A 1,060,620-nucleotide genomic window follows, 5' to 3' on the forward strand; every position below is an offset into this window, starting at 1 on the left:
TTGTACTGAAGCCATGCAGCACCCTCACTGGGAATAATGTACCAATGGTTTTACCACAAATTCATGAAACTGCAAAAGATAATGGCTTACTGCACAACATCCTCTTTCATTAAATCTACCATAAACACTCTCATTACTATTTGTGCTGTGCATCAACATCAAGATGTTTTGTGTGTAGCCTGTAAGTACAACTATCATCTGTTTGGTCTCTGCATGCTATGAAGCCTTCGGTTTTTCCCTCCCCAGAATCCCATTAATTGGAGGAAGAAGAGTGAAGAGTGGAGGAAGTCATTCTAATAATAATTAAAGTGCATCATTGTGTCTGATATAGCACTAAATTCAAAGATCAGTACAGTAAGTGATGAGCAGGATAGTTTAGAAGGACATGTATTACATGGAGATATACCAGCCAATAGCAGGCTGGTCTGACACCAGAGATGGTGCCACCCAGGCCATGTCATCTTCTTGCAGCTACCATTGGGCAGGAGTCCCACACCATCAGGTTCAAGAACAGCTACTTCCCTTCAACCAGTTCTTGAACCAACCTGCACAACCCTAATCACTACAGTTTAGCAACATTATGACCACTTTGCACTAAAATGGACTATTTTTTGTTTTGTGTTCTTTCTTGTAAGAATTGTGTGCAATTTAAGTTTGTTTTTCTTATGAATGCTGCTGCAAGTTTTTCATTGCACCTATGCATAGATGTACTTGTGCATATGACTATAAACTTGGCTTTGATCTGCTGATGGGCTCAAAGAAGAAAGAATCCATGCATACGTTTTGTCCCAGACAACTCAGCTGGGGACTTTGATTGTCACGCTTTCAATAAAGGGATATTGAGTTTGCACAATGAGATGGTGAGCATGTTTTCAGACCTGCTTGGCCTGAAATGAACCCAAAGCTGTCTTTGATTAGCCAGGTTGTGCAATATAAAGCAGACAATAATAAAAATATCCATATTTATTTGGCATCTATTGCAAGATGCTCTAAGACTGAAGAAGACAGCGACATTTAATCAATCTTCAGGAGACCCATGGATTTTCTACCATTTTGGTGGTGCTTGTAACTTCACTCAGCTGCTGCAGTTAGTAAGTGTACGAGTAGCTAGGAAAGTAAAGGGTAGCACTTGTTCACCAAGATCAGTCAGGTTGGGTAGTGCCAGTCACTGAGCATTTCTAGTAGTACAGTTTGTACGTGCTTCTACAAAATGCAGAATTCAGCATGAAGAAGTTATCTTCGTGATTCATAAGACCTCCAATGTTAAGGGTGTGCAAAACTTTCCTGATCATAAAAAAAGGTCCTATGGTATTATAGGGAGCCCTAATGGCCAAATGTGTGATCAATAGCAGTCAGCATCAATGGGAAACCAGCAATGCTGGCAAATCCCAGTGCCAAAATGCAAACCAGTTCTTATTGAAATCAGAGTAGATGAAATCATTTTTTCATGAATACAGTGCCTGGATGACTTATCTGATGTAACAGTGAATAGCAAATTGGGAAGATAACTGAGATCTGCTGTGGCTGCTTAGAAAGATCCTGCGACAAGAAAATTAAGAGTCAACATTACCTTGATTTCAACAGGGAGAAAAGCCCAGGTTTGAGACCACAACTAAAGGTCTTCCAATGGAATGTCACATATCTTGGTGACAACTGCCTTGGAAAACCTATGTATGCAAATAAATTCTTCATCAAAAAGTTCCAGGTAGGATGTGGTGTCTCTGTGGTGACATTGTGGGAGTAATCACTTTGCAAATGAGTATATCTATTCCTCTTGCCCTGACTGGCCAACCATGGCAGTAACAATGCAGCCTGCACCATCACCACTGAGGCATCTGCTGAATGAGTATTTTGGCAGTTAATTGGTACTCTGTGAAATGCAGCATGCTCTGCCAACTTTGGAAGATGTATGAGCAGTCTGCAATCAATTGTGAAGCTGCCCAGTGAGGTCTACTGATATTAGCAATGTGCCTTTTTATACAGTAAGAGTAACAAACAGAACAATGTGCTCTGAGTTTGAGTGAGACTGTTCCATGATGATTGTAATGAGGAGCTTGAGTGGTACAGTTGGTACAGATATTGTTGTACCATTACTGACATCTTTAGATGTGCACTTGGCGCCAGGAAAAGATCAGCTGAATTGATATGGATTATGACCAAATGTGCCCAGTAAAGTAAAAAAATTCAAAATGTAATCTAGTGCAGATAAAATTAAAACTGGATCACACAGCACTGAAAAACCGACACGATATAATCCAATTTTTAGACCTCTGTCCTTACAAGACCATTTGAAAATACATCAGAAAGACACAATTTAACTCATCTAGCATATTTCCAATTATAAGACTCTTACCTCATTTCCTCTGGAATTGGTACAAGAGTGGATTTGAGCAGAAGATTTTCAGCCACATGCTCTGTGTTTCACTATGTTCATGTTTGCTGGGGAGTGGAGGGGTTGGCAAATAAAAATGCATGAATGGACATTGCAGTTGATGAGATCTCAAAATAATTTAGGCAAATGTGGCAAAAATAAACTCCTGAAGTAGTAACAAAAAAAAAAATCAGTTCTTTACAATATTTTGACACACAAACATGAAATGTTGTCAACAGAGTGAAATCAGTACCCTTACATTTAAGTTGTGTTATAATTAAATCACTTACATTAATATTTATTCTAAAGGGTGACAGATTACAGGATCAGCCTTGAAAAACTTTTTCTGGTGATTAACTCTTTTAAAAGGTGGTTCTAACCTGTTAAGATTAAAAAGGTGGCTTATTTGGACAAACTACCTTCAATTAGTGCCAGGATGCATCTGCTGAACAGTGTTTATAGAATCATAGAGATATCCACGCTGACCAAGATACTGATCCAAGCTACTTCCATTTGCCGGTGTTTAGCCCATATCCCCCAAAATCTTTTCTATCCATGTACCTGTCTAAGCATCTTCTAAACATTGTAATTGTATTTGCTTCTACAGCTTTCTCTGGCAGGCCGTTTCATATACCCACTACCCTATCTGTGAAAAAGTTGCCCCTCAGGTCCCCTTTAGATCTTTCCCCTCACCTTAAACTTATGCCCTCTAGTTTTAGGCACCCCTACCCTGTGAAAAAGACTGCGACAATCCACCTTATCTACTCCCCTCATGATTTTATATATCCCTATAAGTTCACCCCAATGCTGCAGGGAAACAAGTCCCAGCTTATCAGGCTCTCTTTATAACTCAAGCCCACCAGTCTGGGTAACATCCTTATGAATCTTTTCTGCACCCATTCCAGTTTAATGACATCCTACCAAAAGCTGGGCGACCAGAACTGCACACAATAATCCAAGTGTGGTCTAACTCATTAATTTAGAATGCCATTAGATAAGTTTGCTTAACATTATTAGTCCTCTTTGCTTTTTTTGGCATTATGGCACTATTTGCCTCTCACCCTTGTTTTATCTGCCTTCCACTTTTGATTTTTTGGGGTCTGTCTTTCTCTCCTTGTTTCCCCTTCCTCCACCTCTGTGCCTTTCTGGCTTAAGCCCTCCTGGACAGCATTAGCAACACTTCCCTGCCCCTCCCTCTGGAGGGCACTGGTTGCAGTCTTGCAGATGTGTAACTTGTTCTGTTTGTACTGGTCTCACCTCCTCCAGAACCGGTTCTAATATAAAACCTCACTTAGGAGAAGAGAGGGCAGCAATTCAAACAAAAGGCAACAAACAAACTGCTGGAGGAACTCAGCGAGCCAGGCAGCATCTTTGGAGGGAAATGGACAGTCAATGTTTTGGGTCAAGAGCCTTCATCTGGAGTGAAAGACAGGGGAGATAGATGGACTCTTGACCTCACAATCAACCTTGTTATGACCTTGCACCTTATTGTCTACCTGCAATGCACTTTCCTGTAGCTGTGACACTTTACTCTGTACTCTGTTATTGTTTTTACCTGTACTACCTCAATGCACTCAGTACTAACTCAATGTATCTGCACTGTGTAATGAATTGATCTGCACGAACATATGCAAGACAAGTTTTTCACTGCACCTCGGCACAAGTGACAACAACAACAAACCAACACCAATAAAGCGATGTGGGGAAGGGGTGGAACAGGAGTTTGCAAACAAAAGGGTGTTTAAAGACCTAAATTTCAAACCTGGCACCAGGCTTATGGTTTACGTTGCAGCAGTGATCCCTGTCCTCCTGCATACTTCAGAACCTACAATGTGCACCTCAAAGCTCTGGAGACATACCACTAGTACTGTCTCCATAAAATCCTCCAAATTGTTTGGGAAGAAAGGTGAACCACTGTCAGTGTCCTCTCCCAGTCCAACAGCCCCAGCATGCAAGCTCTAATTACACTCAATAAGCTCCAGTTGGCAAACTACAACATCTGCATACCTGATATCAGTCTCCTGAAACAAGCACGCAACGCTGAATTACACCACAGAAAGGGGATTCCAGGACAGAGAAAACATGAAGGATGGTCTCAAAATTTCTTGGAAATAAAAGTAATATCCTCACAAATTGTGAGGATCCCTGGCCTGGGACCACCCAAGTTGGAGAAGGAACATCTGAGGCACTGAGCATTTTGAGTCTCAATGAAAAGAGCACACAGAGTCGAGTCCATTTGCAAGCAGTGGAAAGAAGTACAGAAAACCCCAAACTACACACTCACCAGCCTCATCAGGTACCACGTGCACCTGGGCAGCATCTGTTGATCCTGCATGATACTCCTCAACCACCTCAAAATACAGAGAACAAGTCATGGAAACATGCCATCCTCAGCTCCAAGGAACTGTCTAAGGAGTACATGCAAAAGGGGCCTGACAAAATGCCACATTACTGGCTCATCAGCAGGACTGAAGCCCAAATAATAAAAGGGAAAGTGGTTGTGTGGATAAGAAATTAGTTTAGTGACAGAAATCAGAGTCTTGGTGAATGGTTGTTTTTGGACTGTTGTAAGAAAGAGCGGTGCTCCCCAGGGGTAGGTGCTGGCATTACTGTTTTCTCTTTTGCACTTTGGTGCTGGGGCAACAATTTCAATATTTGTGGACCACACTAAACTTGGGAGAAATAATGCACTTTGAGGAGGTTTGTGACACACTTCAAGAGGACATGGATAGGCTTTTAGAATGCGTAGGCCCAAGCCAGATGAAATTTGGAGCACAAAATAAAATGAGTATTTTTTTGTAAGAAGAATTAGAAACAATACAAGATGAAGGGCATAATTCTAAGGCAGGGTGGGATGAGTCACAGGAAGAAGGAGACATGGGTGTATACATGCATTAATATTTAAGGTAACAAAGCATGTTGAAAGAAAAACAGTTATAAAAGCAAATAAGATCTGGATGGTTCATAAAAAGCAAGATCATATTATTTCATACTTTTGTTACAACATAGGTGGTGGCAATTTGGTACATCAAATCTATACTGACTCTCACAGCAATTGCATCGGCCCCATTTCACTTCTTATTTACTGTACCACATTCTCTTTCACATATCTATCATCTGCTCACTTTTTATCCTTCTGCTCACATACACTGGGGATAATTTGCAGTAGCCTACTAACCTACCAAACAGAACATCTTTGGGGTGCAAGAGGGAAACTAAAACACTCAGCAGAAACCCACAGGTACACAGGGAGAACATGCAAATTCCACAGCACCTGGGGAGAGAATCAATCCCAGGTTGCTGGAGCTGTGCAGCAGCAATACTAACTGCCGCACTACTGTGCTGCCCCTCAAATGTGAGCAAGTTATGATGCATTTTTATAAAACCCAGCTAGAATATTACTTCCAATTCTGGTCATTATATTTTAGGAAGAAAGAATGCAAATACATTGGAGAGTCTTTGCAAAGATTTACTGTAATTATTCCAGAGATGTGGAGTTTAAGAGGAAAGAAAGGAGAAGCTCAATTTTTTTCTCAGAACAGAAAATTGTTAGATTTACTCAGTGTACTGGTTATTCAAGTGAAGAACTTTTACAGGATTTACTCCATGTAATTTAGGGATGGGATGAGGTGGAAAGAAAAGTAATAGTTCTTTATTATATATTATAATTTATTATATATTATAATATTATAATAATATATAACTATTATAATAGTTATTTATTATAGTTATTAAAAGTAACATTTCCTGTTAGTCAAGTAAAGGCAAATTTTACTGGACCAATATAGGTGTTCACAGCTGGCACAATGACAAACTGGTATTGCATTTTATTTGTTCATTGAAAAAATACAACATTAATTTGCCATGAATGGTAGTTGTCAGTTGAAATTTGTTCTCCAGAAATTTCAATTTGTCTTTAAATTATCTTAATCATTCTTTAAAATAAGCCCGTTCAGCGATAAATGTTATCCAGTGTGAAAAGTAGTACTTTAAGTAGCTCAAGCAAAGCCAACAGTTTCAAAAATAAAACTCTTAAAAAATAGCAAGAACATCTTTAGCAATGTACCATCTAATTATCTTCACCAAAATATATCTACATTTACATCTTGTATCCAAACTTTCGGATTTACTTCTCTGCTGAAGTGTTTGTCTGGCTCACAAGATAAGCTTCATAAATGACATTCACAAAATTGGGATCATTCTGAAATACAAAATAGCAAAATCACATATGTTAGAGGATATCCAAAATTAAGTATTTAAAGGAAGATTCAAAATTAATTGCAGTAATTTATTTTCGACTAAGAACCACCATACAGCACACAACCAGCGAACAATATAAATAAACTGAAATAGTGAATCCAATTGGTTGATAGGTCTCATGAGAGCCCAAGAAATTAAGATTATTAGTCCTCTTTGCTTTTTTTGGCATTATGGCACCTCAGCTTTAATAGGTTTCCATTAGATCAACGTCAAATAATATTTGTGTTTGCTACTGTAAGGGAGTTTCTCAAATCTACTCCCACAATTAAATGGGTTAATAAATGATTAACAATGATCATTAAGAGTAAAACACTAAATTAATCTAACCATTGGACTTGATCATAATTATCTGGGTTGATAATTTAACAATGAATTAGCTATTACAAAACAAGAAGTAATCAGCTAAGTTCGGTTTTATAAGTGAACTTTTTCTTTCACATATGAAATCAGATTGATGCCTACGTAAAGTTCAAACAAAACTCCTTCTGACTGGACCAATGAAGACACAAATGGGCTGGTAAAATGAGTTTTTAAAAAATTGCTATAGACTTGATATCAAACATACCCAATGACAGAGAAACAATTGCCGCACTGGTCTCTATTTGATTTAACAAATTGGCAAAATGTATTGCCAAGAATTTGGACTGCAACTATGTGAGCTGATTCACTTTGGCTTAATACCCAATCCAGTCTCCAGCAAAAAATAAAGTCACAAAATTAGTTAAAATCCAGTTTGAAACAGGGTTAGGGTGATTGAGACCCAGAGGCAAGCAGGACCTGAGAGACCTTATCCAATTTTGCAAATCTCCACACTGAATTCAGAAAAGGGCACCAGTCCTTACAGGCATTCCGCATAGTAGTCAAACATTAGTAATACACACGTTGGCTGCATGGAGAAGACAGGGATGCGGGGAGATGAATGCACCTCCCATGTTACCTCTAAAGAATATGCACATTCTGATCAAGAACATGAAAAGCAGGAGAAATGTCCTGTACACCAAGGCACTAGAACATCCTACCAAGCACATCGCAAGAAGAACCTGGCTGCCAGATTTCATATCACAAAATGATCTGCCTACCACTGTTCTCACCTGCCTCAAAAGAAAATGTTTTATTATGTAGGAGGTCTGAATTCTTTGATCAAGGGGCCACTCTTTCAAGAATACCATAATGCAGCAACAAGTCATTAATTGCAGTGATTAATTTGTGTGTTATATTCAGGATATGAAGGGATTTTATTCTTCATCTGGGAGCTTCCAGCTGATTTCTAGTGAACTAGCTTACACTGTAAAGACTGTGGTGTGGAGATTCACCAAGTTTGTATTGCAGGTGTTTTCCTGCAGACGCCTCATGAAAATTGTCTATTAAGGAATCCCTTATATCCCCGAGAAATGTTATCACCTGGTAGTCTTCCTCTTCACCCTGCTCCTTTGTAATTGCTGCTTTCTCGGCTCTGCATCAAATGCCCCTCAGGTATTGTCTTCTTGTTGGTCTTCCTCTGGCACCCATTGCCGTTTTTGATTGGCAAGGTTGTGTGGTGTGCAGCAGATATTAATAGGTCTTCATATTTGCTTGGTTTGTGCTGCAGGGCATTTGCAGGGTGATGCAGGCAATTAAATCATCTGTTCAGAAAACCAGACGCTTTTTTCCATTATGATCCTGAGTAACCAGTGAAATAGAGGAGAACCTTTATACCCCAGCATACATCCCTCTGGATGGTGCTGACTGCTTAAAATGCCCAGTGTTGTGGATTCCCTCAGTAAAAAAAAGCTTTGTGTATTTCCTGGCCTGTTTTTATTTTGTTTCTCTTTATATTATCATCAGGTTCTACTTGGTTTCCTTTTCAATTTATTGGTCCTCCATTCTTGAAATCTGAAATTTGCCCAATCCTCAGTAGGGGACATTGTAAGCCTTTTCCAGTGACCTAATATCATCTTTACCTTCCCTTGTTAGACATGGCTGCACTATTTCCCACACTTGCACCAGTTCTCGTTGAAGGGTCTGCGGTGGAAAGGATGAGCAGCTTCAAGTTCCTGGGTGTCAACATCTTGGAGGATCTATCCTGGGCCCAGCACATAGATGTAACCATGAAGAAGTTGCACCAGTGTCTCTACTTTCTTAGAAATTTAAGGATTTTTGGCATGTCATCGAAGACTCTGACAAGCTTCTACAGATGTAATGGAAAGCATTCTGACTGGTTGCATCATGGCCTGGTATGGAAACTCCAATGCAAAGTAATGCAAGAGGCTAGAGAAAGTAATGGACTCTGTCGGTTCCAACACGGGTACAGCTCTCCCCACCTATGAGGATATCTACAAGAGGCAATGTCTCAAGAAGGTGACATCTATCATTAAGGAACCCCACAATCCAGGCTATGCCCGCTTCTTGATGCTGCCATTAGGCAGGAGGTATAGGAGCCTGAAGACCCACATCAAGGTTCAACAACAGCTTCTTTCCCACTGCCATCAGGTTCTTGAACTGACCTGCAAAACCCTAAAGCTACCTCGCACTATATTTCTTCTTTCCTTCTCTCAACTTGCAATAATGTTATGTTTATATTGTCATGCGAATTATGTATAATTTACGTTAATTTAAGTTTATGTTAACTTATGTTTAAAATGTACTGTGCTGCTGCCTCTGCAAAAAGCTAATTTTCACGGCATTTATACACTGGGTATGTATGCTTATGACAATAATAAACTTGAACTTCAACATTTCCTATTGGGATTTTCTGCCTTACTTTTAAACTACATATTAATTCATTAAATATTAGTCATTCCTCATTTATATCTTTTAATATAGCTTTTCAATCCACTATAGCTAATTCACAGCTCATCATAGTTTGTCTTGTTTAAATTTAAGAGCCTGGTCTCAGATTGGACTAAATCACTTTCAATTCCATCACTTTTATGATTACTCTTCCTTAAAGCCCCTTTACTGCCAGACTATTAGTTAGCTCTTTTCTCATTACACAATATTAGGTCTAAAATAGCCCATGGTTCAACATACTCATGTAGTAAACCATCTCTTTTCATAAATTTGTTCTCTACACTATTGCTGCTAATTTGGTTTACTTTTCTATATGTTGATCAAAGGCCCCTGCAAATGTTGTATTACTTGTGATGCTTTTCTAATTTCCTGATTTATGATATGCCCTACTATTTGGAAACCTATTCATAAAAAGGTTTGGATTATTAAGGGGAGCCCTGATGAGTCTATGGATGCAATCAATGACTGCATGCACACATGGGAAGCCAGCAATACTAGCAAATCTCAATGCCCAAGATGCCACCTGGTCTTCAATGAAACTGAAGTAGACGAAATCATTTCTTTGCTACTACAGTGCCTTGGTGATCCAGGAAAATCTTGTGGAAGGAAGTTGAAAATCAACATGACCATGACTTCCACAGAGAAAGAAGTCTAGGTATGAAAGTGTGACCAAATATATTTCTGCATAATTTCATGTATCTTTGTGATGATAACGTTGCAAATTCCAGGATGTGGTCTCCCTGAAAGCTCTCTGGGAGTGGGCTCTTTGATGATGGGCATATTTACCTTCTGCTCCATGATTACTGACCCAGCATGACCATAATGGAGTGCTGCCAGCATTGTCACAACTGAGGCATCCACTAAATGTGCATCTCAGCAGCCAACTACTGGAAAATCACTCACTTTCTGAAAACTTTGAATGGTATGTGAGTAGCCTGCAGTCACTTCTGAAAAAGCCTAGTCAGGTTTCCGGATGTCAATAGCATCCCTTTTAAACAGTGTAAAAAAAACCAAAATCAAATAGCACAATGTGCTCGTAATGCAACTAAGGCTGTTACACAATGTTTGCAATGTGAAGCTTTCTAAATAGAGATGGATGGAAACATGCATTATGCATGTAATGACATAATTTGGAGCACACCCGACATCAGGGAAACATCAGACATGCTAAGCTGAAAATTGTCTGGTTGCTTTCGTGGCTGATGTAATTTCAGGCTTACTTTTTCTGGAAACAATCTCTAGCACAATCTACTCCAGGTGAAGTTGAATATACCTAAAAAGGTACATAGTGCTTAAAAACGTAGATGCTACACAATCCCATTTCTCAGCTATTACTTCTGAATTCATTCACAGGGTCACTATATGCAATGACTAGGGCAATTCTTCCTCCAAAAGTTTAACTTGAAATACTTATACCTGTAACAGGTACAAAAGAGTTTCTTGTAACTGCATCTTGGTAAGCACATTTGGCACTTTACTTGTTTGCTCTGCAATCTGTACAGGTGGATGCAAACAGCTGTGCAGTGGTTTAGGAGCTGGTTTGGTATCACTCTGTGGTAAAGGTATGGCATTTCCATCTATCATTGGCTTTCCCATAGCAGACTGAGAGAACACCATGGGTGACATCAATAGGGATGGCACCACCGTTGCTGGAATGCGTTGCGGTGAAATTACCTAGTCAGAAAAAGTAAGAAAACGCACAGTTAAAAGATACACCGAAGTAAAATAGTAATTAAGTATAATAAATAGATCACTACTACTTAAATTAAGAGTGCGTAATAATTTGGCAAGTTATTTTATAACTGTTTTTCTGAAACATAATTACCATTGACTTCTCCCTGTTAAAGTTTTTTCTCTTTCCAGTTTCTCCTAGTTTTAGTATCCTGTTGATTCCCACTGATTTTCCCAAGTTCTGCGATATGCCAATAGGTCTAGGCATGTGGAAATAAGCTTAAAGAAGTAGAACCACAAGAGAACATAATAAATAGGACCAGGAGTAGATTATAATACCATTCAAGCCAGCTCTGCCATTCAACAAGATCATAGTTATGTTCTACCCCTGCACCATTTTGCTGGCTTGTCTCCATGTCCCTTCATTCTTCTAATATCCTGCAGTCTATCATATAGCAATGGAATAGGCCCTCCTCAGCCCAGCGAGTCCACACTGATCATCAAGCACTCACTTCCACTAATCCCATTTTATTCTCCCCATGGAGCAGCTCTACTAGCTAAGCTATTGTGCTGATTGAATGCAGTCAATCCACAGTGGTATCGCAGGTAGACAGGGTGGCGAAGAAGGCTTTTGGCATGCTGGCCTCCATCAGTTACGGCAATGAGTATAGAAGTTGGGATGTTATATTGCAGTTAAGACGTTGGTGAGGCTGCATTTAGAATATTGTGTTCAGTTTTGGTCACCCCATAGTGTAGAGGAGATTTACAAAGATGTCGCCAGGACCCGAGGGACTGGATGATAGGGTGAGGTTGAACAGGTAGGGACGGTATTCACTGGAGTGTAGGAGAATGAGGGGTGATCTTATAGAGGTGTATAAAATCACGAGAGACATAGGTAGAGTGAATGTGACAGTCTTTTTCCCAGGGTTGGGAAATCAAGATCTAGAGGACAGAGGTTTAGGGTGAGAGGGGAGAGATTTAGGAGGAACGTGACGGGCAACTTCTTCATCCAAAGGGTAGTCAGTGTATGGAATGAGCTGCCAGGGGAAGTGAATGAGGCAGGTACATCAACAACATTTAAAAGGCACTTGGACAGATATGTGGATAGGAAAGGTTTAGAGGGATATGGGCCAAACGTGGGCAAACAGGACTAGCTTAGAAGGGAATCTTGGTCAGCATGGACTAGTTGGGCTAAAGGGCCTGTTTCCATGCTGTATGACTCTATGACTAAGTTTGTTTTAGGCATAAATACCCAGGGTATAAAGGCCATGAAAATTAAAATTTTGCAGCAGCAGCACAGTACGTTACAAACATGACAGGCATAAGTTAACATAAACTTAAATAAACATAAATTATACACAACAAAATAAAAGGTAACAACATGATTGCAAATTGAGAGAGAGAAAAAAGTCCGAGGTAGTGTTAGGGTTTTTCAGGTCGGTTCAAGAACCTGAAGGCAGTGGGGCAGTGGAAAATTTCAAACTTTTACTTCCTATACACACAGTTAGACCACATATATCAATTTGCAAAATAAATGGACATCACTGAACCAAGACATTTTAGAGATCCCCATGCTTTTTGTCGGAATGAATCATACCAGGGGAATGTCAGTTGGCCAAAGCACATCAAAAATACCTCAATCTCCAAAATCACTATGACTGACTAGAGAAATGCTTTAAACTATTTATTGAGGGAACATTTTCAATATCACTCCTCAGCTGATTTCCTGAGTGTTCGCACCATGTTTGCCTGGATGGACTTAAGAATATGCAAATTTACTTCCCAGACATCAATTTCCCAGAGGCTCAACAGGTAAGAATCTTTTTCCACTATTTTGTATGAAATTTAGAGAGTCCTATTAGAGAAAGAGCAGTACTCAATCTCAGCAAATGAAATAGTGCAGGTGGTAAAAGTGTCAACATTTTGGGAACAGTGACCACAATTCTGTTAGTTTCCAAGTAGTTATGTAAAGTTTGGTCCTCAAGTTAACGTCTTGAATTGGTGGAAGATTTCCATTTGTGTAAGAGAGGATCTGGTGAACATAGATTGGGAGCAGATACTTGTGGGTATATTGACAGCTGAGAAGTAGGAGTCTTTCAAAAGAGAGTTAGCAAGAGTTCAGGGCCAACATGTCCCAGTAAGGGTAAAAGGCAAAGATAGCAAGATTAGGGAACCTGAGATGACAAAGGATAATGAAGGCTTAATCAGGAAATAAAAGAACACGTCTAGCAAGTGTTGGCAAATGGCATTGAGGGAGTCTTCTGACTTATATAGAATGTGCAGGAGAGAACATAAGAAAGAAATCAGGAGGTCAAAAAGGGACCATGAAATACTCTTAATAAGATTAAGGAGAATGCCAATAAGTTGTATAAGTATATCAGGAGCAACAGGGTAGCAAGGGAAAGAGTGGGTCCCCTTAGGGACCAAAGGAGTAATTCATGTATGGAGCCAGGAGGTGTGTGCAAGGTCGTAAATGAATACTTCTCAACTGTATTCACCAAAAAGGACATAGAAGATAGTGAGTTCAGGGAGAGGTACATGGATAATCTGGAGCGGGTCAGTATTAGGAAAGAGATGTTAAATGTCATAGGACACATTAGGGTTGATAAATCCCCACAGCCAGGTGAGATCCACCCCAGGTGGCTACGAGTTGTGGGGGGGGGGGGGGGGGGAGGCGGCTAGAGTCATGATGGAGACTTTTGTATCGTTAGCCACAGGTGAGGTACCAGAAAACAGGAGGATACCTAATGTTGTTCTTTTATTTAAGAAAGGTAGCATGGATAAACCAGATAACTAGAGGCTGGCGAGCCTTACATCAGTATGAGGGAAATTATTGGAGAAAATCCTAAGGGATAGGATTCACGGGTATTTTGGAAAGGCAGGCGCTGATCAGGGATAGTCAATACGAGTATGAGTATGTCACCACCGTCATGGGCTTTATCAGGAAGTGTGTAGAGTACTGTGTACCAAAGATATCAATCCCGGTGTTCCCAAACCATGAATGAACTGGGAGATCCACTCCCTACTGACAGAGATAGATAGGCTTTAAAGCAACACTACCTAACTCATGCACATACTGTTACTTACATTTTTCTTCTTCACACTTATTTTTATAGAAGTCATTTGATTAAATTAGGCCTTTGTAGTATCAATGATTCTGGTAAAGCACTTGCTTAATTCTCCACAGCAACATATTTAACTCCCATCCAATTTGCGTTTTCTTACCTGAAAAAGGTTATGATTCTCTGAAATAACAGTTTTGTCTGCCCGAGAATCAAAAGATTTCAAAGAGCAATTGGGCTGGTTGACCATCGGTAGTGGCTGAGCTGAAAATTTAGCTGCTAGAGTCAATTTCCCAGCATGATGTTGCTGTTCCTGTTGGACTATCTGCAGCTTCTGAAGCAACTCGTGAGGAGATATGATATCAGATGCCTGACCACTACAACTATTTAAGACAGATGTTCTCTTGGTCTGTTCCAATGTCAACACTTTAGGATGAATTTGCAGGCTGGAGCTATGATGGGCAGGATGAGGAAGAGGAATAGGCTGTGTCTGAGACCCATTCTGAGATCTGCATAACAGAAGTTCTGACTGCATTGCAGAAGCACAAGATGTAGGAACTTGTGTCTGGGTACTATGTAGCTTTTGAAATAAGTTACAAGTTCCCGTGGAGAAGAAAGGACCAGCTTCATTTGAAGAGTTTTGCTGTGAGAAAACATTTCCTATTGAAGAGTGCACTTGGAACAGTCCTGTTAATGATTCTTCGATACTTTTTTCATTTTGACTTTCACAGAGGCAATTTTCCGGTAACTCAGACACAGGCTGAAGATCAGCCCCGCGACTCATCAGTTTCTGAACAGCAGGACAAAACTGTTTTTTAACAGATTGTGAAATTTCATGTTTTGGCAGTCTCCTAGGCTCCTCATAAGATAGAGAACGCACCACAGCTGGTCGACTGGAAACTTTGTTCTTGGATTCCTGGATGTCATTTGAAATATCTTTTGAAGCAGATTTTTCTTGTGCACCAAACAAAGCCACCAAATTCAACTGTTTTGCTCCCAGTTCTGTGATCTTCAATAAAAGGAAACATGTAATTAATAATATCAATTCAATGGAAATTAATTAAAAAGTAAAATTAGCAAAACTACTTACTGCACTGGTGCTATTTGGAAAGTAAATAGTATTTTAAGTAATAAACAGTACATAGAAATGTTGGTGAAATGCTTCAATATAAGAGAACTAAACCTCTACAGCTTCTGAAAATATTAAGATACAACCTGGTAAATAGTAGAAATTAAAAAGGCTTGAAAATCCTGAAAAACCTCAGGAAGTACAACATCATTAGCTTTGAATGGAGAGCAACTAAAAGATTGTTTAAGCAGCAGACTGTGAAAAAAATCTGTGAAAAATTAATGATGAAAGGCTGTTGTGACTGACACACCAAAATAAAGACAGACAACTGGGGGAAGTAAAAAGAGTGCAGAAAGAAATACTAAATCAGAGCAGACACAAGATATTAAAAGCATCTTGTGAAAGGAGCAAACCATTGAAAATAAGGTCAAGCAACTGAGAGAGAAAAGCATGATTATGATAGAGGCAATGTCATGTGTAGTGCATTTCCTGGAATGAGAAAATTGTAAAAAAACTGAAGGATAAGGAGAAATGGAAAGTGTCTGTTAATCAAACTTAAAGATAAGCTTTACAGAGCATACAGCTGGAACCAATATCAAAAGTGACAGGGCTCAACATGAGTGAATGGTATTAAGTCCATTATAAAAAGTCACCACAGGTCTTTGCAAAGTTCAAGCTATCTTTAAACTCTTAGAGCTAATCATCAAGAATCAGAATTCATGAACACTACAATAGGTTGAATCGCCACATTATAAAAATGGGTTAGAAGTAAAGGAGATAGGAACGGATGGATGGATTAAAGTTGGTAACAAAAGCATGGCAAGTTTACAGCAAGCACAGTTCAATAATATAGAAGGAAATCAATAGATGTTTTGATATTAGGAATATCAAGGGATGCAAGGTTAGGGGTGGTAAGGTAAAAGATCAGCCCTGATCATACTGAATGATGAAGTCGGCAAAAAGGACCTTATGTCCTAGACCTGCTTACATCTCTCTTGTTCTTATATTTTTAAGCAGTCAAAGGATAATGACCAGATAATCAATTTTAATGATGCTGGTTAAGAGATATACATTGGCTAAGATCATGGTGAACTTTCTGCTTTTCTCTGAAATAAATCAATGAAGCGTTTTACCTTCTTCTTGTTGCTCTCTTACATACTTCCACTCTTTGGAAAATGAAGAAAACAGAAGACAAAGTGGGCAGAAGACAAAAAACAAAAACTGCAACAACACATAAAATGCTGGAGGAACTCAGCAGTTCAGGCAGCATCTATGGAGGGAAATAAAGCGTCAATGTTTCAGGTCGAGACCCTTCATCAGGACTGGAAAGGAAGGGGGCAGAAGCCAGAATAAGAAGGTTGGGTGAGAGGGAGGAGCACAGGCTGGCAGGCGATAGGCGAGTCCAGGTGAGAGAGGGAAGGTAGGTGGGTGAGGGAGGGGGAATGATAGGGAGTGATGTAAGAAGCTGAGAGGTGATAGGTAGAAGAGGCAAAGGGCCGAAGGAGGAGGAATCCCGTAGGAGAGGACAGTAGACCATGGAATAAAGGGGAGGTGGTGGGGAATAGATGCAAACTTGTTTAGGCTGAGCACCACATAGTGATCAGAATCAGATCCTCAGCTTTTCATAATTTACATTTAAGACCGATGAAAAGGCCGAGTGTACAAATCTAGGAGGAAATATGAACTGCAAGGAGGACACAGATCCAGTCTGCAAAGAAATATAAACATGTGAAGCAGATATGAAGATGGCAGATGGAGCAGAGAAACTAGTTGAGGTTGTTGTACAAAGGGATTATAGTGTGCTGGTTCATGAGAAAAACAAAGGAAATTTGAATGTACAACAAATAATTGGGAAGGCAACTAATACATTGCTCTTTATTGCAAGGAGATGAGTAAAAAATGTAAGGAAGTTTCTACAATTGCACAGGGTTTTGGCAAGTCATCATTTGGATCTGTGTGCGCAATTTTGGTTCCTTTATCTAAAAGGAGGATATGGATGCTTTGAAATCAGTGCAGTGCAGTGCCGTTAGATTTGATTCTGGGGGGTGAGGTGTAGCAACAGGAGGAGAAATCAGGTAAAGCTGGCTGACATATTGAAATTTAGAAGAATGAGATAAAAGATTCTGAGAGAGACTGCCAAGGTAGATATTTCCATATGACATAGAAGGAGGCTATTTCGACCCAACAAGTCCATGCAGCTTGACATTCCCCACTAATTTTTCCCGAAACTGATTCTCCCCACATTCTTTCTCCCAACTACATACTAAGGGCAATTTACAGTAACCGATTACCCTACCAACTCACAAGTCTTTGAGATGTGGGAGAACCCAGAGGAAACACATATTGTCACAGGCAGATTACACAAACTCCACACAGATAGGACCAGATGTCAGGATTGAATCCAAGTCACTGGAACTGTGAGGCAACAGCTCTACCAGCAGTGCCACTGTGCTGCAATATATAAAGAGCTTCTTCCTTTGACTGGCTAGTCTAGAGCTAGAGAACGAGGAGTCTGCATTAGAAAATTTCTACATATTTAAATGGTGCAAATCTTTGGAATTCTCCACCACAGAGGATTGTAGATAAACCAGTTTTGCATATATTCTTGACTAACGTCAATAGATTTTTGAGCACCAGGGGAATTAGATGGTGTTAGATGGGTAAGGAAAGTGAATGATGTACATTAATGGCCATGATCTTACTGAATGGCAGACCAGGCTTCAGGGTGTTTGGCCTAATCTATGCTTCCATTTTTGATTATTTTAGTTCGTATGCAAACATCTGGCCGCAAATCTGATTTGAAAATAGACGTACTGCCTTCATTAATAACAAATGATGAAGATCAATTTAGGAGAGGCAAGACTGCACCCAAGTCAAGTAAGACAAAAGAGACTTGCGAGGAACACTGAGCAGTTTGAAAATTGCATAATCTAAACAGCTGAGGGCAGCAGTGAGGAAACCAGCATCCTGAGGAGATGGATAACAAGCAAAATGGTACTCAATAGGTAGATACTGTATGAATAAAGTCTTGAAAGACAGACTTTCTTAACTTAAAAGGAGATAGAGATTAGGAACAGGGTCATGTGCAATACATTTTACCTGAACTATTGGAAATTATTGGAAGGTGTTCTGAGAGATAGGACAAATAAGTATTTGGACAGCCAAAGGTTGATTAAGGATAGTCAGCATGGCTTTGTGCATGGTAGATCGTGTTTAGCAAATCTTGTGGAGTTTTTTTGAGGAGGTCACTAAGAAAGTAGATGAAGGTAAGGCTGTGGATGTTGTCTACATGGACTTTAGTAAGGCCTTTGACAAGGTCCCACCTGGGAGATTAGTTCAGAAGGTTCAGTCAATGGGTATCCATGGAAAGGTTGTAAGCTGGATTCGAAATTGGCTGAGTGGGAGATGACAGAGAGTGGTTGTGGATGGTTGTTTCTCAGATTGGAGGCCTGTGACTAGTGGTGTGCCTCAGGGATCTGTGTTGGGGCCATTGTTGTTTGTTGTATATATCAATGATCTAGAAGATAATGTGGTAAATTGGATTAGTAAGTTTGCGGATGACACTAACATTGGAGGTGTAGTGGACAGTGAGGAAGGCTTTCAAAGCTTGCAGAGGGATCTGGACCAAATCGGAAAATGGTCCAGAAAATGGCAGATGGAATTTAATGCAGACCATTGTGAGGTGTTGCATTTTGGAAGGACAAATCAAGGGAGGACATACACAGTAAATGGTAGGGCACTGAGGAGTGCAGAGGAACAAAGGGATCTGGGAGTGCAGATACATAATTCCCTGAAAGTAGAGTCACAGATAGACAGGGTTGTAAAAAAAGGTTTTTGGCATCCTGGTATTTATAAATCAAAGTATTGAGTATAGGAGTTGGAATGTTTTGGTGAGGTTGTATAAGTCATTGGTGAGACTAAATTTAGAATATTGTGTGCAGTTCTGGTCGCTGAACTACAGGAAGGATGTCAGTAAGATTGAAAGAGTGCAGAGGAGATTTACAAGAATGTTGCCGGGTCTTCAGGAATTGAGTTACAGGGAAAGACTGAGCATGTTAGGACTTTATTCCTTGGAGCGGAGAAGAATGAGGGGAGATATGATAGAGGTTTACAAAATGATGAGGGGCATAGACAGAGTTAGTGCAAGTAGGCTCTTTCCACCTAGATTAAGAGAGATAAGTACGAGAGGACATGGATTTAGGGTGAAAGGGGAAAGGTTTAGGGGGAACATTAGAGGGAACTTCTTCACTCAAAGAGTGGTGGGAGTGTGGAATGGGCTGCCATCTGATGTGGTAAATGCGGGTTCGCTCTTAACTCTTAAGAGTAAGTTGGATAGATACATGGACGAGAGAGGTCTGGAGGGGTATGGGCTGGGGGCAGGTAAATGGGACTAACAGAATAATGTTTCGGCACAGACTAGAAGGGCTGAATGGCCTGTTTTCTGTGCTGTAGTTTTCTATGGTTTTCTATGGTAATGTTTAGAAGTATTGGAAATAAGATACTGAAATTGAATGCTAATACAGCAGCAATATCAGGAAAATAGCTAAATCCTAATTTTGGAAAGGAACACAGCATTCTACTTGTTTAACATTAAATATTTTATATTTACAAACTTAACTCCTGTTCAAATGGATCTTTCTATAGTCAGAATTCCTACTATCAGTGTACATTACATAATATCTTGGAACTTAATGGTCAAAAATATTCACTGTTGGTCATAGCCTCCTTGATACATTGAATCAAGAATTAAGAGAATTCAGAAAAGACAAAGTGTAAAAGATGACGATGTATTCTTATACAAGATGGATACTCAGGTGGTTTAATAAAGCTGATCTCTTGGGAAGAGACAACTAAAATTGGACTACTGAAATCAAAGGTCACTAATGCAATTAAAACTCCAAGCCATCACTATGGGTCTACTATCAGCCTGTAAATGAAATTTGCTTTATCAAGAGGTTTAGAAGAAACTTATTAACAAAATCAGTGAACTTTTTAATGGATATCTTCAGTTAACCAAATAGAAACTGTGGACACCACTTAGGGTTTGGAGTTGGGATGCTAAATACAATCCATTCATGTTTCTTGACTCAAAAGAGAATAGGAATATGCCAAAAAATGCAAAACTATGTTAAAAGGATAATTAGAGGAATAAAGAAAGGCCTGGAGGGAAAAGGTACAACTACAGAGGAAGGCAAGGCACAACAATGAAAAAGATTTTCAGTATTACCATAGTAACAGAACAATCAGACAAGTGGTAAGAAACATTAAAGGTGCAAACAAGCACAAAACTAAATTTGAGCACAAATAATACCTATTGTGAATATTCTTCCAGATCTTCTTTAGTGACCATGTTAGTGCCATCTCTCCGCAAACAGAGACAATGAAGACAAAATTAATGAGTTTGATATAAATGAAAATCAGGAGAGTTAAAAGGGGCTCAAAACAAAATAATCCCAGGGATAAATGTCACTTTTCCCTGATTGTTGAAAAAGATGAGGGAGAAGGAAGAGATAACTATTATGAGGAAAGTTATGGCTGGTCATTCAGTAGGTAACTACAGATTGTAAACAGAGTAATGTTATTCCCATATTCAGAAAAGGTGGCACAATAATGAGAGAAAATCACACTTACTTCAATTCTGTGTAAGCTAATGGAATTCTGTGTAAGTTAACGGAATTGATGATCCAGAATACATTTTTGAGTACAACCATGCAAACAGCATTTAACATGGAGTTAGAAGGGAGTGCAACATGATCAACCTTAACCACTTCTCAACACACAGGATAAACTTCCAGAGAGTGGAAACAAAAACCTAGTCCCTTTAAAAAAAAGTTTCTTATATATTCAGTATTTATCTATCCCTTTTTAATATAGTGTGGGAATTTGGAAGACAGTACAGACTGAAAAGTAGCTGGGGAAAGCTCCTGCACAGATAACTTGAAATAATGTGGTGTGCACATTGGAGGTATATAAATGAGGAAAGGGTTTTAACAAGGAGACTGTTGAGTAAGTGGTATCTGAGGCTTGCCCATGTAAAGCCCTGATAACTTTTGACAGAAGATAAAGACGAAGTTCTACTATCAACTTCTGTCAAAACAGGGAGATGCATTTTAAAATACAGCTTTTGTGTGTATCAGATAATCAACTACTAAAAAAAAATCTTTTCCTCCATCTCCAGGCTGTGAATTCCTAATCGAATGAATAGGACTCCAATCCTACATCATGCCTGGATGCTATAGAATTGGCGAGGCACTCAGCATTGCTCAGCCCAGTGATTATAAAGTTGGATGGCATCTTACAGATAATCTCAATGAAATAAAAATGATGAAAAAAAACCAAACAAGCTGGGATAAGGTACATAGTTACTGAAAGAGATTCAATGAGAGATTTCCTGCAAGCAACCTTAAGAGACATATACAAAATTCATGTCAGTAAAAAATAACATTTTCTAACTTACAAATTTTAAGAGCAGTGCTAAGTGTCACTGGTGAACTTTAAATCAAATACCTTGTCTTGTTGCTGTAATTGTTGATAATGAGTTTCTGTTCCAACATCAGTTAATTTAATAGGAATTGGTTTGATCAGGTTTGAATTGTCATGAACAAGACTGGAACTAGTTATCTGTTTTGGCTCAGTGGATTGTTTGACCTGAAACAAAAATTAAAGATACATAACTTAAATGATCATTATCAGCTATTTTAATTTAGATCATCAAATGAAAATTTGGTGACATGTGTCCTATACTAGGGAGCATAGACTTGATGTAAGTGGCAGAAGTATTATAGGGGAGATGAGGATTTATTTTTTCACCCACAGTGTGGTAGGTCTCTGAAACTCACTGCCTAAAAATATGGTAAAGGCAGAAACCTATTCACACTCGAACAGTGCTTGGAAATCTACTTGAAGAGCAGTGACCTGCAGAAGTACAGACTTAGTACAGCAATATGGAAATACAGTGGCATGCAAAAGTTTGGGCACCCCTGGTCAAAATTTCTGTTACTGTGAATAGCTAAGCGAGTATAAGATGACCTGATTTCCAAAAGGCATAAAGTTAAAGATGACACATTTCTTTAATATTTTAAGCAAGATTACTTTTTTATTTCCATCTTTTACAGTTTCAAAATAACAAAAAAGGAAAAGGGCCTGAAGCAAAAGTTTGGGCACCCTGCATGGTCAGTACTTAGTAACACCCCCTTTGGCAAGTATCACAGCTTGTAAACACTTTCTGTAGATAGCTAAGAGTCTTTCAATTCTTGTTTGGGGGATTTTCATCCATTGTTCCTTGCAAAAGGCTTCTAGTTCTGTGAGATTCTTGGGCCGTCTTGCATGCACTGCTCTTTTGAGGTCCATCCACAGATTTTCGATGATTATGAGGTCGTGGGACTGTGAGGGCCATGGCAAAACCTTCAGCTTGTGCCTCTTGAGGTAGTCCATTGTGGATTTTGAGGTGTGTTTAGGATCGTTATCCTATTGTAGAAGCCATGCTCTTTTCATCTTCAGCTTTTTTTTTACAGATGGTGTGATGTTTGCTTCCAGAATTTGCTGGTATTTAACTGAATTCATTCTTCCCTCTACCAGTGAAATGTTCCCTGTGCTTTGGTACGTGCAGAGGCTTTGGCACGGGGAACATTTCACTGGTAGAGGGAAGAATGAATTCAATTAAATACCAGCAAATTATGGAAGCAAACATCACACAAGCCCAAAGCATGATCGATCCACCCCTGTGCTTAAGAGTTGGAGAGGTGTTCTTTTCATGAAATTCTGCACCCTTTTTTCTCCAAACTTTCCTGGGTCCTCACCACAAAATTCAGCGTCAGAAGTTTGCAAAGGAACATCTAAACAAGCCTGATGCATTTTGGAAACAAGTCCTGTGGACTGATGAAGTTAAAATAGAACTTCTTGGCCGCAATGAGCAAAGGTACTTTTGGAGGCAAACATGAGGCAAATAGCCCCCTTCCATACCATAAATTTTTTATGATTCTATGATATAAAAATAAAGGAGAGGAATTAGGAAAGAGACATAAAGACAATCATGACAGAAATTAAAATATCAAATATAAAATAAATTAATTTATAGGGATAAGTAACAATTTGAACTATGTAAAAACTGATGAAATTTTGCAGATTACATAGCACTGATGGGGTGCAGAGGGTTTGGTGCATCATAATGCAGGAGTAAAACAGACATGAAGGTAAGAAACTGAGTTACAGCACCTAAGAAATCAGGAAATACAGATGAATAAAGATAAGATACAAGATTTCTTTATTTGTCACATGTACATCAAAACACACAGTGAAATGCATCTTTCGCGTAGAATGTTCAGGGGGCAGCCCGCAAGTGTCACCACTCTTGCAGCGCCAACACAGCATGCCCACAACTCCTTAACCCATACGTCTTTAGAATGTGGGAGGAAGCCGGAGCACCCAGAGGAAACCCACACAGTCACAGGGAGAATGTACTAACTCCTTACAGACAGCAGCTGGAATTGAACCTGGGTTGCTGGCACTGTAATAGCATTCACAAGTTCCTGCCATAAAATATTCAAGCAAAATACTAGAGTTCATTTCTGGAATAATAAATAAAAGCACCATTTCATATGCAGCTCTTATCAGAATACTGATACAATTCTGGCCTCCCAAACTACAAAAGGGATATTAAAAGCGAAGGAGAAAGTGGACAAATATTAACAGAAATGTTTCCATAATTGGGAGAACATAACTACAAGAAAGATTAAATGAGCCAAAGATTGCTTCAATGAGAAACAGAAAACCAATGGTGTATTCATTTCTGTTGCAAGAGTATAAGAGTACAAAAGAAAGAAAATCTTCCTTTAATTTTGGTTTCATATATACATTTTTTAAAAAATTTTATTTACAGCATGGTAACAGGCCCTTCCGGCCCAACGAGTCCGCGCCACCCATTTTAAACCCAAATTAACCTACGCGTACGTCTTTGCAATGTGGGAGGAAACCGGAGCACCCGGAAGAAACCCACGCAGACATGGCAGAACGTACAAACTCCTCACAGACAGTGACGGGAATCGAACCCCGATCGCTGGCACTGTAATAGCGTCGCGCTAACCGCTATGCTACCATGCCGCCTAAGTGTATGCTAAGCCTTCCTATAACTTCATGCTTTAACCAGTCCATATTACAACAATCTACACTCAATTACTGAGCATTCATAGACATCAAGGGTAGAATATTCCAAAGGTTCACAGCCCTCTGAGTAATTTGTCCCCATTCCTGAATAACCCACCCCTTATCCTGAGGCAAGCATTCAAAGGCTCCCTTAGAAGGTCCTTGGTTCAGTGTCAGAGGAGATCAAAGATAATTGGAGACCATGCCCTATGGCAGACTTGGCACACAAAAACGTGGACATACATACCCTCTTACAGCTGCCCCTACCCACCACAATCTGACTTCCAGTGCTGCCTCACGCGAGCAGATCGCAGATTCCTAGTGCTCTGTGAGTGGGGTGTGGATACTTGCATGCAATTTTCTGCCCTATGATTGCAGATTTAATGTGCTGGAGCATCTCTGTGAGTTTTTAAAGGGAGCATGACATACAGAGGACCAGTGAGTTGAAAGGCAATGAGAGAGACAGGGGATCTGTGAGTTTAAAGATAATACAGAGGTCTGTGTGTTTAAAAACAGGGTGGAAGAGGGTCCATCGGTTTGGTTTACTGCATATGCAGAATGATGCTGGCAGCCAAATCAGATGCTCCAACTCTTGCAGGATTTATAAACTTAATTGTATCCAGCACATATCTGTTCAGTTTACACTTTTTGTGTGCTTCTACTGTCTTAATATTTCCCATTACAAAGTTATACAACAAAATTTGGTGGAACTTCATCATATGTCAATATTATTCGCACAATTTTTGCACCCATAATCTTTGCAAAGGGATTGATTATCTGTGGTGAAAATGAGGCAAAAGTTGGGCAGAGGAGGGGTTAAGAGTGCAGTGAGGGGAAATAATTTACAAAGCTGGATTCAGAGGAAGAGAGAACTTGGAGATGTTGGGATTCAGATTAGAGATCAATACCTCAATGCACTGTGTAATGAATTGATCAGTATGAACGGTATGCAAGACAAGTTTTTCCACTGTACCTCGGTACAAGTGACAATAATAAACCAATTCCAATTTAGCTGAATACAAACAATGGTAGAGACTATGGAGTAAGAGGGAAGAATACATAATTTGTGACATGGATCAATGGAGGCCACTTTAGGCTCACAACCATCCACCTAGAGGAAACTATACTTCATCCAAGACTAAATGCAAGCCATGCACTCTGCCAGGATTATGCAGTTATGATTTCACCAAGGAGCAGGATTACCTGAGCAGGACAAAGAGGTCTGACAGGAAAAGAAAACACTGCTAGAAGGGCTATGCCTGTGATTGGATATGTATGGGATCAGGAAAGTATTAAACTGTTCTGACATCTACATCAGGTATTATATATTAATTCATGAGCTAGCCACTTATGGTTGGAATATGATAAAAGTTGGGCTTCTAGTGATAACATAGAAGTATGCTGGGCATTCTCCCTACAAATTCAGATCTGGGAAGCTTAACTGTTGCGTTCTGGTGCCAGAAATGGAATACTCTATCATTTGTTAAGCATTATTTGGCTATCATTAACTGTCTAAGTCAGTATTATCCAACTTTGCAAACTGAATCTGCTGCAACGTCAGATCATTAAACACCTAAGTTTAATGCATGGCACACATAGGACTGGTCAACCTGGAATATACTGCCACAGCTTATTGGCTATTTTTGTTTTACTCACTGATCAGGAAAGGTATATGCCTGCAGCTTGAAAAACATAATAAACACTTAATTCCAATTCCATTTACAATCCTTTACAAATAGTCTTGTGCATTCCCTCCCTATTTTACTTGGATCTGATTTACTAGCAATCACACTCACCTTATTATACTCGTGTTCAGCTTTGAACAACATCTGTACAATATCAACAGCTTTGTTGTCACCACAGTTTGGTGATTCAGCTCCCTGCTGGGCTTTCAACTGCTCCAGCCGAGTTAAACTGTTAAAGAGAAAAAGGAAACATAAAGCTTGAGGTAACATTTAAACAAGATTGTGCACATTCATTTTCACAAACTGACATCATATTCTTTGATATTAATTCTGATCCAGGTTCCGTCCTGCAAAAATGAGAAAAGGTTTTAATTTTTTCTTAGTTTTTGCACAAGAATGCACCCAAAAGTAAGTTAGCTGATTTCAAGGAATGTGCCTCTTCAGTCAAGGTTCTCAGACGTGCATAACCTGATTAATTCGACTACAGATTTTCCTTGTCTCTTTTTTCAGCAGAATCTCATCTCCACTCAGTCATTAACATTCAAAATACCAAACCACATGGGTGGCCAGACCACTTGCTACTTATCCAAGCTCCTTGATCTACCTATTATAAGTCTAAAAAGTCACCTTAAAACACTGTTTCACAGGGTCCCGCATTTGTATTGTGCAAGGCCTCCCAACAGCAACATTCTATCGTGCAAAAGGACCAAAAGGTCATGTGCAACAAAATAGTCTTTATACTCTTATTAATGGAAGCATACTTACCAGCATATTAATCAGTGAACAATCAATGAGAGGAACCTGGTATTAAAGACAGTTTTTTATTTAGACCTCTTGCTGAGCAAATTGGAGAAATACTTAAACAGAACCCTATTCATTTTGCAAATAATAGAGATTTGACCCAGATTTTCTTAAAATCTGAAGAATGCATTTTTCAAAATTAGCAAACTTTGTTGTTTTTGAAACCAAAGTGCAATAAAACTCTGATAATGCAGCATGATCAGGACTTTGATGGTATTTGATTGGCACATTTTCTGGACTATCAGATGTTAGTTATGTTAATACCCCAACACATTTGAAAGCACTTCTTCTAGATGTTGCACAGTATTATAATACATCTTCTACTGAACCAACTAAACTTAAAGAGAAGAAAGGAACTAAGGCCCCAGTGAGTGGAAAGGGAGTATAGGAACTGGTGCCTTGATGAGTGAACCAGTGGCCACTGAGTGGAAAGGAATGCAGAAACCGGGCCCCAGGAGAGTTGAAAGGAGGCATGGCAAACATCACCTAGTGAGTCAGATGCCAATCTATTGGGATTTCTGAATTGTCATTTAGTAGATTATTGGAGTTTTACTGTACTCTCCAGGCTTCCACAACAAAATGCTCAGGCTATACGGTGGATTTTTTTAAAAATTGAAAACATTTTTTCTCATATCCCTCTCTGGATTCCACATACCATTTTTGCTAAGTCCAGAAAGCTACATTGCCTGGGTTTGGCATATCTGCTCTGAGTTGGGCGGGAATTTACAGAGTGAGGGTGGAGGATCTCGCAAAGATAAATAACATTAGAGAGATTAATACGTAGCTCAGAGGTTGGTGTGGTTGAAATGCACTTTAGTTCGGGGGCACTGAAGTCATTACTGAGAAAAGAAAACTGTTCTGTTGGGATGATCTACACATTCACTGTCCTGGGATCAGTATTCCAGCAAATCCCATTTTTACAAATGTTAGAGGATTTTAAATTAAGAGTAGGGGAAAGGGATCAAAACGTTAAAATGTGATGAATCAAAGAACTGACGAGACTAGAAAGAAGGCTAAGTGATAGACTATGATAGGAAGGAACAAAGAGTACAATTCTAAGAGTACATCAGTAGATGAGGCTAGAGATTAGAAAAATAATAAAAAGGAGAAAATTAAAGCATCTGTAGCCACTCATCATGGTACACGTGACACCAACAACACAAGCAAGAAAAAGGAAAAGGTTCTAACAGCACGAGGAGCTAGGCATCAAATTAAGCAGAATCTCAAAAGGTAATGATCTCGAAATTCTTACCTGAGCCTCATGGAAATTAATGAAGTATTCAAAAACAAAACAACTAGGTGCACAAGCAGAAACAAACAAGCATAATCTGACAGTTTTGGCTGCAGGATGACATAGATTGGGACCTGAATATCTAGAAAAGCTGGAAAAGGTGGAAAAATAGCCCTGTTAATTAAAGATGGTCTTCACTCAATAAAAAAGGGTTGCCCTAAGTTTGGGAAACCAGAATCTAGAGGCAGGTTGGGTGGAGGCAAGAAATAATAAAGACAAGAAGTCACTTGGGGGAGTGGTATACAGGTCCCCTAACAGTAACCACATGACACCATAAAGTATAAAGGAAGAAATAATCAGAGTTTATCAGAAAGGTACAACAATAATTATGATTGATTTTAATTGACATATAGATTTAGATTGGAAAAACCTAGATGAGTAATTCAGTGAGTACTTTTGAAATTGCTTCTTATTCAGAAGTTAATTAGAGAGCAGGCTGTACCTGATTTGGTATTGTGCAATATAATCTAATCATGAATGTGCCACTAAATAGCAGCAATTGTAACTTTTAAAGCTTTAAAACTTACAGTCCCTTTAAGGGTGAAAAGAAAGGGTCCAAGACCTGTATTTTAAAATTAAGTAAGAAGAATTAAGAGGGTAGGATTAGCTAAAATGAACTGGCAAATTAGGTTACGATATTGGTCAGTAGAGCAGGAGAATGCACAAAATAGCTTCATTCTACCAAGAAAAAAAATTCCAAGGAACATACCCACCACCTATGCTTAAGAAAAAGTTAGAGACTGCAGCAATATTAGAGAAAAGGCATATAATTGCACACAGGCAGATAACAGGTCTGACCGAAAATTTGACAGAATTTATAAAACAGCAAAGAATGATAAAAGGTTTAATAAGGTAATAAAAATTAGAGTACAAGATGAAATTATCCAGAAACATAAAAACAGATAGTAACACTTTCTATTGATATTTTAAAAAGTTAATAAAGTGAGCATTGTACCTTTAGAAAGTCAAGCTTGGCAAATTAATATTAGAGAACATAAAGATGGCAGATGAGTTAAACAGGTATTTTGCATCAGCCTTTACTACAGAGGATACAAGTAACATCTCAGTAATAGCTGTAAATTAGGAATTGGAAGGGAATGACTCAGAAAAATTACAATCACCAGTGAAATGGTACTGAGCAAACTGTTGTTACTGCAGGATGACAAGCCTCTGGGTCCGGATGGTCTTCATTCTAATATCTTAAGAGTGGCTAGTAAGATGGTTGATGCACTGTTTTTAATTTTCTAGAATTCTTTAGATGCAGTAATGGTTCCATCAGACTGAAAAATGAAACTCCTTTGTTCAAAATCGGAGAGAAAAAAAGCAGTTAGCTTAGCATCTGTCACAGAGAACATGTTCAAAACTATTATAGCAGCACACTTCAAAAAAAATTCAAGGTAATCAGACAAAGTCAACATGGTTCTGTGAGATTGAAGTCACTTTTGACTGATTTATTGGAGTTCTTTGAAGAAGCAAGATGTGCTGTGTACATAGGGGAACCAGTGGATGCACCATTTTTTATTCCGAAAAGGCATTTTATAGCTGAGAGTAGGCAATAAGTGGGTCATTTTCTGGTTAGCACAATGTAATGTGAAATGTGCCACAGGGATCGATTCTGGAGCCTCAACTTTTTACAATTTATTTAAATGACTTTGATGAATACATCAAATTATCTTTGCTAAGTTCGCTGATGATGCACAGGTAGGTCAGAAAATTGTGTAAAGGATACAAGGACATTACAATGATATATAGATAGGTTGAGTGGACAAAGACCTGGCAAATGGAGTATAATGGGGGGAAATGTGAAACTGTCCTTTTAACTGAAAAAAAATAGAAAAATCATATCTGAATTGTGATAAAATACTGAGGTCAGAGATATAGGGGGATCTTGATGTCCTAGTCCATGATTTATCAGATCAAAGTTTATTAGGAAAACAAGAGCTCAGGAAGTAGGAGGTAACATTTTGTCTGAGATAGAAAGTTGGCTGGCTAATAGGAGACGGGGGAAATTATTTAAACGATAAGGTTAAAAAAAAAGTTGGCAAGATGTGATGAGTGGTTGAATTGGAATTGGTTTTGAAATTGGTTTATTATTGTCACATGTACCGGGGTACAGTGAAAAACTTGTCTTGCATACCGTTCATACAGATCAATTCATTACACAGTGCATTGAGGTAGTACAGGCAAAACAATAACAGAATGCAAAATAAAGTAACAGCTACATAGAAAGTGCAGCGCAGAAGACAATAAGGTGCAAGGTCATAACGAGGTAGATTATGTTGTCGAGAGTCCACCTTGTCGTACTAGGGAACCGTGACCATTCAACAGTCTTATAACAGTGGGATAGAAGCAGTCCTTGAGCCTGCTGGTACGTGCTTTCAGACTTCTGTATCTTCTGCCTGATGGGAGAGGAGAGTAAAGAGATGTCTGGAGTTGGTGGGGTCTTTGATAATGCCAGCTGCTTTACCAAGGCAGTGAGAAGTATAGACAGAGTCCACGGAGGGGAAGCTGGTTTCCGTGATGTGTTGAGCTATGTCCACAATTCTCCGCAGTTTCTTGCGGTCCCAGACAGAGCAGTTGCCATACCAAGCTGCGGTGCATCCATATAGGATGCTTTCTATGGAGCATCAATAAAAATTGGTAAGGGTCAATGGGGACATGCCAAATTTCCTCAGCCTCCTGAGGAAGCAGAGGCGCTGGTGAGTTTTCTTGGCCGTGGTGTCTACATGGTTGGACCAAGACAGAATGTTGGTGATGTTCACTCCGAGGAACTTGAAGCTCTCAACCCTCTTGACCCAGAAGCATGTGCACTCACCCACTCCTGAAGTCAATGACCAGCTCTTTTGCTGACATTGAGGGAAAAGTGGTTGTCATGACACCATGTAACTAAGCTCCCCATCGCCTTCCCACACTCCGACTTATCATTATTTGAAATACAGCTCACAATGGTGGTGCACCTGCAAACTTGTAGATGGAGTTAGAGCAGAATCTGGCCACGCAGTCACAAGTGTATAGGGAGAAGAGTAGGAGGCTGAGGACACAGCCTTGTGGGGCGCTAGGGTTAAGAATAATCATGGTGGAGGTGTTGCTGCCTGTCCTTACTGATTGCAGTCTGTTGGTCAGGGAGTCAAGGATCCCGTTGTAAAGGGAGGTGGGCCACAAGAATTCAATTTATATAAATGACATGATGAAGGGAGTAAAGATATGGTTGCTAAGTTTCCAATAACACATAGACAGGTAAGCAAGTAAGTTGTGAAGAGGACTTAGGAAAGCTAGGAAGGGAAGTAGATAGGTTAAGCAAATGGGCAAAGATCTGACAAATGGGGTATTATGTGGGAAAATACAAAGTTGTCTATTTTGGAAGGAAAAATAATGATAGATTGCAACAGCTCTAAGATGCACCAGATTCTATGCATTCTAGTGCATTACAGGTACATCAAGTGATTAGGAAAGTGAACAGAATGTTATTGTTTATTTCAAGAGGAACTGAAAAGTAGGGAAGTTATGTTTCAATTATAAAGGGTATTGGTGAGTCCACTTCTGGAGTACTGTGTATATAGTTGAATCCCTTATTTAAAGGATTTTAATGTGTTGGAAGCAGTTTAAAAATGGTTTACTGGACTAATATTTGGACTGGACAGATCTTGCGAGGGAAGGTCAGACAGGCTAGGCTTCCACCTCCTTGAGTTTAGAGAAGTCAGAAGGGACTTGATTTAAATATAAAAGACCCCAAGGAGTCTTCACATGGATGTGGAAATGATGGTTCTTCTTGTGGGAGAACCTGGCGCCAAGGGTCAATGTTTAAAAATAAGAGGTTGCTCATTTAAGACAGAGATTAGGCAAAATTATTTCTCTAAGGGTCATGAATTTTTGGAACTCTTTTTCCAAAGGGAAATGGAAGGAGAGGCTTTGAATATTTTGCAGAAGAGGTGGACACTTCTTAAGCCAATGCATGAAAGATTATTGTGGGTAGATGGGGTAGCAGAATTGATGTGGCAATCAGGTCAGTTATGATCTTATTAAATGCTTGGAAAATAATACCCACTAAAATTGATTACTGAAGAGACTGGAGTACATCACTTCAAAGAATTGAAGATTGGGTCACTGCTGACATCACAATAGACCTGATCTTCTGTGAATTAGTCAAGAAGACAGTGGTGATGATCAAGGAGAGGAAAGGGAGAAATGACGAGCAGTGGCCTATACTTTTTTTAATGTTCAACTATATGTATTAAAAGAAATTGTATTCATACAGCACCTTTTGTAATGACCAAGCATCACAAAATGCCTTACAGCCAACAAAATACCTTACAATTCACATCTATTATCTTGAATGTTGTGCTTTCAATGAGTACACGACAAGCTTGTACAAACAATTGTGAAATGTCCAGAAAGCTGATTGACAGTACACTGACAAAATGGTGCTATGGGTGATTGAACCTCATTTGAAAAATGGAACCTCCAAACGGGTAATACCTCTCAATGATCAAGTCTGTATAATTTAAAATCTTTTGTTGGTTAGGATCTATAGACAATTCCTTTAAGGAATGCTTATTCAGGTACCACACTCATTTTGCTGAGTGCAGGTGCCAGTGTTCCCAGCTGCTTCAGGACAAATCAAATCAATCTTCCAATGGGGCCTTAAAATAACATTAGCCCTTTACTTCTGCACACGAAAGATCCAATCTCTGTTTCCATCAATCTTATTTCCCTTATTTTATACTTTTAACTCTGGAGTTTGGTACACCACTGCTCCGTTTCACCCAATATTGATGGAGTTCTTCAATTGCTTGGCTGCAATGCTCAGAATTGATTTTCTAAATCTCTCCAATTCCAGAAGCCAAGCAGTTCCGATTTCCCCTGGGGGGAAAAAAAGCCTTCTCCAATTAAACTTTACAAAAATGCTAATTATATGCAAACTAGCAGTCATTGGAATTTTAAGAAAGGTGCAGCTACAAAAATGATAGCTGAAGGAAACACAAAGGAACTAGAAACTAAACTGCTCCTTACTAAATTTGTTGGAAACCGGATATGAATCTAGCAAAATGAAATGCAAGTTTTAAAAGGGCATCCAGAGATTTGTCTTTTATCTTTATTTTAACAGCAAGAGATTCATTGAATCACTCTTAAATAGTATCTCTAGTACTTCGTAGTATCTATCAACAATTTATTCAGGTCTTTTACACATAATCAAGTAAAACAGACTTTAAATCAAAGATGACAACACTGCTGGTAACCAAAATTATATGATGGTCCAGCAATGTGGCCAGCTAATATTTGCTCACCACATTTACTCTGCCCAGTCCTCAAAATGGCTAGAAACGAAGATTTCATCTGAAAGGTGGAAAATAAGCAGAAACCCTAACACTAAATACCACCTCAGAATCCTACCCATGAAGGAACACAACAAGGCAACAGCCACATTGTTTGTGTTACAAAATATTGCATGGCATGGAAAGTGCTTGGAACTAGGGTTTAACTGGAGGCAAGTTCAGTAGTTAAAAGCACGCAAAATAAAAACAACCTTGCTTACACTTAAAAAGGTTTTCTGACACTTACTTCTTCATAAGCTCTGTAATCCTTTGACATTCCGCCTTATCATAGAACCAGATCCCATAGATGGAAACTGAAATTAAAAACATGAAGCATCTATTGAATAAGTGCAAGATTAAGTTTATTTTTCATTTTTCCCCTGCATAGTTCAGTGGCAATGCTCAAATGAAAATAATGACTTGAACCCCGAAAAATGAGCATTACAAATTACTAGCAAGGAAATAACATTTTGCCAGTGAGGAGATTGCTGTGACATACTGTTCAACACAACTGTGCAGAAAAGTATGTCAAAGCAGTTTCTTGACTGCAACTCTTGGTTTATGAAAAACAGTGAATAACTTATGGAAAATGGATAATATCATGCATCTATCTCAAAATTTGTTTTGCTTAAAGTACAGGCCTCAAAACTGACACAATTCACCAGTTTGCTTTTGAAATAAAACATCACTAAAGCGGTGACAATGCACTAAGGCATAAAGGTGCAGAAATTTTATTGGGAGTAGTTTATTTTAGGATATAGAAAAGTATAGCGCAGGACAGGCCGATCAGCCCACTATGTTGTGCCGATCTTGATGCCAATTTATACTAAATGTCCTCCTCCTGTGTATCATCCATATCCCTTCATATTCATGTATCTAAACGCCTCTTAAACTCCACCAAACTCCCTGCTTCCACTACTATCCCTTGTACCCTATTCCAGGCACCTACCTTATCGGTGCCTCTCATATTTTTAAAAACCTCTATCAGGTCTCCCCTCAGCCTCCACCACTCTGAGGAGAACAACACGAGTTTGTCCTAGTTCATACCCTCTAATCCACGCAGCATCCTGGTGAACCTCTTCTGCACCCTCTCCACAGCTTTCCTATAATGGGGTGACAAGAACTGCATGTAATACTCCAAGTAAAGGCTGAGTGAAGTTTTATATAGCTACAGAATGACTTTCTTACTCTTATACTCAATACCCCTACCAATGAAGGCAAGCATACCATATGCCCTCTTTACCACCTTATCTACTTGTGTAGCCACTTTCAGTGAACTATGGACCATGACCCCAAGATCCTTCTGTATCTCAATGCTCTAAAGGGGTCTACCATTAACTGTATACTTTCTCCTTTCATTTGACCTCCCAAAGTGCAACAGCTCACATTTTCCCAGATTAAACTCCATCTGTCACTCCTCTGCCCACGTCTGTAACTGATCTATATCCTGCTGCATTTTTTTGATAGTCCTTTACACTGTCCACAACTCCATCAATCTTGATGTCATCTGCAAACTTGCTAATCCACCCATCTACATTTTCATTCAAATCATTGATATATATCACAGAGGTCCCAGCACTGGTCCTTGCTGAACACCACTGGTCACAGACCTCCAGTCAGAATAACAGCCTTCCACCCCTACTCTGTCTTCGATGGGCAAAGCAGTTCTGAATCCAAACTTGCAATTCACCCTGGATCCCATGCATCTTTATCTTCTGAATCAACCTACCATGAGGGACCTTATCAAATGCCTTACTAAAGTCCATCTTCTACAGAAAGAAAACCTGCTCCATGTTTTATAGCTTAACTGTGAAGCAAATTTAGCACAAAGACCACCACAAAATCTTTAATTTCAAGTACCAGAAATGTTGCAGAGAGCACACTGAACAGGTTAAGTTTTTCAATCCCCAGTGTGATCAGCAATTTTAAGATGTACCCCCAATGCATTAAACAAAATTGTTGCATGCTTCCTTTGAAAAATAAATTAATCTGTACTGCATGTAAAATCCTCTAACCAAAGATCTCGCCATCCATTCACCGAAAACACATTTGAACTACTCCCCATGAATGTTATGACAGATATACATGACAGAAATTACAAATACCTGGATGTCAGATGGTATAGATGGTATATACACAAAGTAACAACATTCTTAAAGAGTATTAAAATGCTCTTTTTTGAAATTTTTAAAATAATTAATTTTATTCTTAAATGGCAGAATGGTATCTATTTCCACTTTTTCTAACTTGCTGAACATCATTAGTCCTACAAAAATCTGCACCAACATCAGAATTTATGACTAAACATTTTCATTTCAATATTTATATAAATTGGATATTATAACAGCATAATTGGGATTTGTGTAGAACTGATTTATCACAACTTTTACATCAAATGACAAACAATTTCTACTATTGATCACAACAAACCATGTACCTTGACGTTTTCCCCAACATCCTTCCAAGGAAGGAAAGAGCAATGATGTCATTTTTGTTCCTATAGATTATGTCTCATATTAACTATTTCACTATTTAAAAGAAAAGTGGTGCATAAACTGCAACTAGTTTCTGAATCACCATATTAATACCAGAGAATGTGAGATTCATTTTGCAATGATCATTCTGTATATCAGAATGCACACTTCAGTTCTGTTCCAATTTACAATACCAAGTCTGAATCCAAATTATGAAAAGCAATTGTGCAGTGATTTTTCAAAGGAAATGAGATGGTCCACATCACTGGGTAATTTAAGTATCAGGTCAAGGGTTCATTCCCTTGCCTCCTGCCTACTTATCAAGTAATTCCTTCAGAGGCATCAGTCAAGACATATTGTTCAGATTTGGTGAACAAAATACCTTTGTGGTGGTAATGTGATTGTGGGAGGGGTACAATGCAAGAAAGTGCTACTGACGAAATGAAAATGTTTTTTTCTTGCATTGCAATTACTCACAGCAGCAACACAGAACATAAACTGTTCAAACCTTAGAAAAATAAACCTGACCACACCAATTCTGGTTTGGTATGTATAGAATTCCTGCACAGTACTGTGCTGAGTGATATTTCTCAAAAAGAACACCAATAAATTTTAAAACCACTGCAAAGCCTTCATAGATTCCATCAAGTGCAAGAAAAATGTCACAACATTGGGGCTTCAACATCAGATGTTACAACCTGGTCAAGTTCAAGATATTTCTCAAAAAAATTCCTAGCCTTGACCTTGATAAGTTAATTATAAGATAAGGTTTCTTTATTAGTCACATGTACATTGAAACACAGTGAAATACATCTTTCTTGCATAGTGTTCTGAGGGCAGCCCATAAGTGTCGCCACTCCTCCGGCACCAACATAGCATGCCGCAGCTTCCTAACCTGTACGCCTTTGGAATGTGGGAAGAAACCGGAGCACCCAGAGAAAACCCATGCAGACATGGGGAGACCGTACAAACTCCTCACAGACAGCAGTCGGAATTGAACCCGGGTTGCTGGCACTGTAATAGCATCACACTAACCGCTACACTACTGTGCGTTCTATGCAAGATGTTATATAGACACTTATTAACATTAATTGTGAAATAGTAACATTTCTAAAAAAAAAGTATCACTTATTTTCAACATATTTTATTTTCTGAAGCGTGTACAACAATAAGGAGAAAATTTATATAGTTCAATCACACTTTTGTCAGCATAAGGGAATTAAAACAAATTTGGGTTATAAAGTTAAAAAGCAAAATAAATATGAAAATTATACAGAAATTCAAATCAAAAGAGCCAAAAAATTTAAATGATTTAAGTTTTTTTTAAATCAAAAAGGCATTGGAGCTAAAATTTATTTATATTCTAGGTATTGCAACTGCTTGGAAGTTCAATTTTTTTCTACTCTAAGCAATGGAAAATTTGATTTTTTTGGATTGAAATCGGAAATTAGCATCACTTGGAAAATTCAAATGGACAGTTGTTCCATATCAGGGCATATGATGTCATTTCCTTTTTGAAGCATTGCAGAGGAACTTTGTCCTGAGGAATCAGTTGCTGGTCTTTCCTAGCACAAGGGAGATCTGCAAGTTAAATATATGAACTGCATATATATTTTTTAAATCATCTCCCCACATTAAAGTGACACTACCAACTTCCTCTGATCGCCAGACGCCAACCCCCTTGCTGCCACAGCCCCAATTTGCTGCCCTTCATTCCCGCAAACACTACCTCCCTCCCTGGCTTTTTCCTCTCCTAATTATCCAGTGGCCACTCCACTGCTCGACCTTTCCAGACTCCAACTCCTACCCCATTTCACCTCCAGGCTTCTGATGTGATCTCCAGCTCATTCACAGCAATCTCCCTCCCTCTGATCCCTTCCCCACAACAACATTTCAGAATCTAATTTTCCTCTCATAACAGGTATCCAGGTGCCCACTCAAGATCCCCAACTACTACAGCTCACCCTCCACCATGACCTCTACAATGTTAGCCTTCCAAATGCCACCATCCCAGCCACAAGCCCAAGTGAGTCTATGGCTGATCTCCCTCATGGAAGCATTATGTCATTTAAAGGAGGTGACAATGTCATGCACCAGATGCTCTTATCTTCTACAGCAAAGTTGTTTCATTTTTGCAAAGTGCTTCTGAAGAAACATTGGTGCAGTCTGTACTTAAGACAACATATAATGAACAACGGTATACCAGGTTGTTTTGCTAATGGATAAAGAACAAACTGAACTGCTTTGTCCTGAACAATATCACAGTTCTCCCATTAAAGCAAGTGGCCTACATTTCATCACTGGACTGATTTCCAGCACAGGGTTCATAAAGTCATCCCTCAGCCTCCTACGTTGCAGTAAGCATCACCCCAGCCTATCCAGTTTCTCCTTATAACTACAACCCTCCATCCCAGATAACATTCTGATGAATCTATTCTGCACTCTTTCCACCGTTACCATGTCCTTTCTGTAGTGCGGTGACCAGAACTGTACACAATACCCCCAAGTGTGGTCTAACCAATGTTTTGTATAGTTGCAACATGACATCCCAACTCTTGTACTCAATGCCTCAGTCTACGAAGGCAAGCATGCCAAATGCCTTCTTCACTACTCTACCTGTGTTGCCACTTTCAGCGAAGTATGAACTTGCACCCCAAGGTCCCTCTGTACATCAATGCTCCCAAGGTCCCTGCTGGTTATTGTAATGTCCTACCAAATTTTTACTTCTCAAAGTGCATTACCTGACACTTGTCTGCATTAAATTCCATCTGCCACTGCTCTGCCCAACTTTCCAGCTGATCTATGTCCCACTGTATTCCCAGGCAACTTTCTTTGCTAAGACTCCATGACTTCTGTCATCTGCAAACTTACTAATCAGACATTCTCACCCAAAAAACAACTGCAGGAACTCAGAAGGTCAGGCATCATCTGTCGAGGGAAATGGACAGTTATGTTTCTGGTCGAGACTCTTCAACTGGGCTGGAAGTCCAGAGGAAAGGTCTCAACCAGAAACGTTGACTGTCCACTTCTTTCTACAATGCTGCCTGACCCGCTGAGTTCCTCCAGCAGCTTGCTTTTTGATCCAGGTTCCAGCATGTGCAGTCTCTTGGGTCTAAAATAGCCATCCACTATTATCCTCTGCCTCCTATCACCAAGCCACTTTTGGCTCCAGTTTGCCAACACAGCTCGAATCTCCTGTGCCTTAACCTTCTGGACCAGTCTACCATGCTGGACCATGTCAAAGGCCTTATTGAAGTCTATGTAAACCACATCTACTACTCTGCCTTCATCAATTTTCTTAGTCAGCTCCTCAAAAAACTCAACCTGATTCATGAGGCATGATCTCCCCTGCATAAAACCATGCTGACTCCTCCTAGTCAGTGCCCAACTTTCCAAGCAAATACAATTCCTGTACCTCAGAACCCTCTCCATCAGCCTCCCTAACACTGACGCAAGACTCATCGGCCCGTAGTTACTACCATCACTGAGCCAAGTTAATGCATTAGAAAGCCCAAAGTAGTTCATCACTGATATACTATTGGAGCACTCTCTACAAAAGACTACCTATATGGCAAGAATCTATTTACAACCTTAGTCTTCTGTTCTCATCTTGGTAGACCATTTCTGAAAAGTATTACCAGATTTCACCTATGTACATGCATGAGTCTGTAATTGGAACCTTGGTGCAGAGAGCATCATTCTGTAGGCAGGTTGTTTGGTGTGGTAATTCTATTTCACCTCTTGTGCAACACTCATTCTACCCCAATGCAAAAAAAATCAATTTTAAAGGCTTACTTCATAAAATTACCAAAAACATACACAGAAAAGTTAAATGCACTTGTGCATACTTCCCTCTCGGAAATATGAAAAATGATTCAGAGGTGTTCTAGAATACAAACTTATAATTACTTGCTTTGGTTTATGTGCAGTTCTTTCTTTTCTCTCCTCCTGTCTCTATAGTTAAACTAGAAATGCAAGGAATGCTTTAATAGTTCATTAGAGGATCATGACATAGATGCTTGGAGAATTTTATAATCTTAGTAGGCATGTAATTCAGGCATTACTGAAGTTTTTAATCTTTGCTTCCTCTTAATGGGATGAGGGCCTCATATCAATATGTCAGCAGTGACACAGACATGCATGCCACATTGCAATTCTCTGGTGTGGACGATGACAGCATAAATAGCCACCATCCCCCTTCACTTTATGCTCTTTGGAGGAATGCATCAGAAGCAGCAATTAAAGAGCACTCTCACATGGTATGCTTCTTGCCAGGGTAAGCTCTGAATAAAAAACTCAAACACATACCAATGTCAATACCAATTTTCACTGAATTTCTATAATTTCAATGAAGATAAAATCATTGCCTCGGAAGACAAAATGCTTCAAGCGGTTGTTCATCAAAAAGCTTCCAAACGATTGCCCAGCCAACCAATACAAGAAATCGATGCCAAATATAAAGGTATAACTGTGAAGGAGACCCAGCTGAACTGCTTCTACACCTGTCCAGGAGGTAAGATTTTCTCTTTGTGGAGAGCAAAGTATTAAAATAACATTCTAGAAAAAAATGTTTTAAAAATTGCAACTTAGATTTAAAATTCAAAGACGTTACTTGCAATTTGTCTTTGTCAGTGATTAAATTGAAATCATTATGCTTTAAGTTCTTGAGTGATGATATTCCCATTCTTATGTTCTATTACCAATAACAAAAACATGCTTTGATATAATTATGTAAAAAGAAAATTCATATATTTATATAAAATAATGTAAATTCAATATATAGACTTTGTATCTGAAATTTATAGTATGCTTTGCTGTTTAAATCTACTTAGTTAAGAGTTACACTAAATCCCTACAGGAAGTCATGAGAATGATCAAATTTCTCTCAATTTCCTTAAAACTCAGTAAAGCGTTTTAAAACCTATTATATAATTGTAACGTCGCATAAATGTTTTTACAAAGTTACTCTTCACAGCAGATCACAAAGTTTAATGATGAAAGCAAAAAATAACCTCAGCGCAATGCTTCATCAGATCTTCAGCGGGTCATTTAAAGTACTCTTCAAAATATCTCCACCCTTTTCTTGGTTAATACATCTGGGCAAAACCTGCTTAAGAAATGAAAAAAAACTTGCACCATACACAGTGTATCCCCTTTACTTCAGACAATCTACAACAATTGGAACCAAGAATCAAGAAAGAATGAGCCTGCATTTATATAATGTGCATCACAACCTCAAGATGTTTCAAACAGTTCAATGGCTAATGAAGCAATTTTAATAATTTAGTTATTGTTATGATGCAAGAAATTTAGCAGCTAAACTACATTGAAGTAAATGATAATCTTATCTGTTTTTTGCTGTTGGTTATGGCATAAATATCTGCCAGGATATAAGGAGAATATCTATGCCATAATTTCATCAGTGCAATGGGATCTTCTACAGGCAGGCAGGCCTTGGTTTCATTTTTTACTCAAAAGGGAGAACCCTGATTAGGACAGCTCTTTTTTCAGTACTCTAAATAAGTATTAATAACCCATGCGCTAAATCTTGTCCGAAGCTGAACCAACAACTTTCTGACTCAGTGACAAGAATTCTACCAATCAGATAACATGCTGATTGTTAACCTATTAAAATTCAAAATTCTATGGATTTTTGCAAAATGCTGACCCCTTGATAAACTCTACAGGTTGGCTTGGAGTTAGTTACTGAGTATCACAAGGGACAATGGTGTGTTCCCCAACTATTTAAATATACATTAATGGCTTACATTAAAAGACAGGTTGTAATTATTGAGATTTACCTGAAAAACAAAGCTAGGTGGGAAAGTGAGTTATGAGAAGATGACAAAGAATCAGTAAAAGAACACTAGTTAAGTGATTAGCCAGAAACTTACAGATAATCATATATGACCATTTGAATTGAATTTAAGGAAGGACAGGATGATATCAATGTGATGGTGAACAGGCTGAAAAATGGCAGAAAGAGTTTAGTCATAATAAATGTGAGGCAATTCATTTTGAGAGTACTAATGAGACTGGGACATATACCATAAATGGTGAGGTCCTAGGGAGTACTGTGGAACAGAGGGACCTTGATATTCAAGTCCAAAGATCTTTGAAGATGGCAGCGCAGGTTGATAATGTGGTTAAGAAGACATATGCATTGCTGGTCTTCGTTAGTGGAGGCAATGAATACAAGAGCAAGGAGGTTAAGATCCAACATTATAAAACATGGGGCAGACTTCAGCTGAAGTACTGCTTGCAGTTCTGGTCACTACACTATAGGAAAGATGTGATAGCAGCAGAGAGAGTGCAAAGGAGATTCATCAGACTGTTGCTTGGGATGGAGCCTTTTAGTTATGCACTTGAATCACCTTCGCTTTGAAGGCAAGGGCCAAGTGTAGATGGGTGCCCATTGGTTGGCATGGACATGGTGAGCCAAATGGCCTGCTTCCATGCTGTATGACTCTATGAAAGTCTGTGCTTCTAGACATGGCAAGAAAAACATAGCAAGCTTTCAGAGAGGTTTACTTCATATGCATCTAAGGCACATGAGGAGGAAAGGTCATGTGGCCCCTCAAATCCACATCATCATTTGGTAAAGTCATGTCCAATCCTATACATCAATTTTACTTATCTGTGATAACTTTTGATTCTATTAGCACCTAAAAATCTCAGAGATAATACGTATATGATCAGTATTATGTGGCAGCATGCTTTACTGACTAAAAAGGACATGATAAATGAAACCACTCTCGTCCTCATCTTTCAATCATACATGTGTATCTTCACTCATGCAGCTGAAACCAGAAAATACAGTGCAGATTGATAATTGAATTTGGAACTTATCTAATATATTATTATTAGAAATAACTTCACTTCTGAACCATTGGAAGAAATTATCTCATATACTGAGTTAATTTTAGTAAATATATAGCTGATCAGAATTGCAAATGATTTGCCTTTGGAAAATCTCATCATATTTCAATTGTTCTGGTCAATGGTAACACCCAGATACTGATATTCAAGGATTTGGTGCCAGTAATGCCACTGAATACAAAACATGGTGGTTGGGCTTTTGTTTCATCCCCTCCAAACATCACCAAGTTCCAAAACCTGGGCCTCTATAGCTCCCTTTGCAACTGGATCCTTAACTTCCTCATCAGCAAACCTTGATCAATACAGATCAATAATAACATCTCCTTGACTGATCATCAACATAGGTGCCCTGCAAGGCTACATGCTAGGCCCCTGCTCTGCTCTCTTTACACCCATGGTTGTGTGATTAAGCACAGCTCTAATACCACCTACAAATTTGCCGACAACACCACTGTTGTTAGGCAAATCACAGGTGGTGATGAGACAGCGTAGAGGAGCAAGACAGAACATCTTCTTGGGTGGTGCTACAATAACAACCTCACACTCTCACAATCAATGTCAACAAAACCAAGGAGCTAATTGTTCACTTCGGACAGGAGACATCAGGAGACCACGTGCCAGTTCTCATTGGTGGGTCAAAGGCGGAGAGAGTAAGCAGCTTCAAATTGCCAGTCGTTAACATCTCGGGCCCAGCACACAGATGCAATTACAAAGAAGGTGCACCAGCGCCTCTACTTTCCAGCTTAAGGAGATTTGGCATGTCTAACAAATTTCTATAGATGCGCTGTTGAAAGTATCCTGACTGGTTGCATCATGGCCCGGTCCAGAAATTCCAATGCACGGGAATGCAAGAGGCTGCAGAGAGCAGTAGACACAGCCTGGTCCATCATGGGCACAGCCCTCCCCACCATTGAGAGCATCTACAGGAGGAGCTGCCTCATGGCAGCGGTATCTATCATCAAGAATCCCTACCGTCTGGGTCCTGCTCTCTTCTCGCTGCTACTTCAGGCAGGACATTCAGAAGCCTGAAGTCCCTCACCAGCAGGTTCAGGAACAGTTACTTTCCCATAACCATCAGGTTTTTGAATTAACCCTCACAACCCTAATCCTACCTCTTGCACTAGCACAAACCTGTCTCTGATCATGTCTTTTTTTTTGCACTAATGTCTTGTCTTTTTTATTTCACTTTTCACTGTCTTATATAATGTATAGTTTATATTCTCTATGTTGTCTGTACCTACGTGCCTGTGATGCTGCTGCAAGCAAGTTTTTCCATTGTACCAGTACCTCACTGTACTTGTGCACATGACAATAAACTTGATTTGATTTGACTTGTTTTGTTGAAAAAGATCATTGCCTATACTTTTGCAGCAAGAATGGTACTTGCCTGAATGGTGTTGATACAGGCGGGTACTGACTGCTACTCTAGGTTTTATTCATAACTCCTCAAATGTGATCATCAGCGAGCAATCCCACTTGATTATATGGTGGAAGAAAGATTATAAGATGTTTGAACCATAGAACCATAGAACCACCCTCACACTACCGGGCCTGGGACCTAACATTGTGCTGCCTATAAATATTTATTTCAAGGAATTACATAGTACAGTTTATCTAAGGCTACAGCAGGATATAGATCAGATGGAGAATCAGGCGGAATGTTGGCAGATGAAATTTAATCCTGACAAGTACAAGATGATACATTTTGGGAAGTCAAATAGGGGCAGGACATATAAAGTAAGTGGTAGGGCACTAAGGAATGTCGATGAACAGAGGGACCTTGGGGATCAAGGCCATAGTTCCCTGAAAGTGGCAACATGGGTAAATAGGGTGGTGAAGAAGGTTGAAGTATGGAACATAAAAGTTGGAACATTATGTTACAACTTTACAGAACACTGATTAGACTACATTTGGAGTATTGGGTGCAGTTCTGGTCACCACGCTAAAGGAAGGATATGCTTACTCTGGATAGTATAGAAGAGATTCACCTGGATGTAGCCTGGATTGGAGGACTTTAGTTTTGGAGGGAGATTGGATAGGCTCAGCTTGAGTTCCCTGAAGCAAAGGAGAATGAGGGGTGATCTAATCGAAGTATATAAAATTGTAAGAGGCATGGATAGGACAGATTGTCACAATCCATGGTAGGGTATGGAAAACAAGAGGGCATAGATTTAAGATGAGGAAAAAAAATTTAAAGGGGATTTCAGAAGAATTTTTTAAAAAATTACACAGAGTGGTTGATATCTGCAACTAACGGTCAGAAAAAAGTGGTGCAATTAGATACAATCACTAGTGTTTACAAGTCATTTAGACAGGCACTTAAATAGGCAAGGCATAGGATATGGACCTAATGCGTGCAAATGGGATTGGTATAGATGGGCAAAGAGATCAGCATGGACATTGTGGGCCAAAGGGCCCTTTTCTGTGCTAACAACTCTATGACAATGAAATAACATTGTCAGTATCATAATCTTTCAGGATACTTTTAAGAATTGACATATTTAACAACGAAAACAATGTGAAATCAACTGAACTTTTTTCAGACCAGTTGTACGACATTCTGAGGAGGATGGATGAACACCCAGTTGGTACCAACAACATAGACAGAAAAAGGGATAAGGTTCTGAAATATTCATTTAAAGAATTAGCTAAATTAATAAGTAGAATCTCAAATGTAGACATCTCAGGATTATATCCAGTGCCACATATGAATAAGTATTGGAATAGGAGAATAGATCAAGTGAATGTCTGGCTGGTGAATCGGTGAAGGAGACAGGGATATAGATTCCTGGGATATTGGGAATAGTTCTGGGAAAGGCAAGACCTGTACTAGTGGGATGAGTTAATGCCAGGCAGGACTCTAGATGATTTATTCATGGAGTCATTTGCTAGTAGAATTGCTGAGGATTTAAACAGAATGGCAGGGGAAGGCGAACCTGAGCAAGAAGACAGAGGACAAAAATTGAAGGCATACAGACAAACAGGGCCACAGTGCAAAATATTGCTAAATGGACTAAGAATATTAAAAAGACAAGTCTAAAAGACATTGTGCCTTAATGTATGTAGTATTCACAAAAAGGTGGATGAATTAATCGTGCAAATAGATGTAAACAGAGATGATGTAGTTGTAACTGAAAGACACAGCTGCAGAGTGACTATGGATGGGAACTAGCCATCCAGGACTATTCAATATTTAGATAAGACAGGACAAAAGGGAAAGGGGTAGAGTGGTGTTTTTAACTAAAGAGAAAATCAGTAGAATAGTGAGGAAGAATATTAACTCAGAGAATCCTGCGATGGAATCTGTATGGGTGGAGCCAAAATTCACCTAGGGGCAGGAAATATTGGTGGGTTTGCATATAGACTCTCAGACAACAGTGGTGAAATAGGGGGTGGAATTAAACAGGAAATTAGAGATACATGCGATAATGGCACTACTGTAATTATGGTGACTTCAAATTACATATATAATTGATATACAGAGGAGGATATAGAGGGTGTTATAGAGGATATTATAGAGGAGGAATTCCTGGATGTGTTCATGATGGTTTTTTGGACAATACATTGAGGAATCTTTTAGAAAACAGGCCATCCAAGACTGGGTACTGTTCAATGAGGTATGATCAACTAACAATTCAGAAGATAACGATGCATGGGATCCACAGTGACATTTTGGATTCAGAATTGGCTTGCCCACAGAAGACAAGACGGTAATGGTGGAAAGGCTTTATTCTGGCTGGAAGTCCATGACCAGTGGTGTTCAGCAGGGATTGGTACTGGGACCTCTACTGTTTATGACATATATAAATGACTTGAATGAAAATGTAGATGGGTGGGTTAGTAAGTTTGCAGATGACAAAAAAATTGGAGTTTCGGACAGCATAGCCGGCTATCAAAGGATACAGCAGGACATAGAGAAGCTGTAGATATGGGTGGAAAAATGGCAGATGGAGTTTAATCTGAGCAAGTGAGAGATGTTGCATCTTGGGAGGTCAAGTGCAAGTTGACCTCCCAACTTGCATATATAGTTTATAGCAGGACCCTTAACAGCATTAATGTACAGAGGGATCTTAGGGTCCAAGTTCATAGCTCCCTGAAAGTGGCCACACAAGTAGGGTGGTAAAGTATGTGTATGGCATGCTTGCCTTCGTTGGTTGGAGCATTGAGAATAAGAGTAAAGAAGTCACGTTGGAGCTATATAAAACTTTGCTGAGGCCGCACTTGGAGTTGTGTGCAATTCAGGTTGGCCTATTATAGGAACAATGTGGAGGCTTTGCAAAGGGTACAAAAGAGATTTACCAGGATGCAGCCAGGAATAGAGGGTATCAGCTATAAGGAGAGGTTGGACAAACTTGGGTTTTCTTCTCTGGAGTGTTGGAGGCTGAGGGGAGGCTTGATGGGAGTTTATAAAATTATGAGAGGCATAGATAGGGTAGGCAATCAGAATCTTTCTCCCAAGATAGTCATGTCAAATACTAGAGGGCATGCACTTAAGGTAAGAGGAGGGAGTTTAAAGGAAATGTGTGGGACAAGTTTCTTTTTATACAGTGAGTGTTAGATGCTTGAAATGGGCTGCCAGGGGTAGTGGAGGAAGCAGATACAATAGTGGTATTTCAGAGGCTTTAGACAGACACGCAAGTCTGCAGGGAATGGAGGGATATGGATCACGTGCAGGCAGTAAGAGGTTTAGTTTAATTTGGCGCTGTGTTCAGAGCAGACATTGTGGGCTGAAGGGCCGATTCTTGTGCTGTACTGTTCCACGCGCTATCATACTGAGTGGGGTCCCTTGGGGAAGAGCGAACATGATAGAATTCTGCATTAAGATGCAGAGTAGGAGTTGATTCCCAGAGTAGGGTTGTGAATTTAAATAAAAGAAACTATGAATGTATGAGGGCCAAGTTGACTATGATACATTACTTAAAGAGTTGACAGTGAATGGTCAAGGCTAGCATTGAAAGAATGCATGGATGAATTACAAGAATTGTTCATTCCTGTCCATTGCAAAAATAAAACGGGGCAAGTCATTTAACCATTGCTTACAAAAGAAATTAGATCCAAGTAAGAGAAATAGAAAATTATCAGGAAAAGCAGCAAACTTGAGGCCTAGGAATAGTTTAGAATTCAGAAAAGGAGAACAAAGAGAAAAACAGAATATGAGAATAAACTGACAGGGAACATACAAACCGACTGTAAATAATATCTATTCATATGTGAAGAGAAAAAGATCATCAAAAACAAATGTAGGTACCTTACAGTCAGAAACAGGGGATCAAAGAAATTCAGATCAATTAAATAAGTACTTCTGCTTTGTCTTCACAAAGGACACAAAAAACTCGCAGAAACATAGGATCAATTGAGAGGGAGGAATTCACCGAAAACAGAATTAATAGAGAATTGGTGTTAGAGAAATTGGTGGAATTGAAAAGCTGACGAGTACCCAGGGCTTAATAATCTACAATCCCAATACTCAGAAGTGGCCCTTGAAATAACAGATGCATTATTGGTCATCAATAATGAAAGCTCCGCCTTCAATACTATAATTCCAAGCAAACTCATCACTAAACTCCGAGACCGGGGACTCAACACCTCCGTTTGCAACTGGATCCTTAAATTCCTGACTAACAGACCGCAATCAGCAACACCTCCAGCATGATTATTCTCAACACTGGTGCCCCACAAGGCTGTGCCCTCAGCCCCCAACTCTACTCCCTATAGACTCATGACTGCATGGCCAGATTCTGCTCTAACTCCATCTACAAGTTTGCAGATGATATCACCTGAGTGGGTCGGATCTCAGATAACAATGAGTCAGAGTACAGGAAGGAGATAGAGAGCTTAGTGACATGGCGTCATGATAACAACCTTTCCCTCAATGTCAGCAAAACAAAAGAGCTGGTCATTAACTTCAGGAAGGGGGTGGTGCACATGCTCCCATCTATATCGACGGTGCTGAGGTTGAGAGCTTCAAGTTCCTTGGAGTGAACATCACCAATAACCTGTCCTGGTCCAACCACGTCGATGCCACGGCCAAGAAAGCTCACCAGCGCCTCTACTTCCTCAGGAGGCTAAAGAAATTTGACATTTCTTCTTTAACCCTCTCCAACTTTTATCGAAGCGCCACAGAAAGCATCCTATCTGGATGTTTCACAGCTTGGTATAGCAACTTCCCCCTCCATGGACTCTGTCTATACCTCTCGCTGCCTCAGTAAAGCAGCCAGCATAATCAAAGACCCTACCCACCCTGGATATTCTCTCTTCTCCCCTCTCCCATCATGCAGAAGATACAAAAGCCTGAAAGCACGTACCACCAGGCTCAAGGACAGCTTCTATCCCGCTATTATAAGACTATTGAAGGGTTCCCTAGTACGACAAGGTTGACTCTCGACATCACAATCTACCTCATTATGACCTTGCACCTTATTGTCTACTTGCACTGCACTTCCTCTGTAGCTGTGTCACTTTATTCTGCATTCTGTATTGTTTTACCTTGTACTACCTCAATGCACTATGTAATGAATTGATCTGTATGAATGGTATGCAAGACAAGTTTTTCCACTGTACTTCGGTATAAGTGACGATAATGAACCAATTCCATGTTTTAAAAATGTATAGACTCTGGAACAGTTCCCACAGATTGGCAGGTAGTAATGTAACCCAATTATTTAAAAAAAACAAAGAGGTAGAGACAAAGTAGAAAATTTCAGACCAGTTAGCCTGACATCAGTAGGGAAAATGCTTGTCCAGTATAAGAGGCAATGTAAAACAGTTGGAAAAGAGTGACAGGAATGGAAAACGTCAACATAGATTTGTGAAAGGGAATCATGCTTGACAATTCTAATAGATTTTTTTTAGGATATGATAAAGTAGAATAGATAAGGGATAAGGTGCTGTAATAGATAAAGAACTAGCTAACAGACAGGAAAAAAAGAGAAGGAATAAATGAGTCTTTTAGAGAACTAGCTAACAGACAGGAAAAAAAGAGAAGGAATAAATGAGTCTTTTTCCAAGTGGCAAGCAGTGACCTGTGGTGTACCACATGAATGAGTGCTCTCACCCAGCTATTGACAATAGATATTAATGACTTAGATGAGGGAATTAAATATAATATTTCTGAGTTTGTAGACACATTTGGAACCTTGACGTACAAGTCCAAGGATCCATCAAGGTGACAGGACATCCCCTGTTCTTCGAGATAGAATTCTAAAGATCTACAACCCTCATTTCCAAGAGACTAATCCATCACTTCACCACTAACTCCCACCCAGTTTTTGACTCTTCAACTAGAGAAAACAGCTATTTAGCATCTACCCAACTAGCCTGTCAATCCCTCCCAGAATCTTGTGTGTTTCAATGAGATCCAATCCTGTCTCATCTTTCCACATCTCACCAACCTTGCAGTATTTTATAGAAATTGATTTACAAATAGGGCTATGTTAACACAGTATTTTTCTTGTGCTGTTTCAGTTATTACATGACTGCATCTAAAAAGGGTAGCCTTTGAATCACAGATATAGTTGCTCTCATTCAAATATTTTTGAATCTGATTCAATCAAATGTACCAAAAGTTAATACTAACATTTAGTTTTACATTCTTAAATGTAAAGTCTTGTTGCTCAGTAAAAACAAGTTGCTTAATGTTGAGTACCTGAGTAGAGGAAGAAACAACTAAATATGGAGAGATTATGAAGTAGACCTATACATATTTTGAACATATTTAAAATAAATGCGAACTTACATCCTTTGGAATAGGATACTAGATAATGAGATAACTTCAGTTAATGAGAAATTAGGGTCAGATTTGAACTACACTTTTCAAATTCAAAACCCACCAAATGGATCCAAGGGCTTTGTTATAGTTTTGTTTAAATATGGAGTTTATTCATATTCACATCAAGCTCTCTTTATCTTATCTCAAAGTTTGTTAAAGCACAGAATGTTGGCAGAATATTATGGCAGTCAGTTGCATGGGCTGATCTATATGTATCCCAGGCACAAAGTTTCCTTTGACTATAAAAGGTTACCGGAGACAGAAGACAAGAGACATATCTAATCTAATTCTTGACACTTCTTTTTGAACCTATTTATAATCTGAAAAAGAACAAGCAACCTCCTGATATTGCTGAACCTCCACAGTCAGTTTTAATTAGCGTTTGTATTTTCTATATCACAGACATATCTAAAATGGGCTTTTTAGTACAATTTTACAAATTAACATTTTACAGGAGTTGCCTGCTACACTGGAATCACATTTAAGGAAAGAAAATGAAGAGACAACAGTAAAACAACAGTACCAATGTAAAGCACTGACTGGAAAATGTGTGATATAATCCAACATTTGGTTTTATTATAAGATTTCTAGACCCAAGCAGCTTCTCTTCTTGCTATTTTTTTCACTACACTCTTAAAGGAATATATATGATTCCCAGTTAAACAGTTTAAAAAGTTCCTTCTAAACTGGAGAATGAGTAATACATACTTTGGTTAGGCCACAATTGGAGTATTTTGTGCAGTTCTGGTCACGACACTAAAGGAAGGATGTGGAGAATTCAGAGAGTGCAGAGAGATTTACCAGGACATTGCCTGGGTTGGAGTGTATTACCTACAAGGAGACATTGGACAAACATGGATTGTTTTCTCTGGAACACTGGAGGCTGAGGGACAACCCAATATAAAATTATGAGAAACTGAGATAGGGTGGATAGTCAGACTCTTTTTCCAAGGTGGAAATGTCAAATACTAGAGGACAGAGGTTTAAGGTGAGAGGGGGAAAGTTTAAAGAAGATATGCAAAGCAAGATTTTTTTTTAAAAACACAGTGCGGTAGGTACCTGGAACCCACTGCCTGCGGAGGTGGTAGAAGCAGATACAAGAGCAATGTTTAAAGTAGTATTTAGACAGACACAAGAATAGGCAGAGAACAAAGGGATACAGACCATGTGCAGGCAGATGGGATTAATTAGATTGACATCATATCAGTGCAGACATAGAACCATACAGCACAAAACAGGCCCTTCGGCCCACCGTGTCGTGCCGTCCATCAGACCACCCTCACACTACCTAACCCCTTCCTCCTGCATATCCCTCTATCTCACGTTCCTCCATATGCCTATCCAACAAGCTCTTGAACCTGTTCAATGTATCTGCCTCCACCACCACCCCAGGCAGTGCATTCCATGCACCAACCACTCTTTGGGTGAAAAACCTCCCTCTGACATCTCCCCTGAACCTCCCACCCATAACCTTAAAGCCATGCCCTCTCGTCTTGAGCATTGGTGCCCTGGGAAGGAGGCGCTGACTGTCTACTCTATCTATTCCTCTCAATATTTTATATACCTCTATCATGTCTCCTCTCATCCTCCTCCTTTCCAGTGAATAAAGCCCTAGCACCTTAAGCCTCTCCTCATATTCAATACCCTCCAATCCAGGCAGCATCCTGGTAAATCTCCTCTGCACCCTCTCCAATGCCTCCACATCCTTCCTATAATGAGGCGACCAGAACTGAACACAGTACTCTAAATGTGGCCTAACTAGAGTTTTGTAAAGCTGCATCATGGTGGACCGAAGTGTCTATTTCTGTGTTCTACCTTCTATGTAATAAACCGTGGTTCAAATATTTTCAAGAATGACCTTCACCTTTCTTTCACGTGCCAAATACTACCCAGTTGATGATAAAGGTGAGTTTACTGAAAGCTTAAGAGTTGCTTAGCACAATGAGAGAGAAAAAATGGAAATTCAAGAAAGTATAATATAAAATTATCAAAAAAAAGGTATTTTCCAAGCACTGCTGTGAAACATTTTCACCCATTATTTAGCAATGATGAACAATGTGTATTTTTGACAGATTCCAAAATTTAGTTCATATCAGTTCATTTTTAGAATCACTGTGTCATTTGGTCCGATGTGTCTAAACTAGTTCTTTGCAAGAGCAAAAAGATAATTCTAGTACTTATCCATTCCTCACAGCTTTATACCACCATGGGGATCAGATACATCAGATATGATCGTGTATTGTACATATATTTCTGCTTAAACCATTCCATTTAGAAAAGTATTTCTTCCACAACAACTCACTGCTTTAGAAATTTCTGCTAATCTCCCATTTGATGATGATTTTAAATTGTTGTTGACTACTCAATTTCCTGTTCACTGTACAAAAATCCTTTCTATTTTAAAAAGAAACTTAAAGCTCTTCTCAATTCCAGGGAAACAGTCCAGTATTTTAAGTGTCTGCTTGCAATTATAGTTTCTAATCTTTGGCTACAGCATGGCAAGTCTATGCTCTTAGTAATTCGAGTATTCTTTTAAAGCTGAAATGCATGTGGTGCAGAGCATTCTAAATGTACCTTAAACAATATTTTGTTCCAATTTATCACTGTGCATTTACTTCTGTACTGTATGTCAATATTTATAAAACAAATACAGCTAATCTTTCCATAAGTTTTATTTACCCACACTAGAACTACCAAGAAATCGTGTTTTTTTAATCCTGCTGAGATATCAGCATCTATCAAATGTACATTTCTAGTCCTTGCTGTTCCTCTCAAAACACCAGTTCTGACTAATTGTGTTTAACTATATTCTCAAAGTTGATTATATTTATTTTTTTTTTACAATACTCATCAGATATTTAGATTTTACCCATTATTAACATGCAAAAATTCTGATGCCCCCAATAAGTTACAAATGAAAGTATGGCTTGAAAGCCTTTTTCCACACAACTATTACTAAAACATAATTTAAAGTGCCCCATTATTAATTTGTAATGCGGTTTTCTGTCTTTTACAACAATCTGAAATTCACGTTATCATTTTGCAGTTATATTGTCAGCCTGTAAACTCTGTTGTATATTATGCTGATACATAATCATGCCATACTTTTGGTTCATTTGCAGTACTACATTTAGTCTCCTAATTTAAGAAAGGACATACTTGCCTTGAAGTTAGCACAGAGGGGATTCACCAGATTTGTTCTTTCGATGAGGAGTTATTCTTATGAGGAAAGATCAAGTAAATTGGGCCTTTATCCTCTGGAGCAATGAGGTGATCACATTGAAACATAAAAATTTGGGAGGTTTATATCATGAGGCTGTTTCCCCAAGTGGGAGAATCTCAAGTAGGGGGCATAGTCTCATGATAAGGATTGAAGTGAGGAAGAACTTCTTTCCTCAGTATATTGTGAAATTGAGATTCTCCACCTCAGTTGAGTCATTAAATTTATTCCAGCTAAAAATGGAGAAATAGCAGGGTTTTGGGGATCAGGCAGGGAAGTGAAAATTTAGCAAAAATCAGATCAACTGTGACCTTATACATGGCAGTGAAGGCTTAAGGGGCTGTACAGCCCAATTCTGCTCCTATTTCTTTAAGTTTGCTGCAAAAGTGAATGAAGTAGAGATACAAGATGTGGTGGAAATTGTTAAGGAAGTGTTTTTAAAAATCCTGGCATGTGGTTATGCATCATCCAGTTTGAATGGGATGCATCCTAGGTTAAAGAAAGCAAAGAAAGCTTTGCTTTAAAAGGGAGGTGGGGACAACTGCTGCAATTAGAGGCTAGTCAGTTTAAGGTCAATTGGAAAACAATAAAAAAACAATATGCACGAATAAAGCAAATACTCACTTTGAAAAATAATTATAAACAAAGGTCAACATAGACCTTAAAGGCAAATTTTGTATGACGAATCAGATATTGTATTTTTGATGAGGTAGTGGAGAGGGTTGAGGGGGATAATGCAATAGGTACCATTATAGTGGATTTGCCAATGTTTGATAAAGTCCCATAAAATAAAAGGCTGATTGAAACCTCACTGAATAAAAGGATTAGGAGAAACATGGATAAGTGTTTAACTTGGGGACAAATTATAGAGGCTTGTGGTAAAATGTTGTTTTTCAGATGGGGGAGGTGTCACGAACCAGCAACAAAAGAAACACACAGAGCCTGATTCAGTGTTAAAAACTATTTTATTAATCACTACTTATGATAATACGAAAAATAGAAGTAAAAATGTTAGTATGTTAGAATTCAAAAATGTTAAACCTTGAACATTAACCCCAAAAACTAAACTCTTCGTGTGTGTGCGTGTGGCAAAGTCCCAAACTCCAAGTTTAGGAATGGTTCTTAAAGTTCAGTTCCGCAAGCCATAAGGTGAAACATGAGCAAGGGCTTCTTCAACAACCACCGTTGTCTGAAGATAAGACGTAGACATAGAGAAACATAGAGAGAGTAAATACGAAATCCAAATGTTCCACGATGGAACCCCAGCGACACTTCAGTGTTTACTCGGTAGTGACTTCCTCACCCCGAAAAGCATCCGAATTGTGGTCGTCCACACACACAAATACCTGTTTCCTTCTACAGGTCAGCAACAAAGTGAACTCCACCGGATTACTTCCAACTTCCATACATGGATTTCAGTGGCAGACACAGTTATAGTTTCTCATCCATCGATAGAGAAAACTAGCAGGCTGGTGTCTCTCTCCCTTCTCTCCTTCTTCTTCTTCTAACTTCTACAACGTCATTACGTCCTTTATCTTCTATTGACGTAAGCACACCCCACACACACATACACACACACTCTCTATCTTAAAGGGACATTCACTGAGTCCGTAACAGAGGGAACCATCAGTCACAGAATCCTTTAAGTATGGGGACTGGTTTGTCCTGGAAGCTGGCAAACTGATGCATTATCAAAGCAGTATTTATCCAGGTAGGAGGACAGTATTCCATTTCCCACCTTGTACTTTGAAGATGGAGGAAAAGCTTAGGTGAGTCAGGGGGTGAGTCATGTTTGCTGTTGTGGCAGACAGAGCAAAGGTACTCAACGAAGCAGTCACCCAATCTGTACTGGATCTCACCAATGCAGAGGGGACAGCACCGGATGCAATAAATGACACCTGGAGAGTCACAGGTGAAGTGGTGCCTCACCTGGAAGGATATCTAGTGTGCTAAATGGTGGTGAGGGAGGAGGTGTAGGGGCAGGTATAACACTTTGCATGGTTGCAGGGATAAGTGTCAGGAGGGTGACTGGTGGGGAGGACGAGTGGACAAGGGAGGGAGGGGTGAAGGCAGACATATGGCAAATAGAGAAGCAGGTGAGAGCTGCATTGACAGTGGTGAAAGGGAAACCCCATTTACTGAAAAAAGAGAACATCTCAGATGTCCTGGAATGGAAAGCCTCATCATGATAAAAGATGCAGCAGAGACAGAGGAACTGAGAGAAGGGAATAGCATCTTTAAGTGACAGGGTGGGAAGATGTGCAATCAAGGTAACTATAGAGTCAGTGGGTTTGTAAAAGACGTCAGTGGATAATCTGTCTCGGAGATGGATATATTGTAGCATCAGGTTTTCCTGATCTAATTGCAACCAGATGTTCCCAGGTAATAGGTTCAATTACAAAGCAATTGCTGCTAACCTGCCACCTACGTATGGCAACAGTCCTTTCCTCCTCTTTCTACTTTCCTGTGCATTTGTACATTTCCTTGTTGGGCAAAACCAAACCTTTTTCTGTGCTTATTTACAAAACATTATCCAAAATTATCCTCTCTTATTCCGTGCAACACACAAAGTGCTGGAGGAACTCAACAGGTCAGGCAGCATCTACGGAGGGAAACACCCAGTCCAGATGAAAGGTATTGAGCCAAAATGTCAACTGTCCATTTCCCTCCATGGATGCTACTTAACCTGCTGAGTTCCTCCAGCACTTTGTGCATTGCTCCAGATTCCACCATCTGCAGTCTCATGTCTCCATCTTCCCTTATTCCATTGTCTTTTAACTGCTCCAGTGTACAAATCATGATAGTGGAACAAGGTGGCAATGGTAATAATAGTATTAGTTTTTGCTGCTCCAACTCCTCTGCAATAATCAGGCTACAATATACAGTAGATATGCTGTAACTATATAATGATAGTAGGTGACTGTCTCCAGTGCCTGCATGATCTGGGAACTATACAGCCTTTTATGTTAACATTCACCATTTGACATTTACTCTCCTCCTGAAGATTGCCAAGATTAAGAACAATGGAGGCACTGCAACTCCTAATACCACAGGTCTTCATTTCTCCGATTAATATCAGTATATTTGTAACTGAAGAATGAGTACGGATTTGGCATTCCCATCCTTTATGAGCTTGGGGTGCACAGACTTTGGCATTTGGTGCTTTTCAAGCAGTAGAAGCTAAACTCTTATTAGTAGTTATCCCCAGGTACTGAGAAATACCATATTTGCATGGTGGACATGATAGAGTTTATTACAGACTTGGATTCAGGATCAAATGCATACATTACTTTTCTTCTTTGAGCCTTTGTTGTCATGTTTCTGGATAAGGCTCAGGGTTGTTGGGTAGGAGTGACCTGTTGGTTCCAGCTAGTAGGAAATCAGAGTCATTGAGTTATATAGCATGGAAACAGAACCAAGGTCCCTGCAATTTCTTCCCTAGCTTCCCACAATATCATAGAAGACACTTGATCAAGCCCCAGGAAATTTATCCACTCTAATATGCATTAAGACTGCCAGTATTTCCTCTGTTGTAATGGTATGTTCCAATACATCACCATTCATTTCCCTTAATTCCTTGGCTTCGATGACCGTCTGCACTGTAAATACAGACAAGACATATTCATTTAAGACCTTGCCCATCTCCTGCAGCTCCACATATAGGTGACCACATTGATCCTTAAGGGAACCTATTCTTTCCCCAGTTACCCTTTTGCTCTTAATATACTTGTAGAATCTCTTAGGATTCTCCTTTACTGTATCTGCTGAAGCTACCTCATACCTTCTTTTTGCCCTTCTGAATTCTTTCTTGTGTACTCCTACATCTCTTGTACTCAAGGGATTCACTTGATACCAGCTGCCTATATCTGACATTCATCTTTTTCCTGACCTGTGCCTCAATATCCCTCATCAACTAGAGCTCCCTAATCCTGCCAGCCTTTTCCTTCACTCTCAGGAATATTTTACTTTTAAAAGCCTCCCACTTACCAAATCATGGTCCTCCAGTGTAAAAATCAGAACTTGAAGCACAGAAAGTTATCCTATACCCAATGCCTTGATTGTAGAAATCAAGTTTAATACTATCAAATGCTACAGGGTGTGAATGTCCATGTAATTTCTTTCTTCTCTGCACTACAAGTAGATGAACTTGTTCAGCCTTTCATAGCTTGCAACTACTTACAGAAAACCACCAGGAATTACTGAGGAAGAGTTATTGGAAGAAATTTGAAATTTCAGCCTCAACCCTAACCTCTAAACTGGAGGCACTCTTTTTATGGAATAGAATGGAGTAGAGATAAGACAGGCTGGAGTGGACAATTCACTGTTTCAGTGGGTGATCTAGAAGCACTGAAGTTCAAGAAGCTCTCAGATCAGCTGCTCCAGCATTAAACAATTTTGCTGCTTTCATGGCAGACGAGTTGAAAAGTCTTCTTCAAATGCATGCATGGAGTTCTCAATGAGCTTTTATGGAAGTAGCAGGAAGGTATAAGGGGCATTATATATATTTAAGTCCCACTCACTGGGGCGTAAATATGTTTTCTTGTAGTATTTGTCGATGGCTTTCTCTATTTTCTCATTTTTGTGTGCGTTCTCCGAAACAAGAATCTGGACCTCTTAATTCATTAGCTACTTGGACTTTTATATTACTTAATTTCCACTGCCATAACGCTGGCCCAAATACAAGAGATCTAATGTAACAAAACCCACTTTCCTGATACTAAACAGTTCTAAATGTACAGCCCGTTCCGCCTTTATGCAATACAAATTAGGCTCAAGTCAAATCATGCAATCAACCTGCCTCCAAGTGTTGCCAATAGAAATCCAATTTGGCCAAGCAGAGGCAAGAGGTACTCAGCAAATAAATTACTAAAAAGTTAAAATTTGCTAAACTCTACAGTATTTTCTTTTCCAGTTCAGATCTACATTTTTATTAACTGATTTTTCTAAGCCTCCAACTGCAAACTCAAGCAGTGTACACTTATTATTTTTCAAGATATTTGCTTCATCGTTAGCCAATGGTGAAGTTCCCGAAGACTGGAAGGTGGCCAATGTCGTTCTGTTGTTTAAGAAGGGTAGCAAGGACAAGCCAGGGAACTACAGGCCAGTCAGCTTGACATCAGTGGTGGGGAAGTTACTGGAGGGAATTCTGAGGGAGTGATCTACCAGCATTTGGATAAACAGAGTCTGATTAGGAGGAGTCAGCATGGCTTTGTGCATGGAAAGTCATGTTTGACAAATCTCTTAGCATTTTTTGAAGAGATAACCAAAAGGGTAGGGCAGTGGATATCATCTATTTGGACTTTAGCAAGGCTTTTGACAAGGTCCTGCAAAGCAGGTTGGTCTGGAAGGTTAGGTCCCATGGAATCCAGAGAGAGCTAGTTAGATGGATTCAAAATTGGCTTGGGATAGAAAGCAGAGGATTGTGGTTGAAGGTTGTTTCTCGGAATGGAGGCCAGTGACTAGTGGTGTGCCGCAGAGGTTGGTGTTGGGACCCTTGTTATTCTTTATTTATATAAATGATTTGGATATGAATGCACATGGCTTAATCAGTAAATCTGCGGATGACACAAAATTAAGAGGTGGTGCTGACAGTGAAGGTGGTGATCATAGACTACAGGGGGATCTTAAATCAGTTAGGGAAGTGGGTCAAGGAGTGGCAAATGAGTTTCAATATACACAAGTGTGAGGTGAGGTGATGTTCTCTTCTCTACACAACCCCCCCCCCCCCCCCCAAAATCAGGCAGAAGATACAAAAGCCTGAACCACCAGGCTCAAGGACACTTCCATCCTATTATTACAAGACCATTGAATGGTTCCCCTGGTACGATAAGATAGGCTCGACCTCACAATCTCCCTCGTTATGACTCTGCACCTTCTTGTCTGCCTGCACCGCACTCTCTCTGTAACTTCAACACTTTATTCTGCATTATTATTGTTTTTCCCTTGTACTATTCCAATGCACTGCTGTAAGAAATGATCTGTATGGATGGCATGCAAAATAAAAGTTTTTCCACTGTACTTCAGTACATATAACAATAATAAACCAATTTACCAATTTGGAAAGTCAAACCAGCATAGGACTTGTACTATGAATGATATAGGGCACTAAGGAGTGTAATGGAACAGAGGGACCTAGGAGTACGTGTATAGGTCATTGAAAGCAGTATCACAGGTAGACAGAGTTGTGAAAAAGGTGCTTAGCACGCTGGCCTCCAGCAGTCAGGGCATTAAGTATAGGAGTTGGGACATTATGTTGCAGTTGTACAAGTTATTGGTGAGGCTGCACTTGGAGTACTGTGTACAGTTTTGGTCACCCTGTTATAGGGAAGACATGGTTAAACTGGAAAGAGTGCAGAAAAGATTGACGAGGATGTTGCCAGAATTAGAGAACCTGAGTTATCGGGAGAGGTTGGCCAAGCTAGGTTTCCTTGGAACACTGAGGGGTGACCTTATAAAGGTATTTAAGATTATGAGAGGCATTGATAAGGTGGATGGTAATAATCATTTCCCCAGGGAAGGGGAGACCAAGACTAGGGAGCATAGATTGAAGGTGGGATGGGAAAGATTTAAAAGGGACCTGAGGGGCAACTTTTTCCACACAGAGGGTGGTGAGTATATGGAATGAGCTGCCAGAAGAAGTGGTGGAGGTGGGTAAAATAGTATCATTTAAGAGTCCACATGGATAGATGGGCTAAAAGGGATATTGGCCGAAAGCAGGAAATTGGGACTAGCTGGGTGGATAACATGGTTGGCGTGGACTGGTTGGGCCAAATGGCCTGCATTCATGCTGTATTGCTCTATGACTCTAAGACAAGGCATAATTAGCACATTTACTTCTCCTAATTGCCCTGGAGATGATTCTAGGGAAACAATCTTCTTCATCCTGTTTATGTCCTTCTAGTGCTAGGTAGCGAGATCCAGGATTTAGACCAAGCTCTAATGAAAGGACAACAATACATTCCCAAGTCAGGATAGCAGGCTCTGGAGAACTCCTTCAGTGACGTCCTGTGCCCTGGATGATTGACTTCCAACAACCACAACCATCTTTCTTTGTACGAAGTGTGACCCTAACCTTTTGTACTTCTTCCCCTTGAAGTCCATCACTCAATCAAATGCCTACTTGATGCCCAAGACAGTCAGTTTCACCTCACCTCTGGAATTCAATTCTTAGGTCCCTGTGCTGAGGCCTGGAGACCAGAGGTTCCATATTAGGTGTTAATGAGTTAAGTGTCAGTTGATAGCAATGTTAACAACACCTCCCATAAATTTGTTTATGACAAAGAGTCAACCCGTGGTGGCATAATTCACCAGATTAGAGTTGTTCTGCTTTTTATGGAAATGACATACCCGAGCAATGTTCTACATTGATGCCTGTATGCTGGTGTTGAAATTGTATAGGAACAGCGTGGCTTGCACCATAGCTAGCTCTGGAGAGCAAGTCTTCAGTAGAACAGCAGGGACATCGTTCCATAAGATCTTCCGGGTCCAAGCCGTTTCTTGATATCATGTGGAGTGAATCAAGTTGGTTGAAGCTTCTGTGATAATGTGGATCTTAGGAGGAAGCTGAGATAAATCTATTCATTCACAGCACTTCTATCTGAAAATGATTGCCAATACTTTTGTCTCACGTTTATCATTCAGGCCAGGTCCAGATCATTTTCAAAGGATGTGTTCTTGGAGCCTGCTCCTCCTGTTAGCCATTTCGTTGACATCCATCATTCCCAGTAGATGTGACAGGACTGCCGAGCTTTGTTCTGATCCACCGATTGTGGGATTGTTGCGTCTCCTGCATGCTTTCAGCAACCATGTAATCCCATGTTGTTGCTTCATAAGGTTAACACCTCATTTTTAGGTACACTTGGCTCTGCTGCCAGAATGACTTTCTACATATCACATTGAATCTGGTTTGATTCTCAAGATAATGGGAAAGGACATGCAGATCTAGAATGTTAATGACTTTGGAGCAGTACCTTTTAGCTGCTTCCAATTTTCGCAGCAGCTCATGAATGCTCATTTTGAGCTGCCCAATCTGCTGAGTTTGTCCCAATCAGCGTAATGGTAATCCCACTGACACAACAGAGCATGCCTTGGGTGTGGCCACTCCTACCAGTGCTCTCATTAGGAAGGTCACTATCAGGAGGAGATTTCTTTGCTCATGCCTTGTGACTTCACGGAATTTCAAGTCAATTTTGCAGATTGCCATGTCTATTCCCTTACTAGTATACTACGGTATTACCATGCCTAGCAAGACTGACCTAGAGGTAGGACTCGACATACCCAGAAATCATGGAGGGATCTGATCTCACTAACTGCAGCTTGTAAGGTATGATTCCGCAAGTATGACCATCAGGCCAATGCTTGAAGCTGTCTTCAGTTTAGACATTTGTCCCCAGATGTTCCCAAGGGGGACTTTGCATGATTGACCAGGCTAGGAACAATTTTGCCATGCCAGGGGTCAGGGTGCAAGGCAATGCCAGATGGGCATTTTTTTTTGTTAGTTCTTATTTTGCTGTAACATTGAGATTATGATACAGAATGGCTTGCTAGGGCATTTTAGAGGATAGTTAAGAGTTGTACTGCTGCAGGTCCATATCATACATAGGCCATACCAATGCAAGAACAGCAGATTTTCTCCCCCAAGGAGATTAGTTTATACAATTCGTAGTTTTCTAGTCACCATGCTTGACCAGACTTTTTTTTTTAAATAGTTTTAAATTCCAAAATAATTTTAACTGAACACAAACTCCACAAATGCAGTGGTGGGACCTGAAGTTTCATCTCTGGACTGTCTTCTTTCCTGGGTTACTAGTACCCTGAACTCATACACCAGTGCACCTGTGTTAGGTGCACGTTAGTGCAGTAGAATATAAATGTTAGACATTAAATAATGGCAGCTTGCAATTGAAAAATCAGTAGGAACAGGACTGCTACAGGTTTGATTTACATTATTGAATGATGCATTCTGCAGAGTCTACTTTTTATTGATTCACCATAAACAATTTGCAAAAGCATGCGAGTGGGACCTTTCATGAAGGGTGAAGAACAAAAGACAAATTTAGACACAAATCTACTGAACCTAATAGTGTTATACAGCATGGAAACAGGCCCTTCTGCCTAACTCATCTATGCTGACCAAGGTGCCTTCCTGAACTGGTCCTAGTTGCTTGCATTGGTTCATATCCCTCTAAACTGTCCCCATCTATAAACCTGTCTAAATGTCTTTAAACATTGTAATTGTATCTACCTCCACCACTTCCTCTGGCAGCTTGTTCCATGTACCACAAACCCTTGTGTGAAAAATTTGCCCCTCAAGTCCTCTTTAAATCTTTCCCCTCTCACCTTAAACCAATTGTCTCTAGTTTTAAGCACCCCAAGCCTGGAGAAAAGATTGTGACGATCCACCTTATCTATGCTCACAATTTACTAAACCTCTATAGGGTCACTCTCAGCCTCCTTCGCTCCAGGGAAAATAATCCCAGCCTATCCCAATCTCCTTACAACCAAGCCCTCCAGTCCCAGGAACATCCATGTGAATCTTTTCTGCACCTTCTCTGGCTTAATTACATCTTGCATATGGTGTGGTGACCAGAACGACATGAAATATTTCAGGTGCACTCTCATCAGCATCTTGTACAGTTGTAATATAACATCCCAATAGAAAAAGCATACCATTGTGCCCTGAAAGTGTTTTTTTCCTCTACCTCTTTTCCTTCTTTACTCACCTAATACAAAAGAAAATTACTTTTATTTGGGTTCTTTATTATCAAGTGATGAGTTTTATTTTCTTCAGGATCAGTGAAGCTTTAGTCTTATTGATAGGATTTCATTATTTCATGGACCATTCAATTATCATAAACATCATCACTAAAAACTGTCATCCACATTATGAAATTGGATTTATCACAGATCAATGAACCAAACTTGAAGTATTCTTACTGGTTATCCAACAATAAATGGATCACTTAAGTCATTGCTTGAATTCAAGGCCAGTGGGGAAAGAGAAAAGTTAATTTTGTTCAACTGAAGTCAATTTCATCACTAAAGAGTACTAAGTAAAGCCCATGTCAGAAGTTTAGAAATAGCTGATACCTGCGAAATTTTATCAGATACAATTTTCCAATCTTACATTGTGCATTTCTGTAGAGTAGAAAAGGGTCTTGCAACTGGAAGTCCAAGTCCTTGGTGATTGGTTCGGTCCTGTTTTCCACATTCAATCTGTTCATGATGGTGAAGCCATGCCTGGGAGAAGCAGATCTAGTATCCAAAAAGAAGAAAATGGCACATTAGAATTCAGGGCCTGAATTGTGCTGTAGTTTTTCTATGTTCTATGTTCTTCTCACCACACCCTGTGCCCCCACCACACACACAATGCAGAAGTCTATTCTGCAACATTGCTGTGGCAACTTACAATTAATTGATGAGCAAAAGGGTCACTTTATTCCTCCAAGAATTCATCCTTGAAGCAGACTTAAAAACACTTCATTGCATATTGGTGTCCTTAAAGAAGAAACTGAAGCAGAGGTTGCATTCAGCCCCCAGTAAATTTACAGATGATATTATGGTACACTGCCACCTTCCTGCACTAAACCCCTATCCTTTAATGTCTACAAATTTATTAATTTCTGTCATGAATATATGCAGTAATTGAGCCTTCACTGCCCACTTGGATAATAAATTTCAAAAATTCACCACCTCCTGGGTAAAGAATTTTTTTTAATATATTCATTTAATGGATGTGGGCTTCGCTGGCTGAGCCAGCATTTAATTGCCTATCCCTAATTGCCCTTGAGGAGGTGATCGTGATCTACCTTCTTGAACTGCTGCAGTCATTGAGGAGTGGGTATATCCACAATGCAGTTCCAGGATCCAGGAGTTCCAGGATTTTTACCCAGTGACGGTGAAGGAATAGCGATATATTTCCAAGTCAGGATGGTGCGTGTCTTCTCATCTCTGTCCCGAATAGCAGACCTTTTTTTGTAATCTGACTTGTGGTTCCAGGTATTCTAGCCAGTGGAAACATCAATTCTACATTCACCATGTCAAACCCCATGTAAACTTCAATGAGATTATCTCGCATTCTTCTAAACTCATATCAAAAACCCATTATCCCAAAATCTTCACTGCACTCTTATTGGAAACATATCCCTTTTTAGATAAGGAGGCTAGAGCTGAACCTGTAAATTAACTTTCAGTGATTTTTGTACAAGCTGCACAAGGTTATCCAAACCTCAACACCTTTCAACCTCTTACCATTTAAAAAAATTACTCCATCTTTCTATTTTCTCTATTGGAGAGAATAGATTTTACCAAGCCCTTGCTCATTCATTTATCCTGCCTATATCCCCCTGAAGTCTTTCTGCCTCTCCTCTTCACATCCTATATTGCCACCCAGCTTTGTTTCATCAACAAAATTTGGATAGATTTATAAAAACAGAAGGTATCTATCTGATAAAATTTCACACATATATCAGCCATGGTGTTATAACTGCAACTTTACCATCAAAGGATTTAGAAGTACTGGGAAGGAAACTCAGAACTGGTCAGTTTGAACACATGGAAAAGACCAAATGATTAAGCAGGCATCACATTAATGATTGCTGAAGCATCAGGAGAAATCAAATGCAATTCTGACCAAAGCATGCCCCAATTTTGCCTCCAAAAGCATAACCTCCTGGGAAGATTCATATTGGAATGGTACCTTTTCCCTTTGAGACCTTACGTAAGTTACAGGAAAATTGCTGGTGGTCCTGGGAACTCGAATGTAAATCCTGAGGTCCAGGATTGCCCTGCAAGTGTTCTTTGGAACTTCAGATTGGACATACTGTTACAATTCTGTTATCAGATAGCAAGAAAGAAATAATTTAGAAATTTTATAGCACAATGAAGATATTGAGACTCGGTCATGGGGCCAGACATCACTGGTGAAAAGGATCAGCTGGAAGGTCAGTAATCCACAATACCATAGCTGACTCCAGAGATGGTAATAACAGAAACAAATACTATATCCTATTACATCCATGCCTCTTCTTCCACCCAACGATGTTCAGCTTTATATCCCTTATTGCAATTTCAGTTGTCAATCTGCTTCCCCGCACCCCCCCAAGTTCTTGCCTTACTCGCATTATGGATTGTCATTCTGCTTCTGCATAGGTAGCATTAAAAAAAATCATCATTTCTTGAGCTCAGTCTTGGTGAGATGGCTTAAGGAAATCACAACAGGTAACCCTCCAGAAGTTTCCAGCAAGGTGAATTTGGATTAATTCATTTTAGAATTTGGAAGCTGTCCTATTTCTATACTGCGGTTAAAGATTGCTGAGCCATTACTCCTGGTCTAAGAATGAAGAAGCAATTATGCAAACATCTCAATAACCAGATGAATGACAAAATTCCTCAGCTTTTAATTTTGTCAGAACAATGAATAGTCTTTAAATGTGATTAAGTTGCACTCAAATAAAACAGTACCTTTTCTTCAACTGCAGGACAATAAAATTTAAACAAAAGTAACGACATTTTACAACAGGTTTGGAAGAAAAATTAGTGATCAAGAATTCCAACTATGTTCTCCCCCATCATCCACGTGTCCCCCCCCACCCCAAAATTGGCTTTTCTAGGCATTATAAAAATTATGGAAAATTTACACAGCAGGTAGTCATTCAACCTTTAATATTTGTGCTGGTCAAAAGGGAGCTACACAGCCTAATCCCACCTTCCAGTATTTGACCTATAGCCCTGCAGATCTCAATTTTCCCAAATACATAGTCACATACTTTTAAACGTGATGAGATTTTTTGCCTTTACCATACATTTAGGCAGTTACAGTCCCTACCACTCTCTGGATGTTTTTTTTCTCTTTATCTCCCGAATAATCCTTATACCATTTACTGTAAATTTATGCCCCCTATTCTGCCTAAAATTTACAGAAACAATGGAGAGCTGCATTGTTATTTTGATTATGCACAGGTCTCTTCAAATAATGACAACCTTGTTACTCACAAGTGCTATATTTAATTGCAACACTAAATATCTTAATGCCAAAACATGCTTTTATGGCATGTGCTAAATACTTCCTAAAATGTTTGTTGTGAAAAATGATTCCCAACTACCCTCAGCCACTACACTGGTATTTAATTCACACTGGATATTGAGTAGATAATTCTAATATATCACAGTCCATTAAGAACCAGTTTCAGCATTGCAATTTCAACATATTAGCAGAATAAACAAATGTGGATTGACAAACAGATGCAGCAAGTGTACTTGAGCACATTTTCCCTGGCATTATTAATGTTAAGCATGAACTTTAGTCTACTGTTGGAGTCAAGGAAGCACCAACATCCTGAATGCTAAACATCAAATTATCAATGCCTTGGGAGAAAATACTGCTGCTGGCAAGATGACGATTGAGGAAAAAGCCAAAGCAACTGAGCGGTCAAGGACAAAAACTCAAATTTACATTGTCAATGTCCTCCAATGCTTTGCGACAAAATCAGAATTGTAAATTTTGTGGCCAAGTATGTAATACGTGGAAAGCAAACCATAACAAAGTACAAGGCCAAAAAAAAAACAAATTCATGTTTTACATCAAAGCAAAGCAAAATAAATTTTGATAGTTGTTTTATACAAGTTTTTCTTAAAACATTTATTGCTACTTTGTTAAATTAACTACTGAATAAATTCAAAGTTTTACTAAAACTTAAGAGTAGACCTCAAGAGTAGCTTGTTGAATCATGATAAAAAAAGAACTGGGTAATTTATCGTACTGTTGTAGAGTATGCTGGTCTGTGACACAGAATAATATCTTGGCTCTACATCCCACTGGATTATACCTGATCTGAGCAACTGAAATAAGAATAAATTTTCAACATTGCTCAGCTTGATGGGCAAAAACAATTCTCAACTTTTATTGTATACCAATATGGCTCAGATATTGCTCTGGTCCTATAAATAAGAGATACTGATTTATAACTTCTTTTAACTCTAATACAATAAATTGGTTATACAAATCAGCATTTACTATATTTGTTACAATAGTTTAGGATGCAATTAAGTCAACAATGTGTGAATGACAAGTAAATCAAGTCCAAATGTGTTAGAACTACCATGTTCATTACCAACATTTATTAAAAAAAAGATCTGCACTTAATAAATGCATGTTAATGGAACATTAAGTACCAGAGTTAGCAAAAAATTGGACTGCAAACACAAAATTTCACTCCTTAAAACAAAATACATTGTGCATCTATTTGGTTTGTTATGAGTTGGGCAAAGGCTATTCCAGTTAAGTATATGAACATTGATAATCTTTCCCCAAATGTCTCACAAAACATTGCCTGTTCTAATAGAAAACATACGTTTAACATTCACATATAGTCTCCGTTATATACTTTCTGGGGTTTTAAAGGCAACATATAGCCTTTATCCAGAAAGTCATGAGGATATGGAAGTTATGACCACAGACAATAGTTTAGATGAATAGTAGAGACATTTAAGACACAGATGAACAGCCATGTGAAGGACAGCTCAACCAGAGCATAAATTCTTGAATGGACTGACTGGGCCAAATAATGTGTTATGGTGCTCTATTTATTTAATTGTATGGATTCTTATAACGATTCATCTTAAGGTATATATTAATCTCAAGACACATGGATACACATGCCTCCACATCTCTGCTAATGCTATTTCAAATCTAAGAATTAGGAGAATCCAAAATACTTGACATCTGCGAGAAATAGCCAAACCTACCTTAACAGCTTGAGAGCACAGCCATCAGTAAACTTTGGTATTTTACAGAACAAAGCCATAAGTAAAAATATGCCACAGTTTGCCATAGTATTGCAACATTAAACTGTTCAACTTCCCCCAATTCTTCGATTTCTTACCAACAGTTAGTTTGGTTAAATAGGCCTGTAATGTAGTTCATGATCATAATAACCCAAATATTAGAATTGAATTTGCACTCATTTTGTCACTGTCAATTTACGTTCAAGTTTATTGTCAACTCATTTGACTGTAGCAGAACAACCACAAATTGTTCTTAATTTCAAAGACTGCAGCATGAATCTAGGTTGAAAATAATAAAACTCCAATAATGCACTATTCAATTTTTTGTAAATTCCAATGGATTGGCATCTGGCTCACAAGGTGCCAGTTCTTGTTATCGTAATTTAAATGGTGCATAACATTTAATAGACGCTTGGACAGGTATGTGGATATGAAAGGATTAGCAGGATATGAACCAAACACGGGCAAATTTGGACAAGTGTCTCCGAGCACAAATAAAGAGGGAATCCAAGGCCAGGTAATTTACTGGATTTTTGAATTATAATGGTTACAGTATAAATAAAGCCCAATTATTTCTACTAATTGTCCATACCTTGCATAAACAAATAAGGTCCCTTCAACATCAGTCTTTTCCTGTGAAGAAAAAGAAAATTAATTGTATTTAATGCTCATGGTCATGCACTGTACATGAAATTAGCAGAAACTCAGTGCAAATGAAGTCACTAGTTGCAAAATTCAATTAAAACAAAGGCATTATTTTATGGAAATGTCTTAAGGCTTCTCTGTACCAGTGAACGAACCTCAGTAGGACCATCTGAAGGTCAAATGAAAATACTTAAATAAAAAAAACAAAATTCATATTCCACACTACAATTAAAACAAAGGCATTATTTTATGGAAATATCTTAAGGCTTCTCTGTACCAGTGAACGAACCTCAGTAGGACCATCTGAAGGACAAATGAAAATACTTAAATAAAAAAAACAAAATTCATATTCCACACTACACAAGTATCAACAGCAGAACAGTGCAAAAACAAGAAAGCAAGCATAATGCAAATAGATTTAAAATGCAAGAACAATGGGGGTCTGTAAGTAGGTTCTCTATCTGCCTAGCCAATGGCAAAGAAATAGTGTGATTCATTCAAGTAATATTGTAACCAAATAGGTAAAGCTTTAACTATTTTTTTTGGTTAACTTTTGTTATTACAGGCCATCCCCCGGTTACCAACACCTGACTTACAGACACCTGTGCATACAAACAAGCTCGTACTAAATTCAAAAGCCCGACATATGCACAAGTTCATTCCTATGAACAGCAGCACTAGCTTCCTTTCTCTCTCCATTTTTTGTAATTGTTCTTTCTTAACAATCTTGTGTTTTTTCTGCCATTCATTACAATACTGTGAAGTTGGGTTACCATATTGAGTTAATTTTGTGTATTTTCTGATATGGACAAAATAGACTTCAGGATGTCTGTAAAAACTGAACCCATTTGTTACTGGAGATAGCCTGTTATTTCAGTTTATAATAATGAAGCTCAAATTTAATAAAGGATATATTTATGAAAATTAAAAACTGCAGATTTTGGAAAAATGAAATAAAAACAAACTGCTGGAAACAGCAGATAAGGCAGAATCTGTGGAAAGAAACAGAGTTAACACTGCAGATCAAAGACCCTTTGTCAAAACTGGGGAAGAGAAAAAAATAAGTCATTTTTAAGTTTCAGAGAGGATAGGGAGGGATGGATAAGACAACGGGAATACCTGATGGGATAATATCATGTTTACAATGGAGTTAGGTTTAAGATGGAGTTATCCAGTTGATATTGGCAGTTAGGGAATGGGGACACACACAAAAAGATTGAAAAAGAATTAAAGTGACAAACAACAGGAAGCTCAGGGTCGTCCCTGTGGACTAAACACAGGTGCTTCGTAAAGTCATCACCCAATCTGCATTTGTCCATTGTAGAGGCGACCACACTGTGAGCACTGTATGCAGTACACTAGATTGGAAGAAGTGGAAGTACTGTTTGGGTCCCAGTATGGTCAGAAAGGAAATGGTGAAAGGACAGATGTTGTATCTCCTTTATTTATGCTTTGAGCATTACAATTTATGCATTATTTGATAGAATTGTTACATGAAGGCTAAACAAAATAGAAAGGCATAACAATTTGCCAGCTACTATAATCATTAAAATCCACCAAGGCATACCAATATGACACTACTCAGTTAAGTGGAAGCTGTCATGTTAATCAATAACAAGTTTCATAACAGGGATGTTCTTATGTTTAATAGTACAAAATGGTAAAGCAGCATTAAGTAAATCAAATAAAATCAAAACTCCAGAAACCTGTCAGCAAGTAAGGTAACTTCATCACAGAGGACATACAAATTGACTTTTTAAGGCTGACCTCTTATCAGCACAGCTACAAATCCATCTGGTACAGTTAATACAGACAAATTTCACTTTCAATAGGTTTAGATTTTTTAAAAACATTGATGGACACCAAGGTAGCACTTTCAGTGATGTAGATGAGTGAAGGTTTGATCTCTGAAAAGTAGTGAATTGCTCCCTTGTCAATAGATGGTTGGTATATCTACAGGCTAACAGATGAGAAAACAGGAGATGTTGTAATTCTAAGGAATCCTAGAAAAGAAAAATATCTTTCATGCACTGTCCTGTGCGTGGTAAAAACAAAACAGGTAGATTTTGCAGTCAGCACAGAGCCAACAATAATTACCTCTGAATGCACAAATGTAAGAAAAAATCCCATCCATGTCAACTCTTCTAGCTGGAAATTGTCAAAATCATAAGGGAGGATCCTCCACAGAGAGGCCATGTGCATCATAACATACCAAAAGTAGCATCATTTGGCAGGGTCAGGATGAATCCTGTCACCAAACTACCGAAAAGGAAATTGGCAGCCAGATGACTGATAATTCTAGCTAAATCTGAGAACATTACAGATTTAAATGATTTTAAAAGGTTTCAAGGCTTTATATGCCTCAAACAAAGTTAATACTTTTTGGAGACCCTTAACACTTTAAAAAAAATCTACAATAACAATTCCTGAAAGACTTTTAAAAATACTCTTGGAAAGATTTCAGAATGGTTTAAATTAATAATGGCCCTGAAAGTCTTTTTAAAATTAACCAACTCTAATGTATTGAAGCCATCCCTTTCCATTAAATTAACAGAACAACTGAAAAAAAAGTATTGAGATCATATTGCATGTGTTGGGCAATTAGCCCAAATTCCTGTTCCTTCTGCACTCAAGGTATTCAGAATCCCGTGTGCTGGCTTGAGGAGAAATGCTGTAGCAACTTCCATATTTCTACATTCAAACAAAAACACACAAAATCCCAACTCTGTTGTCAAATATCAACAACCTTGCTGTCATTACTCCACAAAATCCTGACCAAAATGATTTGCAAATGTTTGGGCCTTGGTTTAACTAACAATTATATGTTGTGTGCCCTAAAAAGATAACACATTAATTCTTACTTATTAAAATGTCATCTCAAAAGAAATATTATTCTTCCCCAATAAACTCAAACTTAAATAGAAGTGACAGGAAAAGTAAGGCATTCGACAAGTTCCTTCATGGTAGGCTCATCCAGAAGATTAAGATGCATGGATCCAAGGTGTCTTGGCCGTTTGAATTCAGAATTGGCTTGCCCATAGAAGACAGAGGGTAGCGGTTGATGGGTCTTATTCTGGCTGGAGGTCCATGACTACTGGTGTTCCACAGGGATCTGTACTGGGACATCTGCTGTTTGCGATATACAAATGACTTGGATGAAAACACGGATGGGGGCATTAGTAAGTTTGCAGATGACACAAAGATTGGTGGTGTTGTGGATAGTGTAGAAGATTGCCATAGGACACAATAGGATATAGATCAGTTGCAGATATGGGCAAAGACACGGCAGATGTAACTTTATTCAGGCAAGCATATTACATTTGATCTCCCAAAGTGAAAAGGGAAAGTACACAATTAATGGCAGGACCTTGAACAGCAGTGATGTGCAGAGGGATCCATAGCTCGCTGAAAGTGGCTGCGCAGGTTGATAGGGTGATAAAGGCGGCATATGGCATGCTTGCCTTTATTATTCGAGATAATGTTCAAGAGTCAGGAAATTACGTTGCAGCTTTATAAAACTGTGGTTAGGCTGCATCTGGAGTACTGTATTCAATCCTGGTTGCCCCCATTATAGGAAGGATACGAAGAAGGTGCAGAAAAGGTTTACCAGGATTCTGCCTGGATAAAAGGACAGGTGCTACAAGGAGAGGTTGGGCAAACTAGGATTGTTTTCTTTGAGAAGACCTGATAGAAGTTTATAAAATGATGAGAGACAAAGACAGACAGCTGGTACCTTTCTCCCCAGGGTTGAGAAGTGTAAAACTAGAGGGCACGTGTTTAAGCTGAAAGGGAGGAAAGTTGAAGGAGATGTGCAGGGTAAGTTTTCTTTGCGCAGGGAGTGGTGGCTGCCTGGGATGCACTGCCAGGAGTGGTGGTGGAGGTAGATATGACAAATGCATATGAATATGCAGAGAATGGAGGGATATGGACCATGTGCAGGCAGAAGGGATTAGTTTAATGAAGCATCATGAGATTAATTAGTTCAGCACAACATTGTGGGCCCAAAAGCCTGTTCCTGTGCTGTACTATTCTATGCAAAAAGTAAATACCATAACCCATAGAATCTACGCCTAACCAGTTTACTTGTAGTTCTATACATTCATGCCTGCAGACACTTTATGGATAACATCAAACCACACAAACTGGTTATACCTGCTACAAACCCCTAAATTACTTAACTCAAATTCCAACTAGGATTGCAAAAATAACTTTACATAGTCTACTATTGTCTGGAATTCTGACACCAAGCAGTTTAACATCCAAACTGGGAAAGCTTCACAATACTTTTGACCTCAGATTGATGAATGGAAGTTTGCTGCCTAGGGAGTACAAAATTGGGATTTAAATAGAGCCCTTCCTAAACATTTTTATCAGAGTCATACAACAGAGGAGCAGGCCCAATATGTCCTTGCCAACCATCAAATACCCATTTTTACTGATGCCATTTACCAGCACTTATTAAGTAGTCTTCGGTGCTTTGGCAATTCAAGTGCTTGTCCAGATTTTTTTTTAAACTTAGTAAATGTACCAGCCTCCCCCACCCACTCAAGCAGTGCATTCTAGATTGCAACCACTCTCTGGTGAAAAAAAACATTTTTCCTCAAATCCCTTCCAATCCTCTTACTCCTCAGGTTAAATCTATGCCTTCTTGTTTAGATGTTACCGTTATACATAAAAATTTACCATTATCGACTCTATCTATCCCCCTCATAATTTGTATACCTCTATCAGGAATCCTCTGAGCTTCCTCTGCTGCAAGTAAAACAAAAAAGCCTAGCTATTCTTTTCTCATAAGTGAAGCATACCATTCTAGGGAACAAACTGGTAAATCTCCTCTGCTCCATCTCCAGTGCAATCACACCTTTCCTATAGCATGGCAACCACAACTGCATACAATACTCTATCTGTGGTCTAAATAAAGTTTTGTGAAGTTGTACCAAGACCTCCATCGTCTTGTATTCTATGCCCCAGCGAATGAAGGGAAGCATCCTCTAAGCCTTCTTCAACATCTCATCCACCTGCATTGCCACCTTTAGGTATCTATGGGCTTGTACACCTAAGTCCCACTGTTGCTAAATATTCCCTAGAACATCACCATTCACGTTGAATGTCCTACCCTTTTTAAGACATTTCAAATTATATCAACTTGCATTTATCAAGATTAAATTCTATTTGCCATGCCTCCATCCAATTTACTAACTGATTAATATCATACAGTAACCAAACACAATCCTCCTCAGTATCAACACCAGCAATTTCTATGTCATCTGCAAACCTGTTAATCATACCTACTACATCCACATACAATCATTAATGAATATGACAAACAGCAAGGGTACCAGCAACGAACCTTGTGGGACACCAGTGGTCATGGGCTTCCATTTACAAAACAACTCTCTACCATCACCGATTCCAGCATCTGCAGTCTCTTGCGTCTCCTCTCTGCCATCACCTTCTGCCTCCTATTACCGAGCCAACTTTGGATCCAATTTGTCAAAGTTAGGTTAAGGTTATATTAAGCAGTGTCAATATTGTTTATTAATAAATAATGTATTGAATAATTCCAAAGAAAAGGGGGATAATAATGTGATACCAAGCTAGTTCCATTTAGTCTCAAAGTCATAAATTTCTTATAATATTTCAAACATTCTTTGCACTTTGGAACCACCCCATTATCTTTTTACAAAAGTGAAATACTGAAATCTGAACCAAAAATCAGTAAATGATTCTTATACTCAGCACGTCAGCTTACACCTATGAAGGCCTGTGATAGAGAAAATAAAATTTCAGAAGAAACAATGTTGCAAGGCAAAGAAGGATGACAACTAAAAATTGAACTAGAAGAGTTATAAATGGAATAACAGGACTACCACCAATAGCAGCCATCTAGAAACAAAAACAGGGACAGCAGCTGAAATTGCTGAACTCAAATGCAGAGTCCAGCAAGGCTGTAAAAGCACCCAACATATATATATAAAAAAGGTGTTGTTGTTCCTAGAGATTCCTCTACATTTTTATTAGAACATATTAGGAGGCCAAGAACAAAGTTCAAAGTGGCAAAGATTAAATGACAAATGAGCTTGGTGAATGAACAAGGTGCTCTGCAAAGCTATCATGCTCTATTTGGTCTCCACAATGAGTAAAGAATACAGTACAAATTGAAAACTAGAAGGGTATTCAATGGCACAAAGGGAGGATATTTGCTTTGCTTCATGGGTAGATACCAACGACAGAGGTGTGTGCAAGCAAGGTCAAACCCCCCATATCTAAAAAGTGTTACAGATGCACACACTTTTGTACAATGTCATGCACAAAGGATATTTATAACCCAAAACACACTCCTGCTACAGGAAGGTGATTCAATTACACATCAAAATACTAAAACGGAGGTGTAAAGGAGAAACTATTTGATGGTGGCATCACCTAGCAATGGTAAAAGTCACAGAGGGTAATTCACAGAATATGGCAGCTGCAGAAATGGAATTTGATAAGAAAAAAAATCAATTGTGTGATGGTGTGAAAGCAGGAGGAGAACAGGCAAGAGAACAAATACAGGGAGTGACACACAATCAAGGCCCTGTCAGCTACAGTGAAAGGGAAACTTTGGGTGGGGCAAAAACAGTCATTGCAAGCCATGTAACAACATGGGACCATTGGGACAGAAACAATGATTCTGTTGAAATGGAGAATAGTCCTCCAGGAAGGAGAGCAAGAGGAAGGGTAATTTTACATAGCTTAGTTGATACTAGTCTTGTACATGTACTTTCTCTTTCTCCTGGAGGGTGGGCAAGAAGTTGAGGAGAGGGAAGAATCAGAGTCAGTGATGGACCACATGAAAACAAGGAAAGGGAGGAAACTGCAAGCAAAATTAATGAAATATGGCGCTAGTGGACCTGATGCCTTGCACTAGCAACCGAGTTTTAATCCTGATCTCCAGTGCTGTGTGGAGTTTCATGCGTTCTCCGTGATTTTCCTCCGAATACTCCGATTTATCCATGCATCCCAAAGACATGGCTTCGTTGGTCACTGTAAATTGCTCCTCATGTTTAATACTTGGTAGAATTGGTGGGGGTGGGTGGGGGGAGCAACTGAGGGGAACGTGGGGAGAATAGTGTAAATGGGCAATGGATAGTGAATATAGACTCAGTGGGTCAAAGGGCATGTTTCTGCACTGTATGACAATGAAATTTTCCTACCCAGGACAAGTGGAGGAAATGGCACTGATATAGTCATTCGTGTACTGAAATAGAGAGACAAGGCAGGAAACCAAAGCAGGACTAGATTACAGAATATTACACACGTGATAAACAGGCAGACATAGCTATGATCCATACAGGTTCCCTTTGCAACAAGTCAAAAGAAAAATCTGTTCAGTGCAAAAAAAAACAAATGCACACACTGATAAGAAAGTGCTGTGTACTGGTAGAGCCTCCTTTCAAAGCAGAACAGATAGCCTGAAGACTGTTCTGGTGAGATTTGGAGTTATTGAGAGATTGGCTATCATGAGAGAAGACCACTATTTACGCACAAGAAACTGAAAATTGGTGCTGGATAGTGTCAGAAGAATCACAGACATAAGCAGAAGTAAACAGAAAAAAGAATGGAAGAAATCTGTTTAAATGGGTCAAGAACTGGTAGAAGCAAAGGCAACCCTGTTTATTGTTCTTGGGAAGTATGAAAATAGGCTGTCCAGAACTGGCAGTCAAAGAAGCCGAAGGTCATGGAAGAAAGAACTCAGGAGACAAACTCATGTACAGTCTAGGAAGTATTAATTTATTTAAGATGAGGCACAAAGGTCTACACAGGTTAGACATATTTACTATCTGTTCCATTTCTAATCCATTCCCATGCAGATGAAAGGCCATCATTTGAAACATTAGCTGTTGTTTTTTATTCACAGATTCTCCCTAGCATACAGGTTCTCCCAGCTAGGTCAATTTACATACAGCCTGTACATATGAGCAGGCACTTGGGAGACCACCAGTACAGATTTACTGGCTGCCATGGGGCTGCAGGCATCTGCTGCTGCCCAGGAACTCATTTTGCGGTCATATTTCCAACTTGCAAACTGCTTGGGTTACGAACAGTTCACAGGAACAGAAGCCTGCTGTAACCTGGAGATAACCATATCCAATATTTTTTATTTCACATAATCCTTTCTGACTTTTATGCATTCTAGTCTGTTCTCAAATCTTTTTCAGCAACTGCTGTCCTAATGCTCTAATACATCATCTATTAAGTGTAGCACTGCTAGGATTTCATCAGTTTTCATTCTGGGAAGTTTTTTTTAAATAAAAGTGTAATGCCTGTCAACTTGCAGCTCCAAGTTTTCTAATAGCCATTTCTGCCCCTAAGTCCAGTTTGCCAGCATGATATGCATTTCATTCCCTCAAGAGTGAAAAAAGGCAGCTCACTTCTATCAAGATAACCAAACTCGAAGAGCACCTTCCAGAGATCTCACAGGAAAGTCTTAATTTATGAGATAAAAAATATACATCTATACAGGTAGACATTCATAGAAAAACAGTTCAGAGTGCCTTGCAGTGGCATTATAAAAACATACATATCAGACATGAAAATCTTGATCAAAGAGGTGGATTTTAAGCAGAACCTTAACTGGGAGAAGAATTCTGGAACAAGATCTAGATAGGTAGCAAGTGGCCACCAATTAAGAGATGTGGAATTAGAAGCTGAACACATAACGCAATAGGATGCCAAGGGTGTTGTTGGGAGTGCATTTGGAAAGCAAACCCGAATCTTCGCAAGATACTGATAGATGAGGAAAAAGACACAGCAGGAATCAGTCCAATTACAGATGGCAGGTGAAGACCTTTAGGAGCAATAATTCTTCAAGCATTCAACTTTGGCAAGGAAGAAACACAACCAAACAACTTACTTAAAACTACATTAACTCTTAATTGCTAGCTTTGGTCCATCTATCTGTTAGACAATTCAATAACTCAATTTCTGATGCACGCAATTCCACTCAACCATTGTTAGCTCCATCCCACGCATTTCTTTGGCACTACATCCATTCCTCTTCCCTCACATTAGAGTGACATTAATACAAGTCTGGTGCCAAACTAGCCTAATCATCATCACCAAAAATTATTTGAATACATCAAATTGTGCTTTGTTCTCCACTGTTAAAATTGCCAAGTACTTTGGGATTATTCTTTCAGGTATTTTGTTACAGCCTACTTCCTTTCAGCTTTTTATTCAGCAACCACCTAAACTGAATTTTCCAATTACTCATCACCAAAACAACCAGTTTCCAATGGATTGAAAGTCTCATCTGCCTATTGACTTCTGGGTTCCATATGTAACGAATGGTTGTAAGCATGAACAGTACAAAATTAACCCCTTGGCACAGACTATTTCACAAAACTGTTTAAAAATGGCTAAACCAAACTGCTGGGCCCAGCTAGAAGTTTTCTGATAAAAATGCATGTCTAGTATCATCCTATTCAAATAAGATGATTTGAATAGGATGCTACTAGTCCTGGGTATTTTGTTGTAGAGAATGAAGTTTATACTTATCTACATTCTTTGGCTTGAACATATCTGGATTATTTGCAATTCGAGGATTTATTTTCAGATCACATCTCTTTCTGTAATTAACGAGATTTAACACCAACAGTTTGCCTACATCAACAATAGGGCGTTCAGGAAAAGAAATCTTTCTTATTTCCTTATGATAGAAACGGAAACATTTCAAATCCATCAAGGGTCACCTTTTAAAACGTTTACTTATAATTTTAATAGAAAAACAAACACACGTTAACATGAAAGAAAATCATCAACGGGTTTCAAAGTACCGTCCACCCAATACAGCAGTCCTTCACGCAACTGTAGCGAAGCTACTTACGTACATTACAAAAAAGCCCCTGAGCTGGCCTTTCCTGACATTTCAACTCACCCATTCATTGTCTCTCTGACTGAAGGTATATAGTGCTACCTGGCTGGCCACATCCACAATATGAAAAATATACGGATCCTGCCGCTGCAGCACTGCGAGACTAATATCCAGACCTCTACTTCCCGTCATCGCCGCCATTTTACCCAGAGCAAACAGAGAACCGAGTAGCTGATGGAGATATTGAGGCAGACGGGATCGTCGCCCACAGAGCTATCGAACAGCACAGACGATGAGCTAGGCCACGGATGGGTGTGAAAGTTAACGAACTGGAGGATCATTCAAATGAATCGTCAACTTTAGTCAGGCTCAGCAAAGGACTACGGCTGTGATATATAACTTTTTAAATGCCACTTTTGTTAAAGGATTTTCTGATTCGTGCTTACTCTTATCACAGATGGTTCAAGTTTAGTTAAAATGCTACGATCTACTGGATTAGCTTTCGCCTCGTGTGGATGGCGATGAACTGCATTTCAAGACTTCTTGTGATGTTTATCCACCAAGGGTGCAATGCAATTGTCTGGAGTTGCCCTTGGCAAGATCCCGAACTATAACTAGACCATCCTTGAGCAAAAGGCAGACTAAACGGTATTGCATAGTCTGTCTCTCGTTGCAAGTGGTTTCAAGTGTTGCAACCAAGGCTAATGAGCTACAAGCGCCATTAGAGCCTTGGTCCAAACATGGACAAGCTTTGAATTCAATAGACAGGTTGGAAGTGATTACTGTGGACATCAATGCAATATGGGGCATTGACTCAAGCACAATTGAAACCACTTGAAGCAACAAGTTAGGAATATTCCTGAGTGAGTGGGGCTCCAAAAGCACTCAAAAAGCTCAACACAATCCAGCTAAAAGCAACCAACCAGATTGGCATGCTAATCACCGCCATGCATTCCCAACCTCCACCATTTCTGCACCATGATTGTGATATGTATCTCTTGAAGTTGCACTGCAGCAACTTCTCAAGGCTTCTTTGATGAAAATAATAAACTGTAAATGCTGGAAATCTGAAATAAGAAGACAAAATGCTGAAGATACTCAATACGCTTGAGCCAGAAGTTGCTGCCTGGCCTGCTGAGTGTTACCAATATTTTCTGATTTTATTTGAAGCTTCTTTGAATCCCTTGCCAACTCACTTTCTTCTGAAAGGAAAAGGACACCACCAATATAGGAAGATTCCAAGATTCTTGGCAAGATAAACATCTTTTTGATTTCAAATGTTTTGGTTCATCATTCTCCAACGCTGGAGGTGTGTGCCTTAACGACATCATCTGTAGCTGTTCAAGAAGGTAGCTTGCCACCATCTTTGCAAAGGAAGTTAAGAATGGGAAATAAATACTGGTCTTGTCAGCAATACTCACATCCCATAAATAAAGAAAATAAGGTCCTGAGCAATTTTGAAATTATAGATTTAGTTCATGTGAACTGTTTCAGTTTTTAAACTCTCAATAGCTAAGTAAAAACATTCTTCAGAAATACAACTACAAGTGCCAATGTTCTGCAAAGTGGATTTAGCAAAAGTATCCACCCATCCTTTAAAAAGCACTAATGTGCAGAGCATTGATACAATGTACCAATTCTCCTCAAAGTTTGAGATCTTGCTCTCAAACTCTTAACTTGTTGTGGAATCATTATGTTAAGCAGTGCAAGCTGATACACATCAGGCATTCTTTAAATGCTGTTTTTGAAGTCTGTGTTTATGTCATTTTCAGCAGAGCTCAGAAGTGAGCTCTTATGCCATCCTTTTCATCTGCAGTTGTTCCTGCTCATGTGCTAGGTGAATTGCCCAGATTATTATGATGAGCAGATATGAGAGATTTAAGCACCAAAGCCAAGGTAACAAAGCACTCTACCATACATGGCCTTCAGTTTGACAATCTCTGCCACTGTGTTTTCTTCCAATGAAGGGAGTAAGCATTGAAATGAGTATATCAATGCTTACTCCCTTCATTGGTTTGAGTACTTAAAGAGTGACTTCACATCCTAACTTTATAAAATCCTTCCTGTTGAGCATCATATTTTCCTGTAAGAGAAGTAATTACTATGCAGATTAACAAGGCATTACAAAGGTAGTCCCAAGTATTAAGTAAAAAAAAGTAAGCAGTGCAATAAATAATCCAAGTGCAATTGAAGAGAAAGTTTTGGAAGTAGAAGAGAGAATTGCTAATGCTAGGGCTTTACATAGAGTTAGGACTTAAGTCATAAGTCTGGTGATGTGTTAAATTTCTTCCTGCATCTTCTTGGAACAATGTTTTTATCATTTACTTGCTCTGACACCTCTTCCCAATGTTGCTGTAAAATTTGCCTGGGCATCCAGCACGTGACAAAAGAAGATCTCCTACCAGTTGCTCATTTGCACAAGTAGCATATACACAGAAAAATCTACATTCCCAGGGTTCCTGAATGGAGTCACATTGCCTACAGATTCTCAAAAACTGCATCAATAAAGCAGAAGTATAACTATGTGTATTTCATACCTGGACTTTCTATACTCTTTTTGGAAAAGAAATACATGTAATAGACATAATTTACAACAAAACTGGAACAACCAGTCCAGGATAAGACCTTTCAGGAATAATTTGTACATAATTTAGGTGTTAAAGGTTCAACTTAATTAATGAAATAATAATATTCACAATATTCATTATGTTTGCATTTATGCGTTGGTATCACATATACTGTAGATGACAATCATACATTAGTGTTGAAAGTGGATAAAATTGTGTGAAAAAAGTTTTCCTTTCAAAAACTTACCTGTGTGCTCAGCAGAACCACAGCATCAGTTTCAGTGAAGCAGTAGTAATCCTGAAGTTTCAGTACTGTAAGTGATGTGATGATCGTTGTTATTCTCTGGTAGGTCTGCAGGAATGGAGTAAGGCTGTGATAAAAGCTCTGTAAAAAATGCTCACCTGGCAATAGCCAGCGCTACACACAGCATGTACTGCCACAATATTTGAAGGAAGTGGTACAGGATTCCTATCGTTCACGGTAATGAAACAGGTTTTCAATGGTTTCTATAATGGAGGAATCACATTCAAATAGCAGTGTGAGTAGTTCAGTGGGCTGTACACTGCAACTTTTTAACCAACAGTTCCTGAAATGGCAGGAAAACTTTGCTCACTTCTGTCTGATGTCATTACTTTTGGTGCCAACAACATTGGGAAAACAAAAGATGGCTATTACCTTTCTCATATCAAAAAGCTAGGAGCTTTCAATAAAGATTTAGTGTCCTTTACTTCATATGATGGGTACATGGAGATGTTTTTATTTTAGGGCTAACGGTATCACAGAATTAAATGAAAGTGCAAAAAATGCTGAAGTACTAAAGAAAATTACCATAGAACCATAGAACCATACAGCACAAAACAGGCCCTTCGGCCCACCATGTCGTGCCGTCCATCAGACCACCCTCACACTACCTAACCCCTTCCTCCCACATATCCCTCTATCTCACGTTCCTCCATATGCCTATCCAACAAGCTCTTGAACCTGTTCAATGTATCTGTCTCCACCACCACCCCAGGCAGTGCATTCCATGCACCAACCACTCTCTGGGTGAAAAACCTCCCTCTGACATCTCCCCTGAACCTCCCACCCATAACCTTAAAGCCATGACCTCTCGTCTTGAGCATTGGTGCCCTGGGAAGGAGGCGCTGACTGTCCACTCTATCTATTCCTCTCAATATTTTATATACCTCTATCATGTCTCCTCTCATCCTCCTCCTTTCCAGTGAATAAAGCCCTAGCACCTTAAGCCTCTCCTCATATTCAATACCCTCCAATCCAGGCAGCATCCTGGTAAATCTCCTCTGCACCCTCTCCAACGCCTCCACATCCTTCCTATAATGAGGCGACCAGAACTGAACACAGTACTCTAAATGTGGCCTAACTAGAGTTTTGTAAAGCTGCATCATAACCTCGCGGCTCTTAAACTCAATCCCGCGACTTATGAAAGCCAACATCCCATTGGTCTTCTTAACTGCTCTTTCCACCTGTGAGGCAACTTTCAACGAACTGTGAATATGAACCCCCAGATCCCTCTGCTCCTCCACACTGCCAAGTACCTTGCCGTTTACCCTGTACTCTGCCCTGGAGTTTGTCCTTCCAAAGTGTATCACCTCACACTTCTCCAGATTGAACTCCATCTGCCACTTGTCAGCCCAGCTCTGCATCCTATCAATATCCCTCTGTAAGCTCCGACAGCCCTCCACACTATCCACAACACCGCCTATCTTAGTGTCGTCCGCAAACTTACTAACCCAGCCCTCCACCCCCTCATCTAAGTCATCAATAAATATCACAAAAAGTAGAGGTCCCAGAACCGATCCCTGCGGGACACCACTAGTCACTGCCTTCCAATCCGAGGGCACTCCTTCCACCACAACCCTCTGCTTTCTACGTGCAAGCCAATTCCTAATCCACACAGCCAAGCTTCCTTGGATCCCTCGGCCTCTGACCTTCTGAAGAAGCCTACCATGAGGAACCTTATCAAATGCCTTACTAAAATCCATGTAAACTACATCCACCGCACTGCCCTCATCAATCTTCCTGGTCACCTCCTCAAAGAACTCTATCAGGCTTGTGAGGCAAGATCTTCCCTTCACAAAGCCATGCTGGCTGTCCCTAATCAGTCCATGATTCTCTAGGTGTTCACAAATCCTATCCCTTAGAATCCTTTCTAACAGCTTACCCACCACAGACGTGAGACTCACCGGTCTATAATTCCCTGGCCTATCCCTATTACCTTTTTTGAACAAGGGGACCACATTCGCAACCCTCCAATCCTCCGGCACCACCCCCGTAGACAACGAGGACTCAAAGATCCTTACCAGCGGTTCAGCAATCTCCTCCCTAGCCTCTCGAAGCAGCCTGGGGAAAATCATGTCAGGCCCCGGAGATTTATCTGTCTTAATATTATTTAACAACTTCAACACATCCTCTCTCTTGATATCAACAACCTCGAGAACATTACCCCTACCAGCACTCCCTTCCGCATCATCAAGACCCCTCTCCCTGCTGAATACCGAAGAGAAGTACTCATTCAGAACTTCTCCCACTTCCGCCGCCTCCAGGCAAATTCTCCCACCTTTGTCCTTAATCGGACCTACCTTCACCCTAGCCATCCTCCTACCCTTCACATACTTGAAAAAGGCCTTGGGATTTTCCTTAACCCTACTAGCCAAAGCCTTTTCATGTCCCCTTCTAGCTCTCCTCAGCCCTTTCCTAAGTTCCTTCCTCGCTACCTTATATTCCTCACGGGCCCTGTCTGAACCTTGCTGCTTATACCTCACGTATGTTACCTTCTTCTCCCTAACAAGTCGTTCCACCTCTCTCGTCACCCACGGTTCCTTCACCCCGCCATTCCTTCTCTGCCTCACCAGGACATATTTATCCCTAACATCCTGCATAAGATCCCTGAATATCGACCACATCCCCATGGTACATTTTCCTTCAAAAAGGACATCCCAATTTACACTCCCAAGTTCTCTCCTTATAGCCTCGTAGTTAGCCCTTCCCCAATTGAAAAACCTCTTGTCCTCTCTGCACCTGTCCCTGTCCATGACAATTTTAAAGGTTATGGAGCAATGGTCACTGTCCCCCAAATGCTCACCCACCAATAGATCCTTCACCTGTCCCGGTTCATTTCCTAAAACTAGATCTAACATGGCATTCCCTCTAGTCGGCCTGTCAACATACTGTGTCAGGAATCCCTCCTGGACACACTTAACAAATTCTGTCCCATCTAAACCTTTGGCACTAAGCAGGTTCCAGTCTATATTTGGGAAGTTGAAGTCTCCCATTATAACAACCCTGTTATTTCTGCTTCTCTCCAAACACTGCCTGCCAATCTGCTCCTCTATATCTCTACTGCTACCGGGGGGCCTATAGAATACTCCTAGTAGAGTAACTGCTCCTTTCTTGTTCCTTAACTCCACCCATACGGACTCTAGAGATGATCCTTCTACAACATCCATCTTTTCCACAGCCGTAATAGTGTCCCTGACCAGTATCGCCACCCCTCCACCTCTTTTCCCCCCTTCCCTATCCCTCTTAAAACATCGAAAACCAGGAATATTCAATATCCACTCCTCTCCTGACGTCAACCACGTCTCAGTAATAGCCACGATATCATAGTCCCCCATACTTATCCAAGCCCTCAGTTCATCCCCCTTATTCCTGACACTTCTTGCATTTAAGTAAACACACTTCAGTCCATCTACCTTACTATTTTTACAGCCTGTATTCTGCTTCTCCTTCCCCAAAGCCTCTCTGCCTGTTTGATCTAACTTTTCCCCATTCCCTTCTTCCTCTGACCTACTCCTCCGGTTCCCTTCCCCCTCACAAAATTCAAGAGAAGAAGATAGCACTCCTCTTAATTGAAATTGGACCTAACATAGGTAACATCATGAGTAATTTCACACAGCTCAAAATGCGATGGAATGTGTCTTTTGCAAATACTGTAAACAAAGGAGTAATTCAACACTACAGCTTTAGAGATAACTGAAAGGTACAATCTTGGAATACAAAACTATTCTGAACTATGTTACGGACTCAGTGAAAGTCCCTTTAAGATGGAGAGTGTGTGTGTATGTGTGTGTGGAGCGTGGTTATGTCAATAGAAGATAAAGGACGTAATGACGTTGTTGAAGAAGTTAGAAGAAGAAGGAGAGAGAGAGAGAAGGGAGAGAGACACCAGCCTGCTTGTTTTCTCTATCGATGGATGAGAAACAATAACTGTGTTTGCCACTGAAATCCATGTATGGAAGTTGGAAGTAATCCGGTGGAGTTCACTTTGTTGCTGACCTGTAGAAGGAAACAGGTATTTGTGTGTGGACGACCACGGTTCGGATGCTTTTCGGGGTGAGGAAGTCACTACCGAGTAAACACTGGAGTGTCGTTTGGGGTCCATCGTGGAACATTTGGATTTCGTATGTACTCTCTCTATGTTTTTCTACATCTACATCTTATCTTCAGACAACGATGGTTGTTGAAGAAGCCCTTGCTCATGTTTCACCTTATGGCTTGCGGAACTGAACTTTAAGAACCATTCAGGAACTGAGAGTTTTGGACTTTGTCACACACACACACGAAGAGTTTAGTTTTGGGGTTAACGTTCGAGGTTTAACATTCTTGAATTCTAACATACTAACATTTTTTTTTTACTTTTATTTTACGTATTATCATAAGTAGTGATTAATAAAATAGTTTTTAACACTGAATCATGCTCAGTGTGTTTCTTTTGTTGCTGGTTTGTGACAACTACCAGTAATTATATAATAGTATTGAACAACTTTCCATTATATCACAACTTGAGTGATTATTTAACAGATTTCTAAAATGAGGACTAATTTGTGGACAAAATTCAGTGTTCCTGTGCTTAACTTTAAGAAATCCAGTCAGATAGCAACTTCAATGGAAATGGTGACATTAAATGCAAGAATTCCATCCATCCCAAGTGCCTCATGCTGTATATAGTCATAGAAAAGTACAACACAGGAAAATCCCTCCAGCCCACAATGTTGTGCTGAACTAATTAATCTCATGATGCTTCATTAAACTAATCCCTTCTGCCTGCACATGGTCCATATCCCTCCATTCTCTGCATATTCATGTGCCTATCTAAGAGCCTCTTAAACACCTCTATTGTTTCTGCCTCCACCACCACCCTAGGCAGCTCATTGCAGGCACCCACCACTCCATGTCAAAAATCCTGCCCCACACACTTCCTTTGAAATTTCACCCTCTCACCTTATATGCATGCCATCTAGTATTATACATTTTGACCTTGGGAAAAAGATACCAGCTATCTATTCTATCTATGCCTCTCGAAGTGTGCTTAAATGATCTAATTGTGGGAGATGCAATAACAATCATCCAGAATAGTGATGCAAATTGAAAATAGGTGTCTGATATGGATGCTAACATAAGGATTGTATCACAGCAGCTTGCAGGTTACAGTCCAAATTGAAGCAAGATCAGATGGTCATATTAAATGTTGCTTTGTGGAAGTTGGCAAGAATGATGAAGAAACAAGCATATATTGTGTGTTTACTCTAACTAAGCAAAAAGAAACCAGATGAATCAAGATTTCATGGAACATGTTTTTATCAGGAACAATTACATCATGTTGAAACTGCTACACACATTTTGAGCCAGCACACTTTGGATTTCTAGTAGTATACTTAAAAGAAAGCATTCCATTTTGGGAGAAAATCTCCAAAATTTAAGAGAAATCAAATGCTTGATGAGATATTATGGTCAAGGTATGACACTTCTTATGGTAGTAGCAAAATAAAATTGACTGACTTTCATAGGGAAGGACTGGCCAAAATAACTGAAAATTGAATTGGGAAATGTGTTCAGTTTGGAGGGAGCAATAATGTGTCTGGACATTCTACGTGATAAGTAGGAAGATGTGTTTGATGATTCTCTGATGATATCAAAGTCCAAAAGGTTGCATAAATTCTGGTGTGAACCCTGTTTATGGCCAGGTACAACAGGTTCCTTTGTATTGAAAGCCAGGTTAAGCAGGAAATAGATAAATTGGAGGGTGTTTACAGCATGCTGATTCTGGTGGTTTGAAAAGTAGATAAAACTGTCTGGCTCTGCAGTGATTACAAGGTCACAATAAATGAAGCAGACAACAATGAACAGTATGCACAACCAACATCACAAGGCACTTATGCTGAAATGGCTAGAGCAAAACTGTTTACAAAACCTGATCGGTCTTGTGTAGATGTATAACCAAATGTCAAATAGGATTGTCAACAAAAATTTAACCATAATAAGTACAAGGGATTCTATTCAACTCTCATATGACATTAAACTCTTTGAAGTCACTATGGACAACATTTTATAAGGACTAAAGCACTGCTTGTGTAATCAGGACAATGTTCTGATTATGAAAGGTACTGAAGAAGAACATTTACTAATTCTAGCAGAGGTGCTTAAGTAATTATCAATAATATGACATTAAAGAGAAACAGGTGTGCTTTTACTGGGAGTATTGTAGCTGCATTTGGAGTATTGTATACAGTTTTGGTCATCCTGTTATAGGAATGACATTGTCGAAAGACACCTCTCCAGGGTGCAGAAGATATTTATAAGAATGCTACCAGGACTAGAGGGCCTGAGTCGTAGGAAGAGGTTGGCCATGCTGGATCTTTATTCCTTAGAGCTTTGGTGAATGGGGGGTGACCTCATAGAAGTTTATAAAATCATGAGGGGTATGGATATGGTGGACGGTCATAGTCTTTTCCCCAGGATTGGGGAGTCCAAAACTAGAGGACACAAATGCAAGGTAAGAGAGGAGGGATTTAAAAGAGACCTGAGTAGTAACTTCTTTACCTAGAGGGTAGTGAGTACCTGGAATGAGCTGCCAGAGGAAGTGGTTGAGGCAGGTACAATTGCAACATTTAAGAAGCATTTGGATAGGCATATGGAGGGGAAGGGCTTAGAGGGTTATGGGCCGAATGTGGGCAACTGGGACTAGCAGGGAGGATGCTGTGGTTGGCGTGGACCAGTTGGGCTGAAGGGCATGTTTCTGTGCTGTATTACTCTATGACTCATACAATGTAATGCGGTTTATCTTGGCTAATGAATGGATGCACGCGATTTGTAGCTTATGAAATAAAAAATACAAGCTATTACAAAAGCTCTGGGACTGAGAAAACACCTGAATCAAGGTCATTCTTGGGAATAGTGCATTATTATGCTGTTTTCCACTGAACTTGACAACTGTACCCCTATCTCATCATAATATATTGAAGGAAGATGCAAGTGGACTGAGGGCAAAAATCAACAGCATGCCTATGATATGCAGGATGTGGTTAGGTTGTAAAGCTCTTCTTGTCCAATACAACACCGGCTGTAAATTAATGCTATCATATAATGCTTCAGGCTATGGCCTTTAGGCAGTTATTAGCCATGTGATACTTTGACAAAAGCAAACAAAATTACTCCCAAATAGAAAATGAAGCTTTTTGCAATCATATGTGCTCTCAAAACATTCCATCAGTTTCTTCTCGGATGGAATCAGAATCAGATTTTTTAAAATCACTTATGACGTCTTATGACGTGAAATTTGTTGTTTTGTGGCAACAGTACAGTGCAAAGACATAAAATTATTATAAATTACAAAATAAATAGTGCAGAAAAAGGAATAATGAGGTAATGTTTATGGGTTCATGGACCATTCAGAAATCTGATGGCAGCAGGGAAGAAGCTGTTTCTGAATCGTTAAGTGTGGGTCTTCAGGCTCCTGTACCTCCTCCTCAATGGTAGTAACAAGAAAAGGGCACGTCCTGGATAGTGAGGGTCCCTAGTGATGGATGCAACATTCTTGAGGCACTGCCTCTTGAAGATGTCCTTGACGATGGGGAGGGTTGTGCCCATGACGGAGCTGGCTGATTCTACAACCCTCTGCAGCCTCTTAAGATCCTGTGCATTGGAGGCTCCATACCAGGCTCTGATGCAACCAGTCAGAATGCTCTCCACCGTCCATCTATAGAAATTTGCAAGAGTCTTTGGTGACATACCAAATCTCCTCAAACTCCTAATGAAGTAGAGTCGATGGTGTGCCTTCTTCATGATTGCATCAATGTGTTGGGCCCAGGACAGATCTTCTGAGATCTTGACATCCAAGAACTTAAAGCTGCTCACCCTTTCCACCGCTGACCCCTCGATGAGGACTAGTACATGTTCTCCCGACCCCTTCCAAAAGTCCACAATCAATTCCTTGGTCTTACTGATATTGAGTGCAAGGTTGTTGTTGCAATACCACTCAACCAGACGATCTGTCTCACTTCAGCACACCTCCTCGTTGCCATCTGAGATTTTACCAATGACGGTGGTGTCATCTGCGTACTTATAGATGGCATTTGAGCTGTGCTTAGCCACACAGCCATGAGTGTAGAGCATAGAGCAGTGGGCTAAGCATGCATCCTTGAGGTGCTTCTGAGTTGATTGTCAGCGAGGAGGAGATGTTATCACTGATCTGTACTGACTGCGGTCTCCCGATGAGGAAGTCGAGGATCCAGTTGCAGAAGGAGGTACAGATGCCCAGGTTTAGAAGCTTGGTGATTAATACTGAGGGGATGATAGTGTTGAATGCTGAGCTGTAATTTTTTTAATTCCAAAATAAACTTTATTCTTCATAAAAAACAAACTATATACAACAATAGAACAGTGCAAACCTTTACATTTGTGTACGGATCAATCATTAGTGTTACTTTTTTTAAAAAATAGCACAGCACTGATGCCACTCGTGTGGCTCCCTGGGGTGATACCTCAATCCCATATTCACACCACTTAAGGGGCTTCCTCGCCTGACCCCGCCCCTCCGTCACCAATGGCAGAAGAACCCTAAACTGTAGTCCTTCCCCACTGAGCCCTTGTGTTGGCTGCACACAGCTTCAGTGCCCATCAGGCAGTGGTCAGCATGTACTCCTGCAGCCTGGAATGTGCCAGTCAGCAGCATTCCCCGATGGACATCTCACAGTGCTGGGAGACCAAGTTTTGGGCAGACCAAAGGTCTTTCACCAAGTTGATGACCTTCCAGCAGCAGTTGATGTCAGTCTCCGTGAGCGTCCCTGGGAACAGCCCGTGGATCAGAGAATCCTCTGTTATGCAGCCTATGGGGATGAACCAACAAGGACCCTTGCATCTTTCGTCACACCGTCCTTGCAAACCCACAGCCCGCAAAGAGGTGGGTGACCGTCTCGTCCCCAGTGCAGTCTTCCCGGGGGCAGCGTGCACTGGGAGTGATGTTTCGACCATGCAGGAAGGATCTAACTTGGAGGGCTCCTCTCACCGCCAGCCAAGCAAGTTCTTGGTGCTTGTTGGTGAGTTCTGGTGATGAGACATTCTGCCAGATGGTCTGGACAGTCTGCTCAGGGAACCACCTCACAGTATCTATAGAGTCCTTCTCCTGCAGTGTCTGCAGGATGTTACGTGCTGACCACTGTCTGATGGACTTATGGTCAAAGGTGTTGGTCAGGAAGAACTTTTCCACGAAGGACAGGTAGTGCGGCAATGTCCAGCTGACTGGGACATTGCACGGCAACGGAGCCAGGCCCATCCTCTGCAACACCGGGGACAGGTAGAACCTCGGCACATAGTGATACTTGGTGCCATTGTACTTTGGTTACACGCACAGCCTGATGCAGCCACAGACAAAGGTGGTCATCAGGATGAGGGTGACACTGGGGACACTTTTGCCCCCATTGTTCAGGGACTTGTGCATGGCGACCTGTCGGACCCGCTCCATCTTGGATCCCCAGATGAACCAGAAGGCGGCACGGGTGATTTCCAAGCCGGAGGAGCAGGGGATGGGCCAAACCTGCGCCAAGTACAGCAGCCCTGAGAGCACCTAACACCTGATGACCAAGTTCTTCCCAGTTATTGATAGAGAGTGCCGTTCCCACTTTCTGCTTCACCTTCCCGATCAGCTCCCGCCAATTCTTGCTGCATGCCTTGGGCCCTCTGAACCAGATCCCCAGCACCTTCAGGTAGTCAGACCTGACGGTGAAGGGGACATTGGATCGGTTGGGCCAGTTGCCAAAGAGCATGGCCTCATTCTTTGCGCGGTTAACTCTGGCCCCTGATGCCAACTCAAACTGGTTGCAGATGCTGAGCAATCTGCGAACTGACCTTGGGTCAGAGCAGAAGATGGGGACGTTGTCCATGTACAGGGAGGTTTTCACCTGGGTGCCCGCACTGCCTGGCAACGTCATCCCTCGAATGCTCTCGTCCTCCCTGATGGATTTGGCAAAGGGTTCTATACAGCACACAAACAAGACAGGAGAGAGTGGACAGCCCTGCCTGACTCCAGACTTAATGGGGAAGCTGTCTGTTTCCCACCCATTGATTTGGACTGCACTACGGATGTCTGTGTAGAGCAGTTGGATCCAATTGCTGATTCCCTCCCCAAAGCCCCTTTTAGAGAGTATGTCCAACATGTACGTGTGTGATATCCTGTCGAAGGCCTTCTCCTGGTCCAAGCTGACCAGGTAGGTATCCACCGCTCTGTCCTGCATGTAGGTGATGGTATCCCTGAGCAGCGCAAGGCTGTCAAAGATCTTCCTGCCAGGTACAGCACAGGTTTGATCCGGGTGGATCACCTGTCCCAGAGCAGGCTTGACCCTGTTGGCGATGGCCTTGGACAGGATCTTATAATCCACATTCAACAGTGAGATGGGTCTCCAATTTCCGATGTCCTCCCTCTCCCCCTTCTGCTTGTAGATGAGGGTAATGGTGCCCTTCCTCATGGATTCTGACATGCTGCCAGCCAGAAGCATAGCGTTGTACACTTCCAGCAGGTCCGGGCCCATCCAGTCCCACAGAGATGAGTTCAACTCAGCCAGTAAGCTGTCGCTTCCGGGAGTTTTATTCGAATCAAAGGAATAGATGGAGCCAGTCAGCTCCTCCAGGGTCAGTGGTTGGTCCAGACTCTCCCGCTTGCTGTCATCAAAGACCTTCGTGATAGAGGACAGGAAGTTCTGGGAGTTAATGCTGTCTGTGGCCTTTTTGTCATACAGACTGGCATAGAAGGATCTGCAGATCCTTGATATGTTCGTCTGCAAGGATGTTACTGAGCCGCCTCTTCCTTAAGGCTGTGGATCACAGAGCTCCCCCTGTGCACCTTTTGGAAGAAGAAATGTGAGCACGTCTCATCCTGCTCCACGGAGCGGACCCTGGATCGGAGGATGATCTTGGAGGATTCGGAGGCGTGGAGCTGGCCTTGCCAGCTCTTTGCCTCTCTGAGATCCTCCCTCACATCCACCCCCCCCGAGTGCAGGAGTAGTCTGTTTGGAGTTGGTACAGTTCCCTCTGACTCTGTCTTGCTTTCTGGACCCCCCTGCGGATGAAGAACCTCTTGATGTTCTCCTCTGTCGCTTCCCACCAGTGCACAGGGGAGTCAAAGAGGGGTTTCATGGTTCTCCAACCTGCGTAATCCCTCTTTAGTTCCTCAATGCTCTCTGGCGTCAGCAGCTTGATGTTCAACTTCAACGTCCCCCTGCCTGCCTTCTGGTCCTCCTGTAGGTGACAGGAGGCCCGAAGGAGACGGTGGTCAGAGAAGAACACCGGTGTAGCATCAGTGGATCTGACCGTGACTGGCTCCAACATAAAGAGGAAGTCGAGCCGGGACCGGGCTGAGCCGTCTGATCTTGACCAGGTGGGTTGTCATTTGTATGTGTTAGCACTGTTGTAACTGTGATTAAGCCACACAGAAACTGATGTTGGTAGATGTAAAGGTACTTTTTCAAAGTATTTTTGAGTCAAAGAGCCATACAGTGTGGAAAACAGGCACTTAAGTTTTTATACTCTTTTTCCTTTCTTTTTCAATCTTTTTATTAGTTTTCAAATTAATACAGATTGATATATAGCATCAATATTTATACATGTAATACAAAGAGGTCAGGATAACAATCATAGCATAGATAATCATAAAGAACAATAAAATATTTTTAAAAATCTGTAGATCCAATGATCACTTAGTAAATGAATATAATATAAAAGAAAGGAAAGAAAAAGATTTATTATATAAATAAAACAAAACCCCAAATCAATAAGAAAAATTCTAAACAATATAAACTAAACAAAAAGAAATTTCAAAAAAAAACAAACAACAAAAAAAAAGAAAAAAGAAAACTGGGCTAAAATTTCTCAGTAGAAACACAGCAATATTATGTTGTCAACTCCGTTCCTCCAAGTTGGAAAGTTATTGAAAGGGGATCTATATTGAATAAATGGACTCCAAATATCTTCAAATTTAAGCGAACGATCGACAGTACCACTCCTAATTTCTTCCAAGTTTAAACATGATATAGTTTGAGAAAACCATTGAAAAGTGGTAGGGGGTATTGGATCCTTCCATTTAAGCAAAATGGATCGTTTGGCCATTAATGTAACGAAAGCAATCATACGGTTAGCAGAAGCAGATAGATGGCCAGACTTTATCCTTGGTAATCCAAAAATTGCAGTGATAGGGTGAGGTTGTAAATCAATCTTCAATACATTTGAAATAATGTTAAAAATGTCTTTCCAATATTTTTCCAAAAGAGGACAGGACCAACACATGTGTATCAAAGAAGCCACATTCGATTTACATCTATCACATATAGGATTTATATGGTTATAAAAACGAGCTAACTTATCTTTGGACATATGGGTCCTGTGAACTACCTTAAACTGTATCAACGAGTGTCTGGCACACATTGAAGATGTATTAACTAAATGAAGAATTTTCATCCAAGTCTCTATAAGGTATAGATGTCTGGAGTTTGCTTTCCCATTCATTCTTAATTTTGATTAATGATTCCAGACGTATTTTCATAATTAAATCATAAATTATTGCTATCAAGCCCTTCTGATAAGTATTGAGACCTAAAATTTTTTCCGTAGTTTCAATTTTGTGAGGTGTCGGAAAAGAGGGTATAGTAGTTTTTTAAAAATTTCTAATCTGCAAATATCGAAAAAAGTGTGATCTAGGCAAATTATATTTATTAGACAATTGTTCAAAAGATAAAAAACAGTTATCAATGAATAGATCACAAAAACATACTATTCCCTTCCTTTTCCATATGGAAAAAGCTGAGTCAGCTCTGGATGGATGAAAGAAAAAATTAGATTGAATGGGACTTGACAAATTAAATTTATTCAATCCAAAAAATTTACGAAATTGAAACCATATTCGTATTGTATGTTTAACAATTGGGTTAGTTGTATGTTTACTTAATTTGGTAAGTACAAAAGGGAGTGAAGCTCCTAAAATAGAAACTAATGAAAATTCAAGAACTGATTGGTGCTCAAGGCATACCCATTTGGGGCATTGAATTACATCAAAATCTTGTATCCAAAAAATTAAATATCTGATATTAATTGCCCAATAATATAATCTAAAGTTAGGCAAGGCCATACCACCATCCTTTTTTTAGTTTTTGTAAATATTTCTTACTTAACCTTGGGTTTTTATTCTGCCAAATATATGAAAGAATTTTAGAATCGATAGTGTCAAAAAAAGATTTCGGGACAAAAGTTGGAATCGCTTGAAATAAATATAAAAATTTTGGTAAAATATTCATCTCAATCGCATTAATTCGGCCTACCAATGATAAAGACAGTGGAGACCACTTAGTAAATAACTGTTTAACATGGTCAATTAAAGGCAATAGATTAGCTTTAAATAAGTCCTTATGTTTCTTAGTAATTTTAACACCTAAATACATAAAATAGTCAGTTACCAATCTAAAAGGTAATTGGCTATAAATTGGGGTTTGCATATTCAATGGAAAAAAGTTTGCTCTTATTAAGATTTAATCTATAAAGTTTTTATACTCTTAAGAACAAAGATAATCACAGGTGATTCAATACCATTTCAATAGCTACAATGACATCATTTACGTCAATATCTGAGTCTGACAAGTGGTTTCATTTGTCAGACTCATTTCCATTCCACATATTTACAATGGGAACATACTGCAAGACACAACTGAATGCTGGAACAAAGTAATTCACATGGATGGTCTTAACGCTTTTGAGGATTGAGAACCCAGGCGCCCAAAACTAGTGTTGTGAGGGCTGAATCTCTATTCACACAAATCCCAAGCATTGATTAGCAGATGGTACACAATACAGGTACAGTGTGCCAGTGTTAGAGAATGTTTAGAGTGGTGAATGGGGCATCAATTAAGTGGGTTGCTTTGTCCAGTAATGATGTCAAGCTTCTTGAGAGTTGTTGGAGCTGTACTCGTCCAGGCAAGTGGAGACTGTTCGATCATGCTCATGCTCCTGACTTGTTCTGGAGTTCACCTTAAATCATTGGGAATGTAATTAACAGGAAATATTAGAAATATTCAGCACGTCAGGCAGCATTTATGATGAGAGAAACTGTTAATGTTTCAGGTCAACAACCCTTTTAAGAAAAGTCAATGAAAGATCATCAACCTGAAACATTAACTGTTTGTTGTGCCACAAATGCTGCCTAACTTGCTGAGGACTACAGCGTTTTTGATCTTTAGTTTTCTTCAGATTTCTAGCAGCTGCCATATTTTAGCAAGAAAACAATTAAAATTTTATATTGAAACTGCACAAGATTCCTTTTCACCTGTTAAAACAGTAGTTTGCCCCTCCATTGCTCCCACCCCCATTAATTGACATCCATTAGTTGATATCCATTGTTGATTTCTCCAAAGATTGGTATAAGATGTTAAATTTATAATTGGATTTCCAGCCTCTAGGTTGTCACATTACATTTTGAGCTAGGAATCTTATTTCTGCCCACTGATTAGGTGTATTTGCCATCTTTTGCTGTAACTTTGCTTTTAACCAGGAATGACATTATTCATATATGTGCAAAGACAGCCTTGTGTTTTACCATGTTCCATTGTTCATGAATATGTAAGCTGATAGTGCTGCAGCAAGATATACAGGCCATCAGGAACCTGAACGAATAGAAGAAGCAATGGTGTGTCGATTTAGCCAAACAAGTTGAAAGATTATGAAAGTAACATTAAGACTAAGAAGGAACTGTAAATATTGAGGGTGAATGCAGTGTCAAATTGGGCACAGAAGAAAATTCAAGGGGGAGAAAGATAGGAAACTTGAAACAGAAAGGAAAATTAAGGACTAAAGGTTGGATTGCTTAGCACTGACCTTTTCTGCTATGCACTGGATTACATCATTCTCTTTTTAGAGCATTGTGGGGGGGCCACGTTATACTCGGGACCACATTACATTTGGGAGTGCCTGTCACAGGGCACATCTGGCCAGCAATATGGTCTTGATCTCCCCGTTATGACCTGAGAAACCTGTAGGTAAGTGCAAAACTTGCATAAATTCTTAATCCATTCCCCTCCACCCTGCATTGAACTGCCCACTAACACACTGATCTCCTGGCCACCTTTATGATTCTGTAAACAGCATCCCCACTGATCCTATGCTCCTACATCATTTGACACCACTGTCAATCACATTTCCACCCCACCCACACCCCCATCTGTAGTTTGATGTTGGCCTCTGTCCCTGATCTCCTCCACTTGAACATAATGTCGACTTCCCTGATCTCCCCTCTCCTGACTCTTCCCTGATCCGCTTCCCTGATTGTATCCTCCCTCACATCATTCTGCCCAAAAATTCAAACTGAACTCTCCACCTCAAGTTCTAAGCCAATCTTACGATACTTAACAAAGGAAGATGGTTCCACCAATGCCAGAAAGCCTTTGTCTTAGATTTTATTGTATACAAGGTCCTGAACATCATAGAGTTATACAGCACGGAAACAGGCCCTGCAGCCTAACTCATTCATGCTAGTCCCATTTGGCTGTGTTTGGCCCATAACTCTCTGAACGTTTTCTATCCATGTACCTGTCTAAATGTCTTTCACCTGCCTCTACAGCTTCCTCTAGCAGCTCATTCCATATACCCACCACCCTCTTTGTGGGAAAAGTTTCCCCTCAGGACCTTTCTAAATCTTTCCTCTCTCACCTTTAATCTATGTCCTCTAGTTTTAGATTCCCCTACCCTGGGGAAAAAGACCTTGGCCATCCACCTTATCTATGCCACTCATGATTTTATATCTCTCTATTAGGTCACCCCTCAACCTCCTATGCTCCAAGGAAAGAAGTTTCATCCTATCCAGCCCCTCTTTATAAACTTGAGCCCTCCAGTCCTGGTAATATCCTTGCAAATCTTTTCTGCACACTTCCAGCCTTATGATATCCCTCCTATAGCTGGGTGACCAGAACTATATATAATACTCCAAGTAGTGTGCATAATACTCCTTTAGTTTACCATCAATGACCATTTCTGCAAACCAAGTTCAATGTGAATAAACAATTATCTCCCATTAAATGCATGAAGAGAAACCTAGGATTTAAAAGAGCACCTTTGCTACTCTATTCCAGTTTACTAAAATAGATCGTGTGCAGCCAAGTGATCTTTGTAAACTGAAAAATACACATTGACAACCAGACTACACAGCTCCAAATGATTAAGCATTGGTCCTTGAAATAGATATACTTGCTCTCATTACACGGAATCCAATAATTCATAACTTTGAATAACTTGGTTATTCAAATAAAATTATTCGGTATTAACAGCAAAGTTACAAGATTTTCACCTCTTTGTACCTGCTCAAAGACTTTTACTGAGTGATTGAGAAGACTGCAGTAGCTTGATTCAGTTATCTCTATCAAATAACTAAATTGAGTGAGAAAGCAAATTGTGAAGAGGATAGAGTCATAGAGCAATACAGCACGGATGCAGGCCCTTCAGCCCAACCAGTCCATGCCGACCACAGTGCCCACACAGCTAGTCCCAATTTCCTGCGTTCGGCCCATATCCCTCTAAGCCCCGCCCCACCCCTCCATGTACCTCTCTAAGTGCTTCTTAAATGATACTATTGTACCTGCCTTAACCACTTCCTCTGGCAGCTTGTTCCATATACTCACAAAACTCGGTGTGAAAAAGTTGCCCCTCAGGTCCCTTTTAAATCTTCCCCCCTCAACTAAACCTATGCCCCCCAGTTTTGGACTCCCCTACCCTGAGAAAATGACTGTTACCGTCCACCTTATCTATGCCTCTCATAATTTTAAACACTTCTATAAGGTCACCCCTCATTCTCCTACGTTCTAAGGAGAAAAGACCTAGCCTGGCCAACCTCTCCCTATAACTCAGGCCCTCTAATCCTGGCAATATGTTCAACCTCTTCAACTGACCTTTATTTATTTTCCAATTGCCAATAAGACTTAAAATAGGCAGGATTTATATGGTGCCTTTCGTATAATCAAACATTCCAAAGTGCTTCATAAGAACCTTATCAAACAAAATCAGACACCGAGTTCCATGGGCAGACCTAACAGGTAACCACAGAGGAGGGTTTTAAGCAGCATCTTGGAGGAGCAGTGGGGCAATAGGAAGGAAATTATGGATGAGGCAGTGAATGGTGGGCTGATAAAAATCTGCGTTGTTTAGGAGTGCTGATATCTCAGTGGTTAACGGGATGGGGAGGGGCAATGTGAAGACAAGGGTGGGCAGCTTAAAACTGAGGTGTTGAATTGACAGCCATCTAGGTCGCAATGTCCAATGGTCGAAATATTTAGGACTTTATTCTTTGGAGCAAAGGAGACTGAGGTGATCTTATAGAGGTGTATAAAATCACAGAGGTGAATGCACTTGTCTTTTTCAAAGGGGTGAATCAAGAACTAGAGGGCATAGGTTTTAGGTGAGAAAGATTTAATAGGAACATGAGGGGCAACTTTTCTTTTTACACAAAGGGTGGTGTGTATGTGGAAATGAGCCGCCAGAGGAAGTGGCTGAGGCAGGTACAATAACAACTTTTAAAAGACACATGGACAGGTACATGGATTAGAATGGTTTAGAAGGATATGAGCCAAATGCTGGCAAATGGGACTAGCTTGGATGGGGCATCTTGGTCAGCAGGGACCAGTTGGGCCGACGGGCCTGTTTCTGTGCTGTATGACTATGAACTATCTATTGAACACAGATTCCAGCTATTTATGGAGAAATCATGTCCAAATCAACCACTCCCTGTGTATTGAGCATATTAATAAATGCACAAATGTGGAAGGAGTTGTAGATGACAGAATTTGTGTGTTCCCGACAGGGCAAAGATCACAGGAGTGCAGTTTTAACCACCCCTGCTCATTGCCCCAACATTCAATCCTCACGAAGAGTTTGCTGCCAGGGAGTAACTGATAACCATTAACTATTCTTAAATATTACATTTGTAAGAAATAGAGGGATACAGAGAATTGCAGATCTCCACTGGCATTAATATCAGATCAGTGGCTTTTAACAAGTCAAATAAAACTTGATAAAATGTTTCAACATTCAGACCAAAGTCCATCGCTTCATTAGCAATCCTTATCCCTGGGTCACACATTGTAGAATTAATATAATCACTGTGGAGAATCTTCAGAGAGATATAGATAGGTTTAAGTGAATGTGCAAGAGTCTGGCAGATGGAGTACGATGTTGGTAAATGAGAGGTCATCCACTTTGAAAGGAAAAATAGATCAGATTACTATTTAAATGATGAAAAATTGCAGCATGCTGTTGTGCAGAGTGATTTGGGAATGCTTGTGCATGAATTGTAAAAGGTTGGTTTGCAGGTGTAACAGGTTATCAAGAAGGAAAAAGGAAGGTTGGCCTTTATTGCTAGAAGGATTGAATTTAAGAGCAGGGAGGTTACACTGCAACTATACAGGGTACTGGTGAGGCCGCACCTGGAGTACTGAGTGCAGTTCTGCTCTCCTTACTTGAGAAAATATAAATTGACTTAGGAGACAGTGCAGAGGAGGTTCACCAAGTTGAGGGGGTTAGCCTATGAGGAGAGATTGAGTCACCTGGGACTATACTCAGAATTCAGAAGAATGAAAGGGGATCTTATAGAAACATAAAATTATGAAAGGGATAGATAAGATAGAGGCAGAAAAGTTGTTTCCACTGGTAAGTGAGACAAGAACTAGGGGACATAGCCTCAAGATCTGGGGGAGTAAATTTAGGATGGAGATGAGGAACTGCTTTTTCCCCAGGGATTAGTAAATCTGTGGAATTGCCTGCCCAGGGAAGCAGTAGAGGCAACCTCATTAAATATATCTAAGACATAGTGAGATAGATTTTTGCATAGTAGGGGAATTAAGGGGTATGGGGAAAAGGTAGGTAGGTGGAGCTGAGTACACAGCCAGATCAGCCATGATCTTATTGAATGGTGGAGCAGGCTCAATGGGTCAGATGGCCTCCTCCTGCTCCTATTTCTATTGTTTTTATAAGATGGTTTCCATTTCAAATCACACGGACTAAGACTTTTCTGATTTTGAAAGCAATAACTAAAAAGCTTGCAATATCAACAATGTTGATCTGAGAGAAAAACTATCTAATATTAAATTAAACTTTTGTCAATTTGGTGCATCACAACATGGGAATTGGGAAGGGTTCTGAGATGGGAAGGGTAGGCTGGAGGAGCCTTGTGGCCTCGTCCTGCAATAGCAGAATTTAAATGTGCTGGAAGCAGAGGTCAGGCCTGAGTCCTGATGATAGTGTTGGTCCTCCATTTCTAAGTGGTGGGGCAAAGGGGCAGGGGAATGGTAGTGCTGGTGAGAGAAAGGAGGCATAAAACAAAAAAAAATCAGGATCTGATTGTGAGTCTGGATAAAACAATTTAATAGTCTGGCAGTAAATGGGGAACTGACAAAAGAGTTAAGGTCTCTCACATCCACCCATGCCTGGTCTGATTTCATCCCATAGTGGGTGGATGCCAACTTTCACCCTTTCACTCCACCACCTGCTTTCCACAAGCTGTTCACATAGCACAAGTCAAGTTTGCTCAGAGAAGGACAATTGGAAATCAACATCAAGAACAAACAATAGTTACTTGAAGACCGTGGTTTCGACTTGGCAATTTTTTGGGGGAACCTTGAAGCTTCTAATGTTGAATTATCAAAGCACATTCTGCACAGCTCCATATTGATGGAGGTGGAGGCAGGGTGGGCTGGAACTGAATCTAGGGAAAGGCATGGGGGCCTTGAGATGGGATTGACTGGGTTGATCACAACTGCATTGGAAGTCATGAGGGACAGTGATAAGAAGGGGTAATTTTTTTTAGTTAAAATGGACTAATATGAAGTTGCTTCTTTTCTTTTTCAATCTTTTTATTAGTTTTCAAATTGATACAGATTCATATATAACATCAATGTTTGTACATGTAATACAAAGAGATCAGGAGAACAATTATGACATGGATAATCATAAAAAACAATAAAGTATATTAAAAAAATCTGTAGATCCAACGATCTCTTAGTGAATGAATATGATATAAAGGAAAGAAAAAGATTTATTATAAAAGAAAGAAAAAAAGTCCCCAAAACAATAAGAAAATTTATAAACAGTATATCAAACCAAACTAAGCTAAGGGAAAAAAAAATTCAAAAAAAACAAACAAAAAAAAACTGGACTAAAATTTCTCAGTAGAAACAGAGCAATATTATGTCGTCAACTCCATTCCTCTAAGTTGAAAGGTTATTACAAGGGGATCTATATCATGTGAAAATGTTGAATAAATGGACCCCCTCAAATTTAAGCGAAGGATCAACAGTACCACTCCTAATTTTTTCCAAGTTTAAACATGATATAGTTTGAGAGAACCATTGAAAAGTAGTAGGGGGTATTGGATCCTTCCATTTGAACAAAATGGATCGTTTGGCCATTAAGGTAACAAAGACAATCATACGGTTAGTGGAGGCAGATAGATGGCCAGACTATGCTTGGTAATCCAAAAATTGCAGTGATTTACAACCTCATCCTATCAATCTTCAATACATTTGAAATAATGTTAAAAATATCTTTCCAATATTTTTCCAAAAGAGGACAGGACCAAAACATAAGTGTCAAAGAAGCCACATTCGATTTACATCTGTCACGTATAGGATTTATATGTTGCTAAAAACGAGCTAGCTTATCTTTTGACGTATGGGTCCTGTGAAGTTGCTTCAAAGTGCTGTACACAACAGATGGGGACCTGGTCAGGTACCTAATCAGCATTCTCTCTTCTCCCATTGGGAAGAAGACAAAAGCCTGAAAGCACGTACCACCAGGCTCAAGGACAGCTTCTACCCCGCTGTTATAAAACTATTGAATGATTCCCTAGTATAATATGATAGACTCTTGACCTCACAATCTACCTCATTATGATCTTGCACCTTATCATCTACTTGCACTGCACTTTCTCTGTAGCTGTTACACTTTTTTCTGCATTGTGTTATTGTTTTACCTTGTACTACCTCAATGCACTGTGTAATGAATTTATCTGTATGAACGGTATGCAAGACAAGTTTTTCACTGTACCTCGGTACATGTGACAATAATAAACCAATTCACCAATTCAATTCACCAAGGCAGGCCTCACATGGTTTCTGAAGGCTTGAATTGGCAATGGTGGGTAGGTACCATGTGCATAACGATGAAAATCATGGAAGTGGCAATCAGTTTTCCTAAGAAATCTTATGGTGCAGTGTTCTATGTGAACAGAATTCCTAAGCTCCTATCCATTAGCTTACATTTGCTGACGAATCCTGCAAGAGTGAAGACCGAGAGGTTTTTCGACCTTGGTTTGAATGGAAAGAAATGGTTGCAAGAGATGTAGACAAATGTTGGTTAAACTAAAAAGGCTCAGTACAAGAATACAAATTTTAGTCTTTCTAAAGTATTATTAAATTTTTAATGGTTGATTAATTTGAGTTCAAATGTGTTCAGTTTTGAAAGTTTTAGAATGTGTCAGCTTTTATTAAGTTTCTTTTTATTTTTTAAGTTTTAACTTATTTGACTCTAAGTTTCAAATGCTTTTGAATAATTTCAAATAGCTCCAAAATGGTGCTTACTTAAACTGCAATATTGTGACTCCTGCAGTATCAAGCCTCCACTACAGCAGACTGGATCATCATACCCACATTTCAGATAGTCATCGACAATCCCATTCCTGAATCACTGGTCTTTTTTTGTGGCCACTCCCAAGGTTTCTAGCTCCCCTCTTGACAGCACTTGTGGTTTGTGATCTGGTTATCCAACTTCAGACACTCACTCACCAGTTCCTGCAGCAGATCTCTTGAACTAAACCAGGCACATTCCTGGAAGTTGGAATGATGAACAGTGGTGTACCAAACGATGCACTGGGGAAAAGAAAATGCTATTTAATGCAATTAATTACAAGTAAATATTACTTATGGGCAATTTTGTTTGTCCTGTCTGCAACTGTGCCAAAATTTTTTGCAGTTCATCTCACAATGTAAATAGGGACCTTATCAGAAACATTCTGAACATTTTAAGCTTTGACATTTTCAGTAAGTTGGAGGAGGAATCTTAGCTAGCTGTCAAAGTTTTGGCTGCCCCATGTGATTTCCATGACAGCAAAAAAGGCCCTTACACTTTCCACAGTCTTGCTAACAAGGGTTCCTTTACCATTTACTGGAAGCTTCCTCTGGGAGGATCACAAAAGACATGTTTGAATTTATTTTGGAAGTCGATGCACTTGACAATATTTGCTAATGAGTAAAGAATCTTGATTCTTTCTATTAACTTATTAGAAACCATTTTGGACCACTCTTTTTTGTTGTAAAACAGTTTGGCTACCTCTAATATAAAATTGAGACAATACAATATGGATTTCACATGAAATGCCTAAAATATCTTTGGCACAGACAACAACCATCCAAAATATCAATTGTTTTCTTATTGTTTTCAATTAGTTTCTTCTACAACATGATAAATAATTATGCTGTGAGTTTATTGTTAATTTGAAATAATAGTGATTGAGGATTAACCTTGTTAGAATCCACAATCCACATGAATTAATAATTGTACAATTGTGGGAAAATTTGAACAACTGTTTGAGTATTATCATACTTCATCCATTTAATCAGTGTCTATATTAAAATTTTTATGCACATTGAATTCAGTTTATATATTATGCGGCACTTTTACAGAAATGTTGTGTCCCATAATTGAAATCACTTAAATCTACATCCATATAATCTGTGTTATTCTTTTAACTGGCGTTAATTTTTTTTCAGAAAATCCATTTGCTTGACCTCCTGTATCAAGAATATTGACAAGGGTTTCAATTTAGTATCAGGATGGGAAATAACTACACTTTCCTAGCATGTTGCTGATATATCACTACAGGTTAAAAATAAAGATTAATTAATTAGCTGAAAATGTAAACTGCTGGTGGATGTGCTGAGGGAAGCATTTCAATGGAGTCTTTAATCCTATAACTCTCAGTTAAACTACATGGAGCCAACAGCTTTTATAGTGGCTATGGGCCTCAAATTTTTCTCCAGTCTGATTTAGGAGCATTAAAACAGTATTGTGTAGTGTGATAGTTCTCTTTTCAAAAGTGATGGTCAGATTTTACCTTCTTGTGCATTACTTATGAAGTAGTATTTTCACATTTAGTTCTGTAATGTTGCATTTTATTTGTTTCAATACTCGCTTAAATAATTAGCATGCTGCAATATTGCAAACTGTCAGCCTTGGCTGCATGGTTGCGATGTCAGAAGCGAGCCCTTAAAGGGACACTCATACTATGAGTTACAGCAATGGTACTTAAGTACAAAATGGTGCTATGTAAATAATGGCTGCTGCAGTGCTAGGAGGAGAATGGAGGGACTGTGCTCCCAGTTTCAGTGAAAGGTTAATGCAGCAGCTGATGTACGAGAAAGATGTGTGTGAAGGGGCTACATTTGAGTTACAGCATGGCAGGAGCTTACATGGGATATCTCTAGGTCCTAGGTCTACAGACCAACACTCCAAGAAACATCACGACCTCACCTAATACATGGTGGTCAACCACCAGCAATTAACACTGAATAACATCTACTGTCTTTTGATTCGGCTACACAAACACTTGCTCACACATTGACACTCACTTCCTCATTCAACTGCTCTCTTGTCCACTCAGTCTCACATGCAAACAGCCTATTCTCTCCATGCATTCTTCACTCTCTATCTCTCATATGTGTACACACACATAACCTCCATGTCCCCTCATACTCTGACTTGCAATCAGAAAAAAATCCCCAGTTACTACAGTTTAGCAACACTATGACCACTTTGATCACTTTGCACTGAAATGAACTTCTTTTGTTCTAATTGTGTTCTTTCTTGTAAACATTGTGTATAACTCAATTTATGTTTTCCTTGTGAATTCTGCTTATATGATGCTATGTGGCAGTGATGCTGCTGCAACTAAGTTTTTCATTGCACCTGTGCATACATGTACTTGTACATATGACAATAAACTTGACTTTTGCACATGCACACACACTCCAATCACCCCAGAACTACACTCACACGTTCATTCAGCCACTGACTCAGCAATATACTTTGTACTGCACTCTTTCAATCCTCATGCATTCACACTCTCAAAGCTTTCAAAGAACTGAAGAACTGCACCAAACTGCACTAAAATAAGCAGATACCATTGCAGAGTGAAAAGTTAATATATTTGAACCTTTCATTAATTAATATCTAAGTATGTTGTTCAGAAACATATGGACTATGTCAAACAGACCATAGAATTAGCTATCAGTCTTCTATATACTTGTTTCTTCAGATTCATTTGAATGAAATATGGTTACATGTAACACAGAGAGCATCACAACACAGAGAGCATCACAACACATCCACTCAGTGTCGCATTCAGACATAATTATTGTAACAGAGCAATCAGAAAAGGTGACACTAAACTGTATCCTCAATTCAGATGCTTTTAGGCATGATTATAAATGCTGACATTGACAGTGACCTTCATAACCATATAAAAACTATGAAAAAAAGATGCCATTCCAGAGCATGCAGGACACAGGAAACATAAGGCTCCTTTACTTGAATAAGTCTTGCTAAGGCAGCAGTATGTGCTGAAAGCATGTAATATTGTACATGATCATTCACCTGTCCTGTCATAAGTGATATCAGCTTTCATTTTAAAAAAAGAGTATTGTCACCTACAAAGCTTTGTGCAGTAGTGAGAGGCAATCATGGGTCATTAAATCAGGCCTAAGATCAATTATCTTCAAGGGGTATAAAATGATTCCACTGAAAAAAATACATCAATTCAGTGAAATACCTAAAGTGGCATAGATTAAAAATGTAGTGTTTGGCGTTATGTCTATGTGAATTAACAGTCCCAAAAACTGAAGATCAATAGGTGATAACAGTTGAAAAGTTTTCTGTTAACAAAGAAATTTGCTTAACTACATATTTGCGACTCAACATTATCAGATAATAAATTTTTTAAGCCAATTTTGAGCCTTTCAACACATGTTCCCATGCAGTTTGAGTTTCTTGGCCACATGCAGGGGTAGCAATGTAAAACTGTACATTACCTTGTGCTTTCAGTTTATTCCTCACTGGCATTAAATGTTTTTTTTCTGCTGAGGATTGTCTAGATTGTTTCTAGTTTTTCAAAAACTCTTACAACAGGGCTCATTAGATTAAGCATTTATTACACAGTGCAAATGAAATAGCAGACTTGGCAATCATATCATGAATATTGCAGGTCACTCAATCACCATTGTCCCTCATGTTAACAATACAGAAATCATGAGGACACAATGTGCACTGCATTCCAAACCTCTAGAAATAATGCTTAGAATATTGGTAATAATGCAAGCAAATAACCAAGGTGACACTATTGATAGATATATCACTAATTCTGGAGCATCACCACTCTTAAAATGTCATTCAGGATATTATTTACTAGTCTAAATTGTAATGCTCATTTATCTATTATGTGAAGTTTTCTCAGTACAGACCTGTAGCATTTCATTTCTGGGAGGGGGGTGGGGGGGGGGGCGTGGTTGGGGGAGGTGGTGGAAAGCAAGAATATAAATCTGAATTGCATTTTGTGGACAGTTGCAATTTCCACTTGAGTTGGAATGCCACAGTGTAGAGTTGGCCCATTAAGGGCAGGAGCTCATTGTGGGCATCCTTGGAGGACACATGCAGCTCCCAGACTGGAAGGAGGTCAGATGACAACTGAGGGAGACCACCAAAGTCATACAGGAGAGTCACATGTTTTGTTTGAGTCACTTAAACGGTAGGTTTAATTTACATTATGTCATCTTTTAGTGCAAGATTTTTTATATTCCTGATAATGTTTTTAAGAACTTTGCTAACATTATTGCTGATCAAAGCTATTTATTTTCATTCACTCCACACTGAGAAATACTTTTAATTCCAAAAAAAAGGGCTGCTGGAGGAACTTGGCGGGTCAGACAGCATTTCTAGTGGCAAATGGACAGTTGACGATTTGGATTGAGACCCTTCATCTGGACTCCAATTGAAGGGTCTCAACCCGAAACATCGACTGTCCGTTTCCCTCCAGAGATGCTACCTGACCGCTGAGTTCCTCCAGCAGCTCATACTTGCTCAAGATGCCAGCAACTGTAGTCTCTCATGTCTCCATTATAATGCTTTTTAATTGTTCTGTTCCTTGGGGTTTATTAAAAGAGAACTGCATTTGTCAGGCAACTGCATTGTGGTGCTTCTGCGAGTGTGAATCCAAAGAGTAAAGCCTTTCTATAAGAGAGAAATTGCACATTATAATTGTCAAGTGTCCACCATTTTGTGAGATTTGCACACAATATTTTCCAGCATCAGCATACGAAACTTCACTATAAGAAACTAATCTTCACTGTCACTACATGAAACCACATTGGGTTAGAGAGAATAATTTATGGAGTTCAGTATTGGAAAACATTTTATGTATCCAGCAGCAGCATTCCATTGGTGAGCACTCTTAAATCAATATTGTTGTTTTATCTTGCAAGATGCATGCACAAATGCAGATGTTGTTATAGAGGCAGTATTAGTAAAGTTCTTGTGCTGCCATGGTGTCAACGTGGAAAATTAGATACCATAATAAAGATCACATGGCATTGAATTGAGATGCCTTCAAATAGTTTTCACTGCAAGGTGTATGTCATCCTTGTCTTGTGTAAAATTTATCAGACATGTTATTCATGAGAGAGCACTCACAGAAGGGTAGACATTGACATGTATCCTTGAAACACAACACATCACTCATGGATACCTGCTTAGCCCACTGTTCTACTCTCTCTACATTCGTGACTGTATGGCTAAGCACAGCTCAAACACCATGTATAAATTCACCAATGACATCATGGTTGTTGGTAGAACCTCAGATGGTGACGAAGAGGCATACAGGAGTGAGATAGATCATCTAGTTGAGTGGTGTTGCAACAACAACCTTGCACTCAGCATCAGCAAAACCAAGGAATTGACTGTGGACTTCAGGAAGGGGAAGTCGGGAGAACACACGTCTTCATTGAGCGGTCAGTGGTGGAAAGGGTGAGCAGCTTCAAGTTCCTGGGCGTCAACATCTCAGAGAATCTATCCTGGGCCCAATACATTGATGCAATCATGAAGAAGGCACGCCAGTGGTCCTACTTTGTTAGGAATTTGAGGAGATTTGGTATGTCACCAAACACTCTTACATATTTCTAACATATGGATATATGGTGGAGAACATTCTGACTGGTTGCATCACAGCCTGGTATGGAGGGTCCAATGCACAGGATCGCAAGAGGCTGCAGAGGGTTATGGATTCAGCCAGCTCCACCACAGGCACACCATCCTCCCCACCATCGAGGACATCTTCAAGTGGCGGTGCCTCAAGGCGGCAGCATCCATCACTAAGGACCTTCAACATCTGGGATATGCCCTCTTCTCACTACTAATATCAGGAAGGAGGTACAGGAACCTGAAGATCCATACTCAACGATTCAGGAAAAGGTTCTTCCCCTCTCCCATCAGATTTCTGAACGACCCATGAACCCATAATCACTACCTCGTTATTCCTTTTTTATACACTATTTATTTTTGTAATTTAGAATAACTTTGTCTTTGCACTGTACTGTTGCTGCAAAACAAATTGAGTCATATAAGTCAGTGATAACAATTATGATTCTGATAACTGCAGACTTATAATATCCTGTGTTTCACCATAGCTGTGTCACAGCACCACAGAATATGGTTTATATGTCATGTCTAAGATTTGTTCTGTAAACAGATTTATCAGTGATATGGGCTGAATTGCCACCACATTCAAATGATGGTGTATTGTCAATGTATGTTTTCCATAATTGAACTGATTACTATTAGCACATGATGCCATTACATCTGGATGGGATTCATACCATCCAGTGCTTTTACTTCATACCACATTGTGTAAACCTGCTGTTTTGTCTTGTAGTGAATCCAAATATCCATTGGACTACTTACAGCAAATATCCTTAAGTGGACCATTTGATGAGCACTTGGAAGGTCGTTTAATAGAAAGAATTGCTTGTCATGAGGCTCTTTGCCTTCTGGTGGAGTTAATGATGGAATCAATGGGTAATATGCATGAATAGTGAATCTTAAGATACTGTAATCCTTGAATGATGTGAAAATAAGTGCACTGCAAACTCTGATTCTTAAAAGCCTTAATGAAAATTCTTCTTACATGAAACATATCCTGAAAGCAAGCCCAGAAATGGGCTCTCAATGGACCAGCCTACAAAAGGGCTCCTGAAATAGAGGGTTTTGAATTAGTGGTTCATCCATGTCATCTACCTTCAGCTCTTCATGACTGGCCTTTATCCTGATGTTAATCATGCTGTTCTGCCCGGTGATTCTCCTCCTTGTACTATGTTTTCAGAATGCCTATGCTTGTCTGATAACTAGACTGTGGACTAAGCAGTAGACAACCACAAAGTATGAAATCTTGGCTGATGAGTACTGGATCCTTCTCTAGAGTCAGTGAAACATTTTAAGAAGCCCTGTTGTAGTGTCCATTAAGCTCACAGTAATGCTGTGGCTGTCATTCTAGTAGTGCTCAGCTGGAGCATCTGGAATTTTCAGGGGTATGAGAAGCCATTTCAAGAATTATTTTCTCTATACTCAATATTGATCCTTCAGGGCTATGTGTTCATGGAAAATGATGAGACTGTTTTGGGATAAAGAAGTTTTGAGAACTGCCAATATAACTCAAATTGGCCATAATGAAATTTCTGTTATGGTCTAACTTCAAGCTGTACAGTTAGAGAATGAATTTCCTTGTGATTAATGAATAGTGCAGGATTGTGAGGGGTTGTTTTAATGGGCAAAAGTATGCAGTCTGTCTATCCTCTGAGTAAGAATCTAATGTTAGCAAATATCAATGCCAAATTTGTCTGAACCTTTGGTTTGAAAGAAAAGTAGATGAAATCATCCATCCTTGAGTAAGGTGCATCAGTAATTTCCCCCATGCAGTAGTGAGCAATAAACAGTGAAACGTGGCGTAGGTCAGCATCACTCACTAGCCTAGAATGATCTTCCAATTGGGAAACTGAGTGTGGCTATGACCTTGACTTTTAATGTGAGAACAGTCTAGGCATTTGTGATAATTTGTATTTCATGTTGCTGAAGGTCATGGATCTCAGGGAGAATTAAAACAGGAAATGCTGAAAACATTCAACTGGTAAAGTGTCATCAGTGGAATGAGAAACAGAGTTAATGTTTCAGGTTGAAACCCCTTCATCAATTCTTCCACAATAGAATGGTCTTTGACCTGAAACGTTAACTCTTTACGGAACCATTGGATAACTCTTTCCACTGAAGCCTGATCTGCAATGAGTTCTTGGAATTTTTGGTTTTTAGTTCAGATTTCCAGTATCTGCAGTTTTGTGATTCTCTGGGAGGACTGTCTCATTGAAGTGTAACCTGTGTAGACATGCTTCTTCAACAATTCAAGAAATGAGTATGTGTCTCTGTGAATCATGAATGGATAAAGTCTTCGGAAATGAGCTCTCCTATGCATCATCCCCGTGACCAAAAGTGGGGATGGGGACCTGCTGTGTTGAATTTGTACTTGCATTAGAATCAAACTACTACAACTCTTAATTGAACAACCACTCACAATCTGCACAGTGTATTATCTGTGGTCAGCCTCTGTCAGACTTGTGGCCTCCTTTTTTTCTTCAATTCCCACACCTAGGGTCTCTCCTTGTGAATGTTGGTCTTGTGGTCTCTCTGCAATCCCAGGTTCTCATGTTATTCTTTAGTAAAGAGTTCAATTCTGTTTCCAAAACCCATCTCCCTCTTACTCTTTCCGTGCTCCTCCATTGTTATCACATCAGTAGTTCAATCCAGGTCTGTTCTACTTCAGCCACCTGTGTCTTGTTGTAGCTGGACTACTGGCTACCACACTATCTCCTCAATTTTCTACTTCACCAATTGTCTATACCAGCTATTGGTACTGAGAGAAAATAATCCTAGCTATCGGTACTGAGAGAAAATAAAGTACAGAGGAGCATGGAATTTACTTCTTATAGTTCATGCAAGGACCTCTTTCCCTCTGCAGGTTTCATGATGAAGTCTCAGCACTTAAATATTTCACTGTCTTAACCTAGCCCTCATTATCACAGTAACAGAGACAGCTCTTCTGCCTGCTGTTGGAGAGGTCTTAGAATGAACCCATTGGTTCTTATCTCACTACAATCAGATGGCCACTTCCCAATTAATTAGGAGACTTAATAAAGTAAGCTAACTTCTCAATTCATTACTGCTACTTAGTGAAGCTGAGAGAATACTACATTGGAATATTGTCCCTTATCTCATACTGGTTTGGTTGTTTCTGTAATCAATCAATCATGGAGATTCAATTCTTCAATTAAGTCATTATCAATCTCCTTGCACATATTTTCTTAACATTCTCAGGGAACTTTGCAGACCATTAATCATCCTTGCCTGTATCAACCTCAAAATGTTGGCTTAAACTTAAAACACTGCCATTTCTTCTATTTACTGATGGTCGTCTTAACCCTGTAATTACCACAGTCTCTCCAAAAGCTTTGGTCTAGCATCGATTAAACAATCAGCCTCCAGAGTGTTGAGGACCAACCTGGCAAAGAATGCAGTTTGAGTGTGAATGGGCCTTTAAATAGCTTAATTCCAGGAGAGACAGTATTTGTGGAAGTTGGTTATCTGTGAGTAACCAATGTCCATCTTACTTTGGAACAAATGTGGCTAAAAAATCACATTGGAATGCTGAAAGCGGTATTGCACCATTATTGATGATATGGTGCACTTCCACACTGTAATAAAAATCCTGAAGGAAAATCAAAAGATGAATGAATCCCTGGAATGAAGTATTTTTCAAGTCACAATCTGTGCCAAGAAATAAAGGTAAAGCAAGGGTCCAAGATCGTGCGAGAAATATTAGCTAAATGAGATTATACTTGTAATGCTGATTAGCCGCTCTTAATTCATTCTAAGGAAGTTTCTGAATCTTTAATACTTATGTTCAAGTAACAATCTTTATGAACATAAATGGAGCGAGATTTGAAGCGGGAGCTTTGTAAAGAGATGAGTCACTGTGCTTGTGAGTTCCACCTTGCAGAGTCAGGATGTGGAGTGAGATTTGAAGCAGGAGTTTTGAAAAGAGGTGAATCTCTGTGCTTGTGAGTTTCATTTGCAAGAATTTAAGGGGCAAGTCAGTAATTTGTTAGCTAATAGCTGATTGGCAAATTAGCTAATTATCAGCAGCTAATAAAAAGACATGGTCAAGTGAAGAGGCCATTTTGAGAGGGGCTGCTGTCTAGTCAAAGTTGTCTCAGTGTGGGCTCGGTGAATATCGGGTTTTGGTGAGGAGGGTGAGCAACACTAAGGTAATGTGAGGGTAGGTTCTTATTCTTTGGTCTCTTTATTTTTCCCTCAAAGCTTTTACTCATAGTAGGTGAGCTCAGACCCGTGTCATGCTCCTCCTGGGCAATGTGGGAACTCGGAGGCTGCTAATGTCTCTGATGACTATGTGTGCAGGAAGTGTGTCCAGCTACAGCTCCTGACAGACTGCATGAATGGCACTGGAGCTATGCATGGATTCACTTTGGAGTATCCATGATGCTGAGAATGTTGTGGATAGTATATTTAGTGAGTTGGTCACACTGCGGTCTAAGGGCAGAGGGAAGGATAGACAACAGGCAGACCAGTAGCAGGAAGGTGGTCCAGGAGTCTCCTGCAGTCATCTCCCTCCAAAATAGATATACTATTTTGGATGCTGATGGGGGAGATGGCTCATCAGGGGAAGGCAGCAGTAGCCAGGATCATGGCACAGTGAGTGGCTCTGCTGCACAGCAGGGCAGAAAAAAGAGTGGCAGAGCTATAGTGGTAGGGGATCCTATGGTGAGGGAATAGATAGGAGCTTCTGTGGCTGCAAATGGGACTCCTGGTTGGTGTGTTGCCTCCCAGGTACAAGGGTCAGGGATGTCTTGGAGTGGCTGCAGGGCATTCTGGAAGGGGAGGGTGAACAGCCAGTTGTTGTGGTGCACATAGGTACCAATGATATAGGGAAAAAAAGTGGGATGAGGTCCTATAAGCCGAATTTAGGGAGCTAGAAGCTAGATTAAAAAGTAGGACCTCAAAGGTAATATTAGGGGTATAGACAGAGTAAATGCAAGTAGGCTCTTTTCACTTGGATTAGGAGAGATAAGTACAAGAGGACATGGCTTTAGGGTGAAGGGGGAAAGGTTTAGGGCGAACTTCACTCAGAGTGGTGGGAGTGTGGAATGAGCTGCCATCTGACATGGTAAATGCGAGCTCACTCTTAAGTTTTAAGAATAAATTGGATAGATCCATGGATGGGAGTGGTCTGGAGGGTTATGGACTGGGTGCAGGTCAATGGGACTAGCGGAATAATGTTTTGGCACAGACTAGAAGGGCTGAATGGCCTTTTTTCTGTACTGTAGTGTTCTATGGTTCTAATATCAGGATTGCTGCCTGTGCCACATGCTAGTCAGAGTAGGATTAGCAGCATAGTTAGGATGAATATGTGAATTGAGCAGTGGTGCTGGAGGGAGGTTTCAGATTCCTCACACATTGGAACCAGTTCTGGGGGAGGTGGGACCAGTACAAACCAGATGATCTACACATTGGCAGGACTGGGAACAATGTCCTTGGGGGATTGTTTGCTGGTGCTGTTGGGGTTTAAACTAATATGGCAGGGGGATGGGAATCCATGCAGAAAGACAGGGAAGCAAAGCAGAGACCACAGCAAAAAAGTTAGAAAAAAGTAAAAGTGGAGTACAGAAAAGTCACACAAAGGACACAGGTTACTAGATTCTAAAAAGGACAATGAGTATAAGGGCACTTTATCTGAATGCCTGTAGTATTTTGAAACACGGTCAGTGAACTTGTGGCACAAATCAGTACAAAGGGGTATGATTTAGTAGCCATTACAGAAAGGTGGTTGCAGGGTGGAGATGATTGGGAATTAAACGTCCAAGGGTATCAGGTAATATGGAAAGATAGGCAGGAATGGAAAGGGAGGTGGGGTAGTGCTCTAAATTAAGAATAAGATCAGGGTGATAGTGAGAAATGATGCAAGATCCAAGGAGCAGGATGTTGAGTCCATCTGGGTAGAGATTAGGAATAGTAAAGGGAAAAAGTTACTGGTGGGAGTTGTCTATAGGCCATGAAATAATAACATTACAGTGGCACATGCAATAAACCAAGAAATATTTGATGCATGTAAGAATGGAATGACAGTTGTCATGGGGGACTTCAACTTCCACATATTGGGCAAATCAAGTTGGTCAAGGCAGTGTTGAGGACTTTTTAAAAATTTTTAAAAAAACTTTATTTACAGTGTGGTAACAGGCCCTTCTGGCCCAATGAGTCCACACCACCCATTTTAAACTCCCAAATTAACCTACCCGCACGTCTTTAGAATGTGGGAGGAAACTGGAGCACCCGGAGGAAACCCATGCAGACACGGGAGAACACACAAACTCCTTACAGACAGTGATGGGAATTGAACACTGATCGCTGGCGCTGTAATAGTATTGTGCTAACTGCTACGCTACCGTGCGCGTGACTTGACAGAATGCATCAGTGATAGCTTTCTTGAACAGCATGTAAGTGAATCTACTATGGAAAATGCTATCTTAGATCTGGTCCTGTACAATGTTTTCAGGTAAAATTAATGATTTTGTAGTTAGGGATTCTCTTGAAAAGAGTGATCATAGTATGATTGAATTTCTTGTACTAATGGAGGGTGCAATAGTTCAATCTGAAACCAGTGTATTATGCCTAAACAAGGGAGACAACAATGGGATGAGGGAGGAGTTGGCTGGCGTAGACTGGAAACGCAGGCTATATGGTGGGACAGTTAAGGAACAGTGAAAGAATTTCAAAGATTTTTCACAGTGCTCAACAAAAGTATATTCCAGTCAAAAGTGAGGACAGCAAGGGTGGGAACAGCTGGCCTTGGATAATTAAATAAGAAGGCATCAAGCTAAAGCTCATGCATACAATGTCAGTAATAGTAGTGGGAAACTAGAAGATTAGGAAAACTTTAAAAAGCAACAAAGAACCACTAAGCAAGCACTAAGGAAAGGGAAGATATTTTGTGCTAATTTACTTTCATAATTTAAAAAACAGATAGTAAAAGTTTGTTTTTTAATAATTATATAAAGTGGAATAGGGTGACTAAAGTGAACATGGGTCCCTTGGAAGATGAGAAGGGGGCATTAATATCGGGTAATATGGAAATGGCCAAAGTCTTGAATGACTTTTGTGTCTGTCTTCACGGTGGAGGACGTATCTAACATGCCAAATAGAGATGTTGTGGATGCAATACAATTGCTGTCACTAAAGAGGTGGTGATGAGCAACTAGTGGGCCTAAAGGTAGACAAGTCCCCTGGTCCTGATGGGATGCAAACCAGGGTACTGAAAGAAATGGCAGAGGTTATAGTAGATGCACTTGCAATAATTTACCAAAATTCTCTGGACTCTGGGCAGGTCCCGGCAGATGGGAAGACAGCAAATGTCACGACACTGCTTAAAAAAAGGAGGTAGGTAAAAGGCAGGTAACTATAGACCAAATAGCTTAACCTCTGTAGTTGGGGAAAATGCTTGAAGCTATCATTAAGGAAGAAATAGAGACATCTGGATAGACACAGGCATCAGGCAGACACAGCATGGATTCAGGAAGGGCTGATCCTGTATGACAAACTTATTGCAGTTCTTTGAGGATATAATGAGTGCAGAGGACAGAGGGGAACATGTGGATGTTGTACACTTGGATTTCCAGAAAGCATTTGATAAGGTGTCATATAAAAGACTTATCCATAAGATAAGGATGCATGGAGTTGGGGGTAATGTATTAACATGGTTAGAGGATTGGTTAATCAATAAAGGCAGAGTTGGGATAAATGGGTGTTCCTTAGGTTGATAATCAGTGGTGAGTGGGGTGCCACTGGGGTTGGTACTGGGCTGGCAACTGTTCACGATGTACATTAACGGTTTGGAAGAGGGGACTGAGTAGTGTATCTATGTTTGCTGATGACACTAAATTGAGTGGAAAAGCAAATTATGCAGAAGATGCAGAGAGTCTGCAGAGAGATATTGATGGGTTAAGTGAGTAGGCAAGGGTCTGGCTGATGGAGTACAATGTTGGCAAATGTGAGGTCATCCACTTTGGCAGGAGAAATAGAAGATCAGATTAGTATTTAAATTGTGAAAGACTGCATCATGCTGTTGTGCAGAGGGACTTGAGAGTGCTTGTGCATAAATCGCTAAAGGTTGGTTTGCGGGTGCAACAGGTTATCAGAAAGCAAATGGAATGCTGGCCTTCCTGCTCTTAAATTCAATCCCTCTAGCAATGGAGATTGTGCTGCAACTATACAGGGTACTGGTGAGGCTGCACCTGGAGTACTGCATGCAGTTCTGGACTCCTTACCCGAGGAAAGATGTACTGGCTTTGGAGGCAGTGCAGATGAGGTTCACCAGGTTGATTCTGGAGATGAGGGGGTTAGCCTATGAGGAGAGATTGAGTCACCTGAGACGATACTAGCTAAAATTCAGAAGAATGAGAGGGGATATTATAGAAACAAAAATTATGAAAGAGAGAGATAAGATGGAGGTGGTGGGGGGGGGGAGAGGGAGAGAATGTCTGGGGTGGATGGGGTCTTTGATTTTGCTGGCTGCTTTACCAAGGCAGCAGGAAGTGTAGACGGAGCCCATGAAAAGGAGACTGGTTTCTGTGATGTGCTGAGCTGTGTCCAAAACTATCTGCAGATTCTTGTTACAGGCAGAGCAGTTGCCATACCAAGCTTTGATTAAAAATTGGTGAGGGTCAAAGGGGACATGCCAAATTTCTTTAGTATACTGAGGAAGTAGAGGCGCTGGTGAGCTTTCTTGGCTGTGGGGTCAACGTGGTTGGATCAGGACAGGCTATTGGTGATGTTCACTCCTGGGAACTTGAAGCTCTCAACCCTTGACCTCACCACTGTTGATATAAACAAACGTGCACCACCCCCCTTCCTGAAGTCAATGACCAGCTCTTTTGTTTTGCTGACATTGAGGGAAAAGTTGTCGTCATGACATGTCACTAGGTTCTCTACCTCCTTCCTGTACTCAGACTCATCGTTATTTGAGATACGGCCCACTACGGTGGTATCATCTGCAAACTTGGAGATGGAGCTAGAGCAGAATCTGGCCATGTAGTCATGAGTGTATTGGGTAGAGTAGGGAGCTGAGGACACAGCCTTGTTGGGTGCCAGGTTGAGAATAATCATGGCAGAGGTGTTGCTACCTATCCTTACTGATTGCAGTCTCTTGGTCAGGAAGTCAAGGATCCAGTTACAAAAGGAGGTGTTGAGTCCCAGGACAACTTCTATCCCGCTGTTGTAAGACTATTGAACAGTTCCCTAGTCCGATAAGATGGACTCTTGACCTCAATCCACCTCATTGTGACTTGCACCTTACTGTCTACCTGCATTGCACTCTGTACTGTAACACTTTATTCTGCACTCTTATTATTTTACCTTGTTCTACCTCAATGCACTGTTGTAATGAATTGATCTGTATGGACAGTATCCAAGACAAGTTTTCCACTGTCTCTTAGTACATGTGACAATAATAAGCCAATTTGGGTACTGAGATGATAGTGGTCTTCTTATTGCAGGTGGGGATCTCAGATTGAAGCAGGGAGAGGTTAAAGATATCTGCAAATAGCCCCACCAGCTGATTTGCACAGGATCGAAGAACACAGTCAGGGACACCATCTGGGCCAGATGCTTTCTGCAGGTTCACTCTCTGATCTTGTCTGCCATGGTGACTGTGGGTTCAGGTGCATTGGAGGCTGTCAGGATGGGTGGTGACATTCCAATCTCCTTCTGTTCATAATGTGCATAGAATGAGTTAAGCTCATTGGGAAGGGATGTGCTGCACCTACCATCTGTAATTCTGCCTGGTATTTCAGTGAATACAAGTTCTGCCTTGCCAGACTTGCAATTTTGCATCAGAGATTCTAAAACTTTTGGATTTTATGTAAGTAAACAGCCAAAGTCTGGTTGTTACTTGTAATTTATTTTTCTTTTGGTATTTCCATTCACTATCTTGCTTTCATGCTAAAATAGCAAACTCTATTATATGGGATGAATAGTAGTGAACAACCAAGTCAACTTTGCACAATGTTGCTTAAATGTTAAGGTTGGATTTATTACTCAGGTTATAACTGAAACTCAGTTTATCAAAGAAATGTCTGTGATAATACTCTGTTTCTATCCTAGTTTTATGGGTCAAGCTGCTAATCTCAATATTTATGTAGTCAAAAACCATGACCTCAAACCTGGCACCAAGGTCATGGTCCATCAAGCAATAGTGGTCCCTGCCCTTCTGTATGCATTGAAGACATGGACAACTTAGTTGGCACACCAAAGCACTAGGAAAAGTACCTGCAAAGATCCTCCACAAAATCATTAAATTTCTGGCAGGATAGGCAAACTAATGTCAGGGTCTCTCCCAAATCAGGAAGAGGCTCTGATCATCCAAAACTTGTTCCAACAAATAGGTCACACTGTTCACAGACCTGACCCCACACCTCCAAAACAAACACTTAACTCCAAATTTCATCAAGATATTTCCAGAAGGAGAAAATAATAGATTAAGTATGTCTTCAGAGCATTTTGGGGAGAAGAAATGTAATGTCCTCATTGACAAAAGGGATTCCCTGGCCCAAAATCATTCAATGATAGAGAAGCACCTGAGAAGGCACAAGCACTTCATGTCTTTCTGACAGAAGCACATGGAAGCCAAGTGCACATAATGGAAGGAGCATACAACTTAAGAACCAACCTGCCTGCCTACCCCATCACCTGTTCTATCTGTGGCAGAGATTGTACATTGGATTCATCAGTCAACTGGAACACAAGCATCCTCAACTCCAAACAATTGCCCAAAAGGAAGTTGTCCAACAACTGGAAGAAAATAAGGCAGCATAAAATTGCTGCTTTTTAACACTGTAAAACAATCCAAGGCTGTAACGAGCTACTATCAAACAAAAGTTGCTAATGATATGCAATCAAAAGTGCAGTCAAAAATGTAAGTTAAGGATATTTTTAAATGAGTAAAAACATAGCTGAAAAAGACCAAGGAGGGAATTCCAGAGTTCTGGGCCTAAGCAAATGAAGTCACAGATGCATTTGCCTTGTCATTGTAATTGTTGTTTTCTTTCATTAGGTGGACCATGAAAATAATACATTTACTTCAGTATTGCAACTAAATGCACAGAACTTTCACATGACCCAGAACAAGTCAAACAAGCATATAACAGTAAAACTGTGACTATTAATTCACTAATCTCTCTGGTATAACACTGGGTATGAAACCCAATGAGAATTGAGCAGGAATGAGCGAGAGCCCAAAATTAGAAAAATGGGAGAGAACATAGAACAGTACAGCATAGGAACAGGCTCTTCAACCTACAATGTTGTGCCAAACTAATTAAACTAGTAATTAAATGCTTAACTAAACTAATCATTTCTGCCTACACAACGTCCATATCCCTTCATGCTCTGCACATTCATGTGCCTAAGAGCCTCTTAAAATGCCTCTATCATATTTGCTTCCACTACCACCCCTGGCAGTGCATTCCAGGCACCCACCACCTTTTTTTAAAAAAGGTTTCCCTGGATATCTCCTTTGAACTTGCTCCCTCTCACCTTAAATGCATGCCCTCTAGTATTAGATATTTTGACTCTGAGGAGAGATACTGGCTGTCTATCTATGCCTCTCATAATATAAACTTCTTTCAGGTCTCCCCTCAGCCTCCACCATTCCAGAGAAAACAACCCAAGTTAGTCCAACATCTCCTTGTAGCATATGCCTTCTAATCCAGGCAGCAGTCTGTTAAATCTCTGTTGCACCCTCGCCAAAGCCTCTCATCCTTCCTATAATGGGGCAACCAGAATTGAATGCAATTGCTTGAGAGTTGCACTTTGCAGAAGTCAGGACTTGGAGTGAGAGTGGGAGAGTTTAAAAGAGACAAGTTAGCTGATTGTTAGTTAATAATTGATTGGCTAATTAGCCAATTAACAGCACCCAATAAAAAGAAGGTAGGGTTAAGTGGAGTGGCCATTGTGAGAGTGGGGAAATGAGGCTTTGGCGAGGAGGTACAGGTGAAGAGCAGGTAAGGTTTTTATTTTCCTGTTAATCTGTGCCCTTTGATTTAAAGTAGACAAAATGGCAGTCAGGGCATTGGAATGCTCCTCCTGCAAGATGTGGGATGTCTGGGAATTTCATGGTCTCCCTGATGACTACATCTGTGGGAAGTACACCCATCTGCAGCTCCTGACAGACTGGATCAAGGAAATGGAGGTGCAGTTGGATGTACTCATGATCATCTGGCATGCTGAAGGTATCATAGATGAGAGTTTTAGTGAGGAGGTCACACCTTGGGTGCAGGCTATAGATAGGGATGACCACCAGGAGAAGTAAGGGGAGTAGTCAATCAGTGCAGTGTTCCCCTGTGGCCATTCCTCCCACTGACAGGTATACCCCTTTGGATACTGTTGGGGAGGATGACCTTTCAGAGGCCAGCAGCAATAGCAGGGTCAGTGGCACCATATCAGGCTTTGGGGCAAAGAAAGGTGAATTCAGGCAGAGTGATAGGGGACTCAATAGTAAGTGGTGCAGATGGGCTTTTCTGTGGCTGCAATCAAGACTCCAGGATAGTGTATTGCTTCCCTGGTGCCAGGGTCAAGGATGTCTCACAGCAGATACAGGACATTCTGAGAATGGAGGGTGAGCAGCCAGAGGTTGTGGTCCATATAGGTATCAATGTAATAGGCAGGAGCAGGGATGAGGTCCTGAAAAGTGATTTTAGGGAGCTAGGTGGAAAGTTTAAAAAGCAGGACTTCTAGGGATTTCTACTTGTTGCCACATGTGAGTGAGGTGAGAAATAAATACATAGTGCAGTTCAATATGTGGCTAAGGAGCTGGTGCAGGAAGGAGGGCTTCAGATTTATGGATCATTGAGCTTTATTCCAAGGCAGGTGGAACTTGTACAAACAAGACTGTTTGCATCTGAACTGGAGGGGAACCAATATTCTTACTGGGAGGTTTGCTAGTGTGACTCGGGAGGGTTTATACTAGTTGGCAGGAGGATGGAAACCACAGTAGCAGGGCAACAAGTGGTAGGGTTGAAAGCAAGAAATGTTGTGACAAATAAAATTGAAAGGAATGGCGGCAAGAGACAGGCTAATAAACATGGTGGGACTGATGGGCTGAAATGTGTTTATTTCAATGTAAGAGTATTATGGGTAAGGAGGATGAACTTAGAGCCTGGATCAGTACATGAAATTACAATGTTGTTGCTATTACAGAGACCTGGATATGTGAGGATCAGGACTGATGTTCCTGAGTTCGTTGTTTTAGACGTGATAGAGGGGGGTAAGAGGTGGAGAGGTTGCACGACTGATAACAGATCGTCATAGCAGTACTCACACAGCAGAGAGGACGTACTGGAGGGCTCATCCACAGGCAATTTGGGTGGAGCTCAGAAATAAGATAGGTGCAATTACACTGATGGGATTATATATTAGGCACCCCCCCCCCCCCCCCCCCCCACCTATAGCCACTGAGAGGTGGAGGAACAGATATGTAGACAGATTATGGAAAGGTGCAGAAACAACAGGGTTGTCATAGTGGGGGGCTTTAACTTTCCCAGTATTGATTAGAACTTCCTTAATACTAAAAGCTTAGATGGGGTGGGATTTCTTCAATGCATCCAAGAGGGGTTCTTGGAACAGTATGTTGAGAGTCCAACTAGAGGAGAGAACATACTGGACCTAGTTTTGGGAAATGAGACAGGCCAGGTGACAGACCTGATAGTGGGTGAACATTTTGGGAACAGTGACCACAACTCATTATGTTTTAAGATAGTTATGAGTAAGATTATAAATGGACCTCGTGGGAGGGTACTAAATCAGGGGAGGGCAAATTTCAACAGGATAAGAAAGGAGCTAAGGGGCGTTCATTGGGAGCAGCTGCTGTCAGTCAAGTCCAGTTGATCAGAGTGCAGGATCAGAAAGGAATAAAGACAAGGATGGTAAAGGAACCTTTGACCCAAGAGGCCCTAAATTTAGTTAGGAAAAGGAAGCATATGTTAGGTTTAGGAAGATAAAAATTAGACTGGGCCCTTGTGGAATACAAAGATAGCAGGAAAGTGCTCAAACAGGCAATTAGGAAGGCCAAAAGGGGTCATGAAGTGTCCTTGGCAAGCAGAATCAAAGAAAATCAAGACATTTTATACTCTTATTAAGAAAAAGAGGATAGCCAAGGAGAGGGTAGATCCACTCAAGGATGAAAGAGGGAATTTGTGCTTGGAGTCAGAGCAAGTGGCTGAGGTACTAAATGAGTACTTTGCATTGGTATTTACTGAGGAGGAGGATTGTGAAAGCAGAGCGGGCATGCTAATGTGGTGGGACATTGAGATTGAGGAGGAAGTAGTGCTGGGTCTTCTGAAAAGCATTAAGGTGGATAAATCCCCAGGGTCTGATGGCATATATCCCAGAATATTGAAAGAAGCATGTTAGGAGATTGCTGGTGCTTTGACAAGGATCTTTGTGTCCTGACTAGCAACGGGCAAGGTCCCAGAGAACTGGAGAGTAGCAAATGTTGTGCCTTTGTTCAAGAAGGGAAATAGAGATAATCCAGGTAATTATGGTCCAGTGAGCCTCATGTCAGTGGTATGGAAACTAATGCAGAGGATACCGAGGGATAGGATTTATGCGCATTTGGAAAACTATGGCAAAAGTGCTTGATGAGGGCAAGGCAGTGGATATTATCTACATGGACTTGCAAGCATTTGATAAGGTCCCTCATGATTGGTTGATTCAGAAAACAAACATGCACAGGATCCAGGGTGAATTGCAAGTTTGGATTCAGAAATGCTTTGCCCATAGAAGAGTAGGGGTGGAAAGCTGTTTTCTGGCTGGAGGTCTGTGACCAGTGGTATTCGGCAAGGATTGGTGCTGGGACCTCTGTTTGTGATATATATCAATGATTTGAATGAAAATGTAGATGGGTGGATTAGCAAATTTGCAGATCACACCAAGATTAGTGGAGTTGTGGACAGTTTAAAGGTCTGTCAAAGAATACAGCAGGATATAGATCAGTTACAGATATAGGCAGAGAAGTGGCAGATGGGGTTTAATCTGGGCAATTGTGAGGTGTTACATTTTGGGAGGTCAAATGAAAGGAGAAACTAAACAGTTAATGGTAGTCCCCTTTAATAGCATTGAGGTACAGAGGGATCTTGGGGTCCAGGTTCATAGTTCACAAAGTGACTACGCAAGTGGATAAGGTGGTAAAGGTGGCAGATGGCACACTTGCCTTCATTGGTTAGGGTGTTGAGTATAAGTGTAAGGAAGTCATGCTACAGCTATATAAAACTTTAGTCGGACCGCACTTGGAATATTGCGTGCAGTTCTGGTTGCCCCATCATAGGAAAGGGTACAGAAGAGGTTCACCAGGATACTGCCTGGATTAGAGGGTATGAGCTATAAGGACAGGTTGGACAAACTTAGATTGTTCTCCCTTGAGTGTTGGAGGCTGAGGGGAGACCTAACAGAAGTTTTTAAAATTATGAGAGGCATATATAGGGTAGACAGTCAGAACCTTTTCCCCAGGGTAGAAATGCAAACACCAGAGGACATGCTTTTAAGGCTAGAGGAGTGAAGTTTAAAGGTGACTTGAGGGGCAAGTTTTTTTTTAAACACAGTGGTAGGGGCATGGAATGGGTTACTAGGGTAGTAGTGGAATCAGGTAGTTTGGAGGAGTTTGAGGCTTTTAGATAGACACACGAATATGGAGGGATATGGATGATATCTAAGAGGAGGACATTATAAATTGGCATCAGGATTGGCACAACATCATGGGCCGAATAGCCTGTCTGGTTCTGTACTGTTCTATGCTCTATCCTCCAGATGTGGCCTAACTGGAGTTGCATAAAGCTGCAACATAACTTCCCTACTCTTGAACTCAATGCCTCTACTCAAAAGGCAAGTATACCATGTGCCTTCTTTACCACACTATCAACCCATGCAGCCATTTTCAGGGAGCTATGGACTTGAACCCCAAGATTCCTCTCTATATCAACACTTCAGGGTCTTGCCATTAACAATGTGCTGTCCCTTTACGTGTGATCTCCCAAAGTGCAACACCTCGCATTTGGCCAGATTAAACTCCACCTGCCATTCCTCTGCCCATATCTGCAACTGATCTATATCCCGCTGTATCCTTTGGCAATCTTCTACACCATTCACAACACCACTGATTTTTGTATAGTCTGAACTTACCAACCCACCAATCCACATTTTCATCCAGGTCATATTATATAATGTACAGTATACATCAAACAGCAGAGGTCCCAGATGGAGCCCTGTGGAACACTGCTAGTCATGGACCTCCAGGCAGAGTAAGTCCCATTGATCACTACTCAATCTTCTATGGGCAAGCCAATTCTGAATCCAAATGGCCACATTGCTGTGGATCCCATTCATCTTAATCTTCTGGATGAGCCTCCTGTGAGGGACCTTGTCAAACACCTTACTAAAATCCATCTAGATAACATCCACAGCTCTACTTTAATCAATCACCTTCGTCATCTCCTCAAAAAAAAAAACTCAATCAAATTAGTAAGACACAACTTGCCCAGCACAAAGCCATGCTGACTGTCCCTAATTAGGCCATGGTTTTCCAAATGCTCGTAAATCTTATCCCTCAGAATCCTCTCCAATATTTTCCTCACCTCTGACGTGAGACTCACTGGTTGACATTTCCCAGATTATCCCTATTTCCCTCCTTGAATAATGGAACAACATTAGCTACTCGTCAGTACTCTGGGACCTCACCTGTGGCTCGAGAGGACATGAAGATCCTGGTCAAGGCCCCAGCAATCTTGTCTCTTGCCTCTCAGTAACCTGAGGTACATCTCATCAGGCCCTAGAGACTTACCCACCTTGATGGAGACCCAACACTACCTCTGTCTTTATCTCACTATGTTCTAGCACACACCACACTGATCTCACTATACTTCATGTCCTTCTCCTTGGTAAATACTTATGCAAAGTACTCGTTTAGGACCTCGCCCATATCCTCTGCCTCCAAACACATGTTCCCTCCTTTATCCTCGAGTGATCCTACCCTCTCTCTAGTTATCCTCTTGCTCTTGATGTATGTATAGAATGCCTTGGGATTCTCTGTAATTCTACTTGCCAAGGACTTTTCATGGCCCCTCCTGGCTCTCCTAACTCCCTTCTTGAGTTCTTTTCTAGCTTCTTTATAATCCTCAAGGGCTCTGTTTAATTTTAGCTTTCTAAACCATACATACACTTTTTCTTAGTGTAGCAGTTAGTACGACGCTATTACAGCGCCAGCGATCAGGGTTCTATTCCTGTCACTGTCTGTAAGGAGTTTGTACATTCTCCTGTGTCTGTGTGGATTTCCTCTGGGTGCTCCGGTTTCCTCCCACATTGCAAAAAGACATATGGGTAGGTTAATTTGGGTTTAAAATGGGCGGCGTGGACTCATTGGGCCAGAAGGGCTTGTTACCACGCTGTAAATAAAATTAAAAATTTTAAATTTTAATTTAAAATTTAATTTAAATTCACCACCTCTCCAGACATCTAAGTCTCCCTTACCTTGACAATCTTGTCCTTCCTTTTTACTGGAACATACCTGTCCTGTACTCTGTGCAGTTAGTCTTTAAACACCCTCCACAAATCAGATGTGGACTTGCCCAAAAACAGCTATTTCCAATGAACTCACCCTAGTTCCTGCCTCATACTCTTGTAATATCCCCTGTTCCAATTTAATACTCTCCCAACAAGGTTCAAACTTATCCTTATCTACAGCTATCTTAAAACTTGAGTTGTGATCACTGTTCCCTAAATGTTCTCCCACTGAAAGGTCAGTCTTGGGAAATGAACCTGGCCAGGCTCATTTCCCAACACCAGGTCCACAATGGCCCTTCCTCATTCTACTATCTACATACTGATTTAAGAAACCCTCCTGGATGCACCTAACAAATTCTGCCCTGTCTAAGTGTCTTCCACAAAGGAGTTGTTGGGGAAGTTGAAGTCACCCACAACAATGATCCTGTTTTTTTTTAAAAACACCTTTCCCTAATCTGCCTGTATATGTGTTCCTCAATGTCCTGCTGGCTACTGGGGGAATCGTATAATCCCATCAGAGTTCTACCCATATAGATTTAGTGGCTGAGAGATATGGATTATAAGGGTGGAGATGTAACAAAGGTAGGGAGGAACAAGGCTATGGAGGAGTTTGAAAATAAAGATGAGACTTTTAAAATTGAAGCACTGTACACTGATATCTAATATGGATCAGTCAGCACAGGCTTTGAATAAGTCTCTTATCTCTTGGAGAATAAGACTTGGTGTGATTTACAATTTCAACTGCAGAGCATTGGTTGACCTCAAAGTTCACAATGGGTGCAAAACTGTTCAGAAGAGTCCAGAGATAGAAAAGGTTTTTTTTAAACTGGACTCTTGGTCAGCAGTCTTAGTCAATGTAACAAACCTGAGTTGGTATTCTCACTAATTCTACAAGACCTAATCATGAATGTGTAAGGAAACTAGTATTAAAGTGGTTAAATATTTCAATAGCTATTAAGCACAGTACTGACATTGCAGTTAGTGTAACAGAATTTACACCTAGCAGAGAGAAGAATGACCAAGACAGATCTATATTCTTTGATTTCATGGAGAGCCAACACTTTTCATGGTGCGATACATTATGAGTTTAATATACTCTCAGGTTACTTCTATGCAACCTGATCCATAAATGTTTAGCATAAATCAACAATCATCTGAGTTTAATTACCACTGGCAATGAAGGTCATCATTGCATTAAATTTCAATGTAACAAGATTCTTCAAGCCATTACTGGCATCAGACACAAAGTCATTCTCATGAAGAAAAATATAATGCTGTATTTATATAGTGCATTTTGTGACCTTGGATCGTCCCTTCGTACTTTATAATCAATGAGCAACTTCTTGAAGTGCAGTTATGGAAGTTGACTATAAGAAATGCAGTAGGAAATATGTACAAGGCAAGATGCTGCAAACAGCATGTGAAAATGATCAGAACTTTTTTTTGGTATTTATTCATAGTTAAATGTTGGCCTGGAAACCAGGGAGAATTTTCCTTGACTTTTTTTAAAAATCATACTACTGAATATTTTATGTCAATCTAACAGCTAAGACAGAATCTTAGTTTAATATCTCGCCCAAAAGACAACCTTTCATTTCTGCCCTATTTCAGTGCTACATTCAAGTGTGAATACATTTAGTACTCTTGTCTCCTGTGGAGTTTCTGATTCGGAGGCAATAGTGTGATTTCTGAGCTATGGCTGACATAAACTGAAATCCTGTCTTACTATTAATCTCTATTCATATTCTTCCCAGAGATATCTACCCCAACTGCAACAGTTCCATAACTTTGTCAACTATTGGGCATTATCTACAATATTAAGAGCATTCATGCATGTACCAAAAATTATTTGGCACAGTTAATTGAAATAACTATTATTCTATCAATGGATAAATGTTATCAGAGCACTCCCAGGAAAATATTCATGGTTCAGCAATAATAATTGAGTTATCATCATTCTTTATATATTTAAAAAGCATTTTTTCCTTTTCAGTTCTCAAAGTGCTCCATAGCAAAAGAAGTACATTTGAAATGTAGTGATTTGTAATACTGGAAAATAAATCATACATACGAGGGCCCACATAGGGTATTAATTCTGGATATTTTAGTTGGTTGATGGTGCCTTTAGAATATACTCCAATAAAGATGAGAAATTGCAAGGCATGAATACTTTCCTCAATCTAGATAATAAGCAGTTGAGAAACACTTATAGATCTCCACCCTAACAGATTTCTCTTTGGCTTTTTTCTTCCTTGTAATTCCTCTAATTCAATCAGCATTGCTACTTTTCCATTAGTAAATATCACTAGTACAACCAATGCACAGCGATGACCGTATACTAATTGTTGCAAGATGACATACGGATAATCACCATGACCGAGAAGACAATGACAATTAAAGTGACCAATGACCTGGTTTAATCAAGCCTTGGTTTGTTTATTTGGGACAATACCTAATATGTTTGGACACTTGGTGTTCCATTTTCCAAGTTTCATGTAGAGGACAGAAAAGACAAAGGAATATTGACTGCCTGTTGGGATTGGTCCTGTTAATGTTATGTGGATATGCAAGACTGGGAAATTGGGCTGTTTTGAAAATCAACACTACCTCATAGCGTAAAACAAAGGGATTCCAAGTTGATTCAACAACACAAAAATCAGACTATCTGCAATGTTTTGTGATTTTAGACAAAGATATGGCTACACTGAATCAAATAAATTGCCTCTAAAAGTTCAGGGTTACCAAATGCACAGTGATGACAGTATACTAATTGTTGCAAGTTGACATACAGACAATCAACATGACTGAGAAGACAATGACGATCAAAGTGACCAATGACCTGGCCTGTAATTTCTTCAGTACTACGATGCTGCTACACCTTATCTAAAGATGGACCGAGCAGGTCACTGAGGTTTTGCTCTGTGGAACAAATATCACTTTTGCTGAGGTGTCCCCATGTTTGGGGTGGGGAAGGGGCTAATTGTGATGTGGGGAGCAAAGAAAAAGTACTAGAAATACAGGTACATCAACTTGTTAGTCCAGAAGGGTTGTTCACTTCTCAGCTGAGCATTAATGGCATCCATGGGGCATTCACAGAGTCATGGCAACAAGTTCAAGTGATTGTAAAAGCTAAAAGCTGCAGCAATCAGGGATTGTTTGTTAGTGACACTATTTTAAGAGCCCAATTTATTTGAAGAGCAACACATTTACAGCGATGTTCCAAACAAAATCTAAGGCAACCTCTGCACTACTTCAAACAAAATCCTTGTGTGTAAGCCACAGACAAAAAGTTAATGCACAAACAATGAGGGTCTTTGTTATACTTTTGTATTTTAAATCAGAGGAGTGTCCTCAAGATCAAGGGGCATATCACAATACATCTTCACCATAGTCTTCAAGATCACTTTTTCCCCCCATTGCATGCTACATAGTTCTACCATGCAAAGAGGTTAGCCATGGAGAAAATGGACAATCCATAGTTATGGCCAGATTGGCAATGTCCCAGATATAGCCATAGTACATTTATAGCTGGAAAAATTATAAGCAGACTCTTTGAAAGACAGTTTCAAAAAAATATGGGGTAATACATCTGTTATTTGTAAACCCTGAGACAAACAGGGGTTAAATTCAGAATTAAATTTTGCAGAAAAATAGCTCTCATTTACTTCTTCTGTGATCCTGCTAAAACAAAATCAGAATAGTGGCAGAAATACTAAGAAAATAATGCTCACTGTAAATTCACTGTCTGTACCTCATTTCACCCTTCCAGCTACCCGGTTTCATTTTCCCAATCCCCAGGACCATCTCTTCCTAGACCATTGATTATAGATGCCTGTGGTGAAGGGAACATAACATTTTTTGGCATTTTGCTTCTTAATGCCCCTCACTGCTGCATGCTGCATTGCTGACAGAACTTTCCTTTTGGTGCAAGTTTGAGAGTGGGCATCAGTCCTTCACATGTAGAACTGCAATGTGTAGAAAAGACGTTAACGTATATAAGTGTCTGATGTTCGAACCCTGTTTACATGATCATTTTGTTTACGGTGTTCAGATTGTTGTCCCTGAATATTTTATAAAGGACTATTTCTTCAACAATGTATTATTTTATATGGTAAAAGAATTAGGCAATAGGTGTCCTATTTTAATTCTAATAGTAGGGTGGCTCAGTGGTGCAGCTGATAGAGCTGCTGTCTCACAGCTCGGCTCCAGTGACCCAGGTTAAATTCTGATCTTGGGTGCTGTGTGGAGCTTGTATGTTCTCCTCATGAGCATGTGGGTTTCTTCAAACGTCCAAAAGATGTTTGTGTTGGTAGGTTAATGTGTAAGTGAGTGGTATACTCTAGGGAAAGTTGTTGGGAATATGGGGAGAATCAAATGGGATGAGTGTAGGATTAGCTTGATGGTTGGTGTGGACTCAGTGGGTCAAAGGGCCTGTTTCTGTGCTGTACCGTACAACTCTACAACTCTAATCATGAGTTAGTTATTTGTTTGCAAGTCTTTTGCTGAATAAACAATTTTAAAATTAAAATTTGAACACTCCATTTGATCATCAATAACAAGATGGATCCCATTAAGGCAAGAAATAAATTCACTACCCACAACCATTTAACAGATCAGGTGTAGAAATTTAAAGTGGTCTCCTGATAGAAGTATATAAGATTGTGAGATGCACAAATAAGGTAGGTAGTCTAAATATTTTCCCCATGATAAGGGTATCAAAAACAAGTGGACCTAGGTTTAAATGGAGAAGATGGAGTTTGAAAGGGGATCTGAGGGGCAAGTTTTTTTTTCCAAACTGAGAATGATTGATAGCTGGAACTGCTGCCAGAGGAAGTGATGGAATCAGATAAAATTACTGTTTAAGAGGCATTCAGATGGACACTTGTAGGCAAAGTATTGGATACAGCCCTAATGTGGGCAAATGGGGTTAGCATGAATGGGCAAAAACATCAGAATGGACTACGTGCATGCTAAACGGCAAAACCAACTGACAAAGCAATGCAATGGATCAGATATGCAGCTCTCTCATTCTATTTCTGCAACATAATTTGGAAGTCCTTTAAACAGTTTATTAAAATCCAACCAAACCACAAAATAATATAAATATCAGCATTACAAATGATAATATGTACGAGGTTACATAAAATTACCAAAGGTGTAACATAAAATGTTACAAACTATTGCACTCTAAAAGGACTTCTGTATGTATACCTTACATGCTGTAACCCTTAAATGCAGCTGCTGGCCTCTTTCTCCCTACTGGTGGTCAATTCTGTTTGAGTTATCCTTTTAACTCTAAACATAACTTTTATTCTCTAACACTAGATGACTTTTGATAGAACTCAGCATACTGACCACTCAGGTTATTCTGCCTTTGACTTGCAAGGTGTATCTTACATGCATTAACCCTTAATTGCAGTTGCTTCACTCTCTCTCAGCACCCCTTTACTTCTAATCCTAAAATCACACCTGTGACAACTTGATTAGTACAACCTTCCCTTTGATTGTATACCACCTTGCATCCTCTGTCTGAAACAGGAATGCTTGATGTCCAACAATTTTGCACAACACTATGCTTTGATGGAGAAAAGTTTTTTTTGAGTTTATCACCAGTCTAAAACTTGTTCACAGATATTTCCAGTAATATTCATACCTGCAAATGCCCATTGAGGACAGAACTAAACACACCGCAGTCATTTTGTTATTCATACAATGGCTTGTTATTTTGACATTGTCACATAGCAGGAGTCCAAACAAAAAGCTTGCCTTTTAAATAAACATTTACTTCAGGATTTCCTCTCCAGTGTACAGTCAGCTTGAAAGTTTCAGCTCTGACACTGGACCCAAGCATCTTGATCAATTTTTGGTTCACCAGGAGCTATGCATTCTTACTGCAGGCATCTGGTGACACCAGAAAATGAAGCATCCCATAATTACATGCATCAAAACTTTGCTGGTTTTTAGATAATGGCTAATAAGTGACAAGTAATATTTGAACCATACGAATGCTAATGCATTGACTATCTCCATCAGGAAAGTCTGATCAACTTCCCTTGACATTCAATGCCACTGCAATCATTTAAATCACCAGCATTAAAATACTAAGGGATTTCATTGATCATACACTTAATTGGACAAGGTACATAAATATGGTAGCAACAAGAGCAAACCAGAGGCTGGGTATCCTGTAGTGAGTGACTTACCTCCTAAACTTGTTTTGTGCTGTGTGGTTCTAACCTCTCAAAACATCTGGCCTCCTACAAGGCACAGATTTGGAGTGTTATGGAATACTCTCTACTTGCTTGAACAACTTCAACTCCAACAATACCTAAACCTCAAAATAATCTGTAACAAAGCTGTTTGCTTAATTTGGACCCCAGCTGTCACCATAATCATTTACTACTTCCACCACTAAAAAACTGACTGCTGGTGTTCACAAGGCTTCTTTAACAGCACCTCCCAACCAGAGACCACCTACCAATGAGAGGGATATAGAAATGCAACCACCTGCAAATAACAGTCTTGACTTGGATATATACTGTTTGTTCACCACTGGTGCTTGTAAATCCTGGAACATGATACATAACACTGAGAATATCTACACCAGACAGACTTCAGCACTGTAAGAAGGAAGTACACAATCATCTTCCACAGGGCAATGACAGACTAGCAATAAAATACTGGCCTTGCCAATGACACAAATATCCACCCGGGAGGATTGCAGAAGTGCTCGGATCAGGCTAGTTTTTTCTCCACAGTGACCAGTGTACTTCACAATACATTTGTAAAGTCAGAAATTACTCCAGATAATTTCTAGAAAGGAGGTTTTCTGACTTTGTGGGACAAACTGATATCTAAGTTACAAGGGTTTAGTGTTTGAAAAAAAGGTATGAGCTGACCCTTTGGTTATTAGGTTACCACTGCATACTCTAGTTGCTCCTGCTCATCAAATTGAAACATTCAGTTGGTACTCCATCAAGCTTGTTATTAGGTAAATCATCTGAATTTATCAGTACTGTTGAGATTTTGATGAACTGTAGCAAAAGGAGCTTGATAAGGTTCTTAAGTCATGAGAAGCAAAAGGAACACAAATTAAAACATTGGCTGCATGACAATTCTTGAAATAATATTTACTTAGCAATATGCTGTGATAAAACATGAAATTAAAGTATGGTAGAAATTTGCACCACAAAAGGAAGTTATTCAGTGCTTGGCACTTGTGTTAGTTCATTGAAAGAATTATCTATTTAAATTTCATGCTGCCACCCTGCAATAGTGCTGTCAGGAGCACCACATGAAATACCTGTGCGCTCATTGTGTGTGCGTGAGTAAATGAACGTACATAATGCAGTACAGTGTGACCAAAAAGATGTAGTACAGAAAATTCTTCCAAGGAACCACTGAGACAAAATTTTAATTTCAAATTGTAGGTTGATTTAGTGTCTTCAAAGAACTATATGATTTCAGTGTTTGCATGAACAATAGCCAAGGAAGGGAGAAAATTATCTGGCACTTCACAAATCAGGCGTGCTCCACAAACCAGCACTTCAAGGGACGGTCCGGACCAACAGAAGGAGAGCTCTGACAGGGCACCTAGGCTGAAATTGGGTTAACCGGTTCTTGTTAGGTTTGGCATATGCTGGATAACATAGCCTTTACTGAACAACAGTACAAGGTGACATATGAAAGATATACATTTAGCATATTTATCCCTACCTTGGTAGTTGTATGAGAAAGGCCAAAGTTACTTTACATCAGCTCCTGGGTACTTCGATTGTTTAAGATAATGTTTATCTTTTGCATCAACAACACTAGTATTCCAATCCTAAAGCTGTCGAGAAGTATGAAACAAGGAACCTTACACTTGATCTTCCACTGAGCATCTATACATCCTTCATTCTCCCACAATACTGGTTGCTATAGCATAACAAAGTTAATTTGAAACAATATTAAAAGAATGCTGAGGATTTAAGTATTTGCTGTACAAGCGGTAAAAAAATTCATTTATTGCCAGAAGTATATAATTAATGAAGATGTGCCTTGATGAAGGGCCTCGACCCGAAATGTCAACTGTTTATTTCCCTCCATAGATGCTGCCTGACCTGCTGAGTTCCTCCAATCTTTTCTGTGTATTGCTTTAGATTTGTAAAACAGGCTTTATGAATTTTGATTTAAGATTTTATAAATCTTGTGTATATAAAGCATTTACTATTTTTAACCTCTTTTCTGTCAACTACTGCCCAAAATATTTGTTCATTGATTACAAATAATTTTATTCACAGTTTGCTATACTCCATAACACTAACACTGGATGTGGCCAGCAGAGAGAGGGAAATAAGCAGTAAAGTGTACAAGGAATACATGTATAATGATTACTTGGTCGAAATGCCACATAGTAATAAGATCCCTGCAATCATACTGTAGAAAATTATCTATGCATTAGTACAGAAAGTAGGGAAGGGAGAAGATTAGTGATTTCGGGGAAGAAGGGCTTAAAATAATATGAAAAAAGAATTGACAAATATATATTCAGGTTACTATTTTTAATAGAATTGCTTACATGACCACTTTTAAGAATATTCAACGAAACAAAGGTTATTCCACCAAAATGAAACATCCCTTTATAGCCTATTCAGGTAGTTCAGCAAGATGTCATTCATACTTATTTCTATCCCTTTGTTTTTAAATGGTCACAAGATCTGGTTTTACACTGGTTATCTCTGTAGAAACTAGTCTTGTAGATGGGGAGTTTAAACCTTATTACCTGGAAGTGCAAAACCTACAATATATGTTGCATTTGCAGGTTGTATACCACAACTACTTTCCATTTGGCAGTCGGTGAACCAATGGATCAGTATGTTGGGGACTAAAAGGCCCATCAGCACCCAAAAAATTGCATGAAACAATTTGTAGGCTAAAGTTTATAAAATGAGGTTATCTTGCCCATCATTTCCAGGGCCCCAGCAATCCTCCCTTGCCTCCCTGAGCAGCCTGGGATACATCTCATCAGGGCCTGGGAATCAGAATCAGGTTTATTTTCACTGACTTATGTCATGAAATTTGTTGTTTTGCAGCAGCAGTGCAGTGCAAAGACATGAAATTACTATAAATTACAAAATAAATAAATAGTACAAAAAAAAGGAATAACAAAGTAGTGTTCATGGACCGCTCAAATCTGATGGCTGAGGGGAAGAAGCTGTTCCTAAATCGTTGAGTGTGGGTCTTCAGTCTCCTGTACCTTCTCCACAATAGTAGTAACGTGAAGAGGGCATGTCCTGGATGGTGAGGTTCCTTAGTAATGGATGCTGCCTTCTTGAGGAACCACCTCTTGAAGATGACCCCCATGATGGAGCTGGCTGAGTCTACAACTCTCTGCAGCCTCTTGAGATCCTGTGCATTGGAGCCTCCATACCAGGCTGTGATGCAGCTAGTCAAAATACTCTCTACTATACATCAGAAATTTGCAAGTCTTTGGTGAAATACCAAAGCTCCTCAAACTCCTAACGAAGTAGAGCTGCTAGCGTGCCTTCTTCATTATTGCATCGATGTGTTGGGCCCAGGATAGATCCTCTGAGATGTTGACGCCCAGAAACTTGAAGCTGCTCACCCATTCCACTGCTGGCCCCTCAATGAGGACTGGTGTGTGTTCTCCCGACTTCCCCTTCCTGAAATCCACAATCAATTCCTTGGTCTTCCTGACGCTGAGTGCAATTTATCCACATTCATGCCTGCTAAGACATCTAATATACCCTCCTTTTTAAATGTTAACATAAACTAGAATACCCCTATCCCACTCCCTGAAAATCTGCAACTGTATCACTTTTCTTAATGAATACAGATGAGAAGTAGTCATTCATGATCTCACCCATGTCATCCAGCTCCACACACAGATTGTCCCTTTTGTTCCTAACTGGTCCTACTCATGGTAATAGTGGGGAACAATTATACAACAAACAGGAGGAGGAGGAGACTCCAAGAACATTCCCATTCTCAATGGCAGAACTCAAATGTGTTGAGATTTCTACAAGTGTCTGATTACCAAACGCAAATAACTTTGGCCAGGTATACTGACTAAATATCCCAACTCTGCTTCCATCCGAGGTTCTCATCATTGAAAGCAGTATCCATCAAATTTAGTTCTGTGCATGATGTATCAAGAAGTGGTTGAGTTACAAAACTGGCATCTAACTGACAATATGGAAAATTATCCTGGAAAATCCTGTCCAAGAGTCAGACAAATTCATTCCAGCTAATTATAATGCAGTCAGACTATTCTCAATCACCAGTAAAGCGATGGAAGTTATTGTTGACAATACTCTCAAGTAGTACTTACTCACCAAAACCTGCTCACTGATGCTTAGTTTAGAGTTTACCAAGACAACTTGATTCCAGATCTCAACACAAACTTGGTCCAAACTGGCCCAAAAAGCTGAAGTACACTGGTGAGGTGAGAGTGACTGGCCTTGACATTAAGACAACATGGCATCAAGAATGAACATTGCCACTGATAAAGCTTGTCATCAAGGACCTCTAGTACAATCGAGGTCAATGGGAATGAGGGCTAAACTCTCCACTGCCTGGAGTCAGAGCTTGAACAAAAAAGATTGTGATTTTTTTCTGGAGATTAATAATCCTAAACCCAGGATGTTGCTGCAAGAGATCCTCAAGGCAGAATCTTAGGCTCCGTCACCCTCAGCTGCTTCATCAATGACTCTTCCTTCCTTAAGTTCACTGATGATTGCACTGTGTTCATTTCAATTCACAACTCCTCAGAAAATGAAGCAGTGCAAACCTGTATGCAGCAAGACCTGGACAAGTTAGGCAGTGGTTGAAAAGTGGCAAGTAACATTCACAACACAAATGCCAGACAATGACCATCCCCAGTAAGAAAGAATCTAACCACTTATCCTTGACATTCAGTGAGGTTACCCATTGCTGTGTGCACGACAATCAACTTCCTGGGTGTCAGATTTGACCAGAAATTCATCTGGATCAGTCACATATACACTATTAAAATAAGAGCAGGCTGCAGTGCCCTGCAGCAAACATGTCAACACCAGCATTCACAAGGCACAATTCAAAAGTGTGATGGAATATTCTCCGCTTGTGTGGATGAGTTCAGCTCCAACAACATTCAAGAAGCCTGCCACCATCCAGGATAAAATAGTCTATTTGGTTGGCACCTGACAATTTACTCCCAACACTAACATGGCTACAGTGTTCCCTTACAAAATGCTCATCTGGATTGCATCTATGAAAGCAAGAACTTGGTTCTTGAACCAAACCAATTACTAAGAGGAACAAGAGCAGTAGGTGTGTGGAAACACCATCAGTTCCAAGTTCCTCTCCAAGTCACACATCATCGTGACTTGGAAATATTATAGGCTGTTCCTTCATCATTCTTGGGTCAAGATCCTAGGATTCTCAATGCAACTACACTATGGGAATAATTTCACCCAAAAAGCTAAGGTGGTTCAATGAGGTGGCTTGCCACTACTTTCTCAAGCACAATTAGAGACAAACAATAAATATTGGCTTTGCCAGCAATGTCTGCGTTCCACAAAACAAATAGAATCAATATACTTGTGCATGCTTTTTTGTCTCCTTTCTCTGTTCTCTTTCATTCCCTAATTTCCTCTGATCCTCTCTCAACAATCTTCCTCACTTTGTTTGTTTTCACCCTTGAATGGTTGTTGTTCAAATGTGTGCCATTCACCATTCTTTCTCCATGCCTGCTGATCTGTTTTGTTCTACTCTTGACTGAACAAATTTACAGGCTTGGAACTGCAGCATATTTGCTTGTGTTTATTGGCTTATTGATTGATAATTGTAATATAGAAGTATTTATAAGCAAACCAGTTTAAACTGAGCCTTAATAGTATAGAACATTTGTACTAATAAAATATGAGGAATCGTAACACCAAAGTAAGCTTAAGTTGTCGCAGTTTGTAAATGTTTCTCTTGGAAACTCACAGGAATCTTCAGTTGTAGAAAATACCACACTGCCTTTGCATGTAATAGCCCTACAGTGTCAAAGTTAAATCTAGATCTACCAACACTTCAACATTTGGTAGAGTTGCCTGTGTAAGGTGGTAGCCTCCCTAATTCAAGATTCCAACGTCATACTTGTATTGAGCATATTGTTGATTCCCAGTATTATTGACTTTTTGATTTGTTTTCAGCAAAACAAACCCCAAGGAGGAAGAGAAATGAGGCAATTGAAAACACTAAGCCTGCAAGTTTTGGTGAAGGATTTTAACAAATGGTCTGGATGTTGAGACCATGCCATCCTTAATTAAATTGAAAACACAACAGATAGTAAGTGTGGAAATAATATTTTAACAGCACATTTTTATGAAGGAGACAGAAGAGACCCCAGATGCTGGAATCTGGAGCAACAAACAATCTGCTGGAGGAACTCAGCGGGTCGAGCAGCATCTGTGGTGGGGGGGGAAGGAATTGTTGACATTTCAGTTCGAAACCCTGTGTCAGGACTGAGTAGAGAGGCAAGAAAGTCAGTATAAAGAGGAGTGGTGAGACAGGGGCCAGCAGGGATTGGTGGACTGATGACGGGTGAAGGGTGACGGGCAGATGGAGCCAGGTGGGGAAGGGGAAAAGGTGGAGTTGGGAGACCGAGGCAGCTGGTTGATAGATGGCTGCAGGCAAATAAAAAGCCAGAGAGGAGCTAGGTGGGGGGAAAGGATGGTAAAGGTGGAGACAGCCACTTAAGGATAAGTAGGAACTCAAAGGCTACCAGTGCTGGAATCTTATAAGGAAGATGATAACAGGAGATCTGGTGGGTAAAGTGCTGAAGTAGAAGAGACCGAGCAGCACCGAATGCACTGGACGAGGTGGGACAAGGTGCACGTGAATCGTCGTCTTACCTGGAAGGGCTGTTTAGGTGAGGGAGGAGGTGTAGGAACAAGTATTGCTCCTCCTGCAGTTGCAGGAAAGTGTGTCAGGGATCTGGGAGGGGTAGGTCAGGAGGGATGAGTGGACCAGGGAGTCACAGAGGGAGTGATCACTGGGGAAGGTAGAAAGGAGTGGGGAGGAGAATGTGTGGCTAGTAGTGGGATCTTGTTGCGGCTGGCAGAAATGATGTTGATGATGTGCTGGGTGCGCAGGCTTGTAAGGTGAAAGGTGAGGACTTGGGGAACTCGAGGAGGTGGGGTGAGAGCAGAAGTACAAGAAATGGAGGAATTGCAAGAAAGGGCTTCATCAACCACAGTAGGAGGACATATCAGATATCCTAGAATGAAAGGCTGAAAGGCCTCATCTTGAGAGCAGATGCGGCAGAGAAACTGGAGGAAAGGGATGGTATTCTTACAATAGATGGGGTGAGAAGTGGTGTAGTCTCCACAGCTGTAGGAGTCAGTGGATAATTTGTCTCCTGAGATGGAGACAGAGATCCAGAAAAGGGAGGGAAGTGTCAGAAGTTGTCCAAGTGAATTTGAGAGTTGGGTGGAAGTTAGTAGCAAAGGTGATAAAATTGATGCGTTCTGCACAGGTGCAGGAAGCAGCACCAATGCAGTTGTTAATGTACCAGAGAAGGTTTGGAACAAGGACTGTTCCATGTAGTCAATGGAAAGACAGGTGTAGCTAGAGCAAAAGCGAGTGCCCATGGCTGCACCTTTGATTTGTGGGAAGTGAAAGGAGTCAGAAATTGTTCTGGATAAGAACAAATTCTGATTCCCTGGCCCCCACTGTCTCATCTTGTGGATGTCCACATTTTATACACCTCCATCCCCCATCAGGAACATCATAAAGCCCTCTGCTTCTTTCTGCAACAAAGATCTGGTTCCCCTCCACCAACACTCATCCACCTGGCTGAACTTGTAGGAGTAGGTGGAGGAGTGAAAGAAACTGGGTGATGGGCGCTGGGTTGTTTGGAAAGAAGGGTATGTATGTAATGATCCTGGGAACAAAGGGTTAACGTATGAGAAGCATTTGATGGCTCTGGCCCTGCACTCGCTAGAGTTTAGATGGATGAGGGGGATTGAATGCCTATGAATGGATTGAAGCCTGAAGAAAGGATTAGATGGATTGAAACCTACGAATATTGAAAGGCCTGGATAAAGTGGATGTGGAGAGGATGTTTCCAGTATTGGGAGAGTCTAGGACCAGAGGGCACAGCCTCAGAATAGAAGGACGTCCCTTTAGAACAGAAATGAGGAAGAATTTCTTGAGCCAGAGGGTGGTGAATCTGTGGAATTCATTGCCACAGACAGTTGTGGAGGCCAAGTCATTGGGTATATTTAAAGCAGAGGTTGACAGGTTCTTGATTAGGAAGGGCATCAAAGGTTACAGGGAGAAGGCAGGAGAATGGGGTTGAGAGGGAAAAATAAATCACCCATGATTGAATGGTGGAGTAGACTCGATGGGCCAAATGGCCTAATCCTGCTCCTATGTCTTAAAAGTGCCAGTGTGAAGGAGGAAGAGACAGTATATCTGGGAAAGGGTCATGAATTAGATGAAACATTTTGTAAACTGAAATTGGAATGTTTCCTTAAACTGACTGAAGGAGAGTTAGTGGAAGAAGTGCTTTTCTTTCAGCATTTGATGATATTTGGTCTGTTCAAGACCCAAATATTGCCTAGATTTTCCTTTATCTGCATTATAAGAGAACTGTTTGTTATACCCATTTACCATCTCTATGCAGCTCTTGGCTTACACCTTTTATAGGCATAAATTAAATTTATTTCTTCATTTGGGAATATCACAGCTTTTAGTAACATGTGCCTTTTTTGTTTAAGCTTTTGTTCACTTCTACTAATTTTGTGATTGGTATCCTGAGGTAAAAGGAAAGCAAATTTCGGTACAAAAAGAGGTAGGGGGTTTATTGAGAACTAATGGGCTTTTACTTTTGTATTTATTTAAAGTCAAGAACGTTTTTACAAGTCACTAAAAGCTCTGATGTTCTCATACGGGAAAAACTTCTCAGTTTTGGAGTTACGTGGCAGGTCAGGCAGCATCTGTGAAGAGAAAAAGTATTTCTTCTGTTTTTAATCTCATACCTTATATTTGCCAGCGTTTACATAGTATTAAATGTGATTAACCCTGGTTTTGAATACTTTTGGTGTGAAAGGATACTTTTAGGAAGGAAGCCAGAGGCCAGGTGTTTTCTCTCATTGTACCTGTCAGCATGCCACGAGCAAAGGGCTTTCTCCACAGCGCGCGACCAAACCTCAACGGTCGCATCCGCGAGCGACGGGCCGCTTCCCGCCCAAAGTTGGGCCTTGGCAGCAGGATGCAGTCCTGTAACCAACAAAAACCGGAGCAGTGGCTGCAGCTCAGTGGCTTACATCGCGGTTTTAAAACATGATTTCGCAATGTTGTATGTATATAACGAAGAAGTATGACTTCTTTGGTAGCGGATAAAATCGAATGTGGTAAGCACGTTTGACTCTCACGTTACCGCCTTTGAGGAAACGTGTGGTTCACAGCAGTCCATTGTATTTGGGAAAGAAAGTCGAACTGGAAAATGGACGAACCTCTTTAAAATTGCTTAAGCAAACTAACACGAAACAACGTCCAGTCCGCAAGTAGTCCGTGCGAGGTAATGCAGAGTTTGGGGTCATCGTAACACCGGAAAGGAAAATATGTTTTGTGCAATGTCACGATGGAAATTTGGTCACAAGAGATAAACATGCAATTTCATAGTCAAAATGTCTAAATTTCTGAAGCGGGGTACAATGCACTGTCATGTAGGACTAAATTTTATCCCATAAAATTAAAAAAAATATTTATTTGCATTGAAAATCAAACTGTAGATACTGGAAGTCTGAAAAAACAATTTTTTGAAAAAAACTGAGGTCTGACAGCACTTGTGGAAAGAGAAACAAAGTTAACGTTTCAGGTCGAAGGCTTTAAGAACCGAATAGATTTTTGATCTGGAACGTTAACTCTTATTTCATAAGTGCTGCCTGACCTGCTGAGCACTTTCAGAATTTTCTGTTTACCATTTTACTATCTTAATTGTAAAATATAATCTTTTTGAATGGTATGGCTGCCTGATCTATTTATGACTTTTAATGGGAATCAGTTATAACTCAGTCCAAATATCTGGGCTTTCTTTTGTTGCTATTCTTGGTCAGACTAAAGGCCTGGATTCTCCTGGAACAACTAGCAGTTTCGCTTGAAGTTGATGTAATTTCCTTGCATGGTTTTTTGGCATTTGTCCCTATGTATATGCAAATCCTAAAATCCTAAGCTTTCTGACAGCTGTTTGATTTCTGGTGGTGTAATATATTTTATAATGGCTGTGAACAATAATTGTTGCATTAGGCCTGTGTTTTTAAAGATTACATGGTATGACTAATTGTTGTCATGGCTGCAACAAGTCTATAGAAAGTTCTAGAAGGGCTATTTGTCAGCAGTTCTTGAATAAAGGGAACACACCTTGTTTTGAGCACCTTGTGTCTCATGAATTTCTGCAAATAGACGTTTTTTGTATATAAGGAAAGCACGGGGAACACTTAATCCAAACTGGTGACTAGAATACTTTGGCAAGGACTCTCAACCATCAAAGTGATAAACTTGTTTTGCATTGGTGGAATGAGTCTTGGAAATGCATGATCAATCATAGCAAGTTATGGAGTAGATCCAAGCACAAGGGGAAAAGGGAGGTGCATGCAAAATTGATTTCAATTTACAGATCAGTCTCTTAACTATCAGAGTGGGAGGCAGTATAGAAAGGCAGGCCAGTCTCAGACTGGATATATTGGAAATCTCAGAAGCTATGACGAAGTGCGGAAGCCCTTCATATCATACAATGAAAGGATGGAGATGTTTTTCCAGGCAAACAGCATTACTGAAATAGTGAGGGAAGGTGAAAATGATGAGGCTATATGTTAACCCATGTAAGTGACCTTATTAATAGAAACATGATAGGACATTTATGACATGTTGGCAAATCTACTTGGCCAGCATAGCACATCAGTGCCCCATTTAATAAACTAGGAGAGACATTCCAAAACACTTGCAGGTCAGCAACATCAGAACGTGTGAAGAATTGTAATGCAGGGCTGTTGTGTGAAAAGGTTCTTTTGGAATCTTAAAGATGGAGGGTTCTGGACACAGGCTTTGGATTTTAAAAGTAGTTTAATCACAAAGGCAAACGTGGGGACAGAATGAATGGGAACAGATGCACACTTGCACACACACACGCAGGACACCGCAAACGTGATGGGGAATCACAACAAGGATGAGATATGAGACACACACACACACACACACACACACACACACACAATAAACAAGGTACAGCTTATCAAGGGATAAATACTTCAATGCCTGAATACCTTGACCTAGACAAGCATTGGCTCTAACACTCCCTGGAATCTGAGTAAGATGCTCCCAAACCACATGGTGGTGCAGACTCTTACCACTGCTCTCTGCAGCGTGGTTTCACTACTCCTGGGGCAGTCGAAAAAAAGAGGAAGGGCCAGGGCAGTGCAACACTCTTTTATAGTGCTGGGTGGAGCCTGGCCAGGTGATTTAGACAAGCCAATGGTCAGGCAGGTTCAGGAACAAAGGTGCTCTCCAGGGCCAATCCCTATACCCACACCTGATGGGTGGGGTGGAGCCACACCTTGATTGACAGTGGTGTCACTTCCGCTCCGAGGAGTAATGTTGTCCTCCGACCAGAGGGGTCAGTGTTGTTACTGTCACGTGACAGCCATGTGCTCTCCTACTACATTCCACCCCTTGGAAGTTAGATCACTTGTCCATCAAGGGGAGAGCTACAACTACGGAAAGAAATGTGCGTCAAAATGTGGTACTAATAACTTTCAAGGGTAGCAAAAAAACTATAACAACTAAAACGAGGGCAGTGGCCAGTGGGTGACGCCCAACATCCCCCAGTGACCCAAACGGCCACCTGTTTCCCCATAAGATGTCATGCTGGAGGAGCTGGTCCCTTGGTTCTGAACTTTGGCCACCGAGTCCCTAAAGTGAGCAGCCAGGTTGGAGGGGTTGCTGGATTTATCAGAGATAAGAGTGCAGTACTCCTTAGTAATCACCGCACATGTACCACTATCCGCAGCGAGTGGATCATCCAGGGCCGTCCGATTCTACCGGGCTACCAGCCTGATGGCAGCCAGCTCCGCTGCCGTCATTGTTTCTCATGGGACAGTCTGGCTGTGCAATACGGGGGGCAGGTTATCATCTAGAACCTCTCCGCCTCCGGGATGGCCCTGCTGTCCCTGTACCCGCTTTATGTCGGGTGCTCCCCCTGTTCATCGAGCGTAGGTTTGGGGCACCACAAACACTGGAAAACAGCAACTGTACCAGTCCGTGGGGAGCCACAGATAGGTACTGTAGCCACAAATCCATTCAGAGTTCAGGGAGCCCCAGCTTAGCAGGACCATCGGCAGTGGTCATGGAGGCACCCGGATACCAGTCTCGCTCCCACTCACGATGGCCAACTGAAAAGGTGGAACTGTGCTCATTCTGGAGTCTACACCAGCATTCCCTTGGCATACTTAGCGGCTGTGGGATGCTCTGAGGGTTGGGACTCACGTGGAGGTCAAATTGTATGAAGGGAAATACCAGCTCCCGAAACATTCGGAATCTTTGGAGGGTATGTGCTGCAGTGGTGGGGGAAGTGGTGGGGAACTGCCATCCAGCCCCCCAAAAAACCGATATACTGAATCCGCGCAACAGAGAGAAAAAAAAGAGTCCATGTAAACAGTTCATTTCGACAAGGTATCCAAGGGAATCGTCATCAATGGCAGAGCTTCATGACAGCCATGTGCTCTCCTACTACAAGGGCCTACAGTCAGATAAAGGGAAATGACCTAAAAGATCTTACAACTTTGGTGTGATTTTTGGAGTGCTTGCCGAGAGATAAGTGCATACATTCACCTCTGGATGAACATACTTGATTATTAAATATGTAAGATCTAATATCCAAATGGTTAAGCTGTATAGGCACATTTATGAAAAAACCTCAAGAAATGCACAGAAGTTTCAGCCAGTTCAGCACATTAGTTGAAATGCAATATCATAACAATGGCAAGGAAAATGGCAGGAACTCCCAGATTGTGTCAGGTCCAATGAACACAAGTTGCACAAAAAAATGTCTATGCAGGAAATGCTACTACCATTGCCATAAGAGCACATGAAATATTTCCGGGAATAGACCATTCATCCTGTCGTGCCTGCTTTGCCATTCAATAAGATTATGGCTGATCTTTTACCTCAGTGCCATGTTCCTGCATTAATGCCATATCTCTTGATTCTTTGACATCTAAAAACTATTGATATCTGTCTTGAATTTACCAGCGCTTGAGCCTTCAGAGCCCTTTGGGTAATGAATTCCAAAGATTCACCACACCCTGGGTGAAGAAACTTCTTCCCACCTCGACTGAAGAGAAACTTTAACTTCACATGTATCCCGTCAAACCCTTGAGGTATTTTTAAATGTTTCAATGAGATCACCTCTCTTTCTTCCCAACTCCACACAGGTCAGTCCTAATCTTCTTAATCTGGCCTAATGTGACAAACTCACTATTCCGGGAATCAAACCAGTAAACCTTTGCTGCACTCCCTCTATTACAAGTATATCCTTCTTCAGATAGGGACAGCAGACTTGTATGTGATACTCCAGGTGTGGTCTTTGAAGACCCCTATTTAAAGGAGCAAGATACCTCTACTCTTGCAATAAGCCATCAGGTCACTGAATACTAACATCTTTCAATCAATTGCTCCCTGTTTTTACTTTTTCTACCAAAGTATATGACCTCAATTTTTTTCCATATATTTGATTTGGTATGTTCTTGCCTATTCACTTAGCCTATCAATATCCATCTGAAGCCTCTCTGCATCCTCCTCATAGCCAAACACTGCCACCTTGCATAGATTAAACTCAATACAGATTGTGAACAGCTGGTGCTTCAACACCAATCCCTGTGGAACCCCACTGGTCACCACTACCCAACTTGACAATGACCCATTTTTTCCCTCAACTCTTCCCATTAACCGATACTCACAGTGTTACTGTATTACCCCAAGTACTGCGCACTCTAATTTTGTTTAATAATCTCTTGTGGGGCACCTTCTTTGAAGGTCTTCTGAATGTCCAGATATATCATACCAATAACTTCACCCTTATCTATTCTGATAGTTATAACCTCAAACGATGTTGACTCCACCCAATTCTATTGTTATTTTCTAAGTACCCTGCTACCACATCTTTGAAATAAATTCCAGCAAATTCCCCACTTCTGATGCCAGGCTAACTGGTCTACAGTTCCCTGTTTTTCTCTCTCCTCCCTCTCTTAGGTAGTGATGTTACATTTGTTGCCTTCTAGTCTGTGGGAACTGTTAATGTGCTTTGGGTATTTTGGAAGATGACAACCAGTGCATCTATTCTCTCCATGGGTAGCTTTATCAAAATCCTAAGTTATAGGTTGTCATTTCCTGGGGATTTGTTGCCTTTCAGTTCCATTAATTTCTCCAAACCTACTTTTTAACTAATGCTGATTTCTTTGAGCTCCTTACTTGTGCTAGACCTGTATCCTCCACCATTTCCAAGAGATTTTCCGTGTCTTCTCCTGATATATTGGGTTAGCCGGTCAGACAGAGATGAGAAGAAATTTCTTCACTCAGATTGTGTTGAATCTTTGGATTCATTACCCAATAGGTATGTGGAGACAGAAGATATTTGTTGAATTTGTCTGCATTTTCCTTCTTCCTATAGATAATTTATTCTTTCTCAGTCTGGAAGGGATGTATTAGCTTGAGTAAATTTTTCCCTTTTTCATATCCTTACAATCTATTTTTATGTCTCTCACTAGCCTATTATTTGCTTTCCCTTTCCTTATTTCTCTGCCTAATTCTGAACTTTTCTCAATCCTCAACTATTGTTGAAAAACTGTTTTACTGTTCTGTTGGCAACGTTATAAGCCTTTTCCTTTGATCAAAATACTATCTTTAATTGCTCTTCATAACCAGAGCTGGTCCACTTGTTCTGTTGTTGTTTCATCCTTACAGGAATACTGTTTTACTGTCATACCTTTTAATGTTGCTTCCATTGTACCTTATGTATTTGTAATTTTCTTTATTCAGATTTAAGAACCAGATTTCAAATCACACAAAATCACTTTCAATCTTAATATGAAAACCTATCATATTATGATCACTGTTCTCATTACATAATACTGGCTTGAAAATAGCCTATTTGTATGTTGCTTCCTCAATAAACTGAGCTTAACAAAATCTCTTATATACTCGAGAAATTCGTACTCCATATCTCCATATACTTAATGTTGATTTGCAAACTAATGACCCCCATGATTATTGTGGAACCCCAGTTACATGGACCTTTAATTTCCCGTTTGCTATTATGCAGTACCTTACCTCCACAGTTTGATGTCTACATACGACTACAACTCATGTTTTCTGCCCCTTGCTGTTTCTTAGCTCCACCCAAACTTATTCTATTTGATTTTTTAAAAAATTAAGATCATTCTACTCAACTGCCTTGATATCACTTTAAAATCAGTGTTATCCCACCTTTTCCATTTTGCCTATATATTCTAAAGGATGTATCCTTGAATATTTAATTTCCAATCCTTTGTAACAGTATATATTGGAGGAACATTATCTACCCATTTAAATCTATTTATGCTATTAATTCACCTACCTTGTTATGGATGTTATGTGCATTTAGAAAAAACACTTTTAATTTTGTCTTTTCACCATTTTTCCCTGCTCATCTCTAATTGGTGGTACATTCTCATATCCATATGCATTGTCCCTTCTTGTTAGATTCTAGTTATCATTACCCATTTTACTCTTCGTGGGAACCACTCAGCTCAAATCTGTTAGGTTAGAGCTATAACGCACTTTAATTATCCCAAGTAAGAGCATGTAGCCACAGTATGCAAGGCTAGATTGAACAAAGTCTACTGGAATAATGGCAGTTAAGCAAAGTCCCAATGGAAGGGAAACAATTACAGGAGAAAGCTGCAGAAAGGAGGTTTACAGAGCATTGGGCTGGAGGAGCAAGTTGAGGAGAACAGCTTGAATACCATATATGCCATTAGTAATGATGTAAAGTAAGAACAGTAGTGATTTCAACATTGTAATAAGGATCAATAATCAAGACAGCCATATGAACATTGACAAGTTGTCAACTGTTATGTCATGAGAAGAGCCTTTGATAACCAGATGTTTAGTTAGGTGCCACAGGTGAGGAGCACTTTAAAATTAAGAACTTACTCTGATGAGCCTCTGAGAACATTTAAGACAAATGGAATGTGTGGCTCTTTGTAACAGGCAGAAGGGAAGGATATTGTTTAGGGTGACTAGCTGATTATGCTAATAGACTGACCTCATAAGGAAGAGATTGGTTGAAAGAGCTGCAAATGGATTGGGAAAAACAAATTCAGTGTAAATATGTCAAGATTGATTGAGTAGATTCTGCAATGATATGAAAACATTTTTAAGAATTTATAATGGATATTGAAGTGCAGAAAGCTCATAGATGTATAAAACTGGTTGCCAGAAATGTCTACTGTAAACCCTAACCTGTGCTTAATACAGTGATGCAGACAAAGAATGAATAACATATATTTTTGAAGTAAAAAGGGAGAAGAAGAGCTAAGCAAATTTGAGTGACATAAGGTATTGGTCAATGTGGTGTAAAGTGAATGGGCGAAACCCATTGTTGTGATTCCTGAGGTGGGCAAAACATCTGGCTCTGCAGAAATTGTAAACTGATCTTAATGGATCAATCGGTGATGAGCAAACCCCTCTGCTTACATCCCAATATTTGCACATTGAATTGGCAGAAGCAAATGTTTTTTCTGAAGTTGGGCCCCTCTCATGCCAATGCCCAACTTAATATAAAAAGCCAGCATTTCCTGACAATCCCCATAAAAGGTTGTATTGTATTCCAAACTACTTCATGCAATAAAACTGGTACCAAAATCTTTCCAAGTGCTTATGGATATAATGCTTCAGGGGTCTAACATTAATTGTTCAATTAGAATGATACTCTCACGAAACGGCCACAGAAGCAGTGAAGTTCAAATACCCGAGGAAGACTGCTTCGGCATAATGCCAAGCTTAAAGCAAATGTGCCCTGTTACAGAAAAAAAGTGTGATTTATTTAGGTCTGTGAGTAGATGAAAATGGGCTGCAGCCAGTAAAATAGAAAATTGAGGTCATCATGAAAGCTAGGAAACCCAAAAACCTTTCTGAGCTCAGGTGATTTTTATATCTGATCTAATCCAGCATCAGACTCGTACACAGTCTTTCCATAGTATTCACACCATTTCTTCAAGTTTTAAAGAAAGACAAACAATGGCACCAAGGTAAGGTTCAGTAAAAAGCCTTTGACCTTGGCAAGGAAAAACGTAAAAAGTGATTTGTTTTCAGTACACGATGACACTAATGGTGTGGAGTGCTTTCAACTATTGGATTGGAGCCGTGATTTGTCATGTCATCGATTGTGGACATGAAAGGCCTGCTATATATGCATCCTGTACACTGACCAAGAGTGGAAAAAAGTGCTAATTGAGAATGAGGTATTACGTATGAGGAAGGCCATTCACACTGGTTACAGACCACATACTTCTGCTAGCAATGCTGGATTGATGATGGCTATGTTCGGGATGTAGAGATTGGCCATACAAATGACTCAATATGATTATGACATTAAGAATAGAATGTCAAAATAAAATGCAATGGTGGATGTCTAGTTGAGGTAATCCAGTAAAGAAACCTTAAAGAGAAGAAAATATGATACAAGAGATAGAAGACAATTACTCTGTCACTGGAGTGGAAATAGCTAGACCCACTTTTGAGGCAGGTGAATGAATGCACATGTACTGAATGGATAGATTTAGACACAGCCCAGTCTGAAGATATGGAGTTGTTTAATCACAATGGTATGAGTTGTCCACCAACTAAGATTACACAAAATGGTTACACAGTGGATTCCAAAAGAATGGAAAAAGAAGATTACAGTGAAACTCCATGCACCGTGGCTATAAGGTTGGCCAGGCATCGACAAAGATCTACCATAAGCCAGGACTGTTGAACATCATGTAACATGACCTTCTAAAGTATCAGTTGCGTTGTGAATGCGCAGTCAAGATTGTTCTCGTGGCTTAATATGAAATATTATGAACAAGCGTGGCCCACTTTTTGGTATTAACTGGCAGCAATTCAAGATGGTTTGAAATCAAACAGATAGGATTGTGTGCTACTCTCAACTATGAGGAGTTAATATCAATCTTTGCCAAGCATGGTCATATTAAAGAAGTCAAGTCAGACAATAGTCCACAGTTCAGATCTTATCAGTTTGAACAATTTCAAAAAGTAATGGAGGGAGGCACCATTTTAGTTTTTAACTCTCACCTTCCAGTGGAGAAGCAGAAAGGTCAGTTTGCATGATGGAGGAGGAATTAGAGAAACTTCTCGCAGATTGCCTCTCTGGAACTTCCAAAAAAAATTCCTTGCAGCCCAGAAAACAGTTATTTACATGACACTATCCTTGAAGAAGTGACAGCCTTAAAGCAACAAATATTGTTCACAACCAACATTACATACACTCCATTGCTTCCTTTTTTAAAAATAAAGGAAACATTAAAATTGTATTAATGTATTACAAATGTTATACATCTTCGAGTTTAAAGGAGTCACCAGTTTGTGCACTTTCTTTGATCTTAATGTTGGCAGTTCCACCTGCATTGAGCTTGTTGTTGGAGTAATGTCTAACTCTGGACTCAGTTACAGTATGTTCTTTCTCATAATGGCTCTCATTAGCAGTATCACAGGTTGATTCCCCTTGTGGGATGCACTTCAAAAGCATCTTCCATCTTACAGTTGCTACAGTCCCTGGTCGAGGTCAGCTCGATTATTAAAACCTGACCCTTAACTGGACCACAGCCAATACTAAACTGACCCAAGACCACAAACCTAGAATGTTTTCTATACTCAAGCTGACCCAACCACTGCAGTAAATATTACAATCTTAAACGTGTTAATGGCCTGTAAGGAATTAAACACTAAATAAATAGTCCTGAAACTCGCACATTTCTAGAAGTCACTTTCTTATTAAGCTTCTGACCAAGAAAAATTAAACTGGGCCAGCACAGCGCCACTCAACCTGACCCTAACATTTCATCAGAATATATATTGAACATGACCTGAACCTGACATCGATGTACTCGCATCCCATTGAGGCTAGAATCAGAGAGCCAGACTCTACTTGAGAATATTGTGTACAAGGAGTAGGTGCTCAGTTTAGACTTAAGAAAATCTTTTACCAGTTTCCATGGATAATTCTCTGACCTGTAAATTCCACTATCTGTCCATTATACCATTTCTGCATCTCTTTCTTAACCATCAAGTCCCAGTATGCAACAAGAATACCTTCTCCTTGCAGTTTAAATTACGATGCTTACATGGTTTCCACTTTTCTTCCAAACTGGGCTGCACAAGATTCAGCCTCAAAATGAGCATCCTATTTGTTAATATTTCAAGAGCCTGTTGTGGATTGAGGAGTGGTATGGAATATTGCACGCCATTGTTTTATGGTCATGATCAATCAGTGATCCACCTCTCTATTTCGCTCCAACTTATTCTAGTCCTCTTCCAACTTGAATAAAGAGGACATACTGAGATCTCTTTGTCTTTTGTCTGCGCACCCTGTAAATGGACTTTGTTGGATTTCATGAATCCATGGAGAACGTATACTCCACACTAAGAAATCAGCTTGAACAATCTGTATGAAGTCCAACAATGTTTGCATTCCTTTGCTTGGAGAGGATCAGCTCTAAAGGATTAAGTTTTAGTTTATATAAATGTTTTAATTTTATATTTTTTAAAATAAACACATAGGTGACAAACTCCTTCATTCTAACTTTTAAAAATAGATTTTTGAAGTGAATAGAACTTTTTAGCAAACTTAATGGATGGTGGGGGTGGGGGGAGGCGTGTGGTGTCAGAGGATACGGAATTGGGACTAGCTCAATTCGGCAACTTGGTTAGCATGGACATTGGGCCGAAGGGCCTGTTTTCCACGCTGTATGGCCCTATGACTCAAATTGTTGAGAGTGAGAAGGGTCCAGGGTGAGAATAGTGAGTATATGTTGGGTTTAGGATAAAATTTTAGATATCAGAGGAAGAGGAGAATATTGAGTTGATAGTTCAAAAGGAATAAGGTAAATGATAAATGGAGTGGTTGGAAAATAAATGGTTACTGATAAAGTGAGAGAGTATATGATCGGATGAGAGCAATTGTTTGGGAAAAGCACATGTTATGAGGAGAGGAAATGGAAAGGCAGCCACAGACTACTACTTTCTCCAAGAATCCATATCTCAGATGATTAGAGCCATTTTTTTTCTGCAACCATCTCCCACCTAAGAGTTGATAAGAGAACTAGAAGAGTACAGAGAAAGAAGCAAGAAGAAAATGTGCAAAATAAAAGGAAGATGGAATAGTTCAAACATTGAAGATGGGAGTGAACACCTTCCAATTTTTTCTGATTTATACTGTGCATTATCATGGGAGTAAACTACTGATCTTGGAAAAGTGGACTGAAATGATTGTAAATTCGCTTTAAAGAAATAGAATCAAAATTGAATCCTATGGAGAAAGAAAACAAAACAAATAGCTCTTTAAAATAGATGGACAAATGACAATAACCAAAATGCTATTAACTTTAATTAAGCAAATAATTTCAAGTGGATAAAAACTTAATGAAGCAGAGAAGAAAATCATTATACTGCAGAATATGTGATGCGGTAGGATGCATAAAAGAAGTTTTGCTCAACTTGAAATAAAAGTTGCAATCCAGTCTCTTTTATCATAAATCTTGACATCCCAATGCATTTCTTCCCATTCTGGATTACTGAAGTAAAAACAAAATATATTCAGATACTAAATTAACCTGAGACTCTAAATTGGTATCCACCTGTTTTGACTGCAATTCTCTTCTTAGGGAAAATTCTAGTATGTAAAATTCATGCGTGTAAACTTGTTTAAATCTGCCCAGGTATTTAATTTGCTTCCTATTGGTTTGCAAATCTTAGCTGTATATATTTATAAATGTCTTCTTGGGCTCCCGGTATCGGTCTCTTGCTTTTGATTGCTCAGTATAAGGTCATCTTTGCTTAAATTGAATTCTACACTTAGATGACACACAGTCCTTAATGAGCAGTACTCCCTATTTTAGCCACTGTTTCTGTTGAGCAAAATTCTGTCTTTTCCCTGAGATTTGTACTCCACATTTTTAGTCATTATTTTTCATCTGGTTAATATAGACTAAGAGATAACGGCAACATTGATAGACTCTTTTATCCTCTACGAATATATGCAAAAAATAAATACAGGTAACGCTTATATTCAGAAGCAATCGTCATAGGTAGAAAGCTACCTTAGCGTGTTTTTTCTATATTGAATTATCTTATGTTGGCTATATGCTACCGGACCGCAATGCAAGTATGAAAAAAAATCACGCCAACTAAAGATGTTGGCTTAAGGCAAGAAAGATTGTTTTTTTTCATATTTTCTGGCTTGCGGAGACGTTGTCTGCTTGCTTATTTTACGTCATGGTTCCATAAACTGTTTCCAGGCACATGGGGAAAAAAATTGCGCTAGGTTTATTTTACACGTAACAACATCTGGAAACGGTCAGCAGACAGCTCGCAGAACTCCTTCAGTTATTGCAGGGAATGGCCTGCACGACTTCATTTTTTTCCCTCGCCTCTTTTTCATGCCTTATTTTTTCTTTATCGTTCCTCTCTCATTTAGTGAAAGACGGGATTTAACCCTTGGAGAGCTGCCCTGGATATCAATTCTTTCCCCCGCCCCCCGCCACACACACACACACACAATAATTTCCACAGAACAGAGTGAAAGCGAGCTTGGAATGTGTGTGATGTGCCCTTAGTGAAGCCCCGGATGTAGTCAGGATGTGCTGTGAGAAAGAGGGAGGTAGAGAGGATCAGTTACTTGCGTTTTATAGTAATAATGGGGATCAGGTAATAAATTGCCTTTGTGGAAGAAAAATTTGGCCTATTTAAATGGTGAATGAAAACAAAAGGATGTATATTCCCGAGGAAAATCATCAAGGTAAGAATTGTAAGAGAGGAAAAGAAAAAGGGGAAGAGCATCACAAATCTTATTTCCTCAATCATGACCGGTGTGTGCTTGGGTTTTATAGCAATACTAAACAGGCAGTTTGTTGGAATAGTTTATTTTATGCGATGTCTTGGATTTTTTTCTCCCGCAGATTAACCTGCAGACATGCATGTGAAACATTGGATCGAAGCAGTACCGTTGGACATGTGTTTCGCATGAAATTAATATGCGATTGAGTTGTGTGATCTTTTATTTTAAAAGGAATGCTTTTAATAGTCAAATACTATTTTAAATATGCGAAGAATGCTTCGAGACTATAACGTAAAGGTTATGAAGAATATCTAAATTTGGCATTTTTTGAGCACCACCCCCCCGCCCCCCGCCCAGCCGATGAATCATTATTCCTTTAAACTATGGAAGGAGATTGTTTTTCTTCAGTTTTTTTTGTAATCATTCGCGAAGGAAATGGCTCCACCGTGTGAAGTTATCATTTAAAGTTGCAGTTTTTCTTCTTATGTCAAATCCCGTAATATTGATAAACATTCGAATAATCTTAATAATTATTTCACAAAAAAACTTATTGCTTGGAATTGATTAATATTTTAGATTTCGTTTGATTGAAATCGGATTATTATCAGGAATGTACAGCAATTAATGGGGCGAGGATTACTGCGGGTTGCACTATTTGGTTTATACATTTTGAAAATATTTGCAAGGTATTTTTATTCCAGGCACCAATTATGGTAACAGGCGGGCAGTCCTTACACATGGCCTTCCCAATGCCAATACAGACGGTTTGGCTCCAGAACACATACCAAGTCCGGGGGCTGCCCTGTCGTGGCAGGCAGCAATCGACGCGGCCAGACAAGCCAAAGCCGCTGCAATGATGGGCAACAATATGGTCTCTACGGCCAACTCAACCCAAAGGAAAAGACAACAGTACAGCAAGCAGAAAAAACAAGTTAACGCTGCGACCACACGGCCACCACGGGCTCTCTTCTGTTTGACACTTAAGAACCCTGTAAGGCGAGCATGTATCAATATAGTCGAATGGAAATATCCTTTAAGAAAGGAAATAATTAGTCTCAACTGGCTGAAGCAATATAAAAATTTAACATTTCGAACTATATATAAACACATGCAGATATAGACATAGCCCCAGATTCAAATACAAGTTGCATATTCTGATATGCTGGGTGGTCAGAGGCCTCCAACATCTTACATTTATATAGCAAGTTTAATTTAGTAATACATTACAAGGCATTTCATATCATTAACAAATGAAGGAATGTTCAAACACAATACATTAGGATAACCTGTGCTGCAGAAAAGTAGGTTTTCAGGATCAGGGGAGGAAAAATTGGAGGATCAAATTCTAAAGTAGACCCTAGATACCTGTTGAAACAGCACAAATCAGAGCTGCACAAGGGTCAATTATTAGAGAGTTGCAGAGACTTTATATTGTTGCAGGGCTGCAGGAGTTTGCGGTGATGCAGAGATTCAAAAACAAAGGTGAGACCTTTCAAATTAACATATTATTGGGAACCAATACAGATCAACAAGCACAAGGTGATGGTGAATTAGGATACAGGCAACAGAGTTCTGGATGAGCTCAGAAGCCATTCAGGAATAGATAAGTTTAAAGGTAATAAAGATCACTTGAGATTGGAGTAACATTTCAGAGGTGGGATTTTTGAGGAAGAAGAGGACAAACAGTTTTAAAGCTTAATTTGGGGATGAATAGGATGGCAAGATTAGGAACAATCTGGATCAGTCCCAGATAGTTACCAGGACTGGATGGATAGAAGATGGAGTTTGTGATGTGAATTGGGAACAGTGGTTCCAATAATGGAGAAAATTGCTGCTCTTCTTTCTTTGAACACCCAAGTTAGCAGTTGGAGAAGAAGAGAGAGGCAGTGGTGAGGTAAAGCCAGCTATTATCAGTACATATGTATAATTTGACATGTTTTTGGAGGGGCAACTTGAGAAACAGAAGGCTGATTTGGGGGAGGGTGGACTGGGAAAGCGAAAGCATGTAAATCCTTGGGGGACTCGAGGTAACCATTTGTGAATAGAAATTATAGCAGGTGATTCCCTGCCTACATGCCGGGCATGTCCATGGCAGCATAATATACTTAGAGTATTTTGATCATCAAGGAAGGCGGTGGCAAATGCTTCACCAAACGCACGCATGATTTTTTTCCGAGATAGTTACACGTTTGTGGACTTGCAACATTTACGGATCCTATACTTTTGAATAAAAATTTGCTTTTTAACGCGATATACTCGTCTCGTTCACTCGAGGCGCCCATGGCTAAGTTAAGAGACTTTTTTCGCAATTTCAGACAATGAATGTGATGTAAACTTTTGTTTTCAGATTGTGTTCTACTATTCTGTTTGTAAAGGCCCCTTAACTCCTTATCTCAGGCCATTCGAAATAATTATTCTTCTAACTATTTTCGCCAATTGTGTGGCCTTAGCTGTCTACATACCGTTCCCAGAAGACGACTCGAATGCAACCAATTTCAATCTGGTAAGTTCGAGATGTTTCTAGCATTATTTGAAAGATGTATTTTGTCTATATTGAAATGGGAAAGTATGTGGATTTTTGGAGCTTTATTTGAAAGGTTGGTAGATTTTTGTGCTTCGGGTCGAATGCAGGTTGTTACATTGGATTTGGTTGGTAGTATTGGATTTGACTAACGTCATTGATGACCACGCTGCGTGTTGGTAATGGTTTGACTTTGGTTAAACGTTAGTTTGAGAGTGTCCTCAATTGGCTGATAAATATTTAATTGTCCACCTTTTCTTTGTCCATTGCAACAATGTAATTTTGAGTATGTTGTACTGACGACTTTTTATTATCGCCGTATGTTTTGAAATGCACTTTCCTGTCAGGTAACCATGAACGATGTAACTGGGTGATGTTAACAATTTGACTCTTTTCATTATCCGATTGAAGATGGGGTTCGTGAGCTGGTTATTACTCCGCAAAATGGCGGTCTGTTTAATCGTATTTAATTCCGTTGGGGGTGCGTGCTTTGTAAGGAGTTGTTGAGAGGTTGTGGTGGCTGATTTATTAAAGATTTAGTTGGTAACTAAGGTAAATTACAAGTCTGTTGCCGTTGCTTTGAAAATGAATCAAGAAAGTCTGTAAAAGATCTTGTTGCTACTTTGAGATAATTTAATCATTGCAGGATTCATAGATATATGCACATTAAATAAAGAAGGAGCACTTAGGGTAATTTAATTAAACCAGTGGCTTATTTTATACCAAAAGAAATGTATTAATTTAAAAATATTTGTATGTTTTGATTTTTTTCATTGTTCTATTACAGCATGTTTTATAACGAGAACAATTTGTTGCAAAAGTATGTTGTAATGTAGAGTATCATTTTATATTAAGAATATGCCCCTTAATTCATTTAAAAGTAATTCTCTGCATTCGTGATCTTAGTACCCAGTTAATCATGTACAGAAAATCTTATAATTATAAACATTAATAATGATCCAGTGTCACAGTTAACTAACCAAAAGTCAATTAGTGGTGAGATGCAGCTGTAAAGTCAATTTGTTTATAGCACTTTAAGTATCTCATTGAATGCTTGTAATGTATATCTTGTACAACCATCAGCAAATTATAGATAATTTAGTTTGGGGCTTCAATTGGTGGTAGAGTTCATGTGAACAAAACTTTCAACAGTTTATTCAATGAAGTTGGAATCACTATTTTGTTTTTAGCAAAACCTTCAGCATTCTGAATACTTGTATTTGTGCAGCATTAAAAATTGTGTATTACACATGATCAGAGATGCAATTAATAGATTCTGATATACAGGACAAGTAAATAATAGTTTGAGATAACTGTCATGTGCATCAGACTTGAGCTAAACTATTGAGATATCTTTATATTGTGACACTGAAAAAGTATGTTGCTCATCTCTGTTGCCAGAGAATAGTTTGTGGTATTGATGACCACCAAACAAATGAGCTGACCCCTTCTCTGACGTCAGATACTCTGGTAGGTTCAGCTGCCTCCGCCACCACATCTCTACCAGCAAGTGGTTTTGGAGACTGAGTTATTTCTACTTCACAGTGCTATGAAGGGGAATTTCAGTTGAGCTGTCCTGTTCTTTTGGACGAATTGAGAGACTTTGATTTGGTAACCCATTAGTGGGAGAATCCTTATTGTTTCAATAGATCCTTTGATCTGTGGTTGAGAAACTGGGGATTGGGTGCAATTGTTGAGACAAACCAGAATGTGGGGTTCAGCTTGCATAGTTTCCTTGTGATGGATCCTCATGTTTTGCATTTGAGGTTGTCGGAACCTTTCAGCTCAACAAACACAAAAAAAAGTCTATTTTCTCTTGTTTTAATGCAACTAGGTTGCTGGGTTTTTCACATTCAAGCAGGGACTACACTTCAAAAGTACTTAGGAGGCTCCAAAGTTTCTGAACATCCTGAGAGATATGAAAGGCACTTTGTAAATATACGTAAATGTTGTTATGAGGGGGTGCAGGGAAGGGGTAGGTAAATGTTCTCAGTGGATTTATTGGTGACTGTAACTTTATTATGATCTCATATGGCACATTTTGTATGCATACCCTTTTGTAATCAGAAAGATCTTTATCAATTCACCTTGTCTTGTAAGGAAAAGGCTCTGGATAGTTTTTTTTTAGATCATCTTTCATTTTAAAGGCACTTCATTAAACTTTAACTGTATAATCCTTTTTGATATTTGCTCTTCAGTTTTTCATCAAATACTTCTAAATAATAATCGAATAAAAACTACTGAAAGCTTAAAAGGAACATATTCAGCTGGTTGACACTGGTTTGTGAAATTGGGTTTGTATTGTATGATTCAAGTTCAGTTGACAGCATCAGAGCTCAAGTTCAAGGTTTTGGAAGAAGCTGAAAGCTTTTGAAGGTAAAATTAAATATTCAGTGGATAAGTGTAACCAGGTTAGTGTGAAATCTCTAATTTATCATTTATTTAAAGTTCTTTGGGCAATAGTGATTTAGAGGAAAATATGGTAGCTAAAAATAATTCATGGAGCATTTGAGTGATTTGTGACACATTTGTTTATCTCGTAATTTACCCACCTCTGTTACTCTAATTAGCTTTGTTTCTCACAATGCAATATCTTTAACAATCGTAAATGCTTATTAGATAGCTACACTTAAATTTGCAAAATACTTAATATTTAAACCTGCATGATGGACATGTTAAAAAATATAACTCTCATTTATAGTATAGTTAGAAATAACTTATTAGTGGATAACTGCAGAATTTCCTGTGACTTGGAAAACATGGGTTTATCTTTTATAGTTTTAATTTCAGATTTCCAGCATCTTCAGGTTTTTGATTCCAGCAAAATTATTATCTATGTCTCGGGTAGTTGTAGTTGTCTGCAGGCCGCACATGCACGTTGCAACTTTTTTCTGCTACAGAAAATTCTGTAACTCTTTAATGCAAGTGATTTGTACCATGAGATTAAGATCTGTTAAAATTGTGTAGTACTTTAAAGTCATTATGGATTGTTGAGTACATATTTTGTCTCCTCCTTTAAAGGAGAGATATACTTGGCCTAGTCAGTATATCTCTTGACAGGGTTGATGTTGAAAGGCAATTTCCTCTGGAAAGAGTTTAGAAATGAAGTCCATGGTTTCTCCTTAAAGATTTTCACTCTGTTGTGAATTTTTGGAATTTTCTGTTCAGAAGGCTGTAAATGCTCAGTTGATGAGGATATGCAGGAGTGAGATTGAAAGATCTTGAGCATCAATAGAAATGAAGGACATAGAAATGTTGAACTTCTGTATTTTTGTGTGCTGATTTTCAATAGTTATTGATGAGAGAGAGTGTACACCTATTTCTCATGTTAGCAGCAGATGTTGAGGGTAGCCAAATAGATGATGTATATGTGGAGTATGTAATGGCAGAGATAATTGAGAGTTGAAAGCTTATTTCTATGTCAAGTCAATCAGCAGTTGCAAACCGTCTTATGCAGCCAAGGAAGGGACTGAATTAATGGTAAGGTTGCAGTGTTTTATGTGGGAGTCAAAATGACAGCTGTCCTTTTGTCTATGGATGAATTGGAAGCATAATGACTTAATCTTTAGAAACCCTAGAGCTAGTGGTTCAGCAGTGGGAAGAATGAGTGGAGGACACTTACCTGTACTTGTTTAAATGCACTTATTTGATTCCTTGCCTAGTGTTCTTAATGTTGTTTCTTTCGTTACACTGGATTAGTAATTCAATGATAAAATCACTAAACTATTGCACAAAATTGAAAATTTCCATTAAGCCACAGTTTGTAACTCATTGTTAACTTTGTCTGAATAGGACTTTACAGTAAGGCCCCGTCGCTGCTTTTGACTGCTGCAGTTCCACACTCTGTCAACATGATGGTGCTATGAAGCAGGTTTTGAACTTCCAATATATCAGCCATATTACTTATGTATGAGATAAATTAACCACTATTTTTGGCTTTTGTTAACTCACTCTCCACCAAGCTCACTGATGTCTTCAGGTCATCCATTTTAGCTCATTACTAAGCTTTGTGTGACAATTTAAGTCCTCTAGGATATCTGCCATATGTGCTGCTTCTTTTTGGGCTGTCACAAACCAGCAACAAAAGAAACACACTGAGCATGATTCAGTGTTAAAAACTATTTTATTAATCACTACTTATGATAATACGTAAAATAAAAGTAAAAATGTTAGTATGTTAGAATTCAAAAATGTTAAACCTCGAACGTTAACCCCAAAACTAAACTCTTCGTGTGTGTGTGTGACAAAGTCCAAAACTTCCAGTTCCGGAATGGTTCTTAAAGTTCAGTTCCGCAAGCCATAAGGTGAAACATGAGCAAGGGCTTCTTCAACAACCACCGTTGTCTGAAGATAAGATGTAGATGTAGAAAAACATAGAGAGAGTACATACGAAATCCAAATGTTCCACGATGGAACCCAAACGACACTTCAGTGTTTACTCGGTAGTGACTTCCTCACCCCGAAAAGCATCCGAACCGTGGTCGTCCACATACAAATACCTGTTTCCTTCTACAGGTCAGCAACAAAGTGAACTCCACCGGATTACTTCCAACTTCCATACATGGATTTCAGTGGCAAACACAGTTATTGTTTCTCATCCATCGATAGAGAAAACAAGCAGGCTGGTGTCTCTCTCCCTTCTCTCTCTCTCTTCTTCTTCTTCTTCTTCTTCAACAACGTCATTACGTCCTTTATCTTCTATTGACGTAAGCACGCCCCACACACACATACACACACACTCTCTATCTTAAAGGGACTTTCACTGAGTCCGTAACAGGGCTTCCCATTTATGTTTGCATTTCAGCTTCTTTGGCCCAATATTTTATAGTTAATTCAATTTTTAATGAAAATGTTGCTTTTTTGTTATGCACAAGCCTCTGAATTTATCCACTTTGAGTCTAACCAGACCATGCTTGCCAGCCATACTGCAAACGGTATGATGAGAGAACATACCTGGGAACTTCTGCATTTAACTGACTCTGATAGCTTTCAAACTGCAATATCCATGTACTAAAACAGCAACAACTACCTTTAACAGCTCAGAAGTTCCCAGTTATTCTGTGTCAACACCTCATAAGCAGGACCAGAGAACAAAAGTTCCCAACTTGCATTTGCAATCAGTGAGTCATCAGCAAAGGTGAAGTTGCGTTTGTTAGATAGTTCATTGTTTGTTCAGATATTTGGAAAAAAATAGCTGTCTATACATTTTCTTGTGCTAGACCATTCTTTTGCAGGGAACAGTAACTTTACTTTCCTCTAAGTTTAATATTGAAGCAGCAGTTTTGAATCAGTCATTAGGTAATATTTTCCATTTATTTGTTCTTCACTGTAGATCTTGCGATGTAAATTTAATAATAGTGTAACATTTCTGCAAAGGGTTCGCTGGAAGTGACACAAGTGATCTGGCATTTATTGAATCCATCTTCTATGTGCTGAATGAGATTCCACATTTGACCCATGCATGATCAAAGAGTATCAATCTGAAAAATTAATTTTGTTTTCCCACTCCATGAAAGTTACCTGACCTGCTGAGTATTTTTAGCATTTTCTCTTTTAGCCAGATGCTTATTTGAGGATGAATTGTTTTTCCATAATTAATTAAATGAGGATAAGACCTTCAAAGTTTGTAGAGGTGGCAAAGCAATGAGTTTGTGAAATATTCATGTTGCAGTCTCTGAGTCTTTCTGACTCCAGATCCTATTGATACTGTACACCAAAGGCAGTAAAACTCTGATAATACAGCATGATCTGAAAATGTTCTGAAATCTTGATAGTTCAGCATCTGGCTCACTAATTACTCCAGAGTGTGAAAGTGGTATGCAACCAGAGCTGGGAGTTCAAAGTCTGGCCAGGGTTCGGACTAGGAGTCGGATGTATGCCCAGAGATGGAGTTGGGGTCCAGAACACCAGGAGTTAGGAATGTGGGTAGGTTGTGCCTAAAGCAGAGATCCAGAATGCATTTCCCACTTTTAAACTCGCTGAGTTTGCTGGAACTTTTGTGTAACATGTTTTTTTTTTATAAAAAATGAAATAAGAGTGTTGGAGTGTATAAAGAGTAATATCCATTAGTCCAGAAAATCTGCTAGTCTGGCACCACTGAAGTCCCAGCGTGCCACATTATCAGAGTTTAGCTGTAAACTGATGGTCAGTCATCATCACACCATTCTTTCATGTGACCCAGGTTAAGACCAGTCTTAGCAATCCAAGAAGGATTTTATTAAACAGCTAAATAAGGCAAAACATAGATGGTTATTTTTCAGAAATAAAAAACACGTTTTCAGTATTTCAGTAATACTGGCAGTTTAGTGAGATTCTGCATAGCTTGCATTCTTCTAAGCAGCATCCATTCTTTGGCTGTGGGTACTACATTGTTAGATTTGAGATGTTAAACCAAGGCCCCGTCTTGTAGTTTGGGTGGAAATAAAAGGTCCCATCATTGCTCACAAAAAGTACCACCTAATCAGTTAGTTTTCTCACTTATATATGCAAACTTAACTGTCAAAAGTTGATTCTGCTCATCAATAAATTAACAGTAATTACTCCAGAAATATTTGCAGCAAAATGCTTTTGAAGGCATCAATGCTGAAGTCATTAAGAGATTCTTTTCTTCCCTATTTCCTTCTGTCATGGTTCTCTTGAATCACATGTTTAACACATTATGAAAAAGTATTTCCCATCTCACTAAATTCATCTCTATCTCATAACTCTACCAGTAATGGTAATTCTCATGAGAAGTTTTCAGTATTTTGTGGGACTAAATAGAATTTATCAACAAAAACTCCTGAAATTGTGTATAGGTCATTGTTTGCTTTTAAATTGTCCCTTTGCTGTCATTTATGGCCTCAGTTAATCTACAACTCTTTCACCTTGTTAAATCAATTTACTCATTTGATCCTTTTGCACCTCCAATTTTAACATGCTCATCTTTTGTAATATCTGCCATTGCTCATGTGGGGAAAATCCAGTGATCTTGTTGGCAGAATAGAGAAGAAGAGTTTTAAGAGCTAGGACCATGGAAATGGAATTGGTTTATTATTGTTACATGTACCAAGGTACAGTGAAAAACTTGTCTTGCATACCGTTCGTACAGATCAATTCATTACACAGTGCATTGAGGTAGTACAGGGTAAAAACAATAACAGAATACACAGTAAAGTGTCACAGCTACAGAGAAATGCATTGCAGGTAAACAATAAGGTGCAAGATCAAACAAGGTGGATTGTGAGGTCAAGAGTCCATCTCATCGTGTAAGGGAATGGTTCAATAGTCTTATCACCATGCGATAGAAGCTGTTGTTGAGCCTGGTGGTATGTGCTCTCAGGCTCCTGTATCTTTTGCCTGATGGGAGAAGAGAGAATGTCCCAGGTGGGTGGGGTCTTTGATTATGCTGGCTGCTTCACCAAGGCAGCGAGAGGTAAAGACCAAGGAGGGGAGGCTGGTTTCCGTGATGCGCTGGGCTGTGTCCACAACTCTGCAGTTTCTTGCTGTCCTAGGCAGAGCAGTTGCCATACTAAGCCGTGATGCATCCAGATAGGATGCTTTCTATGGTACATCAATAAAAATTGAGTGTCAAAGGGGACATGCCAAATTTTTTAGCCTCCTGAGGAAGTAGAATGCTGATGTGAACGTTATTTGAAATTTGTTACAAACTTAAATTAACGATTTTAAAATAAATGCAGTCCTGGACATGAATGAGAACTGTCCTTTTTAAAATAGTTTTGTAATCCAATATTATTTATATTTGACATGTCGTAAGGATTCTGTGGACACTTATGGCATCAGAGGCAAGGAGAAAGCAAATTGTCAGGCATAATCATCAAAATGCATTTGAAAGTACAGGGAGCTGTAGTAAGATTGACGGATTTAGGAAGTGAAATCTTGAGTCGTCACCATCACTGTTAAGAGTGGAGGGAGGAAGGAAGTGAAGGGCATCATAGGGTGGCATGGTGGTGCAGCAATTAATGTTCTGCCTTGCAGTGCCAAGGATCTGGGTTTGATCCTGATCTTTAGTACTCTCATATTACATTCTCCCAAAGGAAATTGGAAAAGATGGGTTAGTTGTATCCTTGTATAGATAGATGGTGGCAACTGGATACCTGAATTAATTGGAATTCATTTAGGGGTGAAGCTTGAAAACCTTGTAAGGGCATTGAGTGAATACTAAGTGTTGAATATGCAATTGAATGAAGCAATTGCTGGAGTTTTGTAATGTATATTTAGTAGGGTTTCACTGAAGAGTATGAAAAAGTTAAATAACTTTTATGAGGGATTTGCTGATTGGCTGTCATACAGGTCAGACTAATAAAAGGTGTTAAGAGTATTGAACTCTGGAGCAGTGTTCTTTAAAATATGTTAGTTGTTTCATGATGCAGACTGTTCCCAGGTTCTGAACACCTGACTATTGGACACCCATACATACAAACAAGCTCCCATAATATGATTAAATTCAAAGGTCTGACATACGTACGTATATCCATTCCTATGAAAAGCAGAACTAGTTTCCTCCCTCTTTCCACTTTTAGTAATTGTTCTTTCTTATCAGTCTTAAGTACTTGTAATAAATGGCATTAAAATACTGTGGAGGTAAGGTTACCATACAGAGTGGTTTTTTTTAATGTTCATTTTCTGACTTATGGACAAGATTGACATGGATGTCTGTAAAACGGAACCCGTTTGTTACCTGCGAATGGCCTATATACCTTATGTACACAAGAGAACGATTAGTTTGAAACTCCAGTGCTAAAATAATGGGGCTTTGAGGCAACTGGCTGTTGGATTACATTTTCCTGCAGGTTTTATCTGGATACACCCTTCCATGGTAGTTTCTTGCTTGTGGGTGAGGCCTGGTGCAGCAGAGCATAGTGCCATGTTTCTCCCAGTGCCATTTGCTTGCTGCACTCCCAGAATAATCCAGGTTCATAATCTAAAAGCTGCCTTTGAAATTGAAAGTTTGGTAATTTGTCATTCGTGGACATGCATAACATGGAACTATTTAAAGAAAACAGCACTGAAGATGTATTACATTTAAAAACTAAGTACTGAGAAACACAAAAATAACTAAATACATTTCAGCAGCTGAATTAAACAAAGTAAATTGTCAGTTTATTGCTATCTTGACACCCAGTTGTTCCCATTCAAATCATTGGGGCCATTCTCCTGATACAGGGTTAGGAGGTAGCTTTTCCTGCCTGATGGGGAGAAATTGTAGAAATTTGTACTGCCCCATTGGATTCCATTGCTGATGAAGCAGAGAGGTAATGGTGGCACAGGCAGCACGTCAGAAGATGCTGCTGCCTACCTAATCCCACGCCTGAGCAAGGTGTTGGGACCACTCGTATTTCCTTGCAGTACTGCTCGTGAAAGACCTGCTGTATGACAATTACTAGCTTGAATTACTTGCTTTCAATTCCATCTCTCAGGAAAATTGTCTATCCTTTTTCTTTGAGATTTCAATTATACAATCTTCCTTTGAAAAGTCCCAGATTAAACAAAACAGTAACCACAGGCAAGCAGGTACATAAATAATTGTCTAACTAATAAAACTGTAAATTAGGCAAATTATTGAACAGATCGAGCACTTTTATATTTGTATTAGGTGTCATGGCTCCTCCTTCCTTCATTTGTTAAGTAAACAACACAGTGAAGCAATAATTAAGATAGAGTATGCTTTTTGGTGAAAGCAATTTTACCCCTTATTTCTTTAACTTTCTTGATTCACAAATATTGTATCAAATCTTTCATAATACTACAAAAGGGAACATTAAAGAGTCAGTCTAAAACATGTAGAAGTAGGTTGTGTAAGGTCCTGCAAAGTGATATTAGGAAGCTAGGTAGTAAGTTTAAAGAGCGGGGCTTCCAGGATTGTCATCTCAGGGTTACTACCTGTGCCACATGCTGGTGAGGCAAGAAATAGTGCAATTTAATACCTGGCTAAGGACCTGTTGCAAGAGGGAGGGCTTCAGATATATGGACAATTGGGCTCTCTTCCAGGGTAGGGGGACCTGTACAAGTTGCACCTGAACTGGAGGGGAACCAGTGTCCTCACAGGGAGGTTTGCAAGTGCTACTTGGGAGGGTTTAAACTAGAGTGATGGGGTGAGAACTAGAGCAGCAGGTCAGCAAGTGGATGGATTGAGAGGAAGGTAGATATTATGACCGGTAAGTTTGAAAGGAAGGATAGTTAGGGACAAGTTAATGAACATGGTTGGACTAATGGGCTGAAGTGTGTTTATTTCAATGCAAGGAGTATTATGGATAAGGCAGATGAACTTAAGAGCCTGGATCAGTACATGAAACTATGATGTTTTGGCTATTACGGAGTGTTGGTTGCGAGAAGGACAGGACTGACAGCTCAACATTCCTGGGTTTCAATGTTTTAGAAGTGATAGAGAGGGAGGTAAAAGAGGTGGAGGAGTTGCATTACTAATCAAGAAGAATGCTACAGCTGCACTCAGAGGACGTACTGGAGGGCTCATCTACTGAGGCAATATGGGGAGAACTCAAAAGTAAGAAAGGTTCAATCACTCTGGTGGTATACTGTCAGTTTCCCAATTGCCACTGGGAGATAGAGGAATAGATATGTAAACATCTTGTGGAAGGATGTAAAGCAGCAAGGGTATTTATAGTGGGTGACTTTAACTTCCCCAGTATTGACTGAGACTTCCTTTATGCAGAAGGCTTAGATGGGGCAGAATTTCTTAGGTGCATCCAAGAGGATTTCTTGAAACAGTATGTGAATAGTCCACCTAGAGTAGGGACCGTACTGGACCTTGTTTAGGAAATGTGACTGGCCTTCCAGTGGGAGAGCAGTTTGGGAATGATGATCACAACTCCTTAAGTTTTAAGGTAATTATGAATAAGGAAACTTCCTGACCTTGTGGGGAAAGTACTAAATTGAGGGAGGGCAAATTGTGCATTATCAGATAAGAGTTGGGATGTTAATTGGGAGCAGCTGTTATTGGGCAAATTGACATCTGACATGTGGAAGTTATTTAAAGACCAGCCAATCAGAGTTTAGGACTGGCATGTTCCAGTAAGGAAGAAGGACAGGATGGCAAAGTAAGGGAACTTTGGATGATGAGAGAGGTTGTGAATTTAGTCAGAAAGAAATGGGAAGCATAGGCAAGGCTAGGGAAGCTAAAATCAGACGGGGCCCTTGGGGATTATAAAGAAAGCAGGAAAGAACTCAAGCGAGGGATTAGGAGGACCAAAAGGGGCCATAAAAAGTCTAAGGAAAGTAGGATTAAAGAATTCCAAGGAATTTTGTATTTACATTTTAAAATAACTAGGGAGAGGGTAGGACCACTCAAGGATTAATTAGGGAATTTATGCTTGGAGGCAAAGGATGTGGGTAAAGTTCTAAATGAGTAGTTTACATTGGTATTCACCAAGGAAAAGGACATGGAGGTTAATTAAGCAGTGTGGGGCTAATATACCATGGCATTTTGAGATCAAGAAGGAGGTAGTGCTGGGTCTCTTGAAGAGCATTAAGGTGGATAAGTCCCCAGGGCCTAATGGGATATATCCCATGTTACTGAAAGAGATAAGAATAAATTGCTGGGGCCTTGACTAAGTCCTTTGTATCATCATTAGCAACAGGTAAGGTCCTGGGGGACTGGAGAGAAGCCAATGTTTTTCCTTCATTCAAGAAGGGAAATAGAGAGAATCCAGGAAAATATAGGCCAGTGAGCCTCACATCAGTGGTAGGGAAGGTACTGAAGAAGATTCTTTGGGATAGGATTTGTGCTCATTTGGAAAGGCATGTGCTGATTAGGGACAGTCAGCATAGCTTTGTGCAGGGCAAGGCATTATCTTACAAACTTGATTGAGTTTTTTGAGGAGGTGACAAAGATGGTTGATGAGGGTAGGGCAGTGGATGTTGTCTGCATGGACTAAGACACTTGACAAGGTTCTTCATGATATGCTGATCCAGAAGATTAAGGTGCATGGGATCCATGGTGACTTGGTCATTTGGATTCAGAGTTGGCGTGCCCACAGAAGACAGGGTAGTGATGGAAGGGTGCAATTCTGGTTGGAAGTCTGTGACTAGTGGTGTTCCATAGGGATCGGTGCTGAGACCTCTGCTTGTGATTATATATAAATGACTGAGAGGAAAATGTAAATGGGTGGGCTAGTAATTTTGCAGACAACACAAACATTGGTGGAGTTATGGACAGTGAAGAAGGTTGTCAAAAGATACAGAAGAATATAGATAATTTGCAGGTATGGATGGAGAAATGGCAGATGGAGTTTAATCTGTGCAAGTGTGAGATGTTGCACTTTGGGAGGTCAAATGTAAGGGGAGAGTATACAGTTAATGGCAGGACCTTTTAATAGCATTGATGTATAGAGGGATCTTTGGGTCCAAGTTCACAGCTGTCTGAAAGTGGCCACGCAAATAGATTGGGTGATAAAGAAGGCATATGACATGCTTGCCTTAATTAGTCAAGGCATTGAGAATGAGAGTAAGGATGTTGCAGCTACTATACTCTAAGTGCGGCCTAACCAAACCAAGCTAAAACTTTGGTTAGGCTGCACTTGGAGTATTGTGTGCAATTCTGGCTGCCACATTACAGGAAGGATGTGGAAACTTGATAAAGAGTACAGAAGAGATTTACCAGGATGCTCATATCATTCTTCACAAGTTTTGCCAGCTACAAAGGGATCCTATCACCAGGCACATCTTCCCCTCCCCTCTTGGTTTTCTGCAGGGATCACTCTCTCCTTGATTCCCTTGTTTGCTCATCTCTCCCCAGGCATTCTCCCCTATAACTGTAAAAAGTGTAACACCTGCCCCATACCTCCTCCCTCACCACCATCTAGGGCCGTAAATGACCCTTCCAGGTGATGCAGTCTTTCACGCATGAATCCTGTGGTGTTATTTATTGCATCCAGTGCTCTTGTTGCGGCATCGTCTACATCAGTGAGGCCGGACGCGGATTGGATGACTGCTTCACCAAGCATCTTTGCTCCACCCTCCATACCAGCTGGGATCTCCTGGTGGCCAGCCACTTCAGTTCCATTTCCCATTCTCACACATATTTGTGCTTGGCCTCTTCCACTGGCAAGTTGAGACGAAATGCAAATTAGAGTAACAGCACCTCGTGTTCTGCCTGGGTAACCTCCAAACCGGTGGCATGAACATCGACTTCTCAGAATTCCGGTAACAGCTCCCCCTCTGTCCCTCTTTCTCTTTTCTCTTTCTTTCTCCTCCTGATCCACTTGCGCCATCACCCTATCTCTTACCCCTCCCCCACCCTCTCCATCTGCCCGTCACCCACACACTCCTCCCACTGGTTCCCCTCCCCATTTCCCTCACTTTATTCCATGCTCCAACTTCCTCTCCTGTCAGATTCCATCATTTTCAGCCCTTTGTCACTTCCACCTGTCACCTCCCAGCTTCTGACATACCCATTCTCCCCCCTTCCTCATCTGCCTATCAGTCCTCTCACCTCATCCACCAATCACCTGCCAGCTCTTACTCCACTCCTCTCAACCTTTTTATACTGGCTATGAGCTATAAGGAGAAGTTGGGCAAACTTGGGTTGTTTTATCTGGAGTGCCAGAACTGATAGGTTTATAAAATTGAGAGGCATGATAGGGTAGGCAGTCAGAACCTTTTCCCCAGGGTAGAAATGTCAAATACTCAAAGGCATGCATTTAAGGTGAGAGGGGAATAGTTTAAGGGAGATGTGTGGGGCAAGTTTTTTTTACCCGTAGTTGTAGGTGCCTGGAATGGGTTGCCAGGGGTAGTGGTGGAAGCAGATATGATATTGGCATTTCAGAGGCTTTTAGATAGACACATGAAGGTGCAGGGAATGGAGGGATATGGATCCCACGTAGGCAGCAGAGATTTAGTTTAATTTGGTACAGACATTGTGGGCTGAAGGGCCTGTTCCTGTGTTGTACTGTTATACTATGATCTGTGTATAAAATTTAGTTGTTCAGCAAGTAAAAACAATTTTGGGATAAAAGCTAATCTAATTATGAAGAGTAAAGATATGGCAGATACATTAAATATTTGGTTAGTTTTTACAAACAGTTGTAGAGATGAGGGTGTTGTGGTGGAGGTAGGTTTGGATAAGTGATTGAGTTAACAAAAGGAAAGGAATTGTCTTGGGGGAAAATACTTAATTTACAGATATATAATGCCATGAAATTGGCAGAGTCTTTGGATACAATGTTTCACTCCTGCTGAAGTATGTAAATAGGATGTCGAGTTGGGAGAGCAGCTCGTAACCAGAATACTTGTTTTGAGGTGGTTGTGAAGGATAAATCAGACTATTGACAAGTCTGCCTGTTGTGTTACTCAAGAGCAACGAGGATGGATTTGATTAAAAGTAGTTTTATTTTTCTTTGAATAAATGATCATTAGGATGGATGAAAAGACTATAGTAGACGTAGTGTTGTGAGATTTTCAGTCTTTTAATATGTCCCATGAAATGTAGTAATTGGAATAAAATTAGTTCATGAACAAGATACACAGATGTACTTTGTACCCCAATCTAAATCATGTACATCATCTCCACCTTTACGGAGGCCAAAATAAATGTGACGAGGTGAATAATACTTTTTTTCTGGAAAAGAAATCAGAAGGCAAGCTGGTTAAAGTTATGGACAAACAGATGGGAAATGCAATTTAATGTGAGTAAACATGAAGTAATTTTGGAAATTCCCAAGGAATGGGAACTTTAGTGCTTCCCCAATAAATTTAAGTTGTTAAACAAAGACCCTATATGCATAATTCTTTATTGTTGTAATTATAGATAAAGCTACAAGTTTGGGGGCTGGTTATAGAAGACAAAAAAGGACAAGAGTATCGAGAGAACATTAAAGAAGTACCTTGTAGATTTATCCAGCATAAAAAGCTGTTATTGCAATGAGAGCTCTTTATTTCCACTAGAGTAAACTAGGCTGTGAGGATATTTAACAATAATTTGGATATGTGTATATTATGCATTGGAAGAAAGTTCTGAAGCATACTGTAAACAAACAATAATTGATGCTGAGCCAAATAGGAGATATTGGCGATGATTCAGTAATTCTGCTCTTGGATCAGAGAATTATAAATACTGCACTATTATTCTAAAAAGTGGAGGAAGAGGTGAATTGGATAACTACAAACAATCCAGAGATTAATTTCATTTGTAGGGAAATTACCAGAATTAGCATTAGTCTGTGATCTTTTGGACAAATGAGGCCATTAAATAAGTATAGTAATGAGTTGCCAGTGGTGGATTACTTTGAGGACATTACTGTTGTGGAGTGGTACTCATGTTGTCCATATGGACTTCTATCAGAATGTATCGCAAGTTTTCCAATGAGAGTTTATCAGCAAAATGGTCTGATAAGCTTGTGGCATTGTTTGGGAGATGCAGAAAGAGAGTGAGATTAAGGCTGGGGTGTAGCCCACAGCATCCAGTCCAGAATTTGAATTGTATTTGGTTTGAATCGGTGCACAGTGAATCATGATCTACCAACAATCAATGCTTGCCGACCCTTATCTGGCAATATATGGAGACATAGATTATAAATTGTACTCTATGTCAAGCTCAAGTTCAAGAGCCATAAAGAACATTTTTCTTTCTTTTGTTTCTCACATTGGCCATCCTAGAAACGTCATTAGGTTGGCAGACCTAATGCAGACCGGGCAGGTTAAACTTGTCCTTTTCCTTGCTATCTGTTGAACTTCCATCAAGTAGACTGAGGAACCATTATCTCAATTGGTCTTGATCAGTCTGTTAACTAGCTGCTTTCAATCCAATCTGTCAGTTTCTTTCTATTGGCTTGGCCACACTTGGGATATTGTATGCATTTCAGGTCACCACACAATAGTAGTGCTGGAAAGAGTGCAGAAGAGAATCATTAGGATATTGCCTGGTATGGATGGCCTTATTTACAAGGAGAGATTTGGATAGGCTGGGATTGTTCTTAATGGAGGCTGAGGGGTAAACATATAGGTTTATAAAGTTATGAGGGGCATAGATAGGGTAGATAGTCACAGCCTTTTTCCAAGGGCATAGGTTTAAGGTGAGAGGGGAAATATTTAAAGGAAATCTGAGGTCAACTTTTTCATACAGAGGGTGGTGGGTATATGAAATGATTTTCCTGCGGGGGTGATAGACGCAGGTACAATCGCAGAGCTTAAAAAGCATTTGGACGGGTAGGAAAGGATAGAGGGATACGGGCCAAATACAGGAAAATGGGATTTGTGTAGTTGGGCTAAAGGGTCTGTTTCTGTGCTATACAATTCTGTGATTAGAAGTATGAAGAGGGGCTATGCTGAACAGCATGAGCTGAAGAAGGGGGAGGAAGAGAGAGACGAGGGCTTTCAGCAGGACTTTTATCTACTGGATGTCTCGTGAGATAAATGGTTTTCACCTCCAAAGAGGGTCAATACCTGAGATTACTATGCTTCATGAGAAAGAAGTGACTGAAATCTGGCAAATGCTGCAAATCTTTCAACTGTGCTATTAAGGTGGCTGTCCGTCCAAATATTCATGCATATGGATGCTGCTGGGTGTATGGGCAATAAAGGAGGTCACTGAGGGTCCAGACTAAGAGATTCATAATTTTCTCTTGTGCCACAAAAGCAAGTGGAGTGAGCATGAGGGTTTGTATGCACTACAGGCTTCCTCATGATGCATATGCCATTAACTAAGCACATATTATATTGTGTTCATTTTGCCCAAATTTGACTAGTGTTGGGAACTGAAAGAAATTTCACTGTTTGCTGTGCAGGTGATGTGCTACAATAGGCTTTGTATAATGCATGCTAATGCCCATTAGCCTGTGAGAATGACCATTACTTTTAGCAGCAGTCATCTGTGCCACCTGTTTTTTGATCCACCATAGTAAGCCAAAGTCTGTGCTACCAAGGTTATCTGGTCTTTACCTGGCTGATAAATCTGGCCCAGAACTGGCTCAAATGTACACAGCAGACCTACTGACTAAATAGTACTGTCACAAGGAACACCATTGACACCAGCAAGCAGTGACTTTGCTTCATGAAGGGTTGTATTCCCAGTTCTGCAGTACTCTGCTCAGTAGCTATTGAAATTTGTGGTAGTATGCTACATGACCTGATCTTTATGGAGAATACCCTGCATCCCTTCCCCTCTCACCCAATTTATTTGTTGAGACTCTGAAGAGCATAATGAAGACACAGGAGAAGAACTGGAGGCAGGAAGTGGATGAACAAGAAGGGTTAAGGAATCTATGGGTATCTCTTTTCTTTTGGTCTTCACATGATTTTGTGATGCCAGTAACTTCAAACACACCTTTCCATTCAGTAGCATTTCCATGTTTTCTGCCTTTTGACAAGCACTTTTGTTTTGAACAAAATAAAACCCTCCAGAAAATGCATGTTGTAATCAAGATTTTGAAATTAAATCATGAACACATTGGTTCAGAAATAAACTGGTCACCCCATTCATTCATTTTGACGTTAATCTACCATGTGTATATTGTTTGTTTTGAGGTTCTCTGCCATGTTTCCTCAGTGGTTGCAGCATGGCAAATAGGAGGAAGCTGACCGCTGAGGAGACTGCACAGTTCTGGAGGGTTTTTTTTTAAGCATTGTTGGAAACAAGTGTTTGTGGATAGCTTGAAGCATGAGGAATGACTTCAGATCGTATGATTTTCATTCAGGTTACAGTTATCTGTGCTGGCTTACAGGCTGGCAATGGCACTAACTGTGTTGTTGAAGTTGGCAGGAGCATCCTTTTGTCATCCTAGGAAAAGAAGACAAGTTTTGCCACTACCATTCATCTGACTGGCATCAGAGCATAGGTGCTTTTGAAGAACTGATTGATAAATGTGTTGCGCTGGAAGGTTCTTATTGTAGTGATGTGCAGAGCTATGATGGCAGCAGTCTGATTGTACAAAGCAGCTGTCAGACAATAGTTGAAACCTCTTTGCATCAGTCATCAGATATCACATTGTGGTAAATTCATATGAAAATAACCACCTTTGTTTTTGTGAATTGATGTGCTCCAAGATCTGTGCAAGTGACATTGAACTTCCCCAAGCTGGTTAATGCTGAGTCAAAGTTGTCTAATAGGCTTTCCAGTGCACTGTATTTGGTTCTGTATCTTGGCCTGAGTCCTTGTGACTCCTTCAATATCTGCATCTTCCTCCATTGACTGAGCTGGCTCAAGATGTGGCTCCAGAAATAAGCAAGGTAAATGGTATGGGTTGTGGTAAAGGGAGCAGAAAGGAATGCAGATAACTTTGCAGTTTATTGCTTTGCTCCATATTGCCCACAGCTTCTCAGATGACTCACATGATGAGAGGCTCTCCATTCATTTGGGCTCTATGTAAGCAAGTGCCTTTGTCTTTCTAGTTCTTCACTGCTACTTACTGTTGTACTCTGCTGCAGCAAACACTCATGTTGTTGAGTGTCCTGGTTGGCCTTCTACTCCCCACAGATATAAAGTGTCTTTTCTTTTGTTGTCCATCTTTTCCTCCAGTGCAGTACCTGAGAACCTTGGTGCTGGCAGTTTTGTGTGTTCAATCATTCCTCAAAAATATTGCAGAAGAGAATGACTTCCATCACTTCTTACAGCACTAGTCTCTTGTGATATGTCATTATCACTGCATGTCGCAATGAAGTAAATGGTCAAATTTAATGTAGCTACTGCAGGGCAATGAACAGACGCAGGTCAATTGCATGCTGTGATCCCTGAATCTGTTTTCAGGTATTAGCCTTTCTCTCAGGGAATGGAGGAAAACAGTGGCAGATGGAGTTAAATTTGTGAAAGTGTGAGGTTGCATTGAAAGATGATTGGGTAAGTGCAGAGAAACTATTTCCTTAAAATGCAGAGCATTGGGAGAGTGAACAGAGCAGTGGAATTAGTTTTGGATTGTTAGAGGAAAGAACCAGTCCAGAAGTAATTGTCTGATTGTGCTATGTTTGTGGTGTAAACCTATATTGTTTTTCATTCCATGGGAAGCAGAATGGTGACAAAATGGTCAGGATATCATCAAAATTCATGTGGAAGTTGAAGAAACAGGAGCCCAAAGGAAGGGTGAAGATTAAAACTTTGGGGCACACATGAGATCATGATGTATTCTGGAAAGAGAAGTCATTGTTTAATGTGCTACAACAAAATGTAATGTACAAAATGTATTGCTTTGTAAGCATTACAAGAGGGAATGTATCATGATAGATTATAAATGCAATGTGAAATTTATTGGAAATGGAATGTCAGTAGTATTCATCAATTTTTGGAAAAATAAAGAAAAATGTATGGTTTGAATTGTTTCCAAATGTTTCATCAGAATCCCATGATTTAATAATGTGCATAAACTGAAGGATCATATGTTGCGTTACACATTGACTCATTGAAATGCATAAGTTGAATGGGTTTCCTCATGAGGAGACATTGAGTAAGATTGTCCTATATTCACTGGACATTTAAAAAAAAATGAAATATGATTTCATTGAGACTCGTAAGATTCTGATAAGGATTGATGGGGAAGATATCAAGAGGCCATTTCCCCCTGACTGATGAGTGTGGAATTGAGAGACATGGTCCTGAGATAAAGATGAGGAATGAGAAGAAATTTCTTTATGCAGAGGGCTCCAAATGTTTGGAATTATTTATCCCAAGGGCTATTGGTGTTCAGTCAGGTGATGTTCAGTGTTGAGATTAATAGATTTTTGTACACCGAAGGAACTGGGGGACATGGAAATTTAATGGGAAAGTGGACTTGAGTCACAGGATCAGCTGTGATCTTATTGATAGTGGAGCACATTGTGTGGCTGGTTCCTTTTTTTGCTCACTTTCATTTGATACCAGGTTAATGCAACATGTATGTTTATATTAATTTTATTTGCACATTTCTTGAATTTTAAATACAGATATACAAGGTGATTGTTTGGTATGTTTATATTTTGTCTTTTTTTGTGATTGACACTATACACTTTAATTGGTGATCTATTATTTATAGAAAGAAGTAACAAAACCACCAATCCTGCATGAAACCAGAAATTGGGCCAGTATGGCACCAAAACATGGATGTCTGTTTCTAAAATGTGCATTATTCTGTATATTTAAAGTAACACCAATAAATTTAATGCAACCTGCCCTTCAGGTATCATGCAGTAAAATGTAGAATACATTTACTGCTATATAAGTATGTGAACTTGTAAAACAAAATTCATTGTTAGATGGCTGTCAAGTGACCTTTTTTCCAATGCTCGGTCAGTTTTGGTGACTTTTTTTTAAACAGCAGATAACATTAGTAGAAGAGCATTGGGAGCTTGCACAAATGGAGGAGCAGCACCTCAGATTAATGGTCTCAGATGAACAAAATTGACTTTCTCCATTTCAGTAGTGCCCTAGTCATTACCTCTTAAGTCATAACCTCTTAAGTCATAAGGATCTCTTGTTTTTGTATTATTCAAAAACAATGTGGTGGGGGGGAGGCTAAGCTCAAGTCTTTGAATTAGTTTCTTAATATTTTGTTTTCAAAGGAAATTCTTATGAAGGACTATATAACTAGTTTGAAATGAAGTGTGTGCACATCAGAAAACTATTCAGCCAATTATGTAGTTGATAATTAATCTCCATTTGGAAGAATTTTACAGCAGGTGGGATGACAAATAAAACTTGCCTGAAGCATTCCTCTAGTCTTCTGACTGTTTGCAGTTTAACAACATGGAATGAGGTTGCAATCTTCAAGCTGCCTTTTTGTCTTTTTTTTTTTCAGGTTGTCCCACTTTCTTAATGCTCTAAATTTAACTCAACAGGAAAGGTTAGTCAGGGTGGGGCAAGAGGAATGTATAGCTGGGATAACTGTGATCAATAAAACTATTTCAGATTCTACTCACTTGAAGGCAGGTGAAAGAACGTTTCCTCTTAATTTACGTATAGAAAGTTTTTTCTTTCTAATTAACTTTTAAATTGATTGAAATTTTTGTTCATCAAATTGTGGGATATCATAACGGAAGAATTATTTTATTTCCACTGGGTTTTGTATATTGAAGGTCAGATGGACTAATACCTTTCAGATATTCCCCATAAATATTTCCTTTCCCTCATTAACATACCACCCTTTGTTGATGTCAATAACAAGCAGAGAATTTCTATAGATGAGGTGGCTGATTATGCCAGCTCTACCAATTCTGTGTTTCCAGTTTAGTTGATTGGCATCCAACCCAGAATGAATCATGACTTCAAGCTAAATATTCAGCTCCTGAGGAATATTGTACCCTGCCAATTAACTGCTCCATTTCCCTCTCGGGCTACTGCCTAACTCTGAAACAGTCTGTATTCAAGCTTGTTTTTCCTTAACTCTGAGCTGAGCTTGCAATTTTATATCCTTTCCATCAGAAATATCATCTACTTCTACCTTTTGTAATGTTGCCATCCTACCTCAGCTAATCTCCCACCGGATTACTCATTTATACCTCTTACCAACACCCTGATTAGACAATATCAATTATCTCCTGCCTATGTACCCATTCTCCACTTTCTGAATACATCTGCTTATTAAAGTATCTGTCTTCTGCACTCTTTATCTGTTGATACTACATTGGTTTCCAGCTCCCAGTTCCCTAAATTTAAAATTCTCATCTCTGCTTAAATTCATGAATGATATCAACACATCTGACCTTCAACCTCCTTGAACCATACCTCCCATCTAACGATTTTGATACTAGCCTTATTGGCTATTCTCCCTTTATTCCCTGAGGGTGGCTATTCTTCCTTGTGTCCCAATATACTTGAACTCCTTAATCCTTTCTCATACACCTTTGTTTACCCTCTTTTTGTCCAAGCTTTTAGTCACTTGTTTTAATAACTCATTCAATTTCGATTCAATTTTTATGATGACTCTTTTGGCATTATTATTTTTGCAATACATTTAAGTTGTTGAGTAGATTCAATGGAATTGGAATAAGAGGTTGAGAGATATGTAATAAAGAAAGATTGTGAAGAATAGGCTTCATACAGTGGTGCACGATATGATAAATGGTGTTTTACATTGTGAAACAAAAATTAAGTAGAGCTTGGAGATGGAGTAATAATTGAATATGGGTATTTTCTGCGTGGCGTTAAATGGAAGATAGGTATAGGAGATTAAGAATTATGTAGGAGCATTTAATGTGTGCACATACGATTATCTAATCCTAATCACATCACTATTTGTGAGAGATTGCTGTGCACAAATTAGCTGCAACAGATTGCTATTGGATCCTCAATTTTGATGAAAAGTTGGGAATGATTTTGATTGTCCAAGTTTACCTGTTAAAATGGAAGTTAGGTTTTAGTTTTCCAATTGTTTTAAAAATGTATATAAATGGAGGATTAGATGTAATCCAGTTTAAACTCTCATTTTTACAGAACCTTCAGGTATTTATGCAGTCTTTTGAATTATCTATCATTTTTCTGAATTGAAAATACGTGTAAAATTAGCATTGAGAGGACATATTTTTGTGCCAATGAGCTCTGAAGTCTCAGTACACTGATTTGGTAGATATTCTGTATGACTTCATGACAGTAATTGGGGAGTGGTTTAAAATTTTTCGTACCAACTGTAATTACTTTGGTCCTATAAAAACAGCAAAAGCCTGTTAAAGAAATATAACTTGGACTTTCTATCGATATCCTGATGTATTTCTAAGGATGAATTTTATTTTGATATTCAAAATTATTCATTTTTGTCTGCAGTTTAAGTAGAATTGATAATTTTTGACATTTACATTCGAGGTGATTGGTTGATTATTTCTCACTTTTGAAAATAATAGAACAATCGTCATCCTCCAAAAAAGATCACAAATCAAATTTGCACTCTTTCTAGTTGCCTGGCAACAATGGTTGCCTTAACAACAGTTTTACTAATGGGAACATACAGTGCACTGCTCGTGCATTTTTATCTGGAAATCACCCAATCCAAAGTTAAGTGCTTGTAACGTGACACTGTGCAGAAAGGCACCTTTTCATTACAAACTGTAAAATTAATCTTTTCCATGGGAAGCTCATCTGATGTCTGTTGAAGAACATTTCTTATTGGATTTCAAACATATTGGACAGACCTTCCACTCATCTTGGCTGTCTTCTGCTGGGAGGCAGGCTCCTCCTACATGTGTGGCCTCGCGCAGGTCCTCCCGAACACAAGTGGCCAGCAGCTGCTGGATGGCTTTAATGGTTTGAGACCCTGCCCCAGACTCACCAATTATCAAAACTGGCACTGAACCAAATGTTAAAAATAACTGGTGACTGGGAATTTTTATTTTAATTAAAGCGCTAATAACATCACAGGTATTCAAACAATTTTAAAAACAAACTGAATTAAATCAAATGATTTAAATAGAGACTGCATTTGTACCAAATGTACCCAAGAATGAGGAAGTCTTTGCAAGTCTGAGCTGTCCCATTGGTCTCCATGGGAAGTCCACAGCTTCAATACAGAGGTAGCTGACAGCACTGGCAGCATAGCATATGATGATACTCACAGCCAAATCCCTTGCCAGTGCTGGATTTTTGGAAATCCATGAAAATGCATGGATATGTCTGATAGAAGTGCTGGTGCCTAGGTGGAAGATCTGCCCTAATTTTTTTCAGATATTTCTGTCAATTCGGTGGTTTGTTAATGAGCTTGACTAGCTGCATTTTTGGATACAAATATAACCTCCAGTTTTGTTTATTAATTGCAGATCATCTTAAATCCCTCTTCCCCTCTCTGCTCCATTCTTGGATACAATAATATATTAAAGAAATTAATTCATTACCCTCCCTGAACTCAGTTTGCCGATATTAACCATATTATGTGCTCTTTCAGTCATTCCCACTGAACTATTGAATGTGCTGTTTCCTCTTGTGCCCTCCATTTTAGCTGATAGAGTTCATGTTTCTCTCCTCTGGGGCATAGTCCTCCCCTATAAATCTTCCATCATCAGCCATCTGGTTTTATATGTAATAAAAAGCATTGATTCCTCTATCATTGCAAATTACTAACCCCAACTTCAACCTCTGCTTTCTCAAGTCTTTGAATATGTGAGTCTTTGACTTTGGGAAGCTACAATTGGCTTGAGTGCTAGTCCATCTGACTTGGAGTTGCTTTTTTGAATCTTCCATTCAGGTGTTCAGCTTTGACATCTTATCAAAAACTGCTTTTACCAAGGTCATTAATAACCGTCTGAGTGAGTATGACAAAAGTAACCTAAACCCTGTCACCTTTACCTGTTGCGGCCTTTCATTTGGAAAGAGTGCAGAAAAGATTTACAAGGATGTTGCCAGGACTTGAGGCACTGAGTTATAGAGAAAGGTTAGACAGGCTAGGACTTTATTCCTTAGAGTGTATTTCTTAGAGATTAAGAGGTGATCTTATAGAGGTGTAAAATCATGAGGGGAATAGATAGGGTGAATGTATTGTCTTTTTTTGCAGAGTTGGGGAATCAAGAACTAGAGGGTATAAGTTTAAGGTGAGGGGAAAGATTTAATAGGAACTTTTTTACACAAAGGGTGGTATCTATGTGGAATGAGCTGCTGGAGGAAATGGTTGAGGCAGGTGCAACAACATCTTTGAAAAGACGGTTGGATGGGTACATGAATTGGAAAGGTTTAGAAGGTGATGGACCAAATGCTGGCAAATGGGACTAGCTTGGATGGGACATCTTGGTCGGCATGCCCAGGTGGGCCAAAAGGCTTGTTTCCACGCTGTGTAACACTATGACTCTATAAAGCAAGTTACTGGTTCACCTATTAAGTTGTTGTTTGTGGCTCCCAGTGTTTGAAAAACAAATGTGACTGCACTTGAAAAATGGAGACACAAGAGATTGCAGATGCTGGAATCTGGAGCAAGAAAACACTGCTGGAAGAACTCAAGTGGAACAGGCAGCATCTTTAGAGGGAAATGGACAGTTGATGTTTGGGGTTGAGACTCTTCATCTGGTCCAGGCTTGCATGCCTGATCTCTTTTCAGTGCCTGATGAGCTCCTATTGACATCAATTACAAGAGGTTCACTCCCCTTAACAAAAAATACTTCTTGACCTCAGCAAATATATCTTCACTTGGAAATTCCTTACAATAGGTAATTCTGCTTGATGCATTTTTTGAGTGGGAGTTTCAGGCCAGACTTTGCAGATGCTGTAATCATGGTTGAAAGCGGAGGTACAGAAGTGCTGCCATTCAAAGGTCCTATCCCTATTGTGTCTGCAGGAACGTATGCTCTTACCTCAACCTCTCCAAAGGACAGGATCTCTGTATGATCGGGTTTCCTCAAGAGTCACAAAGAACTGTGAAAATTTGCTACTGGACCTCCAACCATATATATGTGCTGGCTATGCCCTTTGGAGGATGAAGTTAATGAAATACTTCACTTTCTCGCTCCATCTTGATCTAGGCTATATTTCAGTTTTCTGCTCATTGCACCATTAGGGAGGCCACTGCACTACACTCCCCTCTTTTTCCTTTGGTGACTATCATGTGGATTTTCCAGATTGCTGACTATTTTTGGTCCTCTTCTTCAGAATCTGGAGCTATTTGTGAATTTCAAGGTCATCTTTTTAACATTGGCAATGAGGGGAATTTTCTCGTGATCAGTGCCAATTATTTGGGAAGCTCAAATCATTCCTTTATTCTTGGAGGGCCCCCTCTGGGACAGCTTTGCTGTTAGGGCTGGACCTTAATAAATGCTCAATGCATGGCCTCTATGACCTGTACATACTTGCAACAATTCCTTCAGAGCATCAGTACAATGAAAGCAATCAGGACTCGAGTGGAGAATGTCTTTGATCTTGAGATTTCATTGTCCACACCAGCCCAGGGATGCACTGCTGTATACTCCAAGCTGATTCACATGCTTCGTTGAATTTTCATGTATCCTGTACATCATCATCAAGAGGAGAGTTCAGTCCTAGTCAGATGGACCGCAGGATGAAGACCAAGTACTGCAAGTGCAAGACTGCAGATCATCTGGTACAGGGGAGATGGAAAAGCCAAATTTATACATGCAGGCAGGACACCTTAACCGGTGGAAGATTTTCATGAGGATGCCACCAGTCTCTTGCATAACACTTAATGGAACTTCTTCTATTGTGACCATGGCAGGCTAGCACATTTCAGCAAACAATTAGCAGTAGAGAACTTGCAAAGCTTAAATAGTGCTGAAACATTGCCAGTGTTCCCTTCTAACATCCTTCATCTTGATTGAGGAGGAAAATGATAGCAAGTCTTACTCCTAAAAGCCAGATGATGAGGACATCACACATTTGCATGATAATCAGGTTCTAAACCTGCAGTTGAATCAGCAAATGGTCACCAAGCACTGATTATGCAATGCTACAACATCAGAGCTAATGAATTTTTAAGCATATGCTTTTTCAAAAGGCTTTCTCTCCACCCCCAACCAAGTACAGCATGCTGTAGTACATTAAGTTCAATCACAACTTCATGGAATAACCAGGCCCAGCAGTCAACATAGAATTTATGGTTTTGGCTTAGACCCATATATTCATAGTTAATGTAGAGGAACTTGTAAATTTTGCACAAGGAAGTAGTCTGAACTGACTTTTGTTTTCTCCCTGGAAATGCCTCTTTCATAATTACTTATAACTAATCTTTGCAAACAATTCTGATACAGATCACGTAAAGGTCTAGTTATAAGAGAGTTAAAAATGAAAACAGAAAATGCTGGAAATATTCAACAGGTCAGACAGTGGAAAAGAAACGGTTAACGTTTCAAGTTGTTGATCTTGAATTGGAACTGATACATTATTGACCTGAAGTGCTAACTCTGTTCCCCTCTTCACAAATGCTGTTGGATTTGCTTGGTATTTTCTATTTTGGTTTCAGGTTTCCAGAATTTGCTATATTTTGTTTGCAGACGAGTCAAATGTATTTTGTCCGAATGATGTGGTCTTGGAATTTTTCACTTGATCACAACAGTAATACTCAATCTAATGCAACTGCATCAGTGAAGAAGCAGAGTTTCAGCAGGTTGCAGATAAACCTGTAGATTTTCTGTAGTTTATCTTGTGATTGATCTTGTAAATGCCTTTTAATTTCCTTGACCATCTGTTATCAACAAGTGAACATACAATGTACTTTAAGTTTTTTTTCTGAGTTAATTATTTTAAGAATGATCATAACAGTCGATTAACATCCAGCTGCAATGTTGTCTGGTCCCTTAGCCTTTGTTGTATCTAGTTTCCTCAAACATTTCTTGATACAGTTGGCTAGAGACTGGTGGTATCTCAAGAAGAAACTGAAGTGATTCATATATTTGGCACTTCTGGCTGAACATGGATGTGAATGCTTGAGATTCATCTTTAGCACTCAGAAGCTGGGCCTCACTGAGGATGATGATTTTCTTGCAGCTGCCTTATTCCTGTAGTTGTTTAATTAGTCACCACCATTCATGACGAGATGTGAGATTGCAGAGCTTGGAACTGAACTGTTGGTTGTGAGATCACTGAGCTCTGTTTATTGCATGCTGTTCAGCATGCTTGTCCTATGTTGCAGCTTCATTAGGCTGTATCTCATTTATTTTGGGTATGTCTGCTCACAAGATCAGAAGACAAGGGAGCAGAAGCAGGCCATTTGGCCCATTGAGTCTGCTCCAAGGAAAAGGGAAAAAAAGAAATGGGGGGGGGGGGGAGAAAAAACAACCCTATTCTAATCCCAATTTCCGGCCTTATCCCCATATCCCTTGATACCCTGACTATTTAGATATCTATCTATCTATCTCCTCCTTGAACACCCCCACTGATCTGGCCTCCACTGCTGTACCTGGCAAGGAGTTCCACAAATTCACCACCCTCTGGCTAAAGAAATTTCTCCTCATCTGTTTTGAAACTGTGCCCTCTAATTCTAAGATTGTGCCCTCTGATCCTGGACTCACCCACCAAGGGAAACAGCCTAGCCACATCTCCTCTGTCCTTTCCTATCAACATTTTAAATGTCGCTATGAGGTCCCCTCTCATTCTTCTGTACTCCAGTGAGTACAGTCCAAGAGCCGACAAACGCTCATCATACGTAAGCCCTTTCATTCCTGGAATCATCCTGGTAAATCTCCTCTGAACCCTCTCCAACGTCAGCACATCCTTCCTAAGATGTGGGGCCCAAAACTGCGCACAGTGTTCCAAATGAGGCCTCACTAGTGCCCCGTTGAGCCTCATCAACACTTCCTTACTTTTATACACTATACCCCTCGAAATAAATGCCAACATAGCATTCGCTTTCTTTACCACCGATCCGACCTGGTGGTTAACCTTTAAGGTATCCTGCACGAGTACCCCCAAGTCCCTTTGTACTTCTGTACTTTGAATTTTCTCTCCTTCTAGATAATAATCTGTCCATTTATTTCTGTTTCCAAAGTGTACAACTGCACGTTTCTCAACATTGAATCTCATCTGCCATTTCCTTGCCCATTCTCCTAAACTGTCTAGGTCTCTGCGACCTTCCCGTCTCCTCAATACTCCCTACTCCTCCACCTATCTTGGTGTCATCCGCAAACTTAGCCACAAAACTATTTACTCCATCATCCAAATCGTTCATGTACAAGGTAAAAAGGAGCGGCCCCAACACCGACCCTTGCGGCACACCACTAGTAACCGGTAGCCAACCAGAACTAGATCCTTTTATTTCCACCCTTTGCTTCCTGCCAACCAGCCAATGCTCCACCCATTCTGTTATCCTACCTGTAATTCCATGACCTCTCATCTTATTAATCAGTCTCTTGTGAGGCACCTTATCGAAGGCCTTTTGAAAGTCTAAATACACAACATCTACTGCCTCTCCCTTATCCACCCTACCTGTGATTTCTTCAAAAAAACTCCAATAGGTTGGTCAGGCAGGATCTTCCCTTCACAAAACCATGTTGGCTAGGACCTATCTTGCCTTGCGCCTCTAGGTATTCCATAACCCCATCCTTGAGGATAGATTCCAATAACTTTCCCACCACTGATGTCAGACTAATAGTTCTGTAATTTCCTTTATGCTGCCTCCCTCCTTTCTTATACAGCGGAACTACATTTGCGACCCTCCAGTCCTCCGGAGCCATGCCGGAATCTATCGATTCCTTGAAAATTATCACCAATGCCTCCGCTATCTCTAAAGCCACCTCCTTCAGAACCTGGGGATGCACCTCGTACGGTCCGGGAGACTTATCAGTCTTTAGCCCATTTAGTTTTCCTAGCACCTTCTCCCTAGTAATCTTAACTGAACTCAGTTCCATTTCGTGAGACTCCTGACTAACCGGCACATTGCTGATGTCCTCCACGGTGAAGACCGATGCAAAATATTCATTCAATTCCTCTGCCATCTCTCTATCGTCCATTATAATAGCTCCTGCACCGTTATCAATTGGTCCTATATCAACCCCGTGTCTCTCTTTTACTCCTTATATATTTTTAAAAAAACTCTTAGTATCCTTTCGAATGTTATCCGCCAACTTCCTTTCATAATTCATCTTTTCTTTCCTAATGACCTTCTTAGTTTCTCTCTGCAGGTTTTTAAAAGCTTCCCAGTCTTCTGTTTTCCCACTAATTTTTGCTTCTTTGTACGCCGCCCCTTTTGCTTTTATTTTAGCCTTCACTTCTCTCGTTATCCACATTTGTGCCTTTTTTCCATTCAAAACCTTTTTTCTTGGAATATATCTATCCTGTATTTTCCTTATTTCCTGTAGAAATTCCTTCCATTTCTCCTCCGCCGTCCCTCCAGCTAGCTTACTCTTCCAATCAATTAGGGCCAACTCTTCTCTCATACCATTGTAATTTCCTTTGTTCCACTGAAATATCGATACACCAGTTTTCAGCTTCTCCTTCTCAAACTTGAAACTGAACTCAATTATATTGTGATCACTGGTTCCCAGTGGTTCCTTTACCTTTAGTTCCCTAATCACCTCCGGTTCATTACACAGCACCCAATCCAAAACAGCCAATCCCCGGTGGGCTCATCAACAAGTTGCTTCCAGAAAAACGTCCCTTAGACATTCCACAAACTCGCTCTCCTGAGTTCTACCGCCTTGCTGGATTTCCTAGTCCACCTTCATGTTAAAATCCCCCATAATTATCTTCACATTGTCACTCTGGCATGCTTTTTCTATCTCAAACTGCAACTTATCGTCCACTTCCTGACTGCTATTAGGGGGCCTATATATGACTGCTACTATTGTCCTTTTACCCTTGCTATTTCTTAGCTCCACCCACAAGGATTCCACCTCCTCTGATCCAATGTCCTTCCTTTCTATTGATTTTATATCGCTACTAACCATCATGGCCACACCTCCCCCTCTGTCTACCCGCCTGTCCTTCCTATACAGTAGCTGTTGCTACTTGACTCATTGAGCAAGGGTTGATCCCTTAGCTTGGTGGTAATGATAGAGTGAGGAATATACTGTCCTGTATGATTATAGAATGTCATGTTTTGCATTGCTTCTGATTAGTCCACAGTCCTCATAGGTTGTCAGTTTTGAGTTTCTGGATGTTTTGAGTTTATCCCATTTAGCACAAATGTAGAGGCAAACAATAAAGATGGCACTTTTGTCTCTACAACTACTGTGTGCTAGTTATTTTTACTCATATGCATCTGCCACAGGTAGTTTGGTGAGGATGAGGTCAAGTCGATGTATTCCTCATGTCGATGCACTCATTAGCTGCAGCAGACCCAATCTAACAACTGTGCACTTTAGGACTCGGTCATTGATGGTGTTACCGAGCATTCTTGGTAATAAACACTAAAATCCCACACCCAGGTATATTATGTACCCTTGAAACTTTCATTGTTTCTTCCAAGTGTTGATCAACGTGGATAAGCACTGATTCATCAGCTGAAGGAGGACACAGAGTGGTTCCCTTGCCACATTTGACCTGATGCCATGAGACTTCATGGAGTATGGAGTTGATGGTGGGACATCTAAGAGCCACCTTAAGTGGGACAGGATGCACCCAGGGCTTGTGATTGGGGATTCTGACACGATCATAATCACAGAATCATATCTTTATAGACAATGTCAGGTTGTCGCTTGCCTGGTCGGTGAAACAGCTCTGCCAATGTAGACTCCAGTCCCCAGATGTTTGTGAGGAGGACTTTGCACACAACTTCTGGGACACAACTTCTGTGTCCAAATTCAGTGACTATGTCAATGCCAGCTGGTCCATCTGGTTCTTCCTTTCTGATTGAAGATACAACTGTCATTTGCTAGGCCATTTGGAGGATATTTAAATCGTATAGGGTGGACCTTGAGTTGGATTCGGGTAGGCTTGGTAAGGATAGCAGATTTGCTCCCCTGAAGGACGTTAGCGAACTAGATAGGTTTTTATGATAATCTGGCAGTTATTTAAAGATCTGGCTGTGGGATAGTTGAATTTGTTTAGTTAATTTAATAGAATGATCTGATGGCACTTTGTGAAGATGCATTGCAGAGAAAAAGTCTAATGTAATTACAGGATTTTAAGAAGAGCTACTTTACAAGGAACAAAGAGCATCTAATACAGCATTGTTTTTTTAAAAAAGGTATACAGTCATAGATGGTGAAGAATGCTAGTAGATTTCCTAAGTTATCATTCATTCTTTTTGATTTTTTGATGTTAGATTACTGGAAAGTACATCTTTCTTTTGTACAAGAGGTTACAGGTGTAAAATTTTAAGTAGAGTAAAACCAGGGGCAAGGTCCAACATTAATACACTTGGGGTTATGAATACTGCAATTTTTTTCAATTTTTATCACTATGTATGTCGAGTAGTATATGTTTGGCATCTTGCACAGTTTTCAGTTTTTATCACTCTGACCCTGATAATTGTTTCTTTCACTGTCTCTGCTTTGATCTCAGGAATTACCTTAAGTTGCCTTGGCTCTCTATCTTTAAAATGCTCTGATTTTTTGACCAAGCTTTCTGTTTTAACATGTTCCTTTGTTTATATTGTATTTAATAATGTTCTTCTGCCCGACCTCCAAATTATTGTTAAATTGAATCTTCTGTTGTTTAAGTGGTTCTTGTATTAATATAATGAAGTTTATTGATTCAAGCTGAAATTAAATATTTCTTAAACCAAGGATCTTTTAGGACCTATAGAATTAAAAATTCTTCTGATGTGTGAGCAAAATGACATTAATTTCAATTTTTATTTTGGATGCTGGCTGACCTCCCATGGGATTGAGGAGCAGAATCATTTGTTTATGCACTATATCACAGTGTAATGTATTTGAAGTTTTAGTGATACTTTTCAGGCTTGAATGATTGTGCATATTTTCTTGAAAACTGTAAATCCCTGAGAACAAAAGAAAAGCCTGTATTAATGTGATGTCTTTCACAACTTTGGTACCACAGAATAGCTACAGCATGGAATGAGATCATTGCTATCAAGTCTGTACTGGCTCAATATAAGAGCAATCCAGCTGTTCTCACTCCCTTCCTACTCCCCACAGCCCTGTAATTGTTTTTCTTTCAGATACCTTTCCAGCTCCTTTTTGAACAGTATTGCCTCCACTGCTACTCGTGATGCATTCCAGATCCTAATGATGTGCTGTATATTTCTTTAAAAAATTCTCTTGTCCATTTTTGGTCTATTTGTCGATCATCTTCTGCATGTGTACCCTAGTTCTTGCTCCCTCTGCCAATGAATGAGAAGAATGAACTTTATTATCACTGACGTATGTCATGAGATTTGTTGTTTTGCAGCAGCAGTACAGTGCAATACATAAAAAAAAATTACTATAAGTTACAAAAAGAGTGTAAAAGAGGAATAATGAGGTAGTGTTCATGGACCATTCAGAAATCTGATGATGGAGGGGAAAAAGCTGTTCCTGAAACGTTGGGTGTGGATCTTCGGGTTCCTATACCTCCCCAATGGTAGTAACGTGATGAGGGCATGTCCCAGACGGTGAGGGTCCTTAATGATGGATGCCACCTTCTTGAGGCACCACCTCTTGAAGATGTCCTCGATGGTGGGGAGGGTTGTGCCTGTGATGGAGCTGCCTGAGTCTACAACCCTCTGTAGCCTCTTTTGGTCCTGCACATTGGAGCCTCCATACCAGGCAGTGCTGCAACCAGTCAGAATGCTCTCCACCATACATCTATAGAAATTTGCAAGGGTCTTTGAAGTAGCAAATCTCCTCAAACGCCTAATGAAGTAGAGCTGCTGGCGTGCCTTCTTTGTGATTGCACCAATGTTTTGGGCTCAAGATAGATCCTTGAGATGTTGATGCCCAGGAGCTTGAAGCTGCTCAGCCTTTCTACTGCTGTCCCTTCAGTGAAGAGTGGTGTGTGTTCTCCTGACTTCCCCTTCCTGAAGTCTATAATCAGTTCCTTTGTCTTGCTGACATTGAATGCGAAGTTGTTGTTGTGACACCACTCAACCAACCAATCTTTCTCACTCCTGTGCGAATTTATAGATGGCGTTTGAGCTGTGCCTAGTCACAGTCTTTAGAGAGAGTAGAGCAGTAGGCTCAGCACACACCCTTGTGTTGTGTGCGTGTGTTGATTGTCAGCGAGGAGGAGATGTTAATACCAATCCGCACTGACTGTGATCTCCTGATAAGGAAGTTGAGGATCCAGATGCAGAGGGAGGTACAGAGGCCCAGGTTTTGGAGCTTGTTAATTAGTACTGAGGGGTTGATGGTTTTGATTGCCAAGCTGTAATCAATAAATGGGAGTACTTTCTCTCCTCTGTCGATCCCTTCATGATTTTGTTTATTTATATTGGATCCCTGAGCAACCTCCTCTGTGTCTCAAGGAGAACAACCCCAACTTCTGCAGTCTATATGTAACTTAAGTTCCTCTTTCATGGAATTATTTTAGTTTATCTCTGCACTTTCTGTGAAGTGGTCACATCTTTGCACCCAATGCGTATAATAATAGCCTCGTAAGTACTTATTTATAGTCTGTGTGGTAATGTGGGAGACTTGGAAACAGTTTGCAAGGTTCTCCAAGTGTGATAATAGTTAAATAATTTTGATGTTAATTGTAAGATTAATATTGACCAGAATACTTGGGAGAAATATCCAACTCTTCACAACAAAGCCATAGTGTTTTGTTTACTCTTGAGGAAGATAATATTTTTTGGATTGGAAACATTTTGAATATAATTTGGTATTAATAATGTGCTGTTGGAGAGTGGAGAGATTGCAATTACTTGAGTAGCAGGAGAGAATTAGGAATGGGAAAATGATATGATTGAGGATTTTATTTTTTTGATAATGCAGTTTCATTTTGAACAAATACATGGCACAAATTGCCCTTTACTGTTTTGTCGCCCCTTCATAAAACACGAAAGAAAGATGATGTTGCAGAGTTTAAAAACACAAGGCATGGAATTGCAACCAATTACCTTCTGATTTTATTCTGATTTTAAAGTTATGGAAATATGCAAGTTCCTGATAATGCTCAGAAGAGTAGCTTGAGGTTGCGGTTGGGTTGGTAGAAGGGGAAACGGGTGACTGCAGTGATGTGCAAAGAAAGCAGCATCCCATGCCTGCTACTTGCAAATACAAAACAATTATTTTGAACGACAGAAACTATGTAAGACAGAAACTCATTCCTGTTGATCAAATCTATTAGACGTAGTTGAGGATATACCCAGCTGACCAAATACACCTGGATTTTGAAAAGGATTTGATAAAATAATATGCAATAGATTTGTTACATAAAATAAGAGTTAGGGTAGGTGTGGGCAGCACATTAACATGAGTAGAGAATTGGTTGATAGAAGTGTCCAAATAAAAGGAGTTGTTTTCGGTTTGGCAAACTGCTGCCAATGTGGTACTACAGGGATCATTCCTGGGTCCTTGGCTATTCACAACTTGTATTAATAACTGAGACGAAAAAGCAGTGTGTAATGTATCAAAGTTTGGTGACGATACAAATCTTGGTGGAAAAGTGAGCTGTGATGAGTAAACAGAATCTGCAGAACAACATAGATGGGTTACATCCAGATGGAGGATAATATGGGGGGAAATGTGCACTCTTGGTAAGACAAATTGAAAAGCAGTGCTTTTTAAATGGTGAGGAACTAGCAAAAATTAGCATGCAGAAGAATTTTGTTGTGCTTGTTCATGAGGTATAAAGTAAACATGCACTTAGGTGGCAATTACTAAGTTGGAGTACAAGAGTAAGGAACTTTTGAAATTGTGATGGGTTTTGTGTCATCTCTTTTTGAGAAATGTGTGCAGTTTTGCTCTTTACTTAAAAATGGGTGTGCTTACCATGAAACCAAATGCAGTGTGCATTTATTAGTTTAAATTCTGCAGTGAGAGGGACTATCTTATGAGTAAGCTCTTGTATTCCAACCTAGCAATCTCCACCCTAAGTTTGAACAAGCACAACACAATTCTTCTGTGCACCAAGTTTTACTAGCTTCTTACTGTTTTAAAAAGTACTGCTTTTCAATTTGCCTTACCAAGGTTTAAGCTCACTGGAGTTGGAAAGAATGATCTATTGGAGATGTTACAAGATTCTGAGTGTGATTGACAGGAAATTGGTAAATTGTCATATCTACTGAGGTACAGTTGGAAAAACTTGTCTTGCAAACCATCCATACAGATGATTTCATTTACAACAGTGCATTGAGGTAGCATAAGGTTAAACAATAACAGAATGCAGTTTAAAGTGTTACAGTTACAGAGATACAAAGTTACAGAGGATAGATGGCAAAAGGCTGTTCCCTCTAGGAGGGAAATATAGACCCAAGGAACATAATCTCAGGGTTGGTCAGTAACATAGTGTGGAGAAATTTCTCAATACTATTGAGTTAGATTTTTGGAATTATATAGCTAAAGGTTGTTGATGTTCAGTCACAATATATTCAAACCTGAGGTTGATTGGACACTGAGAGAATCTGAACATGATTGTGCAGGAAAGTGGATATGAGGCACAGGATCAGCCATGATCTTATTGATTGGAAGATCAAGCTCAAAGGGTCACAGCCTACACCTTTTATGTTCTTAATTATGAAACTTGATAAATCTGTAAACTATAGATTCAAAGTGAAAGTATGTCATTGGTTGGAAAATGATTGTGTTATGGAGGCAAAACAGCTGCAGGTGCTGGAATCTAGAATAAAAAACAATGCTGGAAGAATTCAACGGGTCAAACAGCATCTGTGGAAGCAGAATGTGTGTCGATGTTTCAGGTCGAGACCCTGCATCAGGACTAAGAAGATTGCCAGTGTGTAGCAGTATTAGGAGGGGTGAGACAGAGGTCTGGTCAGTGATAAAACCAGATTTGGGTGTGGGGATGATGGGCAGATGGAGGCAATTTGGGGAGAGTGTGGGAAAGATGAACAAAGGGAAAAGAAACCTAGGTGGACCACTGAGTGTGTGTGGGCAGAGAACACTGAGGGTGGGGAGATTCCTGAAACTGGAAAATTCCACATTCATACCTTTTGGGTTGTAAGCTATTCAAGTGGAATATGATGTTTCTCTTCCACCGTGTTTGGCCTCTCCATAGCAATGGAGAAGGCAAAGGACAAACAGGTTGGTTTGGGAGTATGAATGAGAGTTAAAATGACATGCAACCAGAAGCTGGGGATGGCCATTGCTGTTTTTTAGCCAGTGTATTTAAGATGGTTATATAGTTGTTGGAGGTCAATTATCCCAGTTCCAGGACATAACTGCAGGAGTCACTCAGGGAAGTGTCCCAGGGCCAATCGTCTTCAGTGCTTCATCAGTGAGTTTATTTCCACCATAATGTTAGAAAGTGGGGATACTGTTAGATAATCGCACAATGTTCAATTGCAACTCCTCGGCAAAAGAAGCAGACCATGCTTGAATGCAGCAAGATCTAGACAATGTTTTGGCAAAGGCTAATAGGTGGCAAGTAATATTTGTACCAAAGGAGTGCCAGACAATAGCCATCTCCAACAAGAGAGTCAAACCAACAAGCCTTGAATCCCCCACTATCAATAACCTTAGGGGTCACCATCGACTTGAACCTGAACTGGAGCACCCACATAAATACAGTGACTACAAGAGCATATCAGAGGCTGGGTATCCAGTGACGGGTGGCTCACCTCCTACCACCATAAGTTCTTTCTACCATCTATAAGGAATAAGAAAGGAGCATGATGGAATAACTCTCAAGCCTCCAACAACTGTCATGAAGCCCAGCGCCATGCAAGTTAAAACGGCCAGCTTGATTGGCACCTGTCAATCACCCTAAACAGACATTTCCGCTGCCACCAATGGTGCATTTTCTATCACCTATAATATTCCTAGGCTATTCCAAGAGCACCACCCAAACTCTCAACCTGTACTGCTGGAAGGTACAAGGACAGCAGACATATGAAAACAGCATACCTCTAGGTTCTCCTACAAGCTTTATGGCATCCTGACATGTAAGTATATCACTGTCCTTCATCATCATTGGATCTAAATTATGAATGTTCCCCCCCCCCCCCCAAAGGCCCCGTGAAAGTACCTTCACCAGAAGGACTTCAGCAGTTCAAGATAATGGCTTGCCATCACCCACTGAAAGGCACTTAAGGCTGGGTAGTAATTGCTGGCCTTACTACTGCCTCCCAGATCCCGAAAATGAATTTAAAAGAAGACAAAACATTGCTTTAGCAAGTAATCATTGGAGAATGTTCTGTTTTTTTTTGAGGGGGAAAAAAAGTAAGCAGTAATACATCCATACAATTCCATTCGATTCTCAGCAAGGAATCGACACATTTACCCTTACTTGTCTATGGTACATTTGTGCTCCTTGTGAGCCACCTCCTGCCTTGCTTTATCCAATAGTATAAATATATTCTTCTCATGTAATTATCCAAATTCCCATGTTACTCAGCTTAGTCGTGTGGAATATGAAATGAGTAATAAAATTATTCTTGTGGTCCATTACAGAATCCCATAACTTTTGTTGAATCTACATCCTCATAATGTATATCATCCATGTAAGATAGCTCTCTGGGCAAAGTTGGTTTTGGTCAAATCTTTGGAGCAGATTGATGTTCATATTTTGGATTTGTTTTTGAACACTTAGCTGTTTCAGCATTCTTAATTGTTTTTCTAAAGTATTCATTTTGTAGAGGAGACCTTCTTGTAGTTTTAAGCATTAAGGAAAAAACATGGGTAAATCAGGAGTAACCAGTATATATTTGTTTAAGGGAAGTCCTGCCTAACGTTGACCAATTGAATAGATGTGGAGAATAAGTAAATATGTGTACAGCTTCCCCCTGACAACTTTTAAGTGCATAACTGAGCAAAACCTTGGAACTCCTGAACGCAACCTGAAGTCCAGCCTTCAGCTACTTTTGAGTCCTGGACCCCAGATACCTGAGCTGCACAATGAGCAGATTTTTGAAGGTTTCCCGGCTCTCATTCTCTCTCCACTGAACTTGCATGAGATTAAATGTAATGCTAGTTCAGTAGCCTCATTGAAATAAATGGGAGCAAATGGCTATGGACAGAAAGATACATAAATCATATATTGAAGTGATTTTAATTGTTTTCAGTGTGAGTGCTTTTTAGCATATAAATTTTAATTCCTGATATTTTCTCTCTAATAGTTCTTAATTCTTTATGAATGTGAATTCTTCTTTCTTCCCACCCACCACACTACACATCTCTACCCCAACTTCTCTAAACTCAGTCAGCCTGACAGATTCCATCATCTGCCTCACTAACCCCTTCAACCACTGATGCACTTAAGATTGAGATGAGGAGTAACTTGTGCTCTTAGTTGTAAGACTCTATGCCATTGGGTTTTGGATGCTAAGTCATCGAATATAAAAGAGAGATCACCAAATTTAAATCTTAAATTCCTTCTCTTTAACCTTCTCCTGCTCCTTGCAGGGAATTTAATATAAAGGGCTTTATTATTTTTGAATGCATCTTGTTTTGCTCTAGTTTGCAATTTCCCTCTTGAAGTTATTAAACCGACATCATGCCTTTTTGAATGAAAATTCATCATCATTTATTAGCATAACGAATCATTTTACAGACCTTGAATACAGGTTTCACAACATTATGGTTCAAGAAAGAGCCAAGCTTGATGATTAAAACCACAATGAATTGGTACTTAAATCTTCTATAGAACCTGCATTTGAACGAGCCCAGATTTCGAAATAAAAGCCAGTCACTGCTGGCTTAATGAGGCACACTAGGAAATCCCTGGGACTTCCAATTGAGACATCTTGAGTATACCAGCAGTTTTCTGCCTTTACAAACTTGTAACTCTTAAGTAACCTGCAAGATAGTTTTTGTAGTTCATACTAACAAATCAAATCTTGTTAAACTTTAAAACTATCTGTAATCTTGTGTTGTGAGAGAGGTTCTTTTGGATCTTAAAGATGGAGATCTGGACACAGTCTTTGTACTTCAAAAAGGAGAATTTTTATTTACAAAGACAGATGCAGGGACAGAATGGAAAGGAACAAATGCACAGTCTCAAGCAGGAGATCGTGAACGTAAAGGGAATCGCAACAGGGGTGAGGTGTGTGCGCGCGTGTGCACACACACACACAGACACACACACAGGTTACAAATGATCAAGGACTAAAGAATACAGTGTTTGAACACGCTGATTCTGGACAAACATTGGCTCTTTGGTCTCGGGAGTCCTTGAATAACCGCCCTGAAGTAGTGCACAGCTTACCTCAACATCCTCGGAGACAGAGAGAACCAAACATGCAGCACTTTTATACTGCTGGGTGGTCCAGCAAGAACAGAGGTGTTTTAAATGGGCCAGTGGTTAGGTGTGCCCAGGACAAAGGTGCTCGCAAAGACCAATCCAAGTGGTCCAGCAAGGACAAAGGTGTTTACCTAATGGGGTGGAGCCAAACTTTGATTGGCGGTGGTGTCACTTTCGGCCATGTGCTCAATGGTGTCATCCCAGCCAGAGGGGTCAGTGTTGTCATGGTCACATGACAGCCATGACCTTTTACACTACATCTTGGTCAAGGAAGTGGTTGATATGGGAAAAGTTACATTGGTGCAGCAGTTTATTGAAATTGAGAGCTAAGACATGTTGCTGAAGCTCTATTTTACATATAACTACATACTGTATGTAATACATTTGTTCTTTTATCCTGAAAGTGTTAGAAGTAAAGTACAAAAGCAAAATATTCAGTTTTTAGTGCTAACACACTGCAACTTGATAAAGAAAAATAATCATATTGTATTGGCTGATTTATTTTAACTTTGCATAAACCGGTGCAAGCAATTAGCTGCATTTTGAAGAGGGCACTTGGTTTTCATTTCCAGTGAAGTCAATGTAAGGTAAAATGAGGCTGATCTGATTTGATCCACAATATAGGTTTAATATGCAGGCAGGATATTGAAAGCTTATTGCAGTAAATCTTGAGCTGGAAGTATTACTCGCAGCCAGAATAGTTTGGAGGGTCCTTTTCTTGGTGTAACTAGCACAGTCCCTTTACCCTACTTCTGAAATTCTAAGAAACAGTTAAAATTACCACTGTCTTTAAAGGATGAAAAGCCAAGTGAATCAAAGAAGAATTCAAACTGGGAGCTAATTAGCCAAAATTAAATGAATTTATTAACTAATCTACTGGAATAAAAGAAATGTGAATCCTCCAAAAGAAAAATGGGAATAGTTAGTAGAGCATAAAAAGAACATCGTCAGTGTATGAACTAAATTCAGCATTTCAATATTCATTGTTGTGTGCATGTCACAGACATATGCTGAGTTATTTGGAAGAACTAATGTGGCAAATATATTGAGTGTTAATCTCCTGATTTGCCTAGTTTAGCAGGGCCAGCTTCACTGTTTGGGAGCCACTGCTTGCAATGGAAGATGTATAATTTTAAAGGAATGCAATGTCTTTGAGATGTGGCCACATCTAGGGGACTAAGTGGCAACCTTCACACAGCCTATTCATTTTAATATAAATTTTCAGCCACTGTTTAGGTAACACAAATATCTGGCACAATTCAGTGGCTGGTACAATAAAAGTGGAAGAAGGAGCCAAGCCCATAGAGAAAGTAATGAAATGGCATCATAACAGTTTCATTGGCTAAGAAATTGCACATAGTGATGTATAACATGGTGATGATGAAGGTTGCTCTACGTTGTTAGCCCATGTAAATGTGCCTGGAAGGAAACAAAATTGAGCCACAGCTGACTACTACCATTGTGGTTCTCTGTTATAATTGGTAGCATGATTTTGCATTTGTCTCTATATATTAAAAAAAATGACTCTCCACCATTTAAAGGGCAATAAAAGCTGACTTTGCCAATGTTACTCACACCTCCCATAATGAACAAAAATTCCCCAGTTAATTTTTGAAATAAATCTAAGTATTTGGGTTTTAAGTTTTATCTTAAGTCTTTTATAACCTATATTTTTTAAATACTAAATGTCCAAGTGATTCTTAAAACAAGCATTAAGACTACAACTACTCCAGTTAAATCTGTGAGAGTTAATTATTTTTTTTCTCATTTTGTTGATGGGGCTGGTTTTCATCACCCAACATGTTTACACCATATGGGGTGGAAAGTTCATGGAGAATTCTTCCAGTGGTTTCTGTGAGTTCTTGCTAGGATTTTATTATGTAAAAAAAAGTACTGAGGTCAGCTAAAAGTTGTCAGCAATTGCCACTGATCACAAAATCCACCCAGTTGTGTGGTTTAAGGTTTTCTTTGATATTTTACAAATAAACAAGTGTTCAGGCTTGGAGATTTGGGGGCAGAACTTGATCAAAAATTTGGTTAGTCACAGCATCCTTGGAAATCTAACAGTTATCAAGGCACAATTAAGCTGTTTGTTACTACAAACACTGGAAAGAAGGTTTGAGGATGAAAATAAAAAGATATTTGGTGGAATTTATCTTTAGGCTTTTACTCAAAATTGGCACCATTATCAAGCACTGGTGGTGCTCTCCTCACAATATTCAATCCCATTGAAATCAGCAGGGGAGTTGAACAATTTGCCAATATTACAACCTCTGTTTAGCACAGATGAACAAAAAAACTAATTTCAGCCCCCGTTATAAGGATAAGATTGTTGGTTGGAATTATCTTAAAAATGTACTGTTTTTTTTCACTCTTCCAAACATACTGGAAAAAGGAAAATATCGTATGCTCAACTGAATGGATCTGGACTCTCTCTGTGATAATGTTCTTAGGATTTGTCTTTGCTGTAAAAGTTTTCATTACAAGCCTAGTCCTTTAAGCTAAAATTAACAATTGTGCAATGCTCAAGTTAATATGATAAATTCAAAAAGGGAAAAATGACTGTAATTTCATCACAATTATAAGTAAAATTCCTATCCCCTTTTCTCCTGCTTTCTTTTTATCTTGAAGATATTGACATCTTGTAATAATACTGTGAAAATTATTTTTCTCTTGTACTTTATTTAAGTAACCAGTTTTTGTGGTTCTTGGTGAATGCCGGCAGGCTATCCAGTTCTATTATGTGATTGCAAAATGTCTTGCTCTCTTCAATATCATCAATATATCAATACATTAACAACGTAACAGATAATCCCCAGGTCAAATAGCTTGAAACATTTATTAAATAAGTTTTAGGGTGCAGTTCTCTGAAATGAATAAGGTCCATTTGAATTTGGTACTCAAGGGGATTGGATCCATGAAGTTTATGCAAGAAAATTTGTGGGTATATGGGGGTTGCAAGAGAGGAGAAGGAATGAGTTTGGGGTGGGATAGAGCATGGCAGAAATTGAAAATGTGACTGGTTATTACTGCTATAATTTTAGTTGTACTTGGACCTTGTACTTTATAAATGTGCTGCTCACGTTTTTAGTGTCCATGTGTACCATATATCTAATATCCATTTAATACCTTGTGAATATCTCCTAACATTGAAATATAGGTGCCAAAGAAATGCGTTGTTGTTCTTGAATGTAACTGAATGTTGGGAATTCTGTACAGGTGACCAAAAGGAGTCCACATCTGCCAGATTCTATGTTATTGCAGCGAAAAACTAATGAATGACCAAATTACTGACTAAGAATAAATACTAGTAGATTGCCCATAGCACATTTCAATAGTCATGCTGTTTGTCCTCCAATCCAAGCAAAATCCTGGTGAATGTCCTCTGTGCTCTCTCAAATGCCATCACATCCTTCTTTATTTCAAGAAGGAAGGATGTTCTTGCATGGAGGGAGTGCAATGAAGGTTTAGTAGACTGATTCCTGGAATGGCATGAGTAATATGTAGCGATTGGGTCAATTAGGCCTATCTTCCCTGTAATTTTTATAGAATGAGACGGAATGTCACAGAAATTTGTAAAATTCTAGCAAGACTAAACAGACTGGATTCAGGGAAGATGTTCCTGAAGACCTGGGAGTCCAGGATATAGGGTATGCCGTTTAGAACTGAGATAAAGAGAAATTTCTTAACCAGAGGGTGGTGAATCACACTCTACCACAGAAGGCAGTGCAGGACACATTTAAATATATTCAAGAACGGGGTAGATACATTTCTTAATGCTTAAAGGATTAAATGATATGCAAAGAAAGTGGGAACTGAAGTTGGGTGTACAGATGGTGTTAAATGGCAGAGTGGTCTGGAAGGGCTGAATGGTATACTCTTGCTCCTATCTGCTATGATCCATCCCAATTTAGATGTCAAACATCTTGTCATCCAGTATCTGCACAGGTATGGTCAGACAATATATGGACTCGCTTGATTTGAGCTTTTAATTTCTATCCAATCGGTTCCTATCATTGCAGTGGCTTCCTATCAAATTATTAATGCTTGAAGCAGGTGCCCCATATTTTTCTGCATTCCTTGATGACCCATAAGTGCATATTGATTGAGCTGTTTCTCAGTATTTCACCTCTATCATTAGTAGTTCCCATCAGTAAATAGCTGAATGGAGCTTTTAGATGACTATAATGTCCAAAGCAGATTCTCTAGTGTTCAATTTACTAACACTATTTGCACTTGCTTTTGAAATGCAAATTACCAGATGAAAATCTGACAATCCAATCAGAGTAGGAGTATCTGAACTAATGTGCAGTATGCATGATTCTAGTGATTGCTTATCTTCCCAAGTATTCACCTCTTGTATCATTGTTAGAAACCTCTGGCATATCTAAAAACACAGATTGACATCAAACTCCTGATTGAGTACAGGTCCTCCCCAGGTTACAAAGGCCCAAATTATAGACAGCCATACATTCAAACATTTAGGAGACCAGCGAAAAGGATTTGCCAGCTGCTGTGGGGAAATCCCATCTCTGACTGTGAGCCGTGTCAGAACTCTGATACTTCTGTCAGTGAAGGTGGCTGGAGGCCCATAAATTTTAAACTTCTGCAACCCCCTTCCACCTCTTTCCCCCCCCCCCCCAACAGTTTTGGGCCTTGTCCTGTAGTGGGGGAGAAAACAGACCATTGAGTAAAGGTATTGGCATGTTTATCTTAATGGATGAAAAGCATTTAGTGAGGGTGACTTTGAAGGAAAGGCATGAACTTGGGTAAGGACAAGGGTGAGTGGAATTGGTGGATGGATGGATCAGGTTGTCAGGAGTTGCATAGAAGGATGGGTTCATCTGTTTTACTGGTTATGAAGAGTGAAATGAAGGAATGGGTTAGAAAAGACAAGTCAAGGGATCGGTGATACAACAACAGGATGTAGGTAAATTTGCTGCTGTACTACCCTTTCTTGCCCTCATTAGGTGATCAAACTGTTGTCAGTATTTCATTCAGGAACATGGCACTAAATTTCTGCTGGTCACCTTTTGGACAACCCCAACCACAGATTTCTTTTAGATTCTTCCTGGAATTTTTTTTAGATCTTGCTAGAATTCTTTCCCCTCATACACACAGACACACACCTCAGTTAGTATTGAGGATTCTGCTTTTAGGTTTCTGAGTTTAGGTCTCTAAATTGACTGACTGTCATTTGATATACAAGTTCTTCTTGTGATGCAGGACCTATTGTGCAATTCTATTTTGGGGAATAAGGGCATCAGCTCTAGACATATGATCAAATCATATAAGCAGTAACCACTGGTGCTCTACCAAGGTTATCCAAGCTAAACACTAAAATGGTAACAATTGTTATCCTACCTATGATGCACTCTTGCTGTTTGCTAACAAATGATATGTTAATATTTTGCAGTGTTCAAATCAACATTATTGTTATTTAAGACAATAGTTGGGGCTGTGGTATGATTGCTTGAACAGAGGAGCTGGCTCATTCTTACTGGCAAAGCTCACTTCTTGAAGACTATGTTCCTCTTCTGGTTTACCTTGTTTTAAACTGGCCATCTTCTGGCCGTTGTCTCTCATTCAGGGTGACAATATCATTGTTAATGTGTATGAGTTCTCATGCTATGATAGCAACTCTGCTAAATATTATAGCCATGGTGAACAAGAGATTAGATGAAATGTAAAATTAAAGAAAAGAGCTTAACTCTAATTTTAATTTTCTTTTGTCCTAAACTTCCCCAGCAGTGGAAGATAGCTTTTTCATCTACCTTGCCTGTTGGTTTCAAAATCTATATTTAAAAAAAAGGTTGTATAAAGAAACATTTAAGAGGACTGAGAATTATGAAGAGTCAGAATAATACAAAGATCTTTGGTAAGATGGTGATGGGAAAAGGGATTTTAAAATAAACTTTTAACATATTGAAATAGCTTTAATAATGAGAAGAAATTGGTAGTTGAGTAAGCCCTTTTCAAAACAAAAGTGTAATATTGCAAAGGAAAATAAGGAAATAATTAGCTTGTTGAATAATTCTGTCACCTCTTCACACTAAAGGTAGAAAATAATATGCTCTAATGTCGAGAGCATAATAACAGGTGAAGAAATGGAGCACACTAACATTAATGTATGAGGGAAATGGTATTAGAGGAAATAATAGGTGGATTGACAGATTTATAGTATCTGTGTTCACCCCCACACCAGGATTTTAAAAGTGGTATGTAAATTGCGGATGTTTTTGCCATGATCTTCCAAAGCGCTCATTCGGGAGTGAGAAATTACAAATCTAATTCAATTACAGTGGGCCACTTTCAAGCCTGCATGGTCATTTAATAAGACAGAGGCTGACTGTAATCTCAACTCTGCATCCCCATCTACCTACAGTAATCTTTCACCCCTTTGCTTATTGAGTATCTATTTACCTCTGTCTTAAAAATATCCAAAGCACAGCTTCCACCATCCTTTGAGGAAAAAAGAGTTTCAAATAATCATTCCTCTGAGAGGAAGAAAATTCACCTCACCTGTCTTCAGTAGGGGGGCCCTGAATTTTAAACAGTGACCCTTAGTTCTAGATTTTCCCATGAAAGAGATCCTCTCCACGTCCACTCCATCAGGAACCCCCTCCAGGATCTTGTATATTTCATTCATTACATTTTGCCCTTTTAAACTCCAATGGATACAAGACCAGCCTGTCCAACCTTTTCACAAGATCACAAGATCACAAGATCACAAGATAAGGGAGCAGAAGCAGGCCATTCGGCCCATCGAGTCTGCTCCAAGGAAAAGGGAAAAAGAAATGGGGTGGGAAAAAAAGAGAGAGAAAAAAAAAAACTATTCTAATCCCATTTGCCAGCCTTATCCCCATATCCCTTGATACCCTGACTATTTAGATATCTGTCTATCTCCTCCTTGAACACCCCCACTGATCTGGCCTCCACTGCTGTGCGTGGCAAGGAGTTCCACAATTTCACCACCCTCTGGGTAAAGAAACTTCTCCTCATCTCTGTCTTGAAACTGTACCCTCTAATTCTAAGATTGTGCCCTCTGGTCCTGGACACGCCCACCAAGGGAAACAGCCTAGCCACATCTACTCTATCCTTACCTGTCAACATTTTAAATGTCGCTACGAGGTCCCCTCTCATCCTTCTGTACTCCAGCGAGTACAGTCCAAGAGCCGACAAACGCTCATCGTACTTAAGCCCTTTCATTCCTGGAATCATTCTCGTAAATCTCCTCTGAACCCTCTCCAACGTCAGCACATCCTTCCTAAGATGCGGGGCCCAAAACTGCGCACAGTATTCCAAATGAGGCCTCACTAGCGCCCCGTAGAGCCTCATCAACACTTCCTTACTTTTATACACTATACCTCTCGAGATGAATGCCAACATAGCATTCGCTTTCTTAACCACCGATCCAACCTGGTGGTTAACTTTTAAGGTATCTTGTATAAGTACCCCCAAGTCCCTTTGTACTACCGCACTATCAATCTTCTCTCCTTCTAGATAATAATCTACCCGCTTATTTCTACTTCCAAAGTGTACAACTGCACATTTCTCAACATTGAATCTCATCTGCCATTTTCTTGCCCATTCTCCTAAACTGTCTAGGTCCCTCTGCATTCTTTCTATTTCCTCTATGCTCCCTACTCCTCCACTTATCTTGGTGTCATCCGCAAACTTAGCCACACAACCATTTATTCCATCATCCAAATCATTGATGTACAAGGTAAAAAGGAGAGGCCCCAACACCGACCCTTGCGGCACACCACTAGTAACCGGTAACCAACCAGAACGAGATCCTTTTATTTCCACCCTTTGCTTCCTGCCAACCAGCCAATTCTCCACCCATTTTGCTACCCTGCCCATAATTCCATGACCTCTCATCTTATTAATCAGTCTCTTGTGAGGCACCTTATCAAAGGCCTTTTGAAAGTCTAAATACACAACATCTACCGCCTCTCCCTTATCCACCCTACCTGTGATTTCTTCAAAAAACTCCAATAGGTTGGTCAGACAGGACCTCCCCTTCACAAAACCATGTTGACTAGGTCCTATCTTGCCTTGCGCCTCTAGGTATTCGGTAACCTCCTCCTTGAGGATAGACTCCAATAATTTTCCCACCACTGACGTCAGACTAATAGGTCTGTAATTGCCTTTGTGCTGCCTCCCACCTTTCTTATATAACGGAACTACATTCGCTACCCTCCAGTCCTCCGGAACCATGCCAGAATCTATCGATTCCTGAAAAATAATCGCCAACGCCTCCGCTATCTCCACAGCCACCTCCTTCAGAACCCGGGGATGCACCTCATCCGGTCCGGGAGACTTATCAGCCTTAAGCCCCTTTAGTTTTCCAAGCACCTTCTCCCTATTAATCTCAATTGAACTCAGCTCCAATTCGTGAGACTCCTGACTAATGGGCACATTGCTTATGTCCTCCACGGTGAAGACCGATGCAAAATATTCATTCAATTCCCTTGCCATCTCACTATCATCCATTATAATACCTCCTGCACCGTTATCAATTGGTCCTATGTCAACCCGTGTCTCTCTTTTATTCCTTATGTATTTAAAAAAACTCTTAGAATCCTTGCGAATGTTGTCCGCCAGCTTCCTTTCGTAACTCATCTTTGCTTTCCTAATGACCTTCTTAGTTTCTCTCTGCAGATTTTTAAAATCGTTCCAATCTTCTGTTTTCCCACTAATTTTTGCTACTTTGTACGCCGCCCCTTTTGCTTTTATTTTATCCTTCACCTCCCTCGTTATCCACATCTGTGCCTTTTTTCCATTCAAAACCTTCTTTTTTCTTGGAATATATCTGTCCTGCATTGTCCTTATTTCCTGTAGAAATTTCTTCCATTTTTCCTCTGCCGTCCCTCCAGCTAACTTACTCCTCCAATCAATTTGGGCCAACTCATCTCTCATACCTTTGTAATTTCCCTTATTCCACTGAAATATCGATACACCAGTTATCAGCTTCTCCTTCTCAAACTTGAAACTAAACTCAATCATATTGTGATCACTTGTTGCCAGTGGTTCCTTTACCTTTAGTTCCCTAATCACCTCGGGTTCACTACACAGCACCCAATCCAAAACAGCCGATCCCCTGGTGGGCTCCTCAATAAGTTGCTCCAGAAAAACATCCCTTAGACATTCCACAAACTCACTCTCCTGAGTACTACCGCCTTGCTGCATTTCCCAGTCCACCTTCATGTTGAAATCCCCCATAATTATCTTCACATTGTCACTCTGACATGCTTTTTCTATCTCAATCTGCAACTTATGGTCCACTTCCTGACTGCTGTTCGGGGGCCTATATATGACTGCTATTATTGTTCTTTTACCCTTGCTATTTCTCAGCTCCACCCATAAGGATTCCACCTCCTCTGACCCAATGTCCTTCCTTTCTATTGATTTTATATCGCTACTAACCATCATGGCCACACCTCCCCCTCTGCCTACCCTCCTATCCTTCCTATATACTGTATACCCCTTGACATTCAGTTCCCAATCACATCCATCATGAAGCCACGACTCAGTGATTGCAACGATGTCATATTTATTAACCTGTAGTTGTGCCACTAGGTCATCTACTTTATTCCTGATGCTACGTGCATTTAAATATAGTATGTTTAGACTGGTATCTGCTATTGATTTTATTGTACCTCTATTGATCAGCAGATTATCCTGACTTTCTACCTGTCCATCCTTCTTACTATCTTCGCTACCTACTATCTTAGACATGTTCGTGTAGACCTCATCCCCTATCCTAACATTCTGTATCCGAACATCCTCATCCCCGATCCTAACATTCTGTATCCTAACATCCGGATTTGTCGTACTTCTATTATTCAGTAAATTATCCTGACTTATCACCTGCCTGTCATTCTTGCCATCCTCAATGGATTCGTTTCTATACACTTTCTCCCTCACCTTAGCATCTTGTAACCTAGCATCCTGGTTACCATCCCCCTGCCAGATCAGTTTAAACCCTCCCCTACAACTAAATTAAACATTCCCGCCAGGATATTGGACCCTTTGGAGTTTAGATGCAACCCATCCTTAGCAAATAGGTCTTGCCTCCCCCAAAAAAGGTCCCAGGTATCCAAGAATCTGAAGCCCTGCCCCTTGCACCAGTCACTCATGAAAATCACCCATTTCGGGTATTAGTCTGTTTTCCAGCACAATAGCTTCCTTAAACATGGAGCCGGACACTGTACAAATAGTGAACATTTGAGAGATAATTTTGACCTTTTTGTTTCATTGCATAAGTGCCCAACCAACTGTTTCTGGAGCCAGGTATGTGTGGCCCTTTCTGCCTTAAGTTGTTTGCTTCTATTGCATCTCCTTTCAGGAAAATACTTCTGGTGCAGAGTACACACCAGAATTATTAACTTGTCTGTTTTTATCTACTTAGGGTCTTTCAATTTTTTATTGTTTAAGACTTATTTGGTGACATGATCAAGGACTGGGGATAATGATCATGAAAGGATTACCAGGAGCCTTTTGATGTTGTATTTCAGATCATTAAGGTGATCCAAGAATTCATTAAATTTAAACTTTGTGCCCATCAGTGAAACAAAATTCGTAGTTCAATATTTACTTCAAGAAAGAAAAAGACTTTCATTTTTAGATCAAATTAAAATATTTCAGCCCTCCCATAGTGTTTCTGATTTTTTTCAAAAAAAAGTATAGTGACAAATTTGTACAGTGCAAACTACCAAAAAAGCAGAATAAATGATGAAATAGCAAGTTTTATTTTAGTACTGTTCATTGTATGGTGTTAACTAAAAGGTAAATATTGGGAAAATTCTTTGCTTTATTGTCTCATCTGAAGAACAGCACAGCAATTCCATGCTATGATTAACCAGCCTGGATTCCTCTGCTCAACTTGAAGTGGGACTTGCATTTAAGATCATAAGCTTCTGAGGAGAGAATGCTATTACTGAATAAAGCCTGACAGCAAAAGGGGAGAAACAAAAAAAAACTGCAGATGTTGGAAATCTGAAATAGCAACAGAATGCAAAAATGCTCAGCAAGTCGGTCAGTATCTGTAGAGAATCAGTATTTCAAGCTGATGACCTTCTATCAGAACTGAGAAAAGCTTAGAAATCAAACATGTTTGTTGAGAAGGGGGAAGAGTGGAAAGAACAAGGTTTTGTGACTGGATGAAGAACAGGAGAGACTGCCACAAGCGGTGATGTTACTGAGAGTGCTGAAGGCATATTAGTCGCATGATCAGTCTGGATATAAATACAAGTAACCTAAAATAAAAACAAATATAAAAACTGGTGGAATCCTCAGGATGAATTTGTCTTTTAATGTGTGATCAAATGATTTTACAATAGAAAGATTATCTTGCTCAAAAATAAATAGAATTCTCAAATTCTAAACCATGACCTAGAATTCAAATGTGCATTAATGAAATTCATACAAATTTTAAAGCCCAGAAATGGGCCATTCAACCCACTGAGTTGGTGTCTGCTTTTTTTTAGAGCAATCTAGTTGGTCTCAGTGTCTGTCCTTTCTCATAATGCTTATTTTATCTCCAGCTATTTATTCATTTTCTTTTTGAAAACTACAATTTAGTCTGTATCCACCATATTTTCGGAGTCTGTTGCAGAATTCCCTGTCCAACAGCGCTGAGTGTACTTGTGCAGAAGAATTGCAGCTTTTGTGAAGGGAGTTCACCATCACCTTCACAAGGGTGATTTGGTTTGGGCAATAAATGCTGACCTTGCCAGTAATGCCTAGATCTGAAACTGAATTTTTGAAAAAAAGACCTTTTTCAAAATTTGTATATGCATGGCTTGGTTTGGATTCTTTGGGGAATACGAGCAGTTCTCCCCAGAACGGCCAGCAATTCCCTGTGTAAAAGGTCAGCAAGGATATGCATACATGGAAACCCTGAACTTGCTGGTAGCTGTTCACTGGCATTTCTAGGTTGGGAGTGGTTCAGCAGTTTGAAGCTGCAGGGATTCCCCAATGCATAGGCATTAATGCAAGGATGTAAGCTAAATGTTTTATTAGATTTTAAGTATTTGACTTTATTTGAATATATTTGTATATTCAAATAATAGTCAAATCAAAGGTCTATTCACATATCCTTTGACTGGAGAAGGTGTGGCAAAAGAGGCACTTGCCTGTGACTGCCAACACAATCAATGCAGTGACATCATGTGCAAACCTTATTGCCCTATGGTATTGAGTGGCTAAAAATAAAATTTGTTGTCCCTTTGGCATTTTGTTTTTTTTTTCACCACAAATTCCATAAGAACAAATTTTATTCCGTATGTTGGGTAGTGATTTGTGAATTCTGTAAGGCAAATTTATGTAACCCAAATGGCAATACCACAGGAGTCACCTGTATTTATAGCCTTATCTTGGTCACATAGTTTCAAATGGAAATTGCCTTCCTGAAAAGTAGACCATACTGGCAAGACTTGCCTGAAATATTTTGCTGTTTCATAGTTTTATTTACAGCAGCAATAACTTTGATAGATCGACATGGATTGCTATTAACCAGATTCTTTAATGCTTTATGGAAATAATTATCAATTTATCTCCTGCATTAGCTATCCCTACCAATCACCCCTACCAACCCCTACCTGACTAGTGTCAGAAGACCTCTTTGCCAAAATTTATTTAAATTTTAAAAAAAATCGTGGTGGTACAGCTGAGCTTTGTTAATTTGCTATAGGTCAGATTGAGGAACTCGGTGTATCATGCTACCAGAGAATCATTGAAAAAAATAATTCTAGGCCTGATATGATGGAAAAAATTTTTTTTGCTTGCAATTCATTTACACTAAGAAAAATGTTCTTATCCAAGTGGTCATTTATTGCTCACGATTATTTTGAATTGAATATTTTTGAACTGCTAGAGATGGGGCAGTACTGAACCTTAGGAAATGAAAAAGGGCAGGTGGTGGAAGTATCGGCAGGGGAACACTTTGCAAACAGTGGCAACAATTCTCTATGCTTGAACATTAGTTACGAAAAGAAATAAATAGGTCCTCAAGTTAAGGTCTTTAAATTGGGGGAAGGCTGATTTTAAAATAGTGTTAGAGAGGACCTGCCATAAGTAGATCGGGAGCAGGTGCTTGTGGGTAAAACAACAGCTGGCAAATGGGAGCCTTTTAAAAGGGGAGAGTTCAGGGCCAGCATGTTCTGGTAAGGGTAAAAGACAAAGGTGGCAAAACTTGGGAACATTGAATGACAAAGTATATTGAAGGCTTGATCAGCAAAAAACAAAAGGAAACACATTCATAGGCAACTGGGATTGTGGGAGTCTCTTGAGGAATATAGTGTGTAGGAGAAACTTCAAAAAGAAATCGAGGGCAATAAGGGACCGTGAAATATTCTTGGCAAGTAAGTATATCAGGAATAAAAGGGTAGCAGAGAAGAAGTTAGTTTATGTGTGGAGCCAAGCAACACTTCTCCTCTGTATTCACTAAGGATAGAGACATGGAAGGTAGTGAGTTCAGGGAGGGTTACATGGATAATCTGGAGCAGGTCAATATTAAGAAGGAGGAGGTCTTGGATGTCATAGGATACATAAAGGTTGCTGAATCCCTGGGGCCAGATGAGATCTATTTTGGGTTGCTATGGGAAGCAAGGGAGTTGCTAATTGGAGGCATGATGGAGATTTCTGCATCTTCATCAGCCATAGAAAGCATCCTATCTGGATGCATCACAGCTTGGTATAGCAGCTGCTCTGCCCATGACTGCAAGAAACTGCAGAGAGTTATGGACACAGCCCAGCGCATCATGGAAAACAGCCTCGCCTCCATGGACTCTGTCTATACCTCTCGCTGCCTTGGTGAAGCAGCCAGCATAATCAAAGACCACACCCACCCGGGCCATTCTCTTTTCTCTCCTCTCCCATCAGGCAGAAGATACAGGAGCCTGAGGGCACATACCACCAGGCTCAAGGACAACTTCTATTCCACAGTGATAAGACTATTGAAAGGTTCCCTTATATGATGAGATGGACTCTTGACCTCACAATCCACCTTGTTTGACCTTGCACCTTTCTGTCTACCTGCAGTGCACTTCCCTGTAGCTGTGACACTTTACTGTGTATTCTGTTATTGTTTTTACCCTATAACTACCTCAATGCACTGTGTAATGAATTGATCTGTACGAACAGTATGCAAGACAAGTTTTTCACTGTACCTCTGGACAAGTGACAGTAATAAACCAATAGCAATACCGTAGATGAGGTGCCAGAAGACTGAAGGACAGCTAACGTTGTTCCTTTTATTTAAGAAGGGCAGCAGAGGTAAGCTATATACCCAAGGCTGGTGAGCCTTGCATCAGTGGTAGGGAAACTATTGGAGAAAATCCTTAGGGATAGGATTTATATAGGTTTGGAAAAGTAGGGGCAAATTGGGGATAGCATGGCTTTCTGTGGGGGAAATACCCCCTCACTAATTTGATTGAGGTTTTTTTAAGAAGGTAATGAAGAAGATTGATGAATGTGCTCTGTGCTAATGATAACATTGCTGTGCCATTGTTAGATGGCAGGATTCTTCAGCAAGAGACTGTTATTGTGACCAATTCACATCAATTAAAGGTAAAGAAAATAAAAATGCTGGAAATACTCAAAGTCAGGCAGGCAGTCTGGAGAGAGGAACTGAGTTAACATTTTAGGACAATGATAAATCATTATACAAGTGCCCTATATTCACAGATCCAGCCATGTGCTCAGAAGGCAGTAGAAATGGGTAGAGGGGTGAATGCCTGTAGTCATTTTCTTGTGGTAGAATAAAAAGCAGCAAGAATTTTGATTTTTGCAAATGATGAACATAGTGAATGTATTGTCAGTTGAGAGATCCTGCAAAATACACCTCTTGTCTCGGGTACTGTTTAGTTCAACACATCCTAGTTACCAAATACTCTAGGTTTTTAACTAAAATTTACTAACATAACTAACAAAAATTAACACTTACGTGCTTCACTAGACCCTTACAGATCTGACGTGGTTGCAGGGCTCCTATGCACATTTTACAGCTTGCACACACTGCTGTTCACTTATGATCAACTCATTGCACTATATTTACTGTTACATTTTCATCCCTTTTGAAATCTTAAGAAAGCATACAAGGAGATAAAGCAGTATTAATAAAAGAAAATGCTGAAACACTCATCTATGGAAAGACAAACAAGTTAGTTTTCTCTCTTTCCCAGTTTAAGTTGTGGAGAGAGTAGGGGAAGGATGAATAGTTTGAAATTGAGTCTGGAAGGCTGCATTGTGTCCAGAAGAAAATTGAGATGCTATTCTCAAGGACATTGCAAGAGACTGCAGACACAGAAGTTGGACTTGGGAGTAGGATGGAGAAAAAAAGATAGGCAACTGGAAGTTCCAAGTCACACCTGCAGACTAAATGCAGATGCTCCGCAAAGCTGTTGTCCAATGTAGCTTGGTTTTCTCCATGTAGAGGAGACCACATCATGAGCTCTGAATGCAGCTCACTCGATTAGGAGGAGTGCAAATGAATCACTACTTCACCTGAAAGGACTGTTTGAATCCTGGGTGGTAGGAAGGGAAGACTTGGGAGAAGTGTTGCATCTTCTGGGATCGTATGGGAATGGACTTCAGTAAGGTGTTTGACAAGGTTCCTCATGGGAGGATGATCAAGGAGATTAAGAAATATGGGATGAATTGTCCGCTTTCATTAATATTTTTAAACCAGTTGTAATGAGAGAAATTTAAAGCAGTTGGATGGAAAATGTGCATATTGAAATTTACAAGTGAGCAACTTGGCTCTAAGATATCACAACAGGAAGCAAGGATTCCAGAAGGAAAAATACACAGTTGTGGCATACTTTCTTTGGTGGCTCTCCCAATTGTAATTTTTTTTCCCTGAGGTAATCATGGATAAAGCATTGGGATTCTTAATATGTAATTTCCAGATTTTCACCCCTTGTATGATGTGGTCATCATATTGTTGAAGAAACTTAAGAGCAGCGTGATCTTTGGAGTTTTTGGCATACGGACTAGCCATTCAGTTCCAGGAAATCCACCACTCCTTGAAGCTAGTGAACTGTTCTGATGGTGAGAACTTGCCAAACACTTTATTCATCAACCATAGATTACAACCCTATCTGCATCAGTCCCCAATGCCTGCATATATACTTTTATATGCTGACGTGAATGAAATCTGCTTCCTTTAATAGAATGCAATTGTTGATTTTTCTGTTCAATTTCACTTTTTGCAGAAATTTATCTGATCACTTTTTGCTGCAAGTTAAACTTGCGTGAATCAGTCAGTTTTAGTGTCAGGCACACACGTAATGACAGTGTTCTGTGTGCAGTGATTGTTTAGAGGATTGCCGGAAGAAATTAGGTCATGTTCTGAAACCCATCTGTTGCTGGGCACTCTCAATCCACCTGTATTTTAATAGCATTGCTTGCTTTGAAGTGGCACAATTTAAGGAGTGAGCCCCCAACCTCAGGCCACTCAATTGTACCTTTCACTTTCCCCAGACTTGCATGATTTTCTTTGTGTATGCTGCACCGGTACCGTATGCACAAGGGCTTTTCCTGTACAAGTCCAGTTATGTAACGCCAATCATTTTGGTCCTTGGTCTCTCCTGAATGTATAAGCTCAAGCCTGAAACCTAAATGGTTAAAGGTGTGTTGTGTAGCATCAATTGTGCCTCTGCCTATGTTGATGATGTGTTGTTTGTCATCTGCAATCATTGCATACAAATGTTCTTTCTCTAATAGTGCTTCACAGTGTGGTGTTTGTAGACCACAACATTTTGCTTGCATAAACTTCTTCATTTCAATTTGCATCAATGTTCCATATATAAGTAAGTCTGGGTCATTTGTTTCCCGTGAATAGTTGAGCAAGCCTCAATGTAATAAAATTCTTTTGAAAACAATACTGAGTTCTAAGTCCAGATGAAGGGTCTCGACCTGAAACGTCGACTGTCCATTTCCCTCCATAGATGCTGCTTGACCCAGAGTTCCTCCAGCACTTTGCATGTTCCTCCAGATTCTAGCATCTGCAGTCTCTTGTGTCTCCTCTCTGAGTTATCAATTATTCAATTCACAAGGTTGGTGTTATTACCTGTCTGTAGTCCCCTGAGAGAAATAACTTTGAAATAATTTTATCTGTTCTCTTGAATTTCATAGTCAAAATAGCTTAAACATGAATTTCATGCAGCAGATCTTTTGGCTGTCAATCCCTAATCCTCCTTCTCAAAAGAACATAATTCTGTTATTATTATTGCTGTTTCAAAGTATTTATTTTCCCCACTTCTCATTTTGATTATTTTACTGGAATTTGAAGGCAATATGAAACAACATTGTAAGCACAAGCCTACTTTAGCTTTCATTTTGTGATTTTTTTTTTTTTCCCTTTGCATTTGCTGACAAACTTTTATCTGATCTGTTTCTTTTATTCCTTCGGCTTGCAGTTTCTCTAACGTTGGTCTTCATTAAGATGTATCACTATTCTCCTGAGCCTGTTCACTCATTGGTTGTTCCATTGTGGCTTCAAAACTCCTCCATGATCTTTCACTGGCTTTAGATTGGTTCCCCTACCATCACCTGCTTTCTTTTGGTTTTACAATCACATAAGCTGTTTCTGGGACCATCTTTCTCAACTGTGCCGTTTTCAATGTCAAACACTGGATGCATTGAACTTACCTGCTGCAGCAGTTAAGGAAGTGTGTCATGTGTCGGGTGTAGGTTTGATGGCAAACTGTTACCAGATTATTGGTACTTTTTATGCCTTATAAATTAGTCCTATTCAATCAGTATGCGATTGTGATCAGTTGAAAAAAGAAATGGAAGTTACTTCCAGATCCTTCCCAATCTCCAGTTTTGTATTCTGATGCTGACTGTTCTGTGCTTTCATTCATTTTGTCCAGATGGCAACCTTTTCATTTAAGATAAATGACTGTAGAATGAAAGGACCTCTGCATGTACAGTTTGGTTCCCTTCTATTTTGTCATGCTACTCATGCAGTGGGAGAAATATATGTCCATAATTTTCAATTTTGTCCAGTTTATTGTGATATACTTGGTGACAGAAAGAAATAAGAGGGATGCCCCAGGATAGGAAAGAGGTGTAAAGATGAATAGCTGCAGTGGACGTGATTGAAAGGATAAAGAAGGTGCAGTGGGGAATATGAAGTTTTATTGTGTAGAAATGAAGATGAAGTTCTGCAAGAATACGAGAATGCCTAAGTTGTGGTTGAGATAATGGAAAATGGTAAGAATAAGTGACCACCCCAATGCAAAAGGATCTATCTGGTCATAGATAATCTCTGCTGTCATTTTCATAGCTAGTGTGGAAGTATTGTGGGCTGCTGAAATTCTCATAAATCCTGCAGTTTCACATTATTGCTTCCTTATCTTGGCCCTCAGTTAATAGAGGTGGCCAAGATTTTGCCAATGCCTTTCTTTAGCTTCTCTGGCCAGCCATTACTGTTACCCTCCTAATCTTCCAAAGATTTTTCTTATTGGGAAAATTTAGCCCAGTATATTCAAATATAATGCTGTGTATTCATAATGGCATTTTACAAACTATATAAATAAATTAATTTACACTGGTGCTTTATCACATCTGCAAGATGCCTTGTAGCTCATCACACCCAATAGATTACTTTTAAATTTGCTGCCTCCCATCAGGCTTTCTTGATCTTTGTGATAGCACAGGAGAAGTAATGTAAAATAAGCAATTATGCTAAGAACATTAGTGTGCAAGTGAAATAGTCAGAGGTTTGCAATCTTCTGAGTGGCATTTAACATTCACTGGCACTAATCACCAGTCTGCCTCACCTCTTCTCACTAACCCCACCACCAATCCAGGGATACATCAGGATATCTTGATACATACTGGCCACCTCTTGTGGTCATTTTCCAATATCTGGTTGTTTTGCTTTCCAGTCCTCCCTTGTTTTCCCTTTTGAAACAGGACTTAATAGTTGAAGGGAAATACTGTCATTGGAGACCACACGAAGGTTGCTTATTTACATGATGTGTGCTCTGAAAGTGAAGTGATAAAGACCCAACACAACTGAAGGTAATGCACACTTGTTGTCTACTATTCCTCTGTTTCTCTGTTAATTTCAGAGCTTTTGTCTTCATTTATCTTCTCATTGATCGCCTTCAATTTCATGGATGTCCCTCATTACAATAATTTTTTCGATGATGATCAGGTGAAAATTTTTTTGTTGTTTTCTCCACCACTGATTTGATTGGAACATTTACCTTTCCTAATTGCGATTGTTAAGGAATAATATATTAGTTCAATTATTATTTACTTCAGGCTTTTCCTTGTTGCAGCCAGTAACACCTTTGAATAATGCTGAAGATGATCCCCTACACACTTTTATCACCCAGGATTGGTGGATAGATCGAGCAAGTCCAACTGAACATAATTTGTTTTCCAAATTTTGTCATTTGATTATTAATTACTTTCAGTAGACCCATGCCCAATTCCAGAGGGACAACTGGCTGCTTAAATTGAGGTCTGGCTGAAAAGCAGAACAGGTAGACATTGTCACCATTTATTGACAAGTCCCCAACATTCATAGCTTATCCATCCTTGCTGTCGACAAGGTAGAGATGAGAAGCTAACTGAACTGTGGCAATCAATTTGGTGAATGTGAAGAGGGCATGTCCCAGGTGGTGAGGGTCCCTAATGATGTTGTCTTCTTCAGATGCCACCTTCTTGAGGCACTGCTTCTTGAAGATGTCCTCAATGGCAGGGAGGGTTGTGTTCGTGATGGAGCTGGCTGAGTCTACAACCCTCTGCAGCCTCTTTCGATCCTGTGCATCGGAGCTTCCATACCAGGTGGTGATGCAACCAGTCAGAATGCTCTCCACTGCACATCTGTAGAAATGTGCAAGTCTTTGGTGACATACCAAATCTCCTCAAACTCCTAATGAAGTGGAGCTGCTGATGTGCCTTCTTGATTGCATCAATGTGTTTGGCCCAAGATAGATCCTCTGAGGTACTGACACCCAGGAACTTGAAGCTCCACACCCTTTCCACTGCTGACCCCTCATTGAGGGCTGGTGTGTGTTCTCCCGACTTCCCCTTCCTGAAGTCCACAATCAGTTCCTTGGTTTTGCTGACGTTGAGGTTGTTGTTGTTGCCACACCACTCAACCAGCTGATTTATCTCACTCTTCTATGCCTTCTCATCGCCATCTGAGATTCTGCCAACAATAGTGGTGTCATCAGTGAAATTTATAGATGGCATTTGAGCTGTGCCTAGCCACACAGTCATGAGTATAGAAACAGTAGAGCAGTAGGCTAAGCACACATTCTTGAGGTTGATTGTCAGTGAGGATTAGATGTTACTACTGATCCACACTGGTCTCCCGATAAGGAAGTTGAGGATCCAGTTGCAGAGGAAGGTACAGAGGCCCAGGTTTTGAAGCTTGTTGATTATTACCGAGGGGGTGATGGTGTTGAACGCTGAGCTGTAATTGATTAAACAGCAGCCTGACAATATACCAATACATATGTTCTTCCTTGTTCTGGGTGTTGGAGGTTATCTGTTTGTGATGATCCCCTTGTTCTAGGTGCTGGAGGTCATCTGTGCATCTGGTAGACAGTCCAGCCATGTGACGGTGCAGTGAGACTGAACATTTAAGTCAATGGACTGAGTGGTAATTAAGTAAGATTGTGCTTTATTTTGGTTTGTGTTAAGTTCCATGAATGACAATAGAATGGTGTTGAGGAATCAAAAGGTGAACTACTAGTTGCAAGGTATAGAATTCTAACCTGTTCTAATATTTAATTGTTTAATCCAGTTTATGTTTAAAGATGAACCAGGGTATTAATAGTTTGACATGCCAATGAATATAGAGGTGATATAGTTATGTTTCTTATTGCTCAATGCTTCCATGATGTGAACATGCCACTTTCAACCCAAACGTGAATATTATTTAGGTGTTTGAGATGATGGATGACTTAATTATCTTAGGAATTATAAATAGTGTTAACGTATTTTTCAAACATCACCAAAGTGTTCCATTACCTTGCAACAGAAGGAATGAACATCATTAGCAGAATACTAACTATGTCTCTTACACGTGCTGGATTTTCTATAAAATTGGATCTTGTGTGTGGGATGGGGGTCAGAGATCAATATGGTTAAGAGTGCAACAAACAAGGTGCTGAAGGAACTCAGCAGGTTTAGCAACATCTGTGGAGGGAAATGAACAGTCAATTTTGGATCAAGACCCTTCACCTGGACAGAAAGACAGAGGGGAGATAACCAGTGGAGGGAATCTGATAGGAGAGAAAAGTGAAGCATGGACTCAATAAATGAGGTGCTCCACCTACTACTCCTACCAGATTCCATCACTTGCAGCCCTTTGTCACCTACCCCTATCATCTCCCAGTCTCTGTCACTATTTCCAGTCTCCCTTCCTCTGCCTATCACCCCTCCTCATCTGGATCCACCTATTGCTTGCTAGGTTGTGCTACACTTCCCCTTTTTATACTAGCTATGTCCCATCATCTTTCAGTCCAGATGAAGTGTCTTGACCCAAAATGCCAACTGTTCTTTTCCCTCTACAGATATTGTTCGACCCACTGAATTCCTCCTGTATCTTGTTTGTTGCTCCATATTCCAGCATCTGCAGTCTCTTGTGTTTCCACTCTGGAGTGCAGTTTGCCCACAAAGTTAATTGTATTGCAGGGTTGATTTTCAACACTTGAAGCAGACTGTACGTCTTGATGTCCATGTCTATGTTGAACAGAAAGCATCCATATCACAGATGCTCATCAGGGTAAAGTTCATGAATGTATTACGGTTGAACTGACTAAAATTAGCCTCTTTTCTTTGAGACTGTAAATTGAGATTGAGCTCCATTCAGCAATGTTCCATTTCAAAGGACTTGTATTACTGTGTGATACCCAACTGCAAAACACTGCATTTCTCCCATTAATTTACACTAAAATTTCACCTGAGATAAAATAATGTGAAATACATGTTTTCCCCCTTGGAATAATTAGATAATTTTGACAACCTCTTTTTCTCAATAACATTCTCATCATTTTTGAAATTTTTTTGCATATTTATTTATTGATAAACACTTAAGTTGTTCAACGAGTAGCATTTCAGCTGTATCAATATTTTAATCTTAACCTCTATTTTGGTCTTTCTTCCCCACATTTGCAAGTTTTGGGTCTAAAATTCTACTTTGTGCATGTATACTTAAATTTAAACATTTATGGACTCTGCACTCCTCTTATCAGCGTCACCTGTAGTTAATTCCAAACTTTAATGCATTTGAAAAGTTGTTTTGTACTTGTTTTTAAAAAAAATCCTTTATCCTCTGTAAGTGCATCACAATTATACATGGATTACTTGTTGTATGTATGTTCTTCAAAACTTCTCAGATCGTCAACAGTTTAATCATCTATCTTGCACTATTAGACTCTGTAATTTTTAAAATTACCTATCCCCCTTGCCCACATTGAAGATGTCATTAAAATGTTTAGACAGAATATTAGCACTCTTTAATACCATGTTAAGCTTGAAGATGGCTCCAGAGGAGCCTCAGCCCTTGCCTTTGTCCAACAAGTACAAGGTTCTGCAGAGAGGAGGTGCAAACTCTCCTTAACACCATGCCACAGGGACCCATTCATTTTGGGGGAAAAAAGAGATGCATAGTCATCATAGGGGATAGCATAGTTAGGGGAACAGACATCTCTCTTCTGGGCTGGAGCAGGACTTGGAGGGGAAAGATCCACTTGTTGTGGTACATACAGGCACTAACAACTAGGTAGAACTAGGAAGGAGGTTCTGCTGAGGGATAATGAGGAGCTTGAGGGGATAATTTAAAAAGCAGAACCACAAGGGTGATCATCTCCGGATTATTAGCTGAGCTATGTGCAAATTGGCCAAGGGTAAATGTGATTACAGAGGTAAATGCATGGCTCAAAGTAAAGTGTGTTAGAAATGGGTTCCAATTCATGGGACACTGGCACCAGTATTGTAGTTGGAGAAAGCTGTTCTCTTGGGATGGGCTGCACCTGAATTATGCTGGGACCAGTGTTCAAGCGAATTGCATAAGTAGGATTGTAGAAAGGGCTTTAAACTAAATAATAGGGAGGATGGCTCCAACAACAGGATGTTTCATAAATCAAGAGGATATGAGAGAGCAATGGCACAGCATGGTGAGGGGCATATTGACAAGCAAGGTGTGACAAGCTGGCACAGAAAATGTGGAAAAAAAGTATGCAGCACAGCAAATCCAGAGTTAGTAAAAACTGTAACAAGGAAATCAAAGCCTTGCGGTCTTTATTTGAATGCATGCAGCACTTGCAATAAGATAGATGAATTGACAGCACAGGTAGCAACATATGAGTATGATATAATAGCTGTCATGGAGATGTGGTTGCAAGGTGACCAGGACTGCGTGCGCAATATTCCAGGTTATGAAAGAACAGGCCATAAGGAAAAAGGGGCAGGATAGCCTTGTTACTCAACAAAGGTATCAGAGTGGTCTTGATTCATGACATGGAGGCAATATATAGTAATGTAGAGTAGGGTTGGTTGAAATCATGAATAGCAGGGGAAAAAGGACATGGGTGGGAATAGTCTATAGGCCCCCAAAATGTGACTTCTTGATAGGATGGATTATAAATAGAGAAATATCTGGAGCACATTTGAAGGGAATTGCAAATGTTATGGGAGATTTTAATCTACATATTGATTGAATGAACCAAAATGGCAAAGATATCATAGTAGAAGAATTTGTGAATTGCAGCAGAGATTGCTCCTTAGAACAGTGTTTTATGGGACCTACCCAGGAACAGGTTATTTTATGTGAGTAATGAGGAAGAATTAAGAGGAGAATGTGATTAAATATCCTGTAGGGGGTAGTGACCACAAACAATATTATAGAATTCCAGATGCAGTTTGAGGGTGAACACCACTGGACCATAATCATTGTCTTCAACTTAAATAAGGGAAATTATAATGGTATGAAGGTGGTGTTGTCTGAGGTAGACTGGGAAAATATGTTAAGAGACAAGTCAGTAGATGAACAGTGGCAGATACTCAAACAGCTGGTCATAACACTCAACATGAATTTATTCCATTTAGAAATCTGTGGTTAACAAAGGAGGCTAAGGATAATGTTTTGTTGAAAATTGGAGCAGACACAGTGGCAAGGGGTAGTGATAGGCCAGAGAACAGGAAAGTTTTTGGGATCCAACAGCAAAAGATTAAAAAGATCATAAGGAGGGAGAAAATGGATTTTGAGAGATAACCTGTGTGTCATTATCAAAACAAACAGCAAGAGTTTCTTTGGATATGTAAATAGGAAGAAGGCAGTGAAGATTGGTGTGAGACTCCAGAGAACAAGCCTGGTGAATTAATAACAGGAATCAAAGAAATGAAAGATATGTTAAATACAAATTTTGCATCAGTCTTCACCATGGGGGACCCTGTAAATATCCCTGAGATGACAGATGGGTTAATTTCAGATAACAGAAGAATTTGTAAATATCCCAATCACTTGGGATAAAGTATGAGAGAAATTAATGGGGCTAATGGCAGAAAAATCTCCAGAACCTGATGGCTTGTACTCAAGGGGTTTAAAGGAAGTTGCTCTATGCTCTTTGGTAAGAGGAATCAAAAGGTGAAGGGAGACTACAAATGAGTGAAGTTCAGAGGGATCTAGGTGTTCCAGTGCATGAATCTCAAAATTTGCAGGCAAGTAAACACATAATTAAGAAGGCAAATGACATGTTGGCCTTTGTTGCAAAGGGGTAAGAGTTTAAGAATTGGAAGGTTTTGTTAGTGTTGTACAGGGTACTAGTGAGGTTGTACCTGGAATACTGAGTACATAAAGGTGAATTATATGTTACACATGCTCTCTTTATTTGTAGTTCAAAGGCCCAGTTGGACACCAAAGTATTGTAAAGTATATATCATAACAAAGAGAAAATGCTGGAAGTACTCAGCAGATCATGTAGCAAATTTGAAGAGAAATGTGTATTTCCAGCATTTCTGTTGTTTCATATTTTAAGTATCTGCAGATTTTTTTGTTTGTCAATGAAGTGCCTAATTTGATACTTGTATAGCCTTTTTGTTCTGCCTCAAAATTGCATCTTGTGGACTTTTGGAATTTGTGATCTCTGAAATCCACACACTTTCCCTCTAAAATACTAACCCTCATCCCACCCACCGAGATTTTTGACTGCAGTCTGGTATATGTCAGGTGTGAAATTGTGACCACCTGCTAAAAATTGTAACCATTATTATTTTTGAACTATTCATGGGATACTTCAAATCTTGAGTACGGAGAAATTTGGAAGGGCAATACATGTTCACAACATAGCACTTTGCAGTGTAATTTTGTATCCTGTATTTCTCCTTCTCACTAACTACTTAACTACACCTCTCCTTAATTCATTTCCCTCCTTTCATGTTTTCCATCTGGTTTTTACTGCTTCCATTTCTTCACACATCTCTTAAATACTCTTGTTGTCTGTACTTTCCATTTGTTAAAATATATTTTTCTTTTACTAACTGCATTTTTATGTAGATGAGTCTCTCACTACCTCCTCTCAAATGCACCTCTTTGCATACGTTTTTCACATATTGCCTTAATGATGCCTTGCCTCCATTTGTGTCTTTTGCTTCCAATACTTAATGCTATCAAATGGATTTTGGATCCCAGTGTAAGCTGTTCTAGCTGTGCACATACAAAGACATAATGAATGGTGTGTAAATCACCTTATCTTGGTTAGCTATCCTTCCTGTTCCAGGGCAACAGAAATGGTGTTCCTGATAAGGATTGGCACAGCTGACAATCATTGCAACACGTGTAACTGTCACAGAAATTCAAATTTGGTTCTAGAGAAAGCTGGAAGACTGTCAGCACCCATAAGGAACATAGCAATGAGTCCAAACCCTGGGACTGGGAGGAATTAAATATGTTAAGGCAAACAAGATATTTCAAAAAAGAGTGATACTTCACTGTAAACCTTATTTTAAAAAAGCTGAATAAACAATTTTGATATAAAATACTGTGCATGTTATAAATTTGAAATAAAAGTAGAAATTGATGGAACCACTCAACAGGTCAGGTAGTATGTGTGGAAAGGATGGTGATCTTCAGCAGTAGTGGGAAAGAGAGAAAGCAAGTTAATGAGAAGTTGCATAATGGGTGGGGGAAAGATGGATAACTGGTTAATCAGGATAGAGAGAGAGAAAACAGTCTTCTATTACCTTACCCTTGGCAAAAGATGATGTAAATGTCTCTGCCAGGGCCCCTGCAATTTCTTTCCTAGCTTCCCACAATGTCCTATGATGCACTTGATCAGGCCCTGGGGATTTATACAGCCTCAGTAAATACAGACAAGAAATATTCATTTTGCACTTCACCAATCTCCTGTGGCTCCACACCATAGATGAACCTTTTGCTCTTTATGTATTTATAGAATCTCTTGGGATTGAATGCTGTTCCATTGTTCAAGAAAAGGATAATCCTGGGAATTGTAGACCAGTGAGTCTTATGTCAGTGGTGGGCAAACTATTGGAGAGGATTCTTAGGGACAGGATTTATGAGCATTTAGAGAAGCATAGTCTTATTGGGGATAGTCAACATGGCTTTGTGAAGGGCAGGTTGTGTCTCACAAGCCTAATAGTTTTTTGAGGAAGTGACAATCCAAATTAATCAAGGTAGTGTGGTGGATGTGGTATATATGGATTTGAGCAAAGTGTTTGATAAGGTTCCCCATGATGGGCTCATCCAGAAAGTCATGAGGTATGGGATCCATGGAGAATTGGCTGTGTGGATTTGAATTGGCTTGCCCACAGAAGGCAGAGTGTGGTTGTAGAAGAGCATTCGACCTGGAGATTGCTGACTAGTGGTGGTCCGCAGGAATCTTCTGGGACCCCTGCTCTTCGTGATTTTTATAAATGACTTGGATGGAGAAGTGGGAGGGTGGGTTGGTAAGTTTGCAGATGACACAAAGGTTGGTGGTGTAATAGTGCAGAAGGTTGTCGTAGGTTGCAAGGGGATGTAGACAGGATGCAGAGCTGGCTGGAGATGTTGCAGATAGAGTTCAATCTGGAGAAGTGTGAAGTGGTTCACTTTGGAAGATCAAACTTGAAGGCAGAGTACAAAGTTAATGGCAGGATTCTTAACAGTGTGGAGGAACAGAGATCTTGGGGTCCAAGTACATAGATCCCTCAAAGTTGCCGTGCAAGTTGATAGGGTGGTTAAGAAGGAGTATTGTGTGCTGGCCTTCATTAGCCGGGGGATTGAGTTCAAGAGCCGAGAGGTAATGCTGCATCTCTAAAAGACTCTGGTTAGACTACATTTGGAATATTGTGTTCAGTTCTGATCGCCATGTTACAGGAAGGATGTGGAAGCTGCGGAGAGGGTGCAGAGGAGATTTACCAGGATGCTGCCTGGATTAGAGAATGTCTTATGAGGAGAGGTTGAGCAAGATAGGGCTTTTCTCTTTGGAACGACACAGGATGAGAGACAATTTGATAGAGGTATATAAGATTATAAGAGGCACAGATGGAGTGAAGAGCCAGCACCTTTTGCCCAGGGTGGTAATGGGCAATACTAGAGATCATCCGTTTAAGGTGCATGGAGGAAAGTTCAGGACAGATGTCAGAGGTAGGATTTTTTGGACAGAGTGTGGTGGGTGCCTGGAATGCACTGCCAGGGGTGGTGGTAGGGGCCAATATGATAGGGTCATTTAAGAGACTCTTAGACATATGGATGAAAGAAAAATAGAGGGTTATGGGAGGTGAAGTAGAGAGGGGGATTAGGTTTATATAGGTCGGCACAACATTGTGGGCTGAAGGGCCCATACTGTGCTGTACTGTTCTATGTTCTTTTTTACCTTATCTGCCAAAGCAAATGACATATCCTCTCTTTGTCCCCCTGATTTCCCTTTAAGTGTACCCCTACTTAAACTCTCTGAAACTCCAGGGATCCACTTGATCCCAGTCTATACTGACATACTCTTTTTTTTCTTCCTCAATATCCCTTGGTGACCAGGTTTCCCAAATCCTGCCAGCCTTGCCCTCCACTTTAACAGGAATATGCTGTCCCTGAACTCTCCCTATCTCGCTTTTAAAAGCCTCTCACTTACCAGACATCCCTTTACCTGCAAACAACTTCTGCCAATCAACCTTTGCATGCTTTCAAAATTTGCCTTGCCCCAACTTAAGATTTTAATTTGTAGATCAGTCCTATTTATTGCATTCTGTTTCTGATGCCTATTACCCTGGGACCAAGGGGAGAGACCATCAAGAGATGTGCACCAGTTTTAGCAGAACTGCCTTTTTGTCCTCTGTCAATTTCCCCAATTACAGCCATGCCTCCATCCTTTGCTGTATATTCAGTACAGTCCTTTGTCAATACCACCAACATTGAATGTCAATTTGAGAATGATATGTTTCTGAGGAATTCCAGTACAGCCAAGTTTTGTTTTTGTTTTTTAATATTGACATACCAAGTTAAATCTTTCCAAGTAATAGTGCTAAGTGATCTTGTGCTTCTGAACAGGCATGGAGGGGCTTGCATTAATATCTAATCTGAAAGGTACCATCTTTTGATAATGTGGTGATTCTTTACAGACTGTTGTCAAATAAGAGCAATTTGTCAAATTGCATAACTAAGTGTATATGTCATAGATTTAAGGAGAACGTTACTTGAACATGGATTTTAAGAAATTGTTAACATAAAATCCAATTCTATGGCTTCTTTTAATTCCTCTGCTGTGATTTTTACTTCATAGTGCATTTTGTGCTGAACCTGGTGAATAATACCTAAAAGTGAGGCGAGAACTCCTCTGCCAGAGATGGCACTGTAACACTTCAATTATGATTCTTCCAACTCAGTTGTGTTCAGAGAAACTCTTAAAATATAATTAATTCCTTTCTGCTTCCTAAATTGCAATGCATTTCTCTAATAATAAATGTTATACAATTAAACATAAAAATAAGGACATTGTATGATACAATTTCAAAATGAGAATTAATTTCCATTGGCATACTCCAGATTATCCCTCAACTCTCTAATTCCAATTCATCTGACAACTTTGGTTGGACTTGACTTCCAATGTGTAACACCAAGGGAGATCAACCATTACTTAGTTATATGCCAGTGGCTTATTTAATCATTCTGTAAGTATGTACAGAATTTTATTTCCTCACTTGAAATTCTGCAGAAGCCACCAAAATGAAAGGGTTAGCTGTCTTTTTCTAATGTTCTGGCTTCATACAAAAATTAATGCTGTAGATTTTCATATCCTTTGCTGTGATTCATAATTGGTTATCCATTTATGTCATATTTGTCAGTACTTTAACCCTATTGGGGCAAAGTAGTCTCCATTCCAATCATTTGTCATGGTGACTTTCATCATGCCATCTTATTGCTTCTGTACCTCCCCAAAAGTTCAGAGACAACATTGAAATGGTGTATTGCCTCCCCTTATATATGAAGCCAGCTGGTCTTTGTTCTTGTATCCTGTCAAATTGCATATTTGGTGCTCATCATTATCAACAGCAGTCAGTGAAATACACTAAACGTGTAAGTGACTGCCATTATCTCTTCTATTTCTCCACTCACTAAGGCTAATTTAACAGGCATGGCTGCTTTTATCATTATTAGGGTTAATAAGGAGTTTAAAAAGTCTCTAATAGCCTTACAGATGATTTTCTTTTCCATAAATCAAGCAGTACTATATTGAGATATTATATAGCCGAAAGCTTGGACCACATCTGAATTGCAGCATTACCAATGGAACTTGGAGAAATTAGCCTTGGCTTTTTATGCAACATATTTTAGTAATATGGATCAAACATGTCAGTTTTAGAGAGTTACTGATGATATTTAAAGAATCATGTGTTCTGGAATTGTCAAATCTTTATACATTTTGGAATTTCTGTCAAAGCTGCCAGATGTAAATTCCCAATTTTGAAAACTAGACTTCCTTGCATTTGGGACTCTATCTATTGCTGTGTCATATTTTGGGAGGTGACTGTAAAAATGTAATCTGTCACTTTCAGGTCATTAATGATTTTGTTTATCCTTGCATTATGTTTTTACACTTAAGACATCAGATACAAGAAGAACCCAAATATTTAACATGCTGGCAGCAGATGAAATCCTCCATGAATATCAGAAAATTATTCCTTTAAAAATTTCAGGAAAGTTCAACAATTTATAAGCAAATCTAGTGCATTTTTGGTTTGGAAGAGTTTTTTTTAATTACCTGTTTAATATATGCAATAAATCATTGAAAGAGTGGATGCATTAGCTCTCATTTTCCAAAATTCTGTTAATTGTGGAATGATTCCTGCAAATTGGAGGGTGGCAAATGTCACCACGCTATTTAAAAGAGGAGAGTAAACGGATCTACAGTCCAATTAGTATAACACCTGGAAACTGCTACAGCCTGTTGCGAAGGAATAACAGTTCACATAGAATATATCAATGGAATTAGACAAAGTCAACATGGATTCATGATAGGGAAATGGTATTTGACAAATGTACTGGAGATTTTGAAGATGTAACTGGTAGAATAGGAAAGTTAATGCATGTGATTACTTGGATTTTTATAAGGCCTTTGAGAAGTCCCACATGAGAAATTAGTGTGCAAAACTGGAACACATGGTTTGGGGGAATATAGTGGCATGGATTGAAAATTGGCCAACAGACAGGAAAAGGAGAGTAGAAATAAATGTCTTTTGCAGGCTGGTAAGGGACTAGTGAGGACCACAGGGAACAGGCTTGGGCACCAGCTATTCACAACATATATCAATGATCTGGAAGAAGGAATTATGTGGATATCTAAGTTTGTCAGTAACAAACTGAATGGGATTGTGAGTTACGACTTGAGGAGGATGCAACGAGGCCTCAAAGCAATTTGGACAAGTTAAATGAGCAAATGAATAGCAGATGCAATGCAACATGGGTAAATGTGAAGTTATCCACTCTGGTTAAAAGAAAACAAAGCAAGGTATTATTTAGAGTGATAGATTGAGAAATGTTGATGTACAAAGGGATTTGGCTTTCCTTTCATTTCCTGATGGGACAAGCAGTTAAGGAGACAAATGGTAGATTAATTGCAAGAGATTTTGTGTACAGGAACAAGGATGTCTTGTTACAATTAAATGGGGACTTGGTGAGACCATTGCTGGAGTATTCTGAACAGTTTTAGCCTGTGTACCCAAGTAATGATGTACCTTTCACAGAGGAAATGCAACAAAGATTTATCAGACATTGTTGGGATGGTTGCAAGAAGAGAGGTTGGATTAACTGGGTTTATATTCATTTGAGTTCAGAAGAACAAGAAGAGCTCTTATTGAAATGGATAAAATCTTGATTGGGCTTGATGGGCTGGATGCAAGGAGGATGTTTGCCTCAAATGGAGATTTAGGACAAGGGGCTTCAGTTCAGGTTATGGGGAATAAATAATATATTGATGAGATATTGCTTCACTCAGAAGGGAGTGAATTTGTGGAAATGTTCACTGCAGAAGGCTGTGGATGTTGTCACTAAATATATTTAGAAACAGATAAATTGATGTCTCTTATGTTTTTAATCTATGGGTATGAGGAGAATGCAGGAAAATGGTATTGAGACAAAGGATCAGCTGTGATCTTATTGAATGATGGAGCAGGTACAATGGACCAAATGGCCTTCTCTTACTCCTATTTTTCAGTGATGTTTGTTTTTTGTTATTAAAGCAAAATAAAAACTTCAGGTTTACAATAATTTTTTCTAAAATATTTTAATTTGTAATGCCTACTAACTGGAAAATATAATCTGAGCAAATTAAATGTTTTCAAAGGGAATCATCCTATTATTTACCCATGGAATCTCTACATTTCTGGCAAATGTAGAATTTAATGTCCATCTGCAGTTGTCCATTTTTTTTTGTATTTCACTGAATATATTAAGTGTTTCTAGGTCACATATCCTCCTCAATTGTTTTTCTCTTGGGTTGGCTGACCCATATTACAAAAGTAGTAAAAGAAAACCTGTAAACTGTTTAGAAACTTTGAGGGGGTGGTGATGTAAGGTCCTTTTTTTTAGTCAACACTGAAGATAAAACTGCCAGTTATGAAAAAGAAAGTTAGATATTGTGTAACGCAATAGCATTTTCCCTTACCAGTGTTAAATATTTCCACAGTAAAACGTATTGAATGTTATGTAGGTCACATCCTGAGTGCTGCTAGCTCTGTTTACAGACTTGCTGCTAATGATATGTGCACAACTACGGTTGAAACATAGATTTTCTTCCTGATCTCTCTCTCTTTGTCCATATTGCTAACCAGTTGAATATCTTTCCTCTAATCTTGTTACTAACGTTTAGTGACTCGTCAAGACCATGAAATATTGGTGTGGGACAACGAAACCCAAAACATTGGTGTGGGAATATAAATATATTAAACTCCAAACACATTAAGAATTTGTAAATAAGACATTTTGAGCCTGCAGATTAGAAACTTGAATTTTGATTGAAAGCAAACTCATCTTGCATCTCTCACTGATTAGTATTGTTTTAGAGCACCAATTTATTGTGTCAGCGGTATTTTTTTGTGGTTTGATTAACTCTGAATTTTCTATTCAAATAATTTGATGTTGATTTATATTGCTGACAGAAATTGCACTTTATACTCAATATATTGCTGCATATTGAGTAGTAATTATCAGAGCACTGCATAAAATATTTTACTTGGTGTCCTGGAGCTTCATTCTCTGTGAGTATACCTCCATCATTCTCTATGCCCTGGCACATAAACTAATCAGTGTGCCCTAATGGTTCCAGTGATACTGCTCCTTGCTCATGGGGCTGCAGCTGCTTTAGGTTCCAACCAACTAACTAGCTCAAACTATTCTTTTTCACATGGATCCCTGTTTATGTTTTCTTTATACCACTGTTAAACTACTTTGACACCACTGTTGTTGGACAAATCACAGGTGCCTCCCCATCATTAGTGGTAACTACTGGAGGTGCTGCTTCAAGAAGGCATCATCCGTCGTCAAAGATCCCCAACATCCAGGCCATGCCATCTTCTTGCGGCTACCATCGGGCAGGAGGTACAGAAGCCTGAAGTCCCACACCACCTGGTTCAAGAACAGCTACTTCCCTTCAACTATTCGGTTCTTGAACCAACCAGTACAACCTAATCACTACAGTTTAGCAACGCTCTCATCACTTTGCACTAGAATGGACTTGGTTTTTGTTCTGTTCTAATTGTGTTATTTCTTGTACAAAAAAAATTGTGTATAATTTAAGTTTTTTTCTTGTGAATGCTGCTTGTATGATGGTATGTGCCTGTGATGCTGCTGCAAGTAAATTTTAATTGCACTTGTGCATGAGAGAATAAACTCGACTTTGACTTTATACTTCACAGTGTACAGGTAGTGTTAGTGCAGGAAAATGCAGACCCAGCCTGTAAACTTCACCTTTCAATTTTCTTGTTCATTTGTGGATGAGGCCTGGAAACTGCTACTTCCTTAGCCATGCCTCCACTAAGTCGAGGTATCATATTCACTTCAAACTAATCTTTCCTGGTTGTTACTTGCCTTGCCTGGTAGAAACCGACTAATATCTTAGCCTCATAATATCAGCAAGAGGCCAGATATGTCATATAGACTCCACTTGGTGAGACAAGGATTACCTGGTGGCAGCCTGTTGCAGTTACTCTGTTTGCCTGTCTTCTAATCAGTCTCCTGCTGATGCATCAGCAGTCTTTGTTGCAAGACTGAACTTTTCATTGAGGTCAGTATCCCAGTGGAATTTCCTGGTACCTGTATCGGGGAACAACTCAGCAACTGGAAATCCAGAGCCAAATTGATGAATGTGGATTGTTGATAATAGGAGGCATCAAGGCTGAGCCATCCTGGGCTCAGACCCAGGCTGTCTTGATTCTTTACTTGACTATTGCTGAAGCAAAGATATCACTATATTCTTATCCATTCCTTAACAGTTTTTCCCACAGAAAATATACAAAATATACTTTGCAACTATAAAATGGTATATATGCCATAATTCACAGAACAAGACGTATCTTGCATGCACATACAATATTTACATTATATCAACGTGACACCAATCTTTATTTCGCAAGTATTTCACAAGGAATAAGGCTGTGGGATTTTACGTGGGTTTCGGCCTGTCATTGTGCAGTTTCCATAAGCCACTATTTTTTCCCTTAGAGCAACTGTACCAGGTTTCACTGTGTCCCTCAGCACACACCCTGGAACAGAACTGAGTCAGAAAATTTCATGCAGACCCAAGGGTGCCTTTTCATGAGTAAATAATCTTACAGCAACAATTGAATTTTTTGTGTGTGTCCTGGGAACAACCTACAGAGCACAAGATCTGTGTTACACAGCCATTCAGGATGAACCTTGAGTAAGACCATTACATCTCTTTCCATATCTTGTTGGTAAATGCACAGTCCAAAATGCAGTGGATGTTTGTCTCATTCTCAAGGACAGCAAGTGATGGCACCGAGACTCTGGTTACACATGAACGATCAGATAGGAAGGATCCTTCTCATCACCTGCCAAGAAAGGTCCTGGTGTTTGGTTGAAAGGTCTGGTAACAACACTCTTCTAATTTGCTCAAGTAATTATCCAACAGGATCTACCATCTTGCTTTCCTTGCAGGACCTTGAGGATATTCCATGCAGGCCATTAAGTGATTGACTCTTTCTACAAGGAACAAATAGTATGGCATAGTGCAACTGAACAGAACATTCAATGACAACCTGGCCAGACCATTCTTTGCCATACGAGGGACAAAGAAAATGATAGAAACCCTTATTTGTGTACCCACGATCCATGCACAACTTGATGTAGCTGCACAAAGGTAACCATTTCACCATGCCTCAAACCAAAATTATAGTAAATGCACTTCTGCCTCGTTTGCTTTTCCATGGAATGTGAAATGAGGAGAGGAGGAGCTTTTTAGTGAAATAGGGAACTCTTTACCATAAAATGCTTCTAGCCAGTCTATACCTTGTGCGTAATTACTATGTGTCATGGCTGGTTAGGTCAGATACAGGTTTTAAAAAAAGCACATTTGTGAGACTATACTCCTGGCATGGAATTCATCTGGCTCAGAGGTCATGCGTGAAGGTGATTATGGGCTGATTTTAGAGGATGGAAAGATTGAGAACAATACCATATTTCAAGTACTAATGTTTGTACCTGGACCTCTAACTTTGACTTTAACATCAATGAGATACCAAGTCAAAAGCAAAGACTTTTATTCCCAGCAAGAGAACAGGTACTCCAGTGCATGACCATGCCATATGCTACACACTGACTACCATTATATACTGTAAATTTAAAGATTTTTCTCCTAAGCCAGATATCATTTGGGGAAAAATATGCTTGATTTGTGAGGAGCATTCAAGTGGCAGAGATTGGAAGGGCCAGTTTATCTAACAACTGGTAAGTTTGGGAGTCAAGACCCTCTGACTGCCAAGTTATTTCAGGGCTGGAAGGACTTGTAGTTGAAAGGGTCTTCAGGGCCTTTTGAATAAGCTGGGGAGGATCTCCTGTTAGAAGAATGCCTCCAGGTGCATGCTGGAGGAAATGGCATAATCTCAAATTTACAAAGTTGGGCATTGGAAGGTCTAAAAAGAATCCCAGCAACATGAGAGCCCTCGGATGCTGGAATCTGGGGCAAAAAGAACAACCCCCCCTTATTCTGCCTGGGTAGTATACAACCCAATGGTATGAACATTGAATTTTCCAATTTCAGGTAACTCTTACTTCCCGTTTTCATTGCTCTCTCTCTCTCTCTGTCTCTCCGTCTCCCCCCTCCCTCCCCCTCTGCCTCTTCCTCCCCCCCCCCCCCCCCCCCCCCCGGTCTTTTCATTTTTGTTCCTTTTCCCTGACCCCCTCTACAGCCCCCCATTGCCCATTTTCATCCCCTCCATTCCTGGTTCTGCCATCTAAACTTCACCCACCAGATCCCCTCCCCCATCTGGTTCCATCTGCCTTTTATTTCTCCCTTAAATGGTTCCCATTATCACCTTCCTTAATTATCAGCTTTCAGTACTTGCAATCTGTGTCCCTGATTATCACCTTCCAGCCTCTGTCTCCACCTTCACCCTCATCTCCCCTCCACCTGACTCCCTGCCCCTTTTTTTTGTTTCTGCTTCCACCTATCACTCACCTGCCTCTGTCTCCCAACTTCATCCCTCTTTCTACCTCACTTTGGTTTCTTCTGCACACCACTCCTCAGTCCCCCATCACCTACCACCACCCCCCCGTCTCACCTACCACCCCCCCCACCCCCCCGCCCCGGTCTTCTTTACATCAGCTATCTTCCCTCTCCACTCTTAGTCCTGATGCATGGACTTGACCTGAAACATTAACAGTTCCTTTTCTTCCTCAGATACTGCTCGACTCACTGAGTCCCTTCAGTTTTTACAAAGGAATCTCACCTGGGCATAGGGTAATGAGAATTAGATTACTGCAAAGATTTACTTTGTTGGGCAAAAGATTTTCTCTCTGACATATTTAATGTTTTGTTTGATGGTAAAGTTTATAGAAGAAATATTACATTGGCAGCAGTTTATCATAAAGCAATTTCTTTCCTCTGGAAGTATGATTGTTAATATTGTGAGTAGTGTTAAACTGGAGAAATCAGATCAGCCTGATTTCTCCATCTGACACTGAAGCCTGAAACTTTCCTGTCTTCTAAAATGTTCTATCTTGTAACTTTAGTTGAATATTAGTAAAACTCAGTACTATACTTAAATAGTGGACGAGGACAGCAAACTAAATCAATCATTCCAGTTGGGAGTTTTGTGCTCCATTGTATTACCCTTTAATACACTGTTTCGTATTGTTAAAGTTGTAGATAAAGATTTCTGATAAAGACACTTAAGATGAAAACTACTTTTGAATTGTTTCCAAGCTAATTGGCCTTCTGTTGTTATTTTATGGAAAACACATGTTCCAGACACAGTGCCATCTGGAATCTTGAAGTGGCACCCAGCCACTCCAAGACGAGACTGACCAAAAGAATTTATCTAACAAAAGATTTGAATTGCCCTCAAATATATTTTCAAAGTTTTAAAACATTGGTAAGTACTTCCATTGGAATCAATTATTTTTGGTCCTGTGAATCTCTGGGGCTTTTACTAGGCCCAAAATACAACTTGTGTCTGCTTTCAGCTTGAGAACCATGGATAACAAGAAGGGTCACTCACGCCAATCTGGAAGCCAGGCTGGCATATCTTTTATTATTCAGTTAAACCAGACTAGACAACCATTAACTAAGAAAATGAGAAATGTCTTGTAAAACAGTAGTTCAATGGCCTCTTTATCCAGCTCCATCATTCAATGTGATCATAGCTTATTCATCTGATCTTTAGTTTTAACTTCCACTTCCTGCCTGTTCCCCATAACCCTTGATTCTTTAATAGGATCGTTACCTCCATCAGGCAATTTTAACAAACTAATCATTCAAATTTAGAGAAACCTATATTTAAAAAAATGTTAGAAATTTATTTTTTAGCTGCTCATTAACACCTGATGCCTCCCTGAATCTTCTTGGTCAGATTTCCACCTCCCCCCAATGATTATCTGACTGTGATGTCTATCATGTTCTAAAAATATTCATCTTTTAAAAGCTACCTCCAAGATTCTGAGATCCCTGCCTTCAACAGCTGGAAGGAGGATTGTCATGTGCCAAAGCCATGCTTCCTGTTCTTACATGAGCAGAATTGCAAAGGTAATGTGTGCTCTGTGGATTCCCCTAGGTTGTGCCTTCCAATTGTTGGCTATCTGTTTAAACTTGGTGGCAGGGGACCTCTGTGCTGCTGCCAGATACTTGGAAATGGTTAAGGATAGGTGTTTGTACTTGCATTTGAAAAGTACACAGAAGATGACAGCTTGCTTCTAGTGAAGTTGAAGGTCTAATGTTTGTTGGAAATTAAACTTTAGCTGTATCTTCATAATGGTGTATTGCAGAGACCAATTACTATCTTGATGTAGCTTGTTGGGAAACCTTGATAAGATTCATCTGGCTCCAGCTGACAGAGGTGATCTAATTCTTCCCTTTTAAGGACTGTCTGCTGACTAGAAAATCTGATTGGAGAGTCGCTGGTGCAGGTTTCCTCAAAATACTGTTTTATTTGACATCAGCCTCCTTAATTATACTGTGCAAGAAACTCAACACGTCTTTTAGTTTGGCACCTTTGGCAATTGCTGGCTACATATTTTATCACTGCAGGGGAGAATATGAATGAGGGGGATTAAACCTGGAATATTTGATTTCCCCTTAACCACTGACCTCTCTGAAGTCAGGTGTGATTGTGTCCAGTACTCCAAAACTAGCTGTGCCTTTAGCCAAGTTGTTCCAGTATAGTTACAACGCTGGCATCGATCTGATAGTGTAGAAAATTGCTGAGGTATCTTTTGCTCACAATAAGCAGGAAAATCCAGTTTGGCTAATCATCAGCAATGTTGGAAGCTATCATCAACAGTGCTACCTTGCCTAGTTTGGATTTTGCCAGGACCACTCAGCTCCAGACCTCCTCACAGCCTTGGTCCAAACATCTGAATGCTAGAGGGGAGGTGAGAGTGACTGACTTGAACATCAAGGCAGCATTTGACTAAAAGTGGCAGTAAGGAGCTCTGTTAAAACTAAAGTTCTCCATTAGTTGCACAAGGGAAGATGGTTGTTGTTATTGAAGAGTAATCATCTCAGCCCCAGGACTTTACTACAGGAATTCTTCAGGGTGGTGTCTAAGCCCAAATATCTTCAGCTGTTTTATCAACAGTCTTCCTTCCATGTCAAAAATGGGAATTGTAGCAGTTGCTACTGCGGAATGAATACAAGACACTAGTCATAGAGTTTCAGAACAGAACTGGTTTATTTTCCCGCCTTGCGCGGGCCTTTTAAGAGAGCCTGTTCCCGCCCACTCAAAACGGCAATGACGTATACGCCATGTCATCAAACGTTTCCCGCGTGCGGGTTCTCCCTGTCGCTCGGGGAAGACGAAGGCCCACCGCCATCTTGGGCCTCGCTGCTTCAACGACGCGCGACCCGACCGCCGAGCCGGTTTGCTTGCTCGGACGGTGAGTCGCTACACAATGTTCATTAATTGCATAATATTCAATACCATATGCAACTCCTCAGTAAATGAAGTAGTTCATCCCTGCTTCCAGCAGGACTATTTAGAGATGGACTGTAAGTGGCAGGACACATTCATGCCACAAAATTGACAGACAATGACCATAATCAACAAGGGAGTCTAACCACCTTCTCTTGACATTCAATGACATTACCATCACCAAGAACCCAAGTATCAACATCGTGGGCGTCACTGTTCACCAGAAACTCAGCTGGATCAACCAAATAAAAACAATAGGTATAAGAGTGGGTCAAAGGCTGCGTGACTTGTGGCAGTAACTCATGTCCCAACAGTGCAAGGCCTTTCTACCATCTACATGACTGTAATTATCATTTTTTTGCTATTAAACTGTATAGCTTGTCAGGCTTATGAAATTTACTTACCTGAAGGATATTCGTGAACTCGATAGGCTTTCACTACAATGTAGTAGCTTCACCATTACTGATGCAATGTTTTTAAAAATTCCGTATTTATTTAATTATAAACTTAAGTGCCCCATTTGCTGTGCTGGGATTTGGATAGTCTTGTAACATATGATCACATCTAAACTAATCTGTTCTTGGTTTGATTCCTCAAGGTATTGTTCAAAGAAAATATTCCTAATAAATTCCAGAAACTTGTACTCAAGATTTCCTTTACAAATTTATTTTGTCCAATCTATATGAAGATTGAAAGCACCCATGATAATTATAGTAACCACATTACAATCCACCATTTTCTCATGATTTGTATTTGTTCACATTGAAGGGACTGGAAATGTGCTGCACGTGTAGTGAGGAAGTGGGGAGAAGGGCCCTCAGCTGTATGCCATATACTGTATACTCAGGGTTTTCAAGAAGCAGTTGATGTATTTCAACATAAGTGAGGTGCAGTGTGTGAGGGCACTCACTGAAAAATGGCAGTTAATCTGACCACAACTGTAACTTCAGAACAGTGCACAAAAAGCATCGCCAGTGGTCATTAAGATCATTATTCCCACAAACTTTCATGTGTTATTTATCTCCCAGATGGAACTGGAGCTATTTGCAACACCTAATAGTTTAATTTCCAATTTGTATGGGGGGCTCTATTCAACACGAGTTGACTTGCCTGTCAGAGGACTGAGCACAGGCCTTCATTAGGACTGCAGTTTCCCTTGGTGTAGATTGTCATTGACTGCATATATGTTTGTTTTCTGTGTATTCATATTAATGCTGTGATGTACTCTTCAGTGGTAAGCTAATGGATGACTACCATGCATTTCAAAGTCTTGTATAATAACAGCAGTCACAATGCAATTCACTGATAATCCATTGTGTCATCTACATCTGATTCACTGATCTACCAACAGGGTAATAGTGGCTTTCTGTTGACAACATGCCTCCTGTGCGTCTTCCATGCATAGGTGGCCATTGTGGATACTGTGAATACTGCACTAATGTGATGGGGCAGATAGGTGACATACACAGGTCTGGAGGAACTCTGTAGTATTTGGTGGAGGTGCATCAAAATCAATGGTGATGCTGTATGTCAGTCACCTTGCTGTGTGAGGAATCGGCTCTTGACACTGACTACATATGAGCAGGTGCTGTATAGTGGGAGAAGGAAGTGGAGGGAGGAAGAGGTCGAGAAAGGTTCTCAGCAATATGCCGTAAGTCAGGGTGTTTAGGAAGCAATTGATGTATTCAGTGAATAATATCTGAGAGCACTCAATGGAATATGCCAGCAACGCTGGCCACAACTGCAGCCTTAGAATATTGTTGCAGAAACATTGCCAGAAAAGGGGGAGTAAAGGCACTACTTAAATTTCCTTTTTCTGATCAGGCTGTCATTGAATAAGTCATCTGAACATGATACCAATAAACGTAACCCTAATCCCTCATCCTCAATGGTTTTGCATATTACATTCGTTAAGTTCCTTTGGTTATAATTCAGAAATAAAAGCCAACGCAAAATAAACATTGTAAACCAATTTGCAAATCAAAAGAATGCCAAATCACATACAAATCAATTAATCACTCGTTTGCATCCATTGAAATCTGTATTTTATGTGCCTTTGCCTGTCCCATATAGTGGTACACCTGTGGCTGCAGCATAGCTAGTTAAAGTCTGCCTCTGTTTCATGGAGGATATTGCAGATAAACTTTAGCAGTTCTGGGCTTAGATGATGAAACACATTTTTGATATAAGCAGCAGCAATCTTGGTAGGCTGCAAAGGTATGTGCATGTTGAAGGGGTATGCAGGCCTGACCCCTCACCTCCAGAGATAATCATCTAAACAATACAACTAACATGTGAAGTCAAAGTCAAGTTTATTGTCTTATGCACAGGTGCAATGAAAAACTTACAGCAGCATCACAGGCACAGCATCAGATAAGCAGCATTCACAAGAAAATCATAAATTAAACATAAATTGCACACAATTTTTACAAGAAAGAACATAAGAAAATTAAAGCAAAAGAAGTGGTATGTAAGGAGCATGAATAAGGATGAGGATAGTGCCTTAGAACAGCACAGTACAGGCCCTTCGGCCCACAATGTTGTGCCGACCTTTAAACCTTGCCTAAGATTATCTAACCCCTTCCTCCCACATATCCCTCTATTTTAAATTCCTCCATATGCTTATTTAGTAATCTCTTGAATTTGACCAATGTACCTGCCTCCACCACTGCCCCAGGAAGCGCATTCCATGCCCCAACCACTCTCTGGGTAAAAAACCTTCATCTGGTATCTCCCTTGAACTTCGCACCCATTACTTTAAAGCCATGCCCTCTTGATTTGAGCATTGGTGCCCTGGGAAAGAGGTGCTGGCTGCCCACTCTATCTATTCCTTTTATTATTTTGTACACCTCTATCATGTCTCCTCTCATCCCCCTCCTCTCCAAAGAGTAAAGCCCTAGCTCCCTTAGTCTCTCCTCATAGTGCATACTCTCTAAACCAGGCAGCATCCTGGTAAATTATCTCTGCATCCTTTCCAATGCTTCCACATCCCTCCTATAATGAGGCGACCAGAACTGGACACAGTACTCCAAGTGTGGTCTAACCAGAGTTTTATAGAGCTGCATCATTACCTCGCAGCTCTTAAACTCGATCCCTCGACTTATGAAAGCTAATACCCCATAAGCTTTCTTAACTACCCTATCCACCTGTGAGGCAACTTTTGGTGATCTGTGGATATGAACCTCCAGATCCCTCTGCTCTTCCACACTCCCCAGAATCCTGCCATTAACCTTGTACTCGACCTTGGAGTTTGTCCTTCCAAAGTGTAGCACCTCACACTTCTCCGGATTGAACTCCATCTGCCACTTCTCAGCCCAGCTCTGCATCCTATCAATGTCCCTCTGCAATCTTTGACAATCCTCTACACTATCCACAACACCACCAACCTTTATGTCATCTGCAAACTTGCCAACCCACCCTTCTACAACCCCCCCCACCCCCCATCCAAGTCATTAATAAAAATCACAGAAAGCATAGGTCCCAGAACTGATCCTTGTGGGGAAATGCTAGTCACAGCCCTCCAATCTGAATCCACATGGCCTCTGACCTTCTGAAGTAGCCTACCATGTGGAACCTTGTCAAATGCCTTACTAAAATCCATGTAGACCACATCAATCTTCCTGGTCACCTCCTCAAAGAACACTATCATACTTGTGAGACATGATCTGTCCTTCACAAAGCCATGCTGGCTGACCCTGATCAGACCATGATTCTCTAAATGCCCATAGATCCTATCTCTAAGAATCCTCTCCAACAGCTTGCCCACCGCAGACATAAGGCTCACTGGTCTATAATTCCCTGGACGATCCCTACTACCTTTTTTGAATAAGTGGACAATATTTGCCACCCTCCAATCCTCCGATACCATTCCTGTGGACAACGAGGACTCAGAGATCCTAGCCAAAGGCTCGGCAATCTCCTCTCTCACCTCGCGGAGCAGCCTGGGGAATATTCCGTCAGGCCCCGGGGACTTAACTGTCCTAATATTTTCTAATAGCTCCAACACATCCACTTTCTTGATATGAACATGCTGTAGAACACTAACCTTACCAACACTGTCCTCAGGGTCATCAAGGCCCCTCTCCTTGGTGAATACTGAAGAGAAGTATTCATTGAGGACCTCACCCACTTCTACAGCTTCTAGGCACATCTTCCCACCTTTATCCCTAATAGGTCCTACCTTTACTCCCATCATCCTTCTGCTCTTCACATGGGTGAAAAAAGCCTTGGGGTTTTCCTTAACCCTAATCGCCAAGGCCTTTTCATGTCCCCTTCTTGCTCTCCTCAGCCCCTTCTTAAGTTCCTTCCTTGCTACCCTATGTTCCTCAAGAGATCTATCTGATCCTTGCTGCCTAAACCTTATGTATGCTGCCTTCTTCCTCCTAACTAGATGTTCCACCTCTCTTGTCAGCCATGGTTCCTTCACCCTGCCATTCTTTCTCTGCCTCACCGGGACACATTTATCCCTAACATCCTGCAAGAGATCCCTGAACAACACCTTATTCAATGAATTCCATGAACTTTGAAATGACTCTCCAATTATGGCTAGTGCAGTGGCAGTCACCTCTGCGAGGGATAAGGTAATGCAGCTGTACCTGTCTCCTAGTTATAGTAAGAAATTTTGTGCCAGCTTGTCCTGCAGGGAAAGGGGAAACTCATCAGTGGGTTCTGAGCATGTGGTTTGGTATGTAAACTGTGAGGTGTGCGAGAGTATGATGGAAAAAAAAAGAAAGTTAGCTGCTGTGTTCTGCATGAACTTGCTTTAAGAAGGATTTCGATATTTGTCTCTGACTTCCTTCACCTCACAGTTGGTGGTTGGGTCTTCAGCCATGTAGGTCCCAATCCTGTATTAGTTATCTTTATAATCCTTGTTGTCTGTCCTCCACTCTCCCCTTTAAAATTCTGATTAAAACCTATCATATTGACCAGATGTGTGGGCTTCACCTGGTTTCAGTTATCTTTCAATGATGCTTTTGTGAAAAGTCTTGGGAGATTTGATCTGAAAGGTACTATACAAATGAAACCTATCACCAGTTCTAGTATGTCTGAAAGGTGATGTCAAAAGATTCAAAATCATGGCTGACTGGTATTGGCACTTTCCTGAACTAAATTACAAATGTCTTTGCAATATATGGTATATATCCATATCTGACTATCTGCTGAGCTGTAATCTCTGGAGATAGCATTAAATGGCAAAAGCCTTGGGGATCTAACGTAGTGTTCCTCAGAGAGAGAATAGTGATGGATGGTTGAGTAAGCTAGAAGCCTAAAATGTATAAACCCATATCCTGCCAGGGTAGCTGCGGAATTTAACTTCAATTAATTAAGGAAACAAGAAAGAGAGCTAGTAATAGTAACATTTGAAATTAATAGATTGTTGTAAAAACTCATTTAATTTACTGATGGCAGAATGGATAAAAATGTTGACAGAAAGCAGAAAGTCGTGGAGCTTTCCAGTAGTCAGAATTGGGGGTCTCTGCTTTTTTTTTGTGTATATTTAATGACAGATATGGGTATGCAGGGTGAAATTTCAATACAGAGCAGCTTGAAGTGAAGCAGTTTGGCAGAAAGTATAAAGATAGACAATATAGACTAAGTGGTGCATTTTCAAACCATGTGCAGGGTGTTCATATCTTTAAATGTTTGAAAGAGGCAGGGTATGCTGTGAGACCAGTTAATAAAGCAAAACGGGACCCTGGACTTCTTAAATAGTGGCTTAGGTGGTTATGTTGAAACGTTTAAAAACACTGGTTCTGGCATGACTGGAGCATTACATCTGTTTCTGGTTACAGCAGTTTCAGAAGTATGTAAATATTCCAGAGAGGATTCGGAGAAGCTTTACTAGAATGGTTCCATGGAAGAGTTACTTTAACTTCAAGGTTGTACTCCATGAAGCAAAATAGATATGTAGGAGATCTGATTGAGTGTAATGATCATAATGCATTAAGATAGAGTGGATTGAGCTGTGCCATTATCATTGATGGATTGTTCAAGGACCTCATGCGTGCTCCTATTTTCCTATGTTCTTATGTTTACATCTCATTGTGAACTGTGGTGGGGAATTAAACAGCTAACTGGTGGAGGAAGTTGTTCTAAGAACAACCCCATCCTCAACTATGACAGGGCTCAGCATGAGAATGCTAGTATGCGAGTGCTGAAGCATTAACATGCACATTCAGACAGAAAAGTGCTGAGTGAATCATTCATTTCAGCTTCCTCCTGAGATCCCCATCATCACAGAAGCCAGTTCAATTCTTCGATGTGCTCTCAAGAAGTAGCTTGACAGCACTTGATACAGCAAAGACTATGGACCAGGTAACATCCTAGCAAGTAATATTCAAAATTTGCACTTTGAAACTAGCTGTGCTTCCAGCTAAGTTGCTTCTTTACAATTACAACTACAACATTGACATCTACACATTGTAGACAATTGCTCAGTTGTGTCTAATCCAACTATCAATCATCAGCAAAATGATGAAAGGTCTATTGACAGTCTATCATGTAGCATTAGTTCAGAGATGCCCAAATTGGTTTTCGTCAGGACCACTCTGTTTCAGACCCCTTCACAGTCTTGATCCAATTGTCGACCAAAGATTTAAATGCCTGAAATGAGGGGAGACTGAATGCCCCTGACATTTGACTGAGTGTGATATTAAGGAGCTGGTAAAACTGAATTGGGTATCAAACAGAGAGCACTTTGTTGGTTGCATCATACCTTACACAAAGGTTGAATGTTTATTCGTGGAAAATTGGATCCCGAATTTGCTCACTGAGGGGACCCAAGAGGTATTTTGTTTGGAGGAAAATACTGCCTGGTCAGCTGGGCAGAAAAGTAGCAAATGGAATTTAATCCAAAAGATGTGCAAGAGAGTGCATTTAGGGAGGTGGTACAAAAGAGCAAACCTGCCTGCTTGAAGAAAACATGCTATAGCTATGGTGGGGTTAGCATGGTGGGTATGTGGTTGGAGATAAATGAAACATGAAGGCAGTAATCCAAGAGTAAGCGTGAAAGACCTGTTGAAAAAGTAAATGGATGAAAGATACACAGCTACTGTATGATGAGTGAATGGTTTCAGGACAGCACCGAATGAAACGTGTTTGGGAGAAATTTAGGTCATGCTGACCAGACTTCTAAAGTTGGATCCAACCTGACCCTAATGGATTAGCTCAACCTGATTGATGGTGAATCTGAAACTGACATAATGGGTGGTAATTTTTTTCTCATAGAAAATAACATTATGCAAATGACCTATGCCAGTTTCTTCTGAGGCCCTGGAGAAAGATTTTGTTTTGCCTATGACATGCAAGGAGCCATCCCAAGCTTTAGTACAGAATTTTAGAAATCATGGCACATAAATTCAACCACAGTGTCATACATTGTGGAATTGCTGCTGTGTGTAATGGGCTGAATCATCTAGTCTTTGAGTGGTAAGGCCACCCCACTTCTCCAGTGCATGATTGTACGCTATAGTGACAGATGTGCACACCCATAGTCAAAAATGGAGCAATCAGCACACTGCTTCCCTAAACTGCTCCACCTTGCCCTTCCCGTCAAAGAAAGTAGAATGTTTTGGCTACATCTGTGTAATGGAGAAGAATTTGTTGCCTATTATGGTTGTTTTCTTAGGAGTGGCTCATAAGGGCTGCCTCTTTAAATATCACTTCAGGCCATCATTTATCAAAGCATGTTTTCCTTGTCAAGATTTGTGTGGTTTCCCATAAGCATTTCTGTATTGCAACAGTATTGTCAAAAGTATATTGCATCCCAGTTGACAACAATGTTGTGCACTCTGTAGCCTCCATGAACAAATGTGCACAATTCAGATGCTCAAAAACATGCTACATAATTGAATTTATATGCATTTCCCATTCCATTCTAGAACTATGTCCTTGGAGTAAGGTAGGTTATAATTTGAACAAGAAAAACAAACTGTTATGAGTCATTGACAGTGTGTTTTTTTTTAAAGCTGGCACTAACAGCTTCCAATTAGCCATTCTTAATTGAGCCTTGTATTGTGCATCTTTGTGCACATTTCCAGAAGCTGTATGGAGCTGTGGGCGGTTAGATTCTTAATGCCACAGCTATATCTTTGTTAGACTTAACATAGCGATTTTTTGGTGGTCCAATTCTTTTTATGGATGACTGAAATGTGTCAGGACTAGAACTGACGTAATCCATTCTATCGCCAGATCCTTTACATTTTTTTGAAGTTCACCAGTTCCATTTCATTGGCTAGGTGCTTAGAGCGGTAATGATGAATAGCTTGGTAAGTTCTTTGCTTTTAAATTACATTGTTTGTCATTATTGGTAAATTTCAGACTACTGCCTAATTATCATTTACATCAAGAGTATAATCTTCCCTGCCGCGAGTAACTTGTTGACCTTGTGACGCATTTAAATTGTGAAAGGTAAAATAAATTTGTCATGTGAATAATATAAAAGATGTAGTAAGGGACATATTACCTTAGAAGTTAATTGATTGCTTGCAATAAAATAAACAAATCACAACACTTAAGAACTAGTGTACCTATTGGACTTAAAGTTTAATTCTTGAATCTCTAATTCCTAAATTTGTCATATTTCTTCTTCAATAAGCTCTGAAAGTAACTAACAAGCCTGAGAGTGCTCCTTAGCTGTTGTTTTAACTAATGAAACATTTCCAAATGAATGAAAAATTCTCTGACTAGTTCAGAAAGATTTGTCCTTCTTTAGATACCAAAAATGACAATGTGATGTCTGATCACCTAACATCATTCAACTGGTATTGTTTATCTTTATTTGAGGTTTTACATAAATGTCTTTTTCTAAATTTATTTATCTATGGGATGTGGGCATTACTGGATAGGCTTGCATTTCTTGCCCAACTCCTGTTTCGTCTGGGCTGAGTCATTGGAGTCAACACTTTGCAGTCTAGAGCCACAGACCAGGCAAAATGGCATGTTTCCTTTTATAATGGAAAACAGAGAATCAGAAAGGTCTTAATGTCAATTGAGTAGTTTCATGATCACCATTAATGATATGAGGGCTTTTATAGGTTCATTTAAATACTGGAATTTAAATTTCCCATCTGCAACATCTTCTTGGTTCTCTGGACCAATAACCAGGTCTCTGGATACCAATTCATTCAGCTGTCATAGGAATTTGTGCAGAAATTACCATACCCAAGAAATAGGGAACCACCTGTGAACCGGTAATTTTTATATTTTTTATACTTTATATTTGTGTAAGTATGTTTGTTTTATTTCATAGTTATAATTGCTCTTATCAATTTACTGTTTTGGTTTTTATTAGGCAAGGGAGTTCCATCGTAATCTCGTGTTGTTGTTGCAACAGTACAATGACAAATAAAGAAATGAATGAATGAAGGAACTGAACATCTATGAATAATCAGAGATATCAAAGTTGGGAGCTCTGAAGAACTTTGATAGAACTAGTAACTTGTAGTAATGCACAATATTTGCACTGACAAAAGAAACAAAACAACTAATAATTTGCATGTAACTGGTGGTACTGTAACCTGGTTATTATATACTTGTACCTGTTTCATTGTAACCCTTCAATCCTTTGCTAGTCAGCTTTTAACTGCAGCCACTCATTGCAAAAGGTCCTGTCCATCCGTGTTACCTGAGGTCTTTAGGGATTCAGGACAGGCACAAGATCACTATTCATTCTTTTCTTTCACTTCTGCTTGCATTCCCAAATACTTTCCGAGTCAGTCTCAGACATCAAAGAAGTATTGGTTTATTTACAAAGGCCAAGTTCTCAAACTTTGTGTGTGGGCTTCTCAATTTCTGAAGAGAGATTGCTCTGGCTTTTTCACATGGGCATACAAGCAAATGTATCATGTGACTCATTCAATCAAATACGTAAATGGAAATATATCCACTTTGGTCTGATCAAGTACTATACAGTTTGTCCACATATGTAATACACTTCATTCTGCTCCTTTAAATTACATTTTGCTTAAAATTTCGTTTTAGGGTTCAGTCCTGATATCCGTTGCTGTCTCTATGGAGTTTGCACATTTTTTCTGTGACTGCATGGGTTTAATCTCGTGTTGTTGTTGCAACAGTACAATGACAAATAAAGAAATGAACAAATTCCAGAAATGTGTGCATTGGTAGGTTAATTGGCAAATCCATATTGTCCTTAGTATCACCAAGAGTGATAGATTGAGGGAAGGGGAGTTGACAGGAATGCAGGGAGAATAAAATAGCGAGGGAGAATTAGTGTAAAATTGGATGCTTGATGGTCCATACTGAATCATTGAGCCAAACAATCATATTAAATCAAAAAGTAGAGCTTGTAAAGTGGCAAGGGCTAGAGGGCTAGTGGTAAACTAGAGGACTAGGAATTACTTAGGAATCAGCAGTGAAAGATTAAAAGGCACATAAGAAGGGAGAAAATTGATTATGAGAGAAAATTTGCTCGTAATATCAATATGAATTATAAGAATTTTGGTGAATATGTAAAAAGGAAGAGGGGACCAAGGTAATTGTGGGTCCTCCAGAAAAGGAGGCTGGTGATTTAATAACAGAAACAAAGATATGTTAAATCAAATTTTTACAACAGTCTTCATGGTAGAGGGCACTGCAGATATTCCCAAAGGTAACAAATAGCCTAATTTCAAATAATACTGAAGAACTTGTTATATGCGATTTTTAACAAAGTATTAGATAAACTCACAGGACTAAAGGCAAGTAAGTTGCAAAGTTCTGATGGGCTCATTTAAGGGTTTTAAAGAAAGTGACTGCGGGAATAGTGGACTTATTTGTTGAAATTATACTATAACATGAAAAAATTCATTATTCTTCTAAGTATGTTCTTTGGTGGTTCAGGTTCCCATGAGCTCAACTTCCAATCACTTGGAATAATTGTCAAAGAGGATTAGAATATTGTCCTTTTTTTTTTACAGAAATCCTCATACACACAATGGAAAGGTTTCTTTGGCCATATTCATACTTGCAATAATATTGTTACAGGTGTTGATCTCCATTATTGATAGCTGCTATGTTGACTGATCAGCTTCTCCAGATCATAATCCAAACCTGCCCAGGATACAAAATTATGTACAACTGCCTTCAAAGCCACTGTTTGTGTTTGTTCTATGTGTAATTCTGTTAAAATCTATGATCCAGGACTGCACATTTAAAAATGGAGAATGTGCACAATTATATAATGATAACTCCTTTCATCAAAATTGTCAGACTCAACATTTGCCACAAATGCTTTGTGATCTGAAACCAAGAAAACTGAATTCCAAGAGGGAACTGTTATAACTACTTGATGACAAATATAATTCCGAGGGCTCCCTTCTTTATTTAGGCATATTCTATTCTCTTTTCACTAGAGTATGGGATGCAAAGGCAATAGGTTTCACCCTGTACATTGCCTGATGACTGGCCCAATACTATAGGCTGAAGCATCGACCTAAATTCATGAGAAATGCTGTGGTGAACAGGGAGATCTTCACGACCTAGCTGTAACTTAAATGAACCATAGGGACGTTGTTGTTCTTTGCTGTGTAGGAGAATGGGATCGATAGTATTGCTCTGAGAACTGGCATAGCCTCTGTGGACCAAAAGGGCTCCTCTGCTGTAAGAAAACATGAAAAATGTAAAATAAAAGTTAGAAATCTTTTTTTCAGTATGTGTAGTTAACAAAAAAATCATTTTAAATATAAACACTGGTTTGTTATTTGTCAAATTTCATCTGTGGTGAGCTGGAAAGTTTTAGGAGATGACTAAACACAAAGAGTGTTAAGGCAGTTTGATGTAAGAATAGAGTCCCTTGTGCATTTTAATAGTTAAGCATTGGTGCCTATTCTAGTCAGTATTGAGTTGCATGTGTGCATGAGACCGATCCAGTTCTTTAATATTTTTGTGTCTCTGAATATAATTCTTGCGATGTTGAAAATGGATATTGCTCATCATCCATTGGTTGACTGAGCACGATGTTGTAAATGCCACAGAGCCTCACCGTTATAACTCATTTTGGTACCATCACAATCTGTGTGGCTTAATAACTTTGAGCCATCTTCATCAAAATTTGGTCCTTTCCTAATTTCTGTTTAATTTGGGCTTTAACTGTATTCACTTAATGTGGTGGTGGCTTGTGATAGGCAGGTTTTGCGTCTGGTTAAATGCAAATGTATGCCTTAATCCCCTTAACACGATCTCATTAACCTTTGAATATGTCTCCATATCTGTTCTGTACGGTGTTCAGATACAATTTTGCAATTCCCCAGTTCACTTTCAGTTAATATATTCAATCTTAACACATCAAAGTTGGTCTGTTATCACGTTTAGCCATTTTAATTGGTAGAATTATGATAATCATTCCATTTATTCTAAAATTTGGAGAATTTTTTCCCCCAAATATATCATTCAGGAACAGCTTCTCCCCCCACCCCCCCATCAGATTTTTGAATGGTCCATGAACCTGTGAACACTACCTTTTTATTATTCCTTTTGTTTGCAGGAGTTATTTATTTTGTAATTTTATGTCTTTGCACTGTACTGCTGCTGCAAAACAACAAATTTCAAGACGTGTAAGACAGTGATAATAAATCTGATTCTGATCTTCAGCTGAATTCTCCCTTAAAAATGCGCTCTTGAGATTCTTGTACATGTATCTTGGCTTACATGAGAGAAGTCTGTGCAGCGACGATCTTCTTCATCTTGATGTACTTGTTGATCTGTAAAAACCTGTCTTAAGAACTTGATTCACCCTTTTCCCCAATGTTCTTGTGTGTCATTTTCTTCATTACCCTCGTCAGCTTCTGCACAGAATTTTAATGTGACCGTCTGGCTTCATCTTGGTTTGTCTTCAACTTGCAAGCTGCTCCATTTGTGACCCTTTATTTGGTATTTAAAATATTTGGCAATTTTGAATTTACATTGCTGGGCATTTGTCATTGCATCGCATTTGTCATTGCATCTTTCATGCGTAAGTCTTGTAAGGAACAGTATGCAAGGTTTCCAAATCTGCCAGTGATATGAAAATAGGTGGAAGGAAATGTTGTGATGAGGATACTATGATTCTGCAATAGGATATAGATAAATTGACTGGGCAAAAGACTGGCAAATGGAGTTTAACATGGGAAAGTATGAGGTTATGCACTTCAGCAAGATAAATATCTAAATGGAGAGGGACTGGAAGTGAATTGTACAAATGGATCTAGGTGTTACAGTGCATGAATCAGAAAAAAGCTGGCTGGCAGGTTTAACAAGCACTTAGGAAGGCAAACAGTCTTTTGTCCATTGCAAATTGGTTGGAGATTAAAAAGAAGTTCTCTGAAATTGTACAGGGTATTGGTGAGACCTCATCCTGAATACTGTGTATAGTTTTTGTCCCCTTACCTAAAAACAAAAATAGTAACATTGGAGGCAGTACGAAGGAGATTCACCAGGCTAATTCCTGGGATGAGAAGGTTGTCCTACCAAGAGAGACTAATTAGTTTGGGCCTGTATTCCTAGGAGTTCAGAAGAATAAGGGGTGACCTTGTTCAAATATATAAGATCCTAAAGGGGCATGACAGGGTGAATATTGGGATGTTTTCACTCAGTGGAGAGTCTCAAACAAGGGATATAACAAAGATAAGTAGCTGGTCATTTAAAACTGACTGTATTAAAACTAACCAGTCATTTAAAACTAAGGTATGTAGAAATTTCTTCTTGCAGATGGTGATGAATCTTTGGAATTCTGTCCTGGTGGGTGGTGGAAGCTGGATCATTCGAAGTATTTAAAGTTGAGGTGGGTAAATATTTAATAAATTAAGGAATAGAGGTGGATGGAGAAATGGTGCAGAAAAGAAGTTGAGGCCAGCATATATCAGCCATGATCATATTAAATGGTGGGGCAGGCCTGAAGGGCCTAATGGCCTACTTCTGCTCATATTTTCATGTGTTCTTGTAAAAGCATATTCCTTTCTGTGTCTCTATTTAACCATATTGGTCTGTAACTATGTACAGCACTCATCATTTGGAATAGGTGAAATTCTTTTGTATTTAATGCTGCAATCTCCATTGAAGTTGCAACCTGACAGGCTAACTCAAAACTTAGCATATATAATCTCTTTAAAAGCTGTCCAAAGTTGTAATGTGTCAAAAGGTTCTTCAGTGTCAACGATATAACCACTAATGGACTCGTGCTTTTTATTTTGTGTTCCAAAATTGGGGCAAGGCTATCTTTGATGGTATTACACAGGAACTTGCAAAGATTGCTGTTTGTAGGTAAAGGGACGTGTGGCAAGTGGGAGGCTTTTAAAAGTGAGAAAGGAAAAGTTCGGAGTCAGCAAGTTCCTATTACAATGAAGGGCAAAGTTGGCAGAATTGGAGAACCCTTGTTGACGCAGGATATTGAGGCTCTGGTCAGGAAAAAGCAGGAAGCATATGTCAGGTACAGGCAGCTAGGATAAAGTGAAACCCTTGAGCAGCACGAGGGATGTCGAAATACACTTAAGTGGAAAATCAGGAGGTTAAAAAGAGCACTTGAGATAGCTTTGGCAGATAAGATAATGGAGAATCCTAAGAGATTCTCTAAGTATATTAAGAGCAAAAGTGTACTAGGGAGAGAATAGGTCTCCTTAAGGATCAATGTGGTTGTCCATATGTGGAGCCACAGGGGATGGGCAATGCCTTAAATGAATATTTCTCACCTGTATTTACTGTGGAGAAGGTCATGGAGGCTCGGGAATTCAGGGAAGAGACAAGTAATGTCTCTGAAACCATATTCACATTTCAAAAGAGGAGGTGCTGGTGGTCTTAAAGCACAGATAGGTGGATAAATCCCCAGGGCTTGACCATTGTGGGAAGCAAGAAGAAATGGTTGGAACCCCGGTAGAGATATTTGTACTATAGTGAGTTGTGGATGAGGTACCAGATGACTGGAGGATAGATAATATTGTGCTTTTATTTAAGAAGGTTAGGCTGCATCTGGAGTATTGCATTCATTTCTGGTCACCCCATTATAGGAAGGATGTGGAGGCTTTGGAGAGGGTACAGAAGTGGTTTACTAGGATGCTGCCTGGATTAGAGTGCATGTGCTATAAGGAAAGGTTGGACAAACTGGAGTTGTTTTCTCTGGAGTGGTGGAGGCTGACAGGAGAGCTGATAGAAGTTTATAAAATTATAAGAGGCATAGACAGAGTCGACAGCCAGTATCTCTTTCCCAAGGTTGAAATGTCTAATATTAGAAGACATTTCAACCTTGGGAAAGAGATACTGGCTGTCGACTCATTTAAGGTGAGGTGGGGAAAGTTTTTTTTACACAGAGAGTACTGGGTGCCTGGAATGCATTGCCAGGGTGGTGGTGGAGGCGGATACAATAGAGGCATTTAAGGGGTTCTTAGGCACATGAATATCCAGACAATGGAGGAATATGGACCATGAGCAGGCAGAAGGGATTAGTTTAATTAGGCATCACTAGCTTAATTAGTTCAACACATATTTTGGGCCAAAGGGCCTGTTCTTGTGCTGTAGTGTTCTATGTTGAATGTTCTAGAAAGGCTGCATGGACATGACAGGGAACTATAGGCTGGTGAGCCTAACATCAGTGGTGGGAAAGTTACTGGATGGTATTGTGAGGAAAAGGATCTACCTGCATTTGGAAAGGCAAGGACTGATTAGGGATAGTCAGCATGGCTTTGTGCATGGGAACTCATGTCTCATGAATTTGACTGAGTTTTTTTTTTGAAGAGGTGACCAAAGAATGGCAGATGGAATTCAAGTGAGACAAGTGCAAGGTGTTGCATTTTGGTAAATTGAACCACGGCAGGACATACATAGTAAATGGCAAGGCCATGGAGAGTATTGTGGAACAGGGAGATCTAGGGATACATAGTTCCTTGAAAGTGGCAACACAGGTAGACAGGGTGCTGAAGAAAGCATTTGGCATGCTTGCCTTCATTGGTCAGGTCACTGAGTACGAGAGTTGTTACGTTGTGTTACAACCGTGTTACAATTGGTGAGACCACCCTTGGAGTATTGTGTGCAGTTCTGGTTACCTTGCTATAGGAAGGATGTCATTAAGCTGCAAAGAGTGCAAAAAAGATTCACAAAGATGTTACCAGGACTGGAGGGCTTCAGTTATAAGGAGAGACTGGGTAGTTGGGGCTTTTTGCCTGGCGTGTAGGAGGCTGAGGGGTATAGAGGTATTTAAAATCATGAGGGGCATAGAAAAGGTGAATAGTCACAGTGTTTTTCCCAGGGTAGGGGAATCTAAAACTATAGGGCATATGTTTAAGTTGTGATGGGAACAGGACCTGAGGGGCAACATTTTAACACAGAGGGTTGGTGGGTATGTGGAACAAGCTGTCAGAGGAAATGGTGGAGACATTTAGACAGGTGTGTGGATAGGAAAGGTTTAGAGGGATCTGGGCCAAATGAAGGCACATGGGACTAGCTCAGATAGACAACTTGGTCAGCATGGACAAGTTAGGCCAAAGAGCCTGTTTCCATGCTGCGTAACTCTGACTCTATAACTCTAACTGCTTTCTTCCTCTCTTGAAATTCCTTATTGTCTATTATTCCATTCTATACAATTGCGTCATCTTCTGAGATATGATTAGCTCTGAATACTATTCCCATGTGTTCAAGATATGAAGCTAATTGAAAACTGATAGACCCCTAATGTAAGATGTGGTCGAGAAGATTTCCCGCCACTGTGGTGCTATACTTTCCAACTTGTGCACTTTGTACTTTCCAATTTGTTTATGCTGCCTTTTCTAGTGCTGCTGAAACTGTCAGGAGCTTTCTTAGTCTGTTGCAGACCTACTTCAATTAGCTGCACTGCCTGCACTTATGTATGCTCTATCCCTTTCTATGGGAATGGGAAGCCATTTTATTCCACGTTTAATACAGAGCTAGGCCACTGTTCTTCCCTGTGCTCATGCTTGCTGGTATTTATTCAGGGTTAACAACTGCTAGCCTCATCAAGGACACTTGAATACTCTCAGTGAGAATGCTTTTGTCAGTATCATACTCCATATGATTGTCCAGCTACCTGCTTGCAATTCTGAGGATGGCTGCTACCTATAGTTAGACGACTAGAGTTCCAAACTGCTGCTACTGTGCTGAAAATGGTGTTGATATTCCTGTTGATGTGCAAGTAAGCACATGAAAGATTTTTCTTGCTTTATGTGGATTAAAAACTCTCAAACTTTCATCCTAGTAGTCAAGTTGTGATATCATAACAAATACATTGGGACTCAATAATTATGAAAGACATAATGGTTTATTGACAAAGACTGAGTTCTCAAAGTTTGTACAGTTTGAGTCCATTTCCTAGGATAGGATGCTCTGGCTAGTCATATTAAGTTGTAATGCATGTATGTCACATGATTGTCACCCAGTCGAATACATTTTGTCCACATGTGGACAGCATTTCCTGTTTTTATTTGATTTCCAGCATCTGTAATATTTTGATCTTTGGGGAAATACAGATTGGGAGGGACAGGTGGAATTAAGTGAGAATATTAAAACGAAGAATTAATTTATAAAGGAGCAAATCTCCACACTTGTTAAAAAAAATCTATTTTCAGTACCATTAATATTATTTCTTAATACACTGTCTAAAACTCACCTACTCTTGAATGCATTGATCCTAATTATTTTTCTGACATGTTTAATTGACAACAAAAGGATAAACAGTGCAACTTCAGGGCATAGTTTGTCTATCAAAGCTACCGTTATATCACTCTGTGCAAGAACAGGTTCAATTCAGTCTTATAGCACAATTGTGTGGTCCAGAAATTAATAACAAATTACTGTACACCACTGGTGAATGCTAACGCCTTACAGTTAGTAATCAAGTTCAGGCTACTGAGTTGAATTTTGAACAAAATATGTGACTTACAGCACAGAAGAAGGTTATTCATTCAATTGTTTCTGCACCAGCCCTTTTTGAAATAAAAGGGGATGAGAAGTGCATGTGGTTGAAATCTGGAATGCATCACCTGCATATATAGCGGAGACTTAACCTTCAACAGGTAGTTGGATAAATATGTTGTGAAGAATAACTTGCAAGGTTACAAAGAAAGGTCTGGGCACAGAAGCTAGTCCTTTACTCTAGTTGAGAGCTGGTACAGATATGCTGGGCCAGGTGTGCTATAACCATCGTGTGGTTCTATGACTCAGTGAGGAATACCTTCTGTTTTTGGACTTGTTTAGCAGGTTCGATCATATAACATTTTATTACAAAATCGATTTGTCATTTTTGCCTGATTGTTTAAAATGGTCATGAACTAGATCATGGGTGCATTATGATTCTGAGCTACCACGTTTATGATAGTGGAGCAGTATAGAACATTAGAACAGTATAGCACAGGAACGAGCCCTTCAGCCCACGATGTTGTGTCGAACTAATTAATTTAGTAATTAAATGCCTAACTATACTGATCCCTTCTGCCTACACAATGTCCGTATCCCTCCATTCCCAGCACATTCAAGTGCCTACCTAAGAGCCTCTGAAACACCTCTATTGTTTTTGATCATACGTCTGAGTGATTTCATTAACTTATTTCCTTTTGATCACAACTACCATTAATCTCTGTATCTGTGAAATTATACTAATGCTTCTACTAATAATTAATTTAAGTGACTTAAGTCTCTGTTAAATAGTGCCCAGAAAAAATTGTCACACATGCAAAAAATTATCAAGGCTTTTAAGAAAGTGCTGCATATCATAACCAAGATGTGCCATCATATTACAGTAAAAATCTGGCACCTGATTGTTGGGAAATCCTTGTGATCTCATTTATTAGTATGGTCTGTGAGCTGGAGGGCCGGAGTGCAAGTGGGGTATGTGGCCAGGACTGGGAGTTCAGATTGTTAGTTGAGTATGCAGCCAGAGCCAGGGTTGGAGTCCAAAACACCAGGAGCGAGAAAGGTTTTGCAATCGGAACTGGGTCTGGAGTACCTGTATATTTCCTCTTTCATTCAGACTCACTGGGTTTACTGTAACATTTATTATACTAGTATGTAACATGAAACAAAATAGTGAAATAAAAGTGTGTTTGATTTTTTTTAATAGGAATTATTTCCAATAGTCCATAAAATCTATTAGTCTAGCTCTACCAAGGTCTCAATGGATTATCAGAGTTTATGGGACATTTAGACTTTCCAATAAATTGGCAGTGCCGTAATACATTATATCAGAGTGTCAACAAATAACACCATTGAATGCAAGAATGTGGGTTCAAATATGTTGTCCTTCTGACGAGAATCTAATTTTAATAATGGAACTATTGCTGTTATACATTACCTGCCAAAGCAAAAACAAGGCAAAGTATGTAATCATACCCATCCACTCTGAAGCATTTAAATCAGGGCTTCAAATTTTACACATCTGTCTGGAACAAACTATTGGTTATTCAGTTTCCTTTACACAGTGTATACAAAAGAGTCAAGTGGGGAAGAAGTAAAAACAAAAGTTGTCAGATAGGACACGGTCTTGGACCTGAAAAGTTCAGTCTGTTTCTCCTTCCACAGATTCTTCCTGATCTGAGGATTTCTGCTTCTATTTCAGAATTCCAGCATCTGCATTTTTGTTTCAGGTGGAGCAGATTGCATGTTCAGACTGGTGCTCACCTGCTTTCTAGTCCATTAGCTAAGTGCGTTTCTTCCCACCCATTTATTTTCTCTAATTATGTCTCAACAATCCTCTAGACAGAGGATGGTATACACAAGAGACTGCAGATGCTGGAATCTGGAGCAATACACAAAACACTGGAGGAACTCAGCTTAAATAAGATGCTGCCTGAACCACTGAGCAGAGGGATAGGACAGTCTTTCTCACGGCATCATCATCACTGTCATCATTTTCTCACGTAATCCTCTGGCTTCTAGGGCAGCTTGCTTCCACTTCTATTCGTAGGTGGCTGATGAGGTCTGTGCAACTTTCGCAAACTATGTTGCAGGAGGAGCATGCAAATGATTGAATTGGTTAAAGTCAATGTTGATTCATGTTTGACAAATGTATTTGAGTTTTTTGTAAGTGGAATAGATAAGGATGAGCCAATTGATGTGGTATTTTTGGAAGGTGCCAGACAGAATTATTAAACAAAATATGAGTGCATGGTGTTGGCGATGACATACTGTCATGGACTGGGAATTGATTAATAGATAAAAACAGAGGAGGAATAAGCAAGTAGTTTTCAGGTGGGGTATTGCAGGGATTGGTGCTGGACCCCAGCTCTGCATGATCAATTTCAATGATTTGGATGAAAGCATCTTATATAATATGTAAAGGTTTGCTGATGGTACAAAACTAGATGGCACCATGGGCTGTGGGAAGAGTGCAGAAAGGCTTTGAGGGGGGGTACAGACAGACTGGTTAAATCAGTAAGGACATGGAAGATGGAATATAATGTGGGATAGTGTGAGGTCATCCACTTTGGTAGGAAGGTGGAATATTTTTTAAATTTGAGAAATTGAAAGGTGTTGCTGTTCTGAATATCCTGCTAATATTAGTATTATATTAATTGAAATCTGTGTGACAAGAATGTGAGAATGGTCCATGAAACTGGCAAGGATATGGTTCTTGTGTCTCAACTTATCGCCTTCCAGCCTCTGTGTCTCTCCCCCCACCCAGATCCATCTACCCATCATCCTCCTCCTTACCTTGTCTCACCTGCCAACCAACCCCTGCCTCACGCCTCCCTCTCTCCTCTTTATATTGGCTATCTCCCCTCTACAGTCTCAGTCCTGATGCAGTTTCTTGACCTAAAATGTTAACTATCCCTCTACTTCCACAGATGCTGCCTGGCCCGCTGAGTTCTTCCAGTAGTTATTTTTTTGTTCCAGAACATAGTGCTGCCACATTCTTGTACTCTTAATTCTACCTCCCTTGGTTATTCCATTACTGTCACGTCAGTATTTCTTTTTGTGCTACTTCAGTTTGCACTTCAATCTTTGCACTAGTCTGATGTTTTTGTGCTTGTCATTGTATTTACTGTTAGATTAATACATGGATCGCCTCTGTGGGGTAGAATTTCATCATGAGTAGGTAGTATTTGATCAGGTCATAATTATAAACCCTACTTGTTATTTACATCTACTAAAGTCATTGAACTTAACTTTGGATGACGTGTCCTGTATGGCTGACTCAATAACATCTGTTTCTACTATTGAACATAGTGAAACTCTGTTCGTAAGCTGACAGTAATTTTCTGTAATTTTCATTCTGCTGCTGTCAGGGCAATAGAACATGAACTATTTGCCAATGTTTCTTCTGAATGTTGTATTCAATAATATTGTGAAAAATGCCTTAATGTATTAATTTTAGTCTGGATATATTAATTTCCTTTATCTATACATGTGTAAATTTTGATAAGTCAATTTTGCTTTCAATATCTACTGAATCATGACTCATCTTTGCTTTTGACCAAGATATTTTTATTTTCCCTTTTCAGTCCAAGAACACAAGTGACGTGACAGGCAGCATTTAATTGTCCTTGGAAGATGATTGAGAGCCTTGATTATTTTTTACAACTGAGGGCCTTATTAGACCTCAACAGTACTTTAATAGTTAATTCCATATTGTAGGACTGGAGTGACAGATCATCTGGAACAGAGGGTAAGAGTGAAAAGTACTCAGCCCTAAGAATATTGGTACCCTATTTTGAAGTGCAAAACCATTTGTTATCTTTCAAGATCTCTGGAATTTTAAAGTATCTAACAAATAGAAATAAACATTAAAAATTTGAGTGCTAACACTGAAGAGAGAAATTTAAAAATTTAGATTGGCACTGGCGAGGTCATATTTAGGGGATTTTTTTGTTTATTTGGGGGCTTTTTTGTTTTTACTGGTGTTCAGCAATATCAGACAATAAGATATATGAACCATTGGTCTCTCAAAAAATCCAACCAAATCAAGATAACAAACAATGCCCATTCAAATTCATACTAACTTCTTAAAATTTACTTAATCCACTGTTAGTGCAAAGCATCTTTTTCTTGCAAGAATACTTTTTTTAAAAAAAGGACATGTATATGATATTTTTAAAATATGCACATTTAAGTATAAATATTAAAGGTGTTAAACTGAAAAGTTGCATATTTAAGGTGGTTCAGAAAATCTATTGTGGTAATTCAAGGCAAACCTTGATAAGATAGAGCTGTGGTGATGAAGGTAGGGCTGTGGATGTTGTCTACATGGATTTTAGTGAGGCATTTGACAAGGTTTCTCATGGTAGACAAATCCAGAAGATTAAGATGCATGGGATCCACAGTGATTTAGCCATTTGGATTCAGAATTGGCTTGCCCATGGAAGACAAAGGGTAGTGGCCAATGGGACTTAGTCTGGCTGGAGGTCCGTGACTAGTGGTGTTCCACAGGGATCTGTACTAGGACCTCTTTGTGATGTACATAAATGACTTGGATGAAAACATGGATGGGTGGGTTAGTAAGTTTGAGTGGCATTGTGGATTATGTAGAAGATTGCCAAAGCATATATCAGGATAGAGATCAGTTGCAGATATGGGTGGAGAAATGGCAGATCCAGTCAAATGTGAGGGTTGCACTTTGGGAGATCAAATATAAAGGGACAGTACACTGTTAATGGCAAGACCCTTAAGTGTTAATATACAGAGGGATCCTGGGGTTCAAGTCCATAGCTACCTGAAAGTGGCTGCAGAGGTTAATAGGGTGATAAAGAAGGCACGTGGCATGCTTGCCTTTTTAGTAGAGGCATTGAGTTCAAGAGTCAGGAAGTTATTTGCAGCTTTATAAAACTCTAGTTCGGCCACATCTGGAGTATTGCATTCAGTTTTGGTTGCCTCATTATAAGAAGGGTGTGGAGGCTTTGGAGAGGGTGCAGAAGAGGTTTACCAGGATGCTGCCGGGATTAGAGGGCATGTGCAATAAGGAGAGGTTAGACAAACTTGGGTTGTTTTCTCTAGAGCGGTGGAGGCTGAGGGGAGACCTGATAGAAGTTTATAAGATTATGAGAGATGTCGATGGAGTAGATGGTTGGAACTTTTCCCAGTGTCGAAATGCCTAATACGAGAGGTCATGCATTTAAGGTGAGAGAGGGTAAGTTCAAAAGAGATGTGCAGGGCAAGTTTTGTTTTATACAGAGTGTGGTAGGTGCCTGGAATGAGCTGCCAGGACTGGTGGTGGAGGCAGATACAATAGAGGCATTTAAGAGGCTCTTAGTTAGGCAGATGAATGTGCAGGGAATGGAGGGATATGGACCATGTGCAGGCAGAAGGGAATAGTTTAGTTAGGCATTTAATTACTAATTTAATTAGTTTGGCATAACATTATGGGCCGAAGGGCCTGTTCCTGTGCTGAGCTGTTCTATGTTTGTTCTAAAACATTTTTTAATGGGCCTGTAAATGCTGAGGCTCTTCTTGCAGGTATTGATGGCACAAATCTGAGAGAAGGAATAATTTGCCTGTACACACTATCAAAAATATTCAAATAAAAAGCTAATTCTGGGCATTTTGCTTGCTGCCCTCTTGAATGTTGTAATATCCAAGTGTGGCAGGGCTAGAGTGTGCATGTGTTCCAGGAGCTGAGACTGCACATCTTTTGATTTTCTTTCTACAGAAAACAGGTAAAGATTAAACCATAATCTTCTAAGGTTCAGAAAAATTGTTTCCTATGTAAGTGGCCATAACTAGCATGTTTACCCAAAATTAAACTTCATTCTGAAATTGCAGTGCCTTGTATAAGTGCCCCTTATGGTAAGTATTGAACATAAAAAAAAGACTTAAAAGATGCTTCAGTCTTAGGCACATGGAATGATTGGGAGTTTAGCTGAGCATAGGTTTAAGATATAATCTCTAAATCCATTTTCAGATTTTCTTAAAGTCCAAGTCCGGAAAAATCTGGTGACTGTGGGTTGTTTCACTTTCTAGTAATTTGCTTGACTCAGTCAAAAAGTTCTCCGTCAGTTGTTAAATTTTTTTAGCAAGGTGACCTTTTTCTTCGTAAGTGTTGTTTAATTGCAGAGGTTGGAGGTCTAATGGAAAATTTGTGAAGTTTTCCGTCTAGCGGTTAAGAGCCTTAGTGGAAGGAAACCAATAATCAATTGTGACTGATGGGATCAATATGGCACTAACCCCATTCCCTGGTAAATTGCAAAGGAGGTTTGCCCTTAGCTTCCATGTATGTTTGAATAAAGGCAGGCACGGTAGTGTAGCGGTTAGTGTAATGCTATTACAGCGCTGTGACCCGGGTTCAATTCTGGCCATTGTCTGTAAGGAGTTTGTCCGTTCTCCCCGTGTCTGCGTGGGTTTCCTCCGGGTGCTTCGGTTTCCTCCCACATTCCAAAGACATACGGGTTAGGAAGTTGTGGGCATGCTATGTTGGCGCCAGAAGCATGGCAACACTTGCGGCTGCCCCAGAACACTCTCTACAAAGATGCATTTCACTGTGTGTTTCGATATACATGTGACTAATAAAGATATCTTATAAAGAACCTGAATGAATGATGAAATCTGCTGCTTCCCTTAAAAGAAGCAGATTTAAGGTGAGCAGTGGTACAAATGTTGGTGAGGCCACATTTGGAATATTGTGTTCAGTTTTGGTCATTCTACTATAGGAAAGATGGCATTAAAGTGGAAAGAGTGCAGAGAAGATATACAAGGATATTGCTGGGACTTGAGGGACTGAGTTATGGAGAGAGGTTGAGTAGGATGAGATTTTTTTCCATTGGAACTTAGGAGAATGACGGGTGATCTTGTAGAAGTGTATAAAATTATGAGGGTGAATGCATTCAGATTTTTTGGGTTGGGAAATCAAGAACTAGAGGGGATAGGTTTAAGGTGAGAGGGGAGAGATTAATAGGAACCTGAGGAGCAACTTTTTCACCCAGAGAGTGGTCAGTATATGGAATGACCTGCTAGAGGAAGTGGTTGAGGCAGGTACAATAACAATATTTGAAAGATACTTGGACAGAGAAATGGAAAGGAAAGGTGTAAAGGGATAAGGGCCAAACACGGCAATTTGGGACTGGCTTAGATGGGAACCTTGGTTGGCATGGACCAGTTGGGCTGAAGGTCCTGTTTCCATGCTGTACGACTCTATGACTCTAACCTTGATCATTGTGAACACAATTAGAACTAAAAAAAGCATTCATTTTAGTGCAGTGTGATCAAAGTAGTCATAGTGTAGCTAAACTGTAGTGATTAGGATTGTGCCGGTTGGTTCAAGAACTGAATAGTTGAAGGGAAGTAGCTGTACTTGAACCTGGTGGTGTGGGACTTCTGGCTTCTGTACCTCATGCCCAATGATAGCTGCGAGAAGATGGCAAGGCCTGAATGGTGGGGATCTTTGATGATGGCTATTACCTTCCCTTGAGGCAGCCTCTCCTGTCGATACTATGGTGGGGAGGAGGTGCCCGTAATGTATTGAGCTGAGTCCACTACTCTCTGCAGCTTCTTGTGTTCCTATGTACTGTATTCGAATTGCCATACCAGACCATGATGCAACCAGCCAGGCTACTTTCAACAGTAGATCTGTCAAAGTTTGTTAGAGTCTTCAGTGACAAGCTGAACCCCCTAAGAAAGTAAAGATGCCGGTGCACCTTCCTTGTAATTGCATCTATGTACTGGGCCCAGGACAGGTCATTTGATATGTTAATGCACAGGAATTTAAAGCTGCTGACTTCACTGCCGATCCCCCAATGTATACTGGCGCATATTTACCTTCCTCTTCCTTCCCAAAGTCAACAATCAGCTCTTTAGTTTTACTGACATTAAGTGAGAGATTGTTGTTCCGGCGCCACTTAACCAGGTGTCCTATCTAGCTCCACTAAGCTGACTTAGCACCACATTGTGACCCATCCAATAACAGTGGTGTCATTGGCAAATTTGCATATGGCATTGGACCTGTGCTTAGCCACATAGTCATGTGTGTATAGAGGGTAGAGCAGGGGGCTAGGCACACAGCCTTGAGTTGCACCTGTGTTGATGGTCAGCGAGGAGGAGATATTGTTACAAATTCTCACTGACTGAAGTCTGCCGATGAGGAATTCGAGAATCCAAGGTAGAGGGAGGTACAGAGGCCCAGGTCTTGAAGCTTGATGATGAGTTTGGATGGGATGATTGTGTTGAACACTGACCTGTAGTCGATGAACAGCAGCCTGATGTATGAGTTCCTGTTGTCCAGATGGCCCAAAGCAGAGTGAAGAGCCAGAAAATTGCATCTGCTGTTGACCTGTTGTGACGATAGGCAAATTGAAGCATATCCAGGTCGTCTCTGAGGCAGGAGTTGATTCGCACTATAACTGACCTCTTGAAGCACTTCATGACAGTTGATTTAAGCATTACCGCATAGTAGTCATTGAGGCAGGTCACCACACTCTTCTTGAGCACTGGTACAATAGACACCTTTTTGAAGTAGGTGGGAACCTCAGACCGCAGAAATGAGAGGTAGAATATGTCCATAAATACTCCAGCTAGTTGGTCTGCACAGATCTTTAGTACTCATCTCAGTATACTGTCGGGAGCAGACGCCTTTCGTGGATTCACCCTCTTGAGGGACGTCCGGAAGTTGGCCTCAGAGACTGAGATTGTAGGTCATCCAGGGATGTGGGGGCTTGTGTGGGTGTATCATAGTTCTTCTTATCAAAGCGTGCATAAAAGGCATTGAGCTCATCTGAGAGTGATGGGTTATTGCCACTTATGTTAACTGATCTTGCCTTGTAGGAAGTCATATTTTGCAAGCCCTACCACAGCTGTCAAGTGTCCTTTTGCAATTCCAGTTTTGTTTGCAATTGCCTCTTTGCACTCGCAATGGCTTTCTGGAGGTGATACCTGGACTTCTTATATGACTCTGGATTGCCAGCCCTAAATGCCACAGATCTAGCCCTCAGCAGATTATAAATCTCCTGGTTCATCCAGGTCTTCTGGTTGGGGAAGACTCAGTTTTTGTGGGTACACACTTGTCAACATATGTCCTTATGAAGTCAGTGATAACTATGGCATATTCATTTAGATCCTCTGACAAATCCTTGAACATGGTCCAGTCAATTGACTCAAAGCAATCCCGAATTCGCTCCTCTGCCTCTGCCATCCAGTTCTTCATAGTCCTCTTCACCAGTGCCGAGTTCTTCAGTCTCCGACCGTACACAGGCTGAAGAAGCACAGCCAGGTGGTCAGATTTATCAAAGTGCGGGTAAGAGATGGAGCGGTAGGCGTTCTTGATGGTGGTACAGCAGTGGTAGAGTGTGTTGAGTCCTCCAGTATTGCAGGTGATGTGTTGATAAAGGCTCTTAACAAGGGTCATGATCATTTTTGAGTACTCAGCATGAATGCAATGCATTGCAAGTTGTTTTCGAAAACAATTTTTGCAAAACCTGCTGTCATCCAGGTATGCATGCATCAGAGTTCTTGCTGCAGGAGCTCTTCTGTGAAAGAATTCACCAAGAGATCTAATTGCTTGATTTGACATGGTCCCCAATTGCACCAATATCCAAATAATTTGATGAGTCATGTCCTCCAGTTCCCCGTGCTTTTCGTTTTTGTTACAGTTTCTGTTTTGACATGTGCTCCAGGAGTTGAGGCTGGATTTCTTAATGTTTTGTAGAACACACTGAAGAAGTGCTGAGGTTCAATGACGATTTTACTGGGCACCACAGAAATGGCAACTATGCTGTACTGAGAGACCAATTCAGGATTTAAATTACTCTTTGTCAATATGCTTATTTATTTTTACTTAATTTCCACCTGACCCATTCATTTCAGCACTATTCCACTGACCAATGTATAGATGGATGAAATTGGTCAGTCGTCTAACAACAAGTCTACTTTGAAAACAATGTGCAGCATTCTGAAAGCAAAATGTAAATTCTGCATGGTTGCCATTTATTGCTGACGTGGATTTTTATTGGTGGGAGAAAGCAAAAGAAAAACAATTTTTGTAGGTCTTTGGGGGGAGTTTTTCATTTTTAATTGAGCTACACCAAGAGAATCAATCTGTAGTCATATGCTTAATGCAGGTTGTCATCTATTCGGAAGTGAAAATTGTGGTCTGGTTCTGTCATGGAGTTCAAAAGGGCAGAGGAAGTTGAAATGTTGACATGGTTAACATTTAGGAGTTAATGAATAATGTTGAAAAATGCTAGCTATTTCTACTTATTTCCTCCTCCTAAGACTGCCATACAATTAATTCAGAATCATTGGGGATTTGGGAGACTAATGATGCTGTCAAGAGTATCCCAGAGTGCTGCAGCTTAAGAGAAACAAAACCACCTTCTGTTCTATTTCTGTACCTTTACATGCACCATTTCAAATAAACTGGCAGAAAAGATTCTGAAGGCTAGAAATGCATGCAGTAAACCAACATACACAAGTTACCTTGGGTGGTGAAAGCTAATAACTAATATGAAATGTATTCTTGTGTTGGTGTTGACAAATGCTTAAAATCAGTCTTGCCTCCATAAAGTTCAGAGCTGTTAATTGTTAGTACAGCAGGGTGATTGATAAATTAAGACCCTTATAACTATCAGAGAGGGAACAACTAAGGACAATTATAATCCAAAGCTAGACATGAATCTTTATTTAAGCATTAAAATCTCTTCATTTCAAAGCTGTTTAAGTGCTTTAAAAGTAAAAACTGTGGATATCTAAGAATGATTTCAGTATTATTATCTATTCAAATACTGCAACTATTTTGATTTTTAAGCAATGGATATCTGGGAATAAACACTTTAAAATATGTAAGATCATTTATTCCAATAATTTATGGAGAACTAATAGATCCTTTAGTGTAATAACATAGCCATTACATTTCATATAATTCTAGATATTAAAAAAGCACATAATTTAAAATCATCATCCCAAAACAAAAATTTGTGCTATATTTTAATGTTAATATTTTGTCTGTATTATAACTTTTCTACCATATGTTTTGGACTGCTGGTTAGTAAACCCAATACCCCTTAGCTGACAATCTTAACATTTTGCTTCAGCTGTCGAATAACAGAAGTGCAAAAAAAAAGAGGTTGAGATCCTCAGTTCATTTTATACTGCCAACTTCATATTGAAGTTGGCAGTATAAAATCTTCATGACAATAGCCAGGAGGAGGAAACGCACAGATTTACAAAGTTGTGGGCTCCCCACAGGTGCATATACCAACCATATGTTTTTGAGCACCCAAAGATCAACCAAGGCTTTACATCAAGGGATGTTATTCCATCAATGCTTAGTGGACAGGCAACTGCAACAAAAGCAGGTCTGTGCAGGCTCACAGAGATACCATAATGCCTTTGTACTGTGCAGTCTAACATCTGTTTTCTTTTTCAATCTTTTTATTAGTTTTCAAATTAATACAGATTAATATATCAATGTTTATACATGTAATACAAAGAGATCAGGAGAACAATCATGACATGGATGATCATAAAGAACAAAGTATTAAAAAAATCTGTAGATCCAACCATCTGTTAGTGAATGAATATAATATAAAAGAAAAAGATTTATTATAAAATATAAAAGAGAGAAAAAAACCCCAAAACAATAAGAAAAATTATAAACAATATATCAAACCAAACTAAGCAAAAAAAAATTTTTTTTAAAAATCCAAAAAAAACTGGACTAAAATTTCTCAATAGAAACAGAGCAATATTATGTTGTCAACTCCGTTCCTCTAAATTGAAAGGTTATTATAAGGGGATCTATATCAAATTTAAGCGAAGGATCAACAGTACCACTCCTAATTTTTTCCAAGTTTAAACATGATATAGTTTGAGAGAACCATTGAAAAGTAGTAGGGGGTATTGGATCCTTCCATTTAAGCAAAATGGATCGTTTAGCCATTAGTGTAACAAAGGCAATCATACGGTTAGTAGAGGCAGATGATGGCCAGATTCTATCCTTGGTAAACCAAAAATTGCAGTGATAGGATGAGGTTGTAAATCAATCATCAATACATTCGAAATAATGTTAAAAATATCTTTCCAATATTTTTCCAAAAGAGGACAGGACCAAAACATATGTGTCAAAGAAGCCACATTCGATTTACATTTGTCACATATAGGATTTATATGTTGATAAAAACGAGCTAGCTTATCTTTTGACATATGGGTCCTGTGAACTACCTTAAACTGTATCAAAGAATGTCTGGCACACGTTGAAGATTTATTAACCAAATGAAGAATTTTCTTCCAAGTCTCTGTAGGTATAGATGTCTGGAGTTCACTTTCCCATTCATTCTTAATTTTGTCCAGTGGTTCTGAATGAATTTTCATAATTAAATCATAAATTATTGCTATCAAACCCTTCTGACAAGGATTAGAACCAAAATTTTTTTCCGTAAGCAGTCTAACATCTCTGATGTAGTCATGTGTTGATCTAGGTATTTAAGAATTCTCTTCAAAACTGGCTGCAGAAGTCACTGAAGGGCCATTTGTCAACTAGTATGTCATTGAGCAGACTCCTTGAATATTTACTAGTGAGTTTCCAGGATAATTATGTTGTCCTCCATGCAGAAAAACAAAGCACAGCAGTCAATGCTAGAAGTGCTGTAGGCATCTGGAATTCTGTCCCTAATCATCTTCACCTGTCTATCTCTTTCTCCCATTTTGAGACTTCTTTTAAAACTGACCTCTTGGTTCAAGTTTGTGTTCATCTGGCTCAATATCTCATTATGTGGCCTGATGTTGATCATATTTTCTGCTAATGTTCCTGTGAAACACCTTGAGATGTTGTGCTACATTACAGTTGCTAAGTAAATACAATTTGTTGTAATACGGAGGAAGATTGTGGGGCACCCAACATCAGATCTGCTAAAGATCATTGGATCACCTAATAATGAAAAGGTTTATTTAGTGAATTCTACTGGGCCAAAGTAACTATAACATATCCCTAACTCTTTACATTTGGCACCAAACAAACAAAAACCCAAACTGGCATTTACCAAATGCAAAAGGGATATCTGATTCTGGCTGTCATTAAAGTATTTTGAGGCTGGTAATCCTGAACAAAACTAGGACTGCAGACCAAAACCAACAGTAAGATTTGTTGATAACTAGCTGGCTATATCATTGGAAACTTTCCGACCGGATGCTCTTCTTTCAATGGCACAGTGTAAGAAGGTATTCCAAAGTGATCAAATATTGGCTATTCTGTCAAAAGTTTTAAAGGCATTACAGTTGGCTTGCTACTTTGAACTGGTAGACCCAGTGGTATTAACAGCTGCTCCATCTCTTGTCTGAAAATTCATTACAACACCATAGATTTACTTTCATTTAAGAACATAAGAAATAGGAACAGGTCATTTAAGCCCTTTGCTATTCGATAAAATCATGCTTGATCTTTTACTCATGAGCACTCTCCTGCACTAGCCTTTTAACTCTCGATTACTGTATATCTAAAAAGCTTCTCAATCTCTTGTAAAAGTACTCAGTGGCTGAGCCTCCACAGTGCTCTGGGTAGATAATACTGAAGGTTCACTGCCCTTGAAGGAATAAATTTCTCCTCGTTATCCTGAATGGCTGCACCCCTATTTTGATTCTCTGATCCCTGTTTCTCATTATCCCAGCCTTGGAAAACATCATCTCCATATCTGCCCTATCAAATTCATTAAGAATTTTATACATTTCAATGATATTACCTCTCATTCTTCTAAACTTAATATCTGCTCATAGGATAAATCTACCATCCTAGGAATCAATCTCATGATTCTTCATGCTGTTTGCACTATTCCAACTATATCCTTCCTCAAGTAGGGACATCAGAGATGTATGAGATATTCCAGATGCTGTCTCACCAGGGCTCCATACAAAGTAAAACTCTGATAAGCGAGCATCAATTTGTTCGAAAACCTTGATGTCCTGGCATCTGGCTCACTTATTAGTTCAGCGGGGAGTGCAGCCAGAGCCCAGGGTCGAGAGTATGGTTGGTGTCAGGGTCTAGACTATGGGTTGAGTGAATGGTAGAGCCAGTTTTGGGGTCTGGAACACCCTGGGCAGGAACATGAGTAGGTTTGTGGCTGGAACAGTGGTCTGGAGTACTTATACATTTCCTACCCCGTTTAAGTTCATTGAATTCACTAGAAAACTTATTATACTATTGTTTAACATGTTTTTTTAAAAAAGTAAAATTAATGTGCATTTGTTGATTAATGAGAGTAATATCCAGAAGTTTGGAAAATCTGATGGTCTGGCCCAAGGGTGCCAGATTATCAGAATTTTATGGTGATTGATGTCTCTCTCTTGTACTTGTGTCCTCTTACAATTTTTGACTCTCATTATCTTTTAAAATTTCCTTTCTAAATGTGGTCAGTGCAGAAAAATGAATGCATTGTTCAGCCTAGGTTGCCCATGGATTAAAGGTCCTCTTTGGAACTGATAGATTAGTTGTGATGGTACTATTTCCCTAATAGAAAGTTGCAGTCTATTTGATCATGTGATAAGGGAACAGTGGAAAATGTTTGAAATAACTTGGAGAGGGACTTGAAATCTTAATATGACATTGCAATTATCATCTTTCCAAATGATAAACGTTGAGGGTAGTTGTTTGATGTTGGATGTGGTGAATTGTGGCACAATATCCTTCATATCACCCATGGTTCAGCCATGAAGTGGTGATGATATAGATAATGGATATAAAGTCCAATCAAGTGAGCTGCTTTCTTATGAATGGTACATAAGAAAATAGGAGCAAGGGTAGGCCATTAGGCCTTTCAAATCTGTTCCACCATTTAATATGATCATGGCTGATCTATGCTGGCAGTTTTCCGGTGAGTAGTAAGTATTACATTAAATTTCTGGTGAACCTTGAGGACAACTCTGTAAGACCCTTGGAATTCTGACTTTTTGAGACTGTAGAATGAATGTCATTTGACACTCATAAGTCCAGACAGGGATGTGATCAAATTCCTCAAGTTCAAGTTACTTTATTGTCATTCATCCATGCTATAAAAACACATGGCAGAACGAAATGTTGTTTCCCTCAGACTCTCACAACAGAGGCCATACATAGAACAGGAAACATACAATAAACACAAACAAAAAACAAAAAAAATTGTGCAAGTACAAATAGTGCAAAAAAAGGTATATATAAAATACAAATTTAGTGCAGAGTTAGTGTAAAACCTCCTATAAACTAATGAATATTTCTTCATTATTGGATGAGTTGTGAATGGAGATGAACGTCAAGGAATCATCATTGATTTTCCTTGACCTTTTGCCAAGGAGCACAAGTCTTTCTTGTGCTTTCTGTCCAGGGCTCATGGAACTTTATATATTTCAATTAAATCTTCCCTCAATATTTAAAGGAAAACAAAGCAAGCCTGGATGCTAAGAAGTTCTGGGATGTTGACCTAACAAATGTAAAGGAATGTCAGATTATGTCCAAGTCAGGGTTGCTTATTATTGTTTCTGTCATATATTATTGATATTTTGTTCTGAGTTACTGACAAGTGAGTAATTCTGGTTAAATTAGTCCAATTTATTGCAAAACAGAAATAGCCTGATTACAAAAGATCCAGCAGACATCACTTGCTCAGTATGATAAGTTTTCCAATTATGCAGTTGATGAAGCAGGACCATAACAAATGCTCATGTCTGGAAAATGTGGATAGGACCCTTGCAACTGCACACCCCACTCTCAGAGCAAATCTGATTTTCCAGAAGGTCTTCTGAATTGGTGTAAGATAAAATGTAGCTATGTTTAAGGCTTGCAATGCATTTAACTGAAATTTAGCCACTATTTTCTATCTACTTAAATGAGCTAGCAGATTATTTTGCTCACTTGGAGTGGGCTTAAAGAATATTGAAGTAATCATGCAGCTCTTAAAAGACCCAAGTATTTATTTGCATTTTTCTATTTAACGTTGTATAAAAATAATCCCATTCAAATTTCTTCAAATTTTTGGGTAAAGACTTTCCTTTTAATTATTTTGCACCTTTATTCCTGGAAAGTTCAATTATGTGCAATAAAATTCAATGAAGTATGTTGCTTATTAATTCTTCAGCTACAGGTCATCTTCAACTGAGTTATAAGGACTGCTTTTGATATGGTCTAGTCACAACATTTAATAACTATAGTGACACAAGAAGATGTGCCAAGATATTTACCAGTTATTATAGGTAGATTGACTAGACAATTTCAAGCTTCTGTCAACTATTTTTGCTGGCCTCGACTTTGCAATGACACACAATAATGCAAGTTTGGGGATTTGCATGGATGGTTTTTGCCATCAGCAGGCTTGCACCAAAGGAATAGCATTATCTGTTGCTAGCCAAATTATTCATTCAGTTGTTCCTGTTCAAAGAGCTTTCTATTCCTTTAAAGCTGTCCTACGTTGCTTAAAGCTAGCCTGCACCTCTTCAAGGGGGATGTGCATTGTTATTGCTAGTAATTCTAACATCATTCTGAATAGTACATTGGAAAAACTAGTCATTCACCATGTGAAAGAGTGTGAATCAAGGATTTTAAAACTGCATTAGAATCTTGGTGGAGGAGGTAAAATGTTTTGTGTTCACTATGGCCTGCCAAAGAAAAGGTGAGAAAATATTTGGAAAAGATGACCATAAAATGTAATGCCAACTTTGCAGGCTAAAGCTGTGTGCAAAATTGTAAGAAATTTAGTGATCTCAGTTGACTAATTGAGTCTTGCTGGAGGGAAACCTTAAGATAATCTTCCCATGTGTCTGTTGCCCTTGTCCTCCTCAGTGATAGAAGTCTAGAAGGTGCTGTCAGACAAGACAGGCAATCAACTGTAGTACATTTTATAGATGACACGAACAGCAGCCACATTGCTTCAGTGGTGGAGGGAATTAATATTTAGGGTAGATATGGTGCTCGTCAAGAAGGATGCTTCATGCTACATCACAGCAAGCTGATTCAGAGTTGTTGAAGTTGCAGTCATCCAGGTAAGCGGAGAATATACCCTCATAGGCCTGAATTGTCCCTTGTAAGTGATGGTAAGGCTTTAGGGTGTGAAGAGTTGAATCACTTGCTGTAGGATATCCAGCCTCTGACCTGCTCTTGTAGCTTCAGTAATGAGGTACTGGATCAGTTGAGGACCTGGTCAGATATTACCTTCCAGATATATTAATGGTATTGTCATTGAATATGAAGCCTTCGTGGTTACGTTCTGCCTTGTTGGACATGGTCACTGATCAGGCCTTTTGTAGCATAACTCGTACTTTGTGCTTATCAAGGCATACCTGAATGTTGTCTAGGTTTTGCTGCAAGCAGGCATGGACTGGTTTATTTGCTGAGGAATTGTGGATGTAATTGAACATTGTGCAATCATCCATCAATGAAGGAATTGAGGATGTTTTGGCTGATGACACTGCCCTGAGGTACTGTTTTAGCTGTATTCTGTGGCTGGGATTATTAACCTCCAATAACCACAATGATCTTCTTTAGTGTAAGGTATGACTCCAACCAATGAAGTATTTTCTCCTTGCTGCCCACTGACTTCAGTTTTACCAGGGCTCCTTTACGTTACAAATAATCAAATGTTGAATTGATATCAGAGTCAACAAACAATGTGCTAGAGGAACTCAGTGGGTCATGCAGCATCTGTGGGATGAAAGAACTTGTCGATGTTTCGGGTCAAAACCTTGCATCAGGACTGAGAATGGGGAGGCAATATGGCCAGCATAAGGAGGAGAAGGGGAGTGGCAAGAAAGGATTCCGCCACTCTCTGATGCTGAGCGGTCAGTCCTCAGCAAAGACCTCACCTTTGTACCCCTGTGCCCACACCTTAACGAGTTCTGGGCCCACCATGACATGGAGCTCTTCTTCCATCGCCTCTGGCTCCATGCCTATTTCTTTGGTCAGGAGTTGTCACCCCCACTGATAATCCCTTCTCACGTCTGCAACACTCCCCTTCCTCTTGGCCACCCCCTTGGGGTATCTTACACTCGCTTGACCTATTCATCTTCTGATTGCCACCATGACATCAACTGCCTTGACTTCTCCACTCCCCTGGCCTGCTCCAACCTCACCTGCTCTGAACACGCAGCCCTCCATTCACTTCACGCTAATTGCAACCTAGTCATCAAACCCACAGACAAAAGCAGTACCGTTGTAGTTGACCTTGCAGAGGACAGCTTCCAGACAAAAGTACATCCTCTTACCAAACCCTGGACAATGACCCCACTGACAAACACCAGGCAATTGTCTCCTGTGCTATCACAGATATCATTGCATTTGGAGATTTTCCCTCCACAGCCTCTAACCTAATAGTGCCTCAACCCCACAGTTCCTGCTTCCATCTCTTACCCAAGATCCACAAACAGGACTGTCCTGGTAGGCCCATTGTTTCTGCCTGCTCTTGCCCCACTGAACTTATCTCCTCATACCTTGACTCCATCCTGTATCCCCTTTTCCAATCCCTTCCCACCTACATCCAGGACACCTCACATGTCCTCCACCATTTGGATAACTTTTGATTCCCCGACCCTCAATGCCTCATCTTCACTATGGATGTCCAGTCTTTATACACCTCCATTCCCTCATCAGGAAGGTGGAAAAGCCCTCCGCTTCTTTGTACAACAAAGATCCAACCATTCCACGCCACTCACCCCCCCCCGCCCAGAAACACTCTCATCCGCCTGGCTGAACTTGTTCTTACCTTAAGCAACTTGTCTTCTGACTCCTCCCACTTTCTACAAATCAAAGGTGTAGCCATGGGCTGCAGCAGTACTTATCTTCTGGTTCCAAACCTCCTCGGGTACCACTCTCCAACTCTTTTTCTGTTACATTGATGACTGCATTGGTGCTGTTGCTTGCACCCATGCAGAACTCATCAATTTTATCACCTTTGCCACCAACTTCCACCCTGCTCTCAAATTCATGTGGACCATTTCTGAAACTTCTCTCCCTTTTCTAGATCTCTCTATCTCCATTTCAGGAGACAAACTATCCACTGATATTTACTACAAACCCACCGACTCCCACAGTTACTCAGACTACACTTCTTCCCACCCTGTCTCTTGAAAGGATACCATTGCTTTCTCCCAGTTTCTCCTTTTCTGCCGCATCTGCTCTCAAGATGAGGCTTTCTGTTCCAGGACATCTGAAATGTCCTCCTTTTTCAGGAAGTGTGGCTTACCTTCTGCTGTGGTCAATGGAGCCTGATCTTGCATCTCCTCTATTTCTCATACTTCTGCTGTCACCCCACCTCCTCCCAGAGGTAGAGTTCCCCTGGTCCTTGCCTTTCACCTTATGAACCTCCATGTCCAGCATATCATCCTTTGTCATTTCCACCAGCCGCACTGAGATCTCCCCACCCCTTTCTGCCCTCCACAGGGACCACTCCCTCCATGACTCCCTGGTCCGCTCATCCCTCCCCTCCCCACCCCTTTCTCCATTATCCTTAGCACTTTTCTCTGCCCTTGTAGAAGATGCAACATCTCCTGCCTCACCACCATCTAGGGACCTAGACAGTCCTTCCAGGTGAATCATAGGTTCACATCCATCTCCTCCAACCTTGTCTATTGCATTCGGTACTCCCAATGTGGCCTCCTTTACATTGGCAAGACCAAACACAGTCTCGGTGACCATTGAACAGAACACCTATGGTCAGTCCGCAATGGCCATCCCAAGCTCCCAGTTTCAGACCATTTCAACTCCCCTTCCCTGTCCCACACTGTCCTGTCCATCCTTGGCCTTCTCTACTGCCAGGATGAAGCCTAATGCAAACTGGAGGAGCAACACCTTGTATTCCACCTGGGTGGTCTACAACCCAATGGCATGAGTTTTGCATTTTCCAATTTTAGGTACCCCCCCGTCTTTCCTTTTTTTTCCTGCCCCTCTCCTCCCCCCCCCCGCCTGATCCTCCAGTCGTCCCATTTTTGACCCCTTTCCCCACCATCCGCCCAGCCCACCTTCACCCATTTTCTTCCCTTTCACTCTCTCCTGGCTCCATCCACCCACTTCACACACAGGTTTCCCCACCACCCCCCATCAAGTTCCAATTGTTCACCTCTCGCCTAATGGTTCCCATTCTCACCTTTACTTATCCAAATCTAGCTCTGGTGGCACTTTGTGTTCCAGTTTATCTCCTTCTAGCAGCTGTCTCCTATCTTCACACTCCCCTCCCCCCACCTTGCTCCATCTGTTTTTTTTAATTTTTCCTCTCTCTCTTTGTCTCCCTCCAACTTTCATTCACCTGCCACGGTCTTCCAACTCCACCCCCGTTCACCTTCCCTACCTGGCACTACCTGCCTGTCACCTTACACCCTTCCTCAGTCCACCAATCGCCTGAGTCCTTTCTTGCCACTGCCCTTCTCTTTATATTGGCCATCTCGCCTCTCCGCTCTCAGTCCTGATGCAGGATTTTGACCTGCAGTGTCGACAATTTCTTTACTCCCACAGGTGCTGCTCGACCTGCTAAGTTCCTCCAGCACATTGTTTGTTGCTCTAGATTCCAGCATCTGCAATCTCTTGTGTCTCCATGATATCGGGATCAGTCACTTTCACCCTACTTTTGAAATTTAGCTATTTGGTCTTATTTGAACCAAAACTATGATGAGGTCGGAACTGAATAGCCCTGACAAAACCTAAAATTGACAATGGAACAGGTGTTGAGATTAATGATATTACAGATAAAGTTTGAGCTTCACGTGCAATCCTGGCAGGATTAGGATTGGATGTGGATTTGGGGTATCTTGGTGGCAGCCACCCAACCTTACTCCTCGTTTGCCGATTCCTCTGCCATATTTTCCTGTTTGTGCTCCTGCTCCTCAGCTTGTTGTCTGGTGGTGGAATGAGCAAGGGTGTGCAACATTCAGTATTTGCATTCCATCTCATATCTTGAGTCTTGCTCAGCCAAATATTGCAGGGCTCACCCAGAATAGCTCAATAGCATAAGTATTGCTTATCTATGTCATTAGTTTGCTATGTAATATTTCTTGTAACACCATGGACTCCTATTATGTGTAAACTTAGTATAGGCTGGATACTAGAGTCTTGAAATGTGGTGTCATTGAATAGCCCTTGCCATGATTTGTCATGTCACTGAAATGCAGTGACCTGCCGTTGGTTAAAGACATCATGACAGCCAAAATGTAAAGATCTGCATGATGGGCTGAATATGGACACCAGCTTGGTGGACAGGGAGGGAATAGATTCACTTTCAATACTGTTATATGGCAGTGCCCACAAAACTGTGTGTTCAATCAGTACCATCCTGCTCTATTGGAGATTTTCTCAAACTCTCATAGATATTCTGCTTGCTTGCCTTGGACAAGAGGGAATGAAATTAAGTTCTTTATCTTTGAAATAGAGAGTTGGTGGCAATAATAAACTGTAAACTGTGAGATTGTTACTAATGTCACCAGCACCAGAAAGAAAGTACAAACATGTTCATTGCCCCTGTCACCTTGATTATGCAGTTCTTGTCCTGCCTTGAATTGGGAGTTGTGGCTGTAGCAATTTGCACATTTTACTGATGACCTTAGTAAAATGCAGATGGTTCATAAATCAACTGTGGCAGAAGGTTTGATAGAATAATTGCTCTTGAATATTCTGGGTGAAAATGGCCTCCTGCTGAAAGTCCCTTTTCTCTTTATTCTCTCTCCTCCAATATTTTATCCCATTCTTTGTGACCTTTGCTCATTCTCTCATTTAGATACAATCAAAAGAAGAAAAGCTTACTAGTCAACCTATGTCTAGGTTTATTTTGAAGTCCTGAAATTGGCAGAAATTAGCTTAGCAATTGCCACATTATTCTTACACACTTTTAAAACATGAAATCTGTCAGCTGGATAATTCCTGTGGATATTAACTGTGCATGCACTTAGCATTCAATATGTTTCATGGGAGAAGTGTGATTGACATTGAGATGCTCTTGTATCTTAATATGCGAAAAAAGGTCCAGTATAGTCAACATGAAGTCTTTTCCATGACTGCTTGGGCCACTCCCAAAGGTGTAAGGGATTAGAAGCAAATTCATTTCTATTTTCTTGAGATTTGGTGCAAAACTGCACTTAGGCCGCCACGGGTACAATCCAGCTGATTCTTTCATCCTTGTAACTCCTGGCTGTGCCTTATGCAGTTGTTTCAGAAGCAATACCCAGCCTTGTGAGGGAATATCAAATCTAACTTCCCACATGGTGCATGCATCTCTTAAATTCAGCTTTAAGTTCCAGGAATGGCAGGACATTAACAGTGGTTCTTTCTCTTTTGGCCACCTTTCCATGAAATACAAACTTGAGATAGTACAGGATATTTTGCTGTCTATTGTCTGTTTTGCACAGCGCTCATAGGCATAGTGTCCAAATGATCAATCACCAGCATGTGGCCCTGTATTCCTTTATCAGCAGCAGTCTCTGGTACTGGAATATGATTGAAAGCATCTATTTCTATGACATTTTCTTGCTTTGAAAACAATAGTGCATTTGTAGTCTCTGAAGGTCAAAGCCCATCTTTGGGTAAACCATTTGACTTAAATTAATGGAACAAAGAAATCAGTATTTGTAATCTGGGTAAGTAGTGAAGTGGTATCCTTATATTTACTAATGGAAATGCTGCACTCCAAACAAGGCAGCTAAACCACCTTTACCCAATGGCGAACACTTTTTCTTTGCAGCTGTCAGCAGTCTGTACATGTACCCTATTGACTTTTTAGATTCATCTTCCAGTCAGTGAGAAAACATCATGTATTGATATGTCACAAGATAAGATTAACTCTCTGTCTGTTGAATAATGAACTAGCACATCAATATACTGGAGCAACTAGGAATAAACCAGAGCTTTTTCTTGAGCTTCAGCCCACCTTCAGTTTGCATCCTTCCACAGCAATTGGTGCAATGGAGCTGTTGAATTTGGCAAAAATTGTGATGATTATTCAACAATCCCAGATATGCCATCAGCTCAGTTGTACTAGTTGGATCAGGAGCAATAATGGCTTTTACCTTCTTTTAAACTGGGTGTGTTGCTGAGAGAGTACATTTTTTGAACATATTTCTGCCTTTTCCAATCTGCTTAACACTTCTTACAGATTCTGCTGGTGCTCATCTTTTGAGGTACCCATAACCAGGTACCATCCTAGTATACAGCAACTCTGAGAATATCCTGAGCAACACCTTTTTCGAAAAATAGCATACACAGACAAAACTGATGGTAGTTGGCTGTGTGTGAATAAATCCTTGTGTATGTTGACAATCAAAAACTTCTTCGGCCATTGCTCCATCTATTGATGTGATGATTCACATACAATGTAGTGAACAGCTGACCTTCAGATAAAACTGCAAATAAATCTTTTATTCTAGGAATAGAATACTGTTGCAGGGACAAACCTCACTTTGTAATCTCCACAAAACCTGATGGAGCCATCATGCTTTTACATTGACCTGATTGGTTCTGCCCATTCAGAGTGCTTAACAGGTTCAGTTATTTTCGGAGAAGCCTGTTGATTTCTGCTCCAGTTTTGGTTTCACTGCAAAAAGCGCTGACCTTGCCTTGAAAAGCCATGGTGAAATATTAAGATCAACACAAATTTTGGCTTGGATACCCTTCAAGGATACCCAACTTATCCTTCAAAAGCCTCTTCATGTCTTCCTAGCACCTACTCTAATGTTCCAACCTCACCCAATTCATCGTGAAGAATACTCCTGCAGTTTAGGAGAGTTACTTTCAGCCAGTCTCTTCTTAATAGGTTTGATTTGGAGCTGCAACAACTACTAGTGGTGAGGTTTTAATCTGTTTTTGGTATTGTCACTTCAGCAACTCCAACTATTTTAATCCTTGGATTTGTATAGATTTTCAGATTTTGTTTTGCCTCTAAGTTGGGGTGTAGTGTTTCCTGGCCACCCAGTTACATTGTCTGGTTCGTCTGTGTAACGCTGCACCCATTGTCAAGTTCAAATTCACATTTTTCTCATTCGCTTTCATAACAACAATCAGTGATCCTACTGATGTTAAATCACCTGTTTTTTATTGAGCATTCTGAACACTTAAGCATTACTTGCTTCATTTATATCACAGTCGTAGAGAGAAACATCACAGAAACTGGCCCTTTGGCCCACCAGGTGCACCCCAACCATCAACAACCCACTTACACTCATCCTACTTTAATCCCATTCTTCCTACATTCTATCAACTCAACCCAGACTCTGCCATTCACCTATACACTCAGCACAATTTGCAGAGACCAATTAACCTACTGACCCACATGTCTTTCGGATGTGCGTGGAAACTGGAATAATTGGAAGCAAGTTCATGCAGCCACAGGGAGAACATACACAGGCAGCACCTGAGGTTGGGATTGAACCCTGGTCTCTGGCGTTGCGAGCCAGCAGCTCTACTAACTGTGCCACTGTGTCACCCTATGCGTCACTGTGCCATCCATTGTGGTGAGGATGGTGGAAAATTAAGAAATAAAACATTGAACAGCACAGCACAGGAACAGGCCCTTCAGCCCACGATGTCTGTGCCAAACACGATAAACTTAATTAAAGTATATCTCTGCTGCCTACACATGATCCATATCCCTCCATTATCTGAATATTAATGTGCCTCTCCAAAAGCCTCTTAAGTGCCACTATCGTATCTGCTTCCACCATCACTCCAGCAGCCCACTCCAGGCATCTACCACTTTGTATAAGAAAAAAGAAATTTGCTCTGCACACCTTTTACAAACTTTCCCCCTCTCACTTTAAGCGCATGTCCTCTAGTATTCGAGTATCCAGTTTTTTTTCTCTTTCCTTTTTTAAACTGTCCCACCCCTTTATAATTCCTGAATTATTTTTGCTGCTTGTTATCATGACAATTCATGTCCACATTCATGAAATAAAGAAAGATGTGATTGCATTGGAGAGCGTGCAGAGGGAATTCACCAGGATCTTGCCTGGATTGGAGGACTCTAGTTATGGGGAAAAGATTGGAGAGGCTGGGCTTATTTTCCTTGGAGCAAAGGAGGCTCAAGAGTGAGCTGATTGAAGCATGGCAAATTATGAAGGGCTGAAAGATGGTAGATGGAATCTTTTTTCCCAAAATCAAGATGGGCCTAGATTCAGACTGAGAGGAAGGAGTTTTAAAGGGGATCTGCAGGGCAACCTATTTGTTTACACAGGAAGTGGTTGATATCCAGAACACACCACCAGGGGTGGCGATGGAATCAGATACAATCACTACATTTAAAGGGCATTTAGAATGATGCTTGAATAGGCAAGGCATAGAGGGTTACAGTCCTAAAGTATATAAATGGAATTAGTGTTGCTGGGCAAAAAGGTTTTTTGAATGACTGCTTTTAATTTCTTTCTTTAACTTTGTTTGCTCAACGTTATGCATATTCCTACAAGCTCTGGAGATATAGCCTCTTAAACCACTTATGTGACCCTTGAACAACATTCAGAGAGTTAATGTTTCCTTCCATAGTGGTAACATCTTTTGTTTCCCTTTTTTGAAATGAAATTCGATTTGCTTCAGAAGTGTGTGTATTGCTGCTTGTCCCACGTACATGGTGATACATGGAACAGCCAGTCTTCAAGTCCTGCATGTTTTAACTTACCAGTTCCACTGCATGCTTAATTTTCAGTGTGTTCTCAAAGGTCATATTCTCCTCTGATAACAATCACCTCTGAATCCGGTCACCATTGATTCTGTATACTAACCTATCCCTTAGCATCTGTGAGAAGGTGTTGCCATTATTACAGTCTTGTGCCAACTTTGTCAATTCAGTGACATACTTAACCCTGTTTTGTTTTAACAGTGAATCAAGCCTAAACCTTTGCCCAATCTCACTTTGGTTTGGGTTAAAGTGATTCTTCAACAAATCCACCAATTCATTAAATTTTCTATTTCCAGGTTTCTCATTAAACTATATGTTGGGCTTTCACCACACTAATTAGGTTAACAATGTTTATTTTCATCATCAATGTCATATGCAGCAAAGAAATCCAGCAGTACCTTGTAATATTCTTCCCACTTCTGGATTTGAAAGTCAAATGTTGCAATTTGACTAACATTGTGGTCGTTTGTTTTTCCTTATTTTTTTAAAGCAGTTGGTTGTTAGAGTTTCCTTCTCTCTCTCTTTTTTTATATTGCAAAAACGTTTCTGTTTGGTCCTACGTGATTTCACAATCAGTTTTCCACATTGTCACTACGTTATTTCTTAACATACAAAAAATAGTCCAAGTCGAGTTTATTGTCATATGCACAAGTACATGTATGCACAGGTGCAATGAAAAACTTATTTGTAGGAGCATCAGAGGCATATAGCATCATAAAAGCAGCATTCACAAAAAACATAGATTAAACACAATTTTTATAAGAAACAACATAATTAGAACAAAAAAAAATCAAAGTCCATTTTAGTGCAGAGTGATCAGAGTGTCCATAGTGTTCCTAAACTGTAGTGATTAGGGTTTTGCCAGTTGGTTCAAGAACCGAATGGTCAAAGGGAAGGAGCTGTTCTTGAACCTGGTGGTGTGGGACTGCAGGCTTCTGTACCTCCTGCCCAATGGTAGCTGTGAAAAGATGGCATGGCCCTGATGGTGGGGATCTTTGATAGATTTTGCCTTTTTGAGGCAACCCCTCCTGTAGATAATACCAATGGTGGAGAGGGATGTGCATGTGATGTATTGGGCAGAGTCCACTACTCTCTGCAGCTTCTTATGTTCCTGTGCATTTGAATTTCTATCCCAGACCATGATGTAACCAGTCAGGATACTTTTAACAGTACATCTGTAGAAGTTTGTTAGAGATGGAGATCTGAAAACAGATGGAGTCTGAGTTTTGTCCTTGAGAAAATTTATTTACTTTCTTCAAACCTGCTGAGAAACATGTCTTTAAACACAGCCTTTGCAGAGATCAACCAAATTGCATCTGCCAATGATCAAAAGAGTGACGCAAGATAAACCCCCAAAAACATCATGATCCTTGCTGCATTAGAGCAGAAAAAACTATTCACTTTATGCATTCCATTAAATAAATTACATAAAAATATATGTTACTAGAGATACAATTTTGGATCCTTAACTGCACTCATTATGCCAAAGGAACAATTGTTGCTGAGCCACATTTCTTATCCTGAATATTTAAGGTTCCAGTAATTTGTTCTCCATGTCTTATGCCAGGGGTAAAATCTATAATACGAAAGATGTTAAAAACACTTCAGTGTAATTTTTCCACAGGATTGATTATGGGGTTCAGAGTTCTGGAAAATCAACCAGTAATTAAAAGTGTACATCATGCTCAACTCACTGTGAAATAACTTCTTCAACCACATGTTCTAGATCCACATACCTTCCATGACAGTGACCAAACTCACCCTGCCTAACACAAAAAAGGCAAAACCTAATTATTGCATTGCAATGTTTCATACATATCACACGTCAGTAGATTGTGTTTCTAATCTTGGGGAGCAGATATTAAGTAGTTATTTAAAAAATGGTGAAAGTATTTAACAAAAAAATCAAAGCTATATTTAACACAGTGGTAAAGATAGACAATACAGAGCGAGGAATAAACAGTGATATTATCTGGGATAAGTTCTTTTTAGAATTGTGATTCCCGAACTACTAGTCTAAGAAAATAATGTTTGATCCCAACTCAGAACCTTCGGTTTAAATTATCAGTTTCCATGATGCGCTATAAGGTTTAGTTTGCATGCTCTCCCATGTGATTTAATATATTTTTAAAATCATTTTCATTTCTGGATGTTGAGTAATTGGCTACCTAGAAACAGAAATAGTTTCAATGTGACACTGAATCTAGTGTATAAATGTCCCTTGAGGCAAATGCATTAATACTTTATACATAATATTGCATAAACAAAATATATGTGAAGAAACACAAACGTACATTCATCTTTTTCAGGAGCACTTTGAAAACTTACATGCAAACTGTGGCTTTTAGAGCAAATTTACAGTTAAATCATTGTTGCTAACATAATGGTTATTTAAAAATACAGCTGCAAATTTAAATACGATTGTACATATGATGAAGGTTGATTGTTCTTTCATATTTCTCCCTATATGGGTATATAATTATACGACTTCACAACAGGAATGAGACTGTTCAGAGTCCTGCTTTTTGAATTAGTCATGCTTCTGTGTTCTTTTCCCATAGCTGTATATTTTTTTTTCCTTTCCAAGTATATAACCAATTTTGTTTAAAAAGATACATAAAAGTCTACTTCAGCCATCTTTTTAACAGTGTGTTGTACATCATACTGGCTTACTGAATGAAAATAAACTTTTCCTCACAAGCTTTAACCAATAATTCAGTGTTTTGAGCTGTGTAAACTGGCAGTTGAAAAAATGTTTAAAACAAAATAATTAATTAGTTTTTGTCTCTAAGTCATTGTGGAACATATTTTCAATAACTGGCTCATTAATATATGAACATATTTTTTGTCTTAAAATCTACTGAAACCAGTCTTGGCTCCCAAGATAAAGGCTTAAAACTTTCTGAACCGTACCTTTTATGGATATGGAAGGAGACAGTCTGCTCTACTGATTCCTTTTAACAACTGCAGGCTGTTGTCTAATTTTACTGACACACACCCCCAACTTCCCTCCCCTACTTGCTTGTCAGTCCTGGTGGTGCCCAAAATGTGTTGATTCTTAACTAGCACTAAGCCTCTCCTCAATGGGATTACCAGATGTAATTTGAAATCTGCACAGTTCTCTGCCATTAATCCAGTGTAACATTTGTTCTCTATTTCCTATTATCCCTGGTTTAATGTTACAGCGTGGATTGTTATGGCTTAAAGGGAAACCAGAAGTCTTTCAATGAAACTCTCCAGAAACTTCAGATAAAGTTGAAGTAACCTCAATTCATAAAACACTGGTCATTGATCACAAATGATTCTTTATTAGGATTCTGTATTTTTTTATTTATTCCTTTTAGGCATGTGAGCATTACTAGCAAGTCAGCATTTATTACCCACCCCTAACTGCCTGTGAAGGTTGTGAGCCACTTTCTTACACCATTGCAACCCTTCTAGTGAAGGTACTTCCACAATATTGTTCGGTAGGGAATTCCAGGATTTAGATCCAGCAGTAATGAAGGAACTGTGATATATTTCCAAGTTAGGATTTTTTGTGACTTGGAGGGGAATCTGTAGGTTCCCATGTTCATGTTGCCATGTCCATTTCTGTGGCTGAGATAGTAGATTTGGGATTTGCTTTTGGCAAGTAACTGCAGTACATTTTTGCTTTTGGCAAGTAACTGCAGTACATTTTGCAGGCATTACAAACTGAAGTCATAGTGTACTTCTGGTGAAAGGAATGAAAAATGTGGTGGTGGATGGGATATCAATTCAGCAAGCTGCTTTGTCCTGGATGATGTTGAAATTCTTTGATGTTTTTGGGACTGCATTCATCTTGGTTCATCTTGGCAACCGCAAAGTTATGCTTCTGACTGGTTCCTTGAAAAGGCTTTGGGATGTCAACAGGACTCGCTCACCACAGGACATCGAGTCTGACCTCCTGATGCAGGACGAGTATTTATGCATTTTGTCCAGTTCCTGGTCAAAGGAAATAAATTGTGATGATAAGAGCTGTCAGTTGCTTACAGAAACCAAGATGTTTCAACAAGATCACCTTCCATGATTTTCAATTCATGAATATAGTCTAATCATACTTGATCTTTTCTCACAAGGCAACACCATCATCCCAGAAATCAATCTTGTTAATTAGCCACCATGAATTGTCTGTACCATGTAGGTGAGTGATAAGATCCGGGGAGAGCTAATGAGACTGTGGAGAGAATAGAAAATAGGATTAATATATGATTTATGTAAATGAGTGGTTGATGTTCAGTGCAGGCTTAGTGAGTGGAAGTGCCTGTTTCTGTGCTGTATCTTTCTCTCACAAACCTGCACTACAACACTTACAAGGGAGGTACATCTTCCTTGGGTATTGAGATCTAAACTTCGTACAGTTCACTGGGCACAGTTTCACCAAAGCCCAGTATCACTGCAGTAAGGCTTCTTTACTCTTGTACTCCAAACTCATTGCAATATAGGGTAACACTCGGGACCAGCTGAGTTCTTCTAGCATTTCTGTTTTTGTCCCTCTGTGCAGCCAGTTTTGATTTTTTTTTGCCAAATAAAAGAGATTCAAGACTAGAATTTCATTCATGTAGTGTTTTTTCACTTCAGCACTATGTGGTATTAAATAGACTTGAGAGTGACATGTGATACCAATCATTTCCAGGTTGTTTCACGTCATTCCAGAAATTAACCAGACAATTCCTGGCATGAGTCATGCTGAATTGTCTGAATAAGTTTCCATACTAGACGTGGGTTGTTTTGGTCACTTCTGAAACAACCATACTTGTGTGGTTCTAGACTGAGATGCAAGTTTGTTAAGTCATTTCTGGCTCACCACATGTGATAAACCTACTGATTTCACCTAGATCCTTCCACCGCTCCCCCCCCCCCCCCCCCCACATCCTATTAACACACAAATACACACAGACAGGCCAGGCAGCATCTGTGGAAAGAGAAACAAAGTTAAAGGCCAAAGACTCTGTTGATGAAGGATGGATTAAGGTAACTGGTGGAAAGATAAAAGCAGAGTATGCATGTAGCTATTGCCAGTGAATAATATTGTAATTCAACATTTTGTTTTCCTATTGCTTTTTTAAATAATTAAAGACATTGTTAAAAAAATTCAAAATATGATAAGGAGGGGCAGGGGAGAATTGCTAAGCATTCTGAAAGATGTTTGAGTGGGAAGCAAAGCCACTGCTAGTATTTCTCTTCTGAGTGTTGGGAAAAGGACAGGAAAATTAGACTGGGGGTTCCTGTATTTGAAGCTGGCATGGTATGTTGAATTGCTGGGAGGCAACATACCATCCGGCTTAAAAAGGAGAGAAAAAAACTTCGGAGGACTTGGGCTTCGGTTCGGAGGACTTTGGAGCAGCTAAGTGTTTTCTCTGTTTATCACTTTTATTAGGGTTTTTGGGTGTAAGGGTTAGTTTTTTGTTAGGGTTTTTAGTGTAAGGTTTAGATTTTTTAGTAAGTTTTTTAAGTAGTCGAGTGGGGGCTGGACTGCGCAGGCGCGGCGCGGGCAGCTTAAAAAGCAAACAGCCTTGAGAATGGGCAGCGTCGGAGCGGGCAGCGGAGTGAGTGAGAGCAGAGTGTTCTGGGCTTTGGCTCAAGGGGCTTCGGCGCGAAGGGGCAAGGAGGGTAAGTAGCTGGTAAGTAGGTAAAGGCAAGGTTTAGCTTTTCGTCATTATAGATTTGTAGGTGGGACTAACTAGGGGAAAAAAAAGGTAGTCAGATGGAGGACATGGTGGTGTGCTGCAGCTGTTTGATGTGGGAACTCGTGGACCTTGCTGCGGTCCAAGATGGCCACATCTGCAGTAAGTGCTTGAGGCTGGACGAACTTCGGCTCAGAGTTGATGAGCTGGAGTCGCAGCTACAAACACTGCGCAGCATAAGGGAGGGAGAGAATTTTGTAGACACGGTGCATCAGGTGACAGTCACCCCCCTTAGGGTAGGTACATCTGAGGTTCAGGAGGCAGATAGAATGGTGACGGTCAGGGGAGGGAAGAGGAAGAAGAAGTCAGGCAGGCAGACAGGACAGAGAGCCCCGGAGGCTGTTCCCCTCAGTAACAAGTTTTCTGCCTTGGAAGCTGTTGAGCGGGATGACCTGCAGGGGCCTAGCTGCAGTTACCAGGTCTCTGGCACTGGGACTGGTACTGCTGCTCAGAAGGGAAGGGTGGGAAAGAGACATGCGGTAGTGATAGGGGACTCGATAGTCAGGGAAACAGACAGGAGGTTCTGTGGCAGTGAGCACTACTTACCTATTTTACCTACTTACCAGCTACTTACTCTCCTTGCCCCTTCGCGCCGAAGCCCCTTGAGCCAAAGCCCAGAACACTCTGCTCCCACTCACTCGCTGCCCGCTCTCAAGGCTGTTTGCTTTTAAGCTGCCCGCGCCGCGCCTGCGCAGTCCAGCCCCCACTCGACTACTTAAAAAACTTACTAAAAAAATCTAAACCTTACACTAAAAACCCTAACAAAAAACCACACTAATAAAAGTGATAAACAGAGAAAACACTTAGCTGCTCCGAAGTCCTCCGAACCGAAGCCCGAGTCCTCCAAAGTTTTTTTTCTCTCCTTTTTAAGCCGGATGGTATGTTGCCTCCCAGGTGCCAGGGTCCGGGATGTCACTGATCGGGTCCACAGAATTCTTGAGTGGGAGGGAGAGCAGCCAGAGGTTGTGGTCCATATTGGCACCAATGACATAGTAGGAAGGGGGATGGAGTCCTGAAGAGTGAGGTTCGTGGATCCTAGGCAGAAAATTGAGGAAACGGACCTCAAGGGTAGCAATCTCGGGATTGCTGCCAGTGCCACGTGTATAGTGAAGGGTAGGAATAGGAGGAGGTGGCAGATAAATGTGTGGCTGAGAAGTGTGGTGCGGAAGGGAGGGTTTTAGATTTCTGGATCATTGGGATCTCTTCTCGGGAAGGTGGGACCTGTACAGAGAGGACGGGTTACACCCGAACCAGAAGGGGGCCAATATCCTTGCGGCGAGATTTGCTAGGGTGGTACAGGAGAGTTTAAACTAGTTTGTGAGGGGGAAGGGAAACGGAGGAGTAGGTCAGAGGAAGAGGGAATGTGGAAAAGTTAGATCAAACAGGTAGAGAGGCTTTGGGGAAGGAGAAGCAGAATACAGGTTGTACAAGTAGTAAGGTAGATGGACTGAAGTGTGTTTACTTAAATGCAAGAAGTGTCAGGAATAAGGGGGATGAACTGAGGGCTTGGATAAGTATGGGGGACTGATATCGTGGCTATTACTGAGACGTGGCTGACTTCAGGAGAGGAGTGGATATTGAATATTCCTGGTTTTCGGTGTTTTAAGAGGGATAGGGAAGGGGGAGAAGAGGTGGAGGGGTGGCGATACTGGTCAGGGACACTGTTTACGGCTGTGGAAAAGATGGATGTTGTAGAAGGATCATCTCTAGAGTCCGTATGGGTGGAGTAAGGAACAAGAAAGGAGCAGTTACTCTACTAGGAGTATTCTATAGGCCCCCGGTAGCATGTAGAGATATAGAGGAGCAGATTGGCAGGCATTGTTTGGAGAGAAGCAGAAATAACAGGGTTGTTATAATGGGAGACTTCAACTTCCCAAATATAGACTGGAAACTGCTTAGTGCCAAAGGTTTAGATGGGACAGAATTTGTTAAGTGTGTCCAGGAGGATTCCTGACGCAGTATGTTGACAGGCCGACTAGAGGGAATGCCATGTTAGATCTAGTTTTAGGAAATGAACCGGGACAGGTGAAGGATCTATTGGTGGGTGAGCATTTGGGGGACAGTGACCATTGCTCCATAACCTTAAAATTGTCATGGACAGGGACAGGTGCAGAGAGGACAAGAGGTTTTTCAATTGGGGAAGGGCTAACTACGAGGCTATAAGGAGAGAACTTGGGAGTGTAAATTGGGATGTCCCTTTTTGAAGGAAAATGTACCATGGGGATGTGGTCGATATTCAGGGATCTTATGCAGGATGTTAGGGATAAATATGTCCCGGTGAGGCAGAGAAGGAATGGCAGGGTGAAGGAACCGTGGGTGACGAGAGAGGTGGAACGACTTGTTAGGGAGAAGAAGGTAACATACGTGAGGTATAAGCAGCAAGGTTCAGACAGGGCCCGTGAGGAATATAGGGTAGCGAGGAAGGAACTTAAGAAAGGGCTGAGGAGAGCTAGAAGGGGACATGAAAAGGCTTTGGCTAGTAGGGTTAAGGAAAATACCAAGGCCTTTTTCAAGTATGTGAAGGGTAGGAGGATGGCAAGGGTGAAGGTAGGTCCGATTAAGGACAAAGGTGGGAGAATTTGCCTGGAGGCGGCGGAATTTGGAGAAGTTCTGAATGAGTACTTCTCATCGGTATTCACCAGGGAGAGGGTTCTTGATGATGCGGAAGGGAGTGCTGGTAGGGGTAATGTTCTCGAGGTTGTTGATATCAAGAGAGAGGATGTGTTGAAGTTGTTAAATAATATTAAGACAGATAAACCTCTGGGGCCTGACGGGATTCTTGCCCAGGCTGCTTCGAGAGGCTAGGGAGGAGATTGCTGAAACGCTGGTAGGGATCTTTGAGTCCTCGTTGTTTACAGGGGTGGTGCCGGACCATTTGAGGGTTGCGAATGTGGTCCCCTTGTTCATAAAAGGTAATAGGGATAGGCCAGGGAATTATAGACCAGTGAGTCTCACGTCTGTGGTGGGTAAGCTGTTAGAAAGGATTCTAAGGGATAGGATTTATGAACACCTTGAGAATCATGGACTGATTAGGGACAGCCAGCATGGCTTTGTGAAGGGAAGATCTTGCCTCACAAGCCTGATAGAGTTCTTTGAGGAGGTGACCAGGAAGATTGATGAGGGCAGTGCGGTGGATGTGGTTTACATGGATTTTAGTAAGGCATTTGATAAGGTTCCTCATGGTAGGCTTCTTCAGAAGGTCAGAGGCCAAGGGATCCAAGGAAGTTTGGCTGTGTGGATTAGGAATTGGCTTGCATGTAGAAAGCAGAGGGTTGTGGTGGAAGGAGTGCCCTCGGATTGGAAGGCAGTGACTAGTGGTGTCCCGCAGGGATCGGTTTCTGGGACCTCTACTTTTGTGATATTTATAGATGACTTAGATGGGGGGGTGGAGGGCTGGGTTAGTAAGTTTGCGGACGACACTAAGATAGGCGGTGTTGTGGATAGTGTGGAGGGCTGTCGGAGCTTACAGAGGGATATTGATAGGATGCAGAGCTGGGCTGACAAGTGGCAGATGGAGTTCAATCCGGAGAAGTGTGAGGTGGTACACTTTGGAAGGACAAACTCCAGGGCAGTGTACAGGGTAAACAGCAAGGTACTTGGCAGTGTGGAGGAGCAGAGGGATCTGGGGGTTCATATTCACAGTTCGTTGAAAGTTGCCTCACAGGTGGAAAGAGCAGTTAAGAAGGCCAATGGGATGTTGGCTTTCATAAGTCGCGGGATTGAGTTTAAGAGCCGCTGAGGTTATGATGCAGCTTTACAAAACTCTAGTTAGGCCACACTTAGAGTACTGTGTTCAGTTCTGGTCGCCTCATTATAGGAAGGATGTGGAGGCATTGGAGAGGGTGCAGAGGAGATTTACCAGGATGCTGCCTGGATTGGAGAGTATTGAATATGAGGAGAGGCTTAAGGTGCTAGGGCTTTATTCACTGGAAAGGAGGAGGATGAGAGGAGACATGATAGAGGTATATAAAATATTGAGAGGAATAGATAGAGTAGACAGTCAGCGCCTCCTTCCCAGGGCACCAATGCTCAAGACGAGAGGTCATGGCTTTAAGGTTATGGGTGGGAGGTTCAGGGCAGATGTCAGAGGGAGGTTTTTCACCCAAAGAGTGGTTGGTGCATGGAATGCACTGCCTGGGGTGGTGGTGGAGGCAGACACATTGAACAGGTTCAAAAGCTTGTTGGATAGGCATATGGAGGAACGTGAGATAGAGGGATATGCGGAGGAAGGGTTAGGTAGTGTGAGGGTGGTCTGATGGACGGCACGACACGGTGGGCCGAAGGGCCTGTTTGTGCTGTATGGTTCTTATGGACTTGATGGACTTGCTTAACAGTCTCATTTGGGCTGCAACAATTCTATGTTTTTCATTCCTCCCTGACTATGGTGATCATTTTTCCATTGACTTAACATGGAACATTGACTTTTGAAAAGCAGTAAGAAGTACCATGATTGAACACCTAACTCCTGTAAAAAATTTGGCCCCAAGCTATTCAAAATCTAATCAACAATTTGGTCAACAGGGTCAAATGGCACATTTCCAAGTGTGCTGATGACACAAAACTAGGTGATATTGTGAGTAGGGAGGAGTATGTAACGAGGATACAAGGGGATATGGACAAGCTAAATGAGTGGGTAAGATGGAATATAATGCAGAAAAATGTGAAGTTATCCACTTTGATGAACAAAACAAAAATGCAGATTTTTTAAGTGGTGCGCAAATGGGTGAAGTTGCTGTTCAAAGAGTCTTGCTTAAGTCATTGAAAGGCAATATGCAGGTGAAGCAAGCCAAGGCAGATGGTATGTTGGCTGTCTGAGTATTCCACTGCATTTCTATCCATCTTCTGAAAACATTGCACCACCTTTTAGAAAATTTCTTTTGCGCATTCCAGTCAGACATCTGTCAGAAAGTTATTGAATTGGCTTTGCATTCATCAAAAAAAACAAATCTATTGAACTTAAAATGATGTTTCATTTTGGCAAGTGATGAGGCTAGTATCTGGTATGCAAATAAATGGAAAAGTTAACAGAATGTTATCATTTATTGCTCTTGAACGTAAAACTACGGAGTTTTCGAAATTATCAGTTCCACTCAATTGACTTGTTGCCTTATAATTCACACCTAACCATTTGTTATCCCAGAAGTGGCTCTTTCATATGAACATTTAAATCATATTCTGTCATCAGGTACTTCACTAAACAACCAATTGAGACAAACAGGTCTTGACAAACATTAATTTGCTTGCATGTTCAGGAAACAAAAAATGATAATGAAAATTTAAAACAACCTTATGTGAGGTATATTTTTCTAAATGCTGATGGAAAAAAAAATAAAAACGTTGGAATTACTATGACCTAGATATATGTGCACATGGCACTGTATTATTCTGTACTGTATATGAAAATTGGGTTATTTCCAGTGTGGAATGCAATTGCAATGATTGAATTACACCACACTTGAAAATGGGGTAGGTACTTATGGTCATAAATTGCATGTGCCATTTCTGTGCCAGTCATGCATGGAATGATGTCATTACCCAAGTATTGTTCCTTCAGACTGTCATTCAGTCTCTCCTATTGTAGGGCATTCTCTGAACAACCATGTTTCCATTGCTCTGTCCCTTGGCTGGGAACCCCACTTGAGTAAGTTTCCTTACTTATCTCCTTTCCTGTGGCTCTCTCCACTTCACTGTACCAAACCACCTCCCACTGATTGACCTCTGACTCCCTCATCAAGTTCTGACTTGTTTTTAGAGAACTTGGCACCCATTTCCTAGCTGTGTCTTTGCTCTGTCCCTCTGGCTGCAGCCCCAGCTTTACCTAAAAGGTGTAAGGCCTGTGGTGCTGCTAAATTTTGCTGCCACGAGAGAACATGACTTAATGTTTTTACTTATGGAGATTCACTGGAACAGAAGGTTATTTAGCCTCTTTTCCCTATACCACCTTTCAGTTTAAGGCTGATCTGTACCTTTTACTTACGTGCCTTGATATCCTCACCTAAAATTAATTCTAATTTCAATTTTAGATCTCAGTATCCATAGCCTTTTAAGGGAGGAAGTGCCATTCTTCCATTATGCTTTGTGTGAGTAAGTGTTTCCTGATTTTTGTCCCCTAAAGACCAGATTCTAACTTTAGGTATGTCATGTTGCCATTGATGTATCCATTAGAAGAAATACTTTCTCTGTCCCTATCCCATCAACATCTAACATTCCTTGATCATATTGCCCCTCAAGTTCTACTTGGGGAAATTCAAGCCATCTATGTACTGTGCATCCTCATAACCTAACCTTTGAAGATCATTTTGATGAATCTGCACTGCAGTCACTATATCTTGCGTGAGGTTTGGTTCCAGATGGGCATTGACTAAAGCTTTATGAAAATAACTTTTGTTCAAAAGGGGTGCAAGGATAAATGCAACAATTGTAGACCAATCAGTTTAACGTTGATGGTGGGGAAACCCCATAGAAACGATCATCAGGGTGAGAATAGTCACTTGAACTAGTAAGAATTGATTAATCAAGGCAAATTGGAGATAAATCATGTTTAATTTGGTAGTTTTTTTGATGAGGTAACAGTGTTAGTGAGAGAAATATGATTGATGTGATGTGTATAGACTTTCAAAAGGCATAAGAAATATAAACAAGATAAGGAACAGGAATAGGCCATATTGCTCCTTAACTCTGCTCCACCATTCAATAATTTTGATTTTGAATTCAACTCTACTTTCTTACCTGTTCCTTATAGTCCCTCACATCCCTATAGTTTGACAATCTCAGCCCTGATTATTGTCAGTGACTTGGCTTCCATCGCTCTTTGGGGTAGAGAATTCCAAAGATTCACAAGCTTTGTTCTGAAACTATGTCCTCTAGTTCTAAGTTCTTCTCATGGAGTTCCCTCAGAATGTTTTATCTTTTAATAAGATGTTCTCTCATTCTTCTAAGCCCCAATCCCCAGTGAGTATAGGTCAAACCTGCTTATTCCTTTCTCTAAAAATTTTTTTTCCCAGGAATCTACCTCATGGACCTTCTCTGACTACTTCCATTGTGAGTATATCCCTCCTCAAATAAAGAGACTGAAACTAAATGTGGTATTCCATATGTGGTCATACCAATGGTGAGTTGCATCAAGACTTCCCTACTTCATCCCCCGTGCAAGAAAAGCCAACTTTGTGTTTCATGTAAGAGAGTACCCAGTGTATAGCAATATTCTATTGTTTCTCTCCATTTAAACCATAAACAATATTTTATTTTTCTGTTCTTCCTACCAAAGTAAATACTGACATTTTCCCATTTAAACACATGCTGCACTTGATGATGCAAATATCTCAGCCAGGGCTCCCACATTTTCTTCTCTAGCCTTCCACAGTGTTCTTGGATATACCTGGTCAGACCCTGGAGATCTGTCTACCTTCATACCTTTTAAGACATCCAGCTATAGCACCTCCTGTACTGTAATGTGGACTATCCCCAAGACCTCCCCATTTAATTTTCCTAGTTCTGAAGTCTTCGTACCTTTCTCCGTGGTAAAAATAGAGGACAAATATTCTCCTTATTGTCATCTTAGGTAGATGGTCAGCATATCAAGGCCTGATTCCTGCCTCAATTCCTTACAATCATCTATGTTAAGTGGAGCAGATAATTTAGTATTACTCTACTCGCTTTGCAGGTTCTTTGTGTCCATCTCACAATCTGCTTTTCCATTTTGGTGAGTCATGCCTGTTGAGAAATCTGTACCCCAGAGAGCTGTGGGAGGTCAGGGAAAGTCATTGAATATATTCAAGATGGAGACTGACAAAAAGGCGTACAGGATCGGCACCTTTATAAATAGAGGTATTACATACAAGAGCAAGGAAGTTATGCTGGATGTTTTAATATTTATCATAAACAATATTTTACTTCAGGAAAGTGCAGAAGAAATTTAATAGCATGATTACATGAATTTAATGGCTGCTTAGTGGTCAGTGCAGGCTCTGTGGACAGATGGGCCTGTTTCATGCTGTATGATTCCAGGTCTCTTTAACATTTGGCAAAGGAATAGAATGATATTATGAAAATACTAAATTATCTGCTCCAATTAATATAGATGATTGTAAGGATTGGAGGCAGGAATCAGCCCTTGATATGCTGACCATCTGCCTAAGATGACGATAAGGAGAATATTTGTCCTCTATTTTTACCATGGAGAAAGGCATGAAGACTTGAGAACTAGGAAAATTAAACGGGGAGGTCTTGGGGATAGTCCGCATTACAGTAGAGGAGGTGCTATAGCTGGATGTCTTAAAAGGTATGAAGGTAGACAGATCTCCAGGGTCTGACCAAGTATATCTAAGAACACTGTGGGAGGCTAGAGAAGAAAATGTGGGAGCGCTGGCTGAGATATTGGCATCATTAATAGCCATGGGTGAGGTGCCGGTAGACTGGAAGGTAGCGAATGTTGTGCCTTTATTCAAGAAGGGTGGCAAAAAAAAACCTGGGAACTATAGACCAGTAAGTCTAACACCTGTGGTAAGTTATTGGAGAGGACTCTAAGGGATAAGATGTACGTACATCTGGAAAGACGGGTTGGTTAGGGGTAGTCAGCATGGCTTTGTGCACGGGAAATCATGTCTTACGAACTTGATTGAGTTTTTTTAATGATGTGACCAAGAAAGTCAATGACGACAGGGAGCTAGGTGTGGTTTATATGGATTGCAGTAAGGCCTTAAAGGTTCCAAGTGGTAAGCTGGTCAGGAAGATTAGATCACCTGGAATCCAGAGAGAGCTGGCTAATTGGATACACAAGTGCCTTGATGGTAGAAAGCAAAGGGTATTAATGGAAGGTTGTTTCCTGGACTGAAGGCTCGTGGCTAGCGGGATCAGTGCTGGGCCCATTGTTGTTTGGATAAAAATATACAAAGCGTGTTTAGTAAGTTTGCAGATGACACTGAAATAGGTAGTATAGTGAACTATAAAGAAGGTTATCAAAAATTACAGGGATCTTGATGAGCTCAGTAAGTGGAGTCACAGGTAGACAGGGTGGTGAAGAAGGCTTTTGGCACACTGGTCTTCATAAGTCAGGACACTGAGAACAACAATTGGGAGGCCATGATGCAGTTGTACAGGATGCTGGTGAGGCTGCACTTGGATTCAGTTTTGGTCACCCTGCTATAGGAAAGATGTTATTAAACTGTAAAGAGTGCAGAAAAGACTTACAAGGCTGTTGCCAGGACTTGAGGGACCAAGTTACAGAGAGAAGTTGGACAGTCTAGGACTTTATTCTTTGGAGCATAGGAGACTGAGAGGTGATCTCATAGAAGTGTATAAAATCATGAGGGGCATAGATAGGCTGAATGCACTCAGTCTTTTTCCCAGGGTTGGGGAATCAAGAACTAGAGGGCATGGGTTTAAGGTGAGAGGGGAAAGATTTAGTTGGAACTTGAGAGGCAACCGTTTTACTCAAAGGGTGGTATGTATGTGGATTGAACTGCCAGAGGAAGTGCTTAAGCCAGGTGCAATAACAACTTTAAAAAGGCAGTTGGACAGGTACATGGATTAGGAAGGTTTAGAAGATTACAGGCCCAACACTGGCAAATGGGACCAGCTTGGATGAGGCAGTTTGGTTGGCATGGACCAGTCAGGCTGAGGGGCCTGTTTCCGTGCTATATAACTCTATGACTTTATGTGTTTACTTAACTTCCAAATCTTATGACAAATGAGGTTTCATCTTGCAACATAGAAAATAACTAGTGTGATATGAATAAGTTGGGCATAATGCCAGGTTGGTATTAGCAAGAGGAAGCTGGTAAGCTGGTCATGATAGCTGGTGAGCTGGTCACGATGACTTTTGATAAGTTGTTTGTTGTGCATTTGTACTCTGGGAAACACATTGAGAGTAAATCTCACCAGGGATTGCTTTCTTTGATTGCCAAAGATAGTGAATTAAGATGATCCTGCTATCTTTCACCGCATTGAATGAAGTATCTTTCGTTTTGTTTAGAACTTGGAGTCTGCCAAAAGGCATACATAAATGAATGTATTTCTAGCAATAAGATTGTTTCTTACATTCTCCTATACCCATAATTTGGCTAAGACACCAATTTACTGTTGATCTGAACATCTCCATCTGTTCTACAGTTTATGAAGGGTACTGAACTTTATGTAGACTCCAGGGATTATAATATTGCTAGACTGAGTCTGCACTGATGTCTTGCATTCCCTTTTCACAGCTGCAAAACCCATCTCAATTTTATACATGAGTTGTTAATTCTGCAGTTCTCAGGTATGAACTCAAATACCATTGCTTTCTGCCTGCATTTTACCATCATGAGCATTGTTGTTAAATGCATGCAACTTTGCATATTTGGGTGCTTCCATTTTTTTTCTGAAACCATCCTCATCACCAGTGTAAGGTTAGGATTTTTATTACTTCTTTAATGTGGTCACTTCCAGAGTGTGCAGAGCAGTGTGTGGGAAATACAGAGAGCTCTGAAAGGTGCATCAAGGTTATTCAAGGGTCTTCTTAGATTGTGCACGATGATACATGTGATCTGAATGTCACAAATGACATTGAACATTTATATATGCTACAAATGTTATAATTATTCCTTCGTGATGGGGATGTAACATGAATGGAAGTATAAATTACGGAATTAATAGAGTCCAGCAGATCATTCTGCGACATACATTACCAGCTGCAGGACCTCACCAAATCTGTAATCACTCGGGTATATCGTGATGCATTAATCCGGAGAGACAACAGCTGAAATGGTGACATAGAGAAAGGATAAATACTTCAATGGGAGGCAGAGTGATTTTTTCCCATCATTTCTGTAAATAAAAAATAACCTTTCTGAAAAGGAGTCATCTGAATGACTATAAAGTGATTTCCACCATGGAACAGCAAGATCAACATCAGGCTGTCTTTGGCATCTGTAACATTATTCCTTATCCAAGGAATAAAAGTAGAAAATGCTATAAACACACAGCAGATCAGGCATCTTCTGTTGATCTCTCTCCACAGAGCTGCTCGGTATGTATGGCATTTTCTGTTTTTATTTCAGATTCCAGCATCTTTTTCTTTCAGTATGTTTCTTTCGGATTCCTGTTCAAAACGTAATTGAAACAAAAACATTCAAAAACAGACCATTTTGATTAATGATTCACCATTACATTGAAGTTGAAATGAAACGTATATAATCACACACCATACATAAAAGCACCTCAATAATGTAATTTGAAGAATTATTTATGTAGGCTCAGAAGGCCCAGAACAATGACACAGTGTGCCTTCCCTTTTGGCTGCTACCAGGCTAGTTGTGGGCTGCTCCCTAATGACAAGCTCTTGCTCTTGTTGGTCTGGCTTGACCTTGTTGGTCAAGCTGGGATAGCTGAATATAGGGCAGGAGTGACTGAGAGACAGTGAAGGGAGGAAAAGTGCTGATCTTATGAGGGTGGATGGCAATATCTGGCACCACAATGCTCGTGGAGTTTTCAGGAGACAAAGAATATAGTGTTCTGAGTTCTTGTGACCCAAACTGCACTCCCATCATTTCAACACCAGGCACATGCCAAATACCATCGAGAATTATCACAACTGTCTGGTCATTGCTTTCTCCAGGTTTGTCCCAGGAGTCAGCGCTGTGCTAACTCTTAACAATACTCTGCTCCTGATGAAAGTGTCTAACCCTGGGGATATCATCTCTGTTCCTTGAAAAGAGAGAAGAGATCACAAGTGCCATTTCTCTGTTCCCTGGGAAGAGCAGTCTGCTCATTGGTAGCATCTCTTTTCCTGGTAAAAACCAGAATGTTTACAGGACGCCCATTCTGTTGTTGGAGAATGGCAATTTGCTAATAATCGGCCTTTCACTATTCTTGTAGATCTACAGTTTGATCCTGAAATCAGCATTCTTCTTGCATTGGCTTCAGACTGCATTGAAACACCAAGGCTTTGTGTGGTTCCACATATGCATCAATGACACATACCAACCTGGCCCAGTAGCTGGAGTATTGGATTATTGCCTGATCCACGTGTGTCACTTCTGCAGTGGAGAATGATGCTCTCCTGGCTCAGCATAACCTCTTATGAAAGTTGGTGGGGGGGGGGGGGGGGGTGGACTTTTCTGCATATCTTGCCATCTCCTGCGAGGTGGACCTCATCCAAGTCCTCCAGGGCTGGGATCTGTGGACTCCAGCTAAACTTTCTATTTTTATTCCTTCAGCCTGACTGCAGCCCACTAGTGCTACATATCTCTTCCAGTGCCTCGTGGGGTAGGGCAAGTAATGTGGCTGCTCAGTGCTGAGATGTGGAATATTATATGCAATCTACCTTGCCCAGCACAGTGAATACAAGCCATTGCTGGAGACTGATAATACTGCAGGGATGACAGTAGGGCACCAATGGCAGGAGTTTCAGGGGGAGTAATTCAGAAGACGCAGGATCATTTCATTCCAAAGAAGAAGCAGCATTCTAGGGGACTAGTGAGGCAACCGTAGCTGACAAGGGAAGTCAAAGACAGCATAAGAGCAAAGGAGAGGGCATACAATATAGCAAAAATTAGGAAGCTGGAGGATTGGGAAACCTTTAAAAGCCAACTAAAAAAGTAATGGAGAAAAGATGAAATACAAAGGTAAGCTAACCAATAATATAAAAGAGGATACCAAAAGTTTTTTTCACATATATAAAGAGTAAGTGAGAAGCAAGAGTGGACATTGGACCACTGGAAAATGACATTGGAAAAGTAGTAATGGGGAACAAGGAAATGGCGGACAAACTGATTAAATATTTTGCGTCAGTCTTCACTCTGGAAGGCACCAGCAACATGCCAGGAATTCAAGAGGGTTAGGGGGCACAAATGAACATAGTCGCTATTATTAAGGAGAAGATGCTTGTGAAGCTGAAAGGTCTGAAGGTGGATAAGTCACCTGGACCGATGGACTACACCCCAGGGTTCTGAAAGAGGCGGCTGAAGAGATTGTGGAGGCATTAGTAGTGATCTTTCAAGAATCACTAGATTCAGGAATGGTTCCAGAGGACTGGAAAATCACTAATGTCACTCCACTCTTTAAGAAGGGAGGGAGGCAAAAGACAGGAAATTAAAGACTGGTTAACCTGATTGCTGTGGTTGGTAAGATGTTAGAGTCCATTATTAAGGATGAGATTTCTGGGTACTTGGAAGCGCATGATAAAATAGGCTGAATTCAGCATGGTTTCCTTAAGGGAGATCTTGCCTGACAAATCTGTTGGAATTCTTTGAGGATGTAACAGGCAAGATAGTCAAAGGAGAGTCAATGGATGTTGTTTACTTGGATTTTCAGAAGGCCCTTGACAAGGTGCCGCACATGAGGCTGCTAAACAAGATAGAAGTCCATGGTACTACAGGAAAGCTACTAGCATGGATAGAAGATTGGCTGACTGGCAGAAAGCAAAGAGTGGGAATAAGGGGGCCTTTTCTGGTTGGCTGCCAGTGACTAGTGGTGTTCCGCAGGGGTTGGTGTTGGGTCCACTACTTTTCACGTTATTTCTAAATGATTTGGATGACAGAATTGAGGGCTTTGTGGCCAGTTTGTGGATAATACAAAGATGGGCAGAGGGGCAGGTAGTGTTGAGGAAGCAGGCAGTCTGCAGAAGAACTTGGACAGGATGGAGAATGGACAAAGAAGTGGCAGATGAAATGCAGCATAGGGAAGTATATGGTCATGCACTTTGGTAGAAGGAATAAAGGCGTAGACTGTTTTCTAAATGGGGAGGGAATTCAGAAATCAGAGGTGCAAAGGGACTTGGGAGTCCTGGTGCAGGATTCCCTAAAGGTTAACTTGCAGGTTGAGTCAGTAGGAAGGAAGGCGCATGCAATGTTAAGCTTCATTTTGAGAGTACCAGAATATAGAAGCAAGGATGTAATGCTGAGATTTTATAAGGCATTGGTCAGACCACATTTGGAGTATTGTGAGCAGTTTTGGGCCCCATATCTAAGGAAGGATATGCTGCCGTTGGAGAAGGTCCAGAGGAAGTTTATGAAAATGATCCTGGGGATGAAACGGTTTAACATATGAGGAGCGTTTGATGGTTCTGGGCCTTTACTTGCTGGAGTTTAGAAGGATGACGGTGAATCTGATTGAAACCTACTAAACATTGAAAAGCCTGGATAGAATGGACGTGGAGAGGATGTTTCCAGTAGGGGGGAGAGTCAAGGACCAGAGGGCACAGCCTCAGAATAAAAGGACGTCCGTTTGAGAACAGAGATGAGGAGTAATTTCTTTAGCCAGAGGGTGGTGAATCTGTGGAATTCATTGCCACAGATGGCTGTGGAGGCCAAGTCATTGGGTATATTTAAAGTGGAGGTTGATAGGTTCTTGATTAGTAAGAGTGTCAAAGGTTATGGGGAGAAGGCAGGATAAGGGGATTGAGAGGGAAAATAAATCAGCCATGATCAAATGGCAGAGCAGACGCGATAGGCCTAATGGTCTAATTCTGCTCCTATGTCTTATGCTCCCTGTATTGACAGACCACCCAGATTCTATCAATTCTCTTACTACTTGTTGGATGTGATGGAAGCTGCTGTATTCCTCTCTCTCTTCATTTAGCTGTAAGCTCTCCTCACCCCAGAGATTTCTCAATAGTAACAAGCTTCATGACCACTTCCATAAGAATGGATCCTTGAATCTTCCTTATTACTGATCTCATGTGAATTGGTCTGTAGGTCCTCCATCTTTTCCTAAATAAGTGGATTACATTTCCAAAATAGGTGGATTACAATCTGTGGAAACTTTTTGGAACCAATGGAATTATTCCCCAATATAATTTCCCCTAACTCAGTCTGTCAGGGACTCCCATTAACTTGAGATAACCTTTTTACATTTCATATTTCCTTCGGACATAGGAGACAATTTGGCCTATCGCGTCTACGCCGGTTCTCTGAGCAATCCCATCACCCCGCTTATTTTTCCTGAAGCCTGTTCCCTCACGCAAGTCCATTAACACTTCTCCACCTCCCTGCCCCTCCCCTCCCCAATACTCTTACCACACACCTACACCAGGGATAATTAATGTAACAGCCAGCACATCTTTGGGATGTGGGAGGAATCTGGAACATTTGGGGGAAGCCCATGTTGTCACATGGAGAACGGGAAAACTCCACATAGACAGCACAGAATGTCAGATTTGAACAGGAGTTGTGAGATAACTGCACCACCTGAAGCAGTACTATGCCTTTTTACTTTCCCTTTGAAGCCTCTACAGTCTGTTTTTATGTTTTTCACTAAATTATTGGTATTGGTTTATTATTGTCACTTGTACTGAGGAACAGTGAAAAACTTGTCTTGCATACCGATCGTACAGGTCAATTTATTACACAGTGCAGTTACATTGGGTTAGTACAGAGTGCATTGATGTAGTACAGGTAAAAACAATAACAATTTTACTGAGTAAACAGAGTAAAGTGTCACAGCTACAGAGAAAATGCAGTGCAGTAAGGTGCAAGGTCACAACAAGGTAGATCGTGAGGTCATAGTCCATCTCATTGTATAAGGGAACTGTTCAATAGTCTTATCACAGTGGGGTAGAAGCTGTCCTTAAGTCTGGTGGTACATGCCCTCAGGCTCCTGTATCTTCTACCCAATGGAAGAGGAGAGAAGAGAGAATGTCCTGGGTGGGTGGGGTCTTTGATTATGCTGGCTGCTTCACCAAGACAGTGAGAGGTATAGACAAGAGTCCAAGGAGGGAAGTCTGGTGTCCATGATGCACTGGGCTGTGTCCACAACTCTCTGCAGTTTCTTGTGGTCCTGGGCAGAACAGTTGCCATACCAAGCTGTGATGCATCCAGATAGGATGCTTTCTATGGTGCATTGATAAAAGTTGGTGAGTGTCAAAGGGGACAAATTACTCTCATATTCTACTCTCCTTTTTCTTATCATTGTCTCAGTCCTCTGCTGAATTCTGAAATTTTCCCAATCCTTATGCTTACTGTTTTTTTTTTGTCTCCTTACTTGAGGAAAGATGTACTGGCTTTGGAGGCAGTGCAGAGGCAGTTCACCAGGTTGATTCCAGAGATGCGGGGCTTAGCCTATGAGGAGAGATTGAGTTGCCTGGGACTATATTCACTGGAATTCAGAAGAATGAGAGGGGATCTTATAGAACCATATACAATTATGAAAGGGATAGATGAGATTGAGGCAGGTAGGTTGTTTCCACTGGTAGGTGAGACTAGAACTAGGGGACATGGCCTCAAGATTTGGGGTAATAGATTTTGGATGGAGATGAGGAGAAGCTGCTTTTCCCAGAAAGTAGTGAATCTGGAATTCTGTGCCCAGGGAAGCAGTAGAGGCTACCTTGTTAAATATATTTAAGACACAGATAGATTTTTGCATAGTAGGGGAATTAAGGGGTATGGGGGAAAAGGCAGGTAGCTGGATCTGAGTCCATGGCCAGATCAGCCATGATCTTATTGAATGGCAGAGCAGGCTTGACGGGCCGGATGGCCTACCCCTACTCCAATTTCTCATGTTCTTATTTCCTGACATGTTCTGATTGTCACTATACATTTTAATACCCTGTCTACTGCCTTATCCTTCTCATTTAACTTTCTAAATTTGCTCTTAACAGAACCCTGCCCCTCTCCACCCCTTCAGTTTAAACCCTTATTTGCAGTCACTTAGGCCGTGATGTCCCTCAAGCCTACTCTGCTATTCAAAATCATGGCTGGTATGATCTTTAGCTTCAGCTTCAGCTCGACTTGGCTGCCCAATTCCCAAAACCCCTGATTCACCTGTAGTCCAAAAACTTGTCTATTTCAGCCTTGAACATATTTCACAATTCAACATCCAAATATCTCTGAGGTAAGGAATTCAAAGATTTACAAAGCTATAAAGATATGGTTACAATATTACCAAGGCTGGGAATTCATTACTTCAGGGTACTTGGTGTATCTGACAAATTGGTAAAAGTGATGGGAGGATGAGTTTTGTGGGAAGGACTAGCTCAGCTAACTGACCCCTCTACCTGTCTTCCACTTCTACCCCTCTTCCAATCTACTATATTTACAAGCCCATTCTGACCCTTTCTTGGCTTAATCCATTTCTCCTCTAATCCTGACCAAACCCCTGTAATCACATTCTTGTTCCTCCCCTTCCTATTCTAATCAGCCAACTTTCCTTCCTTAGGCTGCATTACCTTTGACATAAACTCCTGATTTCCTTTGTGCAAAGTAAAGTTTTGTTTGTTACATGAGATCTCTTCAGCAGCACACAGTAGTTTCGACTTCATTCTTCTGAATTTTCTTGCAATGGGGAATTGAACAAAATATTCATTTCTCTACACACACCAACAGTTTATGTAAAAAGGTACCATTCAATGATGAGACAACTAAATTTTAATTCATTAGAAACTAGAGGGATCTGAGTGTGCTGGTTCACAAAATGCAGAAAGTAAGCTTGCAAATATAGCAAGAAATGAAGAAGCTAAATGGTACATTGGTCTACATTGCAAGATGGTTGGAGTTCAAGAGGAAGTAAGCTGTGATCAGTTCTTGGGGCTTTGGTGAGACCTCAACCAGGAATACATGGTTCTTAACTTTGTACTAGATTGGCTTGGCAGTTCATTCAAAGAAAAAAAATCTCTAAATTCATTTCACGTCATTTGACTTCTCAGTTACGACAGCGTGTTTTGTTGGTAACTTAAATGGTGTTGTTTACTAACATTGGTGCAACTAATGTATTGTTTCTAGTGTTAATATAAGTATTTCCTAAGGGGGGCACGGTGGCATAGTGGTTAGCATGACGCTATTACAGCACCACTGATCGGGCTTCAATTCCCGTCGCTGTCTGTAAGGAGTTTGTACGTCTCCCCGTGTCTGCGTGGGTTTCCTCCGGGTGCTCCAGTTTCCTCCCACATTCCAAAGACATATGGGTAGGTTAACATGGGTTTAAATGGATGGCGTGGACTCGTTGGGCTGGAGGGCCTGTTACCGTTCTGTAAATTAAGTTTGAAGTTCCTGCCTTATTTGATATACTCAGAGCAGAAGTTCCTTTATTAACACAAGAAAATGAAGATGATAATGTGGCAGTAAAACGTTTTGATTTTAATTGGGAATTGAATGGATTATGTTATACTCAGAGCAGAAGTTCCTTTATTAACACAAGAAAATGAAGGCGATAACATGGCAGTAAAATATTTTGATTTTAATTGGAAATTGAATTGAATTATGTTATTCATTTTAAGTTTTAAACTTCAGATAAATCCTCTAGATGTGCAGTGGGCTGAATAAAATGTATATGTAGCTTATGGAACCTGGTGGTGGAGATTGGTTGAGTTGGAAGCTTAAATTTGAAATGCATCACTGAAACATGGAATTCTAAAATGTTTGAATATTTCTTTAGCTGGATTACAGTTATGAATATGCACAAGGATTATATATTCCCATACACATTATCACTTTTGTCAGAGTTGTACTGAATGGACAAAGATTATTAGTGGTTGTTAACACTCCACCAAAAATGTTAGAAATTATATATTATTTGTTTCCACATGATACAGTATAAATATTAATGCTGATATAATGTAACTTGTCAGAGAAGAAAGATGTTTTGAAGGATGTGATCACTAATAATTGTCTTTTTGTTTTGAAGTTTGGCATTCAGTGACATTGTATTTTTATGGTAAATTCTGCAAGGGTAGACTCTTTCTTTGTTGCTCCTGCCAACTGCTGGAAGCAGATAGCACAAATTGTTTCTTTCATACTGATGATTTTTCTCCAGATTATATGCGTTAGCTATAATTAATGCATATAAATTAAAAGTCTTCCATTTCCAGTGAGCATCGCATTTAATTTTTATAACTATTTCCTGTAATTCTTTTTCCAATATGTTTTTCCAGCATATAATTTCTATTATGATTGTATGTCAAGCTCATAGCTATCATTTTACTTTTTTAAATGAGTCCATTCGGCTCCATTTAAAAGGTTAGGGCATGCTGCCTCCCCTGTTCTGTCCTTTGATGTACAGTGCCAGTCTCTAAGTTTGTGCCTATGATTGCAGGATTAAGAAATGGCTCTCCATTAATACTTGCTCCTTCTTCCTCAATCTGAAGGCTTCATTTCTTGGATATCTGAACAGAGAAGGAGATTGTGATGAGTGGAGAGGAGAGAATAAGCAGTGTGTTTTTACACTGTTTGCAGTTTGCAAGTCAGAAAAGATGGTGGGATGGAAAAAAAGGACATTAATGTAATCCTTTTATAATTGTCATTGAAGTACTTGTAAAATTTAGTGCGATTGAAACATAGGAAATGCAATATGTAAATTGTGCGCAGTAAGTTTACACAAACAACAGTGTGATAGTGACCGGATGATCTGTAATTAGTAATATTTTATGGGGAACGTGTTGGTTTGGAAAATAAGACTAGTTCTTTATGTCAGTAACAAATTAGATATCTTGACAAACACAACATGAATAACAAGATGATGTATATGTTATTTTATAACATTTTCTCCCAATTTCCTGAGAAATACTGAATAAATTATGTGAGAAACTGTATTTTCATGCAGATAAAAAAAATTGTTCGAGTTTTACAAACTTTGTAAAATTTGTTCCTGAAACTTGATATTTTATGTATGGACTTGAGGCCATAAGTGATTTTATATAATTTGTTTCTAAAGATATACTTTATTTACTAAATTTGCAAATATATGTGGCAGTTCATTTATATATGTCCATTCTCAGTACAAGTCCTGTCATTCTATTTACAGAACATCAGAATGACATCAATTTTTCCTTTATGAACATTCTACAAGAGAACCATGCATCACAGATAGCCATTCAGCCCATCGACTCTATGCTGACCATCAAGCCCCCTTTTACACCAGTCCTATTTTATTTTACCCACAGTCATTGAATCATTTTTACATCACATACAAGGTATCAATTTACATTTCACTTGAAACACGGAACCTTTGAGAGTGCTGCACACCTCTGTGCAATACTGATACACAAGCCCACAGGTCAAAGATAACAGACCTACTGAACCAAGACCGATTTGTAATTCTGTCCAACCCACACCTGCCTTCCACGCAAACATGTCCATCATTGCCCAGACCCTGGAGCTCACTTAACCTTGCCGGTTAGCAAGTGGATGATCTAAAAGCTGCTGCTTGCCATTATTGTAGCCCTGCATCGTCATGGAGTTGGTCAGACGCTCTACATTGACAACATAATGTGGAAGAGGTACTTGACATACTTCACCTTGACAGCGATGTAATCATGCAGGGAAATGTCTCTTGAACAAATAGTGAAAGAGATATTTAAATGGGTTCTAATCTCTTGGTGTGTAATGGCAGCAGGGCCTTCCCCCATACAGCCTTTAGCTACAGATAATCCTGGATCGTTGGAATGTAGAAGATTGCAATATTCTGTTGTAACATCTTCTTCCAAGTTTCAGGCAGGTCAGAGGGCAACTTTCAATAAGCTGATACCTTTCAGTAGCAATTGTTCTCGTCTCAGTGTGTGTTATTAGGAACAGCCATAAGAACAGAGTCTTGTGTTACACAGCTGTTTGTGATGAGCTTCCACGAAGACCATTACATCTCTTTTCAGACCTTATTGCCAAGTGCACACTCCAGAAGGAGATGGATGATGGTCTTATTCCCAGCTTGGCCTGTCTTGAGGGTGACATGCAGTAGCACTGAAATTTGCCTGTTAATGAGGGATCTGATGGGGAGGGCCCTCCTCACCACCTGCCAAAACAAGGGCCTCTGGTGCTTAAAAATTCCGGGGTGATGAGGCATTTGCCAAATTACTGATGGTTTGCTCAGGGAGCACTTGACAATTCCGTGACTCTCTCTCCAAGGCCTCAATGACAATCCATGCAGACTGCTGCCTGATTCACTTATGGTCATACTTGTTCTTCTAGAGGGACAGTGGATACTGCAGACCAACTGAATAAAATGTTATGCGGTAAAATGGCCAGACTCATTCTTGGCAACGCCAAAGACATACAGTGACAGTCCTGATGGATGGTCTCGACCTGAAACATTGACTATCCCTCTGCTTTCACAGATGATGCCTGACCCACTGAGTTCCTCCAACAATTTGTTTACTGCTCCAGGTTACAGCACCTGTGGTCCCTTGTGTCTATCTATAGTGATACCAAATGATTTCATGCTCAGAGTATATGCCCATCTTGATGGAGCCAAACATAGAGATAACCATCAGAATGAAGGCCACATTAGGTGCATGTCTCCCCTTTTCCCTCTATGTATGCTACATCTCTGTAAATTCAATACATTTTAAATCTCCTGATGAAATAGAAGGCGATTCTGGTGACTGCTGCAGCAATGACTCATAGTATGGACCATACTGAGAATAAATTGCACGTGATGACCAGGTTCTTTCTAGCAGTCGAGAAGGAGCACTGTTCCCGTAATCCCACTTTCTACCTTATTTTGACCAAAGGACACACTCAGTTCATGGTGCATGCCTTGATTTCTCTAACATTATTCCCAGTACATGAAAATCAAATTGAAAACTGCAGATACTGGAAATTTTAAATAGAAAAAGAATATGCTGGAAAATTCAGCAGGTCAGACATCACCTGTGGAAAGAAAAACAATGAACATTTCAGGTCTGGTACCCTTCATGAGAACAATTCTGACAAAGGGTCACAGACCTGAAATGTTGACTGTTTCTACTTTCACAGATATCATTTGACCTGTTGAATTATTCCAGCATTTTCTGTATTTATTTCTTATTCTCAGCACCTTCAGTTAAATGGAACTTGGCACTCATTTATTAGGACAGTACTGCTGATGTATGTATAAAGCAGTTGTATCCAATTGCAGGTTCCTCCCTAAACCCTGTCCATCACATTCTTTTAAAGCCTTCTCTGTGTCTAAGCTGACTAAGGAAGTGTCCACCTCCTCTGCCCTGCATGTAGGTGATAATATCCCTGAATAGTACAAGGCTCTCGGTGGTCTTCCTGCTCGGCATGGAACAACTTTGAACCATGTCAGTCAACAGTTCAGAGCATGCTTGACTCAATTGATAATGATACTGGACAAAATTTTGTAATCCAGATTAAGCACTGAGAAAGGTTGCTAATTTCTGATCTCTTCCTTCTCCCACGTTTACTTACTCATGGATTCTGATGTGCTGCCGGCTGGATGCACTGCATTGTACACTTTCAGCAGGTGTGGCCCAACCAAGTCCCACAGAACTCAGTTGGCAAGCCATTGTTTCCATAATTTTTATTTGCCTCAAAGGAATGGATAGATCTTGCCTGCTCATCCAGAGATAATTGATGGTTCAAACTCTCCTGCTTGTTATCCAAAATCTCTGAAAGAGAAGACAGAGAATTCTGGGTGGCTGTGTTGTCTGTAGCCTTTCAAACATGGCTTAGAAGGATTTGCACATCAGGTTGTGAGGACATTATGGAGGCAACTTCTTTCTTAATGCTACTGATCACAAAATTCCCTCTGTGAAACTTCTAGAAGAAGCATGTGCATGTCTGATCCTGCTCCACAAAACAGACTTTGGGTTGAAGATCTTGTAGGACTCTGACAAAGAGTGAGAATTGCTGGCATTTTCCTTTTGAGCTCCTCCTTGACATCAGCTCCCATGAACTATAGCAGGAACAGATTCTTCTTACTTTTCTGTTGGTGCATTTCCCTTTGGTTTCTCTCACTTTCTGAATGCCTTTGAGGATGAAAAACCTTAGACGATCACCTTGATTACTTCCCATCAGTGCATCAGGGAATCAAAAGGTTTTTTGGGGGGTGGTGGATGTTGTCATGCTTCTCTGACCTGTGTAATCCATCTTAAATTCCACTGGGGTCATGAGTTTTGTATTCAGTGTCCAGTTAGCCTTCTGGTCTCTCTGTAGGTGACAATCAGCTCGTAAGAGGTAGTGGTCAGAGATGAACACCAGCATAACACTGATGTCAAATCTCAGTGTTACTGTTGTGCTTCATTTGCAGGATTACTGAAGACCTCATTTTACCCCGTTCATCAAGAGCTTGGATGTGATATACAGTTTGCTGTTGGCTTGCCCAACTTGATTGGCTGGGACATTGCCAGCAGTGGTTAATAATTTAATATAATTTGAGCTAGATCAATATGGCCACTATTTTAACCTATTTAGGTCTTGCCTTGCTTAGATGGTGCATGTGCTGAACAACATATTCTTGTTGCAGGTTGGCTGCTATTTGCACACATTCAAATGGCTGCTATGGACTCTAGTGTATTTACTGTTATAGTTTTTATTGAACTATTTGCCACTTGTTGCATGGTTTTAAATTTGTAATTGGCTTTAGTTCAGGCAATAGGCCCAATAAGTAAGATAGAAATCATTTATTAAAAGATTCTTACCATTTTGGTATACCAGTGTTTAATTTTCTTAACTTTTTTTCTTTGTCTGAGGTTATTTTAAATATATCAATAAAGATACATTGAACATTTAGTTTTGTCAGTTCTATGTCAGCTCAGTTCTGAGTCTTTTGGGCAATAGTGTTAAAATATGCTTAAGCTGTACACTTAATAAAATGGTTGAGCTGTGAATAAAATTATGCAAGTTCAGCTAAAAGGCATATGTATCTGAATTTTGGGATTTTTACAATTTATGCAAAAGAAATAATTATGTTCAATTCGTATTCAATTCTGTCACTTTAAACAATTAGGAGTTAAAGTTACACACATGGAAGCTGAACAGCTAATACAAAACTTGCAAATGAAATGTGAAGTCTTGTATCAGCTGTTCACTTGAATCAATGCATGGATAGGATTATTATGGATCCTGTCTTGGCATATTAAATAAACACTGTGCAAACATTCCCTGGACTAGCTATCCAGAGGCCTAAACAAATTACCTGGAGACATAATTTTAATTCCCATCATACAGCTGTGAATTTAAACTCAATTAATAAATCTGATGCAAAAAAACAATTTTCAGAAAATACAGCTATGAACTATCTGTTTGTTATTTAGATAAGGAAATCTGCCATCCTCACCCAATTTGCTCTGTAAATTACTTAATCCCAGATAAATATGGTTGGCTTTTGGCTGCACACTGAATTGTTCTAACAAGCCATTTGCTTATACCAAACTATATGGGAAAATATAAATCGAATAAAATTAGATTAATTACTCACTATCACCTCAGAATTCAGATATGACAAAGCAGACTCATTTCAAGTAATGCTGCAAAACCCTTCCCACAGACATACTGTATGTTCCTAAAGTGGAAGAGTTCTCCCACAGACTAGGGAAGTAAACAATCTGATACCTATTTACAAAATTCTATCTTTGTTCAATCTCCAATATTCCTCCATAACAATCCTTGGATATTGTCCTGTGTCACTGTTAAGATGCCAAAATTGATTAGGATGGGAATTCCTTGGAAGCTTTAATACTGACTTTGAATTTTATAAAATCCTCATGCCATCAGCTCACTGATGGGCAAAGATATTACCACTCAAATATCTTTGTCTATGCCCCCTGACCTCCCCCTCTCTGAGGCTGAGCGGTCTGTTCTCAACAAAGGCCTCACCTTTGTACCTCTATGCCCCCACCTCAACGAATTCCAAGCCTGTCATGATGCCGAGCTCTTTTTCCACCACCTCTGCCGCCTTCTTCGGTAAGGAGTCCTCTCCCCTTCCGATGACCTGTTCTCCCACTTCCAGCCGCCTTCTTCCATCTGGGCTCCCCCACCGGGCCTGTTACCATCCCTGGACCTATTCATAGCCAACTGCCGGTGTGACATCGGCTGTCTTGACTTTTCTGCTCCCCTCACCCACTCCAACCTCACCCCTTCTGAACGCTCTGCTCTCCACTCCCTCTGCACCAACCCTAACATAGTCATCAAATCAGCCAACAAAGGTGGTGCCGTGGTAGTTAGGTGTACTGACCTCTACCTCGCAGAGGCCAGATGCCAACTGTCGGACACTTCCTCCTAACTACCCCTGGACTGTGACCACACCGAGGACACCAGGACATTATCTCCCGCACCATCATTGACCTCATCACCTCGGGTGATTGCTCCCCCCCACCAAAGCTGTCAACGTGTGTATCCTGCAACCTAGGACTGTCCACTTCTACCTCCTCCCCAAAATCCACAAGAAGGACTGTCCCAGCAGACCTATTGTCTCCACATGCTCTTGCCCCATTGAGCTCGTATCCTCATACCTGGACGCTATTCTATCCCCCCTGGTCCAGTCCCTTCCCACCCATATCTGTGACACCTCTCACGCTCTCCAACTCTTCCATAAATTTAAGTTCTCTGGCATGCACAACCTCATCTTCACCATGAGCGTCCAGTACCAAAATACCTCCATTCCCCATCATTACGGCCTCACCGCCCTCTGCTTCTTTCTCGACCAGCAACAGAACCAGTCCCCTTCCTCTAATACTTTCCTTCGCCTGACTGAACTGGTCCTCACTCTAAATAACTTCTCTTTCGATTCCTCTCACTTTCTACAGACCAAGGGTGTAGCCATGGGCACTCACATGGGTCCTAGTTATGCCTGTCTTTTCGTTGGCTACGTTGAGCAGTCTCTGTTCCAAGCCTGCTCTGGCCCCATTCCTCAATTCTTTCTCCACTGTATCGACAACTGCATCGATGCCACCTCTTGCACCCATGTGGAACTTGACAGTTTCATAAATTTCGCCACTAATTTTCACCCAGCTCACCAATTCACTTGGACTATCTCTGATACTTCCCTCTCCCTTCTTGGTTTCTCCATCTCCATCTCAGGAGATTGTTTATCCACCGACATCACCTACAGACCCACTGATGCCCACAGCTACCTTGATTACAGCTCCTTTCACCCTGTCTCTTGCAAGGACACTATCCCTTTCTCTCAATTTCTCTGCCTCCACCACATATGCTCCCATGATGAGGCTTTCCACTCCAGGACATCTGAGATGTCAAACTTCTTTACTAACTGTGGCTTTCCCCCTACTGTGCTCGAGAGAGCTCACAACCGCATCTCTGTCATTTCCCGCACCTCTTCTCTCACCTCCACCCCTCCCAAACCCCACAGGGATAGGGTCCCCCTTGTCCTGACATTTCATTCCACCAGCCTACATATCCAACAAATCATTCTCCACCACTTCTGCCATCTCCAATGGGACCCCACCACCAAGCATATCTTCCCCTCCCCACCCCTTTCTGCCTTTCGCAAGGACTGCCTCTCCACGACTCTCGAGTTCACTCCTCCCTCCCCACCTATCCTGCTCCCACCCTGGGGACTTTCCACTGCTCCCGCCATTGGCATAATACCAGCCCCAACACCAGCTCCATCACCTCCATCCAGGGACCCAAAGGGTCCTTTCAGCTGAGGCAGAGTTTTACCTGCACCTCCCTTAATATCATCTACTACTGCATTCAGTGTTCCAAGTGTGGCCTCCTCAACATTGGCGAGACCAAATGCAGTCTAAATGTCCATTTTGTAGAACACCTGCACTCTGTCGTAACGGTGATCTGCATCTTCCCATTGCCAGTCACGTCAACTCCCCCTCCTATTCCATCACAGATATGTCAGTCCTCAGCCTCTTCCACTGCCAGGTGAAGTCCAAGCGCAAATTGGAGGAACAGCACCTCATTTTCTGTCTTGGGACCTTACAGCCTAATGACATGAACATCAAATTCTCCCACTTTAAGTAAACCTATCTGACTTACCAAAATGCATCACCTTGCACTTGTTGGGATTAAGTTCCATCTACCAACACTCTGCCCAACTTTCCATCTGATCTATATCTTGCTGTAGCCTTAGACAACCTTCCTTGTTATCCACAACACAACCAATTTTCATGACATGCACAAACTTACTAGTCATACTTTTTACATTCACATCAAAGTTGATAATGTAAATCACAAACAACAAAGGTCTCAGCACCATTCCCTGCAGTACATCACTGGTCACAGTCTTCCAATCAGAAAACCATCCTTCCACCACCACTTTCTACCTCCTATCACCAAGTCAATTTTGGATCCAGTTCATCAGCTTCCCTTTGATCCCATGTCCCTTAACCTTCTGGACCAGTCTACCATGCAGACCTTGTCAAATGCCTTACTAAAGTCCATATAGACGACATTTATCACCTAGCCTTCATCGATCTTCTTAGTTACCTCCTCTGAAAGCTTAATCAAATTATTTGTGGTTTAGATTCTTTCAAAGTCATCCTTCACAGCCACAACGTTGGTATTTACCTGACATAGGGAAAATTGCCAAGATAAGTCCTGTCTGCAAAAATCAGAACAGATCCAATCTGGAAAACTAACATCCCAACACTTTGTTCTCAAACAGCAGCAAAGTGATGGAAAGTGTCACGAACAGTGCATTCTGCATGCCGGTGCACAATTTTGGTTTTACTCAGCTCCTGCCCTTATTACAGTTTTGTTCAAAAATGGAAAGACAAGGGCAGCAGACACATGGGAATGCTAAACTTGTTCCTTCTCCTTCAAATCACATGTCATCCTGACTTGGAAATGCATCCCAAATCATTCATCTTTGCTGCATCAAAATCTCAGAACTGCTCGCCCAAAGTAAATTGGAAGTATCTGCCCCACAATGATTGCAGTGGTAAAGGATGGTGGATTAGCACTGCCATCTCAAGGGCAAATAGAGATGGGCAATAAATTGTGGATTTGCCATCAACATCAACGCAACACAACCTAATTTTAAAAATGTTGAAAGAAGCTGAGGTGACAGTGGCTGACATTGTCATCAACAGAATTAAATGGACAATGGGATCAAAATGCATAATAAAATTAAAGTCAGTGTGAGTGAAGAGTAAACTTTCCACTGACTGGCATTTTACCTTCTGTAAAGGAATACAGACGTGATTATAGGAGCCAATCAGCTCTAGGATGGGATCTATGGGGAGTGCATCATCACTTGTCTTTTCTCCAACATAAAGCCAGAACTGGGAATATTTTCTCAGTTCTGATCATAAGGCCTTTGATGATCTGTTCATGCTTATACTCAACAAGATCCAGACAATACTGATTCAGGTTGATAAGTGGTAAGTAATTTCTATACCACACATGTGCCGGGTGATGATAACCTCTAATTGTCGAACCAGAGAGAGAGTCTAATCATCACCCCTCAACGTTCATTTATGTTTGCATCATCTGTATCCTTTTGGACTGGAAAATTAACTGGCCAGCAACATAAGTACTGTATCTACAATGTTATTCCTTAGTAAGCAACTTCTTTCTGTTTTCCCTTTGAATAGTTTACAAGGCACATGAGAGAAGTGTGATGTAGTACTCCTTATTTACTTGGTTGTGTGCAGCTCCAATAGCATTTCTTTAATTTGCCTAATCCACCTCTCTGAATGTTTGCCCACTCCGGCATCTGCACACCAGGCTGCAGAGTGTACAACTGCAAATTTTACTGCAGCAACTCACCGAGATTTCTTCAACAGTACTTTCAAAATCCATGACAAGTGCAACCTGAAAAAACAAGAAAAGTAGGCACATAGGAATTCCAATGAGGTGAGGTGTCTGGAATCTAGATGAATAATGGGACTGACAATTAGTTCTTTTGAAAATTGCGATTTAAGGATAATAGAAGAAATGACATTGAAAGAAAGGGTACATTAGTTACATAATGGAAAGAAAGATAAAGTAAAACAGAATAAAGAATCAGCAAGGGACAGTAAAAAAAAATGCAGTTATATTTTAATGGCCTTTAAGTACACTTTAAGCATCACTAAAATGAGATATCACAATTTCAATTGTCTCTGCTTTAAACTGGAAAGATTTAGAAGTACTGCAAGAATATAAAAATTCTTTAACCAAATACCACCAGGCCTAGCTGTTGGATGAATTTTAACAGCAAAAATGCAGCAGCATTTTGAAATTCAGAGAAGATAACAAATTGTCATTTTAATGGAGCAGCATAAATTATCCAGCTGGTTGTGGCTAATTGTACAAATGTTTCACGCCACAAATGTTTGTATTATGTACACATTAATAACAGCAGTACATTAAACTGCTGTTATTTTGCCAGGAAATTCTGGACCAAATCTATAATAGAGCATATTGCCAAGACAGTAATATACTGTAGGCTGGGATTGAAGTAAGTTCCTTTCCATGTATCTCTGTGTTTTACATGGCTTCCTAAAATGTTGAAGAAAAACTCTGAAGGCAAGCTAACAATATTAAAAGTAAATGTAAAAGAAATAAATCGAGGAAATACTATTTTTGGCACGATGTAAAATGTAATTTGTTGTGAAGATCCTGCAAATAGGGTTATTTTATGTTGTTTTGCACAAATTAACATAAATGTGCACCCCAAATGATTTGGGTATGAGTTTGTGCATTTGTAATTATAATAATCTGAAGGTAGAAGTGATAAAGTTGTGAATGCTTGGGCAAAGTAGTAAAGTGGGCATTCTAATTATTAAATACTTTTTAACATATAGTAAAGATTTTTTCCCCATTCCATTACTCACTATAATCACAAAGTTCTTTCTTTGCTTCTTTTCATTAATTCCTTTTCAGAGAACTCATTAAATACCTGTCAATCTACAAACTTCCATCTCAATCTGTAATTAACCTCACTTTTTGTAAATGTGTACAGTTTTACATCTGCAATATGCCAATTCTTTGGGGTCTAAATTGGATAGACCATGAAAACGTACTCTGCGATTCAGATTAATCCATGCCCAATGGCTTTCTGCTATTCTGCAAGACTGCTGTATGCACCTTGCACTAACCATACAGTTAAGTGGCTGCATGCCTCAGAAGAGGAACAAATTAGCCAACTTCTTGCCTACGTTACATACAGCCAGCTTTTTAAAAACAGTAACTGAGATTTTAAATGTGAAAACAGGTTTAAAAATAAGTTTTTTTAAAAAATGTCTTCAATTGTTAAAAATGAAACAAATCCAATGTTTTGCTACCATCATTGCTGTGAGAAATAAGCATGTGAAAAAATAACAGGCAATGATCTAATTTCAAGTTTGGATAACAGTTAATAAACTTTTCTATTCATAGTATTTATGATTTAATTGTACATCTTTCAATTATCTGCCAGTTTATTATCTGGATTTCCTTCTGAATGAGAAATAACAGCTTGAAGTTAAAAAGTAGGGGTATATGAGGGGTAAACTATGTTGTAAAGATGCACACTAATCATGACACATGATTGAAAATCCTATCTATTACATTTACTTTGAATTTAGTAGAAATTCAAACTAGTGAGTACCATGCCATGAGTTGCCTGAAAGTAGCAACAAGTGAACAAGTAGCAACAAAAGATTTTTTCCCTCAGAGAGAGAGAGGTGTTTTGACTTCTGAATTTTCCTTGGGGAGATGTTATTTCTGTCTACCTGAGGTGATGTTGCAGCTCTATAAATACCTGGTTAGACTACACTGAGAATATTGTGTTCAGTTCTGGTCGCCTCACTATTGGAAGGATGTGGAAGCTTGCGAAAGGGTGCAGAGGAAATTTACCACAATGCTACCTGGATGTCTTACAAGGATAGGTTGGGCAAGCTAGGGCTTTTCTCTTTGGAGCAAAGGAGAATGAGAAGTGACCTGATAGAGGTGTACAAGATAATAAGAGGCATAAATCAAGTGGACAGCCAAAGATTTTTTCCCAGGGCAGAAATAGCTAACATGAGGGGGCATAATTTTAAGGTGATTGGAGGAAGGTATTGGGGGGATATCAGAGGTAAGTTTTTTTACACAGAGAGTGGTGAGTGTGTGGAACATGCTGCCAGAGGTGCTGGTAGAGACAGATACATTAGGGACATTTAAGAGACTCTCCGCCACATGGATTATGGAAAATGGAGGGGTATTTAGGAGGGAATGGATAGATTGATCTTAGACTAGGTTAAAAGATGAGCACAACATCGTGGGCCGAAGGGCCTGTACTGTGCTGTAATGTTCTATGTTTGATGTTCTATGAGCTGAGGAAAGACTCTGTAGGAACACTTGTTTTCCCTTTGGTTCATCTTTCAGGTATTAACAACAGCTGAGCTGCTTTCTAGTGTTTGGGGCATTAGGTAATGAATTGAATCGAGTAAGCTGATAGTCAGCATTGACTATCAACTGATTGCATCTCAGGATGTTTCAGACATGGAAGTCCGAGATGTACTATATTCTGATCTATTGCTGGACGCAATATTGAGCCTGACAGTGGGGCCGTAACTTACCAGAGGGATGTATTTCCCATTCAGCCCTCAGCTTTAGAGCTATTCGTATGCTGACCTTCCCTCAAGAAGGGCTATTCGATTCATTTGAATAGATTAGTGATCCTTTGTGAACATGGTGTTTTAATTTTATTTTAATGTTTTTAACTACTTGTAAATGTTTTAATATTCTTTTAATCAATATATTGATTTTCTAAGTTTTAAAAATAATTCTTAAAATTATTTACATCTACTCAAATAGTTTTCAAATGTTTCTATCAGAGACAAAGATAGATTAAAATGCTTTACAGCCACCCCACTGTCAATGGCTGTCAAGATGTTCCAGGGATATGCTGTTGCTCAAATCCCACTCCACCTCAACAGACATCTGTCAAGTGTTGTGGGTCAGCTCATCCGGATCTCCACACCTAGTAAATGGAGGTTGGAATCCAAGAGTAGAGCAATAAAGCCCAATTACGTCAGTGCTGCCATAGGCTAAAAATTAACAGAGTCATTTAAGATTACTTATTAGATATTACAGAATTCTGAAATCAAGTATTTTCCTTTCTCTGGATGTTTGGATAGTTGTCCAATAACTCCATGATTCAAACGGTGTTCCTTTTTGAACTAAGGAAAATATTTACTATTACCTAGTTGTCAAGTTTAGGTATTGGAAGCCCCAGTGATCTAGGTACTTATTTTTTGATTCATTTGTATTTGCTGTCTGCCCCTGGTATCCTTCAGATTTTTAATTATGTTTTTAATAATGTATACAATATATGTACTTAATTCCTCATTTTGGTACAGGAGGCTATCTAACATTTGTGGATGTTACCACTTGTAGTTGAATGCCATGGTAGAGACTAACATTACCTCCCAAGTCAGGATGGTGTGTGACTTCGAGGGGACCCTACAGATGGTGGTATGCCCATCCATCTGCTGCCCTTGGACTCTCCCACAAGTGGAAATTTGCAAGTTCATCACCTTTGCACATCCTTAATTGCCCTTGAGAAGGTGGTGGTGATCCAGCTTCTTTGATTACTGCAATGCTTCTGGTAATAATTCTCCCACAATGCTGTTGGTGAGGGACATCCCACTGACAGTGGAAGAATAAGATTGTAGTGCCAGGTCAGGACAGTTTTTGACTTGGAAAGGAAGCTGCAGTTGGTGGTGGCACAAGAGATCTTACATGCTGTAATCAGGACTGATGCAGGTCCCATTCACCTGTTGCCTATGACTTCCTCAGTGGCTGAGGTTACAAATTTGAGAGGTGATGTATGTGTAACCTAACCAAGTAATGCAATGTATTTTGTAGATGGCACATACTGCTTGCAAAGTGCACCAATGGTGGATGCAGTTGTCAGTCAAAGTGAACTGCTTTGTCCTGGATAATGTCAAGCTTCTCGAGTGTAATGAGAGGTGCACTCAGCAAGACAAATGGGGAATATGATATCACATTTGTAACTTGTGTCTTGTAGATGGTGAAAAGCTTTTAGAGTGAATTACTCACCACAAGATGCCCAGCCTCTGACCTGCAGTTGTAGCCACTGCATTTATATTTCTGTCCAGTTAAGTTTCTGATCAGTGGTGACCCTCAGGACGTTTATAGAGTGAGACTCAATGACAGTAATGCCATTGAAGATCCAGGGTAAGATCTTTCTTGCTTAATGCCAGTCGTCGAGAAAATGCTTGAAGCTATCATTAAGGAAGAAATAGCGAGACATCTGGAAGGAAGTGCTTCAATCAGGCAGACACAGCATGGATTCAAGAAGGACAGGTCCTGATTGACAAACTTACTGGAGTTCTTTGAGGATTTAATGAGCGCAGTAGATAAAGGGGAACAGGTGGATGTTGTATACTTGAATTTCCAGAAGGCATTCAATAAGGTGCTGCATAAAAGACTTAACCATAAGATAAGGATGCATGGAGTTGGGGGTAATGTATTAGCATGGATAGAGGATTGGTTATCTAATAGAAGGCAGGGAGTTGGGATAAATGAGTTTCCTCTTGTTGGGAATCAGTGGTAAGTGGGGTGCTGCGGGATTGGTGCAGGGCCTACAATTGTTCATGATATGCATGAACGATTTGGAAGAGGGGGACCAAGTGTAGCGTATCTAAGTTTTCTGATGACACTAAATTGAGTGGAAAAGCAAATTGCGCAGAGGATGCAGAGAGATATAGATAGGTTAAGTGAGTGGGCAAGGATCTAGCAGATGGAGTACAATATCGGTAAATGCAACGTCATCTACTCTGGAAGGAAAAATGGAAGATCAGATTATTATTTAAATAGTGAAAGATTGCAGCAGAGGGACTTGGAGAGCTTGTGCATGAATCGCAAAAGGTTGGTTTGCAGGTGCGACAGGTTAGCAAGAAGGGAAATGGAATGTTGGCCTTCGTTGCTAGAGGGATTGAATTTTAGAGCAGGGAGGTTAATCTGCAACTGTACAGGGTACTGGTGAGGCTTCACCTGAAATACTGTGTGCAGTTCTGGTCTCCTTACTTGAGGGAAGGATATACTGGCTTTGGAGGTGGTGCAGAGGAGGTTCACCAGGTTGATTCTGGAGATGAGGGGATTAGCCTATGAGGAGAGATTGAGTCACCTGGGACTATACTCGCTGGAATTCAGAAGAATGAGAGGGGATCGGATAGAAGCATATAAAATTATCAAAGGGATAGATAAGATAGAGGCAGGAAGGTTGTTTCGGTGAGATTAGAACTAGGGACATAGCCTTGAGATCCAGGGGAATAGATTTAAGATGAAGATGAGGAGAAACTGCTTTTCCCAGAGAGTTATGAATCTGTGGAATTCTCTGCCCAGGGAAGCAGTAGAGGCTACCTCATTAAATATATTTAAGACACAGTGAGATAGATTTTTGCATAGTAGGGGAATTAAGGGTTATGGGGAAAAGGCAGGTAGCTGGGTCTGAGTCTATGGCCAGATCACCCATGATCTTATTGAATGGTGGAGCAGGTTCAATGGGCCAAATGACCTACCCCTGCTCCTGTTTCTCATGTTCATGGTTAAACTGTCTCTTATTGGAGGTTGATATTGCCTGGCATTTGTGTGGTGTGAATGTTATTTGCCAGTTTCAGCTCATGCCTGAAAATGTCTAGGTTTTTCTTTATGGAGGCATAGACTGAGGAATTGTGAATGAAATTGAGCATTGTGCAATCAACTGCAAACACCCTCACTTGGAATAGTTGTAGTTGTTAGAAAAGGAAAGCTGATTCATAATAGAAGGATGTGTTGGTATACTGAGAAGAAGTGAGGTGGGAAATGGCTTATCTGGCCATCATATTGCCATATTTCCTTGCAATGTAGGAGGTTATTTCGGCTTATTGATTCTATTCTAGCACTCCCTCCCAATTACTACCACTTACCTACATGCTTGGGGCAATTTAGAGTTACCAATTCACCTGCCAACTTGCATGTCTTTGAAATGTGGGAGGAAATCAGAACACCTTGGGGAAGCCCACATGATTTCAGGGAGAACATGCAAACTCCACACAGGTCAGGATTGAATTTAGGTCACTGGAGCTATGAGGCAGTAGTTATACTCACTGGGCTGCTGCGCAAGGTAGCCTGCATGTATGGACCTAATGACCTGTTTCTGATCTGTAAAAATTCTGTGTAATTTCATGCAATATAAACTAGTTTCTGATTTCTCAAAATATTTAAACTTTATTTGTCCCTTAAATGACTTATCAAAAACATTGCACAAAACTTTGAAATATTTTCCTTTGTTGGTGAGCAACTTTTTTTGCACTTTTAATATGCTTCCTTGTATCAAGACAAATAATAAATCAAAAACTAGAGCATATGAAGTGGCAAGGGCTAGAGGTCGACCAGAGAATTGGGAATTTTACAGGAACCAGCAGCAAGAGACTAAAAAGTTAATGAGGAGAAAATTGATCATGAGAGAAAACTGGCAAGTAATATCAAAACAAACATCGAGGGTTTCTTTGGATGTACAAAACGAAAGGATAACTGAAGTAACTATGGGGTCATCAGAAGGTGAGATTAGGGAACTGATAACTGGAAACAAGAATTGGAAGATAAGTTAAATCAATAATTTGCATCAGTTTTCATGGCTGAAGATACTGCAAATATCCCAAAGAGATCTGATGTGATAGTTTCAAGTAATAAAGTCAAAGTGGAATCAAAATTGAGTTTATTGTCAGATATACAAGTACATGTAAACACAGGTGCAATGATAAATTTACTTGCAGCAGCATCACAGGCACACAAACTTCACAAGAAAAACATAAACATAAATTATACATAATTTTTACAAGTAAGAAAACAATCAGAAAAAAAAAAACACAAAGTGTGTTACAGTGCAAGGTGGTCATGGTGTTGCTATATTGAGATAGTGATAAAGGTTTTGCTGGTTGGTTCAAGAGCCAAATGGTTGAAGGGAAGTAGCTGTTCTTGAACCTAGTGGTGTGGGACTTAAAGTTTCTGTACTTCCTGCCTGATGGTAGCTGCGAGAAGATGGCATGGCCAGATGATGGGGATCTTTGATGATAGATGTTGCCTTCTTGAGGCAGTGCCTCATGTAGACACTACTGATGGTGTGGAGGGATGTGCCCATGATGTATTGGGCTGAGTCCACTGCTCTCTGCAGTTTTTTTACATTCCTGTGCTTCCGAATTGCTGTGCCAGACCATGATGCAACCAGACGATATACTTTCAACGATACATCTGTAGAAGTTTGTTAGAGTGTTCAGTGACATGCCGAACCTCCTTAACCTTCTCATAAAGTAAAGATGCTGGCATGCCTCCCTTGTGATTGTATCTATGTGGCCAGGATGGGTCATCTGATATGTTAATGCACAGGAATTTAAAGCTACTGACTCTCTCCACCGCCAATTCCCCAGTATAGACTGGTGCATGTTTTCCCTCCTTCCCCTTCCTGCAGTTGACAATCAGCTCTTTCATTTTACTGACATTGAGTGAGTGGTTGTTGTTGCGGCACCACTCAACCAGGTGTCCTATCTCACTCCTGTACACTGATTCATTATCATTTGTGATTTGTCCAACAACAGTGGTGTCAGCAGTGAATTTGTGTATGGCATTGGAACTTAGCCAGACAGTCGTGTGTATAGAGAGTAGAACAGAGAGCTAAGCACGCAGCCTTGAGGTGCACCTGTGTTGATGGTCAGCGAGGAGGAGATGGTGTTGCCAGTCCTCACTGATGAGGTCTGCTGATGAGGAAGTCGAAGATTCAGATACAGAGGCCCAGGTCCTGAAGCTTGGTGTTGAGTTTGGATGGAATAATTCTGTTGAATGCTGAACTGTAGTCAATGAACAGCTGCCTGACACGTGTACCTGTTATCCAGATGGTCCAGAGCTGAGTGAAGAGCCAGAGAAATTGCATTTGCTGTTGACCTGTTGTGGGAGTAGGCAAACGGAACCAGATCCACGTCATCTCTGATGCAGGTGTTGATTCACACCGTGACCAATCCCTTGAAGCACTTCATTATGATTGATGTAAACGCTACTGGACGGTAGTCGTTTAGGCAGGTCACAATGCTCTTCTTGGGCACTGATACAATAGATGCCTTTTTGAAGCAGATAGGAACCTCAGACCGCAGAAGTGAGAGGTTGAATGTATCCATAAATACTCCTCCCAGTTGGTCCTTACAGATCTTTAGTGCTCGGCCAGGTATGCCATCTGGACCAGACACCTTTCATGGGTTCACCCTCTTGAAGGATACCTGGACATTGGCCTCAGAAGCTGAGATTACAGGGTCATCCGAAGATGTGGGGGCTACTGTAACCATGTCATTGTTCTCCCTATTGAGGTGATCTGGGAGCCACTTATGCTAAGTGATCTGACTTTGGAGGAAGTAATATTTTGCAAGCCCTGCTACAGCTGTTGAGTGTCCATTTGTGGTTCCAGTTTAGTCTGAAATTGTCTCTTTGCACTCGCAGTGGTCTTCCAGAGGTCATATCTGGACTTCTTGTATGCCTCTGGATTGCCAACCCTAAATGCCACAAATTTAGCCCTCAGCAGATTATGAATCCCCTGGTTCCTTCAGGTTTCTGGTTGGGAAAGATTCAGAATGTTTTGGTGGGTACTCACTCATCCACACGTGTTTTTATGAAGTCGGTGATGACTGTGTCATATTCATTTATTTCTGCTGATGAATCCTTGAACAGGTTCAGTCCACCGACTTGAAGCCATCCTGAACTCACTCCTCCGCCTCTGCTGTCCAGTTCTTCATAGTTCTCTTCACCAGTCCTGTGCTCTTCAGCATTTATCTGTACGCAGGCAGAAGAAACATAGCCAGCTGGTCGCATTTACCAAAGTACGGGCAAGGAATGGAGCAGTAGACATTTTTGATGTTATTGATGGTATTGGTATTGATTATATTGTCCTTGATGATGGCAGATATATAAAGTGTAAATGAGAGGCAAGAGTGGACATTGGAACGCTGGAAAATTATGCTGGAGAAGTGGTAATGGGGAGCAAAAAAATGGCAGATGAACTGAAAAATATTTTGCATCAGTCTTCACTGTGGAAGACATTAGCAACATGACAGAAATCCAAGAGAGTCGGTGGGTGGTGGGTGGTGGTGGTAGTGGTGGCAGAAGTGCAAGTAGTCGCTATTGCTTAGGAGAAGGTGCTTGGGAAGCTGAAATGTCTGAAGGTGAATAAGTCACCTGGACTGGATGGATGACACCCCAAGTTCTGAAGAGATTGTGGAGGCATTAATAGTGATCTTTCAAGAATCACCAGAGTCAGGAATGGTTCCAGAGGACTGGAAAATCGCAAATGTCATTCCACTCTTTAAGAAGGGAGGGATGCAAAAGACAGGAAATTATAGGTCAATTAGCCTGATTTCAGTCGTTGGTAAGATTTTATAGTCCATTATTATGGATGAGGTTTCAGGGTACTTGGAAGCACATGATAAAATAGGCCAAAGTCAGCATGGTTTCCTTAAGGGGAGATCTTGCCTGACAAATCTGTTGGAATTCTCTGAGGAAGTAATAAGCAGAATAGACAAAGGAGAGTTGGTGGATGTTGTTCACTTGGATTTTCAGAAGGCCTTTGATAAGGTGCCACCCATGAGGCTGCTAAACAAGATAGGAGCCCATGGCATTACAGGAAAGATATTAGCATGGATAGAAGCTTGGCTGACTGGTAGAAGGCAAAGAGTGGGAATAAAGGGGGCCTTTTCTGGTTGGCTGCTGGAGCCTAGTGGTGTTCCACAGGTCGGTATTGGGCCCACTACTTTTTACATTATTTGTCAATGATCTGGATAACAGAATTAATGGCTTTGTGGCCAAGTTTGAGGATGATGCAAAGATAGGTGGAGGGGCAGGTAGTGTTGAGGAAGCAGGGAGTCTGCAGAAGGACTTGGACAGGTTGGGAGAATGGGCAAAGAAGTGGCACATGGAATACAGTGTAGGGAAGTGTACGGTCATGTACTTTGGTAGAGGGAATAAAGGCATAGACTATTTTCTAAACAAGGAGAGAATTCAGAAATTGGAGACTTGGGAGTCCTTGTGCAGGATTCTTCCTGCACAAGGACTCAACCTAAAGGTTAACTTGCAGGTTGAGTCAGTAGGAAGGAAGGCAAATGCAATGTTAGCGTTCATTTTGAGTGTACTAGAATATAGAAACAAGGATGTAATGCTGAAGCTCTATAAGGTGTTGGTCAGACCACATTTGGAGTATTGTGAGCAATTTTATATTTAATTATATATTGTGAGCAACCATAATCTAAGGAAGGATGTGCTGGCACTGTAGAGGGTCCAGAGGAGGTTTACGAGGATGATGCTGAGGATGAAATGGTTAACGTATGAGGAGCATTTGATGGTTCTGAGCCTGTACTCACTCGAGTTTAGAAGGATGATGGGGAATCTCATTTAAACCAACCGAACATTAAAATGCCTGAATAGAATGGACGTGGAGAAGAGGTTTCCAGTAGTGGGAGAGTCTAGGACCAGAAGGCATAGCCTCAGAATAAAAGGACATCCCTTTAGAATTGAGATGAGGAGGAACTGCTTTAGCCAGAGAGTGGTGAATCTGTAGAAACCATTGCCATAGACGGCTGTGGAGGCCAAGTCATTGGGTATATTTAAAGTGGAGGTTGATTCATAAGGGCATCAAAGGTTATGGGGAGAAGGCAGGAGAATGATGTTGAGAGGGAGTAATAAATCAGCCATGATCGAATGGCAGAGCAGACTCAATGGGCCAAATGATCTAATTCTTCTCTTATGCCTTATGGTTTTATAGCAGTGGCCGAGTGTGTTGGGTCCTTTAGTGTTGCAGGTGATGTGTTGATAGTAGTTAAGCAGAGATGTCTTCAAACTAGCCTGATTAAAATCTCTTGTCATGATGTGACAGGCATCAGGGTACACTGCTTTACTCTTGTTGATTATGGCACTTAGTTCCTCAAGTGATAGTTCGATATTTCCCTGAGGTGAGATGTACACTGCAGTCAGGATGACAGCGGAGAACTCTAACAGTAAGTAGAACAGATGTTCCAGGTTGATGGAGCAGTAATGGGACAGGACTGCCACATCCATGCACCATGACAAGTTTATCATAAAACAAATGCCTCTGCTTGTTCCCTTACCCAACAATGCCATCCAGTTCATGCAGTGGATTGAAAAATCCTTAGGCTGGTGCACCATGTCAGGAGAGTTGAGGGTGAGCCATGTCTCTGTGAAACAGAATACACAGCAGTCTCTCATGTCCTTCTGATAAATCAACCTTGCTCTTAGCTCCTCAGTCATGTTTTCTAATGACTGCAGATTAGCCAGGAGGATGCTAGGGTCGGGATGTCTTTGGACCTTGTGCTTCAGTCTTACCAGAACTTCTCCCCGGCGACCATGTTTTCTAATACAATGGAGGCCTCCCTAATGTTTCCAGCTGCTGTGCTTGCCTTCTGGGTGGTCTGTTCGGCCAAGTCTGCTGGTTCTGTCTAAGGTTCGTTGTATTGCTAATTCATTTAGCTGACTTAAAAGCATTCAGTGGATTTTACAATAATTTTCTCTTTCTACTTTATGCTTGTCCCACTATTTCTCCCTTCATTATGTTCCTGTTGCTCCTCAGGTTTTGTTTCTGTTCCTCTTTCTCCTTCCATTTTCTTTATTATTTTAGGCCTAATCCTTCACCTCAATGGAATGCAAGCTAGAAAACAAAACTGCAGGTGCATGATAAATTTGTCATCTTAATATTCTGTCATTTACAATTTTGCCTGTCACAAAATCAAGAGGTATAGAATTCATCTCCATATCCTTTATAACCCTACTGAATAATTCATGCACAGAATTATGTTTTCAGAAGTGTATTCATACTATGTGGCAACACTCACGATGTTGGACATCTGATAAATTTAAGTGCATTTGGTTCAAAGTAGTTACTGTAATTAGATTCTTTACATAATCCTTTCTCAGGGCTCAGATTTACAAACATTAATGAACCAGTTGACTGAATAAATCCAGTAGCCTGTTTGGATGGAAAAGTACTGAGATAGGAAATGCATAAAAGGTAAGGGCCAAATGCAGGCAAATGGGATTAGCATTGATCGGTACAATGGTTGGCATGGACAAGGTGGGCCAAAAACGCATATTTATGCACTGTATAACTCTATAATTCTGTAATGTTGTTTGGTGATTTTTCATTTGTTTGCAACCAGTGCTGTCAAACATCATTAAATACAGTGAGCAAGCATGTTCTGATTTCAAACATAGTATGCTTCAAGTAATATGTTACAATGTTGCAGTGGATACAAATTATAAGAAATTAATAAAATATAATGGTCACATCTTTCATAAAGAGGATTATAAAACTAGATGTGGTGACATGATTATATTTAAGATCTGGGGCCAAATTTCTTCAAGGAGAGAATAGTTCCATACAGTTACTTGGATAAGAATCAAGCAAAATAAATTATTACAAACATGGTTTGATTCAGATTGTCTGGTAGGTTTGATGTTCTGTAAAAGGTAAAAGTTATTTCTGCTCATTAGTAATGGAGAGTAGCCTGATTCACATGCTCATTTAAAGTTGAGTGGGTCAGTGTGGTGGTGTAGCTTTAGTGATTCTGTCAGTAGATATTTTAAACCATTTTAAATGTAACATACATACAGAATATTATCTTTGCAAATTATATTTGGCCTTTTTTGGTTTCTGTTGCATCCAAAGTCAGCAATTGCTTTTGATCAAAGTAAATCAAGTGAAATCCTCCTTTAGTTTGGCACATTGGAGTTCAAGAATCTTTTTGTCATGAAATCACTGGAGTAGAAATTGCCTGAATGTTTTCAATGTTTTACAGTTCAGGATTAAAGAGAATCATGATTGAGGTTACTGGGGCTGTTATTGGAAAGGTTATTGATTTCAGTTTTCATGGCAGGAAACAGAGCATATCATCTGAAGTATTGAGCAATGAATGCATGCATCCCTTGCAAATCCTGCTGCAAGGTAGTGGTGTTGCTGACCTTTCTCACTTTGGTTCTTCCCCATCCACCCACTCATTACTTTCTCTGCTGCTGTCTCTGATGCAGTCTCTCTGGAATAGTGATATTTTGTGGGATGCCACTGAGCCCCAGTAATACTTTGTACTGATTGATCCAGTAAGATGCTCCTGATTTGGTGACTCCTGTCTATCTGACTGAGGAGTTTTATGTGATAACACGAGCAGGAACTTATTGCAAAGAACCCACAGATGTATTATAAGATCATTATCTGAGGAGCCTGACATGAACCTGATGATCCTTCTTGCAATATTCTGATTACACCTGAACCACTCAGGTACAATGGGTTACAGTGTTATTTTAGAAGTAGGGTAAGCCTTGCACCTGAGCAGACATGGTCCAACGTTGCACATGGATTGGAAAATCGGAGATATTTGTTAGAGATTAGATGAAAGCATCATGAAAACTGTCTGTGTACCAGGCACAGCTATGATCCATTTATTGTGATCGCGTTATCAAATGAAACCATTTTCCAACAAAATTAGGGGAAGGTATTTCGTGATTGCTGATGCAGGCAGATGAATTGGTTACTTACCAATCATAGTAAACAGGATCAAAGTAAATTTATTAACATCTTACTCACTGATTATTGTAGGCTTTGAATTTTTATTTGATGGATTTCAAGTTGTTTTTGCTAACCTAATAAAAATAACCCTCTTAACTTATTTCTATGTTTTGTTTTAAATTTAATTTTTAAGGGCCGTTCATTTTTTGATGAGGTAACAGACTAGGTGAGGATAATGCAGTCACTGTGTTGAAGATGCTATTTACCAGGCTTATCAACAAAGTTGAAGTGCAAAAGAGACGTTGATAGCATGGATATACATTTGGCTAGGTAACAGAAAACAAAGAGTGATGGTGAATGTTTTTTTTGGTCTGGAAGAGGGGAATAGTGACTACACTCGCTGTGATAAGTGTTAGTGCCATTACTTGATCTATATTAATGGGGGTGCAGGGTGTAGGCCACAATTTCTCAATTTTAGATGATGTAAAACTTTATTTGTTCACTGGATTTGGATCTTGCTAATAAGTTGGTATTTACTGCATATCCATAATTGTAAGGCCATTGCTATTGTTAGGTCATTCCAGAGGTAGTTAATAGTTAGTCACATTGGTCGGTCTGAAGTCACATAAAGGTCAGATTTAGGTTGATTGCATATTTTCCCCCTGAAGGATATGTGTAAATCTGATGGATTTTTAATGTTACCATTAACTATCTTAGTTTTTTTTATTCTAAATGTACTTAATCACTTGACTTCAAATTTCCCAACACTGGTGAGATTCAAACTTGTGTCTTTAGGTCAGTGGTAAGTATGTTAATTTACCAAGCTAAACACTCCTTACATTATTGAAAAAAAGAATCATAGGAACTTTACAGAAAGAGACCATTCTGTTTCTGGTAGGCTGAAACTATTTTGAATTATATTTCACCAGTGCCTGGGGATTTGTCCAAATTTAAAGACATGAAGTGATTTAATATGTCCTCTCTCTGTTAATCATTTCGAGAATCCTTCCACGGAAACAAAATATTCCTATAGAACTACACACATCTTCTGTCTTCACATACGGAATATATGGATTACTGTTTTGGTCTCGAGTGTAACTTTCTCTTTCCTTTCTTGTACTTCCATGATTTTATCTGCCAATATATCTTCACAAATCTTTTCTGCCTTCTTGGAATTGTAAAGCTGTACAGCACAGAAATGGGCCCTTTATGCCATCCTTTTTGCCCATCTACACTAATTCCATTTGCCTACTTTAGGTCCATATCCTTCTATGCCTTGTTGATTTAAGTGCGTGTCTAAATGTCTCTTAAACATGGTGATTTTTGTCTGATTCCACCACTTCGTCTGGCAGCATGTTCCAGATATCAACCCCCGTGTTTAATAAAAACTTACCTCTTAAATCTCCAATTTTCTTTTTTTAATTTCACCAATGTCTCTTCTGCATTCTTTTTGGAATTTTCAGCATTGACCATTTGCTAGTTGTCATAAGCTTTCTTTTATTGTTGCTCAGCATCTATGGAGATGATGGTGAAGGAGTGAGGAGTTGTTGGAGTCTGGAATTGGTTGTTGTAGTCTAAGATCCCTCTTTCTTTTGTTGGTAACATATTTGGGTTGAGCCCTCACTGACTTGTTCTTGAATGCTTCTCATTCCTCTGACACTGATATATCTCCAAGTAGCTGTTTCCATTCCACTTTGCTGGATCACTTCTCATGCTTGGTAGAATAGGTCTATGCCCTATTTAAAACTTTCACTCCTGTCTGGTTTTGTCCTTTTCCATTGGTATGCTAAGTCAAACTGAATTATTCTTATTGCCTTAAAAATACTTTCCTATTGCCATCCTTACCACTTGCCCTGGTTCATTCCCTAAAACTAAGCCCATTTCCTTCAATCTGCAGTTATCTTTCACCTTCCTGCTTATTGTGATAACCTCTGCCTTAAAAATATTCCAAAACTCTGCTTCCACCACCCTTTGTGCAAGTATTCCAAAGACTTGTAACCCTAGGAGAGAGAGAATTTCACCTTATCTCTACCTTAAAAGTGCCTCTTATTTTAGATGGAGACCCCCAGTTCTAAATTCTCTCAAAAGACGAAACGTGCTTACCACATCCATCTTGCTAAACCCCACAGGAACTTGTATATTTCAATTAAGTCCTTCCTTACTCCTCTGAACTCCAGTGGGCTAAAGACTGATAAGTCTCCCGGACTGGATGAGGTGCATCCCCAGGTTCTGAAGGAGGTGGCTTTAGAGATAGCGGAGGCATTGGTGATAATTTTCCAGGAATCGATAGACTCCGGCATGGTTCCAGAGGACTGGAGGGTTTCAAATGTAGTTCCGCTGTATAAGAAAGGTGGGAGGCAGCATAAAGGAAATTACAGACCTATTAGTCTGACATCAGTGGTGGGAAAGTTATTGGAATCGATACTCAAGGATGAGGTTATGGAATACCTAGAGGTGTAAGGCAAGATAGGTCCTAGCCAACATGGTTTTGTGAAGGGAAGATCCTGCCTGACCAACCTATTGGAGTTTTTTGAAGAAATTACAGGTAGGGTGGATAAGGGAGAGGCAGTAGATGTTGTGTATTTAGACTTTCAAAAGGCCTTCGACAAGGTGCCGCATAAGAGACTGATTAATAAGATGAGAGGTCATGGAATTACAGGTAGGATAACAGAATGGGTGGATCATTGGCTGGTTGGCAGGAAGCAAAGGGTGGGAATAAAACGATCTTGTTCTGGTTGGCTACCGGTTACTAGTGGTGTTCCTCAGGGGTCGGTGTTGGGGCCGCTTCTTTTTACCTTGCACATTAACGATTTGGATGATAGAGTAAATGGTTTTGTGGCTAAGTTTGTGGATGACACCAAGATAGGTGGAGGAGTAGAGAGTATTGAGGAGACAGGAAGGTTGCAGAGAGACCTAGATAGTTTAGGAGAATGGGCAAGGAAATGGCAGATGAGATTCAATGTTGAGAAATGTGCAGTTGTACACTTTGGAAACAGAAATAAACGGACAGATTATTATCTAGAAGGAGAGAAAATTCAAAGTACAGAAGTACAAAGGGACTTGGGGGTACTCGTGCAGGATACCTTAAAGGTTAACCACCAGGTCGGATCGGTGGTAAAGAAAGCGAATGCTATGTTGGCATTTATTTCGAGGGGTATAGTGTATAAAAGTAAGGAAGTGTTGATGAGGCTCAACGGGGCACTAGTGAGGCCTCATTTGGAATACTGTCCCCAGTTTTGGGCCCCATATCTTAGGAAAGATGTCCTGATGTTGGAGAGGGTTCAGAGGAGATTTACGAGGATGATTCCCGGAATGAAAGGGCTTACGTATGATGAGTGTTTGTCGGCTCTTGGACTGTACCCACTGGAGTACAGAAGAATGAGAGGGGACCTCATAGAGACATTTAAAATGTTGAAAAGACTGGACAGAGTAGATGTGGTCAATCTGTTTCCCTTGGTGGGTGAGTCCAGGACCAGAGGGCACAATCTTAGAATTAGAGGGTACAGGTCTAAAACAGAGATGAGGGGAAATTTCTTTAGCCAGAGGGTGGTGAATTTGTGGAATTCCTTGCCACGTACAGCAATGGAGGCCAGATCTTTGGAGGCGTTTAAGGAAGAGATAGATAGATATCTAATTAGTCGGGGTATCAAGGGATATGGGGATAAGGCCGGAAATTGGGGTTAGAATAGTGTTTTTTTTGCCCCCCCCCCCAATTTCTCATTTCTTTTTCTTTTTTCCCTTTTCTTTGGAGCAGACTCGATGGGCCGAATGGCCTACTTCTGCTCCCTTGTCTTGTGATCCTGTCTCGTCAGTACAACCTTTCTTCATCAGACAATTCATTAATTCAAGTTATTGTTTTAGTAAACCTTTCTTGAACTGAACAGTTAATTGTGCAGTATTGGTCTTCATACATGGGAAGAATTTACCTTGCCTTGAAGGTAATGTAGTGTATATTTCACAGATTGATTCCTGGGTTGAGAGATGAGAATGAGCCAATACTCTGTTGAATTTAAGAGAGGTGACTCATTTAACACACAATTTTGAGAGGTCGATAAGGTAAGATGCAGAGAGGATGTTTGAAGATCTAGGACATGGGGTACAGTCTCAGTATAAGGGATCATTCATTTAGGACTGAAACTAGAATAGGGTGAAATTTCTCTATTCGGAGATTTGCAACTGTTAAATCCTGCATCCATTACAGCTTTTGATGTTAAACTGTTAAGCATGTTCAATATTGTGATGGTGGTAGTGTGGGGGATGGTAATTGTGGTTGTGGTATCCCTATGGCCTATTTCTGCTCCTATTTCTTACTTTATATTTTGAATGTGCTAGGGATCAAATATATTATGGTTCAACAATACATGGAAAAGTTTGCTTGGACTTAATTTAAGATACTGTTAATATAGTGTGCGATGGCTAGTCTAATGTAAAGGCATGTGGTCTGCAATTTCACATGAATTACACTAGTATCAGCACAATAACACTATCTTTCTTTTCTTACAGGAGCGAGTGGAATATCTGTTTCTCATCATTTTTACAGTGGAAGCATTTTTGAAAGTAATAGCCTACGGACTTCTCTTTCACCCCAATGCGTACCTCAGGAATGGCTGGAATTTACTAGATTTCATTATTGTGGTTGTAGGGTGAGTGGACGTCTTTTTCATCAAGGTGGTTTTCCCCTTGATAAACTATTGGAATTAGTTATTATGTATTTAATACAGTTTTCAATTATGTAAACTTTACAAGGATAGGATCTCTTACTTTAGGTCACAAATAACAACAAATAAAACCTTGCTGGTTTCTGAAAGTTGATGCAATGGTATACAATAGATCTGACTGCAATGAAAATTAATTCTTTAATCCATACCTATGACCAAAGTAACATTTCCATTGATATATGAGCAGTATGAGCTTGCCGGTCACCTGCTCTTGAAGCACACTCTCACTTGAACCAAGCTCTCGGGTGCAGTCTTCCATTAGGAAGCTGGCAGCCAGAGGATCAATGAAGCCCAGGCCACAAAGCCTTTGTGAGCATCACTGACATGTTTCACCCACTAGATCTTTGACAATTGGTGAAGCTCCACTCCAGGTTTATTGGCTGTGGAAAGTTATCATTAAGAGCTGGGTGGAGAAGTGGCAGGTGGAGTTCAATCCGGAGAAGTGTGAAGTGATACAATTTGAAAGAACGATCTTGAAGGCAGAGTACATGGTTAATAGCAGGATTCTTAGCAGTGTGGAGGAACAGAGAGATCTTGGGGTCCAAATACATAGATCCCTCAAAGATGGCGCACAAGTTGATAGGGCGATTAAGAAGGTGTATGGTGTGCTGGCCTTAATTAGCTGGGGGATTGAATTCAAGAGCCGAGAGGTAATGTTGCTGCTCTATAAGACTGTTAGACCACACTTGGAATATTGTTTTCAGTTCTGGTCGCCACATTATTGGAAAGACGTGGAAGCTTTGGAGAGGGTGCAGAGGAGATTTACAAGGATGCTACCTGGGTTGGAGAGCATGTCTTGAGAGGTGAGCGTGTTAGGGCTTTTCTCTTTGAAGCGACGAAGGATGAGAGGAGACTTGATAGAGGCATATAAGATTATGAGAGGCATTGACAGAGTGGACAGCCAGCTTCTTTTCCCAAGGGTGGCAATGACCAATACTTGAAGTCACCCATTTAAAGTATGTGGAGGAAAGTTCAGGGGAGATGTCAGAAAGTGGTGGATGCCTGGAATGCACAGCGGGGGAGGTGGTAGGGGCCGATATGTTAGGGTCATTTAAGAGACTATTAGACGAAAGAAAAATAGAGGGTTATGGGAGGTGAAGTAGAGAGGGTGATAGATTAAATGGGGATAAGGTTTATGTAGGTTGGCACAACATTGTGGGCCGAAGGGCTTGTACTGTTCTGTGAATTCAAATGTCCCTGATTTTCATGAAAAATACTGAAAAACTTAAAACATAAAAAGGTTAATTATTAAAAATTAAAACACTTAAAAAAATTAATCACAATTAAATACATTTAAATCAGCCAAATTAAACTAAAAGGAAAGAAAAGGAAATTATCATATATTTACCCATCTACATGCAGCCCTATTTTCTCATTGAAATCAATGAACCTGCGGATCCTGCTAACCTGGCACAGGTGCAGCAAACGGATTTCCCACTCTGAATATTTAAAGAAGTTGCTGTACTATCACGTGGACCTGAATGGTGTCAGTAAAATAATTATCAGGTAGTACTTCACAGGTAGTATAATAACTGATCATCTTTTTCCACATTTGGAATCATGTTCTGCAGGTAACATGAGATCATATTTAATTTTGTGGGGGATTCCTTAAAAAAAGGGATCTTTAGTCAGAAATATAGAATCACCATGCTGTAGATGAGCCTCTCCTACTGAATGTTAGAATGTTGCAATTCTTTACAACTTGCATTGCATTGAGTGATTTTCATAAAGACTATTACCACATCATTTTGTTGGGTAATGTCTCAGTTCCTACTTCTCTGATTGAAGAAGTTACTGCAGAATTTTCTATTACTTCAGTGCTTCAGAATGCTGATCACAGAAGGTTTACTACATAGGCCCTATTCATCTTAACAGATAGTTTACAAAAACATAACTAGGTACCTTGGAAGTTTGTGAAGAAACAGGCAAATGGGAATGTTAGGTACAAGTCTAATCACACTATGTTAATAGCTCACTGATTGCACCAGTGTAAATTGTGCCATTGTATCATTTATTAATGAGAGCATTGATCTTACCACTAAACTGCAAATGGTGAATGAAGAGTATATCTGGGTGCATTTGGAAATAGATAAGCACATACGTTTTACGCAAATGAGGCCAGTATATTATTCATAAGAACACAAGAAAATAGGAGCAGGAGCTTGCCCTGTTGTTCAATACAATCATGGCTGATCTGCCCCAGGCCTCAATTCTTCTTCTATGCCAGTTCCCCTTGGTACTCAATTCCCCAATTTTTCAAAAATATATCTAGCTCCTCTTGAAATACCTCCAGTGATCTAACCTCCACAGCTCTCCGAGGTAGAAAATTCCAGCGATTCATCATTCTCTGCAAGAAGGAGTTCTGATTCATTTCAGTTTTAATTGACTTTCTCCTGGGCTGAGGGTCTGGATTTGGTCACATTTCATAGCTAACACTGCACTGTAGTAAGCAAATAGAGCAAGCTATTTTTTTTAAAAGGTAAATCTCCAACAATTACTGGTTTAAAAAAAAGCTGAAGTAGCGCATGTCTGTCGTTGTAAGTACTTCATCAACTCTGAGCACTTCTTAGCATATTCTTTATTTTTCCATATTATTAATATTACAATTCTGTCTCTTTTGGCTTGATCTGCCTGGCACATTTGTGCAGGTCTCAATCTTGTGCAGTCTCTATCGCTGTCCCTCACTTTTTCTTCCACATCATTGGTTTTATAAAACCAAGAGACTCTTCCTTTTCAAGGCCACCCATATACATCAACAAAGTGCAAGATCAGGACCTGCTGAGATTGTGTCTGTTCCCTTGAACAGTGATTCAAGGGAACAGGATTAGCCAGCAGGATTACAGCAGGATTCTGCCAAAAAGATTCCAGGCCATTTTTTATTGATTGTAGTATTGGATGTTTATAATTACTTTCTCATAGCTCATCCCTTCACACATGGAACAGTCCACAAGCAAAATGCTTCAAAAGATGGAAATATGAAATAATGAGAAAATGCTGGGAATACTCAACAAGTCAGGCATTATCTGTGGCTAGGGAACCAGTGTTGGTCTTTCAAATCAATGATTCTTCATCAGAACAAGTTTTAATTTGCAGAGTAAGTGGGGGAGGGAAAGACAGAACAAAAAGGAAGGTCTGTGATAACATAGAGACTAGGAGAGATTAAATGACACATGGTTGTAATACCAGTTGAAAGAGGATGGTAAAGGATAGTGAATAACGGAAGTTGTCATCCTAGGGAGTTACTGTACTAATAAAAGGAGATGAATGAAATTACCAAAAGAGGAGAGAGAGAAAAAGCAGAATGCTGGAAATGTAACATCCAAGAATGGCTGTTGAATTCAATGTTGAGTACAGAAGGTTGTGATGTGAAAAGTCAGAAGCTGATGCAATGTTCCTTATGTCCACGTTGAACTTTGTTGGAACACTACAGGTGATCAAAAAGAGGTATGTCAAAGTGGGATGGAGGATTAAAGTGACAGACAGCTGGAAGTTCAGGGTCATCCTTTCAGATTTTAGAGGTTTTCTGCACAATGGTTATCCAATCTGTGCTTTGTTTTCCCTGTGTGGAGGAGACCATATCATAAAACTTGATGCAGTATAGTAAATTTAAATAATTACAAGTAATTTGCTGCTTCATGAGGAAGAAAAGAATTATAAGGGTAGGAGATGTACAGTATGTCATAAGGATGCATGGGAAGGAGCTATGAGAAAGGAAATGGTACTGGTGGATGTGGAAGAGTAAGCCAGAGCTTCCTGGGCAGAATGGTCCCTTTGGAATGCTGGAAAGGGAGTGGAGTAGAAGATATGTCTGGTATTGGCACCATGTTGGAGGTGTCAGGAATTACAGTCTGTTGAATATCGAGGCTGGTGGAGTGAAAGGTGAAGGGAAACTCTATCCTTGTTCTGGATAGGAAGAGATGGAATGACATCAGAAGTGCAGAAAATGAAATCGATGCATTTCAGAGCCATCCCAACTACAGTGATGGTTGATGAAAAAGATGTACTGATATGGAAGATGATACATCCGAGAAGATACAATAGGCACAAGGAAGCTACCTTACATACAAATACTCCCACCATGAAGTCCTAACAGGAAACATGGTGGGAGTATTTGTATGTAAGATAGCTGTGGGAATTGATGAGCTTGTAGTGCATACTAGTTGCTAGTCCCTGAAATAGGGAAGCTGAGGAAGAGAAACAAAGCACTGACCACGTAAAAGTGCATGCATGGTGACGAACTTTCAAGTTCTGTACGAGAGCAGGAAATAACATCAATGCAGTCGTCAATGCATTGAAAGAAGTAGTGAGGTAGGTGGCCTGAGGTAAGGAATGTTCCACTATTCCCACAAAGACTGCTCTCATGGCTGCATTGTTTATTTTAAGGAAGTGAGTGGATTTAATGGAGAAGTTGCTCAATATAAGAACCAAGTTCATGCAGATGAAGGAGGGTGGTAGTTGAGGAGGCTGGTTGGACCTCAAGCCAAAGGTTTTCAGGATGTAATGGTGTCAGATGCAGGTGTATCAGGATCCTGGTCGTTCTTGGCCCAAAATTCAATTTGTCTCTTCTGCACTCTTCTTACTCAGGCACAATGCCAATATTGTCATCAAATAATCTTACAAGAGCATTGCAGTTGTCATTTGGTAAACTGACCTATATCTTGGTCAGGATGAATACCAGCTGCTGGACAATGGCCCCACCGTTGAACATTTGACCATTATTTCCAGACTGTCACTGAATTCATTTTCTCTGGGGATTTTCCCTCCATCTCCAGCTTCATAGTTCCCCAATCTCTGTCATTTTATTGGTTTGCAATTTATTGGCCTTAATTGAGTCATTTTCAGCATGGATGTCCAAATTCTGTACACCTCCATTCTACACCAGTATGGCCTGAGGGCCTTTACTTCTTTCTTGAACAGAGTCCTGTTCTTCACTACCCTTGTTCACCTGTTGAATTTATTTTCGCTTCTTTAATTCCGTCGTTCCTCCTCATGTAAAGTGTAGCTATGGAAACCATACAGATTCAAGCTATGCTTGTATCTTTTTGGTTTATGTGGGCCACTCTTTGTTTCAGTTCTACTCGGGCCTCCTTCCCTCACCTCTTTTTCCAGTACATTCATGACTATATTGGTGTTACTTCCTGCTCTCAGACAGAACTCAAATGTTTCATCACCTTTGCTGCCAACTTGCATCATGATCTCACTTTCACACTGTCCTCCCCTGAAGCTTTCCTTCCCTTTCTCTCCATTTCAGGGGACAGGTTAGTGGTGAGTATCCACTGTAAGCCCAAGGATTCGCCCAGCATGATTAAGCTAACTTGTTTTCTCACCCTCCCGGATCTATTGAAAGGTCTTTGACCTGAAATGTTAACTCTGTTTCTCTCAACTGCTGGCTTTCTGAGCATTACGAGCATTTTCTGTTTTTATTTAAGATTCCTGCAGCTACTTTGACTACCTTTCCTCCCACCCTGCTTTCCTGTTAGCAATTCACTGTCCAGTTTCTCTAAATCTGTTGTATCTGGTCTGACAGCACCTACTTTGACACCAGTGCTTCCGATATACTGAAATATAATGACTTCCTCCAGCGTCTTGTGCGTTGCTCCAGATTCCAACATTTGCACTGTAACACCAAACAATTTGCCTTCCTGTTTATAGAATCTACATGTTAGCTCTTAGTGGCTTGTGTAGAAGTGGGTCCCATTGAACATCAACACTGTTTTAAAAAATATTCTGCTTTTCTGATTGTGCATCGAAGTGAATGACCTCACATTTTTCCACATTACATTCCATGTGCAGTGTTATTGCCCACTCACTTAGCTTGTCTAAATCTTCTTTCAGCCTCTTTACATTCTCCTGCTTGCTCACAATCTCATCTGTTTTTGTATATTCAGCAATCTTGGAAATAAGGAATTTGGTCTCCTCAGCAAAATCATTGTTATAGATTGTGAATAGCTGGGATCCAACCACTGATCCCTGAGGTAACCCACTACTCATTGCCTGCCAACCTGAAAAAGTCCTGTTTATTTCTAATCTTTGCTTTCTGTCTAATATATAATTTTCAAACCATGCTAGTGTATCGCCCTCAATTCCATGTGCCCTTACCTTGTTGACCAAACTCTTGTGTAGAACCGTGTGAAAGCCTTCACAAAATCAGAATGCACCGCATCTACTTTAATTCCTCCTTATGCTGGCCCTTCTTTTCTCTCTTCCTCCTTTCTTAAATAACAAATCACATTTGCTCCCTCCAATTTGCAGGAACCATTCCAGCATCAATAGAGTTGTGGAAGATAGTATCAGTACTTTGGACTGTAGGTCATTGGGTCCTTAGTACTATTTAAGTCAGTTCCTCATTCTCACTAGACTCTTGGCTCTCTGATTATAGAGCCACATAGCACAGAAAGGTGCCTTTCAGCCCACCGGGTCCACACTGACTATCAAGCATCCATATACATTAATCCCACACTAATTCCATTGTATTCTCCTCACATTCCTTTAAGCTCTCACTAGATTCTAACACACACTTCCACATTGGGGATAATACACATGGCCAGTATACCTAACAACCTACATGTCATAGGTACATGAGAAGAAACCAGAGGATTCCCAAGCAGTCTCATGGAATATGTGCAAACTCCACAGAGACCAGAGATCAGGATTGAACCCAGGTGGCTGGAGCTATGAGGCAACATTACTACTAGCTGCACCATTGTACTGCCCAAAAAATGGTATTTTAGCAGATCTTCTGTGTCTTCCGTGAAAGCAGAACAAAGTATTTGTCTACATTTTTTCCCCATTTCCTTATACCCCATTATAAATTCTCCCACCTCTCTCTGTAAAGGACCCATGTTTGCTCCCACTAATCTCTTCCTTTTATACACTGATGGAAGCTCTTATAATCCCTTTTATGTTTCTCACTAGTTTACTCTCATATTATATCTTCCCTTTATCTACCAATTTCTTGCTCTCAGTCCTCAGGCCTAATGCTATTTCTGGCAACTTTATAAACCTCTTTCTTGGATTTAATACTCTCTTTAATTTCTCCTGTCAAAAATCATAGCCTTGCTTCTCCACCATCATACATTTTAATGTAGCTTTTTAGACATAAACAAGCCAACCCATCCCTCATACCTTTGTTGTTTGTAATTACTGAGACTTAAAATTAAACACTTGGTTGCCAGTTGAAAAGTGATTCTACTTTTTGATGATCCACAAGTTGTCCTCCTATTGTGGATGATTAAAGCCATTACCTGTTGCTGTGCTCAATTGTAGTGAAAGAAAATCTATGAAAATGTTCAATGTTAAGCACAGCACACCTCACGTTCATCATTGAGGTGAATGTAACCTAACAATAACATTCAACAACATCAGATCTACTGTCCCTTTATTGTAAAATTATGTTGTTTATTCAGCATGTGGCTCATTTGCTCATTTTGCATGATAAAATTTGTTATTTCAAAGAGTTATAGTGTTCTGAAAATGAATCATAGAGTCATGGAGTTATGATGTTCAGTACAGAAACAGACCTTTTGGCCCGACGTCCATGCCAATCTGTGCCAATTCTATTTTCCTGCATTTGGCCCATTTCCTTCTATTCCTTTCTTATCCATGTACCTGTCCAAATACTTTTAAAATGCTGTGATTGTACCTGCCTCTACCACCATCTCTGTAGCTTGTTCTGTATACCCGCTACCCTCTGTGTGAAAAACTTGCCCTGCAGATCTCCTTTTAAATATTTCCCCTCTCACCTTAAACCTTGTCCTCTCATTTTAGACTTCCCTACCCTTGAAGAAAGACTGTGATTATCTACCCTATTGATGCCCCTCATAACTTTATAAACCTCTATGAGGTCACCCCTCAGTTTCCTGCGCTCCAGTGAGAACAATCCCAGCCTATTCAAACTCTTTTTGTAACTAAAGCCCTCCATTTCGGGCAATATCCTGGTGAATCTCTTCTGCACTCTTGCTAGCGCTACTATATCCTGTATGGTGACCAGAACTGCACACAATATTCCAAGTGTGGCATAAGCAATATCTTGTACAGCTGCAGCATGATGTTCCAACTCTTATACTCATACATCTGCCTAAGAAGACAAGCAAGCTAAACATCTTCTTCACTGCCTTATCCACCTGTGTCACAATTTTCTGGGAACTATGAACTTGCACCCAAGATCCCTCTGTACATCAATGTTTCCGAGGTTCCTGCTGTTTACTGTATATGTCCTGCCAGTATTAGACAACCAAAAATCCATTACCTCACACTTGGATTAAATTCCATCTGTTGCTGCTCTACCCAACTTTACAGCTGATCTCTGTCCCTCTGTATCCATAGGCAAACATCCTTATTATCTACAACTCCACCAATCTTTGTATTGTCAGCCAACTTAATTATCAGACCACAATCAATCTTATCCAAGTCTTTTATATATATTATATGATAAGCAACAAAGGTTCAAGCGCTGAACCACTGGTTACAGACTTCCAATAAGAAAACCAACCCTCCACCACTACCCTCTGCCTCCAATTTTGGATGCAGTTTGCCAAAACACCTTGGATCCCATGTACCCTAACTTTCTGGGCCAGCCTACTATGCGGGACCTCGTCAGAAGCCTTGATGAAGAAATAGCAAAACATGTGAATAGTTGAAACCGTTACCTATTGCTATACTCAATTATAGTAAAAGAACATATGAAAACTGAATAGAAAAACATGCTAATGATAAAACCTATCAAGATCCTATAGGTGAATCTTTGTTACTACCAAGTAGTTCACTGAAAGACATATTAAAACTTCTTCATTTCTCACAATTGCACTCATTTCCTGAAAATTTCTTTAGGATCTGTATAAATAATGAAGTTGGAAACATTCCTTCCATCAGCATGAGATTCATTTGCTGTGGTGAAAAGATTGTGATTTACTGTGTCACATAATCCCAGCCTTTTTAAAATACAGTGTGTGCAATTTTTATTCTCCCCTGCCCCACCCAATCCCTTTTCTGTGGCAACAAGACAGTTGCACAATAAAAATAACAGGGAAAAACATTTTATTTTATTCCCAGTGATGTCTCAGTTGTTCCCATATTGGTGGTGTCTTGAAAAGGTGCCTGCCAGAAACAGGGAAGAATCTCATCAGCCAAGAAGAACATGGTTCAATTTAACAACAAGACCCTTATGCAATTAATTAAGTTATCGAACGTTCAATCAATTAGTAGTTGTAGGACAGTTGCAGGCTGCTCAAAAAATCAATTAAAAAGTTCCTAAGAATATTTTTGAATGGGAAAGAAGTACTGAATCTGCCCTCCCTTCTCCATTAAGATACATGAGCCAATTGGGGTTATTGTGCGGCAAACAGACATCACCTTCCAGTCATCAAGTTAATTTGTTTCCAAGGCACAATCAGCTTGCCACTGAAATACTCATATCACAACATGAAACTACTTCAGGGACTCCTGTCCACTTTCATCTGATGGGCAACAGAATTGTTTTATCCACCAACTGCACAACAGAATCAGATATTTTAGAATCAATTCTATAAAATATTCTTTTGGAGGATGATGTTTTTTCCATATATCTACTGTTGTTTTAAGCTGAACACTTCTGAAAATGCAACCAGAATTTAAAATAATAGGTGAAAAATAGATAAGGTAACTTCACATTTGATATTCCAATTGGCACTTCTGTCATCTAGTGCACTGTATCTGGGAAGCCATTTCATAAAGTTTGATCAAAAATACTTTATATCCTCAATGAAAGTAGAAATCAATAAAAGTAACAATAAATGATGTATGTTGTTTTGTTTATCTCTGATCACAAAATGTACAATTTAACTGAATTATGATCATACTCTGCACAAAGTTAGCAATTTCAAAATCAAATGTAATTTGACAAATTATACATTTTCTGTTCTGTTCAGTATCACAGTGTGCAATAAAGTGCACCAAATTATTAGATAGCTAAGATGTCAGTTTTAGTCAGAGTGGAAAAGGATTATGAGTTATTCATTTTTCAAATGGCACTTAACTCAAACTGGACAATTATAAAAATATGATGGTAAACAGCAGTGACAAAAAGCTATTCTAATTATTAAATATAATGTTTTTATCCTGTGGATATTTTCTTCACTACCTTCCTCTACCTAATCCTCGTTACCAAGTTCACCTTCCATTAAAAATACACCCACATATTAGGCCATTTATACAATACAATGATAAAAGTTTCTACATGCTTCATATAGTTAATGCAATTTTAATATGTTTTTCATTTGGGATAAAATAGTGTCCTCTAATTTTTCTGTTCTATTCAAGTTAATTTTGGGGGATGAAATTTATTTAATTGAGCAATATAGGTGTAAATTAGAAAGGTCCCAAATTGAATTCTAAGCAGGACCGTCCACATGTTTTCAATTCATTTATCATCCTAAAAATTAATTTTGTCTTTAGTATGATGATTAATGGGATGATCCATGTGGTATAACTTCAATTACAAGGGAGAAAAAATGTCCTTCCTCTGTTTTAACCAAATACTACATGCTTTAGCTATCTAACAGCATTGTGGGTCACCTCTGTCCATGAAAGTCCCATATAGATCAAGATCTTCAATTGTGACATTCAGAGAATAGGGCTTGATGTGTTTCATTGCACCGTGTCACTTTCTAATAGTCTATTTCAAGTTCTTGTAGTTGCTAACATTTAGCCTGGCAAGTGTGATGTCTGTAGGCAGCTCTTAAAGAGACTTCTAGCCTCAGCAGATTGTTGCTTCTTGATGGATGATGTAGTGAGAGGGTGGGAGAGTTCTCCCAGAGGGTCAAAGGGAGCTTGATAAGCTGGTAAAGAACAGTAGCCCCAGAAGGCATACACTCTGTGCAAGGGATCAGTGGAGACCCTCCAGTGTTCCTGGTGGTAGCTTTCTAGGAAGGTTTCTGTAAGGAGTAAAACAGGTGCAGTCAATGAATGACGGACAGACAAATCACTGAACCCCACTCTGACTGCTCTTGTAAGCTGAAGGAAAAGTAGAAGTGAGGCATGGAGTTTGGGTGACATTCCCAGTGCAAAAGTGAATAGCAGGCTGTTGTGATGTGGCAGAGATCAGCAACAGCAGTATGGAATGATTATAAGGCTTAGAAGCTGAGACTTACCATGATCTCCAATGCAAAAGTAGTCCATATTATATTTGAGATGATACAAGGTCACGGATCTCAGTGAGGACAAAGAATGAAGTTTAATGTAGACCAATTAAATAACACAGTTTCAAAGGTCAAATGGGATTGGTAAAATCTGATTGTCCTTTGAGTAAATAAGAGTCACTACTTTTCAAACTATTGAGATTAATTTTGCATGCTGCTCTATCACTGTTGAAATGTGGGGAATTTTGATGTTAATACCAAAAAGTTCTAGAGCAAATGAAAATCATCTTAAAAGTCAGGAGTTGGTGTTTCTGACAGGCACTAAAGCACCCAGAAATGGACAAAATATTGCTGATAAAGCCAACTTTTAACTGTACACCAGTGTTATTGAAAACAGAAAATGCTGGAAAAACTCAGTAGATCAGGCAGCTTTGTGGAAAGAAAAACACCTAACATTTCAGCTCCAAAACCCTTCATTAGACCAGAGAAAGAGAGAAACAAGTTAATCGAGGTACCACAGAAGATGGGGAGGGTGATGGGTAGAACAAGGGGAATTTCTCTGATAGTTTGAAATAATGGGAGAATTAAAGTGAGATTAAGCTTCTTTGTGTGATGTGTTGCTAATGTTGGTATGGTCTGTTTAATGTAATACAAAAAAGGGAAAGAAAAAGTGATGACAGGCAAATGCAGCCAGTTCTACGACAAGCAGAAAAAAAGGAGGAAATTGCAAGGATTGAAAAGTGCAATTTTTTCAGTTTCTTCGCCTTCACCACATCTGCTCCCAGTGATGAGGCTTTCCGCTCCAGGACATCCAAGGTGTCCAACTTCTTTACTAACCATGGCTTTCCCCCTACTGTGGTTGAAAGAGCTCTCACCCACGTCTCTGCCATTTCCCGCACCTCTGCTTTCACCCCCACCCCTCCCAGACCCAACAGGGATAGGATCCTCACATTTCATCCTACCAGCCTACGTATCCAACACATCATTCTCCACCACTTCAGCCATCTCCAATGGGACCCCACCACCAAGCATGTTTTCCCCTCCCCATCCCTTTCTGCCTTTCGCAGGGACTGCTCTCTCCACATCTCCCTAGTACACACTTCCTTCCCCCCCCATCCCATTCCCACCCTGGGGACTTTCCACTGCCCCCGCCATAGGTGCAACACCTGCCTCTACATTACCTCCATCAAGGGACCCAAACAGTCCTTTCAGGTAAGACAGAGATTTAGCTGCACCTCCCCTAATATCACCTACTGCATTTAGTGTTACAAGTGTGGCCTCCTCTACATTGGCAAGACCAAACACAGACTAGGTGACCATTTTGCAGAACACCTGTGCTCTGTCTGTAACTGCGATCTACATCTCCCCATTGCCAGTCACTTCAACTCCCCCTCCCACTCCATCACAGATATGTCAGTCCTTGACCTCCTCCACTGCCAGGAGGTCCAAGCGCAAAGTGGAGGAACAACCCCTCATTTTCCGTCTTGGGATCTTACAACCTAACGGCATGAACATTGAATTCTCCCACTTTAAGTAATCCCCACAACCCCCTACCCCCCCCAAACCATGCCTTGCCTCTTCTTTTCTTCGCATATGATTATCATGATGCAAGAATTGAAGACCAATAGTCATGGGTCATAAGATGAGCTAGAAGGTGATGCCATAGTAAAACAAAAAGAAGTTAGTTAATCAGCATTCAGAGTAGACACGAGAGAGACTTCAATCACAGTATTACAACTGAGAAGGCCCCAGAGAGTGAAAATATCTGTGGTGCAGCTGAAATTGTAAATTAATAAATATATGAAATATGTCTACCTGTTGTATTCTTTTAAGTTAGTAGTGACTAATGTAGTAGTATTGTTAGAAAAAGTGTATTAATGCTTAAGGCTGCTAACCTAGTTTCAGATAGTACCATTTACTGGATTGCAACATTGTTTGCAGAAGCTTTCAGAGACTGTCTGCAGGAGCCATTTGGGAGTCTCTGCTGGCCATTGATGGAGTAACAGCTATTTGCTGCTACTCACTATATCTAACCCCTTAAACCTGATTTGAAATCCTTCCTTTTCATCCTCGGTAGTAAATTTAAATGTGATTTTATCTTATTATGAATACAAGAGGTGCTAAGGCTATGAAAACCACTAAGGAAGATGTTCCTCCTGCAACTCTGGAAGCTATTTTTGAGCAGCTTCAACAACTTAATGCCAAATTCGATTCTTTTCAAAGAAGCCTGGAAGATCATGAAGGATGAATTGAAGTGAACGAAGCCTCTCTTTCGGTTTTGGATGGGAAAAGTGATGACTTACAGAACCTTGGTAAAAAGCAAACCAAAGACAATGAAAGATTAAAGCTGAAGACTACTGACTTAGAAAACAGGAGCAGAAGATTCAATCTTCGAATTCTAGGATTACCAAAAAAGACTGAAGGTAACCAACCTACCGAATTCTTTGCAAAGTTTTTGGCTCAGTTATTCCCTGGTATTCTGGAATCTTTGTCTAAGATTGATCGTGCACACAGAATACCTTTAAACCTCTGACGCAAGTCAAACCCAGATCAATTCTCATCTCTCTCCGTGACTTTCAAACTAAGGAGCTTCAAATTCGGGAAGCACGTCGTAGAGGAATGATTAACTATCAAGATTGTCAGATCAGAATCATTGAAGATTACCCACCAGAGGTTACGAAGGAACAGGTTAAATTTAAAAAGGTTATGTCGGATCTGTAACAGAAAGGGTATAAGCTGTCACTGCGCTTCCCTGCCAGACTCAGGATCATACTGAAAAATGGCTCACAAAAATGGTTTCGATCGTCCGAAAAAGCCCAGATTTTTCTGGAAACTCCCACTGAATGATTTCATATTCCTCATTATGAACATTCTCTGTTTTCTATTTTTCTTTCGTTTTTTTTCTAGTAATCACTTACTTATACTTGGGATGATTATGTTTTTTGATTCTTTTTTGTTTTGTTCTTTTTTTAATACAGTTTGAAATAAAAATGCAACATGTAAAAGCTGTGTTGAACTAAGAACACGTTTTTTTTACGTTTGTAACTGTGGTTTCTTTGTTTATCTTATCGTTATGTCTGGGTTGGAATTTTACTAACCTTGAAGTTATTGAGCAGAGATTATTGGGGTTATACTGTCTTTAGGTAGGTGCCAGCTGCTTCTTAGCTGGCTTGTTTTCTTTGGGTGTTGGGAGGGGGGTGGGGGGTTTTCCTGGGAACCTGTTCTGGGCTGTCAGGCAAATCTGCTGCTTAGTTACCTTATTTGTACCTCTACTGTAGTACTTTTTGCTGGTACATTCCAATGGTTTGCTCATTATTTTTTTACCTAAATTTAAATAATATTATAATGGATCGAGTTATTAATTTACTTAGTTTCAATGTGAAAGGCTTAAATCATCCTTTGAAGCGAAATAAGATTTTTGCCTATATTAAAAAACTCAAAGCCTCTATTATCCTTTTACAAGAAACTCACATTCGTAACTGTGATATTTCACATTTTTTTTATCAATGGAATGGACTCCAATTTCATTCTTCTTTTCAAGCTAAGTCTAGAGGGGTTTCAATTCTTATAGATAAGACAGTTTCATTTGATCAACATAAGGTAATAACTGATACTAATGGTCGTTTCATTATAATATCAGGGAAAATAAATAATAGACCAATGGTACTGGCTAATATTTATGCTCCAAATACGGATGACCCAGGATTTTTTGAACGATTTTTGTCACTCCTACCAGATTTGAATTTTTACTCTTTGGTGTTAGGAGGAGATTTTACTTGCTGGTTAGATCCTAAATTAGATAGGTCATCCACTAAATTAGCTGCTCCTAATAAATCAGCTTTATTTCTTCAATCGTTTTTAATGAAAACTGGTGTCATTGACGCCTGGCATTTTTTGCACCCAGAAGATAAGGAATATTGCTTTTTCTCTCATGTTCACCATACATATTCCAGGATTGACTACTTTTTTATTGATAATCAAATGATTTCATCAGTTTGATCCTGTGACTATAAAGAGATTGTTCTTTCAGATCATGCTCCTATGCTTCTATCTTTAAATCTCCCTGGGCTCCCACAGACAAACAGATTTTGGCGTTTTAACCTAACCTTGTTATCTGATAAAAAACTTTTTAAAATTTATGGAGAAACAAATTACTCTTTTTAAAGAGAATTCGTCGGAAGAGATTTCTAGTCTTATCGTTTGGGATACTTTCAAAGCCTTTAGTAGAGGTCAAATTATTTCTTACATGGCAAGCATTAGGAAAAATACTAAGAGCTAGTCTAGTTGATCAGCTGAAACTATTAGATCAAAAATACACTTTGGATCCAGATCCAGCTTTATATAAAAGGCAAGTTGAAATTAAAACTAAATATGATCTTCTTTTAACATATCCAATTGAAAGCCAACTTTTAAAAGATAAAAGTCAATTTTATATTCATGGTGATAAAACAGGTAAATTACTGGCTAACCAATTATAAATCTCCAGAGCTGGACGGCAAATTAAAGAAATTTCGAAAGCCAATGGCGAGAGGACAACTGATCTTTTAGAAATAAATGATACTTTTAGAGAATTCTATTATAAACTTTACAATTCTAATTTTCCTAAAAATAATACTGTTATGAATAGTTTCTTTGACCAATTAAACATTCCTATACTTTCTACTGAAAACCGAGAACAGTTGGATCAATCTATTACATACGAGGAAATTGCCATGGTTGTGCGATCTTTACATTCTGGAAAGATTCTGGTTCCTGATAGATTTCCTGGAGAATTCTATAAGGCCTTCTCCTCTTTGCTTATACCTCATTTATGTGCTGTTTTTTCGGATTCTTTTAAATTGGATGGACTACCACAATCTTTTTATGAAGCCTCTATTTCACTTATTCTTAAGAAAAATAAGAACCCAATAGAACGTGCTTCGTACAGACCAATTTTGCTACTTAATGTGGATGTTAAAATTTTATCTAAAGTTCTAGCTTATAGATTGGAAAATATTTTACCTTCAATTATACCCAATGATCAGACTGGTTTTATTAAAAATCCATATTCTCATTTTAATATTCATCATTTACTGAATATTATCTATTCTCCCTCTAAGGGAACATCAGAATGTGTGATATCTCTAGATGCTGAGAAGGCCTTTGATCGGATTGAATGGAATTACTTGTTTAAAACTTTAGAGCAATTTAATTTTGGGCCTGATTTTATCCAATGGATTAAATTACTTTATTTATCCCCTTCTGCTCGAGTTCTTACTAATTTTCAAAATTCTAAATTTTTTAAACTTCAACGTGGAACCAGACAGGGATGTCCTTTGAGCCCTTTGCTCTTTGATTAGGCCTTAGAACCTTTGGCTATTTCTCTCCGAGAATCTAGAGATATCCTTGGTATCTCCAGAAGAGGTATTAACCACAAAGTTTCTTTATATGCTGATGATCTATTACTTTCTATATCTAATGTTGAAGCCTCGTCACCTCCTATGCTTTCTTTACTTTCTCGCTTTAGTCATTTTTCAGGCTACAAATTGAACTTACACAAGAGTGAACTTTTTCCTCTGAATAACCTGGTACCATTTGATGTTAACATTCCTTTTAAAATTGTAAGAAATCATTTTACCTATCTGGGGGTGTCAATTACTAAAAATTATAAACATTTATTTAAAGAAATTTTTTTCACCTCACTGCATTATGTGAAAAGGGTTTTATCAAGTTGGTCTCCCCTTTCTCTATCATTGATTGGCCAAATTAATGCTATTAAAATGAATATTTTACCTAAATTTATATGTCTATTTCAGGCTTTACCTGTTTTTATTCCTAAGCCTTTCTTTGACTCTCTTGAGTCAATTATGTCTTCCTATATATGGAATAATAAACATCCTAGACTAAATAAAGTTCACCTTCAGAAGGTTAAAAGGAACAGAGGTCTAGCCTTACCTAATTTTAGATTTTATTACTGGGCAGTCAATATACGAAATCTTACATTTTGGTTACATTGCATTAATCAAGAGGCTTGTCCAGTATGGGTTTCTTCGGAAGTTAACTCTGTTAAAAAATTTTCTAATATTTCTCTGCTTGGTTCTTCACTTCCAATATCATTAAATAAACTAACATAATTTAGTAGTTAAACATGCTTTGAGAATTTGGTTACAATTTAGAAAATATTTTGGTTTATTGAGTTTTTCTTTGTCCAGTCCCATTTTCTCTAATTATTTTTTAAACCTTCTATGACCGATGTAGTTTTTAAAGAGTGGGACAAATTAGGCATTACTTGTTTTCAGGATCTGTTTGTTGGAGGAAACCTTTCTTCGTTTGAACAATTGTCTACCAAGTATAATTTACCAAAAACTCATTTTTTCTGATATTTACAAATTAGAGATTTTCTTCGATCTCAATTACACTCTTTTCCTTTGAATCCTGATAAAAAAAATTTTAGATGTAATTTTTAATTTGGAACCCTTTCATGATGGCTCAATATCTAATATTTATGACAGATTACTAGGAATGAGTAAGGTGTCATTAGATAAAATTAAAAACACTTGGGAACAAGATTTGCAGATGTCAATTTCTGAGGAAACTTGGAATGAAATTTTCAAATTGGTTAATACTTTGTCATTACGTGCCCGTCATTCTCTCCTTCAATTTAAAGTGGTCCATAGAGCTCACTTGTCTAAAGATAAACTGTCCTGTTTTTATTCCGATATATCTTCTTACTGTGACAAATGTAATAACGAAGTGGCTTCTCTAATTCACATGTTCTGGACGTGTGAGAGTCTTAAAAAAATATTGGTCAGAGGTCTTTCAAACTTTTTCTGTACTTTTCAAAATAAATTTTAAATTTAATCCTTTGACTGCATTATTTGGCATCCTTGGAGAAAAAGATATAACTTTGAAGGCTTCTGATTTACACATTCTGGCTTTTATTTCTCTTATAGCCAGGAGAGCTGTATTGCTTAAATGGAAGGAAGTTACTCCGCCTACTCATGCTCAATGGTTATGGGATGTTATGTCATACCTGAATCTAGAGAAGATTCGTTGTTCAGTTTTTTTAATCTAACTTAGACTTTCAAACCTTGTGGGGACCTTTTTTCAATTATTTTCAAAATCTCTGATTTGGAGACTAAAATGCAGATATTGGCTGGCATTGTTACGTTTTAAGGGTTTTTCCTTGTTTTTTCCATCAAACAGCTTCGGTTTTTGGTAGTGGGAGTAGATTTTTTTTATAATAAAATATTTCAATTTTTTTTCCTTTATTAACTAACTATTACATGTGATTATTAATTTAGAGTATTGTGATCTTAAGTATGATTTAACACAATGTATTCAGTAGTATTTTTACTCTTTCTTGATGCATGTAATCTGTATTTTTTTCATGGATTTAATAAAAATATTGTAAAAGAAAAGAAAAAGGAGCCATTTGATTAAATAATCATGATTTTGGATCTCTGAAGTCTTGGTGAATTTGTTCAGCATTTCACACAAAAGTTAACCGGACAAACCAGATTTTATAACTCCCAGAATGACCAGCTTCACTAACCTATTTCCCCTGAAATAGTGCTTTCTTAATCTCCATTCTTTATCCTCAGAGATCTGTATCCTGTGAACTCAGATACAGTGCCAGATGTGTGCTTATCCTGCTTTGCCTATGGAAGTCAGGTTCACAATCACTTTCAGCTTCTTAGCTTCAGGATCATTCCAGGCTTCAGTTGTTGATCTTTGCTACATCTTACAGTTTGTTGCTAACGGTTGTATTGGTAAAGTCAACCAAGTTGCATAGTTAAGTAGACTTTTGCTTCACAGGGCAAGAAGAGTGTCCACAGAGACTTGCCTGTTTTGAAGGCTTTCCCAAAGACTAGGCATTCATGGACCATACCAATGCAACTCATTTCTTACAGGGACTTCCCTGGAAAATTTTTGTCAGAAATGACTGACTAGTAGCACTGGACAGTCTGCATAGCGCTCTAACAAATAAAACATACCCCTTTGGGGCCACAATTCTTCACCAGCTTGTCTGGGTTCCTCTGACTTTTGGGAACACTCTTCCAGTGACACCATCATTACATTTCATTAATTAGCATCCCTCTCCAATAGCTGGAAGAGAACTGTTTGTATTATAATATCTCCTGTTAAGGATTACTGCCAAGGTCATACTACTTGGCTAAATGCCGTATCTGAGAACTTGCATTAAATCAAGATAGTGGAACTTGTTGAAATAGTTGAAATTGACACAGCTGCAGCATCTCACAGGTAAACCCAACTGCACTGTTTATGGTACTTCTAAAAAGTATTTTGGTGACAGACCTGTTTTAACATCATTAAAATGTAGTGAAGCAACTTCTTAACTACAGTCTCTCAGCTAGAAGATTATGATTTAAAATCATATTTCAGAAACTTGAGTATAAAATCAAGTTGACTATCTTGTCCTGTGTGAATACTGCACAGTTGGAAATACTATCTTTTGGATGAGACATTAACTAATGTCCTGTTTGTTGTTAGGAGACTGCAAGAAGTCCCATAGCACTATACAAAGAAGCGCAAGAGTGTTCTCTGGAATACTCCAGCTAATCATTACCTCACAATCAACATAATTAACATGTTTTCTCCAGTTATAATCTGATTGTTCTTTAAAGGGCCTTGTTGAACACAAATTGGATGTCATGGACCTGTGTTACTCCAGTGAAGTGCTATAGACACTTCAAAAAAGCACATTTTTCCTTCTGACCACAATTGATTAAATTATATGAACAAATCAAAACAAAACAAAGCAAAAGCAAAATGGATTGGTCATTTGTGTAACAATGTTCTTGATAAAGGATGCCTTCTTTTTTTTCTTATAGGCTTTTTAGTGCTATTTTAGAACAAGCAGAGGGATTTAACCCAATTGGAGGTAAATCTGCTGGATTTGATGTCAAGGCTCTAAGAGCATTCAGAGTCCTACGACCATTACGCCTAGTGTCTGGGGTTCCTAGTAAGTATTTCAATAATGTAGAGTTACAAAATATAGGATTCGAGTCTGTGTAATTTGAATTTCATTGTGTTTTGATATATTTGTAAAGTAAATCTACAACCTCAAATAAAAGCAAACATTGGAGAATTTAACTGGGTGTAAGTTTCAGGATACACGTCAATCTTGTTAAGTTAATAGTTTGAGAACCAATGCTTCACTTACATCAGATTGGCAAACTGCTAAGTAAATGAGTCAGTCCACCTACTTTTCAGCTGGTAGTGCAGTAAAAGTTCAGAGATCTATTTAAAATGTGTTTGCATTAAACAATTGGCAGAATAATTTGTGAACTCAGAAATGGGTCACAAGGCTAGTCCAAGTTTTGATAGAAAAACTGTGGATAAGGAAAGGTAAATCTGTTTCCCACAAATAAGAAAGTTCCCAATACATTACCACTGTAGGGAGGAAGCAAAAAATGGTTATTTTGACAAGCAGCACACCCAAGATCTGGATTCAATATAAGAATCACTTTAATGACCAGAAGAGAGCAACTTTGGTGAGCACAACTGTTTGTTTTGCTGTATCATAATCGTTACATTCCTTAGCATAATGTACAGTTTCTTTTGTTGAATCATGATCTTCACAAGGGCATACCTTCCCTATTTCTTTTTTTCATTTGAAGTATAAATGGGACATAGGAATAGGAGCATTCAGCTCCTTGAGCCTGTTTTGCCATTCAGTGAGATCAAGGCTAATCACACTTTTAACCATTTCCACACATCTTGCTTCCACATCCCTTAATATCCTTGGATATCAATAATCTATAGGTTTCAGATTTAAAATTATTAATTAAGCTAGCATCAGTTGCTTTTTATTTGCCCTTTGTGTGAAGAGATGTCCTATCCTCTCCTGAATGGACTTCTCTGAAATCAATGTACCTTTGTCCAAAACACCTCAATCAGCAGTAAAATTGTCACTTTGTACAACTGCAGCAAAAGTTCCTTCATTCTGGCTCTCTAGATGTAAACGTCAATATCCCAATAACCTTTCAATTGGTGCAGAATAACCAGTCTTTGGCAAAATAACAGAACTCCGGTTTCCTCCCACATTCTAAAGACGTACGGGTAGGTTAATTTGGGGTTTAAGATGGGCGGCGCAAACTCGTTGGGCCAGAATGGCCTGTTACCACGCTGTAAGTAAAAACAAAACTCATTGCTGACTCAGAAGAAAGTCTCTGTGGTGGGACTTCATCTTTATCAACTTTTGATACTCTGGGATCACTCAAATCACATTAAAGAATTCTCACTGACACAAGCCAGAAAAGGAACAGCACAATTTTTAACCAATTTTTTAAATGCTAAATAAAAATTAGAACCTTTGCATGTCATTTAGATAGAAGCTTGAACTATCATAAATACACGCCTTTAAATTTTTGTTTATTTTAATGTTCCTCATATTTTGAAATATTTGTGTGAGGGAATTACAATGTAAATGTGTACATTTAGCTTGTTTGAGCCATTCTGGGGAGGCCAGAAAGCTTGCTACATAATAATTAGAGTTCAGTATGCCATTAAAAATGTATATAGACCTTGTAATAAAGTGCAACATTTTTAGGGGATTGAACAGTGAGTCTAGTTTGTAAATAACAGAAATTTCTTGCAGTCAAATAATTTCCTTTGAAGTGATTGGAGAAGGTTGCAAATAGCCCAAGTTGCAGAGGAGACTTTATTCACTGATAAGACGTTAGGGATATGCATACATCCAAACCGTGAGGCCTCTGCCAATCAAATCGAGTATTGCTGGCAAACACCAGTGGTGTTGATGTCATTATTGCTGCAAGAACCAGGCTATTTTTTTTTACACTGACTAATATATTTCATCTTAGTTTACACTGTTCCTATCTTTTCCCCCTTTAGGTAATGCTCAAGCCAATTCTTTTGTGTCTTTGGGTAATGATATGTGTTTAATTTTTTTACCAGTTACAATAAGGTTCTCCCTTCCTATACTCCTGGGCTTATAGGTTTTCTAATCATTCTTGTTTGTCCATTATTCTTCACTTGGCATCATTTGTGCCACTATTTCCTCTATCCATCCTAGTTCTAATACAATTTTATGTTAAAGGCAGCACTAAAGCACCTTGTAAATATCTTTAAATGAAAACACAGTGATTCTGTGAATACTCCTTTCAACTGACCCAGAGGTATTCTGCCTCAATAAATGAAGTCTGCTTCACTATCTGTGATCAATATTCTCATTAGTGAAGAGTTAGGAACAATGGCCTCTTATATTTTAGTGAGTAAATTATGAGTAATGAGTTAAAGAGACATCTCTCCTAAATGAGGAAAAGGCAAATAAGTGAAACCACAAGATTGTCCATTTCCAAGTGTAAAGGAAATTTATTCAATGTACTCAATTACTCTGAATTGGTATCTAGTCACCCAATTCCAATGATTAAATTGGGATAAGTTGCCATTACCCATGACCCACCCAGATTTAAATAAAATGCCCACAGAAGAGGACAGCTAAATGGACACAAATTAATAGCTTGCTTGTGTATCTCAGTACATTACAGTAATTGGTCCTCAAAATCATCACTGCTTGAGATTTGTCTAATAGCCTTCATTATTTTCTGTACATTGTGGTAACTTTTTTTTATATTCAGAAATCTTATGGAGAACTTATCTCTGAATGACAAATGTAAAGGTGGTTTGATTGCTTATCTTTACATTTCAGCCAATCCGGTTCTGTATTTGACAATTTATTCATTTGTGTCAGGTTATCTCATAGGATGATTGCCCCTTCAGTTTTTACATTCATGTTTTTATCATCTTTCAGTGTTGATTTGGTTGACAAGCCTCAGTAAAAGAGACCATGAACATAAAATGGTATTTACTGTTGCGTGTTATTGACTGTGGTAGCTACATTGTGGTTTCCATTCTTCTTCATCTCTCCACAGTTGGGATTTTCTTTAAATCAGTATATTATGACTGTTATCATTGCTGCATTTTCAGAAGAAACAAGAAGGGAAAGGGGACTTAATGCAATTAAGAATTAAATTATTTAATTGAAGCAAGGTTCTAGATCGAGTTTTAAACATTACAGTCATAGAGTTGTACAGCACAGAAATGGCCCTTTGGCCCACCACTATCATACAGACCATTTTGGCCATCTACGCTCATCTCACTTGCCTGTTAGGTATCTGATTACATACAAATGATATAATGTAAATTGTTTAAACATTTTTCCTATTTACATGAACAATTTAGGGTCTTTTTTTTCTGAACTTTAGATAAAGCACATACAGGTTTATGTAGTTAAGTCTGCATTAATGATTTGTGTGTATTTCATAATATGCAGTGTAAGTAGGTGTAACTTGCCTAAAGACAAACTCTTCTGAAGTGAACACAAAATTGGCAAAGGGCTTGTGTTTAAATTGTGCCTTTTACAGAGCAAAAATGTCCAAGAATACATCATAGGTCATTAATAAACAGAAGAATTAGTGCTGAGCCATGTAATGGCCAGAAGAAGAAAGAGGGAGAATGATTGAGGTGTTTCCAGAGCATAGGGTTTAGACAGTAGGTGAATTTCAAAACTGGGATAATAATTGTTAAAAGCAAGGACAATGACAAAAGTGTTAAAAGTCAAAACAAAGGAGGAACTTTTAAACAACACTTGACTAAACATTGCGTCATTGGATTCTTAGTTTCTGTGAATTTGGTGGTCTCTTTAGAGGGAGTATAACATCAGAATTTTGACAGAAAAACAAGTGACCCACCAACATTTGCTTCTATTCAATGAAGCATGAATACTGGTGCTATGCCAGCTAAAGGGACTTTACAAATGGGCTGTGGGCTGGAAATTCTACTGAGCAGTGCAGTTTTATGAGGTATTTGAGAATTTTACCTAAAATGTAATCCTGTTTGCAGAAAATATAACTTTAAGTCGACCATATGTAAGGTGCCAGATTTCCACTTCTAATGTTTACAAAGCTCTGATACCTCAGTCTAAACTTGCTTGGATCCCCAGTGCACTGCCACTTTAAAGTATCTTTACATACAGTATAGTAAAGTATTTCTAGGCCAATGTCTTCAAAGATCCAATTATAGATAACCATCTATTCTTGTAACCAGACTTGCAGGTGTTTGTGATAGCCTTTCAAAACAGAGGCTTTACCAGAAACGTTTCCTGTAAATCAATTTAATTACTATGTTTTGTCCATGATGCTCCTACCAAGAATGTTGCATTTTGTTCTGCTTGTGAGGACCTACATCTTTGGCATTACCTTTCCTATTTAAGCTGTCAGAAACAGTTTGAAATGGGTACCACTTTGCATAACTGTGTTGTACGTTATTGGAAACTGAGTCTTGATAATAGTCACCAATTTCCATGAGCAGAAGCTAGTACATTGCATGTTATTGATTCTCTCTCACAGTAGTCTTAACTAGCTAACAAGGATGAAAAAATTGGCATTGGTCATTTTGTTCATTTTTGGACACATTGACGTTCCTGAGAGAATCTTCAAAAGCATTTTTTGTTTGTCTAATTGTGGTATCCATTGCAGATGTGAGTGTCATGCCGTAGTGACTCATAAGATTTTTCAGACTTAAGACATCTTGCTGTGAACAGAAGTTAACTGCTGGTGGTTGTAGTAAGACACTAAAAATATTTAAGTGAGCTAACATTACCTGTTGTAAGTTAATGAAGATCTTCCTTTTCAATAAAGGCACCATGAGGTTAAAATTGCAAGGGCATAAAATCCCATGCAGTGGGTCTGGGGTCACATATCCAATCCAGATAAAGAGCACATACATCAGTGAAATGTGTTTTTACAATGTTAGCAATACTAGCTTTTAATTCTTGAATTCATATAACTGGATGATTTGAGATTTATATGGTTAGAATATGCATATTTTTTCTTAGGCATAGTAGAACAAAATACCTTGCTGAGTGAAATCCAGAAAAGACACGTGATTTTATTAAATCTGTTTTTGCAGATAATTGTTTTAAACACCCACAACTGTTATGTTTTATAGTTGAATACAGCTCTCTTTCATTATATACTCAGTATACATCTTGTATCTGATAAACTTAGTTATGTAATAAAGATGTTCATTTAATCCACTTGGACAAACGTAAAGAAATCCTGAGAGGTCTTTGGATAGAAATTCCAGAACTGCACATGAGTACAAAGTCATTAATAGCATATACAGTAAATGTATTGACATTCATGGCCATCTCTTTCCTCAACGTTCTAAATCCAAATAGAGAGGATCTTCCTTATGTACTGTTATGTGGAGAGTATGATATTAACCTTCTGATATTCCCTCCTTTATCTTCTGTGCCTTTTGGTCATTTGGTTTTAGAGGTAGATGTTCCTTTACATTCCTCACAATGGTCCAATCAACATCATTTATGAAGTGTGTCTTACTTCGTCCCTTCCACAAACACACATGCACACAGTGCAAAGCTGAATTGATATGTTACTTCTGATGTATATACAAACCAAATATTTTGAAAAGGTCAACTCTTCTGCATCAGTACTTGTATTCGGCAGCTTGTAGAGTACATAAATTTAAGCTAATCATTCATGGATGTGTGCCAAAATAGTTAGAAATAATTCCCAAATGATGATCAATTAGCACATGAATGTGGAATTAAACTTATTTTTGTCATTCACTTATGTGGGCATTATTACCAATGAAATTAATATTTGAAACACATACTTATGTCAATACTAATTGGACTCTGTACAATGAATCTCCATGCTTCCATTATATGTGTTCTCAATTAATTCTGCAGGCATCTGGAGACCAGAGAGCTTCATGCTAGCAACATATTTTTTGTTTTACAAATTTCAGACAAATAATTTCACAATGTTACTCCACTTGTCAAGATTTGTAACTTCAGACACTGAGTCTGGTGTTGATCAAAAATAGTTAACTGACAGTGCTACTCCAATAGGTTTCCTATTCGGAGGAATGTATTGAAGACAAAATTTGTGAGGTCCTTGAAAATTACACTGTAATCATAGGATCATTGAATAACACAGCACAGGAGGTCCTTTGGCTCATGTCGTTGTTCCAGTTCTATAATACAAAGATATTTTGCCTTCTTAGGTTTTTTATCCTTTCATTAATTATCCAGTTCTCTTTTGAATGTTAATATTCTACCTTCCTTTAAGGCAGTGTATTCCAGCTCACAACAATTCAATGTGTGAAAAGAAATGTTTCCTTTTGTCACTTGTAGTTCTTTTACCAACTATTTTAAATCTGCATCCTTGTATCATTGTCATACTGCCACTGTGGGTACTTTCTCTTTATTTACACCCTGAGAGCCTTTCATGATTTAGAAGAAACAATGGGCTTGTAACAGATGTTTATTGGCAGCCTATTTCCTGAAATGGAAACAGAGAAATTCCAAAAGGGCTAGGAAGAATCGCAGATAGGCTATGTGTATGTGAGAGCTGGTTGGAAATTAGCAACAAAAATAATGAAATTCTCAAGTTCTGTATGAGTGCAGGAAGCAGCACCAATACAGTAATTGATCTACTGGAAGAAGAGCTTAGGGACAAGGCCCCAACTAGTTTGAAACAAAGACTGTTCCCTGTTTTCCACAAAAAAGGCAGGTATTGCCTGGTACCATATGAGTTCCCATCTTACATTTCTGTTCTGGAGAAAGTGAGTGGAGTTGAAAAAGTTGTGAGAACAAGTTCAGCCGGGTATTGGTAGAAGGGAATTCACTGGATCTCTGTTCAAGGAATTTTTTGAAGCTCCTCATTTACTTTGGACTTATGGCCCTTCACTAGTTCTATGAAGATTTCTGAATCTTCTTCCATGAAGACAGACTCTAAGTAAATGTTTAATTTCTTTGCATTTTCCTTTTACCCCAATATAACTTCTTCCTGTCCCATCCTGTAAGAGACCCATGTTAACTGTATTTTATCTTTCCAATACCCATAGAACTCTTTACCTTCTGTTTTTAAGTTTCTCACTAGATTACTCTGGTATTCTACTTTTCTATCAATACCTTAGTCCTCTTTTGCTAAATTCTGAAAGTTTCGCCAATCCTCAGGCTATTTTTTGGCAAAGTAATAAGCTTTTTCCATTATCTATATAGTAAAACTCCAATAAACTATGATTTGATTATTCAGAAATCTTGGCTTGGCATCCGTCTCACTCCTTACCGCTAAGGTGGGCCCTGGTTTCCAAGCACCCTTTCCACTCACCAGGGCCCCAGTTTCTATGCTCCATGTGCACTCACCAGAGCCCAGGCCCCAGCACTCTATGTCCTCTCACTGGGTACCGAGTTCCTGCGTTCCATTTAAACTGACCTGGTAACGCATTTTTATTATAATACTGCACAACATATATAAAAAAGTAATTTTAAAATGTGCTGGGGTATGAATAAAAATGAAATCCAATAGACCAGAAAATCTACTATCCAGCTCCACCAATTTGCTGGATTATCAGTGTTTATCTCTACCATCTATAACATCTCCTAATAGTCAAGGCTGGAGCACCATTCCTGTTGTTGCCTAATGGGGGTTTATATTTGTAAATTATCTAATTATTCTTTAAGTGTTAACTATTGCTTATTTACTATTATTCATTTTTAACATGCTTCTTAATGTAGATTCTCAGTTCACTACAGTGAATTTATGCCTTATGTCTTTGTAATTTGCTTTATTCAGATTTAAAAACCTAGTTTCTGATTCAACTATATCACTTCCATCATTTTTAATCTATCTTGTTAAGATCCCTAAAGGCCCCTTTACTATCAGAAGTTTTTCCCAGCACAATACTGGATTTAAAATATCCTGTTCTCTTGTTGGTTCCTCAACATACTGATCTATAAAGCCATCATGTATCCAGTCCATGAATTTGTCTTCTACTCTAATACTGCTCATTTGGTATGTTCAGTCTATTTATAGATTAAAATTCTTCATAATTAAAGTATTACAACTGTTTGGGTGCCTACTGGCAAACACACCATTTTCTTTTTTGCTGCTTTCTATTTCACACATCCACTCAAACTGATTTTTTTGAGCTGAGGTCCTTCCTCTTGGCTCCCTTCAAACCCATTTGTATTACCATAGCTTCCCCACCTTTTACATTTTGCCTTTTTACACTAGCTGTTGAGGCATCCTGAAAGGACTGCTCTGTTTTGCTTGATTCAGTTGCAGTTTACCTTGTTGTGAAGGGGACTTGCATTGCCTAATTATTATTTTCTCTTATTCTTGTGGTAACATTTTATTAATCTCCTTCTCCCTGATGGTCTCCCCAATTCATTCTACAAAAAAAATTACTGTTGCGGTTCTGCAAACCAAAATATTTGGGGTAATGTGAGACCTCAGGAGACAAAAATGTGATTAAATATTTTGCATGTCACTTGGTTATATTTTTTCTAGTGTTCATGAATTATAAAATGATTCTACACATTCAGAAATTATTCTGTTGCATTGACATTAATTCTCAAAGAATCAAATATATCTTTAGAGAAGCTGTGTACTTGATTGCTATATGCATTAGAATAATTTTTATATAGTTCAAAGTAAATATGAAAAATTAAGTTCAAAATAAATATTTTATGTATTTCATTAAAATGATGAATAATCGGAAAGTTCTGATCCTGAAATCACAAGGATTCTGTATTATCTGCCTTATTCACAGACTAGAGAACCCAACCCAGATGCAAAGAGGGTTACCTGAAAGCAGTAAATGTTTGGGGCCTTGCAGAAATTTTGAAAGGGGTTTATAACATCATTAAGCAGCCTGAATCCTGAGGAAGTGTTTCAGTGGCTGAAATAATGAAATTTTCCAGTGAAGCCTGAAATCATACTGTGAAAAATGCACTCTACCAAAATTTGAGGAGCTTTTAAAAGGGGTAGAATGACAACATGCTTAATTTCATTTTTTTTGTATTTCAGGTGTTCAGTATTTTCTAATGTGTATTTTAGCACTTTGTCACAAATACTTTTAGTCAAAATTTATATAATCTGTATAATAATGCTTCTTCAAACCAGCCATTTTTTATCCATGAAGCAGCACAAGTATAAATATTAAGATACTTGAGTTTTCAGTTCGGAATATTGAGTTTGGACAAGTCCGATACTGAATTGAGAGCAACAAATAATCTTCTGGATGAACTCTCCATCCTAATGCAGGATTTCGACCCAAAATAGCGGCTGTTTCTTTCCCCCACAGGTGCTGCTCGACTCGCTGAGTTCCTCAAGTAGATTGTTTATTGATCCAGATTCAAGAATCTGCAGTCTCTCATGTCTTAGATATTGAATTAATTAAATAAGTTAATTTCAGAAATAACCTTTAGGTTTTTATTAATTGTTCATCATTAATATTGCAGTTTTGAAATGAACATCATATTCTCTAAAAAAAAACAAACCTTTTTTTGTGTTTTCAGGCCTCCAGGTGGTATTAAACTCAATCATCAAGGCTATGGTCCCATTGCTACACATTGCTTTGTTGGTGCTGTTTGTAATTATCATCTATGCCATTATAGGATTAGAACTCTTCATGGGCAAAATGCACAAAACCTGCTTAACGAATGGAACAGGTAAGAAATGTAACTATTATACAACATGTACTATTTAAACTATATGCATGTCCTGGAGCAAATGGCCATTTTATATTTCTTTGGAAATATTGATCATTTCCATATATCACTGGCTTTACAGAGAGTGGATGCACTGGTTGTTATCCAAATTCCATAGCTCTAGAGTACTTCCCACAGTTTGGAAGGTAGCAAGTGTACTTAGACTGTTTAGGAAAGAAGGAAGAGAAAAAAAGGGCAATTAGAGATGATAGCCTGACATCAATAGTGGGGAAATACTAGAATCTGTTGAGGAAGTGGAAACAGGATACATGGAAAATAATAATAGAATTGGCAGGGAAATTTGGATTTATGATAATGAAATCACGCTTGACAAATCTGTTACAGCTTTTGAAGTTTTAATGAGTAGAATAGGTGTGGTGTTTTTGGACTTTCAAATAGTCTTCATATCAAATGCCACATGAGATAATTAAACAAAAGTAGACTCCACTATATTCACTGAATTGAAGTTGGGTGGGGTGGGTGAGCAACACTGGAGCATAGGTTGAGAATGGGTAATAAAAGGAAAACAAAGTAAGAACAAGCAGTCATTTTTGGCTTGGGAGGCTGTGACTAGTAGAATGCTACGGAGATAGATAGTGGGGTCCCAACTGTTCACAATCATTGTCAATGATTTCGATGAGGGGAACCATATGTAAAATGTGTAGGTTTGTTGATGTTACAGAACTGAATGTTAATTTGGGTTGTGAGGAGGATGCAGACAGTTTCCTGGAGGTATGGAGGTGAGCACATGGCAGAGAGAGAAACTTAGGTGTTATTTTACGTGGATCACTGAAAATTGACAGTCGAGTACAGCAAGTAATTAGGAAGGCATAAAATGTTGGCCTTAATTGCAAGTGTACTTTAGTACAAATGTAGAGATATCTTATCCCAATTACATAGGGACTCAGTGAGGCCACACCTGCAATATTCTGTGCAATCAGTGTTTCCCTATCCAAGGAGAGAGATACTTGTGGCAGAGGGAATGCAGCAAATGTTCATTAGATTGTTTCTAGGAATGAGAGGGGAAAGTTTGTAGTACGAGAAGAGAATAAACAGACTGGACCCATAATTCTCAGAGATTAGAAGGAGAGGTTACTCATTAAAATGTCCAAATTCTTCAGTGGCTTGACACGATAGATGCAGAGCTGATGTTTCCTCAGTTAGATTGTCTGAAACCAGTGGTTCATTCTCAAAGCAGGGGTTCGACTATTCAAAACAGAGTTGAAAAATAATTTCTTGCAGGAAAGTGGCACTGAACTAAAACAAAATGTGCCGCGATCTTATTGAATGGTAGAGCACCTTCTCCTGCTTCCACTTAATCAATGCTGGCCATCAAGCACCCATTTACAAAAATCCTCCACTCATCCCATTTTATTTTCCTTATATTTCTATATTCCACCACTCATCTGCATATTAGGGGCAACTTACAGTGGCCAATTAACTTACCAACTAGGACATTTTTTCAATGTGGGAGAAAACTGGAGCACCCAGGGGAAATCCATACAGTCACATGGGAGACGACACCAGAAGCAGGATCTAATCTGGGTCACTGGAGCTTGAGGCAGTAACTCTACAAGCTGTGCCACTGTGCTGCCCCAGAGGATTGAGAGGGTTGTGTTTTGAGAGCAGTTGTAGCCCTTTCCCTTCTCTTCATTTGGCAACAAGGTATTTATCTGGTTTATGACACTGGTCTCTGAGCCTTTATTTGAGATCTTGTATGATTTTGGAATTCCTACCATTTCTTTGGATGCTGGTACTTTGCACTGCAAAGTTCTCTTTTGGCAGTGAAAAATCCCACCTGGAGCCTGATGTCTAATCAGGATACATCCCAGCTCAAGGAAATGCATTGGATTTGAGGCAGATCTGAAGGGCAGAAATCCTAAATTGCAGCCGCTTACCTCAGAAGCGTGGTAGGAGGGCTGGGCTGCAGGTGAGGTTGGAACAGCAAGAACCCCCTACCTAGCATACTTATAGCTAACGTCCAGTCCATTGAGAACAAAGTTGATGAACTAAGGGCAAGACTGACCTATCAAAGAGAACTGAGGGACTGCTGTGTGCTATGTCTCACCGAAACATGGCTTACACCTGCGTCACATGACTGTGCCATTCAACCTGAGGGCTTCTCAATCCACCGAATGGACCATACAGTGTTCTCAGGCAAAGTTGGGGGCAGAGGGGAGTGCTTCTTAATCAATAACTTGTGGTGCTTGGACATGAGGGTCCTGGCGAGCTCCTGCTTACCCAGTCTGGAATATCTAATGGTGAAGTGTCGACCATACTACCTGCCACGGGAGTTCACTTCAGCTATTCTGATGGCATTCTACATTCCACCCCAAACGGACATGAAGCCTGCACTCAGTGAACTATATTCCGTGGTCAACAACCTTGAGACAGGATACCCTGAGGCCCTCTTCATTATTGCAGGTGACTTAAACCAGTCCAACCTCAAGATTGTGATACCAAAGTACTACCAGTGTGTCTCCTGTCCCACCAGCGGCCCTAACACCCTTGACCATTGCTATACAACCATCAAAGATGCCTTCTGAGCCACCCCTTGCCCTCACTTTGGTAAATCTGACCACCAGGCTGTGCTCCTCCTCCCTGCATAAAAACAGAAACTGAAACGGGAGGATCCAGTACAGAGAGTTGTGCAGTGCTGGTCTGAGGCAATAGGCAAGCTTCTATGCAACTGCTTTGGTCCATGTTCAAAGACTCAGCTGCCAGCCTTGATGAGTATGTCACCACCATCACAGACTTATCAGCAAGTGCGTTGAGGACTGTGTACCAAAGAGGACAACACAACTGTTCCCAAACCGGAAACCATGGATGAACCGGGAGATCCACTCCTTACTGAAGTCAAGGACTGCTGCACACAAATCTGGTGACCTTGACCTTTACAAGAAATCGAGATATGATCTCTGGAAAGCTATCAGGAATGCCAAGAGACAATAACAGTTCAAAATAGAGTTCCAGACCAGCCGTCAGTTGTGGCAAGGCTTACACGCTATAACTGGCTACAAAACAAAGTCGGGCAGCATAGTTAACAACAGCGCATCCCTTCCTGATGAGCTTAACGCATTCTATGTGTGTTTTGAAGAAAAGGGAAATGGATTGTCACCACCCACCCTGACAGCCTCAGATGCAAACTTCCGGAGAGTGAACCCGAGGAAAGCATCTGGCCCAGATGGTGTCCCTGGCTGTGTGCTCAGATCTTGTATTGATCAGCTGGCAGGGGTATTTGAAGACATTTTTAACCTCTCCCTGCTTCAATCTGAGGTTCCCACCTGTTTTAAGAATACTACTATCATCCCGGTACTGAAGAAAAACAAGGTAACATGCCTTAATGACTACCGACCAGTGGCTCTGACATCCACCGTCATGAAGTGCTTTAAGAGGCTGGTCACGGCACTTATTAACTCCAGCCTCCCAGACAACCTTGACCCACTGCAATTCGCCTACCGCCGTAACAGCTCTACAGTGGACACCATCTTCCTGGCCCTACACTCATCTCTGGAGTATCTGGACAGTAAAGACACCTACATTAGGCTGTTGTTTATCGACTACAGCTCTGCCTTCAATACCATAATTCCAAGCAAACTCATCACCAAACTCCTAGACCTGGGATAGATTATTGACTTTCTGACCAACAGACTGCAATCAGTGAGGATAGGCAGCAGCACCTCCAGCACGATTATTTTCAACACTGGTCCCCCACAAGGCTGCGTCCTCTGCCCTCTACTCTACTCCACTCCCTATATACTCATGACTGCATGGCCAGATTCTGCTCTAATTCCATCTATAAGTTTGCAGATGATATCACTGTAGTAGGCTGTATCTCAAATAACGATGACTCCGAGTACAGGAAGGAGATCGAAAGCTTAGTGACGTGGTGTCATGATAACAACCTTTCCCTTAATGTCAGCAAAACTAAAGAGCTGGTCATTGACTTCAGGAAAGGGGGTAGTGTACATGCACCTGTCTACATCAATTGTGCTGAGGTCAAGAGGATTGAGAGTTTCAAGTTCCTGGGAGTGAATATCACCAATAGGCTGTCCTGGTCCAACCACGTAGAAGCCATAGCCAAGAAAGCTCACCAGCACCTCTACTTCCTCAGGAAGCTAAAGAAATTTGGCATTTCCCCTTTGACACTCACCAGTTTTTATTGATGCACCACAGAAAGCATCCTATCTGGATGCATCATGGCTTGGTATGGCAACTGCTCTGCCCAGGACTGCAAGAAACTGCAGAGAGTTGTGGACACAGCCCAGCTCATCACGGAAACCAGCCTCCCCTCCATGGAGTCTGTCCTCTTGCTGCCTTGGTGAAGCAGGCAGCATAATCAGACCACTCCCACCCAGGTCATTCTCTCTTCTCTCCTCGCCCATCAGGCAGAAGATACAGGAGCCTGAGGGCAAATACTACCAGGCTGAAGGACAGCTTCTATCCCACGTGATAAGACTATTGAACTTGTACAATGAGATGGACTCCTGACCTCACAATCTACCTTGTTTGACCTTGCACCTTATTGTCTACCTGCAATGCAGTTCCCTATAGCTGTGACACATTACTCCGTACTCTGTTTTTCTTTTTACCCTGTACTACCTCAATGCACTGTGTAATGAATTGATCTGTACGAACTGTATGCAAGGCAAGTTTTTCACTGTACCTTGGTACAAGTGACAATAATAAACCAATACAAATAACCCATCATAGTGTTCCCCTGTCATCTGCTCCTTCCAACTTGCCTATCCTGTCAGTGTTTCATCCATTGTGGAATGTGATGATAAGGTTTTTTTTCTCATACTCCAAAGTTATTTATTTAGAGATCATAAATTTGCCTGTGCTTTCCTCTTTTTGTCTTTTTACTTGTTCTGCAGACATGGGGGATCTTAAGACCAAGGGTTTGGATTAATTTGATTCTGCTCTAATAGTTCAGTAGCAGCTTGCTAAAGGTGTTGAAGTTCAAATGAGGGTGGACCCCTCTAAAGACATAACAAAGCAGTGAAGTGCCTGGAGTACTATTCACAACCTGCTGATTTAAGGATTTTAATAAATCTATTGTGTACAATGTCTGCCTGGCTACAAGTCAACACTTGGCTGCTCTGCTATGAATGTACCCAATGACCTACTCCTCAATCCCCTTGCTTCTTCCCACTCAACAGCCAAGGCCCAGACTGAGTCAGAAGTCCCATTCCTTTCTGAGGCAGAGGACTCCCAACCTTGAGCCATTCAAATGCACCAACTCACATTGGCATCATCTGCAGATCATTCACCAATGCAATCATCAAACGATTCTGAGCTTGGCACTGCGGTGAACATTTGGATGTCTGGGGGAGTCAGAGTGTTGGTAGTTCAGCATTCAATGTGTCCCTCTGCTGAACCACCAACCTTCCATCATAATAATCTGTGGCATATCTTGAGTTTATTGCAGTATTAGGATGGGGAATTGCTTCTCAGATTTAACCTGGTGCACTATCAGTGGTCTATTTGATTACATTGGGGATTGTAGGACTTCAGGTATGGAGGCAAAGGTAAAGGTAAGTTTTTTTTGCAATAACAATATTTTAGTTATTTATCCTTTTAGGTGATTGTACTTTATTTATTTGCTTTGAACATCATTATCTTTAATTAATTATTTATTTCAATTGTTATATATTTTTAAATTTTCTAGCCAGCTGGTCTCCCAAGTTTTTAAGGGTGTTTAGAAGGTGGTGTGAGGGATTCTGCTACCGCTGAGTCACGCACGTAGTGTCCTAGTGCTATGGACCAGCACAATTGATCATCTGAATCCAGACAGAGTACATAAGGGCAGGGTTGGAATAGTTGGGGTGGCAAAGATGGTGATTCCAGGAAGGACGACCAATAAGATCTAGCCTGGTGATTTATCACAATGCTGGTAAACGATTCTGGTGCAACAGATATTTACGATGCTGATAAGCTAACATTGATTTATTTTTTGCATTTACTCTTACCTGTTTGATTATTTCAGTTGATTGATAGGTAAATGCCTTACATGCATTGTATTTGGCCTTACAGTTTCTGGATGTTCAGCAGTAGGTGCAGCAGGCAAACCTCTAATGCCTGAAAACTGTAAAGAAGTATGACACATAGATAGGGAATCATTTAGTAAACCTATTGCTGGAAAACAGTGGGCAGTAAAAGGCTGTGTGAGAAGCTTGCAGTATGCAAACGTTAGAAATTCATTTGTTAAAGTTGTGAAGTGGCCCAGTAATGTGTGAACCTATTATGCTCTTTTACATTTGCACAGTATAATTATGTCAGTTATTAGGTATTAAATTTGTGTATTTGATCAGAACTGTTTCCCTGAGCATTCATTCATTGTGAAACCAGATAGCTTAATAATTTGTATTGTTTCATTGCATAAAATTTTGCTCATTTGCCTTCATAGAAATTGAAGCAGCAAACACAAACAGCTTGAACATACTTTTTGGATTAAATGGCATATTATTGTTACACCAACAGATTACAAAATTGTATTTGTTGGAGAAATTCTCATAAAGGTGAGAGGCTTAGGCTGCTTTTTTAAAATGTATTTTTTACTTTAATATTCATTTTCTGCTTATGGGCAAAATGAAAGATGATATCAATGTGGAAATAGCACAGATCTGCAGAGTGTGTGTGGTAGTCACTCCTACCAACACTGCCATATAAAAATGGACAGGTAAATAGGCAAGGCTAATGTTAAATATTTTCTTTTATTTTCCCCTTCCAGAGTGCACTCCATGACCTTGTTCTCAGTGTTTCCAACTAGGGTTTAACATAGCAAAGTCACACAGTTTATCAGCTGAGGGAGAGGTCAGTAGTTAGGTGGAAGAGATTTTCTGCCCATTTTTGACCAGCTGCCATGAGATTGGACCCTCTGGAGTCTGGTGTTGATGCCCAGGGCCACACCCTGCTGACCAAGTGACATTGTGTAGCTTTCTTTGGTTGGTGAGTCCTGTTATTTGAACAAGATATACCAAAGAAAGCTGATAAAGACCATAAGACATAGGAGCAGAATTAGGCCATTTGGCCCATCGAGTCTGCTCTGCCATTTGATCATGGCTGATTTATTTTTCTCTCTCAACCCCATTCTCCTGTCTTCTTCCCATAACCTTTGATGCCCTTACTAGTCAAGAACCTATCAACCTCTGCTTGAAATATACCCAATGACTTAGCCTCCACAGCCTTCTTTAGCAATGAATTCCACAGATTCACCACCTTCTGGCTAAAGAAATTCCTCCTCATCTCTGTTCTAAAGGGATGTCCTTCTATTCTGAGGCTGTGCCCTCTGGTCCTCGACTCTCCCACTACTGAAAACATCCTCTCCACGTCCACTCTATCCAGGCCTTTCAATATTCTGTAGGTTTCAGTGAGATCCCTCTCATTCTTCTAAACTCCAGTGAGTACAGGCCCAGAACCATCAAACAATCCTCGTATGTTAACCGCTTCATTCCTGGGATCATTCTTGTAAATCTCCTCTGGACCCTCTCCAATGCTAGCACATCCTTCCTTAGATTATGGGGCCCAAAATTGCTCACAATACCCCAAAATGTGGTCTGACCAACACTTTATAAAGCCTCAGCATTACATCCTTGCATTTATATTCTAGTCCTTGTGAAATGAATGCTAACGTTGCATTTGCTTTCCTTACTACTGACTCAACCTGCAAGTTAACCTTTAAGGAATCCTGCACTAAGACTCCCAAGTCCCTTTGCACCTCTGATTTCTGAATTTGCTCCCCATTTAGAAAATAGTCTACGCCTTTATTCCTTCTACCAAAGTGCATGACCATATACTTCCCAATGCTGCATTTCATCTGCAACTTCTTTGCCCATTCTCCCAACCTGTCCAAGTCCTTCTGTAGATCCCCTGCTTCCTCAACACTACCTGCCCCTCCATCTATCTTTGTATCATCTGCAGACTTGGCCACAAAACCCTCAATTCTGTCATCCAGATCACTTATATATAATATGAAAAGTAGCGGACCCAACACCGACCCCTGCAGAACACCACTAGTCTCTGGCAGCCAACCAGAAAAGGCCCCCTTTATTCCCACTCTTTGCCTTCTGCCAGTCAGCCAATCTTCTATCCATGCTAGTACCTTTCCTGTAATACCATGGGCTCCTATCTTGTTTAGCAGCCTCGTGTGGCACCTTGTCAAAGACCTTCTGAAAATCCAAGTGAACAACATCCACCAACTCTCCTTTGTCTATTCTGCTTGTTACTTCCTCAAAGAATTCCAACAGATTTGTCAGGCAAGATCTTCCCTTAAGGAAACCATGCTGACTTCGGCCTATTTTATCATGAGCTTCCAAGTACCCCGAAACCCCATCCTTAATAATGGACTCTAACATCTTACCAACCACTGAAATCAGGCTAACTGGCCTATAACTTACTGTCTTTTGCTTCCCTCCCTTCTTAAAGAGTGGAATGACATTAGCAATTTTCCAGTCCTCTGGAACCATTCCTAACTCTAGTGATTCTTGAAAGATCACTACTAATGCCTCCAAAGAATCTTCAGTTACTTCCTTCAGAATCATGGGGTGTAGTCCATCCAGTCCAGGTGACTTATCTACTTTCAGACCTTTCAGCTTCCCAAGCACCTTCTCCTTAGTAATAGCGACTAAACTCACTTCTGCCCCCAACTCTCTCGAATTTCTGGCACGTTGCTGGTGTCTTCCACAGTGAAGACTGACGCAAAATACTTATTCAGTTTGTCTGCCATTTTTTTGTTGCCTATTACTATCTCTCCAGCATCATTTTCCAGCAGTCCGATGTCCACTCTTGCCTCTCATTTACTCTTTGTATATCTGAAAAAGCTTTTGTATCCTCTTTTATATTATTGGCTAGCTTACCTTCATATTTCATCTTTTCTCCCTTATTGCTTTTTTTGTTGCCTTCTGATGGCTTTTAAAAACTTCCTAATCCTCTAGCTTCCCACTAATTTTTGCAATATTGTATGCCCTCTCTTTTGCTTTTATGCTGTCTTTGACTTCCCTTGTCAGCCATGGTTGCCTCATTCTCCCTTTAGAATGCTGCTTCTTTGGGATGAAATGATCCCGCATCTTCTGAATTGCTCCTAGAAACTCCTGCCATTGCTGCTCTACTGTCATCCCTGCTTAGGGTCCCCTTCTAATCAACTTTGGCCAGCTCCTCTCTCATGCCTCTGTAGTTACCTTTTCTCAAGTGTAATACCGATACATCCAATTTTAGCTTCTCCCTCTCAAACTGCAGGGTGAATTCTATCATGTTATGATCACTGCCTCCTAATGGTTCCTTTACCTTAAGCTTCTTAATCAAATCTGGTTCATTGCACAACACCAAATCCATAATTGCCTTTTCCCTAGTGGGCTCAACTACAAGCTGTTCTAAAAAGCCATCTCGTAGGCATTCTACAAATTCCTTCTTTTGGAATCCAGTACCAAACTGATTTTCCCAATCTACCCTGCGTATTGAAATCCCCCATGACCACCGTAACATTACCCTTTTTACATGCCTTCTATCTCCTGTTGTAATTTGTACCCCACATCCTGGCTACTGTTTGGAGGCCTGTATATAACTCCCATCAGGGTTTTTTTACCCTTGCAGTTTCTTAACTCTACCCACAAGGATTCCAGAGTTCTTCTCTACTTCAAATTTTTTAGGGAATGGGTCATGTAATGTTGTATCAGAGACCCTGTAAAATAATTCTGGAAGGGAACGGAAGAAAATAAAAGAGGAGAATGTCTATTAAAAGAGCAGAAATGGTATGAGGCCAGAGTTATGCCTACCATTCTCCCTGGTTAGATGAACTTCAGTATCAAATTCTGGGCACCGGGTAATTTATGTATGGTTGAATATAGTGACAGTGATACAAGCAGCCAGTGTGGAGATAGTTGAGTAGTTTCCCTGTCACTTCAAGTTTGGTGACTACACTGCTATAATGACTGAGGTTGATTTTGTGCACACATTTCATATATGGCTGTCCCCCATTCAGTGCATTTTCTGGAGAAATTGCCCTGCTTTTATTGGGTGAAATTGTTGCAAGTTTTGGTCCTAAGCTCTTTACTCAACAAATAGAGTCTACTTAAATAGGTTTCATCTGTGCAACTGTTTGCTGTGGGTCACATGCCCCATCTCAAACTCACTGGATGATACAGCGTTGTTAATAACATTTATGAGAATTTTACATTATTTTAACCAAAATGATAAGGTATGACTATCTAATATTGACAGCCTTCTGGGTGTATCAGAAAGCCCTTGTAGATTCAAATTACATCTATTATTCTCCTTAACCTCACAAATGCCTTCAACTCTGACAACCGAGATGGGTTATAAAGAATCAAATTCAGCTTCTGTACTATGCCCACGACATAATGATATGCAAGCTGTGATACTAACCATGGGTTCACAACAGACCCAATCCCAATGTAGACAGGCTCAAACAAGGCTATATCTTTAGTCTAACTCTCTTTTCAATCATCCTAATCATAATACTATATCTCTCCTCCATTAAGCTTTCTTAATCTACAGGACAAATAGGAGACTGTTCAATGTTAACCTCCTCTCGTCCAAACTCAAGGCCACTCCAATCTCGTTCATTGAACTGCAGCACGCAGATGACTTTTAGCATGTATTAACGCATTGAGACTGAGCTCCAAGTTGTCATTGATTTATTCATTGAAGCATAAGAGGATGGCCCTTATACTAATTGTTCACAAAACAAAGATCCTCCAACAACCTGTCCCTGCAGCATAACACCATCACATGATGATAAAAATCCATGACAAGACGCTGAAAAATGTAGATTGCTTTCCATATCTTGAGCGCCACCTCTCCAGTGAAAGACAAAGATGACAAAATTCACCATTGCCTCCAGAGCACCAGCATAGATTTTGGCCATCTGAGGGAAAAAGTGTTCTGAAAAGGATCTCACACATGGTACAAAACTCATGGTCTACTGGTGAGCATAACCCTGTATGTTCCATGGACAGCCTAGAACAGGCACCTCAAAGCATTGGAGAGGTGCCACTAATCCTGATCCTGCAAAATCCTTCAAATATATTGAGTCTCTAATTATGCTGAGCTAGCTCTGATGGACAAGCAACATCACCTACCTGCCTGACACCAGCCTCTCAAAACCAATTTTAAGCTCTACTATGGCATGAGATTTCCAGAAATCTAGAGAAAGCTGTTCAATGATGTTCCCAGTCCTATAGTAAAAGATTTATAACATCTTCACTGATTCTTCAGAATCACAAGCCCACAACCTCAAAAAATGGAGGAGCATCCAGGAAAGCTCCAAGTACCTTGAGTCCATTCGAGTACATGTACAAGCCAAACAAACAGCCCTCAAATAACCCATCTCTCCACCCCCTTAAGCAGCTCCAGATTTACCAGGTTGGCAAAGATGACTCCCATGTAGGAATCACAGGGGTGATTCCTACATGGGACTTATCTATGCCAACCCAGTTGTCTAACTGAGTTAATCCCATTTGCCAGCACTTGATCCATATTCCTCTAAACCTTTTCTATCATGTACCTATCCAAATGTCTTTCAAATGCCCTAATTGTGCCCATCCCTACCACTTCCTCTGGGAGCTCGTTCTGTATATGCACTACCCTCTGTATGAAAAAATTGTCCCTCAGGTCCTTTTTAAATCTTTCCCCTCTCAATTTAAACCTATGACCTCTAGTTTTGGACTCCACTACCCTGGGGAAAAGACTATGGTTATTTACCTTATCTATGTCCCTCATGATTTTATAAGGCCCTATAAGGCCACTGCTCAAGCTCCTACACTAGAGGGAAGAAAGTCCTAGCCTTTCCAGCCTTTCCATATAACTCAAACCCTCTAATCCTGGTAACATCTTTTCTGCACCCTTTCCAGTTTCATGACATTGTTCCTATCACAGGGTGAACAGAACTGTATGCAGTATTCCAAATATGGCCTTACCAACATCTTGTAGAGCTATAGCATGATACCCCAACTCCTGTACTCAGTACCCTGACTGATGAAGGCAAGTGTGCCCTATCTACCTGTGTCACCACTTTCAAGGAACTATCTACCTGCACCTCTAGGTCCCTCTGTTCTACAACACTCCCCAGGGCCCTGCGATTTACTGTACAAGTCATGCCTGATTTGTCTTACCAAAATACAATACCTCCCATTTATCTGAATTAAACTCCATCCGCCATTCCTTAGCCCATTGGCTGAGTTGATCAAGATCCTGTTGTAATCTTAGATAACCTTACTCACTGTTCACTTTCCTTCCAATTTTAGTGTCATCTGCACAGTCACTAACCTTGCCACCTACATTCTCATCCAAATCGTTAATATAAATGATGAACAACAGTGCACCCAGCACTGATCCCTATGGCACGTTACTGTTCACAGGCCTCCAGTCTGAAAAACAACCCTCTGCTCCACCCTGTCTCCTATCATTAAGCCAATTTTGTATCCAGTTGGCCAGCTCACCCTGGATCCTGTGTGATCTAACTTTCCAGACCAGCTTACCATGTGATAGCTTGTTAAAGGCCTTGCTAAAGTCCATGTGGTCAGCATCTAAAGTCCCAAGGGTGTGAGATTATGGAATTTTGCTGTGCTTGTTGGAGTTTACAAATCAAGACCACCCTGTTTTTAAGAAGGGCATATAGTTCTATCTCCCTGAGGGGTGGTAGACAAGAAAGATGTTTGGTGGGGGTGCTTGTCTCAACCTGGGAAACAAAGCAAGAACATAATGCAATCATTTTAATTACTGTTAAAACTGATGGAAATACTGTAATGTAGTGGCTGCTACCGCGATGCGAAAGTAAGACACTAGTCGGTGAGTTGCAGAACAAAACTGATTTATTTTCCCGCCTTGCATGGGCCTTTTAAGAGGAATGGTTCCCGCCCATCAAAAATGGAAATGACATATGCACTACGTCATCAAACTTTTCCCATGCGTGGGTTCTCCTCGTCGCTCGGGGAAGACGAAGGCCCAGTGCCATCTTGGGCCTCGCCGCTCCGACGATGTGTGACCCAACTGCCGAGCGGTTCGCTTGCTCAGATGGTGAGTCACTACACAACCCCCCCCCCCCCCCCAGAACCGGCGACACGGTCCGTAAGGTTCACAGGCTGTGCTAGCTGTTACTTAGGAGGTCGGCCTCTGCGTCGTGGTGTTGGGACCTCGACCGGTTGTTGTAGATCTAAATGGGCCGGTTTGAGGCGGTCCGTCGTGAAGACTTCTTCCTTGCCCCCAATGTCCAAAATAAAGGTGGACCCATTATTCCTGATGACCTGGAACGGCCCCTCGTATGGTCGTTGCAACGGTGCCCGGGGTGTGCCCCTGTGAACAAAAACAAACTTACAGTCTCGTAGTTCCTTGGGCTCACAGGATGGGGCTTGACCATGCCGCGAAGTGGGAATCAGTGGCAAGCTGCCGAGCCTCTCGCGCAGTCTTTCCAGGACTGCCACGGGTTGTTTGTCTTGGCCCTGAAGGGCGGGTATGAACTCCCCTGGGACAACCAGGGGCGCACCGTACACGAATTCAGCTGATGCAGCGTGGAGATCTTCTTTGGGGGCAGTGCGTATGCCGAGCAGGACCCAAGGCAGTTCGTCAATCCAGTTAGGACCTTTCAGGCAGGCCATCAGGGCTGATTTCAGATGGCGGTGGACACGTTCTACCAACCTGTTTGATTGAGAGTGGTAGGCTGTGGTGGTGTGCAGCTGCATCCCTAGCATGTTCACTAATGCAGACCATTGGCTGGAGGTAAACTGGGTGTCCCTGTCTGAAGTGATGTAGGCCGGAACATCAAAACGTGAGATCCAAGTTGTGAGCAGCGCCCGGGTGCAGGAATCAGTCGTGATGTCGGATAGAAGGGTTGCCTCTGGCCACCTCGTGAACCGGTCCACGATGGTAAGGAGGTACCAGGCTCCTCTTGAAACTGGCAGGGGACCAACGAGGTCGACGTGGATGTGGTCGAACCTTCTACGGGTAGGCTCGAACTGCTGTGGTGGGACCTTGGTGCGTCGTTGGATTTTTGATGTCTGGCAGTGCGGACAAGTTCTGGCCCACTCACTAACCTGTTTGCGCAGGCCGTGCCAGACGAACTTGCTGGCGACCAGTCGGACAGTTGATCTGATGGACGGGTGCGCCAACCTGTGTACCAAGTCGAAAACGTGTTTCTGCCAGGCTGCAGGAACTATAGGGTGGGGCTGACCTGTTGCAATGTCGCAAAGGAGGGTCTGCTGACCTGGACCGACTAAGAAATCTTGGAGCTGCAGGCCTGAGACTGCAGTTCTGTAGTTAGGCAGCTCGTTGTCGGCTTGCTGTGCGTCAGCCAGGGCTGCATAATCTACACCCAGGAACAGGCTGTGGATGGTCAGTCTGGAAAGCACGTCAGCAACGACATTGTCCTTTCCGGAGACATTGGATATCCGTTGTGAATTGGGAAATGTAGGACAAATGTCACTGCTGACGAGCTGACCAGGGATCGGAGACCTTGGAGAAGGCGAAAGACAAAGGCTTATGGTCAGTGAAAGCGGTGAAAGGCCTGCCTTCTAAAAAGTACCGGAAATGCCAGACTGCCAGGTACAGCGCTAGAAGTTCCCTATCAAAAGCGCTGTATTTCAGTTCAGGTGGTCTAAGGTGCCTGCTGAAAATCGCCAAGGGTTGCCAATGGCCTTTGATTAGTTGTTCCAGTACCCCACCAACCGCAGTGTTGGATGTGTCCACCATGAGGACGGTTGGGACGTTTGTTCTAGGGTGTACCAGCATCGCGGCGTCTGCCAGGGTGTCCTTGGCCTTAACGAAGGCAGCCGCGGCCTCGTCATTCCAGGCGATGTCCTTGTCCTTGCCCTTGTCAGACATCAGCGAGAACAAAGGGCGCATGATACAGGCTGCTGCAGGGATGAACCGATGGTAAAAGGTGCCTTGGCAGGTAGGGGTGTTGCTCCTTCGCTGGCGATTCTGTGGCCAAGGAAATCGATAGAGTCGAGTCCGAATTGGCACTTGGCTGGGTTGATAGTGAGGCCGAAATCACTGAGATGGGAGTACAGTTGGTGGAGGTGGGAAAGGTGTTCTTGGTGGTCACGGCTGGCGATTAGTATGTCATCTAAATACATGAACACGAAGTCCAGGTCACGGCCTACTGCGTCCATCAGCCGCTGGAAGGTCTGCGCAGCGTTCTTAAGGCCAAACGGCATTCGAAGAGGCCGAATGGAGTGATGAGCGCAGTTTTGGGGACGTCGTCAGGGTGGACCGGGATTTGGTGGTATCCCCGGACGAGGTCCACCTTGGAGAAGATGTGGGCCCCGTGTAGGTTCGCCGTGAAGTCCCGGATGTGAGGGACGGGGTAGCGGTCTGTGGTGGTGGCGTCATTCAGCTTGCGGTAGTCGCCGCAGGGCCTCCACTTGCCGGTAGCTTTGGGGATCATGTGCAGGGGGGAGGTCCGGGGCTGTCTGACCTGCGAACGATCCCCAGCTCCTTCATGTGGCGGAACTCTTCCTTTGCCAGGCGGAGCTTGTCTGGAGGTAGTCGTCGTGCTCAGGCATGAAGGGGTGGCCCTGTGGTAATGATGTGATGCCGCACCCTGTGTTTGGGCATCGAATTTGTAAACTGAGTTGCCAAAACCAATGGGAACTCGGCTAGGAGCTTGGTGAACTCGTTGCCGGACAGGGAAACAGAGTCCAGGCGTGGGGCTGGTAGGCTGGCTTCTCCCAGGGAGTAGGTTTGGAAAGTTCTGGAGTGCACTAGGCACGTCCCTCGCAGGTCTACTAACAGGCTGCGGGCGAACGAAATCGGCTCCCAGGAGTGGCTGGGCGATGGCGGCAAGGGTAAAGTTCCAGGTAAAACGGCTGTCGCTGAATTGTAATTGAACTGTACGGGTACCGAAAGTCCATATCGTTGTGCTGTTTGCGGCTTTGAGTGCGGGACCCTGTTGCCTGCTAAGAGCGTCGCAGCCGGTCAGGGGCAAAACACTGACCTCTGCTCCAGTATCGACAAGGAAACGACACCTGGACTGCTTGTCCCAAACGAATTGAAGGCTTGTGTTGGTGGCCAGCCTCCGTAGCCATCAGCGGCAGCTGGCCCTGGCGTTTCCCTGAAACTTGCAGGGTGGGCGGCATCGACGGACCTCCGCGCCCCACCTCTGATGGTAGAAACACAGCTGGTCACCAGTGTCGTCGTCTGTGTTTCTGGGGTGTGGTCGCTCGGTTGCTGGGACTGGTTTAGGTAGGCTTTGGGCCCTCTGTCTGGCGATTTGGCCGACGGACGACCCGCTCTCGCGTTTGGCCTTCCACAGGACATCTGCCCAGGTGGCTGCCTCACGTGGGTTGCTGAAATCGGCGTCGGCCAACAGCAGGTGAATGTCGTTGGGTAGTTGTTCAAGGAAGGCCTGTTCGAACATCAGGCAGGGCTTGTGTCCCTCAGCCAAGGCCAACATCTCGTTCATCAGGGCCGATGGGGATCTGTCCCCCAGGCCATCGAGATGAAGCAGGCAGGCGGCGCACTCGCAACAGGAGGGGCCGAAGGTCCGAATAAGAAGGTCTTTGAAAGCCGGGTACTGGCCTTCCTCCAGAGGAGACTGGATGAAGTCTCCGACCTGGGCGGCTGTCTCCTGGTCCAGGGAGCTGACCACGTGGTAGTACCGTGTGGAGTCGGAGGTGACCTGCTGAAGTTGGAATTGTGCTTCAGCCTGGTTGAACCAGACGCAGGGTCAAGGCGTCCAAAAGGTGGGCAGCTTGAGTGCCACTGCATTGGCTGCTGCGTTGTCGTCCATTGTGTGGGTCCAAAATCCGTTTGGACCGTCGGGGTCACCAATGTAGTGGCTGCTGCCGCGATGCGAAAGTAAGGCACTAGTCGATGAGTTGCAGAACAAAACTGATTTATTTTCTCGCCTTGCGTGGGCCTTTTAAGAGGAACAGTTCCCGCCCACCGAAAACAGAAATGACGTATGCGCTACGTCGTCAAACTTCTCCCGCGCGCGGATTCTCCCCGTTGCTCGGGGAAGACCAAGGCCCAGCGCCATTTTGGGCCTCACCACTTGCTTGCCAGTTCGCTTGCTCGGACGGTGAGTCGCTACAGTAATACTTAATTCGGTACTCACAGCCAAATGGGAATGATTTTTTTACACAAGTGATGGAGTTCATGGAGGCACCAAGTCTGGCACAGGGTTTACAGGCAAAGGCTGAATTTCCCTGATATATCTGAATAACAGTGCTTCAGGAAGGTCAAGTTGTTATTTCAGTTGGTGGCAGACATCTGCAGCCTTGATGACTGGTGAATGCCCATTACCAGTGGCTGTTCTTTTGATTGTAGATATGTGGCTCTGGATGACTTTGTTGATAGGTATCACTAACTTGGAAATGAGATGTTTCATGTACACATTACTTGCATTGCTAACAAACTACAGGAACTTTCACTTTGCTTACCTAGTGTGCAACCACAAAGAGATAGTTCTGAAAATATGCGTGGTTCCTACTGAACTGCCATAGTTCTTTCTAAACATCCTGACTGCCTTGAACCTCCAAGCATGTTTAAGGGTTAGCTACAATGAGATAAGATAACAACTTCAAACAGCTGTTGAAATCCACCAGAATCCCACTTTATAAAGTCTGACTGTGCTTCTGTAAGTGTCATATGATGACTAGTTGTACAATTGAACAAACTGGTTGCATGCTGAATATGCTGTTTGTTGTCTGGACTTATCTGAAGGACTCCCATCAGTAACCCCATCCAGGGTTTCCAGAATGACCAAGGTATCCTGTACTCTGTACAAATTTCCACAACTATGAAGTTTGGAGTTACAAGAGAACCCAGGTGAACACAGCAGAAAATCTACAGATGATTTGGAGATGGAAAAAGATAAGGAATTATAGGGCAATGAAGGTTTTGCAGGACAGGCTGCTCTCTGGGAAAGCTTCAGTTGGGTTACACCAGTGGACCATTGTCAAATCCCTTTTTAATGGGCACTGTTCTCACAATTATCCACGTGCCACCACAAACCACTAACACAAGGTGTTAGTGTCCTTTCTGTCATTTTAACTCTTCTGACTTAGCATAAGATCTTGTTATCCAGCAAACAATAATGAGCAAGAAGACAATGTAATGCAAAATAATTACAGTTTGAGTGATCCTACCAAAGAATAGCAACTTCATATAACATTTTCTCATATGTTTGCAAGTATACTCTTGTGGAACTGCAAAGCATACCTTTTCCTTTTCCTCTTCCTCCAGTGTGATAAAGCCTCTGTAGCTTCAGCAGGCGTAGAGCTCAGCTGCCTCCTCTAATTGCACAGTTTCTTTAACAATCATATCTGCCTTTTGGACTTCACAGGAATGCCAACATTGACTGCTCAACGAAGGGTAGACTATGTCTTCAAGTTATAAATTGGGTTCTGATTTGAGATTGAGGAGGAAGCAATGTGGTTATGAAGGAAGTGCTTTGAATAAAGCCCCCCTTTTGCCATCATCCAACTATGGGTCAGCTATTAATTTGTTCAGGAGGACTCGGAGATTAGTACAGCACTGTACAGATAAGGCTAAGGTATCTGCATGGACTCATTTCATTGTCTCATTTGGTACCTTGGATTTGGCTATGTTTTCCCCCTCCTCCTAATGTTCTATGCTGCACTGCTGCAATTGGATAAACCTCTAAATATATGACACCCAGTAATTGCATGTGTTTACTTAACATTTGGTGGGGTTAGCCATCAAAGAAAAGCGTGAAATTGCTGAAGGTAATTAGCTGTGATTGAAGGATAAATGCAGATTTTGAAGAAGTACATGGAAGCTAAAAGATAGGTGTGCTTCCAAGATAAGTGGATATGCTATGCAATGTGATAAAATAAACTTGAGGATAGGATGATTTACATAACATGATATAAGGGAAAGGAAAGCTTTCGGTCATTACACCCAATATGCTTCTGTTGCAAACCACCCAAGGCAACTCCAGGCATGCCATATTTGTGAAAGCACCAGGCTTCTCTCTTCACTGTAGTGGAAAAAATATATCTGATCTATTCTTTATAAACCCCCACAGTAAATAAATGGAGGCATGTTTGAAGTATACATCTTATACACATTCGAAATCCATTGTCCACCTTATTTTCTCCTTTTTTCCAACTCCAAATACATTTTAATTTTCAGATTGAGCTTTTGAGTGCTGAAGTTGAGATTGCTTCAATCCTGCTGCTGTACAGTGCTCATTAAACCCATCAGTAAAATTCTGGAAGTTGGGGTGTTAAAATATCATTGAAAAGTGTGCTGAACTTCCAGTCTTCTTGCATAATTTTAATCCACATTTCCTGGTTTAAATGTACCACTGAGTTTACTTTGGAGTTGCCTTGTAAATCACTGATTAAGATTGACGTAAATGCTTAACTTCTTTTGACTAGGATGATGTTGGACATAAGAAGTTAAGCATTTATGTCAATTCTCATCAGTGTGACATAATTATCAGTGTGATGTGATTAATGTCATAAGCCTGGAATTTCCTTACATTTGCTCCCAAACTTGAATTGGAAGGGTGATAAAAACTTTGTTTCTCGTGGTAAACAGAGTTATCATATCATCAGAGTGATATGCAATGGGAGCAGTAACATAAGGAAATTTACAACATTGATTTCTTCAAAGACAGTAGAAAATGTATTTTGTTCTTGTTGTTCCAATGGCTACAAGGATAGATCTACAGTAATTTTCAAGCAACTCTGAATTGCTGCTTTGTGAGCCAAACAAAACAATGACTATGGACATGTTTTAAAGGAAACTTCTTTAATCATGTTATAATTAAGTAACCATTTAATATAGTTATTAGTGTACAGTCAGCATTTTTAGAAATATCTTTCCTAACCAAGAATCTTCACCTCATCTTCTCCAACTCCACTGCTTTTGCTGGTGAAGTCCTGAGGAAATTTTCAACAGTGGCCTCCTGATGTCAACAATACATAGCATAAGAGGTAAAAATATATGTCACGAGGAAACTTATGTGACTAACATGTACATTACAGTCTTAAGGTATGTTTATGCCATGTCTGCTTAGTCTATCCTTCTCACAGTTCCCTACACCTCCAAGTTTTCCATCATACGCAGATTGGAAATTATGCCTTGAACACCAAATTATGAACGTGATACTTTTAATTTTCTGTTGACTTTTTTTTTAACACGCTGAATATCAAAGGAATAGCATTCCCAATTTCCTGGGGGTGTTTTTGCAGCTGTATTTTTTGCCAGTTCATCAGCTCTTAATGCCTTTGCAGTTTGAACCAGGATAAAGAGAAATGAAACTTAATTTTGGGCAAGGATCAAATGTTCCCAACATAGTGTAAGGAAACCACGTTTGTAGTTCTGTTTAAAATGCTCTCCAATTGTTTCCCCTCCAGTATGCAAAGAATCTTGTGTGATGTACTGGTTTGCAGTACTTCCAAGTCATTTATCACACTGCTCAGGGTAATTTGGTTAGTAACAATAAGCAACACATTCTAATATTATTGTCTTAGTACTACATGAACCTCAACAGAGTCTCTGCATTCAACCAGCTTGTTTCTCAAAACAGCCTTCTATCATTGTTCGGAAAATACATGATATGCAATCATTGTTAACAAATGTCATTTATCATGGAAGGAGATCAATGAATGGAATTTCATGGATGGCTAAACACTCATTTCCTCTGTCTGAAACATAAAAAAAATCTTGATTGCATATAAATTTCCCACAATTATTCTGCAAGCTGATTGTGTTGGTCATTGTTGGTACATTTTCCCCCATCCTAACTACCTGAGATAACATTAAATATTAACATTTAACATTAAATTAATACTCATTGAGGTAATATTATGAGATTGGATTGAAAGTTATAAGGGACATATTTCTATATATAGTTGTTAATCAATTTCTGAGCTCATCATATCTTGCTCCAAACCCTTGTGATGTTTTTAAAGAAAATTATAAGTTAAATCTTCCTGTTTTTTGCATTTTGACCTACTTTACTAAATTCTGATGTGAAACACCTGTATATCAAAATTATTTTAATTTCTTTTTATATATTGAAGCAGACAGATTAAGGGTTTCTGGTTTTCATAATTTTATTTAAAAATAGCAATAAATGTACCTACATGTAAGTTGACATAAAATCCATTATAAATTTGATTAAACCATTGTTTTATACAAAGTGTAAGTAGTGATGAATATACGTACATACTACATTTAACAAGTTGTGTTTTTGGAATTTTGTGAAGTTAAGTATTTGAATGCTCTTCTTCAGCTTACCAAATGTAGTTAGATGGTGTTCAAGAAGGTAAATGTAAAACATGACAATAATAATATGCCATATTGAGCCAGCTTCTAGGAAGTTCAGAGTCCTGGAAGGTCAGAGTCATCGAATATAACAATGTGGAAACAGACCCTTTGGCCCGATTTGTTCATGCTGACCAAGCAGTCTTCCTGAGCTAGTTCCATTTGCCTGCATTTGGCCCATATCCCTCTAAATGTTTCCTATCCCTGTACCTGTTTAAATGCCTTTTAAACATTGTAATTGTATCCACTTCCTCTTGCAGCTCTTTCCACATACCCACCACCCACTGATTGTTAAACTTGCCCCTCAAGTCCCCCTTTAAATTTTTCCCCTCTCACCTTAAACCTACGTCCTCTTGTTTTAGACTCCACTATCCTGGGAAAAAGACTGTGACCATTCATTCACCTTGTCTATGCCCCTCATAATTTTAAATATCTCACTAATGTCACCCCTCAGCCTCCTTCGCTCCAGGGAAAACAGCCCTAGTCTATCCAGTCTCTCCTTATATCTCAAGCCATCCGTGCTTGTAAATCTCTTCTGCACCCTCTCCAGCTTAATGGCATCCTTCATATAGCTAGGTGACCAGAACTGCACACAATACTCCAAGGGTGGTCTAACCGATGTCTTGTACATCTGTAACATGACATCCCAAATCTTGTACTTGATGCACTGACCAATGAAGGTAAGCATGCTAGACACCACCTTCACCATTCCGTTTACCTATGTTGTCATTATCTGGGAACTATGTAGGTCACTCTGTTCTACAACACCCTCCAGGTCCCTGCCATTTACTATTTAAGTCCTACCCTGGTTTAACTTTCCAAAATGCAACATGTTGCACCTTTGCACTTGTCCAAGTTAAATTCCATCTGCCATTTTCTGGCTCACCTTCCCAGTTGATTCAGATCCTTTTTTAATCTTAGATAACCTTCTTCACTGTCAACCATACTAACACTTTTTGTGTCATCTGCAAACTTACTAACTGTGCCACCTACATTCTTATCCAACTCATTAATATAGATGACAAATAAGAGGGGACTCAGCATAGGTCCCTTTGGCACACCATTGGTCAGAGGCTTGCAAGCTAAAAAAAACAGCCCTCCCCTACCACCCTCTGTCTCCTTTCACCAAGCCATTTTTTGTATGCTATTGGCTATCTCTCCATGGATCCCATTTTAATCTAATAATCTGGGCCAGCCTACCATGCAGGATCTCGTCAAAGGCCTTGCTAAAGTCCATATAGACAACGTCTACCACCCTGCCCTTGATAATCCTCTTGGCCACCTCTTCAATAGATATTTATATCTTTTCAGCAAATTATTTGGGTTTGTTTTATTCTTTTTGATGTTTTCAAACTAGCCACAAAACTGTAGCAGTGTATACATTTGGATCATGTAGTTCTGAAAAATTAGTTACCAATATTAATGGATGTCTCTGTAGTTTCATTAAATGTCACGAAACACCTGACATTTCAAATTAAATCTTGTAGACATCTTAAATAGCTTAGACAAATATTTAACTTTTGGATAGATAATAATGCCTGAGCAGCAATGTTCCTCTTCTGAATGTAATCAGATAGTCACAGCTATTAACATTTGCCTGTTAACTTCAGATTCCTTCATGACTCTGGTGAATTTGTGAACAATCTATTTCTTTATTGTCATTCATTTTTGTCAGGATATATGGCGTATGCTAAAAGTGTTGAAGTTAGAGGGGTTTTCTTATATTTTTTACTCAACCTGAAAATGAAAAATGTATTAATTTTTTGAAAAGTTGTCGCTGTGCTCAGTGCTGTAGGATACAATTCTGTTCGAAATCAAAGTTGAACCTAAAGACTTTTGCTCTATTTCTATGAACCAGCAATTTTATGCAGAAGTTACTTTAATCAAATGGCTTCCTTCTCTGTCCAGTTTTGATTTGGTGGAATTATGAGCCCAGGGCAATTCCAGGTTACCAAGATTTCCACCAAAGGACACCTTGTTGCAATTAAGAGTAATTGGGTATAGAATACAGCTCAGCATAAAAACAATGACTTAGAAATTCTAGTACATACACTGGGATTTGTATAGCACAGATAAACTAGGCCAACTCATGTTGCAATCAAGATCGGTGTTGCATATTTTTATGTCTGAAAATGCACTGCCCAATCCCCCTCTGCCATGACCAGGCCCAAGGGGTTATCTATGGGCTGTATTTTTTTTTCTGAAGTGAAACATGGTAACAACCATTTCTAAGTCATTTCTCATCATTTGGAAAATTCTCTGCCTCAAGGACTACTGCCTGGTGGCTCTGACATCTACCATTATGAAGTGCTTCAAGAGGCTGGTCACGGCACACATTAATTCCAGCCTCCCAGACAACCTTGACTCACTGCAATTCGCCTACCACTGAAACAGGTCTACAGCGGGCACCATCTTCCTGGCCCTACGCTCATCCCTGAAGCATCTGGACAGTAAAAACACCTACGTTAGACTATTGTTGTTGTGAAGCAGATTCAAGGTCTTAGAAGGCAAGGACTCTGAACACGGTCTGGAGAGGAAAGATTTATTTACAGAAGACGAACATGGGAAAATGGTAATGGGGATAACGCGCACAGATAATAGCGAGCATGGGAAAATCACAATGGGTAAAATACACACGCGCGCGCGCACGCGCACACACACACACACACACACACACACACACACACACACACACACACACACACACACACACAACGAACTAGGTGCAGACAACCAAGGAAAAACAATATAATACCTGCCACCCCTTGACTCAGTGCAGGCACAGTTCTATGCTACCAGGGACACTAACTAAAATGCTCCCAACCCTTTTAACAGTGCAGACCTCACCAACGATTTCTCCAGCACCTTTCCATGGTCCTTGGCCAGGAACGAACCAGGGTGAGCCCTTGGGGCAGGCAAAAGAGGGAGAACCAAGCACATGTGGCACTCTTTATAGTGCTGGTAGGGCTGGGGGGCGGTGGGTCCAGCCCAGGTAATTTACAAAGGCTCATGGCCCAGTGCCGGCAAGGACTAATCTATCACAAAGTTCAATGGCCCAAGGCCAAGTACAAAGGAACTTAAAGGGACCAATGGTCAGGTGTGCACTAATGGGTGGGGTGGAGCCAAACCTTGATTGGCAGTGGTGTGTTTTTCGAGCGGATAATAGGCAGTGCTGTCACGTGACAGCCACAACCCTCCACAATACAATTGTTTATTGACTACAGCTTCGCCTTCAATATGATATTTCCAAGCAAACTCATCTCCAAACTCCTAGACCTGGGACTCAAAACCTCCCTTTGTAACTGGATTCTTTATGTCCTGACCAACAGACCACAATCAGTAAGAATAGGCAGCAGCACTTCCGCCATGATTATCCTCAACACTGTTGCCCCACATGGCTGGGTCCTCAACCCCCTACTCTACTCCCTATACACTCACGACTGTGTAGCCAAATTCTGCTCTAACTCCATCTCAAGTTTGCAGATGATGCCACCATCATGGGCTGTATCTCAAATAACGATGAGTCGGAATACAGGAAGGAGGTAGAGAGCCGAGTGAAATGGTGTCATGACAACAACCTTTCCCTCAATGGCAGCAAAACAAAAGAGTTGATCATTGCCTTCAGGAAGGGGGATGGTGCACATGCTCCTGTCTACATCAACAGTGCTGAGGTCAAGAGGGTTGAGAGTTTCATGTTCCTTGGAGTGAACATCACCAATAGCCTGTTCTGGTCCAACCATGTTGATGCTGCGGCCAAGAAAATTCACTAGCACCTCTAATTCCTCCGGAGGCTAAAGAAATTTGGCATGACCCCTTTGACCCTCACCAATTTTTTATCAATGCACCGTAAAAAACACCTTATCCAAATGCATCACACCTTGGTGTGGCAACTCCTCTGTCCATGATTGCAAGAAACTGCAGAGAGTTGTGGACACAGCTTAGCACATCACGGAAACCAGCCTCCCCTCCATGGACTGTGTCTACACCTCACTGCCTCAGTAAAGCAGCCAGCATAATCAAAGACCCCACCCACCCCAGACATTCTCTCTTCTCCCCTCTCCCATTGGGCAGAAGATACAAGAGCCTGAAAGTACATACCATGAGGCTCAAGGACAAATTCTATCCTGCTGTTATAAGACTATTGAACAGTTCCCTAGTCCAATAAAATGGACTCTTGACCTCACAATCTACCTCGTTATGACCTCGCACCTTATTGTCTACCCGCACTGCGCTCTCTCTGTAATTGTAACACTTCATTTTACATTCTGTTATTGTTTTACCTTCTACCTCAATGCACTATTATAATGAACTGATCTGTATGAACGGTATGCAAGACAAGTTTTTTCACTGTACCTCAGTACATGTTACAATAATAAACCAATTTACACTATGTGTTGTCAGTCACAATGCACTTTCTGAATGAGTGCACTTTCACAATGCACATTCCTCATACCAAGATCCTTGAGGGCTATTGCAGGGGCATTTGTACCATGGTGTCCCCGGGAATGCTGATGACAGGTGCCCCCAGACAATATTGTATTCACCAGGAGGCTTGCAAGGGAAGTAGAATACATACATTCTTGGACTTTGCTTAACCCCACCCCAACCCCCATAAAAAAGCAACTCAATCTCTAACAATCTCCCCACATTACCTGCTCACCATGCCCCAGTCAATCTCCTGGCCTCATTTTTTAAGGGAAAACTGAACCTGCTCTTAAATAGGTTATAGGAATTCAGTAACTCTAATGAAGCAATTCCCAAATTCATGCCTGCTTATGATATGAACACACATATCTTTGAATGATAGAGAAACACAGGACCGCTGATGCTGGAATCTGGATGAAAAACATGACGCTGGAGGAACTCAGCAGGCCAGGCAGCATCTGTGGAGAAAAGAAGGCGGTCAACATTTTGGGTCAAGGACCTTCTTCAGGACAAAGGAAGCGTCCTGAAAAAAGGTCTTGACCCGAAACATTGACCACTTGCTTTTCTCCACGGATGCTGCCTGGCCTGCTGAGTTCCTCCAGCATCATTGCGTTTTCTATCTTTGAATGATAATAGGCACTGTAATTTCTAGCTTTAAATACAATGAAGTGTAAGCCAACAATGGTCATAACACATGATGGCAGCACTTACAGAAAAGCAATAGCCTCAACATAGTGCAAGAAATTTTACCTTTTTGCTGCTCAAACTAGCAGTGCTATATTATTATGCATACCAAAACCCATTCTTATCTTGACAAGCAACAATCTCTCATTATAAAATTCACCCACATGCACCTCCCACGCTCTGTGAATTTGATTCCTAGTCCAAAATTCAACCAGCACAAATGTGGGAGTGGAACTAATTAAAATAGAAATGAAGAGCTGGGGATCCAAATCAAGTTTTAATTTGAATGCTTTGAAAGCAGTGGTCTCAGTGACCAGATGCAGGGCTGGAGATAGTGAAATATTTGCTCAACCTTAGTTTGACAAAGTATTCTCCATCAGGCGCTCCATTCTGCATAGAAGTGTTACTATCATTACCCACATCAGCTAGCCTTCTGGGGGGATTCTAACATTATTCTTCATCCAGTCACCTGGAGATGGAATAATGCAACTGATTTTCTTCACTTTTTGCAATTTGGTTGTCCATAGAAGAAGTATTTTGAAACTAGAGTACAGTTTTCCTAGTAAATTGAAGACAGTAGAAATTTATTTGCAGAATATATTTTTTATGTGCTATAGCTTCCTGCTTGTGTACAACAATGGCAATTCACCATCCTTGTGAACTGCAGCTTGCATATCTTTTCAAGGTTGAATTGCATGATTCCATGCCCAGTGCATGTTTATGTCTGAAGTACACGGAATATGCAGTGATGTCAATTGTTGTGCAGTGGTTGTTGTTATCTATCAAATTTATCTGCAGATATGCCATCAACATACAAAGTGCGCATCATATACTGGAACTGAAGCCTGAACAGCTATTTAACGAGATACTTAATGACTTGCTGGTACATTAGGACTGAGGTGGAGCAAAGCTCATAGTTTATAGGACTGTATTTTTTGAAGTTGTTGAAGGCACAGATATATTTTCCTTAAGCAAAGTAAAGGCTGGTATATTTGCTAAAATCCAGGAGTTTTAGCAGTCGTCCAGCTGGGTTTGTAGTATATTGGAGTAGGAGGAAATGTCCTGCTGTAGGATGTGAGAGAAGAAAGAGAAAGGCTCTTTTCCCACAAGGTTCTTCTGGGAGCAGCATTCCTATCTCCACTCATTTGAAGGACATTGTGTTCAGAGGCTAATATTTTCAAAACAAGTAATTACTGAGATCTCCTACTTCTTGCAGCTACAGATTTGTGCATGGACTAGACTGACACTAGAGTTGAACATAGTGGAGCTTCCAGATTATTCCAGGCAGTATCTGATATTTGCTACATCAGGCAGTTTGTAATTCACTGTTGCTTTCATGGTTTAATGGTAGTTTATCCTGTTTAATCCTGGCGTTTTCTGATAGAAAAACCAAGAATGTCTTCACAGGTGCTAAGTAGGGTGTACTTCAGCACATTCTGGATGCTGTGGACACTCTACAGCTCCTGTTGATAGGGAGAGATCTGGATATCTGTGAGGCACCAACTGAGAAGAATTATATTTGCAAGTTCTTTGAGACCTTTAACGCTGAATTTCTTATGGCAATATTTCTATTGCCACCATTATTTTTGGGCCAGGATGATGGCGATAAAATGAATCAGTCCAGAATTTTCATCCAGTACCTGCCGTGCCACAGGTGAAGCTTGCTCAGATAATGGTATAATCTAACAGGTGCTAATATCTGGATTGAGAGTATTTCCAGAAAGAAATGTGCCTGTTTTGCTGGAAAAACAGGATATTTGTTATGACAAGACCATGCTCCAAACATTTATTTTCAGGAGGATTATTCAGTCTGCCTTGCCAGAGGATTGTGTCTTTCCTGACCTTGCTGTTCAAGATACCCAAGAGATCACACATGACACAAGAGATTCTGCAGATGCTGGAATCTGGAGCAACACGCACAAAATGCTGAAGGAACTCAGCACATCAGGCAACATCTATGGAGGGAAATGAATAGTCGACGTGTTGGGTCGAGACTCTTCATCGGGACTGGAAAGGAAGAGGGCAGAAGCCAGAATAAAAAGGTAGGGAGAGGGGGAGGAGCACAAGCTGGCAGGTGATAGGTGAGGGGGGAAAGTAGGTGGATGGGGAGGGGATTGGAGGGGAATGATGCAAGAAGCTGAGAGGTGATAGGTGGAAGAGACAAGGGGCTGAAGAAGAAGGAATCTGGTAGGAGAGGACAGTAGACCATGGAATAAAGGGAAGGAGGTGGGGAATGGCTTTGCCTCTTCCACCTATCACCTCTCAGCTTCCAAAATCATTCCCTTTCATTCCCCCCCACCCACCCACCCACCCACCTATCTGATGTCCAACTCAAAGAGCAAGGAAAAGGATACACCTGCTGGAGGGGCAAGCTGGACAAGGAACACTGTCTTCATCAGGTTCCTTTTGCTGTCAAGAATGAACTAGTCTGGCACCTCAGCGACTTCCACTGTGGGATGAGTGAATGTCTCATGACCCCACGGCTCACTCGAATGTGGCATGCTATGGTCAGCAGCGCATACTCTCAGAGAAGTTGTGAATGAAGTTGAACATTCCCACATCTGAACTTATGATGGATGGAAAGCCATTGATGAAGCAGCTGAAGATTGTTGGGTCTAGCACATTTACCTGAAAAGCTTCTGCAGTGATGTCCTGGTGTATCAGCAAATATAACCATCTTACATTGTGCAAGCCACCCCCTTGATGTTCGTTGACTTCAGTTTTACCAGGGCATCTTGATGATGCACTGGTTAAATTCTACCTTGATGTCAAGGACAACTACACTCACCTCATCTCCGGAATTTGGCTCAGTCCATGTTTGGATAAAGGTTGTAATAAGGTACATCAGTGAATAGATTACCCCATTATTATGGCTTTTCATGTGAATTCTGCAAGGGTGAATTTCCAAATCACTACTCAAAAATTTGAAATACAGAATAAAATTTGCTTTCATGGAATTTATGTGGAAAGAAAAGTAAATAAATCAACACTAAATTTTTGTTTTCAACTCGCGTTTTTTGAATCATGCGTAGATGACACAGTTTTGTGTTATGGAAAATTGCAATATAGCACCTACCCTGCACGCCCCCCCACCCCTAAAAAACACACGAGTCATCTGGATTGATAAGTGCTCTTTGATACCACTGTCAACATTTTCACTCACTATGCTGAAATTGGAGGTAGACAGGTGGTAATGAGTTGGTTTGGATTTTTGTCTTTTAATGGTTGTGATAAACCTGGGCAATTTTTCTGATTGTTGGATGGACTCCAGTATTGGAGCTTAGCTAGAGATCCTATCAGTGCTGGAGTACAAGTCTTCGACACTGCAACCAGGATGTCATCTGATCCCATAGCCCTTGCTATATGGAGTGATTGCAGCTATTTCTTGATATCATGTGGAATATATCAAATTGTCTAAAGATTGGCTTCTGTGATGGTAGGATCTCAGGAGAAAGTGGAGACAGATTGTTCATTTGGTACTTCTACCTAAAAATGCTGGTAAATTCTTCAACCTTGTCCTTTGCACTCCCATTCCTTGAGGATGGGATATTCTTAGAGTCTCCTCCTTCTCCTGTTTAGTTATGGCCAGCACCATTCAGAATTAAAATATCGTAAATGTATAAAATTAATACTTCAATCTAACTCTGGTTAGAGTCCTCCAAGTATTCCTTTTCTGTGATGTTTTACATGCTTAGTTACTGTATTAATTATTGGACAGATGTCCTTAAATTCTAAATTGACAATGGATAATACAGTAAAATGTATGTTTAATATTTATAAACATTTACAATAAAACTGCAATAACCGAGCATGCGTGGGACAGGACTGGCAGATTTTCCAGGCTATTGAATATTATATCTGTAATATCACAAAGCACTTTCAATTCACTATTTTTAGATGATACACAGTATTATAATAAATTTTCCACTAAATGCAGTAAGTAAATACAGTAACCACATAGACGCCATGGCCAAGAAAGCTCACCATCGCCTCTGCTTCCTCAGGAGGTTAAAAAAAATTTGGCATGTCCCCTTTGATACTCATCAACTTTAATCAAAGCACCATAGAGAGCGTCCTATCTACATGCTTCATGGCTTAGTACGGCAACTGCTCTGCCTGGGCAGCAGGAAACTGCAAAGAGTTGTGGACACAGCCCAGCATGTCACGGAAACCAGCCTCCCCTCCATGGACTCTGTCTATACCTCTCGCTGCCTTGGTGAAACAGCCGGCATAATCAAAGACTCCACCCACCCATCCAGGTCATTCTCTCTTCTCCCCTCTCCCATCAGGCAGAAGATACAGGAGCCTGAGGGCACATACCACCAGGCTCAAGGACAGCTTCTATCACACGGTGATAAGACTATTGAACGGTTTCCTTATGTGATGAGATGGACTCTTGACCTCACAATCTACCTTGTTATGACCTTGCACCTTATTGTCTACCTGCAATGCACTTCCCTATAGCTGTGATACTTTACTCTGTATTCTGTTATTGTTTTTACCCTGTACTACCTCAATGCACCGTACAATGAATTGATCTGAATGAACAGTATGCAAGACCAGTTTTTCACTGTACCTCAGTACAAGTGAAAATAATAAACCAATACCAATACCAAAAGTTTTAAGGGAGCACAGGAACTGGGAGCCTGGTGAGTGGAAAGGGAATGCAGGAATCAGGGCTCCAGTGAGTGGAAAGTCAACGCAGGAATCGAGGCCCTGATGACTGAAAAATGAGTGCAGGAATTAGGGACTTGGTGAGTGGAAAGGGACCATGGGAATCGGCTCTAGTGAGTGTAAAAAGAGCATGGCAAACATAAGCTGGCGAGCTGGATGTTAGATACAATTTCTGAGCAGCTGGATAGTGGATTATTAGAATTTTACTGTACTCTTTTATCTCAGAAGGCAAATTGTAAATAACTTGATGCGGTTACCAAGCAGTGTATAAGCAACTCCATCAGTGGAGTTGACTGTTATCACAGCATTGTATAATGTGATGTGTTCAGAATTTTTGTTTATTGCATTTTTTAACATGTATCAGCACTTATGCTATTTCTGGTTGGCTGATTTTGCCCTTGATGTGACAACAATAGTCATGCTAAAATGTAGAATTTTTTTTTAAATGGTATTTTGCACTTTGTTTATCTTTAAGTCAAGGCAGTTATGCTGCAGCAAAACATTCAAGTGTTATTCATTGCTCCCAATAACATTTGTCGTATGAATAACTATAGCTTTTTCTAACTCTAATGATCAGAATCCAAGGACAGTAATCAGAATTCAAATGTAATTTTCAGGTTCCATAATATAAATTTAAGCTATTTCTTTTATCTACTTATGCAATATTTTTTCTCCTGTTATTGGAACAAGTGTACTGATTATACAAGAAGTCTCCTACCCTTACCCTTGTACATTAATGTAGCTGATAAATCTCTGCTTTTTTTGAAACAGATTTTCAAATTGGAGTTGTCTAACTTCCCAACAATTTTAGTTTTCATTTATAATGATGTGATTTTGCTGTATTATAGTAAATAGCACATTAGGTCACAATCCTAAGTAGTATGTTTGTATAAATTTATCATCATTTTAATGTGGCCAAAAATTGAACTTGTTTTTACTTTCACTTTATACATAGAGAGATAAGACAGGTATGGCTGAATTACTTTAGAGACTTTTTTAAGCACTTTGCCGTCTCCTAGTTCATTTAAAATAGGATCCAAAATGCACGTGGACACCATCTTGGAGATGGAGTTTATAAACATGCCCACATCTATTGTTTGGCAGCAGCATGCAAAGCAGGCAAATTATGGTTAATTGATGCACAGTTAATTTAACACCAACTTGCTATTTTTGTACAGCCTGCTCCAGCTATGGCCTGTTTTAATATTGTACTGTTGAACAGAATGTTAAATGACATTAAGGATTTCCTATCAATAATGTTTAAGTGAACATGAAGGACTAAGATGCGTGTGAGGACTTTGTGAGTTGGTGCACTCCTTTCTGCCACCATACAGGGGTTGTCTTGATATGCTCCTGATGCATGGACTCACCCCTCAGAACCATCCTGAATGCCCCTCCTCCACTTTGAGTGATCATGGGCCAGAGATTACCAGGAGTCAATGGGGATGTGTCTCCTTCAAGGAGAATTTAGACCATATCCTTGATTTTTTTTTTCCCCCTATCCATCTGATAATCTCTTCCTGTGACAGTTCGGAATAGAGTGTCTGTTTTGTGAGTCTGGTATGAACATGTGAATGACGGGGCATACCTAATGTAGCTGATTGAGTTTAACTACAGTCTCAATATTAGAGATGTTGGGGATGCACTTCTGGAAGGAGACGGATTATATCCTTGAATTTTTTTAACTACGGTCTCAATATTAGAGTTTTTGGCCTGGCAGAGGACACTGATGTTGGTTTGCTTTTCCTTCCAATGAATTGGGGCGATTTTTCTCTGTTGGTGGTATTTTTCCAGTGTTTTGAGGTGCTTTGTGGAAGTTAGTCCATATCTCAGAAAGATACAGGAAGGCAGATATCACTTTGTTTTGTGCCAGGTCTGAGATCTTGATCTTTAAATACCTTTTTCCTCAATTGACCAAAGACTGTGCTGGGGCATTGAAAGTAATACAAATTTCATTCTCAAAGTGTGTCTTGGCCAATTGGTGGCTTTCAATATATGGGAAATGCTGCACATTTGCCTTTGTTGGCTCTATCAACGTGTCCCCTGAGTACCACCATATAATAAGAATTATCAAGCAATACTTACCCACAAATCTTCAAACTGAGTACTGCTGGAACTATGCTGTTTCAGACCCCTTGCAGTCTTGGTCCAAACACAAACAAAAGAGCTGAATTTCAGAGGTGAGATGAAAGTGACTGCCATTGATATAAAAGCTACATTTGACAGTGACCTACCTAGTAAAATTGAATTTTGGGGAAATACTTTCCACTGGTTGAAATGATAGCCAGGACAAAGGAAGACAGTTGTATTATTAAAGGTAAAGCATCTCAACCCAAGGACATCAGTGTAGAAGTCCTTCATGCTAGTGTCTTAGATTGAGCTATCTTAAATGGTTTCATCAAGCTTTTCCTTTTCCTTTTCCTTTCCCTAAACTAGTCAGTTTTTTCAATTTTCCCACTTCATTCTAGAAGTTACATGCAGATGCTGCACTGGGAACAAACAACCCTTGACACTTGCAAATTAGAAGTGGCATATGTGTCCGCAGCAACAGAAACTGACAACTGTTCGCTGATGCATAGAAAGCTATGGGCAGCACAATGGCATAGCTAGTAGAGCTGCTGCCACATGGCACTAGAGACCCAGGTTCAATACTGCCCTTGGATGCTGTCTGTGTGGAGATTGCACGTTCTCCCAGTGACTGCATGGGGGATTTCCTCCGGTGTTCCAGTTTCTTCGCACATCCCAAAGAAGTGCAGGTTGGTGGATGAGTGATAGAATCTGGGGGAAGAGGGGTGGGAGGAGTTGGAGAGAATATGGTGAGAATAAAAAAAGATGCAATTAAGTTAGGATCAAAGTAAATAGGTGGTTGATGATCAGGCTGGATTCAGTAGACCCAAGGGCCTGTTTCTATGCTGCATCTCTATGACTCTATGTTGCATGAAGATTTTATTTGTCACCCCATAAGTGGACGGTGATGTTACAGGAACAAAATTTCAAAACTGGTGTTTAACATTTTGTTCATTGAGAGAGATGTCAGGAGACAAGAAATTTACTCCTTATAGTGATATTATTGTAAATCATTCAGCATAATCCACTGAGTATTCCTAATTTTTTTCTATTTTTATTTGAAATTAAATTGTATTGCATACATCCTTGATTAATATGGTGACATTTCATCAGGGCTAACAAAAGGTAACTATTAATTCTGATACACTAGAGCTGATGCATATTGTTAACCTATTGTCTTGTTAAATCAAGATGAACCTGAAGGTGAACCTGCACCCTGCAGCTTAAATGTTGGGCACGGCCGCCGATGTTCCAATGAAACAATCTGCAAAAGTGGATGGGTCGGCCCTAATGATGGAATTACTAACTTCGATAACTTTGCCTTTGCCATGTTAACCGTCTTTCAGTGCATCACCATGGAGGGATGGACTGATGTCTTATACTGGGTATGTATTACAACAGAAACTACAAAAAAGCATAGAGGGCTGGGGCAGCAGTAGTGAATGCAATAAATATTGCAATATTTTGTGCATGGGCTACTTATCTGACTAAAATGACTACAATTTTGTCATTTTTTACCTCAAAGTAAGATACTTTACAATAGCTATTGCTTAATGCATGCTGAGTTTGATAAGGAAGTAAATTGAAATGTAGATCGGCACAGGTTCTGACTTAATATTGCACATTAATTGTAATTGTGCATCATTTAAAAATAAGTACATTTGAAACTGAAAAATATATAATACCATAAACAGTATTTCTTTTTATTTCATTGGTACCACTGTATTGAAAAACTTAAAGTCACAGGGTTCTTTTAACTTACAGCTTCATTTTTCTTGTTATATTTTTCTGTACAGTTCTTGTTACCAGTTCTCTTTTCCTGATCTATATCTTACTTTTCATTAACCTCCCTTTTTCATATCCAACTCACACTTTTTTCATATTTCCATTGAGTTGACTTATTCTTCCTGGTATCATCTTATTTCTGTCTTCTGTTGAAATCTAATTGTCATTTCCCATTTATAATTTCTACCTCATTGTCTGGCTGTTTGTTTTCCTTGTTTCTGGTGCTATTTCCCTTCCTGTCTGGGAGCTGTTCTATATTTGCATGTTGGCTATCTCTGCTATTTTGTGTTTCTATTAGGCACTCTTTCATTCAGTGCAAGATTTCTTTTAGATTTAGTCCTTTCTATAAAGTTACCTCTAACCTGAATTTTTCCAAGAACATTGAGTGCCAGAAAATACAGCAGGCTAAGAATTTATGTTATTAAATTGCATTCTAAATGCTGGAATTTCTGGGAATAGAGTTGTGATATAGTGAGCACAAGATAAAGGAGTTCGAAAGAGGACAAGTAAGTAAATACTTCTGTTAAGAGAAAAATAAAGAACATGATGAGTTCTGTTTGCATGCAGAGAGGCGAGAGTTCGAACAGTTTGAAATTTGACCGAACATTGAAAATTAACAAACTACGTGCACAACTTTGTTCATTCTGTTAATAAGAAAGATAGAGCATTGAATGTATACACAACTAATGACTAGGGGAAGAAGGTGTATACTAATTTATTTTCACTGAACTGTTACTGAACTAGGAAACAGTTCAGTAACAGTAACAGTGTTAGGCAGTAACAGTAAAGCAATAATTTTATGCATTGATGTTACAATATAGAATTGTCATTCAGTAAAAGTGAAACAAAATCCATCATTTCCTTTAGATGGAAAGCGGGATAAATATATGAAAATAGTAAAAATTGAAGGGTGTCTAAGGACACAGCTGGACATAGATCAGTTGGAAACTTGAGCAGAGCAGTGGCAGATGGAACTTAATGCAGACAAGTGTAAGGCAATCCACTTTGAAAATCAAGTTCTGATAGGATATATAGAATAACGGGCAGGGACCTTAGAAGCGTTGATGTACAGGTAGACCTTGGGGTTCCAGTTAATAGCTCCCTGAAAATAAAGACTTGACCACACGTAGAGTGTTGTGTACACTTCCAGTTGTCACACTACAAGAAGAATGTCATAGCAAAAGAGAGAGTGCAGAAAATATTCACCAGGATGTTGCCTGGAATGGAGAGCTGTAATTATAAGGAGAGATTGAATAGGCTGCATTTATTCTGACTGGAACATAGGAGGGTGAGAGATGACCTTATGGAGGTTTATAACATTATGAGGGGCAGAAATAGAATTGATAATCAAGGGTGTCTAGAACTAGAGGGCACAAGTTTAAGGTGAGAGGGAAGAAATTTAAGGAGATCTGAGGAGCAAGTTTTTCACACAGAGCAGAGTGGTTACTGGAACAAGTTGCCAGGTGAGATGGTCAAGGCAGTTACAGGTATAACGATTAAAAGGTATTTGAATTTGGATAGGAAAGGCATAGAGGATTATGGGCCTAATGCAGGCAAATGGGATTAATGTAGGTCGCTGTGGATGAGATGGGCTGATAGGTCCCATTTCTTTGCCATGTGGTTCTATGATTCTGTGTTTCTATGAAAATGTGGTGAAAAGGCATTGAGTCATTGAGCAATACAGCATGGATACAGGCCCTTCAGTCCAACCAATCTATGCCGACCACGGTGCCCACTCAGCTAGCCTCAGTTTCCTGTGTTCAGCCCATATCCCTCTAAGTCCCACCCCTGCATGTACCTATCCAAGTGCTTCTCAAATGATACTATTGTACCTGCCTCAGCCACTTCAAATGGCAGCTCATTCCACATACTCACCACCCTCTGTGTGAAAAGTTGCCCCTCAGGTCCCTTTTAAGTGTCCCTTCCCCCCCCCCCGCCCCCCCAAACCAATGCCCCCTAATTTTAGATTCCCCTACCCTGGAGCTAAGACTCTTACCACCCACCTTATCTATGCCTCTCATAATTTTAAATTTTAAATACTTCTCATTCTCCTATGTTACAAGCAATAAAGACCTAGCCTAGCTAACTTCTCCCTGTAACTCAGGCCTTCTGGTCCTAGCAACATCCTCGTAAATCTTCCCTGCACTCTTTCCAGTTTAACAACATCTTGTTTAATAGGGTGGCCAAAACTGTTAAGTGCAGACTCACCAACGACTTGTACAACTGAAACATAATGTCCCAACTCCTATTCAATTCCCTGACTGATGAAGGCCAGCGTGCTAAACATTTTTCTTCACCACAATGTCTACTTGTGACATCGCATTTAACGAACTATGCACTTGTACTCCTCAGTCCCTCTGTTCAATTACACTCCCTAGTGCCCTGCCATTCATAGTATAAGTCCTTCGTTGGTTTGACTTTCTGAAATGCATCACCTCACACTTATCTATATTGAAATCCACTTGCCACTCCTCGGCCCACTTCCCTGACTGATCAAGTTCTCCCTGTAATCTATGATAACCTTCTTCATTATCAGCAACACCTCTTAATTTTGTGTCATCCGCAAACTTACTGATCAAGCCTTGTACATTTGCATCCAAATCTTTTATATAAATAACGAATAACAAGGGTCTCAACACCGACCCCTGTGGCACCCCACTATTCACTGACTTCCATTCTGAGAAACAACCTTCAACCGCCACCCTTTGCTTCCTACCTCCAAACCAATTTTGAATCCACCTAACTAGCTCTCCCTGGATTCCCTGCAACCTCCCTGGATTCCATGGAACCACCAAAGGCAAGTGAATGAAATAATATCATTATTTTTCTATGGCAAGGTGGGGTGAATAACTAGTCTTTGCTGTAAAATTCTAAGATTCTTAATGCTTTCTTACACAAAGAAAAGGAATGTCTGAGTCTTGGGTTCAAGAGACTTTAGTTCCTTACACTGACAAGGTAGAGGCAAGTAATTACAAAGATGTGAAACTCCTATATAAAGGGATGTTTAATGTGTGAGAAATGTTTTAAGAAATAATTTGATGCCCTGTCAAAAATGTGGATGAGCCAGAGAATCAGAATCAGGTTTATTATCACTGACATATGTCGTGAAATTTGTTGTTTTGCAGTACAATGCAAAACATAAAAATAACTATAAGTTACAGACGTAGATAAATAGTGCAAATGAGGAATAATGAGGTTGTGCTCATGGACTGTTCAGAAATCTGATGGCTGAGGTGAAGAGGCTGTTTTGTTCCTGAAGCATTGAGTGTGGGTCTTCAGGCTCCTGTACCTCCTCCCCGATGGTAGTGATGTGAAGAGGGCATGTCCCAGATGGTGAGGGTCCTTAATAATGGACGCCGCCTTCTTGAAACACCGCCTCGTGAAGATGTCCTCCATGGCAGGGAAGGCTGTGCCCATGACGGAGCTCACTGAGTCTACAACCCTCTGCTTTTTTAAATCCTGCGCATTGGACTCTCCATACCAGGCAGTGATGCAACCAGTCAGAATGCTCTCTGCCGTACATCTGTCAAAACTTGCAAGTCTTTGGTGACATACCAAATCTCCTCAATTTGGGCCCAAGACAGATTCTCCGAGATGTTGATGCCCAGGAATTTGAAGCAGCTCACCCTTTCCACCGCTGACCCCTCAATGAAGACTGGTGAGTGTTCTCCCAACTTCCCCTTCCTGAAGGCCACAATCAATTCCTTGGTCTTGTTGACGTTGAGTGCGAGGTTGTTGCTGCGACACCACTCAACCAGCCAAACTATCTCACTCCTGTATGCCTCCTCATCATCATCTGAGATTCTGCCAACAACAGTGGTGTCATCTGCAAATTTATGGATGGTGTTTGAGCTGTGCCTAGCCACACAGTCATGAATATAGAGAGAGTAGAGCAGTGGGCTAAGCATGCATCCTTAAGGTGTACCTATGTTGATTGTCAGCGAGGAGGAGATGTTACTGCTGATCCACGCTGACTATGGTCTCCCGATAAGGAAGTTGAGGATTCTGTTGCAGAGGGAGGTACAGAGACCCAGGTTTTGAAGCTTGTTGATTAGTACTGACACGATGATGGTGTTGAACGCCAAGCTGTAATCGATAAACAACTGCCTGACATGTGTTTTGCTGTTGTCTAGGTGCTCCAAAGCAGAGTGGAGAGCCAGTGAGATTGCATCCGCTCTAGACCTCTTGTAGCACTTGGCAAATTGCAGCGGGTCCAGGTCCTTGCTCAGACAGGAATTAATTCTAGCCATTACCAACCTCTCAAAGTACTTCATCACAGTAGATGTGAGCGCTGCCGGGCGATAGTCATTGAGGCAGCTCACCTGACTCTTCTTGGGCACTGGTGTGATTGATGCTCTTTTAAGGCAGGTGAGAACCTCCAACTGCAGCAGTGAGATGTTGAAGATGTCCTTAAACACTCCAGCCAGTTGGTCGGCACAGATTTTCAGTACCCTGCCAGGTACATCATCGGGGCCTGACGCCTTGCGAGGGTTCACCCTCTTGAAGGATGTCCTGACGTCGGCCTCCGAGACAGAGATCACAGGGTCACCAGATGCTGTGGGGATTCGCACAGATGTAGTGTTATTCTCCCTTTCAAAGCGTGCATGAAAGGCATTGAGCTCATCAGAGAGTGAAGCATCGCTGTCATTTGTGCTATCAGGTTTCGCCTTATAGGAAGTAATAGCGTGCAAACCCTGCCACAGTTGTCGTGTGTTCGATTGTGTCTCTAACTTCACACGGAATTGCTTTTTTGCTCTCACAATGGCCTTCTGTAGGTCGTACCTGGACTTCTTGTAGGATCCTGGATCGTCGGTCTTGAAAGCCATAGATCTAGCCCTTAGCAGACTACGAATCTCCTTGTTCATCCAGGGCTTCTGGTTTGGGAAGACTCTGTATGTTCTTGAAGGCACACACTCATCCACGCAGGTCTTGATGAAGTCAGTGATGGCTGTGGCATACTTATTCAGATCTGGAGATGAATCCCTGAATATGGTCCAGTCCACCAATTCAAAGCAGTCCCGTGAGCACTCCTCCGCCTCCCTTGACCATACCTTCGTGGTCTTCACCACTGGTGCTGCAGTCCTCAGTCTCTATCGATATTCCGTGAGTAGAAGTACAGCCAGGTAATCGGACCTGCCAAAGTGCGGGCGTGGGATGGCATAGTAAGCGTTCTTGATGGTAGTGTAATAGTGATAGATTGTGTCGGCGTAGCAAATATGAAGTAACAGAAAGATATAATTCAAGTGTAAAGAAGGAGAAAGTAGATTGAATGAATGTAATAGGATAAGAGTGAAAAGAAAAATTAAAATGATTGTTTTGTGCAAGTTGGCAGATAATTGGTCACTGTAAATTAGTATATAACTGAGTGGTAGGATCTTGTGGGACTTGATGAGAATGTGGGAAGAATAAAAAATGGAATTAATGTAGTATTAGTGTAACTTGGCAGTTGACAGTTAGTGCAGACATGATGGGCCAAAGGGCCTGGTTCTGTGCTGTATACCTTTATGAATATAAATTTAAGGTTCAAATTGAACAACATTTGGACAATTTTAAGTGTTTAGATTGGTTAACCTAAAGGTAAAAGAATACAAACAGTCTTTTCTGAAATGTAGAATTTCTTTTTGTTTTTAGGTTTCAATGCATTCCTTGTTAATTTCTTTTCCTTTCAGGCATGATCGAAACATAGTCACTCAGTTTGAAATTTAAATAATCAAAATTAATAAGGGTTATTAAATGACGTAAATACAATTAAAACTTGTCTTGCATCTGTAGAAATTTTCCACAGATGCTTACTTTAAGAGATGATTGTTCTTTGAATGCTCAGAATGAGTGATATATGAATCTGACAAAAGTATTAACATAGCTTTTGGGAGTAGCACATTTGAATGAAATGAATAATTGCTTCAAAAGTATTGAACAGTGCTAAAATTTTCATATTGCTGTATTTGGTAAGCAAAATCTGACATGATGACACAGTGTATTTGGGTTCTAATGTGCTGTGCCACAGACCAGTTAATGTGTATCTATTCTTAACTTTGCTTTCATGGGGAGTTGCCACGTATGGATAGGCAAACCCCCAGGGGGAAGTTCTGGGTTCAAGTTCTTCTCTCAAGAAATTTGAGCCCAAAAATCTAAGTTAATACTGTGCTGCATTGTTGGTAGTGCCAACTTTCAGATGAGGCATTAAACCAAGATCCCACCTGATCTCTCAGATTATTGTAAAAGTGAATGGATGTTCCCTGTGTCCTTATCAATGTTTATTTCTCAATCAACATCAGAATAAATATTTTATCATTGTTGTATGGCTGTTTGAGGGATCTTATTGTGCGCAATTCACTGCTGTGTTTCCTATATTAAGTTGATGATCAAAAAATATGTTAGTTGTAAAGTGCTTTGGGATACCCTGAACAGCACAAAAATCTGGTGCATAATGCAATTTTTTTCTTTTGAAGGAGGAAAAGCCTCTTGCACCACCCTTCTCCTGAAATATTAGCATTATCTGTTAATATCAGTAAGATATAAGATCACAATATCACAGCTGAGCTTGATTCTCAATATTTAATATTTATTCATTGGTCACCACTGTGCACATTCCAGTAAAGTGTCTTTGAGAATTCATCAATGGTCACTGTTTTCTTTTAGGCCTTTCTCACCTGAGGACTGTTAAGACCAATAGTAATTGCTCTCTAAATTAGTTTAGACTAGCAATCAAGCTAGGAACATGTTGGTCTATATGATTCAGTGTATCAAAAATCACTTATATAACCACTGAGCATTAACTACTAATCTACTTTAGTAGTTAAATAAGTGCCACAAGATCTGGCAATCTTTGCATCGTGAATTTTACTTTACCCTATCTCCCACGGAGTCCCAGGCTCCCCTGAATCTTATTAGCACAAAGCCTTCCATCATTCTACATCCAGATGTGCCAAAAGATTTCAATGTTATCTGGACAGTGGAGGCTGTCAATCCCAACACAAAACTGAGAGATTTCTTCACCGAAGGGACCAGATTGAACTGCACATGGGGCAGTCAGAAGCTTAGAGTATCAGAGCATGTCTCCACCGAGGTGATCATTATCCATTCAGAGATGGGAAGTATCATCGGTTACTCCTGGAACTGTCTATCAGTCATGTAGAATAAGCTTAGGTGAGCCAATTAGCTTTTATGCACGCCAGGCTTTTCTTATGCTCTAGCTGGTGTTGCATGCATTTACTGCATTCTTCATTCCTTTGGTGTAACTTGTTTTGAGATTTTAATTGCAGTGAATTGACTACCATAATTATTAGTATTTCATGATCTTCTCAGTTTTAGCTTTGTCGTCTGCCCTTTCAGATGCATCCAGCTTTTCAAAAAAAATGTATTTCACAGATATGGTGCAGAATGCTGCTGCCTGTATGAATTAGGTATCATTACCTCAAAACTAGATTGTGATTTTTTTTTCAATGACACACAATCATTGCAATCATTCCCAGGTCACCTCAGGTCAATCACAAAATTCAATCTACCACTTATGCTCAAGATCCACATTTGAGCATTTGACACTTTCTCAGGTCAGACACTCAACTAATGACGTTAATTGTCATACAGCACCATCTGCAAGATAAATATGACCTCCTGTGTTCAGAAAAATGACTGTTGTTTGACTGTCACAAAATAAGGTAGTTTCAGTAGCACTGTGGGCACTTTTGGAAGGATAGTTCTCATAATGACACTCACTTAACAGGAAACTTTAGCAGCCACCTGGAGGTTCTTTCTGTACCACTTAAAATCATCAGATATTTCAGACTATTTTTAGGTTTAATTTGAAAAATAACGTATGATAACTTATTAGCATGGATGTCTGCACTGTCATTCCATTGGCAATGCTTTTTGAATGGAACGTTCATTTTTTGAGGGATGAGACAGATGACTAAGATAAGGCAAGGATATCAAGGCCATGGAGCAGGAGGCACAGATGAATACGTATAGATTATTCAGAGAAAAAGATCCTGCCTCAATATTTTTGAGGGGCAATGGCTTTGCAGGTTCGAGTTTACCAAGGCAGTGATTACTAGGCATGTGACGTTCTGCAGGAGACCTCCTACAAAGCACCAGGCTTGGACTGCTCTTACTTTGGAGGTCAAAGTCATGGTAATGCACCTTCTAAGCTTTGAGATAATTTAAGATGGCCATGGCTAAACTGTACCATATGTCATAGCTTGCAGTTCACTGAAGCATTTGAGAGGTCACTGATGCTGGAGGAGGAGCATCTTCATACTATTTGACAAGTGAGGAAAATGTGGAATTGCTACGTTCCTCAAAATACTGATTGGCTTTGACTGCACTCTTGGCAATCTGTGGCTTTCTTGAAGAACCTGGAGCTCTTAATGAATAGAAAGCACTTCTAATTCCTTAATATCCTGGTGGTACTCAATAATGAGAAGAATTTTCTGCTGTCAGTGCTATGTATCCTGAAAGCTCACATGCATCCTGAGGTAGTTTTCTTTGCCTGACAAATTTATTTGGTAGCATTGCCCTGAGGGATAGATTTTCAGAGGGAGGGGTGACCCACTACTCCTATTGATTCTGATACCTGGAAATACTCGCACCATCCTTGCACAGCCTCCCTACCATGAAAGCCATTGCAAAGCCGGGATAATGAGAGAGTTGAGATTTTGCTATCTGCATCAGTCGCTATTGCAGTGCACTCCAAACAGATCTGTTACAAAACCTGGCAAACAACAGAGCTTGGCCCCTAACCTGACATAGTTCAGCAGAAGAGGACGTACAGCTTCCAGTGATGACCAGTTGGAACTGTATGAAGATAAGAAAATTCACAATGAGAAAATTGTATCGCAGGGCAAAGAGCTTGATCAGATGTCTCTGCAGCAGAGGATTATGCCTGGACTGCTTATAGTCAGGAATAATTTAAAAGCAAGAATGTTTTACATGAACATTATTTTTTATTGCTATCATCTTAAAGTACCTATCCATGGTCATGATGTACATCTATCCATGCCTCCTTACATTAATCAATATAAGAGGAAAAAAGAGGAAAGACCCGAACAATGCTTCATGGAGATGTTCATTCCTCATATGAATCAATATAAGAAGATGCAAGAGGAAACAAAACAATGCTTCTAGTAGATGTTCCTTTCTCATGTGATGTAGATAAGAGTCTAACTTGCTACACCCTTACAAAGGAGTTATGATCACTGCAACGATTCTGCATTTCACAATATTTCCTAGTGCATAAAAGCCTTCTTACATCGGCTGAGATAACATTTATCCCAGGTTTTCAGTTCCATAAGGAGACTCTAGCAATATTCCTTGGCTGAAGGAGAAAACTTACAAGGTCCATGAACAGCACATTCTTGTTAACCCAGATCAGATGCAACTAATGAACATTTTATCAAAATCAAAAAGAAATATTGCAGATACTGGAAATCTGATTTTAAAAAATACAGAAAACACTGGACACACTCAGCAGATCAGGCAGCACCTGTGGATGAAGAATCTTCATCCTGAATTGTTAACTCTCTTTCTCCTTCTACAAATGTTGCCTGCTCTCCTAAGTGTGTCCAGCATTTTCTAGTGATAAATATTTTAATCTACCCACTTGCTTGGACACGTAGAGGTGCTGCAATGAGGATTCACCAGTCATTACGTTAATACCTGCGCTCTGTCCGTAACCACGATCTGCATCTCCCCGTTGCCTCCCACTCCATCACTGATATGTCACTCCTCTGCCTCCTCCACTGCTGGGAGAAATCCAAATACAAAATGGAGGAACAACACCTCATCTTCCGTCTTGGGACCTTACAGCCTAACGGGATGAACATCGAATTCTCCCACTTTAAGTAAACCAACCTGCAGCCCCCCCCCCCCACCCAACCTTGCTTCTTTTCTTCCCTTTCCTAGCCTATCTCTTTTTTTCTCCTTGCAATTTTTTCCTCTCCTCCCCTCCCCCATGCCACTCGCCTCCATACTTTTGACCCCAGTGGATCTGTTCCCCTCTTCCCCTGCATCTGCCTATCACTATCTCTTACCTGTATCTACCTATCACTGCCTTCTGCCCATCCTGCCTCCAGTCATTTATCCACCTATCACTGCTCTGTTTCCCCCCCCTGTATATTGGGCTTCCCCTTTTCCTATCTTCAGTCCTGAAAGAAGGGTCCTGACCCGAAACGTTGACTATCTGCTTTTCTCTATGGATGCTACTTGACCTGCTGAGTTCCTCCAGCATCTTGTTGTTTTTATGTCTAGATTCCAGCATCTGCAGTCCTTTGTTTCTCTATTAGGTAGAACTCTAGGCCTATGAGATCCACTTGCTGATCAGATTAATGTCAGCAGAGAACATAATTGGCATTTACAAATCTAGGTTCCACCTCAGTCTTGCCAGTTGTTACCTTTAATCGGATGGATCACCTACCTTGACTATGGTCCATGGGCATTGAAACACTCAAAAGTAAAGCCACTGATGGTAGTCTTTCAATGCTGAAGATCATACAGAGCTGTGGCAAGCCATCTCCAGCACTGTAGTGAAGGATTCATTTAATGGTCACAAAACCTCATTCCCAGCATTGAGCCTCTGAGATGGGCCATTCAATCTTCAACAGATTTCTGGAAAATTATCTAACGTTGAAGAGGGACTTCCAAATTTATAGAATTATCTTCTCAGGCTGGTTTGGGCATGCTCTGACACAAATTTCACAAATTATGTTCACGATTGAAATGAGACTTTATTTTAAATAATAGCTATAGCTTGGATGCCTTAAAATGACCTCAAGGCCATCTATGGCCTTGAGGGTTTCCCTCACTTAGTATCCTGTCAAAAGTAACTCTTGAGCCATTGTATGGAACATCTTTGAACGCTGAAGGCACGATGGCCTGAAGGTTAATGCTGCAAATGTTCACACGGAAGTGGTGAACATCTTGTATATTATCAGAATTTTAAAAAAGCTTTCATAGAAACAGAATAAATTTCATTTATCAGACATAAAATTTCTGAAATGTTTGCAAGAAATAGGTTTTAGCAATTTTTTCCAAATCTTTTTACTGATCAACATAGAAATCAGACCAATACCCCAAGCTGGGAAAGAAGATCAAAATGGCATACTTTTTCATCTTAAAAACTTGGTACCTTAAATGATATTTAATTAAGGAAGCTTTCTATTTTTAGCTGATTAATCTACTTCACTCAAATAGATCATTTCTAAACTGTAAACAACTTTTCACCTCAATAAATTTTTTTTGTGGAAATGTTTGAAGCCGTAGTCCAAGAAATTGGTTTTCAGCAATGGATGTGCAGGCTCTGGCTGTATTTAAAATAAACTAATTTTGTAAAGGAGACTTCAGATCGATGTTATGCAAGTTGCAGTCCTTCTGTACTGACATCTTTTCAGGTACTTATCTGGATCCAAAAGCAAAATACTGTAGATGATAGAAATCTGAAATAAAGCATAGACTGCCAAAAGAACTCAGCAGGTCAAGCAACATTTGCATAGAGAGATGCAGAGTTAATGTTTCAGGTCAATAAACAGAATCAGACTTGGATGCCTCTTCAATGATTACACTAATATGACTCCGTTTCTGCTTAATATATATGTGCATGCTGCATACCATTTGGATATTGTGTTCCTATAAATTTGTTAGTAAAATTAAAAGCGCATGCTGCAGTAATTGTTCTCTGATTCTTGGGAAACACAGAAGACTGCCTCTCAAAAAGTAAGTTATAATTTTTTGCAACCCCTTATTGCCTGCCCCAATTATCTTCTCTGCTACTTGCCAACATTAAGCATTTGAAAAATAAGAATCAATTTTGAGACTCCTGCTACCATCCTTAAGTGTGTAAAGCACTGTACTTGTATTCGTGGGCAACTGAATTTCTAGACCTATGTTTTTTTTCATTTCTTGAGAATTTGCATTCTGAGCACAGAATGAACTGATCTGGCATGGGGTTGTGAAGCCCTGAAACAAAATCCAGATTGAAAGTCTTCTATCTATTCTGATAACTCTCAAATGGCCTATTCAGCTCTAGGCACACTTAAATATATGGAAAAAATTGTCCCAGATAAATGGTTGTGCTTTAACTTGTTTATGTAAACAAAATGCCAAAGAAATGACAACAACTTGATTTCTAATCTAAAATGATCATAATATCAGAAAATAGGAGCAGTAATAGGCCATTCAGCCCCTCAACCCTGTCCCACCATTCAATATTATCTTTGCAGATCTATACTAGCCTCAACCCCTCTCTGTGCCAGTTCCCCATAGCCCTCAATTCCTGAATCTTGCAAATAATTCTCTGTCTCAAATATATCTAATGATCTGGCTTCCACCGCCCTCAGGAGTAGAGAACTCCAAAGATTCACTACCCTTTGAAAGAAGAAATTTCCACATACCTCAGTTTTAAAAGACCGGCCCCTTATTCATGACTCTCCCACATGTGAAAACATCTCAACATCTGCCCTGTCAAGCTCCTTAACATCTTGTATGTTTGAATCAGGTCACCCCTCATTCTTCTCAACTCCAAGAGATACAGACCCAAACCATCGTGATTTTGTGCATCTATTCTTATATAAAATAAGCAAGTTACTTAAATGCAATATTTCATTAGTTTACTGCTGGAAACAATGGTTTTATGGATTTTTTTGAATGTTTATTCATGATTTTTCAGTATGATCAAATTATTTTTATTATAGAAATTACCAGCTTATATCGTTATGTATTTGTTCAATTTGTTTTTTTTTAAAAATAAAGTTGAGGCAGGCATTTACAAACTTTGAAATGCTTTTGAACTTTTTGCATAAAGAAGTTTGGTATAAGATTGCTCCATAAATTATGGTACAGTATTTACCCAGCCTTGTACTGATTTTTTAACAGCAGCACTTGTGAACTAACAAATCTGAAAATAGAACATGAATATGGGAAAGTTGGCAATTATCACAATAAATTGCCACTCACTTGGAATGTTGAAAACAATAAAGCAAATTAAGATTTTGATTCAGCAGGGAATGGAGAATTATGGGCTGAGGTGAAGACGATTCATATAGGATCTGCATGATATGGTCTGAGTTTCCTATTGCTCTACCATACTGACATTATTATTTGCCGATATAAAGTATTTCATTGTGTGAAATACATTTGATATGTTTCTTTGGTGTGATATAAAGAAGACTTAATAGGAATATTATGCATAGTTGTAGGAGCATATGTGAAACTAAAACATGTGACTTGCGTGGAGTTAAAATCTATATCTGAAATGTGCATGTCTTTAAATTTCAGTGCCTATCTAAAAACGTAACTGTGGTCCAGAAGTCTTTTATCCAATAGTATCCCTAGCTTTGACTTGCTAACTTTTTCACTCATTTAACCTTCATCTTTTCAGATGCAGGATGCCATGGGCTATGAGTTACCTTGGGTATATTTTGTGAGTCTGGTCATCTTTGGATCCTTTTTCGTTCTAAATCTGGTTCTTGGTGTATTAAGTGGGTAAGTTGCAAATTTGGTATCTTCACTCTCTTCTGTACTTCCCTCCTTAATATATCTTCATTTCCTGTAATACCCTTTTGAAACCAGGTCACATGATATGTTTCTCTTAGTCGTCAGCAAGTAGAAATGAATGAATGAATGCAACCTAAGCAGCTTTAGGTTTTGGCTGAGATGGAAGTTATAACTTTAGATGGAGGCTGTCAGAGTAGTTTGGGTGCCTAGTGATATGGTTACAATCCCCATTGGCCCTTGCTGTGTGCAGATGCTGAGCAAAACCTATTAATTATCACACATTTTCTTGGTAAATGATACCAGAGGGAATTGGTGGCCATGAATCTGTTTTGTTACTCATCATCATAGGTTCATTTCTTATGCTTAATTTGGTACTCTGTGTACTTAGTGGGTAAACAGCATTGCTATATTTTTTGTGTCTAAATATTATTTTTGATCCCTGTGTTGACTGATCTTTCATAAGATCATGGACCAATGTTAAAAGCATATGATGATTTGCAGTGCAGTGCTGAAAATAAGAAGCAACCATAACAGTTTATTTTCTTTCTAATTTTTTGTTTTGTGTTAATTGGGAAGTGATTCTTAATTAATTACCTTGTATGGCAACCAAGTTCTGCTCCATTGTTATTGTTTGAGCATTTCTTGTCACCTTTCTCAGTTCATTATTATCAAGTAGGGCATTGATATTTTGACAAAGTATTATAATGATTATTATATTTTATACCTGCTCTCATCGCATTAAACCACTTTTAAAATATAAATTATGGTGACGGCATAATGATGAATATTCTTGGTGCCAGTTATGGAAAATTGTCCTCTTTGGTGTGTGTTTAAATATATATAATTATAACACACACATATATATAATTATATATATATATATATATATATATATATATATATAAATGTTATGCATTAATGACTAGGAAATGCAGGACATTATTTCAAAATTTGCACACAACATGAAACGTGTTGATGGAACATATAGAAAGAAATGAATAAGCTTAAGGAGGAGAAATACAATGAGCAAGTATACAGCAGATGAAATTTGAGGCACTGATGAGAAAGCAAGATACAAGTTATATGATACAAATTCAGATAGGTGAACAAACAGAAACTCTCGGATGCTTATTTTCAAATCTTTGAAGATGCCAAGACACATAAAGCAAAAGGTTAAAACACTTAGTTATATAAATAACTGCATAGAGTACAAAAACTATAAGTTTACATTAAACACTATTGAAAACATGTTGGGCTTCTGCTGGAGCATTGTATCCAATACTGAGCACCTCTTTTGGGGGAGACAGACTTAACAAAGGGGAACAGTTCCCAGTGGCTAAAGGATTGATCTCTGGAAAGCCCAGAATAAAGATGATTTGTAAAGAACCCAAGAAGTAGTGAGGAAAACCTTTAATGCAATGAGTGGTTAGGATTTGGAATTGACTACTTGATAGGATGGCGAAAACAGATTCAATAGTAACCTTCAAAGGGAAATTGAATTGATAATTGAAGGAGATAAAACTTGTAGAGTTATAGGGAAGTGTAGACCAATAAGACTAACTTCACAGCTCTTTGAAAGAACTAATGTTGACACAATGGGCATAATAGCCACCTTGTCTGCTGTATTGTGCTTTTTTTTGTGATTTTATATAAATAATTTGGATTTGGGTTTGTGGGGTGCTAATTTCAAAGTTTGATATCTTACAAAAATGGGGAATATTTTACCTGTGAGGAGGACTACACAATATAATGAAGAATGAAGATTAACCAATGGAAGATATACATGCATGGAGAAATTTAATGCAGAGTAATGTGAAGTGATACATTCTGAGAGGGAGTATGTGGAAACTAAATTTATCAAATACAGTCAAGTAGTAACAATGGACCAAAAATATGCTGAGGTTCAAAAACCTAGATAATTAAAAATTGATAAAATTAAAGAAAATGCATATGATATCTTGAGTTTTAAGAGCAGCAGAACAAAATATAAAAACAAAGAGGCAGTGCTAAACTTGTATAAAAATGATAGGTTAGGCCACACATATAATATTAGGCATCTTATTTTGTACAGATGAAGTGTGCACTGGGGCAGGATCAAAAGAGGGGAAATCTGGTGAGGTTATTGACAAACGCATATAAGTTCACCCAGCAGTATTCTTGTGTGTGTTTGTGTTACTCTAAAGTTCCTTGTAGCTCCCAACAATAGAGAGGCCACAACAAAATTTAACTAAGATGATACCAAAGATGTGAGACTTTAATTTGAAGACTAGAAAAATAATGGGTCTGTTTCCTAGAATGGAGATGATGGAAGTTAAATTGCTTAATATTATAAAAGCTTTATTCCTGATATTCAATTCAATGAAACTTGAGAGTGCTTAAGATTACTGACATGCAAGGAATAAGGTTGAAATTAAAAAGAAATTCTTATGGAATGTCAGAAACAGTGATGCAAGCAAAATCCATAGCTTCTGTTAAGTGAACTAAATGATACCATGAAAGGCAATATTGAATCAAATAAAGGGTTAAGTAGATAGCTGTCTCAGAGAGCCAACACAGATGGAATTATTTGACTTTTTCTGTGGAGGTGGAAATCTGCAACCTTTCCATTTCTTCATCAGAGATGCACCAAGAAAACAGTGAATTGAGCTGTATTCTGCTTTAACTGTATAGAAACTGGCCATAGAGCAGAAGTGGGCTCAATATGGCTTGGGATAAATTTAAACAAAAATCCAATTTATATTGACAGAAGGATAAATAGCCCCTGCAAATGGGCGCAAGAGTCCCAATGGAGAATTAAGCTGAATATATTCCTTCTAATCCAGGCAGCAGCCTGACTTCATGTTATCTGTTAACTACCTTGATGTGCAGCCAGAGCTAATTCATTGATTCAAAGTTGACAAGCAATACTCAAAGCCACCCTTGTGGAATTAATTCCCACATGAAAAAAGATTTTAAAAAATCACAACGTAGAAGAACCAACACCAACATTTTTGACTGCTGTACTGAGCCTATCTGGAGCATGTGGAATGGCAGAGAGATGGGCTCTATCCACAAGGGGTGAGGTGGTTTGCAATATAAGTTCTCAGAAGGCCATGGGATCAGCTACTACTTAATGTCAGAAGTCATCTTCAGGTGGCAGAGTAGGATGTTCACTGATTTCACAAGTGGTGACTAACTATGCATGCATCTTCAAATTCACTAATGTCCTGTGTAAAGAAGAAAATCTGCCATCCTCACCTGATCTGACCTACATGTGAGGCCTAACCAACAGCAATTAACTGCCCTCTGAAATGGCCTAGCAAGCCATTCAGTTGTAATAAACTGCTGGAAGGCCACAAAGAAACAAAACTGGACAGATAACCTTGAATTGACCTAGGGACTGGAAACAACAATGGCAAAAACTGCCCTATTGACCCTGTAAAGTCCTCTTTACCAACATCTGGGGACGTGTCAAAATTCAGAGAGCTGTCTCACAGGCTAGTCAAGGAACAGCTTGACATAGTCATACTCACAGAATCATACCTTACAGTCAATATCCCAGACACCACCATCTCCATCCCTGGGTATGTCCTGTCCCACTGGTAGGATAGACCCAACAGAAGTGGTGGCAGCATGGTATACAGTTGAGAGGTAACTGCCCTGGGAGTCCTCAACATTGACTGCGGATCCCATGAAATTTCATGGCACTGGGTTAAATTTGGGCAAGGAAGCTGCTGATTACTATTCTCAGCTGATGAATCAAAGCTATTCCATGTAGAACACTACTTGGAGGAGGCACTGAGAGTGGCATAATATACCAATACCAAAGGCACAGAATGGACTTCAACCTCCATCACCAAGGGTGGCTTGGTAGCACCACTACTAGCTGAACTGACCAAGCACTTTGCTGCTGGATTGGGTCTGCAGCAGGTACTGGAGGAACCAACATAAAGGGAAAAACCTATTTGATCTCATCCTCACCAATCTACCTACCATAGATGCTTCAGTCGGAGTGACCACCACATTGTCCCGTCTTCACAGTGAAAATTCTCTTCATCATGTCATGTGGCACTAGCACCATGGTAAAGGGGGCAGACTGTGAACAGATCTGGCAACTCGGGACTGGACATCTGCAGCAGCAGAATTTTACTCAACCACAATCTGCAACCCAAAAGCTCGGTTTGGGTTCTGCCAAAGTCACTCAGCTTGACAGCCTTGGTCCAAACACAGAAGAAAGAGTTGAACTCCAGAAGTGAAGTGAGAGTATTTGCCCTTGACGTCAGGATAGCATTTGATCAAGTATAGCATCAAGGAGCCCTGGCTAAAATAGACTCGATGAGAATTGGGGAGAATTTCCACTGCTTGGAATCATACCTAGCACAAGGGAAGATGGTTGGAGATCAATCATCCCAATCACAGAGCAACACTGTAGGAGCTCGTCTCAATGGTCTTCTATGCCCAACCATTTTCAGCTGCTTTATCAATGACCTTCCTTCAGTTGTAAGGTCAGAAGTAGGAATATTCATTGATGATTGCATATTGTTCAGCACTATTCATGACTCCTCAGGTAATGAAGTGGTCCACATCCAAATGTAGCAACACGTGGACACCTACCCACACCTCAAGGACTGCAGTGGTTCAAGAACATAGAACACTACAGCACGGTACAGGCCCTTCGGCCCACAATGTTGTGCCAACATTTTATCCTGCTCTAAGATCTATCTAACCCTTCCCTCCCACATAGAAGCAGCTCATCACCACTTTGTCAAGGGCAATTACAGGTGGGGAATTAAATGCTGGATCAGCCCGTCAAGCCCACATCCCTTTAATGAACAAAATAAATACTATATATCATCAACTGTACCACTAGCCTTAGCCCCTGCTCAGTAGAACCCTCCCCCCATATTATTCATCTACAAACTGTCAATCAAGACTCATTCTAAATATTAAAATATTAACTTCACCCTAGCATAAGTAATTTTGCTGGAATATGTGCACTGGCTGCCACAGTATAAGACTGTTCAACGAGGACAGATACATCATTAAAACAAAATGCACAATATTGACATCCCTCCACCAACATCACACTTTCCTTGCAGAAGAAGGTGGCATATGACTGGAGTTAGCAACAACTAACTGGCAGGGAGAGTTGTGGTTGCATTTCATTAACTGATTGGAAGAGATGGTGTTCACCATCATTGGGGCATTCATTCTTGAGACCATGGACAATAACAGAACTGAAAAGGTAAAAGATAGCAGTATCCCCATGGAAAGGAGAATTAGATATATTTCACTTGCTACTCATCCCACAATCTCTTGTGATTTATGAGCTGGAGATGGTGGAAGCATATGTTTCCCCTCCTCCCTTCATATGGTCTTCTCCTTTCACACAGCTAAGGTTGGCAATTTGGCCGGATGATGGCAGTAACATGAGAAGAAAGTGAAAATGAAAATGCAGCACCATTCAGTTTGACACTCACAGCCATCAGCTGAGATACAGACACTCTATGTACCTTGGTGGTTAATTCGGAGATGGAATTCTCATGTGGCGAACTACCAAGTGTGAATCATCTCCAGTCACACCACACGGAAAGATACCAGCTCACTAGAAAGTGAGTTGATATAAGAATTATGCTGACTTCCTGCAAAAGACTGATAGGTTATGTTAAATGAAATGCCTGATGCTTTGGCAAGACTGGCAGAAAGCCAGCACAAGGCTTTTTACAGAACTTGGGGCCCATCCCATTCAGCATGGAAGCAGTGGGCAACTCTATTTACACACTTAATGCCATATCTGATGCCTACATTTCAGCCTCCACTGTACAAGCAACATCAACAAAATGTTTGGATTGTAGAGTAAAAACTCAGATTACTCTCATGCAGCCTCAGCTTGCTGTTAGTAAACTCAGTCTTCTGCCATTTTGGTAGTGGGTACAACTAATCAAAAATACTTTTAAGGTTTGCAGTAAAGCAATCTGTCCTCAACGGATAAATACCATGGTTGTGATACTGCCCAGGGTGTATGATAATGACTGTAGATCACAACTTATCTGCATTCTCTTAGATGGCAGCATTCTTCTGCCCACCTCTGTCATTGTGTGTGCGGTGCCCATTGTTTCCCATCAGTTAGCTAGCTGGACAGCTGACACAAGTACCAAAACAATGCAGTACAAAGCCAAACACATCGAATACAGAACTGCTCAAGGTAGTCCTCCAAGCCAATTTTCATTCAAATGTTTTGAAAGTAACCCATTACCAATCATGCTGCAATCACTGGGGTATCTTTGCATTGAAGCAATAGAGGAGTCAAGGGCATATGGAAGATAAATATCAAAGGAAGACATAAAGGTATTTAGTTAAACATTTCCACTGTACCACAGGGCTCACCTAGAATAGTGCAGGAAGTGGAAACATTATTTCAAAGTGTCACAATAAGCTTTGTCACATTTTATGTGGCATCTTAGCTTTCATTTCGAGTTGCCATCATTGTATTTAAACAATAACAGTTTATGATGTGGGCTTATTTTAGGCAGGGCTAGTTATGGTGGGCCACAACAAACCTGATGAATTAAAGACGACCCTGAGAGCAACACAGGCTGAAAGATCCAAAGTGCCTCTTACAATCATGAAGGTTGTATGAAGTAATATTAAATATGTGAAAGAGGAAAAAGAAAATATAATACAGGATTTGCCCATCACCTGTTCCTGAAACCTGACCATTAAACTCCAAAGGCAAGACTCAAGACCATTCAGAAAAGAAGCATAAAATTCAAGTGCTTTTATTTTCTGAAAGTGATTTGTTCATAGTGTAATCTCAGAGAGCAAACATTTTCCACTGCCCCCAAGTCTGACAGCTCAACACATTCTGTCCACCCTCAAACACCACCAACTTTATCTGGAAATTCCTCAATTTCACATACATGTGCTTGCCTCTAATAAGAGTGAAATCAGGAAGCAAGGACAGGGACTGAGATGGTAATTCAAAGAATTTTACAGTCCAGTGTGCCTGAAACAACAGTTTAAAAGAACTCTTTTGAGTTCCTAGATCCAGAGATTAGTGTTACCTGGCACCCAGGCTCGGCATAGGCAAGCCTCGAGGATTGGCTTAGCATCATTAGGAACCCAGCTAAACGGTGAGCGTAGTTAAGTTCTTATATCCAGTCTTTAGCCACAGTCATTACAGTGCTCCTCCTGGTCACTGTGTGGCACGGCATTTTCATATGAATTGGGTGATAATTTCACCAGTGCCTTCTTTTATGAAGTTCTGGCTGTGCTAGGGATTCCCAGCCCTGCCCCAAAGACTTATTTTGGTTTACAGAAAAATTGGCATCCACATCAATGTTATATCTGAAAAGAAGGTTGTCTGTCCGATATAGGAAGTTCTGTATAATATGGGACAGTTAGCAACTCACCTTTCACTGGATGAATGCTGTCCACCTGTTCAAGATGTATTTTGGTACATGAGGTATGTCATTAGCAGATAGTCCTTGTCATCCAGTAGCCACCCTTTACCTTGTCATGGTGGCTCAAATGCAAATGGCATAATGGACTGCCACAGCATGAAGCCACTGTGATCGCAGCCAGTATGTACACTATGATGATTGCGACATCCTCTCCTATTCTTCACATCTGCATGTGTTAGCCCCCCCCCCCCCCCCCCCATAAACAAAATGTCCATTGCAACTCCCGCCACAAATGTGCAAGTGCCAAATGCCATTTTGGAAGTGAAATGAAATTTTCATCCAAAATCTGGTTGTTAATCCTTTTTATGTTTTCTTAACTATCCTGGTATGTAGTCTACACCCTTTAGCCTACTCCACTGTGATAACTGGTGCCCCAAAGTTTTTAATTGCATGCAGATACACAAAAACATAAATGTAGCTATTGTTTTTTCATCTTGAGCATAAACAATTCACACCTTGCTGATGTTGGCTAAAACTTCAACATTTGAAAATCTTTTTCCCCTTCAGATACAACAGGTAAATGATCAAAGGGGTTGATTATATTTTGAAATAGAATTTTTTAATCTATCTACCATTAGTAATATATAATAGTGAAATAAGAATATAAATGCAGGAGTATCTTTCTCAATCAAGGCTTATTAGAGAAATGTAGCAAAGAAATTGGTTCTGAAGGATATGAGCTGAGCACAAGGTGGATAAATCGCTGTCCTGGAGGCATGAACTGTAGGCTATTGAAACTTGGAGAAGTGACTTATAGAGGAGGAATAAGGGTCATAAAGGAATAGGAATGTTATATAAGAATAAAGAAGTAGTGCATAATTAGTTGGGTCCAGACTAAGAGAGACTATGAGAAATATAGAAACAGGTTGGGAATACATGTGTGCTTTGGGTCGAAGAGTGGAGATGAGGTTGGTGAGCTGCAGATTATGATATGGTTGTAATAAGTGAAACGTGGTTCAAGAAAGAACAGGACAGGGCATTTAATAATCCAGGACATAAAGTATTCAGAAAAGATAGGAATGAGGAGAAGTGATACTAATATGGAAAGTATTGAGTCAGAGTGCAGTCGACCCAGCCCATGCCTCACAATTGCTTCTTAAGGGATGTTGCTAGTCACCCTTCATTTTTGAAGCTCCTAACATCCTGCCAGCCTTGCTGTTGCAGTTGTTCCACAAGACAGAGTGGACTGCTAATGTCAATTGAATCGCTGATGGCAGAAAGGAAGGCCTTGCTCCCAAACTGTCTTGATGGCCTTCTGACAGCTTCTGTAATCCAAAGGCATTCTCCACAGTTTCTAAATATCTCTCACAATCACAGACATTTGGGAACATATGTATTAAAGAGTGCTAAAGTTAAAAGTAATTACAAATTCATTTAAAATCACATTCAACTTTTTAAACTTTATTTCATTTAATGTAAAGTGAAGATCAGCCACCCTATTCAAATGAATGGGGCCACATTAGATGGCCAGATATGAAGAGTACAGTGTATTAAGTGAAAAATTTGGGAAGGATTCCAGGCAGGGATAATAATTTAGAGAATCTTGCAGCCCCTTGTGCTTGTAACAACTATTTAGAAGAACTCTTTTTGAAATTGTGATTACTGTCAGTAAGAGACGTATCCAGCCCAATGTTGCCTAGGATACCTTGGCCCGGACTCCCATATACTGTGTTGGTCAGATGCATTGCTCTCCAACCTCAGTGTATTCCAGGCTTCTGTGTTGCAATGCACCGCAATAAGCTGGCAGACCTCTTCTGTTACCAGCCAGCAGAGCTGGAATACTAAATAAATATTTTATATTAGTCATGAAGAAATCTTGGCCATGGTTAAAGTAACAAGTCACCAGGTCCATAAATTGCTTTCTAGAGGTGAGGTGGAGTTTATGTAAGGGGCTTATCATAATCTCATTTGTTTCAATAAGATTGCCTTTCATTCTTCCAAACTCCAATGAGTACAGCCCCTTTGCTCAAAAGATCATCCCTCCATAGCTGTAAACATCCTAGTGGACATTCTCTGAACTGTCTCCATTGATAATATATCTTATCTTAAATAAGGGGACCAAAACTATTCATAGTAATCTTGATGTGGCTTTCTCGTGCTTGGTACAGTTCAGCAGGACCTCCGTACTTGTATACTGCAATTCCTCCCCCCTCCACTACCCCCCATACCCATATCTCTTTCTGCTGCAGCTTTCTCCATTTAACTAATAATGTTTTATCATTCTTCCTTCCAAAATGACCAACTTCATATTTTCTCATTATTCATTTGCCAATTTTTTTGCCCTCTCTCTTATTTTATCAATATCTCCCTGTACTCTCCTGACAGCTTGTTTACCCATCTACTTTTGTAAACCTTCCTACAGTAACCAGTGAGGAGGAGAGGAATAGATTACAAGATCACATATGCAGGTTAGCTGAATGGGCAGACAAATGGCAAGTGGAATTTAATACAGATAAGCACTTTAGGAGAAGGAATAAAGGCAGGCAAAATAGATTGAAAGGCACAATTGTGAAAGGTGTGCAGAAATAGAGGAATGGGTATGCAAATGCATAAATCCTTGAAAATGGCAGAGAGAGTGTGGGTAGTAAAGCATAAGAGCTCCTGGGATTCATAATTAGAAGCATAGAATATACAAGCAAAGATATTATGTTGAACCTGTTCACAGCACTAATTAGACCAAAACTGAAAAATTGTATCCAATTCTGGCTGAATATGAAAATCAGAAAGGGTGCAAAATAGATATACTGGAATGGTTTGAGGGAGGATGAATTTCAGTTATAAGATTGGGCTGATGAAGCTGTGACAGTTCTCCTTCGAGGAAAAAAAAAGTTTGAGAGGAGATTTGACTGCGGTGTACAATCATTTTTGGTTCAGATAGGATAAATAAGAGGGAAGCTGTTCCCATTAGCAGATGATTCAAGAACCACGAGACACAGATTTAAAAATTGGGCAATAGATACAAGGGGGAGGGGAGGAGAAAACGTTTTTCATTCAGAGAGTAATTAAGATCTGGATTCAACCGCTTTCAAGGATGATGGAAACGTCATCAGCCAATATCTACATATGGAAGTAGGATAAGCATGTGATAGTGAATAACTTCTGGAAGAATAGGATTAACAGGACTGCTGCATTAGGAGCTGACACAGACTTAATGTGCTAAATGACCTTTGATTCTATTATTCTATTCCAAGATCTTCAGAGTCAGGTTGGTGAGCTTTTAGCCCTGGAAAAGCTTTCAAATTTTTAATGAATGATATGCTTGACAAATTAATAGAATTCTTGGGATTTTGTGGAGAAGTAACATTTAATTAGATAAAGCATATGTAGCAAATGTACGTATGATTTTCAAAATGCATTCATATGGGAAGTCTCCTTATCTTGGCCTGAACTGGAAAATTCCATTATTTTTGCCACCTATTTCCATTCTGCTCTCATCTTCACATGGTATATCTATGTCTTTCCCCTTCCTTCACTTACCTATCTCCATTTCAGAATACTGACTACTGCCAGTCTACTGACTCACACAGCTACCTTGCCTGTACTTTTTCCCCACCTTGCCTCCTGTAAGGACTCCTTTTCATTTTCCCTGAACATCTTTTTCACCAATGCTAGCTTCCATACCAGTGCTTCTAATTTCTGTTTCCTCACTTTGGATTCCTCTCCATCATGATTGATAGGGCTTTTGACCTTACCTGTTTCATGTCACCCAGTACTGAACCAGGTTACAATCTATGTGGTGGTTGTCGAATGGGGGAAGGGGAGATGCTGCATTGGGTTCAGTTGAGTGATTAGGGCCTCAGCAGGTAGGAGGAAATGGTTGCTCTTGGGTCTCAGGAGATGGAATATGGACTGAAGAGAACAGGGAGCTTGGGGATAGGGCTCTCTAATCAGATGTTGAGGGGAGTGATTGATTGGTGGGGGGGAGGGGTGATTAGTATTTGGGGAGGTTATGTCATTTCCATGTGACGTCAAGCTTGGATACAGAGGTGAGTAAAGGGATTACTTCCAGAACAGTTTTGTTCTGGAAGTATTCTGGAAGTAACCACTGACAGTCCATTAATAGCTATTCCTGGAACAATGTGATTCAGTTTCCTGGGCAACATTTTGAAATAACATTACAAGTGAAATAACATCAAGGTATACTGATCTCATAGTTACTGCAAGGGTGAAACATGACTGACAGTCAAATTTTTAGCACAGTTTTAAGATGTTCTTGCCATTTTGTCATGTACCAATACATACCAGATTTCATTGAGAGAAAAAGCAGAGGGAACCAAGATCTAGGTCACTTTTTCCACATGAGGCAGAGGTTTACTTGTAATTCTTTCAACTGAGTGTGCTGTATTCACTGCTTACAGTGCAGTCTCCTCTACATTGAAGAGACCTAAAGCTAACCGGATGACCTACTTGCAGAACACTTTCATCCACAATTATGACACTGAGCTTCCATTCACCTATTACTTTAATTCTCTGTATTAGTCTGAACTCTATCCTTGACTCTTTTATGTTCATATGAAGCTCACTGTAAGCTTGAAAAACATCCCTCGTATTCCAAACTCAGCAGTGAGGTCAACAATTTCTTTGGTAATTTGGGATAATTATTCTATACTTGTATTTCCCGTGGACTTATCTATCATTCCTTCACTTGTTATTTTGTGGTCTTTCACCCCTTTTGCCATTTAATCTTTAGTGCCTTCTGTCCTATCACAGATCACTTCCATTTTGTTCTCTTCTCCACTCCTCTCTTTCTCTGCTTTTTAAAACTTCATATCTAATTTTTATATCTAACTCCTGATGACTCAACATGTACAAATCCTGCCATTAAACTAACATGTATACAATTCCAGGTAGAACTGGTAGAATTATGCAGAGTCATGGAATTTCCTGTTTTTTTGAGAGGATTAAATTTGACCTTACTGTCATCTTCCACGTAGATGCCATGGCCAAGAAAGCTCACTGGCACCTCTACTTCCTGAGGGGGCTAAAGAAATTTGGCATGTCCCTGTCAACCCTCACCAATTTTTATTGATGTACCATGGAAAGCATCCTATCTGGATGCATCTCGGCTTGCTATGTCAATTGTTCTGCCTGTGACTGCAAGAAATTGCAGAGAGTTGTGGACACAGCTCAGCATACCACGGAAAGCAGCCTCCCCCCCCCCATGGACTCTTGTCTATACTTCTTGCTGCCTCAGTAAAGCAGCCAGCATAATCAAAGATCCTGCCTACCCCAGACATTCTCTCTTCTCCCCGCTCCCATCAGGCAGAAGGTACAAAAGCCTGAAAGCACGTACCATCAGGCTCAAGGACAGCTTCTATCCCACTGTTGTAAGACTATTGAATGGTTCCCTAGTATGATAAAATGGATTCTTGACCTCACAATCTACCTAGCTATGACCTTGCACCTTATTGTCTACTTGCACTGCACTGTCTCTGTAGCTGTTATTCTGCATTCTGTTATTGTTTTACCTTGTTCTACCTCAATGCACTTTAATGAATTGATCTGTATGAACGGTATGCAAGACAAGTTTTTCACTGCACCTCAGTACATGTGACGATAATAAACGAATTCCAATTCTAATCTGTGCTGATTTTCAATCCTTTGCTGGCTGCTACATTAGTGGTGGTCAAGTTTGTGATCATAAGTAAACCTCTGCTCAATGCAGTTTAACTTCTGGGCACAGTAGAACCATGTGCTTAGAACCATAAAACCATACAGCACAAAACAGGCCCTTCGGCCCACCATGTTGTGCAGTCCATCAAACCACCCTCACACTATCTAACCCTTTCCTCCCGCATATCCCTCTATCTCACATTCCACCATGTGCCTATCCAACAAACTCTTGAACCTGTCCAATGTATCTGCCTCCACCACCACCCCAGGCAGTGCATTCCATGCACCAACCACTCTCTGGGTGAAAAACCTCCCCCTGACATCTCCCCTGAACCTCCCACCCATAACCTTAAAGCCATGCCCCCTCGTCTTGAGCATTGGTGCCCTGGGAAGGAGGCGCTGGCTGTCTACTCTATCTGTTCCTCTCAATATTTTATGTACCTCTATCATGTCCCCTCTCATCCTCCTCCTTTCCAGTGAATAAAGCCCTTGCACCTTAAGCCTCTCCTCATATTCCATACGCTCTAATTCAGGCAGCATCCTGGTAAATCTCCTCTGCACCCTCTCCAACACCTCCACATCCTTCCTATAATGCGGCGACCAAAACTGAACACAGTACTCTAAGTGTGGTCTAACTAGAGTTTTGTAAAGCTGCATCATCACTTCGCGGCTCTTAAACTCAATCCCATGACTTATGAAAGCTAACATCCCATATGCCTTTTTAACTGCTCTATCCACCTGTGAGTCAACTTTCAGTGAACTGTGAATATGAACCCCCAGATCCCTCTGCTCCTCTACACTGCCAAGTACCTTGCCATTTACCTTGTACTCTGCCCTGGAGTTTGTCCTTCCAAAGTGTACCACCTCACACTTCTCCGGATTGAACTCCATCTGCCACTTGTCAGCCCAGCACTGCATCCTATCAATATCCCTCTGTAAGTTCCGACAGCCCTCCACACTATCCACAACACCGCCGATCTTAGTGTCGTCCGCAAACTTACTAACCCAGCCTTCCACCCCCTCATCTAAGTCATCTATAAGTATTACAAAAAGTAGAGGTCCCAGAACCAATCCTTGCGGGACACCACTAGTCACTGCCCTCCAATCCGAGGGCACTCCTTCCACCACAACCTTCTGCTTTCTACAGGCAAGCCAATTCCTAATCCACACAGCCAAGCTTCCCTGGATCCCTTGGCCTCTGACCTTCTGAAGAAGCCTACCATGAGGAACCTTATCGAATGCCTTACTAAAATCCATATAGACCACATCCACCGCACTACCTTCATCAATCTTCCTGCTCACCTCCTCAAAGAACTCTATCAGGCTTGTGAGGCAAGATCTTCCCTTCACAAAGCCATGCTGGCTGTCCCTAATCAGTCCATGATTCTCCAGGTGTTCATAGATCCTATCCCTTAGAATCCTTTCTGACAGCTTACCCACCACAGATGTAAGGCTCACCAGTCTGTAATGCCCTGGACTATCCTTACTACCTTTTTTGAACAAGGGGACAACATTCGCCACCCTCCAATCCTCCGGCACCATCCCCGTGGACAACGAGGACTCAAAGCTCCTTACCAGCGGTTCAACAATCTCCTCCCTAGCCTCTCGAAGCAGCCTGGGGAAAATCCCGTCAGGCCCCGGAGATTTATCCGTCTTGATATTATTTAACAACTTCAACACATCCTCTCTCTTGATATCTACAACCTCGAGAATATTACCCTTCCCAGCACTCCCTTCCGCGTCATCAAGACCCCTGTCCTTGGTGAATACCGAAGAGAAGTATTCATTGAGAACTTCTCCCATTTCCGCCGCCTCCAGGCACGTTCTCCCACCTTTGTCTTTAATCGTACCTACCTTTACCCTAGCCATCCTCCTACCCTTCATGTACATGAAAAAGGCCTTGGGATTTTCCTTAACCCTACTAGCCAACGCCTTTTCATGTCCCCTTCTAGCTCTCCTCAGCCCTTTCTTAAGTTCCTTCCTCGCTACTCTATATTCCTCACGGGCCCTGTCTGAACCTTGCTGCTTATACCTTATGTATGCTACCTTCTTCTCCCTAACTAGTCATTCCACCTCTCTCGTCACCCACGGTTCCTTCACCCTGCCATTCCTTCTCTGCCTCACCGGGACATATTTATCCCTAACATCCTGCATAAGATCCCTGAACATCAACCACATCTCCATGGTACATTTGCCTTCAAAAAGGACATCGCAATTTACACTCCCAAGTTCTCTCCTTATAGCCTCATAGTTCGCCCTTCCCCAATTAAATATCTTCTTGTCCTCTCTGCACCTGTCCCTGTCCATGACAATTCTAAAGGTTATGCAGCAATGGTCACTGTCCCCCAAAATGCTCTCCCACCAATAGATCCTTCACCTGTCCCGGTTCATTTCCTAAAACTAGATCTAGCATGGCATTCCCTCTAGTCAGCCTGTTGACATACTGCGTCAGGAATCCCTCCTGGACACATTTAACAAATTCCGTCCCATCTAAACCTTTGGCACTAAGCAGGTTCCAGTCTGCTTAGTCTGTGATTGCTCACCATGTTCTGAAAGAGAAAGGGAAATGTGTCAATGAGTATGTTGTGATGTGTCTGTGTGAGCTGTCCATGTAAGGTTTGAGATGGATATGTGCGAGTGCTGGAGTAGTGGTAAGTGTATTTACGATTCTGCAATTGTTTGAAAATGGGATTTATTGACCTTGGCAACATTTATGGTCATTAATATTCTTCCTGTACTGAGATCAGATTCTAACAGGATAAATTTTTGAAATGAGCTCCCTGGACATTTTCTGTCACTGCTACTCCTGCTTTCACCTGGGACTTTTCTTGAAGTATGTCCAGGCTGTGTCTGTCTTGCCATTCTCCCAAAGATCTATAATGATTTCCAGCAATGATTTGAGGCAGAGAACACCTCTCTGTGAAGATGTAGGCATGGTTTAAATCAGTAATGGTTACTCTTAGCTACTGCATGGGGCTCCTGAAATTACTTCCCATTATTGCGTGCTAATATGAGAAAAAACACTGTTGCTGCTTCATCAGTGCACAGATCATCGCATGAAGTGCATAGAAAAGTTTCCTACGTGAGGGGCACTGGAATATACTGACTACTCTGACATCTCTATTTTAGTCCATGATTTCTGGCATGAACTATTTTCTACTCAGGGCATCATGCCAATCATGTTGGCAAGAAAATTTTAGCCAATTACTCATTCATGAAGGTTAAATTATGAAAATAATGTAATTGACTTTCAGTGTTCTATTCTGTATAACACAAGCTTCTGAATAATATGTCTAAGACATTCTAGAAATATATATCTCAAATCAAATTTATATTAGTATAAATAATAGGCAAAAAGATTAAAAGTTTGATTCTGCTTGGCAGTATAAACAGGCTATTTCTGAAGTGGCCTTTGCTCAAGCAAACTTGTTGAAGGAGTTGATCTTAGATCTTTAATAATTTGGAAGAATTGAAGAGAGGCTATTATAAACAAGAAAAATTCTTTATCAAATTCACTGTGGCAAAAGTACATAATCTCTGCTGTTACCTTTGGCCAGAATCAGCTCACTCTCATTATTTTTCATTTACTTGCCTTGTCTGTTTATTCCCAATCCTGAAAATTGAATTTAAGGTAGAGATAAAGTGAAGAATAAAACCAAGTTATAGCCTTGTAGAGTATTTAATTTTAAATCAATTGCATTAATTGGATACATGAAAGTCAGGTGTAAATATTATTGCAACATGCATGCAATTTCTAGAAATACTGTATATACCTGTATGTAGTATGTTCCCATTTTTTTGCATGACACTGAGCTTTATAATAATGTAGTTTTAAACAGCCCATAGGAGGAGTATGGCTACTCTTGTATCTGCTTTCTTGTGGATTGGGTAGGCAATGGATTATGGAAAACACCACATTCATTCTTGGGCAGAGTTGGAAAAGTTGGATGATTGCTTTGAGTTTATTTAAGGCAAATCTCCTTCAGCAGTTTCTTGTCACTTATTTCTCCTATTCAGTTACTGATGATGTAGCATGCATATCCCAAAGAGTATAATAAATGACGATTGTCAAAGGATAAGACATATAGCTGAGTTACTCAACCCATACTTACACATATGCACTGTGCACATAGAATTCATACATTGAAAGCTTGGCTGTCTTGTCACCCAGTAGTCACCCTTTGGTTTGCCATGCAGGCTCAAATGCAGCTGGCATAACAATACCATAATACCATGCTGCCAGGTTTACATGCATTAGCTCAGGAAGCTCTGTAGTACTTGGCAAAATGAGTATCAATGTTCATGCTCATTATTGCAGACTGCAAAATTTTTCTGTTGTGAGGTGACAATATTTTCCACCAGCTACATTGCAAAAAGCTGAGTACAAGAGCATTAAAAGGAAGAGTATGAAGAGGGTACAACCCAAAGAGTTCCTTTCTGCCTGGGCTGTCCATGAACAATTCATCCCACTATGATATGATTGACAAAGACTGTACTCCCCATTAACCACATTCTCATCCCTAACTTTCATTCTGTGACTGAAAGTAACACATACACTTTGCCAATTGGAAAAAATAACAGCCACCAGAAAATATACAATCCATACCAAATTGATAAATTGAATCATGACATATTGCTCAGAAACATTAATTAATCACTCTCTTACAGCACTTCTGTTTCTATTATCCATGTACCTATTCCCGTTCAGTGCTCCAGCTCATTGGCTAGAGCATGGAAATGGAGGGCTTTTGACTTTCTGTAGAGGAAGCTGCATATGGCCTTCAAAGAAGATCATGAGCAGACCAGCTTTGTGGGCAGTATTGTATTGATAAGGACAGAAGCTCTCTAGGCTGGCTAACTGACTGGCAACAATAAGGGCACTGACAAAATGACAAGTTTGGGATAAAGAATAGTATTTATCTAGTTGAGTTTCATGTACCACAGAGTTACAGTTAAACCTTTAGTATGGTGTCTTTTGATTCCTACTAATCTTTTGGAGCAGATATTGCTGTGACATCCTACAAATGCCTTTGCACACTACCATCCAAATACATACAGCAGCATTCTGAACTTGTATGGCAGCAAGCTGTCTTTAGATAACAGTCACCTGAGGTTGCACTCCAGAATTTAGAAATGTAATAGCTTTAATTGGAGCTGCAATATCAGCCATCAATGCTGCATCACAGTATGCTAATAAGGATGGCTGCATTACACTGTGCTAATAAGGATGGCCAAGCCAGTGCCAAAATGGTGCCAGACTACATCAGATGACCTGATGTTGAGTACAGGCTGTCTGACAGACTTCAGAATGTCTCAATCGTTTCACCGTCACCCATATCAAACAAAAATCTATTTCAGCATTGGATATATATTCAGTGAGTCAACCTCCAGGTCTACCAACTCTGGGCAGAGAATCCAAATTTCTGATGTAATATCAATACATTGTTTACTGCCATAAACCATCATGTTAAGCTTCACAGACAGATGTGCTGGTTTCAGTCTGTTTTTCCACCTGAGAAATTTTTCCTCGTTATTGCGTCATAACAAATAATGACTAATGAAACAGATAATGTTTTTTTTAAGTAAGGATTTACAAATGCTAAAGAACAAAACATCCCAAATAAGTAAGATTTGATAGATCTGGATTCTAATGATGATAGTTAATTTTTAAATTTTTCATGAATTACTTGTTCTTTATCATTTTATTAGAATCTATGAATAAACTGCAGGTACATTCAAGCTTGATTTTCACATTACAATGGGAAGAATGGAAGAGTATGATATGGTTTATGCTTCAGAGCAGCTGGAATTGGCAGAGGGAGGTCATACAGAATTTGTGATAACACCATTTGTTCTAAATGGATAAATTATATTGATTCTGTACCTAAAGCATGCTTTCTATGTTTTGGGGGAAACAGAGAGTTTTCCAAAGAGAGGGAGAAGGCCAAAGCCCGTGGTGATTTTCAGAAGCTAAGGGAAAAACAACAGTTAGAAGAAGATCTCAAAGGTTACCTGGACTGGATTACCCAAGCTGAAGACATCGATCCAGAAAATGAAGATGAAGGAATGGATGATGATAAACCTAGAAACTGTAAGTGACATTTCCTCCCTTCTAGAAGTAATAATATTTATGTTTTAATTTAATATTCATGCAGATAATACATGGCACTGATATATTATACTGCAAAAATGCAACAATTAATACCATCATCATTAAAAACCTTAACAGATTGTTTCATTTATATGACACGGGCTTTGTTAGGCCGCCAGATTTTACATATCTGCAATCTGACTTTTTATTATTTCTGAAAATCTTGTACCTGAAAGATTAATTACAAATAAATTACGAACCAGCAACAAAAGAAACACTCCGTATCTTGTATAAGTGTTTAAAACTACTTTATTAATAACTACTTACGATAATAAGAAAAATAAAAGTTAAAATGTTAGAATGTTAGAAGTAAAAATGTTAAATCTTAAACATTAACCCCAAAAACTAAACTCGTAGTGTGTGTGTGGCAAACTCCCAAACTCCAAGTCCAGGAATAGTTTTCAAAGTTCAGTTCAGCAAGTCATAGGGTGAAACGTGAGCAAGGGTTTCTTCAAAACCACCATTGACTGAAGATAAGGCGTAGATGTAGAGAGAAAATAGAGAGTAATTACAAAATCCAAATGTTCCACGATGGAACCCATACGACACCTCAGTGTCTACTCAGCAGTGACTACTCCACCACATCTGCCTCACCCCGAAAGGCTCTCCAATCGTGGCCATTCACACAAGTACCTGTTTCCTTCTACAGGTCAACAATAAAGTGAACTCCACTGCTTTGTTCCGAAGTATCTGCCTCCCCGAAAAGCATCCGAGATGTGGCCATCCACACAAATACCTGTTTCCCTCTACAGGTTAACGACAAAGTGGACTCCACCGGATTACTCCAAAAATCCATACATGGATTGTAGTGACAGACACAGTTACTGTTTTTCATCCATCGATAGAGACTAGCAGGCTTGTCTCTCTCTCTCCCTCTCTCTCCTCTGACTGACCCCAACTGACTGCTTCAAAAACGTCATTATGTCCTTTATCTTCTGTTGACGTCATCACACCACACACACACACACACACACACCACTATGCTCTATCTTAAAGGGACAGTCACCAATAGTAACCAAGTCCATAACAATACCACAAAGTGGTAGTTGTGTGTCTGCATCTGTGATTTTTCACATCATGAAGTTTCATGCGGGAAACCTCAGAATCCACACAGATCAGAAGAAAATTACAGCATTCAGTGTTGCTACTGGATTAACATTTCTAGCCCAGAGTAGTTAACAGAAAGGGACATGAGTTATTGTTGAAACAGTTTGCCTTACAGTTCCGATTATAAGGAAGAAAGTCATAGAATCATACCTACAACACCAAAGGAGACCATTTTGTCTGTCACATAGGTACTGCTTGAAAAAGAGCTACCAAATGTAATCTTTCCAGCATTTGATTCATAGATCATGAGTTTTCAAGTACATATCCAACTACATTTTGAACGTAATGAGGATTTTTGCCACTGCCATCCCTAGAGGCAATGAATTCCAGGCTCCTACAACCCTTGGAGTAAAATAATTTTTCTTCATCTCCCCTCTAACCTTTCTATCAATGGAGTCATGGATTACAGAAATAAATCATTATGCCTCCTCATTGGTTGTATATGACTTAAATTTAGCTCCTATGCCTGCAGCAGGAAAGAAATGTTGGTTCCTAAAAACAGCTGGGTGGGGAGATAAAATAAGTTGTATTTCAAGACCCTAATTAGTACAGGCAGGTAGGTCCAAACTGCAGCAATTAATGTCATTGTGAGATGTTAATGAGATCCTTTAGCATTGTATTTTATTCACTTTTACTAATTTAACTCTTCCAGCACAGGTTTCCCAAGCCTTGGGAAACCAGGAAGCTGAAAGGGAGACGAGGAGGGTTGGATCCAACTGGTAAGTGCGTTTCCAGCACTGCTTGTGAGTCAGATGGAGCAGGAGTGCTTCCTCTTTGGCTTTCAAGAAATACCTGCTCCTTTCCCCATGATCAGCCTTCCACCCAACTGTCACCTCTACAGTTTCCCTGATCTTCTATCCATGATATCTCCCAGCCCTACCTACCAGTCTTCTCAAACCTTCAGCTGACCAGTGGACAATGGAGAAAATATAATCTTGGGCCAGATCTTGCTGACCAATGCCAGGAGTACCAACTGAAACAGCTGGTATTGGTCAGTGAGATCTGGCAGCTGTTTAATCTGTAGTAGGTCCTGGGACCTGCTTGCATGTATTGTATCATGTGGAATCTCAAGACTTACTGATAGATTTGGAAACCAACTCCATCAGTGTGCTCTGCCGCATGCACTCTACTGGAATCCAGTGGTATAGGCCCATCATGCTGAGATTAACAGCATTACACTAGAGGATTGCCTCTCAAATCCATGGTGCAGAATCTGTGACCGCATTGATTTCGTTTGGCATTATATGTAAAAGGATAGGATGCAAAGGAAAAGCTTGTTACAACACACAAAACACTGGAGGAACTCAGCAGGTCAGGGAGCATCTGTGGAGGGAAATGGACAGTCGATGTTTTGGGTCGAGACCCTTCATCTGGACTGAAAGGTAGAGGGGAGATAGCCAGTGTAAAAAGGTGGAGGGAAGAGGTGGAGCAAGAGCTAGCAGGTGATAGGTTGATCCAGGTGAGGGGGTGATAAATGAATGGAGGGGCAGGGGCTGGAGAGTGGGAATGGTGTCAGAAGGTGGGAAATGATAGGTGGAAGTGCCAAAGTGTTGAAGATGATGGAATCTGATAGGAGAGGAAGGTGGAGCATGGAATAGTGGGAGGAAAGTGGAGACGGGATCCAGTGGGAGGGGTGTGTGGGTGATGGCCAGATGGATAAGTGGCGGGGGGGAGGTGATGGGGCCAGGTGGATCATTATTTTGTCTTTTTTTTTTACTTTTTTAAGAATTAATTTTTCTTTAATTTTAATAGTTTTTCAATATTTCTGAATGTCATACACATTTAAAAATTGCTTACAGCTAGAAATGCCCAGCGTCCACTTTTAATGGAGGTCAAAGTCTGCGTTGGGTGTTTGGGGTTGGGTCTACTCAGGGTGTCACTCTCAAACTACACTGCTGAGTCCCAGAATAGGACAGGTCAGTATGGCAAATTAGGTCCTCAGCATCCATACTAGGTAAATATGGGTGTTGGGAGACAATAGATGGCAATTCTGGGCAGGAGGACCTGGCCAGTGAAATCTGGTCTCCTGAGCTCTTACTAGTAAGCTTAATAGAGCCTCTGCACCTCAGCTTCACTGGATTTCCCCATGTTCCAAAGTATCATCTTGATTCCCTAAAAATATCAGGGCCCATTGTATTAGTGTGCAAGAAAGACAAAATCATAAAATGTCTGCAAATAAAATGGAACAAAAAGAAGCTAAGTTTGAAGTGCTAAAACAGAAAGGTTGAAATGGTGAAACAACTAAAGAAGTAGCTTTGTGAGATTATGGGTAGCCCATTGTTACCCACAGATAAAGGAAACGTTTTCATAGACACTTTCAGAAGTTGCTGAAAACATTATGGACTGGATAATGCTGGACTTGGCCGTTTGCCCAGACATGCCACCCACAGTACTGTCCCAGACTTCAATTACTCTGATGCAGGAGATCCGTTGAGCTGACCCTTTATCCCAACCACCTCTAAAGGTGCTCCCAGACCTCAGGTGGTGTATTATTGAGGCCCCAAAATGTCCCCATTGATCTTTGACCGGTTGCTGCTCTCAAAGTCTTTTGATGTATTTTTAAATATATCTGGTATACGGAGACATTTAAACATCATTGAAATAGATTTAAATTAATAAAATAATAAAAATTATTAAAAGCATTTCAAAAAATTAAACAACTATATTTTAAGACATCTTAAAATTCAAACAAGAAATTAAAATATTAAAATAAAATACTTCAAACATTTATTTGTAGTTACTTTTTTGTGTACTGTATACAGTCCTCTCTTCAGCGCATACATGCTCTACCTCTGGACTCAGTGGTGAATCCAGCAGTAGAACAGGAGGTCAAATGGGCCAGCATCTGGCCTCTAGCTCACTTTGGTCTTTTATATTTGGCTGAGCATGCCAAGGAGCAAAAGACATTCTGAGGTTTGAACAGCTAACAGTAATGCAATTAGCACAATTCAGCCCTATATATTTATGATAATGATGAGAAAGAAATTGTGTGGTCAACATTAATCTGATTGCTTTCATGGTTTTAAAAAACATGTTATTTCCTTACTATTTAACTAATTCAGAATGGTGGTTTAATATAATACAGCTAGGAACATCGCTGCTCTGCAGAAGAGAACTAAACAATACTCTATACTGAGAGGGGCATAAATCCTGGTTGGAGTGTAACCTCTATTCAGTTTCATAGAAGTGGGCAAGTTCTGGCTCAGCTCAGTTGGAATACTATCAAAGAATTTGACCCTGATAGATATTGCTGGCTGGCCTTGTGCCAGCAGTGGAATGGATAATATAGGCTAATATCTGGTCATGGTGCTAATAGAAACATTTTGACCAAATAAAGCTAATTGCTTTAATCATAGTGACGTAAGCTTAAATTATTGACCTAAAAATATCTTCTAATTCCCACATACTCTCAAATCTTACACCATATGTTCTGCACAAAAGAATCTTGTCGCAGCCATCCTAATGAATAATACCTTCAGAAGTGTGAACCTATGTGCAAAGTCTATATTCTTTTTCACATTACACTGAACACTCATTTCTACAAAGAGAGGGTTGATGTGACCACATTGATTTAGTATGTTGTATTCCATTATAGCCATAGCTAATTAGTAAGTTCCAAGCAGCTGTATGAGCTTATTACACTTTTAGGATTGTTGAGCACTTTTTTTTCATCATCTAAGTATTTTGGGATCAAGTAATTTTAGGAGTTGCATTTAAAATCATTGAATTTTTACAGTTCTGAAAATAGCCATAAGCTGCAGACATTGGAGAATGGGTATTGAATAGGCATACTTAGCCTGCTTGGGTATGTCACAACTTTAAGGCTCTTTCAAGGAGATAATGAGGATCCAGTGTCTCATCACAGGCTTAGGAATCAAGGTGACTGGGGATATTTCATCATCTTGCCTAAGATGGACAAACAAGTGCTTACATATTGCCATGAGGACAGTTCTGTTCGTGTGGGCACAAGGAAGTTATGAAGAACACAAGTTATGAAGAACACAAGGAAGTAACTCCATTGTCAAAAAAAAGTCCAGCTGGTTTTCTAATGTCCTTCAGGGAAGAAAACCATTAAATGCCCTCTAAGAAGTCTGGCAAGCCACTCAGCTGTACTATAATTACTACTTTGGAACAGAGAGAGTAAAAAAATACCAATCACCCAACATTAATCTGGGCAACAAATTCAGACATGACAAATTTGATCCTGACCCAGTTGATCAGAAATAGTTGGGGACTACCCTGGAAATCTGGCCTACAGATGAATCAAGCAACAGCTTAACACAACTGAATTTTACAAACAATATGCTAGATTTCTCCTAATAGTCCCTAGGTATGTCCTATCCCACCAAGAGTCTGGACTTACAGGAATGGCTGACAGAGTGCTACATAGGCAGTAAGATTAAGCCGTGTGAGTTCTCGAAAATTATTCTAGGCACAATGAAGTCTCATGGCATCAGATCAATGTGAGAAAACCAGTTATTACCTACTGTACTCCCTCAGCTGATGGATCAGTGCAGATGTCCAAAGGACGTATCTGGAAAGTTGGGTCTGCAGTAGCTTGTGAGTAAATCACTATGAGGGATGAACCTATTTGATGTTATCCTCATCAATCTCCCTGGAGCATTGGTAGAAGTGGCCATCACACAGACCTTGTGAAGACAGTGTGGTCCTGTCTTCATGCAATGACTCAATCCATCATGTTGTGTAGCATAACAATAATTTTAAATGAGGTAGACCCAGAACAGATCTGGCAGTTCCAAACTGGGATTTATGAGGCACTGTGGATTGCAGTGCTTAAAGAAGGTGGCTCACTACTACCTTTGAAAGGACGTTACGAAAGGGGAATAAATGCTGGTCTTGCCAGCAATGTCCAGATCCTACAAATGAAAAATAAATCCTGAGGGAGGGGAGTTAGTCAGTTTGAATGATAGAACTGCTAATAAGTTGCCATGAATGAAAATATTATGAAAACCTACTTCTGCTTCATTGCCTAAACTTAGCTGCAAATTGAATAAATTGACCAAAAACATTTGGATTTTGGCAAAGTTAAAACTCTAAACCTTGAGCTGAAGGGTAGAAGTGCAGGTTGTAATTTTTTTAGTTAGTAGCCTGAAAGCATTTTGATACCAAAGCAAGTAAGTCAGGCTAAGTAAGAAAAGGACAGCGCATACAATTTAATGGGCTGGATCTTGCTGAGCAAGGCCTACTGCCCACAGTACCAGCATGCCTGCAGATAGCCCTATCAAATTATTGCTGGCCTTCTGCACCTTCAAACCAGATGGCACTATCAGGATGAACAAATAGACAGTGTGGTATGAGGGTCCCAACCTGGAATGCCCATGACAGGCTTTGATCAAGTGCAAAGCTGCAAGTGGCATTTTATCTTTGACCAAAGTTGTTATGGATTTTAACAATTTAAAATGTCTCTGACATTCAGACATTTAAAAACTATTAAAATGGAATTAAATTATCAAAAAAATGAGAAGTTTTCTTAAAACAAAAGTTAATTAAAAACTCATGAAAGCACTTAAAATATTAACAGAAGACAAAATAATTTAAGGAAGTACTTATTTGCCTTCACGCCCTTAATCTGTAAGCATAATGTCCCCATTAAATCAATGAGGTCTTAAATTCTGCATCAGGACTAACTGGTGCAGGAACTGAGAGACTGGCACAGCACTTGCAAATTCCAGTACCTCTGGGTCCCGCTGTTGTGGAATTCAGCAGCAGAGCACAGTGACAAATTTGTTTCACCAAAATCCTTCATTAAGTCCTGGATTCTGTGCATACAAATGGCAGAATGCCAGCAGATGGCCAGCGATATTCAACCCATTATATTTTCCCCATGTTTTGAGGAGTGAAATGTCATAAAAGCTAAGGAAGTGGAATTTGTTTTGATTGTGTCCGTTTATTTCCAATTTATGGAACAGTCTATTTTAATGATTCGAATTGATCTTGTCATACCAAGTGTTCCTTAATCTGACTTTGTAAAAACTGAATAAATGGGAGTATATGTGAAAGACATACTATTTAATTGAAATGACATTGGTCCTATTGTTGCATTACAGTGTGATGCTATTGCATAATTATACACTGGGTAGGGGAAGTATTTAAAGATAACTTTCAGATGGTTTTCTGGACTGACCAGCGTTACTGTACCATAGACTTCAGCCTGTAACAATAGAGTATAGAATAGCTGTTACATGGCCACTGTTGCAATGTAAAATTATAACTAGTTGGTTGTGCTGAATGTCCTTTATGGTATAATCCTCCAAATCCACTGGCAGGATAGGCAAACTAGTATTTTCTCCAAGGCCAACATCCCTAGCGTCGAGGTTCTGATCACATTCAACCAGTTGCAGTGGGCAGCCCACATCTTTTATATGCCAACACTTAATTCCTGAACCTGTCTTGTGTTAGATTATGTTATTGTCTGAGCAAGAGACCACAAAAACATCTACATTACCTATGTCATAATGGGCACTGATGACTGCTGGACCCGCCACTGCCTAATCCGCTTTGTTTGCTCCATCAGCCAGGCACCAAACAGTGACACAACAGAAATGCTGCTGTAACAAAATTAATATTGAAAGGCTAAAGTCTTTTCAAACAGTGTTTGGCAGGCAACCAGACAACCCATAACCAAAAGGGTTCACAGAGTATCCACACCATCTGGACTGCCCTGCAATCCACCATAATTAGCACCTGTTTCCTTCTTTACTAGAAAACACCAGGATTGGTTTAATGTGAATAACCAGAAGGTTCAGGGGCTACTTAAATGCAAATACTGACATTCCTGGAGTAGAAATCGAACCATGCTTCATGGGAAAAGGAATTCAGTATGGCCCGCTGAAGACTAAGAAACAACTGAAAACCCTGGCCTAAAGAACAGATGGCATGTGGAAGGAGAACAGGTGGTCCAGCAACTCAGTGACTTACACAGATTCTTCAGTGCTGTCGAGACCATCTATTGCCCAAACAGCAAAGGCCCACCCTCTGAGAGCCAAGTATGTAGAAACACATATCAAGGACAGAGGGGCAATCTCCATCAGCTGGATGGAGAGCAGCTAAATGCTGGCAGTTTCAATTGGAACTGCTGGCATTGGTCAGCATGATTTGGTCCAAAAGTATATTTTTTCCATTTTCCACTAGCCAACGAAATGTCATGGTTTCGGAAGACAGTAAATGGCAAATTGTGATAGATTGTTGACAGTAGATGGAGCTGGAATATAACTCCAACAGAAGATCAGGCGATGTTCTTGCAGTGGCAGTAGGATAGGAGGCTGATCAGAAGGAAAGAATCAGGATTTTCTTGAAGGCCAGAGAGGAAGCATTACAGCTCTTCCTAATCTATGAGCAATGATGGAAACAAACTTAAGAGTTGGATCACTTCGCACCTTTCCCTTTTAGCTGAACTTTGGGGAAAAACATAATGGAAGCATTAAATTGTGAACTGATACTGGCTATATCATCTGCACACCCAATGCTAGAATCCCAAAACAGATATTCTAGTGTCATGGCAGGAGATGGACAGAGGAAATGAAGCAAGTTTGTTCTTAAAGCCTTCTTGAACATCCCTTCCATCTTATGGGAATTTCTGAATCGTGACCATTCAAAATAAAAAAGAAGAATTTGGAATAGCATTTAGAACAGCAAAACCCTTCACTGCAAGCATGCAGAAATCCAGTGTAAACGGCGAAAACTTCACACCATCTCCCAGGCTACCCATTCAACTACCCGCCCCATCAAGCATATCTTTCTGCTCACGGTGAAGTTTGCAGTTCCCATGTTAGTCTCCACAGCCATCTCAGAATTTACAGAAATGCAGTGTTAGTAAGTCATTTTAAACTTCAATGAGCCTGACTCGAAGAAGAAGCAGAAACAGATATTTTACTCTGAGTTCCGATATAGCAAAAGACTACAGGAAATCAAAGGAATCATTTCAAGGATATTCTCAAAGTCACCTTGGAATCTTCAAGGATATTCTCAAAGTCACCTTGGAATAAATTAATATTTGACCAACTTGTGCAAATCCCTGGCCTAACATCACTTAAGGTCGAGAAGGAGCATCCAGGATGGTAGTGAAAAGCTCAAGTTTCTTCGTTGGGTGCAGGTGGAAGCCCAGCCAAAATGGTGGAAGAAATTCCCCACTTCCTCCTACCAACCCACACGACTGAATCATTAAGCACTTGCCCATTCTGTAAATGAGTCTTGGCCTCATCAGTCACCTCACAACCCACAGAATTGGAGTGGAAACAAGCCAACCTTGACCCTGGGGGCTATCTCAGATGAAGAATACTGTTGTGGTAATGTGTGCTAGTCCACTTCCAAAATTAAGTTCCATTGAAGTAATTACCAGCAGTATATACATCACTAGGTATAGTAAATAATGAAAAAAAATCAGAAGTTATTATTAACCCCACAAAACTATCTTCTTCAACAGAATTCTAGACTTTTATTGTCAATAGTGTAGACAGGTCCTTGCTTTAACATTACAGAAACTAAATTAAAACACCACTCTGAATTTTTAATTGTTTACATACAGAACTAGGTGTCTCGTTAAATTTTTAGAGCATTTTGGTAGTACTGAGTTATATATTCTATTGTCCTTATCTGCAGCAGAATTGTCAATAATGTGATTCTGCTATTTAATGTACACATAGAAAATTGGAACTTAAGCCACGTATGATTTAAATATTCACATGCACCCACGTTATCCAGACTGCATCACCATTTTGGACACATGTTAGTTATGTGGTCTTGTCTTATCTACATTTCATGCCCTATTTTGCAGGCGGTGTCATATGCAGGGATGGAGATTGTTCTGTAATTAAGCCAGAAGACAGTGGGGTGGTCCAATTTAGAAAGTTTATTTAATAAATTCAAATTTTAATAATAAATGAATTCAGCAGAGCTAGCAGTACATAAAATATAAGAATTCTTAAGTAAAAACTAAAAATGTTGGAAACACTCAGCAGGTCAGGTAACATCTGTGGAAAAAGAAACACGTTTAACAACTCATCTCAAGACCCATCAAAAGAAGAGTCTTCAGTGAAGGGTCTTTGACCAAATATATTAGAGTTTCCACAGGTGCTACCCGATCAGCTAAGTATTTTCAAGGTTTTCTGGGTTTTTTTCACACTTCTAGCATCTACAGTTTTTTTAAAATTCATTTACTGTAGAAATTCTTTGCTATTTTATTTTGACCTAACACATTTCTAAATTTGAAAATATTTTCACTGGTTTTCATTCTCAGATGATATAGATACTTTGCCCAAAACTAACCTACTGAGGAAAGCCTCTAACTGCAAGTAAACCTCCAAAGAGATAAAACGTAGAATAATCACATTCTAAAATGTAATTTAATTTTGCATTTAGAATTCAACTTTAGTTTGTAGTTTGCTCCACAATTTTACTTCACGGAAAACAAGCTGCCAACCAGTTTACAGTTAATTAGGTCATTAAAACTGAATATATTGCAAATACTAAGCAGGTTAGATTACTCAGGTGGTTAACTGCAATTGGTTACCTGAATATATGGCAATGTTCTTCAGCAACAGGAGTGTCTGTACTTCAGTTAGACTTAAAGGTGTTTCCTAGAGTACATTTTAAATGGTGTACTGGTTGATCAGATTGCCTCAGTCAGGAGTTACCTCACATGGGAATTGGTGAGAGGGTGATTTCATTCTAAAATTTAGATAGTTTTGCATTTAGTGTTTAAGTTAACAGTATTTAGCATGTTAGTCCATGGCAAACAAGCTGCATGCCAGTTTACAGTTAACTATGAAATCATCTGTAACTATTTACTTGAATCGATTATAATTATTGTCAACAAAGGCTGAGTCAGTGCTTGATGAATTTGAATGGGTTTAAAGTTGTAAACAAGTGAATAGATTTGATGCATACTTTGAGTAGAGTGCATGGTGAGAGGAGTTGGATTCAGAGTGGGGGAAGAGGTGTTGCTTGATGGGTCCAATTCTCATGCGCTTCATGCTGAAGCATTTAAATTTTATCTGGTGCTTACTGTAAATTGCAGTGTTTTATTTAAAAATTACAAAAGACTGAAAGGTAGATAAAATATAATATTATTTAATTTTAAATAAATGAGTTAGTTAAGAACAAACCAGACACAAAATACAAAAATCTAAACTAATGTTTTTATATGAATCGAATTTTATAGGATAGCACAGGTAATGTGATGTAGTTGCAACATTTAGAAACTGGTAGAAACCAGTGAAGTCCCCTGCACAATTTTTAGTAAGTGTTTGTATCTAGGGGAACCTCAGATCAAAATTGTTGAAGTGGAGTCATTATTGGAGGAATTATAGTGTATTGGGAAAGGGAGAGTTGCATGGATGATTTGATCTGGAATGTAGTCACCTGGATTTGGGCACTGGTCAAGGACAAAAAGATATGACTGTGAGCCAGGCATAAATGGAGACCCACGATGAATTTACCTACCTGGTGCTTGGACTGTAGACATCTCTTCGGAGCTGGAGATGAATGGAATGGGAAGAGAAGTACAAGTTCTTGAGTCCAAGTAGGAACCATGACAAAAATACAACACACGACATAAAGAGCTAGGATGTAAATCGACAGGAGAACCACAAAGGTAATAATACAAAGTGGCATAGGTCAAATAGATTGGAGTTGAATCTATGGCTCAAAGGGTGGGTTTGGTGAACGGGGCATTGATTCATGCAGCACTAGCATCAGTACCAATGAAGCAAAGACCTGTCCCTTTGGTAGTGGTTTCATTTGAATCAGACGGTGACTAATCTCTGCCAAATCAAATAACTAGAGTTGTAGATAAGGCTTGAAACTAAACAATGGATAAAGAGTGCAGCTGGATGCAAGGCAGGGTGGGAGTGTTCAAATAAAGGAAAAAAATAGTGATATCAAGTAATGATTGTGGATAATGATAAGTAAAAATGCAAGAAAAGAATAGCATATAATTGTAATACTGTAATTACAGGTAGAGTAGGAGAAAATGGAATCATCAAAATTAGGGCTCATTTTATTTAAATACATGATGCATCTATAACAGGCTGGATGAATGAGTTTGATCTAATATCCATTACAGATGCATGGTTGCAAGGTGATCAAGGCTGGGAATTGAATATCCCAGGGTGCTTGACATTTTGGAGATGTAGAAAGAACAGAGAGGGACCCCTGCGGAAGATTTAGTGTTGTTAATAAAGAATGACATTCGGACAGTACTGTAGTGAGGATGGATCATGCCTCCAAAGAACAGAAAGTGGAATTGGTTTGGATGGGAATTTAAAAAATGGACAAAAAACGGTATACAATTGGATGGACTACCAAGTGAGAAATAATAGGGCTTACAGCAAAAGTAATGTAATAGTTATTGGGTGAATTTAATCTTTATATAGATCAGACAAATAAATTGGATATTGCTATTCAAGAAGGGTGGGAGAGAGAGAAAAGGGTTAGTTGAAATAGTAGTCGTTGGAAAAATATTTCCATTCATATGATAGGGATAACAGAGCTCTTCGAAACGTATAGTTTTTGTGAAAGGGAAATCAAGTTTAAAAATATTTTATCATTCCTTTAAGAATGCAGCCAGCAGGATAGATAAAGGGGAGCCAAAGGATGTAGTGCAATCAACAAGGCTTTTGGATACTAGTCCAGCAACTTAACCATTATGCTACCAGATTTTGAGGAGGCTTGACAGAATAGATGCTGTGAGGGCGAGGTTCTGCTGGTGGGTGAGTCTAAAACAAGAAGGCATAGTCACGGGAAAAGGGGTTGACCACCTAACACTGAAATGAGAAGAAGTTTCTTCTGAGTGTTGAGAGTCATCGGACTTATCCAATCCAGGGAGCATAAGTCATTAACTACATTCAAAGTTGATACAGGAAGCATTTTTGACCCATAGTCTTCTAGTACTTCTGAACAATTTTCCACCTATTATTTTTCATGAATGGAGACACAAAATACATGTTTAACTTTTCGGCCACACCTTACATCACAAAATAATTTCTGCTATCTCCGTGGGTAAAGGATCCATATTTTGTTCATCTTTTCCATTTCACACATCTTTGCACTCTACTCTCATTTTTTGTTTTCCCTTTTCTTATGCCTTGGCCTTCCTTTGCTGAATTCTGAAACTTTCCCAATCCTCAGGATTACTGTTTTTTTTTGGCAATGTTATAAACCTTTTCCTTTGATCTAAAGATATCTTTAATTTCTCAATAAATACAACTGGATCACTTTTCCTGATAGTTTTTTGGTCTTAAAGGATATATTATTCATAAACTGTATTAATTTTAAAAGTTGGCTATTGTTTGTTTACAATCATGCCTTTTTTATGTAGTTTCTCAATCTTCCACAGCCAACCTGTGCCTCACGCATTTGCACTTTCTGAATTTATTCAGATTTACAATGCCAGTTTCAGATTCATTTTCAGTATTTGTGTAAAATTATTTGATTTTTATGTGCACTTTTCCCTAAATACTCCATAACTTCCAGATAATCAGTTAACCCTTCCTCATTTCATAATCCCAGATCTAAAAAAAAGTTCCCTCATTGGTCTCTAACATACTAATTTGGAAAATCATCTCGTACTACTACTCTTCTGGTTTGCCAAATCAATTTAAAAATTAAAGTCCCCCATGATTATTGTAATACATTTGTTTCACACATTTCTGTTTTCTTGGTATATACTGTGCCCTATATTACCATTATAGTTTGGCAGCCTGTAGACAACTCCCATCAATCTTTTCTGCCTCCTCTCCTGCTGTTTCTTAGCTTTATCCAAACTGATTGTACTTGATTTTCTGAACCAAGGTTCTTCCCTTCCACTGTCTTTATCTCATCCTTAATTTTCAGGGCCTCCTTTTCCAGTTTACCTATATTATCTAAAGGTTATGTATTTAATTGTGTAGTCACATTGTAAGTCTGTGATGGCTATTAGATTGTACTCATTTATTTCTGTTTGTGCCATAAATTCACCTACCTTGTTATGAAGACTTTGCGCATTCCGGTAAAGAGCCTGCTATGCTTTCAGTCTGTTACTACTATTCCCTGGTGTGACTCTAATTGGAGGTATACTCCTGTTTGTATGCACTGTCCCTTCCTGACAGACCCTGGCTGTCATTACTTGTTTTTCTTTACCCTGCACTGTCACATTGTTTTATCTCTTTTAACTTTCCAAATTTCTCCTCTCCAGTATCCCATCCTATTTCTCCTCTCCAGTATCCCATCCTCTCTAGCCTAGTCATTCAATTCAAAGGGACACTTATCCCTGCCCAATTAAAGTGAAGTATGTCTTTGTGCCCCATATTAATTTCTCTGACCTTAAAGCAAGGACTGTAGATCTTCACCATAGAAGCAACCTGATCGAGGTGCAGTCTTGACAGCAGGGGAAGGGCAAGGTATTTCATCAATTGGAGAGGCTAATTCAACAGTGTGAGTGGAGAAGTGTATCTTTTTGTAGTATGTGTGTGGGTGGGGTGGGCTTCCTACATCCCTAAGAATTGCTAATGCCTATATTTTTTCCCAGTAAGTGTCATTTTAGGTGGTGGTTGCTGTTAATGAGGTGAAAAAAAATTGAATCTATTCTATTTTGGTAGCTTTTGCTGTTCTTATTTGAATAAGCAAGATACCACTTTAAAAATGTGACATGGACCTAATTCTGTTAGCTTTTACCAAATTCTCATGGTAGATAAGAATTATTTTTAGGAGGTTGTAGATAAATGGCAAGCACTGGAGTATGACTTTTAGTGATTTTAGCCACTTAGAGCCAACAGTAAAATGCCAGTCCATTTAACTAGACAGTTGAACTTCCTCATGACAGTGGAAATACTGCAGATGTGATAAATGTATCTCAAGAATCCTTGAGGATCCTAAAATAGTCAGGCTAGATCATGTTTGTATGCACTGTTGTCTTAAGTTTTTATAAACTAAGGACAAAACTAACTTTGTTTTGATTCCTAAATGCAGGAAGAAAAATAGTGCTGACTAAGACAAATGAAAAAAACAAATCTGTTTCATTTGGAATATTAAAAAAATGCTCTGTGGTGATTATCTTACAAAATGCAGGCTTGTAGGATTGCATTTGGTTCAAGAGATTTCATTTATCCAATTTCTTGGTCATTTACTTTGTGCATTAATTCTTTTTATTTGTGCTGTTTCTCTCCCATCTTCATGCTTTTTCACCTGCATTATTTAATGTTATTCATTTGTTAGCTGTATTTGCTTCTATCTCTGCCATTACTTCTTCACTTATAGTGTTACGGGATCTGTAGCTGGTTTTCTTTATCTTGTCACTGGGGATAATTTAAATGCAAGATTCCAGACCAGATTTTAACCTCCAGGAGTATAAGCAATTGTTTCTTCCGCAACATGAGACCCGGGAGATCTTAACCACCTCTCATCTATAAATACTATCCACGATGGGTGTTAGTGGGATTTGGGTCAGTAGGAGATTAGTGCTGAAGATCCAAAGTGTTTCTCATGGGTTAGCCAGGAAACGAATATTTACCTTTGTAAGGTCTGGATTTAAATGGTGGTAGAGCCTTAATAATAAAATAGGGCCCTAATCTACATATTTAAAAAGGGACCCACTGCCTTGCAGCAGGTATTTTGATGATTTATTCACATGACCAGGTTAAGCTGCACAGGATTGGAGGTTGCAAAGTGGTGCTGTAATTTTAGTTGCCCATTAGCTCTGTTATGTCGAGCAACTAAAGTTAATATTGACTGTACTCTCTCTTGCTCCATTTACATGGCTTAATTCTAGCCACAAAGGAGCAGGCAAATACACATGCTTACCTATTTGACACTATCTAATGTTAACCATAAAGAGAATCCATGCTTATTTTATTTAAACTCTCTATTCCTGTCATAAACAAATTTTCCTTCAATCATTCAGACAGAGGAGCTTACTGTCCAGTCAGTGGCTCTCCATCATTTCATCCTATTACAGGCATTCCTTTTGTTCCACCTATTGCCCTCCCCTGTTAAATTAAACTTGCTTTCTTTCTCAGTTCCGTTGAAGAGTCTTTGTCCTGAAACATCTCTTTCCACAGATGCTTCTTAACTGGCTGAGTTCTTCCAGCATTTCTGTAATTGTTTCAGACCTAGCATTTGCGGTTTTATTTGTTTCCTTCTATCAGTCTGAGGTGAATTCAGGAATGAAAACACAATGGCATAAAAAGTTTATGGAATTGTTCGATGTTTATGTGCTACACAAAAGAACTTTTTCAGAAAGTTGATGTGTGATCTAGGATTTATTCTTTCTGGGTCCTTCATGCATTAGATTTTATGAAAGTACAAGGGTGCTTGAACATGGACAGTGATATCCAATTTCAGGATGCCTCTCCCATAAATGGTACATGCATGGTTTGTGTACAGGTGAGGTCTGTTTTAGTGTAACTTAGATAGGATCTAAGAGATAGTCTTAGCTCATGAATTCCACTGCTGAGAATTATTTTCAGGGACGTGCAGTTTTGGGCCCCACATCTTAGGAAGGATGTGCTGACGTTGGAGAGGGTTCAGAGGAGATTTACGAGAATGATTCCGGGAATGAAAGGGCTTAAGTATGATGAGCGTTTGTCGGCTCTTGGACTGTACTCACTGGAGTACAGAAGGATGAGAGGGGACCTCGTAGCGACATTTAAAATGTTGACAGGTAAGGATAGAGTAGATGTGGCTAGGCTGTTTCCCTTGGTGGGCGAGTCCAGGACCAGAGGGCACAATCTTAGAATTAGAGGGTACAGTTTCAAGACAGAGATGAGGAGAAATTTCTTTACCCAGAGGGTGATGAAATTGTGGAACTCCTTGCCACGCACAGCAGTGGAGGCCAGATCAGTGGGGGTGTTCAAGGAGGAGATAGACAGATATCTAAATAGTCAGGGTATCAAGGGATATGGGGATAAGGCTGGAAAATGGGATTAGAATAGTTTTTTTTTCTTTTTTTTTCTTTTCTTTTCTTTTTTTCTTTTTCTTTTCTTTTCTTTTTTTTTCTTTTTTTCCCACCCCATTTCTTTTTCCCTTTTCCTTGGAGCAGACTCGATGGGCCGAATGGCCTGCTTCTGCTCCCTTGTCTTGTGATCTTGTGAAAGTTAAAATCGTATCATTGTGGTGTGTTGGATCAGACTGGGAGTAGACTTCTTACCACCAACCAATCAAGTTCTCAGTCTTGGCACTTGTTTGAAAGTCTGGTGATGAGGCATTCTGTCAAATGACTTTGAAAGTCTGCTTGAAGAACCAAAGGATCTGCCATTTTCTTGGGCCTCAAACATATCCTGTGAATACCACTGCCTGCTTTAGTTTTCATCAAAGCTGTTCTTCTGTGCAAATTTTCAATGAGGGACAGGTGATATGACTCAATGGGACATTCTGCAGCAACGTGATGAACTCCATCCTTCACAACATAGGTGACAGGTAGAACCTCAACACATAGTGACTCTTGGTGTTTGTATACCCAGTCCATTCACACCTTGATGGTGCTTGTTGGCCTACGTTCTATTCCTTCTTTAGGAATAAGGCAATCGCCCACCTTTTTATTCTGGCTTCTGCCCTCTTCCTTTCCAGTCCTGATGAAGGGTCTCGGCTCGAAACGTCGACTGTTTATTTCCCTCCATGGATGCTGTCTGACCTGCTGAGTTCCTCTAGCACTTTTTTTATATTGCTCCAGATTCCAGCTTCTGCAGAATTTCTTGTGTCTCCTTTTTGAGTCATCCATTTCCTCCCAGGATGGGTGCTTGCCAAGAAGGTATGAAAAGGAATGCTCATCTTTATCGAGGCTCATCTCATTCAACTGTGAAACAAAAGACTCTGTGCTTTGTGGGCTGTTCATGGGAGCACATTCTAAGGTAAACATCAACCGTTGCTGAAAGATATCGACTCAGTGAAATACTTACTTTGGTCTGTCTAAACTTGCTGATCTTCCAGTTCAAGGAGCTGTCCACAACCAGATTGTGTAGATTGGCACACTCCAGTCTGAGGTTCACAGTGCAGTTTGGTGAATCAGCTGCAAAGGCTTCATGGGGGAAAGGCCAGAGTGTAGATCCTTGCCATCACTGCACCCTGAGGAGCTGGAGCCTGTGGTAAACTCTCTGACTTGCCATTTGTGGAATGTATGTGAAAGAAAAGCGACATCATGCTGATGAAATATAAATTTTGTAAGCAAATGAAATAATATTTCTTGCATGTTAGTGACAATGTACTGTACTAATTTGCAAATTTTATGACTAGAGTATATTATTCAGAAATAAGAAAACATTACCCTTGTCATAGCTCTATCTTGGGTCCCTGACCCTCTATCTCCACCCCATACAACACCTGCTACCAGATCATGAACTACAACCCCTGCCCACTTAGAATAACACAGCTCTCCAAATCAGCCTGTCCTCTCCCTCCTTAACCGAACCTGACCTTCATAGTCCTTATCCCTTCCAGCTGATGTCACAGCCTTTACTCACCTCTAATCTGTCTCACTCCCTAACTCTTTTCCACATACCCACTTGGTCTAACTAACAACCTGCCTGTTTCCTCCCCCGTTCTGTGCCGAGTATGCTAATTATGTAAGGCCTTTTGTACATGATGGCTTGAGCCTTGTGTGCAGTAGAATTCTGCAGCAAGTCATGTAGAACAGAGCAGACTAATGTGCCTTTCCAAGCACCAAAGAATTTCTAGGCCAGTGCGTAATTTTTCAATCCATAATGTCTTACTCTTGTACTCTGTGGAGATGACACATTTTGTCTCTCAGCAGCATATGGCCTAGAAGCTGGAAATAAACATGAGAGCCGCAGATACAATCTTAAAGTGTAATTCACTGGAAACAAAGATTTAATATAAATAATGACATCGATAATTCCCTCTAATACATTATAAAGCTTTGGCAAAAGATAACAGGATTGATATCAGAGTATTTACTGTAATACAGAAGCAACAGAGCACCACTGGAAATCTGCATATTCATGATTATGTATGCTTGCTGCTGTGAGAAGCACCATTTTTTCCTATTTTAATCATTTATCATTTTTTCTGTTTTAGTCTTTCTCATGTTAACCTTGATGTGCTTTGGGCAATTATCAATCATATCATAACTGTGATGTAGGTCAGAACAGCCAGTTGCTACTGCAATAAGGTAACTAGGAGAATGATGTATTATGCCATAACCTAATTTAACCAGGTGCCCAAGATTACTAATATATGGTTAAGAGCAGATAAGTGTATTCTTAATTTAATTGCTCTATATTATTTTAATATTTAAAACCAGTTCTGAGCTGTCTGCAGGCACAAATCTATAAATATACATTTAATATCCAGGTTACAGTTGTGAATTTGTTATCCATAACGGTATTCTGGCATTTCTCTCATCCGGCATCCCACCACCTCACACCACCCACCTCCCACCTCCCACCTCCCATTAAAAATAATTAAAAGGCCATCAATCTGAATGTAGTTAATTCCTTCAATCTTAACAAGATAGTGTAAATATTTTTGGTAGTATATTACCTGAGCTTGGAATAACCCAATTTGAGCATCTTTTCTACATGGCATTTCTGTGTAGTTACCAACATGACACAGATCACATTTTTTGTATTTAAATATCATAATCCTATTTCAAATGGAAGGTATGATTCTAAAAGCGAGACATTTTTAAATGTATTCATGGGATGTGGATGGCAGTGACAATCCCAGCATTTATTTTCCATCTCTAACTGGCTTTTCAGTTCTGGGGCAACTATGAGTCAACTATGTTGGTGGATTCTAAGCCAGACAGGGTAATGTAGATTTAATTCCCTAAAGAGTATTAATGAACCAGATGTGTTTTTACAACAATCAGATCATTTCATAGTTATTGTTATTAAGACTAGCTTTTGTTTTAAATTCCAGAATAAATGCTTGAATTTAAATTCTCCAGCTGCCAAGGCAGGATTTGAATCTGTCTCTGAATCAATGGTTCAGAACTTCAACTATTAGTTTGATAACTTAACCGCTATACTATTATACCCTTAGCTCTTTCTGAGGATTTAGTGTCCTAATGATATGAAAATAAATGCTGTCTCTGTTATCCTGTACACATTATATCAGAGTCATTGAGGATATTTTTAATACCATAGAGAAAGAAGCTTAACTTATGAGAGCAGTGTGAAATATCAACGCCAAAATATTTTGAGCAATTCTTGAGGATAGTATTAGAATTGACTTTGGCCTGCAGAGCCTCCTAGCCACCACAGTAGAAATATCTCTTCCCCTCCATCTCCGGTATGGCTTCTTAAGGTATATCTGAAAATTAGAAGACCTGTGTCCTCTTGTGTCATGTCATTTCTGCTAAGAAAATGAGTGTTTGAAGTTCAATGCCTCAAACTCAGCACTAAGCTCATGGTCTTCTGACAGCAGTGACCCTCACCCTCCTGAATGCTTCAAAGACATGGACCATCATCAGCACACACCTCAAAGCACTGAAGCGGTACCACCAATGTTGCCTCTGCAACATCCATCAGGCAACAGGATAAACAAACCAACGTCCAGTACTACACAAAAGGGAGAAGGAATATCTCGGAAGACACTGACAAGCCTCAAGCTCAACACCTACCAAGCTACAAATCCATCCGTGACCCACCTGTGGCAGAGGCTACAGGTCCCACATTGGCTTTGGTGGCCACATGAGAACACACAACAACTGAAGTAGAAGCAATTCCTCCACAGCTCCTAAGGGCTGGCTAAGAAGACAATTTTTGCTTACACCATTCACTGCGTGACAATGCATGTCCTCTTGATGGCTGGGTTCAGGAATGCCATGTTAGAATAGTGTGTGACCTGGAGGAAAAATTTGGAAGTAATGTGTTCCCACAACATGGCTATTCTTAACGATCTCTGAGGAGGTCACTGAAAAGGGTGGTGCTCTTGAGGAATCAGTTGGCATTGTAAGTACATACACACCAGTCATCATACACTGTTGACTGAGGTGATTTATGTTGGGTCCAGTGAGTCTGAGAAGAGGAGTAAATAAACCAAGAAGGAAACTGCAACAAAAAAGTACAGCCACATGTGGAGAGAGAGAGAGGTAGAGAGAAAATGGTGGTTACCCAAAGTTTTTAAATACAATATTAGGTCTCTGGGGCTGCAGTGTGTCCAGATGGAAGATGAGATGTTGTACCTAAAACTTAAATCGTGCGTTATTGGATCAATGTAGAAGGCCAAAAGAGTTCAGAGTGGGAGTGAGTCACGATGTGGCCTCCTATGTTGCTCTGCCCCACTCCCACTTTCATCTATTGCTCCAGGTAATTATTGGCTTGTCAACTTTGGTCTGCACCCTATTGTAGATGTTCCTTATGTTCTCTCATCCCTCCCCATCTCTGCAACTTAAAATACACTTGTTTTCTCACTTTTTCAGTTCTAATTCCGTCCTTGGCCTGAAATATCAACTCTCTTTCACTCCACACTGATGGTGCTTGCTCTGCTGGGTGCTCCAGCAGTTTCTGTTTTTGTTTTGGATTTCCAACATCTCAATTTTTTTCTCCAATGAATGTTATCCAAGTTTGGTCTAGGCTGGCATGATTTGGCTGATTGTTGGAAGTACTGTGAATCAAGTTAAACATTGTTGAACCATCATATATTAATTCCTCTCCCAATTTTAAGGTAGCATAAAAAGATTATTGAAGATACAGCTAAAGGTGGTTGACTGAAATAGATATGCTTAAAATGCCCTTGTTAGATAACCTGGGGCTGCAATCAGCAATCTTGAACAGCCATAATCATTTTTTTATTTAAGTCACTTATTACTCTAGCTATTGAATGTTTTCTCTTGCAACACACCACACCTCTCTTCCTCTCACCCCCACTCCACATCAAGGCTTTCTTGGTTAAGATTTTTCCATATTGTTCTTGATGATTTTCACCATGTCGTCAATGGCAGCAACTCAGCTCTCCTCAGCAAGTAGATAAGTTATTCCGAGTTAACTGTTCCATCTTCTTCATTTTTTTTACCCCATGTCTTGCCTTGCATGTTAGTTTAAGTTTAAATACTTATTGCTGTCCTTTTTGTTTGATGTCTGATATTGCCCATCTCATCTATGAAAGGAATTACCAAGGTTAATTTGATTGTTGATAAGGGAAATTTTGCATGGTTTAGTCACTCCAGTGAAATTCATGGTAATGTTAAAACTGATGTTTCCATAATATCAATCTGTAATTCGTTCTGTGGGTGTTCTGTTTGCTAAAAGTAGGTAATGCATGTGCTTGTTCAGTATTTGTTCATAACTTTTCATTTATGGAAATATTTTACTTGGAAAATTTACAGTTTTGCTTATAATCCAATTTTATAACCCACTATAATTTTAACAGTAAAGGTATTATGAATGAATTAAAATATTGCATAATGCCATTCTGCTGCTATTTAAAGATGCACTTAAAGCATAGCATTGTAAATGTGTTACCTATTGCATGTGTCTATTCTCATTATCAGTCTTCAAATTCAAACACTATTTATTTATATACATCTAATTAATATACTTCTAGTTTTAATTAAATTGCCATATCTTGTTTAAAAGCCATTTCTTGCAACACACAGAGATGGTGCAATATGTACAAGGTAGTCTTCACAAAATATGATCTCCTGGTCTTTTTATGTTCCTGGATCCTACAGATTCTGTAATTGATTGTGTATATTTTCAGTATCTTGTTGTTATGCCATCTGTTCCAAACAGTGTACACACACATCCACAGCCATGACCATCAGGAGTTCCATTGACAAGGATGATGTGTTCATTGTACCTGTTCAGATATGTTCATTATAAGTTTAGATAGAATTTCCTTCTTGAGAAGGAGAAAAAGATGTGCATTTAGTTTTTATTTACGTGAAAACTAGGATTCAGTTTGGCTAAAGCTAATAAGAAGAGCCAACTCCTTTTATTTTGCTGCCACTAATTTTTCATTTTTCTTTAAGGTTTTGGCAGACACACTGCTTTACCTCTTATTCTGGTTATCCTGAGAAGTGATCTTTTTTTAGAAAACAATCATGAATAATTTGAATGCAATTACTTATTGCATTTGTAGCATCTATAATTTACTACCTGAGTGGCTGACGTGCTGATAGTAGTAGCTGAATTTCTGTTAACTCTTATATAACAATCAAATACTTGCTTTTTGAGCCAAATTGTTTTCATTTTATTCTCAGTAATTTTAGCCATACATTTGGTTGATATTTAAGACATTTAAACTAAACTTTGCTTAAAATATAACAATTTTATTTTAATGTAGGTTCACATTGGAGAGAGAGTTCATTTAATTGTAATACAGGAGCTCAAAAATTGTGTTTATATAATGTTAGACGTATCAGGTATAAAATTAGAAGATGCTGGAAATATTCAGCTGGCCAGACAGCATTTATGGACTGCAAAATAGTTAATTTTGAATCAGAATTCCACTGGCTCTGAAGTCTATTACTGCATTTTATTGAAATTTGATCTGATAGACTGAGATGATTAAGTGTATTGATATTAAAAGTTTTTCCACTATTTCCCGCATCTGCAGTTTTGTTGCTTATTGTTTACTACATTTTATCAAAGGAAATACTGTCTAAAATTAATGTTTATAACAATAAGCTACTACTTACGCTCATGACATTTGTCTATTTGTAATTTTAACAGAGGGTTTAAACTATTTAAAATATCAACTGACTGTGTAAGTGAGATACCTTCTTGTAATCATTCAGATTAAGTTAATTATAAACCTGCTAAAACTCTCAGTTATATTTCTGCCTGCAACTTATTGCTTGAGAATCACTTGCAGAAATCTATTACACTTTTAAGTTTGGCAGTGTTATTGTTTTGCTGGGAAGTTACATTTATGATTATACTCTATATAATTTGGTCAATTATGAACAGATGTATTGTTCTAAGTATTTTCTGATGAATTAATACATGCTTTAATTTTTTTTTGTCTCCTAACAACTATAGTGAGCATGCCCACCAGTGAAACTGAATCTGTGAACAATGAGAATGTGGCTGGTGCAGAATTAGAAGATTTGAATTGCTGCGCTAGACTTGGGTAGGTATTTTTCTGGCATATAATGCTGCTGGATTAGCAGGGGCCAGGAAGTATGCCTGTAACTGTAATCCAGGTGGAGCTCCTCTTACCAAATTAGTTTTCTATCCCTGATGGGAGAGTTTATCATGCTAATTTATTGAGCAATAGACTTTTCAAATGTGATTATAAATCTTACACTATGCAGCTTTAATCTCTTAAATTTCCCTGTAGCAGTCATTTAAATTCTCTAATATATTATGCTGTAGCGACTCACCGCACCAGCATCGAACCGGCTCCCGACATCGCAAACGTCGTGGGAGGCCCCGATCCAAGATGGCACCGGGCCCTCCTTCTTCCCCCTCGTCGGGCTAGGAAAGCCCGCGCGCGGGAAGGTCTGGTGACCTGCACATGACGTCAGTGCAGGAACTGTAGCGCGGGAAGTTTTCGGATATTAAAGGCGCAGCGCGCCCCTGTCGTTCATTCGACTTCTGATTTCAAACCAGTGACTCTGTGTCTTCATTTCGTAGTGTGTAGCTAGCCGCTATATTGGTGACCCCAATGGGCCCAAATATTTTTTTACCCACAATGTCTGCACAACAAGAGGTACAGGCAGTAGCCCTTAAACTGCCCACCTTCTGGACCCTCAGGCCTCGTGTCTAGTTCGACCAGGCCAAGGCCCAGTTCCAGATTCACCAGATCACTGGGGACGACACCAAGTACTATTATGTGGTGAGTGCCCTCGACCAAGACACCGCAGCCCAGGTCGAGGACTTCATTCAGGCGCCCCCGGAGGAGGAGAAGTACGATAAGTTCAAGACCCTCCTTCTCGAGACTTTCAGCCTTTCCCGACGCAAACAGGCCTCCTGCCTCCTCCACCTCGATGGGTTGGTTGACAGACCCCTCCCTCCGCGCTCATAAACTAGATGTTGGCCCTGGCAGACGGGCACAAACCCTGCCTGATGTTTGAGTAGGCCTTCCTGGAGCAGTTACCCGACGACATCCACCTGCTCCTGGCGGATGCCAATTTCAGCGACTCCCAGAAGGTGGCTACCCGAGCGGATGTCCTTTGGTCGACGAAAAAGGAGAGTGGGGCGTCCGTTGAGCGCGTTGCCATGCCACGTACCCAGCAGCCCAGCAGGCCAGACCCGGCAATCGAATGCACCCCGCCCGCCACCAGGTCTGAGACACCAACGGACCAATGGTGTTTCTACCACCAGCGGTGGGGCGCTGACGCCCGCAGGTGCTGGCCACCATGCAGGTTTCCGGGAAACGCCAGAGCCACCCTCCGCTGATGGCCACGGCAGCTGGCCACCCGGATAGCCTCTTGCATGTGTGGGACAGGCGTTCCGGACGTCATTTCCTAGTGGACACCGGAGCCAAGGTCAGCGTCATGCCTCCCAACAGCCACGAGACTCACAACTGCACACCAGGACCCACCCTCAGAGCCGCTAACGGTAGCACCATTTGGACCTTTGGCACCCATTTGGTGCACCTCCAGTTCAGCACCTGCAACTTTACTTGGAAGTTCATCCTGGCCGCCGTTACGCAACCACTCCTCGGGGCAGACTTCCTTCGCGCCAACAGTCTGCTGGTTGACCTGCGGGGTAAGCGTTTGGTACATGCCAGAACCTTCCAAACGTTCTCGTTGGGTGAGGCCAAGCTACCGGCCCCACACCTCGACTCCATCACCACGTCGACCAACGAGTTCGCCAGGGTCCTGGCAGAGTCCCTGTTCATACTAACGCCCCAGTTCTCTACCACCTTGCCCAAGCACGACGTCCAGCATCACGTCCCCACCCAGGGCCCTCCCCTCCATGCCCGCGCCCAGCAGCTACCCCCAGACAAGCTCCACCTCGCAAAAGAGGAATTCAAAAAAATGGAGTTGGGGATCATCTGCAGGTTGGACAGCCCATGGGCCTCTCCGCTACACATGGTCCCCAAGGCAGCCGGAGGCTGGCAACCCTGTGGTGATTACCGACGCCTGAACAACATTACTACCCCGGACTGTACCCCGTGCCACATATTCAGTACTTCGCTGCCAATGTGCACGAGTGGTCCATTTTTTCCAAGGTCGACCCCGTCTGCGGGTATCACCAAATCCTGGTGCATCCGGACGACCTTCCAAAGACGGCGCTGATCACACCTTTCGGCCTCTTTGAATTCGTCTGGATGCCCTTTGGCCTCAAGAACGCTGCTCAGTCCTTCCAACGACTGATGGACACGGTTGGGCAGGACCTTGACTTCGTCTTCATATACCTCGACGATATCTTGATCTCCAGCAGCAGCCGCCAGGAACATTTCACACACTTCCGCCAACTCTTTTCTTCCCTGAGGGATTTCGGCCTGACCATCAACCCAGCCAAATGCCAGTTCGGGCTTGAGTTAATCAATTTCCTGGGCCATCGGATCGACAAGCGCGGCGTCACGCCCCTGCCTGCAAAGGTCGACACCATCCGCCATTTCGCCAGACCCACCTCCATCAAGGGCCTGCAGGAATTCCTCGGTATGATAAACTTTTATCACTGGTTCATACCATCCACGGCCCACGTCATGCACCCGTTGTTTGCTCTCCTGTCGGGCAGAAGCAAGGACATTGTTTGGTCGGAAGAGGCTCACACCACGTTCGTCGAAACCAAGCAGGCCTTGGCGGACGTGGTCATATTGGTGCATCCTCGCACGGACATCCCGACTGCCCTCATGGTCGACGCCTCCAGCACAGCGGTCGGAGGCGTTCTAGAGCAGCTTATCGAAGGGCGTTGGCAACCACTGGCATTCTTCAGCAGGCACCTTCGACCACCAGAGCTCAAATATAGTGCCTTCAACCGCGAGCTGTTGGCGTTGTACCTGGCCATCAGACACTTCCGATACTTCTTGGAGGGCAGGCCGTTTACAGCTTTCACTGACCACAAGCCGTTGACCTTCGCTTTCAACAAGGTCTCAGATCCCTGGTCAGCATGGCAGCAGTGGCACTTGTTGTACATCTCAGAGTTCACCACTGACATCCGCCATCTGTTTGGGAAAGAGAACATGGTTGCGGATGCACTGTCACGGCCCACCATCCAAGTTTTGTCCCGGGGGTGGATTTCGGCGCCTTGGCAGAGGCACAGTGAACGGACGTGGAGGTGCCCAGCTATTGCACCGCAGTCTTGGGCCTGCAACTGCAAGACCTACTGGTAGGCCCCGGTGAGTGCACCCTGCTCTGCGATATCTCCACAGGTAGACCCTGGCCCATCGTCCCAGCTGCCTGGTGCCAACGGGTGTTTGATTCCATCCATGGCCTCGCACACCCATCCATCCGGACTACTGTCCGGATGGCGTCCGACAAGTTTGTCTGGCATGGCCTGCGTAAACAGGTTTCCGAATGGGCCCGGTCCTGCACACACTGCCAAACCTCAGAAGTACAGCAGCATGTCAAGGCCCCCCCTGCAGGATTTTCAACCTACTTGCCAGAGGTTCGACCATATCCATGTCGACCTGGTCGGCCCCCTCCCAGTCTTCCGAGGAGCGCGGTACCTCCTCACGATTGTTGAATGTTTTACCCGCTGGCCTGAAGCCATTCCCCTCACAGACACCTCCACCCAGTCCTGCGCACGGGCCCTTTTGTCATCTTGGGTGGCCCATTTTGGTGTCCCGGCACATATCACCTCAGACAGGGGAGCTCAGTTCACCTCCGGCCTGTGGTCTGCCGTCGCCGACATGTGGGGTTCCCGGATCCACCTCACCACCGCCTATCACCCGCAATCCAATGGGCTGGTGGAGAGGTTCCATCGACACCTGAAGTCGGCACTCATGGCCCCCCTTAAGGGGCCCAACTGGGTAGACGAGCTCCCCTGGGTCGTGCTGGGAATACGCACCGCGCCAAAAGAGGATCTCCATGCCTCGTCCACGGAGATGGTCTACGGAATGCCCTTAGTCGTCCCGGGCAAGTTCCTACCAGCCCCTCGGGGGCCAGAGGAAGAACCTGCTGCGGCGCTCGACCGGCTGCGCGAGTGGCTTGGAAACCTGGCCCCGAAACCCACCTCACGACATGGACAGGCCCCGACCCGTATGCAGACTTCCCTCCAAGACTGTAAGTTTTTCTTCGTCAGGAGGGGCGCGCACTGAACACCACTGCAGCGGCCGTACAAAAGGCCATTCTGGGTCATCAGGAACAATGGGTCTACGTTCGTTCTGGACATTGGGGGGCGCGAGGATGTTTTTACAATTGACCGGCTGAAGCCGGCTCATTTAGACTTGGACCAACCCGTGGTGGTCCAGCGAGCGCGACGCAGGAGCAGGCCACCCAAATCATAGTTTATTTAATTCTGGTTTTCACGACGGTATCGCAGGTTCTGGCATGGGGTTATGTAGTGACTCACCGCACCGGCATCGAACCAGCTCCTGACATTGCGAACATAGTCGGAGGCCCCGATCCAAGATGGCGCGGGGCCCTCCTTCTTCCTCATCGTTGGGCTAGGAAAGCCCACGCGCAGGAAGGTCGGGTGACCTGCGCGTGACGTCAGCACGGGAACTGTAGCGCGGGAAGTTTTCGGATATTAAAGGCGCAGCGTGCCCCTGTCGTTCATTCGACTTCTGATTTCAAACCAGCGACTCTGTGTCTTCATTTCGTGGTGTGTAGCTAGCCGCTACAACGCAACAGCTACAGTGTTTTTTTGGCTTAATTATAAATAATCCTTATTTAGTAATTATTTTTCCTCCATCACAGTAGTAGAAAAATGTTTATCGAGGACCATTGGTATTGAGGTCCTAACTCTTTGTTTAAACACAGAAGTGAGTTTTCAGTCAAGGTAGTTTCAATTCAGTTTTTATTGAACACAACAACTGTGGCATAAAGCAATTTCTATTTCAAAAGATTGGTATATTTCTGAATAATGTGGACAAGTGTGATATATATGATGGTATTATATCCATGGTTGGAGAAGTGTGGGTCCTAATTTTTTTTTAATCTGGCATCCAAAGTGCACATGAACCATTGTGGCACAAGTTGCACCATTCACCATAATGGCTAGAGAATTAACACATTCATCCTAAATCCACTAGAACTGTGCGGAGTTGGTATATCAATCCGGTTATGATGCTGATTGAGTTGCAGCACTGACAAATTGGAGTTCTGTGATGCAGCCAACATTATGTGTTAATCTCAGACAATTCAATACATGTTAAGCAGCAGAAAGGAACTTCACCCAGTATTATTTGAAGGAATACAAAAGCAATGTACTGTGTACTGGTGATCTGAAATATATAAAAAAAACCAGAAAATGCCAGAAATCAGGCAGCATCTGTGGAGCAGGAAACTGCATTAAAGTTTCACATCAATTAACCAGGAATTTCTATTTCTATTTCTATTTGAAGGGATCATCGACTATGTGCAGATTAAAATGATTTCTATTTGATGTTGCTTTAATTCAATTAATATTTGATGCTTCTAAACTTTGAAGTTATTGAAGAAGGTGGAGTGCCTTGAGCTAAAGGAGTATACCTTGACTTCATGGTTTTTGCAGTAACCCCATTCTACTTTGCAAGGTTCTTAGCAGCATGGCAAGGCAAATTAGAATAGGGACTGAGGGAAAGACAATTCACTTGAAGGCAGATAAGTAAAATGTGGATTGCTCTCAGCAGGATGCCACACCCACCAAGGGTCATCCAGGAGCTCTTCTGTGTGAATCTCAGTGAAAAAATAATGGGACGAGTAGTCTGCATTCCAATGAGTTTTTTTTTCAAAGATAGTCCATGTGCTCCATGTCATAACTTTTACCACAGAGCTGCATTAGGATCACTTTGTTAGTTGCTATTAATGTTTTGGTAGTAATGAACTAATGTGCACAGGCATCTTCCAGACTGGAGCTAGAACAGGAGCAATCCATAACATTTTGCTGCCCATTGTAGAGTAAGGTAGATTATAGATGTCCTTTGTTTCAGGAGAGCTAGATGCATTTAATTTGCCCCTGGCTGACCATACGTGCATAGTCATGAGGATGTCAGGTACTCAGAGTGCCATTTGCTATAAGGAAGTGGCATTGCAGTTTTTACCTGTCATTAGAAGTAGAAGCAGGGGTAGGCCATTTGCTTCAATTTGCCATTCAATCAGATCATGGCTGATCCTTTACCTCAGAGCCACTTTATTGTATGAACTCCATATTCCTTGTTTCCATTAATATGCAAAAAAATCTAATGTCTTTCTTTAACAAAATGCTTGACACAGTTTTGTCACAACCTACAACCTGTTTATTCAGAGTGTCATGAATAAGACTTTGTGGCAGCAGCACCCAGTTCAACTGGCAACTGATATATTATTGTCAAGCAAGGAACCGCAAAGGTAACCTATATAATTGACTGTTAGACAGTTCACCGCCTAATCTGATCTGTTATAAAGTTATCACAAGATTGCTCTCATCCCTTTTATAGTGCTTGGGGCTTCAAACTGACATTAGTGAGGAACAGGTTGGTTTTGTAGACTTGCACAACGTATATTCTGTGTGACCTTTGAAACAAACTCTGGATTTCCAATATCATGTTACAGTAAATACTATCCTCCAAAATATCATTTTATTGACAAATATCATATGTGCATCTACTTACTTCATAACTTTAATTTATTTTGCAGCTTTCTCTGGGTAATCAAGAAATATTCCCACATGTGTGTTACAGGAGAATACAACACAATCAAATTTTAAAAAGTTCAGTTGTCAGGAAACTGAGGTTCAGTTATAAGAAAAGTTGTGCTGTTTCTTTACAGCAAAGGAAATTAGAAGAACATTTAATGGATTATATAAAATTTTGAGAGACCCAGATAGGTTGTTCACCAGGTGGGATAGCTTTAAGGTAAAAGGATTAGAAGGGAATTAAGGAAATAAAATCAATTACATTGGTGAGGTTCTGTAACTTACTACCTGCAAGACTAATGGAGGCAGAAACGTACCTGAACTAGCCTTGATTAATCATAACCTACTCTGATTTGGACTGCATGCTAGAACTTAGAATTAAGCTATTTTTCAGCCATAACAAAATGCCAAAAATCCCTACAAATCCTTGATTTTGAGTCCTCCAGGATGTGTAACCCAGCCTCCAAACGGTTGGTATTCAAGCTGCATTACCCCCTGGCTAGTCTGCTCTCCACTCTTGCCTGGTGACGTACAATCATGGAAATCCTACCTCTAAACTATCCTCTGCTGTATAGGAAATGACAGGATCAGTGCCAGAAGAGTGACAGAGGTAGTGATGCATGTCTTCTTCCTCTTTGATTCCAGTATCTTCTGTCTTCACTGGTGGTTAGCCAAGTGCTATTTCTTAGTTTCTGAAATGAGAATGGCACATACGTAGATTCATAATGAGGGAAAAGGGTAGGAAAAAGGGCATGTTTGAACCACCTGGATGCAATATGAAAGATTAGATTGGAGAATGAGCAGGATATGGGGTGTGAGAAAGGGGATTGGATATGACATTTTGTCACACTCAATTGTCTCCTGTTTCATGCAGAATGCTGGTTCTGTTGTGCCCAAATCTATGATCACTAGCACCATCTCCTCCAAGTAACTACCCCTGTGTCCCAATATGCCTCCTCCCCCAGTCTGTTCCTCAGCCTTTGATTATGTGCAACCTTGTCCTACACAGAGGTAGCATGGTGGTGCAGAATTAGTTCTGCTGCCTCAAGGCTCTCAGAACCTGGGTTTGATCTTGATCTGGGATACTGTCTCTGGAGAGTCTGCACATTCTCTTTGTGACTCTGCTTTCCTCACACATTCTAAAAATGTGCTGGTAGGTTAATTGGCCTCTATAAATTACTCCCTAATATAAGTTAATGGCAATAAGAATCATGGGGGGGGGGGGCGGTTGATGAGCACATGTAGGAGAGAATAACTTGGAGGGCTGCAGGGAAATGGGGGGGGGGGGGTGAAACAAATGGGCTGATGTGGACCAGTGGCTGAAAGGCCTCTTTCTGTGTTATTCTAAGTGCAGTATAGTATAAGAGAGAAAAATTAATATATGCAATGTAATCGTATGTCTGTCAGGATTGAATAACTGGAAGTGTATGAGATTTGTGAGCGACTGTTGGATAGTGTTAAGTGTGTGCATGTGGTCATGCATATACTGACAACTAGAATTTGTTGTGGTTTCCATTGACCTTGATTAATCATGTAATGCCAATAAATGTTTGTAAACTGAGAGCAAGTTATATGATATTAGAGTGGGATTTATCACTCCAACCAGCTCCTCACATTGGTACCACATTTCTGCCCTTGTCTTCCAAGCATGCAGGAATCCCCTGCAGGAGACCACCTGTTCCACCAAGATTTTGATGTTGGCATTGGTGTTTAAGGGGCTCCTTCCCATGGGTGGTCTATATGCTTCCCAAGCTGCACAATGCCTTAAGCACTGCTTGAAATCTGTTATTACCTTCCTTTTAAGAGGTGCAGGCATCATACGTGTTAAAACTTGACAATTTCAACATTTGACATTTTGACATTTGCCTGTTGCCTCAAAAATTCCTCTGACTTAAGGTTTGCTAATGGGATGGTTGGTGTTGTCAAAGCACGCAAGCACTTTCACAAAGTATGCTCACGGAAATCACTGAGACAACTGATGTGGGTTCCCTATACAATGACAACTTACTAGATGTTTTTATTGGTTTATGAGCCTCTAGCCTACAAATTGCCCAACCCAGCTGTTTTTATATAACTACAGGCTATGAATAAAAAAAACATTACAATAACCCTCTCTCCTGCCAATAATACTTCTTAGCATCCTCCTGAAATTGCCTTGGTCACCTTATGTTCACCACACATGTTTGTCTGAACACTTGTAAACGTTTTGCATACAGTCAATTGACTGGTGACTTAATGGGCAATAAGTTGGTTTTTTGGATGTTTAAAAAAATCCAGCTACTATTACATTTCAGAGAAGTTACAAAAATTGCTGGAAACTGGTTGTAACAACAGATTACTAAATGTGTTCTGTGAAAATGAAACCACAAAAATCTATTAATAAGATTTTATAAATCATATTTCATAAATTCAGTTGAATGAATTGAGCTGTAGAAGTGAACAGCACAATCCTAGTGAGAAAGCAATTAATATTCCCATCTATAATATATTAAATATATTTAAAAATCTTTGTCAAGAAATGTGTATTTCATTGGTAGTTTTCACACACAATATAATGGCTGAGTGTTTTTATTTTTGAAACTTGATTTTGATAACTACTTTCAAAAAGATGGCCTCATGGTTAATTTATTAGAGAGGCATAAAAATAAATCCCACCAACAGAGCCTGGGAATTTAATTTGCTAATTAAATGCTCTGGTCTAATTTGAAATAATTTCATTAAAGGTGACCATGAAGACACCAGATTGTTAGTAGACCAAGCACTAATAGTCCATGTGACTCCAGGTGCACAGCAAATACCCATATCCAATCTGCCTGCTCCTGTAGGCTGAAAGAAAACTAGATAAAGTCTCTTATCCTTGATTAGAGAGTTTGAATAACTTTACTAATGCAACAGTAAGGTTCAAACTAAGAGATGAGGCAGAGAAGGCTAAAGAAATTTGGCATGTCCCCTTTGATCCTCACCAATTTTTATTGATGCACCATAGAAAGCATCCTATCCAAATGCATTACGGCTTGGTATGGCAACTGCTCTGCCCCTGACTGCAAGAAACTGCAGAGAGTTGTGGACACAGCTCAGCACGTCACGGAAACCAGCCTCCCCTCCGTGGACTGTCTATACTTCTTGCTGCCTCATTAAAGCAGCCAGCATAATCAAAGACCCAACCCACCCAGATGTTCTCTCTTTTCCCCTCTCCCATCGGGCAGAAGATACAAAAGCCTGAAAGCCCATACCACCGGGCTCAAGGATAGCTTCTATCCCGCTGTTATGACTATTGAACAGTTCCCTAGTACGATAAGATAGACTCTTGACCTCGCAATCTACCTCATTATGGCCTTACACCTTATTGTCTACCTGCATTGCACTTTCTCTGTAGCTGTTGCACTTTATTCTGCATTCTGTTATTGTTTACCTTGTACTACCTCAATGCACTGTGTAATGAATTTATCTGTATGAATGGTATGCAGGACAAGTTTTTCACTGTACCTCAGTACATGTGACAATAATATTCCAATTCCAAAGCTAGAAAGCTAAAAGTGACTGTGACACTGACCAACATAAAAGAAACAGTGAAGACATACATGTAAGGTTATAACTAAGGTCATTGGGTCACAAAAATATAAAGAATACATTCGGGTTGTACTGTGAATATTTAAGAACAGTCTTTTGGACCAGTGACATTTAAAATCTCACTTCAGCTGATTGTTGTGTATCAGGCTGCAGCTGCATTTTGCCTCTTAGACCACTGTTGATGTCTTTTGGGGGAGATTTACAGGATATAAGTGATCCAGGTTAACCCAGTTTTCAACTTGACAGTGCCTTATTATTTTGGAGTTATGTAAGCAAATTTTTAGCCCACTTAATTCCCACGTAGCTTTGGTCTGCAGTGTATGGCAGTGTACACTTTATTCACTTGCTTTGGTTATATTCCTTACTAAGTTCAAGGCCTTCGTTTTCTTTTCATTCTTTTTGACAATTTTCTCTTTCTAGTATCATTTTGCCTATCTCTTTGTCTGGGTTACAGCTTCTACTTTCTGTATGTTGTTGTATTTATGTATATTTATTTTCTTTCATTCTTGTTTTCTCCACACCCTCTCTCTCAAGGTTGCTGCAGGTGGCTGTGCATCATCTGAGGTAAACCAAAATAAGCTCCTGATATGCAAGTTAACTCATTAACTTAATGGCAAAGTGGGGTCCATTACTACTTTTATCATTTCAAAATTTCATTCTTAAAGCTGTTTCCTCAATAATACTATTAGGAATGTCAAAGAAAAACTACAGATGTGGGAAATCTGAAATAAAAATAGGAGATGTTGGAAACACTCAGTGGGTCAACCAGCACCTGTAGAAAGAGAAACAGAACCAACAAAGGACCTTGAACCTGAAGCATTAACTCCGTTTCTCTCCCCATTGATGCTGCCTGACCTCCTGAGTTTTCTCAGCATTTTCAATTTTTATGATGTTTTAAAGAACATGCCTCAGTAATCACTGTCGATGCCAATTTGCATTTGTGGCGATATTAATGCTGGTCTTGTGGCATTCAGGAAACAAGGGAAACACTGGTAGTATCACAGGGAAACTTGCAGAAGTAAGACCATGATGGATCCAAAAAAATACACTCTCCAGAAAAGCAGCAAACTGCATGTTTAGAATTTTGAAAATTTGCATTAGTTCATTCAGAGGGGCAATTGGCCCTAATAAATGCCAACATTACATCAAAATTAGTTAGATGTAACCCCAGTTCACCACTTTGTTTATAAGTTCATCAAGCACAGATATTCAGTGATCTGATGAAGCCATTTATGCTGCCTATCAAATACCTTGCTACAATATATTAACTTTTATTGCATTCAAAGTTAAGACAATATGCCCCATCAGACAGTGCATTCACTCGAGCTTGAAGTTGAAAATATCCCTATGATGAACATAGCATGTCTTAAGCTGAGGTTGCAAGGTGAGACTTTATAGCTGTTTTAGAAATGTATCCCCATGGAAACTCCCTATTTGCACAAAAAAGAGAAATTGTTCTTGTGTCTTTTTATTATTAAAAAATACCTTCTTAATGTAAAACTCCCAATGTGGAATTCAGTTTTGTGCAAGTTCAAGACGAACAATATGTAACAGAAAATTTACTCAAAAGGTGCAGAACAATTGGAAAAAAAACTATTGAATGTGACAACTGATTGCTATTGATATCAATAAAAAGTCTACATATTTGGGGCAAAATTGAAATCGGTAGCTCCAGAAATTTGGTGACGTGAATTCCTGTTGAGCACCAAAATGGCATCCACATGCATGTGCATATATTTCAGTACACGGCAACTAACTCGTATCCAAAAGGCTATTGGTTCCTATACATAGAACACCAGCAGGAAGTATGCTCCTTTTGCCTCAGCGTTATCATTTTGGAGTTTAAAGCCCTAGCTAATACCCTCTTATAAACATGCTAATTGATACTGTGAGCTGATTGCCTACTTTTGGGGATAGCCAATTCACAACCATTAATGGTTAACACATTATTCAACAAGAAGGATTCACCCCCTCCCCCCCACCCCATCAGTGAAATTTAAAGGAATTATCAACTTCTTATAATTTTTTTTGTTCTTTGCTATTTCTACGATCCAAGAAATATTTGGAACTTTAGAAGTTGCAGAAGTTATTCAAAGCGTATAGCAGATGCTGAAGGACATTTTGTTAAATTCAAGTTTCTGCAAAAATCTGTTGCTCCCACATATTGGTGCACCTTGCAGAACAGCTGAATGAGCAGACTGAACAACTTGCATACAGAATATGACAAGCTGCTGGAAATTAGAGGTTGGGGAGTGTTTGTAGAGAGTGCTAGGGTGGGGGGGGGGGGTGGTAGTTTGGCTGCCGATGGCAGTGTGCAGAAGAGCCAATGGAGCTAAGTAATGCCTCCTCATTTCTATGATTGTAGTGTCAAGGCTGTGCTAACCAAGGTGTTGATTAAATTTCTTTTTCGGTAGAACTGGTGCTCAACCTCAATAATTTCTCTTTCGGTTGCTCCCACTTTCTCCAGACCAAAGGTGTAGCCATGGGCCCCAGTTATGCCTGCCTCTTTGTTGGCTATGTCGAGCAATCCATGTTCCAAACCTACACTGGCAACGGTCCCCAACTCTTTTCTCTGCTGCATTAACAACTGCATTGGTGCCACTTGCTGCACCAGTGCCAAGTTCGTCAATTTCATCAATATCACTATCAACTTCCACCCTGCCCTCAGATTCACTGGGTCCATCTACAACACCTCTTTCCCATTTCTTGATCTCTCTGTCACCATCTCGGAAAACAGATTATCCACTGACATCTTTGAAGAACCCACCAACTCCCACAGTTACCTCGACTACACCTCTTTCCACCCTGTCACTTGCAAGGATGCAATTCCCTTCTGTCAGTTCCTCCATCTCCACTGCATCTGTTCTCGTGATGAGGCTTTCCACTCCAAGAAATCTGAGATGTCCTCTTTTTTGCAGAAAACGGGGGTTCCCCCTTACTGCTATCGATACAGCCCTCACCCGCATCTCTTCTATTTCCCACACATTTGCCCTCACCCTATCGCACCACTCCCCAGACATAACGGATAGAATTCCCCTTGTCCTCACCTACCAGCCCACAAGCCTACGCATCCAACATATCATTCTATGCAACTTCCGCCGTCTCCAATGGGATCCCACCACCAGGCACATCTTCCCCTCCCCTCTCCGCTTTCCACAGGGATCACTATCTCTATGACTCCCTTGGCTGTTCATCCCTCGCCACCGATCCCCCTCCAGGCATTTATCCCTGCAACCATGCTAAGTGCTACACCTGCCCTACACCTCCTCCCTCACCACCATTCAGGGCCCTAAACAGTCCATCCATGTGAGGCAGTCCTTCACATGTGAATATATCGGTGTCATTTATTGCATCTGGCGCTCCTGGTTCGGCCTTGTCTACATCGGTGAGACCCAATGCAGGTTGGGGGATGGCTTCATCGAGCACCTTCACTCCTTCCGCTGTAACAGCCCAGATCTCCTGGTGGCCAGCCATTTTAATTCTGCTTCCCATTCCCACACCGACAAGTCTGGCCATGGCCTCCTCTACAGCCAGGTTGAGGCTAGATGCAGAATAGAAGAGCAGCACCTCACATTCCGCCTTGGTAGTCTCCAACCTGATGGCACGAACATCGATTTCCCTAACTTCCAGTAACCACTCCCCTCTGTCCCTTTTTTTTCTCACCAACCCCATCACCCCTAACCTTTCCTCTCCCTGCCCTCTCGATCTGCCCATCACCCACACAATCCTCCCTCCAGTTCCCCTCCTCACTTCCTTCCCTTTATTCCTCGATCCACTGTTCTCTCCTATCAGATTCCATCTTCTTCAGATCTTTGTCACTTCTACCTCCCAGCTTGTTGCATCATTCCCACTCTCCCCTCACCTGCCTATCATCCCCATCTCACCTGGATCTACCTATCACCTGGCAGTTCTTGCTCCACCCCCTTCCCCCCACCTTTTTAAACTGGCGGTCTCCCCCTTTCTTTCCAATCCTGATGAAGAGTCTCGACCCGAAACGTCGACTGTCCATTTTCCTCCATAGATGCTGCCTGACCCACTGAGTTCCTCCAGCATTTTGTGTGTTGCTCCAGATTTCCAGCATCTGCAGTCTCTCTTGTGTCTCCTGTGTCGATTAAATGCATGCAATATTGTTTGTGGCCAGTATTGTGGCTGGTAGAAGTACTAGCAGTTATGCTAGAAGCTAACATGACAAAATTGCAGACTGGGACAACATAGGAGATAGTGGGTTCCAACATTTTCCTGTGCTACATTAGAGGAAAGAGATATATCACATATGTACATGAGCACAGGACCCTTCAGATGAATGATTAGAGGGGTGCAAGTGTAAAGAACTGCATAGGTAACTGCGTAGGTTAGTGTCAGGAGTCAAGCTCTGAGGATCGGATATAGTGATGCAAATTCAGTTGTTTTATACAAGTGATCAAAGTCAGTGAATGCAACTTCAAAGTGCATGTCGTAGCCATTGCTTAAGCAGCCTCACACATTGATTAATTCACTACATGGCCATCAGTCACTTGCTGTCCATTGCTATTATTCAGCACTCAAATGTCATCTGAAAGTGCATCACCTCATCCTCACACACTCATCTCCTGCAAGCTTATCTTACAGCTTTCATACATTTCCAAATATTCATGATTGTAAGATCACCAGAACAATTTCACGGCACTCATTTTTACCTCTCCCTTGCAGAACAAGTGGAATCCTCTCTCTCTGGGCAGCAACACCAGACCTTCCACTTCGCTAGGACCTTGAAGTTGCTTATCAGCCAACCAGCCTGGACTGCTGCTGACCATGCAGAGATGATAGAAGGCACAGTCTTCTAGGCATAGATACTTAAGGCCATCTGCCATCTTACTCATTGATGGTTAGAAACTTTCACCAACTGTACTGCAGCAACTGCTGTAGCACCATGTAGGAATATGAGCATTGTACAACCCCTAAGGGAGTGCACTGGGATAATCATTTGACCTCTGTGTGATACTTGCCATGGTTTGCCCTGTCAATTTGGTTTGAAATGATAATTTTGCATCAGCTTTTACTTCTTGTATTGTGGCCTAGTAAGTTCTGCTCTGGGCAATGACAGAGGCAAGAGAAGCTTTGAGATTGTCGGTGAATAGGAAATAGGAGCTACGGTTACCAGTATCATATTTGGAAGCATTTTTCACAGATGGTCTCGATAGAATGAAGAATTTAGGTTGTCCCTCTCTTCTTCCTTTGCGTTTACTATTTCTCCAGTTCCTCCTCCTCCATGCAACTGTTTCTGATTTGCTTACTTTATAGCTAATGGTAAGGAGTGTGCAGTAGTGACATAATTGGCTGTGATGCCTATTTTGTACTTGTGAATCAGATATTAAATTAATGGGCCAGATCACACCAGATATGGCCCACTGCCCAACTAAACTGAGTCAGAAATGAAAAAGCAACCAAGCTGACCTTCCATAGCTGAGAGTCCTCCCTCAGAGTAGCCTGTAAGCAGTGGTTAGACCTTGGCTGGTAGATCTTTGAAAACTGGAGCATTTAAATAATTGTTCAGAATAAATTATAAATTAAAAACTCCTTCAAGTACGCAAAATTAATTGAATAGCGTTCATAAAATTGTAGAATATTTATGCCTCAGAAGGAGGCTATTTGTTCATTGAGTCCATAATGGTGGCAAAAGAGCTTTCCAGCCTAATTCCACCTCAGTCTGTACCCTGCAGGTCACAACTCTTGAAGTACGTGTTCACCACCACCCTCTGGGAAAGTCTCCCTTCTTTGGACATTGAAGGGTGTCAGTATAAGTACTGAGCCAAGTTCCTTATTGAGAAACTTTGTTGTGCTGGATCTTGTCACCCAGGTGGACAAATAGCTGTTTATTAAGTAACGTTATACGTACTAGGCCCTCAGAACTTAAGTAGCAAAGTTTCGAGTCATAGAGTCAACGTGTTTTAGAGTACATAGACATGCCTTTTGGCCTAACTTGTTCATGCTGACCAAATTGTCTACCTGAGCTAATCCCATTTGTTTGTGTTTGGCCCAAATCCTTCTAGACCTTTCCTATCCATGTACCTGTCTAAATGTCTTTTAAACATTGTAATTGTACCCACCTCTATGGCAGCTTGCTCCATATACCCACTGCCCTCTGTATGAAAAAGTTGTCCCTCTGGTCCCTTTTAAATCTTTTCCCTCTCACCTAAAACCTATGCCCTCTAGTTTTAGACTTTCCTACCCTGGGAAAAAGTATAAAATCATGAGGGCATAAAAGGTATTTATGCCCTCATGATTTTATACCTCTATAAGATCACCCTTTGGCCTCTTACACTCCAGGGAAAAATGTCCAAGCCTATCCAGCCTCTTCTTATAAATCAAGCCCTCCTGTTCTGGTAACATACTTGAGAATTTTTTCTGCACCCTTTCCAACATAATGACATCTTTCCTATAGCTGGGCAACCAGGACTGCACACAATATTCCAAGTGTGGTCTCAACAGTGACTTGTACAGTTGTAACATGATGTTGCAACTCATGTACTCTATGCCCTACCAATCAAGGCAAGCATGCCAAATGCCATTTTCACCACCCTGTCTACCCTTGTCTTCACTTCCTGGGAACTGTGTACCTGTACACCTAGGTCTCTCTATTCTACAACACTTTCTAGGGCCCTACCATTTACTGTGCAAGTCCTGCCCTGGTTTAACTTATCAAAATGCAACACCTCGCACTTATCGGCGTTAAATTCCATCTGCCATTCTTTGGCCCACTTCCCCAGTTGATCTAGATCCTGTTGTAATCTTAGATAACACTATTCACTGTCAACTGTGCCACCGATTTTGGTGTCATCTGCAAGCTTACTAACCATACCAACTACATTCTCATCCAAATTGTTAATATAGATGACAAGCAACAATGGAATCAGCCCTGCAGCAAACTGCTGGTCACAGGTTTCTAATCTGATAAACATCCCTCCACTAGCACTCTCTATCTCCTTCCACCAAGCTAATTTTGTATCCAGTTGTTCACCCTGTGATCTAATCTTCTGAACTAATCTACCATGTGGGATCTTGTCAGAGGCCTTGTTTAAAGTCCATGTTGACAACATCCACCACCCTGCCCTCGTCAATTCTCTTGGTCACTTCTTCAAAAAACTCAAGCAAATTTGTGAGACATGATTTCCCCACATAAAGCCATGCTGATTATCCTTAATCAGTCTTTGCCTTTCCAAATGCTCGTAGGTCGTATCCCTCAGAATCCCCTCCAATAAATTTCCCACCATTGATGTTAGGCTCACCAGTCTGTAGTTCCCAGGCTTGTCTTTGCAGCCTTTTTTAAATAAAGGCATAACATTTGCCACCCTCCAGTCCTCAGGTACCTCACCCATGGCTAAAGATGATGCAATTTCTTACCTAGCTTTCCACAATGTCCTAGGATACACTTGGTCAGACCCCAGGGATTAATGTACTTTAAGACCACCAGCACCTCTGCTTTTGTAATGTGGATATGTTCCAAGACATTACTATTTGTTTCTGTAAATTCCTCAACTTCCATCAATTTCTCCACGATAAATACAGATGAAAAATATTCATTTAAGACCTCACCTATTTCCTGTGGCTCCACACATAGATGACCACGTCGATCCTTAAGGGGACTTATTATCTTCCTAGTTATCCTTTTGCTCTTAATATACTTGTAGAAACTCGTGGGATTCTCCTTTACCTTATCTATCACTGAAATCTCATGTGTTCTTTTTGTTCTCCTGACTTCCCTCTTGAATGTACTCCAACATCTACAGTATTATACTCAAGGGATTTGCTTGATCCCAGTTGCCAATACCTGTTGTACACCTTTTTCCTGACCAGAGCCTCAATATTCCTCGTCAACCAGGGTTCCCAAATGCTGCCAGCTTTGCCCTTCAACAGGAATATGCTTTCCCTTAATTTTCCCTGTCTCACTTTTAAACTCTTCCCACTTGCCAAACTGTCAAAGTTCAATGACGAGTCTATAAAGGGTGTCCCATTTTTTTGATTTCTTCTGGAAGAACAGCCTTGACATGTGTTGCAAAAGCCAAAATTTTGTCCTATCAGCTGTAGATGTAGATTTTCAGAAGGCATATGGCAAGTTGCCACATAAAAGTGGTGCACAAGATACGAGCTCATGGAGAAGTACGTTAGCATGAATTGAAGATCAGTTACCACATTGGAGACTGGAATGAATGGGTGGAAGGAAGTAGCCACTTGAGTGCTTCAAGGATCAGTTCTTGGCCCTCAATTATTTCCAAGTTATATTAATGAACTGGAGGGGGGGTAGAATGTAAGGTATCCATGTCTGCTGATGACACAAAAGTAAATGTGAGGACAATGAAGATAATAAGACTCTGCAAATGGATATTGATAAATTGAGTGATTGAGTGAAAACTCAGCAAATGGACTTAATGTGGGAAAGTATGAGATTATGCATTTCAATAAATGGAGTCTAAGGGCAGTGGAGAAAAATTGTGATGACAGATTATAGAGGAATTGAAGTATTCATGTGCATGAATCACAGAAAGTTAACAGGAAAGTGCAGCATGTGGTTAGAAAGGCCTTTGTTTCAAGAGGTTTAGAATTTAGAAATAGGGAAGAATTGTTACAATTGTGCAGGATACTGGTGAGGCCAAACATGGAGTACTCTGCACAGTTTTGTTCCCCTTATTTAAGAATAATATACTGGTATTTAACCACACAATCAGCATCCAAGGTCAGGATTGAACCTGAGTCTTTAGGGCTGTGAGGCAGCAGCTCTACTTGCTGCACCACTGTGCTGTCCACAGTGTTTGATTTGAACAAAATGTCAAAACAAGAGCCAACAAAAAAATATTATTCCAAATCAAATGTATAAATCAAACCATACTGAATGTCACAGAAACACCAATTAAGTAACTTTGTGCATTCTCTTAGTGCTAGTTTTCTGTATGCTTTTGACAATCCTGACGTACCTGTGTAGTGCTACTCCAATAGCTGCAACTGGTGGAAGACTGCTGAATCGCATTGGAGGAGATTGCACATCACATTGCAGGATGACCTTGAGCTCTGGGCCTAGAAGACCTCAACTTGTCAGCAAGGGCAGTGTCAGTCTGTGTTGATAGGCAAGAGCATGGGAACCGGCACAGTAATTGTGGTGGGATTACAAATGCTATCATCTGCAGTTTAAGAATGTGAGACAAAGCAAAAGTGGATTATGAGAAACAAAATTGGATATGGCATACTGTTAAATTTTCTGGTCTCAGATTTTGTCTGGCGTTAGATTTTGTCATGATGAGCCTAATGCTAGGTGTATACTGACCTTCAAGGATTAGGCTAAAGGAGCTGTGCCTGTTCCTCTTAATTTCTCCAGCCACTCGTTGCCCATTACCTTGCCCTGCAGGAATGAGTACCTTCTTAAGTGTATTTACAATTACATCCCGGCCTTGCCAGCAGTGCTTGCATCCCAAAAATGAGCAAGTAAAAAAATATAATTCTATATTGAACCCTGATCTTTCTTTGACCTGTTTGAAATATTCTTTCAGATCTTTATAAAATTGGATGTGATGATAAAGCAATTATCTCCTTGCTCTATTCAAAGTATTAGGCTCACTGTACATACTCCTCACATTTGATGGATTTTATGCTAAAGATTTTCCACATGTGATGAGGGTGACTCTTGACATTGACCTTCACTCATTTCTCCTCTCATTGCCTCTTGAACATCTACCATATCTGGAGTGCTTCCACATTCCCTGTAGATGCAGGATCATTCTTCTCTCCACCTCTTCCACCAAGGCCTCAGGTGCAGTATTTGAAAATTGGGAATCCTGTTGCCTCTTATGTTGTGCCATGTGTCATCCTTCATGTTAGAATTTGCTCCATGATGACATCTACCAATTTACGCAACCAAAAAGTACCTTCTATTTAAGAGGTGCATACTGGCTTTCAGTAGTGCAGGCTAGCTTTCCATTCGGAAAATTGGGCTCTTTGCTGATGCAGAAAAGCAAGTCTTAGTACATTTAGCCTTGGGTATAAGTTGGAATCATCAAAGTAAGCAGGCAATGTGGACTTGAATTTGGAGTGCTCTCTGCACCGGGTTGAATGGGTGCATCTCAGAATTCCAGCATCTCTTTTTGGCCATTATCCAATTTACCCTCAAAACAATGTCATGATGACAGTGAATTAGAAGTTAACTAGATGGTTTAAGTGTTCTTTAAAGCTAATTGAATGGATTTGTGAACTGACATAGCAAGGACTGTTAATCCATTGGGACCTTATAGGTAATTAAACAGTTTAACAGATGCACCAAAGAGCTCAACTATGCCATGGCTTTTGGGCATGTGGCTTCCCCTTCTTCTCACTTTCATATAATCTTTTGTCAAGGATGATGTGTGTATTTGTTGCTCTGTTTCCAAACTGTCATCCTCTTGCATCGTTGTGTCATGCATAATTTATTAATTTGGTAAAATCTACCCTGTCCACTACAGATGGCAAGAAGCTCTTTGATTGTTCATAGTACAAACTATAGACTCTGGATGTCTTTGGTGTATTCAGTGATGTTCTCTGGTGCTTTGACAATAGCATGCAATTAATCCCGCCCGTGTCAATTTACAGAAAGCTTGAGGTGGAAAAATTCAGGGAGATGATAACTTCCATGGTCATTGGTAAAGCATGGCACCTCAATCCAGCAGGTTCCACTGTATATGTTCTGCTTTTTGAATTGCTGTTTTTCTGAGAAAGTGTAACAGTTTGTACACCTTCTTCCTGTCACCTGCTCTTGCTGTGCTCTAACAGGCCCAAACTGGTTGCTTGTTATTGTACGTGAATGTTTTGAAGCATCCTGAGAGACATATAATTGCAAACTATTTTTTCTTTCTAATGAGCACCCTGTTCCTTAATTCATTTTCTCCCAGTTTGACGAATCGTCTTTCCCTTATTCTAGCAAAAATGTACTCAGTTGCTGTTCCTGATTGCTGACAAGCACTGAGGCTTTGCATTTCTGGACACACAATCAACCTTTTTGACTAATGACATAAGTTGAAGAAATTTCAATTCAACAGATGCTTAAATCATCCATAATCTTTCCTTTTATGTTCCAGGCACAGAATTTCGAAGTCCAAGTTCAGGTCAGTTAATACATACTGTATTTCATACAGTAATTTTCTTTGTATACTTTCTCTTAAAGTTGCAGGTATTGGTTCAATGGCAACTTTATTTGCTCGGTATTGAAATAAGTGAATGCTCTCTCAGATTATTTCTGTTTCCCTTTTTGTATGAAATTGCCAAGGGCTTTATTATGAGAATACACATATGGTAGTATTGCAATGGCATATACTTGATGTTAAATATTGTTAGTGTATCAGAACCATAGCATATTAATAAAAGCAAATGCTTCTGATATTGAAAGAATGTAACTGCTTTTAGATGAATGATAACTGGTACTATCTTGGTATCTGAGAGTTGCTTTGAACATGGTACTCTTTGAAGCAGATGGATGGATAAGGATTGAATTTTGATGCATTGAGTCTAACCTTTTTCTTTTTCTAATCTTTTTTACCTCTACTGACATTTATGTAGTATCTATACTGTTCTTGACAGTACATATACTCCATTTCTAGATGAAAAACACTATAATACTTGAGGAACTCTACCATCATAGTGTTTTTTATCCTGATTCCAGCATCTGCAGTCCTTTGTTTCTCTAGTATTACCACTCCATCTAGGACTGGCCCCTTCCTCTGACCAGTGATTTTGATACAACGGTCATTACTTCCTCTCAATGCTTCCAAACTCAATTAACATCCATTATACCCACCTCTGAGAATACCATATATAAGATCAGTCAATCTCCATGCTATCCATGCACATTTGCCACAGGAGATTAGCTAGTCAGTTGAACAAGCCAGAACACCAAGGTAATTTTCAGTGCAAATTTTTCCAAGCTATAATTTTTGTATCTGTAGCCAAATGTGCCATGACATTATATTTATTGCATTTTTACGATATTAAACAACAGATTGTACTTTATACTGCTAACCTTTGTGCTAATGTTAATAAACACACTCTGTGGTAAGCACCCTTAGCATGTTGCAAATGAGCCACTTGTAAAACTATTGTGTTTTGTGGCATTTTGTTCAAACTGTTAAAATTTTGTCTTGCACAAAGTCATGTAAATACAGTTGACAAGACTGGGTATGTAATTAACTTTAAGATGTCTTGTAAGTATGTATTTTTTTCAATTAATGGCATTACCAGCTGCCAGTGGCAAGAATACTAATTTTTGCTTAGCGTTGCATGGCAACCATGTGCTATTTATCCTGCTGTGACATAATTATATACAAAACTCAAAATAAGGGCAATGGTTCTCTGGTAAGCAAGACACTGAATGACATCATCATTATCAGTTTGCCAGGTGTAGGAGCTTGTCCTGGTAACTCTTTCCAACATGTTGCATCAATACATGAGCAAAGTATTTAGGAATGCATTCTTAAAGGTCAGCATGGAATTATAAAGTGCAATACTCTCTAGATTTGGAGGGATTGGTGGCTAATAAGCTTTGATATTGTCAATATTTCCTTCTCCCAGTTATCAGTAACTTTATAATATAACAATTTTTAGGAAAGTGTGATCAGTAGTATATATGATGAGTGCATTTTCCTCATTGCCACAATGGGCAGAATGTATACCAACATCTTAATTCTGCCCACGCTCCTGACTAGTTAATTGGAATGCCTCAAAGAACAATACCAACATTGCTGGAGCATCGTCCTAAGATAAGAGGTGTAATGGCTGTGCTGCTTCACCTAAGTTTACCATGGTTGACAATGCCAGCTGAAGATTAAAAAAAATTCCTTGGACTGTTCCACTTTGGCTTGATGGGTTTCATCAAAACACCTCTTTAAAATTTAACATCCTCAGTCAGTCCATGGCAGTGTTTGTCCCTGTGAATTGTATGGCATTGCCAAGATAGTACTATCATATCATTTGCACCCAATTAAATACACTTCCTGAAGACAATATCAAAATAGGTGTAGGGTGGCACAGATCTAGAGCAGTGGACTTTCCTCCTCACATCTATACCCATATTATGCTAGTTTGCCAGGGTAACTGAATTGGAGAGTCTTATCTAACATATTTAAGTCATACATAATTTGCAGAAGGGATCAATAGATGTGGAATGCACTTCTTGTTCAGATTGACATCAGTCATATTGTGGTAGCAAGTTGTACAATGAGTTATTGATCAGCATTAATGAAGCTGCATGTAATATTTGATAATATTTGAAAATGTAAAAAATATTGCAGTTAAATGGTAAAATATCAAGTTTAACCTTGGTAGATAATCTACATAATGTATTATAATCTATGATTACAATCTATGTAATGCAATTTATTGTTGTACCTCTGAAACTAAGTATATTTCCCAATATAAAGTCGTATTTCCCCATCAGTTTTTATTGTTAAAAATGCCAAAACCTTATTTAAAATAACACATTTTGAAGCGCTAAGATGGCTCGCTGGGATGGAAGGTTCAACATCAATGGGCCATAAATATAAATGTTCCCATATGTATAATATTGGCAGTATTTATAAACAGGCTTAGTGAAATCTAGGAATCAATGAGTGGTATGCTACCAGTGAAAGGAAAAAGTTTGCAAAGAATTACTGCTAACTGTCAAAAATTACAACAAACTAAAATCTGTGTTTCCTTCTTACCATGTATTAAAACATCCCACTCTCTCCTCATAATGGACTAATCAAACAGGGCAACTTGCTGAGTTGAAATTTTATAGATATGAACTTCTGAGGTAGGTTTTCATCTTCACCAAATGAATGATAATCTGGTAATGGTGTCAATGCAACAACTTTAAAATCCACACTTTTTTACACCATTAATGTTCAGAATTTTCTCTAATCATTGAGAAATTTGCTTTACCAGATTATAGTCCAGGTAGTAAACACAAGATTCTAACCACCAGTTGGACAGTTTGTATATCATCTTTTCATTCAACTCTTTTTCTTTTAGTTTGTTCTTCCTCTATCAAAAGACCTCTTTCAGCTCAAGAAATTAAGAAAACAATTAGAAAATCCTTTCTACACCCTCAGTATCACCTTTTGTTTTGCAGCCGTTATTGGCGGAGATGGAACCGATTTTGCAGGCGAAAATGTCGAGCTGGGGTGAAGTCAAATGTGTTTTATTGGCTTGTAATATTTCTAGTATTCCTCAACACCCTTACTATTGCATCTGAGCACTACAACCAGCCCAACTGGCTTACTCTTGTTCAAGGTAAGGGCAAAGCTAAATGAAAATAAGTGCAAATCTGTTAGCATGATAATATCCCCATCTACCACCCAGAAAAACCTTACGAATATCTTTGCTTCACCATACATACTGTAAGTGAGAGCCATAATACTGAGCCAGAACCTTAAAAAAATAAGAAATAAAAAAAGCAAAATAGGCTAAAAATGCCTTTGTATCTGAAAATATAATTAATCCAGTGTGGAGCAACATCATGTCCATTTCCTGAGGTCTCATCACTCAGCAGGAGATTTGATCCTTGAGTTCTATTGGGGTATTCTAGTGTTAGCCTCTTTTAAATGATATCTACAAAAGTATAGTGCCAAAAATTTGTTTCCGGCATGATTTTCAACTTTGCTGGTCTGAATAACTCAAAATTAACTTTCATTGGTGACTTGGCTACACCTAATACTTCTTTTTCTGAATGGCAGGGAGATAACCCATTGGCATCAATGACATCACAGCAGCCATGGGAACCATGAAAGAGCAAAGCCTTATCTATCCAATATTTACAGGGGCCAGTGTTCACAACAAGACTTCTCCGAGGAACAATCTCATCACAGGCTAAGCTTCACTAAAGCAGCCCTCTCTGAGATCTATGATTGAAAAAACCAAAACATTGGTGTATTAAGTGGGGAAATACAAGAACGCCAGTCTGGGAACCTTGCAGTAGAAGTTTTTCAATTTTGTGGGACTTTTAGAGAAAACATTAGGGTGATAAACAATACCATTTTTAGGTAGTAAAGCAAGTTACAGGCTATTTCTGTATGTTATTGGTTGATCTCTTACAGCATTGCACATGTAAACTGGAGAAATTGGACTCATTCTTATCTGTCCGTTGTCTTAATGTTGCTGTTTTTCTCCATCTTGTGTCTTATGATTCTAACCTCAATTCTTCTTTACCTATTTTTTTATTCCTTCCTTCTAAAAAGACACCACTACTGTAATAGCAATATGAAAGCCATTTCCTTTGTACAGATGCTCAAATTATATGGGAAATTGTGTAAAATGCAGTGTTCCTAATCCAAACCCATTTCACAAAATATGTAGTCCAAATTTAGGCTTTTATGAGCACCTTCAGATAAGAACTTAAGGGATGCATCAAAGTAAATTAACTGGATAAATATATTGATAGTAATGTGAAATATGTTTTTGCACATTAGAAATTTCAGATTGAAAAGAAAACCAGAAGAAAAAAATTCAGCAATATTTTGAATAATTACTGTGAGACTACTGAGTAAATAGTACAATAAAGTTGAGTTTGCATGGACAAAAGTGAAAACAAGGCACAAAAAGTTGGACAACTCTCAATATATTTGTTTATTTTCTACAATACTGTACCTCAATTTTCCCATGGTACCCTGTTTTTTTTTAGTTTTTTAATTTTAATTTAATTTCATATGTGAAATTAGCCTTGACACCACAGGGAAATCCCAAGTTCACTCTTTACGTGCTGAATTAGTTGATGCCTCTGGGATAATGACATTTGGCCTGCATGTGCTGAAGTGGGAAAAATCAGATTTATTGTTCTGGAAAGTGCCTATTTAGATGTGGACTGGATTGGCCCAAACTCTGATTTCCCCTCTTTGTTGATCTCAGTCTGCACCCAAACAGTAATGAGCTCATTAGCAAGTCACTCCAAAACTGCTATCATTTTGGAACCATGCTTCATTCTAAGTCAGTGATAATAGAACAGGAAGAAAAATGGCAGAGAAAATTGTGGGAAGATGTTCTTTTCAATTTGCTTATTTTTGTATTCCTTTCGTAGATACAGCAAATAAAGTTCTTTTGGCACTTTTCACCGGTGAAATGCTACTTAAGATGTACAGTCTTGGATTACAAGCTTATTTTGTATCCCTGTTTAACCGTTTTGACTGCTTCATAGTCTGTGGGGGAATCCTTGAGACTATTCTAGTGGAGACCAAGATCATGTCCCCACTTGGCATTTCAGTGCTTCGCTGCGTGCGACTTCTGCGGATATTTAAAATTACAAGGTAAAGTTTTACTTACCTCCCTCTTTGAGATGTTTATTTATATTAGGCAATTAAGTGTGTATATAGTAATTTGTCAGAATGAGAATACAAGTTTGGGAATTGATGTGTTGATCTGATCATTTATGAAAGCTATAGGACTGAATTATCCAACACCACTCAGTGTATATAAATCATAATTTATTTTGTCCAGACCATGAATTAAAAACTAATCTAATGAAAAATTAAGCAAAATTAGTAATGATAATTTACAGGTACATTGAATTTCTCTGTGACTGTGGGCTAGATTTTGTCTATATTAACAGCAATGGACAGAAATCAGACGATATAGATATGTATTAATTTTTATTGCATCCTATGGAATACCTATAGATTTAAAGTATCCATACTCTGAAAGGATGCATCAAACTCTCAAACCAAACATATTTGTTACATATGGATGACATAACACATCCTATGTTGGAATTGCATTAGATTTGAAGGCAGAATACTAAATGTGTCAAGAATTAATTTCTAGATAGGGAACTGATCCTCATTTTAGTGCAGTGCTTAATTTTGGGATTAAATTAGGAACAACAACACAATTGTATAACATCTTTAATAAAATATAACATCAGAATGCCATTACATGAGATTAGCAAATGAACTGAGCATCATAAGGAGACATCAAGGAGATAAAAATGGTAATTTTAAAAGAACTCTTTAAAGGAAGAGAAAAAAGCTAGAGAGGTTTCTGAAGCTTGGGGCCTAGGAAAATGAAGTCAAGGCCACCAGTGAAGGAATAAGTAAATTCAGGAGTGATTAAGAGGCTGCATTGCACACACGGTGGAGATATCTTTAAGTGTGGGGTTGAGGACACTACAGAGAGAAAGGACTAAAACCATGAAGAAATGAGATATTTCTTAATTGGGAGCCAATATGGTTCAGTAAACTCAAGGAAGATGATGTGACTAAGGACAAGTGCAACAGAGTTCGGGTGACATAATTTTTATAGAAGACAAGATTAAATAGGCCAGCCATGAGTATATCGGGATCTTCAGATTTACAGAGTACAAAGTAATGGATGAGGGTTTCACCTGACGATGGGGCAGAAAAGAAAGAAAACACAGTCCTATTATCCATAATTATATTTGTGCAAACCAAATGAATAGGATGAAAACCTTGATTCACTCATGAGAGGATTGGACGATATAATAAATGACAGTAGTTTTCAAGCCCAATAGTAGGCCCAGTCTGCAATAGTTATTATAATAAAGTATTTGAAAATATCCTTGACATTGTGAATAAGAATATAATTAAATTCTTTGTTTCTATATTTAGATACTGGAATTCCTTGAGTAATCTGGTGGCTTCTCTTTTGAACTCAGTCCGGTCAATTGCTTCTTTGTTACTGCTCCTCTTCCTTTTTATCATAATTTTTTCTCTCCTGGGCATGCAACTTTTTGGAGGAAAGTTCAATTTTGATGAGATGGAAACTAAACGGAGTACATTTGATAACTTTCCTCAGTCCCTTCTCACTGTCTTCCAGGTATGTCAAGGTTCCTTTCAACACAATACGCATTATCAAAGCACCAAACTTAATTACAAAATGTTATCCGACTTGTAGAATGTTAAATTCCTAATGAAAGATACAGTGGCATCCAAAAGTTTGGGCACCCCTGGTCAAAATTTCTGTTACTGTGAATCGTTAAGTGAGTAGAAGATGAACTGATCTCCAAAAGTCATAAAGTTAAAGATGAAACATTATTTTCAACATTTTAAGCAAGATCAGTGTATTATTTTTGTTTTGTACAATTTTAGAGTGGAAAAAAGGAAAGGAGCACCATGCAAAAGTTTGGGCACCCCAAGAGATTTGAGCTCTCAGATAACTTTTACCAAGGTCTCTGACCTTTATTAGCTTGTTAGGGCTATGGCTTGCTCACAGTCATCGTTAGGAAAGGCCAGGTGATGCAAATTACAAAGCTTTATAAATACCCTGACTCCTCAAACCTTGTCCCAACAATCAGCAGCCATGGCCTCCCCTAAGCAGCTGCCTAGCACTCGGAAAAATAAAATAAATGATGCCCACAAAGCGGGAGAAGGCTATAAAGAGACAGCAAAGCGTTTTCAGGTAGCCATTTCCTCAGTTCATAATGTAATTAAGAAATGGCAGTTAACAGAAACAGTGGAGGTCAAGTTGAGGTCTGGAAGACCAAGAAAACTTTCCGAGAGAACTGCTCGTAGGATTGCTAGAAAGGCAAATCAAAACCCCTGTTTGACTGCAAAAGACCTTCAGGAAGATTTAGCAGACTCTGGAGTGGTGGTGCACTGTTCTACTGTGCAGCGATACCTGCACAAATATGACCTTCACGAAAGAGTCATCAGAAGAAAACCTTCCCTGTGTCCTCACCACAAAATTCAGCGTCAGAAGTTTGCAAAGGAACATCTAAACAAGCCTGATGCATTCTGGAAACAAGTCCTGTGGACTGATGAAGTTAAAATAGAACTTTTTGGCCGCAATGAGCAAAGGTATGTTTGGAGAAAAAAGGGTGCAGAACTTCATGAAAAGAACACCTCTCCAACTGTTAAGCACGGGGGTGGATCGGTCATGCTTTGGGCTTGTGTTGCAGCCAGTGGCAACAGGGAACATTTCACTGTTAGAGGGAAGAATGAATTCAATTAAATACCAGCGTATTCTGGAAGCAAACATCACACCGTCTGTGATAAAAAAAGCTGAAGATGAAAAGAGGATGGCTTCTACAACAGGATAACGATCCTAAACACACCTCAAAATCCACAATGGACTACCTCAAGATGCACAAGCTGAAGGTTTTGCCATGGCCATCACAGTCCCACGACCTGAAAATCATTCAAAAATCTGTGGATAGACCTCAAAGAGCAGTGCATGCAAGACAGCCCAAGAATCTCACAGAACTCGAAGCCTTTTGCAAGGAAGAATGGGTGAAAATCCCCCAAGCAAGAATTGAAAGACTCTTAGCTGGCTACAGAAAGCTTTTACAAGCTGTGATACTTGCCAAAGGGCATGTTACTAAGTACTGACCAGGCAGGGTGCCCAAACTTTTGCTTCAGGCCCTTTTCCTTTTTTGATATTTTGAAACTGTAAAAGATGGAAATAAAAAAGTAATCTTGCTTAAAATATTAAAGAAATGTGTCATCTTTAACTTTATGCCTTTTGGAAATCAGGTCATCTTTTACTGGCTTAGCTATTCACAGTAACAGAAATTTTGACCAGGGCTGCCCAAACTTTTGCATGCCACTGTATACTGTATTCTTAAAATCACAATGCTAATACGTCCAAATAACTAATGACTCACTTTTCCATGAAAAACTCTGTTCCTTGTTAAATGTATTTGTTTCCTGAACACATGTATCTACAAGTTGTTGTGCATCTCAATAAGTGTGCTATTGGGCAGCACTGAATGGAGGTTATACATGAAAATGTGCCATCTGAAATAGAGGCCAGATCCAGTTCTGTCAAGGGGTAGGGGAACATGAAAAGAAAGGATCAACCATTTTGTGCCTGATTGGGGAATTTGGTTTGGCAACCAGTCGGTCGGGTTCGGTCAGTGACCAAGCCTGGAATGGAGTTTTCAAAGCTGGCAAATAGCAGAGAAATGGATTTTGGGTTCAGTTAGCAATCAGGATTGGGGGATTGAAGTATGGGGGTGGGGGTTAGGTAGAGAACCTGGTTGAGGGAATGAGTGCTTGTTCATCAGAAAAGAGATCTACATGGTGTGGGACTAGGTCAGTAATCAAGTAAAGGATGTGAGCTCATTGGTGTTGATGATCTGAATCAAGGCTTGGAGGGGTGGTGTAGATTGGCGATCCTGTGAAGTCATCTGTCACGTAGGTCACCTGTCAATCTACAGATGGCTTAAGTATGTACTACTTACATTCCTCCGTCCCCTTGTTCCTGACTTCTTTCAGACACCTAGCCAGGAAGAGGAGGAACAATAAATACAAAAATATCCCATTTCATATTTGCTCAGCAACAGACATTTCTGTTAGTATGAGGAATGCACTGAGTCTGGATCAGCTCATGCTAACACATAGGACAGGAGAGGTCTACAGCAGGGTGATGACAAGGATGGCAGAGGTGCTTGCTTATCATGGGTCAAACTTTTTCACAATTTCTTTTGCAGAGGATACTGAACAGAATTTTAATTGGATAAAGAACTAAAGAAAGCTAGTGTATGAACACATTGAAGTGTTGAATGCCAGAAGTGCTTGAACCCTGTCAGAAAGCCTAGGTTTAATATCAAGAAGCATGGAGGAGTAACAAATTGGCACAAAGATTCCTGCAGAGCTTGTTGCTCATTTTTTTGGTGTGGAAATGCTTCAGCAACCCAACAGCTTATTTCTAAATCCATCATAATGCAGGGTTTAGGAGCTGATGTCACAGTTTGCATTGCAGCTCAACAGCAACCAGTCAATGTCTGAGGTGTCAGGTAAACCTCATACTATTGTACTGCAGATTCAGATTGCTGCCATGTGAGCTTGGATTCCTGCAGTCATGGCTGAAGATGTCACAACGATATGAACATCCTTCCTCCAACATAGTATTAGAAGTACTAAGAGTTGAAGGAACATCTATCATAGTTATACACCCATCAGTGCATTAGGGAGATCTTGCAACCACTACATATGTAGAACATAAACAGTCAGACATGAATGAAGAACATCTGTACTGTGCAGAAGATTGACATCTAATGCAATGGAAAACAGTCTGGAACATTTGAATAGGTGCAGTGAAGCCTTGCAGTTTAAATCTGTACTTCATGTTCACCATCATCATGATAAAAAGCAATCTGATCCAAGCAGAAAAAAATAGTAGTTTCTGAATTCTCTGCATTTGACAGCTCCAAATCCAAGCAAAACAATGGCTGAAACTTTCAGTAGATGTATTGGGCAACTTGATTACCATGTATTGAAACAACATAAATATACCCAACATTTGGTCTCAAAATGCAGTTGTTTTGTTGGTCAGGTGACAAAAGCAAAAATGAAGCATCTTTCAAAATTATTTGCATGATATTGTTCATCTGAGGTTGAATATTTTTCAAACAGTAACAAAAATACAACAGCTCTCTTAAAGTAATTGAACTCAGAGCAGTCAAGCAGCAAGAACCTTAATCACAAAGTTAAGCCATCATATCTGGAAGCTTTTTTGGTCTCTAGGAGCCGTGATCCCAGTAACATACAAATTGCACCGAGTGATCCCTCATTTGATCACTTTTGTTCTTCTAGTTGTTCCAGAAGCTAGAACATGGGATCCAGGGAGAGAGAGCAGATTGGATTCATAATTGGCTCAGTGGTAGGAAGCAGAGGGTGATGGTCAAAGGTTGTTTCTCGGACTGGAGGCCTGGCAGTGAAGTGCCATCTAAAAGGTACTCCCATAATGTTGTTGGTAGGGTGTCAGTGAAGATGAAGGTGATAAACTTTTCCTTCTGGCTGGTAAAGATGGAAGGTGGTGACAGAGATGCTTTGACAAGTTACTTTAGTGCATTCCATAAATGCCATACTGCATCCAAGATATTTGAGTGGTTGACTGAGTGAATGTTCAGAATGGTGACAATCAAGCACCCTGTTTTGTCAGGTATGGTAATAAGCTGATTGAGGGTTATTGAAATCATGTTCATCCACAGGTCTGAGAATGTTCCATTGTGTTCTTGTGTGGCATGAATAATCTTTGAGCCCATTTCTGAATGTTACCTTGCTCTGCTGCATGTAGAGATAGGCTGCTTTTGTTTAGGAAGTTGTGGATGGAATTAAACATTGTGCAACTACCAGCAAACTTTCCCACTTCTGACCTTACAATGGAAGGAAGATTGTGGAGGAAGATGGTTAGGCCAAGGTCACTGCTTTGAGGAACCCCTGCAGTCATGTCTTGGGTCTTGGATTATTGATCTTCAATGATCACAGCCAAATTTTGTGTGCAGTGTATGGCTGCAACTAATGGAGAGTTTATCCCCAGAGCTGCATTGACTTCATTTCTTTCAGGGCTCTTTTATGCCACAATCCATCAAACATTACTGACGTTGGAGCCAGTGACTTCATCTTTGGATTTGTATGCCTTTTCCCCATATTTGAACCAAGATAGTGATGAGGCCTGGAGCTGCTGATGGCCCTGATGATGTCACTGTTCATTACTTTCCTGACTATTAAGAGCACGGTAATGAGATGGTGATTAGCTGGATTGAATTTGTCTTGCTTTTTTAGACTGGACCTAAGGAATTTCACACCCTGTAAGGTAGTTGCCAGTATTATAACTTTATAACAGTACACTTATAACTTGAGACTCAGCTACCAGCTCAGATACTGATGAAATCTCCACAACACTAAATGTGAGCATACTGTAAGATACTGCAAATATGTGCACTTTCAGCAAGCCAATCACATTAAAATTCATTGCCAAAGGTCACCTGACAGCCACTGGAAATGAAGTCCCCGTCCTGTACTGAGATTGCTGCAAGAGGTAGTAATTTTCAGCGACGATATCTTTTTTTTAATCATAGCCACTGCACAAATAACTTCTCAGTTCTGTTGGGACAATTTTTCTCTAAACACCTTTGGATGGACACCGCCTCCTCCTGGGATCTCTATTCACTTCCTCCTTCCTTTCCCATCAATTTATTCTGCTTTGCATTCCCTCTGCTCATTCTCTCAGTCAAGATATATTGTAAGCTGAATGATCACTAATGCAACCCTGTCCGGAATTATTCAGTTTGTCGAGAAGCCTTCAGCTCAGCAGAAAGTCCGACTGCACTTGTCACTCAACTCCCTGTACACACTTGCAACTTTAAAAAAAATTACATAGTGCAAACACATTAGTCACATTCAGGCAACAGCCAGAACTTGATGATCATTTTAGTTAATGCTGTTTGGGATCAGCTCTACTGCTGAAGTTGTGTGGAACCATGCAGGTTTAGCAGAGACACATGAGACTCATAATTAAGTTGAATGGTAGAGGAGTTCTAAGGCACTGAATTTAAAAATATGATGCAATAGGCTTATGGACTTAAATACCCTATTTCTGTTCATATATTCTGTTCATATATTTCTATGTTTTCTCAGTATGGTACTTGTATGTTCTTAGTGATAGATCAATTAGCATTAGTTTGTCAAGGCATGAGAATTTAATGAAATATTGTGTATTTGGTTCTGTGAGGTACAAACTTGCTTCAGCCAATTGTGTGAGTTCATTTAGCTTTGTCACATCCCTTGTATGAATTAATAACACCAAATTATTTTTTTTTCCAAGCATATGTGTTTGCAAAACAGTGATTTACTTGCACTGGATCCAATTTAGTATATTTCATTCACTACTCATGATGTGGTGTCCTCTTCATTAGAGAACCCAGTGGAACTTTGCAGAATACCATCAGTTAGTCAGAAAGCATGATACTATGCTTCCAGTTGTCTGTCATTTTAGTTTTCCATCTTCCTCCCAGTCTGACCTCTCTATCTTCAGCCTACTACATCTTTTCAATGGGTTAATGTAAAATTGAGGAACAAGACCTCATTTTCTAGCTATGTGCCTTACAGTCATCCAGTCTCAACATTGATTTCAATAATTTTCAGATTATCAGCAATTCCAATTAATGCATTTCACATTTCATGATTATTTGCTAATTTCATATTCTGCTTCTTGTAAATTCAACCTCCTCCAGATTTAGCTTTTGTTATTCATTTATCCCCATACCATCTTCTTTTATTTTTCGCTATTAATCCTTTTCTCATTTAATCATTCCACCCTTCCAATTTATCACAGACCTACCCTTTTGTTCTTTCCTCCCTTTCCTTCTTTTGCTGCATCTCAAAGCTTGTTTTATTACCAAATTTTCCTAGTTCTAATTAAAAGTCATTGACTGGAAACATGACTCTGTTTTGTCTGTACAGATACTGCAAAATCTTTTTGAGTATTTCCAAGACACTCTGTTTTATTTATGTGTTTATGAGTTTTTATAATTCAACTTTCCTTTTTTTCATGTTTTCTCCAGATCCTGACTGGTGAAGACTGGAACTCAGTGATGTATGATGGGATAAGGGCCTACGGAGGGCCATCTTTCCCAGGAATGTTGGTCTGCATTTACTTCATCATTCTCTTCATCTGCGGGAACTGTATTCCTTTGCTCCTTTAACAGCACTTAAGATTCAAGGCTTCCAGAAGATTTTAAGGACCCACCACATTAGTATTAAGTTCAACAGCTCTGTTGAAGTGAGCACTCGAGACACCATTGGGTGTAATCACAACAGAACTACAGGGATTGCTAACCAAGCTATTTTGGAATCAATGTCCTTAGTTTTAAAATGATCAGTTTCAGGACACTTATATGCAACATATGATCATTTTGAAGTTCTAAGGATTTAAAAACTGCATACATTGATAATAATAACCCAGAATTCAATTGCAGTGCTTTGCCACTATCTGCCAAATCTGATCTTACCTTCAGCTAACTGTGGGAGAGAATATCCTGAATGAAGGCAACTGCAATGAGATTGGGAAGGTCCTGTGCAGCGCAGGGCATTCAAGATTGTAAATCCTACAGAAATATTTGGAAATTTGGTTATGATCTCAGACTGATTGCTTATCAAAGCTGTCATGAATGTGTGTGTTTCTCTGACATTCACAAACATTTGAAATCAAATCACCACTTTTTATTAATTAAAATTTATAACAATGCAGAAACACTGCCAAACACAAAACAATTAAGCACATTTAAATTAAGTTAATCAATCAAAAATTTGCAAATTACCTGAAACTTGCCTTACTAATTCCCAGCTGTTGAATTTCATTGATTGATGAACTATTGTCAGATTTAACTTGCCATAGGTTCAGTGTAATTGCTGAGTAAAGGGTAGTTCGTGCTCCACCACTCGACCCCAGCATCAGAGTACAATGAATTTGACTGTAATTGACTGTAATGATCAGGTGTGCAGAACTACCAGTTCTTTTGTGGAAATTTTGGACTAACATTTTACTCTGCTGTCACAAATTAGACCTATTTTCATTATATTAAAATAATTTTAGAATGGTTTAGTACCTTAACATATGGTATGTTACTGTATATTTTTTGGCTGTGTTATTTAGTCATTTTGATAAACATGTCTCTATCTAGTTGAAAACTGAAGTCATCAACTCTATATTTGCCTTGACTCTACCTGCAAATAGATATACTTTTAAATGTATTTTTGGCCATTGCTGTGGACAATCTGGCAGATGCTGAAAGTTTGACTTCTGCCCAGAAGGAGGAGGAAGAAGAAAAAGAACGCAGAAAACTAGCAAGGTGATATCTTGTTCTGATTTTGCTTTTTGCTGGCCTATTGCTGGTTTTGTCCATGGAACTTCAATCCAGCTATGAAAAATTATTTGTTCTTAATTCAATATGCATCTAAATGCTTTGGTCTGCATTCATAAAAGTCAAAAAGGTATGCTAGGAATACAAAATGAATCATCAAAGATTTTCTTGGGATGAACAAAATGCTGGCAAGATTGGAGCATATTTCCCATCCTAATTGCCCTTCACTACAGTTCTTATGGTGTTAGCACTCCTAAAAATGGTAATGTTTCATTTTATTTCACTTTTTTACAACTGAGTGGCTTATGCAAAGATCATTGTGAGTCAGGCATGTTCTGTAAGACTGGAGTTTTTTCAGCCAAAGCACTTTGCACTGGCAGGTTCATTTCCTTGAATGATACCATTGAATGTTTGATTTTAATGCAAAGTAAGTACGTTTTAAATCATTGTTTTGCATTCGCCCACAAATTACTTTTTATTATACAAATTTATTGTATCCAAATTCACAGCTTACCTCATAGAGGTTGAATTCATCGATTCAAAAACTAGAAAGTGTTTTACAGGCAAGATATATACAAAATGGTGTGTGGCACATCCATACTCATTTTGTGCTTGGCATGCAATTTTGCCAAATATACAATCAACCAGGCATATTTGGTATTAAAATAAGAATTATTCTTATGACTTTTACAGATTGGTGGGGCTATGAGCTATTTTGGCTACCCTGAGTTGCTTCCAATGTTGGGGTGCAATTGATGTTACTATCCGTTGTGAATGCTGCAGTAAGATTTCTGAGGCAGACACTAATCAAGCCAGTGATCTTTAAAGGAACCCAAAATGCTAAATGTCTGCATTGTATTAAGACTGTGTTTGAATAGAAATGGAGGAATAAGTCTTACTAGTGATAGGAAAGGAGGGCAAAGAAATAAATGGTGATACCATCTCCTGTTGTCATGAAGAGGGTGCAGAGTGAAATAGATGTAAGGACTGAAAAGGAGGATAAGGTGCAAAAAAACCCTACATGGTGTCTCCTTCAGAATTCTCCTTCAGCATGGCCATAACTCTGTGTCTGCCCATGATACTCAGCATGATTTCTTTGATTGAGAAAGAGGATGTTCACACAGGCTTATCGGCAGCTAACCTCCTGTCTGATGCTCGAAGTTAGCTATTGCATCAAGAAGTTTGAGATTGTAAATGACCTCTTGTGAGGAGTTAGTTGTCTTTTATAATCTGTTTGCATCAGTAATTTTTCTCACCTTGAATCTTTTGGACAGGCCATCAGAAATGTTTGTTACTCATTCCATATTGTTCACATGATAAAAGAAAAGTTCATCTGAGGTGAAGAGATAGTCTGTCATTTTGGCAATGGAAGAGAAAATTAGAGATTTAAAGCAAATCTACCATTTTGTTACTCATCTGTTGAACTAAATTGGTGATCTCCTCTCTCTTTTAAGCCAAGTGTGACGAATCATAAATATAGGGGAAAACTAATTATTTGTTTACATTTCTTTTCCTGGAAGTGAGTGGTATGAACTGCACAAATTTTATTTACAGTGTTTGCTAACTTTGCTCAAAAAATTTACTGTTAGGAACTCTAGTCCAGAGAAAAAAACAACAGACATTGAGAAGCAGCCCATAGATGAGGAGAAGAAAGAAGAAAAAATTGAGCTAAAGACAATCACTGCAGATGGAGATGTGCCACCCGCTACAAAGGTTAGTTTAAAGGTCTTGCATATTTGGTGTTGAAAGCATCAACATTCTATATCTGTATTAAAATTTTTATTTAATTTTTGTGTGATACTTTCCTATACTATATTACTATTCTTTTGCCGATAAGGTAAACAGATGGCCTTCCAAACACCTTACAATGCAACTCTTCAACTGGTCATCAGAAAATATACCAGAGTATTTGGATGATTAACTCTGTAGTTCCCTCCCTCAGTTAGGCAAGACTCCTAGAGCTAGTTGCACCATATTCACAACAAAAATAAACTGCACTATACATGTTTCATGTTTTCTTGGTGTCAATTACTAATGTTGCATCCTCATATTTGGGTGAGATATTCATGTTTGCTAGTGTTGTATTTATGGCATCAAACTTGAAATAAGAATCTCAGCAGCAATGCATGTAAAAGGGAGTCAGGCAGCATCGCTGACAACAGCGCGTCCCTTCCCGATGAGCTTAACACATTCTATGCAGGTTGTGAACAGAAAGGTATGAGAATGTCACCACCCACCCCAACAGCCTCCAATGCACCTGAACCCACAGTCACCATTGCAAACATAAGATCAGTCTTCTGGAGAGTGAACCCACAGAAAGCAACTGGCCTGGATGGTGTCCCTAGCCGTGTCCTTAGATCCTGCGCAGATCAGCTGGCGGGGGTATTTGCACACATTTTTAACCTCTCCCTGCTTCAATATGAGGTTCCCACCTGCTTTAAGAAGACCACTATCATCCCGGTACCTAAGAAAAACAAGGTAACATGCCTTACTGCCTGGTGGCTCTGACATCCACCATCATGAAGTGCTTCAAGAGGCTGGTCATGGAATGCATTAACTCCAGCCTCCAGACAACCTCGACCCACTGCAATTCACCTACCACTGAAGCAGGTCTGCAGCAGATGCCATCTTCTTGGCCCTACACTCATCTCTGGAGCATCTGGATAGTAAAGACACCTATGTTAGACTATTCTTTATTGACTACAGCTCCGCCTTAAATACTATAATTCCAAGCAAACTCATCTCCAAACTTCTAAACCTCAGACTCAACACCTCCCTTTGCGACTGGATCCTTGACTTCCTAACCAACAGACAGCAATCAGTAAGGATAGGCAGCAACACCTCTGCCATGATTATTCTCACCACTGGTGCCCCACAAGGCTGTATCCTCAGACCCCTACTCCCAATACACTCACGACTGCATGGCCAGATTCTGCTCTAAATTCATCTCCAAGTTTGCAGGTAAAACCACCGTAGTGGCCAAATCTCAAATAACGATGAGTCAGAGTACAGGAAGAGGATAGTGAGCCTAATGACATGATGTCATGACAACAACCTTTCCCTCAATGTCAGCAAAACAAAAGAGCTGGTCATTGACTTCAGGAAGGGGGACGGTACACATGCTGCTGTTTACATCAACAGTGCTGAGGTCGAGGGGGTTGTCAGTTTCAAGCCCCTCGGAGTGAACATCATTAATAGCCTGTCCTGGTCCAACCATGTTGATGCCACGGTCAAGAAAGCTCACCAGCGCCTCTACTTCCTCAGAAGGCTAAAGAAATTTGGCATGCCCCCTTTGACACTCACCAATTTTTACCGATGCACCACAGGAAGCATCCAATCTGGATGCATCACGGCTTGGTATGGCAACTGCTCTGCCCGGGACCACAAAAAACTGCAGAGAGTTGTGGACACAGCTCAGCACATCATGGAAACTGGCCTTCCCTCCACGGACTCTGTGTGCACCTCTTGCTGCCTCAGTAAAGCAGCCAGCATAATAAAAGATCCCACCCATCCCGGACGTTCTTTCTTCTCCCCCCTTCCATCGAGCAGAAGATACAAATGCTTGAAGATATGCTCAAGGACAGCTTCTATCCTGCTGTTATAAGACTCTTTAATGGTTTCCAGTACAATAAGGTGCACTCTTGACCTCACAATCTACCGTGTTGTGACCTTGCACCTTACTGTCTACCTGCACTTTCTCTGTATTGTAACACTTTATTCTGCATTGTGTTATTGTTTTACCCTGTACTACCTCAATGCACTGTTGCAATGAATTGATCTGTATGGTCGGTATGGAGACAAGTTTTTCATTGTACCTCAGTACATGTGACAATAATAAACCAATTTACTAATGTCCAGAATTCATCATCAACAAGATTTTCAATGAAAGAGATCTTAAAAAAATGACTATTGCTCCACTCACAGAAGGGCCAACTTTTATTAATGTTAAAAAGTAATGTTACTGAAAAAAACAATCACAGCAAACTTGCATTCTACATTAAATGAAAATAAAAAAAACTGCAGTTGCTGGAAATCTGAAACCGAAACTGAAAATGCTGGAAACACTTTGCAGATCAGGCAGCGTCTGTGGGAAGAGAAACAGTTAATGTTTCAGGTCCAGGACCCTTCATCAGATGTAAGAAAGAGAGAAAACGAGTTAGCTTCAGTAGCAGAGAAGGTGAGGGAGTGTTCAGTAGAATGAAGGGAATAACTCTGATAGGGTAAGACCAAATGAGTAAATTTATCCGTAGGAGTAGTACTTCAAATCAGATTATGTTTCTTTGTCAAAATTATTTAATTACTTGAGTTTAAATTCACCAGCTGCTAGATTTCATTACAGTATAGAAGGAGGCTATTTCAGCCCATCACGCTCATGCCGGCTCACAGAGCAATCGCATTCCCTGTAACCAGATTCCTATGGTGGGATCTGAACTCACAACAACTGAATCAATGGTCCAGAACTCTGGCAGTCAGTTGAATAAATTAACTACTACACCATCATTCCTGACATTTACTGCCATTGCAAGCTTTCCCAAAGTATAGCCATTCATAAAATGCACTTATGCAGCCATTTCAGTGTCCATTCTCAAAATGTAAATATTCTTTAAAAGGAAGTACATTCTCTTATTGTTCATTTGGTGATAGAGCATAGGAGGATTTTCCACTGCTCAATTCCAAGTTTTTCATCTTTAACCAATCACCACTTCCTTTCATCTTTCAGGCATCACATGGCCTGAAGGATAACTTTTGGGGTATTAGGGCTATTTCATGCACAAGTGGATAATCATTCTACTGAAAGCACCAAACATACCAGAAAAGCAGTGCTACAATTATAGCTAAGTTACTATTCAAGAGCTTAGTGGACATCACAATAATCTGTTTAGAATGAGATTTCCCTATCTAGACCACCCTGGTGGTACTCCACAGTATAGCAACCATACTGTCATTCTTTGTACAGCTGTTCTGTGTTTTGCATAATTTGACAACGTCAGCAATTGCCTGCCAAAATCTGGCAAGGGGAAGACTAGCAGGTAAGACAGCAAGAGTAGCACATATCTTGATGGAAAAGAGAGCCATATGGAGTATAACATGAAAGGGAGAGGAGAGTGACTGATAGAGCACTAGGTACGTGGCAACAGGGAGTGACAGAGGGAGGGAGGAGTATAGAAGCAGCTTATGCACTTCAGTAAGGTAGTGTTTAATAAGGAAAAGGTGTTAACAAAGTGAGAAAGGAGGTGAATGCAAGAACTGTAGATGTATTGAAAATGTCAAGTTGGAAGGACTCACTTTAACCAATCTTATGAGGGCATGAAAATCAAAAAATTGCAGATGCTGGAAATCTGAAATAAAAAAATTGATGGATTCACTTAGCAAGTCAAGCAGCATCTATGGAAAGAGGAACAATGTTTTTGGTTAAAGAAATTTCCCATTTCTGATTAAAGGTCATTAGTTTGATACACACTCTATTTCTCTACCCATATATGCTGCCTGGCCTGCTGAGTGTTTATGGCATTTTCTGTTTTTACTTGTGAGGTCATGATTTATATGTTTAACACTGATCACCACTGCAGCCAGTGTAGCTTGGAACGGAGAGTTCACTGCAGCCTCCCGTTAGGGTCACCTGCGGGTATCCCTGAAAAGACTAATGACCCCACTTGAACAGAAAATATCCTCCTTCATGTGACATGATTGACAAGCTTCTCCTGGTCCCTTTTACTAAACCCGGAAGCAAACTCCCTGGTCTCATATGTATTCAAGAACTTTATTTTTCTTTATTCGAGAAGAAATACATATGTAAGCTATCATGTTGCTTGATGTAGCACATTAAATATGTTGGGGTGCAGTTTGTTCAGTGGTGTTTTAATTGCTTTGGCAGGTGGTTTTGTATATATGTACCTTTAGGGGCTGACTTATTGGATCTCAGCAGTGTATCTTAAGTGCTGGCAGTGGCAAGGAATTCAACTAGAGCTTTTCAGTAATATCCACTGTTTCTGAAATAGCATGGCATTAAAAGACAAAGCCTGACAATGCTGTTTTCAAAAGGTGTGTACAACATTCTGATCTTTTTTGAGCTTTTCAAAACCATTTTAACACCAAGAAAATAGTGCATACACATTTGCAGCCAATAATCTGCAGTGATCATCTCTCACTGATAGCAACATGAATAATAGTTTGAGAATTTTTCTTTTGAGAATGTTCAGACTTGTAATTCAAATGAATTACATGAACTGTGAGATTATTTCTGAGGCTACTGCTCCCTCTTGCATGTCACAAGATCACAAGACAAGGGAGCAGAAGTAGGCCATTCGTCCCATCGAGTCTGCTCCAAAGAAAAGGGAAAAAAAAGGAAAAGGTGGGGGGGGGGGGGGGGCAATGAAAAAAAAGAAAAAAAACTATTCTAACCCCAATTTCTGGCCTTATCCCCATATCCCTTGATACCTTGACGAATTAGATATCTATATCTCTTCCTTAAACGCCTCCAATGATCTAGCCTCCACTGCTATACGTGGCAAGGAATTCCATAAATTCACTACCCTCTGGCTAAAGAAATTTCTCCTCATCTGTTTTAAACTTGTACCCTCTAATTCTAAGATTGTGCCCTCTGGTCCTGGACTCACCCACCAAGGGAAACAGCTTGGCCACATCTACTCTGTCCAGTCCTTTCAACATAACAGAGCATTGGACAAGGAATTTAAATATAAATCCAGAGACACCTCTATATTGCTTAAATACCTGGATCATCTTGGGTGACGTAGGAATCATATAGCTTTGACAACTTAGCTGGTTTGGATCACACTAATTTTAGTTATTTGAATCTTAATTCTATTGAATTCACTTTTCTGTTCACAAAACCATAAAAATCATATAAGGCGTTGTAACTGGAAGAATGTGCAAATATTGACAGGGCCAAATGAGTACACAAGTATGCAAAATGGTATAATCCATATATTGAAGATTTTACCATAATTTATCTCAAGAATAATTTAAGATGGGTTTCTGCACAGACAACATCTGCCAAACATCTCTATTTTAGGGGGGGACTTCTGCCAGGAACTTCTCATTTTAAAAAAGTCATTATTGAAATATTGCCCAGATCCTGCTGTTCCTAGAGAACCACAAGCTAACAACTTTGCATAGTTTTCTGACTTCTGTGCATTGTATCTAACCTAGACAAGGCACCAATCCAGGGATGGAGCTCAGCTGTGCTGAGCAGCAGGGTTGGATCCACTTTATTTTTGGATTATCAGCTTGGCATAGGACCCACTGACATGAACTGAAAAAGTAAATGGCTTGCCTTTCTTTTCTTTATTTTAAAAAATGTAATTTTGAACTAATTTATATGAATTAAAAATGTTTTTGAATAAATGCATTTCTAAAAGTTATTTAAACCTATTTCAATTGATTTTAAATTACGCTGATTATCAAGACATAGAGAAACATTTATAAAGCCCTTTTGTCAGCACATAGTGTCACAAGCCACCTGGTTAGGCAAGGGGCAGCGCCTCATTACCTACCATTCGAAGCCTAGTTGCTGCTCTTGGATTGCTTCCCTCCAGGTCAATTGGACTGGTGAGGCCACAAGAGGTTAGTGTGACTGTGGGGAATGAATGTGAGGCAAGGACCTTGTTGAACATAATCCAATCCATTACCAAACCCATTGTCCAAAAGGATAGCAATGTGAAATTATACATGTCCTGAAATTGTTTCAAACACAAAAACCTGAAGGGATAACTGATTTCTGAACAAGAACATTTAACATAAGATATGTCTGGATTGGGAAAGGGCTTCAAAGGTTATTATTGGTTAAAAACATATTTCAGTGAAGTGTGACTAATTGGCTTGAAGCAATCAGTTTTCTTTAGAATCGTTGATCATGTGTGATACTCTTTCTTGAATACTGGAAGTTCTATTTCCAAAAGTCACCAATAGTCACCACGCATTTTACTTTCCATGTGTCACAGATTGGTTTGGATGACTACCAGGTTGAAGAGAATGAAGAGAAGAATCCTTACCCATCCAATGAATTTCCAGGTAATACTTACTCAAATTTTACAGGGAAACACAAAATCTGTTTTTATTCTCATCTTGTTAACTCAATTCATGTGTGTTTTTAATTGGATAGAAAGAATAGGATATGGGAAATGAGGGGAAAGAAATAAGGAGCTCTGCCATGTGTTTCCTTCAAGGAAACAGATGGCAGAGCTACTTATTTCTTTTCCTATTGCCCTTTTAGTGAGGGAGTCTCATTGTCGGGAGTAAGATACCAAGCAAAGGAAAAGCCCCAAGATGACAAGCAAGCAGATGATCTATTCATAGGTATCCAGAACTAGTTACCAAAAATTGTGCAAGAAATTTGATTTTCTTTCTGGAGTTTACTCAACCTAAGGTAAGTAAAGGAGAGAAACCTGAAAGGGATGGCCAGTTGGGGGGAGTGGTAGTGTGTTGGTGAGCATTGGGGATGGGAATGGTGAACCTTGCATACAGTCTGGGTTTAGTTTGATAAAAGAGGAAGAATTTATTCTATATGTGAACATATTTGTGAACTAGCATAGCATGATCTCCTGATCAAGAAGCATGATGTACCTATAGAATGAAATATGTAAGATACAAAGCAATCAAGTTATACTATCAAAAACGATTTTAATTCTGTATTTGACGTAGTGAAGGGCTTGAAATATAAACTATTATCTTTGAGACAGTAATTGATAAAAGGAAGTGCATCAAATTAATTGTTCATTATGATGGCTTCTGTAATTAAATGAAGAAAATAACTTAAAGGTAAGGCAGGAAGGTAGTTCAGTTCATCTGTTGTTGAATCCTTGTGCTGAACTGATTTAGAAATATGATTTTATTTAAGTTTTAATGTACTGAATACAAAAGAGGCAGTAAAATTGAGGGATTCTAATTGCTTTGATAATAACTGGCATGGTAGCATAGCGGTTAGCGCAACGCTATTACAGCGCGAGCGATCGGGGTTCAATTCCCGTCACTGTCTGTAAGGGGTTTGTACGTTCTCCTGTGTCTGCATGGGTTTCCTCCGGGTGCTCCGGTTTCCTCCCACATTGCAAAGACGTATGGGTAGGTTAATTTGGGTTTAAAATGGGCGGCGTGGACTCATTGGGCCGGAAGGGCCTGTTACCGCGCTGTAAATAAAATCTTAAAATCTTAAAAAATCAGTCAAGACAAAAGATATAGAGTTCAAAGAATGCCTGAATAGGATTCAGGAAAATTTATTAAGTCAAGGGGGATGCATAGAAGGCAACTCTGGATTTAGTTTTAGGGAATGAAGTTGGGCAAGTGAAGGGAAAACAAAAACACAAATTCTGGCACTCAGCAAGTTAGGCCATATCCATGAGAAGAGAAACAGAGCTAACATTTCTTCTTCCATCGTCTTGTGTTTTTGTTTCAGATTTCTAGCATCTGCAGTTTTATTTTCATTTGGGTGAAGGCAAAATCTGGGAGAGCATCTTTATGATCGTTATCAAAATGCATTTAGGTTTAGCATTGTTGTGGAAAAGGGCAATGATAAATTAGAAGAAAAGGTTCTAAATTGGGGGAATGCAAAATTTACTAGACTGAGAAAAGATTTATTAATAATGGATTGGAATTAGCTATGAAGGTAAATCAGTGCCAGAGCAGTGTGAGGTGTTCAATAAGGAGATTCAAGGCATTCAGTCTACACATGTTCCCAGGAAGAAAAAAGGGTACACAAAAACTTGGACAAAATGGGAAATTTGGGTTAGATGCCATGAGCCCAATACCGCAGAAATTCTAGATGATAGAAAGTATGAGGGTTCAAATTAAAGGGGCTGTAGAAGGTAAAATAATGATGTGAAGTGAAAGAAAATACGAAGACATTTTATAATTGCATATATATAGCAAGAGAATAAAGGGACCAAACTGGTAACTTAAGTATGGAGTTGGATTTTATGGGTAAGCTGTTTAATGAATATTTTGTAGCTGTCTTCACAAAAGAGGGGGACAATGTTGATATCGCAGTTAAGCAGGAGGAGGTATATTCAATCTGATAAGTGTAGTATGAGAGAGGAAATCTTCAGAGGTTTAACATTTGAATATTGATAAAACCCTAGGCCAAGATAAAACATATCCAAGGTTGTACAAGGAAAAGAAGGAAGAAATTATTGAAGTGCTATCCACTGTTTATCGATCAGCTGTGGCTCCTGAATTGGTGCCAGAGGATTAGAGGACTGAATTACATTGTTATTAAAATTGTGATCTAAATTACATTGTTATTTAGAAAGTGAGGAAGGGATGAACCATGTAATTGTGGAACAGATAATATACCTTTATTGGAATAATTTCAGTAGGGCAATATAAACCTTCATTTCAAAAGACACTGATTAATCAGGGACAATCAGCATGCATTTGTTAAACAAAGGACATGACTGACTAACTTGATGGAATTTTTTGGAGGCAGCTAAGGATAAAACTACTTGAGAGTTGGGAGCAAGCTGGAAGCAGGACAACTCTATATCTTTATTACAAGCATGTTGTGGAGGGTGTACCAGAGTTTCAGAAAAATTACTTGTTACGGCAGGACTGCTATCAAGACAGCTTATTCAGAAATGATGAGGTTGGCTACTCACTCTGTCTATATTTGTCCAATGTCCCTGTATTTCATGTAGGTACTGTCTTGCACATACTAATAAGCACACTGAGAACTTGTGACACAAAACGCAGATGACATTAACAGAATAAGCTATTGTAACCCCATTAACCCTGACAAAACAGAATAACTGGAGCAAAAAACTGCAGGTGTTGGAAATCCAAAACTAAAACAGAAAATGCCAGGAATTTTCAGCAAATCAGACAGCAGCTGTGGTGAGAGAAATGGATTCAATGTCTCAGGTCAATGACCCTTCATCAGAACTAGAAAAGTGAGTACAAAAAGCCTGTTTTAAGTTACAGAAAGAGGAAAATGTCAAGTGCACAAAGGGAATGTCTGAGATAGGGCACAGCCTAAAGTTGGCAAGGCATCCTTTACATTAAATACAGCATTTAGAGACAGAACAGAAAACAAACAAAGGAACAAATTGAAACTGAAGTAGGACTGGTTACCTGAAATTATAGATTTCATTATTGAGTCATGAGGGCAGATAGAAGTTGGGCTACTATTCCCTGAACTTACATTGGGCATTATTGGACAGTGTAGGAGGCCAAAGATAGAGAGGTCAGAGTGGGACTGAGATAAGGAATTAAAATGACATGTAACTAAAAGCACAGGACCATCCTTGCAATCTGAAAGGAGGTGTTCTGCAAAGTATGCTAATTTCCATCCTGTTGACATATTAATACATTTTGATGACAGTTTTGGTGCTGCTTCCTGCACACACAAAGAACTTTCAAATATCATTACCTTTGTTTGCAATTTTCACCCTGCTCTTAGTTTCACATGAGTTTCCCATCCCTTTCTTGACATCTGTATCTCCATCTCAAAGTATAGGTTGGTGACCAATATCTATTGGAAGCCCACTGATTCACATTCACCCTGTTTCCTGTAAGGACTTTGTTCCATTCACTCAATTTCTTAGTTTCCAACACATTTGTTCTGATGACATGACAGTCCACACCAATGCCTTTGAGAAAATGTCCTTTCTCCTTAGCTGTGGTTCACCTCTATCATAGTTGATCTGGCTCCCAACTCTGTCTCCTTTGTTAACCCCACTTCTGATCTTACACACTCTGCTCACTGCCAGAGCATGGATGAGTTTCTCTTGTGTTCACCTTCCACTTCATCAGCCTCTATTGTCTTTCCAGGAAAGGTTTGCAATTTATTTGCACTTCTTCCAATTTGTTGGGTGTTTCCTGAATTTTCTGTTTTTACTTTTTCACTTTTAGCAGAATAAACTTTCTTAATTCTATTAACACCTCTATTTATCTGCAACAGGGTCAATGAGGGCTGTGTTTTTGATGCAGTATACATGGATTTTAGTGAGGCATTAGACAAGGTTTCTCTTGACAGAAATCTTAAGAGTCTGTGGTTTTTAAGGAATAGTTAAAAATTGGATCCAAAATTGGCTCAGTTGCAAGAAACACACAATAATATTTGTCAGATATTTTTGCAACTGGAAGGCTGTTTCCTTTGGGATTTCACAGGACCCCATACTCACCATTTGTAGTATGTATTAATAATTTATATTCAAATGTAGTGGGCAGGATAAAGAAGTTTGCAGATGATACAAACCTGACTGTGCAATTGACAATGAGGAAGAAAGTTCTTGATGACAAGATGGATTGGTCAGTTGGGCAGGGAAGTGGCAAGTGGAATTCATCCATTGTGAGGTAATGCATTTGGGAAGGTGCAATAGAACAAGGAAATGTATAATAAATGGGAAGATATTGAGACATGTAGGAGAACAGAGGGGCCTTGACTGTCTGACCACAGGTCCTTAAAGGTAGCAAGACAGATCAATTCCTTCCTCATTTACCAAAGCATGGAGATCGTGCTTAAATGGTATACAATACTAGGTTGGGGCACTGCTTGAGAACTAAGTATAGTTCTGATCACCACATTATAGGAAAGATATGTTGACTCTGGAGAAGGGGCAAAGCAAATTTCTGAAAACGTTGCCAGCACTGGTAAACATCAGCTCTCAGGAAAGATTGGATAGACTGCAATTGTTTTCTTTGGAACAACAGTGGCTCAGTTGAGATCTAATTGAGATGTATAAAATTATGGGGGCCCTAAACAAAGTAAACAGAAAGGACCTATTTTTCTTAGCGGAGAGGTCAAACAACAGCAGGGAGTTTGAGGTGGGAAATGAAGCATAAATTTTAAATAATTAGTAAAAGAATTACAGGAGAATTGATTATTTATTTAACCTAGAGGGTATGAGGCTTCTGACCTCTCTGCACGAAAGGGATGTGCACTTGAAAAGCCATGACTTGTGTGACTATGGATCAAGTGCTGGAGGTAGGGTTAGGCTGGGTGGCTCTTTATCAACTGACAATGGGTTAAGTCACCCCCTTCTGTGTTATAATTTCTTTTATTTTCTATGCTACTATATAACCCACAAAATGTGTAGTATTTCTTAAAACAAAGTGTCATAGGCAATGAAAATAGCCTGCTGAAATTTCACAGTATATTTGTCAAAAAAGTAGCACAAATGAATAACTAAATAAATATATTTCAAAGAATTACTCAAGCTAAATAATTTGGAAGATGTTGTAACACAGATTTGAGAATCCACAGTAAAAATAAGATATTACAGTGGATGTGTTGCACAAAAGATAATGGACTAAATTGGAATATTTTGTATGAAGCAGAAGACATCGACTCAAATTGGTAGAAGATAATGCAGAGGAAAGTGGTATTGGTTTATTATTGTCACTTGTACCGCGGTACAGTGAAAAACTTGTCTTGCATACCAGTCGTACACGTCAATTCATTACACAGTGCAGTTACATTGAGTTAGTACAGAGTGCATTGATGTAGTACAGGTAAAAACAATAACAGTACAGAGTAAAGTGTCACAGCTACAGAGAAAGTGCAGTGCAATAAGGTGCAAGGTCACAACAAGGTAGATCGTGAGGTCATAGTCCATCTCATCGTATAAGGGAACCATTCAATAGTCTTATCACAGTGGGGTAGAATCTGTCCTTAAGTCTGGTGGTATGTGCCCTCAGTCTTCTGTATCTTCTACCCAATGGAAGAGGAGAGAAGAGAGAATGACCCGTGTGGGTGGGGTCTTTGATTATGCTGGCTGCTTCACCAAGGCAACAAGAAGTATATTATCTTGAAACTGAATTGATTATGTTATATACAGGAAGTTGTGCAGACTTCATCAAATTACAAAAGGGCACCATACTTTGTAGCTCTGATAATGCTAAATTATAAAATTGTTAAAAAGCAAGATAAATCTCCTTACTAGGATGAATTTACTAAGCCAAGGAGTAAAGCATAGAATGGTTTAGATACCACTGATGAAGTCATGTCACACATTGAAATATGTCACACTTTTGAATCTAGCAGCTATACTAGAACCAAATAAGCACTTTTCTCTTAATTAAGGGCGCCCAAATGAAACAAGTGAAGGCAAATTTTTTTTAAAAACTGGTTTGTTTCATGCTAAATTTATGTCGTTGTTATAGTCTGCCAAGCATTCAGGAGAAAGTTTATAATCGACATCTAAAAGAAGTCAGGATATCCTGTCAATATATGGATGTAAAGGCTGAAGTTAAATTTCTGCCTTCAGGTGATGATGATGAAGATGAGCCAGAAATGCCTGTTGGACCACGCCCTCGTCCACTCTCCGAACTGCATATAAAAGAGAAGGCTGTCCCTATGCCTGATGCTAGCGCTTTTTTTATCTTCAGTACCACTAACAGGTATCAACCATTATACCTTCACAATGAATGTAATATACACGTTTAACTTGCAAAACATGTCAAACTGATATTGCAGAATGAAGTGTAAATGATTTCTCATTTGTTATGCTCCTGATCTCAGTTATGGCGTCAATGGAAGGAGCAGATAGCAGGAAGATGCTATTAATTCCTAAATGTAAATACGATCAGACAAAAAGCCACAATGGATTGATCACCTGTCCTTCCTGATGATCACTGAATGACACTGGCAAATGTCAAGAAGCAAATCAGTGGCCCATTTTCTTTCCAGTGCTCAGAGAAGTATTGGGAAAGAAGGAGAGGTTGCAAGAACTTGGCCATCTGTTTCAAAGTAATTTTTTGAGGGTGTGTTAGAACTTTTTACAGTATGTTTCAATTAAACATATGTGAAATAGAATATTCCATTCTCCTGCTTACAAATATATCAGTGTTTCGAACAGAGTACCAGTTTCAAGGCAAAAATATTTGTGTTGGAGATGGGGGAGCGGGAAATTAGAGTACCCCTTCTGAAATAGCACAGATAATAGAGCGTTACCTCATAGTTGCAGTAATCTGGGTTCAATCCTGATCTCCGGTGTTGTCTACGTAGAGTTTGCACATTCTCCCTGTGACCGCATGGGTTTCCTCTGGATGTTCCATTTCCCTCCCATACTCCAAACTTATGTTGGTTACAGCTTCATCGATATTATCCCTAATTTTGGTGTGTGTAGGAGAATCAAGATGAAGATGATGACCATGTAAGAGAGAAAAATGTTAGAGGGAAATAAGTGGAGGAACGAAATTAATAGCATTGCCAGTGTAGGCTCAATGGATCGAATGGCTTCTATGGCAATAAATATGTATAAAATATATAATTCTTGAATGCTATGCTTGAATATGCCTGAATATCAGATGAAAAAAGCAAATTGTCCTCAGCACCCATGCACAGGCTCATTTGGGAGGGCTTGTACCAATTCATCAAATAAATCTTATCTCCAATGCTCTGCTGGAAATACAGCTATAATTCATATTTTACTTAAGGATTTAAGAAGGGTGGCAGGAGTGGTTATAGTAATAGCTATTAAAAATTAAATGTAGAATGAGTTAGATATGGTTTGTGATGTATGAACACTTTTGATCCATTCAATAAATGTCTGTTTTTGCTGATAGATACAAAATTATCTAGAAATATGAAATGGGAACTGGTCATAAAAAGCTATCAACTTGAGTTTGTATATCTTTCTAGACAAGCACTGGAGTTAATCTGTATGTAAAATTTGGTAGATTTTCAATATTATTTGAGAATTGATTCCCACAAGGTCTTACCATATTTACACTTTCCTCAGAGGTATGGAATAAGGTATACTGTAATGGCATTGTATTTTTCACTTGATTGCTATTATAAACTGAGGATTTGTTATACTGGGGATGTTTTGTTTTCCTCTTTATTGCCGTTGCATTGCTCGGAAATGAATTTCAATGGGATGGATTTCATTTTCCATTAATATTTGTATTCAACCTTCTTAAGGAAAGCAAGTCTTTGTAGATATTGGCAGAGTGATACCATGTGACAAAGCAGGAAAACAAATAATAGTCTCTGATCACCCCCTATTATTGGTGTGAGATATAAATTGCCAAACAAAATATGCTGATATTTTATCTGGCAATTTTTTGTAATATCATTATACTTTTTGGATCATATGTTATTGTATAAACATTGTATTGTGAAATTGGAGTATAAGCTGAAAAACTGAAGTAATAATCAATAAAACTTTTCAATTCTATATTTACCTCATTCAAACTTCCATTATAGGTTCCGAGTGCTATGCCACAGAATCGTCAATGACAACATTTTTACAAATCTCATCTTATTCTTCATCCTCTTGAGTAGTATTTCTCTAGCAGCAGAAGATCCTGTACATCAGGACACCAAAAGAAACCAAGTAAGTTCAAACATACAAAGATTTGAGATTGATTTTATTTCTATTGTAGTCGAATAGTTAAAGCACGAATATGCTCTTGTTCTGTTTGGTTATCAAAATATCTACCTACAATGGCAAATATAAAAGTAGGTTCTGGAAATATAAATAAAAAATGTTATTGTGACTAAACTAAGTGGAGCATCTGTCCATGGATGTCAGCCATAATACCCACATGCAATTAAGTCTTTCACACAGAATAAATTGATTTTATATTTGAAAATAAAGGTAAAAATTAATTGTAAAAATACACAAGTTTGGAAATAACTGTGTTTGGGATTCATTTGACTTTAAGATAAGCCAAAAGGTAGTTCCTCAGTTGCTGGACATACTAGGGACAGAGCACTCAGAATTCATAATGTTGTGGCTGACCTATGAAATGAGGTTATGGTTTAAGGACAGACTGAGTTTGTCAAGTTAAGTTCAGCTTATCCTTTCAGCTTACAAGACCACCTCCATTCAATCCACATATCACCCAGAATTAAAAATCATTTTTGACTTCAATTATTCCCACCACTTCCTGTGCTCAGCCTCCTATATTATCCTAATGAAATTAAGTGTAAGTTCAAGAACGAGCACTCCATCTATCAACAAGGCATCTTAAAACTCTGATTGCTAATCCTTTTTGCTGAATTGTGATGAAAGATCATTGACTGAAACGTTAATTGTTTCTCTTTGCACAGACACACCTTGACCTGTCTTTGTTTTTACTTAAAATTTCCAACATTTGTAATGTTTTTCTTTTATTTCTCTGTATCTTTTTTTCCTGTTTCCTCAGTTCTTGTCCTTCTCTCAAGCCAATGACGTTCCTATTCATGATAATCTCTCTGTCAATACCTGTTCATCCTTGAGTTTATATGCTATTTATCTTATGTGATTCATTTAATCGAGGTAGAGCTGTGCCAATACACCTAATTATTTATGTGCCTTCCAGTGTTCACCGTTCTGATAGCGCTTGCATCCTTTTTTTTAGATTGTTGATGGTATTTTAATGTGAAACTGTCTATTTACCCAAATGATTGTTGAAATTTTTGGGAATTATTTTTAAGTCTGAAGAGAGCCTCTTTGAATTGCTGCCATGAGTTTGCTCCCCTGTACTTTTGTTGGATTTTATTTACAGAATTTACAGCTCCCAAGGAAATCCCCCTTGATATATATTTTCCAATATATAAACCTTTAGTGCAGGTATTTTATTTTAAATTTGTGGAGCCACTTCTGAACTACTGCCTTTAAATCATGTTAGAGATACTGTGACTACAGTTGGTTTATATCTAACTCATCCGGTACATCTTCCATGAAAACTTTGCTGTATATTTTCACTTCTAAAATTAGAAAAAGGATTCAAAAGTGTTTGTGTTAGTAAAGGAATATATACAAGGTAAACACCAGTTTGAAACTGTAATCTGATGTATTCAATTATGGTATTAAGTTCTGTGGCCTGACAGATAGTATTAATTTCAATTGTATTGTAGAGTAGTAAATTGTCTAACAAGCCATGAGGAAGAGGCACAACGGATTTGCTGCTTTTTTTATGCTCCTGTAGTATATTCATGGTCACTGATACCTTTTAATTTACATTCTGATCGTTAACTTTTGCAATCATTATTAAAAAATGTTGGATTGAAATTAATGTTAAATTCTTCTTTTGCAGGTCCTTACCTATGCTGATTATGTCTTCACTAGTATTTTTACAGTGGAAATTGTATTAAAGGTAATTACACATGAATTGTGTCTTGTGAATTTATGTATTTATTTTCATTTGTGATCAACTGCCACAAAAAGACATAAGCAATTCCATGTGAAGTTTTAAGGAAGAGGAAAATCTTATGAAATTAGTAACTGTCTTGTCATAGGAGGCAGAGGGTCACATTAAGGTAGTAGTGGTAATAATGCATTTGAGCAAGGATCTATTCTCTATCACCTATTATCCAGATTATTCATAGACAATTTGTTGAAGGGAGCTTAAAACAAAAAATTTCTGAAGATACCTAGCAGGTCAGACAGCATCTGTGGAGAGAGAAACAGTTTAGGTTAAAGAGATTTTATCAGAACAGAAAAGAGAGAACTGAGAAAAGTTAGAGTTAAGACGGATTTTAAGATACAGAGTAAGGTTGGGCGTGATGAGGGAACAACAATTCTTTATTACTTCCTCATACTGTCCTCCAGACTTCAACAACACTTTTTGGTTTCCCAGCCTGTGACCATCAGAGATATGAGGCATTTGGTTCTGCTCCTTTAGTGACAATTTGTGCTTGCAGATGAATGAGTCCAAGCTGAGCTTGTCTCTCTGTGGTAAACACTGAGCACTCGTTGTTTCAATCCGACTCATTTCCCCCTTCCTCGTGTCTTGGTTGTGTTGGTGCTGTTTATATTCTCTACTGAACTGTATAAAGCTAGAGCATCCAAACTGTCAATCAACAGTTACTACCATAATTGCAACCACTTCTTTTCATGTGATAAGGTGACCTGATCAGTGAAGTTACTCATTGCTCATTGAGCTGGCAACCTTTCAACTGCCTGCTCACTATAAAGTCAGCAGACCACGCCACTTGGTGTGAGAATGTCCCAGCCATTTGGGTGGTAGGTGACCGCTGTTGGCCTCAGTCAAGGCTTCACTGAGATTTTTGACACACTTCTACGGTTGAGTAGCAGTAGGCCTCTGGCTGAATGAAACCTCGGGAAACAGGGATAAAGATCTGCATGATACAAGGTTGTTGTAGTTGAATGTAGTTATTTGTACATTTAGTATTTAAATATTTGCACAGCTAAATCCTATTTAAGATTATAATATTACTGTATGAATTAATTTATCTAAACAATATAAAACAATAAGGTTAAACATTGCTGTACTGCATTATTTGATCATTTTAAACAACAAAAATACAAAATGAAAGTCCATTGAAAATGCATTGCAGTAACATTCTGTCTATATTTGAGATTTTTAATGGATGCTTGCATTAAGAATTTTTCCAAGCATTTTGCCTTGTTCACTTTGAAGAACTAATGTAGGTAAATGTTTAAATGTTGAGAAGTGTATGTCGATTACTGGAAAACCATATTCAAGCCAGAACATTATCAGCTCAAACATTGATTGAGACAAATATTTTCTGCAAATTACTAGCTAATCTACAGTCTTATCCATTATTATCTTGGCTAAGATTTCCAATTACATTCACATTGTTATTGATTACTTCAACAAAACTAGATTTTTGTTGCATGCCCTGTATGGTAAATTATTTACCAAGCTTACTCAGATAGATAATATTTTGCCTTTATCCAAGGGCAGCAGGGATAAGCCAGGGAACTACAGGCCAGTGAGCCTTACCTCAGTGATGGGAAAGTTATTGGAAGGGCTTCTGAGAGACCAGATTTATTTGCATTTGGAAAGGCAAGGACTGATTAGGGATAGTTAGCATGGCTTTGTGCACAAGAAATCATGTCTCTCAAATTTAGAGTCTTTTGAAGAGATGACCAAGAGGATTCATGAGGGCATGGCAGTAGATGTTGTCTACATGGACTTTAGCAAGGCCTTTAACAAGGTCCCACATGATAAGCTGGTCCAGAAGGTTAGAATCCATGAGATCCATGATGAGCTATCCAATTGGAAACAAGATTGACTTGGTGATAGGAGGCAGGGTAGTAGAGGACGGTTGTTTTTCAGACTAGAGGTCAGTGACTAGTGGTGTGCCAAAGAGATTGGTGCTGGGTCCCCTGTGGTTTGTCATACATATTAATGATATGGATGAGAATGTGGGTGACGTGATTAGTAAGTTTGCAGATAACACTAAAATTGGTGGTGAAGGAGGTTGAAGTGAATAAGGGTTGTCTAAGGTTACAATAGAATATTGATCAACTGCGAAAGTGGGCAAGGGAATGGCAAGTGGAATTTAACTCAGACAAGTGAGAAGTGATGTACTCTGGTAAGTTAAATCAGGGCAGGACGTACACAATGAGCAGCAGGGCACTTGGGAGTGTTGTTGAACAGAGAGACCATAGAGGGAGCATAGTTCACTGAAAGTGGCAACATGGGTAGACAGGGTGATAAAGATAGAATATGGCATGCTTGCCTTCATCGGCCGAGGTGTTGAGTGCAAGAGTTAGGGTTACGGTATGTTATGTTGGTGTCATGTTACAGTTGTACATAACATTGTTTCGGCCACACTTGGAGTATTGCATGCAGTTCTGGTTTCCATAGTACAGGAGAGATGTGATTAAGCCAGAGGAAGTGCAGAAAAGATTCACAAGGATATTGCTTGGATTGGAGAGCTTGAGTTATAAGGAGAGATTGGACAGATTGGGTCTGTTTTTCCTGGAGCGAAGGAGGCTGAGAGGTAATGTGACAGAGGTTTATAAAAATTATGAGAGGCGCAGATAGGGTAGATAGCCAGAGTCTGTTTCCCATGGTAGGGGTATCTAAAACTAGAGGGCACAGGTTCAAAGTGAGAGGGGGGAGGTTTAAAGGGGATTAAAGAGTAAACTTTTCACACAAAGAGTGGTTGTATCTGGAATGATCTGCCAGAGGAGGTGATGGAGGTAGGAATAGTAACAAAATTTAAGAGCAATGCATAGTGGAATATGGAATTAATGCAGTCGTGGGATTAGTATAGATAGGCATGATGGTCAGCATTGATCAGCTGAAGGGCCTGTTTCTATACTGTACATTTCTAAGACTATTATTCTCAATGGGTGGCCAAACAATTTAGTAAAATTTGTACTGAATTAGGATGTGAGAGTAACAGAAAATAATTGTCTAATTTGATTCCAGCTACCACCCATCCCTTCAGAGGGATGTGCCTATCTCCTGTTGGTGCCTCCTCATGCACAGTGTTCTATCAGTTCAACCTAATCTTACCAAGTACCATAGGAGTTTAGCACTCAGAACTCACAGGGATTAACCCTGACAAAATTGCTTTGCTCTTGCATTGAAAACATTCAAAACACTTATTAAAACATGGTTTGTTGTACCTTTTTGGTACAAAAATACAAGCTATTAAGTTTCGTGCTGCTTGGTTAGTTTACAGTGCTAATGCCAAGAGAATATTCTGAACACTATATTGACACTGTTTTTACTTTATTCTGTAGCAACTCTTTGTTGTGCCAAACTCCATGAGAATGTGTTAGAATATTATGTAATATAATTAGATATGCCTGAAAAACTTAAAAAAAAGGTAAAGTAAATGTAAGAGACTTTTTCTAGTTCAAAACATAAATTGCAAACTTACCTTTTCATTATTAACCCTGAGGGTACTTTTTTATGTGTCCTCTGTATTGGTTTATTTTGTGTGTTCATCTTCATTTTCCAATAAGCTCTTATTTTACTCAATCCTAGTATATTTTCACTTATATATTACTTAATAGTAAAATAAAATCAGGTTGAGATCCTTCCTTTAAGATATATATTAAAAATATAGTTTTGGGGGTTGTCTTTATCACTGATGTCATCCATGTGTACGAAGGTCAGTCACATGACATTCCTCGCACACTAATATGACTGCTGTGGTGTAGCATTTGCCAGAGGAAGGGACTGACAGATTCCAATGTGAATTCATTAGGGTCACCAAAGTTCGGCTAAGCAACATGCTGGTAAGAAGCAGGTTAGAAATTCCATGCCGTACTCTTTGATGGCCAAAATGTCGAACATGCTGTTACTTTCTTGACTGCAGGAATTTATCTTCTTTTCAGATGGGAAAGTAGCCAGGTTGTAAAAATTTATCTGGTCAGTCATGAAGTACGCTACAGGTTCCTACTGTACCATCTGCTATTTCTGACCAACAATCTGAAGATAAAACACAGTTCAGTTTGAAAATGCAGGTTTCAGAACTGTGATTTGAATAAAGAGAACTTATTAAACATTTTCTGATCTCTAATTAATTAATAGCATTCTTATAACAAGCTATATTGGCAGACCTTTCATTAATTCTGAAAGAGGTACCTTTCATTCTGCTGAGTGATGCAAGAAAACATAAAATTGTGCAGAATCATTAAGAATCCTAAAGATAACTAAAGGTTTACCCCACTGAAAATCGTTAAATATCAAGATAGCCACTCAGTAATCCACTCAATTATCCATTGAATTGAACATTCTGATTGGGACAAAGTTACTCATTCTTGTCTGAAATTAAATACTCAATACGTAAATGTATCCACTCAATAACCAATATAAAACAAATGTAGGACTTGATCTGAAAATCCTTTGGGAGGTAGTTTCTTTAAGGACTATGCACATGTTATCTGGTCACATGACTTCCTACACATGAGACCAACATATCAAGGGTGTTGCCAACATGAGAGACTGTTGAGCTCCATTGGGAGTTTGACAGGTAAGACCAGGCTTTGCCAAGTGGCTGCTACTGCCAGGTTAAAAGCCAATTTCTACTTCGCTGCCAGTGAGGAGTCCATTCTCCCAGATTCATCATCTATGTTAGATCTTTTCTGGTAAGGCCACCTTCCATACAATGCTTCTGATGTCTTTTTTTAAGCATTTCCAGCATTAACAATTTTTCCTTTGAGTAATTTCCAATACCTAATCTGCTTCTCTCATTCACCCCTCCTCCAGACTGACCACTTGTTAGTCACTAACCTTTTTACCTCCTTATTTTATCTTTTACTTTCATCCCTTTAGTTATTTGATTTCTCTGTCCTTCCACCCTGTTGTTGACCTTCCATTGTATTTTGCCATGCCCCTCTCCTTAATTGTTTTTCTATGCAGATGCTGTCTGGTCTGCTGAGTATTTCCAGTATGTTCTGTTTTTGTTTCAGATTTTCAATATCTGTAATATTTGTGTTGGTGAAGGGAGTCACTTGGAACATTGCCAAGTTTGTTGATGGTTTATTATGGGCTAGTGACACATAAGGAAGATAAATAACATACAAGACTGCATGCATACCATGTTACCTTTGAGTTTCCAGTGGACATAATCTCATGCGAAAATATTAATTTGGAAATGTATCCCAAGATCATAGCAGTGCTTACTGATTATGGAATGCATTTAAGTAATCAACTGAATGCCACATGTTAGTTTTCAAGGATCTTTTGGGTACAAACCATGACTTTTATTACCCTTTGTTTCAAGTTAAAGATGGCCAGCAATCTTGCACATTCTGGATTTGTGGGGCGGATTTTATCAGACAACGAGATAAAGGCATATGTTGTCTAGCATATGACCAGAATTCTCCTGATTTTATAAAACAAGAACTACATGGCAGGAACCTTCCATTTGCCTTAAAACCACTAACTGTACATTATGAAGTGGTGAGATTGAAGTCCCTTCAATCTGAACCTTTAGGAACAAGTGATTCTGTTCCTTGAAACTGTTGAATTTATCTATTTGGCTTTGCTGATAATGGACAAGGAGTATATGTAAGCAAAGCTAAAAAAGGAAAAATATTTGAATGTGATTTGGTTTGGGGTGTACTTGCTGGTGAATTGAATACAGATGGCTGCTAAATTCCTGTTTGGACACTGCAGTAAATTATTTTAAAATGTATTGGAATTCATAATAGACTGACAAAAGTAATTCTTGAACTTCTTAATTGAAGTAAATAGAAAGCAAGTTCAAATGGAGTAGATAACTGGCAAACAATTCACAAAATCTTGCTTTGTTCCTTTGTCACAATTGAGTTCTGCCACTATAAAGATGAGCAATTTTTCATTAAATTTTAAATTTTTCAGCAAATTTTCATTTAAATAAAATTTAGTTGGTCTGCAGTTAAGTAAAATTGCCTATTACCACTGTAAAGGCCAACTAAGGATAGACAACTAATATAGCAGCACTAATACTTCCTTGGATTTATATTTCCAGTGGTTAAGTGCAGCGTTGTGTCAGCTATTTTCATCAGTTTTTGCATTTACAAAGCTGAATTTAATAATTAATGTGATTGTACTCCTGAAATACTACATTCATTTTCAATCTCTGATGGTTCTTCACTAATATCTTTGGAGAACCATCATCCGCAAAATCTTTTTTTTGCAAAAAATGCAATCCTAGTCATTTTTTCCAACCTAACTTTGTGGCATTTGGCTCCAGAAACAATTATATCTGCACTTTGTCTTTCAACAGCTATCTATTGCATCACCTGAAAATATACTGACAGCTAATTTGGAAGCTGGTGACTTTGAGTCTTTGAAATTTACTAAAAGAGCCATTTGCCAGTAATTGAATTTTATCACTCTAAGCCCTTCTTTAGTGCTCTGCCTCAGGTTGTGCATCTTTTACTCGATCTTTTTCAGTATGACAGCTATCTAATTGGCAATCATTAAAGGAACCATAGGAGGGCACCTTTTTCTCAGGTGTTTTCTCATGCCTGGGGACAGACAAATATTTGAGAACCTCGACTGGCAAGCTGCATCAGGATGCTTAATAAGTTTTGCATATATGAGTCACTTCATTTTAAATGTTAATTGTTTAATTTGGTTTAACTATTAGATTCCTTTAATGTATTGGTTTTCATTTGCAATGGTAAACAAGGAGTATAAAGTGGTAAACAGTTAGGTAACAGCCTGCTAGGTAATTTAGGTAACCAGATAGAACTGATTAATTGAAGAAACCCGACTCAGTACTTCAGCTCAGAGTCGATGAGCTCTGGGATTCAGATACTGTGATGTACTGGGAGGCGGAAAAGTTATGTGGACACTTGATTCCAGAGGATAGTCAAAATTTCTAGACTAAGTACTTCAGAAATGGTCATTCAAGAGAAACAGGAGAATGTGAAGGTAGCAGGTATGGAGATCCAGACGGTAGCTCTGATGAAACTTCAGCCCTTAGCACTTGTTCAACAGATGTAAAGTTCTTGAAGCCTTTGTATTGAGAGCAGAGACTGCCGGGAGGATGACCACTGCACTATGCTACATTCAAGTCGGAGAGTGAGAAGGAATGTAGTAGTAATAGGAAACAATACAGCTAGGGGCATTGATACTGTTCTCAGTAGCTGTGAATGTGGGTTTCAAAGACTGTGTCCATAACCCTTACACCAGGCAGGCAACATCTTTTGGGGGAAGGAGGGGAACTTGTAGTGGAGGGAAGATCCATAGTCATGGTTCATGTGAGAACCAATGACATAGATAGGACTAAGAAGGAACTATTGCTAAAGAAATGTGAATATTGATTTCATGGGACCCTAACAAAAGTTCTAGGGAAAGATGTAGCTTTAGCTAGGGTTGTAGATAAGACATTAAACTAAATAAGTGGGAAAGGGTTCTGGCAGGTGTGGATTTAGAAAATTAAAGAGACAAGACAAAGTGATGATGCAGGGTGGTAAAATGAGTAACATAAACAGAGTCTGTCAGGAAAAAAAACAGAGCATACAAACATGCAGCTATTACCTCCATTTACAAAGGGTAGAAACTGAAGGCTCTTTTCCTGAGTGCACACAGCATTCATAACAAGGTAGATAAAAGCACAAACAGAAATAAGTAGGTATGATATAATCGGCAATACTCCAGTGTGATTGCAAAGTAACCAAAGTTTGGAATATAATATTCCAGAAAATTTAATTTTTAGAAGAGATAGTCAAAATGGGAAAAAAAGGAAAGGTATCACTGTTAATAAGGGCGGCAGGGAGAAAGAATATTAGCCCCAAAAATCAAGAAGTAGAATCAGGTTGGGTTGTACTCAGAAAGTGAGGTAGAAAATATTGGTGGGAGTTGTCTCATGTCCCCAAACAGTAATAGTAGCAAAGGGCATCGTATATATATCAGAAAATTAGATGTGTATTTAACTAGAGTAATACTGGAATCGTACAGAACTTATCCACTGAGCAAACTAAATTAGCAGTAATAGAGTGAAAGAAAAATTCTTGGAGCATACAACAGATGGCTGTCTGGATCAGCATGTTGTGAAATCATCAAGTGAACAGGCCATTTTCTATCTAGTACTGTACAATGGGAAGGGATTAATTATTCTGGTAATTAAAACACGATTTGAAAGTTTGATCATAATTTGATAGAATTTGTTCTATCAAGATCAAAAGTGATTTAATTCAGCTTGAAACTAGGATTTTAAAACTAAGCAAAGTAAACTATAAAGGAAATACAAGAGACTGCAGATGCTGAAATCTCTAGCAACATACAGAGTGATGGAGGAACCCAGTGGGTCAAGTAGTATCTATGAAGGGAAATGGACAGTTGACATGTCAGGTCGAGATCCTTCATACAGACTGAAAGATAGAGGGGAGATAGCCAGTATAAAAAAAGTGGAGGGAAGAGGTGAAGCGAGAGCCAACAGGCGATAGGTGGATCCAGGTGACGAGGGTGATAGGCAGATGGGGGAGGGGAGAATGGGTATAGCACCAGAAGCTGGAAGGTGAAAGGTGGAAGTGACAAAGGGGTGGAGCTAGTGAATCTGATAGGAGAAGGTGGTGGAGCATGGAATAAAGGGAAGGAGATGGGGAGAGCAGATCGGAGTAGTGGGGAAGGGGAACTAGTGGGAGGAGTGGGTGGGAGATGGAGAAGGTGGGTGGGGGTAAAGAAACATGGTGATGAGGGCCAGGTAGATCAGGAGGAGAGAGAAAAGAGTCAGAGGGGCAGCACCTCCAACATTTTGTGTGTTGCTCCAAACTATAAAGGAAGTTGGCTATGTAGATTGGGATACTTCATTAAAAGGTATGATAGAGAACATGCAATGCATAACTTTTAAAGAATTAATATGTAATTTACAATAAAATTATATCCCCTTAAGGCATGAAATTCCCAATAGGAAAAATAGTTCAGGCGTAGCTAACAAGAGAAGTTAATGATAGTATTTAATCAAAGGAAAAGACTCTTAATGTTGCCAAAAAGAGCAGTAAGCCTGAGGATTGGGAACATCTCAGAATTTCTACATAAGGAATAATATACTTGCAGTAAAAGGAGTATGTTAAAATGTTGTTGTTTGAGGAGACTACAATCGCTAGTGTTAGAGTTGATCTCATTGAAACATATAACATTCTTGCTGGACTCGACAGATAGATGCTGGGAAGATGTTTCCCCTAGCTGGGATGGTAGGATCAGGAGTCACAGCCTCAAAATAAGGGATAGGCCATTCAGATCTGAATTTTTGGACTTTCTTTTTATCCAAGAGAGCTGTGAAGGCTCAGTTGCTGAACATATTCAAGACAGTACATGATTGATTTTTTTTAGATGTTGATGGAATTGAGGAATATGGGGTTAGTGTAAGAAAGTGGTGCTAAGATAAAAGATCACCCATAACCTCACTGAAGAGTGGAGCAGGTACAAGGAGACAAATATGCTACTCCTGGTTCTATTTTGCATGCTTTAATGTTCTAAGAGGGTTTCGGGTGCATATCTTAAGGTTGAAATTCCAGATGGTTGCCCATTTGTGCATCTTTTGGGGACAAAACCAATATTTTGATCTAGTATTTCTAAAAAGGTGGGATGTATGTACTGTGTAAATAAAACGATAGGGAGTAATGCAAAGCAAAGTTTTAATACTCCAAGCAGTATCAAATGCATTAAAGAAGTTCAGAAGTAACAGTAATCGAAACATTAAAGTAAAAATGGATAGTTTTATGAAAAATTATTTTGTTGATAATTTCTTCTTTGACATTATTGCTTCAATGCTATTACATCACATTAATCAGTCAAGGTAAAATCATTGTGCATCAACCTTAAGGGATGATGGTTAATCTTTAATTCATAATCTCTTGAAATATATATATATAAATATGAAAGTGTGCTCTTACAATATTTAAAGACACTGTACATAGTACTTCATTATCTTTGTGATAACATCTTTGTCCCATTTGCACAGATGACTGCCTATGGGGCTTTCATTCACAAGGGTTCCTTCTGCAGAAATTACTTCAATATACTTGACCTGGTGGTGGTTAGCGTCTCTCTCATTTCTTTTGGAATGCAGTAAGTTATATTTATTTTGCTCTGAAATATTCACCTGCTAGGCCAAAGTAATTTCAAGAACAGAATGGTTTGAGAAATATGAACTTGTGTAAATCCATGGATATCAAATGCCGCTCCTCATACTACTGTGTCAATAAGTTGAACTGTATTTTGAAGCATTTTCTCTACTATAACTTCTTGAATTCAGTATTGAACCACCCATAGCAGTAGACTTGATTCAAAATTCAGAATCAGTACCTTTAACCAACACTACATCAAAGTAGTTTCACTTACAGAATTAATGTCTGACTACTTAAAGTAAGCTTTTTGCCAGCAACCAAAACGATAGAGCATAGCTAGCTTTGAATGAAACTGCAGTTCCAGAAATTATTAGGGCAATTGGCAGAAGAGAAGAGAACATTCAGCAGTCAAAATTGTCTGGAGAGTTGTTTTGGACTTTAATCTGGTCTTCTGAATGGACGGGAAAGATTTCTGAGAGGAACTGGCCTGGTCCATCTTTAATTATGCAAGATTGCTCTTTGAACAATTACAGTCCATGACCTCACAATCTTTCCCCTCTCTTACGTCAATGTCCTCTATCCTGGGAAAAAAGACCGTGACCATCCACCTTATCTATGCCACTCATGATTTTATATACCTCTATAAAGCCAACCCTCAGCCTCCTGTGCTCCAAGTAATAAAGTCCCAGCCTATCCTGCCTCTCCTTATAACTCAAGCCCTTGTAAATCTTTTCTACACCCTTTCCAGCTTAATGGCATCCTTCCTACAGCTGGGTGACCAGAACGGCACACAATACTCTGTGCAGTCTCTCCAACGATTTGTGCAGTTGTAACGTGATGTCCCAACTCCTGTACTCAGTGTCTTGACTAATGAAGGCAAAAATGCCAAACACCTTCTTCACCACCTTGTCTACCTGTGTCGCCACTTTCAGGGAACTACGTACCTGTACCCCTAGGTCTTTCTGGTCTACAGCGCTATCATTTACTGTGCAAGTCCTGCCCTGGTTTAATTTGCCAAAATGTAACACCTCACACTTGTAAAAGTTAAATTCAATCTTCCATTCCTTGACCCACTTCCACAGGTGACCTAGATCATGTTGTAATCTTAGATAACCTCCTTCACTGTCCACTACACCACCAATTTTGTACGTTAACATAGACTGAAGATTTGTTATTACACAGAAGACAAAGACAGAATAACTGGGTCTTTCCTTGCTGGAAGGATTTAAGAAGTGGAGTATCCCATGAATCATGTCTTTGTCCTCAGTTATTTGCTATTCATGTTAATAACCTCGAGAAGGAAGCAGAATGTAAGATTGCTGATGACACTAAAATAAGTAGGAGGGTATGTTGCAATGAGGACATTTGGACTTTGCAAAAAGGATATGAATAGAGTGGGAGCAAAACTCGGAAAATAGATTTTAGTGTACGGAAGTGTGAGGTCATGCACTTTGTTAAGAGGAATCTAAAGGCAGACTATTATGTAAAGGTGGACATACTGCAAATACTGTAGGTGAAGTACAGAGGAATCTAGGTATTCTTGGGCATGAGTTACACAAAGTTAGCAGACAGGTGCAACTAGTGGTTAGGAAGCCAAAAAGCATATTGGCCTTTATTGCAAGAGGATTGGAGTTTAGAAACAGGGAAGCTTTGTTACAATTGCACAGTGTGTTGGTGTGGTCATATCTGGAATACTGTGCACAGTTTTGGTCCCCTTATTTAAGAAAGGATATACTAGCAGTGGAGGCTGTCCAAATAACATTCACTAGGCCAATTCCTGGGATGAGAGAGATGTCCTAGCACAAGTGGCTAAAGAAATTGGATCTTTATTCTTTAGAGTTTAGAAGAATGAGTAGGGATATTACATACAAGGTCCCAAGGGGACATTACAAGGTAGATGTTGAGATGTTTACTGTAAAGACAGATCTGAGGCAGATAAGGCCCAGGAAATAAAACTCAATATTTAGCCATGCAACTTGAAGTCAGGACAATTTGCTGTTTCGCCCCCAGCCTGTACCATCAGTATCCAGTTTACAATTGACAATCGCATATTGTAAATTTGCATGTTTTTTGAGATTTCATTTGATGCCAGCAAAGCTTTCATATGTTTCAAAGTATTATCGAATCAGTATTAGAATGTATTCCACCATGATAAATATAACTTCTCTCTTTACAGCTCCAGTGCAATAGCAGTAGTGAAGATTCTTAGAGTGCTGCGAGTATTGCGACCTTTGAGAGCCATTAATAGAGCAAAGGGATTGAAGGTAGTAGAGCTTAACATTACAATATCAATAATTTTTATTAATAACTTGCTTTTAATACAGTAAAGCATTACAATGCATTTTACAGGAGTATGATCAATAACTAATTGACACCAATGAAATTGGGTGGGGGCTGCAGGTGAGTGGAGTCATTTAAAAACAAGAAGAGTACCAGAACTAAGACTTTGTTTAACAGAAACCACTGTAGATGAGCAAGCATAGAGATAGTTAAATGAATGGGTCAGTTAGGGCAAAGAGACTAGTTTTAGATTACCTTAAAGACAGAGCATGAAAGTTCAGGTGTAAGTGCTTTGTGAAATTGACGTAGGTTCGAGAGATGTGATGCAGAGGCTGGGGAAAAGAGGTTAATCTTATTGATGGAAAAAAAACATCAAAATGATTGCTGAAAGAGTCCTATTTCACTATATAAATATGAGTGTGAGCATGTTTTACACTGCTTCGAATTCAGTAAGGCTATAATCTGAGGTGCAAGGGATCATTTTTCGATAATGCCTTATCTCCTACATTCTAAGTCTACATGGAATCTGATGAAAATTGTTGGTATTTTTGGGGAAATTAAAATGAGATGCCAAGTCACTATTATACAATGTTGTCTTTAAGCAATGCAATCAATTAAGTGATAAATAAATAATGGTACTTACAGTTCAATAAGCTTTAATGAATTGAATCCTAAATTATTATCTGCTCCTTGGTTGGACAGCAATTAATAAGCAATAGATGCAGTACTCAGGCATTTGTGCTAGAATATTCTAATTCAAGTACTGTTCTGTGCTGAGTTTGTTGATCTTTGGTGATATTAAACAAAACACAAACAAGGGAAAGTATCCTTTATTTAAGGCATTTCACAACTTCCCAAGTCCTTTCCTGTGCCTGATCACCATCCATCATTTGCTTGAAACTTGCAACTGTTGGGGTTTGTATCAGGATGGTGTTCAGGATTGGAGGAGGGATAGAGGCATATAAAATACTTGGGTTTATTTGAGATGAGCCACATAATTCAGTGTCCAAAACTCGATTGCTGTCTGGACACACGTGAATTGGCAAGATGATTACCATGACAATTTACAACTTAAAAATATTCACCTAGTTTATTAAATGATAACTTATTTAAATTAACCCTTGGAATTAAGTATAAATAAATCTTAAAAAGTCACAGGTTTCATGAAAAATATGTTTAGTTATCTATTTTTAAATGGACTGCGTAATCATTTCACGATTTATTATTGAGTATCTTTTTGGAACAAAAGTGGTACATAACTCCCCAGGTTGTTTTCCTGCTCCAAGTAGAGAAAGTTGCTGGATTCATCTTCATCAAAACTACACCCATGAGGAAAAACAGATTACTTTTTATTCATAAAGTAGTGAACATTGTCTTCCCAACCTACAGAATTCATTCCATGCTCTCTTAAATGTGCTTTTTGGCTCTATTTACATTTTAAAGTAAAATATTTATGTTGTATAAATCATGAAACAATCACTTTTTTCACTTTTTCAGCACGTTGTTCAGTGTGTGTTTGTGGCCTTAAGGACTATCGGTAATATTGTAATAGTGACCACGTTATTGCAGTTCATGTTTGCATGTATTGGAGTACAGCTGTTCAAGGTAAGATTGAATTAGTATTTATTTTGCAAGTTAATTGTTCTTGACCATCTCACTGATTTGTTTTCTTCACTTTGAATTTCTTTAAGCTCTCTGCATGGTAAGGGGGTGATTTGATCCCTCTTAAACTCTGACTAAATCCATGCTAGTATAATATCTCCAGTTTTTAGCTTGGTATTGGTCATGAGATAACTGTGAAGCAACCGCATCATTAGCATAGCATGTTCTGTCCTAATTCCGTAAATGCAGCTGTGCAGGTCTGACATTCTCAAATTGGAGTAGAAATTTTAATAGTAATTTGGGTGACTCACCATGGTGAGTCTAAAAACGTATTTGCATAGGTTTACTTTCTAAAGATTAAATAAGTTGCTGTTGAGTGATGATTAGCTGGTTGTTCTTATTGCTCTTACTTATGTGCCAGATCTGCACCATTTTAACAGGGACATCTGTTTTTCCACTTAGTTTGGTAGCAGAAGTAGATAATAACTTTAGCACAGGGTTATGTATGCTTTATGACTGTTTTATTACTCTTTGATACTCAAACATACCATGTCATTTATTGTGTTACTTTTCCTTAATAATGGTAGTAATGATAATTCATTGATATTTGTATTTATAAATGTAATACTACAAAGTAGAATAATTTTTCTTTCTTGAGTGGGGGACAAATGAAGAGAATATGTTCAAGAAATTTTAATGCATAAAGCGATGTCTGTCCCCTCGCCAATCATCTCCATTGCCACTGGATTATAATCCCAACAATCCCCAGTCTCCCTTTATTTATCTTTTTATCCAGCTCCATCAGTTATTTCAACAACCCACATTCGCCCAACCCGTTCATGTCTCCTACCCCCCCCCCTCCCCCACCCATCCTCCTGTCTATCCTGTCTCCATCTTCTCCCTGGCTCTCAGCCCCCAAAATCCCCTCTCCTGATTCCCTGTCCATTCACCATCTTCCACAGACATCTTTATTTTCAGATGAAGACTTGGAGATTTTGAATGTGACAAATGAAGTTATAAACTGCCTTCACCTCCACACGTACTAGCAAAATGTTACTTCTTTTCCACTTCTCACTTTTCTGCCTCCCTCATACCCTGTGAATCTCTTGGTGATATGTCATCTTAATTCATGGACGTATCTTAACAGGTTTGTAAGAATGAAAAAGGAAATGGAAATGAAGCATAATCAAGGATTGTAGCAGAGGAGCGCAGGCAGGATTTTAGTTTAAGAGCTCAAGGATAGCCCATCATCACCCTTTCACCTTTCATTATACTTCCTAAACTTTGATCTTTATTTTCCATTACCTTTGCCACATGGATCTCCAGGACAGAAGAGTTCAAGCTGGAAATATCTGAATCATCTGTAGTGACTGCAGCTATGTCATTCCAGCATCTGCAGTTCTTTGTTTCTCTAGCTACGTCATTAGATGTTACAAATGTATGACTGATAGCCATAGTGCCATCCCAATATTTGCATGGCTTGCTCCTTGGAGGGTCTCACCTCCTTAACACGAGGGATTCCTGCTTTGATCCATGGCCTCTTGCAAAGCATCTGTATAAGTTTGTTCTGAAAAAAGATTGTATTAATTCCATGAAGCATATTAATTAAGACCACCCTCTAAACCACAGTTGATCAGCTAATGTAAAAGCTATGTGGGCAACACAGTATAGAAGTACAGAAAGAAAGTTTTAATTTTATGTATTCAGTCAACGACTGTTGGGGAGATGCTTCATGTATATTGGGATTCCTAGTACATGCCTCTTTTTTTAATGGGCAGAACAGCTATTAATGACCATTGGTTCAGAAGGAAACCACTACATTTCAGCCACTAACAGTTATTTTTGTCTTGGACTTTGCACCTCTATTGCAAGTTGGGGACGAGCCTGAGTGACAGATGGTGCCACACCTGTCACTCTGCTCCATCACTGGACTCCGTGTGGTGTTCAGTGGCATAGCCTAATATACTTGGTCTCCTCAGAATTACTCTGGTATGGGTTCAGAATGAGGATTGCCAACCCAGACATTAGGAAGAGAAAGGTACATTCAGTTATTTCATTTTTTAAACTTTATTTTAATGCTTTTAATTATTTATTAAGCTTTGGTAAGTATTTAGTTATAATATCTGCATGCTGTTTTGAGTTTATTCTTGCAAAAACAAATAACAAAGGTAGAGCTCTCAACTGGAGTATTCCTTATTGAAGACAGTAACAACTAACAGCGAACGTGCTTGAGGCTTTTCTGGAGAAGTGCTCCATTTTAATTATCAGTGCTTGGAAGGGATATTACAGAGATGTCAAGTACAGTGAATACTGAGATCAAATGAATTTATAGCTGGTTAAATTTACAACTTTGTATTGATGCAAATAGTTAACTGCATAACTGTACAATATGTTATAGGATATAGTACACTCAGTTCTTAAAGGATACACTTACACTTAAAAACGCTACACTGATTCCCTTTTTAAAATAATTTTAAAAATACAAACCATCAACCCTTTACATTGGCAAGGTTATGCAGTGGTCATGATTAACTGAATTTTTCACTGCAAGCTGTACTTAGAGTTATACAGCATGGTAACAGGCCCTTCAGCCCAACTGGTCCATGCCGTCCAAGATGCCCCATAAACGAGTCCCATTTGCCAGCGTTTGGCTAATAACCTTCTAAACCTTTCCAATCCATGTACCTGTCCAACTGTCTTTTATAAATTGTCATCATACCTGCCTCTACCACTTCTTCTGGCAGCTCATTCCACATACATACCACCATTTGTGTAAAAAAAGATAAAGATGCCCCTCAAATTCCTCCTAAGTCTTTCCCTCTCACCTTAAATCTATGCCTTCTAGTTCTTGATTCTCCAACCTTGGGAAACAGACTGAGTGCATTCACCCTATCTTTGTCCCTCATGATTTTATACACCACTGTAAAATCACCTCTCAGTCTCCTACACTCCTAGGAACAAAGTCCAAGCCTGTCCAACCTTTCCCTATAACTGGCAACATCCTTGTAAATTTTTTCTGCACTCTTTCCAGTTTAATAACATCTTTCCCACAGCAGGGCGACCAAAACTGAACAGAATACTCCAAGTGCAGCCTCACCAGCACCAGTACAACCGCACCATGACCTCTCAACTTTTATTCTCATTGCCTTGACTGGTGAAGGCCAGTGTGCCAAAAGCCTTCTTCACCACCCTATCTACGCGTGACTCCACTCTCCGTGAACCACGTACATACTCCAAGGTCCCTCTATTCTACAACACTCCCCGGGGCCCTGCTGTTCACTGTGAAAGTCCCACCTGGATTTGACTTTATAAAATGCATCACCTCGCACTTAACTGAATTAAACTCCATTTGCCATTCCTCAGCCCACTTAACTGATCAAGAACCCCCTGTAATTTTTGATAACCTTCTTCATTGTCCACTTTTCCACCTATTTTAGTGTCATCTGCAAACTTACTAACCATGTCCTGTACATTCTGAGTCAAATCGTTGATATAGATGGCAAACAACATTGGGCCCAGCACTGACCCCTGAGGCACATGAGTAGTCACGGACCTCCTGTCCAAGAAATAACCTTCCACCATCACCCTCTGCTTCCTACCGTCGAGCCAATTGTGTTTCCAATTAGCCAGCTCTCTCTGGATTTCATGCAATCTAACCTTCCAGAGCAACCTACCTTGTGGAACCTTATCAAAGGCCTTACTGAAGTCCATATAAACCAAGTCTACAGCACTTCTCTCATCAACCTTCTTGGTCACAACATCAAAAAACTCAATCAAGTTCATAAGACATGATCTCCCGTGCACAAAAGCTTGCTGAGTACCCCTAATCAACCCCTGTCCTTCCAGATGCACTTACATGTTATCCCTCAGAATCCTCTCTAGTAAATTACCTACCACAGATGTTAGACTTTCTGGCCTATAGTTCCCAGGCTTTTTGCCGCACTTCTAAAATAAAGGCAAAACATTCAATACCCTCTGTCTACCGGCACATTACCCGTAGCTAACAATGATGCAAATATCTCAGCCAAAGGTCCAGCAATTTTTTCTCTAGCCTGCTACATCTCTGACATCTCTGAAATATCTCCTCCTGGTACTGATAATTGCAGTGGAAAAATTCTCCAGGAAGCCTCAAACACATTTGATCTTGCATCCTGTTCTGCAGTTGTTGCTTCAACATAATTGTCTTCATAACTGGGAATACACTATATTACATATTCTTGACCATTATCTTCCTGGTCTCTCCTGTATACAGTAAACTGTTCATATAAAACTCAGCACAGGGCTAATAACTGACATCATCTGTGACAGAGGTTACAGTTATACATTGTATTTGGTTCATTGCTGGATACCATAAGTTCAGACACAACAATCTCTACTTTGGATGCTTCTTAAGACTCTCCATCTTTGTACCTCTGTTTTCACCCCAGTTTATAATCTGATTTTATTTTAATTCAGTTTTCAGAATCTGGACATCAATATAAAGTCAACATTTATTGTCCATCCCTAGTTAGTGAGCCATCTGGCAACCTGCTAGGCCTTTTCATAAGGCATTTAAGAATCAACTACATGGGGTGGTACTAAAGTCACATATAGACCAGATTGGGATTTTGACTCATGATGGTCAGAAGTAAACCAGATGGGTTTTTACAACAATCCAGCAGCTTTTGTCATCATCTTTACTAATGACTAATTGTTGTTTTTCCAAATTCCAGGTATTTAATGCCAATTGATATTCCACAGTTGCTGTGGTGGAATTTGAATTCAGGTCTCTGAATTGTTAGTCCAAACCTGTAGATTACAGCACTGTCTCATTTAGCTATGTTGACATCCCAATATTTGCACGGCTTGCTGCTTGTAGGTTCAACTCTCTCTTTAATATCAGAGATTTTCACTTTGGTCCATTGCCTTTTGCAAAGATTAAGACAGCAGTGTTGAGCTGTTTCCTTGAACTGCTGTAGTCCTTCTGTTGAAGGTCCTTTGTCAGTGCTGTTGAGGAGGATGTTGCTGGATTGGAACCCAGCAACGTTGAAGGAGTCATGATATTTTTCCAAGTCAACGTGGTGATGTTCTCCGCCTGAAGACTGAAGAACTTGTCTATTTTGGAGAGAGAGGTTGCAACCTTAAGAATGTAAGAACATAAAAATTAGGAATAGGAGTTGCCCATCCTGTTCTGCTAGCCTGCTCCACCATTCAAGACCATGGCTGATCTTCTGCCTTTGGTGTCTGAGCATCCATAGACCTCAGGGTAGAGAATTCCAAAGATTTACAGTTCTGCATCAAGGAATTTCTCCTCATCTCAGATCTAAATGGCCTACTCCTTACTCTGAGAACCTGACCTCTAATTCTAGACACCTATGCCAGGGGAAGCATCCTCATTTCATCTAGCCTTTAAAGCTTAAATGGCAGACTGTCATCCCAGGAACCAGACTGTTGAACCTTCATTGCGTTCACTAGGAAAGATTGTAGCATTGGTGCAATAGGAAAGAAGTAGCATTGGTGAATAACTGCATTGCATTTTGTAGATGGTACACACTGCAGCCACTGTGCATGATGGTGTAGGGAGTGAACATTTAGAGTAGTAGATGGAACGCCAGGCAAGTGGACTGCTTTGTCCTGGGTGATGTCAAGCTCAAGATGCATTCATCCAGGAAAGTGGAGAGTACTTCTGACTTGTGTTTTGTAGTTGGCGGAAAGGCTTTGGCAGGAAGTGAGCCACTTTCTACAGGATATCCAGCCTCTAATCTGCTCTTGTGAAGGAAGCAAGGTCATTAATGAAGCAGCCAAAGGTAGTTGAGTTTAGAATACTGTCCTGAGGAACTCCTGTAGTGTTGTCCTTGGGCAGAGACGATTGACCTTCAACAACCACAATCATCTTCCTTTTTATGAGGTATAACTCATTTCAAAGCTTTACCAGAGTTCCTTGATGCCACATATTGTCAAATGATGACTTTATGTCAACAGCAGTCACCCTGCCCCCACCTCTGGAATTCATTTCTTGCATCCATGTTTTGACAAAGGTCTGGAGCCAAGTGAAAACCAAACTAGCCATTAGTGAGCAGTTTATTGGTGAGTAAGGGCTGTTTGATAGCCCTGTGAGCAACATGTTCCATCACATGGCAGACAATTGAGAGTAGAGTGGTAGTGCAGTAATTAGTTGATTCGAATTTTTGGGATATTCCTGGGAAATTTTCCTTATTGTTGTGACTACACTTAAACAGCTTGACCAGAGACACATCTAACCATGTGCGTGTCTTTATTACTTAGGACAGGATGTTGTCTAGTCCCATAGTCTTTGCTGTATCCTTGGCTGATATCACAAATGTGAGTTTGCTAAAGACTGGCCTATGTTGCAGTATCACCAGATTAGCACTTCAGTTTTAATTATGCCTGGTTCTTCTCTTCACTGAAACAAAGTTGATCCCCTAACTTAATAGTAATTATAATAATCTGCCAGACCTTGGGTGGTTTCTGGCTATGCTAATGGTCCACAGAATTTCCTAAGTGCCCAGTTTTGAGCTTCCAAATCTGATCTGAGTCTGTCCTACTTAGCACAATTGTCATGCCACACAACTCACTGGAGAGAGTCCTCTGCATGAAAATGGGACTTTGTTTCAGAAGGAGATCAGTACTACAATGGACAGATTCACTTGCTCCTTTTAGATTGATGAAAGTGAGATTTAGCCCTTGTGTTGCTACACTCACTTTCTGCCACAGCCCCAGCCTGGTAGCCATGTACTCAAGACTTAGTATCATGCCTGACTGAGTGGCTACCAAGCTACTTATGGTGATGAACATTAAAATCCTCTGCTCATGGTATATTCTGTGCCTATGCTACTTTCATTGCTTCTTCCAGTCCTGTTTAACATGGAGGAGCACTGATATGTCAGCTGAGGGAGAACTATAGAAGGTAATCAGCAGTTTTCCTTGGCGTGTGTTTAACCGTAAGACATAGGAGCAGAATTAGGCCATTTGGCCCATTGAGTCTGCTCCACCATTTGATCGTGGTTCATTTATCATTCCCTCTCAACCCCATTCTCCTGCCTTCTCCCTGTAGCCTTTGATGCCCTGAGAGTTCATGTCATCTGGAGTCAATTTTGAGAACTACTCCTTCCCACCTGTATACCACTGTGCCATCTCTTTTGCTGGTTTGACAGGATATATCCAGGGATTGTGATGGATGCATGCAGCACATAGTCATCCTCACAGAATCATAGCTTACAGATAATGTCAAGCTGTTGCTTGACTAACATGTGGGCCATATTTCCCAATTTGGACACCAGTCCCCATGTATTTGTGAGGAGGACTTTACAAGGTTGTGGAGCTGGGGGTGACTTTGCTGTGTCCGAATTCATTGTCAATGTAGGGTAGTCCATTCTGTTTCGTTTGTTTTCTTTTCCAATATAGCAGTCGTAGTACAACTATATGCCTTGCTCAGCCATTTAACAGTAAACCACATTGGTGGATCTGGGGTTACATATAGATTGGACCAGGTAAGGGACAGATGATTTCCTCTCCTGAGGAACATTAGTGATCCAAATGAACTTTAGACATTACCAATGATTGAGCATTTTTTTGGCATTCCAGGTTATTAACTGAATTTAAATTTGACAAGTCTTTGGATTATCAGCGTTATTTGTACAGTAATAACTCTAGAAAATACCACTATACCCAGTATCCAATTCCTGTGGGCACTAAACCTTTGTCCTGCTGTTCCTTTTAAAGTCATCACCTCTGACTAGCTCTTTCTGGATCATCTCCAGTGCTTTTAACTTTGCCGTCACTGTTTTCGGTCTGCTTGCAGAATAACTATACTATGTGGGCTGATATATGAGAAACTCATTGGATCTACAGAGCCTTTAATCTGCCTCCACATTGCAATGCAGTCTCTCTTAAAGCATCAGACTCAAGCTGAGCTTGATTCAGGCCATTATATAACTCAGTCAACATTATGAGTCCTGTAGGTACTCTGCTTCTCACTTTGTGAACTCTCCTAATGGCACAGCTGTAGTCCTAAAGCCTTCATGAACTGGCTTTCAAATAGGTAGTGGACTTTTTCCTCTGAAATGTTTGCCATTGAGATTTGTAAAGAGCCATTATTCTGTAATGTCCAAGTCCCTGTCCAAATGATACCTCAGGCAACTCATAATGGACTGTCTTTCATTGGCCCCAGATGCAGACTTCTTTTCCTCAAATCTTTTGCCAGCTTGGTACTTAGCTTGCAAAAGCAAACTGCTGGGGAAACTTGGTTGGTCAAACAGCATCTGTGGAGGCAAAGGTTTCAGGTCGAAAACCCTGTATCAGGACCCTGTGCTCTCTGTAGGCCCAGCAACAGGCTGAATGAATGAGGATAGAACAGATCGGTTATCTTCACGCATTTCGTCGATTCTCAAGTCCCTTATTTCTCTTTGACTTTCTCAGCTCCCCTGTTTTGTTTTTCCAATAGTTTATTTTCCATATTTGCTTTAGTATATTCAGAGTTAACCAGTTCAAATTTACCCAGTTTTTCTGGTCATCGGACAATTAATTAGACTATTCAATAACTGTCATAACTAATGCATACAAATTAGAACAAATAAAAATAAAAAATAACAAGGAGTGGGTAGAGCATTTGTTACATTTTCATATGCTGTTTCATTTAATTTTTTCACGAAGACCTGTCCCTCTGGTTTTTGGGAAAACTATAAAATGGCCAGCCAGTCCAGGCCTGGCTGGAGATACTGTACATAATCACAAAAGAAGTTTCAGGTAAACAGTGTTTTAAAGGTAACAGGGAGAGGGAGGAAGGAGAAGAAAACATATTCATAGGAGAGAGGTGGAAAATCATTGCAGAACAATTTTTCTCACTGTTATACAGTTGAAAATATTTTTTTTCCCTGGAGAGAGACATGACACTGACCATTTTGCAGTTATTTACATTGCTGTGAAAATTTGATTGGGCAGTTCCTATCGTGAACCATCCTTATGAACCCATCAGAATTTCCCAATGTAAGGCTGCTTTTGAAGTATTGCAGGGAATCTTAGACCATATTGTCCTGAACGCAGTTTTATAAAATAGCACTATACTGGGAGGCCTCTAATGTAACCTCCTTGGGGCCCTTCACCCCAACCCCCCAGTCCCCAGCCCTTTCCTTGAAAGGACCTCTCGATCTCAAGATCCTCCACACTTAATCCAGCATTCCATGGCACTGCCCCAACCCTGTGACCTCCCAATGGCATGCTACTGCCAACGTTCTGCCAACCTCCATTTTCCCCACTCCCTCAATCTCTCAATAAGTAATCAGCTGTCCAATCTTTTCTCTTCCAACCACTCATCAATTTAACAAAAAGCAATTAGCCACCCTCAGCCTCTAACCCAAGCCCCCTTCTGAATGACATTTAATCTGCTGGTTTGTCTTCCCAATCTAATATTTCAACACACAACCTGCTGAATTCTGTTGCCCTCGTCCCTCCCAAAATTGGGCCTGTGGATAAACTTCTGAGCCCACCCTCGAGGAAGGAGGACTGGGTGATCCAATTATGCCAGTAATTTATGCAGGTGTGATCTATCATGCACGACGCTTCAGACCTTGTGTGTAAATTCATGCATAGAAGCAGTCATAGGTGTTCACTATCTATGCCCTTCTAATCCACCCTGATGCATCAATAATCCTGAATGATAGAGAGAGAGACAATGCGAGGGTCTGAGTGGGAAAAAGATAGGGAATCAGAGCAGGAAATGAGGGGTCAAAGGAAGAGAGAGAGATCAGAGATCTGAGTGAGAGAGAGGGAGATATGGTGGGATCTGAAAGAGAGGGAGGGGAAATTTGTGAGGTGGGAGAAGTGGAAGAGTCAGAGATGGGGGTCTGAGAGAGAGGGGGACATATAAATTAGATATAGGGCAGTTCCATTATCCTCTATCTTTTTTCGGTCTTTCCATTCTCCCTTTCCATTCTGTTCCTCTCCGCTACCTCTTTCCTCCATCCTCTTTCCTTCTCCCATTTCCTATTCCCTGCTGTTTCCCCCTTCCCTCTCCTCCACTCCCTCTTGTGCAGTCCCTCTGCCCCTCCCTAACTCCATACTCATTTGCCCTCACACTCTCTTCTTCCCCACTTCTTCCTTCCTTAACTTTACCTCTCCACCTCCCACCTTTTGCTCTTTTCTCTAAGCCGCCTTCTTCTCCCCAACCACCTCCTCTAATCACACATCACTCTCTGTCTTCTGCATGTCAACCATCCCTTTTCTCCGTCCTCCACTCCTCGCTCTCATCCTCCTTCTCTCTTCATTTCCTCCTTTTTCTCCCATCCCTCCCTTTCACTCCTTCCTTCTTCTCCCCTTCTCTGTCCTCTCTTCCTGCCTACACCTTGCATCCTCCTCTTGTCATACCCTCTCTTATTTTCTCTCCCCTCCTGTAATTTTAACCCCCTCTCTAGATGCTCTCTCTTTTCTTCACGTTCTTCCCCCTCCTCACACTCCCCCCACGCTCCCCTATTACCCCAGCATTCTCCCCTTCTCCTTCTCTTCCACCCATTTAGCCGTCCCTGCCTGTCCCCCTTGTTCCATTACTTCTAACTGTCACTTGCCTATATTCTAATCATTTTCCACAGTTTCCTCCATTCGCTTGGGCATTTTCCAATGTCTTTATCCTGCTAAAAATGGCACAATATTAAGGTGTGATGTAATTTCAGTCAGTTTTAAAATCCAAGAAATAAGATGCCCATATCTGGATTAATACAATGTTTAACTGGAATGTAATTGGGATAGCGAATTCATCATGCAGGTTGAATGAGGATTTGATCTTCTGGAGGATTGGAGAAGTTAATGGGCTTTTGGTTGGTTTTGTTGTGTTGGCCATACATGGAGACAGAATTTGACAGATGCCAGTAAATAACTTATCACTCGCATGTTCATTCATTTGAGTTGCATGGTATTAAATTATGTAATAGAAGACTACGGATCAAGTGCTGGTACATAGGATTAGTCAAAATAGGTACTTGATTGTCAGCATGGACATGACGGGCTGAAAAGCCTGTTTCTGTGCTATATGACACATTGACTCTACAAGAAGTCTCTATTGAAAATCAAATAAACTGGGTGCAAGAGAAGAGCATGAAACTCTTGAGTCCACAACACCTTTCATGAAGATGATGACTTTTCACCCTTACCCAAATCTATACTCTTTGAAAAGAATGTGCAGTAAAGTTATCTGTGCCTCTTATTTTATGCTTGTGTATTTATATTTTTATTTTTTTTATTTAAAGGGTAAATTGTACAGCTGCACCGATGAATCCAAACAGAGGGAATTTGAATGCAGGTAAGCTTTTAGTGTGCACATGTGCCCAATAGCAAAATATCTAGCCAATCCATGTGTTAGAGGATGTGTTGTTTGAACCAAGGTTCTTGGCACCAAGTTTTCTCCTTAGAAGTGTAGATCAAAAGTTGAGTGCAAGGATCATCGCATTTAATTCGCACTTTTCCTAATTGTCCAGTGATTAAAATGAAATGAAAATCAAAAAAGACTGCAGCTGCTGAAATCTGAAACAGAAACATGCTGGAAATGTTCAGCATTCGGCAGGTCATGCAGCATCTGTAGAAAGAGAAAGGTAGTGTTAATCTTAATGATATACATACTAAAGGGAAAAGCCAGAGAAATTTGTTCTAACCAATTAGACTGTTTAATCTCCTCAGTGTGCTTTTTTACAGTTGTATAAGAAAAAATACATCTTATAGTTTGAATTTGGAGCATTGTTGACAGCAAAAGTCTAGATCTGTTTATATTGCAGTATCTTTGGTTAAGTACAGCACATTTTTATGGGGGGGGGGGTCTGTAAAATCTGTTTTAGCTGATATGACATTTTGTTTGGTAATATCGTGAGGAAAAAATTTGGTGATGTTTACCATTAGCTTTTATGAGTTTCCACAGATACAAAAATGACTGTTACTCATCAAGATCAATACATTTATCCTTGAAAATGTTGGCAGTTGTCAGTAGAGAAAGCAAATGTAGTTGTAGTTTTTCAACTAAGTTTCATTATTAGAAGATGGAAGGCAAGAATGCACATTTATTGAAAAGTTTCTTGGTACTTCAATACAAGAGCTGTCTCATTGTATGTCTTTTTAATTGATCCTTTTGGCTTTTCTCCCAAAACATTTCAAGACATACCTTAGACCATATTGCACCTTGTAGGGAATTGTAGGCACTAAACATTGCCAAAATTCCAATATGTGTTCCTCCAAAACATTTTAAAAATTGTTCATTTAAAATTTTTCAAAATCAAGAGAATATTATTCTTGATAATATTCTGGGATTGTGCTCCCCAGTTCTGGTTCTCCACCCAATGTAGAATACTTTTATGACTTTGATATTTGAAAAGAAATTTGTGATGAAAACTTTATTGTGCTCTACTTGCTCTGTCTGAATTATTTCACTCAATTCCAAGTCAATGTTGTTTATGATATTTTTCAGTAACAAACCAGTTTATTCTCTGGGGTAGAAGAGGGGAAATGGAAAATAAACTTAACATTTCAAAGTGAAATCTATTTGACATTTTGTGTGGAAAATAAATCTTTGGGCTTTTGATGCCAACAGTAGAGGCTATCTGCTTTCGCAAGTTCAAGTTTATTGTCATTGCCATGAAAGTTAGCTTTTTTTCAGCAGCAGCACACTTTAAAAACACTTCAACAGCATGACAAACATGAATCACATGAACTTGAGTTAACATAAATTATACATAACTTACACAACAAAATAAACAAAAATAAACATAATGTCATCAGTTGAAGTTGAGGGAAATATAGTTTGAGGTAGAATTAGGGTTTTTCAGGTCAGTTCCAGAACCTGATGGCAATGGGGAAGAAGCTGTTGTTGACCTTGAAGTGTGGGTCTTCAGGCTCCTGTACCTCCTGCTTGATGACAGCAATAAGAAGAGAGCATGGTACAGATAGTAGGGGTCCTTAATGATGGATGCCACCTTCTTGAGACCTCACCTCTTGTATATATCCTCACTGTGGGGGGTGGAGTTGTACCCATGATGGAACTGGCTGAGTCCAATTCTCTTTGTAGCCCCTTGTGTTCCTGTACATTGGAGTTCCCATACCAGGCCGTGACGCAACCAGTCAGAATGCTCCTTCTGCAGTGCAATAAAGCCAGTAGCGAAAACCAATGAATCCTAGTCACCTGATTATCTGTAGCCATTCCAATTATCTAAAATGTACTTAAAATATACAGTATTATCAGCAGAGAACATTGTGAAAGAATAACGATGAACAGTAATCTTGCAGAGAGTTTGCATGGCATTTCCATTTTTTATTGGTGGGTTTGACCAAGCAACATCCATAGTACCTCTGAAAGCATTAATACTGTGATTGGGATGCACCTGAAAAGTGTTTTAGTTTGTTCTTGGGATGTGGGAAACATTGGCACTTTTTATTGCTCACTCTCTACTCAAGGAGTTTTATGTGGGAATGAAAGCAACCATCCAGTATGAGAATGAAACATCATTCCATTGTTACTGGCATGGAGTAAGGCTGCATCTTGGTGCTACAGGCCTTAAGGATGTTTTTCAAAATGATGAATGTAGTATAGTAATTGGATGGAAGATGGGTGGCCACCTTGTTCCAAAATCCAACAACTTCTGAATAAAAGACATGTCATCCAAATGAGGGAATTTTCTTTCCAGATGATGCTGTATTCACCACTATCTCAACTTATGAATTGCAAATCAAGATGAGCAAGTTCTCGGGTGCATACACCAAGAAATAAAATCAAGAAAATGTTTGTTATTTAACAGGATACCAGCTTTTAATACATTCTACATCAATAAAGAAGCTCTGGATAATATGAATCACCTCAGTTGTTCTGGTTCAACTCTTACCAGCTCACTTACTCTTGGTAGACAACATGATGTGAAAAACAGCAAAGCCCCTGTCACCTTTAGCAAACTTCCCTGACACAAGAAGTTGCCAATCCTGAGCACAAAAGCTGTCCTTCTATCTGGGTTATGTCCTGGGTCATGTATTCCCAGTTAGGGCAGAAGACAAACAATTTCTATCTTTTGCTATCTCAAAAACCTTTTGGAATCACTTGGGACAAGAATCACCAAAAACAAGATGCTTGAGAGAATCTGCCAATGGATGTTATGTTTCATTGGTTGGTATATGTGGATGCTTCAAGATTGACTGCCAAAGGCTGTACTCTTTGCCTAACTCAATAATTGTCAGTGACATATAAAAAGATCAAATTCACCATGGAGAACCACAAGCACGTTCAGGCTACAGCTTGCCTGTGAGACTGGAAACAGAGTTTGCACGAACCTCCACTGGGAAACTTGCCCTTCATGCATTAGCTTCTTCACCCATAAAAATACCAAGCAGCGTTGACAGATTGAATCTGGTGTATTACTTTTCATATTCAAGATGGGGAAAACTTTATATTTCCAGTAAGACATTGTAAAATACCTTCAAGATGTACACTCAATTATAGCCTGCCTGATATATCTAGCCATGGTTATTAACTTGGGCAGGTACAAATGATACCAAATATTCCAAGTATTACAACATAGGCATCTACTCGAACATCTGGAAAATTGCCCAAGTAGGCCCCGTTCACAAAAAGGACAAATTAAATCCAGCTAACCACCACCTAGTTAATCTACTCTCAATCATCAGTAATGGAAGTCATCTTAGACAATGGCACTTAATAGAGGCACTTGCATAATCTACTCATCAAAGGGTTCTGCCAGGATCACTCTGCTCTAGACCTCATCAAAACTTTGGTCCAAAAATGGAACAAAGATCTGAATTTGAGAGTGACTGCCCTTGACATTAAGGCATCTTTAGATCAAGGGTGGCATCAAAGCATCCCGGTAGAATTGAAGCCATTTGGCATCAAAGGTAAAACATTCCAATGGCTGCAGTCATATCTCACACAAAGGAACTTAGTTATGATTGTCAAAGATCAATAATCCCAACCTTAGCACATCACTGCAGCAATTCTTGGGTATCCTAACCTGAATCATCTTCAGCTGCTTCATCAATGACCTTCCTTCCTTCATAATGTCTGAAGTGAAAGTATTTGCTTATGATTGCACAATATTCACTTCCATTTGCAACTCCTCAATAAATGAAGCAATCCATGTCTCATTGCCCCAAGACCTAGTGCAGCATGATTTGATAAGTGGCAAGTAATAATCGTGCAACAAAATTGCCAGGCAAAAACCATCTCCAACAAGAGAGAATCTAACCACCCACCCTTGATATTCAATAGCATTATCATTCCCCACTAACAGTATCCTGAAGGTCATCATTGACCAGAAAGTCAACCGGACCAGCCATACAAATACCATGACACTATTGCAAGCCAAAGGCTTGATATCTTGTAGTATATGACTCACCTCCTGACATCTCAAAGCCCTTCCACCATATGCAAAGCACAAATCAGGAAAATGATAAAAGGCTTTGTGTTTGGCTGGATGAGTGCAATGCAAGCAATTCTCAAGAAGCCCAACATCATCCAGGACAAAACAGCCTGCTTGATGGGCATCTTACCAACACCCTGAACATTCATTCCCTCCAGCATAGACCAAAATGGCTGTATTGCATGCCATATACAAAATGCTTTGCAGATACTCACCCAAGCTATTCCCAAGAGCACTGCCCAAACCCTGGATCTCTATCACCAAGAAGGACAAGAGCATCACCACCTGCAGGTTCCCTTTCATCCTAACTTGGAAATATGTTGCCCATCCTTCATTGTTGTTAAATTCTGGAACTCTTTACCCAAAATCAACAAGTACCTTCATGAGAAGGACTGCAGCAGTTCAAGATGGCAGCTCACCACATTCTTCTCAAGGACAATAAGGAATGGGCAATAATTGTTGGCCTTGCTGACAATGCCCAAATACCAAAAATTAATATAAAAGAAATTCCCAAGGTCCTTTCCTGAATGGGTCAAATGTTCTTTTTGCCATATAAAACAAGCAGTGATGAAGTGGGATTATTTCTGAATTAGAAATGTTAACCTCTGTCCAGGAAATGCTGTGAGAAGGCAAGCATAAATAAAAATGGGTGCTTTTCCCAGAGGATAATTGCTGGTCACTGGTTTAAATTGGACTGCTGTCATGCTCTATTTTCAGTGAGATTTCTTTCTAATATCTTTAGGAAAAAGTATAAAGCATTTTATCCTTCAGTCATTGAATTCTTAGTAACTGTCTGCTGCTGAACCAAGTACTCCAATATACTGAGTTTTAGAGTTTCATGTATGTATTTGCATATACATGAACTAGACTGTTTTGTTTATGAACCTATTAAAGTTCTGGGAAAACAGTGTAAACTGATATCTGAGTCCTGCTAATACAGTGACTAGAGAAACACAGACATTCATGTTCTCCATTTCCTCGTCACCCATCTATAATTGCTTAACTGAGAGAACAGCCAGAAGACTAGCTCCTATATTTCTCATAACACTACTTTTTACCAAGCCCATCAGAACTTTTTTTTAAAATCAGTCAACTAACAACTTGTTTTTAAAATTTATGCCATAATCTGGCTTCCGCTTAAACCACGAAGGATCAAAATGCATTATGTGTGACCTATATGTTTCATTTTCCGCAAACTTGAATTAACAACCTGTAATAGGAATGTTCACTTCAAACCATTGTTAGAATTTGTTCCAACTTTGTAAAACAAGAAGAAATACAATTATACGTGCATTGACTACGAGGTCAGACAAGAAAAAAATTCAGTTTAGTTGCACCAGACACTATTTGATATTACGGCAGATCAGTTAGCTTTTCATTTGTTGTAGATTTGAAATGACATCACGTCATTTACTCATTTATTTTGAGAATATTAATGCTAGAAATATAATGTCATGAATTTGACAGTGGAAGCTGCAGTCAATTTATACTCATTGCTTTCATTCTTAAAAGAATGCTGGTTTTGTTTCCACACTGATATGAAGTTGGACTTGAAACTCATTAACTAGATAAATTAGGTTAGAAATAGCATTGGGTGAAAGTCTGAACTGAACTAAATATTTGATTTTTTTAAAAAAATAATTTATGGAATTTATGGCTGGAAGATAGATACAGGTAAGGAATTCACAGCTCACTGGTTCCACTAATTACCTTCTTTATTTTTCTGATTCCAGCATATGCAGCCTTCTGCGTTCTAGATATCATCCAATCTCTATGTAAAAAAAAATAAATACCCCTCAGTTTGCCCCTAAAAATCCTTCCTCTCACCTTAAATCTATCCTGTCTTGTTTTTCATCCTTCTACCATGGGAAAAAGATTTTAACTATCTACACTATCTACACCTCCCATATTCTTATTCTTCTATCAGGTCACCGCTTAGCCTCTCTCACTCCAGGGAAAACAAGCCCAGCCTATCCAATCTCTCCCCATAACTAAAGTCTTCCAATCCAGTCAACATCGTGGTGAATCTCCACTGCACTCTCTCCAGCGCAATTACATCCTTCTTTTACTGTGGTGACCAGAACTGCATACAGTGCTCTAAGTGCAACCTAAGCAGTGTTTTATCAAGTTGCAAAATAATGTTCCAACTCTAATATTCTATGTCCCGACCTTTGAAGGCAAGCACATCATATGCCTTCTCCACCATTCTATAGATCTGTTTTGTCACTTTCAGGAAACTATGGACTTGAATCCTTGGGTCTCTCTGTTTATCAATATTCCTTAGTGCCCAACCAATTACTGAGTAATGTTCTACCCCTATTTGACTTCCAAAAATGCTTCACCTATTTTAAAACAGTTTTAAAAACTAAAACTGAAGCAAAAACTGGTTTGGGCTTTGCCAACATTAAAGTTGCTTCATCACACAGGGAATTATGGATATTTTATGGCTATGAAAGTGATCAGGCTTAGTAAATATCATGAAAAATATTTTATATGAAGTAATAATGAACATTATAATCAGCCTAATCTAGTCTACAGACTTTCCCCTGAGAACTCGCCACAGGCTGATCTCTCTATAAGTCAGAAATGTCTGTTTTCTTTTGTAACCCATACCATATTGCTCTACATACACTTTGATTCTTTCATTTCACTAAATAATCACCCCAACACTACCCGTAATTAAATTACTGGAATATATACTGTATCCAGTCATTAATGAATACCAAAAAACATTTCATTATTATTATTACTGTCTTGAAAAATACTTTAAAACGTGTGGAAGAATTTGCATAAAGTCAGATTTCTGTAAGTTATGTCATCAATAACCCAGAGAGCCTTTGTATGTGCTTCAAGAGTGTTCCCATAAGCTTTTAGGTTTCATATCAGGGCTTATTGTGAACTTAGTTAATGATTGATTACAATTGTATTGAATGTGAAGACAAGTTTCCAGAACTATAGAATTTACTGCCTAACTCTGAATGTCTCTTTAAAATATAAAAAGATCCAGCTTCCCCAACCACTTGGCTAATGTTAATTATGAAATATCACTTATCCTGTCTCATTCCATTTAAAAGTATGGAATAATACAAGCATAGTCTAAACAATATTTCACATTTCCATTGGATTTTTTTTCAGGATGTGGGTATCACTAGCAATGATAACATTTATTGCCCATCCTTAATTGCCCTTGAGAAGGTGGTGGTGAACCACTTTCTTTAACCACTGCATCCTTTTGAATGAAGATGCTTGTCGCAGGAAATTCCAGGATTTAGATCCAACTATGTTGAATGAACAGTGGTATATTTCCAAATCAGAACAGTATGTGACTTGGAGAAGCTGAAGTTCATGGTGTTCCCAAGCACCTGTTCTTGGAACATGTTTATTCAAATCAATACATCTACTATATTTTATAGCATTTTGCATAATTAGACCTGTCAAATATTCTGTAAATTACTTAAAAGTTATACATTTGGATGAAAGTTGCCAAATACCGTCATCAATAGTGGATAGGGCATGTAAATCTTATGATCAAAAATCTAAGTGGAGAAATTCAGTTCCTGCTCACAACAGACAGACTGTCAGCAGATTGACTGCTCTGTCTAGAAGTATGTGTCAGTATGAGGCCTTATTTGAATGCTGCCAGCAAACTGCAGGTCTGAACTGGGTGTCTAGCAGCAGTTTTTACATTGTGGTCCCTGAAAAGAGGTTAAGCAAACTGGGCCTATACTCTCTGGAGTCTGGAAGAATGAGAGTTGACCTCATTGGAACATACAAAATTCTTATGGGGCTAGACGAGGTAGATGCAGAGTTGATGTTTCTCCCTGCTTTGGGTGTCTCAAGATAATCGGTGTACTGTTTAAGGCTGCGATCAGAAGAATTTTCTTCATGCAAACTATAATGAGTCTTTGGAATTCTTTGCTCAAAGGAGCCGTAGAACCTCAGTTGCTGATTACATTCAAGACAGAGATTGATAGATATTTGGATATTAAGTGAATCGGGGATATGGGGTTAGTACAGGCAAGTGGCGCTGGGGTATAAGATCATGTAAAAGATCACCCATGATCTTATTGATTGGTAGAGCAGGGCCACTCCAGTTTCTATTTCATATGTTTTATTTTATTCTTATATTCATCCTTAGGTCTCCTCCCACCAACCTCTGCCACACTCTCCAGCCTGAACCAGTTTACCCCTGGTCTGAGCACCCCCTCCCCACTGCCGTCCATGATCTCCCATGAGGCCAGGCCTGATCCTAAACCTGATCTTTTCAATACCAAGTGCCAGTCTTCCTCAGATTCCTCGCAAGAACCAAGTGCTGATCTTCCTATGATCCTTCCAAAATGGCAACTGCTTGTCTTTCTTGGTGTCTCCGTGATCTATCTACCAGTATCCCACTCCTGAAGTCACTACCCTGCCAGTCTTTTCCTTTCACCCTGATCACATCACCAGCTGCCAGTTTTCCACTCTCAAATTTTTTTATATTCCACCAACCTATAGTTCATTTTATACTTATCTCAGTCTCTGTCTTTTAGGAATATTTTATATTCCTTCCAAGCCCAGGATCAGGAAAGAAATACTGGGCTTCATCATTTTGAAAATGTGCATTATCAGGTGTGCTTTCCGTGGAGAGCCAATCACAGCAATGATCAAAGCCACTCAGTTTCTGCACCCATTGTAGTATACCCTTCATGCTGCATAAGAATTTCTAGATGTGTATGCCTTAGATTAAGAATTAAGAAAAAAGGTCACTCTGTGTGTTGGTCATTGATGAGCATAATGATACATTGTGATGAGAATGAGCTTCTAATAAAGATTACATTCCTTCTAGTTTCAGATGAAATGTCAAAATGGGCCATAACATATCTTTGAGAACAGGAAAAAAATGAACATTAGCAGTCAAGTACCATTTGCAGTATCCTTCATCACTGATAGTAATATTGATAGTAATGTTTTTGCAACCACCTGCTAGCCAAAACATTATTCCTTGCTGACTGCTCCATGGCTTTCTTGCCAGCAGAGAGCTCTTTGGATGCTTGAATATTGAACTCTCTCACAGCGAATGGAAATATTAAATATTCCTACATATAGGCGAAGATTTCCATGTCTCTAAGCACTTATTTAAGTCAAGTAGGTTTACAGAATACTTGCGGGGAAAAAAACTTGTAAGCAGTTAGTGAATTTGGTGAATCTTAAAGTGAATTCATACTTAACATGATACCAAATCTACATGATGTAAGATTCTGTTTTCCATGGAAGCTGCTTTTTGTTTTGCTCTAGAATCAGTTTTGAATTGTGATTTTAATGACTCTGATGTTGGTGCAAATCGAAAATCTATTTGTATTAACATAAATCTACAATATGAAAGTGACCTATGAGGCTTCAGCTATTAGAACTTGAAGGTAAAAATGGAAACGCCTGTAAATTCATTTTTATTCTGCTACACTATTTTAGTTATCATGAGATCAATTGAAACTAATGAGCAAGTGGGCTCAGAAATGGCCTGAGTGCAAATTACATATCTGGTCTTACACTTACTGCAAGGTGCAGGAACAGAGGAAATCCCATAACAGGTGGGATTGAAAAGATTTTACACATTGGAGATGTAATTTATAAGTTTTGGAAATTTATGATCATATTTATTTTCTATTGGCAGAGGCCAGTATATTTTGTACAAAGATGGGAATGTAAATCAGCCTATGATAAAAGATCGAGAATGGAAGAATAGTGCATTTAACTTTGATAGTGTTCCCTCTGCTATGATGGCCCTGTTCACTGTCTCTACTTTTGAAGGATGGCCACAGTAAGTACCATAATGTCTGCATATCCTTGCAAAAAATCTAGTGACTAATTACTCTAAGTGATTGTTATTTATTCTTTATTCCACATGATGAAGAAATAGTTTGACATAATCATTAATGTTGAAGATAATGATGAGTATGTTGTCCATGTAGTGACGATAACTGTCACTTACATACAGAGTTCATAGAAGATGCCAAACAGCCTATCAGACCTATAAACAAAAAAATCATTATATGTTGCAGTTGTACATAAAACCAAAATGTTTGACATCAGGGACTGGATTGTAAGTAAATCTAAGTAGTGAGAAACTGATAGATTGTATCAGGACACTTTTTATATTGTTTTATTTTTCTTTTGAAATGAAAGGGAATGTCTGAAAGAAATAACAAATGACCCCACATTGTGGTGCATTTAGTAGAATTGCTACCTCACGGCTCCATTGACCCAGGTTTAATCCCGATTTCCAACAGTGACAGTATGGAATGTGTACTTTCTCTCTGTGACTCGTTATCCCCCAGGTGCTCAATTTCCTTCCACAGCCCAAAGATATGTGGGTTGATAGGTTAACTAGTCAGTGTAAATTGCTTCTGGTGTGCAGGTCAATGGTAGAATCTGGGCTGAGTTGATGGGAATTTGGGGAATGAGGTTGCACTATGAGCTGGCACTATCTTGATGGACTAAAACAGTCTCCTTCTGTGCCGTGAGAAAATATGAAATATGTTATCTGCTCCATTGCAGAACTATTCTATTAAATTTTGTTTTAATAATTTCTTTTGGATCCAAAGATGAGTGACAAATTGGATCCAAAATTGGCTCAGTGGCAGGAAACAAAGGATAATGGCTGTTTTGTGACTGGAGGACTATTACCAGCAGGTTTCTATAGAGCTCAGTGTTTGGTCCCTTGTCTTTTGTAATGATGTTGATGGTTTAGATTAGAATGTGTGCAGCTTGGTAAGTAATTTTGGGGTTGATATAAAAATTGGCTATGTGGCAAACTGAGGACAAAAGCTGTAGAGTGCAGTAAGATATGTAAACTGGGCATAAGTATGGTAGAACATTACAGCACAGTACAAACCCTTTGGCCCACGATGTTGTGCTGACAATTTATCCTGCTCGAACATCTAACTAACTCTTCCCTCCCACATAGCCCTCCATTGTTCTATCATTCATGTGGCTATCTAAGAGTCTCTTAAATGTCCCTAATGTATCTGCCCCCACAACCTCTGCCGGCAGTGCATTCTACGCACCCATCACTCTATGTAAAAAACTTACCTCTGACATCCCCCCCATACCTTCCTCCAATCACCTTAAAATTATGTCCCCTTGTGTTAGCCATTTTCACCCTGGGAAAAAGTCTCTGACTGTCCACTCGATCTATGCCTCTTATCGTCTTGTACACCTCTATCAAGTTACATCTCATCCTCTCCAAAGAGAAAAACCCTAGCTCACTCAACCTATCCTATCCTCATAAGACACGCTCTCCAATCCAGGCAGCATCCTGGTAAATCTCATCTGCACCCTCTCTAAAGCTTCCACATTCCTGAGGCGACCAGAACTGAACACAATACTCCAAATGTGGTCTAACCAGAGTTCTATAGAACTGCAACATTACCTGGTGGCTCTTGAACTCAATACCCCGACTAATGAAGCCCAACACACCATATGCCTTCTTAACAACCCTTCTTAATCCAGAGGAGTGTGAAGTAATGCATTTGGAGAGTGGCAACAAGGTCAAAGAAGGTGAATGGGATGCTTTCTTCCATAAGTTAAGGCTTAGCATGTAAAAGCAGGGAAGTTATGCGAGAACTGTATAGTTTGACCACAGTTAGAGTACAATGTACAGATCTTGTCATCATACAACAGAAAGGATGGATTGCACTGGAGAAAGCTTCGGAGAAATTTGCCAAAACTGGAACATTATAGTTATAAAGAAAGATTGGATAGGCTGAGTGTTTTGTTTGGAAAATGTAATTAAGGCGTATAAAATAATGATGGGTCTTGATAGAGTAAATAAGAAGGAATTATTTATCAAAGCTGAGGGATCAAAAGTCTCAGGTGTAGCATTGTAATGATTGGCAGAAGGATTAGAGAGGAGATGAAGAGAAACATTTCACCCAGAGGTTATTGGGGTTTGGAATTAATGCCTGAAGTGATGATGGAGGCAGAAAGCCTCATTGCATTTAAAAAGTACTTGCGTGTGTACTTGAAGAACCTTGGCCTACAGGGCTTCAAAACAAGTGCTGGAAGGTGACATTATGCAAGATAAATCTTTATCAACTGCCATCATGGGTTGAACAGCCACCTTCTGTATTGTAAATATTAAAGTAAATGGTTTAGGACCCCATCCCTGTGTCACTAGTTACAGTTTGACAAGCAGAAATTTTTCTGCTTATGGCACTAAATGGACTATGTGCCCTTCACTTCTTAGAACTTTCCATTTGACAACTTTTTGGAATCCCAACACACCTCATCTACCAATGATCCAGCATTTCAGTTGCTTCCTCATAGATCTCTAGAAACTTAACAAGTTGTTTTCCCTTTCAAAATCCGATCACTCTGCCTAATCATGGTATGATTTTCTAAGTGTCCTACTCACATTTCCATAATAATAATTTCCAGTATTTGTCCAATAAGTTTAAAAGAGTGCCGTGAGTACACCAGACCAGCTGTGTAGTGAGATTTCAAGGCAGGAGGCGGAGCAGAGCATTGCAGCAGCAGGATTGACTAATTGGGAGACCAAGCAGCCAATTAAAGTGAGGCAGGTTACAGCAGAGCAGCTATTGTTGGCATGGGGGGCTTTGGCAAGAAGAAGCTGAGTAAGAGGCCCAAATAAGAGTGGGTAAGGTTCTTTTAACTTCCCTTTTGTAAACTGTTTGTTAAGATAGGTTGCTTGGAAGGCGTGTAATTGTAATTTAAGCAATGTTAATCAGATAACAACAACAAAGTATTTAGGTATATTAAAAAAAATTGTAACTAATTAAAGATGCAGGGCCAGGTGATGTGTTGTAGCTGTATGCTGTGGGAGCAGGTGGACCCCATTGTGGTTCCTGGTGACCTCATCTGTAGCAAGTATTGGTTGCTTGAGGAACTCCAGCTTAAACTTGATGAGCCGGAATCTGAGCTTCAAGCACTGTGACACATGAGGGATAGGGAGAGTTACCTGGGCATTGTGTTTTAGGAGGCAGTCACACCCCTAAGATTAACTATATCAAATTCGGTCAATGATCAAGAGCAGTAGGTTGTGACTGTGAGTGAAGCAGGTAGAGGTAGAAGCAATAGACTACTTTCTAATTGTGGAGAAGATTCTGAAATCAGAGGTACAAAGGGACTTGGGAGTCCTAGTTCAGGATTCCCTTAAGGTTAACTTGCAGGTTGGGTTGGTGGTAAAGAAGGCAAATGCAATATTAGCATTCATTTCAAGAGGTTTAGAATATAAAAGAAAGGATGTACTGCTGAGGCTTTATGAGGCATTGGTCACACCGCATTTGGAATAGTGTGAACAATTTTGGGCCCCATATCTAAAGAAGATGTGCTGGCCCTGGAGATGGTCCAGAGGAAGTTCACAAGAATGATCCCAGGAATTAAAAGCTTAATGTATGAGGAGTGTTTGATGGCTCTGGGCATGTACTTGATGGAGTTCAGAAGGATGAGGGAGGATCTCATTGAAACCTACTGATAGAATGGACGAAGAGGGGATGTTTCTCATTGAAACCTTGATAGAATGGACGAAGAGGGGATGTTTCTATTGGAAAGAAAGTCTAAGAGCCAAGGGCACAGCCTCAGAGTAAAGGAATGATCCTTTAGAATTGAGATGAGGAGGAATTTCTTCAGCCAGATGATGGTGAATCTGTGGAATTCGTTGCCAAGAGGTAGTGGAGGCCAAGTCATTGGGTATATTTAAAGCAAAGGTTGATAGGTTCTTAATTAATAAGGACATCAAAGGTTACGGGGAGAAGGCAGGAGAATGGGGTTGAGAAGGAAAAATAGATCAGCCATGATCGAATGGCGGAGCAGACACAATGGACCAAATGGTCTAATTCTGCTCCTATGGTCTTATGATCGAATAACAAATCTTAGGCTAATTGAACTGTAGTTTTCTTTGTATTTTTTCAATCCATTGGGATATATCCAAAATCTAGGGCAATTTGGAAGATCACACAATGCATTCACTTTATAAGCAGACACATCCTTTATAAATCTGGGATGCAAGCCATCAAGTTCAGGAGACCTACCAGACGTTTTCCCCATTACAGGGTTCTCCTCCCACTGTTATTGATGGAGCCCTTACCAGCATCTCCTCTATTTCCCACACCTCTGCTCTAACTCCACCTGCCACCAGACAGTACAGGGATAGGGTTCCTCTGGTCCTCATCTATCACCCCAGCAGCTATGCATCCAGCACTTTTCACAACTTCCAGCAGCTACGTGATCCCACCACCAGTCACATCTTCCCCTCCCCTCCCTTTTCTGCTTTCTGCAGGGATCACTCTCTCTGTGACTCCCTGGTCTGCTCATCCCTCCCCACCCATCCCTCTCCTTCCCCAGGCACTTTCCCCTGTAACCTTTGGAGGTGTAACACCTATCCCTATATTTCCTCCCTCACCACCATTCAGGGCCCTAAACAGCCCTTTCAGGTGAGGCATAGATTCATATGCAGATCCTCTGGCATTGTTTATTCCATCTGATGCTCCTGATGTGGCCTCCTCTGCACTGGGGAGACCATGCATAAGCTAGGCGGCTGCTTTGCCAAGCACCTGCGCTCAAGTCACCATCTGGAGCTCCCGATTGCTCACCATTTTAATTCTCCTCCCCATTCCCACATCCTCGGCCTCCTCCACTGCCATGGTAAGACTAAACATAAACTAGAGAAAAGCACCTCTAGTCCACCTGGATAGTCTACAATTTGACGGCTTAAACAGTGAATTCTCCAGTTTCAGGTAAACTGTTCATCCTCTGTTCCTTTTCTCTCTCCTCCCGATCTACCCAATTCTTCGTACATTCACCCCAGCCCCATCATCCTTTCTTACCTCTCCTCCATCTGCCCATCAATCTTGCACTCCATCCACTGGTTTCCCTCTCCCACTGTTCCCACCTGCCTTCCATATACCCCCACTTGGTTCCATGCTTCAGCTTCCTCTCCTGTCAGATTCCAGCATCTTCAGCCCTTCGCCTCCACTTTTCGCCTCCCAGCTGCTGTTGCCTTTCCTCACCTGAATCCATCTATTGCTTACCAGTTCTTGCTCTACCCCTTCCCTTCACCTCTTTATACTGGCTATCTCCCTTCTATCTTTCAGCCCAGATGAAGGGTCTTGATCTAAAATGTCTTCTGTCCCTTTCCTTCCACAGATGCTTCTGACCTGTGAATTTCTCTAGCAACTTGTTTTTTGCTCCAGGTTCCAGCATCTGCAGTGTCTTGTGTCTCCATTGTTCCTATTAATTTGTCTATTAATTGTTGTCCCTACTGATAGAGATTATGTTAAGCTCTTCATTCCTTTTTGCAGCAATTTCCACTATTTAAGAAAAGAGGGAAAGAGAAAACAAATATAAACCAGTTAGATATATCAGTAGTTGGGAAAATGCTGTAAGTATTAAGAAAGTGGTAATTGTACTCTTAGGAAATAATAATATTGGACAAAGTCAACTGAGATTAATGAAAGGAAAATCCATTGGAATTTTTGAGGTTATAACTAGTAGATTGGATAATAGTGAACAAATTGATGAGTATCCAAATTTTCAGAAGCCCTAAGATAGGTGCCATGCAGGAAATTGTTAAACAGAGTGCACATTGTTGGGAGTAATATACTGATAGGGATTATGTATAGGTAAATGGATAGAAAAGAGAGAGTAGGAATAAACAGCTTAATTTCATGTTGGCAAGATGTGATCAGTGGACTGCTGCAGGGATGCAGTTACTCCAACTATATAGATCCTGGTTGAAACTGCATCTTGGAGTAATATGTACAGGTCCGCCCTCCCTATCTAAGAAGTTTTTTGTTATTTACAGCGTGGTAACAGGCCCTTCCGGCCCAACGAGTCCGTGCTGCCCATTTTTAAACCCCCAAATTAACCTACCCGTACGTCTTTAGAATGTGGGAGGAAACCGGAGCACCTGGAGGAAACCCACGCAGACAGGGGAGAACGCACAAACTCCTTACAGACAGCAACGGGAATCGAACCCCGATCGCTGGCGCTGTAATAGCGTTGCGCTAACCACTACGCTACCATGCTATGTGAGGGAGTAAAGCAAAGGTTTACCAGATTCATTCCTGCGATGGCAGGTTTTCCATATGTGGAGAGGTTAAGTAGATTGGTCCCATATTTTCTTGAATTTCAAAGAATGAGAGGTGATTTCATTAAAATGTACAAATTTCTTGCAGTGCTTGAGAAAGTGCATGCATGGATGATGTTTCTCCTGTTTGGAGTGTTTAGGATTGGGTATTATAGTGTCAAAGGATGGAGGTGAGGAGAAATTTCCTTCGTTTAATTTCCCAAGAGAACTGTGAGGAGTTAGTTGTTGATTATAATCTAGAAAGAGATTTATAAATTTTTGTATTTTTTTAATGGTGGAGCAGAAACAGGGCTAAATGACCTACTCTTGCTTCTATTTCTTTATGTTTCGTATTATTTCTGGCATGATATTTCTGCCCTCTAATGTGAAGCCAGATTCACAATGCATGTTAAACTTCTCTGTTCTTTTAATTGTCCCATTATTAATGCCATCACCTCAGCTTTTGAGACCAACACATTTCGTATACTTTCAAAAGGTCTCACTATCTGTCAAAATGTTCCTTGTTAGTTTACATTAATATTCTATTATTCTGGCTTTATCAATTAATTAGTTAGCTTTTACTCGTCTCTAAAGATTCTACCTGTCTTCAAGCCTATGGTTATTCATTGCAACACTCTCAGAGACATTTCCTTTGTTCTACACATCCCTCCCCCACCTTCTCTCCATCTGAAAACCAACTTGTATCCCTCTCTTTTCCAGTTCTGACAAAGGGTTGCAGACCCAAAACGTTGACTGTTCTTTCCACCGATGCTGCCTAATCTGCAAAGTTTTTCCAGCATCTTATGTTTTCATTCTATTTAAGATCCCCTGCATTCACATTCAGAGAACACATATTTGGTTTCTCAACTTCACAATAGCAGCCCTATACCTACCACTTCCTGCACAAAATACAGCTCCACTCTAAAATCCCTACTCATATATTATACATTTATATCTTGGAGAGCAGTGCAAATTCAAAAGAATAGACATAGTGTCAGCCAGGAAATGTGAATAACAGTACATATCCCAAATAAAAAAAACAATAACCAACAATCTTATCATTGTAGAAGCCTCAGTAAGTTCTAGTTTCAAAATTTTAATGAGGTGCCAAAATGAAGGAGAGAAATGCTGAGTGCCTTCCTGAAGATATCAATAATTTCTGCCACCCCCACCCCAGTAATACAAAGTGCAAAATATTATTTCTGGAAGGGTAAGAGTTAAAAAAATTTAGAAGAAAATAATATGAAAATAAAATTTATATTGTTACGATTTAAATCATTTGCACATTTTCCCATCTTATGCACACAGGTTGCTTTATCGGGCTATTGATTCTCATACAGAGGACACTGGTCCAATTTACAACTACAGAGTGGAGATATCCATCTTTTTCATCATCTATATCATCGTTATTGCCTTCTTCATGATGAACATCTTTGTAGGTTTCGTCATTGTCACATTTCAGGAACAGGGAGAACAAGAATACAAAAACTGTGAGCTGGACAAAAATCAGGTGAACTTAAGTATATAAATAGAAGTTGGTACCGTAAGTTCCTTCTGAAGTGAGCTCAGAATTTTGTTTTAAAAAAAATACTTTGTTAGTTACTGACATTTGACATTAATTGACAATTAATTATATCACTACTGTTCAATTGTTTCTGGTCAATATTTCTACAAGTAAATTGGCATTATTGATAAATTATAATTTCTCCAGCAAATACACAGATTGGAGTCAGTTATCTGGTTATCTGATGAATAATGATGATCCAATGCCATTCAAGATACAAAAATGGATTGCTACTCGGTGATAAAAAGTATGACCACAGTGAATTACCCACTAACTAAACCCTTCCCTTCTGTTTAATTGGGTTTTCCCTTAATGTTGCCTACTGTATGGGCAGAGTGACCACAATCAGGAAGAAGGCTCTCGGACTGTTCTAGCAAAGATTTGCACAGATATGATAGATGTATAAATGAGCAATTAAATTCAATACGGATAAGCATAGGTGCCACAGTTTGCTACCAGGATTAAAAAAGCCAAATACTTCTTGGAAACTCAGAATCAAAATGGAGTCGAGAAGGAAAAGATTCTTGGAGCACTCTAAATCAATCAAAAATTCCAAGTTAGAAAGGCCATAGATACACATGAAGATCATCAGGCTTCTGTTCCAAGGAATAGAATTAAAAACAAAAGAAACTCTTTCTGGGCAGTGTGTAAAATTGCTGTTAAGTATCTTGGTATATATTCAGTTTCATCAATGTCAATTAAAATGACCATCAGGTTGGCACATAACAGGCAGCCTTTATGAAATGCCTGTTTTGTGCCACTAAGAAAATTTTCTACCCTATTAAATTAAAACTACATTGAAGCTTGACTTGACCACATTTAAAGTATGGTGCAAAATGCTTGTCTCCTTATTTAGAAAGGCGCACAGAAGTACTGGGAACGTTGCAAAAAATATTGTCAAGAATTATACAAAAACTGAGACATTGTTACTATCAGGAAGAACTGAACAAGTCGAGGATCTTTTCAATAGAAAACGCAAACTGTTTAAAAATACATGCTATCCTCAAATTTAAAATAATCATTAAAATGATGAAGAGTTTTGATATAATAGACTTAGAGAATGTTGACTAGAAATTCTCTCCAAGCACAATGTTTTTCTGAATGGCAAGAGTGAATTTTATCAAGAACCAAAATGTTAAAAGTAATTGGTTACTATGTGTACATGCAGTGCAGTTCCAGTGACATATACACACACAGGCCACTGGACATGCATTTAGACACCACTTGAATGAAACTTACTACTTGTACAATGGCTATAAAGAAACAGATCACCAGTGAGAAGTTGGATGCATAGACCTTTTTAAAGACAGCTTCTTTCTATAACTCATCAGACCAACTGTATTCAACTCCTCCCTGATGATATCACATGGCTCCTCCGATCACTTATTCAACTTCTCCCTGAGCCTCTCCTCAACTAAGCCCACCACTGATTATTCTCTTAGCCCCACCAAAGTTCTCTCCCTGCCACCCACCATGATCTTTTCACCTTGCCTCCTATTTTTCCCCACCAAATACACCCTCACAGTCCCAATCAGCTCTCAACACATTCCACCAACTATCACCACATGCAACAACAGTGGAAGATCATGGGAGAAAGGCTTTATTACATGTGTAATGCTAATTCTGTGCAGTTGAATATCAGACCTCTGGGACCTTGTACAAAACTAAAGGGGATCCTCCACACACCATCTCTGCAATGTATGGTATGTTGCATTGAAGAATTTCTAGGTTGTTGTCTCCATTGTGGATATCCAGAATTTGGGATCATAAATATAAAATAATCAATACTAACTTGAAAAATAGAGTAGCTGAAGAGAATTTAAGGGGAAGGCAGGTACTATGTGAGGGAGAAAGGAAATAAAGGATGTGCAGAGAGGTGAAGTTGAGTTGGAAGCCTTATATGGAACACAAATACCAGCAACATTCTGTTGGACCAAACAGTCAATTTCCATTGAATAAATTGACTACAAATCTGGATAAGGATGGCTTTCATATGCCAGTAAATCTCTGTAGTTCTTTGATTCTGAAGCAAAATTTCAAAAAAAAAACAGCTTTAAGCAGGCAATGTAAATTTAAGGGCTGTACCACATTTTGATGTTTAATTGTTGTTGAAGCTTTCATCTCCCTTTGATGCCAGGTGAATATTTGGTAGATAGAGTGCAAAATATAATATTTAAAATAAAGGTTGGTGGTGTCTTGAGATTTTTGCACAAAATAGGATTAATGATCTGGAAATCGTATGAAAATATTTCTCTCAAATAAACTAATGTTGATTTTTATAAAATATTTACAGAAACCTAGTTTCTTATCGAACATGATTTTTATTGCAAGGTAAACTTATGCTTTTTCTATCATTTACAGCGGCAGTGTGTGGAGTATGCCCTCAAGGCTCGGCCTCTACGTCGTTATATCCCAAAGAATCCTTATCAATACAAAGTGTGGTATGTGGTTAATTCCACGTACTTCGAATACCTGATGTTTGTTCTTATCTTGCTGAACACTATCTGTTTGGCAATGCAGGTAGGGGAAAGAAAATACTGAAATTTGTTTGCCTTTGTGTAATTAGTATTTTGCTGCACTTGCAAGGAATCCACAAGTGTAGAGTTTGAGGAATGCAGTGGAAATTTTCTAGCCATTTGAATGCCCAACACCAGATCCCAAAAGAACAGACACTATATTACATGCTCTGTCATTGGAAATGATTATTAGTCAGCCTCAGGAAAACGTTCAAGAATATACTCAGTCTCCTTGAAAAAATACGTCCTGATCGACTCTTAGGAACCTCTTGCCCATAGAACATTACAGCATGGGCCTTGTGGCCCATCTTGTTGCACCAACCGTGACACCAATAAAACTAATCCCACCTGCCTGCACATGATCCTTATTCCTCTATTCCTTGCCTGTTCATGTGCCTGTCTAAATGCCTCATAAATGTCACTATCATATCTGTACCACTACCTCCCCTGGCAGTGCATTCCAGGTACTTTCCACTCTTCGTGTAAAAACAAAATCTTGCCTCACACATCTGCTTTAAACTCCACCCACCCCCAACCTCACCTTATGCCTGTGCCTCTATTTAACATTTCCACCCTGGAAAAAGACACTGATTATCTACCCTATCTATGTTTCTCATAATTTTATATACTTCTATCAGGTCAACCTGCAGTCTCTGACACTCCAGAGAAAATAATCCAAGTTTGTCCAGCCTCTCCTTGTAACTAATGCATTTCACTCCAAGCAACACCTTGGTGATCCTCTTCTGAACCTTCTCCAAAGGCTCCACATCCTTCATATAATACGGCCACCAGAATGGCACACAATGCTCCAAATGTGGCGTAACCAAAGATTTATACAGCTGCAACATGATTTGCCAACTTTTATACTCAGTGCCCCGACTGATGAATGCAGTCATGCTGTACACCTTCTTTATCACCCTATCCATGTGTGTTGTCACTTTCAGGGAGCTATGGACTTGCACCCCAAGATCCCTCTCTACATCAATGCTCCTAACAGTCCTGTCATTTTCTATATACTTTTCTATCGCATTTGACCTCCCAAAGTGCAACATCTCACACTTTCTAGATTAAGCTCCATTTACCATTTCTCCACCCAAATTTACAATTGATCTATATCCTAGTGTTTCCTTTGGTAAACTTCCTCACTATTCACATCCTTCCTCAGTATCCATGAGTGCTCAAAGTGGAAAAGAAGCATTCAGGATTGAGAAGTTCAAATCCATGCATCAGGAGCACACGGAAACCCTGCAGAAGCAGATGGAAGGATTACATCATCTAACAAACCCCAACCCACATCCCGAGCACCTTTTCCCCATCTGGAAGAATCTGCATTTCCCACACTGGCCTCATCTGCTTCCTCAGAACCCACAAAACTGGAGTGGAAGCATGTCTTCCTCAATCCTGAGGGATCCTTAAGAAACAGAAGAGGAGTATTTATTGTGTACTTCATTTGCTAATGGAATAAAAATATTCTTTATGCAGGATTATGTGGCATTTGGATGCTCTTACTGCTAATTTAATTGAAATCTAGTTACATTACTTAACATTCCTGACCTGTGCTATCGTCTGCTTTTTATTCATGAGGCATTAGGATAGATGTTTGTTTTTGCCAAATGGACATAAAGCACCTTTGCATGTAGTACAGAAAGGAAAACTGGGCACTAAAAATTACACACCAGCAAAAGAGCCTGTTGACATACTTTTCCATGACATTAAATCAAGAAAACCAAATGTATGATCTATGGCCACACAATCCTTACCAACTAATTTTTTTCACTTTGTGTTGTGCCCTGGCAAAGTTCTACACCCAGATGCTGATAACTTATGTCTACTTATTTTACAACAGGTTTATTGTTTTAGCAGAGCAATTAGTACATTTCTACCACTTTTTCCGAAGATTAGGTTGTTTTCAAATTTATTTACCCTCAAATGTTGTGCAGCCATTGTTTTTATTTGTAGTTCTGGACCCATTCTCTATTGCCATTGATCAAACATTGGAAGGGTCACTGTCAGGCAGCCTGCCATATGGGAGGAGAGTCAAAGAAAGAAAAATAAAAGCAACATAATAGAATCACTCTTATAACAACACAGGAATTGCTAAACGAAAAAAAACATTTGTTTTGCTCTCTTGCATTCTGGTAGTCACACAGTTCAGAAAAAAATGTAAAATTTCATTTAGGTAATGCCGTTCACAACCCAAGTCAACTTTACAGCTAACAAAGAATGTTAAGGTTACTATTGTAATATAGGAAACAAAACAACTATTTTACACACAAGCTTCCACAAATAGCAGTGTGTTATTGACTAAATAATCTGAATTATTTATGTTGATTGAGGGATAAGTATTGCCAAGACTCCAAGGAAAACTCTACTGGCCTTCTAAAAATGTGACACTGGATTTTTAATATTCACTTGAGAGTGCAGGTGGTCTTCAGTTTTACCTTTTAACTGATCATGCATCCCTCAGTAACATACTGAGGTGTCAGACTAGATATTTCTACTGAAGGCTTTTGAGTAGGATTTGAATCCACATTCTTCTGGTTTTGGAATAAAAATGCTAGCTAAGCTGTTTGGCAATCATAGCAAGCAATCTAAATAAGGAGCCATGCACTTTCTGTGCAACATTACTTGAGTTCTGCAACGCAAAATGTTATTTTGTGTAACAAGCAAAAAATGCCAGAAATCCTCAGCAGGTCAGACAGTATCTATAGAAAAAGAAAATAGAGTTAATCTTTCAGTTCAATAGCCTCTCATCAATTCTGGGTTGATAGGTGTCTCCTGCATTTCAGTGCCTTACTTAAGTCATTGTTGCTTCAATGAGAACCTTCCCAAAGCATGTTTTCAGACTATTTTCTGCTCCAACTAGGGGTATTGAGGTTTTTATAGCATAAATAATGAGAAACCGTTTATTCTGTGGGGGTAATCAATAACAACAGGACAAGATGTTTAAAACCAGCAGTGCAACCAGGAAGCACTTTTGATCAGAAAGAGCAGAAGAATCTGAAATTTTTCCTCCTAAGATATTGTGAGTGCTGGAATAATTGGAATTTTTTAAAAATGGGATCAGTAATTTTATTTAGCAGTAGCAAGGTATATGGAATTAAAACAGATGAATGGAGTTAAGGTACATAAGTCTGTTCTGTCATGCAATTAGATTAAAAGGCTGAATGATCTCCATCTGCTCTGTGTTTCTAATTAAAAAGAATGCCTTTGTGTTAAGTGTATATTTTTAAAACCAGCAATCCTCAAAGACCAGGTGATATTATACAGGAAAATATTGTTCCCTTGTTTACTCATTTGGAGAAGGCTAATGAAGGAAATGAGATGATATTTTCTGTATGGATTTTCAAAAAGCATTTGGCAAAGTCCAATATAAAAGGCTTTTGGCTGGAATAAAAATATGGATAACAGGTTGGTTCAAGAACAAAAAGTAGAAAATCATGGTCAATGAATATTTTTCAGATTAGAGGATAGTAAAAAATAGTTATCCAGGGAGACATAAAAGACTGCAGATGCTGGAATCTAGATCTTGGACTGTGGTTTTTGAGACGATTTAAATAGTAATTCATTTGATCAGAAACTTACATGTTTATTCTTTCGTATTTATTCTATTGGTAGCAGAATAAATATGAAAAAATGTATTTTTCTTTCAAAGGTAACTTTGCTGTGAAAGGTATTCTCTTTTTCTCATGATGCTTATTTAAGAAGTCTCAAATGAAACCAAACTCTTGAATCTCAAATTAAATCAAATTCTTTTTAAATATAAGTGCTATGATTATGATACATTATAGTGTCGTGGATTATTATCTAATTCCTTGTTTTCATTTTGTGCAGCACCACGGCCAGTCAAACACTTTTAGCGATGCCATGGATGTCCTTAATATGCTTTTCACCGGGCTCTTCACAGTTGAAATGATTTTGAAGTTAATCGCTTTCAAGCCCAGAGTATGTATTGCAAACAGAAATAATTCACAAAGTTACATACTATCTTTCCTAACTAATCCATTGATTAATCTTTAATCATCATTTACTTTGCTGTAGGAACTAATGCACTTTTAAAACACCATCAGACAGATTGTGCACAGATGCGTAATTATTATGCTTCATGCCTTCATAACATTCTGCTGTTTAGTGATGATAAGATTGCAATGACCTGATTCAACACCCTGTACCCCAAAGGTTTCCATATTCAGAGATCGTACATTGGTGCCATTGGATTAAATTATCTGATTTGCTTTCACAAATGATATATAAAATGATAAGGTTTCTACGTCTTTATCCCTTCATCCAATCAAAACTGCAGAAAGTTTGCCGGGCCCTAAACAACTATTCAGAAAGATTAACACACACCCAAATGACAGACTGATGCTTCTACAGTTTTGTTTAGAGAAATAAACTTGGTTTTAGTTACTTTCGATCACGGACTCCTACTAATTAAATTTCAGACCCTTAATTTTAACTCGGGCAGGAAACAGCCAGATGATAGTTAAGGCAAATCATCCCAAACTTAAGAGCGTGAAATCTATCCTGGGCTTCATCTGCATATAATCCATAAATCAGTCATTTGAAGTCAGTTGAAATTGATAGTCACCTGGTGGGTTGAGCTGCATCACTAAACCACAGAAAGCCTCTGCTAGGACTGGGGGAACACTCTGAGTATTCAATATATTACAGGGAGGAAGTTTGAGAGGTCCTCACAATGGGAACTGGAAAATAAGGTTTAAATATTCATTTTGGAAACCAGAAGGACAGTTCTGCTTATCTGATTCCCCAGAGGACCCCTTCCTGCTTGGAAACTACTATGGGCTTCCTTGTACAAGTCTCCAGTTATAACATATGTTGATTGCACTCATTGCACTCAGCAGAGCATTAAGTTAAGGGGCTGTGCTCTTTGCCACTGACATTCTTCTTGTCTCCTCAGAAGTTCAGGTTAAATTTTTGGCCTACTTGGTAAACAGTGAAACTGAGAGCCAGAATATCCCAGGGACGTTTTCACTGGCAGGCAGATTAAAATCACACCATAACGTACAGTAGCTATGGTTAAATGTAAATTATCAACAAAAATATTGAGCTGAAAATTTATTGGAGCTTATGGATTTGAATACTGGTGAGGGAATGGTTTAAAACTGGGATGGAGAAGTCCAGTCTTCCAACTTTCACAGGGGGCTGTAGAGTCGGTCAGCAGTGGTGTTGTTGCCTCAGCTCCAGCGGGCTGGGTTCAGTCTTGACCTCAGATGTCATCTTTTGGAGTTTGCACATTCTACTTGTGACCATATGAGTTTCTCCTGGTTAATCCATTTCCATCCCACATCCCAAAAATGTGCTGATTTATAAGTTAAATGGCTACTGTAAATTACCCATAGTGTGTGTGGATAGTAGGAGAAATAGGAGGAGTTAATAGACATGTGGGCAAGAATAGGTTACAGGAAATAAATGACAGAATGGAATTATTCTTGAGAGTTGGCATGAACTCGGCTCAATGGGCTGAATGGCCTAAATCATGAGGAAGTATGGAATTTCACATTTAACTGGAGTAAATTAGGCTGATTACACAAGCCCTTCAAGAAGCAGCTTGTCAAATACTGTGTACTAATCATTCAACTAAAGTAATATTGTCACATTGTTTTCATTTCCATTTGCTTCCTGAAATTTACCAGTGGATCCAAGGCAGGCAAACTGAGGTAGTTGAGGAGTTTGAAGCAAGCTTGGGTAAAGATACCAAAAACTATTCTGTACCCACAGCTGCTTTCTTGTCTGCTGTTGGGAAAAGATTTGTTCACATGATCTCTGTTGAAAGGTTAAATTATACACTGCAAGATTTACTTTTTGTACTTTGGAGAGTGGCTCCAGAATGGATGCCATTTTTTAATGCCTGAACCTGGACATCTGATTGGATCAAGATGTCCAATGACATCTCCAGCAAAAGCACCCAAAGCAGCCTGACATCATTGACTTACGGCATTGCAGCAGAGCACTCCAACAAAGAGGTTCAATTTAAAGGAGCCACTACCCATGAAACAGAATCAGTAGACACAAGAGAAGTGTTCTTAATGTGGCTAAATAGCAATGTCTCAGTATGTCATGTTAGGTAGTGGCAGATGTCTCCGGCTCCTATAAGACTGTTGTCTACTGGATTGGTAGCCATAGATTACCAGTGGCTGTCAAACTAACCTTCATCTTCAATTGTTTTGCCTTTGGATCTTATATCTTGATCTTCCAGTCAGCTGACACAAAGGCATGAGGTAATCCACTAATAAGTGGATTACCTCATTTTACGAGCGATAAATAGTCACTCAGCTTCGTGACTCTGACTGGGTTCCTACATATGAGCCTTTGCCGTAGAATAGACATGGATGGCAACCTGAGCAGCCCAGAACAAGTTTTCATTAGTTTTGACTCCATTAGGGTACAGTTGGTGTACACTCAAATAAAGGATATAAGCAGGTATACCAGATGGCTGGATAGCTGCCACTGTGCTTTCACTTTATTGCAGTCCAAGCTCTGCAGATCTGGAAGCAGATGTAAAAAGTGGTTGCAGAGTGACAAAAGAGATATCCACTGCAATCTTTTAGAAACCTGACCAATGAAGCCATATAAATACTGTGAATGCCAAAACATTATGAGAAGTGTGACTTAACAGGCCAAGGGAATGGTGCAGATGGACTTCAGGTGCCTGAATAAACCTTGAACTGTCCAGCATTACTACGATCTGAACATAATTGCACAGCAATCAAGCTGAAATTGCACTTGCAAGAGAAACAAGGTAAAGAAATCATATCTTCCTCAGGTGATATTTAGTGGGATGAAGAAGATGAGAAGAGTAATGATGCACTGCAAATTAGGTTATATTTAGGCAAATTAGGAAATACAACAGCCATTCTTCCTGGATCTGTCTCTCCACTACTGCTGGTGTTACAAAACTATCCTGCAGCAAATCATTGAAGACGTCGTTTCCTGGGATCTTGCTGGTCTCCACTAGCTACCACATGCTGAAATTTCAAAAACATCTGACCAGCCATCCCTATCCAATCTTGCATTGTTAATTCAATAAGATACATTCTATTTTCACTTGATATTTAGTTAATTTCAACCAAGTAAATTATCCACTGTAAATTAAGCCAGTTCAATTTATTAATTTATTCATATGATGAAGTTTTTGCTGTTGTCTTTCCTTAGATTTCTTAATTAATCCCCCAGCCATAACTTAGAAAACTAAAAAAGCTGTGATATTCATCAGCCAGTCAGCATGTTTCTGACCTTTGTAGACATCCTTTGTTTTTTCTTAACCTGTAAAATGAGGTTTCTTTTGCCCCACTTGGATAGGTTGGTGTTAGTTTTGAACTTCAAACTTTACTTAAGTACTCCACTCTCACTAGTTCTGTCATATGTCAAGTCCTATTGCTTCAGCCAGGTAGGTTGAATTAAGCCAGTTCCAACAAAAAAAATTAGTCTTTCACATCCATTCCAGATTTCGTAAAATGTTTTTGCAGGTAATGAAGTACTTCCGAAGTGTTGCCATTATGTGTAAAGTAGGAAATGCAGTTACATATTTGTGCATATCGAGCTCCTACGTACAGCAATGTGATAATGAATAGATAGTCGGTTTTTAGTATTGTTGTATGTGGGATAAAATATTGCCCAAAAACATGGGACAACTCCCCACTTCATTGAAATGATACCATGAGACCCTTTGGCCTAGAAATTTAATCATGACTCAGTGCTTAGCAAATGAAAGTGCACTTTTCCCAGAATGCACAAAATAACCATTTTCCAATATCCTTATCCTCCATTGATCAAAATTCCATAGCCAAGCTGATCCCTCACAGCCTCTGACTGGGTGTGGAGGCCTTCTGTATTCTGCTTGCCCAGATGCCTCTGTAACCAGCCTGAGTTTTGGTTGGTGTATTTTCTTTCATGTAGTCAGCTTTGCACAAAAGAATTAGAGAAATGATGATTCAGCAATGTCGCAGCTGTCTCATTTACAGTGACGGACCCATAAACAACAGTCAGTAACATGCTGTGCAATGATATTATAGCATGGTTATTATGGCATACTACAATTTCTGAGTCTTCATGTTCATGTGTGAGGGCAGCCTAAGCCTTGGATTAACAGATCATCTGAAAGATGGCACCTCTAACGGAATCTGAGTATTGCCCTGGAATGGTGACATAGATGCATTGGAGTGGGACTTATGACCGAGAGATGTGACTGCTACTAGTTGACATACCAAAAGGTTTTCCGATACATTCAGCATAACAAAGAATTGTGAATCAAACGTACAAGTTATTGGGAGCAAAACTGTTACAGATATTGGTTATTATCATTCAAACCTCTATAACCTTAACACATTGGGGTAAGTCTTGCTGATTGGAACTATGGGCATTTAAACTTAGTTAAGCCTCAAAGTTTTTGCATGTGCTACCGAACACAGAAGCCGAGAGTTACTGAGTCACTGATGGTACTGCATATGTCACTTTGCTCTGATACTGGACTCCATGTGGTATCTAACAAAAGAGCATCATCTCAGAGCCTACATTATTTCAGATCTGGTACAAAATTGGAGGCTCCATTGATTTCAGTGAAGATTCTATGCCTGCAGATTAGGAAGCAAAGAAGAAGGCTAGTATTTTAATTATTTTACTTTAGTTTAATGTATTTAATTATTTCTAAATGGTTTAATTTGTTTTAATTAACAACTCTGAATTTTTAAAGAAGTTATTATTAAATTTCTAATAATTTTTAAATGACTGTTAAAAGTTGTGACACCTCTGATAGAAGACAAAGTTCCACTCCCAACTTTGCCTTTCTCTCACCTGGAACATATCAGGATAGAGCTGTTATACTGCATCATCTGAGACTTAATCACTGCTGAGACTCACAGTAGAGTCAGTCTTTGAAGCATTTCTGACCATTTAAGAATTTCAACTTTGTGATTTGCAATAATGCAGCCAAGTAGTGTCCAGTAATCAAATAACTTTGAGTTATGTATCGCATCTTCAATAAATAGTATCAATACTCTCACTAACTATAACAAATTGCTTAACCTATTCCACTTACAGATCCCTAACTTAGCTGATGGTTGCTGCATACGATTGTTCTTGAAATTGTCAGTCTGAAAGGACTTTCTTGAATTTGACTGAACAGGCTGATGGCACCTCTGACTGATTAGATCAACTCTTGTTCTGAGTGCAGTACCAGTGTTAATTCCTCCTGCTCTTCATTTCCATTGAGCACCAAGACATTGTTTTCCTTACTGACTGACCATCTGTACCATGTTTGCTCATTGTTTTCTTGTTACATGGACCTAGGCTGTAATGTCTTGGATAACTTCATGCAAGGTTTATTAGGCTACTGTTCTCTAGTAAATTTTAAATCATCCTTCAATTGTTAGGATATAATACAAAACAAAACAGTACAAGATTCTAGTTTAGTAGTTTTCAACATTTGTACATTATACTTTGAGAGAGAATTTTTTTTTGTTTAATCTTTTGAGATAAGGAGAATAATTCTACAAGTCACCTGACTTAAGGGTTCAGAAGGACATAGAGATCAGTCCTCTACCAATAGCCCAGGTAAGTGCAATTATGCACAGATTGCAGATGACAATCCTGGGCAAAGGGGCAAGTCCAGCATGATCTGGCCCATCGTAGAATGTTAACAATGATAGCTTGAGAAGAGAAGCAATATAATCCAGTGGCATGTTTAAAGGAATAATCAAAGTCTTGTCTAGTTATACTAATTAGGCTCTCCTTCATGCCAACCACTCTCAAGATAGCCTTTGAAAATAGTTCCTCCTTTTGCTATGATGCTGTAGTTCACACACAACAGCAGCAGAGATTAAATGGCATCAGTGTATTCATTTTAATAGCTCGCATCAGCTTTTCTGACTACTAAGACCACTGATGTGTGCTTTTTCACAGAAAAAACTGAAAGAATGTAATCTCTAAAGCATCTGTTAAAGCTGTGAAAATAAATTCACTAAATGTTGGAAATTGACTTAAATTTATTTTCTAAATTAGACTTAAATTAGTATTCACTATTAATCATTGGCCCTGTTCTTTAACATTTTCCATGGCTGATAAATGTAAATTTTGTGAAGCCCTACCTGCAGAGCAAATAACGTTAGGCTATTATGAATCAGACTTTTGCAATGAATATATAAGATTATTCCATTCTCCATTACAAGATTTGAGGATGAATACAAGATTTCACAACTACCATGTTCAGTTCTGTTTTAAAATTTAGCTTTCTATTATATATCACACTCTAAATTTTATATGCAAATTTTCAGACCAGCCACAGATCTGCTTCTGCCTCGTGGGAAAATCTTGAAAGGATTTTAAATATCACAGTTAATCACAGGATAAACATGGTGAGTATTAGGAGGAAACATGACAGCACTTCCAAAGGTGCAGTCAAAAACTGACAAGGATGAAGAGTTAGGGCCAGAAAAAGAATTGATCATTACTGAAAAGATACACTGTTCACAATGATAAATTTGGAAATCATATTTTTGTTTAGAAGGGGAAAAGAGCCTGAGGAGAAACATATTAGTTTTGTCCTTGTATAAACTAAAACACATAGGCAAAATAAGCACACTATTTTGTGATGAAAATACCCTATTTTAACAAAATGAAAGCAGTTTATCTGGTGGAAATAAAAGAGAGTTGTGCAATCAGATATTTAAAGCTGAGTTTGCTGTGCAGTTCCATGTATCATATTCATTTGTGCATTAAATACTTTCTCCTACATTATGTGAAGAAACAGGGATTTTGGTCTTTATTGATGACCTTCTATGCAGTATGCACGGCAGAAAGTTGGTCACGAGAGATCACGTGCTTGCAGCCCAACACATAAATTTCTCTTTTGATCAATTCAAACATAGAAAAATTAGATGAATTTTAACAGGTATGAATTTACCTGTCACATTTTCCTTTCAGTGATATACTGAGACAATGTTTAAAGGCCAGACAGAAAACTCATTAATGAATCCATTGCAGATCTTTTTATTTGTTCACTGAATCATTAGATATTAACATGAATGATATGCATCCTTGTGTTAACTTTGTAAAGTGTCATCTGGTTAAAATGGTGCATGGGTTTCTTTGTCCAACAAACAAATATTTTCCAAACAATTGTCACATAAATTTCAATCTGACTACTTACTTTTCACCTGAAAAACAATCCAATGGTGTGAAAATTATGGGGAGAGCCATCTGGGTACCATGACAGCTGCTCACATTTCCAGTGGCCCGGGTTCAATCCTGACCCCCGATGTGTCTGGAGTTTGCATGTTCTCTCTGATTGCTTGATGGTTGGCCTGGAATCAGTGGGTCACTGGGCCTGTTTTCCTGCTGGATGACTCTATGGCTAAGCCTCCTTAGTCCACAATGCAATTTCTAGAAATAAAACTGCTGAAACAGCAAATTGGTGCCCTATACAAATTATAGGATACCAGGTTCAGGTAGAAAAGGCCAAAGCATGAGCTGTATAATTTCTATACAGTTACATCAGGTGTTGAGCTAACCAGCACTCATAAAAGAGATAGCTTGAGCTTTTTTTTAAGTAAGGGCCGAAAGATACTTTTTTCTTAAAGGTCCAAGTTGCATTTCCAATTTGAAGTACATTGGCAATCAGATGCTTATTCACAAAGGAAAACTGTCTACAAATTGCTCTTTTTGTTTACCTTCAGTGGCAGAGTTCTGGAAACAGTATGTTTCTTAACCTTTCCAATAACCATTACTATGTAATATGCAAGACCCCAGGGTCAGGGAAGACTAACTTGTGTGCAAAATAGGATTTCCTGATAAATAATTATGAGCTTCATCTTCATTCATAAGGCAGAAGTAAATGCAGAACAACAATGTTTTGGGTGGTTGAGCTAGACTGTTACATCAGGAGTAAAGTATCTTTTGGTCAGGAAAATGATCATGCATTTAAAGTAGTTTTCTGCTTTCATCCAGCCTGTCAAAGTGAATAGGTAAATAATCACAGGTTAAATCTTCTTTCATAAAGCTGATATAGATCAGCAACTATAATTTTATTTTTAATATTTGAGCCATACAATTATGAAACGAATATCCCTTTATAAATGAGGATCATTGAGGTTTGAGGATCATTGAGGTCTGTGGTCTGTTCTGGTTGATTGTGGTTGTACTCTGGAGACTTAATTTTCATTTGTCAATTTCCCTACGTTTATACTGATCTCACTTAGAGTTGCCTCTGAGCATCACAGAGGATTGGATTCATCACAAGATGTTTGCTTAGGATTTCTTGTATCTTCTGTTTAGTTTTAGTTGATTGGGATTGAGCTTGCATGGCTGAAGGGTTATCATGACTGCTGAAAGGGTTGTGCAACTTTAATCAAATATCAAAAACATTTTGAGAACCCAGGGAGATGATTGTTTCTCTTAGATTGCTGGGATTATGTGGACCGCTGTTTCATAATGAATGGATGGAGAGCAATGTGCAACAACATAGACACCTAGAATCTTGAGGTGGAGCTCAGGGTTACAATAATACATCACATCTGAATTTTCATCACATGTCAGTGAATCAAGTGTGACTTCTTCTGGTTCAAACTGCATATCAGAACTAATTTCCAGAAGAAATCTGAGACCATTGTAGACTCTGCATTCTTGACCTCACCTGGATTAAAGGTCTGATACTGAATCTTGTAATGCCCTCTTGCCACTAAGCACTGCACCTGCTGAATAATAGCTTTGTGTCCACCTGAGCTGGGTTCAGCTCACTCTGGTTTCTCAAATACCACAAAGTTCAGTACTCCCACCAATGCTCGTTAGGTTAGGTGTACACAAGCAATATGCTGCTGATGAAATTGCTTAAATTTATCTATGTGAATAACCTAGCCCTGGTATTTCAGGTATTCACCTTCACTTGCATCGTCCACCTTGAATGTGAACCAAAATAACAGAGGAATATTACTAGAAATTGAGATTTAGCCAGACACTGATAGAAAAACAGTCACTACCATCCCGATAATAGGAATGCTATACTGTACGACATGACCCCCCCCCCCACCTCATCCTCTTAAGGAGTATAACATAGAACAGTACAGCACAATACAGGCCCTTCGGCTCACAATGTTGTGCTGACCTTGAAACCTCGCCTAAGACTATCTAACCCCTTCCTCCCACATATCCCTCTACTTTAATTTCTTCCATATGCCTATCTAGTAATCTCTTGAATTTGACCAATGTAGCTGCCTCTACCACCGACCCAGGCAGCGCATTCCGTGCCCCAACCATTCTCTGGGTAAAAAACCTTCCTCTGATATCTCCCTTGAACTTCCCACCCATTATTTTAAGCCATGCCCTCTTGTATTGAGCATTAGTACCCTGGGAAAGAGGCGCTGGCTGTCCACTCTATCTATTCCTCTTAATATTTTGTACACCTCTATCATATCTCCTCTCATCCTCCTCCTCTCTAAAGAGTAAAGCCCTAGCTCCCTTAGTCTCTCCTCATAATCCATACTCTCTAAACCAGGCAGCATCCTGGTAAATTTCCTCTGCACCCTTTCCAATGCTTCCACATCCTTCCTATAATGATGCGACCAGAACTGGACACGGTACTCTAAGTGTGGTCTAACCAGAGTCTTATAGAGCTGCATCATTACCTCGTGGCTCTTAAACTCGATCCTTCGACTTATGAAAGCTAACATCCCATAAGCTTTCTTAACCACCCTATCCACCTGTGAGGCAACTTTCAGGGATCTGTGGATATGGACCCCCAGATCCCTCTGCTCCTCCACACTACCCAGAATCCTGCCCTTAACTTTTGTACTCTGCCTTGGAGTTTGTCCTTCCAAAGTGTACTACTTCACACTTCTCCGGATTGAACTCCCATCTGCCACTTCTCAGCCCATCTCTGCATCCTATCAATGTCCCTCTGCAATCTTCGACAATCCTGTACACTATCCACAACACCACCAACTTTATTGTCATCTGCAAACTTGCCAACCCACCCTTCTACCCCCTCATCCAAGTCATTAATAAAAATCACGAAAAGCAGAGGTCCCAGAATCGATCCTTGTGGGACACCGCCATCACAGCCCTCCAATCTGAATGCACTCCCTCCACCACAACCCTCTGCTTTCTACAGGCAAGCCAGTTCTGAATCCACATGGCCAAGCTTCCCTGGATCCCATGCCCATCTACATAACTCTCACCCTCCCTGATGCCTCGCAGTGTTTGAAGCTGCGACTCCAGCTCATCAATTCTGAGCCAAAGTTCCTCCAGCCTCAAGCACTTACTACAGATGTGGTCACTGTGCACCACAGCAGGGTCCACTAGCTCCCACATCATGCAGCTGCAGCACATCACCTTGCCCTCCATCTGAACTTTTTTTTCTTACCTAGCTGTAGTCTACTTAAAAGTTATAACAATAAAAGTAAACCTTACCTTTACTTACCAGCTACTCACCAGTGTTGTTGCAGATGGTCTCCGCCTCTTGATGCCGAAGCCTGTTGTGCCAAAGCCACTCACTCTGACTCTGTCCACTCTGACAATTGCTGCTCCAAAATGGCCACTCCACTTGACACAACCTCCTTTTTATTGGCCCTTCTAAATAAGCCCGGACCTGTGAGGGACCTGCTGCTCCTTGGTCTCTCAGCTCCTGATTCACTCCTAGTGAAGCTCAACTGCATGTAAATCTTCCATGACCACCTGAAGAAGGGTCACCTGGGTCCAGAAACTAGAAAACTCAGGCTGAGTAATAACATCAGTGCTAAGGATATCTGCATTGACTCCAGTATACTCCACAGCCAGGTGCTGAACCAGAAATAGTCATCCACTATCTAGTGACTTCACAGACTGATGAGCATATTTTTTTTAACTGGCCTGTTTTATTCTTAAATTAGGATACCTTTTGTTCACTTGAAACATGAGATTATGAAAATACATAGAATAATTTATTTTGTTGCAGTTATTTAAGCATGCTTCTCATTCAGTTGCTCTTCACTCACTCCAGACCAGTTGGAGTCACAGACATGAAAGAATGTCGATTACCCGTGCTGTCTTGCAGGCAACCTGTAAATCAGGATTGGAGCTAAATTGCAGGTGGGGGAAGTACTCACTTTCTTTAGTTTTGCAGATGTTAAAACTAGCAACCATTATAGTATAAGCAACAATGCCACTCTAACTGAGTTTAATCATCCTTTCTAATTTATGTATGATTAGTTGACAATTTGTTGATGAAAATCACAGTATTAGAGAGCCTGTCTATAATTACGGCAATTATACTTGAAGAAACATTCACAACAAGAAAGTAAAAACAATAGGATTCATGAATTGGAAAACTTTTCTTGGTGGATATATTGATAAAATTAATTGAACCACTATTGGTGCTATGAAGATGTAGTCTTGCTTCTAATTAATCAATGGTAGTCAACAAGATTCTTTTGTTTCTCATATGCTCCCTTGGTAAAGATATAATTTCCTATTGAAAGAGGTTTTCAATACCATAAATGGATTTCACATCAGTCTTGGAAGAAAGGGTAACTAGGAGGGGAAAAAACGTCCCATTTAGCATTGCTGCTTGGAAAAACACCATCTCTTAATTTTCAATAATGCAGTGTCATTTTAGCAAATGAGGCATATTTTCAAATAATATGTGTGATTGTAATAATTAAATGATATTTTAATTATTTGATTTCCTCCACACTGCCTTATCATTATTTTAAGGGCAACAGAGGAATTTGCTGAGATCTTGAGCACATAAATTAAAATGTTCAGTTTTATAGGCCAAGCATTATTTTTGTCTTTGAACCTTGAACTCAAAAGATGAGCCTGGGCAAAACACCTTTTCAGTTCTCCTCCATCTCCCTGATCTTCCATGGGAGCCAGGGCAGGCAATTACGAAAAAAAAGAATGAAATTAGATAAGCTCTTCTATTTACTTTGGGAACAGTTTATTGAATCAGTTCATTTGTAGTAGTTGACCACAGCTTTTTTCTTTCCTGTTTTATCTCTTGGTAAGAATTATACAAAATGGATGAATAAGTTTGCTTCAATTGCTTTCTTAACCCAGTGAAATGCAGTTTGTGTACTTGAATACTTGTACTGTTTAAATATTTCATCAGCACAAGTCTTAATAAAGTATTAAATTTATTTATTTAACAAAATAATGTGTGGGTTTTAACCCTGGCTGTACAGATGGCACTAATCTATCCCTCTATTTGTATTACTGATTTTGGTTTATTTATATTGAAAGGGGGACTGTCTCTTTATTTCTTAAAAGAAAAGATATCACAACTTTTCTTGTCTTATAAGTGGGAAACATCACAATTTTGATTAATATGGTTCAGGAAAACAGTGGTGTAACACGTGAATGTATGAAACTACAACATTCCTTTCCTAGCAAATGATGAGTCTTTGGCTCCACACCCCACATCCAATCTTTCTCTTTTACCCCTCTCCTGAGGGCATTGATGTTTTCTGAGGACAGCCATCCAATATGCCAGAGGGCAGTCTTCTGATGTGAGCCATGACAGTAAATATTGGCAGCTTATTCAATCATGGAGTCTGATCCCAATCCTACCCTTTACCTGCTGTCCACATACACAAACCTTGTAGCTAACGCTGCTGGATGACAATCAGGAGCAGGAACTCTAGCTAATATTTCTTCTGCCTCAAGGCAATGGGAAGCAATTATGGCATCTATTGGCGGAGATCAAATACCATCCCTCGAAATACTTATGTTATATCAAAATGGAACTATTTTTAATGGGCCAAAAGGATCCCAAAATGGTTTTCTAAACTGCAATGGAAGTGTAATATTGAGACATCAACACAGAATAGGCTAGTGAAGTGGTTATTTGATGCACGTTGTTTTGTAAGTTGTAAATAGCATGGTTTGCGCGGAGCTAACCTGAATACAATAGGATAGATCTTTGGTCCTTTTATAAACAGTAAACATGAACTTTGTAACTTGGTATTGCTTAGCCAAATATCCAAGACAAACTAACGGGATGGAACTTTGAATACAATTTGCTATTAATATCTAAAATAATGTGAATTTGATGCAGTCTAACTGGTTCCTAACAGAAGTGCAGTAAGTTCATAAGAAAAACTGATCATCTCTGTTGGTATTGGGAAATATGGCATTACTGATTATAGTCAATCCTGTCTATCAATAGCACAACATCTTAACTTCCCTGCCAGTAAAGGATTACATAGGGAAAAATATCCTCAAGTGATTTTCAACCAAATATTACATTATACTATCAAGCATGTCCAACTGACAGAATAAAAAATAAGTAGGAGCACGGTGAGAGGTTTAAAGCATGTATGTCATATTTTTGTAAGAATTACTTTCTGACCATGCCAGAAAACATCATTCTTCTCATGAAATCAGAGATGTAGCACTGATATTGCCACCTGTAAATATAATTATCCATGGATCATCAAAATTAATTAGACCTCTTACATAGAACTAGAGATTGTGCAATTTTAATACATCTGAACTTTTTTCATTAATGTAAGAAGTGCAGTCCAAACCCAGATTTATGTTTAGAATGCTCCAACATTCCATATTGAAGAAAATCTTTGCCTTGCAAAGGTCTTTCCTCTGAGAGGTAAAATTGATCTTTTTTTCTATAATTTATTTGGGATCATAGACTCATAGAAGTGTGTTATTTGCTAATCATGGTGTGAACTGAGTCCTAGAGTATTCAAGCCCATACCTCATTTTTGTAATAAATCTCCAATGGACAATTTTGAAACTCAGGTATCTTGTTTTCTGATTTGTGAGGAGCAACAATATGACCCACATGGTACAAGTCTAATAGTGATGCCGGAACAGTAAAGTCTGGGGATGTATGTACAGCAATCATTGAAGATGAGTGGACATTTTAAGATAGCTGTTTAGAGAATGATAATTAATATCCTTGGCTTTATTAGTAGAGTAAAAGCAAAAAGAAAGTACTAATTTTTATAAACTAGTTGTAGTCTAATCAGTGAAAAAAAACACTCTTGATTCTAAGGTCTATTTTAATCTAACAATGTCAATTCCTGTAATACTTTGAAAAATGTTCCCTCATATTTTAAGAGAAATTTATTTAAATTTTGTTAAGTAATGTTTACTCATTTTGGATCACCCTAAAGTTTACTAGGATTACTAAGGTTAATAAAATGAGATATATGTTGACAAATAGTTAGAAGAAAGTTACCAAATGGCTTCAAACTACTGCCAATGCAGTTCTTGGCCTTGAATAAATTCACTTCTCATTAATGTTCTATAAATATTTCCTTCTCTGGCCATGCTGTGCCTGAGAATGCTGTTTTTAACATTACCCACGCCCTGGTCCCCAAACTATTTATGTTTTAGCTATTCATGATTAAAGTTAATAGCTTCTCAACAGATTGGATGGAAGTCATGCATACAAATGATACTTATGAGATTGGCATACTCATAAATTTTTGATTCAAAAGAATCTGTAAGTAACCTCACTAAAATTATAATATCCTACATTGTTAAATGATACTAAATCTTCTTAATACTATGGAACATACTTTGTACTAATTATTGTGAATAACCTAATGTTGTATTTTATTTTCAAATCAGGACACAAAAGACTAACAATTAAAAGCTAACAACATAGTTTAAAATACACCAAATTTACTTCTAGAAGAGCTACAAATTAGCTATTACAATCAAATCATTAATTTAAGATTGTTTTCAAATAGCATGTGTTGCTGTAAAATTTGTCTGGTAACACTGCAATCAGGTATTGTGACCTTTTTCCAGTATCAGCAGTTAAGTGGAACTAATTGGAAGCATGATAGTCCCTTTTGGGAAGAAAATTCATGGAAAATTTCAGCCTCTCCTTAAAGCAGACTGGATAAAGGTCTATGCCAAATTGCTTTCCTTCTTGGTGGTATAAAATCCAAAGGAACTAGAAAAGTGGAGAAAATAAGATTATTTTAATAAGAGAAAACTCATAGTCAATCATAAAATTGTATTTGTGGCACAATATATAAAAAGTTGATTTGGGCCAGGGTAGGTACTGCAAATGGTGTAAAACTGTGTTGTTGAGCTGACTTGAGGTTAACGAATGTGAAGATATTTGCCATATAAAGTCTTGTCTAAGACGAACTTCTAACCTGCCTTTCACCCCCCACCCCCCCACCCCCCAATCCCCACCTGCATCATGTAGGGTTACTTTAGTGATCCCTGGAATGTCTTTGACTTCCTCATCGTAATTGGCAGCATTATAGACGTCATTCTGAGTGAGATCAATGTGAGTATATATGACACCCTTCCAGATTGCTCCTGTGTGTTGTGCTTTGTTTCTTAACCAATTTCACCTTGTCAGATATTTAAATCTACAAGTTTCAAGACAAGCACTCTGATGGAACTGGCAAGACTTCAGAGTTAGGAAATCATCGCAGGTCAAATCGGAGCAGACACATTTGTGAAAAGTTATGAATTTTGTACAATAAGAAAATGGTTTAACATGGCCCAACTGGCCCATTCTGAAGTCCTGGATGTATAGGTAACAAAGGGTTGAGGGGCATCTCTTCATAGATGATCTTTTCCGTAAGAGTAAATACTGTGCACATGTAACCTCTTTCTCTTATTTTCTCTTCTCTTCCCTTTTTTTTATTTTTTATTCTTCCCTTCTCTTTTTTTTCCATTTTCTTTCTCTTTTTCACATGCAGCACTATTTTTGTGATGCATGGAACACATTTGACGCCTTAATTGTTGTGGGTAGCGTTGTTGATATAGCAATCACAGAGGTGAACGTAAGTAACCATCTCAATGAACATGCCTGCTCCACTCCTACTTGTTTTTTTTCTAATTATAATTTTATGTTTGTAATGTCATTCTTCTTCCTTCCCCCAAGCCTGGCATGACTTAAACTGTATAGCAGGTTCAGAGTGCAGCATAATGTCTACAGTGATTTTGGTTTTGAATTACTCTGACCTCTAGATTAAAAACTGTCATAAATGAAAACCAAAAATTACCTAATATGACTGGTAAGGCAAAGGTATTTTGTCCAACCATAACTCTTTTGGCAAGACAGCTGTAAATAAAATAGATATCCACAAGTATTATCATTCATAGTTTGAATCATTTATAACACTGAAAAACTTTTTGAACTACTGATTTATATGTTCTTGTGGAAAGGCATGGAGTGGAAGAAAGGCATCTTACGCAGGAAGAGCAGAAAATTAGTTTTAGATGAGTTGTCTATTTTCCATAGGCTCTGAGAACAAATTATCCATTCTTGTAGAAGGTGGAATTTATTTGTAAATATGGGGAAAAAAGCACAAAAAAGAGAACATGCGAAAAAAATGTTTTTTTCTCCAAAAAAAAACTTTAAAGTCATATTCTGTTACTAAAATATGAAGTAAATTTCTCTCATCTTCTGAATTCCTATGATACCCACCCTCTACAATATACTAGAACAAACTCTGATACCTTCTGAAAAGTGATAATCTTTCTTTATCTGGGAGCAGATCACACTATGATTGTAGATCCAGCCTAACTTTGGCCGATGCAAATACTGCAATAGGTGCACAAGCTCCTATTATTTGCTAAAGTACTCCTCAGTGAGCAATGTTGGAAAATAAAGTTACAAATAATTAAATATTTTTGTTAACCAAAATTGAGTTGAACAGTATTACGTAATCAGTAAATATTTCTGAGCAGACTTATTTCATGTATATATTTTGTGATATTCTTTCACTTTGTTTAAATAGGTTAAAATAATTTTGTAACCTGGCTTATTGTTTATAGATAATAAATCTCAATTCTAGCTTCATTCCAATGTTGAGACACAAAAAATTCTGCAGATGCTGGAATCTGGGTCAATACACAAAAGGTGCTGGAGGAACTTAGCAGGTCAGGCAGCATCCATGGCAGGAAATAAACAATCGGCATTTTGATTACTTTGTTGACCAATGTTGACAGTTTTGATTACTTTGGAACACTTTTATAATTAAATCATCTAAATAAGGAGCAGCCTAATTGATACTAAAGGAACTTCTGATTAACTTTCTGATTAACAACTGGAACTTCAGTGTAATTAAAACTTAAAATAAAAAGCTGTGTCATAAGGTTGTATGCATTTGAATACCTGCTATACAGTCAACAACTGAACTATGCGTTACCTCTCTATCACAAAGCATGATTTGGATATTCTTAATGTGAGTAACTATGATACACTTATCTGTCAGAAGTCTTTGGCCAAGGTATCAATGCTTCTAGCAATAATGTCTTTGAAACCAGAACACAGAATAGTGTGCAACTGCTTCCAGCAGAAGTCCATTATTTCTTGAACAGAAGTGCACATACAATATAAAACTGATTATTTAAAATAGATTGTTTCATAATTGGTTGAAGAGATTTAAAACAAGTTAAATTTATGCAGCAGCCCATTTCAGTAAATTTTCACTTCAGCACCTGTTACACTTGCTGAAGCACCTGTATTTGCCTGCCAGTCTGTTGTTTTTGCCCAGAATTAAATATACAGCAAAGTATAATTGACAATAATTGCAGACATCTTTATCTGATAGAGATGATGCCTCATTAATTCATACCATTGTAATATACCAGACTACCTTGGCTAAATTGTGAATAGTGTGCACTCATGGGTTTGGAGTGATGGGATAAGGTGCACTGAAAGTGACAAATGATTAGGATTGAATTCCAAATTCCAAACTTTGCATTTAACCTCATCATGTATTGTGCATGCCACAACCAATAAGGAGATGAGTTGTCACGTTTGATGTGTTGATTAGGTAATTAGAGAAATGTTATTATGGATTTGCAAGTTTAACCAGTGATGCACATGTTTCCAGACTTCCTGGAACTCCCTGATGAAAGCGAAGTAAGAACACTGGGCCAGTGGAAGGAAGTTTGACAAATAAATCTGTCAATAAGTGCTACTTTCTTGAGATTGTTGTATGTGATAGGCACTTTGGAGCTCTGAGCTATCTCATGAGCAAGGGCATACTTACACTGTCTTTCTCTGGAACTCAGATAAAAGCCAAGAGGAACAGCAGTAAGAGTAACATCACTTGCAACCCTATAGGAGGGAGGGGATCAACAGAAAGGCACAGCTCACAGGAGGTTGTACCTTCTACATATGGGGTACAGGTGGAGGATAACTTTCCTCTACATGTCTGAATACTAGTATCTAAAGATGCTCAGAACCTTGTAAGTTGTGACAGACATTTGTAGCCTACTTCCACAGGAGTCACTACCATGTGGACTTGATGGCCATGCTTCACCAGTGGCTGAAAAAGTTAATTTCTGTGATATTGGATCATCTTAGAGCTCTGCTGGAGACATTTTCAGGTTTTCGATGACTGCCCATGTATGCATTAGGCAAGTTATTAAATGGCAGAAAGGGGATATGAGTATTAATTGGTAGGACACACAATAATGTCAACATTGTGAATACACCAATTACAATGAATGGACGCGATGGCTTGCAGGTCTCACTGGCTTCCCATAGGTGCAGGCCATCACCAGCTTGGCAGTTGGGGCACCCTTCCCTCCCAGGTCCTCCAGAAATGTTTGAGAACCAGAAGCACTACTCCATCAAATCAAAGAAAAGGTACCTAATGCTGCTGTGCCCAAGATTCCTTATTGGTCAACTGCTGTGGTGTTTCATCCTGCAGCAGTCTGCTTTCCCTGGTCCTTTGACTTTTGGAGTTTAAAAGTCCATAGTTCCCTGAATGTGGTAGCACAGGTCCTTAGGGTGGTGAAGGTGGCATATGGTTTGTTAGCCTTTGTAGGTTGGGACATAGAATATAAGAATTAAGATGTTATGTTGCAAGTTAACAAAACACTGGTTAGGCCACATTTGGCATATTGTGTGCATTTCTGGATGGATGTGGTTGTACTGGAGAGAGTGCAGAGGAAATTCACCAGTATGTTGTGTGGACTGGAGAATTTTAGTTACGGGGAAAGATTGGATAGATTGGCCTTGTTTTTCCTAGAGCGGAGGAGGCTGAGGGATGACCTGATATAAGTATATAAGATTATGAGAGGCATAGATAGGGTAGGGAGCCAACATCTTTTTCTTTGGTCAGTGTATCAAAAACAAGCCAGCATTGGCTTAAGGTGAGAGGAAGGAGTTTTAAAGGGGATCTGAGGGGTAAGCTTCACACAGAGAGGGATTGACGCCTGGGATGTGCTGCCAGAGGAGGTGGTGGAATCAGATGACATTTAAACAAACACTCAAATAGGCAAGGCGTAGGAGAATACAGTCCTGATGCGGACAAATGGGCACACATTACAATAGTGCACAGCACTGAGGTTTTGACCCACAGGTAGCACAAGGCACAGAACACAGTGGATGCAGCTGAGCTCCAGAGTTTTGATCCGTTAGTTAAGCTCTGTTTACAGCAAGCTGCTTTTGATATTTAATGTACATATGGTTCTGTGTTGTAGCTTCACCTGGTTAGCAGCTCATTTTTTGATACATTTGGTGTTCTCACCAGCATGCTCTGCTGCATTCCCCCTTGAACTAGTGTTTTTGGTAATTTTAACATAAAGAATATGTATGTGCCACGAAATTAGAGATTATAGTGGATATAGTGGATTGGCCCACAGCACTTTAAAAATAATACAATTGTGCACTGTTATATCTGTTCTAAATCTAAACTATTTAGCATTGTAGTAGTGTCAGGCAACATAAAAGGCAGGACATTGTTTTCATGAGGGCCGTGCAGTGTTAATTCCTGCAATTATTGTAATGCAACAGGAGAATTGGCAAGGAAGAAGTTAAGTAGGTACTTCCCTCACTGTGTTTCTAGCAACCTGCTGTCAGTTCAGTAATTCCATCAGGACTCTTCCCACACAAATTACATTGTACTCTTGGTGTTTCTTCAAATATCGTTCAGCATAATGGAAGATTGATTCATCAGCAGAGGGAGAGTGGAAGGAGGTAACCTGCTGGAGGTTTTCTTGCTTGAGTTTGACCTGATGCAAGAACTCCTTCCACACTACATCCCACTGCATCACCACCTCTGGCAGATCTGTTCTGCCAGTGGAACAAGACTTACACGGGGTGGATATACAGGATTCTGCAAAGGACATGGTTGGTTGACTCATCTGCAGGCTCTCTCTTCTGACTTAGGCATAAGAGTTGGGATTCTTAGGCATAACTCCTAGATGTTATCAAGGGGTCTTTTGAATACTGTGCCCAGTGTCAAATTCAAATCTAGTGCCTTGCTTAATGCTGGATGAGGTGTCCTGGGTTTTTTTTTCACACTGTGTCTGTCATACTGGTTAGTTACGACAAGGGGAAAGGGATTCAAAAACTAGAGAGCATGGATTTAAGGTGAAAGGGGAAAGATTTAAAAGAGACCTGAGGGGCAACTTCACGCAGAGGATGGTGTGTATATGGAATGAGCTGCCAGAGGAAGTGGTTGAGGCAGGTACAATGACAACATTTAAAAGACATTTGGACAAGTCCACAGATAGGAAAGGGTTAGAGGGATATGTGTCAAATGCGGGCAATTGGGACTATCTTAGATAGGCAGCTTGGTTGGCACAGACGAGTTGGGCTGAACCGCCTGTTTCTGTGCTGTGTTACTCCATGACTGAATGGGATCCTAGGCCATTTCAAAAAGCATTTGAGAGTAAACAGCATTTCCCTGCTTGCCATATAGACCAGACTGAGTAAGGACAACAGATTTCCTTCCCTAAAGGAAATTAAAGAACCAGATTACCAATACAAATTTTTAAATTCCAGATTATTTAATTAACCAAATACACATTCCCCACCTTCCCCTGCACAGTTCAAGTTCTAGATTATTAGTCTAATAACATAAATACTGTGTTATCACTTTATTCTACGTGATATCAATTCATAATTTACCATTCAACACCAGACAAAAGGCTCCTTGTCAAGCACCAATCAAAATGTGCAAGCTGTGAAGATAGTGGAGAAGCAATATTTAATTGGGTCAAAAATTAGAAACTTAACTTTTGTAACACTTATCTCAAAGAGCTGGGTGATTATAATGGTCTCCTCACCGTGGACCTGTTCTTCAACACAGTCCTGTGTGGTATAAACCATATGCTTCAGCAGAGGTAGAGGCAGGCTGCTCAGGTCCATGCCCTGAAGACTGAAATACTTTTGGCCAAAGTCATCTTGCCATGAACAAAGCTTCATTGCAAGGGTCTTTAAAAATCATAGTGATCCCACTATGGTTTCAGAAATTTGGTTCGGTTTGTAGTGCAGGTATAATGTTGTTCTTAGAAGTTTCAAAGGTTATGAGTTCAAGAACCACTTCAGAGATTTACTTGCAAAGGGCATTTGATAAAGAGCCACTTAATAAGCCTGTGAGCAAAATAAGCTTATAGAATTAAAGAGTTAGTGATTGTATTGATACAAAATTGGTTTAGACACAAAAACTTTGTGTGAACAGCTTTTTTTTCCAACTGGAGAAAGACATGCAAAGATGTTCTTTGACAGTTAGTATTAGATCACTACTTTCCTTGATATAAATGAGTGACTTGGGTATTATATGCTGGAAACAATTACAAAATTTGCAGGTGGCACAAAAATTGGAAGTGTAGTAAACAGTATCGATAATGGTAGTGGATTTTAAATGGCTGCTAGAATGAGTAGACGTGTAGCCATTGCATTTAAAATTTAATGCTGAGAAATGTGAAATGATGCATATTGGTAGGAAGAAAAAGGAATGGCAATATAATCAAGGTTGAGATGTATGGAGGGTGCAGGAATAGAGAGACGTGGGTGTGTTTGTAACCAAACCTTTGAAGGTGGTAGTGGGGCATGATAGAATAGATAGAGGGATAATAAAATATATGGTCTACAACCAAGACTGAGATGAGAAAGAATTCCTTCACTTAGAGCTTGGTGAATCTTTGGAACTCGCTACTCAAAAGGTTGTTAAGGCTCAGGCAGTGACTACATTTAAGGCACAGATTGATAGATTTTTGAATTTGAAGAGAATCAAGGGATATGGGGTAATATCAGGAAAGTGGCACTGAGGTAAAGTATCAGCCATGATTTTATTAGTGATGCAGTGGTTAAACTAGCAGACCAGTAATCCAGACTAACAATCCAGAGACATCAAGATTGTTGAGGGATTTTTATTCTATGGCGTTTGGAATTTTAAAAAAGAACTGCTAGTCTTAGTAATGACAACCATGAAATTAGCAGATGGTCATAAAAACCCATCTGATTCACTGATGTATTTTTCCGCCATAGGAAATAGGAGCAAGAGTGGGCCATTCAGCACCTTGAGCCTCACCTTTCAACATAGTTTTTTTGCTCTATCCCATATCTCTTGATCCCTTTAATATCTAGGAATCTATTGATCTCTGTTTTGAATGTAATGAGCCTCAACTGCCTTTGTGGTGGAGAATTCCAAGGATTTGTCACCTTGAGTGATGAAATCTCTCCTCATTTCAGTCCTAAATGGCTTACCTATTTTTTTAAAGACTATAACCCTTAGAATGATGGCAAATATGTGATCCCAGACCCACAGCAATGTGGTTGACTCTTAAATGTCCAGAATAACAAGGCTTTCTGCTCAGGGCAATTAGGGATGGGCAATAAATGCTAGCCTTGCTGCTGATTATCAGTTCAGAGAGCAACTGATCTGAAGTTAATCGGTTCAAATCTGGAAACTGAATAAATTTTAAAAAAACATGTAGTAGAACACAAAACTGGTGAGGAATGCTAATCCATCCTTGCAGTTAAATGTACCTTACCATCCAAATATCTGAATACACTTCATCTCATGATTCATTTCAGAGATGTTTAAACACTTGTAAATGAATAACCATATGCAATATGCCAGAAACAGTAATGGAACAAAAGATCATTTAATATGTGCTTTTGGTAGAATAAGTAATTAAGTAGCGATAGGTCACGGTTTAGATTTCTCTCTGAATCTTAGAAATATGGTTTATGTCTTCATCTTAACATCTTGTGATTTCAAGTGCAAAATTCTCTGTTAGCTTATATCTTATGTATTCTAAACAATGCTTCAACTATTTCTTCTTTGTGGCTCATAGTAAAGCACTAATTATGATACCAGCATAAAAATCCTTTGCTGTTTCAATATTAAATGGTTTAACATAACACAAAAGAAATTACTGTCTGAGCAAGCATAATAAGACATCCACTCCTAAAGGAGGTTAAGCACTCTCCAACCCCTAAAATAATTTACATAATTTTATTATATCCTGCAATAGTTTTAAATGGACTTCTGCTTTTAGCTGCCACATCGTGCATGTAGTCAAAAATGGTTTTGTCACACGTTACATTTGAATGTTTTTCCAGGAGGGAATTGAAATGAAATATGAATCTAATGAAAAATCTTGATTTAAGCAAGTGGCTTTCTTTGATTAAAACAATTTATATGCTTATTAAATGTATTTGGACATTTCATATGCTTACTCTACACTTGTTCATTAAGAAATATACATTTTTTAAAGTACGATTAGCTATAAAATCTGAACTGGAAATCTGGTATTAACATACAGTATGTAGAATGGTACATACTACCGAATGACTATAAATAATGTAATACAAATATTTTATTTTGACTGCTTTCAAGTCAAGCCACTCGGTTTTAAATCAAGTTTTGTCTACCTAGTCAAGTAAATAAAGTGTCCATGCTTTTAGCATGATTTTAAATCATATGGATCCAAAAGGAAATGTTTGCTATGTCTGTCTTAACTTGGCATGAATATATGATAAAACATTAATGTACATTTATGAATGGGGACCCAAAATCTGTCATACAATTTCAATCTCAAAGGTCAATCCTAGTAGGGAATAGAAAACAATTCACATTTGTACATTCTCATTCATTTGCCAAAACAGACCATATACATGTGAAATTAGAAAGCAGAATAGACCAGATTTTCATTTCAAAAAAATTCACTGTAAAAATAATCATTTCCAAAAATCAGTGATATCGCTTATTAATGATCCTACTTTTTTTCATCAAAGTATGTATTTTTATCAGTAGCATGCAGACCTTTAGTTGTAAGGATCAAATTGGTAATCAATTCTTCTGAATAATGGGAAGGAAGCTTAAGGTCAAGAATACCATTGTACCTAGTAGCACTTGCAGCCAACCCCATGTTTTTTAAAATGATTTTAATTATGAACATGCTATAAAGGTTTTTGTTGTTCTATTTATTCCAAACGATTGGTTATAAAGAAATACCTTTCTCTTCCAAATATGGACTACTGTTCTGTAGCAGGATAATTATCCATTTGATGTTGCTTTCATCCTGGAAAATAATTTTTATCAATTTATTTAATTCTTATTGTAACAGCCTCCATTGATTTTGATATTGTGTCCACGTTCTGATGTTGACATGAATATAGAGTATGAACTCTTTTCCATGGTATTCTTTGCTGGTTTAGTATACTCAAGTTTTGCTGTTCCTATCTTGGTTTATTACCATTTCCTATGCTCCTTCATATGTTCTAATATATTGGCACTGACAAATTAATTACCATTCGCTGTGGTTCTAAGTGCTTTAAACAAAATATAATCAATACAGTGAGATGATTTTCAATGCATATTTGGGTGAAAAGCAATTCACTTAATTTTTTTATTCTTTTATTATTATTTTCATTTGAACAGGTTCATTTATTTCTATGCTATGTGAAAATATATTTAAAATCATGTCAGATGGGTTAACATATATAACCACATTTTCACAAGAGAAATATTCTTATGGATTTTTTATTAAATCAGGCATTGAAATTTCCTTATAATAAGGAAGAGATGATGTATTTACTTTCAGAAACCATTTACTCGCCCAGTACTTTTCCTTCCAGAGATTTTTATCATGATGGGAAATGTTCATGTTTAGAAATACAATCCAATATTTAAGAGTGGGATCTCTCCACAGTCAATGGGTAAAACATAAAATGATAATAATAAGACATTAGCGAATCCACCTTACCAGTAAAGTACTGCTTCATTACATAATCTAAACTTTTCTTTTTGTCTGTTTTTTTCCCTCTTTGGAATCATGTATCCAATTTATTTTAACATTCGTAAATTGAATTATTTTTATTTCCTTGGTTGGGTATAGGTGTGTTTTTCACTCTTTAACCATGAGCAATAAATTTATTTTCCAAATCTATAATTTCTCAAATTAATTTTAACTTGAGATTTCTTTACCATTATGCTTTTAATCACAAATAGAAGAATAAAATTTTTAGCTAAATCTCAAAAGGTTTAGAAGTTTATGCCAAGCAGATGATGCAACCATAAGTGAAAACAAAAAGTACTGGAAATACTCAGGAGTGCAGGCATCATCTGTGAACAGATAAACAGAGTTAATGTTTCAGATTGCTGACATTGATGAAAAGTCATTGATTTGAAAAGTTAAGTCTTTCTTTCTCCACTGATACTGCAGAAACTGCTAAGTATTACAATTTTTTGTTTCTGTTTTCCAGCATCTGCAGTTAATTGCATATCAATATAACCATTAAGTTGATGTTTGTCTTCTTATCAGATTTAAAACTAGCAATGAAACTGCCATTTCAAATACAACAATACCTACATTGTTGTATATATTTTAGTATGTAGGCACTTCCTTTTCTCATGGACAGAAATATCAAAGTATGATATAAACTGTCTGAGATCAGGTACAAATTATTTCCATTCATTAACATCAGTATTGACTAAAATCAAAATAAATCATAAAATACCATAGCTTGGAAAAAAAACTGTTTGCAAAATTTGCAATCAGATATTTAGTGCCTTCATATGTTATTTGCCTATCCATTTTAATTGTACAAATACTAATTTGTTTTTAAAATCCCATGAGAGGTAATTTCTTTCCTCTCTGGGTTGGTGCTTATTTAAGTAAATGCAAAATAGTTGATGATAAAGGGATAGTAAATCTAGGCCTGTCCAGCAGGCCTCTTCTTCTGTGGTCACCCTATGATGTGAAAAACAGAAGAGCTTGTTTAGTTCTACAAACAGTAATATTCTTCCATAATGTAATAATTTCAGAGTGCAAATGCATTGTAATAACTTGATATACATTAAACCAATAATGAGTCTTGCCCAACATTACCATGCTCATCTTCCTTCCAACCTCTCCTGCTTGCCTACCTTAGAAGAATAAGCTCACTGTTTCCTGTAACTCAGACCTGAATTTTCGCCCAGAGGTGAGTTGCATACAGAGTTGAGTGGGTGGGGTGGGGTTTGGGAGGTGGGGGGTGATGCAGGAGGTGTGGCTAGTGAGTTAGGAAACTGAAAAGAGTGGGTCTCTTAAATGACCTGCAATGGAATAGAGCAATTGTCAGGGCTGGATCAATTTACTACCACCTTTCCCTTGGTGCTCCTTCTTTCATGAACCCTGTATCCCAGATGCCCTTAATAACCAAAAATCATCGATTTCTGTTGTAAGTATACTCAGTGACTGAGCTTCCACAACCCTCTTGGATATAAAAAATTATTCTCATCTGAGTCTTGAAGGGCCAATTCCTTAATTTGAGAATGTGAGCCCTGGTTCTGGATGCCCAGCCAGGGGAAACTTCATCCCTGCATCCACCCTGTCAAATGCTACAAGAATTTTATATGTTACCTTTCATTCTTCTAAACTCTGGAGAATATAGGACTGAATTTCTCTTCATGGAAAATCCCATCCCCTACCCCAGGAATCAATTTTGTGAATCTTCTGATGACTGAATATGATATTCAGGAATGGACTGAGGGGAAGACAATACTGAATTTGTGTATGTGGAATGAATACTTGCCCTAAATGAGCAAATCCCAAATTAATGACAGGGAGGAGTTGTATTCTCCCTTTAATTTAAATGAAGTAATATTGAAGGTTAGCAGAAGCCAATGCAATAGGTTATGAATTGTTAGTTAAAATTGCAAGTCTTGAAAAGTTTATTTTAACATTTATGAGGTTCCCTGACATTCAGAATAGGAATAGTTCAAAAATGAGTTAACCCAGTCTGCATGGAGGACGATGCATTTTGACTCAAGTGGCTCAACTTACTTGAACTCCCCTTATGAGGTTACCCACATGCAGCACTATATTGCAGTTCTTGGACAGTTGAAGCAAAACTGACTGTTGCTTCTGTCCTTATGGCGTGACCCATTATGTCAGGCTCCATGCCCAAGATTTGCTTTTGTGGCCTTGACTTCAGCTAGCAAAGTCATTATAGGTGCATTAGTGAATCTGGAAATGATCCCTGCTGTAAGCACTTCCAAGACCACTATAAGATAAAGACGAGAAGTGCTGAAAATAATTAGCGGGTCAGGCAGTATTTGTATGAAGAGAAATGGAGTTAATATTTTAGGTAATTGACATCTCATCAGACTAGGAAATATTAAAAAAATGAAACAAGTTTTAAATTTCTGAATAAGGGGAAGAAGTGACAGAGTAGATGTGGCCAAGCTGTTTACCTTGGTGGGTGAGTCCAGGACCAGAGGGCATAATCTTAGAATTAGAGGGTACAGGTTTAAAACAGAGATGAGGAGAAATTTCTTTAGCCAGAGGGTAGTGAATTTATGGAATTCCTTGGCACGTATAGCAGTGGAGGCTAGATCATTGGAGGCATTTAAGGAAGAGATGGATAGATATCTAATTAATCAAGGGATATGGGGATAAGGCCGGAAATTAGGGTTAGAATAGGTTTTTTTTTCTTTTTTTTTCATTGCCCCCCCACCCCCATTTCTCATTCTTTTTCTTTTTTTTCCCTTTTCTTTGGAGCAGACTTGATGGGCCCAGTGGCCTACTTCTGCTCCCTTGTCTTGTGATCTTGTGAAGTGGAGATAGAAGGGGTCTATAATAGTGTCAAAACCAGGAAAGATTGAATTACACCAGTGGTAGTTGAACCTGCTGAATGTCGGTAGTAGTGTTTGGAGGAGACAAATGAAATCTGAACTACCAGAAGAGGAGAGAGGGAAATAAATGAATGCTGAAACTGTAGTGACATCCAGGATCGGAATGACTGCATGAAATTTTTGAATATGATTTTGACTTCTGTAGACCATTATGTGTCAGGGTGGAGGAGGAGCTGCTGCTCTTCGAGCTTATATTGAGCTTCATTGGAACAATATAGAAGGCCAATAACGGAGAGGACAGAATGGGATTGAGATTGAGAATTAATGTGACCAGCAACAGGGGTGTTCTGCAAAGTGGTCACGAAATCTGCATTTGTTTTCTCCAATGTAGAGAAGTAAATACATAAAATAAGTTGGAAAGGAGTGAATCACTGCCTCATCTGGAAGGAGTTTTTGTGTCCCTGGACAACAGGACAAAAGGAACTAGAAGGGAAGGGTCAGAGATGAACCATATGAGAGTGACAGCAGGTTAGAAACTAGCAGCAAATAAGATATATGTTTGAGTTCTATTTAAAACCAGGAAACAACACCAAAGCAGTTCTCAAAGATAGCTATTGCCTTTTAAAATTTGAATTGATTTTTTTCCTCTCAAGTGGCAATAAGTCCATCTTGAGCAGCGTTGTCACTCAAAACCAGAGAAATTAATTCAGTCCCTACAGGAAATCATGGCAAATGATTAAGCAGATTTAGTATTAGCATAGATGATTTAGCATAGCAGATAGCAGGGAGGGAGGTAAAAGACAGGAAATCATAGGCCTATAATTTAGCCTGACTTCAGTGGTTGGTAAGATTTTAGAGTCCAGTGGTTGGTAAGATTTTAGAGTCCATTATAAAGGATGAGGTTTTGGAGTACTTGGAAGCTCATGAAAAAATAGGCAGAAGTCAGCATGGTTTCCTTAAGGGGAGATCTTGCCTGACAAATCTGTTAGAATTCTTTGAGGAAGTAACAAGCAGGATAGACGAAGGAGAGTCAATGGGTGTTGTTTACTTGGATTTTCAGAAGGCCTTTGACAAGGTGCCACACATGAGACTGCTAAACAAGATAGGAGCCCATGGTATTACAGGAAAGGTACTAGCATGGATAGAAGATTGGCTGACTGGCAGAAGGCAAAGAATGTGGGGAAAAAAGGGGCTGCCAGTGACTAGAGGTGTTCTGCAGGGGTCGATATTGGGTCTGTGACTTTTCACATTTTATGTTAGTGATCTGGATGATGGAATTGATGGCTTTGTGGCCACGTTTGCGGATGATACAATGATATGTGGAGGGGCAGGTAGTGTTGAGGAAGCAGGGAGTCTGCAGAAGGACTTGGACAGGTTGGGAGAATGGGCAAAGAAGTGGCAGATGGAATATAGCGTCGGGAAGTATATGTTCATGTACTTTGATAAAAGACATAAAGGCTTACACTATTTTCTAAATGGGGAGAGAAATCAGAGGTGCAAAGGGTCTTGGGAGTCCTAGCGCAGGACTCCCTAGCGGTTAACTTGCAGGTTGAGTCAGTAGTAAGGAAAGCAAATGCAATGTTAGCGTTCATTTCAGGAAGAGTAGAATATAAAAGCAAGGATGTAATGACGAGGCTTTATAAGGCATTGGTCAGACCACATTTGGGGTATTGTGAACAGTTTTGGGCCCCATATCTAAGGAAGGATGTGCTGGCATTGGAGAGGGTCCAGAGAAGGTTTACAAGAATGATCCTGGGGATGAAAGGATTAATGTATGAGGAGCATTTGATGGCTCTGTGCCTGTACTCACTGGAGTTTAGAAGGATGAGAAGGGGAATTTCATTGAAACCTACCAAATATTGGCTATGGAGGCCAAATCATTGGGTATATTTGAAGCGGAGGTTGATAGGCTCTTGATTAGTAAGGGTGTCAAAGGTTACGAGGAGAAGGCAGGAGAATGTGGTTGAGAGGGAAAAATAAATCAGACATGATCAAATGGCAGAGCAGACTCGATGGGGTGAAAGACCTAATTCTCCTCCTATGTCTTGTGGTCTTCTGGTCAGATCAGTGGTGAACTCACATAGGCAAACTATATTTCTGCTCTGCTGCCAATGGGATGAGATCCAAACCACAAACTCAGGAACAAGGTAAAGTTAAAAAGGAGAGGGTTGATTGGACCAGATATGGGAATGTAACTTAATCCATAATTTGTAGCTATATATTCTGTTCTTATTTTAGATCACATTTTAATCTGATGTCATTTATAGTTAAACAGCAATATTTACACTAAATTGGGAAATGGAGAATAAGAGTTAATGAAATATTGGAGATTTTCTGCAGTGGGGGATGAGGATCTCACTACTGCCAAACTGAGTTAAAATGCAGAGAAAATAATTAAAATTAAATCTTAGCACTGATAAAGTGTGATAAGAAATGTTGCAAGAGAAATTCCTCTTTAGGCGCAGGGCTGAGCAGAACATCAACTGTCAGTAACAGTCACCTGCTGACATCCACTTCCATTGCAGTTAATGAAACAATTGATGGTCAATACTCTTGCATCCATTTTGTCTGAATAACCGAGGACAAATTTCACCCCCATAGACTTTAATTTTAACTTGCCCCATCACAACTGCCCCACCCCCCCCCCACCAACCCCACCACTGTCCCATAGGAAGGTTATAATTTCAAATATCTGAAATTATCTGCAACAAGCCACCTGATTTTTAAATAGTTAGTGTGGCTAAGTGTTTATATATGTTAATACAGTTGTATACCTCAACTTTTAACAGCCTTTCCAATTTGAAGGCTGTAGGTTGGGTTTTGCAGAGTTCGAGAAACCCAGCAACTGAAGGGAGGCAAGAGTGGTTGGATCCAGCAGGTAAGTGCCTCTACAGCACTATTTGCTTTTCTCTAGCCATTCAGTCGAACCTTTTTCTCAGCCTACATTGAGACTTCCCTCCCCAGCCCTGAATTGTCTGTTCCCTTGATGCACTCTGTGTTTTCCCCCGCAACCTCTACCCATTCAAGCTCTGGTTTTCTTTCCTAACCCTTGCCCTGATCCTCCATCGACTCTGATCCTTCCCCATCCATAGTTTTGATCTTCCACAATCTATAATTTCAAACTCATCACTTCCTTTGTGCTCCTTGCTGCCCCTGACCCTCAAATTTGCCCCTAGCCTGACTCAAGTTCTAACTTGTTCATGGGAATCTGTTTAATAAGGACCCCTGCAGTGAAAGTAAAATTTAGTTGTTTTGAGCATGCCCATTGGCAAGTGGCGTTAGAACAGCATGACCGAATTTTCTGCACAGCTCTTTAAAGCTGTATTGACCCATACATGTCTGGTGCAGATATCACATCATTGCCTCACATCTGGAATGACCCCATCGACTTTCTGGTGTAGAATGATTCAACCCAGGAATGGTTGCAATAGCTGCCACCCCAGAAGTAACTGACTTCCACAGTGGCAATGAAAAAAACAGTGCCATGCTAATGAATTCTTTTGCCATTGAATGTTAACTATCTTGACAGGTAGAAATATACAAAATGCAGGAGTTAAAATAGTGTTTATGTTTTTGAGGAAGCCATAAGGGTGACACAGTGGCACAGCTAGTAGAGCCTCTGCCTCACAGCTCCAGACATCCAGACTCAATTCTCTCTGTGTGGAGTTTGCACATTTTCACTGCGACTAAGCAGGTTTCTTCTGGGTGCTCCAGTTTCCTCCCATATCTCAAAACTGAGGGTTGGTAGAATAATTGGCCACTGTAAATGGTATTCAAGTAGGATTGATGTAAATGGAGGTTGATGGTCAGTACAGACTTGATGGGCCAAAGGACCTGTTTCTTTGCTGCATCTCTCTATGATGCTATGACTCAAGGACCTACCTGACTCCATGAATCATGGATCTGTTTTGTGTATTAAGTTCTTTTTGCTGCCAACTATTTTCGTGATCTTCTCGGCAAAAGCTATCAGACCAGAAATGGAAACTTTTAAAAAATAAACCTTTCTTTGTAGGGCTATTGTCATCCTATGCTCCCCATCCTTTTTTGTCAATAGCAGAACTCTCCTTAGAGTTGTGCCTCCCCCTCCCCTGGCAATTTGCTGGTGGCAGTGCAATCTTCAGGCTGTCCAGTATTGCCCAAACATTGTGAAATACCCCTGGCTGCTGATTTGAGAGAGCAGTTTACTGGGTGCTTTTAAGTTAGTAGTCATTATGAACAGGGCTACCCACTGGACCATTTGGGAGATTAAATGTTGTATGATCCATTAGAATTGCCACTAGTTCTGTCTCAAGTGTACTGCATGACATCAGAGATTCTTAATGCCATTACCGTGGTATCTGGAAGAAGGTTTTAGGAAGGTTTAACTACCAAGTATAGTGAAGGTACTTAGCTCTTGCCATTGCAACATTAGTTTTCTGGAATGAGGTAAATTTATAGTTTTCAGTTGGGCATTCCATATGTTTCAGTGGCTGGAGAATGCTTTAGGATGGGCTGAAGTTGTGAAAGGACACGTTATATGTCTAAAGCTTTCATTCCACTAGAGATAAGATAACAGAAGGATCAATTATACTAACATCAGGAGTCAGCAGATCACCTAATAGTTGAAAAGGAATATAGAGGGCATAGAAAAAGAAATATGCAAATAATTCAGAAAATGCGTTAAAAAAATATCATTCAGCTTTCCTCGACTTAATTGGCCAAAAGAGGTGGGTAAAGTGGTTGCAGAGGTGATTCCTACAATGTGTACTGGGCCCCTTCCTAATCTACTGTGTAAAAAGACCAAGAAGTGAGGTTTCTTTATCTGAAATGCTGCATACAGTTTTGGTGTCCCTCCATTTAAAAGAAAGGATATAGTAGCATTGGAGCCAGTCCAAAGGAGATTCACCAGGCTAATTCCTGGGATGAGAGGGTTGTCCTACCAAGAGAGAGACTGAATAGTTTGGGCCTGTATTTCATGGAGTTTAGAAGAATGAGAGCTGACCTTATTAAAACGTATAAGGTCCTAAGAGGGTTTAATAGAGTTGATGTTGGGATGTTTTCTTTGGTGGGAGAGTCTCGAACAAGGGGACATAACTACAAGATAAGGTGAGAGGGGGTAAGTTCAAAGTAGGTGCGCAGGGCAAGTTTTTTTACACAGAGAGTAGTGGGTGCCTGGAAGGCTCTGCCAGAAGTGGTAGAGGCAAATACGATAGAGGCGTTTAAGAGCCTCTGAGATAGGCATATGACTGTGCAGAGAATGGAGGGATATAGACATTATGGGGGCAAAAGGGATTAGCTTAGTTAGGCATTTAATTATGTTAAATTAGGTCGGCACAACGTTGTGGGTCGAAGTGTCTGTTCCTGTGCTGTACTGTTCTATGTTCTATAAAGGGGCTGATCATTTAAAACTGAGGTAGTAGAAATTTCTTCTCACAGAGGGTGGTGAGTCTCTGGAATCTCTGCCCTGGTGGGTGATGGAAAAGGGATCATTGGATGTATTTAAGGTGGAGGTGGATAAATACTTTATAGATTGAGGAATAGAAGGTTACAGATAAATGACACAGAAGAGTGTTGAGGCCAGCATATAACAGCCATGATCATATCAAATGGCAATTTTGTGAGGCTGAGAATGAAACTTTGGAAAATAAAATAGACAATAATAGTATCAAATAGTGATGTGGAACCAGTTGAGAAACATTTAAAACAATTTAACAGAGCTCAGGAGAAATATAGATTGCTCTAAGTTAAAAATAATGATCAAACCCAATGGATGAATTAAAATGTGAAGAGCAATCAAGGGTAAGGGAAAAAATACACTAAATACATGGGCAGCAATTGAACGCATGACAAGGGGGAATAATAAATTAGGAAGCGGGAAAAATAATCTTTGGTCACTTGAACTGTGTGCAAGCTTATTAGCTGCTGATTATACTCAATTCCACACATTTGATTCTATGTGGAGTTGAATTTGCAAATATCAGTTCAACTGGTGGTAATCAAAGTTAAATGTTACCCCTGGAAGTAAAATAAAAGTTGGGAAGATAAAGGGAAACTGTGAAATTAAATTATCAAGCAACATAAAATGAATTTTCTTTAGGCACAGGTTAAAAGTCAAAATGAGGGGATAAAATCAAAGCCAGCAAAATGTCAGAAATATATAATCACTTACTTACAAGAAAGGCTGATCAACTGGAAACATATTTAAAATAAATAGGAAAATATTAAATATATGAATCAAGCTCAATAAAACTCTTGTGTCTCAATAAAATTCTCAATGTTTATGGATTATATCTGTGTATTAAAAGAAAACGGAGCCACCATTAAATGCATTTAATAATTTGATACATGACTGGTGGATATCTCTTGTTATGCCTATATTTAAGAAGGGAAGTAAACTATAATCCTAGGATATATTCTGTCGTCAGTGGCAGGAAAATTAATGGAACACCAAATGAAGTTAGAGACACAACAAATAATAAGTGGAATGATTTCAAAAAAAATTTTTTTTTAATTTTTTAATTTTTAATTTTATTTACAGCGTGGTAACAGGCCCTTCCAGCCCAACGAGTCCGCGCCGCCCATTTTAAACCCCCAAATTAACCTACCCGTACGTCTTTTTAGAATGTGGGAGGAAACCGGAGCACCCGGAGGAAACCCACGCAGACACGGGAGAACGCACAAGCTCCTTACAGACAGCGGCGGGAATCGAACCCCGATCACTGCCGCTGTAATAGCGTTGCGCTAACCGCTACGCTACCGTGCCGAAATAGTTGTGGAAGTAGCAGAGAAAGATGCAAGGTTGATGCAATAGATAAAGTTTGTTTAGAGGCTCTTGATAAGGTTGGAGTATGGAAAATCAAGAGGCAAAGAACAGAATACGGCTTAGGTGGTTCAAGATAACCCAAGAAAGTAGGAATAATGAATAGAGTTAGAAAGTGGAGCTTCACAAGTGTCTCAGCATTCCAAGGGCATTTCATTTTGACTGTGGAGATGAATTCCTTATGAATTCAAACAAATGAATAACAAACTTAAGAGAGAAGTAAGATAGAATTTCTTAATTTGTAAAACAATAGCAACTTGAAGAGATTTTCAGAAAGAATAATGTATACAGATATAATGATAATAGCTTTTTCTCTTTTATTGAATCTATGAGCCAGTAGGTCAAGTGACATTTTTTGTTTTTAATTTTGACCCAATATCTTTTTTTTCTTACCATGTTCTCATTAATGAATGCCTCATGCACTTTTCTTCTGCCCTGGCTTTGCTTGAGGGTAACTTTAAAAACTAGTCCACATTTATGAAGTTTAACTAATAATCTGACCTACCCATTCAAAACAAATGCTTCTCTTTGAAGAATTTAAGCAATCGTTGATGCTTTTAAATTCCACAATCTGATTGTAGCACAATACATGACTTCAGTTTACAAATTTCATATTGAATTTGCAATATAGTTTGTGCTGTCAACAAATAACAACAATATAGTTTTTATCTTCACTTGTAGCATTGCCATCATCGATTACAACATTACAGACCATCAAATGTCAGATGACTTTCGTAATGAGCAGTGAAATGTCCAGAATGTGCATTATGAATTGAAGAGTATTATGTTACTGTGGCAGCTATTCAATAACAAAACTCCAACATAACAGCCACAAATGCATTTATGAGAAAGAGAGGAGGAGGTTGGGCTTAGAGTGGGAGGTTAATACTTCCTTGAATAATTTTAAGTAAATGTCCATTCAGTATTTCTTATGAGATAAATAATTTTTGGATAAATTTTCATTCATCCATTTCCACAGTCATAATGACATGTCCTTGGAATGCAAAGAGCTGAACAAAACTATCCCCACTGCTCCTTATAAAGTAGTCCACCACAAATCCTTGCTGGGAAGTAGTTTTGCCTGAGTGTATATGTGGCTGCATCATTACTGTTGGTTTGTTAGTTTAACCTTGTTCCCATGACCTTCCTCTTACTCTCTGTCAGTTTACTTTGGATGGCTGTTCTAGTCTGGTTGTTTTATGTTCCTAAAGGATTTATGAAGAAAGTGGCATCACTATTTTTTTATTGTTAGCCAGCAAAGGCTGTGGGCCAGATGTCACTTAAAAAACATCTTCCTTCTTACCCTCAAATAATAACACAAAATAAACAATGTTCTGCCTGGGAAATGATGGGTAACTGATGTTTAAAAATCATGGGTCAGCAATAATGAGCAATAATGGACAAAATTAGGTCTAAATTATGTCTGAAAGTACAGGGGTCTTGCTATGGAAGAGTGCAGTTCATTATTATAGTCTTGCAGATTGCTGCATGCAACAATTCAAGAGGAAATGAGGCCAAAGGAAGATGATGCTTTTGGCTACTGTTGGCTTCCCTGTGAAGGAAGTGTTATAATAATGAAGCCCAGGAATAGGGTCTATCCCTAGTGTTTACCTCATCGAAGTAATGAAGGTGGATAACCAATTCAGTAAACCAGACTGCTGAAATTAGATTTCCAAAGTTATGTTATTTTTCAAAGTTCTTTAAAAAAGATTTTTTTTTGGAACAAACATAGAGATTGAGTTGTATTAGCAGTTTGAATTGGTTTTTATCACAGTGGAAAGTATCAAACATCATGTTTTCAACTTGAATTGTTAGTTAAAAATCTTTCATACAGTAATGAAAATTCTGCTGCAAATCAACTTTCAGCAAGGAAACTATTGAAAAAAGAATTTTTGGGGGGGGTTGCAATCTGGCACCATTTAAATAAGGAAGGCAGTTTCAAAAGGTGGCAACATAACACAGCATAAGAATTAAGAGCAGGAGTAGGCCATTCAGCCCCTCTAGCCTCTGCTCCACCAAATCATGGCAAATTTTCTACCATAAACACCACTTTACACCAATATTCTTTTGATTATTTTAATATAAATAATCTATTGATCTCTATTTCAAATGCAGTCAGTGATTGAGCCCCCACACCACCAATGATTCACTAGAATAGATATAAGATAACAAGTAGGGGGATGGGGTGGGGAGGCATAGAAGCACAGCTAGTAGAGCTGCTGCCTCACAGCTTCAGTTCCATTCTGATCTCTGGTGCTTCTGAATGGAGTTTGCACATTCTCCCTGTGACTGTGTGAGTTTCCTCCAGGAGCTTTGGTTTCCTCCCATTTCCCAAGGATATGTGTATTGTAGATTAATTACTCTAAATGTGTAAGGGTATGGCAGAATTTCAGGATAGCTGATAGGAACATTGGAAGATTAAAATGGGATTATTGTTAGCTTAGTGTAAATAGATGTTTGATGGTTGGCATGGACTTGGTGGGCCAAAGGGCCTGTTTGACTTTTAACAAATTTCAGTCTGAAATGGCTTGCCCTTTATTTAAAGTCTGTGACTTCTGGTTCTAGACTCCTTAGCCAGGGAAAACATCCTCCACACATCAATCCCATCGAACCCTCTAAGAATTTTGTACATTTCAGTAATGTCACCTCTCATTCTTCTAAACTCTGGAGAATATATGCTTAGCCTGCTGAATCTCTCTTTGTATGACAGACATACCATCCCAGAAACTATTCTGGTAAATGTTCCTTCATAGAAAGTATATCCTCTTTTGAATAAGGAAACTAAAACAGTACGAGGCATTGAGTTCAAGAGTCAGGAAATGAGGCTGCAGCTTTATAAAACTTTAGTTAGGCCGCATCTGGAGTATTGCATTCAGTTCTGGTCGCCCCATTTTAGGAAGAATGTCAAGGCTTTGGAGAAAGTGCAGAAGAAGTTTACCAAGATGCCACCTGGATTAGAGGGTATGTATTATGAGGATAGGTTGGACAAACTTGAGTTGTTCTCCCTGGAGCAGCGGAGGCTGAGGGGAGATCTAATAGAGGTTTATGAGAGGCACAGATAGAGTAGATAGCCAGTATCTTTTCCCCAGGGTTGAAATGTCTAATACCAGAGGACATGCATTTAAGGTGATAGGGGGTAAGTTTTTTATACAGAGAGTGGTGGGTGCCTGGAATGTACTGCCTGGGGTGGTGGAGTCAATTACAATAGGGGCATTCAAGAAGCTCTTAGATAGGCACATAAATGTGAGGAAAATGGTAGGATAAGGATATTGTGTAGGCAGAAGGAATTAGTTTAGTTGGGCATTTTACTACTAATGCAATTGGATCGGCCCAACGTTGTGGGCCGAAGGGCCTGTTCCTGCGCTGTACTGTTCTATGTACTCAGTACTCTAGGTGTGGTCTCATCAAGGCCCTGTATAGTTATAATAAGACGTCTCTACCCTTGTACTCAAATCCTCTCATCATAAAAGCCAACATACCATTTGCCTTCCTATTTGCCTGTTGCACCTCCATGCTAGTTTTTGGTGACTTCTCTACAAGGATACCCAGGCCTCTTTGGACATAAGTATTTCCCAATCTCATCATCATTTTAAAAAAACTCAGCATTTTTGCTTTTTCTGTTAAAGTAGATAACCACACATTTTTCCACATTGTGATCCCTCCTCCATGTTATTGCCCACTCACTCAGCTTGTCCATATTCCCCCTTAAGCCTTTTTGCAACCTCACCATTACTCACGCTTCCACTTATTGTTTTAGTTCCTCATTTATACTTGGTTGTCCAGTATTTTGTGTAAGTTTTTTGTCTTTTCAAAAAGTAATTGTTAAATCCTCTACTATTTCCTTTGATCTCACTATAAATTCTCTGATCTCTATCTGTAAAGAATCCACATTTGCCTCCTCTGACTCTTTTTACATAATTGCAGAAGCTCCCACAGTACATCTTATTTTATGTTTCTTGCCAGTTCACTCACATTATTTTCACGCTCTTCACTTTCTGGCTGCATTTCACAACTGATGCAGCACCGACCTACATAAAGCTCCAGGCTGACTTGCAGGATGCTTTTTGAACGACTCTTCCTGTGGCTGTGCAGATTACCACATTTGTAACATTAGCTTTGGAAGGTGGCTGAAGTTAGGGCATGTGGCAAACTTCTATCCTGATTCTTAGTGATTTTAGCTGCTGGAGTACATTCTGTATTCAAGATTGGACTCCTGCCAAATGCAGCAGAGTTCCACAGAGGAAACCTATAGATTTTTTTGTGGAGCTCTCCTGACATTAATCAATGTCTGGCTGGAGGAAGAGAAGTATTCAGGGCATTTAGACCATTTTTGGAAAAAAGATCAAGTCATGCCAGAAATGAACATAGCTAGAACCTAGAATTCGACTTGCAATGAAGAAATGTAATATAAGGAATTGAAAGGCCAAAGTTGAGTAGATATTTGAAATGAAAGCAAATTTTTGGTGTGCAAGTAATATAGAAGAAGAAAATTTGAAAGAAGTTGTGGAAATAAGTAAGAAAAGAAACCAGGATGTTGAAGGAATTGAAAAAATTTGCAAAGAAGGCAATGTGAATTAAAGTATATCTATCAATGCAAACAGTATGAAAAGTAATAACTAGAGCTATTGTTTAATGTGAAAAGTAATGACATAACAACTAAAGCTCAGTCAAGAATGGCAATTACGTTGTCACTGGGAATAGAAAAAGGTGAAGTGTGGCAAAATTAAATAGATCCAATTTCTAGGCAATTGTGTCACACAGTACTATTTTTTTTCTCCAGTACTATGCAATCAAAATTTAATGTAATCCAGAGTAAATAGAACTAGTGATTATTGCCAGGTGAAATCACTGCAATTACAAAATTACATTGGACATTTCTGTTCAAGATCAACATTATCACATCCAACATATTTGCAACGTCATACATATACATAACCTTCAATGCTATTTGAAGCCTTCCTGGCATAAATTGGAGCTCACAGGTCCAGAAAACAAATATTATTGGGCATTCGCTAAAAACAATGAGGGTAACCTGTTGAATTATATTTAGACAACATTTAAAAGGCCTCTTGGTTCGCAACAGGTCACAATTAGGCAGCTCCAAAACTGACTGGAGACTACTCACACACCTGTCAAAGGGCTTAAGTTGTGCTCAAACTGACAGTAATGAATTTGCTATTGATGATTTCATTTAACAGGTGCTTCAGTGGACACTATGCCCACAACAAAAAATACCCTCTTTTCCAACTTGGAGAAGTGTTGCTTCATTTGGGTGGCATCCCTTTTATTGCTGGAAATTTCCTTCTCAGTGGAGGATATGAAGCAAATAAATTCTCAATTATTTATTTATAGGTTTGAGTAACATGTGGAGGTTGTGGTGGTGAGGGAAGAACAGCTGTCTATGGGAAATATGGGACAAGAACTTATACTTATGTTTTTGCATGTTTCTGTCTAACCAAGTGTCAGCATTAAACAACACTATCTATAGTGCAATAGAGGTCACCTTGGCATATTTTTTTTCCTTTATATGTAGGTTCTCCTTCCTGACATGTATCTTATTCACCCTTTCATCATTTTCTCTATAAAAGAACCTTGATGCTCTCTCCATTTCCTCTCTGCCCTCTTTCATTTCTGTGGCAGTCATAATGCATGTTATTGATATCTGGCTGCCATGGGAAGTCTGTCTTATTGGGCTGACACCCTTCTCCAATAGCTGCACAGCAAAATGATCACAACATGATAAATTGGGACTGCCCCCAACCTCCCACATTAATGCTATTGCACATCTGTTCATAGCCACTTCAGCAATCTATTTGAGGGTCCAATTTAGGTTAGCATGGCATACAATGATGTTTTAGTACATTGAATTGTGGTCTAGGTAATCAAAGTCAGAAATGATCCAAGGGATATTTATTTTAGACTATCTAAACAATGCAAGGAAAATTGAGCATGAAATTTGTACATAATTATGAACTATGAAATTTAAACTTTTGGTGATTTTAATTATCCAAGATTAGATTGGGTGAGATAAATCTTTGTGATGAGAAAGTGCAGTGGTCTTATTGGCATGTGCTTAAAATAGTTTTCTATCATATGGAGTTGCAGAAGCTTTTGGAAAGGTTTATCTATTATTTTATTGGTTTATTATTGTCACTTGTACCGAGGTACAGTGAAAAGCTTGTCTTACAAACCGATCGTACAGGTCAATTCATTACACAGTGCAGTTACGTTGAGTTAGTACAGAATGCATTGATGTAGTACAGGTAAAAACAATAACAGTACAGAGTAAGGTGTCACAGCTACAGTGAAAGTGCAGTGCAATAAGATGCAAGGTCACAACAAGGTAGATCGTGAGGTCATAGTCCATCTGATCGTATAAAGGAACCGTTCAATAGTCTTATCATAGTGGGGGTAGAAGCTGTCCTTAAGTCTGGTGGTACGTGCTCTCAGGCTCCTGTATCTTCTACCCAATGGAAGAGGAGAGAAGAGAGAATGTCCCGGGTGGGTGGGGTCTTTGATTATGCTGGCTGCTACACCAAGACAACAAGAGGTAAAGACAGAGTCCAAGGAGGGGAGGCTGGTGTCCGTGATGCACTGGGCTGTGTCCAGACAAACAGTGGAGGGTCAGGGTTCATGTAGCTGCAGGTATGTTGTCATAGGGTTTGAATCATGGCACCTTTATTTAAAGAGGATAACTATAGGCCAGTAAGCCTCAGAACAGTGGTGAATAAATTATTGGAAAACATTGAAATGAATGGCACAAATAAGCACTCAGAGAATCAAGGATAGTCAGGATGGATTTGTTAAGGAAATACCATGTCTGACTAACTTGGTTAAATGTTTGAGGAGGTAACAAGGGCAAGATGAAGGTAATGTGTAGATAAGCAGATTATTCAGTAAATTAAAGGCCATTAGTATCCATGGGAAAGTGACAAATTTGATTCACAACTGGCTAAGTGGGAGAATGCAAAACGACAGAGATCTAGTGACCAGAAGGTTGTAAGCAGCAGGTTTCAGAGGGCTCAGTACTATCTCCCTTGTTTTTCATGATGTGCATTAATGACTGAAGTAAATTCAAGACTAAATGGACCAGTTAATTAAGTACAAAGGTGACAAATGGAATTCAAACTGGAGAAGTGTGAGTTAATGGGCATGGGGGAAGCTGACATTCTGAGGGAATACACATTAAGTTAGAGGATACTCAAAAGTGTAGATAAACGGAGGGATCTTGGAGTGCATAGATTCCCATGGGTAACCAGGAATGTAGATAAGGTGATTAAGAAGGCAAATGGAATATTTGCCTTTATTGGCTGAGGCACACGATATAAGAGCATTGGTTTATTATTGTCACTTGTACTGAGGTACAGTGAAAAGCTTGTCTTACAAACTGATCGTACAGGTCAATTCATTACACAGTGCAGTTACATTGGGTTAGTACAGAGTGCATTGATGTAGTACAGGTAGAAACAATAACAGTATAGAGTAAAGTGTCACAGCCACAGAGAAAGTGCAGTGCAATAAGGTACAAGGTCACAGCAAGGTAGATTGTGAGGTCATAGTCCATCCCATCGTATAAGGGAACCGTTCAATAGTCTTATCACAGTGGGGTAGAAGCTGTCCTTAAGTCTGGTGGTACGTGCCCTCAGGCTCCTGTATCTTCTACCCGATGGAAGAGGAGAGAGAGAGAGAATGTCCCGGGTGGGTGGGGTCTTTGATTATGCTGGCTGCTTCACCAAGATAGCGAGAGGTAAAGACAGAGTCCAAGGAGGGGAGGCTGGTGTCCGTGGTGCGCTGGGCTGTGTCCACAACTCTCTGCAGTTTCTTGCGGTCCTGGGCAGAGCAGTTGCCGTACCAAGCTGTGATGCATCCAGATAGGATGCTTTCTATGGTGCATTGATAAAAGTTGGTGAGTGTCAAAGGGGACAAACTGAATTCCTTTAGCCTCCTGAGGAAGTAGAGGTGCTGGTGAGCTTTCTTGGCTGTGGCATCTATGTGATTTGACCAGGACAGGCTATTGGTGATATTCACTCCTTGGAACTTGAAACTCTCAACCTCAGCACCATTGATAAACAGGAGCATGTGCACCACCTCCCTTCCTGAAGTCAATGACCAACTCTTTTGTTTTGTTGACGTTGAGGGAAAGGTTGTTGTCATGACACCATTCCACTAAGCTCTCCATCTCCTTCCTGTACTCTGACTTATCACTGTTTGAGATACGGCCTGCGACGGTGGTATCATGTGCAAACTTGTAGATGGAGTTAGAGCATAATCTGGCCACACAGTCATGAGTGTATAGGGAGTAGAGTCGAGGGCTGAGGACTTAGCCTTGTGGGGCACCAGTGTTGAGAATAATCATGCTGGAGGTATTGCTGCCTATCCTCACTGATTGCAGTCTGTTGGTTAGAAAGTCAAGGATCCAGTTATAGAGGGTGGTGTTGAGTCCGAGGTCTCGGAGTTTAGTGATGTTTGCTTGGGATTATTGTACTGAAGGCAGAGCTGTAGTCAATAAACAATAGTCTAACGTATGTGTCTTTACTGTCCAGATGCTCCAGAGCTGAGTGTAGGGCCAGGGAGATGGTGTCCGCTGTAGACCTGTTTCAGCGAACTGCAGTGGGTAAAGATTGTCTGGGAGGCTGGAGATGTTGCATGCCATGACCAACCTCTCAAAGCACTTCATGATGGTGGATGTAAGAGCCACTGGTCGGTAGTCATTGAGGCATGTTACCTTGCTTTTCTTCGGTACCGGAATGATAGTGGTCTTCTTAAAACAGGTGGGAACCTGAGATTGAAGCAGGGAGCGGTTAAATATGTCCACAAATACTTCTGCCAGCTGATCAGCACAAGATCTGAACACACGGCCAGGGACACCATCTGGCCAGATGCTTTCCTCGTGTTCACTCTCCAGAAGACTGATTTTATGTCCTCAACAGTGACCACAGGTTCAGTTGCATTGGAGGCTGTCATATAAAATACTAATTAGCCCACAGCTGGAACATTGTGTACAGTTCTGATCACTGCACTAAGGAAAGGATGTGATGGTACTCAAGAGAATGCAGAAGATAAGTACAAGGATGTTGTCAGGACTGGCAGAAAGACAGACCATGCTGCGGTTGTCTTCTGTAGAATAAAGGAAACTGAGGGTAGATTTATTTGAAGTCTACAAAATTACAAAAATCCTAAGCAGAATGAATATGAAGGACATATTTCGCTTGGCAGAGTTTGATAATCAGGTGACATAGATTCAAGTAAATTGGTGAGGAATTTTTTTTCAATAAGAGGTGGGATGTGGGAACTGAAACAGTGTGGGAACCGAAGAACCCATCACATTTTAAAGATACTTGAATGAATACTTGAAGAGCTATAAACTATAAGGTTACAGACAAGCTGGGAAGTGGAAATAACCTTAAATGCTCCATTTTTACTTGCCTGGCACAGACATCATGGACCAAATAACATCCTATTATTCTATGAATAAAATTCAGGTCCGACAAACAAAGTCAGAAAGTTGATAAAAAATATTTTACGGCAACAAAGAAGGAACTACCACTTAACCTGGTTCTAATGGAATGAGCAGATAACATTAAAGTAGTAGGGACATTTAGCAAACAACAATCATAAAATAATTTGATTCTAAGAAATAATAGAAAATTAAGAAAAATGAGAACAAGGGCATTTTATTTTAAAAAGCCAGTTATAATGAAATAAAGCACGTCCTTGTCCAGAGCAAATTGAATTACAAATTGAAATACCAAACATTGAAATAGAAAATTGAAGGGTACATGCAAAGCAGATCCCGGGAAAGGGGAAAGGGACTGCAACGAATTTTAACCTAAATGGGACATTTCATACTTACAAAAAAGGATAATTACAAAGAAAGGCAGAGCCAAAATGATAATAAAAAGAAGAAAGCCAGAAGTGAATTAACTGTTAACAAAAGAAAAAGGGCAATAATAAGAATTTCAACAAGTTTTCACAATTACATGATGCCTCAGCTCAATATTCATATTTTCCCATCCATATATAAAAAGAAAGTAAATGAGAAAGGGGCAATATTTGAGGAGCTAAATAATTCATAGTGAATAGAAGAAGTTTCCCATCAGGATAATCATCATTCAAAATTAAATTAATACTTGAAATTAACTTAAATAAATATGGCCAAATTGGATTTTACTTTGGTTCAAGTCTTTGTTGATATACATGAGAATAAAAATTGAAGTTGTAACCACTAAGCAGAGTGAACTGCTACACTTACATACTCTAATAAAATATAATTCTTTTTGTTCTTTATTGTTGATAAAGTTTCTTGTACTATTTTTTCTGTTTAACAGTTTTTCCCTTGTTTAAAGCAGTAAGGCAAATAAAACACTGTTGGGTACAATTAAAAGGGGCCCTATATCATTTAGCCAGAGTGACATGGCTAGAAAAGCATTGTTTTCTGTATCAGCATATTACCAGCTATAGACATGTTCTGCAATATTGACTGACTGCCCCAGGAGGAGAAGTAGTAGGCTTGGCCATTGATGTTATCACAATAAGCTAGTGAGGAAAGGTTCAGCCAGGGTTCCCGTTACTCATCACTCTCCAGTGACCTGTGGTAAGAAAGCACAGATATGGGCATCAGATGAGGCCAAGATTGGGCCACTGATGTCACTGCTCCTAAATAGTCTATTTACAAATTAATAAAAGTCATTTGGGAAAGATAGCAGAAATTTTCTGGAAAAGGCAGCTATGGAAATCTTTCTATGGACCCATCGTATGAATCAAAGGTGAAATGCTGCAGTGCAGCAGGAAAGATATTTATAATATCTGCAGAATTATATCCCAGAAGGCCTTCACAGGATGAAAGGAGAGAAAAAATAGTAGCACTGAATTAGTGATAAAGTAAATTAAAAATCTGAGATAACCTAAATAAATACCATCACAATTGCTCATAGTGCAGTGGACATTTTATGCTCTCTTGCTGCCATTCGTTTGCAATAGATTCAAAAGATCTAATTTTCATGGCTGTCTGTTCCAGTAAACTCTTATCAACTCTATAATGACATCCCTTTAAGTAAACATCATAAAGTGGAAAACAGAAATGACTGAGATCTGTAAGATGTGAAATAACTCAGGCTCATTGAAGGAGACATAAAAAGCAAAAAATTATTTTTTACAGAAGGAAAATAAGCAGCTGTTAATGCCCTTAACAGGGACAACTTTGTTAGCATACTGACATGTGCAGGAATGTAGCAGAAATGTTGCTTCTGCCAGTTTTATTACAGCTCATCTCTATCTGCCTTTCTTTAAAGCCAGCTGAAAACAACCCATCCACTTCCACCCCCATGGTAAGAAAAATGTATTGCAGGTCTCCTTACACAACAAATGCATGTATTTTGTTTGTTCTTGTGTATTGTCTTTTAAAACTGAGTTTTGAGCTTATCTTCTCTGCTTGTGACCATGATTTTGCAGTCTGTGTTAACATATTGTGAAGTGTGCATCATTTTGTAAATATTTTCATTTGTGACTTTTCTTTCAATTCTTGTGAGATTATTGTTACGAACCAGCAACAAAAGAAACACACTGAGTCATGTATGTGTTTAAAAACTACTTTATTAATAACTACTTATGATAATAAGAAAAATAAAAGTAAAACTGTTAGAATGCTAGAAGTAAAAATGTTAAATCTTAAACATTAACCCCACAAACTAAACTCGAAGTGTGTGTGTGGCAAATTCCCAAACTCCAAGTCCAGGAATGATTCTTAAAGTTCAGTTCAGTAAGCCGTAAGGTGAAACGTGAGCAAAGGCTTCTTCAACACCACAGTTGACTGAAGATAAGACGTAGCTGTAGGGAGAAAATAGAGAGTAATTACGAAATCCAAATGTTCCACTTTGAAACCCAAACGACACCTCAGTGTTTACTCAGCAGTAACTACTCCACTTCATCTTCCTCACCCCGAAAGGCTCTCGAATCGTGGCCGTCCACACAAATACCTGTTTCCTTCTACAGGTTAATGACAAAGTGGACTCCACTGGATTACTCCAAAAATCCATACGTGGATTGTAGTGACAGGCACAGTTATTGTTTCTCATCCATCGATTGAGAAAGTAGCAGGCTGGTGTCCTTCTCCTCTCCCCTCCCCTCCTCTCCCCTCTGCTCTGACTGACTGCTTCAAAAACATCATTACGTCCTTTATCTTCTGTTGTTGTAACCACGCCACACTCACTTATTCTCTATCTTAAAGGGACATTCATCAGTAGTAACCTAGTCCGTAACATTACGCAATGGATTCCAAAGAGCTTTATCTACCATTAAATGTTCTGGTTACCTAACAAAATAGTCTATTTGTCATAGTAAGATTAAGTTCTGCTTTTGTTTTAAGGGAATAAAAGAGAACATTTTGAGTGTAAAGCAATTTGAAATGATCAGTTATTATTTTTTCTTCAGAGTATTATTTTCAATTTGTTGAATAATGCTAAACTCTACAAAGCTGCATCCATGATTCTATATTTGAAAGAAAGAAGGGACGGTCTGCTGATACAGCTCATTGGGTTCACAACAGGTTATTGATTTCAATCATGCAAGTGCATTTCCAATCAGAATAAATCTCAGGGTGGAGCATCCCAAAGACCATTCTTGCACCCACCCATGTCACTTTTGGAATTAACAAAGAATTTGACAGTGGCAAGATGTATAAAATACATGCATAAAAGTTCACTGGGTATAAACAGTCAATATACAGCACTCTTAATTATGAAAAAAGCTCTCACTTTTGTCACTAAGTTTAAGTCAAGCAGTTAATCATTTTGGGAGGTAAAGTAGCCTCAGTATCACAGACTTCATTTCAAAATAGCACTGAACCCCTTTTGGAAAAGCCTCTTTCAGGTGTGTTACGATATTAAAAACAGAATAATGTGATGTAAAGGAATATTTAAAACAAAATATTGCAAAATGATATTCCAAAAAAAATTTAGAAAATTCATTGAAATTTCTTGCAGAAACAGACTACTTTTTGCAGGAAAATTTCAAGCATTTTATATTGTGAGAAGTATATTTAAAAATGGAAAATTGCATTTGATAAAGTTAGAGTTTTTTTAGGAATATGATAATATGAGATAATTCAAAACGTGAGCCAAGCATCGTATTTATGTACATTACTGGTCTGAATTTCTATGAAAAAATATACATCATAGAAAATCAGGGACTTAACCCAAGATTCACAAAGTGCACAATCTTCTTAAGAAACATGAGCAGGACTAGACTTGTCAGTTCCTTGAGCCTAAAATAAAAAGAGAAAGCGCTGGAAACATTTAACTTCAGAAGCATATTTCTAGCATTTTCTGTTTTTGTTTCAGCTTTCCATTATCTGAAGTTTTTGTTTTATTTTATGGCCCCTTGAACCCTCTCTGCCACTCAGTAAGGTCATGGGTGACCTAATCTTGGACCTCAACATCACTTTCCCATGCTCTCTCCATACCCCTTGACTTCCTTGTAGTTTAAATGTCTGCCAATCTCCACCTTGAATATGTTTGACGACTGCCTCCACAAAGAATTCCAAAGATGCACGGCACTCTGAGAGAAGACATTTCTCCTCATCACCATCTGAAATGGATGATGTCTTATTCTGAAACTATGGCCCCTAGATCTAGAAAACCTTCTCAGCAGCCACACTGTAAATCCTAGAATCTTGGATATCCCCTCTTGGGTAATCATACTCTCAGCATCTACCCTGTCAATCCTGCTTTGAATCTTGCATGTTTCGGTAAGATCACCTCACAGGTTCAATCTTTCATTTGACTCCTTCACCTCATCCACAACATAGTGAACCTTCTCAGCACATCTTATCTTAAATAGAGTGATCAAATTTGTACACAGTATTCCAGGTGCAGTCTCACCAACATCTGTAAAGTTGAATCAAAACTTTCCTAATTTTATACTAGCAATAAAGGCTAACATTCTATTAATCATCATAATTACTTGCTGCATCCACATGCTTACTTCCTGTGTTTCATGTGCTAGGATCCCCAGATCCCTTTGCACTGCAACATTTCATAGTATTGTTGTATTTAAATAATCTTCCTGACAACATGGATAGCCTTGCATTTTCCAATATTATACTCCATTTAACAACTTCTTACTCACTCATGTAACCTATCTATATCTTTTTGCAGGCTCTTTGTCTTCTACTTACAACCTGCTAACCCAGCAATTTTTATATCATAATGAAATTTGAGTATAGTACACTAAGTCCCTTCATCCAAGTCATCAAGATAGAATATAAATAGTTGAGGTCCCAGTACTAATCTTTGTGACACACCACTAGTTACTGATTGCCAATCCCTGTATCCCAACTCTGATTTTTGTTAGTTAGCCATTCACCTGTCCATGTCAATATACTACCCCTGACCCCATGCACTCTTGTGCGGTAATTTTTTTTACGTAGCATCTTATTGAATGCCTTCTGAAATACAAATATACTACTTCTGCTGGTTCAGGTATATGCAACCTGTTTGTTACATCCTCAAAATGTTCTAGCAAGGTTGTAAGACACATTTCCCTTATATAAAACTATGTTGACGCTGCTCAATTGCCTTATGATTTTCCAAATGTCCTGCTATTACCTTCTTAAAAATGGATTCCAGTGTTTTCCAATGACAGATGTGAGACTAACTGGCCTTAAAGTTTCCTGCTTTCAGCTTCACCCTCCCCCCCTTTCTTGTATAGTGCTGCTACATTTATGGTTTTTAAATCCTCTTGGGCCTCTTCAGAATCCCAGGAATTTTGATAGGTTACAGTCCACATGCTTTAAGATCCCAGGATGCAGGCCATCAGGCCCTGGGAAATTGTTGGCCTTTAAGTTTGCCCTCCAAGTTCACTTTGTGTCTCCTAATGCTTGGAGGTGCCTACAGGTGCATAATAACACCCAATCACTTCCATGGTCTTCAATGGTGTATGCATGGTCTGCAAATTGTGAGGGCTACCCATGGAAATTGGCCTTCACAGCACTTGTGAAGTTGCTTCACCGCAATTAACCTGAACATGTCTGAGTTCACGAACTCCGGTTCTATGAACTGGTGGGTCTACCTTAACTTAAAAACTTAAATCTTGTAGCACCCTCTCTGGCCTCCCTGCAACCCACAGCTTGACACACACCATTCCTCAACAGCATAGTCCACAACCCAGTCATGTTCCCAGTTCCCCCAGCCTGGCTCTGGTTTCCAGAACCAATTCTTGAGATCTCGATTACCACACTTAGGGCACCTCCCTGATGTTCTGCTACATGACTCATGAACTGGACTTGGGTCCTTTGCACATTCCTCATTAATGGGACATGTGGAGGAAAGGCCTTTGAATGCTTTAATCTTGTAAGACCCCATTCATTGTGCACAGCAACTTCGATCTTGAGTGATAGAATTTGGCTGAACAAACATTTGTAGACCCACAATGCTCTACTAATTTAATGTACCTTTACAAGGGCTGGAGAATTAATTGGCCATGATATATATGTTTGAGAATACCTCTGAAATGTTACCACACAGAGTTCTATTGGGGAGTGTGGAATCAGATGGAGAACAGTAATTTTAGGTTTAAAAAGGCAGCTAAGAAACAAACAGAGAGAGAATAAAGAAAAGTTAACCAGAGTGGTTACAAGTCAGTAGTTCTGTTCTAGATTACTTGAGATCACAATGTTTGCCAATGATTTGTACATAATACATAAAAAAAATAACAGCAAGAGTATCCCAAACAATCCCTCAACCCTATTCCAGCACTAAGTAAAAGTATAGCTGACCTTTGCCCCCATTGCCATTTCCTTTCCAGTTCCCAATATTCTTGATTCCCTTGGAGTACAAATACCTCTCAATGTCAACCTTTACTCAAGGGCTGAGCATAAACAGTCCTCTAGATTAGAGAATTCCAATGAATCACAGCCCTCAGAATGAAGAAATTTCTCCTCATCTCAGTCCTAAATAGTCAATCCCTCATGCTGGCATGACACCACCTGGATCTAGACTCGTCAACCAGGGAAAATATATACACGGCTTCAGTAATTCTGTTGGTTAATATGAAAGAACACATCTCATCCTGCTAAACTAATGAAATTATAGATTTTTCCTGATTAGTCACTTCTTGTTCTACAACATTTCAGAATGTGGTTTACAAGAAGCGGAAAAATAAATTTCCAGGTAACACTAAGATGAATGGAAACTGTGAGGGGATGTTGATAAAATGACAGATTGAGCTAAAATCTGTTAGATAGAGTTTAAAGTTATGTTATTTATTTTAATAAAAGAAAGTTATAAACTTTGTGGATTTTGGACTAATACAGGTATGAGGACTAATTATGACCGGTCTTTCAAATAACCAACATTGTCACAGTTTATCAATGGCCTTCAGTGCTGGAAGTTTTAATGATTGTATTATACATTGTATGGGAGAATGCTGGGTAATGTGTATAATGTATGTACATTTTAGGCTTAACCTATTTGTTAAATAATGTTTTTCTGATGATACTTGCTGTTGTCTGTGTCCATTCTATACAGCTTCCAGATCTAATGCTACAGAGTGGGAATAATGCCAAGTGGTATATTTGGTGATGAATGGGCTAACAATTTTAATAACCAGCTGTAAAATACCTTTTGCATTCGATTATTAACAAAGGCTTTTTTTCACAAAATCTTTCTTTTGTTAAAAGTTACCAGAAAGCTATTGTGTCTGAGCTCTGGTTAAAGTTTTGTCAATAATTGGCACTTTTCATTATGTTTTGTGACCTGTTACTTTTTGTGAGGTTCTTCAGAATTCAGATGAGAACTCGAGGATCTCCATTACCTTCTTCCGTCTATTTCGGGTAATGCGCTTGGTGAAACTGCTCAGTCGAGGTGAGGGAATTCGAACTCTGCTGTGGACCTTTATCAAATCATTTCAGGTGAGAAAACTTAATAAATTTGTAGTTATAATTAATAATGACTTTTTGTTTTGCTTTTGCATAGTTAAAGCAGTTTCCTTTTTAGTATCTGGTTACAACAGAAAGTGGTTAGTTTACTTTAGTGGCTTTTTTATGGTATGCATAAGAGATTGTCCTTTTCAATGAGTTTATCTTCTGCAGACACAGCCTAAATAAGGTCTTTCTTAAAAAGGGATCACTGGAACACTCATGGTCACATTTTAAGCAGACTCATTTATTTTCAAGAACCCCATAAATCATCGTTCTAAAAGATCTGTTATTGTGGAGCTACACTGTGGTTTAATGGGGGTTTTATTTTGGAGTTCTTGTATCTTGATTCTAAAATATTCTTGATGACAGATCTTTTTTTTAAGAGAACTATGTAAAAACCTAGAAATTCTTTTCCGACGTTTTATCTGAGCTAAGGCAATGTTGTGTGTCATAAAAACATTGTTTTTAAAAGTCGCATTGAAATCACAGACCTCAACTGTAAGGTTCCCAGAAAAGCATTGTTGGACTTTCCTATGTAAAGTCATGTTATATCAGTTTCAGTATGCACTATTATGTTGATCTGGTGCAAGATCTCACTGCTGGCAGCACTAGGTCTTGCAGTTTCAACCTTGAGAGTTCAACCCTCCAGGGCTACAGCAAGCACTCCTGGCAGGAGGTGCTGGGGTGCTCTCTATAAGAAATAATAACACATGAGTACAGTCTATGAATGTCTACACATTAAGGAAGCACCCCTTATGAGCAAATCCCCATATCCTCTTTGTCTGCTCCTGTGGGCTGAATGGAAAGTAAATGAACCTTATGGTTTGGATGTTCTAATGCAGAAGTGAGTCACAGATTATGAGGTGTGGCTTAGATCAATGTCAGAAGCCTAGAATGATCCACAGGTTAGGAAACTGAGATTAACTGTAACCTTGACCTTCAAGGAAGTCTGGGCAGCCTTGCCTGCATGAACATTGCTTCTCAGAGAAGTCTAGGTATGAGCAAGGGTCTCTGTAACTCATGGGTGGATACTTTCTTGGGTGATGAGCACTTCACTGCCTCATCCCTTGTGGTTCTTTTGGCTGCCTGTGATCGCTCTGATACCCTTGGATTATTGCCAAGCCATCCATCAATAGAGGTTTTAGATGGAGATTGCAGTTTGGAGGATTTAAAAAAATCATTGAAAATGCAAGGAATGTTCAGTGTTAAATAAGAGCAGTATGTAAGAGCACAAGTGCTGTGGAATAGCCAAGCAAAGTATAGAGTTTGAATGATAGCTCTTTAAATTGCACAGTCTTAGTGGAAACATGATTAGTGAAAGCTGTGTATTCTGTTAGAACAGTTGTTTTCAGACCAATAAGGTTCAAAATTATGCTGAAGATAAATTTTGGGCATTGCACTATTGTTAATATCATTTGGGGAAGATTTATGCCAGAAGATGTTTCTGATGCTAATACCTCAGAAGGATGTTGATGCATTCCCCAGTAAAATTAGGGTTCAAATTTCTGGTCAGGCACTAGGAAGCTCAGAAATGGGCACAAGATTGCTCTCCTCCACGGTAAACCTAATTTCAACTGCACAACACCATTTTGTTTTCAATGTTGTGAGAAGAAATTTCTAGGTCAACATCTTTAATACAATCCAAACAAGCAGTTTACTTCAAGTTAATGGACCAGTTGTGAAGCAATGTTCCTTTAAGGCATGTTGTTATGTACTGATTTTCACGGTCATGGTTCAATATTTTCATCAACATGAATTATTTTCATTATTCAACTTTGATGTTGGAGTAAATGGTTTATAAATCATGGAAAATTTGTTACATCTAGTTATTCTTTGAAGCATGGTTGAATTTGATGAAAAGATATCATGCCACTTAAGTGTTGTTGCCTGAAGCCAACATGTCCAGTTTGAAAGATCCTGGACTATAAACTGGTGAGTTTCATCAGACTTAACATCAGTTGACTTCAGCTGCATCAATAAATTTACAGATATTTATCGTAATTCATGATCCATTCCATGTTTATATAATTTTATAAAGGGACAAATGCTTCCAACAGGAAAAATAAGCATATTATCTAAATGGTGAAAAATTGCAGAGCTCTGAGTTGCAGAGAGATCTGGACTGCCCTAGCATGTCATTTACAAAAAGGCTAGTATCCAGGTGCAAGTAATTAGGAAAGCTAACAGAATAATATTACATATTACCAGGGGAATTGAATACAAAAGTAATGAGGTCATGTTTTAGTTGTATAGGGCACGTGTACAATATTAGCCTCCTTATTTAAAGAAGGACATTAATGCATTAGAAGCAGCTCAGGGATTGTTTATGAGACAAATACCCAGCTTCGGTAGGTTGTCGTAGGAGGAAAGGGCTAGGCTTCTGTCAGCTGGAGTTTAGAAAATTGAGATCTGACTTGATTGAAACATATAAGATCTTGAGGGGGTCTTGACATGGTGGATGTGGAAGGGACATTTCCCTATGTAGAAGAATCTAGAGCTAAGGATCACTGTTTAAAAATAAGAGGCCCCTTTTTAATAAAGAGGTGAGGAGAAAATTTTTCTCTCAAAGTGTTGGAGTCTTTGGAACTCTCTTCCTCAAACACAGTGGAAACATACTCTTGGGATATTTTTAAGCCAGGGGTAGACAGATACTTAATAAGCAATGAGGTGCAAGGTTTGCGCAGGTAGACAGAAATGCAGAGGTGAGTTTACAGTCAGATCAGCTATTGGACTATTGGATGGCGGAGCAGGCATGTGCCCTACTCCGGCTCCAAACTTGTATGTTCTTATGCCTGAAGTCTTCTTTGAAGCTATCAGAAAAAAATGCCCACTAGATGCAAGAACATACAACAATAAGAAACAGAATCAGATAAGTCTGCTTTGACATTCAATGGAATGATGGTTGATCCCACATTCCTGCCCAAACCCCTTAATAACTTGTAACATCATTCACAAGTAGTTAAAACTCATCATAAATCTTTAATATATTCAACATACACTTATCTCTGGGATAGAAAATTTCAAAGATTTTGCATCTCTCTGAAAAAAAATTCTCCTCATCTCAATCCTAAATATCTGATCCTTAACAAGAGTCCTTATCCAGATTCTCCACGCTGAGAAAACAATTTCTCTCCACCTACTTTGCCAAAACATCTAAAAATGTTATATTTTAAAGAGATCACCTCTCATTCTTCTAAACTTAAGGGAATGTAATCTCATTTTTGTCATTCTCTTCACATAGTACTATCCTCATCCTAGAAGTCAGTCAAAGTGGAGTTTTTCACAAGAAAAACATAAATTAAACATAATTTTTTACAAGAAAGAACACTAGAACAAAAAAAAAACAAAGTCCATGTACCAGACCATGATGCAATCAATCAAGGTACTTTGTTGCAGTTGTCCAAGGCAAATATGTCTTTCCTCAGATAAAGAGACTAAAGGATTTCATGGTGCTCCAGCTGTGGTCTCACAGCAAAGATTTATATAATCACAGGAAGATTTCCCAGTCTAGAACGTCAATGAACAGTGCAACATTTTTATGTGTTATGCAATAGGATTTTATCAGAAACCTAATGTTGGTACTTAATATTCACCAATGTACTTCCATTGTTGCCCTTATTGCCAGATATATATATGAATAGAGGACTAATGACTGTAGGAATAATACAAACAATTGACCTCGTGCATAATTTATTTCAAATACACAACACGAAGAACAGCGCAGGCCTCTACTGCAAAAGCATGAATTAATCAGAGCTAAGGCCCTGCACTTGTCCTTCTTAAAAGGCCCCACCTTAGTTGGGTGACTTTTGGAAGAGTCTAGTAGTAAAGGATCTTCCTTAATGTATGTTCCTGTTTTTTTGCTTAAGAATATCATTGGTCTTTTTTCACCACTACATAAATGAAACTTTGCTTTTACCTAGAATGGATAAAAGAATGACTATCTTTTAGCAGTCACAATCCTAGCAGGTCTCCAAAATTCTGCTTGCTCTCTTGCAGTGTCATTTAAAGGCCATTCCCCTAAAAACATCAAATTTATGCAGTCATTTAAAGTGGTTGTTCAAGTTAATGCCATCTGAGAACATAATGGGCAAAAATTAATCCAGTTAAAGATGGAACACAGAACTGTGCAAAGACCCCTGGGAAACAGATTGCATTCTGAAGTGTGCCAATCTCGTTGGAGCCAATTCAGAACACCACTCAGACACTGAACTCCATCACAAGCGATATACAAACAAGAGAAAACTAATGCTGATCAAGCTCCATCACTATATTAGGCATCTCTGCTTAGCATTAAAACTTTCCTTTATGTTTCTTCTGAATATGCTCTTGGCAGTGGAAAGTACCTCATAATCACCCAAATGAGTGGCATTTCTCTGTTCTCACATATCAGTAGCCTGCTCCTAGGTTACTGACAAAGCATACTTTTAATGTACTCAATCGTATTGCTTCTGGAGATATCCAATTGCTTGCACTGTTCACCTTGTAGAGGGTCCTGTATTGAAATAGCTTTCTTTTTCTCAACAGTTCAGTGCAACACCTCTTTAAAAAGTCTATGGACAATTGTAGGTGTAATGAGCGCAGTAATGAGCACCAATGAATCAACTGCAAAATGTAATTCATAAGCTTTATTTAACAATTAATAAGCACTCTCTTTCGCTATTTAGAAAATGGAAGCGTTCTTACAGATCAAAAAGTGCTATTAACTAATAAAAACAACAATCTTTTGGAACAATTCTGTGATCCAATCCAGTGTGCACTAAATTCCTGCCTCACTCCTCTCCCCGCCCCCACAGCACCTGGGTCTGGATTTTAGAACCCACATATAAGTGGGCAGAGATACTGTCGAAATAGGTCTTGTATTCTTTTTCCAATCCATTCTAGTAGCTTTCTCTAACTGGAAGATAAAAGTTCCACCATAAGTCAGGAATTACTGCACCCAATAGCAGTACCTTTCAATGTCAGTTTATGGTGTTTTAACTTTCATTACAGGCACTACCATATGTTGCTCTTCTGATAGTTATGCTATTTTTCATCTATGCTGTGATTGGAATGCAGGTAAGTGCTTTTGTTAAGAACTGGCTTGTTCAGCGTCAAACTATATATCATTTAGAGCTCTATAATGAACACAGAGCAAAGAAAGCATAAAATTACAGCCCAACACATTTATTAGGATTGATATTTAGTATATATGCTGCTAAATGTTGATGTTTGATTTAATATTGTTACACACATTATAGCACTTATTAAATTGTGTTGAATTAATGAGTAGTACTCTTGCTGCTGTATGCAAGAAGACATAGCTGCCTTTCTCCAGCTAAGTGTAGTCCTCCCACAACAGTGGAACTTTTGCCAATCAGAAGAACCATCTAAATTTTTTTAAATATCATGTTATCTGAGATATTTTTGAAGACTTATCAAGTAGAAATTATATGTCCTTCTCCCACTACCTTTCAAACAAAGCAAGAAGTAATTAATTCATCATAAATAATGACAGCCCATCTGACATGCCTACCAGCAGTTTGGGGTTTCTTCCCATCTTAATTCCTTGAAACCAGAACAATAGAGCCTGCATTAATCCATTCATTCATGCTGCTCCCAATACAAGCATAATCATGCTGAGAAACTCAGTTGTATCACTGTATCTACCCACAAGCACTAGATATCCAAAATAATGGCGTACATAGAACATATATAGAACATAAAACAGTTCCACTTAGGAGCAGGCCTTTCGGCTCACAATGTCTGTGCTGACCATGATGCCAAATCAAACGAATGCCATCTGCCTGCACATGGTTAATAGTCCTCCATCCCCTTCCTGTTCATATGGCAGTCTAAGTGCCTCTTAAATGTTCCTATCATATTTGTTTCCACCAACTGCCCTGGCAGCAAAATCCATGCACCTACCACTTCTGTGTAAAAAAAATTTGACTTGCAAAGCTCCTTTAAACTTTCCCCATCTCACATTAAATCTATGCTCTCTAGTATTTAACATTTACACTCAGGGAAAAAGAACCTGACTACCTACCCTATGTATGCCTCTCATAATTTTATATACTTCTATCAGATCACCCCTCAGCCTCCAATGCTCCAGAGAAAACCATCCAGGTTTGTCCAACCTCTCCTTACAGCTAATACTCTCTAATCCAGGCAACATCTTGGTGAACCTCTTTTGTACCTTCTCTAAAGCCTTCACATCTTCCCTGTATTTCAGCGACCAGAACTGCACACAGTACTCCAGATGTGCACTAACCAGACTTTTATACAACTGCAACATGACTTGTCAACTTTAATATTCAGTGTCCTGATCCAGTAAGGCAAGGATGCCAAATGCCACCTTTACCACCCTATCTACTTGTGTTACCACTTTCAGGGAGCTATGGACTTGCACCCCAAGATCCCTCAGTGCATCAGTGATTCAGAGGGTCCTGCCATTTACTGTATTCTTTCCCCTGAGATTTGACTTCCCAAAGTGCAACACCTCACACTGGATTAAACTCCATCTGTCATTTCTCTGCCCATATCTGCAATTGGTCCATATCCTGCTGTATCCTATGACAACCTTCCTCATTATCCACAACTCCACCAATTTTTGTGCTCTCTGCAAACATACTAATCAGACCATCTATATTTTCATCCAAATCATTGATGTAATTTATATAACAAGCAACAAAGGTCCCATCACTGATCCTGTAGAACACCACTGGCCACAGATCTCCAGTCAGAATAACACCCCTCCACCACTACCTTTTGTCTTCTATGGCCAAGCCAATTTTGAATCCAATCTACCAAGTCTCCATGGATCCCATGTGCCTTAATCTTCTAGGTCACCTAACCACAAGGGTGATTGTTGAACGGTTTACTAAAGTCCATGTAGACAACGTCCACTTCCCTACCCTCATTAGTCATCTTTGTCACCCCCTCAAAAAACTCAATCAAGTTTGTAAGACATATCCACCCCTGCACAAACCCATGCTGACTATCCCTAATAAATCCATGCTTTTCCAGCTGTGAGTAAATCCTATTCCTAAGAATCTTCTCCAGTAATTTCCCTACCACAACCAGTGGCCTCCTCTACACTGGTGAGACCAAACGCAGATTAGGTGACCGTTTCACAGAACATCTGCACTCTGTCCATAACCGCGATCTACATCTCCCCATTGCCAGTCACTTCAACTCCCCCTCCCACACTATCACTGATATGTCAGTTCTCAGCATCCTCCACTGCCAGGAGAATTCCAAGCACAAACCAGAGGAACAGCACCTCATTTTCCATCTTGGAACCTTGCAGCCTAACGACATGAACATTGAATTCTCCCACTTTAAGTAATCCCACTCACCTCGCCCACCCCCTTTCCCACCATGCTTCTTCTCTTCTTCCCTTTCCTAGCCTCTTTTTTTTCTACCTTTTTTTCTCTCCCTCCTTACCTTTGACCCATCCCCCAGTGGATCTGCTCTCCCCTCCTCCCCCTCACCTGCCTATCACTATCTCCTACCTGCATCTACCTATCACCACCTTGTGCCCACCCCACCTCCCCTCTTTTGTCCACCTATCACTGCTCTGCTCTTCTCTCCTATATATTGGGCTACCCCTGTTCCTATCTTCAGTCCTGAAGAAGGATCCTGACCCGAAACTTTGGCTTTTCTCCACGGATGCTGCCTGGCCTGCTGAGTTCCTCCAGCATCATAGTGTTTTTCATTTCCTTACCACTTCTCACCTGCCTATAATTTCCTAGTTTGTCCCTATTGCCCATCTTAAACAAAGGAAGAACATTGGCTATTCTCCAGTCCTCTTGGACCCTGCATGTGCCTAAAGAGGATTCAAAGATCTCTGTCAGGTTCCCAGCAATCTCCTCTCTTGTCTCTCTCAATAACCTGGGATCGATCCCATCAGGCCCTGGGAACTTATCCATCTTAATGTTCTTCAAAATACCCAATCTCCTTCTCCTTCATATAACATTCCCTAGAATATCAGCATACCCCTCCCTAACTTCACGATCATGTCCTCCTCCTTGGTGAATAGCAATGTGAGGTACCCATTTAGTATCTCGCCCACTTCCTCTGGCTCCAAGCATAAATTTCATCCTATGTCCTTGAGGGGTCCTGCCCTTACCCTAGCTACCTTCTTGTATTTAATGAATGTATAAAATTACTTAAGATTCTCCTTAATCCTACTCACCAAGGACATTTCATGGTCCCCTTTAGCCCTCCTGATACCCTGTTTAAGTTCTTTCCTAGTTCCTTTATATTCTTCTGTCCGATTTCATCTTCCTAAACTTTACATTTGCTTTCATTTTCTTCTTGAATTAATTTATAGCATCTATCATTATCCAAGGTTCCTGAACCTTGCCATTCTTGTCTTTTTTTCCTCACAGGAACATGTTAGTCCTAAATTTTGACCCGCTGGCCTTTAAACGACTTCCGCATGTCAGATGTGGACTTACCCAAAACCACTGCTCCAATCTACTCTCCCATGTCCTGCCTAATACTGTTGTAATTAGCCTTCAACAAATTTAACACTTTCTCAGGAGGTCCAGTTTTACCCTTGAGAAAATATTTTTTGGTAATGCAGTCAAAAAATAGCAAGTACAAAGTTTATATAGATTTTGTGTTGAGGAATTACTTGAAAGAGGAGTGAAAGACAGAAAGATGCAGTGCTGGGGAGGGAATTTCAGATTTTGGAGCATAAACAGCTAAAAGCATTGCATCCTATGGTAGAGTGAAAAAAAGGAAGAATTATAGGAGATTAGAGTCTTCTAAGTGTATAGTTCTAGAGGAAATTATAGAGATAGGGATGATCCTATTGAAGACTTTGAAAAAAATTTTAAGAATTTTAGGTATGAACTGGCTATGAGCTGGGTCAAGATAGGCAGTTTTCTGGAGATTGGGAAACCTGTGGTAATGGAGATGATATGGAATCAGAAGCTCAACTCTGGATCAGGTAAGATATCATGTACAGTCCAGTTTGGCAGCAGACTGCGACAGGGAAATGAACAGAATTAGATGAGGGGCAACACACAAAAAGCTGAAGGAACTCAGCGAGTCAGGCAGCATCTATGGTAGGAAATGGGCAGTTGACATTTTGGATTGAAACCCTTTATCAGTCCTGATGAAGGGTCTCGACCCAAAACATCGACCGCCCATTTCCCTCCATAGATGCTGCCTGACCCACTGAGTTCCTCCAGCTTTTTGTGTGTTGCTTCAGATTTCCAGCATTTGCAATCTGTTGTGTCTCCAGAATTAGATGAGGAAGCAGGGTTGTGGTGGAGGTGTAAATATTGTCTTCTGCCTTCCCCATACTTAAGAGGAGGAAATTTCTGCTCATCCAGTATGAATGTTAACAAGCAGTGGGATGAATTTCATGCAGTGAAATGGTTGAGAGGGCTGATGGTGAGATAGAGCTCAGTGCTATTAATGCATGTGGAATCAAATGTTATGTTTTCCAGATGATGTCAACAAGAAGCCAAACATAATACAAATAAAGGATATAATAAATTAATATGAATTTGTTTGTTTCATTATTGTAGGTATTTGGTAAGATTGCCATTAGAGATGGGACTCACATTAACAGGAACAACAATTTCCAAACCTTTCCACAAGCTGTTCTGTTGCTCTTCAGGTTTGTAATCCATTTATATTTCTGAAACAATCACTCAGTTGATGCTGTCCAATAAACATTGATGCTGGTGTTTTAGTGCTGCTGATGCTTTAATTACAGACTGAGGCATCCCCTCCCTACATAAAACATTCAATATGATGAGACTTTGGAGTGTAATCACCCAAAGATGCCTTCATTCACTAGGGAACTCACTAGTTTTTAACATACAATGTACAATGCACATAAAACCAGTCATGATGTTTAAAATTAATATTCCTGGACCAGTATTCTGAAAACTGGTAACTCATAAAGATTATTGTTCTCCATTGTAACAGATTTTCTTTTTAACTTCTTGGCAGGTGTGTATCCTTTCTTAACATATTCGTGGCTGTACTGCTTGGTTACACTGAGATATATAGACTTTGTGGCTAAAGGGATAAGCTCTGGCCTCCACAGTAGGCCCAGATTTTCCTCATATTTATTAATACATTAGAGTCATAGAGTTATACAGTATGGAAACAGGCTCTTCAGCTCAATTCACCCATACTGATAAAGGTGCCTTCATAAGCTAGTTCTATTTGCTTGTGTTTGGCCCATATCTCTCTAAACCTTTCCTTTCCATGTGCCTGCAAATGGTCTTTAAACATTGTAATTGTACCTGCCTCTACCACTTCCTCTGGCAGCTCATTCCATATACCCACCACCCTCTGTAAAAAAAAACTTGCCCCTCAGATCCCCTTTAAATCTTACCCTTCTTGCCTTAAACCTATGCTCTCTAGTTTTAGGTTCCCCTAGCCTGGGAAAAAGATCTAGTTTTAGACTCCTCTACCCTGGGAAAAAAACAGTGACTATTTCCCCTATCTATCCCCCTTATGATTTTATAAACCTCCATAAGGTCAGCCCTCAGCTTTCTTTACTCCAGGGTAAACAATCCCAGCCTATCCAGTCTCTCCTTATTACTCAAGCCCTCCAGCCCAGTCAACATCCTTGTGAATCCTTTATGCATCCTCTTTAGCCGAATCGTACAGTATCTTTTATGTAGTGTGGCAACCAGGCCTACACACAATATTCCAAGTGCAGCCTCAACAACATCTTGATGTCCCAACTCCTGTATTCATTGCCCAACCAATCAAGGCAAGAGTGTCATATGCCTTCTTCCTGTCTATCTGTGTCGCCACTTTCAGGAAACTATGTGCTTATATCCCTAAGTCTCTCTGCTCTACAACACTCCCCAGGGCCTACCATTCACTGTGGTGAGTCACTGCCCTGCTTTAACTTCTCAAATGCATCACTTCGGACTTACCTGAATTAAATTCCATCTGTCATTCCTTTGCCCACCTTCCCAGTCAACCTAGATCCTATTGTAACCTTAGAAAACCTTCTTCACTTTCATGATACCACCAATTTTGGTGTCATCTGCAAAATTACAAATCATGCTTCCTAAATTTTCATGTAAATCATTAATATAAATGACAAACAACAGAGGACCCAGCACCAGTCCCTGTGGCACATCACTGGTCACAGGCTTCCAATCTGAAAAACAACCACCACCCTTCGCTTCCTACCACCAAGCCAATTTTTGTATCCAGTTTGCTAACTCACCTTGGATCCCATATGTTCTAACCTTCCAGACCAGTCTACCATGCAGGACCTTGTCAAAATCCTTGCTCGAATCCATGTAGATGACGTCTACTGCCCTGCCCTTATCAATTCTCTAGGTTACCTCTTAAAAAGACTCAATTAAATCTGTGAGACTTGATTTCCCATGCACAAAGCCAAGCTAACTATCCCTAATCAGCTATTGCCTTTCAAAACAAATAAATCCTGTCTCTCAGAATCCACTCCAGTAACTTTCCTACCACTGATGATAGACTCACCAGCATATATTTCCCTGGCTTGTCCTTGCAGACTTCTTAAATATAAGTACAACATTAGCCATTCTCCAGTCTTCCAGTCCTTTACCCGTGGCTAATGAAGATACAAAAATCGCTGCCAGGGCCACAGCAATTTCTTCCCTTTCTTTCCACAACATCCTAGGATACATCCCCATGCTGAACTTGTCAATTTCATCAACTTTGCCTCCAACTTCCACCCTGCCCTCTGATTCACTTGGTCCATCTCCAACACCTCTCTCCCCTTTCTGGATCTCTCTGTCTCCATCTCCAGAGATGGATTAACCACAGACATCTTCTACAAACCCACTGACTCCCACAGTTACCTTGACTACACCTCTTCCCACCCTGTCACTTGTAAGGACGCCATCCCCTTCTCCCAGTTCCTCCGCCACATCTATTCCTTGATGAGGCTTTCCATTTCTGGACATCAGAGACATCCTCCTTTTTCAGTAACCGGAGTTTCCCTTCCATCACCATCAATGCTGCCCTTACCCATATCTCCTCCACTTCCCACATGTCTGCCCTCACCCCAGCGCCCCCCCCCACCGACATATCAGGGACAGGGTTCCCCTTGTCCTCACCTACCACCCCTCGAGCCTCCATATCCAACACATAATTCTCTGCAACTTCTGCCACCTCCAATGGGATCCTACCACCAGGCAAATCTTCTCCTCACCCCCTCTCTCCGCTGACCAAAGGGACCATGCTCTCTGTGACTCCCTTGTCTACTTTCCCTCCCCACTGATAACTCCCTTGGCACTTATGCCTGCAACTGCACCAAGTGCTACACCTGTCCCCACACCTCCTCCCTCACCACCATTCACGGTCCCAAACAATCCTTCCAGGTGAGGCAGCGCTTCACCTGTGAGTCTGAGGGTATCATTTATTGCATCCGGTGCTCTGTCCACTTCAACAGCCAGGACCTCCCAGTGGTCACCCACTTCAATCCACATCCCACTTCCATACTGACATGTCTATCCATGGCCTCCTCTATGGCCACACTGAGGCCAGGCACAGGTTGGAGGAACAACACCTCATATTCTACCTTGGGAGTCTCCAACCTGATGGCCTTAACATCAATTTCTCTAACTTCCAGTAACCCCACCCCTTTTTCTTTTCCCTCCCCACTCCTTTGTCTTCCCTTATTCCAATAGCTCCCTTCCCCCACCTTGATGACCTGCCCATCTCCTCTCCTCCCCCTCCCCCATCCTTTATTCCATGGTCCACTGACCTCTCCTACTTGATTCCTCCTCCTTCAGCCGTTGGCCTCTTCTACCTATCACCTCTTAGCTTCTCCCCTCCACCACCCACTACTTTCCCCCTCTCACCTGGACTCGCCTATCACCTGAACTCACCTACCCCCTGCCTGCGTGTACTCCTCCTCCACCCCCACCTTCTTATTATGCCTTCTGCCCTCTTCCTTTCCAATCCTGGTGAAGGGTCTCGGCCCGAAACATCGACTGTTTATTTCCCTCCATGGATGCTGCCTGACCTGCTGAGTTCCTCCAGCACTTCATGTGTATTACTCCAGATTCCAGTATCTGCAGAATTTCTTGTGTATCCTGGGATACACCTGGTCAGTCCCTGGGGATTTATCCACCTCACGACCTCCAACACTCCTCCTTCGTAATGATGTTTCAATCTAGGATATTAATGGTCCCTCCCCTGCTTCCATGTCCTTCTCCACAGTAAATACAGACAAAAAGTATTCATTTAAGACCTTTCCCATCTCCCGTGTCTCCACACATAGACGACCATACTGACCCTTCAGGAGATCTTCTCTCCCTAGCTACCCTTTTGCTCTTAATATACTTTCAGAATCTTTTAGGATTCTCCTTCACCTTATCTGCCAGGGATTCCTTGGGTCCCCTTTCTGCCCTCCTACTTTCTTAAGGTGTACTCCTACATGCTCCTCAAGAGATTTGCCTAATCTCAGCTTCTTATACCTAACATTTGCCTCCTTATTCCTGACCTGAGCCTCAATATCCTTCATCACCCAGGGTTTCCTAATCCTGCTGGCCTTGCCCTTCACTCTCACAGGAATATACTAGCCCTGAAGTCTCCCTATTTCACTTTTAAAAGTCTCCCACTCGCTTTACCTGCTAACAGCAAGTCCCAATCAACCTTTGCAAGTTCCTGTTGAAACTAGCCTCCTCCCTGTTTAGGACTTTAACTTATGGACCAGGCCTATCTTTTTTCATAATCAATTTAAAACTAATAGAATTATGGCCACTGGTCCCAAAGTGCTCCCCTACTGACACATCAGCCATTTGCCCAGCCTCATTTCCTAGAGGAAGTCAAGTGTTGTCCCCTCTCTTGTAGGACCATCTACATATTGCTTCAGAAAGCTTTCCTGGGCACACAGCAAATTCCACCCCATCTAATCCCTTAGCCCTAAGGCAGTCCCAGTCAATATTAGGGAAGGTAAAATTTTGTACTGTTACAACCTTATTATTCCTGCAAAGATTTACAAGGATGTTGCCAGGACTAGAGAGCCTGAGTTACAGGGAGAGGTTTGCCAAGCTCTGTCTTTATTCCTTGGAACATAGGAGAATGAGGGATAATCTTAGAGAAGTGTTTAAAATTATGAGAGGCGAAGATAAGGTGGATGATAACAGTCTTTTCCCTAGGATAGGGGAGTCCAAAATTAGGGGGCATAGATTTAAGGTGATAGGGAAAAGATTTAAAAGGGAAAAGATTTAAAAGGGACCTGAGGGGCAACTTTTTCACATGGAGGGTGGTGAGTATATGGAATGACCTGCCAGAGGAAATGGTTGAGGCAGGTCCAATAGTATCATTTAAGAAACACTTGGATAGGTACATGGGAGGGGCGGGGCATGGAGGTATATGGGTCCAACACAGGAAACAGGGACTGGTTGGGCTGAAGGGCCTGTATCCATGCCTGTATTACTCTGTGATAAAGCTTATACCAATATAGTAAAAAGAAAATAGCAAATGCAGGTCCCCTACAGTCAGAAAAAAATAATTTATAATGGAGAACAAAGTAATGGCAGAACAATTCCACAAAAAAAATTGTTCTGTCCAAATGGTAACTATCTTCCCAAAAATGCTAGGCAACCAAAAGTCTAATGAAAAGGAGGAATGAATGGAAATTAGTAGTACTGGGAAAATTATTGAAACTGAATAAATCTGCAGTTTAATAATCTTCATCCCGGAGGATTGTGAGGTTTCCACGGAAATAGTGGATGCCTTGGTTGTCATTTTCCAAATTTCAATAGATCATGGAACCGTTCCTGCAGATTGGAGTGAGGCAAATGTAACCCTACTATTTAAAAACAGAAGAGAGTGTAAAAGCAGGGAACTACAGTTAGGTTGCCCACAGTTTGGTAAGGTGATTACAGTTCAATCAATAGTAGGGAAAATGCTGGAGTCTGTTATAAACAGATGTGATAATAGTAAACAGTAATGGGTTTAGACAAATTCAACATGGATTTATGAAAAGGAAATTGTGTTTTGCAACCTACTGAAGTTTTATTGAGGAGATAATGAGTAGAATAGATAAGGAAGAACCAGTGGATGTGGATTACTTGAATTTTTTAGAAGGCCTTTAACACAGTCCCACATAAAGATTAATGTGCAATATTAAAGCACATGGATTAGAAGGTAATATACTAGCATGGATTAAAAGTTGGTTGATAAACAAGAAATAGAGAACATTACATGGGCTTTTTACAGGTGGCAGAAAGTGACTATTGGGGTACAACAGGGGTCAGTTCTTGAGCCTCAACTGTTCATAATATTTACCAATGTTTTGGATGAAAGAACTGAATGTAATATTTCTAAGTTTGCCAACAATGTGTAATTGGGCAGATTGTGAGTCACAAGGAGGATGTAAAGAGGCTTCCAAGTAATTTAGACAAGTTGAGTGAGTGGACAAAATAATCGCAGATGAAGTATAACATTGATAAATATGAAGTTATCCACTTTGCCAGGAAAACCAGCAGAGTATTATTTAAATGGTAAAAGATCAATAAATGTTGATGTACAAAGGGATCTGGTGTCCTTGTACATTTATCACTGAAAGCAAAACGCAGGTGCAGCAAGCAATTAAGAAGGCAAATGATATTTGGCCTTTATTGCAACAGGCTTTGAGTACAGGAGCTAGGGTTTTGCAGGGTCTTGGTAAGACCACACCTGGGATATTGTGTGCAGTCTTTGTTGCCTTATCTGAGAAAGGATATTCCTACCACAGAGGCAGTGCAACAAAGGTTCACCAGACTGATTACTGGGACGGTAGGGCTGCTGAATAAGAAGAGATTGTGTCAATTAGGCATCTATTGACTGGAGTTCAAGAAAATGAGAAATGATCTCATTTAAATATAAAAGATTCTGATAGAGCTTGACAGGCTGAATGCAAGTAAAATATTTTTCCTGACTGTGGCTTCTAAAACCAAGTATCCCAGTCTCAGGATACAATGGAAGACATTCAGGACTGAGATGAAGAGCAGTTTCTTCACTCAAAGATTGGTGAATCTGCGGAATTCTCTACATTAAAATCAAAGCCAATTCATTAAATATATTTAAGAAGGGGTTAGATTTCTAGACTTAAAAGGCATCAAGGGGTAGAGGGAGAGAGTGGGAATATGGTATTGAGATAGAAGAACCACCATGATCATATCATATTATGAAGCAGTTTGGTGGCGGTGAATGGCCTACTTCTGCAGCTTATTTCAGTGTCTTTAATTTTAAGAGCAATGATGTAATCATGAGCATTTATAAAATACTTGTTTGGCCACAGCTGTAGCATTGTGCCCCACTCTGAGTATTTAAGAAAGAATATAGAAGAGACTTACATTATTATGAATGAGAGACGTGGGTTATGTGGACAGACCAGAGTGGGTTATTCTTTTTCGAAGTGAAGAAGTTTCAAGGTATTTAAAATCATAAAGTTGATTGAAACTTTTCCATAGAAAGAAGGGTCAGGAAGCAGGGATTGTAAAAACATGACAATTGGCAAAAGAATTAAAGGTGACAAGAGGAGAAACTTTTATTTACCAGATGTATAAATTTTGGATTGTACACCAAGGCATGGTAGTGGAGGCAGATTCAGTTGTAGCATTCAAAAGAGAGTTAGAAAATTATCTGAAAGAAATAAATTATAGGGCCATGTGAAGAAGGAATGTATGGAATTGGCTGGATTCTTCTTGCACCGGTGAGAATATAGCAGGCTAAATGGTCTGTTTCCATGCTAAACCATTCTGTGATTCTGTGATCTTTCATATGAATCTTTCTCTTAGATCAGTATATCCTTTGTAAGCCATGGTTCCCAGAACTGCTTAGTGTACACCAGGTGTGGTCTAATCAGAGCTTTGTTTGATTCAGGTTATAACTTCCTTCATTTTAAACAAGTTAAAAGGCTTGTTATGATTTATTCCAGTAGAACATAAAGGAGTGTAATCAGCACCTGAGCAAATGTTGGTTTTCCTTGTTAATCACCCTATATATCTTGAAAGAATATATTGTAAACAGTGCCTCACAACAGCCCTTGGTATTTGTAAAAAATGCCAGCAACACCACCTGGTGGATTTGCAGAAACAGAACAGATGCGTGCATGAGAACGCCACTGGCTATCTAGTCCATGGCTCAGCTCCTCTTGGACATTGATCAAATGCCGAAGTCCAAGACAAGCTAGAGGTCAAATGCCACCACAGCTGATCTCTGAACTCACCATTCAGTCCCAGTGCAGTAACACGCTGAGGTGAGGCCACTTTGCATTTGATCCCTTGGATTTGTTTCAGGGCTGGTGTGAAAACTACCAACCTATTTTACTGGAGTCTCTGACCTTGTGAAAAAGGTAATTGATGGCATATACTTACTTTGCTTTATCATTATAAGGATTAATTCTTAGTAGATATTTCAATCTATTTGAACTGATTTTATTATGTGCCTCCTTTAGAGACATTAAAACAGTTCCAAATCTATTCAAGCCATTCATTTTTTATTGCATTTTAGTTTTGATCTATCAATGTGATTTAATGTTTAACTTGACTTAATATCTAAACAACTTATTCCTCACTGATCCCTTGTGCCTATGAGTGTCTCAACAATATTATGTGTATTAAAAAGAATGGCCTGTAATCTATAATTATCTTATCAAGGTAACAGAAACTGAGAACTTCACCAGTGTTTCTTTCTAATCATCCAAGACCTGATGCTTAGCAACTATCTAAGTTGATTATCCCTACAATATTTCCTGTCCATTTTTTGAGTCAACCATTCCATGGTTGCAAAGGAGGAATAACGCGGTTGCTAGGGATGGTGAAATTGCAGCATGGTTGCAAGGGCTGAATAAAAGTGTAATGCTGAATACAATAAATACTGACTGAGGAAAAGCCACAGTCACCAAAAGTTTTTATTGAATTTTTGAGGCTTCCTTTGTGGGGTCACTTTGTGTTTGATAAGATTGTTGACTCATTGAAGTTTTGCCCCAAAAATTAAAAAAAAGAAAATGCTAGAAATACTCAGTAAATTTTGCAGCACCAATGGAGAGTTGATTTCAGGTTGATAACCCTTCATCAGAACTAGGCAAAGTTAGAAATTAAGTCTGTTTTCAAATGTACAGAAGTGAAAGGCGGGAATAAAGAGAATGTCTAATAGAGTGGAGACCAAGAGAGATTGAGTGCGCAAAAGATGGTGGTGCCGATTGAAGGAAGGAAGGCTCACCAATTAGAGGAGATATAAATAAAGGGAGATATAAACGGAGGGAGTTAAATGAGGACAAAGGAAAGAGGTGGAAAAAACAATGATGGAATGCAAAGCACTGTAGCTGTTGGACTGAAATAAAAAAGAATGAAGGAAACACCTAGCAGGTCAGGAAGCATCTCTGGAGAGAGAAAAACTGGGTTAACATTATGGTTGATGACCTGTTGGTAGAACCAGTCAGTTCTGTCACAAGCTGGAAAGGCTGGATCAAAATCCTGGAACTCCCTCCTTAACAGCACCATGGGTATATCAACACCTCAAGGACTGCAGCGGTTCAAGAAGGCAGCTCACAACCACTTTCTCAAGGGCAATTAGGGATGGGCAATTAAATGCTGGTTCAGCCCATGAAGTCCACATCCCTTGACTGAGTAAAAAAAAACCCTGTAGTTATTAAATTTACTGTTAAGTCCTGAGATCTGTATTTGCCTCATAAGAAGATGAGATGACATTGCTCAAACATTGACTGGGCTTCAAGGAAGCAGTGTAAGAGGCTAAAGGTCAGAGTGAAAGTGGGAATGGAGGTTAAATTGGTTAACTGGATGTCTTTGCATTTTATTGTAACAATAAGTAAAGCATGAAACAAGTTACGTATGAGGGAAAGACCTCTGTTTTGAACTAGATTATGTCTCTTCAAATCTCTGGCACACTTTTGTAATCCAAAGTGGACAGTTTCATATTTTCGCACATTATGCTTCATTTGCCCACTCACATGCCCAATCCATGATCCTTTGTAGTGTCTTATGTCCTGCTCCCAGCTTTCAGTCCTACTTACCTTTTTGTCATGAGCACACTTAACAACATTTCAGTGCCTTCATCAGTTAATTTATGTAAATTGTAAAAATGTTGAGACCCCAGCACCGATCTTTCTGCACACCACTCATTACATCTTGCTGTTATTGAGAGGATAAACACCTTAATAAGATGCAAAAATGGGACATGCACCATTAAAATAAAATCAGGGTAATGGAATAGGTTTTGTATGTGTACCCATTCTATATGCTGTATTTAATAATGGTAATTAATAGTAAATATTACCAGTGTGTCATGTTCAGTAATGGTTTTTAATCATTTGGATTGTTTTTCAAACATTTGTGTTCCTTGAATGGAATAAAAAGATGCAGTTTCAGCCATTTATCAACATGCAACCTTAGAAATATTGGCAGAAAATGAGGCCATTCGGTCTGTCATGTCTGTGCCAGCTGAAAATGGAAATATTTAGATAACTCCCATTTCTTAACTCTCAGCCAATAGCCTGGGTGTTATGCCTCTTTAAATAAAAATCAGGGTACCTTTTAAGTGTGATGAAGATTTTTGCCTCTACCACAATTTCAGGCAGTGGGTGATTTTTTTTTCTTCTGTTCCTCACCAATTAATCTAGTCCAGGATTCCAAGTTATCAGAATCAATGCCAAGGAAAATCAGTCCTTCCTAATCACTCTCTCTCAGCCTCTCATAACTCTTTGCACCTCAACTAAATTTCCCCTTTGTATCCTTTGACAACCCCATCCAAGTTGGTCACTGGTTATAACAAAAATTCTGCGGTCCTGACAACATCCTCAAAAATCACCATCTCTGGCAATGTGGCAATCTTAACTATACAGCAGTACTTTATCTAAAGTCTAACTAATTTTATACAACTCTAGAATGGTCTACTTGCTCTATGCCTTGGCTGATAAAGGCAGGCATGCTTTTTTAATCAGCTTATCTACAATTTTTGATACCTTCAGGGATCTGTGAACATGCACTCCAAGATCCCTCTATTTCTCTGCACTTGTTGATATCCTACCATTTTAAATATTCTTTTGCCTTGTTTGCTCTCCCAAACCCATGACCTCACATTTGTCCAGATTAAATTCTATTTGCCATTTTTGTTGATATCTAACTAGTCTTACTGGAGCAAAGAAATTTATTCATTATCAAATGTACTGCCAATTATAGTGCCATTAGCAAACTTAACTATGAGCCAAAACCAAAGTACTTCAGATGCTGGTAGTTTGAAATAAAACAGAAAATGCTGGAAATACTCAGAATGACAGGCAACACCTGAGGAGAGAGAAACAGAGTTAAAAAATTTAATTTGATGCCTTTCATTAGATAACCTGCAATGTTAACTCTGTTTTTCTCTCCACAGAAAGTGACTGAATTACTGAGTGATTACAGCATTTTTATCCAATTTTTAATCATGGTCCCTGTGTTTGTCCAAATCATTAGTGTTTGTCAGGATAGAACATAGAACACTACAGCACAGTACAGTACAGGCCCTTTGGCCCACAATGTTGTGCCGACATTTTATCCTACTCTAAGATCTATCTAACCCTTCCCTCCCACATAGTTCCCCATTTCTCTATCATTCATGTGTCTAAGAGTCTCTTAAATGTCCCAAATGTATCCGCTCCCATAACCTCTGCAGGCAGTGCATTCCATGCACCCACCACTCTCTGTAAAAAAACTTACCCATGACGTCCCCCTGATACCTTCCTCCAGTTGCCTTAAAATTATGTCTCACGTTAGCCACTGTCGCCCTGGGAAAAAGTCTCTAACTGTCCACTCGATCTATGCCTCTTATCATTTTGTACACCTCTATCAAGTCACCTCTCATCCTCCATCTCTCCAAAGAGAAAAGCCCTAGCTCACTCAACCTATTCTCATAAGACATGATCTCCATCCAGGCAACATCCTGGTAAATTTCCTCTGAACCCTCTCTAAAGGTTCAACATCCTTCCTATAATGAGACGACCAGAAGTGAACACAATACTCCAGTGTGGTCTAATTAGAGTTCTATAGAGCTGCAACATCACCTCATGGCTCTTGAACGCAATACCCCGATTAATGAAGGCCCACACACCATACACCTTCTTAACAACCCTATCGACCTGTGCAGCAACCTTGAGGGATCTATGGACATGGACCCCAAGATGCCTCTGTTCCTCCACACTGCTAAGAGTGCTGCCATTAACCTTGTATTCTGCCTTCAAATTCGATCTCCCAAAGTGTAACAGTTCACACTTATCTGGGTTGAACTCCATCTGCCAATTCTGAGCCCAGCTCTGCATTCTATCAATATCCTGTTGTAACCTACAGCAACCTCCTACACTATTCACAACACCACCAACCTTTGTATCATCAGCAAACTTACTAACCCACCCTACCACATCCTCATCCAAGTCATTTATAAAAATCACAAAGAGCAGGGTTCCCAGAACAGATCCCTGCAGAACACCACTGGTCACTGACCTCCTGGCAGAATACGTTCCATCTACCACCAATCTCTGTTTTCTATGGACGAGCCAATTCTGAATCCACACAGCCAAGTTTCCCTGAATCCCATTCCTACTGACTTTCTGAATAAGCCTTACACGAGGAACCTTATCAAATACCGTAGTAAAATCCATGTACACCACATCCACTGCTCTACCTTCATCAATGTGCTTTGTCACATCCTCAAAGAATTCAATCAGGCTCGTGAGGCACGACCTGCCTCTCACAAGGCCATGGTAACTGTCCCTAATCAGCCTATGCTTCTCTAAATGCCCATAAATCCTGTCTCTAAGAATCTTCTCCAGTGATTTGCCCACTATTGAAGTAAGACTCACTGGTCTGTATCCCTACTCACATTCTTAAACAAAGGAACATTTGCCACCCTCCAATCATCTGGCACTACTCCTGTGGCCAGTGAGGATATGCAAAGATTGTCGCCAAGGGTGCAGAAATCTCTCCACTTGCTTCCCGTAATAATGTTGGATATATCCCATCCAGCCCTGGTGACTTATCTATCCTAATGGTTTTCAAAAGTTCCAGCACATCCTCTTTCCTCACATCGACATGCCCTAGCATATCAGTCTGTCATACGCCATTCTCACAAACGTCGAGGTCTCTCTGGTGAATACTGAAGCAAAGTATTCATTAAGGATCTCCCCTACCTCTTCCGACTCCAGGCACACATTTCCTCTTTTATCCCTGATCGGTCCTACCCTCACTCTAGTCATCCTCGTATTCTTTACATACATGTAGAATGCCTCGAATTTTCCTTGATCCTACTCACCAAGGACTTCTCATGCCCCCTTTTAGCTCTCGTAAGTCCATTCTTAAGCTCCCTCTTGGCTACTTTGTAACTCTGCACAGCCCTGTCTGATCCATGCTTTCTAAACCTCAGGTAAGCTTCTTTCTTCCTCTTGACAAGATATTCTACATCTCGTGTCAACCACGGTTCCCCCTCCCCCAGTTAAATATTTTCCCATATTGTCTGCTCCTATCTCTCTCCAAGGCTATGGTAAAGGTCAAGGAGTTATGGTCACTATCTCCAAAATGCTCTCCCACCGAGAGATCTGAAACCTGATCAGGCTCATTGCCTAGTACCAGGTCCAGTATGGCCTCTCCTCTAGTCGGCCTGTCCACATACAGTATCAGGAATAACTTCCTGTACACACCTAACAAACGCCATTCCACCTATCCCCTTTACACAAAGGAGGTGCCAATCAATATTAGGGAAGTTGAAATCACCCATGACAACAACCCTGTTATTTTTGTACCTCTCCAAAATCTGCCTCCCGATCTGCTCCTCAGTATCTCTGCTACTATTGGGGGATCTGTAGGATACTCCCAATCGAGTGATTGCTCCCTTCCTGTTTCTGACTTCCACCCACACTGACTCAGTGGACGATTCCTCCAGAACGTCCTCCCTTTCTACAGCTGTGACACTGTCCCTGATCAGCAAAGCCAGTCCCCCACCTCTTTTACCTCCACCTCTGTCCCTTTTGAAATATTTAAACCCCGGAATATCCAGCAGCCATTCCTGCCTTTGCAACAGCCAAGTCTCTGTAATGGCCACCACGTCATAGTTCCTTGTACTTACCCATGCTCTAAGTTCATCAGCCTCGTTCCTGATACTTCTCACATTAAAGTAGACACACTTGAGCCCATCCAACTGACTGCAATTTTGCCCTTTCATCTGCCTATCCTTCCTCACAGTCTTTCTACACTCTGCATCTACTTGTACACTAAATGAACCAAGCTCTGACCTATCACTCTGGTTCCCATCCCCCTGCCAAACTAGTTTAAACCCTCCCCTACATTTCTAGCAAACCTGCCCGCAAGAATATTGGTCCCCCTCCAGTTCAGGTGTAACCTGTCCCTTTTGTACAGGTCATACCTTCCCCAGAAGAGATCGCAATGATCAGCAAATCTGAAACCCTTCCCCCTGCACCAATTTCTCAGCCATGTGTTCATCTGCCAAATCATCCTATTCTTACCCTCACTGGCACATGGCACAGGCAGCAATCCAGAGATCACTACCCTTGAGGTCCTGCTTTGCAGCTTCCTACCTAGCTCCCTATATTCCCTCTTCAGGACCTCATCTCTTTTCCTGTGTATGTCGTTGGTACCAGTATGTACCACGACCTCTGGCTGTTTGCCCTCCCCCTTCAGAATGCTGTGGATCAAGAGATCAAGTTGCATACCCTGCAAAACTCCATTACACAAGGCTCTCCTATGAGTCTATTGATTTGTTTTCTTTCTCATATTCAGTAAAATAATTTTTCAAGGAGCCTCTCTCATTCCCTTTTAATTTCAGTTGTACTCCTTCAGCTTTCTGTAGTGTTGAACACCACGCTAAGTAATTGGATTTTAGCTACTTTAAGTGCACTAAAATATAGTTGTTTAGCACTAGCACAAAACTGGGTCCCTCTCAAGAGATCATGAAGTTGATCATTGGAGTGGTCTAAACCATGAAAAAAGCTCTAAAACAGGACCTGCAAGGCTCATTTGAACGCAGTTGCCAATGCTTTGCCTCATAGAGGAGTGTGGATCTTAAAGATTCATATGCTCTGGCAGCTGGACAGTTGTAATACAGAATTAAGGCTGCCAGAGAGGATCCAGGGTGAATTGCAAGTTTGGATTCAGAACTGGCTTGCCCATCGAAGACGGGGAGTGGGGTGGAAGGCTGTTACTCTCGCTGGAGGTCCATGACCAGTGGTGCTCCACAAGGATTGGTGCTGGGACCTCTGTTGTTTGTGAAATATATCAATGATTTAGATGTAAATGTAGATGGGTGGATTAGCAAGTTTGCAGATGACACTAAGTTTGGTGGAGTTGTGGACAATGTAAAGGACTATCAAAGAATACAGCAGGATATATATCAGTTACAGATATGGGCAGAGAAATGGCAGATGGAGTTTAATCTGGGCAAGTGTGTGGTGTTGCACTTTGTGAGGACAAATGAAACTAGAAACTGCACAGTTAATGGTAGGCCCCTTAGTAGCATTGAGGTACATAGGGATCTTGGGGTCCAGGTCCATTGTTTACTGAAAGTGGCTACACAAGTGGATGAGGTGGTGAAGAACACATATGGCGTGCTTGCCTTCATTGGTAGGGGTGTTGAGTATAAGAGTAAGGAAGCCGTGCTGCAGCTATATAAAACTTTAGTCAGACCGCTTTTGGAGTATTGTGTGTAGTTCTGGTCGCTCCTTTATAGGAAGGATGTGGAGACTATGGGGAGGGTGCAGAAGAGGTTTACCAGGATGCTGCCTGGATTAGAGGGTATGAGCTATAAGGAAAGGTTGGACAAACATGGCCTGTTTTCCCTAGAGCGTTGGAGGCTGAGGGGAGACCTGATGGAGGTTTTTTAAATTTTGCAGGCATTGATAGAATAGACAGTCAGAATCTGTTCCCCAGGGTAGAAATGTCACACACCAGAGGACATGCTTTTAAGGTTAGAGGGGGGAAGTTTAAAGGCGACGTGAGGGGCAAGTTTTTTACGCAGAGAGTGGTAGATGCCTGGAATAGGTTCTTCTAGGGGTTGTAGTGGAAGCAGGCAGTTTGGTGGATGCTTTTAGATAGACACATGAAGATGAAGGGAATAGAGGGATATGGATGATACACAGGAGGAGGATATTTAGCATCAAGATTGACACAACATCGTGGACCAAATGAAAATAAGGTTCTATTTCTTAATGTTATGTTGGGCTTTGTTGGAACATTGCAAAAGGTCAAAGGTGGAGATGTCAGAATGATATTGGGATGGAGAATTAAAGTGACAGGCAACTGGAAGCTCAGGGTCACCCTTACAGACTGAACAGCGGTATTCTGCAAAGCGATCACCTTATCTGCGTTTGGCTTCTTCAAAATAAAGCACTGAATGTCATGCATTAGATTGGAGGAAGTGTAAGTGAATTACTGGAAGGAGTGTCCCTTGATGGTGGGAAGGATAAGCTGAAAGAGCAAGTTTTTGCATGTCCTGCAGTTACATGGGAAAGTGCTGTAAGAAAGGTGTGATTGGTAGAGGTGGAAGAGCAAACCAGGGAACTATCCCACGGGAATGCTTGGAGGAGGAAAGGGGCAGGCATTTATGGTGGTGGAACCTCACTTTTGGATGTGGATGCTGGTGGGATGGAAGGTGAAAACTAGGGGAAGCTTAACTGTGCTTTAACTGGGGGAACAGGGGTTGAAAATGGAAGTGTGAGAAATAGAAGAGATGTGGTTGAGAGTCCTATCCACTATGGTAGAAGGAAAGTCATGGTTCAGGGTAAACTAAGAATAGAGACAGAGAAACTGGAAGAATAGAATGGAGTCCTTTCAGGAGGGACAAAATAGTCTATTTTATTCCAGTGTTCCTAACTGTATTGCAAAGCACATTGTCGGATTAATCATATGCCACAAAACATTAAAATTTAAAATAATTAATAGTATATAGAGATGAAACTTGGAGCAGTTAGGAGAAAGAAAATTTATCAACATATTGGTTTGTTTTTGTATGTTTATTTTCAACCAAATCATTGTGAACAATGGTGAATTTCATCTGCAGTATTTTCAGGATTTACATAACTATCTTTCAGAGTAATGAGATGCTTTGCATACACAGACAAGGTTACAGTATATTCTCTAAATTATATAAAATATAGGTTACTGGCATTATCCATATTGCTTTAATGAAATAAACTAGCATAACTATCCTTCATTTTCAGATGTGCTACAGGTGAAGCCTGGCAGGAGATCATGTTATCTTGTCTCCCAGGAAAAGCCTGTGAAAGAGAGTCACCATTTCATGACCAAGATTTAACCTGTGGAACCTATTTTGCTGTTTTCTATTTTGTCAGTTTCTACATGCTGTGTGCCTTCTTGGTGAGTGCAAATTCAGAAGGAAGTTTGCATTTGTGTTTAAAATTTATGTGGCTAAGCTATATACTGCTAAAGAAAGATGACTGAAGGTAGTGTTTGTATTCTGTGAATTAAACACCACCCCTACCCATTTTAACTGCTTGCATCTAAATTAGTGAAACATGTATTTCATTGTTAATATGCCTCGTTGAACTAATCAATCATGAGGAGAGATAAGTTTGCACCCAAGCTATTCTGGAAGAACCATCATTAGAAGTTTTAGATTAGTTATTTTTATCTGGTTATTAGGCAAACTGGAAGGGCAGCCTAGCTGTTTTCCTGCTTTTCTAAACACTCAGAATTAAAAAACAAACTACACCTTTTAATGGCAAATGTTACTAAGTTAAAATCTTAAGTGATTGCTTTTTCTCTGATCCACAAACATTTTAATACCACTGTTCTTTTTGCAATTAATACACCTATCTGACTCGGATGGGAACTCATGATTTAATTTGTGGCCCTTGATTTCTGCCACTTTGATCACTAGATAGATAACAATGCCTGTCAGGTAAGTTTAAAACATATCTTTGTGGAGTCCAAAGGAGAATATTTGTTCTTTCTGTCTGGTCATAACCTCCCCAACAGTTCACTCCACTAGCATCTGTGATTAACCTGATTTCCCACCTGGCATCATCTTTGCTGGGCAACCATTTTGATGAGCAGCTGATCAGTGGAATATAATGAGCCTCAACTATTGTAGGAAGTAGGCCCTTCACTACAGCTTTCACTTGGGTGCTTTGTGTGTCACTCCAACTCTAGAAGTTAAAATTCCACCTGGTATCAGTATTGATATGTCGCCAAACACATAGTTTTGCCATACTACTTAGTTGTCAAAATATGCTGAGGACATCTAGTGGCTCTGAAAAATTAAACAGCAACACTGACTACTGGTCATGCTAAAATAGTGGGATAGAAATTCTGCATAAATTAATTAAATATTTATTGCACAAAGGTTCTCTTAACAATCTTAGGTTTAATATTTTCAAATTAACCATCATGCACATTTGAAGACCCCTGGTTAGGCTGCTATCAATAGAGATCCACTGAATCTACATTACAACATATTGGAGCTTCAGAGGATTAAGGATCAGTGTACATTGTGTGACCTTGATTTGTTAAAGTTCATCTTCCCACCAGGGGCCTCGGCTACCTTTTCTGGCCTGACCAAACTAGGACTAGATCAGGTGTTATCAGCAAAGGAACAATAAATCTTTTAGCAATTTTGACTCCAGCACCCTCTGGCTCCTGCAAAAAATAAGCTGGTAGAATCATAAAAATTGGCCTCAATAAGAGAAGAAATCTTCACTGTCCACAGTATTCATTTTGATGTTTCTCTCTCTCTCTCTCCTCTCCTGCCTCTGTTTATCTTCAACTGTTGCATTCTCATTTTCCTTTTCTCATCTTCTGCAACTTTTATTTTCATTTAGGAGCGGCTGGTGAGTTATATGTCAGGGATACAGGTTCAAGCTGCATTTGGTGTTAGGACTTTATGAAAAATGTGGTTGTATCAGCACCCTTCTCATCTCCTTAAATCATTCGTACTTATTCCAACCCACAGTCTCATACTTTACCTAACTACTACTTACTGCCATTCTTCTCATGATATCACCCCCATCACTACCTGGACCTCTTCTTCATTATACTCATTTCAGGACCCTTCTCTATTCATTGCTGCACTGTCATTCACCTCATTTTTAACTCAGCCACAACTCAAATCCAATCGTTGCCTCGGGAATGATTGTAAAAGGCCAGAAATCTGCTCATGTTCAGTATTTTATTCCTCACTTCCACATTTACTGCTGTTAAACTCTATACCAGGAGAAATCAAATGAAACTGCATGCCTGGTTTCTTTTGTATGTTTCTGTCTCTGTCTCTTTCCCCAGCTGTCTCATAGCTGTTAGAAATTAGCATTTGTTTTTTTTACTTTCATCAATAAGTCACAAATGAGGTAATTATTTGGCTGCAGTAACATAACATTTTGAAAATTAAACAAGAAGACTCTTTCTTCCTGGTCCACCTCCATCGCTGTCTTTCTCACCACTTCTCTCTCTCTCGCTACTTTCATTTGCAACACATGGAGCAGAATTTGAAAGCTGCATATCTTCAGAAAACTGTCATTTTCATACACCCACACATACATCTGTCTTTTTTCAAAATGTAAGCATTATATAAGGCTTTACCTGTCAAATTTTTAATAAGTACCGAGCATTTCCCTACATGATTTGCAGGCTATGGTTACAGGGAATGGGATCCCTTTCAATTGTTGATCACAAAGTTAACATTAGCCACAGATGAACCATGAGAAAGCAGCAATCTTTGCAAACCAACATGCTGGTCCTGTATGTTGCTGTTGGCAAGAGAGAATAAGGTATTGTTCGCAATATTGGTGGACAATATTTCCAGCTCCAGTCTAGAAGAAGTAAAATGCATAAAAATTCATTGATTGTGTCACCTTAACAGCCATTGGTTGTGTGGTTATTGCTCAAATCTAAATAATATTTGTAACTGCAGCAGATGACAAATTTTAATGAAGATATTCTTACTTTCAGTTATGTTATGCACTTTACCACAACACTGGATCCTGACAGTGATCATGATTTGATACTCTGCTTACTTCTAAGAAGTATGCTAATATGCACCCCAATATATCTTTTTGAAAGCAACACCCTTAGTCCCCAAAACAATGTGTCAATTTTGAATTGATTTCTTTGATGAATATGAATTCTCTATCCGCCTATCATCGAGGGATGGCATATGTCGGAAAGCAAGGATGGTATTTGTACTTGATAGTTGGGTCAATAGGCATAAACCTATTTGTTTGCAAAGATTCTGCATACAAATTGAAAGGATTCCCAAATGTTTGCAGGTAATTACAGTAGCTGTTAGCAAAGATTTTGCATTACCCAACTGTCTAATAAATTCAATACCTCCTGCCATTTTTCTTTTCAGAAGACTGACATCGGTCCAAAATGTCCTGACTATTCAAAATGTGTACATGTTTTTTAGATCATTAACCTCTTTGTGGCTGTTATCATGGATAACTTTGACTACTTAACACGTGATTGGTCCATCCTTGGTCCTCATCATCTGGATGAATTTAAGAGAATCTGGGCTGAGTATGACCCTGAGGCCAAGTAAGTGCTCTGTCTGAATATCAGAATTTGAAGCTTTCAATTTGGATGTGGAATTTATTTCTTCATTTCGTGCTTTGTATTCCATGTTAGTCTGTCACAAGCTGTTATTTGCCATGTTATTTGTATTTTAGACATTCAGTTGCACATTAAATGTTTGTCCTGCTCCAAAACTCTGGATTTGATGGAATATTTCAGTTTTAAAATAAGCAGGCAAGATGCAACTATTCCATCACTGTCCTTACTTGTACTTTGTAGATGGTGGGAAGGCTTTGAGGTTTCAGAAAGTGAATTAACTTCCATAGACTACCTCAGCCTCTGATCTTCTCAGATAGCCAAGGTATTTATGTGACTTGTCCAGTTAAATGGTGCCCCCTCGGATGTTAATGGTGGAGGACTCAGTGATAGAAATGCTATTCAACATCCATGGAAGGTGATCAGACTTCACCACTTTGAAAATAATCAATATTTGGCACTTGCATGGTGTAAATGTTACTTGTGACTTATCAATCCTTGGGATCTCCCTGTATGCAGATATGAACTGCTTCATTTTCTCAGGAGTAGTGTGTAGAATTGAATACTTTGAAATCATTAGTGAATACTTCCACTATAGCTAAAGATATTTGGATCTGAGGAACTTCTCAGAATGTCCTGTGTTGACCTCCAACAATCCAGATTACATTTTGTGGCTCCAACAATTAGATTGTCTCCTTCTTGATGCCCTTTGGCTTTAGTTTTGCCAGAGCTCCTTGATGCCATGCTTGGTCAAATGCTGCTTTGATGTTACACATGACCTTTGTTGTTCAGTTTTTCTGTCCATGTTTGGACCAGGAATGGAATGAGAGAGGATCCATGTGGCCCTGGTGAAAACCAAACTTGAACATCAGTCATTGGGTTACCAATGAGCAGTGCCACTTGATAGCCTTGTCAATGATCCCTTTCAAACTTTGCTAACCACTAGGAATAGAATGATTGGGCTGTAAATGCCTAGATTGTATTTGTCCTGTTTTTATGGCATACCTGGGCAATTTTCCAGATTGTTGGGTAGATACCATTTTTTCAACTATACTGGAACAGCTTGGCTCGATACGTAGCTAGTTCTGAAGCACAGATTTTCAGTACTACAGTCAGCTCATCATTTAGTTCCATAGCCATTGTGGTATCCAATGCTCTCAACATTTGTATAATATCTTATGAATTGAATTGAACTCGCCAAACACTAACTTTGATAGTGGTGGAGTTCACAGGAGGAGACCAACTTGAATCATGTACTTTATACCTCTGGCTGAACATGGTTGCAACCTTCTCTGTCATATTCACATGCTTGACTGTGCCATCATTAAATTTGGAGATACTCGTAGAGCTGCCTTTTTCTACCAGTTGTTTAATTTCCACCACTATTTGAAACTAGATGTGGTCAGACTGCACAATTTTGATATGATCTGTTAGGCTGAGGATGACTTCTTTTAGTCTATTAAATCCCCTTTAGGCCATTTAGCACACAATGCAGCTTTGTCAGCTTCTGTTACTCCTTTAAAGAATTGCCCTTGCGTTTCAATTCTCTCTTCCAAAGAATGCAACCATTCCTTAACTGACAGAAAACTTTAAGTGTATTGTACATTTGGATCCAAAAAATACCGAAAAGATATGGTTGATTACCAGGTATCATGTTAGTCTAGCACCAGATGTCTAGGTGTTCAATCACAACATTGCAAATTGCTTAAATAAATAAATTTTAGTAATTTGTGAAGTAACACCAGAAAATGGCTATGAAAACCATTAGTTTATTATTAAAAATCCAAATGATTTACTGATATCTTAAGGCAATGGGACCTGCTGCCCTGTTTGGTCTGGCATGTACATAATTTGGTTCCACACTAGATTTCTGATCCTTGATGCTTTTAGGAAAACTCAGAGTACCTGTCAATGATTTCCACATCCCAAGTGCTGTAATTTAATATATATTACAGTTGGTTCTTGACTTATGTACCATCAGATTGGGACATATTGGTCAGCCTCAGTTTATAACAGTGTCTTACATTTATGTAACATCTTTGTTGAAAAATGTTCCTAGGTTGGTGTCACCACCTACTCTCAGCTGACACCAACGTATGCCATTTACTTTCTCTTGGTCTCCACTCAATCACAAACATTCACTTTGTGCTCTCCAACCCTCCCCCATGCCTGTTTTGTAGCTCTGCCTATTTTTGGTAAAAGGTCATTGACCTGAAACATTAACTGTTTCTTTCTCCATAAATTCACCCTGATCTGCTGGGTATTTCCAGCATTTTCTGTTTTTTCCTGTCTATTGATATATCACTATCCCTCACATATGTTCTTATTTTTCTTCACAGTTGGATGCATCACTTTCCAGTAAGAATGTTGGATATTTAAAAAAATAAATACATGAACTCCTTGTGAAACAACAACACTAAATTTTCAGCAATGCTGATCAGTAGTTATGTTTCCCTTGATACTTTTGAGGTGGTATATTTTGACTTATTCAAAAAGAATACGCAAAGTAGCAACAGAAATACACCATAAACTTCTTTTAATATGTCACCTTTCAATAACACCCACTTTGATTTCAGTAATCCACTGATATAAAATCTATCAATATCAGCCTTAAATATACTTAATGACACAGCATCCACAAAAAAATCCAAAGATTCGCAATGTCTGGCAGAAAAGATTCCCCCTCATTTCAGACTTAAATGAGTAATCCCTAATCCTGAAACAATGCCTCCTCATTCTATTTTACTTAGCAAGCAGCCCCCTGCAGAATTTTTTGTACTGTGTTCCAGTTTCATTACCACTCATCTTCAGAACCTCAGGAAGTAGAGGTTCAATCTATTTGATCCTTGATCATAAACATCCCAAGAATCAACCTATTGAACCTTCTCTGCACTGTTTCCAAAACCAATAAATTGTTCTTTTGATAAGAGGATCAGAATTGTTGATTGACTCTTCCTAACATTTATGATGATAATTTAATGATTGGGTGCAATGAGTAACTGAGAGATTTAAAATTAAAGTTGAGAGAGTTCATTTTGATATATTGCTTCAGCAAATAGGCTAATGAATGTTTACTTTTATGTTGCTGATCATTCCCATAACTGCCTTCCACTGCTTCCAAGAGGTCTCCAACGTCAGGAAATCTTTGATGGACCTTCTGCGTCAAAATGCTTCCACTTGACTGGTGTTAACCTATTTCCTTTCGACCTAAGCCTTAACTATCACCAGTAGGAAGATCAAAGCTAAGGATTTCAGTACAATTCTTTACTGATTTATTCCTGATTAGTACATAATTCTGTGTCCTGAATAAAAATCATGTTTTCCCTTTACCAATGATAGTGCCCAATCTTGTTCATTGCCTAATGGAAGATGTAAATCACATTATACAAGAAGTTTTACTAGGGTCTGGAAGCACTAAGTGCTTCATTGTGATATGTTGTTTGTTCTGTAACTACTGACCTAGCTGTTGGGCTATAGGAAATGCTGAATGGAGTCAGACACTTTCTCATTTAATGAGGGAAGACCTGAGGGAGGATTGCTCTGCACCTCTCTTGTTCACTATCAAGTGTTGCTTTCAGAACAACATGCAGACAGCTGGAAGTAGAATACGGATTGCTCTGCACCTCTCTTGTTCACTATCAAGTGTTGCTTTCAGAACAACATGCAGACAGCTGGAAGTAGAATACTTGCCACCTCACTCATCCTCTTGTCAATTTGTGGTGTGTGAAGAGTCAGTTAGGAAGAAAAGGAAGTGATTAGTAGATAACTTGAACCTTATGCTCACAGATGAGCAATCTGATTAATCTTTTTCAGTTAAAAGTTTTACTTATTCTGTTTTATACTTCTTTACAGGGGTCGCATCAAGCACTTGGATGTGGTTACACTCCTTAGACGGATACAGCCACCTTTAGGATTTGGCAAGCTGTGCCCACATAGAGTAGCCTGCAAAGTAAGGCTTGGTAGAGTTTGGTAGTATATTTCCCAATCTTTGACCCAACTCATGCATTATTATGCAGTAAGGTTACACCTATAAACAGAGATTTTCTCTGGCTTCTATTAGTTATGAATTTATAAATGTGAGAATTAGTTTACAATATTTCTATAAATAGATATGAGGCAAAGAAAAACTCAAGTTTTGGAAAACTTTGAGATCCATAGTTCCGATGTTATCCATTCCTCCTAAGCATGCTGCACTTACCATATTAATCACTAAAGTTTCCCACTTGCCATATACCAAAATATAATTTTCAAAATTACCAGAATTTCCAGATTTCTTATTGTAATTCATATTCTCAAACTGTTAGGTCGTGATATTTGAATGTATTCTTTGGATTATTGGTGCAGGCCTCTGGATTATTAGTCCATGAATAAAAGGGCTGTACCATTGTACTCTTTTTGCACATTGCTGTGAAAACTCTTCCAGATAGAGAACCTTGAGGAATACAGGGTGGAGGTGGTCATGCAGGAATTGATATGCCTAACACACGGAAAGAAAATTACATAAGTATAAATAAATCTAAATTTAAAAAGTTACTACTTGTGATAATGAATGCTTGAGTTCTCTTTCACCAGTTCTAATCATAATTTCAAGCAACAGTTTATTGAGTCTCTGCATTATTTTTAAATTTGAATGTTGCCAACTATTTGATTTTCCATTGAGTAAATATGTTTAGTTCCTTTTTTCAACATTAATTCCTAAAATCTGGCATTGTCTTTATTGCTAAAATAAGCCCTTTTTTTGCTATTTCCCACAGCGTTTGGTATCCATGAATATGCCTTTAAACAGTGACGGTACAGTTATGTTCAATGCAACCCTCTTTGCTTTGGTTCGAACTGCATTAAGAATCAAAACTGAAGGTATAAAATTTTAGAATACCTAGATAAGTTTACTCTGCGGCTAAGCTATGGTAACCTTTAACATTGATCTGTTGATATAAATAATAAGTGCCTGCTTTCAGACATCTATTACTAAAGCTGTATTTTGAAATAAAACAAAATAAATTCTATATGGAGCAGAATCTACCGTAAGAAATTTTCAACTGCTTGTTTTTATGTGGGAAATGGGGCAGAACTTCGACATGTCCCTGCCTAATTCAGTTCTCAGGCATACCTTAATGATGGCACCCAACACTTATGTCCAAAGCAGATGGGAAGTTAAACACCTGATAGTCATTTTTATGAAGAAATCAGAGGATTTCTTTTCTAATTAGTTCTAAGACAAATTGTTTCAGCCTGCTCGCTGCAAGTTTTTCCACACCCATCACCAAAATTCACTACCTGCTGCCATCTCTGTGCAGAAGCCAGATGATTATCCATGGCAGTCAACCTGTAGACTGGTTATTTGATGCAGGTGATCATTTGTAATAATTAAGTGAAAATCAAAAAATAACTACAGATGCTGAAATTCTAAAACAAAATCAGAAAATGCTGGAAATACTCAGCAGGTCAGGCCGCATCTGTGGGAAGAGAAACAGAGTCAATGTTTCAGGTCAAGACTCTTCTTTGGAACCCAGAAGTAATTGATAATAATTAATTGGTTAGGTCTTGAAAATACTGCCTGTAGCTTTAAGCAGGTGTCCTGGCACACTACCAAAATTCAGCCAGGACCTTTTCCCAATGCCTGCACCCCACTTACAAATTTAAGGTAGGAGGGAGCAATGAATTAGATTCTGGCTTTAACTTCAAGACCTATATTTAAATATAGCCAATGATAAATGAAATCTACTGTATGAACAGGGAATTTGGAACAAGCAAATGAGGAACTTCGAGCAATTATCAAGAAAATCTGGAAGCGTACAAGTATGAAGTTGCTGGATCAAGTTGTGCCACCAGCAGGAGGTGAGACCTTCCAAATACAGAAGTTTGAGAAATGGAGGTCATTACCCTGTATTAGTATATAGCTGCTCAGGCATACAATAAAATGTTGCATTGCAGTAAGAAAACACCATGGTGATAGATGCAAAACTTTGAGGAATAATTAAAATATTATTCAGTTTCCTTAATGGTGATGATGATTGATCTGGCCATATGGCTAACACAATGGCACTTGTAAGCCAAGTTTAAGAATGAAATTTCATCTTTAAGTAAATCACTTGACCATTCACCAGTTTGAACATGTAGTGGGAATTTTGTCTGCCAAAAATGTGGTGGGTAAGCTGCTAGAAAGGATTCTAAGAGATAGGATCTATGATCATTTAGAGAATCATGGACTGATTAGGGACAGCCAGCATGGATTTGTGAAGGGAAGATCTTGCCTCACTAGCTTGATAGGGTTCTTTGAGGAGGTGACCAGGAAGATTGATGAGGGTAGTGCAGTAGATGTGGTCTACATGGATTTTAGTAAGGCGTTTGATAAGGTTCCGCATGGTAGGCTTCTTCAGAAGGTCAGAGGCCAAGGGATCCAGGGAGGCTCGGCCATGTGGATTCAGAATTGGCTCGCCTGTAGAAAGCAGAAGGTTGTGGTGGAGGGAGTGCATTCGGATTGGAGGGCTGTGACTAGTGGTGTCCCACAGGGATCAGTTCTGGGACCTCTACTTTTTGTGATATTTATTAATGACATAGATGAGGGGGTGGAAGGGTGGGTTAGCAAGTTTGCAGATGACACAAAGATTGGTGGTGTTGTGGATAGTGTGGAGGGCTGTCGAAGCTTACAGAGGGATATTGATAGGGTGCAGAGCTGGGCTGACAAGTGGCAGATGGAGTTCAATCCGGAGAAATGTGAGGCGGTACATTTTGGAAGGACAAACTCCAAGGCGGAATACAAGGTAAATAGCAGGATTCTGGGCAGTGTGGAGGAGCAGAGAGATCTGGGGGTTCATATCCACAGATCACTGAAAGTTGCCACACAGGTGGATAGGGTAGTTAAGAAAGCTTATGGGATGTTAGCTTTCATAAGTCGTGGAATAGAGTTTAAGAGCCGCGAAGTAATGATGCAGCTTTACAAAACTCTGGTTAGACCACACTTAGAGTACTGTGTCCAGTTCTGGTTGCCTCATTATAGGAAGGATGTGGAAGCATTGGAAAGGGTGCAGAGGAGATTTACCAGGATGCTGCCTGGATTAGAGAGTATGGATTATGAGGAGAGACTAAAGGAGCTAGGGATTTACTCATTGGAGAGAAGGAGGATGAGGGGAGACATGATAGAGGTATACAAAATATTAAGAGGAATAGATAGAGTGGACAGCCAGTGCCTCTTTCCCAGGGCACCACTGCTCAATACAAGAGGGCATGGCTTTAAGGTAATGGGTGGGAAGTTCAAGGGAGACGTCAGAGGGAGGTTTTTCACCCAGAGAGTGGTTGGTGCATTGAATGCGCTGCCTGGGGTGGTGGTGGAGGCTGATACGTTGGTCAAATTCAAGAGATTGTTAGATAAGCATATGGAGGAATTTAAGATAGAGAGATATGTGGGAGGAAGGGGTTAAATAGTCTTAGGAGTGGTTTGAAGGTCGGCACAACATGGTGTGCTGTATTGTTCTATGTTCTATAAAAATGTAAGGTTTGCTCAACTGGGATATGAAAATGTTCTAAAACTCAAACCTCAACCCAATCAACCCACCTCTAAATTTATTAAAAGCAAAATGATGATTGGTCAGCTACTTAGCTCTTAGAATCCAAATTAGTCATTGAAATATAATAATGTTTCATCTAGCTTGAATTTTCCAACCTTTGGAAATCCTTGCAGATGTAAGTAGCAAAGAGTGTTAGGTCCAGCAAATAAATGGCTTTCCATTCACTTGCTGGATCTGGCTTACCTGCTTTCATCCCCTATACCCCACCCTGTACTCTCCATTCCTCTTTGATTAAACAACCACAATCTCTCATCAACCCAACTGAATCTCCCTTATGGCACTTGGTCTCCAATCTCCTCCACAACTTTGCATTTCCTCTACCGTACCTGTCATTGCCCAAGCACATCTCTGGCATTTTCTACCCACCCATCCATCACCCTCCGACACTCATGTTGTTCCATTGGTCCTGATCTGTGATCTCTCCCTTGCCACTCTTCGTTCCCCAACTGTGCCCCAGTTCCAAAGACCCTCCTGCATAAGCAAGTAATAGGATAAAGCTGCTGAACAAGCATCTTTTATTGAAGGCAGTCAACAATCAAGTAAAGCAAAAAGCTTTATACTTTATATTACTTTTTCGAGGCAGTCCCTCAGGATTGAGGATGACTTGCCTTCATTCTAGTTCTGTAGGAATTGAGGTGGCTGTCCAGGTCAATGTAGGACCAGCAAGCTCCACCACAGATGGGACAGGAAGTGCCTGGCAGGATGTCTGGGTAAATAGTTTGTGAGAGGGTGTTCTCCTTCTGTTGTTTATGCTGGCTTTAACATGCTCCCCACACATGCATTTGAGGTTCTCAGTGCCATTATGAATGCTCCTTCTCCACTCTGAGCAGTCATGGGCCAGGGATTCTGGGGAGTAGAGAAGATATTGCATTTTTTCAAGGAGACTTTGAGAACATCCTTGAATCTTTTCCACGTAGTAACTTCTTCCCAATAACTGCTTCAGAGCCTGGTGTCAGGCACGCAAATGATGTCGCTGGCCCAATAGAATTAATCGTATACAATTTGAAACCAGGGATTTCAGCCTGGGAGAGGATGTTAATGTTGCTTTGCTTATCCTTCTAATTGACTTCGAGGATTTTACAGTAACAGCATAGGTCTTTTCTCTTCGGTTCTTTGACAGGCCTTCTGTAGGTAATCCAAGTCTCAGAAGCATATAGAGGGGCAGGGATCACTGCTGCCCAGCAGATCACAAGCTTTGTGTTGTGTTTGAGGGCACTTATTTCCTCAGAAGGCTGGCACACTGAAGATGCTGACGAATTTCATCATGTATATCTGCCTTTGCAAGGTGGCCTGAGATATGGAGTATGGTCCATGCCTTCTAGTAAATTAAGACAAGTTTCTACCAAATTTGAGCAGGGTGCTCCACAGCTCCTCTCAATTGATGGAGGCAAAGTCTTAAATGAACTCAAGTTAATGCTACTCCCTGCTTTTCTCTTGGAGTAGTTGTGCAATGAAAATCATGTCCACTGCGGTACTGGATGGATGGAGTCTATGCTGTAATTTGGGGAGCAGATCTTCAGCGACTGGGAGGAGGAGGCTGAGGGGGACCCTGGCGATGACTTTCCTGGTAGAAGACAGCATGAAGAATTACTGCAGTCAGATTTGTCACTTTTCTCAAGGTGGCCATGAAAATGATGTCTCTGAGTTTCCTGCAGTATTCTCCTCTTCCCATTTACGGATGATGAAGTTGTGGATTTCTGACTAAAGTTCCTCGCTGCTGAGTTTTAGAACTTCAGCTGGGATATCATCTGATCTTGAGGCCTATTTTTTTTAGATGGTATTGTGGTCATGAATGGTGGTAGGTTGGACCAAATAAGTTGCATCACAATAGAGTTAGAGGCACCCATGTCAAGGACAGAGTTGTAAATGAGGAAGAAGTCTTCAGTGTGTTCCTTTCAGTGGTCACTAAGTGCCTAGCTTTCCTTGATAGGTTCACATCCTTTCTTGGGTCTCAGTGGGGCCTTGGGTATTTGGGATGAACATGACCCTGAGAGTGCTGAAAAACCCATTTCTTTCAGTTCATGAACCAAACTTGTAACTTGAAAATCTCCAAAGGCCCAAGTCGCCTGGGTCTCTGCCAACGAAAATATTGTCTTCCTCTTTTTGCATATGGCCATGAGGATATTGTTCACTCATTCCATGTACAGAGCAAATGGCTTCAACCTCTCGTACTTCTCTAGAACCATCATGTCTATTGGCTGCATCATCACTGCTCTATCTAGAGAACATTGCTCTCATTTACCTCATATTTAATTATTGTCTTGCTGGTTCTTCAAGCAGCACAATCCCAAACACGTCACCAATGTAGCAATTTAGGCTCTTTTGTATTACTGTTTTGTAAGACTTATCAAACATAGAGCCATGAAATAAATATTCTTTATTGAAGGAAGTCAAGATCAGCTAACCTACAGTGGCTGATGCAACAATGTGTCAAAGGTCATACCATATAGTATGCATACATAGTTGTTAAAGGGACATACATGCTCACAACACTGCTTGACATCTAGTCAACTTCTTAAAAATTAGACAAATCTAAAAGCTAGGACCCTACTTTGAGATTTGTCAGTGCTTGAGAGAAATACATTCTTTGGGATTTCCTCACACAAATCAGAGCCTGCTTCTTCCCTGCTGTGGTTATATTGTGGCCTATGCCTCTTTCAGGAGGACCTTAAACAGTTGGATTTAAGATACATTTGCCATATGCATCCATAACTGTTTGCATTTATTCTTTTAAGAAATTTTAAGAAGAGTGATACAAATTTAAAATAATTAGGTTTTGAATATTGTCCTTTTGTGTAATTATTAATTTAACTGACAACTAAATCTGTAATCACCAAATCAGGTTCATCTATGAATTATCTGATTGGAATCTGGAATGTTACTGCTGTATTTTAGATTCTTAATGTAAGCTTTGTATTTGGACAAATCTGGCAAACTGTCCTTTCGGGGGGAATAACTACAACTAACAGTGCCATTCAGCTGCCCTTTGCATAGAATCATACAAACCCTCAGAAATCTTGTGGGAGACCACAGAAAATGGGACAAATTCCACCAGGATTTTGATATACTGAGTCCCAGTTCTGTAATGAAAATTGCAGGACACTGGAACTGTATTCTGCACCGACACTAATAAAGTCACCAAAAGTAGGAATTCTAATGCTACAAACTTACAAGAATTTGGTGTAACATTAGAAGTCAATAAACCAAGTGAGAAAAAGAGTGCTTATAATTTGAAAGATGGAGGTGATCCTCTCTTTGATCCAAATTGAGAAATTATCTGGGTCTACACAGTCTCCACCAGGGAATATTTTTGTTCTTGATTAATGCCCCTTAGGTCTGTCTGGATATTTCCAGGACCGCCAACATAATCCCTGGATTTGGAAGTCTGGAATTTACCCATCCTGTGTTTATTTGCTATTTTCTTTTGATTCACCGCACTTCAAGAGCATCAATACTGAACACCATCAACAGATATAATACCAGTTTATGTGCCATAATCATGCCCTGTTCAATTTAAGAGTTTTTGTATTCACCCTCAAACAACAAAGTCAAAAATTCCTTTCAGAATATTTGATAATATTCCAGGTTTCCTAATTCAGAATAAAGTTTTGCTGGACTCCTGTAGTGAAAGTACATAAAATTGGTTTGATTTTCTGCACTTGTTGCAGCTGCAAAACTGGAAACAAATTATTCTGCATAGTGCATAATTTCTTCATGTTCCAGATGATGAAGTTACTGTTGGGAAGTTCTATGCCACATTCCTAATCCAGGATTATTTCAGAAAATTTAAGAAGCGCAAAGAACAGGGCACTGTTGGGAAAGCAGTGCAGAAAAATGCACTCTCTTTACAGGTACTTGTGAGAAATCTTCCTTCACTTCAATGTTATGTTTATTTTTGCATATGAAAAGCACGATGTGTCTTGTCATTATTCTTGTGGTCTATTTTCAGTTAAAAGTAAATTGTTAATGTAGTGCTTATGTTTTTTGTTAAAGTTATTTATTGTGGAATTTTGTACATGAGTGAAATAATTCGATGTAGAGGAAAAGAATCTTTTAAACTTTGTGTCAGAGTTAAATATTAGACCCATGTAAAATGTAAAGTTCCCTTCCTCTTATTGAACACCACATCCTAATCTTAAAGTTAGAAAAGCCTTTCTGAGGGGGATTATAGCTATTTTTATTCCTGGATTTTGTTACATGAAAACTAATTTTAACTTCATCAAACTAGAATCTGTTATGATGTTTATGCCAGGCAGACAAAGAAGACTTTTAACTGATGCTTCATTGCAATGTTAAGGGAACACTGCACTGCTGGTAGTGATGTCTTTCTGCTGACACATTGAAGAGAAGCCTTGTCTGCTCTCTCAGATGGATGTAAATGTCCCTTGGCATTATTTTGAAGAAAATCAAGGGAGCTGTCCCTCATATCCTGGTCAACATATCCCTCAATCAATGCCTAAAAACAAAGATTATCTGGTCTTCGTCACATTGCTGTGTGCAAATGGACTCCAAAGGTATTTCATTAGGAATGACATGCTTTGGGACATCCTGGGCTCATGAAAGGGTCTGCATATATGCAAGTAGTTGTTTTTCATAACTTGAACTAGATCCATAATCAAATCCAAGAAGTGAAGGGATAGTATTGTACCAATTCAGCATATTTCAGCATTCTACTTTTTGAAATATGATCAAAAATAGAGGGGAGAAACAGAATCATATTGCAAAATGTGCACTGGAATCATGATCTGTGAGCAAGCGGTGCTATTTTGACCAGGAGCACACTGTACATCAAATTCATGCATACACCTCATCATGATGATGGTGGTGTGAAGCCAGTGTTTAATACATTCATACACACTCATGGGGGCATTTGCAAGAGTGGCTAGCATCAGCTGAAGCTAATTGGTGTTTATAGAAACCTTGACAACTCTTCTTAAGTTTAAGATGCCATTGCCTTCAACCACTACTGGAGGTCATTTGGGAAGGATAAAGCAAGCCATGGCAGGGCAGGGACAAGAGCAGGCAACATGATTTTGACTCTGGCTCAAGGTGTCTGGGTCAACAAAATGGAGAAGTACTCTGTGTTCAGGAAATTCTCAAGGTCACTTTACAAAGTGCCATTGACAGCAGGTGGCTTCCAAGATTAACTCGCTGAGTGCTGAGCTCAGGATTTGGATGTGCTGAACAGCTGAACACAAGATCAAATCTCATCTCCCAGCACTCAACACATGATCTACTCCTCACTTCAACTCATCACTCACTAGCAACAATCTCTATCGTGATTCATTCCTAACAATCATATCCCCTCAGAGCACCCTGACACAATTGCCACTACTGCAAGAACCACATCTAGATTCCACAATTTACGCTGTCACCTATTTAGCCATGGCTGGTAGATCACCCAGGCACATTGCAACACACTCACTAATAGTTCCCTCTCTCTTACAATAGAAGGCGTGATGCAGTTTTTACCCACAACAGCAGACTGCCAGTGCTGATGATGTGTCTATCAGCTCAATGGTCCGTAGAAGAGGCACGGCCTATTACTGGAGCAGACACCTCAAAGTCCTTTGCTAAATGCAGTACAGAGTTTATTGAAGATGACAGTGTGCTTATTTCTAGTCTTCCTCCTCACATTCCACTTTTGCCTGATACCCAAATCTCCATTTATAAGATGCAGATTGTTTACTTATTTCTTAAGCCTTGTGCCTTTCTTCTTTCCAAAAGCATAGAACATTCACCTGCCCTGAACCTGATCATTGAATCACGAGATAATTAAGAAGAGGACAGCTATTACTTGATATTGTAGTCACAGCCACCAGCAAACATAATGATATGATGTATTGTAGAAAGCAGTATTAGATGTGGTGAGTTAGCTGACATGATGGCCCTAAGACTGGACCAGAGATAAATTATAACTTAGTTCCTAGTTGTCCAGAAAGCAGAATTGCTCATGAGATCTGCTCTAAAGAATCTAGACATGGTAGTTTTGTGGTGATGTTATTGGATTGGGGTCTTAAGACCTGGAATATTGACTTGTTTGAATCCTACCATGACAGCTGTTATCAGTAATGGTGACTATGAAGCTAAAGGATTGTTGTTGAAACATCCGTTTTTCTTTCTTCAGAAAAAGGAATCTGCTATCCTTACCTGGTCTGGCCTATACAGTATGTAGCCACTGTAATGGGTTTGACTCTTAACTTCCCTCTGAAATGCCTCAGGAAGCCACTCAGTTCAGGAACAATTAGGAATGGGCAATAAATGTGCCGCCCTCAACTTGTGAATAAAAAAATCTTCAAAGGTGCAGCCTCCAGGTTATGGCTGATTGTAGTGCACAATACAGTGCTTGGGGCATTGAAAGACCTGCCTGAAAGCCTGTTTTGAATGTCTGGATTCATGGCGGCATCTAATGCTACCCTTTACGGGTCTTTGTACAAAACTTGGAGTTCTTCCTTTCCAGCAAAACAACATCTGACAGCTGTCTTAGCTTGCACTGTGGCAAAGAATGAAACTGCCCAATACCTAAGTGTTGCAGCTCACACTAACACTTTATGGCTCTGCTTGCCCTTATCCCAAGCAGTTTTGAGAGTGCCATGACATTTCAGCAATCTACTTTCCAATATATTACTAATGTTGTTTGGGAGCCATCTTAGGAGAGTGGCAATAACTCCTTGGAGGGTGGATCAGTTGTCTTTTCTCATAATGATAGCTTTTGTGATTCCCACCACTGCCCTTTCCATGGTACCCTAGCTGCTGGTTGTTAGCCAAATATCTAATGACACCATGACTCATGGTGAGATACTGTAGCCCAAACATGGGCAGGTAAGCCCAGATGTGTTCAGAATTGTCCTTCATGGCCATCTTCAGTCACTCCTTCTGAAAAGGTGGAGCCTTCCTCCAGCAGTCATCACTTTCAAGCAGTACAATGGGCAAAGGAATATGGAAGACAGGCACTAAGAGTATGTGTAAGAATAATCAGTTGATGCTTGAATGCTTGATTGGATAAATAAATATGGTTTGGAATGTCAAATTAGATTGGTCTTGAATATATGATTTCTGATCAAAAGAATGCTGAGATAAACAGCAGCAGAGGAAAAGTAAGAAGGGATTTGTGGTGCAGTGGGGAATTTTGTTTCTCTTTATGTTTATTCTATCATGGAATCTGCAGATTGTTCACAGGTCAGCCTTTAAGGAATATCCCTAATTATCCTTGAAAAAGTTTGAGTTCAAGGAACTTCCGCAGTGCAATTAGGTGGAAAGTTTCAGAATATTCACACAGTGACGAGGTCATTAAACAGATGTTTCCCAACAAGATGGTATATAACTTGCAAGCGCATTTTCTGGTCTTGGTGTACTGATAAAATTGCTACCTGTCATAGGCATAGAGACATAAAGTCATGCAGCATGGAAACAGGCCCTTCTGCCCAACTGGTCCATGCCGACCAAGATGCCCATTCAAGCTAGTCCTATTTGCCCGCATTTGGCCCATATCCTTCTAAACCTTTCCTCTCCATGTACCTGTCCAACTGTCTTTTAAAGGTTGTTATTGTACCTACCTCAACCTGTCCTTCTGCGTGATAGAAGTTGTAGGTTTACTGTGTGGTTTATAAAAACTTTGCTAAGCTGCTACTTCATTTTTGTAGAGGTGTACATTGCTACATGACTGATAGTAATTGCAAGCAAGTAGCTGCATTTTTCCTGGATGAAGTCAAGTTCTTTCATAGTAGTTGGAGCTGTACACATCCAGTAAAATGGAAAATCTTCCCTTACTTGCCTAATGCCTAGAGAGGGCTTCTTGTTGTCACAGCCTTCCTTGATTGTTCCCTCCTCTTTCTCCTCAGCTTATCCAAAATTTTGCAGGACGATGACAACGTAACAGGAGACTCTTTGTGGAGAGTACACCAGTAGCTCCTACACACCACTAACTGCCATGGTCTAGACCTCTATTTAGGGATCCTGGTGGTTTTCTTCACAATGTTGCAGCTTGCTTCCTAGCTCTCATTATAGGAGCACTCAACTGTAGTTGCTGGAGCCCTGGCTAGTGTCGTGAACTAGGGATTCAGAGGACAGGCATTATATTCCAAGAGTTATTCGTTGGTCCAGGGTGGTGCCTGAAACACAGTAGGCACAAAAACTACATCATTGGAATTGGTATTGGAATTGGTTTATTGTTGTCATTTGCACCGAGGTACAATGAAAAACTTGTCTTGCATTCAGTTCGTACAGATCAAGTCATTACACAGTGCATTGAAGTAGTACAAGGTAAAACAATAACAGAATGCAGAATAAAGTGTAACAGCCACGGAGAAGGTACATTGCAGGTAGACAATAAGGTACAAGCTCATAATGAGGTAGATTGTGAGGTCAAGAGTCCATCTAATCGTACAAGGGAACTGTTCATAGTCTTATAACAGCGGGATAGAAGCTGTCCTTGAGCATGATGGTACATACTTTCAGGCTTCTGTATCTTCTGCCCGATGGGAGGGGGAGAAGAGAAAATGTCAGGGGTGGCTGGCTACTTAGCTGAGGCAGCGAGAAGTATAGACAGAGTCCATGGAGGGGAGGCTGGTTTCCGTGACATGCTGGGCTGTGTCCACAACTTCCTGCAGTTTCTTGCAGTCACAGGCAGAGCAGTTGCCATACCAAGCCGTGATGCATTTAGATAAGATGCTTTCTATGGTGCATCAATAAAAATTAGTGAGGGTCGACAGGGACATGCCAGATTTCTTTAGCCTCCTGAGGAAGTAGTGGTGCTGGTGCGCTTTCTTGGCCACAGCATCTACGTGATTGGGCAAGGACAGGCTACTGGTGATATTCACTCTTAGGAACTTGAAGCTCTCAATCCTCTCGACTTCAGCATCATGTGAATTTCCTGGGTGGAGGGCATTCCATATCATGATCTTTTCTTAGTGCCTGCAGACTTATTCACTAATCAAAGTGAAATAGACCTCCTTGATCCTGAGCAGCTGGGAATTCCTGTGACATGCATTCAAACCATCACCCCATGAATCATGAGAAATTCTGCTGTCATTATTAATCTTTTTATCTGCAATACTTAATGCACAATACTCTAGGAGGCAGTGTTGAATTTGCCTCTCCTGGAGTAGAGAGCCTTCATTGTCTGAAAGCAAAGGTAAGCTGAAAATTATTGAATTGCTGTCATGCCACCATGTTTATTCATAATAACTCCTTGTAGCTTTCTATTTATCACTTAAGTGATAGTGGTAGTGAATTCTATGCTCGAGGTCTGCTCAGGTATAAAATTAAAAGCCGACCCAAACATGGCAATCTAAAAGCCAAGGACTTTTCATTTTTTGGTTCCTGACTCAACACAAACCAACGTACGTAGTTGGATCTCAGGGAGCCAGGGTCTAGCAGGTCGATGAAGAGGTGTTACAGTGAGGGACAGGGGGTGGGGGGCATGGTGGTGATGCCACCAATCCCCAATATGTAATCAGGATACATCCAGACACAAAGCAGTGGAGAAATTTTCTCAGGAGGGGTTATCGTGGAGACCTTTAAGATTCCATCCAATCCTCCTCCCTTCCCCGTTCCCCTTTTACAGCCAGATCCAGGCTTCCCTTACTTTGGGTGGGGCACAGAGTTGATCCCTTACCTCTGGATCTGCAGGCTCTTTTGCCATGGCTTTAGCTCTTGGGCAAGGCTCTAGTTCATCTCCTGGCCTGGATTCACGGCCAATAGACAGCATTGCATCACCATCAACCCCTTCTTAGAGGGATTGTCTCTCAACTCATTCCCTACAGACTTTAAAATATTGACAGATATATTCCCCACTTTTACACTGAACAATAGGAAAAATCTTTTATTTATTAAAAGCTGGCCAGATTCAATCTGTCCTAAGCTGAGAACATAATTTTTCTGATGCTCGACCTGAACACAACACATATTGTCATGTCCTGTTGGATAACCAGGCTCTAAAATGTGCATTCAGGGTTCAACCAACCAATTTGAGAAGAATGAGCATCACCTCAGCTCAGGGCAGGAATCACATCGAAATAGACAGCATTCCGTTTGACAACAAGGCCATCAAAAAATGCTAATAAGAGGCCTACCACCTACATGGGAACATGCCAGCATTTGAAATTAAATAGAGCATGCTGGAAATACTTGGCAGAGCAGCAACGTCTGTGGAGAAAGAAATAGAATTAACTTTTTAGATTTCATCAGAAAGATGGGGCAAGCCAACTTTATTTCCCACAGCTGCTGCTTGACTTGCTGAATATTTTCAACATTTTCTGTTTTTGTTCCTGATATATTGTACACAAAACAAGTTTTGAGTTACAGGCCAAGGGTGTAGGGATGGAGAGTACCAGAAGGAAGGTCTTCGATAGGACAGAAGGCAGTAGAGATTGATTGACAGAAATATTGATGAAGTGTTGATAATTTTTTTTGCGATTTTGGTTGGGGGAATCCTCAGGATAACTCCCTGTTCTTGTTCAAATAGTGCCATGAATATAACTGCATTTCATTCTTTCTTGCCCTAGATAAATAGCATACAGCTTTTCTAAGGTTGCAGACTTCCACATGGTAGAGAGTCTCATTGATTGTATGCATATTGCTTTGCAGGTATCAACTTTGCCATGTATCTCTATCAAAAGTATTCTACCACCTCAAGAACATGTCTCTGTGTGACTTTAAATAACGCATGGGTTACGACAGCGTTCTGTTCCTGAGAACTGTTCATAAAACTAACAGTTTGCAAGTCGGAAATGTGGCCATGAACCAAATTCCCACATGGCTAAAGATGCCTGCAGCCCCACAGCAGCTGGAAATCCATCCCACCAGTCTCCCAAGTGCTTGTTCATATATACAGGCTATACATAAGTCAGGGAGGACCTGTAACAAGCAGATCAATGCCTGTTATTCTGGGAGCTGTTGTGATACTTCAGTTCTGTAGAGGTCTGCTGTATTTCAGGTACCCTGGAAAAACATAGCTAATGAGTGAAATGAGCTGGTGATAAGCTAATTATTCTGGTTTGTCATTCAAGCCTCCAGATGACTGGAGGATGAGTCTAAAAGGCCCTGCTTCAGACTGTGCCTTTTTATGGCAGAGGTCTGGACTGGCTAACAGGCAACAGTAAACCCTAGATAGAAAGGCAGAAATGAGGCAGATGGATTATATTATTCTGAGAGAAAACAATATACTTGAGCTCCATTTAGCCATTGTCTACTGTCATTCCTGTCTCCACAATCCTGTGCTATCAACAATTTTAGTAAACTGTTAGAGGACAGATTGCTGGACTGATGTCACAGCCTGTAACCCCCTTGTCGGCAGTAGTTTGAGGTTGTTTCTTAACAAGCTATCCTTGCATGGTTCTAGTCCAAACTTTCATTGCACACTCAGTTTTCTGGTGAAAACTAAGCTGAGATGTCGTCCAGTCATAAATGACTCGAGAAGTATGTTGGAGATGGTAGCCACTTCCATGCTGGAAATGATGGTCTCCAGTTGACTTTCACCCAAACATCACAGTCAAGAAGGATTTTGATCTGTATACTCATGAGCCTTTTTCTGTAGTTTGCCTCTTCAAAGTGCTCATTTTGTTCTCCTGTGAGCTAGCACCCACACTGCCTCAGCTACAGCCCACTCCTACCTCAACACTGTCTCAACACATGCTCATTCCACACTTCATTCATCTATGAAATAAGTAACATATCATATCTGAACTGGTGGTTCTAATTGTAAAATCAAATGATAAAGTGTCTTCACTGTTACTTTCCTGTGAGTGTTCCTCCACTGCCTGACCAGTTTACACTTCTTGGTATCTAATAAAGGCGCACAGCTTGTTATGAGGGAAGAGGTTGGTGGAGATGGTGAAATTTAGAAGTCTACTTTACAGCATGTGTAGCTTACAAGTCAGAAGATATTGTGGGATGGAGAGGTAGAATAAGGAAAGATGGATTAGTTCTGAGTATAAGATCATCTTAAACTGATTCAATAATTGAAACTCAAAAAATTTTGGAAATCAGATATAAAAAGTACAGAAAATACTGAAAACACTTAACAGGTCATGCAGTATCTGTAGCAAGAGAAAGATCCTTTATCAGACTCTTTAAGTGATTGATGAGAGAATGGTGAATTGAAGAGTGACTATACCTGTGATTTCCTGAGTAGATTATGTAATTTGAAGATGAATTAATTAAACTTCACCACTCTTAAAAGTCATTAAACATCATATTTGGGTCTTTAGAATTTAACCTTTGTGCCTATTTCCTGGCCCTGACAGATCCAGGATGTTTACCCTTCTTTCCATTTCTTCTACCAGGACTTCTGGAGCACTGTCTAAATACATTTTTCCCATGTTGTGGCATTCTTGTGTGCTTGTCAGACCAGACTTGTTTCTTGCCTGACCTAAGCACCTCCTCTATAAGAAATACAGGATAGGTTTAATTAGCAGAAACAGCTTTAACTAGTGCAAGGAAGTCAACATTTTTGGCTCCTTCTGATGTGTTCATTCAATGGAAAGTAAGGTTTATGCTGACTGCATTCAGTAGTTGTGCTAATAAGTGGACAGCATGAAGGTGACATCTTGCCTGCATTTCAAATAACAGTCTCTGGCAAATTGAACATTGTGATCTCCATGCTTTTTTTTCACCAATTTAGTAACGTGTTCTTTATTTAATTTCACTAATTTTTCATTATTTTATTTGTCCATTTCAGCATTTTACTGAAAAATCACAGAATAATTTTCTGCTTATGTTTTGCTTCCTAGCAGAAAAGATTGTTTCATGTCATTCAGTATAAGAAGGTCCCTCATTTGTTTGGCTTGTCCATGCATTTACTTATCTATTGTGAGATATGTGTTAGGAATTGAATCAAATACAGATCAGGCATGATTTAGAAAATTACATGAGATTGAACAGACTGATGTTCTGAATACTTCATGAAAGTGAAATTGAAACAGCACAAATATGGTGACACATAGGGACACAGGAAAAAGCAATATTTTTCTTTTAATAAGACTCCATAATGTTAGTTTCAGCAGATGGAAACCCAATAATTTATTTGCTTGCAGAGTTCTGAGTCATGTATAGTAGAGCCCTTTTTATCTAAATTTCAGGCAACAAGCCAAATTGAATCCACAAAGACTGACATTCCCCACCTTCATTCCAAATAAGCCAATTAAACTCTGCAAGTAAATCTTTACCACACTTAACAGCAACAGGCATATAAGAAATTCAACCTCAAAGAATGCATAGCAACAACCTGAAATCTCCATATTATTTACATGTGCATTCATGAAACAACTCACTTATTGAGGTCTACTTTCAGAATCCTTAATGCATCAGCTTATTGCATTCGGAATTGGACCCTGTCCTGCCAGGATCCTGCCTCACGTTGATTGTAAGCAATACTCTGACAATGGGAGAAAGAGTGACCAGTTCACATCAGCTAATAACTAAGAATTCTGCCCTGATATGGTTTCAATGAAACTCTTGCCAGGTGAGAACTGATGCGAGTTCCATTCAGGCCGTTGGGAATGTCCAGAATGTCCCAACAGACAGTTAACATCCCTTTGAAGTGAAAATAAAAACTAACTCCAGATTGTCTTCAGGCTGGAAAGGACAGCAGGATACCTCTATTGGAGTGACTGTGTGCTGTTACTGAATTAGGGAAGGTGCCCTTAAAGCACCTTACTGTAAAGGGTGTGCAGGACCAGACCATGTAAATGATCAGAGTTCTATCCCTAAAATATTCGCCTCGTGGAACATGGACTTATCTGACTCCTCCTTTGACTCTACTGAATTCTGGTGAGTATTGAATTGTTTTACTTAAACCCACACTCTTTACCTTCAGCCCAAACAATTAGCATTAAGCCTTCTCTCACTTGCATTGTAGTAACATAATTACAACACCTTCAAAACTTTTCTAAGTCCTTTTGCTCAACTAATTGCTTTTGCATTACTCCTGTTGTCAGATTTCTCATGTTCAAAATTCTTGCAAACTTTCATTGTGTTATGTAATCATTCAGTACAGCATCAGATAAGCAAAACTTGTGTTTTTACAGATAATTCTGCCACTTTGAAGGTCTGGGAAGCAGAACAACAGCAAACCATCATTTTGTTCAGAGAAGAATCAGAAAAGAGTCTTGTATGGCTGATGAAGCAATGGAAATAAAGAAGTGCAAGGAAGGCCATAATGGAAACAGTTTCTAGAATGTAAGAGCACGTGGCTGGAGACAATATTCACCTGAATTTATCTGCCACAGGAGCAACGCAAAAAATAGGGACATCAGGCAGAGTTCACAGGTGCAGTGCCTTCATCTCCCCCACAAAGTTCCAGAGCATAAGAAGGGGTAACTTAGCACTTGTGGGCACTATGCAAATACAGGTTCAACCACATGAACAGGGACTTGCGTACATGGTAAAATGTTTTGCAGTAATGTGGAGTCTGATTGTCATAGCATGCAGTCTCTTTGGTTAATATACCGTAAGGCACTAATTTGTAAGACTCCATCATGTAAATTCATTGATCTTGTGCTTCCACAGGAGCACATGCAGGAGATAGAATTACGACACAATTGTGCCAATTCTCCAGTACTTTTAACAACTAGGAGTTTGAGATCAATGAATTTACCCACATGAATCCACTTTATCAATTTCCAGAATGCTCCAAAGTCAACTGAAGACCAACTTGAGAGAAATGGAGTTTTATCTGGGGAAATAGTGGCTGATGTACCATTCCGTAAACATGTAGAATTCCTTTCAAAGTTCAAAGAATGGATTGTTATATTTGGAAATAAAAATATTGTATATAATTGTTATTGTATATGATTTTCATATTATGATACCTGATCAGGCACTATATGTGCATAATACTGTGGATGCTGGAAGTCTGAAATAAAACCAGAAAAAGCTAATCCTCAGCAAATCAGGAAACATCTGTGGATACAGAAATAGTTAACTTTTCAGATTGATGACCTTTCATCAGTACTGGGATATGATAAGATTAACAGTTTCAAAATGCATTTTTCTTTTTCTTTCTAAATGACTTAACAGTTCTTGCTATACAGTTGCATTTTAAGACGAATATTTTCAGTGTTCATGTTGCACTAATCTTTATAGTAATTTGTTTCAATTATGCTGCATTTGATTATTTCTTATTGACTGTGTTATAAGGTTGCCAATTATATATTGAATACCATTTCATTTAACTTCTATGACATCTACATTCCAAATAATTTTCCAGTTACCATAAAATGCTTGGAATAAAGGCTTTGGATCAATTGCTCCTTTGTGTCATTTCCCTTTTCCTTGACCAAAACAATTTTTCTTGTTTCTTGTAAATGTTGCTCTGAATTCCAGCCTGGCAATGTAACCTGAAATATTTTTCTTAAAGATCTTCTACATTTTTTATATTGTGCAACTCTGAACCTCTGCTACTGGACATTCAGGTGAATCATTTGTCATTGCTTTATCTACCTCTAGAGCTGTGATATGGTTGGGCAATATGCACTTCCAATGGTCTTTGTTCGTGTCTATCTAATTTTTCAGATGGAATCATTATCTTTAAACTGCAACCTCTTTGTTCCCTTAGGAACACTTGGTTATGTGGTCTAATTTCTTCACCCCTTCCCAGATCTCAGGCATGCCAACACACCATGCTAATTATTCAATGTGTGGGTGCCACATTTGAGGCTTGAAGTATTACTTAAATGCTTCTGTTCCCATTACCTTATGTGGCAAATCCCAACCCACCTCACTTCCAGCAGCAGAACAGGAACCCTGAAATTCTGAATTTCAAAGGCACTGTTTCATTCAAAGTAGAATTATGTAATATGTTACCTTTATTTTTGACTCTTAGCTTTTCAGAAGGAATTCTCTAAAAAAGCCGTCGTCTTATCATGCAGATTATGATTGTAATTGCATGTTAATATGTTTAAAAGAATAATTGCCATGATTTTGGATTTTTTATAATAATGCTTTTTAAATGCATTGGTGTAACACATAATTTCCAGTGTAAAATCTAAAGCATTCAGTGTACTAGCTGTGGATCATATTATTTATATTAGAATTAGATTGTAAAACGTTTTGTAATGTGAATTATTTCTGAGAAGAAATATTTTTTGATTTCTGTTTTGGAGAAACAATTCAGGTTTCAAATTCACCCTGAAAAGCTGGAAATGGCACGCACACCCACAAGGATTAGTCATGAATATTTCAGACATTTAGTTCTTTAAAATAATTGGAAAAATGCTGGAAGTATGCAGGTCATGTAGCATCTCAAAGAGAAAGGCCTCTTTGTAATATGAGGGGACTACTAATCAGGAAACATACACAATGTTTAAGATGTCAGTATAGAATAAATGTTCCTTTAAGATAATCTCAGAATAAAAATTTCACACTGGACAGTTAGTTTATTTTTGAAGTTGGAGTAGAATAAATTAATTTTGGTCAATATTATTGACCCAATGAAGGCAATAAGAGGGAATATGAGTACACAGACAGCCAATATTATAGCAGCCATGTAACATTAACAAGCAAGACAAATATTTACCCCTCCCTGAAATTGATATGAGGATATTAGACATGAAAAATATAAAGAACATAACTTGTATATATGAAGCTTCTAGTTGCAGTTATATTATTCAAAAGGTATAAAAAGCACAATCTTTCAGACCAATATACTTCTTGAGAACATTTCTACGTCACTAAATACTGTCAAACTCACTTCCTCCATGTCTTATATGAAAGCTAAATTTTGAGTTAATAACCCCTGGGTGCATCTTGGACAGACAGAGGTTCTCTTCTTCAGGAGTCGCATCTCTGATTTCCTCTTGTCCTAGGATTTCCTACTGGCTGTAATGGGGATATATACCTACCAAGTAAGAGTTGATGTTTTGTAAATATGTGTAAATGACAAAATATTATTTCTGATATATTTCCTGTCATATTATGGAGCATTCTTATGGGATATATGAATACTTGAGTTCTTTTGCTGGGGTCCATATACATTACAGTAGCACACAGAACTGGCATGCTTACTATTGCTTTCATTTCTGGCCTATCTGTCAAGATTTCTGGAAAGAAGAGGGCCAGGAATCCATAAACACATTCCCAGACAAGGCAGCAAAGGCAGAGGGGAGCAGGATCTATGCCACCATCAGTATTTAAAACCTAGCTATCAAAGTGTGGAATCTAAGCAGACATGGGGTCCATGCAATGTACGGCCCCTCTGCTTTCTCATCAAAAGAATAATCTCTGGGGTATCATGTTTTCTTGCGCAACATCGAACAGAAGTTTTGAAAATGAATTAAATAGTTATGGGCCACACATGAAGTGCTCCAGATGTTCATTCAAGTCAGAAATCCTTGCACAAAGTTCAACTAAAAATAATCAAAACTGATGCATGAGTTCTATTTGTAGACTGCTGTTGTAGGCACTGAGTATACAACAAAGGGCCCATAGGAAACATTTTTAAAAGATATTCTTCCTTTCCTTGCCTGGTTTGAGATCCACCTCACTACAGTTTTGGTTTTCAGGGAAATACCTACTGCTGCCAGCTCAGATCTCCGTTTATTTTTTTCAATTGGGCACCATTAATATTATTGAATCTGATTTTTAAAGGATTCTGCCAGCTTCAGCCAAGTGTCTTTGCCACCTGTAATTGTAGTTGCCCAGATTGTGGTGGGAAGCCAATGGGTAAGTTTGGAGGTCTATTTTTTGCCTCTTCGCCTAGATCCTGCAGACAGCTGGGGGAGAACAGTATGGTTGATGGGGTCTCTTTAATTTCCCTCTGATATATGTGGAATGATATTGAAAAACATTTTTACTGTCTAAAAAGAAACTTTTAGACCTTTTTTTCCCCATTTTTTTTCCTTTACAGGCGGGTCTGCGTACTTTGCATGACATTGGCCCTGAGATTCGTCGAGCCATATCAGGAGACCTGACAGCAGAAGAAGAACTAGAGAAAGCAATGAAAGAAGCTGCTTCAGCTGCATCTGAGGATGATATTTTCAGGGTAGGTTTCACGTTAGATAAATGTGAAAAATTTTAGGGGATTCAATAAAATAAAAGATTTGCGCTGAAATTCCACTATAATTGGTGCTTTTAATGGCTTAGTAATCTATTTATCTAATAAAGGCATTCAGTAACACAAGATGGAAACAGGTCCTTTGGCACAACTGGTCCATGTCAACCAAGTTCCCCATCTAAGATAGTCCCATTTACCTGCATTTGGCCCATTTCCCTCTAAACCTTTCCTATCCATGTACCTATCCAAGTGTCTTTTAAATGTTATTATTATACCTGCCTCAACCATTTCCTCTGGCAGCTCATTCCATATGTGCATCACCCTCTGCATGTCAAAGTTGCTCCTCAGGTCCCTTTTAAATCTTCCCCCCTCACCTTACCTGGAAAAAATACTGTGTGTATTCACCCTATCTATGCCCTTCATGATTCCTACACCTCTATAAGGTGACCCTCTCAGTCTCCTCTGCTCCAATTATAAAGCCCCAACCAACCCTCGCATTCATTTTTCTCGTGAAATTGCCTATGCAACTTTTGGCCAGTATGTTATGCATTATAATGTAATGATTGGCACCTTTGAAAAATTTTACATGTTAGATTTGGGAGTAATGTTAAAGATATGACCAATGTGTTAAATTGTAACTGCTCAAGCTGAGTTGCCAGTGGAATAGAAGGGATGTTGTGCTCCTAGAGCTGGATTATTGGAAGTCAGTCTACAATTACAGCTCCTGAGGCAGATCAGTCATGCAACCCCAATTATGTTCCCCATAGAATATTAGTAAAAATGAAAGTGTATGTATTTTTTGAGCCATTAACATTTTGAAATTTTGTGTTTTACCCATAACCTTGATTAAAAAAAAACTTCTGTTTAAAAATAGAGGAAGCCGTGGCACAGGAATTATAAGTCAATTGATTTAATTTGTAACAGCTAGGATAAATTAGTAGATTTTCACAATTTAAACAACTGGAAAGAACAGTACGTATTGGGAAGTAACTGTCCTGTCTCACCAGTTAATATTTTTTAAAGTCTTTTGTACTCTTGCTGACCTCTTTAGAGAGGTCTTGATGACTATTTACTTATACACTGAGTTTTGCTACTTCGTTAAAAACAATTTCTTTTGAAAATTAACTATTATTTGCACCACATCCACCATTCCATCTATATTCTAATTTCATTTGTTCAAAAGGGAAAAGTATAACTCTGTCGTTTACAACTAGGACTCCCTCTGTTCCAAAGCATCACTACCTGCTCTTATTCTATTTCTTTACATGTTTTTATAAATGGCCTTTTAATCTTTTTTTTCCAACTTCCTAATTTCTTTAGCACTTTAACAAATGTATTGTCTGAAGCACCCACTTTTCACTATATAGTAATATTTCACTCCGTTCATTTGTTGATTGAAAATATCACACTTTGATGCATCAAAACCCTTTATACCTTGTTAATTTGGTCAAGAATGAGCTATATGGTCAAGATGAGCTTTTCATTGTTTCAATTTCTATCTTTGATTTTTTGTGAATCTAACTTAAGTTATGATAATTATTTTTCCAATTGTCCTTCAACCTTTAAATGAATTATTAATATCACATAATCTCCCGGAATGAAAACAAACATTTGTCTTTCTGGATACAGACTGATTGAAGAAGTTAAATAAATATCTAGCAAGGGACAGAATTCCATACAGAGATAATAAGAGAAAGAGATTATCAGATCTTGTGTGGAACAAGTGAGTTTGTGAGCTAATGTTGTGACTTTACTTAAGAAGGACCGCAAGGGCAAGCCAGGAAACCAGAGGCCAGTGATCCTTCCATCTGTGGTGGGAAAATTACTGGAAGAGGTTGTGAGACACCGGATTTATTTGCATTCAGAAAGGCAAGGACTGATCAGGGACAGTCAGCATGGCTTTGTGCATGGGAAATGATGTCTCATGAATTTGATTGAATATTTGAAGAGGTGGCCAAAATGATTGATGAGGGCAGGGTGATAGATGTTGTCCACGTGGATTTTAGCAGGACCTTTGATGAGGTTCCATATGGTAGGCTGGTCTAGAAGGTTAGACCACATGGGATCCAGATGTGATAGAAAATTGGATACTAAATTGGTTTGGTGGCAGGAGGCAGAGGGCGGTAGTGGAGGATTATTTTTCAGATTCGAGGCCTGTGACCAGTGGTGTGCCCAGGGATTGGTACTCGGTCCCCTGTTGTTTGTCATATGTATTACTGATTTGGATAAGAATGTAGGAGGCATGATTGATTAGTTTTCAGATGATACCAAAATTGATGGTATAGTGGACAGTGACGAAGGTTGTCTAAGGTTACAACAAGATTTTGACCAACTGGGAAAGTAGTCAAAGGGATGGCAGGTGGATCTTAACTCAGACAAGTGCAAAGCAAGCCAGGCTAGGACATACACATTGAATGGCAGGGCCCTGGGGAGTGTTGTAGAACAGAGAGACCTAAGGGTATTAATACATAGTTCCCTGAAGGTGGCAACACAGGTAGACAGGCTGGTGAAGAAGGCATATGGCATACATGCCTTCATCAGCCATGGCACTGAGTACAAGATTTGGGATGCCACGTTACAGTGGTACAAAAGTTGGTTAGACTGCACTTGGAGTAGTGTATTGTTCTGGCTGCCACACTGTAGGAAGGATGTGATTATGCTAGAGAGGGTACAAAAAAGGTTCACCAGGATGTTGCCTGAACTGGAGGACTTGAGTTATAAGGAGAGATTGGATAAGCTGGGACTATTTTCCCTGGAGTGAAGACGACTGAGGAGTGATCTTATTGAGGTTTATAAAATTATGAGGGGCATAGACAGGGTAGATAGTCACAGTCTTTTCTCCAAGATTGGGGGGGTCTAAAACTAGGGGGCATAGGTTTGTGGGAGGGAAAATATTTAAAGGATATCTGAAGGGCAAGTTTTCAGACAGAGTTGGAGGGGTGTATGAATGAGCTGCCAGAAGAGGTGGTAAAGGCAGGTACAATTACAACATTTAAAAAATATTTGGACAGGTACATGGATAGGAAAGGTTTAAAGGGATTTGGCCAAATGCACGCAGATGGGGTTAGCTGAGATAGGCATTTTGGTCGACATGAATGAGTTGGGCTGAAGGGCCTGTTTCCATTGCTGTATAACTCTTTGAATCTATAAAACATGATGCTTCCTGCAGCACACTATGCCAATGTATAATATCAGTTACTAATCTACATAAATATGGTAGAGTTTTGCATAATTTGGTTTTCACAGTTGGAGAGGCATTCTTTTGTGGAAGGAAGAGATATACAAAAGCTAAAAGGCCTTTGTCTAATTCATATCTGCACACATTAAGAACTGAGGGGTCTGAATGAAATCTATGCTTTCTTTTTGAGTTGCTGTTGAAGCAGTCCAAGCAAGTAACTGCAGTACAATTTGTAGATGAGGTACATCCTAGGCATTGTGCACAGGACTGGAGAACTGATTGTTTAGGGTGGGTAATGGGAATACAGTCAAGTGGGCTGCTATGTTCTGGATGGTGTTAGTCTTCTTGAGTGTTGCCAGCGCTGAACTCATCCAGGCAAATGGACAGTAGTCTATAACACACTTGGAAAAGGCTTGGAATGTCAGGGAATGAATCACTCCCTGCAAAATATCCAGCTTCTGACCTGCTCTTGTACCCACAGTGGTTGGTCCAGTTCAGCTTCTGCTCACACACCTGTTAATGTATAGTTAGCTGTGTGGGAATAATTCAGAATTTTTTCATCCACTCTGTTCTGTTGAGGCTTTACTCTATGCAGTTAGACAAGCAAATATTGACAGCCATTATGTGAGGAGTCAGAAGACTAAATTCAAGTCTTTCCATTCTGTGTCAGGTTAATTCCTCCAAATTTCATGACACTTGGCAGCTGAAATTCTATTCTTTTAGTGAAAAGTAGAGGATCAATGTAGATTGCATAATATTGAAATGTTGAATACAACCTTAGTGTGTTTTCTTCTTATTAGAGGGCAGGTGGCTTATTTGGTAACCATGTTGGTTATTATCCAAGTGATGGTAGAAGCGCCTTTCCACAGACTTTCACCACTCAGCGTCCTTTGCACCTCAATAAATCGGGAACCTCTCAAGCTGAAACAGAGTCACCTTCCCACGAGAAACTGGTTGATTCAACATTCACTCCAAGCAGCTATTCCTCCACTGGGTCAAACGCCAACATTAACAATGCGAACAATACTGCAATATCCAGATTTCCAAGTCCAGTCAATTATCAGAGCACTGTCAGTACAGTGGATGGTCATGGCAATTCTCTAACTTCAACACTTTTATTGCAAGGCACAGCATGGAAAATCAATCCCAAAAGGTAAGTTTGTGATATAAATAAGGATGTTTTCCTATTAATGCAATTGACAGTTATTTTGTTGGTTCATTATGTGAACATATTTGATGTAGGTAATGATAATGAAAGAGGAAAAGTATTATGACGACAGTATGAGGCCACTGAAGCAAGAGTGTAATGTGAGGCTCACTAGAATAGACAATGTGAATATGGTTTGGACCCATTATAACCTGCAGTATGGTAATATCACCCTTACAATTACAGATAGTCTGTGCACAACCCCAGTACAAGTGTCAATAAGTTCAGATGAGGCCATAATTAAAGTGAGGTGCAAATGTCTTAGGAGACAGGAGTGCAGATGGAAGAATTGAGCATTTATCCCCAAAAGCTCTGCCTCTACCTCCACTCCCATCTATTGTGCACTCTTTTCCACAAACTTACTAAATTTAGGTAGGTACAAGTATTGTGTATCCATCACAGTAGTAATCAGATGAAATGACAGACTGACTTCTCAGTTCACTGAGCCACATTAGTACAGGAGTAGCCCCACTAATGTTATGCAAACATAGCAAACCCCAACCATAGCAGTGTATTACAATGTGAAACCTTATGCTTCATTTTATGGTGTTTTATTTTATCACAGTGTCTTTTTGTAGTGATATGAATGTAATTTAATATCTAACTAATTAATTTTTCTTGTCTACTTTCGTGCTCTCTTGTGAAATAGGACACGGTATTATGAAACACTTATCCGGTATGTGTCCTTCTCAGTGTTCTTCACTTTGAAACTCTGCAGTATTTTTCTTGCTTCAGTTAAACAAGAAGTACATAAAAACAAAATACTTTGCATGCTGCAAATATGAAAAAAATAAAAGAAGTGCTGGAAGTACTCAGTAACTTCCTTGGAGAGGGAAATAGAGTTAATATCTCTGGTCAATGAACTTGCACCAGAACTGGAAAAAATTAAGAGATAACAAGTTTGGGCAAATACAGAGGCAGGGAAAGACGAAGGGGAGTGAAGAACGAAAAGAAAAAAAATTATGATAAACTTGAAGATAAGGGAGATTAATTTGCAAAACGAATACTTATTCAAATCCTAGATTTTGTTGAGTGGGGGATTTTGTTTAATTATCTCACACTTAACTAGTTTAGATCTGCTAAGCTGAACTTGTGGACCAAGAACATCCTTTGTCAGGTCTTCTTCCTTATCTATTCCTTTAGTCGTAGTAACTTACATCACCCTGGACGAGAGGTCAGTCTGGGCCTTGAGTTCAATGTTAGTTTAAAGGAATCAGAGTTCGTTGAATAAATTAGATTGCTGCTCCACAACCATTTGTTCTTCATCACCTCAGAAGAAATCTGAATGCTTATAACCTCAGTAAAAATCAGTAGAGCTATCAAACTGAAGGACAGAACAGCTCATTACTGAAGCAGATCTGGTGTCTAAACACAAATTGCTGGATTTTAACTGCTCTGCATAATGAAAGCAATGTGGAAACAGTTAAGATGGAGCAGGGACCAACACATTCATTTCTGGCCACATCTTAAATAACTATTTTTTTGATTGTTAACAGTAGAAGTATCCAATTTAATCTGGAAGATCATCTTTAAGTTACTAAGTTTTGATTCCAGCAAGCTATGCTTGGCAAGAAATTTGATCATGTAGGAGCAACCTTTTTTCTGTTTGAAATTGACAACTTACTGCATGCATTATGAATTCCACAGTCCTTTGCATATAATACATGATTGAACAGCACTTCCATCATTCTCTGTAGCACAAGCATGACTTGTGCAATCCAATGGCCACTTATACAGAAGCAGGTTTTCACAGCACTGGAAACCCAATTAGGATAGGTGCCCTTCATTTACATAATCAGTGCTCCTTCAGGCCACATGCCACAGTTCTTCTATGGCAGCACATTCCCCACGCCCCACAAGCTCACAACCTTCAGATGGCCCATATTTGATCACCTGATCACATCCTCTGACTATTAATCCCCTTGTCTCGTCACCCAACAACATCTACCCCCACCTCTCAAGGCACAACTGTATCCTCTATCCACAGCTGCCCCTCCTCACACCAATCACTAACAGACATCCTTCACTCCAACATCTCTATTAACCCTTGCTGCAAACCCTCTAAATACGGAGTCCATTTCTTGATTTTTCTCCGTCTATGGTCGTCTCTCCCTTGTAGTCCCACCAGATCTAGACCCAGATTTCATAATCTGTGTACTTCAAAGTGTACCAAAAAAGGCCTTGATTAAAGCCAATTCAGTAGCACAGGAGTCCTTGGACCAGGTGTGCTGCTGAATTCACTTGTGGCAAATCCACAAACAGAATGTTGATTAGCCCAGCACGCAGCAACTGTTTGGCACATTTTTGCAGGCAGCGAACAGTATCTAGGCCACTATGCTATTTTGTTCTAGGATCTGAGTGATGGAGCAGCACTGACTTCCCCACAGGGAAAGCCTGTCAGGAACAAGTCAGAAGCTAGAAAATTATATTTCCATTTTCTTTATAGGACAAGGTGAATAAACACTCTTCAAACAGGCCTTGGGCCTCCCTTACGTGACCATCCTCTCCTTCTCTGATCATGATTCCATGCTGATGCAGAGTCTCAAGCCAAAACGTAGACAATCCCTTTGCCTCCATGTATGCTATTTGACCTACTGAGCTCCTCTGGCAGTTAGTTTTCTGTTCCAGGTTCCAGCATCTGTGGTCCCTTGTGTCTCCATGATTTCATGCTTGTCTTCTGACATTGGTCCCCACAGCTATCTTCTTCCACCCCTCTTGGAGTGTATCTCTGGAGGACCTCCTGAACTTCAGTGTAATACCAGTAAACTGTGAATCCCATTCACTCCCGTGTTTTGACATCTCTGAACTGTCTCCCAGGTCAGCTTTGGTTACAGAGCACCTTCTAGTAATTGCAATGGAAACAATACTAGAGGTGAATAGAGAAGCAAATTAGCCTCAAACAGTGCAAAGTGGGTTTAACTGCTGCATTGCACAGACATAAATGATGCACTGTCAAGATGATAAGCCAATGAAAGCACAGTTGGTGCTGGGTTCATGCAGCAAATATAGAAATAAGCAGGCTGCATAAATTTGATAGTTTCCCTGCATCAGAAGCTTCAGGCAAATTTAATTATCATTGTGACCTCCAGGCCCTTTTTCAATATCCAATTTAGTCAAAGAGTTCATAGAGATATACAGCATGGAAATAGGCCCTTTGGCCCAACTGTTCCATGCCAACCAAGTTGCCCCATCTAAGTTCATCACATTTGCCAGCATTTGGCCCATCTAAACCTTTCCAATCCATGTACACGTCCAACTTTCTTTAAAAGTTGTTATCGTACCTGCCTTAACCACTTCTTCTGGCAGCTCATTCCACATACATACCATCCTTTATGTAAAAAAGTTGCCTCTCAAGTTCCTATTAAATCTTTCCCCTCTCACCTTAAACCTATGCCCTCTAAGTTCTTGATTCCCCAATCTGGGAAAAAGACTGAGTGCATTCACCCTATCTATGCCCTTCTTGATTTTATACACCTCCATAAGATCACCTCAGTCTCCTATGTTCCAAGGAATAAAGTCCTAGCCTGTCCAACGTCTCCCTATGACTCATCCCTCGGGTCCTGGCAACATCCTTGTAAATCTTTTCTGTACTCTTTCCAGTTTAATAACATCTTTCCTATAGCAGGGTGACCAAAACTGAACACAATACTCCAAGTGTCGCCTCAACAGTGTCCTGTACAACTGCATCATGATCTTCCAGCTTTTATACTCAATGCCCTGACTGATGAAGGCCAGCATGCCAAAAGCCTTATTCACCACCCTGTCTAACTGTGACTCCACTTTCAGGTTACCATTTACTCCAAGGTCCCTCTGTTCTGCAACACATCCCAGGGCTCTGCCATTCACTATGAAAGTCCTACCTAGATTTGACTTTCCAAAATGCAACACCTCGCACTTATCCAAATTTCACTCCATTTGCCATTTCTTAGCCCACTTACTTAGCTGATCAAGACCCCCTTGTAATTTTTGATAACCTCTTCATTGTCCACTATTTTAGTGTCATCTGCAAACTTACTAACTGTGCCTTGTACATTCTTATCAAGATCGTTGATATGGATGACAAGCAATAAAAGGCCTAGCACTGACCTCTGAGCCACACCACTAGTCACGGGCCTCCAGTCTGAGAAACAACCTTCCACCATCACCCTCTGCTTTCTACCGTCAAATCAATTGTGTATCCAATTAGCCAGCTCTCCATGGATTCCATGCAACCTAACCTTCCAGAGCAGCCTACCATGTGGAACCTTATCAAAGGCCTTACTGAAGTCCATATAAACCACAACTACCTCCCTGCTCTCATCAACTTTCTTGGTCACATCGTCAAAAAATGTAATCAAGTTTGTGAGACTTGATCTCCCGTGCACAAAGCCATGCTGACTACCCCTAATAAACCCTTGTCTTTCCAGAGGCGTGTATATCTTATCCCTCAGAATCCTTTCCAATAACTTACCTACCGCAGATGTTAGACTTACTGGTCTATAATTTCCAGGTTTTTCTTTGCTGCCCTTCTTAAATAAAGGCACAACAATCGCTACCCTCCAGTCTACCAGCACCTCACCCATGGCTAATGATGATGCAAATATCTCAGCCAGGGCTCCTGAAGTTTCTTCTCTAACCTCCCAAAGTGTTCTTGGCTAAACTTGGTCAGGCCCTGGAGATTTGTCTGCCTTCATACCTTTTAAGATGTCCAGCACTCCTCTACTATAATGTGGACCATCCCCAAGACCTCCCCATTTATTTTTCCTGGTTCCAAAGTCTTCATGCCTTTCTCCACGGTAAAAACACGAAATATTCCTTCAGGACCTTTCCTGTCTCCTGTGGCTTTGAGGGGCCCTATTCTCTCTCTAGTTACTCTTTTTCCCTTAATATACTTATAAAATCTCTTGGGATTCTCCTTAATCTTCTCTGCCAGAGTTATCTCATGCCCCCTTTTTGCCCTCGTAATTTCCTTCTTCAGTGCACTGCTGCATTCTCTATACTTCTCCAGGGATTTGCTTGATCCCAGCTGCCCATACCTGACCCATGCCTCCTTCTACTTGGCCAGGGCCTCAATATCCCTCTTTTTCCAGGGTTCCTTACTCCTGCCAGCCCTGCCCTTCATTCTAACAGGAACATGCAGACCTTGAGCTCTCACTCTCTCACCTTTAAAACCTCCCACTTGCTTGTGGTCCCTTTGCCTGCAAACAACTTATTCCAATCAATCTTTGCAAGCTCCTGTCTCATACCGTCAAAATTCGCTATGAGACTGGTAAAGTCCTCCTGGATTTTTCTAGGAAACGTACAGTCAGTAACTACTTTCATTTGGAACATGATGACTCTGAAATTTTGTTTAGATTATATTTAATTTATTTTTAACTTTTATAACTCAAATGTTAGTAACATCATCATCTTAATTCACAATAAATCATAACTCCTGGTTCTCTATTTCCTGGTGATCATCTTATTTTAAAATCTATGTCTTTTTAATGATCAGATTTGATTCTAGGAGCCAAAGACTTTTTTTCCATCCAGATTGCTAACTTTGTTTTATTTATTTCTGCTAATAATATTTCATTCCTTCCATGATCTTATATGGATTCAATCTACCTGAAACCACACTATTTACTTGAAGTCAACATTGGTTTCTCCTTAGACCAAATTAACGTGGTCAAATACATATTTAGTTCTGATCGTCGCAACAGAACAACCAAAAAAAATGCAATATATCCTGAATTATATTATCAAATAAGCTTCTGCCTAATAAACCAAGTTAGCCGATTGATAAACTCTCCGCTAGCAAATCTTTCACAATATAAACTCAAATCTGGGGATGACTTTAAACTTATTGTTTAAATATGTAAACCTTCTTGAAACTTTGTTTGAAAAAAAAAGGAAGTGTTATGCAAAAAATGCAAAAGCCAAGTTTTTTTGTTAAGTGGACTTAAAGTTCTTCTGGCACTAGATTTTTCCCCTCAGTATGTCCTGCTGTTATTGAGACAATTTTTTTTAAATCAAATGATAGAAATCTGAAATAAATACAGTAAATGCTGGGAAAAAACACAATAAGTTATGAAGATGGAATCTCCCCCAGATCTGTCCTTTCTAACCTTCTGTAAATTTCTAGCATTTCCTGTTTTTGTCATTGACAGTCAATAATTTTGCATTACTGGGGTCCAATAAACTGTAATTGGGTGTTGAAGTGCATGATAATTCACTTGAAAATACACGGTGTTTCAAGAACATAAATGTGATTGCCTTGTTCCTCACATTTTAATACTTTAGCAGTGATGAACTGGTACACTTACCTCCTTTTCAGCTCTTATTCTGAAGATAGCCATTTGCCCATCATTCAACGAGAGGAAGCGTCCCCTGATGAGACATGTGATGAAGACTTCAATAAAGATACTGATTGCTGCAATGAAGAGAGCATGCTTTCTTCACAATTGTGAGTTTTTCTCTCTGGTGCCTTAGATGGTAGAGAAACATAATTAACTAATAAAAGCATCACTGAATTGACTCACAGTTGTCATGAGCATATAAAAACTTGGAGAGTCTATGCAGATTTAAGAATATTCTGATAGACCAGCCCTTGCTGCAAAAATCCTGCCTCAGAAAACAACTGATAATTTTGTGCTTTAACTTCTATAAATTAGAGACATGTTTCTAGTTTTACCATCTTTTAAGAAAACTAATATTTAATGAATAAGCAACCCATCAAAGTTGTGGAGTAGATTTTAACTTTACCCTAGGCAAGCAACCATTTGACCATGCTGGCAAAATATCTATGCCAGGAATGGAGGTAAATTTTTCACGACTCTTCATTGATGAATAACAATTCATTATCTCCATTTTATACATGTGCTTTAGTTGAATTTCACCTCCAAAGAAATAAGAATATGCTGTGTTGAGAATTAAATAATAATATGTAGCAGAATTATCAGAATAAGAGAAATCCAGTTCATTCAGTCAGTCCTGCATTAATTTTCACTTAAAGACAATGCATAGTGAGCCTTGCATTTATAGTGGGAAAGTTATTGTAAGGGATTCTTAGGGACAGGATTTAATTGCATTGGAAAGGCAAAGACTGATTAGGGATAGTCAGTGTAGCTTTGTGCATGAGAAATCAGGTCTCAGGCATTTGACTGAGATTTTTGAAGAGGTGACCAAGAGGACGTTGTCTACATGGACTTCAGCAAGGCCTTTGACGAGGTCCCGCATGATAGGCTGGTCCAGAAGGTTAGAACACATGAGATCCAGGGCGGTATTGCAATTAGATATTATATTGACTTGGTGGTTGGAGGCAGATAGCAGTGGGGTAAGCAGATGGGAACAATAGGGGGAGGAGATCCAGTGGCAGGAATGTGTGGGTGATGGGCAGATGGAGTGGGTGGAGGAGGGGAAAGAAACTGGGTGATGGGGGACTGGGGTGGTTATAGGAAGAATTGGGTTGATCAGGAGAAGAGAAAAAAGACAGAAGGGGAGCAATTTACCTGAAAGTGGAGAATTCAAAGTTCATGTTGTCGGGTTGTAGACTACCCAGGTGGAATATGAGGTGCTGTTCCTCTAATTTGCACCTAGCATCACCTTGGCAGTGGAGAAGGCCAAGGACAAACAGTTTGATGTGAGAGTGGGAATTAAAATAGCTAGCAATTGGGACCTCCAGAAGGCCATAACAAATGGAGCACAGGTGCTCAGCAAAGCGGCCACCTTGTCTGTGCTTGGCCTCACCAATGTAGAGGAGCCCACATGGAGAGCACCAAATACAATAAACAAGGTTGAGGAGGTGCATGTGAATCTCTGCCTCACCTGGAAGGGCTGTTTAGGGTCCTGGGTAGAGGTGAGAAAGGAGGTGTAGGGACAGGTGTTAAATCTCTTACGGTTGCGGAGGAAAGTGCCTGGGGAGGGGGAGGGATGAGCGGATCATGGAGAGAGTGATCCCTGAAGAAAGCAGAAAGGGGTGGGGAGGGGAAGATGTGATGGGTGGTGGGATCATGTTGTACCTGGAGGGTTTCAAAGAATGCATAGGCTGGTGGGGTGAAAGGTCAGGGCTAGGGGAGCTCTATCCCTGTTCTGTCTAGTGGGAGGAGGGGTAAGAGTAGAAGTGCAGGAAATAGAGGACATGTAGGTGAGGGCTCCATCATTAACAGTGAGGGGGATCCCCTTTTCTGAAAAAGGAGGATATCTCAGATATCCTGGAGTGGAAGAGAATAGATGTGGCAGAGATGGGCAAACTGAGAGAAAGGAATGGCATCCTTACAAGAGACAGGGTGGGAGGAGGTGTGGTCTACACCCCCTCCTGACATTACCAACCTACAAAACCTGCTTTATTAAACTTCTGCCTAACCCCAAAAATCACTTTGCAGGACCTCATCTCTCTTTCTACCTAGGTCATTATTACCAACTTCTGGCTATTCTCTATGTCTGTACTGGATCTAAGTACCCTGACCCTGGCACCGGATAGGCAAAGTACCATTTTAGGGTCTCGTTCTCGGCCACAGAAGCATTTAGGCTTCCCTCAGGAGTATTTCTCTTCCATAGCAAACAACTCAGCTATGCTGAGTTCCTCCAGCATCATCGTGTTTTTCATCTAGATTCCAACATCTTCAGTCCTTTGTTTCTCAAGGTAGCTATGCACCTGGAGTTCAGATGTGGTTCATTTAGTAACACTTGCATGACTCCCTCTTCTGAGTTATGTGACCATCAGTGGTTCCCTGTTCAGAGACTTGAGCACAAAAGTCTGGACTGACTTTACAGAACAGTACTGAGGTTTCATCTGCTTTCTAAGGTGAATATGAATGACACATGGTAAAGAAGAATGGGGAAGCTATCCAAAGCAACCTCACCAATACTTTTCCCTTCTGAAAACAGATTATCTAGTCAGCATTAGAACATAGAACACTACAGCACAGTTCAGGTCCTTCGGCCCACAATATTGTGCCAACATTTTATCCTGCTCTAAGATCTATCTAACCCTTCCCTCCCACATAGCCCCCTATTTTTCTGTCATTCACGTGTCTATCTAAGAGTCTCTTAAATGTCCCTAATGTATCTGCCCCCACAACCTCTGCCGGCAGTGCGTTCCATGCACCCACCACACTCTGTATAAAAAAACTTACCCCTGACATCCCCCTTATACCTTCCTCCAATCACCTTAAAATTATGTCCCCTCGTGTTAGCCATTGTCACCCTTGGAAAAAGTCTCACTGTCCACTCGATCTATGCCTCTTATCATCTTGTACACCTCTATCAAGTAACCTCTCATCCTCCTTTTCTCCAAAGAGAAAAGCGCTAGCTCGCTCAACCTATCATCATAAGACATGCTCTCCAATCCAGGCAACATCCTGGTAAATCTCCTCTGCACCCTCTAAAAACTTCCACATCCTTTCTATAATGAGGCGACCAGAAATGAACACAGTACTCCAAGTGCGGTTTGACCAGAGTTCTACAGAGCTGCAACATCACCTCGCAGCTCTTGAAATCAACACCCTGACTAATGAAGGCCAACACACTATATGCCTTCTTAAGAACCCTATCGACCTGTGTGGCAATCTTGAGGGATCTATGGACATGGACCCCAAGATCCCTCTGTTCCTCCACACTGCTAAGAGTGCTGCCATTAGCCTTGTATTCTGCCTTCAAATTTGACCTCCTGAAGTGTTTCACTTCACACTTATTCGGGTTGAACTCCATCTGCCACTCCTCAGCCCAGCTCTGCATTCTATCAAATATCCTGTTGTAACCTGCAGCAACCTTCTACACTATCCACAATACCACCAACCTTTGTATCATCAGCAAACTTATTAACCCACCCTTCCACATCCTCATCCAACTCATTTATAAAAATCACAAAAAGCAGGGGTCCCAGAAAAGATCCCTGCGGAACACCACCGGTCACCAACCTCCAGGCAGAATATGCTCCATCTACCACCACCCTCTGTCTTCTATGGGCAAGCCAATTCTGAATCCACACAGCCAAGTTTCCCTGGATCCCTTGCCTTCTGACTTTCAGAATAAGCCTTCCATGAGGAACCTTATCAACTGCCTTACTAAAATCCATGTACACCATATCCACTGCTCTACCTTCACCAATGTGTTTTGTCACATCCTCAAAGAATTCAATCAGGCTCATGAGGCACGACCTGCCCCTCACAAAGCCATGATGACTGTCCCTAGCCAGTCTATGCTTCTCTAAATGCCCATAAATTCTGTCTCTAAGAATCTTCTCCAGTAATTTGCTCACCAATGAAGTAAGACTCACTGGTCTGTAATTCCCTGGGTTATCTCTACTTCCTTTCTTAAACAAAGGAACAACATTTGCCACCCTCCAATCATCCGGCACTACTCCTGTGGCCAGTGAGGCGCAAAGATCATCGCCAAAGGCACAGCAAACGCTTCCCTAGCTTCCCGTAATAACCTTGGATATATTCCATCCAGCCCCGGTGACTTATCTATCCTAATGTCTTTCAATAGTTCTAGCACATCCTCTTTCCTCACATCGACATGCCCTAGCATATCAGTCTGTCGTATGCCATCCTCATAAACGTCAAGATCCCTCTCTCTGGTGGATACCAAAGCAAAGTATCCATTAAGGACCACCCCTACCTCTTCCGACTCTAGGCACGTTTCCTCTTTTATTCCTTATCGGTCCTAGCCTCACTCTAGTCATCCTCTTACTTGTCACATACATGTAGAATGCCTTGGGATTTTCCTTAATCCTACTCGCCAAGGACTTCTCATGCCCCATTCTACCTCTCCTACTTCCATTCTTAAGCTCCCTCTTGTAACTCTCCAGAGCCCTGTCTGATCCATGCTTTCTAAACCTCAGGTAAGCTTCTTACTTCCTCTTGACAAGATATTCTACATCTTGTGTCAGCCACGGTTCCTTCACTCTACCATCCTTACCCTGCCTCAATGGGACAAACCTATCCAGAACCCCATGCAAGTATTCCTTAAACAACCTCCACATTTCCGCTGTGCACTTCCCCAAGAACATCTGTTCCCAATTTATGCTCCCAAGTTCCTGTCTAATAGCATCATAATTCCCCCTCCCCCAGTTAAATACTTTCACATATTGTCTGCTCCTATCCCTCTCCAAGGCTATGGTAAAGGTCATAGAGTTATGGTCACTATCTACAAGATGTTCTCCCACCGAGAGATCTGAAACCTGATCAGGCTCATTGTCTAGTACCAGGTCTAGTATGGCCTCTTCTCTAGTCGGCCTGTCCATATACTGTGTCAGGAATCCTTCCTGTACTACTCTACTCCCTATACACTCACTACTGTGTGGCCAGATTCTGCTCTAACTCCATCTACAAGTTTGCAGATGATACCACCGTTGTAGGCCATATCTCCAACAGCGATGAGTCAGAGTACAGGAAGGAGATAGAGAGCTTAGTGGAATGGTGTTATGACAACAACCTTTCCCTCAATGTCAACAGAACAAAAGAGCTGGTCATTGACTTCAGGAAAGGGGGTGGTGTACATGCACCTGTCTGCATCAATGGTGATGAGGTCGAGAGGGTTGACAGCTTCAAGTTCCAGGGAGTGAACATCACCAACAACCTGTCCTGGTCGAATCACGTAGATGCCACGGCCAAGAAAGCTCACCAGCACCTCGACTTCCTCAGGAGGCTAAAGAAATTTGGATTGTCCCCTTTGACTCTCACCAACTTTTACCAATGCACCATAGAAAGCATCCTATCAGGATGTATCACGGCTTGGTACGGCAACTGCTCTGCCCAAGACCGCAAGGAGCTGCAGAGAGTTGTGGACACAGCCCAGTGCATCACGGACACCAGCCTCCCCTCCTTGGATTCTGTCTTTACCTCTCATTGTCTTGGTGTAGCAGCCAGCATAATCAAAGACCCCACCCACCCGGGACATTCTCTCTTCTCTTCCATCAGGTAGAAGATACAGGAGCCTGAGGGCACGTACCACCAGACTTAAGGACAGCTTCTACCCCACTGTGATAAGACTATTGAATGGTTCCCTTATACAATGAGATGGACTATGACCTATGACCTCATGACATCACGATCTACCTTGTTGTGACCTTGCACCTTATTGCACTGCACTTTTTCTGTAGCTGTGACACTTTACTCTGTACTGTTATTTTTTTACCTGTACTACATCAATGCACTCTGTACTAACTCAATGTAACTGCACTGTGTAATGAATTGACCTGTACAAAACCTGCCTCCCAATCTGCTCCTCGGCATCTCTGCTGCTATTGGGGGGATCTGTAGAATACTCCCAATAGAGTGATCACTCCCTTTCTGTTTCTGACTTCCACCCACACTGACTCAGTGGACGATTCCTCCAGGACATCCTCCCTTTCTACAGCTGTGACACTGTCCCTGATCAGCAAAGCCACTCCCCCACCTCTTTTACCTCCGCCCCTGCCCACTTTGAAACATCTAAACCCCAGAATATCCAGCAGCCATTCCTGCCTTTGCGAAAGCCAAGTCTCTGTAATGGCCACCACGTCATAATTCCACATACTTACCCACGCTTTAAGTTCATCAGCCTTGTTCCTGATACTTATCGCATTAAAGTAGACACACTTCAGCCCATCCAGCTGACTGCAATTTTGCCCTTTCAACTGCCTATTCTTCCTCACAGTCTTTCTACACTCTGCATCTACATGTACAGTAAATGAACCAAACTCTGACCTATCACTCTGGTTCCCATCCCCCTGCCAAACTAGTTTAAACCCTCCCCAACAGTTCTAGCAAACCTACCTGCAAGAATATTGGTCCCCCTCCAGTTCAGGTGTAACCCGTCCCTTTTGTACAGGTCGCACCTTCCCCAGAAGAGATCCCAATGATCAATAAATCTGAAACCCTGCCCTCTGCACCGATTTCTCATCTGCCAAATCATTCTATTCTTACCCTCACTGGCACGTGGCACAGGCAGCAATCCAGAAATTACTATGCTTGCTTTTCAGCTTCCTTCTTAACTCCCTATATTCCTTCTTCAGGACCTAATCTCTTTTCCTACCTATGTCATTGGTACCAATATGTACCACGACCTCTGGCTGTTCACCATCCCCCTTCAGAATGCTGTGGAGGTACCAGGGAGGCAACATACCATCCTGGAGTCTCTTTCACGTCCACAGAATCTCCTGTCTGTCCCCTTACTATGGAATCCCCTATCACTACTGCTCTCCTCTTCTTCCCCTTCCCTTCCCTTCTGCACCACATGACCAGGCTCAGTGCCAGAGACCTGGTCACTGAGGCTTTCCTCTGGTAGGCCATCCCCCCAAACAGTATCCAAAGCCACGGGGTACTCTGCACTATCTGCCTATTTTCCGTCCTTCTCCTGACGGTCACCCAGCTACCTGCCTCCTGCAGCCTTGGAGTGACTGCCTCCCTGTAGATCTTGTCTATGTACTCCTTGGTATCCCATAGGAGCCAAAGGTCATCCAGCTGCATCTCCAGTTCCCTAACACGGTCTGTAAAGAGCTGCAGCTGTACACACCTCGTGCAGATGTGCAGATTAGATTGCATTTTATGGGGACTCAGCTGCTGCATTTACTATATTATGGTGTCAACTATACTTTAAAAAGTATATCATTGGTTGTAACACATTTTGGGTGTCCTGATGTAAAAACAAACTGTCCTTTTATTCATCCTGAGTACCCAATTTACAAAATGATATTGAGGATTATTACAATCAGGAAACACTTAGTGAGGTAATTACAATTTTTATTTCACTCTCTGGACCATTCTGTTAGATATAACTTCAATCATAGTGTTCAATTTCTCCCTCCAACATGTGCTCCCTTGTTCAGTTACTCATGTACAGTGTCAGAATTTTACCATCCTGCCTATGTAACTCAGTGAAGAGCTAATGATATTTACTATCAATTTAGTGAGGCTACAAAGGTAAGTAAGGAAAGGTTTCCTTTTGTCATTAAGCTGCAGACTTAAAATTCTGTGATACTACCACACTCTTGACTGGATAATGAGTACCACCTCAGTGCATTTGCAATTCATTTCTAATTATGTTTCATGTTTTTGATAATGCCAAAACAATGTCTATTTGATAACATTTTTCTTGAAGTGTATCTTTGTGTAAGTGTTTCTTCTCTGACCCTTGCAGAATTTCTTATCAAGAGGAATATGATGATAATCAACTGGGTCCATCAACAGATTGCTGTGATAAAGATAGTTTTTCTCCTTCAAAGGGGCTGCTTTCAGCAACATCATTAGGTAATATAAAAATTTAGTAACAGGAGTATTAATAAGAAGAATAGTGCTGGCTGTGGTTATTGATTCCCGCTGTTAAAACTGAAGTAAATCCTGGACTTTGGTGTACACAGTATGAAATGGGAGGGGGTTTAAATATGTAAGTTTATTCCACTGCAGGCTCCCTCATGGGAGAGGCCCAAACAGGTTGGGATTCTTCAGCTTTATGGTGGGGAATTGCTTCTCAGATTCTGCACCAGATCAGACTTAAGATAAGATAAGATTTCTTTATTAGTCACATGTACATCGAAACACACAGTGAAATGCATCTTTTGCACAGAGTGTTCTGGGGGCAGCCCACAAGTGTCGCCGCACTTCTGGCGCCAACATAGCATGCCCACAACTTCCTAACCTGTATGTCTTTGGAATGTGGGAGGAAACCGGAGCACCCAAAGGAAACCCACGCGGACACACGGGGAGAATGTACTAACTCCTTACAGACAGGCACCTTGGCACAAGGTGTGAAGCCCCATTGTTTTGAATGGAGTTTGTAGTTAAAAATTTAGAAACAATAGGGAAGCTGAATTTCTTAAATTATTCTTCTTTAATGTTTTAATGACTTCCAGGTGATTTATGCCTTATAAGTATTTTGAAAGATTTTTTAATCTTGTTCAATTACTTAGTTCAATATTAATCATTTTTAATGTCTTTGAATGTCAGAGATATTTCAGGGCAGGGCCTCCAAACTACACCAAGTGTGTCCCTATCCCTACTCTGATAATACTGTTGGACTCCAGGATTTGGAGGGCCAGCAAGAGAGGCCTTTTGTACCCTGCCTTTATACGCATGGGTTTGCAGTGATCATAGGCAACAAATCGCAGTAGGAGGGCTGTGTCTGCACCTTTTAGTTGAAATACTTACTGAATACAGTTGCATTACAATGTTACAGTACAATTTCTCTTCTCTTGTTCATACCTTGATATCCATCAGCAGACTGAAGTTAAAAAAATATATTAGTGTACATCAAATTTGCATTGGTTGCAAAATTGCTTTTGATGTACACTCGTATATTTGTTGTGTGAATTGGATCAAATGCTATTATTACATTGCTACACCTGCTGGTATGCTTGTAATTTCATATTGATCTGATGCCAACAATGTCAATATGGAGCTTAAAATGAGCTTAATGCTTCAACCAGTGCCTTCCCCTGGCCACACACATTTCAGTAATGTGTAAGCACACTGTCCAATCGCATGTGAATTGCTTGGTGAAGTGAGAACCCATACCATGAAGACAATAAATTTTTAACTCCCAAATCTCTTATGAACCTTGTTGGGATTTTTTCACTCTGTTCTTTAACATAACAAATGTAGTACTTAACCATTAATGAAGAATTTGTTAAATATCAACTAACTGTCCCTTCTTTATGTTGTTGTAACATAATACCTATCAGGATCTAAAGAATGAAATTAAAGACAATTCTAATTTTGTTCTAATGTTCCGCTTCTCTGGGCATTGTAAAGCTTGTTGGCAACAGTCTAGAAATTGGAGTATGTAGTGTCCACTTTTCCATGCATAAGTCATGCATAAGAATGCATGCTTCATTGTGAAACTGGACTAAATACTTATAGAAAATATTCATCTTTGCATTTCTGAGGTTTTCTATGCATCATTCACATACAAATGATGTTATCCATGTGCGCAGTGCTCATATCTACTGTTATCAGCATAAGTTGGTTCAGGAGAGTGTAAACTACCACCTTATTAAATAATCAAGGTTTAACTTGGGGCATGTCATGTTGTTTTGTTGCTTTGCTGGTGACTAACTGACAGTGAAGCCTATAAGTTGCATTGCACCCATTTTTGGTGTACAAACTGAGCACTATGTTTTGTCCTGACACAGTGCTGATTGTCACCCAAAACAAATCATAAAATTGGGATGCCCTTGCTTTAGGAAATTGTTAAAAATAGTCCTTTAAGAGTCATTAAAACCCAACCTGCATGATTCATAGACATTTCAGCTTGCAAAAACAGTTGCACACTGAAAAATGGGAAATGCATCAGCACCGTTAAAGGGATCTCAGTATTGTGTGGAGAAGAGGAAGAGAGCTTCATGGTGTGGGAAAGCAAAGGGAAGTTAGAAAATCAATGGGGAGCAAAAGAGGATCACTGAGATATGGAGAAGCCAAATCAAGTTGGGGGTTTAGGTCTGTGATTAGGCTGGAGAAGGAGGAGAGGACAAGTGCTACACGGAACTACAGGTAGACCATGGGGCTGCAATTGAACTGGGTCAGGCTGGGACTGAGCCTCGGGTCTTTATCTTGCCACATGTCATAAGTAGCAGACATTTTTCATACAATAAAATTCACAGAGTAAAGAATGGATGATTTATAAAATAGAAGAAGCAATGTTCCTTTAAGTCATACAGTTTACACTAATTTCAGCATGATATATTCCTTGCTACTTACAATGGCCATTCAGCCTATCTTGTCCATGCTGGCTGCTAGCAGAGCACTTTCAGCAGGCTCTTCCCATCAGTCCCATTCCTCCGCTTACTTCCATATAGCTCAGTAACTTATTCTTTCTCACTCGTCCATGAACTCCCCAATGATTCTTTTGCCACTTACCTGCAGTGGGGATCATTTACAGTAGCCAGTAAACCTACCAGCACATCTTTGGGATGTGGGAGGAAACCCATGGGAACCAGGGAGAACATTCAAACTCCACATAGATGGCACCCGAGGTCAGGATTGAACCTAGAGCTGGACAACCAGACGGACCTTGTTGGTGAACTCTAAGTTAACTGTGGAGGTTGTAAAATGGCATCCTTTGATACAAATTCTGCTGTTTAGTAATTAATGAGTGCCACTGACATCATGTGTAGGAAATATACATCAGCACAATTTCCTGCCAGGCAGGACTTTAACGTGAAATGTGTGGAAACACTTTGAAACATGCGCAAAATCATTTTTATGTGCTAGTTACACATAAAAACTGAATGCAAATGAAATTTTTTTTTTACAAGTGTTCAAGGGATGAGTGTTTTTTCCTGCATATAGAAACTTATTTCAATGGAGCTTCTGATGCTGCTGGCAGCAATCTGTTATTTAAGGCATAACAATGGCAATGATTTGCCACATTATGTGGGTGGGAGACCTTTGGGCAGGAGACATAGATGTGCTCACCTTAAAAGAGCCTATTCCCATAGAGTCTTCACAGACCTTTCTGCTGAAAAATATCTATGAAAGTTTTTCCAAGGCTGTCGTCACTGAAATATCTTCGGTCAAGTTCTTGTGCCCCGACTGCTTTCTTTGTCAACTTCAAAGTCAACCTGGGTCTTGAATTCCTCGGGACTTTTCTAAGCTGCAGCAGCATGTCTCTGCCATGGTCCTCAATTTGCATCAAAGTGGTCACCCGGCCCCTATATTCATAGAAGATCCAGGTAGCTTCTCTGACAGAAGTGTGGACAGGAATTGACTGCAGTCATTAGCCCCTAGGTGCCTCCACTAATTATCTGGAACTTTTAATCAACAGGAAGTGTTTCCACTCCATCAAAGTACAGCTGGTTATAGATCAGCAGAAGATTTTTTTCACAGTCAGAATCAGGTTTCCTCTCCGTTATCACTTCATCCTGAAGGAGGGGAGTGAACTGTCAGACATTTTGAGCAGCAGCACTGACTTGAGGGATTGACCCCAGGAAAAGAAAGGCTACTTTCTTCTTCACTGGCTTCTCATAACAGTTCATACTCTCCTTCCACAGCTGCAGACTGTCACTACAATCACAGCCATATAAGCACCAGAATTACTGATGAAAATGCCATTCGTCTGTATCAGACTGAGGGTTTCCCAGTAAACTGATGAGAACTTCAAGAAGTTGCCAACCAGGTTGCACTGACTTCTTTGTGGTGCATTGAATGCTGCATAATCTAGCCTTACAGATACAGCAGCAGATGCAGGGGATGGATCACCAAGCCCCAGTGCTTAAATACCTGCAGGAGCAAGAGGAGGAGGATGACATGAGCAGATGCTGGGGGGAGGGTGGGCACAGCTGCATCCTGAATACCCACAGCCTTGTTTCCCAGCAGAGTAAAGCAGCAAAGCAGTGATTGCAAGGGCGGTAAGGGATTCCTTCACAGAAAGATGGTTCTATAACCAGCCTGCATAGTTAACTATTCAGACAAAATGACCCTCTCCACAATATATTCCCCAATACCACTACAGTCACCCAAAATCAGAAACTACAATAGTCTAGAAGAGACTCAAAACCAGTCACTCTAACTTGGAAATCAGGATCATGGTGGATTCTGATGATCTCTCGTACTTTTCCTGGACTCTCAATCAAGTCTTGGAATGTTCCATTAGTGATTGAGTCAAGGGCTAGATACACTTCATTTGAATAGAATCCCTGGCCTTACTTAATGGTAAGTTTGAGTAATATTTTTATGTATTTTTCTTTATTTCAATTTCATACATAAGTACATCAAGGTAATACAAAAGGGAAAAAAAAGAATGTAGGGTTACAGTTACAGAGACAGTTCAATGCAGATAGACAAAGTGCAATGACAAAATAGATTGAGAGATCAAGAGTTCAGCTTTATCGTAAAAGAGGTCCGTTCAAGAGGCTAAGAAAAAGTGGGGTAGAAGCTGTCTTTAAGCCATTTTGTGCATTTTGGAAAGTCTTGTGACATTCAACTGCAAAACAATACATACCATTTCTTGGAAATGTTTATCAATGGGCTAAACAGTTTATACAAATTGAATCTTGTAATATGGAATGGAATGCGGACTAACTGTTGGATGAACATTTGAAACTAAAATAGCACTGTAGGAAATCAGCTTAAAAACTGGTGTTAAATTATTGTTTCACACTTTAAGGATTTTGTTTTAAGTAAACTGCAGTTGAAGCTTATACCTTTCTTTATCTGAACAGGTCTCACTGCATGGTATTTTTGTCATGTTTAGTAAGTACAATTATTCTCGATTGATATGTTGCAACACTGGTGCGAGGGTCAAAGGTATAGGGAGCTAGAAATGAGGTTTAAAAAGCAGAATTTCAAAGGAATTTAACTCCACAATATACTAGTGCCACTGCCAGTGAATACAGAATTAGGAGGATTGTGCAAATATGTGTGGCTGAAGAAAAACTACAGAAGTGAGGGTTTGAAATTTCTGGGGCATTGGATCTGGTTCTAGGGGATTTGACCTCTACATTCCAGAAGGGTTGTATCTGAGCAGGGCTAGGATCAGGATACTTGCAGGGAAATTTGCATCGGTCTTTCGGGAGAGTTTAAAATAGCTTGGCAAGCATAGGAACTGAACAGCAGTTTTAGAAGCGAGAGAAGCAAAATTGAATGTGGATAGTGGCGGTTTAGCAAACAAGCCTGGAAGGCAGGGAAATTAGTTTTGAAAACAAAGAAAACAAAAGCTGTGAAAAAAGAACCAAAGATACATGGTGGTGTTTAATTTTGTATACTTGAATGCAAGGAGTCATGAAAATAAAAGCAATGAACTGAGGGCACAAACAGACTTATGGGAGTATGATATTAGAGCGATCACTGAAACATAGTTAAAAGATGTGCATGCATGGCAATTTGACATGCCTGGTTTCAGGGTGTTATAATGACACAGCACTGTGATAAAGGATGGGTATATTAACATATGTTAAGGAAACATTTACAGCTACGAGAATTGATGGCGTATTAACAAGATTAACAAATAAGGCTGTGTAGTTGAATTGAAGATCAAAATGGCAGAAAGCACATTGATGGGAGTACACAATAGACCACGAAACAGTCTCTGAGAAATGCAAAAGTAACAAGGCAATAGGAGCAAGATATTTCAACCACCTTCACATTAACTGGGATAGTAAGGATATAAAAGGTGTAGAATTCTTGAAAAACAATCAGTAGAACCTTTTTAACCAGCACCTAGCAAGCCGAACAAGAGAGATTTAGATTTAGGGGATGAAACTGGGTGAATGGAAGGCTTGGAAATGGGAGAGCATTTTTGAGGTAAAAATATGATTCAATTAGATTTAAGATAGTTATGGAAGAGAACAAAGACAGACTGGGTACAAAAGTTTTAAATTAAGGGAAGGCTGATATTATCATGCTAAGATATAGTTTAGGAAAAGTGGACTGAAAACATCTACTTAAAGGGAAATTGGTGTAAGAACAACAGGAAGCATTCAAGGAAGAGGTAGTTAAGGGTTCAAACCAAATGTGCTTACAGTAAAAAGAAAAATCCCAAATCTAGTCCCACATTATGTTGAGGAACACATAGGATATGAGGAGGCAAAAAGGGAAGCTTATGACAGATACCAAAAGCTCAACACTGCTGAAAGCCTTTTGTGGGGAATGGGATACAATTAAAGGAAGTCAAAGAGAATGCATGTAAAAATCATTGACAGGTAAAAGAAACCCTCAGATTTTCTTTGGCTATCTTAAACGAAAGAGGGCACTGAAGTGTGCATCCTAATAGAGAGCAAAACCACAGTCTTTACATGGACAATGAAATACACGGATACTTCTAAATGAATGCTTTGCATGTGTCTTCATGGAAGAGAGAAACAAAACAGACATATGAAATATTAGAATGGTAAATATAAAGGGAAATGGAAAGACAGAGAAAGGAAGTGTTTTTAAGGGGACTAGCATCTTTGAAAGTGAATAAATCACCAGGCTCATATTCTTTATAAAAAAAAGCAAGGGAGAAAATAGCATTGGCATTGACCATCTTTTTGCAACAATGATTTGCCACAGACAACAGCTAATGTGATATTACTGTTTTAAAAAAAGAGAAAGTGATAGGCCAAATAACTATAGGCCAGTCAACCTAAAGTTGATACTGAAAAAATTCTGAGGGGCAGTGTGCATTAGCAATTAGAGAGACATAGATTAATCAAGATAGCCAGGATGGATTTGTTGAGGGAAGTTCAGATCTATTTAACTATTTTGATTGTTAACAAGGCATTTGACAAAGTTCTACATCCTAGATTGAGCAGGAAGGTAAAACCATGGAGTCCAAAGGAAAGTGGAAAATTGGATTAAAATTTGGCTCACTGGCAGAAAGCAAAGGGTGAAGGTCAGTGGAGTTTTGGTGACAGAAAAGCTGTGTGCAGTGTGGTCCCTTTGGGCATGGTACTAATTCCCTTGGCTTTCTGTGATATATAATATGGCTTTGTGGGACCATCATCAATAAATTTTTGAATGTTTTGAAGAGGCGATGTGATTGATAGTGAGTGGGAAAGTTCTAAGTTGCAGGAAGATATCAATGGACTTTTTGATTGGTGTACAAAATTGGCAAATAGAACTCAGTCTGGAAAAATGCAAGGCAACATTTTAAGGCACAAGATGAATGGTAAATAGTTAGATACTTAAAACGTGTTGGAAGAACTAAGAGGTCAACATAGAACCATAAAAAAGACATTAGTGGGCCATAGTTATAATACTGTGTAGAGATCTGATCGCTGTATTTCAAGAAGGATATGACAGTGCCTGAAAGATAATGGAGGAGATTTACGAGAATGTTGTCAGAAATGAAGAATTATAGTTATTAGCAGAGGGTGACATGGCTCAAGTGGTTTTCTCTGGAAAAGAAACTGATCAATGATTTAATTGGGGCGTGCAGAATAATGAGAGACATAGGCTGCATGAACAAAAAGGATCTCTTTTCCATTACAGACAGGTTATTAACCAGGAAGCACAGATCTAAACTGATTGGTGGAAGGATTAGAGGGAAGTTGAGAAAAAAGTTCACCCAAATACTAGTGTAGTTCAAAACCCAGTGACTGAAAGAGTGTTGAAGGCATAAACCTGCATCATGTTTAAAACACTCTTGGATATATACTTAAAGAGCTGTAATCTGCTGAGCCACAGATTGAGAAACGCGAAGTAGGAGTAATCTAATGATCTTGGGTATTTTAATAAATCTAGGAGCAGGCAACATAAATGTTGGTTGATTCTGTATTTAAATTTGATGTAATACTGTAAATTACTTCTCCTTGATATATTTAATTGAGAAGTTTTAATGTTTCAAGTCAACTTAAATCCTTTCTGTAAACAAAGTTGCCATATACCATTGATATACCATATTTCAATGACAGAGAAGTGCTACAGATCCTGCTATGTGTTATAGTTTGGAGTTAGTCCACAGAATTACAGCTCGTATAACCTTTACAACAGAGTAAAATAATTTTGCTGTGATTAACTTAATATGCATCACAATGATACATTGTATCACAAACTATGTTGTCATACTCTCTTGCAAACAAATATGAGAAATTGCTTTGTTAACAATATATTTTTAAAAAATCAAGAGCTTCAGTTAAATAAGCTGGCACAATTAGCCAGACAATAGTAGTTTCTACTGGAGAGTACCTATGTAAATACATTGGCTGCAATGGGACCGACCTCATTGATGCGTTTCCCTTCCCCAGTATAATTGCCTTATTCGTGATTACTTGCAAGTAACTTAAGAAAGTTTCTAGAATCTCTAAGCTCATACACTAGGTTAATATTTTAAGGAAAATGTTGTTGATCCAGGTGAAGAACTGTTTATGGATTCTTGGTTCTGGTTTTATTAAAAAGTGGCAATCAATGCCCTCATCGTTTAATAATATTTCAATAACCAGTATCTAATTGAATATCCTTGTTTCACGTGTCTTTCGTCTTGAAGGGAGAAGATCTTCATTTCACCTTGAATGCCTAAGGAGACAGAAAAGTCAAGGCCTGGACATAGCTTGCACACCCCCACTCTCTCAGAGGACTGCACTACCACTACACTTAATTCAGCACCAGGTATCAAAAAGTTATAAAGGTTTACTGCAACTTCCACATCAAGTTTATACACTACCTTTAAGATAACAAAACCAACATCCCACAGGTCCTGAAATTCTAAAATAAAAATATAACATGCTAGAAATTCTCTGAAAATTAGGTAGTGTTTTTGGAGAGTTAAATAGAATAATGTTTCAGGTTGATGACCTTTAATCAGAAGGATGATGAAGTCATCAACCTGAAATAATAACTCGGTTTCTCTCTCCAAAGTTGCTACTTGACCTGCTGAGTATTTCAGTCATTCTCTCTTTTGTTGCAGATAACAGTATTTTGTCTTTTCATTCATTCTAGTTGACTGGGATGGAAGGAACTGATTTTATTTAACACATAGAGTTGCTTTCAAAATACTTCCTATTTTCTTGTTCCCACCAAATCAATAAGAGAAAATAATTTGTCTTTTACTAACTGGAATTAGGTCACAATCCATCAATGTACCTTTTATGTATTGGATCACTGGGCCTAGAGATTATTTTGCATAGTTTAATGGCCCAGATTTTCCTGAGAAATGCTGGCAATGATATATGCTCAGTTGGCCTAGCCACATACCTTAGAATAATGTGCCTGCAGCAGTACTCTAAAAAAAGATGTCTGAAATAGCAAGCAAGTAAAAATGGTCTTTCTTATCCAGCTTATTTTAGTACATGCTTTCTATCAAACAATGATAGTTATCAAATAGGTGCAAGTTAAATTCAGTTGTTTTGCTTCATTATCTAAAGTCAGTTTAATCTGTGTCTTTGGAAATATTATACAAGTGAAATTTTAAATTAAGGATGTGAGAAAAATGAAAGGAAAGAAGCCTCAATTCAGAGATTTATATTCAAGCCCAGTAAATTCAGGCTAGGATTTAATGAAACCTATGTTAGACTATTGTTTATTGACTACAGCTCTGCCTTCAATACTATAATTCCAAGCAAACTCATCTCCAAACTCAGAGACCTGGGACTCAACACCTCCCTTTGCAATTGGATCCTTGACTTTCTAACCAACAGACCGCAATCGGTGAGGATAGGCAGCAATACCTCCAGCATGATTATTCTCCACACTGGTGCCCCACAAGGCTGCGTCCTCAGCCCCCTACTCTACTCCCTCATACTCGCGACTGTGTGGCCATATTCTGCTCTAACTCCATCTACAAGTTTGCAGATGATACCTCCATAGTGGGCCGTATCTCAAGTAATGATGAGTCGGAGTACAGGAAGGAGATAGAGAGCTTAGTGACATAGTGTCATGACAACAACCAATGTCAGCAAAACAAAAGAGCTGGTCATTGACTTCAGGAAAGGAGGTGGTGTACATGCACCTGTCTACATCAATGGTGCTGAGATCGAGAGGGTTGAGGCCTTAAAGTTCCTTGGAGTGAACACCACCGATAGCCTGTCCTGATCCAACCACATAGACACCACGGCCAAGAAAGCTCACCAGCCTAACTCCTCAGGAGGCTAAAGAAATTTGGCATGTCCCCTTTGACGCTCATCAGCTTTTATTGATGCACCATAGAAAGCATCCTATGTGGATGCATCACGGCTTGGTATGACAACTATTCTGCCCCGGTCTGCAAGGAACTGCAGAGAGTTGTGGACACAGCCCAGCACATCACGGAAACCAGCCTCCCCTCCACAGACTCTGTCTATACCTCTCGCTGCCTTGGTGAAGCAGCCAGCATAATCAAAGACCCCACCCACCTGGGCCATTCTCTCTTCTCTCCTCTCCCATCAGGCAGAAGATAAAGGAGCCTGAGGGCACATACCACCAGGCTCAAGGACAGCTTCTATCACATGGTGATAAGACTATTGAACAGTTCCCTTCTATGATGAAATGGACTCTTGACCTCACAACCCACCTTGTTATGACCTTGCGCCTTTTTGTCTACCTGCACTGCACTTCCCTATGTATTCTGTTATTGTTTTTACCCTGTACCACCTCAATGCACTGTGTAATGAATTAATCTGTACTAACGTTATGCAAGACAAGTTTTTCACTGTACCTCGGTACAAGTGACAATAATATACCAATACCAATGAAACATTGCACCATAGCTCAGGAAAGCAAGTGTACCTCTTATACTGTTGGATAATGAAGATCATTCAAAACTAAGCGAGTAACCACTATGTTTCTGTACAAAATTACATTGCTCTGAATTTTATGGTAGGCAGTGAAGAGTCAGAACTTGAAGAAAGCTTCCCACAAAGACTAGCAGGGTCTGTTATGTAGATCTTCACTTTCTCAACCTGCAGTGTCACACACTTAAAATCAATTTACAGTCAGGGAGGTTGTTGAGCAATAATTACAGCTTAGTATGCCATTAGAAGCTTAATTAATTCATTAAATTGCATTAAGCTTCATTTTCAAGTTTTTTTTTATAGTCAGGATAAATGAATTTCTAGTCAGTTTAATGATTCCTACTGATTATGCTGGAGAAAGCTGAAAATTATTGGAACATGTTGGTCTGATTTCTCAGGTGCAGTTTTTTTTCATGTTTTTGTGCATTTCCCATTGACATAGAAGGAAGCGAATCAGTCCATCTTGTCTAGGCTGGCTCTCGGAATAATCCCACAGTCCCATTCCCCATTTATTTCCCTGTAATCTATTCTCTCACACATCTCCATTAACACCTCACCTATTCTTCCACCAATCACCTACACCAAGGGTAGTTTGCAGTTGCCAATCAACCTACCAACCAGCACATCTTTGGGATTTGGGAGGAAACTGGAGCACCCAGGGAAATCCATGCATTTACCGGGAGTAAGTGCAAACTTCACACAGAGAGCACCAGACATCAGCATCATACCCAGTTGCTGGAGCTATCGGACTGTTGCACTACCTGCAGCACCACTGTGGCATTAATTTTTCAGATCTGCAGCATAAAGAAATGTTAATGTGCTGTCATTAGAGTCCAATAGAATTATATATGCTGTAAAAGTGAACAGTAATTGATATGAATAACACTTATTTGCAATAACTATTATTCTTCTGTTGTATATGTATTTGTCTAACACAATATTTTCATCTGACAGGCATTCGCAGTAGCAGGTCTAAACCCACTGCTAAGAAGAAGCCATTCTCCAACACAATTTTCCAGACTCTGTGCAACACCTCCAGCAACTCCATGTAGTAGACGAAGATTACAGCAGCATATTCCAGCGTTATTTGTAGATGGCATTGAATCATATGAGAAACTAAACAGCAGCCTTCCATCTGTAAACTGTAGTTCCTGGTACTCTGACAACTCAAATGGAAATGTCAGAAAGGCCAGGCCAGTCTCTCTGACTGTACCCTCTCCCTTCAGGGAAAAGGGAACTGAGTGTCACGGTAGTGCTAGCAGCTTAGTAGAGGCGGTAAGTTTACAAGTAGCATTGAATATTTCTCCTTGTTGCTCTGTTTGTAATTATGGGTGACAAATTCTTTTGCATAGTGCTATACTTTTGTGTGTAATACAAATGACTTTTGTCTGAAACCCGACCTATAAATAGGATTGGGTCTGTAGTAAGCACACAGCACAATTGTGATAATTTGATCTCGTTGCTCTGTGTGGAAGAGAAATACCCACATCTTGGCATCATTTGTCCACATTTTTTCACAAACTTAGGCTCAGAAATGTTACAGGTGAAGACTTGAGGGTGATTTGAGACCCATTTCAGCATTTGTTAGAGGGGACCAAGCTCATTTCGTGCACTGTCAGGGAGTCTTGACAAATCAATCTTCTTCCTCAAAGGTCTGCCTTGATGTATTCTCCCTGATTTTCATTGCAACCCTCCACCCCTCCACTTTGTGCCAGTACCTCTTATGTGCACTGTTCAGTGTCCAACCCTCTGCCCCCACTCTGACCTGATTGCACGCACACCAGCAACATCCCCACCCTACCTCTCCCAACTGCCCCAAGATCTTCTTCCCAAATCTGCTGTCAGACACCATGTATCCAAGCCCAATGCCGCTTCTTCCCCTGATGCTGTCTCATCTCCTGCAGACCTTCCCCTGATACTGCCTCATCTCCTGCAGACCTTCCCCATGATACTGCCTCATCTCCTGCAGACCTTCCCCCTGATACTGCCTCATCTCCTGCACACTTTCCCCTGATACTGTCTCATATCCTGCAGACCTTCCCCCTGATACTGTCTCATCTCCTGCACACCTTCCCCTGATACTGCCTCATCTCCTGCACACCCTCCCCTGATACTGTCTCATATCCTGCAGACCTTCCCCCTGATACTGCCTCATCTCCTGCACACCTTCCCCATGATGCTGGCTTCTCCCCGAATGCCGACCTTCCTCTAATACTACCACTCTACCTCACTGCAGCTCCCCCCCCCCTCACCTGTGATCTGTGGCCTGGTTACTCTCACTAGCTGTGCAATATGCAGTGGAAAGAGTTTTATTTTTGATTATGCCTGCAAGGCATGTTCCATTATAGATTGACACCTGGAGACTCAAGTGACAGAATTTGACTACTGGGGCTGTTGGGTGGGCCATGCACAAAACTACTAGAATATCTCTCCAACCCCCAATCCATGTGATGCCATTGTAACACATCTTTTTAGACATGGAACAATTCTACACCCATTTCTCTTTAAAGTATGATTATTCTGATGCAGGTAACGTTATTTGTACATGATGTCTGTGTTCGATCACTATCAAAATGCAGCTGCTCATTTGTAGAATGGATAATATATCCTCAGAGTTGGCATCCATAAATAACGCGTTTTTTTATGTTACTGCTGAGTGAAACTATTAGTGTATAAAACCTAAAGATCCAGCATCATTTTGCTGAGAAGCTGAGTTTCAAAAAAACTTTTGATTTGAACTTCTTTACCATGTTAATCTCAACACCAATTTTTAATACTGGATGAGTTTTCTCTCAACCTGCCCTACATTAGATTACTGATGATTCCGACTTGCATTTTTTTTAAAAGAAATGTTCCAGAATGGTTTACACTATTGAAAGTAGCAAAATAAAACATTAGTGTCTTGGAACCTGATTCAGAACAGTTCCTGATGGGATATAAAGAAATGGATGAGACATGAAACAAACATTTTGCTCTTGTCTCTACAGTTGAATTTAAATATAAAGACATGGAGATAGCAGGAGTGGGCTATATGATCCCTCATGTCTGTTCTGGATGTTGCAGCAGAATGAAAATAGCCATTTTGGTTGGTGACTCCTGGCTGCCATCTTCAGCTGTCCCCTAGGCCTTTACTGTAATCAAAGGAGCATTACACATTTTCTTAATCAGAAATATGCATCCTGGAGGTTGGGTCCAAGGCCAGGTTTTAGCAGGTTGGGATAACTAGGGCCTATGGGCCTAGGATGTGTCTAAGGGCAGGGTGGGGGAAGATGTTAGAATGATCCACTGTCACTGTTACGTTAGTGGTTGGGGAAGAGGAAGGCCTCAAAGCCTTGTGCTGTTCTGTTGTTGGATACTGGTGGAGATTGTGGATCAAAATCTTGGGCTGCAGTTGGATTGGAGGGTGTGGTGATAGTGGGTGGAGGGAGGGGAGGAGAGCCAAGAAGGAATGCATCAGGGGCCCATGCTTTAAGTGTGGGCAAGGAGAGGGGAATCACGCCAGACGTTAGACCAAGGATGAAGTAAGAGGCAGATTGGAGGGGTGTGGGGAGAGAGGTCAAAGCCTCGAGCAAGGTCCTGAGCAAATCACAATTGGATAAGCTCAGGAGTTTATGCCTGATCCTCCAGGGACCAAGGGTTGGTGTTTGGGAGATGGAGATGAGGATGGGTCAGTACCTGGGCCCCAGGGCTCATCATTAGGTTTGGGAGATTGTAGGCTCAGGGGTCAGAATTGACTTTAGGCAGTGAAATAAGACGGTTGGTTCAATGACGGATGGGGCCAGAAGGTCACGAGATAAATAAGGGACCTGTCTGATCAGGGTTGCAGTCTAGCACTGCGCTGGAAGTTTCTAGCAGTCACAGAAATGCTAAACAATGGGCACTCTCAGGATAATGTGGTCTAATTTTTCCTGCTCCAAAAACAAGTACCTGATTGAATTTCCAGAGTGCTGCAAAATGGTGTATTTCACTCTAGAAGATTCAGTTTTTGATTGGATATCACTGGAACAAACACTGTTATCAATTTGGATTTCTAAACTGATATAGTTGTCTTCGGGGCAAAGCAGCAAAGCTTGATGAGGGAGATGCTACATGAAGAGATTGAGCAGAATAGGACTATATCCTGAAGTTTATAATGAGAATTGATTTCATGAAAATATAAAGCGGCTTGAGATGATGGATACTGTGAGGATATTTCACATGATTGGGAAGTCTAAATCTTGGGGCCATAGACTCAGTGTAGAGGTTGGCCATTTATGACTGAGATGAGAACTAATTCTTCTTCTGTCGAAGCTTCTACAGAGGGTTTTGAACGATACATTATTAACTATGTACGACCATATTTCTGGACTATAGTGAAAATAAGTTATGGAGTTCAGGCAGGAAATTGGAGGCCAAAATCGGATAATCATGATCTCATTGAATAGGAAGGCCCTTTGGCCTACTGTTGCTCAAAATGTGTATATTCTTATTTTACAATCCTGAGTGACTTATTTACTGTTAAAATATTAATTGTTAAAATCCATTGTTAAAATCAATTGATTTATGCATTTTTATAGAAATCCATTCCATTCTCTGACTACACTTTGCTGAATCAGCCACTGAAAAAAAACTTCAAATAATTTTGAACAAGGAATATTGAAATAAATCCACAGCCACTTCATTATAAAATTGATGTTATAACTCCAAATAGGGACTAGATACATTTTCAAGGAGTTATTGAAAGTAAATTAAGATATTCATTTTAACCCTTTTAATGCAGAATTTGAACTAGATAAGAAAATGTTAGTTCAAACCACAATACACTGATCTGCATGAACCTCGAATATTGTCCCCGGTTTTAACCAGTGAGGTACAAGGGAGGGAAATGCCATGAGGAAACAGAAGTAAAAGGTTGGAGTTCTGAGGAAAAACTGAAAAAAATGTTTTTTTTTCACACCGATAAAGATGATATTTGAGAATTGATCTTAAGGATCTATATTGAAAAAAGGGTATGGAAAAAGATAAAATTAACATTATTTTAAAATATAGGAATAGGATTAAGAGTAATTAACATACTAAGAACAGAGAGAAACAGGAATAGGAAATATGGTCCTTTGAGGTTGCTCTGCCATTTTATGTGATCTTGTGCTTTAAGTCCACTTTGGATCATTCCTCATATCTTCTGATTCCTTTGCTGTACAAAAATCTGTCAACCTCACCCTTAAGTGAACTCAGTGGCTGAGCATTCACAACCCTTCAGGATAAACACTTCCAGAAAAAGTACTGGAAATAAAATCCCAGAAATTGTTTGGATGCTGCACTCTGTGGAGTCCATATAAATGGAAAAGATCAATATGGGTAAAATTACTAATTTGTAATTATTTTGTGAGTTTTTGAAGTTAAAGTTGTATTATATTAGAGCAGAGGTGCTACTCACATCATGATCTTACTTGACCTCAATATAATAAAAAGAGTGGGTCAGTTGAGATGCACTATTTACTAATCTCTGAAATGTCCAAGAAGAGGACTGACTCACAGCAGATGTCAAGCTAGCTAGATAAACTGAACTAGATAAAGTGATTAACAAAATTGATGTCTATTTGACAAGAAAAATCTTAAGTTAAGTTGTATTTATTAATTTAAACCTCATTACTGACCTAAATCTGAATTTTAGCATACTCGGCAAATACAAATATTTTGTACACTTAAATCTGATATTATACAATTTTTTCTGAGTCTTTATACAGTTCCATGGAGATCTATAAAGTGCAAATGGATTCTGTTTTTTTTCTGCCATTTGCACCCACAGGAAGATTGACACCTGCTCAAGATCCCCACAGGATTTTGGGATTAAATCACTTTCTCATGTGGTAGCTCAGTACACTCTTCTCTGCATACCTAGTTCTTAAAGGAAATCCATATCATAGATTTTATATTTAACTGCATCAGAAAAAATATTCATGCTTGCTGTGGACAAACATAGTATTGTCTTGTGTAATAACTACTTTGTTTATCTACTCAAAAGGTTCTGATCTCAGAGGGGCTTGGTCGATATGCACGAGACCCAAAATTTGTTGAGGCAACAGCCCATGAAATTGCTGATGCATGTGATATGACAATCGAGGAGATGGAAAATGCTGCAGACAACCTGCTCAATGGCAACACTAAGGCAAGCCCAAATGGCAATCTGTTACCCTTTGTAAACTGCAGAGAATACCAGCAACAGGATATTGTGCAAGTGTGCATGGAAGTGGAGCAGGACCGTGGGAAAAGTGAGGAGGAATTTACAGATGAGATGATTTATGTAAGCACTCTGTAGTGACAGGAAATAGTTTTTATTATTTGCTTAAATCAGTTTGTTTCAGAAGTGCCTCACTGTTCTTGTGACCTGAAGTAACCAGAACAGCTGCTTTCTTCATTTGCTGTTGTGAATTGGAAGTTGAGCAATTAAAGCTCTGAGTTCTTTTTTAAAAAAAAATAAAACTATTATAAAAATCATGACTTCAGGTAGCAAACTGGCATGACTTTTGAACCTGCAGCAGAGAAACTACCCAACATCTCAAATTAGCTAAAACACGTCAGGGTCATGAGAGTATAGGAGGGACCCTGGGGATGCTGGGTGTCCAAAGGAGGTTGTTTGTATAGCTGAATGGCTGGCCAAACATTATCTAGATCAGCCTTGATTTTTTAACAGAAAGGAATGCTGAGAGGACATACACAAGCACATATATACACACAAAATATATTTTGTGAAGAATTGTCCCTCCTGCTACAGAATACCTCAGAAAGCAAAATTCCTTGTACTCTGATTTAAAAAAAAGAGATAGATAATCTGTAGGAAAGTGATGAATGAAGAGTTGTATACAATTAGCAGGTGATTTTAGCTATCCCTGATATAGCTTTTGATGATGGAGTACTTGTTGGTAAGATAGCCTCTCTAAGAGTGCTTACATCCTACTTTATAGCTAAGCCATGAGCTGTTTGGTGTTCAGTCCATACATTCTTTTCCACTCAGATTGCATTCTGAATGCAGGGTTAATTCTTACTTTGATGTGGCTTATTTTGTGTTTTAGCAATTTTTAACCAGCCACTTCCTGTTTTTTTTCATTTATTGTGATTGTTTTTTTCAACTGTCTATTACTTTGTAATCCACTGAGGAATTCATTATTAAGTGGAATCATCCCTGTGTTCCTGCGGTTTGCATCCCTGATGGAAAAATTTACATTTTAGAGAATTACATATTATTTTATATTGGTAACTTAATCAATTTCAGTATCATGGATCCAAGTAAACACATACCATCTAGCCATGGACGGCTCAGATCTTGCATGGCATTTTAAAACTATTTTAATTTTAGTTAAACACTTAAACAGCGAATCTGTGGCAGATTTGAGTCTGCAATGATTTAAACAATGGATTTTTTAATGAAGTGGTGGTTAATAGGTCTATTGTCAAAAACTCATCCTCTTGTGTGCCACAAGATATGCAAAAACAATGCAATAAAGTGTTACTGTAATCAGCTATAAACATATTAACTTAAAACATAGATTATATATGTATGAATGTGTGTATATATGCATCACACTGAATAGATATAACTATGAATTTATATATAAATATTATATTCACTGTGATGTTTCTTGTATTTGTTTTTGTTCAATAACTTGTAATACTTGAATTCAGGTCGGTTTCAGTATTTGAAAAAAGACAAAAAAAAAGCAGTGCATTTTTAATGAATTTATTGAGTACGCTGGTGTATATTTGATGCATGGAGAACACTCAAGTATTCAAGTGTGCCAAGCTATAGAATATATATATATAAATATATATACTTATTTTAACTTCTAAATGCTTTCTAAATCTGAAACAAGTAAACTTTTTTTAATCAAAATTTAAAATGTACATATTGTAGTTACTATGATATGGCATCTACACTTAGTTATCAAATACTGATTTTGCATATCTTGTGTTCACTTGTTGTATTGATTGTTGCGTTTCGTTTTCACCCTGCCTTGCAACCTCTCAGAACACATGAGAGTTTCTTGGAGGAAACGTAATGATTATTTATATATTCAATTTATTTTTATTTCCTTTGACTCTTTCAAGTGGCAGTATCCTGTTCTTGTGCCTTTAATAAATGTGGAATCTCAGCTTTATCTTTAAATTATAAATTTCACAAGTTTATTTGGTTCCCAACAGTGATCCTGTTTTTTTCTGGAGGGAAAAAAAACTTGTAGAATGCATCGAAAACAAAATATAAAGCTAAATATAAAAACTGAGTAAATTAATGCCACTTTGGTTAGCTTGTTTTATCCAAAAATGCCTTTACTTCTCCCACAAAGGATTTTTCACTAATGAAGGATTTGTTATATTTCATATTCCTAAATTACAAGATAAATTAAATAGAATTTGTAGACCTATATTCAACCAGATGGTGTCATCCCATCCAAAATGCATTGCAAGGAAATTAGGCAAAAGCAACCCTGCAGTTTGAAAACAAAAACTGTAGTGTTCTGAATTGGTGTTTTGCATCAGTTAAAATTATTGGCAATGAGCTTCGTCTTGAAATTGTCTAAATGCAGTTTTAAAAAATATACTACTTAGCAACTTGAACTTATGAAAATATTATCCAGGTAAATTTAACTTTATATATTAAATGATATACACGAGTAAGAAACGAGAGGTGTGAAAGTTCCAGCACCATAAATATGAAATATACAATCAATCTGCTGCTAAAGGCATCATTAGGTATGCTAATCTGACCTAAGTTGCACAGTGTAATTATTAATTTAAAGTGGATTTTTTTCTGTAATTTATAATCTGAGCTTTCTCTTTGTGAAAGATATAAAGAATATTCTTTAAACTCAACGGCAGCATAATCGTGTGAGAAATGATTTTGAAATACAAGTATTTTTCCATAAAAAATATATCTAATAATCAAGATGTTCTCTACGTAAAGGGAAGTCACCATGCAACAAACACCCTTTTTCACCATAATATTTATTTTGTGGTTTAGGTGAAAACAAATTACATTCAGCACACCTAATCTGAGTAGAAATTCTTTTCCAAGAACTTAAAAATATACACCTTGCCTATACCATACCAATAAAGTATATCATAAGATATTAACAAAATATTCCTGTTAATTTAATCTGTATGGCTTTGGTGATCATTTAATACATGTGAAACATTGGCAATGTTATTCACTCATTTTGAAATATTTTTTAAGGAACTTCCATATGCAAGGTTGAAAGAAGGAATGGATTTGTAAATTGCTGAAAAGTAATTACATTTGTTTTTTGCAAATACCTTCAGATTTTAACTCTTTGCTTCTCCATTTAGATCCAGGGTTAGCAGTGTAACCCATCTCATTAAATGTTATTAATTACCTATTTGAGTACTACCTTAATTAAAACTGCTTTCCACTTCAATTAACACTGTAACATTTTATCTTTGTTAGTGTATGAAACAGTGTGCTTTCCTTAATAGTACATGTTTAGTGATTTAAAATATCTTGCAGTACCCCATCTATTCATCTGCAGAAATACATATAAAAATTAAGGGGTCTTTATTATTATTTCTGGGAAGGGAGAAAGTCATAAACAGTTCTTCATAATTCCCATCATTCTGACATTAACTACAAACAATGCTGGCTGTGTTTAGTAAATGATTGACGTTGCTCTTTGATGTGAACTGTGTGATTGTTATTGAAAAGCTAAATAACTGGCAACGGTGTTAATTCTTACATTTAAAAGTTAAAGCTCCACAAAACCTTGGCTTTTTTCAGTACAAAGTGGGGAAAAAAGTTGTTATTGAAGACAATGCCAGTGCTCTCATACCTAGGAATGGATTGTTCAGATAGATTCCCACTTGGGATATGCAGAGAAAACTGACTGAAGGAATCATATCAGCAATGCAGATGGAAGTTCCTACCTTCAGCAGCATGCTTTTATTTCTGTTGTACCATACTGAAGTGGCAGTCCTAAAATCCCTGCACACGTTGATTGAAATATAATTTACATTAAAAAGTAAATTTCTTAGTCTTGGATCATTGATAAAGATCCATTTCCTCTTCTCCAGGCTTCTTTGGCAACCTAATCCCCATACTCTAACCACCAGTCCTCTTTCTCCCCTCCTCCCAAATCTCAAGACCTGGCTTCAATCCTGAGAAGCACCTCTTCCATTGAGAAAAAGTACAATATCCATTCAATGGAAGTGGCACCTGAACAGTTCTCAGCATCCCATAGTAATACCCATCTAGCAGACCCTTTTGGGTGCACTGGAACTTAAAGGCCCTCAAACTTTGGAAAACTTAAACAATTGCAGAGCTCATTCTAAGTAACAACATCAAAATTGCAGAAACCCAGGACTTAAGTGGCAGTCCTAAAATCACTGCGCACATTGGTTTGAATATAATTTACTTTAAGAAGTTAATTTCTTATAATTAGTTTTGTACTTGTTCAGATTAAGCCCATTAGTCCAGTTGTTCATTAAGAACTGTGTGACCTTATGAAAGGTACCATCATAAAGCTAGTTTTGACTATTTAGAATAGAAGTGGAATCTGCACACTGTCAATGCATAATCCAACTGCTGCACACTATGATCAGTTAAGCAACTACTTAGAGTACATTAAGTCTACAAAAAATATGAAAATGAAGTTTTATAAAATCCAGTCAACAAGCAGGACAAAGAATCTCATTGCTTTTAAATAAACTACTTTAAACACTATTTAATGGTTAAAACTAAAATGTTCATCTTCGCAACATTTGAAAAATCAATTATCTAATAGCCTGTTTTGATTTTTCCCTTTTAATTTTATCAAGTTTTGCTTAGAGTGATATTGATAGTATTGTAAAGTTGTGAAGGGTGAATTAAAAGCTTCAGTCACCATGCATTATCTGTGGCTTGTTTAATGGTTAAGACCCTGTGCAGCATCAGTTCTGTGTCTTAACAACTTCTGCAACTACCCTACCACCCACACCATCTTTTAACTTTTGGATTACAATTTCATATTAAGGTTAATAATAAGGTTTTACATATTTAATTTTTAGTACAATTATCTACTGTAAAATAAAGAGGTGCTTAGAATGTAGCCCTTTGATTCTAGATGTACAATATTCATAGGATTTTTTTTGTATCGTGGTAAAGTTTTAATTTCTGTTGAAAAATGTTGCTTTCCACAGTGTGCAATATATAATATTCGATGGGGTTAGAATTTCTATGAATGGAGCATATTTAATTACCTGCAAGTCTAAGGTCTTATTGAGCTATGGCAAACTTCAGCATGGAACATGGCCTCGTAGTTAGCTTTATAAATTGTAGATCTGATTATGTACCCCAGGAGTCATGGAGGTGCCCAGACACAGAACAGACCTAACCTTGTATAATTTGGTTGGATTTGGAGTCCTCTGTCATAAATATAGAATGCTATATTGGGGGGATGCATTGGACAAAAGGGCAATATGGCAGGTATGGTTACAGGGATCATCATTTAGCTATAAAAAAATTGGCATTGGAAACAATTTAAGTGTTTTTTTACATGCATCATGTCGTGGAGGGAGTGCAGTTATTTGAGCTGTTTCAGAATCTTTGTGCACAAGTATGATTAATTTGCTCTTTTTGGCTGGTCAAAGAGAAGCTGAGGAGGGGAAATAATTTACAAAACAACAGATCAGATAGATTGCATTGCAGACTTATGGTGAAACTATATTTAAGAATGATTATTGGACTGGAATTCCATGCTTGTCAGCTGTGAAAAGGGCCAAGAGTAAAAATAAAGAAAAATGTGTAGCTCTTTCATTTGAAAAGCAGTGTCTTTTAAAATCATATTTAAAAGCTTTTGTTCCTTTACTGCTTTAAACTCTGTGTCAGACATATACAGTATGGTAACTGATTAGTTGTGGGAAGTAATTTCTGTCAGGGACTTGAGCAAATCCAGAATTATTTGAAATACTGTTTTTGCAAAATCTATTGTTTTATTTAAGTTATTATTTAGTATTGCATGCAGAATACATGGTCAATTCCCTCTTTGTGTTCTTTCACCTTTTTTGAATAGTTTCAAGTCACTCAATTCAACAATTTTGTACTCTGTTTAAAAAGAAACAAAAAAAGTTAATTTGTAAATAACTAATGTACAGTTTGTTACTGTTACGTTATTCCGTCTATGGTGGAATAAGCCGTCTTGCTCTCGCACGTAAACCTTAGAATGTATTGACCTAAAACAAGTTTTAAGTTAATCTTTGATTCAGACAATGTATATTCCTGTAATATTGCATTTTTATCTAAGGAATGATGTTATTAAAATTGCAAATAAATTAAATTTCCTAACTGTGCCTTAGTTTGTTCTTATGAAAACCTGCAGATAAATGCTAATATTCTGGTCGTTAAGAATATGTTTATCTAGACGTTGACATGGTTGTGGAATAATTTTGAATTTTGCACCTTCAGACTCTGTTGAACATCTAGTAACTAATGACTAACTACTAACGACTCAGCATGATCAATTTTGCTACATAGTTGACCCATGGAGTACACTTATTTAAATTTTGCAAGTAAGCTGTGGGTTCCATCAGGCTAAAATTTGTGGAATGAGGTTTGAAGATTCAACTAGGACAAAATTCCAAGACACTATGCGTCCACATTTTTCAGTTTAATGGAGGGATAATTTCAGGATGACAAAAGTAGAAGTGGTATTTTAACTCTGAATTCCCACAAGTAGAAAATTAGACAAATAAAGAGGTAATTGGGACTAAGTTGGATAGTGAGAGAAAATAATACATAGTTAATCTACCGCAGTTGAGTTACAGATTTCAGGTCACATAGAATTTTTGCTTATGATCATAATTGTAATTTACAGTTTGCACCAGCCATGCTATTTATCACATTAGCACTTGAAGTGCAATTTTGTAAGTATCTGAGCAATACTTGAAATCGACAAGCACTGATTGAAACCATACCTGTAATTCTTAAGGAGATGTACTCATTAAATTAACCATTAGTGGATACCAAAATATTATGATGCCTGCAAGAGGACATGTCAGAGTAGGGCAGAGAACGGGTACCATGAATTTTTGACACAGCTTTAGATGTTGTGGTCAAAAAGAGAGATTATTTATGCCTTGTAGTCCAGGAAATCTTTTAGGTCCATTGGACAGTTCAAATCAGAAGTAACTAATAGGGTCAATTGCAGGAGTAAAGCATGTAGAACCACACAGTAAAATTATGCTACATAACAGTTTGTTTCAGACTTTGGTGAAGTGAATTTTTTTCATGCGCAGAACAAATTATGCATATGCATGTTGTAAATGCCAGGCCTTCAGAACAGTTGCACAAAGTAACCACATGCTATTTTGAGAGTTGTACAGAAACTTGAACTTACAAGTGGACTTACCAATGGAAGGAGCTCTTAAAATAGCGTATCTTACTGGAAATTATGTAACGGACTTCCACTTGAGCTGGGAATGGCATAACCTGGAATGGCAGTTCAGATACAGAAGCAAGCAACACACATCTCCAATGTATGATCAGGCTGTCAAATGTGAACACCCAGAGAAACAACCAGTTTCACTGATAGATTGGATTTCTCCAAATATTCCAGGTAAGGGCCTCTTCTTTCATTGGGAGAGGCCACAATTGTTCAAGTGCTTTTCCTTCAAACTCTGTCAGGTAGTGCATCAAACAGCATGCCTTTTGTGATAGAATTTGGAGATACGTAAACACACTTTCATAGCTTACACAGATCACAACTATTCAATATTACAAGCACATTATCCAAACATGAAAACAGAAAATGCCAGAAACACTCAGCAGGTCAGGCAGCATCTGTGGAGAAACAGTCAATGTTTTAGGTCAATGACCCTTCATCAGATCTGGGAAAATAATCTAAATACATTGCAAAGCACTCAACAGCACACATTCCCACTTTCTGTGAAAATGTGACACATATCCCCGGGACAGTGAATAATGGCACTCTCCATGGGGTAGCTTAGATCCATACCTATATGTAATGTGTCACTGGCCATGAGTGTCCTGCAGCTAATGTAAAAGGTAAAGGTGGGCTCTGTACCAGTTTGCTAAAGAACAATGTCACACCTAAATCAGTTCCAGAGGTCTGGAATGAGGACTTTGATAGGACAGCTTACAGACAATGACCGATATACACGAACAATGGAAGGTCTGAGGCATTGGCAGGCCTGTCTGAAAGCCTGTGTCAAATGGGAGTCCAACTCCATTCTCACATAATGCTTTGTGCAGAGCCTAGAACCCACCCTTTTCAACATGGAGATGATGGCCGGCTCCTTGTTAACACAAAACCAAAATATTGTGGAGCACCTGATGATCAATACCTCAGCTTCCAATGCAACTCGGCCAGAAGTCACCCAACAACTGAAAATAGCTGGGAAAGCTCAGACTTCCATCATTGTTCTGGATACCAGAGTGCAAAGGGCTTTTGAGTGTCAAGCACCACACCAATCGATTTCCCAACAGATTACTGGGATTGCTGTGGTGCCGGCCCAGAGGAGTGGCAGTAACTTGGTGAGGTAAGTATTGGTACTCCTTTCTCAGGATGTCAGCGTACACTATTTCAAATAAAATAGAAGAAACAGGGACTTCTCAGCAGTGCAGGCAGCATCTGCAGAAGAAGAAACAATTACTATCTCAGCTTGGTGAACATTTAACAGAACTTGGTCATTACTAAAATGTTACTCTGTTTCTTTCTCCGCAGATACTGCCTGGTATGCTGAGGATTCCCAGTATTTTCTGTTTTATATTAGATTATCTCAAGCTGCAGTATTTTGGTTTTGGTTTGTTATTCCAACAGAGTCCTTGTTGTTGCCTGTTGCCCGCAAGCCCAAACTGCGACCTTTAATGGTAAGATAGTGAAATCTGAAGTCTAGGTGCTGTTACCACTTACTTAATGATAGGTCCTAGCATATACCCCACTACTGGTGCCAGGCTAATGACTAGTTTCGTGTTTTCTTTTTCCCTCCTCTTTTAAATAGTGGAGTTACATTTACCACCTTCCAACCTACAGGAACCATTCCAGAATCTATAGAATTTTGGAAGATGACAACCAGTGCATCCATTAACTCCATTGCCACCTCTTTCAAAACCTAGGAAGACAGACTATAATTTCCTGGAGATTTATCTACTTTCAGCCCCAGTCATTTTTCTATTTTTTAACCTAATTTTTTTTTACAGCTCCTCATTCACTCTAGACCTGCTACTTTCCAGTAATTTCAAGCATCTTTTTATGTCTTCTTCTGTGACACATTATTTAATTTCTCTGTCATTTCCTTTTGCTGCTTCACCCAGGACTGCTTAAGTCCCTGAATGGTGGAAGGGATGAGGTAAAGGAGCAAGTGTTGGATCACGTGCAGTTCATGGGAAAGTGCTGTGAGGTAATTGGTAGAGATGGAAGAGCAGACCATGGTATTGTGAAAGGACGGTCTCTTGGAATGCTGAAAAGAGGGGAAGTCTTGTACCATGCCCTTTCCCATAATCTAGGAACTCAGAGGGTCCTTACAGTTAAAGCAGCGATTCACTTGCCCTGCGTGTTCACTTAGTGGACAGCGATTCACTCAGTGGACTGCATTTGATGTTCATGGAGTGGTCTCCTCCACACCAAAGAAACAAAACACAGATTGGGTGACTGCATTGCAGAGAACCTTTGTTCAGTCTGAAGTGGCATAACTAAGCTTCTAATTGTCGACCACTTTAATTCTCTATCCCACTCCCATTCTGACCTGTCCTCCTGTGCTTCCTGCCCTTTCCAATAATACTAACTGTAAACTTGAGGAATAGAAACTTACCTTCCATCTGGAAACATTGAATATCTGGACTCAGTAGTGAGTTTCAGGTAACTCATTTTCATCATTTATATCAGAACCAGCCAGTTCTGCTGTAAGTTATTCATTCATAGTACTAACTCCATTTTTTGCTCTCCACAGACACTGCCTGATCTGCTGGGCATTTCTTCCAACTTTTTATAGCTTGTACATGTCCCCTTGTTTATTTAACCATCACTTCTTGGCGGTGGGCCTCACTGGGATATTAGTATTTATTGTTCATTCCTAATTTCCGCTAAAGTTATTGAGAAGTTACCTTCCAGGCCTACTGCAGTTCTTGTAGCGAGGGAACACCAACACTGATATTCTAGAGCAGCGCCAACACAGTGAACAAGCAAGCAAACAATAAAGGGAGTTTTGTGACCTGCAGCCCTACTTACAGGTGTTAGATAATTCAAGTGACAATTATCCTTGTCTTTCTAGTTACCTGCTTCTCTTTACAGTGAAAGTATATATGCACACAACACTTAGTCTGTCAGCAGATAACACAAGATCATTGAGAACACCGAGAGATGTTAGAATATGGGCAGTAAATGCTGACTTTGCCAATGACAGCAGATACTGAAAAATAAATTTTAAAAACTGTAAACTAAATCTGCATTTGGAAAAGAAAGGGTGATACAAATATTCACCTTTTTGCAGATTTAACCTATTAGGTTTTCAAGGTCTCTTAACTTCTTGAAGGATGTCATTTGACATTGCTTCCACTTCTTGACTTTCGGAAGATGTTGCTTCTTCATCCAATTGAGTAGTAATTTCTTTCATAGTGTACACTGGATCAATTTCTGGAAAACATTCATGATTACAGAAGTCTTCCATATTTGCTTCTATATCTTTTGCAGAAATTGAATGATTTATGTTTATATTTCAATTTAAAAAATGGGAAGAGAGAAGGAAAGATTAATGTTAAAAATAAGAAAATGGTCACAACAATAGGTTAACTTGCAACATTTGACCCTCAAACTCAGACATAAAAGGAATATTGTGACTTACTGTTGCTTTTCATTGCTGCAAATAACATTGATGATGAAAATAAACAGACATCTATCCTAATTAGTGCACTGAGAGCCCCAACAATATATGCCAAATCTTACATCACTCTTAGTTTCGTTGCACCAATTGCCACGAAACTATGTGGGTTGAAGCTCAAGAAAAGGTCTTTGCACATTCTAAAGAATTGCTACAGTCTGTTGATGTGCATGTCCACTGCTCAACAGAGAGTTCATTTTATCCCATGATGCATCACCATACAGTGTTGGTCCTATATTATCCCATTTGGATAAAGGATGGTTCTGAAAAGCTGTTAGGATTTACAACCAGCTGCCAACTGTGGCAGAGAAAACGTACTCACGGCTAGATAAAGTTGTTTAGAATGCAGCAGTTCCATAAATGCCCTTGGAGTTGAAAGATGGGCTTTGACCTTCAGAGCACATAAATGTGATATTCATTGTTTTCAAAGCAGGGAAATGTGCAGATGCTCTCAGTCATACACCTTGCACCAGAGATTGCTGTTGAAGAAGGTATACATGGCCAAATGCTGAAGATGGATCATCCAGACACTATGCCTGTGGGTACTGCGTAAATCAGACAATGATCAGTATAAGATTCTGTACTGTCGCAAGTGGAAGTCAGACATTCTGTCAGAGAGGAAAGATCTTCAGTGTATTTAAATATTTTGTCAAATAATGTTGAAATGGCTTGGAGGGGTGGAGTGAGTGTGTGGAATAGAGTAACCTTTGTAATTCATGTTGCAATTTATACATATATTTTATATATATATATTCCTCCAAGACAGTAGGGGCCAGGGTATATTTGGACCTTTGTGTCACTATTTTATTCTTTGGCAAATACTATTTGAGTTGACTTCTCTACGGGTGGTGTTTGCAGATATGCATACTCAGCAGGATTGAAGAAAATAAGTAAACTACTCAAAGGATGAAACTCAAGCTCCACCTTTTTTGTATCTTAAAGTATAACAACCAGTTTGATTCTGAACAGCCATTCGTCTTCCTCTGATGACATTCCTGCTGAAACTGATGATGTCACACCAGACATCAAATTTCAGTGAACACATACCAGGAAAATGGTTTACTGGCCACACTGCAGTGTATTGTTTCATGCTGAATGAGATGGAACATTGTTCAGTCTTGTAAAATATTAGTAATTTCCATTTGAGCCATCATGCCCATGCCAGACAAAAGAAGAATTATTTAGGCAAATCTCATTTCTCAGCTCCCAAACCATAGCAGTTTAGGTTAATACACTTCAGGTGATAACATTTCTAAACGTGATGAGGAATTTTTCCTCTACTATTATCTCAGGTTGAAATCCAGACCCCCTCAGGCATTAGGACTGATGTTTTTTTCCCTCCCTGCTAATCCATCTTTCAGTTGTCTTAAATCTATGACCCTCGTTCTGGAAATTCATCTAAGGAAAATCAGTCCTTCTGTTCACCCTTATGCCTATTATTTTATAAATCTCAATTAAATCAGTCGATAGGGTTGTTAAGAAGGCATATGGTGTGTTGGCCTTCATTAGTTGGGGTATTGAGTTCAAGAGCCACGAGCTAATGTGCAGCTCTATAGAAATCTGGTTAGACCACACTTGGAGTATTGTGTTCAGTTCTGGTTGCCTCATTATAGGAAAGATGTGGAAGCTTTAGAGAGGGTGCAGAGGAGATTTACCAGGATGCTGCCTGGATTGGAGAGCATATCATCTGAGGACAGGTTGAGTGAGCTAGGGCTTTTCTCTTTGGAGAGAAGGAGGATGAGAGGTGACTTGATAGAGGTGTACAAGAGGATAAGAGGCATAGATCAAGTGGACAGAGACTTTTTCCCCAAGGTAAAAATAGCTATCACAAGGGGGCATAATTTTAAGGTGAGTGGAGGAAGGTCTAAGGGGGATGTCACAGAGAGTGGTGGGTGCATGGAACGCACTGCTGGCAGAGGTTGTGAGGGCAGATACATTAGGGACATTTAAGAGACTCTTAGACACATGAATGATAGAAAAGCAGGGGGCTATGTGGGAGGGAAGGGTTAGATAGATATTAAAATATCGGCACAACATCATGTGCCAAAGGTCCTGTACTGTGCTGTAATGTTCTATGTTCTAAATCTCACCTCAATCTCTTTTCTTTCCAAAAAAAGCCCCAGCCTACCAGTCTCTTCCCATGGCCAATAGTCTTGCTTGCGTCACTTCCTAAATCTCCTCTGCACTCTTTTTAGTCTGTCACATCCTTGCTGTAACGCAGTGATGAGAACTGAATGCAGTACTCTAGCCAGAAGTAGTGGTTTATACATTTCTATAACATGACCTTTGCTCTTAAAGTGTATGCCTTGGCGAATAAAGGCAATTATCCTGTATGCCTTATTAGGTTCATTGCATTGAAGGAAGTGTTGTGATGAGTGCTGCAGCAACAGCACTGATTACAAAACATAAGGAAGTATAACTTGATTCTGCAACAATTATAACCACATACTTACAAAACACATTTCATTGTTAATAATTGGAAGCAGCAGAAACCTGTTTCTTTCAAATAACTCAGATTATTTTGATGCTTTTCACCCCCGAATGCAATAAATCTTGTTCAGATACTGATCTCTGTTACTGTCGTTGTCTTCTAAGATGCTATACAAGTATTTGTTAGAGACTATTTAGCCCAGTTTAGCAGCCTGTGGGTTGCTTCCATGTGACCCACTTCGGTGAGGATGTACTGCCACCCTCCTTCCTGCACCTGTCAGGAGCAAAATCCCAAAGATGGCTCCTGACTGGAAAGAACCAGTGCAATGTAGGACATTTTCCGTAAGTACTAAGTATCATCCTCAGAAATGCTTTGATAGCTAATTAAGCCATGTGCTTACCACCTTGGAATGTTTCTGCCCTATTAACTGCTCTGCTTCCTGTACCTTTTCTCTGTTCCCTGCCACTTTACCTGGGTCACAGAGTCAGACAGTTGTACAGCACAGAAACAGGCTCTTTGGCCCACCAGGTCCATACCGACCTATTTGACCATCTTCACTAATCCCATTTGCCCACAGTAGGAACATGTCTTTCTATGCCTTGCCTATGTCAGTGTCTGTCTATACACTAATTGTATTTGTTTTCCACCACCTCTGGCAGCGAGTTCCAGATATCAACCACTCTCTGTGTAAAATAAAACTTATCACTAATATCCTGCTTGAAACATCTTTCTCTCACCTTAACCCTATGCCCTCTTGCTTTTGATATCCCAACTGCAGGAAAAAGATTTTGACTAGCTACCCTATCTATGCCTCTCATATTTTTCTGTACTTCAGTCTGGTCACCCCTCAGTCTCCTTTGCTCCAGGGAAAACAAACCCAGCCTATCCATTCTCTTCCCATAACTAAAGTCTTCTCAGTGTTCTCTTTACTAGAGTCTCCCCTTTACTAGAGACTTTACCCAGGTCTTCACACCATTACCACTTCTGAGTCTACTCACCTTCTTGCCTCTGCTCACCTTCCCCTTTGCCCGGGTCTGCCCACAGACCTTTTCAGCAGAGTCTGTCCTCTCCCACTTTACTCACTATCTCCATTACCGGAATCTACTTACTGACTCTTTAAGCAAGTCTGGCCAGCTTCATCTTTACCCAGCTCTGCCCGCCGACTCCTGTAGCCAGGCTTGTTCATTGATCAGGACCCTTCATCAGTTCTCTTTCCACAGATGCTGCCTGACATGCTGAATGTTGCCAGCATTTTCTGTTTTTATTTCTGATTTCCAGCATCTGCAGTTTCTTTGATTTTCATTTTTTTTGTTACCCCTTTGCCCAGGTCTGCCCACCATCCCCTAGAACCATCTGCCCATAGGACCTCTTTACCCTGGTTTGTCCATTAAGCCCTTTACCCATGTCTGTCTGCAACCCTTTTACGTGAATCTTTTCATTATCCTCTTTGCAGAGTTCTTACACCATTCCCCTTGCACCTGCCCGACTTCCCTTTTACCTGGGTACGCTGGGCATCCTCTTTACTCAAGTCTGCCCTCACACTTCACCATTCACCCAGGCCAGGCTTGAACTCTTCACCCCAGGAGGGCCTAGATAAGAGCTGCACCAGAGGGTAGTACAGGTCAGTGCTGAGGGGGAAGTTGTGTAGTGCAGATCGGAGGGCCAGGTCATGAGGTTTGCGAAGAAATGGACAGGGCCTCGGAAGACTACCTTTCAAAGTGATAAAGTGGGACACATGGAATTAGCCAATGTATTGGGTGAGGCAAGTTTGACACAGTGGCGCAGCAGGTAGACCTACTGCCTCACAGCCTCAGTGACCCAGGTTCAGTCCTGACCTCCAGTGCTGCCTACATGGAATTTGTATGACTTTTTTACATAGGGACATTCTTGGCCAAAATAAGGATGGTTGTTCACCGGAGTGGAACCACATTTGGAAGGGATGCTACGTGCATGGCAGCAAGAAGGATAGACATTCTTGTGGGAGGAATGGGCCGTCTGACAAGTGGGCAGGATTACAGGACTCATGAAAGGAAGGTCAGGGTCACAGTCGGTTAAGCATTAGAACTATGCCTTTTTCTCGATGGAGACGTGTTCAGGGCTGTGTGGGGAACCAGACAGGACCATACCGTGCATCCAAAACCAGGGACAGAAGTAAACACAAGGCGTGCAGTGGAGGCAAGACGAAGACAGATAAGTTTTTGGGGCTGAGGATGATGTTGATGGATAGGTGGGTGAGGCGGGGATTGGATGATGATGCATAGGTGGGCTGGAGATGCAAGAGACTGCAGCTGTTGGAATCTGAAGCAAAAAAACAAGCTGCTGTAGGAACTCAGTGGGCCATGCAGCATCTGTGGAGGGAAATGGACAGTTAACATTTCAGGTCAAGACCCTTCATCTGGACTGAAAGAGTAGAGGGAAGACAGCCAGTATAAAGGGGTCAGGGGGGCAGGTGGGGCAAGAACTGGCAAGCGATAGGAGGATCCAGTTGAAGAGAGGTTTTATTTGGCAGATGGAGTCAGGTTGGGCACAGAAGGGTGGAGATAGTGACAGAGACTGGGAGGTGATAGGTGGAGACAACAAAGGGCTACAGATTATGGAATCATGAAGGTAATGAGTGGAAACATAAGGGAGGTAGGGTGGGCAGATGGGAACAGTGGGGGGAGCATGTGGGTGATGGGCAGAGAGAGCAGGTGGGGGAGGGGTAAGAAACTGAGTGATAGAGGGCTGGGGGGGTTGTAAAGAAGGAGTGTAGGAGGAGCTGGGAAGATCAGAAGGGGAGAAAATAGGGGCTTGGGGGAGCAGATTACCTGAAATTGTAGAATTCAGTGTTCATGTCATTGGGTTGTAGACTACCCAGGTAGAATATGAGATGCTGTTCTTCTAGTTTGTGTTTGGCCTCACCCTGGTAGTGGAGGAGGCTGAGAACAGGCAGGTTGGTGTGAGATTGAGAAGGGGAATTAAAATGGCTTGCAATCGGTAGCTCCAGACATCCATTGTGTTTGTGCTTATGCTCAGCGAAGTGGTCACCTAGTCTGACCAGTGTAGAGGAGGGCACATCGAGAGCACTGAATGCAACACACGAGGTTGGAGGAGGAGCATGTGAATCTCTGTCTCACCTGGAAGGTCTGCTGAAGTCCCTGGATGAAGGTGAGGAAGGAGGTGTCGGGACAGTGTTACCTCCTTTGATTGCAGGGGAACGTGCCTTGGGAAGGGGGAGGGGTGTTGCAGCTGGCGGAAATGCCAAAGACTGATGTGCTGGATGCAGAGGCTGGCGGGATGAAAGGTAGGGACCAAGGGAACTCTCTTCCTGTTCAGTCTGGGGGGAAATGGGGTGAGAGCAGAAGTACAGGAAATGGAGGAGAAGTGGGTGAGCGCTCCATCAACCAGAGTGGTGGGTTGGGGGGGGGGGGGGGTGAGCCACATTTCCTGAAAAAGAAAAAATCTCAGATATGACCTCATCTCAAGAACAGATGTGGAGGAAATGGAGAAACTGGGATAAAAAGATGGCATCCTTACAAGAGACAGGGTGAGAGGAGGTGTAGTCTAGGTAGTTGCAGGAGTCGGTGGCTTTGTGCTAAATGTTATTATGGCAGGCCCTGGGACTCGTTGAGGTGTGAGCACAGGTTGCTTAGCCCCAAAATGAGGTGAGTACTTTCCTGGGGACAAATTGCTCAGCGTCAGAGAGGGGGGAGGTCAGAGGGAATGGTGAAGATATGGCATGGTTGGTGCTGGGGCCAAGCGAGGGGTCAGAAAGGGATAATGAGAGGGAGGACTCAGGGGCAGTAATATGGTGGGGGAAGGGGATGGAGGAGAGAGGGGAGAGAGAGGGGTTGTGTTGAGATGGGATATGAGATCAGTGATGGGGGGGTGGCTTGGGCTGGAAAATGCAGGGTTTATGCCTCTAGTACCCAGCTGGGGTCACAACCTAAAGGTGGGCGGGGCCGAGGTAGGGTGATGGTGGGTGGGTAGGGGGCCGAGGTAGGGTGATGGTGGGTGGGTGGCCGAGGTAGGGTGATGGTGGGTGGGCGGGGCCGAGGTAGGGGTGACGGACGGGTGGGCGGGGCCGAGGTAGGGGATGACGGACGGGTGGGCGGGGCCGAGGTAGGGGATGACGGACGGGTGGGCGGGGCCGGGGCCGAGGCCGGAAGACGCGGTGTAGGTAGGGTTGTTGTCATGTAGGAAGTGTGAGTTTGTTGGAAACTTCCGGAAACTTTCAGAAACTTCGTCGGCTGTACGGCTGATTTTTAAACATGAGGAGGCTGTTGACTGTGAATCGGGTTGTTCGGGAGTTGCAGCGAGTTTTCATCATTGTCCTGTCGCTTCCAGTGCTGGAGGGCTCGCACTATCTGGGCGACTGCTCCCAGCAGGTAGGGCGGCCGGGGGACCGTGCGTTAGGGTGGGTTGTACCTCACCCAGCTTATGGAGTGTGAGCATCGAAAACAATAAATTGGGCAAAAATCCGCAATGTAGTGAAAGATTGTGGTAGTTATTAGCAGATAATTTGTTACTTGGGGCAATCATTTTTTTTGTGTCTGAAATGCTGTTCATAGAAATTGAGACAACGTATTTCCTATTCTGGTTTCTTTTTTTCCCGGAGGGGCTTGAAATACTAAACTGAAACAAAAATGCAACTAACTGAGTTAAACTGCCAATGCCAAACTTGATTAATACATGATGAGGGAAGCATATTGCATAAATTGGATCTGTCAGAGTAATTTTTAATCTTAATTGTAAATTGATTTTGAAGGTGGGTGAGATTGAAAAGGTGGAATAATAAAAAATAGCATAAACGCTCCAAAGTTAGGTCCTTTTTTGAGATATAGAGAACAAATTTGGGGATTTATCACTGGAAGGCAAGAAGATTGAAACGAGAAGAGAGTAGGCATATTCTGGTTGAAAAGATGTATTAAGTGGTGGGTCCTGGGGATTGTTGCTGGGGCCTTAACTAATTAAACTCTATATGAATGACTTGAGTGGAGGCACTGAAGTTGTGGTTGCTAAATTTGCTTATTACACAGGATTGTAAAGAGGACGTCAGGAGGCTTCAGAAGCATATACGTAGGTTAAGAGAGAGAGCAAAGTTTAGGCAAATGGAGTATCATGTGAGATCTGAAAATGTGAAATTGTCCATTTTGATTGGAAAAATAAATGAGGCACATTTTCTAATTGGTGAGAGATTGAAGAAATCTGTGATGCTGTGAGATCTGTGTATCCTAATGCATGGTTTTCAAAAGGCCAGAATGTAGGTACAGCAAGTAATTAGGAAAGTGAACAGAATGTTATTATCTTTTGGGCAATTGCATACAGAGGTGGGGAGGTTATACTTTAGGTATTTAGGGTATTGGTGAGACCACATCTAGAGTATGATTTACAATATTAGTTTCCTTAAGGAAGGAAGTAACTTAATGCATTTGAAGCAGTGCAGAGATTTTCCAGATTTATACCTGGACTGTACAGGTTGTGTAATGATGAATGATAATAGCCATGTTTTATCCATATCTTATATCCAGTGGTGTTTAGTATAGTGCGAAATGACTTGATTGAAGCAAGAATGTGAGGGGTTTTGACAGGATTTTGAGTGTAGGAGACTGAGAGGTGATCTTTTAGAGGTGTATAAAATCATGAAGGGCATAGATAGGGTGAATGCACTCAGTCTTTTTCCCAGGGTTGGGGAATCAAGAACTGGAGGGTATAGGTTTAAGGTGAGGGAGGAAAGATTTAATAGGATCTAGAGGAGCAACCTTTTTACACAAAGGATGGTATCTATGTGGAATGAGCTGCCTGAGAAGGTGATTGAGGTGGGTACAATAACAACTTTAAAAAGACAGTTGGACAGGTACATGGATTGGAAAAGTTTAGAAGGTTATGGGCCAAACACTGGCAAATGGGGCATCTTGGTCAGCATTATGAGGAGAGACTAAGGGAGCTAGGGCTTTACTCTTTGGAGAGAAGGGGGATGAGAGGAGACATGATAGAGGTGTACAAAATATTAAGAGGAATAGATAGAGTAGACAGCTAGCACCTCTTTCCCAGGGCACCGATGCTCAATACAAGAGGGCATGGCTTTAAAGTAATGGGTGGGAAGTTCAAGGGAGATATCAGAGGAAGGTTTTTTTAACCCAGAGAGTGGTTGGGACATGGAATGCGCTTCCTGGGGCAGTGGTGGAGGCAGGTACATTGGTCAAATTCAAGAGATTACTAGATAAGCATATGGAGGAATTAAAATAGAGGGATATGTTGGGGGAAGGGGTTAGATAGTCTTAGGCAAAGTTTAAAGGTTGGCACAGCATTGTGGGCTGAAGGGCCTGTTTCCATGTTGTATAACTCTGACTCCTGTTTATCTTTTAATTTATTTGTCATGTAACCATTAAGGAACTATAGGCATGTACTCCAAGATCCCTCTGTATTTAATTTCCTTTCATTCATTGTATCTTCTCAATATGGTATCCCACTTCTACTTTAATACCCCCTGCATTTTCGTCAAAATAATTAATACTGCACGTACAACAAATTGCAAGTGACAGTGCTGAGCCTTGTGAAACCTTACTGTTGAAAGCCTTGTCAGAAAACCACCACTCTTTCCTGCCACTGATCCAATTTTGGATGCAATTTGCTGCTCTTCCCTTGGATCCCATGCACCTTCACTTTCTGACCAGCCTGCCCTCCATGGCCTAGGAAAATCCTTTGCTGAAATCTGTGTAGACTAGTAGATTGTGCTGAATTTGCACTTGCATTAGAGTCGTACTAATGACAACATGTGAAAGATGTAGTTTATTCAAACTCTTAAACGTGAAGACAATGTAACAATCACTTGCACCTTGTACAATACACTACCTGTCAAACAGAAGGTCTCAGAGTCATAGAGTCATACAGCACGAAAGCAGGCCCTTCAGCTCCATGCCAATCACATTGCCCACTTGGCCCATATCCCCCTAAACTTTTCCTATCCATGTACCTGTTCAAGTGCCTTTTAAATGTTGTTAATGTACCTGCCTTAACTGCTTCCTCTGACAACTCATTCTGTATACAAACTACCCTCTGGGTGAAAAAGTTGCCCCCTGGATTCGTATTAACTCTCTCCCCTCTAGTTCTTGATTCCCCAACCCTGGGAAAAAGACTGTGCATTCACCCTATCTATGCCCCTCATGATTTTATACATCTTTGTACCCCTCATTCTCCTATGCTCCAATGAATAAAGTCCCAGCCTGCTCAACTTCTCTCCATAACTCTCCCTCAAAGTCCTGGCAACATCCTTGTAAATCTTTTCTGTACTCTTAACAGCTTAGTGGCATCTTTCCTATAGCAAGGTGACCAAAATTGAACACAGTGTTTGAGATGTGGCCTTGCCAATGTCTTGTACCAAAATAGAAGATGTTCAGTCTTAGTCAGACTTGTGTTTTCCCTTTGTTATTCAAGTACAAGACCCTGGGTCCCTCCTTGTGAATGTTGGTCTTAGGGTCCCTCTGCAATCCCAGGATCTTCTGCTGTTCCAGGGTTTGGTAAATAATTAAATATTGTTTCTGAGACTCTCTCCTATCCTTTGTGCTCTTCTCCAATGAGAAGAATCAGTAGTTCAGTCCAAGCCTGACCCATTTTGTCCATCTTGTTGCACCTGGACTGTTGGATGTGACATCACCTTTATATTTCACCTTACTAACTAGGTGACATCCACTTCATTGGGACTGAGCCAATCAGGTACAAAGGAGCATGAAATTACTTACCTCGAATTTACAGTTCGAGACCTCATTTCCCACATGGCCCCATGCCCAAGCCTTGAGTACTTTGCTGTCCTTTTGTCTGGCTGTTACTCGATCACTCGAGGCTTTGAGCACCATTGGAGGTGTCTTGGAGTGGACCTATTGTTTCCTATCTCATTACAACCATATGCCCACATTTTGGCGTTTGAAACTTTGAGCCCCAGTAAAGCAGGCTAACTTACCAATTTATGGCTCTGTCTACTTCAGCCTTCCTTGTTGCTTCCTCAGATGAATTTAATCAAGCTAGCCAGAGTTGAATTCCCCTTAAAATCTAGATTGATTGTCCTTGATAGATCTTTGTCTTTCTAAATGAGGGTTTATGCTTCAGAATTATTAATTCCAATGATTTTCCACCACTGAAGTTAAACAGGTCTATAATTGCTTGCTTTGTCCCTTCCTTTCTTCAAAACAGTGTTAGAACATTTGCAGTCCTACAACTTCCAGCATCATTCCTATAGCCAGTGATGATGGAGAAATGATGGTCAGAACTGGCCTGGTGATTTATCGATTGTCTGAGATGCCTAGACCTTATTACTCACTGTGCTTATCCCATCCAATATTTCACCCACTTCCTCCTTAACTGCAGGGTCAACTTTGTTACTCTTTTTTTTAAAGACAACTGCCAAATTATATCCTCTGCCTCTAACCTAAGTTAACTTTTTGACCCAATAGACCGGACTCTATGTCTTTAGTTACCTTCTTGCTTATTATCTACTTCATGACACATTTGAGTTTTCTGTGGTTTTTATCTGACAGTATTTTTTATGCCGCCGCCTTTGCTTTCCTAATTTACCTTCTAAGTTTAATCCCTACATTTCCAATTTTCTTCTAGGCTTTTTGGAGTATTAAGTTCTCAATATCTGATATAACTTTCCTTTTTTTCATCCTATAGCCTTATTTGATGATCCTTCTAATGTACCATCTTTTTTCACAGTTGTGTTTGTGTTGACAAATGTTGCCAGCTCCCTTTTTTTTTATCCCCCTCTCCAGTGGTGTCTTCTCCCTCATAAATATTCAGAATTGAATACTGGTTAGAGAGCAAGATGGCCTCCTGAACTATCTGACTTTGTTTATACCTGTCTGGCAATTGCCCGCCCTGCCTGCCTGCCTTTTGATCAGTGAGGTATATACAACTCTTCCCCTCATCAGTGGAACACAATGATGTCAGCTGTTGCTCAGGCTCCAAGTGTTGGATCTCAAGTATTTCCAGATGACAACACTGCACCTGTGGTTGTCCAGAAATAGGAACCATCCTGGAGTTTCCATGTGGCAGGATTCCATGGGTCTCACCTGACTGATAATAAGACTTCAGATACTGAGTATTAAATTACTTACTGCTTTACTTAGATAAAACAATTTTAATTTCCTGGCTCCTTCTTTTAACCAAATGCATCTTTAAGTTTACTGATTCTCTGCCTCCTGTGCCCCTTTTAAGCTCACTAGCTCAGTATTTGTGGCATAGTGTATGTTGAGGTAGGGATCTGAATCTAACTATCTGCTGTAGTTGATTTGGTGCTAAATGAGGTGGTGTACAGAACCACACAGCAGCATGCTTTAAATGGAACTGGGAATTAAATATTTGGGTGCAGATGAACATTAATTATCATTTTCAGTGCCAGCTGTGCTGCACATGTACCTAATTAGTTCCCAGCCTGCTTGACTAACAAAGTTCATATGTAGTAGCTTACTGACATCCTAAACTACAGACCCCATACTGCACCTGTTATTTGGGATGCTGCTTTTGAGTGAAAATGCAGAAATGCAAATGGAGAAAATTGGTAGCTTAATTTTCCACTGTCCTGGCTATTGTCTCACTTCATTGTGACCTACATGACCTGTGATTTCAGTAAAATGTTGTCAGAGTAATAGTGCATGTTTTGTTAGGCACTAGCAGAATGCTGAGAAGTACAGTGACTAACTGCACCATAGTAATTATCACAGCAGTGCAAATCAGGAGAGGGGAACCAGTTGTTTCCAATTTGATCGTATTGTGCAGTGAGGATAATAATGAGGCTAATGGTGCTTGCTATTAAGGTGGAGTAGATTGGATGACAACTACGAGATATCACATGTGCACAATTACACACAAGATTTGGCAAGAATTCTTGAATCTTGAAGTGCTCTGTTCATTCAAACTCTCAATGGCAGTGAATTGCTGTTCAAAAGCCCACAGAAATTCTGGGCAGTTAGAATGCCATAAAGAATAAGAGCTGTTTCGTTTTTGTTTATAAAAGGTATCACTTTCTTCCCCTCCTCTCACTCCATTTTATATTCTTCCTTTCATCAAATTTGTACACCACAGCATGTCAGAGGAGATTTACCAGGATGCTGCCTGGATTGAAGAGTATGGATTATGAAGAGAGACTAAGGGAGCTGGGGCTTTACTCATTAGGCGTGGTTTAAAGGTCAGCACAACATGGTGGGCTGAAGGGCCTGTATTGTGCTGTATTGTTCTATGGTTCAACTCCTGAATGGTATTTTTATTGAAATGTTCCAAGTCTCATTCAGCACTTTCCTGCAAGGACCCAAACTAGACACTGATATATTAAAAATACAATATGGAAGTATTATAAGTTTAGTTCCATTTTGCTCGGTTAATAAACTCCATTCTTCACACAGTGTTGCACAAGTGTCTCCACTTTCAGATCCTAGGCTGCTCCTTGAACCTGAGATGTACTGAAAAGAGAGGCATAACCTGGTTCTGTAGAATTCCTTTGGTCATCTCAGTCAGAAAAAAATGCAGTGAAATTAATGGCTGTGAATTATAAAGGGGAACTTGAGGGAAGTTAGATATGCAAATCAGAGATGTTTAGTGTTTCTTTTGATTCAGGTTTAATTCGGTTCACTTATTTCCTTATGTTGCTGAAAACTGCCTCTTCTTTTCACACCTGTAATTTTTGACAAAGATATATCAGTTTACAGTTTCAAGAATTTTGATGGCAGTCTGAATTTGACTTCTGAGCACAACAGAGTAAAGGGTTAAATTTCATTTAACTACCAACAGGAATATGATATAATTTGCCAATTACCAGTTTATGCTTCTAGAAGCTGCTATCAGCATTACATTTATTAACACATTTTTGCATTATACAGTCTATAATTTGTAAATACAGGTTTCTTATTATGGAAAGCTCCAGAAATTGGTTGCTTAGCCTCAGAATGAACAGTCAGGAATGAAATACTATCTTAAATCTGAAATTGGTAATTATCTCTCTTACTTTGTCAGTTTTCTTTTGGCATATAATTTCTTGTATTGAAGAATCTGAGCTTTTGATGTTACTTCTGAAACTTATTTTTATATATAGGGATTTACATTTCCTCTGAAACGTATATTTTGTAAAAACATTAATGATGCTATCTTGTTGCAGCTAAATAAAAATAGTTTATCTAAGCTTTGGAAATTTCTTCACAAAGCTTTTCATTCTTAAGAGAAAATAATGTGTTTGGTCATCTATTCTATTATCTCGCTATGTTGATTTAGTTTGCATTTTATGAAGCACATTGAAATGTTTTACTGTGTTAAAGGCAAATTATACATGCAAGTTGTTGGTTCATTACTTGCTTTTCTTAACTTTTGTCTTCTCCAGATAATATCATAATCTGCCATTCAGTTAGAACTTCACAAAATTACAAAACAGAGCTGAAAACCCAACCTCTTGTGCAAACTACGCAGAATGTTACTAAACAAAACAACGACACTACTCTTACAGACTGTTTAAGGAGATTTTTCTCACATATAAGATAGAAGATTTTTATCCTCACTGTCTCGACTTTGGCATTTCATCTACATCTTTGTAATTCTGGTTTTTAGATTCCTTCAGACTTGTGCAATAAAACTCAGATAATCCATTATCCCATTGTTTGGAAGTCCCAATGGTTCAGAATCAGGCTTATTATTACTGACATATGACATGAAATTTGTTGTTTTGTGGCAGCAGTACAGTGCAAAGACACAAAAATCTATAAATTGCAAAACTAAATAGTGCAAAAAAAATGAATAATGAAGTAGTGTTCATGGATCATTCAGAAATCTGATGATGGAGGGGAAGAAGCTGTTCCTGAATCATTGAGTGTGGGTCTTGAGGCTCCTGTACCACCTCCCAGATGGTAGTAAAGAGAAGAGGGCATGTCCTGGATGGTGAGGATCCTTAGTGATGGATGCTGCCTTCTTGAGGCACTGCCTCTTGAAGATGTCCTTGATGGTGGGGAGGGTTGTATCTGTGATGGAACTGCCTGAGTCTACAACACTCTGCAGCCTCTTGTGATCCTGCACATTGGAGCCTCCATACCAGGCTGTGATGCAACCAGTCAAAATGCTCTCCACCATACATCTATAGAACTTGTAAGAGTCTTTAGAGACAGGAAATGTCCTCAAACTCCTAACAAGTAGAGCTGCTGGCGTGCCTTCTTCAGGGTTGCATCAATGTGTTGGGCCCAGGATAGATTCTCTGAGATGTTGACTCCCACAAACCTGAAATTCTCACCTTTTTCATCACTGACCTGTCCACGAGGACTGGTGTGTGTTCTCCCAACTTCCCCTTCCTGAAGTCCACAATTGGTTCTTTGGTCTTGCTGATGTTGAGTACGAGGTCGTTGCTGCGACACCACTCAACCAGCCGACCTATCACACTCCTGTACGCCTCCTCATCACCATCTGAGATTCTACCAACAGCAGTGGTGTCATCCGCGAATTTATAGATGGTGTTTGAGCTGTGCCTAGCCGCAGTCATGAGTGTACAGAGCGTAGAGCAGTGGGCTAAGCACGCACCCTCGAGGTCAGCCTCTGACTCACTAATGCTGATTCCCACTTTCCTTCTAAACTCACCAGGGCCTCTTTAAAACAAAAGGTATTACCTTACTGTGTAACATCCTGTTTTTTAAGAAAAGTGAATAAAAAGTTTTTTGGAGTATTAATTGGAATAACATCCAGTATTCTGGAAAATCTGCCAGTCCAACATTGCCAAAGTTCCCGAGGGTGCCAGATTATCGGAATTTTACTATATCTCGAAACACTTCCCAAAGAGCTTAATTCTTAAGCAAATGTTGGTTCTGGGTTTGGGAGTCTACTGATACATTACATCTGCTTTTTAATGCCAATGGTAATGGAGGACTGACCAAAAATCACATTGTACAGTAGCGAAACAGGCCATTTGTCGCAGATTTATCTTTGCTTGTTTATATGAGCAATTCTTTCAAATCCCAGTTTGAAGTTCAACCAAAGCCTCAGTTCATTTCCTATGTCTCTTAACAAATAAAAAGCAGCAACCTGTTAACACATTCAAGATTCTATTTTATGTTTAAGATTTTTGAACTCCTTGATTGATTAAAGTTGGAATCTTAACTATTGTTTTTTCATTAAAATTCATGACTTTATTTTTCGTTCTTCCTATAAAAACTCTTTAAATGGCACAAACTGAAAGTAATTTTTCCCACATTTGAGAAATGTATATAAAAAATATTTGGAATCTGCACACTCTATCAGCAGTGTTCCAGAATCAGAATTCCCACCCCCAACAAAGAAAACTGTGGTCCTGACCTCTGAAATTTTAAGAACTATTTATGAATTTTTTTTAAGTGTTGAAGTCCTGTGTTGTAGTCTGGTTATGTCCTTCCAGATGTGTGTTGGCTGTGGTAAATTTTGATCAGTAAACAGTTGGGTGAAATGCTTGTGGTGACAACAATCACAGAGGGTGGTGGTGAAGAGGTAATATGAGGTAGTAAATAAACTATTGAACAATGTACTTTTTTTTTCTGTACCTACTTGTACCATTTCAGTTTGAACCAATTCTCTGCTCCTTGACAGAATGAATTTAAATTGTATGAGACTTGTGACAAAGCTTTGCATTAAACCTAATTTTACAGAATGGTTTTTGTCCAGTTCTATTCCTATGCCCGTAGTTTAATTATTTAACTGTAAATTATAGCTGTGCTTTCACTTGTATCACTCTGATTTGTGTGAGAAATTACTAGAGGATGAGAAGAAAAATAGGATAGCACTGTTCAGACCTGTTAACTGAAAACTGAATAGTGCTTGCCTGCTGGTGTGAAGTTAATATGATCTTTCTCTGGATAAGGTAGGATCAAAGATCCCTGGGCCTCATTGAGATAATTGAAACAAGCTGTCAGCAAGTGTTACCAGGAGGAAGCATTTCTTGGAAGGACACTATTTGACTCTTTGTTGACCACTGGCTGGATCCTATCCGAATCCTGCTTCGTTTAGCCCAGTTTCTTAAACTGTTCCTGGACACCACCTTGCATGTTCAAGGAGCCGAGTGCCTGCTTTAGGTGACAATTAAAAGACCTGAATAATAATCTAAACCAGTTTTTGGTTGGATATTTCTTAGGTACCTACGGAGTGTAGGACCTTGTACCCCAACGTTTGTCATGTTTATACTCGTCTCTTGAGTACAAAATGGACCAGTTTTCCTCCCCCATTCTCTCATAATTTCAGTAGTTGTTGCTGTTTATGTGGTGTGGTAGAGGTGATGATGGGAGCCTAGTCTTTGTACTTGCTTGCATAGCTTCAGCAACAGTTTGTTCAGTATGAGTTTGTTGTGCTTGTAGCTACAAAAGAACTAACTTCTATGTATTGGAATATTTGATATCAAGAAGTTTTCACCCAAGGTGGAGGTATTTCTGTGAAGTGAGATGGAGGTTATGTTTCAGAGCTTCAGAGCACTTAAATTCTTTTACTAGAGTATTAATAGATTGTTTCAGACAGTGGACTACCATTTAAGCTAATTTGTCCATTCAGCTGTCAGTCAATAATCAGAGGAATTGTCATTATTGGGATTGCAACATGTATATGAGAAACAATCAAAAGCATTAATTGTCACTGCACAGAAGAAGATAATCAATGTACTTAAAGGCTTTTGTGGAAAACGTTATATTAAGAAATTCAGTAAATGAATGTTCAAAACTCTTAAGGATGACTCTTTGTCAGAATTAACTTTTAGCAAGTATTTTCACACCAATGGTACAAATTTATAAAGGACCACGTCTTTAACTCTTTCCTCTACTTTGTTGTTTGGATTGAGGAAGTTGTGACATGCCCTCCTTCAACTACTTCCTCCTTTGCAACGAACTGTCTGGAATTAATTGATGAGTTTCACTTTTGTTTAATAAACAGTTCCAAGAATGGCATTGTAACATGGATGCTAAATTCATGATATTTGAAATGAAAAGTGGGATCTATTTCCATGACTGCATTCCTGGTAGAGATGCAGATTTGGGAAAAATGCCCTTTTGTATTTTGTCACATCAAAGTATTTCCCGAAAGTGGGTGGGGACTTTCCCACAACAGCAGAGTTCATCATCAAAGATATTATTGCACAATAATGGGGTTTTCCGGAGATGACATCAGGAGCCTATTTAAAGTCAGTCTGCAAGAAGGATCATTGATTGAATGTGAAGTAATTTCCCTTATAATCCCCTGTTTGAAGATATTGTTTCAGCTTGTTTTAGTTGGTAGCTCTTGCCTGTGGTTTGAAAAGTTACAGATTTGACTTGAGTTCCACAAAGTTAGTAGGTAATCGAAAAGGAAGGATTAAGCCAGAGTTCTGCTCCCTGGGCTGCTGTGCAATGAAGTTGGTTGGCAGCTGGCCTTAAAGTGAACAAGGAGCTGTCATAACGTCCTGCCAAACTTTTCTCTCAGTCAATATCGTTATTCCTTGTGGCACATTCTTAGCATGGAAAAGGGCATTATAGATCAGATGAGCAGCAGGAAACAAGAAATCTGAACTGTATAACTAAAAATATTTCAGAGGCTGCTTTACACAGAATTCTGCATTATGCATGCAGAGCATTTACTCAAACCCAACGAAGTGGGTTTATAAAAATGCAGCAATTATCCTGCAATCCCTCAAGCCCTGATGGATGCTGCCCTCCTGTGTATCCTTCGAGGAAATGGCAGAAATGAGATCAGTAGAATTGGGCTGTGGAGGAGGTAGCAAGAGTAGCAGACCCCTCAGGAAACATGGAGACAAGATCCTGGTTTTGCTGGCATGGGAAGAATAGGGTCCTTCTGGCAACAGAGGCCTGCATGATATCTGTACTTATTATTAAAAAGATCATGAGCCATATCTCCTCTCTATTCTCCACCCCTGCTGGTGACTGGGATAGTTGGGTCTCTTCAGTCCTGGTTGATGAGAAAATGTGTTTGTTTAAAATTAATTTAGGATATTTAGTACCAGACTTTTAGATTAATAATCAAATAAGGGAGCATTTGTACATTTCCAACACTTTTACTCTTATTTACATTATACGATACGATATTTATTAGTCACATGTACATCGAAACACACAGTGAAATATGTCTTTTTGCGTTACTAAGTGTGCTGGGGGCAGCCCACAAGTGTCGCCATGCTTCAGACGCCAACATAGCATTGCCCACACCTCCTAACTTGTACATCTTTGGAATGTGGGAGGAAACCGGAGCACCTGGAGGAAACCCACCCAGATACACAGGGAGAATGTACAAACTCCTTACAGACAGCAGTGGGAATTGAACCCGGGTCGCTGGTACTGTAATAGCATTATGCTAACTGCTATGCTACCGTGCCGCCTCTAAAATACACCACCGCAGTGAGCAGGATATTACATTGCATGTTGATTCATTAATCTACAATGTTCAGGCTACATTGGAAAAATAACCGCCAATGTTGAAAGTGCAAATGGTATCCTTAAAAAGATCAGCATGATCTCGGCACTTACTATTAAATAGGTAACGAGCCAGGACTATTCTCTCCATTCTCCACCCCCTCTGTCTACTGCCACCATGTGGTAACTACGTGTGATCATTTATAAATGTTATGTTGCTGAATACAAATTAAAAGGCTTGTTTTTTCCTTTCTCCTGCCCTGTCCACTTTCCAAGGCACTTATGCTCATGGTCTATAATTGTATTAAATACAGCATTGAATTAGCTGCCATGGGAAATGTCATTATTAAAAATGTTTTTCTTTCTTCATACAGGGCCTAAATTGTACAGTTCTATCTGGTAAGTGCATTTTATTTTTTTTGTTGTTGCTTAAATGAGTGATATCCCATAAATCCAGCCTTCAAAAAATCTTCAAATCAGCTGTGGTTGGACCTTTTGCTGATAGACCACAATTAGCATCTTTAAATTTAGAATGTGCTGCTTTGCTTTTTGGCTTTTGTGCTTAAAAACCCCCTGCAGTAAACATAAGGGCAAATCAGTTGTTCCAATAAGTAATTCAGCTGTTCAGATTGATCTGCCATTTTATAACACTGAAGTCGTTGTTAAGATACTCTTAAGGTACAGTTGGATGGGGAATGTCAGGATTTAGACCCAGCATTAATGAAGTAATGGCAACTTATTTCCAAGTTAGGATGGTGTGTGGCTTGAAGTGAACTTGCAGTTGGTGGTGTTCCCTTTTGTCTGCTGTCCTTTTCTTGTTGGTCAAGGCTGAGGGTTTGTGAGATGCTGTCATGGTAGTCTAGGTGAGTAACTGCAATACATTTTGAAGATGGCAAATGCTGCAGCCATGCTGTGGTAGTAGTGGAGGAAATGAATTTTAAGATGGTGGATGGGATGCCAGTCAAGCAAATTCCTTTGTTCTGACTGGTGTTGAACTGCTTGAGTGTTGTTGAAGCTGCAGTCATCCAGACAAATGGATGGTGAAAAGGAAGGCTGGCGGGGGGGGGGGGTGGTGTCAATATGCAAGTCACTTGCCACCAGATACCCAGCCTCTGACTTGCTCCTGTAGCCACAGTATTTATGTTGCTGGTCAATTTGAATTCCTAGTCAGTGGTGACCCCCAAGATGTCTGTTGGTGGGTACCTCAACAGTGAAAATGCCATTGAAGGTAAAGGGTAGGTGGTTAGACTCACTCTTGTTGGAGATGTTCATTGACTATCATTTATATGGCAAAAGTGTCAGTTGGGAGTATACCGATGTCATCTAGGTTTGCTGCATGGACTGCTCCATTTTTTTGAGAAGTTGCAAATGGAATTGAACATTGTGCAATCATCAGCAAACTTCCCCATCTCTGACCTTATTAAGGAAGGAGGGTCTTTAATAAAGCAGTTGAATGTGGCTGGCTGTAGGACACCAGGCTGAGGAATAACTGATGCTCAGGAGCTGGGATGATCGATCTCCAGCAATTAGAACTATTATTTGCGTGAGGTTTGATGTCAACCCTGGGTGCCCATTAGGCATGCTATTAGGGTTCCTTGAGGTGATACTTGGTCAAATGCTGCCATGGTGGCAAAGGCACCATTTGCACCTCGCCTCTGGAATTCAGATCTTTGGTCTATGTTTGCAGCGAGGCTGTGGTGATACCTGGAACCGAGTGGTTCTTGCAAAACCCAAACTAAGCACTGGTAAGTATTGCTTGATAGCAATACTTTGGTGGGAATCTCTTCTTTATCTCTACATGGTGATGGAGTGGGAATCTGCTCCTGCTCACCTGGTGGAGTCTCAGGTTGGGAAAATTCAACCTCTGCTTTTTGTTTGGGAAAGTATTGGCAGGATGTTGTCCTTGCCCAAGGTTGGGAAGGTAGAACTTCACAAACTGTAAGTCAGTGTTGTTGTGGTCATTGTGCAGCCTGTTCATAATGGACTACATAAGGTATTAGGAATGAGTGAGAGCACTAAGGCATGAGACCAACAAACAATGTAGCTGCTGTAGGACAAAGGATTGTAGGACAAAGACTTGCCCTCTAGAAACTGGTACACCTTTGCCAAGCTGTTCTAATACTGCTATAACACTGTTATCTACCCAGTAATTTGACAGTTACCAATAAACTGGTAGCTAGTTCATCAGGACTATTTGGTTCAAGACACATTACTGACAAAAAAATACAAATTCTGGAGTCAAGCTTGATGTCAGCATGGTGTTTGACAGTGTATGTGACACCCAGTGCAAAGAAAAATGCTTGAGGTTGTTGTCTCTCAGTTGTTCTCTCTCAGGACATTGTTGCCATCCATCTAAAACTGGTTTATTAATTCCCACAATTATAAGATCAGAAAATGGGGTGTTCACTGGTTGCATAATGTTCAATTCCATTCCCTTTGGGGCTTCTTGAGTAATGAAGCACCTGCGTGCTACAAGATCACAACATTCAGGCACAGGCTGATAAATGGCAAATAACATTCATGTGAAGTAATGGGTGTGCACAGGTATGCATGTGAGCTCCTCTGCGCACACAGAAAAACTGTTCCAACTACTTGGTGATTGGTTTATACAGTGAAAAGCTTTTGTTTGCATGCCATCCAGATAGATCATTCCATACAAAATACATCAAGGTAGTACAAAAGGGAAGAAAAAACAGAATGCAGAATATAGTGTTACAGTAACTGAGAAAGTGTAGTGCAAGTAGACAAGTAAAGTGCAGGGGCCATGATGAGATTGAGAGATCAAGAGTTCATCTTTATTGTATAAGAACCTTGAACAGACCTCTTATAAGAGTGGAATAGAAACTGTCTTTGAGCCTGGTGGTACATGTTCTCAAACTTTTTGTCTTCTACCCAATGGGAGAGGGGGAGAAGAAAGAATGCCTGGAGTGGGCGGGGTCTTTGATTATGTTGGTGGCTTTCTTAAGGCGGTGGGGAATGCAGACACAGTCATTGGAGGCAAAAGTCAGAATTGTGATGGAATACTCCCCTGTTTGACTTGGAAATATATTGCTGTTTCCTCCCTATTGCTGGCTTGAAATCCTGGAATTCTCTACCCAATAGTCTTTTGGAGAATGTTCACCCGACTGACTGCAGCAAATCTGGGTGGTGTCTCACCATCTATTTCTCAAGAACAATTGAGGATGGGCAATGACTTCATGCCATAAATCAATAAAAAAAATACAGAAGAGGTTATCAACCCTGTCATGTTAGGAGAAATCCGATCTCCCCTTGATATTTCAGTGCAACAGTGGTGCTGAAGCACACCTGATCCCAACAGAACTTTCAAAGACTTGTGAAAGCAATTTCTACCCAGTTTGAAAGTCATTTGCAAAAGAAATAAAATATGTTGCATGCTCTTCCTCCTCACCATTAGGCAACTGTTTGGATAGCAGCTGGTTTAAATCCTCTGTGTGGACACCTTCATTTCCTAAAGACCTTCGGGTAACCATAACCAGGCAGGGGAATGCTAGTGGATTCCACAAGCCTGTACTGTCCATTAGTTGGAAATTGAGAACAGATGGTAAGCAGACATTCCTTCCTTTTTATATTGTTAGTGCATGTTCTCTTAAGGGTTTGCATCTGCAGTTGAATAAATGATGTGACATGAGGGTGAGCTGCCTCTCTTCCACCTGAAGGGATTACTCAGGAGTGGTTTTGATCTCTGGGTGAGGGTTCATTTGGTGTTTGCATTTTGAGCAGGCTAATCCAAAAATCCAGAAACACTGACTTGGTTTTCATAGCATTTCTCTCTTTCTCTGGCTTGCACCTCGTGGTACTCACCTCTTCAGTTGTGCTTGCTTGCGACTTCACGCTTGCAAACAATACGTTACCCTGGGGTAAAATACAGGAGGGTAATCCATCGAGCAAAAAAATGGGGAGGACTTTGAAATGGGCTGCCAATTCATCATTACCATTTTATACTGTCACGGAAGTTCAAAATTTAGGAGGAAAGGGGAAAGTGATAAAGAAATTTGCTAATTTGGAATTTCCAATCATTTGCACTGTTTTATTTCCAATGAGATGCTGAATTATAGGCACAGTTCAGCATCGCACCCCCATTCTGACCTTGCTGTCTGTGGCCTCCTGCACTGTTACAATGAGCCCCAATGTAAGCTTAAGGAACAACACATCTTCCATCTGGGCACCTTGCTGCCTATGCAACTTGCTATCAAACTCTCCAAGTTTAGTTACCTCGCTTTTTCTTTCTGTTTTTTTTTGAGGTCTGGCCATTTTTTGCCTGCGTCCTTTTGTTTTGCTTTTCCATTTTTTTTTGTGTGGAGTCTAGTCTGTTGGGAATGTCGCAGTAGGCTAGACAATACAACATTATGCAGACTCTACAACATTACCAACACGTTACACAGACAAAGAAGCGTATTCTGATTTTAACTGTCCCTTAAATGCCACCATCCGGTTTCACTATATCAGAGAAATTTTATTTGTTCTACCCATCCCCTACCCCACCTTCTCAGCCATCTAAACTAACTAGTTTCTCTCTTTCCCAGTTCCAATCAAGGATCCTGAATCTGAAACGTTAGCTATTTCTCTTACCACAGGTGCTGCCTGATCTGAGTTTTTCTTGCATTTTGTATTTCTATTACAATTTTATCAAATTTTGTTAACACCCTCAAATATAGCAAGGATTTTTTAATTTCTTGTTTTGCTGCTTCATTCCACCCTCTCATGTTTGATAATATGCAAATAAATTTGAGTAGAAACTGCAGTGATGGCAATTGAGAGAAACATTTTTCAAAGCTTTTACGGTTCAGATTGCCAATTACCCCATTGTCTGCTGAGCTCAGACAAAATGTACAGTGCAGCGCTAACTCTTCTGAAGACAAGTACGATTTTCTAAACTGCTAAATTAACAGAATCCTAAACTTTTTATATAAAATTGTGATTTGACTTCATACCTTCATTTTGGTTTTGCAGCTAGTATAAATTATTCTCAAGGAATAGAGATCTCTTTGGCAAAATGGAGCACAGGAGAGAGAAAGTGCATACAATACCGGTTCAATAACAGAATAACAAGCCAAGTAAATCCACAAGGGAAGAAGGTACGTGCCACACAAACCACATTGAAATTACATTCTGTTACTGTTTAGATTTTCTGATTGCTTTCATTTTCCTTGGCTGATCAAATCTTCCATAATCTAATGTTTGTATATCAGCAAATATAGAATTTGCTCTTGTATAAGAGGTCTGGCAAGTGAAATGGTTTCAAATGGCCACAGAACGGTAGAGTAAACGGGAATGGGTTCCTCCACTCTGCAACTGTTTTTCTGTTGGGAGTCTGGGCCAGTAAAAGCATTTTTTCTTAATTTTAGGGAAGTCAGCATTTATTGCTCAACTTTGTCATTGTAATTGTCCTCAAAAAGTGAGTTGCTCCCTGGTAATGCTGCAGTTGTGGCGAAAATGATTTGAGTGAGGAGTTTCAAAATTTTTACTCAGCAACAATGATAGAATGTTGTATATGCCTAAGTTAGAATGATATCTGTGGAGATAGTAGTTTTGAATGCTACCTGTTGCCTTCATCCTTCCAAATGGAAGAGGTTATGGGTTGGAAGCTAAACTGATGTAGAGTCATCCTTTGGCTCTCTAAATAATGGATGACTAATAATTGTAGAGTTATCTTCTGATGGGTAAAAGCTAGCAGATCTTAAAGTCCCCCAATATGCTGGATAGTTGATTCAATTGGCTGCCCACCCCTAATAACTTGTAGTTTTTCTTTTTGAACTTCATTCAAAACATGTCCTGGGTTGTTTTTCAGGTTCATGTCTCATTCATTTCCTTGCTGGCTCAGCAATTTTGATATATAAGCCAGACTCCCTGAAATCCAACCTATTCTGTAATATTGTTCCTTTGCTCAGTCTTTGCCATATTCATAACTATTTCTTTGGCCTTTGAATCCTGGTTTCAGTTTGAACATAGAACAGTACAGCACAGCAACAGGCCCTTCAGCCCACCACGCCTGTGCTGACCATGATGCCAACCTTACTAATCCCATCTGCATGCACATGGTCTGTATCGCTCTATTCCCTGACTGTTTATGTGTCTATCTAAATGCCTCTTAAATGTTCCAATTGTATCTGCTTCTACTGTCTCCCCTGGCAGTGCATTCCTGGTGCCTACCATTCTCTTTTTCTTAAAAAAAAACTTGCCTTGCAAATCTCCTTTGAACTTTTCGCCCTCTCACCTTAAACCTATGCCCTCTAGTATTTGACATTTCCCACCCTGGGAGAAAGACTCTGTCTATCTACCCTATCTATGCACCTCATAATTTTATAAACTTCTATCAGGTTGCCCCTCTACCTCCGATGCTCCGGAGAAAAGAATCCAAGTTTGTCCAACCTTTCCTTATAACTAGTACTCTCTAATACAGGCAACGTCCTGGTGAGCCTCCTCTGAACCCTCTCCAAAGCCTCCACATCTATCTTCTTGTGTGGTGACCACAGTACTCCAAGTGTGGCCTAACCAAAGTTTTATACAGCTGTAACATGACTTACCATCTTTAATACTCAGTCCCCTAACTGAAGGCAAGTGTGTCTTCTTTACCACCCTATCCACTTATGTTGCCACTTTTAAAATGTTATTTATACAGCATGTTAGCAGGCCCTTCCAGCCCAATGAATCTGCGCCGCCCATTTTAAACCCTTGTTAACCTAACCTAACGTCTTTAGAATGTGGGAGGAAACCAGAGCAGCCAGAGGAAACCCACATAGACATGGGGAGAACATACAAACTCCTTACAGACAGCGAAGGGAATCGAACCCCTATCGCTGGCGCTGTAATAGCATCACGCTGACCTCTACGCTACTGTGCGGCCCTTTTAGGGAGCTGTGGAATAGCACTCCAAGATCCCTTTGTCCATCTTTGTGCTCCTAAGGATCCTGCCAATTACTGTATACTTTCCTCTTGGATTTGACCTCCCAAGATGCAGCAGCTCATACTTGTCTGGATTAAACACCATCTGCCATTTCTGTGTCCATATTTCCAATCTATATCCTGCTGTATCCTTCAACCTTCCTCACTATCTACAATGCCACCAACTTTGGTGTTATCTGCAAACTTACTAATCAGACCATCTACATTTTCATCCAAATCATTATTATATATTGCAAACAACAAAGGTCCTAGCACTAATCCTTGCAGAACACCACTGGCTACAGACCTCCTGTCAGAAAAACACCCCTCTACTCTGTCTTCCATGACCAAGCCAACTTTGGATGCAGTTTACCAACTCACGGTGGATCCCATGTCAATTAATCTTCTGGATCAGCCTTCCATGAAGGGCCTTGTCAACTTCTTGACTAAAGTCTTTGTGGACAACATCCACTGTCCTGATGCAAGGCTTCGACTGGAAACGTCAACAATTCCTCCCCCCCCAATAGATGCTGCTCGACCTGCCGAGTTCCTCCTGCACATTGGAGACACGAGAGATTCTGCAGATGCTGGAACCTGGAGCAACACACACAAAGTGCTGGAGAAGCTCAGCAGGTCAGGCAGCATCTATGGAGGGAAATAAACAGTCAATGTTTCGGGTCAAGAGCCTTCATCAGGACTTTGTGTGTGTTCCTCCAGCAGATTGTTGTTTGATTCACTGCCCTATCCATATCTATCATTTTTGTCACTTCGTCAAAAAATTCAAACTTCTGAAGCAGGATCTCCCCTGCACAAAGCCATGCTGACTATCCCTAATAAGTCCATGCTTTTCCAAATGCGGTTAATCCTGTCCCTAAGCATCTTCTCCGATAATTTTCTTACCACTGGTGTAAGGCTCACTGGTCAATAATTTCCTGGTTTGTTCCTGTTTCCCGTCTTAAAGGAATAACATTAGCTTCTGGCATCTTGCTCTTGGCTAAAGAGGATACAAAGATCTCTGTCGAGGCCCCAACAATCTCCCCCCTTGCTTCTCTCAATATCCTAGGATAATCTCATCAGGTGTTGGGGACTTTTCCACTTTATTGTTTTTCAAGACACCCAATACCACCGACTCCTTAATATCAAAGTGCCCCATAATATCAACCCTAATCTCACATCGTCCATACCCTTCTCCTTGCTTTCCTCTTTTCTCAGCTGCTGCCTCAAGCCTCTTAATTCTCTCTTACCATTGTGTAAATTATTGTCAAAAAAGCTCTTTGCAACCGCACCCCACCCCCACCCACTGGTTCTATTTGCAGCTCCACTCACCTTCATAGGGCAGGGAACTTTGTTTTAACACATAACACAAAGTTGTCACGGCATTGAACTGATTCCAATGCTATAACAATCAGTCTTCTAATTTTCAAATCAGTGTGGGAATGGCTTTAAAAGTATATCATGTGCATGGATAGATGCTGCTGATTCACTGAGTCCCAGTCCCCTGCACTGACCTTACCCCCACACTATTCTTCAGCCAGGTTTAGCCTTGCCTTCCCTGTCTGTTTTGGTCTGCATCCAATTCCATAATCTTCACTAATTCTTGATCATTTCCTTAATTCAATTCCCTTCCCATCTCTCTTATTTTGCAGTGTTCCTATTTGCTTTTCTCCATACAGTCCTGAAAAATCTGGGTTATACTTGACTTGCAGGCTCTTTACTGAGTTTGCCATTTCTGTTCCACTGACACGACATTCTGATCTCTACTCTGCTTGAAGCCTCTTTTCCAGAATATCTAGCAGGCCCAAGTTTCCACCTCGTCTGTGGGTCTGCTTTAGCTCCTTTTACTAGCTCCTAATCTGAAGTCTAGTTGACCATTAGTTGTTAAATTCCTAGTTTAAATTAAAGTAAGCACTTTTTAAAGATAATTTACTGAATCATCTTGAAAAGTAACAAGCAACTTTTTCAATATCACTGTGTTTATCTGCACTGAACTTGAATCCCAACCACAGCCTCTGTGTATGTAGTGGTAAAGTTTGTTATTTATTCTTGCACCACAGGAGATATTGCAACCTGAGTTTAAAACAAAAGCCCTATTGCAATAATATTACCTGCTTCAGAAGTGGCTCTGTAACCTCTCTCAGCTTATTATAAGCATAAGGCATAACAACATGACTGTCAACAGAGTTATAGTGGATTCATTAGCATTTAAATTAGTGGATCAGCTGTTTATATCCTATTGGAGGATATAATTGACCTATTGGAGAGGAGAATCAACAAAACATGGTTCAAAATGTTAGGACGGATAAGTCCCCAGGGCCTGACTGAATATTCCCCAGGCTGCTCCGCGAGGTGAGGGAGGAGGTTGCTGAACCGTTGGCTAGGATCTTTGAGTCCTTGTTGTTCATGGGAATGGTACCGGAGGATTGGAGGGTGGCAAATGTTGTCCCCTTATTCAAAAAAAGTAGTAAGGATAGTCCAGGGAATTATAGACCGGTGAGCCTTACATCTGTGGTGGGCAAGCTGTTAGAAAGGATTCTTAGAGATAGGATCTATGGGCATTTAGAGAATCATGGACTGATTAGGGACAGCCAGTATGGCTTTGTGAAGGGCAGATCATGTCTCACAAGCCTGACAGGGTTCTTTGAGGAGGTGACCAGACAGATTGATGAGGGTAGTGCAGTAGTTGTGACCTACATGGATTTTAGTAAGGCATTCGACAAGATTCCACATGGTAGGCTTCTTCAGAAGGTCAGAGGGCATGGGATCCAGGGAGGCTTGGCCATGTGGATTCAGAATTGGTTTGCCTGTAGAAAGCAGAGGGTTGTGGTGGAGGGAGTGCACTTTTTGTGATATTTATTAATGACTTGGATTAGGGGGTAGAAGGGTGGGTTAGCAAGTTTGCAGATGACACAAAGGTCGGTGGTGTTGTGGATAGTATGGAGGACTGTCGAAGATTGCAGGGGGATATTGATAGGATGTAGAGCTGGGCTGAGAAGTGGCAGATAGAGTTAAATCTGGAGAAGTGTGAGGTGGTACACTTTGGAAGGACAAACTCCAAGGCGGAGTACAAGGTTAATGGCAGGATTTTGGGTAGTGTGGAGGAGCAGAGGGATCTGGAGGTTCATATCCACAGATCCCTGAAAGTTGCCTCAAGTGGATAGGGTAGTTAAGAAAGCTTATGGGACGTTAGCTTTCATGGGATCGAGTTTAAGAGCTGCGAGGTAATGATGCAGCTCTACAAAACTCTGGTTAGGCCACACAGAGTACTGTGTCCGGTTCTGGTCGCCTCATTATAGGAAGGATGTGGAAGCGTTGGGAAGGGTGCAGAGGAGATTTACCAGGATGCTGCCTGGATTGGAGAGTATGGATTATGAGGAGAGACTAAGGGAGCTGGGGCTTTACTCATTGGAGAGAAGGAGGATGAGGGGAGACATGATAGAGGTATACAAGATATTAAGAGGAATAGATAGTGGACAGCCAGCACCTCTTTCCCAGGGCACCAATGCTCAGTACAAGAGGGTATGGCTTTAAAGTAATGGGTGGGAAGTTCAAGGGAGATATCAGAAGGAGGTTTTTCACCCAGAAAGTGGTTGGTGCATGGAACGCGCTGCCTGGGATGGTGGTGGAGGCAGGTACGTTGGTCAAGTTCAAGAGATTGTTAGATAAACATATGGAGGAATTTAAAATAGGGGGATATATGGGAGGAAGGGGTTAGATAGTATTAGGCATGGTTTAAAGGTCAGCACAACATGGTGGGCCGAAGGGCCTGTATTGTTCTATGGTAAATAACAGTGTTAATGCAATGTACATTATGTTTAAAACGTTTTAGAATCACAGGTTTTTGTTGTGTCAGCACTGCTTCCTGTTCAATAATTTCTATATTCATTGGTGTTGCAAGGTACTTTTGTACACTTTAGGTCGAGTGATTTGAGTGTGGTGCAAGCCTGCAGGTTAAATTATGATTGCATATAGTTATCTAACTGAACTGTGTGTGTACAGCTTTACATTTAGATCTGTTAAATTTGTCAGCTTTTGCTGATTTGCCTAAATTTAAGTTAAATTTATTGTCGTCATAGGCATACATACACAGGGTATAAATGGCATGAAAATTAAGCTTTTTTTTGCAGCAGCAGCATAGTGCATTACAAAGTGAGGACAAGCATATGTTGACATAAACTTAAATTAACATAAATTAGAAGGCACCAAGTTGCTTATTTCAGCTCTGGACATAGACTTGTACTAATGTAGCCAGCTGATGGTGTCTGCTCTTCCATTGCAGTGGGCTTTCTTACTGGAGAGGTTTGAGGTAGATCCAGACCAGAAATACACAGTGACAGCATGCAGTTTACCAAGAGCCAACATCAATCAAGATAATGATTGTCCAAAAGTAAATTATACTGTACCAGGTATGTGTACCCAGTTTGCAGCAGTGTTATTGTTTCATTAGTTTTTACATCCTCATGCCAAATCCTCCTTCCTGTTTCTCCTGAGGCCAGGTAAATGACCATCAAGGTTTCTACTACATTTGCTGCCCTATGGTATCATGTTAGAAGCATCTGCCCCCTGACTGGTTGGAGTTGCATGTCCAGTACTTCAAGGGAGCTAGATTTGCTGAAGTAAATGATATGGTTGTTAATGTTGCTTTAATGTAAATACTTTAGTAGTTGTGGGATGCTTGTTCCTCATGATTTTTTAACTCCTGTTAAACACTTTGGAAAATTTGCAGTTTTTTGCATTAAAAAAAAAATTGTCAAAGGTAGAAATAAAAGACCACAGTAAATTCAGTTACATGACTGTTAATGTTGAAAAGAGAGTTGTTGGTACCCAGTTAACTTTTGGTGAAAAGTTAAAAAGAGGCTTTAATGCATAACTGGTATCAGGATCTTAACCTGGAAAAGTGTATTTTTACTTCACTTGTCCTGAAAGAGAGAAGATTTTAGAATGCACTCCATGAGTAGACTGGATTAGATAACTTAAAAATGAGACAATAACTGAGTGAGTCAAGGAAGGATTTGCATCAATCTTCAATTCTGCTGATGCAGCTCCGTCATAGTTGCTACATTTTTAAACTATCTTTTGTGTTGTATTGATGAACTGTATTTAATAAAATTCCTGATAGCTTACAGAAATAGTCATGCAGGTAAGGCCCAGTCCAGTACAGCAGTTTCAAGGCAGAGAACTAAATTCAGGGAAAGATGTATTTTTTTCATAATTTACTTTATCCTGGAAGAAGTCAAACTATTTTTTTCTGTAGGTTGCAGTGATGACTCAATCAAGTATACAGAAGTTTGCAAACGAAGAGGTGAGTTAAGTTTGCTTTAGAGATATACTTGCCAAAATTGGGATAATTTTATTCTAAAAGGTGCTATAACTTGTTAAATCTATGTGCTATGTCTTCCCTTTTGAACTACAGTAAATATTTATTCTGTTTGTAATTCCTTCTCAAATTTTTAAATACAGTTTTTGGAGTAGGAAAACCTCTGAAGCATTCAGATCACCAATTTTTGTGCAGAGCCATTAAGGTCAGGCTTCCACTACTTCAAACTGCCATTCAAGTTCCTGAGCTGATTTGACCAGCAAGCAGCCAATGTGAAAAAAGAGTGTGGAAAGAAATGGAAATATTGTGATGTCGTTGTTTTGCATATGGAAAAATAAATAGGGTGACAACAGCAGTTAGGACTCTGTTGGGGGGAGAAAGCAGGACATTGGCCTAGAATTTAGTTTGCATCTGATCTGGGTGGTGCTAGAAGATCATTGAGCCAAATTGGGTGCCCTGCTTTTAAAACTTGATAAAATTTGGTGTTTGGTAGCATTAGCATGTTTTGAATTGGGGGTGGGGGGGGGAGGAGAGGGGAATGGGGGAATGGATTATAATGGAATCTGTGCAATTCCTGATGAGACCACATACACCTCAACACAACTGCTGACAGCTTAGTATATGGGAATTGCAAAAGCATGTAGGCCCTTATAAGTATAATCCCCATTATACTTGATCACAGCAACACACATGGTGGCTGTCAATGCAGAAGAGAGGGAGAGAGATCCACAGCCTACCAAAAGAGACAGCTCTGGTACACAAAATACATGACAGAAAAGCTGTCCTGTGCACCAAGGGAGCCAGGGAATCTGCCAAGGCCAACCTAAGACCCTGGCAGGAGATTGCTCAAGTAGTCTCTGTCAGGAGTGAGAATTCGTGTACAGTGGAACAGTATTAAGATGAACTACATGCCACTAAAAGCTCTTCTCTCTTAACGATGCACTTATCTCGACACTCAATTCACAAACTATTACTTTATCCACATATCACCTCTGTCTAAATCGTCCCCCATTTTGACAACTTTGGTCAGTACTTCATCACATACATTCCCTATGTTCTCTCCACTCTCTGCAACTTAACCAATCCTTTTTACTCCTCATTTTTCCAGTTCTGTGAAGGGTTTGTGACAGCTGGTGTTAATCCTGTTTCTCTCTCCAGTAATGCTGTTCCACCTGCATTCTCTATTTCAGTTGTGCAATCAGAATTTTGCAATTGTGAATATGACCTATTCTGAGTAAAATCTGTTTTGATCCATGTATGTTTCTAATGTGCAATCTTTATGAAATAAATTGAATACTAACAATTATGTAGGAGACTGATGAATTTAAATCAAATCAGGTAAGACATTTTGAAGAAAATTGAATGTTTTTAATTGATCTGTGGAGAACATAGTTGTGTAATCTTCAAATGGAACAAATTTTCTGTACAACCCAGTGCATGTAGTCTTAGCGAACACTGGGCGGATCAGGGAAGTCTTAGCTATATTTGTAGTGATAATTTATCTTGGTGATTTTATTGCCTGATGATCAGTGATCATGTGCAAAATTGTGGAAAGTGAACAATAGGAAGAAATTCTATCTATTAACTGCAGAAGAGTTGATTACTTTGAAGTCTGAATACTTCAGAACAGACATAATGTCTATTGTAGAGTGAAAAGTTTTAAATATTAACAGCAAAGGTCAACTGAGAACAGTGGAAAAGGCAAGGACAATATTGGATTTTAATGACTTTCCATCTCTCTGCATTTACAGGCAGTCTATGGAATCCTGATATTACATACATCAGAAGTGAAATGAATGTGACCATCATCTTCCAGACTGGAAATTATTCTTCTAAATACATAGTCTTGTTGCAGAGTCGTGATTCAAATAAGATCTGCAATCATGCTAAGAAAACTTTTGACGAGGTAAAATCCTCTGGTGTATGTTCCCCCCATGTCTGCGTGGGTTTCCTCTGGGTGCTCTAGTTTCCTCCCACATTCCAAAGACGTACGGGTTAGAAAGTTGTGGGCATGCTTTGTTGGCGCTGGAAGTGTGGCGACACTTACGGGCTGCCCCCAGAACATTACGCAAAAGATGCACTTCACTGTGTGTTTCGGTGTACATGTGACTAATAAAGATATCTGTGCTGACCATGATGCCAATCCAAACTAATCCCATCTGCCGGTACATGATCTATATCCCTCCATTCTCTGCCTGTTCATGTGCTTGCTGAAATGCCTCTTAAGCGTTGCTATCGCATCTTCTTCCACCACCTCCCCTGGTAGCACGTTCCAGGCTCCAACCACTCTCTGTGTAATATATATAAAAAAGAAACAACCTGCCTCATAAATCTCCTTTAAACTTCCCCCGTCCCACCTTAAATCTATGCCTTCTAGTATTTGACATTTCCACCCTGGGAAAAAGTCTCTATCTACCCTATCTGTGCATCTCACAATTTTATATACTTCTATCAGGTCGTCCCTCAGCTTCCGACACTCCACTCCAGAGAAAACAATCTAAGCTCGTCCACCCTCTCCTTATAACTAATTCCCTCTAATACAGGCAATATCCTGGTGACCCTCTACTGCACCCTCTCTAAAGCCTCCACCTACTCTAAAATCTCCACATCCTTCCTCTAATGTGGTGACCAGAACTGCACACAATACTCCAACTGTGGCCTAACCCAAGTTTTATACAGCTGCAACATCACTTATCAACTTTTATACTCAACACCCAGACTGCTGAAGGCAAGTATGCCATATGCTTTCTTTACCATCCTATCTATTTGTATTGCCACTTTCAGGGAGCTATGGACTTGCATCCGAAGATCCCTCTGTACGTCAGTGCTCCTAAGTGTCCTAACAATTATTGTACACTTTACTCTTGCATTTGACTTCCCAAAGTGCAGCACCTCACACCTGTCCAGATTAAACTCTGTCTGCCATTTGTCTGCCCATAATACCAACTGGTCCATATCCTGCTGAATCCTTTGACAACCTTCCTCACTATCCACGACTCTGCCAATTTTTGTATCGTGTGCAGACTTACTAATCAGCCCACCTGCATTTTTGTCCAAATCATTTGTATGTATCACAAACGACATTTTTGCAGAACACCACTGGTCACAGACCTCCAGTAAGACCAACATCCCTCTACCACTATCCTCTGTGTTCTGTGGTCAAGCCAATTTTGAAAACAATCTACCAAGTCTCTGTAGATTCCATGGGCCTTAATCTTCTGGATCCATGTCCAGGTATACAATATCCACTGCCCTACCCTCATCAGTCATCTTTGACACCTCCTCAAAAAACCCAATCATATTTGTAAAACGTGACCTCCCCTGCACAAAGCTATACTGCCTAGCCCTAATAACTCTATATTTTTCCAGATGCGAGTAGATCCTATCCCTTAGAACTTTCTCCAGTAATTTGCCTAACACTGATGTAAGGCTCACCAGCTTTTAGTGTGAGTTTTTCTCTATTGCCCTTAAACGGAGGAGTTGGTTATTCTCCAGTCCTTTGGGACCTCACATATGACTAATGAGGATGCAACGATCTCTCCCAAGATCTCCAGCACTCTTCTCTTTTACCTCTCTCAATAACCTGGGATAGATCCCATCAGGCCCTGGGGACATCCACCTTAATGTTCTTCAAGAGCTCCAACACCACCACCTCAATATCAACATGCCCTGGAATATCAACATATCCCTCATCTTGCAATCCTCCATGTCTTTCTCCCTGGTGAATACCGATGCAAAGTACTTGTTTAGTATCTCGCCCACTTCCTCTGGCTCCAGGCATAAATTCCCTCCTTTGTCCTTGAATGGTCCTATCCTCTCCCTAGTTACCCTCTTGTTTTTAATGTATGTATAAAATGCTTTGGTATTCTCTTTAATCCCTCTTGCCAAAGACACTTCATGGCCCCTTTTAGCCCTCCTGATTCCCTGTTTAAGTTCTCTCCTGCTTCCTTTATATTCCTCAAAGTCTCTGTCCGATTTCAGCTTCCTAAACCTTACGTATGCTTCCTTTCTCTTCTTAACAAATTCTGCAACATCTATTATTATCCAAAGTTCTCGAATCTTTTTATTCTTGTCTGCCTTCCTCGAAGGAACTCATTGGTCCTGAATTTTGACCAGCTGGCCTTCAATCAACTCCCACATGTCAGATGTGGGCTTATCCAATAACAGCTGCTCCCAGTCTACTCTCCCCAGCCCCTGCCTAATACTGTTGTAATTAGCCTTCCCTCAATTTAGCACTTTCCCCTGAGATCTAGTCCTTATTGTTGTCCTGAAAACTTATGAAGTTATGATCACTGTTTCCAAACTGCTGTCCCACTGAAACTCCGATCACCTGGCCAAGCTCATTTCCCAAGGTCTATTATGGCCCCTTCCCTGGTTGGATTATTTACAGACTGTGTCAAGAAACCCTCCTGGATGCACCTAACAAATTGTGCACCACCTCAGCCTCTGGCACTGAGAGACCCAGTCAATATTGGTGAAATTAAGTCACCCACTACAATTACCCTGTTGCTTTTACATCTTGCCATAATCTGCCTACATTTCTGTTCTTTTATCTCCTGCTGGTTATTGGAAGACCCATGGTTTAAGACCATCATAAAGATTGCACCTTTCTTACTCTTGAGCTATTTCTCTTACTTTTGCTCTTAACCCCCTCTTCTCAGCCAGAACAAGGATAAGGTGATCTTGAACTTGCCTTCTACCCCAGGAGCCATTAGATTCAACAATCATCCTCCATAATTTCCACTTCCATCAATGGGATTCCATCAGCAGATACATCTTATTCTCTCCTCCTCCTTTCAGCATTTCAAAGGGATAGTTCCCTCTGTGACTCCCTGATTGACTCTTCCCTGATCACCATCCAGGAACCCAAGTAGTTCTTTCAAGTGAAACAGGAATTTACTTGTATTACTCCCAATTTAGTGTATTGCTTTGGTGTTCACAATTTGGTATTTACATTGGAGAAATCAAATGCAGATTGAATCCCTGCTTTGCAGAACATCTCTGTTCAGTCCACAAGGGTGACCCTGAGCTTCCAGTTATCTGCTACTTTAATTGTTTGTCCCACTCTAATCTTTCTGTCATCAGCCTCAAAGATTCCTATAAAGATGCCCAGAATAAGTTCAAGGAACAGCATGTCACCTTCTAACTGGGCATGTTGCAGCAATTTCAATTTGCCACATTTTTTTCTCTCATTCTCACTCTTTCATTCCCCCACTGATGTGGCTGTATCTTTTGTTTCATTTTGCTTCTTCTAACTGCTAGTTTTTAAAGTCCAGTGAAACTGATAATCTGGCACACTCAAGGCTTTGGTGGTGCCTGACAGGTAGGTCTTCCCAGATTATTGGATATTACTCCAACACACTTCCAACTAACTGTTTTTAAGATGTTGCAGAAAAGTATAATTAACTTTCCAATGAACACAATGAGTTGAAAGAGTGTGGGGAAATGGGGCTCCAGTGAGTTTAAAAGGAGCATTGGAAGCAGTACCAGGTAAGTTTAAAGAGAGTGTCGGAAATGGGACGTTGGTGAATATAAAGAGAGTATGGGAAAGGGAGCCGAGAAGAGCCAGCTCGCAAGCCATCAGGGTTTCTGAATAACAGGATAGCAGATTATAGGAGTTTCTCTGTAATTGTAATTGTTACCTTCACAACTTTGACTCATTGGTTCTCTGCATTCTTCCCCCTCACTGCAACTTAAAACAAGCTTGTTTTCTTACTTTTTGGTTCTGATGAAGGGTCCTTGACCTGAAGCTTTAATTTTTCTTTCATCACTGGTGACTTTTTGAGTGCTTCCAGCATTGTATTTTTAACTGTAGATTAACTCTGATAACTTTTGATACCTTTTAATGACTGTCCTTGAGAGACTCTGCTGTGACTGGAGCAATATAATGTCCTTCTCCACAACATCTAGAAAAGGCAAGTACATGTTATTTAAGAATGACGAATTTTATTGTAACTTTTTGTGACAGGTAGTGGAACAAAGAGTAAATGTAACTTTTTCAACTGAAAACTGGATGCAAAGCTGCACTGCTTATGAAATTAAGGTAAGAAATTATTTAATTATTTTAAATTGAACATGTACTTAATCTCCAGACATGAGGGTGACACGGGGGTGAAGTCATTGTTTTGCCTGCATAGATGTCTGAAACACTCTGGTGAACTCCTTTCTCAGTTGGAAATAGAATTGCTTGTAAGGAGGCAGTACTTGAATCTAATCTTGCAACCCATGAGTGATGTGTTGGTTCATGGTTTATGATGTCTCTTATGCATGTAAAATATCAATTTAGTGAGCAATAAGTGTGCCTAGGTTTTCCTTTGCTGAAAAAGGAAATATTTGAAATGTTAGAAAATAGTTAATTGCAGGCTTGGTGACATTAGCACTTGATACAGTGTTGATATCAAAATGCATCCTAACAATTTCTTGTACCTGATTGGTATAGATCCCTTAAAAATATGGTGATGATACAGCAGTTAAATTGATTATTAATCCAGAGGCCTGGGTTGAACAAAATTCAGTTAATAATCTGGAATTTAGTTTCATGATCATTATTCCTAAAATTACTGGATTATCATAAACTTGCTTGAATGGAAGGGAAATTACCAGCCTTGCCTGGTCAGGCTTGTGTCCACTCCAGACTGACAGCAGTGTGGTTAACTCTTCTGAAATGAGCTAAGAGGCTACTCAGTTCAAGAGATGAGTGATAAATGTCATCAGTGTCCATATCTTGAAAAATAAATACATCACACATCTTTAAAGTATATATTGTGCTACAGTTCACTGGGGAGACTATGAAGTTCTAGATTAACAACAGTACACCAGGATAAAATAGTAATAAGAGTTATGTCACCAAGTGATAGTGTATCCCAAAGAAACAAAGGGAGAAAATAAATTAGCCACTACCTGTTTACAAGGGTGAATCTTTCTTTGTCAATCTTAATTGCACTGGTCCATGATAGGCTTGACTCTGAAATGTAAGGGAGAAATTTCTGACTAGTTCTTTCCAGAGGAAACCATAGGTTTGCAAAGCTGTGGGTGTAACTGCTAGGGGGCTGAGTAACAGGGATATAAGAGCAGCTGAGAAGGAAGTCCCACAAACACTAGTCCTGTCCATCAGATAGGACAGCCACAATGCAGACCAATGCACATGACTCAAGGCTATACAAAGGAAGGAAGAACATAATAGGAAGGTGGGAGTAATAAGGAACTTTATAATTAGGGGCATCAATAGCATCTTCTACAGCGAAAAAGGGTATGTTGCTTACCTGGTGTCAGGGTAAGGGATATCTTGTCTTGCCTAGAGAAGAGGTTGGAAGGGAAGAGAATAAATCCAGGTATGTAGTCCATGTTAGTTTTCAATAACATAAGTAGGAACAGGATGGAGTTCCTGCTGAAAGAGGAGTTGTGTTGCCACTTTAAAAAGTAGACCAGACATTGATGTTAATGATCTTTCTTACTGTCTGAGCCATTTGCAATTGGCATAGAATTGGGCAGCAAGAGAATTTACATGTGGCTCGAGAGCTGGTGAGGAGGGGGGTGGTGGAGTGGGGGAGGAGGAAAGGGGGTGGAGGGTTCATTTTCATGGGACAGTGGAACTACTTTGGGCTCAAGGAGCTGTACCCAGGGATGGGCACCACCTGATCTGGGATGGGGCCTGGGCACTTGCGGAAAGGATACGTAGATGGAAAAAGCTTTAAGCTAATAAAAACTGAGAGGGAAGCTACATGAAATATAAGAAGTCTAAATATTAAACAGGAAAAGTGTAGGAAATAAAATATTGGAAGATCTTGAAAGCAAGAGAGCAAATAGTTGTAAAACAGAACTCTAAAAGGATGATTAACATTGTCAGAGGAAATCCTTTTAAAAATGACTAAAATTGTGTGTACAGTAATACACATAGTGTCTATAATAATATAGGGTTGCTAGAAACAATCGTGCTGGTAGGAAAGTGGGTGGTGTTCCACTGGATCAATGCTGGGAGCACTGCTGTTCACAATTTACATTACTGATTTAGACTCTGGAATCAATGTAGTTTCTAAATGTGCATATGAATCCAACTTGATGATTAATCAGTACTGAGGAGGACTTCAGCAAATTACACAAGGACATTAGTAGGGAGGTCGCATATTATTTGGAAGATACAAGTCTTGATAGGGTCGAGGAAAAAAATGATCTTGGAGTACAAGCATGTCAGTCACCTGAAAGTTGCATTGCAGATTAGTATGGCCAGAAAGTAAACAAACCAATAACTCTGGTCCCTATTTCTAGGTTCTTGGTGTTGAAAAGCAGGGAAGTTGTTCTAAGCCTATACTGGACTTTGGTTTGACCATGCTTGGAGTATGGCAAACCTTTAGAGATGAGAGAGTGTGCAGAGAAAATTTACAAGGATGACACCAAAATGTAAGGATCTACAAATTGGGAAAGGATGCTTGAGAGTAAATAAGACTGAGCCTGAAGGTTGTTTAAAATGATTAAAGGTTTTGATTAAGTTATTATAGAGAGAATATTTCAAGTTTTGGGAGAGTATATAGTGATCATTGATTTAAAAGGAGGTTATTTATTTCCCCAAGGAATGATGAGAATTTGGACCTTCATACCACAAGTATTTAAGAAGAGGCCAGACAAGGATATGAATGTAAATGGAATAGAGATTTACATTGATACATTTAGAAGAGGAAAGAAAGGAGGAAGCTTCTCTGTGATGGGCTGACAGGCCTGTTTCTGTCCTATTTATTCTATGTAATCCTTAATTTTTATTATTGTAAAACAGGTAACACAGCAGACAAATTATGCGCAACATTATCCCACATATGGCAGTTGATAATGACCAGATATCCTGTTTGTAGTGTTGATCCCAAGATCAATGTTGGCCAGGGCATAAGCAGATAACTGCTATTCTGCTCTTAATGTTTATATGGGATCTTTTCTGTCCATCTGAAAAAGGTGGGGGCTTGGCTTAATGCATCATCTGAAAGATGTTACTATCAAGAATACAGCATTCTCTCAGTATATTAGTGAAGGCTAATGTGATGGACCCTGGCGTAGTACTTGCCTGAATCATAAGACTACAAGTTAAGGCATGCTACCAACTAAACATGGTTGCCACATATTTGTTTTGTTTGCAATCTTTTTATTAATTTTCAAATTAGTACGAAATAATATATATAACATTAGTAATTATACATATGGTGCAAAGAGATCAGGATAACAATCATAACAGTTAATATATATAATCACAAGGAGTAAAAAAAAAAGTAATCTAGACCTCCCGTTCTCTTATTAAGTGAATAAATACAAAAGGAAAGATTGAAAAGAAATGAAATTTAATTATATGAAAGAAGAACCCCCAAATCAATAAAAAGTATTGATAATAAACCAAAAACTTCCAAACAAAAAAACTGGACTGATATTTCTTCAATTAAAGAGCAAAAAAAAAATTATGTCGTCAACTCCGCTCCTCTGCATTCAAGGGTTATTGAGAGGGATCTGAAAAAGGTCAGCTTATATCATATGGAAATACTGAATAAATGAACTGCAAACTTCCTCAAATTTAAGCAAAGGATCAACAGTACCACTTCTAATTTACTAAGTTTAAACATGTTATAGTTTGTGAAAACCACTGAAAAGTGGCGGGAGGTATTGGATCCTTCCATTTGAGCAAAATGGATCTCTTGGCCATTAATGTGACAAAGGTGATCATACAACAAGCAGAAGCAGATAAATGGCGAGGTTCCATCATTGGTAACCCAAAAACTGCAGTAATAGGATGAGGTGGTAAATCAATGTTCAATACAGATGAAATAATGTTAAAAATGTCTTTCCAATATTTTTCCAAAAGGGGACAGGACCAAAACATATATGTGTCAGAGAAGCCACCTTTGAATTACATCTGTCACATATAGGATTTATATGATGATAAAAACGGGCTAACTTATCCTTGGACATATGGGTCCTGTGAACCACCTTAAACTGTATCAAAGAGTGTCTAGCACACATTGAAGATGTATTAACTAATCGAAGAACTTTCTTCCATGTCTCTGTAGGTAAAAGTATCTGGATTTGTCTTTCCCATTCATTCTTAATTTTATCAAACTTCTCTGAATGTATTTTCATAATCCGATCATAAATTATTGCTATCAGACCCTTCTGATAAGGATTAAAACCTAAAATTTTTTCCGTAATTTCAATTGTATATGGTGTCGGAAAAGAAGGTAAAGTAACCTTTAAAAAATTTCTAATCTGTAAATATCAAAAAAAATGTGATCTAAGCAGATTGTATTTATTAGACAACTGTTCAAAAGATGATAAACAGTTATAAAGGAATAAATCTCAAAAACATGTTATTCCCTTTATTCTCCATAAAGAAAAGGCTGAGCTAATTCTAGATGGTTGAAAGAAAAAATTAGATTGAATAGGACTTGATAAATTAAATTTATTCAATCCAAAAAATTTACGAAATTGAAACCATATCCATATTGTATGTTTAACTATTGGATTAGTCATTTGTTTACTCAATTTGGTAAGTGCAAAAGGGAATGAAGCTCCTAAAATAGAAACTAATGAAAATCCTTGCACTGATTCACACTCAAGGTGTACCCATCAGGGACAATGAATTGCATCTAAATCTTGTGCCCAGAAAATTAAGTATCTAATATTAATTGCTTAATAGTAAAATCTAAAATTAGGCAAAGCCATACTACCATCCTTTTTTAACCTTTAAATATTTCTTACTTAACCTTGGGTTTTTATTCTGCCATATATATGAAAGAATTTTGGAATCAGTAGTGTCGAAAAAGGATTTTGAAATAAAAGTTGGAATCACCTGAAATAGGTACAAAAATTTTGGTAAGGTATTCATCTTAACTGCATTAATTCGGCCAATCAATGATAAAGAGAATAGGGACCATTTAGTAAATAATTGTTTAACGTAACTAATTAAAGGTAAAAAGTTCACTTTAAATAAGTCCTTATGTTTCTTGGTAATTTTAACATCCAGGTACAAAAAGTAATCAGTCACTAATCTAAATGGTAATTGCCTATAAATTGGGACTTGAATGTTTAATGGGAAAAGTTCACTCTTATTAAGATTTAATCTATAACCAGAGAAAACACTAAACTGAGCAAGTAGTGATAATACTGCAGGAATAGATTTCTCCTGGTTAGAGAGATAAAGTAACAGGTCATCTGCATAAAGAGATATCTTATGAGTCCCCTTTCCATGAGTAATACCAAATATGTTGCCACATATTTGAAGTGAAGCACCTTAAGAGATTTACCTATGTTGAATTGTTACATAAATACAAATTGTTTTGCTTTGGTTTCAAAGAAGGTTAAAAAAGACCTTTTGCATAGGAAAGTAACTTGCCTTATCCTGCATCAGGAGCAAGTCTTTCTGTAAAAGCTTGTGAAAACCTGATCAGTTGGTAACATAAAAAACATTATTACTTCAACTCAGACTGAGTCTGCCAGATCAGTGCATCTTTCCAGAGAAGCAATGTTCCCAAACTGAATGCAGTATTCCAGATAAGATCTGAACAACTAAAGCATCACTTTCCTCATTTTTGAATTCAAAAAGTAGCTTTTCAAAAATCGTCTTCAGAAATCATCTTTTTGCAACCATCTTGTTGTCCTTTTGAAAGTCAGTGGTTAGGCACAGGAAAATCATACAATTAACTCATTTGTCTTGTTGCAGATTATTCCATTTTTTGAAGGCTGCCATCATGACTGCAAACAGGTTATTGTATTTGTCCCTGAGCCAGGTAGGTTGAGGGATGGGTTTACAATGGGTGGAGGTATTTGGGAAGAGTATTGCTGCTGGGGGTTAGATGTTGTGGCAATGGGAAATCCATAAGGGAATAAGCATTTTATCTTAGAGAAAGGTAGATGCATTGCTATAAGAAGTACTGTATACCTAAAGCTGAAAACTGTGCAGTTAAATTACAGGCAAGATTTCAGGAGTTATTATACATTTGATTAATTCATTGGACATTGCAATCTATAAGCCCAAATTCCCCAACCACCTTCAGTTGTCAACTGTGCCTTCAGCTAACCGTACCATATTTTGTCATTCCATAAACCTTTTCTCCTACGAGATCGCTTTTAAACTTGCCTCAAGATTTGTGGTGACTTCTCCCTGTTTGATCTTTGTCTCTGTACATTTGTGTTGGCGTTTACCTTTAAAAGTGCCTTTGGATGTTTTTTGGCAATTAATATCCTGTATAAATGCAAGCTATTGTTGAGACTGTCCACTCTGACCTACATGACACTGTTTCATTAAACTAGCAGTGTGAGATATTCTGCATCAGAGTCAAAGTTAAGAGTTGAGCCCAGACCCTTTTGGTGACATCCTTAGCAGTGCTTCCCACTTCTTTTGTATGTTATTTGTACATTTCTAATATTGTTTGGATCCTATCTCTTTCAGCAACAACACAGATGACGATGACAACAACAACAACAAAATTAACAAGTTCGACTCCAGGTGGGTTCAAGGTGATTGGACTATCAGACTTTCAGAGTATAATATCTTTACATGTGTGAGTAGCATTATTCCTATATTTTTAACTGCGTCTATGAGAACAAAATTCAAAATGGGAGTAGGTCATTCAACCTTCTGTGTCTGCTCCACCATTTAGTATTATTTCCCTCAAAAACTCACTTTAACCTTCTCTTCAGTAAGCATAATCCCAGTGTTTCTGGTCTCTCCCTGTAACTGAAGTATTACATCATTTTAGTAAGTTTCCTTTGTACTGTTGCCTTAATATCCTTTCAGACATATGGTGTCCAGGTTAGACACAATACTCCAGTGTTTTATAAAGATGCAGCACAACTTTTTGCTTTTGTACTCTCTGCCTCTTATGATCTACCCGAGGATTCTACAAGGCTTTATAAATGGTGGTCTCAAGTTAACATGCCTTATCCAAATACTTGCATGCAAATAAGCCAGGTTTGTTTCTACTCCTGCTTTAATGTTGCCATGTACATTAGAGTCACACAGTCATAGAGACATAAAGCAGAAAACAGGCCCTTCAGCCCACCAAGTCTTTGCCAGCCATTAATCACCCATTCACACTAATCCACCGTTAATCCTGTTTTTAATTCTCCACACATTTTCATCAACTTCCCAAAATTCTACCATTCACCTATACACTAGGGTCAATTTCCCTCACAACTCGCATGTTTTTGGCATGTGGGAGGAAACCCGAGCGTCTGGAGGAAATCCATGTGGCCACAGGGAGAAGAGGCAAACTCTGCATAGACGGCATCCAAGATCAGGATGGAACCTGGGCCTCTGGCATTTTGAGGCAGTGATTTGTTTCTCTCTGAATGAAAAACAAAATCATTCAAGCACATGATTCTTGCAGCAAAGGACAGTACAGTACACCACAGGAACAGGCAGTTCTGCCCATGATGTCTGTGCCGACCATGATGTCAATTTAAATCTAGTCCTATTTGCCTACACATGGTCTATATCCCTCTACCCCTTGCCTGTTCATATGCCTCTTTAAATGTTGTTGTTGTATCTGCTTCCACCACCTGCCCTGGCAGCACAATCCTTGCACCAACCACTCTTTTTTTAAAAAAACAACTTGCCTTGCAAAACTCCTTTGACCTTCCCCGCGCCCCCCCCCCCCCCCCCCACCACCTTAAATATATGCCCTCTAGTATTTGACCTTTCTACCCTGGGGAAAAAGACTCTATCTACCCTGTCTATGTACCACATAACTTTACATCTATCAGGTCACCCCTCAGTCTCCGACACTCTAAAGAAAACAATCCAAGTTTGTCCAACCTCTCCTTGTAACTATCACTCTCTAATCCAGGCAACATTCTGGTAAACCTCCTTTGCACCATCTCCAAAACCTCCAGGTCCTTCCTGTAATGCAGCAACCAGACCGGCACACAATATTCCAAATGTGGTCTAACCGAAGTTTTATATTGCTGCAACGTGACTTGCCAGTTTTTATACTCAGTGCCCCACTAATAAAGGCAAGTTTGTTGTACACTTTCTTTACCAACCTATCTACTTGTGTTGCCACTTCCAGGGAGCTATGGACTTGCGCCCCAAGATCCCTTTGTACATCAAAACCCCTTAGGACCCTGCCATTTATTGTATACTTCCCTCTTACATTTGACTTCCCAAAGTGCAACCCCACATTTGTCCGAATTAAGCTCCATCTGCTAGTTCTCTGCCCATATTTCCAACTGATCTATATCCTGCTGTATCCTTTGATACCCTTCTTCAATATCTACAACTCTACCAATTTTTGTGTCATCTGCACACTTACTAATCATTTTGCCTCCATTTTCGTCCAAACCATATCAAACAACAGAGATCGCAGCAGTGACCTGCAGAACACTGGTCACAGACTACCGGTCAGAATAACACCACTGCTCTCTGCTTTCTATGAGCAAACTAATTTTGAATCCAATCTACCAAGTCTCTGTGGATCCCATGTGCCATAACCTGTCATGAATGCTTTCCTAAAGTCCACATATACAGTGTCCACTGCCCTACCCTCATCAATCAATTTCGTAACCTCCTCAAAAAAAACTCAATTAAGTTTGTAAGACACAGCCTTCTCTGCACAAAGCTCTACTGACATTCCTGAATGTCCATTCTTTTCCAGATGTGAGTAAATGCTATCTCTTTTAAAAAAAAATCTTCTCCAATAATTTCCCTACCACTGATTTAAGGTTCATTGGCCTGCAATTTCCTGGTTTCAGTCCTTTTAGTCCAGCTAACTCTATGTAAGGGTATTCTAGCAATTTCCCACTGTTCAATCACTCTCCACAGCCCTGCAGATTGTTTCCTTTCAGATAGTTATCAGCACCCTTTTGAATGCCACAACTGAATCAGATGCACTCCTGTGCCTGTCAGTACATACAGAACCTTAACCGCCTGTCTGTATTTTTTAAAAAAACAAAGGTTGGTCCTTTTGACAATCTCTATTTAATATTTCCTAGTTCTTGACCCCTGCACCGACGACGTATGTTTCTTTTTATTTATCTATACTTTTCATGATTTTAAATACCCTATCAGTCCTTTGTTCCCAGCATCTCCAGTCTATGAAAACTGACTCAAGTCCTTCACCCCTGGACTCATTTTGGTAAATCTGTTCCATGCTGTCTCCAAAGCATTCACATCTTTGCTGAAGTGTGACATCCGGAACTGGACCCCATGTTCCAGTTGTGTCCAAACCACTGCTTTATAAAGGTTCATAATGACTTATTTGCTCTTCTACTCTGTACCTCTATTTATAAAGCCCAGGATCTCATATGCTATTTCTTTTTATCACTTTCTCAACCTGCTCTGCTTCTTTCAATAATCAATGTGCATATACCCTCGGATCTATCAGTTTTGTACCATTTTTATAACTGTGCCTTCCTGCTGCTATAGAGAGGTGAAAGAAATCAGAAGTGTGGAGCTGTGCCTTGGGGAGAGGTTCTGAGTGAAGGGTGTGTCATGGATTGTGGAAAGTGGGTCAGCATGAGGGTTGTCTGTCATTAGTTGGTGATGGGATCACTGATCTGGGTCAGCGAGCTCCAATTGCCATTGAGAGATGGGGAGGGGATGAGAGCAGCTCGTAGGTGGGGGTGGGAAAGCATTAGTTGCCAGGTGATGGGGGAATATTCATTCTAATAAATGAATTCCTCTGCATTAAATTTTATCTGCCCTTTGATCACAGGTTGGTGAAAAGGTTAAGCAGTCTTTCTGGTCTACAACTGTCCTCTTTGTTGTTTTCTAGATCAGAGTTTCAAGTCATTTGCAAAGTTTGAAGTTGAAACTCTAGTGCTATTTGTCCCAGTTCAGGCTATTAATATATATCCAAAAGAGGACTGGTCCCAGTGTCAACTCTGGACAGGACCTTTGAACACCATGCTCCAGTCTGCAAGATTCCTTTTTTAGTTCCTCCACTATATTTTGTTCACCTTGTTTCTCTACTGGATTATGAACCCAGTATTTATCATTTATATATCTTTATAAACATAGTCATGGCATGGTAGTGTCAGCACGATGGGGCAGGCACGGTAGTGTAGCAGTTAGCGTAATGCTATTACAGCATCAGCAACCTGGGTTGAATTCCAGCCGCTGTCTGTAAGGAGTTTGTACGTTCTCCCCATGTCTGTGTGGGTTTCCTCCCGGTGCTCCGGTTTTCTCCCACGTTCCAAAGACGTACGGGTTAGGAAGTTGTGGGCATACTATGTTGGCGCCAGAAGTGTGGCGACACTTGCGGGCTGCCCTCAGAACATTCTACGCAAAAGGTGCATTTCACTGTGTGTTTCTATGTGCATGTAACTAATAAAGAAATCTTAACTGTGCTCTAAGCTTTGCATGCCATCCATTTCTCCTTTGTGGGAATTTGCCTCTTCTGAACCCTAATTATGCTGCTTTACCTTTACATCTTTGACTCCAATCCATTTGGACTAAATTCCTTTATAACTTGTTAAAATTAGTTCACCTCTGCCCATTTGATATTTTTAACTTTTCCAAAACATCTCTAAACTTAATATTATGATTCATTGTGTTTTTTTCCCAGTTGCTTTCCCTTTAAGGTGAACAATACCTGCTCGACTTCATGCCCCAGAATTAAACCTGACAAAGGAACCACCAATGCATCCTTCCTCTTTATTTAAGATAATTGAAGTCCCACTGCTGCCATTTATTTTTTTGCAATTTGTTCCTCTTATGATAGCCAATAGTATACAGCCAACAACACAACACTTTTCAATTCTACTGTGTCTAACCAAACAGTATTATCAATTACAGCTCAGGTTTGATTTTACTGAGGCCAAGGCCTTATTGGAGCTGAATAATATGGAGATACCATTGATACTGCTTGATGGCACCTTCTTGGTCTCTGCAATTTGAGGTGGATTAGGGGCGGTGCACAGGAACGAGTATCATAATTTACAAAATGTATGATGTCCCACAAAGGGAAGATAATCTTGTTGTGGACTTTCTGATCTAGATATTAAACTGTTCTCAAACTACAAATATGAATGTTTAGGATAATATATCAAGTCAAGTGAATGGTAAGACAGCTGGCAAGGTAGTAGCATAACAATTTCTTCTGCCAAATAAAATTATTGAGTCATGTCGATTAGGAACTCAGGATGAGTCAGCAGAAGCAAAGTGAGGGATAAATATTTTCATAATTACTGGCTCCAAACTAGAACAACCAGTTAAATTATGACCATCTTATGTTAACTAACCTGAGTACCAGTCATTAGCTGGACCTGTCTGAAACAGGTATCAATGCCGCTCTATCAAAAGCAATGCATATGCAAGATTGACTAATCTGGATGATTGAGTGAAATTCTTAACTCACCTTCTGACAAGAAAAGCAAATTAATCAGATACCTCATGGCCTGTCCATTTAAGTGGAAGTTCTACATAAAAATGATCTATCCAATATACCAGCCCTAGGATAAATCTGAATATTAAATAATTCACTTTTCAGGAAGATATTAATCTGGAACTTGTTTAGCTGAATGTTCTTCCCTCTTGGTTCAAAACTTTTGTACATATTTCCTCCATTCATGGGAAAAAAAACATAATTCAGACTGCTTTTTCAGAGGTGACAAAGTCACCCTAATCACCTTTTATTCAATCCAGAAATAAAATCCATTACTCCCTTGAAATACTTCTCCCCAATCCGAAGTCGGATATTTTATTTTAATCCAAGGGCATTTGAATTGAAAGCTGTCAGATTCTGAGTCGAGGCTTCTACCCATGTTGGTTGATGCTTTAGTCATGAGCATTGTGCACATTACATGTGTGCATATAATGCAAAATGGAAGTCAGCTTCAGTGTGCTCCATGATGTGGGTTAACTATGCTTCAAGTGTAGTTTCCTTTGTTTTAAGAAAAAGTGTTTCAATTGAAATAGTCAAGCATTGAAGTATCCAGTTGAAATCATCTATTTGTGACAAATGTTACATCCATTTCATTGGAACTTTTTCTCCCCAGTCAGTATAGAAATTTCTTAATTCAAACTGTTTAGCCAGAGGTTTAGTCCAGCCAATTGTTACTGGACCAATTCTCCCATTTTCATTTGTTGTATGAGCGAAGTTTCAATTTGTTTTATCCTTCATTGGCTTTCATTTGTAACTTTAATTTCAATCAGACTGTTTAATCAATTGCCTTTAATTGTTAATTGGTCTTTTCTATAGAACCTTGATTTATTTGTGCTGACTCACCCAGAATTCCTGTCTGAAGTTGCTCATTAATTTCATTTGGCACATGTGATCATCCTACTGTTTGCCAGCTGTCTTATCATTTGGACCTGTGAAGAAGGAATCTCCAGGAATTATAAGACATAGTTTGTAATATGGTCAACTGAAGTGTAATACAAATTAGAAAAGGATGATGGGAAAATCGGCCAATGGTAGAGGTGGTTTTAAAGGTCATGTTATCATCAGATCAGGGAAGTGTTAGATTACAGGGCAAAGCTAGCTGGAGTAAGGTTTAACAAATGGAGGTTGTGATATAGGGCTAATTGGAGGAAAACTGATCTTTAGATGGGCAGAGTCATGACAACAGGACAATGCCATAAATCAGAGCACCCATTTGTATGGAGAATGGGGGGCAATTGCTGTCTGGCAAAGGAAGGAAAGTCCTGTTTGTGAAGCAGTTAGAGGCAACCCTTGCAGAGATAAAACAAAGATCAAATACTACAAAGAAAAGTGGGTTATTGATGAAATTGTGAAATCCACATGTAACTATTGTAATGCAAATATTATAAATTGCTGGAAGATGTTGGGTCAGTGGAGAATCTTTGAGCTCTCACTCGAAGTGCTCCCCAGTGTACACTGTAACAGGCCTGAATAAACCGACTTGTTTGAGAAACTCACCACTGCTGTACAAGAGATTTGCTTTGTGTGCTGTCCCGATCTGAGCCGTAATTAAGAGGGCAACTGGGCCCCACATGAAAGCCAGATTCAGGTGCGGGTTTAACATGCATGTTCCTCCAACAACCTGGGTGAACATGTCTTGCTGAATTATCCTAAACATTTGTATTTGAAGCTCCCATGAGCTGTTTGATACTTGGATCAAAAATTCCAAAATACGATAATCTACCCTGATGGGATAAAATGCGCTATGTAAATTGATTCTAGTCTCTATATGCCTCAACAGGTGAGTGGTGCTGTAAAGTTGGCTTAATGTGGGATCTATTGAGATGTATGATATGAACTGATGTGTTCTAAGTGTCAGTTGGGGTGGTTGTGGTTGCAAAGTTGTTTTAAAAATACTGTTAACCATGCTGATCTCTTCTGTTATTTGCAGCTGAGAGAACACATTTCTTTGCTGGCATTTGTGTAATCATTCTGATGATTGTGTTTGGCTGTACAATTTGGGTACAGATAAAATCCAAACCAAATGGTAAGGAACATCTTATCCAACCTAATAATTAAGTTTACCGGTCTTTTATTTCTCCAGATCTCCCCAGGCCTGTGTTTAAAATTAGTGTGACCATGGTAGTTTATGATAAATGTGCTTGTGGGATAGACATGTAGTGCTGCAATTTCATTCCTCAACTCTCCCTCCAGACACACGCAAGCTTCTCAGTATCTATCCCATAGCACACCTGAAATCCATGACGTGTTCTGAAGTGCTGAGGAGGTTTAATGGGGAAAGGAATGAAAGAAGTTGGGAAGAAAGGAACGCATGAAATAACCTACGTTTGAGTAAGCTCAGAAAAGTGGAACAGTGACATCACATTAGCTCTGAATGCCCACATCTTACTGGCCCCAGTCACTGCAATTGACGAGGAAGTTGTCTGCTTGGCCATTCAGGGTGTCGCCCAGAGCAGCTGTTCCCAACTTTCTGCTTATCGGCCACCCCGTGCCTGACTCCTTGACTGGGGTCTTTTATTGAACACGCCAGGTACGCACAAGGAGCAGAAGGGAAAACAAAACTAAAAAGGAATCAGTGCAAGGAAACTTCCAACCTTTGACTTTTGTTTCTTCCTGGTTTTCTTTTGGCTTTTTTCCACACCATACAAATTAATCCTGTTTGCATGATAAGGCAAACATTCTGCTGAGATTCCTAAGTGAGCAGTTCACCAGTGAAAGCTATAGTGTAGCCGTCCACTCAGCAGAACACTGACCGTGGGACACCTTTGTTGCTCTGTTAGACTCATGGAGTCCATCTGGGCAGTGTGATTTTCCAAAGAAATTGCAGCTCTTGGGCTGCAAAACCCACCCACTGAATACATACTAGTTTAATTTGATGCAAGTACAACAGTCATATACAAATGAATGGGAGAAAATAGCAGTCAATGAAAGGTTAGTTGAGCTTTACATCTTAGTTACTTAATTGTTTTTAAGTGTATATGATTTTAGTGTTTTAAATTTCTTTAATTGGTATATTTTAGCTTTATTTTTCTATTTTAAAAAGTTCTGAGTAATTTTATGCATGTTTCAAATGTATCCACAAACATTCAATTTAATTGGCTGTTTAGACAGCTGGCGAACCCTGGGGTGGCTGCCAAATCTTCTGTTGGGCAGTCAACCAATTACCTCAAAAGAGTGCAATTAGCTGATTGCCCAATTGGTGTGCTTCCCCAGACCTCACCAATGAGTTGGGAGCCAGTTTCCCAGCAGAAGCCCTGGAACATGCTGGGAAAAGCAGTGCAGATCAGGGCAGAAGGAGACCAGTGATCTCAGGACTGGCAGATTTTTCTCAGTGGCTTTAATTAGAGTTCTTTCTGCAATTTGACAATTTCTTTGGGTGGTTAAACTGTTGAGACCAGGATTTCTGGGCTGAGGCGTGTAGGATGACCTAAATCATCTCAAACGATGCAATGGTACTAGGTTATCAGTACAAGCAGTAGGTTACACGTAAGCTGCTTGCATAAGTTTATACTTGTTATCAGTTGCATCTAAATCAATGCCTTCATCAGACATTTATTGTAAAGCTTCTGATGATATGATGTCAACATCTACATGATTGATGCAAGCAACCAGTGCAAAGTTCCCTGTTGATTAACTGCAAATCTTGGCCCAGTAATTTGAGTGTCCAGTATCACATCAAGGCAGCCTGAATGACTGAAAGTTGGCCTATACTTCTTGAAGGAAAGTTCCATTATGGCTGGAATAGAGACTGCAAGCCAGCAATGGAGCTATCTAACTTGGAAATAGATGTAATGGTAGCATGGCATGGAAGAAAATTGGCTGCTTGGTTTAAGGACACCACACTAGAAAATTTGAAGATGACGTAGAGTTATGGGGAGTGGCAGGGCCCTTGGTGGTGGGATATGACACAAGGGAATCTTCCAGTGGGAATCCTCTCTTCCCATTGAATACTTGTAATGAGTGCCAGGAGTTGAGCCCTGAGTAACATATCATGTATCATCCCTAAATTCCATATCCCACCAGTTCCTTGCTACTCAATAGAAAGAACATTGAATTTTCCAATTTCAGGCAACCACACCCTTCGTGTTCTACTCCCACACACACTCGCCTGTCCACCCAGCCTTCTCCCTTTGTTCATCTTTTCCATCTCCTACCCCCCACCCAAATTTGGTTCCACCTATTACCTACCAGTCTCTGTCCCACCTCTGCTCCACCCTGATTCTATCTGCCCATCATCCCCTCCCCATTTGGTTCCACCTATCACCTACCAGCCTCTAATCTAGCCTCCTGTGTATTGCTATATCACTGGCAATTTCTCCTCTCCCCCCTCGATCCTGATAGTGTCTTGATCTGAAATGTCAGCTTACACCGTCTACCTCCACAGATGCTGCTTGACCTGCTGAGTTCTTTCAACCTTCTGTTTTTTGTTCCTTATCCCACCAATTCCATCCCCATTCACAGATATTATTCAATGCAAATAAAATTGCTTGCCTACTAATTTTTCTCAATCTGGACTCTCACTCTGGGACTTCACAGCCTGCACATATTGTCTGCTATTCCACCATGACAGGTACATTACACAATGTATAACACACAAGTATCCCCTCTGCTTCCCCCCACCACCCCCGCCCCTGCACTCCTCCACAGCTCTTCCTACTGCCGCTTTTGTAATATGGAGAAGAGACTCATCATCTTTGACTGGGATAAGCATTGTTGAAACCATGTCCAGTTGTGTGGTTGTACCATTGAAGATAATAGTACCCTCAAATTAATCTTCCCCTCATCTCACAACCTCTTCTGTTTTACAAGCTAAAAATAGTGTAACCATGCACTTGTTGGTTTTCCCGTTCCTCTGCCCTTGCATCTTTCTCCTAAACTGACTTTACTCATGGTTTTAGAAAAAGCAGTTAAGATGAAAACATGGTCACATGATTTCACACTTACAGTTTCAAACAGATATTGATGTATGATTTAGTGTGGAGGTGGGATCTGAATATGGGAAGAAACCAGGTGCATATTGCCTGCAACCTTGACCAGAGGAAAGAAGACTGTAAATGCCAGCTGCCCATCACATTGCATGTGGGTTCTTCAGAATATGGCTTGATGTGGCCATCTACAGTGATTGATGGGGAATACACAAAGAAATAGCCGGCATCATTAGAAAGTCTGTGCCACATCAAGGAGCTCTGCACCACTGTTGCACAATGATCTTCACTGAGCTGGGAGCCGAGCCTTTCCAGTACGGAAGTAGCCGGCAACTCCATTAGCATTTTGTGAACCCAGCCATTGTGCAGTTATTTCAGCTGATGCCTTGGTTCCAATTGCAGTACAAGCAGGACCATCCTGCATCCAAGTGCTGCACTAGGAACTCCGATTTCTGATATTCAAACACAGCTTGCTGCTGTGCAAGTTCAAATGGCCCTGGGTGCTGATGCGTAAAGGGCTGCGGAATGTCACAGCATTCTTTGATCCAGTAGGTGACCAGGATTGCTGAAGTGCCTCAAGAGCACACAAACGGCATCTACAAATGTGCAGATGACACCACTGTTGTTGGTAAAATCTCAGATGGCAATGAGGTAGTGTTCAGGAGTGAGCTAGATCAGCTGGTTGAGTGGTGTTGCAACAACAGCCTTGCACTCAGCATCAGCAAGATCAAGGAATTGATTGTTGACTTCAGGAAGGGAAGTCGGGAGAACACAAACCAGTCCTCATTGAGGGGTCAGCGGTGGAAAGGGTGAGCAGCTTCAAGATCCTGGGGGTCAACATCTCAGAGAATCTATCTTGGGCACAACACATTGATGCAATCATGAAGAAGGCATGCCAGTGGCTCTACCTCGTTAGGAGTTTGAGGAGATTTGGTATGTCACCAAAGACTCTTGCAAATTTCTATAGATTTATGGTGGAGAGTATTCTGACTGGTTGCATCACAGCCTGGTATGGAGGCTCCAATGCGCAGGATTGCAAGAGGCTGTAGAGGGTTGTAGACTCAGCCAGCTCCATCACGGGCACACCCTCCCCACCATCAAGAACATCTTCAAGAGACTGTGCCTCAAGAAGGCAGCATCCATCACTAAGAACCCTCACCATCTAGGATATGCCCTCTTCTCGTTACTACCATTAGGGCAGAGGTACAGGAGCCTGAAGATCCACACTCAACGATTTAGGAACAGCCTCTTCGCCTCTGCCATCAGATTTCTGAACAATCCATGAACCCATGAACATTACTTTGTTATTCCTTGTTTTTGCACTATTTATTTTGTAATTTATCATAATTTTTATGTCTTTGCACTGTGCTGCTGCCGCAAAACAACAAATTACACCACATTCAATTCAGTGATAATAAACCTGATTCTGAGTGATACGGCCATTTTCTTTGCCATCAAGCAACCAGTCCAGACTGGTTCTGCCTATGCTGAGAGAGTGCAGGGATTTCTTGGCCAAAATTGGTTGATATTGTCTTCCAGTGGCACCTGCACTAGTCATAGTTGAAAATGAACTGTGCTACAGCTGCTGGTGTACAACTACATGTTGATATTTAAAGTCAATATTCATGACTCATTAGTAAAATCTCGGGTGGCAATGAGGAGGCATACAGGAGTGAGCTAGATCAGCTGGTTGAGTGGTGTCGCAAAACACTTGGATGATAGGCACTAAGTGGATGCTTGAGGCATTTTGGTATTTCTGCTTGGTTATGAATTGGTAATAACTTCCCCTTCCTGAAGTCAACAATCAATTCTTTGGTCTTGCTGATGCTGAGTGCGAGGTGGTTGTTGCGACACCACTCAGCCAGCTGACCTAGCTTGCTCCTGTACGCCTCCTCGTTGCCATCTGAGATTTTACCAACAACAGTGGTGTTTGGTATTTCTACTTGGTATATAGTTACAAATTTGTTTTGCCATGTTTATTTTGCTTCCTATTATTTTCTGTATTTTGGGCAAAAGGATGTTATGATGCTCCGCCTTGCAGAGAAGGTAATTTGGGGTTTGCTAGTGAATGGGGAATTGTTACATTTGCAGTTATCACAATGAGATGAGTTGTTCACAGGCCAGCCAGAAAGGGGCTATCTGAGTTGACTCCTTCCTTGACCTACCACCATCTGTTCCCCAAATGGTTAATGCCAAATGCTTTGCTCTCATGATGATGAGTTTAAATGATGTGCAGCTTAAACCTACTGAAGCAGGCAAAAAGTGATAGCCATCTGAGATACCACTTTGGGAATTCTTCTCTTCAACTAGTGCCATATCTAAATACAAAGCATTGAAACTGGAAAACCCCAAACTGTGTCCCCCTCCTCATCCTGCCCTACTAGTGCTATTTAAAGAAAACAACTTCAGTAGGTTTAAGCTGCACATAACATCACTAATATAGCATGCAACATGACTCCGAAAATAAATGTACAGAAGCACATTGGATGCAATGTTGTATCTAAGTTGGGGCCCCAAAGAAGCAGAATTTTGCAGCCCAAATACTACATTGTGAGATTGCGAACTGCTCTTTTTTTAAAAAAAAAGAGGAACTTGTGCATTTATCATACTTTGTGCATTGTTTTTTTCCAGCAGGATTTTCTTTTGTTTTGTCTGTCCTTTTTTTGTACTGCCCCCAACTTCTCATTTTTCTAAATATCAAAGTATTTTAATACAATGTCAATGACAGTGCATTGTTCAGTCAAATGTATTCCTGTGCATATCAGCCCCACAGATTCATTTACGTGTTCTCTTGGATGCTGAGGAAAAGTGGAAATGAATATTGTTTTGCCTGTTATTGAGAAAAGATTTTGTTTTAAGTGATTTTTTGCTATTCAATATTAAGACCATCTCTTCTTTTCAGAAATAATGAAACTACCAGAAAAGCCATCTCATGGTATGTTAACCAAACTAGAATCACTTCATTTTTTCTCTTTATTGACATAATGTATGCATGTTGAAAAGCTACATTTACATTCACCTTCCAGTAAAGGTAACCTTGCACTATCAATGCCAAGAAAATGCAATTAGTGTGACCAGGGTAGTTCAATTATAAATGTAGTTTTGAAAATTCAAAATAGAAATATAAAAATGACAGGTTTATTTTTAATGGGTAACAGTGATGTTTGTGTTCCCTGGACCTAGTATTGTTCTGTTTTCCTCTAATCCTGCATTCTATGAAGATCATGCAAATTTAATTCCATTTGTAGATGACTTTCAGGTAAGGTCTCTGAACCAAGTAAATGTGCAATGTAGTGTTGTTGCTTTGCACTAAGCCACACAATTATAGGATGTGTCTTTGTGATAATGTGTCCCCTTTCTCTACCTGCTCTTCATTTGAGAAATTCAGCTTGTCTTGATTTCTGAAGGCAGTCATCTGTTGATCTCTGTGAAATGTTTAATTTTCACACTTGAATACATGCCCTTTGTCACAATATCCTGTTTTAATTGCAAGTAGTCTTCTCGGTTTTACCAAGTTATCAACAGGCCTGTACAAAATATATTTCAATCATTCACTCGCAATCAATTTCCTTTTTTTAACCTGCTCAGACTGCCTCCTCTTTCTGAAAACAAGCTCTCCAAATTCAACAGTGCTTGACTCTAGGGATCCATATCTTTTATGAAGTAAATCTGGTAACAGTTGCCAATGTAATGTGGTTAGTCTGTCACATGATGAAACATTCAGGACCATGTCCAACCAGAGAGGCAACTCTAGATTTATAGAATAATACATTTTCCTTCCTACCCTCTACCCTGACTGTTTCTCAAATTGCAATGAGGTTACTTATTAGTGACTTTTTTTTGCTTGACTCACTGAATTATTTGTTTGGATTTAATGTCAAAACTTTTCTTTCTAGTTGTACACCAAGGATTTCCACAGGTGCAAAAGAAAGTCCTGATCATTTATTCGCTGGACCATAACCTCTACCAGAATGTTGTTCTAGCATTTGCACAGTTCCTGATGACTGCCTGTGGTACCAAAGTGACTTTAGATTGTTTACAGAGTAATGAGGCTGCAGAAATCGGGCACATGAATTGGCTCACATTACACAAAAACGAGTCAGACAAGATTATCATTCTATGCTCCCGTGGAACAAGGGCGAAGTGGGAAGCAATGCTGAGTATGAAACAGAGAAAGATATTACTGAAAAGTGAAGAACGCTCGCCAATGCACGACATGTTTACTCCTGCCATGAACCTGATTTTGCCAGACTTTAAACGGCCAGCTTCATTTGGAAAATACATTGTTGCATATTTTGATGACATCAGCAGTGAAGATGATATACCTGATCCCTTTAATGTTGCCGTGAAGTACAAACTGATGAAACAGTTTGAAGAAATACACTTCAGAGTGCAGGATTTGGAAAAATATGAGCCAGGAAAGACTTTCCATGTGGCGGGAATAGCACTGGATGATTATCACAAATGCCCATCTGGTGAAATATTGAAAAATGCACTTGAGAAGTTTAAGTTGTTACAAATGGAACAGCCAGACTGGTTTGAAAAAGAATGCATCACATCCCCAGAGGAAGCAGGGATGGAGGAAGAATCATCTTTTGATTTTTCGGCAATTGATCAAAATGTCTTGCAATATCAGCCTTTTGGTGTGCCTTGTACTGTGAATGAAGTATGCATGGCCAAATCAAATGATGAGACATTTGTACAGTACCCAGTAGGATTTGAGGATGCAGTCCAAGACATGGGTTTGTCACAAAATGTGATTGGAATAGACTGCAGTGAAGCACAGGTTCTGAACCCAATACGCACCTTGGAGCCATTGTATCGTATATCCACATTGGACTGCAGCCAGACTGTTTTAAACTACCCTAATTTTGAGTCTCCTCCAAAGGCAGAAGGATCATTGAAATTGGAAAAGGATTGTATGATGCAGAATGACATCAGGACTGTTCCTCAATATACTTGTGAAAGCAACATCACAGTGAATGAAGCTGTTATGGACTCTGGTGGTGAACAGATTTCGGGTATTTCTGATGATGTAAAGAGGAGACTTCAAGACCTTCAACAGATGCTCCTCCTCCGGGATTTCATGTCATCTGTGGACTCAGCCAGTGAGGTTGCTGGATATCCACAATCTCTCTCTCTCCTAGAGAAAAAAGAAAATACAGATTCAGACCAGGGCTATAGCTCCCAACAGTCGGTTGATGAAATTCCATTAGGAAGTGTGAGCATTTCTTCTGATGTATTAAATGACTTAAAGATGCTGCAGATGGCTTTACTTAATGAAAGCATGGGAATGACTGAGTAGAAAGCGAGCGCATTGCTCAATGCATAAGACATGCAGCTAGCTCTCTTAATGATTCAAGACAGTGAATATTGGCATTTTTTTGATAGGTATGTCAGTCTTAATATTTAAGCTTTGTGTGTATGTACATTTGTGTGTGTGTGTATAACATACAAAATCTATTTTTAAAACAAATGTCTTAAGCAGATATAAAATTCTCATAGAGAACAGAATAATTTTGTGGTCCTGGATGTGGTTCTGTTTGGATTTGTATGAGAAGGGTGCTATAAATATTGTGTTGGTAAAATGGACTCTAACTCCAAAGTCCGAGACTCGCACAGGTTTGAAATAAAATCTGAATATAGATTTAATTGAAATAGGATTCGCTGTATCCTCAGTTGCAAAACTTGTTGGACTGAAATTTAAATATGTGCCAAAGCATTAATCCTGGACAAACACAGGACATAAGTGTTTCTTTATTTATTTTGTTTAAAAAAAGCCATCTCCAATGTTGTTGTTGTTGTGCCCTAAATTAGGGTAGAAACTGGTTTCAAAATTATGGTACAAGAATTTACAGGGAATACACAAATCTACTGCTCCCTGCTATTTGCTGGAAGAATGTCATTAAACAATATGGCAAGGTTATCATATTAAAAGATAGCAGCATTCAGAAGGAGATTGCAACAAGATTCCCAGAATGTATGGTCTTAATCTTAATTTTGTTCTTGCTTAACTTTACTGTGAAGATTTGATATCCTGTTGTGATTAAGGACTTTGTTTCATCTCGGAAGACAAATTTGTCTGGAAGGTGTAATGCATTACCCGATCATTGCATGAAGTACTGCTTCAATTACAGGTGAGCCTCTGCGAACTTTCACAGCATTTGAGAGCTAACAGGTTGGAAACTCTTGTGAGTGTTGCACATTCTTGTAACTGAAAATGTGCAATTCAAGAAAGGTTTTAGTTGGGGATTAGAGAAGGAACTGGGGATAGAAATTGGGGCCTCCATCAGAGTGGGGGGGGGGGGGAGAAAGGGAAGCCTGGCTGGTTGAGGGGATTAAGAGGATTTGGGAAAATTGTTGGGTGGTAAGGGAAGTTCAGGCATGAATAGTCAGGAAGGAGGAGGAGATTGGTGGGTGGAGGTGGGGGAGAAGCCAGTACTGTGGGGAGCCTGAAAGATGGGATGTGCATTAGTGAGGTCACAGTCCAGCAAAGTGGTGAAGATCTGATTGCCCCAGGACTGCCCAATGGTGGTCGTTCAGGAGTCAATGTGGTCTAATTTATCCTGTAATGCTCCATAAGGAGGGTTTGCACAAGGGCTGACATAGTTAGAGGTGTGTCTGATGTAAAAGAGGTGTTAGATGCACAAGTGCAAATTGCATTGAAATGTGTTGAATTGTGCCTTGTTGAATATTTGGGACAACACGAAACCCAGAAATAGTCATTATTGTGTTTCAGTTTATGGCAACTCATCTTGATCCAGAGGAACAGTCTTAGAACTATAAGTTTCAGACCTTAAAAAGCTCAAGTAGTGCTTTGTGATTTGATTTCTAAACCATTATGTTTTGGATTAGTGCAATATCATACTCAATGTTAAGCACAGATAGGTTAATTCCCAGTAAATGATGAACCTTGATAATGTTTGCCGCAAAAAGCAAATGTCAAATGTTGTCATAAAGTAGTGGTGAAGAACAGTCTTTATTAGGAATCATTTAATCAAGAGAATTATTATGGAAATTCTAGAGAATGTATATGATATATATGTGCTGTGCTTGTGTAATTAATGTCATTGTATATTGTAATTAACATGAAATGAATATTTTAACAATGAGAATCTCATCTTAGCTGCTGACTTCTAACATGTCAATAAATGTTTTTATTCTAACTTCGATGTTTCATTTTCATAGACACAACTTTTACATTTCAGAACACCTGAAGTGAGGTGAACGGAGTAAACAATACCTGCTCTTCAGTGGTGTGGCTGAACCAATGAGTGTTAATCAAGGCACTTCGCCTTAAAGTCCACCTGAGTAGGCTGGCAGGACCTTGTTTAACTTCTCATCCAAAAGATAGGACCTGTACCAATATAGCACTGAGAATAGAGTTAATGCCCAAAATTTGGAAGGATATTCGTTTTTTCTTGTATTAATAGGAGACCATTCAGCCCATCTTGTCAATGCCAAATGTTTGAAAGTGCTGTCTAATTTATTTTTGCACTCCAACCTTTCCATTAACAACCCTGACCAATTACGGATTTTGCAGAATTTCCTTGCCACCACCCTTTCCAGTAGTGCCTTCCAGATCGTAACAACCCTCTGGTTTTACCATCTATTTTGTATCTGTGATTTCTGACAACTGACTCATTTGGCTCTCAGTTAGTCCTCTACCTGTCTGGGTAGATTTTCTTCATCGCTAACATGTCTCAGCATTTAAATGAAAAGCAAATGAAGAAACTGCAGCTACTGGAAATCTGACATTAAAAAAAATCCTGGAAACACTGAGCAGTTCCAACAGAACTGTTGGAAAGAGAAGTTGAATTAACATCTCAAGTTGAAGACAAAGTGAGGGGAAAATATTGAATGTATCCAGCATTTTCTCTTTTCCAGTATTTAACTATCCTTTATACATTTTTATGTTACACCCACTAATCTTTTCTCTTGCACTTTCTCTTCCTCTGGATTCTGTCACAACGTGTTATCCAACAAGCTCTGACCTTAAATATTCCAATCTTCCACTTTCTTAGTTTGTAGCTGAGTTCTGTGACGAGAGAATAGGCTTTGTTCCCTGACCATCTTCACTGGATATCTTGTGATTTTAGAAACTGAATCTTCAGAATAGGAATTATAATTCATTTTTTATTCTGTCCTTTTAAATCTAACAATGTTCAATGTTCCCCTTGCTCCACTTTAGTTCCCGAGAACAAGCCCCAGTTGGCCTGTACACAATATTGGTATTGGTTTATTATTGTCACTTGGACCAACGTACAGTGGAAAAACTTGTCTTGCATACCGATCGTACAGGTCAATTCATTACACACTGCAGTTACATTGAGTTAGTACAGAGTGCATTGATGTAGTACAGGTAAAAACAATAACAGTACAGAGTAAAGTGTCACAGCTGCAGAGAAAGTGCAGAGCAATAAGGTGCAAGGTCACAACAAGATAGATCATGAGGTCATAGTCCATCTGATCGTATAAAGGAACCGTTCAATAGTCTTATCATAGTGGGGGTAGAAGCTGTTCTTAAGTCTGGTGGTACGTGTCCTCAGGCTCCTGTATCTTCTACCCAATGGAAGTGGAGAGAAGAGAGAATGACACGGCTGGGTGGGGTCTTTGATTATGCTGGCTGCTACACCAAGACAATGAGAGGCAAAGACAGAGTCCAAGGAGGGGAGGCTGGTGTCCTTGATGCGCTGGGCTGTGTCCACAATTCTCTACAATTTCTTGCAGTCCTGGGCACAGCAGTTGCTGTACCAAACGTGGTACATCCAGATAGCATGCTTTCTATGGTGCATCGATAAAAGTTGGTGAGAGCCAAAGGGGACAAACCAAATTTCTTTAGCCTCCTGAGGAAGTAGAGGCGCTGGTGAGCTTTCTTGGCTGTGGCATCTATGTGATTTGACCAGGACAGACTTGTTGGTGATGTTCATTCCCAGGAACTTGAAGCACTCAACCCTCTTGACCTCAGCACCATTGATGTAGACAGGTGCATGTACACCACCCCCTTTCCTGAAGTCAATGACCAGCTCTTTTGTTGACATTGAGGGAAAGGTTGTTGTCATGACACCATTCCACTAAGCTCTCTATCTCATTCCTGTACTCCGACTCATTGCTGTTTGAGATACGGCCTACAACAGTGGTATCATCTGCAAACTTGTAGATGGAGTTAGAGCAGAATCTAGCCACACAGTCATGAGTGTATAGAGAGTAGGGTGGAGGGCTGAGGATGCAGCCTTGTGGGGCACCAATGTTGAGAATAATCGTGCCAGAGGTATTGCTGCCTATCCTCACTGATTGCGGTCTGTTGGTTAGAAAGTCAAGGATCCAGTTACAGAGGGAGGTGTTGAGTCCTAGGTCTCGGAGTTTGGTGACAAGTTTGCTTGGGATTATTGTATTGAAGGCATAGTGGTAGTCAATAAACGATAGGAATCTCTGATCTCACTTTACACTATCATTTGGTCTATATGAGCGTAATACAAATCTGTTAGCAATATACAGTATTTTACATTTTCCTGAAATTTGCTAATGTACACCCCTATCTCCTTGGGGATCTGTAGTAAATATGCAGTAAAATAACCATTACCCTTCAGCCAAACAAATTGTCCTTGACCTCTCGAATAACATCCCTCAGTACAGTAGGAATCATCTTTATAGGCAGTTCCTAAGAAAAGAGGATTGCTTACTTCCACTCTGGTCGTGCAAGGTCTGAGGTGGATGATAAGAACAATGTGAGAAATGCAGACCCTTCCACGGATGGGGCAGGAGGTGGCTGAGGGGGATGATGAGTGTGCAGTTTGTGAGGTGGTGCGTTCTTCCTGCCCCTCGTGCAAGGCTTCATTATGCCCCTGATGCACGGATTTGAGAGTCCATTATTTTGAATGCTTCTTCACTTCTGACATTCCCAAGAGTTGATGAGAATGTTATATTTTTTCTCCTCCAAGACACTTTGAACACATCCTTGAAACTCTTCTTCTGTTAGCTTGGCAATTTCTTCCTATGACAGAGCTCAGAAGAGAATATCTGTTTCTGGAGATTAGTGACAGGCATGCAAACAGTGTGGCCTGGACAACGCAGCTGTGAGGGGAACTAGGCCCTTAGTGCTGGGGATAATGGCTTGGGGGAGGACAACTGACATCGGTTCACGTATCCTTCCAGTGAATTTGGAGGATTTTTCAGAAATGGCATTGATGGTCTTTTAACAGTTGCTTGAGGTGCCTGCCATGGGTAGTCCACGTTTTTGATGAATATAAAACTATAGAATATAGAACAACTGCTGCCCAGCTGACCATGAATGTTATGACAGTCTTTGTATCAAATAGTCTTTGGTCAATCAAGGAAAATGGTGTTCTGCCCCAATGTGAACTTGGTGAACTTCATCATGGTCCACATTTATGTTAGTCTTGCCATGGACTTTTTAACACTGGAAGGCAGTGTGATGCAGCAGGGCCAGGTTGATAGAGGACTGTGTGTCTTGCAGATGTTGAAGGTAAGACTTGAAGAAAAATTCTCCAGAAGGCGCTCTGACTATGACTCAGAGAAAATTTCAATGATAGTGTGGAGTTCTGCTGTGGGGCAGGCATGAACGTATGCAGCATTTGCACGCTGTGGCTAAAGTACTGAGGTTTCGGTGACCTTGGTTTTGGAGTGTCATCATGACAGGCTAAATAGTTTCCCAATAGTTTTGAAGATCAACAAATCTGCAGGAGTAGAGCTAGAGGTGAGGTACAACATTGTGGCAAGAAAGATTGAGAAGTGTTGGGCAAGGATGCACTGTTTGATACTGATCTTCACTGAGATTGGCACTGAGAATGACTCATTTGTCATCATCTTGGCTTGCATGTTGGCATGAAGCAAAGTTAAAATGGAGACTAATTTCTGTGGGTAGTTGAATTTGTGGAGAGTGCTCCCAAATGATTGAGTGAAAGGCTTCAGTAAGGTTGACATAGATCGTGTGCGTAATCGCTGATGATACTCCCTTTGGTTTCCTTGAATTTGTTGCATGGGAAGGTCATGTTCGCCATGTCTGTTGGCAAATAGAGTCCACATGACGATTTGGTTACTGGGAGAAGGCAGTTCTGAAGGACAGTGCCAATTGATTCTCCCTGAATGACAGCAGTGAGACCCCCTCTGTAATTGCCATAGTTGAACTTGTCTCCTTTCTTGAAGATGGCCATGATGAATAGTAGTATATGTATTATGATAGTAAAATATCCTTAACAATACTGTGTGCTATCCCCCAGTCTCCAACACTTGTATTTCAATCCTTCCTTATCCTTTTTAAATATATTATAACCAGGGCAGTTAGTTCCCCTTTCCTGTTCCTCTTTAATGCAAGTCTCCATTATAGCCACTAAAGCATTATTCAACATGACAACCTGTGCCTGAAAATTGTTCACTTACAACACAGCTAATAGCTTGATACTTTTATTTCCTCCAACAAATGCCCGCTCTCTGCACTATTCTTCCTCAAGAATTAAGAATTGTCTTAATTCTTACCTTCCTCATCATTGAATCCCTGCTCACTTCAGTACTCGTATTAAGGAACTTTTGTATAAGAACCAGGAGAACCCAAAATGGAATCAAGAATTGACGACTTAAAGCAAACCGAAGCCAGCTGGCATGTTGCGTAAATCCATTGAGAGAGAGCATGCATCAGATCAAAACTGAAGTATCTTCTGACAACCAAGTAACATGCTGAATGTCATTCTTATTACTTTGGGTATGAGCAATCTATTATGTTATGAATGTACTCTCACTGAGAAAACCTTATATAGATTTCAAATATTTTCTGATTGACACTGCTCTAAGTTTAAAAGAGAATGACTTTCACTACTTGGATATATCATAGGTTTATCTACTTGGCTTGTTCACAGTATTACAGAACCATTGTTTAAAAAGGCATCACAGGTAATCGAGAGTAGAATTAGTAATTTTACTGCAAGTTAAATATTTACTTTGCTGTATTAAATGTTTTTCTTTAGCCTGAAAAATAAAGATTAAAGTTTAAATTGTGCAAATCTTCAATCTGTGGAATACCAGAGATTTATAGGTCCATATACAACACACTAAAAATTAGAGTTGGTACAAAAAGTAATTTAAAGGGCTAATGGAATATTATCATTTATCTAAGGGTTGATGTAAAGCAGCAGTTGTGAAAGCTCTAGTTAGGTAATATCTGGAAGGCAGTGTTCAATTCTGAACACTGGAGCTCAAAAGACATATTGGCCTTGGAGAAGATGTGGCTCAAATTCTACCTCTAAAGGGGTTAAATTATATGGAAAATTTACATTGCCTGGGCTTGTATTCTTTGAATATATTTGATGAAGAGGTGGTCTTTAAGATGTTTAAAGGATCTGATAAGAGTGCACAAGAGGGAAACCATTTCTTCCAGTTGAAGGATCCTGGGCAAAGAAATTAGAGTGAGGATATTCAAGGTATCAGAAAGCAGTTGGTCACAAAATAGATGGTGTAAGTCTGGAATATGTTTTTCTTGAAAGAAGCTATAGAGGCACATTCAATATTAAAGTTTCAAACTGTCATTGATAACACTTGTTGACAAAAGTATTAAAGAATAGATGAGATTTAAGCTGGATTAATGGAGTCAAAACACAGATTAATCATTTAAAACAAAAAGCAAGTGTCGGCTGCTTGAGCCCTGTGCCGTTGAAGTCGTGGGCAATTGCAAGGCAAGTAGTTCAGGCACAGTGGTTAAGGTGCTGGTCTAGTGATCGAAAGGTTGGATTAATGTCTTGGACATGTGAATTTCACATCTCCTTATGACATAGACTCATTGTGCCAAATGACCTCCAACAATTCCATTCCTTCACTTATTTCCCTATAACTTACTGTCTCTCATGCCCACCTACACCAAGGGTAATTTCAAGTAACTAATTAAACTATTAGCACCACTTTGGGGTGTGGGAAGAAACCCATGCAGTCACAGGGAGAATGTGCACACTCTGCAGAGACAGTATAAAGAGACTGGGATTGAACCTGGATCCCTAATGTCCAGGCAAAGTTGTTCTCACTATCCAGTAGAGATTTGTAATACATTAAATGCCAGTTAGTAATATTCCACCCACTTTCACAACCACACCAGTGATTAATACTGGTATTTTGACCCGCACCAAGAGACTGCTTAAAAAGAAACTGATCAGAAGAAACTTGTATGGCTTTCTGAACAGCTGTCTGATGACCACCAGCATTTTTGATTTAAATCAAACTGGTTGGCCTCCTTAAATTAGTGCTGGATCAATGTAAAGGTACAAAGAAAGGCCCTTTGTCTGTTTCATTAGAAATAGTACAAAGACTAGGGAACACAAATTTAAAACATTGTGGAAGAGATTCAAGGGGATGCAGGGAAAAACTTTGAAAGTAGTTGTTATCTGGAATTCTGATAATTTGCAGGTGCATTGCATCTAATCATCAGTCATTTTGCAGTTTATCCCAATCTATGTGAAAGTTGTGAGAGGTTTGTGATAGTGGCCAGATTTGGATACAATACTCCAGTTGCAACCTAACTGATCTTATATGCAGGGGGCAAGGTTTCAGATTTGTTGATCATTGGGACCTCTTCTGGGGAAGTTACGACCTGTACAAAAGGGATGGGTTACACCTCAACTGGACAGGGACCAATGTTCTTGCAGGTAGGTTTGCTAGAACTGTTGGGGAGGGTTTAAACTAGTTTGGCAGGGGGATGGGAACCAGAGTGATAGGTCAGAGGTTGGTGCATTTAGTGTACAAGTAGATGCAGAGTGTAGAAAGACTGAGGAAGGATAGGCAGATGAAAGGGCAAAATTGCAGTCAGTTGGATGGGCTCAAGTGTGTCACTTTAATGCGAGAAGTATCAGGAACAAGGCTGATGAACTTAGAGTGTGGGTAAGTACATGGAACTATGACATGGTGGCCATTACAGAGACTTGGCTTTGCAAGGGCAGGAATGGCTGCTGGATATTTTCCAGGGTTTAGATCTTTCAAAAGAAACAGGGACGGAGGTAAAAGAGGTGGGGGAGTGGCTTTGCTGATCAAGGACAGTGTCACAGCTGTAGAAAGGGAGGATGTCCTGGAGGGATCTTCTTTTGAGTTAGTGTGGGTGGAAGTCAGAAACAGAAAGGAAGCGATCACTCTATTGGGAGTATTCTACAGATCCCCCAATAGCAGCAGAGATGCTGAGGAGCAGATCGGGAGAAAGATTTTGGAGAGGTGCAAAAATAACAGGGTTGTTGTCATGGGTGATTTCAACTTCCCTAATATTGATTGGCACCTCCTTAGTGTAAAGGGGATAGGTGGGGCAGAGTTTGTTAGGTGTGTCTGGGAAGGATTTCTGACACAGTATGTGGACAGGCCGACTAGAGGAGAGGCCATACTGGACCTGGTACTAGGCAATGAGCCTGATCAGGTTTCAGATCTCTCGGTGGGAGAGCATTTTGGAGAAAGTGACCATAACTCCATGACCTTTACCATAGCCTTGGAGAGGGATAGGAGCTATGGGAAAGTATTTAACTGGGGGAGAGGGAATTATGATGCTATTAGGCAGGAACTTGGGAGTGTAAATTGGGAACAGATGTTCTTGGGGACATGCACAACGGAAATGTGGAGGTTCTTTAGGGAGTACTTGCATGGCTTCTGAATTTCACATTTCCTTATGACATAGATTCATTGTGCCAAATGACCTCCAACAATTCCATTCCTTCACTTACTTCCCTATAACTTAGTGTCTCTCATGCCCACCTACACCAAGGGTAATTTCAAGTAACTAATTAAACTATTAGCACCATTTTGGGGTGTGGGAAGAATCCCACTGAGGCAGGGTAAGGATGGTAGAAAGAAGGAACCATGGTTGACATGAGATGTAGAACATCTTGTCGGGAGGAAGAAAGAAGCTTATCCAAGGTCTAGAAAGCATGGTTCAGGCAGGGCTCTGCAGAGTTGCTAGGTAGCCAGGAGGGAGCTTAAGAATGGACTTAGGAGAGCTAGAAGAGGGCATGAGAAGGCCTTGGTGAGTAGGATTAAGGAAAAACCCCAAGGTGTTCTACACATATGTGAAGAATAGGAGGATGAGTAGAGTGAGGGTAGGACCAATCAGGGATAAAAGAGGAAATGTGTGCCTGGAGTCGGAAGATGTATGGGAGGTCCTTAATGAATACTTTGCTTCTGTATTCACCAGTGAGAGAGACCTTGACGTTTGTGAGGATGGCGTACGACAGGCATACGCTAGGGCATGTCGACGTGAGGAAAGAGGATTTGCTGGAACTTTTGAAAAACATTAAGATAGATAAGTCACCGAGGCCGGATGGGATATATCCAAGGTTATTATGGGAAGCGAGGGAAGCAATTGCTGCATTTTTGGCGATGATCTTTATGTCCTCACTGGCCACAGGAGTAGTGCCAGATGATTGGAAGGTGGCAAATGTTGTTCCTTTGTTTAAGAAAGGGAGTAGGGATAACCCTGGGGATTATAGATCAGTGAGTCTTACTTCAGTGGTGGGCAGATTACAGGAGAAGATTCTTAGAGACAGGATTTATGGACATTTGGAGAAGCATAGGCTGATTAGGGACAGTCAGCATAAGCTTTATGAGGGGCAGGTCGTGCCTCACGAGCCTGATTGAATTCTTTGAGGATGTGACAAAACACATTGATGAAGGTAGAGCAGTGGATGTGGTGTACATGGATTTTAGTAAGGTGTTTGATAAGGTTCCTCATGGAAGGCTCATTCAGAAAGTTAGGAGCCATGGGATCCAGGGAAACTTGGCTGTGTGGATTCAGAATTGGCTCGCCCATAGAAGACAGAGGGTGGTTGTAAGATGGAGCATATTCTGCCTGGAGGTTGGTGACCAGTGGTGTTCCGCAGGGATCTGTTCTGGGACCCCTGCTCTTTGTGATTTTTATAAATGATTTGGATGAGGATGTGGAAGGGTGGATTAGTAAGTTTTGCTGATGACACAAAGGTTGGTGGTGTTGTGTTACAACAGGATATTGATAGGATGCAGACCAGGGCTGAGAAATGGCAGATGGAGTTCAACACAGAAACATGTGAAGTGATACTCTTTGGAAGATCGAATTTGAAGGCAGAATACAAGGGTAATGGCAGCACTCTTAACAGTGTGGAGGAACAGAGGGATCTTGGGGTCCATGTCCATAGATCCTTCAAGGTTGCTGTACAGGTTGATAGGGTTGTTAAGAAAGTGTATGGTATGTTGGCCTTTATTAGTCAGGGTATTGAGTTCAAGAGCCGTGAGGTAATGTTGTAGCTCTATAGAACTCTGGTTAGACCACACTTGGAGTATCGTGTTCATTTCTGGTCGCCTCATTATAGGAAGGATGTGGAAGGTTTAGAGAGGGCGCAAAGGAGATTTACCAGGATGTTGCCTGGATTGGAGATCATGTCCTATGAGCATAGGTTGAGTGCGCTAGGGCTTTTCTCTTTGCAGAGAAGGTGGATGAGAGGTGACTTGATAGAGGTGTACAAGATGATAAGAGGCGTAGATTGAGTGGACAGTCAGACTTCCCAGGGCGACAATGGCTAACATGAGGGGACATAATTTTAATGTGATTGGAAGAAGGTATAAGGGGGAGTGTCAGGGGTAAGCTTTTTTTAACCCAGAGAGTGGTGGGTGTGTGGAGGCAGATACATTAGGGACATATAAGAGACTCTTAGATAGCCAATGAATGATAGAAAAATGGAGGGCTATGTGGGAGGAAGGATTAGATAGATTTTAGAGCAGGATAAAATGTCAGCACATCATGGGCCAAAGGGCCTGCACTGTACTGTAATGTTCTACGTTAACATAATCTACCTATAATTGAACTTGCTGTTGCTAATTTTAAATCCTGGGATCCATGTGCTTCACTACTCTCTCCCTCATCATGCCCTCCCACTTTCAAGCAGTAGTGCACCTGTACACCCAGGTTTCTTTGTTCCTAAGGGTGCATCAATTATTCTATATGGTTTCATTCTTTCTGCCAAAATGCATTATATCATATTTTTCTGAATTAAATGGTATTTACTGCTGCCCTGCCCATTCAGCCAGCCTACCAATGTCTTGTGCTCTATTTCCACCCTCCACTCTTCCAAGCTTTGTGTCATACAGAAATCTAGAAATATTACCCTGCACACCCATAGAACAAAGAAAGCATTGACCCCTGTGTAACACCACTACCTTTCATTCCTCAATCTGAAAAACAACCATGGACCACTACTTTTTATCTTTAAGTCAATTTCCCATCTGTGATGCTGGTGATCCTTAAATTCAGTGGGTTTCAGTTTTACAAAAGTAAGATTCCAATTATCAAATATTTTAAACTAAGTTAACTACACAAACAAATGAAAACAGAAATTTATTTACATCTTTAAAAGGACAAAGCACAATCTTGTGAACATTCAATACTAATTGCAAAACACTGTACAAATATAAATAACTTTCTTCTGAACATATTATTCTGACTTCATTACAAAAACACTACAATCACAGATGATAATTACAATCAGGTTATTTAAAATAAGCTTCCAAGTTATATAAGGCTTTTTTTCCCAATTTTTCTTAGTGCTCATTTGGTAAAGTGTAAAATTGTACAACTATTAATTTGAAATGAACTTTTCTGCATTTAATCTGTTGTAATTGACATCAAAACTTACTGATTTTAATTTTTTTGTTTTTTAAAAAAAAATTCTTCCTGGATTAATACTCTGAAGTTAATCGCGTTGTAGTCGCACCCCGATATTTCTAGCGCAGGTCCACAAATCAGTGGGTAATTTATATATCTGGGCACCAATCTCTTTACTGCCTCGGTTCAGTACAGTTTGGATTGGTGTAGTGCTCTTAAACGTCTTTACTGGATAAACCTGATTTTGCATTCTATTGGGTCTCATCAGTGCAAATAATTGATATCTGTTATAATGAGATTATTAATTTCTAAAACGAGCACAATGGACCTAATTGACAACATATTTCTCGTTATCCCTGTAATCACGTCCCTATTTGTAATCGACGTTCGTCGTATTATGTTGGCAGGTGCATGCGAAAATGCCTAAAATAAATGCAGTAGAAGCAGTAACCTGTCAGAATTGATTTGCCGATTAACTGGAATACAAATTAAATCTACGCCGAGGTAAACCTTGAATCTTGGCATCAGGTTCACGACGTTGAATCGCTGGGAGCTGTTTAAAACTGAAGTCTGGAAGTAGAGCACTTCGGAAGTTGCCTTCCACGTTATGGTTATTTGACGTCTTCTGTACACTCCAGGCTTGAAAGCCCCGAGGTTCGTGATACAAAGAACCAATTAGAATTCAAGCGAAAGTAAAAAGGAATCAGTCTGACAGGGCACACAGCTGATCCGGATAATGCGTTTCTCACATATAACCTGTGCAGAAGCGAACACAAGACCCAATAGGAACTGATGCACAAACACTCAAAAGCATCCCTTAATACAGGTACAAAAGAATTTACAAAATAATTTAAAATGTAACAATAAATCCCCCAGGTTGCGTTTGGTGAGCTGCTGCTGCTGTTAGGATTGGGCAGCCACGGCCAGTGTGTTCACGTATCCATGGGCACACATCTCATTCTCCGAGATGCAATGTGTGAACTGCATGGGTGGGCTCGAGTACTTGTGGACACGTCTCACAATGCAACATCTCTCCAGCACCTCGGCACAATCACAACACAACCAAAAGACATTCTTGAACAGAAACACCGAAACCTGTTGGTCATAGATGAAGACCAGAAAGCACCTGACCACCAAGAGAGGGGCATTCACCGCATAGCTGGACAGGAAGCGGAACACGACGCATTTGTAATCCAGCTGCAATGAATTGAGTTCATAGAGCCAGAGAACCGGGATGGAAAAGGAGACGAAGTAGACGGCAGTGACCGTGTACTTGAGGTACACGTTGGGGATCTGACCCGCCAGCACCAGCTCCATGAGGGTGAAGCTGTCCAGGAGGTCGAGGCAGGTGCGGCTGTAATAGTTCTGGGCCCGGTGGCTGCTGTGGCAGCTCAGGTCTTCGGTCACCGAGTTCAGCAGCGTGTAGAGCAAGGGCACGGACGACATGACCACGATCTTGAAGCCAGTGGTGCCCAGGGGAACTTTGAGCTCAATGAGGTCGAGGATGGAGGTCTCCAGGATCAGCACCATTTTGGGCGTGCAGGCGATGACATAAATGAGCCAGGCCAGGTAGGCGAAGGCGAACTGTCCCGGGGCCGCCCTCTCCCGCACCGCCCCCCGCCTGCCGTGTTTGATGAAGAAGATGAGCCAGCCCACCAGCACCACCAGGTCGGTGGCGATCCAGGAGCACCAGTACAGGTCGGTGAAAATAATCAGGTAGAAGTCGAAGAGCCCCCCCTGGCAGAGCAGGAGCAGGAGGCAGAGGCCCTTGTAGAGCAGCGTGCGGTTGGCGGCGGGCGGCGCCGAGCTGCTGGTGCAGTCGGACGGGTTGTGCACCAGCTCCCCCGAAGTGATGATGAACGCCGGACGCGCTTTGATGTTGGAAGCGGCGCCGACCTCTCGGCCGAGGCTGGCGGTCGAGGTCTGGGAGTTCCTCCTGAACGAACTGTTCCTGATGAAAAGGGACTCGTTCTCTCCCGCCCGGAGATTGCCCTCGGCTAGCGGCGGCGCTGCTGCGGCGGCCGACCGACAGCCCTCACCGCCGGCCGCAGCGCTCATTGTCTCCCCTTGAAAGGCTTTCCTCACGGGCGGCTCGGTACAGATCAGGCAGAGGCGGGCGGATCCCAAGTACAGGGATGGATTTGCAGGAGAGGGACTGCTCCTGATTCACCCGGTTAGGGGTAAACACAGTATCCAGGTTTAAAACACTCCAACAAATTAAACACATCGCTGTCCAGGGACCGTCCGAAAGTAGAGCACACTTGTAGTGTTACACTGGAGCGTTGGTGATCTGCCGAGCTTCAGACAACCTTTGCAGGAGCAAACGCAGATGCAGGAAATCCGAAACAAAAATAGCGAGTGTTGGAGATATTCGGTAGGTTACGCAATTCTAGTGAAAGACCATGTGCAATGTGAGCTCCGTTTCCCTCTCCACACGCCCTGGCTGACCTGCTGAGTATTTGCAGCATTTGCTGTTTTTATTTCCCTCAACCATTGATCGGTGTGGCACCTTATGGTACGTTTGCCACATGGTTTTGAGACTAGCTGTAAGCAGCCTTACCGATGTATTTATTATTGCAAACTGCTTCTAGTGCAAACTCCGTAACGAAATACATTCGAGTAATCAAACAAATATGTTGAAGTATTAGCTTCAAGTTTATTTTTTCCTTATGCCTTGGGGTTCGTTCTAAAACGGAGAATGTAAACCTCCAATATAACCTATGTGACATTTCTGAAGGGGTACTGGCTTTCTTGTTGTGGACTCTTCGTTATTGTATTTATAAAGAGAGTAATGGTAACATTTTCAAAAGTAAATGCTCCTTGGTAACTGCACAGACGCAATGTGAAAATTACCAATGTGAAAGGGATGGTGGTAACTGGCTATGGGATTGCAGAGAGAAAGTCGTGAATGGTTTTTCTGACGAAAGAGCGTTATGCAGTTGGATCTTTCCATCCGTTGGATTTGCAACCATTACTTTTCTGGTTATATATTAACAACCTGGATGTAGGTATGGGAATTATAATTTAGAAGTTTATCGATTAAACGAAACTTGGTAATGTGATGAGGAATGTCCTAGACCTTAGAACATAGAACAGTACAGCACAGAACAGGCCCTTCGGCCCACTATGTTGTGCCGACATGGCTAATCCCTCCTACCTACAGAGTGCCTATATCCCTCCATTATAGGACTTTAGGAACAGGGAGTCAATAAGCACAGAAGGATGCCATTCGGCAAATTAAGTCTATGCCAATTTTTTGTAATCTAGATAGCCCCATCCTCTGGCACTTTCCCCATTGCCCTGCACGCTTTTATTTCCCTTCTAGCACTTACAGAATTTCTCTTTGAAAGTGCTAATTGAATTTGCTACAATTAGCTCTTCATGGTGAATTCTAGATTAAAACTATTTGTGTATTTAAAAAAAAGTTTTCCACAGATTACATTATGCTCTTTTAAAAATCAATTTAAAGTACCCTCCAATTCTCGACCCTTTAACAACAGACTTCACTTTGTTTAGATCTTTCATAAACATACCGACTCACCTCTCAAATATCTCTGCTGTAAGGAGGACAACCCTGCTTCTTCCATCTATCCAAGTAACTTTGGTCCTGCATTCCTGGGACCATTGTAGTAAACCCTATCTGCACACTTTCTAAGGACTTCACATCCTTCCTGTGATGTGATGGTCAGAATTGAATGCATTTCTCAGTTGCTGCAGAGCCATTGCTTCATAAACTTTTAACATAATTTCCTTGTTTTTGTGTCATATATTTATAACGCCCAGAATCCTGCATAATTTTTTTTACCACATTCTCAACCTACCTTTTCAACTGCAGCAATTCAAAAAGGTGACACACACCAACCTTCATTGGCATTGTGGGTCGAATGATAATATTGGCCTTGGTATTGGTGCCCACATCTCATAAATTGAAAAGGCTTTATACATACATTTGCCTAGATCACTCAGCTACTGCACTTTCCTTGGAGTTGTCTCCTGGCTTTCTTTTTGGGGACCTTCTGCTGTTGTATTTATAAAGCTGAGAAATGGTAACATTTTGTTTGGAAAAACGATCTGTACTTCAAAAGGTACCCGGTATTGGTACAAACATAATTGGACATTCTATTAAAGGATGTTGGTAACAGCAATAGGATTGCAGGGAGGAAGTAGTTAGGAATGGATGCTCTAACTAAACACACTTGCACAGTTGTATTGCCCCAAGGATGGTATTAGGAGCGTTGCTGTCTGACAACTCCACGAACCTTGACTTCTGGTATGGTCATGATGGTGTTTGCACTGTCTTTCTGAGATTGTGTGGGTTTTGGTCCAGATGCTCCACTTTAATTCCACATCCCAAAGATGTCCTGGTAAGGTTAATTGACTACTGTAAGTTACCTCTTCATTGAAGGCTAATGGCAAAAAGAGCTGAGGGGGAGTCAGTGGGAATGTGTGAGGGAGAATAAGTTGCAGGGGTGCAGGGAAATTAGGAGTGGTGGAAGGGGACAAATGGGACTACTCCTCTGGGAGCCAGTGTGAGCCCAATGGGCCTCCATCTGTGCTGTTATAAATACAAGATATTATCTTACCTTCTTTTTCCAATGAAAATGTATCACAATACTTACCTACATTAAATTTTATCTGTGAGGTGTCTGTGCAGTCCACCACCCTATGTACGGATGATGTCTATCACCATCCTCCTCACTGTTAACCGACTTTCCAAGTTTTGTGTAATCTGCAAATTTTGAAATTGTGCCCCGTACAGTCCAACTCATCTGAAGAAAAGCACTGAACCCAGCTCCAATGCTTGGGCAACACTCCATACTTTCCTCGAGCGTGACTGACAGCCATTCATTCATCCTCCCAAATCCGATTTTGTATCCATGCTGCTAGTGCTATTGGCTTCAATTTTGCCAACAAGCCAACTATGAGTGTTGATCAAAAGGCTTGGAAGTCCTTGTAGGCAATGAGTGCTACATGGAACTCATCAGTTCTTTGTGCCATCTCCTCAAAAACCCAAACCAAATTAGTCTCGCACGATTTGCCTTTAATCTGTACTTACCCAGCTGGTTAATAATTTTGTCCCTGATTATCATTTCTAGGAGTTTCCCCACCATGTTGGTTAAACTTACTGGCCTGTAGTTGCTGGATTTCTTCTTGCACCAAGATCACTAAATACCAACATTTAATAGTTTTATACCATTTAAACAATACTCTGCTTTTCTGTTCTTAGTAAATATTTCCCCCCATTATATTCCATCTGCCATATTTTTGACCACTCACATAATCTACCTCTGTCTCTTCGGAATCAGAAAATTTATGACACAGGAGGCCATTAAAGTCATTGTGTTCCTACTGGTCGAAAAAGAGCCTAATCCCATTTTTCAGTTCTAGGTCAGTCGTCCCACAGATTATAGCTCTTTAAGACACAGTGGTAGCTCAGTGGTTATGTTACTGGACTTGTAACCCAGAGGTCTGGACCAATAACCAGAGTTGAGTTTAAATCCCACCACTGGAGCTATGGAATTTAAATTCAAATTAGTGCAGGACAAGTATGTTCCTGTAAGAAGGAAGGACAAGGCTGGCAAAGTAAGGGAACCTTGAATGACGAGAGAGGTGGTGAATTTAGTCAAGAAGAAAAAGGAAGTGCATGTAAGGTTTAGGAAGCTAAAATCAAATAAAACCCTTGGGGATTATAAGGAAGCCAGAAAAGACCTGAAGAAGGGAATTAGGAGAGCCAGGAGGTACCCATGAAAAGTTCTTGGCAAATTGGATTAAAGAGAATCCCAAGGCATTCTATACATACATCAGGAGCAAGAGGATAACTAGGGAGCGGGTAAGACCACTCAGAGATAAAGGAGGGAACATGTGCTTTGAAGTGGAGGATGTGGGTGAGGTCCTAAATGAGTACATTGCATCAGTATTTACCAAGTAAAAGGACGTAGAGGATAGGGAGATTAGTGCGGAGCATGCTAGTTCGGTTGGGCATTTTGAGATAAAGAAGGAGGTCGTGTTGGGTCTCTTAAAGAACATTAAGGTGGATAAGTCCCCAGGGCCTGATGGGAAATACCCAAGGTTATTGAGAGAGGCAAAAGATAAGATTGCTGGGACTTTGACCAAGATCTTCGTGTCCTCTCTAGCCACAGGCAAGGTTCCAGAGGACTGGGGAGTAGCTAATGTTGTTTCATTATTCAAGATGGGAAATAGGGATAATCCTGGTAATTATAGACTGGTGAGTCTCACTTCAGTGGTAGGGATGTTACTGGAAAGGATTCTCAGGGATAGGAATTATGAGCATTTGGAAAACCATGGCCTAATTAGGGACAGTCAGCATGGCTTTGTGCAGGGCAAGTCGTTTCTTTCCAACTTGATTTGAGCTTTTCGAGGAGGTGACGAAGGTGATTGATGAAGGTAGAGCTGTGGATGTTGTCTTCGTGGATTTTAGTAAGGTGTTTGACAAAGTCCCTCATGGGAGGCTCATCCAGAAGATTAAGATGCATTGGGATCCGTGGTGACCATGGCCGTTTGGATTCAGAATTGGCTTGCCCATAGACGACAGAGGCTAGTGGTTGATGGGACTTATTCTGCCTGGAGGTCCGTATCTAGTGGTGTTCCACAGGGATCCGTACTGGGACCTCTGCTGTTTGTGATGTATATAAATGACCTGGATGAAAATGTGGATGGGTGGGTTAGTAAGTTTGCAGACGATACGAAGATTGATGGCGTTGTGGATAGCATAGAAAACTGCCAAAGGATACAGCGGGATATAGATCAGTGGCAGATATAGGTGGAGAAATAGCAGATGGAGTTTAACTGGGCCAAATGTGAAGTGTTGCACTTTGGGAGATCAAATGTAAAAGGACAGTACACTGTTAATGGCAAGACCCTTAACAGTGTTGATGTACTGAGGGATCAAGGGGTCCAAGTCCAAAATTGCCTTTATTAGTCGAGGAATTGAGTTCAAGACCTGGGAAGTTATGAGGCAGCTTTATAAAACTCTGGTTAGGTCGCATCTGCAGTACTGCATTCAGTTCTGGTCGCCCCATTACAGGAAGGATGTAGAGGCTTCGGAGAGGGTGCAGGAGAGGTTTACCAGGATGCTGCCTGGATTAGAGGGCATGTGCTATAAGGAGAGGGTGGGCAAACTTGGATTGTTTTCTCTGGAGCGGTGGAGGCTGAGGGGAGACATGATAGAGGTTTAGAAGATTATGAGAGGCATAGATAGATAGCTGTTATCTTTTTCCCAGGGTTGAAATGTCTAATACCAGAGGGCATGCATTTAAAGAGAGAGGGTAAATTCAAGGGAGATGTGCGGGGCAAGTTTTTTTTTTAACAACACCAGAAATTTTATGTCATCTGCAAACTTACTAAACATACCTCCAACATTCACATCATCCAGTGGTGGAATGCGCTGCCAGGGAGCAGTGGTGGAGGCATTCATGAGGCTCTTGGATAGGCACGTGAATGTGCAGAGAGTGAAGAGATATGGACATTGTGTAGGCAGAAGGGATTAGTTTATTTGGGCATTTGATTACTAATTTGATTAGTTTGGTACAACATCATGGGCCAAAGGGCCTGTTCCTGTGCTGTTCTATGTTCTATTAATAATATTAAATGAACAATACTCTTCATCCTAGTAATAATGACCACAAAACAATTGTGTTATCATAAAAATCCATCTGAATATTGAAAATAAGCTAAGCGAGTCCATTAGGCAGATGAGAGAGAGGCACGATAAAGCACATAGGAGGACTGGTAGGCTAAACTGCATATACTTTAATGCGAGGAGCCTGACAAGTAAAAACTAATGAGCTTTAAGCATTGCTCAGCATCTGGGAATACAATATTATTGCTAACACAAAAACATGGTTGAAAGAAAGGCAAGACTGCAGCTCAACATTCTGGGGTATTGAAATTTCAGGCCTGATGGACAGGAGGTAGAGGAGGCATCACAATATTGATTAGGGAGATCGCCACTGTAGTACCCGGAGACAATGTCATGGACGGCTTTTCAGATGAGGCCATATGGATAAACTATAGATATAAGAAAGGGGTGATCACTTTGCTTGGGTTATTACCACAAGCTGCCCACAGACAGCAGGAGATGGAGAAGCAGAAATGCAAACACATCACAGAAAGATGGAAGAGCAACAGGGTTATAGTAGTTGGGGATTTCAACTTCCCCAGTATTGGCTTAGATGGGATGGAATTTGTAAAGTGCAACCAGGAGAGTTTTTTGAGCCAATACATATATTGTCTTACTAGAGATGGAGCTGTACTGGACCTAATCTTGGGAAATGAGGCCAGGCAAGTGGTGAAAGTGTCAGTGGAAGGGCATTTTGAGGGAAATGGTCATCATTTTATAAGTTCAAGGTGGTTATGGAAAGGGATAAGGGTAGTTCAGAAGTTATGGTCCTAAACTGCCAAAAGACAATTTCAATAACATAAAGCAGGACCTGGGAAAAGTTTTTTGGGAGCAGCTGCTCATGGGTAGAACAATGTCTAACAAGAGAGAGTCTTTTATTGGTGAGATACATTGGACAAGTTCAAGAGATTGGAGGAATTTAAGATAGAGGGATGTGTGGGAGGAAGGGGTTAGATAGTCTCAGGTGTGGTTTGAAGGGCGGCACAACATGGTGGGCCGAAGGGCCTGTATTGTTCTATGGAGAGTTCAGAGTCAAGGGTGAAAGGTAAGAAAAGCAAGATTGAGGAACCCTGGATGACCAAGGATATTGAGGGTTTAATTGGGGGGAAAATAAAGGAAGAATATGCAGGAAAATGAGAGACCCTCGAGGAGTATAAGTACTTAGAAAAGAAATTAGGAGTGCAAAGAGGGGCCATCAAATAGCACTGGCAAACAAGATTGAGGAGAATCCCAAGACATTTTATGACTAAATTAGGAGCAAGAGGATAACCAGGGAAAGAGTAGGTTCCATTAGGGATTAAAGGAGCAATCTGGGCATAGAGTCAGAGGATGTGGATGAGGTTTTAAATTAATACTTCTCTCTGTATTCACTAAGGAGAAACAATGGTAGACAGAGGGAGAGGTACGGTGATATTCCAGAACATGTTAGCATTAAGAAGGAGAAGGTCTTAAAGATCTTCAAGCAAATAAAGGTGGACAAATATCCAGGGTCTGATGAGATGTATTGCAGGCTGCAAGGGAGGAGATAGCTGGAGTCCTGACAGGGATTTTTGCATCTTTTCTATTTGTTGGTGAATGCCAGAAGACTGGAGGATAACAAATGTTGTTCCTTTTTTCAAGAATGGCAGCAGGGTAATAACAGGCAAGTAAGTCTTACATCGGTGGTGGGGGAAATTATTGGAAAAAAATTCTAAGGGACAGGTCTTATTTTCACTTGATTAAGGATAGTCAACATGATATCTTTATTAGTCACATGTACATCGAAACACACAGTGAAATGCACTGTTCTGGGGGCAGCCCGCAAGTGTCACCATGCTTCTGGCGCCAATATAGCATGCCCACAACTTCCTAACCCGTACATCTTTGGAATGTGGGAGGAAACCGGAGCACCCGGAGGAAACCCACGCAGACACGGGGAGAACGTACAAACTCCTCACAGACAGTAGCAGGAATTGAATCCGGGTCGCTGGCACTGTGAGTTTGTTGGTGGGAAATCCTGTCTTACTAATTGGACTGAATATTTTGAAGAGGTAGGCAAGTACATTGATGAGGACAATGCAATAGATGTGGTCTACATTTAATTCAATAAGGCCTTTGACAAGGTCCCGCATGGTAGGCTGGTCTAACAGGCTAGAGCCCATGGGATCCAAGGCAGGCTGGCAAACTGGATCCAAAGCGGAGACGATATGGTAGAATCTGGAGCAAAAACAAACTAATGGAGGAACTCGATGGGTTAGGCAGCATCTGTGGAGGCAGTGATAGTTGATGTTTCAGGCTGAGACCCTGCATCAGACTGAGAGTGTAGAAGGGAGATGGCCTGCATAAAGAGGTGAGAGGGAGAAATGAAGCAGGGCTGGCAAGCGATAGGTGGGACCAGGTGAGCAGGGAGATGATGGATAGATGGAGCTGAGTGGAGGGGGCGGGTAGAGGTAGAGACAGCCTGGAAGGTGAGAAGTGGAACAAGAGGCTGCAGATGCTGGTTTTTGATGTGAAGGAGGTGATGTGGAACGAGATAAGGGAGGGATGATGGACAGATGGAATCAGTTGGGGGAGGGGAATGAAACTGGGTGACTGTTGGGAGCGAGGAACAGACGAAGGAGCACGGAGTGTGGGTTACCTGAAGATGGAGAATTCACTTCGCATACCATTGGGTTGTAGAATGCCCAAGTGGAATATGAGGTATTGTTCTTCTAGTTTGCATTTGGCCTCACCTGGCAGTGGAGGAGGCTGAGGACTGACAGGTCAGTATGGGAATAGGAGTTAGAAATGGCTTGCAACCAGGAGTCAGGATGGGCATTGTGGACAGAGCGCAAGTGCTACACTTGGTCTTGCTGATGTACAGGAGGCAGCATCGAGAGCACAGAATGGAGTTGATGAGGATGGAGGAGGTGCACGTGAATCTTTGCCTCACCTAGAAAGGCTGTTTGGGTCCCTGGATGGTGGTGAGGGAGGGGGTGTCGGGAACAAGTGTTGCACCTCCTTTGTTGCAAGGGGAAGTGCCAGGGGATGGGGAAGGGTGGATGAGTGGACCAGGGAGTCACAGGATCAGGTTTATTATCACTGACTTGTATGTTGTGAAATTTGTTGTTTTGCAGCAGCAGTACAGTGCAAGAGAGATCGCTGGAGAGGGGAAGATGTGACTGGTCGTGGGATTCTGTTGCAGCTGGCGGAAATGAAGTACTGGATGCGAAGGCTGGAAGGGTGAAAGTTGAGGATCCAAAATTGGCTTGGTAATATGAGGTAGAGAGCGGAGGATTGTTTTTCCAGTTGGAAACCTGTGACCAGTGGCATACCTCACGGATCAGTGCTGGGACTCTTGATGTTTGTGATATATACTAATGACTTTGATGTGAATGTTGGAGGTATGTTTAGTAAGTTTGCAGATGACAGAAATTTCTGGTGTTGTAAATAGCAATAAGAATTTTCTTAGGCTACAGCATGATATTGATCAGCTGAAAGGTTATGAAGAGCATTGGCAGATGGAATTTAATCCTCATAAGTATGAAATTACGCCTTTTGGAAGGTCAAGTAAAGGTAGGACATGCACAGTAAATGGTAGGGCCCTAGTGAGTGTTGATGAATAGAAGGAGTATGTCCATAAATCTCAGAAAATGGCAGAACAGGTAGATTGGTGGTCAAGAAGGCATGTGGGATACTTGCCTTCATCAGCCGTAGCATAAAATATAAGAGCAGGGGTGTCATGTTAAAAGTTTATAAAACATCGCTTAGGCCACACCTGGCATATTGTGTGCACTTTTGGCTGCAACACTACAGGAAGGATTGTGCTGGAAAAGGTGCGGAGGAAACTCATTAGGATGTTGCCTAGAATGGAGCATTTCAGTTCTGAGGAGAGATTGGATAGGCTGGGTTTGTTTTCCCAGAAGCTGGGAGGTGATCTGATAGAAGTATAACGAAATTATGATGGGGATAAATAGGTTAGATAGTAAGAATCTTTTTCCCATGGTGAGGGTGTCTAAAGCAAGATGCCATAGGTTTAAGGTGAGAGGTTTGGAGGGGATCTGAAGGGGAATTTTTTTCCACACAGTGGTTGGAGCAGGGTGGTGGAGGCAGATATTCTCACATTTAAGTGGCATCTAAACAAATGATTGAATCGCCAAGACACAAGTGTAAGGACCAAATGCAGGTAAATGGGACTGGTATACTTAAATACAGCGGTCAGCATGGACATGGTGGGCCAGAGGGCCTGTTTCTGTGTTGTATGACTCTATGATTGGTTCACAAATGTTCTTCAGGGGAAGAAATCACACATCCTTGCCTAGTCTGGGCTATGTGTGATTCCAGAACCACAGCAATGTGGTTGACACTAAAATGGCCTAGCAAATAGTCTCTGCCAAGGATACCATTGAGCCCATCGAGTCTAAGATAGCTCTCAGAGCAATTCCATTAATCCCTTTCTCCCACTTTTCTGCTTGTTCTTTTCAGTATCTTACCTGGTGTGATTCTCCATATACTACAATAGCCAATTAACCCAACAACCAGCTCGTCTTAGAAACAGGCAAGGAAACAATGCTACACATTGGGGGGAAATCTGCTCGGTCACAGAAATAGCATGCAAACTTCACACAGACAGTGCCACAGGTCAGAATTGATCCTGGGTTGCTGGATCTGAGGCAGCTGCTCTACCTGCTGCACAGTCCATATGAAATCATAAATGTACAATAATATGGGAACCAGGAATAGATGCATCTTTATTCATATTGTTACACATTCTGATTTCAATCAAATCTTAACAAATAGAAATGAGAGAAGTGCAAATATCAATGAATCTATTACATCACAAAATATTATTTTTAGGATGTTGAATGTGTAATTAACCATCCTTTTGTTTGAACTCATTGTATTAGGATGGATTATTTTCTAGGTGCCTACATTACTTTTATCATAAGCTTTCAAACTTTATTAGCATTTTGGTTAATTCAGTGTCATCACCAATTCATTTTTAGTGTGCTAAGAATAGCATTTGTGCTGTGTATTTGCTTGGATTTTAAATATTGGTTGGTTAAATGCAGAAGAATTGGGAGAGGAATTGGTGTTAACAGGGGGATGGTGCATGGAATTTGGCTTTGTCAGGACCACGAGGCAAAAGCTATTTTGTGCTTTGGACCTTTTCTTGCATTTGGCTAACTGTGAGCCAGCTCACTGGTAGGAGTGGATGGAAAATCACCCTTTGTAGTGAAACCATCTGACATTTGGGGAATGGAGTGAAAGTTGAGAGATTATGATTCTGGGAAGATTTGCACAGACCAAGTGAGGGTTGAAATATTTTTAAGTATCTGGAAGAATAGGAACACTCCCACGAGCTCCACAGAAATGAGAAGGTGAGTGTAAAATAGTTTGGGCTGTTTTTCTTTTAAATGCAGGCTTCAATTATCCATCTGGGCTACTCCAATAGTGTGACCTAATCCACAACTTCTGCCACCAAGTGCACAGCTATACCTGTATGTTCCCCTCAAACCCATCCTGATTTGGAAATGTGTGGGTGTTGCTGGCAAAGTCAATATTTATTGCTCATCCCAATTGCCCTTGAAAACAAGGTGGTGAGGTGTCATCCTGAAATGTTAAAGTCTCTCCGTTAAAGGTGCTCCCAAAGTGCCATTGGGCAGTTCAGACCCAGTAATGACGAATAATGGCACTACATTTTCAGTTAAGGGCAGTAGGTGATTTGAAGTGTAACCTGCAGGTTGGTGGCATTCTGCTGCATCTTCTATCATTGTCCTTGGTGGATTTGGGTTGCTTTTGTAATAGTCTTGTATAGCAATGTTGAATTTTATTATACCCTCCAGCCATGGTGTGCCAGTGGTGGATGGAGTGAATGATCCCTGTGGTTAATGGGGATACCAATCTAGCAGTTCCATTCCTAGAGATTAAACTTATGTTTTGGAGCTCCACTCAACTAGGCAAGTACCTACATTGTAAATTGAAAGAAAGGTAGTGGGAATCAGTTGGTGATTCCTTTGCAACAGGATACCTAGCCTTTAACCTGCTCTTGGAACCACAATATTTATGTAACTAGTACAGTTAAATCATTGGTCAATGCTAGCCCTTCAAGGTGCTAGTAGTGAGGGACTTTACATTCAACAATATTTGTGTTGTCAAGTGGCAGCTGGTTGGTTTCTCACTTGTTGGTGACCACCACTACCTGGCACTTGTGTGGCACAAATGACTTGTACCCTTTCAGGATGTGCCTGAATATTGTTTTGGTGTCACTGGATGTAGCTGGCAAGTTCTGAGGAGCTAGGCATGGCACTGAATACTTTGCAATTAAAATAACATGCTCCCTTCTGACTTTAAGGAAAGCCATTCTTTGATCAGGTAGTTTGGCCTTGGACACTGCCAAGAAACTCCTACAGGCTGTGAATCTGAACACCAACCAGAACCATCTTTGTGCAAGGTACAGCTCCAACCAGTTTTCCCCTTGATTCCAGTTGACTTGTGCTATCAATGAGCCCTGGTAAAAACACTGTCAAATGCAACCTCCAAGTGCTTTCAATCTCACTTCACTTCATCCAACTTTGGAAGGCTGAAGTGACATCTCAGGCCAAGTGGTCCTGCCAAACCCCAAAGCAGGTTATTGATGAATGCTTTTTGATAGCACTGTCACAACACATTCCACTTTGCTGATGATAGATGAGACAGTAATTAGCTGGATTGAATTTATTCTTGCTATTCTTTTGAGTACATATCTGGGCAACTTTCTACACATACAAGCCAGTGTTGTAACTGATAGCTGTGGTTGTTGGATGCCAATGATACATCTCCTTTTTGCGATAAATTAGAAGTGGGAATGGTTGCTCATCAGTGTTATGTTTAACTTAGCAACTCAAATAATGAAACCCATGAGACAAGACTCAGACTTCAAGCCTGGGCAGGTAAGTGGCAAGAAACACATGGCATAAGTATCAGACAATGACTGTCCACAAAAGTATCAAACAACATCCCTGTGAAATAAAGTAGCAATAACATTGTCACAGCTAGTAGAGCTGCCAACAGCTCCAGTTAGGTGAGGTGTTAAATCCTGCCCTCAGGTGCTGCCTGTGTGGGATGAATTGGCCACTGTAAATTGGGTTGGTGGTGGGTAGCAGTGTGTGGAGAATAAAATGGGATCAGAGTAAATGTGTGGTCAATGGTAGGTGCAGGCTTGGTGGGGCCTGTTTCTATGCTGCATCTCTAATGACGAATTTCCAAAGTCCCCACTACTAACATTCAGTGGCCAGAAATTTAAACTCAGTCAGCTATGAAAATACAGTGGTCACAAAAGCCTGTCAGGCTGGGTGTTGTGTGCAAAAATAACTTGCCTCCTACTTCTCCAAATTCTTTCCACCATCTTCAAGGCAAATACTGCTCCCCTATCTAAGGCAAAGTAACGTGCTTGGTTAGCACTTCATCCATCATTTTAAACCTTCATCCTCTCAAACACAATCCTTGTGAAGAAAACATTTTTTTCCCTTAAATCCAGGATAGATGCAGGACACATACAACAGTTTAGAGGAAAAGATATTTATTTAGAAAAATGCTGTTTTTATTTTACTTGTAATATGACAGTTTAAAGGGCATCTGTTCCAGCTGCATTTCCGGAGGTATGGGTAGCTGATCTCAAACAGCTTTGGCAATCTACATTTACTTCCACTTTCATTGCCAAGATGATTAGGCTCACAACAGCAAAACCTCTTCACAAAAATCAGACCTCACGTGCAGTTCCACAAAGAGGGAAAAGGGCTAATTTGCATTGTCACATATCCAAAGTCATGCCACAAAACTCAGCTTCTCATGCTTTCATTAAAAATAATCACAGAATCCTAATATCCTCTAAAGGAGAATAGGAACATGTATGCTAATTTTCAGTCTGCATATATGAGTTCATATTGTGCAGATAACCATGAAGCCCAAGACCGAGGATGTGGAATTTAAATATTACTATACAAGGTGGTAGAAATGGGTACTTTTGCCTGAATATCTCATTCACTTAACTCCCAGCATTTTCAACCCATCCATCAATTAGTTAACATGTGACCATTTGTAAAAAAAAAAAGGGGGGAGAATAGTGGATGTTAATCTGCCTGAATCTGCAATTGATGAATTAGGTACTTTATGAAATACTCACCCTGACCATTCTCAAACTACAGATTGAGTCAGTTAAACCAAGAACATCCTATATTTAAGAATCCAAATGGAATCTGAACTGAAGCCAGTCAGATAAACTTGTGACAAGTTATAAAATGAGACGGCATTTTACAAAAATGGGATAAATAAGACAACTTTGGTTATCCTATAGTTTGTCATTATTTTTATCTAGATTAGAAGGATTTAAATAAGCCAACTAACATTGAAATGTCAGTCAGAATAGCCAATAGTTAATAAATAAAAAACATTATATGGAACAGCTAACCTCACATTTTTATAGTCTGGTAGTGCTATGTCAAGTTTTGTTTTACTTTTAAAATGCCATCAATTCATTTTATCATGGCAAACAACCTTTGAACAGAGTACATAAAGTGGAATCTTAACAGTGGAATCCTTCAAGATTGAACCACAAAATAATTCTGATTAACACCCTTTACTTTCTGATCTATTTGAGTTTCTTTAAAAAATATTTTTGTATAAACTGAGTGCTGATGACTTTATTGATGAGAATTGTTCAGGAGGGAGTTGCTGAACCATACAGAACATTGGAGCAAGTCTAGAAATGAAGCTGGCTGCTTACTTTAGTGGTGTATGGGTACAGCTCCCTCACATTGTACTCAGTAGCTCCTAGCAAGGTTCCTGAGCTCTATTAGCATACTATATAAAATTAAAAAAATAGAAAGACAGGAAAAGACGTTGTTAATCATAATTATTTTATACCCTGACTCTTAAGAGACCACTGACTGCAGGACACCCTCTTTAAAAACAAATGCAGAATGTGGAGAGAATGTCATATGGAATAACACAAGCTATCAGATGAATTAAGGTGTACGTGGTCCTTTGCTGATTTCAGGGTTTTGTAAGTGTTAATATCACTTTCATAACCACCAAGGACAGATACCCAATGTTAGGTCAGGTACCCAAACCCATCTCTTATTCCACATGAATAAGTGTAGCCAGTTGTTATATTTACCTGCCAGCTTATCACCTTGAGTAAAACAAGTTAATTTAACTTACAAGGAACAAGTTTCTTTTTTGATGTACCACTGACAAAGAACTCTGCACAAACGTCCAAAGTGAAACTGCACCCAGAGTGCCTGGCCTGCCTAAGACATAGGGCACTGCCACAACACAGGAAAAGCTACTGTCTAAAAAAAAACAAAGAACAGACAGTCCAAGATTTACAATGGGTGCTATAGGTCAAATTCATAATAATCAACATCCATTTCATCATGAAACAAGTCCCACTCATCACCAGAATCTGAAAAGTCATCATCAGGGCCATCTGCTAAAAGCATAAGTAGCACTTCACCAAGCTCAAAGGTGACCATTTCATCATCTTCATAGGAATCAGCACTCTCTCTCTCTTCAATGAAGTCCCAGAAATGTGCCCTCCGCTGGTTCTGTGACAGAACAGATGGTTGTAAACAAATCAGTCTCAAATTAACAGTCGTGATGTTGAACTAGCCTCCAGATTACATTGTTACCTTATTTTAGATGGATAGTTAACTTTTTTTTCATTTTAGCCTACACCACAGCAATAGAAACAGTGTACACAATTTTTTTTAGTCTGAACAAAGACTTTTGGCCCAAAGCAATGTTAAGACAAATTTTTGTTTGCATATGTGCTTTATGAAGTTGGTGGATATCAAGCAACAATGTAGTAAAGAGATGAATGAAGGGAAACCATCTCAATTTTGCTGTCTGATTTTACTGGTACAAAATAATCATAAAAATTACTCTATTGTACATCAGGATGATTTAATATTTCTATGTTGACTTGTAAAGTTGAGTTTCATAAGTGGCACTTACAAATGAAATTACATTATCTGAGAGAACAATTCTGATACTACTTAAAGATCACAGCCATTAACATTTGCAGTTCCAATTATTTTGTATTAATGTCATACCATTTCGAATAATGGCAAATACATAATTTACATGAAATACGAGGGTAAATGTGAAAATCTCTACCAACTATCACAATTGTCCTACAACAGTTAATTATAAACAATGCCTAGCAATAGGTAGGTGGTGTAGCTCCAGGTGCTCCATAATAGCTCCCTATTAGTTCTGATGCAAGGTCATCAATCTGAAACACTGTCTCTCTCAATAGCTGCTGAGCACTTCCAGGTTTTTAATCTCCTTTTAACCACTTATACAGGAAGACAATAGCACAAGCAACTTTAAGTCAAGTCACTTTTTGTAGTGTCCTCTTTATCATATGGGTGTAGAAATCTCCAAACTTATAAAATTCTGGAATCAACTAAGAAGGAATTAATAAAGACATGAATTTTTAAGGAACTTGAAGACTCTGAAATTATCACTTAATGAACGTTCAATATTAGATGCACCCATTTCTGAGGAAGAAATAAAGAAAGCAATTTCTTCAATGAATTCGGGTAAAACACCTGGTCCCGATGGGTATACAGTTGAATTTTTTAAAATCCTTTCTGATCTTCTCTCCCCCTGGTTAGGTAAAATTTTTAAAAATGCCCTCAGTAGGTAAATTACCACAATCTTTTTATGAAGCAATTATCTCTTTAATTCTGAAAAAGGATAAAGATCCTACTGAATGTGCATCTTACAGACCTATTTCTTTATTGAATGTGGATTCCAAAATTTTTTCCAAAATATTGTAGTGTCCTTACCCGATATCTACCCATTGATCCAATTGGTTTCCTTTGTGGTTGAGGCTCTTCCAGGCGGCCATCAGGGTATGCATGTTTGTAGAAACAGTTACCCCCAAAGGGACAAGTCCCACGTCCCTGATCAAAATATCGACATGCTTTATTGCTGCAGAGCAAAAGATAAATGTTTACTGAATAAATTCTGAAAGCTGCTGTGGGAATAGCAACGTCTGATGAGTCTTTTTCAATCAGTTTTGACTTTGCTTTGCTACATACTGCCCTGCAGTTAAGTCCCAGCTAACTCAAAACCAAATCAGCATAACGCTGATCTTCAGCCAATATTCATCTGCAAACTTGAGAATACAGCTGAAAGTAAACCTCTAATGATACTCACTAAATTCACAAAAATATTGAAGTTAATCAACAAGTATGAGCTACTTCCTACCAGAAGCTGGCAAAAAAAAAATAGCATTCTGAGCTACCAACACACAACTGTTTGAAATTTAAAAGTAATATCTGCATAGTGCCATAACCATTCTTGGGTTTCTGACACAATACAATTAGATAAATAGCAACAGTGCAGGCTGTATCTGTGCAGTTCCTTTCCTCTCAAAATAATGTTCAAGTTAGGATGTGGTACAGGAAGGCATGTATCCCAAGGTTATTCTGGGATTTAGAAACAAAAGTTAGTTATACAGCAAGGAAACAGGGCCTTCAGCCCAACTTGTCTATGCTGACCAAGGTACAGTATATTCCTGAGCTAGACCCATATCCTCTAAACCTTTCCCCTCCATGTGAGTGTCCAAATGTTTTTTTTTAAAAATGTAATTGTACCCACCTCTACAGCTGCTTCTGGCAGTTTGTTCCATATACCCACCATCCTCTGTGTGGAAAAAGTTGCCTCTCGGGTCCCCTTTAAATCTTTCCCCCCTCACCCTAAATCTATGCCCTTAGTTGGTGCATGTTGAACTAATGACTATAATGATGTTATATAATGAATATAACCAATGAATATAGAAATTATTGAACAGGAAGCAGTGCTGACACAACAAAAACCTGTGATTCTAAAACGTTTTAAACATAATGTACATTGAATTAACACTGTTATTTACCACAGAACAATACAGGCCCTTCGGCCCACCATGTTGTGCTGACCTTTAAACCATGCCTAATACTATCTAACCCTTTCCTCCATATGTTTATCTAACAATCTCTTGAACTTGACCAACGTATCTGCCTCCACCACCACCCCAGGCAGCACATTCCATGCACCAACCACTTTCTGGGTGAAAAACCTTCCTCTGATATCTCCCTTGAACTTCCCACCCATTACTTTAAAGCCATGCCCTCTTGTATTGAGCATTGGTGCCCTGGGAAAGAGGCGCTGGCTGTCCACTCTATCTATTCCTCTTAATATTTTGTACACCTCTATCATGTCTCCTCTCATCCTTCCTCTCTCCAAAGAGAGAAGCCCTTTCCAACGCTTCCACATCCTTCCTATAATGAGGCGATCAGAACTGGACACAGTACTCCAAGTGTGGTCTAACTAGAGTTTTGTAGAGCTGCATCATTACCTTGCAGCCCTTAAACTTGATCCCACGACTTATGAAAGCTAACATCCCATAAGCTTTCTTAACTACCATATCCACCTGTGAGGCAACTTTCAGTGATCTGTAGATATGAACCCCCAGATCCCTCTGATTCTCCACACTACCCAGAATCCTGCCATTAACTTTGTACTCTGCCCTGGAGTTTGTCCTTCCAAAGTGTACCACCTCACACTTCTCTGGATTGAACTCCATCTGCCACTTCTCAGCCCAGCTCTGCATCCTATCAATGTCCCTCTGCAATCTTCAACAATCCTCTACACTATCCACAACATCACCAACCTTTGTGTCATCTGCAAACTTGCCAACCCACCCTTCTACCTCCTCATCCAAGTCATTAATTAAAAAAATCACAAAAAGCAGAGGTTCCAGAACCGATCCTTGTGGGACACCGCCAGTCACAGCCCTCCAATCTGAAATCACTCACTCCACCACAATCCTCTGCTTTCTACAGGCAAGCCAATTCTGAATCCACATGGCCAAGCTTCCCTGGATCCCATGCCCTCCGACCTTCTGAAGAAGCCTAGCATATGGAAACATGTCAAATGCCTTACTAAAATCCATGTAGATCACATCTACTGCACTACCCTCAATCTGTCTGGTCACCTCCTCAAAGAACACTATCAGGCTTGTGAGACGTGATCTGCCCTTCAAAGCCATGCTGGCTGTCCCTGATCAGACCATGATTCTCCAAATGCCCATAGATCCTATTTTTAAAAATCCTTTCCAACAGCTTGCCCACCATAGACGCAAGGCTCACTGGTCTATAATTCCCTGGACTATCCCTAGTACCTTTTTTGAATAAGGGGACAACATTTGCCACCCTCCAAACCTCTGGTACCATTCCTGTGGACAATGAGGACTCAAAGATCCTAGCCAAAGGCTCAGCAATCTCCTCCTTTGCCTCGCAGAGCAGCCTGGGGAATATTCCGTCAGGCCCCAGGGACTTATCTGTCCTAATATTTTCTAACAGCTCTGACACATTCCCTTTCTTGATATCAAGATGCTCTAGAACATTACCCTTACCAGCACTGTCCTCAGAGTCATCAAGGCCCCTCTCCTTGGTGAATACTGAAGAGAAGTATTCATTGAGGACCTCACCCACTTCTACAGCTTCCAGGCACATCTTCCCACCTTTATCCCTAATCGGTCCTACTTTTACTCCCGCCATCCTTCTGCTCTCCACATGTGAAAAATGCTTTGGGGTTTTCCTTAGCCCTACTCGCCAAGGCCTTTTCATGTCCCCTTCTTGCTCTCCTCAGCCCCTTCTTAAATTCCTTCCTTGCTACCCTATATTCCTCAGGAGATCTATCTGATCCTTGCTGCCTAAACTTTATGTAGGCTGCCGCATTCCTCCTAACCAGATCTTCCACCTCCCTTGTCAACCATGGTTCCTTCATCCTGCCATTCCTTCTCTGCCTCACCAGGACAAATTTATCCCTAACATCCTGCAAGAGATCCCTGAACAACGACCACATCTCCATAGTACATCTCCCTTCAAAAATGTCATCCCAAGTCACACTCGCAAGTTCTAGCCTTATAGCCTCATAATTTGCCCTTCCCCAATTAAATATTTTCCTGTCCTCTTTGCTCCTATCCTTGTCCATGACAATGCTAAAGGTTTGGGAGCAGTGGTCACTGTCCCCCAAATGCTCACCCACTGAGAGATCTGTCACCTGACCCAGTTCATTACCTAATACTAGATCTAATATGGCATTCCCTCTAGCAGGCCTGTCAACATACTGTGACAGGAATCCATCCTGGACACACTTAAACTCTGCCCCGTCTAAACCTTTGGTACTAAGCAGGTGCCAATCAATATTTGGGAAGTTGAAGTCTCCCATGATAATAACGCTGTTATTTTTGCACCTTTCCAGAATTTGCCTCCCGATCTGCTTCTCAGTATCCTTGCTGCTACCAGGGGGCCTATAGAATACTCCCAGTAGAGTAATTGCTCTTTTCTTGTTCCTGACTTCCACCCATACTGACTCTAGAGAGGATCCTTCTACATTATCCACCCTTTCTGCAGTTGTAATAGTATCCCTGACCAGTAATGCCATCCCTCCTTTTCTCCCACCCCCCCATTCCTTTTAAAACACTGAATTAAACACTTATATTAAACTTCCCTTAACAAGAGTAGACGGATTATAACTACTCACTAACACAGATTGGAGGCTGAAGTAAATTGTTCAATCCCAGAACAAGGGGATTATCTGTCCACATAGAACTTCTTGTCAACTAATGGTCAGATACATCTAATTTAGAGGTATACTCTCTCACAGCTTTTGCTGCTGCACAAGGCATCTTATCAGGAGCAATGGATGCAGGCGAGGCCGGACAGTCATTAGCATGTGGAACATGTTCTGCTACTGGCCTCATGAGCAGGAACAAAATCTTCATGTCTTTGTCTTGATCAGAAGAGCAGTGTTAGAACACGTGAAGATAATTGGTGGTCCACATGAATGTGAACACATCCAACCACTTGCACCAAGCAAATTAAAGCTCCTTTATGCTGGTTATCTTGAGCTCTCAATTCCTGCACTTGATGTTTGGAACCTGTGGAGGACAAATTAGTCTTGACCAAGACCAGCCAAGTGTGAGGTTTTTAAAAACTCAGCAGGTGCGTGCTCTGGCCTACCAATAACTGAGCCAATGTTTGGGAAGGAGGAATGGAATAAGAAACCAGTTTCATCCAGGCCTTCTTGAACAACCCACTCAGCTACACCAATACTGGAGACAAAATATGGTAGCACCCATTTCAGGAAAAATCTAAATTTGTGTGCAACAATCCGAGGACTATTGTCTGACAAGTCTATTGGCAAATTCACAAGATGCAAAGAGATGCCTCAAACGATTCACAATAGCATCACAGTCTTATTGTAGCACTATCAGCCATCTGAGTGGACGTTAATCACAATCAGAAAATGCTATCTGCCCACTCTATAGTGGGATTCTACCTGTGCCATCAAGCTTACATTGCTTAACTGCATCTTTACACTGTGGAGACCAATTCCATCCATCCTTTGCTTGCAACAACTCATAGCGGTTATAATAAGGTTGAGAAGGAAACATCCATAATAATTCAACAAACTTGAGAATGACCTGAGTTCTGCCATGTTGGTTGATGCTGATGTATTAACAAAAGCATCCTATTTGCTCTGATTCAAGTGAAGGCCATGAGCATCAATTTGATCTTTGCTGGAAATGGCATTTGGCACATTCCATTCTAATTCTGTTTAGCTACAACCTGGACATGACCTTCTCCAGGTTGCAGCAGATTCTCTGAAAATACTGAAACTAGCCCTTGCAACAAAATAATATACTGAAGTCATTTTATTACATATTTGTTAGAATTTGGTTCAAGTAGAATTAATTTCTGATTTGGGATTTAAGAATATACCATATAAAATTCATCAATATCATAATATAAGAGCATGAAAATGTCACAAAGAAATGAAACAATTAGTAATGATGAATGTAAAATTGGAGAATATTTCTGGGTTATTTGATTAACTTTATTTTTTTAAGGAAGGGAAGAGGGAGGGATGTGCATGAAAATTGAGAATATTTTCCTCAGGAAATTAGAGCTCAGAGTTCACACAACAGCAGATACATGCAGTGTTTCTGAAATTCATAGAAAGATAATGATGTAAGAGTGGAAGAAATTTAATTTGGACTTTCATTTAGAAACTTCCTTAATAATTTGTACATAAAGATAGTAGTATAATTTGTGTGTGAACTATTAGAGTCAGAGTTACAGCACAGAAGTAAGTCCTTCAGCCCACTACCAATCACCCACTTACACCAAACATCCACTTTTTAAAAAAAAATTCTCCCTACATTCTCATCAACTACCTCCAGATTCCCCCACTCACTTAAACACAAAGATCAATTTACAGTGCCACATGTCCTACCAGCCCACGTCTTTGGGATGTGGGAGGAAACCAGAACACCCAGAAGCCCATGTGGTCACAGGGAGAGAGTTAAAGCACCACACAGACAGTACCAGAGATCAGGATTGAACCAGAGTCTGGCACTCTGAGGCAGCAGTTCTAATATCATAAGACATAGGAGCAGAATTAGGACATTCGGCCCATCAAGTCTGATCTGCCATTCAGTCATGGCTAATTTATTTTCCCCTCTCAACCCCATTCTCCTGCCTTCTCCCTGTAACCTTTAACGCCTTTTCTAATCAAGAACCTATCAACCTCCACTTTAAATATACCCAATGACTTGGCCTCCAGCTGTCTGTGGTAATGAATTCTACAGATTCACTACCCTCTGGCTCAAGAAATTCCTCCTCATCTTTGTTCTGGAGGGACATTGTTTTATTCTGAGGCTGTGCCCTCTGGTCCTAGACTCTCCACTACTGGAAACATCCTCTCCATGTCCACTCGATCCAGGCTTTTCGATGTTTGGTAGGTTTCAATGAGATCCCCCCTCATCCTTCTAAGCTCCAGCGAGTGCAGGGCCAGAGCCATCAAATGGTCCTCACAAGTTAAGCCTTTCAACCCCGGGATCATTCTCATAAACCTCCTCTCGACCCTCTCCAATGCCAGCACATCCTTCCTTAGATATGGGGCCCAAAACTGCTAACAGTACTCCAAATATGGACTGACCAATGCCTTATAAATCTTCAGCATTACATCCTTGCTTTTATATTCTAGCCCTCTCAAAATGAATGCTAACATTGCATTTGTCCTCCTTACTACCAACTCAACCTGCAAATCAACCTTTAGGGAATCCTGCACTAGGACTCCCAAGTCCCCTTGCACCTCCGATTTCTGAATTCCCTCCCCATTTAGAAAATAGTCTACGTCTTTATTCCTTCTACCAAAGTGCATAACTGTACACTTCCCTACACTGTATTCCATCTGCCATTCCTTTGCCATTCTCCCAACCCGTCCAAGTCCTTCTGCAGACTCCCTGCTTCCTCAACACTACCTGCCCCTCCACCTATCATTGTATCATCCGCAAACTTGGCCACAAAGCCATCAATTCCCTCATCCAGATCATTAACATATAACACGAGAAGTAGCGGACCCAACACCAATCCCTGAGGAACACTACTAGTCTCTGGCAGCCAACCAGAAAAGGCCCCCTTTATTCCCACTCTTTGCCTTCTGCCAATCAGCCAATCTTCTATCCATGCTAGTACCTTTCCTCTAATACCATAGGCTCCTATCTGGTTTTGCAGCCTCATGTGCGGCACCTTGTCAAAAGCCTTCTGAAGATCCAGGTAAACAACATCCACTGACTCTGTCCATCCTGCCTGTTAAATCCTCAAAGAATTCCATCAGATTTGTCAGGCAAGATCTCCCCTTAAGGAAACCATACTGACTTCTGCCTATTTTATCATGAGCTTCCAAGTACCTGAAACCTCATCCATAATAATTGACTCTAAAATCTTACTAACCACTGAAGTCAGGTTAACCAGTCTATAATTTCCTGTCTTTTGCCTCCCTCCCTTCTTAAAGAGTGGAATGACATTTGCGATTTTCCAGTCCTCTGGAACCATTCCTGACTAGTGATTCTTGAAAGATCACTACTAATGCCTCCACAATCTCTTCAGCCGCCTCTTTCAGAACCCTGGGGTGTTGTCCATCTAGTCCAGGTGACAGCCACCTACAGACCTTTCAGCTTCGAGCACCTTCCCCTTAGTAATAGCGACTACACTCACTTCTGCCCCCGACTCTCCAATTTCTGGCATGTTGCTGGTGTCTTCCACAGTGAAGACTGACGCAAAATACTTGTTCAGTTCATCCGCCATTTCTCTGTTCCCCATTACTACTTCTCCAGCATCATTTTCCAACAGTCTGATGTCCACTCTTGCCTCTTTTACTCTTTAGATATCTGGAAAAAACTTTTGGTATCCTCTTTTATATCACTGATTAGTTTATCTTCATGTTTCATCTTTTCTCCCCTTATTGCTGTTTTAGTTGCCTTCCATTGATTTTTAAAAAGTTTCCCAGTCCTTTAGCTTCCTGCTAATTTTTGCAATGTTGTACGCCTTCTATGATGTCTTTGACTTCCATTGTCAGCCACGGTTGCCTCATCCTCCCTTTAGAATGCTGCTGCTTCTTTGGGATGAAATTGATACTGCATCTTCCGAATTACTCCCAGAAGCTCCTGCCATTGCTGCTCTACCGTCATCCCTGCTAAGGTTCTCTTCCAATCAACTTCGGCAGCTCCTTTCTCATGCCTTTGTAGTTACCTTTACTCAACTATAATACTGATACATCTGATTTTAGCTTCTCCCTCTCAAACTGCAGGGTGAATTCTATCATATTATGATCACTGCCTACGGGTTCCTTTACCTTAAGCTCCCTAAACAAATTTGGTTTGTTGCACAACACCAAATCCAGAATTGCCTTTTTCCCTAGTGGGCTCAACCACCAACTGCTCTAAAACGCCATCTTGTAGGCGTTCTCCAAATTCCTTCTCCTGGGATCCAGTGCCAACCTGGTTTTCCCAATCTACCTGCATATTGAAGACCCCCATGACCACCGTGACATTTCCTTTCTTACATGCCTTTTTTTGAAATCTCCTGTTGTAATTTGTACCCCACATCCTGGCTACTATTCGGAGGCCTGTATACAACTCCCATCAGGGTCTTCTTACCTTTGCAGCTTCTTAACTCTCCACAAGGATTCTACATCTTCTGGTCCCATGTTACTTCTTGCTAAGGATTGATTTCATTTATACCAACAGTCACCCCATCCCCTCTGCCCACCTGCCTCTTTTCGATAGGATGTGTATCCTTAGATGTTTAGCTCCCAGCTGTGATCTTCTTTCAACCACGACTATGATGCCCACAATGTCAAACCTGCCAATTTCTAACTGCACTATAAGCTTATCTACCTTATTTTCCATACTGTGTGCATTCAAATACAACACCTTAAGTCTTGTATGCACCACCTCTCGTCAAATTTGTCTCCATGTTGCCCAAAGTTAAATTTTTATCTCTTTCTAAACTTTGTCCTATTTTTTATTCTGGAGACTTTAACCTCTCCTGCACTCTCCTTCCCTTTTACTTTATCCAATCTTTACCAATCTGTTGAACCCACCCCCTCTAGTTTAAAGCCCCATCCACAGCACTAGTTATGTGATTTGCCAGGACCCTAGTCCCAGCATGGTTTAGGTGGAGCTCAGCCCATCTTTCTCCTTCCCCAATACTGGTGCCAATGTCACACAAGTTCAAACCCTCTTCTCCTACACCGATCTTTGAGCCACGGATTTAACTCTATCTTATTGACCTTGTGCCAATTTGCACGTGGCTCAGGTAGCAATCCAGAGATCACTACCTTTTTGGTTCTGCTTTTTAATTTAGTCCCTAGCTGCTTAAATTCCCTCAGCAGAACCTCTTTCCTTGTTTTACCTACATCGTTGGTACCCATATGGAACACGACAACTGGATTTTTCCCCTCCTAGTTTTACTAGTGCACCATTGTACTACCCACATACAAGCTGAAATTCCACTGATGAAGTAGAGGAATTTAAATTCACAAAATTCATTGAGAAATATAACAAAGACATTACCACATAAAAGCCCTTCTGGTTCACTAATGTCTGTTATTTGCACCTAGTGTGGTGTATATACGACTCCAGAACCACAGCAATGTGGCAGATTCTGAAATATTTTAGAAAGCCACATGATTACACCAAACTACTTCAATGAAGTACAATAAGGAAAGTTGGAAGGATTACCAAGTTTTACCCTAGGTATGAGACTTAAAACTGCTAAATACTCCTCCAGGGATATAATCTGTGGAGTTGCAACAAAATTCATGCAGTTATTGCACAAAAGGAGTTATGCAAAAGCTGACTGTTATAATTATAAAATCATACCTTTCAGCCAACATCCCCAAATTTTCCACCACCTTCGCAAAGAGGTCTGCAGTGTTATACAGTGAGGAATAAATAGCCTTGTATCTTTATTATTGATTCTGTTTTACCTGACGTCCTATGACTTTCTGCTCCCCCTCAACTGATGAATCAGTACTCAACATTGAAAAACACTTGGAACAAGCATCAAAGGCTTGGATGAGGATTTTGATGTCCGTCATTAACTAAGTCATTAAGCTGGTAAGAGTGCAAAGACTTACAAGAATGTTGCATGAGGGCCTGAGTTATAGGGGGAGGTTGGGCAAGCTAGGACTTTATTCCTTGGAGCATAGGAGACTGAGGGGTGACATTATAGAAGTGTATAAAATCATGAGGGGCATAGATAGATAGGGTGGATGCACACAGTCTCCCTCCCCCCCCCCCCCCCCCCCCCCCCAGAGAATGGGAATCAAAAACTAGAGGGCATAGGTTTAAGGAGAGGGGAAAGATTTAATAAAAGGGACCTGAAGGGCAACTTCTTCACACAGAGGGTGGTACATATATGGAATGTGCTGCCATAAGGGTGGTTGAGGCAGGTACATTAACAACATTTAAGATATTTGGACAGATACACAAATAGGAAAGGTTTAGTGATAAAGGGCCAAACGCGGGCAAATGGAACTAGCTTAGATAGACCTCTTGGTCGGCTGTATTATTCCATGAGTAAGTCAACATCACCATTAGTGGCAAAGCTAGCAGAATTCTGAAGGACTTAACTGCCAGACTATCACCGTCACAGATGGTGACAGCCAACACAAGGGAAAAAGTAACCTTACCCCATCTTCACCAATCTACCCATTGCATTTGCAGATATTCACAGTATTTAAGCAAGCCTGACCAGCAGAAATCCTTTGTGGTTACCCAAGATTGGTCTTCATTAGGAGATAACTTTCTGATCATGATTTCATAGAAAGATTGAAATATAAACAGAGGAGACATCCATGCCAACTCAAGCTACAAGATCTTTTCAGAATTTCTCCTTCACCATCATGCTAAACGGATTTGATTCAGAACATACCTAGCATTAGTGATCTATGAGACACAGCAGGTTGTCAGCAACAGCAGAACTGCATTTCATCACCATTTGTAATCTCATAGCCTGGTATACATCTCACATTACCACTACATTCAAGTTAGGTTACCACCATTACCATCTATGTCCTGTTCATTTCAATATCAATACCAATTCAGTATCAGGAAATGACTGAGCCCACAATATAGCAAAGGCTATGAATGCTGACAAAAACCAAACCACAATGAAGAAGCAATGCTTTGGAATTAGCTGCTGTGCGGTTACAATAGAGTGGAAAATTGGCCATTTGATGCTCAAGAATGCATCTTTGAAAACCTAGGTTGATACCCGATATAGATTAGCCAATTTTTATTTTTGGTGGGGCGGGGGGGGGGGGGGGTTGCGGTGGGGAGGGAAGGCCCTCCTTGCTTCCTAGATACAAAATCTGGAACACAGCTAATTGAATAATTACCAGCAGAATAATGGAAGAACTTATTGACAGTGCTATCAAGCACTATCTACTATCTTGTAACCTGCTCAGTGACCAGTTTAGATTTCATAAAGCCCAATTGTGTTCCAGAGCCCATTGCAGTCTTGGTCCAAAAAACTGAATTTCAGAGGCAAGGCAAGTTTCACTGCTCTCAAGACCATGGGAGGATTTAAACAAACATTCAAAATACAACCACAGCAAAATCAGTATCAAAAAACATAGGTAAGATTGTTGGAGGACAATAATTTTGGTCTCAAGTGATTGCTACAGGGGCTCCTCAAGGCAGAATTCTTGACTCAACCATAATCTTTAGATATTTCATAAGTACATAGGGAGGTGTTGAGTCCTAGGTCTTGGAGTTTGGTCCCAAGCAAACTTGTCACCAAACTCCAAGACCTAGGACTCAACACCTCCCTCTGTAACTGGATCCTTGACTTTCTAACCAACAGACCACGATCAGTAAGGAAGGCATCAATACCTCCGGCACGATTATTCTCAACACTGGTGCCCCACAAGGCTGTGTCCTCAGCCCTCTACTCTACTCCCTATACAGTGGCATGCAAAAGTTTGGGCACCCCTGGTCAAAATTTCTGTTATTGTGAATAGCTAAGTAAAAGATGACCTGATTTCCAAAAGGCATAAAGTTAAAGATGACACCCTTTTTCCTCCAAACATACCTTTGCTCATTACGGCCAAGAAGTTCTATTTTAACTTCATCAGTCCACAAGACTTGTTTCCAAAATGCATCAGGCTTGTTTAGATGTTTCTTTGCAAACTTCTGACACTGAATTTTGTGGTGAGGACGCAGGAAAGTTTGGAGAAAAAAGGGTGCACAATTTCATGAAAAGAACACCTCTCCAACTGTTAAGCACGGGGGTGAATCGATCATGCTTTGGGCTTGTGTTGCAGCCAGTGGCACAGGGAACATTTCACTGGTAGAGGGAAGAATGAATTCAATTAAATACCAGCAAATTCTGGAAACAAACATCACACCGTCTGAAAAAAAAGCTGAAGATGAAAAGAGGATGGCTCCTACAACAGGCTAACGATCATAAACACACCTCAAAATCCACAGTGGACTACCTCAAGAGGCACAAGCTGAAGGTTTTGCCATGGCCCTCACAGTCCCACGACCTAAACATCAAAAATCTGTGGCTAGACCTCAAAAGAGCAGTGCATGCAAGACGGCCCAAGAATCTCAGAACTTCCTTTTGCAAGGAAGAATGGGCGAAATTCCCCCAAGCAAGAATTGAAAGACTCTTAGGCTACAGAAAGCGTTTACAAGCTGTGATACTTGCCAAAGAGGGTGTTACTAAGTACTGACCAAAGTGGGTGTTACTAAGTACTGACCATGCAGGGTGCCCAAAATTTTGCTTCAGACCCTTTTCCTTTCTTATTTTGAAACTGTAAAAGATGGAAATAAAAAAGTAATCTTGCTTAAAATATTAAAGAAATGTGTCATCTTTAACTTTATGCCTTTTGGAAAACAGGTCATCTTTTACTCCACTTAACTATTCATAGTAACAGAAATTTTGACCAGGGTGCCCAAACTTTTGCATGCCACTGTATACTTATGACTGTGTGGCTAGATTCTACTCTAACTCCATCTACAAGTTTGCAGATGATACCACTATTGTAGGCCGTATCTCAAACAGCGATGAGTCAGAGTACAGGAAGGAAATAGAGAGCTTAGTGGAATGGTGTCATGACAACAACCTTTACCTCAATGTCAACAAAAAGAACTAGTCATTGACTTCAGGAAAGGGGGCAGTGTACATGCACCTGTCTACATCAATGGTGCTGAGGTCGAGAGGTTTGAGTGCTTCAAGTTCCTGGGAGTGAACATCACCAACAGCCTGTCCTGGTCAAATCATGTAGATGCCACAGCCAAGAAAGCTCACCAGCGCCTCTACTTCCTCAGGAGGCTAAAGGAATTTGGTTTGTCCCCTTTGACTCTCACCAACTTTTACTGATGCACCATAGAAAACATCCTATCTGGATGCATCACAGCTTGGTATGGCAACTGCTCTGCCCAGGAGAAGAAACTGCAGAGAGTTGTGGACACAGCCCAGTGCATCACGGACACCAGCCTCCCCTCCTTGGACTATCTTTATCTCTCGTTGTCTTGGTGAAGCAGCCAGCATAATCAAAGACCCCACCCACCCGGGACATTCTCTCTTCTCACCTCTTCCATCGGGTAGAAGATACAGGAGCCTGAGGGCACGTACCACCAGACTTAAGGACAACTTCTACCCCACTGTGATAAGACTATTGAACTGTTTTCTTATACAATGAGGTGGTCTTTGACCTCACGATCTACCTTGTTGTGACCTTGCACCTTATTGCACTGCACTTTCTCTGTAGCTGTAATACTTTACACTGTAGTTATTGTTTTTACCTGTACTACATCAATGCACTCTGTACTAACTCAATGTAACTGCACTGTGTAATGAATTGATCTGTACGATTGGTATGCAAGAGAAGTTTTTCACTGTACCTCAGTACAAGTGACAATAATAACCCAATACCAATACCGTTCTCCATTATAAAATGTAAAGTTAGGATCTAGCTGATGATTGCTGTGCTCAGTTCCATTCACAACTCCCGATCTCAGGAATGAAAACAGAAAATACTCAAAACATTAATTACATCAGAGAGGATCAATGGAAGGAGAAAAAGTTGACGTTTCAGGTAGAAGACCCTTTGGCAGAACTGGGAGAGAGGAAACAAGATCATGTAAAGTAGCAGAGAAGATGGTGGAGGAATAGTTAGGTCAAAGGGAATCTCTCTGATTAAACTGGAGATCATCCAGTTGATGGGTTAATGGGGACAGTTAGAGAGTAAATAATAGACAAAAGAAATGTGAAAAGGTGTGAAATGCACAAATGGAGGACATGCTCAAAGGGTCACACTGTGCTAATGGAGGAAGAAATATTCAGCCAATGGACGACTTAGATCAGACCACTCCCCCACCTCTTCCTGGACAGATCAAGGATAGAGATCTCCTGGTACTTGCCTTCCACCCCACCAGTCCCTACATTCAACACATCACCCTTCAATTTCTGCCAGTTGCAACAAAATTCTACCAGACACATCTTAGCCTTCCCTCTTAGCATTTTGAACAAATCATTTCCTTTGCAACTCTCTGATCTGCTCTTCTCTCCCCACCAATTATTCCTCTTCTTACCTCTTCCCTTTGCACCATCAGGGACCCAGAAATGAGCAATTCACTTGCACTTCTAGTTCTCAGCTTTTGGTGTTCTCTACAATGGAGAAGCAAATACAGATTGGGCACCCACTTTGCAGAACACTTACATTCAGTCCGCAGAGATGGCTAAAGAGCTCATTGTTGTCTGCAAAATTAATTCTCAACCTCACTCTGACTTGTCTGTGGCTCCCCATTTTCTCACATTGCTGCATATGTACTCTATCCAGTTCTGCACTAGGTAACTCACTTTCTCGGCATGTAGTGGAACTGGTCATTTCTGCTTCAAGTCAGTCATATTGGCTTTTTTTTGCTCTCCATTAGCACAGCCTGACCTGCTGAGCATGACCGACAGCTCTGCATTCCATACGCCTTTGTCTATACTCTTGCTTTCTAACTGCTCTTATCTCATAGCCTTTGTTCCATTATTTCCTCTAAATGCCCCTAACCTCCACCCCATGACAGCTCTGGCCTTGCCTTCTTCACTTTGTCCTAATCATTTCTCTCCCCTCTTCCCCCACCACCCCCCACATCATCTCTGCTAGTTGAAACAATATTGCTTTCTCTTAGTTCTGATGAAGGGTCTTTGATCTGAAATGTTAACTGTTTCCCTTTCCACAAACGCAGCCTGACCTGCTGACTGTTTCCAGCACTGCCCGTTTTCATTTCACATTTCTAGCATCTGCAGGTTTTTTTTCTACTCCTGACACTGGGTGCTCTGGAGTTTGCAGCTCTCTCCATACCACAGACGCGTGCACGGTAGCACGGGCGGCACGGTAGTGTACTGGTTAGCGTGACGCTATTACAGCGCCAGCAATTGGGGTTTGATTCCCGTCACTGTCTGTAAGGAGTTTGTACGTTCTCCCATGTCTGCGTGGGTTTCCTCTGGGTGCTCTGGTTTCCTCCCACATTCTAAAGACGTACGGGTAGGTTAATTTGGGTTTAAAATGGGCGGCACAGACTCGTTGGGCCGGAAGGATCTGTTACCACGCTGTAAATAAAAGTTAAAAATTTAAAAAAATTTTTTAAAAATGACAAGCTGACAGGTTAACAAGTAATCAAAAATGACCTCTTAATGTAGGGAAATGGCAAAAGACTCAAAGGATGTGTTGATGAGCATGTACAAGAGAGAAAAAGTTGCAGAGGCACAGGAAAATAAGAGGGGGTGGATGAGATCAATGGAACTGCTCCCCTGGAGCCATTATGGACCCAATGGGTGAAATAGCCTCCTCTGTGTTGTTACAAATTAGCTCTCTTCATGTAATGTAATCTGAATCCCATACAGCAAGGACAAGCTTCAGGCTTGGGATGAGTGGCAAGCACAGAGGTGTCTGTCAATGGCCAACAGCACAAAGTCCCAGCACCTCTGCTTGACACTCAATAACCATTACTTACAACAAAATACAATTATTCAGGAAATTAAACTGGACTAGACACAAATACCTTGATTACAGAGGCAATTCAGGCACCATTAGTCAGGCATTTTCATTATGACATACCTACCTCAAGAGCTTTTCACTAGGTGCAGAAAACGAGTCTGATAGAACATATTTTACTTGTTAGGATCAGTCAGACAACATTAATTCACCTAGGCAGTACAACACACTATACCTTAAATATTCACTCCATCACTGGTGCAGAGTTACTGAATGTTTACCATCTTTACATTACATTGCAGCAGTTTAAAGCTTTTTCAACAGTGCCTATTGGCAACAATGATATCAGGCAAACAGGAGGACAACAATCATAGAAGGAATGGAAGCAGTCATAGCCCATTTGGCCCCTGGCATGACCTCTCTATCAGCAGTAATTTTAAGTTGTAATAGCCCCATATCCCCCAAATACCCTTAATATCCAAGGGTCTATCGATTTGTCTGGAGTATACCAAGTGACCAAGTTGTGACAGCTCTCTTGGATACGTTTTTCTCAGTCCTGAACAGCCTAGCCCTTATACTGAGACCGTGATTCTCGTTCCTAAGCTTACCAAGTCAGGGAAGCAGTAACTTGGCTTAGACCCTGAAAAGACCTTTCAGAATTCTGAATATTTCAAATGAAATCACCCCTCATTCCAATAAACCCCAGAGAATATATGCCCCAGTCTATTTAATTTCTCCTTACATGACGATATGGCAAGTCTTAATTGCATCCCATCTATTGCAAGTATACCCTTCCTTAAGTAGGTAGACCACTCTGCAGATAAAACTGCAGATGCAGTCTTGCCATGGCTCTAATTTCAAAACGTCTTCACTCTTGTAATTAAATCCTTGTACAATAAAGATCAATGTACTACTTGGCTTCCCTATTGTTGTACCTGCACCTTCAATTTCACTGAATCATGTGCAAGGACACCATGGCCAATTTGAACATCACCACTTTTCAATCACTTGAGTAACACTCCTATTTTCTACAATTTTTTTTGAAAAACAAAGTAGCTGCTTCATATTTTTCTACATTATATTCCATCTGCCTTTTCCTTGCCCACTCACTTAGCCATCTATATCCTCTTGAAACCTTTGTTTCCTCTTCAAAACTCGCATTGCCACCCAGTTTTGCTTTGGTTAATTCCTGCTCAAAGTCATACATTGCCTTTAATTATGCATATGTGATCATCCTGTCATCAACAGGGAAAAATCTTGGAACTCCCTAACAATACTGTGAATATCTTTACCCTCAGTTTGAGGAAGTTTTCCGCCCCCTTCTCAAGGGCAATAAATCTTGTCCTTCGCAGTGTTAGACACTGTTCTATTACAAATATAAAAAAACCTCACATTACATCCTCACCAATCCTAATTGGATTATTAGCACAGTTCTAATCTAATGAAGGCCAGAGAATGTTTCCTGCAAATTTTCCATTAAGGTTAGGCACAGCATTACTATAACTGGTGTTTTATGGTAATTTTTCTTCATTTCCTTGCACTGAAATCTTTACTGCATTTAAAAAACATGCTATGCTTAATGTGCACGGATAGTGCACATCTTTAACATCCTTTAAGTTCTAACTGGTTAAGTTAATTTCCACTTTCACTCATTTGGCTTCAGATGCCGTCAACATGAAAAATGCAGAAAAGGGCAATATGATTGAGCAAATTCACATCCATCTACCGCTGGTCACCGATGGCCATCAGCATTATAACTTTAGGCAAAATGAATTATAAAGACTGCACAACTCCATTTGCTTTGATTAATTTTTCTGTACTGCTACTCTTAGTGTTTATGTGGTTCTACAAAACTAAGTATGACAAGCAGCAAACCTATCACAAATAGAGGTTGGAATAATATAAGCAACATTTAGTCTGAAGATGCATCACAATCAATGTTACCTCATTGCCTCTTTATACTTCTTGATGAGTTTCTGTTTTTCTTCCTTGTCTTCCACCCAATATTCACTAGGAATGACAAAATTTGATGTAATTCGACATTCAGGACAGGATCTGTAAAATTAAGATTGTGAAGAATTACAATGGCAATACCAATCTATCCAATATATATGAGAGTTAAAGGAAGGCCCAATTTTCTTTATATAATCAGCTAACTGCTGTATACGTAGCTTCGCATGGAAACTGAATTCCAATAATCAATTGACTTAAATGGATAGTAGTTAAAAACCATCTCAAAGTAGTTGCATTTTCAACAATAAAACTGGAAGCAACTAAATAAGCAGCAGGTATGTGTCATTTGCTTAACATTTAATCACTCAGACAGTGATTAATTTTTCTTTTGTCTAAGTTTTCCTTTTGATAAAAAGATAGCTCATACTTGGTTTGAGTCTTACCCCATCTGTGTAAACTTCACCCAACATCCTAATGCAAACATGTTCTGCAGATATAAAGATAATGATGCACTCTTGCACCGCACCAACCCCACCCCAACTAATTGGATGGATTAAGAAAATTTGGTTTGAAGGATCCAACCTAGGACCTTTTTGATCTGTATATGATACTCCCTCTACATGACCCCAAGCCAACTTGAACATACAAATTCACAGGAAAAAAGTTTATACAGATAAGGCAGCGTTTGATACGTTAAAATTATAGAGAGTAGATCTGGTGCTTCATGGAGGTCATAGATTTTACTTTAGTGCAACACAATCAGCAGGACAAATCTGGCTCACTGCCAACCTCATTCTCAATGCCAGAGGACCAGAATTCTGTTTGCCACCATCATCCCCATTGCTGGGGGTTAAAAGACCCAACAGGTGGCTTGTCATCATTAACATTGGTAATATTATTTGTTCTAGAAACCTACAAGTTACTTTACATTTTAGTAAAATTTACTGCACGTATTAACAAGGAATCTTGTCTAAATACAAATCTCTAAAACAATCACAAGTTTGCTTTAAAACATTACTGCTAATCCTGCTTAGAAATAAACAAAATGTAGATTAGACCTTCTACATTGTATAATTAAACTTTTTAGTCAATGCGTATTATTTCACTTTTAAAATAACCTAATTATTATTGTCATATTTGCACAATTAAAACTATTTGTAATGCAAATTACTGAATATTTGGAGAATCTACATAAAATCAAGATTTATTACAAATCAAATTTAAGTACACCCAAATAGAATCTGTAATTTTACTGTTTTAAGAAAAGCACCCACTGGTCTTTAGCATCTGACTATCTAATTTACAACCCTTGTATCTCAATAGCAATACAAATACAAATCAGTTTGCATAAAAGGTAAGTATACTTATTTATGGTGTCTTTGGTTGAGCAGGAGCCTTGTGATATTAGGATCTTCACTTGCCTAATAAGGCATGCATAGCTCATCCTGTCTGATACACCACACTTGCACAATGCCTACAGAATGTAGATGTAGCAAATAAGAGCAAAAGCTTAACTAAAACTAAGTGATTACAAATAAAAATTGCAACCCAAATTAAAAAAAAATACGGGTTCATCTATTTAAGATGATTTTAAGATTAGGCCAGTTCCCCACCCACCAACCCCCCCCCCCTCCCCCGAGGAAAAAGAGTCTTGGGAACTCTATTCCTCAAAGAATAGAAGAAACATGAATATTTTTAAAATGCAAAGTTAGATACTTTATAAGCAAAGGGATAAAAGTTTACTTAGGTCAGGCGGAAGTAGCAAGTACATTAGCCTTGATCTTATTGAAAGAGTAGGCTTGATGGGTCTGCCTTTTTAAAAGGGACTTACTTTACAATCTTGTTTTCAAATTGTTTAGCACTCCTCCATTTTCGAATACAATTGAGACAGTAGGCATGACTACAGTTGGACATGATTCCAAAACGCCGCTCACTTGCATTTGTTTTTTCATATATTACTTCCATACAGATGCCACATATAATGTCCTTGCTACGTTGAATGGCAAAAGATAGTTCCATGTCCTTCTCATGGGCCTCGATGCAAGCCTATAAAAAGAAAGAACATCTACAAGTCAAGAAAACACAATATTGCAATTTTAAGTTGGCAACTTTAAAAATGCTAATCAAAGTTAATATTCACATACAAACTAAAAGTAAATGTTATCGGAAAATATTACATATTTGAAGATTTTTCCTTAAAACCTCTTCAATCAAAAATAATGTCCAAGATTATGACCACACAGAAGAACCAAAATCATTAGCAATTCAATGTGTTCAAATATCCTATTACATAATTCACAACTCTAACTTTTGAAAGAGCCGAAGATGAGATGGCTTAATTTATTCATTACAAATATAAACCAGTCTTCCTCATTCAAGTCCTTTTGCATTATGCAATAGTAACCGAAGGTGTTACGTAGCTGGAGATCAGTGGGTCAACAAGACTGTTTTGGGCAAAGCTCAGGACTACTTGGTTCAATCAAGACTCCATTAGCACATTGGATCCACTTACGCTGAATATGGTCCATATCCGCCAGTGTCGAAGAAAGTAATGAAGGCAATAACTAGAACTCTTAAAATACTCAGTTTTGAGGTACACAAGGTTTTGACGACATAAAAAGGGTCAAATGTCCTTCCAAAATAATACCATTACTCAAACTACTTCCTTAATATATTCTTTAGCACCATTTAAAATTACAGTACTGATATCAGCTGCATAATTCAACATAATTTAATTGCCTTCAATATAGCATTACAACAGCTAGTTTAAATGAACCAAATGCTTCACTGACTATTAACTGTGTTAAATGTGAACAAACAGCAAAGGAAATGGCATAGAGCAAATTGCACAAATATGAACTGTTGTGCAAATTTTATCCAGCAATTTTGTTAAAAACAGAACAGTTGATAGAGATCAAGTACACCTCAATTCTTTCCTCATTTTACCATCACACGTCAACCTAAAGAAGGATCTTAAGTACAATACAATATCCTTCCTTGCTGTTCAATTACTTGCCTTTATGTGGTCTGATCTTTGAGAGGCATCAGTCGGGTGAAGAACCTGCAGGCCACACATATCGCATACATCTCCATGAAGGTAAACGCAGTTCACACCATATCGGCACTCTCCCAAAGCAGCATATGGACACATCTGTTTCTTAACATCTTCACCAGTTTGTGGGGCCTCAAAGCTCTCTTCTATTATCAACCTTTCCAGTCTTGCTTCCTGGCAAGTTGGTACAGCTGTAATGAGAATTTTTAAATGATCCTATAACTAATTACCAACATGACTCTACAACAGCATACCAAAGGTACAATTTTGATTCTCTATTTAGACCACATTAAAATATCATCTAACAGATTGTGATAAAAAAGAAAAAGCAGTAATATTCTTTTGGGGAAGTTGAGGGTGGGTGGATGAGGGAAGTTAATTTGATCCCCAAACTTTGTTAGTAATTAAAGCTTCTCCTAAACAGGGATTCCAGAATGAAGTCTGCATGTGACCCATCAGATCAAATCAGTGGACTCAGAAATTACACTCAGATAACTTGTGCATTATACTAGGATTGGGTAGATTTCATTATACTAAATGAAGGAATGGGATCCTACTGAGTACGATTTCATGTTCATTGATAAAACTCAATATTGCAAAAAGATTGCAAGTTACGCAAGTAACCTTTTGGCTTAAAAATAGCAAAAACAGTACATCTCCAATTGACCATTGAAGAAATGCTGAGTGTGAGCACCTAGTGGGCAACTTTTAGTAACCTTTTCCTAAAGGGGAAAATTGTTTTATTTACAGTGACTATGAGATGACTACAAAGATTAATTTCCAAGTAGGGTCTTGTTCCCAACTTACTTGTATGCTACTATTAAACCTGTATGAAAAAAATCTGATGGCCCAACATGCTAATCAGCTAGAATTGTCAAATTTCTTAAGTTCAGGCCCGAGTTACTGAAAGCTTAAGCATTTTCCACAAGGAGAGGGCGCCTAGCCCCTTTCTTTTTTCAAAAAAAGGCATGGGAGGCATAGTAGTAGAATCACAAAATGACAAAATATGGTTGATTTTCTATGCCTTTTTACATGGATAAAAGAAAAATCAGACAAATCAAAGCATTTTTCAAAATACAGTAATCGTTTTAGATCTCAGAACAGTTTCAACATAGACTTCTAATAAGCCATTAATGGCAGATGTTTGTTGCACATGATAGAATACAAGCTTGTCTGAGACAAACTAAATCATTAGCAGTACAATCTTATTTCTATTAATTACCAAAATACATGCAGATTAACGTGTAGACCAGGTTTAAAAATAGGTAACAATTCACTCACATCTGGCATTGTACGAGTCAGATAGGTCTCATTCTCAACTCCTCTATGTATAGTAAACAGCAGACAAAAAGATCATGTATGGCTTGTATATGACTCCTGTCCACGTGTACCAGGGCTGCAAAATTTCAATCACAACTGGCCAGAGTTGTTACATTTGTTAAGCTCAGGAAAGTTTGCTGGTAGCTCACTAATCCCTCATCTTCTATCCTCCATAATTTCTTGTTGGATCAAATCTTACAAGGCCTGTTGCAGTTCCTTCTGTCACCCAGGCTAGCTCCTTATTTATACCAAAAAGATTTATTATTTGGTTTGGATTCAATTCCTTGGTTTAATTTCAAGCAGATGTTTGAGTGAAGTGTTATTTTAGAAGATTCCAAAGTTCTACAATTAAATAGATAACAACTTAATTCCCCCCCCCTAGTATGGAGGAACACTGCAATGCAAGGACGCTGTATATACACAATAGCAGAAAGCCAAAATGTAGCAACAGGCCAAACTATGCTGATGATGGAACAGCTGATATTCAAACTTATCACATCAAAAGGAAGCATTTGTTATGCATCAATATCAGATTTTACAGCATGTAATCATGTGCTTTTACTGTCCTTCACAGTATTTGGTTCACCCGAAAGCTCAGCTGTTCTCCAAGATTTTGCAACACAAGGATCCAAAGAATAAGTTTCCAGAGTCACAGCTTCCTGGGCCATTCAGACCTAACTGTATTGTCATCAATTATCAATATCCATAAAAGCAGCATAAACCACAGGATGTTGATTGTACTTTCTTTATTAAATCAAAGAAAAATAACAGCTATGATCATTTCTGAAGCTTTATAAATAAAACATTACTATATTGATGCACACTTAACATTTTATGGATGGATCCATGCTGCTACATCATAATTGAAGGAGCCACTTTACAAATAAGAAAACAAAAACTGTTACACTAAAAGCAAACTTAAATACCACTCCCAGCCATTGTCTCTCAATACTTACTGTAGGTTTAGAACACTTTGACCCTTATAATACGGATACGTCTTTAGTTTTCAATACCTTTTTGGTTGAAAACAAAATCAAAGCCTGAGCTAAAGGTAATTCAGTCAAGTGAGTCATGAAGGCCTATGATCATTTCTACGTAACACAGATGAAGTAATAAAAATCAACTCAAAACTGAGCCATAAACCCAAATGTTCCCAAACAACCTTCATAGTATTTACAAAGATGACACAGTAAAGATGGTCAGTAATTTGTGGAGTGCATAAAAATTATTAAAACATTTGGAACCATAGATGTTTTAACATTAAACAGTATATACCAAATTAAAATACTTATTCAAAAGGGTTAAATTTAAAGGAAAACCTTACTGTATATTTGGAGGATGCTTTCTTACCTCATGAGGCTCATACATTATTCCTCAAATGTAGAAAGCATATTTGCATTTAATGAGCAGTTGAATAGTTCCATGATAGACCACTGCAGTCTGTGACTGGAAATCAGGCTGGAGAATTCTTTGGGCAATCACATCCACTAGCACCATGAAGTTGCTGGAGGGTCATTTTATTAAAATGATATTGGCTGAGATATACATGACAAAAAATATTCTAAGTCCACTACTGTAACTGAAGAATAAATGCTTTGACAGCATTCCAGTATTAGGAAGAGATTTAAAAATAATCAGCAATGTTAGTAATTGTTATCAGAACAGATGAGTCCTGAAATTGATTAATATTTGACATTCTTTAAAATGAAGGATATATCATAATTTTGTATAGCCTTTGTGCAGTTTATCAATTCCTGGGCTTAACTGACATTTAAATTATTTGAAAGTTGGAAAGAGTAACAAAACACTTAACTGCACATTATTCTAAAGTAACAGTATCATCTCAATCTTAAACAATTTTCTTATGCACACATTTTGCATTGACTGATCACAATATATATTCAACTACTCTGATTGAGCTTGCGCTGATTACCTGATAAACAGTTTGTTTCAATCAGTGAATTTCAAAACTTGACATGCTGAATTATGGAAATACCAAAGTCCTGATAAGAACCCTGAAGATTTCTTTAATTGACAATATTTAATTTTTTGTTGACCACTTTGGTGTCAGAGGAGTAGCATTTGACTTTAGTCGATTCATAACCAATGACCATTAACAAGCAATATGAGAAGCAAAACTTGAATTATAAAAATTGTGATATCCAAAAATACTCAACTCATTTAAGAGCAGACTGAGTGTGAGGCCTAGAGTTTCCTTCCACGATTGCAATCTCACTTGCATCCAAAAATAGTGTATCTTAAACTTCATAAATTGTTTGCATGTCTCTGAATGGAAATGAAAACTCAAAGCCCATACGTGGTACTGTGAAGTACAACTGCAACAACTGCCTATAAAGCAACAACTATCTGTTGATTGGTGTCAAATTATTTTTTGTCACTATACTAACTTCAAGCCTTCATTTAAAGACATACTGTTCTATATGTAGATATCCAAAATGATGAAACTAACATTCAGAAAAAGCGTCAAGATAAAATGGCTGCTGGCTCAGCTGATTATCAGCAAAACTTAGAGTCTAAACCCATGATGGTTTCCAACTATTGATACAAGTGACTGCAGATGCTGGAATCTGGAACAAAACACTTAGGGGATCAAGCAGGATCTGTGGAGGCAAAGAATAGTCGATGTTTCAGGTTGAGACCCTGCATCAGGACTGGATAGTTTTCTGATTGTTTGGAGTATCTTAGCTGCTTTAAAAAAAAAGAGAAGAAATGGCTGGAATCATCTTCATCTTAATATTTTAGTCTCTTCAACTCATCTTAATCTGATTATTTCTCATACCAGCATACATTTGAATAAATCTTGGTTTAAGCTGCTCATAGTTCAGCCACATCATTGCTCCCCATGAACATTTCAGAATCATTCTAGAATGTAAAAGGTAGCAGCAGCTTTTTTCCTCCATTACCATGACTTTAAATTTTCTTTTCCCTGATCTCTCCTCCCTCACCAAACAAGTGTACAAGGATCTTACTAACAGTTGGATCACCTGTATATACTACTTCACTAAGTCAAATACCACCCCCAAGGTTCCTTGTGTTCTGGCCTTGAACCTGCCCCATTGCCTAGTTTATCTTCCAATATGTTCTCTCCAAAATCAACTTATTTATGCAACTCACCTCTTTCCTTCTCAAAGCCATTCCCTTTAAACTGAAGACTTCCTTTTTCACCCTTATGCTAACTGACATTGTGAACAGTTAGTTTTCTTAATAAATAGATTCATAGTGTATAGGGCATGAAAACAGGCCCTTTAACCCAACTCAGTGATACTAGCCAACATGCCTAAGCTAACCCCATTTGCCTGTGTTTGCCCCATATCCCTCTGAACCTTTCCTATCCATGTACCTGCAAATCCTATCCCTCAGAATTCCTTCCAACCCTTTCTAAATAAAGGTACGACATTAGCCATCCTTCAGTCAGTAAGGGCATAACATTAGCTGTCCTAACCTTTCCTTGGGTATTTCGTGTTCCTTTTTAAAGCTGCATTTCTTACCCATCTCAAAACATCCATCATCCTCTTCTTACAAATTGCTTCCCAACCTAACGAGTATTTGACCCGAAATATTTACTGTTTCTTTCCCCCCCATAGATGCTGCTGACCTGCTGAATATTTCCAGCATCCAGTCCTTTTTTTAAATTTTTATCCTTCAATTCCTCTCCAAGACTTTTTTTTATATAAACGAATCATTATTCCACTTCAATAACTCTTTTAATGGAACAGCTATTCAGGTTTCTAACCCTGCCATGGCATGAATTTATCTCAGAAAGGACATCCACTAAGGTTATTGTGTATTATCTCTTCTTGTACTACTCACTAGTCTTTGATATCTATTCATTGAAGGGGAATTGTTTGTTGACTTGGTGGGACAGACCTTGCTCAGGGCTAAACTAACCATAGTCAAGGGATTTCCTACAAAAGCTTTTCTTCTCATCCATTTATCTTTGCAGCCACCCAAAGATCCATAGGAGGCCTCCAATTATTCCTTAATATGATGCCTTTGGTGCCATAATGTAAAAACGTCACCACCACCTTTGTCGTCGGCCCATTTGTCTACGCCCAAAGTTATTCTGACTGGCTGACCTCCATCCTACACAAATTTGAGCTCATCCAAACTTTGCTGCCCTTAACCACAAAATAACCAACCCATTCCATCATTACAGTGCTCACTGATATCCACTGATTCCTGCTTCACCAAAGCCACCATTTAAAAAATTCTCACGACATTTGCTGAGAAAAGTTCCCTCCAAGTTCAAACATTTGCTCACCAATCCTAATGGCCACTTTGTCTTAATTTTCACTACTGTTGCAAGATTATGCTTTTAATATGCATTTGAGTATTACCACACATTAAGGGCAGAAGTTATTTTATAATCAATCTGGACTGACATGCGCTTGAGAAATGAAAAGTCGAGAGAGCAGGAGAGAAGGCAACAATAAACCTGCAGCAAGCAAAGTCAAGAGTAGGGAAACTCTGGGGAGAAAGGGCCAAGGAACTGGAACAAACCATCAAGTCCTTTGAGCTGTCTTTGCTATTCATTTAGATCCTGGCTGATCGGTACCCAATTCCATGCACCTGGATACCAATCAATACCATAAGAGACATCCACTGCATTTGTAATATACTGATACTTGTCTTATAATACTCACTGCAACCTTTGAGGTGAGAATTTCATATTTGCGTGAAAAACCTTTCCCAATTTCCTACTTAAATGACAGCAGCATTAAACTTATTCCCCTCAGTTCTCCTCCCACCTTTTACACAGGAAATAATTTCTCTATCTACTGTATCAAATCTTTTGCTCCATATTTGATATTCCATAAGAAAATCCAAACCAAGTTTAAGCTACTTTTCTTCATAATTAAACCCAGTAACATCCTGATTATATTTACTAACATTGATATTTTTTATTTTGGATGTTCATGGGGGTGGGGAACCTGACACCAGAAAAGTCAAAGAATCAGCTCTAGCTACAAATTCCTTTATTACCAGGGAACAAATACATATTTATCTTCTGTGTCAAATAGACTTTGGCAAATTATCCCAATGGTACAAAGATCTGTTGGATTTCTAATCAGATTCGTGTATTGTGGTTAGCCAAACGCATGCCAAAAAGGCAAATGTGTCTATGTACTACTTTCCCAATTGCATACATCTAAAAATACAGAAAATCCAAAATAGAATTCTTTTGAATAAGCCATTGATGATTAGGTAGAAAAGTTGCAACTGGTAACAACAGCCAATGCCTGAACAAATACATTCAATGAATTTTCAGCCAGAGGTATGCCATGGAAGTATCATCAAATTTTGATTAGAGGCTGATGCCTGGGAGTTATACTCCAGTACATAGTTTAATGCCTCCTTAAACAAATCCATAATGAGTAGGAATGTTTACCATCATTATCCTGCTTGAAAGTATACATCTTTTCAGCTGGCAACATCCTTTCAGATGGCATTGATTTAATGAAGCTGAAGTACCATATTTCTGAAGTGGACTCCAAAACCCAGGAACAAGAGACAAGAGAATGGTATAACAATCCAACCAGTGATTCATCAAATGGCTTGAAAAAAAACATCCTATGTGAATCTTGTCAATTTGAACTACTCTAGTTTGATTCATTTTCAAGTTGCTGATCAGATGCATGTGGAGCCATCACTTCAATGTTTTCAAGGCATTACTTTCCAGCAATTTACTGGACAGTGGTCACAAAATGAGTGGTGCTGGTACAAACATAGTTTGCTATTCCCATTGTAGTGAAATTATCACATTATTGCTTAATGACAAGTGCTTGCTCTGATTTGACACTGAAGAAACTCAGCACAAAAATTTACATTAAAGCTACTGTATTAACTGCATCATAGACCTCAGGTTTGTAATCCCACTCCAACCCCTTCTATTTTGGAAGAGGACAAAGCTATAAGAAAGTTAAAGATTTAGGTTCTTCTACAAAACATTAAAATAATTAAGGTCTATACAAACAAAAATCAAATCATGCCACGGGCTTACAATATTATGCACAGAATAACAATTTCATGACTGATCGTACATTTTTATGCAAATTAATTCTTGCCTTTGACCTGACACTCATAAAATAGTTCAAGGGCTAAAAGTCAATAGCTTCTAATCAAAATGCAGAATGAATCCAAAATATACAGCTTATTTCCTACATTGAAACTGTAAGATTTATTATCTGAGGCATCAGCTGATTTAATTTATGCCAAATTAACAGTAATCAATCTGCAATTTACATCACTCATTGTATTACCACCCATATCTGAAAATGGCTTCTAATAACCCTTCCTATTGACCAAAATGAGATGAAAATAAGGAAAAATTCAAAGTAACTTAAGCTTTTTATAAACCACTTAAGAAGTGTTTTGAGCAAAATAAAGGAACAACGCATATTATGCAATAGGGATTACATTAAATACAAATCTGAACAGTTGTTTACATGGGTTTTGAGGGCATTGGTGTGAAAGATTACTTCATCTCAGAGTCCGACCAATCACCAACACAAGTCATGAAGCATCTACAGGCTGATCTGATTAACTCACTCTAGATACCAGACAGCAGGGAAGACAAAAATGGACTACATGTATAAGGAATGTAATAAAGTGAAATATGATTGTGCATTTTACAACTGTAAAGACAAAGTTTAATTCTTAAGACATGCATCTTTTGTACAAAAATACTTTTAAACTGCCAAAACATTATTTTAGTAAACATAACATTTTAAATTAGACAAAACAAATAGCCATTTCTATGCACTGCAAAACAAGAAAGACGCACTTCAAGAGCAAGTTCACAAGCAAGGAGGTTATGTATTCCATACTGCGGAGACCACAACTTTCAACCACACCTGGAATGCAAAGAAACCTGGTAATTGACCAGAAAGGAAAAACAGCACTTGAAAATATTCAGAACAGGGTAGTCAAATAAAGTGCGACTTAACAGCAATAACGCACATGATTCTAATAGATGGTTTGATTGCAGTCTTCTATTTCAATCCAGCTGTCTCCTTATTTACAACTTGTTGCAATCATGCTTGTGAATAAATGCTTCCTATACCAGTTGTCAAATATATGCAACTGGTCAAAAGGTGCTTGTGCAATAATTCTTATGGAAATCATCTCTTTTTACAGAAAGCTGTCCAGTGAAATTAAATGTCAAACAGCTGAATGAATTACAATCCACCATTAAACTCAAAAACAAATTAATTTTATTCTGATTCCTTGAAGTCTTGCCAAAGTGAAAAATGTTTCACATCCTAGACAAGCTTGCATAACCAACAAAGTTAGTTAAAAACAATAGTACTCAATGGATAATTTTTAAAATATCAAAAATACAAATTTAAAAATTTACTTCCACTTTCTGTGACACATTTTAACACTGGTGACAATTGAAGTCTCACCTTTTAGGATTTCTTCAGTAACTTCCATAGGTACATCAGACTATACAAGTCTGGTCCTTAGTTGATCATACTATCCTCTCTCAATACTTAAAATGGAATAATACAGTTCAATGTAACAATACTCCTTTCCTCTCATACAATTTACAGTTTCAAATCATGTTGTCAAAGTTCACAAAAATTTCCTAAATAAGCTTGTTCTTTAAAAATAACCACACTTGTCTCTGCACATGAAAATGCTAATTCTAGAAGGTCACAAAGATTACACCTCATTAAAATCAACGTGAAGATGACACATGTATGAGACAACTGCTATTAATTTCAACAGTTATTAAATTTCAAGTATTCAATAACAAAGAATCCAGCTGAGTAACTTCATATCCAGGCTGCCAGTTTCGAAGTATTCTTTGAAGAAGCCTGCTGCCTTTTGGCTGCGGAAGGTATGGAATATATAAAGACCTAAAAGGTGTGCCATTTCTTTTATAGGAAAGGAAACTTCAAAAGAAAAATGTAATTGCCAAATATAACCAAAAAATGTAACCAGGAAATGTAACCAGATTCATATGGTTATGGGAAACTGTTCCCTGTTAAATGTGAAAAACAAAATTTTAGGAAAGCTCATAACTCTTGAAACTAGGTGAACAGTGGAAAAATGGAGCTGCAGTTTCCCCTCCTGGTTTCAACAGCAGCATGTATACAAATCAGGTCTGCTTCAGTACCTGACAATCCACAAGCAGTCACACAGGATCAGGCACTTGAGAATCCTTTTGGGGAAAAAGGAAATATTGTTTAATTTATCTACCTCGTGGAGTTTTATGTTCATTATACACCAATATTCTGGACAAAAATTTAAAATGAATTGCACATGTTGATGGCTTTTAAATAGCAAAAGCTACTGGCAGAAGGAATTTACTTTGATTAAAAAAAAACAAATTGCTAGCTTAAAACATCACTAAATTATTCATCTTGGATATTGTAACTAGTCTTTTCAGTCAAAAAGTTCATTCCTGCCACCCTAAGCATGTATAATTTATAAACAAATGTAATCATTTTAGATATAGTTCTCAATGTAACCTATTTTTTAATTACTGAATGTTATTTGGTTTTATTAGAAGCCTCATTGTACAAACATGGAACTGTAAAGTTCAAAGTTCAGTAATTTACATGAGAGAGCGACTGACAAGTTGTCAATTTTAGTATCTCTCTCTCTCCACACACTGCCTGCCCTGCATTTTCTGTATTTCAGATCTGCAGCATCTATAGTATTTTACTGTAGTTTCACTATAAATTGGATGTTAAAAGATAAATAGTAATTGGTTGATTTGGGAACCATAAATAAAGCAAATTCAATAAATACTCGATTTTTTTTAAGAATAAATAAATAAATACTACAACAAAAAAAAGTTGTCTTTAACAGCTAAAAGCTACTATATATCATGCTCTATACACAACCACCAAGTCTTGAAAAAGTTACAATTTGAAGATGACAGTTGTGAATAAGTTATCCATTTCATTAACTGAGCCTGATGAAGTCACCTCACTTTTTTTTAAAAATCAGCTACTCCAACCTTGACAGCATTTTCACCTAACAGTTGAATAAATCCTTTGTGCGGGACTAAGTTTAAAATTTAAGTACAGCTCTTCTGCTACTTTATACAAAGCCCACCACAACCTTCAAGATTATTTCATTGGATGGTACAAGATGTCCATTTCCAAGGGTGGTTAATTAAAATGTCACATGGTTGGAGTTCATGAAAACAGGAACCATTTCCTGTGATTTTCACAAGTGCCCCAAATACATTTATTTTGTACTTATGGACAACAGCCAATAACAAACAGGTGGTTTCACTAATTGGTGTTCATTCACCTCCCTCCACACCATCCCCTCAATGGTCCTAGAAATATACCAGAGCATTCTGTTCCTTTGATTGCACTTAATATTCTTTTCACAAGGTAAAGCAGTTCTGTATACCCAAAGACATGACATATGGCTCTGCACTATCTTTAATAAGCTTGTTCTACTCTGCACCACAATTGCAAAACGTATCATGGCATTTTTCTGGTGTTACCTTCCTTTTGTTTTCTTACAGAAGAAACTGAGGATGGAAGTTTATAAACCAGTCTGTACTTGCAGCATTTTTCTTTCCTCAAATAAGCAAACTTTGCTTAGTAACATGCAAAGATGGATTTTAGGAAAAATTTTTAAAAAGATTTTACCCATTTATTCCTGAAAGCATTACATCACTAGTCTCACAAGGGTGAGGGCTTCAATTTGATTTGACTTTACACCATGGTTACCTTATGTACATGATATTTTCTAAGAGGAATTCATTAAAGGAGTAATGGGGCAAAATAAAAAAATGCCCTTCACAAAAACAATTTTGTATCACAGGGGAAAATACAGATTGGTTATTTTGAGAGACAGTCATATAACCTACCATCCTATATCTAATATAAATCAGATGGTTGTGCTGGTTTAATTTGAATATTGCAACCTCCATTTTCACAAAAATCTCAGCAAATAAAACCAAAAACTCAAGGAAATCAAATCTGAACCATTTTCCTAGCCCTATTAGAGAAGCCCTTGCTTTTTTTGTAAAGTAGTAGATAAGGAACTGGTCATTACAAATATTGTAAATGTTGAATATTGAAATATACAGTAAACTGAGAAATACTACAGTGGGTTGTTTGTTTTTTTTATTTCGTTAAGTATCAAGCATGTAAACATGTCGAATCAGCTTACTTCGTCCACAGTATGGCTGTCCAGGTATAAACTCTGCTGCATTAACCCAGTCCTCCAGATTTGAGCTTGTTGTTGAAGGTTTGGATTCCTCAATCACTGCTGTTTTTGTGCTCATTTCACCATTTAATTTGGTAAGTGGAGTAAGTTTAGTAGCTGATGCTGTGGCAGAATCCTTCGGGATCAATGGTGTAGGACCACTCTGAACTTCCGACAATCCTTGCTTTAGCGGCTTCACGTGATCATACCTGTATATCAATTAGGGATGTTACAGTTAATGCAACATAAACCTGTGATAACAACTTTTACCCCTCAGGAACACAACAGGAGTAGGTTATTTAGCTATTGAGCTTGCCCTACCATTCAATTATATCGCAATTCTTTACCAGCACTGCTCAACTTTGTTCCATATTCCTCAAAACCTCCTCCACGAATCTACTGATTTTAGCTTTGAATGTTTCAATTGGCCAACGTTCTGATTTGGAGAAAAGTACATGTCCACTACTGGGAAGTAATTTCCATCTAACTTCATTCAAAATCATTTCAACCTCCCACTAATTTAACCCTTGAAACTCTTGCATAATTTTGACACATTTGTATAATACCTTCTCCAAAGACAATTTAGAGTTCGAAGTTTGGTGCTGAGGAAAAAACAAAGCTATTTAGTTGGAGAATTATCTGCACTGGCTTCTCTTTCCAATTTCTACTCATTGCTTTCAGTCAAAAACTGTATTCCCTTGCCACTCACTCTACCTTGCTCTCTAGTAGCTTTCTGATATTGAACTGCATAAATGACCTCAAAGCAAGCCTCAGCCTTTACTACAACTGCCACTCCCACAGTATTGCTTGATTTCACCCCTGCCTCAACTCTTCTGTACTCCCAGCCAACCTCCTCCCCATCTCAACCTTCAAACTCAAGGCCAACCAAAATTTTACTGCTCTATTCTAATTCACACTAAGACTGACCACCAACTCTGCTAACCTACAATGGGTCACAATTCAGTAAGCCTTGATTTTAAAATTTGAAAACCCTTGTGACTTTGATCATGCCCTTCCTAATCTCCAGCCCCACAACTTTATGGGATATTTATTCTCCCACTCGGGCACTTATAGATGGGGATGTGCATGATGCCAAACTACTAATTGTGAAATCCCCAAACTCTTCCATCTTTCCTTCCTCCTTGAAACATCTCTCTATAACCAAGTCTTTATCTGTCCCAAAACCTACTTCTGCAATTTGGTCTCAAATTTTATTTGTTATGCCTCCTGTTAAACACCTCAGGATATATTGTTATATTAAAAGGTGCTATATAATTACACAATGCTGATATGTTAGCTAAGTTCTGTAAACCTGAAATATAACTTCCTCAGTTTTGAATATCAAGATAAAGCATACATTTCAATAGGCTTTGTCATCATTGAAAGCTAGTACACATGCATGAAAAAAAAGCACCAAAACAACCAAATTCTTTTGCATTTCCAATTAAAATATGGATGTCTCATAGCTCCAGCAAACCAGGTTCTATTTTGACCTGTGTGTGGAGTTTGCACGGTCTCCACGATTGCATGCATTTCTCCTGATAACTTTGATTTCCTTCCACAATCCAAGAGATATATGGGGTGAGTAACTGGCCACTATAAATTGCCCCTTGTATGTCAGTGAGTGGTAGAATCTGGGAGGAGCTGATGGGAACATGGGATGAATATAGGATTATTGTAAATGGGTGCTTGAAGGTCAGTGCTGACTCAGTGGGTGAAGGGCCTGCTTCTGTGCTGTAGGACTCCAAGAACATATAGGTATCAATGGTCCTTGCTACATTCCACAACAAAAAGGTCTACTAATTTAGGTCAGATATGGCCTATACAAATTCTTGCTAAGTTTTCAAATCACATAATTATTCAACTTTAAGTTACATTTTAAGTAACTGGCGCACAAATGTTAAACTTACAAATCTGTCATTACCTGGATTATTCCTCTAATAATGGAGTGATATTTCTCATATTCAGAAGGGAAAAAGGCACAACCGCTAATTTAGAGAGCCTTAAAAACGAATCTAATGCTCCTATCTTCATTTCTTACATGTATTTTCTCAATCACATTTTAATTCCTATATCATAATTCAAAAATATTGATAGGTGACAAAGAAAATTACAGGAATGCTGCAGTTACAGCTCTCAATCCTTTCACCATGGTAGATAACAAAGAGCACATCACCATCAAAAGTACAGTGTACTGAATTTTTTTAATTTGTGCTGGACTAAGTTGCTTATTAGTCATTTTAACTCTTAAAAAGGGAAATGATTTACAACCTGCATCAACAGGTCTAACTCAAACATTTCAACTAGATACAAAAAAAAACACTAATGGAGTTGTTGATACAAAAACAGTTTTATTTGTTGCGTGTTTTCAAATTATCTCCCAGAATTAAATACTGTATTTATACAGGGGACTTTGCTCCCTTTTCCATTTCTTAAATTGTTATTCAAAACTAAAATGGCATCTAAGAAATAGTACCATCTTGGGAAGTACAGCTTAAATACAAACATGATTTTCATTCAACTGGAGGTACTAAGACAAACTTTAGCTTGAAAGTTCCATTTTCTGTCATGGAAAAATAAATGCTGATCACCAGAAGCAATTAACACTGAGTCCATTCCTGCAGCTTGGCCAAAGTAGTGGTTGATAGCAGTTCTGAATGATAATGCAACTTTGCACAATGTGAGCAAGTGTTAGCTTGAAATTCACATTCGCTATTTTCTACCAACTGCAGTGCTTGCTGTTTTTTTCGCCCCAAATCCACTTGGGTTTGCAGACAGCAAGTTTCATATCATGTTGAATTACATTACAGAACTAATTCCACTGAAATCAGTTCCATAAATAAATATGAACGGCAGCTACATCTGTTGCAGGAGTGTCACCTGGAGAGATTTATGATGAAAAGTTTTTTTTACTCTGAAAAACATTAAACTTACATTTACCCTCTCTCATTTCTCATCTACATTATGTCCCTAAGCAATGTTATTTGAAAACACAAGGTTTCCATACATAGATTGATGATACAAAAAGGCTCATTTCATCAATTTTTCACCTATTATCTCCAAATTGTGAGACTGCTAGTCTTGCATCCAATCCAGGATATGCCAAAATCTGTTTCAAATAAAAGATGTTTTCATTGACAGTTTACCTCAAAATGTTACTTTTGAGCTCAGAATCAACTGTGTTATAAAATAAACATTTTGCCAGATTTTTCAAAAATGCAAAAATGAAGACCAAACTAATCACCCTTCTGGGTGACCCATTAAGTATCCCATTTCAGTAAATTTAGTTTTACTTTTAGTTTTAATGAATGTAATTTTACTACTGCAACCCCATGCTGTGAAGATTAAATGAAAGATTCAAAAATTGACTGAAAAAGCCAAACTAGCACAAAAGGAATTTCATGAGATGTTGGTATCACTGGCAAAGCCAGCATTTATTACCAGATCTAGTTAGCATTGAACAAGTGGTGAAAAGCCACTTTCTTGAACCACTACAGATATTTGAAGGTCCTTTCAGTGTACAATTAGATGGGGAGTTTCAGGACTTTGAGCCAGTGATGCTGGACAGCAACATTTCCAAGTCTGAACCAGTACATTACCCAAGAGGAACTTAGAGGTGAAGGTTTTCCTTGCACCTGCTATCCTTGCACTTCCAGATTGTGCAAGGCAAAACATGTGACAAAGGGGACTTTGCATCTTGCTGCAGAGGGTCTATAAACATAGATTTTAAAATACTGTAGAGAGCCAGGACCAGAAAGCCAGTTGATTATGGGAAAAAAACTTTGAGATCTAATACTTGGACCAGTAGCAGAAACACATTAATAGCTAACTCAGTGGCAAATGTGTGGCTATTCTTGGAAAACACCGTCACTCAAAAATATTACACTTGCTCACAGGTCAGATACAAGCAACTGCATGACAGATGATGTCCAAGTAAACATCTTAAATAATGATTGGATGGCATCATTAGCCTAGCCATTTCTCTCCACTTTCTAAGAGAGCAAACCTTACTGATGCTTAGCAAGTCTGCAGCATAATTTTGTAGATCAAAGTACAGGTCTTATCTGAATCAACAGGATTGTTAACTGTGCAAGGCCCAAAGTATAATAAACAGGAAGGCATTGCATTTGGGCCAAAAATGAGCAAAATTCTGCAGGAAAATACACTGAATGTATTACACCCATTATTGCTACCCCACCGCTCTCTACACCGAAGGGTATGCGTGCCTTATTAGGTTTAGTAAATTTCTGCAGACAATGGCTAGCTATCTAATGTGGCCCTCCTTACTAAGCACCTCACACCCCTGGCTTCAAGCCAGTCCGTGGGACCTTTTGAACTTAGAGGAACAAAAGGAGGTCTTTGATAAGCTCAAACAGGCCCTTGACAGCGCCCTGGCCCTGGGACACCCTCTATATGATCGCCCATTTCAGCTTTTTGTGAATGTCCTGGAGGACTGCGCTACAGCCATCATTAGTTCAAGTTACTTTATTGTCATTCATCCATGTTATAAAAACCACATGGCAGAATGTCGTTTCCAGACTGGTGGCATATTACTCTACTCGGCTGGACCTGGTTGCTAGGGGACTTCTGCCGTGCTCGCAGATGCTTCCAGCAATCTACTCCCTGGTAACAGCAGCCTCCAATGTAACCCTAAAACAGTCAGTGGTTGTTTATTCCTCCCATACCGTAACGGCACTCCTGACCTCCCATCAGACGCAACACCTTACCCAGGCCCGCTTAAACAGATGACGTAGCACTCCTGAATAACCCACTCCTCACTTTTGCATACTGCACCACCATTAACCCTGCCACCTTTCTAAAGGCCCCACCTGTGGATCTTGAAGATCCACCACATGACTGTTTAATGCAAAACCACTTTTTGACTACACCTCATCCAGACCTTTTGGATAAGGCCTTCCAGTCAGCAGACTTAAACCTGTATGTCGACAGTAGTTCCTCCGTTTCTGAATGGGGAACCCACCTTTGCGGCTACGCCATAGTAAACGACTCCAACGTCATGGAGTCTGTGTCTTTGCAGCCCCCAGTCTCTGCCCAAAAAGCAGAACTCCTTGCCCTGACCAGAGCTTGTATTTTAGCCAAGGAGAAAGTAGCTAATATCTGTACTGATTCCCGCTACGCTTTTGGAGTCGCCCATGATTTTGGCCGACTATGGATGCACAGGGGATTTCTGACCTCTACAGGTAGCCCCTTACAGAATGTGGCTTACGTAAAGAACCTCCAAGCCATCCTCCTCCCTAATAAATTGGCCATCATTAAATGCTCAGCTCACCTCTCAGACGCCTCCCTAGTAACACAGCGCAATAACAGGGCAGATGCAGAGGCTAAATTGGCAGCACACCAGGGCACTAATATTGTTTCGACTGCAGAAAAACAGGTGGTTGCTTGTAAGCCAACAATAACAGTGCAGGGCACCCCAGACATTGTCACTGTACAGCACTTACAGGGGGACGTCCCTGACTCAGAAAAACAAGTATGGAAGGTGCACAGGTGTACGCACTCTGCGCCACATAGCCTCTGGACTACTCCAGTCGGTCAAGTATGTATACCTGATACCTTGTTACCAATGCTTATTGACTGCCTGCATTCTGACACCCACCTTGGCAAGGAGGGAATGAGTAACATTTTACTACGTACCTGGTGGGACCCCAGACTGGGGGAAGCAGTACAAGGCAAAATATGATCGTGTTTAATATGCCAACAAACCAATGCTGAGAAAGGGGGTGAGGTGCACCCCAGGCAAAACCCTCTTGCCAGGGGGTCCTTTTGAATGTATACAACTTGATTTTATTGAATTACCGTGTATACATTGCTAAGCACTGTCTCGTTATCGTTGATGTATTTAGTAGATGGATTGAAGCTTTTCCAACCACCAACAATAAGGCCTCAATGGTGGTAAAGTTATTGCTTACAGAGATCATACCAAGGTTTGGGGTACCCCGACATACAAGTTCAGACTATGATCCCCACTTCATAGGGAAAATAAATAAGTTGTGCGAGGCACTGCATATTGAACAACAGTTCCATTGCACCTACTACCCTCGGGCAGCGGGTATAGTAGAATGAGCCAATGGCACCCTGAAGAATAAACTAACTAAATTAGTATCAGACAGGTCTAAATTGGCTGAAGGTTCTCCCTTTGGCATTATACCACATGAGAATTACCCCTCACTCGGCCACCGGAGTGTCGGCCGCCGAAATTGTCTATGGATGTCTGGGGAGAACCCCATGAGATGCTGACACCTAGCCCCCCACCCAGGTTGACCTTAACATCATGGGGAATGAACTACAAAGCTATTTCAGACAGCTTACATCCTCTTTAAAGTGTCTTCATTCATAGGTGAAAAGCACCTTTAAACCAGGGGAAGGACAGGATGCAGAGTTGCCTGACCTGGAAATTGGAGATTCAGTTCTGGTAAGAGATTGGGAGTGCCCTGAATTGGGACCTCGGTGGAAAGGGCCCTTCCAGATACTGCTCCAAATTCCTACAGCTGTGAAAGTACAGGACCAGGAACGCTGGATTCATCTGAGTGACTGTAAACAATGGCCGCCGGAAGGAAAATAATGTTTCTTAGGATTTGGACTCCTTACCATTACCGGTACTGTTGCGTTGGCATTACAGGAAAATTCGTTTTATAAATCACATATGCAGCTACATGGAAATCGCACCATTTGCTACTCCCTGGCAAAATCAGTGGAAGGTCTTTTTGTAGCCACACCAAGTTGGAACCCCAGGTCTCTCTTAAAATATGAATATTCAGAAACAAAACTGTATTGAGCAGAAGGGACCTTACGGGAAGGGGTTGCCAGGTAAATGTTTGCAAAGAACAGTAACAGATCCTAGTAGCACAACTAGCGACCAGTCCTTCCCCCACTGCTTTGATGGTAAAGGATGGGGTTGTGGGATAGCAATTGTACGGCACACGATATCATGTGCTGCCACCACCACCTGCATGGAGAGAATGTGTGAACTTAGGGAAGGATGGTTTGGGTGTGAGTGTGCCACCACTAGGTGTGTTAAATTACTTGCAGGAGAGTGATGGGTTTGTGGGGAAGGGAACAGAACCAATGTGGAATTGTCTAATGTCTCTTTGAAATGGCTAACCAGGGAAAATTATCTGAAAAATCATGGAAGGAATGTTGCTGGAATCTCTTGGTATTCTCAGATGCCCAGTCCACAGCAAACGGGTAACGTAACCTGTTACCGGGCCAAGGAAGGATATGTGTTCCTTTTCAATGGTACTCATACTACTGCCACCCCCACTCTGCCAGCCTGGTTTGCAATAGGAACAATTGGGCCGGTCACAGTCCCCTGCCCCCATTAGGCTCATGTTCGAAGACTAAGACTTGTGGCGCAGTCAGTAGGTGAGGAATTCTGTGAAGAATGGAGGGATCCTGTTACAACGGGCTCCCCCTTATCGTCATTAGGCTATGGGTTTCTGAGTACTCTCTCTCTCTGGGGGTTTCGGCAGGAACTATAGCCACAAAAAAACGGAACTACCTTACTTGTGGACTGACCGTGCTGGGAAACAGTACCATAAAAGGGCCTGGAGACAGTGAACCAGGAAATGGCGGAACTTTGACTCCATGCCCAACAGACCAGGTATGCTGTGGACTACCAGTTGACTCAGCAAGGAGTATGTGCCATAGTAAGGGACAAATGTGTCACTAATGTTAGGGATGAGTCCTACAATATTTCCCATGCCATTCAGGACATTCAGAAGCAATTAGATAGCTTTAGGCAGGAACTTGCAGGAGGGGAGGGTTGGTTGAGGTGGCTATTAGGAGGATCATTGACATCATACCTGCTGCATGGAGCAATAGTGTTAATCGTTATTATAGTATTCTGCATGGTACTGACCTGTTTAAATACTTGTTGCAAGGTCTTTGTTAATAAGCTCTTGACCCTGTTCTTGGCACCCCTCTAGGTTATCATGATAAAAGGAGGGAATGAGGAAGAGTTAAGAAATTGTGACCATACATATAACTAATGAAAAAATACCACAAACGCAAGCTCCTGACTCAAGACCAGGTGGTTGTCTTAAAACAATCTTTGCATCTTAGGCTCCCCAATTGAAAGTGGTGTAGTCGCATTGTTTAAGTGTGTGACTAGGACTGTATAAATTAATATCTGCCCCTCTGTATCGTGGAGACCTCCAATAAAGACTCTACATGAGTCAGGAGAATTATGCCTGGCAGTATACTACTAATAAACGCGTTTTAACAGAATTAATCCGTGGCACTGTGATTTTGCAGCAGACAGGAGTGGGAACTTAAAATTGGGATAACAAGTGCACTGACTGTTACAAGATGGAAAACTCTAACTCCATCTACATGTTTGCAGATGATACCACCGTTGTAGGCCGTATCTCAAACAGTGATGAGTCGGAGTACAGGAAGGAGATAGAGAGCTTAGTGGAATGGTGTCATGACAACAACCTTTCCCTCAATGTCAACAAAACTAAAGAACTAGTCATTGACTTCAGGAAAGGGGGCGGTGTACATGCACCTGTCTGCATCAATGGTGCTCAGGTCAAGAGGGTTGACAGCTTCAAGTTCCTGGGAGTGAACATCACCAACCTGTCCTGGACAAACCACGTGGATGCCATGGCCAAGAAAGCTCACCAGCGCCTCTACTTCCTCAGGAGGCTAAAGAAATTTGGTTTGTCCCCTTTGACTCTCACCAATTTTTACCAATGCACCATAGAAAGCATTCTATCAGGATGTAGCACGGCTTGGTATGGCAACTGCTCTGCCCAAGACCGCAAGAAGCTGCAGAGAGTTGTGGACACAGCTCAGTGCATTATGGACACCAGTCTCCCCTCCTTGGACTCCGTCTTTACCTCTCGTTGTCTTGGTGTAGCAGCCAGCATAATCAAAGACCCCACCCACCCGGGACATTCTCTCTTCTCTCCTCTTCCATCGGGTAGAAGATACAGGAGCCTAAGGGCACGTACCACCAGACTTAAGGACAGCTTCTACCCCACAGTGTTAAGACTATTGAACAGTTCCCTTATACAATGAGATGGACTATGACCTATGACCTCACGATCTACCTTGTTGTGACCTTGCACCTTATCGCACTGCACTTTCTCTGTAGCTGTGACACTTTACTCTGTACTGTTATTGTTTTCTTTTACCTGTACTACATCAATGCACTCTGTACTAACTTAATGTAACTGCACTGTGTACTGAATTGACCTGTAAGATTGGTTTGTAAGACAAGTTTTTCCACTGTACCTCAGTACAAGTGACAATAATAAACCAACACATGGCAGCTAGCTTGCATGCAATAAACTCTGACCAACAACAATACACAAGACTGACTAGGTGATACAATTTTTCTGAAAACTCAAAACTTGAGGACTCCACCTTTATTCACTTTTAAACTTAAAGTCAGAGCTCTTAAATTTAATGATAAAACAAAAAAATAATTGATGTACTTGTCAATCATTTTTAAAGTGGCAGCAGTGGTTGACTTGGTAGTACTCTTGTCTGAATCAAAGATTCTGGGTTTAAATCCCATTCTACAGATTTGAGCACAGAAGTCAAAAAGACTGAAGGAATTCAGCAATCCAACTAACAGTTGGCAGAATCTTTCTATAACCAGTCAGGAGAGAATAAAATGAGGTGCAGTCACTAGAACACCACCAGCAGATAAGCAAAGTACAGTTGTACAGCACAGAAAAGGGCCCTTCAGTGATACTTGTCCATGCCGACCAAGATGTACATTCAATCTAATCCCATTTCCCAGCACTTGGCCCATATCCTTCTAAACTCTTGTCATCCATATACCTGTCCACATACATCTTAAATAACCACTTTCTCTGGCAGCTGGTTCCATATATCTACCACCCACTGTGTTTAAAAAAAGCTGCTCCTCAGGTTCTTATTAAACTTTTCACCTTTAACCTTAATGTCCCCTAGTTTTTGATTCCCCAACCCTGGAAAAAAGACCACTCACCCTATCTATGCCCCTCATGATTTTATACCCCTCTACGAGATCATCCCTCAGTTTCCTATGCTCCAAGGAGTTAAGGTCCAGCCTGCAACTTCTCCCACTCAGTCCCTTGAGTCCTGGCAACATCATGTGGTCATATAGTCATGTGGACCTATAGCTGATGAGGATAGTTTTGCCACTTAAATGTTGGTCTCTTCTATGCCACTGCCAAGCACCACAGACTGAACTACTTTGTCATCAAGATATTGGATGCCCACTGTTACTCCCACAGTAAAATCTCGGTGCATTTCTTTCAAACCTGCGCTAATATGGAACTTAATAAAATTGTGGGTAAAATAGAGGGCTAGCTAGCTTTCCAGACAGTTTCCTCATACAAATTGGATGGCACAGCTGGTGGAGATAGCTCCAACAACCCAGGTTCAATCCTGACCTTGAGTGCTGTTTGCACACTCTCCCCATGAATACACGAGTTTCCCCCCAGATGTTCTGGTTTCCTCCCACATCCCAAATTCATGCAGATTGGTAGGTTAATTGGGTTGCTGTAAATTGCCCTTAAGTGCTTTGATGATTTGGAGAACCTGGGGGACAATAATGTGGGATTAGCATGGGGTTAGAGTAAATAGGTGGTTGATGGTCTGTGTGGGTTCATTGGGCCGAAGGGCCTGTTTCCACACTGTAAAAATTAACTCTAAAAAATAAATAATCAAGATCTATGCTACTTCATTCACAATCTGTCAACAAGATTGGAAAAAGTCAGATTTGATTACATATTAATGCTGTCACTACCATTTTATGCACTTCTTACCTCTTTTATAAAAATGTTATAAGATAGATAATGGTATGAAAATGTGGTAGTCAGGAACTGGAACTGGAGAAGTTATTTCAAATCCTCTGAAGGTGTATTTATTTTAATGCAAGGAATATAACAGACAAGGCAGATGATCTTGGAGCCTGGGTTAGTAGATGCAGCTATGTTGTTGTAGCCATTACAGAAATTTGATTGATGGGGGCAGGACTGGCAGTTCAACTTTCCAGGGTTTAAGTGTTTCAGATATGGTAGAGAGGGATATAAAAGATGAGGTGTTTGCATTACTGATCAGGGAAAATGGTACAGCTGGACTTAGGGAGGACAGGGAGGTCTCCTCCAGCAAGGCCATATGGGTAGAACTCAGAAGAAATAATGCAATCACCATGAAGGATTATATCATAGGCCTACCAATAGCCAGTGGGATCTAGAGGAAAGATCATAGAAAGATGCAAAAACAACAGGGTTATTGTAGTCAGCGATTTTGACCGGGACTCCTTGGTGCCAGGGACTTAATTGGGGCAGAATTTGTTAGGTGTATCTAGGAGGGTTTCTTGAAACATGTAGACAGTCCAATTAGTGAAGGGGCTGTACTAGATCTTGTACTGCGAAATGAGCCTGGTCAGGTGATCGAAGTTTCAGTGGAGGTGCATTTTGGGAACAGTGATCATAATTCTACGTTTTAAGCTGGTCTTGAAAAAGGATAAGACTGGTCCTTGGGTGAAAGTGCTGAATTGGGAGGGGGGAGGCTAATTACATCAGCATTAGGCAGGAACTGGGGAAAGTAGATGGGAAGCATCTTTTTTTTAGGGGTAAATCCATATATTTCATGTGGGAGATCTTTAAAGGCTGCTGATTAGAGTTCAGCATCAGCATGTTCCTGTGAGGATTTAAGATAAGGATGGCAATGTTCAAGAACCTTGAACGGGAGGTTAAGTTTAGTCAAACAAAAAGGAAGCATATGCCATGCTTAGGATGCTAAAATCAGACAACCCCTTGAGGAATACAATTGAATCAGAAAGATAATTAAACAGGAAATTAGGAGGGCTAAAAAGGGTCCATGAAATGTCCTTGACAAGTAGGTTTAAGGAGAATCCCAAGGCATTTCATGTATTAATAGCCAAGGAAAGGGTAGGTCCACTCAAGGACAAAGTAGGGAATCTATGGCCTGGAGCCAGAGGAAGTGGCTGAGTTCCTAAATGCGTACTTCACATTGATATTCATCTAAAAGGGCATGGAAGGCAAGATCAGGGAGGGGTATGTTGATATTCTAGGTCATGTCGATATTAAGGTGGTGTCGTCGTTGGGTCTCTTGAAAGACATTAAGATGGATAAGTCCCCAGGGCCTTGTGGACTCTTATCCCAGGATAAGGAAACGGGGGTGGGGGGGGTGTAGGTTGAGGGAGGAGATTACTGGGGGCACTGACTGAAATCTTTGTATCCTCTTTAAACAGAGGCAAGGTCCCAGAAGACTGGAGAATTATCAATGCTGTTCCTTTGTCGAAAGGAAACAGGGACAAACAAGGAAGTTATAGGCCAGTGAGCCTTACTTCAGTGGTAGGGAAATTATGGAAGAGGATTTACTTACATTTGGGAAAAGCATGGACTTAAGGGGAAAGTCAGCATGGCTTTTTGTGAGGATAGTCCTATCTCACAAATTTGATTGAGTTTGAGGAAATGATGAAGATAACTGACAAGTACAGTGGAGTGGATGTTTTCTATGTGGGTTTTAATAAAGCATTTGACAAGTTGTCTTATAGTAGACTAGATCAGAAGATTAACTCAGGCGGGATCCACAGTGAGTTGTTAAATTGGCTTGGTCATAGAAGACAGAGGGTAGTAGTGAAGCAGTGTTTCTGTAGTGGTAGAGGGGTGTTAATCTGACTGGAAGTCCATAATCAGTGTTGTTCCACAAGGATCAGTGCTGGGACCCCTGTTTGTGATAAATGATCTGGATGAAAATATAGGTAATCTGATAAGTAAGTCTGCAGATGTCACAAAAAAAAATGGTGGAACTGTGGATAGTGAGGAAGGATACAGCAGGATATAAACCAGTTAGAAATTTGGGCAGAGAAATGGCAGGTGGAGTTTAATCCAGACAAGTGTGAGATGCTGCACTTTGGGAGGTCAACAGGAAAGTATATGGTAAATGGCAGGACTGTTAAGAGGATTGATGTACTGGGGATCTTAGGGTGCAAGTCCATAGTTCCCTGAAAGCAGCAACAAAAGTGGATAGGGTCTGAAAGGTGGTGTACGGTACACTTGCCTTCATTGGTCAGGGCATTAAGTAGCAGCTGTATAAAACTTTGGTTAGGCCACATTTGGAGTTCTGGTTGCCACACTACAGGGAGAATATGGAGGATTTGAAGAGGGTGTTGAAGTGGTTCATCAGGATGTTTCCTGGATTGAATTAGCTACAAGGAGAGGTTGGACAAAATTGGATTGTGTTCACTGCTGTTGAGGGGCAAACTGGCAGAAGCCTGTAAAATTATGAAATGCATAGATATGGTAGATAGTCAGACTTTTTCCCAGGGTGGAAATGTCAAATATATAGGCCATAGGTTTAAGACGAGAGAGGGATAGTTTAAAAGATATTTGAGAGGCAAGTTGTTTTTGTTTCACACACATGGTGGTAGGTGCCTGGAATGCACCGCCAAGAGAGGTGGCAGAAGCAGATACTATAGCAACATTTAAAGAGGCATTTAGATAGACACATTAACAGACAGGAAATAGAGTGATACAGACCACGTGCAGGCAGGTGGGATTAGTTAGACTGACATGGTCGGCATAGACCTGATGGGCTGAAGGGCTTATTCTTGTGCTGTACCATTCTATCACTCCAAGTCACTAAAACAAAATTAATTGGATAGTGGCAGGTATCAAGGGGAAAAATGCAACATTGCAAAACAACCAGATTATCTGTTATTCTCCTACTACAATGCCCTACAGAGCAGCCTATTGGTTTAGTTTAGAAGGACTGACTTGCATTTATGATCCATATTCCTAAGGTGTTTTACAGCCAATGAAGTACCTTAGAAATACAGTCAGAAAACACAATTAGCATACAATGTGTCCTTTCTAATGTGACAAGTCCAAGGACTGTGGTATTTTGATTGGAGGATTAAAATCTTGGCAATGGGTAAAATACACTTCTTCTGGCTTTCATTTAACATCTTGTCAAAAAGACATTCTGCTGGAGAGCAGGCCATAATATGTGCTCAGATTTCTAAAGTGCCTTTTGATTCAGGTGGGTTTAGATTTAAAATGTTTCCAACAGATCCACGGCTGGATAAAAAGCAAATGTAGCCTTGCTACATCATTCACACCTGGAAATTTTTTAAAAAAGCATAAAAGTCACCTAGCAATGAATAAAGTGGGAGATTTGTAAGATTTTACAGCATCACATACCCATTGCAGTGATTAAACTGTGATTAGTTAAATCATCTTTTCGTCAAAGTTTGTCAACTCAAGTCCCAAATCTTATGATCTACAGTATTCAATTGTCATGCAGAAAAACACCAACCATCTTTCATGATTTCTTTCACAATGCCATTTCTACTATTGTATCACCTTTAGCCACCCTTTCAAAGTATTCTAAACTAAAATCTAATTTTTTCCCCAATTAGGCTTTTATTTCATCTTAAAAATCTGCATATTCTTGTTGCTGATGAACCTGCCAGTTCACAATTATCTTCAGAACTAAAGTGAACACAGGGGAACTTGTCATAATTGACAAACCAGTTAGAAAGGATCAAAATTCATAATTACCAGTTTTTAAGCAACTGTTCTCAGCAAAAACAAGACGTTCCTCCCCAGTAATAAGCAATTTTAAATCTGAGATTTAACTCATTCAGAGAAACATCTCCATTTCAGGATTCAGGCCTTGACACAAACTTCCTCGCAAAAACATTGAGTATGCTCAAATACATTTACAGACAAACCAATTTACGATACTGCAAATTGTAATCTTGGTTATGATGAATACAATTGCAAGATCATTGTTGAAAGATTGTTTTGGGATGGGCAAGGAAGCACTGAGATGGCTAGCAGTTATTTGACTACAAAACTCTACCAAAACTAAAAGGGCAAAGATCTTTAGCTTAACAATAACTAAACTTTAACCAAGCAGAAACTCTGGTTAAATTAGATGTTGTGTTCTTCAAACAGGTCAGGAATACTAGTTAAAAAAGTGTACTGTCATAGAACTCCTCCTCCTTTATAACTAATTTATCACATGGCTCACGTACTATACTATCAGGTGATTCTCCATTAAGAGTTCTGAGTAAGAAGGAGCATAAACTCGTTCTCTTATCCCAGCATTCAAATTTTCTAAATTGTTTTTTTTAAAAGAAAGAAAAATACACAGCACCAGGAAGGGAGCAGCAAATCCTGGAGTTCAATATTATTGCAGAGTATAATCCAACTATTGATGTATTATAGGGTTCAAATGTGGAACACAGGTCTGGCTGCAGGAAGAGCCTGTGATTTAACAACACCGGGAAGATCAAGGTCTGCCTGCCTGGTCAGATGATCCAATGACAGGCTACAGTTTGCTAAATGCTGTAGCACTAGGCCCCTTAACCAACAAAGGTTATTAACTGGTTGAGTAAATTAGTCGGTGAAACACAGGTATGTGTAAATTAGCTCCTACAGTTGCATACAAAATCCAGTTATTTGAGGTGCAGTCACTTATCAGGTATGAAATTCTTTCTGGTCTGTACAGAACCAAACTTGCAAGCTCAAAATTTCATTAACAGAAGATCATGAAGCAAGTTCATCCCGTGAACCAAATTTTTTTTCCTGCCCAATGCCTTTTATTCAACTTGACTTGGAATCTTAGAATCAGCTTTGAACGTGACATGAAATAGTTATCACTCTTGGTTACAACAGGCTCTTGACAACACAGAACCAGAGAAAAGATACAAGGTGTGATGGAGCAAGGCTAGAAGTAGTAAACTGGAAGTACAGCTAAATCAGCTGGATCAAAAGCAATAATGTTGTCAGTGCAAGCCTTGTGCACACACACTGTACTCGTATAGTGTCAGAGTTATACAGCATGGAAACAGGCCTTTCGGCCCAACTCATCCATTTAGTCCTATTTGCCTGTATTTAGCTCAGGTCCCTCTCAACCTTTTTAATCCATGTACCTGTCAAAATATCTTTTAAACACTGTAATTGTACCCACCTCGACAACTTCTTCTGGCAGCTCATTCCATATACCCACCAGCCTGTGTGAAAAAGTTTCCCTTCAGGTCCCTTTTAAATCTTTCCTCTCTGACCTTTAATGTCCTTTAGTTTTACACTCTGGGAAAAGGACTGAGACTATCCACTTTATCTACACCCCTCAACCTCCTATACTCCAAGGAAAAGAGTCCCAGCCTATCCAGCTTCTCCCGTAACTGAAGCCCTAGAGTCCCAGTAACATCCTCATGAATCTTTTCTGAACCCTTTCCAGCTTAATGACATCCTTCCTATAGCTGGGCAAACCAGAACCACACACAATACTCCAAATACTGTGCATAATATTCCTTTAGTTCATCAATGACCATTTCTAAAAACAAATTTCAAAGTGAAAAGCAATTATCTCGCATCAAATGCATGTAGAGAAACCTAGAATTTAAACTAGCACCTTTGCTACTCTATTCCAGTTTACTAGAATAGATCAAGTGCAGCCAAGTGATCTTGGTAAATTGAAAAATACACTGACAACCAGACTACACAGCTCTAAACAACTGTGCACTGGTCTTCAAAACAAACCTGGCCTGACTGTAGCAAAAGTAATTGCATAAAGCCACTGATTTCCTTCAGACCCTCTGCTAGCTTCAGATTAACTGAAGACCAACAACTTGGATAGATGTATAAAGATGTACCCTCTCTCATTATTACGTGGAATCCACTAATTCACAACTTCTCGATGCTTAACTTGGTTATTCACAAAATTATTTGGTATTAACAGTAAAGTTCCAAGATATTCACCTCTTTGTACCTACTCAAAGACCTTTGCTGAGTGATTAAGCAGACTGCAGTGGTTTGATTCAGTTAGCTCTATCAAATAAGATGGGCTGCCTTTCAAATCACACAGACCAAGACCTTTCCAATTTTGAAAGCAATGAATAAAGAGCTTGTAAATCAACAACCTTGATCTGAAACAAAAACTAACTAACATTAGATTATCTGCTGAACTTTTGAGAATTCAGTGTGTCACAACATGGGAAATGGGAAGGGAAGGCCAGCAGAGATCAGTAACTGAATGCCAGTGTAGGCTTGAGAGGTCTGGTGGCCTAGTCCTGCATCAGCAAAATTTGAATGTTCTGGAAGTACAGACCAGGTCCGAATCTTGATGATAGTTAGTCCTGCATTAACAAGATTAGACAGGAAACACTTCAGGGCAAGACCAGTTCAGCCACAGTCTCAAGGAATGATGCCACAAGCTTGAGGTAGTCTTATGCTCAAGTTACAAATTTCATACATCTCCAGTAGATATCCTCAGTGCAGCAACACTGGCCACTGATTTTCAAATAGTAGATTATTGGAGTTTTACTACATTCCCAATGACCGGGAGCAGATACTGCTCAACATTCACGTGGACACAGAACCCTCATATACACGAGCTATACTGATATCACCCATATATATCACTTTACTTATAACTGTCTTTATAAACCGGTAAACCAGAATACCCATTATAGAAAGACCTTCAAGGAACTTGCAGTGTCCTCTATTAGTTGGTGTTCATATTTTCAATGTGAATAGATGATCAGAAGTGGGCCATCTGGCTCTTCAACCCTGTTTTGCCACTCACCAAGTTTGTATCCAATTTATGATCTCAGCACCTACACTATTCTCATATCCCTAAATACCAAAATCTACCAATCTCTGTTTTGAATGAACACAATGACAGAGCTTCCACAGCACACTGGGGTAGAACATTCTAAAGATTCACCATCCTTTGCATGAAGAAACTTCTCTCATTCCTAAATGACCTACACACAATTCTGAGACACTGATCTAGACTCTCCATCCAGTAGAAAATATTTTATCTGGATTTATCCTGTTGAGCCCCCATCTAAAATGTTATGTTTCAATAAGAGCATCGGTCTTTCTTCTAAACAGAATAAACTGACTTTTATCTAGTCCTTCCTCATTTGACACTATCCTAGAAACCAGTCTAAAATTTTCATTGCACTCCCTCTATGGCAAGTTTCTCAAGATTTCAAGACCCTATGTCATTACATTAAGATCTCTTCACTTCTATATTCAAATTCTCTTATAATAAAAGCTAACATACCATTTGCCCTCCTAACTGCTTAGTGCCCATGTATGTTGATTTTCAGTAATTTGTGTTGTGTTGACAGCTGGGTCCTTTTTGAATATCAACATTTCTCAATCTGTCACCATTTAACAAAATGCTCAACTTTTCCACTTTGTGCACCATATTTTCCCTCATTATCTGCCATGATCTTGCCCACATCTTCTTGAAACCCTATTACATCCTCCTCCCTACTCAATCCCATCAGCAAACTTGGAAATACAACATTTGGTCTTCTTGCCTCAATCATTGATATAAATTATGAATAACTGGAGCCCAAGCACAGATGCCTGCAGTAACCCTCTAATCACAGATTGTTAACATGAGAAAGCCCAGTCTTTGCTTTCCTTCCATTAACCACTTCAAGCCAACTCAGTACATCACCTCTGATTCCATGTGCTCTATCCTTACTGATCAACATCCTTTAAGAGACCTTATCCTAATCCTCCTAAAAATCCAAACACAGTATCCACTCGTTCCCTCTCATCTATTCTACTAGTCACATCTTCAAACTCTAGCAGATTGGTAAAACATTATTTCCTTTCTAAACCCCATTAAAACTTTCCTAGGTGCTCTATTAACACATCTCTTATTGTAGATTCCAGCATTTCTCCAATGACTGATGTTAGGCCAGCAGATTGGTACTTCCCTATTGTCTCTCTCCTTCAAAATAATTCTAACAAATAACCTGTTTGTAGAATAAATTTAATGAGAAATAGTTTAAAACTTGCTGCTTCTCCTGCAGTGTTAATTTTATTTATTACTATTTTGTTCTGAATTTTGCCTTTTTCCAATGACTTTTCCTCCTTTAATATTGACTTCATTGGCTTCTTCAGTTCTACTTCTATTAGAGCTCCAGTGATCCATCTTATCAGTTCTTCCACCATGAATGGAAATTATGAATACATCACAAAGCAACACGGTTTACAATATTATTACATACAAGATTCTGCAGATCAAAAATGAACATGTATTCCAATAACATTATGAAATAATGCAGGTTAACAATAAGACCTCTGAAAGCTTAAAGATTGTCAAATTTCAGCTATTAAGAGGAGGGTATATGCAACAATGACAGTAATTATGAAATGTAGGTGGCGGTGGTGCGACAGTTTGGAAAAAAATCAAAAGGTTTTAAACATTTTTTTTGGAAAGGATATATCAGTTCATCTTTTGCCTCTTAATTTCCCATTTGCAATGACAATGCATTTGCTTCAAAGTGTTTATTTTTGATTTGTTGCATTTCAGTGACCATGAAGCTAAAACCATAAAGTTTTCATGCTCACAACACACTGGATTTCCTGGTATGCTCAAATACAGATTGAAAATTAGCACATGGACAGACTAAGTTTAAGTGAATTGAATAAGACTTGCACCATGTCATGATAAATTATGCACTGCCAAAGATTTTCTATAAACACAAATGATAAAAGCATCTGTACCATGGGCTACATTTACCTTACGAGAAAAGGTAATTGCTTAGTATGTGCAATGTGCACCTCAATGTAAACTGCGCAGTTTTAAAATTGTTAAAATGGAAAAAAATTGTAAAATTCCATACCCCTTTAATTCCTAGCAAGGCATTTAAGCATTGTAATTAGAGCAAAAGTGATTTGATACATCCAAAAGATGTTGAATGTACCTAAAGATCACATTAAATGAGATTACTGCATGCATGTGTATTGTCAATAAAATATTTCTTCTAGTTTATCAAAATAAGAGTACCTAGATGTTCAACTGTCCTCAAAATGAAGTGTCAGGAAGATTTGACATTACTAGTTTTTAAGCTATTTTGCAAAGCTCAGGATATAGAAGCTAAATATGAAATGAAATTTGCTGCCTATTTTCTTTCATACAGAAACTTAATAGATACCAATAGGATGTTTATGCTTCTAATATCTGAAGAAAACGGGACAGCTCAAATCAATTTATTAAGTTGTTAAAATAAAAAGGATTTCTGTTCAATTTCTAGGCAATGCTATATCACACAACTTTATGCAAAATGTAAATCTTATTTGCAAGGAGCAAGAGCTTGCTTACAGAAGTCATTAAGCACCAAGTACAAAAGAAATGTCTAAATAAAATGCTAAAATACAACAACATTCATGGCAAGACTGGGTTATTAACTCTCAAAAAAAAAAAGGAACCAAGTTTCTGGGAAAAATTTTCAATACCATCCAAAAAATAAGGAATTGGTGCTAATTAACTACTAAGGTATGGTGCTTCTTACCTGCAGCGGTCTCCATAGCTACAGCATCCTTTCTGAAAGTACTTGCAAATCAGTGAAGGCTTGCTGGTTGTAAGATCATGGAAATAACGGCAGTTGTTTCCTTCTTTACAAACTCCATGCATGAAATACCTACAAGTAGAGTTTCACAGTTTCAGCTTATTAATCCCTTGGAAACTGCAATATATCTTAAAGAACTCACTTTCTTAAACTTTGTATTTTCTTATCTCAATAGTTGCCATTTGCTGGAAAAGAATACTTGATAAACCAACAATTGTATATGCAAACATTTGCTCCAAGTCATCATTCGTGAAGCGTACCAAAGAATGGGCCTTTCACTTGACATCCACAAAGCACAGGTTCTCTATTAACCTGTCCTGCTGTATAACACCACACCTGACAATAAAAAAGTTCCAAGACAAGACCCTGTGTAAACATGGACCACTTTCCATTTCCTATGAGCCACCTTTTTAAAATAAAAGGCATGAATTGACGTTGAAATTCACTAACATCTTTCAGTTGGCTAGCATAGCCTTTGATCATCTGATAGCAAGGTGCCTGGAGGTCAAGACCTCAAACCAAACAAAGTTCATAATCTACTGGGCAGCAGTGATCCCTGCCCTCTTGTATGCTTCAGAGAAAGTGTCTACCCAAAACAGACAGCTCAAACTGTGAAGAAAATATCAGGCATGTTGTCTCCTCAATCCTCTAAATACATTGCCTGACACTGAGTCCTCATTACACTGTCACCTCCAACGTTCATACCACAGTGTTCACATGCTCGACACAACTCAAAGAAAAGTGCTCTATTCCAAGCTTTGCCATGTCAACAGATTGCCAGCTGGAAAGAGGAAACAATTCAAGGATTCTTTCAAAGCCTTTTGACCAAGTGCAACATCTTCAGTGACTCATGGGAATCCTTAGTTCATGACCACTGAAGAGCAGCAGCAGCATTTGGGATGGCCTTGACAACCATTCATCAGTAGCACAAGGCAACCAGCATAAACTAACAAACTACCTCTCCACCCACTCCATCAATCACCTCCTGCAGCAGGTGGGGGTCCCATATTAGTTCAAATCAATTCTATCAATGCTAAATTATCTTCAAACCTGGAGGCTGCCTAAAAATCAAAAATGGAAGAGTGATGCCATTCAGTTCTGGCTATTATTTAATATGACAAATAAACATTGAAAATCTATATCCTTGTGAAACCACAAGACATCATTAATTTTCCAAAATGAGTTCTTTCACAGTTTAAGCTAGAACACACATTTTGTATATATTTGACCTTAAATTTGGAAATATTAAACTTCTTGTGCATGTTTGGCATTACCAAAGTTTTCCTTCTCAATGCTCTTTAAATTTTGGAGTGAAGAATCTTAATTGTGACAAAGTAAAAACAGATCTAGAATTCTAAACCACCTTAAAAAGAGTACAGATATAAAAAGTTAAATGCACAAAAACAATTTGGTTACTATACAGACACATTCAATAACAAAGCACAGAATTGACCCAAATCTAAAATAAAACATATTGATTAACTTAATGTTTCCTGGTTCTAGGCTCACAATTCTACAGCTAATAAAGTTGTGGAACAGATGCAGCGAAGGCTCACTACAATTACACAATGAAAGCAACTTTAGAATTTTGAAAAATAAAGAATTTGGGCCAAAATTAGATCAGATTCTCTTTCTTTTTCAATCTTTTTATTGAATTTCAAATTAATTCAAATTAATATACATAACATTAATGATTATACATATGGTGCAGAGAGATCAGGATAACAATAATAAGTTAATATATATACACTCACAAGGAGTAAAATATATTGATCAGATTCTTTGAAAAAAATTTCTAAATACTAAAAGAATAATTTCTACTGAATAGTGAATAATTAACCTGTTAGACAAATGGCTGATTTTTACATGAAAATAAAACAGAGCTAGAAGAACTTCTCTCCATACAGATCATATAACCATGAGGTGCTTTAAAACCAGTGGCTACTACAGGACATAAAAATGAATTTGGATAAGCAGTGAAAAGTGATACATAAAATGTGAAAAAAGTATTACAGTTTATCCCAAGACTACTGCATAATTTCCACATTTCCAAAAGATATATGCATTTAGAATCACAGAGCATGCACAAACTAAAATAAACAAGCACAGAAATAGAACCATCTTCCTTGCAGAGTTATTTCCTTCATTATTAGCCACTGGTGAAGTTCCTGAAGACCGGAAGGTGGCTAATGTTGTTGTTGTTTAAGGAGGGTAGCAAGGACAAGCCAGAGAACTACAGGCCAGTCAGCCTGACATCAGTAGTGGGGAAGTTACTGGACGGATTTCTGAGGGACAGGATCTACCAGCGTTTGGAGAGATGGAGTCTGATTAGCTTTGTGCATGGGAAGTAGTGTTTGATGAGTCTGAGTTTGTTTTTGAAGAGCTAACCAAAAGGGTAGATGAAGGTAGGGCACTGAATATTGTCTATTTGGACTTCAGCAAGGCCTTCGACAAAGTCCCACATGGCAGGCTGGTCTCGCAGGTTAGGTCCCACGGAATCCAGGGAGCGCTAGTTAGGTGGATTCAAAATTGGCTCGGAAGTAGGAAGCAGAGGATGGTGGTTGAAGGTTGTTTCTTGGAATGGAGGTCAGTGAATAGTGGCATGCCACAGGGGTGATTGTTGGGACCCTTGTTATTTGTTATTTATAAAAGTGATTTGGACATGAATGCACAAGGCTTGATCAGCAAATCTGCAGATAACATGAAATTAGGAGGTGTTGATGGGAAAGGTGATCATAGACTCCAGGGGGACCTTGATCAGTTAGGGAAGTGGGCTGAGGAGTGGCAAATGGATTTCAATACAGACAAGTGCAAGGTGATGCATTTTGGAAAGTCAAACCAGCGTAGGACTTATACCATGAATGGTAGGGCACTAGAGAGTGTAATGGAACAGGGGGACCTAGGAGTACAAGCGTATAGTTCATTGAAAGCAGTATCACAAGTAGACAGGGTGGTGGAAGAGGCATTTAGCACATTGCCTTTTATCAGTCAGGGCACTGAGTATAGGAGTTGAGACAATATGTTGCAGTTGTACAAGTCACTGGTGAGGCCGCACCTGGAGTACCAAGTACAGTTTTGATCACCCTATTATAGAAAAGATGTGTTTAAATTAGAATGAGTGCAGAGAAGATTTGGAGATTGTTGCCAGGACTAGGAGGCCTGAGTTATAGGAAGAGGTTGGCCAGGCTGGGTCTTTATTCCTTGGAACATAGGAGAATAAGGGGCAACCTTACAGAAATGTTTAAAATTGTGAGAGGCATAGACAAGGTGGATGGTAACAGTCCTTTCCCCAGGGTAGGAGAGGCCAAAACTAGGGGGCATAGTTTTAGGGAAAGATTTAAAAGGGACCTGGGTGGCAACTTTTTCCCCATGCAGAGGGTGGTGAGTATGCGGAATGAGCTGCCAGAGGAAGTGATTGAGGCAGGTACAATAGCATCATCTAAGCAGCACTTGGATAGGTACATGGAGGGGCAGGGCTTGGAGAGATTTTGGCCAAATGCAGGAAATTGGGACTAGTTGGGTGGGCACCATGTGCAACATAGACTGGTTGGGCTGAGGGTCTGTATCTGTGCTGTATTACTATGCATTTAAAACAAAGAGGCATAAAGAAGAGAAATATAGACTTTCCGAAAAAGGAATTTTCCCCCATATTTCAGCTCCAAATTATTCTGATTAAGTTCTGTACTACTTCAGCAATATCTGAAGTAATGCATTTGATCCACAAGCAACAAAATAGAGATCCATTGGTCAGCAAAATAACACAAATTAAACCTGCAGGCATCATTGGTTATGTTTCACTCAGACTATGAACTCAAAAAGACTGCCAAAACAAACTACACCCTATATTATTACCAAGTCCTTGGTATTACTTCCCTACCCCACCTGCCCTATCCTCCAGGGAAAATCGTTTAAAACAGAGTCCTTGAAATGGCTTGTGTAACTGCACTTTATACTTCAGCCATATCAGAAAAAGAGTCAAAATAATACTATTGGTAGCTAGGCAATATTGGTCAGAAAAGATGATCAAATAAGTAAAACACATCAGCCAGCTAGTTTGATTGGCACAACCGCAGCAGAAACAATACTTACTGGACATCCTAGCTGATCACTGACATCCCTATGAAAAGGCCTGCTCACTACTGTAGTATGTAACAGTGTCCCTTACTACTAACTCAAAGGAGAGGTGCAAAAGGCAATATGCAGGTCTATAGGTAGCTTAAAGGAAAACTAATTCTAAATATCAGTAGCTTCTCCCTTTGAAGAACTTTTATCCATTGCTCATAACAGATCTCTGCAAACAGATCTCCAAATGGGTGCCAGCTTACTGGTTTGCATGTTAATTAAATGGTTAAATGTTTTTTGACTCACTGATCTTTTCTGCATCCATTGTCCTTTCTGTGTAACAAGATTGGTACTGGCACTGACATTAAATCACTTACTGAAGCAAGATGAACATCTATTAAAAATCCTAGGTTCTGCCATAGTACAAATTAATCTTGAGTTTTTTTTAAAACAATGGCCCCATAGGAAGTACAGGCTTGGCACTGGAAGTGTCTTTGATATTGGTTATGTGCAATGGTATCTGGAGAATGCCCTTTTTATTTAAATAAATGGAATATGGTACATTGTTAAAAAATCCTATAACAGCAAGATTAATTCCAGGAAATAGAACTAAATTGAGAAAGGACTTGGAACCAAATTTGATTTCAAATTAAAAGTAATGAAGATGACAAAAATCAACATAAACCTGATTTTGGACAAGGCCCTCAGAATTTTGGTGATATACAATGGGAGGAACGAAATTTTCAAATGAATCTCCTTTAAATATTGAAAACATAAAAGACTTTATATTTCTCAACGTGGATTCTACTTTGAACTATTTAACTGCAAAGTTAAGTTTTAATAGCAACAGATGTGTCAATAGCAGATGCAGCACAAGAAATTTCAGGTAAGTAGTAGTAAAAAAAAACATCCTATAAACACTGGGGAAGAATGAAATGAAATGTAGCTGATCAAAATGAAGTTCTTGTTAATCTATATACCAAGTATTCCATGGATCTCTGAACCACATAAGTTTGCACATCATCTTACTTGGAGTGAGTCTTGAGGTGCAGTATTCCACTGGGAAACTGGCTACCAATTGATTGATAAAGCCCACACAGTGCAGTACCTCCAAGCACCAAGACACCCATCCTAGGCTTACTATCTTTAAAAATGTTAGGTTTGATAGTTTGTAGATGTCGTTATGCTCAAAAATTTAAGAGTATTTAAACTACCTAAAATACAATGCAAAAAAAATCATTTGAAAGCCCAAATCAAAATAATTATAAACAAAGAAACATTCTGGAAAAGGAAAATGCCATTCATTTAACCTTCTGTCCACAGCAATTTCTTCTCATTTGAAATGATTGGGCCCACTGGACCTAACAGGCAGATTTCCAGATTTCCCAGCCAACGTAATGAAAGTGAAAGTCTGTATTGTTTCCACCACCACTGCTCCCTTAATGAACTTCAAAAAGGCCAATGGGGATTTCCGGATTTCCAACTGACTAAATTAAATTTCAGGACTTCCACTATGGCTTTAGAGCCCTAAACCTTTACCCATTTATTTGGGCAAACAATGACAGAACAGAGTAGAAAAGCTGACCTAAACTGTGTTATGCTATCAAATATCAGTGACAAAACAATTACTGGACATCATGGCATTTCATAAACAAAAATGCATCAAATTTTGTGCTGCAAGGCAAGCAGATTGGCTGTGTTCCTTCCAAGTCCATGGTGCACAATAAAGTTAGAGAGCTAGTGATGTTAAGCACCAAGAGGTATTGTTGATAAGCAATGTTGAAAATGTCAAATGATTAGAAGATTTTTCCATTTGAAAGTTTGAATGCAATAAAACTGATACAGAGCATATAGTCTGTTTGGTAGCCTCCTTTGTTGACTTTTAACATACGTATACACAACGTGTACAGCTGCTCTCTCCTGTTTGGAGGGATACTCAAGGGCTTATGAAATCAGCAAGCTATATAGAGATCACTGGCATGGTAGCAATAAAAGTTCCAAGAGACCTGGATGAAAGATACCACTTTAAGATACAATTTAGATTTAATTTGCAAAAAAGAAAGTGTTTATGCCAAAGGAATGCAAATTGGAACATTACAATACTCCAAAGTTTAAAAACACAAATCAATTTGAATCATATGACTTTTGAGTGCCATGTATTAGATCTGGGAAAAAGATTTCATACCAGCCGAAAGATGTGACAAAAAAAATATGTACTTCCTGCTGGCAGTAGATGAAACCACTGACAGTTCAAACGGCAGTATTTTTTATGGCGTGACATTTCAGTCTGAGGCTTCAGAAGAACTTGCAGAACTGGCATAACCTTATGGATGAACAACAGACATGGAGTTTTTAAATTATCTCTGGATGGACACAGATAAACAGATGGTCACTTTGACAAATGAAGCACTTTGAATGACAGACAAATAAAATGGAATGTTCTTTTGTTGCAAGCAATTTCAAAAGTATTTGGAAGTTGATGCTGGGTACAGCAATGTAATTTTATTACAGAGGTAGTTCAGAAGTGAAGCCTCGAGCTCTGAGACTTTGACCTGAAACATTAATTGTAGACATTTCCACAGATAGGGCAGGTGGTGCTTGACAGGGTAGGCAAATGGAGTGCTCCTAAAGTTGCTTATGTAATAACATATAGTCTGAGGTTCTCAACATCAACCCAAATGCTCCTCCACTTTGAGCAGTTATGGACCGGAGATTCCCAGCAGTCAGAGGGGTTATTAATTCCCCCCTCCCCAGCAAGGAGACTGAGCATATCCTCAAATCTTTTCCTCTGTCCACCTTGTAATATCTTCTGCTGATGGCTCAGAAGACTGTGTCTGATGGCCCAGCCAACATAGCTGACAGAAGTAACTACAGCTTTAGTGCTGGCAATGTTGGCCCAAAAGAGGCATCTTCCAGTGCCCCGAGTCGCCTCCTATATTTAGTCCAGTTCTCAGAAGCATCCAGGAAAGCAGGGTACAATGCTGCCCAGTAGACCAATGAGTTTTATGTCAGTTCAGAGATCAAAATATTCTCTTCCTCAGATCAACCAAAGGCCTTCCATCACACATTAAAGGCAGTGGGGAATTTCATCACTGAATACAGCTTTAACCAAGAGGTGGCTCCTGAGATATAGGAAGTGGTCCATGTTTTTCAGGTTGGTAGAGGGCCTTTGTCTTCAAGATGCTGAGTCCAAGGCTCATCTTTTCATATACGTACTTCAGTGAACAAGTCAACAATGCTTGGAATGCTGCTTCCAAGCTTACGCAAAGACAAGCACGGTCTGCAATCTCCAGCTCAAATACAAAATTTTGGGCAATCTTGGTTCTGCAGTGTGGTGGCCATAGGCTGAATAGTTTCCCCATTAATTATTAAGATTAGCTCCACTCTAGTGGAAAATTTGGAGGCAACATTCCAGCAAGAAAGATAAAAGGAAGTGTTCAGGTATTGACACATCCTCATTTGTCACTGGCTTTCACTGAGATTGGTTTTGTTATCTGTGAAAAGATTTCCTCATTCCATGCACTCTTCTATTTACTAATAACAGATCCAGTTAATATTGCTTCCCACCCTTTGACCTGGTCACTGACATTAGATCTACATGACTCCAGACCTCCAGCCTTGGGGAAAAGCACACACATTCTCTGTAATTGCATTCTTTTGTAATTACAGAGATAAGGCAAATGTGACTACACCCAAACTGAAGGTATCAATTGGCACAAGTATGGCATCATGCAGTATGTTAAAACTGAAGTAAAGTGGAAAGCAGGAAAACTCTCCACTGGCTAGAATCATAACTATCATAAAAGAAATGATTCCCAAAAACTTGAAACTTCAATGCCATAACCAGCACTCAATGTGCCAGCTTCAAGGGCAAGTAGTTAGATTAGTCATAGCATTGCAATAATATGACCCCTATGCACCTTGGCACCAGGTTCTGCTGTGTGGGGACAGTCTGTCTCATTATCTATCATGTTGCAAATGGGAAAAGGAACACTGAGCAATCCTGACAAAAAAGATGGATGTGCATGTTAGGACATCTCAGGCATTCTTCAGGGAGTGTCCCAAGCTTAACTTTTCAAGTACTCCATCAGTTATATTCCCTCCATCACAAAGTCAAGGCAAGTAAAATAGTTTTTGGTAAATGTGATTAATCTCCTTTTCCTTGCGAGTATTAAACTAAAGCACACCCTTTAAGCTTCTGAAAACATTCAAAACAGCAGGCAAGGCTGGAGATTTTCATGCAAACTGGAACACCATACCACTTGGTAAACAAGTCAATTTACAAATAGAAATTTCACAGCCCACAGTAATCTGTGCTCCAATACAACCTCATTACCTCAGAAGGATAACTATTTCAGCAAGTCTGTTATAACTGAAAAAGTACAAATGAATTTTCCTGTCATTTCATGTTCAAGTGCAAAAAGGGCAGAAGAGACAAAATCTGTATGGAGGTGACTTGTGGTACAAAAAGACAGCAGAGTAGCACTGTAGATCGTGCAGCTGCCTCTCAGCTCCAATGACCTGGGTTCAATTCCAGCCTCCAGGGCTGTGTGAAAAGTACATCTTCTGCCTATAATTGCATAGATTTCCCCCAGGTGCTCCTGCTTCCCTCCCATGTCCCAAAGATGTGCTGGTTGCTATGTTAACCAGCCACTGTAAATTACCCCTGGTATAAGTGGTTGGTGGGAGAATCAGAGGGGCGTTAAAGGGTATGCAAGAGAGAATGGTTACAGGGAAGTAAGTGGGGGATTGGAAAACTCTTAGCCAGCACAGGCTCAAAAGGCCAAATGGCCTCCTCCTCAGTCATAAGGAAACATGGAAGAAATAAAAATTTAGGATATTGCAGTCCCTCCAAACTTCAGGTGCCCTCAAGTGCAACTAGATTCTTGTCACGTCATTAGGATTGATTCCACTGATACCCTGGAAGTGATCCTGAATCTTCAAAGAACATAACCTGGAGGTTCTTAAGCATTAGGACTTGAATTGATGCCACTGTGGTGACAAGCCTAGAGACAGATTACTATATACAAAGTCTCCTGGCCTGGCTGTACCTGCCAATCCCAAACCATTACTGAGGTGATGTGGCATTTAGCACCTAGTCAGGCTTCAGCATCATTGTTTAGTCTTCAGCTTCAACTTATGACACATTCCTCATTTCCCTTAAATTATCTATATTTAGCAGCATCAAAACCACATTGTTTCTCCCTTCTGTGCTCTTAGTCTTTGAACAGAATAATGACTGATCTTCAACAACAATCAGCATCTAAGCTTTGCTACCATTTCCTCAAACTCTTATTTCAATATTGGAAAGTAGTTTAGATTGTTAAACCAGCAACCAGACTTAACAACTGAATTGCTGAATACTGAGAAAACAACAGTTGGTGCTCTAACAAGTCCATCATCTCCCTATCACTACCTCAGGCAGAACCAGAAACTTGCAAACTCCACATCCTAAATAATCAAGAATATTCTCTGACTACATACTCTCTCCATCAAAAAGAACGTCTCGATTACAGAAAATTAGGTTGGATAGCACTTTTTGACTGGCACAGGCATGAGATAAATGGCTTCCAGTACCATTCATTTTCTACAATTCCGTCAGAGCCAACTGCCAGAAGAAATACAAGCTTTAGAACTTCTGATGTCTATCCATGTTTGATGCCAAACATGCCTGCACAAAACTCTCATCAACCTCCATCATCTCCACTGCAAAGCAAGGCTTTTTTAAAAATTCATTCCAGGAATATTGGCATTGCCAACAAAGCTGTGATAAATTTCATTATCAAGTTCTGCCTTCACTGAGAGGTGGCTTCAGCAAAATGGAAAGTGATCCACACTCTACCCATGCTCTTTGTTCATGACCCTTGATTGTTAGAGGGCAGTATTGTGTATCAATGGGAAGACTGGCTAGAGAACCTTTGCTTTCTCGATGCAAGCTTTGGTAAACAATGTCGCCTTGGAGCTCAAGCTTCAAGCGTACACATGCCAGTATCATCTGCATTCTGAAAAATTGTCGACAGATTGAAATGATCTTAGTTTTTGGAATGGAAACGATGGAGGTTGAAAAGTTTCACATTTATCCTGTGGTTTAGCTGTTTTGGGGGATGACATGCAACATTGAAGTTACTGATTAAGACTGTGTGATGATACAGCTTTGCTTGACTTCAGTCTGCACTGGGATTAGGTCTGTGGTAGATGCACTTGTTAGAATTACAGCTTCACATTACCATTCTCTTTCTTCTACACGATAATGAATTTGAGAATTTTCAAATACCAAGAAAGATTCTCCATAATCTGTCTTGGTTGAAAGTATTAAACACTTCTGTGGTTGATAAAGACTATTACAATGGCTGATATTACTCTTCATCATGTAATAAATCCATATCTATTTAAACTGCACTATGACTCTGGGATGAAATCTTGGGTACTGAGAGCAGGCAATTGAGGAGCAGCTTTGGGATGACTGTCGCTGTGGCACATAGCAAGGAGACATCGAGATCCCAGGCAGGTTCTCTTTTTCCTGGATGAAGAAGAGGCAGTGGTGGATTTGTGTCAAGAGTATTTTTCTACTTCATCTGGGTACTTCAAGGGCTGTCAGATGACATTTTTAACTTGGGCAGTGGATTATGCGCAGTGGGACAGAGTCTCATTTGGCTCTTAGTAAGGTGGTATTTTGGTCATAGATGGTCTTGACATTTATGATGAATCCATTCATGTACGTTGTGGTTATCAGTTGGTGGATGGATCGTTCTTTCCACCCACTGTCCATTCTTTAAGTTTTTTGTGAGACATTGTCCTTAAGACAGGATATTTCCAGACCAATAATGCTTAACTCAATAACTAGCTCCTTCTTTGCCTGATTAATTTCAAACTAGTCTGAGTTTCTTGGCAGAGAAGTCAAGGGCCTCAAGTGCCAATTATAGTGGGACTGAATTATGCTGAATATGGCTAGTACAGAGTTGATTGAACTGAAGTTTTATGAACAGTAGGGAATGAGAATCTAACCATTTAAAGCACCGAGGTAGTTGAATTTACAGGTGACAAAGATGTAGATTTGAGCATTTCATTAACAGATGGGATGGAGAAAAAAGTATGGATCTCCCAATATCAGGTCAATATACTTTTGCAGGTCGGGGCCCTTCAAGTATACACCCAAGTACTGCTTAGATGCAAAGAGAATCTCTGCGCTCTCCTGCAGTCCCAGACCCCTACACATTCTGAAAAGGCCTTATCCTCATTTCTCCCCTAATCTTTCTGTTAATTGCCTTAACTTTGCCTCCCTGGTCCCTGATCTCTCTGCTAAGGAAATATATCTTTCCTATATATTTTGTTTAGGTCCTTCGTAATTTTTTATTTATATACATACACATACATCAAGATGGTGTTGACACGTTGCAAGCTGCTCTCTACAGATCTACTCATTACCCTTACTATAATTGTTCTACACTTTTAAATTTAAACTCTATGTCACTAACTATTACTAATAATGTTCTTTTAAATCTTCTTACAGGGCTGGCGATGAGATAGACTATGACCTCACGATCTACCTTGTTGTGACCTTGCACCATATTGCACTGCACTTTCTCTGTGGCTGTGATACTTTACTCTGTACTGTTATTGTTTTTACCTGTACTACCTCAGTGCACTCTGTACTAACTCAATGTAACTGCACTGTGTAATGAATTGACCTGTATGATCGGTTTACAAGACAAGTTTTTCACTGTACCTTGGTACAAGTAACAATAATAAACCAATACACACCTCAATTAGGTCTCCCCTCTGTGTTATCCATTCCAATGAAAACCCTAGCTCATCCAATCGTTCCCTATAGGTTGCACAAACCAAACACTTGGCCCCTTGCTTGGATCAAGTCTCACTCAATAGAAAATATGTTCTGAATCAGTGTCCGTACATATGGACATTACGCTCTACAGCAGCATTTCCCAGCCCTTCTAACTGAAAGCAACACTTGTTCAGAGGGTAAAATATGCACACTCACTCATATCTGCAACTCATTACTTTAAAACATCAAATCCCATCTTGACACCAGTAACACAAGAAATCTAGTATTGTGATATGAAAAGTATCACCTTTCAGCTCATTGTAAAGCAACATATTGTTTCAGTAAATTTAATTATCAATCATTGACGATTTCCTCAACAGACATCCTCTAATCTACAAGGGAGACCTGATTAATGAAAACAGGGATCCACAATCTTTTGACATACATTCTTACTACAGATTTAAGATTAAATTATGCCAATAATGATAACTCAAAATCAGAAACAGGCATGAGTGCAACTGAGCAACACACAAAATGCTGGAAGAACTCAGCAGATCAGGCAACATCTATGGAGGGAAATAAACAGTTGATGGGTCGGGACCCTTCGTCAGGACTGGAAAGGAAGAGGGCAGAAGCCAGAATAAAAAGGTAGGGGGAGGAGCACAAGCTGGCAGCTGATAGGGGAGTCCAGGTGAGAGCAGAAAGGTAGGTGGCTGGGGGATGGGGGGAATGAAAGGGAATGATGTGAGAAGCTGGGAGGTGATAGGTGGGAAAGGCAAAGGGTGAAGGAATCCAATAGGAGAGGACAGTAGACCATGGAATAGAAAGGGAAGGAGCTGGGGAATAAGAGGATGGAGATGGGCAGGTTGTGAAGGTGGGGGAGGAGGAGAAAGGGAAAAAAGAGGGAAGGGGTTACTGGAAGTTAGAGAAATGTGTTACAAAAATGACTAACTGAAAACAAGGTGGTCTGAAAATTGGGACTAGAAATCATGCAAAGTGGTGAAGCCTCATGTTGTATGAATCTAGAAAATGTTGTCATATTAACAAAGATGATTTAAAATAAATTTATTCATGAACCTTGTGTCACACAGTTTTAAAAATACTGCTCTAATTTACGGGTCTGGTTTCTCCTTTAGAAGATGAAATACAAAGCTGAAACATGAGATTTCTTTGCTTTCTTAGAGATAACTATTACAATTGCTTTCATGAAGTATTTCATTGCCAGTTTCTGGTGCAACTTCCAGCTATTCCTCCTTTCAGCATGCCTCAAGTGGGCCTCTTGCATACACTTGACTAACTTGCCACTAAACAAGATCACTTATTGTTTTGCCTTGCAGCATACTTCAAACTTGGCTCATCTGCTGCAAGAGCATATTTCACAGTATGAATGGCATGGCAAGTGTTAATATTCATTTGAGTAGAACCTAGGTGGATAATATTAGAGATAATAAGATAATAAGAGTGCAGATGCTGGAAGTCTGGAGCAACACACAAAATGCTGGAGGAATTCAGCAGGTCAGGCATCATCAATGTCCTGATGAAGGGTCTTGACCTGAAATGTCAACTGTCCATTTCCCTCCATAGATGCTACCTGACCTGCTGAGTTCCTCCAACTTTTTGTGTGGATAATATTAGACAAAAGAACTTTCAATTGTAAGTCAATGGTAGCACCTCATTGCAGGAAATACAAGCTTGCAGAGGATATTATTACTACGTTTATGAACTTCTTACAAATCTAACTTTGCTTCCATTACAACTGGGGACACATTTCTGCTAATTTCAAGGTCATATCTACAAATAAAACATTGACTGTATTTCCCCTGAGTTCTTCCAGCAGTTTTGCTCCAGATTCCAGCATCTGCAGTCTTTCACGTCTCAAGGTTATGTCTCCAGTTGGCTTATTGAGTGAAAATTTGAGATTAAGTGTTGACAGTATTTCATCCACTTGAAGTAACATGTTACCAATGGATAACTTGTTCAACAGGTTTGCAGTACTTTCTGTGAATGCTCATTTTGATGACAATTACACCATGACTCTGCAATTATGTTCTTAGCATCCTGACCAACAAACATGTTTAAGAATATGTTTGACATGCAGGACTTCTGGTTCTGAGAGTAGTTGCTGAATTAACAATTTACAACCTTTAAAAGCATGCCCAGGACCTTCCAATCTAGTTAAACTGTTCATTGTTCAGCTCATGCATTATTGGCATTTTACTTTGAAAGGGTATACAGGTCATCCCCAGGTTACGTCAGGGTTCTATTCTCGTGAGTTGTTCATAATCTGAACTGCTCACACCAGAGCTGCAACCATGAACCGAGTTCCCCGTCTGCAGAACATACCTGCAGCTGCACAGTAGCCATCAAATCCATAGTGCCAATCTCCCAAATGTTTGTTCGTATGTACGGGCTGTACACAAGTCAGGTGTTCATAAGCTGGGGTGACCTGTACTTCCTTTAACCTAGGTGGCACACAAACCTGGAAATGCAGAATTCATTGTCTGTATTTTTTTGTGTGATTTGAGATTCTTGTTTAGTGCTTTCCTTCAGGTTTTTTCTGTTGCAGTTCTTTCTCTAGGTTCAAGATCTTTACTTTGGATTTGTCTGACATTATACTTGGGATAGACCTTGTTACCTAGGGATCTGTGCCTGGATATATCTGCTTGATCCAGAAACATATGGTACAAGACAGCACAAAAATGGCATCTGGTTATTCATGGAGGTACTATGAGCAATCAGCAGCAGCAGCTTTGTATTCATCACAATCTATGATCTCAATCCCTGGCACATCCCCTCATTTTACAATTAAGGCGACACGGGAATACTGCTATCTGCAAGTTCCCTCCAAATTATACCTCTATCCCGACTTAGAAATCACCAGTCTTTCATTCTCACTGCCTAAACCCTGGCACTCCCTATCCAACAGTATCTTTACCTGAAGGGCTGTAGTAGTTCAAAAGTGGTGGCTCATCACATGTTTAAGGACAGCAGCTGTAATGACGCTCTTCTCATAAGAACAGAAATTGAGTAATTGCACAATTTTTGTTTCTATTCACAACTTCATAACACCTTGGAAAATGAAGCAGACAGTGCCTGTGGGCAGCAGGACCTAGCTAACATTCATGTACGAGCCAATTAATAACTGGTAGCAATCAAACCAAAAGCTACAAGCTTTCTGTCCAATTGATTTTCTCCAATTAAAGAATCTAACCACCTTCCCTTGACATTGCCATTTCCAGTACCTTGTCAACAACCACCTCTGGATCACCATTTACACCAGAAACTGAAACTGGATTAGTCACATCTTGTTTTGGGGGGGGGGGGGGGGGGGAAAGAGAGTCATGGTTGGGTGGGTCACCACTGACTAAAAGCTTAACTTGTCCAACTACCTGTGGTCAGTGACTCCCTCTTAATATCCTACAGCATTTTTTCTGTAATTTACAAGGCACAAATCAGGAGCATGATGGAATACTCTGAGCTTGCTGGATCATGCAATCAGCATGTTGGAATCATCCAGGACAAAGCAGCTCAGTTGATTGGCACCCTTTTCACAACCCTGAACATCCATTCACTTCACCAGTAGTATGAATCATCTACCAAAGCGATTACCATTACTCAAACCCATTTGGGCAATACCTCCTAAACCTGCAATTTTTATCACTACCACCAAAAGGGATAAGGACCACAGGGAACACTACCCACTATAGGGTCCCTCCAATTCCGACTTGTAAATATCATCGTCTTTCAATGCCACTGGGTCCATATCTTGAAACTCCCTACCCAACAGCACAGTGGGTATAACTTAACCTGAAGGACCAGTGGTTAAAGAAGGTGGCTCATGATGACCTTCTAATGGGCAATTAGTGACAGGCATTTCTGTGATGCTCATAGAAAGTTTTAAAAAGTTACATTTGTACTGTAACTGACCATCAACTTATTTACAGCATTACCCTGCAGCTAGTAACTCACCTCTGGCACCCCAAGGCATATCCACCACTGATGCAACTTAATTGTCTGATGGAATACTTTCGCTCACCTAACCAAGTGGTGCTTCTCAAATACATGACCTCAACCACTAGGAAAGGCGAGGACACCAAGTGCATGGGAACACCATCCAAAAGTCCAAGTCACACACCATCCTGAAGTGGAAATATATTTCAATTCCTTCATAGCCACTGGGTTAAATCCTGGAACTCTCTGCTCATGTTCAGTTCAGAATCTGGGTTCAATCTCCAAGGACAATTAGGGATAGCTGACCTTTATAGGTGACACCTGTAGCCTATAAAAGAAAACGAAAAAGCTTTTACTCCGTATGTGCAGCTGCCCCCGGATCCAGGTCTGATGTTGACTTGCATCCTTTGCATCACCATGAATGACAAGAACTATCAATCTTAGTCACTAACATCCGCAGTAAGTGCATACCAAGGGGCAATTAAAACTTGATCCATGTACCCAGCTTCCTTTGTATTGCTTTGCAGTACCTTATCCAAAAGAGGAATCAATTCTTATTGAACAAACTTAGTGAGTGTAACTAAGCTATTCAATAAAGAGGCTCATAATTACCACTTGCAAGATGAAGTCAGTCTAAGCAAGAGCCTGGAATTAGAGGATTGCGGAGATCAAGTGTATTAAGAGTAGAGGCGTTTACAAATGAAGGGGCAAGCCAATAGAGAGATTTGATCATGTATATTTTAAAATGCAGCACAAATGTTAGAAAAGGCAATGCATTTTGTGCAATTAACAAAACTGCCCATTTATAACAACAACTACATTTAGATTCCAAAATTCAACACAAAGCCATCTCGTGCATTTGAAGGAACAGGCAGATAGTCAGATATCAATGCTTGAAGAGAAAAAAAACACCTAAAATGCACTCAATGTGCACATAGAAGTGTTTACCATTGATTTTAGGGCTGTTTACAAAACCTTTTAGGACTTTCTATTCATAATGAAAAAGTTACAAAAAAATGTGAATTCATTTTAGAAAAACTGTTGTTTGTTTTATACATTACGATAATGAATTCTTCCAATATACCGGCTGCATTTTGTGACCACACTACATCCAGCAAAAGCTGCGATGGCTGGACAATTCCTCTGTCAATCAAGCTTGGTAACCACAATGCTGCAAGCCACAGATTGATTTTATGCACAAAGTTTACCGGTCACTTACTACATTTTTCTGGAGAAATTACCCTAGTCCAATTGGAAGAATTTGCTGTTGTTTCCATTTCCTGTTTTTTCCCCCCCATATGTTGACTCTGACTACTGACAATCATTTACCCCGCTCACTAGCACGTGTAGTGCTATTAATAATCACTCAAACATTACACGTCAATTCAATCAACTACAATATAAAAGTTGGTGTCTGGTGTTTATGGAAGCATTCAGCTCTTTGTATTTTGCATTAAGTATGGTTTCATTTGCTGCATTCATCATATATGAAGACTAGAAATTTGAGCTCTGAATATAAACTCTAGCAAAATTTATTCAAATATGGAGCAACATTTATTCAAAGAAGATAAACAATGTTTAAAACAAGTTCAATGATTCTAACTTGGGACTTGAAGGTTTCAAATATTTCTGATCTACGTAGCTGCCTTCCCAAACAACTAAATTCTTAACGACAACACAAACTTAATTTGTGAACCTCTGTCATAAAAAGACTATTTCATCTCACAAGAATAAGATACACCTTTTTAAAGCAGTGCGTTTGACTAATGAGCAATCTAAAAGGGAGATAAATCCCAATCAGCATTTCCTTTAGTTACTGCACTAAAACAAAATGTGAGAAAGACTATATATCCCAGATGAAACATTCAGAATATACAGTAAATTAGCTGTCATGTTATTCCCAGGTCAACTGAACATCTGGAGAGCAGTTGTAACCTGGCTGATGCTTTGAAGTTTTCAAGCACTTCCTGCAGCAGCTCCAATAATAGCAGATGCTTGCAAATTTCTCAGGTCAACTACAAATCAGCAAATTTCTTGTAAATTTACATCCCAGGTGTGATTTTTTTTAAATCTTCAAAGTATAACACTCAGAATAAAAGATACATTAATTAAAAAGTAGTTTATTTCAGCTTGCAAAAAGCCTACAGCAGTTCAACCAAAATGAGCCACACTGTGCCATTATAGACAATCCTATTAACACTATATAATAAGTGAGTGTAATACCCTTGACAACATAGCAGCTTTTGACTGAGAATGGCATCAAGGAATCTGGCCAAACTACAGTCAATGGGAATCAGGGACAAAACCCACCACTGGTTAGAATAATACCTAGCAACACCTGTTGTTATAGTTGGAGGTCAATCATCTCAGCCGCAGGACATCTCTGCAGGAGTTCCTCAGGGTAGTGTCCTAGGCCCAACGACCTTCAGCTGCTTCATCGATGACCTGCCTTCAATATCAAGTTCAGAAGTAGGGATGTTCACTGATCATTGCACAATGTTCAGCACCATTCACTGATCAGATAATGAAGCATTCCACAACCAAATACAGCAAGACCTGGACAATATCTAGGCCTGGGCTGATAAGTGGCAAGTAACATCCTCCTGAGGATTACCAGAGACACAAGAGACTGCAGATGCTGGAATTTGGACCAACACACAATATACTGGAGGAACTCAGCAGGTCAGGCAGCATCTGTGGATGGAAAAGAAACTTTGACTGTCCATTTCCCTCCATGGATGCTGCCTGACCCACTGAGTTCCACCAGCACTTTGTGTTGCTCCTGAGGGTTACCACTGACAAGAAACCTTCAGTTTAACCATATATACAATGTGGCTACAAGTGTAGGTCAGAAGTTAGGAATCCTATTAACTCACCTCCTGACTCCCCAAAGCCTGTCCACGATCTACAAGCTTAAGTCATGAGTGTGATGGAATACTGCCCACCTGCTTGAATGAGTGCAGCTTCAACAACACTCAAGAAGCTCGATACCATACTGGGCATAGCAGCCCACTTGATAGGGAACCCATCCACAACCACTCACTTCACCACCAGCTCACAGCAGCAGCAGTTTGTTCCATCTACAGCAACTCATCAAGACTCCTTAGACAGCACCTTCCAAACTCTCAAACTCTACCAGCTAGAGCGACAAGGGCAGCAATAGCATGGGAATACCACCATCATGTGAAAGTTGGCCTCCAAGTGACAAACCACCCCGACTTGGAAAAATATCACTGTTCCTTCACCATCATTGGGTCAAAATGCTGTAACTCCCCCCTAACAGCATTATGGGTATACCCACACCTAAAGGATGGATTTGAAGAGCCACGACCTGCAGGGACAGAGTCCCTGCATGGGACTGTGGGTAGATGTGCTTTGACCAGCACAGATGGGATGAGCTGAATGCTCTCCTCCCACTATGTTGTAAATATATTCCATGAATCTAGGAGTGGAGGAGCTACACTCAAATCTCAATTTATTTTGTTCATGGACAGATTGCAATCCCCAATTTTGTATTCATTTATTGCATATTGCTTTCAAAGAAAAGCAGCTGGCCTCGCAGCTCCAGCAACCCAAGTTTGGTCCTGAGCTCTGGTATTGTCTGTGTGGGTTTCCTTCAGGTGCTCTGACTTCCCCCCACATCCCAGGGATGTGCTGTTTCATAGGTTAATTGCCCAAGAAAATTGCCCCTAGTGTGTAGCTGAGGTAGAACCTGGGAGGATTTGATGGGGGGAGGAATAAAAAAACGATTAATGTAGGATTAATGTAAATGGATCATTGAGGGTCAGCAGAGATTAGGTGGGCCAAATTGTCTATTTCCTTGCTGTATCTCTATGATTCTATGAAACTGGAAAAGTTTTTAGTTTCACCTTAAGAACAATGACTAGAATGCATGAACCTCCTTAGACAAGGGCAAATCCGACATTTCGTAAAAATAGCAATCATGCATGCAGGTCAAAAATGCGTGATAAAGGTATTCCAATAAATTGCAATGAAACTGCAAAACAATGAAAATGAAGAGGATCCTTATAATAGACTACATATCTACCTGGTGTATGCAAGTAACCAAAGCAAACAGAATACCAAATTATACGGGCAATACAAAACAGTACACGCTAGTCATGTGCATATGACAGTGATTCAAAAACTCTGTCCCCTGTTCTAGTCAATGATAGGTCATACAAGTGCTAACAAACATCAAACAGAAACCTCAGTTTTTCAACTTCAAAAAGGTTATCTTGCAAGTACATACAATAAGTATGGTGAAAGTAACTTCTGAAATTAATTCTAACTCAAGAGAGTGGGGTAAAAGACAATTACAAACAAAAACCTGAGAGCTCTAACCATGTGCTGAGATAGCAAAGGGAAAAATCTGCAAAATCGTTTAGGAACTAGATACGGTGATAGAAGGACCATTGACCCTTCCTGGCATAATTAAATTAAGATGGGTTGGAAAACCTTCTTCACTGATTTATTTTGGGATTTTAGTTTATCATTAGATTACTCAATTTACTTGGTGTAACAAGTTACTGTGCCAATAAAGTTACAAGCTGGTAAAGCCAAAGTATAACTGTTAAGTAAACAGAACAAAGGTTATTTGTTAAGGGAAATTTGCAGTTAGGAAATACTTGTTCATTTCATACTCCATGTTCAGAAGACAATTTCTCAAGCCATTTTGCATATGGGGAAAACATACGATGATATTCACACAAATTATACAAGGAATCTCGTCAGCTAACCAGGTAATACACAAGTGACAACACAGTGACTCAGTGATAAATAACTACGTAACAGTTCTTATTTAAAAAAAAATTGCACATATAAGGTTAAATGGAAACAATACAGTAGCTAATTTTGGGCAGGTTCTGCTAATGCCATCCATGCCTGTCTCTTTTCAAATGTGAAAACTATTATAGAAGAAACATTGCCAAAAATAATACAATTTAAATCATAACTATTAGTCCAACAATGCAAGATTACATATTTCCAAGATTAAATACAAAACATCAGAGGTAATCTAAATTAAGAGTGTATTATTAGGTCAGGGCTAAATAAAAGTGGCATGTCATTACAGCAGACAAAAAATAAAATCACTCAGGTTTAGGAGAATTCCCATTTCACTGTTTACTTTCAAAATGATGGAAGTGTCATCATCATCATCACGTGCCACTATTCATCATTTATCTGTTCGCTGACTATCAGTCTGGATTTCACCAGAATGTTATGCTCCAGATCTCACTGCAGCTTTGTTCCAAACATAGGCCAAGGGATGAAATCCAATATAGGTGAAAGTGTTCCTCAGGACAGTGTCTTAGGCCCAACCACCTTCAGATGCTTCCTCGACGAACTTCCATCCACTACTAGCTAAGAAGTGGGAATGTCCTCTGATGATTGCACAGTAATCATGTCCAAGAGTAACTCCTCAGAAAACAAAGTAAGGCATGCCTGCACACAACTGGACAAATAATTTTCAGGCAGAAGCTCAAAAGTGGCAATAGGCATACACACTGCACATATCAGACAATACACACAAAATGCTGGAGGAACTCAGCAGGTCAGGCAGCATCAATTGGGGGAAATAAACAGTCAATGTTTCGGATCGAAACCCTTCATCAGGACTCCAAATTCCAGTACCTGCAGAATCTCATGTCTACATATCAAACAATGACCATTTTCAATAAGGGACAATCCAGTCACCTTTCCTTAACATTGCATAGGATTACCGAGTTCCGCCACGAATATTAGGTAACATAGGGAAATAATATTGACCTGAAGTTCAACTTGACCAGCAATACAAATATGATAAAAGCAAACAAAAGCAGCACACCAAGTTATTTTGGAAACAGATCACCATTTCTTCATCATGACTGGATTCAAATCCACAAACTCACTACACAAAGATTGCACAGATTCAAGGAGAATGCCCCCAGCACTTTCTCAAAAAACAGCTGGACTGGACGGTAAACGAAAATCATTTCAGGCATTGGAAATCCAACATGGAAACAGAAAATGTGAAAATGCTCAGCAGATCAAGGCAACATCTGTGTAAAGAGAAATGTAATGTTTCAGATTGAAAAACTTTCATCTGATCCTGTCAAAGACACCTCATTTGATGGAGTTTCAACCCAAAATGTTAACAGTTTCTCATTCTGCAGATGCTGCCTGACCTGCTGAATATTTGCATCATCTTTTTTTTAAATTGGACAATAAGTATCGGCCTTGCTAACATTGCCCGCATCTATTAAAAATAAATGCTGCAATATTAAGGTGTCTTTACAAATGGTAAACTCAGTTTTCTAAATTTTCTCAGTTTTTCACACTTGGTTATAACATAGGCACAGAAGTAGGTCATTCAACCCTTTGAGTCTGTTATATTATTCAATCAAATCAGACTAATCTCCACCTTAACTCCATTTACCATGTTAAAAGTTACAAATCAACACAATCTGTCAATTTCAGTTCCAAAATATTTAATTGCCCTAAATTTTTTGGAGATAGTGTTCCAGATTTCCACTGAAGAGTGCTTCCTGACATTAATCTCAAATATTTAGGAACTCACCCACCAAAAAAACATTATCTCCATCTAATCTATCAACTCCGTTGATACCCTAATTTGATTAATCCTTGAATTCTATTCAAGATACAAGCCAAGACTTTACAATTTGTATTCATCATTAAATACTTTTAGCCACATCTATCAGATAAGCCTTTGCTCTACCATCTCTCTCATGAAGTGCAGGACCCATAATTAATTGTGGTATTCCAGATTAAGTTTAATCACGGGTCTATACAATTGTAACAATTTCCACTTTGATTGCCAGCTCTTTTGGGATAAAGGCCAAATTTCTATTAAATTTTTTTGTACTAGATTACTTATTCTTAATTTCTGTACCTGGTCCTTAAATTTCTCTCATCCACATTTACCAGTTTCTTACCACTTAGAATGTTTTTTTTATTCAGTTTTCATTTAAGAAAAATCATCGCACATTTTCCTGTTTTGAATTCCATATGGTGCAGTTCTGCTCACTAAACTGTCAAAGTCCTTTTACAATTCCACCTATAAAAAGGTGATACTCCAATCACATTTTCAAATTTAGGATTATGAATGTTTAATTCACGAGAGTCTAATTCTTCTCCAAGTTCTCAAAAACCTACCGCATCTAAATTCGACAACGTATTTTTGGGCGCATATAACTTAAAAAAAGTTCACCTACCAATTCTCTCAGTGAAATGTGCAGTAAAACAAAAACGGTGCCATTTCATCGAAATATTTAGTGAAAAATTACAGGAAATGTTGATGACGGTTTAAACGCACACGTGTAATGTAAATTTAATATTTAAGATCAATTGAAAGAACTCCAGCTCACTGCGGTTTTTGGTTGACATGACGTCACGTCAAAACAGAAGATATTTCTTCCTTCCCCTCAAAGTTTTTAAACTAGTCCCAAAAGCATTTCACAATCAATAAAAACACTTTTTTTAAAGAGAATTTTTTTAAAATAAAAATGAAATTACGTTTCGCCTTCATCAGTCATTTAGAATATTTTAAAATATCCAAATCAGGAGAGTTTAACCGACACCCATCGGCACAATTTCTTCCTGACACCTCCAAAAATCTAAAAATTTGTGTGCCGCAAGCTTTGTCTGAAGCCAAACAACCAGGGAAGGCAAGTCCTCGTCTGAATGAGGACTGCTCCACTGGCTTTCTCTGGGACTGTCGAGTTTTCAGCTTTAAACAGATCGCCACTAAATAGGTCGTTTATCATTGTGCTGCTTGCAAATAATCCACATGCCAGCGAATAAGAACTCTGGGATCTATATTAAATTATCGTTTTTTTACCTGCACGTAACCTGTTTAGTCCAACCGACTCCTCCACCACCTCCACCTCCTGCTGGAGCCGCAGCTGCTGCCGTCCCTGCTGCCACCGTCCCCATGGCCGCCGCTGCCTCCGCCATTATCCACCCGTCACCTCGCGGCTGCAGCCGGGCCTCCCAGCAGCCTCCGCGCCACCACTTCCGGATAGAGGTCTCGGAATCACCTTCGACGCTGAGGCGCGGGGCCGCGCACGCAAACCTCGTGCTCGATCCGGCTCGTGCACGTCGACCCGACTGGCGGCAAATGAACGCAACTGCCGGGTTCGTTGCGATCAAGCTCTCTGTGTGGTCGATATCTGCTCTTGCTTAAAGAGTGGTAAAGGCCAGAAAGAGGTTTTTTTAAAAAAAGAGCAGGTCGGATCCAACTCAATGAGGAGGAAAACAAATAAATAAAAGATGCCGATGGATAATGACTACAGGGTCTGAGGATCCCCACGGCAACAATGACTCCGACCTATTCGGAAGGTGCGTTCGGAAATCTCCGGAACAAGAGACCCGTCAACCTTCGGTAATTTCCGGAGAGGACGAGCGCCTGTGTGAGTGGCATGAGGTTGACGAGGGGGAGGTTGGCGACAGGACGGCGGAGGGAAAATGCTGTATCCTCTTGCACTGAATGTAAAGACAGGGGCGGGAGGTTGTTAACGTAAATACGATGTCATTTGAGACATATGTCATCACAACCCACATGACATACTGTGTATAATGGCGTTTGTGTTATGAGACCCTAAGAAGATACCTATTTTCTCTTCGCTGATATTTACCGAATAAAAATTTGGGTAAAATTCCCAATCGATAGGGAGAGTCAACGCTTTCTGGATAATGTGGGTGGTAGATGGCAATAGCATACTACCCAGTCACAATCCTATTACGTGGTTCCTACGCCACAAAATGTAAACACCTCCATATCCTTTGAATATGTATATTAAATTATTAATTACATCCCATAGGATCACGGCAATATTATTGCAAATACTGGCAGCGCGGCGCTGTAATTTTTTTCATTTTACAAACGGAAGGAAAAGCAAAGTTGGTCCAGCGTATATTCCATGCTGAGAGTTCTCTACCACGTATGAGCTCTCCTGTTTCCCTTTGTTGTTTTTATATAGAGAGAATTATTCACAAGAGGGAGTGGGAGGTGTTGCTGGTACGTGATAACTGTGCTGTAAACAATGAACTTTACAGCTTTCAATTCCTTTAACACTTTTTCATTCCAGACTCCAACAGTTAAAACTACCAATAGTCACTCCCATGGATTATGTAGGTGTCAGACTTTGTTTGCCAAAATCTTCATACTTATCCCAGATTGAAATTTGACAACATCATAAAAAGGTATAGCATTTTCACTGGATGACACACCTTCCCAATGTATCAGAGATGTGATGCAGATTGGCATACAGGCACTTATCAACTCTATGATGTATATGTAGATAAAAGAATTAATTCAATTAATCAGCAGCTGGGTCAAGATTAATTTTAAATCTGTGGTGAATAGATTGGATGCAGCTTTATTAAGAACATAAGAATTAGAAGCAGGAGTAGACCATTCAGCCCCTCATGCCTATCCATCATTCAGTAAGATTATGGCTGATATTTTATCTCTGCTTCACTTAGCTGCACCAACTCTTGATTCTCTCAATATTTAAAAGTCCATTGCTGCAACACAGGCTTATAGTAGAACTCTTTTGGAATATCAAATCAGCATGTCCATCATAGAGCAGTACAGCACAGGAACTGCCCCTTTGGCCCACAGTGTCTGTGCCAAGAATGAAGCCAAATTAAACTAATCCCTTCTGTTTGTACATGATTCATACCTGTCCTGCACATCCATGTGCCTGCCTAAAAGCCTCTTGAACACCACTATAGTATCTGCTTCCACTACCACTCCTGGCAGCATGTTCCACAGGCACATACCACTCTGTGTAAAAAAAAATTTGCCCTCCACATTCCCCTTTAAAATCTCCCCCCCCCCCCCCCCTTTACCTTAAAGCTATGCCCTCTCGTTTGACATTTCTTCCTTGGGAAAAAGATTCTGGCTGTCCATCAGTTCTAATATTTTAAAGTTCACAGATTGAGCAGCTTAAACAGACACTGCCTCTTCAGTGTAACAAGGAATGGGAAATAAATGCCAAGCTTTGACAGTGTTGCTCTCAGCAGACTTTAATTACCTGCATGATACCTTGTCAGAATCAGGTTTAATATCACTGACATACATTGTGAAATTTGTTGTTTTGTGGCAGCAGTATAGTGCAAGACAAAAAGACATAAAAAATTACTATAAGTTACAAAAATAAATTTTTAAAAAGTGCAAAAGAGGAATAATGAGGTAGTGTTCATGGGTTCATGGGCCGTTCAGAAATCTGATAGCAGAGGGGAAAAAGCTGTTCCTGAAATGTTGAGTGTGGGTCCCCCGTGGTAGTAACATGAAGAGGGCATGTCCCAGGTGGTGAGGCTCCTTAATGATGGATGCTGTCTTCTTGAGGCACTGCCTCTTGACGATGTTCCCGATGGTGGGGGGGGGGGGGGGGGTTGTGCCCGTGATGAAGCTGCCTGAGTCTACAACCCTCTGCAACCTCTTTCGCTCCTGCACATTGGAGCCTCCATACCAGGCAGTGATGCAACCAGTCAGAATGCTCTCCATCATATATCCCTAGAAATTTGCAAGAGTCTTTGGTGACATACCAAATCTCCTCAAACTCGTAATGAAGTAGAGCCGCTGGTGTGCCTTCTTTGTGTGATTGCATCAATGTGTTGGGCCCAAGATAGATCATCTGAGATGTTGACGTCCAGGAACTTGAAGCTGCTCACCCTTTCCACCGCTGACCCCTCAATGAAGACTGGTGTGTGTTCTCCCAACTTCCCCTTCCTGAAGTCCACAATCATTTCCTTGGTCTTGCTGATGTTGAGTGCGAGATTGTTGTTGTGACACCACTCAACCAACCAATCTATTTCACTCCTGTACGCCTCCTCGTTGCCATCTGAGATTCTGCCAACAACAGTGGTATCATCGGCGAATTTATAGATGTCATTTGAGCTTGTTGTGTTCCTTGCACAAGAATACCTAGATCCCTCTATATTCCATTCATTTGTAGTCTCTTTACTGTTAGATAATAGTCTACCTTTGATTCCTCTGACCAAAGTGCATGATCTCATATTTTCCTACATTAATATCTTTTTTTAAAATTTTTGCCCACTCACTCAACCTGTCAATATTCCGTTGCAGAGGCCAAATATCCTCATTGCAGTATGGCTTCCACCTATTTTCATGTCATCAGCAAACTTGGATACTTTATACTCTGCCTCCTCCTCCATGTTATTAATACAGATAGTGAAAAATTGAGAGGCAAAAATTGATCCTTCTTGCACTCCACTGGTTGCCATCTTTCCATTCTGAAAAATACCTTTTGGTTCTGACCCTGTCTTCAATGCATGCTAATACACTTCTCCCAATACTGTGAGCTTTTATCTTGTGCACCAGCCCTTTATGTGATGCCCTATCAAGTGTTTTCAGGAAATCCAAATGCACATCTACAGATTTTCTTCTTAATATTTCTGCTTATTACATCCTTGGAAAGCTCTGGAAAATTCATCAAACATGATTTTCCTTTCTATAACCATGTTGACGTGGTTTCTTTGCATTAAGCTTCTCTAAATGACTACCTAATATGTCCCTGATTGTAGACTCCAGCATCTTTCCAACAACAGATGTTAAGCTAACTGATTTATGGTTTCCCACTATTTGTCACCCTCCCAAATTGATAAAAGGTGTCATACTTGCAGTTTCCAATCCGCTGGTACCCTCCCAGAAAGATAGTAGTCTTGGACCCAAGGTAACCACTCTCAAACTGTATCTCAAACTACCATTGCAGTGATCATGATTCCCCAAAGAATCCTTATCTACAAGATTTCTTTTTAATGATGGATCGATCTAAGAAACAATCCCTGATGCATTCCACAAATTCCTCTTCCATGGTACCCTTGTCAGTTTGATTAGTCCAATCAACATGCAGATTAAAATCACCCATGATAATTACGGTTTCCTTCTTGCATGCCTTTGGTATTTCCCATTGTGAGGCAACAGTTTGGGGCCTATAGACCACTCCCATGTGTGTCTTTTGTTTTCCTGCTATTGTTTATTTCCTCTCTGATACATTGGATCGTGATTTCACATCCATTACACCTGTATCACTACCACACTGATGACTTCCTTGAGGAACAATTCAACCTTACCTCCTTTCCCTTTTTGCCAATTCTTTGGGAACATTGAATAACCTGGAATATGAAGGTGACAGGCCTGGTCACCTTGCATCCAGCTCTCTGAATAGTTATTCAAATTCATTTATTTATATTTGCGCCATCAACCCATCAGTCTTGTTACAAGTTCTACATTCAGATAAAGAGCCTTGAGCTTTGACTTTTTACAATTTTTACTAACTCTGGATTCAATATCTGCTGCACACTTTTGCTTAATTTTCTGCCCCATCCTGCTTTGCTTTGATTTTCACTCACCCCTTCACTACCCTGTGTTGCTGCTCTCATTTCTTTTTGATTTATTAAACTTCTGTCATTTGAACCCTCTTCTCTAATCAGTTTAACACCTTGTCTATAACCCTAGTTATTAATTTGTCAGGACACTGGTCTCAGCACAGTTCAAATAAAGCCCATCCCAATGGAACAGCTCTCTGTTTCCCCCAACAATGAACAATGATTTAGTCTCTGCCAATTTGCATGTGCTCAGGTAATAATCTGGAGATATCACTTCCAAAAAGTCCTATGTATGTTGTTAGTGCCTAATGCCAGGGTTAAGGGCATCTCTTCTGGACTAGAGAGGAACTTTCACTCACATTTGAATTTATAAATAAGATTGCTCAGACATGGAATTTGTGTCAGAAAATGCAATGAAATTCCATTCATCTCAAGAGGCAAAAATGCAGATGCATGCTGTGAATAAAACAATATGAGCAGCACTAGCATTGTCTCATTCTTCAGACCCACATACCTGACAAGAAGGACCATCTCAGAAGGAAAACCTCATCATCTGAATATGAAAAGAGAACAAAAACTGTTTTCATTTGCAGCTCAGCCGTGTGCATTCAAAAATCAAGAAAATCTGTTACTTTTATCAGGGCAAACATTTAGCCTAATTGTGTCCATTCAAAGCAGCTCAATGTTTTCATTGTATAATGCTGGTCCGCAAAGCCAGAAAAAACATAGCAAATATAGACAATTAAAATCCACAAGGATTCAAATGTCAAGGAAGCAACTTTAAGAAGTGAGCATGAAGAGTGTTCTGCACACTTGAGGTAACTGAGAACAATAAGGAATGCTTTTAAACAGCATTTGTGCTATCTGAGGTGGCTGAAAGACAAACAACAGTGATGTTTAAGACTGCTATGAAGGTAAATGTTCAAAGGTCAGAAATGAGTATTGATACTGTTGCAGGCTGTTCAATCAAGGGAAGAGACACATGGTAAAAGGCAGCAGAATCCCATAAATTAACAGCAATATAGTGCCACACACACACAAGTGAAATACTAAGGCACTTGGGTATTTTGATTTACAGTGGGTCAGGTGACAGTCATTGTTTGCAAAAACTTGATTTTCCATTGATGGTGTTAGACTGCAAATGTAGATCTACTGTAGTAATTGGATGACTAAACAGGCTTGACTGGATTCAAATCATCATGCAATATACTCAAATCGGAACAAGTCCAAAATATCCTGTCATTGCATTTAGGAGAATCGGTGGCATACTTGCACTCAACAGGGTGCTAGTCTAGTGTAAAAATAAACAAACTGGATGAACCCAGTGGGACAAGCAGAATCTGTGGAGGCAAAGGGATAGTCAACATTTCGGGTTGAGATCCTGCATCAGTCCTCCAGCAGTTTCATTTTTTTTGCTCCAGATCCCAGCATCTGCAATCTCTTGTGTCTGCTAGTCTAGTGTGTTGCCAGTCTTTGGAAAGACTGAAGTAAAGTTTTGAAAATTCTATTTACCATCAGAATCCTTGTCTTCCTTGATGGTTCAGGAACATAATGCATTGGGCTGCAGAAACAGCACTGAAACAGCTGTCATGGGTTGGTCCATTGTTACTGGCAACAAAAATCCTTTCAATGCAAAATAGAGGCCAAATTAACAACAGTAATTAATTATATGTTAAACAACTCAACACATTGTTCATTATGGATCAAAATACAAAAAAAAGATGGCAAGCACAAAGGATTTGTAATTGTCCAATTATAGTCTATTCAGAAAGCCAAAAGAATACCACCACAGTGTGACATTAATATTCAAATAAACAAAATAAACAGCAGAACTGTGAAGCTGATATTCCTTGATTTGAGGACAGATAAGCAGCAGTGGATCCAGCAAGATTCTAACTAATCAAGATCTTTCTACTGATGTGACTAACAAAATTCTAAAGGTAACTGTTGAAGATGGCTAGATTACCAAGGACAAGACACATGAGAGCGCCTGAAGCAAGGCAAGTTTCCAGAAATTTGCAGGATTTTGACATTGAGGATCATGCATCCAAAGAAGATACACAATTAGTCAAAAGATTGAAAATGCACAAATATATGAATATGAAGCTGCATTCGATTATGCTCAACCCAAATGTAAGAAGTGCCAATATGGTCTCAGAACCAGAGTATGGGACAAAGTAGCAAAGATAACAGCACTGGAAATGGACAACATCATTTTCTCATATCATCCTTCAAGAAACAATTTGATCTGAGGACTTGAATGTTTTTGGTTAACGTTTGTAGCTACTGTAAATGTGAGACACCAATTTCCAGTTTGATAATGATCATAAAATTCAGTTCAAACTTGAACAGAGGCAACTATTGGAATAAAAAGAGCGGAAAATAGGCCCAGTTATGATTCCCAACATGTGCTTGAAGAGGATATTATTGTAGAATATGAGGCAGCTTTAGAGGAAATGCAAGAGACCCATGATACAGTTAAATCTGTAGTTATATATATGAAAATAATGTTCTTTTGTATTTTTAGAAGTCTGAGTACAGTGTATTTAGTATCAGCTATTAATAAGTGACTGTGACTTTGGCACCATGACCTCATTAAGTACATAAACATTATAAAGTTACTGTCTATCAGGCTGTGGAAAATGAAATGTTCTAACTGCATAGAATTTGCATGCTGAGCTGACTGATGCAAAGTTTTTTTTACAAATATAATTCTTTTGCATACTTAACCAAATGTGGACACAGAAAGCCAGCACTTTCTGATAAGAAATGTATATTATAGTTCTGTATACACATAGTACCTTGCTGAGTCAAGTTGGCCCCTAAGATATTTCACAATGGTTCAAATATTGCAGCACAATGTCAGATGCCTATGTTGGATCAGGCTCATGTTTTAGTTGTAATTATCATGGAGCAAGAAAACTTTGTGATTCTGGAACAAGTCCTGCAGAGACTCTACAAACACAATATGTTACTCAAAAGGAGCAGATGTGCCTTGGGTCTACCTGAATCTCAAGGCTGATGAACAAGGTCTACAGCCAGTCAAAAAGAAGGCAAGTATGTAAAACTTCACCTATTATAGGTTTTTTTTTCTACTTGCATTTTAATCTAACCGAAGAAACTTGTTTGTGACTACAGCAAATCACAATGGGTATAGATATATTAGTTATAAGCACAACAGATTTATAAATAAGGTACATGCAGTACAAAGAAGCACTACTTAATAAAGGTGAAAATCACAGGCTTTTCCTTGAAACCTCAGAGGCCTGCCCTCTGAGTGACAGGCACAGTCTCTTCTTGATGTGTTTCATTAACTGCACATTCTCTCCTTCTTGGTGGTACTTTCTCTCTCTGTGATGTACTTTTATACATATTACCCCTTTGCTCTTTCATAGTAATTTAGAGCCTTCTGAGCTATCTTATCCCTCTATTTAATTTATACAGTCTTGTTCCTTTTTACTCAGACTGACCTACTCTTGATCTGGGCCATTGCTGGGGACTAGCAGAGGCTACTCCATGTATTGACAGAATATTCACAACCTGCAGTTTCCCTCAGCTTCTCTTGTTGCGTGTGATGGAAACTGCTGTCTCCCCCCCTCTTTGTTTCGCTGCACAATGTTCCCCAGCCCAGAGATTTCTCTATGGCATCGGATCTAGATGGTCTGTCAATATATGGAACAGCTGCTGCCTGTCCTGACCAATGGCCTACATTTATCATGCTGTCTAGGATACATCCCTGAGCCCCACACTTTAGCACTGAGTGACGATGCTGCTCCCTCCAGCCTGCTCAGCACCAGCACTCACAGGCCATGAAACTCTGAGAACACCATTTCATTGATGTGTGAATGCCATCATAACACAGGGTTCACATCAGATTCCCAGCACAGCAGCATGCAGCCCTAGCAGATGTCTTTTATAAAGTACAGGTGGTATTTAGGTGTGAGACTGGAATCAGCACTCTTCTGGGTAACCAATGTGGGGTATCAGTATGTTCAATTAAAATCTTGTTCCTAATTCAAGCATATCACCAGCACATTCTTTCACATTCACAAGTCTTAAACACATTTGTGCTTCAATGCCTTCACTGCAGTGAGCATCGATCTTGACTTAATTAATCTTCATGCTTTTCTTCTAAACCTTATGCCATGTTAATATTAGATTAATACATATTGCAGACAAGAGACTGCAGATGCTGGAATCTGCAGCAACACACAAGATGCTGGAGGATCTCAGTGGGTCAGGCAGCATCTGTGGAGCCCTTTGTCACTTCCACCTATCACCTCCCAGCTTCTGGCGCTATTCCCACTCCTCCCTCCTCCATCTGCCTATCACCCTTCTTCACCTATCACTTGCTAGCTCTTGCTCCACCCCTTCCCTCCACCTTTTTATACAGGTCATCTCCCCTCTATCTTTCAGACCGGATGAAGGGTCTCGACCTGAAATGTCGACTGTCCATTTCCCTCCACAGATGCTGCCTGACCAGCTGAGTTCTTCCAGCATCTTGTTCGTTAATACCTTTTGCAGCAGTTGTTTTAACAATCTATTGAAATATTGCTCTGTGACAGTAATGATTAAAATATTAAAGTATTTCAGAAACAGGTTATATATTTAAAACACTACACTATTTGTTTAAGCTTCTTCTTGCTAAACCTTTCTCCTGAGAGCAAGGTTTTTTTATGCCTGACCCCAAACTACATTCTGATAAAATTTCAACTTACTCATTTACTTATTTTCCAGAGATTTGTCCTGTAATTGCATTTAATTACGATCTCATTTGGCACAGCAGATTCTTCAAATAGCAGGTGTTGAATAAATAAACATATTAGATTTATGTACTGATTTATAATCAATAAGTGTGAAATCATTCAGAGAACTCAATGTTTAGCTATCTGTCCTATTGGTGTGTCAAGTCCCTTGTGTGTGTGGAAATTCCTTCTCTTACGTGGAGCAATGTTGTTGTGAGGAATTCATTTGACTCATTAAGGTTGTTAAGATAGTAGTTCAGGGATGTTATGCCAAATTTAGCAACATAATCCTCCAGATTTATATTTAGGCCATCTTTCACTTGTTAAATTTTGTTTGTGTGTGGCCATTGCAAAAATGTTTTCCTCCTATGTTTGCGGTTTTCACAGGTGTAATGCAGTAGGTTGCAGGGTTAATTACACATTCAAGCAGTCTGTAGTAAAAATAGCTCTCTAAGCAATATTTTCCTTTTTATGCATAGACTGTTCTAGTTCTCATACCTGCTGGACCTATCACTTCCATTGTATAGTTCAGTCCCTTCTAATTCCAGTAAAAAACACATCTTTTGAGTATTCATTATAAATCATGTGGGCATATTAAGATATCCACATGTGTAAAGCATCCCTGTAGATTGAGTTCTACCCAAGTTAGTTCTTCTATCTGGGGCAGCCCCCAAAAGTTGTGACTGCTGAACTGAGCCACATGGAAGCTGTAGCTAGGAGATACAAAAGATCTTCATTCAACACAGCAGATCTTCTGGAGAATCTATTTCTCCTCTCCTCACACTCAACAGTACAGTGATATTTTATACTTTTTGTACACAAAGTCAACAATAAACAGTTAACTACAGTTTCAATGGCTATAATTATCTATTTAACTTTAACATTTTGGGTGCAGACAGGTAACTTTTGCAGAATAACATATTTACAATGGGAGCACATCTCTACTGGGAAAACCTCTTTGCTTATTCACATAATGGTAGCTGGTCTGAGAGCTTCTGAGCATAAACTCCAGCCATCCAAAATATACTCTTTACTTACAGTGTTGAGGGATGGCTCCCTGAATATACAAATAGCTAGAATATTAAATGACAAAACATGTCCTGAACTATGCATTAAGTGGCAGGGATATGCCTTTAAGAATGTGTTAATACAGGAGATGGTCACTTAATGGCTTATCATCAAGGTTTTAATGAGCACCAATTAACAAGACCATTCATCTGTTGTCTTCCCCTGCGTAGATATGATGGTACAGAATCAGAAATGTCTCACACCCAATGACTGGTTCCAATGGCCTTAAAGTATCAGTGGAAGATGAAATGTGAACAGGTTTTATTTCTTGAAGGCCGGTTCTCATTTTTAATTAATACCTATTATCCATATAACTCCAGAATAAACGGTTCTTCTATCTGGTGCAACTATAAGGGTACTGCCAGGAATCCACTACTGGCACCTCCTCCCTTAACCCCTATGTTTTCTAACCTAAATAAAGAATTAGGTACGGTCCGATTTCTAAGACTGGCAATTTGTGTCATTAGTCCCCATAAATTCTGGTTCCTTGCCTTGTGGTATTCCTAATTTTACATAGTTCTGTATTGTCATGATTAGGTGGCCCTGAAAAATGTTATCCAATGGGAAGTCATTACTGCCTCAAAGCGTCAACTTGAAATTGTGTGTCTATCACCTCATGCCAGTTCAATGTCCTCATTTCCCTCTCAATAGCTCATATAGAAATTTAACTAATTCTGGGGTCATAAGCTAACTTCATAATGTAAATAACAGATGCAATCAAGGAAAGTCATAAAGCCTTATTGCATAAATAGACATAAAATGTTTCTCTGTGCTTTTTAAATGTATCCATCCCATAAACAGTTATATCTCTCTTTCCTAAGCCACACTGGCCACTTGACAAATATGGTTATCAAGCAACTATGCTTCATGGAAGTTCATGTGTATTTCCAGAGATTTATTATGTCACTCAACTAATCACAATTGTACATTCTCAACAGTATCCCAGTATGATAGTACCTGTGTCATCTAGCACAAGCCAATCTTTGGTTTTCAGTTGATCTTCAAAAAGAATACAGAAGTGTCTGGAAATGTAGGCTTGTCCCATCATGTCTCAGACAGTGGTCAGGTCATCAAATGGAGATCCCTTAAAATGTTCTTAGACAAAGACATAATATCTGAGAAGAGTAATCAGATATTCTTAGGTACACCTTCCCTGACTTAAATTTCAAAATCAAACTAATATCTGTTGGTAAAGTATATCCAGGCAATTTAATTGCATTCAAAACCAATTTTCAAAAACTTCCCATTGATGGAATAACTTCACTTTTTATTACTATTTCTTCTGATTCAGGAAGTCAGGAAAAACTTTTATGCCAGTACAGTATTTCCATAACACCTTTAAAATAATCAAGTACTAGCATAGCCCTCTTTGATTATTTCTTTTCCAGAACTGTACCAATATATTGTGCTCCCCTGTTTCTTAAAAAAAAGCTACTCTAGGTTTGGTCAACATTTTGTTTTGTTTCCCCAATTACAACTATATTCCTTGATAAGCAGCAAAACTGCAGAATGCACTTTCATTTCATTGCAATCAAGATCTGGTCAATCCCTTAGATTTAAGGTAAATTTATCTTTGCATTTTTTGTTCCAGAAAATAAAAACAAAACAACTCTGAATGTGTTAAATCCAAGCCTCTGACAGACAAAACACAACTTGAAAATGTTACTATTCTGCATTTGATGTTAGTAGACCACTTCCACAGAGAACGACACAGTGCCACAGCAAGCAGAGCTGCTGCCTCATAAGCTCTAGTGACCCAGGTTCACTACTGACCTTCTGTGCTGCAGAGTTTGCGCATTCTCCCTGTGACAACATGTGTTCCCTCCCACATCCCAAAGACATGCAGGTTGGTAGGTTAATTGGCTGCTGTAAATTACCCCTGATGTGTAGATGAAAGGTAGACACTGGTGAGTTCGGGGAAATGTGGGGAGAATAAAAACAGGATTAGTGTACGATTCAGGTAAATTAGTTGTTGGTGGTCAGCATGGACTCTGTGAGCTGAAGGGTGTATTTCCATGCTGTAGGAATCTATGACTCTAATCCTAGACTCTTAAGGACTATTATTACCTATTTAAAAGGGGAAATATGAATTCATTGTGGTGTTGTTTAAGAGCCTAGGGCTTTAATTTATCCATTTAAAATTAAACAACTTAAACAAGATCATCATTGGAAAGGATAACTTATCTTTTGGCTTATCCACACTGGCAGCATTTTATTTATAAACTTACTGTTTTATTTTTGTTCTAGACTTTTTAAACTATCTAATGTAAGGTTCCACATTTGAACAACAGAAACCATTAGAAATATTGTTAACCTAAGGAAAAAAACTCTCATAATGGGGCAATACTTGAGATTACATCACAATTGTTTCCAGAATATCTCCCAAAACACTACTTCAAATTGTTTGTGGGAATCTCATATCTGGAATTAGAAACTCCTGCAACAGTCATGGTAACTGGAATTGTATTCAGGTTATTATTACATCCAAACTTAACTCAGATCAATACTTATTAACTGATAAAACAAGGCATGAAATAAACAAAGATAGAGAGACGGAAAGCACATGCTTGTGAATAACCCAGTAAATTACAACATGTTGCCATTCTTTCTGCAATTGACTTTGGGTTTCTTCAGGTAACTGAAAATAGAAACAAAGTAAAACCAAAGAAAATTTACATACATTGTTAACCACATTAACAAAACCTTCAACATTCTTGCACAAGAAAGTTAAAATAAGGGTGGATATTTCACACAGTTTGTGGACTCTTTCTGACTGCATGGAAACTTTTTAAAGAGAATCACCCTCAACTTATAGAAGAAATTCCACCACTTATATCTTTGGAAATGAACCAAATCTTTTTTTTGCCTTATTTTTATTTTAGGCTGTTATGTTGATTTAATAGTACTTTTTGAATAAAGTTCTGTGATTCCCTCCCATCTCACAAAACCTCTGAGCAGGATGTGGGCAGCAGTAATTGAATTAAACTGTGCTTTAATGAATGTTGCAATTAATACTAAATAATAAACTACTCATTTTAATTTAGGCTGCATGAAACAAAAGCAATTTCTTATCTGTAGTCTGATTTTTTTAAAGTTTAGTTTATTTAAAATGGTAACTTTGAATTTCAGTTTCAATGCCACCACTTATCTCTAATTCCCCACAACTATCAAGTTGGTTAAAAGAAAACATGCCAATGCTTGCAATTAAAACTTTAAACTTTACTCATTACTTCATAATTCCTTCTAAGACTGAGTGTACAAACAGAGAAATAAAAAATTAAATAAAAATCATACTTTTTATACAATTTAGAAATATTAATCCATATAATGTATTAAAGCTCAAAAGTATCAAAATTCCTTCTAAGACTGTGTGTACAAGCTTGAGAAAAAACAAATTAATGAAAAACACATTCTTCACACAACTTTGAAATATTAATGCATATAATGTGTTCGGCCTCAAAAATATGGCAACTTTTAAGGAGTATCTGAGACCACAAACCCACAAAACATTCATACCATTAAAACAATCAGTTAAAAAATATATAACACCAGGATTCAAATTTCAAATGAAATCAAAATGTATGCACGCAGAAGTGAATATTTCCAACATCAAAAATAAGAGTATGAAGGGTTAAGAACTTCAGCTCTCAGCGTAACAGTGATTGATGCTGAATACGAAGAGGAAATACGTTTGAAAGACCATCTTTCAGACAAGGGTTCCCATTCAAACATTCAGACATACATTCATGTATAGTTTATCTAGATTTTGTTTACAGCCCCAATGCTTCAGTGCTGGTTGCCATTTTAAATATCATTTGTGTAACTGAGTTAACACATTTTGAAAAGGTACTCTTTCCTGGGTCATGGATGAGATTACGCATGTCCTCTGTATACACAGTGGAGTCATTTTTATTGCTGTTATGATTGCCTGTTGTTTTCCCAACCTCAACTTTAGCTCCAAAATCTTAAAGTTACATGAAGAACTGTCTGTCTCTCATTGGGGTTACTTAATGGCTTCCCTCATTTCCCCACCTCTGTCCTCTACCTCCTGTATAAAGACCATATTTTTTTATCCTGGCTCTGTTTCAATACGTCCTTCATATCTCACCATTCCTGAAAAACACTTAACCTGGAGGGAGGTGGCTAGGAGGATATAACATTTAAATAAATTCATCAGTTTCTTGGCCATAATCAACATTAGAATCACTAATATGGTTTGTGTGTCTGTGTGAGAGAAAGTGAAGAAGAGAAAAAGATTGAGTGGACAGTCAGACTTTTTCCCAGGGCGAAAATGGCTAACACAAGGAGGCATAATTTTAAGGTGATTGGAGGAAGGTACTGTTTTGGGGGGATGTCAGAGCTAAGTTTTTTTACACAAATGCACTGCTGGCAGAGGTGGTCGAGGCAGAAACCTTAGGGACATTTAGGAAACTCTTAAATAGGCACATGAATGATAGAAAACTGGAGGGCTATGTGGGAGGGAAGGGTTAGATAGATCTTAGAGCAGGATAGAATGTCGGCACAACATTGTGGGCCGAAGGGCCTGTACTGTGCTGTAGTGTTCTCTGTTCTATGTTCTAAATGTGGCCACCAGTAAGTGAGAGTTAATACTCAGCAGAGTGTAGTCCCCAATTATCTTAGTCCTCCTTGCTCTGTGTTGTGGCTATCCCATGTGAAAAGTAACCATACACAGGCATCTTCCACTTGATACTATGAAGTGTGGGACGAAAAATATCATGGACAATCCCAACAGTGACAGACCTGACCACCACTTTGCTAGCATAAGTTAGGAACTCAGAAGCTTTGACATCAGTATTGCTGTCCTGAGTGAGTCATGACAGGTTGTAGATGCTAGTCTAAAGAAAAGGTAGTGAATGTACTCTCTGGAGGACTAAACAGAGGAGGAAAGTTGCCATGGAGTGAGTTAGTCATACATCTTAGCGATTTCCACCAGGAGAAATAGCGAATGCCTTATGCCTCTCGACTCACTCTAATAGGGAACCAACATACTTTGCTACTCTTGGGAATCCTGACTAATGACAACGCAAAGTACAGAAGGGGTATTCAGGATGGCGTTGAGAACATTGGGAGTACACTAAATCCCTGTGTAAGTGACAGAAGGAGTGCTCCACCTCACAACCTACTCACCCGCCTGTCTCAAAAAGAAAATCAGGCCATCTATGGATAAGTGCAGTTTCCATATTGGTTCATTAGTCACCTCATAAAACATAAAAACGGAATGGAAGTAAGTCATCATTGAAGAAGAAGAATGCCTGCTTTCAGGAGTTAGTCAAGGATCTCAACACAAAGACTCCTGAATTTTTTTCAGAATTATGTTCCATTCAGTAATAGTACAGTACTTTGCAAAGTTCCTGCCCAATTTCAGATATCTTTATTAGTCACATGTACATCGAAACACACAGTGAAATGTATCTTTTGCATAGAGTGTTCTGGGGGCAACCTGAAAGTGTCACCACGTTTCCGGCGCCAACATTGCATGCCCACAACTTCCTAACCCATACGCCTTTGGAGTGTGGGAAGAAACCGGAGAACACGGGGAGAATGTACAAACTCCTTACGGACAGCGGCCGCAATTGAGCCTGGGTCTCTGGCGCTGTAATAGCGTTACGCTAACCGCTACACTACTGTGAGCTGCAATCCCTTTGTCATCTCTTGAAGAATAATGTGGATTAAAGGCAAGTGCAAAGCTATTGAGGTCTCCAAGTATTGCCTCAATGCCTCAATGCATGACAGTCTTCAAAACAGTACTCAAGCAATACCTCAGCTTATGGAATTGGTGCAGTGATTTGCCAAATGAGGCAAAAAGTTACAGTGTATTCTGTATTCCTCATGAACACTAAATACAATAAAAGTGTTATGCCCAGATTGAAAAGGAGCCTCTAGTGCTCATCTTCATTATCATGGAATTCTGCCAGTTACCACTAAGCAAACTTGGTCACTTATGTACATTTTGGGGCTGAAATCATCCATACTATTATGGGTATTTCCACAATGCAGCATGGGGTAATTTTATTTTTCCAGTATAACAATAACATTAAGTGTAAATGCCATGGCAGATATATTATCATGCTGGCTATATGAGGGATCAAATATGGGCTCAGAAAGCTTATTATTCAACTTCCACTTTATTTGTGAATATTTTCCTGTTACAGCAATTGATATTCTCTTTGCAATACAGAATGACACAGGTTACCAAAACCCATGGCTAGATATCAAGTGGTCATTGTCCTCATCCGGAATCATGTCAATGTTTTAGCAGATGATTTCAGCTTTCACTGAAAAGGGTGTTTTATGTGGAGCCATCAAATTGTTGTCCCAACTATTATGATACAAAAAATTATGGATGAATTTTACTTCCCTCACACTGGTATTGTGAATATGAAGGATAGCGGCTTTGTACACTGGCTTTACGTAGCCTATGACTTATCAGCCAGGTGCACTGTTCATCAGCAGTATATACCTATACTTCCAATGACACCAATCTGATTCTGGAATTGGCCAACCAGACCATTTCACTAAGTAAATGTTGATTACTGGCAAACAGGAAGACAAAATGTTCTGGTCATGATAGATTCATGTTCAAAATGCCTGAAAGTCAAATCGGTGAAAATAGCAAGAGACTCAGAAAATCATAGATTAGCTCCAATTCATATTAGCCATCCACGGTAGAGCAAAACTTTTGGTGTCTAGTAATGGTCACAGTTGGTGTCAACTCCACTTTCCTGCCTGTTCCCTTTAACCTTTATAATCCAATAATCAGTCCATTCCAGCCTTGAATATATTCAATGAGCTTCTTTCTTTTTCAATCTTTTTATTAATTTCAAGTTAGTACAAAATAATATATATAACATAAGTAATTATACATATGGTGCTAAGAGATCAGGATAACAATCATAACAGTTAAAATATATAATCACAAGGAGTAAAAAAAAGTAATCTAGACCTCCCGTTCTCTTATTAAGTGAACAAATACAAAAGGAAAGATTGAAAAGAAATGAAATTTAATTATATGAAAGAAGAACCCCCAAATCAAAAAAAATTGATAATAAACCAAAAAAAACCAAAAACTTCAAAAAAAAACTGGACTGATATTTCTTCAATTAGAAAGAGAAAGAAACATTACTATGTTGTCGACTCCGCTCCTCTGCATTCAAGGGTTATTGAGAGGGATCTGAAAAAGGTCAGCTTATTAAATTAAATTAAATTTTATTTACAGCGTGGTAACAGGCCCTTCTGGCCCAACGAGTCCACGCCGCCCATTTTAAACCCAAATTGACCTACCCATACGTCTTTCAGAATGTGGGAGGAAACCGGAGCACCCGGAGGAGACCCACGCAGACATGGGAGAACGTACAAACTCCTTACAGGCAGCGACAGGAATCGAACCCCAATCGCTGGTGCTGTAATAGCGTCGCGCTAACCACTACACTACCGTGCCGCCCATATATCATATGGAAATATTGAATAGATGGACTCCAAACTTCCTCAAATTTAAGCAAAGGATCAACAGTACCACTCCTAATTTTTTCTAAGTTGAAACATGCTATAGTTTGAGAAAACCACTGAAAAGTGGTGGGAGGCATTGGATCCTTCCATTTGAACAGAATGGATCACTTGGCCATTAATGTGACAAAGGCGATCATACGACAAGCAGAAGCAGACAAATGGCGAGATTCCATCATTGGTAATCCAAAAATTGCAGTAATAGGATGAGGTTGTAAATCAATATTCAATACAGATGAAATTATGTTAAAAATTCCTTTCCAATATTTTTCCAGAAGGGGACAGGACCAAAACATATGTGTCAGGGAAGCCAGCTTCGAATTACATCTGTCACATATAGGATTTATATGATGATTAAAAATCAATGAGCTTCAACAGATATCTGGGGTAGAAATTCCAAAGATTCAAACTCCTCTAAGAGAAGAAATTCTTCTCCATCTTTTTCTTAAAAGGCTGTCTCCTTATTCTAGACTACCCCATGAGAGAAATATTCCCTCAACACTAGTTGATGTTAAGCCATCTCAGAGTTTCATGTTTAAATTAAATCAGATTTCATTCTTTTCAATTTCAGTAAATAAAGGCCCAACATGCTCACCTGTTCTTCACAAGATCACTCCTTTACCCCAGGGATCAACTTGGTGAACCTTCTTCATACTGCTTCCAATACAATTAAATTTGCCCTTAAATAAAGAGAACAAACTTGTCTGCAGTACTCTACTTGTGACCTTACTATTGTGATACACATTTGTAAAAAAACTTTTCTAATTTTATATTCCATTCATCTTGCAAAATCCAGTGTTCCTAATGCCTTCCTAATTACTTGCTGATTCCTCCAGCATCAGGTGTTTTGCTCCAGATTCCAGCATCCGCAGTCTCCCATGTCTCTGTACTTTCTGTATCTGCAAGCTAACCTTCTGTTCAAGGACATGCCAATCTTTCTGCACTGCAACATTTCTCCATTTAAACACTATTCTGCTATTCCCACATTATGCATCATTTGCCAGATTTTTCAATTGTTTAATCTATCCCTATCCCTTTATGCAACTTCCCTCCCTGTCACATACTTCTCCCCCCTTAACCTTCCCCCTCTTTAAGGCAAAATTGATATTCATCACTTTGCTGTCTCAGCTAATTCTGGAAACTGAAGGATAATTCTTTCCTTACTGTAGTATGAACATAGGATAGTACAGCATTGGACAGGCCATTCAGCCCATGATGTTGTGCTGATCTTGATGCCAATTTATTACTAAGTGTCCTCCTCCTGTGTATCATCCATATCCCTTCATATTAATGTGTCTTCTAAAAGCCTCTTAAACGCCACCAAACTGCCTGCTTCCACTACTACCCCGGTAACCCATTCCAGGCACCTACTACTCTCTGCATAAAATACTTGCCCTTCACATCACCTTTAAACTCCCCCCCCCCCCCAACCTTAAAAGCATGTCCTCTGGTGTTTGGCATTTCTACCCTGGGGAAAAGAGTCTTAGTGTCTACCCTATCTATGCTTCTCATAATTTTAAAAACCTCTATCAGGTTTCCCTCAGCCTCTGGGGAGAACAACCTAAGTTTGTCCAATCTTTCCTTATAGCTCGTACCCTCTAATCCAAGCAGCATCCTGGTAAACCTCTTCTGCACCCTCTCCATAGTCTCCACATCCTTCCCATAATGGGGCGACCAGAACTGCACACAATACTCCAGGTGACTAAAGTTTTATATAGCTGCAGCGTGGCTTCCTTGCTCTTATACTCAACACCCCTACCAATGAAGGCAAGCATGCCATATGCCTTCCTTACCACCTTATCAACTTGCGTAGCCACTTTCAGTGAACTATGGACTTGGACCCCAAGATCCTTCTGTACCTCAATGCTATTAAGGGGCCTACCATTAACTGTATACTTTCTCCTTTCATTTGACCTCCCAAAGTGCAACACCTCACACTTACCCAGATTAAACTCCATCTGCCACTTCTCTGCCCATATCTGTAACTGATATATATCCTGCTGTATTCTTTGATAGTCCTTTACACAGTCCAGAACTTCACCAATTTTGCTAATCCACCCATCTACATTTTCATTCAAAAATATATTGATATATATGCAGAGGTCCCAGCACCGATCCTTGCAGAACACCACTGGTCATGGCCCTCCAGTCAGAATAACAGCCTTCCACCCCTACTCTCTGTCTTCAATGGGCAAGCCAGTTCTGAATCCAAACTTGCAATTCACCCTGGATCCCATGCATCTTTATCTTCTGAATTAACCTACCATGACGGACCTTATCAAATGCCTTACTAAAGTCCATGTAGATAATGTCCATTGCCTAACCCTCATCAGGCTCCTTTGGCACCTCCTCAAAAAACCCAATCAAGTTTGTAAGGCATGACTTGCCCGCACAAAACCATGATGACTGTCCCTAAGCAGGCCTTGCCTTTCCAAATGCACATAAATCCTTATCCCTAAGTATCCTCTTCAATAGCTTCTGTACCACTGACATGAGGCTCACTGGCCTATAATTACCCGGATTATCCCTAGTTCCCTTCTTGAACAAAGGCACAACATTTGCTACTCTCCTGTCCTCTGGGACCTTGCCTATTGCTAGTGAGGACACAAAGATCTTTGTCAAAGCCCCAACAATTTCCTCACATGCTTCTTTCAATATTCTGGGATATATGCATCAGGCGCTGGGGACTTATCCACCTTAATGATGCACTACCATTTCCCTAATCTCAAAGTGTCCAAGCACATTAGCATGCCCCACTCTGCTTTCACTATCCTCCAAATCCCTCTCCTTGGTAAATACAAATGCAAAGTACTCATTTAGCACCTCAGCCACTTGCTCTGACTCCAAGCACAAATTCCCTGCTTTATCCTTCAGTGGACCTACCCTCTCCTTGTTTATCCTCTTTTTCTTAATGCAAGTATAAAATGCCTTGGGATTCTCCTTGATCCTGCTTGCCAAGGACAATTTCATGGCCCTCTTTGGCCTCTCTAATCATCTGCTTGAGCTATCTTTATATTCCACAAGGGGCCAGTCTGATTTTAACTTCCTAAACCTCACATGTGCTTCTTTTATCTTCCTGACTAAATTTAGGACCTCTTGGGTCATCCAAGGTTCTCTTACCTTACCATCCTTGTCCTTACTCCTTACCAGAACATGCCGATCCTGAACTCTGGTCAGTTGGTCTTTAAGCAACTCCCACAAGTCAGACTCAATTTAGAACCTTCCCGCAAGATCCAATTTTATCCTTACTCATAACTATCTTAAAACATAATGAGTTGTGGTCACTATTCCCAAAATGTTCACCCACTATCAGGTCTGTCTCTTGTATTAAGGAAGTTCCAATCAATACTGGCGAAGTTGAAGTCCCCCACAGTAACAACCTTATTGTTTCTACACCTTTTCATAATCTGTCTACATATCTGTTCTTCCACCTCTCGGTGGCTATTGGGGGGGCCTATTGTATAATCCCATCAGCGTAATTGCATCTTTCTTATTTTTCAGCTTAACCGAAATTGCATTTGTGGATGGTCCCTCCGGTGTGTCCTCTCCGAATACTGCTGTGACATTCTCCCATATCAGTAGTGCAACCCCTCCACCTCGTTTACCCACCTCTTTATCATGTCCTGAGCTGCCAGTCCTGATCCTCACACAACCAGGTCTGTGTAATGGCAACAACATTGTAATTCCATGTACTGATCCAGGCTCCAAGTTCATCCTCCTTACCCATAATACTCTTACATTGAAATAAACACATTTCAGCCCATCAGTCCCACCATGTTTATCAGCCTGTCTCTTGCTATTCAATAATTCAATTCAAGAAAAGTATTCTTGAAGTTTGTCTGTTGTTTTCCTTAATGTTTCTTTAAGAAATGCATCTTCACTTGAAAAACCCTAATTCTACCTCAGACTATATTTCCCTCAACTTGCACCAATGTTATGATGTTTATTTTTGTTTTATTTTGTTGTGTAAATTATGAATAATTTATGTTAGCTTAAGTTCATCTAATTTATGTTTGTCATGTTTGTAATGTACTGTGCTGCTGCTGCTGCAAAAAGCTAATCTTCATGGTACTTATACCCTGGGTATTTATGCCCATGAAAATAAGCTTGAACTTGAAGTTGTTGATATATAGGGAAGCTTTGACCCAAGTGCCTCTGCTGCCTGGGATCGCCACCACTCACATACGTGACCTTTCTGAAGGCCTTGATAAAAGGCTCAATACAACACATGAACAAGAAAGGGAAGAGAGCACAGCCTTGCCGAATTCTAGGTTTGATTGGGAATCTGTTTCTAAATGTATTCCCATCACCCTACATTAGCCCGATTCTCCAGATGTATATTAGGGCTTGAGAAAGCTACTACGTTCAAAATGTGCCACAACTTGAGCACCACAACTCTCAGTGCTGCAGTGAAATATGGATGTATTAGTTGTTTGATATTTTGCTTTCGGTGTCAGATTCAATTTAGTTTTTTGATGGGAACCTGATTTTAACTGAACATCAACAAATAATTTAGAAACACATTGCAGATGATAGAAAACAATTTTACTTTATCAGCTTGGGATATTGTCTTGCACAACTTAAAGAACTGACAACTTAGTAGGTTTTGCTTCTTCACCACACTTTTTATACTGTAATTGCACAGTAGATAAACTGGGGATGTAATGTGTTGCACCCTCCAAAGTGCATGCTAATCTCTGACCAATGGCTCAGATCATGATTATGGGCTGCTTTAACATTCAGTAATGTGGGGGGTTTTCCCTGTATTCCTTAGAGCCTTACCATTTATTGCCCCAATTTCCAGACATGTGAATAGTTTAGTTCTCTGGACCCACTACAGGAACTGCTGAAGCTGGGGTCTGGGATTGAGTGAGCAGTCTGCAAACTCGGGGAGCTGTCTAGAACCAGGCACCCCAGCAGTTGGAACAGAATCGAGAAATTCTGCAATACTGCAATTTCACGTGGGCTTTAATCAGAGCTGAAAAATATCTTAAATGTCAATCAAGAAAATTTCCAAAAGGAAGCACACGAGGTCCAGTACTTCCCAAACCAAATTCAACAGAAATGTCATAAAAACAGCACAGTCACAAGCCATTTGGCCCACCATGCCCATACCATCCAGTGCATCTACCTAAATTAATCCCATTTATCCACATCAGGTCCATAGCTTTCAATGCCTTTGCGATTCAAATAGTTGTCTCTGTTTTTCTTAAATGTCATGAGGGAACCTCTTCAGGTACCACATTCTGGACTCCAACCTCCCTCCGTGTGGAAAAACTTCTCCCTCAGATCCCATCTAAAACTCCTACTGCTCACCTTAAACCTCTGCCCTCTTGTCTTTGATCCCCCACCATGGGAAAAAGATTTTTACTATTTACCCTGGCTATCACCCTCATAACACCTCTTTCTTGATTTCAACACGTCCTGGAATATTAGCATTTACCTTGTGCTGGACTGTTAGGTTTTCTGTACTATTGGATTCATTCCAGTTAATACTCCAACACACCTTTAATTCATTTTTAAAAAGATGTTACACATTAAAGTAGTATTAGAAATCTTCTAGTGAATCTGGCAAGTTTCAAGGAAGCACTGGAAACATAGCCCCGGTGAGTTTAAAGGGTGTGAAGGAACTAGGGCCCCGCTGTGATAGAGGAAGAATAGAAACCGGAGCCGTTGCTGTGTTAGGAGAATGGAAACTAGAGCCCTGGAGAGCTAGATGGAGTTTATTAACCGTGGCCCTGGTGTGCTGGAAGGAACAGGGGAATCCGCACTTGGCGCGCCAGCCGCTGACCCACTGGAATTTCCAAACAGTCCAGACTATCAGAATTTTATTGTATTGCATTTTGGAGGACTAATAAAATCAGGATATACCCATTGAATGTTGGGAGTCGAGTAAATACCGAGGAATAGAGGCCAAATAGCCTGTTCTTGTTCCTATCCCTAAACAGATCCATTATCAGCATTAATGTAAAAGATCCACATGGATATCTACTGCCATCGGATTGTCTTATGTGTCATCATATTTCACCAACGTCTGTGGTGTTTTAACAGAAGATTGCAGTGATGGATTATATCCATTATGGGTCACAAGTATAATTTGTGAATTAGCAACATGTACTAGACAGGTCGTCCATTGGTCAAGGTGTATGTTACGGGAAGAATGCTGAGTACCTACCACAACAGCACCAACTTGTGGTAAGGAGGATAATCTGTTTCTGATGTTTGCTGAGTTTACATTTGCACATACTCTGATCTGCTGGGATCCAGAAACAGTTAACAGTTCTGAGTTAAGATCTTACTGGAAAGCTGAAGAAACTAACTTAAAAAAAGAGACGGGGAATGTTGCACTCCAATCTAAGGGACTGCAAGGTAAAGTTCAAAGAATTGTTTTTAAACACTGCTGAAATTCTTCATTGCTGTGTTACTTTTAAAAGCCAAGAACGGAAGTGCGCGGAGAACTCTGAACCCGGTACAAAACGATATACAGGCGTCGGGGAAAGAATAAATCGCAGGATTTCTGTGTCTTAGGTACATTTCAAAGATCAGCTCTGAGATCTGTCCTCGATAATATTAAGTTCTTCTATCCCATTTAACATGTTTTGTTTATGTAATTTTCCAGAACCAAGCTCTTTATTTGCGTCGATCTAATCTTACAAACTTCAATCCTTATTTTCTCTCTGTGATTGCGTGGGTTTCCATTTGGTGCTCCAGTTTCCTTTCGCATCCCAAAAAATCGCTGGTAGATTAATTGGCTACTGTAAATTGTCCTCAGTTTAGGTAAGTGGCAAAATAATCAAAGGGAGTTGATGGCCATGCGGAGCTACAGGGAAATGGGAGAGGAGAAGTAGCAGCCTGCCTCAAAACGGGACTAAATTACCTCCTTAGTGCCTACATAAATGAGTAAGTAACAGAGGGGTTGAGAGGGAGGTAGTGTGATAAGGGAGTGGTGTTTCCCCTTGGAGGTTAAGATAGAACACCAGAAGTCCTATTTTGAACTTCATCATACTGTACAAGGGCACCCTGTATCTGAAAACTGCAATAATTCTAAGACCGTTGATGCAGACATTAGTGAATGTGCATGCACAGATTACAGCACTCTGAACAGTCTCATCTGAGTCAAAAAGTTATTGTTTCAAGTCCCACCCAGAAACTTAAGTACAAATATCTAACTTGCTCTATTCTGCTAAAGTATTTTAAGTTGTTAGGTAAGATTTTTCTTTTTGTTGTATCTCAGAAGAATGTTGCCATGCTAAAAGGCTTCCCCTTCAAGTATAAATTTTATCAGTTTTCTTCCTCCAAGGTTGGCAGTAAGCACCATGTCCGGTTCTTCGCACCCACAACGTTGGCTTGGGATTCCACAAAATAGCATAGCTGGACCTGCATCAGAGTATGTGCAGGTCAAATGTGAGAATGTAATGGAGAAGATAATTTGGGAACAACATTCTCTGGATGCTGGTAAACTGAAATAAAAACTGAAAATGCTGAGGTCAGGCAACACAGTTCACAAAAGCACAACTAAACATTTTGTCAAATACATTCATAAGTATTTATGGAGCAGATATGATTGAAATCCACTGCTTTTCGACTACCTGATGTGTGATATGTTTTACAAAATTCTACCACATCCTATGCGACTTTAACCAATAGAACTGTACCATTATTCCGGCGTGAGTCTTCTAAATGCCAGATGATCACTGACTGGAATCTTATGGGTAATTCCAATAATTTCATCGTAGCAACAAGGAAGGACAACAGTTTGATAGATTACAGCCCATTCTTCATCAACTTGTCCTTGTGAAGATATTTACTTGCACATTAAAATCCTATATGTGACATAGTAACATTTGAGGACCTTTTCAACCAATGTCTCAGAACATACCATCTGAGACAAGCTCCTTAAATCAAAGTCTGCTTGTAAAGTTTCAACCAAGAAGTTTTGCTAAACAATTCATCATTGCTAGCTTTGGAGCTTTTCAAACCAAAAATCCTTCAGAAAGGTTTCAGCCAAACAAAAATTAGAATTGTCTCCTACAATAACCAAACTTATTTAACTTGCCTTGCTGGGTTCTAGTCACAATCCAATCCAGGAGTGTTCTGGGAGATTCTTCTTGCAAAACTTATCAGGGAAGGGTCTGTGTTAGGAATGCACAGCTGCTTGCTGAGTGCTCAGCATGGATTCAAAGTAAAGTTGGACTATTTTTAATTATTCCCAGTTGCCACCTGTTTTGCTCACAAACAAATCCTAACCTATGTTCTGTATCAGTAGATCTTCATTCTTTACAGCAAAAGAGATTCAGTAATACTATACTCCGATTTATTCACAGGCATGGCAGAATGAAGGTCTTCCCCTTTCCACAACCAGCAATGAAGCTTGCAAAATGTATGATGCTTTTCTGACTCAGGTAAGGCTTCATTCTAATGAAATTAATTAAATCCATCGACTAATATTTTCTGCATCCCCTGCCATGTATCTTAATGCATTGTCATTATGTTTAAGAAGACAAAGTTTACAGAAGTAGTTCATCTGTTTACAGTTCCGAAAGATTTAGTTTATGGAGGCATAAGACTGTAGGTGATTTAGTTTATGGTTTGAAACTAGTGGAAATTTTCTTTTTAAACAAACTGCTTGGTGATGGCTCGACTAGTAATGGGTGCAGACACAGATCTGAGGTGATCATGAGAGATTTACAAATGGAAATTCAGAAACTTGACAATCTGTGGTGGAAGTAGACTCTCATCCATGAATCTGGCTAGTCTATGATGCTTTCTGTGCCAGGAAGAAGGATGTTTTAAGGCAAGATAATTTGGGTGGGGGGGAATAGAATTAAGCTGATAATCTTAGTATTTATTAATTCTATTTTATTAACAAATAACTGTGATATTTAAAGTGTTTAATTTTTATTATGTGGAAGAATTATTGCAAGAGTTTTGAATTTGGCATTGTGCATCAGATATTGAATGGTTTGAGAGCTGCTAGGTTACTAGAGCAACTGGAAACTTCCTTTGTGTCCTGGCTGTGTACACTGTAATTAGTAGCAGATTAATTTTCATACAGCCTTCAGTGTGGCATGTTAGCACCTGCTTCCTGGTGAAAAATCTTCAACCCATTCAAGGCAGTAACTGGAAGTTTTTCCCTTCCACCACTGGATTTCTGAACAGTCCATGAAACCCATGAACACTAACTCATTATTCCTTTTATTTTGTACTATTTTTAGCTTTGTAATTTGTATTAAGATAAGAGATATCTTTATTAGTCACATGTACATTGAAACACACAGTGAAATGCATCTTTTTGCGTAGAGTGTTTTGGGGGCAGCCCACAAGTGTCACCACGCTTCTGGCACCAACATAGCACACCCACAACTTCCTAACCCATACGTCTTTGGAACGTGGGGGAAACTGGAGCACCCAGAGGAAACCCACGCAGGTACGGGGCGAACGTACAAACTCCTTACAGACAGTGGCCAGAATTGAACCCAGGTCACTGACGCTGTAATAGCATTACGCTAGCTGCTACACTAGTAGTTTTATATCTTTGCACAGCTGCTGCAAAACAACAAATTTCACAACATAGAAGTCAGTGATAATAAATCTGTTTCTGACAGAAACTCAAACTAAGAATTGAATAAGGGAATCCTAGTAACTCTTCAATTTACAAATTTAATCAATCTTGAACAAAATGAAGCCAGTTCTATTGGATGTTCTCCTGAAACTGTATGTGTTGTTTTGTGTAAGTGTTTCACTGCTTGTTCTACAGTGGGTGACTTGGTCTAATGATGCAAGTCTTGGAGGGATTGAAAGTTGTCAGTCTCGGCTACAAGCTGCAGATCCAGACTTTGGTAAGTAGAGAATTAATTACTTTATGAGTTGAAGTCCAAACTTTTTGAGGGATTGAGGCTGTGCAATGAATACTTTAATTGAAAGCATTATAAGTGATTTGAATTGGTCAATTTAGTTTTGATATTGTGAAATATGTAATGTAACATAGGAAAGTAGTTTAATGTCACAAAACAGTGAACAGGTCTGAAATTAGAACAGCAAACTCTTGTTTATCCGATATTTATGTGTTTGGAATTCTCATGCAAATAGCAAAAATTTGAAAGAAGATTAAGCAATTTCAGCCTGTGGATCATGGTGTTATAAAATATGTAAAAATGTTGTTTCAGCCTGACTCTGTAAGAAGGCTGATGGTCTACAAAAGGAAGATTCAAGATTTTCATTCAAAATATTCCATCAAAGACACCGTTTTAATGTGTCTTCTGCATGGAAACAGGTGTAGAGTGAAACACTGAAGATGTTAGCAAAAACTATTGCTTCTTGTCATCTGATGATGAAGAAGAACTTTTTGAAGGATTTAGTGAGCATAAAGGCAAACAGATGGCCACTGTATGTGTTGAAATCATGGAATTAGTGGACTGCGAGTGCTGAAAATCCAGTGAAAAAACTTTTGAGAGATGAACTAGATGAATGGTTGGCAATTGACAAGAATGCTTCTGCTACAGTGACATTAAATACTGGTGAAATCATAGAAAATGTTTTGAATAATGACAAACCTAAAGTTCAAGGAGAAGAAAGCAATGATGAAGGGGAGTCAGAGGAAAATGTCTCTTGGGAAAATTACTGCTGAACGATTCAAAAATGTATTGGAACTTATTGAGCAACCAAATTGCTTTTCTGCTCAAACTGTAATGCAGGTTCACCGTATTCTTTCACACTTTTTGCATGAGAGAAAGATGGCATGCAAACAAGTGGAAATAAGTGATCTATTCAAGAAGGTTAGCAAACCTGAATCTCCTCAGCCTTCGACTTAAACTCACAAAAGTTCTGTTGAACCTGATGAAATGCCATTAGAGTATCCAGAACACAGTGAATAAATTGCACTGGAGCTATGACTGTAGATGCTGGAATCCGGAGCAAAAAACAGCTGCCGGCAGAATTCAGTGGGTCAAGGACCATCTATGGAGGCAAAGCAATGGTCAATGTTTTGGGTTGAGACCCTACATCTGGACTGGTGCAGGGTCTCGACCTAAAACGTGGACTATCCTTTTGCCTCCAAAGATGCTGGTTGACCAGCTGAAATTTTCCAGCAGTACATATTTTGAATAAGTTTCACTGCCCTTTTGGAATTAAATGATTTTTAGTTCAAACAGTCGCTGAGTGCAGGCTTGGATTTGTGTAAAACAAAATCTACACATAATTAATTGAGATAGGCTCAAACACTGAATTTTCAGGTATATGCAAAATAATTGTGAAAAGTCATTTTTAATTTTTTACATTTATATGCAAGGACAGTGTAGTTGTAGGGTGATTAGCAGAGCATCTGTTTTGAAGATTTGGCACTTGAGGGGCATAGATCAGGTGAAAGCACATAGTCTTTTTTCCAGGGTTTGGGAATCAAGAACTAGAGGGCATAGGTTTAAGGTGAGAGATTTAATAGGAACTCGGGGCAACTTTTTCACCCAGAGGATGGTCCGTATATGGAATGAGCAACCAGAGGAAGTTGGTACATTAACAACATTTAAAAGATACTTGGACAGGTACATGGATAGGAAAGACTTGGAGGGATATCAGCCAATCACTGGCAAATGGGATTAGTTTAGATGGGAAGCTTGGTCAGCAGGGACCAGTTGGGCCAAAGGGCCTGTTTCCGTGCTGTATGACTCTATTACTGATGGTGAGTACAGTCATTCATTTGATTTTTTTTTGTTAATACTATTTAGCCTTGAAAGACAGAATTAGTATAAAACATTTATTTAAAAGGGCAAGGAGATGACATATAATTTAGTAATTTATTTAAAGATTTTATGCATACTAGTGCGTGATGTACAGTTTTTTTGAACAATTCTCGTGTGACTGGCATATTTATGCAACCTGCACACCCCCCATTCCCCATGGATGCCTGAGTATACAGTAATTAGTTTTTACAAATCAGAGTATTGGAAAGATTGTTCAACTTTACCAAATTTGATGAGATTTACCTGGTGAATTTAGGTACTGTCCTAGATTGTGCCTGGCAATGGAAATCTGTTGTAAGAGTTGGTGAAAAAAATAATTAACTGCATGTGTTAAAGGCTAGAGTTATTATATAAAGATGATCCATTGTTCTTGGCTAGTTACAAAGCTGGAAATGGCTAGCCTGATGCTTCAATTTCTGATGCTGTTTTGGAGGCACTTCTGCAAGAAATGAACCAAAAATGGTTTGCCATCCAGTAAAGCAATGTGACCTAAATTCTTGTTGGGACATCAATTTATTGTACTAGTTGGGACATCTGTTTCCCCAGCTAGTGACCCCATTTTACATGATATTCTTGGGTAGTATTCCATTGGTACTGACTAGGTCTGAATCTGCTTAACTGAATATTTACAGAGAGTACAAGTTCACTGATCCCATTCCTCCCTGTCCAAATAATATGAAAACAAATGAGGAAAAAAAAAGCCCAACTATGTTTTTTGTTCCAAAGTAAGGCAAGCTAGGAGGACAAATATTGACAGCTACATTGATTTTCCTTTTATCATGTTTCCCAGCTTTAACCATGTCCCAGCTTAAGCTGTGAACACTTTATTCATACCACTTATAACTGGAACTACCACTTCCATTACCATTTGAAAAATGAAGTCAACAAGCCACCATACTAACACAATCTGCCAACTCTTACTCCATAGTCTATTCCATGCAACATTCAACAGTGCAGCTGGGAAATTGCTGGTGGAGCTTAACCAGCAAGATCAGGCCTTTGACATTTGTACAGGAGTCGCAAAACCTGCATGGGTAAATGCCAACCATTTTGTCAAAGTTCAGGTTATAGAGAAATTTACTGGATGCTGGTGGGAAATTTTATTTTGTTGCTCATTTTCCAGCTGTTGAACACTTTCTTAATTTTGTCTTTAATTATTCCATTGCTTTGCTTTTCTTAACTTTTCTCATACCTCCTTTAACATTTTTCACCTTCCTTTTCTCCCTCAGTGATGGGGCATGTAATCATAAATGGACTGGAGCTGATTGGAACAGGACGATCTGTTTTGCTGGATAAGGATCTGGATGCCTCAATCAAGAGGATGGTTGAACTTTCAAAGACACAAGAGATCACCAAGCGGGAACGTTTACATGTGGAGGCATTGCAGATGTTTGCAAAGGGGTAGGAAGAATTAGTTTGATATGCTTTTTATTTGTAATTAAAATGAAAATCTTATTTTTGTGTCCATGACTAATATTTATTCATATGGTCTAATCATAGGACTAGTGAAATTTGCCGTCCCACCACTTACACCACCTGTATTTATGTTTAGGATAACCTTTTAGTCTCTGTAAAGCACGACTAAGTTGATGTTAGGAATAGTAAAATGGATGCTTTCAAAGTCATGTTAGCTTATTAAAATATATCACTGTCTACCAGGACACCATGGTCACATCACTGATCAGCACAACCCACAAGCATGTGGGATTGATAATTAAAAGAAAAATTTGAGTTATGCATAGGATTTTATTACTGATAAAAAAAAGAACATTGTTTCCAAGTATGTTTACAGGGTGTTTTTATTGGTTAAAACTTAAAAACCCTCTGTCTCAGGAATTGAGCGTCACTGACCTCAAGGAATACTGCAGTGAGTAGTGAACTTTGAGATATGGTATATATCAACTATAGCCGCCTGAAAGGATTCTCAGATTAAGAAGCTAACTATGACTGTAACCATCATATTTAATGGCAGACGAGTTTACCTTGGGTTTTAGCCTGTAGTTGAGGTCACCAAAGGTTTCAGATCTGCGTATTAACTCTCTATTTAAACTTTAACCACCATAGACATTGCTCCTCACAGAGATTTGAGAGAGAAGTGTGTGCCCTGAATACTCTGGCAAATGAGGTTTGCCTTTTAGATATTGTTTTGCTTTGCTTTCCTTAACTACCTCATTTCTCATGCTTTTTACTAATTGGAGACCATATATTTTTCCCTTTCCTTTTCTATCTTGGTGATGGGGCATGTAGTCATAAATGGACTGGAGCTGATTGGTGCACTTCGCTGCTTCCTCTGGGTGCTGTATGCATGCATGCAGCCTCTCAAATGTCTTTGATGCATTTCAAAGATATCCAACAAAACCTGTGGGGCACCAGACAAGGAGGGTCATTGAAATTTAGTCTAACTGCTGAACTGGCAGGTGCAGGTTTCTGAATGAATAGTTGGCATTTAAAATGGTGTGGAGGGAGTAGAGAATATGCAAGTGAGATTGTGTGTGTCCGCTTGAATTGGGTGGCCAAACCACAGTGTTATGAAAACTGGTTGGTTTTTGAGTGACTGCTGACAGTTAACCTTTAGGATAATGTGACTGAGTTCAACTTGGAAAGGTTGGAAAGTGGCATTGGATATGTCGTCATTAGGTCATGCCTGGTACTAGTTCGCTCTAGAAAATAACTGGTCTAATTATGATAGTGAGAAAAAAATTGCATGGAACTGGTTGGTTGTTATGAAGTTTGTCTTTTTTAAATCCAAAAACTCTTGGAGTGGGGGGTGAAGTACAGTATGACACAATTGAATTTCTAGGCCATTAAGTGTTTTATAAACCTTCTTAAAGTGTAATTTACTTTAATCTTTACAACCCACCTTTATGTAAAACTGCCAAATTTAGGCAGATTTAAGTGTCCATTTTCTGTTAACTGTTTATCCAGAATGAGCTGAGCACCTTATAACAGCTTGCATGTATATGGTCACTCAATCATTTTCCTCTATAACACACCTTTCTTTGTATCACAGGATTGTAATCAAGAACAAATTGAGGCAAAGAAAATAAGGCAATTAACCAAAGGCTAAGTCAAAGTAGTAGCTTTTAAGTAAGCTCTTAAAGGAGGAAAGTGAAAGCGAAAAACAGTGAGGTATAGGACAGAAATCCAAGAGGTCAGGGCCTTGGTAGTTGAAGAGATATCTTAAATGACAAAACCATTAACTTGGGGATACTCAGTTGCACAGATTTGGAGGAATGCAGAATTTAAATCTGGAGGAAGTTGTAGGGATATGGAGTAGCAAAATCATGGAGATTTTGGGGGGTAAAATGGATGCAAATTTGATGTTATGCCACAAATGTAAAATATTACAGCAAACAGCCAAGAACTTTGAAGAGATAAACTTAAAGGGATGGCTTAAAGCTAGATGGTGAAGTAGAGAGACTGCAAAGATTTGGGAGGAGATTCCAGATCTTGGCGCCCAACCAATTGCTGTTTTGTCTGGTGACAGGGCAACTAAAATTAGGATTGTGTAAAAGGGCAGAATTGTTGATTCATAGAATCTGAGGAACGCAAGCTATAGAATTTCATAGAGGTACTGAGGTATCAGGCCACGGATGGATATAAAAACCAGAATGTTAATTTTAAAGTTCGGGTGTTTGGTAGACTGGAAGCCATTGTTAGCAAACCTGGGCAGATGGAAGAATGGGACTTGCTGTGTGTTTAGGGAACAGAGTTTTGGATAAAGTAGGCTAAAAGATGAGAGGTCAACATTGGGACCATAGGAAAAATTGTCTGGAGATAACAGCAGTGACACAAGCAAAGATTTAAGCAACAGATTTGCTGAAGCACAGATAGAGATGGGTGATGTGGAGATGGAGCAGAAGGTCAGCTCATTCAGAAATTATTCATAAGATTTGTTAAAATGACCCCCTACAACATTACTGTATTTTAATATACATACGCGCGTGCGCGCACACACACACACACACACACACACACACACACACACACACACACACACACACACACACACACACACACACACACACACACACACACAACCTGCACAGAGTTAAGAAAGGCAAGTTGTGCTTGACTAAAGTGATTGAATTTTTTGATGTGGCATCATAGAAGGGTGATAAGGGAATGCAGCTGGTGATACTGAAGTAACTTGCACAACTTCCATTGGACCTGTCACAGGATGCAAGACCCCATTGATCTCAATGCTGGTTATGGAGGAAAGATTCAAGATTTGGATATTTTTATAAAATTATGTTGCCTGAGTTAAAGAACTATTTATACTTTTAATTGATTTTTTTAAACCTTTTTAGATGATTTAATAGTTTTTTTATTTAATACCTCTGTGAGCAATCTTCTGTAGTTCACAGAGCCTCACCTCAGGCTTTGCCAACCATCAAAGATCGTCAGGAGCAGAACCTTTCATTACACTGCTTCAGTCTCCATCTGGGGTGTGCAGGGCCAATGATAAATTCTGCATCTAGCCTGGGTAAGTGCAGCATGGGCAGAGATTTCAAGCTCTTTTACTCAGTATTCCTTTGCATCACTACTTTTTCTTCCCCCTTCATTTTTTCATTCTCTTCTGGTTCTGGTGCCCTCCCACTCTCCACTTGTCTTTGCTAATCTACCTCCTATATCTATGCCCTCTAGCCTCAATAACACCGTCAATATTTTGTTCCTTTCCCCATGGTAGACATCACAGCCCTGTGTCGCTGGCTGACAGGTGGTTTGGTGCCATTGCAATGCATGATAGCAAGAAGGATCAGGGGCCATAAAAACATAAATAGGAGCAGCAGTAGGCTATATAATCTATTGCTATATGGCCAACAACTCCTTTCATAACTGAACTCCATTTCTCCCACAATAACATAGATGGAATTCTGTACCCCATATCCCTTCATTGTGCCAAAAATATGACTAAGTCCATTCTTGAATATACTTGATGACTGAAACTTTTCCCCGAGGGCTGTGTTGCATAATCATCATGCTGTAGGTAAAGAAATTTCTTGTTTCTGTCCTAAATTGTCCAAGCCCATCATTCTCACAATATGCTGCCTGGTCCTAAACTATCCTGTCAGGGGAAACAGCTGCTGGCTTCCACCCGATCTAAGAAAGAATGTTACTCAATTTCACTTCAAAAGTCTGCTGTACCTCGAATGCCAGAAATCATTCTTGTGAACACTGCCTAACCCTCACTTCCTTCCTCCTTTCATACCCAATGGAAATTAAATAATTACAATAACTTGTCTTTCTTTTAAAAAAAATGTTCCAGCCCAGAAAGTTTCCAGCACCACCCCCAAATCCATTGATTCTCTTAAATATACAGAAATCCATCGATCTCAATGACTTGGCCCTCAACCAACTGGGATAGAGAATTACAAAGCTTCAAGAAATTTCTCAACATCTAAATGGCCTTTCCTTTATTCTGAGACTGTCCTGTTCTCAATTCCTCAGCTAGAAGAAACATTCTCCCAATCAAGTTCTGTAAGAATTTTGTAAATTTCGGTGAGAGAGCCTCTAATTCTTCTGAACTCTAGAGAATACACGCCTAGTCTATTCAATCTTGCCTTGTATGGCAAACCTGCCATCTCAGGAACCAGTGTGATGATTTTCATTGTTCTCCCCTAGTACCAGGTATGTCATTTTTTTGGGTAAGGTGTCTAAAAGTGTTCACAATATTGCAGATGCAGTGTCACCAACACCCTACGTAATTGAAGTAAGGCATCTTTACTCCTTAAATCCTCTTGTACTAAGGGCCAACATGTCACTTGCCTTCCTAAATAACCTCCATCAATAATGTGGTACTATCAGTTGTGTCATCATTGCTGCATCTATTAAATCAGTAGTCCTCAAAGTATGGCCATGGCCAAATCTGGCTCAATTAATTTTTCTGACCACTGCCCCAATAAATCCTTAAAAAAATTGTCAGAACAGATCAATTTAATAAGCCCCTTGGAAATGGGTATAAATTTGACCATGCACAGCAGAGAAAATGCTCTGGTGAATAGCAAATTATGGCAGAGATCTGCCACAACTACTTGAAATGATCTTGTGGGAGGAAGCTAAAAGACAATGTGACCTTGACCTTTATGGAGAAAACAGACAAGACACAACAGGGGAGCCTGCACAAAGATCTTCCTGCAGCATTTCCCTATCACCATGACAACAGCCTTGGAAAACCAGAAGCTAAGGTGAGGCCAGCCAATCAAAGGCAAGTAGCGAATAAGCCAATTAAACAGAATGCATTGCAGCAGTTCCACATCGTACTGAAATATTTTTATTATTGTTCTTTTCAAGTACCACATCATTAAGCCATCATTGTCAAATAAACAAATTTATACATTTAAGTCACAAATTTTAATGAACTGTGATTGGATGAGTACTTTTGTGTTTCTCACGTAGATCTCACATTATCTGCTTGATATGCCAAGAAGCCATTGTGGTTTACAAGGAATATACATTAGAAGGCATTTAGATAAAATCCTAGGACAAATTCCCTGAATATATGGCTAAACATAGGAAGGAAAAATTTGAGCAGTTGAAAAAAGGCCCTTGCAGGCCAGCAAAAACTCTTCAAAAGGAAATTTGACAATAACATTGCTGCTATTAGTGCCAGCTATCAATGGTCTCAGCTAATGGCAGCAAGTCTTAGACAGAAAAAGAGTTTATTAAGCAATGCATGATACATGCAGGCAACTAAACATGCCCAGAAAACCAAGACTGCTTTGAAGCAGTGAATCTGTCAGCAAGCAGTCACAAGAAGAATAGAGGACATAGTTACAATTTGTTTACATAATTTCAAGGTTATGTCTGAAATTTTTATGTATTTTCTGTTGTTTTGGATAAGAGTAATAATACTGTTGGCACATATCAGTTACTTGTATTCATCTGTGGTACTCACAAATCATGAGGTATTGGCAGGGCTGCATTGTATGAAAGGTACTACTACAGTGACAGACATATTTACAAATGTCTGCAAAACACCTGAGCATCTGAATTTAAAGTTGAAAAGTCTGAAGTGTGTTAATACTAACAGGCAAGGAACATGACATGGAAAGAAACTGGGTTGATGGATAAAATTTAACAGCTGTGTAAACTCATTACCATAGCAAAATCTATTGGATTACACAGTTACTTTGTAGAAAGTCACCAGACTTTAACGAGGTTATGACAATTTTAGTGTCAGTGGTAAATTTCGTCTGTTCTTGTGTACTCAACCACAGACAATTTCAAAGTTATTTGGAAGAAGTTGAAGCACTGCACGGTGCCATCAAATTGAGTAGGTGTGGCAGTGTGTTCAAAAATGTTTGGAGTTGAATACCAAAATCAACACATTAATGATAGAAAAGGACAGGCCTGTGAGCGAATCTTTTGATAGTCATTGCTCTGGAAGCTTGTATTTTTAATTTATCTCAACATTAAATTCCAGGACAAAGGGATGCTAATCTGAGATTTGTATAGCTATGTGAAACAGTTCCAAATAAAGCTGTAGCTGTTTAGTAAGTAGCTAGCTGAGGAAGAACTCTCAAATGTGCAGCGCACATATTTGTAAATAAACATTTTCATGAGTGAGATTGCCAAATCAAGATTCAGATCATGGCTTTCTTATGATTATCTGCATGAATGTGCATTGCTGTCTCCAATATGACACCAGACATTGGACAACTATTCAGTGAGATGCAAGCACATAAATCACACTTAGCGCTTTGGAGAACAATTCTTCCATTTTGCGAGGGAGGTTGATTACATGTTTATTAATGGCCCTTTGGTTTAAAGAAAAACTTGAGGGACCCCTACAGAGTTTATTAAGCAATGCATGATGCATGCAACAACAAAATATGTGCCAAAAAAAGCAGGATTGCTTTGAAGCAGTGAGTCTGTTGGTGAGCACAGTTACTGAAAAAATAGTATGTCAGCAGCGAGGTGCAGAGAAAGCACTCCCTGTTACTTGTAGAACAGGGAGTGCTTTCTCTGCACCTAGCTGCTGACATACTATTCTCTGACTAAATTTTTGAACGGATTATAGATGTAGATAATGTACATTTTTGTGGTTGAATTTTTAATTTTTTTTCTCAGTTCAAGAGTATATTTTGGCCTTTATTAGAATTTGCCATTCTCACAGTATTAGGAAACCAGTCAATAAAGTACATCAGCTGTTGTCCTCTTCCTGTCTCCATTAGTGCAACTGAATTGAAATAAAACATACATTCAAATTCATATTAAATTATTAAAAAGTATTAACTTTCTTCTTGTACTTCAGCATCTTTATAAAAGTGTTTAAAATATACACTAATTACTTGGGAGGGGGAGAAAAAACACCAATCTGAATGACAAAATCCATTATCTCCTTAAAAGAAGCAGAGCTAAGGCTAGGCTGTATCAGTGTCACATTAGACACATGGACTCCTCTAAAATCGTATTTCAAACCATGAAACTGCTTCATGTAGAATCAGTGCACAGATGTGTCACTTCATCCCTTCAACTTTCTGAATGTTGAGAACTTTTCCACACAGTATTGCTGTAGAAGGGGAATTGCATCTTTGAACAATTTCCAAGTCAACTATTATGGGATTCCTCCATTTTCATTCTCATCATCATAAAACATAAACAAAATACCTATGCTAGATTGCCATATATCTTGGGTCTTTCATCCAGAGTCTTACTTTTTTTAAAACTCTGCCTGCTTGCAACGCGTAACATCTCATTTCCAGAAATCCTCTGACAAGTTCTTGCTTTAAAGCTGGCGTGTGTGTCGCAGAATTCTCACTGCAGGGGTCTTTTTGCAATGCAGCTCATGAAAGTTCCATCTACATGACTCATCATGGTCCCAATTAACCCAAGTCTGAACAATGTCATGAGTGATATTATCATCTTTCTCATGCTTTCTTTGCATTTTAGTTACAGTTTCTGTGGGGTCATTAGTACGGCCTGCAGCTTGGGACTGGATTCTTTAATTCTACAGGTGATGTATTGTGTGACAGCCAGTTCTGTCAATAACAACTCTGCAGTTATTTATAAACCATTTCAGGCTTCACTTTAATAATTTCTTGAACAAAGTCTTTTTCATTCATGTAATTTTGCACACCTTTTGTTTCTTGACCCATTTCCACCCATGCATCTACTTTCCAATTTTTCACTATCATCTAGACACTGACCAGTGTATTGCATGGGATGAGTGAGATCAATCAGTATCTATGTCCATGTTTTGAAATCCATGTGCAGCATTTCAAAAGCAAAATTAAAATCTGTAAGTTGCCATGGAATGCTGTCATAGAGATGAAAAAGATATAATTTTTAAAAGGAGGCTGATGGAGTGTAACTTTTTAAAAATATGTTAAAACCAGCAATTTCAAGTCCTAGTAATTTAGTAATAATAGTTTTCTGTCAGCTGTAAAAGGAAATACTGCCCTGTATACAAAGGTGAAATTGACATGAGGGTTCTCCTCTTCACCATCCATAACTTGTGAAACTGTTGCAAAAACTGGGGGAAGCAAGTAAGAACCTCTGAGTAAATTCACTTCCTGTATTCAACTGAAGGAGGGCAGATCAGAGTCAAACTCGTGAGCTCAGAAAAATATGAAAATTAGCAAAGTGACTGACATTCAGTGAACTGTTATAAATATATTCAAAATAAATTTACCATTTTGGAATCCTCAATAAAAGTAATTTATACACTTAAATTAAGATTCGTACTAACATTCTTATGAATGTTTTGTTTAGGTCTCTTCCAAAAGCATGTGACATCTGGGAACAGATTCTTTTGTACCAACCAACTGATATGCTGGCATTGAAATTAGCACACGATTCCTATTTTTATTTGGGATACCAGACACAATTGAGAGATTCCATTGCACGGGTCCTTCCTCACTGGACACCAAAAATTCCACTCTATGGGTAGGTACTTTGTCTTAGCATCAAAAAACACCAAGAGATAAAATTTACCATCAATATCTTTTTAATAGTTTATCATTCATGTGGCTTTATTAAGCTGTGAGAAAGGATAGAAAGACATCTCTGAATGTTGGATTTGAAATTTGATTATTTTGGTTTTTTTTGGCAATATCTGTAAATATCCAAATAATGGAAATTGGGTATTGGAAGTTAAGAGTCATGAAGATGTCACTTACCCCCTGGGGTCATTGACTAACCAGTTACATCTCAGCACCTCAGGGAAGAGAGGATGGCTTTATCCTATTCAATGTTCACTTGCATTCACATGAAAGGTGAGTTGGTTGGACTGTTGTTTACAGTTTCAAGTTCCAAGCAATTGGTCGGTGGATTTTGCTCAACCAGAGATGTTGACATTGGGTACTGAGAGATGCACATTGTGGTGAAGGGCTGCACCCCAGGCTCCTGGTGCTATTAGACAGTGAGGGGCTGGGCCCCATGTAACAGCCTCTCAAGCAGTTCACTTATGCAATGTTTAAGATTGAATTATTAGTGATATTGATATATTTTTGGCATGGACAAGGTGGGCTGTAAGAGCTCATTTCTATGTTTCTATGTGCTGCACGTTTCTATGATTCTATTTAAATGGAATATGTTGAATTGCTTGGTGCAGTGAATTAAGATAATTGTATTTATTGTATGTATTATGAATAATGTATATTTTTGGGAAAAGAAAACTTGAAATCTTTAAAAGTTATCTGAATGGACCCAGACCTGGAAGAGATGAGGCTTATTCACCATGCTAAAGGGGTTCTACAGACAGACCATCAGCCATTATAAGCTCGGATACTATGGTCTGATCTGCTTTTACCCTGCTGAGACAAGAACTAGAGGGCATAGGTTTAAGGTGAGAGCAGAGGGATTTAATAGGAGCCTCAGGTGCAACTTCTTCACCCAGAGGGTGGTCAGTATATGGAATGAGCTGCCAGAGGAAGTAGTTGAGGCAGGTACATTAACAACATTTAAAAGGTACTTGGACAGGTACATGGATAGAAAGGGTTTAGAAGGATATGGGGCAAACATGAGCAAATGGGACTAGCTTAGATGGGAATCTTGGCTGGATTCTGCAGTTGGGCTGAAGGGCCTGTTTCCATGCTACATGACTCTATTACTCTTAAGACTTAATCTTTCTCACCAAAATGTTACAAAAATACAGCCGTGGCAAACAAGATTATGATTACAAAGTTATATGAAAGACACTACTTCAAAGATTGCAATGCAACTTCTCCAAAGTAGAGAAGACCACATTGTGACCAATGCAATGCAGTAGATTGGAAGAAGTACAAGTGAATCACTGCTTCACCTGGAAAAATTGTTTGCATCCCTCCATAGTAGGAGGGAAGAGGCAAAAAGACAGATCTCCTGCAATTCCATGGGAAAGTGCCATGGACAAGGAGTGATTGGTGGGGATAAAGGAGTGAACCAGGGAGTCACGAAGGGAATGGTCCTTTCGAAACACTGAAAGGGAAGGGGAGGGGAATCTTACTGGGGTTGGTGGAAATCACAAAGAATGATCTGATGAATGCAGAGGTTGGTGGGGTGGAAGGTGAGGAGCAGAGGAACTCTGACCTTGCTCTGTCCAGGGGAAGAGAGGGTGAGAGCACAGATGTGGGAAATAGATGCAGTTCAAGAAGAAGGAAGACATTTCAGAGACTCCTATTTGGGTATGTCTCATCATTGGAGACGCAGGAACAGGAGAGTGAAATGGTCCTTACAGAGGCAGTGTGGGGGGAAACAAAAATAGCTGTGGAAGTTGAGAGCAGGATGGAATTTGACAGCAAAAGTAAGGACATTTTGTTTGTAAATTTCTACATCATTAACAGCATTATTTAAATTCAGTATCGTTAATGAGGGTTTATAAAATATTGTGATAAATTTTTATCTTCTGCAACACTTAAAAAATGGACAAGAGCAAATCACCAGACACTTCATTTCTTCTAATGTTTTAGTACTATCATTGGCCTCCAGTTCAGCAAACCTGGAAAGAAATGTTTGAGGGAGGATCATAACTGCAGGCAATTTACGATATAATAAAGAGGCTATTAAAGAGACTATACACCAAGAATAAATTATATTGTTTGTGTCAATGACCTTGTGTTCTTTCTCAATATAGTTACTTGAAAGGTATGTACTCGTTTGGGCTGGTGGAGACAAACTTTTATGATCTGGCAGAAAAAACAGCCAAGGAGGTAAGTGATAACTAAATGCCAAAGGTGAAATAGCACAGGATTAGATTCATGAGTCAGGTTTTTATTTATCATCTCGTTGACTTTCTGTTGGGGTGCAACTGTCTGGTTAGTTCTGCTCTCATCGTACTTATCATGGCCATCTCTCAGGGAGAGACAGCTATGGCAGGTAGTGAAATAAAGGAGAAGTTGCACAGTGAGTTAAAGTGTCTGCTTTTGGAGCCGCTCTTTACAGGGGTTGAAAATTTCAGGATTATGTGATGAAAAATGTTGGCTTGTGCCGAAAAGCATGACAATATATTGATCAAATCCACTTGTTGAAAGCTCACAACTCCACCAACCTGGGTTCATTTCTGACCTTGAGTGCTATCCTGTGGAGTTTGCATGTTCTTGTGATTGCTGGGTTCCTCCAGATGCTCTGGTTTCCTCTCACATCTGAAGCCGTGCAGATTGGTAGGTAAATTGGCCACTGTAAATTGCCCCTGGTGTGTAGCCAAATGGTAGAATATGGGATGAGATGATGAGAAAGTGGGGAAAATAAAAATGGGATTAGTGGAGGATTAGTGTAAATAGGCATGTCTGATTCCATGCTTTATGATTCTTAATATTTCAACAGTTGTTATGCATTGTGTACTTTGAGATGATCAATTGGTGCAATGGTTTAAAAGCCCAGTTGGAGTCTCATGAGGGATTTCTCATTGCTGAATGATTATGACTTCCTCAATGCACTTCCCCATTCATAGAATGTCAATCTGATCAAATATTGTTGCAGGCATTCCTTTCAGCTGCAATCTGATGAGCTATCATTAAAATCGAGCGACAGTCCAAAGGCTTCAAGATCTTGACCAATGGGGAATGGGTGACTCCAAAGAAAATGTATTCTGTGCAGAGATCATAGTTGTGCAAGTGTGGGGCCATTCATCAGGAAATACAGAAATTTTGAAGCAAGCCATTGAAGTTATAGGGTCATTGATATGATATACTCAGTGTAGGTGGACTGTTCATGGCAGACAATTTTATGTGTCATCTGTGATCTTTCAGCTATATACGTTGTTCATCAGAAAGTTCAGGGTAGGATGGGTTATCTCCAAATCACAGGACACTCTCCCATGCAGCTGCAGGAGATGTAACACCTTTCCTTTTACTTCTTCCCTTTCCACCATCCAGCAACTCAAATGCTACTTCCAGGTGACACAGCAATTCACTGGGTAGTAGGATCAAAACCCCAGAATGCTTTTGGGTATCCAGGACTAGTAAGATTTCTTAACAAAATGATTTCAAAGAAATTATCCTGAGAGCACCTTTAAACGCTAGTTATAATTCACTGCATTTTATATAAGGGAACAATTATTAGTTTAACATTTTTTGACAACAATCTGAACAGGAACCAGGTAGTTAATAAACCTCGCTGTTTGCATCATGATGTGCCTATCTCGAGTAGTTCTCACTTAAAATTCAGTAGAGTGAAACTTTAGTGTTGTGATACCTGACTGTGCAAGTCTAAAATAAAAGCTGCTTCATAAGAGTGGTCTCAGGGGTAGTTTGGATTGTCTGTCAATAAAAGTAGTACACCACCACTCTTGATGGGAGATAAAAAAATGGGACTAGGCATGAAAATTCAAGAGCACACTTGCAGAAGTGCTCAAATAAATAACCTTTTACCGGTTGTGGTGCTGCATACATTAAGGTGGTTATATGTCTTGCACCAGAAGCCTCGAACATGTTGCCTATAAATCTGGTATTTTTTGTTTGAATGATTAGTGGTTACTTTCTTTCACCTCCTGTTTTTCCTCCTTTTCCACACTGAAGGAATGGCATGGGCCCATGAAAAGCAATATATTTTTCTTTTAAATATGCATGTTGACTCCTTTATATGAAGGGTCAAAGAGGGCACCTGCATCATGATTTGAGCACCAAGCAGGGTTTGAGGACCATGCTTCTCTTCCCTTTCTGTGCATAGCAGGCAGACTCCAAACTACATGGAAGCAAAATGTACTTGCTGCTTCTCATGGGTGTACAATAAGTCACTTTCTATTTTCATTAATATTTAAATAAAAGCACAAGTTCTGCAGTTTGGTAAACAGATTCTGTATATGCTGGAGGGCATTGGAGAGTGTAACCGCTGCGTTCATGAGACAGGCACCCAGGGAACATAACATGAAAGCAAATCAACAGTATGAACTGTTGTTCTCATTTTTTTTCCCTTCAAAGGGGTTAGCTTTGAACCCAACTGATGCCTGGTCTGTTCATTCCCTTGCACATGTTCACGAGATGCGTGCAGATGTGGATGGTGGATTAAAGTTTATGAAACAGACAGAGAAAAACTGGAAGGTAAGCATTAGAAGTCCAAGCAAAAATAAGTGAATCCTGATCTAGCTCATAAATGTAACTAGGGCAACAAACAGTTACATCAGTAAACCGCACCATGGGAATGGAAGGATTTAAGCTGAATGCTATTCTGGTTGCTTCTGTTTATCTGTTTGATCTTCCCAGGGGTCAGGAAGCTGAGAGGAAAGCTGTCATCACTGTATTTCTGTAATATACTTTCTCATACATAGACTGGAAAAGAGACTTCTTGATTTTCTTTGCAACTGGGTTGCTGATGGCAGGAAAAAATAAAATAAATGTTGTTAGCTCAAGCAACTGGCCATTATAATTGGGTTATTAGATCTTTATTGTTGTGACATCCTGATTCTGTTGTGGTGCAATACTAATAATAATCAAATCTGAGAATAAATAAAGCATTACCAATTTTATACGAGTGCTAGTTCAAGATTAATCCTCTCAGAGGTGAGAATACGTGGGTGCTCTTGCTGTCAGATAGCGAATGGTGCAAAAAACGCAGAAAATATGTTTAATTTATGGAGATAGATTAACAGTTATTACCTTTTTAATTTATTGACAGGATTCTGACATGCTTGCTTGTCATAATTACTGGCACTGGGCACTCTACCATATTGAAAAGGTTTGTGTCATGATATGCATATCTTGATTATTGAAAAGACTTGGATTCTTGCTTCTCATGTTCGATTCCACATGTTAATCATAATCTCACAGCTGGATCCACTTGCTGATTTTCAAGGATGAAGCCTTTGCAGTTCTACTTGAATGTACATTGAGGAGCATGTTATATATTGTCATTGTCAGAAGCTGAACTGATTGAGAATATGAAAATGTTTTTAGAGGGAACTAGATTATGCAGTGAGTTCCACAAAAGGGCTGTTTTTCCACTGGCTGGAAACTCAACATAAGGTTAGTGGGTCTAGGATAGAAAAATTCAGTTACTGCCCTTGAACCTGGTCAATTTCCTGAGGAAGGAGTTAGTTAAATACTTCAGTTAGCCTGCTAGTTGGGAGATTGGCGAGGGAAATGCCATGGCATCTTGACGTGTGTGCTGCAGTGTTTCTGGATTGGCTGCTTCCAGGGTGGCTGAAGAAGAGCCTAGATTGTATATAAAATAATAAAAGAATCAAGTGGGATTATACTTCTTCAGTGATATTTAAAATTGAAGACCCTCCTTGTTCTATTCTAGAGCAGTACTGTACTCCAGGAATAAGTGTAGCACTAGATGTTGGTATGATGTACATAAACACATGACGTATTGTTGGCATTTCATTTATAATTGGAGCGAGGATGAGGGGTTCCTAGTGGAATGAGAACCCATCCAATTTTTCTTTGCTGTCTTTCCTGGTCAGCAATATAGCTGAGGTTAGATTTAAGTCGTTGATTCCTTATTATTTGAGCTAGGTTTAAAGCCAACTCAAATCAGCTACAGGGAAGGTGCAAGAAATGGGTTTCTTTTCCCACAAAACCAGTTTGTAATGAACATGAACTTGCAGCAAAACAAAACTGTCCTGAATTTGGGACTAATTGTCCCATATTATTAGTATGGGTAAGGCTGTACTGGTACACTAATGCAGTTAGGTACAGATAGTTCTGAATTTGAGGTTGCAGGGAAAAGTTGAGGAACTTCTGCAGCTGCAACTACTCACCTCCATGATCTCACTAGTCCATTCTGGGTGTCCTTGTTCTGCCTGGTGAGTGAGAGATCACAGCGGTAAGAGGTTGAAACATTAAATCTCCATCCCAGCTCTTCACCTGTTCAAATCCATTGTCGTTGTCTTTGTTTGGATAGGTATAACTCAAAGGAATGCAAGTGATATCTCAATTCTTACTTAATTACATCACACTCCACCTGCAGAAGTGTCAAAAAATGATGTTCAAAAGAAAGTAATGATAAATCCTAACCTGCTGCATTACTGTGGTAGTTATTGTGACTCCAACCCCAATGCCTGTTTTCCTGACAATTTGTTTGGACAGGAGCCCATGTGATATAAAAGCAAAGTGGGTACATTGAAAACCTGATCCAGGGAATGCGAACAAACAAATATTAAGGACTGGAGAAGGATATGGAATTCTGGCTGGTTGGTTCCACTCTGTCAAATTTTGCATGATCTTACGCTGCTGGTTTATTGATTGTAATGAATGAAAGATACTGACAAAGATGCCCGTGATTTGGCTGAATTTGGATCATGTTGGACCAATTTCCCAATAAATTATTTTAAAAGCACAGCACTAAACCATGCAAGTAGGTCATATGGCCTATAGAGAGGCATAAGAAATAAAAATATCACATTGGTGAAATAAAAGCTTTCTGAAGATAAATTTTAGCACTTTTCTTGAGGCCAAGTCGATAGAGTTTGATTTGATAGCTGCACTGCCCTTATCTAACCTGTGCAAAACTTGAAGTGCTTGATATCTGCAGTAGTCCCCTTTATTAGACTGGGGGGGGGGGGGGGGGTGGATTGGTAGTTGCTGAGGGAAATGCCAATCCACCCACTAGCATATTAAAGGGAACCGCTACGGTCAGTCACATTCAAGTTTCACATTTAGTAACTGGTGTGCTCCGATCTACTCTACATAACGTAGGCTGATATTCATGGAGATAAGGTTGGAAATCAGCCATGGTTTTATAGAATGGCTGAGCAGACCCAAGTGGTCACGTGGCTGACTCCTGCTTCTATTTCTTATTCTTTTTGTTCTTATGAACACCTTGGTTGTGCTTGTATCCTTAACCTTCAATAGAATTTGCTTCATGTTGGTGTCCTTCTCCTGCAGGGTGAATATGAAGCAGCACTCACATTTTATGATGCTTATGTGAGTATAACCTAATTAAAATGTCTGTGAAGATACTTTATAACTGGTTTATTTTACAGAGTGTACAGCTTTTCTGATCTTTTTACTTTAATTTTTAATCAGGGCTATCTCCTGACATTGGATATTTCAGCAGTGAGCGTGTGCTTTGGCATTCAGGGGTACTGTTCCCTTATCAGTGGAAACAATGATGAATTTGACTGGCACTTTCAGCCTTTTGTTATATTTGTAAAGTACTGAGAAGATCTCTCTCTGTTTTTCTGGATCTTTGTATGTGCTTAGTGCTGATATTTTTAGATGCATGTTATCTAGCAACATTGTCATATAAAAAGTGTGACTTAGAAATTTTTCAGTGCAATTTATGGGGACTAAGGGCATTTGGATGACTCCTTTGATTGCAAAATCCAGAAATACCTGAGGTTCAAAGCTTCAGGCTCTACTGGTCACTCATTACCAGTGCACGATGAATAATCTAGCAAAGCCAGGTCTAGGGACTGTGCAAGTGGTGGAGGAGGTCTGGGGCCATTAGAATGACTCAGAGACGAGCAATGATTAATGATACAAGTTGGGGGGTGGGGGGTGAAAGGGAATGCCCAGAGATCAGAACTTGGAAGTATGATGATAGTAGGATACATCAGACCCTGATGGAGTGGCTTTGCCTCATTGGGGGAAGGGCTGCCAGAAATCAAAAGCTTGCAGGAGACCTCCAGGGATTGGGAATTGTGGTGAGGGATGGGTGTTCAGTGTCCAGAGATCAGAGTTTGGAAGTGAGGAAGAAGCCAGAGGGAGAGCTGGCAAGAGTGCCTGGAGGTTTGGCCTAAAGGCAGAGTGACACTGGAGATTGAGGCTTGAGGTAGGAGAAGGTTGTGGTGATTAAAACATATGTCAGAGATCAGAAACTGGGGGTGGGGCGTCATTGAAAGACCTTCTAGGGTGAAGGGGCATTGATAGTGGATCAAAGGAGAAAAGATGAATTTAAAACTGGCAGGTTCTATTGAGGCTTTGTTTAAGTTACACTGCTGTGAATCCTTCTGCACAATGAAAACATGGTTGTTGTGGGAATGACTAATAATCATCATTTTTTAGAACAAATGGTTTGGTTCCTGGGCAAAGCTCCCATGAACCATTGCACGGGAATGACATTGGTGTGGAAATTGCACCACCAGCGCAAGGATGGTGTTCAACTCGAGCTGCCCTGTCAGATTTTGAAGGTAGTACCAGGAAATGGACGCTCTCATGTTCCACTCTGGAAATAAGAACTTTTCAAAAGCAAAAAAACTGATGGGAAGCAACTCTTAAGCGTGACTGAATTTCCAGACTACTGTCTTTAAAGAGGCCCTTTAAAAAAAAAATTCCATTGCAGTTGATATCATCTCAGCACTTCATATGTGACATCAACCAGTGCATTGCCCCAGGATCCCTAGAGCTTTCCTTATGGATCTATACCTTATCTACCTATCACCTACCAGCCTGTCTCACTCCTCCCTCTCACTTCTCTATACTGGCTATCTTCTCTATACTCTCAGTCCTGATGCAGGGTCTCGATCCAAAATGTCAACCATTCCTTTGCCTCCACAGATGCTGCTTGACCTGCTGAGTTCTTCCAGCAGTTTGTTTTTTTTTGCTTCAGATTCCAGCATCTGAAGTCTCCAGTGTCTCCACTGAACTGTCCTTTGTTTTTTTCCTTCTACTGTGATTAACTTCTTTGAAGAACTCTTTTGAGAGACAGTTGTTGCAACTTTTCCATTTTGACTCCCAAAGTGCCATTGTTGGTATCCATTTGGAATTTCCCCGTTTTGTTTTGGATTAGGAAAATCAGCTAACAAATGCCAAAAGAAAGTGTTTGTGATTAAAGGTCATCAACCTGAAACTTTGACCTGTTTCTCTCTCCACTGATCCCATCTGATTTATTGAATATTTGTAGTATTTCTGTTTGATTCCAAAAAGATAAAACTAAATGAGAAGCTAGGGGTGGATTCAAGTTCTTAAGCACTAATTTAGTAGTTATGAACTTTAACATTATATATTTATCACATGAATGAAAATTAATGCAATTATAGCTGCTTAAGTATATTCACTAAGATTTCTCATTTCTTTAATAGGTTTTAGCACAGTGATTGCAAGTGGATGAGATTTAATCACAGGTGCCACTGATGCACACACAATTGTGCTTTTTTTCCTTGTTTTCTTGTTTGCCTAGCTGTTGTTCATCTCTTCAGTTTTCTTTATCTAACCCACTTTCTGCGATACTTTGATGTAGATTTCCAAGAGTTGTCTCTCATCTGGATCAATGCTTGATATATTGGATGCATGCTCTATGTTGCTTCGTCTCCAAATGGAAGGTAAGTTCTTATTCTTGTCAGCAACACAATTTTTTTTTTAAATGGTATTCATTATGGTGTCACCCCTTCCCACTTCCTATAAATCCATCTTGTATTGTAACCTCATCTGCAGGACAGTCTAACTTCCCACCAAACTCCATATGTTCTTTTTGCTCTGTATCAGGTATCTGGTGTGCACCCACTGTCCACTTTGCCCTACCGTTTGCAGCTGTGTCTTTGGTCATCCAGGTCCCATTTTTCATATTTATTCCTCAACCCTCTGCAGTTCCTTATTGTCCCTTTACTACTGTAGATGAAGCTATTCTTTCAATATAAGAAATAGGTGCGTGAGTATATCCTATTATCTCTCAAGCCTGCTGCACTATTCATTAAGATTATTGCTGATTCTGTTGTCCATTTTCTCAGATTCCCATATCCTCTGATTTCCAAAGTACCAACAATTTAATGATTTCAGTATGGAGTGTGCCAGGTGTTTAAGCAATCACATTCTTCTGAGGTACAGAATTCTGAAGTTTTACAACTTTCTGCCTAAAGAAATCTATCACTTCAGTTCTAAATTGCTGACCCCTTGTCTTGAGAGCAAAAACTGCAGATGCTGGAAAACTGAAGCAGAAACAGAAAACACTGGAGGTACTCAAATGACATCCATGGAGAGAGAAACATTTCTGGTTGGTGACTTTTCATGAGAAGTAGAAGAGTGAGAAGCAAGACTTGAGGCACACTTTTCCAGTTCTGATGAAGGGTATTTGACCTGAAACATTAACTCTGTTATTCTTTCTACAGATGCTGCCTGGCCTGTTGAGTGGTGCTGCTTGACCTGCTGAATATCCCCAGCATTTTCTGTTTTTCAGTTCCTTATCCTGAAAGTCTAGTTCTAGACTTTCCACTAGAGGAAACTACCTCTTAGTGGCGTTGACAGAATGGATGCTGTGAATCTTGTATTTTTTAATAAAATCACCTCTCACACTTAAGTTCCAGTGAATAAAGGCCCAATCGATGTAAGGTCCCGTCCTATAGCTAATCTTCGGTCTAGTAAACCTGCTTTGTACTCCCTCTATAGCAAGAACATCCTTCCTCAGGTAATGACACCAAAACTGCACACACAACTCCAGATGATGTCTCATAAAGGCCCTGAACAACTGTAATAAGACCTCCTTGCTCCTGCATTCAGGACCTATTGCAGTGAAAGCCAACACATCATTTGCTTTCCTAATTACTTGCTGCTACTGAACACTTGTTTTCAGTGACTGATGTACAAGGATACCCAGGTCTCATCGCACCATCCCCTTTTCCAGTCTGTCACCTTTTATATAATAATTTGTCTTTCTGTTTTAAGAAACAAAGGGGATAACCTTATATTTATGCAATGTAATACTAATCAGCCATACATTTGCCCACTCACCCAATTTGTTTAAATCACATTGGAGCCTCTTTGTAACTCGCATTCCTTCCTGCCCCGCCCTTTGTAACTTGGAATGTTACATTACATTCCCTCATCCAAATCGTTGACATACATTGCCCTAGCAGTGATTCTTTGGCATGCCACTGGTCACTACCTGTCACCCAGAAAAAGATCCATTTACCCTGCGTAAGGACACCAGGGTCGTAAGTGTAATGTCCAGGAGAAACTGTAAACAGTCAGGGAAAGAGATATAAATGGAAGCAGAGGGTCAAATTTAAAATTAGGAAATACTGCAGAATTTTAGGAAAATTTGATGTGAGAACAGGTGGTTAGAGTTGCTGACTACTGAAAGTGGATACTCTACTGGTATTCTTTCCATTGTCCACATGCAATGTTATTAAAGGTCACATAATTAAATTCTTTTGAGAATCAAAGAACAAGTCTGATTCTTTAGTTTACTGACAGTGCATTCTCCCTCAGGTATTAATGTTGACAATCATTGGAAGGAGCTTGTCGGAGTTACCATGAATCACAGCAAGGATCACATTCTCATCTTCAATGATGCCCATATACTAATGTCTCTTCTTGGAGCTAAAGACACCGAGACAGCAGCTCAATTCATCGCATCATTACAAGAGCTCTCCCAGTAAGCATCCTGATAAATTTGGCTCTTTGAGGACCTAATGAACTAAGAGAAGGCTTACCATTTTGTCTTATCAGGAAGGTTATACACAGGCATATTAAAATATAGAAAGGGAAAATATAGAAACCTACAACTTAAAAATAATGTTATTCCAATTTTCTGCCTGCTAAAGCTGTTGCAGTGAGATTAGCTTGTTGGTCTATTCTGATTTTTTAAAAAAATGTTCATGGATAATGAATCCTTATTGCATCCTCCTTAGTCTTCTAGGAGGAACTGTGCAAGGGTGTTGTCATTCCTGGGATAGAATTGAATCCCATGATACGCATTGCTTACGTTGCTCTCCTCAAGAACAAAAGTGGTTTTGGCAATTTCAGTTCAGTTCCCGGTGGTGCAAGATCCAGACAACATTTTGGTTGATAAATGCAAAGTAAAATTTGCACTACCCAAGTGTCAATGACCATCTCTGACAATTGCATAGTATCTGTCATACTAATACCATGGCTACCAAAATGGGTCAGAGGTATGGTATTCTGTTGTGATTTGCCCCCGATACCTCAAAGCCTTTCAACCATCTGCAAGTTATGTCAGGTATGTGATAGAATGCTTCCCACTTGCTTGAATGCGGAGCTCCACCCACCAACACTGAAGAAGCTTAAAACCGACCAAGGCAAACAGACCCACTTGAAGGGTTTCTCAGCCACTATCTTAAACATTCGTTCCCTCCATAACAGTGTACTGTGGCTGCAGTGTGTAACATCTACAAAATGTACTAAAGTTACCCATCTAAGTTACTTTGTCAGAACCTCCCACACCTGCAACCTCAGCACCAAGGTGGTCAAAGGCAGCTGGTGCATGGGAACATCATCACTTGTAGGTCCCTCTCTGATGCTTACAGTCTGGATGTCCTTCATCCTCACTGGGTGTGAATTCTGGAACTCTCTGCCTAACAACCCTAGTGAAGTGTCTTTGGCAGAAGCGCTGTAGTAGTTCAAGAAGATGGCTCACTACCAATTTCTCAAAACACAAATAAAATTCTTTAGAAAGATTTAAGATCTGCTGAAATCCATTTCTGAAAAAAAGCATGTTAGCAGTTTAGAAAGGAAATTGATGTCAATTGCCATTGGACATTAGGCAGTGAACTGAGTAGAACAAATCTCAGATGTAGAAAAATGATTGTTTTATTTTTAATTTTCAGAAGTCCCGGTGAGAACTATCAGTACCAGCTTTGTCAAGATTTGGGACTTCCTCTCTGTCAAGCAATAATGGAATTTGCAAATGGAAATTACAGTCACACTGTAGATCTGTTAAATCCAATTCGTTACCAAATCCAGAAGATTGGTGGTAGTAATGCACAGGTATTTCGAGATAACTTTCACAATGGCTTACAACAGGTGAAATCAGACCATGATGACAAAACTAAATCAATATGGCACTGGGCATAGTGTTCTCAAATAAGGCCAACATGGCAATGGGAATAAGGTATTAGGCTCCTTGAATCTGTTCTAATATTTGATGAGATCACATCTGTTCTGTAGCCATTCCTTTAAAATTATCTTCTTTCTTGCAGAGAGATATCTTTAACCTGTTGCTGATCAATGCTGGTTTAAAATCAGACAGCAAATTTCACCAGAAGATGGCTAGGTATGTGCCACCATGTTGTATTTTTAAGTAGGGGGAAAGGATGAAATTACCACACAATTACACAGTTAGACTGATGTAATTAATTGTCACCTTTATAGTATCTACATTTACCACCAACACAGCTAATTGGAATGAACATTTATTAATTCACATCAAGCAAGTTTATTATGGCACTGCTGTATTTTTATGTTTACATGTGTTCTGTGATATGACATTCAGGAAGGTACTCTTTGTATCTGCAGTGCCTGCACTAGAAACATTATTAACTCAAAGCATTTTATCTTATGAAATGGAAACATAGAATATGAGATGTGGAATTCAGTATGAATGTGTTAACACTAGATGACCAATGAATGAACCTAGAATCATGCAGCATTGGAGATGGCTGTTGGCCTAATATGTCTTTATGATCTCCAATTAGTCCCAATCCACTGCTTTTTCCTCATAACCCTGCAAACTCATTCTTCTCAAGTAGGAATACAGTTACCATTTGAAAATTAGCATTGCAACTGCTTCTATCACCCCTTTTTCAGACTAAAAATAGCTTAAACAGACCTTAGTTGGCTATTGCTACACTATGCTTGCTTCAGAACAATATATTGGTCAGACTATTCTTTAACCTTTTAGATTAATATTATCCTTCAGAGAATAAGGTTGGAGATTCTATCAGTAAGGATTATTAAATCTGTGACATTTGATGCATTTGAGTATCCTTAAACTAGTCTATTAAAGTTGTTAGGTTGCCTAATTTCATTGCAGTTGAAACACTATATTCTGCTGAATGAAAAATGAGGCTTCAGGATCAGATGGTATCCCAGCTTGTATTCTAAAACTCAGTGGAGAGGAACTTCAGGCATAAATGCACCACCTCATCTCCCATATCTGAGAAGATGAGGAAATACTAAAGGTTCTCATACCCCATAATCAAGAATATTTTCAAGAAAAGTGACGTTTGATTGTGGCAACTATAGAAGGGTCTCCATGTTGTCTGTCACAAAGAGAGTCATTGCCAAGCTCTTCCTTGACCACCTCATCACAGTGATCAAAACGTTGTTTCTTGAATCACAGTGTGATTCTATCTATTTAGAAGTGTGAATGAAGTATTCTTCACTCCATGTTAACTGCAAGAGAAACACAGGGAACAGCATTAACTACTATCCATGGCCTTTTTTCTCTCTCAGAAGCTTTTACCTCTGTTGGTTAAGAGGGACTGTGGAGCACCCTTCTCAGTTGGCTGCCTGCTGAAATCTGCCCCCATCTTACTTCAGCTACAAGATGGCATTCAAGACATGATCGTAATTATTGTTCCACTGCAGAATGGTTTCAGACTAGGCTGCAACATCACCCTGACATTTTACTTAATCTTTCTCACTGCAATGCTTGCACCCCACCCACCTCCCATAAGCTTCCTTCTAGAGTGGACCTAATTGTAGATTAAAGCAGTTCCTAATGGGAACGGCTTTAATCTACAATGCCTCCACTCAAAGAACCAAGGCTACTTCATCCTTGCACATGGGCATGTTAAAAACCAAGCTCCAAGTCGCTGTTGACTTTTTCACTGAAGCAGACTAGAGAATGGGCCTTATGCTTTTCAAATGCAAAACAAATATCTGATACTACCTTGTCCCTGCCACACAACACCATCCTTGACAACAAAGGTCCATAACGAGACCCTGGAAAATGTAAATATCTCCAGAGCCACCTCTCAATAAAAGCAAACATTGTGCACCAGCCCAATCTTTGGACATCTGAGGAAAAGAGCATTTGAAGATATAGTCCCTTGTACCTACATTGTTTAGAGTGTTCTGGGAAGGAATATGTATGTTCAGTTAACTATAAGAATAGAGATCAATACAATTTATATTCAGAGAAGAAGCCATTGTCATGGTAATATTGGCTCTGCTGGTCAAATGACTATCATTCGGCAGAGGCAACCACTGAGAAGAACACAAGGCAGTGGTGAATTTCATCATCACTCTATGCCTTTGTGTAGGGGTGACTCTCTTGATATGGGAAGTGGTTCACGTTCTTCATGTGTCACAAGGCAATGTGGTGCAGAATGGACAGGTTGGTAGAGGACCTTTTATCTTATGGTTGTGTGTAAGGCCCTTCTTCTCATTTGTTTCAGCGAAAGCAGCAACGATGGCACAGAAATTCATCTCTATTTTACACTTACTTCATGACAGCTTGCTAATTGTGTTATTTATCAATGAGTCCACAACAGAACCATTCTCAATGAAGAATGGTGTTTAAAAAAAAGGCTGCATCATTTTCCCGACACTTTCTCAATCTTTCTTGCTGCTTTCTTTCTTCTTATCTTCAACAAAGCTCCTGAGTGAATAGAGCTAATCTTAAAATTAATCTGCAACTATATTCCAGAAGGAAGGTTACCCAAACCTCAGATTGTAGTATACAGATGATGCTTGTGTTTGCATATTCTTCGAGGCTGAGCTCCAAGCTGTCATTAATGCACAACCATTGACCTCATTTGCATTTCACTCTAGCTTGCCTATTTTGCGCTTTGAACAATGTACTTTTCCAACACAAACAAATGTTTTTTTTGGGGTCTGCTGATTAATATAAGCAAGCAGACTATTGGAACAGTGGGTTTGCATTTAGTGGCTGCCAAAGAATAATGATATTAAAAATCCAAATTATAGAAATTGTGCCTATCCTGAAAACTCTCTAACTTTCAGAAAAAGCAGATGAAACCCCTGTGTCCTGAAATTATCCCAGAGAAAGTAGGTAGCATTTACTGTTTAAAAGCACTTTTACTATTTTAGTGATTTTTTTCAGATAAACATGTTAACTTTTAATACATTTATGATTCCACTATAATTTCAAAGTTTTTACATTTGTATTATGGATAAGTAGAAGTTGTATTCTCATGATTGTCACTGAACTTTCTGACTGCTTACTGTGTAATATATTAACATTTTAATTTTCCTTCTAACAACAGGTGCTTGCTGATGGAACGAGATGCTCTGAGACCAAACTCTCAAATGACTGAAAGACTTATTCGCAAAGCTACAGCATTGCACAATGTAGAGTAAATGAAGATAAAACACGTGCAATATAAAATGTAATAGATTAATTCAGCATAATTGAAATTGGTTAGTAATTATTGATTATTATTAGAGCAGAAGATGGGAGGGGGGATGTCGGTATAAAAGGAAGAGTGAGAAGGAAGACTTTGAAGTGATAGCAAGGGGAATACAGGAATGATGTCAGTGGGGAGCTGGAAAGGGAACAGAATGGTGGAAAAGGAAGGAACAAGTGGATGAGGAGGCATTGGTTGGGAGAAGTGGTGTTGGGGAAGAAAACTTCGGTAAATACTTTGGGATGAAGAGTGGGAAACCAATCTCAAATGTTCTTAGTAAAGGGATAGGGAACTCTATGGGACCAAATCAGAGTGTGGTGGCTGGAATGTTCCACGTGGATTTTAAACTTGGGCTGCAAACTGTTAAGCTTGAGTTGCTAATGCTTTTAGTGATTTGATAGTTGGAGGCTGAAGAGAGGGAAGGGCTTGTCAGACACCAAAGGCTTAATTTGATGAGTAATTTGCAGACCACAATTTATGGTACTGGCAGATGATTTATAAAATGATAGCTATTTCATCTTGGGAAAACACTTTGCTGCTCAGGTATATTGGCATAAGTTAGTAGTAACTCTCAAAATTGATATACATGTATATAAGTCCAGAAATTGGATTGGACCTAATTGTGTGATAAAACATCATAATGTTCAGGACCAATGCTAAATCATGACATCCACAAAAAAATCACAAAGTTGGCTAAAATGCACTGTGTAAGGGAATTTGGGTATTTTTCACTCAGAAACAAGCACTAAAATAGGATGTGCAATTTTGGACAGGATATCACTTGGCACTAATGCAGGTAAGTCGCAAAAAAAAGAGCTGGTTGATGGGCATGTGAGAGAGAATAAGTTGCACGTCTAAAGAGAAATAAGACGAGGGGAATGGAACCAACAGGATTCCTTTGCTGGGAGCCAGCATGGACTCAATGAGCCAAATGGCTGCCTTCTGTGCTATAATAAATAAACAGAGATGTGGTAGAAAGGCACTTAAGTAATTAGGGCAAGGCTTCATTCATTCTTTCAGTGGGAAAGTTACTGGGGGGAATTCTGAGGGACAGGATCTACCAGCATTTGGAAAAGCAGGAACTGAGAAAGAATAGTCAGCATGGCTTTGTGTGTGAAATTGTGCTTCAGAAGTTTGATAGAGTTTTTTGAAGAGGTAACAAAGAAGATTGATCAGGGCAGTAGGCATTGTCTACCTGGGCTTTAGAAAGGCCTTTGACAAGTTCCAGCATGGTGGGCTAGTCTGGACGATCACATGGGATCCAGGGTGCGATAGCCAATTGTATACAAAATTGGGTAGGTAATGAAGGGGTGTTATCCAGATTGGAGGCCTGTGACCAATGGTGTGCCACAGGAATCGGTGCTGGGTGCACTGTTGTTTGTCATGATTTGGATGACAATGTTGTTAACATAGTGAGTTTGGGGATAACACCTAAATTGGTGGTGTGGTGGACAGTGAAGGTGGTTATTTAAAGTTACAACAGGATCTAGATAAACTGGGGAAGTAAGCCAAGGAATGGCAGATGTGCTTAACTCAGACAAGTGCAAGCTGCTGCATTTTGGGAAGTTAAAGAAGAGCAGGACTTGCATAGTAAAGGTAGGGCCCTGGAGACTGTTCTAGAACAGAGAGACCTAGGGGTGCAGGTAGATAGGGTGCTAAAGAAGGTATTCGGTATGATTGCCTTCATCAGTCAGGGCACTGAGTACAGGAGTTGGGATGTCAAGTTGCAAATGTACAAGTCATTGATGAGACCACACTTTGGAGAATTGTGTACATTTCTGGTCCCCCAGCTATAGGAAGAATGTCTTTAAGCTGAAAATGGTGCAGAAAAGATTTGTGAGGATGTTATCGAGACTGGAGGGCTTGAGTTATAAGGAGAGGCTAGAAAGGCTGGCACTTTTTTCCCTGGAGTGTAGGAGGCTGAGGGATGACCTTGTAGAGCTTGTCCTAAGTCTATGTCCTCTAGTTTAATCCACCTCCATCATGGGGAATAGTTTCCTGTAGTCTACCTTATCCATACCCCGCATAACTTGATATTCCTCAATCACATCCCCACTTAATTTCCTCTGCTCCAGGCAAAACAAACCTAGCTTCTCCAGTGTGTTGTCAAACTGAAATACTCCATCCCAGCTATCTTGACTATTGAGTCTGAGTTTAACAGCGTATATTTAAATACTGACATTTTTTGATTTTCATGGCTCATCAACTGTAATGTCCTGTAGTAGCATTGATTCCTTAAGAATCTTAGTAAACAAAGCTCACGAGAAATTATCTCCAACATTTACAGCTCTGACTACAGAACTTAGAACAGAGACACATCATATACTATATTTCATTTCACTTCCCCACCACCTACCTAGGCTGTGAATATAGTAATTGAAAAAAGAATCATTGTTTCATTGGGGAAATATTATTGTTACTGCATAGTAAAACATTGCATTGGTGAATAAATATGAAGTTGGCAAAGAAATAGATGTGCATTGTCTGCACTTAACTATAGATTTTGCTTTTAAAGTAATGGCTTTAAGTAGGGCATGACTTTAAAGTAATGGGTGGGAAGTCCAAGGGAGATATCAGAGGGAGGTTTTTTACCCAGAGAGTGGTTGGGGCATGGAATGCGCTGCCTGGGGTGGTGGTGGAGGCAGGTACATTGGTCAAATTCAAGAGATTGTTAGATAAGCATATGGAGGAATTTAAAATAGGGGGATATATGGGAGGGATGGGTTAGATAGTCTTAGGCGAGGTTTAAAGGTTGGCACAACATTGTGGGCCGAAGGGCCTGTATTGTGCTGTACTGTTCTATGGTTCTGTGGTTAAAAGACTACAAATATAGATTGAAAATCAGTACTCAATATCAGCAGTGTCCCTTTTAGAATGTTCAAGTAAGCACCAACTAATCAGGTAGAATATTCCGTTATCTCTTCAGATTGCCATTCCTCTCTGAGGTTTGTTCCTTAGGTCATGTTTTCCAGTCATTTTCATTCAGAGTATGAATGTAAATTGCAGCAGTACAGGGATTTTCAGAGGCACAGAGGGGGAGGTGTTCAAGTGCAATTTAGTCTTATTCCAATCCAATAGATTCCCTCTTCCATATTGATTCCAATCACAGAGGCACTCTTTTCAATCAGACCTGAATTCCAATTCCAATTATGAATTTTATTGTAAATTATTTCTCGGTGCCCCATGCCACTGTAAATCTTGTTCTGCAGTTTGTGCTCACGTTTGCTATCTACTTGTAATTTTGAGTGTTAACTTGCAGTGATTTGTTTTGCGGGCATGTAAAATCATTGATAATGTTAATGCAGAGTGGTCTTGCAGTGTTTTGGAAAATCCTCTGGAAAATGGTCTTGTAGTACTTTGTGCCTTAAATTTCATTCTCCTTCTGATCCCATTGTTCACAGGATATTAGAAATTTTATCATGCAGTTCTACAATTACGAACATATACTTATATATCTTTTTACTTGTTCTTCCAGGGGTTCTAGATTCATACTCAATTTACCTTTGCATTAAATTTAATAAAAAGAGAAAAATATACTTGAATTTAGCATTTGATAGTTTAATTTGTGAAGCTATAATAACAGACAATGTAATCTTTAAAAGTAAAGTAATTCTATGCAAAACATTTCTCGTTAAGTCTTCTTTTACTGGGCAGGTTGCATTATGTAGAAACTATCTTGATGGGATCACAGTGCTTAAAGAATCTGCCTTGTATATGAGGATTCCTAGGTTCAAATCTAACCTGCCATTAAATGATACTTGCATTCATCTCTAATGATGACTACTGAGTATTATTCAGAATAATATTGTGCAATATAATGAAAGATCATCGACCTCAAGCATGTACTCTGATTCTCGTATGTAAATGCTGCCTGACGTGCTGAATATGTCCAGCAGTTTCTGGTTTTATTTCAGACTTTCCACATTTGTGGATTTTCACTTTTGAATGAGAAGGGAATAGAGAGTTTACACTGATAAAGTTAGGTGAGAAAAGATGATAGAAGGCTTGAATGGAGCATAACTGCCCACATTGGACTGGTTCGACCAAATGGCCTGTTTCTGTACTGTATGTAATCCTACTTAATTACTGTTCCTTCAACATCTGCGGTCAAAATGCCCCAAAATCCTTCTCCATCTGTGCAATGATTTTCACCACAAGGATTGTAGTGATTAAAGAAAACACCTCAACCACTGCTACCTTCAATGGCGATTAAAGATGAGCAATCAATGCATTCCTAATCTGTGACATCCACGTCCCCTAGGTGATTTTTTTTAAGTGATACTGTTTAAGGTACCACATTCCATTCACTCATCTACTTATAACCTCTATCAGTCAGGATATGGGCCATATTAATCAGAACTTATACCTGACATTTGTATGCTACACCTTATTTGCAGACTTCTACTGCAAACCTCAAAATTGGAAACATTGTCAGCTCATAAACTATGATGGGCACATACCTCAAATGTGTTGCATGACAGGCTTCTCTTTTGCTTCAAGGACAAGGTGGTGCAGCTAACTGGTAGGGGGGGATGGGGGATTTGACTGTTTCAATCCATTTTCATGGAGGAGCCAGCACATTTCAAAATTGGAGAGGCCTTTACTGTAACATGGACAACAATAGGGCTAAAAGCATGAAAGCATGCAAGCATGCCACCTTCTCAGGTCCCATTTTCCCTCATTCAATAATCTCTTCCATTAATACTTTCCAATCCCACTCCTCAGCACAACCCTATCTTCATGCTGCTCTTTCTTCAGATAACCAAGAACTGCACTTTGTGGTGAGAGAAATGGAAGAGATTGAAGATGAAGACCTACTAACTCAAAACTGACACTTTGCGTAATTCAAAGGTAACTTTGCAGTGAGATCTGCAAGGGATGAGACATGAAGCAGAAATAGGTCAGCAGAAAGTAAATGGTAGCACAGACGGGTGTGCCCAGAGAATACAACCTTTGATGAGGCAGCCTACAAGAAGAAGAATGCAAGGCATTTACACTGATATGCTTTCTGCATTGCCTATTCTGTTAGAAAGCATGTCATCAGTGCCAGGTGCATGCAAGAATCCAGCACAAAGCTTATGGAGTGCTCTGTGCAGAGGTTTGAGTACATCATTCCCAGCATGGAAGTAGTGGCCATCTCATATATTTTTGGAGCCAGCCATAATATAGCATTGGATATCTGATCTTTCAGCTTCCATTGCAACAAGTAGAAACCACTCAAAGTGCTAGAATGTCTGACCCAGCTTCACCTGTTCACCCGCTTCTCATCTGGGGCAGTAACTACCACAATAAGTGCCTCTACATATTAGAGTCATAGAGTTGTATAGCATAGAAACGGGCCTTTGGCCCACTGTGTCTGTGTTGACCATCATGCCTATCTATACTAATCCCACTTGTCTGAAATAATTACAAATCCCTCTTTGCCCTGCTCACTCAAGGACCTGTCAAGATGCTTCTTAAATTAAAATTAAGATTAAGATATCTTTATTAGTCACGTACATTGAAGCACACGGTGAAACGCATCTTTTGTGTAGAGTGTTCTGGGGGCAGCCCGCAAGTGTCGCTACGCTGCCGGCGCCAACATAGCATGCCCACAACTTCCCAACCCATACGTCTTTGGAATGTGGGAGGAAACCGGAGCACCCAGAGGAAACCCATGCAGACATGGGGAGAATGTACAAACTCCTTACAGACAGCGGCCGGAATAGAACCTGTGTCTCTGGTGCTGTAACAGCGTTACGCTAACTGCTACACTACTGTGTCTGCCCCTAACATTAGTATTCTCAGGGAATTTTTGCGCAATTGTTTAAAATTCACGGACGCCAGCATGGAAATGCCGGGGATTGAACCCAGGACCTCAAATATACAAAACATTAACTCTACCCCTGAACTATATCCCCAGTACAGGTTGTTACTATTCCTGCCTCCACAACCTCCAGATACCAACTATTTTGTGTGAAAAATTTACCCCTCGGATCCCTTTGAACCTTCTCCCTCTCACCTTTACCCTATGCCCTCTAGTTTTAGTCAACCCTATCATGGGAAACAGACACTGGCTATCTACCTGATCTATGCCTCTCATAATTTTACATAGCTCTATTGTGTCACCTCTCGGTCTCCTTTGCCCCAGAGAAAATCAGACCTAGCCGATCCAGACTCTCCTGATAAATCAAGCCCTCCAATCCAGGTCAGGTCCTTCTGAATCTTTCCCGTACCCTCTCTAGCTTAATCCCATCCTTCTACAGTGTGGTGATCAGAACTGCTCGGCAAAGCCTTGTCAGCTCTCAGTAATGGAATTTCTGCAAAATCTGCAGCACACACCTTGTTGGTATGTGTGGGCAGTTTTGTATTTGACCCTTGCATGGGCTTAGGGTGGCACCTACTCCTTTTAAAACTTGTTTTACAACATGGCGGGCAACAGTGATTTCTTAATGTCTTTAATTGTTAAGAAATGTGGAAATAAATGTCTTTATGATGAGTTCTCCTGTAGCACACTTTAGGAACACAGCAATATGCTCTTACAAATGTTAGTCCATAGAATTCTACCTCTCAATTTTAAACTCAAGTTACTTTTGATCATATCCTGATGCCCGAATTGTGATCAAATCCTTTTCAGTGAGATTTGAAAACAGGTTTGTTTCTGCTAACTTTCAATAGTGACCTGTGTTTTGTTGATGACATTAATCTTTTCAGTCTTTCACTTGAGTTGACCTCCCCAATTTTTCTCTGGAACATATCAAAGACATGTTTCTGAAACTGTTGCTGCTAGATCTGCAGGTTTGAAATTGCTGGAAGGTATTACTGCACAATTCATCCTACAAACTCAGTAACAACGACTAGGCAGAGAGAGGATACACTTACTCAGTCAATAAAATCAGATTTAATATCTTTAGCATCAGTTCTAGGCAGTGAGGCACATGCTGGTGCACTACATCTCCCTGTGTGAGAGGTGACTGTTGTTACTGTTTGTACTGGTGGTGAGAATGGAGCATGAAGGGGCAAAGACTAGCACCCAACCCATCAACACCACCATTGAACACCTGCCCAAACAACCTTCCTGATTCCCTCATTGAAATACCCGCTTTTATAATTCCCTGTCCACCTTTCTATCCCACAATAAATAAAACACTTTTTCATTGTAAATTGTGCAGCCACTGGGGAAATGTTCATGTTATGTGGAAACTCCATAAAGCATTTTATTATTACTGCATTTGCTATATTGGATCTCCTGAATGGAAGCACTTAATCTTCCTATCCAACTTTATCTCCACAAACAGGTATTTGAGTACACTACACTAGTAGCATAGGATTCTGGCTACTTGCTGCACTTGATTAGACAGCAAAGCAGCCTATCACTAAAGCAAAGCTGTGTTGATTTGGCCGGACTATGAAGTGCAAAGGAGTTGAAATCTTTTCTCGGCATGCCCATCTTCTTCCTTTGGAGCGATGTGATAGGAGGAGGAGGTCATCCGCCCCTTTGAGCCTGCTCAGCCATTCATCAGGATCTTGGCTGATCTAAGACTTAAATGCCATTTTCTAGCCTCATCCCAATTCCCTTAATGTCCAGAAATCCACTAATCTCTTTTTTTTTAATGAACAGAATGACTGAGCCTCCACAGCCTTTTGATGTAGAGAATTCCAAAGGTTCATTCCCCTGAGTGAAGAAATTTGTCTACATCTCTTTCCTAAATGATCTACCCCTTATTCTGAGACTGTGATACCTGCTCCAAGACTCCTCAGCCAGAGGAAACATCCTCCATTATCTAGCCTGTCAAGCCCTTTAAGAATGTGTAGGTTTTACTGTGATCTCCTCTCATTCTTCTAACCTTGTTTGAATGCAGTGGCAATCTATTCAATTTCTTGTACAGCAAACCCTCCATCCGTGGAATCGGTTTAATGATTTTTTGCTACAGATACTGTCTGGCATCCTTTCTAAATAAGGGAACCAAAATTGCACACAATACTGCAGATGCATTTTCACTATATAACAGTGATTAAAATTCCTTAATCCTGTGTTCAAATCGAAACATAATAAAGGCTAAAGTACCATTTGCCTCCTTAAGCACTTGTTGTGCCTTCATGTTGGCCTCCAGTGACTTGTATATAAATAGACCTATGCCACTTGGAACATCAGCATTACAAAATACTTAATTTCTGGCAAGTATATAAGCCTTTTTCTATAATTCAATTTGTAATTTTTTTTCATCCACAGATCTATTACTTTTCGTTTTGGTATTTTGTGCTTCAAAGGATTTTTTTGTTTTGCAATTTATGCATTATTTTATAAAATGTTAACTATTGCCATTCCACCATCATACCTTTAAGTATATTTTCCCAATCAACCACGCTCAAATTTCTCCTTATACCTTCAAAGTTTCCTTTGGTTAGATTTAAAGCCCTAGTTTTACATTGAATTACACTGATTTCAAAGTCATTGTAAATTACTTAAGGTAAAATAATCTGCATAGAGAATTTTTATCGTTAATTACTTTTGCTGAGGGAAACTTTACCTTCAGTTTAGAGCAAGCATGAAAGCATCTGATGGAGGTGCACAAAATTATGAGGAGTATATATAGGTTAGACAGCAGTGAACTTTTCCCCATTACAGAGGTGTCTATAACCAGAGGGTGCAGGTTTAAGGTAAGGAGTAAGAGGTATAGAGGGGATATAAGAAACATTCTTTTTCACCCAGAGGGTGATTGGCATTCGGAAGGCGCTGCAAGAGAGGGTGTTAGAGGCAGAGACTCTCACAATATTTAAGAAATATCTAGACGAGTATTTGAATCTTCAAGGCATGGAAGGCTACAGATCAAGTGCTGGTAAATGGGGTTAGTATAAATGGGTACCTGACAAGGTTAACATTTCACCTCTTTTCCCTTCTGGATAGTACTTCTGATTTGTGCAATCTCCATTGCATGACAGGCTGGATGCTCACAGCAGGATGAAGATGGATGGAGTCCATTATTTTACTCTCTCATGCCTTCTTGCCCAACTGCAGGTTGCACCAAATAAATGTTGAATTATATCAAAAATATTAGAATATCAGGAGCCATACATTAAAATACTAAGTGCATTTTCCTGCACCAATACAACCATCTCCACCCACCCCCAGGCTAAGCCAGAGACCCTGTTTTTTCCCTGGGTTTCATTCTGAGGCCTTTCACTGTTCAGCAATCCAGATGCACAGAAAAATCTTGGTGAACCTGAATCATTGCCTCCAGAGGTCTCTTGCTGATGAGAATGCCAGGAAAGTGTGGCCAGTGGGTAATCTTCATTGAGAGCAGATGTCTTCATCCCTCAGCCATGACTCTTTTGAGGTCAGAATATCAAATAATTATCCATAATATGGATGACAAGGGCCTGTTTACAAGTGACCACATATTCCAGAGCAAAATGAGAGGGGTGCCTGTTTACTGGTAAATTTGGAAGTGTCAGAGCAGGGAATAATGAGCTGGTGGGAATGGCGGGAAGTGAACAGAATGGGATTGCTGCTTCCCCAGAGATAGTGAAAAAGGCTTTGACAGGTCTTTTGAGGGATGCACTTTTGGAGTATTGCATAGAGAATTAGTCTCACTACCTGAAGAAGGTCTTGGAATGAGTGCAGCTTAGAGTTACAAGATGAGTTCCTGGGATGAGGGTGTTGCCTTATGAAGAGCAGTTGAGGACACTGGAGTTTGGAAGAAGGAAACAGTAGATGTTGTCCAGGCCATGGAATGCTGGTATTAAAAGGTACTCCCTTTCTGGTTGTTTGCCATAGGTTTTAATTTTGTTTCCACAATATTCCAATGAAGTGTCTGGAATATTTCAGTACATTGTTGTAGTTGGTGATAATTTTTTATAATTAATTCAATTTATGTAACCTATGATATTTATTGCCCATCCCTAATTGTTCTTGAACTGAGTGGCTTGCAAGGCCATTTCAGAAACAGCTGTATTTGTGGGACTGGAATCGCACACGCATGCACACACGCACGACACACGCACGCACGCACGCACACACGCACGCACACAAGAATTCCTTGAGAATGAAGGAGGTAATGTCCCACAGAGGATTTGGTGAACCAGGTGAGTTTTACAACGATGCTGGCTGTGATAGGAACACACATGTGCAACAAGTGAAATTTTAAAAATTTCCACTTTGTCACCTTCACTGAGTGTTATTTTTACCTCCTGAGGAAACAATTGAAAACCATATGTTATTTATGTGCTTATGATTATTTCTGGTGGGAATGCTGATGTGGCAGGTTCTTGCTTTCTGCTGTTCTTTTACTAGGTGGCACCACACAGACGATTACAATTTGGGGTTGGATTTAGTGAAGATCCACTTTAGTTTCAAATTCATTTTAATTTCATTTACTTTGTCTTTCTTTATCCTTTCAGCTCCTTTCAGCTCCTTCCACAAACTTACCTGCCCACTTCCTCACTTTCCTTCTTACACCGGCCACTTGTCAATGAGCATCAAACATTGGCCTTTCACTCCTCTATCTCTCACTCTCTCTCCTTCCTCTCGACCTCACCCCACTGCCCCAACCCTCATCCTCCCAAGTTTGTGGATCGACATCGACAGGTTAAGATTTTGATTAGAAGTTAACAGTATGTCCAGCTTCAGCTACTCCACAGTTATGGGAAGCATTGGAACACTGATCTGTTAAACGTCTGGTAAATTTGACAACCCTCCTTCTATGGCCTAAATTTTAACCTTAGCTGGACTGCCCATTGAATGGATGGTGATAGTTGGTGCCAGCCAGGGGCATTTTCACATTCCAAGGTCAAAACCTGTTGATATCATAGCCAGTGCAGATTAACTTTAGCCGGGAGTGAGGTGGCAGTGCCAGCTGCAGGATTCCTGTGGTAGATCCAAGATGAAAAGTGCCTTCATCTCTTTCTAGCAATACTTGTGGGCTTGCCCTGACAAGGAAGAATTTACTGCACACCCTCCTTCCTTCTGTGACCTGCTTGTGCTCAATGCAGGCTCTGATTATTGCCTCCAGTTGTAATTGTTGCCTTCTCCATTTCCCTGTTAATTTTTTAAACACTGCATAAACATACTTTATTGGTAATAATATATACAGGAAATACAATTAATAGACATCTTTCTCGCCATTCATTGTGCCTTCAAATTAATACATTCTCCCTGTTAAAATTAATTTTTAATTTCAAAAATAAACATTATTCATTATAAAAATATATACAAAGGAAGAAACAGTGCAAAAACAAAACCTTAACATTCATGGTTGTTACATTCAGTAGTGTAAACTTTAAAGAGAAAGACACACAAACAAACATAGCACCATTGCCACTTATGTGGTTCCCTGTTAAAATTATGGCCCATTTGTCAGCATCATCAACATGAGTTCATTTTATCAATTGAACTGTCCAGGTTCATTGTGAACAGATAACACTTTATACTCAAAGAAACTCTCCTTGCCCAAACAAACACGATGACCAAAGTAGAAAGAAGGACAAACTGAACACTTACATTTAAATTATTGAATATAACTTTGCAAACTTAAAATTATGCTGAAAACCCCTGCAATTTTGAATAATCATTATTTATTCAGTGTTTTTTTAAGCCAATGAATAGCATTCTTGGTGATCAGGTGTGACTCATGGGGACTGTTGTTGAATCAGGTCAGCAGGCACTCATCCACATTGTGTGTCATGGTGTGCCTACAACACAGCAGTCAGCTGGGTGATCTCCAAGAGACCTCAATGGTGCTTGTTAGCTTGACAGAGGCTTTGTCCGGTTTAGAAACAAATAAGAAAAGTCCACTGTTGACATGGCAGTTAAATTCAGGCAGGAAAGGGGTGACAGGACTAGAATATAAAAGCAAGGATGTAATGCTGAGGCCTTATAAGTTTGTGGTCAGACCACATTTGGAGTATTGTGAGCAGTTTTGGGCCCCATATCTAAGGAAGGATGTGCTGGCATTGGAGACAGTCCAGAGGTGGTTTACGAGAATGATCCCGGGGTGAAAGGGTTAATGTATGAGGAGCGTTTGATGGCTCTGGGCCTGTACTCACTGGAGTTTAGAAGAATGGGGGGGGGGGGGGGTGGGGTTCTCATTGAAGCCTACTAAATATTGAAAGGCCTGGATAGAGTGGACGTGGGAGAGTCTAGGACCAGAGGGCACGGCCTTAGAATTGAAGAACATTCCTTTAGAACAGAGATGAGGAGGAATTTCTTTAGCCAGAGGGTGGTGAATCTGTGGAATTCATTGCCACAGACGGTTGTGGAGGCCAAGTAATTGGGTATATTTAAAGCGGAGGGTAATAGGTTCTTGATTAGTAAGGGCATCAAAGGTTATGGGGAGAAGGCAGGAGAATGGGGTTGAGAGAGAAAAATAAATCAGCCATGATTGAATGGCAGAGCAGACTTGATGGGCTGAATGGCCTAATTCTGCTCCTATGTTTTATGGACAGGGAATAGGTTACTCGTAGCTGCCCAATGTCAATTTTCCTGCCACATGGCCTCTCTAATACAACCCAGTATAGTAGTGGTCCGATATAGTAGCCTCAACCACAAACGGTGCCAGGTGTAAGACATGCACCTGGTAGGTTGAAAGTTTCTTTGGAGGCTTAGGTTAGAGCATGCAAACATTCCCTTCGGCCCACTGGCTCCATACTAACCATCAAACAAACATTTTTGACTAATCCTATATTCATCCCATTTTCTTTCCCCCACCCCCACCATTCCTGTCAAATCCCTCCAGATTCCGCCACTCACCTATACATCAGGGGCAATTTACAGTGGCCATTTCACCTACCGACCTGCATATCGTTAGGATGTGGGAGGAAACCAGGCCAACCAGAGGAAATCTGAGCGTTCGCAGGGAGAACGTGCAGACTGAGAAGTAGCTAAGGTCAGGATTACTTTCGGGTCACTGGAATGTGAGGCAGCAGGCTCTACTGGTTGCACCACCGTGTGTTCTCAGTTTTCCTGTTGAAGTTTCCCCACTAATGTGAGGGCTCTTATATCTCAGCCCTGGGATTAATGGAAGATTTCATGGATGAATTCATGTGCTGATATACATTGTTGAATTAAGCTGGATTTCGATGGGCTTTGTACATACCAAGAGACTCAAACTGATGCTCAGTACGTGGATGCTGGGTGTATGATGGTAAGGGCTGAAACCCCAAGAGTTGGAGTATCTGTTCCCCTGCAGAGGCTGCTAGTTTGCTGAGAAGACTGTTACATGTCCTGACCTTTGCTGTTATTTTCCTCAGCTGGCTTCAGTATGTTCCTTGTTCAAAAGTGATGCCAAGTTAAACTGGAAGTGCACTGTATCAATTCCTCTTTAATTGTAAGTGTAATTATGATGTGTTTAAAACAAAAGATAACTTGACTTTTATTTAAAGAAAAAAATGACATTAAACTCCTTTACATACTTTTTTTGTAGCCTCACAGACAGATGCCCAAGAACTTACTGGAACTAACTAAACAAATATTATGTAACCACGCTGACCATTGCAACAATGGTTAGTTGGTGAAGTCATACATCTCTTCTCACCCTTCCTCTCAAAAAAAATCTCACTGTTTAACTGCAACACACATTGACAAGAGGCATTGTAAAAGCTCCTTGTCCTTCACGGTGATGTCAACTGCTGCTGCTTTCCAGCTCTATGATCAGTGACTGGTGTTTGACTTATGGATCTGCAAATGTTGTTTTAGTTACTCTGTTTTGCTTTGGAGATTGTGGACAACTCAGAGAACCATTGTGGGCTTGCATCTCAGAACAGTCCATAATCTCAAGCATTTCTTTATTTCAATTAATCCACAAGTATTTTCTTCTATAGAATATTGAGATTGTAGAACTGTAAATCTGCAGTAAAAATAGTTTCTTTTCAGGAGTAGTCACTGTCCCTTCTCGGGGTATCAATCTAACAAAGCTGAAAATTCAGATTTACTGGACTCTTTGTATTTTGTGAAAAGTTTCTAATCAGTTTTAATGGCTCTCTCAGCTTTGCTATTTGATCGTGGGATTGGAGGCGATGATATCACTCTTCTAAAACATCAGGTCTTTCAGTAACTAGAATTGAAAAGCAAAAATTTGTAAGTGCTGGAAACCTGAAATAAGATCAGAAAATGCTGGTGTTATTCAGCAGGTCTGCAGCATCTGCACATTGTGGAGAGGGAAACAGAGTTACATTTCAGGCCACAATGATGCATTGAACACGGAGGTTGGTGGGATGGAAGGTGCAGGTCAGCGGTACTCCATCCTTCCTCTGGTTGGAAGAAAGGGAGGTGAGAATAGAGGGGGAGGAAATAGGTTGAGAGTCCTGACAACTGTGGTAGGGGAAGGTACTGTAAGGACAAATGAAGACAGAAGCACTGGTGTGAACAGATACAGCAGAGCAGAAGGAACTGAGAGAATGGAATGAAGTCCTTGCAGAAACCAGGGTATCAGTAACAACAATGTCTGACATTTAAAATCTAGCAAATATTATTGGAAGTTCCTTCAAAAACACTGCACATAGTGGGTGAGTTAACTCTAGCCACTTAAGTAAAGTTACTGTGATAATCACAAACAACAGGTAGAGTATGGCCATGTAACTCAAAGATCAGTACCAACCTTTGCCCACAGCCTTGTCACAGTAGTTACTTTACATGATGAATTTCCATGAGTGAAACAAGTATCACACTTACAAATATATTGTTTAAGTTCACATTGTCATTCTTGGCCAGTAGACACAATCTTGGTCTTTATGAATAAAAGCTTCTATGACTTTAGCTCTTGACACAGCATAGCTGGTACTGGTCTCTGAACTTGTACAGCTAATTCATCTCAAATGAATTAGCAAGGATGACCGTCGACCATCCTTGCTGAATAACAACTAGCAGTTGTTTTTGAACTGACTCATGTACAGCCACTTGATCAAGCCATTCCTAACATGCATTTGCAAGTGATAAAATTTTTTATAGCTGACATGTAAAATTACAGATATTAATCTCTGCCTAGGTCTGGTCAATGCATCTGCCATTACCATTCTTTACCTTTCTTTTCCCCTCTGCTTTCAAAGAAAATATTTATAGTCACAGCAAAATTCTCTGAAGTCTCTTAGGCGCATTATTTAATGGTTTGAGAACATTGTTTCCACTGGCTGATGATGTGTTTTAACATTCACTTGTGTCTTCTCCATGGATGTGAGGTTCCAGTTTGTCACAGGCAAACACAGTTGTCTCCTTCCCAGTTTGTGCAGATTTCAACTCCACTTCCTGAAGCACAGGCAATCAGCTGCACACTCCACATCATTATTACTCTAAGTCCAGACCAAGAGGCATTACATTGTAAAACCAGTTGTTTAAGATTATTATATCTAAGAACTAGTTTACCATAGAACCACTTAGTTTGTTTCTGTGTTAAATCTCTGTGTGGCTTCACTAAATCTGACAGATGAGAGAGGAACTTATACAGATATTTACCAAGTCCCAAATAATGCTGGACTGTCATCAAACATCTGTTAAATTTACACCTCCTGAAGAGAAGATTTCTTTGTGGTTGGTTGTGGTGGAAATTAGATTTTCCTCATTAAGCTCTTAATAATTTTCAACAACTTCTTCAGCTCTTTTACCCTTTAAGTCAAATTAAGAGTTTTGATTTCCCCTGCCTCTCTTCACAGAAATATTTTTCTAAACTGGCTAGCACCTTAAAGAATTTCTTCTGCATACTCTCCTTGATTATATTCATTTTTCCTTAATCAAGTTTTTTTTAAAAATGGACACAAGGTACTGCTGGAGTCTAACCAATGGTTTATGTAGGTTTGGTATTACCTTTTTGTTTTTATATTCCATATGCATTGGTATAAAATCTAGGATCCCATATATTCTTTCATGTAAAGCAACTCTATCAACTTGTCCTGTCACCTTTAAAATGTGTGTACTGACTCACATTCTTTGTTCCCTTGATTTTTTTAACCTTTTAGCATCTTTTTATCCTTTCTTTATTCATCCTTCCAAAATGCATCACCTAGTAGGCGACTTAAAGAAATGAATCTGAAATATTTTCACCTATCCATTTGTAGTGCCTACCTTCTCCAAAAGTCGCTTAGTGTTCTCTTCTCATGTTTCCCGTTTTTGTGTCCTGACACTGACTGCCGGGAACATTACTGTCTATATCCAATCAGTTCCAAAAAGATCATTATGTGCTTTTTGATCAATTGTCCAAGCAGAAACATTCTCTTTAATGGTGTGTGCCTTGACTTTCTACACAAAGTTTTAAAAACAAAACTTTGTAAAGCCATATGTACAAAACCTGGAGCATTCCCTTTATCAAGATGATCCTTCATTCTGTGGAAGAAAGGCTGAACTCCCTCAGCATCGTTCCATGTTAGCATAACCAAGGTAGGGATTGTGCTGTGTTACCAATGTTGGCTTGGAAAGCTATGACTCAAAAACAAATCTAAGGACACTGGAACCAGTAGATCAATTTTTGTATTAATATCTCATCTGAAGGACAGCATCATTTAAAGAGTAGTATCACCTCAGTATTTCAGGCTAGATGATACTTTCACACCAAGAACTGGTATTGAACCTCCAACCCTCTGAATAGATTAAGCTGACCTGTTTTTAAAAAAAATACAAAAAGTTACCCTAAAGCAGCAATGAGATCAGTATCATAGAAAAACAAAACAAAAGATCTGCACACGTTACAGATTATTAATTGTCAGCATTGGGTTTATGTTACCATTTTCAACTTTTTATCAGTGGGTGAAGGAGATAAACTAGCTAATTTTCAAGCTTTTCTTGAGATAATTTTCTCTATACTTTTACTCATTGAACATTACATGGGAAATTAATTCTGATTTATTCAGTTTTGTTTTGGACTTCTTGGCTTCCTTCCAATGCCTTTTGTCTGGTTCCCTCTCTGGCGGAATTCATGCCAAACTGCAATTCCTTTGAACCAATTCCAACCCTGCCTTTGCTCTCTGCAGATGCAGTTTGTGGGGGATGGTTGGGGGGGGGGGGTCTGCTGGGCTCAGGAAACAAGAATACTGTGCATGACAAAACATTGAGCAACGTTAAAAGAAATATTCTGTAAGACTTAACCATTATACCTTTCCCGTTGTTTTATTGTCTGAACATCATGGAAAATGCTTCAGAAAATACGAAAAGCAAAATTGAGCGGAAGGAAGAAGTCGTCTTTTTGAGGAAGAAAGTTGGGTTGTTCCGAGCCATTTCGTTTTTAATTGGTACAATTATCGGCAGCGGTATATTCATTTCACCAAAAGGAGTCTTGGTCAACTCTGGGAGCGTCGGCGCATCCCTGGTGATCTGGCTGGCCTGTGGAATACTCTCAATGTTGGGTGAGTGCAGAGTTCTTAGAAAGGAATTCTTATCGAGAGGCTCCGTGAGGCAATAAATACATCCTGTCATATTATAATAAATGCATTGATATTTCCATGCATCCTAGCATAAAATGGCATTAATTTAAAATTGGGTTTATTTAAAATGTACCCTTAATTCGCTATATATGAACTCTTCGATATCTTAACTAATTCATTAACCTGCATTGTAGGAACACTGTCATGCACATGAATGTTTGAAAAGTCTTTTTCTACAGAGGAGCCGTTCTGTGCTGGTAATGTTAAGGCTCTACATATGAGCAAGAGTTTTCTTTTAATACTGTACTGCTGTTTCAGTCAAATTGCCTTCGTGACCATTTTGCAGATTAACATTAGCAAGAGCTGAAGACCTCGTCGCAGGAAACGTGTGCTATTGATGAAGACTGAAAGTATTTTAACAAGATCTGAAATCACATATGCACAGAGCAAACTTCAATATAATGCCCAAATCGTAGAAATTCCAGGAATCATAAAGTGTGCAATTGTTGATCAAGGTGAAACGAAGAAAGGAATCATGAAATATTAAAGCCAAGTAAACTCGAGCACAGGAGACCTTGTACGTTGATTTTAAGACATAAATGTTATGCAGAAATGCCCTCAATATTTATTTCAGAATGCAACACCCTCGGTGGTCTGCTGTAGGTACTATCTTCAGCTTAGTAATGCATTTGAATCTTGGCACCTGAACTGCTAGCATATTCACCTTTGTTCAAGTCTCTCTCCAAGGACTTGAGGAAAAACATTCAGCCTGGTACTTCTGTGCAATCAATACATAAGAGAGCTACCCTATTGGTAAGAGACCTATTCTATTGGAAGTGTCTTTCAGATGGGATTTTCAACTGTGAGCATCTCAAGGAGCTGTAAAAGATACCATATTGCTATTTTTGAAAACAGGCAGGGTGTTAATCTTTCGTCTTGACCAACATTCATCCATTGTCAACATTTTTAAATATCTGGTAATTATCACCTTGTTGTGTGAAAAGTGGCTGGTACATTACGTTTAACAATTACTACGCTTCAAAGGTCATTGGCTATAATGTATGTTGGGATGGTATGAAAGGTCCTTTATGAAAGGAAATCATTAGGAATAACTTTGAGGGGGTCCTAAACTGGTAGTACGGTCTGAAGAAAATAGCAATTTCAAGTGAGAATAATAGCATATTTTTTACTTACACGAGGTCATACCTCATTATGACCTTGCACCTTATTGTCTACCTGCACTGCACTTTCTCTGTAGCTGTTACAGTTTATTCTGCATTCTGTTATTGTTTTACCTTGTACTACCTCAATGCACTGTGTAACAAATTGATCTGTATGAACAGTATGCAAGACAAGCACTGTACCTTGGTACATGTAGGAATAATAAACCAATTCCAACTTGTCAGTGCAATTGTGTTCAACTATTTGTTGATGATTATATGTTGAGGTTGAATTTCCCCAGATTTTTCATCTCCTTCCCATGTGTTTACTTTTGCTCTATCCCTTATGTGGCTTAGCCAAAGTCAAGACCTTGCCAGAACTCAGAGTGCTGCAGCATATTTATATTGACACGTGGCTCAAATGTACAAGATTAGACTGAGTCCCTGTGACCTTCTGAAAATTCTTCCAAAAATGTAGTTATAGTTTATTGAAATCTGGTTTGGCTAGAAAAGAACCCCCTTAGGGGAATGTGAAGAAAAAAATGCTGGGAAATGGTGCAAATCATAGCTTTGGCATGAGATAAACATTTAAAGCCATGCATGTCTATATTACAATACTCTTAAGAAATTGAATGAAAAATTTAAGGTAGAATTTACAGGAATGTAAACCTTAAATAGATTTACTGCATTTTGGGATAACTCAACCATTTTACCATTAAAGAATATGAGCTTGAAATATATTAATGTGTTAACTTTAAGTTCAATCGAAGTAACAAAAGCTTAAAATTTTGGATTGCAGCCAAGATTTAACACAGTATATAATTAGCCCTAACTAGAGGGATTGGAAATTTGCATGTTCCCAAAATCTGTAAAATTATGGAATCTGGGAGGTTTGCAAAGAATGACAAAACATAACAAGGTATATAATAAAACTATGGACTATGAAGGAACTTGCCAGGCCTATCAGAATGAACATAATTTCTTACAATTATGTCAGGAGCAAGAGAGTAACCAGGAGCACTGTGGGCCCTTGGAAAACGTTGACATGATATTGCAAATAAAGTGTAAGGAATGGTGAATACTTATTTTGCTTTTGTGCTTGCAATAAAGGAAAAGGATAACTTTTGAGGTATTCCATGGCAAGTAATTTTGAATCAGGAATCAGGCTCATCAAAATTAATGTAAGCAAAATAGTAACTTTAAACAAAATGATAGCACAAAAGAGTGAACATCTCCTGGACAAAATGGATTCCATCTCAGGGATGTAAAGGAAACTGCCTTAATCATTCTTTTTCATAATTCTCTCAACTCAGGAGCCATCTGGATTGGTAAAGTGCACATATCACCCTGTGTTACTTAAGTTCAAGATAGGAAAGGCAAAGAAATAGAGACCAGATAACTTAGCATGTGTTGTTGGGAAATCACTTGAGTCTATTATTAAGAATAGAGTGACTGAAAGCCTTGCTTATTTTTCCTGATCAACTAAAAGACACTAAGGAATTATAAAGATAAATTGCATCTGAGATGGAGGATTGACCATTTTGAAGGGTGACTAAAGGGTGGACAGGCGATCATCTATGGATGTTACTCACATGGATTTTCAGACAGCATTAGATAAAGTTCTTTGGAAGAGACTGCTAAAGTTGAAGCTTGTGAGAATGAAGGACGATTATTGACCTAGCTTGCTGAATGATCAGAGCCAGATGGTAGGCTGGGGCCTCAGCTGATCTTCATGTTTACTTTTGCCTTAATTGACAGGATAGAGAACCACATGTTCAAGTGTACTGTTGAGGACGACAACATTTTGTTCTTGGATGACACATTTAAAACAGAAGAACATCTCAAGGCACATAAGCAATATGAAGCATAATTAGACATTGAGCACATAAGAAGAAATTAGGTCAAGCTTGGTCAAAGCTTTGAGCCTTGGGATACTAGAAGAAAACAAAAACAATGAAGTGGGAAAAGAAGCAGCTTCCTCAGGGTTACTTACAATTTATGAGAGAAAGTAATTAGATGAGTGTGGTCCTGTTCAGCTGGAGAATCATCTGAGCAGAGTGGTGTAGTCAGCCATGTCAAAGGCTGCACCAGTTTAAACAGTATAAGGACGGATAGAGAGTCCTTGTCACAATCAAATGGATATTATTAGTGACTTTGATAAAAGACATTTGGTACTGTTGTGGGGATGGTTTGGAGTGATGCAAACACAGGGATTTAGGAAAGATGCATGTAAATTGGGGAACCAAAGTTAAAATCTTTGGAGTGGAAGTTGCGTGTGTGGTGGTGGTTGGCATGAATGATAAGTCAAAGGTTGGATTTTGTAGGGTGGGGGATGACAACAGATTTTAATCAGAGGGGTACAGTACTGCGGGGAAAGAACAATTAACAAGATCAATTAACAAGGGGACTATTTTAATGGGAATAAGTAGGGAACTAGTAGGGGATATAGCAGCTGGAAGCAAAAGATTACAAAAAGGATTTAATAGATTGTTAGCAATACTATGATAAATATTTTTCAGAGCAGACAAGTATGAGATCATCCAGCTTGAACGGAAAGAAAGATACTTGGAGTATTTTCTAAATGGTGGAAGTATGGTCCAGGGTGACTGCAATGTCTATGTACATTGGTCATTTAACTATCTGGGACAAGTACAGGAAATTATCAATAATGATGGCTTTTCCATCTGGAGGCCTAGAATATACAAAATTTAAATAAACACTGATGCTAGAATAAATGTTAACTGTTTCTATGTCTACAACTGCCACTTGATCTGCTAGGTATTGCCATTAATTTTATTGTAGCAATCAAAGCTGGCCAGGCTGAAGGACATGGCTGCCAGACTGGGTCTGCAGCAGGCAGTAAACTAACAAAGGGATAAACCTACTTGATCTCACCCTTACCAATCTATCTTTGCCTGATGCACCTGTCCATGATAGCTTTGGAGACAAAGTCCTGTCTTCACAATGCAGACTCCATCCGTCATGCTTTCTGGCATTACGAATGTGCTGAACGGGATAGACTCAGAATAGATCTAGCAGTCAAACCTGGACATCACATGGTCAAGCGGACCATCAGCAGTAGCAGAAAAGAACTCCACCATAAATTGTGACCTCAATGCCTAGCATTACTACCATTGCCTGGAAGTCATGGGTCAAACCTTGTTCAATGAGAAGTGCCAAAGGCCATGTTGGAAGCAGCACCAGATATATCTAAAAAATGATGATGCAAACCTAATGAAGCTGAAATACAGGACTACTTGTACGTATGCTAAGCAGAAAAACAAAACAACAGAATAGTTCCTTCAGTTGACAATATGTCCACTTAATGTCTTGAAAACTTCAATCAATTCAGGCCCACCCACCCCCACCCCCCCCCCCACCCCCAATATGCCACCATCAATTTTTACTATGAGATCTTGAGGTTGGCAAATAATAAATTATAGATCTTTTAACAGAGGTACTGATGAATAGGAAGCAAGATGGTTATTTGGAATTAGGTCAGTAGGCAAATGGGAATTCAGGCTTAAGAAGTTAAATTGCCAACTCCTCCTCCTATCTTCTTTTAACCATTTAATGATTCACAGCCATAGAACTGGAGAAATGAAGAGAGGTAGTGGAAATTCATGATATCAACAATTGCTCATTCCATAAGTATCAGAGCAAAAAGTGTATGGGAATCCTAAGGACAGCAAGTTAAGGGCAAAAGTATACTGACCAGTAAATTGAAGAATGTGAAGTGAAATATGCTAACAGTGGTTTAAGACATTTTATCTGTCTCCTTGGGTGCCAGGAGCTCTATCATATGCAGAACTTGGAACAAGCATTAAGAAATCCGGTGGTCACTATATCTATATTCTGGAGACTTTGGGCCCACTTCCAGCCTTCCTTCGATTATGGAGTGAAATCATCATAATCAGGTAGGATCCAATGATTATTGTTAATAATCTTGAACTTTCTGCCAAATCAAGTATACAGATTCTTAATGCACAAACTTTCAAACAAACAATAGCTCCAACTCTTTTAGAATAAACATTATATTAAAGATGTATTTGTGCTACGCTGCCTTTACAAATAGAGAGGATGTATAAAAGCTAACTATAATGGATATTGGAAGTCTGAAATAAAAACAGGAAATACAGTAACTGGGCAGAAAGAAGCTTAATTGACATTTCACATCAATGAATTTTCATTAGAACTGAAATAAAAATTGATTTAGCCGAATGAAATATCCTTATCAGAATCAAAATATTGGAAAACATGTGGACAGTAAATAGCTCAATCAATCAATTGCAATTAATGTGATTGCAAATTAAAATATTAATTTTCTTTTTAATGTATTGATTTTGCATGCAAACTGGAAAAAATTGTATTTGAGATTTTAAAAATGTGTCTTGCAAAATAGCCCCCCATACACGATGTGACAAATTGCCTCAGATTCCCACCCACCTCCCCCACGAATCCCAATACTAGAAACCCCAAGTTTCATGTCCAAACACCTCCTCCTGCTGCTGGACACACACTGCCGGAGCCCCATCCCTTTGACTCCAGCTGCCCACATTGATATTGAAGCACAGAGTAGTAGTGAACCTACTTGAAGATGACCTACCAACATCCAGGTAACACACCTTGGCTCCAATTCCAACTCCAAGAGAACTTCTCTCTCTCTCTCTCTCTCTCTCTCTCTCTCTCTCTCTCTCTCCCTCTCTCTCTCTTGCTCTCTCGCTCTCTCTGTGTCTGTCTGTGTGCCTCTCTCTGTCTCGCTCTCTCTCTGTCTCTGTTTGTCTATCTATCTATCTATCTATCTATCTATCTATCTATCTATCTATCTATCTATCTATCTATCTATCTATCTATCTATCTGTCTCTCTCTGTGTTTGTGTCTCTCTCTGTCTCATTATCTGTCTCATTCTCTCCCTGTCTCTCTCTGTCTCTCTCACTCTCTCTCTCTCTCTCTCTCTTCCCCTTGCCTCCACCCCTTTCTAATTCCAAAACTATCTAGGGGAATGAGGTGCAGTTGCATTGTTTGTGGACTAGATGTTCAGGAACTGGATAAATAATCCAGAAATTCAATTGTTCTTGTAGGAATCATTTTCTTCACTGCTTTCAGGCATGGAGGCTGAAGTTCATCAGTGTGTTTTGTTATTAAGTACATTGTTTAATGTACTTGACCAAATTCCTGTGTGAACTTTGAAATTGTTAGGAATTTCTAAATCCTCTTTTCTGAAGCATGCTAAAAAGAGCTTTGTGCTGCAACTAGGCAATGTTAGACCAAACCAAAGTCTACTCAATACATATCCAAAAAGTGAAGAGGTCTTCTTAGCCTAAACATCAACATATGTCACCTTCACCATGTTTGTTTTTGAGCCAGTTCAGTATAGGACAAGGTCAGAGGAATCTCCTAATTGACATGCACCACAGTTTCATGAAGTTGTTGATTTGAAAGTCCAAGGTATGAAAGATTATATCTCTGATTGCTTGCCCATCTTTAATTCTTTTATATGCTCCTGGGTATGATGGAATAGGATTGTGTGGAGTCAATCAATTTACTGGAAGCTTTCACTTATCAGTGAAAGCTGCAGGTTATTGAATGTATTTTGCAGGTTGAACAGGGGGCCTGAACCTAACACTTCTTACTGGCTCAGCAGAGAGTCAACTGAAGAACCTCAACATCTGTATTCCAGTCATGCAGCTGGAAACAGGCTCCGAGTCTGTATCAAATGCCCACTTACACTAATCATATACTAACCTCATTTTATTCTCCACACATTGCCATCAGTTCTCTCCAGCTTCTACCACTCACTTATTTACCGCGCCCAATTAACCTACCAACCTGCATATCTTTGAGAAGTGCAAGGAAAGCCAGAGTACCCAGGGGAAACATGCAGCCACAGAGAGAATGTACAAATTTCACACACACTGGACTCGTATCACTTTCCTGCCATTATAGATCGAGTCAGAGAGAGACAGACCACAATCAGAAGAAATTCTACTTCTTCATTATCCAGTTGCTATGTGGTCATTGCACAGTTTCTAAAATAAGGCTTAAATGGTTACTGTCAACTTTACTGAATTGAGAGTAAGTTGGTAAGTAGTACAATGAAATGTTTTAAGCAAGTGATTACAAAACTGGGATTGAATATTTATTATCTTGGAAAGACTGCTTGGCAGCTAAATGAATTTTGGACCTCTGCATTACTCCTGAGGAAGTAGAGGCACTGGTGAGCTTTCTTGGCCGTGGCTTCTACGTGATTTGACCAAGACAGGCTGTTGGTGATGTTCACTCCCAGGAACTTGAAGCTGTCAATCCTCTCGACCTCAGCACCATTGATGTAGACAGGTGCATGTACACCGCCCCCGTTCCTGAATTCAATGACCAGCTCTTTTGTTTTGTTGACATTGAGGTAAAGTTTGTTGTCATGACCCCATTCCACTAAGCTCTCTATCTCCTTCCTGTACTCTGACTCATCGCTGTTTGAGATATGGCCTACAATGGTGGTATTATCTGCAAACTTGTAGATGGAGTTAGAGCAGAATCTGGCTACACAGTCATGACTGTATAGGAAGTAGAGTATATTCCAGTTAAAAGCAAGGACAGCAAGGGTTGGGAGAACCAGCCTTGGATAACTAAGGAAATAAAAGAATGCATCAAGCTAAAAGCTCATGCATACAATGTTGCTAAGAGTAGTGGGAAACTGGAAGATTGGGAAAACTTTAAAAAGCAAGAAAGAACCACTAAGCAAGCAATAAGGAAAGGGAAGATAGATTATGAAAGTAACCTAGCACAAAACATAAAAATAGATAGTAAAAGTTTCTATAATTATATAAAGCGGAAAAGGGTGGCTAAAGTGAACGTAGATCCCTTGGAAGATGAGAAGGGGGAATTAATATTGGTTAATGTGGAAATGGCCGAGGCATTGAACGACTATTTTCTGTCGGTCTTCACAGTGAAGGACACATCTAACCTGCTAAAGAGAGATGTTATGGATGCGATGGGAGGTGAGGAACTCAAAACAATCACTGTCACTAAAGAGGTAGTGCTGAGCAAGCTAGTGGGCCTAAAGGTAGACCAGTCCCCTGGTCCTGATGGGATGCATCCCAGGGTACTGAAAGAAATGGCGGAAGTTATAGTAGAGGTGTTCGTGATAATTTACCAAAATTCTCTGGACTCTGGGAAGGTCCCAGTGGTTTGGAAGACAGTGAATGTCACGGCACTGTTTAAAAAAGAATGTAGGCAAAAGGCAGGTATCTATAGGCCAGTTAGCTTAACCTCTGTAGTCGGGAAAATGCTTGAAGCTATCATCAAGGAAGAAATAGCAAGACATCTGGGTAGAAGTGGTTCCATCAGGCAGACACAGCATGGATTCAGGAAGGGCAGGTCCTGTTTGACAAACTTACTGCAGTTCTTTGAGGATGTAATGAGTGCAGTGGATAGAGGGGAACAGGTGTATGTTATATACTTGGATTTCCAGAAGGTGTTTGATAAAGTGCAACATAAAAGATTTATCCATAAGATAAGGATGCATAGAGTTGGGTGTAATGTATTAGCATGGATAGAGGATTGGTTAACCAATAGAAGGCAGAGAGTTGGGATAATGGGTGTTTCTCTGGTTGGCAATCAGTGGTGAGCGAGGTGCCGCAGGGGTCAGTGCTGGGCCTGCAACTGTTCACGATATACATTAATGATTTGGAAGAGCGTGATCTGGCTGTGGACTCAGGTCCATTTATGATCTACAGACAGAAAGATCAGGGAGATGCTCCTTGTGGCATTGCCAGTGTTACCTATCACAAATAAATTTTTTTCCATGGCACCTCTACTCCTGCTTTCCACTCCCTTATCTCTATAGTGCTGCCTATTTCTCTATTGCTCAAGGTGTGTTCTTGCTTGTTTATTTGTCTGTGAAAACCACAGATAAGGTTTGTTCTACTATCTGAGCATTAGAGGTTATCTTTAGATAATGCTTTTGCCTAGGTTTCACAGTTTAACCCCTTTTCTTCCCCACTCACAAATTAGCCTTTATATATATTTTTTAAAAAGCCAGAACGAACTGTTCTTTCCGCCATACGCAGCACTTCATACAGGTCAATACCTGGTACACTGATGACAGTCATAATGCCTTCTTTCACCATGCCAAATGTATTTAAATGACAATGGCAAATGAAAGATGTCCATCTTTCTGTCTCTCTCTCTGGGCAGTGAAAGCTGTGTGCTGGTGACATGGCTCTTGACTCATTGGAGAACACATGCACACACAGGCAAGGTTTGTACAACAAATGTCGTGCTGCCATATGAAATCTGACAAAGTTGACCACTTAAGTACTCAGTGAATCTGCTGTCGTGTCATCCGGAGAAGCTTCAGTCTTGTTGGGGTGCTGTCCATGGGAGCGCCAGTGGTTCTGTGGAGTATGATTCTGTTGTGCTGACCCACAGGAGAATCCATGGATTCAGCACTGCCACTTCATAACGTTTGCTGTTGCTGTTTTCCAAAGCGATGCCTCCTGGAGCTGAGCTGCTCAAGGCTGGTCAAGTCCATTAGCAGCCTCCACCACTGATATTCAACAGCACAATGCTATAGCTACTAGAGTAGTACTTACTGTGTGGATGCACAAGGTAGGCAAGGCACATGGAAGATTAGTGCTAAAGAAATGCACAGTGTTAATTAACTAATGTCAGTGTCGAAGTTGAGACGTTTGGATTTATTGGTCCAGTTTGGAATGTCAATGTTGTGGTGGCTTTTGTTTTGATATTGTGGTCAAGAAGATGCTGAGATGGCCTATCAGAGGGAAGGCAAGATGCGAGATGATTGGTGAATGGGGAATTGGGACAGGGGGTGTCCAGATTTTTAATGGTCTACTCTGTGCTGCACAATCTTGGTATCATGAGGGCTCAGGCTCTGGCCTTGCACCAGCAGAACAGTGAGTACATGTGGGGAAGGAGGAGGGGGGATGGGGACAGGAGCCCCTCTCTGATCAGGCTGGCTAGCAGCAACTCATCCAACTGCACTACGGAATAAACCCAGTCCAAACTCCCCATTCAGCATTCAGAGTAGATGATTTTTAAATGGTGATGCCCACTCAAAAAATTGGCCCCTGCCGAGGCCAGTGAACAACACGGAGCCAGCCGCCCACAAAATTTGTGTGTAATGAACAGGAAGTGCCAGTTTAACAAGCTTAATGAATTAGAAGCCACAAATGATCTCTGAACATGTTTACTGTGAGTTATCCAGTAAGTATCCCCCATCTCCAGTGGCAGAAGGCCAGTCGGGAAGTCTTTGTCCCTGGGTAAATACTAAGGGGGATGGTAGAAAAGTTTGATTGTTGCTTGATAAAGAAACCTCACTGAACATGTTGTGATGAATATTGATGGGATTAAATCTTTTCATTTAGTGAATGCCCCTGGCTGGTCTTCTTGTGCCTTGCTGGCTGCATGTGGATAGTTTGTAATTTCCCACAGATGAGTGAAGATAGCCACAGCAGAAAATCTAAGAACCCTTTCATGCCAACTACTGATATTCATGGTGAAGGCAATGTATTCATTGACAGTGCCAAAGAGGACGCTGCTGACTTTCTTGATCCATTTATGACCTACAGACAGATAAGAGAGGTGCTCCTTGTGGCCTCTTGGAACAAATCTGTGGAAAGGTGACTGTCACTGCTACCGGCAGTGAATATTTTTACCGGTGGGGTCTCAGATCCCAGTCAATTTTTTCTCCTTCTTTACTCCAGCTGATCCCCTCACTCCCCATCCCCACCCACCCCCAATCACTATTTCACACCCAGATCAATGGAGGACGTGTTCTTGGAGACAACTGCCCCCTTTTGCCTTTCAGATGTTGAGTGGTAGTGCCTGACATTCCCTTCACATTTCTCATACATTTCGATACAGTTTTGGAACTGGTCTAAGGCAAATAATTCCTATTAACTCTCATAATCATTCGATGTAGTAAGATATCGTAGGAGATCAAAACTATGGTTACAGACGGAATGAGATTGCAGAACTTGGCCAAGTAAGGCACGGTAGTGTAGCGGTTAGCGTAACGCTTTACAGCACCAGCGACCCGGGTTCAATTCCGGCTGCTGTCTGTAAGGAGTTTGTACATTCTCCCTGTGTCTGTGTGGGTTTCCTCTGGGTGCTCTGGTTTCCTCCCACGTTCCAAAGACTTATGGGTTAGAAAATTGTGGGCATGCTATGTTGGCGCCGGAAGTGTGGCGACACTTGCGGGCTGGTCCCCAGAACACTCTATGCAAAAGATGCATTTCACTGTGTGTTTCGATGTACATGTGACTAATAAAGATATCCTATCTTATCAAGATGGTGAGGATTAGACCATGAGACAGTGAGACGCATCAAATTTATGAAAGTTAGAGAGGCTGGTGGAGGCACAAGAGAACATGCTGCTCGACCCACTGCGTTCCTCCAGCACATTGTTTGTTGCTGTTGGATTTGGGTGTTGGTGGGTTGTTGATGGTGGGTTGGACTGGAGAGCTCCTGTAGATTATTTTACAGGTGTGAAAGTTATTACTTAAAGTGAAAGTACTGCAGAGAGAAGAAGAAGAATTTACCATTTAAGGATAGTTTTCCCAAACTTCAGTGTTGATTTTGAAATGGTTAATGCTCAGTCTTAAATGCATTTCTTTTTGTGACTTATTTCCACTATTCCTCGACTACATTTGGTATCATAATTATAAAAATTTGTGAAGCTGAACCATATTAAGAAAAGAAATACCATTTGTTCTCTTCCCTTCTCTTATCAGACCACATGTGTCCTTTATAAAGCCTGCATTCAACTCTACAATAACACTTATTGATATTTTATTCATATGTCCTCTCTTTTGAGCAGACCAGCAATCACTGCTGTTGTTGGCTTGTCGTTTGGACGCTACATCGTTGAACCATTCTTTGCCCCTTGTCCTGCTCCAGCTTTGGCAGTAAAGCTTCTCACAGTTGTTGGAGTCTGTAAGTAACATTGCTTTGCTCAAGTGTCTCAGAAAAGTGAACTGTCTCTCACAAGGTTTAAAAATCCAGGCCTGAGTTTCCCTTTACTTTTCAATATCAAAATGGCACTCATTGTGTGTGGAGGTCCAGAATTTGGACTGTACTGGTTCTACAGCTCACGTGTGGCATGTTTAGTATAATGATATGTAAATATTGTTGGGGGTAGTGAAAAGACAGCCATTTACAACATAAAGCACAATTTTTAATTTTAATCAACTGCATGGAATGTGGCTCATTTCAAAAAAAGGGGAAATTTAACACGTACCTAAAATGTATTGTTGAGTGTCGATGGGCAAACTGTAGTCAGTTAAAGCCCACAATGCTCTTGTACCTCTGTCCCCAAACCCTGCACCAAGCTGCTCAGCCAGTGAAATAGTTGCTTATCTGAAACCCTGAGAGATGGGAGGGATCCTGATTACATTTAATTCCCACCTCACTCTACTAATGGAGAGGGGACAAGATCAGAAGAAATTGAAGGCTCGGGAGTGTCAGGTCTGTAAATCTTTCTTCAGTATCAATGAAGGAAAACAGACCAACTAATGATCCTTTGCCAGTGATACGCATTCTTGAAGCTCCTAAGCCGACATATTAAAAACAGGAGAATTAGCAACGTGAAAAAACTAATTTTGCCTTGACAGAGTATGCCTGGTAATTTGTAGGATGTGGCAGAAGATATCTTATTTGCAAGTTATAAACCACCTAAACAGATATAATGGAGGTATTGACTTTTCCACTCATAGAATAAGGACACCAGTGGCAAAGCCAGCATTAATTGTCCATTCTAATTGCCCCTAAACTGAGGAATCAGTTAAGAGTCAACCACATTGGCATCACAGCTAGGCCAGGCTGAGTAAGGATGGCAGATTTCCTTCTCTGAAGGACTTAGTTAACCAGAAGGATTTTAACAACAATCCAATTGTTTAGTACCTACCAGGACTGAGACCACTTATTCTTTCAATTCCCTGGATTTAAGTTCCCCAACTGCCAAGGTGGGATTTAAACTTGTGTTTCTGGATCAATGGTCCAGGATTCTGGCAGCTAGTCCAGTAAATTAACCAAAGCGCTACCCACCATACCCCAGTCATGGGCTGTACAGTTTGTCTCTTGAAATCTGAGAAACTCACACCCTGAGATATATTTGTAATGAATACTGACACGCCTCACAATCAGCACATCATGGATCATTAGATGGGTTCCGAGGATGAGGGATTATCCTTTAAGTAGAGATTTAGTAAGTCAGCATAGACTTGATGGCCCAAATGACCTCCTTGTACATCGTAAGGAAATATGAGAACATTTTGGAGGTTCAAAAACAATATGTTAACAGCCAAATTTCTATTGGACTCTCCCATGGCTTAAGCTGGAGGTCTGTGACCTCACTCTCAAAGACAGCTCGGGCTGGCCAATAGGTGCTGGCTTTGCTGTCCTGTCAAGGAACCTAAAAGAATACTTGTTTTTATTTGATGTGCAACACAAACCTAACAAATGTTTTTTCTTCATTCACTGCAGCATTGGTTGTATGCATAAATTCTTGGAGTGTGAACTGGACTGCCCGAATTCAAATCATCCTCACATTTTCTAAACTGGTGGCACTGGGATTGATCATCATTCCGGGGATGATGGCTTTGGCCCAAGGTATAAACTATCCAGGAACAGATCCACAATACAAAATTTTGCTCACTAATTACAATGCAGAAGGAGGCCATCATATGCAAGTCCACTCAAAGACCTATCAACCTAATCACATTCAATGTCTCTAATTGAACCATAGCTTTCTACATAAAATTTATCCCTTCATGATCTACTGTCTAGTCCCAGTATTTTAAGATGACTGCTCTATCCTTTTCTCCTTTTAAGCATAAGTGTTATTTTGCAATAACTTACGAATAAACCAAGTAATTTCTAGGGTAGGGACATGGTCGGCACAGCTTTGTGGGCCGAAGGGCCTGAATTGTGCTGTAGTTTTTCTATGTTTCTAAATCCTAGGATAGTTGAAAGATTATGATCAGAGCCCCTGCTATTTCTTCTGACTTCTCCCATCATTCTCAAGAAAGTCCAATCAGAATCCATTGCTTCCACTTAGCTTCCTCAATGTGCCCCAACTACAATCCATTAATTTCAAAATAATTTTGTTTTGTACAGTGACCTTATCCAACTGCTCCATCTACTTCTCTTGTATCTTATTATTACCTTACGTGAAAACCAAGATGGTTTAAGGGACTCCAATGGAACTGAGAAATAAATGTTTCTTTAGATATTTAAAAGCTGTCTGGAACAGGGAGGTGGAATCACACATCTGTTTTACATTTGGGGTTTACTTGAGTATTACATACCTTTACATCTCTGCTTTTTCTTTTTCTTCTGTGTTAAGAACTCAGGTTTGTTTATAACTTTAATCACCCCTAAAGTTTGTTATCCTTTCACTATGTTGTATTTATAATGTGCTTTTAACCTCTTATGTTAAATGCCAATTTTTCTTCTTGTCTTTGCTTAATTTTTGAACCATTTTTTTCCCTCTTTTCCTTCTCTATTTGCCTTGATTTTCTTTACATTTGTCATATACTTCTCTTTAGGTCATATATTATTTTCTGCGCTCATCTAAGTGTCCACAGCTTTTGCTGCATCACATCTACCTCATGAAGGAACAACCATGAAATGCTGGAGGAACTCAGCAGGTCAGGCAGCATCCATGGAGAGAAATGAACAGTCGATGTTTCAGGTCGAGACCCTTCATCAGGACTGGAAAGAGGGCAAAATCCAGAATAAAAGGGGTGGGGGGAGCATATCTACTGTCCTCTCCTATCAGATTCCATCTTGTTCAACCCTTTGCCCCTTCACCTATCATTTCTCAGCTTCTCACATCATTCCCACTTCCTTTCCCCTCTCACCTGGATTCACCTATCACCCACCAGCTCGTGCTCCTCCCCCCCCCCCACCCCTTTTATTCTGGCTTCTGCCCTCTTTCTTTCCAGTCCTGATGAAGTGCCTTGGCCCGAAATGTTGACTGTCCATTTCCCTCCATAGATGCTGCCTGACCTGCTGAGTTGCTCCAGCATTTTGTGGTTGTTGCTCCAGATTTCCAGCATCTGCAGTCTCTCTTGTGTCCTGTGCCTCATGGGGGAATACATATTGCTCTTCACTCTAACCTCCTGATGGAACAATCACCATTTGATTGTGCTCTGCCTGATTTGTATATTTTTGTTTTCATTTTTTCTGAATTAGTTTTTTTTAGTTCATTGTTGTCTTTCCAGTCATGTTCATTGTATCCTCTATTATTTCAGTCCCTATATCAAGGCCAATTATATAACTTGTCACCATTATACAATCTACTTGGCCCACTTTATTTCAAAGTAATAAATAGACTGAATCTTTTCTTATTGGACTATTATATAGGCAAATCATTGTCTGTACGAGAACAATAATTCTATTCTGTAACCCACATCACAGGTTTTTCCATAGGCTAGTTCAATTTTGTCTGGCCAAATACATCAATCTATAAATATAAAAGCAGCACATCAGAGTTTCCCATTATATTTAGTGGATGACTGTTTATTATATTGGTGATTACTGGAAAGTTGTCACTGCCATAGAATCAGCTGAACCAAATTGTGGTATATTTTATGAAGACTAAAAGCCATGGATTTGAATTGAGTGCTGCTTCTCTTTTCACAGGTCGCAATGAAAACTTTCAAAATGCTTTTAACAGCAGTTCAGTCCCACTAGACAAAGTTCCATTGGCTTTCTATTCAGGCATGTTTGCTTACAGTGGCTGGTACGTAAGCATCTGAGCTTTTTCAACATATGCAAGGCAGAGAAAGAGGAGACTGGTATTCACAGTTTTGAAGGAGAACTAGACCAAATGTGTATTTTCTTCCTGTAATTTCTTGTTAAACTTCACAAAGTTCATCATTAGTAACTTTATTAAGTGAATTTTGAATTCCTTCTTCATGTGATACACATCTGTAGAATGCCAAAAACACTAACTTCAGAGAGCAGCTGAGGTGATGCAAGGCTCCAGAATCTCTTTAGTGGTTCTGCTCCACACACAAGAAGCAAAAGCTCTAGAGACTATCTCCTTGTTGTCACTGTATGAATATAACTTTACTGTAGTCCAGTTGAATAGGTACTTTTAATACAAGAGGATCTGGGCATTAATTATGACTTCATTTTTCAAAAAGCCAAAATGAATATGAAAATTATTTTGGCCAGAAGATTAAAAAAATTAAATGGGTAGTGCTAAAAATTCTAGCCCAATTACAGGTTCAGATTTAGTGCCCAATTTTGGTCCTTGTCACTGATTAGCATAATTTGAATTTGTCTGGAAGTACTGATCAGAAATTTGCAGTTTTAACATTCAAATGCAGATTACACCCAATTTAAGAGAACAGTGGACATGGGCCCTTAACAACCACTAGCAATGAAGGTGTGGACTGCTCTCATTTACACATGTTGAAGGATGGTGCAGAGACCAAGGGAGAGGGCAGATGTGGCAGAGGAACCCGGTAGAGGAGCTGGTGGGGGAGAGATGTTGTAGACCTACAGGAAGAAAAAAGTCCATCTCACCCTCGCTGCTTTCGTCCTGGAACAATGGAGGTCCCCAGTTTGGACTCAGACCCTTCAATTCTTTGTTCTGATCAGTGAGTTCCCCAGTAATATGTCATTGTCTGAACAATACAAATCTGATTATTCCCGTAAAATGAGTATCACAGCACTAACCCTGTTTTGTTTAAAATTTGGAGTAATTGTTGATAGAGTTCAGGTGAAGTCTTATCAAAGTGTTGTAAATAGTGTCCTGATACATGCTTGGAGGTTCTCTCCACAGCTCCAATGGCATCACCATGAAATAGTGGTGAGCATCCTGTTAGGTAGTGCTTGAAATTGATGTAAATGTTATGTTATTTTCCCAGTCAGCTGGCTGCTGTTAGGAGAGTGTTAGTTGAAGCACCAAAATCTTGTGCAGACTCTTTAATGTGAGCTAACAGACAACTTAAGTAGATCAATAATGTAAAATACTTCTGAAAACACCTTGCATGAATACGCAAGTCCCGAAGTTTCTGAGAGATCCTCACCAGAGTCATTCCAACTGCAGTGCCACCTTGGGCTCCTCATGAGCACTGGCCTCCTGTAGTTTCACAGCAATCACTGGGAAATCTTTTTGCTGAACCTGCAGCAGGTTGGACCCGGCACAGGATTAACATTTGATTCATTTCAGTGGTGAGGGACAGTTCCCTGGCAAACAGGTAAGTTTCAGGTAATTTAATTTTTAAAAAATTATTTAACTAAAATTTATTTAATTGTTAACTTAAAATTGTATGTGTTTTAAATTGTTTTCTGTGTCTTAATCTTTTAAGTGTTGTAATTATCTTTGTTTTAAACAATATAAATTTTTAAATTTAGATTAAAGCTCACTGATTACTCGGCTCATGTTAAACTCATCTCAAACATTGCCTCTGAATTACAAACAGATTTTTAAATTAATTGACAGGATCTGGGCATTGTTGGCACCTGGGCATTTATTCCCCATCCCAGATTGCCCTTAAGAATGTGGAAGTGAGCCACCTCCTTGAACCACTGCAGTCTTTTTGGGTTGGGTACTCCCATTGTTGATGTTGATTCCTTCCCAGTGAAGATGAAGGAACAGCAATAAATTTCCTATGTGCTTGCTTCCCTCGTCCTTGACCCGATGTATCCATGTATTCTTTGGAATTTGGGAGAATGAGGAGTGAATTGAAATGTGTAAGATGCTAAGGGGGTGTGAGACGGTAGATGTCAACACGTTTCCACTAAAGAAAAGTATGGAATATTTGGACATACAAGATACAGAGACAGTCATTTAAAATGAAACTATTTAGGCATTTCTTCTTACAGAGATGGTGAATTTCTAGACGTTTCTACCCCAGAGGATTGTGAGGGTTGGATCATTGAAGATATTTAAAGAGGCAGTAGATTAATTTTTTAAAAGATCAGGGAATTGAAAGCTGTGTGACACTGGCACAGAAGAGGTGAGGTCTGGGGCCAATGAGCTATGATGATATTGAATGATAGGGCAGGCTTGAAGGGCCAGGTGACGTACTCCTGCTACCTTCTTGACTTCTTGTGTAACCTGGCAAGTTACTGCAGTGCAAATTGCAGACTGCATACTGCAGCCACTATGTGCCATGATGGACAGAATAAACATTTTGACTGGTGGATGGGATGTTATCAAGCAGGCTGGAATTGTCCTGGGTGGTGCTGAACTTCCTGAGTTTTATTAGGGGAGTAAAGCTGAATTTCTGCCCATAATAGTGTTCTCCATTGTGCAATGCAAGATTCCAGCCAGTGAAAGTCCTTGCAAACTACACTTCACTTCTAACCTTCCTTTTGTACCTAAAGTGCTTGAACATGTTGATCCCTCTTTAAATTATGCCCATTCTTTCCCACAATTCTTTGTTTGAATGCCTCCAGTCCCATCTGCTGCCCCATCACAGCCCTTAGCAAACGCACAAGTTACATTTATTTGGCCATGGTTGCAGAATGTCATCTCGTTATTGACCTGTCAGCAGAGGGGAAATGCGTGTCTTGTTCACAGTGTCCAGGCCTCTCACGAAGAATCTCCCACTCAGAATCCTTTGTTTCAAAGAAAACAGCCCCAACCTCCTCAGTCTCTGCTCAAAACTATAATCCTCCAGATATAACAGTCATGGGGTAGTACAGTACAGGAACAGGCCCTTCAGCTCACTGTGTTCATGTCACCCATTGTACCTATCTATGCTAATCCCATTTACCTGCATTAGGTCCTCAGTCTTCTATGCCTTGGCGTTTCAAGTACTTGTCTAGATGTTCTTAAGTATTGTGAGAGTATCTGTCTCCACCACCACTTCTGGCAGTGTGTTCCAGACTCCATCCACCCTCTGTGTAATAAAACTCCCCCTCAGATTCCATCTACACCTTCTTTCTCACACTTTAAACCTTTGGCTTCTTGTCTTAGACACCCCTACATTGGAAAAAGGGCTTCATTATCTATCATCTATCCCCCCTCATAATTTTATATACCTTGATCAGGTCACCCCTCCTCTACTCCAGAGAAAGTAAACCCAGCCTATCCAATCTTTCCTTATAACTGAAGTTCTCCAATCCAGGCAACATCCTGGTAATATCTCATAAATCTCCTCTACATCTTCTAATGTTTCCTTTTAGAATGATGAGCAAAACTGTACACAGTTTATTTGACTGGCACCTCTGCCACCTCCTGAGACCAGAGTCAGTTTGCTGGGCAATCTACCTGCCTCCCATTGCCACAACAACATACTTTGAACTGATGCATGGGAGTGAAGGCAGGAGGTCCTGAGTCCAAGCTGCTGACATCCTGGATTGTAGGTAATAGGCCTCAGCTCCAACTCCTGCTGGTATGTCAAGTAATGAACGTTACATGTGAGGTATGTACAGCTGGCATCTTATGTAAAAAAAACATGATTAAATGTGTTATATGAGGTGCTTGTGATTGGGATCTGTTAATATGGGAGGGATCAGCATTTGTTAATGTAAAAGGTCTGTGAGCTGTGGTGCATTTTAATATACAAGGAACTTGAGAGTTGTTGTCTGTGATGATATGGAAGGGACTTGAGAAATCGGTGTTTTAATATACAAGGGCTGTGTGGGTACTGTGCATTCATTTACGTGAAAGTTGTATTCAATTGATAGGGGGTTCTGGAATGTTGTATGAATAACAAATTATATGTTAATGTTTACTTAAGTGCTACCAATTCTGTATTTCCTTTCTAGGTTTTATATGAACTTTGTCACAGAGGAGATTATTAACCCAGAAAGGTATGCAATGGCATTGTATCAATATGTCAGAACAATCAAATAAATATATAACCCTTTCCTCAGAAGGCCACAAGTTTAAACCCATTCCAGGCACTGAAGTGTTTAATCTTAGCACTGCATTATTTTTTGGGCAAAATTGTCAAACTGAGGTCCAGTCTGCCTGTTAACATAGATATAGAAGTATCCTAGATGTAGAAATATGCATGGCATTATTTGAAGAGCATAGAATCTCTACTTGAACCTTGGTCATCATTTGCCCTTCAAGTGAAAAAAACAGCAAAACCAAATGCCTGTTTCCCTCAAGGGTAGGTGCATATTTGACAGTATTTTTTTGTAGAAAATGCACTTTAAACAAACAATTGCTGATTTCCATTTGTTCCTCATCCATTGTTCAGAAGCTAATAAAAGCTTTGCAATATACTAATCCTACCTGATTACAGATTTTTACCTACTTTTACTTTATTCCTGCCCCCTTTTTTAAATTTTGTTCTCCTTTCCATCTCTCCATTATGCAACACTGTATGAAATAATTATGAATGAGGAAGGTGATTCTGCCCATTTTAATTCCCATTTGGGATGACCCCCACGGTGCCTATCATGGCAGCATCTAACTCGAAAGTGATTACAAGACATTTGCTTTCATCAGCCTACCTGAAATGCACTTTGAACTTCCACCTTCCCCCTTCTGCACTAGTCCCACTATCTCTGATCTATTTCTATCCAAAAGAGTTCTATGCTCAGCCACTGTTTTGTCTGGAACCCCACAGTTTTAAATCTTAACCTCATGTCAAACTTCATCCACCCTCTAAGTCTAAATTCAACATGTATGAGAGCTTACCACTGTGTGCTTGGGATGTTGTTTCTCTCAAAGAAATCAAAGAAGATTAGAATATGGAACAGAAAATCTCCCTGCTGTTTGACACTGTTCCAAGCTGTATATTGAATAGATACAGCATTGTGTGTATACTTCCTCCCAGCATGTAGCACTGTCCACCAGCATACCAAAGTAAATTACATCAAAATGCTATTAATCAGTCATATTTTCAAATGAATTTTAAGCAAGACTAAATATATCAAGAAGTTTGAGGATATATATTGTGTTTTTGTAGGAATATTCCTCTGGCAATTGTCTCCACTCTGATTCTTATTACAGTACTGTATCTGCTTGTAAATGTGGCTTACTACACTGTACTGACGGCAGATGAAGTGATGGCATCTGGTGCAGTAGCTGTGGTAGGTAACCGATAACACCAGAATCTGCTTCTCTTCTACTGCTTTGTCTGTTCAATTATGGATTGTGAATTTTGATCATGGCTTGTTTAGGTGTATAATTAAGAAAGGAGTATCCACATGTTTGTCAGAAATATAGCTCATGGAGCCTCCAGTGCTATCTGTGTGGAGTGTGCACCTTCTCTCTGTGACTGTATGGATTTCCTCTGGGTGCTCCGGTTTCCTCCCACAGTCCAAAGACATGTGGCTTGATAGATAAATTGGCCACTGTAAATTGTCCCTAGTGTGTAGGTGAGTGGTAGAATCAAGACACAGTTAATAAGAATGTGGAGACAATAAAAAAAATTGGTAGGGTTTGTGAAAAAGGGTACTTGATGGTTGGTGAGGACTTGGTAGACCCAAAGGTCTGTTTCTGTGCTGTATGTATGACTCTGATTTCACATGAGCACAACACAGTTCTGTTTGGGCCCCATGCTACTGGCTCCAAGATCTCTTTTTAAGGAAATAGCCTAAAAATAATTTATCGTGTCCTTCTTTTGTGAGGCTCAAATTACATCATCTGCCCACATCTACTTGGATTTCATCTGCTGTACTTACCACCAGTGCTGTACAGGGTTTCTGAGGGGCCACGACACGGGATCTTAAAATACAGAGAGATCAGATCCTGGCCTGCCCAGTCTTGCTGAAGGTGACACAGGTTCTGAAATTGTCAGATGGAAACTGTGGGCCAATTTTATTTTTGGTATTTCCTAGTCCAGCCTACTTTATAGCTTCTTCTAATGACGTCCCACCAGAATTAAAGTGGTAGCGCAGTTGAGAGCCAGAAATTTCCAGCCAATATTTCTGGAAAAGAATATCAAAAGGACATAAAAAGAAAAAGTCTGCAAAAATATCTTCTTCCAAATCTTTATCTTATCGAATCACTGTAACTCTCTGTAATCTCTGTATCCCTTCCCATGTCCTTTCATGGTCAGACTCTGAGGATTTGTACATCCTGCCTTTTTCATGCCCCATCATTAATGGAAGAACCATCAGTTGCCTCAGCCTAACTCTTTGTAACTCCACTCCTAAACTCCTCTACTTCCACAATAAGGACATCAGTGCAAGTTGTTGTCTGAAATGAACTGATGAACCAGATTTGGATGTTTCTGTCCTCACACTTTGGTCTTCATAAAGAGAAGATTCTGAAAGATTTAGATATTTGTATTGATGACCTACCTCTAAACAGACGATCCTTTCATGCTTTTGGATTGTTTGTTAATATTTTGGTGTAATATAAATAGAGGGGAAACTGTTTGCAAATGATGATACTCTTCCTTCTATTAGACTTTTGCAGATCGGACACTGAAAAGCTTTTCCTCAGTGATTCAAATTCTTGTGTCACTGTCGTGCCTTGGGGCAATAACTGGAGGACTATTTTCTGTTTCCAGGTAGTATTGAGGATATCTTTGGGGCTGAGTGTGACTTTGACATAATAAAGTGCTCTCTTTAACCTTTTGACCCCATAAAGCCAAATTCAGTTTTGCTGGGCTAAACATCACTAAACAATTTGCAAATACCAGTGTGGGTTTAACATTGCTAAGAGAGGAAAATACTGGACCTTTTGTGATTTTTATATTTAAGAAGGTAGAGAATGGACATTCTGTAATTAAATCTGCTGCACTGAATTTACACAATTGTTTAATTACATTTTTAATAATCTGCTTCAAATGTTATGGTCTGTTCCATGGTGAAGAAATGCTTATTCTTCCAATAGCTACTGATGAAAAGGATAAACACAAGCGTGCTTGTGTCAACCAGACAATTTAATTACTGTGACAATGATTTTTGGACTGCTATATTAGCAAATTATATGCATACAAGCATACTCTGTAGAGAGTTATTGTTGATTGAGCACTAAAGAACTACCTAAACGCCATGTAAAAATGCAATAATATTACCGAGTCATCACTGTGGAAATCAGGAACTGACACTGAGATAACAGGATGGATACAGTGGTTATATTATTGAATTTGTGATCCATTGAACTGATAGTTTGGAGATGTGGATTTAATCCCACTTGGACATTTAAGTTCAATCAATAAATGAATTCTGAAAAGTCAACCTTGAAATTAACAAATTCTTGTGCAAACCTAATTACTTTACTGATGTCCTTTGGAGAAAATTTGCTCTCCCTACCCAGTCTGTTCTAAGTGTGACTCTGGACCACAAAAATATAACTGGCTTCTTAATTAGCCTCAGAAGCAACCTAATGTGCTACCCAATCCTAGGGCAATTAGGGATGGCAATAAATGGAAACCTTGCTAGGGATACCCACTTGTTGTGAATGACAGCTACAGATATATTGTATAATGTTCTTGATACAAGTACTATTTTCTGTCCTTCAAAGAGTATTCTTTGTGGCTTCAAGAGAAAACCAATGGCCAACAATCTTCTCCATGATCCACATCCGGCACCACACTCCACTTCCAGCTGTAGTTCTGATAGTGAGTACAGACTGCAGATGACTTCTGTACTTCTCTGACTACTGTCTAATAAACGTGCTTACAAAAATATTCTGCAACAAGTGACGTTTAGATTTGCTTTACTACTGGTCGGATAACTGGAACAGACTTCCAGCATTTTTAACATCTTTTCCTGGTCACAACCAATTTGTTGTGAAAATTTTGTCATAAATACGTTTTCTATTTCATGTCAAATATCTGTGAGAACTGGACATTTTGAAGGTTTTCATTAGTGATCTATGTCACTTAAAAAAAATCACACAGGTCAATGGGATCCAGTGCCCTAGGGATATTCATGCTCCCTTAACATGATCTGCACGAAGTATTGGGAGTGCTGTGTTAGTATTTAAATGAACCAACATTGCATTATGAGAAAAACATTATTGTGTGGTCCCTGCATGGGATCAGATTATTGTTCCTTTTGAAAAGGAACATGTGTACCATGGCATTTGTTTTGGATGATGCATATGTATATGGGATAAAAGAGACTTTTTAAAAAATTAGTTGATTTTTCCAGTGTCACTGTTGAGTTCAGTGAGTTTTACAATGTAATCAATGCACATTTTAAAGCCAGTAACACTGACTGATGACATGTAAGACAACAGCAAAATATTATTCAGATAGGAGTTGCAGCTTCTTTTCTGGAAAAGTATCAAACATCTCTATTTAAGAATTAAAACTCATTCTTGCTGCATGGTTTAATAATTTCAGATTAATGCAGAAGATGTCATCAATTGATAATCTTCAGATATAAGAATGGGTAGCCTACAATTACCATGACATAACTCCCTCCAGATAGCAATTATTCTTCAAGTAATTTTCTCAAGGGATCCATTTAATTTTATGTGAACATTATCCTCTAGATACATGTGGTGCCTGCAATTTAACTGTTTAGTTCATTTACTGCGGTGCTTATAAACTATTTCTGTCTTTCTCAGTATCCACTGGTCATCCTGATGATTTTCATTGGTGATCTGTATGGTTTGCTGAATCTAAACAGCTTTCCCCGTTGGCTCTTTATGGGGTTAGTAACCTTTGGACTCATCCGACACCGTTATAAACAGCCTGATCTATACCGTCCATTCAAGGTACAGTATAATACTCCAGCCCAGCAATTAGCTCATCCTTGTGAAACTATTTTTAGAACAGCAGGGGATCTTGTAAGGACTTGTCTCCCATTCAGTCCTCCATGATTTGGCAATTGATAGCCCTGATGGCCACTAAGGCCTCGTTTTCAACCACTTGTGCCCTCTTGAAGACTCTCACTGGATCTCCTGGTAATGGAACACCATCTTCCTGCAGTGCCAATGGAGATCCCTCTTTAATTAAAATCCCTCAGGGAGCTGCCATACATAATTAATGAGCTCTGATCTAGGAAACTTTGTAGGGCTAAGGATGATATGGAAGATTAAACAGAATTTCTGTCTGGCTGAAGTGTCACCTGAAAGAAAAGTATTGCCGTTTTGTGCTTTGGGATTTTTTCTTATCCTGAAGTACTTGGGATGTTGTGTACTCAGCCACATTAATTCAAGCAGCCTATTCTTGAGCATTAAAAAATCGTTGACTTTATCAAACACCACTATCCTTACCTGCGACAAGAGAATTTCAACCCAAATATGGTAAATTTTTACCATTTTTGTACATTGGATGAAAACAACCCTTTGTGTAATATAAAATGCAATTCCCCTTAAATTCAAGCAGCAAACCTGTTAGTGCTTCTACCTTGTCAGTTTTCACATTGCCATCCAATGACAAGCTCCCGGTACATATAATTCAATACAAGAAACCCATTATAATGGAACTGGACCAGGCTCTCAACATTGGATGAAATCAGTCCTTGGTGCTGATGTTGCAGTTAGCAGAGTCTCAATCTTTGTACTCAAATAATGTACAAGCTTCAGTCTAATGAGATTGCAAGGACAGATGCCTGTGTATTATTGATAAAATAAAAATAAATCACAATATGTCATACCAAATCATAGAGTGGTTAAGGCACAGAAGGTGGTTGTTTGGCCCATCAAGTTTTTACTAGCTCCTTCCTATTCACATGTATAGTTTATATATTTGTTAGTAAAAGGTAAAAGATCCCATGGTAGGGGTGTCAAACACAAGAGGACATAGGTTTAAGGTGAGAGGGAGAAGTTTTAAATGAGATTTGAAGGGAAAGTTTTCATACAGAGAGTAGGCGATATCTGGAACTCAACGCCAGAGGAGGTGGCAGATACAATTACTATGTTTAAGAGGCATTTACATAGGCATTTGAACAGGCAAGACAGAGAAGGATATGGATCTAATGTGGGGAATTGGAATTAGTGTAGGTGGGCAAAATGGTTGGCATGGACAGAGTATGTTGAAAGGCCCATTTCTGTGCTGTACAGTTCTATGATTCTATGAAGTACTATTTTGTTCTGAAGCAGTTAAATGACACTGATGTTAAAAGTAACATGGAATTGTTCTGATAAGAAAAATGTCCTTATCTCCTTAGGTTCCAGTTATCATACCTGGAATCTTTAGTGCACTATGTCTGTTCATAGTGGGCATGTCCCTTTACTCTGACCCCCTCAGCACTGGGATTGGCTGTGCTTTAACACTTTCTGGTGTACCTGTCTATTACCTGATGATAAGCAGGCATCAACGACCAGCCTGGTACAGAAAAGCACTTTGTAAGTAACAAGACACAATCTTTACCTGTGCGAGAAGGACTAAAAATGGGGATGCAAAGAACATAATTAACGTGAAGTACTATAGTAATTTAAAAAACAGAATGCTCAAAGAAGTCAGCAGGTCAAGCAGCATCTGTGGAGGCAAAAGGTGTATGTCAACATTTTGGTTCAAAACCCTGCTTCAGGACTATAGTAGTTCCAGCCGGTTCACAACAGTGAATGAGTTGACTCTGTATAGCAATCCCACAGCTTTCATTCTTTTTCCTTTGTGTTGCAAGCTCAGAATGCAAAGGTTTATTGGGCTGGTTCTCACTGTCTAATGTCAGCAATTCTGAATGAAGCCACTGTGTCTAACCACTTAACAGCAGTTGTTTTGGGATTTACATGCACTGTAAATGCAGATGTCCCAGACTGCTAACCATTTTGCTGCTGGATTCTACATGGACTCCAGTGCTGGACCCAGTCTTTGAGATTCCTCATCATCATTTCCATTGATTTCAATGGGAATTTGCATAGATATTAATTTTAGAATTAATTTTGTGTACATTTAATGTTATTAATTGTTTGATTTAGATATTTCAGTTAACTTTTTCAATAGAAAAAAATAGTTTTTGAAGTTTTCACTTCAATTTTAATAGTTTTTCAATGTTTCTGAATGTGAACAATATTTAAAAACTATCAAAAATCTCAACAGCTTTCACAGCTGTCAAAGTTGGGACAGAAGTTTTGCTGGCTGTCAAAGCTTTTAATCCCTTTTGGGGAATGTCCATGTGACTAAGCTGGTGTGGGTCCAGTTTAATGCAAACTGCTGGAATCCTGGATACTTTGCGTCAGTGAGCTTGGTCCTCCGAACCTGAACCTTATAAACTGGCTATTCCAGGCATGGCAATGGGCCAGCAGGATCTGAATCATTCAATTTTGTTTCACCATTTCCCATTGTGGGATTTGAACTCAGTTTTGAGGTTAGTAGTTCAGTGCTGCAATCACCATGTTTCAGTAAAGTACAAGATTATCAGGTGGAGCAACAATTGGGCTCATTGATATTCCTTTTGTAAAGAATGATCATTAATATGTTTCTGTTTGTGTGCCTGGTACCTCCAACATCACTTCGAATAAATCTGCTTACTTTTGCAGATCTCTTCACTGTCAAACTGCAAACTTTAATGGAAGTAGTGCAACAGGAGATCGTAACCTACTGAAAATCTGCAGAGCACACGATCCTTTCTGTATATTTACAACAGAATCATTGCAAGGGATCATTCACAAAGCACATGTCCTGAATGATAGGCTTTGATCAGTGTGTGAAAACCCCATTCTCACCAGCTGTGTGTGTAAAATTGTTATGTAAGGAAATCTGTTAATTTCACTTGCTTATTCTATTCTAACTGCTCTGAATTCTAAATATAAATGTAAACTGCTGGATAAGCTATGCATAGCTGTCAGCATTTGCATTTATAAATGTATTTCGACAAATTCAAATGAGGGGACTAAAATGATAAAGGGGAAGAGTTAGAGATAGTAAGAAACAGTAACTTATTGTGGTTTTTATTCACATACAGTACAATGAATTGCTCAGTTGTGTGTGTGTGTGAACTGATACATTGATGAGACTTACCCCAAAAATAGGGTCCTTAATTTGCACAAAAGCTTAGGAGTCCAGGAAAGCAGCTTCTAAAAATTCTCATTTTGCTTGAAATGGATATTACTGAGTAATTTTAAAATTTAATGTAAACTACTGAAATCAGCAAACACCTAACTACATCTATTGAGATCTGTAGTCAACAATTATCAAATATCACCAAACTAATAAAATTCCTACCATTCAGGTGGATTGCTTTTTTTACCTATTTTGTGAAATATTTTAATGAAAAGTTCAAATTACAAATGATTATTATTCTGGCATGTTTGTATGAATTCAAGAAAAGGCAATGCAGATAATTTCCAGAATAGTGCAAAATTTTCTGTGTTCTGCACATTTTTGAGGAATATCATTAATGACAAATTGTGGATGGAGATGTATGTGTGAATAGTTTGTGTGTACATGCTGAAGATGCTGAGTGAGAATTATGCACACACTGGAGATGGAGAAACAAGAAGATAGACTGTGGTTGCATGTTGCTGGTTTGTGACAACAGGGAGGACTCATGCTTACAAAACTGGGAACCTTGCACCTTCATAAAAGGATGTACACCTTCAAAAACCTGACAATTCAAATGTCCAGAATAAAGATCTATGAGCAATACTAACAGTGAGAATCCAATAGCTTTGTTAGAACTTGATTATGTGTGAGCAGTAAGTTGTAGCAAAAGTTCCTCGTTTATTATGGGGATATTCAGGTCTGTTGTAATCTGTTGCTTAACCCTGGGTGGTTATTTGGTTGTCTCAGTGTTACAGAAGCACTTTTCTCATTCAACCCCAGTCAAGAAGCCACTCGTCTTCATGACTACTATTCTCTATTTCACACTGTTTGTGGAGTGTGTATTGCTCATGGGTATAGGTGGTCCAAATAATAGCTCATGGAATTAAATGCAGTCATCTACATTTCCTTCCATGAGCCATTATTTGACCCACCTATATATTTTATGCAATTTATGCTCTGATTTCTAGGATGTATTCCTTAATTCTACTGTCCCTCCCTAGTTCATGAATTTGCTTTGATCTTCTGAATCCAGTTAATTTCTGTAAATTAGAAAGAATGATGCCAACTCTAAGCCCTGAGGCACCTATCCCAGTATAATTAAAATTAATAAATCCCTGCTGTTTTCTTACCCTTCCCCATGATTTACCCAAGGAAATAATATGGATATTGGAAATCAGAAATAAAAACAGAAAATGTTGGAAACACTCAACAGGTCAGGCAACACCTGCGGTAAGAAAAAGAGAGCTAATGTTTCAGATCTTTCTTTCTTTCTTGACATGTAACAGTGTTTAAAGAAGCACAGAGAAAGGAAAAGGAGGGGACAAGTAGTAGAGTAGAAGACAGGAAAGATCGAATGACAGAAGCTGATGGGGTGAGAAAAGAAATGATAGATCTAGCTGATGCTTTAAAGGTAGTAAAAGGAACATTATCTGAAATTGTTGAGTCCTATAAGAAGTCAAGTTTAAAATCAAAAGGATTCTGAAGCTTCACCCAAGCCTGTAATAAAGGGAGTGCTGGGATGGTGACTAGGAGCAAAGGTACAAAGGTACATGGAAGAGCTGCACTAAGGGAATATACAGGTGATTACTTTATATCTGTGTGCATTATGGTGTAATGAATGCATATATTTGGGAGGGGTGATGGGTGGAGGGTAGGGAATGATGGGAGGAGGTGAGAGCGCATGATCAGGAGAGGGGATAGGAGATGATGAAGATTTGTGGGAGGGGATGATCAGGAGAAGGAATGATTTGGGGGGCAGACCATAAGAAATGATCAGGAAAAGGTCTGATTGGTGGAGACGATGAAGGGCCAGGAGATAGGGAATGACTGGAGAATGAAGTGAACAGGGGAGATGCTAATGCATGATTAGGATAGATGACAGGGGATGATTGGAGGAGATGGAGTTGATCAGGATAGGAAATTACAGTCAGGGGGTCATACTGGTCGGAAACAATCCATTTGGCCCTATTGTATCCATGCCAATGATCATGCACCCATCCTCGCTAAGTCCATTTTCCTCTTACATCCAGATGATCTCCACCCCTTCCTCCCCCCTGCCGATTCTCCTGCCACCTATCCACATTAGGAGAATTTTACAGTGGCCAATTGACCAACCAACCTGCACATCTTTGGGATGTGGGAGGAAACTGGAACAGCTGGAGCTTCCACTCTGGGTTAGTGGGCATTGAATGGTTATTTTGGGAATTGCAGCCTCTCCCACCAATGAAGCAGGTGAAGGCCAGGTGGGGGTGGGTAGTTTGAGGGGTGGTCCACCTTCCACAATGAATGCAGGGCTCTGTGGGTTCCCAATGCATGGCTTTCATTTTCTCATCCTTGATGCTCCTTCTGCACCTAAAGCCTTCATAGGCCAGAGGTTCCCAAGGGTCAGTAGGGATCTTGCGCTTCTCCAAGGAAAGCTTAGGTAAATCCTTGAATCTTCTTCTCTGGCTGTTGGTGATCTCCTCCCACAAGAGTTTGGAATAGCATGTCTGCTCCGGGAGTCTGGTGCCAGGCATGCAGACAATGTGGCCAGGCCAACATAGCCAGCTGGGAGTAACTATGGCTACAATGCAGGAGATGTTGTCCTGGGACTGAGCAATGACTCTGGTTCATTTGTCCTTCCAGCATGGACACTTACTGTATCTTGGAAGCCATCCCTGGAAGGCAGACATTGATGATGAAATTCATGATGGCTTTCAATGCACCAGGACACCTTTGGTCAATTGAGGAAAATGGTAATGGAAGATCAAGGCCTCCGACCTAGTTCAAAACTCATAATCTACCAGTCAGCAGTAATCTCTGCAGTCCTATATGTTTCTGAGACCTGGACTATCAACAGCAAGCATCTTAAGACAATTGGAAAATACCAATATCATCTCCACAAAGTAATTGGTATTTAAAGAGTTAAATAAAAGATCCGTTGGTTGGAGTATGCTTACAGTGAGCAGCTGGTAAATCTGGGGTGGGTGCACAATAAAGTTCAGGAACCTCCGCTGCAGACACATTCTACACTCAGAATAGTTACTGGAACCAGTAATTCGATAGGTCAAAGGGTTGAAGTCGAGGCAGATCAAAGTTCTTAACGTTTTTCCCGAGGCGTTAAGAAGGTAAGATATGTGGGGCAAGCCGGTGCGTTCGGGTTGTCTTTTGAAAGGTAAATTAGAAATGAGATATATAAAATGCTGGGATACTTCTCTGTGATGGGTAGGGAGCCACCGAGAGACTGGTGGCCAGGGGAGCTCGGAAACTGCCAACCTAGTTCCGCAGACTTTAACCCGAGAGGTTGGAACAGTTCATGTTAAAATCCTTGGTGAATGACTGACCTGCTCGGTCAGAGCAAAGTGTAAACGGTGGAGAGTAACAGGAGTGTGGTGGTGCCGTGGGGGAAGGGGTGGAGAGGAGGAGGAGGAGCGGGATGGGGTGAGGGGAGGGGGAGAGAGAGGGAGACGGGGAGGGGGAGAGAGAGGGAGACGGGGAGGGGGAGAGAGAGGGAGACGGGGAGGGGGAGAGAGAGGGAGACGGGGAGGGGGAGAGAGAGGGAGACGGGGAGGGGGAGAGAGAGGGATACGGGGAGGGAAGGGGAGGGAGGGGGGAGGGAGGGGAGGGGGAGAGAGGGGGGAGGGAGGGGAGGGGGAGAGGGAGATGGAGGGGAGAGAGATGGAGGGGAGGGGGAGAGATGGAGGGAGGGGAGGGGGAGAGAGGGAGGGAGGGGAGGGGGAGAGAGGGAGGGGGAGGAAGGGGAGGGGGAGGGGGAGAGAGGGGAGAGAGAGGGAGGGGAGGGGGGGGAGAGAGAGAGAGAGAGGGAGGGGAGGGGGAGGGGGAGAGAGAGGGAGGGAGGGAAGGGGAGGGAGGGGGGAGAGAGGGAGGGAGGGAGGGAGGTGGGTGGGGAAGGAGAGCCATAAACCAGCTGGATGTTGGCACCAGTCTGACTGGGGCTTTCCTGTTGAAATAAACGATGTTTCCATTTTAATTACATAGAATTTCAGCTTAATTTTTAGTCTACCACCTGCATACCAATTACTAATCTTATTTTTCCGTTAGTGTCATTGCTACTTTGAGGATCACTCTGTTCCATTCTTGACTATACCCTGCCCTCCCTGTCCCTGCATTTTCCCTTCCCATACAAGGGAGAGGAACAGGTGTCGGCCATTTGACCCTTCGAACCTGCTTAGCACTGCTTTCCTGCATTATCCCCATGCAGCTTGATAATCCTGGAAATCTACTGATCACTGTTTTGAGTGAGCTGTGACTGGCCCACAGCCGTCTGGGTAGACAATTGCAAAGATTCACCACCCCCAGCATGAATACATTTCTCCTCATCGCAGGCCTAAATGCCTTGCCCATTCATCTAAATTCAAGTGTACCTGATCTTTCCGCAGATGGCAAACCAGTCAAGTGAATCTTGAGTGCACTCACTCTATTGTATGTATATTTTTAGGTAAAGAGATCAAAAATGTATACAAATGTAGTTTCACCAGGGCCTGGAATAATACAGCATTCAAATCCTCCTATAATAAAAGCCAACATACCATTTGCCTTCCTAATCACTCTCTGCACCTAGATATCGACTCTTGATGACTTGTGTACCAGGATATCTGCATTCCTTTTAACATGAACATCACCCAGTCTATATTCTGTTTTTGTGCAAGTGTATCATTTCAGATTTTTCCATTTTATATTGCAAATACCATGTCCTTGCTCAACTTGACTGTATCACCATGAAGGCCTTTTACAACTTCCTCCCTACCTGTAATCCCGACTAGTGTTATATTTTCACCAAGAATGGAAATAGAACATTTGCCAAATTGTTAATATAAATCATAAATAGCAGAGTCCCAAGCACTGTTCCCAGTGGCTCCCCCAGCCATGCCTGCTAACCTGAGAGAGATCTGTTGATCTCCACTCTTTGTTTTCTATCTGATAACCAGTTTTCAATCCATCTCAGTATAATTTCCCCTATGTGCTCTAACTTTGTTAACCAATCCCCTGTGCTGTCAAAAGCTTTCTGAAAATTCAAGTATACCACATCCACTTGTTCCCCGTTATGCACTTCCGTAGATTCGTCAAACATGATTTCCTGTTATAAATTGTTCAATCCTATTACTTTGTTCATGATATTCTGTTATTACATTCTTCAATATAGACTCCAGCATTTTCCCTGCTACTGATGTTAGGCTAATGGGTTGGCAGTTCCCTGTTCTCTCACTCTCTCCTTTCTTAACTAATGTGTGTCACATTTGCTACCCTCTAATTTGCAGGAACGATTCCAGAATTTATAGAATTTTAAAAGACAATAACCAGGACATTCACTGTACACATTTGTCTGCCATAGATTGAGGCACAACTAGATAAAGAAGACGATTGTTTACACCACTTGCTGCACTTGTTTGCAGTTTAGAAGCTACATTTCCAAAATGACTCATTGATTGTGAAGTGATATGGGATGTTCTGAAGATATATGAATATACAACATAAATGCAATGTTTTTAAGGTAAATGCCTAGTCTATCTTATTAACCAAATACAACTTGTCTGGCCTCTGGTCCCACAGAATCAAGCAGACGTCACATTGTAGAACTTAGGCACAACAAAATATGGTGGCTAAGAAATCCTAACACACCTGAAGGTACATACATTAAAGGGGAACTGCCCGAGGGTATTGTGTAAGTTTTGTGCAAAGCCCTCTGGCAGCAATTTGTTCAAGTCTGATGCACGACAGGAACTCTCGCAGACATTTTGATTGCGAGTGCCAGTGCTCCCAATGTATATGGAAAAAACGTGCTACACTTGAGTTCAAACCAAGAAGCAGATGGGATTAGTTCGGATTGGCATCACTGTCAGCACAGACATCATGGGCTGAACGGCCTGCTCTTGTTCTGTACTGTTCTATGTTCTAAATCCCAGCCAGAATAAACATCAGCCTTGCTTCCACCTCATCAAACCCTGTAAGAATTTTGTATGTTTTAATAAGATCACCTCCTTCTCCTAAACTCTGGAGAGTACAGGCCCTGTCTGCTTAATCTCCCCAGAAAGGCAACCCCGATATTTTTGGAATTAATAGGGTGAACATTCATTGCATCCCTCTGTCACAAGCATATCCTTCCTTAGGTAAGGAGACCAAACCTGTGAACAATATTCCAGGTGTGGCCTCAGCAGGGCCTTACATAATTTCAGTAAGTCATCATTCCTCTTGCACTCAGATCTTCTTGCAATAAAGACTGACATACTATTTTCCATCCTAACTACTTGCTGAACCTGTACATCAATCTTCAGTGATCCATGTGCAAGAACACCCAGTTTCTTCTGAGCATCAACACCTTTCAATTTCTCACCATTTAAAAAGTACTATACTTTTCTTATTTTTCCACACCGTAATCTATTGGCCATGTCCTTGGTCATTCACTTAGCTGTCTATATCTAATGATGCCTCTCTGCATCCTCCTTGCAGCCTACATTGCCAGCCAGCTTCCTGCCACTAGTAAACTTGGATATATTACACTTGATCACCTCATCAAAATCATTGAGTGAATTAAGACTGAGGTGGGGTGTGGGAGGGAGGGAGGGAGGGGGGAGAGACAGGGTCATTAGTGGGGTGGTTGGGGAGAGCATTGGGGGTTTGGCTGGGGAAGGATTGGGGGATTTTGGTCAGAGATGATGGGGGGGAGGGGTAGCAGAGAAGGGGTCTAGAGACGTGTGATCACAAAGAAAGAACATTTAAAGAAGGATCTTCCTGAAGAAGATGAGGCCTCTGACTCCCCAGCAATGACCACTTTAAAGACAGGCCCCCTTTAAGTAACAGTGAAACAGGCATCAACCTTCCATTTTGATCAAATGACATTAAATCGAGCACTGCTCATGTGACATCACTGTGTATGCCTTCATGTAGGCATGAAGGACGTGTGATATTGGCACACTAAGCATATCTAATCAGTCTGACTCATATCTCAAAGACCCCCTTTAAGAAAATGAATTAAAGGCAGACTAGAGGAAGCCAAGATGTTTGGGGCACACAGGGACAGAAGAGATTCTGCAGATGCTGGAATATGGAGCAATACACACAAAATGCTGGAGGAACCCAGCAGGTCAGGCTGATGCTGCCTGACCTGCTGGGTTCAAGATGTCCAGGGATTAGGCACCGAATGCTCAGTCTGATCATCAGCTGTTTAATAACCTTCTTTGGACAGGTAAAGTAACACACTGGGCATGTTTTTCCTTGTCCAATATGGGCACCAGCTAAAACTTCAGAGTAGATTTGTAAAGGAAGCAAGAGCTTGCATTTCCACAGTGCCTTTCACATCCTCAGGACAACCATGAGGTGCAATGTTTTTGAAGTATGGTAACTATTGTTACACAGGAAACTTGACAGCCAGTTTGAAAATAGCAAAAGGCCGGGTGATCTGTTACTTGTGCCACAGCCTGCAAGGCTGCAGACTGAAGACTGGAATGTGGGACTGTTCTCAGTACACACAATGGGCTGAGTGGCTCCTAATGTCATAAATTTCTCTGATTCTGTAAAGCTGACAAACTGCTGTTCTTTTCCCAAATATTCCAACCTGAGGGGGCAGACCTTTTGCTTCACAAGTTCCTTGCACTTGTTGAAGACGGAGGAGGCAAATGCACATCTTCAAAGAGGATTATGAACCTCCTGGTGATATTTTTTGTTAAGGTACTCCAAATCCCAAGATAATTTGGCATAATAGTTTAATAATTCTGACACGTACCATTTTATTTTATTAGCCATCACTTTCATTTAGTGGCTTTAGCCAAACTTGTTTTGAGTGTTTTACTTAAATATCTCATTACATTGAGTTTAAAACTGACCCAGCATCAATTGCATTTAATCTTCAGGTTTGGTGATTATTCCCAAGTTTTTACAAGAATTGATTTTTACCAGAAACCTTCCAACACAGTGAAAGCTGAAGTGTAATCCCAAATTGAAGTGCCTTTCCTAGAATAAATAAATAAATTCTGAGTTGAATGAAAGAGAGATATCACTGGTACTGCCTTTTCTCCTATGACTATCAATGTCCTTTAAATTGCTTAAAGTCAGGAGGAGTTAATGAGATACCAATCACTGCTTTGATTTTGTTTCCCCCTTCAGTGTCTGTCTTTACCGGAGAATGTGGAAATGCATTCCTCTTTTTCCACATGCAGCTTACATGGAATGGAGCTGTGCCATTGCCCGAAGACTTCTCCATGGTTTGTTAGCAGTTTTCTCCACATAATTCTTCCTTTTCAGTTGAATTTACTTCTACTGCACATAAGAAATGGGAACAGGAAAAGTCTATTTAGACCCTTGAACCTGCCTGTCATTAACTGAGATCATGGAGGATCTGTAATACAAGGCATTACCCCCACATCCATGCCTTTCCCCTGCCTCCCTCAATATTTTGAGCAACAAACTATATTAACTTGAGATTTAATGTTAGCAAGTGACCCAGCATCCATTGTGTTTTGTGGAAGTAAGTTCCAGACCAGCATCACCCTCTCCCAGAGCCTGTTTACTGCTCTAATTCTAGTCGATGTCCCTGAGTCCTAAATTCCATTTAGTGTTCTATTCAATCTTTTTAATTTTCTTCTGCTATCAGTAATTTACATTCTTTTTTTTCTCTCAATTCTAATTTTAATCAAACTTTTTGGGTGTTTTATTGTTTGTTCAAGATGGAACAGTTTTCTGAAGGAAACTGTATAATGTGAAGAGGTTAGGAGCAGTATAAAAACGCTTGGAGCTCTGTTGCACTGAACACTGCCTCAGTCCTGAGCAAGATTATCCTGTCTGCTGCAATATGCTGTTTGTATTTTGCATCTTGTAGCAATCTCATTTAGTTTCATTGGCTGTGGAATTTTGGACTCTGATGTGGTCTGAGTGCTTTTTCACTCTCATGCCTGCCTGTTATATGTTCCTTATAATGTACGGGGAGAAAAATATTTATTAAATAAAAAATAGATTCTGGAGACAAAGGGAATCTGTTCCAAGAACAAACCTCACCAAATTAGAAAGCCTGGACTTAGAGTCATGGAGCAACATAGCACAGATACAGGCCCTTCAGCCCAATGAGTCCTTATTGACCACATTGTCACCTCGCTAGTCCCAATTTCCTGCATTTGGTCCATATCCCTCCGGGCCTCTCCCCTCTATGTACCTCTCCAAGTGTTTCTTAAATGATACTATTGTACCTGCCTCAGCCACTTCCTCTGGCAGCTCATTCCATATACTCACCACCCTCTGTGTGAAAGAGTTGCCCCTCAGGTCCCTTTTAAATCTTTCCCCTGTCGCCCTAAGTCTATGCCCCCTAGTTTTGGACTCCCCTACCCTGGGGAAAAACTGTTACCGTCCACCTTATCTATGCTTCTCATAAATTTAAACATTTCTATAAGGTTGCCCTCATTCTCCTACATTCCAAGGAATAAAGACCTAGCCTGGCCAACCTCTCCCTGTAACTCGGGCTCTGTAGTCCTGGCAACGTTCTCATAAATCTTTTCTGCATTCTATCCAGTTTAACCACATCTTTCCTGTAACAGGGTGACCAAAACTGTGCACAGTACTTCAAGGGCGGCCTCATCAATGACTTGTACAACTGCAACATAATGTTCTAACTCCTATACTCAATGCCCTGCCTGATGAAGACCAGCATGCTAAATGCCGCCTTCACCACCCTGTCTACCTGTGATGCCACTTTCAACAAACTATGCACATATTCCTAGGTCCCTCTGTTCCATTACACTCCCTAGTGCCCTACCGTTCATAGTATTAGTACTTTTTTGGTTTGACTTTCCAAAATGCATCACCTCACACTTATCTGTATTGAAATCCATTTGCTGCTCCTTGGCCCACTTCCCTGACTGATCAAGACCCCCTGTAATCTATGATCATCTTCTTCACTATCAGCAACACCACCTAATTTCCTGTCAACTGCAAACTTGCTGATCAAGCCTTGTGCATTCACATCCAAATCATTTATATAAATATTGAATAACAAGGGTCTCAACACCGACCCCTGTGTCACCCCACTATTCACCGACCTCCATTCTGAGAAACAACCTTCAACCGCCACCCTCTGCTTCCTACCTCTGAGCCAATTTTGAATCCACCTGACTAGCTCTCCCTGGATTCCGTGGGACCTAACCTTCCAGACCAGTCTGCCATGAGGGACCTTGTCGAAGGCCTTGCTAAATTCCAAATAGGCAACATCCACTGCCTTACCCTCACCTTACCTACCAAACGCTGGTAGATCCTGTCCCTCAGAATTCCCTCCAGTATCTTCCCCACCACTGATGTCAGGCTGGCTGGCCTGTAGTTCCCTGGCTTGTCCTTGTTACCGTTTAGAATTAGAATCAGGTTTATTATCACTGACATATGTCGTGAAATTTGTTGTTTTGTGGCAGCAGTACAGTGCAAGACTTAAAGACATAAAAATTACTGTAAGTTGCAAAAATAAATAAATAGTGCAAAAGAGGAATAACGAGGTAGTGTTCATGAGTTCATGGACTGTTAGAAATCTGATGGCGGAGGGGAAGAAGCTGTTCCTGAAACATTGAGTGTGGGTCTTCAGGCTCCTGTACCTCTTCCCCGATAGTAGTGACGTGAAGAGGGCATGTCCTAGGTGGAGAGGGTCCTTAATGATGGACACTGCCTCTTGATGATGGCCTTGATGGCAGGGAGGGTTGTGTCCATGATGGAGCTGCCTGAGTCTCCAACCCACTGCAGCCTCTTTCGATCCTGCGCATCGGAGCCTCCGTACCAGGCAGTGATGCAACCAGTCAGAATACTCTCCACCATACATCTGTAGAAATTTGCAAGGGTCTTTGGTGAAATACCAAATCTCCTCAAACTCCTAACGAAGTAGAGCTGCTGGCGTGCCTTCTTCATGACTGCATCAATGTGTTGGACCCAGGATAGATCCTCTGAGATGTCGACGCCCAGGAACTTGAAGCTGCTCACCCCTTCCACCGCTGACCCCTCAAGGAGGACTGGTGTGTGTTCTCCCGACCTCCCCTTCCTGAAGTCCACAATCCATTCTTTGGTCTTGTTGACAGTGAGTACGAGGTTGTTGTTGCGACACCTCTCAACCAGCCGATCTATCTCACTCCTGTACACCTCCTCATTGCCATCTGAGATTCTGCCAACAACAGTGGTGTCATCGGTGAACTTATAGATGGTGTTTGAACCATCTATAAATTCTTGACCTTTTTTAAACCTTCTTAAACATTGAAACAACATTAGCCACTTTCCAGTCTTTGGGAACTTCACCAGTGGCTAATGATGAAGCAACTATCTCTGCAAGGGCATCCACAATTTTTTCTCTCGTCTCCAGGAAGTCTGAGGATGTACTCAGTCAGGCCCTGGGGATTTATTCACCTTAATGCGCTGTAAGGCTGCAAAGGAGACTTGACCTCTCCCTGAATCATGTGAACAAGACTTTATCTCTTGTATAACCCTTAGCTTACATAGCTTATTCTCACATTTTCTGGATCTGTCAAGACATTTTAAGAAGTGCAGTTATGTGGGATTGTACTCAAACTCACAAACCACGAGTGAGTTCATTTAGCATAGTATTTTAGAAGGAATTTTGGGTAAAACACTTGAGAATTCCTTTATGTTTCATATTACATCCTCTAAGCAGGCAGGTGTGGTCTCAATTTGGGGTTCCGATTAAAATGTGGTGTCTCCATCAGTGAGGCAATCCCTCAAAAACCATCGTGGTTTTATGCACAAATGTGATGGAGCTGTGCAAGGTCGTGATTGATGGGCATAGAGAGAGTATATAGAGAGAAGCTTTCCCAGTAATGGATTACTTAGACCCAAAGTGATGAGCTAAAGACACAGGGTGATGTATAGCAAAGTTTTTCTTAAAGAGAGAGTGGTTATGATCTGGAATTTGTTCCTATATGAGTGATGGGAACAGTCAATTACAGCTTTCAAAGGGAATTGGATTGACACTTGAAGGGAAGTAATTGGCAGAGCTAAGGGGATAGAGTGTGAGAATGGGGCCCAACTAATTGTTGGAAAAGGAACCAGCATTAGATTGATGGGCTGAATGACCATCATCTGGGTAGCTTCTGTGAACCCCAAAATGGACCTTGAAGAATCTTCTCAAATATTAACATTTTAATAACCAAGTGAAACAAACCTGCAACTTAACATTTGAGCATCTTGGCTCGTTTTTGCCCATTCCCAGGAGTTTGGGCTGATTATTGTAGGCATGGGAACTGTCTGACTGGCTGTTGTCTGAATGAAACTGAATAAAATATTGTGAATTATGAAAATAATGCTAGACATTTGCTTGTTGCAGATGGCCTTCTTAAGGTCCACCCAGAGGTCTCAAAAGCAATTGCCGGTCAGAAGGCTGTGGTGGCTTTGGAGAGCACGATCATCACACATGGCATGCCATATCCTCACAACCTGAAGTAAGTGGACTGTGAGGAACTACTGGATTTGGGGATCTGGGATTGACACTGGTGCTTGGATTGTATTAGAACCCAAACTCTCCTACAATCAGAATCCTCTATCCGGAAAAGCCAACTCCTGCAAGAATCAAATTAACTTTATGTGAAATATGAGCACTGAGTGTAGTGTTTACGAGGCTCATTGATTGGAAGAGGTACTGAGCTGTGTTAAGATCAAAAGATCATTGCTCCATGGTTTGTTTGAAAAATAATGATTTACAGAATGTAATCCCAAATCCCCAATAGAAATTTTTGGAAATCCTTTCTGATAAAAATGCAATAGATGTTTGTCAATCATCATAATCCAGTGGGACTAGTTTTAATGGATAGTTTCCCTGCAGAAGTTCTAAACGTGGCACTGAAAAGCTTCAGTCACAACCTCACAATTTCATCACCCACATCTGAGAAGAACAGGTGATAACTGAAAATAGAATGTTTCAACATTTACATGGTGCTAAAATTAATTTTTCATTGTATTCAGGATAAACATTATGAAACATAGGCCAGTGAAATAAGTATAATGAGTATTTAAAATTAATTCCAAAAATAATCTCCTCCTCCCACTTGGTTCCATCTGCCTTTTTTTGCCTGTTTCCATCTAGCAACCATCTGCCCATTATCCTTCACCTATACTGGCTCCTGTGTCAGTATGGGTGAAGGATACTGACCTTTCATTCAGTAGGTTGAAGGGTCAGTATCTTCCCTCTCCATTCTCAGTCTTGATGCAGGGTTTCGACCCCTTGACAATTCCTTTCCCCCACAGATGGTGCTCAATTCACTGAGTTACTCCAGCTGATTGTTTGTTTCTCCAGAAATAAATATATATTCATGTCAATGAAATCATTTAGTTAAATAAAGGAACTGAGAAGTTATTATAAAGCTTTCAACAAAGAAAAGAGCGTTACTTAGCTCCAACCAAAATGTGCTTTGAATCCTACACAAAAGCTGGGAAGGTGTGTTAGATACTATATCAGTCTTTGATATGTTCTGGGCCTACTTTGTGCCATGCGAGAAGCTGCTGTGGGATGGAGTCAAGTGCACAAGATGTATCTGAAGCCAGTTCACCCATCCTGAGCCTGCCTTGTGCCTGCAGAGCCAATGTAAAGGAATGTAAACCCTTCTGCACCCTGGTGCTGCTTCCTTGAAATAAACACAAATTGTGGTTTGATCCAAGGTTTCTCTGATCTGTTTCAGTTGTGCTAAGGAGGTTGAACAGATCGTAAAAGAACACAGTGCAGTTCCTGCAACGATTGGCATCATCAAAGGCAAGATGCATGTGGGACTGTCAGAGAGTGACCTGGAGTACCTGGCAGAAAGCAAGGAAACACTGAAAGTATCTCGGAGAGATCTTCCATATGTTCTTAGCAAGGTGAGAACTCAATTAGATTAAGTATAACTTCTTCTCTACAGAAATTACCACCACTTGTAAAGAGAGATGGTAGAAGAATTTTTGCAAACAAGGGGTTATTAGATCATTGGAGCCCAGCTCAGGAGAGAGGAGGAAAATATTGAGAGGAACAAGGAAGAAGCAGGGAATTGGGATGATATGTACCCAGAATTGGTATGACCCTAGAGGACCAAATAACCTCGGTGTTTCTGCAACACAAAATACTCAGAGGCAACGTTGAAGATTAATCTCCCACTCAAGTTAACATTTAGAGTTTTCCATAAAGAATTATAAAATGATGTTAACTTTTTTTGTTGATAGCCTGGGTTCTCTCTCAAGCAACATGTAAAATAACGTGCCACCACCAAAATAACTCAGGATGCACGACGGCCTAAGTAATAGTTTTCAAAAAGCAACGTGATGTATCTTCCTCAAATATAGCACTTTTGAATATAGCTACTTAAGTGGTTTGATTAATTTTTAAATGTTTTATAACCAGAGCATCTTGCATTTATCTGAGTTGTTTACGTAATGGTTATGTTCCTGGAACAGTAATCCAGAGAGTGAATGAAAGTTAAATTCAGCTAATTAAATGGTGGCGGGGGGAGCTTGAATCTGTAGTGGAGGCCAAATCATTTCTTTGGCTCTTTCCTCATGTACCTTAATTTTGTGTCCTTTGTTCACTGAGTCCTGGAAACAGTTTCTTCCTCATATACCCTTTAAGATTTTGAAGAACACTAAATCTCTTAACTTCCACTGCTGTAAGGAGAACAACTACAGAACAACTCCACTTCTCTACTTCCTCCACAACACAGCAGTCTTTAATTCATGGGATCATAACAAATTTCCTCAACACCTTTCCTAAAAATCTGCTCTGTAACCTCTGCTAAACCTTGACATCTTTGCTAAAGTATGATCTTCAGAATTTGCCGCAACACTTCAGCTAAGCAATAACCAACATTTTATGAAGTTTAGCTTTGTTGCTTTTTCACTCTTTCTCTGTTTATAAATGAAAGCACACTCATATGACTTTTCAACCGCCTTCTCGATCTGTCCTCCCGCTTTTAAAAGTTTGTGTTCACAAACTAACCCTTCCCCTCCCCTCCAGTCAAGAGGCCTGCATTCTCCTAGATGTCAGATTTGTGGAGTGTTCTTGAAGCCACACTTATCCAGGTAAATGCAGAGTTCCATCGTACTCCTGAGTTTGCCTTACAAATGGTAGAAGAACTACTCAGGAGATGAGTCACTTGCTGCAGGATGCCTCGCCCCTGATGTGTGTTTGCAGCCATGGTTTTATGTGGCTGGTGCAGTTACAATTCTGGTCACGGGCAACAGCCACACTATTGGATAAATTCTTCCTCTTACAGGTACCAGTTCATCGTAATGGCACAATCTCATAGTTTAATGAGACTGCTTCTGCCTGCTGCTTACACACATTATTTGCAATGTTCCAGGCACTTATACGCTTGCTCCAAACCATCCTCATCTGCCCTTGGTTTCTCTCCTGCCTGATTCTTTCACTGTTTTCTAGTGCTATTTCAATCTCCTAGACGTTTATGTATCCTTCTGAAACTTCATGCAGATGCCTCCGGTTTACCTTCCTATAATTGAGTTGCAACTGATCTGACTCAGTCAGGTCCTTCCAGCTCTAAATACTCCCAAAATTTGAAGTTCTCCATCCTGTACCATTTTTCCAGGCACATACCAACCTCGTCCACAAATTTGATCGTTTTGTTGGAAGTTGTTTCAAACCTTAATTACAGGTTAAGTCCTTTACTTCATGGAAAAAGCACAATGAAAGCCAAAAATGTTGCTGGATTTATCCCCTATCCTATCAGCTGTACTTTGCTGACCTTCCATTTTTTGATTCATCATTTTAGATTTCAGAACTGCTTTTTTCATTCACTACTTGTCCAATTTGTGGTGGGCTTACAAAAACAAATTTAAGTCAATCAGTTGCACATACACAGATATAATATCTGATTGTCTAAACATGCTCTACCCAAGAAACAAGAATAAATCATGGACACTTCTTCCAGAGGCTGTTCTTCAAAAGATAGTAACAGATCTCTCCAAACCATCCTTAGGCAGTCACTTACTCTTTTACTTATGAGTTTCCATTTACCAGCATTGTCCTTCATCAGCAGCCAATCTCCAGCCCAAATTGCTGAAGCTCCCCTCACTGACTGATCAACATACTATGCCTTACCTTGTATTGTCACCTCCAGTCTTACTGTCACTTATTAGCAAATGGATTTTGTTCTGTGACATTCTGCAGCCTTGCTACTAGTTTTTGGTTTGGAAATTGAACATGAGCCCACATACAAATCTTCTCCACTCTGTGAAGCCAATTGGAGCTGACAATTCCTCTCAAATAATTTGATTCAGGGCTTGGTTAGAAACGCATCAAGGAAGTCAAAAATGCTAATGCTACAGTGTTTTAATAAGCTGAGGATAGGTAATTAAAAGTTAGGTTATACAAATAGCAGAAATTTTGCTTTAGTTGCAAACACATATTTAGATTTAACTTTTCAGGATATTTTTGTGTTCATATCTCATGCCAATTGTTTTGAATCTTATTCTTGACTTTTTTAGACACTTAACAAAGAGGAGGTTCACTGATTTGCTTTGTTGGATTATTTTCTATCAGGGTTTATCTGGTGGTACCACCGTTTCAGCCACCATAATAGCAGCACACAAAGCTGGCATTCCTTTGCTTGTGACTGGTGGCATTGGAGGGGTCCATCGTGATGGACAAAACAGTAAGAGATTTGTAAGATCTTTTCCAAATATCCAAGACCAGTACTTAAGTATAAATCTTGTTTATATATTAAAGCAAATTTCATTAATGCAGTGACACATCAGTCACTTCATTAAAAAGGACAGGGACTGTGCTGATTCTCAGTCAAAGAAGAAAGATGTCTTTGTGTGTATATAACATTCAAGGTGACATTACAGTAAGTTGGAAGTCATTTAAGTGGGGATGGGTGTTACCATGATGGTACAGTACTATTACATCCAACCTGGGAGAGGCTGTTATAGGACTGACCCACTCTTGCACTGATCCTCAACTGTCAACCCTTCACTCCAATCCCACTACCCGTCAATCGTCCCTCACCCTCTTCTTATGACTTCTGAGCCTCCCTTCATATCAATGTGTCACTCTTCTCAGTCACCACCAGGATGTGGCTACTTCTATGTTATCAGTATAATAAGTCCAGGAGAGAGTACTACTGTACTCTGTACACAGTCCCAGTGTATTATAGTAGAGTAAAATTCAAAGGCAGTGTTTAACTCTATCAGTATAGTTCATGCAAGGGTATTGCAGAATTGATTACTCTGTTCTGGTTACACATCTTCATTCTGATTGAATAAGGGAGAGAATATCATGGTAAATTTTCGCTGAGAGAAAGTATTACAATGCACACTTACTCTGAAAGAGCATGTTACAGTATCAATACACTCAGTCCAGGAGAAAATATTCCAGAGCCACTTTACTCTGTGATAACACGTTACAGTACCAATATGATTAATTGGGTGGGGTATTATAGTACAGATACACTCAATCCAGATGAGAGTATAAAACACTCTATCCAGGGAAGCATGTATTAGTATCAATATGCCCAATCCAGGAGAGAGTATGACAGTGCTGATACATGCAGTCCAGGAGAAAATACTGCAACACTGATTTACTCGCCACAAAAGAGCTTTTAATACCACAAATTTAGATTAATGATCCAGAAGAAAATAAGTTAATCGAGGAAAGAGTATTATAGTATTAACATACTGTACCCAGGTAGAGCATTACAGTGCCAATATACTTAGACCAGGACACTGTGTCAAAGTATCAATATACCCAGTGATAGGGAGTGTATTACAGTGTATATATTCATTCTGGGATAGAGTGTTATAGTACCAACATACCCAGTTAGGAAGGAGTATTACAGTACCAGTATACTCTCGGGAACATGCAACAATATCAATATATGTATTTTGTTGAGACTTGAAAACACAGAGACAGAAACAACTCGTGACATTTTCCATCCTCTGGAGAAGCATCAGTATTTAAAGCAAGCAAATAGACTATATTGTCTTTTACAATCATCTTGTTTACACTTGTTTCTTGAGATATCCCACAATAAATTTAGACTGGCAATAAAGTAACTGACCTAAACCTCACGCATGTTGTTATCTTATTATTATTTCTACAGCACTGGATATAAGTTCAGATCTGACAGAAATGGGTCGCACCCAAGTGGCCGTGGTTTCAGCAGGCGTCAAATCCATCCTGGATATTGGGCGAACTCTGGAATACTTGGTACAGTGGGTCATAGAGTTATTCCTAAAGACGTATCCCTTTAACACCAACTTAGACTTCAGCTTGTTCTGATGGAGGAATCCTACTTTCTATCCTTGACAAAGGAGAAGTTTGTTTTAATCTTAACAGTGAATATAACAGCACAGCAAAACCGCAAGTATGTCTAATAATCTTCTCAAAGGAACTTTCCTCATAGCTAGGGTTGGAAATGAAATGTTCTAGCATCAGGATAGGTGAGTGAGGCATTGTTGGATCCCTGGAACAAAACAGTTCAATTTGAGCCTGCCTTGAAGTGCTTCCTCTGGGCAGTGTGTGAGAAAGAGCAGAGTCGTTATGTAGCTCAGATGAATTGATGGTTAAAATGCCTTAGATCTGATTGTACCATTGAACATTGTGGGACCCTGATACAAAATAAGGATCGGCTAATTTCTCATATATTTTGTCGTTATTGTTTGCTTCTTGTTTCCCACTCCTACAATCATCAATTTCTACTCTCCCTTCCTTACTCCTACACATGTTCTTTCCATTTTACGTTCTTCTCTGATTCTTATTACCCCCCTCCTTTCGTATTTTTTCCTCTACCTCCTCCTCAACTTCTCCTTCGGCCCTCGTTTTCTTTCATTCTGTTTTTGTGGGTTCTGAGCTGGGCAAGCTTTGGGTAATGTGAAGTGGTTCTCTCCTTCCACTGCTTGGACAGGACGTCTGTGGGGTCCCGATGTGTCACCTTGAGGTTCTCAATACCATGCCAAATGCCCCGTCTCTAAGTGATCTCAGTGGTCAGTGGGGATTTCTTCATAAAGGTGTGAGCATATCCTTAGATCTTTCCCCTGTTCACCTTGTAATCCCCTCATACCAATTCAAGAACAGTACTGGAAGTTCTCTGTGTATGATGGATGGAACAGCGAGTGATGGACGAATGAAAGTAAAGTTGTAGCAAATTACTCTAATTTTAGAAAAAGTAACATTCTATTTTGGTTATTTTAGGAGACACAAGGGGTATGTGTGGCCACATTTGGCAAGACACGTGACTTTCCAGCATTCTTTATTCCAAAAAGTGGCTTTCAATCTCCTTATAATGTCACAGATGAAGAGGAAGCAGCCAAGCTTATTGGTGAGGTTCTGTCCACCGGTTCTGCTTCGACAAACACCATAATGTGATCGTACATTGTAATTTCTTCATGGACATCTGCATTCAGTCAGAAGGGGTCACGAAATGACCATGTTGTCAAGGCAGTGATTACCAATATACGAATTTATTGATTTAGATCACAGTTGTTTAAATCTTCCCATTAAGACCAAAACCCAGTGTCAAACTATAGACTGGGTTGTTTGGTGTGTGCTTTTCCTCCATCAATGGAGGAGTGTCTGATTTCAGCATAAGCTATCTTGAGATGTCTCTGTGAAAGCAATAGAAGTAAGATGAAGGTGATTGGGAGGTGGATATTATCTCACAGGCTGCACCACACTAATCAAGGTAGAGCCAGACATCAATAACCAGTTCTTTGTGTCCCAGGAGCAGGCTAGGTTGAACAGCAGTGACCTCAATCTGATATAAATCGGGTAAAGGTTTGTCCATTTTGCAGGTTTTCATCCTTATTTTATTTGCAGATCCTCTGAAAAATTTATTGATTGGAGAATTTGTTGGAGAAGCAGATCACTTTGGAAATCTGTTTCCGTATAATGAGCATTAGTTTGCTTTCAAGGAAGATAATGCCTTGCCTTTTGATTGTGTCTCTGTATGTTCAGTGGAACTTTCAACAATTGTATTAAAAATTAGCAGCTTGGTTGAATTGACCCTGGGGCCTCATGCACACAGTACATACCCTTTGTTGTGTCCCCACTGGAGAGGCACTGAGCAAATAGTGACACATGGGACAGGTGAGCAGTTGGTTTCCTGAGGGCCACAGTAGCAGATGTGCTTGTTTCCTTCCTCATGCCTAATTTATGTTCCCAATTAATGATGAATTATTAATTGTGGATGTAACATAGATGAGCAACCCTAAATTTAATCCCAACATCATCAAACCAGTTTTATCTTCTGCATAGGATTGTGTAAGGATCCTAAAGGACTTCTTTTATCACAGACAAATAAAATTTGAAATATGTTTTGAGGCCATTCTGCGAGAGAATTTACTTCCTCTTTCTCCAACCTAATGAGTGATATAGTTCACCTGAGGAACAGTGACCTGAAGCAGGCACAGTAGCACAACTTATCGCAATCCAGCCAGCAGCCATTGCCCTCCACGTTCCTTTCTCTTTACTCAGAATAGCAAGGCTGGTTTCACTGTCCACACAGTAGTTGATGTAAGGCTGCCAACTTTGGGTTCTGTTGTTTGCTTGACGATGTCAAATTAAAATCAAGATATAAAATTATTTGGAATATAAGACATTCAGTTTCAGTTTGAAGGCCAGTCCACTCTCCTGATTCGAAGATCCATTAAGAGCCTGTTCATCTTATTTTGCAATTTGGTTCTTGTAGACCCCCCAGAAATTGTTTGGAGACTGAGGACTGGGGTTTAAAAACCATCGACTTGAAGTGATGAGTTTTGAATAGTGTATATCATGTTATATCTAATCTTTTCTGTTTCTATTTAAATTAAGAGTAGTAGATGTAATTTGCATTAAGTGTTTGGTTTGTTTGTGTATATCAGCGATATTAAAGCATCCTGAATGTCATTCATACCTGGGTGGCTGGGCCTTAATGCAAGATGTACAAATATAATCAGTGGGGGACGATGCAAGTTGCTGGATAATAAAATGAAAGGATTTGTTATTTTTATTTCAACAGCCAATGTCCATAAGTTTGGCCAGGATAGTGGAGTGCTGATCGCTGTCCCTATTCCAGAGGAACAGGCTGCATCAAGCCTGGTTATTGATAATGCAATAAAGCAAGCTGTGGAAGAGGCAAGGTGAGCGAGACAAGGATACACATGAGGAATGGTATTTTGGGTGGAATTTCCATGATAATTTCCCCACTTAGCTCTATAACTTCAGAGAAAAAGAATCAGAAATGCCCGATAACTGGTATAAGTCATTTGTCCAAGATTTTTACAACTCTTCTGCCAAAGTTACAGCAATCATGACATTTATCTCCTAAGTCTTACCTGTTGTCCAACTGGATCTGTTGATGACCAGCAAGGCAACTGCTGATAGGTTAGTGTGCTGATCTTGTAGGGAATCAAGGTTTAATCTTGGTCTGGAAATCAGTGGTTCATTTGCTTGTTATAAGACTGCCAACACCATGCTCCATCTGTAAGTATCTTTCATGACAGGAAGTTAAATGAGTGGGATGAGCTACGGATTCAGCCCAATGTTCCAAGCTGGAGATCCTTCAGCCACTGAACATAAAGCAAATCATACAGTGACAGCACAGAACCCATCCCTGAGTGAAACCCATCCAATCACTGCAATGCAGACAACTCCCAAAATGTGGAAATCTGGCTCAAAACTCAGGCAGCCAAGTCTTCTGTTTGTTGATAATTCTTATTCATTAGCTTGTCTTGACTAAATGTTGTCAGCCTGCGGGCTTTGAAAAGACTGCTGCCTCATTGGTTGGTAAATCTTAAATCAGAATACCAGTATCTGTGTGAGTTTGTGACAGGAAATATGCTAATTAATGGAAGCAGGAAGTTAAAATGCCCTGTGTGTCTAATTGGTGTGGCCATGAAAACATGAGTTTGGGTGTCTCTGATTTGGAGGAATGATGTGACTTTCCTTATTTCTCCTCCGTCAGGGATAAAGGTATCCAGGGCAAGGATGTTACTCCCTTCATTCTAGAACGAATTTATGAGATCACCCAAGGACTTTCCTTGACTACCAGTATCCTTCGTATATGGACCATATTCCAACCTGCAGTTTGCTTTAAACAGAATTTATTTCAAAGAGACAAGAATACAAGACCAGAGGAACTAAGCAGGTCTAGAAAGGAAAGTTGAAGGTTTCTAAGTAAAATTGTCTGGTAGACTTGTGTGGTTCTCTCTGCAGATACTTGGGAAGAATGCAGGTGCTTTTGGAACTTGTGTTGATCAAAGCACAAATAATTCAAACAAATTCTTCTCAGAATCAGAATCCAGTTTTATTATCACTGACATATGTTGTGAAATTTGTTGTTTTGTGGCAGCAGTACAGTGCAAGACATAAAGACATAAAAATTACAAAAATAAGTAAATAGTGCAAGAGAGGAATAACGAGGTAGTGTTCATGTGTTCATGGACCGTTCAGAAATCTGATGATGGAGGGGAAGAAGCTGTTCCTGAAATGTGGAGTGTGGGTCGTCAAGCTCTTGTGCCTCCTCCCTGATGGTAGTAATGTGAAGAGGACATGTCCCAGATAGTGAGGGTCCATAATGACGGATGCTGCCTTCTTCAGACACAGCCTCTTGAAGATGTTCTCGAGGGTGGGGAGGTTTGTGTCTGTGATGGAGCTGGCTGAGTCTACAGCCCCCTGCAGCCTCTTTCGATCCTGCGCATCAGAGCCTCCGTACCAGGCAGTGATACAACCAGTCAGAATGCTCTCTACCGTACATCTGTAGAAACTTGCGAGAGTCTGTGGTGACATACCAAATCTCCTTAAACTCATAATGAATTAGAGCCACTGGCGTGTGTTCTCCCAACTTCCCCTTCCCCTTCCACACTACAATGCATATATTAATACTCATGCATTGGTACCAACACTTGGAGGTGCAGCATGCAGCAGAATTAAAGGGTTGACTTGTTGGAAGCCAGCTGTGCAAACAGCAGCTGCATTATCGTCATACTGCTGAAGAATCACCCGTGGAACCTGAGTGAGTGCCTGTTTGGATTATGTTGCTGGAACTGGGGATGGGATCAGGCAATATATTCAGAGTTGGGTTACATCAATACATTTCAAATATTGCCTTGTATACCTCAAGATTCAAACCATTCACCTAAGGGAGTAATTTGCTTGGGTTAGCTGTGTCATTCTCTTTCAGTGTTGCAAACTCCAATTATAATTCCTCATTGGCAACTCTTACAGGAATTAGCCTTTCCTGCCCTTCTGAATTAGGTTTGCAAATGAATCCCTAAGATGTCATGTAATTCAGAGGTTGGATTTCAACACTTGTTGTTTGAGCAGAAGGGGATTTTCTTCCTTTTGTTATTGGTTGTCCTGAACTCAGGGTACAGTGAAGAAGGGATAATGTGTTTAAACTCTGCACTAGCTCCCCTTTTTGGAATTCTATTAACATCCAGAAAGAGAGGTACATGACGAAATGTACTGTTTTTCAGATTCAGAGATTTTTTATTTTCCCTTCACAGTGATGGCCTGAGAACTTGCATACTCCCTGAAGAGGCTGTTTGCTTTGATTAACTCCCTTTTAAATGAAATGCAGCAGTTCCTATGTTGCCGGGGCAATGACTAAGTCACCAGTGAAATGTATTTAGTCAGAGCTGTAATTGTAGATAAATGTTGAAAAGTTGCACTTGTTTGTGGACATGAATATTGTACAGATTTCTCATCTGTTCAGACATTTTATTGTGGATCATGAGTTGGAGAGATCCACAATGCAGTGAAAATGGTTGGATCGCTCGTACTTCAGTCTTAGATTTACCAATCCTTGATTCACTTTTAATCTTTAACTCTGACAAAGATATTGCTCTCATCAAGAACAACGCAAAGGTGGGCAGTCGCATAGCATGTGCGCTAGCCAGGCAGAACACACACGGATACAACCCTCCATCACTATCGTCTAAAGGAAAGGGTGAAGCTCCTGCAAAGCCAGTAAGTGACATTCATGAGGTATTGCAACAAACAAGATGCTGGAGGAACACAGCGGGTCAGGCAGTTCCTGGAGAGGGAAATAGTCGACGTTTTGGGTCGAGATCCTTCATCTGGACTGAAAGATAGAGGGGAGGTAGCCAGTGTAAAAAGTTATTAAAAAGGTGGTGGGAAGGGGTGGAGCAAAAGCTGGCAAGCGATACAGGTACGTGGATCCAGGTGAGGAGGGGTGATTGGCAGATGGAGGAAGGGAGAGTGGAAATGGAGACAGAAGCTGGGAGGTGGACAAAGGGCTGGCATCTGTCACCTCCTAGCCTTCCATTCTGCGAGGTAACTCCAACCAAGAACTAGATTTCAGTGTTACCAGGGTGTCTTGATATTCAAGTCAAATGCTGCTTTAATGTCAAGGGCAGTCATTTCAAAAGTACTTCATGGGCTGTGAAATGCTTTGAGATATCCTGAAAGTGACATGGAAGATGCTACGTAAATACTTCTCTATAATTGTCCCGGCTCATATTCAATGGAGGATTCTAATTTGCAGCCGTGCTTCCTGCCAAACTCCAGAGGAAGGCATTGGACCTCCTCCATGGTATATTCTGGGCAAAATGGGACATTGTGGCCTGATTCTTCTTTTGCAAGTATATTATGTCAAAATTTTGGTTTCATTTAATGAACCTGTCATCTGTAGACTGGCATTTCCATAATGGCCTGGATTTCCTCTGCAGTATCAAAACAAATGATTTGAAAGGATTCTATTCTATTATTTTTATTTCTAAATGGTAAACATAACATCTGCATTTATTCATCAATAATAGTTTTAGCAAGATTGTTCAGACATGTTCGATAACACCATCCAAACCCATAATCTGTTGTATCGCAGAGGACAAGGACAGCACCAGTATGTACACTCTGCCCTCCAAACAATATACCGTAAAATGTGGGTCATTCGCCATTCCTTTGTTGTCACTGGATCTAAATCCTGAAGCTGCCTTCCCAACAGTGCTGTGGAAGTACCTTCATCACACTGACTGCAGTGGTTCAAGACCCCGAACCACGATGCAAGGATATTATGACAGACAATAAACACTGGCCCTGCTGGTGACATCACTGAGAAGTAAAAATAATTTTTTAAAAAACATACCAGGTGGTACTTTAGAGCCTTAATGCCTTGTGATGGAAGTTGCATCTTTGAACTTCTTCCTATGATGCTGTAGAGTAGGGATGTACTCATTAGTGAGAAAGGAGATAAAAATGAGGTGAAGAATTAATCCCATCCTCTTTCTTAGACTCTGAAGAGTAAGCACTACTTCCTATTGTTACCATCAGGATCTGCACTTCTTCTGGTTCACAGGTGCCGTGATGGAGACTGGGAGCAGGTCACGTCCACAGCTGCAGATCATGCAGGGAAACACGGATGAGGGGAAGGAAATCCCTATTCTTCTAATTTCAAGATAGTCAAGCCCCCATTGTTTCTTATTTGCCACAATGTTTGTCCAACTTACAGTTACGGATGAATAAAAAATTTTCCAACTAAATATTGGGAAGATTGAAGCCATTAGCTCTAACCACCACGCCAACTCTGCTGCTTGGGCAAGACTTTATTTTGGTAATAGTCTGATGCTGAACCAAACTAATGACAAATTTGCTGCTGTATTTGACCTTGAGATGAATCTACAAATACACGTTCCCTCCCATCACCACACCTACCTTCTTCTGCCATGGTAACGTTTAATTATTTCAGTGATCTGCTGACTGGCAGTTTCCACCTCACTGGAGACACGAGACTGCAGATGCTGGAAATCTGGAGCAAAACGCAAAGGAACAGGAAGAACTCAGCAGGTCAGGCAGCATCTATGGAGGGAAATGGACAGTCAACGTTTCGGGTCGAGACCCTTCATCAGGACTGGAAAGAAAGAGGGGAGATGCCCAGTATAAAAAGGTGGGGGGAAGGGGTGGAGCAACAGCTGGCAGGTGATAGGTAGATCCAGGTGCCCTTCACCCTTTCGTTACTTCCACCTATCACCTCCCAGCTTCTTACAGCATTCCCACTCTCCCCCTCCCTCACCTGCCAATCAGCTCCCCCCCCAACTGAATCCACCTTTTGCCTGCCAGCTCTTGCTCCACCCCTTCCCCCCCCTCACCTTTTTATACTGGCTATCTCCCGTCTTTCCAGTCCTGATGAAGAATCTCAACTTGAGACGTTGACTGTCCATTTCCCTCCATTGATGCTGCCTGACCCACTGAGTTCCTCCAGCATTCCACCTCACCTAAGCTTTCACTCCAACATTTCTATCTATATTTTAATTTCCATCATCTCATTTACACATCACCCCGTGCTTCCCGACTGATGCTGGCCCACAACACTATAGTTACTTCACTTTAAAATCTGCATCCTGATTTTCAGTTCCTTCCATACCTCAGCCCTCCCTGACTCTGTAGCCACCTCCAGCCCCACAATCCTCTGGGCTGCTTCAATTCACCACTTGGGACCATTCATTGGCCCTAAGCTCTGGAACCCCTCTGCCTCTGAACCACTCACTCTTTTCAGGTACTCTTGAAAATTCTCTTTGACCAATTACTTGTCCTGATTTCTCCTGTGGCTTAGTGTCCTATTTTTATTGATATCACTTTTATTTAGCACCTTCAGGCATTTTGTTACATTAACGTACCATATATTAATAAATTGTTCTGACATACATAGGCATGAAATTCAGTCATAAATTGGTGCTATTGGAACTTATAAGACGACCCCATCGTCCCTCATATTTGAGAAAGTGCCCAGGCAGGCATTGTAAAAGCTGTGTCCACTATGGTGATACAATAAGAGACTTGGAGAGAACATTTAGCATGTAATATGTTTGAAAATAAAGCACCACACTTTCATTGACTAATGTGTTAAGCCATATTTGAAGCATGTTCAGGCTGTAACTCAAGGGTATGAAGGACCAGTTAAATTACCCTTATATGAATTCTTAAGGTGCACTGTAGAATGGTAACATATTTCTTTTTACCATTTGGTCTCTGGTCTGGAACAGCAGTCCTAACTTCTCCAATTTCTCCTGTTTCCTTACAATTTATAAAGAGGCCGTTCGGCCCATCGAGTTTATGCTGACTCTCAGAGCAGTCCCTGTGACTTGTTCTCTCTCACGTACTCATCAATTCCCCTTCCCCTAATCCTTCTGCCATCCCCCTACACTAGTGGCAGTTTACAGTGGTCAATTAATGTACCATCAAGTTTTTGGGATGTGGGAGGGAGCTGGAGCAGCCAAGGGAAGCGTACATGATCACAGGGAGGACGTGTGGAGGTCAGGATTGAACCTGGATCTCTGGAACTGTGAGGCGTTATTATGTCTGGTTTCTGACATGTTTCCTTTTTGCCTGCTCCACCCTTTGTGGTCTGTGCCATCCAGGGGTCTCCAGATTTGACAGCAACGCTCTTTCCCTCTCAAGTTCAGTAAGCCACTTGTGTTGGAAAGTGAATTGAGTGTTTTGTCCATTTTCAAAGAGGAAACAACAAAAATCCCTAAAATTGTGAGGTTCTCAGAGGGTTTATTCCACTAATTTGGTTTTAATTCATGTTATTGCAACAATCAACTTAATGTTAGACAAAAATGTCAAGCAAGCAGCATGGAAATTTCAGCTGTTATCAAACTAAGATGAAATCCTTTCTCCTGAATGAATCAATCACATTTTCCTCACCTGCTCACCATTTCCTATCTTCTGCTTCTACAGATAGTGATCGGTGGCTGCAATGTTGATTATGTCATAAAGGTGGAACACGGTGAAATGATGGTATGTGACACAGCAATAAACTAGTGTAAACATTGAACACCCTGCCACTGATGTACTTTGTTACTGCTCTATTTTTGAATCCAATGATCCTTTACAGCATATAGCTCTTTAACCCCTGTTGTTTATTATGCTTTTTTAAAAAATATTACTGAGATTGCTTTCTTATCTTTCTCCCTCCTCAGATAGGTATTGTGGGTGGATAAATCTTCGTATTTTTATGGCATAGAAGGAGGCTCTCAGAACAAACTTGTTAACTTGAAAGTTATTAGCAGAGTTTGTGCAAAAAAGCAGCCATACTGCTGAGGGCCTGTTGCTTTGTAAGTACAAAGAAGTCTGAATTCTGCACCCTCCCAAGATGGAGCCATATGTTGATAATTCAGTGGGTGAGCAATTGCTTGAACATTCCTCACTCACATTTGATAGGCCTTGCACCCCAACATGTTGCCATTTGGGATCAGTATTATCACAAACTGAAACTAAATAATTCACCACTAAATTAAAACAAAGTCAGAGCCTGAATCTACTACAATATTGCATCTGAGTACCAAATAAAAGTGCAAAGTTTTCAGTGATTGGAATTTTGATTAATAGCTGCACTAATCTTGATGGTTTTAAAATGAAACTGAAAAATATTCTTTTCTAACTATCTGCAATCTAATTGTGTGGAGAATTTATATCCACCCCTGGGAATCTGTAGCTGACACTCTTTAACAATATGATTAACTTTGGATGTGCAATCAGGGTTATGTGCACAAAGTTAACGGTATGAGTGAGGTTCAGGGAATAACCCTGTACTCTCTAAGTCATTAATTTGTACTCATTTAGAATATGGTGCTGGATAAAATTTAAAATTTTGGTGGATACATAGATTAATCAAAAACTTGGTTATTCTGACTTGTGAAGTATGAGAACTTCTTGAGGCAGTGATTAATTGGATGAAGACAGTGTAGTAGATGCGGAAAGATATTTATGAAGCTGAACAGAATACCACCCACTCCTCCCCCTTCTCCACTTGGTAAAACATTTCAGGCATATGATAGAAGAGTCTAACCATCTACCCTTGACATTCGATGACATTACCAATACAATCACAGAATCTCCCACCATTAACAACCTAGCAGTCACTTTGACCAGAACTTAACCGGACAAGGCACATGTATATTGTGGCTACAAGAGCAGGTTGGAAGCTGAGCATCTTGTAGTGATTGGCTAATCTTCTGACTCCCCAAAACTCCAAGAAAACTCAAGATCTTTTACAGCATCAGTAAAATGCAGCTTACTGATTTGATATCCTATTCACCATCCTAAAGGTTCATTCCCCCCACCATGGTGGTCATAGTGTTTGTCATCAACAAAATGCACGGCAGTTACTTCAACAGTACCTCATTAACTGTGACATCTCTCACGAAGAAAGATGACAGCAAAAGGGTCACGTCACCTTGCCTACCTGCACTTTCCCCATCCTGACTTGGAAATACATTGCCATTCCTTCATTGTCACTGGGGCTAAATTCTGGAACACCCTCCCCAATAGCACGATGGGATACTCCACCAGAAGGACTGCAGAGGTTTAAGTTAAACCTCTGGCACTGTTTGAAGGGCACTTAGGGATGGGCAGTCAGTTTTGGCCTTGCAAGGCCACATTGTATAAACAATTAAGTAAACGATTAAGTGGCACAGTTTAATGTTCCTATGTCATCAACCTCCCAAAACATTCATTTCACCCACTACTGCATCTTGGCTGCAGTTTATGGCCTCCACAAGCTGCAATGCAGCATTCACCGGAGGTTCTTCAACAGTGACCTCTACACAGTGAAAACAAGAACAGCAGCTGCACAGGAGCTGCACCGTGAGAAAGCTGTCCCAAAGTTTCACTTCACCCAGTTTCGAAAGAGATTGCCAATCACTCATTGCAGTAGGGGGCAAAGTACAGGCTCAGTTGGACATTGATCATGCTGAGCAGGTCACAGCACAGACTCAGTCAAACATTCATTCAGCTGAGAGAGAGGCAGACTGAAAGCCCTCTCTTTCTGAGAAGGAGGAAGTGCATTCTTTGAACTGAGGTGGGAGCAGAGGGGGTGTAGTCTACAGGCACACTGGCTGCAAATAGGAACAGCATACAGTCTCTCTCAGTGAACAGAGGGACAGGGTACAGTCTCACTCAGTGAACAGAAATGGGCAGGGTACAGTCTCACTCAGTGAACAAAGGAGCAGGGTACAGTCTCAGCGAACAGAGGGGCAGGGTACAGTCTCAGTGAACAGAGGGGCAGAGTACAGTTTCACTCAGTGATCAAAGGAGCAGGATACAGTCTCACTCAGTGAACAGAGGGGCAGGGTACAGTCTCACTCAGTGAACAAAGGGGCAGGATACAGTCTCAGTGAACAGAGGGGCAGGGTACAGTCTCACTCAGTGAACCGAAATGGGCAGGGTACAGTCTCACTCAGTGAACAGAGGGGCAGAGTACAGTTTCACTCAGTGATCAAAGGAGCAGGATACAGTCTCACTCAGTGAACAGAAATGGGCAGGGTACAGTCTCACTCAGTGAACAGAGGGGCAGGGTGCAGTCTCATCCAGTGAACAGAGGGGCAGGGTACAGTCTCACTCAGTGAACAGAAGGGCAGGGTACAGTCTCATCCAGTGAACAGAGGGGCAAGGTACAGTCTCAGTGAACAGAGGGGCAGGGTACAGTCTCACTCAGTGAACCGAAATGGGCAGGGTACAGTCTCACTCAGTGAACAGAGGGGCAGAGTACAGTTTCACTCAGTGATCAAAGGAGCAGGATACAGTCTCACTCAGTGAACAGAAATGGGCAGGGTACAGTCTCACTCAGTGAACAGAGGGGCAGGGTACAGTCTCACTCAGTGAACCGAAATGGGCAGGGTACAGTCTCACTCAGTGAACAGAGGGGCAGAGTACAGTTTCACTCAGTGATCAAAGGAGCAGGATACAGTCTCACTCAGTGAACAGAAATGGGCAGGGTACAGTCTCACTCAGTGAACAGAGGGGCAGGGTACAGTCTCACTCAGTGAACCGAAATGGGCAGGGTACAGTCTCACTCAGTGAACAGAGGGGCAGAGTACAGTTTCACTCAGTGATCAAAGGAGCAGGATACAGTCTCACTCAGTGAACAGAAATGGGCAGGGTACAGTCTCACTCAGTGAACAGAGGGGCAGGGTGCAGTCTCATCCAGTGAACAGAGGGGCAAGGTACAGTCTCAGTGAACAGAGGGGCAGGGTACAGTCTCACTCAGTGAACAGAGGAGCAGGGTTCAGTCTCACGAGTTGTATAAAGGGCTTGTTCTATTTAGATTAACACAGTAGCAGCAAGAGAGAAAAATAATTGCATTTAAATAGCAGTTTTTCAAGATCTCAGGATGTTTTAAAATGCTTTACAACCAATGTTCTTTAATTGCGTAGTCAGCATCAGAAAGTAACTTGATAATCTCCTAGTGTGTTTACTGAGTGATGAGTATGGCCACTTCACTAGAGGATCTCCTCTGCTCTTTGAAGAATAATCAGTGGAATGATTTACTTCTGCCTGTTTTCAGGATTCATCCAAAAGGCCACGCCTCACACAGCGTCGGTCTAGACTATCTGCTCAAGTCGGGGAGTGGTGTTTAAGTGCACAGACTACTGCTGCTGGGAAAGCTGTCTACCATAGAGCGAGTCTGCCTCCTGAAATGGAACCATGGTCTTGGTGTGATGTTTGTTATTGAAAGTAAACTGTTTGCTGTTTCTCACTTGTAGTTTGGTGGCCCCACAAACCGCAGTACTGTACGTCAGTCGATAGGGGGAGTTGGCAGAAACCTGGCTGGTATGTAGATTTTTCAACATATGACCATTTAGGACTGAGCAACTGGGAACAATGAGACATACAACACACAAAAAGCAGATGGAAATCTGCTCATCTTGCTCCTGTAATGAGATATCAAAGTTATTAATGCGTTTTTGACCAACATTTGTGACATTACTCATTAGGTGCTAAATTTGTTTCTACAAACAGGCAAAATGAACAGATCATGTGATTTCTGTGGTGCTGCATGAGGAATGAATGTTGGCCAGGTTACCCAAAGAATGGCATTGTGATTCAAATGTTACCATGAGATCTTTTGCATTCAGCTGACTGGTGGAAGGAGGCTCAGCTCTTGTCAGGGCATCACCTCCAGCATTGCAGCAAATCCTTAACACTGCATTGATGTGTCAGCCTAGATTTGTGTTCAGATTCATGGTGTGGTCAAGTCTGATTCAGAGTGACAGTGATATCAACTTGCCCAAGATTCCTCAAGATCATTTCCCATTCTGTGTATAGTTTTTCTGATTGTTTAATCTAGTCCACTTTTCCCCTTGTTATGCACATCTTCACATGGTGTTAAGACATGTATCCATTATTTTGCCATTAATAATGTTATCAGTCACTGAGAGGGTGTAACCAGTCACTAAAAGTGTGACTGGTCCTTCAGATTTTCTCTCTATTGAAATTCACAATCATGGTTCCACAGCTCTCCATAGTATCCAAGGGGATTCACATTTTACTCCTTTGTGGCTAGATTTTAAGGGTCTTATTGCAGGCAGGTCCTTGTCATTAAGGCAACAAGAGACTTGCAATCTTTTTCTAAGAATCATCAATCTTTTCTAGTCCATTGACAAATACATTATCTTATTCAGAGAGACAAATAATAAATTTGATTCTAATGTCACATGGCACTGAAGTTAAAAAATGGCAAATATGAGAACATATTGGGTTGCTAAGCTAAGTCTTTTAATACGTTCATCAATATGTATCACTTGTGATTCAACAGAAATCATTTGATTCCTTGTATTTTTCTTGAAGAAAAACATTTGCTTCTCCTTCCTTTAAGAGTGGCGTTGTCTTCTGGTTGGGATTACTTCATTTTGATGTAGTAAGAATCGCCACATGTAAATCCTTGGATTCATGGATTTCTCCATTTTTTCATGTAGAACTTTTTTTCCACTCATATCATTCTATTTGCTCAAGGCCAGTTTGTAAGTATTTAAAGAAAGCAAAAGCTTGGTCATGCAAAATTGTCTGTTCAGTGTATTTGCCTCCATTGTAAATTGAGCAATCCCTTAAGCTTCATGGCAGACCATACTAATTATTGGCATTCACTAACGACACCTCAATACGGGTGTAAGAAAGGTATACTGCACATTTACTAGAGTGTATGTGTTTATCTTTGCTTCAGACTGTCTAAGTCGCCTGGGCTTGAATCCATTGTTCATCTCTGCCATCGGATCTGATATCAATGGAGATGCAATTCTACGTTTTTGCAGTCACATGGTAGGCCATTAACTTATATGTTTAGCTAGTTTCTTTTAGTAAAGGCATCTTTCTCTACCTTCTGCTTTGCTTGAGGATGAGACCTCAGCTGAGAAAATGAGCAGATGCCATATTAAAACCTACCACCAGGTGGCACGAAAGCACAGCCTGGGAGTGTTGTGATCGTGTACTGTGACCACAATGGGTGCCGTCCACAATATGTCCTACTGTTGCTCACCTAGGATACTCCCAAACCCTCAGCACCTATCACCAAGAAGGACAGAGCAGCAGGCACATGGGCGCAGCTTCAAATGCAGATTCCAGTCCAAGGCCAGCAGCATCCTGATTTGGAGATTTCTCAGCATTGCTGGGTCCAAATCCTTCCCAACAACATTGTGGAAGTGCCTTTACCTGAAGGGACTGCAGCAGTTCAAGTCGATAGTTCCCCACCACCTTCTCGGGGGAAATTAAGGATGAGCAATAAATGCTGGCATTAACACTGGTGTCTGGATCCCAAAAATAAATAAATGTTTTTATTACCTTTTTCCGCTCGTAACAGAAGAGTCTGGCATTTTCTCAAAATCTCCCCATTGTTACTGGGACTAAACGTGCAGGAGCTGGTGAACAGAACCCTGGTGGGCTGAACACACATTTCCCACAATTCATGGCCCTCTTATGAAGAGTGCGACCACACTGACATCAGTGAAGTCTGGGCTGGTTGTGTCCTGTTTATTAGAGCTTGTTCTTAAAGCTTTCTGCTATAGAGGCACCAGTCTCAATAGTTCACCCGTGAATATATCGAGTACCATAGTGTGGGATGATATGTTTCCTACAGGATGTTAGAGATGAGAGAGAAAGGAGGCCTGTGGCTGTATTTAAAACAGGATTGCTGTATATTGTATATGTAATTGTGCATCATTGGGTCACTTTATATTGTTGTATAGTATTTGTTGCAAGGATATAAATGCCATAAGTCTCTACATTGAACAATGGGGTCATTGGGCACAGGTTAAAAACTGCCTGATCTTTCATTGGAGTTGATCTATAATGGATGGCTGACCCCTAACACCTCTTTGACAATCTGTGGTGAGTTGAAAATATAACCCTTTGGTCTGTATGTGGACATGGCCTAGGCTTTCTATTGTGCAATACAATCATTAGTCTCACTGGGCCATAGAATTATATCAAAAGACTGGTTGTGTAGAAATGATGCCAACTCCCCGTGAATGTGACCCTTATTCACATGAAGATGTCACCTCCACCCTTTCACCACCATCTGAAACTACCTTATCTGCTACCCCTTTTACCCCCAGCTTCACTCTGGGGCTCTTCACCATGAGTCACAGTTGAAATCTACCTAAGTTCCACAGTGGTAGAGCTTGTCAACAGCTACTTGTTCACACAAAGTGTGCAAGGTCTGTACTACTGCTCACACCTGCTTGGGGCAAGTGTGCAGACGAATGTTGCTGCGGGGACCATGCCCGTTGCACATCACCAGCTTTACATATCTGTGGTGTTGCAGAAGAATGTGTTACTAACTACATTTTGTACAGTGCTACCAGGCTGTACTCAGGTTAAGGAACTGTTCTCCCTTTTTCTAGGATACCAGTGCCGTGTCAATATTACCAGAGCATAACACAGCCGTGTACTGCGCAGTAATTGCACCTTCAGGAGAGCTAAGCCTGGGCCTTGGAGACATGGACATTCACTTGCAGATAACAGCACAGTATGTAAGGGAAACCAAGCTCCTGATCCTCAGTGCATTTCCACACTCCAAACTGACTCTTCAGCTGCACAAGCTGATAGAAGGAGAATGAAACTAATTTAACTGAATGAATGCTTTTGGTTAAGTATGTAGTGCGGTATTGAACTATAGAAGTTTGAAGGTTCCAGCCTGGTTCTTGCTCAATTTTTTCCAATGAAGTCCGTTCAATTAAGCAGAAAATAAAAAGAGTATCTGTCCCGAGTCAACTTGTTCCCACTAGTCAGGTTGGCTTAAAATCAGGATGAGTAGGTAAACGTTTTTACTTGCCCCTTGATACACCCAGTACTAAGAAGAACTAGAGTGATTTGTGTGAGATTTCAACTCTGTTTTCCCTTTCCCCTGGAGAGCCTTCTCATGTCTCCCTCAACACAATTCTTAATGTATCTCTAGACTGCTTGTTATTTGTTAGGTTTCCAGGTTTGAGGAGCAAATCCGATCAGCCTCATTTGTGTGTCTGGATGGGAATATCCCCGCATCAACCATCAATTATGTCTGCAACGTTGCGAAAGAACACAGTGTTCCAGGTAATGGACTGCATTGAGCAGATAACCACATTTCAGGACAAAAGTTGCCCTTGTGGATCAGCTGAATGTTACACTGTGCAGTGAGTTACAGTTAAAACAGCTGTGCTCTCCAGTGTTTCCCAGTGAAATGGTACAACACACTGCAATGTTAATAATGAATTTAGAATCCATTCTTAATGCAGCGCAGTGGGGCGCAGCGGGGAAAGAGTCTATACTCACTGCTTTCTCAAACAGGGTTGAAGAAGCAATGATGCTGAGTTGAGCTTCTGTGCAGAAAAGATAATTCTGTGTATACAACAAGAGCAGTGTTTAAAGTTACATTGGTGCAGTGATGAGAAATTCAAAGGAAGGTGACCACATTCTTTATCCATTGACTTGTTTGCAGTGTTGTTTGAGCCTACAGACTTCTCCAGTGCTTGCAAACCTTTTGAGACAGATAGCTGGAAAGCTCTAACATACACGTCACCCAATCTGATGGAACTGCGGGCAATGAACCAGGCACTCGGGTTACCCGTACTGACAGGTAATCATTTCCAGCATTGTATTTTGTGACATGTTTCAAACAAGTTTCAAGCATGTAGAACCCAGCAGGGATAATGTCACTGGACATAGCCTTTTAAGGAATGAATGAAAGTCAAATAGTATTCTTTTCATATTTGGTCTGGAATGAGAGTCAAATTTACTGTCTTCTGAAGGACTATTTTCTCCCACTGCTGTCTCGGAGTGGCTCTGTTGTTGCACAGCTTATCAGCAGCAGACTTCCTAAGGCTGCACTGAAAGTGCCCAGCAAAAGATCTCTCTGGCGTTTGACTGGGAGAGGCGCCCCTCTCTTCAGAAGGGGTGACTTGCTCTCCACGAGAGCCACAAATGCATTGTGATCAGGAACTCACAGGGTGTGTGCGAGAAATGTTGTACATGAGGACTCATCCCACAGTCAGGTGCCACAACAGCTGAGGGTCCTGTGCCAACTGTGCCATTATTCTGGGAACTGCTCTGTATGTACACGTACATTTTAATCAAAGGTTTATAAAATCAGAATAATGTGGCAGCTCAAGAGGAACAAAGTAATATTTACCCATTTCAGGTGAACCAAGTTGTCTGTACGCTGTTATAAATACTTTGTGCCTGTGTGGCTCCCAACACCTCGCAGTAGTTTCTTTTACGCCTCCCCTACCCACCACCACTCTGACCCACACCTCCCCCATCCAAGCTGCGTCATCCTAGCTCACCACCGGGAAATCCAAATTGTGTCTGTGCAGATCAGAAAACCCTTCCTTCTCAAAACTGGGAATTTTTGTCCCATATCTAGATTTCTATTCCTGAACCAGGAGACAGCCTGGCATTCCTGCTGCTTCGCTCTGCTTCTAACGAACATTTGCATCTGAATGCAGAACAGGTTCCTAGGGCAGGGGACAGGAAGCAAAAATGCAGTTTTCTTTTATCCAGCAGTGCAGATGCAGAGTGTAATGGACACGATGCTTTTGTCAGTGTGAGGTGACAGAAATGGCTGCCATATGTTGGATCTGTTACACTCAGTATCCATGCTTATTTTAAATTCTACTTGATGCCTATAAGGTTATCACCAATTTTCCTTAACTGCAGAGCTGCCCTCGGTGATGGACGAAGTCATTGATGTTGCGCTGGGAATGTCACGGCCATTGTTGAAACACTTGCAATGTGTGATTGTCACCCTGGGTAAACATGGTGTGCTCCTGTGCAGCAGAAGTCAAGACGGAGCGATTCCTCTTCAGCCGAGGAAAGCCCCTCAGGTCAGTATGGAAATGTCAGTCACCAACAAATGACAAACCTCCAGCTTCTCAAATCCCTTCCACTCTCCTTTTGCCACCAAACTAAGCAGGTAACTGTCCAGTTCTTTGTAGGAAGTCATTGTGTAATGCGTTACTGATCAGGTTAACCCGTGTAGAGGACTTCGATAATTCTCCATCAATGATTCTCAGTCTTTGCTGTGTCATCAGCCATTGGTGCACAGAGGAGACCAGACATTGAGGTTATACCACAGAACCAGACCACTTGGCCCAACCATCCTGTGTTGTGAGTGAATTGTTTGAATTACATTTACCCTTCCTATTTCCAATCCTTTCAACTCCTTCACCTGTCTAATCTAACCTTGACTGAGACTGCCACAGGCACCCACCCTAGAATTCAGTTTCACACAGTCACCTCTGTTCTCTTGCCAGGTGTTCATTTTAGAATCCCTGCTCACACTCCAGGTCCTCCCCATCCCTCTGGGTCCCCCTCTCACTCTGGGTCCCCCTCTCACTCTGGGTTCCCTGTCCCTCTGGGTCCCCCTCTCACTCTGGGTCCCCCTCTCACTCTGGGTTCCCCGTCTCTCTGGGTCCCCCTGTCACTCTGCGTCCCTCCTCACTCTGGGTCCCCCCTCACTCTGGATACATTCACATTGGGTTCCTTGCTCACTCTGTATGCCCACCCCGCCCCCCGAGTTTCCCTCACTCTGGGTACCTGCAACCCCACTCCCCACCCCGCCGGGTTAGTCTCTTGCCTTAGCCTTGCCCCCTAACCCCCCACCCCGCCCCAGCCCGCCCCACCACTCACTGCAGGTTCCTGTTTGCTGTAGATCCCTGTTCCCACCAACAGGGATCTGCTTGTTCAGGCATGCTGACAGCTTCAGCACTTTCCCTTCCAAATAATGCTGCTCTGTTACATTACAGATGCAGAGTAGTGTCAGGTGAAGGGCTGGGATCAGCACTGCTGAAGCAGAGTGAGAATGGCTGGGATAGGTCAGCCTCCAGGTTACCTCATCCTCTGATCGGCTTCTCCCAGTAACACCAGGTGAGGTGGCTGCCACAGTCTGAAGACTGTCACCTCTGCCCAGTTACTATTGATCATGGCTGACAGGGGCCCTGACTCAAGTAGAATTGAGACAAAAGAGACTGCAGATGCTTGAATCTGGAGCAACACACAAGGCGCTGGAGGAACTTTTATTCCCCTTGGTCGTCTCCAGCCTGATGGCATGAACATCGAATTCTCTAACTTCTGGTAACCATTTCCCCCTGTTCCTTCCTCCGCTTTTTTTTTCTCTCCTGATCCCACCTGCCCCCATCATCCTATCTATGTCCCCTCCCTCACCCTCGCCATCTGCCCAGCACCCTCACATTCCTCCCTCTGGTTCCCCTCCCCACCTCCTTCCCTTTATTCCATGGTCCACTGTCCTCTCCTATCAGATTCCACCTTCTTCGGCCCTTTGTCACTTCCACCTATCACCTCCCAGCTTCTTACATCATCTCCACTCTCCTCCCCCCCTCGCCCCCCCACCTGGATCCACCTATCACCTGCCAGCTCTTGCTCCACCCCTCCCCCCACCTTTTTATACTGGCCATTTCCCCTTTCTTTCCAGTCCTGATGAAGGGTCTTGACCCGCAACGTTGACTGTCCATTTCCCTCCACAGATGCTGCCTGACCCACTGGGTTCCTCCATCACTTTGTGTGTTGCTACAGAGTATAATTGTATTATTCTATTTAATCATTTTTGTTCTCTCCCAGATGTCACCCAGTAAGCTTTGTGCTATCCACTACCCAGCCATTAGTGTGAGACCAGAAGAAATGTTGAACGTGTCCGGAGCTGGCGACAGGTAGGAGAGCTTCACGTCTTCACCAGACCTGTGTACCTGACAATAGGAACAGTGTCAGGGTTCTGGTCAACGAACAAAGCCTCAAATGGTTGTCAAGTAGAACACAGGAAGGTAATTGCTTCTGTTCAGGCCAGTCGTATTGATCAGCCTGTTTTGGTTGGGTTTGGTCCCATCAACGCCAATTGTAAGGGAAGTAGTTGTTGATGCATCATATTGCTGTGCTGACTTGCAGATGTTGGAAACAAATCCATAAACATGGCTTCCCAAGAGGTGTACGACCTAACAGTATCTGTATTTCTCCCAGCTGTTAAGATAACTCAGCCATATTTGGGGAAATCTCGGTGTTCATCTCTTGGCCTCGAGCTGTTGACGGTGGAGAATAGAATTGTCAATGGTTCCCACACGTTATTGCTTTCCTGTGATCAATAATTGAAAGTTTGCTTGTTTGGTCATCAGATTAAGGGAGCTTTGAGGCTCAAAGCAGGTCCTGTAATGGAAAGGCTGACCCTCACTCAAAATCATGAATAAAGGGTGCTTTTATGAAGTCTAGAGGTGAATGGATTCTTGCCAAATCACAACCCAGCAAGTAGCAGCCTCTTTGTATTGGGGTGGGGGTGGGAGAGCATATAAAAGTTGCAGAATTAATCACAATGGAAGGTTTTCAAAGGATTGATTGAACTGGGACACTGGAAAAGATTTATCATCACCAGTGGATATTTCAGCAAATCCCCACAAATAGGGTAAAGCTAGGAAATGATGATTGGGCTCCAGTCTATGTTATTAATCGCATTATTTGTCATCATACTGCAGACAGAGGCACAGCTTTCATTTGCTGTACATTCTCATTGGAGCAGTCATTCTGAGGCAAGGTAGATCAGTTGAAACCGCACTATCAAGTCATGTGGTAGAACAGGTGGGATTCTCTACAAGCCTTGTAACCACATACTGAAATGCAGAATTTCTAGATTTTACATTTGTAGAAACTTAGTGAAGCATGAACAGAAATACTGCAATTAAGCACACTCAAAGAGAAGGTGAAAAATCCTTAAACCTGCTCTCTAATCTCACCTCATTCTGTGGTAGCTGCAACTATCATCTGCCCACCCTAATCACACAATAGCAACAGTTTGAAAGGATTAGTGCTAAAAAACAAGGCGATTTCCTTTGATGGTGCAGATTAGCGCAGAACTAGCGAATTAACAAAATATGTGAAGGATGATGCTGTACAAAAATAAATGAACTGAGAATCATTTAATGAGTTATTTACATTGTCAGTCAGGGATGACAAAAAATATGGCCAAGCCAAAGGTAGTTTTCTTCCACATTTCTGGATTAGTTGCCTTCAAAAGTGCAAAGCCGCCGCCGAGTATGGTAGAAAGGGAAAAATTCCAACTTGTCAACCTCGCGTGCGTGGGATTCAGGCTCTTCACTGCAAGCTTGTTCTTTCATGCCTGTTGCGCTTATTCTAGTAACAAGGAGATTGCACAGCAACCTCCTGGCTTTGATCACGGACCGCTAGCACACCCTTGGCAATAATCTTCCTCTTGCTCAATTTATGGGAGTGCCCATCTATCTGGTTGGGGACATCTTAAACACGAAACCTTCTCACCTGAGTGGATTTTCTCCCCCAACCTCCAACTCACCCCTCTGCATGTTTGGAGTAATCATTAATCGATTGGTTGGATAGATTTCATTCTGTTGTCCTTCCCGAACAGGACAGATTTTCTTTTCCTATTACTGTCCTGAAGAATTAAACAAAATTGCTCATGTGCTGAACTGTAAAGATGTTGAACAGGCCAAATAAGTTTGAGAAACTGCCAGGCCAGCCAATTTGATCTGTATCAGCTCGGGAATGCCCATTTTGAAGAACTGGAGGGAAGGAAGCAAGAGAGATTTACAGTATTTCTTGATTTATATATAAGGAATTCAAGGAGCGTCTTAAATTGACAAATGACCCCCAAAACGTGCACAAGCACTGCTCTGTTTTAACAAACTGGACAATATTTCAGAATGTTGTAATGGAGTTGTAGAAATTTACTTCATTGGTGGGGTTTCTTGGATACCTGAAGTGGAAAAATTTGCTGTGTTAGGGAGATTGGGCAAAGGAACGGACTAATTGGATAGCTGTTTCAAAGGGCCCGCATAGACATAATCAACCAAATAGCCCGTTTCACTGAATCATTTGATGATCTTGCATATTTGAAGTAAATCAAGATCTTATTCCCATCTAGTGAAATATTCCTCCAAAATTGAATCAAAATTTAACTGGACATTAATGTTTCCAACAAATTCAGTGCACTTTAGAAGCCAACATGGGGCTAATGTAATGCAGTATCTGAGCTGGTGGTTCAGTTATTGGTGTTGTCTTCTGCTCAGTACGTGAAACGAGCTCTTTTTGTGGCATCTTTCCTGTGGCTAGATTGGTTAGATAGGAATTGTCTTCCTATTTATAAGAAGCATCATGTATATATAAGTTTTATATTTCAACTTCATTTCTGGGTGAATTATTACAAGTGAATTACTAGAGCAAATGTAATAGCTTACATTTAATGAAGTTTCTGTCTGAAGATTACATCTAAAAGTTCATTATTTTAGAAGAACCACAGGGCCATTTATCAGGAGTCATCTGCAAATGTCTCAGAGAATAGAGTGAGCAAGCACCTGCCTGTGATAATCAGTCAGTGTTTGGTGAGGCAGTGTTGACCGCGGTTTACTCTCGACCTGCAGAACCTAGTGGTGTGCTGGAAAAACAGAGAAGAGTTCCACTCATTAGCCCTTTATCTCTTGCAAGTTCATGATTGAAGAGTTTGGGAGAAGAAAGTGTGCACTGATAGATACTCACAGCATTCACCAGCTGTGCTATTTTTGACATTGCCTGTGTACGGTGCTGCCAAGTCCACTAGCACTGTGCAATCTGACATCATGCAGTCATGATTTATTGGACTGGGCTTGTACAGCCTGCTGATGTTCCCCAGCAAAGTGTTGGTGGGGTGCGGCGGTTCCAGCTTGTGGCTGAGGAGGATGTGATGTGTTGTCTCCTCCGGCCCATGTGGCCTACTCAGCATCACTGAAAGCTGTACAGTCAAAGCAACACATCAATACCGGCATCGTCAGGATATTCAATCTGTCAAAAATGTAAATAAAGAATACCAAAAAAAAGTAGCTTGTATTCTGTTTACAAGTAGTGTCAAGTATTAAATTGGGTAAGTTGGTTTATTATTTTCACAGGTACCGAGGTACAATGAAAAACTTGTCTTGCATACCATTCATACAGATCAATTCATTACAACAGTGCATTGAGATAACAGGATGCAGAATAAAGTGTTACTGTTACAGAGAAAGTGCAGTACAGGTAGACAATAGATCAAGAGTCCATCTTACCATACTAGGGAACTGTTCAATAGTCTTTTAATGGTGGGATAGAAGCCGTCCTTGAGCCTGGTATTAAAAATTAGAGCAGCAAAATCTGAGCCATTTTGCTTCACGCCTGGTGAATGGTGTGTGGGGTCGATCAGACCAAATGCCCAGCGCAATGGAAAGTTCACCTTTGCTGTCAGATTTGGTTATTAGCCGTTGCCACTTACTCCAGTTAATGACGTGATAGCTTGCATCCTTGTTTGGAACAAGCCAGTCGTGGTTTGCACCCCAGAATTCTCTCAAAATGTATGGACCCAGGTGATCTACAGTTGACCAAACTGCAACAAGTTGCCCAGGAAGCAGTTTTGCATTGTAGTACAAGTATATTGATTGTTGATTTTATTTTAATAGATGACTGGACTCTTGATATATGTAACATCTTATCAATTCATGTGAAACAGAATTAAACACTTAAAATTGTATTGGAATTAGCACATGTTTGCTTGTTAACCTTTTAGGCATATTTAGGCAGCAGTGATAGGGAATAAAACAGAAGTACTTCTGGTCGTGTGCCTAAAGCGCTCTGTATGTTTTTACTTCCTTGTCACATTTGTCCTCTTTAATTCCCTCAAAGGCATTTCTTGGTGCCTCCTTTCTTACTAATGGCCAATATTTTCCACTGTTTGTCTTCACGGCAATAGCAACGGATCTTGCTCTACTTAAGCCTGCATTTTTAGTTAATCGCTCCGATCCACCTGAACCCATTCATTGGAAGCTAATATACCTGTGGTTTCAAAAGTATGAAAGTCAGCGACTTACGCATACATTTGTTAAATCCTTAGACAATAATCTCAGATCAATGGTCGCCGCACCACTGCGGAATGCAATTTTTTAATTGATTACCAGCTGCAGTTTTCTCATTTTCAGCCGTATAAATATCTTGCAATTATTAATAAAGTATTATTTTGTAAAATACAATGGGGAAAGTTTATAATATCTTTTTTCCTCAGCTCCCAAGTCTGTAAAATCCAACATCAGAGATAGTGTGAGAAGTAACAAGACAAAGGCTTTTGTTTCATAAATGTGCGTGGTTTGTATTCATTGGGGTAGGGGATTGTGCAGGCACTTACCCCTTAACACACTGTCCTTTCCACCCTTGCCTACCAAGGATTACTTTGTTCATTGCTTCCTTGAACCATCTGTTCACCTTCCTCAGCTCCTTCTGCCTTTTCCCTGCCTATCAGCCAAATATCCTGCTGGTTCCTCTCCTGCTGCTGTATCCCTTTAGTTTCTCTCCATCTCTCCCCGGGTCCTCTCTAAGATCCTGAAGGGTTTTCACAGAGTGGATGTGGAGGGGATGTTTCCTCTTGTGGGAGAACCCAGAAAATGGTTCACTCTTTAAAATTATGGGGCTGCCCACTTAAGACAGAGATAAGATGAAAAATTTCTTTTGAGTGTCTTTGGAATTCATTTCCTCAGAAGTGGTGGAATTAGAGTTTTTGTATATTTTTAAGGGAGAGGTAGAGAGATACTTGATAAGCAAGGGAGTGAAAGGTTACCACAGTGGGCAGGAATATCAAGTTGAGGTTAATCAGATCAGCCATGACCTTATGGAGTGGCAGAGCAGGCTCCTGGGGCCATGTGGCAGAGTCATCACATACATTCAGGGCGGAGATTAACGGATATTTGAACAACAAGGGAATTAAGGCCTAAGGAGAGAGAGTGGGAAAGTGGTGTTGAGGCCAAAACTGGATTGGCCATGAGCCAGCAACCCAGGTTCAATTCCAGCTGCTGTCTGTAAGGAGTTTGTACGTTCTCCCCGTGTCTGTGTGGGTTTCCTCTGGGTGCTCCGGTTTCCTCCCACATTCCAAAGACGTACAGGTCAGGAGTTGTGGGCATGCTATGTTGGCACTGGAAGAGTGGAAACACTTGAGGGCTGCCCCCAGCACATTCTCAGTAACGTAAAAAGATGCATTTCACTGTGTGTTTTGACGTATATGTGACTAATAAATAAACATATTATCTTATTGAATGGCTGACCAGGCTTGAGGGAGTAAGTTGCCTACTGCTGGTTTACATGGACTTCTGAAAGACTTTTGACAAGGTTCTGCGTGGTAGGCTGATCTAGAAAGTTAAGGCACAAGGGATCAGAGGCATGCTGACAAACTGGATCCTAAATTGGCTTGGTGATAGGAGGCAGAAGGTTGTAGGTATTTTTCTGACTGGAACTCTGTAACATTTTGTATACTGCAGGGATCAGTGCTGGGACCTTTGTTGTTTGCAATACATATATAAATGATTTGGATGAGAATGTATGTGGTCTGATTAGTAAGTTTGCAGACGACATGAAAATTGGTGGAGTCGTAGATAGCAAAGCAGGTTGACTAAGAATAGAGCAGGGCATAGATCAGCTGTAAAGCTGGGCAGAGCAGTGGCAGATGGAATTTAATCCAGACAAGTGTGAGCTAATGCACTTTAGGAAGCTAAGTTCTGGTAGGACATGTAAAGTAAATGACAGGGATGCACAGAAGGACCTAGGGATGCAAGTCCATAGCTCACTAAAAGTGGCCACACAGGTGGATAGGATAGTGAAGAAGGCATTTAGTATGCTTGTCTTCATAGGCTAAGGCATTGAGTATAAGAGTTGGGGCTTTATGTTGCAGCATTGGTTAGACCACAATTTGTAGCATTGTGTACAGTTCTGTTGGAGGGTTCCTACGTTCCTATGGAGGGTTGTAGCTATAAGAAGAGATTGGAAAGGCTGGGTTTATTTTCCCTGGACTGTAGGAGGCTGAGGGGTGACCTGAGGGAGGTTTATAAAATTACGAGGGGCATAGATAGAATCTTTTTCCCAGAGCAGGGGAGTCCAGAACTAGAGGGCACAGGTTCATGGTGAGAGGGGAGACACTGAAAGGAAATCTGAGGGGTAAGTTTTTCACACAGAGGGTGGTAGTTATCTGGAAAGAGCTGCCAGAGGAGGTGGTAGTGGCAGATGCAATTACAGAGTTTATAAAGTATTGGACAGGTACTTGCATAGGAAGGACACAGAAGGATATGGGCCTAATGCAGGCAACTGGGATTAGCATAGACAGACATCATGGCCAGCATGGTTGAGGTTTATGATTGTATGATTCTCACTCCTATGTTTGTATATTCTAAGTTCACTACATCACAAAGAACATATACCTTCATCATCTGCTCTGACCTAGGTGTCTGTTCCACGAAAACACTCATTCACATTATGTTGCCCCCAGAATCAAAAATTCTATTAATCTCCTGTGCAGCCTCTAATCCTCAGTCCTCCCTGTATTGCATCATCAAAATGTCCACAGAATAGGTTGGAAGACTAACTGGTCTGTTGATCACCATCCCTTTGTGACGGTAAATTCTGACTTGATGTAATAAGTTTAAAAGCAAAACTGCAAAAAAGCAAATGTAACAAGGTGTTAGAAATTTGCACAAATTTACAGCTGAGATAAGGGTATAGAGATTTTTGACACAAATATATCTGTTTTGCTTCCTGAAAGTTCCCTGATCCCATGAAGTAAGATTATAAGGGTGTTTGAATTTTCAGGAGGGGGATGATGACAATCCAACCTGCTGATTTGTCTTTTGAAAATGCAACCAGCTTCTCTGGTTAATAAGTTATCCAGTTTCAACTACCTTGCAATATCTTTGGTAGCATCCCTTTTTGGAAAGACAGGTGAAGAGTCCTACTTTCTGCCATGCAGATATTTTTGGTCCCTAATCATCCCTTTAGCTCCTCATGCTATCATTTCATTATTTGTACATTGACGGAAAGTTTAATTCCCTTTTATTCATATTCTTTGTTTGACTTTCTCTTTATACACCACCTCCATTTTTTAAATTTTGGCCTATCTTACATGTGCTGTCAATCTGACATCTGCCATACATCCCCTTTTCTGCTTCATCTTCTCTCTGTGTTTTGTTTCATAAGTTATGCAACTCTGCCTTTGCTTGCTCGATTTCTTCCTGGTGGAAATACATTTCAGCCTTTTGAACCCTCTCTGCAATGGCTGCCATTATTCATTTACAGGCTTGCCCGTCAATCTTTGATTCCTGTTTGCCCTGGCAGATCCGTTTTGAACTTATTGAAGTTTGCTCTCCCCCAGTTGCCTTTTGGCTCTAGACTGCTCATGGTCCACTGACTGTTGCCCGGTCAGCACCTGCTCCACTCTTCTTTCCTCATTTCCCGTCATCCCTAACCATATGGATTCTGTCCTTGACTCCTCTAAGAGACCCCCTCTCTCCAGCACTGCAGTGTTTCCATTCAATACTGCCACACCTCTTCCTTCCTCTGGACATCCTGGACTTTATTCATACTGTGGAAGGAAAAATAAAAATCAGAAACTTACATTGTGAACAAAGAATTTAAAAAAGGCAGTTAAGACATTTTCTTATTGGGTTAGGTAGGAAACACTGGAATGTGGCTGCCACTGTGGCTAGACTGCAGAAAATGCCGAGAATTTTCTGAAAATTCAGTGAATATTAAAACTATTCAAGTTGGCTAAAGAGGCAGGGTGAAGTTGAGCTTCACAGTGCTATTTCCTACTTGAATGGCATGTAATTTGCCAGAGTTGCCCAGTTTTCCACTTCCACAGAATAAGCTTAATCAGATTCTTGAAATGATGTGAAATTGCACTTGGGCAAGAAATACATGTTTACAGCTTATCACAAACTATCAATCTGATGATGCAAAATTTGCTTAAACTGTTTAAAATAGATCAATGCGTCACAATTTTCTAAAGAACCTCTGAATCTTTGCTTTCCCTTCTCCCTTCTCTAAGGGGCAGTTTCTAGCAGAAAACACCTTGTTCCCTACTAAGCTGTACAACAACACTTTGTGACAGCCCATTCTTTACTGAACCCAACATAGATTGAAATTACATTTTAAAAACACAAGTAGACTCTCTTTCATTTTTTTATCTCCTTTGTCCAGCTCTGTTGTATGAGTCTAGCAATTTGTTATGTTGAAAATTATTTTCTGTAACCCTAATGCACACAACACCTCAGTCTTTGACCTAGTTCAATGGAGGAGTTGTTCTGATTCCCACAGTCCTATATGCCCTGCTAATAATGTTCTCTGCTTCTTTATCCAGCCATTAATGCAGTTCTACATTGCTTTGTCCTTTAGTTTGTGCAATTTTATGCTGCCATTGCTATTATTATGTAAAGTTCTCTATTAGTTCTTCTAAACTGTCTATTAAGTTCAGGCTGGTGACATTGCTGTCTGACAGTGATCTAAATTGGCTTCAGTATCCTTGAGAGATGCTGACAGTGTGATTGTGACCTGGTGACTTGTGGTTTCCTCTCACATCCTGTTCGCTCTTTCTGGTCAAGCACACGACCATTTCTCACTTTTCAACCTGACGTATGAAGAATAACTACTTGAGTAAGATATTGAAGGATAGCTAAGGCTTGTGAATCATATCCCAACAAGAAATGCCACCTCAATGGCAAGAGATTAGAGGAACAAAAATTAAGAAAACTGTATTCATTGTTGTTACATCTTAGTGAGGAAATGGCATGAATTTTCCCATTGCTGTAAAGATTTTCCTTTCTGAGTTGGGAATGGGCTAAGAAAATGGAAGCAGTTATTGCTTGGCCTCATTGAAAAGACTGCTTTCATTCGTTGATATCATAATTTAATGCTGTGTATCTTGATAATCACTTAGATATTATTAATTGAATATCCCATCTTAATGTCCTTAACTACAGAAGAAGCAATCGCTATAATCTCTGTACAAACATTGATGTCATATTTTCCACTTTCTCACTGCTCCCTGTGCAATCTTGCAAAGATCACAAGGTTCCCAAAACGTAGAGGCAAGAAGTTACGAAATTGAGGCAAAAATTAAATCTCTTGACTTTGATTCTGTTAATTCCATATTATAATTTTAAATTTATGTGGAAATAGCTGCTTCAGTTGTACTCGGATGGGTTTAATTTTGTTTGAAATGAGAATGGTCTCAATTAGAGGCATACTGTAAATAAAATAGAAGGGAGAGCAGTGCTACTGAATCTGTTAAACAATGTCCTTCCACCTCACAAACCTGGGGTTCATTTCTGGAGCCGGTTAGTACTTAGATGAATGTGTTTGGGCATCCTTCACTCACCGACATACTTAGTCACAATTTAGTATCAGTATACTGTCAGAGGGACCCTTCAATTGGCTGTTATGAACAAAGGATGTGTTCCTTCTGTTTGGTCTTTTTTTAAGCTGGTTCTTGGTCTCCTGTTACCATGCTAACAAGTAAGCAAATCTGTTCTATTAATAAATTGGCTTGGATTGAGTTTTGCAGTAGCCTTATGTTTACTTGTTCATTTAGAATAAAAATTGCATGCAGTAAATATTACCCAGGAGTTGTTCATATTATTTATTCACAATGTTTCAGTATAAAGTAAAGGCCATAGACTGTATCAGAATCAGGGAGCCTGCTCTTACATTAGCCCATTTTTACCATGTTCAAGAATCATGGGCATCTGTGGCTGGAGATGGAACAGTTGCAATCCCAGGTAATAGCAGGAAATCCTTTTCTTATAACTTCATGAATAGGATTTCAGGATGTTACAGACACCCTTGATATATTGTCAGTGGGGGTGGTGATGGTGTAATGTGGACGGAGTAATAGTTCGTGTGTATATTTGGATAAGTGTCAGTATGCAAAAGTAGTGTTTGTATTGCTTGACATATCTAGTCAACTCATGAAATTTCTTGCAGCACCGCTGCCTGTTCGGGGGTTCTCATACGAGGAGGAGACTGCTGGAGCTACCTCCTGCCAGCCTCTTCCGATGGTGAACCTGCTGCTAGGTCTCCTGGATGTCACGACATCCCTCCTGTCTCTGGTGAGGAGTTCATTTCCCCTCTCAAGAGCTCTCGCTCTCTCACTCTCTCTCTCTCTCTCTCGCTCACTCGCTCGCTCTCTCTCTCTCGCTCTCTCTCTCTCCCTCTTGCTCCCTCTCGCTCGCACACCTCTAGCCCCTCTCTACTGCCCGGCAGCCATAGTGTGTGTTGTCGCTGCCTGGTTGCAATGGGGAGTTGAAAGGTTGGTGTCCTTCTGGTGTCATTGCACAGCAAAGTGTCAGCAGCTGCATTCAGGTCATCCAAACAAAAACTATGCAGGTCCCATTTTAGCACTTCATTCTGCTGTAAACCACCCTAAAGCCACTTCAAATGTCATTTTGGTCAATTTCACAACTTTTTGTAGCAGAAAATAGTTTACGTGGACTTCAGTAAGGCCTTTGACAAAGTCCCACATGGGACACTGGGCCAAAAGGTCAAAGCCCATAGGCTCCAGGGAAAGTTAGCAAATTGGATCCAAAGATTGGTGGAGTTGTTGATTGTGTGGAGGGCAGTCTTTGGCTACAGACTAACATTGATGTGTTGGTGAACAGGGCTGAGAAATGGGAGATAGAGTTTAATCCAGATAAATGTGAAATGATGCATTTAGGGAGTACCAAAGAGGCAAGGACATACACCATGGATAGTAGGGTCCGAGGGAGAATTGAGGAACAGAGGGACCTTGGCATACAAGTCCAAAGGTCCTTGAAGGTTGCAGCACAGCTGTCAGCTTGCCCGATTATACTCTGTGAAGCACTTTGGTACATTTTACTTAATTAAAGATGCAATATAAATGCAGGTTGATATAGTTCCATGGATGAACACATTCCCATTATTTTCTACTACTGTGTAAGTATTTCCAACACGGTTTCCTAATTTCACAGATCTAATGCCAAAGGGATTGAGGAATATGGGTTGAAAGCGGGAACGGGGTGATCAGCCATGTTGTGTTGAATGGTGGATCAGGCCAGAAGGGCTGAAGACTGAATGAAACATTCCTGTTTCTGTGATTCTGTTTCCCTGGATTTGACAATCAGATTGGAATCAGGGGTTATCTTAAACATTTAATTGAGCATTGAGAGTGTTAGGCACAAACAAGAAGCTCAAGTATGCAAAAGCTTTATACGTTTTAAACTAGGGATCAGCAAACAGACCATAAGCCTGCTGTACAACAGAGCTGAAGGAAGTGTGAATGATTGGAATTCTTCAAAGGAAAAAGTTGGATCAGCTCAAAATTTCTATTCCATCCCTGCAATTAAAGAGGCATGCCGTGGTTTATTAAAGGCTGGAGTAGGCACAATTTGGGATGTTGGATTGGCTCCATCCAATCAGCTACATTTGGACAAATTTGGATCCCCACCCACTCCAATCTCAGCTCAACCCCCTAGTGCATTGCCATGGCTGCTTGCTTTGTATCTTCTGCTACAGCAGGTTTCAGGCGCTTCACTATCAGTCATTTCTTCGGTCAGCGAATGACCATACAGGCTCTAGAAAGGTTTCTGTGTCCAACCACAGCATGTACTACTGCAGCCATCAATTATGGCAGGGCTTACTTGCTATAATGACCTATAAAACAAAGCCAGGCAGCATCACTGACAACAGCACATCCCTTCCTGATGAGCCTAATGCATTCTATGCATGTTATGAACAGAAGGGGATTGGAATGTCACCACCTGCACCGACAGCCTCCAATGCAGCTGAACCCACAGTCAACTTTGCAGACATAAGATCAGTCTTCCAGAGAGTGAACCCTCAGAAAGCAACTGGCCTGGATGGTTTCCTAGCCATGTCCTTAGATCAGCTGGTGGGGGCATTTGCAGATTTTTAACCTCTCCCTGCTTCAATCTGAGGTTCCCACCTGATTTAAGACAAACACTATCATTCTGGTACCTAAGCCTGTCCTGGACCAACCACATTAACCCCATGGCCAAGAAAGCTCACCAGTGCCTCTACTTCCTCATGAGGCTAAAGAAATTTGGCAAGTTCCCTTTGACCCTCTGTTATGAGAAAGGTTCTTTTGAATCTTAAAGATAGAGGTATCTGGACACACAGTCTTTGTACTTCAAAAAGGAGAATTTTATTTACAAAGACAGACGCGGAACAGAATGTGAAGGAACAAATGCACACTCGCTCTCGGGTGATCGCGAAACGTGGGGGGAGTCACAACGGGTGAAGTGCAAGCACGCACACACACACACACACACACACACACACACACACACACACGTGCAACAAACTAGTACAAATGATCAGGGAACAAACAACTACGTTGTCTGAACCCCCTGAATCTGGACAAACAACTGCTCTACGCTACTAGGAATCTACTTAGGATGCTCCTAGACCCCAGTGGAAGCGCACCCTCTCACCTGTGGTCTCAACCCCAGCAGCAATTGGAAAAGAGGGAGAGCTGCCCACGCGTACCATCTTTTATAGGGATGTAGCTGGGTGGAGCTCGCTCAGGTAATTCAAACAAGCCAATGATTCAGGGTCAAGAACAAAGCTGGGTTACAAGCCAATCCTTAAGTGTGCTCTTTAATGGGTGGGGCGGAGCCGGATCCCTGATTGACAGTGGTGTTGCTTCTGACCCGATAGGCAATGCTATCATCCAACCATGGGCGTCAGTAGTGTTGTCACTGTCATCTGACCCCTAGCCTTTCATACGACACCCTCACCAATTTTTATCAATGTACCGTAGAAAGCATCCCATCGGGATGCATCACAGCTTGGTATGGCAACTGCACTGCTCATGACCGCAAGAAACTGCAGAGAGTTGTGGATACAGCTCAGCACATCACGGAAACCAGCCTCCCCTCCATAGACTCTGTCTACACTTCTCACTGCCTTGGTAAAGCAGCCAACATAATAAAAGACCCCACCCACCCAGGTCATTCTCTCTTCTCCCCCCTCCCATCGGGCAGAAGATACAAAAGCCTGAAAGCACAGACCACCAGGCTCAAGGACAGCTTCTATCCCACTGTTATAAGACTATTGAATGGTCCCCTATTACAATAAGATGGACTCTTGAGCTCACAATCTACCCCGTTATGACCTTGAGCCTTATTGTCTACCTGCACTGCACTTTCTCTGTAGCTGTAACACTTTATTCTGCATTCTGTTATTGTTTTACCTTGTACTACTTCAATGCACCGTTGTAATGAATTGGTCTGTATGAACAGTATGCAAGACAAGTTTTTGCACTGTACCTCAGTACATGTGATAAAATAATAATAAACCAATTTACCAATTTACTGCAATATAGAAAAGGAAAATCGAACATGTTTTTTCTTTCTGTCTTCTAAATCCATGTTTTACAAAATGGGAAATGCTGGCTTCCATGTCTTCAATTTAGAAAAATTCCACAACAAAAGCAGTGGTAGTTACTGCCAGCCTGAGAGGGGCTGGGAGAGCTGACAGACAGCAGCAAGATCCATCCTATAAGGCAGGAGGAATCTGGGATTGCAATGTAGAGGGGATGAGATTCCAGTTGTATTTTTTCCCTACGTGTGCCAGAGCCACTGGAGATCACTTTATTTCAGTTTCACTGGCTGTTTAGTAACCTGATGCAGGCAGAACTTACATTTTATGGAACCCACTTTTAATTCTGTTTATTTCAGCCAGAAAGTAAACCACATTGTGTTTAATTGTTACTCCCTTTCTGTATTAGATCATAGCATTGGATCTGATGGTGCATCAGGCCCCTAATATCTGTTGAAGCATGTTCTGAATAAAGAGAATTTAACCCTCTGAAGAATTTAGCTCCATGGTGTCACATCAGTCCAGTTGCTGCAGCTTCAGATTAGCTCTGTGCTGTTGTGAACCTCACTTATTCCATTGTAAATTTTAGCAAAGGGACGAGAGGAAATAGATTACATGCTCATTTGAGTAAACTCTTAGACAAAGGCTAGGGCTAGTATCATCAATATTTGTGATTCCATCTTCCATGATTTCTACATCTAGCAATAACTTCCATAAATCTGCTATTTAAATATGTCAATGTATATTCCCTACTTACTTGGCGAATGAGAGAACACATTAGTTCTCGATGGCACCTTAACTGGAGATGGATTTTGCAAATGATATCATTCTGTTGTTTTGTGATTATTTTTCCCTCCACCTGTACCACTGCCAGTTGTTAGTCACTGATTTTGAAGCCACTTAATGCCACAAATCATTTTTGAGGGGGAGTGCTGCTTCCATGTGCACCTCCTCCCATGCCAAGTCTACATGTTTTAGAATTTCCATTCATACAGCAGGGTCTGGCCAGGAGAGCACCACGCACGGTGTCACACAGGCACCCATACTTCACACGGTCACAGGGGAATAGTTTCCTTTTCAGACAGAGCTTATTTGGAGGATGTGATGTTCCTTTTACCTCTCACATCACACAACAAATCCATGATGAGCAGGCCGCCAATGACTCAACTATAGTTTGCTGCAAAAAAAGTACATGAAATATTCCAGCAGGTAAAGGTGAAACTTGCTTTGATTTTCGCTTTGTCTCTTGTGGGAAATCCCCTGACTGACTAAAGGTCTCTGACATCGCCATCCCCACCCTGCCTGCAGGTGTGCCTCAGGGGAGAGAATCCTCAATGTGTTGACAGCGATGAGCACAAATCCCATCTCTTCTTGTAGTGACTGACATTTGTTCCGACACACCATTTAATCATTTTTAGCTCCAGGCTCTGCCCCCACCCTCAGCACTCCCCTCTGTTCTCTCCACTTGCCTAATACATGTTTCAAAAGTTCCTCAATCTTTTGGCCACTTGTGGTTCCTCACTTAGCTCGTCTGCCCTAAAGTTGACCTGCCTGCCTTTGCAGCTGATACATCTCTCACACCTTGACTTTTCCTTCTTATTCATGTTAGAGTGACCTTGTGCATAAATCCAAATCTAGAGCATGACTTTGTGAATCTCTCACACAAGGGAGGTTGTTTACATTTGAAACATCCTCGTTCTTCATTTCAGCTAGGAGTCACACTCCAGGTATGCAGGCTGTTGACATGATACCAAACAGCTCAAATATTTTTTATTGAGATTGCCAGGTTCTATTTGGACACTTCTGCTGAATAACGTTGTGCTTTTCCTTACAGTCTCGTTGCTGGACTAATCGCTGGCCTGCTAACAGGACAAGAGACCCACACGTGTGTCAGGATGGGGTTGTTGGCTGCTAGCTACTCTGTCAGGTCACTGGAGGCCATCTCCACATCAATCAGCGTCAACAGTGTGAATCCACAGCGGGTCATTGAGAGTGTGTGGCCGCAGCCGATATACCATCATGGAAGCAAAGCTCCCACTGACAGGGAATTATAACTCTCCAGAGACTGGGTCCTAGGTACATTGATCATCATTTCAACTCAGCTGGACTATAATATGGCAGAGTGAATCATCCACCTTTTGTAGAACCCAAACATTTTTGTTCCACTAAAACCAATAGTTTGAAAACAGGCAGGTTGTGAAACATTTGGATGTTTGACCACATCAGTCACCCATCACCCAGCCCCATCGTCACCAAGAGGTGAAACTGGAAATAACTCCCTTTGTTCAAGGGAGTATAAATTGTACAAATTGTACAAATGTAACTGTAAGTTAGCTTTGGTGTAGGTTAATGATGGAAATAATCAAAGGGAAGTTGATGGGTGTGTGTGAATAAGTTGCAGGGCTACAGGTTACTAAGGAGAGAAGTGGGACTAATGGGATTGCTCCCCTGGGAGCTGGAATGAGTCCAATGGGTTGATTGGCCTCCATGTACGTTGTTGTAAGTATAAGACAAGATAAACGTGGGATTGTTCCTTTAGACATTGTTCATGCTGCACCAGACCTGGGTAAATTTAATGTTGAAACTAGGGACAACACCTGAAGAGTTGCCTTTTCCTATATTCTTGCTGTTAGTGAACACAAAGTATTACTTCAAAATTCATTAATACCTGCATGGCTTGATTTTATTTAAATCCATTTAATTGTTGAGGGAGGGTTTCACTATAATGAGTAGATAGATGCTGTAGTACATCAGGGAGATGTGGCAAACACTTTGCTCATAAGACTGACCAGCCAACACAACAATGGACAACCTAATACAAAGACAACTGTTCTTCCACTTAGAATGAAGCCAATTATTGTCAATATGATGGCATCAGAAGCTGAGCAGCATACTGATTTTCCATTTGATAAGCACAAACTTTAACAACAATCATGGTTAATTTTAATATTGTTTTAATTAATGTAATATAGTTAAATGCCATTACTATGTATGAGATTCTCAGTATCCCTTTTGCCCTGCCAGATATTGGACAGTGGTTTGTAGTTTTACACCCAGTGGAGTGTTATATTTTTAATACTTGCCTTCCACTATCCACCTGTTGGAAGGCTTTTCTTCATCCCACATTTGATGGTAAATCCTGTTTCCCCACTTCAAAGGTTCACATTATTCATTCCCCTTGCTCTGACTCCAATTTATACTACCTCAATTTGTTTATAAATAAATTACTATATCATGATGTCTTCCTAAACCTTTAATGAACTGTGAAAAATAACTTATAATTTTTTTAAATTTCCAGTTCAGCCAATCGTTTCCACCTCTGGCCTTTAATGCTCCACTTCCAAAGCCTGATTGTAACTCAGGTGTGCTTGCAACCTGGGCAAGGCAAGCGGGCCAAGCTCAGTTTGTGCACGAGAATGAGGTCTGAGCCATTTTAACCCTTCACTTCCATCCACATCTCCAGGAGAGACCCATGACCTGGCCAGTAAGGAGAAGGAGACCTTTGGCCAGCTGGATGCTGGAAATCTGAAATAAAAACAGAAAATGGTGGGAATGCTCAGCAGGTCAGGCAGCACCTCTGGAAAGTGAAAAAGACAATGTTTCAGGTCAAAGACCCTTCATCAGAACTAGTTCTAGTTCTGAAGTAGGATCTTTAAACAATCTTTCTATTCCCACAGATGCTGCCCGACCTGCTGAGTGTTTCCACCATTTTCTGTTTCTCTATCAATGATTTTACATTGATATTTTCTGATTATCGGCACCCAAAGACATTTAAAGACAATTAATGAAAATTAGCTCATCAACTAACTTGATTGAAAACTTTGGTAATAAAAAGAAAAATGATAGGACTTTCAGAAAATAATTGTTTTGAGGTATTGGCTTGATGATATTTTTTATAACATTATTAAGATTTAGTGGTGACACCAAGATAACCAAGTAATAAGATTCAAGGCAGTTGGTAACAAGTGGATCAATCAGATGAATGATGTTCTATGTAATTAAATTTACAATAATGCATGCTCAAACAGGATACATAGTAACTATAACAAGAAATGTTGTCCTTAATAAAGTAGGAATAAAAATAGTTGTAAATCTCTGCCACTAAGAGTGTACTTATGAGGTTAGACTTTCCACTTATTTGGGAATCTGGATGTGCATTATTATTGAAGGATTGCTAAGAGTTCATAGCAAGCAGGAAGAATATCTCAAGATTTATGGTTTGTATAAAGAAGGTAAAGGACTTAAAATTTTTGGATTCCTGAAGAAAATTCGAAGAGGGAAATGACAACTCCAACCACCAAGCCTGCCCACTATCTGCCAGCCTCCCCAACACTCTTATAGTCCTTGGCTTATTATAGAATATTATAAAAAGGATAATGCAATAGATAGAATTGTTTGAAACCTGGCAATTAGTTACTAATATGTTACAATTTTCCTTCACCTTGCCGGATAATGTAATTAAAATATTTATGCATTCATGCAATGTCCTGCCTCAGAGGTAGAGAAGGTCCGGACTTAAACACAGTGCTACTTAAATGAATGACATTGGTGTGGGAAGACAATTTCATACTGTGTGTGAACAGAAGGCATCACTTCTATTTGCAGAATTCTTAGCCGATCTTCATCTGTGGTTGCTATCCAGTATAATGTGAGAAACGTACTGTGCATTGAGAACATGGGGTCTTCCAGATCAGCTGCACCTTCTTCAGCTTTTTTTTCAGAAGTATTAACATATAACATGTCTTGAGTGTTTCCTTTGTACCCAGGTCTTAAACTGAATAAAGAATTTTTTTGAAAAAAATCTCTATTCTTATCTCCCGCAGAAAGGATTAATTTATAAACCTTCCAGATTTGTTTCCAGATCAAAATTAGAGATTTTCCACATGCTTTTTAATAACCCATGTGCTCTTCCAAGCTAATTCATCTGCTACTGGGTGTTCTTTGCACTGAATCCACCCAACACAGTACAACTATTAGAGAGATTTGAAAAGGAAACAGCTTGGAATATTGCGGGTATTTCTCTGCAACTGAGATTACTTCATCTAATGTTGTTCCAAGGCCCCATTGCTTCTCCCTTGGTGAGCAACGGTCTATTTCGAGGTGCTGGCCACCAAATGTACAACAGTATCTTTCGATGCCCTCCTTTTCCGATCTCCCCCTCCCGCAGCAAGGTGGAAAATCAGTGATGCCTCTTCCCACTTTGCAATGCTCAGTCTGTTTCATGCGGAAGTAGATTTAAAGTAAAAGGTCTCCATGTGTCTGAAATTTGAGAATTATTTGTTTCTGCACCTTTCTTGAGCATACTAGTTGTAACTGTGCAGCAGAGGTCTGTAAATGATTGAATGCATTTGATGGGAGGGGATGGCAGAATTTTGTTTCTTTCAACTCTCCAGCACTCAGTTAGGTTTATTGGCATTGTGCTCAGAACCTTGCTCTACCAAGGCGCAAATTAGCTGCCTTTGTAAGACCTGTATCTTCCCACTATGAGAAGGAAGGAGAGACAGGATAGGCCTTTCACTAGAGTGGGGGAGGCTGAGGGGTGACCTATAGGGGAATTAAAATTATGAGGGGGATAGACAGGGTAGATAGTAACATTATTTTTCCCACGGTGGGTGTGTCTAAGACAAGAAGGCAGCGGTTCAAGGTGAGAGGTGGGAGGTTTAGATGGGATGTGAGGGGGAATTTTTAACACAGGGTGGTTGGGGTCTTGAGTGTGCTACCCCAGAACATAGAACAGTACAGTACAGGAACAAGCCCTTTGGCTCACAATGTCTGTGCCAAGTATGATGTCAAATTAAGCTAATCCTTCCTGCCTGCTCATATTCTTCTATTCCTGAATGTTCATGCGTCTGTCTAAAAGCCTCTTAGGTGCCACTATTGTATCTGCTTCCACCAGCAACCCTGGCAGGGCATTCCAGACACCTACCACTCTTTGTGTAAAAAAACTTGCCCTGCACATCCCTTTTAAACTTTCCCCCTCTCACGTTAAAGCTATGCCCTCTAGTATTTGACATTTCTACCCTGGGGTAAAGTTTCTGGCTGTCTACTCTATGTAAGCCTCTCATAATTCTATAAACTTTCATTAGGTCACCCCTCAACCTCCAATGCTCAATCAATATCACCTAAAAGCAGATTTTCTAGCAATTCTAAGATCAATAGTGTTGATCTGCACTGAGGAAGTAGAGGTGCTGGTGCACTTTCTTGGCCATGGTGTCTACATGGTTGGATGAGGACAGGCTATTGGCTAGGAACTTGAAGCTCTCAATCCTCTCGGCCTCAGTGCCAATGATGTTAACAGGAGTGTGTGCACTGCCCACCCCACCCCTCCCTGAAGTCAATGACCAGCTCTTTTGTTTTGCTGACATTGAAGGAAAGGTTGTTGTCACGACACCATGTCACTAGGCTCCCTATCTCTTTTCCATACTCTGACTCACTGTTAATTGAGATTCAGCCCACTATGGTGAGGTCATCTGCAAACTTGTAGATGGAGTTAGAGCAAAATCTGATCACACAGTCGTGAGTGCATAGGGAGTAGAGTAGGGGGCTGAGGACGCAGCCTTGCGGGGCACCAGTGTGGAGAATAATCATGGCGAGGGTGTTGCTGCCTATCCTCACTGATTGCGGTCTGTTGGTCAGGAAGTCAAGGATCCAGTTGCAAAGGCAGGTGTTGAGTCCCAGGTTTAGGAGTTTGGAGATGAGTTTGCTTGGAATTATATTATTGAAGGCAGTACTATTGTCAATAAACAATAGTCTAACGTAGATGTCTTTACTGTCCAGATGCTCCAGAGATGAGTATAGGGCCAGGGAGATGGTGTCTACCATGGACCTGTTTCGGCAGTAGGCGATTTCCAGTGGGTTAAGGTTGTCTGGGAGGCTGGAGTTAATGTGTGCCATGAGCAGCCTCTCAGAGCACTTCATGATGGTGGATGTCAGAGCCACCGGGTGGCAGTCATTAAGGTACATTACCTTGTTTTTCTTAGCTACCGGGATGATAGTGGTCTTAAAGCAGGTGGGAACCTCAGATTGAAACGGAAAGGTTAAACATGTCTACAAATACCCCCGCCAGCTGATCTGCGCAGGATCTAAGGACACGGCCAGGGACACTATGCAGGCCAGACGCTTTCCTCGGATTCACTCTCCAGAAGACTGATCTTACATCCACAACAGTGACTGTGGGTTCAGGTGCATTGGAGGCTGTCAGGGTGGGTGATGACATTCCATTCCCCTTCTGTTCAAAATGTGCATAGAATGTGTTAGGCTCATCAGGAAGGGATGGCACAATAGGTTGCGTGGGACCATTCCATCCTGTAACAAACTTTGAGTCAATGAAGCCCTTTCTTTACTCCCCAAGGCACAACAAACACAATGTTTCCTTGCCACGGCTCATCTTCATTTCCATGACATTCCTTGCAATATCGGCCAATGCTGAATTGATATTGTGCGGGTCCAGCAAATTTAAAGCACTGCTGGTGTGCAGTTAATCTTTTAATTACTCTGCAAGCACCTGTGTTAATTGAGAAGCACCAAATGGCAGAAATCTAGACAAGTGTTTTACCTTCCAAGTTCTGCCATCAACCTGGGCTTGGCTGCTCACATGCTCCGCCTGGTGTCTGGATTAAGAACCATGAAACTTACCCGAAGAGCAAACAAGTTGGCAGTCAATCAAAACATCCCTGAATAGGCCCAGGGTTCAAAATTAAAGGATCACATTCAAGATTCTGATTAAACAACAAACATTTTGCTGGAAGGAGAACCACGAGTTTTGAAAAGATCTGATACTTGGTACTCCAGGAGGGAATGATGGGATGTCCAGACACCACAGATACAAGAAGCTGCTTCAATGGTTATATTTTTCAGGAGTTTGGGTTGATTTTCTTCATTTGTTCAGGAGCATGAGCTAACAGCACATATTTAAAATTCACAATAGCGTGGCAGGTTAAAGGGGAACAGGACTGGCTGGTGTGAGGACTGGAAAGTTCACACTTGTCTCTTCTGTTGCAGTAGTCATAATAGTGTTAGGAACGTAAGAAATAATGGCTGGAGTAGGCCATTTGGCCTTTCAAACCTGCTGCACCATTTGACAAAATCATCTTTAATCCTCTACTGCAAGCCATTTTCTTGCACTATCCCCAAGTCCCTTAAATCCCTTCCTATCCAGAAAGCCGTCCTTTACTGATTTGAATGAACTCAATGACTGAGCCTCCACAGCCTCTGCAGCAGCAAAAATTCACCAGCCTCTGCTTGAAGAAATTTCTCCTCATCTTCAGCCTACCTTTTATTCTGAGACTGTGACCCTGGTCTTGGGCTCCTCAGCCAGGGGAAACATCCTCCCTGCCGAGCTCCGTTCAGAATTTCGTAAGTTTCAGTGAGATCTCTTGATCTTCTAAACTCTAAAGAACACAGGCCTAGTCTACTCAATCTCTCCTCATGCAACAAACACATCATCCCCTGGAACAAGTCTGGTAAAACTTTGCCGCATTTACTCTATGGCAGGTACATTCTTTATTAGGTAATGAAACCCAAACAGTTCACCATGTGCAACCTCACCAGGATCCTATATAATTATAGTAAGATGCCTGCACTCAAATCCTCTCATAATAAAGGCCAACATATGAGTTGCCTTCTTAATTGCATGCTATATCTGCATGTTGTCTTTCAGTGGCAAGTGTATAAGGACACTGAGGCACCTTTTAACATTAAAATCTCTCACTTTTTAAAAAATACCCCGCTTTTCTGTTCTGTGCACCAAAGTGGGAAGTTGCATCTTTTTCCTCACCTGCCATGTTCTCATCCACTTATTCAGCTTGTCCATATCCCCTTGAAGCCTCTTTACCTCTTCGTCCTAACTCACAATCCCACCTAGTTTTGTATCAGCAGCAATCTTGGAAATATGACATTGGATTCCTTCAGCCAAACCATTGACATAGATCATGAGTAGCTGGGACCCAACACCAATCCTGCTGTTCTCCACTAGACATTGCCTGCCAACCTAAGAAAGATGTTTATTCCCACTCCCTCAATCCCTGTCAGTAAACTACCTCCAACTCTGTGTGCTCTAACCTTACTGGCCAATCTATGTGGGACTTTATCAAAAATCCAAATACACCTCATCCTTAAGATCCCCATTATGTACTCTCCAAATCACATCCTCCAACGACTCCAGTAGGCTAGTCATACATGACATTCCTTTCATAAATCTCTGGTGACTCTGCTCAATCCTATCTTGTGGGTCACACCTCCTACCCTACAATCAACAGGAACAATTCCAGAACAATGAGATGGACTATGACCTCACGATCTACCTTGTTGTGACTTTGCACCTTATTGCACTGCACTTTCTCTGTAGCTGTGACACTTTACTCTGTACTGTTATTGTTTTTGCCTGTACTACATCAATGCACTCTGTACTAACTCAATGTAACTGCACTGTGTAATGAATTGACCTGTACGATCGGTTTGTAAGACAAGCTTTTCACTGTACCTCAGTACAAGTGACAATAATAAACCAATACCAATACCAATACACGGTCTTGTTCATTCACCTCTAACACCCCACGTGGGGGTGTTCAAAAAGGAAAGAATTCAGATGCAGTGTGGTACATTTCCCATGAGGAAAGGATGGTCATTCAAAGTTGGAATTCCCTAGATATCTAAAGATGTAAAAATTAAAGGAAAAAAGAAAGAAGTTAGGTATTTGACAACTGTGAGATTCATGATACATAGACACTGCACCGTGATGCAGCTGGTAGTGCCGCTGCCTCACAGAACCAGAGCCCTGGGTTCAGTCCTGATCTTGGATGTTGTCTATGTGGAGGTTGCACAACCCCTGTGGAGACGGAGAGCATGGCCAACACAAGGAGATATTGCCAGTGTGGCAGTAAAAAAAGTTGCAGCAATATTTATACATCAAAAATTACTAAAGACACTGAAAAATTGTCAGTTACCTGCCGTGTGAAGCATCCTCAGCTTATGTGGCAAGTAGGGTAGAAACTGCAGAAGCTCTGGTCACAATCTTCCGGTCCTCTTCAGGAACAGCGTGGTGCAGAGGTCTGGAGGTTTATAGATGTTGCACCCTAGTTTAAATAGGAGACAAAGAGATCAGCTTTGCTTATACATAAGTTTAGAGACAAATAATCTAAAGCAAAATTAATGGACATTCTGAAAAGTGGGCTAATAAATGAAAATCAGCAGGGAGTTATCAAAGGCAAAGCGTATTTCACAAACCTGGTCAAGTTCTTTGATAAAGTTCCAGAGATGGTTGGTAAAGAGTAGGATTTTTAAAAAGCATTTGACAAAATGCCACATAGACATTAGTAAAGTCCATGGGAATTAAGCACCAATGGCTGTATGAACACAAACCCTGCTGAAAGAAGAGAATAGTGGTGAGCAATTGTCTTTCAGACAGTGGTGTTCATCATTTCTCCTTTTGAAAAATATCAACGACCTGGATGGGTACGCAGGACACTGTTTCAAAGGTTGCAGATTACACAATGCAAGACAATGTATGGAATAATGGAAAAGGTAGTAAAAAACTTCAGGGAGACTGAGGTGGCTTAGTAAAATGCATATGCACATAGCAGATAAAACTTAACCTGAAGAGTTGTGACACAATTGATAGGATGAATGAGAAGAGGTAAGATGAACTAATGGTACAATTTCAAGGGGATACAAAAACAAAATCTTCTGGGTGCAAGTACAGAAATGTCCAGATGGCAGACAAGGGTGAAAATAATTCACATATCTTACCAATACAGTGGGGTAAATTTCTTACTGATATGGTCATATAGCAAACATAGCTTCAGCCACTTTCTTACCAGCATAATGTATGGGCCTGTACCGACCTGTGAGAGGGTTATTAAATAAGCTTATAGGATCTTTGGTTTTATTAATTGAAGAACAGAATCCAAAACAGATAAATCATGCTAAAAACAAAAAAACTGGAAATGAGGGAAATCTGAGATAGAAAATGCTGTAAATACTCTATGGGTCAAGGGGCATCTTTAAAGAGAGAAGCTGTTTCAAGTCAATGACCGTTTTCTGATGAAAAATCATCAATCTGAATTCTCTCTCCACAGATTAGATTTTTCCAAGAGTATCATGTCCAATACTACACATCAAGAAAAATATTGAGCCCTTAGAGAGACAGCAGAAGAAATTACTAGAATGGTTCAGGTATGAGGGAATACAATTCTATGAAGCAACTGGAGAAACTACAGTTGTTTCAATAAGATTTAATAGAAATGTCAAAAATCATGAATGGTTTTCATGGAGTAAATCAGGAGAGACTGATTCCGGGTAGGCAGAATTGACAGGGTGCGGATTTAAGATTACTAGCAAATGACAAAACTATTTTTTATTGTCTTCCTGAATCCATTGTTTGAAAGGTAGGTGAAAGCAGATTTAATAGTGACGTTCAAAAAAATTTGTATAAATGTTTGAAAGGAAAAGAAGATTACAGAACTATGAGGAAAGAGGAGGGTGTGGATACTGCTACAAATAAGGATGATGTGAAAATGGAATCCTTTTGTACCATATCACTCCATGATTCTATAACAATAGATAATTTTTTTAATATTACAGATGAGGAATTAGATTGTGGAAGGTCCCATAAAATAGTGCGGTATGGTTGGGCGGCTGTGCATGAAAGGTTAACTTGCATATCATAATGTAAAAAAAGGGTAAGACAAGGTGTAATAATGCCTAACAGAAGTTAAACTTGCAACAGAGATGCAAAATTATGTCAGGGCCCCAGCTATCTCCTCCCTTGCATCCCATAGCAACCTAGCTTAAATCTCATCCAGCCCTGGGGATTTATTAATCCCTATCGGCCTGATCAGGTTTCAGACCTCTCAGTGGGAGAGCATTTTGGAGACAGTGACCATAACTCCTTGACCTTTACCACAGCCTTGAAGAGGGATAGGAGCAGACAATATGGGAAAGTATTTAATTGGGGGAGGGAGAATTATGATGCTATTAGGCAGGAACTTGGAAGCGTAAATTGGGAACAGATGTTCTTGGGAAAGTGCACAACAGAAATGTGGAGGTTGTTTAGGGAATACTTGCATGGTGTTCTGGATAGGTTTGTCCCATTGAGGCAGGGTAAGGATGGTAGAGTGAAGGAACCATGGTTAACAAGAGATGTAGAATATCTTGTCAAGAGGAAGAAAGAAGCTTACCTGAGGTTTAGAAAGCAAGGATCAGACAGGGCTCTGGAGAGTTACAAGGTAGCCAGAAGGGAGCTTAAGAATGGATTTAGGAGAGCAAGAGGGGGGCATGAGAAGGCCTTGGCGAGTAGGATTAAGGAAAATCCCAAGGCGTTCTACATGTATGTGAAGAATAGGAGTATGACTAGAGTGAGGACCAATCAGGGATAAAAGAGGAAACATGTATGTGAAGAATAGGAGTATGACTAGAGTGAGGACCAATCAGGGATAAAAGAGGAAACATGTGCCTGGAGTTGGAAGAGGTGGGGGAGGTCCTTAATGAAAATTTTGCTTCAGAATTCACCAGTGAGAGAGATTTTGACGTTTGTGAGGATGGCGTATCACAGGCTGATACGCTAGGGCATGTTGACATGAGGAAAGAGGCTGTGCTGGAACTTTTGAAAAACATTAGGGTAGATAAGTCACTAGGGCTGGATGGGATATATCCAAGGTTATTACGGGAAGCTAGGGAAGATATTGCTGCGCCTTTGGCGATGATCTTTGCGTCCTCACTGGCCACAGGAGTAGTGCCAGATGATTGGAGGGTGGCAAATGTTCCTTTGTTCAAGAAAGGGAGGAGGGATAACCCTGGGAATTACAGACCAGTGAGTCTTACTTCAGTGGTGGAAAAATCAATGGAGAAGATTCTTAGAGACAGGACTTATGGGCATTTGGAGAAGCTGATTACCAGTCCCTATGCTGATTAGGGACAGTCAGCATGGTTTTATGATGGGCAGGTTGTGCCTCACGAGCCTGACTGAATTCTTTGAGGACATACAGCAGCATGCTTTAAATGGAACTGGGAATTAAATATTTGGGTGCAGATGAACATTAATTATCATTTTCAGTGCCAGCTGTGCTGCACATGTACCTAATTAGTTCCCAGCCTGCTTGACTAACAAAGTTCATATGCGGTAGCTTACTGACATCCTAAACTACAGACCCCATACTGCACCTGTCATTTGGGATGCTGCTTTTGAGTGAAAATGCAGAAATGCAAATGGAGAAAATTGGTAGCTTAATTTTCCACTGTCCTGGCTATTGTCTCACTTCGTTGTGACCTACATGACCTGTGATTTCAGTAAAATGTTGTCAGAGTAATAGTGCTTGTTTTGTTAGGCACTAGCAGAATGCTGAGAAGTACAGTGACTAACTGCACCATAGTAATTATCACAGCAGTGCAAATCAGGAGAGGGGAACCAGTTGTTTCCAATTTGATCGTATTGTGCAGTGAGGATAATAATGAGGCTAATGGTGCTTGCTATTAAGGTGGAGTAGATTGGATGACAACTACGAGATATCACATGTGCACAATTACACACAAGATTTGGCAAGAATTCTTGAATCTTGAAGTGCTCTGTTCATTCAAACTCACAATGGCAGTGAATTGCTGTTCAAAAGCCCACAGAAATTCTGGGCAGTTAGAATGCCATAAAGAATAAGAGCTGTTTCTTTTCTGTTTATAAAAGGTATCACTTTCTTCCCCTCCTCTCACTCCATTTTATATTCTTCCTTTCATCAAATTTGTACACCACAGCATGTAAGAGGAGATTTACCAGGATGCTGCCTGGATTGAAGAGTATGGATTATGAAGAGAGACTAAGGGAGCTGGGGCTTTACTCATTAGGCGTGGTTTAAAGGTCAGCACAACATGGTGGGCTGAAGGGCCTGTATTGTGCTGTATTGTTCTATGTGACAAAGCACATTGATGAAGGTAGAGCAGTGGATGTGGTGTACATGGATTTTAGTAAGGTGTTTGATAAGGTTCCTCATGGAAGGCTTGTTCAGAAAGTCAGGAGGCATGGGATCCAGGGAAACTTGGCTGTGTGGATTCAGAATTGGCTCGCCCATAGAAGACAGAGGGTGGATGTAGATGGAGCGTATTCTGCCTGGAGGTCGGTTACCAGTGGTGTTCTGCAGGGATCTGTTCTGGGACCCCTTCTCTTTGTGATTTTTATAAATGACTTGTATGAGGATGTGGAAAGGTGGGTTTGCAGAAAGTTTGCAGATGACACAAAGGTTGGTGGTGTTGTGGATGGTGTAGAAGGTTGTTGTAGGTTAAAACAGGACATTGATAGGATGCAGAGCTGGGCTGAGGAGTGGCAGATGGAGTTCAACCTGGAAAAGTGTGAAGTGATACACTTTGGAAGATCAAATTTGAAGGCAGAATACAAGGTTAATAGCAGGACTCTTGGCAGCATGGAGGAACAGAGGGATTTTGGGGTACACATCTATAGATCCTTCAAGGTTGCTGCACAGGTTGATAGGGTTGTTAAGGAAGCGTATGGTGTGTTGGCCTTCATTAGTCGGGGTATTGAATTCAAGAGCCATGAGGTAATGTTGCAGCTCCATAAAACTCTGTTAGACCACACTTGGAGTATTGTGTTCAGTTGTGGTCACCTCATTATAGGAAGGATGTATAGGAAGGAGGGTGCAGAGGAGATTTACCAGGATGCTGCCTGGATTGGAGAGCATGTCTTATGAAGATAGGCTGAGTGAGCTAGGGCTTTTCTCTTTGGAGCGAAGGAGGATGAGACGAGACTTGATAGAGGTGTCCAAGATACTAAGATGCATAGATTGAGTGGACAGTCAGAGACTTTTTCCCAGGGTGAAAATGACCTCCTCCTTCATATTGATCTGCTCCAGATTATCCACATCCCTCTCCCTGAACTCACTATCTTCCATGTCCTTTTCTTTGGTGACTACAGGTGAGAAGTATTCATTTAGGACTTCACACATATCGCCTGGCTCCACATATAAATTACCCCTTTGGTCTGTAAGAGGACCAACTCTTTCCCTGGCTACCCTCTTGCTTCTGATAAATGTCATGAGATTCTCCTTAATCTTACTTGCCAAGGATATTTCAGGGCCCTTTTTGCCTTCTGAATTTCTTTCTTACATACATTAAATTCCTCAAGACACTCTCTTGATCCCAGTTGCCTACACCTGCCAAATGCTTAATTTTTTCCCTTATTAAACCTTCAATCTCCTTTGTCATCTGAGATTTCCATCTTAGTCTTTCACTCTTACCGGAACAAACTGGCTCTGAACTCTTACTAACTCCCTTTTAAAAGAATTCCACTTGACAGCTGTCATTTTACTTGCAAGCATTTGCTCCCAATCTACTGTCACCAGGTCCTCTCTATTGAAATCAGCCTTCCCCCAATTCAAGACCTTAACTGGAGGACACACCAGGAGAAGAAGGTAATTTATGAAAAGGTGTTTTATGAATTTTATAAGTGAGAACCATCATACAGGGCACAGAACACATTGGCCATTCATTACATTTCTAGTGACAGTTGAATGCTTGTAGGATTACGCCAACAAACTCACTGTAGCATCTTTATAAAGTTTTACAATCATTTTTGGCCATTACTGGGAATGTCACTGGTAGAATGTGTGTCTAAGATCAACGACTGAAAGTTAGTGATAACATTCATTAGTACACCACTATTTAGGTGATTCACTGTTCTAATCTGAGTTCCTTCCATTTGTACAGAGTTGTCTGTATCGCAGTAATAATGAGGATCTATTGTTCTGACCTAATGCCTCCCTCAAAAGCAGGGAATTCTGCTTTCTTTGGTGACTGCTGGTTATTGTTGTTCATTGGGGCCCAATTTACCCAAATGTCCAATTCACGTGTGAAACACACAGTTTAAAATGTAGAAGATACAGGAGCCTGAGGGCACATACCACCAGGCTCAAGGACAGCTTCTATCCCGCTGTTATAAGACTATTGAACGGTTCCCTTATACGATGAGATGGACTCTTGACCTCACAATCTACCTTATTATGACCTTGCACCTTATTGTCTACCTGCACTGCACTTCCTTGTAGCTGTGACACTTTACTCTGTATTCTGTTATTGTTTTTACCCTGTACTACCTCAATGCACTGTGTACTACCTCAATATATCTGCACTGTGTAATGAATTGATCTGTACGAACGGTATGCAAGACCTCTGTACAAGTGACAATAATAAACCAATATCAAAACCAAAAAATGATTTTTTAAATCATAAAACACCTGGTCATCAGAAGCCCTTGAGCAGAGGGGAAGGGGAAGGGACAAGGCTCAGACTGCCAACTGGTCTGATAACTAATTTCAGATTTCCAGCTGCTGCAAGATTTTTGTTGCATTCTGAAATGCTAATTAAATGCTAGCAGATTTTAATATTTAAATATGTTTTTGATTTTAATAAGAAAGAACAGTGACAAACATGAGATTTCTGGTAACAATCAGTTGTGGTGTTTGCTTTGTGATACAGAAAGGGCAAGTAGAAGCAGCAAAAAGGTATTTCCACCTCCAGCTCAGGTCTGTGGTGCAGTCGCTATTCCCCACTTTCCACGGGCTCTTTGGGCACCTCTTGCCTTGCTAAACTTGCCCAGCTAAATCTGAGCCTTGCTTGGGCTGCAAAGCAGAAGAGCCGCTGCCTCACAGCACCAGAGACCCAGGTTCAAACCTGACCTCTGTCTGTGTGGAGTTTGCATGCTCTCCCTGACACCGTGTGGGATTCCTCTGGCTGCATCGGTTTCCTCCCACATCCCCAAAACGTGCAGGTAGGTAGGTAAATGATCCGCTGTAAATTGTCCCTCGTGTGTTGGTAAGTGGAAGGGAGGAGTTGGTGAGTGTGTGAGAATACAATAGGTGGTTGCTGGTTGGGGCGGACTCGTTGGGCCGAAGGGCCTGTTTCTGTGCTGTATCTCTTTATGTCTCCATGTCTATGTCTCCAATAAGACCTAGTGTGGCATCTGCTCAGCCTCAGACCTATCTAGTGATCGGACCACTCACCTGGTGTGGGTCCCGTACATGTTCAGCGATTTGCCCCCATTTTCGGGCCCACAGGAAGAACCACGCCCATGTACGAGCTGTTTGGGAACTTCCCCAAGCTGGCCGGTGTAATTTTGTTTCAGAGTTTGCCCTGAACTGGAGAATGATCTTCAGGATGCTGAGGCCGAGGATTGATCAAGGCAGGTCAGGTGATCCGGGAATTGCAGTCGACACAGCTCAGTACACAGACTGCAGAGCGCGTATATGCTTCCCTATCACTCTCGGTGAAACTTTCCAAATAAATCTGCCCAGCAGCACAGACCGAAAGTTTAAAAAAATGCAGATTCTGGAAATCTGAAATAAAAACAGAAAAAGCTGAAACCACTCAGCAGGTCAGGCTTAACAGACCAAAGACATTTTGTTTAGGGGTGCTTCATCTGAAATATTTTTAAGTTGAATATTTCACAAGACTTGGACATTTCGATGAATAGTGTCAATGCAGAGCAGGGAAGGGAGCTGCAGCTTCGCCGGGCTGTCGGTACAGACTCACAGCTGGACTGCTCCTGCTCACCGGAGCAGGGAGCTACCGGGGAGGCAACATAGCTGGCTCTGCGGTGATGTCCACGTCCAGTGGACGCATTTAAACAAAAACAGTTAAACACCCGCAGCAAAAAGAAAGTACTGGAGGAATTCAGCGGGCCAGGCAGCATCTGTGGAGGGAAATGTTTCGGGATGTGTGGTCCCCCGCCCCCACAGATGCTGCCTGACCCGCTGAGTTCCACCAGCAGTTTGGTTTTTTTTTGCACCAGATTCCAGCATCTGCAGTGTCTCCAGTTAAACAAATATCCTGCTGGTTGTTCAACTGACATTTAAAGAAAAGCCGACTTTGGTTGGGCTCTTGTACCGAACGGGCACTGGAGCAACTGAAAATGTCTTTACAATGATCCTACAACTCCAGCATTGTTGAGTTCAAAAGTTTAACACTCGGGTTTCTACAGTATTACAGAATATGAATTCAAAGGCACAAACGGCACCCGTGGTCAGAGAACAGCCGGCCTCCGGAGGGTCTTCCGGAGGGACAGTACACCCAGTCCATGAATGGAAAATATGAACAAGAGATGATTGCTACATCCCAAAACCCACAAGATGGGCATGTCAGTGGGATTACGTGTTTCAAACATGTTGCAGGAACAATTATCTAATGATACACCCCTTTGCTGAGGAACATAGGCGACTCGAGGACAGGTTGTGGGGACGTGGGACATCCCAAGTAGGGCTGAGGTTGGTCTGTCACAGGATGACTGATGTTGGGAGGAGCGGCTCTGCATCTATATCAGGGACAGTTCTTGAACCATCATTGCACACCAATGCTGCAAGGCGTGCAAAACCAAAATAAAGTCTCTCAAGTTTTGTCGCGGTCACAAGGTGGTTCTGTCTGAAGATGACCAGCGTGAGGTTGAACCCCCGCCTCCTGGCGCTCCTGCTGCTGCCGCTCGCACTGACACTGAGCTCCCATCTCAGCGCTCCGGCCGCAGGTGATCGGCGCCCCGCCCCTGCGAGCCCACCCACCACCCTCCGGACACTTGCTGGGACCGGCGAGTCCACCCGGGCCGGGAAGAACTCAACCTGGGCCGCTGAAACTTCTGACGGGAACAGGACAGTGTGGAGCCCCGAGCACCATCAGCAGCGCGTTCTCGCCTACCTGAAGGGTCACGGAGGGTTCGACTCGGACACGGTAATAGTCGCAGCCCCAGATACTGCCCTGCTATGTTTAGCGTCTAATATATCAAATATTTTTATTATCAGATTTAGAATAGTATTATCAGATTTGCGATCTTCATGGTTATAATATTATGTAATCTCACTTCCATCGCGGTTTATCTTCTGCTGCTTTAACACTCCTTTTATTCCCGTCCGACCCACCGATAAGAGACGTGAGACTGTGGATTCTGCTCTAACAGACGTCTTGCACAAGTTTTTGGGTCGGGGGTCGGCTTGCATCTGTTTTCGGGGCCAGTGAGTTGTGAATCTGAGACACAGGAGGAGAACAATAACAGTTCCCCCCCCCCCCCAAAACACATTTTCTTCATTTTCAGATTAAATAATGTGCTGGTTCCCGAAAGCTTCATTACCTGTGGGCACAGGTGGTATTGGCTGTGGGTATTGCAGTTATACCACATAGCTTAAGTAAAAAAATATTTATACAACTTCGTCCTAACTGTTATTAGTTCAGCATGGTACTATTTTCTAATATTGCCTCATTGCATAGAAGGAGGCCATTCGGCCCAAGTAGTCTATGCTGCCTCTAAGAGCAATCCCACCATTCCTACTTCCCCACCTCATATTTCCTCAGGATACAGAAGGAAGCTATTTACTCTACAGAGACTCTCAAAAAAGTTTCATCAGTCCCATTCCTCTGTAACCCATTCTTCCTCACATAGATCAACTGCTTTGATTCTCCTACTACCCAGCTAAAAACTCGGGGTAATTTACAGACACGAGAGAGACTGCAGATGCTGGAAATCTGGAGCAACACACAAAGCGCTGGAGGAACTCAGCAGGTCAGGCAGCATCTATGGAGGGAAATGGACATCCGACATTTCGGGTCCAGACCTTTCATTAGGACTGGCTTCTGCCCTCTTTCTTTCCAGTCCTGATGAAGGGTCCCGACCCGAAACGTCGACTGTCCATTTCCTTCCATAGATGCTGCCTGACCCGCTGAGTTCCGCCAGCGCTTTGTGTGTTGCTTGGGGTAATTTACAGTCGCCAATCCATCAACCGACCAGCTCATAATTGGGACACGGGCAAAAAAACAGATTACTTGGAGAAACCCCAAGAGCAAACTTCACACAGACAGCACCAGAGCTCTGGATTGAACCCAGGTTGCCAGACCTGCGAGGCAGCAGTACGTGTGCCATTCATTTGCAAGGTCACATCACATGACCTAAGTGCAGTGGCTGTGAGGTCAATCTCATTCAGTTTCAAAAGTGCCCATTATTTTTTCGTGGGGCTTGATTTTGTTTCTTTCAATCATGGGTTATTTGAGTTTAAAATCAGACCCTATTGATAGAAAATGGCTCGACCATCTACGAAGTCTAGAATACACAAATTAATAGAACATTGTTGGCTGGAGAACGTTGTTTTGGTTGGGGTATTTGCAGCTCGTGAACACAGATATAATTATTCAGCTTATTTTCGGAAGGTCAGCAAATGGATGGATGGGCCGGGCGGGTAAAGAAATCTGGGAATGAAAGTATGCAAGTTGCTATAAGCGGCAATCCGATTGCTAAAACCACAAAAGAATAGAAAGTTATCACTGGATTCATTTCCAGAGGAAGACACTACAACAAAAAATGCTTATTCATTAAATAAAATCTTGCTGTATTGCTTCCTTTTCTGGTACCTTCACAGCACTGAACCATGGAACCAATGCAGAAAAGGTTCACAAAAGTGAGTGGATGCAGCTGTTGGGGCAGATTGAGGGAACTGGGGCTCTTTTCTCTGGAAAGGAGACCAAGGAGGTGAGGTGGAAGTTATTACATTTCATGGTGAGATTGACTGGTTGAGGTTTATTTTGCTGAGGTCATGCAAACTAGTTACATGCAGGCAGGTGAAAGAAAAGTTATCTGAGATGCTAAGCCCAAGAAAAAAATGCCCAAACGAAGAATCCAAAACCATAACATTCAGTCCTATTCTACAAGAAGCTGGGGTGGTTTTGTATCCTGTAACATTAGAAAGCAGTGAATGGTCGATGACAATAAATATTCAGCATGAATCGAGTGCACATACACGGTCCACGTTTCTTAAACAATCCTTCAGGATCAGTAATGACTTGTTTCCGCTTGGGTTCTGAATGGCCGAGAAGACCAATGTGTGACCCGCAGGGTGGCACAAGTGGGGTAGGAGGTGCTCTTTCCACTGGGCTTCCATGTACTCTCAGCTAATAGGCTTGAGCTTCTCAATGCTATCCCAAATACTCCCTTGTCATTTTGTGTGGTTAGAAGTCAGGAATTCCCATGAGTTGGGGATGTTACACTTCTACAAGAAGCCTTTGAGAACTCTTGCAACACACACAAAGTGGTGGAGGAACTCAGCAGGACAGGCAGCATCTATGGAGGGAAATAAACAGTTGACCTGACCCGCTGAGTTCCTTCAGCACTTTGTGTGCTTTGCTCCAGATCGCAGCATCTGCAGAATCTCTCGTATCTCCGTTTTGAGAACTCTTGAATCTTTTCCTCTGTCCGTCTGATAATCTCTTGTCATGAAGGAGCTCAGAATAAAGTGTTTGTTCTGGGAGTCTAGTGTTGAGCACGTGACAACATGGTCTGCCCACCACAGCTAACTGAGTGTAATTAGAGCCTTAACGCTGCCAGTGCTGGCCTGGGAAATGATGCTGATTTTGGCTTGCTTATCTTGTCACTGTACTTGGAGGATTTTGCGAAGACAGCAGTGCTGGTGTTTCCGCAGTGCTCTTAAGGTGCCTGCTGTAAGTGCGCCATGACTCAGAAGTAAATAGGAGGGCAGGGATCAGTAGAACATAAGCTAAGTGCCAGGTTTGAGGTCTTGATCTTTACTCTGGTATCATTGGCATGTAACTATAGTATAACAACAGCAAGGTACTGGCTCCCTGAGAGGACACGTATTCCCCATAGAAATGTGTGCGTGTAGAGGGTGGATGGAAGGGGTTCTCATAATGCAGTGATGCGAGCCTGTACTCGACCTCCTGACTTCCCAGCTCCAGATATGGTCAGTCCACCCTGTATGAAAGTGATCTTCATTATTCAATCCAACATATTACTTTCCCCTCAAAACCACTTGTAATATTCCAATAAAGGTTCTCTGCTTCATGTTTCCCTCTGAGGCCACGTCTTTCCCCTTCTCAGCGTCATAGCCCTCCAGATATTCCAAATCATTGACATCTCTCTCTCTTCCACCCCGTCTCTCTCATGCTGTTAACCTGACTTTGCCTTTCTGAATATGTTTCATTTCACTGAAGTTAATAATTTGCACTTGAGAGGTGAGGAAGTCAGCAAAAGATGTGAAAATGTCCACTGGGAATTGTAGACACTACTTGGATTTCTCAAAAGAAGCTCTCAAGTGACAGAGCTTCATAACTCACAATTCCCATAACTGGCAAGAGATGCAATGTAAAACTAGAAAATGCTGGAAACAGTCAGCAGGTCAGACAGTAGTTGTAGAAAGAGGAACAGTTAATGTTTCAGGTTAAAGACCCTTCATCAGAACCAGTTTCAGTTCCAGTTCTGACACAGGGTTTTCACCGTGAAACATTAGAAAATTAGGGCAAGGTACCCAGTCCACCTCAACCATTACCCCTGGCAGTGTATTGTCATTTATGGTTCTTCTTCCCTCAATCGATGCCCTCTGCTGTCAATGGGAACAGCTTCCTGGACCCTTCATGGTTTTAAATATCCCCATCAAATCCCCTCTCATTCTCCTTTAGTCCAAAGAGAACAACCCCAGCTTCCCCCACATAGCAAAAAGTCCCCCATCCCTGTAATCATTTTAATTTATTTTTTCTGCACACTCTTTAAGATCTTAACACCTCTTCCAAAGTGTTATCCCAGAACTGGACACAATCCTTCTGTTGTGGTTGAATTGTTACTTTGTAAAGATTTTTCATAACATTCTTCCTCTTGTACTCTATTTGTAAAATCCAGGATTTCATATTCTTTTTTAACATTTTCTCAAACTGTCTTGTGACTTTCAACAATTATGTACATATACCTCCAGACCTCTCTGTTCCTGTACTTTTAGAATTGAGCCACCAAGTTTATATTGCCTCTACTCATTCTTCCTACCGAAAATTAACACCTTGCATTTTTCATATTTAAATATCATTTAACACCTATTCTTCTATTCCACCAGCCTATATCCTCCAGAAGGTGGAATACTACCAAGCTTTGCATCATCTGCAAGTTTTGAAATTGTGTCCTGTACAGCTGTCCAAGTCATTAAACTATTTTAAGAGAAGCAGTGGTCCTGGACCAAACCCTGGGGAATTCCTTTGTATACTTCCCTCAGGTTCAAAAAATAACCTTTCACTATTATTCTCCTTATCCTGTCACTCAGCCAATTTTCTATCTGTACTTCTATGGTTTCAATCTTAATGACATAGACACTGGGAGATGAAGTGCTGTTAAGTCTCTCATCGTTCCAGTTAATATAACTACTAACCCACTGAACATGATTTTATCATCTTCCAACAGAGCCTCTGTGCAAACATTGAATCCAGGTCCTGCAGCAGAGCCTCAGAGTGTCGAGGCTGCCTTGGGCTCTACACGTGCAACATTCCATTGGCAAAGTGCAAACTCAAAGGAGTTTCGAGGAGGACAGGTAGAGTACATTCTAGGCAGGTTCCTAGAATTTTCCTTCTACAAAACAGAGTCCATCATTTAAGAAGAGTCTTATAGATGACAAAGAAAATGAAATGTGTACTGCTAAGATGAAAATGGAGTTGAGAAGAACTATAAGGAAACATAATAAAAGCTATGCACCCTGTACTTCCTGTTACAGATCTTGGAAGTGCACAGACACTTCTTACAAATTGTAAAAGTCACAGAACTGGGAGACCCCTGGGTCAACAATTGGGCAATTTGTTTTTGCTTTGGTCAAAAACAATGCTGAATTAGCTGATACAGGAATGAAGGTGTAGTAACTGGGCTCCATTTCTCCAAAACTTCATCACTAATTATGGCTCATGCTTGAAGCACATTAGTGTAGATATTTGGTGTGTGCAAAATTAGATTCAACCATTATGCCAAATAGTCTGCTGACACCCACTCTAAAGGTTCACTTATGATAGACACTTAGTTAAGTTTCCACACATTGTCCCACTCAGTTTAATCAAACCTTTCTTGCTCTCTCCACCAGATGGATTCATTCAGACTGTGCAGAAACACTGGATGACTGATCTGTCCAATTGAGCTTCAGCAACTGACTTTGTGATTACATTTGTTCCAGGGAAAGGGGTTAAGTGGGTTGCTTGTAAAACATTTCTAAACTACTTGCAAGGTTAGCTTTGGGAGTAAATTTGTAATTGGTAACATTGAGAGCTCTTGATAATAGGAATGAGTGGCAAAATATTTGGTGCAGAATTTATGTTTGGCAGCAAAGTGATAGCACTGCCTGCTAACCTTGGAAAAACAAAACCCTCACAAAGAAATAGTAATCTTTGTGGTGAAAACGTCCTCTTTTCCAATGCCTGCTGCCATCAGGCATCAGTTCAACAGGACCCCTGGATGATTATCAAGCTGGCCAAGCAAATATTGAAGAATTCTCAGACAGGAAAACCAGAATCCATTTTAAATTAAACATTTAAACGTTATGTAGAACACAGAACAGTACAGCATTGGACAGGCCATTCAGCCCATGATGTTCTGCTGTTCTTGATGCCAATTTATACTAAATGTTCTCCTCCTATGTATCATCCATATCCCTTCATATTCATGTGTCTATCTAAAAGCCTCTTAAACTCCACCAAACTGCCTGCTTCCACTACTACCCCTGGTAACCCATTCCAGGCACCTACCACTCTTTGTGTAAAAAACTTGCCCTTCATGTCGCCTTTATACTTCCCCCCTCTAACCTTAAAAGCATATCCTCTGGTGTTTGACATTTCTACCCTGGGAAAAAGATTCTGACTGTCCACCTTATCTATGCCTCCCATAATTTTAAAAACCTCCATCAGGTCTCCCCTCAGCCTCCAACGCTCTAGGGAGAACAACCCAAGTTTGTCCAACCTCTCCTTATAGCTCATACCCTCTACTCCAGGCAGTATCCTGGTGAACCTTTTCTGCATCCTCTCCACAGTCTCCACATCCTTCCTATAATGGGGCGACCAGAACTGCACACAATAGTCAGTGTGGTCTGACTAAAGTTTTGTATAGTCGCAGCATGACTTCCTTACTCTTATACTCAACACCCCTACCAATGAAGGCAAGCACGCCATATGCCTTCTTTACCACCTTATCCACTTGTGCAGCCACTTTCAGTGATCCTCTGTACCCCAAGATCCCTCTGTATCTCAATGGTATTAAAGGGTCTACCATTAACTGTATACTTTCTCCTTTCATCTGACCTCACAAAATGCAACACCTCACACTTGGCCGGATTAAACTCCATCTGCCACTTCTCTGCCCACATCTGTAACTGATCTATATCCCATTGTATTCTTTGATAATCTTTTACACTGTCCACAACTCTACTAATCTTGGTGTCACCTGCAAACTTGCTAATCCACCCATCTACATTTTCTTCCAAGTCATTGATATATATCACAAACAGAGGTCCCAGCATCGATGCTTGCAGAACACCACTGGTCATGGACCTCCAGTGAGAATAAAAGCCTTCCACCCCTACTCCCTGTCAGCTATGGGCAAGCTGGTTCTGAATCCAAACTTGCAATTCACCTTGGATCCCATGCACCTTTATCTTCTGAATCAACCTACCATGACAGACCTCTCCTTAGTTATCCTCTTTTTCTTAATACAAGTATAAAATGCCTTGATCCTACTCTCCAAGGACACTTCATGGCCTCTTTTGGCCTTCCTAATCACCTGCTTGAGCACTTTCCTGCTGACTTTATATTCTACTAGGGCCAAGTTGGATTTTAGCTTCCTAAACCTTACGTATGCTTCCTTTTCCTTCCTAAATTTAGGACCCCTCAGGTCACCCAAGGTTCCCTTGTCCATACCAGAACATGCCGATCCTGAACTCTGATCAGCTGGTCTTTAAACAACCCCCACAAGTCAGACATGGACTTGTCCGACAGCAACTGCTCCCAATCAACACCCCTTCACTCCCGTCTTATCCTGTTGTGATTTGCCCTCCCCCAATTTAGTACCTTCCCGCGAAGTCCAATTTTACCCTTACTCATAACTATCTTAAAACATAATGAGCTGTGGTCACTATTCCCAAAATGTTCACCCACTATCAGGTCTGTCACCTGGCCTGGCTCATTTCCCAAAACCAGGTCCAGTATGTTCTCTCCTCTAGTTGGACTTTCCACAAACTGTTTCAAGAACCCCTCTTGGATGCACTGAAGAAATCCCACCTCATCTAAATCCCTTGTATTAAGGAAGTTCCAATCAATACTGGGGAAGTTGAAGTCCCCCACTATGACAACCCTGTTGTTTCTGCACCTTCCCATAATCTGTCTACATATTTGTTCATCCACCTCTTGGTGGATATTGGGGGCCTATTGTATAATCCCATCAGTGTAATTGCACCTATCCTATTTCCGAGCTCCGCCCAAATTGCCTCTGTGGATGAGCCCTCCAGTGTGTCCTCTGAGTACTGCTGTGACATTCTCCCCTATCAGTAGTGCTGCATTATATGCAGTGCTAAATAATGTCACATGCATACTTAAAATAGGAGCTAAACCATCACAAACTTTTAAAAAGTATATTTTTATAAACTTTGAAGTTCCTTATATATTGAAATATCCATAAGAAAGATACTTCAAATCAGTTTGTTAAGCAGTAATTAAGGTTTACTGTATTTTTAAATCTCACTGACACAATGCATGTAAGCTTAAGGGTTTTCAGCATGTTTTATAGCAGAACTAATTTGCAAAAAGAACAAATTCACATCACTTCATTTGCTTGTAGCTTGATTGGATGGTGAAGGCTGAAAATGGCACACCCCGTGAGGATGCACTGAATGTCTGCCAGCACCTTCAGGAATCCTTATTAGGCTATGTACTTGCAAAAGTCCCTAAAATACTGTCATTGCATGAAGTGATGATGGTAAGCTTGGCTTTGAATAAACTCCATTTATAGACACATTGGGCTAAATGACTTCCTTCAGCATCACCTATTTTCTATGATTCTTTGAAGCTTATACGTAAAGGGTTACTTCTGAGTGATTCCTCTGATAAAATGGTACCTTTATTAACTTTTGTGCACTGAACAATAAATGATACTTACTTTACAAAAGGGACTTAAAATGTAATATTAAATAATTATTTTGTTTAAGATACCATCACTCATGAAATAAAATTGATAAACATTTTTCTGTGTCACTTTGTGGAATGCCTGCAAACATGACTGTGCCTCAGTGTACAGAGAACAAAAAGATGTGTAGAAAAGCATTAAATGAGAAAATCCATCAGTTCAGCTTATTCCATAGTGTAAGCAAAGAACCACATTATGGACTTCTGCCTTAAGTAAACAGCAGAAGCAAAGTCTTCAAAATGCCTTTGATCATCAAAAAACATTAGAGTCATAGATTTCTACAGCACAGAAACAAACCTTTTGGCCCAAGTTGTCCATGCCGAGGTGTCTTCCTGAGCTAGCAGCATTTGGTGTTGGTCCAAACTCTCCTTGTTGCCGGTCCAAACTCTCCTTGTTGCCAATATCCTCTAATCCATAGTGGCCTGCATCCCTTTAAACATTTCCTATCCATGAATCTGTCCATGAGTCTGTTAAATGTTGTAATTGTACCTGCCTCTACCATTTCCTCTGGCAGCTTGTTCCATATACCCATCCCTCTCTGTATGAATACTTGTGCAAAATAACCTGATGTCCATTCACACTACACTCTCATGGTTTAACGTTGATACTTAGTTCCAGAGATAATATTTTTGATGTCAGCAGCAATTGCAGTCTTAAAATATCTGATCTTCTTAACTCATTCTTACCCTCAGAGCATTTAATTCCATATCAACTAAACATTCCATAAAATCATATCCTTTGCAGCACTAAGAGATTTTACAGGAGCTGGGAAATGGAATTAGATTAGGTGGCTCTTTTTCACCTGCTGTATATACAACTGGTTGAATGGCCTCCTTCAGTGCTACAGATTTCCAAGATCCTATAACTTAAGTCATGGACACACCTCCTCTGTTCTGTTTTCTTACATATGTTCATACTTTTCCTATTCAGTACTTATGCCATTCATTTTAAAATGTATTAATCTTTGTCTCAAAAGCCATATATTAAAACATTGTGTAAACATTCTTTCAACTTCCCCCTTTATTCTCTAAGTGATAATTTTGCATCTACCTCCCTGCTGATTTTACAACTAGCAGAAATAATCTCCCTGTCTCACCCTTCCAAAATCTTGCCTATTTTTAAGACTTCTATTACATTTAGTCTCAACCGCAGAGAAAAGGGCAGTTTTTCTTCATAACCACAACCTCCAATTCCTGGTATTATTCTAATGGTAACTTTGATGGTACCTTATTTACGTGAGTCTAAAATAATTTCCAGTAATAATACAGGCTGGTTTTAGATATGGGCCAAAAAAGCTTCTTTACTACTGCATTCAAGTTTCTTACTTTTTGAAACCCAAAAAACTTATGTAATTTTCCGTTCTCCCACCTTTAAAAATTTAACTGCATTTATCCGTAAAGATTTGCATTAAAATCTGACTAATCTCACCCTATTGAAATTATCTCACCCTATCTAAATGTGTTTCCCTCCCTGAAAGTGTTCACAGAGTCACATACTCAGCCATCAGCAGCAAAATGCCTCATTATACAAGGTATGCTATATATCATTCTGGACTATAGGGAGAAACCCCAGGTCACCCCTTTGAAAATGTTACAATGCAGCACACTGAGTTACCATTGATTACTGTTTAGTTCCTATTGAGAAGCCCAATCTATTATTTGCATCACATAGACAGCTTTATCTGATACTCTCTGAAAATCCAAGTAAACTGCATGGTATATCTTCATCATTGGCACTCCAGCAAGGAGCTTTGCATACTGGAAAATTTAGTGAGCCAAGTTCTAGGCTCCTATATCTTCCATCTATTCATTTCAATCAGTAGATAATCATGGCAGTCATAAGTCAGGCACAGGAGTGAATTCCCCATATGTTTCCCGATATATGAGGCTGTAATTCACGGAATTATCATGGCAGGGAAGTAGTTAGTCAAGGATCACTAACACAGAAAGTGAGATGATTGTTGTTTGGGATTTCTCAATTCATATTTTTCTTTTAGAACACAGAACAAAATCAGATATACATCAGAAAACATGCAGAATTACAAAGAGGAGACTTAATAGGTCTACGCTAGTGCTCAAGCTCCACACAAACCTCCTCCATCCTTCTTTACCTGACTCCATAATTATATTCCTTTCACCCACTTCTGCTCATCTAGCTTCCCCCTAAATGCATCTGCTAATCATCTCAAGTACTTCTTGAGGTAACAAGTTCCATATTCTAGCTTCTGACTGGACAAAAAAGTTTGCTCTAAATTCCCTGAAGTATTTTTTTTTAAGGAATGAATTACTTGTATGGTCCCTTCATTTTTGTCTCACCAACAAATGAAAATAGTTCTCCATCTACCCAATCAAACCTCTGCATAATCCAGAAGACTGGTCACTAGTCGGACTTCTCTTTCTGACAGAAAAAGTTGCAGCGTGTTTAACAAATAGATAGTTTTAGTTTATGTTATGAGTTTTGTGCAATATACTTCCTGGTGAGTTTAAGCAGCAATACATGAATTCTACCTAGTATGAAAATGTGTGTGAACAGCAACTAACATGATACATATATAGAACATGCAATATCAGATGGAACCTTATTATTACCTTTCACCTGGTTTGACTGGTCACATATAAAAATTGACACTGAGACACACATGTTCCATGTAGCAATAGTAGATGGGAAGAAACTGTTAACCTTAGGCACAATTGAGATGAATTTGGCTTGCCATTTGGGGTCTTCATCTGTCTGCACTTACCTACTCTGGACACACGGACTTGAATAACTTGACTCTCTACACCTGGGATGCAACCAGCAACCGTTAGATGACTTTAGTGGCAACTGGGCCTCAGCTGGGCTACCACTAAGGCCCAGCCACCAGCATGTATTAGCAGCTTTCGACAGGAAGGAAGGTTGGGACTGGTGCCTTGCCTCCTGTCAATGTTGTCAGGGCTTTGTAACATTTAATTAAAAAATTTTTAAAAGAGCAAATTACTTTAAAACATAAAAAATAAAAATAAAATTGTTTAAAAGTACATTAATGCATTGTAAAATCATTAACGAAAGAAATTATGTAACTGAACTCACCTTTTCTTCCTTAACTCTGGGCTGGGAATCCACATTAAAATGAGTGGGGATTCTGATCCTGCAGCTGGTTTGGATGGTGTAGGATTGTAGAGGTGGATTCCCCAGTGTAATGCTGAGAAATGCCATCATGTCTACACTGCCACTAGACTCTATGTAGAATGCAGTGACAGAGAGGAGTGATAAATGTACTAGTATCTGTTGCTCAGCCCATTCCAAACATGGCAGAACCCAGTAAATATGGGACCTACTGTGAGGTGGCTAATTGCCACATCCAGAGAAATCTGGCCCAATTTATGTTGAACATACAGGTCAATTGATGAAACAGTTTAAGATAATCCTCTATACACCATGTTTACAAAATATTCATTTTCTTGGTAGTAATGACATTGATGTCATCATGTTGAATAGTTGTTTCTGCCACCAGTAACAGCATTAAGCATGGCTCTTTAACCTTCCCAATTACTAAGTGTATTTAAGATAATTCAAGGCTGACCTGTGGAACTGTATATGGCATTATAAAAATACAGTGATATCTGTAATATAACCAGAATTAAGTGAATTGTCCAACATGCCTCAAATTCAATGTCACTTTCATAGATTATTGATTCACAGATATACAGCACAGAAACAGGCCCTTCGGCCCAACTCATCCATGGCAACCAAGATGGCTATTCAACCCATTTGCCTATAGTTGGCCATATCCCTCTAAACCTTTCCTATCCATGTAGCTGTCCAAATGTTTTATAAACACTGTAATGGTACCTGCCTTTACCTTCTCCTCTGGTAGCTTAATCCATATACCCACCAACCCCTATGGGAAAAACATGCCCCTCAGATCCCCTTTAAACCTTCCCCCTCTCACCTTAAACCTATGCTCTCTAGTTTTAGACTCCTCTCCCCTGGGAAAAAGACTGTGACTATTTACCCTATCTATGCCCCTTATTTTTTTGTAAACCTCTGTAAGGTCATCCTTCAGTTTCTCTCACTCCAGGGAAAACAATCCCAGCCTATTCAATCTCTCCTTTTAACTCAAGCCCTCCAGTCCAGGCAACATATTTGTGACTCTCTTCTGCACCATATCTGTCTTAATCACATCCTCCCTACAGCGTGGTGACCAGAACTGCACATAGTGTTCCAAGTACAGTCTAACCAACGTCTTGTACAAGCACGATGTCCCAATTCTTATACTCAGTGCCGCAGCTGAAGAAGGCATGCATGCCATATGCATTCTTCACCATTCTCTCTATCTGTGTTGCCACTTTCAAGGGACTATGTACTTGTACCCTTTGGTGTCTCTGTTCAACAACACTCCCTAGAGCCCTGCCCTTCACTGTGTATGTCCTGGCCTAGTTTAACTTCAACAAAAGAAGAAAAGCACTTTGAATGTCTGTAGGTGAAATACAATTACACTCCTTAAATTCAGTGCCTTAAATGTCACTCCTTGGTGGTATATTGAAGAAATTTTTGACCTCTTTTAGTGTAATTATACACACTATGTATCTCATGGTTCTAAGGCACGCATGCATTTTACAAAACAGTTAATTATATGTTACTAACTTTTAAGAGACAATCTGTAGGATATATTGAATCTTTTGGGAATGCAAAGCTTGTGCAGAAACAGGCGAATACTTTTACATTGCACAGGAACGCATGGACTAGTTGGGTCAAAGGGCCTGTTTCCGTGCTGTACAATCCTATGAGGAATTAAAGCTTTGTTGAGCAAAAAGCATCTTGCACTTGTACAGAATCTTTAATGCAGTAAAATATCCCAAGGTGCTGCATAGGGGTATTATACAATTAAATTTCATAACCATCAAAGATGTGTTAGGACAGACAACCAAAGGTTTTGGTCAAAGAGGCAAGTTTTCAAAAAGCAACTTAACGGAAAAGCTGGTAGATTTATGAAGAGAATTCCAGAAGCTTGGCCCTTGCTAGCTGAAGACACACCAGCCAATGGCGTAAT

The 1,060,620-nt window shown here is 40.1% G+C and overlaps 8 protein-coding genes across 25 annotated transcripts; 5 read left to right on the forward strand and 3 right to left on the reverse strand.

Moving 5' to 3' along the window:
- Positions 1 to 5,952: 5,952 nt before the first annotated feature.
- dcp1b (decapping mRNA 1B) lies at positions 5,953 to 79,277 on the reverse strand. 2 transcript variants are annotated; one of them, XM_052030290.1, is made up of 9 exons: positions 79,122 to 79,277; positions 69,150 to 69,190; positions 63,900 to 64,027; positions 33,680 to 33,746; positions 26,140 to 26,257; positions 21,710 to 21,850; positions 14,297 to 15,142; positions 10,817 to 11,074; positions 5,953 to 6,572 (listed from the first exon to the last, which is right to left on the reverse strand). In XM_052030290.1, the coding sequence occupies exons 1-9, from the start codon at positions 79,257 to 79,259 to the stop codon at positions 6,498 to 6,500; spliced, it is 1,812 nt and encodes a 603-aa protein (XP_051886250.1). In that variant the 5' UTR covers positions 79,260 to 79,277; the 3' UTR covers positions 5,953 to 6,497. The 2 variants fall into 2 exon arrangements, 1 of the variants encoding a protein (XP_051886250.1); XR_007957514.1 differs by lacking the exon at positions 5,953 to 6,572 and adding an exon at positions 11,226 to 11,350 and having other exon boundaries at positions 10,940 to 11,074; positions 79,122 to 79,259.
- Positions 79,278 to 154,651: 75,374 nt separating this feature from the next.
- cacna1c (calcium channel, voltage-dependent, L type, alpha 1C subunit) lies at positions 154,652 to 704,973 on the forward strand. Of its 3 annotated transcripts, XM_052030488.1 has the most exons (49): positions 154,652 to 154,788; positions 155,529 to 155,853; positions 157,225 to 157,330; positions 331,774 to 331,913; positions 351,937 to 352,067; positions 361,461 to 361,613; positions 395,952 to 396,145; positions 409,918 to 410,021; positions 429,007 to 429,179; positions 453,284 to 453,374; positions 464,060 to 464,089; positions 474,601 to 474,627; positions 477,627 to 477,787; positions 479,568 to 479,793; positions 481,111 to 481,318; positions 487,791 to 487,911; positions 488,963 to 489,077; positions 490,679 to 490,802; positions 497,051 to 497,120; positions 503,306 to 503,438; positions 505,249 to 505,378; positions 507,066 to 507,125; positions 517,162 to 517,268; positions 519,444 to 519,531; positions 521,045 to 521,152; positions 532,387 to 532,439; positions 542,192 to 542,338; positions 549,914 to 550,115; positions 552,531 to 552,689; positions 556,520 to 556,630; positions 571,860 to 571,943; positions 602,572 to 602,607; positions 608,058 to 608,186; positions 613,188 to 613,253; positions 617,723 to 617,814; positions 634,369 to 634,525; positions 637,569 to 637,696; positions 641,561 to 641,657; positions 642,463 to 642,565; positions 643,445 to 643,546; positions 649,000 to 649,127; positions 663,122 to 663,256; positions 667,247 to 667,599; positions 668,303 to 668,329; positions 673,949 to 674,077; positions 681,736 to 681,845; positions 690,499 to 690,620; positions 693,674 to 693,994; positions 698,724 to 704,973. In XM_052030488.1, the coding sequence occupies exons 1-49, from the start codon at positions 154,740 to 154,742 to the stop codon at positions 699,015 to 699,017; spliced, it is 6,459 nt and encodes a 2,152-aa protein (XP_051886448.1). In that variant the 5' UTR covers positions 154,652 to 154,739; the 3' UTR covers positions 699,018 to 704,973. The 3 variants fall into 3 exon arrangements, with proteins under 3 accessions (XP_051886448.1, XP_051886449.1, XP_051886450.1); XM_052030489.1 differs by lacking the exon at positions 602,572 to 602,607 and having other exon boundaries at positions 608,049 to 608,186; XM_052030490.1 differs by lacking the exon at positions 464,060 to 464,089.
- Positions 704,974 to 716,144: 11,171 nt separating this feature from the next.
- Positions 716,145 to 770,024, forward strand: LOC127578627 (interleukin-17 receptor A-like). The gene is made up of 13 exons (XM_052030810.1): positions 716,145 to 716,374; positions 728,737 to 728,761; positions 731,778 to 731,924; positions 733,334 to 733,458; positions 739,542 to 739,668; positions 740,517 to 740,564; positions 742,331 to 742,485; positions 746,548 to 746,622; positions 752,269 to 752,335; positions 752,998 to 753,054; positions 759,864 to 759,959; positions 765,761 to 765,793; positions 766,755 to 770,024. Exons 1-13 carry the CDS (start codon positions 716,258 to 716,260, stop codon positions 768,161 to 768,163), a joined length of 2,481 nt encoding a protein of 826 aa, XP_051886770.1. The 5' UTR covers positions 716,145 to 716,257; the 3' UTR covers positions 768,164 to 770,024.
- A 10,856-nt stretch (positions 770,025 to 780,880) lies between these two features.
- tmem121b (transmembrane protein 121B) lies at positions 780,881 to 783,013 on the reverse strand. Its single transcript, XM_052030631.1, has one exon. The coding sequence runs from the start codon at positions 782,519 to 782,521 to the stop codon at positions 781,367 to 781,369; it is 1,155 nt and encodes a 384-aa protein (XP_051886591.1). The 5' UTR covers positions 782,522 to 783,013; the 3' UTR covers positions 780,881 to 781,366.
- A 12,593-nt stretch (positions 783,014 to 795,606) lies between these two features.
- On the reverse strand, positions 795,607 to 875,246 carry mkrn1 (makorin, ring finger protein, 1). Its single transcript, XM_052029863.1, has 8 exons — positions 874,993 to 875,246; positions 851,300 to 851,428; positions 830,941 to 831,185; positions 819,418 to 819,644; positions 818,233 to 818,447; positions 816,393 to 816,503; positions 798,896 to 799,040; positions 795,607 to 797,647 (listed from the first exon to the last, which is right to left on the reverse strand). The coding sequence occupies exons 1-8, from the start codon at positions 875,106 to 875,108 to the stop codon at positions 797,438 to 797,440; spliced, it is 1,398 nt and encodes a 465-aa protein (XP_051885823.1). The 5' UTR covers positions 875,109 to 875,246; the 3' UTR covers positions 795,607 to 797,437.
- A 27-nt stretch (positions 875,247 to 875,273) lies between these two features.
- Positions 875,274 to 934,768, forward strand: ttc38 (tetratricopeptide repeat domain 38). 12 transcript variants are annotated; one of them, XM_052029860.1, is made up of 15 exons: positions 875,506 to 875,535; positions 901,171 to 901,248; positions 902,147 to 902,273; positions 902,604 to 902,685; positions 905,811 to 905,982; positions 914,299 to 914,472; positions 916,640 to 916,715; positions 918,924 to 919,043; positions 919,618 to 919,677; positions 921,831 to 921,869; positions 924,127 to 924,208; positions 926,091 to 926,256; positions 927,449 to 927,608; positions 927,821 to 927,894; positions 930,854 to 934,768. In XM_052029860.1, exons 5-15 carry the CDS (start codon positions 905,813 to 905,815, stop codon positions 930,945 to 930,947), a joined length of 1,215 nt encoding a protein of 404 aa, XP_051885820.1. In that variant the 5' UTR covers positions 875,506 to 875,535; positions 901,171 to 901,248; positions 902,147 to 902,273; positions 902,604 to 902,685; positions 905,811 to 905,812; the 3' UTR covers positions 930,948 to 934,768. The 12 variants fall into 12 exon arrangements, with proteins under 12 accessions (XP_051885810.1, XP_051885813.1, XP_051885820.1 ...); XM_052029861.1 differs by lacking the exon at positions 875,506 to 875,535 and adding an exon at positions 875,546 to 875,563; XM_052029857.1 differs by lacking the exon at positions 875,506 to 875,535 and adding an exon at positions 899,145 to 899,215.
- Positions 934,769 to 947,962: 13,194 nt separating this feature from the next.
- On the forward strand, positions 947,963 to 976,894 carry LOC127578324 (cystine/glutamate transporter-like). The gene is made up of 12 exons (XM_052030222.1): positions 947,963 to 948,298; positions 953,267 to 953,393; positions 960,315 to 960,430; positions 961,979 to 962,104; positions 964,142 to 964,241; positions 968,231 to 968,275; positions 969,385 to 969,508; positions 970,832 to 970,935; positions 971,895 to 971,991; positions 972,948 to 973,097; positions 974,495 to 974,672; positions 975,807 to 976,894. The coding sequence occupies exons 1-12, from the start codon at positions 948,079 to 948,081 to the stop codon at positions 975,869 to 975,871; spliced, it is 1,452 nt and encodes a 483-aa protein (XP_051886182.1). The 5' UTR covers positions 947,963 to 948,078; the 3' UTR covers positions 975,872 to 976,894.
- Positions 976,895 to 979,285: 2,391 nt separating this feature from the next.
- zgc:136858 (uncharacterized protein LOC678543 homolog) lies at positions 979,286 to 1,033,414 on the forward strand. Of its 4 annotated transcripts, none has more exons than XM_052030348.1 (20): positions 979,310 to 979,418; positions 981,644 to 981,802; positions 984,412 to 984,509; positions 988,604 to 988,718; positions 989,952 to 990,126; positions 992,795 to 992,906; positions 994,356 to 994,462; positions 995,447 to 995,573; positions 997,251 to 997,371; positions 998,196 to 998,281; positions 1,000,071 to 1,000,201; positions 1,003,931 to 1,003,990; positions 1,007,737 to 1,007,803; positions 1,009,194 to 1,009,288; positions 1,010,869 to 1,010,997; positions 1,011,442 to 1,011,556; positions 1,011,942 to 1,012,079; positions 1,013,159 to 1,013,325; positions 1,015,079 to 1,015,167; positions 1,030,476 to 1,033,414. In XM_052030348.1, the coding sequence occupies exons 2-20, from the start codon at positions 981,792 to 981,794 to the stop codon at positions 1,030,693 to 1,030,695; spliced, it is 2,163 nt and encodes a 720-aa protein (XP_051886308.1). In that variant the 5' UTR covers positions 979,310 to 979,418; positions 981,644 to 981,791; the 3' UTR covers positions 1,030,696 to 1,033,414. The 4 variants fall into 4 exon arrangements, with proteins under 4 accessions (XP_051886311.1, XP_051886308.1, XP_051886310.1 ...); XM_052030350.1 differs by having other exon boundaries at positions 1,011,960 to 1,012,079; XM_052030349.1 differs by lacking the exon at positions 979,310 to 979,418 and adding an exon at positions 979,434 to 979,465.
- The last annotated feature ends 27,206 nt before the right edge of the window (positions 1,033,415 to 1,060,620 follow it).

Source organism: Pristis pectinata, chromosome 15 (assembly GCF_009764475.1).
Source record: "Pristis pectinata isolate sPriPec2 chromosome 15, sPriPec2.1.pri, whole genome shotgun sequence".
NCBI lineage: Eukaryota > Metazoa > Chordata > Chondrichthyes > Rhinopristiformes > Pristidae > Pristis > Pristis pectinata.

Coding starts and splice junctions, on each gene's coding strand:
- dcp1b (XM_052030290.1), bottom strand. CDS start 79,259: ATGGCGGCGATGACGGGAAGTAGAGGTCTGGATATTAGTCTCGCAGTG. Junction 69,191..79,121: donor GTCAGAGAGACAATGAATGG/GTGAGTTGAAAT, acceptor TTTTCTTCACAG/GAAAAGACTGATGTTGAAGG. Junction 64,028..69,149: donor ACCTTATTTGTTTATGCAAG/GTATGGACAATT, acceptor TTTGGATACTAG/ATCTGCTTCTCCCAGGCATG.
- cacna1c (XM_052030488.1), top strand. CDS start 154,740: ATGGTGAATGAAAACAAAAGGATGTATATTCCCGAGGAAAATCATCAA. Junction 361,614..395,951: donor CTGCTTAACGAATGGAACAG/GTAAGAAATGTA, acceptor TGTTAAATCAAG/ATGAACCTGAAGGTGAACCT. Junction 643,547..648,999: donor AGTTGTGCCACCAGCAGGAG/GTGAGACCTTCC, acceptor TTCATGTTCCAG/ATGATGAAGTTACTGTTGGG.
- LOC127578627 (XM_052030810.1), top strand. CDS start 716,258: ATGAGGAGGCTGTTGACTGTGAATCGGGTTGTTCGGGAGTTGCAGCGA. Junction 728,762..731,777: donor AAATTGTACAGTTCTATCTG/GTAAGTGCATTT, acceptor CCTCACCATTAG/GCAACTGTTTGGATAGCAGC. Junction 746,623..752,268: donor GCACTGCTTATGAAATTAAG/GTAAGAAATTAT, acceptor GTCTTGTTGCAG/ATTATTCCATTTTTTGAAGG.
- tmem121b (XM_052030631.1), bottom strand. CDS start 782,521: ATGAGCGCTGCGGCCGGCGGTGAGGGCTGTCGGTCGGCCGCCGCAGCA.
- mkrn1 (XM_052029863.1), bottom strand. CDS start 875,108: ATGGCGGAGGCAGCGGCGGCCATGGGGACGGTGGCAGCAGGGACGGCA. Junction 831,186..851,299: donor AGCTATGGAGACCGCTGCAG/GTAAGAAGCACC, acceptor ATTGATATACAG/GTATGATCACGTGAAGCCGC. Junction 816,504..818,232: donor TTTGAAAACAAGATTGTAAA/GTAAGTCCCTTT, acceptor TTAATTTTACAG/ATCCTGTCCTGAATGTCGAA.
- ttc38 (XM_052029850.1), top strand. CDS start 875,437: ATGACTACAGGGTCTGAGGATCCCCACGGCAACAATGACTCCGACCTA. Junction 905,983..914,298: donor TTGCAGATGTTTGCAAAGGG/GTAGGAAGAATT, acceptor TGTTTTGTTTAG/GTCTCTTCCAAAAGCATGTG. Junction 914,473..916,639: donor CCAAAAATTCCACTCTATGG/GTAGGTACTTTG, acceptor TTCTCAATATAG/TTACTTGAAAGGTATGTACT.
- LOC127578324 (XM_052030222.1), top strand. CDS start 948,079: ATGGAAAATGCTTCAGAAAATACGAAAAGCAAAATTGAGCGGAAGGAA. Junction 960,431..961,978: donor TCTCACAGTTGTTGGAGTCT/GTAAGTAACATT, acceptor CATTCACTGCAG/CATTGGTTGTATGCATAAAT. Junction 974,673..975,806: donor CTGGTACAGAAAAGCACTTT/GTAAGTAACAAG, acceptor TTACTTTTGCAG/ATCTCTTCACTGTCAAACTG.
- zgc:136858 (XM_052030348.1), top strand. Junction 990,127..992,794: donor TTCCATATGTTCTTAGCAAG/GTGAGAACTCAA, acceptor ATTTTCTATCAG/GGTTTATCTGGTGGTACCAC. Junction 1,015,168..1,030,475: donor GTGTCCGGAGCTGGCGACAG/GTAGGAGAGCTT, acceptor TTTTCCTTACAG/TCTCGTTGCTGGACTAATCG.